Below are 1,086,538 nucleotides of genomic sequence, written 5' to 3'. Positions count from 1 at the left end.
GGATGCCCCAGTGGGGGCCCCTACAAAGACCCGTAAGTGTGACCTTGGGTTTTGATGGGTGGGTGTCGTGGGTATGTTTGAGCGGCTGCCATCTTTAGGGGGTGTGGCGTGTAGGCAGTATATATTCAGATGAGTATTGGGGGATGTACAAGCCGTTCCTCAAGCTCTGGAAAAAAACGAAAACTCAAAGACCTCAATACCCGGAATTATGAAGCGCTACAGCTACTACTCTAAGGACAATACAGAGGCCGAGGATTTGAAAACCCTTCAAGAATACTACAGCCCTGAAAGTCCACCAGCACCGGTGCTATCCGTCGATGGGGACCCTGATGACGCAGCGGCTATGGATAAACTGTGTGAGCGTTTTGATATGTTGAATCTTGGGAGTGGGAAACCGCTGGGGGTCATCGACTCTGGTGTAGATGACTCCTACACCAATGCAAACTACGTAGATATGGATGAGGCGGTTAAGGCTCTTAAGGAGGCCCTGTATAAGGATTTGAATATTTTAGAGCAAATGTTTCCAGAGGCCGCAATGACCCCGACGTTAGACACAGAATCCGATGAAGACAAGTAGTTTATGCATGTCACTAGCACCTCTATCCTGGAAGATGCTGGTTCTGAAACGTGTAGTATGGTAGGTAATGAAGTATGACGACGTGTGTGTATGTGAAAAACCTGTGAAAACTTATGCTTAAGAGCTAAATTTCTTTCTTTTTTGAATTGCAGAAAATGCCAGATAAGCTTAATGGCGCTGTGGGCCTGGACAACTCGTTTAACGCCGTCAATTATTATTGCGTGTGCTGTTCAAAAAGGATCAAAAGTTCAGCATTCCCAGATGATGATACGTGTAAGAAATGCGATACTTTGAAACATTTTGAAAGTTCTGATGAGGAAGAAGAGGAAATACAACCCTTTTGGAGACTGTAATGGTTCAAGCTTTTGCGGCGTCGGTTGTGAAAATGTGTTTGAAGCGTGACAATTACCGTTGGTGTGAAGGGCATAAATACAGATACCCACAACAGGATGCTCATGATTGTTTACTCCCGAACTAGCGATCTGCAGCAATACGGGCGATATGTCAGATGTTGAAGTCATATAATGTTTATCAGCCGCTTAAAAGTGTTTATAAAACCATGGGTATGCATGTACATGCGAGTGTGGGGGGGGGGGGCTGCTAACAAAAACAATCCTGGAAATTCCAACATGTTGAAAACCTGAGAAAAAAATGAAATCTTTGCAACTGGCAGGACCCGTGATTTTTAGAAACCATATAGCCTGTTTAATGCAGAGAGACTTTTCTCACCTGTACAGTCTCAGGAGTAACCCGCAGAGGTGTCCGGTACCACGAAAGCTTGTTTTTTTCGCCTTATATGTGTACCGTTGTTTCTAGGGTAACGTTTCTGGAGGACAAGCCGTGCATGTGGAGCGCTATTTGAAGCCTGGATGGATATATGGGGAAAAACATTTATACACTATGCTGAAGGCGAGAATAGCTGTAAACAGCCCACAACTGTTGTGGCATTTTTATGTACTGAAACTTCAACATGCGCAGATTTGTGAAAGTACAATCTGTATAAGTGACATCTGTAACATCATCAAGATGCCAGTGTGTGATGAATACGGTTCTGTATTCCGATCCAACTTGGGTTCTTCATACCTGGGTCCTAGAACAGTGTTGAAACACTACGTAGCTGAAATGTATGCAAGATTCCTATGCCTTAAAGGCCATATTTTACAAGTCTCTGAACTATCTGAACTATTAAATGCTACGAGTATCTGGTGTCTACAGAGTTACAGGCGGGGTAACCACATTGATGTGTATAGCTTGTTATATGATGCGTCCAATAAAATATCAGGGGTGGCAACGGTTCGACACCCCGTACATGTATACCAACCAGTATAAAGAAAAATAAAATAAAACATCATACACCAACCCTATGTCTAGTTATTTTTTATAGTGCTTCAATGTCTAACAACACACGTTCAAGATTTCATAAAAGCTATTATGATAAATGTGGTGTTGGGAGTTATGGGGTTGTTGATGCGCTTTATCGAAAATGACAGCGTAATAAACACGCAGAGCTGTTAAGACATGGCTATCCGGCTAGGAGACGTATACCCTCCATAAAAATGCTAGAAAACGTTTTAAAAGAAGAATGACCATTGTCGCAGCTGAAGACACGCGGTGGAAAGCTGACCTGGCGGATGTTTCTAACCTTGATAAGCAGAACGATAGTGCACGGTACATTCTGACGGTGATAGATGTTTTATCAAAATACGTGTTTGCAGAGCCCTTGAGGGATAAGACTAGTGCAAGGGTATCTTCAGCAAGGGCTGCCTACCTTTAAAACTACAAACTGATGCCGGTAAGGAATTTCTGAATAGGCCCCTCCAAAATCTTCTAAATCAACACAGAGTGCATCATTTTATAACACACACAGAAATTAAAGTGGCGGTTGTTGAACGTTTTAATAGAACCCTGAAATCTAAACTATGGAGATATTTCACAGCCTATAATACCAACGCTATGTGGATATATTACAGACTTTTATCGATGTGTATAATGACAGTTACCACCGGTCTATTAAAATGCCACCCAGTTCTGTAACATCGGAAAACTCTTTATCAGCGTGGCGAAACCTGTTTGCTGGATGGTTATCGGAGAAGATCAAAAAAACAGCCTTCCGTGTAGGGGACCATGTCCGAGTATCCAAGTTAAAAGGTGTTTTTACAAGCGGCTACCATCAGTCCTTTACCGACGAAATTTTCATAGTGGCAAAAGCAGCTGTGAAAGAGGGGGTATACATATATCAGCTGAATGATTATGCTGGTGAAGTTGTAAGCGGTAATTTCTACAAAGAGGAGTTACAAAATGTGATTGGCGATCCCCAGCGTCTTTATAGGGTTGAGAAAATTATTCAGAGTAAAGGTAAGGGGTCTAAGAAACAGCATCTGGTAAAATGGCAGGGATGGCCCTGAGAAGAAGAAGAAGATGGAAAACACCGGCTTTTATATCACTTTGCCCAGTAACGCCTCTTTAGATATATCCCCCAAAAACAAAATATCTGATTATTCTGTTAACCTGGCTAAACACGTTAATTTACAAGGTCAGTAGGAAGCGGGGTTGATGGAGATTCAGTACCCCCATACGTGGGATACCCTGGACAAAAGATTCCTGGTATACCATCAGACGTGGAGAGCCTGCTGAATTGATAAACGTGGGTTTTCCTCACAGCTTCTACCCCACAATACAGGCGCTGCTAGATACTATCAACAAATCGATCGCGAGTCTCGAGCGCTATGCAGATATACAGCTGTTTCTAAATAACTCACACCAGAAAGTATTTGTAAAATTACCCGATCTTACCATGGAGTTTATATGTAGCAGGAAACTTTTGATGGTGTTGGGGAACGTTCAGCATATAAAAAATAATACAAAAAAATACAGACAAAATACGTGCAGGTATTGATGGTGGATTTTACAGCCTCATGATCTACAGCGATATAGTAGAATACCAAAGGGTTGGTGACTCATATGCACCCCTGATGCGGACCGCACAAGTCAAAGGGGAAAATAACGGCATTGTTAATATACAATACATGAAGCCTGATTATATTCCTGTTTCTAAGTGTCATTTTGACACCATCAACATACAGATAAGGGACGATCAGTGTGATCGGGTCTCATTTAAATACGGGAAGGTCCTGGTGAAACTACACGTGCGCCCTTGACACGAGAGAAACAATTAGAACATGGTGATCATGAAGAATTACGGGTAATGTCACGCTTATAGGGATTATTACCGCAGACAGGCAGGTAATGGAAATCAGCCCTACTTCCAAGGCGCACCTGTGATGTATGGTGAGGGTCTAGGCAGTATTTCAGAAGTCTTTTTCGGAGAGCCATGCCCTTCCTGCACAAAGGGTTTGAATTAGCCAAGCCGCATATGAAAAGAGCTGCTACAAACATTGCTATGTTGTGTCTACTGCAACAACCTCCACCGCAAACCGTTTCAACCAACCAGCACAAGAGGGCTCTGGTCTGGTTTACGTGGGTAAAAGCCCCGCAAAAAGAAAAAGGCGAGCTTCCCACAGGCGGGGCCTCCGAAGCCGCATAAAAAACAAAGAACAACAACTAAAGCCGCTGAGAAGAGAAAACGCACGTCAAAGAAAAGACGGGTCAAGCGAAATAAAAACAAACCCGGCATCAATATTTTCGAAAAGATGGCTTTTATCCACTGTGCCTCAGGGGAATGTGTGAAATCGGAACTAGACCTGTTTGTCATGTCCCCGACACAGACGAGCATTAGTCCGCATCGTGTTTTACATATCGGGCTCAACGGAGACGTAGCTGGATTTGAATGACACCTTACTCTACCTAACCTGCAGAATAACAAAAGAGGATGGGACGGCTATCGGAGCGGCGGCGAAGGTGGCCATGATTGCCTATCGGGTGGCCACCCTTTTCAACCAGGTGGACATCATCTAGGTGATGGCATGATTACACAGAGTGACAATATGTATGCCTATAGAGAGGACATAGAAAGCATTCTGAACTACAGCAATGACACTTTGGACACCCAGCTCACTGTGGGGCTTTTTTATAAGGACACAGCGGGGCATATGGAGGACTATGCTCTAGATGGAAACAACAAGGGCTTTATAAAGAGATCAGCATATACGACAGGTAGCAGAAATTTTGATTTACTAGGGCGTCTACACACGGATCTGTTTTTCCAGGAGAAGCTGATGGTGAATGGTGTTGATCTGAAAATTAAACTCTCTCGAAATAAAGATGCTTTTTGTCTGAACAGTGATGATGCAGAAGCCTACAAACTGGTAATAGTATCAGTGAGTTTATTGATTAGGGGGTCAACGTGTCACCGACGGTCAGACTCGCGCATGCTGATGCTCTACAAGTATCTAACTTGAAATACCCTGTGGAGAGGACCTCCTTGAAAATCTTCAGTATACGAGCAGGCAGCTGTGTCACCAGTCAAGATAACATATTCTTGGGACAGCTACCTAAAATAATTGTTATTGGCTTCATGGATAACACTGCTTTTTTTAAACATTACAACATTAACTACAGCGCTCTTTTTAAGGATGGGGTCGTCATACTCGCCAAAGCCTACAGCACTAGTTTTCAGCAGAAAAATACAATTAGGGAGTATATGGGGCTAGTCTCCATCAGCGGCAAACACATGCGCTATAAAGGATTTGTGATACCACGTGACGACTACGATGGTGGCTACACATTGCTGGCATTTGATTTGAGACCCGATAATGCATCATCGGGACATTGTAATCTGATTAGGAATGGTAATTTACGCCTTGAGGTACGGTTTTATGCAAATTTACCAAGTACTATGAATCTCATTATTATGGCCCTATTTGACTCAGTCATAGAGCTCAACAACCAGCGACAGGTGCTGTATGATATGTAATGGATACCTATCAGACCATGCTTTTCCTGCGTAAAGACAAACTTGCTGTGAAAACATTTTGAGGCATGTATTCGTGTGATAACATATACCAGGTGTGCTGCCCATCATCTTTGTTGCGAACACCGATCCCCAGCATCAAGAAGGCACACATTGGATTGCGACGTTTATAAACACTGGTGCAATAACTGTTTTTGATAGTTTGGGGTGTTTCCCAAGCCACCCTATATATGACGGCGATCTGTTGGACTATGTTAAACATATAACACCCATAGTACCTTACAATAGAGCCCAGGTGCAGCATTCTGAAGCCGTGACATGTGGGCAGCACGCTTGTTACTTTGTATCTAAAATATATGAGAAAGTGTTGCTGCAGTCTTTTATGCAAACCTATTCTCTTGATCTCAGACAAAATGATCGGATGGTGACGGATTTTGTGAACAAACGTAAATATCGCCGGCCACCTGTAAATGTATATAGTTTTTGCCAGAAATGTAAGTGTGTTAATAACTAGACGATATGTGTACAGGGCTAAATAAGAACATCTTGTACTTTTAAACAACTGTCTCCTTCTTACTTGTGTCTTGTTTATTATTTTTTTAAAAATAATAACAATTTGTGGTAGGCATGCTTGAAATAATTAGACTCAAAATGTGTGGTTGGTATAAATAATAATGGTATTTTATTACAAACAGAACCTTTGTTTATACAGGCTGTATGGGGTATAGATATAAAAACATTTACATAAACACATATTTATTACAACAGCGCATTTGTTTAATCAACAGGTGTGCGTATACTTATAAAAACAGATACATAAACCATATACATATAGACACTACAATGGTTAAACACGGTTCTTAAAATTAAGAGAAAACACAGTTACACACTAAACCAGGCCTCACGTTTGGGTTTCTTTTTCTTTTTTCTTCTCTTTAAGGAAATATCTATGGACTCAATATCCTCGGACGGGGTTTTAACACAAGTGTCTTTCAATGTCTCGAGCAGTTCGCAATGCCCCATATTTCCCACTAAAGTGTCAGGAATGTTTAAGTCCGCAGCAGATTGCATGAACAGATCCAAACTCTAGGTTTTTTGTGTCTTCCAAAGGCCTGCAGGTTGGTAATGCTGCGAACTAAATCATGGACGTTTGAATCTTTGACAGTCGTGCCTTTATATACAAACTCCCGCTTTGCGTTCCAGGGTACCAGCCCCTACTCACCGGTCATCTTGTTTAACAATAATTCTGCATTCTTAGGATAACAGGGTTTAATGGTGTTCAGGATTTCAGCTACCAGGGGGATCAGAAACGGGGTGCCCGGGACTTGTGTTGCCGAGACTCGTGGACTCTTCAGGGGGCATGTACAATGTTAGTTTGTTCTTCTCATTGTCGGCTTGTCTAAAATGTGTTAAGTATTTCTGGAGAATAGAGGGTAACTTTGTCGTGGTCTGATAAATCATGCCTGCGTCGGACATCTTACATTTGAGAATCGATCCGGAGGGTTGTTGATTTTCGAATATCAGGCTCTTCCCGGTTATGGGTGTCAACCAGATACATCTTCTGACTGTGTTCCATTAACCACCGCCTAGAAGCCTGGTGATCAGCGGCAAGGCAAGGCCTAGGAGCGCTCCAATGACACCTCCGGATTGTTTTTAAAGTTTTCTTTTAACTTTTATGGATGCCCGCGTGTTACCCAGTTTCTTGAGGATTAGCTTCTTCTTTTTTAAGACACCTAATTGACGACCAGATAGTGGGACGTTCCCCCTGACGGTATTGAAGGCAATCTCGGCTATAGCCGATACTAAATCATCAGAAGCTGAGCACAGAAGGGTCTTGCATTGCTGGGGCGGTGCCGTTACTAGCATTTTAAGGAGATTGTAGTTCCGACGTATACGTGCCGTCATGATGGTCGGTCACGTGTACTAATGAGGTTGGCTTTTCCCCTAACCGGGTTTTTCTAGAGGGCATCTGTATGTAAATGACCAGTAAATCTGGTTACAAAATACCTGTGCACAATCGGTAGTCCTCTAAGGTGTTTGTCTTTAAAACCACCAATAAGTAGCCATAAGGTTTACGGGTAGTGTCTTCAAAGGCCTCCATGAAAAATTGGCTGTTACCCGGATAGATCTGGTGCGCTAGAACCGAGAGTTGTTGTTTATCTCTGGGGTTCTTAAACAGAATGATATAACTGGCGTTTAGCGTTATCGAACGGTTGTCCTTGGCCTTGTAGAATAAATTCTGTTCAATGTAGTAGATACTAAGGTTCCAGTGATGTGAATTCCGCATAGAAGCTTTTTCCAATTCGGAGCTCTTAGCATCATCTACGATAATCATATTAACAAGGTTTGGTGGTAGCAACCGGTCGTCATTCAGAGTATCTGGTAACCCCTCCACAAACTTCAGATGCAGTATTTTAGAGGCCAGTTCATTATACAAGTTCTGCCAGCACGAATAAGACCAAATGACATTATCCGGTAGGGCCGACATTGTGGTATGGGCATTTTCTAGGAGCTGTTTAATAAAATAGCTTTTACCGCAGCTGGAAGGACCCGCTAGCACGCATGAAAAAGGGTGTTGAAGGTGAGTGTGCATCATGCGCGATGCTTCCTTTTCAGTAACCGTAGGGTAATGTTTTGTAGTCATTTGTGAGCACCCTTTTATCAAACACTACCATCAAAGTCTTCCGCAGTGTCTTGGTGCTAATCTCCCAGCGTTTTTTCTCCTGCACTATGGATGGCTGCTGCACCACAATAGCTTTGATGGTGTTTTTTAAAGTGTACTCACACACTAGCTCTTTCAAACAATCAAAATTGATCTTCATGCTGTTGCTGATGTTCAACGTGATGCCATTTACTTTCATACAGTCCGCCCCTGAGGATGTCCGATATGAATATGTTTTGGGCCCTGCAGAAACAAACTCTATAATGTGCTCACCAGGAGCTAATTCACTTGTTAGATTACCCAGATAATCACCCGGGGGTTCTCCTGCTGGGCGCGCTAACAAAAATGACCGAATCAGTGTCGTGGTACAGACACCTCTCCTGGACAGCATCCATGATGGTATAAAGTTCCAGACGGGCATGAGCTGTTGTGAAACACGCAATAAATATGTTTATATTGTTGGAAGATGTAGGGTACTCCTCAGCATATTTCTAACAGAGGCACGCCGTTTCCTCATCTATAAACTGCAGGATTGAAATGTCTTAACCTGCATCAAAAAGATAGGCTGTCAACTTGTCAGGATCGGTTATAATCACTGTGTTTGGTAAATTTGTTCTCTGAGCAAACTTACCCCATAAGGAATTTAAGCAGAGCTTGTCTAGTTGTCATCTGGATGGGTTATTCTCGATGAATTCTGGTCTTAAACGGATACCCTGATGTGTGTAATAGCCATCTATGTATTTCTGGCGGGATGCAGGGTCATCACAACCCTCGGGGTATTCTGAAGATTCTTGTTTGCTCTGCAGGATCATACAAATGTTCTCGAAAAAGAGTTCTACAGTGATGTTCGCAAAGTGCCATATTTCATGACTCTTCCCCAAACGGTATCCTTTCTGCAAGGCCACTTCTAACTCGACGGTACACCAGGTACCCGTGATCGAGCGTTCCTCATCGCTATGTGTGAATTTCTCAGTCTGCTTTGACTCTGCACAAGCCATACACAATGGGAACATGAGCTTACCAGAAATCCTCTGAGGGAGGACCGGAAAATAAAGCTTTTTAGGGGGGTACACTTGGCATTTGATCAGCCCAAAATACTGCTTAATATCCCCAAAATCTTCATAGATGATACGGGGGTGCCCTAAAGGGTAGGGTTTTGAATGGTTGAAAAAGGGGTAGAGGCTGGTAAAGTCTAAGTAGTGTATCTTCTCACCAAGGGCTGTTTCGTGATAGAGCTTGATGGCATTAGTCCTACCTCCAAAAAGAGAGTCACGCAGTTCTAGGGGTTCTGGTAAATTCTTATGCTTGAGAAAAAGCTTTAAATCGGAATCTTTTTTCAACATTTTGGCCCACTCGTGCTCCCAAAGCTTAATAATGCACAGACCCCTGGTCTCAAGAAAATTCTTTTTTAAAAGAATTCTCCTGTAAAGATGATCATACGTACATGCCGTCAGGGTGTTATAGTCATCTTTCTTATAACATTGTGGACACCCGTGATAAAAAACACCTGTTAAACTCATAGGCAAGCTGCACCCCATTTAAAGAAGCATAGTGGTCTAGAAAATATGAGCAAAATCTATCTTCATGTCGGGGTTTCCAGGATCATCCATAGTGTGCACCTGTCGGGTCATGTCTATGATGACGTCTCGAAAACTGTTGCAGGCTGTTCCCAAAATATTGACATCTTCACAACAATAGGTTTTTCGCTCTCTCTTAAAATCGAAAACCTGTGTTCGAGCCTCTGTATACCATTTACGAAATGCCTCCTTGTCATCAGGCATCATGTATTCAGACCCATAACACTCCATAGGGGGGATGGCTCCCACATAATTCTGATTCTGGACTGTATCAAAGAAATGTGGGAAATACCCTTTGGACCCCGGGAAACCAAAAGCAGTAGGCAGTTTGCTTAATTTCATGGGTAGAAAATTCAAACTGTCGATAAAGCGGATTTTAAGGTCTGGCACAGCGAGGAGTTTCAGCTTTCCACCCTGAGTTATAATTTTGATGTTGACTATCTCTTTAATCAGTTGTTGCATTATGAAGAAGCCATTGTAGCCCTGGCTATTGTGAGCCAAAAAGCTATACCCCCGGAATCTTTTAGTCAGAAATGTGGTAATGAAGCGGCTGACACAGTCAATTCCTTCGAATGACCAGCTGGCATCACAAGTGAGATGCTTATCAAGCATAGATATAGTTAGGCATACACTCCATATCAAAGATTATATAATTCTCAGTTTTGGATATTTATTTTGGGTGTGTCATATAACACTGGTGTTTATCGAAGCAAACCACTTCTACATCACAGCGGGGGCATATCCGACCCTTACACTCATGATTGGCCTTTATAAAACGGTCATAGGAACTGCAGTCTGTTTTAAGATGGCATACGACTGTACCTTGAGATTCTTTTTCAATATGTTGCTGAAGACAGTCTTTGGACCGGGCAAATGTTTTACACTTGGGACATTTAAAACCTGATTCACTGGTCACCACGCAACCGTCTCTCTGACAGATGTTGCAGTGTAAGGTGCACCTGTGAGCCGTCTTATTGCTGTATATATGACAGCAATGAGGGCATCCATTTTAGGAAACTCTGAAGGTTTAAGATTCCATAATAGTGCTGATCGTGGTGTAAAACGTATAGTGTTCTTATTCACGTTGTCACCTGCCGAGAAGTATTTCCAAAGCCTGTCCTCATTATACAGGATTTTGATAGGTACACCAAAGAAATCCCCAAATAAACGCAATTCATTAAAGCCAACCATGTCAAGCTTATAAGGGAATAGGGGTCTCAATCCCCTCTTCCGAACCACAGAAGCCAAATAGATTGACCCCTCCACCCGTGGTTGGCACGGGCGCCTGAAGACTGATATCACAGGAAGCCACGTGGCAGCCAATGGGGGGAAGATGGAGTTAGGGAAAAGGGGAAGGAGGGGAACATACACAAGCAAATACATAAAATACAGCGATATTCCTGAACCTCTACCTCTATTTCCTGAACACCTAACCTGACCTCCTATACCTGTAATGGCCTTGTTACATTATTACATATGAATCATAAGAGCTTCTTTAAACTCCACTTTGCACCTCACAGGACATAAGCGGATAACCTAGAACATGGACTTGGAACATAACATAGGGATTGAATATCACGTAGGACTTGGACAGTCATTTCTTGAACACACATAGATTGGCTTACAAGCTAAATGGCACAAACAAATGGGTGTCCCTTTTTATGAAGACACGAGACACATGGCCCGTCGGGCACAATGAAGCCACAAATAATGATTTAGGAAAAAGACACACACAAACATGCCCTTGTACTGTATGGACCCATGCGTGTTCTTTACATAGTCTCTATATCTTTCCCAGTGCCCAGTTTTATCCGTTCAGAGTTTATAGCATGTTTTCTCCACATGGCGTGTCTAATGAATGGCATGTATCTTAGGGCGTGTTACCTCACACACCCACTACAGCGTTGAAGTAGTCAATTATTAAACAAGTAAGCATATAGCAACTCAGAATATGAACACTGGGGTCAAAAACACTTAAATGATGGTCCGGATGCCTCACAAGGACATCCGTATCCTGAAGAGCGAAGCCCGAAGCTCATGGGAGCCCGCTTCACCGCCGCGGTCCGTGGTTATTCAGCTGTTCGTCACCGTTGCGGCCCGGGGAAGCTCCAAGAGTCCTTCGGCGTCTGAGAATTTCTGCATGCTTGCTCCTAAACTGCCACCGCCCGTGCTGAAAATCATTAATTACCTGCACCGAGGCATGGGTGGCGGTGAGTTTTAACAGTTGCTGCTAATGAGCAGCTGTTGTAGCGCGTGATAGGAGAACTGCACACCTCCCAACGCCTCATGGGAAATGTAGTTTATCGCCTCTTGCAAAGCAAGAAGCGCCGACCTGAAGCTTTCCTCAGATTCCTGACAAACCATAACATCAGGGGGTATACCCAATACTCTGTGACCTCCATAGCCCTTGCCTGAATGTATCTGTCCGTAACCGTTCTAGGCTCTAGCAGTCGTATAATGCTTGCAGCCATACATATGTTCAAGTCCCTGTAATTAAAATCCAAGAGCCAGCGTTTCTTCTTTGGCACCACCATGCTGTAAAGGGTTTTCTTCAGGGGTCTGTACACCCCTCCCTCTCTAGCCCAGACAACCACCGATGCAAGTCTCAATGGCTCGGTTACGACCAGTTCCACCTTACTTTGTAGCAGCTTTCCAATGTTTTCTAGAAACTGCAAAACATCGAAGGTCTGCGGAAACTACCACCTGCTGAAAAGAGGCCTGTTTAAAACAGTACTGTCTAGACGTATCTGGACAAAATCGTTAGGCCCAACCGTTTCAAGAATCTGAGAGATGAGCCTTTCAACCACATCTGTGATCATCAATAAACCCTGACCAGTTGATCTTAACCTATCCAGATTTATAAAGCGGAACACCTCATAGTGTTAAATGCTTCGAAACTTTGGTTGATCTCGCTGTTATATGCCCATACTCTGCAAGAACACCATGTCAGTTTCATCCTGAGGTGGTGTGTTTTGGGGTTGCGCTTGTAAATCTTTAAGGGCGCGCTGCATGATTATTATTTTAGGTTTTCTCAGGCGTTTGAGAAACATTTTACGCTGCCTGCGGGTTTGAAGCCATTTTAAACAGCGTGCCGATCAATCTTTTACAGGGATGCATCGTTTTTTAACAGGGTTTGAGGGGGTGTTTGTGTTTTCCAACCCAAGACGCGGTGTCTCCGGCGCTGCATTTAAGCAGGTCTTGGCTGTACCCATCCTGGAGTCCACCCCTAATCTTAAAGGCTCCGGGAGTTCTGCAAAATCAGGGCTGTGCTGTATATGCTTTTGTAGCCCCCTTTTCTTTTCAAGTTTGTTTTTAAGAGTTGGGGACTTATTCTTTTTCATCATTTTTTTAGATGTGGTGTTCACCCTGTTTTTAGACTCCCAAGTGAAAAGGATGTGTTTGGCCTTATACACGCGCTTACGAATGTGTGCTTACACTTTTTTACCAAACCGGTGTCTCAAGTTTCAGGCCTGGCGTCATAATCTAGAGGTGTTATGCCATCCTGGTAAGTGTTTTTCCTTTCTCAGTTCTTTTAAACCTAGGGGCCCAAATAACTGTTTTACAACGCTATCCTTGTTAAGCGACTTCAATTCAGCACTCCAACTAAGTCAGTGCCGAGTCTGGGATGCCCAAGGGAAGCCCTTAATTATATATTTTTATGACAAGTTCATAGATCTGGATGATAAACCCTTGTATAACGCCCTCCTCTTTGAGTCCCCCTGACCTCACTGAGCCAAGAAGTAGATTTATTTTACAAATTATACAATATATGTATATCACACTTTTATAAATAAATTAATATTTGATAGCACACTTATGAATATGACAGTGATCAACAATGGATAGTATCACACTGACACTCCTTTTTTAATTTTACTTAGGAGTTGGTATGGAGAGGATAAAGTAGCTGAGAATGCTTTTATGGGTTCAAGGAAATGCAATGATAGAAAAGAATGCAGCACAGAAATAAACTGATATGGTTTCAACAAGAGATAATATGATCACTTTTTCTTTTGACAATCCACTCCCCCCTATGCAATATAAAGAGATGGAAGGGGAGCACACAATTTTCAGGAATACAATCAAATGCAATACCAATTCAGTTCCCCCCTAGAAATCATAGAGCAACAGGGATGATTTTAAAACACAGGCAAAAATACTTTAAATGTGATTTGCAAAGAAGTGAAAATATGCTAAAAATGATTTTCATTCCCTATAGGAGATTCTGGGTAGGTGATAGCTACTTTGAATTAGTTCAGGTCAACACTAGCAATGATTCATGAGGGATTACCAGGTTGAAAACGAATTTCAGCAATGCAAAGCAAAAGCAGCTATTTCTTTACAAGTGGTGCAATGAGCTAGTTGCAATTCGCGGCACTTTTTCCAAATGCGTCGAGCGTGACTCCTATAAGGAGTATAAAGTCGGTTCTGGGTTCGTTTGAAAGCTCAGGATAGCTTTAAAATGAAAGTTAAATCTTGTTCCTAGCATGTATGGTTCAAAAGATACGGACGATTTTGTGGAGGTAGATTTTCAGAAATGAAATAATGATTCAGAATGGCAAATGACACTTTCACAGCTTGAAAGTCACAGAATGAACACGTGATTTCTAAGGCAGTTCTAGGCAGGTTCAATTGGATGGGATAAGCTTATTTTAAACTAATAGATGACTATGCACAGTTCTGGCTGGGTACTCACACTATAAATTTTAAATAGGCCGTCAAGATCTGGTAGGTTGGCTGCGGTTCTCTCGCCACGGGACAGTCTCTGGCACTGGTTCTGCTCACAGCGATCTGGTCTGGTCTGGTCTGGTCTCGGTTCTGGATCTCTGGTTCCGGTCTCGGCACTGCACAGCGGTCTGGTCTGGGCTCTGGATACAGCTCTGCTTTCTGGGTGTTTCTGGCACAGGGTTCTAGGCCAGAATCAAACAGCTCACCCTGCTGTTGAATAGTTTGGTTAGGTTGCTGCATTCTGAGGCCCCTGAAGGATTCAGCTAGTGGACTAGGCCTCTCTGCTTCAAGTTCTAGCTTGGTTCTGGATCTGGATTCGTCCATCAAAGTGCTTCACAAGAAATCAGTTTGAAGTGGGAAGTGAATGTCCCTTCCTGGGTCTCAGTGGCTCTTTTTATGTCTTTTGAAAATGGGTGTGTGCGTGGGCATAACTAAACCTGCCTCTCACAACTTATCATTGGCCCAGTTCTCCTCTCTCCCCTGATTGGGGGAAGGAAATGGAGTGTCATCAGGCATCAATTTTATGGCATACAGAAAGAACACTCCCCTTGTCACTTTGCACACAAATCTATTTTTGATCCAAATGCATATTTATCTATGTACAATTTTTCTAATATTATATGTCCAGTTAACATATTTTCTGTAGCACCAAACCATCCGATCCCTGTCTTTGTAAGATGTTGTGTCCAATTCTGACAGAATTCTGCCCTTTTCATCAAGAACACAACCTCTAAACCTTTCCCGAATTTACACAAATTTGCGCAAGGAATATGGGCGTCAGATGATGAAGTGTCAGATTTTTAACATACAGACATTTGGAGTAATACCCTATTTTCTGCTACTACCCCCCAGAACATACCACAGAGTCCTAACACCTCTTAAAATGTGCACAGAAAAGTCACAGGCATGATGATATTATTTATATAATTTTGACAGTTATGTACTATGAATTATCCATCTTTTTAAAATTATGCTCTGGCCCAGATGAGTGTGGTTTAGGTTTCAAAGCACATGGGGGAATTTCTGTCTGTCCCCGCCTCCAGCTCAGGTGGCTCCCAGAGGCAGCGCCCCTCCCATTTCCTTCCAAGAGGAAGCCATTTACGACCCCTGATTTAGCATTTGCCTGAGCCAAGGAAAGTTCATTGTTCTGTTTTCCTGCAGTCCCCTCCCCTGATTCAATCAGAGAGGTGTGATCTCCTTTTGGTGGGGGCAGCAGAATGCAGCCAGGCCTGTGAACAGTAGGTGTTAAGAATTCTCATTAACCAGCAAGGCTTTGAAGTTTCCAGCTCCTGTTTCCTTGTCAGCTCCTGAAAGACAGGCCTCCTGTCAGAGTTTAGACCGCTAGCGCCGGTAAGTGTCGAGCGCCGGTACTGCACCAATTTTTGGGAGCTGTCTTGAATTAATACATTTAAAAAAAAAAGGATTTTACTTGATAGCATTTACTAACAGTGTATCGCTATAGATCCTGCAGTAGAGTAATTTTGTGGCCATGATTTTAGCAATTTTCGACATCAATTAAAACAGATTTTTAACAGCACCATATTCCTTTGCACAGATTTTGCTCATGGCGCTTCTGGCCTATCACGCTCGCACTGTGGGTGGCAGGTCAGGCGACCATTTTGGTGTGCGCAAAACTGTGCGGTTTTCCTGGATTCTGGCGCAAATGTGGGCTTTTCATCCATCTTGGATTTTCTAAGCCCACAGCACCAAATGTTGTAGCATAATAGTTAAAACGTGGGTCAAGATACCTGATACCCTTTTAGAAGCATAAATATTTACAAAGCTGTTGGCTGTATTAAGATTCACAGGCAATGGAGTATTTAAGGGTTGTATATTAGACTCTGTACAATAAATGTTTATACGTTCGGGCCCCTGTAGGACAGATCAAGGGGTTTCGGATAATATCCTGATCCACGGATGACAGATGCATATACAAAGTCTTGAGACTCTATTTTTATGGGGGAATCTGAAAATATTATAATAGGATCCTCCTCCTCTAGAACGACTCTGGTACTAGGTTAAACCCCCACATGTTCTATATCTTCAGAAGTACTAATAGATATCTCAGTGTTGGGGACCATAGGTGAGCATGCATGGGGGGATGTTATCGCTCCACAGATGGGGGTCCAAAGTATCTGATTACCAGAGCCTATGCGGGTGGGGATTGTTGGAGAGTGCACATGAGGTGGTGTGGTCTCACCCCAATCGGAGGACCCCTGTAGCGGACTATCAGTGACAATGCGGTTGGGGATCGCTGAGGAGTACAAATGAGGGGGTGTGATCTCACCACAGTTGGGTGTCCACGGACGCAGGCTAACCACACCTCTGTCTAAAAGGTTTTCAGAGCCCACTACCGGGAGCCCCAGGCTTGGTGTAAACACACCCCCGATCTGTGTCTCCTGGGGAGGTCTAGCATTCACAGCTGCTACAGGTATGGGTGATTCAATAGTCTAGGGTATATGGTTGTTGGGAACAATAACACATTGCGGGTTAATGGTAACGTTTGCAAACCCTTGAGACACCCGGCCACTGTTAAGCGATAAGTGCCTCTTTTTATTTCAAAGGAACTTTACAGCCCCATATAACACAGAGTTACGAATATTGGCATTGTACAAGGGCTGTGTAGTTGGCTGTCCTGCAGTTATCGGGGTGCGATCTGTCGGGGTCACAGAGGACGGTTGCGCTATAATGTCTTCCTCAGCAGCAATGCATGCCCCTAAAAATAAAAGAAAAAAACAGTTTTAGTTTTATATTAAAGCCCAAGCAATACTTTACAATACAATGTTTGGGTAAACCTCAAGGTTTACAAGCCTCCATTAAAATATTAAAGACTCTAGTTAGTTCAACATTCTAGAATAACATGATCGGACCGTTATGGGGTTTTACAAAGACACACGATCCCTGTTGTGGAAAAAAAAAGAAAAGAAAGGAGGGGTTCTCAGTGATGATTTGTGCATACTTACATTCTGTACCGCAGGCAGTGTGCTTCCTTTTTAATGAAGGGTTCGCTGCAGGTGTTGGGTATCTGGCATGGGGCCTGGGGGGTGTGTAAGTGATTTCAACCCAGGACTCCACCTAAATCAATGCCTAGTATGGGATGCCCCATGGAAACCCTTTTTTATATATTTTTATGTCAAAAGTTCTTTTATTTCTGGATGATGTACCCTTATATAACGCCCCTCTCTTTGAATCCCCCCTGCCTCACTGAACCAAGAAGAAGGTTTGTTTTGCAAATTAAAATATGTATTTGATGAGTTAAACAATATATATATCACACTTTTATGAATATGCACAATATATAAATATCACACCATCATGAATATGGACAATGATCAGCAATGGGTAGTATCACAATATCAACAATCTCTTTAATCAATTAGGAGTAAGAGTAGGAATAGGAAGAATAAGTAGCAGAGAATAACTTTGTATGCGTTCAAGGAATGCAATGATAGGAAAGAATGCAACACAGAAATAAAACTTGATATGACTTCCATCAAAGACAAGGTGATCACTCTTTCCCCCTGTTGCTACTTACTACCCCCCCCAATATGCAATATGAAGAGATGGAATGAGGGCACACAGGTATCAGGAATAACAATCAACCATTGCAATTTCAATCCCGATTACCCCCAGCAAGCAGAGAGAAACAGGGCTGATTTTAAACAGGTCAAATGCTTTTGAATGTAATTTGAAGTGTTGGAAAAAATGCTAAAAATGGTTTTAATTCGCTAAATAGGATTCAGAACTAGTGAGAGTTGCTTGGGATTGGTTCAGGTAGACACTAGCAATGATTTTCGGATGATTAGCAGATAGAAAACGAAATTCATAAATTGAAAGCAAGAAATAGCTATTTTTATATGGAGTGAAATTGAGCCAAGTGCAAATTGGCGGCAACTTTTCTGTGTGCAAGAAATGCGATTACAGCATTGTCTGAAGGCTTAGAATGTTATCTTCAAAATGACATTTAAATTTCATTCCTAGCACGTACGATTCAGAAGTTACAGAGGTTTTAGGAAAGGTAGATTTTTCTCAAAAAGGGTCAAGATTTCAAAATGAAAGATGCGCTGTTGAAGATTTGGAACAAAGATTTCTTAACACTAGAGAGTCTATGGAGCTGCAAACTACACAGACAGCACAGCCACCTATCCAGAGGCACTCTATCTGCCTGAGTTGATTGCCTTTCTCCAGAAAATATATATTAGCGTCAAGATGCTTATCACTATAATTATCACAGGATTATGTGGACGAGAGAAGAATTTAGGGTAGACAAGAGAGATTCTATAATGCAGTTATGGATATGTTGGAACAAGTTGGATGGGATTACTTAATACTAAGAGGTTACTATGGGTAGTTCTATGCTAAATACTCACTACTATGGCTTTGGAATGGAATGGGCCTGTCAAAGATCTGGTCAAAGGTTTGGCTTGGAATTCACTCGCCACCGGACAGGATTCAGGGCACCTGGACTCTGCTCTCAGCAAGGCACTGTGGTCTGCACGGCCTCTTAGACTGGATCTCACGGGTTCTGGGTTACAGCTCTGCTGGACTGATCTGGATCTTGGGTTCTAGCAAGGGTTCTTGGCCAGAAGCAGCAAAACAGCTCAGCCAGGCTGTTGAATGGTTTAGGCCCCGTGGAAGTTTAGGGGTTAAAATCAGGTTGCTAGATTTTCAAGGCCTGCTGAAAAGGGTTCAGCTTTTTGGGTTAGGCCTCTGCTTCAGGTTTCGGCCTCTGCTTCAGGGTTCTGGAGTCTGGTTCTGGAGTCTAGAGATGGGTTCTGTAGTCTTCCTTCAGAGTGCTTCGACAGTCGATCAGTGATGGGTGAATGTGTCTGTGTTTGGGTCCTCAACAGTACCTATTTATCCATCTTCCAAAGGGGTGGGGAGGCTGATTGTACTAGGCCCAACCCTCTAAGGATCTGATAGGTCAGACAATTCCCCCTCTCCTGATTTGAGAAAGGACCAGTGTGTCATGATGTGTCATCATGTGTCAGAGCGACACTGTGTTTAGGGTCCAGAAAAAATCCCTCCCCTTTGATCTTAACCAGAAAATCAATTTTTCCCAAAAAACTTATTTCCAAGATGCACAACTTGTTAATAATACATAATTACATGACAGAATGACTAAGGTACTTTTCTGTCCCAGCCTCCTCTTCCTACGGGTTTTGGTTCACAAATGACAATTTTTCGTGCTTTTGGGCAGTTACTCAGTGTCAGTTCTGTACCAATTTTTACACATGCATACACATACCATCTGGGCATATTCATGGAAATGTTCATGTTCCTAACATAATCACAATTGCTAGAATATGAACTTTTTCGTGGTTCAGTCTCTGAAAGTCGCAAAATGTTCATCAGAGTATTTTCTACTTGTGAGCAACATTTTCATTTTAATAATCTCTAAGTTCCATATTTTTGTCAGCTCGGTACAATATTTTATAAGTCTTTTCCACAAACATACAGTTACTTCAGTTTCAAATCCACATTTTCAGTCTGGCCCACCTCCAAGGCTTGGCTGAGCCAGAGAGTCACATGGGCTTGTCTTCCTGGGTAGTTGGTGTCAGTCACACCCGAAATTAGCATTTTCTTTCAGTTCATGGAACCCATTGTCTCTTTCCCAGAGCAGCAGAGGAAGTCTCCTCCCCTTCTTATTAGCAACCCCATGAGATAGTCTCTCCTTTTGGTGGGAATTGAACAGGGTGGAAATGTTCTCATTGGGAGAAAACCTCTTTGAAGTTTTAGCTGAATCAGGTTACCTTATAGTTAATTGTGACATTGTTCCTTGTGAAAAATTGCAGTTACAAATTTAAAATAAGCAAACATATCTTCAATTCCAGTCTTTTTCAACATGAAAATCAATGTGTGGCACCCTATATTGCATTTGATGGAAGTTCCTTCTTTGGTATATTTAGCTTTTGAGACACAAGTTTCACCTGACAGATTTAGAGATCGCCAGCGTCTGACAGAGGCGACTAACGGTATTGCACCCATTTTTGACATATTTCTTTCCAGCAAGTATCTTTAAAAGTGGATTTTGTTCTGATAAAATATACTTCTGCTGACATTATATTTATGTGGATTCTTGAAGTAGAATGATGTTCAACACCCAACAAGAAGGTTGGATCTTTTGGGTGGTTTGTGAGCCATGATTTTTGCAAATTTGACAACCAAGAAAAACGGATTTCCACACAGCTATGTGTTTCTTTTGCACTCATTTTGCTCCGTGGGCAGCCAAATGATGGGTTTTGGCTGTGGTCTGCATTGTTACCACTGACATAGGCAAAAGTGAATGGCGGCCTATTTTTCAGATTTTTCCTGCCCACTTATGGGTGATTTTAGCGTGCATAATGCTTTCCAGCGGACATTTTGATGTTCCTGATTCAAGCAGTGCACAGGAATGTTGCAGGGCCTGCACTAGTGGTGTAAAAACATCCCACAAGCCCCCCTCTTGTGATTTGGCATTATTCGTCCATCAATGGGAATTCGCAAGACTGGGATGACAATTTCATCTCTTCTGATTCCACAAATGGCAAAGTTCCTCATCTTTTCCTCCATCAGGGGTGGATCGATCGGTTCTCCTCGCCAGTCCTGATGTGAGTATTGAGCGATACTCCGGGCCCTTCGGATATTTCCTCCCGGTCCCCGAGTAGTCCTCCTTGGTTAGTCTCCATGGTTTCCAATCAATACCATGATGACAAAACAAAAACATATTTGTAGACATTTCCCCACCACTATTGATGTAGTGGTGCAGACACATACATTTTGATAAATCAGGACACATTTTTATATGGTAAATCATGGACTACATCTGGAGTATTTTAGAGGATCTGTAGTGACCCCCTCTGGGGTTCCAGAAGCCCCCTCCAGTTGCTGGAGTGTGTGCCTAGGATGTCAGCACTTTAGTTGGTTAATATGGACCCACTTATCTTCCCCCTCCGCCAAACCGCCTCCCCTTTGGGGATGCAGATTTTGAAGGCGGCTGGTGAGATTTTGTCTACAATTTCAGAAGGACCCCTCCAGGTAGGCACAAACTTGCGCTGTTTGGCCTGGTTCCTTTGAAAATTGTATAGGTAGACCCGGTCTCCTACATTGTATTATTTTCTGGTAGTCTTCAAGTCATAGTGGGTCTTCATGCTGTCGGCTGATCTCTCTAGATCTCGCTGAGCACAGGCAAAAGCATGCTGAAAGTGTTTTCTTAGATTTTCAACATACTCATGAGTTGTGGAGGCATTGATCAATGTCTGCTCTTGTGTTCTGTAGAGCAGATGCTGGCGAAGCTGCGTCCAGTCATCAGCTCAAACGTTGACATTTTAGTTGCAGATGAAGGGGTAGATCTGATGGCCATTAGGACAAGAGGTAATCGAATATCCCAACTTGGCCCAGAATCTGCCACAAACCTTTTTAATATGCTCACAATTGTTTTGTTGTATCTCTCCACTACACCACTAGAGGCTAGCCAGTAAGCAATGTGTAGCTTCCTTTTGACCCCAAGTATCTCCCACATCTTTGCATTACTTTGCTGGTGAAATAGCTACCTCTGTCTGACTCGATCCTTTGGGGTAGTCCAAAACACCAAAAGATGGAGTTGATCATTAGGGCAGCTGCTGTTTCTGCCTTGCAGTTTGGGGCCGGGAGACATTCCACCCATTTAGTAAACAAGCATGTCACAGTCAACATGTACTTGTTTCCCCTAGAGGAGCGAATCACGGGCCCAATGAAATCGACTTGCAAATCTGACCATGGCAGTGTCATCCCCCTCTTTTGGAAAGGCGCACTGTGTGAGGGATGTTGGCTGAAATTATGCACACACAAGACACCCCTTCAAGTATTCGTCGAGGTCCTGCCCCATGTGGGGCTAGTATGCAACCTCTCTTAAGATTTCAAGTGTTGTATGAAACCCCCTATGACCGGCAGTGGCCGCATCATGGGCGTGACTTAACATCAGGCTTCGGAATGATGAAGGGACCAACCACTGATCATGTGCAGCTAGGGATCTCCTTACCAACAAACCGTCTTGGATTCGGAACATTTTTGGACATTTCATCAACACTCTGAGGTCCTCTTTCCCAATGTAATCGGTATCCATCAGGGGAAAGTTCTCTGGGTCCTCAATGTGTTGATAAAACTTACTCATTATTGGATCCCCTTTTTGAGCCGTAATCAAATCAGCATCTTGGGTGTCCTTACTCCATTGTGCAGTTGAAAGATCATTGTGAGCATTTGTCTGGGACCTAGTGATAGCAGTGACCTTTATTTCCCCCAACAGGGACTCGATCTCTATTAGATCCCCTTGGATGGCCCCGGTTTTGGCCAGCTGATCAGCTAAGTCATTTCCAGTTTTGTCTGGTCCCTCTACTTTGGAATGACCCTTGATCTTTTTCCAGTAGATGGTCATCCCATTCGAGATGACCAGATCATCAATATTTTGAATCAATTTCCCATGTTTCAAGGGTTTGTTGTTAGCACATAACATGCCTCTGGCTTTCCAGTTAACCAGGTGCTCCACAAACCCGTTCCGTACATAATCCGAATCTGTGATTATGACCAGTTTGTGGAGTTGATGTTGGACAGCAGTGAGGATGGCTTGATGCACAGCTATCAACTCTGCCACTTGACTACTTCGGGGTCCAATCTTGTACCCAGCAGAGGGTTCTGGGGTCTCACTCACCCATGCATTCCCTACACCGGCCACAAGTTATTTTTCCCCGTTGTTGTCAACATGGTAGGAGCATCCATCCACATAGACAGTTGGCATTCCTTCACACTTTTTGAGGAATTGAGGTATGCCTCCATGTTGTCCTTGATTTTTAGACTCTCATCCTTGAGACAGTTTTCTCTGGCACAATCATGCAAGTCAGCCAGACCTTGCGTGAGGGGACTCTTCTTGTTTTGGGCATATCTGACCTCCACAGGAAAGCCTTGCAATGACAGAATCCAGGAAGTAATTCAGGAATTACTCACATTTCCGGCCCAGATTCTGTCACTTTGGAGATATTGCAGAGGCTGGTGTGGAGTCTCCAGTATCATATGTTCCCCCTGGATAAATGGGCGTTAATTCTTCAATACCCACACCGTTGCCAGGAGTGCCTTCTCAGAATCGTTGAATTTTTCCTCCACAGAGGATAAAGTTTTACTCGCATAGGAGATTACTTTATTGACCTTGTCATGCTTTTGATATAATATTGCAGTCATGCATGTATTAGCGAACCCTGTCTCCAAGAAGAACTCCTTGTTTCTGACAGGGTAAGCTAGGCAAGGTGCTTGTGAGAGGCTTCTTTTGAGTTGTCTTACTGCATCGGCTTCTTCTGGACCCCATTCCCACTTGACCCCCCCTTCAAGAGATGAATCAGGGGTCTTGTGATCTCTGCGTAGACCTCAATGAACTTTCTACTATAATTAGTCAGTCTAACGAGGCTCCTGAGTTCCCGCAGAGTTGTGGGGTCTTTCCATTTCTGGAGTGCTTCCACTTTCCTTTTCTGGGGACAGAGACCCCGAGGAGTAATCTCATGCCCCAAGAAATTGACACGGGTTCTACACCACTGTGCCTTTTGAAAGGAAAGTTTTGCTCCGGCCGCCCTCAACTGTGTCAGAACATAATGGATCTCCACTATGTGTTCCTCCACAGTTGAGCTTTTGATGAGGACATCATCTACATAAACCAGGTTACCCCTCTCACCCAGATCGGGCAGGGCCTTATGTAGGAAAATGTTGAACTCATGGCCGGAGTTGATGTATCCGAAGGGAGTCTGGGTCCATGTGTACTGCTGAACCCCAAAGGTAAAGGCCAACTTGTATTGGTCCTCCCTAGTGACAGGTACAGTCCAGTATCCATTGGTCAGGTCTATTGCAGTGAATACCTGTGACCCCTGGATCTGGGCCAGCCCTTGGTCAATGTAGGGAAGAGGCCATCGGGAAGTATGGACCCGTTTGTTGAGCTCCCTAAGGTCGGTGCAGAGTCTCCACTGGCCGCTGGCTTCAATATCCCCAGCCCCGGATTATTGAAGGCGCTGTGGACTCCATTGATGCGAGAGGCAAGCGTTATTGCTTCACAAACACTGGAGTCATGCCAGGGTCCATGGTTATTGTTGTTGTGTGGATGTCGGTGCGACCACAGTCTTATGAGTCCACCACAAAGAGATCTTAAAAATCCAAGAAAACTTGTTTCAACTTTTGCTTGTGCTCCAGAGTCTCACAGGCATCAGCTAGGTTGACTCTCTCTTCAACCATCCGCCTGAAGCCTGGAAAGACTTCTGGTTTCGCTATCTCAGCGGCCTCCTCCAGCTGGGTGGAGAAGTCCCTGGTCAAAGTGCTGATTTGGACTGGTGGCTTCAGGTGGGGATGGCAGCCCTCATGGACCTGGACAATCACCTCATCCCTCCTGAAGTCACAGGTCACATCTTCCTTACCATAAGGGCAGGAAGTGTACACCAGAAAGTTCCCCCCATGCCGGGTAAAGATCCTGTCTGGTGTTGCGTTGTCATCACTGTCACTGTCAAAACAGTCCTTGGGGATTGGTCCTGACAGTTCATTTCCTAAATCAATGGAAACATGTCAGTCATCAACCGCCATTCCAATAATGGTGCCTGCGGCTAGAGTGATACTCTTTAAGTCACTGTTATCCACCTCTATTGGAATGGTGTCATGTTCTATATTTACTAGTGGTGTTGGGTTTACCCCCAACCCTTCCTTTTGGAGAGAAGCATTTAGATGAATATAGGCATCAGGGTTTTTCAATTTCTGTCCTCTTTTAACTTTCACTTCCAGGGAGAATTGTCGGGTCCTTTCTGGGATGGTGACTTCCTCTCCAATCTGAATTTCAACTGCATAAGGCAGCAGTGAAGCTGACCTAAATGCTTTCTCTGGGTCATCAAAGCCCATGGGATTATCCGCTAATCGGGACCAAGATTTGAAGTTTATTAGGTCCAAACAAATGGCAAAGCGATTGAGAATGTCACTGCCTAAGTAAAAGGCGGCAGTAAAGTCTTGCACGACCCAACAATTATGGACTATGCTCTTGTTGCCTATGGAGATTTTGAGCATACACCTTCTTAGCAGGAGATGTTTGGAATTGGGTGTTTCCAGATCAATTTCCCATTTGCTATGAGTCTAAATGTGGGAATGGCTGGATCTTTTGGGAGTTGGCGGAACATGGCTTCGCTGATGAAGCTCTTACCGTTGTTCACACACACTCGGGCAAGAACAGAGTCCTTCCCTTCATTTAACTGAACAGGGATGAACAACTGCTCTCCAATTTGCTGAATATCAGCCTGGCTCTGAGCTGATTTCTCATCTTTCTGGACTATCGGAGCGGGAATGTCTGATTGTGGATTGGTAAAGAATTTCAGAGTGTTTCCTTCCAGTGTGGAAGACCACCTTAGACTGGAAGGAAGGTTGATTTTCAGAAATAGAGAGGACCCCCCATCACCAGTCTGTTGTCCTACTGCTATTACTGTCACGTCTGGAATTTGGTTGTTCTGGAAGTGAAATTCTACTTGGTCAGATTTTTGTTCAACCATGTGGCATGTGCCGTTTAAACTAACATGGTTGACACTCTGTTTTAACTTTATTGGTTGGCTAGTCTGGGTCCAGAGGACCTTGTTTACACAGTCTATTAGGGGTGATGACCTTCTCAGGAGGTCATTCCCTAGTAAACAAGGGGTGCCCTCTGGAGTTACAACTATGACCGGGTGGTTCACCTTGTGTCGCCCAATTTTAATGTCCAAATCCACAGTGCCTTCGACAGGAATTTCCTTCCCGTCAAAGTTCTGAAGTTGTCCAGGAAGAGAGGTGAGAGGAATTTGGTATTTCTCCCCCCTTCCTGAATTCAGTTCATCAAAGGCCTTTTTGGACAGAAGGGTAGCTTGGGATCCAGTATCCACCAGTGCCAAAATTGTACCCTGCCCCTGTACTTGAACCGAGGCATAGTAGCTTCCCTCCTTCTCTGCAAGGGGGCACAGTTAATGCACATTTATGGACAACTGGTGGGTTAATTTCCTAGTTTTGGACAATGAGACTGAAGAGATTTCGTTAGAATTCTGTGGGGATTCTTGGGAATATGCAAAGAAAAGGTGGCAACTAGAGATCGGAGAAGTTTTGAGTTCCCCTGGTTTCTGGTTCTGGGCCGCCCCGCCTTTTTGGAGGCAGTCACCAGGATGGCTTTGAACCTGGGGATTTTTATGCTGTTGGTTCTGGGATTGGATGATGGGCGGCGCTAACTCAGTCCTCACATCTACCCAGTCTGGATTTGAATCCTTTGGGACCCATTTTTCCTTGGGGGGAGTTCCCCCAACTCTGAAGGAGAAGATCCTTTTCCCAGGATCCTCTGAGGATCCCTCTCCTTCAAATTGGAAGATCTGTACCTCCTCCACAAAATGGGTCTGTTTGGGTCCTTTGTTTCTCCTACCCCCCTCTGCTCCTTGGGTGGCAGACTATCAGGGGCAGGAGATTTTGGCTCTGGTTTCAGGGTTTCCAGGGTCTTTCTACAAGTGGGGAAGGAAGCTTCCTCCAAGGCTTTACACCCCCCTTCCACTTGTGCCTCCTCCCTGGGAACCGGTGAGTTGTCGGGGTGCTGCCCCCGTCATTGTTCTAGAGCACCAGGTTCAGAGTTTGAGGCATTCTGTGCCGGCATGCTCATCTGAGGTTTCTGCTGAGCCCTCAGCATTCGACCCAGATCCTGTGCCATATTTTGGACCTGGCGCTCTAGCTGTGAAACCCGCTCAGGCTGATACGTGGTTCTCATTTCTCCCCTGGGCTGATCCCGGGAAGGGTAGCTATCCCTTCTCTGGTAATACCCCGGGTTGGGAAGATTTGGGTACCCTTGAACCCTTGGCCTCCCTTCTCCCGGATTAGGTTGTCTGGGTTCAGGAAAGTGGGGAAAGAAGGATGAATTTTTCTGGGGTTGGAAGTTTTGTGGGTACCTGGGGAAAAGGTTCTTCCCAGGATTTGGGGAATTTCTGCCCTTCTAGGGGAAGTGAGGTGAGAAGTTCCCTGGGTTAGGTGCTGCTTGGTTGGATCCCCCCCTTGGGCTGGAGGAGTCCACACATAACCCAGGATGGGTCGGTTCTCCTTATAGCAGGGACTTACATAGTCAGGGGTGTGAGGGATCCCATTTGTGGGACTACCTCCTTGGCTCCCTGTCTGTGACTGGCCTGAGGGCCTTCTGGGCTTGGGATTATTCTGCTGTGCAGGCAGGTTTTTAGGCCCCCCATCTCCAATGGGGCAATCTTTACCTCTGCCACCTTAGCAGCAGCAGGGGTGCTGGTTGTTTGGGGGCTTTTAGCATTATTTTTGTTTTCTATGGGCTTTTGTACCTCATAGATCCGGGTGGCCTGTTCAATGACCCAGTCTAGTGATCTTTTCTCATGAAAATCTCTCACTAGCCGGGTCATGATGTACTTTGGTAGAGCGTGGAAAAAAGTATTAACACATTCTTTGCTGTCTGTGTGCACCCTTTTTGTGGTCTGCGCAAAGGCATGCTTTAATTCCTGCACAAATTCTTGTGGGGCCTGATCCTCCCCACATTGCAAGTTGTAGGCTGCTTTGCGAGCCTCTTGGGGATTTCTGTGTTCAGAAAAATGCTTCAAGATGGCTGCCCTATAGGTGGACCATCTAGAATGATTTTGGTCATCCAGCCCCGCAAAGAAACTGGAGTATGGAGTATTCTGGTGAGAAGGTCCATTTCATATACTGAATGCAGCTACTGCTGTCCTTCAAATGGAAAGTTTCCATCATCTGCTCAAAGAGCTCTAAGTGCTCCCAAACAGAATACTTAACGTTCTTATGATAAGGCGTGATGACACTCCTTATTGCCTTGATTTGTTTTAAAGGGTCCTTAAGCAGGGCCCTTTTTGCCTTATTGGCCTTCTTGGCCTTCTTGGTTCGGGTCACCCTGGTCCAATCATCTGGTCTTCTCGGTTCTCCCGGATTCTGCGAGCCTGGGAATGGCTGGCCGAATGTGGGGACTTAGTCTCCTGTGTCCTGGGGCGCTCAGAGGAGTCTTCTGATTCCTCCTTGCTCCCAGGATTTGATGGGTACCCCCCCACTGTCCTAGCTGGGCAGAGGTTTTTAGGATGCCCTTAGTGGGCCTACTCTCATGGGGTTCCCCACTAAACTTCACAGTACTTGGGCAACCATACCCAGATGCCCGCCCATCCATTCCTGGGAGGTGCTGGTCTATGAGCCCCATACTTCTGACTGGATAGTAATCTGCCATCCCCGTGGCCCTGGGCTCATGTGCACCAGTGGACATGGGGGTGGCAGAGTCCAGGGACTGGGAGAGATGAAGGCCTCTGGTACTAGGGTTCCTGAGGTTATGCTCAGGTGTTTCCCTTTCCCAGCGGACCTCATCTCTATCAGCCGCCGCTCCCTGTTGCCATCCAAGAACCTGAGCTTTCTGTTCCTCAATCAAGGCCTTACTAGTCTCTTTCAGTCTCTCTTGCATGGCTACCTGTCTGTTGAGCCTATAATTGTTCTGACAGAGAGACTCATTTTCTCTCTGTGCTTCCTGGTTTATCTTTGAGTATTGGGCCAGTCTTTGATGCAGGAGGGTTGTCGGGTGTCTTGACCCACGTTTGAATTATGCTACAACATTTGGTGCTGTGGGCTTAGAAAATCTAAGATGGCGGAAAAGCCCACATTTGCGCCAGATACCAGGAGAAACACGCAGTTTTGCGCACACCAAAATGGTCGCCTGACCTGCCACCCACCAGTGCAAAGAAAGATGGTTCTGTTCAAAATCTGTTTTTATTAATGTCAAAAATTGCTAAGATCATGGGCACGAAAACACCAAACCAAAATCCAACTCTGATTGAGTGTTCTACTTTACTCTACTGCAGATCCACATCAATGCCATGTCAAGCAAGGATCATATACTATCAAGTAAAATCCTTTCTTTTTTAAAATGTATTAATTCAAGAAAGCTTCCAAAAATAGGTGCAGTACCGGCATTGGACACTAACCGGCGCTAGCGGTCTAAACTCTGAGAGGAGAACTGTATTTCAGGAGTTGCAAGAGGAGCCTGAGTCAGCCTGGACTTCAAAGCCTTGCTGGTTATTGAAAATTCTTAACACCTGCTGTTCCCAGAAGGCAGTCTGATTCAATTAACAGTTCAAGAGGCCTCTGTTCATGGGAAGTCTTCACACTGAGCCTTCCCAGCAACAGCCCAGGAGATCACATGGTCGTGTTAACCAGATGCAGAGTGGCCCCCTGGTCTGCTGACCTCAGTCAACACATAAGACTCTTTCTGCTGAATAGAATATGCTGATTTTGGGTGTTTACAATCAACACTGCTCTGGGGGAAGGAGAGACATTTGATCTCTGAGTCAAGCCAAGCTTCTAGGGGCGGACCCAGACTCATATGTGATTTCATATTGCACCAAATGTATGTTTGATTAAATTGCTTATAAAATCTTGTATTAAGCTCACATAAATGTACAATTTGGGGGTCCTTAAAATGGAAAAAGGCCCTCACGATTTGAGACCAAACTCCGCTTTGTGCGGTGTTCTGGGACCGAACCCTGCTATTTATTAATATTGCAGACACAAGATTTATGCTAGAAACATAGTAAATTACTGTAATATGCCCAGAAGGGGGGTGTACCTCTGTGTAAATTTGGGTAAAAGTCCAATATTGGAAAACCAACCAAAAAGTGCAAAATGTTGTCATTTCTTAACCCAAGCTCTTCGAAACATCAGAGTTGGAACAGAGACCTACCCGAAGTAATATATGTGTATATGTAATTTCAACAAACTGTATCTGCGAAATATGTGTTTTGGGTAAAATTATTTTTTCTAACTGAAAGGGGAGGATCCTCTGGCCCATGAACATACCTCATCACAATGACTCACAACTCAGTTCCCCCAATCAAGGGAGAGAGGAGGACTTGGCCAATGATAACTTGTGAGGGGCAGGCTTAGTTATGCCCACGCACACACCCATTTTCAAAACACATAAAAAGAGACTGCTTTGGACAGGCAAGGCACTCACTTTCCATTTATTTTGCGAAGCATTTTGCCGGACCAGACAATATCCAGAAGGACCATCTCCAGAACTTAGAATCCAAACTCCAGAACTTGTAGCAGAGAAGCCTAGTCCACAAACTGAATCCTTCTCAGCAGGCCTTCAGAACCCAGCTACCTAACCAAACTATTCAACAGCCGGGCAAGCTGTTTGTTTCTGGCTAGAACCTTGGGCCAGAACCATATCCAGACCCAGAAAGCAGAGCTGTATCCGGAACCCGAGAGAGACCCAGACCCGAGGCCACGCTGTGAATGGAACCAGTGCCAGAGAGTGTCCGCAGAGAGAACCGCAGCCCAATCCTGACCCGATCCGTGACGAAGTCGCATTCCTGTCCAAAATTAGGAGTGAGTATCCAGCCAGAACTGTGTATAGTCATCTCTTAGTTTAAAGTAATCTTATCCCATCCATTCAACTTGTCTAGAACTACATTTAGAATGTTGCGTCCATCCTGTGACTCAACTCTGTAAAAACGCCACATGTCATTCTGAAAGCTTAACTTATTTCTGAAATCTACCTCCACAAAATCGTCTGCATCTTTTGAATCGTATGTGCTAGGAACGAGATTTGACTTTCCCGTTAAAGCTAAGAATCTAAGCTTCCCATCAAGCCTTCCTACTCCTTATACTCTTATACTCCTTATACTCTTCCCGCAATCGCGCTTGAGGCATTCGGAAAAAGTGCCGCGATTTGCGATTTGGCCCAATTCTTTCACCTGTCAAAAAAATAGCCGCTTTTGCTTGAACTGCTAAAATTCATTTTCAACCTGCTAATCCCTCATTGAGCATCGTGAGTGTGACTTGAACTAATCTTAAGTAGCTATCACCTACCCTGAATCTCCTATAGGGAATTAAAATGATTTTTAGCATATTTCACTCCCTTGCAAATCACATTAAAGTATTTTTGCCTGTGTTTTAAAATCATCCCTGTTGCTCTAAGCTTGCTAGGGGGTAGCTGAAATTCGTATTGTATTGTGATTGTATTCCTGAAAACTGTGTGCTCTACTTCCATCTCCTTATACTGCATAGGGGGCAGTGAATTGCCACAAGGGGAAAAGTGAACATATTATCTCTTGTGAAACCCTATCAGTTTATTTCTGTACTGCATGTTATTCATCATTGCATTTCCTTGAAACCATGAAGTATTCTCAGCTACCTTATCCTCCCTATACTAACTCCTAAGTAATTAAATCAGTGTGCGAGTTTAACATCATCCATTGTTGATCACTGTCATATGACTAAGTGTGCTATCAAATATTAATTTATTCATAAAAGTGTGATATGTATATTGTTTAATTTTCAATAAATCCTTTAAATTGCAAAACAAACCTACTTCTTGGCTCAGTGAGGTCAGGGGGATTCAAAGAGAGGGGCGTTATACAAGGGTTTATCATCCAGATTATTACTTGTCATAAAAATATATAAATAAGGGTTTCCCTTGGGCATCCCAGACAAAGGCATTGACTTAATGGGAGTGCTGAATTGAAGTCATTAACAGGGTTACCTCCTGAGTCCTGTCCATACTGGCCTGCTCCTTCCTTGCCAGAGCATCTTCCACCCTCCTGGTGTGCTCTAACAATCTATCATACTCTTTTTGGAGGTCACCCAGTCCCTGGAGGACCAGGTGATTTCCTTCCAGTTTCCCTTTTAAGTGACAGACTTCCTGGCCTAAGGTGTCCCTTTCCTGCGCAAGAGCCTGCCTCTGTGCCGCCAGGTCGTCCCTCTGTCTTTGAAGGGCACCAGCTTTCTGGCACTCTTCCTCAAATTCTGACTGGGTATCCAGGTCTTTCAGAATTAATTTGTTGCTCTCTGCCTTCTCTCTATCTAAGTGGCTTTGCAGGATGACTACCTGCTCTGTGCATGGCCTGTTGAAATCCAGTTGTTGCTCCAGCTTTTTCTGGCTCTGCAGTAGGGAGTCCAAACTTTCTTGGTACTCCTTCTGCAAGGCCAGAATTCTGGTATCCTGTTCTGCCTTTTCCTGTTGCAGGATACCCATGTCCTTTTTTATTTTAACTATATACTGCCTGCTTTCATTTTCTGACTCCTGGCTCCTCTGCAGCCTCTGCTCAGAAGAGTCCAGATCAGATTGGGTCTATTCTAATGCCATCAGTTGCCTACTTGCCAGATCTTGACCTTCAGCATATTTATCCTGAATGGCTCCCATAGATAAATATAGATATGCTGCTATCTTGGCAATCTTATTTTGCTCATTCTTGGCCTTAGGAGCCATATATAGTTCACTCATTCTGACTCCTGGCTCCTCTGCAGCCTCTGCTCAGAAGAGTTCAGATCAGATTAGGCCTTTTTTAATGCCATCAGTTGCCTACTTGCCAGATCTTGGCCTTCAGCATATTTATCCTGTATGGCTCCCATAGATAAATATAGATATGCCGCTATCTTGGCAATCCTATTTTGCTCATTCTTGGCCTTAGGGGCCATATATAGTTCACTCAGGGCCACATGTAAGGGACACTGGTCTTTCCAGTTATCTAACCCTGTTGCAGTGATCTGTTGTGCGATTGCCTGCAACCACACATTCTGGTCCTGCTTGGTCCATTCACCTCTCACAAATAACTTATGTAAAAGGTGTGTAAAAGGTGTTCTCTAGCCATCTTGATGTCTACCAATGTCGTCATTTCAGAAATATTAATTTCCTTCCTGACTTACAGAAGTTTTTTATTTTATTTTTGCAAAACAGACCGTTTCCTTAGAGTGTTCCCTTTTGAGGGGTGGTTTTACAGTGTAACACAGGGTGGTAACCTAACAGGATTTATGTATCCTGTCAGTTAGCAAACTGTATTAAGCTGCACAAGCGGTAGACCTAATCCAGAGCCCCCAATCTGTAAGTGGTTTCAACCCAGCACTCCACCTTAGTCAATTCCTAGTATGGGATGCCCATTGGAAACCCTTATTTATATATTTTTATGTCAAAAGTTTGTTTATTTCTGGATGATGTACCCTTATATAACGCCCCTCTCCTTGAACCCCCCGGTCTCACTGAACCAAGAAGAAGGTTTGTTTTGCAAATTAAAAGATGTATGTGATGAGTTGAACAATATATATGTCACACTTTTATGATTATGCACAATATCGAAATATTACACTATCATGAATATGAGCACTGATCAGCAATGGGTTTTATCACAATATCAACAATCTCTTTAATCAATTAGGAGTAGGAATAGGAAGAATAAGTAGCACAGAATAACTTTGTATGAGTTCAAGGAATGCAATGATAGGAAAGAATGCAACACAGAAATAAAACTTGAAATTACTTCAATCAAAGACAAGGTGATCACTCTTTCCCCCTGTTACTACTCACTCCCCCCCAATATGCATTATGAAGAGATGGAATGAGGGCACACAGGTATCAGGAATAACAATCAACAATTGCAATTTCAATCCCGATTCCCCCCAGCAAGCAGAGAGAAACAGGGCTGATTTTAAAAAGGTGAAATGCTTTTTAATGTAATTTGAAGTGATGGAAAAAATGCTAAAATTTGTTTTAATTCGCTAAATATGATTCAGAACTAGTGAGAGTTGCTTGGGATTGGTACAGGTAGACACTAGCAATGATTGTCGGATGATTGGCAGACAGACAACGAAATTCATAAGTTGAAAGCAAGAAATAGCTATTTTTATATGGAGTGAAATTGAGCCAAGTGCAAATTCGCAGCAACTTTTCCGCGCGTGAGAAATGCGATTACAGCAAAACTATAAGGAGTTGGAATGTCGTTTTGGGTTCGTTTGAAAGCTTAGAATGTTAGGTTCTACATCAAAGAGTCGCATGGCAGACATATGCTTCAAATACATAATCATATTTTACACTAAAGACTCAATTTGTGGAAAGCATCAGCAATCCTATACAACATACATGCTTTACAGGGTTCCCCCTTTAATGAGCATATCTAAAGTGCCAGCAACAATTACCTGCTACAATGACAATTGCCTCTCTCCCAACCCCCGAAGTGCCAGCATCAGAAGAGCCTGCCTCATGTTGTTGCTGAGCATCATTGGTCTTGGCATCATTATAGGTGTGGTCATGGATCACTGCTAGAAAATAAAGGAACAGCATATGTTATTGTAAATACCCAATATTAAATAACTATAATCAACGTATGTTAATGCCAGAAAACGACATTATGTATATTAACATCAGTTACTAGTAGCTGCTATTAAGTATTAAAAAGTACACACCCATGGTATCTATAATAGGAATTCCATATTCCAAGAGGTCGATAAGTGCTTCGGAATTTATACACGCATCCTCCAAGGCGGCATCCCATGCAGCATATTCATCTGCTAGAAACAATGAATAAATAAATAAACCTCTGTCCTCACATACTGCCAAATGCCCAAACCTTTGGGCAGCAGATGCACTAACACACAAGAAACACAACACGCCATGTTTGGGGCCCTTATTATCTGGGACCCATTGGGGGTCAACGCGCTGTGGTACTTCACTGTATGCCTAATAGTTTTTGACCAGCCGTGATGCATAAACATTCTTTAAAGGTGGACAGTCCGCATGTATTGGCAGGCTGGCCCATCCTTTCCACTGGTGTGGACCGGCCTGGCACTACATGTGCCATGTCCCCTTTATTATTTTGTTGCCATGCCCCCTTTTTATTTTTTATTTTGGGGTCTGGGTTAGGGTTCCCAGATTAAAAAAAAAAAAAAAAGTTACAAAACTGGGACAGGGCAACAAGCATAAATGGAAACATAGCTCTTGAAAGAGGTTGTCGAGACGCTACACCTAAGGAGCATTTGGAGGAGAATGGTGGTTTGAGCAGTAACACGTAAACCCCTGCTCCTCCAAACGCTCCTTAGGTATAGCGCCTAGACACCCTCTTTCAAGAGCTATGCCTGCTTTTTATGAAAAGCAGCACTAGCTCATGAAAGTGGGTGTCTAGGCGCTAAACCTAAGTCATGTATGGAGGAGAAGGGGTTTAAGTGTTACTGCACAAAGAAATACATATTATAATTAATTCAACACACCCCCCTAGACTATCTTAAATTGTAAAAAGCAGCATTTCACATGTGCGCTATTGTGCATGCCTGCCAAAATGAAGCCCTACTACAAAAACAGGTAACCCTACAGTTTCCTGTGGGGGCATGATCTTGAGAAAGGGGTCAGAGCCCCAAATACAGGTCCAGGCACCCAGAAAACAGGGACATCTGAGCACCCCCCAGCCATAGGGACCCCTGGCTATGAATCCCTAACAGAAAGGGACACATTTATTGTTATTTATTTTTTCAAAAGACATGCCAGACTGGTAATTGTTTTTAAAAAGCTAAGCCTGGGCTTCTGGAAATCTATCTTCAAAGCACCACACACCACCTCTTATTCTAAACATAGAGACCCACCACTTTTACCCCAGAACCTAACAAATAAGCCTTGGGGGCTATGCACATGTATATATTTTAAACACAGTCACGTGTCCATATTTAAATGTAAAAATAGTACCTGGTACACGTATAAAACCTAGCACATCCCCCAGTGAAAGCTCTGGAAACTGCTCCTGTAAGTAATTAATAAACATCAGCTTTTTACATAAAACTAACCTATGCTGCAACATGTCAGAGATTATACACCCCTTACTTGAGAGTATGACTGCTCTTGCTCCGGCATGGTAACTGTAACAAACAGGATGACTTCACACACAGGGTCTGCAGATGGTTAATTCCTTAACAGGCGTCGGTAAAAGGACTGATAGCAACTGAGCTATATTTATAATGGTATCTCAAAAGTGGCGGGCTTTGCAATTATCTGTGGATTCAACAACTTTTGCCGCTCAAGACAAGGCCCTAGGGGTTTTGAGACCGGATCTATGGGTATTGGGGGCTGGGGGATGCACGGTCAGCCGTATGCCATCCTCCTGGAAATTCAAACTAATTCATTACAGCTGTCCCTATGGGGCGCAGACCCCCGCACTTCCTGTAAAGACTGGTAGGGTGTGTCTGTACTTCTGCTCTCTATATGGTAGAGGAGAGGCACAGAAGACCACAGCCAAGATTCTCTATAAGGTAGCAATGGACGAGCAATCAAGGCCTAGCTTCTCAGGAGGTGATGCGGGCTGGTTCTTAAGTACAGTGTAGTCCCCGAACCCCCACAAAGGAATGTCCACACACTGTTTTACTGAAAACACAGTCTTTATATAATTAATATTCAAAGGTATGTACACTATCACAATAACGCACTTTGTACTCGGAAGTCAATAATGATAAATATATACAATTCTAAAGTAGTATCACTAATGTTATCGAATCTCATTAAAGTGCATCAACTGTACGGTTAAAATGTCACACAGATTAATAACGAGAAAACCAGCAATAGAGATAGGCAGGAACGTAAGATGGCTGAAACAATAGGCAGAATGCTGACCCCTACCGCTAGGCACAGTTCTGTGTGGAGATCCCCCCCACCTGGGCACCTGTAAAATAAAGATATATTGCACAAGCCCAGTCCATATGTACAATAGTCTCACTTCTTCCTATAAGGTTTTACCCCCCCCAAGGTACCTGGTGGAGTAGAGTTCTCTGACTATGCGTCGACCGATCCTTCTTGAGTGCCTCCCTTTCAGGCGGAAGCCACGGATCGTCAAGAGGTGTCGGGGAACTTGGCCTTCGGTGTCGGGGAATCGACGGCCCTTCTTGAGTGCCCTCCCTTTAAGACGGGAGTCACGGGTCGTCGAACGTCTGACGGTGAACAGGGTTAACTACGGCAGGGAAGTGACAGCTCGTCGACGACAGAGCGTTGGCATCCTGCAAGGAAGAGGCGTGCGGGGCACCTCGGTGATGATAGTTCTGGACCGTAAAGAGATGATGAAGAACTGTGTCCCAGCAAGGGCGTCGAGTCGCCGGCGTCTCTGTGGTACTTAGGTGGCGGGAAACCCACCGGTGGATGCTCCTCGGCGCGTCGACGGTCAGGCCTTCTCCAGCGGGAGACAAGCGGGTGACTATACAGACAAGAGCGTCCGATGATCAATTGAAGTTCTTAGGCAAACGGGAGCACTGCGGCTCCGGTCGGCGACGGCGGTCATCGACAGTGGCGGACAACAGTTCAAGTGCTTCTCCTTGGAGTTCCGCAGCAGTCCCCGTATCGGGTCGACAGCCTGTCGTAGGTCTATCTACCAGGGAGCTTTGGCAAAGATCAGCTGTGCACGATGGTCCCTCGTAGCTCGGGAAGAGGGTGCCTTACCAGGTCCTCTCTGGGTCAGTCCTTGAGAACACAGCAACTTTCAGATTGTGAAGGAGAGCCACGGCACTTCTTCTCGTCCAGCAGGGTTTCAAGGTTAAGCGTCAGTTACTCCAGTTACTCGTCGTAGTGGACTTCAGCTTCTGAACATGTTTCCTAGCAGTGAGAGGTCCCCAGATATACTGTTGATCTCCCATTCATTCCGCTGGGTCACACTCAAGCATCCAATCACGACTACGGCAATTCATGGAGGCCGGCAGCCAATCAGGCACACGAGGTATTCAGGCCATTCACTTCTCTCCAGACACTCACAACAAGTTATGTGTATTGGGACAAGTACCGAGCCATTCAATGCTCCAAGCTGCATTCATACCGGTTTCGGGCAGGGTTGTCTCAGTCATTGTGTCCGCCACCAGATACTAGACACCCACAACACAGAATGCATATTCGTCACACACTCTATTCACCCAGGTCCCACCCACAGGAGGTACCCACAACATACATCACCGGGAAGGCTCCAGCTAGTCTGGCCGGGCCTTCACAACAACACCATATATGGCATTTCCACCCAACAGCCAGTCAGGGGGAAGGGACAGAGTCAGGGCTTCCCAGGACTTTGGGAAAACAAGGTAATGGGTAAAAGAATGCAAGAGGCCACCGGGGCCATCTTGTTTTCCATCAGGAATCAACGGATCCCAATGGCAGGGCTGGGGTATCCCAAAATGGAGGATACTCTGCGCACCTGTCAATTTCAGCATGGAGCTGCCACCAGCCCATACCCTGCTCTGCGGGCCACCCACAGGTGCCCAAAAACATACACTAGGGGCACAGGGTTGTACCCCCACCCATGGGTGCCATAAGGGTATCCCACGGGTCCGTTCACCAAACCAAAAGAGAGCTGCACCGCCAGGAGTCCCGCATGAACTCCTGCGCGGAAAACATGACAGAACACACGATAAAAAGTAGTAAAGGACAAGGATACGGAGGCCCTGTCCCTCCGATGCATTTCCAGCATCACACTTCCCCCTACACAGCCTGCCGAGTACTGCAAGAATATTGCAGGCGGACCACGAGGCCACTTCCGTCCTCCCTGGAATTTCAGAGACGTCATTCACCAGCTGAGCTCAGAGGTACGCACATCTGCAGGGCCCGTTCCTGTTGAATTTCATTTGTAACACCATGTGGCCTGGGACATCCACTGATTTTCTAGCTCTATATATACAAGGATGTCTGTGGAGGACTGCCCTGATTGCTTTGTCTGGTGGGCCTGCCAAATCTACAGCCTGATTTCTTTGAAGATGGCCAGAGACCCGAACTGCTGCCCCATGCCCCATGCCCCATTGCCTGGCCTTTTCAAAGACCATGGGCCAGGCTATGGGGCCTGGCCTATTACCACATCAGAACTTATGATTATTAATATATATATTTTCCTCAAACATTTTTCAAAATCCATATTCACATTTCCATGTTTTTTTATATTTTTGTATATAGCAATTTTAAAAATATATATATATGTATATATATATTTTAATTATTTTCTTATTTAAATTCTTACCTGTGTAGACACATAGGGGGTCATTACGACCCAGGCGCAAAGGGATACCGGGCACCGGTAATGACACCAATGCCGGTAATCCCTTTGCGCCCCACTGCGAGTTCCCTTTGCGGGTCCTTCCGGACGGGACCCGCAAAGGGACACCGGGGTCAATAACGGTACCGCAATTTGCGGTACCGTTATTGCCGCCTTCCCATTGAGCCCTATGGGGGCTCAAATGGGAATGGGGAATGGGCCTGGTGAATGGGGAATTGCCGGTCCCTCCGACCTCGGAATGGACCGGTAAATTACTCCATTCACCAGGCCGGAGTCGGAACGATTTTGGAGGCAGCCATGCCCCAAATAGCGGCATGGTTACCTCCAAATTGGGAATGAGGGCCATAGTCACCTTATACTAAATATCCTCTTTAGCACAATGACCCATGGCCAATGCCCAAAGTTTCAATCTTATGCATACCTTGACGCATCTGCCGGTCACGCTGATGCTGTTTAATCAAAGTTTCCCCCGTCCTTCAGGATCAGCTTTTACATCCCTAAAACCCTACACGCCACACCCCCTAATGATGGCCGCCGCTTAGACATCACCTCCAAGTGCCTCACCCTTCAAAACCCAGTGCCACACTTCCGGGTCTTTGTAGGGGACATCCAGTGTAAGACCCCATGGGGCCCCTAAGGACTCCAGGCCTTGGGGGACCTTCCTGTTAACCCCCATGATGTCAAATCCGGTGGGACACCCCCGCTAAGGACCAAATTCCTGTCAAACACATATACATCACTTCCGGGTTGGGATTTTGCCCTGGCAGAACTTCCGGGGGAATTCCTAGGGGGCTACGCCTCGGTTATGACATCATGGGGATCGGATATCCCACCCCAAAGAGGAGTGGAAACCTGTCAACCCTAGTTTGATGAGGAAAGGTATCATAATCCACTACTAAGGTGCAAGCATGATGACCTGAGAAATTTCACAGCATCACAAGCAAACAATCAGTCTTCTAGGTCGAGTGCTGAACCTGAGAAGAGGAAGAAGGTCCTGCTGACGTTAGGACCTCCTGACATCCTCCCACTCAAGGTGACTCAGAATCACTCTCTCTTTCACGGTTAACGTTTTGGGCGGAACCAAAACAAGTTAATATTGTTCTTGAATATCACACATAGGGAAAATGCAGAGAAAAGGGGAGTGGGGCGATAGCTTCTCTCAAGAAATCAGTATTGATTTAGCTGACAGTAGTTTGTTGATTGTTCATCCAAGTTGAATATCTAATTTATAGTCTGGTGTGGTTTATTAACAGTAGTGGAAGTTGGGAAAAAATGTCTAATGGTACTCCTTCTGCAGTCAAAAGGAGGGAGTGGGATGTTAAGGAAGGTAGGCATAGGAGTGGGAGAGGCTTGCCACTGCTTGATCTTTGGTTTGTAATCTTGGTTGGCTCTTGTTGCATTGGGGCTTGACTAGACAATGCCTAAACAATTTAAACACATATACTATTCATCCTTGGCAGAAATATCCAAGCAATACAATAATAGACATCTTTACTTCAGTTTTGCAAGCAAATTGAGCACAGTACTATTTAACACACTTATCACTTGGCAAATTGCGCGCAGCTTTGTCCAATGGAATGCTTCTGCAGGGCGTCAACGACCAATGCCCCCCCCACCAATCCGAATGAATGTCTAATTGTTGATTTTTTTTTCTTCCCGCCCCCCGCAGATCCCCTGTCACGAGGGCATCTCCGTTCCGACAAAGGGCTATCAAATCGTCGCTGGCCTCGAAGCGCCTGCACGGCACGGGTGGTGTGCCGCTCCTCCCCAAGTCTCTTATAAACGTTGCATGCCCCGACACGTCAGTTCATCGCACTCCAGGGCGAGCAGCGTTGTGTTTATGTCTTTATTTGACGAAAACAAGCTGTTGCGCAGCCATTGGTACCTGTATTGGGGAAACATAGCCTACAAGCAAGAATCCCTCTGCCTCTGTGGCGAAGACATTTTCATGTCAGAGACCGAGAACTCTTGCAATTGTTTATGTCATCCACTCTTCTCCAGGCAGAAGATACCAAAAAGTTGCAATCAAAGATCTTTTCAACTTACTGAGAAAGCAACTAATAAACCACAATGTCTGTCAACGTCAACAGCAGCGTTTCCGATCAGTTTTATCGCTACAAAATGCCCCGTCTGATTGCTAAGGTTGAGGGCAAAAGAAAATGGAATAAAGACTGTAATAGTCAACATGTTGATGTTGCAAAGGTGCTTAATCGGCCTCCAACGTATCCCACCAAGTATTTTGGTTGTGAGCTGGGAGCTCAGACCCAGTTTGATATTAAGAATGACCCTTTCATTGTCAATGGAGCTCATGAGTCGAATAAGCTACAAGACATGTTGGATGGATTCATTAAAAAATGTGTTCTCTGTCCCAGAATGCGATAATCCTGAAACTGATCTGCATGTGAATACCAAGAAACAGACAATTGGTAACTCCTGCAAAGCCTGTGGCTACCGGGGCATGCTTGACACGAGAAACAAACTCTGCACTTTAATTCTCAAAAACCCACCTGAGAACACTGACGGTGGTACAGTGAAAAAGGAAAAGGACAAGAAAAATCGAAAGGGTAAAGAAAAGGAGAATGGATCATCATTAAGCAATGATACACCCTTGGATGACATCAGTCCTCCCCGTGTGGAAGACGAGGATGATGAAGATTGGGGTGAAGATAGTACAGCAGAAGCACAAAGACGTCGAATGGAGGAAATAAGTGATCATGCAAAGAATCTCACCCTTAGTGAAGAACTGGAAAAACCTATAGAAGATAGAGTTAATATATTATTCAACTTTGTTAAGAAAAGGATTGATGAAGGTGTTATTGATTCATCTGACAAAGGAATTTTGGCAGAAGCTGAGAGGCTTGATGTGAAAGCAATGGGCCCACTGGTCCTAACGGAGGTCCTCTTTGATGAAGGGATCTGGGAACAGATAAAGAAATACAGGCGCCATTTTCTTCGATTTTGTCATAACAACAAAAAAGCACAGAAGTACCTACTGCATGTTTTGAGTGTGTGGTGGATATGCATCTAGCACAGCTTCTGGCTATAATTCCACGCAGTCTTAAAGACATGTATGATGCAGACCTTTTTAACGAGAATGTGATTATCAGCCGAAAAGGCATCAAAAAATATGTCTCCAAGGAGCTTGCCAAAGAGATTCGTGTCAAAACAGAGCCCTTTATTAAGTGGCTGAAAGAAGCCGAAGAAGAGTCCTCTGGTAATGATGACGACGACGATGATGAAAATATTGAGGTTGTGTACTCTAACACTGCCAGTGTTCCGAAAACTGAGACATTGAAAACTGCAACGAAAGAGGATGGTATTGATATTGATGCCATTTAAAAGCAGTGCAAGCCAATTAAAAAATACATGACAGCATTATTCTTTGTTTTATTCCAGAAGTGCAACATGAATGTGAAGAAGCTGCAAAAGCATAACATTGTGAAACACTTTCATCTGCAGATGTCTTTTTTATTAAGATTGGTCTTATTTAAGCTTTACAACATTAATAGTCAATACACCTGTTATTTTTGCCTACACACAACACGTGGATTCTTTTTAAATGTTGGTATTGAACATAAACACATGGTGCATATTTTTACAGTTGTGCAAATAAAAGTTATTTTTCTTTGGGTCACAATTAAAAAAAAACACACATATCACTTTATAACATGTTTCTTAGTGTTATCCTCAGGCATCAGTGACACTAAAACATACAATTACAAACATAGCTTAAACACACTGTGATTGCTATTAAATTAGTACTGCATAGGTATGAGGAATTGCCATCTGGCAAGGGTGTGGAAGCCTTGGCTTTTTTGATTTATATTAAATGACATGATGCAGATAATTCCATCTCAAAAAGGTTCTCCCTTTTAAAACACTCCATGCCAGAAGCAAAGTGTACACCCGTGCCTTACTGAATCAGTAGCCTGCCCTGAAAAAAGGACTCCAAGTGCACACCCATTCACAAAAGGCATAGCCTCACACCAGGGTGCTGCATACCAAAAGGACCTTTGAATCTATTGAGAAGAGAAGGGACAGGGTTAGTGTAGACAGAAAAAGTTCCAAACTGCTGGGGGAAGGTTCCAATATCTTGTTTCTTTCTTCTTTTATCTTTCCTTCCTGTCCCTCTCACTTTTTGTAGCATAAAGCATATTGGGAGTAGAGATTACTGTGAGTGTGGGTTATTTTGACATGATATCTGCTAAAAACAGGAAAGCACTCCAATTTACCATGCTGGTGGATCGATTTGCGAAGCAGAAGGCAGGATACCGTCTAGAAAGAATTACTATCCTATATAAGAAGTGCTTCTGCCCTGCTATTCTGTATGGGTTTGAGGCACTTACCAGGAAGAGTTTTGATTGGTTAAATAGTAAGTCTCTGTGTTCCAGGGATGTGGCCGGCCTCAGAGTATACAATACAAGGTTTGCGAAGGCCAATATCAGGCAGGTACCGTGTGAATGTCTCCCGTCCCACCAGAAGCAGGGAGTCTTGTGTTCTTTTTGCAATGGTGCTGACCAATGGCAGTATTATAAGTTCTGGCAGTCAGCATAAATGTTATTTTACTAATTGCAAACTGTTCCTGGGAGGGGTGAGAATCCATGTGGCGCCATATGGGGAAACGATGAGTTGGGATACTGTTGATCTGTTTGCTCCGATCATGTTTCACAAACACGTTTAGCACTAAGGATATGACGTAGCCTAGCCAATGAAATTCTTGGGAAACATCAAAAATATGAACATACTCGCTGAATTGCAATTGTTTCCAATTGTCTTGACCATTGTACTTGAAAGTATAATACTAATGTTCAATGAATACTCAGATGTCAGCTCTCATCAATCAGTTCTAGTAACTGTTCTGTTTAATTTGTGCTCGCCCAGCTGTAATAAACAGTGTTGCTTCTTGCCCGGTGTGTGCTCCTTTTTGATAACGATTTTAATATGGTGCGATCAGAGGATCCCTGAGTAAATGTTTGGAGGCCCCTGCGAGATCCTCAGTCCTCTCAGTTAGCTAAAGGTATTTAGGCTGCTCTCCTTGGGGGCGCGGTTCCGGCAACCGCATACCTGATAGGCGTGCATCAAATTGATGGCTCTGCAGATGCCAAGTTCATAAAGATCTGCCAGGTTCCGAGCGCTGCCCATGCTCAGTGGGAAGGGTGAGCCTGTGCTGTAGGCTCGGTGCTGTGGGGACTTGAGGGTCTCTAGGGCATGGGTATAACCATGCAAGATCGTGCTGCATAGTGGTAGGGAGGGATACATTTTTATGGTGACTAGGATGCATCCTTAAGGAGGGAGGAAGATCGGCCGTAGTAGTATTCGATATTAGTGCGTACCATCCAATAGTGAGTGAATGCGAGTGTGGGCACACCCACGTTAGAGCGGGAAGGATGCGCAGTAAGTGGCAAAACCCATCAGACCGGAGATGCGCATAGACTTGGCGATTGTATAGTTGCATTATTGGTGTAACAATTGTGTTTTTCTTTGTTTAGAGAGTCCAGAAAGGGACGCCCCTTGTGGTAGCTAGTCTTGTTTTATGGTTTCGACTCATGATGGAAGAGTCAACACCAGTAGGTGCCTTTTGTAAAATAATATGCTTGGCATTTTAGCAGCGGGTGTGTGCAGACAGTGAGGAGGTGGCACGTTGCATACACGTTCTAACATAGGGAACAGTGAGCCTGTGGAGAGGGCCGTTGGATACTAACACAGAGTGAATGGTCGAGTCTCTGGAGAGGTCCAGCGTGACGAGTGGAGTACCTGGTTGGGCCTGTACAGAGGGCCAGAGTGAATTCGGAACTAGGTGAGATTGGGGGTGAGTGTGTGTAATGGGAGAACAGGGGAGAGGAAGTTCAGGGTAATTGGGATAAACTACGACAGGGGAAGGGGTAATAATGGCCTATTTATATAAGCCCCTGGACCACATGTGCCGTAAATTACCCGAGTATTGTGATAAACTATTGGAATACAAGTTTCAATGGGCGCAGGAGACTGCAGGACATTATTTACATGCATGGCCAGGAGAGGGAACTTTTGACAGTAAAAGAATAAAAAATACATTCTCATATTTATTAACAAAATACAAGGGATCCAAATTGAAAAGTAGACAGAACATATTGGGGCTCTAGAAGTTATACCAAGAGACAAAAGGGGAAAAGGTGAAGGAGAAAAGGGAGACCAGGGGAGGGAGTGGATCAAGCGCACCACCCCCACCCTATGGCGTCTACGCTCTAGATGGGGTATACCAATCCCTAGCGAGAGACCTTAGGAGGGGATTGTGCAAAAACAACTGGGGAAAATGACAGAGATACACAAAGGGAGGAGCTGCACACAACAGGTGGATGTGTTTTTCACTGAGGCAGAGAGAGAGAGTGAAAAGGGGGTATGAAGAAAAAGCAAGGGATATAAGGGGGAATGGCTATCCAGAAGAATAGCATTCAAATTAAATAAATAGGAGGAAGAGGGGAAGAGAGAAAGAAGAAAGAAGCTGAAGGAGTGGCGATGACGATGCAGCCTCAGATGAAGGACTGCTAGGGGATGTCTGGAGTGGCAGGCATAGTGACGAATGGACACCTGATAAACCAAGGAGTCAGGGAAGGAAAGAGCAAAAGTCACAGGACACTGGCGGGAGCGACAGGGTCTGTGCCACCTACCTCCGCAACATGGTAGGGAAGGTGAAAATGGGAATAGCACAAGCAGCCACAGTGGTAGGAGGAGTAGGTCCAAAGACACAAGTAATGCCATTAGTAGAGAAAGGAAGAGGGGACGTGCATTATGTGCCACAGCAAACAATGGACAGAGACAATCTAATATGCAGACTGCCCTTCCTCATAGCAGGGGCCACTAAATGGATACAGGCGCTGGCAGGAGTGACATTAGTGATCAGGGACATGAAACGTTTCTTTGCAGCAATCATAGGAGAGCAGGCAGACAAAATATGGAACTAGGCAGGATGAATAGGGGTGAAACTAAGCACAAAGGCACATGACAGAGCTCCATTTAATAACTGTTGAGCACACATTTAGGAGGGTCTGAGAAGTATGTATCCTGACAGTTATGACCTATGACAGGCAACGATAGTGCATTATTGCAAATGAAAACAGGAAAGTGAGAGACATGCATCAGAAAATGCTGTCAAGGCAGAAAACAAACTGGTGCAAAAGAAAGTGTCAAAATACACAATGGAGGAGGCAATGCTTGTGCCAGATGCCTCAGCAGTGGCACCTGCCCCTCAGGGAGGGTTTCCCATGGGGAACATGCCACAGCAAGGGTTTTATATGCAGCCGCAATACACTCCACAATGGGGAATCCATCACAAGGGAAATACATGCATGGGGGATTATTTTCCAATTGGAAGAGGGTACCCACAACGAGGCAGAGGGGGATATGTAAAGGGTCAGGTTACAGGGTCTTTGGACCATGTTATGTATGCCAGAACATGGGACACCTGGCATGCACCTGCACTTTTATTCAGCAAGCTCAGGTGATCTAAGGGGCACAGCAACAGGGGTTTGGCACAGTACAGCCGCAGTGGCATCAGATGCAGCTTCTTCCAGCATAATCACAACCAACACAGAAGCCCTCACTGGAGGATGGGACACAGATACAAGGAGGGACAATGAATGGTGGGATAGCAGCCCCAGCTGTGACACATCCTCCAACAGTGGTGACAGGGACAGAACATAGCGTCCCATACATGCAGTAACATGCAGTAATAGGGGGCCCACAGAAAGCCTGAGCGTGTCTAGTTCTAGCAGTAATTGATGACCCAGAAGAGGAACCCAAGGTAGCAGTGAAAATAGGACCAAGAGAATGTTCCATTCTTATAGACACAGGAGCAACCAAATCCTGCAACAGGGAGGGGGAATTCTCATTATCAAACAAGGTGATGGATACAAAGGGCTTCTCTAGGGTGGTGGTCATGGTTCCAGTTACAAAAGATTTACCACTAACGATAGAGATGCAACACATTGTAGTGCCATTACTATACACCAAAGACACTCCTATCAATATACAAAGGAGAGATTTGCTCAGCAAGCTAAACACAACCATATCATTCACATAGAAATGGATGGTGTGCACCACAGCAGCGATTTATTGCACACGTGTAATTGCACTCTTCTTGGTGGCGCATGTGCAAAGCACCCTTCAAGCACAGTCCTTGTACCCAAGTATGTTCCTGTACGGGGTTGAGATCCTATTAGGATGGGTCTAAGGGGATTCAATGAAAGGTGATCCGACTGGCCTCAGAATTCCTGTTCAGACCACAGGGCCAGAAGGATTAAATGAAGGGGGCAACAATTGTGTTACAGCTAGAGGAGGTAGTGATACACAAAGACATGGTGATCCTGTGTGGGACAGACAACGACAAGATGGAATGGCGCACAGTGCTATGCATTGACCCAACACTGACTATAACAGGAGCATCGGATGGACAAGGAGGGAGAGATGGTGTTTCAGATACAGATCCCTAGTCCAGTTCAAGTAATGGAAAACTGGTGCCAATGCTAATGCAGTTAGTAAAACAAGGGAACAAACACACAGAAGAAGATCTCAAAAAAGTGCCAGAGAAGTTATAGACCAATGGGCCCCATGTTGTAGGGGTAGTAGCAGTAGTAGTAATATCTTTATTTTGGCGTGTTGCCAAAGAAGAATAAATATCAAAAGTCAAATATAACAATAACAATTACACTGAAAAATAAGAACAATAAAAACACTAATAAAAAAGAAATCAGGTCAAACATGACATAATGTATTTCTTTCTCAAGCGCTTAGCATTTTTCAAAAAGTATGATTGAATTTGGAGCTCAGCACTATTTTATGTGCAGAGAAACACTTCCAAAGCCTCTTTGGTGCCTCTTAAATGATACTTTTTATAAGTCAGGGCAAGCCACTTGTGGCGCAATCTCCTATACAGGGGGCATATATGCAAAAGGAGTGTAAGATCTTCAACTCTTTTCCCACAGATTTTACACATGGACAAATTACCTCTGCCCCAGGAGCTTTAAACTGGCGCAAGTGGAAGGATCCCTAACCTCCCCTTTAAAAACAGCGTGCGTACCCCCTTAGCATCAATAGAGGATAGGTATTTTTCTCTGCCAAAGGAGTGTTTAAGCTTGAAGTATTTCACTTTTATACCTAACAAGCTGATCTATACAAATGTAGACTTGTAGCACCAATTCTTATTCCACTGCTTAATGCAATCTTTCTTTACAGTATATTCTTGGGCTTCAAAGGCAAACCGCCCCTTCGTACGCAAGCACATCAAGAATAGCTTCTTTATGAGTTCCCAGGGCGGGTAAGGTACAAAGTGCGTAACAATACAATAAGGGGCGCAACTTAGCATCAAAGATGAGTCCATCCAACCCTAACTCTAATTTTAGAGGTTGAGATGGTACACTTCTTGGGAGAGAGAAGAGTTCTTTCAGCATAGTAATTTCCTTCTGCTCCATCCTGCCAAGATCAGAGTGGCCCCAAATCTCTACACCATACTGAACAGACAAATTAGCACAAGCCCTCAAAACCTCCAGTGCTTGAGGCACTACATTCCCAACATAATGAAGCATAAAACCTCACACTGCCATCCTTTGACTTGTATAATTGAGTAGAGACTTTTCATCCTATTTCCCCCATTGACCTCGTTCATCAGGACGAACCCTCAGATAATCATAAAATTCAACTCTATTGAGATCGCGGGTCACAAGGTGAACTTAGTGGGGATGGCTTCCCATGCCTCTTTGACCAAAGCATAACCGTGGTTTTGATTAAATTAATTTCAAGGCGTAGCCTTAATGATATTAGGTCAAACAATTTTAGAGCCTTCTGAATACCCACTCTCATTTTACTGATCAGAACCGTATCATCAGCATACAAGAGGATTCCAATTGTCCTCCTTCGCATCATTGGGGCGTCCATTTCATATCATTCAATACCTTCAGCGATTTGATTTATGTATAAACTGAAGAGCGTAGGGGCGATGATGCTGCTCAGTTTGACACCCTTACAAACCGCAAAAGGTTTGGACAGACCTTCCCCTACCATAGTACGCACACGTACATAAGTGCCTAGATGCACACTACGTATGGCCACAAAAATGTTAACTGGAACCCCCAATAGAAACAAGTTCAACCATAACCCTGTTCTAGGGATGGAGTCAAAAGTTGCTCACAGATTAATGAATACAAAAAAAGCTTTTGATTTCTAAGTCTCAACCATTTATCACGGAGTAGGTATAGCCTAACAACATGTTCCACTGGACCAATGCCAGGTCTAAAACCTGCCTGCAGATATGAAAGAACATTATTTTGAGACATTCAGACCTCCAATCATTTTGGTAGAGGTTTTCCATAGATTTTAGACACCAAGTCAATTAATGATATGGGTCTGTAATTTTAGGGGTCAAAATCAACCATTTTTTAAAAAACTGACTATAATTGCACCTTGCCAGGAATCAGGGGTAAGGTGGGGACTCATAATATTTAAAAACGCATGCTGTAAAACAGGACCCCATAGTCCTACTTCCATACTAAAAAGCCCTCCGGGTATTGCATCTGGCTTTCGCGTCTTACCCCTCTTCTGTGACAGAATTGCTTCTTCCAGAGAGAAGATGGATGTCCATCACATAATGTGACAAAACCTCCCAACCCTTGGCTTCAATATTAGTTAGTAATTGTACGCCAGGGTCCTGACCGAGTGTACTGAAATGGGAAAAACTAATTTCCTCTGGGATAGTTGGCAAAATGGAACAAGTTATCTGCTTAGTATGCACAGAGACCATCTTCCAGAAAGCAGATGCATTATTCCTTCTAGTTGCTAATTGAAGTTCCTCAGATTTCTTCTTGCGGAACATCTCCCTCTTTTCCACTAGCAGGGTTTTATATTTATTTATTTATTTATTTATTCGCATTTGTTGAGCGCACAGCAGACCGAAGGCATTGTGGCGCTTGTTACAGTGTTGCTTATACTTAGTTACATACAGTTCATGTCCGTTGGTGTTACATTGGACGATATTGTTCATTAGTTACAAACATGCATTTGAGCAGAAGGAGAACCAGGTGAACAATGATAGTTGAAAAGGGCGGTTTTGAGTTTTTTGCGTCAGGAGAAGAGATATATTTCAGCTCTGAGGTCAGTGGGCAGAGAGTTCCAGAGCTTGGGTGCGAGGAAGGGGAAGCCTATGCTTCCTGCCTTAGTTCTGTTGATACGTGGTATGGTTAGTTGATTATTGTATTGAGATCTGGTCGGTCTGGTGGATTGAGTTTTACATAATGTGTCAGATAGGTAGGAGGGTGCTGAGCGGTTGATGCATTGATGCGTGGTTGGAGAATTTTGAAGGAGATACGGTCCTTGACAGGGAGCCAGTGTGCTGTCTTCTTGGCTTGTGTGATGTGATCTCTTTTCGGTATGCTGAGGACTGCTCTAAGAGCGTTGTTTTGAGTTGTTTGGAGCCTCGCTAGTTTATTTTTGGATGTGCCAGCTAGGAGCGCGTTACAGTAATCTAGTTTGGCTCCTATGGTTGCTCTGGCGATGGAGAGGCAGTTGTCCTTCGGAAGGAATGGCTTTATAGCATTGATGAGTTTGGTACTCAGTGCGGAGGCCAAGACTATGGCGCTGACTTCTTTGTCCATAGATAAGGTAGCGTCTATATGAACGCCTAGAGTTTTGACTGAGGATAGAACTTGGATGGTACAGTTGTCTATGTTGAAGTTGAGGTACAGCGGGTTCAGGTTGGAGAGTGTGGATCTCTGGCCTAGAATAAGTATTTCGGTTTTGTCCCCGTTCAAGCAGAGGCCATTAGTAGCCATCCATGCTTGTTTGGTGTAGTAGATTTGCTGTAGGTTAGTGGCGTCTTGATGATAATTTCCCGTCAGGGGAAGGAGAACCTGCGTGTCATCGGCGTAGTTAGTATAAGTGATCCCTAGTGCATCTAGTTTGTCAAAAAGGGGTTTGGTAAAAAGATTATAGAGCGTGGGGGCAGTACAGGAGCCTTGTGGGACACCACAGTGGATTATGGATGGTGCTGCGTGAGCTGTGTTAGAGAACACTTTCATAGCTCTGCCCTCTAGGAACGAGGTTACCCAAGACGGTGCTTCCTTGGAGAAGTGTGCAGCATGCGTCAGATGAGTGGTGAGTGTGATGTGATCTACCAGATGAAACGCGGCTGAAAGGTCAAGGAGAAGGAGGAGAGCGGGCTTGCCTTTGTCCAGGATGTTGGTGATTTCGTTTTTTAGGTCTAGAAGGGCGGTTTCAGTTCCGTGTCCCTTGCGGAACCCGGATTGTCTTTTTCCAAGGATTGCATTTGATTCAAGGTAAAGTTGAATCTGTTTGTGGGCGACCTTGTCAAGTATTTTCAGGAGAAATGGGACTGTTGTTATGGGTCGGTAGTTGTTAGGATTAGCGGGGTCTAGCGTAGGTTTTTTTAAGAGAGGGTGCACCCAGGCCTCTTTAAGGTTGTCTGGGACTATGCCCGTTTTGAAAGACGCATTGATGAATGCTGTGATGAGTGGGGTGAGCAGTTCTGCACAGTCTTTGATGATTTTAGGGGGGCATACATCACCCTTACATTGCGAAGGTTTGAGGTGTCTTAAGATGTCAATGCAAATGAACATGCTTCAGATTTCATTGATGGCGAATTTGGGCATATTGCTGGTTTTTACATTTGGTTTAGTCTGAGCATGTGTGCTTTGCTTGGGTAAGGTATTGAAAGGGTGGGATATCTTCTTTTGGAGGAGGTTTATTTTTGCAAGCATTGCTGATTGTATGCCTGTGCACCATGCTTCATCTTTGACAATCTCGTCGGGGCAGGTGGGTGGTACGGTTAATTCCTTTAAGATACTGAAGAGTTCTTTAGAGTGTGATTTGGCAGCGGAGATACGGTGGTTATAGGCTTCAGATTTGGCATGGAAGATGGCATCTTTGTATTTTTTTGCAATGGATTTGAAGTTACATTTTGTGGTGTCCTCAGGGCTGCACTGCCAGTTTTTTAGTGCCTGCCGTTTGTCCTTGCACAGAGCTTGGAGTTCCTCTGTGAACCAGGAATTGGAGTGGAATTACTTTTTCTCTTTTTGTTTTCCAATGGGGCAGCGGTATTGACAGCCATTGTGATAGTGTTTTTGTATATTTCTGCGAGGATGTTAGGGTCTATGGAGAACAGGGGCGCTAAGCATGCAGATTAAGGAGTGCACTGACGTTGTCTGCGGTGAGTTTTTTGGCATTTCTGGCTAAGGTCGCCAGTGCTGCGGTAGGCACTTTAGTGCTTATTAAGACTGGGATGTCGAATAGGAGAAGGTTGTGGTCTGTCCATGGGAGGCTAATATTGGACGTGATGGCTGTGTTACAATTGTGGTCTAGCATTCAGTCTAGGATGCGTCCTTTTGAGTGAGTGGGTGAGGTGATCTTTTGGGAGAAGCCTAGGTCGTGGAGGTCTTTGGCAAGATTAAGGTCTTCTATAAGTAGAGATTTAGTGGATTTTTTCATATTGTTTCCTAAGAGGTGATTGACTTGATTTATGAAGTTGGTGGTGGGGCCGGGTGGACGGTAAATGGTATGAATATTTATTGTGCTATTTGGTGAGAGTGCTAGCTTGACTGATGGGATGTCGACATTTCCTTCCTCTTGGTGGGGTATGGTTCTGACAGGGAGTGTGTCTTTGTGAAGAAGGGCTACCCCCCCTCCTTGTTTGGCAGTCCTATCTTGTCTAAGAATGGCATACTCTTGTGGTAGAGCTAGTGTGATGGCTGGGCAGGAAGCTTCATTAAGCCAGCTTTCTGTGATAGCGAGAATGTCTAAGTTATGGGTGGTTATTAGGTCATTTATTTCTAGGGCGTGGGCCTTGATGGTCGTACATTGATTAGTGCGCACTTGTAAAGCGTGGGGCACGGGTTCTTCGTGGGTATGGTAGGAGCTTCTAATTTGGGTACAGCGCTACGTAGAGAGTCGGAGTGTCCGCTGGGTGTGATGGGAGTTTGGTTGGTGCTCTGGCGTATGACGGTGTTGTCATGGTGGTGGAGTGTGTTCATTTTGGTGGTGCGTGAGCTAAGTCGGTAGTTTTGTGTTTGTAGGGGTGGCTTGGTAGTAGATAGGAGAGGTGTGGGTTCTGATTCTGTCTAATCTATGGCTGGGGTTAGGTGTCAGTGTGCCTGGTGAGTTTATTGGAGAGTGTGAGTGGTTGGGCAGGAGGTCCATCATGCGAGGGCGACTGGTGGCGATTTGGTGAATGTGGTTCAGCTCTGGGCTATAGGGCTGAGGTGTGGTCATTAGGGTGAGTATTATGCTTACAAGGCAAGCATAGAGAGGCAGAGGGTACATACTGTATGTGGGTTTATTGACCCTATGCAAATTACGCGAAATGCAGGTACACAGTATTAGCTATGAGGCGAAATGCAGATACACAGATACACATATTCTCGTCTGGCTGATCTTAATTCCTCAGCACTCCTCCACTCTTTCAATTTCACAAGTGACAATAATTCAGACTTATTTTAGTTGCACTTCGAAACAAACCACCCAGTAGGAGACAAAGGGCCTCATTCCGAGTATGGCGGTAAGGGATAGCGGCCACCGCTAACGAGAGCGGTGGCGGTAATCCCTTACCGCCATACTCCGAGTTCCCTTAGCGCCATGGTGCTTTTAACACCTGCTTTTAGCAGGCGTTAAATACCATGGCGCTAAGGGACCTTGATGTTAATTACGCCACCGTAATTTACGGTGGCGTAATTGACGCCTTCCCCACTCCCATTATGCCCTATGGGGCAAGAATGGGAATGGGGAAGGGTAAATGGGGATTGGGGAATTACCGCCCCGCCAACCTTGGAATGGGGCGGTAATTCCGCCAACCACCAAGGCGCTGCCGGTCCGGGTACGGCGTCAACCAAGGCGTTAATAGCGCCATTGGTTAGCGCCGTACTCGGAATGAGGCCCAAAGTACTTGCCACACACATACCAGCTGCTGCCAAAAGTCATTAGATGATAATCCAGTCCCTTTTGTAAGAGATTCAAGGAGCGTTACAAACAGTGAGCACAATCAAAATTTGCCAGGGTATCCTCTGCCTGTCCCCATCGTTCAAAGCTTATAGTGGTTTCACAGACAGCCTAAGAGATACAAAAAAGGGGCCATGGTTCCTTTCAATACATTGAATAACTTGGAAGTAAGCTACCAGCCCCCAACTTTCTACATGTGATCAAATATAGTCAATATGGGTTTTGCAATTCCCTGAAATATATGTAAGCCTTGGCTGAATATCACAGGAGTAGGGGTACTGAGAGCAGTGGAGGTGGTGTAGATAGAGCTGAGAGAAGGGGCACTATTGCCCCAAGTGAAACAATACCCATTGTCCAGAGAAGCAGATGAGGCAATATACGGTACTCTGCACACACAATGGCAGCAGGGCATCATACAGACATCCTCATTGCCATGCAACACATCGATATACCCGATAAATAAATCGAAGGGTAGGTCATGTCGCTTCATCCAGGATCTGCACCCTCTAAACAATGTGGTTCAGGCAGAATTTCCCTTGGTCCCGAACCCTGCCACAATATTAGGCAACATCCCTACAAAGGCGAAGTACTTCACAGTCATCAACTTGAAGAAATTTTCTTTTCTATGCAGGGCTTGATGGTCGATTATTCCACATACACAAAAACCCTATTGCAAGGCCTTAAAGAAGCACACAAAGAGAAGAGGGAACTAAAATGGACATGTGAAATGAATGAGAGTTTTACAGTGCTAAAGCATGCACTGTCTCATGCCCCAGTGGTGGTCACCCCAAACTACAGAGAAAAATGGTATCTGTTCTTACATTTAGATGGCTCAGTGATGACAATGGTACTCCAGAATCTGCACCCTCTAAACAATGTGGTTGAGGCAGAATTTCCCTTGGTTCCGAACCCTGCCACAATATTGTGCAACATCCTGACAAAGGTGAAGAACTTCACAGTCATCGACTTGAAGACACCTTCTTTTCTATTCCATTGCACCCAGATTCAAGTTAATTTACAGCATTTATGTATTGCGAAACCATATTCAAGCACACTCGTTTGCCCCAAGGATACTGTGAGTCACCCAACAGTGTTAATTGAGGCCCTAAAAGTACCAGAAGAACTGGCGATAATGAACTGCACCACTCTCACAGGTAAACAAGACAGGATACCATTAGAAAACAAAATGACCAAAAGAGCAGCCAGGAAGCAGCCTACATACCTGAAAGAAGTACAAGAAAGTTCCTAGGGGCAAGAGGAGGAGCCCCACTCATGGCAGCAAGAAGGAAGGTACATGGGGAGGAAGAGTGAGAGGAGAGTTTGAAGACAATACCCATTGACCAAATTATAGAGCTGCAAGGAGAAGCACCTAGAGAGGAAAACGACTTATGGATAAAGCGTGGGTGCTCTCTGTCAACCACAAATGTAATCTGGAGGCAGAATAGCACTGGGAAGCCTGTAATGCCCAGCCAGAAAATTGCTAAGTGTAGCAGTGGGATAGCTGTACTTCACCCACCCATGCATCTAAAGAAAGTATAGCGGTATAATTGAATGAAGGTTTTTATGTGCCCAATTTGCATGAGAGAGGGGCAGAGTTTACGGGAAACTATATAACCTGTCAACAATTCCTGTCTGGTCATACTCTAAAAACAATCAGGGGAACAATACCTTGGCTGGAAAGGTCCTTCCGGCCCTTCCATATAGATTATATTGACATGCAAGATACATGTGCCTCCTATAGGTACATAATTACTGTTGTCTGTCCATTCTCACATTGGCTTGAGGCAGGACCATGTGCAAAGAATGACGCAAGATCTGGAGCCAAATTCTTGGTGAAGGAGGTGATTCCAAGGTGGAGAGTATGTGAAGAGATGCAGTCAGATAATGGTTAGCATTTCGTCATCGACCTTTTGGTGAAATCACATGCATTTTAGGGATAAAACACAAGCTTTGCACAGTGTACCAGCCTCAGGTGAACAAGTTTGTTGAACGGCTCAATGGCTTACTTGGCAAATCTAACCTCTTCTCTGTGACAAATTTGTCTTTCTTGTCTCCCCATTGCTCTCTTCGCCCCCCACAACTCACCCAGTGAGCATCACCACTTGACTCTGCATGAAATTGTAATAGGTAGGAGGATGAATGCTCCTGTCCCTCCTGCACATTCAATTTCGGATGCTAACCCCAGCTCAGAGATCCTCTGAGACTAAATGAAAGCATATCTGACAGAAATGACAAATGTTCTCTGCTACATCTCCCGCCAGGTTCAGCAGCCTACATGTCGGCCGACCAACACTGAAGAGCACACAAATTCCCAACAGGCGGAGGACTTTCCACACACCGAGCTTCTCTATCCTGGAGAAAGGGTTCTCATCTGCAACGTAGTGAAAGGTGGAAGGAATTCAGGTTTTGTTGGTCCATTTGAAGTTGTTTACGCATCCCCAACAGTAGTGAAGATAAAAGAAAGGGGGGCATGGATCCATATGTCCGACAACCGCAAAGACAACAGCAGCACAAAGGAAAGCATCACCTAATTGGAGGTATTACCCAATTGTCATTGACACTATGTACTGCAATAAGATTCTATAGAAGGCCTATACATGAAAGTGAAGAGGATCAAGAGAATAATAGGAGGAATGGGAGAAGGACAAAAGTTGATGCAAATATAATAGGGATTGGATTGTTGTGTTTCTGTCTTTTGTCTTCACCTGCTCTTATGGTTCCTACTCTATAGGGGTAGTATGAGTATGCCTCCTGATGTTGGAAGGGAAACATGCACCAAAAGAAGTATATCTAGTATAGAAGGATCCTACAGCGCTATTGGGGAGGGAGGGAACCTAGCATCTGAAAACGTGTGTACAAGAAGATGAAGAGGGTGGGACGAGGAAGCTCCAATGGCACATGATATGTGTGCTTGCTTATCCCACACCTCGCAGGTACACCAAAGCAATTTGTGTCACAAGAGGTGACAGTAGAGGAAGGAGGATGTCTTGTGCATGTTTCTCTGTGCAAAACCAAGGGAATATTCCAGGGGCACATCATAGAAATGAAATGGATAGATGAGGGGGAGGAGGTATATAAACAACTGTATACAACTAGAAAGCATAGCCCAGGAGAAAACTACCAAGCACGTAATACTAGCGCATAATACAGAAAGGATGCAGTAGGGAAGACAGGTTGCCAATGCCCACAAGAGAATATTCTGTATAAATTTGGCAGGACATGATATACCCTGGTGCCATACCAGACCTTAAATGTGAATAAGGGGTATGGTATGCCACAATGGAAAATAGGAAAGAGGGATGGTACAATGTCACGCTATGGGCTGGTGAGATTCAAGGAAAGGGTGATGAACAAAACAGATGTGGGATGCAGGAGAATATGGGATGATAATGTACATGCCTTAACATGGATAGATTAAAAACATCGCCCAGTGTACATAAAACTACTCACACAGTATTGTTTGTGTTTCAGAGTAAAGAGGACGGCAGCACTGGGGAGGAACACCGGCTGCAAGAGGACGATGAGCATCACGGTATTGCCGAAAGGGACTTCAGCAGTGATGGATGTATTGTGGGCCTGTGGAACAAGAACTTAGGTACAGCTACCACCAGACTGGGGAGGAGTATGTGCACTGGTGACTCTCCACAGCCCTACATTGGCGGAGCCTAGTGCAGATTTGATGCCACTCAATGAATTATCCACCCTGAAATGGAAGAATAAAACAAAATGGCCAGTATAGACATAAGGAGAACAACCAATGATAACAAGGAGGAAGAGATTGAGTAACTACACATCGACAGAATCCATCCAGAGCTTAGACGCTATTCTGCCCAATTTGACATTTTTCAGTAAACTTTCCATGTTTTTCACCTCTTTCCTGCTTACTAGGGTGCAAACAGCAACTAACGCAAAATGTATTCAAATTACACATTGCGAGCTGCTCCAATTGGCTAATGCAACCGTAAAAGGATTGAATGCAGTACGAGAAGAGCTCCGAGCATTCCGTCTGATGGCCCTCTAGAACTGCTACATATTGGACTTTATGACTGCTATGGAAGGTCGGCGTGTGCCACAAGACTGGAAGCAATGTAGCACAGTAATACCCGCTAACGATGCAGCCAATGGAACACACACAGAGGCTGTCAAGGAGATAAAAACAATAACTGAAAGAATGATGAGAGACACAAGATGTAACGTCAAACACCTGACTGGGCACATTATTTGCCTGGGTCCTGGATTGGCTGGCAGCAATGTTCAAAATAACTGTCCCTTTGCCTGTCGTGATGCTCGTCGTCATCTGCATCGGCAGGTGTGTTATCATCTGGTGCAACTGCCATCAGAGTAAAGTCTGATAATGTCAGCAAATAAAATTAAGCTTGGTAAAGTGTTAGGTGAGGAACCTCCCAGTGTGAATGGTGTAGAGATCATTTTAACAGCACCCTCACAAGACTTGGAACATTTTGAGGCCTTTTGGGGCAAATGCACACCTGATGGGACAAACATACTAGTATTTCTAAAATACCTAGAAGGGTACAAAGAGGAGGGGACATGAGCAGGGTCACATGGGTGAGGAAATGAGTGGGAAGGCAATGTCGATCAAAAGATCGACCAATGGGGGGATGTATTAAAGGTGCTAATTCAGGGCCAGATGGGGGGTGCACCTAACACCTTTAAGAGTAAGCAGGGGCACCTTCTAGGGGGGGAAAACACAGGTACCCAAACTGCAGTCACACCATAAAGGAAGGCCTTGCGAGGAAAGGTGAGGGGAGGGATGCATTGTGTGTACCATTGGCACAAGGGACCTTTGTATAATTAGCGCAAGATAGGGAAAAATATCCTAAGTAGGCACATTCAGCAGGTATGCCCCAGGCTGGGCCCTGCCAGAGAGACCCTGATCTGAACACATGAGTGACACTCGGTGGGCCTGGGGGGAGGGAGACAGAGCTCAAGCTGCACGTCACAGGCAGACTGAAGTAGATAAAACAATACTGGTGATGTAATTGCAGGGTGGAAAGCCGATCCAGCAGGCACATATGGGTAGAGGTGAAGTGGATCTGAGCCAGTGAACCATTCACATGGCCACAAGTGCCTATCAGCAGGTGGCCATGGGAAAAGGACACTGACAGTGGCGTACCTGAGCGGATCAATCAAATGGTATGTCTCTGTGTTACAGGCAGGTGGGCAGCCTTTGGAGTATCCACTAAAAGGTTTGTGAAGGCCGATATCCGGCAGGTACCATGTGAATTTCTCCCTTCCCACCTGAAGCAGGGTGTCTGTGTACTTTTCGCAATGGTGCTGACCAATGGCAGTACAATAAAGTTCCAGTGGTCAGAACAAATGTTATTTTACTAATTGCAAACTGTTCCTGGGAAGGGTAAGAATCTATGTAGCGCCACATGGGCAGGCGATGAGTTGGGATACTGTAAATCTGTTTGCTCCAATCATGTTTCACTAACATACTTTTAGCACTAAGGATATGACGTAGCCTATCCAATGAGATTATTGGGAAACATTGAAAATATGAACATAATGAATTGCAATTGTTTCTAAGTATCTTGACCATTGTATTTTAAAGTATAAAACTAATGTTCGCTGAATGCTCAGATGTTAGCTTTCATCAATCAGTTCTATTCCATTGTTCTGTTTGAGTTGTGCTTGCTCAGCTGTAAGAAACAGCGTTGCTTCTTGCCCTGTGTGTGCTCCTTTTTAATAACGATTTCAATATAGTGCATTTGGTCTCGTTGCCAAAATTCAGATAATGCTTCACTTCATATTGCACTCTACAGAGTTTGGTTGAAGGTGGTGACATTGTTGAACTGTTGAAGATTTAATTAATTAACTAAAATGTGTATCTTGGAAATGTTATGGTATATTATTTTATAGGAACGTTTGTATGAAATGTGGTGTTTAATTGTATTTTTTATATTTCTATTAATGTATAGATGAAACGACTATTTTTGTGACATGTTTGTAATGGAAATAAACACAATAAAATAAAATAAAGCACATTGGGTGTTTTGTTATAAGGAAACATCCACCAGTTCCAAGGACAGGGATGGGACCCTTAAAACAGGCTTGCTTTTACCAAATCACCTGTAGACTTTTGCTTTTTGAAAGAAGGTGTTTCCCACTATTTCTTTGAATCACCTCTGGAGTTCAAACCTTCAAGAAGATTTAGTTTGGACCCTGTTGGGAGAGCAATCCTTTCCAAAGTCCTCCAGTTGTGAGGTGAAGACAGGTACTCCAAGGCAGATGCAAGCTATGCCCACTCATGCGCCCCAGGGCACACTGGGGGTGAAGTGCTGCTGGAGTAAGACCTGCACCTCTGCCAGCCACGCTGCTGACCTCACTCTGCTGAAGGACCCCTGAAGGTGTCTGGCAGCCTGCCTCTTGTTTGGGAGCCCTAGGAAAAGGACTTGCCCTGGAGACCCTGGAGTGGGACTCTCAGCTCCTGAGAGCCAAGACTGTAAGTATTCCTCTACTTTCAATGTCAAACCGCTGCAAGCCATGATTCTAGCACAATCAACACTGTTCAAGCCCAGAGCAGAGGGCCCTTCAGAGCTGCCTATTGCACTCACTGACTTTTGAACTGCAGATCTACCCATTCAAACAAGTTCACCACTGCACCCCACCTGCTGAATCGCATTGTTGCCTCAGCTCGAACAAAGAAGCATTGCAGCACCCGCATCGCCCAAACCGCAGCTCAAACCGCCAGCCTCTTCATTGCGAATCCTGTTGATGTTTGAATCGACCCTGGTGTTCACGCTGAACAGCATCCTTCGAGCCCTGCATTGAACTGACTTGCATGCGCAGTCTACTGTCTACCGTCTACCGTCAAACCTCGATCTTCGAACAGAGCATATGAAATTCATGAGCATTATTTTGAACGACAGCCTTCTTCAGTTTGACCCTGCCTCAATATTGGCTTGCGCTCGACTACCACAACTGACACATTTTGAACTGAATTGAATAAAAAAAACTGCACAGAGAAGCCTGGTACACTGTTGTTGAACCACCAAGACACTCAAAGTCAGTGCACTTCAGGAGCATATCCTTTACAAGAACATTTTGGATTTGATTGCCTTGTCTAATTACCCGAGTACTACATCTTGCTATCTTGCATATTCAGTGTTTTTCGACAGGGGTGGATGTTTGTAGTGTTTTCTATTTAGTCATTATTGCATATGGTGTGTTTAATTAAAGTTTATATATTTGTATAGAACCTTTTTTGGAAATTCCTTTATTTTGGATTCTTATATATCAGTATTTATTTTATTTTATTTATTTATTGCATTTGGTTCTACGCCCAAACCCTGAGGTGTCACGGCATAGATTACAAGATTACTTCATACCTTAGTCATTACATGTTAGAGATATACAGGCATACAAAGTTGTTACTTGTGAGCAGGTATAGAGAGTTGCACAAGAGAATGGTTACACGAGAGAATGGTTACAAATGAGGAAAATTTAGCGGTTAGATAGTAATACAACTTTTCAGTCTAATGATCTAATGTTTACATATACAATTATGTTATGTGTGATTGTCTACTGGCTTTAGAATTTATTAAAGAGCCAGGTTTTAATGGTTTTCTTGAATGTTGGGAGGAAGGGTTCATTGCAAATGTTGGCTGGTAGAGAGTTCCAGATTCCAGGTGCTGTTACTGGAAAGCTGTAGTTGCCTGTTCTCACATTCTTAAAGCAGGGGATGCAAATGTGCATAACAGTGTTAGAGCTAAGTGTTCTAGTTTTGGCTTATCGGGTAAGGCATTGGTTGAGGTAAGAGGGTGCAGTGCCTGAAACACATTTGTGTGATATGGTGAGGGTTTTATGTAGTATGCTGCCTTGTATGGAGAGCCAATGGGCTTCGCTTCTATGATGTGAGATAGGGTCTCTCTTTTTTATGCCTAGTGCTGCTCTTAGCGCTTTGTTCTGGAGTAGTTGCATTTTGTTTATGCTTTTTGTTATGTCCCTAGTAGGAGAATATTGCATATATCGATCTTGGCCAGAATAAGTGCTCTGGCAAGCGTGTTGTAGTTTTGGGGTGTTAGATAGGGTCTGCTTAGTGCTATGAATTTAGCTGTGTAAACTGCAGATGAAGAAAGTGCACTGATGTGTTTGCACATGGTAAGGCTAGAGTCTAGGTAGACCCCTAGCGTTTTGACTTGATTAGATATGTTGATAGGGGTACTGTCGATGACTATGGATGAATATTGTGGGTGGAGCTTGTTTAGTCGGTCTGGAGAGCCTACTATCAGGATCTCTGTTTTTCCCCATTAAGGCAGAGGCTCTTGGTCGCCATCCAGTTCTGTATGAAAGAGTACATTTTATTGATAGCGATGGTGTCCTGTTCAAGGTTGCCTGTTTGGGTTGCTACTGTTTCACATTCACACACCTCGTGAGAGTATAGCCTTCCCTCAGCCCACATTACCACAAAAGGTAACAGAAGGGTAACAGAGGTATTTATCCTAATGGTGCATGTTTAACTTTATGATTGGGTTCACTCTTGCCTTGAAGAAGTGTGAGGGCTGAGTAGGGCTTTAGCCTCTACTCATCTTTTTTATTCTGCAGTGCAGCAGTCAAATTAGTCCGAGTAGGGCTGAAAACAAGGGTAGTAGGTAAAACATATGTTTTTATATGTGCATAGTACAGGAATTCAATCCAACTATGACAAGTGAAGCTTTAATGTTCATTTTTTAGTATTACTGTATCATTTTGCAGTCATAAATAGCAGTAATTGAACACAACAGAAATTCAATACTTGGGGCAAACCCATAGCTGTACCTTAAACTCATCACACTTTATAGTTGCAGTAATCATCTGGCTGCAGTCACTTTAACTGAATAAAATGGACAGAAGTAACGCTTAGGGAAAAGCAAAGCCCAGGAGTACAGTAGAGTGTCCACAACCCCTTTTGAGATGCTGCTTTGGGCAGTCTTCCCTCTGGTCCTTGCCTCTCAGGTGAGTACTCACTTGTTGTCTTTGGCTGCTCTGGTCTGTCACCCCTCGGGTCCAGCGACTCTCTGGTCTTTGGCTATTTCATTAGTTACTACCCTCTGGCCCTTGCCTCCTTTTTGAGTTGCCTTCTGGTCCATCGCGCTTCTGTTTCCTGCCTCCCTGGTGAGTAACTTGCAAAAACAAACAGAAGCAAAACACGTGCTATTTCTGAATGCTGTTCATGTGTCCATGCAATGAAATTCAGCACTATTTGGAGAAAGATATTGTAACAATAACTACTTCAAAATCATTCTACATCCCATACATCCCACCCTAACCGACTATACATCTTGACATACCACTTCCCCACCAAAACAACACAGGTTGAAGAAAGTTGTGTAGCCTCCTCAAAATGTCCCTAAATGCTGCTCCAGTCCACCAGAGGAACACCAATATAAGTGTTCACACTCCTGAAAACAACTCTGACAGACACCACTGACAAGCATTGCTGCATACAGCTCATAAAATACCTAAAACGTACACCCACAGAGAGCTCTATGTTTTCAGACGTGCACGCATCAACATTGCAACAAAGCAACCATACACTTCTCCCCTTCCACTACATTAGACCCCTACCTTCCCAAAGCTCCAGGAAACATTGAAAATGACTGATGGCATGCCATACAAGACTCAATAATGTAACATAACAGAGCATAGCAGAGAGTGTCACTGATCCTCCTGTTGAGCAATTCTCTGGACTGGATAATACGAACCTGCTGTTGCCAGTCCCTAAAGCTACTTCAGGCACTGTCAGCAACAAGTGAGAAAATTAATCTTTGTTCTGCCTCTACCAATCCTCTATCCTAGAATTTCTAGTGCTCGGCTGGTGAAACAATATGTCTGACTGTCATACCTAGTTATTTGGGACTGAGGGAGGGCCAGTGCAACAATCACACAATTCGAGGTGAATGTCTCGGGGGCATCAAATAGAGGGACACATAGGGGCATATTTTTTACCCTAAAGTTATTAGACTTTCCTCATTGCAAAGGATTTTTTTTCAACTAGCGTGAACCTAATCACTTACGAGGACTCTATTTTTCAGTTAATTAGTGAGATTACATTATTTGACCCTGTTAACACCCTTTGTTTGAATGGTGAAGCAGGAATTTAAATCCACTCTGCAGTTCGGCACTTTACCACATGCCTTCTAAGCTCTACTTGGTACACATTTTTAAGATCTGGATATCAAGGCCTACAATAATACTATTTTATGGAGTTTATTTGCTAAATACACAATTTGTATATTAAAGCAACCGGACAACATGTGAACCCTTATAGAAACAATTTGACTGCCTCTAAAAAATGACTAGTTCATAACGTTCTCATTTTTATGTTTACTTTTTAAATTCTACTTCTGTGGATAAGCCCATTATGACAACACGTGTTTTGTCAAATCTGGGCATTACTTTTGCAACAAACGTGCAATGATATTTTGAAACAACATCTATTTGTACATTCAAATCATGACAGAGATGAAGGAGTGGTGAAGGGCGGATATTTAAGGGTTTGGTACAAAGTAATAAACACAAGAAACAGAAAGAAAACAAAACAGTTTGTGAGTTCAGCAATCATAAATACAGTTCCATAATGCACAGTAAGATGCCTTCAAACTAACAGTCCCCTTGAGCATTAAGGTGTAAAGACATATATTACAGTTTTATGTTTCTTCTAACTCTATTGGTCTCTCTTATTAACCGTATCCACATGTATACTATGTTACTCGACATCCTATTCATCAGTTCCATATTACAGCTTATATCATGTTGCATCCAATTGAACACTATCCAAAAATACACAAGCATTTTGATCATATTCCAGAAGCAAGGCCCACCATAAGTGGTATTTGCTGGGCTGCAGAAAGGATCTCAGAATACCTGGATAAAATCTTACGACCCACAGTGTCAAAACTGAAGGCATACTTGAAGGATATGACGAATGCAATTCAAATCATAAAAGAAATCAAATGGCAGTCAGACAACCTTTGGGCAACTTTGGATGTTCGTGCCCTGTACACATCAATCAGACATGATTTAGCAATTACAACCTTGGAATACGAGTTTAAAGGGGAATTATCCTCTCATTATCACCATGTAATGTTGAAAGAAATGTTAAAGGCAAGTCTGGACTACAACATATTAATGTTCAACAACAACTTTTACAGACACAAGAAGCGATGGGCACCAAGTATGCGCCGGCACTAGAAAACCTATTTATGGAGATGTTTGAGGATTTAATTGAATACACAGATGAAGCATTTCCTGAGAAAGTGGTATCATGGGTAAGATATATCAATGATGTGTTGCTTGTTTGGAAAGGATCAGTAGGAGAACTTGAGGAGTTTACTCAATGACCAATTTTCAGGGGTTAACAGTGAAACCAGCATCAATTTCCTTGATTTGACTATATACACAGTTGGTGATCACCTTGAAACACAAACATACTGTAAGGAAACTGAGGTGAACTCCACACTATATGCAACCAGCAGCCACCACGAGCCAATAATAAGAAACATACCGACTGGTGAATTCATTAGAGCGCGAAGAAATTGCCAAAGTTCTGAGGCATTCGATGAGGAATGCAAATTGCTCACCTCAAGATTTCAACAAAGGGAATATTCACAGAAGGGCATCAACAAAGCTCAAGACAAGGCGAAATGTTTATCAAGAGAGCAAACACTGATACAGAGAAACAAGACGCAAACCAAATACCAGGATAAAGGGAAGTTTGTTACCAAATATTGTTCAAACCACTATTAGATTTATAGGATATTGCATAAGAACTGGCACCTATTAAAACTGGACACCCATATATCAAAATATGTTGAAGTCAAACCGAGAATCATTTTCAGAAAGGTAAAAACTTTGAGGAATAGCTTGAGTCCCTCGCTACTTCCGGATGAGCAAAGCACACCTGTAAGGACATGGTTGAAATCGATACCAGGGGTTTCAGAAAATGTGGCTCCTGGACTATGTGTAAGTATGCGCATGAAAGCACAAATACCTTCATGGATATGAATGGGACTAGATTTAAAATCATGGAGGACATCAATTGTAGGACCAAGTACGTGGTGTATGGCATAATCTGTGTCTATAAATGCATCTATATAGGGAGCACTACAAGGTAAATGAGGATAAGGATAAGAGAACATCTATTGTCTATTGGGAGCCAGAATCCATCATTTCCACTCGCACATCATTGGCAAAATAAACATCAAATAGATAACAAACAAGATATAAAATGTATTGGATTACAGTAAGACGCACTTGGAATAAGAGGCAGAAACAGAGAATTATTACTTAGACAAGCAGACACAAAAATGATATGATATGATAGTTTATTTATAGAGCGCCTATAAACAATGTGTTTCAAAGCGCTTGAAGGCAAGGGAGGGAGCAAAGGAAAATACAATGACATTCTTGCAGGCCATGAACAGTAAGGATGTGAAATCAACTATCGTACTCGGCCTGACAATATTTCAGATAGTGCAAGAGCTAAGACATAGATAAGGAAGGGAGGGGGAGAGTGGGAAGGAAATGGAAATGGACAGGCGACTACCGTACTAGGCCTGACGACATTTCTGGTAGAGCCGGAGAAAAACAAAAGGGAGAGGGGTGTAGAAAGGGAGGGGAGGACCAAAAACAAGAGGCTATCGTACTAGGCCTCATGAAATTTCAGATAGTGCTGGGGGGGAAAACAAGCAAGGGGAGGCAGATAGGGGAGGAGACAGATGAGGTTGCCATCATACTAGGTCCAGGGTCAATTCTCATAGAGTAAGTGCATAGAAGAAAGTAAGGAGAGAAGGGAAGGCGATAGGAAAAGGGAGAAAGGGAGAGGAGGAGAGAACAGAGAGTAAGCTGTCAAAAAGAGTAGAGAAGCAAGAGGGGAGAGTGAATACAATTGCAGAAGTCAGTAGTAACACATAATGTTGCAAGCCAGGATACAAGATGAAGATAGTAACATCATGATTCAGGGCAACCATGAGTACAAGATGCAAAGCAAGTCCAGCATGAGAGCACCTTAAGTAGGGGAAGAGAGCAGCAACCAGGAAGGCACCAGGTGGGTGGGGCTTGCTAAGTGGGGAAAAAGAGCAGCAACCTGGAGGGCGCCAGGTGGGCAGGGCTTAGGCCAGGTGACCTACATCCACTTGCACCTGCTCCCCATCTGCAAAGGAAAAGAGGCTTGAGGGCTCCTTAAGTAGGGAAAAAGAGTGGCAACCAGGAAGGCACCAGGTGGGTGGGGCTTGCTAAGTGGGGAAAAAGAGCAGCAACCTGGAGGGCGCCAGGTGGGCGGGGCTTAGGCCAGGTGACCTACATCCACTTGCACCTGCTCCCCATCTGCAAAGGAAAAGAGGCTTGAGGGCTCCTTAAGTAGGGAAAAAGAGTGGCAACCAGGAAGGTACCAGGTGGGCGGGGCTTGCTAAGTGGGGAAAAAGAGCGGCAACCTGGAAGGTGCCAGGTGGGCGGGGCTTAGGCCAGGTGACCTAGATCCACTTGCACCTGCTCCCCATCTGCAAAGGAAAAGAGGCTTGAGGGCTCCTTAAGTAGGGAAAAAGAGTGGCAACCAGGAAGGTACCAGGTGGGCGGGGCTTGCTAAGTGGGGAAAAAGAGCGGCAACCTGGAAGGTGCCAGGTGGGCGGGGCTTAGGCCAGGTGACCTAGATCCACTTGCACCTGCTTCCCATCTGCAAACGAAAAGAGGCTGGATGGCTCCTTAAGTAGGGAAAAAGAGCAGCAACCAGGAAGGTACCAGGTGGGCGGGGCTTGCTAAGTGGGGAAAAGAGCGGCAACCAGGAAGGCACCAGGTGGGTGGGGCTTGCTAAGTGGGGAAAAAGAGCGCCAATTTGGAAGGTGCCAAGTGGGTGGGGCTTAGGCCTGATGGCCTAGATCCACTTGCACCTGCTCCCCATCTGCAGATTTAAGACATTAGAACTGGGGTTGAACAAGGATAATAAAATGGCTTCTTTTTTGTAACAGTTTGATTAGAGTGTGATAGATCTAATTGAAGGATTAAACCATACACGTTGGAAACTGTAAGTACAAATAATTGAAAAAGAATTGCTCAGAACAAGATTCAAACACCGTTAGCACCATTTTGTTATGGTCACAAACATTACATAGCAATTAAATAGATTTTGAATGAGGAAGGCTATTTAGCATGAACCAGATGGCATGACTCAAGATCTTGGACACCAATATCAAGTGCACTGGGGAGACCCCCGGCCGGCCCATAGAGTCAGGGTTTGCTCCGAAGTACTTTAAGACGAGATAGCTGCACCTTGAGATGGATGTGGGTGCCGATTTGTTACTCCAACACAAATCAATAAGGACAACTCAATGGTTTGGCAAAAGGGAGTCTGTTTAATGACAAGTACATAAAACAGGGAGTCATGGCAATCAGCAGTGATGTGATAGTCCGTCTCGCCCCAACTCCTCGAACTTCAAACAAAACATAACTTTTATACTCAAAACACGTCATAATCTGACGTGTAACATTCAACAGTTAACATGCCATTCTATTGGTCAGGAAAAGGTAACTTTAATATAGGTGCTATATCTGTATATGGTAACGGAGTGAGGGGATTGGGTAAAATACTATCAGGTGGGCAACTAAGCCCTTCCATAAAATGACTACTGTAGACGTCACTAAAAATACGACGTCCCATTGGTTCTACTAACTATAGGACCCTAGATTACTTGGTCCATTGTGATTGGGTTGGCATCATCCCATGCATAAATTTCCACTTTGCTTAGCAGCATGCAGAACGGTCAGCCAGGTGCAGGGTGCCCTCCAATTTACCCTTCCTTCCTTCAATCAATCATCACTTTATGGGCTATGTGTCAATTAGTTGGCTGTGGTTGGCCTCGAAACTGCATCTTCTCGTCTCGAGAATGTTCCGATATCTCTGTCTCGGCGGATGCCAAGCATAGGTGTGAACCCGTGCCACTTCTCGCTCGGATGGTCACGTGCTACCACACTGTGAATTTGCCTTGTTTCTCTCAATTTGTGTATTTGATTTTTGTTTCAGCTGCCACCTGCCTTCTCTTTCTTATCTCGCTCCTTCAGGGGCAAGATATTATGTTCTTAGCTTCAATTAAAAGTAACTACTGTTCATAGCTTCTATTGATATGACCTTGGCTTCCCTGACACGAGTTGCCTCTGCCGAGTTTCGATTCAGCCTTCTTTCCTCATGTTTGCTAGAATATGAATCTTCTTGCGTTTGGCCTATAATAACCTGGGTTGGTTCTGCTTTCAGTGCAAAGTGGACTAGCACTTATATAACATGCTTTGTTTTGAGGTAGATTGTGTACAATGGTGCTTGTTGCTCTATTCTTCTACTTAGCATAGCAAGCTGCACTGTTTTCTTAGCTTTCTTGCGTTTACAAGCATATGTACAGGCGTTAGCTGGTTGAATATCTTCTTCCTGCTTACTGCTTAAGCTCCCTTGTATTTCAACAACGTTCTCTTCTTTCAGGTTCACGATATCTTTATTCATGGTATTTCATCTCTTTGTGTCATCCTTGGGTCGTCATATCTTCTATGGGTGCATTAGTCCATGCCCTCGTGACATCACCATTCATCTTCCATTAAGGACTTTTTGGTTTCTTCCTGGACAGTACTTAAGCAATCTTCATTTCGTCTTATTTGCTGGTAGGATTTTCTTAGTGGATACCTTAATGTCCATGGTTGTCTGGTTATTGGTACTTCAATAGGTATTGTTCTTCTGATAGGTACTGGGCAGAGTCCTACTACGGCTCTCTGCTGGTTTATTTGCTCATTATAAAACACTTATTTCACTATGAATGTTCCTGGTACTTCAAAATGGGCGACTGGAGTGCAGCCTTTATTTGGGACATCCTCTACACAAGTCATAAGGATTTTGGACTTCACAATAGGGAAGGCTATATAGCTAAAACTAGAAGGCACTACTGAGCATCTGGGACATCATTATCAAGTGAAAGGGTAATTTGAGTTGACAAATAAACAAAAAATCTTACTATGAGTAAGATCTTTGTTTAGCATATGGGAATGTTTCAAGCATAATTAGTATAGACAACTTCTGAGGAGGATGGATATAATATGAACATGTCGTAACATGAATCTGAAAGAATACCCAAATAACAGTAGTCACACATTAACATTCAAGTTGACTAGGATTAAATATTAGTCCCTTAATAGGGATGTTATCAATGAGGAACACGTAAGCTACCGGGAGTGATAATGACCAACTATAATTGAGCAGGGTTCTATCATAAAATAATAAAGAAAAGTAAAACTCCGTACCAGTATAATTACTATGGAACAGCATGGAACAACATATTTGTGGGTCATAATATGACGGCATTGTGCAAGACTGGGCATTTGTATAAAAAGAAAAAACATGATCATCCATGGGGAAGCATTTAATATAAAAAATAATAAGCAGTAGAAGGTATCTCACATACACGTCACGCTTTATATGGTTGACTAGCCGCTAGTAGATACCAGGAATTGGGCCTATTAGCATAGAGATACATTGTATATGTGTGAATGTAACCCAAAATATGCCGGCAACGTTTTAAGCAATGGAAATCGACAACAGTCACAAATGGTTACCTAGGCACCGAGACAACACTTTAAGGTTGCGTGTTGGCTACTTGGATTGGAACGAGAGCCGACACGCAGAGACACATTGAAAGCACTTACGATTTAATCTTAGGTAAGAGATCATTACGAGTGGATATGGGAAACTATGCGTGATATCGAGACAGAATATGAAATAGGTTGTGAGTGAGAAAATGCATATATGTACGGCGCGGTACGAATGCATGGCGTGACAAGTTTAGCAGAATAGAACACCAAACTGCAAAATGGAGGGTGAATTTATTTTAGCAGTGATATGGAAACCATGACAACACTAGGACAGATTTGGATGTTGTATATTATCAGTTATGAAAAACAATATATTTTAAACTTGAAGTTACAGAAAGGCACTGAAGAATTTATGATATAAGGACTATAGAAGCGGTAACACATGTAAAAAACCTGCAGCCATTACTATGAGGCACACTTTCAAAAAATGAATAAAGTACAGGAAGTCAGAGATACGCACAACAGTAATCAAGTAGATTTATGAACAGTTTGTCAACATGAAAGTACATTGAATTTCAGGTGGAATTATGCCCATGACCCAACAGCACAAAAAGAACTGAACATAAAATAGTTAACATCAATGTGGGGTAAGACGTTGAACCTTTTGCATATGTGCATTGAAATTGAATAACGACATTAAGGGGGTAATTCATAGAATTCAGCGCACAAGTGGCGCACGCGGCTGGTGCACAGTGTGCGCGTGCGGCAGTCTGCGCCAGCCGTGTGCGGCAAAACCCATTTCAGCGCACAGCGTATTCATGGATTTCAACATCCATAAGCAGCTGTGGCGCAGAGTGGCGCAGCGACCCTGCAGCAGCACCAGTTACGCCCCCAACCCCGCCCGGTGCGCCATGACCAGCGCTCTAATCCAGTACATGGCGCAAGGGCCAGTGGACCAGCATACAGCCCCCAACCACAAAAACGCATGTAAAACTTCCCACGCACGCCCCAGAATACACGTACCCCTCCCACGGCAGCGAAAACACGTGTAAAACTCCTGCGCACCCCTCTGAATATACGTACCCTGCTCGCGCCAGGTAAATAGTGTAGAAAAAGCACCCCCCCCTGTGGCGTGGGCTGCCTGTGGGGCATGCCCAGGGTGGATGGGGTGCCTGCGTGTATTTGGGGGGTGCGCATGAAGTATCACACGAGATAGGCCTTGTGTGAGCGGGATACGTATATTCTGGGGGCATGTGGGACGTTTTACACGTGATAGGCCTTGGCCGAGCGGGGTACGTGTATTTAGAGGGGTGCACGGGGAGTTTTACACGCGATAGGCCTTAGCTGAGCGGGGTATGTGTATTCAGAGGGGTGCATGGAATGTTTTACATGCGATAGGCCTTGTGCGAGCGGGGTATGTGTATTTCGGGGGTGTGCGTGAAGAATCACACGCGATAGGCGTTGGCTGAGAGGGGTACGTGTATTCAGAGGGGTACGTGGGACGTTTTACACGCGATAGTCCTTGTGCGAGCGGGGTACATGTATTTCGGGGGTGCGCGTGACGTATCACACATGATAGGCCTAGTTCAAGCGGGGTACGTGTATTCTGCGGGGTGCACCGGGAGTTTTACATGCATTTTTGCTGCTGCGGGAGGGGTACGCGTATTCTGAGGGGTGCGCAGGGAGTTTTACACATGTTTTCACTGCCGCAGGAGGGGTACATGTATTCTAGGGGTACGCGGGACGTTTTACATGCGATAGGCCTTGACTGAGCAGGGTACGTGTATTCTGAGGGGTGCGCAGGAGTTTTACACGCGTTTTCACTACCGCGGGAGGGGTACGTGTATTCTCAGGGTGCGCGGGATGGTTTACACGCGATAGGCCTTGTGCGAGCGGGGCACGTGTATTTCGGGGGTGCGTGTGAAGTATCACACGTGATAGGCCTAGTGCGAGTGGGGTACGTGTATTCTGATGGGTGCGTGGGGAGTTTTACACGCGTTTTTGCTGCCACGAGAGGGGTACGTGTATTATGAGGGGTGCGAGGGAGTTTTAAACACGTGTTTTTGCTGCCGCGAGAGTGGTACATGTATGAACCAGATGGCATGACTCAAGATCTTGGACACCAATATCAAGTGCACTGGGGAGACCCCCGGCCGGCCCATAGAGTCAGGGTTTGCTCTGAAGCACTTTAAGATGAGATAGCTGCACCTTGAGATGGATGTGGGTGCTGATTTGTTACTCCAACACAAATCAATAAGGACAACTCAATGGTTTGGCAAAAGGGAGTCTGTTTAATGACAAGTACATAAAACAGGGAGTCATGGCAATCAGCAGTGATGTGATAGTCCGTCTTGCTCCAACTCCTCGAACTTCAAACAAAACATAACTTTTATACTCAAAACGCGTCATAATCTGACGTGTAACATTCAACAGTTAACATGACATTCTATTGGTCAGGAAAAGGTAACTTTAATATAGGTGCTATATCTGTATATGGTAACGGAGTGAGGGGATTGGGTAAAATACTATCAGGTGGGCAACTAAGCCCTTCCTTAAAATGACTACTGTAGATGTCACTAAAAGTACGACGTCCCATTGGTTCTACTAACTATAGGACCCTAGATTACTTGGTCCATTGTGATTGGGTTGGCATCAATCCCATGCATACATTTCCACTTTGCTTAGCAGCATGCAGAACGGTCAGCCAGGTGCAGGGTGCCCTCCAATTTACCCTTCCTTCCTTCAATCAATCATCACTTTATGGGCTATGTGTCAATTAGTTGGCTGTGGATGGCCTCGAAACTGCATCTTCTCGTCTCGAGAAAGTTCCGATATCTCTGTCTCGGCGGATGCCAAGCATAGGTGTGAACCCGTGCCTCTTCTCGCTCGGATGGTCACGTGCTAACACACTGTGAATTTGCCTTGTTTCTCTCAATTTGTGTATTTGATTTTTGTTTCAGCTGCCACCTGCCTTCTCTTTCTTATCTCGCTCCTTCAGGGGCAAGATATTATGTTCTTAGCTTCAATTAAAAGTAACTACTGTTCATAGCTTCTATTGATATGACCTTGGCTTCTCTGACACGAGCTGCCTCTGCCGAGTTTCGATTCAGCCTTCTTTCCTCATGTTTGCTAGAATATGAATCTTCTTGCGTTTGGCCTATAATAACCTGGGTTGTTTCTGCTTTCAGTGCAAAGTGGACTAGCACTTATATAACATGCTTCGTTTTGAGGTCGATTGTGTACAATGGTGCTTGTTGCTCTATTCTTCTACTTAGCATAGCAAGCTGCACTGTTTTCTTAGCTTTCTTGCGTTTACAAGCATATGTACAGGCGTTAGCTGGTTGAATATCTTCATCCTGCTTACTGCTTAAGCTCCCTTGTATTTCAACAACGTTCTCTTCTTTCAGGTACACGATATCTTTATTCATGGTATTTCATCTCTTTGTGTCATCCTTTGGTCGTCATATCTTCTATGGGTGCATTAGTCCAGGCCCTCGTGACATCACCATTCATCTTCCATTAAGGACTACTTTTTGGTTTCTTCCTGGACAGTACTTAAGCAATCTTCATTTCGTCTTATTTGCTGGTAGGATTTTCTCAGTGGATACCTTAATGTCCATGGTTGTCTGGTTATTGGTACTTCAATAGGTATTTTTCTTCTGATAGGTACTGGGCAGAGTCCTACTGCGGCTCTCTGCTGGTTTATTTGCTCATTATAATCACATATTTCACTATGAATGTTCCTGGTACTTCAAAATGGGCGACTGGAGTGCAGGCTTTATTTGGGACATCCTCTACACAAGTCATAAGGATTTTGGACTTCACAATAGGGAAGGCTATATAGCTAAAACTAGAAGGCACTACAGAGCATCTGGGACACCATTATCAAGTGAAAGGGTAATTTGAGTTGACAAATAAACAAAAAATCTTACTATGAGTAAGATCTTTGTTTAACATATGGGAATGTTTCAAGCATAATTAGTATAGACAACTTCTGAGGAGGATGGATATAATATGAACATGTCGTAACATGAATCTGAAAGAATACCCAAATAAAAGCAGTCACACATTAACATTCAAATTGACTAGGATTAAATATTAGTCCTTTAATGGGGATGTTATCAATGAGGAAAACGTTAGCTACCGGGAGTGATAATGACCAACTATAATTGAGCAGTGTTCTATCATAAAATAATAAAGAAAAGTAAAACTCCGTACCAGTATAATTACTATGGAACAGCATGGAACAACATATTTGTGGGTCATAATATGACGGCATTGTGCAAGACTGGGCATTTGTATAAAAAGAAAAAACATGATCATCCATGGGGAAGCATTTAATATAAAAAATAATAAGCAGTAGAAGGTATCTCACATACACGTCACGCTTTATATGGTTAACTAGCCGCTAGTAGATACCAGGAATTGGGCCTATTAGCATAGAGATGCATTGTATATGTGTGAATGTAACCCAAAATATGCCGGCAACGTTTTAAGCAATGGAAATCGACAACAGTCACAAATGGTTACCTAGGCACCGAGACAACACTTTAAGGTTGCGTGTTGGCTACTTGGATTGGAACGAGAGCCGACACGCAGAGACACATTGAAAGCACTTACGATTTAATCTTAGGTAAGAGATCATTACGAGTGGATATGGGAAACTATGTGTGATATCGAGACAGAATATGAAATAGGTTGTGAGTGAGAAAATGCATATATGAACGGCGCGGTACGAATGCATGGTGTGACAAGTTTAGCAGAATAGAACACCAAGCTGCAAAATGGAGGGTGAATTTATTTTAGCAGTGATATGGAAACCATGACAACACTAGGACAGATTTGGATGTTGTATATTATCAGTTATGAAAAACAATATATTTTAAACTTGAAGTTACAGAAAGGGACTGAAGAATTAATGATATAAGGACTATAGAAGCGGTAACACATGTAAAAAACCTGCAGCCATTACTATGAGGTACACTTTCAAAAAAATGAATAAAGTACAGGAAGTCAGAGATATGCACAACAGTAATCAAGTAGATTTATGAACAGTTTGTCAACATGAAAGTACATTGAATTTCAGGTGGAATTATGCCGGTGACCCAACAGCACAAAAAGAACTGAACATAAAATAGTTAACATCAATGTGGGGTAAGACGTTGAACCTTTTGCATATGTGCATCGAAATTGAATAACGACATTGAGGGGGTAATTCATAGAATTCAGCGCACAAGTGGCGCACGCGGCTGGTGCACAGTGTGCGCGTGCGGCAGTCTGCGCCAGCGGCAAAACCCATTTCAGTGCACAGCGTATTCATGGATTTCAACATCCATAAGCAGCTGTGGCGCAGAGTGGCGCAGCGACCTTGCAGCAGCACCCGTTACGCCCCCAACCCCGCCCCGTGCGCCATGACCAGCGCTCTAATCCAGTACATGGCACAAAGGCCAGTGGACCAGCATACAGCCCCGAACCACAAAAACGCATGTAAAACTTCCCACGCACGCCCCAGAATACACGTACCCCTCCCACGGCAGCGAAAACGCGTGTAAAACTCCCCACGCACCCCTCTGAATATACGTACCCTGCTCGCGCCAGGTAAATAGTGTAGAAAAAGCACCCCCACCTGTGGCGAGGGCTGCCTGTGGGGCATGCCCAGGGTGGATGGGGTGCCTGCATGTATTTGGGGGGTGCGCATGAAGTATCACACGAGATAGGCCTTGTGTGAGCGGGGTACGTATATTCTGGAGGCACGTGGGACGTTTTACACGTGATAGGCCTTGGCCGAGCGGGGGACGTGTATTCAGAGGGGTGCACGGGGAGTTTTACACGCGATAGGCCTTAGCTGAGCGGGGTATGTGTATTCAGAGGGGTGCATGGGACGTTTTACATGCGATAGGCCGTGTGCGACCGGGGTATGTGTATTTCGGGGGTGTGCGTGAAGTATCACACACGATAGGCGTTGGCTGAGAGGGGTACGTGTATTCAGAGGGGTACATGGGACGTTTTACACGCGATAGGCCTTGTGCGAGCGGGGTACATGTATTTCGGGGGTGCGCGTGACGTATCACACATGATAGGCCTAGTTCAAGCGGGGTACATGTATTCTGCGGGGTGCGCCGGGAGTTTTACATGCATTTTTGCTGCTGCGGGAGGGGTACATGTATTCTGAGGGGTGCGCGGGGAGTTTTACACATGTTTTCACTGCCGCAGGAGGGGTACATGTATTCTGGGGGTACGCGGGACATTTTACATGCGATAGGCCTTGACTGAGCGGGGTACGTGCATTCTGAGGGGTGCGCAGGAGTTTTACATGCGTTTTCGCTGCCGCGGGAGGGGTACGTGTATTCTCAGGGTGCATGGGATGGTTTACACACGATAGGCCTTGTGCGAGCGGGGCACGCGTATTTCGGGGGTGCGTGTGAAGTATCACATGTGATAGGCCTAGTGCGAGTGGGTACGTGTATTCTGATGGGTGCGTGGGGAGTTTTACACGCGTTTTTGCTGCCACGAGAGGGGTACATGTATTCTGAGGGGTGCGAGGGAGTTTTAAACACGTGTTTTCGCTGCCGCGAGAGAGGTATGTGTATTATGAGGGGTGCGTGGGGAGTTTTACATGTGTTTTCGGTGCGGCAAGAGGGGTACGTGTATTCTGGGGGTGCATGGGACGTTTTACACGCAATAGGTCTTGTGCGAGCGGGGTACATGTATTTCGGGGATGTGTCGGACGTTTGACACATGATAGGCCTTGGCCGAGCGGGGTATGTGTATTCTGAGGGGTGCGCAAGGAGTTTTACACGCGATAGGCCTTGTGCGAGCGGGGTACGTGTATTTCGGGGGTGCGCATGAAGTATCACACGTGATAGGCCTAGTGCGAGCGTGGTACATGTATTTTGAGGGGTGCGTGGGGAGTTTTGCACGTGTTTTCACTGCCGCGGGAGGGGTACGTGTATTCTGAGGGGTGCGCGGGGAGTTTTACATGCGTTTTCGCTGACGCAGGAGGGGTACGTGTATTCTGGGGGTGCGCGGGACGTATTACACGCGATAGGCCTTGTGTGAGCGGGGTACGTGTATTTAGGGGTGCGCGGGACGTTTTACACGCGCTAGGCCTTGGACGAGCTGGGTACGTGTATTCTGAGGGGTGCGCGGGGAGTTTTGCATGTGTTTTTGCTGCCACGAGAGGGGTACGTGTATTCTGGGGGCGCGCGGGACGTTTTACACACGATAGGTCTTGTGCGAGTGGGGTACGTGTATTTCGGGGGTACGTGTGAAGTATCACATGTGATAGGCCTAGTGCGAGCGGGGTACATGTATTCTGAGGGGTGCGCGGGGAGTTTTACATGCGTTTTTGCTGCCGCGGGAGGGGTACGTGTATTCTTAGGGGTGCGCAGGGAGTTTTACAAGTGTTTTCACTGCCGCGGGAGGGGTACATGTATTCTGGGGGTGTGCGGTACGTTTTACACATGATAGGCCTTGTGCGAATGGGGTACGTGTATTTCGGGGGTGCACGGGGAGTTTTACAGGCGTTTTCGCTGCCGTGGGAGGGGTACATGTATTCCTGGGGTGCCCCAACGCAAATTGGCAGTGTGTGTCCTCCCAGGTGTGCCCTCTCCCCTCTCCCCAGGCCCTGCAGGCAGCCCACAACACAGGGGACTACCCTATACCACTGTCCATGCCCTGCAGGCAGCTCATCCACCCTGGCCATGCCCCCCAGCCAGCCCACATGTCACCATGCACAAGTGAGCACCAACACATGTCCTCCTGCACCCCCACCCACCCAGCAGTGCCAGGCACCTGCCAGCAAGCCCCGACCCATGACCCCCCCACCCACTCGCCCACCCAGCAGTGACAGGCACCTGCCAGCAGGCCCCGACTAATGTCCCCCCCAACACGTCATCACGATCCACAATCATGGGCCTCATGGCCACCCAAATCACACCCCAGCCACCCCAGTCCAAACACACAACCAAGTATTTATTTTTTTTATTTTTTTTTATTTTCATTTAGTTTATACAAACTTTTGAGAAATTGTACATTAAAAAGAACAAAAAAAACCTATCATCATCGCGTCTCTATAACTTTGATTTGATCTAATTCCTTACACATTGTCATTGCATTAAGTGCTGTATTGCTTAGTTTCTATATTTGCTATTGCTTGTCATCCTGTTCTGAGCATTTGCTCTCCTAACTTGCAGCAGTGTCTGACTCACTTTTGGCACCGGCTGGTCTCATTTCTAGTTGATTCTTTAATAACTCCAGGAATCTCATCAGCGCAATCAACACTGAGTTACTTTCAGTCAGGTGTAATTGCTTCCACCATTCCTCCCCATTCAGCGTCTGATAGCTTGTCATCACCTTCCCTAGGCAGTTTTCGCGTTGGACATTTAGTTCGGTGCAGTTTAGGACGAGATGTTTTAGATTTTCTTCTTCCTTTGCACAGAATCTACACAGTACATTTCCTGATGGGATCACATGCCTGTTCCTCAGAATTTCTTTTGTTTCTATAATATTCAGGTGGAACTTCAAGTAGTGTCTTCTTAGGCGTTTGCACAGCGATAGAGCCAGATATTTCTGGAGTGTGTTCCGTTTTTTTGCCTCTTTTGGTTGGTTTATCATGGATTTTTTTGCTGCTCTTTTCTCACCAATTTCAATCCAGTCGAGATCTAGCAATTTCTTTTTCACAAACTCTGGATTGTACCATAGTGTTGTCTCATCCGTCCCCAGTTGATTAAGAATCTCTCTGCATTGGTGTTTCCGGTCTCTTAAGGCTGATTTTTTTCCTATCTCATTTCCCAACAAGATTTTAAACGTTGGCAAATTCGCTTCTTCATGGGTTTTTCTGAATAGTAGTAATTTATTCCATGTGATCCTTGCATTCAGGGTGGAGATCCCTACTTCATAAAGGACACAAGCAGTCGGCGTACTTTGGGGGTATCTGAAGGATTTTCTTCCAAAAAAATCCTTCACACCTGGACCATATCTTGTGGTCGCAGCCAAATATGTTCTCCGCTCTGTAGGTTAGAATTGGTCTGATTTTATTTTGATAACATTTTCTCATTAGCTCACACGTGAATTTCCCAAATTTCTTTTGCATTATGATTCCCTGTGAGGTTAGTTGTTTGCAGCTGTTTAAGATTTTTTTCACCATCGGTTCGTTGTTTAAGCTGGAGTTGATCATTGTGCCCAGATATCTTGTTATTGCACTTTTTCCAGTCTCTTCTTCCCCATGAACCAACTTGTTCTGTACTTAGGTGACTTCCTTCCTCTTTTATTCTCCAGGACTAGGATTTCTGATTTAGCAGCATGTATCTCTAGCCCGAGATCTTCTGTATAGATCTTCAATGCTGCCAATTTTCGCTGTAAACCGATTGGTGTATGATCTAAGATCACCATATCATCAGCTTATAGAATGTGGTGCAACTGGAATCCATTAATGCACGGCGGGAATTAAGTCAAATTTGCAAGGGCGTTTCCCACTTCTGAGATGTAAAAGTTAAACAGGGTAGCTCCTAGTGGGCACCCCTGTTTTACACCTCTCTCTGTGGGTATTGGTTTTGACAAATTTCCTTCGCTATCTAACCGTACTTGAATGTAGGTGTCGGAATAGAGTTCTTTGATGGCAGCAATTAGACTTTCGTGGCAGCCCCTCTCCTTTAATTTGCACCACAGAATTTCTCTATTTACTCCATCAAACACGTTTGCCATATCGATGAATGCCAGGTAGATTTTGTGACCTGCTCGGATGGCATCAATTTTCAATAGATTTAGTATTAGGAGGTTCGTGCTACAACCCACTCCTTTAACAAACCCGGACTGGTGCTCATCATAGATCTTTTCTTGGCCAATCCATGTTGTTAGTTGTTTGAGGAGCTGGGTTGCAAACACTTTTCCTACTTCGTCAAGGAGGGCTATGGGCCGACAGTTAGCCGGGTCAGATCGCATTCCTTTCTTGAATATCGGAACAATGATCCCTGATTTCCAAGTTGCAGGGATCGCTCCTTCTTTTATTATTGCCTGGAATAGAATATCACAAAATTCTGACCATTCTTCGATGTTTTCTTTTAAATCGGCATTGGACAGGCTGTCGGGTCCTGCGGCTCTAGATGCACTACTCTTTAGAATTGAAGTTCGAAATCCACTCTATCTATTTCAATTTCCCATGGTACTTTTGGTTGGAACTCAATTGTACATGTGCTTTTCCTTCTTTTAAATAGATTTTTGTAGTGGCATTCCCAGTCATTTTCTGTTACCATGTTGGTTATTATGGCCTTTTCTGAGTTAGTTGTTTCATTTATTATGGCCCAGAAGCCTCTGGAGTTCCTTTGATTCAGCGCCTTCAAAATTGTTTCGGCATATCTTTGCTCCATCTTTGCTCTGTGTTGTTTACACCAATTATTGTGTTGGTTTTTCCCTTTTTTTGACAAGCCTTGAATCATTGCACCTTTAATCGCACAAATTTCTCTTAAGGTTTTCCTTAGTTCTCTCTTCTTTTGCGCAACCTCCGGGTCGTACTTGTGTTTTAGATAATTTTGGTTCCTTGAAGAGATCTTCTTTTTGCTTTTATAAATTTCTAGCAACTGCTGGTATTCCATTGCCTCAGTTAGGCCTTTTTCCTGGGCTCGTTGCAGTTGTTCTGATACCACCTTGATATCAGTTTTCTTTAGCCTTAATCTGTTTTGCCCTGGTTCCACTAAGATATCACAACTCCACTGCTCCCTTTTCACAACTTTGTTCCATTTCCATTCCGTCGATATAATATTGTGGTCACTTTGGTTATCCTTAATGACTCTAAAGGAGACTATTTCTTGCAGTAGATTATCAGAAACAAAAATGTAGTCTAATACAGACCGCTGATTTCCTCTTTCCCATGTCGGCTTAGCCGGAATGTCTCCTCTTATTGCTCCATTAAGCATTGAAAACTTTCTGAGTGACATTTCTTCTAGCCAACATTCGTTTTTGTATCTCTCACTACTGGTCTTCGTTGTATTCTTTTGCTCCAGTTCGATTAATTTCATATTAAAGTCTCCACACAACATAATTGAAGCCTTTGGGTCGTCTATTAGAATGGAGTCTATGGCTTCAATAATGTCATCCTCAAGCTTCTGGTTGGATTTTGGTGTTGTGTTCCAGTATATATTTAGTATGTACAATAGGTGGGGATAATTCTCTGATTGCTCCATTTGTTCTAAACAGACCTCCTGAATAAAGGAAGACACATTTTGGGCTGATTTGATTCTTAGACCGCATGTTCTTTTGATTAGAGTCAGTTGGCCCGACATTGGCCGCCCTTTTTTTTGTTTTATGGCTGGATTCTTTGCTACTTCAAATCCGTCCACACATGACATATTAGTAACCCATGTCTCTTGTAAACATATCAAGTCGGCCTTTTTTAATGCTTCTGGAGGGGCTCTCAGAAGATGTGAGAATCCTCTAGTGTTCCACGGGGCTATCACCAAATTCGCTATCTCGTTATGACATTAGCTCTTCCTTGAAGTGTTTAGTGACTTTGCTAACCAGGTCCATTTTTTCATCTCTTCTTCTCCTGCATTCAATTCTATGTCTTTGGGTCTCGGAGCATTTGCTTTTCCCCGGTTTTCCACTGTTATTTTGATTTTCTTTTTTCTTATCTCATCAGGTGAGCATGGTGTTTCAGCATCACTCTCATCGCCTTTTGACTTGACATTAGTCTTGCGCTCCTGTTTTGAGCTTTTATCGATTATTTTATTTGACAGTGGCTCTTTCTCCTTTGTTTTTGTTTCTTTTGAATCGTTTGTTTTTTCACAGTCCTTATCCCTTAATGTATTGTCTACTTCATACACTTGGTATCCAACTTCCAGAAGCTGCCTCTCGCACATCATGATCAATTCTGCATCTTTCTTGTCATCAATGTGCAGCAGCACAATTTTCTGGTTCATGTCAGCGATGATTTCCACGCGATTAATTCGTGGACTCTTTATCGCTCTTAACACCAGTATTTTTTGGAATATCTGTAGAGTAGTGTATCGATTCAGAGGAGTGTCGCTTTTTTTACTGTCTATTTTTTCGACTAGAATTCTGTACTGATGATTCGTTACTGCTGCTTTACTGACGGCAGGTGTAGTGGTTTTTCATGGCTTGACAGGCTCATCTGCGTGTTCCCTTGTCACTCCTTCTTCTCTTGTTGGTTTCTTCCGATTCTCATTCTGAAGTTCGACTTCCGACTGATTGTTCTCCCGCTCAACTGTTGGAGAGCCTTGTATTTCTTCCCTGTTTTTAAGGTTAGTTTTCAACTTCAGCGTACTCTTTAACCTTTTCTTTTTCAAGGTTACTCTTTTGCTTGGCGTTTCCTCCCCTCTCTCTTTCTCACATTCTTGTGTGGATAGTGTTGGAGTTAGTGCCTCTGGCTCGAGGACACCTTGCCCATTACTATTGACGGCGTCTTTGGTTTTCCCTGCCCTGTTATCTTCCTTATGTTCGTCAGAGTCAGATGTGCTGTAGATTGACATATTCAACAGCTCCTCATCGTCACCTTCTACGTCCTCAGAGTCTAGCTCAACTATGCTCTCCATCTGCAGCTTATTGTCCTCATTTTGAATTTTTGATTGAGCCTTTTCGCCCACATTTGCTGCATCTTCGGTCTTTTTTTTCCCCTTCGATGCCGGTTGCTCAGAGTTATTCACTGTTATATTCAATGCTTTAATATTCCTAAAGAAGTTTGCTGAACTCCGAGGGTTCTTACTCTTTTGGACTTGTTGATTCTTTGTTTTTTTTTTACAATCGTTTTGTTTTGAATTGTCCCTCTTTGTCTTCATCCCTTTGCACATTCCCAATTGAGCTTTCGGGTGCTCAAATATATCGAACCACTCTCCATCATTCTTTTTTGATGTTATATAAGCAGAACTGCTTCTTTTGGCCTTTATATTGGCTTCATTGTTTTTTTGCGCTGCGGGTAGGTCTAGGCGAGGGGGGGCTTGTTCGTTGACAGCTTCTCGTTCATTTTGAGTTCCACCTCTTTTTCTGGCGTTTTCATTGGTACCATCAATGTGGGTGACCTTGTTTTCTTTCCCGTCTCGACGACCTTGGGATCTTTCTCTCCATAGTCACTTTCTTCGGTACTAATTAGTAGAACCTCGTCATAACAGCAGTTCTATTTGGAGATCTTTTTCTCCTCCTCTCTCTTTTTCTCTTGAGGGTGTTTATTTAATCCAGATTTTCTCTGACGTTTCTAGCAGTTCCGAGGTGCTCACTGTAATCGTGCTCGTTTGAACTTTCTTAGAAACTCGATTTTTATTTAGGTCACTCTTTCCTTCTCGTTCATTTTGTAGCAGCGTGAGAGCTTGTCTCATCACTTCTGCTAGAAGTTTCTTGTCTTCAGAGTTATTTCTTAGCGATTCCTTCAACGCTGTTAGCGAAATATCGTTCCCTATTTTAGGCAAGACCTCAGATGTCATTTCCTTTAGGTCTGTCTCTAGTTTTATCATTTTAGAGTTTAATAAGGCAATCAAGGTATTTTGGTCGCTGCAATTATCATTTAGGTTCTCATACAGCTTCATCAGAGGAGCTACAGCTATCGTTGTAGCCAACATCAGAATAGGGTTTAGCTTTGAGATTATGGTCTCGACACCAGGCAGGATGCCTTCTAAGTTGTTTCTTTCCTTCGAAGGTGTTTCATTAGGCTTCTGCGGATTTACATTTCTCCAAATTATTCCGCTGTCCTCTTCCTCGGACTCTGAAGCTACATTTTTGGAGGGACACCTTCTTGTCCTTTTGGGTGATAGCGTCTCACCTGTTTTATTACTGCCAATTTTTCTCCTTGATGTTCTTCCTTTGAGTCGTTTGTTCAAGCTTCCCTCTTCGCTCTCTGAACTTTCTCTTCTTCGACTCCTCTTTTGAGACACTATGATCTCTTCATTTCTAGATTCGAATGCTGGGGAGTGTTACAACTGTCCTGTGGAATCGCACTGCTGCACACTTTCAGGAATCGATACCCGTGACATCCACGGTTAAACCCGGAATCGGAACTCTCAATGTGGAGGATCCAGACACTGTAAGCCGCGCTCTAGTTGTTCCCGCTCCTCGGACCGCGGGATTAGCTCCGCCCCCAACTTCTGGAATGGTATTTCCGGCAACAGGAACCTCAGCACTACGCGTTGCTTCTCTATTCCGAGTCGCGCTGCGCATCGTAAACTCGCTACCTTCTTATCTGAAGTTATTCCTCTGCTGCTTTTCAGTGGATCGTTTCCTTGTAGCTTCAATCCCTTTTCTCCTTTCCGTTTCCTGAAACTTAGAGATCTTGATTTCCTTCCGAGCCCAGCGGATCAACAGGAATTCACCCCCCTGTGTTCCCGACTGTTCTCTCTGGTAGTGTTTTCGTTCTGTCTAGCTATTTGTGTTTCTGTGGCTCTCACAGGGTTTCTCCCTCTAATCTTGCTTATCTATTACGTCAACATTAGATTGCAACTTCAGCCCTATTCAGTCTTCAGTCCCCTCAAGCTCAAGCCCTCCATCCTGCTCTTTACAATTCCTTCCTTGAGCTATCACCTGTTGGTAAGACTCCAATTCCTACAACATTCTTTGCATCTTCGTGTCTTTACTTTTTGACATATCCTAACCTCTTTAACATCATATAGGCACATCGCCAACTTTTCACATCCGATTGAAAAGCTTAGAAGGGAATAGGCTTGTCAGGGTAAGCTTCCCTTCTTATTCCTACCACTCTACTATATTAGATTCGGTATCTTTACTTATCTGAAATTCTATTCTGTTTCTATCAAAATCCTCCCTGACAAGATTCCGGTTCATAGCCCAACCAGTGTGACCCTCCACCAGCCGCTGCAGGAATCTACGCTCCCCAGCAGCACCTCACGGGGTTTTTCCCTTCGGGGTTTCCCCTGGAGACTTCACTTCAATCTAGCCTTGGGCTGGGTTTGAGAGGAGTTTTCAGGTAATTCCCTCCTGCTTCTAGTTCAAAGAGAGCTGACCATCACGGAGGTAGGTGTCATTCTCATTTGCCGAGAGATAATTTGCTTCAAGTACTTTGTTAGTATAAAGTTATAACAGGGAGCTTGATTCAAGATTCATTACTTCATGAATGCTCTTATGCTTAGGATATTGTATCTCCGCTTGTCGTGGACTTCCCCCATTGGAGCTTAGTTGAGAGGCTCTTCGGGGTTGCATTAGGCTGGCATTCATCCTTCCTAAATCTTTTAGCACTTGGTCTGCTATTTCTAATGAGTTTCTTCTACCTCCTGATTTAGTATTGTTTTGCGGTACGATGTTTGGCAATGCAGATCTTTTCATCCATTCATCATGGGGTGACCACGTCTCTGCCGTTTCTTCCATTCTATTAGGGGCACTGAGGCTTTCTTTTGTTCTTGGGTTGACAAAGCATCCCCTCATATCTTGCGTTGTTTCGGTAATTTGATCATCTCGTTTTCTCGACATCATCAGGGTTTCCTTTTTGTTTGCCTCTGGTTTATGCATCTCGGCCACCTTTGCCCATGCCAATAATTTTAAAGAGGAGCTTGGCTTTATTTGCTCCTCCATATTTGGAGTCTTCTGGTTGTTATTTATGCCTCCATTCTTGCTTTGTGTCATTTGCCCCGAGTCTTGTGTCTGGTCTTCATGCATCGGCCTAAGGAGAGGGGATGTCAGGGAGGTCCGAGCACTCTGGACCTGGTGAATCATTACAGCGCATACTTCTGCGCTCTTCTCTCCAGTTCGCTTGTCTTCCAACTCACTGCTCTCTCCATGAGCGCCGCCCGCCTGTCCCCCCGCTCCCTTTTCCGGCGTCAAGATGGGGTTTGTTTTAAGTGTCTTGGGGGTTCCCATTTGTTTGTCCCCGTTGTTCTTCCTCCCCCTCTCAATTGACCCCTCATTTGACCCCTCATTTTCTTTCTCTGGGTCACGCCTCATTTCCCTCTCTTTGTCCTCATCCTGATCCTCATAGCATTCGCTCTAAGTGTCACTCCTTAAGTCTAGAGTTTCTATCGTATCATTAACATCCTTTTCTCTCCACAGCCAAGCCGCAACCCCTGGGAGAGAACTGCCTCGGGCCCCTCGGGCGGCTCGTCGGGGAATTGCGTCTGCAAGGAGGAGGCAGCGGACACTGTCCCAGATCCATCATCCCAGGGAGCCGAGCTCTTACCGTGTTCCTTCTGTTGGTATTGGCTCCATCGCTTTTTCACGCGGATCCCACGGGACCACCAGGGAACACAGGAAACACACTCCCTCACACTTCGCTACGCTCCGCTCCGTAGCAGTGGGAGTTTTTGAATGCTTGCTCTGCCTCCAGTCACAGCAATGGCAATGGCAATGGCAAACAGACTTGCCAGTAAAAGGAAACACACTCCCTCACACTCCGCTACGCTCCACTCCGTAGCAGTGGGAGTTTTTGAATGCTTGCTCCGCCTTCAGTCACAGCAATGGCAATGGCAAACAGACTCGCCAGTAACAGGAAACACACTCCCTCACACTCCGCTACCAAGTATTACATCCACCCCACATGACCCTGGCACAGCAGATGTTGCTGCGGAGGGTCCATTCTAGGGCACCCAGCAGCCACTGACGCAAGTCAGGGCCTCACTCTATGTTCCACCTGCCACTCCCTCGGCTCATTCCACCAGCGCCACTGCCTATACTGATCAGGGTGGCATTTGCCAGCCAGGGTCCGGACCAGCATCCAAGAGGAGGAAGGTTGCACCTGCAGTACAGGCTGGGACCCGCAACGCATCTACGGCCTCCGGCACGTTGAGGAAAAAGCCTTTCTGCAAGCAGGAACTGGACTTCCTCGTGTGCTACGTGCGGGACCACAACCGTGACATGCTAGTGAGGCCGAATTGTCAAACTACGGCTTCCCATCGGGATATCCACTGGAAGCAAGTTGCAGAACATGTGAGTCCATTCGGTACGCGGTACGTTTTACACATGATAGGCCTTGTGCGAATGGGGTACGTGTATTTCGGGGGCGCACAGGGAGTTTTACAGGCATTTTCGCTGCCGTGGGAGGGGTACATGGATTCCTGGGGTGCCCCAACGCAAATTGGCAGTGTGTGTCCTCCCAGGTGTGCCCTCTCCCCTCTCCCCAGGCCCTGCAGGCAGCCCACAACACAGGGGACTACCCTATACCACTGTCCATGCCCTGCAGGCAGCTCATCCACCCTGGCCATGCCCCCCAGCCAGCCCACATGTCACCATGCACAAGTGAGCACCAACACATGTCCTCCTGCACCCCCACCCACCCAGCAGTGCCAGGCACCTGCCAGCAAGCCCCGACTCATGACCCCCCCACCCACTCGCCCACCCAGCAGTGACAGGCACCTGCCAGCAGGCCACGACTCATGTCCCCCCAACACGTCATCACGATCCACAATCATGGGCCTCATGGCCACCCAAATCACACCCCACGCCACCCCAGTCCAAACACACAACCAAGTATTTATTTTTTTTATTTTTTTTTATTTTCATTTAGTTTATACAAACTTTTGAGAAATTGTACATTAAAAAGAACAAAAAAAAACCTATCATCATCGCGTCTCTATAACTTTGATTTGATCTAATTCCTTACACATTGTCATTGCATTAAGTGCTGTATTGCTTAGTTTCTATATTTGCTATTGCTTGTCATCCTGTTCTGAGCATTTGCTCTCCTAACTTGCAGCAGTGTCTGACTCACTTTTGGCACCGGCTGGTCTCATTTCTAGTTGATTCTGTAATAACTCCAGGAATCTCATCAGCGCAATCAACACTGAGTTACTTTCAGTCAGGTGTAATTGCTTCCACCATTCCTCCCCATTCAGCGTCTGATAGCTTGTCATCACCTTCCCTAGGCAGTTTTCGCGTTGGACATTTAGTTCGGTGCAGTTTAGGACGAGATGTTTTAGATTTTCTTCTTCCTTTGCACAGAATCTACACAGTACATTTCCTGATGGGATCACATGCCTGTTCCTCAGAATTTCTTTTGTTTCTATAATATTCAGGTGGAACTTCAAGTAGTGTCTTCTTAGGCGTTTGCACGGCGATAGAGCCAGATATTTCTGGAGTGTGTTCCGTTTTTTTGCCTCTTTTGGTTGGTTTATCATGGATTTTTGTGCTGCTCTTTTCTCACCAATTTCAATCCAGTCGAGATCTAGCAATTTCTTTTTCACGAACTCTGGATTGTACCATAGTGTTGTCTCATCCGTCCCCAGTTGATTAAGAATCTCTCTGCATTGGTGTTTCCGGTCTCTTAAGGCTGATTTTTTTCCTATCTCATTTCCCAACAAGATTTTAAACGCTGGCAAATTCGCTTCTTCATGGGTTTTTCTGAATAGTAGTAATTTATTCCATGTGATCCTTGCATTCAGGGTGGAGATCCCTACTTCATAAAGGACACAAGCAGTCGGCGTACTTTGGGGGTATCTGAAGGATTTTCTTCCAAAAAAATCCTTCACACCTGGACCATATCTTGTGGTCGCAGCCAAATATGTTCTCCGCTCTGTAGGTTAGAATTGGTCTGATTTTATTTTGATAACATTTTCTCACTAGCTCACGTGAATTTCCCAAATTTCTTTTGCATTATGATTCCCTGTGAGGTTAGTTGTTTGCAGCTGTTTAAGATTTTTTTCACCATCGGTTCGTTGTTTAAGCTGAAGTTGATCATTGTGCCCAGATATCTTGTTATTGCACTTTTTCCAGTCTCTTCTTCCCCATGAACCAACTTGTTCTGTACTTAGGTGACTTCCTTCCTCTTTTATTCTCCAGGACTAGGATTTCTGATTTAGCAGCATGTATCTCTAGCCCGAGATCTTTTGTATAGATCTTCAATGCTGCCAATTTTCGCTGTAAACCGATTGGTGTATGATCTAAGATCACCATATCATCAGCTTATAGAATGTGGTGCAACTGGAATCCATTAATGCACGGCGGGAATTAAGTCACATTTGCCAGGGCGTTTCCCACTTCTGAGATGTAAAAGTTAAACAGGGTAGCCCCTAGTGGGCACCCCTGTTTTACACCTCTCTCTGTGGGTATTGGTTTTGACAAATTTCCTTTGCTATCTAACCGTACTTGAATGTAGGTGTCGGAATAGAGTTCTTTGATGGCAGCAATTAGACTTTCGTGGCAGCCCCTCTCCTTTAATTTGCACCACAGAATTTCTCTATTTACTCCATCAAACACGTTTGCCATATCGATGAATGCCAGGTAGATTTTGTGACCTGCTCGGATGGCATCAATTTTCAATAGATTTAGTATTAGGAGGTTCGTGCTACAACCCACTCCTTTAACAAACCCGGACTGGTGCTCATCATAGATCTTTTCTTGGCCAATCCATGTTGTTAGTTGTTGGAGGAGCTGGGTTGCAAACACTTTTCCTACTTCGTCAAGGAGGGCTATGGGCCGACAGTTAGCCGGGTCAGATCGCATTCCTTTCTTGAATATCGGAACAATGATCCCTGATTTCCAAGTTGCAGGGATCGTTCCTTCTTTTATTATTGCCTGGAATAGAATATCACAAAATTCTGACCATTCTTCGATGTTTTCTTTTAAATCGGCATTGGACAGGCTGTCGGGTCCTGCGGCTCTAGATGCACTACTCTTTAGAATTGAAGTTCGAAATCCACTCTATCTATTTCAATTTCCCATGGTACTTTTGGTTGGAACTCAATTGTACATGTGCTTTTCCTTCTTTTAAATAGATTTTTGTAGTTGCATTCCCAGTCATTTTCTGTTACCATGTTGGTTATTATGGCCTTTTCTGAGTTCGTTGTTTCATTTATTATGGCCCAGAAGCCTCTGGAGTTCCTTTGATTCAGCGCCTTCAAAATTGTTTCGGCATATCTTTGCTCCATCTTTGCTCTGTGTTGTTTACACCAATTATTGTGTTGGTTTTTCCCTTTTTTTGACAAGCCTTGAATCATTGCACCTTTAATCGCACAAATTTCTCTTAAGGTTTTCCTTAGTTCTCTCTTCTTTTGCGCAACCTCCGGGTCGTACTTGTGTTTTAGATAATTTTGGTTCCTTGAAGAGATCTTCTTTTTGGTTTTATAAATTTCTAGCAACTGCTGGTATTCCATTGCCTCAGTTAGGCCTTTTTCCTGGGCTCGTTGCAGTTGTTCTGATACCACCTTGATATCAGTTTTCTTTAGCCTTAATCTGTTTTGCCCTGGTTCCACTAAGATATCACAACTCCACTGCTCCCTTTTCACAACTTTGTTCCATTTCCATTCCGTCGATATAATATTGTGGTCACTTTGGTTATCCTTAATGACTCTAAAGGAGACTATTTCTTGCAGTAGATTATCAGAAACAAAAATGTAGTCTAATACAGACCACTGATTTCCTCTTTCCCATGTCGGCTTAGCCGGAATGTCTCCTCTTATTGCTCCATTAAGCATTGAAAACTTTCTGAGTGACATTTCTTCTAGCCAACATTCGTTTTTGTATCTCTCACTACTGGTCTTCGTTGTATTCTTTTGCTCCAGTTCGATTAATTTCATATTAAAGTCTCCACACAACATAATGGAAGCCTTTGGGTCGTCTATTAGAATGGAGTCTATGGCTTCAATAATGTCATCCTCAAGCTTCTGGTTGGATTTTGGTGTTGTGTTCCAGTATATATTTAGTATGTACAATAGGTGGGGATAATTCTCTGATTGCTCCATTTGTTCTAAACAGACCTCCTGAATAAAGGAAGACACATTTTGGGCTGATTTGATTCTTAGACCGCATGTTCTTTTGATTAGAGTCAGTTGGCCCGACATTGGCCGCCCTTTTTTTTGTTTTATGGCTGGATTCATTGCTACTTCAAATCCGTCCACACATGGCATATTAGTAACCTATGTCTCTTGTAAACATATCAAGTCGGCCTTTTTTAATGCTTCTGGAGGGGCTCTCAGAAGATGTGAGAATCCTCTAGTGTTCCACGGGGCTATCACCAAATTTGCTATCTCGTTATGACATTAGCTCTTCCTTGAAGTGTTTAGTGACTTTGCTAACCAGGTCCACTTTTTCATCTCTTCTTCTCCTGCATTCAATTCTATGTCTTTGGGTCTCGGAGCATTTGCTTTTCCCCGGTTTTCCACTGTTATTTTGATTTTCTTTTTTCTTATCTCATCAGGTGAGCATGGTGTTTCAGCATCACTCTCATCGCCTTTTGACTTGACATTAGTCTTGCGCTCCTGTTTTGAGCTTTTATCGATTATTTTATTTGACAGTGGCTTTTTCTCCTTTGTTTTTGTTTCTTTTGAATCGTTTGTTTTTTCACAGTCCTTATCCCTTAATGTATTGTCTACTTCATACACTTGGTATCCAACTTCCAGAAGCTGCCTCTCGCACATCATGATCAATTCTGCATCTTTCTTGTCATCGATGTGCAGCAGCACAATTTTCTGGTTCATGTCAGCGATGATTTCCACGCGATTAATTCGTGGACTCTTTATCGCTCTTAACACCAGTATTTTTTGGAATATCTGTAGAGTAGTGTATCGATTCAGAGGAGTGTCGCTTTTTTTACTGTCTATTTTTTCGACTAGAATTCTGTACTGATGATTCGTTACTGCTGCTTTACTGATGGCAGGTGTAGTGGTTTTTCATGGCTTGACAGGCTCTTCTGCGTGTTCCCTTGTCACTCCTTCTTCTCTTGTTGGTTTCTTCCGATTCTCATTCTGAAGTTCGACTTCCGACTGATTGTTCTCCCGCTCAACTGTTGGAGAGCCTTGTATTTCTTCCCTGTTCTTAAGGTTAGTTTTCAACTTCAGCGTACTCTTTAACCTTTTCTTTTTCAAGGTTACTCTTTTGCTTGGCGTTTCCTCCCCTCTCTCTTTCTCACATTCTTGTGTGGATAGTGTTGGAGTTAGTGCCTCTGGCTCGAGGACACTTTGCCCATTACTATTGACGGCGTCTTTGGTTTTCCCTGCCCTGTTATCTTCCTTATGTTCGTCAGAGTCAGATGTGCTGTAGATTGACATATTCAACAGCTCCTCATCGTCACCTTCTACGTCCTCAGAGTCTAGCTCAACTATGCTCTCCATCTGCAGCTTATTGTACTCATTTTGAATTTTTGATTGAGCCTTTTCGCCCACATTTGCTGCATCTTCGGTCTTTTTTTTCCCCTTCGATGCCGGTTGCTCAGAGTTATTCACTGTTATATTCAATGCTTTAATATTCCTAAAGAAGTTTGCTGAACTCCGAGGGTTCTTACTCTTTTGGACTTGTTGATTCTTTGTTTTTTTTTTACAATCGTTTTGTTTTGAATTGTCCCTCTTTGTCTTCATCCCTTTGCACATTCCCAATTGAGCTTTCGGGTGCTCAAATATATCGAACCACTCTCCATCATTCTTTTTTGATGTTATAGAAGCAGAACTGCTTCTTTTGGCCTTTATATTGGCTTCATTGTTTTTTTGCGCTGCGGGTAGGTCTAGGCGAGGGGGGGCTTGTTCGTTGACAGCTTCTCGTTCATTTTGAGTTCCACCTCTTTTTCTGGCGTTTTCATTGGTACCATCAATGTGGGTGACCTTGTTTTCTTTCCCGTCTCGACGACCTTGGGATCTTTCTCTCCATAGTTACTATCTTCGGTACTAATTAGTAGAACCTCGTCATAACAGCAGTTCTATTTGGAGATCTTTTTCTCCTCCTCTCTCTTTTTCTCTTGAGGGTGTTTATTTAATCCAGATTTTCTCTGACGTTTCTAGCAGTTCCGAGGTGCTCACTGTAATCGTGCTCGTTTGAACTTTCTTAGAAACTCGATTTTTATTTAGGTCACTCTTTCCTTCTCGTTCATTTGTAGCAGCGTGAGAGCTTGTCTCATCACTTCTGCTAGAAGTTTCTTGTCTTCAGAGTTATTTCTTAGCGATTCCTTCAACGCTGTTAGCGAAATATCGTTCCCTATTTTAGGCAAGACCTCAGATGTCATTTCCTTTAGGTCTGTCTCTAGTTTTATCATTTTAGAGTTTAATAAGGCAATCAAGGTAGTTTGGTCGCAGCAATTATCATTTAGGTTCTCATACAGCTTCATCAGAGGAGCTACAGCTATCGTTGTAGCCAACATCAGAATAGGGTTTAGCTTTGAGATTATGGTCTCGACACCAGGCAGGATGCCTTCTAAGTTGTTTCTTTCCTTCGAAGGTGTTTCATTAGGCTTCTGCGGATTTACATTTCTCCAAATTATTCCGCTGTCCTCTTCCTCGGACTCTGAAGCTACATTTTTGGAGGGACACCTTCTTGTCCTTTTGGGTGATAGCGTCTCACCTGTTTTATTACTGCCAATTTTTCTCCTTGATGTTCTTCCTTTGAGTCGTTTGTTCAAGCTTCCCTCTTCGCTCTCTGAACTTTCTCTTCTTCGACTCCTCTTTTGAGACACTATGATCTCTTCATTTCTAGATTCGAATGCTGGGGAGTGTTACAACTGTCCTGTGGAATCGCACTGCTGCACACTTTCAGGAATCGATACCCGTGACATCCACGGTTAAACCCGGAATCGGAACTCTCAATGTGGAGGATCCAGACACTGTAAGCCGCGCTCTAGTTGTTCCCGCTCCTCGGACCGCAGGATTAGCTCCGCCCCCAACTTCTGGAATGGTATTTCCGGCAACAGGAACCTCAGCACTACGCGTTGCTTCTCTATTCCGAGTCGCGCTGCGCATCGTAAATTCGCTACCTTCTTATCTGAAGTTATTCCTCTGCTGCTTTTCAGTGGATCGTTTCCTTGTAGCTTCAATCCCTTTTCTCCTTTCCGTTTCCTGAAACTTAGAGATCTCGATTTCCTTCCGAGCCCAGCGGATCAACAGGAAGTCACCCCCCTGTGTTCCCGACTGTTCTCTCTGGTAGTGTTTTCGTTCTGTCTAGCTATTTGTGTTTCTGTGGCTCTCACAGGGTTTCTCCCTCTAATCTTGCTTATCTATTACGTCAACATTAGATTGCAACTTCAGCCCTATTCAGTCTTCAGTCCCCTCGAGCTCAAGCCCTCCATCCTGCTCTTTACAATTCCTTCCTTGAGCTATCACCTGTTGGTAAGACTCCAATTCCTACAACATTCTTTGCATCTTCGTGTCTTTACTTTTTGACATATCCTAACCTCTTTAACATCATATAGGCACATTGCCAACTTTTCACATCCGATTGAAAAGCTTAGAAGGGAATAGGCTTGTCAGGGTAAGCTTCCTTTCTTATTCCTACCACTCTACTATATTAGATTCGGTATCTTTACTTATCTGAAATTCTATTCTGTTTTCCTATCAAAATCCTCCCTGACAAGATTCCGGTTCACAGCCCAACCAGTGTGAACCTCCACCAGCCGCTGCAGGAATCTACGCTCCCCAGCAGCACCTCACAGGGTTTTTCCCTTCGGGGTTTCCCCTGGAGACTTCACTTCAATCTAGCCTTGGGCTGGGTTTGAGAGGAGTTTTCAGGTAATTCCCTCCTGCTTCTAGTTCAAAGAGAGCTGACCATCACGGAGGTAGGTGTCATTCTCATTTGCCGAGAGATAATTTGCTTCAAGTACTTTGTTAGTATAAAGTTATAACAGGGAGCTTGATTCAAGATTCATTACTTCATGAATGCTCTTATGCTTAGGATATTGTATCTCCGCTTGTCGTGGACTTCCCCCATTGGAGCTTAGTTGAGAGGCTCTTCGGGGTTGCATTAGGCTGGCATTCATCCTTCCTAAATCTTTTAGCACTTGGTCTGCTATTTCTAATGAGTTTCTTCTACCTCCTGATTTAGTATTGTTTTGCGGTACGATGTTTGGCAATGCAGATCTTTTCATCCATTCATCATGGGGTGACCACGTCTCTGCCGTTTCTTCCATTCTATTAGGGGCACTGAGGCTTTCTTTTGTTCTTGGGTTGACAAAGCATCCCCTCATATCTTGCGTTGTTTCGGTAATTTGATCATCTCGTTTTCTCGACATCATCAGGGTTTCCTTTTTGTTTGCCTCTGGTTTATGCATCTCGGCCACCTTTGCCCATGCCAATAATTTTAAAGAGGAGCTTGGCTTTATTTGCTCCTCCATATTTGGAGTCTTCTGGTTGTTATTTATGCCTCCATTCTTGCTTTGTGTCATTTGCCCCGAGTCTTGTGTCTGGTCTTCATGCATCGGCCTAAGGAGAGGGGATGTCAGGGAGGTCCGAGCACTCTGGACCTGGTGAATCATTACAGCGCATACTTCTGCGCTCTTCGCTCCAGTTCGCTTGTCTTCCAACTCACTGCTCTCTCCATGAGCGCCGCCCGCCTGTCCCCCCGCTCCCTTTTCCGGCGTCAAGATGGGGTTTGTTTTAAGTGTCTTAGGGGTTCCCATTTGTTTGTCCCCGTTGTTCTTCCTCCCCCTCTCAATTGACCCCTCATTTGACCCCTCATTTTCTTTCTCTGGGTCACGCCTCATTTCCCTCTCTTCGTCCTCATCCTGATCCTCATAGCATTCGCTCTAAGTGTCACTCCTTAAGTCTAGAGTTTCTATCGTATCATTAACATCCTTTTCTCTCCACAGCCAAGCCGCAACCCCTGGGAGAGAACTGCCTCGGGCCGCTCGGGCGGCTCGTCTGGGAATTGCGTCTGCAAGGAGGAGGCAGCGGACACTGTCCCAGATCCATCATCCCAGGGAGCCGAGCTCTTACCGTGTTCCTTCTGTTGGTATTGGCTCCGTCGCTTTTTCACGCGGATCCCACGGGACCACCAGGGAACACAGGAAACAAACTCCCTCACACTTCGCTACGCTCCGCTCCGTAGCAGTGGGAGTTTTTGAATGCTTGCTCTGCCTCCAGTCACAGCAATGGCAATGGCAATGGCAAACAGACTTGCCAGTAAAAGGAAACACACTCCCTCACACTCCGCTACGCTCCACTGCGTAGCAGTGGGAATTTTTGAATGCTTGCACCACCTCCAGTCACAGCAATGGCAATGGCAAGCAGACTCGCCAGTAACAGGAAACACACTCCCTCATACTCTGCTACGCTCCACTCCGTAGCAGTGGGAGTTTTTGAATGCTTGCTCCGCCTTCAGTCACAGCAATGGCAATGGCAAACAGACTCGCCAGTAACAGGAAACACACTCCCTCACACTCCGCTACCAAGTATTACATCCACCCCACATGACCCTGGCACAGCGGATGTTGCTGCGGAGCGTCCATTCTAGGGCACCCAGCAGCCACTGACGCAAGTCAGGGCCTCACTCCATGTTCCACCTGCCACTCCCTCGGCTCATTCCACCAGCGCCACTGCCTATACTGATCAGGGTGGCATTTGCCAGCCAGGGTCCGGACCAGCATCCAAGAGGAGGAAGGTTGCACCTGCAGTACAGGCTGGGACTCGCAACGCATCTACGGCCTCCGGCACGTTGAGGAAAAAGCCTTTCTGCAAGCAGGAACTGGACTTCCTCGTGTGCTACGTGCGGGACCACAACCGTGACATGCTAGTGAGGCCGAATTGTCAAACTACGGCTTCCCATCGGGATATCCACTGGAAGCAAGTTGCAGAACATGTGAGTCCATTCGGTACGCGGTACGTTTTACACATGATAGGCCTTGTGCGAATGGGGTACGTGTATTTCGGGGGCGCACGGGGAGTTTTACAGGCGTTTTCGCTGCCGTGGGAGGGGTACATGGATTCCTGGGGTGCCCCAACGCAAATTGGCAGTGTGTTTCCTCCCAGGTGTGCCCTCTCCCCTCTCCCCAGGCCCTGCAGGCAGCCCACAACACAGGGGACTACCCTATACCACTGTCCATGCCCTGCAGGCAGCTCATCCACCCTGGCCATGCCCCCCAGCCAGCCCACATGTCACCATGCACAAGTGAGCACCAACACATGTCCTCCTGCACCCCCACCCACCCAGCAGTGCCAGGCACCTGCCAGCAAGCCCCGACTCATGACCCCCCCACCCACTCGCCCACCCAGCAGTGACAGGCACCTGCCAGCAGGCCCCGACTCATGTCCCCCCAACACGTCATCACGATCCACAATCATGGGCCTCATGGCCACCCAAATCACACCCCACGCCACCCCAGTCCAAACACACAACCAAGTATTTATTTTTTTTATTTTTTTTTATTTTCATTTAGTTTATACAAACTTTTGAGAAATTGTACATTAAAAAGAACAAAAAAAAACCTATCATCATCGCGTCTCTATAACTTTGATTTGATCTAATTCCTTACACATTGTCATTGCATTAAGTGCTGTATTGCTTAGTTTCTATATTTGCTATTGCTTGTCATCCTGTTCTGAGCATTTGCTCTCCTAACTTGCAGCAGTGTCTGACTCACTTTTGGCACCGGCTGGTCTCATTTCTAGTTGATTCTGTAATAACTCCAGGAATCTCAGCGCAATCAACACTGAGTTACTTTCAGTCAGGTGTAATTGCTTCCACCATTCCTCCCCATTCAGCGTCTGATAGCTTGTCATCACCTTCCCTAGGCAGTTTTCGCGTTGGACATTTAGTTCGGTGCAGTTTAGGACGAGATGTTTTAGATTTTCTTCTTCCTTTGCACAGAATCTACACAGTACATTTCCTGATGGGATCACATGCCTGTTCCTCAGAATTTCTTTTGTTTCTATAATATTCAGGTGCAACTTCAAGTAGTGTCTTCTTAGGCGTTTGCACGGCGATAGAGCCAGATATTTCTGGAGTGTGTTCCGTTTTTTTGCCTCTTTTGGTTGGTTTATCATGGATTTTTGTGCTGCTCTTTTCTCACCAATTTCAATCCAGTCGAGATCTAGCAATTTCTTTTTCACGAACTCTGGATTGTACCATAGTGTTGTCTCATCCGTCCCCAGTTGATTAAGAATCTCTCTGCATTGGTGTTTCCGGTCTCTTAAGGCTGATTTTTTTCCTATCTCATTTCCCAACAAGATTTTAAACGTTGGCAAATTCGCTTCTTCATGGGTTTTTCTGAATAGTAGTAATTTATTCCATGTGATCCTTGCATTCAGGGTGGAGATCCCTACTTCATAAAGGACACAAGCAGTCGGCGTACTTTGGGGGTATCTGAAGGATTTTCTTCCAAAAAAATCCATCACACCTGGACCATATCTTGTGGTCGCAGCCAAATATGTTCTCCGCTCTGTAGGTTAGAATTGGTCTGATTTTATTTTGATAACATTTTCTCATTAGCTCACACGTGAATTTCCCAAATTTCTTTTGCATTATGATTCCCTGTGAGGTTAGTTGTTTGCAGCTGTTTAAGATTTTTTTCACCATCGGTTCGTTGTTTAAGCTGAAGTTGATCATTGTGCCCAGATATCTTGTTATTGCACTTTTTCCAGTCTCTTCTTCCCCATGAACCAACTTGTTCTGTACTTAGGTGACTTCCTTCCTCTTTTATTCTCCAGGACTAGGATTTCTGATTTAGCAGCATGTATCTCTAGCCCGAGATCTTCTGTATAGATCTTCAATGCTGCCAATTTTGGCTGTAAACCGATTGGTGTATGATCTAAGATCACCATATCATCAGCTTATAGAATGTGGTGCAACTGGAATCCATTAATGCACGGCGGGAATTAAGTCACATTTGCCAGGGCGTTTCCCACTTCTGAGATGTAAAAGTTAAACAGGGTAGCCCCTAGTGGGCACCCCTGTTTTATACCTCTCTCTGTGGGTATTGGTTTTGACAAATTTCCTTCGCTATCTAACCGTACTTGAATGTAGGTGTCGGAATAGAGTTCTTTGATGGCAGCAATTAGACTTTCGTGGCAGCCCCTCTCCTTTAATTTGCACCACAGAATTTCTCTATTTACTCCATCAAACACGTTTGCCATATCGATGAATGCCAGGTAGATTTTCTGACCTGCTCGGATGGCATCAATTTTCAATAGATTTAGTATTAGGAGGTTCGTGCTACAACCCACTCCTTTAACAAACCCGGACTGGTGCTCATCATAGATCTTTTCTTGGCCAATCCATGTTGTTAGTTGTTGGAGGAGCTGGGTTGCAAACACTTTTCCTACTTCGTCAAGGAGGGCTGTGGGCCGACAGTTAGCCGGGTCAGATCGCATTCCTTTCTTTAATATCGGAACAATGATCCCTGATTTCCAAGTTGCAGGGATCGTTCCTTCTTTTATTATTGCCTGGAATAGAATATCACAAAATTCTGACCATTCTTCGATGTTTTCTTTTAAATCGGCATTGGACAGGCTGTCGGGTCCTGCGGCTCTAGATGCACTACTCTTTAGAATTGAAGTTCGAAATCCACTCTATCTATTTCAATTTCCCATGGTACTTTTGGTTGGAACTCAATTGTACATGTGCTTTTCCTTCTTTTAAATAGATTTTTGTAGTGGCATTCCCAGTCATTTTCTGTTACCATGCTGGTTATTATGGCCTTTTCTGAGTTAGTTGTTTCATTTATTATGGCCCAGAAGCCTCTGGAGTTCCTTTGATTCAGCGCCTTCAAAATTGTTTCGGCATATCTTTGCTCCATCTTTGCTCTGTGTTGTTTACACCAATTATTGTGTTGGTTTTTCCCTTTTTTTGACAAGCCTTGAATCATTGCACCTTTAATCGCACAAATTTCTCTTAAGGTTTTCCTTAGTTCTCTCTTCTTTTGCGCAACCTCCGGGTCGTACTTGTGTTTTAGATAATTTTGGTTCCTTGAAGAGATCTTCTTTTTGGTTTTATAAATTTCTAGCAACTGCTGGTATTCCATTGCCTCAGTTAGGCCTTTTTCCTGGGCTCGTTGCAGTTGTTCTGATACCACCTTGATATCAGTTTTCTTTAGCCTTAATCTGTTTTGCCCTGGTTCCACTAAGATATCACAACTCCACTGCTCCCTTTTCACAACTTTGTTCCATTTCCATTCCGTCGATATAATATTGTGGTCACTTTGGTTATCCTTAATGACTCTAAAGGAGACTATTTCTTGCAGTAGATTATCAGAAACAAAAATGTAGTCTAATACAGACCGCTGATTTCCTCTTTCCCATGTCGGCTTAGCCGGAATGTCTCCTCTTATTGCTCCATTAAGCATTGAAAACTTTCTGAGTGACATTTCTTCTAGCCAACATTCGTTTTTGTATCTCTCACTACTGGTCTTCGTTGTATTCTTTTGCTCCAGTTCGATTAATTTCATATTAAAGTCTCCACACAACATAATTGAAGCTTTTGGGTCGTCTATTAGAATGGAGTCTATGGCTTCAATAATGTCATCCTCAAGCTTCTGGTTGGATTTTGGTGTTGTGTTCCAGTATATATTTAGTATGTACAATAGGTGGGGATAATTCTCTGATTGCTCCATTTGTTCTAAACAGACCTCCTGAATAAAGGAAGACACATTTTGGGCTGATTTGATTCTTAGACCGCATGTTCTTTTGATTAGAGTCAGTTGGCCCGACATTGGCCGCCCTTTTTTTTGTTTTATGGCTGGATTCATTGCTACTTCAAATCCGTCCACACATGGCATATTAGTAACCCATGTCTCTTGTAAACATATCAAGTCGGCCTTTTTTAATGCTTCTGGAGGGGCTCTCAGAAGATGTGAGAATCCTCTAGTGTTCCACGGGGCTATCACCAAATTCGCTATCTCGTTATGACATTAGCTCTCCTTGAAGTGTTTAGTGACTTTGCTAACCAGGTCCACTTTTTCATCTCTTCTTCTCCTGCATTCAATTCTATGTCTTTGGGTCTCGGAGCATTTGCTTTTCCCCGGTTTTCCACTGTTATTTTGATTTTCTTTTTTCTTATCTCATCAGGTGAGCATGGTGTTTCAGCATCACTCTCATCGCCTTTTGACTTGACATTAGTCTTGCGCTCCTGTTTTGAGCTTTTATCGATTATTTTATTTGACAGTGGCTCTTTCTCCTTTGTTTTTGTTTCTTTTGAATCATTTGTTTTTTCACAGTCCTTATCCCTTAATGTATTGTCTACTTCATACACTTGGTATCCAACTTCCAGAAGCTGCCTCTCGCACATCATGATCAATTCTGCATCTTTCTTGTCATCGATGTGCAGCAGCACAATTTTCTGGTTCATGTCAGCGATGATTTCCACGCGATTAATTCGTGGACTCTTTATCGCTCTTAACACCAGTATTTTTTTGGAATATCTGTAGAGTAGTGTATCGATTCAGAGGAGTGTCGCTTTTTTTACTGTCTATTTTTTCGACTAGAATTCTGTACTGATGATTCGTTACTGCTGCTTTACTGACGGCAGGTGTAGTGGTTTTTCATGGCTTGACAGGCTCATCTGCGTGTTCCCTTGTCACTCCTTCTTCTCTTGTTGGTTTCTTCCGATTCTCATTCTGAAGTTCGACTTCCGACTGATTGTTCTCCCGCTCAACTGTTGGAGAGCCTTGTATTTCTTCCCTGTTCTTAAGGTTAGTTTTCAACTTCAGCGTACTCTTTAACCTTTTCTTTTTCAAGGTTACTCTTTTGCTTGGCGTTTCCTCCCCTCTCTCTTTCTCACATTCTTGTGTGGATAGTGTTGGAGTTAGTGCCTCTGGCTCGAGGACACCTTGCCCATTACTATTGACGGCGTCTTTGGTTTTCCCTGCCCTGTTATCTTCCTTATGTTCGTCAGAGTCAGATGTGCTGTAGATTGACATATTCAACAGCTCCTCATCGTCACCTTCTACGTCCTCAGAGTCTAGCTCAACTATGCTCTCCATCTGCAGCTTATTGTCCTCATTTTGAATTTTTGATTGAGCCTTTTCGCCCACATTTGCTGCATCTTCGGTCTTTTTTTTCCCCTTCGATGCCGGTTGCTCAGAGTTATTCACTGTTATATTCAATGCTTTAATATTCCTAAAGAAGTTTGCTGAACTCCGAGGGTTCTTACTCTTTTGGACTTGTTGATTGTTTGTTTTTTTTTTACAATCGTTTTGTTTTGAATTGTCCCTCTTTGTCTTCATTCCTTTGCACATTCCCAATTGAGCTTTCGGGTGCTCAAATATATCGAACCACTCTCCATCATTCTTTTTTGATGTTATAGAAGCAGAACTGCTTCTTTTGGCCTTTATATTGGCTTCATTGTTTTTTTGCGCTGCGGGTAGGTCTAGGCGAGGGGGGGCTTGTTCGTTGACAGCTTCTCGTTCATTTTGAGTTCCACCTCTTTTTCTGGCGTTTTCATTGGTACCATCAATGTGGGTGACCTTGTTTTCTTTCCCGTCTCGACGACCTTGGGATCTTTCTCTCCATAGTCACTATCTTCGGTACTAATTAGTAGAACCTCGTCATAACAGCAGTTCTATTTGGAGATCTTTTTCTCCTCCTCTCTCTTTTTCTCTTGAGGGTGTTTATTTAATCCAGATTTTCTCTGACGTTTCTAGCAGTTCCGAGGTGCTCACTGTAATCGTGCTCGTTTGAACTTTCTTAGAAACTCGATTTTTATTTAGGTCACTCTTTCCTTCTCGTTCATTTTGTAGCAGCGTGAGAGCTTGTCTCATCACTTCTGCTAGAAGTTTCTTGTCTTCAGAGTTATTTCTTAGCGATTCCTTCAACGCTGTTAGCGAAATATCGTTCCCTATTTTAGGCAAGACCTCAGATGTCATTTCCTTTAGGTCTGTCTCTAGTTTTATCATTTTAGAGTTTAATAAGGCAATCAAGGTAGTTTGGTCGCTGCAATTATCATTTAGGTTCTCATACAGCTTCATCAGAGGAGCTACAGCTATCGTTGTAGCCAACATCAGAATAGGGTTTAGCTTTGAGATTATGGTCTCGACACCAGGCAGGATGCCTTCTAAGTTGTTTCTTTCCTTCGAAGGTGTTTCATTAGGCTTCTGCGGATTTACATTTCTCCAAATTATTCCGCTGTCCTCTTCCTCGGACTCTGAAGCTACATTTTTGGAGGGACACCTTCTTGTCCTTTTGGGTGATAGCGTCTCACCTGTTTTATTACTGCCAATTTTTCTCCTTGATGTTCTTCCTTTGAGTCGTTTGTTCAAGCTTCCCTCTTCGCTCTCTGAACTTTCTCTTCTTCGACTCCTCTTTTGAGACACTATGATCTCTTCATTTCTAGATTCGAATGCTGGGGAGTGTTACAACTGTCCTGTGGAATCGCACTGCTGCACACTTTCAGGAATCGATACCCGTGACATCCACGGTTAAACCCGGAATCGGAACTCTCAATGTGGAGGATCCAGACACTGTAAGCCGCGCTCTAGTTGTTCCCGCTCCTCGGACCGCGGGATTAGCTCCGCCCCCAACTTCTGGAATGGTATTTCCGGCAACAGGAACCTCAGCACTACGCGTTGCTTCTCTATTCCGAGTCGCGCTGCGCATCGTAAATTCGCTACCTTCTTATCTGAAGTTATTCCTCTGCTGCTTTTCAGTGGATCGTTTCCTTGTAGCTTCAATCCCTTTTCTCCTTTCCGTTTCCTGAAACTTAGAGATCTCGATTTCCTTCCGAGCCCAGCGGATCAACAGGAAGTCACCCCCCTGTGTTCCCAACTGTTCTCTCTGGTAGTGTTTTCGTTCTGTCTAGCTATTTGTGTTTCTGTGGCTCTCACAGGGTTTCTCCCTCTAATCTTGCTTATCTATTACGTCAACATTAGATTGCAACTTCAGCCCTATTCAGTCTTCAGTCCCCTCGAGCTCAAGCCCTCCATCCTGCTCTTTACAATTCCTTCCTTGAGCTATCACCTGTTGGTAAGACTCCAATTCCTACAACATTCTTTGCATCTTCGTGTCTTTACTTTTTGACATATCCTAACCTCTTTAACATCATATAGGCACATTGCCAACTTTTCACATCCGATTGAAAAGCTTAGAAGGGAATAGGCTTGTCAGGGTAAGCTTCCTTTCTTATTCCTACCACTCTACTATATTAGATTCGGTATCTTTACTTATCTGAAATTCTATTCTGTTTCTATCAAAATCCTCCCTGACAAGATTCCGGTTCACAGCCCAACCAGTGTGACCCTCCACCAGCCGCTGCAGGAATCTACGCTCCCTAGCAGCACCTCACGGGGTTTTTCCCTTCGGGGTTTCCCCTGGAGACTTCACTTCAATCTAGCCTTGGGCTGGGTTTGAGAGGAGTTTTCAGGTAATTCCCTCCTGCTTCTAGTTCAAAGAGAGCTGACCATCACGGAGGTAGGTGTCATTCTCATTTGCCGAGAGATAATTTGCTTCAAGTACTTTGTTAGTATAAAGTTATAACAGGGAGCTTGATTCAAGATTCATTACTTCATGAATGCTCTTATGCTTAGGATATTGTATCTCTGCTTGTCGTGGACTTCCCCCATTGGAGCTTAGTTGAGCGGCTCTTCGGGGTTGCATTAGGCTGGCATTCATCCTTCCTAAATCTTTTAGCACTTGGTCTGCTATTTCTAATGAGTTTCTTCTACCTCCTGATTTAGTATTGTTTTGCGGTACGATGTTTGGCAATGCAGATCTTTTCATCCATTCATCATGGGGTGACCACGTCTCTGCCGTTTCTTCCATTCTATTAGGGGCACTGAGGCTTTCTTTTGTTCTTGGGTTGACAAAGCATCCCCTCATATCTTGCGTTGTTTCGGTAATTTGATCATCTCGTTTTCTCGACATCATCAGAGTTTCCTTTTTGTTTGCCTCTGGTTTATGCATCTCGGCCACCTTTGCCCATGCCAATAATTTTAAAGAGGAGCTTGGCTTTATTTGCTCCTCCATATTTGGAGTCTTCTGGTTGTTATTTATGCCTCCATTCTTGCTTTGTGTCATTTGCCCCGAGTCTTGTGTCTGGTCTTCATGCATCGGCCTAAGGAGAGGGGATGTCAGGGAGGTCCGAGCACTCTGGACCTGGTGAATCATTACAGCGCATACTTCTGCGCTCTTCTCTCCAGTTCGCTTGTCTTCCAACTCACTGCTCTCTCCATGAGCGCCGCCCGCCTGTCCCCCCGCTCCCTTTTCCGGCGTCAAGATGGGGTTTGTTTTAAGTGTCTTGGGGGTTCCCATTTGTTTGTCCCCGTTGTTCTTCCTCCCCCTCTCAATTGACCCCTCATTTGACCCCTCATTTTCTTTCTCTGGGTCACGCCTCATTTCCCTCTCTTCGTCCTCATCCTGATCCTCATAGCATTCGCTCTAAGTGTCACTCCTTAAGTCTAGAGTTTCTATCGTATCATTAACATCCTTTTCTCTCCACAGCCAAGCCGCAACCCCTGGGAGGGAACTGCCTCGGGCCGCTCGGGCGGCTCGTCGGGGAATTGCGTCTGCAAGGAGGAGGCAGCGGACACTGTCCCAGATCCATCATCCCAGGGAGCCGAGCTCTTACCGTGTTCCTTCTGTTGGTATTGGCTCCGTCGCTTTTTCACGCGGATCCCACGGGACCACCAGGGAACACAGGAAACACACTCCCTCACACTTCGCTACGCTACGCTCCGCTCCGTAGCAGTGGGAGTTTTTGAATGCTTGCTCTGCCTCCAGTCACAGCAATGGCAATGGCAATGGCAAACAGACTTGCCAGTAAAAGGAAACACACTCCCTCACACTCCGCTACGCTCCACTCCGTAGCAGTCGGAGTTTTTGAATGCTTGCTCCACCTCCAGTCACAGCAATGGCAATGGCAAGCAGACTCGCCAGTAACAGGAAACACACTCCCTCATACTCTGCTACGCTCCGCTCCGTAGCAGTAGGAGTTTTTGAATGCTTGCTCCGCCTTCAGTCACAGCAATGGCAATGGCAAACAGACTCGCCAGTAACAGGAAACACACTCCCTCACACTCCGCTACCAAGTATTACATCCACCCCACATGACCCTGGCACAGCGGATGTTGCTGCGGAGGGTCCATTCTAGGGCACCCAGCAGCCACTGACGCAAGTCAGGGCCTCACTCCATGTTCCACCTGCCACTCCCTCGGCTCATTCCACCAGCGCCACTGCCTATACTGATCAGGGTGGCATTTGCCAGCCAGGGTCCGGACCAGCATCCAAGAGGAGGAAGGTTGCACCTGCAGTACAGGCTGGGACCCGCAACGCATCTACGGCCTCCGGCACGTTGAGGAAAAAGCCTTTCTGCAAGCAGGAACTGGACTTCCTCGTGTGCTACGTGCGGGACCACAACCGTGACATGCTAGTGAGGCCGAATTGTCAAACTACGGCTTCCCATCGGGATATCCACTGGAAGCAAGTTGCAGAACATGTGAGTCCATTCGGCCATGAGGTGCGCACAGCGCAAGAGTGCAAAAAGCATTGGAATGACCTCAAACGCAGCACTAAGGTGAAGCGTGCCTCAAATTACAACAGGAAGATCTCAATCCGCACGAGTCACTCGTTGCGGAATTCATATAACCAGAATTGGTCAAAGGAGTGGGAGAGATGCAGGACTTTGATGCCCAGTCCAGTGAGTGTTGTTGCATGTTTGTTGAGGCCATGTGTGTTTTACTTGTGTGATGTGTTGTGCATGACTGGCACTACATGTCATGTGTACATGGTTCTCATGTGCAAGTCATGCAATGTTTCACTGATGCATGCCTGCTGTGCAGGATGGTGGACATGTAGAGCAGACGGGGACTGTCATCATCACCACACTTGCACGCTACTCACATGCTAGTCACCCAGATGCCCCTCCGGTCCATGTTCCAGCTCACGGGCCCTTCTGCATGTAGCCTGGGGTGTCTTTCCTCTCAGCACTGGGACTATGTCATTGCATGACTGACATGCATGTGTCCTCCGCCTGCATGCGGGTACTCCACATAGGCATGCTCCCTTGCCCCTCCACCCCCCGCATCCCAATTTCACCATTGCACTGGTGTGCATCATTTTGACATGATGTAATGCCCTGTTCAAGCCTCCTGTGTACATGCAAACTTCCACCAGCCAACCGGCCAGACACATGCAGTCGGGTACATCCTCTGTCCTTCATGCAGGCTGCCTCACTTGGACTGTGCAGATGGCAGATGCTCCGCAGGGACATGAGTGCCCATTCATGCTCCATGTGCATTCCATGCATGCCCCTATGTGTCGTTGACTGGATGATCATTGTAGTATGGGTCCAGGGTGACCTACATTTCATGGCATTTCATCACCCTTCACATGTCCACTCTGGCTCAGTCCTGTGTCCCACACATGTTTAGGGTGTGCCAGTCTGTGTGGGGCACAGGCCTCACCCTGTTTCAGGCCCGCTGACTCTATCCAACTGGTGTAGTGTCTTCTGCACACATGGGTGTACTACTGAGGGTTCATCATGTGTCCTGCTTACTGTCCCATCATCATCTGCTGTGTTGTCAGTTGACTCAGATGATGCAATTGATGCTAGTCAACACTGCCTGCCAATACACAGGTCTCTGGTCATCCTTTTGATAACATGCAAGCCATCCCTGCATTTCCACTTAGGGGGAGGGATGGTTTGCTTGTAGCCATGCAACCCATTGCATGCACATTGCACATGATGCCTGAACTTGCCCTTGCACTGCCTTCACATATATTGATGAACATCATGATGCACTTGTTCATGTAGATAGTGGGTAACGTACACATGTACTGCACTGCATCAACCCACTTCTGAGCCGTGTTACACCGTTCTACATGCCTACTGACTGACGCCATGTCAAAGTGACCTTGCATGCATGGCAGGTTCTCGGTTGTGTCTGACATGTCTGCTTGATGTGTTGGCTGTCTGTGTGATGTCTATGTGTGTGTGTGTTATGTGCTTCTGACATGTGTACTGATGATGTTTTTCTCCACTTTTCAGATGATGACACAATGGAGCCAGAGGATGGTGTTGTCATGCCAGGCACAGGGTTGTTATCACAACAGCAACCCGGCACAAGTGGGGGTCGTGGGGTGGTAGACCACGAGAACCCACATGTCTTACAGACCATCTTATCTATGGCTGGCAATGAGTCCAGCCCAAATGACCACTCTGACGTCCATGTCGAGTTGGATGTGCATCAGGTCCATTTGTCAGGGGTGAGTGATTCTGATGTGGACGCTCCTCTGTCCGTGACAACTGCACTGAGGGGCCAGACGGTGGTGGGACCACACTTGGAGGCCCTGAGGACTGAGTATGAGTCCCTCAGATCCACTCTGGGTGTCCTCTTGATGTCCCAGGGGGTGCGGTCAGAGGTGAGGTTTGAGCAGCTTGAGCGTACCATCTCAGCTGAGCTACGTGCTTTCCGGGAGGTACATCAGTTGTCCAGCCAGGCCACGCAGTAAGAACTCTGTGTTACACGTGTTACCTTGCAAGAGGAAGCACGTGCATCACGGGAGGTTCTGCATGCTGACCTACGTGTAATCGCCACACAGAACCAGGCTCACCCATCCGGCAGACTTGCTGGCGACGAGCGGCAAGCTGCGCCTAGGCGTGGCTGGGCTCCTGTGCCACGTCAACCTTTTCAGGAAGAGGCTGACTCGGACGACTAGATATCTCCCACACAGGTCGGGCTGTGCAGGCGTTGAGCCCATGGAGGTTTTTTTTTGTCTCAACATCATCGCATGTGGGTGTTGAGGTGCACCCTGTACCTCCCCCCTCTTGGGTGCCTCCCCCCCGGGTCGTATTTGGCCATTTTTGATTTTTGATTTTAGATTAGTTAGTTAATCTTGACTATTTGACCGTTATTTTAAATTAGGTTATGTAGGTTGTTCATTGTTAGTTTAATTAGTTAATATAGTTTAATATTGTTTGTCTATTGTGCATTCATGTGACAGTGTGGTGCTTTGTGGCTTTTGAAAGCATCCACTGTCTGTTCTAGCTGGGCCCTTCAAGCTTGTCTCGTGTATGTGTTTGCAGCTTGGGGTCCTGACTCACATTGGCCACTCCTGCTTCCCTTATCCATGGGCTTGCTAGGATGGTTTGGTGTAACAAACATTTACACAAGGACTTTGGACTTTTTCATCATAACTGTGGCCTGTCTGCTGCTGTACTACTTGTGTTAACACCCCTAGTGGGCATTTGTAGCATTTTATCCACCCCATGTCTGTAATCAATTTGGGTGAGTACGTGATTGATGTCTCCATTAATTGATGTGGATTGTGATGTATGTTATTTTCTTGCCTGTATATGTGCTTGATGCCCTTCATGCTGTAGACAGTAGCCTGCACCCTTGGCCTGTCAAAGCCACACTGATGGTGGGAGGAGTTTGGATGTAGGTCTGTAACCTGGCCCAGTGACAACCAGCATGAAGACACACACACAGGGAACTTTCAAGCCTTATTAATATCTTTTATGCCCTTTTACTACCTTTTCCAGCAGAGCAGGGATGAGTAATCCTGATGACTGGCCACGTTTGGTGGTGCAGACGTGTGCATGTGTGCGCAAGCAGAAGCACAGGGCTTGTGCTCAGACATCTGACAGAAGCAGACGTGTTTCCAGGAGCTCCAGGCAAGGTGAGCAGCACAAGGGCCCACACCACAGCCAACCTTCCACCAGGCCACTTGCACATGCATGCTAAGTAGCACAGCACTGGGGAGCTTTGCCAGGCATTGTTGGAGAAGTGCACAGTACAGCTGACATGCGTTGAGGGCCAAATGCAAAGTGGCTTTACAAGTTGTCAGGGGCATACACAGGGGCCATCGAACATATCCTCAAGAATCCCCTGCTCCATTGAAGCAGAGTTATTAGGGCAGTAGCGTTCCTAACCAGAAACTGATACAGCGCACAGGGACACCCTGCGAGGCACAGACTCGTGTGCAGTGCATATCATTTGCATGTGGAAATTGCCACCTGCACTACCAATTGAAATCCGCGGCTGCCAGAACACAACCTGCACTGAATTTGCAGCTCGCTATACACGTGTAGCAGCTCACCCAGGGACCATTGTATCATGTGTGATTCCATTTCCCGCGTGCCCTCATGCGCCTGCCTTAATGCATTGACAGTGTATGAACCATGAGGGGGCCAAGCCAACGTATGGGTACAAAGCAGCAGACAGAAGTGTTTGTTTGTGGAGGAGTCACTTACTTTGGGGCTTGGATGGTGTTGTGTGTGTGTGTTGTTAACACACATTCAGATTAGTAATTTGTGCTCTCTTTGCAGCATTGAACTGCTCCTGTTACCAGACCTGAGTGTGCGCAGGCAGGAGGCAGCACTCCCCAGAGATAAGTCTCTCTTTGGCTTCAATTGACTCAATTGGTACAATGTTTTTTTTTTGGTTATTTATATAGCGCTACAAACCCTCCGGTATCTGAGCGCTGCTTATTTCCCACGGTGTGTGGTGCTCATTCATCGACCTCGGAAGGATGAAAGGCTGAGTTTGGCCCTGGCGGGATTCGAACCTGCGACAGCAGGCTTTGCACGGATGTCAAAGCGAGCGCTCTACACGCTGTGTTATCTGACAATGTGCATGATGAACGAACATGTTTTCTCAGATTGAGTATGTGTTATTGTGAATATTATTTTTTTGTATTTTGACTCCCCTCTCCTGCCCCTCTTTCCGGTTATCCTGCATACCAATGCCTGTCCAAACAACATATCCCTGACCCTCCTTCCCCGCCGGGGTCTCAGAGGCCTGTGTAACTTTGACCTTGCAGGCGCCCAGACCACAGAGGGGGTGGTTGATTTGTGCCACTCCTGCGCCTGGACACCGGAGCTGTGACACTACCCATCAGTTGTTGCATCCTCATTGTATGTTATGAACCATAAATGGTACCCATCCTGTAGGACCATTGTTCAACTGTGCTACCTTTGGTTGTTCTATCATTGTGCTTGTACATGTGCTTTGACATTTCCTGCTACTTCAAGTCATCTACTGGAGACTCTTCCTGGGTTGTTTGGTGCCTACAAGCTTTTTCCCTGGTTTGTGGGTTTGGCTCCTTGGAGTTCTCTGCGATTTGGTATTTTTAACAGTCAAGGTGGCCTGTGAGGGGGCTGGACCCTATTTACATGCAAGCTGGAACATGGAGACCAAGGGGTAGGGTGGTCCTGTAGCCAGGTAGACTTGAAGGAAGAAGGCTACATACCCCAGACACAGTTGTTCAGAAGGTCACAGTGATGTGTAAATGAGGGAGGGCCTTTTGTGGTTAGACAGTTGGCTTGGGCTACAGTGTTTTGGGCACTCTGACATTGTAATTGTGGGGTACTATGTGCATGATGTGTTGTGCTGGTCAATGCCTGTTCCTGTGTTGTCTTTTCTTTTCAGGTGTCAGGGGATTGGTGTGATTTGACATGCTGGGGTGTTCACATGGGCAATGTTCACATGTGATGTGTACAGGACACTGAGGGTCACTTTATTTCACATGCATATATTGAGTGCATGCCCCTAATGACACACACAGTTGCACAATGATCCACACACGTACAACCACCCTTCCATTGCCACAGGTGCACACAGATTGCATTCTCAGGGCCACTGTGTCCCTGCAGCACATGATCTATTACCATTTGGGTATCCTGTACATGGTTATTGATTTGATTTGTCATTTTCATGTGATGCTCAAGGTGTATCTGCAACACAATGGCTGCTCAATGTGCTGTGTGCTGAGCAGTGTGTTGCAGGAGACACACACAGCACACGGGTTCGGGAGTAGGAATTTTGCTATGCCCAATGTGCATGTGAACAGGCATTCAGTGTTGTGTTCATGCTACGACTGGTGGAAAGCATTTGTGTCTGACTTTGTATGTGTGGGAGGTTGTTGGTCAGTCATTTCATCTGATTCCATGTCAGGCATCATTGTCTCGTGCCAGTTTTAATTTATGATATGTCACTTCGTATCTTATTGGTCATGTGTTGGCCTTGTGCTATTGCATGCATTGTCATGATGTTGTAGACAAGGGTTATGTGGGTTGGGAGAGTTTGGGTGACATACCAGGGATTTTGATGGCCTGTTGCAGGGGTGTGTGATACACACATTGCATGTGTTCCTTTTGGTCACACAGTATTGGTTATGTTTAAGTAGCTAGGGATGCACACAATGTAGCACTTCCGTGGCAACATTCTAAGGGTGGTAAGGTTGTGACAGTTGACTGTCTCTTTGTCATCATCCATTGTCACCTGGTATGTGCCAGGCCTGTGTGCACTCCGTAGGGTGGGAGTTTAAGTGAAAAATGTGGCCACAAGCTGGGTCTGGGCTGCCTCGCCACGTGCCCTTTCCCCTCCCATGGGCAGCGCCTGTGCCTGTGGTTGGGGATGTGGGGCACCACAGGACGCATGCTGCCACAATGATCCTGCACCATAATGGGGGTGCATATAGTAGCTGGCCGCCAGAGCGGTCAAGGGAGCGGAAGCGTGACTCGAGCACTCCGAATGTGCGCTCCACTAAGCCCCTGGTTGCAATATTGGCAGCGTTGTATCTTACCTGGGGTTCTGTGGAGGGGTTCCGGATTGACGTCATCATGTGGTTGCTCAGAGGGTAGGCACTGTCCCCTGGGGAGGTGATAATGGTTCTGATTATTGGGGTTTGTGTATTTGGCTGTGTGTGACTGTTAGGCGGAAACCTGTGCAGTTCCCTCTGGGACCACTGCAAAAGATTTAGGACTACAGGTGTTTGGCAGTAAACCCACTTGGTAGCAGTCTGTACCACACAGATTCACTTGGTAGCTGTGGCTGAGCAGTCAGACTTCCCTCAAGAAGAGTTAGACAGTATGTGGAGTATACAACATAGGGCAATTTTTCACAGTAAGACAAGCAAACACGCAACAAGGCTTCAGTGTAAAGATATAAAGGTATTTATTTATAACGACACATCTATAGAAAACACTCTGGCACTATTACGGCAAACACTTCAATTACATTTACTCTACGAAGAAAAAGGTCAATCCCCCTAACAATAGTTTGACAAGTCTAGGTTTTACCAGCATCACTTATTTGCAGACAGAGGTGTATGCTTCAACCTAGATGGCACTCTAGTATTCGTTAGGGCGGGAGAAAAATAAGCAGGTTACGAAGTCAACACGGTTCCAATACTTAACGGACAAATGCAAGGCAAGAAGACAAGAACCACGATAGATCATAAAGTTCAGAGGCCAGGCCCACTCGGAGAGAGGCGAGGCGATTTGTCCCAAAAAGTATCTTAATGGAAATGCTTTCGAGTCTTTGTAGCAAATTGTTATCGACAGATTGGAACAGTTCAGAACAACACGCTAGAGAAAGCTTGGAGGCGACCCTATGGAGAGGCGAGGATTAAGACACCTCACTCTATCCGGCAACAAGGGAAGCCAGGCGGACACAGTACCTTGATTGTGGAGAGACAGCTCCGGCGGGGGCAGTTGTTCCTGGTGGTGGGTGCACGTCCGGTCTTTGCCAAGAGAAGAGAGGATCTCGTCGTCGAAGGAAAGTTGAAGATCGTTGCACCACCAGGGAAGAGACCAGCCGCGGAGTGCTCCGTCACAAGGCACAACATTTTGGTTGCGGTGCAGGGGTAGTGGCTATCTGGTTGCCGAGATGCTCTGCACGGGCAATTCGACCACTGCGTCCTGAGGCGAAGAAAAAGCAGTCAGGGGAAGAGACTCTCCGGCAGGGAGATCTCCTCTGTCGTCGGGAAGTGGTGAGTCGGTTCAGCAGGGCTCCACCGGAGGTGTCGTCGTTGCAGGTCGGCTCAGCTTTACCCTCGTCGGACTCTTAGGTCCTGTGGCGACTTCTGAAGATCCAGTCCCAAAAGCCCTGCTTTTATGCAGAAAAACCCCATTCATTCAGCCTAGCTGTCAATCAACACATGCTAAGTGGTGAGCAGGGAGGCTCACCACTTGGGCCAATCACACCAGAGTGCGACCGGAGTTGGCAAGGCAACTCGGTCCAGGGTGCCTAAACCCCCTCCCACACCCCTGTGGTAACCCAGACAGAATGGCACCACTTTGGAGGGTCTCTGTACAGAAGCCCGCCAAAAGTGGAACAAAGGGCTCGACCTTTGGTTTAGGAGTCACAGAGATGAATACAGACGCCATTTTAAAAACCGAGTTCTGTCAGAAAATACCATCCGATAGACTTATTTAGACCGGTGGTATGTTAGAGACTAACGAGAAAAAGTATCAATCTCTAACAATGGGAAGAATCCCATAGGGTTATATTCGTGATCGAACATAACAAGTAGTTTCCACTGCCACCAGCCAAAACTCGCCGAGGGGGGACGAGACAGTGCCCCCTCGAATAACATACCCAGGAGTAATCGAATTACCCCTACTAGTACGTCCACAATAGGATGGTTTGTACTAGTTCTGTTAGTAAATTTAGGTCTAGTAAAGCCAATGGTGACTTTACATGCCCGGGGAGACAGTAGTCAGTCCCCGGGTATGGAGTCTATGATGGAGGTCCACTAGGATGCCCCAGTGTTACGGCATGTAGGGTACGGTGTAACACACATAGCAAAACATATGAGACCCTATGGAGTAAAGGACCCCATAGCCCATAGAACACATTGACATTCAAAGGAATTACACACATTCATGTCCAAGAGTGGGAGAAAAAGAGTCTCTCTCTTGGCAGGATGGAAAAAACAAACTCTAGAAATCCAGCAAAGCTGCTGGGGGACTCACTAGGTTAGGAAATTCAGCCTAAACAGAGAATTCTCCCTAACAGTGACATGCATGCATGTGCACAGGCATTTGTACTCACCTAGGAGCCATGTGTCGCCATGCTGCCCAGCTTCCTGGGCCCGGCTCAGGGCGGACATTCTGTATATGAAAGTGTCATGGGTAGAGCCAGGGTAGTTTGGACGTAGGGCCACATGGGTGCAATCTATGGCACCGAGCACTTTGGGGAAGTGTGCCACCCTGTAAAAGTCCTGGACCACGGCCTGCCTTTCTGCGGGTGTTCTGGCATGTATATGTGCCTGTGGACTGAGGGGCGCGCATTGATGATTGCCAACACCTGGTGTAGGCAGCGTGACTGCGTGGCCTGTGAGACCCCCCCCACTATGGCAGTTGTCCGCTGAAATGACCCAGTGGCCAAAAAATGCAGGACATTGAGCACCTTCTCCAAGGGGCTCAATGCTTGTGAGCACAGGGTGGGTGATGTAAGGTAATCTTCCCACTCCCTGACCAGGTCTAGGATGATACGAGGTGGAAACCTATACCTGCCATAGACCTGGTCATTCAGGCATCCCAAAAAGGCTACTCTGGGGAATAAAATGCGGGCCCTGGCTATTTTTCTCCTCCTGCGGTGTCCCAGGATCAGTGCTGCGACAAATGGGGCATTCATCGTAGCTGGATATACGTGTTTGTTGTTTGCGCGCACTTTTATACTGTGTGCGGGGACGCTTCCGCCTGCCTCTGTGTGGCAGACGTGTTGACACCTATGCGTGTCTTTTGGCGTGCGCGGGTTTCCCGTATACGATTCCATGAATTTGTGTTGTTCGTGTGTGTGTGGCGTTCCGTGTATTTCCCTGCAGTACTTCCCCAGTTACGCCTTCTTTTTCACGCGTTGTTCCCCATTCCGCATGTTACGCTCCATGTCCCGCCCCCTTTTTGGTGTGTGCGCCGACGTTGTGCGCTTTCCCTGTGCGCGTCACACACAGCGTTTGGGATGTTGCAAGGACGTGTGCGCCCGTGTGCACCACGCACGGGTTTGGCGCACATCCTGGGATAAACACGTGCAGGCCCTTCCTTGAATCGCAGGCATGAGCGTGGGCTTGCCTTTTCACCCTTGCGCCAGCTTGCGCTGCGATTTTCTGCGCACATTTGTTCCATGAATCGGCTCCTGAGTATCAAGCATTAAGTATATGGATATGACAGCATTTAAGAATACATTTTAAAGGGAACAGGGGATAGTGTTCAAGTGGATGGAACGTGATACAAGCTGTAATATGAACTGATGAATAGGATGTAGAGTAACATGGTATAGATGTGGATACGGTTAAAAAGAGAGACCAAAAGAGTTGGAGACACATAAAACTGTAATACATGTCTTTATCACTTAATGCTCAAGGGGGCTGTTAGTCAGAAGGCATCTTACTGTGCATTATGGAACTTTATTTATGATTGCTGAACTCTCAAGCTGTTTTGTTTTCTTTCTGTTTGTTGTGTTTATTACTTTGTACCAAACCCTTAAATATCCTTCCTTCACCACTCCTTCATCTCTGTTATGATTTGAATGTACAAATAGATGTTGTTTCAAAATATTATTGCACATTTTTTTCAAAAGTAATGCCCAGATTTGGCAAAGGCACGACATGCCGAAACACGTGTTATCATGATGGGCTTATCCATAGAAGTGGAATTTCAAAAGTAAAAATTAAAAGGAGCAAGTTATAAACTAATTTGTGGGGCAGTCATTTTTGAGAGACAGTCAAATTGTTATTAGCGGAGTTTGGGGTTTTATTCTCCGATTCTCTCAGAAATGCGACACATAATCGATAGAAATCGATAGAAAATAAGTTGCTGGGCATAAGAAGTTGATATATAAGAAACCCCGCTAACTGACTACCCTATAGAAACATGCAAAGTCAAAAGAATGTCATTGCAGCTTTATTTCCCACGTCCTTCGTGAATCGACAGCTGGAAGGCCCCAATGCAAAATAATGCTCACCTGAAAAAACGTGTGTTTTACAACACTCGACATTTTACACTTTAAGGCTTTTGTAGATTACTCAAATGCGTTTCACCATGTTCAACAATATAGACCTTGGACCAAACTAGTGAAATGGGAAATAGGCACCCCTCTTCTGCACCTCATAAAACAATTCGATAATGAAACAGCAGTTATGCTAAGGTTAGATGGAGTGGGGAAACATTTGCACCCCATGTTAACAGCGGATGGGCTAAAACAGGGGAGCGTTCTGTTGTCCATATTATTTAATCTTTATATGGTTAGTTAACAGTAGTAACTACCCTCCAAGACTCATAATAACCCTGATATTGTGGTTGGCCTATGCTGACGACCTTGCAATACTGGATAGAACCCCAATAGGGCTGCATTACTCCTTATGGATATTTCTTAGAGAATAACCAGAACATTAACATCATTAAGACAAAGATTATGCCAATGGGGTGAAAAGTAGTCTGCATAGATTTAAGTGGTATTAAGGTCAGCAACAAAATGAAGAGACAAAATCTTATGTATATTTGGGCGACTATTTGTCTGCAAACCCTACACCCAAACCACTAAAATGGCACACCTCACTAAAATCTCTTGCCACTTTTGGGGCAGTCAAAAGGTTTGCACAGACAAAAGGAGGTTGCTCCGTTAATGGTGTGCTTACCGTGTCTAAAGGAACAACTGTTCCAACAATCTTGTATGCACTTGAGACATATTCTGAGAAGCAGCTAAGTTGCTTGGGCGCGCTGGAAGGGAAGCTGTGGCATGGCAACATATTGCTCCCTCAATCTGAACCTGTAGAAGACCTGCGTTACGAACTGGACATAGCATCTCTTCTGACCCAGGTTAACATCAAAAAGTCCGTGCTCTACCTTAAATTATTGAAAGATGATGGGAGCACTATACTTAGCTGGTACTAGGAGTAAGAGAGTAGTTGTTATAAAACTACAAAGTCTCAGAAAACTTTGACTGACATCTACAAATTAATCCACAATGAGATTAGTTGGACTGGTCCCGACTATCCAATTAATCTGGACATAGTGAGAGGAGCCCTAACAGACAAAGCAAACTGTTGGGATACAGCAAAGCCGTTAATGATCTGCATGGGAAAACTCTGCTAAAAGAATCTACGAAACAGGCATTCCCATATAAGGAGCCGGTGGAGTATTTAAAATATACAATTGATCAGGGTCTCTGTCGTTTCATAAGTTATTTACGTGCTAACCTACATCCGGCTAAAATGGTGATTGGTGCGTGCCAACACATTCCAATAACAGAAAGAACTTGTAGAGTGGGTGGTAGGTCTGATGGAGCTTTGATGCATCTTCTCACGCAGAGCCCTCCATTAAATCATGTGTGTAGGTTTCATTATTCACAATATGTTCACCCATCAGGACATGTAACCACGGATCAATTTTGAGCCATGATTATGATTGCCGCAGTCAAGAGTTATCACTAATGCTGAATATTTAGTGTGGAAACAGGTTATATTAAGCTTTGAGTTCATTGATAATTTGATTATAGATGTCGTACCACCAGGATCATATGAATGATGCAAATAAAATGATGTGGAGGCACTGACAGCAAGTTAAATGTACATGTGCTATCTTTTTTATTATGTTTTCTATTTTGTATTGTATTGTTTTAATACGGTGGATTGTTCTTTTTACATTTGTATAGAAGTGACTGTGTGAAGGTTTATTATGTAACCATATACACTTAATAAAAAACTTTAAGAATCACTCAAAAAAGAAGTTGTGTAATGCGGTCACTTGCGTATAGACAGTCTTTGACATAAACGTCCATAACAGCAAACTTTTTTTCACATTAACCTAGTAGACATTATGGCTGTAAACTGATCTTTGAAAGGGAGATTTATTGTGTTATTACCTTTAACTGTCCTGGAAGCGGGCACAGATTTTTAGGTAAATGGAGCAGCTGTGTGAGATCTTGCAGTTGGAAATGTTCCATCACAGCGCCACCTGACTACACGTCCATGCCTAAGGAAGGTGCTGCTGGTCACAGAAGAAGTGTCTTTCAAACGTAATTGCACGGTTGTTAAGCTGTGGGCCACAAAACCCCAGACACTATGTGCACGTGTGTCAGCCTGACAGTGACGTGGGTAATGAATGGACAATACTCGAAGATGAATAAGGGCAATTACGAGCACACGACTGGGCAAATACGTAAACAGCCAGTAACTGTACACCTCACTGCCTTCTCCTCAACCACACTGAGTAGAAGCCACATTTGAATTAGGAAGGGAGAAAGAAAATACATCCAGGACGCTCTTCAGGATCCTTTAAAGTAAAAGCGTGCACTTTAACTAGTAGTAGGACTTAACAAAATTGCACTTTAACCTCCGGTTAGTGAGGAAAAAAAGACGGTCTGAGCAAACTCCTTGGCTGTCAGTTGTTTACCAATTTAAGTTTGGGAAACAAATGGGGTCCGATTTTTCTACATATTTCTGCCCGACAATCAAGACTAGATGTGCAGGCTTTCGACGGTGCTTTCAAGGTGAATTCATGAATTAAAAAAAAAAAACGCCTGACCTGGGTTGTGCTGGGCTAGGCAACGATACAACATTTCCGGTATGTGTGGAATAAACAAAATAGATATAGAGACGGTGGGACTGATTCAAAAAGCTTTTTTCATGCATGCTGAGGGATGGGCTAGCCCTTCGGGCATGCGAATGGCTGCATCACAGGTGGGCACATTCACAGGCGCTTCCCTTTCCCTGTTCATAAATGCACATATTAAGAGGCTTGAAAAGGTTTCTTCACACATTTAAATAGTACAACCTCATTCACAATCAGAATGAGCAATTCAAACCATGAAAAGCACAGCATTCCCGTGTGTCCTTTTCCAACATGCACAACGCGATACCCAGTGCATGGAAGTGTCTGTTCTGACTCTTGTATGCGGGACAGCAGTATGAACTGAGGCTATTCTACTTGCATTGATATCGTTCCAACATGGATAAAAATGCATTTTTTAAACGTTTCACCATGAATGGCCCTTTAAAGGTTTTTCACAGTGTCATACTGTTCCATTACCATGTGCTTCTCTGTGAATCAAACTCTAAAATCTGTCTATGCTTCATTGGCCCTACCACAGAAGGAGGGTTTATGGAGAAGAAAAAAAAAGGGGTTTCCACAACAAGCAACCCTTTAAAGTAGCACTCTACGTTGTAGACTTGACATGAACCCAGGCAAGATTTTCACAACATCTAAATCAGCATATGTAAAAGATCAGGTGTAGGTCAGGTGTAGCAAAAATGTAATGCAATTTATTTAATACAAAACCAATTTTAAAAAAGAGGTCCTCTTGGTCACATACACCATTCAAAACAGAAAAACATAAAGAAATGTGTCCACCTAAACATAAGAAACAGTGGTGTTAGTAGCCTATAGGTGACTTATTTCAGAACAGTTTTTTTTATATACGTCTTGAACAAGTCCCCAATTTATTATATCGACAGGATATATCTGTTTCCAGCCTTCTTATTGAACACACGTTGGCCTTTGACACTTTTTCAACAACAGTTTGGTCACACGTGTAAGCCTTTCTTCAGGACAAAAACCCCCAATTAGGGTGTAGGACGTTATGTCTAAGACCTTTTTTTTCTATTTTGTCTACGGTATGCCTATACACGTTTCATTTGAAACTTTGTGGTTTACTCTTATTTTTAATGCGCTAGTTCCACATGTTTGTTATTCATTACGACATTTCTTTCTTAAACTGCTGTGTATCAAAAAATATCACCCTAATTTCTATTCATCAACGAGGAGGGGAGAAGGAAAGGAAAGGAAAGAGGGGGGTGAGGACAAAAAAGGGGGGAGGGAAGAAGGAAAGGGGAACCCTACGTTTTTTATTTTTTAGGGCTGTGGCTGCATGTCACTTTATCCCAACTCCATCAAACAGGAAAATACCTGTGGGCTTCGGATGGTGTAACAGGCTTGTCGCGTTGTTTACGAGATGCCAAAGTTTGTTATTTTCAGAGCTGCATAGGTCAAATCTGCAGAGGAAACAGGTTACGTTCTATTTTTGTTTGTTTGTTTAATTTTTAAACCGCCTAACTGCTATCTGAGACGTGCGTTGCACTCTGGGTCCTAAAGGGGGAAAATGTCTGTTCATTGGTACTTATGCACCCATGTCACATCCCGTGCTGTGCACAAAACATGGGGGGCGGGGGGCACTTTTAGAAATTATGGCGCCATGTGGGAAAAACCGCCATCACTAGGCGTCCCCACGAGGACAATTGTACTTACTTGGGCAAGCTGTTTAACAGTCCCGGAACCGCTAGCGTCAGTTTAGTTGCATCCGTATTAAAGATTTCACGCGTTTGTGTCCCAGTCACATGATATAGCCGAACCGACGGCTACATCGTGTATAGTCAGCCAATGAGGCTCCTGCATCACAATGGAGGAAGTTTTCTCCATAGAACGTGGCGCCATCTTGGAAAAGAGGATGTATGCCGGCTTATAGATCTCAAAGCAAAGAGTTTTTAGCAGCCATGTTGTATATGATGAGTATTGGTCAGCTTGGCCCATTAATGAGAAATGTATCTAATGACAATTTCTCTAGAAATACAGCGTTTTTGCCAGATTTTCTCATACAAGCACCGTGTCTGTTGGCATGAGAGTGCATCTTTGTAAGTAGTCCATTAACTCGCCTAACTTGTAGAAAGGAATGTAAACATCTTTAGGTGAACCACAAATGTGATATAACCCAGCCAACCCAAGGGGCTGGAACTACCTCTGGAGCCTCACATATTAACACTCTAGTTGGACCTGAATCATGGAATTTTTTTATTTGAGAAGATGGGAAAACCATTTTATTTGCGCACAAATAGATTCCATTCGATATATAAATTTAATCCACGTTTTACAGAGACCAAATTATAAATCCACCTTTGTTCTAACTTGCGGAGCCTGAGATCTCTATCGCCCCCACGTGGATGTGGATTCAAAGTTTGTAGAATACACCAAAAAATATCATCATGGGTGTGATGAGCTTTTTTGTAGTGTTCTACCAGAGGTTTGTCTGCAGTGGCATTTTTTATACATGATCTATGTTCTCCGATTCTTATTCGGGTTGGTCTTTTAGTTTTGCCTATGTACAAGAGGCCACACGGACACCTGATACAATAAATGGCCCACTTAGTGGCACAATTGGTGAACGATTTTAACTGCCAATTTTTTCCTTTTAAAATAATGGACCTCAGATTTTGGGTGATAGGGCACATCGAGCAGTTGCCACATTTCAAATGCCCTGTGACAGGCGGAAGGTGCCACAGTGTGAGCTGTCTGGGCTCTTCAGGCTTTTGTTATGGGCACATGTGTACCAATTTGTTATTCAGATTATGTAGATGTTTAAATGCAAAATGCGGAGGAAGGATTTTAAAGTCTTCTGTATTGATCAGCTTCCAGTTTTTTAAGATGGTTTTTCTATGATCGTTGCTTATGGGGGTGAAGGACGATAAGCATGTGATCTTATCCAAAGTGGTTCTGGATTGTTTCAAAAGGCATTCTGTCCTGGGGATATTCGCAGCCCTTTTATAGAATCTCCTTATGATATGGGATGGATACCCTCTGATTTTCAAATTCAGTTTTAATGCCTCACTGTATTTCTTAAAGTCTGCTTTGTCTGTACAATTCCACCTAATGCGGAGGAATTGTCCAAAGGGTAAATTCTCTTTTAGAGCTTGAGGATGGAAACGTTTGAACTGTAAAAGAGTGTTTTTTTGAGTGGGCTTTTTAAAGAGGCTACTCCCAATCTTGTTGTTGGACATTCGGTAAATTGTGAGATCCAAAAAGGCAATTTTGTCTTTATTTGCATCAATGGTGAATTTGATAGAAACTTCACATGCATCAAGCCAGGTGCCAAAGGTACTGAGTTCTTCTCTACTTCCACGCCAGATCATATAGGTATCGTCAATATAACAATACCATGCTCAAATGTTTTTTATGAATGGGTTGTTGTTAGCATATACATGATTATTTTCAAAATGGTCCATGTAAAGATTGGCCAAGTCGGGAGCAAAAGTAGCGCCCATACTTGTGCCATGTAGCTGTTGGAAGAACCTGTTATATATAAAAAAAGTTTTTTGTCAGTGCCAGGTGAATGCACTCAGCAATAAAGGCTGATGGTGGACGTTTATCTTCTTGTTTCTTTAGGATTTGGAGCATTACTGTGACACATTCAGTTTGCGGTATGTTGGTATACAATGATATCACATCAAGAGTGACCAAAATATCTTGTGTATCCACAACTAACGTGTCTAGAATTTTAATCATTGTGGTTAAGTCTTTAATGAACAACTTCATTTGGCTCACAAAAGGTCTGAGAAACACGTCTGCGTATACTGGCAATGGCTCTAATAACGACTCGATGGCAGACACAATCGGGCGTCCAGGGGGAGTAGTTTGGTTTTTATGTATCTTTGGCAAGCAGTAAAATGCTGGCGTGACAGGATGTTTATTGATCAAAAACATGTTTTCGTCCTCATTAATCCACCCTTCTTGCATAGCATGTGTTATCAGACTAATAATTTCTTCCATGATTTTTGTGGTCGGGTCAACAGGAATTTGTTTATACACCGAGATGTCAGAGTTGTTTCTCCACCTCTGCTTTATATAGATTGGAATACCACAAGAAAATCCCCCCACCTTTGTCGGCCGGCTTGATGACAAACAGAGGATTTTCTTAAAGTTTTTTTTAGGGCTAGGCGTTCTGGTTTGGATAGATTATCTTTTTGTGTATTTTTCTTAGCACATAAGATCTTAATTTCTCTCAAGACTTTATTTTCGGAGGCCAGAATCTCTGGCGAAACCATCGATTGTATAGGTGTAAAATTGGAAGATGGTTTTTTGCCAGATAGGTTGTCATCAGCTTTTTTGGGGGATCTTTATCATGGAATCAGTATTTGGGGGTCATTACGACCCGGGCGCAAAGGGGAACCGGGCACCGCTAATGACACCGGTGCCGGTAATCCCTTTGTGCCCTATTCCGAGGTTCCTTTGCGGGTCCTTATTAACGGCTGGTTTTAGCAGGCGTTAAGGACAGGACCCGCAAAGGGACTTCAGAGCTAATAACGGGACCGTAATTTACGGTACCGTTATTAGCACCCTCCCCATTCCCATTGAGCCCTACGGGGGCTAAAATGGGAATGGGGATTGACATTTTCAATGGGGACTTACTGGTCCCGCAAAGGTCGGACTAGACCGGCAAGTCCCCATTGAACCAGGGTGGACACGGTACCGGTAATGGTGCTAGTCATGGTGCTATTAGCGCCATGACTAGCACCAACCTCGGAATGAGGCCCTTTGAGTCTGATTATTCTAAAGAAATTCTGCATTTCAATTTCCGTCTGGAACAAATCTGCTCTACAGACCGGAACAAAAGAAAGACCTTTTGTAAGAACTGATTTTTCAGCTGGGGACAGCACATATATGCTCAGATTGAAAATTGAGTTCACCAATTCTGAGGTGGAATCCACTGTCGGGTGCGCATGGCATGATTGCCCCATTGTCGAGTTTTGCCCTGTTTGCCCCGTCTCTGAAAAAACTGTCCCTTTGGGGTGGGCCAGTCCCACTAGTACTAGGGCCATTGGAGGTAGTATCAGAATAACTGCTGTTGGAGGAATTGGAAAAGGTGACAAGATTTTTATTGTTTTGAGGTCTGGTGTACGATTGTGCTTTCCAGTTTGTCTGGTTATTGTTATATTGTTGAAAGAAACAAGGGATTAGATATGGATATGTGGTTTCCTCTTTGTAATTTGCAATATCTTTTTTCAATTTCCAAATTCTTTTGTCCAATGTAAAAGTTTAGAATTTAACCATTTCCTTATTCATTTTCTGCAAAGGAGATTTGATGTCTGGGATTACTGAGTCATCTTCAATTTCTTTCTCCAGTAAGTATAATTCCTCTTGTTGTTTTTTGGCTTCTTCCTCTGTGGTCTCGATTATGAGAATGACCCAGTCGCGGGAACATTTATTTCCCCCTCCGCTGAACCATTTCATAAATTTCGGGTTTTCCAAGAAGACTCTAGGAATATTCTTAATCTGGAGCCCTACGGGTATCACCCCGGCCTTTAGGTACTCCATCATAAATTGCACATGGGATTGGGTGCAAATTAGTTTTTTTAGTTTTTTTGTGTAAGGAGTTCAAGGTCATTATTAGTATCTGGTGCAGGAGGGGTAGGTCCAGCGACTGGGGTACCCAAAATCGAGGGCATATAGAGGCATTTTTTGTAAATATCTTCTGTAAATTACACAATATTTACACTTTCCATATTTCCTAATTGGAAAAAATGCTCAACCAACCATATGGGTTGTCCTATAACATTAAATACTCAGCGAGCATCATTTTTTGGTGTCCTCTTTTTTGTGTAGGGGGCTTGTTGGGAGAGGACCATATAACATGGGCAGACAGAAAAAAGGGGGTTTCCACAACAAGCAACCCTTTAAAGTAGCACTCTACGTTGTAGACTTGACATGAACCCAGGCAAGATTTTCACAACATCTAAATCAGCATATGTAAAAGATGAAACAGTCAGGTGTAGCAAAAATATAATGCAATTTATTTAATACAAAACCAATTTTAAAAAAGAGGACCTCTTGGTCACATAAACCATTCAAAACAGAAAAACATTTTCTAACTTAGAAATAAAACCGCAGCATTTATAACATCGTATTTATGTTTGCGATGGCATCAGCTTTGAGTCTCCCGGGCTCCCCCAAGGAGCCCGGGAGACTCAAAGCTGATGCCACTGCAAACATAAATGCTGCAGTTTTCTTTCTATGTTTCCTGGGCTCCTCTGAGCTGCAGGAGCCCAGGAAACGTAGAAAGAAAACCATGGCATTTACAAATACAACAATGTTGTATTTCTGACAGCGCTGGCTTTTGCTTTGAGTCTCCTGGGCTTCCCTGGTTCAGGGGAACCCAGGAGACTCAAAGCTGAAGCAACCACAAACATAAATACAATGTTGTTGTATTTGTAAATGCTGCGTTTTTCTTTCTATGTTTCTCGGGCTCTTCCAAGACGGAGGTGCCCAGGAAACGTAGAAAGAAAACCACAGCATTTACAAATACAACAACGTTGCATTTCTCACTGCGGTGACCTTTGCTTTGAGTCTCCTGGGGTCCCCCGTGTCGGGGGAGCCCAGGAGACTCAAAGCTGAAGTCACCGCAATCATAAATACAACTTTGTTGTATTTATGATTTCCGTGGTTTTCTAACCATGGCAATCACAAAAACAACGTATTTACGTAGGCAAATCTAGGATATTATGAATATTTCGCCAGCATCCGACGAAGTATTCATAATTGCTCTGCCTTTCATTTTACATTTCTGTGCTTCCCTGGGGTTGAGGAGCACTGAAAACGTAAAATGAAAGTGGAGGCAGACTCCTCCATGTTCAGCTCTGCTCTGGCTGCAAGCAAAAGCTCACAGTAGGGGGCTTTTGCTGCTTGTTTAGTGCTGCCAGTGCAGAGCTTAACATGAACAAAGGTGGTGCCTGAAATGACAAAATGGATGCTCCCATGTAAACGCTTTGAGCCTGGTTTGCGCAAACGTTTACATGGGAACTTTATTTAAAAAGATGTTTAATGTATGTTTTTGATTATTGCCCATCTTTTGGGACCATAGCATTTTAGAGTGAACTATTCCTTTAATTTCAGCACTATTATAATGTGATTGGGTGACCCCCACATATGAGCCTTTACAGGGAGTGAGTGAGAGGGAGAACAGCCGAGGCCACAAGCACATGTCCATACCACCCAGCCGGAATGTATGCATGCACATGAGTGATTCTATGACCCTGGGTACTAAACTTGGCACCTCTGTGGCTAATACACTATTGGTCTGTTACAATCCTGAACAGCTTATCATGACCCCTACTTACCAAGGAAGTAAGGGTCAATACCTTATTCGAGTTTTTAGCTTCATTCCAAGTCTGGCAATCCGGAAATAAGGGTACCAGTAGCAACGTACTGGCACCTTTCGGACTGCCAGACTACGAGAATGCCTGCAGGGGCTGGATCTCTCGGCAGGTCTGACCTGCTGGGAGTACTGGTCCCTGCAGGCATGTTTCTCATGGAAGCACCGGCACTGTTAGCAACGGTGCCGGTGCTTCCGTGTCCCTATTCCCGTGGAGTCCTGTAGGACTCCACGGGAATTGGGACTTACAGTTCCCGCCGCCTAACATCCTGGGCCGCCACGACTTATAATGTCCCAGTGGCACTGAGATATCAGGCACCGGGATATCAGGTGGCGGGAATGGTGTTGCGAGGTCAGCCGCAACCCTCCGGTAGCAAGTTACTACCGACCTCGGAATGAGGCCCTTTGTCCACAGTTTTATTCTGTAAGAATGCTTCCCCTATGCTTTTGTGAATTTCTTGTTCGGTTCTATGTGAAATTACTTTTTTTAAAGGTCTCAAGAGAAAAAGACCGATTTACTTTGACTGATTGGCTTTTGATCGGAAAATCGTCATTGTAAAGGCCTTTTTCTCTTGAGAACTTTAAAATGCGGTTTTCCCTTTTTTTAAATATTGGGAGTTTTGCCCCGCCCCACCCCCTCCCATGGGATTTCCAAAACCAGCCCCCACCCCTAAACCAAAACATATTCATCCAAAACACATGTGCACACACACACACTTACCCGTTCTCCTCACCCTCCACATCCTGGTCCCGCAGAACTTATCAGCCGATGCGCACACCCGTGTGTGGCAGGGGTGTGACAGTTTGCTATAGAAAGACTGCTCCGTATGGTCACAGTTTCATACAAAACTGTGTGTGGGGGCATATGGGGGGGGGGGATTTTGAGGTGTTCCTCATGCAGTTTGTTGTTACTTGCACAATGGCTACTAATGCCTCTTGAAATCCATGAATAAGCATGCCACGCAAATATTTTTCTGCGCTTGGCTCGCGCAGGTTATTTCTCGGCGCGCAGCACTTGTGCCATTTTTGCCCCTGATTCCATGAATCGGGCCCTGTATGTTTATGTATTGCAGATGCACCAAATGCAGCACAAAGAAAATGAGGCTGCAGCAGACAGATCTCAAAACTACGAAAAGCTTGAGAGGAGTAGTCAAAAACAGCATTAGAAAGAGGGCACCTCTAATACAGCATAACAAGAAACCTTTCCTTGCATTACTCGTGAAATTTATTTAGTTGTTAAATACACTCAGTGGCTATCAGAGACAAGGGGTCCCCGAAGAACAGGAAAAGAAAAGCTATATGTCTCCTGGAAGAGGCATAGACTGGTTGAACAGTTAAAGGTAAGGACGGGGCTAGTAATAAGCTTATGAGAAATTAGGATTACAACAAAGACCTGTGGAGTACAGGCATTGATAGTCTTGCCCCTGTATTCTTGCATTCACAGGATAGAGTACATAGTTAAGGTTAGCGGGGATATTGAAACAGAATATGTATTTTCCTCACTACTAAGCTACCCCCACAACAGGGAAGTGGGTGGAAAGTACTTTTTGAAATTATTTTCTTTCACTCACTGTTGTTGTTGCTGCAAAATTCACAGAGTCCAGGTTCCTCTATGAAACAGAGCACCTCAGCCAACCAGGGGTTGCCTATCAAGGACAGCCTGATAAATCGAGCACACAAACTGCAAACTGTGGCTGGACTAAAGCAATGGCAGTGGCAATTTTAGTTTTGGTTTCGGTTTTCAGATGGCCACGTAAGAAGGCGAAAATACAAAATTGCTGATTTGAAACATGAGCTTGTGTTAACACCAGGGGGATGAGTTATAAACAATAAAACACAGTGGTGCAATACAATAACTACAAGTGGGGGGTCTCCCTAATCGCGTAACGAAGTGTAGCTGTCGCTTTCCCGAGCCAACGAACAGCGAACAGAACACTTTGAGTAAACTTCTGGATGCGCGCGTGCTGGATGTGCGTGGTGGCGATTTTTGTAGTGCCTCCTACTGATGGGCATGTCTTGTGATATTCACAAAAAAAAGCACAAAGGAGAGATAATATATGTTACCTAATGCTAACAAATACTGTATAATATCACAGCAAGTCAAATACCATCAGACCTGTGTTAAAGTAAAAGTCCAAGCATGAAGTGGCTGGGTTGAAGGGATTTTGGCACAGTGAACAGCACACTTCAAGCGCACTTCTGGATGCGTGCATGCTGGATGCGTGTGGTGGCGATTTTCGTAGTGACTCCCACTGGTGGGCATGTCTTGTGATATAAACACTAAAAAGGGCACAAAGGAGAGATAATATATATTACCTAATGTTAACAAATACTGTATAATATCACAGCAAGTCAAATACCATCAGACCTGTGTTGAAGTAAAAGTGCAAGCATGAAGTGGCTGGGTTTAAGGGATTCTGGAACAGCGAACAGCACACTTCGAGCACACTTCTCTATGCGCTTGGTGGCGATTTTTGTAGTGCCTTCTACTGGTGGGCTTGTCTTGTGATATAAACGCTGTGTTAAGGTAAAAGTCCAAGCATGAAGTGGCTGGGTTGCAGGGATTCTGGCACAGCAAACAGCACACTTCGAATGCACTTTTGGATGCGCGTGGTGGCAATTTTGTAATGCCTCCCACGGGTGGGCATATCTTGTGATATAAACACTGTGTTTAAGTAAAAGTCCAAGCATGAAGTTGCTGGCTTGCAGGGACTCTGGCACAACAAACAGCACAATTCAAACACACTTCTGGATGCATAGAGTACATAGAGAAAGACCAGCCCACAAAAGGTCTTGGCAGAGAAGAAGCATAAACATCATGTGCCACTAAGTCACAGGTACGCACTTCTGAGAAAATATTAATTCATGATAGAATTGTGTTATTTGAAATAGTCAATTTGAAATAGTAGAGTGCAAACAGAGTTAAAAACTCAGACGCGCTTGTTTGTTTTGATTATAGACACCCTTGAATACACAATTAAAGCTGGAGTGGTAGATCAATTTCCATTGCCGTCCTGAAGAAGGCCGGAGCAGTAGTTAGCTTTAACAGTCAGCTAATGAGAACCGGCTGAAACACATGTCGAGAGACAGTCAAAAGAGATGTATATATATATTGATTAGATTTGTGTGTTTAGTAATGGTAGATTGATGATGTTAGTAGCCCTGGAGGAATGTTTGAGGGTGTGAGAGTGAAGTAAAGGTGAATTGTACAGTAGGGGACATATGTGTATGAATTGGGGAAAACACATGTATTCCGAAAGCTAATATTGGGTGCCTATTGAACTATATGTAATAAATGTAAATCTCTATATGATAACATGGTTTTAAGTAAATACATTGAAATACATTCATTGTGACAACAAATGGGTAAAGAATTATCATTTATTGAGTGTTGATTTCTGTTTAGCACTAGTAGTCTTGATCACAGTTATTTAAATGTACATGTGCTATCTTTTTATTATGTTTTATATTTTGTATTGTATTGTTTTAGTATGGTGGATTGGTATTTTAACATTTGTATAGTAGTGACAGTGTAAAGGTTTATTATGTAACCATACACACTTAATAAAAAAGTAAAAAATACTTCAAGAATCACTAAAAAAAGAAGTGTAATACGGTCACTTTTGTATAGAGAGTCTTTGATATAAATGTCCACAAAAGAAAACCTCTTTTCACATCAACCTAGAGGACATTATGGATATAAATTGATCTTTGAAAGGGTGATTTATTGTGTTATTACCTTTAACTGTCCTGGAAGCAGGCACAGATGTTTAGGTAAATGGAGCAGCTGTGTGAGATCTTTCAGTTGGAAATGTTCCATCATAGTGTCAACTGACTACACATCTATGCAAGGTGGGTAGAGGGGTACAGGTGATGGGTGGAGAAGAAGGCACTTTCCAATATCTGCATCTGAGAATTTTGCTCAAGCATCACTTCAACCTATTGCTCTTTAAGACACAACTGGTAAGGTATTCTGTTTTCCATTATTAAACCAGCTGCAATCTTGGTCACAAATAAATAACACTGTTCCATCACAACGGACAGGTTTAAAAAAAAAATTATACAATAATCTGGTTAACGTTCCATGTACGGGCAGACAAAAATGATCCCGCCTTCGTTGTCTTCCTTGATTTTAATTTTACTTTTGATGCAGTACATCAAGACAGATTAATATTGGCAAGAATTAGCCAACTGCCGAGTGCCACATGACCTGTTGAAAATTTTAATTCTGTTTCATACCAACAAATGCAGATACAATTGAATGCTGGCAGATCACTGTTCCTTTCTTTTCTTACCTCCCTAGGCCTGAAGGAGGGCGCTCTGTTGGCCCCCCCTTTATATTCAATCTTCACCTAGCAGACATTGGTACGTCTCTGGAATTGGTTCTTAACTTTCCAATTAGGTCAGGACAATTTAATCAAGTATGACTGGTTTTGCTGATGACCTGACTGTGTTGGATAGAACTCAGGTGGGTCTTCAGCCCAGTCTTCGGGGAAGCTTTGACATTGTTTGGAAATACTCGCTTGACAAAGGTCTGCAAATGAACATTGCTAACACATATATTATGCAGTGCAACATGAAACGTCTTAATAAGAATTCTTGGAAGTGGTATTTAGATGGTGTGCACTCCTTAGTGAAGTAAAGCAGATGGAAAACTTGAACTTGGAATAGGCATAATTTGGAGATAAAAGAGAGCAGTTCCTCCTTTGGTTGTACTGACAAAAAGAGTTCACTTGAAGCTTAGTGTTTTTTCGTATTCTCCTCTACTCACTCTGTGTATGCACAAAAAAAAACATCTCTAGTATGTGTTATGAGACTATATTTACAAGTACTCACTAGGTAAGCTTGCTGTTTTATGAAGTGATCGAAGTATCTTCATTGCCTTGGGTAGGAAACACACTGAGTGCATTAGGACTCGGCACCATGGACACCCAGGTCCCTCCTAATTCCCCTTGCAATGTTCCACGCATTAGGAGGGTTCAATTTCATTGTTTCAGTATCCCCAATCAATTAACTACTCCTATGGCATGTGGTATTTTGAGGCGACTGCACTCATTATAACTTTCCCTTTGACTTAAGGGACAGCACGTTTTTCAAGCAGTGCAAGTAACGTATTTTAAACTCATGTTTTTTCTGAGGAATTTATAGGTGGTCATTTCTGATTACATTAAACCTTATAATCATAGGACATATTCGGAAAGCACGATTTCTAAAATGCTGCATAGCATGAAGTACATACTGGTGAAAAAGACAGCAACGAGCCTGTAATGTTACCCCAGTGAGATCTCTAACCATTCTAGTGCAGCGGCATAGAGACATCCAACACCAACCCCTAAATACGTCATTGAAGAGTACTGGATGTGTTTCCAGGATTTACAAGCCCCTGAACGGTCCTGAGATAATACACCAAACACAAAGTTCAGGAGGAGTCACTGCAGAGAAATTCTGTATCAGGCATTAGCAAAAAGCAAAATCAGGCGAATAACAGGAGTCTTCAACAGAGAGGAACCAATGCGTCATCACAGGTGGAAAACAGCACAGCTCAGCAGCCTGAAACATCAAATTGCAAAGCAACACTATGGGGGCCTACACTAACTTGATATAGTCACTGACCTTGAAGCACTTCAGCCACTCACAGGGCATGCTCTTAAGAACAGTCTCATTCAAAACAAAAACGAATCATGCCCAGCGATTCACAGAGTTTGCTTTTGTGCAGGTTTTCTAAGACTAAGGGCCTCATTGCACGGATGGCGGTAGGGGTTCACCGGTACCGGTAAGGGCACCGGTACCGGTAAACCCTTACCGCCTTACTACAAGGTCCCTTTGCGGGTAGGTACTTTAATGACTGCTGTTTAGCAGGCGTTAAAAACCAACCTGCAAAGGGACCAGGGTGCTAATTACGGTACCGCAATTTGCGGCACCGTAATTAGCGCCTTCCCCATTCCCATAGAGCCCTATGGGGCAAAAATGGGAATGGGGAAGGGCAGTGGGGTAAGGGGGAATTACCGCCCTGGCAACCTTGGAATAGGGCGGTAATTCCCCTTTCCACCAAGGCGGTGCCGGTATTTTACCGGCATGGACCAAGGTGCTAATAGCACCTTGGTCCTCCGCCTACCGTGTAATGAGGCCCCAAGTCTCACATGAACACTCCAGAACCATAGTTAAACCACTTTCGATCTCGGATCTAAAATAACAGAGGTTTAAACAGTGATACACCTCCGTTCATAGCAAATAGCAAGGAGCACTCTCCCTTAAGGTTCACATCCAGTGGTTGATCGATGATTTCTAAGAGGCGGGAAAATGGGATAAGGGGTCTATTGCCCCCGAGGCTGGCTGGGCTGGTGCTTCATGGGCCAGAGCTGTAAAATATAAAAAAAGAATTGAAGGAGACAAAATTCTTCCGATTCCCGCCGGCATTGAAGGAACAGAGTGCTGCAAAGTCTGCTCGACTTCTGTGTGGATGGGGTGAGACACTCATCTTAATTTCAGCACTGTTATAATGTAATTGGGTGACCCCCACACATGAGCCTTTACAGGGAGTGAGTGAGAGGGAGAACAGCCTAAGCCACAAGCACATGTCCATACCACCCAGCAGCAATGTCTGCATTCTGTAAGAATGCTTCCCCTATGCCTTTGTGAATGTCTTGATCAGTTCTATATGAAATTACTTTTTTTAAAGGTCTCAAGAGAAAAAGACCGATTTACTTTGAACGATTTTATTTGGATCCGAAAACTGTCATTGAAAGGTATTTTTCTCTTGAGACCTTTAACCTTTAAAAAGCGGGTTTCCCTTTTTTGTATATTGTGGGGTTTCACTCCCGACACCCTATTGTTCTTCCCCCCCACCCTCTCCCGTGGGATGTAAGCCCCAGCCCCCTCTCCCACCATCTCCAGCAGGATTTCCTTCCCAGCCCCCCACCCCAAACCAAAACGCATACATTCAAAAAACATGCATGCAAGCACACACACAATTACCTATTCTCCTCGCCCTCCACTTCCTGGTCCCGCAGAGTCTGTCAGCCACTGCGCACAGTCGGATATGGCAGGGGCGTGACAGTTCACTTTAGAAAGACTGCTCCGTATGGTCAAAGTTTCATTCAAAACTCAGTAATAATGAAGCAGAAATTAAAAAATCCTTAAGTTAAAATGCTATTTCATCACAGTTTTTCGATAAGTTTCAGCTTAATTACGAAGGAAACCACTTTAATTAATAGTGCAACAGGCTGACCGAAAAGAAAGCGTCGCCAGAACATGGTTGTGTTTAGAAATCTCACTGCATAGACATACTCAATAAAAATTAGTCTAAAATCCTGAAGATTACAACAGTCTATGAAAATGTGTTTTAAGGACTTGTTTGCCATTTCACAATATCTACATATCGGATTAGTAGCTTGTCATCTAATGTACAGGATCTCACGTGTGGATTAAATTCAATTTTATCCTCATGAAAGATTTCATGGATATTACGTCAGGTGATAATGTTAAGTATTTCGGAAGTACATTTCTCCTTTTCTGATCTAGACTGAGGTCATCAGTAGTCTATATGAGGTTCTCGTTTCGCATATTAGTATCCAGTCAGCTTCAAATCGTTTTTTCTTCACTAATACCGCGTTGAAACTAGTGGAAATCTCTTGCAGAACGATTTCTTTGCGAATTAGTGTGCAGTTTTCCAGAAACAATCTGCCATTCCACAAATCTAACTTTAGGAGCTGCATGTATGTTCGGGAATGCCATGATTTTAAATCGGCAGTTCTTAGCTTTGAATGTATTTTGAGCATATTCCATTTTCTAAGGCAGGAGAGGGAACTAAGACACAACTCATATCTCACATGAGAGATGGGGACACAGTAAGCAAGTTGAGGGCCTTCCACCATATGAAGCCCTCTAGTTTGGCAAAATGATAGTCATCCTCTAGGGTTGTTATTTCACAGCCATACAAGAGTGCCGGCACTAACTTCTGTTTATAGAAATTAACCAAAGGAAGCACAGTAAATCGACAATATCTTTTATAAATGGAGGACATGTAAGCCCTCAGCTGGATTGCTTTTTCCTGTATGGCTTATACCATTCTGATTTAGATGAGACTCGAGCTATTATAAACCCTAGATATTTCATTGCTAGTTGCACAGTTAACGGTTTCCCTTCCAGCCTCCAGCTGAATTTTGTGGGTTTATTCTTACAACCACCAAAGCACATGACAGCGGTTTTTCTTGGATTTACCCTTAGACCGTTCAAAGTCATCTATTCGGTAAATGTCAGTAGAAGGGATTGTAATCTCCATTGCATTCTGTCCAGCAATAACATATCATCAGCATAGCTCAGCCAAAAGCAGGTCTCGTCATCTAATTCCGTAGCAATGAAGGATGCTGATACCAAATAGTCTCCCAAATATGATTTTAGATTACATAGGCACAGGCCAATACGCACCCATGCCATGAACCTCTCACAGTTGGGATTGGTCGAGTCCCGTGACCTTGTGCATCTAACCGGACTTGGATTACTGTACTTTTGTGGATGTGCACTCACATATCTAAAAGGGCTTCCAGGACGTCCCACCTTTTGTGTGTCTGCCATAGGATGCTTCTGTCTACAAGGTAAATGGTCAAACTCATGTCTACCATGGCCACATACAGGGGGTTGGCATCGTTTCACCCAGCTTGTTTATATCAAGGTGTTTATGGCTAGGCCATTGGCATGAGTGCCAATCCCCCTCCTAAAACCAATCTGATATCCACCTCTCAATTTCCTACAGTATGCAGATGGAGAAGATTTTACTCTCCACGTCGAACAGTGCGATTGGGCGATAGCTCATTGCTGTCGTCCTGTACCCTTTTTTTATGAAACGGCATCATATTTAAATTCCATGAGCTCAGGAGTGTCTTGGTTGACAAGATGTTTCGTGAGAGGAAAAACAGCATCGATGCCCAGGCCCATGCATCTGCCTGAAGCACCATGTTGCTTAGCCCATTCAGACCAGGCGCCCGGGAGTTCAATGCCCATTTAAGGACCCTGTGTATTTGTTCTTGTATTTGTTCTATTGATAAGTTAATCACCCAGCGGCCCTCATAATTCTCCTGCCAAGTCGTCATTTGTGTGTCGCAATATAATGTCCAAAAGTGTCCAAAAGTGTCCAGGTCACTACTATTAATATGTCTAATGTCCGTTGTAAGGATTTTCTTCCTGTTTTGTATCCCTTCATTGAAATGTGCTGTCTGCGTAGACCTTCTTTCCTTATTGGAGTGTCTCACATTCACCCTCATTAGTAAATGGTCAACAAAAGGTTTCAAGTGCCCCACTAAGAAAAGAAGTATCTTAGATGCTAGTTGACTTTTACCTCCTACTATTTACAGGTCGAGGTAAAAAAAGACACATTTTCAGCAGAAAGTCCATCGAAAATACTGCCACAGTATTCCCATGCAATACAATGCAATAGAACACTCTTATGTCACCAACAACAACACACACATACAAGTCAATAACATATTCACATATATAGATACATAGTCACATGAACAAAGATACACCCTTCCACATATACATTACACAATCACATTTACACTCAAATGCATCACCACGCTCAAACTGAAACATAAAGAAACACACACCAACACACAGGCACACTAAATATGATAGGCCACTCTCTCACCAGATCCCAGCAGGACTCCGCTTGCAGTTGCCTCTGCTTTCATGAATTGAAATATGCAGCTAACATTGCAAGAAAGTGCATATTGTCAGCAAATTAAAAGCCACGTGCCTTGGCTGTCTTTAGTACTGCATTGTCTAACTGCAGACCTCATAGCCACAATTCCCACCATGAATCAGACCACAGCTTCTTGTTGTGTCTGGAAGAGGCTTGCTGGCAATTCAAGGTGGTCTAACATCCACATCTAAGCCAGAGCAATGGAAAGAAGAGAACATGAATTTGTGAATGAGCAATTGGGCAAGGGAAGGGGTGTGAGGTAAGGGAAGGGGAATGGAATAAGGACAAAGAGATTAAGAAAAAGGGGAACGGAGGTCTGAAAGTTAATTATAAGGAAGAGGGTGGAGCAGCATTCAGGATGAGGTGCAGGGGATGGACACTGGATGGTGATGGGTGTCAGGAACCGTAACTAGGTAGACTATGAAAACCTCCGTCCCCAAGCACCAGTCAGAGAGACTAATATTAAACTTGCGGACCGGTTATTGGGGCCACAGGTAGCCGAAAGCAGGAACACAGGACGCTGGGCCGCTGCAAGGAAAGGACAATAGTGAACAGGTGTCAAGAAACCTATCATGCAACAATGGATCAAGGCAAGAGACAATGGGCACCTACCTAGGTGGGTGTTGTAGGGCGCCTAGAAGGAGGTGAGGGGACTCTAACCCCGGTGTGCAGCTGTGAAACGCCAAGGAATACCAAAGTATCAGATGGCAGGAAGGCAAACCCAGCAGCTGCAGGTTGGTGATGGCATGATGCAGATATTGTGGAGGAATTCTGCTTCGTGTTCCAGCAGGAAGGTACAAAAGTTCTGCCAATACACAGAAGAGAACAGAAGGCAGCAAGAGGTACTTCCGTAATAGACAAAGTTCACTGAGTAGGCAATCAGTTAACTAGTCCGAGGTCGGCAACCAAACATCAAAGATAAGGGTGAAGATAATGGCAATCCGATTAACAGTCTGTGGTCGTCAGGTGTAACGGGCCGATCAATCCGGTCGTGAGGCAAAAGTAATCCAGGGGCATAAGCAAAGTTTCAAAGTTCCAAAAAGGTCTGAGATAACAAGGTCAAGGAAGTGCATAGCACTGCAAAGCACAGCTGATAAGCACTGCACTATGGGGCCGGCTTCCTTATGAGCGTATAGTTGCGATCACGTGAGCGGAGCTTTATGTGATCACGTGATCGGATCTGCGTCGCTCGACTATGTCGATTTGCACTGTTGCTTGCGTGTTGTTTCCATGGAAACCGCAGTCTCGATTGTGGCCACAGACGCCACAGCTGACAGAAACGACGCGTCAGTAAACCATCTGCAACAGGAGAACCAAAGTGCCGTACATCAAGATGCCGCCGCTGGGTGCGCACGGGGGACTTCAAGGTAGGTTCAAGGTAGGTTGGAAGTCAAGGGGGCTGCTTGGGTAGCTGGGTTCGGGGGAGAAGGCATGCCAAGGGAACTCTAGGGGTAGCTGGTGCAATGATGAAGGCGTGACAGAACCCCCCGCAAAGGCACACGACCCTGTGGGCTGGACAGATTGTCCCTCTGAAAGTGGGAGACCAAGAGCGGGGCATGGGCATTAACAGCGGGCTCCCAGGACCTCTCCTCAGGGCCAAACCCCAACCAATCCACAAGGTAAAACAGACGCCCCTTAACGAGACGAGAGCCAAGTGTGGCCCTGACCTCGAACTCTTCCGGGGAACCCAGCAAGATAGGCAATGGTGGCAAAACAGTCTGGGTGGAGGGAAAAAAGGGCTTCAAAAGGGAGGTATGAAACACAGGGTGGACTCCCCAGGTGATGGGTACAACAGGCGGTATGCCACGGGATTGATGACCTTAGAGACTATATAGGGGCCCAAAAAACGAGGTAGCAATTTCCTGCAACCAGGGATGTACAGGTGCCTAGTCCACAACCAGACTTTGTCACCAACACGAGAAGGGGCCAGAGTTCGATGTCTGTCGGTGGCCCGACACATAAAGAATTGAGCTTCACGGAGGTGAGACAATGTTTGTTCATGAATGGTGGACAAATTCCTGAGGCAGGCATCGGCAGCAGGTGTGTTCGAGATAGGGAGGTCAGGGAGTGGCAGGGTACGAGGATGCTGTCCGTACAGAATGTAAAAAGGGGAAAAACCAGTGGTAGAGTAAGGAGCATTATTGTATGCAAATTCAGCAATGTGCAATACCCGATGCCATGAGTGTTGGAACTGCAGGGACAGACAGCGTAAGTACTGCTCGAGGGTTTGATTGACGTGTTCTGTTTGGCCATCGGATTCCGGGTGATAAGAAGACTAGAATCGAGCATCGATGCCAGGAAGTTTAGTGAGGGCCCACCAAAAACGTGAAGTGAACTGGCAACCCCTATAGGAAACCAGGACAGTGGGGAGATCAAACAGACAGAAAACAGAACGAAAGAAAAATTCAGCCAAAATGGGAGCAGAGAGCACACCGGTACAGGGAATGAAATGGGCCATTTTAGTAAAGGAATTCACGACAACACATATGGTATTGTAACCCTGTATCTTGGGCAGATCTGTTACGAAGTCCATGGAGACAGTATGCCATGGACGGAGCGGGAGGGGCAATGGTTGGAGTAGACCCAGGGGTCTTCCTTTCCGATTCTTGCATTGGGCACAAATGGAACAACCATTGACATAACCACAAACGTCCCTGCGCATAGTAGGCCACCAGCACCAACATTGAAGCAATGCCAGGGTACGTTTCTGACCGGGATGTCCATTAATAGGGGCATCATGTGACCATTCTAATGCACAGATGCGAGTGTCTTGGGTGGGTAGATAAAGCCTGCCCTACATAAATGGTAACCCATCGTGAAGTACTAGATTCCAGTCCTGTATCTGGTCAGGGTTATGGGACACCCATTGTTTGATGGTAGTGAGTAAATGGTCTGAAGGGGTACATAAACAAATGACGTGTTGCCTGACCAACAGTGATTCAGGGAAAACAGAAAGGATTCACCACCAGGTAGATGGGATAGGGCCTCCGCTTTGCCATGGATAACGCTAGGGCGGTGATGTACGACGAAGTCGTAGGTGGAAAACACAGGTGCCAGCGTACCTGCCGACTGTTAACACATCAGAAGGTAGCCAGGTCCTGCAGGTTGCGGTGGTCCGTATATACCGTGACCTGGTGTTTGGTGCCCAAAAGGTGATGTTGCATACTTGGAATGCATCTCTGATTGCCAGTAGTCCTTTTCTGTAACGATATAGTGGGATTCCGTAGGGATGAATTTGCGGGAATGAAAAGCCACTGGATGGAGGCGGCCAGTGGTGGGGCAAGGCTGGGATAGAACAGTGCCTAAAGCATAGGAGGAGGTGTCGGCCTCCCAACCAAAGGCTGGTCTTCATTAGGGTGCTGCAGTATGGGTGCCGTGGTGAAGGCAGTCTTTAGTGCGGTAAATGCTTCTTGTTGTGAAGAGGTCCATAATAATGGTGTTTTTGGGCTAGTGAGAGCGGTTAGAGGAGCGACTATGGAAGAGAACCCCAGGATGAAACGCCGATAAAAATTGGCAAACCCGACAAAGGATTGGAGCTGTTTAACATTAGTAGGGACAGGCCAGTCAAGTACTGCTTCAATTTTGGGGGCGTGCATGGATAACCCGCCAGATCTAATGCAGAATCCCAGGAAATCCACTTCTGTGGCATGAAAAAGACACTTTGCAGGCTTGGTATACAGTGTGTGGGCATTGAGTCGGGCAAGGACCTCCCGGACGTGTGATATGTGTTCACGCAGAGAGGATGAGAAGACCAGTATGTCGTCTAAATAGACGATGACATATGCGTTAATGATGTCATGGAGCACATCATCCATGAATCTCTGGAAAGTGGCAGGGGCGTTACATAAGCCAAATGGCATCACTGTATACTCATATATGCCATGTCGGGTGCAGAATGCGGTTTTCCACTCATCGCCCCTTCGGATACAGACCAAATTGTAGGCACCCCAGAGGTCAAGCTTTGTAAAAACCGTGGCATTGGTCAACCGGTCCAGAAGGGGGTTGATGAACGGAATTGGATACCGGTTCTTTATGGTCACCTGGTTAAGCCATCTATAATCCACACAGGGGCAGAGGGCCCCCTCCTTCTTTGGTACAAAAAAGATGGGGCTAGCTGCGGGTGAATGGGACGGCCTAATGTGTCCAATACAGAGGGCATGCTGGATATACTCCCTTAGGGCCTGGTCTTCGGAGGGAGACAACAAATATATCTGACTGGTAGGGATAACCGCACCCTTAACCAGGTCAATAGGGCAGTCGTAGGGATGGTGGGGTGGAAGGTGTTCAGCACACCCCTTGTCAAAAACCTCTGAATACTCATGGTATTCCGTAGGAATACAGGGCACAACGGCTCCTATCATATGGTCAGGAGGATCGGAATCCATGGGTTGGGAGTCACCTTCACCTAAGGTCAAATGAGCCATGGCACCCAGAATCAGAGATGGAGACAACAAGTCATCTGGGGTCACGAGACAATGTTTCTGGCAATAGGAAGGCTCGAAGAACACCTTCCTGCTAGACCAATGAATTGATGGATTGTGGATACATAGCCAAGGGATGCCCAATATCATGCCGAACTGGGTGTAGTGATGAGATCGAAAGACACCGTTTCCCCATGTGTGTCCTGAAAGAGTAGAGTTAACGGGGCTGTCTGTTGCAAAATGGGACCTGACACAAGAGCGGACCCGTCCATCGCCTGCACAAATTCAGGTCCTTTTTGATTCTGCAGGGTCAAATTCAAGGAGGCTGCTATTGTGATGTCCATGTAGTTACCAGTGGCCCCCAAATCGATAACCAACTGTACGTAATGTTTACTGTCATCGGGGGATAAGACAAGGGCAGAAATCATAATGGGTTTCAAGGTACCAGGAGGAAACGCAGGGGCTTGCCATGGGCTCGTCCGTGCCCCCGGATCTAGGGACGAACCTCCTGAAAATCCTGTGGCTTGGGACGTGGACGTCTCAGGCATTCCCTAAAATAGTGTCACTGCAGACCACAGTAAAAGCAAGCGTTGAAACGCGGGCGTCTCTCTCTCTCTCTCTCTCTCTCTGTGACTGTGATTGGACTTTGAATGCCCCCAATTTGCACAAGTTCACCAGGGGTGGTGACTGGTGCTGGAGTAGGAGATACGAACCACCCGGAACCCCGTCCAGCTTCAGATTTACGCTTATGCGCCGGGTGTCTACCTGTAAAACCAATTCTACCAGTTCTGGGTATTGGGCAGGTAAGGAGGGGACCACCACTAGCGCGTCTTTCATATGGTCGTTTAACCCCCAGTAAAAGACTACGGCTTTCTTGCTCTCAGGCCAGGATGTTTCAACAGATAACTAGTTGAATCGTGTGATATAATCAAACAGAGAGGATTTTCCTTGGGTCAGGTCCAGTAATTCTAGGTTGCGGGCTTGCGCCTTGAGACGGGTGTCAAATATACAAGTAATTTCAGTGACCAGCCTGTCAAAATCATAGAGGACCGGACTGTCGCTTCCCAGTAACTGATTGGCCCAAGTGGCCGCAATGCCACTCAGATGGAAAAGGGTAAAAGCAGCCTTTGTGGTGGAATCTGGGAATGCTTGAGGGAGACAAAGGAAGTGTCACTTGCATTGATTGATAAAGGTAAAGAACTTCCTGGGATCACCATGGAACTTCTCAGGAGCTGCCAAGGGAAGGGACATAGGCTGATTGGAACCACTAGGGCACTAGGGGGCGGTTGGGGATCCCCAAATTCTGGGTCTGCGGGCCGAGCACGTCGTTTGGTATCGTTGGTGTATGGCCGCCGTGGCGGCTGGCATATCTGCCCGTAGGACCGTAATGGGCTGAACTAAAGCGGTTACTGGGTCTCCTGCGGCGGCTTCCATAGTCCAGGTGAAAGGCTTATCAGTCTGTCAGGAACCATAACCACGTAGACTATGAAAACCTCTGTCCCCAAGCCCAAGTCAGAGAGACTAATATTAAACTTGTTGACTGGTTATTGGGGCCACAGGTAGCCGAAAGCAGGAACACAGGACACCGGGCCGCTGCAAGGAAAGGACAATAGTGAACAGGTGTCAAGAAACCTATCATGCAACAATGGATCAGGGCAAGAGACAACGGGCACCTACCTAGGTGGGTGTTGTAGGGTGCCTAGAAGGAGGTGAGGGGACTCTAACCCCGGTGTGCAGCTGTGAAAGGCAATGGAATACCAAAGTATCAAAGGGCAGGAAGGCGAACCCAGCAGCTGCAGGTCGATGGTGGCATGCAGATATTGTGGAGGAATTCTGCTTTGTGTTCCAGCAGGAAGGTACAAAAGTTCTGCCAATACACAAAGGAGGACAGAAGGGAGCAAGAGGTATTTCCATAATAGACAAAGTTCACTGAGGAGGCAATCCATTAACCAGTCCAAGGTCAGCAACCAAACATCAAAGATAAGGGTGAAGACAAAGACAATCCGATGAACAGTCCATGGTCATCAGGAGTAACGGGCAAATCAATCTGGTCGTGAGGCAAAAGCAATCCAGGGGCATAAGCAAAGATTCAAAGTTCCAAAAAGGTCTGAGATGACAAGGTCAAGGAAGTGCGTAGCAACTGCAAAGCACAGCTGATAAGCACTGCACTGTGGGACCGGATTCCTTACGGGCGTATAGTTGCGATCACGTGAGCAGAGCTTTACGTGATAGTGATCAGATCTGCATCGCTCGGCTATTGCGATTTGCACTGTTGCTTGCGTGTCCTTTCCATGGAAACCGCAGTCTCCATTGTGGCCACAGACGCCACGGCAGACGGAAACGACGTGTCAGTAAACCATCTGCAACAGGAGAACCGAAGTGCCGTACATCAAGATGCCGCCGCCGGGTGCGCACGGGGGACTGGAAGGTGTATGGAAGTCTGGGGGTGCTGCCTGGGGTAGCCGGGTACAGGGGAGAAAGCTTGCCAAGGGAACTGCTAGGGGTAGCTGGGTGCAATGAGGAAGGCGTGACAATGGGTAAGGGAAGTAGGGTAAATGAGACAGAGGAAGAAATCCGGAATCAAGTGACTTGGTACTTTAAAAGCCAGATTTATTAAGCAGTGTGCTAGTTTAGTCCTTAAATAATAAATTGGTTTCAATATTGAAGATGGAATAGGAGAAGATGAAGTCTCCTCTGCTGTCTAAATTGGAAACTGTGGAATCAGGAAGCCAGGGCTCAAATCCTTGTCTTCCACACTTCACACATTATGGGAGCCTCCGCAAATCCCTTAGAATTATTTTCCATAAATCTCTACAGGGATTACATCACTCATATGGGTGCATAACGTATAGTGTTGCTCCATAATTATAATATTAAGCATTTATATATGGCATACTAGTGGGGATGCAGGATGGCAAGTGGGGGTCTTACATTGTTTGTGGGAAGACAGGGTGCAAAATATGGGGTTTGTTTTGGGGGTCAGGTGGCAGGGAGACAGTTATGGGTATCTTGCTGTGTCAATCCTTGTTTGGCTCTCGGAGCAAAGTTAGCCCCTCTAACTCATCTCTACAAATTCTCTAACTTCCCTACCTCTTTACATTGGTGTACAACTGAGGAAGGGATGGGATGCGATGGAAGGAAGGTCATTAACCTAATTTGACATTTTAGAAGGTCTTAATGATGGTAACCTGATGTTATAAAACGTTCTTATCCAACAAAATGGGGTCAATAAAAAAGCAGGGCTGGAGCAACTAAGATGCCACTGGGTGATAAATATAGGAAAATATAGGAAACAACGAAAGTGCTGTGCCTATAGTCACTTGTGCTTCAAAGGCCATGTATGTTCCATCTGCACGTGTCTGGGGTCTTAGGCATTCTTCCCTGGACACCCCTTCCTAATATAACCGCATATTGGCTAGGAGGCAGACTGTGCAGACATGGGAGTGGAGAATATCTGCACTGGGAAATGTGTGTGTGGTCTAAACTCTTGTGTTTCTGCCCCATTGTTTCTCACCTGCCCTTCCTCTCTCACACAAGAAGTAGGACTTGCAGCAATCCATAGATTATACAGAGTGCAAAAAGAAGAGATTTGTATCGAGTGTGCCCAGTGTACTTGCCCTTCTCGTACCCAGCTTCTAGTATGATTCGGAAGGAGAGGGGCATCTCAAAGGTGAGAGGACTGTATGCTTGAAGCCGTTAGATTGCTTGGACACAGCATCCATGGTGTGACTGTTTTTGGGGAATTAAACTTGCCCTGTCAGTGTAAATTAATAAATTAGCCAGCTATGTCCGTGAGAGGGGCTTTCCCGGGCTCTGCAGACTGTACTTATAGTAATTTCTAAGGATTATTACAAAGGCAAATCACCATGCTGCACCTGTAAATGCAACTGTACATGTTTGTAAGGGGAGCCTTCACTTGCCTTGCCCATTCTCCACATTCAACAGGGCGCTTGGAAAGCGTACACTGGTCCTGTTTGTACTCATTTATGAGAGACATTTGCACCAACCTTTGCAGACAGTTGCCCCACCGATGGTTTACTTGTGCATGCTTGTAAGGAAACTTAACCTGGCCTGGGCGACTTGTGGTGCCCATGCTGTACATGTCCGTGAGGGAGGAGTGAACCTCCCTATCCATGCTGTGCCTATTTATGAAAAACACGTGCTGCATCTGTTTTCTAAGGGACATGTGCACTGGTCCTGCCATACGTTCTTCGTAGATCTGCTTGTGAGGTAAACATCTGCTGGCCCTGTCCATTCTATATCTGCTTGTGCATACATCTCTGACAGAAACATCCTCTTTCCCATGCTTAAGTGCTTGTGAAAGAAGTCTGCTCTGACTCTAACCATGCAGTGCCTGTTTGAGGTGGAAACCTACACTTTCCCTGTCAATGTTGTACATGTACTTGCTTGTTAGGGAATCTTGCAGTAAGACTGCACATGCTGCTTGTGAGGAAGGTTTCTACAGTCCATGCCCATGCTATATGGGATTCTAAAGGAAGTATGACTAGGCCTGTGCATTCTGTACCTGTTTAAGGAACGCTTGTACTCACCCTACGTACACTGGGCCTGCACCTGATATATTTGTGAGGCACACCTCTTCTGGGCCCAACCACGTAGTAACTGTTGTGCTGTATTTGTGAGGACAGCTCATACATTTGGGAACTTTGCAGCACTATTGCCTACGCAGTGACTGTTAAAGTTTGCTGTGAGGAAGTCTGGCACTGATGCTACCCATGACGTTCCTTTTCTGTGTGTGATAGTAGATTACACAGCTCTTGTCAATGATGCACCTCTTTAGTGTGTGCGATTGAAGATTTCAACTGTGCTTCCAAGACAGTAGCTGATCTCTGTGTGGTGGGCCTTGTATCTCAGAGAACTTTGAACTTCTGCTGCATGTGCTATGTTTGCATGTGAATAACGTTTGCACTGTTTTTTCAGCAGTGCTGTTCCTTTTTAATGAGTTACCAAAACATTTGTATTGCTCAAATGCACAAAACACAATTCATAACGTCACAAATCAGACTGAGTAGTGCCATGGGACATTTTTGAGCACGTTGTGTGGGAATTGGCATATTTTAAATACCATTGGGCTAGTAAAATTGTTTAACAATTACAACTGTCTCTATACAGAAACTTAGTGAAATTCTCCACGCCACATCCTGGTGGCCATTCTGGATGGCCGAGCCACCACCTCATTTATAGATCTGGAGCTATGTGTGGCCCCTTGACCATATTCAGCTGCAGAGAAGAACATGCCTGTACTGCTAGATGGTACACTGGGTAGCATAGCACCTGCTCAGGGTTGGCAGGGATACTACAATTCCGATACTCTGTGCAGACATCACAGGTGCCAAAGGAATTCCCTCTGCTCAACTGGGAATTTACAGCCAAACAAAGGGTGTTCTGTGCCATCTCTGATGCCACAAGGAGGGGGTGCGGAGTGATACATCTATCCTAGAACACACAGTGGTACTAGTAATGCGACCCACATTCATCAACCCCCTCTGCATTCCACTGACTTTCCTCTTGGTTTAGTGAAGGTGAAATGGAAGTGGGTGAATGCAGGGAAAATATTCTGCTATTCATGTTGGATGGTGGTGGCAGAGAGCCAGCAGATGAAGTAAAAACGCAGCACCCTCCATCAAAAACCTATAAAGATACCGTCTATATGACATTAAAGAGACCCACATTGGCTTAGGTATCAGGTTCACACAGGCATGTGTTTGCATATGTAACAGTAGCTGGTGAAGATGGTTGGGCAGGACTTACACGTGCTGCACTAAGAAAACATTTGAGAGGACGGTATGCTATAGCCAGAGACATGTGGGGAGCGGCAAACATCCTTGCACCAGCCCTGTCTGAAAGTTGTTTAAATTCATTTTCCCTTGTAATTTTTACATCTTATGTGCCTCTGCTGGGCATAATGGAACACTTCTAATGCTATTACAGGGTCACCCATACAACAGGTAGAGCAGAGAGTGGCTCTGGCAGAAACGAGAATGGCACTAGAGTGGACCAAAGAAGTGTACCAGGGATGGAGCCAGGATTTCCCCAGAAGACCCCATCACAAAAACTATGCAATGACCTTGCAGACCACTTCAAAAACAAAATCACAAACATCCAGCAAGTCATTAAGAACATTAGGAACATGAGGAAAATCACCAACAAGCCCCTTAACCAGCTAACACCAGAACCATCTACTAGACTAAACTTCCTTCCACCAATCTCGATAGAAAGATTCAACAGCTTGGTGAGCAACAGCAACAGACTCAGCTCTCTGGCAAACCCCTGCCCACCAGACGTATACAAGATTATCCTCACCCAGAAAATACCTGCATAATATTTCCTGAACCTCTTCAACCACTTACTAGCAACAAGATCCATGCCACAACCCTTCAAATCGGCATGCATCAAGGAACTCCTTTCAGACCCATCGGGAAACACAACCTAACCAACTACTGAACAACGTCAAACATCCCGTACCCTCAAAGCTACTAGAAAGCTATGTCTGCTAACAAATCCTGGAACATGTAGAAAGCAATTGGATACTAGACCAGGCAAAAGTAGGTTTCAGACCCATGAGACGAACGGAAACTGGATTGCTATCGATATGAGCAATCTAAAAACCAAGGCAGACTCCAACATCAAATCAGCACTAATACTTCTCGACCTATCAGCAGCCTTTGACTCAGTCCACTGTGAAATACTCATCAAAAGACTGGAAAGTATTGGAATCGGCAGTACAACACTCCTCTGGCTAAAATCCTTCATGACGGAAAGAACGGAAACAACTTGGATAGCACCATTCGAGTATGCACCTCGCAAAACAACATGTGGAGTCCCACAGGCTCATCACTCTCAGCACTGCTTTTCAACATCACTCCCCTAATTAACCTCATCAAATACCATGGCCTCACCTGCTACAACTATATACATATATATATGACACTCAAATCATCTACAAAATCAATGCCAGTGAAGAACAAAACCCAACCCTTACCAACTGCCTCACAAAAATAAACCATTGTATGAGCACCAACAGCCTTAAACTCAATCCGGACAAAACAAAAATCATGATTGCACCCAATGACCCGTCGAACCATCACTACATTCCATAGCCTATTGGACTGGGCAACCCACCAGAACCATCCAAAGTGGTAAAAAATCTCAGGATATTAATGGACAACAAACTAACATTAGAATCACAAGTCAATGCAGTAGTTAAGAAATGCTTATTCCACTTACACACAATCAAGAGGATACTCTTCTTTTTCTGCGTCCCACCCAGAACACTTGCCATCATCTCTCTCATCATGTCAATAATAGACTATGCCAACAGCATCTATCTCGGAATGCCAGAATACCTTATGAAAAAAACTGAATACAGAACGCAGCAGCAAGACTGCTCCTCAGACTCACTAAGAGAAAACACATCACCTGTAGGGATACTGTATATGGTGGCAGTAAGTGAGCATTAAATGATAACAAGGGGATGCATATGGAGAATACAGACATCAAGTGGTTAGTGCACATTGCAATTGGACATGCACATTCTTGCAGTAAGCACATGTTTTAAATTCCAAGAGTTGAGGATAAAAAGGTCCTCTGTCCAGTTTGCACTGCATACATACTAATCTAAACTATAACCCTATAATTCACAATATGTTTGTAACAAAGCAGTGCAAAGCAGGAACAGTTGACCGGTTGGAATTAAAGTGCTTTTTCTACAGTTTAAAACATGCAAGCATTCTCTGGCTGTGCGATTTCTTACCGCATGGCACAGATTGCGAAAAAGGAATGCACTTTGCTGAGAGGCAGTATTGTTAAACCAGGGCCAAAAGAAAGGGGACAGAATAATTTTGTGGTCTGACAGTAATACCACGTGGGATTCAGTGGCATGATTTAGAAAGGGGAATGTTTCAGTTTGAATGACAGCAAGAGACTTTAAATGTGGCTGAGAGAAAGGGAGGAGGCAGATGTTGTTCAGAGAAGATCAGCAGACATCCAGGCAGACGAGCAGTGGAGAGGGGCAAAGGATCTTTCCAGGCAGCAGACTGACAGAGGTTTCAACAGCTGAGCCAAAGGCAGGCGATAGACGGGGAAGCGGTTATTCTGGCATAGAGTTTGCATCCTCGCTGGGGGCTGGAGGTCAACTGCATTTGCAGCAAGCTGACACAGAGAATCCTCTGTGTAGGGGGTGAGCATGCCAGTAAAAATGTGAGGGCATGAATGAATTAATGTATTTTTCCTTAGTCAGCCAGAAGTTTCAATGTGCATTTGATTAATGTTACATGCAAATATATTTATAAAAGGCACAAGAGTTTGTTATTAGTGTGGCTTATCCCAAGTCCCACCGTCCAAGATTCGGGAAACTGGTTCCAGTTAATTATCATTGAATAGTGTTTATTTCAGAAAATGTTTTTGTTTTGTAACTGCTCCTTCACATTCGCAGTACCTAATATTATTATGTAATGATTGCTGCATACCAGTGGTAAGTTATCCACCAAGATAAACACACTTTGAAAAAAAAATGTGGTGCCTGAACATTTTTTGTGATATTTGAGTCACTGGGCCTCATTACGAGGTTGGAGGTAGCCATGGCGCTATTAGCGCCATGGCTTCCTCCAAACTCGTTCCGACTCCGCCCTGGTGAATGGAGCAATTACCGGTCCATTCCAAGGTTGGCGGGACCGGTAATTCCCCATTCACCAGGGCCATTCCCCATTCCCATTTGAGCCCCCATAGGGCTCAATGGGAATGGGGAAGGTGCTAATAACGGTACCGCAAATTGCGGTACCGTTATTAGCTCCAGAGTCCCTTTGAGGGTCCCGTCCTTAACGCCTGGAAAAACCAGGCGTTAAGGGAGGACCCGCAAAGGGAAATCGTAGCAGGGCGGTAAGGGAGTACCGGCACCGGTGCCCTTACTGGAGCCAGTAATCCCTTACAGCCCACCTCGTAATGAGGCCCTCTGTGTTTAATCTGCTTATAACGCCAAGAGGGCAAAGGCTCTCATGAAAGTGATGCTTTCTGGGCAGTAGTTAGACAATGTGTGTGAGGCTGCAATATTTCGGCTGTGCATGATAACAGCTGAATGGATATGCTAGCAAAGCTGTAGCCCAGCCTCATAAATAAGTTGCTGGAGTGGCAGATAGCACTGTCAAGATTTCAGATGTACAAAGCCTGATCATCTGTGTTTAAAGTTGACCCTAATTAGAATACAGGTAATAGGTGGAAGTTTTGTCGCACCACATAGGGCATTACCATCATAACGCAATACCACTTTACCACCATAAGAAAATACCACAAGATTAGATATAGCCCTCTGACAAAATCCCTAACACACCCCAGCACTGAGAGCACTACATTGGCTAACTGTCAAAAAGCACATTTTCTTCAAAACACTCTGCATGTCACACAGAGAAATCCATGGCCAAGGACCAGAACTCATACAGGGACAAATCTCCATCTACAAACCAACATGAACACTAAGGACCACCAGCAACATTCGCCTCAAACCGAAACAATACGCAAAGCAATACAAATTCGGGAATCGGCATACTCCTGCATAGCAGCAAGACTTTTGAAGTCACTCCCAAAGGATATACATACAACAGAAGACCCCCTAAAATTTAGCAAACTGTAAATAAAACATGGCTCTTTAACTCACCAAACTAAAGAGGAAACACCAGCAAAGGAAAACCACCAACGGATGACACAATAGAAACCCTGAAACAGGATCAACATTAACCCTATGGACCAACTCAACCTGCACAAAAAGGCTCAGATGAACTCCTACTAACCCTACTAAAAAAACTCTCTAATACCCTGCATACCCATCCTCCAACACTGAAGAAACGAGACACATATCTCTGCTGCAAATTTTTTTTAAAAAAACACTGGAAACTACAGACACTCTACTGGCACTCCACAACACCCAACACAACACTGAACAAAATGCAAATAAACCACCAACATACAACCACACACCAAACTCCCCACAACGTCCACCAACTAAAAACAAACCAGCACACAATGACTGTTGTTTTCCAAACTAAAGTTACCAGCAGCACATCACAGCCCTTCTGTTCTCTTCCCTATCAATCCTACTAACTAACCCATCCCACGCCCCTTTATTTTCAAATCCATCAGGGCACCTGGAGACCATGAAAATAGCAGCAGTGCATGCTAAACATCACAATAACTTGCCATAAAATACAGGTTTTTCCAAACCTCCAATTAATTCTGTGATGTTACAGCTACAGGGGTAGTTTTAACATATATATGATGTATGTTGCCATATACAGTCATAAATGTGGGTAACACGTCCACATATCTATGGGTGTTTTCAGCTGTAAATAAAGGCCAGGTCTGTTTTTTAAAAATGTACAAGAAAATGGTTTACAATAGAGGTTTTGACTGCGGAGTCTGTGCACCCTGTGTTGTTTAGAATGATCTTTAGCAGTTTATTTAGGAACTCCTTACCAGTGCCTGTCTGTGGTTTAGCAGAAAGCCGTCCAGTTCGTGGGTGATTCCCTACAGGACACCCCACCAAGGAGTTAACTTGCACTGAAACTTAGTCACTATTACACAAAGATCTTAAGGGAGCAAGCAGATAGAATCAGGACTAGTCAATAAGGTAATCGCAAGAACAGAACAATACTACATTGGATTTTGGTTGTGCGCCATTCGTAAGCCTTGACAAGGACCAGTGGCCGAAACACGTGTAGGCTGTGACTATTAACTGTGAGTGAAAAAATGTTGTCCAATTAAACTCAGTATTTTCACCAATAATCAGTTTGCAGATGTTTGACAGAGAAGTTTGTTTTTATGTATCATGTGAAAATTCATTATAGAGAACTAAATCGGATAAGAGCAATCAACAGGATACAGATGTAATCATCTTCATTATTTATGAGGCAGGGGAAGAGCCTTTGTTTCTCTAGCAGCTATCCAGAAATAATATATTTCCAAATTACTGACAGAATATAGTTATTTAGTACCAACCACACTTTGACCACTTTAGAGATAGCCCCACCTTTTATGCAGTGGAGTTTAGCAGGTACTTGCCCACAATTAAATATGCATTTAAAAGCCATCACTACACTGGTTCCCATCGTGTCTTTTAAAGTCTCAACATAGCTGTATTCTAATGGGATATATATTGGACGCCGTCATTTCCTCCTGAATCTGGCTCATATCCTTAAGGTCAGACTGCCATTGTTGATCGATATCAGCCATGGTCATTTGTCATTTAAAATGTTTTTGGACTGGGTTGGGTAGCGCGTAGGGCTCATAATCAGAAAGCCACGTCTTGACAGTGCTCCTTGACACATTCTCACCATCAGTTCTCAGTTTATGATACAATCCCTCAACACCTCCATAACTACCAACACCCACTTCATCGTATTGAACAGCTTTACATGGGACATGTTCACCCCATAGCCGTGATTCAGAGAAGAAAGTGAGAGAAAGGGAAAACATAAGAAATGCTGACGAAATGCCACCTGCAGGGCGACCCAGGACGAGAGCAGAATCTCGTGGACAGAATCTGTCACAACCAAAATGGGTACAGTGAACAAGATTACCAATTTATCTAGCAGAGTGTTAGATGAATTAGACATTTGATTTTTCAACAAAGGTTTGTCTTTCGCACCTTCGAAACCATTTAGATTATATACAGACACAAATCGACTTATATAAGTTTGTAAGGAAACTTTAACTGAGAAAACACTTGGGATAGATAAAGGACTAATGGACCATTACAGCATTACATTTACACCAAGCTCATTTATAGTTGAAGATATAAAGGACTTGAGTTTACTCTTATCGTTAGATGATGAAACTAAAATATCAGAGGCCCAGATTGTTCGGCATGTAAAAAGTGCGCCAGATAACATCTTTGACTCAAACCTGAAAAGTCCCGGTTCACGCAGGCTATTTCCAAAGACAGTGTGATTGAGACTTTTCACAAAGCTATATTAACTGACTTACACCGAATAATGGACAAAAAGAAAACTAAAAGTTTGAGCGTGACCAATAAAAACATATCCAAATTGAACATGGAGCACTAAATAGGATCATGAAAAATCAAACGATTGTAATCAAGGAGGCGGACAAGAGGGGCAACATTCTTATTCTCAATAGAGCCAACTATATCAAAATGGGAATGAGACATGCAAGTACACTAGGTTGCTACATTAAATTGAGTAGTAATCTGAATTCTCACATTCTGCTTGAACATAAAAGCCTAATTGCATGATGACATGGCTAAGGCATCCTTCTGGATGAGGATTGAACATTCTTATGGCAGGAGAACTATGTCATGCAACTATGTGCTTTCTACTGAAAACACATATGAAATGTGTTCACAACTTGCTGTATGTGAGACTTATCCTTAGTGGTATTGGTTACATCACTGAGAACATCTCAAAATACATTGATCAGTATTTACAGCCACTAGGGACACAAATGACCACATATATTTGAGATTCAAAACATATAACGCAACTATGGAGCAAGATTAAGTGGGAACCTGGCTTTTACTTAGCAAGCTTTGATGTTAAATCATTGTCCATTGAGCACGAATTAGCAATTAGAGTGTATGAATTCAGTACCAAAACTATGGCCCGATTCATAGAAAAAGCGCATAGACCCCGCAAAGTACTCTGTGCGTAATACAACTTTTCGCATACCTGCACGCAAAAGCAACTTATGCACGATCTGCATATTAATGGAATTTCAACCGCAAAGTAACCCTAGGCGCAAGTAGCAGCCAGAACGGCCATGACAAGCCCCCACGCAAAACAGATCCGACCACTTATACCAACCTTTGCACAGTCCAAATCCCCACCATCATGCAACCCTTCAAAACTGCAGGCCGTCAACCTGCAATCAAGGCAGCACCCCAGTGACACTGAGTACTGTTCCCCATCAGTCCTAACTGCACCCCGAAAAAATGTCTTACATGTCACGTAACTCACATCGGCCCCTCCGTAAAGCTGCATGCGAACCACCGTAAATGATAGCTGCCCCATGCTAACCTGAATACCTGCAGTCCTAACTTCAATCGGCATCTCAACGGTGTGCAGTCACCCCTAAATTGTTATGTAAACCCTATCTTTGCATGATGGATCGTATGCGTACAGTGCTCCACGTCACCTATCATGTGGCGGTGAGTACACAAGGTTTGCATGTAACTTTTCCCAACGTGAGGTGGGTTTGCGGTTGACTAGGTGTGCGATTACACTTAGTGGCCAATCCCTCAACATTCCCACGTTCTTCCTCTTTTTGCAGTGAAAAATGGGGAATAGGCCTGTCCCGCCCCCTACTTATTTCTCTGCGTAGACCTTCCCCACGCAAAGGGTCATTCAAAGCCATGATGGACCTGCGCAGAGTCCTTGCAAGGTCTCGGAAAGGCATGCAAAGTTGGTTACATGAATTGACGAAAGGGGTGTTGCATGCTGAACAGAGCCAACTGCGTATTTAGAGGTAGTTCAAGGTGTGCCCTACAGATAAGGGGCAACCAATGAAGTACTAACCCCTATGCATTCAATAGTTACATGTGTTCCCTTAACCAATCCTTCCCTTCAGTAGGTTTTGTAGTTTGCCACAAAGGATGATGACATAGATGACGCATATTGGGGTATATAACCTCTGTATAATCAAGTTTGTTTATGAATGTGCAAACATCAGTCCATTGTTCGTCAATTCGCCCTGCTTTATGGAATTGAGAATAAAGTAGTACTTTGCAATATTTTTGGAGTCTCTCTGGTTATTTGTTTGTTTGTTTTATTCACTTATAATGCGCACCAGACCCGAGGGTAAGAGGGCGCAGCAGTACAGGATATGCAAAGCTCGGGTTCATAGTTACATATTTGCACATAATGCTAATAATATATACAGGCCGTGGCAGTAATACAGTAAATTATATACAGGATATTATACAGGTTACAGGTAATATATCAGCAGGGTGGTGGGGGAAGGAGGCACTGGCTAGTTGATCGATTGCTTCAGATGGTTGATGTAATTGGATCTGAATTTAAGGTAGGATTTCTCCTCACGTATAGTGTGGGGCAGTGAGTTTCATACTTGGGCCGCCCGGACAGGGAAGCTGGCGCCTCCGTCCTTGGTCAATTTGAATCTTGGAATGATAAGTGTGTTGGCATTGGAGATTCTTTAGGGTTTGGAGGATCTTCTTTCTACAAATCTATCAGCTATATAGGGAGGAGCTGCGTTATTCAATGCTTTATGTGTGAGGGATGTAACTTTCAGTAGTATTTTGTCTTGGGTCGACAGCCAGTTGTTATTACTAGAGATACCAAGAGCTGCTCTCAGGGCATTGTTTTGTAGAATTTGTATTCTATGTAGGATGTATTTGTTGGCCCCAATATATAAGGCATTTCAGTAATCAAGTCTAGATAGAATGAGAGCGCTAGCTAAAATCATGCAATTGTCGTTTGAGATAAAGTGTTTACCTGATCTGAAGAGCTTACATATGTAAGCTGTGGCAGAGTCCAGTGAATTCACCTGTTTCTTGAAGGAGATGGTGGCATTTAGGTGGAAACCTAGAGTCTTCACTTCCTTGGCTACCTTAATAGTAATCCCGTCGATCTCAAAGGCCTAGTTTTTTGAGATTGAAATGTGTGCCCAGAATGATTAACTCTGTTTTGTCATCATTCAGGCATAGACTGTGAGTCGCCATCCATGCCTGGTCTGAGATTTTTATTGGTAATTCCATTTTGCAAAAGAGGTGCTTCAAGGTGCTAGAACACACTTCATACACACTCTGCTGTTCACCACATCAATAAGCATACATACACAGTATAGCGTGGCTGATAAAAAATCATGAAGGTCCCTATCAAACAGCCAATATCCTTCAATTGCAGGGAAATGATGTTCCATCTGGTACGCAACTAGCTTCAATGAAAGTTCCCCAGGCAGCCTTAAATCATCGAAACCCCCTTTGTAGTGGCATCTGTTGGAACATATGTTTGTGATACATAGAACATTGTTACATTCATGTTTCTATGCCCGCGGTGATGTTTGCAGATAACACAACATCCTTGGTGATATACTGCTAGATGCTCTTTAAGTAAAGTCAAAATTAATTGTTGTAAACATCCACTGGTGGGGTTTACATTAAATCGGCAGCTTTCTAACTGGTGCTAATTTTTTATTTCCTGCAATTAAACGTAAATACATTTAAATTATCTACATTCTCAATCTTCATAGGTCAGTTTACAGGGCACCATGTACATTTCTCTGTTGTCATGGCCTAAATATACTTTATCCCCCCAGAGGGGCGTATACGCCACTTGCATAGCCCACAACATTTTAGACACGGGTTGTTCCACCCCTTTCCAAACCTTAAGCTGGGTTGGCAGATGTAGTAAATGCACCATTTTTACAAGACGTTTAGGGCTCAACATGTGGCATATTTTATGTAACAATTTATCTGTATAGGATATTTCAAATAATTTGTGAGCCTCCTGCAGCGGGTCATCAATTTTATGCCAAGTGCACCATTTGTGAAAGTGTTCTTTTAAACATGTTTTCACCACTATGGCTGTGAAGCCCTGAATGGCTAAGATATCAGCCCAGGTCACAACTGTTATGACCGCACAGTCTTTAACACTATCAGTCTCCATTATCTAGATACATTGCTTACAGAGTCTATTATTGAGATTACACTCGTTTTCAATTTGATTTGAGAGCCACACACAGTAAATATTGACAGTGTCAGCTACAGCTTTGCTCTCCTCATTGATGTCCTTTTTATCAGTTAGAGGTTGTAGACAAAAACAGAAATGCATTGTCTTAAATCCGGGTTAGGTGTCACCCCCTAAAAGGTACAAATGTCTGCTTTAAAAATATTACCATCGGCTGGTACGGCATACGATATCGATGCTCCATGTCCCTCTGTATTCTCCAAATGTTCCAGGGATGTCAGGGTCACTGTGCCCCCTCTCCCAACTGCATCATTCTGCATGATCATGGATTCATATCCACTGTCTTCAGACTTAATGTCACCATGTTGCATATCTAAACATGATAGCACGGACTCTACAGCCATGGAATGCTTGAGAACCATGGCATCAGCACCGGTACCCATTTCCAAATTGCCATATCATTGGCTGCAATCACCAGAATGTTTTTAATGACATCTCCAACAGAGCATCCCATGACAGTGGCGAGGAGAGGCAGCTGACTGCCCACAGGATGTGTAGGCATGTTCTAACTGAGCTCCCAATCTTCACGGTCCACCATCAAAGCCTGTGAGTCATCCATTGCATCAAGACTGTTGAATCTTCTCCTAAAGCAATCAGGTAAATAACTATAATCTGGATTGCTGTCGCGGCCGGGGGCTGTGTTCTCGTTGTCATAACTGTAGCTGTTCATAATTACAGTTTCATTGACACAATGCTGGCTACCCCCCAGCCCCTCAGATTTCTGAAGAGCACACATTTATTCAAGGCCGACGGTAACAGCTATATTTCAGTATTGTGAGACCCCACCCCTAATAGTGTCATAGCCTTAGAGCCGCCCATATACATATACCTATTTAGTACAAAGACCCACTCAAACTGGAAGGGTGCACTCAAAGTTGTATTTTTATATTGAATCCATAGGGGTGCTTATCAAATGTATATAAAATGTATAGAAAATGTGTATACAATGGATTTGGAGTTCATCACATTTATTGGTGTTCAGTTACATTTGTAGGGGTTTGGGTAAATCTATATCCAGTTTTCATAGCAAATTCATTGGAATTCTTATAAAATTGATATAAAATTCATATAAAAAAGTATATAAAAAGGTTTGCAGGTCATTGAATTTATTGAGGTTCAATCACATGTATAGGGGTTCAGTGATGTGGTAAAGGGGCAGGCCAGCTGTCACTTGAAACACTAGATGAAAGGTTTCTCACCATACTACTTATGCCATATTCACATTGCCCCATGACTGCACAATGCCATTTTCAAATTCCTTTAAAAAACTTCATTGTATGCAGGTGCCCAACATGCTCACTCTCTCTGTCTCTCACACACACAAACTACAAAGATTACACCCCCACACTCACTCCCTCTGTCACACAAACTAAATCACACAGACACTAGCACACTAAAAGAAAGTGTTATCTGTGTTGTAGCAGTCTGTTCATTGCTGTCCTGACTTCCCTGCCAGTGCACAAGGTGTTCAGGGGCCAGGTACTTTAAGCTAATGTGGTTATGAGTGAATCCCCTCCACCACAGGGCTGAATAACTAGCTCTAAGCGGGGTTTGAAGACTCATCCATCACTGTGTGACTATGATTAACACTCATTGCACCTTATTATGTGTCAGGGTGGTGGTGGGGTCATTGAGCTGATCGCAACCCCAGTCTGTGATAGGCAGGAATATGTCACGGTGAAGGAGCCCTTATCTCTGCCCTGGGCACCGAATTAGGCAATAGGACATGGATCAGGTCTGCCGACATCATCATCTGCAGCTCCACGCACCCTGACACTATGCTTCACATGTGTCAGAGATGGGAAGACACTGAAGTACCCCTCACCCCCTCTGGACCCTTGATATCTGCACAGCACGAAACCTGGTTTCAGAGAGTACAAAGGTGTAATATTGGCAATGAATCTACAATGCAAACACAGCACACTGCCACTGAAGTTGCATTTAGGAGTGAGTGTTAAATAGACAATGGCTCCTAAATGCAACTTACGTTTCAGCGTGCCTGGATTCAGCATACTCCCAAAATGATATTTAAAGTATGAAGGTTGTGCTTATCGGCTACTGATGTGGTGCTCCTGAGGAAATGTCAGGCAGATGTTTGCACATTATTTCAACTTAAGTTACAGTGTTCAGGGAGAGTACAGATATGATTTGGTTGGACAGAGTTATTGTTCCCTGTGTATTGTCCCTGCTCAGTTCTCTGTGGATGCCCAAGCAATGGCCCTGGGTTATTAACCTAAGGATGCTCCTATTGGCAGTCATCAGGATAAGCAGGCACGGATTTGCTAGAAGAGACCTCACACTTCAGCTAAAGCTGATAGCACTCTAACAATGATCCACTAGCCCCTTGATCACTGAAATTGTTAGAAGGAAACCCTCTGATTGGCTTTGAGTGACACCTTGGAATCGATCCTTGGAGGCAAAGGCAGATGGCTAAATCAATTCCCTGCTGCAAAAATCAGGTTATATAATTTATCATAAAGAAACACAAAGCAGAATGTGTCTAATCTTTAAAAACATACATCTCCAGGAGACATAAAAAGACAGACCACAGAGAGTATGGTTCGGGTTTTCTGAAGATTTACATTTTTACAAAGGTTTTAAATCACATGGTTTTATAAATACTTATATATTCATTGTGCTGTCTATATTCTTTTGGCACTTAGGAAATTATCATTTACTCATGGCACTGCACACGTTTGCACTCTTTCTCGATCTATATATGTGTCCCTTTATTTGTTTTTGCAAGGCATGGTTTTAAAAAAATAATAAATATATATAGAAACAAAGTGATAAATAGTATAAGTAGAGGCTAGAAAAACACATGTAACCTGCACTCGTATCCTGTTATTATGAAGATGCTCTAAAATAGTGCAGAACTACTGTACAGCATCCCCAGTTGTATGATTAACAAAAAGAGAGTTGGTCAGGAAACAGTGGGCCATGGTAAAGGCAATACCGTTTCTGCATCCGCTACAAAAAAAGAGCCCATATTCAGCCCGCATATATGGAGGCTCCGACAACACGGCTGAATTATTCCAAATCTGCAAGGAACTCGCCAATCCTACTGCACTTTCCACCCTTCCTCTCCCCACCCCCAGGCCTTGTGTGTTGCCTGGCCTCCCATTTCACAACCAAAACACAGCACATTCTGTCCTCACTCTCCTCTACCCCCCTCCCCCACCTGCTCCCAGGCCTCTTTGGCCCCCCTCTTTCCCTCCCACACCCTTTCCTCCTTCTTGCCCATATCACCGACTGGGGTCTAGAAAGTTGTCCACACTGCCTCCAAACAGGTGCCCCCCTGCTCCTCCAGAACTATAAAGGACAATATTTCCTCTCTCGCTCATTCCTTAGCTAAATTCTGTTACCACTCCTTTACCACTGACTCCTTCCCTCTAACCCTCAAGCATTCTCTTGTGCAGCCTCTCCTAAAAAAAAGCTGTCTGACAGCCCTTCCTGCCTGGCTAACTGTCACCCTATCTCCACTACCGCTTTGCCGGGCAATCATTTGGAGAAGTTGGTTGTCTCCCAATTGATTCACCACACTGTACTCGTTGGCTGTCTTTATGATCACCTGTCTGACCTCACAGCATCCAGAGGCATGGAAACTGCTCTCCTGAACACCCGTCAAGACCTGCTTTCAAATCTTGATTTCAATTCTCCTTCCGTTCTCTATCTCTTCGATCTTTCCTCTGCCTTTGACCCGGTCAATCACTTCATCCTCATAAAATGGCTCTGTGATATCCTTAGCATCATGGACCTGGCAGTGGACTGGCTGACCTGCTTCCTATAAAATCACCCTTCCCAGCTGCAATTAGGCCCTTTCCTCTCCTCCACCTCACTCTCTACCTGCAGAGTTCCTCAGGGCTAAATTCTATCACTGTGGCTCTTTAACATCTATATTGCCACTCTTGCCCACTTGATCTCCTCCTTCTCGCCTCATTTCCAGTGTTATGCTGATGAAATACAGCTCTCCTTCAAGCTTTCCTCCACTACCTCCTCTTCCTCCTCTCTCATTCCTGATTGTCTCACTGCTATTCAGGCATGGTGCACAGCTACCGATCTCTGCCCTAATGCCATTAAGAAAGAGATCCTTCTCATTGGGTCCACTGCTTCCTGTTTCCAACCACCCCCACTCTCTGGCCACCACCCTTGGGCCCTCTCCCTTCACCATATTGTGAACCCAAAAACATTGGTGTCATCTATGCCTCCTCTCTCTCCTTCTCCCCTCAAATCATGGACCATGCCAAGAAGGCCCATTTTCAGCTTCATCTCCTTAGAGACATTCTGCCCTTCCTCACCTTTCCCCAGAAATGTCTCTAGAGCTCTGGTCCTCTCTAGGCTAGACTACTGTAACAGCCTCTTCCTCAATTGCCTCTTTCCTCCCTTCACCCCCTTAAACTAATCCAGAATAAGACTGAGACTTATCCTTGGCCTCAAGCCCAGGGACTGCATCTCTCCAACCCTAAAATCTCTCCAATGGCTGCCGGTTGCCACGAGGATCAAATTCAAGACCCTCTGCATCATCCACATGGCTTTCTGGGGCCTGGGACCCTGCAATATCCAACTCTCTCTCCCGAAATACCTACCTGCTAGAGCTCTTGGTCCTCTAGTTCCAACTCTCTGCTGGCCAGTTGTTTTGCCAAGCAGAGAGTGGGGGGTAGATCTTTCTCTTTGGCAGGTGCCTCCCTCTGGAATGGCCTCCCTGCCCCTCTCAGGCGTCAGCCGGACCTCTTTAAGTTCCGGAAATTTCTCAAACCGTGATTGTCTCTACTTCTTTCCCTCTCTCCCTCCCTTGCTAACGCCTCCATCTGCTGCTGTGACTGGTGGCCTGGTCCCTTATGAGTCAGTTACGAGGCCCCATTGACCAGTCTTTACCAGCACTCCCCCTTATCAGCACTTTCCCTCCTGGCCGCCCTCCCTGATTAGTTTGGCTGTTTGGGCATTCACTTCCTGAGTCTGGTCCACAACCTGTTCTCTCACTTAGTCGGTAGTCCTCACCCCATGCATTTAACCCTCTGGGTTCCCCTCAGCCTAGCCTCTGCCCCCCCTCACACCCTCGACATTGTATTTAATTCTCCCTCCCCCTTCTTTGCACTTTCTGTTACTGCACTTGCACGGTTCGAATGTCACAAGGCCTAGTAGGACCGTTATTGTTTTTTGTCTTGTGGTGCCTGAATACACCATTTGCTGTATAGGCTCCTTATAAATATTCAATAAATAATTTAAACAAATAAATACCAATGTTCTGCATTCAGAGGGGGTCTCACTGATTTCGGTAGGACTGGGACGAACAAGAATGAAAAGGTGGTATTGACGTTTCTTAGAGTGCAGGTTTGTGGCCTGTGCTTCTCATAAATTATCCTCATGCCAATTCAGGGGAAATTGCATTGGTGTCCCACGGTTATGAAAACATTTTCAGTGCAGAGCTACTTGTCCACTAATACAAATCCTATGGCATGGAAAAAAACATCATAAAACAAACTCGTCTTGCTCCACCATCCACCGTTGAGAATTATTTATCTAACCCCCTACAATGAATCTTCAATGCACTTTGAACTATTTGTTTATATAATTCTCGATGCCTTTTTGGATTAAGCACCTCATTTTCACCATATAGTGCATCTTATTTTAAGGTAGAACGTGCTACATTGCTTACAAAGTTAAATCAAATTTAAAAAATAACATCATTGTTGCTTTTTTAATTCGAAACTAATTTGTGGGGCAATTGAAAACAGTGTTATAAAGGGAAATCGCTGGGGTTTATGCATCACTTGCTGGCCTGACTTCCTTCGTCCTCGATGAATGCCCAGGAGTGATGGCTGTCATGGTTACATGTAACAGCACAGCTGCTGGCAGAGTCCCAACATTAGCATCCTCTCGGAGTCAGAGGTAAACAAAGTTCTTGATGACCGGTGCCACCTGCTCATCATTAGTAATCCCGATAATGTTTAAGTACAAATTAACTCTTTCGTGGAATTCAGGCAATATTGAAAACAGTCCATCAAAAGACGTTAACGATGACAGAAATGTTGCTCTATTTACTGAACGTCGTTTCGCACTTGTCGATTTTGTTGATATGCAGATATTTTCAAGTAGCAAATAAAACAGAAATAAAAGTGTTTGCCTTGTGAGTGTATTTTGTTTATTTGTGTATACTGATGGTGCATAGCACAGCAGTGTTTACACTTACAAAGGCATGTAAATAAAAGTGGTGGTAATACCTGATTTATTGGTGCTCAATGTATCGAAATACTTGTTTAAGGATTGAGGGCTGACTCCCTTCCCTATCATGTATTTATGTTATGTTATTTATTTATTTATTGGACATTTCTAATACGCATATACGCAAGTGTTCCCAGGTGGGGGGGTGAAGTGCAAGTGCGGGGGGCCCAGCGGGACATGCAAGTGCTGAGGGGAGCCAGGAAGGCAAGTGCCAGGTGGCTTGGGGAGGGGAAGCAGTGTGATGGACGGGGTGGAGCAAAATCAGGTTAGTCCGGGAAGGGTGCCCAAGGGCAAGTGCTAGTTAGGGATGCTGAGGGAGACTGGTCAAGGAGGGCCTGGCCCCAGTTAGACTCATAAGGGACCAGGCACAAGTCGCAGCGGCAGAAGGTCATTAGCGAGGGAGGGGGAGAGAGAAGGAGGAGGAGAAAAGGAAAGACTTGAGAAGTTTCTGGAACTTACCGGCATTAAGGCAGAGATTGTTGGCAGAGCACCACACCTGGACAACAGCCAGGCAGTCAGGTATGAGAGAGGCAGGAGAGGCAGTAGAGGATGAAAGCTTAACGGAAAGCTGTGTGTTGTCAGCATAGCATTGGAAGTGAGGAGAGAAGGTAGAGATCAAGTGAGCCAGAGGGGCAAGGTAGATGTTGAAGATCCATTGCGATAGGATAGAGCCTTGTTTAACGCCACAGTTGGAGAGTGAGGTGGAGGAGAGGAAAGGGCCCAATTGCACTTGGGAGGGTCAGCTTGAGGGGATGGAGGTCAGCCATACCAGTGTCCTGTTTAGGATGCCGAGGGTATAATGGAGATTTATGAGGATTGCATGATTGACTATGTTAAAGGCAGAAGAAAGATCAAGAAGGATCAGAACAGAGGGAAAGTTAGAGGCCAGGTTTGAGAGTAGGTCTTCATGGGTGTTCAAGAGAGCGGTTCCCATGCCTCTAGATGCTTTGAAACCGGATGGGTGGTCATGGATGCAACCAGCCAATTCTTTGTGGTGGGTCAGCTGGGAGATGACTAACTTCTCCATGAATTTTCCCAAGAAAGGACTGATAGAGATAGGGTGATAGTTATCCGGACATGAAGGGTCTGCAGATGGCTTTTCTAGGAGAGAGTGCACCAGGGAGTGCCTGAGGGGTTGTGCGAAGGAGCAAGTGACAAATAAGTGATTGCAGAGGTTTGCCAAGGAAGGAGCGAGAGTGGAGATGTTGTCCTTGATAGTTCTGGAAGAGCAGGGGAGCACCTGATTGGAGGTGAATTTCATAGAGCGGACTGCTCTAGAGACCTCGACCGGTGCAATGGGAGAGAAGGAGGAGAGAATGGGGGTAACGGAGGCAAGAAAAGAGGAGGGTTGAGGAGGGGAGTAGATGACAATGAGGACAGGATGTTCTGAGTTTTGGTCGAGAAGTGGCAAGTACAGTGCAGAGGGCCTGGGAGGGAAGAGGAGTGGACTGCAGTAGGATTGGCAAATTGCTTGCAGATTTTGAAAAGTTCAGCCGTGTTGTTAGTTGCCCCAGAAATGTGGGCTTGGACATGGGCCCTCTTTGTGGAGAAGATGGTGAGACGATATTGTCGTTGAAGTAGGCAGCAGGCGAGTTTGTCCGAAGATGTACTTGAAGCCTGACACTTCCGCTCGGCAGCGTTTCAAGGCATGGATAGGGGCACAAACTGGATTTGGAAGGAAACAACCGAAAGTTAAATTAGATTACTGCAATTGCTACACAGCCGTTTTAGACGAAACTCCAAAAACTAACACAAACTGGAGAGATGGCACCATGGACTAAATGTGGTGATGGGTAATAGCAAACCAACCCTATGGAAATTCAAAGCCACAATAAAAAATGAGCAAGATATGCAGGAAAACAGCGGCATTCCGAAAATAAGTGGCAAAAAACTGCATAAAAAAACATCGAAACGTGTGCAAAACGTGAGAAAATTAAGAGAAAGAGCAGAACATTTTGGAACAATAACATTAAGTGACTACATAACAGGCATTCAATATAAACTTTAAAGTGCTCTGAAGTGCATAACAAGAAACTTAATGATAAAAAACTAAGGAAGAACCATTAGAATGCTTTAATCCAAAAAAAGGAAACCTTTCAAAAAAATTTGCAGTTAAATATAACTAAGCTACAACATTTGCAGTTAAAAACAAGTTACTGTATGTTAAATACATGTTATATATAACAAAGCCACATCATTTACAGATAAATACCAGTTAATATAAGTTACAAGTTCATTAGAAAATGTAAGGGAAAATATTTACTTACCAAGCATAGGGTACATAAAAAGATCACCTTGATAAGGTGCACAGTGATCTGAGAACCGTTTCGGGTCCCAGCGCCTCAAGTCCGCAAACTTCCAGTATCCCTCTGGCATACCTGGGAGTTTCCACCCCAACAACACTTTTTGTCAGCTTCAAATCAAAGTTTGCTGGTGAGACGGCGAGTTCCTTTATGATGGCGTCTGATGGAGGCCAGGGGTAGCAGTAGGAACAAACAGCTGCTCATAGGAGTGTTAGTGTCGGTCGGATCAGAGGCACTTTTTCTAGAGGGAGTGCGACAGGGCGGGGATATGTAGGCTAATTCATTCCAAAATAAGTGGCACTGAGTAAGGCATTTCCAAATAGTTGGCATATGGCACATTAACATTATCTGGAAATGCTATTAACATAACATTGCATACATAATTGCCAGACACTAGAAGGATGCCCCTTGCAGGAACCTGCCTGCACAATAGTGCTGTAGTTGCAATGTGGATTGTGCTTGGCTATGTCATTTTCTATTGTAAAGCACGTGTATAGCCTCACTGCAACCTGCTAAAGCGCTCAGTACGTGATTTTTATATTTCTGATATCATCTGACACGTAAGTCCCTCTGTCTCGGCAAGAAGCCACCAACTCATTTATTTCATTTCCCCAGCGTCACTGATAGGCCAAAATGCACACCATGTCACATCTTCTAGTGTCTTGAAGAGTAGTCAATCACTGCATCCCAAGATGGTGTAGAGGGAATAGTGGCATGTGCTGTGCTTAAGCGTATATGCACTGTGTGCACTTCATAAGCATGGCATTGTTGGTGTAGAGGTTTGAACAGTAAAAGTGAAAAATCGGACAGCCCTGGGAGATTAGTTCAAACCTCTCCTCCAATGTTTTTTTTTTAATGAAAACTTATGGCTTGAAATAGCCTATGCTGACCTACAATTAAAAACAACATTATAATAGTATGTGTCAGTGTTGCTCTACAGTGGCCTACAAGTAAAACACATTGCTGAATTGTGTGCTACTGTTTGTAGGGAAAATATAGGGGGGAGACGTAACTTCAGAATTGTGATCAATGTAATGTTCACGTCTACCTGAATTTCGTTATGGTCATTTCGGTTGGGTTTAATACTATTATTAAGATCAATGTTTTTGTATTATTTAATGTATTAAATTGATGGAACAGGAACTGACTATAGGTCACATAATGCATTTGGCAGGTTAATGAAATGCCAAACTGATACTTTTTTGGCAAAATTGCTGTTTTTGTCTGATCACTTCCCCCAAAGAAGCATCAGGTGAAAGAGCACTCCTTAAGCAAAGGTGGTCAATCTTAAAATACATATAGTAATTCAAACTTAAGCTACCGCCTTTCTACAGTACGAGACCCATGTTAGTTTTGGTAATACCATAGGGATCAAACTGGGAACCTTTCTAAATGCCAAATAATTATGGCATTTCACATATGTCCAAATATTGCTCTCGGGTATAAGAACTGCAAGAGGCATACCTATGGAAAGAAATTGACTGTCTGTATTTTCAAGATCCTTGATCATCTTTTCTAATCTTCCTTTTTAGTAGGTTGTAGAAGACCCTAGCGGGTGTTTGGCATTGCTAATTGGTCAATATGCGGGCTATACGTACTGGTATAGCCCGCAGATTGATTGCAGCCCGTAGTTCGAGTTGCATTCACTTACCTGAGCACTCAGGGCTGTGCGCAGGTGGGGAAAGCAGCACAAGTGGACGTGTTGGTTGGCGTGTCATTTCGGAACGGAAAGAGTTAACTTTCCATTCCGAAATGCATGTTGCGAAACCAACGTGTCCATGTAGAGACATTAGAAAAGTACAGGGAAGGGAAAGCGAATGAATGAAACGCTTTCATGTTGAATGTAAATAGTGAAGCCGTTAGATTTGTAGAAAAGGGGCACACATCAGCAGCAGTATGCAACGTGGAACGTGTGGAGAATCGTTGCGTTTGGCAGCAAATGGAAAATGAATTTTTCATGCACCTCTGAACGTGCAGTGCAGCAGGGATATGGCAGTGTTTGAAGAAAGGCACAGAAATGTAAGTTATTCACCTGTTTGTGCCATGCATGTGCAAAAGCATTTTGGAGATGTACAGTGGTGGAAATGGAAAGAATGTGGTGGGGGATCCCACAAGGGCTGGGGTGGGGGAGGAGTTTGCGGGGGCCGGTGCTAGAGGGGGCGTGGTCTAGAGGGGGGCAGGGTTGGTAGGGGCCATCCAATCAAAAGAAAGAAAAAAAAGCGCCCGTGACGGCAGCATTGCCTTTTATCGCTGGCTTTCCTGTAATGCACAATGCTCGCTTCATGTACAACTGATTCCTTTCAGTTGTACATGTAGGAGCACTGTGCATTAAACCAGTGCCAAAGCCAGCGATAAATAGCAATGCTGCCGTCGCGGGCGCTTTTTTTTTTTTTTAAGTATGACAGCGCGGTTCATGGGCTTGGCCCGCTGACTCTGGCCGGATCCAGAGATGAGATTGAAGTAGTTAACCATGATCACTCACTTTGCAATGTTGCCACTTGACAGTATTGTTTTCCAATTGTTGTCAAACAACAAGGTGCAATTATGTGCAATTATGTGTACACGTTTCACTTTCATGATCTAAAAATAATACCCTATATTACACACGATAAATCAACATGACAATACATATATATATTACACGGCCCGCTGTAGTGGCCGTGCAGTTATGGTTAAGTTGCTTACACCATAGGAAGAACACTTTTTGGGAGGCTTATAACTTTGTTGTGCCTGGACGAATTCGCTTCAAACTTTGCAAAAAAAGTACATGGCCCACTCTGAATTTATTTGCGAAGTCTGGTGAGGTTTCGTACATGGGGGCCAAAGTTATAGGGGGTCACAACATTTTTTTCCCCCCATAGACTGAATGGACGAAAACTTTTCGCACGCATACAGCCCAAACCGTTGGACGGATTTTCATGAAATTTGCAGCAGGAACAGCGGCTTGGTCCCAAAAGCATGTTTTTGTAAATGTTGTGATAATCAGTCCTGTACTTTTTTTTAAAGCAGGTAAAATGTACGTCTCAAAAAAGGACTGATATCTGGCTCAGCTACGTGGTCCCATTTCCCTGTTCGCTCCGCGGTCAAAAATCTGCTTTGCCTGGAGTGTGGTGTGATGTCGGTGGAGATTGGACGCACCCGGTGGTTGGCTGGAGGGAAGGGTGATGTGTGTCATAAGTTTGGGTAACGCTGCCATGCTGTAGCTGAGAACAGTGAGACGCCGAAAGGGGCTGGAAAACATGCATTCTGGCATATGGTGGTGGGAAGAGGGGATGGAAAGGGTGGAGGAGTGTATCCGTGCGTATTGCGCCAATTTGTGGGTACCTCCTCAGGCAACTAGTTTGTATGGTGACTGCAGGCAGCCTTTATTACGGCACGATAGGTCCTGAGGCGACCTCCTTCTATGGTGAGTGCTGGCAGGCTCAATTGCAGATGGGGAGTTGATTGCATATGACTTCAGCATTTTCGGATAGGGTGTACTAGGCTTAGTTGTGTGTGGTAAGCCCTTAGCACCTTGTATGTATGGCTGGGGGCCTTGCACCAAAAAGTATGTGCACTAGTTATAAGTAGGTTTCAGATTGTTGCCTTGGGTGTGTGGTGTGTCAGCATTGTACATATTGTTGGTTGAATGGGTGTGGTGATTGTTAGAAAATCTTACACTTTTGGGTGCCTGACTGGACATGATGAAGTCAACAGTCATGCAGTGTGTCCACTGGGTGATGTGTTAGAATATTGTTTGTATAGCAGTGCATAGGGTTACAGTGGATGTTTTATGTGGTTGGGCTGTGGCCATTGCGCAGATTACAGAGTACTGCACCGTATTATGATGTATTGGTTCTGTGTACTTAATAGACTGCTGGGAGCAGGGGCAATGTAATGAAGATTTTGTGGTTTGGTTGGCAGTAGTAAAACACTATGTGAGCGGAAGTGGGTGGAGGTGCCGAAGGCTGTGTTATGTTTGTGGATTTTGCTAACTGCCTACATGTTTGCATGCATGGCTGTATTATGGTGCAGGGTTGGGTAGGAGTGCTGGTGGCTGTATTACGTTTGTGGGTTCTGGTACCTGGCCACATGTTCGCATGCATGGCTGCATAAGGTTGCGGTGGGTGTGGCCAAGGCCTAGGCTCTTGGGTGCATGGCCAAAGGTTTTAGGCCGTAGGCATGCTGGTGGCTGTATTACTCTCTTGGTGGCTATTGGGTGCATGGCCAAAAGCCATAGGCCATGCACCCAAGAGCCTAGGTTTTGGCCACACCTGCTGCAACGTTACGCAGCCATGTATTCCAACACTGTGATACTGCTCTATTCATTTTCTTTTTGAATTGCATAGAACCTCTACATTTGGCACAATTCATGCATTCCACTAAAGCCTATTTTACAATGACCTCTTCCCCTGTTGATAGAGAGGTATGGCAGTTTTCCATTTCCTGCCACCATGCAGCTACAAAAACAAAATCAGGCAGCAATGTGTTACCATGTCATCATGCATTTCCAATGTTAAGTACTCCAGTTACGTACAACTGCCTTGTCCACTAGTTACAAGTAGGTTTCACATTGTTCCCTTGTGTGTGTGGTGTGTCAGCATTTCACATATTATTGGTTGAATGGGTGTGGTGATTGCTGTTCCATCCTACAGTTTTGGGTCCATGGCTGGACATGATGGAGTCAACAGTCCTGCAGTGTGTCCACTGGGTGATGTTGTTAATGACTCCAATCAAGCAATCCCACTAAGCCAGTGCCTCATCTGGGACGCCCAAGGGAAGCCCTTATTTATATATTTTTATGACAAGTTATACTCTGGATGATAAACCCTTATATAACGCTCCTCTCTTAGAATCCCCCTGACTCCACTGAGCCAAGAAGTAGGTTTGTTTTGCAAATTAAAAAGGTTTATTTGAAAAATTAAACAATAGATATATATCACACTTTTATAATAAATTAATATTTGATATCACACTTAGACATATAACAGTGAGTGATCAACAATGGATGATGTTATACTAGCACACTGGTTTAATTACTCAGGAGTAGTATAGAGGATAAGGTAGCTGAGAATGCTTTATATGGTACAATGAAATGCAAGGTGGAAAAGAAGCAACACAGGAATAAACTTAACATGATTTCAGCAAAACATAATATAATCACTTTTCCCCTTTTGGTAATTCACCCCCCCTCTATCCAATGTAAGGAGGTGGAAGTAACACACACAGGGCCTCATTACGACCCTGGCGGAAATCGAAAAACGATGGCGGAAATGCAATACCGCCATCGAATAGCGCTCGGTGCGATTATGACCCGTCACCGTAAAGTACGATGCCATTAGCGACACCGTAGTGAACGCCAACGCTAACTGCACCAAGTACGCGCGCGCGCGCCATGCCAAACCGTAATTAGCACCATGGCGCAAGGGTACGCGAATTCCGACCCTAGCGGACATGTACTTAACGCCATCAAGCACGGCGGACAGTACCATTCCGCCATGGTGAGAAGTACGGCATCGCGAATCAACCGTAAACGGCCCCACTGAGTGCCTGTACACTGCTCCCTGGCCACATAGTACAACTCCCCGTAGGTGCAACGAAGTCACAATGCAACCAGTGAAATGTACAAGTCACCCATGCATGCCAACGAACAAAAGAATCACAAGAGGGGCCAATGGGAGCTGCAGGGCACAGATGGCACGAATACAGAAGCCATACCAATGGACATGACCTCAGTCTCCCACCAAGAAACGCACGCAAACACAGGCACCTGTGACCAGCAATATTCCGATAATCACATCATTCCACCAATCCACCTGGCTGACCGGCATCTGTTACACAAAACCTAATCCCCCGCCCCTGAGCATGACATCATTCAAACAGTCATATTGGCAGCCCTCACCCCTGACCTCACTGGGCTTCGTAGGCAAACGCGCCCAGCACAGTACCACGCAACTATACTCCGAAGCTGGAACCCAATGCAGATCTCCTCACAATACATCGCCCCCCAAATAGGAATATGCCACATCACTTGCAAAGAAGAACGCTACACGGCCCATATCAGAATAGAAATTTAATGCACAACAAATTCACCAAGCCCATACAGCCATTAGGCCATGAACTCCAAAACACATTTCACCATTGTGGGCTGCATCCGCAATAAATGACCAGCTACTTCTTGTGTGACGCCCTGTTCCTTCATGGTACACAGGGGCTACATTCCCGTACGAAAAGGCAACATGGAAGCGCCTAGAACCGCAGGGCCGTCCCAATAGGGAGGCACTAGTCCAGCTGAAAGGCCGAAATATTGCTCCGAGCCACTAGTACTGCGTAAGGGCATGTGGCCCATTGGCGATCGTCCCATAAGATCGTAATGCTGCTCCACTGATTAACACGAAGCAGCAGGTGTCGGGAGTAAAACCCATCTGCAGGAGTGGCATACAGATGGCAGTGGCAAAAGGGGAGGAGATACCTGTCAACCAAAAGAAAAGAAAAAGAATAGAATGGCCATCAGAACTACATTCGAACAACTCACTTCAATGATCACACTAAATCCACAGCCATATGCATGCTAGCCCACTCCAAAGGATCATCACCACCCCAAAACCACTTGCGACTCATAATTATCCATATCGAGGTGAAAACACCATCACAAACGAGTGTACCTGTGCATGCGTCTGTGAAAACAGAATCCATCAGATGGGATTGGTAACGTGCATGGACACAAGTGTCTGAAGGCGCGTCGAGACAGGGAGGGCTCAACAAGGCCAGATAGACGATGGTCCCACTATGGCAGCCCTGCATCACATAGCGCAGGGGAGGCGGACAGATTCCAAGAAGCCCTGTACATGGCAAACACCGTAACAAATCATCTGTCCATGCATCCATTCATCATACCCTCATCCCGTAATGATAACGCCTGTTTCCATACTCACATAACATGTGAGAATTCCATTGAGTCTGTGCGTTATGCAGCCTGCAAAATCCACTGTGCCCCAGCCCGTAATTCCAGTGTTGTGAAGTAACATGTATTTGGGAACGTCCGGCCTCATCATCCACTTCGCTATTGCGCATCCCAAACTATTCATATCAATCATTGCATCCTCGCCATGGCCCCTGTCCCAAGGACACTGAACAATAGAACGTTATATTTGCAGTCAGACCTGTGGGCATCTCCTCGCCGCTAGCTGAAGACCGAAAGCGCCGCCCTTCGAATTCCTCATTTGCAACATCACGTCGAAAAGGCATCTGCGGCCGCTTGAAATCACAAATTAATCCATCTAGTGCGGCTGTGTGTGAAAATGGCAACTGCCTTCACTCACAAATGGCACGCCCCGCCCGTCGGTGAACCTCGGTACAGTGATGCATGAGGGTCCACCGTTACTCGAGTACTACGTTCCACTGACCCTTCACAAGTCTGTTCGCAACTGCAAAGAATGCATGTGAAACAATGGGACCATAGCCGAATGAACATATCAACCAATGTTACACTGCCATCGGGTACAAATACATGATTGTAATAGCAAGATGCCATTCCTCGAATTGCAGCGTTGTGTGCGGGACGTGCTCGCCCAAAGGGGAGAGCAGCTTGCACAGGTGGAATGAATCACCACAGGTGGAGGCCATACAGCCTGGAAACACATAAATTGCACACCCAGTCTCCTCCCACAACCACACCCACTCCGAAATGCTACCGGCAGGACTCGCGATGTTGGCCCTGGGGGACCTGATAGCACTGCAAGTACTCCAACTCCAAGAAGAAGACGAACACCAACTACAACCGGCCGCACGGAGGAGACGCAGGAGGAGGAGGAGTGCAAGGCAGGGCCAGCAAGGGCTGCCAGCACAGCCACTACCACCACGCAGGCAGCCCGCAATCCCACGCCTCCGAGCACATCCGTTCAACCTCACTGATGAGCAGATCCACACCCTCTACCGTTTGGACCGGGACACCATAGCCGCCATTGTGGACATGACACAGGCTGACCTTGTCAGCATGATAGATAGCCCAACCGCCATCCCACCCCTACTGGAGGTGGTGTCTGTACTACACTTCCTGGCCACAGGCACCTACCAGCACACAGTCGGACAGTTGCATGGCATTTCTCAGCCACTGTTCTCACGGACACTATTGCAAGTGCTCGATGCCCTCCTGCAGCACGCAGACGACTACATCTCTCTACCACGCTCGGAGCAGGAAATTACCAACACAAAAGTGGGATTCCATGCACTTGGCGGCATACCGGGTTGCATTGGTGCCATCGACTGCACCCATGTGGAATTGGTCGTCCCACATGCCATGGAGGCCCAGTACCGCAACCGAAAACAATTTCATTCTCTGAATGTACAAATGGTGTGTGACTCCAACAGGATCATTACACATTGTTGTGCCCGATTCCCTGGATCAACCCATGATTCTATGGTCTTGAGGAACTCAACAATACCACGCTACATGGAGCGACACGCAGGGAACAGATCCTGGCTACTCGGTGAGTCTCATTTCATGCATGATGATGTGGGGTATGTGATGCGGCAATGACCTGGCAGGAAGGGGAAGGGGGGGGTGCGTACGTAGCAATGGCATTCCACATTATTCGTTTATCGTCCACATACAGGTGATGCCGGATATCCACTGAAGAGATGGCTCCTCACACCAGTCCGGAACCCACGGGACCAGCATGAGGAGGACTACAACCATGCCCACTCACGTACCTGTGTAGTCATTGAACAGGCATTCGGCCTACTGAAGACCCGTTTCCGGTGCCTCAGCAGGTCTGGCGGGGCACTCCTGTACCGCCATGAGAAGGTTGCAAAGATGGTGATGGCATGTGTCATGCTACACAACATGTGCGTACGTAGAAATGTGCCCATGCCCCCTGACGCAGAACTGCAAGAACCTGAAGATGGTCATGATGAGGGTGGGGATGTGGCAGCACCTCAAGGAGTCTGCGAGGCACAGGAGGGCCGTGAAATTCGTCAGCATCTCATAGATGCATGCTTCTAGCACTCACGCCTGGTGGCTGATACATGGACACGGGACTCGTGGCACTGTGTGTGTCTGGTACATGCACAATATGGACTGTACGCCTATGATGGCCTAGTACACAAAGATCATTATCCACACATCTCATTGGTTGATCGTGCATTGTTTATGGCATATGTGATATCATCTTGAACACCCTATCGACCCGCCACCCAAGTGAGCCCAACACACCCCCTCCACCCTCCTACCTCCCCCCCGAACACCAGTGTCCAAAGATGCTCATTGTCAGTGGGCAGTCGCTATTGCAAGCCCCCTCTGCGGGTATCAGGACACCCCTGCCTGTGGAGCGCAGGTTCCTCCCAGATCTACGTTGGGGGCTGCCCTGGACGGAACTTGCAACGGATGATGTCTCTGCTTGCTCACGTCCATGCATGTCCCTAAGGGTTTGTGAGAGCTCAGTGAGCACACGGCGCACTGCGGCAAGTTCGGCACATACGTCTTTGGACGTCGCATGCAGTTCCCCCCTCAGGCTCTCGGTGCTTCTCTCCATTTGGACTCTCAGGCTCTCGGTGCTACTCTCCATTTGGACTCTCAGGCTCTCGGTGCTACTCTCCATTTGTGCCCTAAGTGTCTCAGTTGATGTTTCTATGTCTGCCTTAGTGCCCCCACATCCATCGGCATGGTCCTTGAGGAGCGTGGCCAGTTGCTGCTGTTGCACGATTAACTGGTCGAGGGACTGTTGCCTGTGCTGTGCCATGGCCATTTGCGGTGGTGTCACAGAGGGGCTGTTCGCCTCATGTTGCCCTGCCACAGGGCTTGTGGGGGATGGCCAGTCATCGTCTTGTGGGTGCCCCTGCGTGGTATCCTCATGGTGTACGGGATGGAACAGACAGGGGGATTGGGACAGGTCATGGATGGATCTGACTTCGACATCCCCGTCTTCTGTGTCGGAGCATGCTGCCATTAATGGGGTGTCACCTATGGTGCTGCTGCCACCAGAGGCAGTACCTTCTGTGGCATCCATTGGGGGGACCTGTGGTGGTGCTGTTGTGGGCATGCTGGCTGCTGGGGTGCCTGTTGATGTTCCCTCCTGTGTGCTGCCACTTGATATGTGCTGCTGCCGTGTCTTGATGCGTGCAGCTGAGGTGGAGGGTCTTTGGCCATCGGTCTTGGCCCTCTTTGCAGGTGTGCTGGTAGGGGTGTCCTGGAGCTCGTCGTTTGGATCGGACCCTGTGGTGGAGTAAAGGAGGGCGAGCGTTATTAATGGGTCTGTGGGAATTGGAATGGCAATGTATCACATGCATTGGGGTGGTACCTGTGGGTGATTTGGGTCGGGGCCTTGGAGGTGCTTTCATTTGTGTGTGGAGTGAGGGTGCAGTTGTTTGGCAGCCTGCAGTTAGGGTGTGCCTGCTGCACGTGTAGTGGGTGTTTTTGGGGTTTTTACTTATTTATGTATTTATTGTGGTTTTAAAGTGCGCTATCAGGCCAATGTGTGTGGACGTTCTCCTGGCCATGTGTTGCTGTTGCGCTATGTGGACACATGTGGATCACATGATTGGACATTGTGGATTTGGCATGGTTTTCTTTGGGCCACCTACCTGATTCTCCGGATGTCTGCACTCCTTTCTCCATCCCTCCGACTCCCTCTATGCTCTCCATTCCAATGGTGGAGGCACAGATTTCTTCCCAGGGGGTCAACTTGATGGGTGATTCCGATCCTCCCCCGGTGGCTGTGGCAATGTTGCGGTTGGCAGAAAGTGTGCTACGGACGCGTATCCGCAGGTCGTCCCACCGCTTCCTGCATTGCTGTGGGTTGCGGGGTGCGGTCCCCACCGCACTTACCCGCTGTGCCACCAGGGCCCATATGGCCTTCTTGTTCGCAAGTGCCGTCCTGGTCATTTGCGTGGAGAAGACGGCGGCGGCATTCTCCTGGAGGGTCTCTGTTAGCACGCTTTCTTCGCTACTTTTCCCATTTTTCTTGGTTTCACTAGGGTGGATGACGGGTTGGGATGTGTCTCAGGGTGGTGTTTTTAGTGGTTGTGTGTATTTTGTGGTTTTATAGGTGTACGGCGTGTTGTTTCCCGTTCCGGTCCCATGTTTTTACTTCCGTTTCCGTATATTTACGGTCACCGTACTTTCCGGTTGGCGCTCACTGCGGTGTCCGCTATGATGGGTGGCGGTATTGCACCTAGGGCGCCGTACGGCGGCGGTGTGGGCCGTTTTGGGGTCATTTCCGCCATCGCGGACTTTGCACTTCCGCCATGCCGTGGTGCTCGTGCCCGATGGGTCGGAATGGGCCGCACTTTGCTCCATCGTGCAATGGCGGAAACGCTATTTACGCTGTGGCGGTCCGGTCAGTCACTTTCCGCAAGGGTCGTAATGAGGGCCACAGTCTTCAGGAATACAATCACATTACAATATGAATTCAGTTCCCCCCTAGCAAGCTTAGAGAAACAGGGATGATTTTAAACACAGGCAAAGTATTTTAAAGGTGGTATGCAAAGAAGGGAAAAATATGCTAAAAATGATTTTAATTCCCTCTAGAGGTTCAGGGTGAGTGAGAGATACTTTAAATCAGATCAGGCCAGCCCTATCAATGATTAAGGGATGGTTACCAGGTTGAAAACGGAATTCCATAATGGAAGCAAAAGGCAAATATTTTTACACGTGGCTGAAATTAAACAAAATGTCAAATCGCAGCAATTTAGTCACGTGCGTCGAGCGCAATTACGAAGGAACTATAAGGAGTAGCAAGTCGGTTTAGAACTTGTTGTAAAGCTTAGAATCCCAGCTCTTAAACAAAAGTTATCACTAACGGTTGAAGAGATACGGACGATTTTGTGAAGGTAGATTCTCAAAATAAAAGTAAAGCTCAGAATGACAGATGACAGTTTTGCAGCTTGGAATCAACAGGAGGGACACAATTTCTATGATGCAGTTCTCAATAAGTTAAAATAGTTTGAATTAGATTATTTTAAACTAAGAGATTGGTTTTGCACAGTTCTGTCTGAGTACTCACACTATATTTTGGACAGGAATGCGACTTCGTCACGGATCGGGTCAGGATTGGCTGCGGTTCTCTCGCCAGTGGGTACTGGTTCTGCGCACAGCAATCTGGGTCAGCTCTCAGCACTGCACAGCGATCCGCTCTCTGGAGATTGATGGATTGGAAGTCTGGAGTCTCCCGGCAAGGCGTCCCGCAAGAACGTGGAAAGTGAATGTACCTGCCTGGGTTCCAGTGGCTCTTTTTATGTCTTTTGAAAATGGGTGTGGATGCTAACTTTCTTTGCCCAACCCTCTCACGATTTGATAGGTCAAGGATTTCTCTTCGACCTGATTTGAGAAGGGAACAGTGAGTCAGAGTGATGAGGTAGGTGTATGGTCAGAGGATCCTCCCCTTGTCAAATTACACACAAATCTATTTCTGATCCCAATCCCCATTTATCTATATACCATTTTTCTAATATTATATGTCCAGTTAACATATTTTCTGTAGCACCAAACCATCCGATCCCTGTCTTTGTAAGATGTTGTGTCCACATTTGACAGAATTCTGCCCTTTTCATCCAGAAAACGACCTCTAAACTTTTCCAGATTTTACACAAATGTGCACAAGGTATATGGGTTTCAGATGATAAAGTGTCAGATTTTTAACATGCATACATTTGGAGTAACAACCTTATTTTCCGCTACTACTCCCCAGAACATACCACAGAGTCCTGACACCTCTTAAAATGTGCACAGAAAAATCACAAGAATGATGATATTATTTATACAATTTTTACAAGTCCGCACTATGAATTATCCATCTTTTTAAAATTATGCTCTGGCCCCAAAGGGGTGTGGTTTTCCAAAGCACATGGTGGAATTTCTGGTTTTTCCACTTCCCCCAAGCTCAGCTTGCTCACAGAGGCACTTCTCCTCCCACTTCTCCCAAGAGGAAGCTATTTTATGACCCCCCCCAATATAACATTTGCCTGAGCCCAAGACAGTGCTTTGTTCAGTTTCCTGCAGTCCCCAGGTGCCACTCCCCCAATTCAATCAGAGAGGTGTCATCTCCTTTTGGCAGGGGCAGCAGAATGCAGCCAGGCCTGGGAACACAGCTGCTGATCAAGTTTCAACTCCTGTCGGGAGTAGTTGTCAGGCAGAATTCAATCTCTTTAAGCCAGGCTTCAGCTAAATGTTACTTTGGTTCACAGTTTTCTACATTCAAACCAAACTTGAAATTTTTACACATGCAGCTAGAACACTGATTCTAAGTTCAAAACTATGACATTTAAACAATTGCAAACTATGTGACACTCAACAGTAGGTCACTCTTTTATTTTAAACATTTAGATTTTAGTGTCTTTAAACCCAAATTCACTTAAGCTGCTGACATCCCCAGCTATTTTCAATACATGCATTTAGACAATTACTTCCTTACCGTCATTTCAGAATATAGTTTTACATTGTATCCACCTCTTAGCAAGTCTTTCTTTGGCCTGGTTTGGGTTCATTTGTTCAGTTTTACACAAGTGTCTGGTGGTTTTAAAATGCCGGCTTTCTGGTAGTGGTGAGCACCAGTATTGCATCCATTTTTGACATTAATAACAACAGATTTTGAACAGCACCATATTGCTTAGCACTGATTTCGCTCATGGTGCTTCTGGCCCCTCATGCTCACACTGGTGGGTGGGAGGTCAGGCAACCATTTTGTTGTGCGCAAAGACTGTGCGGTTCTCCAGGATTCTGGCGCAAATGTGGGCTTTTCCGCCCTCTTGGATTTCCTAAGCCCACAGCACCAAGTGTTGCAGCATAATAGTCCAAACCTGGGTCAGGACACCCAACAATGTGTTGTAATACTTTGTGTATAGAAGTGCATAGGGTTCCAGTGGATGTTTTATGTGGTTGGGTTGTGGCCATTGTGTAGATTACAGAGTACTGCACTGTACTATGATGTATTGGGTCTATGTACTTAATAGACTGCTGGGAGAAGGGCCAATGTTCTGAAAATTGTGGCCATTGCACAGCTTACCGAGTACTGTACTGTACTATGATGTATTGGTTCTGTGTACTTAATAGACTACTGGGAGCAGGGGCAATGTTCTGAAGACTTTGTGGTTTGGTTGGCAGTAGAAAAATACTGTGTCAGTGGAAGTGGGTATAGGTGCCGGAGGCTGTGTTATGTTTGTGGATTTTGCTAACTACCTACATGTTTGCATGCATGGCTGTATTATGGTGCAGGGGTTGGGTAGGAGTGCCGGTGGCTGTATTACATTTGTGTGTTCTGGTACCTGGCCACATGTTTGCATAATGTTGTGGTGGGTGTAGCCAAGGCCTAGGCTCTTGGGTGAATGGCCAAAGGCCATAGGCTGTAGGCCATGCACCAAAGACGGTAGGCCTTGGCTACATCCACCACAACGTTATGCAGCCATGCATGCCAACATTGTGATATTGGTATACGGATTTTCTTTTTGAATTGCATAGAACCTCTACATTTGGTGCAATTCATGCTTACCATTGAAGCCTATTTTACAATTACCTTTTCCCTTGTTGATAGAGAGGTATGGCAGGTTTCCATTTCCGGCCACCATGCGGCTACAAAAACTAAATCAGGTGGCAAAGTGTTATCATTTCATTGTGCATTTCTGATGCTAAGTACTCCAGTTACGTAGAAATTCATTTTACGTACATGGAGATATGTTGGTACCTTATACATGGTGCAATGAATGTACAGCTGACACACTATATACATGTACATTTACGGCCCCTAGCTACTATTTATATGAGGAGTTACAAATCAACATTATTATTATTATTATTATTATTATTAATAACAGTGTATGTTGGCAGACTTTGTGCACAATAGCTGTGCATACGTGGGTGTCAGGGCCATCTTACCCACTTTAGTGCCTTTGGGGAAGGATATTTTTGGGCCTGTCCTTCATGAAAGGAAACAAATTCCTTTACAACTTTTTGAAAGATTGTACGTGCTTTCGAATGTACGAAGCATAGTGACCTGACCTGTTTGTGTCGCCTATGTTGTACATTATGGCTATTGGTGTGAACGTTTTGTTGCCAAATGACACCTGTGCGTGTGTGAAGGTAGTAAGTTTGCAGTTACTTTTTTCCCCCATCTTCATTGTACGATGAAAGCATACATATTGTGTATTGCCTTTGGGATTGTATATTTAAGGTGGAACGCTTATCGGAATTGGAAGGCCTACACAATATGCTATGGTTTGCATTTTGTACAACCTGCTGAAATGGAATGGAATGACAGTTAGGTATACATACATACATAGAGAAAGCGTTCATTAGGGACTTCTTCCTGAGATACATGATTGCAGAGAGTGAATGTATGATTCCACATGTAGGAAATCTGAAAAATGTAATTTATCGGTATGTTTTTGCTTTCCAATACATTCAGTAAGTACATTACCGCTTCCTGTGGATTTACTTGTCTATTTAATGCGCATTTACTATTGAAGCACAGTAGTCTAATTCCTGCCTTATTACTGAGCCCCTGTAACTGTTTCCAGGATTGTGTGCAGCATTTCTGTGCAGGCCTATTATTTCTAAGGACAACTGGTGTGAGATTTTTAATAAATGTTTTAAACAATTAGTGCCATTTGCAATACACCATTGCTTGCTACATTTCCATACTAATTTAAAGCACTTGTGTACGAAAATTTGAATGGACCAGGCAGTTTTGTGTCTGAGTACTTTTTGCTTACTACACTTTGTAAATGAGATTTCTTACAGTACAATTGTGTGTTGCTAACATTTGGACATGGTGGAAGATGTTTTTGCAAGCAGGTCCAGAAATGGAGGCTAACAAATGTCCTTGTTCTACTGTGCATTTGCGTACTGAATAGGAGTTCACAGTTTGTAGCATTTTACTTTTTCCGTTGTTGCTGACTTTTACATGGTGCTTGAGGAACTGCTGCATTGACTTCATAGAGTTGTGACGACTGCTACAAATTGATGTGAAGGCGATTTGTAGATGTGCCACATTGGTTCGGTACCATAGACAGTGGCATCTAAGTTTACTGGGAATATTTCTGAAAGCAGTGTGTTTTCTTCCATCATGCTATTGTGTACCTTTTCATACCCTCGTAGAGAGCTATGTATGGCAATTTGGTTTCTTTGCTCTTGTTTGTATGCTTTTGTAAGTGATATTCAATCAAAACTACAGCTAAGTCAATGCCTAGTCTGGGATGCTGAGGAAAACCCTTATTGATGTATTTTTATAATCAGCTCAGTACTCTGGATGACAACCCTTGTATAACACCCCCCTCTTAGAATCCCCCTGACCCCACTGAGCCAAGAAGTAGGTTTGTTTTGCAAATTAAAAGGTTTATTTGAGAATTTAAACAATATATATATATCACACTTTATAATAAATTAATATCTGATAGTACACTTAGACATATGATGTTGATCAACAATTGGTAATCTGGCACTAGCACACTTCTTTACAATCAATGAGGATTTAGTATAGGATGGATAAAGTAGCAAAAATACTTTTATGGTTTCAAATGGATGCAATGTTGAATGAAAATGCAGTACAGAAACTAACTGATATGGTTTCACAAGATATCATATGTTCACTTTTCCCCTGGTGGCAATTCACCCCCCACCCTTATATGCAATGCAAGGAGATGGAAGTAACACCCACAGTTCTCAGGAATGCAATCAAATACAATACGAAATTCAATTCCCACCCCAGCAAGCTTAGAGAAAACAGGTATGATTTTTAAAACACAGGCCCAAGTGCTTTGAATGTGGTGGCAGTGAAGTGAGAAATATGCTGTAAAAGCTTTTAATTCCCTTTGGGAGGTTCAGGGTGAGTGAGAGATACTTGGAATGAGCTCAGGCTCACTTTAGCAATGATTCAGGGATGGTTATTAAGAGGCAAACACATTTTTAGCTGCTATCTTTTTACAGGTAAAGAAATCAGGCCAAATCGCAAATCGCGGCAAAATTTGTGAGTCCGTAAATCGCGATTATGGCAAAAGTATACGGAGTAGCTTTTAGGTTCGTTGGAAAGCTTAGATTTTAAGCTTTCAGATGAAAGTTAAATTTCATTCCTAACCCAAACGGTTCCAGAGATACGGACGATTAAATAAAGGTAGTTTTTCGGATTTAAATTAAACTCAAAATGACAGGTGACAGCTTGCAGCTGCAGAATTGACAGGTGACAGTTGTGCAGCTTTAAAAATGACAGATGACACGATTTCTAGGAGGTAGTTCTACTTAGTTAAAATAATCTAATCCAAACTATTTTAACCTAAGAGATTGGTTCTGCACAGTTCTGCTAGGTACTCACAATATAAATTTGAACTAGGCCTCGTCATGGATCTGGTCAACACATCCAGCTGCGGTTCTGTCTGCTCGGCGGGTCAATCAGGCACCGGTTCTGCTCACAGCGATCTGGGTCAGCTCTGCTCTGCTGGTCTAGCCTCTCTGGATTCAGCGGCCTCTGGTTCTGGATACTGCTCTGCTTTCCAGTCCGGATCAAGTGGATTCTGGATGTAACACTGCTTTCTGGGTACTGGCAAGAGTTTTTGGCAAAAGAATTCAGACAGCTCGCCCGGCTGTGGAATAGTTTGCAAATGATTTTGAGGCCTGCTGACAAATACTTTTGCTTGCAGTGGGCCTTCTTGGTTCAAAGTTCTGTAGTCTCTGTTTAGCTTGGAAGTCTAAGTGTTGGATCTCTGGATGTGAAGTCGTCGGTCAGCATGCTCCGCAGCAAATGGAATTGAATGTCTCTACCTGTCCCAGCAGTCTCTTTTTATGTGTTTTGAAAATGGGTGTGTGCCTAGGCCTAGCTAAGCCTGCCCCTCTCTACTTGTCATTGGCCCAATTCTCCCCTCTCCCATGATTGGGGGAAGGAAATGGATTGTCATCATGATGAGGTCTGTTTATGGGTCAGAGGATCCTCCCCTGGTCAGTTTGCCCACAAATCTATATTTGATTCAAATACATCTTTCCCAGATATACAATTTGTTGAAATTACATGTACACATTATATATTCCTTATGGTCCATGCTTGTCCGCCTCTGATCTTCCTGGGGGCTTGCATTCAAAAATGACAACATTTTGCGCTTTTTAACTGGTTTTGCAATATCGGACATTTACCCAAAATTACACACATGTGCGCAAGGAGTATGGACATTAATTGATGAAGTGTCAGATTTTTAACATGCAGACATTTGGAGTGAGACCCTATTATCCGCTAGCAACCCCCCAGAATACACCACAGGGTCCTAACGCCTTTCAAAATGTTCACAGAATATAATTCTGACAAGTCCGCACTATGAGTTATCTATCTTTTTAAAATTATGCCCTGGTCAAACAGGGGTGTGGCTTCCCACATCACATGGTGGAATAACTGGTTTATCCAATTCCCCCAAGCCAGCTTGTTCACAGAGGCATAGCTGCCCCCCAGTTTCTCCCAAGAGGAAGCTATTTTACGACGCCCCCAATATAACATTTGCCTGAGTCAAGGGAGTTGCATTGTTCTGTTCCTTCCAGTTCCCAGGTGCTCCACCCCTAATCTAATCAGAGAGGTGACAACTCCTTTTGGCAAGGGGCAGCAGGATGCAGCTAGGCCTGGGAAGAGTGTCTGAACAGGTTTCTCCTGTCGGGGGCAGTTGTCAGGCAGAATCCAGTTTCACTAAGCCAGGTTTCAGCTAAATGTCACTTTTTGTTCCCAGTTTTCTACATTCAAATCAAACTGACAATTTGTACCTATACATTAAATAATTACTTCCTTCAAGTCATTTCAGAATATGGTTTTACATTCTTCCACCATTGTATCCACCTCTTAGCAAGTCTTTCCTGGGTCTGGTTTTGTTTCATTTGTGCAGTTTTACACAAATGTCTGGTGGTTTTAAAACGCCGGCTTTCTGATAGTGGTGAGTACTGGTAATGCAACCATTTTTGGGATTAAGAAAATTAATTCCCCACAGTTCTGAGTTGCTTTTTTGGCAATCAGCATTGCCATTCCCAATGGTTTCAGGCTACTGTGTGTGTAGCCCAATGGTGGTTTTAGGCAGTGCCCTCCTGTGCTCACAACATAGGCATAAATGGGTGGCAGGCTATTCTTCATGTTTTCCCTGTGCACCCTCTGGGGAGTTCTGGCCATCATGATGTTTTCCATGCCAGTACTGCACAGTTTTATGGTAGGGCTTGTATGCATGGGTAAAAACATCCCACAATTTCTCATTGAAGTATGCCTCTGTGCTGGCGGTGTGCATCCACTGACCTGTATTGGTATTGTGAAGGTATCTATACTGATATTGTGTTTGCTTCTATGTAGTGGTGGTAGTTTACAGAGTAATTTTGCTAGTGGCTTCATGCTCATTAAATTTAACTGAAAGAATGTTCGTTTTAAGAGCATTGCACTGTCTACAACAGTTTCCAGGATTACTTTTGTGCTGTAAGGTTTAAGGGTTGAGCGTGATTTCTACCCTCTACTTGTAAGGTTCTGACGGACTCTGTGGTGGAACATTTTTTGTAAAAATACTTTTTTGGAATGCTTCCTTGTGGTGTCATTTAGCATTTGCACATACACCATTACCAGTATTCACAGTTGCACTATTTTCAGTAGCTTTCACTACCTTTATTTTAATTTCTATATTTTGATAGAGGCATTACATTCTCCTTACTGGTAGGTGCTTTCGTTTTCCTCTGTGCCTGTATTAGCTGTTCTCTTTCAACTTTCTGTACAAAATCTGTTAGGGGTGGATAGCTATTTCCTATGCTTTTAGGTAGATCTGGGCTATTTCTGTGTTTTCTATGGTTTTCCTTTTTGCTAGGCATTCTGTAGCAGCTGCTGAAGAAAAAAATAAAAGTGTAGGTCTGCACATTTTGTGATGTATATGTGTGCATCTGTGCATGAATGGATGAATATGAGGGTAGGAATACAGATAGAGGTGTGTGATTGTGTAATGGTGTGTTAGTGTACGGTGGGAATGCTATATTGCTATTTGGGAGTTACTATAATGTCAGCGACATGATAACACAAAGTGAGCAACTGCTGAGGTTGGAACTAGTACTTTGAGTAAGTGGTCAAAAATCACTAAACAATTAGATCAATCATAACATTCGTAAGAATAGTCCACACATTCAATCGAGAGTGGTATTCCTTGTATTCTGGTTGTGCAATAGTCCATAAATATAGCCGACACGTGTTTCGACCAGTGCGGTCGATATCAAGGCCTCTGCATGTAATTTTCTGTACACAATTTTCATAGACCCATCGGTCTGGTTTCAAAGCAAAATGAATTATTTTTAATTTCCAGTGAACTTCTTTGTGTTCATTCCCCATCCTCTATTGAAATGGGATTGATCCTCTATTGAAATGGGATCGATCCCTGCATACCACCATCCTCGATATCTGTTCAACCTTGAGGTATACATGGATCGATCCCATTTCAATAGAGCACGGGGAATGAAACAAAGAAGTTCACTGGAAATTAACAAGAATTAATTTTGCTTTGAAACCAAACCAATGGGGCTTTTCTTTGTCCACCATTGGAAATGGTATTTTGTTTTGCAATCTACAGGATGTGTTGAAGACGTTATTGTAAGAATGTGAGGAGGAGAAGAAAATAAAAACCCCTATAAAAACCGAAAAAAGGTGTTTGTTTACAAACACCTAAAAATACATTTTTTAAAAAGGCTCCTTTCAGAGCCACCACTAAAGACAAAATCCCCTACTCTGGTTGAAATGTATTCTCCCACTCCCGCACACAGCATGATAAGTCAGCAGACTCCACGGTAGCTCCAGGATTACACGTGCCACATACTGGGTTTTTGAGGATGGCGGGCATGCAAATGGGACTGTAGAGACCATGTGATTGCTCAATAAGGTTTCTTGGTATGGTGTGTATGCAGAGACTGTGGTAGAAGGTGTATTTGTAGAGAGGAATGCAGAAGCCTATGGTTATGGCTCTGTGTTTCAGGAGGCACAGTGTATGGATTTTGGGGGAGTCCTTAATACAATGGTTGAAATGGAATGCGATTCACTGTGCAATGGCTGCTCATTTTGGCTTCAATCATGTGGATGTGCACTTGTATGGAGTACGTGCAATGAAGTGGCTTATTTTGGTTGCTCTTACACGTGATCATCCAGATGTGCAGTAGGAACCCCAGCCGGCCCGTAGGACTGGTGGCTTCCCAAACAGCACGTTAAGATGAGTAGCAGCACCCTTGAGATGGACGGGGATGAAGATTCATACTCTCACATCAAATCAATAATGACAACTCAATAGTTTGGCAAAGGGAGTCCGTTTAATGACAAGAACAAAAAACGTGGAGTTCATGAATATCAGCAATTGCTCGATCTTCCTTCTCGCTTCAACTCCAATTAATTTCAGAAAAAACATAGTATTTACACCAAAAACTCATCACTGCTGTGTAACTCTCAATTTGATTGGTTCTAGGAAAGTAACTTTAATATAGGCACTATATCTGTATATGGTAACGGGGGGAGAGGATTGGATAAACAATGTCAGGTGGGGCATCTGAGCCCTTCCTTCAAAATGGCTACTGTAAACATCACTAAAAGCACGACGTTTCATTGGTTCACCTAATCCTCAATTAGGTGAAAGAAGATGTTGCTTGCCAATATGCTATCTTCTGACAGGGACATTTGTCTTGTCCTCTCTGTATTCCAGAAGCAAAAGGAACTGCTCAGCAATCACAGTGAGCAGCCTACTTATTGCCTTTTCGTTTTCAGGATCTTGAAGAAATTTGGTGAAGTTAGTGAGCCTTCCCACTAACGAAGGGTACGATCTCAATACTAACTCGAAATAGATTAAGATGTCTTTAGTGATGTCACTACTGTGGGACATCATAAGTGAGTCCAAATAAGACTTCTGTGTTCAAAAAGTCTGGATACTGTATTTTTTTCCAATTTATGTGTCCTCGATAAAAATTTGGCATATCCTTTTCTTATCAAGCCTTCAGTGTGCCTCAGTCCAAAGTTCAAAGTCAACAGATTATGTTGTGGTTTATATGTGTAATTTTCTTCTTCACCCTGCAACTAGGATGCACAGAGTGTCCATGTGTATGTTTTTATCCCCTTTTTTGCTCAGAGGAAATGTCCAATATTAAGCCACAACTTTGCACAAAAGTTCTTTGCCTTTGCTTTGCTGGTCATGTGTCCTTCTTCCTCGTCATGGATCTTTTCTGCACGTGCTGTGGTTCTTCCCCATTGTCTGTAGTCTCTATGTGTTGGGGTGCGGACAGATGGTCTTCTCCAATGTATGGCTTGATGTCACCCAAGAAGATCCAAGCTCTTCTTCCCTGTAACTTGACTGCAGAGGGAGTGACGTCCTCCACTCTGAATGGTCCGTTGAACCTTGGCTCGTCCCACTTTTTTCTTGTGTGGTTTCTCACCAGGACTGTCCCCAGGGAACAGTTGTGGAACACATAAACCCTGAACTTGGTCTGTTGTACTATCTTCTTCTGTGTTCTGTGCTGCCCTGCACACTTTTTATCGTCGCTGCAGTTGTCCTGAAATTACAGTAAGACAAGATGTCATGCAATTCAAGTAATTTTGCATTTCTGATCCTAACACTTCCCCTGTTGGCTGAGCATCACATCTAGCTCTATCTCAGGATGTCAACGGCATGTGCATCCTTCTGCCTGTCACAATTTCATGCAGCGTGAGATGGTGGTCAGAAGCAGGCTGGTTTTTGAGTGCATACAGTGCCAGTGGAAGGCAGTAGTAAGCTTCACCTTGGCTATCCTTTCTTTTAACAAGCCATTGAGCTTCTCGCATATCCCATTTCCTTGGGGATGATACGCACAGGAAAACATGTGCTTTATACCAAGCAACAAGCTGATCTGTTCAAATACTGCATTAACAAAGTGAGGTCCATTGTCTGACCTCATGACCTCACATACTCCCCATCTGGGAAATACCTCTCACCAAAAATGTGGCTGCACAGGTAGAGTCTAGGTGTGTATATGGACCTGCTTCTATCTATCTAGGGAATGGACACATCACAACAATTAGGTACCTGTACCCGTTCTTACTTGAATCATATCGACATAATTGACATGCAAGTGCTGAAAAGGTCCATTCGGCATTGGGATGACTCCTGTAATTACTCGTAGTGTATGCCCAGCCGTGAATTGTTGGCAGATTATACAGTTCACCATGAAAATGCAATATGTTCTGCCAAGTTCGGTATAAACCAGTCTTCGGCAATTGTCGCTGCTAGATTCTCTTTTGTCATGTGCGCTGGATAATGTAACTGTTCCAGTGCTATCTTCAATAAGACTATAGGCATCACTGGTTTACCAGTGCTGTCTTGTCACCACAAGCTCTCGGAGGGGTTTAAAGAACACCCTTGCCGCTTCCAAAGGGTTTTCTCTTCCTGTGGTGCCTCCCCTTGGAGCTCCATTAACTGGGTTTTCCCCATATTACTATAACTTTCAGGTTCACTTCATGCAATGATCATTCTCTCATGCACGTCAGTTATTTCCACATTCATTATTATTTTGTCTTTGGTACCACACGTTTGGCTTCCGTGTCTGTTGCTTGATTTCCTTGTGAGATAAAATATGTCCCTTTTGTGTGGGCAGCACATTTCATGACCACTATGCCCACTGGGAGTTGTAGTGCCTTAATGAGCCTGTCCAATAAGACTGCGTGCTGCACTGGCGTGCCATCCGCTCCGAGGTAGCTCCTCCTTTTCCAGGGTGCTAGGCCTGCATGTACTGTCGATGTCACATAGGCGGAGTCACTGTACACTGTCACTTCCTGGTTTGCGTGATTCTCGATCGCGAGTATCAACGCCAAAAATTCTGCAGCTTGTGCTGAATATTGACATGGTAATCGCGCACTAATGAGTACTCGAAATTCTCCATTTGCTGTATGCTTCATCACAGCACTGCCGGTATATATTTGCCCAGCATTTTGATCGATTCTCGAAGAACCGTCAATGAAGACGATTTCTCCATCTGCCAATGCATTTTCTTTTACTCTGGGAATCTCATCATAAAATTCTTCACACTTCGCACAATCATGGATTGGCTCTCCTTCAGTGACTGGCTCTGCTATAAACATAGCGGGGTTCACTATCTTACATTGAATTATCTTAATCGATGGATTTGATGTGATCACTTCATAAGCAGAAGCTCTCTGCGATGTCAATGTGCCTTTTGGTTTCTCTAGAATGGCAAATAGTGTGTGCTCGAGGAACAACGTCATTGAGCATCCCATCACAATGGTTGTAGCCTTCTCTATGGCGAACGCCGCGGCAGCTAAACCTTGTTTGCATGGGATATGACCCCTCATTACTGGGTCTAGATTCCCACTGTAGTATGCCAGGGGCTTGTACCCCAACGCGGTTCTCTGTGTGAGTACTGCCATCATAACACTGCCATTTGTGTGTGAAAACAGGTAGAATTCCTCTGCATAATTGGGAATTCCTAAAACTGGTGCTGTGCAAATAGCCTTTTGAGTTAAAAAAAACCCTTCTTCCATAGTCTCAGTCCACAACATTTTTTCTTTCGTCACCCGTGCCTTCTTTAGGGTTTGTAACAAGGGTTTGGTATAAGAACTGTAGTCAAAGACCCATGCCCTGACATAATTGCATAATCCTAGAAAATTCTGCATTTGTTTTATCGTGTGTGGCTTGGCTGTGTTCAATATGGCTTCAGCCCTTTCAGGGGTAACCCTTTCTAATGTTTTATAATCTAATGTAAGATTATCTGGCCTGTGTACAGCACTTCTTGTTGACAATATTGTAACTTCGCTTTGTCAACTTTATATCCTTTCTCAGCCAATATAGTCAATAGCTTAATAGAATTGCGTCTGCATGTTTCCTCTGTCGTTCTGCAAATTAAGATGTTGTCCATATATTGCAAGACAACACTCGCTAATGCAATATTGCTCAAGTCCATCTGCAGGACTATGTTGAAAATCAAAGGAGACTCACAGTACCCCTGGGGTAACCTTGTACTTTTCAGACGCATTTGTCTGAACGTGAATGACGTCAAATCTTGTAAGTCTTTGTGCAATTGGATTGAGAAAAATGCATTTTTCAAGTCAATCACCGTGAAATACTTTGCCTCAACAGGTATATTACATAGGATGGTGGACGGGTTAGAGACTAGAGGGAACTCGGCCTCTACAATATCATTTATCGGCCTTAGATCTTGGATTACACACCAAGACCCTCCCTTCGATTTTTGGTAAGGTATACTGCAGTATTGCATAATGACTCTGACATCACTAAAATACCCTGCTCCGTCATAGCCGAAATTGTCTTGAAAATCCCTTCATATGCTTCCCTAGACATGGGATACTGTCGTGCTTTTGGTAAAATTGCTCCTGGTTTCAATTTAATCTTTACTTCTCTGACTCCTTTCAACAAGCCTACGTCATACGGGCCTGTAGTCCACACTGAGACAGGCACCTTTGCCATGTCGTCATAAAAATATTCAGGACATTTTCGTGCCCGCACCATTCTCTGGGGCACTTCTCTTTTGATCATTTTCACCCAATAAGTGAGATTAACCTCAACCGTCATTTCTTCTACACCTGCTTGTTATTCAAACAGATCATCATCAGTGATGTCAGTCAATCTGTATCCTTCCTCAATGGCGATCACTGCAGACCATTATCTGCCTTCATCATCACAACCATCAATCAATGCCGTTTTTCCTCACACTATGGCTGTGTGTATTGCCAAGGGAAACACTCGTCCCTTTTCCTCATGCATAGGTATTCTTGGCTTAAATAGAAACTCATCAGGGGTTCTCATGGTTTTGTCTGCAAGGCCTGGTAGCCCTGCCATTAATATACGCACTCCCAACGTGAATATTTCTGGTTCCAATGGGACAGCTCTCATAGCCGTTTGTCCTACGTGTGCTCTAATCATTTCGCATACGTTAAAAAATTGCATTCCTGGAGTTGAACATACTATGCCCTTCTCCGTGAATGAGAATGTCATGTTTAACTTTGTCATTAGGTCTCGTCCCAATATATTTACTGGAGTTTGCCTTGAATGCAGCAGTGGCACATTCATGTCACATTCTCCTATAGAAACTGGAAGTTGCTTTGTAAAAGGAACACAACTTGTTGCTCGTGTGAAGCGCTGAGTATTTATGGCATTGCCAGACAAGGAAAACTTGCCTTCACGTATACACGAGTGTGTTGCACCTGTGTCAACTAAGAATATTCTTTATCCCCTATAATGACATCTAGCCTTGGTTCCTCGTGAGGGTTTGGTGTCACTAATAGGATAGAACACATCAGGTTTCCAAGTGAGCTGTCCTAATCCATGTATAACTTTGTCCTATGTTGAGTGAATGGACTTGCTCCATCACCAGTGTTATTTCTCATTCCAGAATTCAGTACCTGTCCTGTACTTGATATCTGTAACAGTTGCATCGGCAACTGTTGAGACGGTCCTTGCGGAAAATTTGTCATATTCTGAGGTTGTAAGCTTTGCTGTGCTCCCGGCGCTTGCTGCTGCACCATGTGATTTTGTGCAATTCCATTTCCACCCTGCTGTAAAAACACAGGTGGATTTGCCATCCCTACTCTTGTTACTTGGTCATTTTGCACCATGCCTGGACTTCTGCATGTGCGTGCTAGATGCCCTGTCATCCCACACGTCCAACATATTGGCGGTGCTCTGATTATTTGTCCGTTTGACATATCCCAATTGCCGTTTTGCATGTTTTGAAAACCTCCCTGATTATTTTGAAAACCTCCCTGATTACTCTGCCATCCTCTTCCTCGAAAACGTCTTCCCCTTGGGAAAAACTCGTTATTGCCTTGATCACCCTGCCCTTGATTATTGACCTGCTGCATGTTTGATACATCTGTGTTAGTTATCATTGCCCCTTCAATGGCATATTTTGACAATTTCTTCTGCACTAATTTTGCCTCCTCAGCTTTCCGTGCAGCCTCTTTTTTGCAATTTTTCTCTTGCAGTAGCCTGCAATAGTGAGCTATGGTCAACTGTATTTCAGGGCATGGTTTGGCCTCAATTCCTATAAATTTCTTGAGTTGCTTCTATACCTGATCTGGCAGTCCTTGGCATAATATATGGTAAAACACGTGTATGGATTTCCCCCAAGATTTGGGATTTTCTAGCACCCATGCGTCTTGGAAATTCTGAATGTAAAGCAAAGGATCCTCTGACTCCTTCATTTTGCGTGTCATTATAGCTCCCATGTCAGAAGTATCCAGGTAGAGTAATCGTAATGCATTCCATACCACGGCTCTGCAATTGTTAAATGGAGCTCCATAATGCGCAGTATTAACGGTGGTTACACCAGGGTAACCAGCACGTGACCACACATCGTCAGCTCTATCACCAAGTATGGAGATTAAAAGATCCTTAATATCCCAATAGCTAACGTGTTCCCTCCTGTCATTTTTTCTAGTTCTCGCCCCAATGTATTTACTGGAGTTTGCCTTGAATGCAGCAGTGGCACATTCGTGTCACATTCTCCTATAGAAACTGGAAGTTGCTTTGTAAAAGGAACACAACTTGTTGCTCGTGTGAAGCGCTGAGTATTTATGGCATTGCCAGACAAGGAAAACTTACCTTCACGTATACACGAGTGTGTTGCACCTGTGTCAACTAAGAAGAAATATTCTTTATCCCCTATAATGACATCTACCCTTGGTTCCTCGTGAGGGTTTGGTGTCACTGATAGGATAGAACACATCAGGTTTCCAAGTGAACTGTCCTAATCCATGTATAACTTTGTCCCATGTTGAGTGAATGACTTCCTCCATCACGAGTGTTATTTCTTATTCCAGAATTCAGTACCTGTCCTGTACTTGATATCTGTAACAGTTGCATTGGCAACTGTTGAGACTGTCCTTGCGGAAAATGTGTCATATTCTGAGGTTGTAAGCTTTGCTGTGCTCCCGGCGCTTGCTGCTGCACCGTGTGATTTTGTGCAATTCCATTTCCACCCTGCTGTAAAAACACAGGTGGATTTGCCATCCCTACTCTTGTTACTTGGTCATTTTGCACCATGCCTGGACTTCTGCATGTGCGTGCTAGATGCCCTGTCATCCCACACGTCCAACATATTGGCGGTGCTCTGATTATTTGTCCGTTTGACATATCCTGATGCCGTTTTGCATGTTTTGAAAATCTCCCTGATTATTTTGAAAACCTCCATGATTACTCTGCCATGCTCTTCCTCAAAAACGTCTTCCCCTTGGGAAAAACTCGTTATTGCCTTGATCACCCTGCCCTTGATTATTGACCTGCTGCATGTTTGATACATCTGTGTTAGTTATCATTGCCCCTTCAATGGCATATTTTGACAATTTCTTCTGCACTAATTTTGCCTCCTCAGCTTTCCGTGCAGCCTCTTTTTTGCAATTTTTCTCTTGCAGTAGCCTGCAATAGTGAGCTATGGTCAACTGTATTTCAGGAAAGGGTTTGGCCTCAATTCCTATCAATTTCTTGAGTTGCTTCTATACCTGATCTGGCAGTCCTTGGCATAATATATGGTAAAACACGTGTATGGATTTCCCCCAAGATTTGGGAGTTTCCAGCACCCATGCGTCTTGGAAATTCTGAATGTAAAGCAAAGGATCCTCTGACTCCTTCATTTTGCGTGTCATTATAGCTCCCATGTCAGAAGTATCCAGGTATAGTAATCGTAATGCGTTCCATACCACGGTTCTGAAATTGTTAAATGGAGCTCCATAATGCGCAGTATTAACTGTGGTTACACCAGGGTAACCAGCACGTGACCACACATCGTCAGCTCTATCACCAAGTATGGCGATTAAAAGACCCTTAGTATCCCAATAGCTAACGTGTTCCCTCCCGTCATTTTTTCTAGTTCATGTATCCATTTTCCGGCTCCCGATGTTAACATTGGAAGCTTATTTTTCAGATTTTCTCGATCCATGTGTGGCCAGGGTATATACTGTGGCTTTGTCCCTCCCTTTTCAAGTAACGGGAACTGTAACACATGGCACTCTTTTTCCTCCCTCATCATTTTTCTATCCACTGCAGGGGTAATATTCCGGCATCACCGTCTACCTGACAATGTCCTCAGTCTCCTCAAATAGGTTGGTGGAGACACATAAAATACTTCTTCGTGTCGGTCTGACTGTGTGGCTGACTCTGATGCCTTAGGTGCAGATCCACTAGAATCTGACCATCTTATTCACTTTCCTCTAGAGAAGGTTTTTTTGCATCTTCTCTCATCTTCTCTTTCCTCACATTCCTCTATTTCCGTGTCTGATATTCTCTGTGCCCAACTCGTGCAACTCCTCTCATATTCCTCGTTTCTGTTTAGCGTCAATCTATCTAGGGACAGCTCTCTATTCCTGCTACTTTGGGAGGCATCCTCAGTGTCGTACAACTGAGTGCTTTCCAGACGCTCGTCCTCTCTTTTCCCTTGGGGTACTGTTCTAGCCCCATTTCATCATATATTCTATCGATTTTACTGATTTGTACTCAGGAAAGAATTCTTCTATGTCTTCCCAGTCTACTACTGGATCAGGTTTTTTAACCTCTCTTTCTAGATATTCAAGATCCCGTGCTCTCTGTCTTTGTTTGCGCTCTATGTCGTCATCAAACTCTCTGCGCTTCCTCGCTTCCTCTCTAACCCTATCTTCTTCCTGTTTCCTCGCATCTCTACGTTCATTTACCCTTCATATTTCCTCATCCCTTCGTCTCTTTATTCTCTTTTCCTGTAATTTCTGTTCTTCTTCTTCTATTCTTCGTTGTTCTTGCCTGTACTGATCATTATCTGTTCTTGGCTTATGATCGTGTTTCCTTTCTTGCTCTTCGCGATACAAAAGCTCTCTTCTCTGTATATCTTTTTTTCTGATTCTTTCATCTCTCAATCCTTTTTCCTTTTCTTTCTCTTTCCTCTTTGAATCGTCTGGCTCTCCCTTTTGTCTCACATCCTCAATGCCTTTACCATCGAGTTTCAATAATATCTGACCTCCCATCCATTTGTTCTGTGTGAATGCCATCTCATCAGTTCTGTCCTCATCTCCTTTCCATCTCTTTCTCTCTCTACCTGTATCTAGAGATGTATTTGCTTGCGCTTGGTCTCCTTTTTCCTTTTCGCATCTCTCCTTGTCCCTCGGGACTTTGGAGGTAATATCTCTGTCTCTGTCCTTTTCCGGGTTTTCGTCACTACTTTGCGTAGATGACTCATGGGACGGGTTGCTATATCCCGTGGCTGCTTTAATTTCCCTCAACGGATATAATCCTTTGTCTTTGCTGGCTTTGCTTTTTGTTTCAGACAGGGAGGGTGGCGCAGAAGGCATTTCACCCCCCTCTGTGCATATGTTAAGTATCCAATCTAACAGCGGCTCCTACTTTTCCTCTTGGTACATCTTTCAAAGCTCTAAATTAGCTAGGCGTTTATCTTCATTTTTCCAGTATATGTGGCGTGCAAATATGTCGTCATGTGCAGCAGGACCGTTTTAGATAACGATCCGCGTTGGGGCCATGGCATAAATATTTTGTGGGCGGTTCCTTTAACTCATTCTGCACTGTACTTTTTCAGCTTAGTTTTGGCAACTGTTTGCATAAGTGTACTAACGGTGTAACGTCTTCGATGCTTAACCTTTTATATCCTCTCCTCCTATAACACTTTGTTATGCTTTACGTTTCACAAACAAAATCAACAATATGAGCGAGCACCAATCGTCGCAAGCTCCAATCCTGTTTTTTCACAAAAAAAGTACTTTTACTTTTTCAACCAACAATCATCAATTCATGTCATACAACATTTTTTCTATTTAATCGCACACTTTTCATGCTATTTCCCCCAAAAATGTTCTTACCTCGTGATGTCAGAGAAAAAAAAAAATGTTCTTACCTCGTGATGTCAGAGAAAAAAAAAACAAGACTGACACGACAGACTAGACAGACTCCGGCCGGCTACATAAATCTCATGCCCCTATCATTATTCCGACATGGAATGTAAGCCCATTTCTTTCAAAAATGTCTTTAATCGTTTTGGTCTCCTATAGCGTCCTATTTTTTTCAGGACTTTAAATGCAGGGTTCTTCTAGATATCTGGGCATATTCTCTAGCTCGGGTATCCTTCTGGTATCTTTCTCTAGCTCGGGTATCCTCAAGTCAATATTTTTCTCCTTATATTTACATTATACTCTTACTCTGACGTTCTTTTTGTCCCACCTCCCTCTGTTACCTTCCCTTACTTGTTCTAAGGCATTCAACATTTTGCCAAATCATTTAGTCTTTTTCACTCATAGTTCGTATTTTCTTCCCCTCTGGATGCTCAGAATTACCGCCTCTATGTGCTGTTCGTCCAATTAGCTGCTCGTAGAAGTGGGAAAGGGTTTATGGGAGAAAGCAAGGGTCCCTTCAGACCTTAACCTACAGTAACAAAGCGGCAACAGCGATGCCATTTTCCAGACTGACTAGAGACTATCACACTTGTAGTGAAATCCTTTCACCAACTCTACAAACCGCAGGCGAGAACTTGACACTTTACCTCACGGTGCTCAGTGCAAAGACAGTGGACCTCATTACAATGTTGCGGAAAGGCAACAACGGTGCCAATAGTGCTACTGGCGCCATTGTTACCTCTCCACAACATTACGAGTATGCTCACGGGTGCCACTCTGGAACGCCTGGTCAGACCAGGCGTGCAGAGTGGCACCCGCAACCAGTACCAGATGGCAGCAACGGCCCTGTTATCAACAGGGCCATTGTTACCATCCTCCCCATTCCCATTGAGCCCAATGGGGGCTCAAATGGGAATGGGGACGTACCGGGTCCTGCGAAAGAGATATACTGGGCCCTCCAAGGTTGGGATGGCCCGGTAAGTCCCCTTTTGCACAACCCGGGTTTGGGGGTAGCCATGCCCTTAATAATGGCATGGCTACCTCCAAACTCGTAATGAGGCCCAGTGTGTCTGTTTCACGGGTCATGCAAGGACAAGCAGCTCATCAATCAAATAAATGGGCCATTTAACACACCCACCGTACACTGGAGGATAGGATGCTGTTCCTTGCTCCCACTGGGCCTCGGGCATCCAAGCCTGCTGCAGCCATAAAACGTTAGGTTTGGACAACAAAATACATAGGCGGTAGGACTGCTTGAAATGCAGTAGCCTACCGCATGAATCAGTAAGGTTGGTGACAGGGGCGGCGTTACCAGGACACAGAGGATGACATACACATGTGCATAGCTGTGGAACGAACAGATGTGCGCTCCCACAACTAATTTAAAGTGCATTAGAAGATGCGGACATGCGACCAGTACTGGAGTCCTATGGATACCTGCATTGTGATTGCACATACGCCGGGCAGGTGCAGTCTCCCTAGGAAACCTCAATTTTTCTTACCTGCAGGAATCTCAGACAGTACTGTGCGCCACAGCCTCACCATGCAATAATTTTAACACAAAAGGAAAAGCCACTCACACACTGACCAACGCTTTACATGTACACATTTAATTTCTAAGATACATAGACACTATTAGTGAAGGGGTAGCACAAATGGATACATGCATAAACAGGTGAATTTGGGATTTCCACAAGTTTATCATGAGGGGAGCCAAGGATTGAGGTCTCATCGTAACATCTCTGCTCACAGGGATGTTGTTGGGGATGGTGGCCTGGGAAACGGGGAAGAGGTACACGTGAAGGTGGGGCAGTGGTATTTCATGTTTTAATAATATGTCCTTGTACAACATATTTAAAGGTGGTTAAATTGCTTAGCAAGTGTTCCATTTTGATGTCCAGGCTGTCTAGGTTGCTTTTTAAAGTGTTTCCTTCATTTCCTGTTACCATATGCTGTTGTGCAAGAGGTGCCGCTTGTGATGCATTCCTTTCATTTCCAGTATGTCCTGTTAAAGATAAAAATATCTGTTAGGTGTATATGAAGCAATACATATTAACTGTCTTACTTTTTAGACTGTGCTGCGTACCAATGGCGTTACTATCGTTACTCATTTCTTCAAGAGGGAAATTCTCTTCCAGCCCTTTTAGGGTGCTTTGCGCATTGCTGTGTACACTGCACAAGCTGTGCAATTATAGGAGATACTTCAGTGTATTTACCGCGTTGTAATGACTTTCTGCTCTCAATACTTCGCAGTCCATACTCTGCCATTTCCTTCTTCTTTTCTATGTACAGCAAGAGTGCGGTAATATTGTTGGATGTAGACGTTACTTTACCTTTTGGTGCATTCCAGTATGGTGTATACTCTATGCCTTTGCTCTGTTTGTTTCACAAGTATAGGGTTTGCAGACCTACTCCATTTTTCCTTGCAATGCACATACATGGTGCTCTTTGTATATGTACCTTCTCTTTGCTGAATGGCACCACTATGTAAGAGAACCACTGCCTTGCTCAGCAGTTTGAATGCCAGCCGCTATCAGCGAACAGATGCACAGTCCACGATTAGTGTGGCCATCGGCATGCAGACATCCATTTGATATGCTGAATGGGTAACTAAGGGTATCCTGGTAAAAACTTGTGAAATTCAGTGAAAAGAAATTGGTAAAGGCACGTTGTGGTTCAGTTGCCGTAAGAAAAGCCTCACACATTCAGTGCAAAAACTTTGTTAAAGGGGCATTATACTTACTTTGCACCGACAACAACCTATGGATACACCTAACACTGAAACCCCCCAGAAATCTGGCAGTTATGGTAAGCTAAGGAACCATAACTTGTGCCACCACTGTGCTCTGCTAAGACTAACACACATGACATCAAAGATGACATCACAAATGTCATTTATGACATCACTGATGACATCACATCTCTGGCTCCCTCTTTTTTTGTTCACTGACATATCTAGGCCAGGTAGTTTTCTTCACTGCCAGTTAGGAAGTAAAAATTAAAAAGGTACTGCATTTGTAGACTTTACCCTTCCCGTATGTTCTTACACTACATTCCTTACGGTTTAGTCACATCAGATGATCCATGTACGTAGGGGAAGAAGGAAGAGTGAAACACAGAAATCATTTCTGTGCATGAAGATAAGCAGTTAGGTTATGAACACTTTCTGGTGATACTGCTGCTTTTTTGATTACTTTACTTTTCCTATATATGCTCATATATGAATGTGTATGTGCTGTGGTCTGTTTATATTTTCTGTGTATTAGTACAGTTATGTAGTAAGTGAGGTATTGTTAGCTACTTATTAAATGTTTCACAGTACGCAAAACTCTGAAACGAAAGCATTCATCAGTTTACCATTCAACATGGCAAGATTTTTAATATTGCACCTCTATGGTGCATGCTGCAGAGAATGCCAACGTTTCTACATGAGTAGGGTGATGTACTGGAAAGAACTCTGTAATGCAATGGTGTTTATAGCAATGTATTGCTTAATGATCTATGTATCGAATGATAGTTCTCCCAATGAACTGTGATAGTTTTCTGACAACATAATAATGATAATCCCTTGTGGAGGCATGTCATGAACACTAAATGCACATGTGATGTCATCAGTGATGTCATCAATAACATTTGTGATGTCATCTTTGATGTCATGTGTGTTAGTCTTAGCATAGCACAGTGGTGGTGCGAGTTATGGTTGCTTAGCTTACCATAGCTGGCGAATTTCTGGGGGGGGTTTGGTTTTACGTGTACCCATAATATTGATAGGTTGTTGTTAGTGCAAAGTAAATATAACTTCAATTTAACAATATAATATATATATGTATATATTTAATATATGGAGAAACATGGAATACAAAAGGAGAATGGTTGTAACTTCACTTCTCAAACTAAATGGAAGCACTACTAGTATCAAAATACTCTGTGATGTGAACCTAAACGATCCATATGTGTTGTCTAATGTATTCTAAATATTTAAACGCATCCAATGAAAGAATTGTTGTGATTAGTTTACCAGCTGGTGGTCATAGTTTCACACTGACTTGCAGAATGTTATTCATGATGTGACGAAACGACTCTGAAATTGTTGAAATAAGAACACCATTTTGTGGCTATTGGTCAGACCTTCACATAAGCTTGCTAGAGGCCTGTGACATTTGGTGGACTCTCACCTGCCCTGTCTTTCCACTCAAATGGCTTACACGAAAAGAAAGGCCAGGCAGTGGGTGAAACAATGCCATCACAATGTGAATAGGCAAACCCTTCAACCAAAGACAGCACGATAGTATACACAGAGACAAGATGATCTGTCCATAATCACAATATGTCCCAGTGGCAAAGCTATCAGCCTTGACAATCAGCCTTGACTCTGACTCTGCTGACTCTAATTTGGCAGCCTATTCACTTCTTCTGATTAAGGCATTAGGATCTTCATTGAGGTGGCTACCAAGTGTTTACAATCCACTTTCGGGGGCACCAAGCAGTAGACCTTCACCACACTGATGCTGTGTTAATTTCTATAATTAGCCTTACAGAACACACTGAGCTATCTTTGGATCAAAATACGTTTCAAATATGGCTACAACACATGATGATTATATTTCCTTAAAAAGGTGAAAATATGGCATAGGCTTAGTTATGATGAACACACAAACTGTATGTACTACAGTAAACACAAAATGCATTATAGACTTAATTGATCAATTCAGATCTGCGACAAGGCAGATACCCAGGCCTTCTCAAGAGAAAGTGGGGGAGACCTGCCAAAAAGCACTTTAGACCCAGTCCTGACCTTGAGGGGGATGGCAAAAGTTGAGAGGACCCCAGTTCCTGACCCCTTTCCCTTGCACTAGTATGCTTGTGAGCAGTACATGCTTGTTTCACACCATGCCTTACTGACAAGACTCTCGATAGATCGTATCTGTCTTTCAAAGATCCAACAATCAGGAGGAAAACCAGCCAAGCAAGCATTCCCAGCCAATGCCCCACGAGAGCCACAGAGGAAGAATGGAGACCGAGACATATTTAACAAAGAGCAGCGTTCCAGTGTGCAATGCAGACAGTGAACATGTGTGCCTCAAGAAGATCCCCAGGAGATTGAAAGTGAAAACTAAGATGCAACAGCAGAGCATATACACTGGAAAAGCAGGCTGTGCATGGTTCCAAAGCTGCAATAAACAGCAGCCTTGGGCAGCTAATGGCCCGCTAGATCATCAGGATTTTAAGGAGTGGCACCAACCCCTACAGAGACCACACCTACCTTAGGGGAGCCATGCCCCCTAACTGGAACTTAATCATTGCATATCCTGAGCCACCATTAGGATCCCACAGCTATTCCGCACAGAGAGAGGGATGGGGCTTATCCCACAATTTATGTTTCCATGATCTGTAACCCGTGCCAGTGGAAGAAATGAAACAAGATTGGACAGGCCGAGTTGATCAATGGCAAGAGAAGGGGTATTAGGAAGGACAAAGGAAACAGGAAGGTGTGGGTTGTTCGGGTGAGGCCACAGGATGTGGAGGTGGTTGCCCAAGAGACCAGTAGGAGGAAGAAAGGAGAGGTGGAGTGTGGAGGCATTCACTGGAGAAGGTGAGGTGTTAGCATAGTGGGTGCAAGAGTACTGCAGTGTGAATGTGTGTTTTTGTGTGGAGAGTGTGCAGACAGGATGGTGTAAGGAGTGGCTGCGAAGAGAATGCTAGTAGGTGAAAGGAAGGTGTGTGAGTAGGAGCTGGGTGGAGTTGTAATAGCAGTGTGAAGCAGAGAGTAGTAGTATGGAGGAAGGGGCAGTAGTGTGGAGGAGGGAGTAGCAGTAGGGAGGAGGAGTAACATCAGAAGGATAGAGGTGAGAGCTAGGAGGAGTGCAACATTGTAGAGCCAAACGATTGGTCGGAGAATTCAGGAGGAGGGGTGAAGTAGTGAGAGTAGGAAGAAAGAGGTGAGAGTGGGTGTGTTAGAACTGACCTCAGTCCAACAGGGTAATTGCAAGGCACTAACCCAAAGTCCCATTAGAACAATAACCTTTGGATAGATTAGGGAAAGTTAGAGCATCATCTGTAGAGCAAGCCAGGTGTTAGACAGTAATAGTACCCATTCAGTAGCACTGACATGAGGTTACAGACACATGGGTAAGGGAGGAGGGTCTAATTGAGACAAGAGAGAGGGATGGCCGTAGGCCCGACCAAAAAAGAAATTAAAACCCTTCAACCAACACTGAAAATGTGAGTTATTATTGTGCCATCTGTAATAGACCTTAGTCAGGCAGCCTGCTCAGTGCTTCAGCAGTTCACCACTCAATATCATGTTGTGTTCTTTATTTTCTTTTTAAATGTGCACAGACTTATTTGTAGCAAGTGACCAAGTCGGGTTTTAAGTGTGCTCACTTATAAGCACAGTGATCAGTAATCCAACTCTAGTACAGCAGCAGCGCTCTTTCCCTCCCTTGCATTTAATAGGAAATGATGGACCTAGATGAGCTTAGGGTGGAACTTGCCCCTTATGTCAAGGCCTAGCTGCGCCACTGGTTGCACTGATTCAATTCATTGTGAGTACTGCGCCTTTTTGGTTTTGATGATTTCTGCCCTGTAGAAACATAGTTGTTGATGGTAAACAAGTTTGTCTGATTGTAAGTTGTGTTTTCTCCAGATTATCTCCAATTTTGGATTGTTTGAGTTTCTACTAAAAACTCTTAAAATGTTGTTTTGGTGCGACATCCTCTAAAACAGAGTTAATCCAGTTATGAAGGTTATGGAGTTGCTCTTATGGAGAGTTTCTTGGTGGGTCCAAAGTTGTGTTGTTTGCTTCAAGGCATTCCAATTGGGTGTTGTTTCATACTTCTTTACAAGGTCTAGTCATGTTGTATGTCTATGCATGGTCTCTCAAGTGGCTGTGCCTCCTGAAGATTGTAAATGGAATGGATAGGTGAATAGGGGCTTCCCCATTCCCAAAAGAAGGTGAACTGGAGAGCACACTTTGACTATTTTCTCACTGCAGAAAATGACAACTAGATTGTGGCCAGCAATGTGAGTGACTCCCTTAACCATTTGTTTGAGGTATAGTTCTGTGAGATTGGCTGTGATCACTCTCATGATGAGATTGTCTTCTTTCTCGAGCCAGATGTTGAAAATGAAGAGTATTGTCAGATTTTGGTGACCAATTGAGTGGTTAGCAGCCACATCTACAAATGTGTTGTTGAAGATTATACCATAGAAAGGTGGTATATATTTGTGGAGGATGCTTAGAGATGAGGTGTGAGAGCTGGAACAGACACGGGCAAGCAATTCACTCTGGGATGCTGTTGGCTAAGGGAGTTGAGACTCTGATATAATCTCTCTGGACTAGTGCTATCCCCCCCATCTCTTCTATCAAAATGTTTTACACATTTTATCTTGTACCCTGGTGAGATACTTTCTTGGATGAAAAACAAAAGAAAAAGAGGTCCCTTATTGTTGAACGCAGAGAAAGGCATTATTACTTCTCGATAAAATCAAGACAGGCCTATCAGAACAGACCAGATAAGCACAAGTTATTCAGCAATAAAGCAATTATTCTAAAATCCATCTTTCTCCCAGATTGCAGGCAGCTGTGAATTCAGAATGGCTGCAAATAACAATTGGGAGTTGCTGCAAACAGTGAATGCAACTGTGAAAGGTTATAATGCCATAAGGGAGGGGTTGAGAGCCATCAGGCTTATGACCCTCCAGAACTGGTAGGTCCTTCATTTAATAATGGCCATGCAGGTTGGCATGTGCGCAAAGATAGGATCTTCTTGCTGCATGTACAGACTACCCACAATGGGTAAATTGGGACCCTCACAGAGGCCACAATCACGTTAACTGAATTACACGCACAAATGCAGGAGGAGAAGGAACTACCTAAAAATGATAATTGGCAGGATTATCTGATCTCCTGGATACCTTCCTGGCTGGCCAATGCATTTAAGATACAAATTGCCATAGTAGCACTCATACTACTGGCCTTCTGAATTCTAAGAATAGCAATAAAGGGGTGTAGAAATGGCTGCCAAAGGAGCAGTTGGAATGGACATAATAATACACTTATATGCAGCTGCATATGAATGTATCTAAACAGATAACCTGTTCTGTGCCCAAGTAAGGGAAAGCCCTATTACACCACCAGGATCAAAATGTACTTATCCCCCAGACACACGTAATTAAATTGGACACTGAGTGTTTTGCAAGCCAGACAGGGGGTTCTGCCTGCTGGGGATATGACCTAGAGTGTGGACAAACACATAAGACGTGCAGGCAACCTGAGGGGGTTGACCAAGATATGGACTGCCAAGAAACCTTATCTGGGGGAGGGCACTAAAAGGGGTGTGGTTGAAGACTCGACCAGAGGGGGGAAATGTGGACAGGCAGATGAATACATCATTCATAGCTACTGCCCCTCCCACCCCAATATCACACTGGTGACAAATGCTACTCACTAAGGCGACCATACTGGCCTGATCGCAGACTGCTAAAGGAGGATATTAACCTGATGTAACTAAAGATGGCAAGAATAAACAAACTCACTGTTAACTGCAACGCACATGCAATAGAAACAAAGCAAATATGCACTCACCATGAGGAAACACAGACACTTGGTTAAATATGCATTAATACACAAAAAATCTCGCTTACGACCATAAAGACATGAGAAATATAATAAGCTGAAATACAACACAAACAATATATGTATATAGTTTACAAATGTAGAAACGCAACAGTAATAGGCAGCCATATTTTCCAAAATGGAAGTCGCAGCATACATAAAAATGAATAAAAGGCCTCAAGGCTTTCATGGAAGCTCAAACTGCTGAACTTACTCAGACCCGTTCAGGGCACTAGCAAATAGCTGCATGGACCTGCCAAGGGTACTGAGAAAGTAGAACACTCCTTCATACTCTCTCCTCCTTTGGCTTCAAAGGCTCCGTTCTCAACTAGTTATCCTCTTACCTCTCTTCCTCCTCCTTTACTGTCTCCTGGGGTGACCGGTCCTCTCCTAACTATCCTCTTGAATATGGCGTACCCCAAGGCTCGGTACTTGGCCCTTTCCTCTTCTCTCTTTACACCTCCCTCATTGCTCCTATTATCTCCTCGTTTGGCATCTCCCACCACTTCTATGCCCACGGCACTCAACTCTTTCTCTCTTTCTCCTCCTTCTCATCTGACCTCCACCTACAACTATCTTCCTGCCTTACTGCCATTAAGAACTGGATGTCTTCCCGCTTTCTCTCTCTTAATACCGACAAGACAGAAGTCATATTCTTTCCCTCTAACTCTCTTCCCCCTCCCTCTCGTACCCCTTTCATTCACTTTCCTCCCTCCAACCTTCCTATCTCTCTTCAAGCTCGTAATTTAGGTGTTCTCTTTGACTCCTCTCTCTCCTTCTCCCAACACATCTCCCTCACTTCGCTTTCCACGCTACCAAACTCTTAATCTCCTCCCTCATCTTCTCCCGCCTCTTCTACTGCTCTTCCTTACTCTTTGGACTTCATACCACTCACCTTGCCCCTCGTAAATCCATCTACCACTCTACTGTTCGCACCCTCTGTCTCCTTACCTTCCGTGACTCTATCTCTATCTCTCTCTCCTACCTTGGCTGGCTTCCTTTTCACTCCCAACTTAAATTTCAATTTCTCTGCCTTGTCTTCAAATCTCTTCGTGGTCTTGCCCCCCCTTATCTCTCCTCTCTTCTCTCCTTCTACTCCCCCTCCCGTTCCCTTCAGTCCGCTGACAATTTCCTTCTCACTGAACCCCCACTGCTCTGTGACTCTTCCCGTTTTCGCTCCTTCCAACTCCTAGCACCTCTACACTGGAACTCCCTTCCTCTTGCTATCCGTTCTTCCCCCACCCTCACTTCATTCCGCGCTTCCCTTAAATCTTTCCTTCTCCATTCTCCTCCTTGATACCCCTTCGCCCTTCTGCTTCCCCCTCCTCACTCTTTTCCCCCGACTTCCTCCCCCCTCTCCTGCCTACCCTCTTCCACCAGTCCCCTTTCCTCCTCCTACTCTTCTCCTTCACTCCCCCTATACAGTCCCATTTCCCTTTCCTCCCTATCCCCTTCAGTTAATTGCTCTTCTCACTGTTTTATTGTTTGATTGATTCATATGGTAATTGCTTCAACCGTTATATCGTTTATGTTCTATGTATCATGTTGTTCCATTGTACAGCGCTTTGGCGTAAGGCGCTTTATAAATCAATAAATACAAATAAAAGCAAAACAATTACAGAGGGTTTGAACCACTCAGAAGGAACACAAGATAATAATTCCCATGGCACAAAACTTATTTCTCCAAGATGAATTAAAGAACAACTAGCCTTTGAAAGTCAGGTGCAAGATAATTCTGAGTCGAAAACATTATAAGGAATGGATCAACTAAGTCCCTAGTGGTTGAAAAAGTAATAAGACTTGCAGTTACATTAACAAAATCCCAATAAATGTAGAGTGAAATAATTCAGAGCATGGTCCTCTCACACATGACCCATAATTCAAGAACATAGTCTATGCATTAGCCCTAGACACAAATAGGTATCGCTTCTACTCCTCATATATTCTCAGATCCAAGGCTTCATTTAAGGTCGACTACAAATGGGTCTCTCTGGCTCATGGCCTAGGAATAAGGGACAGTGGGCCTAATTACGGGTCTGGTCGTAATCCTGCCGGTGCCACCAGCGGGATTCCACCAGACCCGTAATAATTTACCAGCGCCTGACTTCCCGGTGCTACCGGGCTATTACAAGTCTGACGGCCGGGAAGTCAGGCACCAGTACATTTGATCATCCCCATTCCCATAGAGTCCTATGCAACTCTATAGGAGTGGGGTCACAGGAGCACCGGCACCATTAGCAATGCTGCCGGTGCTCCAGTGACAAGTCTACCTATCATGGCTGCTGTGCCCGGCGGGGTCAGACCTGTCGGGCACAGCAGCTCCGGCAGGCAGCCATGTAGTTTGTCGGTCTGGAAACAAGGGTGCCGGTGAACTTACCGGCACCCTTGTTCTAGTGTCTTATTTAATTGAAAGGAAAGCATTTCCTGGGCCTCTCTCCCCCTGCTCCCATTTTGCCTCATCTGTGACTTATCTGTCAATTGCACAAGGTTGGTAAATAAGATGCCAACCAAAGAAAACTCTCAATGCTATGCCGCCCAGTACATGTTGCATTAATCGATCAAGTAATGAAGAGATGACATGTATTCATCATTATCAATTTGCGGTGGAGTCAGGTGGAGCCATCAGATATGTTATAACCAATGAGAAGACTAACCCCCATACACTCTATATTTATACAATTCCCTTAACCAGTCCCTCCACCCCATGGGTTTTTGTAACCTATATTATAGTATGACGTCAGTTGTGAGGTGTTTTTGACTTATAATCTATTGTTTTACATGAGAAGCTCTGAGAGTGATGCAATATCCTTAATGATTGTACACGGTTCCTGATTTATAGGTATTGTTAATAAAGCAGGTTTTGCCATTACTTTGACTATTTCCATTACTGGGTGCTGGATTTCCCGGCCCATCATTTCTGCTTAAACTGGGGTGTTCCAAATCACTGTAACCCTCTTCCTTACTTCTTTGCTACTCCTCCTCCACCACCTTCCTTTCCAGTGCTTAGAAGAAGCTTGAAAGCATCTTCGGGTCGGAGCTTACAAGTTGTTGTTAAAACCTAGAAATGTAATTTGAATAGCAAAGCACAAATATGGGCAGAGGGAACGGGAATGTGTGTGTTAAATTAACACGCAATTAGTGTGATAATTAAGCAATATGACCCGAGCGGCGGGGCACTACGGACACAGGTAATGCCCCAGGGCCCATAGTTATAGGCCCCGGGGCATTACCTGAGTCGGTAATTCCCCCGCCGCGAGGGTCATATTGCTATTTGTACCCCGGCCCGCATTATGTGCGTGACCGGGGCACTAAAAGCATTTTTTTCTGTCACAAAACGCTGCAGCATTTCGGGACAGAAAAAAAAATGTAAGAAACGACCAAAAAAATGGCCGCCATGGAAATTGAAAACAGCGGCCTTCGGGAGCGGATGCGCTGGGAACACAACTGTTCCCAGCGCGTCCGCTCCCGAAAAAGGATCAAAAAGAAGGAAAGTGGGCTTTGGAGGATTGGAGTGGGACAGGGGAAAAAAAAAAACGTACCTGCGTCCCCGGCGAGGGACGAGGGAAGCCTCCAGCCGTGTGGAGGCGCAGAGCGGGGATGACCACGCTCCGAGTCTCCACACGGCTGGAGGCTTTCCTCGCCCCCCGCTGGGGACGCAGGAACAAGAAGGTAAGATGGGAGGGCGGGTGGGAGGGAATAAAAAAAAAAAAAAGGACCATGCGGGGGGGCTCGGAACGGGGATGGCCCTGCTTCGAGCCTCCTCATTGGCTGAGCGGCTGCCATGCCCCCTCCAGGGACAAAGGCTGTGGAATCCCGACTGAGGGATTCCCGGCATGGTAATGACTCAGCGAGGGCCAATCAGAATGGCTCTTTAATTCTGATTGCGCCCTCGCCGGGTACTTATACATATTAGAACTTGATCAAAATGAAAAGGTAAAAGGTGCAATGCGAGCAAACAATTGTTTGTACAGTGGACTATTGGACACTCTTTTGAACTGGAACATTCTATGCACCATTTCCAACAGTGATCCTGTCATTGCACTCTAAAGTTTCTTTACCATATTAATGTTTTAGGCTGTTTGCAGGTGTTTTCTATTGCGTGGTATTCTTTAGCTAAATTCAGGAGGGCACAATCACACAGAAGAAGATAAATCAGACAAAAAGGGCAAACAAGTTCATTTTTACACATAGACGGCAAATCATTGATATTAGCTTTTCCAGTAAGTCCACCTGACCTTTGTTTGGTAAGGGCTTTTCCTCTTAACTCCTTTTCCTGCGGGCCCAGCACAGTGGGGATTCCCTTTGAGAAGTTAATTATCCATCTGATGAGAGCTTACACGTCCTGTTTGGACTCAGCTGTCACTCCGAGGGCTTAATTTAGGAATTATACAGAGACAGATGCTGGTGGAACTCCTGAGGGATGCTGTTGCAGGGATGATCGCATAGCTTAAGAATAAATCACGTGAGCTTGTACCATATGTTCAAACTTGGGAATCCCGACACTGAAAAACACTTGCGCCACGGAAATAGGGGAAAATACTGAAACATTCAGTGAAATGTTGCCTTCATTTAATTCAAGTTGAAATCACTGGTGCACATCACCACGTTACTAAGCCTCTCTGCTTCAAGTCTTGAGTATTTTGGGCACATGCCATGTCCTTGAAAAGCAACATGCATACCAATGACAAATCAAACAGAAATGCAAAGGTAAATCAGTGGAACGCTACTTCCATTGGGTAAATGCAGTATTCGCACGATGCAAAATTGCAGCCTCTGGGTTTCAATATAACTCGATGCATTTGAGACAACACTAGCCTATTCAACAAAGGGAACGTTCTCAAAAATATTCAATAATGTGGTGTGATAAGTTACATTGAAAACAACCTTTTCGAAATTAAATCTGCCCAATATTCCACAATTAGAACCTAGTGTATCATGTAAGAAGTCTCCGCCATCTAATATCAGCACTGGCATGGACTACCCTTCAGACTCTTAAGGGCTGGTTGCAAAACCCTCACATAGCTATCCAGATAAAAAAGGGCTCTTAGCCATACTTCCTGGAGCAGGATAATCTGATAGTGTTACATTTAAATGAATCCATGCTGTTCCTCAGCAAGTGGGAGTAACCTCTGGTATTGACAAATCTATAACGGCTTTGTAGCAGTCGGAAACCCTTTAGATTCCGACAAGTGTAACGCTGCAGGCATCTGATTCTCAGAGCCTCATCACAGGTCCGGCGGTAACCAGGCAGAAATGCAGGCTCTGTCTGGGTGGAAGCATTGGTGAAGATGGGCAGTAGATGGCCCTGGGACAAGATGTTGTGCTGCCCCTCCACGGTGGACTGCACAGCCTCCTGTCTCAGGGCCAGGTGTGTATCATGCACCTCCCCCTCCCTCTGTACCCCAACCTGACACCCTGGGCAGGCCTGCAATGTCCTCCTCCCTCCTTCTCTTCTTCCATCAACCCAGACAGCTCCAATGAAGTATTTATGCCTTGGAGCCCCTGTTTGATAACGTCACCAATACGGGTGTACCGAAAAGTGAATTTTCTATTCAGCAGAATAATGAATAGTTGGTCCAACTATTAGGCCGGGGCTGAATAGTTGTTTTTTTAAGTAAACTTTATTGCAAAAGTATTCATGTTTATTAAGTGTACCTATATATCTCAGTAAGCTTATTGAAAAGATAAAAAGAAACGATAAAAAGAAATGAAAAACAGATCTGAAAAAAGCCCAAGTTCACTTTACTCTTATGTCACTAATAGGTGAAGCCTGTAGGGGGAAGGTTGTATTTCAGAAAGACAAGGCATTCAACATGTTCTGCTCATCGGCTCCTTCTGTGTTCTGAATAAATATCTCCAGCTGTACTGAACACTCTACAGCTATCCACACTGGTAGGAGGAGGTATCAAGTACCCTCGAGCAACTCGTCATCTTGCAGGTCAGGGTCTGCACATTGCCCCACAGGATGGTACAAGGTCTCGTCACACAGGGTAAGGCAGTAGTGTGGATTGCACATTTGACACTCTTTGTCACAACATAATTACTGAAATGTTTTAAATTGAACCGAGTATCAATCCCTGTCCCCACCAAGTTGATAGGTAGGTCCTTGATGTCTTTAAACCTTGTCTCTGCAGCCTTCAATAGCTCTGTTTTCACATGCTTCACACCAGTTGCCCTAACCTCACCAGAGCCAAATAGGACCTTAAAGCTTTGACAGCAGGAGCAACCAAGAAGATGCTTAATGCATGGGAGCAAATCTCTTTTGTGAGCTCTGCAAAGGGTGCCAACACAGATAAAAACATGTTCTGCCAAAAGCCACTGACACACAAAGATTAAGCACTTTGTCGTCCTCTGCACAGTACAAACTCACTGTCTGCCTCTCCCCACCAATCGCCCCAGCATTAAAAACGAGGAGTTGTAAAGTGTTGACACATCTTAACTGTAGTTCTGGACACCCAAGATCTTCTTCCATTGTGTGCAAGCGAGACGTGACGGAACTCAAATGATTGAAATGGCCAACCATACATAAATCTTTGCACAAAAAGGCCATCATATATGCAAAGCTTTAGGGTATGTGCAAAACACCCCACACTAACAAAATCTGCATCCTTGAAGTTCTTACACATTTTGGCTGGATTATCACGAAGATTCACATGCACTTTAGAATGGCTGATTTGCCACTTTTGAGGCATTTCTTGGAATGCCAAGCCTATTTTCACACCAATATGGCCGGAATCAAAAGGCTTGATTTGCAACAAAACTCCATGCCTTTTCATGTTGCTGGCTAGCTAATGTCCTGTTAAGTGCATTAAAGATTTTACAGTATTATTAGAGGTCCAAAGTTCTACAGTAAATTTTCTCAGCAATCTAAACCTCAAATACAATATACTGGCTCACTTTTTCATACAGGCCAAGGATGAAGTCAGTCAAAGCATCTTTACGTGATGTTACTTTGTACCGTGGCTTCAGCTCATTTAGTAAACGCACAAAATCTAAATCCTCAACAACAGAAACTGGTTGCAAGTCTAATGCTATAATTTCGCCAATACTGCAATGCACAACATGTGTGGAAGGGTTGTCCTGAGGCCAACACTTTCTTGTTGTCCAGTCAATCTTGAATGGACAGTTGTGACCATGCCTTCTTGCACTATATGGGAGTCACATTGCTGTTGATTTTTCCCTGTCATGTAGCACAAAATCATTGGGATGCTTGGCACACAGATGAATGGTCAGTGCAGATGTGCTGCACTGTTTAGAGTTTGCAGAACCAGGAGACGTAACCGATGAGCACACAGAACACACCGCCTTGGCGTGATCATCTAGTTTAATGGCAAAGTAATCGCAAATGGGGCTTGTTTTCTCCTTGATGCTTCTCATGCTGACAAGGAGGGGCCCTGCTGCTTTGGGCCAGGGAGAGGGTTTCTGCTGGACACGTCTCCTAGCTGTTGCTTGAGAGGCTTTACGCAAATCAGAATCTCATACTGGTGACAGAAAACAATGTAAAGCAAAAGTCACACATAAAAGTATATTTTGGGCTTTACTGAATGTTGGCTTTGAAATGGTTTTCGGTTTAACTTCAAAATGTTGTTAAAAAAACGTCTAAAAAAGTAATGTAAAAATATGTAAAAAAATGAAACATGAGCATTCAATGAAAAAAACAGGATTTGAAATTGCCAGGAGTGGGGAGTTATTTACATCCAAGGGCTGCAGCAAGCATAATATAGCCCTCCTCATTTATCAGGCGTACACATTGAGTGGTGACCTCCCACTTCAAGGTTTCCCTAAATAGTACATTCTTTCCTCACTCCCCAGCAACCCCCATAGTACTCACCAGATTCATAGGCACTAGTTAGTGATTTGCATCATGGTGAAATGGCAATCCGATCTCGGAGATGAGCTTTTTTGGTTGGTGCTGCGTCTTTTCAGGGCAGTTGCAAGACTAAAAGTAAAGGATCATGTGGGAGAGGGTGAGAGCGAGGGTACACCAATGATTGGCACACATAGTCAAATGCACATCTACTTTCTGCCCATTGCCCCCAGCCTCACAGCACTCTGCTTCATGTCCCCAGCACATCAAGCCAATAAATATTTCACAGAGGGTTCCACAGCATGTGCCCAAATACTCCCAAACCAGACCCCAAGTACCCAGCACTTACCATGGGCCACAAGGCATTGTGCACTGTGGCCCCAATATTGTGACCTACATCCAATGGGGGCTTCTGCACCTACTGGCAGTGCCCCACATCTCCTTACACCTTGGGCAACCACACAAGGCTCACCAATAAGCCCCCCACACACATGAACAGCATTTGGAAATCTGCAATATTGGATGAACCCCAGGTTTGGGGAATGCTGTGACAATGAGCTGTCTCTCCTGTCACTATCCCCCACAACCCACCCTGCAAATCACTCCTCTCTGGCATGTAAGCCCTAATTTCCATTGGCTGCCGCAATATTGTGGCAAAGCCGGTGGCCCCAGATCCCGGCTTTGAGTGTGCGATAGGGCAATGCCTGAAACAAAAATGCAAAATGCTAGCATAGGCCAGTTTTTTGGGTCACAGTTGGCCACCGTGGGATAGGTTGATAATTTACTTCACTATGCGGCTAGTCATTTGAGCAAAAGGGACTGTGCTTACAGTTTACATTAAAGGGGACATACAATATGATTTTTAAATTGCTTCCGTGCCATCATGCACGTTTGGCAGAATCATTTAAATGAATTGTGTTGTCCTATGTGTAGCCACAGACTTGTCCATTTGTAAAAACCTTAAAAATAGCCATCATTCCAGATTAATTGCAGCCATATATCTGTGCAGCACACAGGGCCAATCACAATGTATGGTGAGGCTGTGGGGTGCTGAACACCCCATCAGATTCACTGTGTGTTGAAGGAGGCTGGGGGCACTTTTGCACAGTTCGAGGCCACCGGGAAGTGAAGCCCCCCGGCAGACTTGTGTGGCTGGGGGGTGCTCTGGGGTGGTCTGACAAAAAATATATGTCAGACCACCAGCTTTGCACCGGTGGTCTGTTTGAAAATGTGGGAGCTGGCAGGGGCTCAATCAGATTATATGGTGAGGCCGCAGGGGTTCTGAACTCCCCAGAAGCCTCACCGCGTGTTGGAGGTGGGTGGGGGGCACTTTCTCACAGTCCGGTGCTGCCAGGGAGTGAAGCCCCCGGGCAGCCTTGTGTGGCTAGGGGCCACTCCCAAACTCTTTAGCAGCCCCCTTAATCAAAAAATACATGTTGGACCACTGGCTTTGCACCAATGGCCCAACTGAAAATGTGGGAGCGGGCAGAGGCGATATCGGATTATATGGTGAGGCTGCAGAGGTTCTGAACACCCCAGCGGCCTCACCATGTGTTGGAGATGGGTGGAGGGCACTTTTGCACAGTTCAAGGCTGCCAGGGAATGAAGCCCCCGCAGTGGCCTCGTGGAGGAACAGAGCACACAAGATATCAATGTCCACGGCAGACAGTGCTTTAAGTCCATGGGACGAAATGAGCTGCCCATGAACAATATCCTAGTAGCTGAAAGATTCATGTCACAGCCGATCGGCTAGGCATGACACACAGGCACAGATGTGGCTAAAATACAAAATAAATGCAGAGAGGAACATCTTAAACATGGGAAAACTAAAATGACTGAAAGCAATAATTATTCAAAATGTGCAGAGGTGCAAGGCAAGGAGGGCCAGATACATGGCAAACTCACAAGGATAAAAGTCTTAGAACTCGAGAGACGTCAAGGCGGTGATAACATGGGTTCTTTAATTTAATTAAGAACACAGAGTGATACGCTTATTTCTCTACCCCATCTGCAGCCATATTTCTTCATATGCCAGCAGTCCAAGGATAGCCTGAGTACATGCCAACCAATACATGTGTATCCTTATCTCACTGCGCTGTTGTTTAGCACAAGCCAATGACATTTAGGAATAGTGATGTAATACATTTAATGGGATGTCTCCTGAGTGGAACTTTAGACTGAGACCCATCTAATCATAATTTGGAATCGTACACGAAATATATGTAGCTTAGCCAGGGGAGCCAATGAACAGCAGAGATAGGTTTTTATAACTTGGAGGTCATGATAACATCAGAAGTGACTCATTTGTACTATATAAACCATGTTGCCTGAACAAATGTTGGAGAATCTTGAGTGAGAGCTCGTCTGTTAATCTTGTTTTCACTCAGCTTTTACATATTGATAATAAAGCTGGGTTACCTTGCTGTGCTATCTTTTGGGACCCTAATTAACATCTGGTAGTTGAGTGACAATGGTACTTTAGGGGTTGTTTGTCGTATTGCTGGGGCCACAGCCATCCTTCCTGTAGACAGCAGACCGGTCTGGAGAGTGGAATTTTTGCACAACTGAACAGGAGGTAGGCAGGAGCATGCTTTGGAGTGAATTCCTGTCCCAGTCTTGGATCCACAGCTGAACTCCGAGGGGGTGCAGGCAGATGGGTGTTGACCCGTTATGCCAGCAACCCCCAAAGACCTGCAGATATGAGCATGTTATATGCAGGGAAGATTTGGGTGTTTGGAAATTTATTATATAGTATTTTTTATTTTTTATTTTTGTTTTAATCAAGTAAAAAAATACTTGTATTATGTAGTATTTATAAAACAGAGAAGTGAATAAAGGATATCCCTTTACAGGGGTCTTGGAAGGCTGCGCAGCAGGACCCCTAATCCCCTTTTGGGGGGGGGGAAGAGATAGAGTGATAAGGATACCCCAAGGGAAACCGGAAGACAGCTGTATTGTATTCTATTGTGTTTAAATCACTTATATGTTTGATTGGAGGTATTGTTGTTGTGTTGTGAAACAGATTCTGTAGAGGTGTTATTCTTTGTGTATTGTTAGAATAGTAGGTAGTATTGTTTGATAGAGGTTGATGGGGTAAGTATGAACATTTAGATTTTGAGCTGTTATTGTTGGTGTAACGTAGAAGCAGGATTGAAGTATTGGGGCATGGCCTCAGACAATGAAGATTGATTTAATGGAGATGAAACTTTGAAGTGGGGGGGTGCAAGCAAAGGGGAGAGGGTGAGTGTGCTGTGGAAAAAAGTTCACTTTGATTATTGGTAAACTGTTTATTGTTCATACTGGTCATTTAGTCATTTGTTTAGTGCCAATCGGTGTGCTGCTTAAAATTTGTTACCATGTCAGATACCCCAATAATCCACCTATGAAAGGCGTTACCTAGGTTTAGCACTGAAATTACTTAGTATCACAATGAGGCCACGAGAGGGCATTCACTCAAAAGATGTATTTCAACATATGTGCACATACTTACATTCTGTTCACAAGGGCAAGAAGCTTAAAAACAGGTTTGGCATATTAGAGCTCTGGAAGACCTTTGAGTAAGAGACAGAGGGGCCTAACAAAGAATGGATGCGTAATGTGCATGAGAGAGAGCACATGCAGCCCACAGCACCGCCGTCACCTTCCTCTGAGGAGAGTGCTCGCGCACAGCCAACAGCCCCGCCTAAGTCAGCTAAGGCAGGCTTTTACACGCAGATATAACCACTACAAGCTGCAGCTGTGGGCTATAGGAACCCCAGACATGAGTCCCCTGATAAGGAAAACAATGTCAGTAGAAGAAGGGTGAACGTAGCAAAAAGAAAGGCACCATTAGTGCCAGTGGAGAATGAGGCACAGTACAGCTTAGAGAAGGGATGAGGAATAGAATAGAGGGCTATATAGCTTAGAAAAGCAGCTAAGAGATGCTGAGGAGGAGCTCCAGAGAGTGAGAGGCATGCATATAGGTGGTCAAAGAATGAGAAGCGTACCGATAGATAATGAAGTGGGCACGAGGAAAAATGCTGTTCAAAGTGGATGGGAAAGGCACATAAAATAATTATGTGAAGGTAATGGAGGATGAAGAAAAGGAGGAAGTAGCCTGGGATGAATTCAGAAGAGACAAAGGAGGAGATATGGCAAAATGCACAGAGGGAGAGTGATAGGGAATGGAGGGAAACAGCAGAGAAAATGTTTAGAGAAGAACAGGAAAGGCAAAGAAGAAAAATGGAGGTAGAAGAAAGGGATGAGTATGTAAAGAGACTAAATGAAAAGGACAGGAGAATGACAAGAGAAAAGGAAGAAACTGAACAAAGGAGGAATGAGACAAAAAGTGAGCAGAAATATGATGCCAGAAATTTGGGGAGAAGGAAGTGGGACAATAACCCCAGGAACCAGGGGCATTGATGTGTTGCCAGAGATATTTATGTAAGGGAGCCTGTTAACGGCGTGAGTTTTGATCTCATATTTGAGCATGACGGGAGTGGAGAAAGTGACAGAGAGACAGATTGGGTAGACATTGATGATGAAGAAGAGGGAGAAGAGGCAGCACAAACCCCAACAATGGACACCACAGGACCAGCAGGAGAAATAGCAGGTTTGCTGGGTCCAAATTTAAGCATATATCCACCCCTCACATCAGTAGACTGTATAAGTGAAAACCATAGATCACCATATTTATTGCGAGACTTGCCAGCACACCAGCAGGGGTTTGTGGCTGAAGCATTGAAAATGAAGAGGCGTGCAGCTGCGCCCACAGGCAGAAAAGGAATAAGGCAATTCCTGCTGCTCCACAAGGGATTACGGCTGCTCCACTATACTCCATAGCATCAGACAGACACAAATAATTTGATGGATAAGTTGTAATCACTTACAGCTGGGGCAGGTAAGTGGATCTACGGATTGGAGAGAGTGACAGCTGGGATATCGTTAGCTATAGGTGGCATGAAAAGCCTGTTTGCATCGATATTAGGAGACCAGGCAGAGGATGTGTGGAAACAATCAGGCTATTCCATAGTGACAGAACAAAACATAACCAAATATAATGGGTCACCATTCAATAATTGCAGAGCCAATGTATGGAAGGCACAGAGGGTGCTATTTGGAGACCAATCTGACACGAGTGCCATAATGACTAGAAATAATGGGCCTACTGAGGACCCCTCTGCCTATATTCCAGACATTAAGGAACATTGGCGTTTAGAAAATAAAGATAATTGTGATCAAAATATACCAGTGTTTGACAACATTTTGGGGGTAATTTATAGAATTCGGCGAGCAAGTGGCGCACGCGGCTGGCGCACAGAGTGCACGTGCGGCAGTCTGCGCCAGCTGTGTGTGCCAAAACCCATTTAGGCGCACAGTGTATTCATGGATTTATACATCCATATGCAGCCATGGCGCAGAGTGGCGCAGCGACACTGCAGCAGCGCCAGTTATGCCCCCAACCCCGCCCCATGCGCCAAAAACATTGCACCAGTCCAGTACATGGCGCAAAGGCCAGTGGTCCAGCGTACAGCCCCCCCAACCATGAAATTGCGTGTAAAACTCCCCGCACACCCCTCTGAATATACGTACCCCGCTCGGGCCAGCTAAATTGCATGCAAAACTCCCCGCGCACCCCTCGGAATACATGTACCCCGCTCGCCCCAGGCCAATCACGTGTAAAACTTCCCATGCACCCTTCGGAATACACATACCACGCCGCGCCAGGCCAATCGTGTGTAAAACTTCCCGCGCACCCCTCAGAATACACGTACCCCGCTCGCGCCAGGCCTATCATGTGTGAAACTCCACACGCACCCCTCGGAATACACATACCCCGCTCGCGCCAGTGAAAACATGTGGGAAAAGTCCCCCCTGTGGAGTGGGCTACCTGCGGAGCATGTCCAGGGGTGATGGGCTGCCTGTGGGGCATGCCCAGGGGGGATGGGCTGCCTGCGGGGTATGGACTGGGGTGATGGGCTGCCTGCGGGCCATGGACTGGGGTGATGGGCTGCCTGCGGGGCATGCCCAGGGGTGATGGGCTGCCTGCGGGCCATGGACTGGGGTGATGGGCTGCCTGCGGGCCATTGACTGGGGTGATGGGCTGCCTGCGGGGCATGCCCAGGGGTGATGGGCTGCCTGCGGGCCATGGACTGGGGTGATGGGCTGCCTGCGGGGCATGCCCAGGGGTGATGGGCTGCCTGCGGGCCATGGACTGGGGTGATGGGCTGCCTGCGGGGCATTGGGAGGGTGGATGGGCTGCCTGTGCGTATTCCGGGGGGGGCGTGTGGAGTATCACACGTGATCGGCCTGGCACGAGCGGGGTATGTGTATTCCGGGGGTGCGCGTGGAGTTACACATGCGATAGGCCTGGCGAGAGTGGGGTACGTGTATTCCGGTGGTGCGCGTGGAGTTTCACACGCGATAGGCCTGGTGCGACCAGGGTACATGTATTCCGGGGGTGTGCATGGAGTTACACACGCGATAGGCCTGGTGCGACTGGGGTACGTGTATTCTGGGGGTGAGCATGGAGTTTCACACGCGATAAGCCTGGTGCAAGTGTGGTACGTGTATTCTGGGGGTGCGTGCAGAGTTTCACACGCAATAGGCCTGGTGCGAGCAGGGTATGTGTATTCCAAGGGGTGTGTGTGAAGTTTTAAATGCGATAGGCCTGGCACGAGCGGGGTACATGTATTCCGGGGGTGCGCATGGAGTTACACACGCGATAGGCCTGGCAAGAGTGGGGTACATGTATTCCGGGGGTGTGCGTGGAGTTTACCATGCAATGGGCCTGGCGCGAGCGGGGTACGTGTATTCCAGGGGTGCACGGGGAGATTCACACGCGATAGGCCTGGCGCGAGTGGGGTATGTGTATTCCGGGGGTGCGTGTGGAGTTTCACACGTGATAGGCCTGGTGCGAGCAGGGTATGTGTATTCTATGGGCTGCATGTGAAGTTTTAAACATGATAGGGCTGGCGCAAGTGGGGTACGTGTATTCCGAGGGCTGCGTGTGAAGTTTTACAAGCGATTTGGCAGTGTGAGCCCTCCTGGGTGCGCCCCCCCTCCCCATGCCCTGCAGGCCGCCCATCACCCCAGTCCATATCCGCAGGCAGCCGATCACCCCTGGGCATGCTCGCAGGCAGCCCATCTCCCCTGGGCATGCCCCACAGGCAGGCCACATGGCACCATGCTCTTGGGAGCCCCGACTAATGTCCCCCCACACCCGAATTGATGGGCACCTACCAGCAGGCCCCGACTCATGTCCCCCCCACACCCCCATTAACGGGCACCTGCCAGCAGGCCCCGACTCATGTCCCCCCACACCCCCATTGACGGGCACCTGCCAGCAGGACCCGACTCATGTCCTCCATATCCCCACCCACCAGTGATGGGCACCTGCAAGCAGGCCCTGAGTCATGTACCCCCCACCCCCCAGTTACGGGCACCTGCTAGCAGGCCCCGACTCATGTCTTACAACCCCCCTCCCACCGGTGACGGGCCCCTGCCAGCAGGCCCCGACACATGGCCCACCAAACAACATGTCATAACTAAACAGACCCATGGCCCTAATGCCAACCACAATCCCCCCAGCCCCTCAGTACAAGCACGCAACCATCCACTGCGCCCACTCCCAAATTAGCCATGCCATGAGAGTCTCAAAAGAACCAGCATGGCCATGCATGAGTGTACAACAGAGCCACACAGAGGCAACACATGACTGAGGCAATGCTCATAGAGACATGCACACAACCAATGAGAGTACATCACACCAATAATGATTAAATATGAAATGTATTGAAAAACGTAATGAAAAAACTAAATGAAAAATCAAATGTGCAAATTAAGAAGTAATGAAAGGAAAAAAATGAAATGAAAAATTCCAATGTAAAACAGAAATACACAACAGGAAAGTACAAAAGTGGTCCATTGCCATTGTCCATTTAAAGTACATAAAAAAAAAAATGTAAAACCATTGCTCCATGGAATGTCCTAAGAAAGAAAGTATGTCCAAGTCTGCAACTATATACAATGGAAGTCCAAAGGGTCCATGATCCACAAACAAAAGGAAACCTACAAAAAAGTCCCATGAATAAAAAACTATATACATAAAGTGGAGCAATGTCCATGAACTCCAAATAAAAATATTAAACAAAGGAAACCTAACCCTAATGAACTATGTACAAAGGCGGCGGTCAAGTCCTACGGCTCACTCTTTGATGTTCTGGGCCAGGGCATCATCGAACTCCTCTTCAACGTCTCGGAGGCGGGCCTCTTCACTGCCCCGAGGTCTCGCAGGGATGCAGACATGCCCTCCTCCAACTCCCTGCGAGTTGCCTCGAGGCACTCAGCCCACCTCAATGCCCTGCGCATGGAGTTCTCCGCCCTGACCATAGTGAGCCGTGCCTCCTCCGCCTGCCGCCGCTCCGCATCTATCTGCTAGACCAAATGCTGGCACATGGAAGACACTCCCAATCCAGGGTCTTCCTGCCCTCCGTCCGATGCCTGCCCCTGTGATGTTGATGGCCCCGAGCCATGATGCCTCCCACGCTGAGCCTGCCGCTGCCTCCGACGCAACTGCCTCTTCCACCACGACAGCATCCGGAATGATGGAATCCACCGGTGCCATCGCGCACGTGCCCTGCCCGATGATGTCGGCACATCCTCCATCCGCTGGGGTCCAGTTGCTGGGGTGTCCACCCTTGCTGGACCTCCGACTCCCGAATGTGGCAGAGATGGGATCTCCACCAGGCTGGCTGTTTTGGTTGGGGCAGATCCACAGGGGGCCCTGGTGGCGTCTGGGCTGCAAGACAGCACGGAGAACGACTGACATATAGTGTGCACAGAGGAGGAGAGGGCCGCAAGACTGGCTGACACATGGAGGAAACCCCCCAACCATGGACCCTCCCAACTGGGCCACATTGGCACACAGCTCTTCGTGATGACATGCGTGGTCTCCCCAGGAAGCACGAACATCATCACGAATGTCACGTGTGCGCAATGCAACACCAATCAGGACAGACTCCATCCGGTCACAGGTCCCCTCATCCGCAGGTAGAGGAGTGCCAGATGACGTGGACCTCCCCCGTACCTGCAGACGGGGCATCCCTGCTGGTGCATGGTGATGCAGTCACAGTGTCAGGGACAGAGACATGCACAGGCACCTCCACAGTGACCTGTGCTGTCTCCTGCCCCTGCCCCTGGACTGCACCACTTGCACCAGTGGTACCTCCCTCACCAGGCCCCATGTGCGGCTCTGTAGCGCCCTTCTCCTCTATACACACCACCAACCTGGATGGCTCTGCACCATCTTCCGTCGTTGCAAGCTCCTGCGGGGGCTCATCCACCCCTTCAGCTGCAGCTGTAGTGGCTGACGCGGCACCAGTCCCCTCACTCCCGGATGATGGAATTTCCTGGGACGGTGACTGGGCCTTGCGTCGCCGGGCGGTGGAGGCATCCCTGCTGCTTTCCTCCACAGCGCTGTCTCCACCCTCTTCTTCACTCGCCACTGTGTAAAGAGAGACATTGAACACAACATCAGGGTACTGTACAATAGTCCCCTAGACAGAAAGCAATAGCGCATGAGTGGCACTGTCAAACATCACTTCCATCATGTCTCTCAACAGCACATGGGTCAATAGTAACTTTATCTTACAACTATGCCTGTACTCCAAACTATGTGCCTGTATGCCCTTGGGCCAGGAGCGCTTTATAAATAAATAAAATACAAATACAAATAGTGCAGGCAACACACATGCAGGAACCGGCATGGCAAATGCAACAAACATTTGCAGCCATGTCCACGGCACCGTAGAAACATCCAATGGTGGGCTGAAACTCACATGCATCATGGGACATGCTGATCACATGCACACGCATCACCGGAGGGTCATGCATCTGGCCCCGTATACCCACAGACACAGTGGATACAAGGATGAGTAGGCTGTATCAGTGAATCAACACATCGTCAAGGACATGTGTCATGCATCCATGGCACACGCACTACTCAGACACACGGACATGTACATCATGCATGTCCATGACAGCAGCACACATCTCTCAAACCCCAAACATGTCAAAGTACAGACACAGGCATGCATACATGTGTGCATTCTGCATGCTGCTCCGCATGATGCATTGTAACACATACACCATCCATGCGGGTCACGCCTGACTGGACTCACATGCAGCACCATCATGTCCCTGCACTCACACATCCAAACATGACCCATGTCACACATGCAGCCAAGTTGCTAACTACCAGCACACTGCAACATGCACTGTTTTAAATGTGAATGCATGGCACCTTACCGCTAGACTCCAGATGGGCCTGTATCCTGAGGCTCTGGTGGTGAAGCACTGGGCGAATGCACTCCAAGACTGGGCCTTCTTGAGGATCCTGGACTTGTAGTCCTCCCAGTGCTTCTGGATGTGTTTGATCTTGCGGGGTGCCACCCCCTCCGCGTTGATGGCACCCACTATGTCCTTCCAGATTCTCTTTTGTCCTTCCTTGTCAGCGAACGATGGTGTGAAGAGGGCATCATAATGCCCCAGAACTTGCTCCACCAGGATTCCAACTTTCTTTTCACTGACGCTGGTAGCCCTCTGCCTCTCTGCTGGGGGGTTGCCACTGGTGCCGGAAGGTGTTGTGTCGGACATGGCAACCCCCGAGGCAGGTGTGGGTGGGCAACTGGGTCCTGGGGCTGGGCTGTGGAGTGATGGAACACCAGTCGGGAGTGGTCACAGCAACTGTACCCCAGCAGATGGCAGATGTGCAGGCACCAAATAGCAGGGCACTGTGGCAGCAGGCAGGCAGGCAGCAGCAGATGGCTCGTGGGAGGCTGCTCGGGGCTCTGGGGGCAGTAATTTGGCTTTCTGGACAGGAGCGTGGTCTTCGTGTGTTGTCGCGTGGCCAGCTTGATACGGAGTGATTTGGCAGGTGAAAAACAGCATGTTTGCGTGAATTCCGAGGAAAGGTCCTTGGCGCGTAAGCGCGTAGGTGACATAATGTGCGCGCGGGCGTTTCACTGGCACAGGTTGAAAGTCCCACGTGGGTTTCCATCGCTCTGTATGTGCTTTTCGTGGAAAGCGGTGCGGGTGTTTTCCAGATGTTGGGGTTCACACGCGATTACTTCACAGCGGCTACAGTGCGTACTTCTTCTTTTGGCGTGGGTGTTGGCTATGCTTTCTTCTTCTACACACAAGGCAGACGGTGAGTCGCACACGCTATTTTTCCTACTGCGGGTGTCCCTGTTAGTCACGTACCCCTTTTTCCGGGCATACTAGCCTGCGTGTTGATCACGTATGCATTTTTTGTGTTCCTGGCTGCCACAGCGTACTGCATGTGTTTTTGTGTTTGCTTTTTTGGGATGCCTGAGCATTGCATGACACGTCATTCCTCCTAGGGGGCCACAGAATGGGACATTCATCGTAGCTGTATATACGTGTTTGTTGTTTGCGCGCACTTTTGTAATGCGCAGGGACGCTACAGCCTGCCTTCGTGTGGCGGATGTGTTTAGGCCTGTGCGTGTCTTTGGTCGTGCGTGGGGTTCCCCTATTCGATTCTATGAATATGTGTAGTTTGCGTGCATGTGGGCGTTCCGTGTACTTCCCAGCAGTACTTCCCCAATTAAACCCTTATTTTAACACGCTGTTCCCCATTCTGCGCGATCCGCCTCACGTTCTGCCCCCTTTTTGGTGTGTGCGCTAACGTTGTGCACTTTCGCTGTGCGCGTCGCGCCTGGGGTTCTAGATGTTGCAATGACATGTGCGCCCGTGTGCGCCACGCACAGATTTGGTGCACATCCCAGGGAAAACACGCGCAGGGCCTTCCATGAATAGCACGCATGCATTTGCTTTTTCACGCTTGCGCCAGCTTGCGCCACGATTTTGGGCTCACAATTGTTCCATGAATCGGCCCCTTTATGTCAGGGTACTGACACAAAAGATTGTGGGGATCAAAATGAGACCATGGCAGGAAATACAAGTAACTATTGTCCATCACTGTAGGTTAAAGCAGGAGAAGGATCAAAAGAAAATAGAAGAAAGGCAGGCGGAAGAAACAAAATTGGTGCAGAAGAAATTATCCAAAATGGGCATAGAAAGAGCGGTATTGACAAATGCAAGAGATAGAAATAGTGGACAGGGAGCTGTCATGCCAGAGCAGGATATGGGTGGTCATTTTGTGGTAATTTTGCCAAAAGAGTGGAGAGTAGCTTTTATCCCAGAGGAGGCATAGGATTTGGGTTTAGAGCTCCACAAGGAGGGTTTGGTGGGGGATAGCCACGCTTCAGAGGACCTGGGGGCCCCAGAGCGGTATCATGGACATGTGGGGAAGTAGGACATAATTAACAAGTATGCAGAAGTAGAGGAGCAATGCAGCAAGGTGCAATGCAATATGGTAAAGAAAGGTAAAGAAAGGGGGTGGCATATCCAGCACCATGTGGTGCATCACAGTAGGATTATGGTTATTATGACTACACACAATATCTACCAGAACAGACATCAGCAAAGCAGGTGCAACCAGTGCAGCATCCACAAGGGCCATAGTTACAGCCACAGATACTGCCACAACAACCACAACAGACATTGATGCCACAGCAACCACAGAATGCAGTACAATCACAACAAGCAGTGACACAGTGGGATACAAACATTTTGCCACAAACACAGACTCTCCGATTGGAGGAATGGCTGTGTTTTGGGGGAACCCTCTTACAGGAACAGGACTGTACATCTATTGCCAATAGGACAGCCCACAGAATAACTTGATGTGTCCTATGCTATCAGTAACCACAGACCCTGAACAGGAACCGAGGGTGGAGGTATCTATATGCGACCAGACTCTTTCTCTCGCAGTTGACACTGGGGTGACAAATTCCTGCGTCAGAGAGGGGATATTCGATGTCAGGATTATTCATGGACACGCAAAGCTTTTCTGGGGCAACAAATATGGTTCCTTTCACTGAAAGCTTGCCTGTGGCAGTAGGAGACCAAACGGTAGCTATCCAATTCCTGTATTACCAGAAGATACCTATTAACATATTGGGAAGAGATTTTATGGCCAAACTCAACATGTCAATATCATTCACAGAGGATGGTATGATATACTCTACACTAGGCATACATGTACAGACAGTGAACAAATACATGCAAGCCTTTTATGTGCAAAGAGTAAAGCGGGGAGTACCAGTGGATCCTGAAATATTTTTCTATGAAGTGCAAGTTGTGTTAGCATGGCTTCCAAGCATTAAGGGACAGCTATTGAGGCAACCCACAGAATTTGTATTCAGAGCAGAGTTACCAACAGATGTAACTGAAAGGGAACTGATTACAATTGAGCTAGAGATGGCTTTAGAGAGGGAGGACAGAGTGATTTAACATTGAAGTGGTGAGTTGGCGCACAGTAATAGCGCTTGATGCACCATACAGACTGAACGAGCTGACATATGATGAGTTCTTTGACTACAGTGACTCTGATGATGAAGTATTGTTTGCGATAAGTATACCATTTCAATTGAGAGTAGAGTACACAGAGGTGCCACAACAGATAATGCTAGCTTAAAAAGTACCATCATTTATGGAAGATTTGGCAAAGGTACCTAGCACTCTTTAGACAACCAGTCCATATGATGTGGGGTTGCTAAAAGGGATTGGAGCAGTAGAAATAAAACTGAAGAAAGGAGCAATTTTACCTAGAGTAAAACAGTATCCAATGTTCAGTGAGGCAGACAAGGGCATCTACGAAACAATAGAAGCACTAATGAAACAGGGGGTGATGGTACCATCAGAGTCCCCTTGCAATACTGCTGCGCACCCAGTGAGAAATATCTGGGGGGGGGTTTGTGGAGATGTATACAAGTTTGCACTTTGCACCCTTGAATAACATTGTTGAGGCTGAATTTCCAGTGGTGACTAATCCTGCCACGGTATTGTGTAACATATCTCCCACGGCCACACCTTTCACATTTATTGATCTGATATACCCCTTTGTGAATTTGTACAGTTTTTAACCAAGTTTACCTATAAAGGAATAAGACTGGACATTTCCATATCCTAAAGGGGTACTCTGAATCCCCAAGTGCGTTTAACAGGGTGCTGCAGATGGTTTTGGGAAGCATACAAACTCCCAGTGCCATCATACAGAATGTTGATAATTTGCTTGTGTTCAGCGACTCTCAGGAACAGTGCCAAAATGACTCATTGTAGCTACTAGCACTGCTAGCTCAGAAAGGATACAAAGTAGACAAACAGAAAATGCCAAATGTATGCCAAATAATCTCAAGAGAAGGGAGAAGAGTAACACCTGAAAGGGCAGAAGCAATCAATAATACACCTGGTCCAAACACAGTGAAGGAGTTACAACAGTTTTTGGGATTATGCAATGTTACTGAGCAGCCCATCGTCATTGTGGACAATTTCTCAATTGCAACTGCTGCTACAGTCAAAGACTGCTCACACGGATAATGACCTTTGATCACTGGGTCTAACAGAAAAAAAAGCTTTTTTGAAACCCTTGAGAAGCCTAAAAGTACATTACACAGAGGGCCTCAGGTTATGAGGTCATCCTAACAAACCCATCTATTAAGATTATTAGAGGTCATATAGTAATTCCAGGAAAATACATAGCAGACTCTGTGCAGGAAGTTGATTATGTCCATGACTGCACAAGATACACAGACTATCACAATGAAATACCTGGTGCCAATGAGGTGGCCTTAGAAACAGGAGTAAATATCTTTGTTGATGGAAGTTGGACAATAGACCAGAGTTCATGGGCAAGAATGATGGGAGCAGCCGTAGTAAGAACAAAAGACAATGGGGAGTTTGAGACCATTGTAAGCATAAGGCTACCAGTGCATTTTTAAGTACACATGGCAGAATTAGTGGCAATTATTATGGCATGACAGAGGCATGAAGATTAGGAAGTTACAGTGTATTATGACTTCACCTATGTGACATCGACAGTGCCTTCTGGACTGTAACGGTGGACAATGAGGGGCTTTTTTTCTGTACTCACACCCGTGCAGCATACTGCACTGTTAGAAAAATGGAATCATATATAATCCAAACTTCCATCATCCCCACTCATGTCTACTCCTCCTTTGAGTGCCTGGTCTGCAGGCTCTCTCTCTCACCTGTGTCCTCTCTTACTATGGCCCCCTTCTATCAACCGCATGGCCAATCCACCCTCTTCCTCTCAGAATAGGCTGATCTGGCCTCTTCTCTACTCTCCTCCTCTTTCCAACTCCTCCTGCCGGGAGATGTTAACATCCATCTTGACACTCCTGACTCTTCAGGACCTTTCCATAACTTATGTGATTCCCTTTCCCTTTCCCTTTCCATTCTACCTCCTGGTATGACGCACACCACTGACCCTATCTTGGATGCCCTCTTCTCCACAGACATCCTGCTCTCTACACCTCCCACTACCTCACTCTCCTGGACTGATCATTCTCTTCTCTATACTCACTTGAAGCTCTCTTCTCCTTTAGCACTGGCACACCCTGCACCATCTCCTGCACTGAAGCTCATCCGACCCATGAATAGAGTGTCAGTGGCAGCCTTTGCCTCCACCTACTCGCCTCCCTCTACTCCTGTGGCTGACTCCCACTCTGACACAGCCCTCTCTAACTTTCACTGTTCATCTCCAACACTCTTGACCTCCGTGCCCCTGTCATGAGGGTCCAACTGAAGCCTGTCAAAAAGTGCAACTCTTGGTATGACTCCGATCTGGCTGCCCTTAAATGTAAGTCGAGTGCAGCGGAATGGAAATAGGGATCTTCAGGTGCACCCTCTGACAAACTGGCCTGCGGCCTTCTTCAAAGGCCATATAGACTCTGCATCCGCTCCAACAAAAGACTCTATATTCAAGCCTACAACTCTGCGACATCTAACAACATGGCCAAACTTTTTAAAGCCTGCAAGGAACTGGCCAACCCTACTGCAGCCGCCTCCTCTACTGCACCCACCCAGGCTCTTTGTTCGGCCCTGGCTACACACTTCACCACCAAAACACAGGACATTCCTGTCCATTTCTCTTCTGCACCCACTCATGCACCAACATCTCTTGGGCCCCCCTCGACTGCCCCCAACCGTCCCCCTCTTCTTCCCTCCTTTCTCTCCACTGTCACTCCAGATGAGGTTTCTAGACAAGTCCATTCTATGAAAGCCTGTTTCAAATAGGTGGATCCCTGCCCTTCCATAACCATCAAGAACAATATTGACCCTCTCTCTCCAGCCTTGGCCAATCTCTGTAACTGCTCTTACACCACTGGAGTTTTCCCCTCCTCTCTCAAGCACTCTCTTATGCAGCCTCTGCTCAAAAAACCCTTTGCTGATTCATCTATTCCAGCAAACTATCACCCAATCTCCATCACTCCTTTCCTGGGAAAACTCCTGGAGAAGCTGGCTATCACTCAGCTTACCCTACACACTGAATCTGTTGGTTGTCTCTATGAACATCAGTCTGGCTTGAGAGCATCCAGGTGCACTGAAACTGCTCTTCTGAACACCCGTGAAGAGCTGCTCTCAAATCTTGACTAACTTTCCTTCTCTCCTCATTCTCCTCAACCTCTCTTCTGCTTTCTGTATGGTAAACAATAACATCCTTATCTCCCATCTACGGGATACCCTAGGCATCACAGACCAGGCCCTGGCGTGACTCGCCTCCTTTCTCTCAGACTGTCCTTCACAGATGGAACTTGGTCCCTTTCTCTCCCCTATCACTCTCTATACTTGTGGTGTCCCCCAGGTATATAACCTATCCCCCTGGTTCTACAATAATTGCATGGCCCCCTTAGCCCACATGATCTCTTCCTTTACCTCTTTTAGTGTTATGCGGATGGCACGCAGCTCTTTTAGGCTACCCTCAGCCGCCTCCTCCTCGCTCATCCCTGACTGCCTGTCCGCAACTCAGTCTTGGTGTGCTGCTAACGATCTCTGCCTGAATGCCAGTAAGACAGAGCTCATTCTCACTGGGACCCCTGCTCCCACTTCCCCCCTTTCACTCTAGCCGGCCTCCCTTGGCCCAGTGCCCACACCGACTAAGGGGGCAAAAAAGCTAGGAGTCATCTTCGACTCTCACATCTCGGATATCTCCGATAAGTCCCACTACCTGTTGCACCTCCTTGGAGGCACTCTACCTTTTCTCACTTTCCCCGAGAGGCTCACCATCTCAAGAGCCCTGGTTCTATCTAGGCTGTACTATTGCAACAGCCTCTTCCTCAATCTTCCTACTTCTACGCTCCGTCCTCTACAACTCATCCAGAACATAACTACAAGAATTATCCTTGGCCTCAAGCCCAAGGGCTGCATCTCTCTGGTGCTGAGATCCATCCACTGGCTCCCTGCGGCTGCTAGGATCAAGTTCAAGACATCTGCATAATCCACAAGGCTTTCTGGGGCCAGGTACTGCACTATCGACAACGCTCTCTTCCTGAATACTCCCCCTCTAGAGACCTCTGCTCATCCTCCTCGAACTCTCTGTGGGTGAGCCGTTGCTCCAAACAAAGATTTGGGGGTATATCTTTATCCTCTGCAGGTGCCACCCTGTGGAACAGCCTCCCTCCCTCTCTTTGTCTTGAGCCTGAGCACTTTAAGTTCCAGAAACTACTCAAGACCTTCTGCTTCTTTTCCTCCTTCTCTCTCCCTCTCCCCTGCTAACCTATGTTCTCTCTCAGCCTCCTTCCTCCTTCAACTCCCTAACTCATCTCAGTTCTGCTGACTTGTTCACCTCCAGAGCCTTACAGGTCCCACGCTCCCGCACCAGTCTCTTGCACGTGCCTCCGGGCCGTTGCACTATGTTCATCATTCCTGCACTTTCAGCTTACACTCCATGAGTGGGCAACCTTTCTGCACTTAACCCAGGGCCCCACTGGACTGGGCACACTTATCCCCTCCCCTGTCACCTCCTTCCTCCCATCTGTACGCATGCCTGACCTGAAGGTACTAGGACCAATAAGTTTGTTTGTCTTGCTCCCCCTTTTTTGTCTCCCTACCCTAGCATGTTAGCGACTAACACTTGATGCACTTGCACTAGCAGAAATGCTGTCAGGCCTACAATGCTAGCTTTCATGTCTGATCATTTGGAAAGTTCAAGGCCTACAAATGATTTCTGTATTCCCTTGCCACCTCAAAGCGATTTGAAACACTTAATGTGTGTATATGCGCTATATAAATCAACAATTACTACCATCAGAGGTCGCTGTGGTAAAGTGCTTAGCACACACCAGAGGCTCCAATTTAATTTCCCACAGAAACGCAGTAGCAGGCACCAAGGCCAAATGAGCATAGTATTTTCCCGGCGTAGTGGAGGTACCAAAGTCCATGAAACCAGATGCAAAACTGATGGCAGTAACTGAAAGTTACAATGTACTGCCAATAGTACAGTTAATAGAGATACAAGGGCGAGCATTACCAGAAGAGCCGGAATTGTGGGAAAAGAGGCGCTGTTCATTGTGCCTCATGGATCTTCTGTGGCGACAGAGAAACACAGGGAAGCATTTAATGCCACTAGAGTTACTCACAGTAGCGCTGGATCAATTGCATTATTCAGCACATATTTCCAAAGAGTGCATTGCAGTGCAGATTTCCAGTGAGTCATTTATGCCTCACCCGAACCAACACGTGGCAAACTTCATCATTAACAGCAGGCCATACATTTAGGTCCCTGAGTGGAACAATACCCACGCAACTGGCCCATTCAGATACCTGCATGTTTGTTACATTGATGTGGCCCACCCATGCAGGGAATACAAATATGTAATTGTGGTGGTGTGTCCCTTCTCCAGATGGATAGAAGCAGGACAATTCACCAACCCACATGACGTGTCAGCCGTGAAATGCCACACACACAAATTGTTCACCTGATGGGGAGTGTGCGAGGCGCTGAGATCCGATAATGGACCTCATTTCACAAATTAGCTTTTTGCAAAATTAATATCCAACTAGGCATCAGGCATAAGCTCTGTTTAGCCTACCACCTGCAAGCAAATGGCGTTGTGGACGCATCATTGGCCATCTGAAGGACCGCATAGCAAGATTGTGTGACAAGCTACATAAGGACTGGCTGTAATGCCTTCTGCTGGCTCTTTTTGCACAATGCAATCAGCCAGGATCAGACTATCACCTGACTCCTCATGAGATGTTGACAGGTCAAAGAATGCCTACGCCCATTACCCCACCCACGCACACACAGACAGATGCTCAAAGAGCTGGGACTGTGTTAAGTGATGAATTACACGACTATTTGATGTCCATGACTCAATGCCTCTCGTTCATTTCCCAACAGATAAAGGAAAGTCAGAGGGGTATCGCAAAAGATACAGAAGACGACGAGACAGAATTGAATCCTGCCACAGCTATCCCACCTCTTCAATTATTTCAGCATGGGTTCACATCACTGACAAAAAACCACACAAGGGAGAAGAGCATGACCCAGGACCAGAGCCCAAGTGTGTGCTGAGCAATAGTATGACAAGAGTAAGGAACTCGAGAATCAAGGAATCATACTTTAAATTTCACCACTTGAGGAACATTGACACTGAACTATCACTAGAACAGAACAAATGAGTTTGATGCTGAAACCTTTGAATATATTGCCAGGATTATTTTTTATATTTTTATGTATTTATGGGAACTATTTTGACAGTTTTACATTTTTATGTTTTTATTAGCGTACGATTAATTGTGGAAGTAGTTTGAAAAAGAAAACATGTGTCTTTTTTATTATTGTCATTATCATTGGTTGCAAGTGCTTGTCATAATCATTATTATTGTTAAAAAAATATACCGCTTGCATCACTCACCATGGCAAGGTATTAAGTAACCTTGAAAAATGTTTTTGTATCCCCATGTTCCTCATTTGCTCCTGATACTCTGATCAAAACGCTGCAGCGCCCATTTACAAATGGTTTACATTATGGTTATTATGATTCTTCTGTTTTCCTTTTTCTTTTGTTGTTTTTAGTTTCTATTTTATCGCACACTGCATTTGACTGATGATGAAAATATAAATATGTCCCTATGGTATAACGTTAGTAAAGAAGTAAAAAAAAATGCACATTTCCAGTTAGAGAAGGACATGCTATTTTGCCCCAATTGTGGAGAAAGTAAGGGTTAGGAGAAGTATTGACGACACTGAATATTACATGAAAAGGTACTTTGATAACTCCATAAATAGCTGAAGAAACTTTTTGGTATAGGTCAATGGAAAAGGTGGGGAGAGAGAGATCTAGGGAAAATTGCTTTGTTTGCTCTCTTATCCCGTATGCCATGAAAGACTCTTGAATATTTATACCTTGAGAAGTATCTCAATCCAGAGCACACTGCTTGGTACACCTTGCAAGGAGCCAGACCAGAGGACAGTTTCAAGGACAATCAGCCATGATAAAGTATTTCACAGTCTCCGAATTCCCATGCATAGACAACTATATAAAAGAGACACACATGATGGATAGTATGAGAATGAAAAGTAAAGTGCTCAAGTACACGTTATCAGGCCCAAATAGAGGAGATGGCCAATTAGTGGATCACCAAATATTAAACTGTTAAGATGCCCAGGGAAATGAGATACCTTAGTGCTTCAACACACCGCAATTGCAAATAAAAGGGAAAGTATACTCCGCCGGAGGATGGGTTAACTGAATAGCAGAGGCAGTGGTTTCTGCACCAATATAGGTGATCAGAAACGCAAAGTGTGCCATGAAGAATGGAAACAAAATGCCAAATGTTTAACATGGGTGGAAGATGAAGCAGGACCACTACCCATAACCATTAAAACAAACACTTCCTCCTGTGTGCGCTTGTATGGAATAAATGTATCGCTGGTATATTTCAAACTTAGAATCATCTGATGAAACTGCATCAATTGAATATCGAGAACTAAGCATGACCATTAGCATACAGCTGTGGTGAGTTATCATCTCCTTGCTCAACAGGTGTCCAGGCAAAGTTTTGAATCAATAGTTCAGAATACAAAAGTTCCAAAAGAAAAGTACCGAAAAAAAAGTTTTGAATTCATTTTTTTAATATTAAGTTATATATATATAGTTAAATAAGTGTGAAAAAAATGGGGATTTGGGGGGACCCCAAAAAAAAAACGTTTGTGTCAGAACTTTTTTCAGTCGAAACTTTGAAACTTTGACTGTCGAAACAGTCACTTGGAACCTGCTTAACATCACTTTGTTCCGTTGTCAGCTCATTAGTGAATATCAAACTTAGTATGGGAACTGCACAGTACCATTTACCAAAATAAGAGGTTGCTTAGCTTGTTGAACTTAGTCCGAGAGATTTCTTAAGTATACTTTGTGTTAAAGCTCAAACACATACTAATAAACCGTGATTGGGTGAGCCATCCTTCTCAGAGCATATCGAATCCTTTGGTTAAAAAAAGAAATGGTATGCTGTGAACAACTGGCAAATAAAAATATGAAAAAATTCACATTATACTAATTTTTGTATTTTGAATAGATGTGGAAGACTGTAAAATAGTGATGCATTGCTGTCATTATTCACCAATCTTATGCAATATTCTTTCATCAGATTCTTTTCATAATTGTACCTATGATATTTTCATTTTCATTCTTATTTTCATTTTTCACATTTCATCATTCTTCCTCAAATTCTCCTGACTATACATGAATCAACTGATCTGAACAATGGTAATGTTGACCTATTACTTATTGCATATGGGCAATTTATTGAATTTGGTTTATTTATTGTATACTGTTAAAATGGATTTCTGAACTCTGACCTGGAGGGGCAGAGGTTCAGAAGGCAAGCCTAGTTTCTTGGAACAGGGTAACCTCTGGACAAGCCAGACCAATCAGGGTAGCGATGGCGGCGGTCAAGACTTAGAGGGTAATTCATAGAATTCAGCGCACAAGTGGCGCACGCGGCTGGCGCACAGTGTGCGCGTGCGAATCCCTGCGCCAGCCGCGTGCGCTGAAATCCATTTCCGCGCACAGCGTATTCATGGATTCCAGCCACCAAAACCAGCGGTGGCGCACAGTGGCGCATCGACCCTGCAGGAGCGCCAGTTACGCCCCCAAGAACGCCTCCCGCGCAGGGAAAAGCCATCAACATACCCAATCCAGCGCAAAGGGCTGCGCTAACCCTGTACCAGCACAGCAAGCGGGCTACGTGTATCACTGGGGTGCGCGGGAAGTACCTCACGCGATTGGCCCCGTGCGTATTTCAGGGGTGCGCGGGAAGTTCCACACGCGATATCAGCAGGGTACGTGTATTTCAGGGTGCAGGGGAAGTTTTACACGCGATTCCAGCACGGTAAGTGTATTTCAGACTTCCCGCGAATAGCCTGGGCGCGTGTATTTCAGGGGTGCGCGGGAAGTTCCACACGCGAATAGCCTGGGCGCGTGTGTTTCAGGGGTGCGTGGGAAGTTCCACACGCGAATAGCCTGGGCGCGTGTATTTCAGGGGTGCGCAGGAAGTTCCACACGCGAATAGGCTGGGCGCGTGTGTTTCAGGGGTGCGCTGGAAGTTCCACATGCGAATAGCCTGGGCGCGTGTATTTCAGGGGTGCGCGGGAAGTTTTACACGCGATTTCAGCAGGGTACGTGTATTTCAGGGGTGCGCGGGAAGTTTTACACGCGATTTCAGCAGGGTACGTGTATTTCAGGGGTGCGCGGGAAGTTTTACATGCGATTTCAGCAGGGTACGTGTATTTCAGGGGTGCGCGGGAAGTTCCACACGCGAATAGCCTGGGCGCGTGTATTTCAGGGGTGCGCGGGAAGTTCCACATGCGAATAGCCTGGGCGCGTGTATTTCAGGGGTGCGTGGGAAGTTCCACACGCGAATAGCCTGGGCGCGTGTATTTCAGGGGTGCGCGGGAAGTTTTACACGCGATTTCAGCAGGGTACGTGTATTTCAGGGGTGCGCAGGAAGTTTTACACGCGATTTCAGCAGGGTTCGTGTATTTCAGGGGTGCGCGGGAAGTTTTACACGCGATTTCAGCAGGGTACGTGTATTTCAGGGGTGCGCGGGAAGTTTTACACACGATTTCAGCAGGGTACGTGTATTTCAGGGGTGCCGGGGAGTCCTACATATGATTTGACAGTGTGGGTCCTCCCAGGTGTTCCCTGTACACCCTCCACGGCCCCTGCAGGCAGCCCACACCACAGGGGACTACCCTGCATCCCTGGTCATGTCCCGCAGGCAGCCCACCCAACATGGGCATGCCCCCCAGCAAAGGCACATGTCTCCTTGCACCAATGATCACCAACTCATGTCCCCTTGCACCCCCACCCCCAGCATTGCGGGGCACCTGCCAGCAGGCCCCCACCCATGTCACCCAGCACCCCCACCTCCCCAGTCACCAGGGGCAGCCTCCACCAGGCCCCCACCCATGTCTCCCAGCACCCCCACCCCCCCGGTCACCAAGGGCAGCCTCCACCAGGCCCCCACCCATGTCTCCCAGCACCCCCACACCCCCAGTCACCAGGGGCAGCCTCCACCAGGCCCCCACCTATGTCTCCCACCACCCCCACCCCCCAGTCACCAGGGGCAGCCTCCACCAGGCCCTCACCCATGTCTCCCACCACCCCCACCCCCCAGCACTGTGGGGCACCTGCCAGCAGGCCCCCACCCATGTCCCATCCATGCCCCCACCACCCCCACCCCCCAGCACTGTGGGGCACCTGCCAGCAGGCCCCCACCCATGTCCAACTCATGTCTCCCACCACCCCCAACCCCCAGCACTGTGGGGCACCTGCCAGCAGGCCCCCACCCATGTCCAACTCATGTCTCCCACCACCCCCACCCCCCAGCACTGTGGGGCACCTGCCAGCAGGCCCCCACCCATGTCCCATCCATGCCCCCCTGCACCTGGGTCCCAACAATCCCCAATCATGTCCGTAATGGCCATCCTCCCCTGCCAAAAGGCCCAACCAACTATCACATCCACCCACATATCAAAGGCAATTACATGTTACACACCCAATGTAAATAATGCAAATGAACACATGTCTGTCACACACAATGGCTGCAAGTGAATGTTAAAACACCCAACATGACATGCATGAAAGTAATGAGATGATACGACACATTGAAGGATGAAAATAAAAATGTATTGAAAATCAACAAGAATGGAAATGAAATAAGAAAAACCACAAAGCAAAACAACAAAAAGAAGTTGAATGTCCATGAAAAAAATTCAAAAAATCCAAAAATCCATTGAAGAACTATATACAAGACAATCCCGGGTCCATGAGCCCAACCAAATGAAACCTAACTATGTCAACTAACTAAAAACTGAACTATATACAAAAAAGTGGCGCATTGTCCAATCGCAACCAAATAAAAAAAAAAATAATTCAAAGGAAACCTACCACTAACTATATAACTATATACAATGGCAGCGGGCAAGTCCTGCGGCTCACTCTGTGATGTTGCCGGCCAGGGCATCATCGAACTCCATGTCGATGTCCTGGAGGCGGGACTCTGTCCTGGCCCCGAGGTCTCGCAGGGATAACCCCATGTTCACCTCAAATTCCCTGCGAGCTTCCTCGAGGCACTCAGCCCGCCTCAACGCCCGACGCATGGAGAACTCCGCCCTGACCATGGTGAGCCGCTCCTCTTCCGCCCGCTGCCGCTCCGCACCTATCCGCTGGACCAACTGCTCCCACACGGAAGACGCTACCATCCAGGGTTCTCCTGCCCTCCGGCCGATGCCTGCCCCTCTGATCTTGATGGCCCCGAGCCATGATGCCTCCCACGTCGAGCCTGCTGCTGCCTCCGACGCCACTGCCTCTGCCAGCACGACGGCATCCAGGATGAAGGAAACCACCGACGCCGTTGTGCACGTGCCCTGCCCGATGATGCCGTCACATCCTCCATCTGCTGGGGTCCAGTTGCTGTGTTGTCCACCCCTGCTGGACCTCTGACTCCCGACTGTGGCAGGGATGGGATCCCCACCGAGCTGGCTGCATTGGTCAGGGCAGGTCCACAGGGGGCCCTGGTGGCATCTGGGCCGGAAGACGGCAAGGAGAACGACTGGCGTATAGTCTCCACAGAGGAGGAGAGGGCCGCCAGATTGGCCGACACATGCAGGAAACCCCCGAACATGGACGATCCCAATTGGGCCACGTCGGCACGGTGCTCTTCGTGATGACGTGCGTGCTCCTCCTGGAAAGCACGCACAGCATCACGAATCACAGCCGTGCGCATCGCGACCCCAATCAGGACCTTCTCCACACGGCCAGGGGTCCCCTCGTCCGCAGGTGGAGGGGAGTCAGATGACATGGACATCCCCTCTACCTGCGGACGGGCCTGGGACGGGGCATCCCTGCTGGTGCAAGGTGGTGCACCCACAGGTTCAGGGACAGCGACATGCACAGGCCCCTCCACGGTGACCTGTGCTGTCTCCTGCCCCTGCCCCTGGACTGCACCACTTGCACCAGCAGGGATGCCCCCACCAGGCCCCATGTGCGCCTCAGTGGCGGCCTCCTCCTCCTCTGTGGAAACCACCAACCTGGATGGCTCCTCGCCGTCTACCGCCGTAGCAGGCCCCTGTGGGGGCTCACCCACCCCTTCCGCTGCAGCCGTGGGGGCATCCCCGCCGCCTTGCTCCACAGCGCCGTCTCCGCCCTCTCCTTCACTAGCCGCTGCGTAGAGGGAGACATAGAACACAAGCATCAGGGTACTGTACAATGGTCCCCTAGACAGGAAGCAATAGCAGATGAGTGCCACTGTCAAAGTACACTTCCATCATGTCACACCACAACACATGTGTCAGTCCAGGCAAAACACACACAGTGACAGTCATGGTGCGTGCCATGGACATTTCAATGCATGTCCAATGGACTCTCGAATCATACAATGTAATGGGACTCACATGCATCATGGGTCATGCCTATCACATGCACACACTTCACCTCAATCACATCCATCTGGCCCCGTACACCCCAATCACAGTGCATACAAGGATGACTAGGCTGCATCAGTGAATCTGTACATTGTCACAGACATGTGTCATGCATCCATGGCACTCACAAGTCACAGACACGCAGGTCAGGCACACAGACATGGATAGCACATATGTATCTGGCATCAGCACCCATCCCTCGCCCCCACCCATGTCCAGGAACAGAGACTGCCATGCTCTCATGTGTGCAATCTGCACAGGGCTCCCCATGTCGCATTCAAACGCATGCAACAACCGTGCGGTTCACACATTACAGGTCGCACATGCATTCCCATGATGTCCCTGCACACATACATGCGTACATGGCCTATGTCACACATGCAGGCAAGTATCAGACAACCAGCACACTGCAACATGCCCTGTCTCACACAGCAATGCTTGGCCACTTACCGCTCAACTCCAGACGGGTCTCCCTCTCAAGGACCTGGGCGTGGAGCGCTGGGTGTGCACGTTCCAGGACCCTCAACTGGATGGAACTCATGCGGCCCCCGCCCCCCTCCACGAGCGCCGGGCCTTCATGAGGGTCCTGGACCTCAAGTCCTCCCAGCGCTTCTTGACCTTCTGGATGGTGCGGGTTGCCACCCCCTCCGCGTTGATGGCAACCACACAGTCGGCCCAGATCCTATCCCGTCCTTCCCTGTTGGCGCGGGACGATCCGAAGAGGGCATCATACTGCCCCAGGACTTGCTCCACCAGGACACCAACTTCGGTGGCAGTGAAGCTGGTGCCCCTCTGCCCCTCTGGCCGGGGGTTGCCACTGGGGTCAGATGTGGATGTGCCCGACATGGCAACCCCAGGGACAGGAGTGGGTGGGCAACTGGGTCCTGGGGCTGGGCTGTGGAGCGATGTTATTCGAGTCGGGAGTCTTCTGTACCAGCAGGGGTGGACACAGCAACTGGACCCCTGCAGATGGCTGAAGTGCAGGCACCAAATGGCAGGGCACGGTGGCAGCAGGCAGGCAGGCAGCAGCAGATGGCACGTGGGAGGCTGCTCGAGGCACTGGGGGGCAGTGATTCGGCCTTCTTGGCAGGAGCGTGGTCTTCCGTGTGTTTTCGCGTGGCCAGCTTGATACGGAGTGATTTGGCACGTGAAAAATCTGCACGTCAGCGTGTAATTCGAGGAAAGGCCCTTAGCGCGTAAGCGCGTCAGCACGCGTACGCGATTTCATTGGACCAAAGGCCCTTACAGCGTAAGCGCGTCTGTGATGTTTTGCGCACGGGCGTTGCCCTGGCAGGGCTTGGAGATCCCGCGTGCCTTTATGTTCTGTACGTGCTTTTCGTGCGGTGCGTGTGTTTTCCATCCGTTGGGGTTCACATGCTATTACTTCACAGCGGGTGTTGGCTACGCGTTCTACTACACGCAAGGCAGACGGTGAGTGGTACCCCGCTCCCCCAGGCCCGATCGCGTGAGAAACTTTACGCGAACCCCTGAAATACACGTAGCCCGCTCCCCCAGGCCCGATCGCGTGAGAAAGTTCACGCGAACCCCTGAAATGCACGTAGCACGCTCCCCCAGGCCCGATCGCGTGAGAAAGTTCACGCGAACCCCTGGAATACACGTAGCCCGCTCCCCCAGGCCCGATCGCGTGAGAAAGTTCACGTGAACCCCTGAAATGCACGTAGCACGCTCCCCCAGTCCCGATCGCGTGAGAAAGTTCACGCGAACCCCTGAAATGCACGTAGCACGCTCCCCCAGGCCCGATCGCGTGAGAAACTTCACGCGAACCCCTGAAATACACATAGCCCGCTCCCCCAGGCCCGATCGCGTGAGAAAGTTCACGCGAACCCCTGAAATGCACGTAGCACGCTCCCCCAGGCCCGATCACGTGAGAAAGTTCACGCGAACCCCTGAAATGCACGTAGCACGCTCCCCCAGGCCCGATCGCGTGAGAAACTTCACGTGAACCCCTGAAATGCACGTAGCCCGCTCCCCCAGGCCCGATCGCGTGAGAAAGTTCACGCGAACCCCTGGAATGCACGTAGCCCGCTCCCCCAGGCCCGATCGCGTGAGAAAGTTCACGCGAACCCCTGAAATGCACGTAGCACGCTCCCCCAGGCCCGATCGCGTGAGAAACTTCACGCGAACCCCTGAAATGCACGTAGCCCGCTCCCCCAGGCCCGATCGCGTGAGCAAGTTCACGCGAACCCCTGAAATGCACGTAGCACGCTCCCCCAGGCCCGATCGCGTGAGAAACTTCACGCGAACCCCTGAAATGCACGTAGCCCGCTCCCCCAGGCCCGATCGCGTGAGAAAGTTCACGCGAACCCCTGAAATGCACGTAGCACGCTCCCCCAGGCCCGATCGCGTGAGTAAGTTCACGCGAACCCCTGATATACTACCCCGCTCAATCGCGTGTGTAACTTCCCGCGCAACCCCGAAATACACGTGCCCCGCTCGCACAGGCACTATTGATGTATGTTGCCACTTTTGTAATGCGCAGGGACGCTACCGCCTGCCTTCGTGTGGCGGACGTGTTTGGGCTTGTGCGTGTCTTTCACTGTGCGTGGCTTTGCCCTATTCGATTCCATGAATACGTGTGGTTCGGATGCGTGTGGGCGTTCCGTCTGCTTCCCTGCAGTACATCCCCAGTTACGCCCTTGTTTTCGCGAGTTGTTCCCCATTCCGCGCGTTACACCCCGTGTTCCGCCCACTTTCTAGTGTATGCGCAGAGGTTGTGCGCTTTCACTGTGCGCGTCGCGCACGTCTTTCGGGATGTTGCAGTGACGTGTGCGCCATGCACGGGTTTAGCGCACATCCCGAGGAAGACACGCGCAGGGACTTCCATGAATCGCACGCGTGCGCCTCTTTTTTTCAGCTTGCGCCTGCTTGCGCCTGCTTGCGCGTAGATTTTCGGCGCACGTTTGTTCCATGAATCGGCCCCTAAGTCTCTAGAGGGGTGAGAGTGACTGAAAGACCTCAATGAGCACACAAAGCAAGGACACTTACAAATTACTCCAGACAGGTGTTATATTAAAAATATAGACATATTTATTACAAGGCCTTTGTAATATCGACCATAGCAAAGAATCACAATAATACTAAAGTAAACCAACACATCACAATCAATACAACATATATACAAGACCGAGGGGTCTAAGGAGTTAGAAGCACGAAATATGTAGACCACCTAGATGGGGAGGAAAACAGGCAGTGCAAGTAATCGTTAGACCCAGTTCGACATCAGAAATACACCTAACTAGGAGGCAGTCCAAGCCCTACGAAGAGAGGAGCCTTGTGCTCAATAGTAAATGCACGAGCTTGTACCAATGGACAAAATAGGGTCTCTTCAAGGGTCTCTGACAGTTCAGGAAGGTGGATGAAGCAAAGAAGAAGAAGAAGTCCCCACTACTTAAGCAAGACCTCCACTTGCGGGCAGAGGCAGAGTGAGAGTGAAGGATGGATCCGCTATTTCGCAACAGCGGTAGAAAAGAAATGGGTTCCTGCGCTAGGGGCCACCGGTTGGGGTATGGACTACTCACCGGTCCCCGACGCAGGCAGACCCAGACTTCGGCAGTTCAGTTCACGTTGCTGGCAGATTCGGATGCGACAAGCAGGATGTCTCAACACCGTGTAGATTCTGCAGTAGCAGGATTCAGGGTCAAGGGGGTCACAAGTGCAGCGAACATGCACAGGTCGTTACCACAGCAGGGCAACATGGCAACTGTGTTTACTCTGGTCCAGGCGCACTCGTCTCACTTCAGACCTGGGAATGCCAAGTGTACGAAATTCAGTGTGAGGGTGGACACAGAGCTAGCAGTAGGCCAAGTTTCAAGGGCTTCCCAGAAACGGTGGCGGTGACAGAGCAAAAGTCCTGGGTAAGCTGGTCAGCCCACTGGTTGGCCCAGGGACACTTCCAAAGAGGCTTACTTGCAGGGTTTGATGAGGGTGCAGAGAATAGTTGGTCCCACTATTCCAATGGGTCAAAGTGCATTCACAGACCTTCTAGGACGATCAGATGAAGAGGGGTCTCGCAGGACGACAGCGGGCTCAGGGTGCCAAACCTTCCAGCGGGTCACCAGTGGTTCCTCGACTCAGCTTCTTGTCGCAGGATACTTGGCTCCTTATCCCTTGTTCGGTGTGAACTCAGGAGATCGACATGGTAGTGGTGTTTTCGGCCTTCTCTTATCCAAAGTTCCCTTCGCGCCAAAACGGAGAGGACCCAATGGGAGATCTGCTCACAAACACTCACTCCATATGTGGACCAATCACGGACCACGGTGGTCCCAGGCATTCAGGACACTGCAGACTCTCTGGCACCCAGGATGTGTATTGGGAACGGACATCCCAGCCCACATCCTGGAGGCACACACACAAGGCATGCAGAAGCCCGCGAAAGCGTTGGGTTTCGCGGGAAAGTGCATGACCAAATAAGGACTGACCCGGGTCGGCTCGACCTGGGGAAGGTGAAGGGCCAAGATGGCCAAAGGACAGGACAAAGAACCTCGTGGCATGGCCATTTTGGAGCCAGGCCACCTATTTGTGCCAAATGCGGTAAGTGCGGATAACATGGCAAAAAAGGGTTCAAAACATAAGATAAACGATAGCTGCCACCAGTCCTGTCTTGACACACCTGCACAGTTCATGATAAGTCCAGCGAGAGTTTATAGGTCCTTTTGAATGACTAGAGACCCAAGAGTGCGCTAAAGTAAGTTACATTGCACTCTTGTTACATGTTGCACAAAAGCTGCAACATGAGGAAAGGACTAAGGGAAATGAAGTCTCCCAGTACTGACTGTCTTAAGGGCATGTCATTTTCCCCATAAGAATTGAGCGAAAGCCGAGAGGAGTGCGGCGGAGGGCTGCGCTTCTCTGGCAAAGTTTAGATCAGGGTGTAAAACAGCAGCAAAAAGTTTGGGGATTGCCACATGGAGGGAAAATGACATTCAAATATGAAATCTTTCCTAGCATATACCCAACACTCATTTATGATTTGCTCATATAAATCCTGTACAAAGATCTATTGTATGTAGCCACACCTTGAAAACGACCAAGGGTCGAAACACGTGTTAGCAAAGGCGAACAAGATGATTAGACCAGAATAATCAGACATTTATTAACCCTTTAACTGCCATGGGTATTTCCCTCCAGTGCCAAGGCCTTTTTTGGTGATTTTGGTATATGGCCATTCAATACCTTGTGACTTTTTTGTTACATGAGATATCGCAGCCAAATTTGGCTACTTTTTTTCCCACATGTAGGCGGTCGTAACGCCCCCCAGGAATCCTAGGTTTCTGTAGTGGGGTGAGAGAAAATAAGCAAAAACGGCGAATATTTTGGGTTTTTTCAAAAAATGCCAATAAAAAGATTTACAAAGAAGCCTGTGATTTTTTCCTTGTAAGAGCTAGGAACAAATGGTTTGCTGTGCTGAATTCCCCAATTTCCTAGTTTACAAGAACAGGTTGAGTGGAAACAATGCCAATTGGACATGCATCGACGGAATGGAAGAAAAGAGTAGGAAAGCCGAATTGGAGGACAGAAAGGCATATATTTCTGAAAAGTAGACAAAATTACAAGTTTAGGAAGGGGTGATTTGCGTAGGTCAGGCAAAAACTAAGTAGGGGAAAATGCCATAGATTGGGTGAAAAACAGGAAAATGACCGGAAAAAAAGGAATGTGTTGGACATGGTTGGCTTGGTACGGCAATGGCTTCTATGAATTTTGAAAAAAGCAATGCTCTGCTACATTCCCCCGACTCTTGCAGTTAGGAAAGCACCCATTTTTTGTAGTGTTTTACAAAACAAGCAGTACCACAAGCCAAACACTGAGCTATGGTACACAGGAGTTTTAGGCTCACGGCCTAAACAGACGCACTTAGCATGTGTAAATCGGGAAAACCAATGTGGTGAGCAATGGCAAGCATACATTTTTTGAAAGAGCACAGGCAGACCTTTTCAAGGATAGGTGACTTTTGCAGGTTACAAGAGTGTATGGTGCCTAAAGCAGCGAATAAATGTAGGTCACATTTGGAAAATGAAAGGATTGTGTTACAAAGGGCACCAGCAAATGGGTCAAAACGTTATGAAAACCAAACAAACACAACAAATGTTATACCTTCCAGCTTTCCCACAGGTGTCCCGATGAAAACAGTACCTCACATGTGTGGGTGCACCTACCTAGGTGCCAAGGGGAAAGCCTAAAACACAAGTAACCCCAAGTCTGTTTTGACACCTGAATTTCACACTTTCTCCAGACAAGTACAACATACAGATATGGCCCTCGGGTGTACAAACCACCAAGGAAAACAGGGAACCCCATGCATTTCCGAAAAGAGGACACTCGTGGAAATCCGCAGAGGTATGATTTGCGCAAATCGGCCCAGAATGCTTTACCCAGACACCCCTGCAAAGTCTGAAATGTGGGAAAAAATGCATTTTCCGCACATTTCACTCGGCTCACCCATTGAAACATACCACCAAAACACATGGCCTACCGTCCCGCATTCCCACAGGTGTCCCGATGAAAACGGTACCTCACATGTTTGGGTGCACCTACCTGGGCGCCAAGGGGAAAGCCTAAAACACAGGTAACCCCAAGTCTGTTTTGACACCTGAATTTGACACTTTCTCCAGACAAGCACAACATACAGATATGGGCCTCGGGTGTACAAGCCACCAAGGAAAACAGGGAACCCCATGCATTTCTGAAAAGAGGACACCCGTGGGAATCTGCAGAGGTATGATTTGTGCAAATCGGCCCAGAATGTATTACCCAGACACCCCAGCAAAGTCCAAAATGTGGGGGAAAAACGCATTTTCCGCACATTTCACTCGGCTCACCCATCGAAACACGCCGCCAAAAAAACATGGCCTTCTGTCCCGTGTTCCCACAGATGTCTCGATGAAAACGGTACCTCACATGTGTGGGTGCACCTACCTGGGCGCCAAGGGGAAAGCCTAAAACACAAGTAACCCCAAGTCTGTTTTCACACCAGAATTTCACACTCTCACATCGTACAGATATGGGCCTCGGGATGTCCAAGCCACCAAGGAAATCAGGGAACCCCATGCATTTCCGAAAAGAAGACACCCATGGGAATCCGCAGAGGTATGATTTGCGCAAATCGGCCCAGAATTTATTACCCAGACACCCCTGCAAAGTCCGCAGTGTGGGAAAAAAACGCATTTTCCGCACATTTCACTCGGCTCACCCATCGAAACATGCCGTCAACAACACATGGCCTACTGTCCCGCGTTCCCACAGGTGTCCCGATGAAAACAGTACCTCACATGTGTGGGTGCACCTACCTGGGCGCCAAGGGGAAAGCCTAAAATACAGGTAACCCAAAGTCTGTTTTGACACCTGAATTTCACACTTTCTCCAGACAAGCACAACATACAGATATGGGCCTCGGGTGTACAAGCCACCAAGGATAACAGGGAACCCCATGCATTTCTGAAAAGAGGACACCCGTGGGAATCTGCAGAGATATGATTTGTGCAAATCGGGCCAGAATTTATTACCCAGACACCCCTGCAAAGTCCAAAATGTGGGGGAAAAATGCATTTTCTGCACATTTCACTCGGCTCACCCATCGAAACACGCCGCCAACAAAACATGGCCTACCGTCCCGTGTTCCCACAGGTGTCCCGATGAAAACGGTACCTCACATGTGTGGGTGCACCTACCTGGGCGCCAAGGGGAAAGCCTAAAACACAGGTAACCCCAAGTCTGTTTTGACACCTGAATTTCACACTTTCTCCAGACAAGCACAACATACAGATATGGGCCTCGGGTGTACAAGCCACCAATGAAAACAGGAAACCCCATGCATTTCTGAAAGGAGGACACCCGTGGGAATCTGCAGAGGTATGATTTGTGCAAATCGGCCCAGAATGTATTACCCAGACACCCCCGAAAAGTCCAAAATGTGGGGGAAAAACACATTTTCCGCACATTTCACTCGGCTCACCCATCGAAACACGCCGCCAAAAAAACATGGCCTACCGTCCCGTGTTCCCACAGGTGTCCCGATGAAAACGGTACCTCACATGTGTGGGTGCACCTACCTGGGCGCCAAGGGGAAAGCCTAAAACACAAGTAACCCCAAGTCTGTTTTGACACCTGAATTTGACACTTTCTCCAGACAAGCACAACATACAGATATGGACCACGGTTGTACAAGCCACCAAGGGAAACAGGGAACCCCATGCATTTCCGAAAGGAGGACACCCGTGGGAATCCGCAGAGGTATGATTTGCGCAAATCGGCCCAGAATTTATTACCCAGAAGCCCCGGCAAAGTCTGAAATGTGCCAAAAAAAAACACATTTTTCTCTTTGTCGGGGGTTCTGGGTATAACATTCTGGTCCGCTTCATGCAAGTTGCACCTCTGTTGATTCCTACTGGTGCCCTCTTTTCAGAAATGCATGGGGTTCCCAGTTTCCTTAGTGGCTTGGACACCCCATGCCCAAATCTGTAGGTTGTCTCCCCAAACCCTTTTGTGGTTATCAATGGGTTAGCCTTTTCCCTTTGCGGCTAGATTGGTGAACCCACACATGTGAGGTACACTTTTCGTTGGGACACCTGTGGAAACGCGGGAAGGTATGACATCTGTTGTTGGCAGTGTGTTTCAGTGGTTGAACAGAGTGAAATGTCTGGAAATTGTGTTTTTTAGCCCTAAATTTGGAATTTGCCAAAGGTTCTGGGTAGTAGATTCTGGGCCGCTTCGCGGAAGTCAGACCTCTTTGCATTCGCACGGGTGTCCTCTTTTGGGAAATGCATGGGGTTCCCTGTTTTCCTTGCTGGCTTCGACACCCTAGGCCCAAATCTGTAGGTTGCCCACATGAACAAATTGTGCTGTGGCGAAAGGCTTGGGGTCACCAGCGGGTCACCTGTTTCCTTTTGCGCCCCCAGTAGTTACACCCACACATGTGAGGTACCTTTTTCGTCGGGACACCTGTGGGAACGCGAGAAGGTATGACATCTGTTGTTGGCGACGTGTTTCGTTGAGTGGACACAGGGAAATGTCGATGAAATTGGCTGGAAATGAAGACAATTCTCAGACATTTCGCTCTGGCCACCCACCGAAACACACCGCCAACAACACATGGCCTACCTTCTCGCGTCCCCACATGTGTCCCGATGAAAACGGTACCTCACATGTGTGGGTGCACCTATTGGGGGCGCAAAAGGAAAAGGGTAACCCACTGGTAACCCCAAGCCTTTCGCCACTGCCATTTTGTTCATGTGGGCAACCTACAGATTTGGGCCTAGGGTGTCGAACCCAGCAAGGAAAACAGGGAACCCCATGCATTTCCCAAAAGAGGACACATGGCCAAATTGGAGGGGCAGCCTATCTCATGTAGCCCTCCCCAGGGGCAGATAAGGGGGGGCGCTGTCCTGCACTCCTCCCTGGTCTCAGGTGTCAGTTCCTAGGAGCAGATATCTGGTCCCATGGAGGGCTGCATGACATGGCACCCACTCTATTGCGGCTGGGGGGGAGGGGGTCAACGCCCCATCCCATTAGAAAATTGCCAGACCCTTTGGGGTGCCCCTCAGCCCCCCCTAAAAAGCGTTCCACCATTTTCACTTTTTTCCTTTGGCAACCCAACTCCCCTTGGTGCAGAGAGGCACATTGATTTGCCAATCTGGCCCCAGAGTGCCCAAACCTTACTGCTCCCCCCACTGGGGAGCCTGTCCCACCATTTTTGGGGGCCCTCTCCCCCCTCACCTCAAATGGGTGGCAGGGGCACCTCATGCAGGCCTCCCTGGGTCTCCTACAAACAGCTGTGTGAGGTACACCCCCCCTCCATTTGGGGTGGGGGGGGAGACGGCCCCCAAAATGGTGGGACAGGCCCCCCAGTGGGTGGGGCAGTAAGGTGTGGGCACCCTGGTGCCAGATTGGCACACCAATGTGCCCCTCTGCGCCACGGCAGGTGTAGTAAACAAAGAAAATAATTCAAAATGGCAGGCTGCCTTTTAGCGCGGGCGGAGGGGCCCCCTACACCGCTTTGGAATTTTCTAATATGAAGGGGGGTGAACCTCTTCACCCCCACCCCAATTGGAGGGGCAGCACATCTCATGTAGCCCTCCCCACGGGCAGATAAATTGGGGGGCTGTCCTGCACTTCTCCCTGGGCTCAGGCGTCCCTTCCTAGGAGCAGATATCTGGTCCCACGGAGGGTTGCATGACATGGCACCCACTCCATTGCGGGTGGGGGAGATGGGGTCACTACCTCGTCCCATTAGAAAATTCCCTGTCCCTTTGGGGAGCCCCACAGCCCCCCCTAAAATGTGTTCCACCATTTTCAATTTTTTCCTTTGTTTACAAAACTTGCCTTGGTGCAGAGGGGCACATTGGTGTGCCAATCTGGTCCTGGGGTGCCCAAACCTTACTGCCCCACCCACTAGGGGGCCTGTCCCACAATTGGTGGGGGCCCTCTCCCCCCTCACCCCACATGGGTGGCAGGGCACCTCATGAAGGCCTTCCTGGGCTTCCTATAAACGGCTGTGTGAGGCACACCTCCCCATCCTTTGGGGGCCTGCACACTAATTCCTGGTAGCCCTCTCCCCCACCCCCCGATTGGATGGGGGGCCATCTCATGTACTCCTGCCTGGGGGCATAAATCTGCCCCCAGGGAGGACCCCCCTTTCTACTTGGTGTGTGAGGGGGAGGGCCACCACCATTTAATGGGGGCAAAAAAATCCCAGGCCCCCCACCCCACCCCCATCCCTGCTCTATTTATTATTATTTATTTATTTTTTGCCACCTTCCCTGGGGGCAGATGATCAGCCATCTGCCCCCAGGGTTGTGCACATATGTACCCCCATGCTTTGGGGGCCAGAGGGGGAGAGGGCTACTTACTGTAAGCAGCCCCCCTCCCCCCCACATCACAAACGTATCCTTGGTGAAGGCGTAGCATGCACAAGTAATGTGCTTTAAATAGAAAAGATTAGGTGACAGGTAAGCGTGTACACAGTTGAGGGACTCATTACACTCATAGGGCAGTCATACTGCAGGTAGATAAGGATGCTGCATACCCATAGGGAGGGGCATTAATGTATGGCAGGCATGCACAGGGGTCCGGTAGACAGAAAATTAAAAGTGTCAGCAGGGATTAAACGTGACAAGCGATTGCCATTTTTAACTGCAAAAGCACAGCCGAGCATCAGGCTTTGGAAAGTCAGTTAGGCCTCATAGCTCAAAGTAGGTCATTCAAACAAATTCAGTTAATTCTGAGAATCTGTAGTGGCTGTGATTGCTAGTGAAAAGGAATTCCAAGGCCAAGGGAACCAGACAGGAGTTTTACATGAAGGAACAGAGCACACAAGATATTAATGGCCATGGTAGACAATGTTTGAAATCCATGGGACGAAATGAGTTGCCTGTGAAATATCCTAGTAGCTGACAGATTGATGTCCCATCCGATCGGCCAGGTGTGGTGCACAAGCACAGATGGGGTAAAATAGAAAATAAATGCAAGATGTGCCAAGGCGAGATAACACATTTACTGGTGCAAGACAAGGAGGGCCGGAACCATAGCAAACTTGCAAGGACAAAAGTCTTAGAAATTGAGAGACATCATAGCGGTGATAACATGGGCTGTTTTGTTTAATTAAGAACAAAGAGTGATCCACTTATTCCTCTACCCCATCTGCATCCATATTTCTTAATACCCCGGCAGTTCGAGGATAGCCTGATTACATGCCAACCGATAAACGGTACGACCTCCATTCATCGCCTTTTTTTCACTGCATTTTTTGCTGCAGATTTTTGACTGCAAAACAACCCATCGAAAAATATGGGGGTGGGTAGAGGGATATAGGGTTTCTGGGTGTTTCAGGACTAGATTTCAAATCAGTGGTAAAAGGGATTTGGGGGGTAATCCCCACCCAAAAAGGAAAAAAATAATTCAATGAGTTTTTGTGGCAAAAGATTTGTGGCAAAAAATGCTGCAAAAAAAAATGTGCGATGAAATGACATGGAACCTGATAAACTTGTAATCTTATCTCACCACACAGTAGTTTAGTGCCAGACAATTACATTTATGAATTGTAATGTAGTACATTTAATGGGATGTCTCCTGGGTGGAAATTTAGACAGGGACCCATCCAATCATAACTGGGGAACGTATATGAAATATATGTATCTTGGCAAGGGGAGCTAATGAACAGTAGAAATAGGTTTTTGTAACTTGGTCGTCATGATGACATTAGAAGCGACACATTTGTACTATATAAATTGTTGTTGCCGGAACAAATGTTGGAGAATCTTGAGTGAGAGCTTGCCTGTTAATCTTGTTTTCCCCCAGCTTTTACATTTTGTTAATAAAGCTGGGTTACCTTGCATTTTGTATACCACATCCTCTGTGTCACCTCTTTATTGGCAAATATCAGATAGAAGGTAGTGGTGTCTTTTGTGCCCCTGATTAACAAAGATATGGCACAAGGCAGGAGCTACAGCAAGGCACAGTTGTCTACACTTCACACATGAGGCAATAGTGGCAAAATCAAAAGAAGGGCGCTGTGCATGTCATTTCCACGCCACATGCAGGTCGCTTATGCATGTAACGCTGCGTGTGTTCTCCCTTGCGTGGGTGAAGGAGGTGATATTTAGTTGGTACATCCAGATTTTCTGGTGTGCATGGGGCAGGCGATATTTAGGGGGTACAGCATGGATTTCCTGGTGCCAAAATGTATAGGTACCTACCGTAAGTGCCTCTTGCACCATGAGTAGGAGGGCTCTGCGGAGAGGAAAAGGATAAAGAGAGGAAAGAAGGTCCACCTGCCAATCATGATGGTGAGACCACAAGTGCCCCAGTACCACCAAGGCCCACTAGTGCCAAGATGAATGTTAGGCAGAATCCTGTGCAGTTCCCTTAGGGAGCACTACACAAGATTAGGACTACAGGTGAGAGCAATAAATCCCCTTTGGTATCAGTCTGTACCAGAAAGATTTAGTTGGTAGCTGTGGCTGAGCAGTCAGACTTATCTCAAGAGGGAGATGAGCAGAATTCAGGGTTTACACAATAGGCCTACAGTACTATGGCTCAAGGAAACACTGACCAAAGCTTTGTATTAAAAAGTATATATATATATTTATTTTATACACTTCTAGCTAAACACATCTATCACAGTTCTTAAAGCAAGCTAAAAAAGTCAGAGGAAAAATATACAAACTCCCTAGTTAGATTGGACTGGTACCTGGATATCCGGCCTCCGAGTACAGGGTACGGGAGATTCGACGAAGGCAGGTCCGGGAAGGCGATTGGCAAACTGGTTGGCCCCACCAGCTCAAGGGACGAAGGCTCTTGCAGATGAAGATCTTCTCTCGTCGTGTGGAGAAAAGTGGTGAGACGCTGCAGCAGGGCTTCATCGGTGGTTCAGTCGTTGCAGATGTCTTTGGCTTCTCTTCTCTTCGCTTCTTAGTTCCGGTGGCGATGTCTTTCTCTTCCAGTCCTCAGGACCCTGCTTTTATGCGAAAAGATCCCCATTCATACAGCCTAGCTGTCACTCACACAGTGGAGTGGTCCTCTTGGCGGGAGACCCTCCAGCCTATCAGGATAGATGCGACATGGGTTGCTGAGGCAACCCTGTCCAGGGGTCCTACTTCCCCTCCCACACAATGGACCCACCCCAGACTCAGTGGCGCCGAAAGGAGGGCTTCTCGGCAGATGCCCGCCAAACGGACGAACAAAGGATCCCCGACCTGGGTTCAGAGTTTAGAGAAAGAAACAAGAAAGAAGTTATATTAAAGTTCTGGCAAATAAAACCTACCGGAGTAAAGTTAATATTAAAATACCACGGCGGTATGTTAGAGGCTGTCAGAAAAAGTGGTAGCCTTGAACAATGGGAAAATCCCATAGGAAAATATTTGCGGTTGAATATTTTCGGTAGTAACCACTTCCACCAGCCAGAAACTTTTGAGAGAGGGACTGTACGGTACCCTATCGAAAATGAACATAAGGGAAAAACTATTAACCCTTCCCAGTACTTCCATAGTAAGATGGGCTGTACTGGTTTAGTTCACAAAAATTGACTAGTAAAGTCAATGGGGACTTTACATGCCCTGGGAGACAGTAGTCAGTCCCAGGGTATGGAGTCTATGTTTGGGGGTCGCTACGACACCCCTGTGTCACTGAACAGAGGTTGCTGTGTAACACATGTGAATAAAGATGGCTCCGATAGAGGGGAGAGAAACTCCATAGGCATTAAACACAAAAATAGCCTAGAACACACATAGCAAAAATGCTTAAGAATGGGAAAAAGAATCTCACTCTTAGCAGGAGAAAAAACAAACCCTTCAAATCCAGCAAAGCTGCTGGGGGACTCTATAGGTAAGGGAAATTAGCCATAAGATGAGAATTCTCCCTAACAATGAACCAGCCTGCAGAACAGTGACAGGCAGCACCCCACAAAGAGTCACAGGTCAAGGAGAATGGGCCACCAAGGCAGAGGCGCTTTAGAGATCATGAGCTGACAATCCTTACTCGTTATGTCAGCAAACACCAGGTCGACCTGACCCTTAGGCTGGCAGTACCCTTCCTGTGATCCAGCAGTGGAGGATGTGGCAGGAGGTCACAGATCGCATCAATGTCTGTGGGGTAGTAAGGGACACTGCTAAAGAGGTCCACTAGAGGGTAGGGACCTCATTTAATAGTCCAAGGAGACGCTTGGCAGCAATGTCACCTCTGCCCAGGCTGCTGGAGGTGGATCACCACATGTGGACTCCATTTGAAGAGGTCACCAGTGGCCTCATCAGCAGTGAGCAGGTGGTTGGCATGGGAGGCATGGACACTGATGCAACCCCATCAGGTGAGTACCATGTGTACATGTTATATATGCTTTAATCTACACATGATAGGTGAATGTTGTCGTACAGTTGGTCGGGGTCCTTCTCACCCATCCATGAGTACTACAGTAATGCATCCATGGTCACTTCCATTACATGTTGTGCATCCTAGAAGGTGGATGCTTGAACTCTGTTTGAGGTTGACATTGATCTTACAGCACACATTACTGTATACAGAATTCTTTAGTGACGCCAGTACACCTATATGTTGCAATTGCCTGCAAGACACATGTCATTGAACACAATCATGCTTGTATACACTGCATTGTGAACACACATTTTGACTCACATGGAATAACACCAAGCAGTGGACGTTGTCAGAAGTATCCATTTACTGGAGGCCTGTGAACAAGGATGAGTGACAATGTCAGTGAGAAGTCACATGAGGGTGTGTTGCAGACAGAAGTTGCAGTGGTTGGCCAAAGGATGCTTGAGAGAGGGCCATTCCACATTTGGAGTGTCAATTATTCAGTGGTCATGAAAGTGCACACTGGTCATATACATCTTACACCTTTGGCCAATGTGGCAAAGGGCGTGATGGGGATTTATGACACAAATGTCTGCATGCAGGTTTGGTCAACAGGGAAAATGCAATGCTCCCACATGTTACAAGAAGTAGGCATGGTTGAAGTAGAGAAGGGGATCAGTAATGAAGCACGGACCTCCATCTGTCTACTGTTAGAGCTTCCACTCTCATACATGTATGTATGTATGGTCACCTACTCCTCCAATCCATGGCTTGATGCAGGGCCTAATTTGTATGACATGATTGCACAGATGTGCCTTTCACATTTCAGAATGCCCCTTTTCAATGTGTGATGTATTTGTGTCTGGCCCTCTTGTGTCTGCATGCCTTAGTATTCACATATGCATGCTCAGCCAGGTAGGTAGGCCTCTGAATATTGTTTTCTGACTTTGTGCAGGTGAGGACGAGGCAGAGGAAGAGGAGGAGGGATGACCATCCACAAGTGCTGTGTCTGGTGAGAATCCCCTCGTGTTGCAGGCCATCATCAACAGGCCTTCCGACTCTTCTGATGATGCTGCCGAATCTGATGTGGAGGGCATAATGAGGAACATGGTGGAGGGTACACCACTGAGTAGTCCAGATGCCATAGAGCTCCTTGAGTTCCTTGAGGCTGCTGAGTTGGAAATCGGAAGCCCTGCATCAATATTGGCTTCAGTGTTTGCATGATTGCCTTCACCCATCATGGAGGGAGAAGCAGAAACTGGTGTCAGTCGGAGAGTTGTAGGCATCCAGCCAATGACAGTGTATTCAATGTGACTGGCCCAGGCTTCAGTATCCCTGCTCAGTGTGCCCGGGACACATGGTAGACGTGTGCCTGCCGGACACTCAGAGTGGGAGGAGGAGTTGCTGCATGCAAGTGCCCAAAAGGCTGAGGTCCTGCAGGAGATGGCCAGAGACATCCATCATCTGGCATAAAATGTCACCTCCTCAAATACTGCACAGAATGCCAAACTCGCCCTATTGCATATGGAGAGGGGAGAGAACTTGCAACAACATAGACAGGCAATTTTCAATGATGGTTGTCTTTGAGACAATCCATGCATGATGAGTTATTGGCCTTTAGGGACAGCACCGGCAGGAGATGGACACCATGAGGGAAACCTTGCATGTGCACCATCCCAAGATCCACCAAAGGATGGGGGTTCCACGTGAACCACGCAGGTGATGCCATTGGCTATGTCCTCATGCACCCTTATCCTCCTGTCACCACCACCCATTCCTCATCCACCCTAGTGTCCCGGAGCCTGTGGAGGGGGCATGGATGTTTTCCCTTGATTTGTTTGTTACCCCATCCCCCGTCCAGGTAGGATTGTTTTTTTTTCTAATTTCTTTTGTACCCTGTCCAAGGTGGACTGTATTTTTTTTGTCTGTTTCTCATATCAGGTTCATTGTGCTCCCAGGGGCAGTGTGTCAAGTGCTCATGGTACTGGGCACATTTCTGAGCTGGGGGCCTGGACACGCAACCATTCTCAGTGCAGTCAAACGACATGGTCTTTTGGACTGCTACATCCTCCCACATACAGGTGAACATTCCATTCAACATTGATGTGGATATGTGTAACGTTGACCTGTCTGGGTCTTGCAGGGATGACATGGAGATCCTCCAATCCAAGTCCTCACCACTCCCACTCCTATTACGGATGGCACTGTAAGGTGCACTGGCGTGATCAGAGTGTGAATACTGAGCACTCCTTGCCGTCATCATTTATGTGCAGGGTGTCCCTACAATATAAAGGAACCGTAAATAATTGAACAGTGTTCCTTCCATGCAGTGTACCCCGAGGAACCTCAGGGATGTATGGCTTATCGTGGTGCGTGATCAAGGTGACTCAGAAGCTATCCTGCCCAGCTCCATCACTGAACCAAAGACCCAGACCAGATGGAGTCGGCTTCTTGTGTCTTGGCTTTGCAGCTTGTACAGTGTCTCAAGGTCCCAGCCAACAGCTGCTTTCCTTGAGTAGTATGTGTATTCCAATGTTCACTGTTTGGCTGGTCATGGGTGCCTTCTAGTCTGACAGCTTGTTAATGTCCGAAATGTCTGTTTGGATTGCGGTAGATATTACAGCTCTTTATATTTTTGCACTGCGTCCTCTGTTTCGTCTTGCAGGTGCTTCTTGGTCATTGCTACCTGGTTGCAAGAGAGATTTCAATGGCAGCGTGAAGACAGAGAACAAGGTAAGTTACCATTGCGGTCACCTTACTGCTCCATTCTGCTTCAATGTTATAATTCCCAAGTCCTGATAATTCTTATCTCCATTTTAGGTACATCCGTGATGTGTCTGGATCTCATGGAGGTCATGTTGGTATTCCTAGGTAAGTGTCTCTGGTGAGCTTGAGAGTATCTCTGGCACTGACGCAGCATTGATGTCTAGAATGCTGAGCATGTGCCTTAAATGGGCAGGGCTTATATAGCCTGCCCAGTAAATGGTGCATGTGAGTTGGCTAGCCCCGCGCGACTTCATAGTCTTGTGGGATTTCAAGCACGGCAACCCTCCAACAGCACAGTAGCTACTGATATTGAGTCTACCTCTGCATCAAAGTTGCCCATCTGGGTGCTGGTTGTGTACCCCTGAAGGGTGATGTTGTCTGCTATGTGGGGCCTAATTAAGACTGTGAGGGGTGCATGTGGTGCAGGTTGGAGCAGTGTGTGATCCTAAGGCCCCAATCATGACAGCACTCCCCCTTAAATCCCTACATCCCATCCGTGGTTTCTCGGTATGCTCTCTGTGGAAGCAAGTAACTAACTGTGGCACATGTACCTCAGACGCAGTCCCCCATGATCTTTCGGTGACAACATAACCATTCCATCCATCAGGCAATATAAAGAACCCCTACAAAGCTCAGAATTGAGAATCCTATGCACTTCATATTCAAGTCCCCGGATTACGTCTTGTGGGGTCTGCTCAGGGTCTGCCGTGTGTTAGGATGAGCTGGCTTTAACAGGGCTACTGGGAAGACTGGATGCATGCGCATGGAAGATGGCAGTTCTAACCTGACTGCCACTGGCCCTGTAAGTGCTGTGATGGGGTAAATACCTATGTACCTTGATAGAAACATTTGAGGGCCCCTTAGTCAGATATTCTTTGTGGGTAACCCCGCCCTATCCCCAATGTGATACAAGGGTGCTGGTCTATGAATTTGGCCTGCAAACTTTGTGTATGTCTTGTTTGCATGCTTAAGGTTCTCTTGCCATTTCAAGTGTTTGATGAATATTGGCATGCAGTGTGTGAACCACTGGCATGTCTGTGGCTGCCATGGGGTCGTAAGCCGATGTGCATGGATGCCAGCCATGCAGCAAACAGTAGGGAGTGTACCCAGCCGAACTATGTGTGGTGGTGTTGTAGGCATACTCAGCTACCCAGAGGAGATCGACCCACTCAGATCCAATCTGCATTAGCATGCACTATAGATATTGGTCTAGGCTTTGATTTGTTCTCTCTGTTTGCCCGTCTGTTTGGGGTGGTAGCTGGTGGAAAGGCATATGTCTATCTGAACTAACAAACACCAACGGGATCAAAAGTGAGAAAGGAACTTACTACCTCTGTCTGAAATTATCACTGACGGGAACCCGTGAAGACAACTATGTGTTGGAGGAAGGTTTGTGCCACTTGGGGGAATTGGGCATCCCTTGCATGCCATCTTGGACAAGACGCCCACTACCAACAGGATTGTATTGTACCCATGGCTGGGGGTAGTTTGGTGTGCCATGGTGAAGGGGACACTGGTATGGGTTGAAGGAGCCCTTGTGGTTTTTGATTTTGAGGCTTACTTAAGGTGCAGATGTCACAGGCTTGAACGTAGTGTGTCACGTCTTTGCTTAGGGTGGGCTACAAGTAGTGCTGCTGAACCTTCAATATGGTCTTTTTGATAGCGGGATGACCTGTTAGAAGAGTTTCATGATACCTCCCAACTTGCTCTTTCAATGCCGGATGAGGGATAGAGATCCGGTTTTGATGGTAGGGTAAACCGTCTTGAAGTGTCCGATCCAAGGTTTACCCAGGCCTGCAGGTCTTCCAGAGACCAGGACTGGAGGATTTTGTCATGTAAGGCAGGTCATTCTTCCATGTCTAATACATCAATGATTTTCTCAGCTGGGATAATGGGGTTGGTTTTCTGAGATGTGTGGGCCTACTCTTCATGTTCATTGTTCAGACCTATTTGAGAAATTGCATCCGCCTTTCCGTTACGTAATCCTGGTCGATAGGTAATAACAAAATCAAATTCTGCGAAGAACACTGCTCATCGTAGTTGGTGTGCAAATTGTGATGGTCGGTAAATACTGTGATAGAATTGTAGAGGAGGAATCAAGTGCCTCTACCAGTAGTCTCGCCCCCATTCTTCCTATATGCTGGAAATTGCGACATGCACGATACCAATAATGGTACCTATCCCAAGAAGAATCCTTGCAACTAGGTATCCATTAAGAAAGCCCTGTATATGTACCCAAAGAGAAATAACAGTCTTCTAAAGGAGGTTCCTGAAGAAGTGTGAAGTTACAAAGGCAAGAGGCTGGTGACGTTGCATGAATCAGGGATGACGCACCAAGAAGAGATGCCAAGTATATAAACCTTTTAGAATCCGATGACGAAATAAAGAGGCAAGCAGCATTTCATGTGCGGGAATGAAGATTGCATGAGCGAAGAGCACTGAAGAAAATGCAAATCGGTTTATAACTGTACAGATCCTGTAACACAAGTAGACTAAGTAATCATGAAAGCTGGCTATACGTAGTGAATATATATATATATATTACATGGACGCAGTAGCGTCCATGTAGTTATGGTTAAGTTGGTGTTTCCATAGGAAGAGCATTTATTGGATGGCTTATATCTTCACTCCCTCTGGACGAATCCTCACCAAACTTTGCAAAAAAAGTATATGGCCCAGTCTGAATTTGCAAAGTTTGGAGAGGTTTGGTCCAGGGGGGGCAAAGTTATAGGGGGGTCCCAAAACTTTTGTTTTTTCCTATAGACATAATGGGAAAAAACTTTGCGCACAGCTACAGCCTGAACCGCTGGACGGATTTACACCAAATTTATGGCAGGAGCGGCGGCTTGGTCCCGAAAGCGTGCTTTTGCAAATTTGATATAAATCTGTCCAGTAGTTTTTTAAAAAATGACCAAAATGTAAGGCAGAAAAATTAGTGATATCTGTGTTCGCTTCGCGGACGGACTTCCCTGTTCGCTCCGCGGACAGCGCCCTGATTGGCCCATGGGCTTGCGTCATGTCCGCGGACATGCGGTGTGTTCGCTGATTGGACGGCGTGGGGTGTGGATCGCGTCAGATTTTCTGTGGAGCCCGCCATCTTTTATTCGCCATCGACCGCGTACAGCGCGGTGAAACTTGGATTAAAAATTGTATTTAGTGGAGTGTGTTGGTGTGTAAGAGTGTTTGGGGAGGGTGGGGGAGTATGAGATAGGTTCAATGTTTTGTTTTTTTATGTGCTATACGCTTTTGATGTGTTTGATTTGTCCGCGGAGAACACGGCTGTTCTGACATTTTGTAAATAAACTAAATGGTGGGGTGTTCAGAGGACGGAGTATGTGTCCTTTTTGTTCGCAAGGAAGGTAAAATTGAGCTAAAAACACTCGAGGTGTATTTAAATGTTCGTAAATACACAAACTAGGGGTGTCCTGAGGACGCTGTCCGTATTGTAATCTGTCAAGTTGAATGTGTTCTAAGAACACTCACGGTGTCCCGAAATGGTTGCAATTACACAAAATGGGGGTGTTCTGAGAACGTGGTTTGTATTGTTCGTTGTCAGGTTGAAAGTGTTCTACGAACCCTCCTTTTGTCCGCTGATAGTACAATTTCCTATGGGCCTCACCCGACTTTTTGTCCACTAAAGAAACGATAAATCAGGCTGGTGTGCGCCAACATTATGTGATAATCCTATGACTAGCGCTATTGACCTGGCTGACTTGCTTTTGCGACACTAAATCATATCTCCCGCCCCTAAGCCTGACATTATGAAAGCATTCCTATTCCCTGCCTCTCTCCGTGACGTTACAGGATGCGTCATCAAACACGCCCAGTCGTCTCCAGTCCTACGCGACTTTACACAGAACCCGGAGGACAAAACACATTATGTCACAACACAGCGCGCCACAATTCCGAATATGAAACTGTGATTTAAAAGCAAACAGCAAGATTGTACATTTTGTAAAGTACATTTATTTGACATCAAATGTTTAGAGAATATTCAGCGATTTGCATTTGTCTTTGTTGTCGATCCGCAAAAGTTCATGTTGAGCCACGCGATGTTCCTTTGCGGTACAGAGGGTGTTAGATCGGCTTAGAACACAGTGCGCCACAATTCGGAATATGAAACTGTGGTTTAAAAGTAAACACCAGGATTGTACATTTGGTAAAGTACATTTATTTCACATGAAATGTTTAGTGAATATTCAGCGATTTGCAATTGTCTCTGCTGTCGATCAGCAAAAGTTTATTTTGAGCCACGCGCTGTTCCTTTGCGGTAGATAGGCTGTTGGTTTATGATACAAGCAGTAAATGGTCGCACTGATAATCTGAAGGTTGCTCCAACGAGGCATTGGACCACCATAATGGTTGGTATGTTGCTTCTAGCCGCTAGTACTGCGTAAGGGCATATTGGTCCTTGTCGATTGTCCCATAAAATGGTGAGGGTCATGAAGTTGCTTACATGGAGCTGCACCTGGCAGTTGAAAAATCCATCCGCTGGAGTCTGAAAATCGTGACATTGGCAAAATGGGGCAACGTACCTGTTTTAATAAACATAAATTAGTCTCACCAGCCGATCTTTATTAAAAATATTCATTTCATTTATTAGGGCGTGAATCTATTTGCTAGCGAAGATAGTGCAACAGAGTATGTTAATAATAAAATAATAATATTTTCGCATTTATATAGCGCTAAGAACCGTCAGGTATCTCAGCGCTGCTTATTATTACCCACGGTGTGTGGTGCTCATTTATCGACCACGGAAGGATGAAAGGCTGATTTTGGCCGTGCCGGGATTCGAACCTGCGTTAGCAAGCTGTGCACGGATGTCAAAGCGAGCGCTCTACTCGCTGTGCCACTTGACCGGCTACAGTGAAGTGGCACAGCGAGTAGAGCGCTTGACCGGCTACAGACCGATTAAATTATTTCTATTAACCCACCCTTTGTCGTCTGCCTTTTTCAGAGCCCTCTAAACGACAGAGGATCAATTCGGCAGTGATAGTGCGCGGTAGAAAACAATATGCCACATTGATCGAACAAGTACAACTTGACTGTGCTTTAATGCCACGCTATTGTTATTATATTCCGGTATAAAATAATCTAAAGGGTTACTTACATTATAATTGCATTTTCCATTGTCCAAGTGTAGTGCAGTCCCAAAATACGACTCCACGTCCCTTTAACAAAGTTTTTTTACTGAATTTCATAGGTTTTTAGTAGCGCAACTTAACCATAACGTCCCTTTAACAAAGTTTTTTTACTGAATTTCATAGGTTTTTCGTAGCGCAACTGAACTATAACGTCCCTTTAACAAAGTTTTTTTACTGAATTTCATAGTTTCTTAGTAGCACAACTTAACAATAATAACTTTGACTTTATGTACATGTAATATGGAACATAATGAACCCTTTCTACTGAATTTGACTGTCCGCGGACATGTTCGAACAACAGTACCACCACCTAAAAACTCTGGGGGGGTATGTGTAATTGTTATATCATGACATAGGAACATTTAACAAATTCACAAAGCACCACACATACAAAGTATATGTAGTAATACTTAAGAAATGTAACCCATATATGTAACACACTAACAATTCATTTAAATACAATATGTTCTAAAATGGAATATACCAAAAGAAGATAAAGTGGCTTCCAACAGACTACTCATCACATACTTTCCTGAAATAGTAAGTGCACTTCATTTTACTCATATATTTATAAACTTTCTGTATTAGATAAAAAACAATATATTACTTTTTTGTTTTCTCACAGAAATGTGTACTACTCTGGAGTGGCTAGAGGAGCATTTCCCACAAGACGAAATGTCTGAAGATAGTGCACCTAATGGTACACACTTTACTATATAAACCACTTAATAAATATTATTTTTTATACATTTAACATATACATTTATTTTTTTTACAGACCATACAAAAATTGCCACTACCACAGAAAAAGAAGCGGTGGATAACACTCTGGAACACATTAACCAAAAAATGGACCAACTTATGGCAAATTTTAACGATTTAAAGAACTTTGTGGAAGATCACCTAAAACTACCAACAACATACCATTGTCCCACCTGTACTTGTCCCCCCTCACCATACCCCACTCATTTAACCCCAAACCCTCTCCATGGACCAAAACATTTTGATGACATTTCCATCCCTTCTTCACCTGATCCCAATTATGTTGAAATCCCTAATTCTCCTGTTTTTTTCTGTTTCTGCCCCACCTTCTCAGTCATAAATTGTTTATATATGTCAAATAAAGTTACTTTTTTATATTGTTTTGTAATTACTTTCAGTTCTTTGTGTTAAAACCAAGGTGTCCACGGACAGCGCGGTTGTTCGGAAATGTTCATAAATAAACGAAAACGTAAGTGTCCTGAGGACGCTATATCTGTCCGTAATGTTCTCATGCAAGTTGAAACTGTTCTAAGAACACTCGTACTGTCCTGAAATGTCCGTAAATAAACGAAAATGGAGGTGTCCTTAAGAACACTATGCCTGTTCGTAGTGTTCGCTAGCAAGTTGGAACTGTTCTAAGAACATTCCTGGTGTCCTGAATTGTTCGTAAATAAACGAAAATGGAGGTGTGCTGGGGACACTATGTCTGTCCGTATTGTTCGCAAGTAAGTTAAACTGTGCTAAGAACAAACAGCTGTCCGTAACTGTTTGTTTTACGTGTGACGCACTTTTAATTAGTTCAGGACCAGAACACTGTCCGTAGAACATCAACACGCATGCGCAAAACAATGTCCGTACGTTGGGTGTCTGCGGACGGCCGATTCCTTAGCGAACATGCTCACGAAGCAATCATGTGACCGCGCCCACGCTGATCGTGTGTTCTGAATGCGGACACTGTTCGTATACCCGAACAGTTTAAAAGTACATTTCCAAGTAATCCACAATATTTCTCATTAAAAAGTCACCATACCACAAATCCCACATACTAATCCTAAGTTTCCACATAGTTTTTGTGACTTTTTGAACCTTTTTTGGTGTTCGATCTGTCTTGCGGACGGCGCGCATGTCCGCGAACCACGTACAAGCACCCCTATAAAAGACCACGCCCTAGAGCTCATTCTCATTGTGTTTCTGGCTATTCCACAGAGCACACTGCATTTTGCTGCATACTTTGCAGATTTTGAGATTTCCATCTCCAAGACGATGACATCCATGGCTCCACTATTGCCAGCTGATGCTACATCTGCCTCAGCACCACCCACACCCCCTCCACCACCACTATCTCCCCAAGGGCCTGTAGAGGGGAACAGGAGTGAGGATACAGAGGAGGAAAAAGAGGATGACGAGAATGAGGTAGAAGAAATCCCTACTACCCGCCCTGGCGTGATTCTTGGGTGTGGCGGTTGTTTACCATTCATGGGAATGTTCCTAAAGCTTGTGCGAACCGTGTCACCTGCAATGAGTGCAAAATGGTGCTCAGTCGCGGGAGGCATGGTGCGTACAGCTTTGGGACCACGACCATGAAGCGACACCTGAACTCATTCCACACTGGGGCCATTCGCCAGGTTGTACCTTGCGAAGAGCGTAGTAGGTTTATTGCCTCTACTTCATCCTCCGTTTCTGATCCTGTCACCACAAGGAACACCTCTGTGGGACAGCGTCTTCCTCAAGCTGCCTCACAGGCCATACAGAATTCTGATGACCCTTACCTTTCGAGGGTCACAGTTGTATGTATGTACTGTGACACAGTAATCTGCAGGGGGGGAGCAACTTCGGAGTGCTTTTGAGACTATCGTCTCAGAGCACGAGAAGACCTGCTCACTACCCAAATGTCAAGATTAGTCAGGCGAGTACAAAGGCAGCGAATATGGCAAGGGAAATGTGCACCCAGGAACTACGACTCAGGTATGCTAGAACCCAGGAGTGCAAATAGAGTGTGACATCAAAACCAATATATGAAAAGGGATGTGGGGTAAGCACCTGACCGCGAGGAAAGTCGGCAAGCGCCTTACCCCCAATTGCTGTTACAGGTACTGACAGCGCTAAACCCACGTGGAGGGCAAGCAATGACAGGATCTGTGTACTAACACTCTTGATGGTATTACATAAGGGAACTTAAGAACTGTACTCACGAGGACGAGATAAACCTCTTGAATGTCAGCTACCCCACGAATCCTGTTGAAGAAACAGGGACCCCGAAAGGCTAGAACAGCAATGGAAGGAAAACTAAATACCTAAGTGGGAATAGTGTTTACAAAATAGTGAGGAAAACATAAGCATTCACACAGGAGCTAGCTACTACCGCACACCACACCTAATAATCAAAGGGAAAATAAATGCAGAAGTGCAGTGGAAAACATGGAATGGGTCCTCTAGAAAGTAAGGATCAGGAGCAGGGAAAAACGAAATAATCTATGCAAACTTCTCCCTACCCCTCCTAGGAAAAGACAGGAAACTAAACTAAGAGGAAGGCTAAGGCAAATGGGTAACAGCAGCAAAGGACAGAGTCAAAGAAATATAGAACACAGACAAACTGGGCTGCATCTAAAAGGGGAAAGCACTGAGAATTGCTGCCTGCAAACAGAGGAAGACAAAAAGGGAAATCAAGGGAGCAGAAATCAATTAGCGCATGAATCCGAAATTCAGGGCGGAGGAAACAAGAAAACAGGAACAAGGAAGTAGGTACAAAGGCAAGGAACCAGGAACCAGGGACTAGTCAAAAACAGGAACACTGCAAACGATGACCAGCGCTGGACTGAAGTAAGACTGAGGCTTTTAAAGCTGCTTAACGAGCACACGCCTCGGGTGTGCTGATTGCTGCACCTGCCGCCAGAGCTGTTACCTATCCTCCACCCAACCTTGTGTTGCAAGGGTGGAGGTGGAGCAGTGGGCCAGGCATTCTGGGAAGCATAGTCATTTGGTTAAAGAAGCATGCTGGCTGCCAAAAACCTGGAATGGATCCGGAAGGGAAGTAGATGGGAAAATAGGGATTTAGCGCTCCCAAATCATCACAGCACTGTAGCATAAAGTTCGGAGGAAAAGTCCAGTAGGGAATAAACCCCAAATCATGCCCCCAAATGGTGGGAACGGGAGCGAAGGGAGCGAGTCGTGACACCAAATAAAACCCACTCTACATCTTCCTCTCTCAGCTCGCCCTTTCTTATCCCTGTGGTTAGTGTCCCCCCTTCACCCTCCTTTCCCCTCCTCTCCTAGTGTGTTGTGTATAAAAAACCAAAAAAAAATACAAAATAACTAAAATAAAAAAAGAAAATAAGGCTCTTTTCAGAGCCGCCTTTCACAGTTAAAAAATAGAAGTGAAGATAAATAAAGCAGGGCCTTTTGTATATCTTAAAAGTCCACGGACAGTTCGCGAACATTAAAAAAATTGGGGTGCTACCCTATTGTATCCATTGCATTTTTCTCTGGGAGCAAGTGGTGGCTCTGAAAAGAGCCTTTGGGAGGGGTTTGTATGTCAAAAATTATAAATACACCTACTTCAAAATGGATGCTGTATTTCTAAAAAAGGTCGCAATACATTTTGTACATTTCTCAGAAAAATCTGATTGCCAGCATAAGTAAGATGGACTCCATCTCTGCGAAAAATGTATGTACTACGAAACATAATATTTTCATTGTCAAAAGAGGACATGCCAACATCTCTTAGGAAGGCACAAACAGCCTTATTGACATTACGCCTTGCTTTCTCCATTTGTGGACCACATGAGAAAGAACAAAGCCACATTTGTCTCTGCGCAATCCATGAAAAAATTACTTTGGAGTTTGGAAACATGTCCATGAGCTTCTGAAGTCCTTCTTTCATTGCAAATTGCAAAGAAATTCCAGACACATGTCCTAAACCGTTCCCTCCACAATAAATTACAATTATGTCTGGATGTTCCTCTATCTTCAAAGTTGCACAGAGAGGTAGCAAGTCCAACCACTTCATTCCACGCACTCCATGCCAGTGCACTTCCACATGTGGGAATCCAAGATCTATAGATACTCCACAGCTTTCTGCATGCACCTTCAACCAATGTATCCACGAGTCTCCCAAAATCCACAAAATCTGTTTTTTGAAACACTCAGCATAGCTATCTGTTCTTCTCTCAGCAAAAAGAATATCTGAGAAAACCTCTCCTAGCACAACACACTCACTAAACTTTACTGACCAATCCCTTGCTACATTCAATCTCATTTGCATGCCTCCCCACCCCAAATTCCCCGGATGTAATATGCGGTGTCCTAGAACTACCGCCATGTCCGCGAACATATTGTAACATTGACAGCCCCTCTACCATTTCCACTTCACTCTCTGTACCATTCCCTCATTGGATGTAGCTAAGAAATCACATGACCATCCACCAATCAAATCCAAGACCTCTATATGTAACTGCATCATCATAGATCAGCACTGCAAATGTACAGTGAATCTCTCGGAGTACAAGTCTCATACCATTGGCAAGCACGATCTACGAGAAATACTATACAAGTCTCCAAGATTTCTACTTGCAGCTTCGTCCATATCCATATGCATGAACACAAACTACAGGTATGCATATTTTCTGTACAGTACATGAACACATTTTCTAACCGACTTTTACCTTGTATAATCTGTAAAATGAATCTACGATCATTTTTTAATTGTCCTAAAATGCACTGTGACTTACAAACCTTTATACAATTTATTTCTTCATACACACACACACACGCAAATCATGTTAAACCAACATTTTTGAAATAAAATATATAAACTACATATAATCAAACAAAATTACATGCACACTCTATGATCAAATCTCAAACAATAATATTTGTACAAACACATAATTGGTTTTAATTTTTTCAATTTATATGGTTACTTACATTTATATAGGACAAGTAGGCTATGACATTGACTCACTATTACGTGGAAAAGCAGGCTATGACATTGACTCACTATTACGTGGAAAAGCTTAGTTACAGGAATAGTGGTATATAGTGCTACATTATAAATTTCACAAGCCATAGTAAAGATATTTTCTTTCCTACAGTTAGTCATAAGATAGTTTTAATGGTTTTGAGGAAGGCGCTGAGCATTTCAATTTAAAAAATCTATGTCTAAATTAAAAACAGTGCTATATACAAACCAAATTACTAATTTCTTTCTTTTACAATTGCAGTGAAGACCATTCTCCAGAAAAGAAGCAGCCGAATTTGAAGTACAAAGAACTTAGAAGCAAACTGCTCATTTTAGAAAAAAAGTAAGTAAAATGTTACCATAATATTTAAATTATTACTCAAACACACTGTAAGGTTAATTCATGCTATTTCTGTGCCTAAAAACAGAGATTCTGCACCATTCTGACCAAAAATCCCCCCGTCTTAAACAGTGATTTAATGGCAGAATGGCCCTCAACTTCCTATTTTTCGACACACAAATTACCCAACTCAGCCACTAGAATTTAGATGTTGTAGAACAAACAACTGTTTTAATTGTATAGCTTTAGATATACTATTTATACTTCTCCAAACCACTGGCTTACTTTTTGCTGTCATCTAAACTCCAGTTTAGTAACACATTAATTCAAGAATACCCATCCCTAGTAGTTGTACTTCCCAAAGCACAATCACACACCATTACATACATCTTTATCATCTTACTCAAACACTCATGCCCACAACACACATGCATTCCAGAACACCCCAACCCATACCTTCTGTATTTTTTTCAAAAGACCCTAAAGAATGCCTACCAAAAAGCAACTCCGTAGAACGAACGCAGAAGTAGAGCAAATGTAAAGAAAACTCTCCAACATAAACATCCATCTATAGCAGAATTTGTAAAAAAAAGTTGAAACAACAGCTAATACAGTCATGTAGTGAAACAGAAGAAGTTTCTAGTACAAAAACATTGCCTCCTGTATCAAAAAGTAAAACAAACCAAAAAACAATTAACAGAAAATGAACTATCACTACAAATAAAACTTCTTCTATGAATCTTGATGTAGTACAAAGTAAGCATACCAAGAAAAGTATTTTAGCCAAAATGTTCAGTCACAAAGTCCTATGAAAACAGGAGAGAAACCAGGTTCAACACTTCAAACCTATCGTAGAAAAGTAATCTTAGAAGCGTTGATAGACAGTGCAATTCTTCCCAAAAGAAAGTTATTTATTTTAGTGTTAAACAGAATAAAACCACTAACAAAACAAATAACTAAATTACAAAAAAGACTTCTCAATAAACGAAATGTCAACAGAAATAACTTCTTAAATATCTGTGGAGGTGAATGGAGTCACACAACAAGCACAGAACCATACTTTAATGAAGAAGCCTACAAACAAAAGCAAACAAATACAATTGCCATACATAGCAGTGGTCAAGGTTATGAACAAGTTAATAATACCATAATGGAACAAGAAGTACCCCTTACATAAATATGCCCTGAAAACGTAGATTTACCCCTCCATTCAACTGAATCAGAACATCTAGTGTACAAATGGCCATGCACGTCAATGTGTAACATTCCCAAAAAAATGTTCAAGTCTTTACACCAATTCCTCAATCAATATGTGAAAAGCAAAGACAAAATCAAAATTAAACTACTGCAAAATATGGGTACTTGTCCAGTATGCAAGTACACAGGACTACAAGGACATTCATTGGTCTGCATTACAGCACCTACTTGCAAAACAACCTTCCATGATATCAAAAGGATATCAACACATCATGCAAGTATAAGAAATCTAGTTTATAAACTTTACTATGCTAAAAGTCCTGCTTTAGCACTAGCCAATTTAAATAACATTCTTCTACATGGTACAGCAAAAGACCTACTAAAGAAATCGACTCTATCCAGACAAAATATTTTGGAAGTGAAACCCACTTACAAGATGAATTAGCTGTAAACCGACTTCCTAACATTTCTGCACATGGCAACCTTTCACTACACACATACAAAAAATAAATACTAAAATTTGAAAGTACTTCAGCTGAAGTACCAAACCACGTGTGTGTATGTTGCCGCAGAACTTTTTATAAAAGAAACACAAAAACTGTAGACCTATCATACAAAATAGAAGACAATGAAGAATCTAAATGGTTTGAATTAGCTCTCTACCTTGTAGCAGAAAACAAATACAAAATAACTGACCCCATAATACTTTGCAGTTACTGCACTACAAAACTAGACAACAACCAAACTCCTTCACGTGCTATCACAAATAACTTGGAATTATATCCACTACCAAAACCCCTTCAACAACTTAATTTATATGAGAGCATCACAATTCAAACAGTGCACCCATTTCAAGCAATAATACGCCTTCCACCAAAAACTGCAAAATGACCTCCCTCTGAATTAGTGAAAGGTATTCGTGGAAAAGTAGTGTATTTACCATTAGATCTAAAAGAAAATGTGCACACTCTAGGAGTGTAACGTCCAATGCAACAATCTTTAATTATCTTAATTATCTTAAAAAAAAAAAAAAAAATGGAGTACCTACAAAAGACAAAAAAAATTGCCAACAACTGGTAGATTTACATGAAGTTAGAGAAGCCCTGCAATATCTTAAAGAGAATAATGAATATTACAAAGAAATTAATATCGAAGAACACTTGAAAGATACAACTGAAATCATTCAAGAGACACAAGAAGCTGGTCAATTTGAGCTCCTAGATCCTGCTACAATATCAAACACTTTAGACCATTATACAATTCATCCATTGCACTCTAATGACACCATAGAAGATGCATTGGAAACGTACCAAATGCGTCAAACAAAAGGATCACCAATCAGCATATGGGAAAAAAAGTATAGAAGCACATGCTTTTCCTCTACTCTTTCCGACTGCCAAAGGAGGAAGATACGATGATAGACCTATTCAAATATCAGCATCAGAATATCGCTCATTACGAAATCCCAGATTTCGACAAAATGTGGAATACATATTCCACCTACTCTTTGAAAGTGAACTAGCAACTTTATGTGACGGAGTTGCACACATGTTAAAATCAGGATCACACTTTCAAAATATGACAGCTACACAATTATTACAAAAAGTTCAACAAAAAGATGAGGTTTTACAAGCAAATCTTACAAATCTATTAGCAAATATGCGTGGTACTAAAGAGTACTGGTTTCGACGTCATGGAGATGTACGTTGTGTGATCAGAAACCTTGGCCCACCCACTTAGTTTGTTACATTAAGTTGTGCAGAATATGCATGGGAAGATTTACATGCTTTCCTATGCATATCAAACAAAAACAAAACAAACATAGATATACTAACACCTGGAGAACTTTGTTTTCAGGATCCTGTTAATGTTTCAAGATACATTTTATTTGAAATAAAACTGTTCCTCCCCTTGGAGAAGTGCAACACTTCTTTTGGAGAAAAGAATACCAAGCCAGAGGAGCACCACATGTCCACCTGTTTTTATGGATTAAAGATGCTCCTAAATTTGGTCAAGACAGTGATGCCACGGTTTTACAGTTTATTGAAAAATATGTCACTTGTGAAATTCCATCAGAATCCACAAATAGTGATCTTCATGCAAACATTTTACAATTCCAAAGACACAAATGTGGCAGATATTGTCGCCGCAAATACAAAAACAAAGGGAAATACTACACCAAATGCCGATTTGGTTTCCTTAGACCAGTTACAAATACAGGTCAAGTGAACAACCTCATGTCTTCAGTTCAGACATAGTGTTAAAGGTAAGTCAGCTAAAAATACATATTGCATAAAAAGAAAAGAAGAAGAAAACTATATCAATGATTACAATGCAATCATTGCCCACTTATGGAATGCAAACATAGATTTGCAGTACATTGCAGACAATTCTACTGCTGTTGCACGATATGTCACAGCATACTTAACCAAATCAGAAAAGACAGAGCTCCAAGACCTCTGGAATGACCTGTCATCAGTTAAAACAGTGTCTCAGAAATTATACAGCTTGGGCATAAAAATGCTGTCCCATAGAGAATGTGGATCCTATGAAGCAGCTGATCGATTAACTGGTACTGCATTGTATGGTAAATCTGCAAATATAGTATGGCTAAGTCTTGGTCCAGCTAAATCTAGAAAAAGAGTTCTAAAATCGTAGGAAGATATACAAACATGATCCCAACAGCCAAGACATTTTAAAAAACAATTTATTGGACACATACTACCCAAACAGGAGTACCACTTTGGAAACCATGTGTCTATACCACATAGCCCAAAACTACACATACAAACATAATATAAACCTGATGAAACAAAACGTAAATACAAAGTGACAAACTGTGAAGGCAGCTTAGTAAAACTCACCAAACCAAATTTAATTAATCATATCAAATTGTCATTAAAGACTCCTCAACATAAAGAAGTATATTGCATGTCCCTGCTACAACTCTTTAAACCATGGAGAAAAGAAGAAGAAATACTAGACAACTATGACTCATATGAAGACGCTTTCAAAGCAAATGAAAGCAGTATAACTAATGTAAACTTTGCACAGTACAAAACAATCTTGCACAATGAACAGAACACGAAGAAGAACTCGAAGCCCAACTAGATAAGGACACTCCTGACAGTAGTCAACCTTCTGTCACAGGAAGCCAAGAATCACTGGGAGACTCACTAATAACAAATGAGGCAGAATTAGCTATGATAGAAGTAGAAAACACCATGTGTCAGTATGAAGATAAAGAAGACTTAACTATACTACAATCAAAGCTAAACAATGAGCAACGTAGCATTTTTCAAGAAGTAACAAAAGAAATTGCACATGGTGTACAACATGAAAACAAAGAATGCACCTGTCAAAATTACAAACCTATACTATTGTATGTCAGTGGTGAAGCTGGTTCTGGCAAAAAAATCCTAATCAAAATCATCAGTAAGTTCCTTCAGCAATTGACAAACAACAAACTGTCAGCTGTTGTCACTGACCCCACAGGTTTAGCTGCCTATAACATAGGTGGTGTCACTTTACACCGATTACTACTCCTGCCAGTAGAACACCAAAACAAATTAGATTATTACAAGCTTTCTGCAGAAGGTGCAATGGAACTACACAGAGTATTGAAACAAATGAAAATGCTACTAATAGATGAAGTGAGCATGGTGTCCAACCAAATGTTGGCTTTGATTCACCTAAGATTACAAGAAGTACTCAAAACAAACTATGAAGAGCTCTTTGCAGGAAAACACATTATTGTTTTCGGAGATCTTCTTCAATTGACACCAGTAAAAGGTGAGCCTATTTTTAAAACATTAGGACACAAACTCTGCCGTAAAACTGTTGGCAGCATAGGAAATGTCAACTTTTGGCAACATTTCCAATACAGAGAATTAACAGAAAACATGCGCCAATCTGCAGATCTCACTTATGCCAACATCTTGAAAAGTATCAAAGTTGGTATACTTTCTAAAGAAGCAGAAGCAATATTGAAAACCCGGCACATTCATGCACTTTATGGTGATAATGCATGTGCTACAGATGTTATGGAATAATTAGCCCACAAAAATGTCAATTGTATGGCCTTAATGCCAACTCTTGCAAGCTGTTTTAAATTCAATGAAATAATGTTAAGTAAAGAAATGCAACCAATAATGGAAATTAGCGCCACAGACAAACTAGATGCACATGGAATGACACTACCCATGTGTGACCAAGTCACAACAAGACTAAATAGTTTAGAAAAATCAATCTCAAACACAGCAGGCTTGGAAAAGATATTAAAATTATCCTTAAATTGCAGAGTAATGCTGAAACGTAACCTTGATGGACTAGTTAATGGAGCACTGGGTACAGTTGTTGGCTTTCAAACATACCCACGTGACAACAAAATTCAGTTTGTCAATATTCTCTTTGACAAACTTTCAGAAGTAAAAAGAATAGGACGCTCAACAGCTTGATTCCTTCTTTTCAAAGACATGTATGTACGCAGAGAACAATTTTCTCGAACTCTTGCATACGCAGTCACCATTCATAAATCACAAGGTCTTACCCTAGACAAAGCAATGACACAGTCTTTAAAGAAGGCATGAGCTACGTAGCACTATCACGCTTACGTACACTTGACGGTCTATTTTTAATCAACTTTGATGCAAGTTAAATAAACGCTGATATTCCTTGCATTTTAGAATACAATAGACTTCGTTCACTATACACTCCCCATCTAAACACATATTCTGTTCCACAAAAAGTAAAACATTATAAAAGAAAAATAAATCAAACAGAAAAGCAACAGGATGTCACTGCAAATCCTACAAAGAGAGGAATACTTCATCAAGTGCCACAAGCAAAAAAGAATCAATTAGGGAAAGTAAACCAGGTACTTCTTCAAAGAAGGAAGACAAACTCCAAAAAAAGCAGTCAGATACAGAACTACCTGGTCCATTTAAACTCTCAAATATAATTGGTGTAAGTTGCTACGCAAATGTAGCAAAGAATATTCTATTTCAATTACCACCAATTGTAGAGAACATTTACTTACACAGTACAGACCCATTGTGTTTGCAAATGTTAGTACTTCACAGAAATGAAGCAAACAATCCTGACAACACGTATAGTGTTTATGGAATAAGACAACAATTGGACTACTGTGCTGGAATGGTGAAATTCACTATAAACTCACAGGAAGATCCACAAGAATTTCTAATGTACTTACTATTAGTACTGGAAAACAAAAACATACCTATAAATGAAATCTTCCAGATTTCATACATGTGGAAACATACATGCACTCTCTGCAACAATGTGACACAAGAACAAATCCCCAATGAACGCTTTGTGTATATATCAATACCTAATTGTGAATCCGTTCCATTTCAGCAACTTGTACAAAATGCAACCATGGTAGATTATGTTCGACCTGCAATTCAGATAATCGCTCCATGTTAGTAATACAAACACATAGTAAATACTTAATACTAATGCGTCTACGTTACAATGCAGATGGTACCAAAAACAACTGCAAGCTGACTGGATTCACACATGGTCAAATATCACTTGGTAGGAAAACCTTAACAACAATAGGTATAATCTACCACGCAGGAGCCACAACCAATTCAGGGCACTACACTGCATATATAAAAAAGAAATGTGGATGGTTTGAATGTAATGATAGTACCATTACTCTAAAGCAGAGATTACCAGCAAATCTTACAAACGCTTATTTAATGTTCTTAAAACCAAAATTTGATAACTAAACTGTATGTGAGGTGGTCAAAGAGGCAACAGAACCAAGGGAGGACCCTATTCTAGTAATGAGACCCAGCCAACAAAAGGTTAACACAGCAAATCAAAAGAAAACTGCATGTCCCAGAAACCACCACGAGAAACGAAACCAAGGAGGGGGCAGAGACAGAATTAAAAAGGGAAAACGGCATAGGTACAACCCAATCATACAGCATGGAAATAGGTGTACCAGAGACTGGCACTGGTGCAATGCAGTCAGCCCGCATATAGATGGGTGGCCCCAGAGACATACAGGGTGGGGTCAAACAGTGCCTGAAACTGGGTGGAAGGAGGAAAGAAAACGCCCTGCAGGTGTGGGGAATGGGAGGGAAAACTGGCTGGAGACTGAAGGGAGGGGAGGAACAGAGAGGGGGTTAAATGCAGCAACAGAGAGCTCACCAGGTGTTTCTGATTACAGTTGCAAGCCGAGCCGGAGACCAGAGAGGAATGGAAAGGTGATTGCGACTGGGCGTACTAGAAGGCTCACTGAGAGGCAGAGGGGAGATCCCTATCAGAGGCGGTCTCGCTGAGGAGAAGCACCAGCCGTCAACCATTAATCAAGGACTGTGCATTCCGTGTGGATTTTTTTTCTTTTTTTGTTTTCTTAACCCAGTGAACAGAGGGTGAGTCAGACTGAAGGCTAAGGTCCGTGGAGTAAAGAATTAAGTTGACTTTATTTTCCCTTTTAGCGATGCGAGAAGCCAAGTGGAGCTTCTTTTGAACTCTGGACTTCATTAACCCTTTCACGGAAACCAAACCTCATGAAAGCTAATACTGTTTGATGTGCACAAGGAGGGCTGTTGTTTAGGTTAACACCGCAATAAATCTTAAAATTGTTAAACCTACATCCGACTACAGCCTACTATTTTACACTGTACTTAAACCTTGAGTACACTTGTAGTAAAAAAATATAAACTGTCACAATATTCCAAAAGCTATCTAACTGCCCAAAAATGCTACAACTAATCAGATAAATTAATACCACTCAAATAGAGAAAAAAACAGACAGTTAGAATACGCCAATTGGTATCTAACTGTCCCAAAATTTAGAAATATCCAAACAGATAAATCAATACCGCGAAATTATATAAAAAATAAACAGTTATCTAACCGCTCCAAAATTTTACAATATCCAAACAAATACCTAATATCTTACTGCTCCCAAAAACTGGAACAATCCAATGTATAAAGCATTAGCCAGCAACAACAAGTAAGCACTGAAAACAAACAAACAAATAAACTGTAGCATAACACAAAAAGTTTTTTTTTTTAATCCAACATGGATTATTTTTCTCCCACAGACCCAATGATTTTAGCAACAAACACAGAAACTGAGCAAATTGCACAGTACTCTGGTTTGTCATCTACTAAATATGAGGGTAAAAAAAAAGAAGAAAATGTTGATTATACAATGTAATAAGTCTTTATAAAATACTAATACTAACATGCTATTTTCTTTTATCACAGAAATGAACAAGAAAAACATGGACTCACGTTACTAAACCAAATAGTAAGTATAGCATGATAAATACAACCATCGCAGCATATTCACACCCATACTTGCTTATAACAATGTTCCTTATATATTTGTTTTTGACACAAAGTTATAAACCACTATGAGTGTGATATGCTGCGGTGCTTGTGGCCAGAGCATAGACTCTTGGGTGCATGGCATATGAGTGTGATATGCTGCAGTGGTTGTGGCCAGGCCATAGAGTCTTGGGTGCATGGCCAAATGGCCATGCACCCAACATTATATACCCTGGCCACAACCACTGCAGCATATCACACCCATAGATTCAAGCATTGCAACCATTTTAATGTCCGCGGACACAAAGAAGTTCCTAGAACACATTCAACTTGCCAGAGGACGATATGGACAGCGTCCTCAGGACACCCCCATTTTCTTTATGTACGAACATTTCAGTGCACCGCGAGGGTTCTTAGAACACTTTCAGCTTGACAACGAACAATACAGACAACGTCTTCAGGACACCCCCTCCGAACATTCCAGGACCCCACAAGTCTTCTTAGAACACTTTCAACTTGAAATTTACGAACATTTCGGAACAGCCGTGTTGTCTGCAGACAAATCAAACACAACAAAAGCGTCTAGCACATAAAAAAAATACAACATTGCACCCATCTCATACTCCCCCACCCTCCCCAAACACTCTTACACACCAACACACTCCACTAAATACAATATTTAAACCAAGTTTCACCTTGCTGTCCGCGGTCGTCCGTGAATGCAAGATGTCGGGCGCCACCAAAAATCAGACGCGCTCCACACCCCACGCCGTCCAATCAGCAAACACGTCAGATGTTCGCAGACATTGCGCAAGCCGCTCGGCCAATCAGGGCATTGTCCGTGGAGCGAACCGGGAAGTCGTCCGCGAAGCGAATGGAGATATCACTAATTTTTTTGCCTTACATTATGGTCATTTTTTAAAAAACTACGGGACGGATTTACACCAAATTTGCAAAAGCTTTCGGGAACACACCCCCGCTCCTGCCGCAAATTTGGTGTAAATCCGTCCAGCGTTTTGGGCTGTAGGCGTGCACAAAGTTTTTTCCCATTATATCTATGGGAAAAAATAAAAGTTTTGGGACCCCCCTATAACTTTGCCCCCCCTGGACCAAACCTCTCCAAACTTTGTGAAAATTCAGAGTGGGCCATATACATTTTTTGCAAAGTTTGGTGAGGATTCGTCCAGACGGAGCGAAGTTATAAGCCGCCCAAAAAATGGTCTTCCTATGGAAACACCAACTTAACCATAACTATATATATATATATTTTTTTTTTTTTCAAAACGAAAATTCAGCCCTGTACAGGGCAAAACCAGCAGATTGCACTCCCAAGAGCAGCTGAGTCCAGTCAATCCAATCTTCAGCAAATAATGGGCTTGATGGCAAAATCAGGCAGCACCAAATATTCTTTATAAGTGCATTAGAAAGGGGAACCTGAAAAGCACAACTGACGTGTTTCGCGATTGTCCGACCGCTTGTTCACGATAGTTGGAAAAACACAGATAAAGAACTCCTTAAAATGTGATTCAAACTCTGTGATTGCAATGCATAGAGTGTCCCATTCAGCACGTCATTTCCATGTACAGTAAATCAGGCGGCCATATTGTAGTGTGCCAGGGTTATCGTATTCCCATGTTCACAATAAAATCTAATATATTTAGTTGTGAAATAGACATAAAATCACATCTTGAAAATACAAAATATATGGCCTTAGGTGCCACAATATTCATCAAAGAGGGAACTCTAAAAGGGGATGGCATATACCACAAGGAAGGCAGAATAGTAGCTAATGTGAAGAAACAGTCAAACTGGTGAACGTTGTCAAAAAGGAACCAAGTACAAGTAATACAATGTTCCCTCTGCAAATGCAGGAGACAATGGCAGGAGAAGACTGGAACATACCTCTAGAAAATATATCAACAATAATATGTATGTAAAAAAAAGGGGAGTTAAAAAACCTGGTCTACAGATGCAAACCAAACAAAAATATACGAAACCTACGCCAAAAATATAGTGCACTAACCGATATATTGCCATCTCCTCAGTGAGATCCCTCAATGTGAAGTTTGAACGTGCAATGGGTTAAGTTTCATATATGCATACGCCTTAATCATAAGTAATCTTCGTATACCAATACATGCTGTAAGCGTAATAATGTATGTACTGGGGAAGAGACGGGTCTATTAAAGCAGAAATAGCTACATTAGGACAAGTAAAGTGCTTAGTGCGTAAACATCGTACAAAGTGCAAAAGTGCATAGCAGCAATAGTAAGGAAAAAAGGGAGTAAAGGGATAAAAGGAAAAAGAAAGGCAAAGGGAATAAAAGGGTTCACAGTTACATTCTCTACAGCAGGAATAATACGCACAGTGCTCTATGTCCATGGGTGCACTTTTCATACAATCTTAAAGATTTAAGAACAACCATGCTCTCTTCAAAAGTAGAGCATGGCACAAAATCTGTGCAACCATGGACAGCTGGAGAATTGCGAACAAATAGATCCACAATAAAGTGCAAAGTGCATTAACTCTAAAATGCCCCAATTTTGGAAGCAAAACATCCTTCCGCATAAACCTTTGAGAGCAGCCAGGTGGTACATGCATGCTTGATAGGCCCGTAAAATATTTGATTAAAAATCCACATATAAAAAAATAATAATAATATGAATATAAATGTAACATCTCCCAGTCATACATATTTTGGGGTTTTGAAGGCACTTCAAGATGCATAACAGGGTAAAACAGGTTAAGGGGATCCTATGTATACTGTGTAAAAAATATGTTCATCTTAATAATCAATATTAAAAAATATAAATATACATCCTTCTACGGTACATGTTAAAACCAATAATTAGACAAGATAGGCCAACCAATTTCATGAAGTAACAACCATAAAAAGTCATATAAAATCATAGAAAATATATCATAAAAAATAGTATGTTCTGGCAAAAGGGGATATACTTAATAGCTAGAGGCAAGTGAGGACTCTAAGATACCGAGATCAAAGTATCAGAGGGGTCATCCAAGACATCCGAGGTAGCGAAAATCACGCACCAATACATGAAAAATGACATCCAGTGTAAACTATTAGGTCCCCAGGAAAGTATACAATTCTTCATCTAAATTATGACCCCTGGGTTTCTTAGTCTCAAGGTCCAGTATAAATTTGGTCTCCAGTTGCCTCAGCAATAACTCCCGATTGCCACCTCTGGGTGTTTTGGGCACTGTACGGATCCCAAAGAAGGAAAAACCCTCTAATTTGCTGTCATGTTGGGATTGAAAATGTAAAGCCATCAGATAATTAGAATCAATATTTCTAATGGCTTGAATATGCTGAAGTATTCTTAGTTTCAATTTCCCTTTGGTACTGCACACATACCACATGTTGCATGGACAACTCAGAACATAAACCACATGATCAGTATCGCAGGTAATTCTGGAAACGATCTTGATGTTACTGCCCAAAATGGGATGGGTATAATGTGTTTTGTTAACAGCATGAATGCATGCTTTACATTTGGAGCATTTATAAAAACCGCAAGGTTTGATGTTAAACCAAGTGTTAGTCATTGCATTGTCTATAGGTCTCATAAAACTGGGAACTAATGTGTCTTTAAATGAGGTAGACCGCCGAAAAGTGATGTTAATGCGGTCACCCAGAATAGCATTCAGGTGTTCATCAGATTTGAGAACATGCCAGTGACGCTGCATCACTATATATATATAATCTGGATGTTCCGTGTCATATTTTGGCAAACTAGGCAAACTAGGACCCCATGAACAGAAAGGGCTGAAAGTGTGGTGCAGCAAAGAAAGGTGGCAGACGATGAAGACAGATTCGAGAATGTCTGTCTGTCCCAGTGTCAAGCGTTGAGGCAGGCAAGAAACTGGTTATCTATTCAAGAAGATGCAATGAACGTTATACTTTGCAAGGCCGAGTTCAAAGACAATTCAAATGGCCAACAGCAGCATTGATGAAGGATAATTAGGCTAATTAGGTGGCAAGGCATGGTCAAGTCCACCCACAAGCACATGGGGTACCAGCTTGCATGCTGCTGGTGAGTGGAATATTCCAGAAGGGTACAAGCGTGCCAACCAATTATAGAGGGCCACGTAGTAAAGAGCCTTAAAGTTTGAAAACCAATGAAATGTCATGTATTTTATCACAGCGAAGATGACTTGCACTAGGGGTGGGCATAAGTTGTCCACCCGATACTAGTGATCCAACCATGATCCTATCCCACCATAGAAAGGATACCTAGACGTTCCCCTTACGCCTAGCACAACCCCAAGTAGGTTTTCTTATTTTGCCACGTAGTATGATGCCACTGATGAGTTTTTGGTATAAATATGTTTTTTTTTCATGTGAAACATTGAAAGACTTGGGCGAACATCTGTTGATGTCCGTTGTACTCCCTGTTTTAGACAATTGCAAATAAAACAGCTAAATTTTGCCAACTACCTGAGTCTGTCTCATTATTGTCGTAAGAGTAACTCCTGCATCCCCATCCATCCAAAATATTGTTAACTCGCTTAATGGGCCTACGGGTTCAGAATATTTGGCTCCTAGTAAATGATGTCACCATTCTTTCAAAGCTGCCTTGAGGTTAAATAGCTCGTTCTCAGTAATAGCATGATTAAGTTCTGTCAGTGTAAATTTCTTCAAGCAGAAGGCTACCAGATGCAGATTTCCGGTCTTCAGATTACGTGGTGACAAGGCGGCTCGCATTGCTATATTCGATGCATCAGTCTCCACCACAAATGGTAGTTCTGGGTTTGGGAAAAGTAATACCGGGGCTATGGTGAATCGTTGTTTCAAAGCGCAGTAGGCTCCCTCTGCATCATTGTTTTCAGACAAAGGCCTTGTTCTTTCGAAGTAATGAAGTGATGGGATGGACTAGTTGGCGAACCCTTCACAGGTGCGGGATAAGGCCACTGTAGAATGGTCTGTACTTGTCAGAATGCACACAATAATGGAGGAGAGGAATCAACACTCTCCCCCGAACCACAGAAGCCGAATGAATTCGACCCTCCACCCGTGGTTAGCACAGGCGCCTGATAATATACACAGGACACCACGTGGCAGCCAATGGGGGGAAGAGGAGTTAGGAAGAGGTTGTGGATACGGTAGGGATGTAGGAACACCGGATAGAGGGTTAGGGAACTCCTAAGGTGGATAGGAAAGGGGAAGCACAGGGAAAAAAACTCCTTATCTAGTTCTTTTACCCAACCAAACACATAGGGTATGCGCTATTAATCTTGCCTCCAGCCTACCTCTAAATCGTATAAACACACCTTAATACGTGTGAACATGTAACAAGATAAACATATAGCAAGCATAGATGAACACAAACAATGGAATTAGATTCCATACATGAAATAAATGACACATGGCCCGTTGGGCAAGCTGAAGCAACACTGAACACATATAGCCATAATGTACATGCCCAGACAAGGACACCAGATCACTGTTGTGCCCAAACAGCCCCTACCCCTGAATGTCCTGTACTGTATGTTGCTGATTTAGCAACCATAAACATTGTCCGCACTCTGCCGTGTGCCTTTAAACACACAAGTATTAAGCATCGAAGTCCTTAACAAGGATTCACTGAACCACTCAGAGTCTGAAGAGAACGCTGTAGCAACTGCCAGCCAGTCCGCCCGCTTCGTCTTGCTCCAAAGTCTTACGGGCTGCAAGGAAAGCTTTGCTCACGTCTCGCTCCGACCGCACCCATCCAGGAACACAAAATAAGCCACACCTGCGGGCGCGAGCGTGTTGGCTTTATGCTGCCTTTCATTACTTGCAGCTGGCAACGCGCGGCAACTTGCGCTGAACTACAGGTCCTCCCCGGAATGCTGGGAAATGTAGTTCTCTTTACCAATGCTTTAATAAGCAAACTTAGTTACTACCCGGCGGCACCAGCCCTTATTCCTGACAGTACTTTACAATAGTCTATTACAATGCCATGTGGTGTTAGAATGAGTGTGCAAAATATTCCACCCTTGTAACATGAAAGGAGCATTCCTCAAGTTTTGTGACGGTCCAGTATTGCCTGTACATGTCCTATGTGGTTGTGAATGGTCTTGGAGTAAATCAGGATATCATCTATGTACACAACAGCACAGATGTCTAACAGTTCGCAGAGGACATCATTAATAAAATATTGAAAGGCTGCCGGTGCACTGCACAGCCTGAAGGCCATCACTTGATATTCATAGAGCCCATAATTGGTGCAGAATGCTGTTTTCCACTCATCCCCTTCTTTAACACATACCAGATGGTAGGCTCCCTTGAGGTCAAGTTCTGTATAGATGGTCCTTGACATGGTAAAAAAGTACAGGGATTAGTGGAAAGGGGTTCCGATTTTTCACTGTTACACAGTTCAAGGCTCAATGATCAAAACATGTCCTTAAATATCCCTCCTTTTTGGGGGGGAAAAAACAGCACAGAGGCAGTCAATTATTTAGCGTGCTCAATAAAGCAATTGGCCAGATACTGTTCTAAGTAGGCACGGTTAAGGCATAGATGCGACCGCAAGGTATTTGCGTCGCTGGGACCTGGGCTATTTGGCAGTTGTGTGGGTCATGTGGTGGTAAGGTGTTTGCCGGTTCCTTGTGGAATACGTCTTCATAGTCCTAATATTCAAAGGGTAGCTCACCCACTATTGCTAACATTGGTTCATTACTGAAGGTAGATGTGGTAGAGCAGCCCTGTACCATGGTTTTAGGTTTAACCAAATAGCACGTCTCCTTACAGATTGATGGAAAGGTCAAGGTTTTCTTCCTCCAATCATTCTTGGGATTATGTTGTTCCAGGCACGTGACACGTAGGATGATCCTGAATTACAGGGCACTGATTAGATCAAAGGTCATATACGCTTGATGCCCTTCGTGACAAAGCACTCTGTGTTCTTCTGTGCATGTTCTCACTGGTCCTGACGCTAGTTGTTTACCATCCACAGCTCAACATTTTTTGAGTGATTGCCTAGGGACGTGTGGGTACACCTAGCCTAACTGCCAGACCAATAGGCATATAATTACCTATGGCACCATCATTCTATGGTCCTGTTTTAGGGCTATCATGATAGGTATGATAAAATAAGAGACCCGTGTCCTGCTTTCGTTCATTCAGGTGGGCATCTACACATGCCAGACTTTGTGGTTTCCTGACGATTTGGACAACGCTTCTTTTTCTAGGGCCCCCACCACCTTACGTGGTGATTTTGCTGAACAGTCAAGCAGGAAATGTCCTGTCTTTGTGCAATATAGGCAGAGTTGTTGTTGGCGCCACAAATCATGCTCGTCCTTGGCTAGCGATCTGAAAACCCCCCCAGCTGCATGAGTTCAGCTATAGGCACTCTGCTACAATGTGTAGGGTTCTCCTTGGGCAGTACATAGAGGGGGTGGATCTGGTGCCGGTTATGATCTTCTTTCCTTTCAGATAGTCGATCCAATTGTATGACCAGATCAAAGTATGGACATCAATTTTGGAGGGGGTTCAACATTTGGGTTAGTACATCCTTTAATTCACCCCATAACCTCGATGGTGCAATGTGGTGCGCTTCTATACCTGCCAATTTGTCTCTGTTACCAAACTATTGAACATGGCAATTATAAAGACAACTGTAACCCGAAACCAGAACAATAAAAATAATCCAAAAGACCAAATGATCACTGCACCTCTCTGTAAGGGAAAACAAAGTTTATTACTTGCAAAAAGGTCTCGGGAGGTCCCATAGTACCAAACTGACAGGGAGATAATCATTCCCCAAGAGGCTACAGGTTGTACAGCAGAAAACCATGAATCTGCGTACATAGGTTACAATGTCATCCCACCAACCTCATATATAGAACTTGCTCATAACCCCCTATAGCCCCTGGACTGTTTGGCCACACCACATGGCTCACTACATCGTCACTATTAAATCCAGGTACAGGGTTGGTTAATGATGATATTGACACACTAATAAATTGTGACCGTCACGTGATGTGCACTCCGCTGATCCAGACAGAATCAAAGTAAATTGGTGGGGCCAACTCTGTTTAATTAGACAATAGGCCTTCTCATTATACCAGACTTTGTGGCACACACAAGCTGCACCCTGATCTTGTACGAAAGTAATTGGCATCACCTCTGCTCCTCCTATCCCACATCATGGATCGTTCCAGACACGGTTCCCCCCTTATTTCCCTCAAACCCCAGGTGCTTAGTAATGACGTGAAAGGTGCACCACTGTGGAGTCGGATTTTCAGAGATTTATTTGCTTTGATTATGCGTCTACCTGTAATTCACATGAGATCACTGCTCCTTGGGTGGGGGCAGTAGTGCACTAAATCTTTACGTGGTCCCTTGGCATCACAAAACCTCATGCCCTATTCCCATGTATTTGTGCTTCAGAGGGCCCATCCCTACATACTCTCTCCAGAGCTAACATTCCGTTCCCACTACGTTCAGCCCCTGCAGCTGGATACAATTAGTATTTATCTGTGCACTGAGGTGCCTTTGACCTCCGCTTCTCTCCTGGGGGATGGAAAAGGGATTTGTCTTGGGACTGAGCTAAACTGAGACACAGCTCCACATCAAGGTCTGCATTCTATTCCATTCATTGTGTACTAGGCCTCAAAATCTACTATGGTGACACTCCTGCCATGTTAACACACTGACCTCGCTCCGACCACAGTACCTTTCTGACTCCATCTTCTACCTGCTGCAGCTCTTTCCTCGTATACAACTACTGACCACAGGGTGTATGCACTGCCCTATCTATAACCTCTGCAACTGCAACACAACATCAATATATATTTATTGCTCCTTTTGTGTAACTATATGTGGGTATCTAATATATGTCAAAACTAACTACAAGTGATACTTGTGCCTTCTGCCACGCAAACCCCACCCTGCTCACGTGATGGTACATCCCAGTAGATTTTTCTCAGCCTGAACATTTTTGCCTGGCTGGGCTGCTGTAAGTGCATCCCAACATTCCCCCTTTAGTTATACTCTATTAACTGACCCTGCTGCCTCCTTCCTTCCATAGTCATCATCTGTCGGGCACATTCTTCTGGAGCACCCCATCCCAATTTGCATTTTATAAAACAGAATACATATTCTCCTCTTGCATCTTTAATTTTACATCAGCATTCATTTTTTATACAGGCTTGGCAGACTTAAAATTGGACTTTAGGCAAGGGTGCCAACGTCTTGATTTAATTGACCCAGAAGTGACAGTAAAGCATGCATTATATTCTGAGCAGGCAGTCCTGAACTACAAGGACTATGATGCACCAAAATGATGACTGGCTGACCATCTCCAGAATAACATTGCATATGTTGGCTAGCATGTCAAAGGGAAGGGGGAACATCCCAAAACAAGCAATCCTGATGAGTATTGTCCCTAGGTTTCAACATTGCCCCTTTTGAACTGGAACACAAACATCCCCACTAATCTTCCACCCTGTGAGTCCCAAATAACCCAATTGTCTGGAGAAAGCAGAAACTAAAGACTATCTCACTAAAAGTGCTGCATATTAACAATAATGATCAAAGATGTACATATATAAAGCTCTCATGTTGTCCTATGTAAAAGGTAGAGAGCTTCTATAAGAACAGGCCTTTTATATCTGATCATTCTCTATCCCTCTACAATATGTGCAGTTTTATTTTCCCCTGACAAATGTGGAACTACAACCACCAGAATGAAAGGTGATGGGGACTAAAAGCCATGACTGACTAATCATCTCATACTTAGCATGAGCAAACAGGCTGTTTTTCTTGGGTTTAGGTGCACAGCATTGGGGTAATTGAACTCCACAAGCCCTCTCCTCATTCCGGAAATATTGGATTATTTGTTAAGGAATCGGCTGATCTTCTGAGGCGTCATGAGCGCAGGATAAAATGCAACTGATGCGTGCGCAATTACTTTCCTTTTGGGATCAGCAGTGCCTTTCTTATACTGACTCTTCGGGCAACTGGCACTGCAATGGGCCATTTCCAACAGAAAGCTTCAATTGAATAACAATTCTGTGTCTGCTTGCGAGACAGCAAGTAACACAATAAAGTTCCCTTTTAAAGATTAGTTTACGTCTTTATCATCCACTCGCGTGCAATGCAAATATAGGTTTGCTTTCATATGGATATAAATGTTCTTAACATCATGCACAATAATAAACTGTAAGTTTGTGACAAACAATCGCTATACCTAGTGACCTTTTTACACAATTTCTTTTTTAATGGGTATCATGTTTATGATGGTGTAGCATAAAAGCATGTATAAAATGTATGTGTAAAACATGTTCACATGCTTTCTATGCCACGCCATGTTTTCATTCGTTTTTATGGTGGATAGGGCTCGTGGAAAATAACTGATGCTTCTGCCAACCTCATCCTCTTCATTATAAAAAGGCACAAGTATGCATGACACTATGACATTTTCGTGCTTGCGCAGTTTGCTTGCATTAGTATGGTTGGATACTGCCTGCTTTTTACACGGCTATAACCAGGTGGAATCCAAAGGAATACATTGCCGACACTACCTGCCATGCATAAGTGGCATGCAGTATTTACTCAATTTGCCCTAAAGGTAAACAAAACCTAATTGCAAATGTAACAGGTCTCCTCCATACAATCATTGCTTTTAAATAAGTAAAAGGACTCCCTGTATTTGTTTAAATTCTTAAGGGACAGCGCTGTCTAATAAGTAATTTTTCAGACTGTCATTATTGTGCATTTTGGCTTCACATGTTTTGATAACTATTTATATAATATCAGGTTGCTTTACTATGGGATGTGTGCATGTTTTCAAGTTAACACTATAAAACCCTTTTATTCTAGTGTTTGAAAGCCACTACTTAAATATGTGTGTCAGAAGATATGTAGTCAAGTGCCTTAACTGCTGAGTTGGTTAAAATCCAGGATTCCCTGCTTAATCGAAGTGTGTAATCATGGGAACCTTATCTATTCTCGCAGTGATTTTCCTGCAAAATGCAGAGTCCTTAGAAGTGATTAAGTTCACACCATTGATCAAAGACTGACTTACAAAGGGGTGGATTTCATTGACAACATGGTGTCTCCTCATACTCCTTTATTACTGGCGTCTGAGGGTGTCTCCTAGAATTGCATAATACTTGTCATGACCTTCGCTCATCCCCATATCATTGAACTTGACAGGCAGATATATAGTCTCACCAGCCAGTCACTGCACCACATATTATAGCATAGCAAACGGATGTTAATTTCACTCCCTGTTCCTGCCAGTCAGCAACGTTGTCTGGCCCATTGAGAGTACTATCCCAGATGTGAATGAGTGAAGCTCTTTGCTTTTCCCGGTTATTCTATATCATTGAGTCTTGCATAGCACACATCATCCCTTTTTCACTGTTCTTGGAGCTTCAGGATCTCTAAGTGTTGTGTATGGGGCCAAAACAGATGAAGAGAAAGGATGTGTTGTTGCAGTGTTGATGTGTTCACGACTGGAACGATAAGACTGTGGTGTGTGAGTTTTAGCTTGTGACTTGTCTAGAGCAGTGGTTAAGGTGTGCTCCAGGTTGCTAAAGTAAATTGTTTGGGTGTTGTCTTTGGCGACTATCAGAGTGGTGTTTGAGGAGTGTAGGGAATTGTGTAGGTGCATCTGTGTTGGATTTGTGGTGGTTTAGGGAAATTTAGCGTAGACATTTGTCTTCCGTGTTGTGCGTACCATTGTATAACCTAGATTGTTTTGCTGATGGAGTTGTGTCGAGATGTGTTGTTAGGCTAGGCGCTTCGTCAGGCGAAACTTTGCCATGCCCAAGAATTTGGGGTCCACAATAACTAGTCAGTTTCCTGACTGCCCACTGACACCTTACATTAAATACACTGCAACGAATTCCGCCACTCAGGCCTACATGGGATTTTGGTACGTGCAGCTGGATGCACACCATAATGCAAGCCACCCGTGCATCAATACACAACCACAGCATTACCATGCTGGCAGATACCATCAAAAGGTGCATTTCGGTTTCAAAATCTATCAAGATTTTGGCAATGTCACTGGCCCAATATGCATTAAATTGCAGTGCAAGTTAATTTGCCCAACCCACACAGTCGCCGAAGGTAGCCCCTACCATTTATTGTATTAGTAGTTCCCCTTACCCCCACTAAAGTGTTGGTCTAGTTGCGCCACTCTGGGTTATGTAATCAGGTGCCGTGCAGCCAGGCTTCTTTATCACATGACTGCTAATGAACCCAATTGGTGGTTTGCGTTTGAAGTAAATGGCCTCACTTTGCAATCTAATCTATTTATAAACTGTCAGCTTAAGCAGTATGCTACGCCGAGGGAAATGTCGCTTTGCAGTGCACATCGGAGCTACACCTCGATAAAACGAGATGCCTGCTGATGTTGGCGAGAGCAGCCTCTCTCAAGACAATAATGTGGGCAGGAAAAAAAAAGGCAATATTGTGCGAGTTGTCAAACCTTTCTTGAACTCGTTCTCAGGTCATAGATTGTTTTGTGAAGTGTTTGATAACTTCTGACCACAAGGGTGGGAAACAGATTGGAAAATGGGAACATTATTAGGTGGTTGTAACATTTCATTAGAATAGGAGGCTGCCACTGACGACTATTTAGAAGGTTTTATTAGCAGAGGAGGATGCTACTGCTGCTGTGAACCTAGAGCCTTTCATTTCAATGGGACGTCTGATGAGAATTTAGAGGCTTGTATTAGTTTGGGCTATTAGGTGTTGATATAAGCCAAACGATTGCATTAGAGAACAGATAGAAGGGAATGGCATATTAGGAGGGACACACTGCCTGCAGGTGTTGGCCATTCCCACCCAGTTCTTGCCCCTCCCCTACCTTAACATCAAACGTTGCACTGGAAGTGCCTGCCAGTGTTTTTACTAAGCAGTATTCGTAGAGTTAATTACTTAATTGGAGTTGTAAAACCGCTACTGGTGGAATACAAATGCCTTAGGCCCTCAATATGAGTATGGCAGAGTGGTAAAACCTCTGCCATATTCTGAGTTTGGAGTTGAGGATTTGCTTGCAGCATCATGCTGCAGGTAAATCCTCCAACTTTTCGCAGAAAAATTGGCAAAATCCTCAGAATTACCGCCAGCGGTATTTCTGGTGAAATCCCCGTAGTGTCCTATGGACTGACAAAAATGGGGATTAGCTTCACCTACCACAACTTGTAATCTGACAGTAAATCAGCCGGAACAAGTGGCGGTACCGATAATTCCATTTGGCAGTATTCTGGCGAATATACTGTGGAATGCTGCCAAACGTTTATTGATGGCCTTAGTCTTAAACATGTGGGCCTTCAGCCACTCGATTTATAAGCACTCTGCATGCACTAAAGTCCTGTTAAAAATAAGCAATGGCAACAGCAACGGTTTTCACTTGTGAATAAGTATTAGGCATTTTCCAGGCACTGCTATTAGATGCCTGGGTACTTGCACCATTTTGCACCTGCTATCATCAATGGCCAGTTAATACCACCATGACAGTGCCTGGCAAGTGCCTTTCCAATGCCTACACAAAAGCCCAAACTGTTGGCATTGCCAATGCTTGTTTAATAGGATGCAGGCACTTGGAATCAAAGGTGCACGATGGAGCACAGCTGAGTATTCTGCTGCTTCCGTCTATGACAGCTCACATTTCGCTGAAGAGGAGGCGGTGCTTAGGCTCATGGAGGTGGCCCACAGGCTTACGCAGCCAACCAGTGGTCAAAAGGCGAGGCCCGAAGAGAGCCGAATACCAGGGAAGACGGGAAAAGTACACGATGCCAAGTATTGCATAACACTGCAATTATAATCATTCTAAGAGTGACATGGCAACTGTTCCCTCGGGATGATAATTGTACACTAGAAGAGATTTGTATTTGAACCTTAGCATTTGTGTTAGAGAACTTCCCTGCATGCACTAAAACTAAAACGTGTGTATCTATATTAGAGAACTGGAACATATGCATTAAGATGCCCTATTCCTAATATAGAATACATGTTATGTTCTCCATTGGGATTTAATGCAACCATAGTGAACCAAGATGACCTTTTCGTTGAGGAATCATGACTAATCACTTTTTGGAGTAATGGAAACTAGATCCAGGTGCTGTACAGGGAGATTGTTGTCTCTTTGTATGCTACTGTTCATGAATGAATACCTGTTCCCTGCAGAAACGTTCTCTGAGAAAAGAGGTGTACACATTCTGTGTGGACGCAGTTAGCCTTACTTTACATATAAAAGGCATAGTTGGACGGATTGGCTATTTTAAGACTGCTTTGTTAGAGTGTGGAGTACGTAATAATCCTGGCAGCCCCTTGCAGGGAACTTGAACGGTCACATTTTTTCACACAGATATCTTGTGGAACTCAAGTAGAAAGTTCTCACATTTACAAAGGACATCAGGAAAAGGTGCAATGCATGCAAGGCTAAAGTGAAATTGTGTATATATCAAATTACGAAATATTTTAACCCTACACAGGGCCTCATTACGACCCTGGCGGAGTGGGTTTACGCCAGCGGTATTCGCGGCGGACCCGTCCGCCCCACTACGAGTTCCCGTAGCGCCATGGAGCGTTTTCCGCCTGGTTTTTCCGGGCGGAGAAATCCATGGCGCTACGGGACCTTGTTGTTAATTACGCCACCGTATTTTACGGTGGCGTAATTAACGCCTTCCCCACTCCCATTATACCCTATGGGGCAAAAATGGGAATGGGGAAGGGTAAAATGGGGAATGGGGATTTACCGCCCCGCCAAGGTCGGAATGGGGCGGTAAATCCGCCAACCCCCATGGCGCTATCGGCAGCTTTCCGCCGTGCTCCATGGTGCATTTGGCGCCACGATTTCCGCCAGGGTCGTAATGAGGCCCACAGTCTTTTAGATGAATTGGAGATAAAAAGGCCTACAAAATATAAAGTCGCAATAACAAACGTACTTCATGAAGAATTGCTTTGGCGAGCTTTTAAAATGGGAAAAGGTAAGTATTTTACGGACATGAGTGGCATGGTTATGCAAGCAGGGAGAAAGCACTGAAGGAACGGAGCGCGTGGTAGCTTTTGCTAATGTTTGTTTGAGCCCTGGAAACCATGTCGGTGTGCATCGCGAGAAACCCATTATTTCCAGGACTTTGACACAAGTGTTTCACAATTCAAGCTATTGATGTACGCATTTGTGTGCTACTGATTAAAGTGCCTCTGGGCTTTAGTGCGTAGCAAAGATAAGTTGAGAGCGCCCAACATGTAGCTGGAGTTTCAGCTTTCAACAAAGAGTCTTGCTCCTAAATGTTTCACAAGAAGGACAAAAAAACAAAAAATGAATACGATCCTCCAATGGAGTCTGACTGAGTAGGCAGTTCGTATACTCAGGGTAGATCATCCATTTAGAAGATATAGCTCTCAAGGGTAATGGATCAGAGGCCTGATTCACAATGCACTTTCCTATGGGAATGCACCATTAAAAAATGCTTCTGTGAATCAGGCCCTAAATCTGTCCTTGGTAATCAGCACACAGTCAAACTGGAATTTACGTGATAGTAGAAAAGATTGTGTGATGATAATGCAGAAGATTCCTGTTGGCCAGTTTCTGTAGTTCATTATGTTCACGCTCCATGGTAAAATAACTATGCAAGGCAGATTTTACTTGCTTATCACATGACAGATCAATTTCAGGATAGGGTCCAAATGTCTTGCCTAATTTATTCCTACTAATGGCTGTTTCACAAAATTCAACCATGGAATTTGCGTGTGTGCCGAAAAGGACAACGTTTTAATATTAAATGGGTCAATGTAGCCTTTCAGTTACACCAAATTCTTCTCCAAAGCAGGGGTGCTTCTAAGGTGAAATCAGTCTCCAAAAATGAGATCCCCAATTCAGTGTGAACTCAGTATGAAGGGACCAAAAGCGTTTTTTAGTTTTCTTGGACTTGTAAACTCTTAGGGCCTCATTACACGGATGGCGGTGAACCATGGCGCTATTAGCGCCATGGTTCATGCCGGTAAAATACCGGCACCGCCTTGGTGGAAAGGGGAATTACCGCCCTATTCCAAGGTTGGCGGGGTGGTAATTCACCCTTCCACCATTGCCCTTCCCCATTCCCATTTTTGCCCCATAGGGCATAATGGGAATGGGGAAGGCGCTAATTACGGTTCCGCAAATTGCGGTACCGTAATTAGCTCCCTGGTCCCTTTGCAGGTTGGTTTTTAACGCCTGCAAAAAGCAGGCGTTAAATTCCCCAACCCGCAAAGGGACCTCATAGTAAGGCTGTAAGGATTTACCGGTACTGGTAAAATACCGGTACCGGTAAACCCTTATCGCCATCCGTGTAATGAGGCCCTTAGAATGTTAATGTCTCCATAATGCGGTCGCATAGTTGGCCGCAGCTTTTGCTTTGATATCACGGCCCTGAAGGCATATCTCTATTGTTTGGGCTTTAAATTGTCTAAAAAAGTGATAAATACCTGTTCTGGCCTGGGACATTCTTGCCTCTTGTAACAAACTGTGCAAGTTATCACTAAATTTGGAGGAAATAGACATGCCCAGGTACACAAAATCTAAAACAAGTATAATTAGTGGGCAAGCTGTAAATCTTTTGAGCATGTGTTAATTTTTTTGTCTAATTTGCAGCCTAAAATCACTGATTTCAAGGCATTTATTTTTAGATATACCATGTCCATAAATGCAGTGTACGTATCTACCTGAGTTGAAGGGAGCTTGGGGTAATTGATACTAATATAGTATCATCTGCACATACCAGGACCAGGATATGTGTGCCCCCAATCTTGGGTACATCAGGATTAATATTTACCAATTCATCATACAGTCCATTAATATAAAGAGTTACAAGAAAAGGAGCCATGACACATCCTTGCCTAACCCTGGAACTAATCTGAAAATAGACAGTAAAAGTCTCATTAGATTCAGACCTTATACAATCTTTAGTACCTTGATGGAAGGCAATTATAATATTAAAAAGTTCAGCAGGGCAATTCAGAGATCAAAGTCTCTTCCATAACTTTATCAAAGGCGGTTCTAAGAGCCATAAAGGCCAAGTACACAGCCTCTTTTTTTTTAACAAACATGAAATTAGCAATTAACAAATAAAAATGTAGAGCTTACTCGCTAGTTCCTAAAACCTTATGAATTCCCAATTGGATCATAGCAAGAAGATTGTTGTTCTCAACCCATGGTTCCCTTTCTGCAATATGGTCCTTCCAAAAATGTTGAATTGGGAATCCATCAGTGATATCGTCCTACACGATGTAGGGCTATTCTGCATACCTTTTTTGAAGATCGGGCAAATCACTGCTGTTTTCCAAGAAGCAGAGTAATAACCCTGTTCCCTCATTACATTAAAGATGTTCATTAATAGTGGACCGCATACCTCCTGAATGTTCCAAATAAGGACAACTGGGATTATGTCTGGGCCGGAACAGCCATTACCTGCTTATTTTTCTAAGAGCAGTTAATATTTCCTTCAGATTACATTTTAGATTTACAGTATCAATATCTGGTTCACACAATATAGACTTGGCATCTTCCACTCCTCTATAGGCAGTTTATTAAGTTCTAGGGCCACGTACAACCTTGAAAGAAAGTCTAATCCTTGTTTGATTGTCAACATTAGAGGCTAGAATGTTTTTTTAAAAAGATTAAATGTAAAGAACCATGGTTGATCCATTGCCAGAAACGCCTTGGATTTGTTTCCAAAGTGGCTTCAATAAGATCACGTCAAGCCTTTGCATCGCAATCTAATTTGTGCATGGCCATCAATTGTTTGAACCTGGCCTTAGTGGACACAATTGCTGACCTTTTATAAAAGCATTTAACGTGGTCCAGGGTTTGGTCTTCGCAAGTTTAAATTAATCTCTGAACCAATGCAGTTTTACGCAGAATCTGTATGGGAATTTGCCAGTTGTATCCTCCAAATTCACACCCCTCTGTTGGTTTTCTGCTGAAGTAGGGGCAAATCCATAGATCAGTCCTGTCCCTCAAGCCAGATCCTTTGGTATTACACTCTCTGTTGGTACAACAGTTATTCCTACCAAGAATAACTAGAACATATTTGTGGATTCAACAAGTAAATGTGATGGAACACGGAGTTTCATATATGCTCCACTGAACATCTTATAGCCAGGGATCTGCTATGCCTTCCCACAGAATCGTATAACCTGCTCACTGCTAGAGATTCTGCACCATACCAACGTCTCAAAAATCTCTGCCAGCTATATCTCACTGTCTTCTTCAGTGTCTGTGCCCTAAAACAGCAGCGTACAACCATTCTCAACAAGACATTTCTCAGTAACAGCAGCCAATCAGTATTTTCTCATTACCCACATTTGCTGTTTGCATCGGTCTTTGAGCTGTGGTTGGTGTTCCATGCAAGCTAGTGAGATGAGGCACGGCAAGTCACTCAATTTGATCTGGTGTGCCATGCAGTGCTCACAGATGTGTGCGGAGCAGCATCTGATCGCTCAACAGGTGTGTCTCCTCTTCATAATTCAGACTAGAACACACACATCTTAATTTGGGAGAGGGATTCAGTTATTGGACTGATGGTTTCTGCCTTAGGATCCCTGTGACTCCTAGCACACTCCTAGTTTTATGTTGATCTATGCGACAGACCCTTACCTTGAGGTGAGGCCACAGTTATGTCTTTGATGCACTAGGTGTTAGTCTGAGCAGGGCATGACAGGGTGTGAATTATGGTTGCATAGCTTACCATAACTGGTGAATTTCTTTGGTATTTCGATTTTGCACTGCACCACCTTTTATGTCATTCATAATTTTATCTGTGATGTCATTTGTGATGTTAACTGTGACGACAGTGTGCTCATGGACTAGGCAATAGGGAGTAAAGTTAGGGTGATATGATATGGCATTTATAACGCGCCTATACACAAGTGTTTAAAGGCGCGACGAGGCATGGCAGGGGGAACAGAGGGAAGACAGAGACAACGATCTTACTAGGCCAAGTGACAACGAGATTGCGAAAGTGCAGGGGAGAGGGGGAAGGGGAAAAGTACAGTGCAGTACATAGAATAACAGTAAAATAAATAAAGACAATAAATAAAAGTGTGGCCAGCTGATGGCAAGTGCAAGGGTAAGTGCAGACATCAGGTGTCAAGTGCTGGTAGGGGGCTGTAGGGATACAGAAACAGTCCAAGTGCAAGGGTTGCCAGGGGAGCAGTGCAGGTGTGCAACTGGCGGGGAGGGGACCTGGGCCCGAGATCAGAGGGTAGCCAGGTAACCAGTGGCGTCGCTTCCTCCACTTGCTGAATATCCTTTTTTAAATGTTTTTTTAACTGTTTCAAATTAACTGTCTTTTAACTCAAGGATTTCACTGAATGTTAAGGTTTTTGTTATGCTGTATCTTAACCAACTTGTAATTTGTAGTGTTAAAAGAAAAGGAACCACTTGCCATGGCTTGTAGCCATGGTCAGGGACCACTTTGCAACAATTAGGGTAAATGTCTGTGGCATATTGGCCATGTCCTTCTTCCATGGCCAGGGCACCTTTGCAACAATTATGGACTGGGTCAAAACGTACATGATTTTTGCTGTGTTTATGCAGGCATTATTAAAATAATATTTTTGGGACCCCCTCTCTTGTTCTTGAAAGATGTTCTTGTGTAAATTAACCATGTATACCTCTCATCAGATCCGTCTTGCCAGAAAACCTCTCAAGATAAATCACTGCCCTGAATTCTTGCAGGTATGTAATTGACTCTCATGAAATGACAAAAAGGCCATCAAATTAAAAACTATTCCCAAACCTACCTCTTTAAATGTGCAGAACTCCTCTTTTTTGTCCAACTTCCTCCCCCCACAATTACCCTGAAGGAAAAGTGCCCAAACCAGGCTCCTAATATCACTTTAACACATTTTTTTTTAAATTTGGCAAACCTCAAATACCTGTGAGAATGTTGTGATCTCTTGACCGTAAGAACAGTACTTTTCTGTGGGGGGGGGGGGGGGTTACTGTGGTGCGCTAACAAAGATGGCCTCCTGACAGGGAACTCCATGACTGCAAAGAGTACAAGATATGTATATGGTACACATGCGGGCATCATTGGACGAAATTTCATGGAAATCCGCTCGGTAGCAAGCCCATATTGAGTGGTGACGCTGAAGCAGATAGTCGGCTATCCTGTGAGATGCCCGCCAAAACTGCTGTGCCGGAACAGACACAGCGACTCATCTAAAGGAGGTGGTTCGGGGACCCGGAGGTGCCAAACACCCACTGAAGCGGGGCCTGGTGTGGAGCGATCCCGCTGGCTGTGTCTCTGGAGGCAAAGGGGTGTGGCGGTGGAGCGGTGAGTGCGGGCTCCCATCGCCCTTTCAGGCAGCTGCACCCAAGCGGAACACCAGGAAGCTGACCGCCGTACCAATGCCTGACACATCCAAAGCTGGGTGGAGCAGAGGCCGAGTGGCAGCGGGTCAAGGACACCTGTGGCGGCTCCAAGTCATAACGTCCCGCTCCTCGACGCCCGCCCCCATTGCCCCCATCGTCGGCTGCATACCAGGTCGAGGAGTGAGAGGGGGAGGAGCCTGCGGCGCTGAAGGTACATGCCTTGGGTGCAGCCACTGGAACTTCCGCATCTAACCAAGACAAATGGCCTCATTACGAGATTCCCCGCTAAAAACGGAGTCATTACCGGCATGGAGGTAATAGCGCATCCATGCACCCTTGACGCTGCTAATAGCGGCTGGTTACGAATGCGTGAGCATGCGCAAACCCCCATGCTGGTAAAGGCTGCACCGCCATGCCGCTAAAGGCCCTCCAACCCCCCGATAGCACCATCACGGGACCCGCCGATACCGCCTCCGCCAAGGAGCAACCCCTTAATAACGACTCGGTAATAACATCATGCTAATACCGGGCTTGTAATACCGACCCGGAAGTAACGTCATCGCGTCAGAACGAGAAATGCACCGGCGGCCATCTTTAAAAACAAAATCCATTGCAATCCTCTCAATCCAGCAGTGCTACAGAGGAGAGAGCAGGGCCATACCATCCAGCATGTCCGAGGCTACCCGCAAAACTACCCCCCGCCTGCGCAAGAAGCGCTTCTCCGATGAGGAGCTAAACATGCTGGCTGATACTCTTGCAGCCCATGCAGATGAGGGTTTTGCAAACAACCTCATAAGGGAGGTGCAACTAAGAAAAATAAATATTGGAGGAGGTTGCGCGAAATGTGTCAGCGGGTTGGCACCACCACCACATGTTCAAAGACTGTAAAAAATGATGGGACGACCTACATCTCCGGGTCCGTAACATCCTGGCCTCTAAACGCATGGAAGCCATGGCCACATGCTTCAGGAGGGCATCAAGCACTTGGGTCAGCATGCGGGACAAGAGTGGTTGTGATATGCCATGCAGCTGCCCCATTGTGTGCTGATAGGTGCCTGTGGCCAGGAAGTGGAGCACAGACACCACCTTTAGTAGCAGGGGGATGGCAGTGCGGATTTCTATCAGGCTGATGAGGTCATCGTGTATCATGTCCACTATGGTGGTGATGGTGTCCCGGTCCAACCGGTACAGGGTGTGGATCTGCTCAGGGGTTAGATTGAATTGACTGGGTCTGATGCGAGGGATTGGTGGCTGCCTACGTGGTACGACTGGCTGCACTGGTGGAACTTGCTGGGCCTGTCTCACCCTCCTTCTCCTCCTGCGTCTCCTCTGTGCTGCCTGTTATTGAAGCTGCAGTTGTTGTTGTTGTTTTTGCTGTTGTTGTAGCAGTACAGGCATGTCCTCCAGCCCAATGATTGCAACAGCTAGTGGGATCATCTTGGTGTAGGAAGGGGTGTGGTGTGTGGGTGTACTCCTTTTGTACTGTGACAGGCTACATTGACTCAACCTGTGGTGAATGTGTGCACCTGTGGCAGTTGCCTGCACTGCAGGTTGCTATTTGTGGGTGGTCCATGATGCATGTATTGCCACCGTTGTGCAGGCCCTAATTACCACCTTCGGGATGCTGGTAAGTGCATGCCCGCGTAACTTGTGATGTCCTCCTGTTAGTGGCATCCAGGTATTGGCGCTGCGAAGGGGCGCGTGTACGTGCGCATGCCGGTAAAAAGGGGCACGGTATGGGCGGTGGCTGTATTGGCAGGTTGTCGGCTCGTAATGGCCCAGACCCGTTAACGATGCCGGTAATTCCATTCTGCCTTCCTTTTTTCATTACCTCCATACTCGTAATGAGGCCCAAAGACTCCCCTGCGCCCCAGGGGCCCATCACATCCACACTGGGGCTGCCAAGCAGGCAACCTCCCCAGCACCGTTCCACAGGGACTGCATCCACTGCGCATCCCACTCAGGGTGGACCTGGCCCCCAACGCCACCTCCGAGCACCAGAATACCCAAAGGGAATCCGGGTGGCCCTCCACTGGGATACATCTGGGCACCGCAAATTAAAATTGAATCAGCTGCACCATATCAATATTGGGAGGGCACCTAGGGACGGTTGCATACACCCCAGCCCACATCGAGAGGGGGGGCTGCGCCGAGACACACAGCACGCTACAAAACCAACAGCCCCTGGCGCAACTGCCGGGCCCTCAGGCCGCCATTCCAGACAGTTGGCGCAACTACACGGGAGCGGACCCTGCACACAAGCCACTTAGCTGGCTCAAACGGGAAAGGCACATGGGCTTCGGGCTACACTCCAAGCAACCCGGAGTCAGAGTGGTTGGGATTGATTGCACGGAGGGGTGCAGACCACTCAGGCGCATCCATCCCGGCATCATTTAGTCTACTCACCGGGCCACAATTACATAAGGATTTGGTTTTGCATGAAGCCCGGGATGTACTGTCATGGTCATGAAGTCAAGGGCACAGGCATGCAGGGGTCGCATGCACAGGAGACCTGGGTGGACACTGTCCTAGCGCCTTGGGCGCCAGGCTCATGCACCAAAGTAAACAAGAACATCCATTTAACACCAAAAAGCTTTTGTTATGGACATATCACTTCAGATGCATTAACCTTGAACATTCCATCCATTAAGCAGGATGCATTAACCTTGAACATTCCATCCATTAAGCAGCCCCAAGTATAATCTTGGGTGTGGCTGCTAATGGATTGCCTTTGCACGTGCTCACTTTCTAGGAGTGGCAGGGTGTGGCTGGTAAGCCGGCCCTAATGGGCGTACCCACGATCTCAGCTATATAAGCTGCCCTGATCCTCAAGACAAACGCTTTGCGTTATTATGCACTTGCAAGCAGCGTAACGCTCACCATCGCCTGAGGTCAGACTTACCTTTGAAGATCCTGCTTCCTGGACATCCTGCTTCCTGCCAGCATACTTACCAACTGGGGGAAGCTGTTCTTACCTGTATATCTCTTCGGCGAACCAAGTATTCATCTTTACACTTTCCGGAACGCCGAAATCTTCATCTTGACACCACGACACGCTCCATCGTCGACAGCAGCGCCTGCAAGGAAAAACAGAAGACAAGGTTAGACATCGAAAAAACAGTCAGTTTAAGGTTGCGCTTCACCATACTCTGCGCTTTTCCTTAAAGCATCACTTATCTGCTGTCGAACATTGCGGTAGCATCCATCTTCCAACCGGCCGCGTCTCGCGTTTCACAGCTGCATTGAGGCCGCATTTCCATCTAAGGGAAGAAAACAGAAGAGAGACATTATTGCTGGTATAAATAGGAGCAACATATAAAGACATTAAACAGAAGGAACAGCATCACAAGAGCTCATGAAAGACTTACCAATCATAAGGAGAAGCATAATCGCAGCTGGACTGGACTAATCCTTATCAGGGATCATTGAAGGAACTAGATCCCATTCAACGCGCCCCCTGCCAGAAGTAGCAGGACAGAGAGTTTATCTTCCATAATTCACAGGTGAGCTTTATGGGCCGGCGTATGCTCACAGAAACCGTCCTTTGGGGTGAAGGGTTCGAGAGGTACAACAAACACAGATTGGCGCACTCACACACTCAGTATCACTCTTCCTCATCACAGTTCCCAACTACCGCACCTCACTCTTCATCACATTTCCCAACTACGCCAGCTCACACTTCCTTGTCACGGTCAACAACTACAAAACTTCAGTTTTCCTTGTCACAGTCCCCCACTAATCCTAAATCGATCTTCCTCATCACAGTACACCATGATAAATCCCTTCTTATGTAGGGAACACAAAAAAGACTAAATACTTGATAAACCCTTGCGTAGAACAGATATTGCTAATAATGGACATGACATCAGTTATGTTGCCAGAAAAAATACCAAACTACATGTGGTGGGAGGTATAGGAAAACAAAACACTCGAAATGCAATGAAAATACTTTAGTTAAGGGACAGTTAAGTTAAAGAGATTCAGTGCAACACAACCTTTGCAGTGAAAAAACATTAGTTGAAGCACCATAAAGGTGAAACTATTTAATGCAACAAAGCCCATGAAATTTAGTAAAACAAACTTGAGTTGAAGTGATGTTAAGTTGCTGATTTAATGCAACAAAACCCCTGAAATTCAGCAGCTGCAGAACCTTAACTCTGAGGCCTGCATTGCACAGCCCGTAAGCACCCCAATGATATCACAAATGACATCACTGATAATATCACATATAACATCACTTATGGCACCATGAATGACATTTCTGGTGCAGCAGATCACGTATGCAAGAAAGAGAGATGCAACATTTAAAAAGCGTGTTTCTGTTTCAGGTGAAAAACTTGTTTGGAATTTGTTTAAAAAAAATACTGTCACCCTGATATGGTGAAGTAGCTCAGTATTTACCTTTCCCAGAATGTCAGACATCTGCATTGACATTGCATTGTGTCTGTTACCATGTGACTTTTACTGTCTACATTGTCATGCACACTCACTCTGATCTACATGTGCAGTGATTCAAACCAAGCACTGAATGTGGGCCAATTTGTGTCCACACTTAACAATACTTGGAACATATTCAGCCCTTCCACATAACCATACTCGCTAGCCATTTAGAACATGTCAGATGCCATCAGTGATAACATCATGTGAGAAATCAGCCGGGATATCACCCGAGTCCTCCTCAATGACCTTACTGGAAAGTACCAGCCATGAGGAAGTATGTTTGACTGTATTTGAACATATAGCGTAGATGCCATATACCCCGTCCTCTATGACTGTCTGAAAACATATGTCTAGCATTGTAAATAATGGTTGAGTAACTATAGAAAGTTGCTCTTGCACATAGCAACTGACAATGTAGATGCAATATAGAAGAAGTCTGCAAGCTTTGGATCTCCATAGATTTTATATTACTACTTCCACTAGCCCTAGCTAGCATAGGCAATGGTGACTATAAATGGGAGTCAAAGTCCAAAACGTGTAGTGGAATGCTGGCTTCAAACCTGGCACTAAAACCATTACAACTTTTTTTCCATCCAGGAAATTAGCTACTCTACATACGTTGACTTCGGAAACTGTCACTTATTATGTGCGTTGTATTCTTTGGTGGACAGGTGTAAAGTCATAATTGGAGTGCTCAAAGGTCCTCTTTGCATAGGGGACTGCTTTTAGTATCCAAGTTGTTCGGCCATGTCCACTGTACACATTGCAGAAAATAGCCAAACTGAGTGTGGATCTTTGGCCATGGTCTTGCACCAAATCGACTAAAAGATAATGTCCATGGCCAGTGGACCAGACCAGCATCTGTGGCCCATATATCCCTCTCACCATTAAATAATCAAATCCTCCCAGCCATATGGCCCTACTCTAATGTTGTCAGCCACCCGTGTAACTGATGGTCTCTGAAATTAAAAGACAAAGATAGGAGAGTGATGGCGTTTTAATAAAGCTTTAAAGAACTGTTCTGGGAAGACTGGGATGGGTAAAACTAAGGGGGTCCGCACAGCTCTCCTGGCTTCCCCATTGCCTCCCTCCATCCTATTCCAGAGGTCAATAACCCACCCCAGAATCCCCCTGACATACTCTAAAGAAAGGTTACCCCAACTACCTAAGTCTTTCTATCTTGATAGGAAAACCTAAGGCTGTAGACTTTTCTATCTATCTGCCTGTAGGACTTTCTAATGGATAGCTCTCGTCTGTTGCAGCAATGGATGACACCAGGGTTTTCTTTTCCAGTCTTTCCCCTTCTCACTCTCACTCTCACCAACTCTATCCCCCACTTTATCTCCATCTCCACTCTTCATCCTCCATGATCTTCCTTGACTGCATCCTTATCTACCTGTACCCCTCTCCTTCCTCTCCATCCCTTCATCCACCTCACACTGCCTGCACCTCGCTCCCCTCAACTCTCCCTCCATCTCTCTCCACCTACACCCCTCTGCTCTAACCTCTCTCCATCAATAACTCTTCTACTCCTCTGCCTATTGTTCTTACACACACTCTCCACCTGCCACTTAAATTGTAATGGCCCAAAATGTGATTCCTTCTGTAAAGCAGACCCTGGAATATGGAAGAAGGTATATATTTATATTAATAAAAGTGTTCTGAGGTTCCGTCCTTAGACTGATATATTCATTGTTTATTAATATAATGAAGATACACATGATGGAGAGCTAGGAATGCTAGTATGCATTTTTCCTGTCTGTTCTTTGTGTTATGGATCCCCAATATCAACGTGTCAAGTCAAGAAATGTTTCAACCATTGGCATGACAGACTGTCAAGAACCTTAACCCAAAGCAGGTCTTCTCTGCGGCAGCCCCTCCGTCTTGGAATACTCTTTCTGGTCACATAGATTGCCCCCCTCTCCGTTACACTTCCAGCGTGGGCTAAAGACGTTCCCCTTTTCTAAGTAATCGACCTATGAATCATTACTTGCTCTCGACCTTGTACAATTTATTTCATGATTTCTAAGTGTATTGGTGTTTGTCATCTCCCGTTTGTAATATTTGTTTTTTATGATTTCGTATAATGATTGTGTTAAAAGGTATCTACAGGGATATGTTAACTATTCTAAAATGATTGTACAGTGCTCAGTCAGCCCTTTAGGCAAGGTGTCGGCTTCATTCCCTGCCTACATACACAGACATTCAGGTTTTGCCTCTTCCCTGGACCTCATGGAGAAATAACAGCCTTTCTATGAAGCCAGCCTGTCCGCAATGGTTGGTCTACAGGACGAATTAACAAGGAAAACTGTCCAAAGTGGAAAAAAGATCTCGCATCAGAACCCCAATTTCCAGCACCTGCTTTGGAAGTCCACATTAACGAGTGAGGAGTCTCCCGTGAAAGTTGCAGCAATTATTTAAAGTCCAGATGAGATGTAAAGTTTCTTTATGACGGCTTAAATAATAAGCATCATCCAATGATGCAATATGGGCAACGTTTTGTCTTCGTAGTGGGATGAGAGTTAGGAGGGTCGCCACGCAGCCATATGGAAAAGGGAACAAAATGTGTCAGGCATTGCGGAAAGTGGTTTTGCTAATAATTAGCGTGCATTGTATACAATGCACGCTAACAAACCACTAGGCCCTGCTGGCGTGTGCACATGCCACCATATTGTTTCCAATGCATTTGTACAGATAGAAGCAACCAACCGAGTCAAGTACCACATGGATAACAATACCAACAACGTTTAAACTGTGCTGTTACACCACAAAGCACTGGAAAGTGTCGAAAAGCCACTGGAACCTTGCTGCACCTGGCACAGTGGCATGCCCTGTGATTCAATGCATTATTCTGCTCAACTATCTTGGGAGACTGAGATGTCATGTACACCAAGTTGTTTGAGGTCGCTAACTTCTCACCTAATGCAATTGATTGGGTCTCCTCTTTTCTCATTAATCGAGACAGCAGGGTTTTTTGTGGTATGGCAGAGTCTGAGCCTATTACGACTGCTTGTGGTGTCCCACAAGGGGCCTGTAACCCCCCATGTTTCTATAACATCTTTACGGCTCCATGATTTGCTATGTTAGATCATGAGAACATTATATTGATGAATTATGCGGATGACATGCAATGTGTCATCCCATTATCTGGTTCACATGATGTGGATGAATTGGCCATTCAAAAAGTCTTTGCCATCATCGGATCTTGGATGGTCATAAATAAGCCTGCACTAAATAAATCTAAAACGGAACTTCTTGTTATCGGCTCATCATAGATATTAAAAAATCTTGGTCCTGGCTATGATAGTTTTCAGATGGGAGACGAAACCATCATTCCGCTAAAAAAAAGTGAAAACGCTTGGTGTTACGTTTGACCAGAGACTATCGATGAAGCAACATGTGAGCAGCCTAGTCTCTTCATGTGCCTATTATATAAAACTACTAGCACACTTAAGACCTTTGATAGAGCTATAATAGGCTCCAAAATTGACTATTGCTCAAGTCTGCTACTAGGATTGGACAAAACTAGCCTCAATAAACTTCAAATGTGCAGCGCTGTTAGAGTTGTCATGAAACTCAAGCATAGAGACCATATCACATCAGCTAGATGGGCCCTACATTGGTTGCCAGTGGAGTCTAGAATCCGGTTCAGAACCCTGACGATTATATATAAATCGCCACCGAGCAAAATACCAGATTTTTTACAACAATTTTTTACCACCAGAATTAATATAAGAGCTTTGAGATCTAATTCCCAACATCTCTTTTTCGTTCAAAGATGCCGCACTGGCAAGGTGGCTAAATCTGCTCTTTTCGCAATGGGTCCGATCATATGGAATGCCCTTCCCCTCGAGTTGACGTCCATTCAGTCGCTTGAGATCTTTGAAAAGAAGCTGAAGACTCATCTTTTTAACTAATTAGTTGCTATATGTCAGTGAAAATATCCTATTTTTCCTCTTTCTGTTTAACTACGTGCAACCTCTTTGCTGATACTGTGTAATTGTTATTTGTCTTGTAGTGCCCTCACGTCTTCGGGTCTATGGCCGCGCTATACAAATCAATTAAAGTAAAGAGATGTTCACAGCAAAAGGAGCATGTATTGTTTTTTGGTTAAGTTTGACACATATTAGTTACTAACATCTAGCAACACAGAAAGAACAACACATGTATTACTGCTGTGGTTACAGAGGTTAAAGATAGGGCAATATTATAGGCCCTGTATTTAGTTGTTATATTCAAAGGAATGGGTGAAGGAAGATGTGCAGGAAGAGCTGAGACAGGTAAAAGATGGAGTCAGAAGGGTGCTGTGTTAGAAGTGAAGTCAGTGGGCCTCATTCCGCGGTTGGAGGTAGTCATGGCGCTATTAGCAAAGATTTAGAGCACTACTGTCCTCCTCAATGAGCGGTCATCCCATATGAATTATAAGTGGGCACACAACTTTAACAAACAAATCCCTGAAATTCAGATTCATTCAAGAACGGTGCCTCCAGTAACGTCATTACTGGGTACCAGGGGTTTAAAAGAGATAATGGGGAGCAGTGTCTGCAACGTCCTGTGATTTGGGATAGGCAGAGCAGAGGTGAGGCCAGGTAATTAAGTATATGATAAAGGAGGCAGCTTGTTTGCGTCACTGTGTCTGCTATAATGAGAAGGCCTATTGTCTTATCAAAGCAGGGTTGGCCTCGCCGGTTACTCTGGTCACGTCTAGAATGGAGGGGTGCACATCACATGACAGTCTATATTTATGAATGTATCAATCAGGTTCAACAGCCAATCCCGTACTTGGATTAAAAAAGTGATGCTGTAGGGGAACATGTGTTAGGTGAAGAGGTTTAGACAGAGTGTAGCCAATCAGTCCAGGGACTATAGGAGGGCATTAGCATGTTCTACAGGTGGTAGTCAAAGAGTGTGGTGGGAAAACATTGTAACCTATATAATCACATTTTGTAATTTCCCATGGTAAATGATTTAACTTAGTGTAATGCGAAAAGCTCTGTATCAGTTCGGTTCTATGGGACCATCTGAGACCTTTTGCAAGTGAAAGATCTTGTGTTCCCTTGCAAAAAGGTGCAGTGATAAATTGGACTTTTGCCCTATTTTTATTGTTTGGTTTTTGGGCTACTATTTCTTTACACAAACTCCTAACAAATCCTACGTCCAACCGAAATAGAAAAAAAGAGACTCTTAACCACTGAAAAGAATCATGTTCTTAATATGTAGTGCTGAAGCAGGTACATCCCCTCCGCCCTCCCACAGGACATGGTAGTATGATATGATGTTATTTATAATACCCAGAGGTTTCTAAGTGCGGGTCATGCTTCCAAGGCGAGCATGTTGCCCCTGAGCTATTCTCCCGAGACTCTGTTTGAGACTCCCCAGAGTATGTTTTCTCCGTAAAAGATAGAGCTTGTATAGGATGCGCACGGCCACATCCTGATCAGCCAACCATAGTACGGAAAACTTCCACACGATGAACATTTGCAAGCCATTTAAGTCTTTGCACGGTGCTCTGTCTATTTCCATTGTAGCTCCCCGCCTACATAGAGGAGAATGGTTAAGGATCTCTGCAGGTACTTAATTTTCATTAGTAAAGAAGAAAAGATCATTACTTCCTTTTTGATCTCTCTTGTTGGACTGAGGAGCAGTGCATCTTCTGCTCTCACCTTCCTAATTCACGAGCAACCTCCAATACATTGTACACCTTTTCCAATATACTGAATAACGTGATCATTCTGCCCCTAAAGAAAATCAGGGATTCAGCTAACACCCTGCAGTGCAGAAAAAAGCACATCCTCTAAATTCTTTTGAAATACGTAAAATGCAAAAGAGGTGTATTGCCAAACGTTACTATGTGCTAAGCTTCTTAAATTGCTGTAGGCATTGCATCAGCACAGAGAAGTGCACATCAACAAGTGTAAATGGAATGTATGATGACATCCAACAACATCTAACTCGCACGCAAATCCACTGACTAGACACAGCCATTAGTCATCTGCCAGTGGTAAGACATTAGCTTTAGCCAACGTGACAGCTAATCCCCCATCAACAGCACTCATTACTGTTCAGAAAGGTTGTCGCGATGAGATAAAAAAAGCCTTTAAAGCTTAAAGAGGACCTTATAAAAATAAGAATTGTTCTCTTGGATAATATTATGTTAGACACTCACAGGGCGCAGGCGGGCCGTACTCAAATTATGACACGGAGCCACAGTATCAGGCAACCTCTCTTTATTAATACAAACGGCAACTGCCGTGCCCCTGGACCCGCCCCTCCCTAACCCCAACGTAACGTCCGGTGCGCTTCGTGCCCGGGGCCTCAGCTGAGGCCTGCCCACACAATGATGTGGACTTACTGACATCTCCCCCCTTTTTAACATGTCAGTCCGTTTACTCTGTTATTACCACATTTCTTCTATGAAGCGCAGTGGCTTCATGCGACTCCTTTGAGGGCGTCTGGACTGGTGCTGGGTCACCCGCCCTGGTGTCTGTGATATGTTGTTTTGTTCACATTCGGACTCTTCCCCATCTCCTTGGTACAGTTCGTCCCGGGGTCTGTCTTCTTTGCTGTCTCTGTCCCTTTCCTCAACTTCTCCATGGTGAGCCGTCACCCGTTTGAAATACGAACTGTTGCGGGTCACTGACGAGCAATCACTTCTCTGTGTCGTGACCATCGTGCCTTTCTTGTGCGTCACGACGAGTGGAGTGGGTGCGAACGTGGCTTCTTCCTTTCGGTTCTTTGGTTGTCTGAGCCATACTTCATTGCCGGGTTGCATAGGGTTTTCACAAGCTCGTCTCTTTCGATCAGTGATCACTTTTGTTTTTGCTTTGCTCACTTCGTCATTGTCTCTTGTTCCAGTGCCGTCGGCTCTCGCGGCCGTGGATCTTCAGGTAGTCTCGTTGCATCTGGCCTCCGGAATAATAAGTCCGCTGGTCACATCCCTGTCGTGCTGTGGGGCATGTGATTGTATTCTGAGTAGTAGGTTAAGAGCCTGTTCGAAAGGTTTGTTTTGCACGTGGGCTATTTGGAGAGTCCTCTTGATGCTGGCCATAAACCTTTCGACCATGCCGTTTGCCTGTGGCCATCGAGGGGTTATTTTGCGATGTTGGAAACCCATGTATTTGGCAAACTTCTGGAATTCGTGACTTGCAAACGTGGAGCCATTGTCCGATTTTATAATCTTGGGGATCTCATATGCTGACAGCATTCGGTCCAGCGCTGGGATGACACTTGATGTTTGCGCTGCTTTGGACTATCTGGGCATCTGGGAATCATGAGTGTTCATCCATAAGCACGACTACGTGTGTGCCGTCGTTCAGCGGGCCAAACAGGTCTACAGCCAGTTCCTCCCACACCTGCCTTGGTATCAGCGACGTTTGCAGCGGGTTTGGGTGCGGGGGTGGTGCTACTTGCGCGCAGATATGGCAGCGTCCCACGATGTCTTCTACCAGTCGGTCGAGCGGCGGGAACCACACCTTTTGTCTAAGGAGGTGCTTTGTTGCTGCCACTCCTCGGTGTCCCTCATGGGCCAGATGTACTGTCTTTTCTCTGAGTGTTCTTGGGATTACCACTTTGCAGCCCTTTAGTAGTATGTGGTCGTCTACCACTGGTTTTTCGTCTCGAACCTGATCGAACCACTTCCCGTGTTGTTTGCGCCTCCGATTTTGCTTGCTGTCTCATGAGTCCCTTCTTGTTTGTCTGCAGGCAGTGCCTTACTATGCGGAGTGCTGGGTCTCATTCCGACTGAGCTGATATTTCTGCCCACCCTACCGGCAGCGGTTGGAGGTGGTGAACTACGTAGTTTATGTATGCATCCGCGATGGAGGGCTGCGATTCAGTTGATGGTGTCGGATGACGGGATAAGTAATCTGCTGGGTTCTCTTCTTTTCCGGGTCAGTGTTTAAATGTGAATTTGTAGTCATGTAGGCGCATACCCCATCTAGCTATTCTTGGTAGCATCTTGGCTTTGTGGTCACCATAAAGGGTGAGCATTGCTTGGTGGTCCATGACTATCCTGAACTCCTTTCCAAATAAGAATAAGTGAAAGTTTTCGCACACCCATACCACCGTAAGGCTTTCTTTTTCTGCCAGCGAATATGCCCTTTCCATGGTGGTCAAGCTCCTGCAGGCGTAGGCTACCACATATATGTTGTGCGGGTCTGCCAAGTCCTTTTGGGTAAGTATTGTGCCCGGCCCCACAGGGCTGGCGTCGACGATGATTTCAGTGTCCCGGCGGGCGTCGAAGTATGCCATGTCTTCCGCTTGTGAGATGGCGTTCCGGATCGCTTCAAATGCCTTCTGGCATTCAGGTGACCAGACGAATGGGGTGTCTTTGCACTTGAGCAGGCGTAAAGGGTTGCTCACGGTGGCGTAATTCTTCAGGTACCTTGAGCAGTAACTGGCCAGGCCTAAAAATGAGCGCAGATCCGTTGTGTTTTCAGGGGGCGTAGCCGAGTTGAGAGCCTTGACTTTGTCAGGGTCTGGCCTCATGCCCTTTTCCGAGAAGACATGACCAAAGAATCTCAGAGACACTTCAGAGAATTCACACTTTGCATTGTTTAGTGTGAGTCCTGCTTCCTGTAGGGCCTGGCATACTCTGTGTAATGCCGTGTCGTGCTCTTCCTGTGTTTTGCCATACACCAGTACATCATCGGAATAGTTTAAACAGTTCGGTACGTGTCGAATCACTCTATGTATTTCTTCTTGAAAAATCTCAGCCGCAGAAGAGATGCCGAAGCAGAGTCTTTTGAATTGGAAAAGGCCGAGGTGGGTTACGAAGGTGGTGATGTATCGGGATTCGGGGGCAATTTCGATCTTGTGGTAACCTTTCGTTAGATCCAATTTAGAGAAGATCTTTGCTCCGTAGAGGAGATGGATCATGTCTGTGATCCTGGGCGCCTGGTGTCTTTCCCTTTCAATAGCGACGTTGGCTCTTTGCATATCGACACACAGGCGTATGGACCCGTCCAGGGACTTCTTGGGGACGGGGACAATGGGCGATACCCATGGCGTGGGGCCTGACACGGGTTCAATCACCTTCATCTTGATGCGTTTTTCCATCTGCCGTTGGATGTTTATCTGAATGCCTCGGTAGTGTTGGGCCATAGGTTTTACGAGAGGGTTTATGTGAAGGTGTATTTTTCTGTTCTTAAGTTTCCCGAGCCCGAGGCCACTGAACAATTTTGGGAATGTTTGTTCTATGGCATCTGGTTTGGCAAAATATTTATGGGCCATCAGTTGATATAAGATATGCACTAGACCCATGTCCACCGCTGTATGGAAGCTCAGAATGCATCCGCTGTTGGCCTCAGTTTTTAAAATGTGCAGGGGGATCTTCGCTACGTGCTCTTTGTAGGTGCACCAGGCCGTGATCGTGCCTTTGCATGGTAATGGTTTTGTGGCGTCGTAAGGGTATATATCCACCGATGCTTTCTTGATCTTCGACAGCGATGTTAGAGATTCATATGCCTGTTCGCTGATGATGTTGACTGTTGCGCCAGTGTCTATTAAGAATTGTAGCGGGGTGCTGATGCGTAGCGTGAGGATGGGGCTGTGCTGTGTGGCCGTGGTGTTATTGTTTAGAGCCCATACGTATCCCTTTTTCCGTTGATGATCTTCCGATGATGGTGTGTCGCTGCTGGAGGGGGAATGCATCTCGATGTATCTGACGAAACGCCTTCTCTGGGAGCGTCTAGCCTCTTCTGGCTGGCGTCTGTCTTCTCGTGTGTAGATGTTCCTCCTGTCTCTATCTTCCCTCCTGGGATTTGGGCGGTCATTTTCCCCTCTGGGCCTTGGTGAACTTTGGCAGGAGTATCTGTGCCTTTCCTGCGTACGTTGTCTACTTGAAGTGGGTCCCGGCGTGTTTTTGCACATGGCCCTTTAGTGGTCCATTCCGCCACAAGTGGCACATTGCTGTCCTATCGCTGGGCACTCCCCCACATGCGGGTATTCATATCCACATTTGTAACATGTGGCGTCAGGGCGCTTACCTCCTAGAGTGGGGTTCGCAAATCGAATAATTTGTTGACAGTGTTGGTGTTGTCTGTGGGCTGTTGTATAGCGATCTTACCCAGGTTGTCCAGTTTGGAGTCTACTGTAGCTTCCATGCGGGCCAACACCAGGATTTCCTCCAATGATCTCTGTTTCTGCAGCAGTTGTTTGCGGAATGGTTGGGAAAGGCATCCTGCGATCACCTGCGATCTAAGTGCTTCTTCATTTGAGTACTTGTGAAACTGGCAATGTTTGAGTTTGATGAGAAGGTGCATGACGAAACTGTCGATGGATTCACCTTTCTCCTGTCTGGTCGTGTGAAAAATATGGCGCTCATAATCAACGTTGGTGTGTGGCGCAAAGTATTCGGAGAGTTTGACGTGGAGTTCTCCGTATGACACTGTGTCCACGTTGAGTGATTCGCCTGCAATGTCCCTTACTGCCGGGCCTACCGCCATGAAGAGTGTGTTCTTGAGTCTTTCATCATCTGTTAACCCTATGGCACCTGCGTAAAACTTGAAATCTCGGAGCCACACGGCCCATCGAGGTCCTAGGTTTGAGGTGTCCCGTATCTCAAAAGGATTCGGCATGTGCATGACCTGTGATGTGCCGCTGTTGTTCTGTGGTTGCTGTCCACTTTCTTGTGGGTTGTCTGCCCTCCCCGAGGATGACGCAGTTGCTAGGGCTGGGTCTGACATGCTTGCTTGAGGGCGTGTATGTGCCAGGGGATTCTGCAGTTAAATGTGTAATTCCCTTCTAGATGTCTTTTGCCGTACCTTGTTCCGGTGGTGACGGTGGGTGTTTACTCAGATTCTTTGTAACTCTTGATTTCGTGTAAACATACGTCCTGCTTGTTGGGTACGAGCCAAAGTTTCTATTCTTGGGCTGCTCTGTGGGAGTGATGCCCCTGTGGAGTTATGGCAGGTGAGGCTACCTCTTGCCGTGTGCGAGGCGCTCCGTTTTGAATAGGCTGCCCTGCCGGTGCACTCACGTGTTAAGGTGCTGGCGGGGTGTACTCGTGTTTTTTTTTTTTTGCAGCCGGGGTGTTCCTGGCATGCCACAACAGCGTGGTTGTGCCTCCACGTATGTTCGCGGGTATTTTCACCGTTGCTGGGGGCCCCCGTACAGGTCCTGTGTTAGGGAGGGGAGATACCCAATGTCAGCCATTGCCATGAATGCACAAGGTTTCTCTGGGGCTACACATGTGGTTCCATTTGCTGACGATTTGAACACTACTATAAAACAACATGACCATATAATTTACTATGTGCTCCGCTGCAGACTCTCTGGCACCCAGGATATGTATTGGAACTAGACAGTCCAGCCCACATCCTGGAAGCACATACACAAGGTATGCAGAAGCCTGCGAAAGCTTGGCGTTTCATGGGAGAATGCATGCCCAATTAAGGACTGCCCCGGGTCGGCTCCAACTGGGGAAGGTAAAGGGGCAAGCTGGCCAAAGGACAGGACAAAGAACATTGTGGCATGGCCATTTTGGAGCCAGGCCACCTTCCTGTGCCAACTGCGGTTAACGCTGTTTGAATGGCAATAAAGGGTTAATATAAAGCAAAAAGATAAGCTGCCACCAGCCCTGTCCAAGGCACATCTGCACCTCTCCTGAAAAGTCCTTTGAGGGAGTCTAGGGCCTTTGAAAATGAAAGGAAGACCCAAGCACACTGTACTGTAAGGTACGTTGTGCACTTGTTACATGTTGCAGAAAGGTTGCAACCTTGGAAAGGACTAAGGGAAACAAAGTCTCCCAGTACGGTCTGTCTTTAAGGGCATGTCAGTTTCCCCATAAAAAGTGAGTGAAAACCCAGTGAAGTGCAGCTGAAGGCTGTGCTTCACTGGCAAAGTCAAACAATGGTGTTTAAACAGCAGCAAAAAGCTGGGGGTACACAACTGGAGAGAAAACTTCACGTAAATGTGAATCTTTCCTAACACCTGGCATGAAAATAGGCACCGCTGTATTGATGGACCACTATTGGGCTTGTGGGTCCAGAGCATGTATGAAGGAGCCCCTGAATTGGGGAGGGCTCTGATCCATAGTGCTGATAACCATACCCATGCTGGTAGTGCCCGAAAGCAATGTACGCTTTGCAGAGTTCCCCAAAAAGGGATACGCACATGAGAAAGAAAAGGTCCTTATACACAGAATGAGCAAAAAAGAAGCAATTACGCCTCCGAAAAAGTGGAAGAGTCACTTGATGAAATACCATATGAGCATAGATTGTTCAGCAGGAAACAAATGTACTTTGCCTCTTTTTTTCCCTTAGTGCAAACATATATAAATGCCAATTGGTTGCGGACTACCTGCTGGGAGCTGCTACAAACAATTAGCACAACAGTGAAAGGCTTTAATGCTTTAAAGGAAGAGCTGAGAGCTAGAAGGGTCATGACTCTTTAAAACAGGTATGCCCTGGATTTAATAACAGCCATGCAGGGTGCCGTATGTGCAAAAATGTGCCCGCCTTGCTGTACCTACTGTGACGAAGTCATGGTGGCAACAAGTAAGACAGACACAAGTGATTACAGTTCAAGGGTGTTTATTGAACAATGATTTCTGTAGTCAGGTTGGAAAAAATGCAGACGTCGACCATCAAATGAACAATAAGGCAGTCCTAGTGGTGTCATGTCAAATAAAAGGGGCCTATACTAAGAAATCTATTGCCAAACCTTACAACTAATACAAGAAAGGGTGTGGGATAGTTCTCAAGAAAATAAAGAAGTGTTCTCAAATAACATGTCAGGATGCGGTAGCCTGGATCTCCCTTCCCCACATTTTGAGCACGGAGCAAGGTGGTATCTTGGAGCACAGTACAGTGTCGGGCCTCGCCAGCATGAGATGACAATTCTGATGGCAGCATTCAGGACCGTTGATGGACAAGTCTTGTTTTATTTGAAAGTCTTTGCCTTCGAGGACCCGATGTCTTCATCTAACAAAAACAAAAGGTTCCTTCAACAAATGAAAGTTCGCTCCCAATGTTCGCTGGGTGGTGGTTTTACCTCTGGGTCCCCCTCTTCTGGGCGCTGACCCTTCTCAATTGTTTACCACAGTGTCACGTAGGATGATGACTTAACCCCTGGACCCCCCTCTTCTGGGTACGGACCCTTCTCTCCTCTCTTTAGTGGGATTCACTTCCCTTGTTTTCGCAATGTCTTTTCAAACAGTTCCACATGGAAATCCCTCTGTCGGGTTTTATGTCTGTCAATACTCTTTTTCTTGGGACTTTAGACTTTGCCCCTTTTGGGATTCGCTGCCCTAGTTTCCTCTCACTCCGGGATTCACTCCTCTTTCTTTCACTTAGTGTGTAGATCAAAGTATTTTGATTGTACAGGAATTTTGCTTGACCCTCATTATTACCACTCTGACCTATTTCACTGGCTCTCCTATAGCCTGCTGGTATCTGTAGTTTCTCTCAGATGGGGATCGACCAGAGTCTCTTGAATTAGCACCCACATTGTGCCAGTTTCCCTCTGCAGCTGGTGTCCCCTTTACACTTTACAGTTTTTTCACAGTTCCTAGAAGTTTTTTCAAACTTGCAACTTTGCGATTATCAATTAACACAGCCCGGTTCTTATCAGCTCTACCCTCGACTCACATGCTGTGATGAACCACTTTGCTTTCCTCTTCATTGGAGTCAAGATCTGTACCACAGTCATGGGTGGGAGCTTCCTCGTTCCTGCTTATCGGCTTTAGGCTTGCCCTGTGTACCGTTGACATCTGCTGCAAGACACCTGTTCTATAGTTTGCCGTCTTAGGCTTTCTTCCTTGAAGGTTCTGCGGGTCTGCGATGAAAACTGCAAGGTCACTTCTCTCCTAGCCACCCTCTCAATTCCTGCCATCTTTCTCCTTCATTTGAACTGCTGTGCCTCGTTAACCATCTCGCTGTGCTGTCTGCCATGCTCGCCTTGCTCATACTTTGCTCTCTGGCTCTACCTTTTATCCCTATGGGGAAGGGGAAGGGCCTTCAGGCGTGTTTGAGTCTGATAAATTGCCTGACTTTGCCTGACCCGTGTATTGGGACATGTCAGGTAAACGGCTCTAATGTTAGTCTGTTGTCCTTTGTATTGTGCAAAAGTGTTTGTGTTGGAAGGGGGGTGGGGGGCAGAGGTTTGGAGTGTCCTACGTGAGAGGATGGGGAAAAGGTGTCAAAGGAAGGAGGGTACCGCGTCTCACCCGTTGGTGTCCCACTCCCCCCAGGATCCCCCATCCAGATGCTCACCCCTCACTGGTCCACCTCCAGGAACTGGATCCAATAGCGATGGCTGTGTCCTGGCCACCTGGATGACAGATCCCTGGGGGACTAGCTAAGAAGACACCTTCAGGTTTCTCACATACTCTTCCTCCATGCGATGTAGCCACATTCGTTTCACAGGGGAACCGGAAAAGAAAATCCACTTTTCCCTGGTCATTTCCTTTCCGGTGCTTTACCATGAAACAATAGAGTTGTAGGTTTAGAAACCATCTCATGATCTGAGGGTTGGACTCTTTGTGTTGGCTAATCCAGACCAAGGGTGAGTGGCCAGTAACCAGAGTGCACTTGTCTCCTAATAGATAGTGTTTGCTTTAGGATGTTAAAGAATTCCTCATTGTCCTCACTCCACTCGAGTTTCTGTGGTTCAGCACTTTTAAGTTTATCTGTTAACTGTGCTGTTATATCCAAAAATTTGGGGACAAACCTTTGGTAATATCCTATTAACCCAAGGATAGCTTTACGTCTCTTTTGGTCTTGGGAGTTGGAGTATCCAAAACAGCTTTTACTTTTCATATTGGGACTGTACAGTTCCGTTCCCTATGAAGAAGACAAGATATTTCATGGCGTATTGGGCTAATCTGCATTTAGCCGGATTCGCAGTTAGACCAGCATTCCTAAAGACTTTCATGATGGTATAAAGATGGAAGAGATGGTCTTCCCAGGTCATAACATAAATGACAATATCTTCAATGTAAGCTCAACAAAAGTCTGAATAGGGTTGTAGGATGTTATCCACAAGACATTGGAACGTAGCTGGTGCACTGTCTAGCCCGAAAGTGAGAATAACCCTAGGGTGTTAAAAATGCAATTTATTCCTATCTGGCCCATATACGGGTACTTGCCAGTACCCCTTTTTAAATCTGGAGTAGATAGATAGGTGGCTGTTCCTAGTTTATCAATTTGGTGATCGATGCGTGGCATGGCATAGGTATTGAAGTACGATATGGGATTAACTCGATGGAAATTGATGCAGTCAGGTTTAGTGACCAACACGATAGGAGAGGACCATGGACTTGAGGAAGGTTCGATGATATTAGCCTTCAAAATGTTGTTGACTTCCACAATCCCAACCTCTTTACACACCTCTGGTAGACAAAGTTTTAGGTGAACTGCTTTGCCTTTCGGGGTTCAAATATAATGATATGTGCCTTTTTTACTCTTCCAGGTTTTTCTGAGAATACATCAGGGAATTAGATTATTATGTCCTTTAGATCCTCTCGTTGTTGGCTAGATAACTCGGGTGGAATGAATTCAAAGGTATCTATGTCTTCGGGAACCAGGCAGGCTAGAACTTTCGCATGGATGGCCGACAGGTTTTCTTTCCACACTTTTAGGTGGTTAATGTGATGTAAGTGGACTTTCTTTTTTTGGTCTGGCTGGGCTATTTTATACGTGCACATTCCCATTCTTTCTATTCTCTCATAAAGTTTGTGCCACTTGCAGACAAGTTTGTTTTCGGAGGTGGGAAAGAGGACTAGTACTTTCTTTCCGATAGAAAAAGATCTTAAATTTACTTATTGTCGTGACTGGTTTTGGGCCTTTCCCATGCGAGTACAAACTATGTCCCGGACTAATTTCATGTGTTCTTGCATTCTAGTGGTGGCTTGGGATATTGGAATGGGGCCTCCTTGTGTTCTTCCCAGGTTTCCCATGCATGTCCAGGACATCTCACGGTTCTCTTCCATAGAGTAGCTCATGCTCTACTCTTCTATTTCTGATACTCCTGATGCTCTTGCCCCTGTGATGAGAACCCATTTGAAGTCCAAAGCCAAGTGCAATTCCTGCTATGACTATGACCTAGCTACAATTAAATGTAAGTGTAGGGCAGCTGAGAGGAAATGGAAGGCTTCTTGTTCATCCTCTGACACACTGTCCAGTCGCCTGCTCCAAAGGCAATACCGATTCTCTGTCCTCACCAAGAAGAGAGTCCACATTCAAGCCCGTGTCTCTGCAGCATCTAAACACTCGGGTGAACTCTTCAAAATCTGCAAGGAACTGGCCAACCCTTCTGCAGTCTCTACTCCTCCTCTAGCCTCCCAGGCTCTTTGCAATGCCCTTACTTCTCGCTTTATCTCAAAAACTGTTATGCTCACCTGATATCCACGGGGATGCCTGTATGCCCTGGTTGCCGGATTTCCCCCAGATGTACTCAATTCAGGATGATGTCTTCCATGGCAGGTGGGCCTGAAAACACAGGAGGACTGGGCTTAGGTTCAGATTTCGTTTCCTCCCAACAGCCCCTTGGACTCGACCTGAAGGCCCCCCCTCCTCAACTTGTTATGATGTCTGGCATGCTCTCCGTCCTGCTTTGTGCGCAGGGGTGCCTAGTTTCAGCGGGTTGAAGCGACCGAGTTAACTTCACTGATGCCAACCCATTCAAGTGTCTTTAAAGAGGTAAGTTCGATTATAGCAGTCTTTGAGGGCCTTTGCTTTCTTGTGGGCTATTAATATCTTTCCCTGATTGTTTCCCCCTTAGGTATGCAGAGGTTCGCTGGGTGCGCTGCTTGGGTACGGCTCCTGCCGGGATTTATGGAAGCGGAGCGTATGAAGAAAGGTAGGTTCAGCGTGAAGTGCGGCGCGCTAATGTCTTTTTGGGCTAACCTGTATTCTTTATTCCTTTTCAGGTTACGATGGTCTTTCTGGGCGTGCAGTGTTTTCCGGAGCGGAACCGGCCAAGATATGCCCAGCCAGGTAAGGATATTTTGGTTACTGCTGAGCTTGCCGTGAGTAACCTGTTTAACGTTGTCCCTTTTTCTCTTCTCCCCAGGTGCTTCGTTCCGGTGCGAGCGCGATGTCCTGAAGATGCTGCCAATGGGATGGAAGACCATGAGCAGCTGGGATCGAAGGATGGAAGACTGCAGGTAAGCTGGAACTGCTAATAATGTTCTTTTGTCTCTTCTGCAGGTCCGCGATTCCAGGAACGCCGGGTGCTGGTCTCTGAACACGGTGAGTGTTACGCTGCTGGCTGCAGAATAACGCGAAACATGTTCTTTAGCTTGGGTGTGGTTTATATAGCCTTCCCTGTAAAGTAGTCCAGGTAAAGTAGTCTGGGCTACCACACCCTAAAACACTGCACCGCACAGTCTGGTTCTTAGGGACTAGACTGTATGGGTGCCTCCATGTTGGCTGCACCAGGACTGACTCCAGGAGAGTCTCCGGTGACAATGCAAGGCCCTTGGGGCCCCAGATGAACCCAGAGCCCTAACCCTACCTGGCATGTGAGCATGCCAGTGGGGTTCTGGGTCATGGGTCGTGACAGCATTCTTCCCCACCCACCCCCCCCAAGGCCCCTCCTACGGTGGTTCTCCTGCCTGGTCCAGGCTTGTCTGGAAAGTTCTGATGAAACGTTCTAATTAGACGTGGTGCATGAATGTTTTCACTAGGTTCCCATGATCTGTCTTGAGGCCATAACCCTTCCAATCAACTAGATAGTATAGTTTGGATCTGGTATATTTGGAGTCTAGGATTTCTTTCACTTCTTATTCTTGTTCTCCATCGATCATGATGGGTTCAGGTGGTGGTTTGACTCGTGTACCAGGTTGTACTGGTTTTAGGAGTGAGACGTGGAACACTGGATGAATTTGCATGTTAGCTGGCAATGTTAGTTTAACTGCTGCCGGGTTGATGATGGCATGAACAGGAGATGGCCCCAAATAGCGAGGACGAAAAGTTTGGGTTCCCTTTAGTGGTATGTACTTTGTTGCTAGCCAAACTTTGTCTCCTATCTGATACTCAGGAGCCTTTTTTTGATGTTGGTCTGCAAACGTTTTTTGCTTACTTTTGGCTTGGATTAATTGTTCTGTTGCCCTTTTAAAGGCCTGAGTGATGTTTGCATGAACATCTTTACAGCCGTTATTTCGAGGCTGGGACGGCTGTCAAGTTCGGAAGTATGTGGATGTCTGCCGTAGAGGGTGAAAAAGGGTGTTTGCCCAGTACTCGAATGTACAGAATTGTTATAAGAATATTCGGCTATCCATAATAGATCTCTCCAGGTTCCCTCAACTTGATGCAGCATGCATCGCAGGTATTCTTTGAGGGTCTGGTTGGTCCTCTCTGTTTGACCATCCGTTTGGGGGTGATGGCTGGTGGATAGCCGTATGTCGATATGAGCTATAGCGCAGCACTTTTTCCAGCAGTTTGATACAAATTGGCTCCCTCGATCAGAGACCAGGACTGAAGGGAATCAATGAAGTTTGATAATGTTTTATAAAACCACCTTTGCTAGCTGGAAAGCATCTGGAAGACCTTTGAAAGGGATAAAGTGTGCCATTTTAGAAAATAGGTCCACTACAACTAAAATGGTATTGCACCCTTGGCTGGGAGGTAAATCAATAATGAAATCGAGAGAGAGTGTGTGCCATGGTGCCGGAGGTATTTCTAATGGTTGCAGGCGGCCAGCTGGTCTTTGCTTCAATGACTTGTTTTGTGCACACACTCCACATGACTGAACGTATCGGATGACGCCTTGATGCCAAGTGGGCCACCAATAATTGCATTTTACTTTGGCTAAGGTTTTGGTGATTCCGGGATGACCTTCCATCAAAGAGTCATGATAGTCTGAAATGATTTGTTGTTGTAGCTCGGTCTTAGGCACGTACAGGCAATCGCCAAAATATAGCAGTTGATTTTTGACAACGTATTGTTTTCCTTTGGTATGCCATTCCAGTAACTCACTTGGGGTTATTTCCTGTTGTATCGTATTTCTAAGTTCAGTTTGCGTTAAAGCTGTGGTGAGGCCTAGAAGCTTGTCCTCAGTTATAATGGCTAATGGATCTCGAGTTGCATATTCTTTTTCATCGATGCCCATGCGAGATAGTGTGTCAGCTTTCCCATTTCTTACGCCTGGCCGATAAGTGATTATATAGTCATATTCAGTGAAGAAAACGGCCCATCGTAATTGGCGCGAGGATTGCGCCTTTGCTGTTTATAAATATTGTAAGTCCTGATGGTCCGTAATTACAGTGACCGTATGCCTGGCCCCTAAGAGATAATGCTGCCATGCCTTGAAGGCGGATTTTATAGCAAGCAGTTCCTTATCGGTAATGGCATAATTGAGTTCAGGAGGTGTACATTTTCATGACCAGAAGGCCACAGGATGCAATTGGCCAGTTTCAGGGTCTTTTTGGGAAAGAACCGCCCCCAACGCCATACTGGAAGCATCTGTTTCCATGATGTAAGGTAAATCTGGACGAGGATGTCGCAGGATCGGGGCTGAGGTGAATTTTTCCTTTAGTTTTTGGAAGGCCTTTTCAGCATCTTCTGACCATATGAATTTTTTATTGTTTTTTTGTAGAAGTAATGTGATTGGATGCACAATCTGAGAAAAGTCTGGGATGAATCGATGGTAGAAATGTGCAAAACCCAGCATACTCTGGATCCCTTTTACTGAGGTCAGGGAGGGCCCTTTTAGAATGGCATCCACCTTGTGTGCATCCATTCGAATGCCCTTTGGAGTAAGAACGAAACCAAGAAATTCAACTTCGGTTACATGGAAAGAACATTTTCAAGTTTTGTGTATAGTCGATGTTGGTGCAGTTTAGCAAGGACAGCACGGACATGCTTAACATGGTCTTGTTCTGAGGTTGAATACACTAGGATGTCATCTACGTAGACCAGGACACAAACATCGATCAGCTCCCTTAGGACATTGTTCATAAAATATTGGAACGCCGCCGGGGCATTGCACAGCCCAAAACGCATTAGCTGGTACTCAAACAACCCATATTTAGTACGAAAGGCTGTTTTCCATTCATCTCCGTTTTTGAATCTGACCAGGTGGTACGCTACTCTGAGGTCTAACTTTGTATAAATCTGGGCATCTTTGACTTGATCTAGCATCTCGGGAATAAGGGGCAGTGGGTAACGGTTTTTCATGGTGATCTGGTTCAAGGCGCGATAGTCAATACAGGTTTTTAAGACCCCTTCCTTTTTGGGAACGAAGAACAGGGGACTGGCTGCCGGAGATTTGGATGGGCGAATGAACCCATTTGCCAAGTACTGGTCCAGATAGGATTTTAGATGCTGGTTTTCTGATTCAGTGAGCGCGTAGATTCTACCGCAAGGGATCTGTGCACCAGGTATGAGGTCGTAGGACCTGTGCGGTGATAGCGTATTAGCTTGTTCCTTCTGGAACACATCCTGGAAATCTTGATATTCTTCAGGGAGAGTACTGGTTGCGCGAAGTGTAACTATACCAACTCTTGGACTCATAGAAAACTTGAAACCGGACTTGTTTTCTTGGAGATAGCAGGTAGAGGCACAATCATGAGGAAAAGTCAGTTTTCTTGCATGCCAATCTATCCGAGGGTTATGAGCAACTAACCATGGCATCCCTAAAATTAGCTGAAACTGAGGCGCCTTGATCAGATCGAAGGAAATTGATTCCCGGTGTGCATCCTGGCACAGCAGGGTTATTCCTGCCATACATTGGGTAACTGGTCCAGAAGCAATTTCAGTCCCATCTACTGTGGTCACCTTTTCTGTGTTTGGCTTAAAACTTAAGGGAAGCACGTTCTTTAGCTTGGGTGTGGTTTATATATCCTACCCTATGAAGTAGTCCAGGTAAAGTAGTCCGGCTACCACACCCTAAAACACTGCACCACACAGTCTGGTTCTTAGGTACTAGACTGTGTGGGTGCCTCCATGTTGGCTGCAGGCCTCCAAATGAAACGTAGTCCGTTCAAGTCCCATTTCAAATATTAGCCAAAGGCACCAGGACTGACTCCAGGAGAGTCTCCGGTGACAATGCAAGGCCCTTGGGACCCCAGATGAATCCTGAACCCTACCCCTACCTGGCATGTGACCATGCCAGTGGGATTCTGGGTCACGGTTTGTGACAAAAACCAAGGACATCCTGTCAACCCTCTTCTCCCCTCCCCCTTCTCTCACCTCTCCGTCTGTGCTTGCTGGCCCTCCTTCAGCCACCCCCACCCTCTTTCTCATCCTTTCCTCTTTTCTCCCCTGATGAGGTCGCTAGATAAGTCTGATCTATGAAAGCCTCGTCAAAACAGATTCACCCCTGTTTTTCCTAAAAAACTATCAAGGACCATATTGACACCCTGGCTCCAGCCCTTTCCGATTTTTCAAACCTCTCTTTTGCCTCAAGTTCTTTCCCCTCCCCACTGAAGCACTCCCTTGTGCATCCTGTTCTCAAGAAACCCACAGCCAACCCTTCTTGTCCGGCCAACTATCACCCAATTTTCATTACTCCCTTTCTGGGTACACTCCTGGAAAAGCTGGCCATCTCTCAGCTTAACCTTCATTCCGATTCTGTTGGTTCTCTCCATGACCACCTGTCTGGCTTCAGAGCTGCCAGAGGCATGAAAACTGCTCTCCTGAATGTCTGTGAAGATCTGCTCTCCAACCTTGACTAACATTCTCTCTGTCCTCATCCTACTTGATCTGTCTTCTGCCTTCAACATGGTCAACCATATCACCCTGCTCAACCGTCTCCATGATAACCTGGGTATCACCGATTAGGCTCTTGCCTGGCTGACCATGTTTCTCTCTGACCAACCCTCCCAGATGCAACGTGGGCCCTTCCTATCATCTATCTCCCTCTCTACCTGTGGTTTTCTCCCGGGGTCTAACCTCTCACCCTGGCTTTTCAACCAATACCTGGCAAATCTCGCCCACTACATTTCCATCTTCTGCTCAAATTTTCAGTGCTATGTTGATGACAACTCATTTTCAGGCTGCCCTCGGCCACCTCCTCTCCTTCTCTCATCTTGGATTGCCTAACTGCCATCCAAGACTGGTGTGCTGCCAAAGATCTTTGTCTAAACGCCAACAAGACTGAGATCCTCCTCATCGGTACACCTTCACCAACCTTTCCCCACAGTCTCTGGCCGGCCTCCCTGGACCCTCCTGCTTTGACTCCACACTTTCCTTCTCTGCCCACATCTCTGACGTCTCTAAAAAGTCAAACTTCCTACTACACCTCCTCAAATGTATGCGCCTTTCCACAGCCTCTTTCTTAATCTACCTGCCTCTACTCTCCGCCCTTTACAACTAATCCAGAACAGGACTGCAAGACTTTTCCATGGCCTCAAGCAGTGTGATCATATCTCTCCAGCTCTGAAATCCCTTCTTTGGCTCCCAGTGGATGCAAGGATTAAATTGAAAACCCTCTGCATTGTCCACAAGGCTTTCTGGGGACTGGGGGCAAAATACCTTCAACTATCCCTCCGTATATACCTCCCCTCTCGAGCTCTTCGCTCCTTTACCTCTAACTCCCTCAGGGTCAGTTGTTTTTCAAAGAAACGAGTTGGTGGTAGATCTATGTCTTCGGCTGGAGCATCCATTTGGAACAGCCTTCCTGCCACTCTGAATCTTGAGGAGAACCACCTATGGTTCCAGAAGTACCTCAAGACCTTCCTCTTTGCTTTTGCCTTTGCCCCAACCTTCTTACTTGCTGATCTGTTTCTCCCTTGGCACCATGCACCTGGCCACCCTCTGTCCTCCGGGCCCATCTACCTGCTCACCCTGCCACCTTCCTGCACTGCCTGCAGGCCACCCCTTGCACTGGGGACGGTATCTGTACCCATACAGTCCCCCACCCCTTTTTTCTTTCTGCACTTATCAGACATACCCTGTCTGCCACCTTAAACCCATCACTTGCCACTTGCTGGCTACACTACTACAGTTTTTTCTAAATTATTATTTTATGTATTTATTTATTATTTATCTGTCTCTCTTCTGCTCTGCACTTTCCACTCCACCCCTCCATGCACTTTTCCCCCTTTCCCTTTCCCATGCGATTTGTGGGATACATTTACCCACTCAGCAGAATTCCCCTCCATCTCCAAGCTGCACTTCAGCAGTTACCAGCAGAATGGCTGTACTGGCTCCTTTGAGCACGATTGCCTCACATCAACACTGCGTTTGCGGCTACAAAATGATGGTTGCACTGTCTTGCCAAGCACCTAGTGGACAAGATGGAACAAAGGGCACACTGAGAAAGGCTGCCAGTGTGTTTTCTTACATGCACCCAAGAAGAAAAGTGAAAAGCAGCTCTGCTTTGCTGCTAGCTCCACATTTCCCCTGCAAAAAGGAAATATTTGACATTGAACATGATGGTGCCCTGATGCTCTGTTCATCTATTCAAACTTTACACAGTTCTGATCCAGGAAGATCCAGTTGTGCTACAGTAAAAGAAAGCATTATCACTGAATGACAGGCTGTGTCCAGCAAGATCTGGGAAATCACCAGAAACGTTACTCTCAGCCGTATGGAAAAATGCTTGACTTTTTGCTACAAAGTGTCAAAAATAAACCCTTCAAAGAAACCCTAACTCTCCGTGCGCATGTCAATTTCAGTGGAACTTTTCCCTGAGCAGATTGCTGTGTGAAAGAGACTGACTAGGGCTGCAAACAATGTTTGGAATCCAAATGGGAGAGAAAACCGAATTTGAAAGGGACATCCCAGCAGAATACACCACGTGTCAAAATCTGGTTTTGCAAACAAGAAAAATGCCTGTTTTAAAAGTATAATGTTGAACAAGGCCCTGTCCTTGCCTAGAAATGTGAGGGGGTTTGGGTAAAGTCTAATATAATGTTTTATTTCCACAGACTTGCCTCAGCTTCAGATCAAAGTAAAAAATAAAATAGAAATAAATAAATGCGTTGGCTGTACTGGAGAACCAGCCAAACAGGTTTCCTACTCAATTTACATGGACATTTGTGTGCTAGCAACAGGAGTGGCCTTCCCCAAAAGGAGCAACAATGAATTTCTGGGACACCTATATGTTACCTTTTGCCCATGAAAACTTTGAATGGCCAAGAGGAAGAATATCACAACCTATCAAACTTTGTGGCTGGGCTCCAGCTTGACACAATAAAGTTCCAGGACACCTAAGTGTTAGTTCGGAAGTGACACTTACCATTCACTCCAACTGGGAAATTCTATGCCAACCCTGGGCTAAACTGACATTTGGTGGTAGCCTGGAAAGAAATGGTCCCAGTTGGAGGACAAAGGCCAGTCCATTTTGGCTCAAAAGACTATTTAATAAACAAACTTTAAAGACTGTTAATTCTATAACCGGCCAATGCAGCAATGTAAATGTTGTATAGTTTAAAGGTAATTTTCGTGGCTTTCAAACAAGATATTGTGGCTGTCCATAACATGTATGGGACTAAACGCCAGGAGAATGTGAATCATTGAAAAAGTACATATGGTGGAATGTTAAAAATGAATGGAAATATGTCCTATGATAATATGTACACATGCCTAAAATTGGGATTTTGGGTGAAGCAGTTCCCACAAAAAATTGCGAAAAACTATTAGAAGGGCGAAATAATGTCATACAGACCTGGGAATTGGATTATCGTGCTCTGTATGAGACATACAATTTGCCTACATAATTTGCAGAAGTGCCACAATTGTATGAATGTGTGATTTATGTTAAGATTGCTTTTAGGCAAAAAGGACTGTGGGATGGCTTTGCACCTCATAAAAACACAACCCTATAAACTGAGACCCCTCCTTGAGGAGGCAACCAATATAGGCAGACCTATCCGGTTCTCAGGGGTAGGTCTAGCTTAGTTCTACCCAACAATAAAACCTGTGATGTCACCTGCCTTATAAATAAGGTGGGAAGCTCACAGAGGGGGAGCTGTCTTATGAATTTGCCAGCTCCTGCGTATCTGGATATTCTACACTCATCTTGTCAGATCCCAGATTCTACCGCCAGGCCAGAGCATAGCTGACCCTATCCAGGCAAGACCATTGATCCAGAAACCCCACTAAAAACCCCAATAACCAGGGGGGAAAGCTGTGGTACCCTTTTGGTAGTATCCTGTGACCAGACTGGCTTTTTGCCCCACCATCTGCATGTCAGCTGTACCCTTGCTATCCAGTGACTAGACAGGCCCAGCTGTTCTGCTAGGAGAGTCTGCCGCCTTGCTGTGACCAGAGCCTTTTGAGTCCAGAACCCAGTTGGCTATCCCAAATCCCAAACTCAAGAGCAGATTGTGAGTATTTTCCCATCCCATAGCAACACATAGCCTACCCCATCTTGATACTTTGTCTTTGTCCACTCTCTAAGTAATCCTATCCAGACCCTGATAACTTGTTTAAAACTGTTCAAATTATCTGTGCATCCTATCCTTGATTGCATAGTGTTTGCTCAATTCTCTCATTCACTTCTGTCCTGTAAGTCCTTGGTAATATTTTGATTAAATAAATTAATTCTCCCTAAAGTAAAGGGGCACACTGCATGAAGCGTTACAACTGCAGCGTAACTTTTCTATTCACGGGTGGCGTTCCTCATTTCTAGCCATTAAATCTAGTGTAAGTGAAATGTGTCTGTTTCTTTCCAAACCGATTTTCTTTCCTAACAGCTTAATTTTACCAAAACCAAATTTCTTTCACCTTGAAAATCTCATCCAGTTCTTCAGCTATAGCCATTCGTGATATGCATGTATCACGCAGCCTAAAAACTGCATTCCAATTCTGTGTATATCACCTGTTCTTCTGAAAAACAGTTTGGACATTTAAAACTACAAAGAGCGAAAAATGCAACTTTTCAACGTGTGATTTTGGCTGCAGTGTGTTCTTACTTTCAACTTGCTTTTTTTAACTGTATGTCTTTTGCTTGATACCATGCCTTGTAGTTTGTAGTGTTTTACATTCCTGATATTGTGATAAAACCTTTTACCCCATTCATTCAACCGCACATTAATTATTTACTGATTCTAAGAATTATTTACTGCAATTGCAAAGGTTTTAAAACTCGGATTCTAATTCTGTTTGCTGCCCAGTGTTCCTGACTCCCTGCTGCTTCTTTCTATCCACTCAGAAATTGATTAATAGGGGTTTGAGAGATCATCTTAACTTGGGTGCTATCTACTACCTGAACTGTAAAAGTGTTCTTATTCATCTGTGCTTTGGACATGTTCTAGTAGAAGATTAACCAAGTGTATTTCATTAGTTTACATTGTAATTATCACCCCATTGGTGATTGCTGCCCAATAATAAAATTGTGTGATTTCATTTGAATTTTAAAATAAATATTGCATTTCCACCAACCGGCCTGGTTCATTGTCCATTGTTACCTGGGGTATTTGTAAAAGGGGGTGCGAGACGGGTTGGATGCCAGCTCAATCTGAATTAGCAGAAAATAAAGTGAAAGCATTCCAATTGAATCCTACATTCAAGGCTAAGGGTGAGGGTCCTGGTCCGGTGTGTGATTCCCGATTATAATCTTTGACAAAATGTGCATTCTCACTGTCACTGGGCCTAGTAAGATCATTGTTTTGTTCTCCCCTGTTCCCCCTCCCTTGCCTTATTGCATTCGGAAACACTTGTGTACGAGCGCAACATAAATAAAATATCAATATCAATATCAGTCCTTGCCATCCTTATCTACCAATTTTCGTAGAATTAGTATCAAGGTCTTAATGAATCTTTCTAGTAGGCCATCAGCTTGAGGATGGTACACAGAAGCTTGCAAGGTGGTAATATGGAGTAGCTCTTTGACTTCAGCCATAAGCTTACTCATAAAATCTGAACCCTGCTTTGTTATTATTTATTTGGGAAAGCCAACCCTAGAGAAATAAGGTACATGTTTCAGGATCTGCTAAGTGGTATTATATTGCATTGGGAATGCCTTGGGGTATCAGGTTACATAATCCATGATCACCAGGACATACTTGTTGCCCAATTTTGATGTTTCCAGTGGTCCCATTATATCCATGCCAATTAATGAAAAGGGGACTTTTATAATTGGCAACTGGTTCAGAGGGGCAGGTAATGGAATGTGCAGGTTTGTCTTTTGACATATCTCGCATGTTTGTATGAAAGTTTTGTTATTGGCGTGGATACCTGGCCAGTAATATTTTCCACAATATGTGCCTGGGTTTTAGCATGGCCCAAACGTCCTCCCATGAGATGGGAATCTGCGATTCTAACACAACCTTTCAGTGACCTTTAGGCATTACCAATCAAGTTTTTATTAACTATTCAGGGGAGGTTTCCTTTCTGTAAAGTAACCCTAATTTTAAGAAAAGGGACTTCCCTTCTCTAGCCCTTATTCAGAAATTGCTTGTAAAAAAGCTACAGCGAGGGCTGGATCATTTCGCTGGGCAAATGCTAGGTCAGGATTGATGGTGGGTTTTTCTAGTTTCTTTGCTTCGATGATAGGGGATTATTTATCAGCTTCTCCAAAGCCCAAGTTAACTGTCTGTTTTATCTGGTTCACTTTCTTGGAATTGAGACAACAGAGCTTGCTCCAAAATTCCATGTGCAATTTGGTCTCCACAACATACCTCAAAAGGGACCTTGCATGATTATTCATTTTCTTGGTTCCCTGATCCCTCCTGCCTCCCAGCCCGCCCTCCTCCCCCGATTGGTTTCTCTCTGGTAGTGCTCAAACCTACCTGCCTGCCGAGTGCCCCACTCTCCATTTCTGGCATTGAGCAGGTGAAGGAAGCTTGCAACAAAGCCTCCTGGGCCTCATTGTGTTATTTTGTTTTTTACTTTTAAAAATGGTAGCGCTCCCAGTGCCGTTGCTTTCTCCCTCCTTCCTCCTCCCTCCCCAGCATCCATTCCTTGGTTCCCTGATCTCTGCAGCCTCCCAGCCCACCCTCCTCCCCCGATCAGCGGCTTGTTGGTCATCACTGACCTCCAGAGGGCAGCCCTCTGCCCGGAAACCTCTGTGGCTAAGTGCCCCAAGGCAAAGGGTGGCTCCTGCTGGGCCTAGAGACCCAAGCTACTCCTCACTGATGAGGTCCAACAGGGCCGAACCATGTTTGGGGATGCTTGTGGTCTCGTATAGGAGGGATGTGACCTAGCAGTTCGGGCTGGACTGCCCTTTTTGGGGTGGGACCAAGCCTGATTTGCATATGGTCTTTCCCCTTCTGTAATGGCTTGGCAGGCAAAGAGCGATGGTCTGGAGGGTTGCCCCGAGCAATGCCAGTGGTTAAGATTCAGTCTAACCCTTCCAGCCATCACCTCTTTGTTTTTGCTTTGTCACCCAGAGTGGGACGGGTATGCCCAGAAGTGGGTCCCGTGCCTGCTGGGCCTAGAGACCCAAGCCGAACAAGGCCGAAACATGTTTGGGGATGCTTGTGATCTCGTGTAGGAGGGATGTGACCTAGCAGTTCGGGCTGGACTGCCCTTTTTGAGGTGGGACCAAGCCTTATTTGCATATGGTCTTTCCCCTTCTGTAATGGCTTGGCAGGCGAAGAACGATGGTCTAGAGGGTTGCCCCGAGCAATGCCAGTGGTTAAGATTCAGTCTAAACCTTCCAGCCATCATCTCTTTGTTTTTGCTTTGTCACCCCGAGTGGGACGGGTATGCCCAGACGTGGGTCCCGTGCCTGCTGATGAGGCCCAACAAGGCCGAAACATGTTTGGGGATGCTTGTGGCCTTGTGCAGGAGGGATGTGACCTAGCAGCCATCACCTCTTTGTTTTTGCTCCATATGTCTGCAGGTGTCAGCAGGGGAAGCCAGCAGCCAGCCGTCAACCAGCAGCTAAGTAAGGTAGGAGTGGCCCGGGTTAGGAATAGAACCTTCACTCTATCCTGAATGCCTTTCCACTTAGCAGACTCTCAGACTTAGGTGTGTTTCTCTGGTATTTAAAAATTGCATTGTGAAAGTACTTAAAATTTGCATTGTGAAACCTACTGCTTTTTCCCATTATACAGGACTCTCAGGCTTAGGTGTGTTTTTCCCTGGTATTTAAAATTGCATTGTGAAAGTAGTGCCGTTCTATGGTCTTTGCCTTCTTAGCAAAGCATTAATCTAGCGAACTTGTCTACCATTATTTGAGTTCTTGTCGTCTTGACCAATTGTCTACTATTGTCTCCTCCCTCTCTGTCTCGTCTGCTTGTGCCCCTCCCTGTGTCCTTCCCTAGTGTTCTCACCACCCCTTCTTCTCTCCTCTCCCCATCTACTCTATGGTTCTCTCTGTCTCTACTATCTTTTCTAACTGCTTCTCTATCGACTATCCTGCTCTCCTCACTAAATCTGGTAGGAAGAAGTTTAAATAGGATGTCCTGGTCTCCAACCCAGTCCTCCCTATTGCTAACACCTATACCAGCACCTATTCCAGGCAAACCCTCACCAACATCCTTTTTGTTGTTCCCTCGCCAGACTGATGGACTCTTCATATGGTCTCTGTGGTTTCTCCTTTCTCTTCTTCTCCGATTAATGGTGGCACTCCTCTAAGGTCATCATTAATGTTTACCTGAATGGTACCGTCTTTGTCCAAGGCCCTCAGGCCAACCTTCTCCCTTTGGTAGACGCTTCCTTTGCCTCATCAATTTCCTTTCCTCTCCTGCTGTCTCCCCTCTTGCCCCCCATGGCTTCCTTGCCTCCCCCTACTGTCTCTTCCTTGGCTGTCTTGTCCTCTCATCCTTCCCCTTCTGCACTCCCTCGGGCTTCTTCTACACCTCTGCACGATGTACCTCTGATTTGTACCCCTCCCCGGAAGTCTTTCAAGCTTGGCAACCTTCTCCATATTGCCACTCTCAACTCTCGCTCTGCTTTCAAACAATCCTGACATCTGCCGCCCTTGGAAGAACTTGACCTCAATGTTCTCGGTCTCACCGAGACATGGTTCACGGCCAGCTATGTCAAGAGCTTTGACACTCTCCTCCCTGATTACTACAAGATCCTCTCTGCACCCAGATCCAACCATTCCAGAGGGTGTGTAGCCCTGATCTTCCCTGAGTGGATCCCTGCCTCTGTCATTCCTACACAGGCCTACTACTCTGTTGAAAGCCTTGTCTGCAGGCGCTCTCTCTCTCTCTCCTGGACATTCCCTTACTGTGGCTACCATCTATCGGCCACCTGGTCAGATCTCCTCCTTCCTCTCTGAGCAGGCGGACCTCTCCTCTTCCCTCTTGGTCTCAACCACTCAACTTCTCCTATTTGGAGACTTTAGCATCCACCTGGATGCTTCCTGTCCTTCCTCTGGACTCTTTTGTGACCTCTGAAACTCTCTTTCACCCTCTATTCTCCCCTCTGGCCCGACTCACTCTGCAGGGCACACTCTGGATGTTCTGATCTCTTCAGACCTTCCCCTTTCTATCCCCCTCACCACTCCTCTCTCCTGGAGTGATCACTTTCTCCTTTCCTCCCAGCTCACCCGCTCTACCCCTCAGGCCAACCCACCTGCAGCACTTTCACCTACCTTCTTGGTTATCTGACCCATGAAGCGTGCGTTGGTTGAGGCTTTTGCCACTTTCTCACCTCCCTTCTCCTTTGGCTGACTCACACCCTGATACAGCCCGTTCCATGCTCCACTCTACTATATCTGATACTCAATGTTCTTGCCCCAGTCATGAGGATCCGCTTGAAGCCCAAAGCCAATTACAACTCCTGGTACAACTCAGACCTTGCCACCCTGAAAGGCAAAAACAGAGTGGCTGAGAGGAAATGGCCTGCTTCCGGTACATCCTCTCACAAACTGGCCTGCCATCTGCTCCAAAGGCAATACAGACTCTCTGTCCACAACTAGAAGAGAGCTCACATCCAAGCACGTGTCTCTGCGGCATCTAATAACTCGGCTGGACTCTGTAAAATCTGCAAGGAACTGGCCAATCCTGCTGCAGTCTCTAGCTCTCCTGTCCAATCCCAGGCTCTCTGCACGGCTCTGGCTTAATATTTCATCTCTAAAACTCATGACATCCTGGCCTCTCCTCCTCTCCCCCTTCTCCCTCTACTCCCTGCTCTTCCTCTGTCCCTTCTTCTGCCACCTCTCCTCACTCCTTCTCCTTTCCCCTCTTCTCCCCAGACAAGGTTTCTAGACAAGTCTGATCTATGAAAGTCTCATCAAAACAGGCTCACCCCTGTTCCTCCAAAACAGAAAGGACCACATTGACACCCTGGCTCCTGCTCTGCCTGACTTCTGCAACCACCTCCCCCTTTAAGCACTCCCTTGTGCACCCTCTTCTTAAGAAACCCTATGCCGACCCATCCTGCCCAGCTATCGCCCAATCTCCATCACTCCTTTCCTGGGCAAACAATCCTGGAAAAGCTGCCCATCTCCCAGCTTAATCTTCACACTGAATCTGTTGGTTGTCTCCATGACCATCAGTCTGGCTTCAGAGCTGCCAGAAGCACGGAAACTGCTCCCCTGAACATCCGTGAAGACCTGCTCTCTAACCTCGATTCCAACACCCCCTGTGTCCTCATCTTACTTGATCTCTCTTTTGCCTGCGACACGGTCAATCATGCCATCCTGCTCAACCGTCTTCATGATAACCTGGGCATCACTGATCAGGCCCAGGCCCAACGTGAGTCCTTTCTCTCCTCTATCTCTACCACCTGTGGGGTTCCCCATGGGTCTAACCACTCTCCCTGGTTGTTCAGCCGATACGTGGCACTTCTTGCCCACTGCATTGCCGCTCTCTGTCCCAACTTTCAGTGCTATGCGGATGACACTCGGCTCATTTTCAGGCTCCCTTCAGCCACCTCTTCTCCTTCTCTCATCTCTGACTGTCTGTCTGCTATCCAACAGTGGTGTGCCATCAATGACTGCAAGACTGCAAGACTTGTCCTTGGCCTCAAGCCCAGGGATCGTATCTCTCCAGGACTGAAATCCCTGCACTTGCTCCCAGTGGCTGTGAGGATTAAGTTCAAACCCCTCTGCATTATTAACGAGGCCTTTTGGGCCTGGGGCCTCAATACCTTCAATTCTCTCTTCCTAAATATCTTCCTTCTCAAGCTCTTCGCTCATCCACCTCCAACTCTCTCAGGGTCAGCCGCTTCTCCAAGCAACAAGTTAGTGGTAGATCTCTTTCTTCGGGTGGGGCCTCCCTCTGGAACAGCCTCCCTGCCTCTCAAAATTGAGGAGAACCATCTCCTTTTCTGGAAGCACCTCAAGACCTTCCTCTTTGCTTCTGCTCTCTCTCTCCTCCTCTTCCCGGCTGAACTCCTGGCCAAAACTGAAACTGCACTGGTCAACTGGCTTCAACTGGCTACCCTCTGTTCTTGATCCCAGGTCCCTTGCCCGCCATTTGCACACCTGCACTGCCCCCTGGAAAACCTTGCACTCTGGGGCTGTTTCTGTATCCCTACAGCCCCCTACCAGCACTTGACACCTGATGTCTGCATTTACCCTTGCACCTGCCACCAGCTGGCCACACTTCTTATTTATTGTTCTTATTTATTGTTTTTACTTTATTTATTTACTGTTATCCTATGTACTGCACTTCCTCTCCCCCTTTCCCTTCACACCTTTCCCCTTCCCCCTCCCCTGCATTTGCGCAATCTCAATATCACCTGGCCTAGTAAGATTGTTGTCTCTGTCTTCTCTCTGTTCCTCTCACTTGCCTCATCACCCCATGAAACACTTGTGTATAGGCAAGTTATAAATGCCATATCATATCATATAACGTCAGAGAACCTTCACGTCTCCTCAGAAGTCAGGATCGATAACGCCCGGTAAGACATCCATCCTGAACTTCCATGCTGAGCCAGATTTTGGGGCTAATCGTAGGTAACACCCCAGAGGGGGAATCAAAACTAAATCTGTAGGAATCATTCCTCTTTTCCCAGGGGAATAATTTCTTCCCTACTGCTACAAATATCAAACCCTATTGATTATTTGGTGGCAATGGAAGGGTTCGAGGCTCTCTGAGTAAGCTTTTTAAATTGTAGGGTTCCCCAATTTGTTTCAATTGAGTCACATCCCATCCTGACACCATATGTGAGGAACTCATGGTGCCAACAAGTAAGACAAACTCAAGGGTGTTCATTGAACAATGAATTCTGTATGCAGGTTGGAAAAACGCCTATTCTATAACTAAATCTAATATGGGAGCAAGCATCGACAATCAAATGAAAAATAAGGCAGTCCTAGTGGCGTCATGTCAAATAAAAGGGGCCTATACTAAGAAAGCTATTGCCAAACCTTACAACTAATACAAGAAAGGGTGTGGGATAGTTCTCAAGAAAAGAAAAAAAGTTTTCTCAATTAATATGTCAGGATGCGGTAGCCTGGGTCTCCCTTCCCCACATTTTGAGCATGGGGTAAGGTGGTATTTTGGAGCACAGTACAATCTCAGGCTTCTCCAGCACAAGATTACAGTTCTAATGGCAGCTTTCAGGACAGTCGATGGCCAAGTATCGTTTCACTTGAAAGTCTCTTGCCTTCAATGACCTGATCGTTTCAACTAACTAAGATAAAAACATCCTTCAACAAATGAAAGTTTGTTCCCAATGTTCTGTGGGTGATGGGTTCACCCCTGGGTTCCCCTCTTCTGGGAGCTGACCCTTCTCAATTGTTTACCACAGTTTCACGTAGGGTGATGGCTTCACCCCTGGGTCCCCCTCTTCTGGGCACTGACCCTTCTCTCCTCTCTTTAGCGGGATTCACTTCACTTGTTTTCTCAATGTGTTTTTAAACAGTTCCTAGTGGACATCCCTCTGTCGGGTTTTATGTCTGTCAACACTCTGTTTCTGACTTTAGAGTTTACCCCTCTTGGGATTCACTTCCCTGGTTTCCTCTCACTGTGGGATTCACTTCCCTTTCTTTCACTTAGTGTGTTGATCAAAGTCTTTTGGGTGTACAGGAAATGTTGCTAGACCCTCATTATGACAACTTTGACCTATTCCGCTGGCTCTCCTATGGCCTGCTGGTATCTGTAGTTTCTCTTGATGGGGATCGACCAGAGTCTCTTGAGTTAGCACCCATGTAGTGCCGGTTTCCCTCTGCAGCTGGTCTCCCCTTTACACTTCTTTTACAGGTCCTTGAACTTGGTTCAAACTTGCCACGTTGCAATTATCAATGAACACAGCCCGGTTCTTATCAGCTCTCCCCTCCACTCCACTCACCAGCTCGGATGAACCACTTGTCTTTCCTCTTCATTAGAGTCAAGGTCGGTACCACGGTGGCAGAGTTTCCCTCACTCCTGCTTATCTCGTAAGTTTGCCCTGTGTACCGTTCATATCTGCAAGACACTTGTGCTATTGTTCGCGGTCTTAGGCTTTCTTCCTTGAAGGTTCTGCATGTCTAGGATGAAAAGGGCAAGGTCACTTCTCTCCTCGCCACCTTCTCAATTCCTGCCATCTTTCTCCTTCATTTGAACTGCAGCGCCTCATTAGAGTCTCATTGTGCGGTCTGCTGTACTCGCCTTGATCATACTGGCTCCACTTTTTATCCCTGTGGGGAAGGAAAAGGGCCATCAGGTGTGTGTGTGTGTGTCTGATCAATTGCCTGACCCTTGTATTGGTACATGTCAGGCAAATGGCTCTGGCATTAGTCTGTTGTCCTTTGTATTGTGCAAAAGGGTTTGTGTTGAAAAAGGGGGGCAAAGGTTTGGAATGTCCTACTTGAGAGGATGGTAAAAGGTGTCCCATTCCCAGAGGAACCCCCCTCCAGGTGATCCTCCCTCACTGGTCCACCCCCAGGAATTGGTTCCAATAGCAATGGCCATGTCCTGGCCACCTGGATGACAGATCCCCAGGGACCAAATAGAGAGACACCTTCAGGGTTCTCACACTACATACCTGCTCACGATGAGGAAAATGGGACCCTCACAGAGGCCACAACACTGCTAACATCTCCACACCAGAATGGTAGAGGCGGTGGACAATATAGAGCATAATGATGGCTAGCTCTGTTATCTATTCTCCTGGATCCCCTCCTGGCTGGCTAATATATTCAAAGTACTAATAGCCATATTAGTGTTAGTACTGTTAGGATTTCATGTCCTGAGAATAAGCCAATGCAAGAAGACGGCTAAAATGGCAGTAGTGATAAAAATAGTGATAAACGCAAACACGCGGATGCTGTGAGCATACGATCCAATGAGCTACCTCATTTGGACTTAAGATAAAGTTCTTTCGTTCCTCAAGGGTCAACATTTTGTTATCCCAGAGACCCTCATAATTACGTGGGACATTGGGTATTCTGCAAACCAGATGGGGAGTGCTGCTATATGACCTGGAGTGTGGATGAACACATAAAACATTCAGGTGACCCGAGGGGGGTGACAAAGATATTGACCCCACTGGGGAGAGGGACCTCCGAGAGATGTGATTGAGGACTCGACCAGAGGGGGGAATGTCAAGAGGCAGATGAATGTGTCATTCATAGCATTGGCCCCTCCCCTGCCTTGATACCATAGGAATGAATGAAGCACATCATGTATGGCGTCTGTCCCCTCTCGGTCACCACATTGCAAGTACAAGAGATGCTACTCTCTGAGACAATCCTACTGACCTTACCCCGGGAGTGACGTCACTGCCAAAACTGACACGTAGATGCATTAGACAAGAAGCAGATATTCACTCACCATGAAGTTATGCAGACAGTAGGTCAAACTGCATTTAGACATGAAGAATGTTACCTGCATTCAATAGACAATGGAAAACATATAATCAATGTATATGCTAAAATGCAAGATGCATAAGAATACATATAAAGCTTACTTAACACAGATGTGTCAGTAACTAGTGGCCATTTTGGATGTTTTGGACGGCGCAGCCACGTTCAAGTGAAAGGGAAGCATTGAAAAAGCCTTGCATCTGCAGGAAGAGTAGGCTTGTTGAATCAGCAAAAGACACAGATTTGAGCAAACCAGAAAGTATCTGCTAAGATTACAGTAGAAAAGGGAGGTTTGGACTAGCACCAAGAAGAACAGAACATAATTGTCAATCTTAAGACACATTTCTATTAGATTAACTTAAGAAACAAACAGCCCTTGAAGATTAGGTGCTCATTAATTAAGGCTTAATGTTGGAAGAAAAGTAGCTCAAACAAGTACCCAGTGGACAGGAATGGTAAAGGCACCCGCATTAAAATAGGCTCAAATCCTAGTCAAAGTTGAGCAGAATAATTTGAAATGTGGTGGTCTCATACTTGTCTTATAGTCAGAGAACAGGGGCTATTCATTACCTCCAGACATAGGTAGACTGAGGCACTCACTCTCCACAAATTCTCAGAACAGCGATACAAGACAAAGACACGTTCTTAGCTAAATGTCCTGGCTCATTGTTCAGGAAATCAGAGAAGGTGTGTTCTAACTGGGAAAAGCATCACCTTCATGCCCCTCTCCCTACCACAATTGTTGCTCATATGCTGGTGACCTGCCAAATAGTCAAAGTTGGTGAAGCTGATGCCAACCATTCACCATCCTCAAATAATGCTGTTTCGCAACTGTCACATTAACCAATCAAGTACTGTAGAGATGACATGCATTCGCCAATATCAATTTAGAGGTGGTTGCAGGAGGAGTCATCAGATAGAGCATGACCAATGAGAAGACTAATCCTTATACATTATATGCATAGATGATTCCCCTCACCAATCCCACATTCCCATACGTTTTTGTAATTATGATTGTAATATGACGTGAGTTGTGATGTATTTTGTGTTCTTAACCTGTTGGCGAACTCGAAGATGATGAAAGCATGGAGATTTTTCTTGTCGATTGCTGTCCCTGTTTTATGATATGATATGATATGGCATTTGTATCGCGCCTATACACAAGTGTTTCAAGGCGCGATGAGGCGGGGGTGGGGGGAACAGAGGGCGACAGACAATGATCCTACTAGGCCAGGTGTCATTCAGATCGCGCAAGTGCAAGGGTAGGGGGACTGGGAAAAAGTGCAGGGGAGAGGGGAAGTGCAGTACTTGGTTAGTAGAATACAAGATAAATAATAGGGCCAGCTGGTGGCAAGTGCAAAGGTAAGTGCCAGGAGAAGGGGCTGTAGGATACAGACAGTCCCGTAGTGCATGTAGGCAGTGCAAGGAAGAGTGGCTGGGCCAGGACATGAGATCGGTGAGTGGCCCAGTTGCAGATTTAGTGCAGGTTCAGTGATTTTAGCAGGGGAGAGAGGGAGAGAAAGCAGAGACAAAGAGGAAGGTTTTGAGGTGCTTCCGGAACCGGAGATGGTTCTCCTCAAGTTTCAGGGAGGCAGGAAGGCTGTTCCAGAGGGAGGCCCCTGCTGCGGTGAGAGATCTACCACCAGCTCGTTGCTTGGAGAAGCGGCTGACCCTGAGGTAGTTGGAGGTGGATGAGCGAAGGGCTCGAGAAGGAAGATATTTAGGAAGAGAGAGTTGAAGGTATTTCGGGCCAAGGCCCCAGAAGGCCTTATGGACAATTCAGAGGGTTTTGAACTTAATCCTTGCAGCCACTGGGAGCCAGTGTAGTGATTTCAGTCCTGGAGAGATACAGTCCCTAGGCTTGAGGCCAAAGACAAGTCTCGCAGTCCTGTTCTGGATGAGTTGCAAAGGGCGGAGAGTAGAGGCAGGAAGATTTGGATAGAGGCTGTTACAGTAGTCCAGCCTAGAGAGAACCAGAGCTCTGGAGACAGTGAGCTTCTGAGGGAAGGAGAGAAAAGGAAGGATACCCCTGAGGAGGTGTAGCTGGTAGTGGGACTTCTTAGAGACGTCAGAGATGTGAGGAGAGAAGAAGAGTGTGGAGTCGAAGATGACCCTGAGGTTTTTTGCCGTGCAGGTAGGAGCAGGAAGAGGGACAAGGGAGGCCAGCCAGAGAGCTGCAGGGAAGGAGAGAGTGGGTGTGCCGATAAGTAGAATCTCAGTCTTACTGGCATTAAGGCAGAGGTCGTTGGCGACACACCATTCCTGGATAGCAGAAAGACAGTCAGAGATGAGGGAAGTGGAAGAGAAGGCCGAGGGTAGTCTGAAAATGAGCTGGGTATCATCCGCGTAGCACTGAAAGTTGGGACAGAGAGCGGCTATGCGGTGAGCAAGAAGTGCAAGATACTGATTGAACAGCCAGGGGGAGAGGTTAGATCCCTGGGGGACACCACAGGTAGAGAAAAAGATGTCAGAGAGGAAGGAACCCAGTTGGACCTGGGAGGTTCGATTGGAGAGGAAGGAGGACAGCCACGCCAGAGCCTGACCAGTGATACCCAGGTTATCACGGAGACAGTTGAGCAGGATGGTGTGGTTAACAGTGTCAAAGGCAGAGGAGAGGTCGAGCAAGATGAGAACACAAGGGGTATTAGAGTCAAGGTTTGAGAGCAGGTCTTATATGGATTGTTAATAAAAACATGCCTTTGTCTATTACCTTGACACTTCAGTTTTTGTGCACGGGATTTCCCGGCCTGTCTGTTCGGCTAAGGGGTGGGGATTTCCCCCCACCATTACAAATGTATGCGCACAGCAAGAATGAAAATGTTTTTTATACTGGCATATATTGTAGGGAAAGGCATGAAAATGCATTGGCAAATGCACCTGTGCACTTTTGGTGACTTGCATCAATAGCATTTTTTCATCAGTTACTCTACAAAACCGATTGCAAACTGTCTGGCCTTTTACCCAACTTTTCAAAGAAAGTGTGCTGCACCATTTTAACCCATTATTCAAAACATGATCTATAGTGAGGAGGAGGAATCCGCTCCGACCCCCAAAACCAGTGTCTGTTGGTTCAAGCTCCCTCGCTACGCTCGGTCGCAATTACATACTTGCAGAAAATATTTACACCCTCCAGTAAAATAACTCACCAGCCACCACTCGTGGTTAGTAAATTTGGAAACCAGGCACCACCCCCTTCTTTCTATGCTAGGTGAATCAATTTAAGCTTTGATAATAAAAAAATATATATATTTACATCTTTCACCTGGAGTAGTGCCTGTCCCTACAGTGGAATAATCATATATTTCACACACATGGTGATCTAGGCTAGCCCAGGATGTGGCATGCCCTGTGCTTTGTTAAAATGTTTAAGGGGGGGGGGCTAGCATGTCTCGCTTGGGGGGCCCCGGGTTTTGTCCTATGCCACGGGCTGAGGTTGGTGTCTCCTTCCATGTGTGCAGGCTGATGTTGCGGTTGCCAATTAAGATGATTGTATTGACCATCTCTCCCTTATGCTAGAACTTGAGTGTGTATCTCTCCCTCAAGGGAGAGAGAACTATTACAGACCTCATATGTGAGAGCTGGGCTGGTTGTACCTTTTATGCCCGAGGGCTGCAGTGGTTTTGTCTTTTCCTGTGTGAGTGCTTAAGCTATTGTTCCTGCCTTATGCGATGATTGAAAAGGTTGCATTTCCCTAGTCAAGGGTCACAAGTGTTGTCTCACTCGTATGTGAAGTCTGGAGTTGTCTCTACCTTTTTCTATGGCCAGCATGGCTTTCTCCTTCCCTTCCTGAGGTCTGGAATCATTGATGGTCCATCACTTATGAGCTTAACTTTCGTCTCCCTTGTGTGAGGGAATGCCAATTGCTCATGTGGAGTATGTAGAAGTAGAATGCAAATTAGGGTGAACGATTGGATCTATGGTCTCTATTTGTGAGGGATAGAATTCTTTTCTTCACCCATGTCTGAGGGCTGAATGTTTTATCTCCTCTTTCATATGAGAACTTCCGTGTTTTTCTCTTTATATGGAAATTGCAATGGTTATCTTTCCATTAGCCGAAGGCAGGAGTAAATATGTACTTGTATATGAGAGAGATGGTGTGGTGTTGTATAACACGATTATTGGAGCAGTTGTCTCCTCTGACAGGTTAAGGCTGGAGTGAATGTTACCTTCTATATTTGCGGATATATGTGGCTATCATTGCCCATGCATAACGTCTCTGATAGTCCTCTCTATATGATCTATTGAGAGAAATCCATGCCCATTCCTGGAGAGGTCCAAGCATACGTTTTACTAGCACCAGCCTGGGGGGATGAGAGGAGGGCCCTAAAGTCGGTCAAGGAAGGGCATTCAGTTTGTGAAAAAGGTTCATGAAAGGAGATACAAATAATAGAGGTTAATTTGTAAAATAAAAAGAATCTCGTTACAAGTATGGCAGTGAGTGAGGTTAGAAAATGATGGTAGTGGAATAACCTTCCTTTTACCTCATGGCCGTAAACAGAGATTGAATGCAAGTATGAGGAAATACTTGCTCAAAGGGAAGGAGCACGCAAACAATGGTCTAGCTGGGTACAGAAGCACAGAGATGGAAATGGAAACAAGTTCATGGTGGCCACTACAATATGAAAATGCATGCCCTGAAGCTACTTCTACATTGGTTAGTATGAAATGACCTAAGCAACGACACACAATTGCTCTCAACAGCAACAAATGAGGCTTCATTACAAATGTGTTGGTCATGAAAAAATGGGCGAATAAATTATGGCTCTGGCATTTTTTCCAAACTGGCACACTTCAAGTGTGCTGGTGGGGGGCATGGATCTCGGGCAGGCCTGCCCTGCCAGGAGTTAAGGCCACTACCTGCAAATAAATGCCTGATTCACCAGCACCATTACTAACGGTGCCAGTGATTCAGGAAATCCTATCCATCGGGACTCCATGGGAATGGGAATTTACCGGCACTCCGCCGCCCGTAACATGGTTGTCGGAGATGGTAAGTGCGGTTAACGGCAAACTTAGAATGAGGGCCTAGTGGAAAGGACATTAATCATGTATTAGTCTGCTAAAGCCGTACTCTTTCTACACCCCCTATGGAATTAGTTTTAGCTCACACCAGGCACAGTGGTAAATTGATTAATCTGAAATCAACGTTCTTAATCTGCAATAAATATGTACCCTTTCCTAAACATATAAGTAATTAAACGCTAACCACATCGAGCCACATTATGGATCTGGGGTTATGGTAAGAATGGACGGTATCATAGGTGCGAGGTATTTACCCAGGTTTTAAAAATAAATATTGTGGGTGGTGACCATGGCATGATTACTGTAATAGCACATGAAAATCTGAAGTAATAATCCATATTTGCACTTCCACATGAGCAGAAATAAATGTAATTTTGTGACTCCAAAATCTGGTAGTGTCCCTCAAAAAGTAAAACCTTTCACTTTCGTGAAAGATTCTTGTGCCCCAAGACAACTGAATTTGTGTATCATGATGTCCACATTCTGGTACGTTTGTTCCACCCCTGCACACAATTGTGTTAAATAAAGAAGCGGGAAGGGTGGTTCTAGGCATTAAAAAGCACATTCCATATTCACAAATAGTATATGCTTTGTAAATGCGTGGGAGTGAGAGCAAAGTGAGAGCAGTTCCTTGTTCTCTTTGCTGCATTGTGCTGAACAGACCAGTGCAAGTCTGCCTTTGCTGTTGCCTATTGTGGAGAAGGAGGAGCCTACAGGTACTCTGCCTCACCTGCGGAGCAAAGTGGTGTGAGAGTAGAGTAAGAGCAGTTGATGCAGGAGCTGCTGATAGACTGCTGGACTCTACTTGGACTCCCTCTTAACTCAATCCTGCAAGGTTTAAGACAGCTGATGCCGATCGAGCAAGACATCATGGACTGCTCGACAACTAACCATATGCAGCCAAGGTTACCGGACCAGAGAGCTCTGTCTGAGCTCGAAGAGGTGAGTGCTGTGCGTGTGGAAATGGAACTGTTACTTTATAATGACTTGGCTTGCAGTTGCGAGTCTAGTAAAACTCAAGCCGCTCCACATCCCTTGTTGCACAACTTCCTGCCACACTCTCCCTGTGCCCCCAATGGCGCTCATGGCTACTGTTCTAGCCAAGGCCTCCAAAGCTTCCTACCTGGAAGAATATGGCCCCACCATCCTTTCCCCTGCTGATTGCACCCATTAACATGCTTGGACTCCAAACAAAATCCAGAGATACTGGATCAAACCGGGAAACTGGAGAGGGCATTGGGGGAGGAATTGAGGGTGGGGCCAAGGAAATGTCCCGAAAGAGACTGCATGAGTGCCCGGACCAGTCAATAATAGAGAGAAAAATAGCAAAGCCAGTTCGGAAGCCCAGCTTGATTACACGGCGGCCCCTGATGTGAGGAGCACAGAGTCATGCAGACTCAGAACCATGCAAGGGAACAGTACAGTTGAGCGGGCAGAAGGCTTCTTTGTGTATGCCCCACATTGTTACTGGTCCACCGGAATGTTTGAGAGCTCAGGTCTTTCAAGGCACATTTAACATGGGGAGCAAGTTCAATGCAGGTGGCTCTGGGACCACCTCAATCTCTGAACTAACCGGGGGAGGGAATTTGGGTGAATTCTTGCAGCCCCAAAAAGGAACTTCTCAATGGAAACCAACAGCTTTGTGAATAAAAGACTGTTTTAGCTCGCAAAGATTCACTATAGAAATCAGGAACTGAAGGCCCAAAAGTGCTTGTGCAAAGCCTGGTCTGGCCAGGATCAGGGATTGGCATAAGTAGAAGACACCACACTACTTGCAATTCGCAATCAGCTGGAGAGGAGTGTGAAGGAAGACAGTGGTCGACCCCAAGCACATTTCCAAAACAGAGGTGTTTCCCCTGAAACCTTAACTGTGAGCATCCCCCTAGAAGAAAGGGGGCAAATTCACATCGATAGCCTGTACCCTAACAGGACCACTCTGGGAAGTCAGACTGACATAGTGAACACAGTGGCTGAACCATTGTGCCCACACAACACCAGCTACAAAGGTTGGAGCTCCCCTATGGTTTTCAGGAACCAAGAAGGAAACACAAAAGAAGGTGCATCTGGTAGAGCTGGAGAGTGTCCTCCAACACTAATTAAAAGGAGCACAAAAGACAGAAAGAGGCACGGGATCGAGACAGCTTCTGAGAGATCATATGAGGAGCCGTCCTGATTCAATCCCCTAATCTAAAACCGGACCTAAATTTGGCAGCGGTGCAGCAGGAAGAAGCGAAAGAAGTGGAGTCCAAAAGCGTCAAGCCCAATGATGATTTCTCAATCAATGCTAATACTATGGTAGCACTGTCCCTGGTAACGGCCCCCTTCATGAAACTTTATGAGGCAATTGATGATCACTTAAAGGACCAAGCTACCCTAATTGCTATGTTACACTAGAAAATGATATTTGTTGAAGGGTTCATTGCAGTGGTGCAAGCTAAACTGGATAAGAACAAAGAAGATGCAACACATTAATTACATGAACTATTAGATCCAATCTGAGGAAAAAAAACTGACCGCCTGCTCCGCGAAAGAGGAAATCCAAACACAGATGGCCTTATGGAATTAGACTCGCACTCGACCCGGGTCAAATTTGGACAATTCCTCAGACAGGGTGAGGCTGTACCCAACCAATGGAGCTGGTGAGAATGGTCTTAAGTACCCCGAAGCCAGAAATTACACTATCAAATTGGAAAATTGCCTAAGGCAGTGGATAAGGAAGATGTGAGTAGAACCACACTCAGTAAGGACTCAGAGCAGATAGTAGAACAGGTAGAAAATGCTAAGTCACCAGAAAGAGGTACTGTACGATCTCTGGATGGAGGGGCTCCTCTGGCTATCCTGCATCCTAAACTTACCATCGCTTATCCATTGTTAGCAAAGTCGAAGAAACAAAACACAAATTTAAAAACAAAACCCCAAGACTAGATGGAGAAGCAAAGTGAAAATCACAAAGGAGATGCAGTACACATTAATGCCAAGTCGAATAGTTCTCACCAATTCTTCAAGAAATGAACCCTTCCTAAATCACAGAAAGAAAACAAATCTTTGGTGCGAAAACCTAACAAGGTTAAAAGGAAGGAGTCTGAAGCGGCAAAGATTTCCCCCCAGAAACATTAAGGGGAAGACTCCTTGCGAGAGGACCCGATGATGGAAAGGATGCTAGACCACTGCACATTCTCTGATGAGATTGAAAGGGAGGAGGTACTAGATGACGTCCATCTTCAACAAAAGCAAGGGGCCTGGCACAGCCTGGAATGGCATCCCAGAACGATTTTTTGACATTGGAGCACAATCGCCAGGCCCTAGCTTCAAACGCAGCTCTTTTGAGCCCAGGAACATCTGAAAGAAGTGCCAGTGTCAGAGCTAGTTCCCACCCAACAGTTTGTCTACCTCCAACCAAGCTTGATAGATCACACGAGGGTCTAGAGTTGTAAAATAAAGCCCAACAAAGGGAAAAGGTCAAAAGAAAACAGTTAAAGCGAGATCCAAGTTTCATTCTTGAAAGGTCTCGCCGCACAAATGATGGTCTGATTTTGAATAGAGCAAACATTCTGAGAATGCTGCATTGGATGCCAAAATTAAGATGGATCACAACAGACGAAATTGCTAGAGTGGCCTTTCCATGTGAGAAACGACTGGATAAAGTTGTGATATACTTGGAAGATGACTTAATACGAGATGCCATCCTTGAGGAGCTGCTACACATCTCTGCAATGGGCTATGCCGTACTGGAAACCATGGCCCTGCTTATAACAGTAAAAAAAGGAGGCCTGATTAACACTGGTCAAGTAACTAGACTTAGAAGAGGGTGAGTCTAAACAAACCCCATAATCACATATAAAGGGAAAAAGAGTAGATGGGGGTGATGTGAGAGGTCACTCCTATGTACCTCCATGGACAATTTGGCTATAGTTGAAAGAAGAGTAACCATACACCAGGAGTAGAAAACCAGCGGGGACAGGAACAAATCATGGGGTTGGTTGGCAGAAGCCATGGTGGTAAAAAAAAAAAGGCGAGACTTGCCATCCCCTACTCCCCTTTCTAGGTTACTGGCCAATTGGTAGTTGGAACACCAGGGGTTTTGAACACTTATTTGGCAAGGAGGAAATTAGGTGGGGTGACTACAATCTAGTCTGCCTCCAGGAAACTTAGATAAGATCACCCACTGTTCTTGATGGCTTTACCACCCTCCTCAATCCTACTTCGAAAAGGCCAAAAGGGAAGACCAGCCTCGGGTCTTTTAACCCTAATAAAAAATGGAAACCAACACAAAATCTCAGAAACATGTAATTTAAATCATGTAATGCAAGTAACTCTGATCAAAAGCCTAGGGATAAGGACTAACAAGCCTGAATGACTGATTCTATCAGCAGGGATGATTTAGTAGAATAACTACCGGAGCCACTGATCATTATATGTGGGGATTTTAACATGGGTTGACTGAAGGAATCCTCCACCTTAAGCTCTGAGGAACCGGGCCATAGGTCTGTTGCGGGGGTTATGGGCCAGTTATGCATAGGAGAATCCGAGACTTACGCTTGCTAAATTGACAAGTTAAGGGAGATATCCCAGCCTGTCCAGCTTGGGAGCAAGGTGCCACTTCTAAGGTACTAGATTATATTTTTGTGTCAGGAAACTTTTTCCCATGCGCAGTATCTCTTGAAGTAAACCTGTCACTCTTAAGTGAACACAACAAAATCAAGTTATCATGCACCGGTTTGCCTCCTCCTGTCCAGTGTGGTGATGACCCAAGGACGTAATCAACTCCAAATTGACGCTCTAAGAATTAGGGAACTGACCAATCACTTTGAAGAACTCCAGTACAATGAGAATGGTGAGGGAGGACTTTGTTTGAAGTACCCAAAACTCCTAATGGCCATTTGTGGAAAAAAGAAAGGTAAGCCTGAGGAATGACTTTGAGCACAAACACTCCTTCCAATGGGTTCATGTTGTTGAGAGGAGAAAAATGAGACTGACCATAGGAAGGATTAAAGTAGGAAATCCCCCGACAATCACTGAATTGATTAAAGCGATATAAAAAAAATGCTACAAGAGCTGGGTAAAAGCCTACAAATCCAAGATGATTCTGGAAGACGCCAAACTAATCCTGCAAAAAATCTCTAAAAACCAAATGGGAGAAATGTGGAAACTTCTGAACTCAAACACCCTGATAGCTGCATTGCAATATAATGCAGTAGCTGAAGAGGAATGGATAACTCATTTCATGAAAGTGTTCAAAGAGGCAGGGAGGCTGCCCCCACCGGGATCCCTAGTTCCTAGTGACACCTAGAGTGGTCTTTCTCTACTAAGGAAGAAGAGATTTATTTGCTCATTAAAAAAGCCAGTCATTTGAGAGCATCAGGGCCTGATGGATTGATGAACGGTATCCTCACAGGGGAACTGGAACTCTGGCCAAGGTTCCTGGGTACTTTATTGGAACATGTTAAGACACTAAAGAAAGTCACGGCCATCTAGAAAAAATCCATAGTGGTGTCAATATTTAAGAAGGGTGATAGGACAAATCCCACCAACTATCACCCCATTGCACTGCTGGACGTGCTTGAAAAGGTATTCACAAAGTTGGTTCTGGCGAGTCTGAACTCATGGATACTCTCATCAGGGCAGCTGGACATCTGGCAGTCAGGTTTTGTAAGGGGAATGAACACATCATTGTGTGTTTGTAATCAATCTCTTGGAAAAATGGTTTACCACCCTCAATAGGAAGACGTATTTGCCTTTTATCAACCTATCACAGGCATTTGATTCACTACATCGGAACAAAGCAGTGGAACAAACTGACAAAATGGGGATGACTCTGGGAAATACTAGCAGCCATCAAACCTGCACACTGACACAGAGCTGCAGATAAAGATGGACCAAGGGTGCACCCTGTCTTGCCCAATAATAACATGAAGAGGCCTAAAACTGGGTTGCCTTTTGGCTCCATCTTTGTTCAATCTCTTTCTATCGGACCTTCCAGCTTCACTGAAAAATATTAGGAGCTTCCTTCCAAACATTGATGGGGTTTCTATTGACCAACTGCGGCATGGGGACGATCTGGTCTTAATCAACTAAACGCCTGTGAGCTGCAGCACCAACTAAATGCCCTAAACTCATATATACAAGAGAATGGCTTGAACATTAATGTTAACAAATCAAGAGTTTTAACAATTCAATCAGCAAGAGGAAAGAAACTGTGCAAAAAGGTGTGGCACATAGAGAATGGAGAGGTTGACGAAGTGACATTGTTTATATACTTGGGTAGCTACATAAGCAGGGCCTTGAGAGAGGTCGATGAAGAAAACATGCTGAGGTCTAAAATACAGACTCTTGTGAATCAAGGAAGGTTGGTGGAAAAAATAATTGGCAAATGTTCAGTTATTCAAACTCTAACCTTCTACAAAATGAAGGTTGTACCAAAAGTGACTTTCTGGGCCAAAGCATTTGGCGAAATTTGAAAAGTTGTAATACAACTAAAAACAAATGAATAAAAAAAAATTGGCGAAATTCCAGGGAAATATGTTATACCTCGGAAGCATATTTCTGAAAAAAAAAGTGCTCAGGATCCCAAATTGTGTGCCTTCCTCAGTGATAAGACAAAGCGTTGGGTCCGATTTCTATGCATGCGTGGACCACCTGGAAGAACTTGAGCTTGTTTCGTAATTGCATTTTGGACAATCCAGTACATGGCTTTTGTTTACTAAAGGAGGCAATTGCGGGTGCCCGAGACAAAGATTTACAAGATTGGAGAACAGCATGCTGCAAAGTTTTAAGATACCTAGACACGAGAGAGGATCAGTTTCTGACCAACCCCATCTCAATAAAGGTCAAGCTGTGGAGACAGGACTGGATTTTTACCCAAGAAAAAGCAAGCAGGGTGAAATTCTGCCACCAGGAAGTTGTTGTGTGCAGACCTTACAACATTCTGGCAAAATACCTGACAGAGTGTCCAAGTAGCTGGATTAGAACTAAATACATGCGATTTCGCCTAAATCTGTATCCCATCTTGGAAATACTACCACTACGGAACAACAAAGGTGACATAACGAATACTGGTTGGATACTGTGCAAAGCAAAGAACGAAAAAGAAACACTCAAACATCTAGTCTTGTTCTGCAAGGCGCTGAATGCGCTTAGTGCAGTGATGCTGGGAGTGTTTTTTGAGGAGTTCAAAAAACGCTATGGCAATGACTGGTGGCGGATTTGCATGCAGGGGCAACGGACGTCACTAAACCTTGCCCTGGCCACCTATTTACGAAATGTTTTCAGATGCATCAGCGAAAAAAAAGTTGAGGCAGAAGAAAACGAGAAGTGAACTTAATAACCAGATAGTGGGGCTTATTACAAGTTTGCCGGTCTGGGAACTACGGTAACGGTAAGCTTGCCAGTACCGTAGTTCACGGACTCGCAAACTACAAGGTCTGCTTGCGGGTGCCATCACGGCCGCCAGGTCCGCCCTGGCCATAATGGCACCCGCGGGCAAAGCATGTCCGATGCACCGGCACCATTCTGAATGGTGATGGTGCATCCGACCTCCCCATTCCCATTGGTCAAATACTGGGTCCGGCATGGCTGTAATGGTGCGGTAATTACCCATTCATGGGTGGTGGAATTTTTTGGAAGTTTGGCGGCAGCCTGCCGGTCTTCCCGGTAAGGCTACCGCCAAACTTACAATGAGGCCCAATATTTTGAAGATGCCTGTTAGGAAATCTATGTTAATGTCCGTAAAGGTTAAATACTTATGATAAAGTCATAACACTTTCTAAATCAATAAAAAAATGCTTGGAAAAGCACTTCATACCTTACACTTGTTTCGAACAGACACAGGAGAATGCACAATGCACAGACAGGTCAGTAGCAATGTGTCTGCAGCTGTGTTTCCCATGTCATATCCACGGTGGTAACCTATCCTGCCTGCATTCCCTTGCCTTTCCTGGAAACAAACTGGAGACTTTGGTGATCGCTGCTCCCATGCAGAAGCATTTTTACTGCATTTGGTTTTTCTATTTTACAGCATGTTAAGGATGCTTACTGTACTTGCGGCAATAAAGTCATGATTGGGGCAAGAAGCCTAGAAATACTGCACATGTCCACCAAAAAACACCCACGCAGCCCCTTTTTTACGCTGGATACCCCAAAGAAATACATTTGTTTAAGCGGTTCTACAAAAGTGCCCGTTTTCATGGGGTGAAATAAGGCCAAAACCTATGTGAAATGAGGAAGGTTCCTGGCAGGGGGGGGAACTGTGGTGCGAATGTCAAACTGCAGCCTGCATTAAATGCAATGTGCATACATTTCACCTCACTAGAATCTGTAACAAGCACAGTTTGTGTGCTGCACGTCACCAGCGCCAGGCCTCCTGTTGCTCAGTGCAAAGAAGGGTGAAGGAGTTGAGGACAGACTTATGAAAGGGGTCTACCAGTGTGATGCTGGAAATGAATCGGATGGACAGGGCCTTGTCCTTTACTGCTCTTTATCGTTTGTTCTGTCGTGTTTTCCGCGCAGGAGTTCATGTGGGACTCCTGGCGGTGCAGCTCTCTTTCTTTTTGGTTTGGTGAACGAACCTGTGGGATACCCTTATGGCACCCATGGGTGGGGGTACAACCCTGTGTCCCTAGTGTATGTTTTTGGGTGCCTGTGGGTGGCCTGCAGAGCAGGGTATGGGCTGGTGGCAGCTCCATGGTGAATTTGACAGGTGCACAGAGTATCCTCCATTTTGGGATATCCCGGCCCTGCCATGGGGATCAGTTGATCCCTGATGGAAAACAAGATGGCCCCTGTGGCCTCTTGCTTTCTATTACCCATTACCTTGTTTTCCCAAAGTCCTGGGAAGCCCTGACTCTGTCCCTTCCCCCTGACTGGCTGTTGGGTGGAAATGCCATATATGGTGTTGTTGTGAAGGCCCGGCCAGACTAGCTGGAGCCTTCCCGGTGATGTATGTTGTGAGTACCTCCTGCGGGTGGGACCTGGGTGAATAGAGTGTGTGATGAATATGCATTCTGTGTTGTGGGTGTCTAGTATCTGGTGGTTGACACAATGACTGAGACAACCCTGCCCGAAACCGGTATGAATGTGGCTTGGAGTGTTGAATGGCTTGGTACTTGTCCCAATACACATAACTTGTGAGTGTCTGGAGAGAAGTGAATGGCCTGAATACCTCGTGTGCCTGATTGGCTGCCTGCCTGCATGAATGCCCGTAGTCATGATTGGATGCTTGAGTGTGACCCAGCGGAATGAATGGGATATCAACAGTATATCTGGGGACCTCTCACTGCTAGGAATCGTGTTCAGAAGCTGAAGTCCACTACGACGAGTAACTGGAGTAACAGACGCTTGACCTTGAAACCCCCGCTGGACGAGAAGAAGTGCTGTGGCTCTCCCTCGCTATCTGAAGTCCGCTGTGTTTCCAAGGACTGACCCAGAGAGGACCTGGTATGGCGCCCTCTTCCCGAGCTACGAGGGACCATCGTGCACAGCTAATCTTTGCCAACGCTCCCTGGTAGACAGACCCTCGACAGGCTGCCGACCCAATATGAGGACTGCTGCGGAACTCCAAGGAGAAGCACCCGGACTGTTGTCCGCTACTGTCGACGACCGCCGTCGCCGACCGGAGCCGCGTGCTCCCGTTTGCCTATGAACTTCAATTGATCATCGGACGCTCTCGTCTGTATCGCCATCCGCTTGTCTCCCGCTAGAGAGGCCCGATCATTGATGCGCCAATGAGCATCCACCGGTGGGTTTCCCGCCACCTAAAGACCACAGAGACGCCGACGACTCGACGCCCTTGCTGGGCCACAGTTCATCATCTCTTTGCGGTCCAGAACTATCGTCACCGAGGTGCCCCGCACGACTCTTCCTTGCAGGACGCCAACGCTCTTGGCCTCTTTACGACCCAGGCGGTAAGTTACCGCCTGGGTCATACCTTTACCGCCATGGCGTAAACTGCGTTTATGCCATGGTGGTTGGCGGATTTACCGCCCCATTCCAAGGTGAGTGGGGCGGTAAATCCCCATTTCCCATTTTACCCTTCCCCATTCCCATTTTTGCCCCATAGGACATAATGGGAGTGGGGAAGGCGCTAATTATGCCACCGTAAATTACGGTGACGTAATTAGCACCATGGTCCCTTAGCGCCATGGATTTTAACGCCTGCAAAAAGCAGGCGTTAAACTCACCATGGCGCTAAGGGACCTCGGAATCAGGCGTTAAGGGTCGGTGCCGTTAACCCCTTAACGCCTGACTCGTAATGAGGCCCTCTGTCTTCGACGAGCATCACTAGGAACGAAGCTGCCACTTCCCTGCCGTAGATCACCCTGTTCACCGTCGGACATTCGACGACCCGTGACTCCTGCCTTAAAGGGAGGGCACTCAAGAAGGGCCGTCGATTCCCTGACACCAAACGCCAACTTCCCCGACACTTCTCGACGATCCGTGGCTCCTGCCTGAAAGGGAGGCACTCAAGAAGGATCGGTCAGCACATCGTCGGAGAACTCTACTCCACCAGGTACATTGGGGGGGTAAAACCTTAATAGGAAGAAGTAAGACTATCGAACATTATATGGACTGGGCTTGTGCTATATATCTTTATTTACAGGTTGCCCAGGTGGGGGGATCTCCACTCAGAACTGCACCTCGCGGTAGGGGTCAGTATTCTGCCTATTGTTTCAACCATCTTGCGTTCCTTCCTATTTCTATTGCTGGTTTCCTCGTTATTAATCTGTGTGACATTTTAACCGTACAGTTGATGCACTTTAATGAGATTTGATAACCTTAGTGGTACCACTTTAGACTTGAATATATTTATCATTATTGACTTCCGAGTACAAAGTGCGTTATTGTGATCGTGTACATACCTTTGAATATTAATTATATAAAGACTGTGTTTTCAGTAATACAGTGTGTGGACATTCCTTTGTCGGGGTTCAGGGACTACACTGTACTTAAGAACCAGCCCGCATCACCTCCTGAGAAGCTAGGCCTTGATTGCTCGTCCATTGCTACCTTATAGAGAATCTTGGCTGTGGTCTTCTGTGCCTCTCCTCTACCATATAGAGAGCGGAATTACAGACACCCCCTACCAGTCTTTACAACCAGGCCCTTCCTAGAGACTCCACTGCACCAGCAACAACTACTACTGTACACCAAAAACTAGAAATTCTTCCAGAAACCAGTTATGCTCAGTCAGCAAGCAACCAGCCAGGTGAGGTTACTCATGTGGTGCATGACTCTGACCCAGATAAGGATTCTGGGTCTGTGCTCATCATGAATTGCCAGACTCTGGAAATCAAAGTGTGAAGATTATAAAATGGGATAATAAGGTCATTCAGAATCAAGCCTGGCATCAGTAAATTTCAAGCTATTCAGATAGAACGGGTCTCTATTTGTGTTGCCCCCCCCTTCGATGTTGACAAGAAACCTCAATAGTTTTTCTTAAGGAGTCATTTGGGGGTGTTAAAGCATCCCTGCTGACTTCCTTTCTTTGTTTGTTTTGCTAAGCAGAGGCCAGTAAACCTATCCTGTATTAATCTTTAGTTTTAACATCCTCTCTATTGCTACCTCTAGGGTTTGCCAAATAATGAGGTCACACAGTGGTGGAAAGTATGTACATATGCCCTAACGAAAAATGAGTCCTCACAAATTGAAGGCTGGTACACTAATTGTGCACTGTTGCACAAAGACCCAAAGACAGACCTTTCCAAAAACTGTTCAACAATCAAAGATGTTTCACCCTTCGTTTAGCTCTTTGGAGTGGGGCATCTAATATGCTTGGGAATTAATAAAGTTCAACAGTGGAACTCATCAAGCTGTCCAACCTTAAAGCTTGTGGGATGTTTTAACCCACTAGTCCAGGCCCTGCAACATTACTGTGCGCTGTGTGCATCAGGAACATCATAATGACCGCCGAAAAGCATTATGCATGCTAAAAAAATCACCCAGAAGAGCGCAGGAGAACCTGAACAATAGGCCGCCAATCCACTTTTGGCTATGTTAGTGGTAACACAGGAGACCACAGGAATATGCCCAGATGGTATGTGCATGTATGTGAAAAACGTGGTACAGAACTGACACTGAGTAACCGACCAAAAGCGCGAAAAACCGTCATTTGTGAACCAAAGCTCTCCAGAAGATGGGACTTTGACGGATGCGTGCCTTATTTAATTTGGGATGTAAATATGTAATATTAGCAAGTTGGTGTTATTGTGAATATGTTTTTTATGAAAAATATATTTCTGTGAATACCATCGCAGAGCGTCACTACATGCACAATTGTCTCTTGTAAAGTTTCAGGTAGGGCAGGAGACACAAGCTTCATCTAAGACAGTTAACCCTTCATCATGGCATTGGGACTGCATTAGCTTGATGGAGGAAGAGACTGAAGAAGATGAAATCATTGTGAAATGCAACCCATGCAAGACATTCGTCAATCAAGGTGTAATTATTAAGGTTGGGCACTGAGAACCTCACAGCCACCCCAATCAACTGCATGACTTGACTAGTCCTAGAGTGTGAACGACGGCTTCCAATGACCCTTCTTCCACAGAATGCTCCTCCAAGGAGGCAGCAATGAGGTCATATCTGTTTGAAGTGGCTCTTCAATTGTGTGAAGGGTCACAATCTGAATGACTTGTACATAACAATTAAAAACCATGCTGTTTGAATAAATGCTGCTTTCCCAGCATTTTGTTATGTGGGAAAATGTGCAACCACATTGAGCACTGTACGTTTCTCCACTGTCTGTAGAAATGAAAGGAGAAAAGGAATTAATCCTGGTAATGCAGAATTAATATCTCAGAATCCTATGTTTCTCCAATGATAGAACATGGTTGCAAACATATGACTTGCTATATTGTTTTAAAAGCCTCTGAAGGCAGCAATCCAAGTTCTACCTAGTCTTACATATGTTTTGTTTTCATGTGCAACATTTAAGCAGCTGCCTGCTAGGAATGGGCTTTTTTCATTTTTCCATTTTCTGTCATGGATGAAAGAAAGCACAATGTGATTTTTAAATGGTGATGACCTATGGAAAATGCATCAGACCACCACTGAATCCAATGCTGATATTACTTCGGCTGTGTGCAGAAGAAGACACACATGTGACACCGAATTCATATTTACACAACACCAGATGCTCTGATAAAACCGCTTGAACATCCTACTCCTGTCTACAAATGTACCCTCTTTTGGTCCTTGCTGGAGACTTTTTTGGGACAACTGTTTTAATGTTTTCAAATTTGGCAGTGTACAAGAAAGCAGTTAATGCCATAGACAATAAAAATACACCACAGCAAATTATTGGAGTTGGAAGTCACTGAAATACAACACTAGGCAATGCTGCCTGAGAATATCTCAAATACATGCGTGATAAGAAGCTTGAAAGATGCACCACCTAAAGCCATTTTTTTTTCATTGCTGGGCAAACGGAACTTTGGCGGATGCTGTAAAATCAATAATTTCAGCGGTCTTGTTGCAAGGAATTATGTGTCCAAAAATCGGTTCCATTTTAATATGTTGTTTAACATAGTGAATACAAACAATTGCATGGGGTACTGTCTCATCTGTTACAAGGTCGATCTCTGTGCATTACAGTAGCTGTAAAATAGCAGGAGCAGAATTTTGTTACTACTGTTCTATTAGACTTCATCACCATTGCAGTTAAGTCACTAGAGCTATGTATAGCATCACAGTAAAGGCTTCCGGGGTGGCATTATGTTTTGAGGTGGAATGTTTACTGGCTGCAGGTGAAAAGGCTGCAGTAGACTTCCTTGGGCTTCATCTACTTTTCGTGCATGCTATTGCAACATACGGCACTGCAGCAGTGTGGCAACAAATTTGGCCCCAGTCTTTGTCTGGCACGCTTTTCTCTGGAACATGGTGAATGTTGTCTGTCTCTCACCCATATGAAACAATTCCACACTTTGGTTGTATTTGCTAGACATGAACAAGAAGGCTTATTCTAGTATAGTCATCTTGACACGAAGGTGGCGGAGTTGCACAGACAGATTTTCACTTTCAGATCTTCAAGGATATGTCTGAAAGACCCTCTGCAAATGTGGTAGAATATTTTTTGTCTTCCCCTCCATGTTACAATGCCATTGTCGTCCTCCTTCTCCTTGGCCTTCTCGTTTTAATTCTTTTCCATTGCGTTGCAGCCTGGAGATGGATGTTTTGCCTTGAACTTGCTCATCATCATCATTATTATTACTATTATTATTATTATTATACGTCTAATCAGTACACTTTGATTGTTTCTTCATCATTTTCAACCAAAGTAATTCATAGAAGATTTACACAGAGCATAAACAAGGCTAAAAAAAAGGTCTCAAATGGGTGTTTAAGCCAAAATAAAGGAAAAAAGACAGAAAAAAAGAACAACTGGTGCAATTCCCGCAAAGCACATAACTAAGGAAGGGAAAAAAGAAAGTCCATAATTGTTAAATAGTTCTTGTTCTAGTTTATCTTCAAGAATATCCCTAATAAGGGTGAAACATGAATGTAGCTGTCTGCATCCTTGGCAGCTAATTGTCTTGGAGTGAAAATGACATGTACAAAATAGCACTGCCCAGTAAGATAAAGAATTTGAGGTTCTATGTCTAAATTCTGCCCATTAAAGGCCACATACCAAAACGGTAGAGTTTATTAGCCCGAATTAATGCGGCCATCAACAGACAGGACAATGGCCATTTCACAGGGTTTTACTCCCGAGTCTCCTGCCCAGCCCCATTTTCTCCTGCATTGGCAGAAATTACTTTTGATCAGAGGTTTCACGCCCGACCCAATCTTTCGCTCCCCCTTCTCCAGCTACATACATTGTGTGCCCCACCCATATCACCAAACATGCACACAAACCCACAATTACCTTCTCTCTGCGCCAATGTCTTCCCTCTTCTGGGCCAGTGAGTTTGGGCCCATCAGCCCCAACATGCACTTGTGTGCGGTATGGAGCGTGGCGTGGCATTGGTGGTCCTCAAGCTTTCATTTATGATCTTCTGCACCCACGATCAGTCGATTGTGGGCAACAGACCATAAACTGAATTTTGTGACATGGAAGGCATGCATTTGAGATAATGTGGATACCCACAATGCATTGCTAAAGTGGCTCTGAAATAGAGGTGAACATCTAGTGATATCTACTGGGTAGTGCTGGGGCATGTGTTACTTAGCTGTTCTTAGAGAAGTACAGCTCCACCTCACTGAGGAGGCCCGACTCACCCGCAACAGGTGTCTGGATTGCTGTTGGTACTCTTGTTCAAAGGAGAATTGCCTAGCATTTCAGTGCTGGACTGCCCCTGTGAAAGGGAAAGTGAGCCAAATACTTGGTTGAGACTCTCCCAGGGGCCACACACCCAAGAACCGGTCAATGCGCCGTGTTCGTGTCGGTAGAGGGACTCCCAGAACCCCCTTGTTTTGTTTGGTAAACATGTCTCAATGCCCCTATCTCACAGATGTTAGTCAGAAGGACACTGGTGATCCCCCAGTAAGGGTCAAACATGTAGGTGGCAAACTGAGTCCTTGAAAGCTGCCTGTTTTTGGTTGGTAACGCTATGCATAAAATAGAGGTGCCCTATAATACAAAGGCACTTTTTCTCACATGTAGCAAACATGTATGATTTCCAGCTCTACTGCATACCCACAATGCATTGCTCAGTGGATCAGATCTGCGTGTGACTCTCTAAGGATAAGTGGCACTGTGATTTATACCCCGATTGTCTGAAATGTTCTCATCTACACACCGATCCATCACAAAACATGGTGCACTGAGCTGCAGCCATTGATTAGAATGACCTCTTGCCTCTAAAGAATTCTTGCACCTCTTCGGTCCAACTAGTATTTACTCTCGTTAAACACACAATGATGCATTGGAGTTATAGGGACTAGATATTATCTTCTGCTGCTTCCAAGAAAGTAAAGTTCCTTTCAACTTGTAATGCGTCTATTCACAAAAGGATGGTAAACTGAGTTACAGCCACTGAATTCAAACTCCCCCGCCCTCCTTTCTTTGAAACATGTATTTTCCCTCATTCATCACAAAAAGTGGGTACCCTGAGATATAGACACTGAATACATATTGCCCCAAATTCCAGAGAATTCAAATCTTTTTTTTCCGCAACTAATATTTTCTCTCATACTGACAACATTTTGGCACGTTGCATTACAGCCGCTGAATATAGTCTCATCCCACCAAATAATTCTAAGACACATTCGTTCCTAGCACTTTTTTCGTCCACTACCATAAAAATGGAGCATAACCAGTACAAGCACTGTATTTGCTCTCCTGCCTTGAAAGAATTCTAAGATATTTTCCCTGGATCAACTCTTGCTTCATCACAAACATGTGGCACACTCAGTTACAGACCCTGAATACAATAGCTTCCTGAATCTGAAGAATTCCAATACTTTTTCTCTGCAACCTGTATTCACTCTCATTCGTCCAAAATGATTGGACTTACTATGATCTCCTGCTGCCCTCAAAGAATTTTAAAAGCATTTCTCTACAGCTAGCTTGTTCTCTCATGCATCAAAAATGTTGCAGACCCAGGACAACCACTGAATTTAGTCTCCATTCTCTAGAGACTTCTAAGCCTTCATATGCTACTAGGATGTTCGCTTGTCAAAATATATGCCAAATTGAGTTACAGCCACTGAATATTATCTTCTACTGCTCTAAAGAATTCTAACACTTTCACTGTAACCATGCAACGAAGTTACAGCCTAGTCACAGCGTTTAATTTGTTTAATAAAAAAAAAGTTGACATACTGACATCCACGGAATGTAATCTCCTGAGTGCCTTCAAACAATGTTGTGCTTTTCTCCCCACTCCTTATTCACTGACAATAAATGTCATGTATGTGTATGTCATGCAAAATAGTGACTGGGATTCTCTCTGCTCATAGTAGTAGTCACAAAGGATGGCCCACCTATGTCAATATTCTTTGTCTCCCCCAACCACATCCTTTTTTAATTTTCTAACTCTACCTTAACTAAAGACGATTTTCTTTTTCTGCAGTTCCTGCAAACGAAGCCTATTAATATTGTGTACTCTCCCTCACATAAATACTCTTAATTTTCTACCTCCCCTCAACAAAAATATCATTCCTCAACTTCTCATGCAACCGCTGTCTACAAAAGACTAATACAGAAATCTAACTGTGAATGCTGTGTTCATAGCATTTTGGCAGAAACTCGCCAAAACTATTTGCCCAACCTCGGATAAAGTTCAGAAAGCTGGAATCTACCAAAATGCCCAAATAAAATCTGTTGATTCAGAGTTTTGACAGAGTAAGCTTGCCCTGGCTAGCATGAATTACAATCACAGTATTCCCAAAACAGTCCTGCAAAAATTGACAGATAATAGTGGAAGAGAATCAGATGGAATGCAGAGGATATCATCCCCTCAATGTATCTTGCTTTGGTTTATCTACACAATTAAAATAAGCTTGCATATTAAAATCACAAATTAACTCTGATGTGTAATATGAAGGGTACATAGGAGGTGCCTTAACCAAGCCATAGGCCTTGCTCAACTTAAACCTCCTATAGCATAGGTAGCTACCATGATGAATTTTGTCACATTGTAAGATGCTACTGTCCAGCACTTGCATCAGCATGTGACGCTTGACACAACGGATGATCTGAATACTGCTGGACCTCCTAATTTATGGTTTCAAATGCTGTTATGCTGTCCTGGTTTTCTTCCCTCCCTATTCCAATGCACACACCAGATCTGAATACCTGAGGACTGTGAACAATCTCTTGCTGCTCGTCTCTAGGAGTACCACAAAACAATCATTATCACTAGCTTCAGCTATGGACTCTCAGTCCACATTCCAGTCACCAGACACCCCCCCCATAATCTCTGGCACAAAGACTCCCTGCAAGGTTGTCTGAGGTTCATGCCGCCTCAATCTCCTCCTCTTCCTCTTCTCCACCTATGGCAATGATACACCCCCCTTTGTCATCCCTACTTCCTCCTCTCTTCCTGACAATGCACAAAAACACTCCCATCTGTCACCGGTGGCCTGAATAAATCAGAGGCGCGCATTTGTGGAAGGGCTTGTGAAAGGGCTGCGGATCCCTGCAATTATTGGAATCTGCTATGAGGACTTTTGTTTGACTTTTGACATGCTGACACGTGATCTTTTGGCTCCGCCTCTGCCTCCGAACCCGGCTCCCAGCAGTCCCTTCATTAGGAGCAGCACGCGCATTCGTGCAAGGGCTTGTGAAAGGGCTGTTACGGCTGCGGATCCCTTCAATTGTTGGAAGCTGCTACGAGGACTTTTGTTTGACTTTTGACACGCTGACACGGTACTTGCAGCATATATCAGCAAAGATAGCAAAACAACCTTCATAGTGTGGAGTGTGGAGGCTGATGTCTGAAAACAAACATTTTTAATGATTTTGTAGTGATCTTTTCGCTACGCCTCTGCCTCCGAGCCCGGCTCCCAGCAGTCCCTTCATTAGGAGCGGCCCACGCGCATTCATGGAAGGGCTTGTGAAAGGGCTGTTACGGCTGTTAGAGCTGGTGAGCGGAGAGGGGAGAGTCATATATATTTGGGATATTTATTCTTATTCTTTATTTTCTCTTTTCACTGTATAGTTTTTGTCATCCATTGTTATCCATTTGAGTGAAGTGCTTTAGCTAGCCCCTCTAAAAGGTGGCAAAATGTTTACTCTATGTACAGGCATGCCGCCCATGGGCAGCAGAGTTGATGATTATGATTTACACCTAAACGTGGCAACATTATTCCAAGCGTTCCGCGCAGGAATGCGCAACACTCAAGACTGCTATCAAACACAACGGATATTGGAAACTTCTACCCAGAATGTCCGTCCTTGAGTGTTCCAATGAATGTGGTCCCTATTGCTGGGATTGAAGTGCAAGATATAACTGATAAAGTAGCGGGTGAGGTAAATAATGCCATCTATTTATGTTCGCCCCAGACTCCCTGATGATGGCCTTTTCTCAAAAGGATTTATTGGGAGAATTTGTCGTGCCGGCAAAAAAGGTTTCTGTTACACCGCTTTTAATGAATGAAGTGACCACTGTGCAGGTACATGTAGTAGCAACGGACTGCCCACAAGATTGTAACAAAGATACTGTTGTGAATGAGGAACCAAAGAATGAGCAAGGTGAAATGCATGTAGATGAGGCTACTAGGCCATTGGAAATGAATGTGAATAATCGGGGTCTGCAATCATGTGAAACAGATGAAAGAGAGCAGTTGTCTCAGCCACCAGTGAGGTTTACGGACTCACAGCATGAGTCCTCAGTGCTCTCAATTTCTTTTACACAACCTACTCCACGACAATGCAGGGCTAAAGCAATGGATCTAAATGAAAGTGTTGGGCAAGAGGTATTATCAGGAGCTGAAAATACACTGCAGGCTATGAATACTGCCCTATTTGCGTTGGACAAGCTTTATGAGTCCTTAGACTCTCGTCTCACTGATCAACATTTTCTACTAAGAGAATTAGTAGAATCAAGAACGATAAATGAACAACGAGAGGTTCTAAATGTGTCTCCAATACAGGTGGGTAATAAACAAAATGAAGTGTTACAAACCCAAAAAGAATCTGTTGTGCGAGCGGCACTACAACTAGATAAAGAAGAACGAGCTAGCGAAGTAAAGGCAATAGTTGCAAAACCAAAAAGGAATAAATGTAAAGAACAAATAAATGGCTGTGCCGTACAGCAAGAAAAGGGCGAGGAAATATCAGAATTAAGTAAACACAAGGAGCAGAAGAAGATAAATAAAAATGATCTTGAGCAAAAGGCTGTGGTAGTAGACAATCCTGTCTATAACATATTTGCTGCTCAGAGCCTGCAGTTACCAAGCAAAAATGTTGTTAAGAAGTCTAAACCAATAATACAAAAGAAGGAAAAGAATCAGAAAATAACAAAATTGCAAAAAAGTTAAAATTCTAGGCAATTTATAAAGTTATTAACCTTGCCTGACAAACGAGTGCAGGATAAAAGTGCTGCAATTGTGATAAAATATGCCACTCTAGCTAAAATAAAAGGGCAAACATCGCAACCTAAACAAGTAGTGGCGGAAACTCCGGGTACTTCTCAATTTGAGTTAAAATATGCTCCGTTGGACAATTTGTTGCTAGAAATAAGCAAAAAGGACAGTGAAATGAGTGAGGCAAAATGAACTGTGGTTGGGTCATGTGAGTTTGAAGAATCTACAGGAATCGCATGACTTGAAACCCCCAGTCAAGGTAAATATAGGACACTTGAAGAGCACAGAGAAGAGATTGAAAAATCGTTGAGGCAATTTTTTATACAACAGGAACTGACCTCTAAACGGGTGGGTGAGGACAACCTAAAGTGGTTGAAAGAGGGCAGAATGATTGAGTCAGTGAGGGCACCGCCGAGTAATCTAGAATTGAATAGAGGGTTTGTAGGCAGACAAACAGAGCAGAGGCCGCCTCGGGTCCTTCCTGCTCAGAATATTCTTGATACAAAGAGACCATCAATGGGAGACAAACTGAAAAGAATGAGAGAATGAATGGTCATCATGGTAATTGTAATGAGTTGATGCATGTAAGTTTAATAGTTCAATGTGGGGGGGGGACATGGGTTTTATGATCTAAATAGATCATCAGTTTTAAATATTTTGGGAAATATTCCACGGTTGCAAGGAGTGAAGTCATCTGGCTTGGCCCAGATTGAATTCATTCATGAATACGATAGAACGGTGGTCAAGATATGGATGACGTCAAATGTTGTAAAGGATGCAATATGGCAGGAAAGAATGGAAATTTATCAGATTGGTTTCATGGTGCTTAATCTGGCTGAGAATACCCAAATAATTGAATTAAATCATCTGAAAATGTTTGGTATGCCTGAAAACAAACCATGGAAGCAAAATCCAGTGTCAGTCTCATATTCTATCATGCATGCCGAACGACTTCGTTTGGGGACCTTTCCTGCAAATGGTTCAATGTTGAAGAGATGATAGCTAAATAATATTTTGGAAAAACAAGTTGTGGGTGGCCTCTTGGAATACGAGAGGAAATGGACATTTGACCTCCTCTTCAAGGGCACAGTTGGAGCAATATGATTTATTAATGTTGCAAGAAGTGTGGCTGGATTCTGCTCTGGTTTGGGAAAATCACCAAATTGAATTGGTACCAGCAAAGGTTGTGGTAGACCCAAGGGAGGTCTAATGGTTGTACTTAAGACTGGTAATGGATGGAAGATGTTGCCTTGGCACACCCCAAACAAACATATTCAAGTATTTAAAATGATATTTGGCAAGAAAGTTATAGCCTGTGTGAACATCTATTGAAACCATCTGGATATTAAAGATAGTACCTTTTTAAAAGATATGGGGGACTGTCTAGATTTAATAGCAAAAGATGTTACGATAAACTACACTATTGTGACTGGTGATTTGAATACGACATGTTTGAAGAGTGACAGAGGTAAATTAACGGCAACAGCTAGGCAAACCAACTTGTAGATGAGAGAAAGAGGTCTTAACATGGAGAACGGTGTAATCTCTGAAGATATTCCCCCAAAGCATACATGGCGTAGAGATAAGTCAACGTCACTAATTGACTATATTTTTGTGGATAACAAGATGTTCAATCTGTTAACCGTGCTTAGAATATCAGAACTTAAACAGAGTGATCATAGTATACTGGCAATGAATTGGCAGTGGTCTGTCGATACTGTGTGTAAAGATAAGGAAGTGTATCGTAATTCCTTGCTGTTGTCTGCTAAGGGTAATCATTTTAGATGGACTTCACCAATGTTGACAGACTTACTGAAAGTCATATCATATCCAAAAGATATACTGGAATCAAACGTATTATACCAAGACGGGAACTATATCCCCGTACTACATCTATTAAAAATAAAGTGTTTGAGTGGGGCAGAATAATCACAAAATTCATCGAGTGATAACGAGGAGCGCATAAAAAAGATGCAACTTGGGAAGGTTATACGCAGCATCAATGAATGGGATCCAGTAGAATGTAAAAAAGCAACTGCCAAATTGAAGACTTCTTATAAAAATTGTTTGAAACAACACAGAGCTCAGATGATTTTACAAGATGCTAGAATTATGTTGTACTCATTGACAACAAAAAGCTCTGCAATGATTTGGGGGTTAATAAAAAATATACATGTACCTGTTCAATCTATTTGCCAAGTCAATGCGGTGCCTGAGGAAGTTTGGACTGAGTATTACTCATCTTTATATGCGAGTAGTGTTTGGTCCAATCGGCAATCAAGTCGGTTTCCTAAGGAAATATTGCAGTTAAAAATTATGGAGAAGGACATATATCCTCTGAAGAAGTTGGGTTCATCAGGATCAATTGGCCCTGATGGGCTCTCTAATTCCATGCTCAAAGAACATCCAGAAGCATGAGCTTCTATTTTGCAGGTAATATTTGATCAACTAATCTTTACAAATAAACTTCCAGCTTCTTGGCAGAAATCTATTTTAATTCCAATTTACAAAAAGGGGGATAGAACAGACCCCAAGAATTATAGGCCGGTGGCATTATTGGATGCACCTGGTAAGTTATTTGCTCGTTTTGTATTGGATGAATTTAATCAATGGACCAATAAATATGAAATGAATGACCCATTTCAGGCGGAATTTTGACCAGGGCTGAGAACAGCAGTTCATTTACAGGTTATCCATGCTATTAAAAAACACAAATTGCAGATGAATCAAAATTTATATATGCCATTCATAGATTTTGAAACTGCCTTTTATTCTGTGTCTAGGCCACTATTGTTCAAAAAGTTGGAATATAGAAGGTGCCCAGAACATTTGAAATTCTGGATACAGGAGTTTCACACAAACACCTCGATCCAAATTACAACATCACTGGATGGCACCTTGACTCGCTGCATTCATACCTTTAGAGGCTTGAAGCAGGGGTGTCGAATGGCCTCCTCACTATTCAATTTTTATATAGCAGACATGGCGGATGAATTCAGGAGTCTAGTGTCAGATTCTCCACGGTTGGCTATAATTGCGATCTCCTGGCTGTTTTATGCTGATGATCTAGTATTGCTAGCGAAAACAGCCAGGGGGGTTACAGAGGCTCATTGGATGTGGTAGGAAAATATGTCCGGCAAAACGAACTGAGCATACATTTATCAAAATCAAAAACTATGAAGATTGAAAGAATGTACAAGAAAAAGGCAGCCCTGTCCTGGCTTCTGCAGTCTCAGCGTCTTGAAAATGTTAAAGAATATAACTATCTGGGCCTCAATATGAACATCTCTGAGGGTGACATACCTTATTATAACGAAATCAGACTGAAGAAAACAGCTACGGCTCAGGCTTCACTGCTGAATTATAAATATGGAATGTTTTCTTTGAAACCTATAGTTATATTCTACTGCCAGAAAGCTGTACCAACAGTGATTATGGCGTTGATATGAGGTCTTGGAGGGATGAGTTGTTTTGGTCAGTGTTGGAGGATTCCTATTGGAAAACATTGTTGAAACTTCCTAAATCGGTGTCAATCTGTCTGGTTCGATATGAGTTGGGGCTGACTTCACTCTACACAATGTATACGTGGAAATTGTGTTGCATATATTGTAAATGTGTAATAATGTCAGTAGGGAATTCAATCATGCATATTTTGTGTACATATATATTGACAACAGATCATTGCGCAATGGCATTGTGGAGGCGAAGGGTCAGAGAATTCCTGATGAAAGCCAATGTGTCAGATGATATGTTAATAAACAATCCAATGAAGGCAAAGACGAAAATTCTGCTATGGGATTAGTGCAACACTTATGATCAATGTACAAATAGTAAACATGGAAGTGTTTTTATAAGGTAGAGATAAAAAAGCTAAGAACAGCAGAATCATACTTAATGAAATTCCCTGGAGCAAAATATAGAGATATGTTCTTGAGATATATACTTAATATCTGGCATACTAGGGATGTTTTGGCCAAATGGAAGCTAATCCCAGGAAAGATGAGTTTTTGTAGATTCTGTAAAGACACAGAAGTGAGGGAAACATTATATCATCTAATGATTATCTGTCCCTCTTTAACTGAGAAAAGAACTGTGTTCTTTAGACCACAGCTTGAAGGTTATACACTATTAACGCATGAATCATTGTGGTGGTATATAAACAATACCAGGTTGAACAAAGTAAGAATTGCGGTAGTTAACAGATGACAACAACTGTGATGGAGTTTGAGTGATGGTAATGGAGTGTGGATGCTAGGTAATAGTGTGGAAAATCATTACCTTGGCCTTGTTAATTGCATTTACTCTTACTACCGGTTAGGGGTGATGGCAACAAAGTAATGAAGAATGTTTGTTTTATATTTGATTTATTATTTGCTGTTTTAATTGTATATAGATAGAAAAACTTTGTTAGTTAGTGGTAACAAGGATCTTGGTTTTGGTTTTGGTCTTGATTTTAAGTTGTCAAGCTGTTAAGGATGATTTGTAATGTTTTAATTGTTGTTTACTTTTATTCTGTATTTCTATATTGAAAAATTGATTTATCAACTGTAACAATTTAAAAAGAAATCAGAGCTTCAAGGACGTTTCAGTGTATGTATTGATGAATACAGCAAAGGTGGGGATTGATTTGTGAAAGATAGAGATTTATCAGGACAGAGGCAGGCAAGAGTTACATCAAAAGGCACATGCTTGAAAAGGGGTTAGGGAAGTGGCACTAGGGCAGTCCCCCTCATTTCCCATGGGATTCCCCCCACCCCTGAGCCATGCGACTGTAACACCCAATTAGTGCTACCAACCGGTAAACCATCCTATCGATATACTGCCTTCTAATGGTAGGGTCCCTGTATAGAAACTGTCAAATCTCTCTTAGAGACTTCCTACCTGGCCCCACACTACTATTGGTTAGTTCTAAAACTCTCTATATCGCCTTACTATTCTTCTCCTTCCTCTACTCTCCTCTATCTGTCCAACTCCTCCCCACTTCCATCTCCTTTCTCCAATGTTACTACCTTCTCTGTGATCTTACTACTCTCCTCTATGCCCTTCTGTGCACTGTTACTCCCTTCTTCACACTCCTACGCCTTTCTTCACACTACTACTCACTTCTTCAAACTGCTACTCTCTCCACACTACTCTCCCCACTCTACACTACTGCTACTCTACCTTCTCCACACTCCTCTCCCTTGTCTTCCACACTTCCAGTCCTCACATCCACCCTTTGATTTTGCTCCTCTATACTTCATAATACTACCAAACCTTCTGCACTACTGCTTCTCTCATCTCCCCAAACTCAAGGATATGGTATCCTGTTCACCCTTCTTCTGCACTCACTCTCACTACTCTCACCCTCAACCCACTTCTTTCCAACACTGCTCTTCTCGCACCACACTCCTGGACCCTTCTCTTCTAGCCCCACTCTCTCCTAACAATCACTCCCTCTCCCTCTACTACACCACTCCCCTACTTCTATCTCCTATACTATATCTCTCCCTCACACACATGTGATATACACTTCCTCCCCACTTCCTGCACTAGAAACGGCAAGTACCACTCTCTCTCACAAATACCTCACCTTAGCGAAGCTCTGCCACCAACTCTCCAACATTCGGCTTCTATGTCCATCCACCACCTTGTCTCCCCCTCCACTTCCAGCTCCTCCTATGCCTTCACCTGTACAATCCACACTCTGCCACTCCTTTGGTCTGTTTTTATAGTATGGCGCTGGTGGTTCAGTGTCTTTCTCCACTTCCCATTTACGGTAGTGGTCACTTAACACAATGCGCCAATCTGTGCCTGCCTTTTCCCCAGGACCCAGGTCCAGGTCAGAGGTTTAAATACTCCCCTCTGAACTTCTCAACCTTTAACCACACGTCTTTACAAACAGTTCTGATGGTTTTCTGGCTGGTTTTCTGTTCTGCTTGGAGTCTGGTTTTTCTTCTTTTGTGGTAGGTTTTGCACTTCTCTGAGGTGCTGGTTGTTGTTGGGATATGGTGAGGACTTCTGTGTCGTCTTAGTGCTCGTATTGCTGGTTTCCCCTTCAGTGAATTCCAGTGTCTAGTTGTTGTGACTGCTTCCAAGGGAATTCTGGGAGTTGGTTCTGAAAGAGAAATGAGAACCATGGCCAGCAACCATATGAGGAGGGTCTGAGAGATAAAGAGGTGTACCATTAACAATATTTGTGGCACATAGGGGGGATTTTTCAGGGACTGGTGACCCCACCCCATTTACCATATCTGGGACAGGGCTGGTTCTGACTTTGATCTTAATGAACCTCCTGCGCCAGGTAGACAAGCCCCCCCTCCCTTGACATGGCCATGACCCTGGCACACAACTGAAGAAACAACTGCTGTAGCTGGGCTTGATTTATACCTGCCAATCCAAATACAACAGATAAATCATTCGCTCCCAGGGCATGAGAAGTACTATCCTCCTCCAGTAAAAAAAATAAACCTATTCTTCCTCCTTGATCCCTCCCTCTGAAGGCAAGGCACTGGCAAGAGCAAACAAATGGATTCACACGAGACTCACACAGACAATTGGAAAGTGTTCTCAAACACAAGAAGGATTCTCTGGTTCACACACACGGAGGATTATTTTTTAGGTTTCACACAAAAAAATAAGATTAAAAAAAGGGAAGTGGTTTTCTTTGTTCATAATTTTTAGGGGTTAAGTAGCAAGGCAAAGAAATGGAAGAAGTCAGACAAAGCCTTGTAGAACAAACTCACATCCAAATGGGATTAGATATAGAAATGAGAAAATAGGGATTTTCTTTACTTGAAAACAAACGTCAAAGGAAATTGGCGAAGGACAGTGGGCTTGTTTGTTGGTGTGTTTGAAACTTTTCATGAAGAAAAAGACTAAAAATCGAAAGACAAAGGAGGCTTGATAAAAAATATAAGGAAGCAAGTATGAACAGGAAAGCCTCAAAAACGAATACGCTTGTCAAACAAGGACAACCCAACATCACCAAATCTCCCCAACAATAAAGGTTGTGAGCTTTTTCGTTTACAGCATAAGAAACCCAAAAAGAGGATAATGGAGGTGAGCTGGGTCTGTTAATGCTGAAACTCCCTAGTGCCACTGAATTGCCCTAAAAGATTTTGCCATTTTATACAGCATTCTGAAATGCAACCCATAACTCGCCTTTAAATTCAGGAGCTGTTGTGAGGCTTCTTTTGGGTTGCGTTCGAATCCAGCATGATCTCCCAGCCATGTCATTTTTTTAAAATCTGCAAGATTGGCCAGATGTAGGTTCACCCAGACTTACCTCATGCTTTTTTCAGACATACAGCTCACTAATATGGTACAGTTAAGGTATTAACACCAAAAACGACCAGTGTTCAAAATGTGTCTACTGTGTCCTGGCTTGGTAACATGGATAGTGCACAGGCCAATGAAAAGTCCTCTGTTAACCTTTATTGGGAAAAATACCTTTTCCAGTTGTTCCTGGCACTCAATCGATTTGGCAATGCTTTAGACTACAAAACTGTTGAGCTTTAGGCGACTAACGCAAAATCAAAGTCAATAACACAATGAAATAACTAAATGGAGGGGGTTACCCACTCCTCCTTGGCATGCATGTTTAGTACTAGGGTTTCCAAAACCTCTGCTCTACCCTTTGAAAAGACTTTCTGAAAATGCTTTTCAAACCACAAAACATGCCTGGCTGTCACCTTCTACAAACTATCCTAGGGCATCTTCTGCTTCTCCAAAAATGTGACCTAATTCATACCTAAACTTCAATCTCTCCTCTACATGATTCTTATAATGAAGGACTTTACAACAGAATTGGATGGCTCAACAACCAAACAAACCACGCTCTTCCTTACCAGTGTTGTGGCTGAATGAATCTCAAATTGTGTTTATGTACACTTACGCTTGTGCGGAAGCAAACACTAAATGTCATTGTCACTGCTAGCATAACCCTATCAAATATTATGGTTGTCTCTCCACAGTTTTGATCACAATATTCTTTTAGCCAGACTGGCATGCACTCGAAACCTCCACAATCCATTTTCAGTCATTAAATAAGTGGTCAGACTGATGAAAAGAAATACACACTCGAACTTTTCAGAAGCCTTCATTCTTCTAATCACCACTAAATGTTCTGAGTGCCCTACTCTCTACCCCATAGAGTAAACTCTCCAGACCTCTGGCCACCCTCTATCCTGTTATTCAAAAACAATTAAAAACCCCAATTACAACCAATATCAAGTGAAATGACACTTAACTACTCACCCTCCTATTTCACACAAATAAACATTTGCAACACATTTAATCCCGTTTCTAGACAGAGATGTTTAAGAGACCTCAGAGGTAATTTAAAATGGAAGATGAAGAAAATATTTTACACAACAGCATTACTACAGCCAAAAACATCCTTGCTGAATTCTTCCATATTTACAACGATGACAAAATCACAACACAGCGCTGTGCCAAAACCAACTTATTTCAGCAATAACATATTCCCTTTTTCCAGAACAAGGTCAGGGTAATTCAAAACAACATCACTATCTAAACTCGATCCCCCAACGCTTTGAACAGGAAACAAAGCTCTCATTTTACCTCTCACAGAGGTCACCCCTTTGGAGGGTTTAAGGCCAGTATGTACAGCAAAGGCATCTTCCAAGAAAGTCTTCCCTTGCACAGCAACCAGTATCATGGAAAACTTTGTTCAATGGGTTGCATTCTCCAGCAGATTCCTCATGAGATAGACATCCCTTCCAGAGTCAGATGCTCGTAAACGTTTTGACAGGGGGCGTAGAGCGACTCAATGTTGACAGTTGATCAATCACTTGGTCGCGCCAATCCTCAACTCCGGATGTGATGTCGGTAGTACATGTAACACGTCACTATGACCCTGTAACTCAGTTCATTTTTTCTGTGTGTTCAGCATGTTGTTTTCAGACCAGTTCTCTTCAGTGAGAAATTATTTGTCAATTTGTCACTGAAATGTCAGGCCCTAAAGGACCGGCACAGTATCGCCATGTGGTGTCATGGAAATGAACACAACATCGAGCAGTATGGTAACCATCAGCGGATAAACCCAAAGGCGATCAGGGAACAGTTGGCTAAGCTAGCATGGGGTGCCTCCATCGAAGTGTCACCCAAATTCGACCATTAGGTCATTGGGCCCAACAACCAAAGGCCCCATGCCTGAGAAGGAGGACAGACACTGCAAAAAAGAGAAAAAGTACTTGCACTCTCAATGCAGGTTGCGTCATTCATCCTCCTCATCTTCCCATAAGAACAAAAACACATTGTTGTAGCCACGACAGCGACTCCTCGGAAGCACGGGGTAAGTTCTGCCCAGCTTAAGGTGCCCTGAGGGATGAGTCGGAGGCATTAATCTCTTACAGAAGGCCATGTCGGGTACGACTCCGGCCTTTATGACGCAGGCTAGTGAGGCACCAGTTGCGCCCAGAGGTTCCGGCGCCAAAGTGACCATGCCAGGTGTTATGCCCTCAAGCTTCACCTCAACGACATTCGAAGCGGATACCAGCACTGGCGGCCATTAAGGCATTGAGAGGCCTCGCTGGAACGAACCTGTCTACATCAACGCTGGCATTCTTTTGTCCCCAAGTCTCAATCAGCATCCTTCGTTTCCATGAGGTTCATTTACAATAAGGGGAATGGGGGGGGGTCAGGTCCCTTTTAGCTTGGAGCCAATGAACGGGGGATTTGGGGGGAGTCCATTTTCTCACAGACCAGGCATATTTGCTGGCCTGGCTGAAGATCTGCATGAAGCAAGTGGGCTTGACACTTCTCCTGACCTTGATTTGCAATAGGCATCCCCCTATGGTCACCCCAATGTCCAGTACAGGAAAACTGTAGAAAGGGTGATTGTAGCCTTGGGTCTGGACACCCTGGCCAAGCCCCTTGCAGCATATGAACACAGACATTCTGGAAAAAGGAATGCAGACTCAGAGGGCATTACCATTTAATGCAGCCATATCAGCCCCCATTAGTACACTGTGTCAGAGATCATGTTCCATGCTAGCTGTGGATACCGAACTTACTAAAAAGTAAAACCTGGATAGGGGAGACATTCCCTTCCTGTCGTCTCACCCTAAACCAGAAGATCTGGTGGGTCAAGCCACCACAGTGAGCTCTAGGCACTTACATCTACCTCCAACCTCCCCACAGACAGGGAGTACAAGAAAACGGATCCAGTGACCAAGAAAATCTTTGCATCAGGGAGACTGGCCCTGGAGGCAATCAATGCCTCCCACACCTTCACTAAATATTCCCCCAGGCTGTGGACGATTATGGCAGAAGCCACGGATTACCTCACAGCTGGAGAGGCAAGGAATGATTTTTTGATTTGGTTAATGATTGCAAGGAGGTGGCATGTCAATCGCTGCAGTCGTTCCTGGACACGGCAGATTACATAGGCCATGCCAATGGGACATCCACAGTACTGCAAAGGTTGGCTTACCTTGTAAAAACAAAATCAAAATATCGAGGCTGAGTACCCCAAAAGGAAATACACCGAACATGGGTTACAAAGGAACATACAAAGTACTGTATTTTATACTGAATCCAGTTACAAAAACAGAGCAAAATCAGATAGCTATCGGCCCTCAGTACAACACAACGAACTCCAGCGCGGTTCAGTGTGTTCAGTGAGAGACGTTGTACATTAGAATGCATTAGCTTTTTATGCACTTGGTGGGCACGATGTCCAGCCCCACTTTGGGTTAATATTCCATTTAATACATCACCTATCTAGGGTTCGTGCCAAGTCTCGAACAACCGCACATAACCGGTTTGCCTTTAATACATGCATCAACAAGCCTATGCAATAACTGTGTATTCTAAGATTATCCAGCCAGGCCTTCTCAAACATTAATACAATGTAGTTAAACAGATGTTCTACGTTCAGTATTTGAATGCATTGTTTCAACATAACATATGCTCGTGGATTAGTTTCATTGCACGAGTAATCCTTTTACACACATGTCAACGAAGGACAAGGTCTCAGTTCACAACCTCAACAAGTGGCTTGCAGGCGAGTTACATATTAGCTATGTACAGAGGTCAAGACGGCGATGTTGTATTCTGGAATGACATCATCCACCATTTTAACTCACAGGGTGACTTTTACAAAGTGAATCCTAAAATGGCAGATTGAGCTAAAATGGTGGATTGACCTAAAATGGCGGCTTACATTGATTTAAGGTCAGGACCTTGCAACACGGATTCTTTCGCAAGCGACTTTCGAGCAACGTGGCGTAGGCCAATATTCATATATTTATTGCAATAGGAGGCACGATACGATTTCTCTTTTGACAAACCCTCCTTTTGGCCTATGCCAAGTGCTAAAAACTACTTTGGATCTCCTTGCAAATAACTCCATGCATCATCGTCCATGCACCCTGAATCACTATCGGAAATATCTATTGCCATTAGGTCATTTGCTAAAATATCTTTCAACACATATTCTTTGGAAGTTTTACCCGGGGCATACACTTTATGTCCTATCGAACCTATCGCTTGTGCGCAACATCCCCCTAGCATCGAACACATTCTGGTAGACACTGAATACAGCAACAAAGAAACAGGATTCCCAAAATAATTAGCAAGACCGAAAGTACCTTCCAAGCCCAAGATCGCAAGAAGTCCCAGAACCAAGCGCTTAAATCCCAGTTTCCCTCGGGAACATGCACTTCGGAACTAAGGACGTGCAGATTCTGTATTGCCTTGAAGATAGTTGGGGAGGAATCTGGTACGAAAGCACAGCAAGCGGACCCCACTAATTTACACACTCCACCACGCTCAGCCACAATGACATCTAATGCCATTCGGTTTTGAAGTGCTACTAATCTTATCGCCTTTCGTTCTAACGTCATATTATAGAGTATGTCCGTCGTCCGGTTGATGGTTCTCTCCAGTACTCTCGCTAGTTTTCTGATATCTTCTGAATTCGCTATCTCCCCCAAAATGGCACAACTGATTTAGCTTTATCTCCCAAGATTTGTGCTGGGGTGTCACCATTCTCGTTCTGCCGTGGACTAGCCTTCAAAACTTCTCTTGTACTAGCCGAAAACAATTGAAAACTTACATCTTTAAGTAAAACATACAATTACTTCCTGCCCAGTTCTATATCTTTTATATCTGTCTTGTGGTTCATGTATGTTATCCGTCACTTGTCTCTCGTGTTCCTGTCTCTGCGCCCCAAAGCTTGCGAGCTACCGGCACAATACAAATAAATAAAATAAAATAAATAAAAATATAAACACCCCAGGTAACAGGATCCCTAAATAACAGGTTCCCTGCCAATCCCTGGGCAACCATGGGAATGCTACATTACCGAAGACAAAGTAGACAGCTTTGCCTACATACAAAGGTCTGTTTTCCAAAACCAAATTTGCAACGTTGGCACAACCTAAAAAAATTTCCCATTGACTGAGTTCCATTCCTCTGTATGCAAAAAGAAACTAAATCAGGGCTATGGTTAACAGTGTAAGAAGGAGGCATGGCATCCTTATTGCCTTTTGGAGCCATCTTAAAGGAAATCAAAGAATGGAAAGGATGAGACAGTTTATCAGAAGGCCTAATAGAAGCAACATTCGGTTTACTCCTGTTTGCGAAAAGCGAGCATGCCAGGAGAGTCAAAACACGTTTCTCAAAACTATTCAAATTGGTTCCATCAAAGTTCCCCGAGATGCTATCATTCCACCGGCCAGAGAAAAGTGCTCTAAGAGAAGCATAGCAAGCAGTTGTCAAAGGTAAAGGATGAATATACCAACCTAGCTCCTTATCCCCGTGATGCGGTAAATGTGAGCAGACCCAACAGTTAGATTTATTAGAAATAGCATGCGTAGCATTCATGATAAGCAGTAGAGTATTATTGTGGTACCTTTGTCTGTGCTGAGAATCCCTAGGGGATAGAGTATGCAAATGTACAAAGGGAGTAGGAACAATAGGTGCACTTTCAGTAGGCAACAAAAGTTCTAAAGAATGAGTTTCCTCGAGGTACCACAATCCTAAGGCAGCGACTATTAAAAACCCAAATTCATTATAAAAATACAGAAATACATTTTCGGGGCCCAGGCATTTTGTCCATTGTCCCGGTTGGTCACCCCCTTATTTACAAGTCCCATACGAGCAGTAGCGGTAGCAGGCATTGTAGTCTTCAAATGGATACCCCAAAGTTCGTTGCTGGTGACCTCCCGGTCGAGCGACTTCTTAGTCCTTCCACAACCCTAGCCATCAGAATCCCCTTTCTCAAATTTGGCCAAAAAACAAGTCCTCGATGATCCTTTTCTTCTTCAGATGCACAGCCGAACTGTGCCGTAAGTCTATAAGATGCACAGCAAAACCGTGCCGTAAGTATTTTCTTGGACGTAGATTGTACCTTACTTTTCCCGGTACTGATTGATCCGGAAACAATATGTCGTCACTTCCTGCTGGAAGCAACATGTCGGAAGCAAGTGAAGATGCTGAATTCGAAATAGCAGTTTCCGGATGCAAAACTTTTGGAGTGTGTGGAGACAAAATGGCAGCTTCCCCAAGCCTCACGGGCTCATAGAGATTCTCCAACACACTCTCAGTGCTACTTACTGCTTTGGGATTATTGGTTGCAGTATCAGCAAGGGGTTCTGTTTCTTCTGTAACGTGTGGCACAGGGTGAGGAAGTTTCTTGACGTGGGACGCGTGGATCCAGTTTTTTCTCCCAGCGACCCGCACCGCTGTCTAGGTGACCAACAGGACTTGGAATGGCCCACGCCAGCGAGGCGCAAGGCAAGAGGAGCGCTCAAACGATTTGATGAGCACCCAGCTTCCAGGCCATATGCTGTAGCCCGGGCCCTCGTATCACACAGGTAAAGCTTCTCGTACCTGGTGATAAATCAAATACAGGTTTTTAGCCAACTGGCTACAATAATCTGAAAGTAATATATTTTCAACATTTCTTAATGAGTTACATTTAGGAAGGTTCCAAATATTGGCAGGTCTCCCCATTACCACCTCAAATGGAGAGAGCCCAGTCTTAGTTTGAGGGGTTGTACGCATGGATAACAACACGATCGGTAAGGCATCCGGCCATTTTACTTTGGTGCCGGCACACGTCTTAGCAAGCTTGTTCTTAATGATACCGTTGTGTCTTTCTACTAGTCCGGCGCTCTGAGCATGTCTGGCCGAATGGAACCGTTTGTCAATTCGTAATGCCGTACATATCTGCAGAATTACAGCAGCGACAAAATGTGGACCATTGTCCAACCAGATAACTCTTGGTAGCCCGAACCGCGGGAAGTATTTCCTTAAACATGATTTTTGCAGTAGTCATAGCTGTAGCATCTTTAACAGGGAAAGTCTCAACCCATTTACTAAAAGCACAGATAACCACCAGTACATATTTTTTATTATTGCATCGTTCCATTTCAATATAGTCGAAGTGGATCACTTCAAAGGGGACAGAGGGTGGCCCAAAACTACCCCTTGGAGTTACTGTGCCCTTTCCCACGTTGTGTTGTAGGCAAATCATGCATTCCTGGACGTAGCGCTGGGCAATTTTCGAAATGTTGTCATTTACCCAAACTTTCTCTAACATTTTTGTCATCTTCTGGGCACATACATGCGTAGGACCATGGGCCACGATGACCATCATCATAACATACGCGTCAGGGAGTAGCCATTTTCCCTTCTACTATGTCCACCCAACACCCGTCATCGTCAAGTTTCCCGAAGCCTTCAGCCCACCTTTTGGATTCGTCTAACATTGCATCAGCTTGGATATCCCGTACAGACCCAACACCCTCATCCATTGCATAAGTATTTACAGACTCCCTTGAAACATACATCTCCGCAAGGAGATCGGTAGCAGTTTGCCTAGCTATCTGATCAGCGAAAGAAATCCCTTTCCCTATATCATCTGTAATCTTTCGATGTGCTGCACATTTCATAACTGCTAACTGAGTAGGCAGCGCGAGCGCTGAGAGTAGTTGTACTATTAGGGAGCCATGTTGAATTTTGGTGCCATGCGAAGTTAGGAATCCTCTTTCTGACCAAAGTCTCCCAAAGTTGTGAACCACCCCAAAGGCATAATGACCATCAGTATATATATTTACTGCAAGCCCTTCGGAAAGTTCACAAGCTCGGGTCAATGCTATAATCTCTGCGGCCTGCGCAGAATTATGCGTGATTCTCTTAGTTTCCACAACCGTGCTCAATGTAATGATCGCATAAGCAGCTGTGGATGTACCATCAGGAAGTTTGAAGCAGGAGCCATCACAAAACAGCTCTCCTTAGGGATTATCCAAGGGAGTATCTTTCAAATCAATTCTACCCTTTGTCTCTTGTTCGGTCTATACAAACAATCATGTGGCACTTCATCGCCGCAAGTAGTATCTTGCGGGAAAGGTAGTTCAGCCGGATTAAGAACACAACACCTCTTAATTTGAATGTGAGAAGCAAACAAGATCAATTCATATCTTGTCAACCGTGCAGAAGTGAGGTGTTGCGTTTGAGTTCGGTTCAGTAGAACATCTACAGAGTGAGGCACCATCAGGGTTAGATCATGGCCTAGGACCATTCCCTCACTCTGTTTTACAGACGCAGCAGTGACCGCTTGCAAACATCTTGGCAAAGCGCATGCTACAGGATCAAGGGCAGAAGAAAAGTAACCGCACGGCCTATTCTTCCCTCCATGTTCCTGCATTAATACAGCTAAAGCACATCCATCACATTCATGCACAAACACAAAGGCCTTTTCATAGTTTGCTGTGCCCAAAACTGGTGCAGAGCATAATGCAGTTTTAAGCAAGTCAAACGATTGCTGGTGTTCCGCATTACATGGCAATGGTGAAGAAATGCCCTTCTTTGTCAAAGCCAACATCAGTTTGATCACTAGTGAAAAATTTGGGATCCCCAACCTACAGTAAGAAGCCATACCTATCAAGGCTCTAACTTCCTTCTGTGTATTTGGGACAGACATGCCAGAAATGTGTTTTATTCTTTCAGGTGTCAATCTTCTTCCCTCCTTTGACAGGAGATAGCCTAAATAGGCGACCTCCTGACAACAATATTGAAATTTTTTAAGCGAAGCTTTGTGACCATGCTTAGCTAGATGGATAAGCAATAACACAGTTCCTCCTTACAGGCACTCTCAGAGTCAGCAGCTAGAAGCAAATCATCAACATACTGAAGCAAAGTACAGGTAGAGGGCAATTCAAGGGTATCAAGTTGTTCTTTCAAAGCCCTACTATAAATGCTAGGACTCTCTGTGTACCCTTGAGGTGCACGAGTAAATGTGAACAAGCATCCCCCTGAGGTGAACGCGAACAAATATCTACTATCTTTGTGTATAGGAATACTAAAGAAAGCATTCTTCAGGTCCACAACACTAAAGTAAGTAGCTGTAGCTGGAATCATGGTTAGGATTGTCGTTACATCAGGCACAATTGGAAATTGTTGAGCCACGACTTTATTAATGGCACGTAAATCAATTATGAAACGGAATGGAATTGCATTATCGCCTTTCTTGTACACGGGTAAAATCAGACTGTTACACAAACTTCCTGAAATTTCTTCAATCACCCCGCGATGCACAAAATCAGAAACAATGCATTTCAAAGCTCACTCGCCCTCAACTGAAATCTTATACTGGGGAATGCGTGGCAGCTCAATTAAATGTTTCAAAACTATCTTGACAGGTTAAATCTGTAAAACACCGACATCATTGTCATCGACAGCCCACAAGCTCTCTGGTACATTAATGAATTCTGGAGGCAAAGCTCTAGTAAAGAATTGCGAGACAGAAAATTGCTGGGGTGAAATCGTCAAGCGTACTCCATCAGAAGAACAATAAATCACTGCATTTAATTCTTTTAACAGATTCAACCCCAGAAAGTTCTCTACGCAATCCGAAGTCAACAGAAATGGACAATGGTCCTTAAAGGGACCCAAAGAAATAGGTACCGGCAAAGAAACCAGACAAACAACTGGTGTACCAGAAAACCCTACAGAAACAATGGTTTGCCCTGACAGTGGAATGTTTGGAACCCGTGAATGATCAATGGAACACTTCTGTGCTCCAGTGTCTATCAAAAACTGACGTTTCCTATTTCCCACCACCATTTCAACATAGGGACCTTTCTGATTGACGGGAATAGGTGTAGGTTCCAAACCCTGCTTCGGGAAATCCTAACAAAACATAATATCATCAAAAGGAAGCTCTTCAGATAAATATGCAGCGGAAGGATGATCAAATATGTTCCTGGTGTCCACACTCGGAGTCTGATTGTCCTGCGAGAAAGGTTGCTGAGGGTCCTGTGTAAACTGATCTCTACCAAGACCCCCTACACCCGGGCGACCTCTGGATCACCTACCCATATTTCCAAATGTATTATTTGACCTTTGTTGAAGGACGGGGCATTGTGATCGCCAATGACCCTCTCGATGACAATAAGCACACTGGTTAATGTTCACAGGACCCAAGGGCACATTCCCCTGCGGGACATACTGACATCTAACCTGAGAACTACCCCCTCTGGGGACTCTAACAATTTGCTGCAATAGCACTTTAGTTTTCAAATCGCCTTTTCGTTTTTCAACCCTATCTTTTTCATTATTGACACGGTTCTCGTAGTACTGAGCCATGTGCAGTACTTCTGATTGTGATTTCGCCTGCCAAGCGCTCTCAGAAGACATAATTTGTGAATGGATGTCAGGCAGCAATCCACGCACAAATTTGTCCACGAACAACCTTTTCCCAGACTCTGTGCCTAGGTCTTGTCCACTGAAATCGAGAATACCTGTTTGAACCGATTAAAGAACTCGGTAGCACCCTCAGACTTTCCTTGGACACAGGCCGTAAGTTTGTCCCATATAATTCTTTTTTCTGGAATTATAGCTTTTAATTTTACAATAATTCTATCAGGCAAAGTTAGTATCACCTGAGGCGGTCTTTCACCTGCTGGCCTTTCTCCATCAAGTCTAGTTATATTCACCAATTTATCTCCCAACCCTGGTACGTCGTCAATAGTTCTAACTTGTTTCCACAAATCTACGGGCAGGAGTACAGGGAATAACAAATCAATATTGCCTAAGGTGAATACTGAGGATTGCAAGATGGACTCTATTTCTTTATAGAATCCTGTTGGATTTTTCCTAATATCAGGAATGGATTGCTTAATAGTATTCACTTCCTGTCTTGAGAACGGGACGTGACCGAACTGTGATACATAATGTGCAGGAATGTTCACAGCAACTATACCCTGTACAGCATCGGCCGCAACCTCAACCTTTGGGACAAATGTCGGAGGGACCTCTCTCATAGGCAACTGAGAAGTAGGTGACTCCAAACGCTTACTAAGCAACAGAGCTAAATCGAGCGCTAAAGCAGTCGAAGAAGTGTTAAGTGAAAAAGATCTCTTGTAAATACTCAATAACTCTGTGGGACAACTAATCTTTCTTTTTACACAATCATCCTGTAGGTACTCTATCATTACCTGTATCACTTTCCGCTGCATTTCTGGTGTATACTGACTATACGTGTCATATATTTCAACAGGAGTTATCGACATATCCGAAATCCATCTAAGTGCATCTTTTGTACAAATTCGTGCTTCCTCAGATATCGATTTACAACAAGGAAGGAACCGTTTCTGTACATACCTATTTTCCTCCTCGTCATCCTCATTCTGTAACTTTTCGAACTCCTTTCTATACGCAAATAACCTCTTGACATGCTCATTTACCTTCTCCACAGTGTCTCTAGAAAACGCTAGAGTATTTAGATCCCTTAGCCCTTGCAGGAGATCCGCATTATTTAATCTTCCCCACATTATACATAACTGAATCCCTAAACCTTCAATAAAAACATTTTTCTCAGGAAATGTATCCATATTATAAAGTGTGGCAAAAACACTAACTTGATCATCCTTCTCCATACAATGCTTAGCCCATGCAATTAACTCATGTTTCTTCTCCGGTGGTACAGTATTGCGAGTGACAACCTTTGACCCTGCACCTCGATCAATTACAAGCGGCTCAGGACCACTTGGAAGAGAGGGAGCAGGCAAATTCAATGGAGGTATTGTAACTGGTGCGATAAAAAGAGGTGGGGGAACATTAGGAGGAGCAAGAACAACAGGAACAGCAGCAGGTGGAGCAGGAATAACAGGAGGAAGAGGCAAAGCAGCAGGAAGAGGAACATACAGAGGTGGCGCAAAAGCACCAGGCCTTCGTTCATTTAATAATTTATCTATAAATTCATCGGAAGCATGGAGGTCTTTGGACGGATATATTTTTTGAATTCCAAGTGAGAAAGCCCCGTCCATATTTCTAGTCGATTCAGAATGTTTATCTTGGTCATACAATAATGCTTTTTCGGCATTCGTCTTATGACGGCGCGGATGCTTCTCTCTACTTTTAAGTTGTTGCAAGGCTTCTTTTTTCCAATTCTGCAAAACATCAAATGCTGCAGGTCTAGCCTTTTTCTTTAATAGAATTGACTCCAAATACTCAATACGAGGGATTTCAAAACTATCATTGATTGGCCACTGAAGTTCAAAGGCATGTCTGGTTTGTCTGTGGCAAATGTCATTAAATACTATACTTCCAATGCCATACTTACAGTACATAGTACATGCCGGCGACCCCTCCTGTGGTGCGGGACTGCTAAATTCCAAAGATTGTCTATCGCTGCGGAACAATGCCCTGAAGCAGGTACACAATTTCCCAGGCATATCAAATTATTGGTGTTACCTGGTCAATAATTGTGTCTGCAGGTACAATGCGCCAAATTCAAATTTTCAGGGTTGAATTAAGAGTCGGGTCACGACTCACCTGAACAAACCCAAGGAGTTCTGATCGGATTTCAAAGAATCTTACCTAACTAATCTTACCTCGTGTATGGTGATTTCGACAAATCTGCCCGCCTCGATAAGTGGACCCTCGTCAAGATGCCGTCTCAGACCACAAGCTAATCGTCCAGGGATCGGTTTGTGCAGCGCTGCTGAGGTGTCGCGTCTCATTCAGTGGGGCCCCTTTTTTGTCACACCGTCCAATCCCGGTCCGATAGCGTGTGTCAACCTTCAGCAATCCGGCATCAATCTTGGGGGTCCTATTAGGGCGCCAACTCTGAATACAAAATCAAAATATCGAGGCTGAGTACCCCAAAAGGAAATACACCGAACACGGGTTATTTTATACTGAATCCAGTTACAAAAACAGAGCAAAATCAGATAGCTATCTGCCCTCAGTACAACACAACAGACTCCAGCGTGGTTCAGTGTGTTCAGTGAGAGACGTTGTACATTAGAATGCATTCGCTTTTTATACACTTGATGAGCACGATGTCCACCCCCACTTCGGGTTAATATTCCATTTAATACATCACCAATCTATGGTTCGTGCCAAGTCTTGACAACCGCATAGAACTGGTTTGCCTTTAATACATGTATCAACAAGCCTATGCAATAACTGTATTCTAAGATTTTCCATGCAGGCCTTCTCAAACATTAATACAATGTAGTAAAACAGATGTTCTACGTTCAGTATTTGAATACATTGTTTCAACATATGCTCGTGGATTAGTTTCATTGCAGGAGTAATCCTTTTACACACAGGTCAACGAAGGACAAGGCCTCAGTTCACGACCTCAACAAGTGGCCTGCAGGCAAGTTACATATTAGCTATGTACAGAGGTCAAGACGGCCATGTTGTATTCTGGAATGACATCGTCCACCACTTTAACTCGCAGGGTGACTTTTACAAAGCGAATCCAAAAATGGCGGCTTACATTGATTTAAGGTCAGGACTGTGGGATGTGTTTACCCATGCATCCAAGCCCTACAATAAAACTGTGCAGTACTGGCATGGAAAACATCATGATGGCCAGAAATCCCCAGAGAGTGCACAGGGAAAACATGAAGAATAGGCTGCCACCCATTTTTGCCTATGTTGTGAGCACAGGAGGGCACTGCCTAAAACCGCCAGTGGGCTACACACACAGTAGCCTGAAACCATTGGGAATGGCAATGCTGATTGCCAAAAAAAGCAACTCAGAACTGTGGGGAATTCATTTTCTTAATCCCAAAAATGGTTGCATTACCAGTACTCACCACTATCAGAAAGCTGGCGTTTTAAAACCACCAGACTTTTGTGTAAAACTGAACAAATGAAACAAAACCAGACCAAGGAAAGACTTGCTAAGAGGTGGATACAATGTAAAACTATATTCTGTATTGACTTGAAGGAAGTCATTATTTAATGTATATGTAAAAATTGTCAGTTTGATTTGAATGTAGAAAACTGGGAACAAAAAGTGACATTTAGCTGAAACCTGGCTTAATGAAACTGTATTCTGCCTGACAACTACCCCCGACAGGAGTTGGAACCTGCTCAGCCACTCCCCTTGCCAAAAGGAGTTGTCACCTCTCTGATTAGATTAGGGGTGGAGCAGCTGGGGACTACAGGGAGTTGAACAAAGGCCTGTCCTGGACTCAGGCAAATGTTATATTGGGGGGCCGTAAAGTGGCTTCCTCTTAGGGGAAACTGGGAGGGGCAATGCCTCTGCTAGCAGCTGAGCTTGGGGGAAGTGGATAAACCAGTTATTCCACCCTGTGATGTGGGAAGCCACACCCCTTTTTGACCAGGGCATAATTTTAAAAAGATAGATAATTCATAGTGCGGACTTGTCAGAATTATATAAGTAATATCATTATTTTTGTGATTTTTCTGTGAACATTTTGAGAGGCCTTAGGATCCTGTGGTGTATTCTGGGGGGTTGCTAGCGGAAAATAGGGTCTCACTCCAAATGTCTGCATGTTAAAAATCTGACACTTCATCAATTAATGTCCATACTCCTTGCGCACATGTGTGTAATTTTGGGTAAATGTCCGATATTGCAAAACCAGTTAAAAAGCGCAAAATGATGTCATTTTTGAATGCAAGCCCCCAGGAAGATCAGAGGCGGACAAGCATGGACCATAAGGAATATATAATGTGTACATGTAATTTCAACAAATTGTATATCTGGGAAGGATGTATTTGAATCAAATATAGATTTGTGGGCAAACTGACCAGGGGAGGATCCTCTGACCCATAAACAGACTTCATCATGCTGACAATCCATTTCCTTCCCACAATCATGGGAGAGGGGAGAATTGGGCCAATGACAAGTAGAGAGGGGCAGGCTTAGCTTGGCCCAGGCACACACCCATTTTCAAAACACATAAAAAGAGACTGCTGGGACAGGTAGAGAGGTTCAATTCCATTTGCTGCGGAGCATGCTGACCGACGACTTCACATCCAGAGATCCAACACTTAGACTTCCAAGCTAAACAGAGACTACAGAACTTTGAACCAAGAAGGCCCACTGCAAGCAAAAGTATTTGTCAGCAGGCCTCAAAAATCATTTGCGAACTATTCCACAGCCGGGCGAGCTGTTTGAACTCTTTTGCCAAGAACAATTGCCAGAGACCAGACCAGAGATCCAGAGTGACCCAGACCACTGTGAGTAGAACCAGAGAGCTGACCCAGATCACTGTGAAGTGCCGAGACCAGAACCAGAGACCAGTCCAAAACCTGACCAGATCCGTGGCGAGGCACATTCCTGCACAAAATTTATTGTGAGTACCTAGCAGAACTGTGCAGAACCAATCTCTTAGTTAAAATAATCTAATCCAAACTATTTTAACCTAAGTAGAACTGCCTCCTAGAAATCGTGTCATCTGTCATTTTTAAAGCTGTACAACTGTCACCTGTCAATTCTGCAGCTGCAAGCTGTCACCTGTCATTTTGAGTTTACTTTAAATCCGAAAAACTACCTTTATTTAATCGTCCGTATCTCTGGAACCGTTTGGGCTAGGAACGAAATTTAGAATCTAGGCTTTCCAACGAACCTAGAACCGGCTTCCTACTCCTTATACTTTTTCCGCAATCGCGAGACACGCACTCATAAAATTTACCGCGATTTGTGATTTAGGCTCAATTTCTCCACTTGTCAAAATAGCAGCTCCATTCTTTCTTTTATTAAAATCTGTTTGCAACTTGGTAATAACTCATAGAGCATTGCTAAAGTGAGCCTGAACTAATACCAACACGCATCTCCCCCTCACCCTGAATCTCTAGAGGGAATTAAAATCATTGGCACATTTTCCCATCCATTGCCATCACATTTAAAAAGCATTTTGGGCCTGTGTTTCAAACTTCTACCTGTTTCCTCTAAGCTTGCTGGGGGGGGACTGAATTTCGTATTGTATTTGATTGCATTCCTGAGAACTGTGTGCTCCTCTTTCCATCTCCTTCCATTTCTTACATTGCATCAGGGAGGGGGGGTGAATTGCCGGAGAAAAAGTGATTATCTTATCTTTTGCTAAAATCATATCAAGTATTTCTGTACTGCATTTTATTCCTCATTGCTTTTCCCTTGAAATCATAAAAGTATTTTTGCTACTTTATCCATCCTATACTAACTCTGCATTGATTGTAAAGAAGTGTGCTAGTGCCAGATTACCCATTGTTGATCAACATCATATGTCTAAGTGTACTATAAGATATTAATTTATTATAAAGTGTGATATATATATATATTGTTTAAATTCTCAAATAAACCTTTTCATTTGCAAAACAAACCTACTTCTTGGCCCAGTGGGGTCAGGGGGATTCTAAGAGGGGGGTGTTATACAAGGGTTGTCATCCAGAGTACTGAACCGAATATAAAAATACATCAATAAGGGTTTTCCTCAGCATCCCAGACTAGGCATTGACTTAGCTGTAGTGTTGAATAGAATCCTCTTACAAAGTGGGGGCTCGGGCGGGACATTCTGGGTTAGATTTACCACTTGTGCAGATTAATACAGTGTGCCAACTGACCAGCTACACATATCCGGTTAGATCACCACGCTGTTTTACACTGTGAAAGCATCCCTCAAAGGAACGCTCTAAGGAAACGGTCTGTTTTGCAAAATAAAATACAAACTTCTGTAAGTCAGGAAGGAACTCAAATTCCAGAATGACGACCGTGGTAGACATGAAAATAGCGAGGGAGCCCCTCTTACATAAGCTATTTGTGAGAGGTGAGTGGACTCATCAGGACCAAACGGTCTGGTTGCAGGCAGTCGCGCAACAGGTCACTGAAACAGGGTCAGATACATGGAGAGATTAGGGTCCCCTACATGTGGCCCTGAGTGAACTATATATGGCCCCTAAAGCCAAAGATGAACATAATAAGATTGCCAGGATAGCGGCATATTTGTATCTATATATGGGAGCCATACAGGACAAATGTGCTGAAGGCCAAGATCTGGCAAATAGGCAACAGATGGCGTTAGAGAAGGCCCAATCTGATCTGGACTCTTCTGAGCAGAGGCTGCTCAGGAGCCAGGAGTCAGAAAAGGACAGCAGACAGTACATCACTAAAATAAAGGAGGATATGGATGTGCTGCAACAGGAAAAGGCGGACCAGGATACCAGATTTCTGGCCTTGCAGAAGGAGTACCAAGAAGGTTTGGACTCCCTACTGCAGAGCCAGAAAAAGCTGGAGCAACAATTAGATTTCAATAGGGCATGTGCCGAGCAGGTAGTCACCCTGCAAAGCCACCTAGATAGGGAGAAGGCAGAGAGCAATAAACTGATTTTGACAGACCTGGATACCCAGGCAGAGTTTGACCAGGAGCGCCAGAAAGCTGGTGCCTTCCAAAGGCAAAAGGACGACCTGGCGGCACAGATGCAGGCTCTTAGTCAGGAAAGGGATACCTTAGGGCAGGAAGTCTGCCACTTAAAAAGGAAAATGGAAGAAAATCACCTGGCCCTCCAGGGACTGGGTGACCTCCAAAAAGAACACCAGAACTTGTTAGAGCACACCAGGAGGGTGGAGGATGCTCTGGCAAGAAAGGAGCAGGCCAATAGGGACACAGCTCAGGAGGTAACCCTCCTGCAGCAGAGACTGGCCCAGTACTCCGGGACCGATCAGGAGGCACAGAAAGAAAATGAGGCTCTCTGTCAGCACAATGATAGGCTCCAACAACAGGTAGCGATGCAGGAGAGACTGATAGAGTCTAGTAAGGCCTTAACTGAGGAACTGAAAGCGCAGGCTCTTGCATTGCAACAGGGAGGAGGGGCTGATAGAGACAAGGTGCGCTGGAAAAAAGGAAACACCTGAGCATAACCTCAGGAGCCCTGGTACCAGAGGCCTTCAGCTCTCCCAGTCCCTGGATTCTGCCACCCCCATGTCCCCTTACGCACATGAGCCCAGGGCCACGGAGATGGCAGATTACTATCCAGCTAGAAGTATGGGGCTCATAGGCCAGTACCTCCCAGGAATGGATGGGCGGGCATCCGTGTATGGGCACCCAAGCACAGTGCAATTTAGTGGGGAACCCTAGGAGAGTAGGCCCATTAAGGGCATCCTGAAAACCTCTGCCCAGTTAGGTCAGTGGGGGGGGGTACCCATCAAATCCTGGCAGCAAGGAGGGGTCTGAAGACTCCTCTGAGCATTACAGGACACAGGAGACCAGGTCCCCACATTCTGCCAGCCATTCCCAGGCTCGCAGAATCCAGGAAAACCTGGAAGATCAGACGGGCACCTCTGGGAGCAGCGCTTCTGAGTCGGAGGATGAATGGACCAGGGTTACCTGAACCAAAAAGTCCAATAAGGCAAAAAGGGCCTTGCTTAAGGACCCCTTAAAGCAGATCAAGGCAATCAGAAGTGTCATCACTCCTTATCATATGAACGCCAAGTATTCTGTTTGGGAACACTTGGAGCTCTATGAGCAAATGATGGAGACTTTCCATTTGAAGGACAGCAGTAGCTGCATCCACTACGTCAAATGGACATTCTCCCCAGAATACTCCAGTTTCTTTGCGGGGCTGGAGGACCAAAATCATTTAAGATGGTCCACCTATAAGGCGGCCATCTTGAAACATTTTTCTGTTCACAGAAATCCTCAAGAGGCTCGCAAGGCAGCCTACAATTTGCAATGTGGGGAGGATCAGGCCCCACAAGAGTTTGTGCAAGAATTAAAGCGTGCTTTTGCGCAGACCACCAGAAGGGTGCGCACGGATAGCAGAGAATTTATCAATACGTTTTTCCATGCCTTACCCAAATACATAATGACCCAGCACGTGAGAGATTTTCATGAGAAAAGATCTTTAGACTGGGTCATTGAACAGGCTACCCGGATCTATGAGGTGCAGAAGCACATCGAAAATAAACTAATGCGCCGAAAAACCCCAAAACCAACAGCACCCCTGCTGCTGCCAATGTGGCAGAGGTAAAGGTTGCCCCCGTTTTAGATTTGGAGATGGGGGGGGGCCTAAAAACCTGCCTGCACCAAATAATTCACAGCCCAGAAGGCCCTCGGGCCAGTCACAGACAGGGAGTCGAGGAGGTAGTCCCACAAATGGCGTCCCCCGCTCCCCTGACTAGGTAAGTCCCCGCTAAAAGGGAAACCGACCAATCCTGTGTTATGTGTGGACTCCTCCAGCCCAGGGGGGGGGGGTCCAGTCAAGCACCTAATCCAGGGAACTTCCCTCCCAACTTCCCACAGGAGGGCAGAAATTCTCCAAATCCTGGGCAGAACTTTTTCCCCAGGTATCCACCCAATTTCCCGCCCCAAAATCATCCATTCTTCTTTCCCTAATTCCCTGAGCCCAGACAACCTAATCCGGGAGAGGGGAGGCCAAGGGTGGAGGGGTACCAAAATCTTACCAACCAGGGGTACTACCAGAGAAGGGATAGCTACCCTTCCCGGGATCAGCCCAGGGGAGAAAATAGAGCCCCGTATCAGCCTGAGCGGGTTTCACAACTTGAGCGCCAGGTCCAAAATATGGCACGGCATCTGGGTCACATACTGAGGGCTCAACAGAACCCTCAGATGAGCATGCCACCGCAGAATGCCCCAAACACTGGACCTGGTGCTCCAGAACAATGATGGGGGCAGCACCCCGATAACACACCGGTAACCAGGTAGGAGGCACAAGGGGAAGGGGGGTGTAAAGCCTTGGAGGAAGCTTCATTCCCAACTTGTAAACAGCCCCTGGAAAACCAGGAACCGGAAACAAAATCTCCTACCCCTGAAAGTCTGCCACCCAAGGAGCAGAGAGGAGGTAGGAGAAACAAAGGACCCAAACAGACCCACTTTGTGGGGGAGGTACAGGTCTTCCAATTTGAGGGAGAGGGATCCTCAGGAGATCCTGGGAAAAGGATCTTCTCCTTTAGCGATGGGGGAACTCCTCCCAAAGAAAAATGGGTCCCCAGGGATGCCAATTCAGACTGGGGAGATGTGGAGACTGAGCTACCGCCGCCCATCATCTCATCCCAGAACCGACAATACCAAAAGCCCAAGGGTCAAACCCATCCTGAAGACTGCCTCCAAAAAGGGGGGGGGGGCCCAGAACTCGAAACCATGTTAGTTTAAACGGCACCTGCCACATGGTTGAACAAAAATCTGACCAAGTAGAATTTCACTTACAGAACAACCAAACTCCAGACGTGACAGTAATAGCAGTAGGACAACGGACTGGTGATGGGGGGTCCTCTCTATTTCTGAAAATCAACCTTCCTTCCAGTTTAAGGTGGTATTCCACACTGGAAGGAAACACCCTGAAATTCTTTACTAATCCACAATCAGAAACTCCCACTCCTATAGTCCAGAAAGATGTGAAATCAGCTCAGAGCCTGGCTGATATTCAGCAAATTGGAGAGCAGTCGTTCATCCCTGTTCAGTTAAATGATGGGAAGGACTCTGTTCTCACTCGAGTGTGTGTGAACAACGGTAAGAGCTTCATCAGCGAAGCCATGTTCCGCCAACTCCCAAAAGATCCAGCCATTCCCACATTAAAACTGATAGACAAATGGGAAATGGACCTGGAAGCACCTAATTCCAAACATCTCCTGCCAAGCAGGTGTATGCTCAAAATCTCCATTGGCAACAAAAGCATAGTCCATAATTGTTGGGTCATGCGAGACGTCACTGCCGCCTTATACTTAGGCAGTGACATTCTCAATCGCTTTGCCATTAGTTTGGACCTAATAAACTTCAAAGCTTGGTCCCGATTAGCGGATAATCCCATGGGCTTTGATGATCCAGAAAAAGCATTTAGGTCAGCTCAATTGCTACCTTATGCAGTTGAAATTCAGATCAAAGAGGAAGTCACCATCCCAGAAAGGACCCGACAATTCTCCCTGGAAGTGAAAGTTAAAAGAGGACAAAAATTGCAAAACCCTGATGCTTATATACATCTAAATGCTTCTCTCCAACAGCAAGGGTTAGGGGTAAACCCAACACCATTAGTAAACATAGAACATGACACCATTCCAATAGAGGTGGATAACAGCGACTTAAGAGTATTACTCTAACCGCAGGCACCATTATTGGAATGGCGGTTGATGACTGACATTTTTCCATTGATCTAGGAAATGAACTGTTAGGACCAATCCCCAAGGACTGTTTTGACAGTGACAGTGACAGTGATGACAAAACAACACCAGACAGGATCTTCACCCGGCATGGGGGGAACTTCCTGGTGTACACTTCTTGCCCTTACGGTAAGGAAGATGTGACTTGTGACTTCAGGAGGGATGAGGTGATTTTCCAGGTCCATGAGGGCTGCCTTTCCCACCTGAAGCCTCCAGTCCAAATCAGCACTCTGACCAGGGACTTCTCCACCCAGCTGGAGGAGGCCGCTGAGATAGCCAAACCAGAAGTCTTTCCAGGCTTCAGGCAGATGGTGGAAGAGAGAGTCAACCTAGCTGATGCCTGTGTGACTCTGGAACAGAAGCAAAAGTTGAAACAAGTTTTCTTGGATTTCCAAGATCTCTTTGCGGTAGACTCATATGACTGTGGTTGCACCGACATCCACACCACAACAATTCCCACGGACCCTGGAATGACTCCAGTGTTTGTGAAGCAATATCGCTTGCCTCTCGCATCCATGGAGTCCCTTACTGAAATAATTAAGAACCTAGAGTCCCGAGGATTAATCCGTCCAGTCCACAGCACTTTCAATAATCCGGTGCTGGGAATATTGAAGCCAAACGGCCAGTGGAGACTCTGCGCCGACCTTAGGGAGCTCAACAAACTGGTCCATGCTTCCCGATGGCCTCTGCCCTACATTGACCAAGGGCTGGCCCAGATTCAGGGATTCACAGCAATAGACCTGACCAATGGATACTGGACCCTGCCCGTCAGTAGGGAGGACCAATACAAAATGGCTTTTACCTTTGGGGGCCAGCAGTACACATGGACCCGGACTCCCTTGGGATACCTCAACTCCGGCAATGAATTCAACATTTTCCTACATAAGGCCATGCCCGACCTGGGTGCGAGGGGTAACCTGGCTTATGTTGATGATGTCCTCATCAAAAGTTCATCTGTGGAGGAACACATAGCGGAGATACGTTATGTTCTGACATAGTTGAGGGCCGCCGGAGAAAAATATTCCTTTCAGAAAGCACAGTGGTGTAGAACCTGTGTTAATTTCTTGGGGCATGAGATTACTCCTCAGGGTCTCTGACCCCAAGAAAAGAAAGTGGAAGCACTCCAGAAACTGAAAGACCCCACAACTCTGCGGGAACTAAGGAGCCTCCTTGGACTGACTAATTACAGCAGAAAGTTTATTGAAGGCTATGCAGAGATCACTAGACCACTGATTCATCTCTTGAAGGATGGGTCAAGTGGGAATGGGGTCCAGAACAATCCGAGGCGGTAAGACAACTCAGAAGAAGCGTCTCACAAGCGCCTTGCCTAGCTTACCCTGTCAGAAACAAGGAGTTCTTCCTGGAGACGGGGTTCTCTAATACGTGCTTGACGGCAGTATTATACCAAAAGCATGACAAGGTCAATAAAGTAATCTCCTATGCGAGCAAAACTTTATCCTCTGTGGAGGAAAAATTCAATGATTGTGAGAAGGCAATCCTGGCAACGGTGTGGGCATTGAAGAATTACCGCCCGTTTATCCAGGGGGAACACATCATAGTGGAGACTCCACACCAGCCTCTGCAATATCTCCAAAGTGACGGAATCCGGGCCGGAAATGTGAGTAATTCCTGAATTACTTCCTGGATTCTGTCAATGCAAGGCTTTCCTGTGGAGGTCAGATATGGCCAAAACAAGAGTCCCCTCGCGCAAGGTCTGGCTGACTTGCATGATTGTGCCAGAGAAAACTGTCTCGAGGACGAAAGTCTAAAAATCAAGGACAACATGGAGGCATACCTTAATTCCCCACACAAAGACTTTGAAGAAGACAAGTGTGAGGGAATGCCCACTGTCTATGTGGCTGGATGCTCTTAACATGTTGACAACGACGGGGAGAAAGAACTGGTGGCTGGCGTAGGGAATGCATGGGTGAAGGAGTTCCCAGAACCCTCCGCTGGATACAAAATTGGTCCCCGAAGTAGTCAGGTGGCAGAATTGATGGCTGTGCATCAGGCCATCCTCACTGCTGTCCAGCATCAACTCCACGAACTGGTCATAATCACAGATTCGGATTATGTACGGAACGGGTTCGTGGAGCACCTGGTCAACTGGAAAACCAGAGGCATGTTATGCGCTAATAACAAACCCCTGAAACATGGGAAGTTAATCCAAAACATTGATGATCTGGTCACCTCGAATGGGATGACCATCTACTGGAAGAAGATCAATGGTCATTCCAAAGTAGAGGGACCAGACAAAACTGGAAATGACTTAGCTGATCAGCTGGCCAAAACCGGAGCCATCCAAGGGGATCTAATAGAAATAGAGTCCCTGTTGGGGGAAATCCAGGTCACTGCTATCACTAGGTCCCAGACAAATGCTCACAATGATCTTTCAACTGCACAATGTAGTAAGGAGACCCCTGATGCTGATTTAATTACAGCTCAAAAGGGGGATCCAATTATTGGTAAGTTTTACCAACACCTTGAGGACCCTGAGAACTTTCCCCTGACGGATACCGATTACATTGGGAAAGAGGACCTAAGAGTGTTGTTGAAATGTCCAAAAATGTTCCGAATCCAAGACGGTTTGCTGGTAAGAAAATCCAAAGCTGGCCACGATCAGTGGGTGGTTCCTACCTCATTCCGAAGCCTGATAAGTCACGCCCATGATGCGGCCACCGCCGGTCATACGGGGTTTCACACAACACTGGAAATCTTAAGAGAGGTTGCATAATGGCCACACATTGGGCAGGACCTCGACCAATACTTGAAGGGGTGTCTTGTGTGTGCACAATTTCAGCCATCATCCCTCACACACCGTGCGCCTCTCCAAAAGAGGGGGATGACACTGCCATGGTCAGATTTGCAAATCGACTTTGTAGGCCCTGTGATTCGCTCGTCTAGAGGAAACAAGTACATGTTGACCGTTACATGCTTGTTTACCAAGTGGGTGGAATGTCTCCCAGCCCCAAACTGCAAGGCAGAAACAGCAGCTGCCCTGATGATTAACCACATCTTTTCCCGTTTTGGTCTACCTCAAAGGTTTCAGTCAGACAGGGGTAGACACTTCACCAGTGAAGTAATGACAAAGTTGTGGGAGATCTTGGGGGTCAAAAGAGAGCGACATATTGCTTACCAGCCAGCTTCTTCTGGAGCAGTCGAGAGATATAACTGAACCATTGTGAGCATCTTAAAAAACTTTGTGGCAGATTCTGGGCAAAGTTGGGATATCCGATTACCTCTGGTCCTAATGGCCATCAGATCTACCCCTTCATCTGCAACCAAAATGTCACCATTTGAGTTGATGACTGGACGCAAGATGGTGCTTCCCCAGCATTTGCTCTACAGAACCGAAGAGAAAACGTTGATAAATGCCTCCACAACTCAGGAGTATGTGGCGAATTTAAGGAAACACCTTCAGCATGCTTTTGCCTCTGCTCAGCGGAATCTAGAAAGATCAGCCGAGAGCATGAAGACCCACTATGGTTTAAAAACTACCCGAAAGGAATATAAGGTGGGTGATCGGGTCTATCTATACAATTTCCAAAGGAACCAGGCCAACCAGCGAAAATTCTTGCCTACATGGAAGGGACCATTTGAAATTATAGATAAGATCTCCCCTGTTGCCTATAAGATCTGCATCCCCAAAGGCAGTCTGGCGGAAGGGGAAGACAAGTGGGTCCATATTAACCATCTAAAGTGTTGCCATCCCAGGCACACTTGCAGCAACTGGAGGAGTCCTCTGCAATACCAGAGGGGACCGCTCCAGATTAATTCAGTTCCAACCCTAAAATATCCCACATATAGTCTCTAAAATATTATACTCTTGTAAGCCACTGTCTTTGAATGATAACTTGTATCTCAAAAGTAAAATGTTAGGTATGTTAAAGTATAAAATGTATATGTCTGCCACACCATTAGTAGTGATGGAAAAATGTCTACGAATAGGTATTGCCGCTTTTCCTTTGTCGTCCTAGGAGAAAGAAAACCTGGAGACTGGCCAAGGAGGACGATCCGGAGACCGGGAGCAGAGGCCCAAGGGGCCCGGGGTACTGCCCAATCCTCCCATCAGGACCAGCAGGGAGAACTGATTGATCGACTGGAGGGAGGAAAAGATGCTGAACTGTGCCACCTATGGAATTGGAAGAAGAGGAGGCGAACATCCCAGATCTTGCGAGTTCCATCAGTGAAAGGACAGAATGGCCATCGCAAGAGGGGGGGCCTGTGGGATGTTTTACCCATGCATCCAAGCCCTACAAGAACTCCCTAGAGAGTGCACAGGGAAAACATGAAGAATAGGCTGCCACCCATTTTTGCCTATGTTGTGAGCACAGGAGGGCACTGCCTTAAACCGCCAGTGGGCTACACACACAGTAGCCTGAAACCATTGGGAATGGCAATGCTGATTGCCAAAAAAAGCAACTCAGAACTGTGGGGAATTCATTTTCTTAATCCCAAAAATGGTTGCATTACCAGTACTCACCACTATCAGAAAGCCTGCGTTTTAAAACCACCAGATTTTTGTGTAAAACTGAACAAATGAAACAAAACCAGACCAAGGAAAGACTTGCTAAGAGGTGGATACAATGTAAAACTATATTCTGAAATGACTTGAAGGAAGTCATTATTTAATGTATATGTAAAAATTGTCAGTTTGATTTGAATGTAGAAAACTGGGAACAAAAAGTGACATTTAGCTGAAACCTGGCTTAATGAAACTGTATTCTGCCTGACAACTACCCCCGACAGGAGTTGGAACCTGCTCAGCCACTCCCCTTGCCAAAAGGAGTTGTCACGTCTCTGATTAGATTAGGGGTGGAGCAGCTGGGGACTACAGGGAGTTGAACAAAGGCCTGTCCTGGACTCAGGCAAATGTTATATTGGGGGGCCGCAAAGTGGCTTCCTCTTAGGGGAAACTGGGAGGGGCAGTGCCTCTGCTAGCAGCTGAGCTTGGGGGAAGTGGATAAACCAGTTATTCCACCCTGTGATGTGGGAAGCCACACCCCTTTTTGACCAGGGCATAATTTTAAAAAGATAGATAACTCATAGTGCGGAATTGTCAGAATTATATAAGTAATATCATTATTTTTGTGATTTTTCTGTGAACATTTTGAGAGGCGTTAGGACCCTGTGGTGTATTCTGGGGGGTTGCTAGCGGAAAATAGGGTCTCACTCCAAATGTCTGCATGTTAAAAATCTGACACTTCATCAATTAATGTCCATACTCCTTGCGCACATGTGTGTAATTTTGGGTAAATGTCCGATATTGCAAAACCAGTTAAAAAGCGCAAAATGATGTCATTTTTGAATGCAAGCCCCCAGGAAGATCAGAGGCGGACAAGCATGGACCATAAGGAATATATAATGTGTACATGTAATTCCAACAAATTGTATATCTGGGAAGGATGTATTTGAATCAAATATAGATTTGTGGGCAAACTGACCAGGGGAGGATCCTCTGACCCATAAACAGACTTCATCATGCTGACAATCCATTTCCTTCCCCCAATCATGGGAGAGGGGAGAATTGGGCCAATGACATGTAGAGAGGGGCAGACTTAGCTAGGCCCAGGCACACACCCATTTTCAAAACACATAAAAAGAGACTGCTGGGACAGGTAGAGAGATTCAATTCCATTTGCTGCGGAGCATGCTGACCGACAACTTCACATCCAGAGATCCAACACTTAGACTTCTAAGCTAAACAGAGACTACAGAACTTTGAACCAAGAAGGCCCACTGCAAGCAAAAGTATTTGTCAGGAGGCCTCAAAAATCATTTGCGAACTATTCCACAGCCGGGCGAGCTGTTTGAATTCTTTTGCCAAGAACAATTGCCAGAGACCAGACCAGAGATCCAGAGTGACCTAGACCGCTGTGAGTAGAACCAGAGAGCTGACCCAGATCACTGTGAAGTGCCGAGACCAGAACCAGAGTCCAGTCCAAAACCTGACCAGATCCGTGGCGAGGCCCACTCCTGCACAAAATATATTGTGAGTACCTAGCAGAACTGTGCAGAACCAATCTCTTAGTTAAAATAATCTAATCCAAACTATTTTAACCTAAGTAGAACTGCCTCCTAGAAATCGTGTCATCTGTCATTTTTAAAGCTGCACAACGGTCACCTTTCAATTCTGCAGCTGCAAGCTGTCACCTGTCATTTTGAGTTTACTTTAAATCCGAAAAACTACCTTTATTTAATCGTCTGTATCTCTGGATCCGTTTGGGCTAGGAACGAAATGTAACTTTCCTCTGAAAGCTTAGAATCTAGGCTTTGCAACGAACCTAGAACCGACTTATACTTTTTCCGCAATCGCGAGACACGCACTTGCGAAATTTACCGCGATTTGCGATTTTGGCTCAATTTCTCCACTTGTCAAAATAGCAGCTCCATTCTTTCTTTTGTTAAAATCCGTTTGCAACTTGGTAATAACTCAGAGCATTGCTAAAGTGAGCCTGAAATAATACCAACACGCATCTCCCACTCACCCTGAATCTCTAGAGGGAATTAAAATCATTGGCACATTTTCCCAACCATTGCCATCACATTTAAAAAGCATTTTGGGCCTGTGTTTCAAACTTCTACCTGTTTCCTCTAAGCTTGCTGGGGGGGACTGAATTTCGTATTGTATTTGATTGCATTCCTGAGAACTGTGTGCTCCTCTTTCCATCTCCTTCCATTTCTTACATTGCATAGGGGAGGAGGGTGAATTGCCAGAGAAAAAGTGATTATCTTATCTTTTGCTAAAATCATATCAAGTATTTCTGTACTGCATTTTATTCCTCATTGCTTTTCCCTTGAAATCATAAAAGTATTTTTGCTACTTTATCCATCCTATACGAACTCCTCATTGATTGTAAAGAAGTGTGCTAGTGCCAGATTACCCATTGTTGATCAACATCATATGTCTAAGTGTACTATCAGATATTAATTTATTATAAAGTGTGATATATATATATATTGTTTAAATTCTCAAATAAACCTTTTAATTTGCAAAACAAACCTACTTCTTGGCCCAGTGGGGTCAGGGGGATTCTAAGAGGGGGGTGTTATACAAGGGTTGTCATCCAGAGTACTGAACCGACTATAAAAATACATCAGTAAGGGTTTTCCTCAGCATCCCAGACTAGGCATTGACTTAGCTGTAGTGTTGAATAGAATCCTCGTACAGGACCTTGCAACACAGATTCTTTTGCAAGCGACTTTAGAGAAACTTGGCGTAGGCCAATATGCATATATTTATTGCAATAGGAGGCACAATATGATTTCTCTTTTGACAACCTCAACTGTTCAGGGTTTCTCACCCAACGTCCATGCCAAGCTCCAGAACATAACGTTTGATTGTGAGCACCTGTTCAGCTAAAAATTTGACAGGTTTTCGGAGAAATATGCGGAATCCAAGTTAGCTGCTAAGTCACTGGGCTTTAGCTTTTCCTATAAGGGTACAGGTTACATACAATGTGTCCCGTTTGGAAGGGAGGCAGAGCTCCCACAAGACAGGTAAGGGGAGCCTCTAGGGCCCAGCAGACAGTGGCAGCAGAGGCAGCAGGGGCGATGACACCCACTAAGCCACTTAGAGTTCTCCCCACATGTTTCCCCGGAGGGAGGGACAGTATCTGAACACTGGAACAGGTGGAACAAGGTTACTTTTGGTGCTTTGGCATTGTAGCTCATCAAATGGGGTAATGCCTGCCATTTCTAAAAAATACCCCCAGACAGACCACCCTTCCTCCCTCCCCAGGCAACCGGAACAGGAGCTCCAAGAAGAACTGAGAGCCCTGTGGTAAAGGGAACAGTGGAAGAAGTGCCACCAGAGGAGAGATGATTGGTCTGGTATTCTCAATAGTTTATGGTACCCAAGAATGGAGGAGGATTCTTTCCCCTCCTGCACCTCAGGGCATTGAACAAGTTCATGAGGAAGGACAAGTTCAAAATAGAGAAGTTAAATGAAATTCTCTGAACTCTACAGCTTCAGAACTGGTTGGTGTTGTTGGACCTTTAGGACACTTATTTCTAGGAGCCAATCCATCGGAGAGAGTTGCCAGTGTAAGACGGATGGCCGAGCTGTTCTAGAATCTTGACAGCTTAGCAGACGCTTCCTTCCTCCTCCTCTTAGGTATCATGGCCTGCTGCATCTTTCTGGTGACAGAAACCAGACTATGGATGTGATCCCTCCTGTGGCTTTAAAGGGATCAGTGGTCCCACTAATTTAGCAACGTGAAGGGCATCCTTAGGGTGTCGACGTCAGTGGCAAAAAACCTCCCATGGTGGGACAGCAGGGAGAGAATGATGGCAGGGGAACCCTTTTGCCCAATGAGGCCTCAGACCCAGGTGGTCACGGATGCATCGCTGAAGGGCTGAGGCACTCGCTGTGGGGATTTAAAGGTGAATGGCCTTTTGTCCCCAGTGGAACGCCAGTGGCACATCAACTGGCTGGAGTGTAAGTAATCAAGCTGGTCCTGATTTGTTGCACCTCACCTTAGGGGTAAACATGTCCTGATTCTGATGGACAACACAGTGGCTATGCATTACCTCAACAATCAAAGGGGTTTGAGGTCCATGCCCTTTGCAGGGAGACCTTGGAACTGTGTGGTTCTTGTTGTGGAGAACGGGGTCTCAGCTTCTGCAGCCAATCTAGAAGGAGCAGAGAATAGGCTGGTGGATGCTCTGAGTAACCAGACCACAGTCTCACATGAGTGGGAATTGTGCCAGGAAATCCTAGAGGAGATCTTTGCTCTGTAGTCCACCCCAACAGTGGATCTGTTTGCTACGAGTGCCAACGTGAGGTGCAGGTAGTTCTGCTTGAGAGAATTCCCTGTGAGGTGTGCATTAGAGGGCGTGTTTCTGGTGGAAAGGGTCTTCGACAACTACTAAGTGTTTCCATCAACAACTGTCATCCCTTGGGTTCTCAGGAGGTTGTGGACATTTCATGCCACAATGATCTTGATCATCACAGACTGGGTGAAGAGAACATGGTACCCAGAACTCCTGGAAATAGCCATCTCCCCACCTCACCTGCTTCTTCCGAGGCTGGAACCTCTATCCCAGTCGGAAGGTTGAGTGCTTCACCCAAACCTAGAGTCCATCAACTTACATGGGTGGCTCTTGAGAGCATGAGGTATGATGACTGGGACTTCTCAGAAGAATTTTGAGGTGATGCTGGCTGCACACAGAGATTCCACTAGATCATTTTATGCATGCATGACAGATTCCATCTCAGGCCCAACAACCATCGGATGGAATTTCTTCCATCTCTGGTCTAACTGGCAGTGTCTAATTCTCTGCGTTGCAGTATGCTGCCAGAAAGCGGTTAAGGAGTTGTCGACTGGCATCAGGGCGCACTACACCATGAGTGTGGCTATTTCCACGGTGCTGCAAAGTGCTATGCCAGTGAAAGAGATCTGTCAGGCTGCGACTTGGTCATCACGCTACATGTTCACAAAACCTCATTGTCTGGAAGTTGCGCGGAGCACTGATGCCCAATTTGGAAGAGAGGCGTTTCAGAGCTTTCTCGTTTGAGACTTTCATCCCACCTCCATATGTTGTACTGCTTTGGGAGTTTATCAGATAAAGAATCGGTGGGAGAATGTAATCCATTGAAGAATTACTTTCCAGTAATGTTCTTTATATGGATTCTTCATCGCCCTCCCATCCTACTGTGCCACAATAATGGTCTGTTGCCATTTTTGAGTGTCTTTCCACAAGTGGGGCGACAACTTAAGGGTGATGTTCAGTTTATTGGACACATTTCAGTGCTCTGCGGATTGTGTAGTCAGCTTTTGCTCACTTTTACTTACCAAAAAAACAATCAATCATCTTTTTTGTCTTTCCTTAAGCAGAATCCTTTGGATTCTTCCCCACGGCTACTGAGCTCAGGGGAAAAAAGGAGGGGGAACTGAAGTACGGGGGCGTAGTGATGTCCAATATATATTGCCAACGTCACATCCGGAGTTGAGGAGTGGCACGGCCAGGTCGAAATGGATAGACGCCCCCTGTTGAAACATTTTCAAGCAGCTGAAGCTAGAAGGGATATCTATCAGATGAGGAATCTGCGGGAGAAGAACCAATAGAAAGAAAATTACTTGTAGGTGATTTTTCCATTCCCCTCGTTTGCACTCAACAGGTCCTTGGATACGACTCCTTTACTGGTTTCCTAAAAGAAGTCTTGCATATTTCCACTGCTGCCAAAAGCTATGGCTGACCCAGACATTCTGGACAACAACCATTACATTACTCAGAGTTAATGGGAAAACCCTAGAGAAAACGGAAACAAGTACTGGATTCCAGTAAATCTCAGAATCGTCTTCATGACCTTCAGTGCAGGTTCGGACATTTGAGAGGTACAAAATGCATCCTCCTGTACATGAGGGAAGAGCTCCTGAAACCCCTGGATGACATTGCCTCACTCATCTTAATTCCAAGATATCCCAGCTGCATTTCATATGTTGAATAACACATCTGTACATTAATTTATGGAAATCCCTTTTCATATTAAAGCTTATATCCTCAAGTAGATCTCATCTTTCCTCGAAAATGGAACATTTGAAGGGAGGTCCAGGCTCTTCCTCTCAACAATTAGCATCGGAAACTTGATGAATTCCCCATGGGTCAGTGCCGTCTTTCTAGTTATTGAAGTCCTGTATGAAGCCACTTGCCAACCTCAGTGCTCATTTTTCCTTCTTGCCCCAAACTACTACTCCGATGAGCTTCAACTTTTGTACCGCTGCACAGAATCACAACTACATATCGGACTTCCTCATGTGCATCCAGGATAAGATGATATATAACAACCTTTGCCTCAATGACCAACAAAAAAAAGGATAATGTATATGGTTATACCCATCCATCTCCACTTCCATTTTCATTGCCTCCAATATTTGGGCCCCTGCTCAGTCCGGCTCCCACTGCCAAAACCTAAGCTTCACCTTTGATGCAAATCGCTCCTTCACACAGCAAGTGAAGAAACCAACTAAAACTGATTTTTCACCTACATATTCTTACTGCATTTTCCCCTTCCTGGGTATAACACCAAAGTGTAAAGTGGCCAGATCCATGTTCCTTTCCCACTTAGGTAGTTACAAAGAGTCTCTCCTAGTCCTCCCATACATTTCATGCATCTTAATTTCAGCTCATAAGTAGTAAGGCAGCTGGGCTTATTTTGGGCCTGAGACCCAGGGAGCACATAACCCCAGCATTGAATGCTCTTCATTTGCTTCCAATTTAAGCACAAATCGACTTCAAATCAGTGTGCTGCCTCCACTGTGCCTTCTGTGCGTCAGGTCTAAATAACTTCAAGCAAAAAACTTACAAATATTTCCCCTCGAGAAAACACAGAGGCAAGTGCATTGAGACTTACTACAGGTACAACAGAAAATATGCCCCATCCGTTGGAATAACCTAATTGCTTCCCCGAAGGAAAGAAAGATGACTACCATCTCAGGTGTAGGAAGCAAGTACACCTTGTTTTCCTGCCCAAGTCTTTTGAGTAATGATAGTTTTTTCCTCGAACTTGATAAAAATGGATTGCATGTCGTTACATCGAAATATTGTACATTGAATGCACATACTTTTTTGTATTGAAAACTTTCATAGTGAATGCACTTTTGTTTGTTTGAGGGTCCCCACTAAACCCCTGTTTCCAACCCCTAAAAACCCACCCTGACCGTTTCCCTAAAATATGTAACCCTTTACTGCACCCCTAAATGCATTCACTTTAAAGGTTTGCAATATAAAAAATTCGATATATGGGCATTCAATATAAAAAATTCAATATAAACACTATATACCATCTGGAATATACCAAGGTTGTGAATGATCAAACCCTTCCTCACACTCCTTTCTTCCCCCACTCACTTCCCATTGGGTGCCACACTTCTTTCTTCCCCACTCACTTCCCATTGGGTGCCACACGTTTTTCTTCCCCCACTCACTTCCCATTCGGTGCCACACTCCTTTCTTCCCCCACTCAATTCCCATTGGGTGCCACACATCTTTCTTCCCCCACTCACTTCCCATTGGGTGCCACACTTCTTTCTTCCCCACTCACTTCCCATTGGGTGCCACACTTTTTTCTTCCCCCACTCACTTCCCATTCCGTGTCACACTCCTTTCTTCCCCCACTCACTTCCCATTGGGTGCCAAACTTCTTTCTTCCCCCACTCACTTCCCATTGGGTGCCACAAGGTTTTGCAGTGGGCGCTAGAGAAATTTAAATGCACTACATAAAAGTAACCTGTGTGGACCTCACATTCTATGATCTTTGAAGCATAACTCTGCTGAACAATGTTGCCATTGTGAAGTTGTGAACCGGCTCCATCCGGACACACGACACTCCAGAGAAGCAATCTACACTAGGTCGCCATTCTTGTCAATTACAGTCACAAAGTCTACGCTATCGCATCAGTTGGCGCATCACAGGGGAAAGCAACAATCTGCATCAGAATGCCCCCAGGGGCCAGATTATCAAAGCGTTGCACTGGTGCAAAAAAGTGGAGCAAACCGGTCCAGCCCCAATTTGTATTATCTAAACATGTTGTCACAAGGGCAAAAAAGGCAATAGACTGTTTTATTTACTATGTTTGATGAGTAAAATGTAAAGAAATATATCAAACATATTTATTTTTATGTTATGCAGAAAACATAGTACAAAACAGTATGATTTATTTTTGCCCCAGTGCAAATGACAAAACCGGTTTGCTCCATTCTATTTAATCAAATCATTTGCTCAATTTTTAGAACTCATGCAAATGTTAGATTATCTAGCCCTGAGGTCAGGACATAAGGAAATACCTCATATTTCAATAACTAGGGCTCTTCTTCAACACTTTAATTCTCAAAAAAGGCCTATTAATTGTTCTCTTGCATCTTCTGACCAGGCTTGTAGGCAGTTCAGGATTTGGGTGCTTCGAAAAATAAAATGAATAACAAATCAATCATTATCCATTCTTCTCCACTCGCAAGCTTATTTTTTCCAGCGATGGTGCATACTTGCTTCAATTTTCTCCAGAGGTGTTCTTTTCTGGCGTAAACTGCCCGACTTGCGCTTCATTGTGTGGGGAAAACCTTTGAGAAGCTGCAAACGTTTACTGGGGGGTGCCTGGTTACATCACACTGAACGGCTGTGGGTGACTTACTGGAACCAAAAATACCCAACAAAAACCGTTGCTGTCTGATATGAAAGAACGCAAAAAAAAGGGACAGACACATTATATAGGGATTACGTTTTATTCATGTCCTAATCAGAAAAAGTACCTCAGGCCTCCCATAAGAGATCTACAGCATGTGTAATTTCTTCATGCTATGAAATCAATTCAAATGAAGTGTACGTTTTTACTAGGCTTGTTGTGTACACAAGATGCTAGTGTAAGTTTATGAAGAACAATGGGGCTGATTTGTAAAATGTTAAAACATTTTTGTAAATCAAGCCCATTGTGTTTTAATAGTGAGATGCTCATCAAGAAAAGTGCCATCTAAAGAAAAGAACATGTATGTATTGAACGGTAGGTCTACACACAGAGCCATTGAACCGGATTCATACAGCTTTTTGAGTGAGCACATGTACATCTGAGCTTGTAAAGAAAGCCCCTTGGCATAGAGCAAATTGTTACTTATTCAAGGAGTGAAGATACATGTACTGGGTGTGCACGCGCAGGTTGCAGCGTGCGTGTTGAACCCACGCAGAATGAGCTATGCAGCAGGATAGACCGAGAGGGGAGGATCCTCCAATGAAGCACAGTTTGCATATGAAAAATCGGGTTGTCTGGAAGAGTCACCTTGGATAGGCAGTTCAGTTGAGACCCATACCTGCAGGCCCACAAACAATGTGGTGATTTAGAAGTACTATGCAGTTCACTTGTTCTCTTGTCACAACTTTCCCTTGCATCTGCAGAGACCTCTGTTTTCCCAAAACATTGATAAACAAGCATAGTCAATGCCAACTGTTTGGGCTTTGTGTAGGCATGGGAAAGGCACCCGGAAGGCACTGCCGTTCGGGTATTAATTGGCCATTGATAGTTGCAGGTGCAAAATAGTGCGAGTACCTGGTCATCTAATAGCAATGCTTGGCAAATGCCTAGAAAATACACACAAGCCAAAACTGTTGGCTTTGCCAATGCTTGTTTTAAGAAGGACTCCAGTGAAGGACACGCATAGTGCTTATAAATCAAGTGGCTGAAGGCAGACCTAGTTAATGCATGTTTTATTACACCAGTAGGGCTGTCATTAACTCTCAAAAGACTGCTTTGAAAAAGCACTGGCAGACACTTAAGCGAGCAAAGCTTGATAGTAAGACTTGATTAAATCGAGCTCAGAGTTCCCATGCGGATGTGATTTGGGAGGCGAAGGAACTGGGTGGCAACGGCCATAGGGATTAGTATGGCCATGGGCAATTAATGGGTGGGCACATAACCAAACAACACCTACAAACGGAGTGCCCCTGCTCATATACCATTTCTCCCTGTCTGTACTCTAAGGAAAATGTTTCGGCTTGCTGCAAGCACCACCTAATAGCCCACATTAAAACGCTGAGTGTCACTTGCCCTACCACCTGACACCACTTTGATCATTGCATTTGGGACTCCATGTTTTCACATTTCATTCTCCCATGAACAAGTCCCAGCGAAGTACTTGCTCTTCTTTATGAGTCAATGCTAGTTCATGTGCAAAGTACAACACGCAAAATGTGCATCCTCCAATCATGGAATTCTTTGTGAATCACAACATATGCACAATCTTCATCCAGGCCAGTAGGTTTCTATCCTCTGCTTCAAAACACTGCATGCTTTAGACACCAGCCTGTATTTTCATTCTGGTGTTAAGCCATCGGAGTCCCATGGAATCTGTCTGACTTTCACACTTGGAATATAAATCAGTTCCATGGCTAAGGCATGCGTTAATTGGGTGAGGCATGAACACTTTTTCTGAAATGTAGAGACACAAGAATAGTTAAAACCTTTAACCCAGGTGTGTTTGTTTTGTACCCCATTTCAGAAATGATCAATGTTGCTTGGGTACAACGTCCTTTCATCGTGGGATGAAAGGACGCTGGGTTTTTCTTCGTTATTTCGCCGTGAAAACTCATCGAATTTGTAGGGGGGTTAAAAACATATAGATGGGGTGTGGGTATTCGGGAATAGTGAAATATTTCAAGGGGATTGGGGTCGGATGGGCCCAAAAATACAAAAAATAAACAAGTTTTCTCGTTGAAATATCCACAGAGAAAACCCCATCGTTGTTTCATCCCACGATGAAATGACATGGAACAGTTGCATGGAAGGGACCTTTTTGCATGTAAATTCAAATGGATCCCGTCGCTTGCGTGCAATATGCCCTTTTAGTAATATTTCTCCCAATGTCTTTTTGGTGAGTTATTTACCCCCGCCCCTCTTCCCCCAGACAAGGTTCATACTCCGGGCCACCATAGAACAACGCCCAAGATTATAAGAACATTACAAATAAGTCATTTGGAATTAAATGAAACATGTAGCAGCAGGTCCTTCACCGCACATAATTCATCAATATTTGGACACATTAACTTTTGAAAAATTCCACCAACAGAGACCTGTCGCATATGTAACTTGTTTGTTAGTGCAGACATGCAACACCCAACCAGCCTTCTCCCAACTCAGCACCTGCTGAAAAAGCAATCATTCAGAAGTTCTATCAATCTAAGCCCACTGTTACATAGACATTACTGGTGACACCAATTAAAAACAACATTTGATCAAAAACCACATTCTGCTGAAATGGTCTGTGCATGCAAGGATGGATCTGCCATGTTCTGCCCATATTCCCCAAAGAAGAGGGATGTGGCAAGGATGGGTCTGCCATGTTCTGCACATATTCCCCCATGGATCGAAGAGGGATTTGGCAAGGATGGGTCTGCCATGTTCTGCACATATTCCCCCATGGATTCAAGAGGTATTTGGCAAGGATGACTCTGCCATGGTCTGCACATATTCCCCCCGGATTGAAGAGTGGTTTGGTAAGGAAGGGTCTGCAATGTTCTGCACATATTCCCCTAAGAAGAGGAATTTGGCAAGGATGGGTCTGCCATGTTTTGCACATAGTCTCACATGAATTGAAGGGGGATTTGGCGAGGATGAATCTGCCATGTTCTGCCCATATTCCCCAACAAAGAGGGATGTGGCAAGGAAGGGTCTGCCATGTTCTGCACATATTCCCCCAAGAAGAGGAATTTGGCAAGGATGGGTCTGCCATGTTCTGCACATATTCCCCCATGGATTGAAGAGGGATTTGGCAAGGATGGGTCTGCCATGTTCTGCACATATTCCCCCATGGATTGAAGAGGGATTTGGCAAGGATGGGTCTGCCATGTTCTGCACATATTGCCCCATGGATTGAAGAGGGATTTGGCAAGGATGGGTCTGCCATGTTCTGCACATATTCCCCCACGGATTGAAGGGGGATTTAGCAAGGATGGGTCTGCCATGTTCTGCACATAGTCCCCCATGGATTCAAGAGGTATTTGGCAAGGATGACTCTGCCATGGTCTGCACATATTTCCACGGGATTGAAGAGTGATTTGGTAAGGAAGGGTCTGCAATGTTCTGCACATATTCCCCTAAGAAGAGGAATTTGGCAAGGATGGGTCTGCCATGTTTTGCACATAGTCCCACATGGATTGAAGAGGGATTTGGCGAGGATGGATCTGCCATGTTCTGCCCATATTCCCCAACAAAGAGGGATGTGGCAAGGAAGGGTCTGCCATGTTCTGCACATATTCCCCCAAGAAGAGGAATTTGGCAAGGATGGGTCTGCCATGTTCTGCACATATTCCCCCATGGATTGAAGGGGGATATAGCAAGGATGGGTTTGCCATGTTCTGCACATATTCCCCCACGGATTCAAGAGGGATTTGGCAAGGATGGCTGTGCCATGGTCTGCACATATTCCCCCCGGATTGAAGAGTGATTTGGCAAGAAAGTGTCTGCAATGTTCTGCACATATTCCCCTAAGAAGAGGAATTTGGCAAGGATGGGTCTGCCATGTTTTGCACATAGTCCCACATGGATTGAAGAGGGATTTGGCAAGGATGGATCTGCCATGTTCTGCCCATATTCCCCAAAGAAGAGGGATGTGGCAAGGATGGGTCTGCCATGTTCTGCACATATTCCCCCATGGATCGAAGAGGGATTTAGCAAGGCTAGGTCCGCCATGTTCTGAACATATTCCCCCATGGATTGAAGAGGGATTTAGCCAGGCTAGGTCTGCCATGTTCTGAACATATTCCCCCATGGATTGAAGAGGGATTTGGTAAGGCTAGGTCTGCCATGTTCTGAACATATTCCCCCATGGATCGAAGAGGGATTTAGCAAGGCTAGGTCCGCCATGTTCTGAACATATTCCCCCATGGATTGAAGAGGGATTTAGCCAGGCTAGGTCTGCCATGTTCTGAACATATTCCCCCATGGATTGAAGAGGGATTTGGTAAGGCTAGGTCTGCCATGTTCTGAACATATTCCCCCATGGATTGAAGGAGGGATTTGGCAAGGCTAGGTCTGCCATGTTCTGCACACATTCCCCCACGGATTGAAAAGGGATTTGGCAAGGATGGGTCTGCAATGTTCTGCACATATTCCCCCATGGATTGAAGAGGGATTTGGCTAGGATGAGTCTCCCACGTTCTGTACATTTTCCCCCATGGATTGAAGATGGATTTAGCAAGGATGGGACTGCCATGTTCTGCACATATTCCCCCATGGATTGAAGTGGGATTTGGCAAGGCTAGGTCTGCCATGTTCTGAACATATTCCCCCATGGATTGAAGAGGGATTTGGCAAGGCTAGGTATGCCATGTTTTGCTCATAGTCCCACATGGCTTGAAGAGGGATTTGGCAAGGATGGGTCTGCCATGTTCTGCACATATTCCTCCATAGATCGAAGAGGGATTTAGCGAGGCTAGGTCCGCCATGTTCTGAACATATTCCCCCATGGATTGAAGAGGGATTTAGCAAGGCTAGGTCTGCCATGTTCTGAACATATTCCCCCATGGATTGAAGAGGGATTTGGTAAGGCTAGGTCTGCCATGTTCTGAACATATTCCCCCATGGATTGAAGAGGGATTTGGCAAGGCTAGGTCTGCCATGTTCTGCACACATTCCCCCACGGATTGAAAAGGGATTTGGCAAGGATGGGTCTGCAATGTTCTGCACATATTCCCCCATGGATTGAAGAGGGATTTGGCTAGGATGAGTCTGCCACGCTCTGTACATTTTCCCCCATGGATTGAAGATGGATTTAGGAAGGATGGGACTGCCATGTTCTGCACATATTCCCCCATGGATTGAAGTGGGATTTGGCAAGGCTAGGTCTGCCATGTTCTGAACATATTCCCTCATGGATTGAAGAGATTTGGCAAGGCTGGGTCTGCCATGTTCTGCCCATATTGCCCCAAGAAGAGGGATGTGGCAAGGATGGGTCTGCCATGTTCTGAACATATTCCCCCATGGATTGAGAGGGATTTGGAAAAGGTGGTCTTGCATTTGAAGGAGGTTTTGGCAGGGTTTGAGGTATAAAGTTGAAACATTTTCAGGAAGTCTATCATTTTGTTAAAATGCAAATACAGCACAAAAATTAAAATTTTGACAAAAATGGTTCCTTGTTCTATGTTCAGGGGAGTAGTATGTAAAAACATGCATTTTTGTTGGACTCATGTGGAATTCAGAACTGCCTCAAAGATCAAAATCCCCGGAGAAGGACGGTGAGTAGCAACAGGACGCATGAGTAGAGAAGACTGTCTGCAGAAGCCTAGAAAAGGAAGAGAGAGAAAACATTATTCATAATTTTAGTCGCCGGAGCATTAACCTCACTATCGTAAGAAGTGGGGAAATAAGTGCACATGTATCCGGACACCCCTTTTCTCTTTGTCTGGGTGCTTAATATACTAGTCCACATGCAGGGACGTTTTAAGGCTCTCAGCCTTCTGTGCCACCTCTGATGAGTACATCCAATCAGTGTCCAGCAAAGCACTTTCGGACATTTGGAAGAGCGCAAAACATGTAAAAACTTCAAAAATAGGAGCCAGGAAGTCAAAGAAGTCCATAGACTGCACTGTGTTTAAAATAGGACTTGCACTTGTGGAGCCTCGGCCGCATTTCTAAACATTTTGATAGTAGTTCAGTTTCCCTTGAACATCTGCCAGGATCCCTCCCTACAGTCCCTGAGGCCAGATTGTCATTTTGTATAAATACCAATTGCTGCTTTGCCTCCTTCCATTTTGTTCTTACGGTTGGGGGAAAAAAGAAGGCTGGGGAATACTACAAGTCTTCTTACCCAACTATTAACTTACATTTTTCCCCCATCAACGTCATTTACTCACATTTTAATCATGCAACTATTTTAACTTATAAAACTATTTTAATGCCTACTACATGTTAGATTCTGAGATGAACGCTCCACACCCCTGCCCCCCCCATCCCCACCAGAGATCTGGAATTTCGAGAGTAGTGTTTGACCCGGATGCTCTTCAGGTGTTTGAGGAAAGTCAGTGGGGGGGAGGGGGAGAGGGATAGGGATAGGGAGTCTAGAAACGCTGATCAATGGACCTCAAATGCTGCGCGCTGCCTCCTGCAGGAATTTTTGTGAAATGAACATAGATACTGATTTTTGTGCCAAAGCAGTTGATGGTGTTTTACATGCAATTTCTACGGTCTGAGAAAACGAATGCCATTCTTATGTAACTCAGTTTAACTTCAATTAAAATAAAAAATAGTAGTCACCACAAAAAGAAGCATCCACATTTCAATCGCAAAAACTTAACCTTTACACTGTGTGACCAGCCAATAAAAACATGAAACGAGTAATGTCAACACAGGCTGACAATAAATAAACTCGTGAAAGGTACACTCCTATTACTGAGAGGATTTCGATAGAAAAGCAGCGAAGTCATGCATATCAAATGGTAGGAGAAAGCTTAGCAACCGAAAGCTGCTCGGGAATTTCCAGCTGTGCACACATCCTTGTTTTTACAGAAAGAGTCAGGACGGAGAGTCTGCCGTCATTTCACAAACGTGTATATGGGCGAGACTCCTTTCCTCTATCAGCCTTTGCTAGTCGGCTTTCTTTACTCGGTGTCAGAAAAAGAGCCCGAATGTCACTTCACTTGTGCTTTGAAGGGTCACTAAGTCCAAACTCATTATTAGCCAAACCTATTTTGCAGTTAGGAACTAATGCAATATAACAGAGAGCCCCTTCTGGAAAATTGTGGCTATATTTCTGATGTGGTATAAATAGGAATATTCCATATTCGGCGACCTTCATTTGGGCATCAATGCAGCCAACAACCTTCCTTCCATCATTCGTTGTGTGGAAGACATCATTAGTCATAAAATGACCAGAAAAAGAGCATCCTCGCTATGTTAGGCTATTCAAGCCACCAGTGGCTAACTGCTGTGGGTACTGAATAAGGGATGGTAAGACCAACTGGTTGGCTGCATTCTACCAAATTGCCTTCTGTGTGATGGTATGGTGAAGTCATTTGGCAGCATGTATGTGTCATCATCCTTGCAGCAGGAACAACAGTCGTCAAGTGTAGACATGAAGGCAGAACGTATGATATCCTCCTCGGGCACTTTCATTTTCTGCCACGTCATCCATATCCGACGCTGCCACCTGCTCATCCTCCATAGCACGATCTCCTACTGTCCATCGCGCACCTCTCAATTCACGTAATCTATGACCAGGAATATTCATCTGCAGGCGCACAATGTAATACTACCACCAGAAATGCTGTTTGCGACTGGCCAGGTCAGGACGGGACGGGGCCCATCAGTTACCCAAATGGAGGCAAACACAGTGCTGCCTGGGACTAAAGTAATCCAAATGATGCGCTTTTTTTAGTCTAATAAAAAATGGTGAGGTGGGGGGTGGGTTGGAATGGGGGAACCCCCATTAAAAATGATAAATGCATTGAAAACGGCCGCCGTGTGAACACACCGCAGGTAAATGGACACGTTGAAAATACCCACGATCAAAACAGGGAGAAACCAACATTATATATGAGAATCATTCTAAGAAGTATGTTAGTTAAGTCAAAAGACTCCCATCCGGATAAATATACATCCATTAGATGAAATGTTTTTAATGTATAAAATAATTTGGTACATAATTCATAGATTAAATAATTGTATGAGCTAGTGTGCGAATGTGATACAAATGTGTGCGCATCTGTAGAATTGTGGGTTGGTCTTTAATCTTTTACGTGTATATATGAAGGAATTGTATTATTTGTAATATTATATGAACAACTAATTAATAACAGACCATATTTTTGTACAGTACTTTTATACAATAGGTGGCGTTAATGCATTTTTGACAAAGATGGACTTAAGATGAATATGAAAGTTGAGGGCAACCGTTGCTTTAAGTACTATTATATCTACCCTGGCTCTCGCCTGAGGTCTATATACAACAAATTGATGCGAATATGATATTCTAAATGGGCCTAATGGGAACTGGCTATGATGTACTAACAGAGCAAAATTGATTCCTGCGATGAGGTTTTACCTGGCAATAATGTAATCTGTCCTGATGTGCTGAGTGGACTGTGATGAAGTTGCCTCTGGCATCAACAAGAATGAGGAATCAGGAGTCTTCCTTCACTGGCCACGGTCATGTGATATGATCTTGACAAGAAAGATGAGGGACAAAGGGCGAAGTACAAATTGGTGTCAGGGATCACCCCCATTTCCCCCATTGGATCAGCGTTCCTCGCGACATATGCTGGAGGTTGCCATGGCACCTTGGACAACGTGACCTTTGGGGGACTACAACCCCCATCAGGCCACGCATCATAAATGCCTCCATGACGTATGTCAATCTGCCAGCTCCCTGTTCCTCGCAGAGAGGCCAACTGCATGGTGTTCACAAAGAAGCCCAGCGAGACGACTCCAGTGCTCCTTAACTGATTGTTTCTTCCTTGTGGACCTCAGACTGTGTATCATCTTTCCTCTTGGATTTGTTCTGTACCGATCTTGCCTGCTCATGTACCAAACCCTGCTTGTACTCTGGACTGCCTGTTTCTTGGATTTCCTTTCTTTTCCCTGGACACAGTGTTTCTATGCATTACTTTTGTTTTTGGGGTATTTCCTTATTTTTTTTACTTCTTTGGTGGAATTGCATCTAAACACTGTGGGTTTGTGTTATAGTCGGCGGGTCAGCACTTTTGATCGTCCGCTCTGGCTGGCCAGCTTGTTCCTTGTAGTGAACTGTGCCCTCATGCCGTATGGGCTAGAGCCATTCCCATTTTCCTTTTCTTGCATCATTTGCTTCTCTGGACCTGCCACTTCAGATCCTGTTCGTTAGACGCTAGGATCCTGCTCTCGAATCCATCTTGCAAGGTATAACCAGGATGACTTTGGGGAGAGGGTGCACTCTGGTTTTCTTTGTACTCACAATTTCTTCTTTTCTGTTTCAGATACCCAATGACAGCACAGGCTATGCTCGCCTGCCTTTTTGTCAGAATGATTGGCCCCTGCGCTGTTTGCTATCTAGAGGGTCTGAAATGTCAGGGTAAAAGACCTACTTCTTGGAGCCCCCGCTCAAGGGATACTACTATCCTTGGCCATAGACCTTGAAAGTTGGAGCCTAGATGGAGCTTGCCAGTAGAAGAGCCAAGGAACGGTATGGAGTGTCTAGAAAGGCACATTGTGCAGCAGAGAGACAACTCATGAGACAGGGAGCCTGAAAGCAGAAGCAAGGTTTAGACATGCATAAGAGCCACATGGCAGAAGAGAACAATGCCAAAAGTGGATGGAATCAGAGACACAGAAGGATCTCCAGAAACAGCAACCAGAACTTCCAGAGTGATTGCTGACTGGGAAGTCTGGTCAAGTAAACCAACAGGCAGACAGAGATGTTGTCAGAATGAAAGCTGGAGATAGTTTAGTGGTCACTCACCATTGTGTAGAACTACCGAGGAGGGGGCTATAACAGAGGAGAATTTCTAAGGCAAAATCCATTAAAACAATTCTAGAATGTGGCTCAAAGGCAAAACTCTGCACACTGTAAATATCATGCTGACAATTGAAAAATTGATTTAAAGGGTAAGGAGAGGAAACTTTGTTTCCATTTTGACAGTTCTATTTGTATTTTAAGACATTTGTAAAGTGCAGCATTCGCCCAACGACATCTTGGCACTGAAGTAAATGGTAAGAACTCTCAAGACACAGGAATTAGAACAGCTAGGTTTTTAGAGACCGCCTGAAAGGCAAATGGTCCCACGTGGAGCCAAACAGCAAAGGAAGGAAGTTCCAGAGTAGGGCAGCCAGAAAACGCCTGGCCACATACACGCGCAGGCTTAACATGCAGAACTAGGTCTAGACAAGCTCGCACTGAGGGCAGTGCCCAAGCCAGGATGTAGAAGCATAATTTCAGCTGTTAATACTCTGATCCTAAGCCATGAAAAGCGCTATGCACCAAAGGGATTTTAACTAATGCCCTTAGCCACAGGAAGCCAATGTAGGTAGCAGAGTACAAGGGTAATATGGGCAAAGCAAGGAGCTGAAACAGCCACTCTGGTCACAGAGTTTTGCAACACCTGACGACGGTGTATGAGGTAGGCCGGTTGCCCCAAGAAACAAACACTGCAATAATTCAATGCAGATCGTGCAAGAGAGGCAAACACTGGGGCCCTGAAATGATCAAATATAAAAGGAAGGAATTTGTGGAGAATTTTCAGCTGAATGTTACCTTTCTGACACAAAGCACTAATCTGATTTTCAGCTGAAAGAGTGGCAGAGATTTTTACCCACATATCTGTCACTACCGACACAGGAGTAGGACAGTAGCCAAAAGAAGATGGCCAGAAAAAGGGGTCCAGAGAGCTGCAACATAAGCAGGGCCCACCACTAGAACCTCGTTCTTGTCACCATTCAGTATGAGACAATTCTTTCCCATCCACTCTCCAACAGCCACCAAACAGTCCTTTAATCTGGACACAGTCTCATTCAGTGAGAGGTCCAGGTGCACACTGATTTGTATATATGTGAGTTTATTTATTTATTACATTTATATAGCGCACCTACCCCTCCGGCATCCGGGCGCTTGTGCTTACGAAAGGGGTTACATTGCATACTTAGTTACATTTACATTTGCAGTGGATGTGCAGGATATACAAACATGCATTACGACAGTTGGAATGTACATCACATCACAAACACACAGAGTATGAGCATAGTCTTAGGGAGGTATCTTATGCTCAATGATAAGTGTCAGGTTTAATTCTAAATGTCTTGGTTGAAGAGCCTAGTTTTGAGTTTTTTACGGAAGGACCATAGTGAAGGGTCTGTCCTTAGCTCCAGGGGCACATCATTCCAGTAATTAGCTGCAATAACAGGGAAACTGGAACCTCCTGCTTTTTGTCGTTTGAATCTTTGGGTAGTCAGTTGGCCTACCTAAGCAGAGTGGGTTGGTCTGGTGGATTGAGCTCTATAGAATTGATTAAACAGGTAGAGTGGGGCAGTGTTGGATAGACATTTGTGTGTTAATGATAGTATTTTAAATTTGATGCAGTCTTTCACTGGGAGCCAGTGAATATTTCTTCTGGTTGAAGTGATATGGTCTGTTTTGGGGATATTGAGTGCTGCTCTAATTGCTGTATTATGAAATGTCTGGAGTTTGATGTTTTTCGCAGTGGATCCTGTGAAAATGACATTCCAGTCATCAATGCTGGAAAGAATAAGTGCTCTAGCCAATGTGATACAGTTTTCCGTAGTTAAAGTCAGTGATGAGTTTGGCAGTGTAAACTGAGGCTGATATGATGGCATTAAATTATCTGGTTAGAAAGAGTGACGAGTCCAGGTACACCCCTAGTGTTTTGACTTCTTTAGCTACCATGATATTGTTGCTGTCAATGTCAAAGTATTTGTAAGAAGATGAGAGGTTCTTAAAGGAATGGTTCACCTAAAAATTTTATTTCCAAAAAAGATAGGCAATATTAAAAAAAATATACTTTCACTTTTTTTTTTAATTCCCATGTAAAATTTTGAGCTATTCAAACTCAAAATTTGCAAAAGCAAGCCCATGGGCGCATCCATTTTGTGAAATGGATGCCCGCCTGTGCTGGCTTTTGCGGCACTATTGAAGAAAAAGCCAGCCAGCTGTAGTAAACAAAAGCTACCACTGGGTGGCTTTTCCTTCATTGGTGCTGTACGCGGAGGACGGGGACCGGAGACTACAGGCAGTAAAACTGCAGCTGCATCTCGGTAAGTGCTATTTTTCTTTTATAAATATAAACACTAGCTGCGTTTTTTTTCTAAGTTTTCTGGGCTGGAGGAGCCCAAACACTTAGAAATAAAACCGCAGCTTTAAAAACGTGGTATTTATGTTTGCGGTAGCTTTTGAAGCGACCACAAACATAAATACAACGTTATTGTGTTTGAAAACGCTGTGGTTTGTCTTTCCCAGTTTCTGAGGCTCCTCCGGCTCAGAGGAGCCTGAGAAACTCGGAAAGAAAAACCGCAGCGTTTTCAAACACAACCGTGTGTGTTTCTGCCTGCCGTGGCGGTCACTTTGGGTCTTTCCAAACGCAATAACGTTGTATTTATGTTTGCGGTCGCTTCAAAAGCTACCGCAAACATAAATACAACGTTATTGTTTTTGAAAACGCTGCGGTTTGTCTTTCCCAGTTTCTCAGGCTCCTCTGGCTCGGAGGAGCCTGAGAAACTCGGAAAGAAAAACCGCAGCGTTTTCAAACACAACCGTGTGTGTTTCTGCCTGCCGTGGCGGTCACTTTGGGTCTCCGGTGCTCCCCAAGGCCGTTCTTGCCTGTGAGTGCAAAGCAACACAGTATTTGTGGAGCGTAGGGTACGTTTAGGCTCATGTAGGGTAATGCAAGCCTTCAGATAGGCTGGAGCCTTACCAAAGAGGCATTTATGCACATGCACAGCTATCTTCAAAGGGATCCCAGCATGGACAGGGAGCCAGTGTAGTGGTTGCCTGGCAGCTGAGATGTGATCTCATCATGGAATTCCTTTTAAAATGCAGACAGCATCATTCTGAAGGGTCTGAAGTTGTTGCAGGCATTTTTTTTTTTGCCCCGATCAGCAAGGCATTACAATAGTCGAGGTGAGAGGATTACTGCTCGTGCAACAGACGAACATTTTGCCTCGGAAATAAAAGGTTTAATGTTCTTTGGAGGTCTAAGGTGATAATGAAAGTTTCTGGATATGTACCTAGACTGCGTCTCGGCGCTGAGTGACGAATCGAGAAAAACACCAAGAGTCTTGACTTTCCCGGCTACTGGAAAAGTACAATCTTTAATGCTAAAAGAGGAGTACTCCGTCCCTCATTTGTCTGTAGCCAGGGAGCTTCCAAACAACAATAGCTCAGTTTTGGCTCTGTTTAAACAGAACCAGTTTTCCGTCATCCAATGTTCAATGATCCCATACATGGAATTAAGGTTAATTGTGTCTACATCGTAATTCCTGCTGATTTCCAGGATCATCTGTGTAATTTGTAAAAAAAAAAAAAAACCCACCTCCCGAGTTTCTAAGAGATTACAAGTTAAAAAGAGTTGGTGAAACACAAGCCCCCTGAGGGACACCACAGAGAATATGGGTGGATTTAGAAGAAGCACTCTCCCAGCACAAAGGATTTTCTGTATGATAAAAAAAAGATTGAATCCAACTGGTGGGTCGGGAGGCACAATCCCCAGGTGTTTCAAAGAGTAAAGCAGACAATCATGGTCAAGTAGGTCAAAAGCCGCGGACAGATCGAGAAGGACCCCTTGCCCAAGAACCCTAGCATATTAGTCTGCAGATCTAATAGCGTTGTCTCTGTACTATGATCGGCTCTGAACCTTTGTTTGTTGTTAAGTATATAGGAAGCTTCTAAGAATGCCTGCAATTGGTTGTTTGCCATTTTATGCAGGACTTTCAGTAGAAAGTTTGAATTTGTGATAGTCTTACATTTTTTGCGTCTTTAGGATCTAGGCCCACTTTCTTCACCAAAGGAGTGATAGGCTACTGATTAATTCTGGGACAGAGTTAGGGTCAGAAGATGAGTTAACCAGTCTTGTGAGGAACAGACTGAAAATATTTTGTTGTCCCGCACTAGTTTGGCAGGGATGATATTTTCTAGACAGAACATACCTTGAAGCCAGAGTCGTATCAATTTCTCGGTTTGTTACATGTTTAAAGATACATTTAGGTTGTTCCTCATGGCTTTTTAATGGTGGAAGGCTAGTGTCTGGACATCAGAACCATTTTCTGATCAGGTTTGATTTTGCTGTGGGCCATCTTAAGTTTGCTAGAAAAAGCCTGCTAGACCTCATCACTGTCCTGGTTCATAGGATGGATAGGATGTAGCAGGGCTTTGGATTCTCTAGGAGTTTTAGAATCTCGAAGCGTTTCTTAAAGTTATTTTATGACCCAGATATTTCTTCATAGAAGACATTCTTTTTGGCTGTTATAATATTAAATGTGTAGGCTCACGCTAGTGACTTCCAATTAGCCTCGTTAGGGGTGGTTGGGTGTTTCAACCAGATTTGTTCAGCTCACCTTTTCTGTTTCTTCAACGTAGCAAGATCAGAAGTATACCATTTTTTGTGGTTAGTGTTTTCTCTCACCAGTTTCTTTTTAAACATGGCTATTTCATTCAGCATTCATATCAGAACATTATTATAAGTCGCCACTAGGAATTCTGGGGAGTCCGAGTTACAAGTGTTAGAAATAATGTCTTGACAGCAGCTTTGGAGCTGAGGAATTCTGATATTTTTAAAATTATGGCTATAAAAAACATTTTAACTAGATTGGGCGGTTTTTTGGGGATATTCTCTAATTCGATCGTGAAGATGATTATGCATTGGTCAGACAATTTGCACGGAACAGTGTTTTTTATTTCCATGTTCAAATTTCTCGAGATCACCGAATCCAGGCTGTTACCGGGGTTGGCAGTGCGTTCGTTGTTCTCAACCTTAACATTTATCTCATTGAACGCTTCTACCAAAGCAGTTGCTTCCTTGTCACTGGGGTTGTGACGCCATCAGTTCACGTCACCCACTAGTAAGGTGGAACAATTAGGGCCATTAGTTGTTTTTAACACCTGAATTAGGTCCTCATTAAAGTTAGGCATCTCTCCAGGAGGTGGGTGGATTATGATCAGGTTGAGACAGCTACATGGAGTGGGAGTAATTTTCAGGTGGAGGATCTCACAATTCTCACATTCACTAGGACTTTCAAAGAACTGAAATCTGCTACTCCGCCCCCATGAACCTGGGCAAGGATTTTAAAAATTATAAAATATCCCTCAGGAATTGCCATATCAATCATGGATCCACTTGCCTCTGTCAGCCATGTTTCGATGAGGCACATAATATCTAGAATCCGATGAATGAGAAGGTCATAAATGTCCAAAGCATGTTTACTAAGTGACCTAGTATTAAGCAAGACGATTTTGATATCTTAATCATCAAATTGTTATTACAATCAGAGGTTTGCCAGAAATCAGAATGGGGGATTGTTTATTTGTGAGAAATCAGACTGGGTGCTTGCTTTTTTGGTAAATTTGGTATTCATTTGAGGCTGCAAGCCTACATGTGTTGGCAGCTCAGGAGGTACTGAGTCTACATTTCATAAACCATTTGTGTCTGGGCGTCTATATTTTTTTGCAAATATGGACCCTGGATGTTCTTCCTGACTAGAGGTCAGGGTTTAATGCAGTTTTAGCACAAGTATTTGCAGGGGATTCAAGGGAAATATACATTTTCAACTTTAGATATTGGTTAGTAATGGCTAGCTGTGCCGCTTTTTGGGCGGCTATGATCAGACTTATTTCCTTTGGGTAACCCATGATGTAACGTGTGCATCCATCGGAACCTAGTGCAGCAGAAAACGAGTCCCATGAGGTGGTGTGCAAAGGTCAAAATGGTTCTGTGAGGCTAAGAAGCTTAGAGCTCAGGCGGGATGCACGATAAGCAAAAAAAAAGGTAACTATGGTGGTGACAACAATCCTAGTTACTCTAGCTGTATAGAAAGGAAAGACACAACCTGGCATTTACACTTACATAACATCTAACACTGAGTTTACTGCCTAGCAGCCAAAGCCGGCCAAGGACCGGCAAAAAACGGCTTGTTCATGGTATGCCGGCACTATTGCACCTGGTCATAGGACAAATAGGCAGCTGAGGCTGATGTGAACTGAAGTTTTTCTGCCCTGAAGCCGCTTTGCATTGCGGAATCACAGCAGTGTAATAATATCAATGCCGAGCCTCGGAAATCAACGTTGCTCAGGCAGGATCATACACACAACGCACTTTCAAATGAACAATGCAAAATAAGTCTCACACTTTAGTCATATATTCGCTATTCAAGTGAAATAAGAAATCACAATTGTAGCTGACTAAATTAAGTTTCTAATCTAGGTGATCCTGACTATTTCATACACAAAGCACAAAAGTGCTAGCTGTAAACCTAGAGCTTGTTCGGAATGTTTAAAAAGAGTTCCGATTTCAGAATACCTCTTTATAAGGCCGGCGAAGACCGGCTTGTTCCTGGTGCGCCTGGTCACAGGACAAATAGGCAGGTGAGGCTGATGGGAACTGTAGTTTTCCCACCCTGAAGACGCTTTGTATTGCATAAATGCAGCAGATATAATAATATAAATGTTGTGCCTCGGTAATTAAAATGGTTCACACATAGGATAACTGAAAGAAGAACCCTGGAAGGAGGCATTGGCCGATCAGGAGGTTTGGAGCGTGGGCTGGGCCAGCCTGCCGCCTCGTGGCATATCGCCTTACTATGCACAAAGCAAACAGGAGTATGTTCTTTTATACCAATACTGGCAAATATTGCCACAGCCAACATGGACATGCATGTCACAGCCAGCATGAAAATGTTTTTTATATGCCATATATTGTGGGGAAAGTCATCATGAAAATGCGCTTGAAAATGTTCCTATGTGCTGTTGGGGACTTGCATCTACTCATTCTTTTCTGAGGTATCAGTTTTTTACAAAACATTTCGCCGAAAGGCTGCTGTAAAATGTACAATTTTAACCCATTATTTAAACAGGTTTGGTTCGCGCTCCTTCGCACATATTTGTGGGAAAGCTTTACACCAATTTAAAAAAGTAGTCAGCCACTGTGATGAGCAAGGTATTAAGAGAAGAAACTTTGACTTACAGTTCCCATCTTCATTTTATAACCCATCTGGAAGGACACGCATTCAATCATATAATGTGCGGTCAATGCTTATCACTGAAAATGATAGAGACTGAGACATTGAAGCCTGGACACTGACATCAAACTTCCTATGGTTTCTCCGAGAGACAGAACTAAGCATAAGAGCACTGACACCTGGTCTTCAAATCCTGGCAAGCGGAAGAATAAAAGAACTGTGCCTGGACCACCTGACAAAACGTATAAATATAAAAAATGCTGTTCAACTATTTTGGATTAGACCTTTCTAAGAAACAGCCAAACATCCTGTTTGGATCGTGGTACAAAGGCTCCTGAAATACCCAGAAAAAAACAAGCTGAGATTTACCAATTTTATTACAGGGACCTATGTATGGGACCTACATAGCATGCACCTAGCTTAAAAGCAACAGAGTGCTTACGTATGGTCCAGTAACCCAGGAGGGTTTCAGGTTCGGCCTGGCTGCCCAGTTTGCAAGAATGATACCACCCGATTCGTATTCCTGGCATAGCAAGTTGCCAAAGAAACTACTTAAATATAAGGGTTTTCAGTTCTTTCCTAAACCACAGTAGTGTCGGTGCCATTCAAATATAGATTGGAATGGTGTTCCATGGCGCCAGTGTGGAACAGGAGAAGACCTTTATGCAGGAAGTTTCATTTTAGGCCGTTCTTGCTTCCAGTTCCACAATGCTGACACTTCTGGAATTGTTCTGGCCACCAGAGATAACCCATCTTTTTAGCTACAGATTGCGGCAAATGATTTGCCACAACATTGAATGTGATTCAGGTTGTTTTGACGATTTTCTAGCTGGTATTTCAGTCTGTTCCATTCCCGAAGTCCAGAAAGTGGCCCAGCAAAGGATCTGCATGTGTATCCCACAGTAAGATTCTTGCAAACTACTGAGCCATGGCTCCAGCTGATCTGCTGGCTGCTGTTCCCACCTCTACTATGGAAGAGTTTCACCCAGGTTGGGGCTTACTCTTAAGAGCTTAACTGATGTTGGATCAGGAGTCATGAATGACTACATAGTGAATTATGAATTTCAATTTTGAGGAAGTTTCATTTGAGATATGTAAAGGAGACATAGGGGGTAATTCCAAGATTGCTGGTAAGCCACTGCTTACAGGTTCCGCCGCTCGATATCCCGGTATTACTGGCATATTAGAGGTGGCGGAGTAACTGTAAGTTCCCATTCCCATGGAGTCCATAGGATTCCATGGGATGGGAACCAGTGAAGCACCGGCAGTATTATTGATGGTGCCAGTGCATCAGTGAATTATCTGCTGGTAGGGGCCTGAACTACCAGCAGGTCAGGCCTGCCGGTAGTTCACTGCCCCTACTGTCACACTCGCAGTATGCTGCTTCGTGCCTACTTTTTCCAGACCTCCAGCCTCCCAATGAGCCCCATAGTGTCTCCATTGATATGGGAAGAGATCTGTTACCCAAGGTTGGAAGAGGTGAAGAGCTTGAAAAACACTGAAAAGGCAAACAATATATAAGCCCCATCAATATCTCTGAATTGCGTGAGACACCCATTACCCCTTACTTCACACGAGCCAATAAGATGGTCCTCATTCTAAATATACCTTTGAACAAACCATCACCTAAGAGAAGGCAAGGGGAAGAACAGTTTGTTTTTTTACAGAGAGGAGCGGAATGATGTACATAGTGGAATCAGTACTGAAAGTGAATGGACATTCCTGCCTCCTACTACTGCTCCCCCAAAACAATTCCCAAAATCTGTCATGGATCAGGCCCGAACCCATCTCACAGTTGCATATTTGGTGATGAAAGCCCATAATGTAGGCATGCTGTACTGTTTAGAATTAACCAGCAGCATCGAAAGGTAACGTCATACATGCAGGATTGTCAAAAGACCATGTGGGATGTTTTTACCCATGCATCCAAGCCCTACCATAAAACTGTGCAGTACTGGCATGGAAAACATCATGATGGTCAGAACTCCCCAGAGAGTGCACAGGGAAAACATGAAGAATAGGCTGCCACCCATTTTTGCCTATGTTGTGAGCACAGGAGGGCACTCCCTAAAACCACCATTGGGCTACACACACAGTAGCCTGAAACCATTGGGAATGGCAATGCTGATTGCCAAAAGCAACCCAGAACTGTGGGGAATTCATTTTCTTAATGTCAAAAATGGATGCAATACTGGTGCTCACCACTATCAGAAAGCCAGCGTTTTAAAACCACCAGACCTTTGTGTAAAACTGAACAAATGAACCCAAACCAGGCCAAGGAAAGACTTGCTAAGAGGTGGATACAATGTAAAACTATATTCTGAAATGACTTGAAGGAAATAATTATTAAATGTATATATAAAAAATAGCTAAGTGAATTTGGGTTTAAAGCCACTAAAATCAAAATGTTTAGAATAAATGAGTGACCTACTTGTGAGTGTCACATAGGTTGCAATTGTTTAAATGTCATAGTTTTGAACTTAGAATCAGCATTCTAGCTGCATGTGCAAACATTGTAAGTTGGATTTGAATGTGGAAAACTGGGAACTAAAGTGACATTTAGCTGAATTCTGCCTGACAACTACCCCCGACAGGAGTTGAACTGGCTCAACAACTATTCCCAGGCCTGGCTGCATTCTGCTGCCCCTGCCAAAAGGAGATGACACCTCTCTGATTGAATTAGGGGAGTGGCACCTGGGGACTACAGGAAACTAAACAAAGCACTGTCACTGGCTCAGGCAAATGTTATATTGGGGAGGCCGTAAAGTAACTTCCTCTTGAGAGAAACTGGGAGGGGCAGTGCCTGTGAGAAGCAAGCTGAGCTTGGGGGAAGTGGATAAACAAGAAATTCCACCATGTGCTTTGGAAAACCGTACCCCTTTGGGGCCAGAGCATGATTTTAAAAAGATGGATAATTCACAGTGCGGACTTGTCAACATTATATTAATAACATTATCCTTCTTGTGATTTTTCTGTGCACATTTTAAGAGGTGTTAGGACCCTGTGGTATGTTCTTGGGGATAGTAGCGGAAAAAAGGTTGTTACTCCAAATGTATGCATGTTAAAAATCTGACACTATCATCTGAAACCCATATCCCCGGGGCACGTGTGTACAATCTGGAAAGGCTTAGAGGTCGTTATCTCGATGAAAAGGGGATAATTCTGTCATAAGTGGACACGACATTGTACACAGACAGGGATCGGATGGTTTGGTGCTACAGAAAATATGTTAACTGGACCTATATTATTAGAAAAATGGTACATAGATAAATATGTATTTGGATCAGAAATAGATTTGTGTGCAATTTGACAAGGGGAGGATCCTCTGACCATAAACCTACCTCATCACTCTGACTCACAACCCAGTTCCCCCAAACAAGGGAGAGAGGAAAGCTTGGCCAATGATAAGTGAGAGGGGCAGGCTTAGCTAGGCCCAGGCACGCACCCATTTTCAAAACACATAAAAGGACCATTGAAACCCAGGTAGAGACATTCACTTTCCACTTTCTTGCGGGACGCTTTGCCGGGAGACTTCAGACTTCACATCCAGAGATCCAGACTTCAAATCCATCAATCTCCAGAGACCAGAAATTAACTCCAGAATTTGTAGCAGAGAGGCCCAAATCCACAAGCTGAATCCTCTTCAGCAGGCCTCAAAACCAACCAAACTATTCAACAGCCGGGCGAGCTGTTTGAATTCTTTGCCAAGAACTTTTGCCAGAACCAGAGACCCAGAAGGCAGAATTATCCAGAGAGATCAGACCCAGACCAGATCGCTGTGCAGTGCTGAGAGCTGACCCAGGTCGCTGTGCACGGAACCAGTACCAAAGAACCGCAGCCAATCTTGACCCGATCGGTGACGAAGTCGCATTCCTGTCCAAAATCTAGTGTGAGTACCCAGCTAGCACTGTGCCAAAACCAATCTCTTAGTTTAAAATAATGTAATTCAAACTATTTTAGCCTATTAGAACTGCCTCCTAAAATCGTGTCTTTCTGTCATCTTTAAAACTGAAAACTGTCATCTGTCATTCTGAGCTTTAAAATTTCAAATCCGAAAAACTACCTTTACTAAATCGGCCGTATCTCTGGAGCGAGTTTTAACTGTCATCTTAAAGCTAAGATTCTAAGCTTTCCAACGAGCCTAGAACTGACTTCCTACTCCTTATAGTGCCTCCGTAATTGCGCTCGATGCACGCGACTAAATTTGCCGCGATTTGACATTTTGCTTAATTTCAGCCACGTGTAAAAATATTTGTCCTTGCTTTCCTTGCTGAAATTCGTGTGCAACCTGACAATCATTCATAGAGCATTGCTAAAGTGATCCTGAACTGATTCAAAGTATCTATCACCTAACCTGAACTTCCTATAGGGAATTAAAAGCCTTTTTAGCATATTTTTCACTTAATTGCAACCACATCAAAGCATTTTTGGCCTGTGTTTAAAACTCCTACCTGTTTTCCTCAAAGCTTGCTAGGGGGGGAACTGAATTATATTGTTTGCATTCCTGAGAATTGTATGCTCTCCTTTTCATCTCCTTACATTGCATACAGGGGGGGGAGTGAATTGTTCAAGAAAAAGTGATCATATTATCTTTTGGTTGAAATCATATCAAGGTTATTTCTGTGCTGCATTCTGTCTCACCTTGCCTTTCCTTGAACCATATAAAGCATTCTCCGCCACCTTATTCTTCTGTTCCTATTTATAAGTAACCAAGTACTGTGCTGCTGTAACATTATCCATTGTTGATCACTATCATCTTCACAAGTGTGCTATCAAACATTAATTTATTATAAAAGTGTGATATATATATATATATTGTTTAATTTTCAAATAAACCTTTTAATTTGCAAAACAAACCTACTTCTTGGCTCAGTGGGGTCAGGGGGATTCTAAGAGAGGGGTGTTATATAAGCGCTGTCATCCAGAGTAAATGAACTGGACATAAAAATACATCAATAAGGGCTTCCATCAGCATCCCAGACTAGACATTGACTTAGCTGTAGTATTGAATTGAAGTCGCTTACAACCAGTGACAAAAATATTCTGAGTAAACCATTCAACCCTGGTATAACATTTGGAGATGGCAGTGCACATGATAGGAACCTGTGGCAATTCAAGAATGATTCTGATGAATATTAGTCCTCTTGGTTTACACCATTAAATTACTCAGAAGCTTTTACAGTGTAGGCCAGCACCCCCAGCACTTCTTGAAGGTACTACTACCTTATTTCACAAGATTAGAATGTCATTGAGAAATTGTAGGGATTATTTAGGGGAGGAAAGGGAAAATACAATGGAGCTCATGTTCTCCAATTGAGTAATTTGACTGTGGGGAGTTGTTACGCGATAACCCACATGTTGGCAGCTCCCCACCACCAATATTTTGGTAATTTGCACAGCGGGGTGCAAAAGGGCAGAGCAAATTGCGTTCTGCCCCTCCTCTATGCCATACAGATGATAGAATATGTGGCATGTTGGGAATGGAAGACGTTAAAGCGTTACTCAAGGCTTTTATGGCTTTCATTCATGGTATGTCACATACCAGCATGAGCTCCAATGTGTTGTACTTAACTGCTGATACATCTAGAACCAGGAGCAGCTGGTGTGCGTGTGGGTCTGTTTTTTCGGCAGATAGAGATGTGCATGCCAGAGCTTTTTTCCATATGGGAGACCTCCTGTAGAGTCCTACTTATCTTGATGTTTTGGCTGGTAGGTGAGGCTTGCCAGTTGAATTGAGAGATGTTGAGTTGTGAATTTGTAGTGTGGTATTTTCTTCGATTGACTGGTCAAAATTTGGTGAGTGAGACTGTTTGGACATGAGGTGGTCAGTGGATTTTCTTTTTGGTTTGCGAAAGAGGTTTTCAGGGGAGGGCAATTATGGTTTGGGAGGTCGCAAAAATATTGGTTGTCAGACTTGATGGGCAGATAGTCTAAAATGGCTTTTGGGTAGGTGCCTCTTCCTGGTGGAATTTTCGCTTGTTGCGACAGTGCAGGATCATCCAACTATGGTGTTTGATGGGATGAGCCTCTATGGTATGCTACCCTAAGGAATTAGATGATGCTCCGTGTGTTTTTGTAGTTTAGTCCTTGTTGAGTGGATGCTCCTTATGTTCACTCTGGTGGGAACTTTTGTTGGGTGGGAGCCATTTCATCTGACGGGGACGGTTTTACGTCAACATGCTGTGGTTATTTTGCTTTCTCTCAGTTGCAAATTTCCTCTACCCAGTGTATTAAAGAACGATGCCGGGCATTTTTCTTCTGATGTTTTGATTTCTTTAGGGCTGGACCAACAGAATTTTGATATGGGGTGGAGAAAACTGCTTCTGTTTGTTCTTCTCGTAGCATTTGGATTTAATTAGAATGTCATTGCTGGAACGTATGCTTCTTTGAAAATCGTGGGGGGCGATTTTGGAAAAAAGGAATTTCACTCCCTGACCTTGCAGAGATGTGTGTGCAATGCACAGTACTTTAAAATGAATAACGTTCTTCAATGGTAGCCGGTGGAGGTTTCTTATGGCTGAGGTGGTGTTGTAAAATAATTCTTGCTGTGGTGTTTTGGATGTGTTGTGCTTTCTTGGTGAGGTCGCCTTGCAAATGCAAGTAAAGGTTCTTTATGTAGTTGATTGTTGAAGTTATCTGTGAGGTGCTGGGGAGTGTCCTCTGTGGGAAGATATGGAATGATGCATCAGATTACTATGGCATTGACTCATTGTTCTAGTATGAGCCTACTCTCCATGGGAATTCTAATTTTGTTTATCCCCATTTTGGATTTTGGTCTTGTTACCAAATCTACAGTCCAAGGAAGTGGTACATGCAGTCAAATTTTGTGGGGGCTACCATGATGAGACCTGTAGGACAATTGTTGAGATGCCCAGTTGAATTCTGAAGATTTGGTCAGTGGTTTCGGTGGGAAGAATGGAGAACAAAATTGGGCAAGTTAAAAGCAGTTCAACATGACAGAATATTTGAAGAAAGGAAACATATGACTCATAAGGTGTAAATAACCCCGGCATAGGGAAGATATTTGGCTTACAGAGGTAGGATACCAAGAGAATCATCAAATCTAGATGAGAAAAAGACAAAGGCAAGTGCAGGGACACGGAGGCCAGAAAGAGGAGCTACAGAAAGTGAGCGGTCTGCCAAAGTCAGTAACCTTTTTCTTACCCGAGTTGAGCATTACAGCGTTGTGGCTCATCCAAAGAGAAATAGCAGGTGTGCAAGATTAAAACTGGGCAGAACTAACACCCAGCTCTATGCCAAATGGTTAAGAATCTGGATGTGGTCAGCATGCATGGAGAAGAAGTGGGAGTAGATCATTTAACATAAATAAATATCTAAATAAAGAATGAGGGGGTGGGAATTTCTCACAAAAGTAATGTTGGCCACACCTATGATGTCACATTGCCTATATCCCCTAGTTTATTTCAAAAAAATTTATTTTGTATTCATTATGTGTTTCAGTTCAAACAACATTTCACAAACTTTATATATGGCAGGAAATGTAGCTTCCTGCCCCTCTCCTGTCCCTTGTGGTGTCCCACAAGACCCCTGAGCCTCCCTAACCTTATACAATGTCTATACCAAACCTATTTTTGACCACCTTGACTCCCTGTGAATCTCATTCACTAACTTTGCAGACAATGCCCCCTCTCAGGTGACCACAAACGGGACTCTAGTAAGATCAACACCATCTATGACCCCATTCAAGACTGTATGGCCTCTCAACAACTATCTGAATGATGACAAGACAGAAATCTTGATCATCTGCCCTCCTTCACGCTTAGCCAAACTAGACTCAGCCTTCCACTCTTAACATTGAAACCTGCACCATCCCAGTCTCCTCTAGCTTTAAAATGCTTGACGTCGACCTTGGTTCTAGCCTCAACATGACCCTGCATGTTAGTTCCATTTGCATCTTCAGCAACCCACACGTGGCTACTAAAAGCCACCAAACATTGTCTCGCTTCACAAGATCACCTCACCAAAGTAAGAGCCAGCATAGGCTCATGGCTCAACTATTGAAACTCCCTCATTGCCGGCACCTCTGAACGCAACCTTTGCAAACTCCAGATCATCAAGAACAATACCATGCAGCGGCTATTAACCTTTCCAAACGTGATCATGTTGCAGCTCTTAGAAGAGCCGCTCACTAGCTTCTAGTCAAAGAACGCGTACACTTCAAAATCCTCTCGATCATGCACTGATGCCTTTCCAAAAAAGCTCTGCCCTACCTCCCACAAACACTTAATAAGTACACCTCCTCCAGACCTACAAGACCCATTTAGAGCCACAGACTCAAGTCACCACGCTTCAAACGCACAAGACCTGGGGTCTCTAGCTTCCCAGTCATCGCCTCCTGTCTATGGAACAACCCCCCACCCCATATCCATTCTGAACCCTCCAACTGCCCATTCAGGATGCAACTGAAGACCATCCTGTTTCAATTACTGTAATGCTTCTTCACCATGCTATGTAACACTTTCTTCCTCCCTTCTTGACCTCACCTACCCACTCATCCTTAAGCTCCCCACCTGCCTTCTCCCCTCCCCGCCTCATATATCCAGCGCCTCTATGGCTTTGGGTTTTTGTGCGCTTTACAAATGTAAAACTAAATAGTATTCTTTAAAAAAAATGCAAAGAAAATAAACAATATACATTTGCCAATAAAATACATTATAAATAATGGCAAGCATATTCATAAATGATGAGAAACCAATTTGCGCTTTAAGAACTTGTACAATTATTAGAATTCTCAAAAGTTAGAACATTGTTAAAATAATTGATGCAATATCAATGATCAATAACAGCGAGCCTCAGCACTAGTGCCTATGCCCCTAATGCACAAACAGTGGTTGGATAGCTTGTCCACATCTTGTAAAGTGCAATATTGTAATGACCATTTTCGGTAATGAGGCAAATTCTCCAACCGTAAGTCTTGATTTCATGTGCAAATTTGCCTAGAAACGTTATATAATAAGGGGCCAGTTGCTACAGTGGGACAGAACGTGTGTCTCTTGTAACTTAATTTTTGCACAACCTACAAGTCCTTTCCTCTTTGGGTAAGCCCACTTTAGGGCATGTTACTACAAGAGTTGGCAATTGATTGAAGCAAAACAACATTAAAAACGTTCGCCCCCGGGGCTGGGGCCTGCATCATGTACTTGTGTGGGGTAAGGTAATGTGACAATCTAAGTAATCACCATATGTTTTTAGGTTGGCTAAATACTCTTGATTGAGCCTCTATCCCATTGTTTTCTTTTTTTGTAAATTTCTTGCCCGATTCGTACAGTCCCTCATCCCAATTTGGGGTCCATCCAATTTTTACTAATAATTTTTAATGTGACCCTACAAATTCAATTAATGGATTACTCATCCGGGGGTTCATTAAGGGGCCAAGCAAAGAAAACAGAGGGCAATTCGGGTCCTTTCTAGCTTTCAAATACAACAGGGTCCACTGCAAGTATAAAAGTGCACAATTCGAGCCCAATGACCTTCATTGGTACACACTGAGGGAGCCACAACAATCTTCTCCAAATGTTCCCCTCCAATCTTTTCATCCACAAAACCTTCCCCAATGTGGCTTCAAGACCATACAAAATTGATGGTGCAATGCACTGTATACAGACTAGGATAATACCCTCAAGGCTATATCCTGCCGTTTTCTCAGCCAACACCTTAGTGCTCACGGCAAGTGATATATCCTTTCTGGTCTTTGCCTCAATCGTTTCCTCATACGCATTCTTGGAACTGATGTATATTGGAAAGTATCTATTGGCAGTTACTCTCTCTCTATGCTTGCGCCATCAAGATGAGTTATTTTCCTGAGTTATTTTACTGAACTTTGATCTTTTTGGGAACGCCATCAATTTGGTTTTCTCATATTTTATGATGAGCCCATTTTCAACACCATAGCTTCTCAGTGTCTTGATAGCTTTCCTCATCCCCATCAATGTATAGTCCATGAGAACAACATCATCAGCATAAGAGATTCCAGTGACATGGGTTTTGCCAATGTTTGGTAGTGTTCCTGCCAGCCGTGTCGGCAAATTGGTCAGGTGCAAAGTGAATAGCATGGGTGCCAGTACACAACCATGTTTTAGGCCCCTACTGGTGCTCATTTCTTCAGAACAAGCACCCAATATAATCTTTATGCTGGTATACGTGTGGAACTGCCTTAGAATTCTCAAACCCAGCTTCGACCACATGCATTCTATATCTACTGTGTCAAAGGCAGATTTAAAATCCACATAGCTCATATGTATTGGTGGCTTTCCCTTTACACATACCCTTTTTACTAAGGTGCTCATTAATAGGAAACTATGTACAGTAGAGCATCCCGCCCTAAATCCTATCTGGAAGTGGCCCAGTATGTTTCTCATCTTTGCCCACTCTTTCAAACGATTCAGTATAATAGAGGCAAAATATTTTCCAGCCACATCTAGCATCGACAAAAGTCGATAATTTTCTGGGTTATTCCTTTATTTTTTTTGTACATAGGGATTAGTATTGCACTTTGCCATGTCTTGGGTATACTTTGCTCTTTACGCACATGAGAACAGTGTATCATTAGTATTTCTCTCGAGGTTTACGGGTTGCAAAAGAGGACAACATTAGGGAGCGGATCGGGGGCCTGGTGCCTTGGACTTTTTTAGTTTTTTTTATCATAGATATGAAGTCTTCTTTATTGAAGTCAAATTCAAACTGCTGGCCCCCATAGTCTTTCCCTCCCTTAGATAACTGGACCCCTGTCCATTACAAACTTTTGATATATGCCCAGCCCATATTGTTTCTTCTATTGGGTTCGACACTATTGACGCATTGGGCAGATTATTACTGTTGAACGACTTCCAGAGGATCTTTCTGTAACCCTTGCTTAATACCTGCCTCGTATCTTTCCGAGGATATGGGAGTTCCTTAAGGTTAGTCTCCACCATTTTATCCAGTTTCTGTATTAATTTCTTTCCCTTTTAAAATAAACAACCACCTCTGCCATACCAAAAGATAAGCTTTTTATCTTTCTTATTGCTCGTTGAAGATTGATTTTTGCTTCCCGAATTACAGCATCATATACTCAGACATGCCTAACTGTCATGATACACGTATCTGTTGCCCACCGCTGCTACTATACAGAGGAATGGGGAGTTTCTTATACAAGACTTCTTCAAAGTTTTCCAGGATAATAACCATCATCGCTTTTCGACCAACCTACTTGATGCTCCCCATGTTCATCTCATTATCCCCTTTTTCCCTAGGGCTATTTTTTCTCTGTTTATATTCACGTATAGAAAAATCAATGTTTGATCACTATATGAGATGGGCTGAACTTTCATACCAATGGTTTGATCTAGATCTTGCTGGCAGATAAGGAAATAATCTAGCATAGCTTTACTGCCTTTCGCTTGCCATGTATAATTTCCAGTTCTGTCACCCCCAACCTGCCATTTACAATACACAGTTGCCAGGTTTTAATAAAAACACATCCACTGTTTACCCTGAGCATTAGTGTTCTCTTGCTTCATGATACCGTTAAGTCCCACCCAATTATTATGGGCATTTCCCCATGAACCAGGTGCCAATTCGACAAGTGCTTCCCCCTTTGTCTCCAAAATGAAGTCAGTAAGATGTACGCCCGGTGGATCATATACATTGATCATGAGAAAGTTGCTGTAAGTACAGTAATCTGCACAGCAAGTAGATTAGAATTGTGTTTGGTCGTCTCAATTACGGTTGCTGGCCATCCATTTAATACACCAATTAAGAGGCCCCTACCGGTCTCCCAAGTGTGCCCCTTGAACGCATGAAAGGTACTGTAGCGATCAATTACTATGGGGTGGGTTAACCAACTCTCTTGGATGAAAAATACATCATGATCTGGCAATAACCTATAGCCCCCTTGTTCACTCGTAAAATGTCATGGTACTCCTGTGTGTTCCATGATATTTTTTTTATTATTAAAATGATATAGTTCATACATAAACTTTTCATTTCTTAAACATTTCTTTCATTATTACATACATTTTGTTTCTTTATAACAAAACTATTGATTGCTGTTATTATGATAAATATCAGTTCTTTGTCCTGACCCAGCAGTATTTGTGCCCATCGCTCTTCCGGGGTGAGCACTTCTTTGCTGATGTTAAAGTACTTTCTGCATAGTGCTCCGTCTTCCTGTAATTTCGGGCATATCATTATAATATGGTACATGGTTTCAATGGATTCTTTCTGTTCATAGAACCTACATTGTTGGTTTCCTTGATCTTGCTGTTTTAGTACCGCTAGACTCGATCTCGTGGGGAGTAGGTTGACGCGGAATCTCATGTAGAGCGATCTTATTCTTGTATCTGGAAAAATCTTCAGATACGCTTGTGGTTGAGTGAGAGTCCTGGTTTCTAACTTGCATTTCAGATTTTCTTTGTATGTATTTTTTCCTGCTATGGTTTTAAGCCAGTCATTCCACCTCAATTTTTTTGTTTTTTTTTACACTTTGAGGCCGGTATAGCAGCATTTCTGCTGGTATATCTTCTTGGTCCAAATAGTTCTTCTGTGCACGAGTCCATTCTCTTAGAATTGTTGTGCAGGTTGAATTAGGTGTTTCTCTCATTATTTCTATTGCTGGAATTTTTTCCTTTGAAATTATCTTTCGATATAAGCACAGTTTTCCCAGTTTACTATGGAGCTTATGGATTGTAGTGCTAGCTCGAAACGTATTCGTGCGATTGGAAAACTTGATGATAGGTTTAGTATTTTCCTCCAGAATATCGCTTCTAGGTTGTCCCATATAGCTGTATCCAGTTGTATCAGTATTTCAGCCCCATGCACTAAAGCAGGAATAACTTTACTTTTGTAAAAAGTTGTTATTGGTACAAAAGAAAATTTGCCATATTTTTTGTTTAATAGGACTCCTTACCTGGCAAGAACATATGTTTTCTCTTTGAGCATGTAAGCCAATTCGGTTTCATCCTTATTTTGGTTTATCATGTGGCCCAAATACTTGAACGATTGTACTACTTTTATTTGCTGATCCTTTATTCTTAAAGTTGGGGTCCGTGCTTTTGGTTTCGGCTTCATTATGGCCATGATTTTTGTTTTTATCTATGTTTATTTTGAGCTCGTTTAGGTCCATGTATTTAGTCAGTAGGTCCATGCTGAGTTGTAGACCGCATGGCGTTTTGTCTAACAGTATAATGTCGTCAGCATACATCATTATGGGCAGCAGTGTTCAGTTTATTTTTGGTGGATTGGTTTGTGAAGTGCTCAATCTTTGCAGTAAACATGTTGAACAACGTGGCTGCCAGTGGGCAGCCTTGATTAAGGCCATTTGATGTTTCTATTTCAGTTGTGTGGATGCCATCATTTGTCAGTCTCACTCATATTTTGGTGTCAGGGTGTAGAAGTTTAATCGGCTGTAAGATGTTGTCTGGGCAGTTCCATTCTTCTAACTTGTTCCACTGCTGGCATACCTTCGCTAATTGAGTGTTCTTAGGTGTATGGAAAGAAAGGCCAGTTGGAGTGTCTGCTGCTTCAGAGTTTGCTGATGCATCGCGCTTTGTTCGATCTACTCTTTTTGAACCACTTGATTCCTTTGCTCCCATCTCCTTGTCTATCGACCAGAAGATGAGGCATTCCAGGAGCTGCCCTTGGGGCAGAAAGGGCAGGGAGTGATTGAGGATTTCTCTCACTTCATGTATGTCTGGCTGAGTTTGGAGCATTGGTGTGGTTTGCGTCTCCGAAGGTGCGGGAGTCTCAGGCAACCCTTTGTGATTTTTCCCTTTCTCATCTCGGTTATCAGATCTTAAATCTTAGATCTTAGTGTCATCCTGTGAATTTTTTTCACTTTTCTAGTTGGTGATATCAGTTATTTGTTCTTCGGGTGTGTCTTCATTTTGTGACATGTCTTCCACCATATCTTCGCTCATCGTTAACAATATCACTCTGGGTTTTGTTTTCTTACTTAATACATGGTGTATTAGTTTTCGCTGCCCATTCTTGTTGGGTTTTGTATCCGTAGTCTCTTCTGGCTCTGCTTTCCTCCTCTTTCGTGTCCTTATGCCTGTGAAAAGAAATGTCTCAGATCAATACGGTTGAGTGTATCCTGACGTTTCTCGACCTGTAGGACCTGTAGGTGGTCCCGCGTGTTTTCTGCTCACTTTATTTGGGCTGGTGTGTGGCGATCTGAACGTCAGTGATCTGACCTACCTTCTTTCAGATGTAGAAAGAGCATGATCAAAGGGCGCAGCCATGCAGTCCCGTGCTCTTTGTACTAACTGGAGATGGGCAAAAAGAATATACTTGGTGTAGAAAACATGTACTATTTCTTCGGGATTTCAGTTGAGTGCATGCATAAACTCGCTTGGCTGTGATGGTTTCATTTTCCTTACGTTCACGTTCAAAGGGAAATGCCCTGCAGTCACGTGTACATAGAGCTAGGAGTATCAAGTTGACATTCTGGAGTTGCAAAGTGACCTTAGTTTCACCTTACCGTTCAAGTTCTTTGTTGATGGTTGTTTTCTTTAGTTCAGGCTGCGTTTACCAGCTGGAGCCCCAAGCTCTGAGCCCTCGAGCCAGAGACTAGAGAATCTACAGCCTGGCCCACTACGCGGCTGGCTGTGGTTTTTGAAGACGCTGGTGGACGCTGGTGCAAAAACAAAGAAAGAGGAATGGCAATCCTGGAATGGGTTCCTCCCCACCAATTGTGAACTAATTCAACCTCCACATAAATGCATGCGAAGAGAAGTAAGGCATCAGACAAGTCTGTAAAACGTGTCTATGAATAGATCACAAGTAAGGGAAGCTTGTCTGAATGTTTCGGGTTAGAAACCGCAGACTCTAAATCACAGCGGGTGGCCCCCGTCCTGCCCTGAGAAAAGCAAGTCTTATTTGTGCTCAGAGAAGGCTATTCGGAACAGTTCCAATCCGGATAACAGACCACCATGATATTATACTCAGAGGTCAGTTCCTGCACGGAGCGCTAACCGGCAAATGTTTGCCGAGTCACCCGCACTCCCGTCTCATTGCAGCTGTATCAATGTCATGACTCTCACGCCATACCACTCAACCTGATGGGCCAACTGTTAATGGTGGCGGCAGCTGACTGATTTGCACATGGCTGGACCCCTTTTGCAATGGCGCAGATGGGCTTAAAAACAGTGGTGTGGAAGGTTGCCCAGAGCAATTGCCAGTGGTACAGATTCATTCTAAACTTTCCACCCATCACTTTTGTGGTCACAGTGTGTCTCTCTATGTGAGAGAGGGTATGCCCAGATGTGGGTCCCTTGCTCGCTGCGCCATAGGGAATCAGGCTGCACCTCACTGAGGAGGTCCAACAAGGCCGAAACATGTCTGGAGTTGCTTGGTTTTCTGTGCAGAAGTGACCTGGCCTAGCAGTTTGGGCTGGGCTGCTACCATTGGTGGCGGCAGCTGACTGATTTGCACATGGCTGGACCCCTTTTGCAATGGCGCAGACGGGCTAAAAATCGGTGGTGTGGAAGGTTGCCCAGAGCAATTGCCAGTGGTTCAGATTCATTCGAAACCTTCCATCCGTCACTTTTGTGGTCCCAACTGTTATTTTCATACCACCACCTGTTATCGGTTCACCCTTTCTACTCCCTTTTAAAGCCCTAACCTTGTGTTAATGTTCGCTAGCATTTTACAAGAATGATATACTGTGGCCATTGTATCACAACTTATCATTTCATCATCATAGCCTAGTCTTAATATTCTATGGCGGTGTGCCATCAGCAAATGTACTGTAGCAATAAACCATATATGGTAGCTTCTCCTCTCCAATATCTCAACAAAATAAATGTCACTCGATAATAAGACTGTTATAGTATGAAAAAGTTGCATGACAACTTGTCTATCAAGCTTTCATCTCTACTCAAGAAGAGACCACCCATTAGGAAATTCCTACTATTGACATCCTAGCGTTTATTTGTTTCATCTCTGTTCTAAGTGATCAGGGAGCTGGGTTTGTCCATCAATAGCACTGAATCGTAATTTGCTGTTACAAGAATCATCTATCTCATCCACCTCATCCCCGTTGCCTTCTGAACTACTCTGGCTCTGCTGCCACCCATCTTTCTGAGCCTTAAAGTCTGGTACGTTTATTACCCAGCTGGTCAGTTCACCTGCTTTTTTGTTCGCTCTTTTTTTGTTTCCTGTTTTCGGTCCTCTGCTTTTTGGATTTAGTGCATTGTTTTTTATAACTCGCTTAGTCGGTATCTAAGTGCGGATCCAGGATTGGAATCTCTGTTGCTCTGCGTGGTCTTACATCCAAGGCCAGCACGTTGCTCCGGTGCTATCCTCCTTTGCCAACTGATGTGTCTCTTATAAGCCTGGCAACGTTCCCTTTTGTTTGGTTCCGTTCCTGGCTTTTAACGCAGCTAGTCTCTTTAAACGACTCTTTGGTATTCTCAGGATTGTTATGCCCTTCATTACTCTCGAGTGCCAGCTGTATCGCAAGCTCTTCTACTTCATTCAGGATCGCGGATTTGGGAATATTTGCATCTACAGCTGGCACAAGCTCCTCAGTTCCTGGGGTCGCTCCAGCCCCATTCGTGGTCATACCATGACGTTTTTCTAAACTGAATAGGGCTGCAGACTGCTGGCAGGTGGCTGTATGTATTCTATTGTCGCGTTTAAGGAGTATTTTGACTAAATTGTAATGTGTCTGATGAAGCTCTATCATAACTCATATGGCGGCTCTTCGGCGAACCTGGTTCATCGAGTGAAGTTTCCACAAACTGAGCAGGTGATACAGACAGGCGATTATCGTCTGCCTCGATTACATTGGGCGTTATTGTTTGCAAAGTGGCATTTGAGGCGGGATCAGCAATGGTGGGGACCTACCCAGGATTTTTTAGTTCCTTTTTTAGGGAATAGCCCCATTCCAGGAGGGAATTATTATTGTCAATCATGGTCGAGGACGATTGTAATATAACATTTGCCCCGTCACTCTGCAATTATGTTATTTTTTGCGCGTGATGTACTTCTTCAGCACCAAAGTAGTCTGTAATGTTGCTCCAGCCATTTCCCTCTCCCATGTTTCTTGCTCCCTTGTGGGTATTCGGCTGTCTTATCTCTGTGTTATCCACAGCAGGCATATTATGCAGAACAGCAGCCTCCATAGAACTCAGAGCAGGTTGCATCTGCTGGCTTTTGCTTTGCCACACAAAAGGCATATTTAACAGTACTTAATATCAATATGTTGAAAAGTATATGTGCCCGTGGGCAAGCCAATTATAAGTTGCTCAAATGGCTGCTCTCATACACTAATGTCACAGCACTTAATAGTAATTGACCAGCCTCAACGCCCACTTTTGCCAGCAGCTGCTACTGCAACGTGCTAGACTGCAGGACTGCTCCAGACAATTGCTCTGCACTTGAAGCGCTACTCCCCACTGAGACCACAATCCTCTACTTGCCAACAACTACCATTAGCATGAAACGTCAAGCAGCAGGGCAGTAATAACGATAATCAAGCTCAGCCTCCACCTTTAGTATGCTGGATAAGGGCCGTTCATTTTTTATGACCAGGACTCACCAGCACCTTGAAAGAATCTGTGTGGTCAGAGCTCCCCACCCTACCAATATTTTCAATATTCTCCAAAAGGTGCAGAAATAAAGTCCTGCAGCACAACCCAGCTAACAGCAGCCAGCTACAAGCACTCAGAAGCACTCTGCTAGTTTATTTTACTAGCGTACATTACTGGTTTCTACATCCCCTTGGCTTTGCCACAGCTTGTTTTTTCCGTGAACCTATATGAGCATGCACTCACTGATGGACTAAAAAGTGCTGTTTAGCAGAAACGGGTACCATTGAGAAAACTGGTTGAAACAGGAACGGCAAATAAATAGAGCTGCTTCTGACGGAAGTTGTCATGGGGTCGAGTTCCAACTTCCCTCGGAACTGATCGAATGGCTAGAAGATGTCCAATGATGTCATAACCAGAAATGAACCCTAAAAATGGACTATTCATGAATGCATGGTGTCAACGTTTTCATGCAAGGTAGGATAAGTGTGCCGGAAGGCCACATAGTTGTATTCTAAACTTTTCTGAAAGCAGATGACCAGTGTTCAGTAAAGGTAAGGGGTCTGGGGCAAAGTCAGGTCAGTCTTGTGGGGTCCTGTTAGAGGCAGGATGCTGTTTTTACTCGACTTGCAAGCCCATGTAAAGATGTTTCAGTTTGCCAACACCCGAAATTTAAGATCAAGCCTGATTTCCCCGACAAGCGTAAAGCCAAAAGACAACATAAGACGTCATAAGAACATCAAAGAGCTGAAAATAAATATGAAATAGAATGTGAGAAAGAAAATAATCCTGGGGAACAGGTGAGAGAACGAAAAGAAGAGGGAAAAGGAGGAATAGAAACATATCTAGCACAATCTGAAAGGAAAGAGATCCACAAGAGCATGATACCACCAACTCCCTGGGAGCCTAGCCATCCAAGGATATTCAATGTAGTGGGCAGAGCGAGCATCACCAAGCTGGAGACCCTCTGCCACCGGCTGCCATTTGAATGTCCAAACCAAGTTTGAAAAGGGCAAAGGAGGGCATGAGTATCTATGAGAAAAGTTGTAATTGGGTGGTGACTGTGCTCTGGAGAAGCTTAGCAAGGAATGGAAGGAGAGAGAACTAAACTTAAAATGAACTGGGGGGAAAAGGGAAGGCATTTTGAGAAAAGGAGACAATTACAGATTTAAAAGAATAAACAGTACCTTGTGCAAAGGAGCTGTTAAATGCAGGAAGATGATCTGCACATATAGGAGTGGTACAATTTAGGAAACTTGACTGGGCATGGTTCAAAGGGGGATCCAAATTCAAGTTAAAAAAAAGAATTAAAGCGAGAAATCAGCATGAAGAAATCAAGAGAAACAAAGTTAGTAAAACACAGGGAGCATGAAGAGAGAGGGCAAGGTGATCAGGTAGAGTTGGAAAAGATAACCAATAAGGGGTTTCTGTGATATTAGAATGAATCATGATATCTTGTTCTTCAAAAAAAAAAGAACAGTTTTTCACTAAATTCCAGAGAAGGAGTGATAGTGGAGGATGCAGAGAACAACCCTTTGTGGGGGTTAGGGGTGTGGTCAAAGTGTGAGGTGAAGAACGCCCATATTCCCAAATAGTATTTTTGTAACATGCAAGATGAGAGAGAGATCAGACATGTTGTCGTTAGCCACATAGGATCTGCGTCAGATGTGCTCTGCATGTTTAGCAGCAGTTTTGATGACAGCCAGTGCTGGTGTGACCCACTTAGGGAAGCAAGATGGTTTGGTCACAAGAATGGCCATTTTGGATGGGATGAGGGCATCAAGAGTAGAGGTATCCTAGTTGTTAAAAGCAGTAGAACAAGAGTCTGGGTTAGTATTAGTGTGAGGAAAGTCAATTTTGGAAAAGAGATGTGTTAAGATTGTTTGAACCGACATGAACGGCACAGTAATGGAGGTGGGGGTGGAGAAATTAAATTAATTACATAATCGTTTAGTACATGCTTCACATCAGAGACTTCCATGACAAACGAGTTGCCCCTGAGCTATCCTCTCTGAGGAACTCACAGTAAATGCAGTGCAAACATTTTCAGTCCATGGTAAAAGGATAGTAGGTGCGGGAGAAATAAAGACTAGGATACTGCAGATGAGGTCATGTGCATTTCCATTGATGTGAGTAGTTCTGGATACCCAGTAAGGGTGATTGAAGAGTGACAGAACATCTAGTGTGAATGGACATTGAAGGAGAGTCGGGACAAATGTTGACGTCATCCAGGACAACCAATTAGAAGTAGGACTCAAAGCTATATAGCATTCACCAGAGCAGTACCAAAACATGGATCAAGTTTGGTAGGTCGGTAAATGAGCACAAAGCAACGGGACACTGAAGCCAAGATTGAGACCCTAATATCTAGCATTTCTTAATTGGGGATGGAATGGAATGATACAGATGTTAAGAGCTGAGCAAGAGATCACAGCTGCACCAATTACCACAGAAGTAGTACAAGCAGTTTATGTTTATTTTATTTTGATTTTATTGTTTAAACCGTAGGCCTAGCTCAGGATCAGCAGAGCACTTTACAGTTGTTGGATAGTCAACATTTGGGCTGGTGTCATAACAATAGAGCAGTTATGCGAGTCGTTCTGTGCATCAACCTGTGTCTCTATTGAAATGAGCCCTTGGTAGGGGTTGTTGAAAAAGCCATATTTTGAGAGATTCGCGAAATTGGAGAATTGTGGGGGTATTCCAAGCTAATACTGGGATCAAGTTCCAGAGGGTGAAGAGATGGATTGTTTGCAGGCCCTCTCTCTCTGAAGGAGCTGTGATTCTAGCCGGTTGTCTGGTGCCACCAGATATGTGGAAATTCGCTGAAATTACACTGGTGCGCTAATTGTGACTGCTTTGTAGATTATACATATAGTTTTGAAAAGTATCCTGGCCTGTAGAGGAAGTCAATGGTTAGGACAGGGGTGATTCAGTCACATTTCTGTGCACCCTTAATTTGTGCAGCTGTGTGGTGGACAGCTTTTAGGTGTGGGATGTATTTACCCATGCATTCGAGCCCTACCTCAAAACTGTGCAGTATTGAAAACATCATGATGGCCAGAGCTTCGCAGGAAATGCCCAGGGAAGTGCATGAAGAATAGGCTGCCACCCATTTTTGCCGATGTTATGGGCACAGAAGGGCACTGCCTAAAACCACCATTGGACTACCCGCACAGTAGTCTGAAACCATTGGGAATGGCAATGCTGATTGCCAAATGCAACCTAGAATTGTGGGGAATTCATTTCTTAAATCCCAAAAATGGGTGCAGTACCAGTACTCACCACTATCCAAAAGCCGGCGTTTTAAAACCACCCTGTGTTTCTCTGAAGGCAGGCTCAAAATGCCTATTTTCAAACATTGCAACATGTGCAAAATATTCACTGAACACCAGCAGACATTTGGCAGAATGAAGTTTTGTGTGCTTACAAAATCTGGGAAATGAAGAGCCCAAAACAATGCTTATAACAAAACTGCTATGGAGTCAGCAGTTTAAGTTGCACTGGATTAAAGACACTAAAATCGAAAATGTTTAGATTAAATGAGTGACCTATGTTTGGTGTCACATGCCTTTGTAACTGTTGAAATGTCATAGTTTTGCACTTAGAATCAGCATTCTAGCTGCATGTGTAAAATTGCAAGTTAATTTAAAAAGCAACAAAAAACATGACAGTTAGCTGAAAGTCTGGCTTAAGGAATTTGATTTTGCCTGGCAACTACCCCCATCAGGAGTGAAACTTGAGTCACAACTGTGTTCCCAGGCCTATCTGCCTTTTGCTGGCCACACTAAGGATATGCCATCTCTCTGATAATTGAATTAAGGGGAGCCCCACAGAATACAGGAGCTCTGAACAAAGCCTGTCTTGACTCAGGCAAAGGTTTTATTACAGCGGTCGTAAAATGTAGCTTCCTCTTGGCAGAAGCTGGGAGGGGCACTGCCTGTGAGAGCAAGCTGGCTTGGCAGAACTGGATAAACCAGTATTTCCACCATGTGACCTGGGAAACCACACCCCTTTGTAGCCAGAATATTGTTTAGAAAAAGATGAATAACTCATGGTGCGGACATGTGAAAATTTTATAAATGATACCATAATTCTTGTGATTTTTCTGCCCACAGTTTAAGAGGTTTTTAGAACCGGTGGTATGTTCAGGGGGGTGTTAGCGGAAAAGTGGATATTACTCTAAATGTATGCATGTTAAAAATCTGAAACTTCATCAGTTAATGTCCATACTCCCTGCGCACATGTATGTAAAGTCGGGTCAATGTCAGAAATTGAAAAATCAGTTAAAAAGTCAATTATGTGCCATTTCTGAATGCAAGCTCTTAGAAACAGCAGATTTGGACAGAGACATGGCTAAATTCAGCCACACCATGTATATGTAATTTCAAACAACTGTGTAACTGTGAAATATGGATTTTGATCATATATAGATTTGGGTGCACAGATGACAGGGGAGGTTTTTCAAGAGATCATAAATGGCTGACATCACTCTGACACAACTTAGTTCCCCAATCAGGGGAGGAATGAAAGCTGGACCAATGACAAGTGAGAGGGGCAAGTTTAGTTATGACCAACACACACACCCACTTGCAGAACATATAAATGGACCACTGAAACTTAGGTAGAGACCTTCAAATCCATTTGCAGCTGGAAGCTCTGCCGGGAAAATCCATACTTACCTCCATCAAACTTCAAAGAGCCAACACTTAGACTCCAAGATAAACAGAGACTTCAGAACCTTAACCAAAAAGGCCACTGTCAGCAAGAGTATTTGTCAGCAGGCCTAAAAATCTTTTTGCAACTGAACTCTTCAGACAGCCGGCTGACGCCGTCTGAATTTTGGCAAGAACTTTTGCAAGAACCCGGTGACAGAAATATCCAAAGAGAAGGCAGGACCCGACCCAGAGAACCGGCGCCTAGCAGAGTCCAGGCCATTGTATCCAGACTGCTGACCCCGATGCTGTGAGCAGTTCCAGAGACCAGAGGCTGTGCCCAGAGACCGTCCGAAGTCCAGACCTGTTGACCAGACTGAAGTCCGTGACCAAGTCGCTTTCCGGTTCAAAATCTCTTGTGAGTACTCAGCAAAGCTCAGAACACATCTCTTAGTTAAAATCATATAATTCAATCTATTTTAACCTAAGTAGAACTGCCTGATAGCTCCAAATCTGTCACCTGTCATTCTAGCTGCAAAATCTGCCACTTGTCATTTTGAGCTTTTAAAATTTCAAATCTGAAAAACGACCTTCACAAAATCGCTCATATCTCCGCGACCGTTTGTCTTAGAGACTTGCAGTAACTTTCCTCTGGAAGCTGAGATCCTAGGCTTTCCTAGGACCCCAAATAGTGATAGTCCTTGCGGTTCCTCTGTAATATCGCTCGGCGCATCCACGAATTTTGCCGCGATTTGCAAATTTCTTCACGTGTAAAAATTGCTGCTGCTTGCCTTCCATTTGCCAGAAAATCGTTTGCCTCATAAAAACTATCCCTGAATCATTGCTAGTGTGAGCCTGGACTAATATTAACTAGATACCACTCACCCTGAACCTCTAGAGGGAATCAAAAGCATTTTAGCATACTTTTCACTGAATTGCCAGCACATATCAAAGCATTTTGCCTGTGTTTTCAAACTTCTGTAGTCTAAGCTTGCTGGGGTGAACTGGATCACATTTGATTGCATTTCTGAGAACTGTGTGTTCTCCTTCCATTTTCTTGCCTTGCATCAAGGGGGGGGGGGAGGGGATTGCCAGAGAAAAGTGATTACATTGTTTTGTTGAAATCATATTGAGTATTTTCTATACTGCATTTCATTCATTCAACCTTGCATTTCCTTGAACCCTATAAAGCATTCTCTACCACATTATACTTCTGTACCTATTTACCAGTGTGCTACCTTATCCATTTCATGTCAACTCCTTATTGATTATAGAGAAGCGTGTTAGTGCCAGATTCTCCGTTGTTAATCTTTATCATATCAGTGGGATATTCAATTATTAATTTATTATAAAGTGTGATATATGTATCTATTGTTTAAATTATGAAATAAACCTTTTAAACTTGCAAAACAGAACTACTTCTTGGCTCAGTGGGGTCAGGAGGATTCCAAGAGAGGGGTGTTATATAGGGGTAGTCATCCAGAACGCATGAACTGGACATAAAGATATATCAATAAGGGTTTTCATTCAGTATTACAGACTAGGCGGTGACTTAGCTGAAGTGTTGAATTGAATCCTCTTACAAATTGGGGGCTCGAGCCGAGACGTTGGGTTAGATTTACCATTTGTGCAGCTTAATACAGTGTGCTAACTGACGGGATACATACATCCGGTCGGATCACCACGCTGTGTTACGCTGTAAAGCACTCCTCAAAAGGGACACTCCAAGAAAAGTTCTGTTCTGCAAAAATAAAATACAAACTTCTGTAAGTCAGGACAGAGACCAATCTCTAGAATGACGACCTTAGTAGACATGAAAATAGCCAGAGAGCACCTCTTGCATAAGCTATTTGTGAGAGGTGAAGGGACCGAACAGGGCCAGGATGCGTGGTTGCAGGCCATCACACAACAGGTCACTGAAACAGGGTCAGATATATATAGAGATCAGGGTCCCTTACATGTGGCCCTGAGTGAACTATATATGGCTCCTAAAGCCAAAGAGGAACACAATAAGATTGCCAGGATAGCAGCATACCTGTACCTATACATGGGAGACATGCAGGATAGATGTGCTGAAAGCCAAAATCTGGCAAATAGGCAACAGATGGCATTACAGAAGGCCCAATCTGATCTGGACTCTTCTGAGCAGAGGCTGCAGAGGAGCCAGGAGTCAGAAAATGACAGCAGAAAAGGGAGGATATGGATATACTGCAACAGGAAAAGGCTGACCAGGATACTAGATTTCTGGCCCTGCAGAAGGAGCACCAAGACAGTTTGGACTCCTTACTGCAGAGCCAGAAAAAGCTGGAGCAACAATTAGACTTTAACAGGGCATGCACGGAGCAGGTAGCCACCCTGCAAAGTCATCTAGATAGAGTGAAGGTAGAGAGCAACAAGCTGATTTTGAAAGACCTGGATACCCAGGCAGAGTTTGATGAAGAACGCCAGAAAGCTGGTGCCTGTCAAAGGCAGAGGGACGACCTGGCGGCACAAATGCAGGCTCTTAGTCAGGAAAGAGACGCCTTAGGCCAGGAAGTCTGCCATTTAAAAAGGAAAATGGAAGAAAATCACCTGGCCCACCAGGGACTGGGTGACCTCCAAAAAGAACACCAGAACTTGTTAGAGCACACCAGGAGGGTGGAGGATGCTCTAGCAAGAAAGGAGCAGGCCAATAGGGACACAGCTCAGGAGGTAACCCTCCTGCAGCAAAGACTGGCCCAGTGCTCCAGGACCAATCTGGAAACACAGAGAGAGAATGAGGCTCTCTGCCAGCGCAATGATAGACTCCAACAACAGGTAGCGATGCAGGAGAGACTGATAGAGTCTAGTGAGGCCTTGACTGAGGAACTGAAAGCACAAATGCAGGCTCTTGCATTGCAACAGGGAGCAGGGGCGGATAGAGATGAGGTCCGCTGGGAAAGAGAGACTCCTGACCATAACCGCAGGAGCCCTAACACCAGGGGCCTTCATCTTCCCCAGTCCCTGGACTCTACCACCCCCATGTCCCCTGGCGCACATGAGCACAGGGCCACAGGGATGGCAGATTACTATCCAGCTAAGAGTATGGGGCTCATAGGCCAGTACCACTCAGGAATGGAGGGGTGGGCATCCGGGTATGGGCACCCAAGTACAGTACAGTTCAGTGGGGAACCCCAGGAGAGTAGGCCCATTAAGGGCATCCTGAAAACCTCTGCCCAGTTAGGTCAGTGGAGGGGGTACCCATCAAATCCTGGCAGCAAGGAGGAATCTGAAGACTCCTCTGAAATGCGCAGGACACAGGAGACCAGGTCCCCACATTCTGCCAGCCATTCCCAGGCTCGCAGAATCCGGGAAAACCTGGAAGAACAGACGGGAACCTCTGGGAGCAGTGCCTCTGAGTCCGAGGACGAATGGACAAGGGTTACCCGAACTAAAAAGGCCAATAAGGCAAAAGAACTAGTTACTCTTACCTTGTAACGTTCTTTCGATGGGATGTTCCTCCGACGTATTCCTTATCTTAGATAGAAATCCTTCAGCTTTGCTGGCCTCGGAAAATTTTTTTCGCCAGAGGGCGCTGCGCGTCGATGATCGCCGAGTCGATGACCCTCGACGGCCTCCGTGCCGACGTCGACGTCATCCTGCCTATAAAGGCCGCGCGCAGCGTCCGTTGCTCAGTTCCGTTTTGTAGTCCCCAGTAATGTTTTTGGATTAGACTAATCACCTTGAAGGAGCATAGGCTGCAAACCCACAGGAAGTCATACTGCGGGGATGGATGGGAGGGTCGATAAGGAATACGTCGGAGGAACATCCCATCGAAAGAACGTTACAAGGTAAGAGTAACTAGTTCTTCGAAGGGATTGTGTCCTCCGACGTATTCCTTATCTTAGATAGACTCCCATAGCAGTGGTATTGTGACTGGAGGCGGGAGTAATAAAAGTTATGTTACCCTTCCAGAATGGACAGAGTGTAACACAGCCTTGCCGAATCTAGTTTCTTGACTAGAGGAGGAATCCAGGCTATAGAATTTGGTAAATGTATGTGCGGACGACCATGTGGCAGCCGCACATATATCTCGAATTGGCACCCCTCTTTGAAGGGCTGAGGATGTTGCGATACCCCTGGTAGAATGAGCCCTTAGATTTTGAGGAGGCTCCTTTCCTGCCAATTTGTAGCACTCCAGAATGGCTAAAATAATCCATCTGGAGATGGTTTGTTTTGTTATTGGAAGGCCCAACTTATGTCCTGCATAACCTACAAAGAGTTGGTCTGCTTGTCTGATCTTAGCCAATCTGCTGATATAAAAGCTCAAGGCTCGCTTAGGGTCCAGCCTGTGCAGTCTCTCTTCCTCCTTCCCCGGATGAGGAGGAGGGTAGAAAGAAGGTAATATAATCTTCTGAGTGATGTGAAACTCCGAGACTACCTTCGGGAGGAAGTTAGGCTTCACCTGAAGAACAACTTTGTCCTTGTAAAAGATTGTATGTGGAGGTTTACACGATAAGGCTTGCAACTCGCTAACCCTTCTAGCAGATGTCAATGCTATTAGCAAAACAGTTTTGAGGGTGAGAAGCTTCAATGAACAAGAGTGTAGTGGTTCAAAAGGGGCACCCTTTAGGAAGTTTAAAATTAGGTTTAAATCCCATAAGGGAACTTGAAAAGGTTTCGGGGGATAAACATTAGTTAATCCTTTTAGGTATTGTATTACCAATGGAATTTTGAAGTATGAAGGCTCCTCTGCAGTGCGCTTAAAGATTGATAGCGCTGCGAGATAGCCCTTAATTGTGCCAACCTGTAGGCCTGAATTAGCCAGGTAAAGTAAGAATGACAACACCATAGGTGTACCACAAGAAAAGGGTTCAATATTCTTTTCTCTGCACCAGCTGCAAAATTTGTTCCAACGGCAGCGGTATAGAGTTTTAGTTGCCGGCCTTCTGGCCGAAAGCAACACCTCCATAACATCATCCGGAAGGTCCCAATCCTTGTACCTCAACCTTTCAGACACCAAGCGTGAAGGTTGAGGGTCTTGATGGCTGGATGGAGAACCTGACCTTCCTTCTGCGAGAGAAGATCCTCTCTGTATGGCAGTCGAATTGGAGGGCAGATGGACATGTCTAGAAGGTCCGGGTACCACGTTCTCCTGGCCCAATCCGGGGCAATTAGGATCATGGTCTTCCGAAACCTTCTCAACCTCCTGATCATTTGAGGAATGACAGGGACCGGAGGGAACGCGTACAGAAGTGGGAACTCCCAGTCCACTACGAACGCATCTCCTAGAGCTCCTCTCGGGGGAAATTCCCTTGAGCAAAATCTGTCGCACTTCCTGTTGATACTGGTGGCGAACAGATCCACTTGAGGGGTTCCCCAAAGGGCGAAGATCTCTTGAAGGACTTCCTGAGCTATCTCCCACTCGTGAGAGACTGTGCTCTGCCTGCTCAGAGCGTCCGCTGTCAAGTTCTTCTCTCCGGCTAGGTGAATTGCCGATAGAGAGATTCCTTCCTGAATTGCCCAAAACCAGAGCTGCATCGCCTCTCTGCACAGTGGTAGTGAGCCTACGCCTCCTCTTTTGTTGAGGTAGTGCATGGCCACTGTATTGTCCGTCATTATTAGGACGTTTCTTCCCCGTACAGACGGCAGAAAAGCCTTCAGCGCTAGTCTGATGGCTCTCAGCTCCAACAGGTTGATATGTAGTCTGGACTCCGATGGAGACCAACGACCGCTGATGGTCAAGTCGTTGGCGTGAGCTCCCCACCCCGTGAGTGAGGCATCCGTGACTACTGTTATCTCCGGCCATGGTTGCCAAAACATTTCTCCTTTCAGGATGTTCTCCCGACAGGCCCACCACTGAAGGTCTCGGGCTACTTTGACCGGGATCCGAAGGAGATCTGTCATCCTTCCTGAGAACTGTGACCACTGAGTTCTCAGTGCCCACTGGAGGGATCTCATTCTCAGGCGAGCCTCCGGCACGAGGAATATGCAGGATGCCATGAGGCCTAGCAACCTCAGAAAGTCGTAGGCTGGGAGATATTGGGCATTCTGAAATCTGATGACCATCTGCAGAATATCTCGAGCCCTCACCTCTGGTGGCAAGGCTCTTCCCAGGGAAGTGTCCAGGACTGCTCCAATGAATTGGAGTCTCTGTGATGGTATCATCTGTGACTTCTTTAAATTGAGGGAGAAGCCCAGCTTGTGAAGGAAGTGGCAAACATAATCTAGTTGTCTCTGAGCCTGTTCCGAAGATACAGCTCTGATCAACCAATCGTCTAGGTAAGGGTAGACATGAATCCCTTCCCTCATTAGACTTGCAGCCACAACCGACATTAGCTTGGTAAAGACCCTCGGGGCGGAGGTTAGCCCAAATGGCAGAACTCGAAATTGATAATGAGAGCTGCCAATTGCGAACCTCAGGTATCTCCTGTGCCTGGGATGGATCGGCACATGGAAATAAGCGTCCTGGAGGTCTAGAGATACCAACCAGTCCTGAAGCTGGAGGGCCTGAAGGATCTGAGAGAGAGTCACCATCTTGAACTTGTCCTTTCGGAGGAATTTGTTCAATTCCCGTAAGTCTAAGATGGGTCTCAGTCCTCCGTCCTTCTTCGGTATTATGAAGTAGGGGGAGTACCAACCCTTGTTCCTTTCCGCTACAGGTACCAGTTCTATGGCACCTTTCTCTAGCAGGTCTAAAACCTCCTGCAAGAGGAGCGGATCTGGAAGCTTCAAAGGGTTGTTCCCCGGTGGATGACTCTGAGGGATATGTAGGAAGGGCAGGCAGTAACCTTGGGCCACTGTCTCCAGAGCCCAAGCATCTGACGTAATAGCCTGCCATTCCGTCAGATGGTGAGTTAACCTGCCCCCTACTGGTGTTCTGTGAGGGGAGACCTCAGAGTGGTTTTGAAGCGGCTGATGCAGTTGCCGAAGGTAAAGTGGCTCCTGCTCCTGCGGGTGCGGCTTTCTTTCCCCTACCCCGTCCACCACGGGTAAATCTTCCTTGGCCTCTTTGAGCCGGTCGTCCTCTGCCCTTTCCATATGAGGAATAGTAACGAAAGGACCGTCCTCTCCACGATGATCCCGAAGGACGAAAGGTATTCTGACGGATAGCAGCTCCCAATGACTTGGCTGCTGCCTTGGACGTTTGCAGTTTTTCCAAACTGTCATCCGCCTTCTTTCCAAAGAGGGTAGAACCGTCAAAGGGCATATTCAAAAGCCTGGTCTGCACGTCAGAGGCAAAACCAGACTTCCTCAACCACGCATGCCTGCGGATTGTGGTACTTGCCGCCATGGCCCTGCTGATACTGTCAGCAGAATCTAGGCCAGTTTGTAGGGTCTCGCACATCGCATCTTTACCATCCCTGATGATGTTTAAAAATGCGTCCCTTTCCTCTCCTTCTTGGAGGCAGTCAGCCGCTGATGAAGCGCACTCCCAAAGGGTGTGGCTGAACCTAGCGAGCGTACAGGTCGCGTTAATAGACTTTAACGCCATGCTACAGGCAGAAAAAACCTTCTTAGCCATGGCATCATACTTTTTGTCATCCCTATCCTGCGGAGCAGTGGGGTATGCAGATGTGCTGCCTGATGAGGTTGCAGCCTGTACAACTAAGCTCTCAGGAGTAGGGTGTTTTGACAAATATTCAGGGTCAGAACTAGCCACCCTGTATTTTGTTGACAGTTTTTTATTTACTGCCGGGATAATTTCCGGCGTTTCCCAGTTTGTCAAAATCCTTCTCTGTAGAGCAGAGTGAAATGGAACCACAGGATCCTCCTGTGGGCCCTTGTCCAGTATGTCAGTGAGGTCATCCTGCTGAAAGGCAGGAGAAGGTGCAGACCAACCCATAAATTCTATGATTCTAGACATCAGAGCTCTATATGGAGTCTCCGCATGTTCTCCTGGGTCTGGTTTGATAAATTCTGCTTCAGGAGAAGTGTCCAAGCCACTAGCTTCCTGAAGTGCATCCTGAAGATTTTTTAATCTTCTATCCTCAGAGGCGAAAGTCTCTGGCTCTGGTGATGTGGTCCTCTGTAAATCAATATCTTGGTCTGAATCCTCCCTTTCCTCAAAAATCGAGGTTAAAGGGGGATACTTTGGTTTTTGGAATGGTATAAACCCCATTTCCAATGCAGAAGGAGCCATCATCACAGGCCTTGAAAACGTCGATGTCGTCGACACCGACGTGAAAGTACTCGAAGGCGCCGTGAAAAGCGTCGAGAAATGTGTACTAGGCCTCGAGGAACTCGAAAGGATCGGAGTCCTGCTCGAGAACGACGTCGACGTTCTCGGCGTCGAGTCGGAGGTCTTTTGTCTAACCGTTGGCTGTGGAGTAGCCGTGGTTCTTTCCTTCACCGGCGTCGATATCGGCGTCGACGTCGGCGTCGACTCGATCGACTGATGCGCCGATGAATCCTTCGACAACGGCGTCGATGGCGCCGACCTCTGTTTCGAAGGAGTTTTCGACGATGGCGTCGATGATGCTTTATCTCCCGATGGCTCGAGGCGCTTTCGGGTTGACTTTTCCGCCGGGTACTGCGACTCGCGGCGTTTAGATTTTTTGGGTATTTTACCCGGGGTATCACCCTCAGCTGTCTTCGAGGGGGACGAGGCCGCTTTCTCGAAGACGCTTAGCATCTTTTTCCTGAATTCCTCCCACTCAGCTTGCGAGCTGCGTTTTGTGGGGCAATGAACTCTCTCAGGAGAACTCGACGAAGATGACGAAGGGGATCTCCTACGTCTCTTCTTCGAGTGTCTCGATGTCGACGAGTGGTGGGAGCCACTTCGTGATCTAGATCGAGAGTGTTTTTTATGGTGAGGAGACGAACGTCTCGACTCTACCGAAAGAGCTTTCGAGGAAGTTAAAGTTGACCTACCTCTCTCGAGCTTCCCCCTACGCTCCTTCAAGGCTTTCGCCGTCATGGAAAGGCATTCCTCACACTCCGAACTCTGGTGCGTGATTCCCAGACACCACAAACAGACCCTGTGAGGGTCCGTCAACGACATTTTCTTCCCGCAGTCTCGGCACTTTTTGAAACCGGACCGAGGGGTCGTCGGGTCGGAGGAGGATGCCATCGATATCGAGGTTAAATATTATATACGTTATCTGACGAGAACTGAGCAACGGTGTTCCGAGGCACAACGAAGCGCGGAAAAACGGAACTGAGCAACGGACGCTGCGCGCGGCCTTTATAGGCAGGATGACGTCGACGTCGGCACGGAGGCCGTCGAGGGTCATCGACTCGGCGATCATCGACGCGCAGCGCCCTCTGGCGAAAAAAATTTTCCGAGGCCAGCAAAGCTGAAGGATTTCTATCTAAGATAAGGAATACGTCGGAGGACACAATCCCTTCGAAAGGGCCTTGCTAAAGGACCCTTTAAAACAGATTAAGGCAATCAGGAGCGTCATCACGCCTTACCATAAGAACGCTAAGTATTCTGTTTGGGAGCACTTAGAGCTGTTTGAGCAAATGATGGAGACTTTCCATTTGAAGGACAGCCAAAGCTGTATTCAATATGTAAAGTGGACCTTCTCCCCGGAATACTCCAGTTTCTTTGCGGGGCTGGAGGACCAAAATCATTTAAGATGGTCCACCTATAAGGCGGCCATCTTGAAACATTTTTCTGTTCACAGAAATCCTCAAGAGGCTCGCAAGGCAGCCTACAATTTGCAATGTGGGGAGGATCAGGCCCCACAAGAATTTGTGCAGGAATTAAAGCGTGCTTTTGCACAGACCACAAGAAGGGTGCGCACGGATAGCAGAGAATTTATTAATACGTTTTTCCATGCCTTGCCCAAATATATCATGACCCAGCTCGTGAGGGATTTTCACGAGAAAAGATCTTTAGACTGGGTCATTGAACAGGCTACCCGGATCTATGAGGTGCAGAAACCGGTAGATAGCAAAAGTAATGCCCAGAAAAACCCCAAAGCCAACAGCACCCCTGCTGCTGCCAAGGTGGCAGAGGTAAAGGTCACCCCCGTTTTGGATTTGGAGATGGGGGGGCCTAAAAACCTACCTGCACCTAATAATGCTAGGCCCAGAAGGTCCTCGGGCCAGTCACAGACAGGGAGCCAGGGAGGCAGCCCCACAAATGGGGTCCCTCGCTCTCCTGACTATGTAAGTCCCCGTTACAAGGGAAATCGACCCATCCTGGGTTATGTGTGGACTCCTCCAGCCCAAGGGGGGGGATCCAGCCAAGCACCTAACCCAGGGAACTTCCCTCCAAACTTCCCACAGGAGGGCAGAAATTTACCAAACCCTGGGCAGAACTTTTTCCCCAGATATCCACCCGACTTTCAGCCCCAAAACCATCCATCCTTCTTTCCCCAATTCCCTGAGCCCAGACCACTGAATCCGGGAGAGGGGAGGCCAAGGGTGGAGGGGTACCCAAATCTTCCCAACCCGGGGTATTACCAGAGGAGGGACAGCTATCCTTCCCGGGATCAGCCCAGGGGAGAAAACAGGGCCCCGTATCAGCCTGAGCGGGTTTCCCAGTTAGAGCGCCAGGTTCAAAACATGGCGCGGGATCTGGGTCACATACTGAGGGCTCAGCAGAACCCTCAGATGGGCGTGCCGGCGCAGAACGCACCCAACTCTGGACCTGGTGCTCCAGAACAATGACGGGGGCAGCACCCCGATAACTCACCGGTTCCCAGGGAGGAGGCACAAAGGGAAGGGGGGTGTAAAGCCTTGGAGGAAGCTTCCTTCCTCACTTGTAAACAGCCCCTGGAAACCCAGGAACCGGAAACAAAATCTCTTGCCCCTGAAAGTCTGCCTCCTAAGGAGCAGAGGGGGGGTAGGAGAAACAAAAGACCCAAACAGACTCAGTTTGAGGAGGAGGTACAGATCTTCCAATTTGAGGGAGAGGGATCCTCAGAGGATCCTGGGAAAAGGATCTTCTCCTTCAGAGAGGGGGGAACTCCCCCCAAAGAAAAATGGGTCCCTAGGGATGCAAATCCAGACTGGGGAGATGTGGAGACTGAGCTACCGCCGCCCACCATCTCATCCCAGAACCAACAGCAAGAAAATCCCCTGGTTCAAACCCATCCTGGTGACTGCCTCCAAAAAGGGGGGGGGCGGCCCAGAACCGGAACCAGGGGAACCCACAATGGCTCTGATCTCCAGTTGCCAAATTTTTCTTTCAGATTCCCAAGACTCTCCACAGAATTCTGCCCAAAATTCTTCTCTTGCAATGTCCAAAACCAGAAAATTAGCCCACCAGTTGTCCAAAAATGTACATTATCTGTGCCCCCTTGAGGATAAGGAGGGAAGATATTACGCCCCGGTACAAGTACAGGGGCAGGGTACGATTTCGGCACTGGTGGACACTGGATCTCAAGCTACCCTTCTGTCCAGAAGGGCTTTTGACGAACTGAATGCAGGAAGGGGAGAGAATTACCAAATTCCTCTCACCTCTCTTCCTGGACAACTACAGAACTTTGACGGGAAGGAAATTCCCGTTGAGGGGACTGCAGACTTGGACATTAAGATCGGGCGACACAAGTTGAAACACCCGGTCATAGTTGTGACCCCAGAGGGCACCCCTTGTTTACTAGGGAATGACCTCCTGAGAAGGTTGTCACCCCTAATAGATTGCGTAAACAAAGTCCTCTGGACCCAGACTAGCCGACCCATAAAATTAAAACAGAGTGTCAACCATGTTAGTTTAAACGGCACATGCCACATGGTTGAACAAAAATCAGACCAAGTAGAATTTCACTTCCAGAACAACCAAATTCCAGACGTGACGGTAATAGCAGTAGGACAACAGACTGGTGATGGGGGGTCCTCTCTATTTCTGAAAATCAACCTTCCCTCCAGTCTAAAGTGGTATTCCACGCTGGAAGGAAACACTCTGAAATTCTATACTAATCCACAATCTGAAACTCCCACTCCTATAGTCCAGAAAGATGTGAAATCAGCTCAAAGCCTGGCTGATATTCAGCAAATTGGAGAGCAGTTGTTCATCCCTGTTCAGTTAAATGATGAGAAGGACTCTGTTCTCGCTCGAGTGTGTGTGAACAACGGTAAGAGCTTCATCAGCGAAGCCATGTTTCGCCAACTTCCAAAAGATCCAGCCATTCCCACCTTCAAACTGATAGACAAATGGGAAATGGACCTAGAAGCACCTAATTCCAAACATCTCCTGCCAAGCAGGTGTATGCTCAAAATCTCCATTGGCAACAAGAGCATAGTCCATAATTGTTGGGTCGTGCGAGACGTCACTGCCGTCTTTTACTTAGGCAGTGACATTCTCAATCGCTTTGCCATTAGTTTGGACCTAATAAACTTCAAAGCTTGGTCCCGATTAGCGGATAATCCCATGGGCTTTGATGATCCAGAAAAAGCATTTAAGTCAGCTCAATTGCTACCTTATGCAGTTGAAATTCAGGTTAAAGAGGAAGTCACCATCCCAGAAAGGACCCGACAATTCTCCCTGGAAGTGAAAGTTAAAAGGGGACAAGAGTTGAAAAACCCTGATGCTTACATACATCTAAATGCTTCTCTCCAACAGCAAGGGTTGGGGGTAAACCCAACTCCATTAGTCAACATAGAACATGACACCATTCTAATAGAGGTGGATAACAGCGACTTAAAGAGTATTACTCTAGCCGCAGGCACCATTATTGGAATGGCGGTTGATGACCGACATTTTTCCATCGACTTAGTAAATGAACTGTTAGGACCAATCCCCAAGGACTGTTTTGACAGTGACAGTGATGACAACGCAACACCAGACAGGATTTTTACCCGGCATGGGGGGAACTTCCTGGTGTACACTTCCTGCCCGTATGGTAAGGAAGATGTGACGTGTGACTTCAGGAGGGATGAGGTGATTTTCCAGGTCCATGAGGGCTGCCTTTCCCACCTGAAGCCTCCGGTCCAAATCAGCACTCTGACCAGGGACTTCTCCACCCAGCTGGAGGAGGCCGCGGAGATAGCCAAACCAGAAGTCTTTCCAGGCTTCAGGCAGATGGTGGAAGAGAGAGTCAACCTAGCTGATGCCTGTGTGACTCTGGAACAAAAGCAAAAGTTGAAACAAGTTTTCTTGGATTTCCAAGATCTCTTTGCGGTAGACTCATATGACTGTGGTCGCACTGACATCCACACAACAACAATCCCCACGGACCCTGGCATGACTCCTGTGTTTGTGAAGCAATATCGCTTGCCTCTCGCATCAATGGAGTCCCTTACTGAAATAATTAAGAACCTTGAGTCCCGGGGAATAATCCGTCCAGTCCACAGCACCTTCAATAATTCGGTGCTGGGAATATTGAAGCCAAACGGCCAGTGGAGACTCTGCGCCGACCTCAGGGAGCTCAACAAACGGGTCCATACTTCCCGATGGCCTCTGCCCTACATTGACCAAGGGCTGGCCCAGATTCAGGGGTCACAGGTATTCACTGCAATAGACCTGACCAATGGATACTGGACCGTGCCTGTCAGCAGGGAGGACCAATACAAACTGGCTTTTACCTTTGGGGGCCAGCAGTACACATGGACCCGAACTCCCTTCAGATACCTCAACTCCGGCAATGAATTCAACATTTTTCTACACAAGGCCATGCCCGACTTGGGTGCAAGGGGTAACCTGGCTTATGTAGATGATGTCCTCATCAAAAGTTCATCTGTGGAGGAACACATAGCGGAGATCCGTTATGTTCTGACACAGTTGAGGGCCGCCGGAGCAAAACTTTCCTTTCAGAAAGCACAATGGTGTAGAACCTGTGTTAATTTCTTGGGGCATGAGATTACTCCTCAGGGTCTCTGTCCCCAGGAAAAGAAAGTGGAAGCACTTCAGAAACTGAAAGACCCCACAACTCTGCGGGAACTAAGGAGCCTCCTTGGACTGACTAATTACAGCAGAAAGTTCATTGAGGGCTACGCAGAGATCACCAGACCCCTGATTCATCTCCTGAAGGGGGGGGTCAAGTGGGAATGGGGTCCAGAACAAGCCGAGGCGGTAAAACAACTCAAAAGAAGCCTCTCACAAGCGCCTTGCCTAGCTTACCCTGTCAGAAACAAGGAGTTCTTCCTGGAGACGGGGTTCTCTAATACGTGCTTGACGGCAGTATTATACCAAAAGCATGACAAGGTCAATAAAGTAATCTCCTATGCGAGCAAAACTTTATCCTCCGTGGAGGAAAAATTCAACGATTGTGAGAAGGCACTCCTGGCAACGGTGTGGGCATTGAAGAATTACCGCCCGTTTATCCAGGGGGAACACATCATAGTGGAGACTCCACACCAGCCTCTGCAATATCTCCAAAGTGACAGAATCCGGGCCGGAAATGTGAGTAATTCCCGAATTACTTCCTGGATTCTGTCAATGCAAGGCTTTCCTGTGGAGGTCAGATATGGCCAAAACAAGAAGAGTCCCCTCGCGCAAGGTCTGGCTGACTTGCATGATTGTGCCAGAGAAAACTGTCTCGAGGACGAAAGTCTAAAAATAAAGGACAACATGGAGGCATACCTTAATTCCCCCCACAAAGTCTTTGAAGAAGACAAGTGTGAGGGAATGCCCACTGTGTATGTGGATGGATGCTCTTACCATGTTGGCAACAACGGGGAGAAAGAACTGGTGGCTGGCATAGGGAATGCATGGGTGAATGAGTCCCCAGAACCCTCCGCTGGATACAAAATTGGTCCCCGAAGTAGTCAGGTGGCAGAATTGATGGCTGTGCATCAGGCCATCCTCACTGCTGTCCAGCATCAACTCCACGAACTGGTCATAATCACAGATTCGGATTATGTACGGAACGGGTTCGTGGAGCACCTGGTTAATTGGAAAACCAGAGGCATGTTATGTGCTAACAACAAACCCTTGAAACATGGGAAGTTGATCCAAAACATTGATGATCTGGTCACCTCGAATGAGATGACCATCTATTGGAAAAAGATCCAGGGTCATTCCAAAGTAGAGGGACCAGACAAAACTGGAAATGACTTAGCTGATCAGCAGGCCAAAACCGGGGCCATCCAAGGGGATCTAATTGAGATTGAGTCCCTGTTGGGGGAAATCCAGGTCACTGCCATCACTAGGTCCCAGACAAATGCTCACAACGACCTTTCAATTGCACAATGGAGTAAGGAGAACCCTGATGCTGATTTGATTACTGCTCAGAAGGGGGATCCAATAATTGGTAAATTTTACCAGCACCTTGAGGACCCTGAGAACTTTCCCCTGACGGATACCGATTACATTGGGAAAGAGGACCTAAGAGTGTTGATGAAATGTCCAAAAATGTTCCGGATCCAAGACGGTTTGTTGGTAAGGAAATCCAAAGCTGGCCACGATCAGTGGGTGGTTCCTACCTCATTCCGAAGCCTGATGTTAAGTCACGCCCATGATGCGGCCACCGCCGGTCATAGGGGGTTTCACACAACACTGGAAATCTTAAGAGAGGTTGCATACTGGCCACACATGGGGCAGGACCTCGACCAATACTTGAAGGGGTGTCTTGTGTGTGCACAATTTCAGCCATCATCCCTCACGCACCGTGCGCCTCTCCAAAAGAGGGGGATGACACTGCCATGGTCAGATTTACAAATCGACTTTGTAGGCCCTGTGATTCGCTTGGCTAGGGGGAATAAGTACATGTTGACTGTGACATGCTTGTTTACCAAGTGGGTGGAATGTCTCCCAGCCCCAAATTGCAAGGCAGAAACTGCAGCTGCCTTGATGATTAACCACATCTTTTCCCGTTTTGGTCTACCTCAAAGGATTGAGTCAGACAGAGGTAGCCACTTCACCAGTGAAGTAATGACAAAGATGTGGGAGATACTGGGGGTCAAGAGAAAGCTGCATATTGCTTATAGACCAGCTTCTTCTGGGGCAGTAGAGAGATATAACCGGACAATTGTGAGCATATTAAAGAAGTTTGTGGCAGATTCTGGGCCAAGTTGGGATATCCGATTACCTCTGGTCCTAATGGCTATCAGATCTACCCCTGCATCTGCAACCAAAATGTCACCATTTGAGTTGATGACTGGACGCAAGATGGTGCTTCCTCAGCATTTGCTCTACAGGACCCAAGAGCAGACACTGATAAATGCCTCCACTACTCATGAGTATGTGGAGAATTTAAGGAAACACCTCCAACATGCTTTTGCTTACGCTCAGCGGAATTTAGAAAGATCGGCTGATAGCATGAAGACCCACTATGACCTGAAAACTTCCAGGAAGGAATATCAGGTGGGAGACCGGGTCTATCTATACAACTTCCAAAGGAACCAGGCCAAGCAGCGCAAATTTTTGCCTACATGGAAGGGACCCTTTGAGATCATAGACAAAATCTCCCCTGTGGCCTACAAAATCCACCTCCCCAAAGGTCCTTTGGCAGCGGGGGAAGACAAGTGGGTCCACATTAACCAGCTAAAGTGTTGCCATCCCAGGCACACTCTGCAACAAATGGAGGAATCCTCTGGAATCCTAGAGGGTACTGTCTCAGACTAATTCAGTTCCAATCATAAACATACCACATCTAGTCTCTAAAATATTGTGATTTGCATGAAACTGTCTCTTAGTTATACTGTTTTTATCAAAATAAGAATGTAATGTTTCGTTATGATGAAATGCATATGCTGCCCCACTATGTCAACAGTGGTGGAAAAACGTCTATGAGTAGGTATTGCCGCTCTTCCTTTGTCGTCCTAGGAGAAAGAAGACCTTGAGACTGGCCAAGGAGGACGATCCGGAGACCGGGAACGAAGATCCAATGGGCCCAGGGGACCGCCCAATACTCCCATCAGGACCGGCGAGGAGAACCAATCGATCGGACCGGATGGAGGAAAAGATGCTGAACTGTGCCATTTATTGGAAGAAGATGAGGAAGCATCCCAGGTCTTGCGAGTCCCATCAGTGAAACCGAATGGCCATCGCAAGAGGGGGGCTTGTGGGATGTATTTACCCATGCATTCGAGCCCTACCTCAAAACTGTGCAGTATTGAAAACATCATGATGGCCAGAGCTTCCCAGGAAATGCCCAGGGAAGTGCATGAAGAATAGGCTGCCACCCATTTTTGCCGATGTTATGGGCACAGAAGGGCACTGCCTAAAACCACCATTGGACTACCCGCACAGTAGTCTGAAACCATTGGGAATGGCAATGCTGATTGCCAAATGCAACCTAGAATTGTGGGGAATTCATTTCTTAAATCCCAAAAATGGGTGCAGTACCAGTACTCACCACTATCCCAAAGCCGGCGTTTTAAAACCACCCTGTGTTTCTCTGAAGGCAGGCTCAAAATGCCTATTTTCAAACATTGCAACATGTGCAAAATATTCACTGAACACCAGCAGACATTTGGCAGAATGAAGTTTTGTGTGCTTACAAAATCTGGGAAATGAAGAGCCCAAAACAATGCTTATAACAAAACTGCTATGGAGTCAGCAGTTTAAGTTGCACTGGATTAAAGACACTAAAATCGAAAATGTTTAGATTAAATGAGTGACCTATGTTTGGTGTCACATGCCTTTGTAACTGTTGAAATGTCATAGTTTTGCACTTAGAATCAGCATTCTAGCTGCATGTGTAAAATTGCAAGTTAATTTAAAAAGCAACAAAAAACATGACAGTTAGCTGAAAGTCTGGCTTAAGGAACTTGATTTTGCCTGGCAACTACCCCCATCAGGAGTGAAACTTGAGTCACAACTGTGTTCCCAGGCCTATCTGCCTTTTGCTGGCCACACTAAGGATATGCCATCTCTCTGATAATTGAATTAAGGGGAGCCCCACAGAATACAGGAGCTCTGAACAAAGCCTGTCTTGACTCAGGCAAAGGATTTATTACAGCGGTCGTAAAATATAGCTTCCTCTTGGCAGAAGCTGGGAGGGGCACTGCCTGTGAGAGCAAGCTGGCTTGGCAGAACTGGATAAACCAGTATTTCCACCATGTGACCTGGGAAACCACACCCCTTTGTAGCCAGAATATTGTTTAGAAAAAGATGAATAACTCATGGTGCGGACATGTGAAAATTTTATAAATGATACCATAATTCTTGTGATTTTTCTGCCCACAGTTTAAGAGGTTTTTAGAACCGGTGGTATGTTCAGGGGGGTGTTAGCGGAAAAGTGGATATTACTCTAAATGTATGCATGTTAAAAATCTGAAACTTCATCAGTTAATGTCCATACTCCCTGCGCACATGTATGTAAAGTCGGGTCAATGTCAGAAATTGAAAAATCAGTTAAAAAGTCAATTATGTGCCATTTCTGAATGCAAGCTCTTAGAAACAGCAAATTTGGACAGAGACATGGCTAAATTCAGCCACACCATGTATATGTAATTTCAAACAACTGTGTAACTGTGAAATATGGATTTTGATCATATATAGATTTGGGTGCACAGATGACAGGGGAGGTTTTTCAAGAGATCATAAATGGCTGACATCACTCTGACACAACTTAGTTCCCCAATCAGGGGAGGAATGAAAGCTGGACCAATGACAAGTGAGAGGGGCAAGTTTAGTTATGACCAACACACACACCCACTTGCAGAACATATAAATGGACCACTGAAACTTAGGTAGAGACCTTCAAATCCATTTGCAGCTGGAAGCTCTGCCGGGAAAATCCATACTTACCTCCATCAAACTTCAAAGAGCCAACACTTAGACTCCAAGATAAACAGAGACTTCAGAACCTTAACCAAAAAGGCCACTGCCAGCAAGAGTATTTGTCAGCAGGCCTAAAAATCTTTTTGCAACTGAACTCTTCAGACAGCCGGCTGACGCGTCTGAATTTTGCCAAGAACTTTTGCAAGAACCCGGTGACAGAAATATCCAAAGAGAAGGCAGGACCCGACCCAGAGAACCGGCGCCTAGCAGAGACCAGGCCATTGTATCCAGAGTGCTGACCCCGATGCTGTGAGCAGTTCCAGAGACCAGAGGCTGTGCCCAGAGACCGTCCGAAGTCCAGACCTGTTGACCAGACTGAAGTCCGTGACCAAGTCGCTTTCCGGTTCAAAATCTCTTGTGAGTACTCAGCAAAGCTCAGAACACATCTCTTAGTTAAAATCATATAATTCAATCTATTTTAACCTAAGTAGAACTGCCTGATAGCTCCAAATCTGTCACCTGTCATTCTAGCTGCAAAATCTGCCACTTGTCATTTTGAGCTTTTAAAATTTCAAATCTGAAAAACGACCTTCACAAAATCGCTCATATCTCCGCGACCGTTTGTCTTAGAGACTTGCAGTAACATTCCTCTGGAAGCTGAGATCCGAGGCTTTCCTAGGACCCCAAAACGATAGTGATAGTCCTTGCGGTTCCTCTGTAATAGCGCTCGGCGCATCCGCGAATTTTGCCGCGATTTGCAAATTTCTTCACGTGTAAAAATTGCTGCTGCTTGCCTTCCATTTGCCAGAAAATCGTTTGCCTCATAAAAACTATCCCTGAATCATTGCTAGTGTGAGCCTGGACTAATATTAACTAGATACCACTCACCCTGAACCTCTAGAGGGAATCAAAAGCATTTTAGCATACTTTTCACTGAATTGCCAGCACATATCAAAGCATTTTGCCTGTGTTTTCAAACTTCTGTAGTCTAAGCTTGCTGGGGTGAACTGGATCACATTTGATTGCATTTCTGAGAACTGTGCGTTCTCCTTCCATTTTCTTGCCTTGCATCAAGGGGGGGAGGGGATTGCCAGAGAAAAGTGATTACATTGTTTTGTTGAAATCATATTGAGTATTTTCTATACTGCATTTCATTCATTCAACCTTGCATTTCCTTGAACCCTATAAAGCATTCTCTACCACATTATACTTCTGTACCTATTTACCAGTGTGCTACCTTATCCATTTCATGTCAACTCCTTATTGATTATAGAGAAGCGTGTTAGTGCCAGATTCTCCGTTGTTAATCTTTATCATATCAGATTAAGTGGGATATTCAATTATTAATTTATTATAAAGTGTGATATATATATCTATTGTTTAAATTATCAAATAAACCTTTTAAACTTGCAAAACAGAACTACTTCTTGGCTCAGTGGGGTCAGGAGGATTCCAAGAGAGGGGTGTTATATAGGGGTAGTCATCCAGAACGCATGAACTGGACATAAAGATATATCAATAAGGGTTTTCATTCAGTATTACAGACTAGGCGGTGACTTAGCTGAAGTGTTGAATTGAATCCTCTTACATAGGGGAGCCCCACCAGGAAGGTATTTCCCCCATCAATGTGCGCAACCACAAGGCTGTGCACTATGGTCCTGAAGTCTGCAGCGAGATGTAGGGTTTGATTTTGCGAAGGGTGGAGATTTGGAATAAGGCCGTTTGGCATCTTGCTCATGTGTTTCGGGGTGGACAGTCTGCTGTTGATGGTGAAGCGTAAGGATTTAGCTGAATCTGAGAGTTGCAAAGCAAATCCATCAAGGCATATAGGATTGAACCATTGTTGGACAAGTTGTTTTGCCGGGGGACTGATGAGGATGAATTTGGACTTGGAGAGTTTAGGTTTGAGGTAGGCAGTCAAGATCCAGGACTGGATGATGGCTAGTTAATTACAGAGATGACTGATATCCTGTGGGTGTTTTACCCTCATGTACAACTGAGTATCGTCCACATATTAGTGGATGGCTATTTCGGGATCTTTGAGGAATGCACCCAGAAGCTCCATCTAGAGGTTAAAGAGTATCTGTGCGTGGATGGAGCACAAGGATCTGATCTGCAGGAGACTAGGAGTCGGTTAGAATGCAACACGTTCATCTGGCCTATTGTCTGCCTGAGAGGTGGTGGTAGTCAAAATCAGTTAATGACAGTGTAAGAGAATCATATCCTGTCGGTGATCATCATATCCTTTCGGTGATGAGGGAGAGGAGGATTCAGTGATCAATGGTGTCCAATGCGCCCGAGAGGTCAAGGGCGACGAGGAGGCAGGAGTCCCTCTTATGCATGATTTCATCATCCACTACCTCGATGGGAAATATCTCAGTGCTACAGATTGGGCGAAACCCCAACTGAAGTTCGTGCAAGTTTAAATCCTGAGGAGATGGCAGCCAAGATTCCGGGACTGGAGGAGCCAAAGTGTCAAGTCTCAGTGACAAAGATAAAATCGAAATAATCCTCTCCTAGTAGACTGTAAAATACGGAGGCTCTTGCTGAGGTAGTTGGTGTTAAGAAGGGTAGCACTGGAGACACACGATAGGGAGATTTCTTAAGAAAGGAAAGGAAAAACAGATTGTGACCAATTGAATTATGCCCTGCTGGAGTAAAAGGATGAGTAGAGGCTAAAGCTCCTTCTCAGCTGTCACACTTCTACTAACCAAGAGTGCACCCAATCATAAAGGTAAAACGGGCACAGTTAAGAGACAAACCTACTTTGCTTTTTGTGATATTGTGGCCAGAGGGAAGGTTTTACTCTCAAGAGGGGTGTGAATGTGAAACACTAGCAACCCAGACAGCGAAGTATAATAATCCAAAATAAATAACCATCCAATCAAGGTTCTAAATATATATATATTAAACACACCCCAGGCAATAATTAAATAGAAAACACTACAAGCCTGCCCCTGTAGAAAGAACACGGAATATGCAAGAAAGGAAGATGCAGCACTCTGGGTAAAAGGGATTGGGGGAAAAAGGCAATGAAAACACAATGATCATGTAAAGGATATGTTGTTGAAATACAAAAGGAATTAAAGGGACCTAGCTAGACGCTAGGGCCCAAAATGGGCTAGGGTGGTAGTTATCAGGCAATAATACCTTTGCAATGTTTTGGCATCTGGGCACTGCTCATTGGTTCCAAGTGTGGCAAGTGCGGTATCCTAACAGCAAGTAGATATTGAGGCAGAGTTGAACTGAATAGGGATGCGGATCAGGGGTCACTAGGTTCATTTTGACGGTCGAGGTTCAGCGGCGGACAGGCTGATTAGGGGAGGGATGGGCGAGTTTGTTGATTAGGTGCTCTAATGATTTGGTTTGCAGCAAAAACCAGGGTCAATTCGATAAATGGCTGGGTTAGCGATGAGGCTGGTGGTTCGGACAGCAGTTTGTGTGCTGCAATGTTTCTTTGTTTCGAGCTGAGGTAATGACACTTCAGCTGGCGTGGTGCAGTGACAAACTGGTTTGAACGGGAGAAACTGCGGTTCTAAAGTCAGGTTTTCCTAAAGGCAGCTCTGGTGTGTCCTGTTGGTACGAAACAGTGTAATGAGAATGGATCGTGACTTGCAGCAGTTGGATGACGAAAGAGCGGGAATCCCAGATGTCTTGGCTCCCAGGAGCTGTGAGTCCTGCTCCTGGGACTCATGGCAAGAGTAGCCCTCGATATCAAGCTCCCAAACATGTGGAGGATGGAACGCACCTCTAGCCGTCCTTCACCATGGTGAGGTCCTAACTACCAGTGTGGCTGGCAGAGAGGCAGGTGTTTCTCCAGCAGCAGGTTACCACCAATGTTCCCTGGGAATGGTTATGGCACAGAGCTTGCCTCTGCCTTGGACTACCTGTCTTCACCACACAACTGAAGAACCTTGGAAATGATTGCTCTCCCAACAAAGTCCAACAAAATCTTGTAGGGTTGCAATCCAGAGAGGAGTACAAAAAGGAGTGGGTTACCCCTTCTTTAAAAGCAAATTTCTACAGGTGATTGGACAAAGGCAAGCCTGCTTTAAGGGTCAAACGCCAGTCCTTGTGGGGGGTGGGGACGAATACACTTTTCCCTTCCAGAGCTGAGTTGAGCTGGGCTCACAGGGCTAACATGTGTCAGATCAAATCGATGTGGCTTGGATAGTTATGAGAGATTCTAGCCACCATACCTCAAACTCATGTATGGCTTATATTTACAGTGTATCTTGCCACCAGGATAGCACTCTCAAAGTTATGTGGTTTTGGGAACAGAGGTGCATACCTTAAATGCAGCCCCTGTGTTGCAGGGAGTCAGGTGCACTCTTAATAGCTGCAATGACAGCTGTGACCTGAACCTGCTCAGTGCCACTCTAGACCAGGGGTAGCAAATCGGGCTACTGATTAAGCAGGGCACAGGTATACACTGTTTTTGGCATGGAGCTTATGAAAGGGGAACCTGTTAGCAGATCACCCTTTCTGAGATGGAATTACCCGGTAGTTGTTTTAGATAATAAAAAACGGAAAAGCCAGGGGTCCTACACCCATGCCAGGTGGCAATTCCTCACACAGATTAGCTACGAAAGAAGGAGTGGGGCACATGCACAAAGATACAAGACCTAGAGGAAAAGCAGATGTATTAGTGGATGAGCAAGCCCTGTTGACCCTATTGCAAAATCTAAAGGGTTGTAGAGGTTATGTATACATTTCTGCTAAGTGAATCCTATTTCAGACTTTGAGCCTAGCCACGTGCCCCGAGTCAATGTGTTAATGTAGGGTTTGGGACAATACAAATATAACACCAACTTGGACCTCACAAGGGTATGGTCAGGTGTCAATCCATATGAAGGCCACAGAAGATGGTTATTGGCACCCAACAAGGTATTTTCCAGTTTGTTCTATTCAGCCCTCCAACTATTGATGAATCATCTATTGTGACATCACTAAAAATATGGAATCTATAATCCCTGGGGGCATGAATGAAGAATACAATGTATGCCATTTTTTGTTAAAACTATTTTTGTTAGCAGGATAAGTGGACCATTGATATAAAAAAGAAAACAAAGAAATTCCCAGTTCCAGTAGCCGTTGTTTGATCTTTTTGAAAGACAAATAATACCCATTACATGTTCTATCATATATGTGAAGTAAACATGTTTATAGGTTTTAGGACCAGGTTTAGTAGAAATTGACATAATGTGTAGCTTTGATTAAAGTATGCAAGCTTTAAATTAACTTTTAGTGGTTCTGTTATTTAGTTTATCTTCACTAGATTGTTCTTGTAATTTATTTTTTTTTAAACTTTTTTCTATATTCGGTTTCAAAAAGAAACCTTTTGTGAGGTTTATTGTGAAGGTCAGTCCTATTATTTATCTATGCACATGATGGCATCATCGTGCACCATTGTGTGATCATCGCGTCCGGCACACCTGCATTAAGCTTTACATTAGGAGAAGCAAAGTTTACTTACCGCATCAGCCAGAAGATACCGAATTACTGGTCTTCCACATGTATATTTCAAGCCATTTGCTTGGAAGGGGCGTTTTTATCACACATCTGGATTTTTATTCCCGGATTAGAAACTTTATTTTCAGCCTCTATTTACTGAATCTTTTACTTTGCATTGTAGAATCCTTTTGTGGCTCACTCTCGGCTAACAGAAGGCATCGTACTTGACTTTATATTTCCAGTAGAATGGAATCCATTTTGGTAAATTCATGTGTATATAACTTTGGAGAGCGTGGTTAGTTGTTTATAGGTTTGCTTGTTCCTTTTAGAATTATAAATTACTTTATTGGCAATTTAGACATTGTGAAGACAGGTGTGCTACTAATAGGTGTACTCAGGCCTCTGACTACTTGATTCGTTATGTGTTTTTACATATTTATTTATCGTTTGCTTGTTAGGTGCTTATACAGCAATTACATTCTCTTTCAAAGCGCCCATGGGGCAACAGCTATGGGACATGGGAATGAGAGACATTAATAAACAAAGATATTGCATACAGTGGAGGAGGAAAAGAAATTATGAACCTACTATGCCTTGCGAGTATTCAGAACATGCAAGAGCAGAAGGGATGGGGCAGTGGGAGTAGGTGCTGGGGTGCCCGCACTCGTGAAGTGCTGAGGATAGACAGAAGCTTGGGGCAATTGAGTGTGGGAGCTCAGGGCCCGAGGATGCATAAGGGCCCTGGGACCCAATCAAAGCAACTGTGAGATTAGCAGAGGAGAGAAGTGGGGAAGGAGGAGGTAAATAGGAAAATCTTGAGGAGCTTCTGGAATTTAAGGAAGTCCTACTCAAGACCCAGAGGGATGGGGAGGCTGTACCATAGCTGAGGAAAGCAATTGACTTCCTGCCCTCGGTTTAGTGAAACGCTTTACACACAGAGTTGCTGCCAGAGGAGCGCAGAGGTCTAGAAGGGGAATTTTTAGTAAGAGAGTTGCAGATAGTGTGGTCCCAGGCCCCAGAAAACCTTGTGGATGATAGTGGGATTTGAATTTAATCTGTGAAGCAACCGGGAGCCAGTGAAGACTTTTTAGGGCAGTAGAGATGCAGTCCCTGGGCTTAAGGCAGAGGAAATGTCTTGCAGGCCTTATGCTGGTTCAGCTGGCGGGGATGCAGAGTAGAAGAAGGTAGACTCAGGAGGAGCCTATTGAAATAGTTAAGCCTGCAGAAAACCAGGGCTCGGGTAACATTGAGCTTCTGGGCGAAAGTGAGAAAAGGTAGCATTCCTTTTAGAAGGAAGAGCTGAAAGTGAGACTTCATGGCAATGTCCTGTGTGTGAGGGAGGAAGATGAAGGAGGAGTCAAAGATGACTGCAGGGTTTCTGGCTTCAGAAGAAGTAGCAGGAGGAGAGCCCATGGAGGAAGGCCATAGTAAAGGGAAGAAGGCAGGAGCAGGAGTCCCAATGGAAAGTATCTCAGTTTCGCTGGCATTGAGGCAGAGATCGTTGAATGTGCACCGGGACTGGTTGGCAGATAGGCAGTCAGGGGTGGTGGGTGGTGCAGGAGGTTCAGCAGGAAGTTTGAAAAAGAGTTGTGTGTCATCTGCGTAACACTGCAAGTTGGGGGAGAAGGTGGAGATGAGGAGTTCCGCTGCGTGAGGTAGATGTTAAAGAGCAAATGGGAGAGGACAGAACCCTGTGGAACGCCACAGGTGGAGAAGGTAGGAGATGAGAAGGTGCCCAAGATGACTTGGGAAGAGGGGTCAGATAGGAAAGAGGTCAGCCAGTCCAGTGCCCATTACGAGATACCAAGGATATCGAGGGGCCTTTGTATGATGATGGAGTGGTTGGACTGTGTCAAAGGCAGAGGCAAGATCAAGTAGGTTGAGGACAGTAGGGGAGTTGGAATCGAGATATGCAAGCAGTACTTCACAGGTGTTCAGAAGAGCAGTTTCCATGCCTCTGGATGCTTGGAATCCAGATTGATTGTTGTGGAGACATATGATTTTACATGCATTTCCTATACCTTTCTGTATTATTTTCAAGCAGTTCCCAGATGAAGGATCTTTCCAATTCGAAAAGCTATGGACTTCATTGTTTGTCTCAAACATTTCTTGAAATGTATGTTTTTTATTAAATTTGCATATAATTTGAAATAAATGTTGGGGTGGTTTTGAAAAACAATTATAAACATATCAAAAGTCTTTCCGTACTAGCCACTAATGGGATGCACCCAGTTCCAAGAAGGTTTTGTTCTAGTCGGTTCAATTCTTGCTAAATATTAACTGCATAGTGCAAGTGTGGATACTGGTGTGCGGCAACAGATAACCTTTTTAGAGAAAAAGGACATCAAGTTAATGGTATATTGGAGTCCACTGCCCACACCTACTTTGATGATATTATAATCCACTGTCCAAAGTGGGAGTAACATCTAAAGCCCTGGAGACTTGCACACTCAGAGATGTTGGGCTCGCAGCCACCAGTACTCTCACTACATCATCACTAAAATACCCATGTTGGGAATTGATTAATAAAACCTTAGATCAACAAGGTCCAGGCTATACCAAACATCCTACCAGAAAAGAAAAAGAAACAAATAACCATTCATGACTACTCCGAAGACTTATTTGTTAGCGTTAGACATTGACCAATCTCCCAACAGACATACGGTATAGAAATAAATATCCAACCTGATGAGATGGCGTGAACCTGCTGTTATACATTTTTAAAATTTGAAGAGCAATAATAGCACGAACAGCCATTCATCCTGCCAAGCAATGCATGAAGGTAAATGCTGTCCTATTGAAAGCCCGGAATGGAGATTAAACACCAGTCCTTTTTTAATGTTTCCACACTTAAATCAATATTCCACCTTCGAGCAAGAGTGCTTGCCCTAAGTGGGCAGTTGTCATCTGATCTGCTGAATTGGTCGGATTAGCCAGACACATCAATCACTGTTACCAGATAGTGACTCATCTCTGTTCTCAATCTAATTAAGCGTATACTTTGTAGTTGAACAATGTTTTGTCTGCAGTTCCCCTCATTATATGAAGACACTCTTGTCTTTCAATAACCAACAATCACTGACCGTTGTCTCCATTCCAAGCCATGTGCAAATAATTTGTTTAAAAGGGTGCATCGTGTTAGTAGCAGCTCAGCCCTTTGATTCCAAGACCAGAATAAAAACAAAGCCTGGCTCTGCATTTTGAATTTAAGATAAGTATTACTGCACAAGATGCTGCTATTCGTATTGTTGACATCAAAAGCAAATTACTGTTTTTCCAGTTAAACATTCAGATCAACCACATCCAGAATTATTCCGCAATCTGAGAATTGCACAAATCAGTATTCTACAATGTTATCCTATACTATACTATATACCATAACCTCAGCTATTTTTGGGATCAAGTCTATTCTGATCTTCCTATGCTGTCCTGAAAATGTTCTACTTCTTTTTCACCTCCTTTCTTATCGACATTGGTAGGTGCTCCAAGACACCCTGGGTAGGATCAGTGCAGGGCAAACATTCATATAAAATGAAATAATATTCAAACGCACATGTTTCTTTATTTCTCTACCTGTCAAAAAACAAGAGTACCTTGTGCTTGTACCTATGATGGCAATAACAGGCAATTGGTGTGAGTGCCATGGCATATAAGGGTAATAGATGGCAAAGAGTCTGCGTGGGCATGTATAATGGTTATAGCTAGAATGTGCCTTGGAATAAGATGCCAATGCCCGGCAAGTTGTGCATGTCAATGGGAATGTTATGGCAGTACATAGAAAATAGAGTACCTGAAAATAAAATGCCCGCACCTTAAAAACTGTGTGAGCCCATCGGTTTTCCATAGGGTTGCATGTATGTATTCAACTATGGAAGGAATACCAATTCAATAGCGTAAAACTTGTTGATTGCAGGATTCTAGGCATCATGATATCCGAAGAGCAAAGTGAAACCAGCCATATCGAATTTAGGTCTTAATGAATGTAATTACTTTTTTTTTGAGTCCTCTGTCACATTTCCGAAATCGGTGTACCATATAATTCTTTCCAGCTCCAGATGTAAAATGGCTCCTACTGAACATCCCAGTATTCTCTGTTTTGTATATAGACAGACCCAAATGGCTCCTATTGAACATCCCAGCATTCTCTGTTTTGTATATAGACAGACCCTTGTTATTTCGTGAAAGCCAATACTTGGCAGACACCTCGGATGACACCAGAAGTGACATATCAGGAGGTGTCGAATTGGCCTTATGAGAAATAAATGTGTTTTGATTGTCAGGGATGTAGCGCGAAAATTAAAAATGTCACCTCAGATTCATTGTAGGATATTCTGTATTTAAGACTCTTAGTCATCTTGAATCACTGGGGAATACAAAGCCTGTATAGAAGAGAAATGTTGTCTCAGACCTCGCCACATCTGTCGCTGTGTAGCTTATTCTATTTGTCAGCTTTAGTCGGGGCTTTAAGTGGGCCGGGGCTAGCCATGCTAACACCTGAGGCAGCCTATGTAGCCAAAGCGCTTCGGTTACACAGGCTGCCTGCAGGTGTCAGCACTTCGTATTAGAAAAAGGAAAAGGCATTACTGCCTTTTCTTTTTTCTAAACCGAAGTGTTAGAACCTGCAAGCAGCCTGTGTAACCATGCAGCACTTCGGCTACACGGATGCTTGATGTCTCTGTACTCAGAAACAGGAGGAGGGCTACACTGACCAGCTCTCTTTTTGTTTCCAAGTAAATAGTCATCACGCAGCATAAAGCACCTTGGCTTCATCCTGCGTGATGACTTTACTTGAAAACAAAAGGAGAGCTGGGCAGTCCAGCCCTCCTCCTGCTTCCGAGTACAGAGCCATCAACAGCAGGCAGACCCTTCATTAAAGGAGCCTGTGGCTAAAGCGTTGCACCACATGGCTTCTTGAATGAAAGGGTTGCCTGCTGCTTGCAAGCTGGGCCACACTGGTGTCACACCTTTGGTGCGCCCATCCCCTTTTCTTCGAAAGGATGGGCTGAGCGCATCAAATGTAATAATGCCAGTGCGCCCTTAAGGGCTCTCCTTAGGGGGTGTGGCCTAGGTACAGGTGTACTTAGTCCACGCTCCTTAAGGAAACCCCTTGATTTCTAATCCCACTTAAAGCACTGGCTTTATGTCAAAGAAAGTGTGAGAGTCTATGTATGCATGTCTCTATGTATGAATGTGTGGGATTTACAATGCACACATCTGCTTGGGAAGCAACAGCGCGCTGTACGCAGGGCATGCAGCCAGAAGGTTACACGAAAGGTGTGCAATACTAACCTTGATCCTCACTCCGTCTGAAGTGCCAGTGCCATTGTAAATCATCTTTGGCCCAGGAACCTTGGCCCAAAAAACTAATTTGGTTTGTACGATGGTAGCCCTGGAAAGAAAACACATTGGCTTAATTAATAAATGGAGAGATAGTTCCCTGGAATCAAAACTAATCAGCATGCATATTGTTCTGGTGTTCGGCTTCTACACGTTTGGAAATAAAAAGTGCCATTATTTCTGGATTTGGTTGCTGGGGGCACTTTGAAGTCTCAAACTCTTTGGGCCTAATTCACATAAAAAGCACCAACTCTGCACAAAGCCTTTGCGGCAGCGCTAAAATCGTGCTGCGCAAATGCATTGCGTGCGGAGCCGAGTCATAAAAGTAATACAATGCTGAAATCAACAGTGTAAAGAAAGATCTTGACCACCTGGATCGCCCCAAAATGCCCCAAGCGCAGAACAAGATTGCGCTGTGGAAGTGCGTTGTGCCACGATGGTGAGCATTAAATCCGACATTGCGCAGGGCAATAATAAAGAAAGAATGATCAGTTTACAGGTAATCTCCATTACTGCCAGTCCTGCCCTTCCTCGTCACAATCTTTACACCAGCAATGCACTCCCTCAATCATACACCCCCAATCCATATTACCCCTACACTCACTCACTGTACTTACACAATGAAGGAGCCCACATAGTCGTTAGGCACCCCCAAATCCACCCTACATCTTAAAAGCTAGATCGACGAACTTAAAGACAAAGGTAAAGTCACCATCCTACTTCTTTTAGACTTATCAGCAGCCTTTGACCTGGTTGACCATAAAATCTTATGTGACTACCTGTCATCGGCAGCACACTTCTACAACTCTGCTGTCACGTGGATTCAATCCTTCCTTGCCAATACAACTATGCGTGTCTTCTCACCCACAGCCGCAGCCGATCCGATCCCCATCACCTGCAGTGTCGCACAAGGCTCCTGCACATCACCTACTTTGTACAATATCTTTACAAAGCCCCTATTTGACATACTGGACCATCTGGGTGTCACCTACACTAATTATTCAGATGACACCCAGATACTCCTAACATTATCAGGTAACTAGGACTCGGATGTCTGCCGGATTAACAAAGTCTACACCATTATTCAGGCATGGATGGCCACACACGACCTCTGCCTGAATGATGACAAGACTGAGCTACTCTTAGTTGGTTCACCCAACAATCTTCTGAAACTTAGCCCCAACTACAGTAGCATCATCATTGATGGGAACAACATACCCATTGCCAAAAATGTAAAAACCCTTGGATTCTACCTTGAAGCTAATACCAATCTAACAAAACAGGTAAATGTGACTGCCTCAGCCACTGCCTACACTGGCAAGCTAATCGGGGCATGCAGACCCCTACTGTCTTCCAATTGTTGCCTCACATTGGCCAGAGCACTTATACAGTCCAAACTAGATTACTGCAATGGCCTATACCTGGGCGCCATCAAATCCATAATTAACAAACTACAGGTTGTCCAAAATAATGTGCTTAGGGCTGCATTAAACATACCTGGAAGGGATCACATCTCAGCTACCAGAAAGCTTTGCAAATGGCTTTCTATACAAGAAAAAACATTGACTTAAAAACCATCTGCCTCACACACAAAGCTCTGAACAATCAAGCCCCACCATATCTCACAGACAAATTCACTATGAAATCAACAGCCAGAATCACAAGATCTACCAACACATCTTGCCTGGTGGTGCCCAGGTACAATTTAAAAAGAGCTGGTCCGAACCAGTTTCCCGGTCCTAGTCGCCCAATTATGGAACACACTTCCACAAGAGATCAAATCCATTCAAACCTTTGAAAAATTCATAAACCACGTCATCACATGGTTACTTAACAAAAACTAACCTTACTCACCTTCCACTTGACATCTTTCTGCACTCCCATTCCCTTATATATACATCTGCCTCTCTGCTTTGTACCGCATACCGTTTTATGCTCCCCACTCACCCCTGCCGATCCTGTTATTTGAATGAATCTTCTTGTATCGCTGTTATTGGAATGTATCATCTTCAATCTAGCTGTATAAATTGTATATTGTAACCATTATCTTCACCTTAAGCGCCTAGATACCCCTGGGTCAGGCGCGCTATATATATAATATAAACAAACCCACTCTTCCTCTTCATCGTACTTCCACAATAAAGACATTCACTCACAGTCATGCACCCCAAAACCTCTTGTTAGGGAGATGTATCAGTATTATGCTTAATCCCCTCTCCTAGTGAAACCCCCAGCACTTTTTGCTGGACCGCTGGACCTTTTTGTTCGCCCTTCATCTACCATTCCAGGAGAAGGAGGTCTGAATGGGAGTTTTAGGTTTGGCGGGCACCCTTTGTATGTCCGCCTAGGCTCCAGTGTGTCTATGAGGACAGGAAGCTGGGGAGCAGTTTGGTCCTCCCCTTTATTTTGTCGGCTGATGTGCCTGAATGGAAATTCTCACTGGGGAGCTAGCTGTCCTGATTGGACAGACACCCATACCGTTCTGTAAACTGCACAGAGATTTTGCAAAGGAGTAAATGGGAAATCCAAATAAAAAGGTGATCCAAAGCATTCGACGACCAGAGCCGCCGGCAGACCCTTCCAGTAACTGCAAAGAGACCACTGCTGTCCTGGCCCTGTGTTCCTATCGGCAGAAGAGCTCTGAAGAGGACAACTCCCTCCCTATGGATGGTTAGATGAACTAGCCAAGCTGCAGAACGAGCCATCCCCTGATGTGCTGTGATCGTCCAGGGCTGCAAACTGCAAATACCAGTGGACCCCCCACCTAATTGCAATGCATCATCTTCCAGTGCACAAATCCTTCCAGAAATTTGGTGAGCTCCAGTTGGACCTAGAGAGAGACAATCCCATTCCACAAAGTCCCTTCACCAGAGTGCAGGACTTCAGAATCAAACCAGAATGACCGGTTGGTAACTGATCACTTTTGGAGCTTGTAAAAAAGGGAGATCAAAGAACTCCTTGTTGAGGGTCCTTTTTCACACATGTTGCTGCAACATTCCTTCCGGAGTCCCTCCTTTCGACACCAGACTGAGGAAGGAGGTGACCAGGTCCAACGCTGCTGCACCAGAAAGAATCCAGCTGCATTTTATTCAAACATCCTAAGCTACTGTGGGGCTCAAGGTAGTACTTACCTCAAGCCGAATAGTCAATAGAGTGTGACTGGAGTACCATACCAGGTGCTTGGGTGGTCGCCCATACCCATTGCTCAGGCTTTACAGCTTGTGCTCCTATAGAGAGTCCTTTACAGGGTCCCTACTAACTTTTGTATTACACTAAAGCATTCTATTTAAAGTAACTAAAGTACCTTTTCTGCTGCTGCATAAGACTTTTCACTCCTCAACTGACTGATGAACTCTTGTCTAGTTAGGGACTGGACTGCTAAAGAATTAGGATCATTGAAAAGTGTTACCAAGATGTAGATTGCTGTTGCTAGTACTGAATAAAAATGTTTCCTTGCAGCAGACCTTGGGCCAAGTGACTTTACAAATGAATGAAACGGTCATTTAACTTTAACAATTGCTGGTGCAATCCACTACAATTGAAGCAGTCACCTGCAAAAAGTGTTGCTATTGTTTTCTATATCTGTTGGTTAATCTAAAATGGTACTTCCTATATATATATAGAAAATACATCAATTTTTCTACACCGCTATCTGGAAAAATGGTTACTGCATGCTCCCTTGTTATCCATTGCACTCACAAACACAAGTGTCTGGCCAATCATATACAATTGCTGTTTGCTGGTCATTACACAGAATGCAAGAAATGTACCTAATAGGGGCGATTTCACAAAACAATAGTTAAAGACATCTATACCCCCTCACAAACCTTACAAGCTGCAGACCAGAACGGAGATCTGTTAGGGAGTATTCTCAAAATGTGCTAATTTCTCTTAACTTTTGAGACCCCAGCAACTTTGCTGGATTTCTAGGATTTGATTTTTTAACCTGGGAAGAGTGTGAGCCTTTTTTCCCCCACTGCTATGCATTTTGTGTTTGTTTTACTTTTGTGCTCTTTGGTTATGGAGTTTTAAAACAACTCCATAGGCATCATCTATTCCTGTGTGTCACACAGCACCTTCAGTGCAGTGGCAGAGGCGTGTCTTTCAGACTTCCCAAGGTTTAAATGGCTTCTCTGGGACTGACTACTATCTCCCAGAGCAAGTAAAGTTAAATTGGCTTTACTACTCTCTTTAAACTTACTGACCCAGCAAACACCATCTTCCTATAGAGTGCTGGAGGGGTTGCTTAGCTTCCACTGAGTCAAAACACTCATGTAACAGTAAATGGTTACCTTTTCCTACTTTAAATGGCTGGTGGTAGTGGTTTAGATCAACTACCGTGATTTTTCACAACCACTAACAACGGTAGCTAAAAATCAAGTGAGCCATGTTTTTCAATATGACACCGCAGACCTATCTGTAAAAAACAGACTCTGGTCATCTTTCTTTGCCATTTCGTTTAGGAAAAGTCCTTCTTGTGTTTGTCTCTGTGTGCCAAACCAGGTTTGGTCCCTTTGTTCGTTGGCCTTTGGCAGGCTTCAGTGCTGAAGCCCTCCCCTGGCGCCTGAGTGTCTGGGGTGGACAGGATGTGTGGGAGGTGCCCGGAACTCCCTGTGCTTAGTCTCCAAGGAAACCTGAATGTACTCTGGCATGATTGGCTGGCTGACTGTCCGGCAAGGACAGCCACCCGGCTGTGTGAGTGACAGCCAGGCTGGAATGAATGGGGGAAAACTGTTTAAAAGCAGGTCTCTCGGACTTGGAACGTAGAGTCGACCACTGGAACGAAAGAACAGAAGAGGATCTGAAGGAAGAAAACTGCTGCAACTCCTGGACGACCAGTGAAGCCCTGCTGCAGGTCCGAATTGCCTGAAACTCCAATCGACCGAGAAGCCCTTCAAGGTTAACTTCTACCCTTGAGTTTGGTGGGAATAACCAACTCGCAAGCCATCTGGACACCGTCCCCATCTGGTTGAATTGTCATCAGAGTGCTGTTGAATACTGGATAGCCAGAGGGAAGGAAACCAGCTCATGGACTTTAAGACAATCACACCTTAAACCAACGTCTTGCTACAGCTTTTGGCCTCATCCCTGGGCAGTGCAGGAACCTCCCGACATCCTCCTCCTTGTCCCCACGACATCGCGATCTGCTCAAACTACCACGAACCACTGCCTCAGCTACAGCTTTCTTCATTAACAAGGTACTGTGCAAACGCGGTCCAGAACTATTTTCGGCCATCGAGAAAGTGCATGAAACTTTCCTCAACTTCGAAGGCTTGCCCTTCCCTAAACATTTGTCAAACTTTTCGCCTAGCCAAATTCTTCTAAACTCTGTGGCAAAGACTTAACCGTTATCTACCAGAACTGTGCTATCCTATACAAAGACTCTGAACCATTGACTTGGCCCAGGCCTATGAGAAGAATTGCTGGTTGTATTTAACTGAAACCCTTTGCCCTGCCTATGAATGTATTTGGGCTGTCTATTCTTATAACCTTGTCTTTTTACCCCTTTAAGAAGCATCTGAAGTGCCATTTTGCTCCCACTTCACAGGAGATAGAACTTGTTTATTTACTTACCGGTTGTATTTTTGTGGTTTATTAGTGTGTGATATTGAGCTGCTTATGCTAGTGTAATGTTTTCGAACTGACTGAGTTAATAAGTCTATATTCTTTTACCAAGAAACCTTGAGTAAGTGTTTGTTTGAATCACTGTATTAGTTGGTCCTTTGTGTAACTTTTTCTACTGCTCACTTAAACTCTTGAGATAAGCCTGGCTGCTCAGCCATCGCTACCACTTTACTGCGTAGTACAGGCTTGTACCAGAGGTGAAATTGTGCTTACACTTGTAGTCCTAATTGCCTGTAGTGTTCCCAAAGGGTACTGCAGGTGATTCTGCCTAACAAGGTGTCAGCCCTACAATGGAAAGAAGTGCATCTGGGTTGCGTCCTTCATGAACCACACTAGGCACATATCAATCTGTAACATTATCAGGAGGAAGCTGTACTGGTGGTTCAAGGACAAACACTTGGTTCGGGTGTACTCCTTGGATCACCCTTAGCCACTCATCCTCCCAAGAAATGGCAGACTAATGGTTTGGGGTGCTACACTGGGGAGCTTTGGCCATCAGGTGAACTTACCCTCATGCGAAGACGAGAGGCCATTGAATCAGAGGGAATGAACTGCCATTTGGATGAATCCAATTAGGTTTAAGCTTCATCTGCTGTAGAAGCATGAGCTCATCCACATTGACAAGCAAGTGGGTAAAATACACCTAAACTGCACCAATCACATTCTGTATAACATTTCACATTACTGAGAATGAAATGTAACAATGTGATTCTGCGGTCTCTGGAATCATCCTATATCTCAGCGGTGGAGAACATCGGCCAGACACCATAACAAGTGAGTTCCTGTCCTCAACTTGGATATGCCAGAAGGGCCCTTCTATCAATGCATTAGAATGTTCACAGAATCATCACAGATGAACCCACAATGCCACATTGGCCCACTACTGAATGATCCACTAGTGGTCACTTAACAAGTAAACCACTATCTAGGCATCAGAGCGTAGGCTATGGTGCTGTGAGGGAAAGAGCATTGGATGAACATCAGCGAATTGACAACTGCTACAAATGGGAATCCCAGGAGCATGGTAGCAGGGAGGATGCACAGCATGGAGCATGTGGCCATCACTGAACAGAGATGATCACTTGTGCAGTTGATGGGTCATGTGAATGTGCACTGAACAATCCAGAGTATTTTTCCCTTCTCCAAAGAAGTGAAACCCCCCTCTTTAGGACTAGAGAGGTGACACCGGCAAGCTTAACACCCCCCAAAGGGACAGGTCAAGTGGAAAACCACTGGGGGTGACCTCCCCCTTGGGATAGGAAAATACCCAAAAGGCTCCTGATTCCAAAGATTGCAATGTATTTGTTGGCTATATGAGACAGAAATTATGTGAGGACTTATTTTTTCTGACCCTTTTTAGCCCTGTCCTCAACTTGGAACAGAGAATGGGTAATACATCCACCCCCTCCTTCCATAGAGGATAAACACTAAAATAGTGTTGGGTCTATGGAAGAGAGAAGCCCCAAGAACTACAGAGGAGATCCCCTCCTGTAAGGTGTGGTAGTGAGAAGGGATCATATGCCAGGTGTGTCAGATCATCGGGCGGCAAAGTCTATGGAACACTTAGCAAATCTAACGGGGCCAGGACTGGAGTAGCATGGCCCACGCAAGCCTCCCTCAGTAGAGAATGCCAGGGCAGCAAATGAGCAGCACAACATGGAATTAATGCCAAAACCCCAGAGGAAGACTGCTGGAAGGGAGTGCCGGCTCGATCAGATGTAGGCCACTTGGAGGAAGCTGTAAGGTAGAAACTGCGACTGGCCCAGAGGACCACGAACAAAGACAGAAGGTACAGAATCACTCCAGTGAGCTTCAATCATGGTGTAAAAACCAAAGTAGACCCCCAAGGCAGGGTGAGAGAAACCAGACTGTAAAGTGGGGTGAGAGCACTCGGGCCCCAATGCTGGAATTAGGACCACAAACTATGTATTGTGTGAGAATGCTGGGATCATTTATGGAGAGAGAAACCACCAGGAAAATGGTCGGGGAAACACTGGCTATCCATTCCCTCATGACACTCATGACATGGAAGACAAGATAAATTGTTGGGAGTAATGTGAACAATATAGACAAGTGTATTTGGGAGAGTCATTCAGCCTTCATGCTTAGACTGCACAGGAACCCGGGATGCCCCTATTGGGAAAGTCTAATTAGGTTGGGGTCAGAAACTAACCACCACTTAGTTGTCAGGGGCAAGGCCTAACTGTGCCTTTTTTTTTTAAATGTATCTGTTTTGTTTACAGTGGTAGGGACAAGGATCAGGAAGCAACAGGTTCCTGGACAGCAGAATGAATATTCTGTACAGCATCCTGACAAGCACTCTTTTAGTATCATTTCTCGAAGAGTAGGGCCAAGGAATTTAAAGACAGTTTTGGTTTTTGGTATTCAAATACAAATCTACTTCACCCAAAATGCCACCTTGTTGGTCTCCTGATTCTGGCTTACCCAGCAAAGACAACTGCCACAGCATGAAACATGCCATGGCTATACACTATCTACCACTGTGTGCTGCTATGGCCACAATGTGTACACTGTTTCACAAAGCTGGCTTTTCTAAATTATCACCTTCCAGTGGACATCACTTCCGTGTGTGTACCAGATGCATTCCTGAAGTGCACATGTATGGTAATTCCTCCTCCACATTTGCCTCCGTAGCAGATGATTGGGCAATCTTTTTATGATGCTGTGGAAGTGCTTGGCCACAGGTTGCATATAGATACAGGGGCATGTAGGTCTACATTAACAGCAACACTGAGGCATTGAAAGGATGTACAACTTAGTCATGTTATAAGCAGAAACACTGATCTATGAGAGGACGCATTTTAGGAGAACCCTCACATCCAACATTTGGAAGTCACTAAATCAAGTGAATGCTACTTCTTTCACGCATATGTGGATGACCTGCGTGGTGCATGTCATGTTGAGGGAAATACTCGTACTACTGCACTTACAGTGCAATTATAATTCCAAGTCACAGTGCCTCAAGGATGCTCATGAGGATGAATGGGAAACATACTTTGTCAAAGAAACAGTGTAGTGTGAGTGTTCAGAAAATGTAAAATGTCCTAAACACCTTCCGTAAAGCAACGAGTACTGGAAAGACAACATGGAAGAGACTGAGGAAGAAGGTGGTGAAGCTAGTCTGTGTGCTAAGCAACTTACACAATTCCACACCAACACTGATGGACCATCTGCGTCTCTGACAAAATCAAGCATGTGGTGTCAGTACTTGAAATGGGAAGCTGCCCAACACTACCAACTGTGTGGTGTGCATAAACATGGGGGTAGATTTATATTAACTATAGTGAATGAGGGGGGATAGCTGTCCAAATCTCCCATAGACGGACACAACATACTGAAGTGTAAGCAATGTGGACAACTCTGCATGAATGTTTTGTAGGTCACTGCTGGTGGACCAGAAACATGTTCAATTGTGATGCAAGTGGTTTACCCCTAATGACATATCCATGATGGGGTCTGATAGCATAAAGTATCAAAAAGTGTGCAGATGTCCTGTCTGGCCTGCTGCTACAGATAGGGTGATGGTAAACAAAACATGGGACACACATGATGTATGCATTGGCAGCCATATGCATTATGTGACAGATCCGGCCAATCCATCCCATCTTCCCAGGGGGGAGCCACTCCCTTTGAGGCTATGGAGGTGAGCACGCTAAGCTATAGCTTCCCAAGGTTTATGGGAAAGTGGGACCTCACTTGCAAAAAAGGGAACCTGGATGGCTCCTAAAATGAGCTGGAGAAGCCACAAGGGAATCTGGAGTGTCCAATTACTGAACTCTAAAACAAGAAGAATTTGAAAGATAATGTCCAAGTTGGTGGAATAATTAAACTATTTATTTGTATTTATTGGACATGTGTATGGTGCCTATAACCAAGTGTTTCCAGGTGCCACAAGACAGGATGGGGGTTGGGGGGACAAGGGAATCATAATGGAAGTACTGGGGGGTGCCAAGATGGCAAGTGTCAGGGGAAAAAGGGGAGGGAAAGGAGGGTGAGTGCAGTGGGCAAGGTAGACCAAGTTGGGCTAGTGTGGGAATGGGAGCCCAAGGGCAATTGCTGGCAAAGTATGGATTGTTCATGCCTCTGTAAGACTCTGAAGGGACCAGTCCCCAGTCATAGCCGCAGATGGAGAGTTAACATGGGAGGAGGAGAGGGAAGGAAGAGGAGAAAAGGAAAGTCTTGAGAATTGTCCAGAACTTTAGAAGATCCGGCTCAAGTCGAAGGGGGAAGGGAGGCAATTCCAGAGGGAGGAGCCATCCACAGAAAGGGATCCACCTCCCACTATCTACTTGGAGAAACGTGTGACCTGCAGAGAGTTGGAGGCAGCAGACCGAAGGACTCTGGTCAGGAGATATTTAGGGAGGGACAACTGGATGCAAAGAGGTGCCAGGCCCCAGACGGCCTTGTGGATGATGCAGGGTCCTGAATTTGATCCTTGTAGTCACCCGGAGCCAGTGGAGAGATTTTAGGGCAGGAGAGATGTGGTCCCTGGGCTTGAGGCCAAGGATAAGTCTTGCAGTCCTATTCTGGATTACTTGGGCAGGACGAAGTGAGGAAAGAGGTAGATTGAGTAAAAGGCTGTTGTAGTAGTCAAGCCTAGAGAGAACCAGGGCTCTGGAGACATTAAGCTTCTGGTGGAATGTGAGGAAATGTAGAACGCCACTGAGAAGGTGGGGCTTTTTTGGCAAGGTCTGTGATGTATGGAGAGGAGAGAGAGGGGTCAAAGATGATACCATGGTTTTTTGCCTCAGAGGTGGGTGAGGGGATGAGACCCAAGGAATCAGGCTGGGGAGAGGGGTGCGGGGGGAGGAGCAGGCATCCCAATGAATAGGATCTCTGGGTGCGGGGGGAGGAGCAGGCATCCCAATGAATAGGATCTCTGTCTTACTGGCATTAAGGCAGAGATCATTGGTAGAGCACCATGCCTGAATAGCAGTCAGGTATGAGGGAGGAGGAGGTAGGGGGTGGTAGCTTGAAGGAGAGCTGTGTGTTGTCTGCATAACACTGGAAATGAGGTGAGAAAGTGGAGATCAGGTAGGCCAGGTCGGCCAGATAGATGTTGAAGAGCCCTGACAATCAAATGGAACCCTGAGGGACCCCACAGGTAGAGAGTGTGGTGGAGCAGAAGAAAAGAACCTATTTTCACTTGGGAGGGTATGTTTGAAAGGAAGGACATAAGCCATGTCAGTTCCCTGTCTGCTATCCCTAGGGTATCATGGAGACGGCTTATGAGGATGGAGTGGTTGACAGTGTCAAAGGCAGAAGAGAGATCGAGGAGAATTAGAATAGAGGGGTAGTTGGAATCCAAGCTGGAGAGTAGGTTTTCACAGGTGTTCAGGAGAGCAGTTTCCGTGCCTCTGGAACCCCTACAACCGGATTGGTTATCGTGGAGGCAGTAAACAATTTCAGTGTGGAGGGTTGGTTGGGGAATGACCAGTTTCTCCATGAGTTTGCCCAAGAAAGGGGTGATGGAGGGAGGGTGATAGTTAGCCGGGCAGGAAGGATCAGCAGATGCCATTTTTAGGAGAGGGTGCACAAGAGAGAGCTTGAGGGGTAGGCGAAAGGAGCCAGTGGAAAATGAGTGGTTTGAGAGGTTGTCCAAGGCTGGAGGGAGAGAGACAATGTTGTCCTTGATGGTTCTGGAGAAGCAGGGGAGCACCTGTTTAGAGGAGACTTTCATAGAGCGGACAACTCTAGAGATCTCATCTGACGCAATGGGAGAGAAAGAAGAGAGCAAGGATGGGTGGGGCCAAGAGAGGGGACAGTGGGGTAGCAGAAGACAAGGGATAGGATTTCCAAAATTTTGGAGGAGAAGTGGGTGGCCAGTGCAGGGCAGAGTGCCTGGGAGGGGAGGGGAACACTGCTGTGGGATTGGCAAGTTCCTTTGCACATTTTAAAGAGTTCAACTGCCTTATTGGTTGCTCCAGATATATGGGCTTGGAGATGAGCCCCTTCTTGGAGCAGATGGAGAGGCAGTTTTCCTTTGCAGTAGGTGGTGGGCCATTTTGGCAGAAGATGAGCTAGAAGACAGCAACTTCCGCTCTGCAGCTTTTCACTTGCGTTTCAAAGCAGCCAAGTCAGAGTCATACCTAGAGTTGCATTTGGAGGCAGGCTTCATCAAGAGCCTCATGACAGGGGCAAGGATGTCCAGGGTGTTGGAGATAGAGAGATTGAGGTTAGCTAGAACTGAGTCAGACAGAGTCCAATGAAGGGAGTGGAGGAGGGATGAATAAGGAGGAAAATGCTGCAACTGACACGCTTCATCGGTCGAATGACAGAGAAGGAGACTGTTAGTGAGGGCGGAGGGGTCAGAGGGTAGGGAAGGTCAAGGTGAGAAGAGAGGGAAGAGTGGTCAGACCAGGAGAGAGGGGTAGTGAGAGGGTTAGAGAGAGGGATGTCTGTTGAGATGAGAGCCTCAAAGGTGTGTCCGGTCGAGGAGTGGGTTGGGCCAGAAGGAAGGATAGAGATGGAAAAGAGTATCACAAAGAATGCAGAAGAGAACAGTGGCCCCATCGAGAGAGTCAAGATGGATGTTGAAATCCCCAAGAAAGATATGTTGGGGGAGGAGGCAAGAAGAGAGGAGAACAGGTCGGCCCATTCTTAGAAGAGGGAGGATGGTCCGGGGGATCTATAGATGGTAGCGAGAGTAAGAAAAGGTAAGTGAGACAGACAGCCTGCAGACTAGGCTTTCAAAGGATGAGTAGGTTTGGGTGGGGATGATAGAGGCAGGAAGCCGCTTAGGAAGATCAGAGCCACTCAGCCACCAGCCCGTGCAGGCCTGGGATTGGACAGGATCTTGTAGCCTTCAGGGAGAATAGTGTCAAAAGCTGTGACTGAGCTGGCCTTAAGCCACATCTCAGTGAGAGCAAGGACGCCAAGGTCTTCAAAGAGGTGACATATGTCAGAGGAGTGTTTTACAGAGCGAGAATTGAGGGTGGCTAAGTGCAGTTGGTTGCTCCCTTTAAAAGATTTGCAAGGTGGGGCGCAGGTGAGGGGGGTCACCACTGGGTGGAAGGGGAATGTGGGAAAGCTAGGTGCAAGGAGAAGGAGGGAAGTTGAAGAGGGAAGGAAGACGCCTGTGAAAAAGGCAGAGATTGGGCTGAGTGCCCTGGGCCATAATAGCGCCATTATGATAGACATTAATGGTGTATTTGGAAGATGTGAAGTGCACCAAGAGCGCTTCCCATCTGATGCCGCCAGCAATGGGAGAAAAGGAGAAAGGGAGGAGGACAGAGACCCTATGGTGGTTCCACAGGTTAGACGAAGGAATAACAAAGTGAACGTCAGTGATAGTCTGTCTAGAGGAGACATTGATGTAGAGGTCTACAATGGGCAGACCAGGCTTAGAAATCAGGAATACCTTTTTTAGTTTCATCTTACTAGACTTAGTGAGATATATGGAGGATATGAGATGGAGAAACAGTTAGAATAGATAGGGGAGATGGAGATTCATGGGGGGAGAGAAGAGGAGGCGGAGGAGGTGGAGAGAGCCAGAAGATACCAGGGGAGAGGGCCAAGCACTGTGCAACAGTAGAATCACACCAGGCAGTCAGGCATACAGAGATCATTGGGCAGGTTGGCAATGCAGATGTTAACAAATTAGTAGCACAACTAACTTCGATTTTTGCCCAAAGCACTAGACACAGTACAAAAAGGTTGTGGAAGCACAGTTAGGTGCACACCATGAAAAAGAAGAGTTGAAAGTCACAAGTTATTGGTTTCCTAGTTCATAGTACAGCATTAAGCGAGCCGTAGCTGTCAGTCAGACTGGTGATGTACATGAAGATCCATGGTGCTTAGGGGGACAAATGCGAAGCTCTAGCACCGCACCAGCGGGAAGGAGTTTCTTGCTGATGATCTGCTACAGAGATATGGCAGATGTCATGTATCCTCACCCAGTGGAATTATCAAGTTGCAGCGCAGTATGCAGATATTGCAACAGAGATTTGCAGTGTTAAAAACCAAGTATTATGTGCCCCACAACAATGTTTTCTTCACGCACCGACAAGTGGGAAAGGGCACAGTTCAATAATAGGCCATGAGGCCGCAGCGAGAGACGTATCATTATCCAAGGATAGTGACTGTGAGGCTGCACCTTCTACTAAACTGTTCAATCCTCTGTTTAGTTTCCACTTTGGCAGCTGGCGAACAGATCACCCCTCCTGCGTGGCCCCTCCGATTAATTCAAAAGCTTCCCAGTGTCAAAGCCTGCAGTTGATCCACTTGACTGAGTACAGCTCAGCTGCTTTACTGGTTCCTGCTCCACTCCCAACCATCCATATTTGCACTCGCCATGCCCACGCAAGCAGCACCAGTTTAGAACTCAGTGAGTGTTCCCCACTTCTGCAGATCCTGGAACTGTTGCTAGTTGGGCCCACTCCACGAAACTACAAAGAGTGTGCCCTGATCGAGTTTCCTTTCCTCCTTGCTGTTCTCACAGTGCGGCAAAGTCAGGGCATCAGCACGTCTCGACGAGTGCATCCGTGGCAGGGTGAAAGATTTGCACATTCTTCAAAATAAACACAGCCCCATCAGATCCCTGGGATGTTCCCCATTGGATCCTTGCCAATCTGTTGCGATGCCGTGATGAAAAAAGCATAATTCTGTCCACAAAAACCCAAGTTCAACTGATGAACAGTACTGGAGCACCCCAATCAGCTTTGGCCAGGAGAAGCCAGAGTGGAAAGGTTACTGCTCTGGCTAACATTTATGTCGTTTTTTCTCAAAGTGGTAGGGCCAGATAGGAGTTGGTTCTGGACTGAGTACTATTTTCGACAATTGGTAAGCACCCTTACTTTAGGTTTTAAGCAGGGAAAATTTCTCATAGCAATAGAGACAGATAGGCATTTTCTCTTTAGTTTAAATATACAACCTTGAAATGTTAAGCTCTTCTCCAACTTCTTCTGGTACACCACATATGGTATCAGTAGTGTGATTTAGATCAGCTGATACATGTTTAGGACCCATACTACTTTCAAATTGTCCGTAAAGGCCAATCAACCAAACTACCAATTCCACAATCTATCAGGTTTGACCTATATAGTATAGAGGAGATCCCCAAACCACCTAAAGAAATGCACTTAATCCCTATGGGTCTAAGTATTTCCCCTCCACCTGGGACTTATGTACGACTGGCCTCGAAGTCAGGACCGGTGAGGTGGTATGCCCTGGAGTTTGCCGCAGGGATGGTAGATCCCGACTATCGAGTGAAGGACAAGGTAATCCTCCATGACCACAGCCCAGACCACTAACTGGTCAAGGATGGAGAGGACGTAGCACAGGAATACTTGAACAGGCCCGTACTCCAGTTCTGCAAGTGATAGAGGCACTAATACAAACAGACAGTGGTTGTTAGGCTTTGGGTAGGCTGCCCTCCCAAGTACAGACAAACCCCTAGTAGAGGCGAAGGACATCGCCAGTTACCCGACCTTGCCTTTGCCTAATGGAATTATCCGGCCCTTACTGAGGCCTTTGGGAGAATAACATCAGAAGAGAACAAGTCGAAGTGAAGCCGGGCCCTTCATTGTTAAGAATGGGCTACTATATAGCGGAGACAGCAGGAGAGACGGCCTTACCCCGAACTCAATTGGTGATCGTACTGGAGCAGGCGCATTACCATCTAACCACAACCCACCAGGGAATAGAGAAAACCCAAAGCTGGTTTTATTGGCCGGGAGTATTTGCAGACATAAGGAGCTTTATCATGACCTGTGAAATTTGCCAAAAGACTGCAGCCACCCCGGTACCCAAGGCCATTTTCCTGCATCACCACGGACACGGTAGGCCCGTTAGAAACATCTAGATTGGTCATCAATTTTAGACATGTAATTTTATTTATTTATATGGTGCACCAAACCCAGAGGTACCTAGGTGCTTAAGAGATTGGTTACAGTGCTTATGGTTACAGGATAGAAAGCGCAGGAAGTAATTACATCATAGAGAGCGATACAGAGGTAGTTACATCACAGGCAGAAGTGCAAGAGTTCAAGTGGACACAATCATGGAGCCTAACCCCATGTTGCAAGGCGGCTGCGAAACAAAGATGCAGTAAAGTCAATCCAGATGGGCATATTCAAGGAGCCTAACCCCATGTTGACTAGGCTTCTCGGTATCCCAAAGTGTTGCCTTTCAGGAACAGCACAAGTCAACAAACCTTGAAACATCTACTTCCCTCTCTTTCCCGAGTCAGATTTCCAAAACAAATCCTCACGGACCAAGCTACCACCTTTATGGCCAAAATTATGCAGGAGGTCAAGGACATTTTACACATCAAATCCTTGTGTACCTCGGTGTACAACCCTCAGAAAGATGACCTTGTGGAAAGGTTCAAAGGTTCAATCAAACCTTGAAAAGCATACTCCACAAGCTGGTAGAGGCTGATGACCATAATTAGGACGTCATGATTCCCCAAGTCCTCTTTGTTAGGAAAACACCTTGGGCATCTGTGGGATATTCTCCATTTGAGTTGTTTTATGGAAGGGAACCCCGGGCCGTACTTGGCATGCTTTAAGAGACCTGGTAAGAAAGAGAAGAGGCTACCCTACCCATAGCCTAAGCAGCCCAGAAACTTAAAACTCATATGACCGCTGTTAGGGAAATCGCAGTTAGGAAGAGCCCAAGAACATCAGAAGGCTCTACACGACAGGCATGCTGTATCTCAATCCTTCTCTTTAAGTTTTCCTTCCCACATCAGAAAATAAGATGGTTTCAAAATGGTACGGTCCCTATTAAATTCTGAACAAAAACGGTCCATTGAACTATATAGTTGCCCAACCTGTTGGATGTTAAAAAATGCAGATATACCATGTTAATCTGTTAAAGCAGTGGACCATTGCTACTCTCCTTACAGATCAAGGCCTAGAAACCCAGTTAATCCCAAGCAATCTACCACCCTCCCAACAAGAAGACCTCTATGACTTGTTGAAACATTTCCAAGAGATCTTCTCTGAACAGCCGGTTACAGTAAAAAAATGTTTCCGTTATATTTATAAAACGAGCTGGGCAGAAGGTAAACTGGAACCTTATTGGAACCCGAAAGGCAAGAAGGAAAATCATGGGGACGGAGCTCAAAGAAATGCTCAAGGCTGACATCATTGAGCCGTCAGAGAGCCCCTGGTCTTCTCCCATCATTTTAGAGGCAAAACTGGACAAGACTAGAAGGTTCTGCATAGATTTCCAAAAAGTGAACTCCATTTCTTCATTCGACAGCTACGCTATGGCACAAATTGATGAACTCATTGAAAAGTCACGGTCATCCAAGTACATCTCCACCCTCGATTTGACCAAGGGACATTGACAGGTACCACTAAATCCAGCCGATAGGGAAAAGACAGCCTTCTCTACACCTCAGAGACTTTTCCAATTTAAAGCACCTCATTTTGTCTTACACATAGCAACTGCTACTTTCCAGAGGTTAATGAACAGAGTGTCAAGACCTTACATTGACTTTTAGGGGGCATATTTGGAGGATATTTTCATCATTAGTAAAACCTGGTCCAAGCACATGAACCACCTCTAAGTAATCTCACAAGCCTTCAGAAATGCGGGACTAAGGGCAAACCTGAAGAAATGCCACCTGGCCCAGTCAACAGTAAAATATCTGGGGTATTTCGCGGGATTTGGGCTGCTAACACAAAAGTCAAGGCTGTATAACAAACCCTTGCACCTTCGACCAAGAGAGACCTCGGAGCATTCTTGGTATCGACAGGCTATCACTGACGCGTCATTCCCAACTATTCCACCTAGGCCGCCAAATCTCATGGACAAACAAAAGAATGCGCAACCTCAAAGACTTGTCTGGGGAAAAGACGTTCAAAGAAGCTTTGAAGGTCTGAAATAGGTTTTGTGTCAAGAACCCACCTTGAAAATGCCAAACTTTAGCCAATAATTTATCCTCCAGACCGATGCCTCTAAATTCTTCTTGGGGGCACTATTGTCTCAAGAACATGATGGTATGGAACACTTCATATTGTATACCAGCAGGAAGTTGTTCCACCCCAGAACAGGCATATGCTACAGTCAAACTAGAAGCATTAGCTATCAGACCCCTGACCTGGATGAGTTTTAGGAAGGACTAATCCCTGTGTCATTAGGTGGTTTCTAGATCTACAGATCTAGATATACAGCCATTTTGTTTCTTTGTGGAACATCGTAAACGGAAAGAACAAGGACATGGACTTTTGAAGTCACTTCCCTCTTACAGTTACTTAATGGTAGGGGGTTCTGAGAGTCACTCCCAGTGAGGTCCCGCTTTCCCAAAACCCTAGGGAGGGTTATGCTGAATTGTGCTTCCCCTCTAGGAAGAAGGGACGGATTTCCCAGCTCTGTCACATCGAGCAAAGCACAAAGTGGGAAGGGGCAGCGCAAAGTACGATCTGGGAATCTGCTTCTTTATTTCTGCGCAGTGGAAAGTGCATTCTTTCTTCGCAAAATGTCTTTAATCCATTCAAAACATTTTGTTTATTACGCCCTTTGGCTTTTCATGCATTGAATGCGTCTGGGGGCTTAGGATTTCTTTCCCATTGATTTGATGCTGTAGGTCACAAGGTAATGTGTACATTGTGATGATCAACTTTATAAACTGCCTTTTCCTCTTATGTACACTAAGAATGAAACATGTGCCAGATGCAGACTCTCCTTTGTTGCAGGTAGGGATACATGATGATTTCCAAAAACAATGCTGTCCTAATTGTCCCTGAAACAGTTAATAAGTAGACATTTTGTGCCTCGTCATGGCTGTTACTTTGCCAAAGAAATTAGCACAAAATGTCTAAGCATACAAACATTTCAGTGGCCAAAATATGGTATTAAGTCAACACATGGCGTTTCTTCATAATTACCACTTGTAGCTAATATGAAAAAGTTTCAGAGTCGCATACGATTGCCAAGGTGACACTGAGCAGTGCAATCTTATTAAACACAATGAATAAAGTCAGGGAAATCCATTTCAAAAGGCAATGTTATGGCTTCAGAACAAGCATGAGAGAATCCCCCTAAATCGGGCCAGTGAAAATTGCTGATCTCCTAGATTGTACATTTTAAGTACTCATGGTTCAACTGTGGCTACCTGTACATATTAGAGGGACCAGAAACAACGAAGGGGATACACTGGATGATAAGACAACGTGAAACACAAAAGACCCCCTTTACAATCAGATATTTTACCATAAACACAAAAATGCAATATATGCAAGAAATGTCACAGCAAAAATATATAAAGCTCAAAAATGTTTGTTAATTGGAAAAATAAAAAAAGAATTCAAATAATTAAAAACCTTACACCTAACCCAGTGATAAATAGTGAATAAAAAAAGGACCGCCACCACAATGTTTTTTAATAAAAAAAAAATAAATAAACAAGCGACCAACTAAAAACTGCAAATATTAGTTGATTGCAGGTCATATGCCGAGCATGTTTCTGTTCACAAAAAAACTTTGGAACATTCTTCAAGGGCTGATATTTAAATCATTCAGTTCTTAAATCGTGTATAACAATCTATGTCCCATATTGAAGTGGCGATCGGGGAGGAAGGACAGCTCAGGGGCAACGTGTTTGTGTTAGAAGCAAACAATGCAGCGCAACACAGGTTTGAATTCCAATCCCGTGCTTAGAAACCACTTGATGATATTAAGCCAGTTATAAAGGAACAATTGTAATTATAACTTCATATCCGTCTGTAAATAAAAAAAACACAGTTCTACTCATGATTTTGCAGGCTTTAGAAAAGACCTTAAAAAACATGTATTCGTTGAAACGTTGAAAAAACAGTGATTTCATACTGATTGTTACCTGATCATCTACTGCACCCATTTAGGGACGGGTTAGCAAACCAAGTGTATGAGTGTACACAAGTAGGCCTTCTTCCTGCATAAGAACCAGAGTATGAATACCTTAGACAAAGTTGGATTGCCAAATACCACATGAAGAAACCACAAGGCCTCCAAATACTAACCACCTACATGATGAAATCCTCAAAGGGGAAGATTAGGTGATGGACAAATCCCACGTGTTTTATGTGATCGATTTGCATCCTGGGTCCTGGGGCTGGGCAGTGGAGCGATGGAATCCCAGTCGGGAGTCTTCGGTTCCAGCAGGGGTGGTCACAGCAACAGCACCCCTGGCTGATGTGCAGGCAGCAAAAGGCAGGGCACGTGGGCAGCAGGCAGTCAGGCAGCAGCAGATGGCAGGTGGGAGCGTGCTCGGGGCTCTGGGGGCAGTAATTCAGCCTTCTGGGCAGGAGCGTGGTCTTCCGTGTGCTTACGCGTGGCCAGCTTGATACGGAGTGTTTTGGCACGTGAAAATTCTCCACGTCAGCGTGTAATTCGAGAAAAGGCCCTTAGCGCGTAAGCGCGTCTGCACGCATACGCAATTTCATTGGACAGAAGGCCCTTCAAGCGCAAGCGCCCCTGTGACGTGACGTGACGCGCGCAGGCGTGCATGGGCGTTTCAGCGCACGTGAAAAACTGCACGTCTGCGTGTAATCCGAGGAAAGGGCCCATGCGCGTAAGTGACGTGACGCGCGTGGGCGTTTCCCTCAGCACGGGTTAAAGGTGAGCGGGGCCAGCAGTTCGCTGTACGTGCCTTTCGTGGAGACCGACGTGTGTTGCTGCTTCCTGTTTCGCGCGCCATCACAACTTCACAGCTATCAAGGACGGATCTTTTGGCGAGGGTATTGGCTATACGTGTTTTTTCTGCATCGCGCTAGTCAGACGGTGAGTCGCACACGCTCTTTTTCCCACTGCGGGTGCCCCTGTGTATCGCACCCATTTTAGATGTCATAGTAGCCTGCGTGTCCCACGCGTACGCGTTATTCGTGTTACTGGGTGCCACCGCATACTGCGGGAGGTTGAATCCACGCACATAGGCTGCAGGGTTGCGTGCACGGTTTTACTGCAGTTTTGGGGTGCCTGAGCATTGCGTGAGCCGTCACTACATCACCGGGGTCACATACAGCCTTGCAGGTGCAGGGGGGCTGTTAACATCTTGCTTCCCACCCCCTTCACCCCAATTGCCCAGGTCAATTGTGGTGTACACCTCCCATTGGCACTACTCCATCTGTGCCGGCACTACTACATCTGTGCCATGGTTGGGAGGACACCAAAGGTGAGGGGCGCCTCAGCTGGGCATACTCCTCATGGCGGGCGTGGTCAGGGACGTGGCCGTGGTGACCAGGGAGTAGGGGGTCTCCAGGGTGTCCAGGGCGGCCACAGAGGGGGAAGAGGCAGGGGTGCGCCACTTGAGCACAATGTTGTGCCATGTGTCGGTGCAGTCATGCCACCACCCCCTGTGGTTCCGGGGGATGCAGCTTCTGCATCTGGCACTGGCGCCCGTGTGACCCAGCAGTCCGTTCCATCGACTGCCACAGGCCCAAAGGTAGTGGTAGCTGCAGGTGCAGCTGTGGACACCGCCACCCAGGCTCAGGGTCTGCCAGCGCAGGCTGCGTTGGCACTTGAGGAGCCCTTGGTAGATTTCCAACAGGCCAGGAAGGAAACCATAGTGGCAGGCCGGGCTGCTCAGACCAAGACACGTGTCCCTGGGGCAGTTATGTCATCCGCTGCCCCGAACAGCCGGGTGTTGGCAAGGCCAGGGGCAGATGCACCCAACAACACCCCAGTTGTGAGTCTGCCAACCAGGACCGTTGCGGTCAATGTCCCTGCCACAGCTGATGTTGCTGCGCAGGGTCCATTAGAGGGCACCCAGCTGCCACTGACACAAGTCAGGCCTTTGGTCGTCCCTCCACCTGCCACTCCCTTGGCTCAATCCACCAAACCCACTGGCCATACTGGGCAGGGCGGCATTAGCCAGCCAGGGTCTGCGCCACAGTCCAAGAGAACGAAGGTTGCACCTGCAGCACAGGCTGGGACCCCACACACAGCCACGACCTCCTGCACGTCGAGGAAGAGGCCTTTCTGCAAGCAGGAACTGGACTTCCTCGTGGGCTACGTGCAGGGCCACAGCCGTGACAAGCTAGTGGGTGCCAATAGTCAGACTACGGCTGCCCAACGTGACACCCACTGGAAGCATGTTGGGGAACATGTCAGTTCATTTGGCCATGAGGTGCGCACGGCGCAAGAGTGCAAAAAGCTTTGGAATGACATCAAACGCAACACTAAGGCTAAGCGTGCCTCTAATTACAACTTGACTCTGGTGACTGGCGGTGGGCCTGCACCAGAGGAGGAAGAGATCACTCCGCATGAGGCACTCGTTGCGGAGTTCATACCACCTGAATTGGTCGAAGGAGTGGGAGAGATGCTGGACTATGATGCCCAGTCCAGTGAGTGTTGATGCGTGTTTGTTGAGGACGTGTGTGTTTCACTTGTGGGATGTGTTGTGCATGATTGCCACTACATGTGACGTGTACATGGTTCGAATGTGTAAGTAATGCAATGCTTCCGTGATGCATGTCTCCTCTGCCTGCATGCGGGGACTCCATGTAGGCATGCTCCCTTGCCCCTCCTCTGCCACTCTGCACCCCAGTTCCACCTTTGCACTGGTCTGCTTCAATCTTCCCAATGTGTACTTTCTTGTTCATGCGTCCTGTGTAGATGCTAATTTCCAGCGTAGAATCTGCCAGAAATATGCCCCTATGTGTCCTTGACTGGATGATCACTGTAATACAAGTCCTTGGTTACATACATTGCATGGCATCTCATCAGCCTTCCCATGTCAACTGTGGCTCAGTACTGCGTTGCACACATGTTTAGGGTCTGACAATCTGTGTGGCTCACAGGCCTCAGCCTGTTCAATGACCAATGACTCTGTCCAACTGTTGTTGTGTATTCTTCACACGTGGGCGGCCTCCAGAGTTTTCATCATGTGTCCTGCTTACTGTCCCATCATCATTTGCAGTGTTGTCACTTGAATCACATTAAGCTGTTGATGCCAGTCAACACTGCCTGTCAATACACAGGTGTATGGTCAGCCTTTTGATACCATGCTAGGCATCCCTGCTTTGGTACTGGGGTGGAGGGGTGCTTGGCTTCTAGATATGGTACACATTGAATGCACAATGCATGTGATGTGTGAATTTGACATTGCACTGCCTTCACATTTCCTGGCACACACCATGGAGTGCTTGTACATGTAGGTAGTGAGTGGCGTACACATTTTCTGCACTGCATAGACCCACTTCCATGGAAACTGCCACCTTTCAACAGGTCTGATCACAGAAGCAATTCAAAGTTGACCCAGCATGCATGCCAGGTTATATGTTGTGTGTCACATGTCTGCCTGATGCGTTTGTTGTCGGTGTGTGTGTGTGTGTTGTGTGCTTCTGTCATGTGTAGTGACCTTTTTTCTCTCTATTTTTCAGGTGATGACGCAATGGAGGCGGAGGATGGTGTTGTCATGCCAGACACAGGGTTGTTACCACTACATCAACCCGGCACAAGTGGGGGTCGTGGGGTGGTAGGCCACGAAAACCCCCAAGTGCTACAGTCCATCTCGTCTCTGGCTGCCTATGAGTCCAGCCTTGATGACGACTCTGACGTCCATGTTGAGTTGGATGAGCATCAAGTCCATGTGTCAGGGGTGAGTGATTCTGATGTGGACACTCCTCTGTCTGCGACACCTGCACTGAGGGATCAGACAGTCTTGGTTCCTCTGCCCGTGGTGGATCGGGACACAGGGTCACCCTCCACACCAGTCACTGATGTGCCTGGGACATCACAGCGACGGGGGCATGTAGTCGTGCAGCCGCAGGCGGTGCCAACACAGCAAGGACCCCCGGTCCTTGGGTCCCGTAGGGGTCAAGCCCGGCAACCCGGTCGCCGCGCGCAACCGCAGTATACTGAGTGGGAGCAAGACATGACTGCCAATTCAGAACGGCAGGGGGCAGCAATGGAGAACATCGCTGAGAGCATGGAGCGTGTGGCCCGATCTGTGCTCCCCCCTGCTAGGCAGGTGCTTCTCCAGCAGCAGGCGGCACGGTCCACGGCCCGCTCGCTCAGGCTGGTCATGGCGGCCTCAGACAGGGCACGCCAGGCTGAAATGTCGTCTCTGCGTCAAGCAATTGCTGCTCACGCAGAGGTGCACATGGATGCCCTGAGGGAGGAGTATGCTTCCCTCAAATCCACTCTGGGTGTCCTTATGATGTTCCAGAGGCAGCGGGCAGAGGAGAGGTTTGCACAGCTTGAGCGTACCATCTTGGCTGGGCTACAGGCTTGCCGGGAGGTGCAGCGGTTGTCCAGCCAGGCCTTGCAGGAGGAACTCTGTGTTACACGTGCTACCTTGCAAGAGGAAGCACGTGTATCACGTGAGGTTCTGCCTGCAGACCTACGTCACATCGCCACACAGAACCAGGCTCACCCGTCCGGCAGACTTGCTGCCGACGAGGGGCAAGCTGCGTCTAGGTGTGGCCAGGCTACAGTGCCATGTCCTCCTTTCCAGGATGAGCCAGACTCGGACGACCATCTATCTCCCACATAGGTCGAGCTGTGCAGGCGTTGAGCCCATGGAGTTTTTTTTTTTGGCTCATCATCATCGCATGTGGGTGTTGAGCAGCACCCTGTACCTCCCCCCTCCTGGGTGCCTCCCCTCCCCCCCAGGTCGTATGTGGCCATTTTTGATTTTTCTTTTAGTTTAGTTAGTTAAGTCTCTGTTTGATAGTTAGTTTAATTAGGTAATGTAGGTTTTCCATAGTTAGTGTAATTAGTTAATATAGTTTAAAATTGCTTGTCTATTGTGCTTTCATGTGACGGTGCAGTGCTTTGTGGCTTTTGAAGGCATCCACTGTCTGTTCCAGCTGGGCCCTTCAGGCTTGTCTTGTGTATGTGTTTGCTGCTTGGGGTCCTTGACTCACATATGCCACTCCTGCCTCCCTTATCCATGGGCTCGCAAGGATGGTTCGGTGTGACAACCTATTACACAAGGGCTTTGGACTGTCATATCTGTGGCATATCTGGTGCTGTGTGACTTGTGTTGACACCCCTAGTGGGGATGATTGCGGAGTTATTGTCCACTGTTCAGCTTTTGCTAGATGGGGTGTTTCATGATTAATGTGTACATTCATTGCTATGCATTGTGTAGTATGTTTCTTAGCTTTACTGTACACGTGCTTGTTGCAATTCATGCCGTAGATAGTGTGTTCCACACTTTGGATGTGAAAGACGGACTGATGGTGTGATTTCTGATGTAAGTCTCTGACATGGTCAAGTAATGAGATGCCTGAAGAGACACACACAGATGACTTTAAAGCATTAATCAGCATTAATCATGTGTTTCATGCCCTTTCTGCAGGGGGGTGAGCCTCCAGAGCACCTTTGCCAGCAGACATGGCCCATTGGACGTCTGAATTCTGGACACGTTTGTTGGTGCCCACATGCACATGTGTGCACAAGCAGAGGCACAGGGATTGCAGACCTACATCCTAGAACTGCTGACGTGTTCCAAGGAACTCCAGGCAAGGTGAGCAGCACAGGGGGGCCACAACACAACAAACACACCAGGCGAGTTGCACATGCAGGCTTAGTCACAGCACTGAGGGTGAGCTTGGACGAATATTGGTGTTGAAGCACACAATGCAGCTCAGATGTGTTGGTGGACTGATGGCTGTTGATTGCAAGGTTGTCTGGGACACCTGCAGGTGCAGTGGCACATACCCTCCGGTACACCAAGGTCCATTGAGGCACTTGTAGCAACCATGTAGCCTTCAGAGACATGGAAAGGGGCAGCTCACAGGGACATACAGCAAGGGACATACTCGGGTGCAGTGCATTTCATTTCATTTCCATGTACATTTTGATACATGCACTGCCAACTTTGTTTCGGTCATGGTGGAACACAACTTGTTCTGAAGTCATGCCTTGCTATATGGGTATGTCTGCTTACCCAGGGGACATTGCATGTTGTGTGAATTGTGACACATTGGTGTTCCATTTGCCACGCACCCACCGGCAGCTGACTTACTGCATTGACTGTGTATGACCCATCACAGGGGTAATGTTATATATGGGTACGAAGCATCTACACCAGATTGTCTGTTTGTAAAGTAGTTTGTTGCTATGGGGCATGTTTGGTGGTGTGTTTTTGTGTAATGGGCACGTACAGGTTATTGACTGTGGCTCTCTTTGCAGCATTGCAGTGCTCCTGTAACCGGACCTGAGAGTGCGCAGGCAGGAGTCCAGCACTCAAAACGAGAGCTACGTGTCTTGTTGTTTTTCTTTCAAACTGCTCTGCATAGGCTTGCTGGGGGGTGCACTAATGCATGGATGAATGTGTAATTCAATTTGGTATTTTTTTTTTCCCCTAATCACCCGGAGTCCTATCCAATTTTAAACCCTGTACCCTCTACCCGGTGCTCCTGCTTCCCGTACCTATCCAAGCAACGTTCCCTAACCCTCTTTGCCCGCTGGGGTTGCGGATGCCTGTGTAAGCCCCAAACTTGCAGGCGCCAAAAACCTAAAAGGGGTGGTTGGTTCATGCCACTCCTAAGCCTAGACTACAGAAGGCCATGACAATGATGTCCAAGTTTGTTTGGATTGTTTATGTGTTCATGCAGGTAATACATTTTCGTGCATTCCCTACTTTTATGTGTCATTCCTCCTCCCCCTCCTGCCACTCATTCCAGTTATCCAGTGTGCCAACACCTGTCCTGACTGCCTATCCCTGACCCTCCTTCCCCACCAGGGTCTCAGAGTGGGAGATGGTGACGAAGGGGAAAGGTGATCCTGTGGCCAGGTGAAATTGAGGGTTGAAGGCTCCATGACCCAGGTGCAGTTGTTCAGTGGGTCATGGTCATTTGGGAGGGAGGGGGGGGTTGTTGTTGATAGTTGCCTTGCCCTGCAGTGTGATGGGAACCCTGACATTGTAATGGTGGTATCCTATGTACATGTTGTGTTCTGCTGATCAATGCCTGTTCATGTGTTGTGTTTACCTTTCAGGTGTGAGGGGATAGTTGTGGTTTGACATGCTGGGGTGTACACATGGTGAATGTTCACATGTGATGTGTAGAGGACACTGATGGTCACTTGATTGCACATGCATATGTTGAGTGCATGTCCTTACTGACCCACACACTTGCACTCTGGTGCACTACATGTACAACCACCCTTGCATATCCACGTGTACACTGTTTGCCTCCTGGTGCCCACTGTGTCCCTGCAGCACATGTTCTGTGAACAATTATGGATCCTGTACATGCCTAATTTGCTTTTTGATGTGGTCTGTCGCTTAGATGTGATGCTCAGGGTGTGCATCACACACAATGGCTGTTCACTGTGCTGTGCGCTGAGCAGTGTGTTGCAAGAGTTGGACACAGCACACAGAAGCTGCAATGTTGATTTTGCTATGCACAATGTGCATGTAGACAGGCATTCATTGTTATGTTACGTCTACAACTCTTGTAATGCATTTGGAAATGACTTATTGTGGGTGGGAGGTTGTTGGTCAGTCATTTCATCTGATTCCATGTCAGGCATCATTGTCTGATGCCACTGTACATTTTTGACATGGCAATGTGTACCTTATTGTTACTGTGTTGGTGTATGGGTATTGCTTGCCATGTCATGTTGTGGTTTGGGAGGGTTTGAGTGACATAACAGTGATGGCCATGGCCTGTTTTGCAGGTGTGTGTGATTCACACCTTGCATGTCAGGGTCATCCGCTTCTCAAAGCAACTAGCTGGGGGTAGATCTCTCTCCGCGGCAGGGGCCTCCCTCTGGAACAGCCTTTCTGCCTCACTGGAACTTGAGGAGAACCATCTCCGGTTCGGGAAGCACCTCAAGACCTTCCTCTTTGCTTCTGCTTTCTCTCTGCCTCTCCCTTGCAAAATTATTCACTGGAACTGCACTGGATCTGCAACTGGGCCACTCTCACCGACCTCGGTCCCTGGCCCAGCCACTCTCCACTTGCACTGCCTCCCTGGCAACCCCTGCACTGCGGGACTGTCTCTCTATCCCTACAGCCCCCCCTTCCCAGCACTTGTCTGCACTTACCTTTGCAGTTGCCACCAGCTGGCCTATTTATTTGTTTTTTAGTCTACTTACCCTGTACTGCACTCCCCCCTCCCCTTCCCCTTGCACTTTTCCCTTCCCCCTACCCCTGCACTTGGACAATCTAAATGACACCTGGCCTAGTAGTATTGTTGTCCGTCTTCCCTTGTTCCCCCCTCCCTGCCTCATCGCACCTTGAAATACTTGTGTATAGGCCATATCATGTCATGTCATATGTGTGCCTTTTGGTCTCACAGGATAGCTTGTGTTTAAGTAGCTAGGGATGCAGACAATGTGGCACTTTCATGGCAACCATCTCAGGGTGGTACGGTTGTGACAGTTGACTGTCTCTTTGTCATCATCAATTGTCACCTGGTATGTGCTAGGCATGTGTGCACTCCGCAGGGGTGGGAGTTTAGGTGAAAAATGTGGCCACAAGCTGGGTCTGGGCTTCCTCGCCACGTGCCCTGTCAACTCCCATGGGCAGCGCCTGTGCCTGTGGTTGGGGATGTGGGGGCACCACCATGTCCTGCCGTGTTGCAACATTGTGCAGGAAACATGCTGCCACAATGATCCTGCACACTACTGGGGGTGCATAGAGTAGCTGCCCGCCAGAGCGGTCAAGGGAGCGGAAACGTGACTTGAGCACTCCAAATGTGCGCTCCACTATGGCCCTGGTTGCAATATGGGCGGCGTTGTATCTTACCTGGGGTGGTGTGGTGGGGTTCCGGATTGGCGTCATAATGTGGTTGCTCAGAGGGTAGGCACTGTCCCCTGGGGAGGTGTAAATGGTTGTGATTATTGGTATTTGTGTATTTGTGTGTGTGTGTGTGTGTGTGTGACATGCATGCATGTGCAAGGGCATTTGTACTCACCTAGGAGCCAGGTGACGCCATGCTGCCCAGCTTCCAGTGCCCGGCTCAGGGCGGACATTCTGTATATGAAACTGTCATGGGTGGAGCCAGGGTAGTTTGCATAGACAGAGGTGATGATTCCCTTTGCATCGCATACCACCTGTATATTGATGGAATGCCAGTGCTTGCGGTTTCGGTAGATGTGCTCAGTGGCCCTAGGTGGACGTAGGGCCACATGGGTGCAATCTATGGCACCAAGCACTTTGGGGAAGTGTGCCACCCTGAAAAAATCCAGGACAACGGCCTGCCTTTCTGCGGGTGTTCTGGGCATGTATATGTGCCTGCGGACTGAGGGGCGCGCTGTCATGATTGCCAGTACCTGGTGTAGGCAGCGTGACTGCGTGGCCCGTGAGACCCCCCCCCACTATGGCAGTAGTCCGCTGAAATGACCCAGTGGCCAAAAAATGAAGGACATTGAGCCCCTTCTCCAAGGGGCTCAATGCTTGGGAGCAAAGGGTGGGGGATGTAAGGTCATCTTCCCACTCCCTGACCAGGTCTAGGATGATATGGGGTGGAAACCTATACCTGCCGTAGACCTGGTCGTCAGGCATCGCAAAAAGGCTTGTCCGTGGTGCGAAAATGCGTGCCCCGGCTATTCTCCTCCTCCTGCGGTGTCCCACGATCAGTGCTGCGACAAATGGGGCATTCATCGTAGCTGTATATACATGTTTGTTGTTTGCGCGCACTTTTATACTGTGCGCGGGGACGCTTCCGCCTGCCTTCGTGTGGCGGACGCGTTGACGCCTGTGTGCGTCTTTTGCCGTGCGCGGGTTTCCCGTATTCAAATCCATGAATACGGGTTGTTAGCGTGCGTGTGGGCGTTCCGTGTAGTACCCTGCAGTACTTCCCCAGTTACGCCTTCTTTTTCACGCGTTATTCCCCATTCCGCATGTTATGCCCACTGTTCCGCACTTTGGTTGTGTGCGCCGCGCTATGTGCGCTTTTGCTGTGCGCGTAGCACACGCCGTGTGTGCCCGCGTGCGCCATGGCAGGATTGGGCGCATGGACAGCGGGAAACACGCGCAGCATCTTCCTTGAATCGCACGCATGCATGTGCGCTGCGTTTCTCATGCTTGCGCCACCTTGCGCCTGCTTGCGCTGGGATTTTCGGCGCACGTTTGCTCCATGAATCGACCCCTATATATTTCTAATGTTTCGGAGAATACGTTTTTGTTGTTGAAACGTTAAAGGCATGGTCTAGTAAACATTTTTATTGTCCCTACGGGTCAGCCATGTTTTTTTAAGCCTAAGTGGCTTGATTTTAGAAAACTTTCCTATGGACCTTACCCGAGTTTTCGTGCATTAAACGCACGCGAAAACAAGCACCAGGGACCCGCCATTTTCTGATAATCCTATCTTTTCCCCGATCGCCCTGGCTGACCTGCTTTTGCGGCACTAAATTAATTCCCCCGCCCCTGAGCCTGTCATCAGCAGACTCGTACCGCCCATTTCCCAACGCCAAAGCACGTCTCGTGTCAACATTCGCTGCGCTTCAGCTAATGACGTGTCGCCATGGAAATGGCAGGACGCCTCTTTCCTCAATAAGTATAAACAGACTGTTTCACAACACACAGCAGCAGATTTTCGATTCCATTCCTCTCTCTGTGTTACTTTGAGTATTCTGTGTCTCGTTTCAGTGCTCTGGTCAGCTACCTTCGCCGCTTGTAGCCCGTGTGAACAGATACCAGTATCACCGCTATAAATTATTTTAGTTTGTTTAACACACAATGGCTACAATAATGCCCTACATGTACGAGCTTGAGTATACCGAGGAGGAACTACTGGAAAGGGAAGCACGCGAAAACGATGATGATTCGGACGGCAGTTGGCAGGACGAATCAACAGATGAAGAGCCTGGGCCTAGTCGAATGGACGGCGTCTCCACCTGGTGCACATGCAATCAGTGCGAGCTAATGCCAACTGAGGACGAGAACTGCTGCTGCCGAGAAAACTCGGGATGCCTGGCCTACATTTCGGAAGGTGAGCCACGACTGCAATGCATCACCGAGCTGCCAGACTTCAGGGCTGCCTGCCTCACACGGGCCGTGTTGAGAATAATGATGGTGCTTATGCACGAACTTCGCGCAACTGTTCGTCCTCGTAATCCGAGTAACGAGTAAGTATACTCTGCTTGTCATGCCACTCTACTATATCCAAAATTACATCTACATATCATTGTAACGCATGTAAGTCGTTCAATAGTGTGCATTGTCTAGATAGCATTTGTCCGTGCAGAATGGCATTAATTACAAGAATTGTCATTGACAACAAAAGTTTATTAAACTTATTATCTTGGTCATTTAAAAACAGTTTGTTTCATTCCTTTTCACAGGTGGTACAGGCTGGTGGCCTATCGTACCTTTACATGGTGGCTCCACGGGAGGCTCGGACACCGCGTTCGAAGAGTGATACCCGCCTGTGCCGTTCGTGCCATTAGAGAAACGTTCCCGAGTGACAGCGGTCAGTACAGGGGATTTTCTCTTGCTGTGCTGCAACCTGACCTGTATAATCTTTAAAGTCTTGTATTTTTGTGTCATGAAAATAAGATACAAAATAAAACACCACATATATTTTAACAACGTTTGTTTCGATTTTTTAAATGAATCAAGTGTGTCTCCATTCAAGGATGGACGTCAGACATCTGTGCTCCGAATGGGTGAAGGTCTGGTCGCTGTGAAGCAGGGTGGTCACTATCTATCTAAGCTAACCTAACATATTCTCGATAATGCATGCACTTAATAACACTTGTTCAAAGTCTTTCAGTAGTTTATGTCTCTATAAAAGTCACACATATATCTATACTAACAATTACCATTGGATTATACAGGCCTTAGGGTCTTGACCACTATAATACACCGGTTGAAGTGTGGGTCTGTGCTCACAAGAATCTCTGGTATGTGGCATTTGTTATTGATAAGCAACGATATACTATCATTGATATAAAGGCGATATACTATATATTGATATAAAGGCGGTTCGCGCCGGTGGATGCGCGCTGGCATGGGGGGCTGTCAGGGGCGCGAAAGGCCAAGGTGCCAAACTACATGTACACTTCAAAAGGTGTCCCACGCCAAGGGGCCATCGGTCACATGGCCTCCTCAGACCCCGTGTCTCCAGCCAGGCCTCCCCTTGAAGCAGGCCGCCCCCCCTAATACCACGACATACATACGTCATTCATTCACAAACACACCCCAGTTTCTAATACTTTAAAAACCACTCGATATATCTCATGAGAACATCTTTGTGCTTTGCAAGTCAACTCCTGAACGTGCTACCTGGGAACCACTGAGATCTATGCTAATCTGCTCGTCGTCGTGCTATCCGTGAACTTCTGTGACCGCTTCGAGCATACCCATCAGTGCGCTACCTGTGGCCATCCACCTTTTCTCCCGCAACATACTGCTCTGCTTGCTGAATCCAAATGTTTGTTGGTCAAGGTAAGGCCATGTATCTTTGTCATATTTTGCAGATTTTTAAATTTCTATCTATTTGCGAGTAGAGTACCCAATAGTGCTATGTTCATTGGTCTCATTGCTATTGACTTGAATTTCCATTGCTATGCTAACAATAGATCTATTTATTTTCATCTGCGTCAATTGTCATCGAATTGCATCCTTCGGGGGTCCAGTCTATGATGTAAGCATGTTTCCTTCTCGTGCAATACAGAACATCCAAGGGATGAGTCACATGTTCAGTTTTTAGTCACATCTTTAATACATTTCTGCAACTTATGCAAATACTAAGCCGCACATAATGAACTGGTATAGTTCCTGCGACCAAAACAAACCTTGCATTGATCATTGTATGATTCATTTACTTTTGTATCAAATCTTTATTCTTGAAGATTGTATAATAATGTCGATATTTACTTTTCAGATTTATCAACAATGCCTGCCTGTTCAATTAGCGGTTGCCCTTCGAAGACCCATGTGAAATCTGAAGGCACTACAATGCATGTATTCCCGAAAACTGTTGATCGAATAAGAGAATGGGTCAGACATTGCGGATATCCACTGGATGAGCTGGAAAGTAGAGTCCAACAAGTCTTACAGGACAAGAGGGGTGATTGATACTGCATCTGCAGCGGCACTTTTCCTTGGACATGTACACAACATCTTGGGTAACAAAGAAGAATAAACGGCGAACGACACGGAAATTGCTCGAAAACGCTATTCCCACTCTATTCGTCCACATTCCGCCACCGGTGAGTCAAGTGTCCGGATTTAGCTTTAGGCCTTGCGGTAGTGTGTAGGTATCCGAACGGATTAATTGATATTGTAGGTGTTCTATCCCTTATAATAATTTCGATATTCAAATGATTGTATAGTTTTTTGAATAATGACATTTACCAATATATTCTTTTTCGATTTCATAACCCACAAACGCAATGTATATATATGGGAACAGGGAACTGTGCTGTATTGAGCATTTTACAAGTATTCTTTCGCCTTACATGGCTATTTTTAATATTGGCATTTCATTATCAATCATTAATTTACCTTTACAACTTCTCGACTATCCCTTTGTGATGCTGGAAATGCATCAGAGGGACAGGGCCTCTGAATCCTTGTCCTTTACTGTTTTTTATCGTGTTTTCTGTCGTGTTTTCTGCCCAGGAGTCCATGTGGGTGCAGCTCTCTCTTTTGGTTTGGTGAACAGACCCATGGGATACCCTTATGGCACCCAGGGGTAGGGGTACAACCCTGTGCCCCTAGTGTATGTTTTTGGGCACCTGTGGGTGGCCCACAGAGCAGGGTATGGGCTGGTGGCAGCTCCATACTGAATTTGACAGGTGCTCTGGGTGTCCTCCATTTTGGGATACCCAGGCCCTGCCATTGGGATCAGTTGATTCCTGATAGGAAACAAGATGGCCCCTGTGGCCTCTTGCTTTCTATTGCCTGTTACCTTGTTTTCCCAAAGTCCTGGGAAGCCCCGACTCTGTCCCTTCCCCCTGACTGGCTGTTGGGTGGAAGTTCCATATATGGTGTTGTTGTGAAGGCCCAGCTAGACTGACTGGAGCCTTCCCAGTGACTGTATGTTGTGGGTACCTCCTGTGGGTGGGACCTGGGTGAATGGAGTATGTGACCAATATACACTCCTTGTTGTGGTTGTCTGGTTTCTGGCATGAGAGACAAAGACTGAGACAGCCCTGCCCGAAACTGGCCTGAATGCATTGTGTAGTGTTGAATGGCTGGGTACCTGTCCCAATCCACATTCCTTGTTGTGAGTGTCTGAAAGGGAGGAGTGTGGCCTGAATGCACTGTGTGCCTGATTGGCTGACCGACTGCATGAATGCCCTTCTGTATGATTGGCTGCTGAGTGTGTGCCAGCAGTGTGGATGAGAGACAGAATAGTATTTCTGGGGACCCCTCACCACTGGTAATTGTTCAGAAGCGTTCAGAAGCTGAGTCTCCACTCTAAGAGTAACTGGAACTGCTGATCCTCGACGCCCAGCTGGAAGAAGAAGACTTGCTGTTGCACTTGCTTCGACCGATCTGAAAGCTGCCGAATTCGTCGAGGACTGACCCGAGAGGACCTGGTAAGGCGCCCTCTTCCCGTGCTCCGAGGGATCATCGAGCACCGCTACATCTTCTCCGAAGCGCCCTGGAAGTCAGACCCTCGAAAGGCTGCCGACCCGAGACGGGACCGCCGAGGAGATCGAAGTGAAGCACCCGGACATCGCCGCCGTCTAAGTCCATTGCCGTCGACCAGGGTTCGCAGGTCTGTGTAACCGCTGGAGGCCCGTCGAAGTTGTGTTGCCTAGCCGTGGGAACCACTTGACGCTGTGCCGCCCACGACCGGAGCCGTCCGCTCCTTGCCTAAGAACATTTGAATCGAAGGACTCCCTCGTCCGCACCATCACCGCTTTATCCTGCCGGAGAAAGTCGAGGATGACCAACGCGCCGAGGAGAAACCTGCCGGTGGGTTTCCCGCCACCCGAAGACTACAAAGACTCGAAGAATCTTTGCGGTCCAGAACAATTGTCGTCGAGGTGTCCCGCACGCCTCTGCCTTGCAGGACACCAACGCTCCGTCGTCGACGAGCACCGCTTGGATCGAAGCTGCCGCCTCATCGATGCCGTTCTACCCTGTTTGTTGTCAGACGTTCAACACCCTGTGTCTCCAGCTTGAAAAGGAAGGCATTCAAGAAGGGCCGTCGATTCCCCGACGCCGAACGCCGAGTTCCTCGACGGACGTTCGACGCCCCGTGTCTCCCGCTTGAAAGGGAAGGCATTCAAGAAGGGCCGTCGATTCCCCGCCGCCGAACGCCGAGTTCCTCGACGCTTCTCGACGCCTCTCGACGATCCGTGACTCCTGCTTGAAAGGGGGTCGCTCAAGAAGGATCTGTCGACGCCTCTTCGAAGAACTCGACCCCACCAGATACATTGGGGGGGTAAAAACATTATAGGAGGGAATAAGACTTGCAGAACAATATATGGACTGGGCTTGTGCTATATCTTTATTTTACAGGTTGCCCAGGTGGGAGGATCTCCACACAGAACTGGGTCTAGTGGTAGGGGCCAGTATTCTGCTCATTGCTCAACCATCTTATTTTCTCTCCTCTCTCTATTGCTGGTTTCACTCTATTGATCTGTGTGACATTGTTACAGTATTGTTGATGCACTTTAATGAGATTTAATACAAAGGGTGGTACCACTTTAGAATTGTATATATTTGCCATTGTTGATTTTCCTAAGTACAAAGTGAGTTATTATGATAAGTGTATATAACCTGGAATATTGATTATATAAAGACTGTGTTCTAACCAATACAGTGTGTGGACATTCCTTTGTGGGGGCTTGGGGACTACACTGTACTCAAGAACCAGCCTGCATCACCTCCTGAGAAGCTAGGCCTTGATTGCTCGACCATAGCTACCGAATAGAGAATCTAGGCTGTGGTCCTCTGTGCCTCCCCTCTACCATATAGAGAGCAGAAGTACAGACCACCCCCTACCAGTCTTTACACTGGTGGCAGCGGTGGGATGCTTATGGTTTTAAGAATCAGTGTATAACCGTGCCACTTACAAAATATCTGCACTTTATTAAATTAAGGTTTAGTTGTGTACAAGATAACTGCATTACAAACAATGGAGTCTATTGCAAATGGCAAATTGACTCGGATGAGCTTGGAGGCTCTCCAGAGTGCTTGTGAAGCCAGGGAGTTAGACTTTGTGGATAAGTCTAGGGCTGCGCTGATAGCTGCCCTGGTGGACTACCAGACTGATGGTGAAAGTCTTGATGAGGGGGGGAATGCAACCAATGAGGACTCTGCCCCTGGGGTTTCTGCTGAATCTGTTTCTGGGAATGCCGCCATTCCTGCTGCCTCTGTTCCAAACCCCAGCAATTCCTTGGAGCTTGAGTTATTAAGGATGAAATTGGCCTTTGAATACCGCAAGTTGGAAATAGATGCTGAACTTAAGAAAGAGGAGTTGGCTCAACAAGTGGAGCTCAAGAATAGGGATCTTGAACTCAGAAATAAGGACCTTGAACTCAAGAGCCAGGACACAATGTCAGAGAATCCAGCTAGAGAAAGCTAGAGTGGAGACTTCAGCTAAAACCAGTGAGAGTGTCAGGTCCACAGCCACCAAGTTTATGAAAGATTTGGTTGGTGTATTTGTAGAGGGCTCAGATATCCTCCAATGGATTGAAGCGTTTGAAATGGCTTGTGCGATTCATGATGTTGATAAAAGAGATTGGGCTAAGTGTTTGTTAAGCAGAGTGCCTCAAACTGGATATGACTGTCTTTTGAAGCTGAGTGTGGAAGAAAGGGGTCAGTATGAGTGTATGAAGTCTGCTTTGATTGCCAAGTTTGGCAAGACACCTACCCAATACCTTAAAAGGTTCAGGGATTTTAAGAAAAGAGAGAATGTGTCTTGGGTTGACTGGGGGAGTGCTGCGCACATGAACATGATGGGGTGGGTTGATGGATACAAGGTTAAGACTTTTGTTGAATTGTCCCACCTCTTGTTTTTTGAGCATTTTTCTGAAGCCTGTTCACCAGAGCTGCGTCAGTATGTGGCTGACCAGAACATTTTGGACCCCTTTAAGCTGGCTAGGTTGGCTGACAAGTGGGTCTCCCACCGGGTGTCCCCTAAGGACTCCAGTGGGAAGGACAAGGACAAAGAAAAGGGGGACTCTCAGAAAGCTGAGGAGTCCCACAAGCAGTCACAGTCGGGTAAACCTAAACCTTCCTCTCCCAAGACCCAAAAATCTAGTGGGGATAAGTCATCTGTGGGTGGAAATAAGAGTAGTGGTCCACCTGCTGCAAAGCAGGCTCCCAGTGGTTCCAGTACCGTACCCCACACTCCTGGCACTTGTTGGGACTGTGGGGCTCTGGATCACAGAAGGGGTGACTCCAAGTGTAAAGGTAAGGCACTTGGAGTACAGGCTGTCAGCCTGACCTACCCTTACCCCGTGTCTGAGGTGGAGGCCACTGTCCTCCCCTCCTCTACCGGGATCACATTTGGTGCTCCGGTAGAAATTCCTTAGTGTCCCTTGGGGCCTGGGAACAGTATGCAGAAGTACTGGCGACTATCCCACAGAACACCCGTAGGTTTTTGAGAAGTGTCCTCTTGAATGGCCAGCCTTCTACTGGTTTGAGAGACACTGGGGCAAGCATGACAGTGGTGGACAGGACCCTTCTCAAGCCAGAGGACTATGTAGGTGCTCCTCTGAGAACCACCAGGTTAGCTGGTGGGCCTCCCAAATTATCGCCTGTAGCCTTAGTCACACTCATGATTGGAGACAAGACGGCAAAGCTTCCTGTCCTGGTTCAGGACAATGTCCCTGCTAACATTCTGTTAGGAAATGATCTAGTAGAGTTGGGGTTGATCGCGGATGGTCTTCCCATGACTGCTGCTGCAGTCACTAGGTCACAGGTGACACCGGGTCTGGCTGTGAGTCATGTACCTGAGCCAAAGGCGAGGCCTAAGGCAAGAAGAACGAAGACCAAGAAGGCCACCTCTGTGGAGGGAACACCTTCTCTTCCTGCTGTTCCGACAGCACCCATGGGGATCCATGCTCCGGACGGGCTGGGTCCAGTGGAAAACCCAAACTCAACTCGTGTGGGAGAAGAGACAGAAGACTCTCCTGTGGGAGAGGTTCTCAACCCGGAGGATCATCCCGACCTTCAATGCTTGTTAGCTGAAGGGGGACCCTCCCGGGCAGACATCTGTAAGGGACAGAGAGAGTGCCACTCTCTCGAGGGACTGAGGAAACAGGCCCTGTCCCAGGCACAAGGAGAAGTGCCTAGGACATTCCGGATTTATTGGGAGGGTGAGCTCCTTGTTAGTGAGCTCACTAAGCCTGAACCTGGTGCCCTCAAGAGGTTGGTGGTACCCCAGGTTTACAGGCCCTTCCTACTGCAGTTGGCACATGAGGTGCCCTTGGCTGGTCATCTTGGGACCAAGAAGACTAAGCAGAGGCTCTCTGCCCATTTCTACTGGCCACGGATGGGAGTAGAGGTGGAGTCCCACTGCAGGACCTGCCCAACTTGTCAGTTGTCTGGCAAGACTGGAGGCAGTGTCATTGCCCCACTGCAGCCATTGCCAGTGGTTGGCACACCATTTGAGAGGGTGGGCATCGACATCGTCGGTCCCCTTGACCCTCCCACTTCAGGTGGACATCGGTTCATCCTGGTCTTGGTAGATCATGCCACCAGGTACCCTGAGGCAATACCCCTTCGGACTGTTACTGCCAAGGTGGTTGCCAGGGCTCTCCTGGGCATTTTCACCCGTGTTGGATTCCCCAAGGAGGTTGTCTCTGACAGAGGATCCAACTTCATGTGAAAACCACATGAAAACCATGTGGAAAGAGTGCGGGGTAACCTACAAGTTCTCCACCTCTTACCACCCCCAGACCAATGGTCTGGTTGAGACATTTAATAAAACTCTCAAGGGCACGCTAGGGGCTTTGGAAGAACCCCTAAGGAGGAAATGGGATCCCCTCCTGCCATGCCTGCTGTTTGCTTACAGAGAGGTACCTCAATAGGGTGTTGGTTTCAGCCCCTTTGAGTTACTCTTTGGACATCCCGTGAGGGGGCCCCTCGCCTTGATCAGAGAAGGCTTGGAAGCCACCTCTCCAGGTCCCGCCAAGCAAGTGGGGGACTATGTGTTAGGCCTCAGACGGAGGATGACACAGATGATGGGTCAGGCAACCGCAAATCTCAAGGCCAGCCAGGAATTGAATAAGTACTGGCATGACCTTGAAGCCTTGCAAGTGGATTGGACTCCGGGACAGGAAATCCTTGTGATGGAGCCTACCAAGCCTAGAGCTTTGGCAGACAAGTGGACTGGACCCTTCAGGATCATCTCCAAGATGGGCGAAGTCAATTATCTGGTTGACATGGGAGCCTCTGGGGTAGCCCCACAGGTATTCCATGTCAACCGGCTCAAGCCTTTCCACCGGCAAGCAGAAGTCTCATGTCTCTTGCTAGCTTCAGGGCAAGAAGAGGATGAGAGTGAGCCCCTTCCTGATTTGCTGCATAGCAACCCTCAGGATGGCTCAGTGGAGGGAGCACATCTCTCTCCGGATTTGACAACAGAGCAACAGAGGGCCTGCGGGGCTTTGCTCCAACAGTATGCCTCTCTGTTTTCACTCACGCCAGGCCTTAAACCGTGGTGTAGGCATGAAATTGACACTGGTGACAGTGTGCCTGTCAAAAGCAGGTGCTACCGTATGTCAGATACCGTCAAGAACCACATCCAGGCTGAGGTCGCCAAGATGTTGGATCTGGGTGTTATTGAACCCTCAACCAGTTCCTGGTCCAGTCCAGTGGTCCTTGTCCCCAAGGCAAGTTCCCAGGCGGGTACCAAGGATTGGAGGTTCTGTGTGGACTACCGAGGAGTCAATGCCGTCACCAAAACCGACGCGCACCCATTGCCCAGGGCTGATGAGCTCGTGGACACCATAGGTGCTGCCAAATTTGTGAGCACCTTTGACCTTACCTCAGGCTATTGGCAAATAGCTCTGACGGACCATGCCAAGGAAAAGACGGCCTTCTCAACACCTGAGGGACTCTACCAGTTTAGGGTCATGCCTTTTGGGTTGAAGAATGCCCCTGCCACCTTCCAGAGATTGGTCAACCATGCGCTCAGTGGGCTGAAAGCCTTTTGTGTGGCTTATTTAGACGACATTGCCATCTACAGTTCCACCTGGGAAGAGCATTTGACACATCTGGATAAGGTGTTGCAGGCCTTGAAAAGGGCTAACCTCACTATCAAGGCCACCAAGTGCCAGATAGCTCAGGGGAAAGTTACCTATCTTGGTCATGAGGTAGGAGGGGGTCAAATCCAACCTCTCTCCAGTAATGTACAGGATGTACAGAACTGGGAGACTCCCACTACTCAAACCCAGGTGAGAGCCTTTTTGGGCCTCACTGGGTACTATCGCAATTTCATGGCAGACTATGGAACCATAGCTGCACCCCTGACAGCTCTAACTTCACCCAAACAGCCTAGGAAGGTTAATTGGACCGAAGACTGTCAGAGGGCCTATGATGGCTTGAAAGAAAGTCTGTGTAGGGCACCTGTGTTGTGTGCGCCTGACTACAGCCGGCCCTTTATCGTCCAGACGGATGCCTGCGACACCGGAATTGGAGCTGTTAGATGACAAAGGGAGAGAACATCCTATCATATTCATCAGTAGACAACTCAAGGGTAGAGATCTTAGGTGGGCTACTGTTGAAGTGGCTTATGCAAATGAAGGGTGAGAATCCGAAATTGCTCAGGTGGTCCATTAGCCTGCAAGGGCTAGACTTCACCATAGAGCACAGACCAGGGAAGAGTCACGATAATGCAGATGGCCTTTCCAGAAGGTATGTTGACCATCTGGATGAGGGTGTCTATCCCGTGGGAGATTAGACACCCTCCACCTCAGTCTGGGGGGGGGGGGCGACTGTGATGCTGGAAATGCATCAGAGGGACAGGGCCTCTGAATCCTTGTCCTTTACTGTTTTTTATCGTGTTTTCTGTCGTGTTTTCTGCCCAGGAGTCCATGTGGGACTCCTGGCAGTGCAGCTCTCTTTTGGTTTGGTGAACAGACCCATGGGATACCCTTATGGCACCCATGGGTAGGGGTACAACCCTGTGCCCCTAGTGTATGTTTTTGGGCACCTGTGGGTGGCCCACAGAGCAGGGTATGGGCTGGTGGCAGCTCCATGCTGAATTTGACAGGTGCTCTGGGTGTCCTCCATTTTGGGATACCCAGGCCCTGCCATTGGGATCAGTTGATTCCTGATAGGAAACAAGATGGCCCCTGTGGCCTCTTGCTTTCTATTGCCTGTTACCTTGTTTTCCCAAAGTCCTGGGAAGCCCTGACTCTGTCCCTTCCCCCTGACTGGCTATTGGGTGGAAGTTCCATATATGGTGTTGTTGTGAAGGCCCTGTAACGCTCACCTGATTCTCGCAGAGGCGCCGGTCTTGACTGGGCGACTACCGTATCTTCAAAGGTGATGTGTAGCACCCGGTTGGCTCTTTGGGCTGGACCTCTGTGCACTGTATGCCTGACGTGTAGAGTAAGATGTCTGCAGATAGAAAATATGGGGTTAATGAAATGGGGTTATTGGGGTGTCCCTATCTCTTTCCTCTTCTCCTCTCCTGTAGACCCCCAAAGGTTAACGCTCTCACCTTCGGTAAGTGAATCCCGAGCTCTCCATCTGCCTCGGGGCAGGGTGCTGTAACCAGTTTCTTCACTGGATAGGTAGCGCAGGCCTCTTGACTTCAGAGGACTGCTGTCCGTCGTTTACTGCACGAACGGTAAGTTTCGAGTCATTCAAATGTCTTTAAAGTCTTTAGTAATGATGTCTCTTGTTTTGCAGGGTTCCGGCGATGGCGGATGACGGGCTGAAGTGAGTTGAAGATGGAGCCCGTGTGATGAATAGAAGCGCCTGGAAGCACGTAAGTAAGCGCTTGTTGCCTGCTTCACGATGCGCTCTAACTGTCCTTTTATTTTGCAGGTACGAGTTTGGAGCGGCTGCAGGGTGCCGGAATACCCACTGGATTAGATGTGGAAAGGAGTAATGGCACGTGAGTATTAAAGTTCCCCAATGTCTTTAAACGCACCTTGTTTTGTCTTTCAGATGCGGGATGCAGCGCCGAAGGCCTCCGGAGCGTGCGAAGAGATGGTAAGCTTTTGTCTTTCAGATGCCGGAAATGCAGTGTGAAGACCTCCGGAGCGCACGAAGAGTAGGTAAGCCTTTGCCTTTCAGATGCCGGAATGCTAACCTGTTCTTTCTTGTCTTTATAGGTGTTGCTGAAGAATGGATTCAGGATGGTAAGCCTTTTTCCTTAGGCCCAGGACCGGATGCAGAAGACACGATGAGCGTTCTGCTGCAGAGGTTGCAGAATAACGCAAAGCAAGATTCATCCACCGGGTGTGGTTTAAATAGCATCCTGTAGTGCTTAGATGTCTCCTTCCACAGCCACGCCTAAGTAAGAAAAGAGTTCCTGGTAAGAAAAGAGTTCCTGCCTTCCAGAAGAGTTCCAGTGTTCTGAATCTAGGGAGTGGCTCCAGCCCCACCCAACAGGAAAAGTAGTTCCAAACAGAAGAGGATCAGAGACTCAACTGGCAGGCAAGTAAGCAGCATGGTCTGCTGCAGGTAAGTCCACCCAAGCATTATGAGCCCGGCGCTTCCAGCGCTGGGACTGGGCATATTTATGAGCCTGGTGCCACTGGCGCCAGGACTGGGTCCAAAAGGTCCCAATTGGGACTGGTTGGCACTCGGAACCTGGGTTATGGATCTGCTTCCAAGGGAGTTGGGAAAACCCTGACCTTTTGGAAGCAGAGATCATGACAGTACCCCCCCTCAAGGCCCCTCCCAAACCGGGCTTCTCCGGGGGTTTTGGCTTGTCAGGAAATGTTCGGTGAAATCTTTTGATTAGGCGAGGAGCGTGGACATATTCAGCAGGTTCCCAGGATCTCTCTTGGGGGCCGTAGCCTTTTCAGTCAATTAGGTAGAATAGTTTAGATTTGGAGATCTTGGAGTCCAGAATGCTTTTGACTTCAAACTCGAGTTCTCCATCAACTAGGATAGGTTTTGGAGATTTGGTTAGTCGGGTTTGAGGTTGCACGGGTTTTAATAGAGAGACGTGGAAGACCGGATGTATCTTCATGTGCGGGGGCAAGTCCAACTTGACCGCTACTGGGTTTACTATGGTAGTGATGGAATAGGGACCAAGGTATCTTGGGATGAATGTGCGTGGCCCTTTTAGAGATAGATATTTGGTGGATAACCAGACTTGATCCCCTACTTGATAGTGAGGGGCTTCCTTCCGATGTTGATCTGCTCCTTTCTTGTATTGTTCTTTAGCCGTTTGAAGGTGAGAAACAGCTTCCTTAAAGGCTTGGGTGATTGTAGAATGCAGGTAGTCTACTGCTGGTGTTTCAAGATCTTGGAGGGGATCCAACTCCGAGGTTCGAGGGTGACTGCCGTACAAAAGAAAAAACGGGGTTTTCCCAGTTCCCGAATGGACAGAGTTATTGTAGGCATACTCGGCTATCCAAAGGATATCTTTCCAAGTTTTTTCAGTTTGTTGCAGCATGCAGCGTAAATACTGTTCCAGAGTTTAATTGGTCCTCTCGGTTTGTCCGTCGGTCTGAGGGTGGTGACTGGTCGATAGTCTCACATCAATTTGAGCCGACCGACAGCAACTTCGCCAAAAATGAGAAATAAATTGACTACCTCGATCCGAAATTAGAACCGAAGGAAAACCGTGCAGTCGGACGATGTTTTCGAGAAATTCTCGGGGCAGAGTTGCTGCTGTTGGCAAGCCTTTGAGCGGAATGAAATGCGCCATCTTGGAGAATAAGTCCACGATTACTAGAATCGTATTGTATCCGGAGCATGGAGGTAGATCGGTGATGAAGTCCATAGAAAGCGTATGCCAAGGGCGAGGTGGGATGTCAATAGGGCGTAAGAGGCCTGCTGGTCTTTCCTTTTGACTCTTGTTTTGGGCGCATACTCCACAGGACATTATAAAGTCTCTGATATCTTTTTTCCAAGACGGCCACCAGAAGTAGCGCTTGATCTTTTCTGAGGTCTTGGCTATACCGGGATGACCTTCCATTAAAGAGTCGTGATAACAAGAGATTACTTTTTTCTGTAAATCTGTGCTGGGTAGGTATAATCGTTCTTGGAAATACAATAAGTTGTCCTTTACTGCAAAGTCCTTTCCCTGCAGGTGCCAATTCTGTATGTCTGCTGGAGTTACAAGTTGCCTGGCTTTATCCTTAACTTCCTCTATGGATTCTGTGGCGATTACACCCAGAATTCTTTGTTCGGGAATGATTGGTACAGGTTTAGGGTTGATCAAGTGTTCTTCCACTCCCATCCGAGAAAGGGCATCGGCTTTACCGTTCTTTGTACCAGGTCGATAGGTAATTATGAAGTCAAACTCGGCAAAGAATAATGCCCAACGGAGTTGTCTAGAGGATTGGGCTTTTGCGGTTTTCAAATATTGCAGGTTTCGGTGATCCGTAATCACAGTAACGGTATGTCGGGCCCCCAGCAGATAATGCCGCCAAGCCTTAAAGGCAGACTTGATAGCCAGACGTTCCTTGTCAGTAATCGTGTAATTGACTTCAGGAGGCGAGAATTTGCGGGACCAAAATGCCACGGGATGCAACTGATTGGTTACCGGGTCCTTTTGTGATAGAACTGCCCCCATGGCAAGGCTTGAAGCATCAGTTTCCACGATGTAGGGGAGTTCGGGGCGAGGGTGTTTTAAGATTGGTGCAGAGATAAATTTAGTCTTCAAATCCTGGAAAGCTTGTTCCGCCTCGGTAGACCATTCAAAACGTTTGTTTTTCTTTAACAAGGCAGTGATGGGCTGGACTATTCGAGAGAACTCGGGGATAAACCTGCGGTAAAAGTTAGCGAAGCCTAACATGCTTTGCACACCTTTTACGGAGGACGGTGATGGCCATTTGAGAACTGCATCGACCTTCTTTGAATCCATACGCACTCCGCCAGGTGATAATATGAATCCCAAGAATTCAACTTCAGTCACGTTGAAAACACATTTTTCCAACTTAGCGAAAAGTTTGTGTTGACGCAATCTTTCGAGGACCATTTTCACGTGTTTCCGATGTTCAGATTCCGATGAAGAATAAACGAGAATGTCGTCGATGTAAACAACAATACACACATCTATGAGCTCTCTGAGGACATCGTTCATAAAATATTGAAAGGCGGCCGGGGCATTGCAAAGTCCGAAGGGCATGACCCGATATTCAAATAGCCCATACTTGGTGCGGAAGGCCGTCTTCCATTCATCGCCCTCTTTTACTCGTACCAAGTGGTAAGCTCCTCTAAGATCCAGCTTTGTATATATGCATGCTTTTCTGACTTGGTCCAGGAGTTCAGGGATCAAAGGTAACGGATATCTATTCTTAAAGGTGATCTGGTTCAGGGAGCGATAATCGATACAAGGTCTCCTTCCTTTTTTGGAACGAAGAACAAAGCTGAAGAGGCAGGGGACTTGGAAGGACGAATAAACCCATTTGCCAGGTATTGATCCAGGTATTGTCGAAGGTGAAGGTTCTCAGGCTCGGTGAGGGCATAAATTCTACTACAAGGAGGAGTAGATCCAGGTATCAGGTCTATCTGGCAGTCATAAGACCTATGAGGAGGTAGAGAGTTAGCCTGCTCCTTCCGGAAAACATCTTGGTATTCTAGGTATTCGGGAGGTAACTGGGGAGTCTCTGAAGAAATTGCTGCCAGTGCAACACCAGGTGGAGGGTGACAAGTAGAGACACATTCTGGAAACTGGACCGTTCTTGCTCGCCAATCGATCAGAGGATTGTGTTTCTCTAACCAAGGTATTCCTAGAATAATCTGGAACTGAGGGGCCTTGATCACATCGAACACGATCTTCTCATGGTGTCCATCTTGACTTACTAGCGTCACCTCTTGAGTGGTATGCGTTACTGGCCCGGAGGCTATCTCCGTACCATCCACCGTAGTAATGACGTCCTTTACAGCCTTGGGACAAAGAGTTAGATTCATCCTCAAAACCATTTCATGATCCACATAATTGCCGATGGCACCGCTGTCGGCGTAAGCTTCAATTGCATGTAATCGATCCGGACTATCAGGGCTAATGAGGACCATAGGTATCACGAAATGCGAGGTCACGGAACTGGTTTTCACGCTCGGCAAGAGGACCTCTATTCTTGTCGGGCGAGGTCGTTTCCCTGCTCAGAGTTTGTAACTTTGGTAACTGCAGCTCCTACTGCCTTCTTGGCAGGTTTCACCGGACAGTCTCGAAGAAAGTGCCCTGAGTTTCTGCAATATAGGCATAATTGCAACTGTTTCCTCCTTTCCCGCTCCCTTTGTGTTAGAGGACCTTTCAGACCCCCTATTTGCATGGGTTCCCCGGAGTCTACTCCTTTGGAAGGAGTTGGCGGTTTGGAAAGTACTCGAGCATCAAACTTGGAACGATCGGCCTTCCTGTTCTGCAGCCTGTGATCTATTTGAACGACCAAGTCTATATAATCCGAACAGTCTTGTGGGGGATTCACTACTTGGGCTAAAACGTCTTTGAGCTCTCCACGTAGACCTCTATAAAACAGCGTAATCCTTTTGTCCTCAGGCCATTGAGTTTCCACTATTAGTCTATTGAAAGATGCAATATAAGCCAAAAGGTCTTGATTACCCTGTCGCAACGAAAGAAGCTCATTGTCCAAGGCCTGCCCCTGTGAATGTCTTGCGAACAGTTTTTCCATACTAAGCTGAAAGGCTTGAAAATCATGGAGAACCGGATCATCTTGATTAACTAGAGGGATCGACCAGTCTGCCGCATTGCCACTAAGGTACGAAAGTACAAAAGCTACTTTAGCTTGATCAGTTGGAAAGGCTGCTGGCCGGCATAAGAAGTGCAACCGGCACTGATTGATAAATACTGCAAACCTCTTTGGGTCACCAGAAAATCATTCGGGCGGAGCCAGAGGTACATTCCCAGGTAGGTTGATCTGCACTGGATTCATAGAGGCTGTTGAAGGAAGATTTGCCCCTGATGCGGGTAACGGGGTCTGTCAGGCTTGTGACTGTAGCACTTGTCTAGCAAGATTGTCTGTTCTCTCCTTGGAAATAATTAGTTCCCTTCTTAGAGCATTCGTTTCCTGACGAGCTGCATGCACTTCTGCCCTTAGTTCCCCAAGTAACCGGGCTAGGGGGTCAGTATCCGAGGTTTCCATAGCGCCTGGGCGAGAGTTTTGCGGTAGGCTTTGCGTTCTGTAACGCTCACCTGATTCTCGCAGAGGCGCCGGTCTTGACTGGGCGACTACCGTATCTTCAAAGGTGATGTGTAGCACCCGGTTGTCTCTTTGGGCTGGACCTCTGTGCACTGTATGCCTGACGTGTAGAGTAAGATGTCTGCAGATAGAAAATATGGGGTTAATGAACTGGGGTTATTGGGGTGTCCCTATCTCTTTCCTCTTCTCCTCTCCTGTAGACCCCCAAAGGTTAACGCTCTCACCTTCGGTAAGTGAATCCCGAGCTCTCCATCTGCCTCGGGGCAGGGTGCTGTAACCAGTTTCTTCACTGGATAGGTAGCGCAGGCCTCTTGACTTCAGAGGACTGCTGTCCGTCGTTTACTGCACGAACGGTAAGTTTCGAGTCATTCAAATGTCTTTAAAGTCTTTAGTAATGATGTCTCTTGTTTTGCAGGGTTCCGGCGATGGCGGATGACAGGCTGAAGTGAGTTGAAGATGGAGCCCGTGTGATGAATAGAAGCGCCTGGAAGCACGTAAGTAAGCGCTTGTTGCCTGCTTCACGATGCGCTCTAACTGTCCTTTTATTTTGCAGGTACGAGTTCGGAGCGGCTGCAGGGTGCCGGAATACCCACTGGATTAGATGTGGAAAGGAGTAATGGCACGTGAGTATTAAAGTTCCCCAATGTCTTTAAACGCACCTTGTTTTGTCTTTCAGATGCGGGATGCAGCGCCGAAGGCCTCCAGAGCGTGCGAAGAGATGGTAAGCTTTTGTCTTTCAGATGCCGGAATGCAGTGTGAAGACCTCCGGAGCGCACGAAGAGTAGGTGAGCCTTTGCCTTTCAGATGCCGGAATGCTAACCTGTTCTTTCTTGTCTTTATAGGTGTTGCTGAAGACTGGATTCAGGATGGTAAGCCTTTTTCCTTAGGCCCAGGACTGGATGCAGAAGACACGATGAGCGTTCTGCTGCAGAGGTTGCAGAATAACGCAAAGCAAGATTCATCCACCGGGTGTGGTTTAAATAGCCTCCTGTAGTGCTTAGGTGTCTCCTTCCACAGCCACGCCTAAGTAAGAAAAGAGTTCCTGGTAAGAAAAGAGTTCCTGCCTTCCAGAAGAGTTCCAGTGTTCTGAATCTAGGGAGTGGCTCCAGCCCCACCCAACAGGAAAAGTAGTTCCAAACAGAAGAGGATCAGAGGCTCAACTGGCAGGCAAGTAAGCAGCATGGTCTGCTGCAGGTAAGTCCACCCAAGCATTATGAGCCCGGCGCTTCCAGCGCTGGGACTGGGCATATTTATGAGCCTGGTGCCACTGGCGCCAGGACTGGGTCCAAAAGGTCCCAATTGGGACTGGTTGGCACTCGGAACCTGGGTTATGGATCTGCTTCCAAGGGAGTTAGGAAAACCCTGACCTTTTGGAAGCAGAGATCATGACAGGCCCAGCTAGACTGACTGGAGCCTTCCCAGTGACTGTATGTTGTGGGTACCTCCTGTGGGTGGGACCTGGGTGAATGGAGTATGTGACCAATATACACTCCTTGTTGTGGTTGTCTGGTTTCTGGCATGAGAGACAAAGACTGAGACAGCCCTGCCCGAAACTGGCCTGAATGCAGTGTGTAGTGTTGAATGGCTGGGTACTTGTCCCAATCCACATTCCTTGTTGTGAGTGTCTGAATGGGAGGAGTGTGGCCTGAATGCACTGTGTGCCTGATTGGCTGACTGACTGCATAAATGCCCTTCTGTATGATTGGCTGCTGAGTGTGTGCCAGCAGTGTGGATGAGAGACAGAATAGTATATCTGGGGACCTCTCACCACTGGTAATTGTTCAGAAGCGTTCAGAAGCTGAGTCTCCACTCTAAGAGTAACTGGAACTGCTGATCCTCGACGCCCAGCCGGAAGAAGAAGACTTGCTGTTGCACTTGCTTCGACCGATCTGAAAGCTGCCGAATTCGTCGAGGACTGACCCGAGAGAGGACCTGGTAAGGCGCCCTCTTCCCGTGCTCCGAGGGATCATCGAGCACCGCTACATCTTCGCCGAAGTGCCCTGGAAGTCAGACCCTCGAAAGGCTGCCAACCCGAGACGGGACCGCCAAGGAGATCGAAGTGAAGCACCCGGACATCGCCGCCGTCGAAGTCCATTGCCGTCGACCAGGGTTCGCAGGTCTGTGTAACCGCTGGAGGCCCGTCGAAGTTGTGTTGCCCAGCCGTAGGAACCACTTGACGCCGTGCCGCCGACGACCGGAGCCGGCCGCTCCTTGCCTAAGAACATTTGAATCGAAGGACTCCCTCATCCGCACCGTCGACCGCTTTATCCTGCCGGAGAAAGTCGAGGACGACCAACGCGCCGAGGAGAAACCTGCCGGTGGGTTTCCCGCCACCCGAAGACTACAAAGACTCGAACGACTCGACGCCCTTGCTGGGCCCCCGTCTTCACGAATCTTTGCGGTCCAGAACAATTGTCGTCGAGGTGCCCCGCACGCCTCTGCCTTGCAGGACGGCAACGCTCCGTCGTCGACGAGCACCGCTTGGATCGAAGCTGCCGCCTCATCGACGCCGTTCTACCCTGTTTGTTGTCGGACGTTCGACGCCCGTGTCTCCCGCTTGAAAGGGAAGGCATTCAAGAAGGTCCGTCGACTCCCCGATGCCGAACGCCGAGTTCCTCGACGGACGTTCGACGCCCCATGTCTCCCGCTTGAAAGGGAAGGCATTCAAGAAGGGCCGTCGATTCCCCGCCGCTGAACGCCGAGTTCCTCGACGCTTCTCGACGCCTCTCGACGATCCGTGACTCCCGCTTGAAAGGGGGTCGCTCAAGAAGGATCTGTCGACGCCTCTTCGAAGAACTCGACCCCACCAGGTACATTGGGGGGGGGTAAAAACATTATAGGAGGGAATAAGACTTGCAGAACAATATATGGACTGGGCTTGTGCTATATCTTTATTTAACAGGTTGCCCAGGTGGGGGGATCTCCACACAGAACTGTGTCTAGTGGTAGGGGCAAGTATTCTGCCCATTGCTCAACCATCTTATTTTCTCTCCTCTCTCTATTGCTGGTTTCACTCTATTGATCTGTGTGACATTGTTACAGTATTGTTGATGCACTTTAATGAGATCTAATACAAAGGGTGGTACCACTTTAGAATTGTATATATTTGCCATTGTTGATTTTCCTAAGTACAAAGTGAGTTATTATGATAAGTGTATATAACCTGGAATATTGATTATATAAAGACTGTGTTCTAACCAATACAGTGTGTGGACAATCCTTTGTGGGGGCTTGGGGACTACACTGTACCTAAGAACCAGCCTGCATCACCTCCTGAGAAGCTAGGCCTTGATTGCTCGACCATAGCTACCGAATAGAGAATCTAGGCTGGGGTCCTCTGTGCCTCCCCTCTACCATATAGAGAGCAGAAGTACAGACCACCCCCTACCAGTCTTTACACCCTTGAATCTGAAGGAAGAACATTCTACATCGTTGACGTGGTCGCAGTTATCAACCACTTCTAGCGCGTATCAAGTAATCTTACTAGGCTAATCCGCTACAGACCTGTTTTATGCATGTCAAGTAATATTTTTATTTTATCGTGTAATCATTTTACTGAATGTTTGGTTAGTGCTTTCAAATTGATATACACCTTAGTTATCGTCCACTGGTGTTTGTTTTCGGTTATAATTAGTGTTATCCATACTAATGCAAGAACTGTCTTTCAGGGAGATGCTGAAGCGTCCGCCACATCTACAACATTTCTAGATGTTCTTCAACAGCAGGAGATATGGATACTGACAGCTCCATCGAGCGTCATCATCAGAGCTGGAATTCTTGTCGTTTGATTGTTCTACACAATGTTTCATTCGTGGTTAGCCGTTGATATGTACCTGTGCTGTCGACCCCAGGTGTGTGTTATGTTTTCACTATTGTAATCCTCACTAATGCAAGTACTATGTTTCAGGCAGTTGATGGAGCGTCAACCCCTGTACTTGATGCAGAGCCTGACATTCAAGTAATTCCAGGGGAAGTGGAAGCGGGACCATGCGTATACGAATCGGCACAACAGCTTTCGGAAGTGCGCACTACATTTGCAACATCCATAGATATTCTTCAGCAGCACGAGGTATGGATAATGACAGCTCCATCATGCGTGATCATATAACGTGATTCCATTTGCTATACTTTCTTCCCTATTAACGCAAGTGCTGTGTTTCAGGGAGACGACGAAGCTTCCACCACAATCACAAAATCTCATTTAGATGATGCAGATGTAAATAATTTGTTGACAAAAGTCGATGAAATGTGATCATATTTAGATTTTCCTTGATTCTTTTGGACAATGCATCATTTGCGGTTATCTCTTTATATGTACCTGTGCGTTCGACCCCAAGTGTGTGTTATGTTTCCAATATTGAAAACCATACTAATCCAAGTACTGTGTTTCAGGGAGACGACAGAGCTTCCACCACAATCACAACATCTCATTTAGATGATGCAGATGTAAAGGAATCGTTGAAATAAGTCGATGAAATGTGTTCATATTTGGATTTTCCTTGATTCTTTTGGACAATGCATCATTTGTGGTTATCTCTTTATATGTACCTGTGCTGTCGACCCCAAGTGTGTGTTGTGTTTCCAATATTGAAAAGCATACTAATGGAAGTACTGTGTTTCAGGGAGATGTGGATGCCTCCTCTCCAATACAACCATTCATGGCAGTCCATGCAGAGCCAGAGGTATGGATAATGACAGTTCCATCGAAATAGATCATCACAGGTCGAATCCTTGTCGTTTGATTGTTGCACACAATGTTTAGATCGTGTTTGGCTATTGAGATGTACCTGTGTGTTCGTCCTCACGTGTGTTTTATGCTAACAATATTTTGATACATAGTAATGAAAGTACTATGTTTCAGGGAGACGATGGAGCCTCATTCCGTGCTGTCTATGCGGATACAGAAAATATAGTCGTTGCAGCGCAAGAGGAAGGGAGGACATGCGGAAACGAATCGGAGCTACAGCGTGCAGATGTTGAAGGTCTAGTCAAAAAAGTTGCAAAGAAAAAAAAACAAAAAAAGGTTAGTTACAAACAGTTCATAACTTTTAAAAAATGTTTGTGCTGGGGACTATTTTATGTTTTTTTCCAGTCAATTCTACTACACTCCATCTTGTGTTTAAACTGAACATCCCTTTTCCAATCTCTCCTCCAGTTACACGTGGGTGTCAGAACTATACACACACAGACAGTGAAGCGAATGAGAGATGTGGCTTGCCAGACCGTGTACACTATGGAGGAACTATTAATTGAGGCGAGGCGTGTTCAGGCTTGAGATGCTCATGTCCAATGGCCAGAACATGAATTAACTGTGTTTGGAGACTACAGCAAAGTTGCATTGGACCATAGCTACAGTGCGGCCGCACCACCACAATAAGATGTTATTGAATGTATTGAAGATAGCTCTGAAGTAGTTGCAGATCAATTTACACAATCTACACCCGCCAAAAATTTGCCACCAAAAAACCTGTCGACATTGTTGTGTTCTCCCATCAATGTTGAAGTAATAGATGTTGAAATGACAGAGAATGAACCAGCCGCAGCATCCATAGACGCATCAGAACTTGATATCAGCTATATTACTTTCCAATGTGTTGAAATCTCCACAACGTCAAAGGCCGAAACAACGTTGACGCAGGATGATAGTCTAATGAAAGAGAGCAAATACATTGTATTCGACAGTTGTTTGATGGAAATTATAAGTATGCTGAAATGTGTGCATTGCATTAGAGGGAAAGTATGTGGAAGCCATTGATTAATGTGACTCGTCAAATAAAAGGCAGTAACGTCAAAATAAATGCCGCCTGTAGATTAAATCATAGGTTCTCATGGTCTGCACAACCGATGCTGGGGAAACTGCCAGCAGGCAATCCAATGTGTGCAGCTGCATCACTTTTTAGTGGCTCCAGTTTTAGAAAGTTAGAGGCTTTCTTTCAGTTTGTGGGACTCCATTTCATTTCTAAAGCGCTGTACTACATATACCAACGTGATTATCTGTTTCCGGCCATTAGGGATGCTTGGAAAATTGAACAATTGTCTCTAGCAAGTACATTTGAAGGCAAACGATTCAGGCTAGCCGGCGATGGACAGTGCGACAGCCCTGGATTTTCTGCCAAGTACTGCACCTACCACTTTCAGGACATGGATAGTAAAAAAATTGTGAGTTCGGTGGTCGTGCAGGTAACACAATGTACATCCTCAGTGGCCATGGAGAAACTAGGTTTTATAAAATCAGTGGAATATCTACAATCGAGGGGAATGCACATCGACCTCATAGCCACGGATAGACACGTTTGAATTGCCAAGACAGTGAGAGAGCAGTTCCCACATATTAAACATCAATTTGACCTATGGCATCTTGCTAAATCAATCAATAAGAAAATCTCGGCTGCAGGGAAAAAAAAAGGTTTTGAAAGTATTTTGCAGTGGTCACATACTATCACCAACCATCTTTGGTGGAGCTCAAAAACTTGTGAGGGGTCAGTGGAAATACTACTTGAAAAATGGCGGTCACTGATGCACCACTGTACCAACGTTCACCGCTGGACAGCAAATGAACATTTCCATCAATGTGAACATGGCCCTTTGTCCCCAGAGGAGGCACGGAAGAATAAGTGGTTGATTCCATCTTCACCGACACACAAAGCCATTGAGAAGATTGTTTTCGACAAAACTCTATCAAGAGATTTGAGAGGACTGACAGAATTCTGTCACACAGGAGATTTGGTGGTGTTCCACAATATGTGCCTAAAGTACAGGCCAAAGCGCTTGCATTTTATCTTTCGGGGCATGAAACATCTTACTCTACTAGCGGTCTTGGCCCATAACAGCAATGTCGGACGTGAACAATCTAGGACTAGGGGTAGGGGTAAAGTAAGGATGCCTCGCTACACTAAGGTGTTTTCAAAACGAAGTAAGCAATGGGTGATCAAACCAGTCTATGATGAAATGCAGTTCGACTTTGTGAAAGGCCTTATTGTTGCTGTGTTAGAGAAGCACAGATATGGAATTTTGGACGTTTCTGTGCAGAGCAGTGATCCATTGCCACCGAACATTGCGACTGTGCCATGCCCACCCGAAGCACAGCTGATTGTGAAGTACAAATCCCGGTTTAAATAATTGCAATACGATTGTCTTTTTGTAAATAAATGTTATTGTACAGTGTACCTGTAAACCTAACCCCTACCTTCACCATCATGGGTGGCGAACAAGCTGGGTGTCATCTTTGAATTCTCTCTATTCACCTCACATATGTGTATGTATATATTTTTCTTATGTCTCATCTCATGTAAATGTAAATGCTGCGCACTGTTAACGGAGGGGAGGCTTGCGTATTGCAAATAATAAAAACAAACAAACAATAAATCTCACTTTTAACTCAACTCCTGTGGTACTTTATACTTTCCCTGACCTTCCGCCAAAAATTAAATGTCTCAATTTGGGCTGCAAAACTCGCAGACAACCGGGACAAAATCGGGGCACTTAGAACGCGCCAGCCAAGCGGGCCGTGGCATTTGGGAGAGAAGCCAGTTCGCAGTTGCACATTGAGGCGCACTACATAGACGGATTCTAAACTTCAAGTTGTCACAGATGCCTATACTACGTGATATTGCAAATAAAGAATGCGAAGGACAGCGCCCAGATGAGGCCCACAAGTCGCACTGGAAGTATAAGGGTCTATTGTTTTTTGACCTTGAGACAGGGACCATGCCGAAAGAACTACATTTGAAGGGAGTGCGCAATAACGTAAGAGACGATAAGGCAGAAAATTCAGAAACTAGACCGAGTTTCATTTTAGGTCAGTATACGAAAAATCGTTGTCAAGAGCACGGTCCTTTTTACAGACTGCATTACGAAGAGACACAATGGAAATTTCAAATATAATGTAAGTAAATCTTTACATGCTTTTATACCGGAATGAAGATTTAATGAATGAATGCATGAATAAATGAATGAAGAGCTAGGAAAAGCAAGTAAAACTGTTCGTAGTGGGCACATGGGCATGCAGGTCCACTGGTCTCACCGATCTCGGTCCTTGGCCCAGCCACTTTTCCCTGCACTGCCTACCTGCACTACGGGACTGTCTCTGTATCCTTCAGCCCCTTCTCCCGGCATTTACCTTACACTTGCCACCAGCTGGCCCTATTATTTCATTTGTATTCAACTAACCATGTACAGCCCTTCCCCATGCGCGATCAGAAAGACACCTGGCCTAGTAGGATCGTTGTCTGTCTGCCTTTGTTTCCCACCTGCCTCGTCATGCCTAGAAACACTTGAGTATAGGCGCGTTACAAATGCCATATCATATATCATATCATTCCTCACGCATGTAGACTAACTGTCGTTTATGATTGTGTGTTTGCCCCGATTTATCTCGTTACTTTTCGCATTGATTTTAGAGACGAACATACTCCATTGAACTATCCTTGCAAGCAAATAGTTTCTGATCGGCCGTAATAAATAAAATTAGTAATATTAATGAAGTTCAGCTAGCGAGACTAATTATCATTTTTTTGTTTTCATAACAGGTATTTGATCCCATTCTGCCACTGCCATCTGTTTGAGACACCGGCGGATGGATTCTTCAGCAGACACCTGCAGCTTCATGTCAACAACTGGAGCACAATCACCATATTATGGGACGATCGCCAAGGGCCCACATGCCCTTACGCTGTACTAGTGGCTAGAAGCAACATATCAACCTTTAGGCTGAACTAGTGCCTAGTTGATGGAACAGCCTTGCAGTTCACCGTGCTTCCAAAGTGATTCTTTGTACGAAAACGAACGCCCTGTGTACGATAAAGGAACAGCGCGTGACTCAAGATGAAACGGAACAGTTACTGCGGATACAGATAAAAGAAAATAAATGGCTTCCGGAGTTCATATGGCAATTGCTGAATATTCTCTAAACATTTAATGTCAAATAAATGTACTTTACCAAATGTACCGTGTTGCTTTTTCATTTTAAAGTACAGTTTCATATTCCGAATTGTGGTGCGCTGTGTTGTGAGTTGTTCTGTGTTGGTTTCCGGGTTCTGTGTGGAGTCGCGAAGAAGACGACTGGGCGCGTTTACCTACGCAGCAAAGTAACGTCACGGGAAGAGGCGGGGAATATGAATGTTTTGATAATGTCAGGCTCGGGGGCGGGGGAATTGATTTAGTGCCGCAAAAGCAGGTCAGCCAGGGCGATCGGGGAAAAGATAGGATTATCAGAAAATGGCGGCCCCCATGGTGCTTGTTTTCGCATGCGTTTAATGGACGAAAACTCGGGTAAGGTCCATAGGAAGGTTTTCTAAAATCGAGCCACTTAGGCTTAAAAAAACATGGCCGACCCGTAGGGACAATAAAAATATTTACTAGACCATGCCTTTAACTTTTGTAAAAATCATTTCTCAAATAATGTCACCTTTTGTATGGTTACATATTTGTTTACGAAGTGCTTTAAAGCAATTTAGTAAATTATTAGGAGCAATACATTATTGAATTGAAATATATTAATGTTGGATGTAATTGTGTTATATTTATTTAGTTGTGTAATATACAAAACAATATTTCAAAAATGTTAATTTAATTTGTATGATGGCTTCCACCCCCCCCCTTGCAGCCGTCCCTTACTTTCAATGTTAAGCAGAATATTTTAACAAAAAAAAGTTATTATTAAATAAGTTCTAAAATGAATAATTTTATGTACTTGTTCAAACTTTTTCCGAACATTAGGAAAAATTGCCAGAAATTGAGGATGTAAAAGTAAACTTACATGTTATCAATAAAATAATATATATTTGTAACTTTTAATTTATTATATTATTTATATGACTAGGTTTGTTCACATTTTGTAAATGCACCAAAAACCTACACGTATGATAACTGTTGATTATGTTGATTAATAGGTTTTGTGTAAAATGTTTCTTTAAAAAGTATGGAGTTCTTTACTGCATCAAAAGTTTCATAGAAAGGAGGGAAAACATGTAATGTGTCATTTTAAAAAGCATGGTTATATTTGACCAAAAAGGAGGCTTGTAATACAATTTTCCACGATTGTACAAATAGTTTGCAATGGTTTCCAAACATGTTTTGTTTTGTTTGTTTTTAATGAAACCGGAAATATTTTAAGATTCATGCAATTTGAATGGTTTTACAAAGTTCCATGTTAAATAAATACTTTGTACGAGCCAATTTTATTGGTTTGAAGGTGTGGCTTTATTAAAAATAAAATGTGTTTTTATTCAGTGAGTTTTAGTGGCTGCATTTTAAATGCATTTCAACTTTTAAGATGTTGGTTGTGTTACACCGCGTTTGACGGTATGTAACATTTGTGTAATTTTATGTTTATTTATAATACTCAGAAATTTAGAATTGGTTTAAATGTTTTGTATATTAAAAGTGCACATTTTCATTGTAACCACATTTTATACACGTTGCATAACATGTAGTACTTTTAATGAGGTCATTTTTATTGATTATACATTGTACATGTGTTAATATTATATGGAATTGTTAAACTTTTCAACATTTTAATATAATTAGGTGTTTTATATTAATCATTTTTTAAATGTTCAGATGTTTAATATTGCTGGGTTTAAATTATTACAATTAGTAAGAACTTTGCTTGTGTTTGTATGTTTTATCCAGAAAGAACAATACGTTTCAATTATAGTATCTATTGTAGGCATTTGTGATTTTACTGGTTTTACAATTTGTTAATTAGTCAACCTATTTCGTGTTTGTATGTTTTGTACAGCATAAACCAAACATTTAAATTATTCTATGTGTTGTACTTATGTTTAATGTTACAACATTGAATGTTTTAAATTAGTAAAAACCTTGTGTTTGTTTTAAACAGCATCCAACATATGTTTGAAATATAATATGCATTGATTTATTCATGTTTAAACATACATTATGTATGTCATTTTAATTCTATGAACATACTAGTAATTATGTAGTATAAATAATTATATTAGACATGTATATGTTGGATTTACTTAAGCATGATTTATGTCTGGGTGTATTTTTAGCTTTACTAAGATTGAATGTTTTGTATAAAGTAAATGCGAGTACGTAGAAAACATACTTGAGTTTAGTCATTTTGAAACAATATATTTTTTATTTTGTTCATGTACAAATGTTAGAATGTAATACACGATTACTAAAAATGCAAATATTCACATATTACACAAGATAAAAGTCCTTGTACTTTTTGAACTGTAAAATTTCAAAACATTTTCTTTTGGTACTGTTTGTTCCTTGGCTAACTACAGTAGAACTGTTTTTTCAATCTTAGATCGTTCATTTGTTTTATTTCTATAAACAATTTCTAAATATGTGTCTGCTCACGTCTATTTCACATATGTGAAAACATTAACAAAAAGTTGCAGACATGACAAACATATGGAGAACCATCCATTTTCTAATGTATTGGTTGATAAAATCAATTGAGCTGTCGCTAATTGGACCCTTAAATTGTGTCTGCCCAATGCTGGGCTCAAAGCTAGCGGGAGGTAACACAAATGTCCACATGGATGTGTGGCTAATGTGCTGAAAAAAAAACTTCTGATAGTGTGCTATGTCACTTTCAATGTTATTATTAGGACACAAAGTTACTAAAAAGGATAACCTAAACAAGGAAAACCTACTGTTACTAAAGACAATTACTACGTGGACAACTATCACAATTTAGAGAATATTAAGGACATATTTTGAGAACCTCAAGTCTGAATTAATTCGAGGACAAGACGTTTCTAATAAGGATAACCGCAAAAAGGAAAACCTAAAGTTAACAAGGATACATTATTTTGTGGACATTTATCAGAATTGACACTAAGGACAAAATCTGAAGCACCTCAACTCTGAACGAAGTAAATTCAGGCAACATTAAAGACATATTTGGAACCTATATGCTTAACCTACAATTGCATAATAACATTCAAGTGACATAGCACACTGCTATCAGTTTATTTTGTCTCTGGAGGAAAGCTCAGGGGCAAAGCCCTCACATTGGGTCATGTTAGCATTACATATACATGGAGTCAGGTGTGGCACATATATAGAAATGAAGGGTTTTGGTGAGGATGTGATTGTTTTTTTTACCTAGATACAAAAGTTTGGCCTTAACCTTAATTGCAGCCTTTGGAAAGTGCCCCAAGCCAAGATGGAAGTGTCCAGCCTAAGTTCTGATTGGCTGGCGTTTGTTTATTAGCGACAGTGAACATTCTAAACTGCCTTTCATCGTTGTTGCCAGTTGAGAGGACGTATGTAAAAGCTGCTCCTGCTTAACTTGATCAGGGGCTTCAAGTTTCAAGCAGTCGAGCGGCTACATCAGAGAATTAACTGGAATAGATTCTGGAGTTCATTGGGATACAGGATAGGAGAAAGAAAATTCAATTTACAGCAAAGGAGAACTTTTATGAGACTCATTCAGAAGGTAAGTGACTTGTTTATACTCAACTCAACGTTGGTGTAAATATTAATTCTGAACTGTCAAATTTAAGTTATTCTGAAAAGTTAGTGTACAAACTTATTCGTATTGAAATGTTGAAATGTTCAAGAGTGCGAGCGCGTGTTCATCTGGTTACGTGATTCAACTGTGCCAGCGCGGGTGTGTTCATCTTACCTATGTATAAACTGTAACGCGTGCGCATGTTCCTAAGAGCTACGTGAATCTACAGCACAAGCGCATGAATATATTGCTATGTGAAAACCTAAGCGTGTGTGCGCAAACTTCTCATAACGTGAATCTAAAGCGCGAGCGCGTGAGCTACATTGCTACATCAATTCAACAGTGCGTTTGTGTGAACTTTTGCTACGTGGATTTACAGCGTGTGTGCGTGTTTCTGGTTACGTGGATTTACAGCGCGTGTGTGTGTTCTTTTGCTACGCGGATTTAGTGCAAGTTCGCATTCATCTGGCTACAGCGCGTGTTCCAGTTCTTCATGTCTATGAGACTATTCAATGCATGAATACTTCTAATGGATTTCTTTGGAACTTTCCTTGCTCCAAGATTATCTTTTGAAGTCTTGTGTTCTAGTTTTAGTTGGGAACAGAACCTACATTGAGACATCGACATTCACTTAACAGAAGGTTAAGGACTTGCAGGAAAAGATTGCAAATGCATTCTAGGACCTATCAGAGAAGGTTGAATGATCATTAAGATTCCGATCATTTAGTAAGGAAAACTACAAATAAAACTTCTCAGGGCATATTCAAGAGAAGTATCAGGTATGGTCTTTAAAACTATTTAGTTATGGATATAGTTTCCAAGGTCAGTGACCCAGTGAGTAATCAAGGTGTTTGTATTGTCTTAGGTTTCACCTACAGGTTTTGAGCCAGCTAGTCAATAGCTTCCGGCCTGGTGTTTGTTATTTTATCCAATTCCCCCTTTCCCTTGGGAGTGTGGTAAACTGAGCTGTAAAACTATTCATAGCTCCGAGTGTTACCTTTCAGGGGGATTGTCGGGGGTTCGGCAGCTTCCGCAGACGCAAGACCAGAATCTCAGCCTGACACCTTGGAACAGTACTAGGGAATGTATTTGTCTTATATTTTAGGATGTGTTTAGTTTAGACCATTTTAATGGTACTAACTTCAGTATTAGGAGATTTATATATTTTTTTATTTTGTTGTGTAATTGCACTTTCAGTTATTGAAACTGTGCTAAAATTGATACTAGCCAATTAATTAATTTTTCAATTTCAATAGAAGTTTGTGCTGTTGAAAAAAAGTGTAATTTTGAATGACTGATTTATTTCATTTTAATTTGTTAATTTGTGGTGTTTGGCATGGTGAATTGAATTGATTAGGTGTGGTACACATAGCCTCAGTATTAACATGGGAAGTATTAAGAAGTTTATTACTATTTTGCATACTTTTACATTTTTTTTATTGTTCAGAACAAACACGTTTCAAATCTTAAGTACTATCCCATTTTACTATCCATTTAGCATACATTTCCAATGCTGCAGTTCTTTTTCAAGAGGAAACTTCCTGTCAATACGTTGGACATTAATAGGGTCTGTGGTAAGTTTAACGGGTTCAATAAACATTGCTGTTTCCCAGTTGTCCAGTAACATTACTAATAGTTCGAACAGTGGCAATAATATCTGTGTAGTCCCAAGAAAATTTTTCCTCAAGGTGCTCTTTGCTAATCATGTCTTTGCTTTTCCTTTCTTTTTGGAGGAATGTCTGTGGTGTTTTTCCTTATGCTTTTTCTTTAACAGCTTTTATTCTTGCTTGCGTTTTCCAGCTGAAATTACTTTTATTGGCCATTTTTTTTTTAAAGTGCTTATGGTTGCACCTTTCAACCTTTTACGCAATTATCAGCTAAAACATACACATCTAAAGTAGGAGCAATCCATTTTGAAAAAGTTATGCATTTAAAATCTAAGATAGTTATTACATAATGTTTTAAATCCAGAAAGATCCATTCACACCGTAAAAGCCTCCAACCTAATTTTGGCCCTCTGCCATATACGGACAGCTGCTGCTGCAACAACCAGTGACTCTGCTCCAAAAAGCACACTCCAAATCTAGTCAGACATACATGACCTAAACTTGGAGTAGCCTTTCTCATAATTCTTACTCAATGCAATACAGTGAGTATGTGGCGATTAGATTCCACCTGAGACCCACAATGGCAACAAACCCTTGGTTCCCTGGGAATGCCTGCCCATGCTCCAGTATTAGCCAACATTGGCAAAACGTCGAAGCACAAGTGTAGAGGAGTTCCCAAATAAAACCTGCACTCCAAAATATGTGATGTATGATGAGCAAATAAACCAGCAGAGAGCCGCAGTAGGGCTCTGCCCAGTGCCTATCAGAAAAACAGCACCTATTGAAGTACCAATACCAAGAAAACAATGGACAGTAAGGTATCCATTAAGAAAACCCTACCAACAAATGAAACGAAATGAAGATTGCCTAAGTACAGTCCCGGAAGAAACCAAAAAGGTCTTAATGGAAGACGAATGGTGACGTCACAAGGACCCGGACTGACTTGCAGATAGAAGAAATGCCAACCAGAGAATGATGCAAAGAGACGAAACGCCATGAATAAGGATGTCGTGGACCTAAAGTGAAAGGACGATGTCGAAATGCAAAGAAGTTTAAAGCTGTAAGCAAGATGAAGACATTCGACCAGTTTACACCTGTAAATATGCTTGGAATCGCAAGAAAGCTAAGAAAACATTGCGGCTTGCTATGCTTAGTAGAAGAATAGTGCGCTAGTGCCACTATACATAATCTACCTCAAACGAAGCACAGTATTATAAGTATATTTCTACTTTACACAAGAAGCAGAATCAACCCAGGTTACTAAAGGCCAAACGAGAAAAGATTCATATTTAGAAAAACGAGAAGAAACGAAACTCGGCACAGGCAACTCGTGCCAGGAAAGCCAAGGTCATACCAATAGAAGAAGCGAACAGTAGCTACATTTAATTGAAACTAAGAACAGAATATCCTGCCTCTGAAAGGTCGAGATAAGAAGACATAGGCAGGTGACGGGCTAAATGAGAATCAAATACACAAATTGAGAGAAAGGAGACAAATTCACGGTGTAGGAATCACGTGACCAGCCGAGCAAGAAGAAGCGAGGGTTCACACCCACGCTTGGCACCTGACCAGGCAGAGATATCAGAACTTTTCCAGACAGAAGATGCAGTCTCAAGGCCAACCACAGTGAACTAATTGTCACATGGATACTAAAGTGATGAGTGATTGTAACCATAATCGGAGGAAGGCCGGGTAACTAAGGGGCACCCCTCACCTGACCGACCATTCTGTGTGCTGCTAAGCGAAGTGGAAAAGTATGCATGGGGTTGGTGCCAACCCAATCACAATGGACCAAATAATCTAGGGTCCTATGGTTAGTAGAAACAATGGGACGTTGTACTTTTAGTGACGTCTACAGTAGACATTTTTGAAGGAAGGGCTTAGATGCCCACCTGACAGTGTTTACCCAATCCCCTCACTCCGTTACCATATACAGATATAGTACCTATAGTAAAGTTACATTTTCCTAATCAATACAATTGCATGTTAACTTTTGAGTGTTAGACGTCAGTGATGACCAGTTTTGAGTATAAATGTTACAACTTGTATGAATTTTGTTGGAGTTTAAAGCGAGAAGGACGATTGCATCACTGCTGATATCCATGGCTTCCCGTTTTCTGTACTTGTCATTAAACAGACTCCCTTTGCCAAACCATTGAGTTGTCCTTATTGATTGGTGTTGGAGTAATGAATCTGCACCCCCATCCATCTCAAGGGTGCAGCTATCTTGTCTTAAAGTACTTCTGAGCAAACCTCGGCTCTATGGGCCGGCCCGGGGGTCTCGGAGTACACAAGTATAAAATGAAGTGGATCAACAGAGGAACACGCCATTTAATTAAATAGCTCCTTGGAGATTCTTGAAACATACTCTGCTGTACATAAACTGCATACTTGCTTAAATGTGCCAAATGCGCAAGGGACTTTGCTCGATCCTGATTTCTGCTTTTTCTACTCAATTTATTTAAAAACAGAGGCACCTCATGCTCAGACGAGCAATGCAAGTCAATATCTTCACATTGTGTATTAGCCGCTCTCTCCAGTTCCTTAAACCAAATGCTGTGGGACTATTGCCTTGCATGAGTCTGTGTTTGGCTCAACCACATACTCCCTGCAAGGCCTCTGTATTTAATTTTGACCCATAATTTACAAGCCAACACCAGCCAAAGTGACCTCAGAGACTGCAGGCCCAGCTCAAGTCTAACGGCCTCTACCGGTACAGACACTGAAAGTCCCAATAGAGATTGAAAGATTCTGGTTTCAATATTTGGCAGCCAATTAGTGCCCTCTCAGGTAAAGTTTGTAAGGCGTTGCCAAGAATAATTGAGGTTTTATAAACCATGAGTTTGGCCTCTTATAGAGCGGCCACAACTGTTATCTATAACTTTCTTGATTGTCAGCCATTTATTCCAAGCTTTGGGAGGTGTAACATCGGCAAAATAAGTGAAAGAAGAAGTGGTCTTAATAAGAATTCCCAAATATCTGTAACTTACGGTCTGTTCCACTCTAATGTTCCCCCCAAACACCAGCTAAATGTAGGACCACCATAGGACTCATTATTTGTTCACAGTGTCAGTGCATAATCCATTCATTTCCACATATTGACAAAGGGCATTGAGGGAATGCTGTAAACCTACTGCCATCCTATCTAGGATTACTGTATCATCTGCATAGGTTAAATATAAAATGTCCTCGCTACCAAAGTGGGGTGGATGATTATGTGCCTTACTCAAAGTCTGTGCAAAATCCAAAATGTACGAGTTAAAAAACAGTGGTGCAAACACACAGACCCTGCTTTAACCCTACATTAGTTGGGAATGGCTGGGATAATGCACCCTCCTGTGACATTCTGACTTTCACACATTTATATATAAGAGGTTTTTTACGTTATAGCAGGTGTTAGGACTGATTTTCTATGCTCTGGCCTGGTGGACAGATGTATAGAAGGCCAACCTATATTGTGATAGGGACATGTCTGGGGAGCTGTAGCCAAACCAGTTCAGGTAGCAGTGACAGGCAGTCTAGGCTAAGTTCTTCAGAGGTGGTGAGCTTGTAAAGGGCCCATAATGAGTTCACACAATGGGAATCACAGATTACACTTAGACAGGATGTATAAAAAATACAATTATCATTTATTGGCCAAAACAAACTATAGAAAAATGACTACTGGCAAGTAGGGTTATCACACAACACTAGCAAAATAGATTACATATATACATTCACTTATCATAGGGCATAATATACATCACAAACTCCTGCAAAGGAAAGGTAAGGTTATATTATGCAATTAGGGTCTGCAGAGAATGTTCACTAACCTAAGATGTCCAACCCTAAATTGTCTGGGGCCTTTTGCACAATAGTTCAGGTTAAGTTCCACAGATTCTTTAAGGCAGGAAAAAATGCAGGTAGGGTCCCTGGGGTCCAGCAAAGGGTTTTAATTGTCATAGTACAAGTTAAACTAGCTAACAGAAGTAGCCCCAACTTTCAGAAGTCTCGCACAAGCAAGCAATGGCAAAGTCAATATTGTTAGACTAAAGTTTATTATAAGCCCATAGACTTATAATGGGAGTTTAGAGGTAGGTAAGAATCACTGTAACTTACCCCTATACTCCGATTCTTCCCAAGACTTAACAGGACAAAAGACGCAGGTCTGAGGTTGCTTTTCTCACTGGTAGTCACAGTCCTCGATTCGCAGGGGTTGCAAGTTCTAGCTAATCTCTGGTTGGTGTCTTTCACTGGTGCAAGGACTCGAATGAAGAATGCAGCAAAACTCGATACAGGAACTCACTCAGGACTGGACTTGTGTCAGTTAAGTGATTGCGGACGGTGGTCACTGCAGCACAGCAACGCGAAGGGACTCTAACTGTCACAGTCAGACTTTCCCTATCTCGGGGCCCCTTGATGCGAGGATGTGGTGAGTCTTGTAGGGCCAGCTGAGGACCCCCAAAGTTCTCCGAACCAGGTAAGAGCAGCTGCCCTCACTAGTCAATGACAGAAGTAGCCCACACACACACACACACACACACACCCTTCCAGTGGTCCAATCAGGACCACTGGTGGGCACACTCATGCATACACTGAAACCAGTTTATGAATTGTGAATTGGGACCAGAAAGTCTCAGCCCACATCCTGCCAGCAAACACACAGAGCCCTCCAGTAGCCCACCAAAAGCTTCTACTTTCCCGGGCACTGGAAGTCATAAGGATTTTCCTGGCCTCCCAGCCCAGGAAGAAGGCTAAAGAACAATATGGCCAAAGGACAAGCAAAAAACCATGTGGCACAGCCATGTTTGGACACTAGCCACAGTTAGTAGCCAAACGCGGTAAAGCTAAAACAAAAAGTCCCAAAAAGTGGGAAAAGTCACTGCTGCCACCAGCTTGTCCTTTTAGCACACAGAGTAACCAAAAATCCTCTGAGTGTTATTCTAGGGTAAAACAAAAATTGTACACCATTGTACTGCAGTGTAAACTGCTTTGTACAATGATAAAAGTTACCACAAGTGATATGAAAGTAACAAAAAGTAGTAACACAGAAACACAACGAAGGGAAACAATGATTCCCAGTACTGACAACCTGAAGGACATGTCAGTTTCCCCATAACATATGAGCCAAAGTCAGTGCAGTGAAGCTTAAGGCTCCACTGTACTACAAAAAGAGCAGCTCAGCATCAAAAATAAAAGCAGAAAGTTTGGGGGTTCCATAAAGATGGAAGGAAAGGTATAGTAAACAGAAATCTTTTCTAACAGCAGGGACAGGTCAATCCCCCAGATCTCCAGTTTCTTGCACAATTTCATCCTATTGACACTATCGAATGCTGCACAGTAGTCCACAAAACACATTCATGAAGAGGACTCTGTGTAGCGATCAGTGTCAGATATGAAGTAAAAAGGACCCAAATTGGATGCACCATGACCCTTTCGGAAACCCGTTTGGTGACTGTAGCAACTGTTGGGATGTAGACCTCTCCGTTAGCATTTCTAGGAGTAAATTAGCAAAAACGTTTGCGCTACAATCTAGCATTGCCGTAGAACCTTACCCTTTTCACATATGTGAAGGTACAATTCTTTCAGTAAATCTACCCAAAAGATTGGGTCTTTCTTAATAAGAGCAGTGCACAAGCCATCTGGGCTAATCAATTAATGATACCCACTAGGTCAGCCTCCCTAACATAACTCCACACTGCAGAATCTACAAGTGCCTGCCACGCGAGAGGAGGGCAATTTTCCTTTGCGACCCAATAACACTCCTTGAGGAAGCCTTCCCACATTAACTCTACGATACCGCTGCATCTGCCATTTTTTTTTGAATCAGGAGTTCTTATTAAGACATTGATACATTTCCACCTAGATGCAGAGTCATGAGATTGGTGTTCGTGCAGCAAATGCTTATATTGCTTTTTAGCTTTGTCTGTACAATTCTTTTTATCCATGTCACCAAGGACCTGACTTCTAATTCTCCGTAGGATTGCATTTAGTTATTTTTTCTTTTTAGCAATACCCAGGTCAAAAGTGATCACAGGTTTTCCGTGAATACTTGCTAGCGATCAAATTTCTATGCTCATGTGGCCAGTATAAATTCAGCATTCTCTTTAAATCCCATTGACATTCCCAAATTATTTCACCCCCAGTGTGACAACTCTGAATCAAGGCCAAATTAAGGCTATCAATGTTAACCGTTGTCCATATTACCCTTTTTCCTTGAAGGTTAACTGAAGGATTATGAAACAAAGTGTCACATGGCCTCTCCCTTCCCACACTGCACCTCATATGAAGCACCAGTGATCACTCATGTCAATGCTGGCCACCTGAAGCTCAGGTAGCAAGCCCAGAATTATCGAATTGACAAAAATGAAATCAATTCAGCTTTTATATATGGCATTGGACCAGGTCGGCATTGATTCGCTGGATTTGAGAGCAAGAGGGTGAAGATCAAATTCAGCCAGTAACACTGCCCATTCTAAACACTTATTTTCAGCCATTTTATTTTTCTCTCTCATGTTAGTCTCCCTGCATACTGGTGAGCAGTCAACATTGAAATCACATGTGAGAATTAAGCCTTTTTTTGGATTGAGCAAGCCAGGCTCTTAGTGTGTCCACAACCACTTCTTTAAGCTCATGTGTAGAAGAGCACCCAGGGGGGGGATTATATTTGGTGGCCAACAAAATGCCCCCCGAACCTTGTGGAAATCCCGGTATCACAGCTGAAAAGAAATAATTATGTATATTAAAGCCTGCGATGGGACTGACTTCTTGCTCAGATACATAGCCCACCCTTAGGATGCCACGCATTTGGTATAGGAGATACATGGAATAATCACAGAGTATCCATCCATAACAAATGGCGCCGTAAAGCCAAGTCTCCTGAAGTAGGAAGAACTGTGCCTGTCTTCATTTCCCACAACCCCTGGGATTAACAAGAGAAGACTGATGGTCCCTCTGGTTCCATCAAATAGCGTGGATAGATATATCCTTAATCACGCTAATATGTCAATCTGATTGATTACCCACATTTAACCAAATACCCAGCACTGTGGGTTGCTCTAAAGTACAATCCTGCTGCACACCCAGAAAATAGCAGTAATTTGAATTATTTTGCCCACTGCTGGACTGTACTCCCCAGTTACTCTGAAATGTGTACTGAGGTCTAGCCACTCTAGCAGGCAACATTGAGGGCTGAAACACATTCACCTGAAATCACATCTCGGCCAGGGATTTAACATTTTTACAAATTTGTTCAGCCACCATGGGTGACATAAAGGTGACCAGAACCCAGTTGGAACAGCAATGGACCAAAAGGCAATTCCAGTCTTTCAATTTCCTCAGAAGAGATAATGGCCTGGTCTGGGACAAGATGTAAAAGTTCGACCAGCCACGTCTGAATTAAGAAAGGACTGGCAGCCGTAGGATTATACTCTACTATTTTAACATTTTTCAAATGAACCAGCCCATCGGAATCCAAGGATAGTTTGTCTTACTAGTCATTGGTACTTTTACCGATTGAACACGTGAAAGCTAGGTCACCACGTTTGGATTTAATAAATTCTCCGGAGACATGACCCGATTAAGTCTCTATATGTTACTGTGATTATTAGCCACTAAAGGCAGCAGAGCCGAGTCCTTCTATTCAAATGATTTAAAATGTGTAAAGGAGGCACCCATTATATCTTTTCTGGTACCAGTGTGCCCCCGTAAAAAGTAGTTTTAGCACCTCAGAAATATATATTTTGGCTCGGTCTGCGTTAACAGATATGGTTTTTGGTGGAGACCTTTATGAAGTACACATCCATTTGTCAAGGGGACCCTGGAATACCACCTGCCAAGTGGTTCCGTCAATTAGTTTGTTTGTTACCATACAATGGCCAGGTCTTGTAAGTCACGTTGCAATGCCAGCATATTTGTGACTTTTTGAGAAGCGGAGATTTTAAGGTTTCTGCAGATTTACTTTGCTTGTTCAGCTGGTTGACTTGCTGGACATTCCTTCGCTTCTTCTTCTGTACCATGTACCGTACTAGCGAGCAGTGATTGTTCAATACAGAGTGCCTCCAAAGCATGTTGCTCCGAGTTGGCTGTAATTTTAAGGGACTCTTGCTGTGGAATTTTTAAATCAGCTGTCAAACCAGCTGGTGGCTTAATTGTACATGCTCGTAACATAGGTTGTCTTGTATTCACCTTTATTTGAGGCAGTGTTGTCACCCCAAGCAAGTTAGGGCTTGTGGGAGAAAAAATCCAAAGCACCGCCTTTATGTAAACTATGCTTTGTACTGGGCTAAACGCAATAACAATGTCCACACCAAAGCTAGGATTTTTGTCTCAAGTTGATCTTCAGCAAGTTTTGTGCTGAAAAGGAGCAAAGCATCACTTTTTGTAATGATCATATACAAAGAGGAAGCAACAGCCCACGTTTCTACTGACTGGGACAATACAGAACCGTTGAACTGCTCTGAAGTTTCGTCTTCACTTGCAACATTGTTGATAGAGAGCTCTGAGAAGGACACTAATTTCTCTAGGTCAGGACTAGCAGACAGGTTAGAACCACAAATGTTATTGTAGCTGGTATTTGTGGGGCAGAGAGAGTTATGCTATAGTTGTAGGCAGAGAATGAGCAGGGATCCATTGTTATCAATCATGGGCGAGCCATAACTGTTCTCTGGGTTTCTGTTATTTCCCTCAGGTGCCTTGTCATTCGTAATCAAATTGTCATCTATCTTGCCGCCCTCCACCGCAAGTACTGTCCAATTAGCAAAATAACCAATAATTATGGGTTGTGATTCATCCACCAGTCCCTTGTTTCATTTATTTAGCAATTTATATAGCGCTCCAAGCCTGAAGGCATCTTGGCGCTTTTACTTGATAGACAACAAGCTGTGCGAGTAGCTATGGTTACAAAGTTACAAGAGTGTTTTGGTTGTTATTACAGTACAGTACAATTCTGGGTGATCATGGACACAATGCTTGGTGATAGCATTCACTTGTATTCAGTTACAAGTGGCAGGATATTACAATGAAATAGGAGGATTCTAGTCATTGACAGTACAATAAAAAACAATAACAGTATACATGGTGGTACAAGATGCAGTGAGAGTGAGTGGGGAGAACATAGAGGTTATTTTACTAGATCCTGAGTGAAGAGCCATGTTTTGGGGTGCTTACGGAAGGCCCAGTAGGAGCTTTCAGATCTCAGTGTTGCTGGTAGGTTGTTCCACTGTTTAGCAGCCACCACCAGGAAGCTACTGCCACCAGTGTTCGGATGCTTGAATCGAGGTGTGGCGAGGTGATGCACGCAAGCTGAACAAGTTGGTCTAGTGGAGTGAGTAGGTGTGCATTTGTCTGTGAGACATTTGGGTGCCAGCTTGTGAATCCATTTTTGCGTCAAGGCTAGTGTTTTAAATTGTACGTGCCCAAGAATGGGTAGCCAATAAATGTTCCTTCTGGTCGCTGAAATGTGATATTTTTGTTTTATGTATGTTCAAAGCTGTTCTAAGGGCGTTATTTTGAATCACTTGGAGTTTGTTGATATTCTGGACCTTAGTGCCTGCATACAACGCATTGCAATAGTCTAGTCTAGTTAATATAAGGGCTCTAGCTAAGGTAATGCAGTTGTCAGATGATGAGAATGGTCCACAGGCAGTGATGAGCTTGGAGGTGTAGGCTGCAGCAGATGCGGTAGGGTTGACTTTTCGAGTTAAGGTTAAGGATGAATCTAGGTAAAAGCCGAGGTTTTTAACTTCTTCCGATACCTTGATAATGTTGCCATCTATATTGAAGGATTCAAAGTTCGATAGTTTGAGACAGTGTTGGGACCCTATAAGAAGGAGTTCCTTCTTATTGTCCTTTAGGCATAACTCGTGTATGGCCAACCAGGCCTGGATGGTTTGATATATTTTGTTCAGTGATTCGCAGTCAATGTCATGGGAGCCGGTGATGGGTATGAGAATTCGGATGTCATCTATATAATTTGTGTAGGTGACACCCGAGTCATCGAGTCGATCATACAGGGGCTTCGTGAATATGTGGAACAGAGTCGGGAAGATGCAGGTACCTTATGGTACTCTGCAAGTGACTAGAGCTGGTGCCACTGCTGCAAGTGGTGAGAAAATGAATGGATCTATCCGTAAGGAAGGATTTTATCCATTGGATTGCTTTAGGTGAGGAGTGGGCTGCTGAAGTTAGGCGATTGAAAAGTATATTGTGATTGACTAGGTCAAAACGCTGAAGAGAGTTCTAACAGGAGGAGGAGAGCTAGGTTACGATTGTCTTTTAGTTCATCCTTTTGTATTTTCAGGTCAAGTAGAGCCGTCTCTGTCCCATATCTTGGGCGGAAGCCAGATTGTCGGATGCCAAGGAGATAGTTTCAAAATAGTTTTGAATTTGGAGATGAGCAGCTCTATCCAGAATCTTGAAGAGAAATGGTAATGTGGTTATATGAGTGTTGGGGTCTAGGGTAGGTTTATTTTTTTTTTAAGAGTGAGCAGACCCATGCATCTTTGAGATTTAATGGAACAGAGATGCTTTTGAAGGATGCATTGATTAATCTGGTGATGTATGGGGTCAGTTTAGATGCAGTCTTTGATCAATGAGGCTGGACAGATGTCTTACTGGCATCTTGACGGTTTGAGGCTGGAGATGATTTTTTCAGCATCATTGTTCGAGATACGTGAAAATTCAAATAGCGTGTCTGATTTCTAAGTGGTAGGGCTAGGTGTCGGTTGAGCAGGTTGTAGGCTGATTTCTTTTTTCAATTTTAGATTGCAAGATGGAGATTTTGTCCATTAGGGCTTTTCGAATACCAGAGCACCAGCTCTCATCTTTGATGCAACTTTCTTGAGGTGTAACTGGGGACTCATGTTCTCTCAGGATGGCAAAGAGTTTCTTCTATTCTGATTTAGCATTAGAGATTCTCTCGTTATACGTTATGTCTGAAGGATTGTCAGTTTGTAGTTTTTGGGGGCTACTTAAAAGGCTTCTTTGTTCCGTAATGTTGGGAATGTTTTTCCACTTAGATTCTGATGCTCTTTTTGAATTGCGCAGGGCTTTGAGATTGAGAGTGTATCACGTGTTGAGGTTGGCTAGTGGTTTAGCTTTGCGTAAGGCAAGAGGCGCTTCTTTGTCATTAGCAGTTTGGAGAGTTAGATCATAAAGGTCCACTAGGTCTGTAGGGTCTTTGGTTTGCAGGTCAAGGGGTTCTGTGATGGGGTGGAGTAAGGGTAGGATGTTGTCCACTGTGATACTGCGTGAGTTTCTGGACAGAGCAGCGGGTGCCTGCAGTGGGGTGGGGGCAACTCCTGAATTCTTGTCTATGTTGAAGATGATTATGTGGTGGTCCGATTAGGGGCATTGAGAGTTAGAGGTAATGTTAGTGTTGCAGTTAAGGTCCAGGGTGCAGCCCTTGGTGTGGGTAGGGTTGTGTATGTGTTGGGAGTAGCCTAGTGCTGAGGTGGTGTTGGCAAGGGCCAGTGCGTGGTTGTCTTTAGAGTCGATGAAGCCCAGATTGAAGTCACAGAGAAATAAGGTATGGGTGCTGGTCTTAGTATTGGTGGAGAGGAGTTGTGCTATTTCATCCTCGAATGATATGGGGCCGGGAGGCCTATAAACGAGATGAACGTTTAGCGTGGTTGTGGGTTAGATGGTCATTTTGATCGATAGTTCGCCTACCTGAAATGTGAGCGTAGGTTTTTCCCAAATATTAAGGGTGTTCTTGGTGATGATAGCTACTCCACTGCCTTTACTTGTAGTTCTGTCTGTCCTGTAAATGGTGTAGTTTATAGGGACAGCAAGCACAAGAGCACGGTCAATATCATTAGCTGTAAGTCTGCAATATCTAAGGCATGAGCATGAGCTAGAAGTGATGTAGTGTTGATGAGGGCATGCTAGATAGTGGAAGCCTCATGATTGATGTTTGTGGTTGGGGAGTGCGAATTGTCAGTATTATGTGCTTGCGGCAGAGTTAGAGGTTGGCTGGAGTTTGCTTTGACAGGAGGTGTACAGGATGTTGAGAAGGTAGATGAGAATGTATGGCTTTGGTACAGCTCGATTTTAAACTCCTAGCTTTGGATCAGCTGGGGTGCCTGTTAAGTATGGCACGTGAGTGGGAAAGGATTCTCGAGTGCAGGTGCAAGTTCCTCCAAGGAATCGATGGAATGGCAGTTGAGGCCCTGAAGTTCGGGTGCTTGTCAGTCCGGGTGGACCGTCCGTGGTTTCTGTTGGCTGGTCTGCAAGGCAAGGACAATCAATATAGGTAGGAGTTGATTCATCCCAGTAGTCTCCTTAAGGTGCTCATCTGAGTCGGCTTGCTGTGGGTGAGGAATTATGTGATGTGCGTTGATAGGAGTTGAGAAACAAGTCAGTGAAATAGCCGTGGAGGCGGGGAGTTTAAGGGACATGGTCAGTAGAGTGGTATCAGGATGATGCACATGAGTGTGGGTGCAAGGTGGAGGTGCAGCATGGTGCAGCACATGCTGCTTAGCGGTAAGAGCGTGTGAGGGTACATGTGGGTCAGCTGCAAGAGTTTATGTCATGTTAGTGGGTGATGGTGCTCATTCTAGGTGTAGATGTGCAGTGAGGTGAGGCGTGCTAGGTAATCAAGTGTATGGGTGCAATCAGGTAAGGTGGTGACTCGGAAGGGCAAGACAGTATGGTGTGTCAATACAGGATTTGTACAAAGGTCTGTACTATAAGCAAAGTATAGTAACAGTTAAATCTAACTGGGCGGTGTGGGAACTAGAAGGCTGGTGTAGGTAAATTACAAAAATTATAACAGACCCATGGGGAGGATGGAAACAGCCAGTTTAAGATAGCCCGTCAAACAGAGTTAACAATGAGTGACAGGGTTTAAGACAGCTGAGAGTGTACAGTAAGGCAGGCCAGTATGGCTATAGTGCTAGTTCACATAGGGGGCAAAATTAAGGTAGGATGCAAGTGCTCGTAAGCGCTAAGCGGTAAGGCTAAAATGGAACCAAACCTAAAAGTACCCAGCTAAAGAAGTCGACTAAGTCTAACAATGCTAACACAAATTACTGTATATAATAAGGCAGGTGGTGATAGCAAGATATGTCACAATACATTTTGGATGTGAATCAGCGTCATTACAGGTGAGGCAAAATCCAAAGATAGCAGGAGCATATTAATAACGAGGTACAATGGAGTTGGGGATGGGCTGTGGTAGTTCGAGCAGGGCACTGCGAAAGGTTATCTAAGCACTTCAGTGAGTGTCATGTGCTTGCATACGAGGCAGCATAGGTTCGTTCATGGAAACGTTTTGCCACCCAACATAGGTTCAGATGGTATGGTTGGGCTAAGGGCCCTGTGATTACAGACAGCCTGTAGGGCTTAGCAAGGATGGTAATGTGACAGAGTGGCCAGGCTTACCATGGTCGGCGGGGTGGACCTGAAGGGACAGCGCTTAGTTGACCAGGTAGGGCATCGTTAGGCACAGCTGTGGCAAAGTAGGTAACTTGTTGCGGAGAGGGTGATCCCACGATTAGGTGACATCGGCGTATTGCACAGAGTAGCGCCTCATGAGTCTCCGGACAGGCACAGACAGGGGCCTTTGAAAGTGGGGCCTTCAGAGGGAATGGGCCGGCTTATACCTGCCGGTGCTGTCATTGGTCTCAAATGCAGTGGATGGGCCAATCAGCATGTTGCAGTGTGGAAGCAGGTAGGGCAGAGGGTCAGCTCTTCAAAGATGAATGAATCCGCCATTTTGGAATGCTGTAGTAGGTGGTGTGGGTAATTGAAATACTAACTGGCCAGTAGAATGAACCTCAAAGCTTTGCCGTATTCTTACGTCAGTGGCTTGGAATAAGTAGCGGTCTACCAGATTATGCACTAGGGCAACATTGGCAGATAAAAAATGCAATTTCGATAGTTTATTTTATGCAATTCTATTTGCAATTAAGGGCTCAACGGGCTTGTGGGGCTTACCGGCGGGGTGCTGCGATCATGCTGCTCCTTGTATCCTTTTTCATTTTGTGTTGAACCGCAAAGGACCTCGAGAGGGGCTCCGGATATGTTTCCTTGAGCAGGCAGTGGAGCAGCACAGCACTTATCTTGAATTAGTGTTTCTCTTTATCTGAAGAGACTCAGCAAGTAAAAGCAAGCTTTGTGAGGATAATCTCCACAGCGCGCGTGGCAAGCTTACCAAACTTCCTGCCAGGGGGTATAAAATACAAGCCTTAGATAGCGAACTTTGTGTTTATATGGTTCCCCACTTCCTGGCAAGCCAGTACAGTCACTCAAGCTGCAAGCACTTAGTCCACAGGGGCTCTGCCCTGCACCGGGTGTGAGGATCACATTCACTACCACTTTGGTCACGCTGCAGGGTATACTTATGTTACTGAGACATTAACTTTATGCACCTCTCAGCTCTCACCGGCTCTCGACGCTTTGGGTCTTCTTGTGCCCGCCTGCTCCACAAGACTGCAGTAACTCAGCAGTGAACTACAATCGTGTTTTTGGGACAAGGGACAATTTTGTTTAACTTTTGTTTGAATCGCATGTTACAAAATAACAAAGGACAATTTTGTTTTTATGAAAGGACAATACTTTTTTACTTTTATTGTATTATTAAATTAGTTTTACAAAAGGCAATTTTATTTCAATTTTCTTGAAAAAAGACAATTCTGTTTCACTTGTCTTCACTTCGCAAATTTGTGTTGGAAAGGTTTTAATTTGTTATTACTTTAGATTTAGGTTTATATGTTTGCCTTTTCCTCAATGGTTGGCTCAATTGGATTTTCATACTGTATTAATGTTGCTGTTTCACCTATAAAGTACATTTTATAATAGTAAAAAATGTGTATTTTAATGATAGCACTGGTACATTATTGTAAAGAATGCAATATGCTACATTTGACAAAAAGATATATATACATTTTAATTAACTTTTTCTTTATATAAAAGCTTTTATTAAAACTTATATAGTTGTATTTTTGTGGACATTTTGTTAACTATACAGACAGTTCCTTGCAGTGATAGGGAAAAGATATTAAGAAGTATTGTAACTTGGGATGTATATTACTTGTGTAGTATTAATAAAATCTATTAAAGTATAATGTGATCATTTAGATGTTTTATCAAGACTACGTAAAGTATGCAATAAAACATATTTAATGAATTGTGCACACACAATAAAATGTTCCTTATGAAAAATAAAAATGCATTCAATGTAAAGCAGAAACTTTTAAAAAGCATATGCTCACATGTTCTTAATTTATGAAATGCACACATTATAACAAATCTTATAGGTGACAGTAAGTAAAGTATGTGGTACTATGAACATTAAATTAAGCGTATATAAGGAATTATCAGATGTATATTATCATAAAAAGGGGGACACTTTCAAAAAGATGAAGTGACCCATATGGACATATTTCCAATTTTCCCAGTGTTGGCATGGTTACGCTTATAATTTGAAGTGTATAGTTGTGACAGCTTAACATTAAGTTCAGTATTATGCATACATATTTAAATAAATATAGAAGTGTGCATTATGATTCAATAAAATCCTACAAAGACACATTTGTAGTTAGTACGCAAAGTATGAAATGTTTTGTAAATTGTGCACCACTAATGTAAGTTGTGATAACTAAATGTACACAGAAAAGAAGTGTACCTTGAGATCGTACTGACGTACTGTTATTAGTATGCTGGTAAAAACATTTTAGATAATAGTACATTTTATAATGTTATTCATGCAACAAATGCACACTATAATTACCAGTACACCTGTTAAATAGGAAGACTTCCTAATGGATAGTTAATGAGTGTATACACCTGGTAAAGCGACAAGGTGTATGAAGCATACAAACTCATTGAACCCATAAATAGTTTGCTCATGCATACATTCGTATTGCAGTTAACATTTATAATGATATATCATTATAAAATAATTCCCCGAAAGGGTATGTTTTTATTGTTGAACAATGTTAACACATATGTAATTGTTCCATTCAGTTGTAAATGTAGATTGTATGACTAGTTTACTAACCTGGCTCTGTAGAAGCGTCCAAAGAAGAGGTTGACATTGTTAAATATTCTCAAATAAAATAAGCATACAGTTATTTTTTCAGATACAAAAGCTTGGAAATGGTACTTCCGTCACACCCGCACTGGTCACGGTCTTCATACAAAGTGTTTAATATTGTAATATGTGTGTTTGGAATAGTACCACGTTTGGGTGTGGTTTAAAGAATATAATGCATGTGCATTTGTTGTGAAACAAGTTTGGCAGAGTGTTTGTGTGTTCATTGGTGGGTACTAGAGCCACATAGCTGTATCTTATATTACGCATGCACTGTTAGTAATTGTTTCCACATGTGTATGTGCTGTAATAAGTGCTCAAGTTAAAGAAGTTAACATTGAAGCTTATGTAAAATGGACCCACAGGTAGATGTTAAGAGGTTGTATGTATACATGTATGTACTTGTGTGTGAAATACATTAAAAGGTATATATTTTTTTAAATGTAGGGAAAGAATGTGTTGAATATTGGCAATTCCTGGATTTGTTGGCTTCAACATTATGTAACATGAGTCTGACTGTACTACCATTAGAAAATGTAAATGTTCAATGGAATGGATTTTGCGGGCCACATGGGAAGAAATAGTGAAAAAAATACATTATCATGACAGTGGTGAAATATCAGTCATTTTGTTACATGATGACAGAAATGATTTAGGATACAGGAGAGGAACATAATTATGTCAACAAATAAAAAATGACTTACTACATCTATTACTTTTGTTTCTAAGAACTGAAATTGTGTTTTTGTGCTTGGCAGCATGTAAAATTTCGATGCGTGGAGCTGCTAATCATCGTAAAATGAATTGTACTAGAATAAGTGTAAATAGACATAGATCTAAATGTTTGGTTCAACATGGACTAGATTGCATATTTCACCACAGCATAAAAAGTAACAATTGAGCCAATTTCAGAATTGATGGAGTACGTTTAACAAATTAGGGGAATAGTTATTTTTTAAGAAATATTATTAAAGGCCTATGTAACCTGAGGAGAAGAGGGTTTGGAGAATTAGTTCCTGATGAAACAAAGTGGTCTTGGGTGAAATTTGGTTCACATATGGAACCTCTTATTTGTTGGATTTTATTGTCCATGCTCAGTGACAGTGTTCTGTAAATTTAGGTTACTGAAAACACGTCTTTTTGCACTTTATTGTTTTAAAAGGTACAATTATGTAACATTTTCTATAAAAATCTTAGTGTTATTCTTGTGAAATAATCACTCATTGGCATAGTCAGACTATTTTGCTTGGGGTCATCTTTGGCTACTCCTCTCACATTTCCGACTTCTCAAAAAAGTAACTATCAACTACACATCCTCAGAGGCACTCTAGCTTTTCTCAATTTCCCCCAGTGCCTCACTGTCTTCCAGAGTCCTGGTTTTCTCTAGGCTGGACTACTGCAACAGCCTCTTCCTCAACCTCCCTGCTTCTGCCTTATGCCCTCTGCAACTCATCCAGAGCAGAACCGCAAGAGTTATCCTTTGCCTCACCCAGGGACCGCATCTCTCTGGCGCTAAAATCCATTCACTGGCTACCTGTGGCTGCAAGGATCAAATTCAAGACCCTCTGCATTGCCCACAAGGCTCTCTGGGGCCTGGGACCTACTTACCTGCGATGGTGCCTACCTAAATACTGTCCCTCTCAAGCCCTCCACTGGTATTGTACAAAATGTCACCCTCATTTGTGCGCCCCCGCAGTCACTGCAACTTTGAATGTGCACAAATTGAGGGTGACATTTACTGTGCCAAAGCAGAGCAGGGGTTGTGCTGGTGTCCCCCGCTCTACCTGGGCACAGTAACGGGGTCAAGGGGTGCTGGGGTGTCCACCGCTTACCATTTCAGAAAGCGGGGGATCCATGTGATCACTGAGCTGTGCCGTAACTGGTGTCAGCATTTTCGGCCGTCGCAGTTACGGGGGCGCAGTGATCACATAGATTCCCATCCACTCAGTTACGTACAACCTTCTGCAAGTGCCAGTTCTCAAAGCAGAGATTTGGAGGGAGATCCTTATCCTCAGCAGGCACCTCCCTCTGGAATAGCCTCCCAGCCACCCTCCGTCTTGAGCTAGATCTTCTTAAGTTCCAGAAATTCCTCAATTCCTTCCTCTTCTCCTCCTTCTCTGTCCCCCCCCTTCAATGCAAAACCTAGCTCTCTGCTCTTTACAACTTTCCATTTTCTTCCATACAGCTTTACTGACTGACGCCTGTTGTACCTCAGAGTATCACAGGTCCCTGGCACCCCCGCCAGTCCTCTTTGCACTTGCCTCAGGGCCCTGCACCCCATCCCCTCACAGCACTTCTGAATAAATCCAAGAGAGCTTCTCTCTACGCACTCAATCCAGTCTCTACAGACCGGGTGCACTTGGACCCCACTCCCATGACTGTCTTGCACTTGCAGGATCTGAATGCATCTCTGCCTGAAGATCGTCTGTCTGTTCTCTCTTGTTTTCACCCCTTAGTGTGCACAGAATCGCTGTCGGGCCTATTTGCTGTATCTCAACTGTTAAATGTATCATTCTCCCTTACTCTGCCTGTGCAGACCGTAATCATCTCAGAATTTCAAGGGCTCTGAGAGGCTGTTTTTTCCCCCATGTTCCCACCCTCCTTGAGCACTTTGAAACACTGCCTGTGTCTAGGCGCTTTATAAATAAACAATACCATACCAATACCAAACCGAATGAACACTGGAGGTATAATTTCATGGGTGAATTTTCCTTTAACTATTAAGCAGGCCTTTCGTAAGTTTGCAGGTAATCATTGTTTGTGATTGATGCAAGTACATTCAATTCAAACCAGCCACCTATGTGATTTATGTCGGCAGAGTAATGGCTGTTAAAGGTAAGGGGGTTCCTTTACCAGCTACGTCCACAGACAGGCAAAAGAAATGTGAAGAGCCCAGTGCAGAGGCTGCACCTTTACCTGCCGAGGCCACAGCTACTGAAACTGATCAACCTTATCTTGTGAGTATGAAGACAATGAGCCTAGAGTATATTCTAAAGTAACTGGTGTCCAACCAGCTCATATCATTGAAGAGCTCAAGTACATCATTACTTTATCAATGTTGAGCAGATAGCAGAGACAACCAACTGTGAGTCAGAACCTTTTTTAGCTCACTGTCGACAGGGGATCTATTTACTGAATATGAAGTCCTTAGCACTGAATGTGAGCTAAATAAAATTATCTAAAAAAGGTGCATTCTGTAAAGACTCGACCTGGACTCGGACCCTAAATACCATGATGAACACCACTTCCAATATCTTCAGCTCCAGATAGCGGATCACCAAGCAGTGCAACCTGTCCTGGGCTGCAACTGATCCTATCAAGCAAAATCCAGCAAGCCTGAGACTGTGACCTAATGAAGCAATGCCCCAAACTGGAGAGGCTGTGCCACCCAGATTCTTCAAAGGCACCAGACCCTGAAAAGAAATGCACCATAATCCATTGGTTTGAGCATGAAGGGAAAGCAAGCCAAAGACCTATCCCTGCAGCTACAGAAATAAAATGTATTAAGTGGTAGGATTCTCTTAAGTGGGGCCACAAAGCATGAGCCTGTCCAGAAAACAACTTATAAAATGTGGACTCCAGTTAATGTCAACTAGCAGAGTCCCAAGGTGAAACAGATACATCAGAAGGGTGGTGCTAAGCAGAGGAGCATGGGTATGACAACCCTGCATCCTAGGTTAAGCTGCTCGCTTAAGGCTCCTTGGAACGGAAGGATTATCTTCCCACCAAAGTTGATGGGCAGCCAGTAATTGTATCACTGAGTTTCAGGAGTCAACAGTTTGCCATGAGGGCAGATCCAGTCCAACCTTTGAATGATGATCTTTCCACCATCACGGGTGTCCATTGTGATCAAGACATTTAAGCTAAAGCTTGTATCCAGGTCCAAATAGCTTTGGTCGATGTTTCTGTGGTAGCTGCCATCATGCCCTGTTTACTAGAGGAGATAATCTTAGAAACAGAATTTAGCCACTTTCTGAAGGTGCTTAGCACTACCCAAGAGAAACACCAGGCACCTCAGATGACCACCACTTATCTGAGGAAGAGTCATCTTGGTGGCTTTCTGGGAGAAGTAATGGACACCTGTGTTTGGCTTTAATATTTAGCAGAGAAGTCATCAGAAAGATCCCCATTCATGAGATCATGTCACAGGCAGGGCTACTTTGAAAGCAAGGGGGTATGTGATGAAGTTTCATGTTTTAGGAGTGATGGAGCAGAGGCGGCCATGGGCACTGGTGGAAACCAATGATTCACCCAAGCTCCTTAGCCCATCACCAGCCTTAGAGGCGACACTCTACCATCAAGACCTAGGAGGCCCAAGAATGAGACTGAGGGAACACTGTGCGGGATAGAGTCCCTCACTGGGATGGAGAAGAGCAGGCCAGGAATGGTAGGCCTGTTCTGAAATATAACATCTGTTAGTCATAGAAGTGATTTGGACCTTGTCATGGAAAGGGAAGAAGACAAAGGTCCTTAGTAGCTCTCCCCCTGCAATGATTGCCCTAAACCTCCACGGTTCAAGGGATTTCCTAGTTCCTTAGTCAGGTTTTCACCGCATTACCTTAATTCTCCCAGGATGTCACTTTTCCCACACCCTGCCTGTGCCAATCCTGTTGTGCCTGAAAAAAATATATCCCCGCCAGGCTCAAGTGGGACCCTGACAATCACCAGAGGAAACAGACTTGTAATAGTCAAAAAGACCCATGGTATTTCCTGCAAGAATCTACTTGTTATTTTCATTGCATCAGAGGTCCAAGAAAAAGCAGCTGGATCAGCAAGAGTATGGAGGAACAAATAAACCCACAGACCTAGGGTAGCAAGCACAACAATAGTTCACTTCAAGAGAAATCAAAAGACTTAAGTACCTACATAGACAGGCCCACAAGCCTGGGAAGAGAACTACTGTGAGAAATTGAGAACTGGTGCGACCATCCAGAAGCTTCTTGCATAGAGACCGGCTTTAGCCAATGCTGCATTGTTGAAGAAACAAAAAAGTCAGACAACACTATTAAAGGTTCAGTCTGCTGTTCTATGTCAGGAAGAGCATAGCAACCTGGAACGACTATGGAGCACTATTCAATGTAGAAAGCCAATCACTGCGTGGAGTACATGAACTATTATATCTAAGCAGCTATTTGGCATTTGCATGCAAAGAGATAGGTTTTCCCTGTCATAAAAGCCAATCACCTTCAATTGTGAGTGTGGGTGAATGCAGAAAAAAAGGCAGTGCAATTCTAGTGCAGCAAGGAATAGTAAATAATGAGGGGAAGAACGCAAGTGAGAGGAGGAGAGTGAGAGAAAGGCCAGCAGACTGGTCAAGGACTGAAAGAGATTAAGTGTGAAAGAGTAAATGAAGGAAGGTAATGCAGAAGCTTGTGCGGAGGGTAGAAGAAAAGCTAAAGAGGAGGTTGGAACAGGAGGAACCCCTATAGAGGAGAAGAGAGGAAAAATAAAAGGACAGAACAGAGGTAAGGGGAAAAACAAGGAGTTAAGGACTAAAGGAGGGGTGTAGGAGACCAGAATAATGCATCAACTCTTGTACAGAAACAGCTGAAGTGTTAGAGACAGATACAGAAGGAGAAATAATAAGATTTCCAAAAAGTGATGGTTAAAAGGTTTTCAATAAATCGGAACCACTGGTACTGCTCTGGGTAACCTACACCACAGTTTTTAGCCTGTCTGTACCATTGCAAAAGGGGTCGAGCCATATGCAAATCAGTCAGGTACTGCCACCAATGGGAGCAGCCCAGTCTGAACTGCTAAGCCATGTCCCCTCTGCATGTACCAAGCATGATTTGCATATGGTCTTTCCCCTTTCTATAATGGCTTGGCAGGTGAACTATGGTTTGAATGGTTGACCAGAGCAATTGTCAGAGTTTTAAGATTAAATCTAAACCTTCCAGCCATCACCTCTTTGTTTTTGCTTTGTCACCCCGAGTGGGACTCTTTTGCCAGATGTGAGTCCCGTAACTGCTAGGTCGAGAGACCCAAGCTACTCCTCACTGATGATGCTGATTAATGTATGGGGATGCTTGTGGTCTCATAGAGAAGGGATGTGACCTAGCAGTGTTGGTTGGACTGCCCCAAGTCTGATTTCCATATGGTATTTCCCGTTTCTGTAATGGGTAGGCAGGCAAAGAACAATGGTCTGGTGGGTTGCCCAGAGCAATTGCCAGAGGTTTAAGACCAATTCAAATCCTAACAGCCACCACCTCTTTGTTTTTGGAGAAATAAAAAGAAACAGCAAAAGATGGTTGGAAAACAGGAGAGGAGGTTCAGAGGGCCTTTGCATTGAAGGGTGTTGAGGTATCCGAGCAGTGGCGCAGGAACAGAAAGACCAGGATACTCTGGGAAGATCCAGGTCCAGAGGTACATATCTACTAAGTTCAGGGTACACAAAAGGCATTGTGGTTCTGTGCCCAACCTTTATCAACCCGACGAGCACTGGCATTGTCTCACAGAGCAAAGGAGAATTTGAGAAAGAAGCCCTTGTTCAAGCTTGAAAGAAGAACATCATGGTCATCACACTAACAAATTAACCCTCAATCAAGATCTGAAAGAGGTACACAGGCACTTGCAATCCCACTGAAGTCATGCTTTTCATTGAGCACCAGGGGGTGGAGCCAATGATAACTGATTGACATACTGGTGGAGTATGGTCGTAGGGCTTTCTAGAGCAGGTCCCGAGCGAGGCCTGCAATCCAGTCGCCCATTTTGAAGTACCAGGAACGTTCACACCGAGATTTGTGACATATGAACAAATAAACCAGCAGAGAGCCGCAGTAGGGCTCTGCCCAGTGCCTATCAAAAGAAGAATACCTATTGAAGCACCGATAACCAGACAACCCTGGACAGTAAGGTATCCATTGAGAAAACCCTGCCAGCAAATGACACAAAATGAAGATTGCTTAAACACTGTCCCAGAAGAAACTCAAAGGGACTTAATTGAAGACGAATGGTGACGTCACGAAGACCCAGACAGACTTGCAGATAGAAGATAAGACAACCCAAAGATGACATACAGAGACGAAATGCCACGAGTAAGGATATTGGGAACTTAGAAGGAGAGACAATGTTGACATATAAAGAAACTTAAGCCGTAAGCAGGATGAAGATATTCAACCAGCTAACGCCTGCACATATGCTTGAAACTGCAAGAAGCTAAGAAAACAGTGTGGCTTGCTATGCTTAGTAGAAGATGGACTGCGGCAAGCGCCACTTTTACATATCTACCTCAACGAAGCACATTATACAAGTCCGAGTCCACTTTACACAAAAGCAGAATTAACTCAGGAAGGCCGAGATAAGGAGGCCCAGGTAGGTGGCAAGCCGAATAAGAATTAAATGCGCAAATAGAATGAAAACTAGGCAGATTCACGGTGTGCTAGTCCGTGAGCAGCCGAGCGAGAAGAGGCACAGTTTCACACCTACGCCTGGCTGTCGCCCAGACAGAGATAACATAATTTTTCCTGACAAGAAGATACAGCTTCGAGGCTGACCACAGCCAACTAATTGACACAGCCACTAAAGTAATGTTTGATGGAAGGGAGGCCGGGTGAATCTTGGGGCATCCTGCACCTGGTTGACCATTCTGTGTACTGCTAAGTAAAGTGGAGATGTATGCATGGGGTTGATGCCAACCCAATCACAATGGACCAAATAATCTAGGTCCTATAGATAGTAGAACCAATGGGACGTCGTACTTTTAGTGACGTTTACCATAGTCATTTTTGAAGGAAGGGCTTAGACGCCCACCTGAAAGTGTTTATCCAATCCCCACACTCTGTTACCATATATAGATATAGCACCTATATTAAAGTTACCTTTTGCCAACCAAATAGAATTGCATGTTAACTTTTGAGTATTACACTTCAATGATGATGAGTTTTGGGTATAAATGTTATTGTCTGTATGAAGTTTTTGGGAGTTGAAGCGAGATGGGCTATTGCAAGACTGTTGATTTCCATGTTTCCCCTTTTTTTGTATTTGTCATTAAATGGACTCCTCTTTGCCAAACTATTGAGTTGTCCTTATTGATTGGTGTTGGAGTAAGAAAACCTGCACCCCCATCCATCTCAAGGTGCAGCAATCTTGTCTTAAAGTAATGCAGAGCAATCCCCAACTCTACGGGCCGGCCGGGGGTCTCTCCAGTACAGCTTTTCATTTGAAAAAAACATTCTAAGACTTTGATATGCAAGAAGTATGGAAACTGACCACATAAAAATGACACTCATGTGCACCCACTGAATGCGCTTGTTTGCATACAAATAACTCTAAAAGATGTCTAAGACTTTTCTTTCGCATAAAGGAACTATGTTTGGGGATGCAAGTGTTTCTTTGTGGAGGGAATGTAGCCTAGCAGTTCGGGCAGGACTGCTCCCATTGGTAGCAGGGTCATGACTGACTCGCTCCCCTTCCGCAATGCAGAGACAGGATAAGCACAAGGGTGTGAAAGGTTGCCCAGAGTAATTGAGATGTATTCATTACTTTTAACCGCTCCCATTTTTTTATTACACTCCGTTACAGACACTCTAAGGAATCTCCTGAATGATGCTGCCTCAAAACAAACCAGTGTTGATAGTCACATTCTATCTGACAAGCAATGGTATGTTTAGGTCATGTGAGCGGTCACATTGATTCTTTCCTCCCTGCTAGAAGAAATGTTACACCAAGTTACAGCCTCCGACTAAACTCGACTCATGCCTACAAAGAATGGTGTAACTTTTCTATGCCAGAACAGGTATGTGGACCTGCTAAAAAAGAAAAAAAACTCTGTTACACTCGCTGGATGTTCTCTGTTGCAAAAACACGTTTCCAAGACGTGTCCATTCACAAAACAAACTTGAATACCTTTCTATTCAGGTAGCATGTATGTGGATCAGCTACACAAGGATGGTGCACTCGTATCACCACAGAATATAATCTCCCTCTGCCTGCAAATAATATCTAATGCTTTTCTCTGCAGACACGTGTGTTGACTGGCCATGCAAAGGTGAAGCACTCACAGTACTTACATGCACTCTCTTGCATACACACATTTCTAAGAGGTTTGATTTGCAAACGAAATTCTAAGATTTTGCATTATCAATAAGGTTTCTAAGATTTTTAATTTGCAAACATAATTCTAAAGCTTTTCTACACAAGAAAAACATATTTGGTCCGATGATAAAAAATATGGCACAGTTGAAGACAATCTAATCTCCTCAATGCTGTGGTCTCCAAACAAATGATCTTGCTGTTCTCCTTAATCTGACATGCAATGGCCACCTGTGTTTGTGTCACACAAGTAGGCACATGGATTCTCTCTTCTCTACTAGAGAATGTGAGAAACACACACAGTTATAGCCACTGATGATAATCTCTTCCGGTTCCCAAATAGTTCTAAGGCTTTTCTAAGCATGCAACAACTATGTGGACTGGGCAGAGAAGTTGCAGCCACTGAATGTGCCATCTTGCATGAAAACATTTATAAAACCTTATTTTTGCAAACATATTTCCATGATTTAACTTTAATTAAAAGAATTCTAAGACCTCTAGTTCACACATTACAAAGCAACACGTATTTGGCCTGGTCACCGAAAGATGCCACATTGAGTTACAGCCACTAAATGTAATCTCGGTCCCTTTGCGTTCAATTCTGGGATGCTCGTTTTCTCAATCTGGAAGGCACTGCTGCATACATTTTTCCTGCCAGGAAAATATTCACTAAAAATTGCCTCTCCTTTTCAGTTTTCTACTCCTCCTTAAACTAATTCCTATTTAATGCTCTTCCTATCACTAAACTGAGTCCTACTTTCATTTCCTACGTGCCCGGAAATAATTCAAATTTCAATATTGTACCTATCCCCCAACAACAGCCTTTTCCCTCAACTGATGTGCATCCTCCTGTCTCGGCCTACACCAGACTGATTTGTTCAAACAATCTACAACATTTTGAAAAATCTGTTTCACGTGAAACAGCTAAAATTCAAGGTATTTGGTTTATGGCTGAATATGTGCACCCAGCCTTTCAAGTGTGCACGTTCATAATCACGGAGGGTCTACTCAACCCTTCTTCCTATTAAAGACAAGAGATGAAGTCAAATGTAGAAGTGTAAGAACACCTATTAAAATATATTTCAGAAGTGTGAGGTATCTGACATTAAGTGATCTATAGTTACTGTGTAGCACTTCTTAGCAGGAGGAATCGGGTATTAGAGTGTCATAAAAACTTCACATTAATACAGACTATCATACAATATAATAAAAGGCCAGGTGTATGTTTGTCCGAAGCAAGTCATGTGTAGTAGAGACTGTCCACTTCGCCTGTTGTCCCCACTAGCGGGAGCTGTTGCTTTAGGATATATAGTAATCTTGTGTTAATGAAAACATACTGTATCTTCTGTATCCCAAGGATAATGTTCTATGACAATGGAAAGATAGCACTAATAAAAAATATACATTTAAATATTCATTTGATTAAGCAATATTTCTCTAATATAAAAAAATGACTTTTCCCCCCCCATACAGATGTCTTTCTGTAAATACAAATATTTTCAGCATGTCACTCCTCCACGAGGCCTCCTAAGAGAATTCTACCACATGAAGATTCAGAAAAAGTTAAGTGCTGAAGAAATTAGGCTCAACGTATCAGTCGGACAAACAAGGCTCTGCAACAAAGGGAAAGTCAGCGTGAAAAGAATACTGCAAGCGAACGAACAAATAGGGTCAATACGACAGCTCAGGAAACGGCTCTCCAACGGGACATTCAACTGACTGTCACGTTCAGCAGCCCGTAGAATAAATATGACGGACGCAAAAAGAGCCCTTGAAGGGGAAAACAATTGTGAATGCAACAAAAATGTTTGCGCCAGCATCATGGGTCAAGAAAACACTGCTCAACAGAAATTTAACAAAAAACAATGAGAAACCTCCATGCAACACAACTTTGGCCCAAGTAGACAGGCTTTTCCACTAGTTTTATTTATAGATCACCTTTTCAAATCAGTGTTACAATAATGCATGACATGTCATCAAATATATAGGACCACATCACGATGATAGGGGAAAAGGCTGTATGGCATGTTTTAGTTATCTCAGTATGATTGATGGAGATGTTGTAGATCAATAAGTAACAACGGAAAGAAATCCTGCCAAACTAGTTCGGCTCACGTGAAATATTAAACACCTATCCAAAAAATTTACTGAAGAGCTAACTGACATTTTAACTTTAACCAACCAACCCTAAAGGACTGTTAAGTACACGGACCACCCAAACATCTCAGACACTTGAAACATGCACCCCATTCCAAAAAGACAACAAAAAAAGAAAACTCAGAACAACGTGTTCATACAATTAAAACAGAACCATTTTAAGCCCACTGCAAAACATTAAAATCCATGTTAGCAAATAACACAGAGGAGCACTCGCCTCTAAAAACGAAAGCTATTTATTGCACATTGAGGACAATTACCAACCAAAATACAGGTAGTCTTTAACAGACATCAGAAGCTATGTGCAGTTTCCCAGAAACAAGAACTTAACAAACTCGCCACTTTCCGGACATACGTAGAAAACACAGCTGAAAGCACACACCCCTCAACTCCATGAAACCGACCATCCTGAAAGACTCTGTAGTTTTCTGCCCTGGAGCCATTGCAACTGTACCCTATAAAAACCAGTTTCAGCACTCATCAGTAGTGCATTGAGCCCACGTATGGTCCCAAAAGCATTGACACACTATGATCAGTGTCCTCCATAAAGAAGTTCACTTGGAACTTAAGCCTACAATACCTACCGCCCTATTACAAGTATTTCCTGGAACTCAAATATAATGGTGGTCTATGCCTAGCTCCAAAAAGCCCCATGGGTTCCAACACATTTTAAATACTTGCCCGTCCAGGTGTTGACCTTCAAGATAAATCAGAGAACATTGATATTGGTCTGGTATCAGGTGCCAGAAAAGCAGTCATGGGATCCCACAACATTCATATTCTCCTGGAACTATTCCCCCCCCCCTATAATACGTTGGACCACACCACCTTCCTGCAATGGCTCCAAACTGTAGCCAATGTGGCCTCCCCACCATTGCAGAGTTTCTGGTTCTTTCTTGCCATGCGCACACAAAACATCAGACTTCGAGGCATCTCCTCCATGTGCCCGGTAAATTGCAGTGTCGACCAATGTGAGACTCCACTGCAAAACATATATACATAGTTTACAGCCAATGAAATTAAATATTTTATTTATATCGCTTGTACACAAGTGTTTCAGAGCACGACCAGGCAAAAAGGGAGGGTAACAAGGGAGAACAAAAAATGAAAACAGCGATCTTACCATGCCCAGTGACATCTAAGAAGGCGCAAGTGCATGGAAAAGGGAAAAGGGGAAAGTGAATGGAAGGGGGAGGTGTGGACAGTGTGGAACAGAGGAGAGAAAACAGAAATAAACATTAAATTAAATAAATCAATAAATAAGGGCGATAAACCATGGTAGTGCAGCCAGCAAGTGGCAGGTGACTGTCAGATAAGGTATATCTGATAAGTGCAGAAGAAGTGGGAGGGGGGACTGTATGGGTACAGATACAGAACCCTAGTGCAGAGGATGGCCTGGAGGCAGTGCAGGAGGGTGGCAGGGTTAGCAGGTAGCTGGGCCCGAATGACAGAGGGTGGCCAGGTGCACAATGCCAAGAGAAAAAACAGATCAACGGGGATAAGGGGGGCAAAGGCAGAGGCAAAGAGGAAGGACTTGAGATGCTTCCGGAACCGGAGATGGTTTTCCTCAATGAAGGGTCTTGGCCCCAAAACATGTTTGCGGGGAAAAACAAATATTTTGTAGCCAGGTAAAATCAAAATTGGAGTTTATCCAAAAAATGAGCTAAATTACATCATAGATGATCTGCTTTGCTGACAAACATTTTGTTGGATACATTTTGGAATTGATGCACTAGTAATTTTGAAGTTACAGCAGAAAAAGTTCCACATGCTTACATAAGCCAGGACGGAAAGGTGGTTGGACCGGTCATGTGGAGTCACTTGCAGTCAATTTTCACTTGGTTGAGGTCTGGGCATTTGGATGAGTATGCTCCACCTGGTACTGTGCACTTCATTACCTCACTGCCATCTTGCATTGGGCAGAAGTCTTTTCTCATTCAGCTTTCAGGTCTTTAAAATGGACTTCCTCTATGCTCGTTACCAGATGTTTGGGGAAGCTGTAGCACCTAGTTGTCCTGGGGGTGGTTCACTACTCATTTCACTCATTTTTTCCAAAACAAAAGCACAGTCTGAAGGGTTCCAGAGCACCTTATACATTGTTTTGAATAGTTTGAACTATTTGCATAAGTACGGTCATGTGGTCCTATAGTTAATAGATAATGATGGAGAACATGAGTCTTTATGTGTTGAGTGAGCACCATTGAAAATTCGAATTTCATTTTTTACCGGTTCATTTCATCTCGTCATTTGTATAGCTCTTTCACATACTTGCCAACATTCTGTGACCAAAAAGATGTAGGATTTTTCAAGTTTGAAAAATAACAATTCCCATAACAATGAAATCACAGGAACATACAAAACATACAAACAGCACAACATGGAAAGATGTTGAAATGTTAAAAATGTATAATTCTGAATGCTAACACCAAACTGTCAGCAGATGCTGTGTGATGGTGTTACACTCTGCCACTTGCTTTCACTGCTGGTTCACCTAAGGGTTGTACTGGCAAGAGTGCAGGAGAGAGTCACGTAGCTGACAGGTCAGTGGATTGGTCTGTGCCCAATCAAAGTAATCACCTACTAGCCCACTGTACAGTCAGACTAATTCATGCATTGCATGCTTTGTCCTGGACTGGTCTCAAGCAGTCTGCATTAGAATCACATAAATTACTTGCCACTGTAAAAAGCAGTAGGATCTGTCAATGAAATCTGTATGCAGTAGGGCTGCTTCAAAAGCAGTAGCCTACTGCCTAAATCTGTAGGGTTGGCAAGTATGCTTTCACCATGTGTATGGTCCCAGTGCGCTGTAGTTTGAACGCCCTTGGGGGGACCGAGGTCTGAAGTATGGAGAAGTCAGAAGGCGATAGTATGCGTGTGTACATAATGGCCATTAAACGTTATGAGGGTTTGGGTGAGTCCCTGCAAGACACTCTAGTCTAATTGGCATGTGCATGGGTGGAGCGAGGTACACTAGGAAAACAGGCTGGAGGGGGATGTGGGAGAGGATAGTCAAGTATGTGTGTAATTACAGTTCACATTTTTGGCAAGAAAGATTTTCATTCGAGTTGTATGTGAAAGCAGATGCGGGCGGGAGTGAGGCCGCACCTTTGGGTAAAAGTAAAAGACCCAGAATTGGCACATTCGGCAACGTACGGTGGGTGCATTCTGCATGCATCCAGCAATCATTAGGTGGCTACATTGAAGACCTCACTTAACCGTATAGACAGCATTCTGCCAACATCTGCATTACATGTAGTGAACAAAATCAGCAAATGCATAGAAATCATAACTTGTTTGCCCTCATGGACTCGACTAAGTTTAGCACCCTGGTCAACTGCACAAGCCTTCCGAGTGCTATACAAGGTCTGTCTCCAAAGACTTCATCTAGGTGCAATATATTGCCCACCCTCAGTGTTTATCGGATACGCCGCCCACTCTCAACTCTGTCCAACTGCAATACATTAGCCCCATCAGACAGTTCAGATACAGAGAGAAAGCCCACTATTAGAATGCACTGAAAAGTAAAACATTGCCACCCCTAAACGATCCAAATGCAGCTCATATTCCACCCCCAAATCCATCCTGGTGCAACGCATTTCCTGCCCTCTAGAATCTATCTAAGTGCAATAAAGTGCGATATATTCTACTAAATGTGATCCACTGCCCACTTTCAAGTTTGTCCAACTGCAATAAATTGCTCGCATCAAACAGTTCAAGTGCGGAGGCAATGGCCCCCCTCAAAATGCATTAAATGGTAATAAATTGCCCATCCCTTAAAAATCCAAATGCAAGACGTAGTCCATCCTCAAATCCATCCAATGGGTGGGTTGGGAGAGATCAGGTTTGCTGCAGTTTAGGATTTCAGTTTTGACCGGATTTAGGGGGAGGTGGTTGTTCATCATCCAGTAGTGTGAGGCAAGATCTGGGTATGGTGAAGACAGGGAGTTGGGATCTTGAAAATGATCTGTATGTCCTCAACGTAGTTGTAGCAGGTGAGGTTGTGGGAACAGATGAGTCAGGGGACTGAGGATAAGTAAAGGTGGAAAGGGAGAGGTGAGAGGGAAGATCCCTGAGGGACTCCATGAAGGACAGGCCGGGCGGCAGATGAGAAAGGGTAGAGAATGGTGATTTGGGAGTGGTCCATCTAAGGGCACAGTGCCTGATGCCTAGGGAGAAGAGTCTCTTTATGAGAGTGGTGTGTTTGATCATATCAAAAACTGTTGAGAAATTAAGGAGGGGGAGTGCGGTGCAGCCTTCGTACTCTGTTCTTTCAGGTTGTCACAGATTGAGATACGGGAGGATTTGGTTATATGGAGCGATGTGAAACCTGACTGGGCTGGGTCTAGAAGGCCGTGGGATTCTACGAAGAGGCTGAGCTGTGTGATCCTGGAATTTGGCAATCAACCAATTGTTGGTGATTGGGCTGTAATTGGAGGGAGTGACGGGGTCTGGAGAGGTCTTTTTTTTTGTAAAGGTTTAATGTGAGCAGTTTTGTATGTTTCTGGGAAAATGCCTGATGTAGGCTGCCTGTACATGTGGCAGAGGGAATGTTCTCGAGGAGAACCGGGGTTGGGGGGCAAGGTTCTCCAGGGGACCTTGAGGGACAGCTATTTGAGAGAAGCCTTAGGAATTTGGGGTGGGAGATGGCTGAGAACGAGCAGAACAGGGAGCGTGTAGGATGCAGTGGAGTGAAAGTAGAGGGGGAATGGAGCGAGAGTGGGGGGTAGGTTGCTAGCTTATTATAGATGGAGGTTTCTTTCAATGGCTGTGCTGCAGTAGAGGTCTGACAGGACATCACAGAGTGCTTGGGAGACGGCGAGGGGGTGTTGCACAGAGAGGAGTCTTGAACTTTGAGATAATCTTGTGGGGTACCTTACAGGGGTCGTTGGTGTTAGAGATGTGGGTGCTATAGAAATATTTTTGGGCTTTCCTGTTTTCCATCCTGTAAACCCTGTTGTGTCTAGCAAGGGTGGCTTTGTTCTGAGGGTAGGGTGGTGCGCCATTGGCGTTCCAGGTGGTGGGTGATGGTCTTTTGGGATTTGAGGGAGGGGGTGTTGAACTATCTGGCGTAAAGGCCTGCATGGTGAGAGGCACCTCTGGTCAGAGTGAGGGGAGAAAGGGCATTGCAGATCCATTGGCCAGGGGAGGGGGTCCTGCCTTGGAGGGGGAGTGAGGAAAGGTAGGAGAATAAGGAGTTGGACAAATGCAGGGAGAAAATAAGCAGAATCTGGGTGGAGGAGGCAGTGGGAGGTGGGGAGGATTTTAGGAGAGAGAAAAGGATGGCAGAGTGATCAGTCCAGATTAGGGGGTGGAGTGAGGAGATTAGATTGGAGGCGCTGAACACAGCATTCAGAGTGCGACGTGCCATGTGGGTGGACTCCAAGATAAGTTGTGACAAGTTGTGGGCTTCCAAATAATGAGATGACGGGTCATGTGGTTGGAGGGGTTGTCAAACCAGATGTTCAGATCATCTAGTAGGATGAGTGAGGTGTGTGAGATCATGATAGCGGCTATGGAGTCACTAAGAGAATCTGCCAAAAGTGCTGTTATCACCTGGGGGTCTGTAAAGTATGATGAAGGAGTGGATAAAAAAAGGTCAGAGTTGGAATTTGACAAGCAGGGATTCACAATCATCGCTGCAGGGTTGTTTCTTGGAGTGTAGGGGTGTGAGGTGAGGTTTGAGGATGGCTATTGCCCCTGCTCTACTGGATCGGTTGTGCACCATCCGGGAGTAACCAAGGGAGAAGGCCTTGTGCGCAGTAGGAAGGAAGCCGTCCGAGAACCAGGTTTCGGTAATGAAGAGGATGTCTGGGTTTTCGTCTGAGAGAAAGTCATATATCATGTGTTTGTTTCTGGAGACCGATCTGGTTTTGAGTATTCAAGAGTGGGGGTTGGGGGGTGCTGGCCAGAGAAGAGTGTAGTCTGAGAGGGGTATTTGATTCTGAGAGGGGTTCCGGGGGGGGATAGGCGGAGCGAGTGGTGGGTCTGAAAGAAGAGGGATTGAAAGCAGTAAGGAAGGCAGAGGCAAAGGAGGGCGATGAGGGGGGGAGATAGAAGAGTAAGGGGGCTGGCACCTCGGAGGGTGGAGGGGTGAGGGGCTAGTGAAGTTACCAGGAGAGTTAAAGAGAGGATGGTAGGGCTGAGAGGAGGGAGGGAGGGAGGGAGGGAGTGGCTGTGCAAATGAGTGGGACACATACGATTGTGGGAAGTGTGTCTGTGGGTAGAGGGGCTTCTATGTCTAGGGCAAAATGAGGATGCTAGAGGAGTATGAGTTAGGGTGGGAGAGGCTGCTGAGGGGGGCATCTTAGCCAGTGCTGAACAGGCTGTGCTTAGGAATGAGAAGGATGAGAGGTGGAAAGAAAGGAGGCGAAGGGGGGAGTGCCACAGGGTGGGTTGTTGGATGTGGAACTTTTGTTGGAAGGGGGTTGTACATGGTGTGAATGGGTTTGTGGCAAGGTGGGGAGGGTGGGAGGTGTTGACTGTGGTTCATTTTAGGGGACGGGGGCAGTGGAGGGAGAACAGGAGGTGGGACGGTGGGGGATTCCGATACACCAGAGGGTTCCTCAAGCGTTGGAGCCATTGTGCATGGTGGAGGAGTAGTCTAGGAGCAGATGCAGTGGAGGGACTTTGACTACTGAGATTAGGGATGGGCAGGTGGCGGAGCCTGACGTTATTTTCCAGGGCCTAAAAATGCTGCAACAATCAAATGTGAGCAGTATCCGAAAACACAGTTGGATTTAAAAGGTTCACAGGGACTATAGATGACACAACAATCAAATGTGAGCGGTGCCGAGAACACAGTTGGATTCTAGACGTGCACAGGGTCTAATATGCAGCAAAAATCTAATATTGAAAGCCTAGGAACACTGTTAGTTTCAAAGGGAGCACAGGGCCTCAAATGCAGCAACAATCTAACATGGAAAGAGTAGGAACACAGATTCAAAAGGTGCACAGGGCCTAGACATGCAGCCACAATCAAATATGTATTTATTGGGTATTTATAACGAGCCTATACACAATGTGCAGTTCCTAAAACAGCAGTTGGATTTAAGCCATGAAATGGTCCTAAATGCAGCAAAAATCTAATATTGAAAGTCTACCACCACATTTAGATTCAAAAGATGCACAAGGCCTAGATATGCGGCCACAATCAAATACGTGTAGTGCCAGAAAACACAGATTCAAGAGGTGTGCAGGGTCTAAAATGCAGCAACAATACAATATGGAAAGACTAGAAAAAACAGTTCAGTTCAAAAGGTTCACAGGGCCTAAATGCAGTAACATTTATGAGCAAAGACAAACACAAAAAACATCCAAAATAGTTACCTCAATTGGATATTGCTAATATTGTCTTTTGGAGGCATCCAGTTTACTTTAATTGAATTCTTTGCTTGGTTGTTCACGTGACTCACAGCATCCTATTAAAAGGAAGAAGGCTCATCATTAAAAAGTGCAAAACAAACATGGGTGCTGCTGTAATGTCTTCCTTCACCCAATGTATTCACATGTGTTGTCTCGTGTATATTAGAACCGTGTAAAACTGTGTTTACATTCATGAATGTTAAAATGAAACGGGTACTTATAATCCGAAAATTGTGATAACGTTGTTTTAGTGAAATCTGGCATTCAAAAAAACAGATAGCTTACCCAAGGAATCCATGCTCATATGCTAGTCTTATTACTGAAGCTCTGTTTGACATAAAATCAAATGATCGCATGACTACAAGAAGCAAATTTATCATACTCCTTGCAAAGCAATGCTGAGGCCATTAATGCGTGTGAACCAGGTGTTTTTCAATCCGATTAAATTTGGTAACTAAAGTTTGTTTAACATACCTATATTATTTGCAATCAATTTAAAAGCACCTCTCAGAGGCTGCGCCACTGAATCGATGACAATTAAAAGTTTAATAATACACAGTGGCAGCTGGTGGAATTTGTAAACAGTAAAAGTGACTGGTGTGGGATATATTGACCCACTCAGCAGCATTTCCCAACATCACCATGCTGCAATTGCGCGAGAAACAGCAACCTAGCTGCGCTGGCTCCTGTGCACACCAGGACCTCAAAACTGCATTTTCGCAGTGACAAAAAGATGGCTGCATATTAGACTGAGACCAAGGTGTGTCCTGCCTGATTGAAATCCTTAACACTGGTGTGAGTGAGCAAGAGAAGTGAGTCTGTCTAAAACCACTAATGGGACATTTTAAATGTTCTGAAGTGCAGCAAGGTGGAAATGCAAGGCTTTAACTTGTACCTTTCTCTTACACACCAGGGAATTTTCGTGCTCTTCCAAGGCGCAGGTGTGTAACAAACTGGAATTGGCATTGCAGCTTTCCTTTGCTCCTCCGTCTTGGAAAAGGACCATGTTTAACTCTGCATGAGACTTCATGCAGGCGTAAAACCAATGGATTCCTACAAATCAGCTTTGCAAGCGCAACTGTTAATGAGCAGGCGGATTCCATAGGATTCCGTTACAAAACACTGCCTGCGTTGCTTAATTTGTAGGCAGCATTTTTCTTTATAACAAAACAGAGTCAAAGTGAAGAGTGAAGGTGATTTTACAGCACAAACTTCCACAGCAAATGTACTAAAAGCCTAGGATTGAACACCAATTCTAAGGGGGAACAGATGAAACGTTGCAGTCCTACAGAAGCCGGAGTACCATATGTACCCACAGTGCACAAGGGCATTTCAATGCTACAAATAAATATGCCCATCAGAAAATGTAACACCCATATAAACAATCAATGACAATCGATGCACAGTAATCTGTATTTGTGTATATCATCCCTGAAGCAGGGCATTATGCAATTGCCACTACCACAATGAGGAAAAAGTCTGCAGAAATTACACTATCCTTAAATATTGAAGGACTGGAATATCTGGATCTTAAAGTACACCTTTAATTCAATTTTCTGATGTAAGAATACAATTTTTTCTTCATTGGGCCTCATTACGGGTCCGGCCGGTGTCAGAACCGTAAAAACGTACCGGCGCCTGACCTTCCGGTGCTACTGGCTCATTACAAATTTGTTAATCCCCAGCACAGTTGCTAACTGTACTGGTACGTCGTCGGACCATCCCATCGAAAGAACGTTACCAGTTAAGAGAGTAATTTGTTCTTCGAGGGGATTGGGTCCTCTGACGTATTCCATATCTATGACAGACTCCCAAAGCAGTAGCAACGTATGGAGAAGGGAAAAGAATTTAGAATACAGAAATTTAGAATGCCCAATCAAATTGCAGAGTAAAGGACCGCCTTGCCATAGGCCATATCCTGCCCATGGATAATCTAGGGAGTAGAGTCTAACAAAAGTGTGGACCAAAGCCCAAGTGGCTGCTTCGCAGGTGTTACAAATAGGAACACCTCTCTGCAGGGCAGTAGAGGCAGCCATACCCCTAGTAGAATGGGCCCGTAAGCCTACCGGAGGGTCCTTACCCGCCAAGCGGTAACATTCAGAAATTGCCAAGATAATTCATCTAGACAAAGTCTGCTTAGTAACAGCTTGTCGCAAACGCCTTCAAGCTTAACCAATAAAGAGCTGATCATCCACAATTAAAGGAATTTTGAAATAAGAACACTCCTCAGACGAGCACTTAAATATGGACAGCACCGCCAGGTAACCTTTAATGGTACCCATTTGCAGGCCCTTGTGGGCTAAAGAAAGCAAAAAGGACAGAACCACAGGAATGTCACATGAAAAAGGATCCACATTCTTAACCCTGCACCAGTCGCAAAACTTTCTCCAACGGCAACGGTACAGGGACTTTGTTGCAGGCCATATGGCCGTCAGCAACACCTCCATCACGTCTTCAGGGAGGTCCCAATCCTTATACCTCAATTTTTCAGAAGCCAAGCGTGAAGGTTTTGGGATCTGACCTCTGGCTGGAGAACCTGACCCCCTCCCGTGAGAGCAGATCGTCTCGGTAGGGAAGACGACATGGAGGGCAGATGGACAAGTTGAGAAGGTCCGGGTACCACGTTCTCTGGGCCCATGCCAGAGCAATGAGGATCATCCGGGAACCAAACCTCTGTAGCCTCCGCAGCACTTGCGGAATGACGGGGACTGGAGGAAACGCGTACAGCAGTGGGAAGGACCACTCCACCACAAACGCGTCCCCTAAGGCTCCTCTTGGAGGAAATTCCCACAAGCAGAACCTTTCGCACTTCCGGTTGACACTGGAGGAGAAGAGATCCACTTGTGGGGTTCCCCCAAAGGCCGAAGATCTCCATGAGAATCTCCTGAGCCAGCTCCCACTCTTGAGGGATCGCGCTCTGCCTGCTCAAGATTGATATGGAGTCTGGACTCCGACGGAGTCCAACGACCGCTGACTGTCAACTCGTTGGCATGAGCTCCCCATCCCGTGAAGGATGCGTCCGTCACGATCATTACCTCTGGCCAGGGTAGCCAAAATGAAGCCCCCTTCATCAGATTGCCTTCGACGGCCCACCACAGAAGGTCCGGGGCGACTGAGGGCGGCACCTGAACGGGGTCCGACATCCTGCCGGACGACTGCGACCACTGCATTTTGAGTGCCCATTGCAGAGATCTCATCCGCAACTTGGCCTCTGGCACCAGAAGAATGCAGGATGCCATGAGGCCGAGCAACCTCAAGAACTCGAATGCAGGGTGACTCTGGGCATGTTGAAACTTGTGCACCATCTGCTGAATGTGATGAGCCCTCACCTGGGGAAGGAAACACTGCCCCAGGGATGTGTCTAGCACTGCTCCGATGTACTGGTGCAGTTGTGTTGGCGTCAAGTAGAAGCCCAGCCTGTGAAGGGAGTGGCAGGTGACCGACAGATGATCCAGGACTTGCTTGGGAGAGCGCGCCCTGATCAACCAATCCTCAGGTACTTCTTTTGCTTGGGATGAATCGGCACATGAAAGTAAACGTCCTTGAGGTCGAGAGACACCAACCAGTCCTGCAGTTGAAGGGCCTGGAGGACTTGAGAAAGAGTAACCATCTTGAACTTGTTCTTCCTGAGGAGCTTGTTCAAACCGCGCAAGCCCATGATGGGTCTCAATCCCCCGTCCTTCTCGGAAACCAAAAAATAAGGGAAATACCATCCCTTGTTCCTCTCCACTACAGGCACTAGTTCTATGGTGCCTTTCTCCAGCAGGGATTGTATTTCCTGCGCAAGGAGCGGATCCGGACTCTTCAAAGAGAGATTCCCTGGTGGATTGTTGCGAGGCCTCTGCCGGAAAGGAAGACAGTAGCCGTGGGTTATGATCTCCAAAACCCACACATCTGAAGTAATGGCATGCCATTCTACAAGACACTGCGCCAGCCTTCCCCCAACCGGCGAACCATGGGACATGGCATCATGACTGAGTTGAAGCGGCTGCGGCATTGCCTGAGGGTAAAGAGGCAACTGCCCGAGCGGCCTTGGCACCTCAAGTACCTTGTTTTCCACCTCCGGTACTCCTATGGTTGCCCCTTTGACTTGCATCTCCCCTCGATCTACCAAAAGATGAGTAATATCGAAAGGAACCTCCCTTCCATCGTTGTCCCTTAGGACAGAAAGGCAGAGGTTGGCGAACTGCAGCACTCAACGACTTCGCTGCAGCTTTGGAGGTCTGCAACCTCTCAAGGCTCTCGTCAGCCTTGCTGTCAAAAAGATGTTCTCCATCAAAGGGCATGTTGAGGAGCCGGGCTTGTACATCAGGAGCAAAACCCGACTTCCGCAACCATGCAAATCTGCGCATTACGGTGCTTGCCACCATGGACCGGCTGACGCAATCTGCCATGTCCAGACCCGACCGAACGGATTCAAACATGGCATCCTTGCCATCCTGAATAAGAGCAAGAAAGCCATCCCATTCCTCCCCTTCGGGAATGTGTTCAGCCGCCAAATAGACACAATTCCACAGAGTATGAGTGAAACGTGCTAAATCACACACAGAGTTGACAGCCTGCAAAGCCATACCCCCTGAAGAAAACACTTTCTTCGCCCAGCCATCCAAACGTTTGTCTTCCCTATCAGGAGGGATGGTAGGGTACGATGCCCGTTTTGCCGGGGACGTAGCAGCCTGCACCACCAAACTCTCTGGAGTGGGGTGCGTAGTCTGGGTCGCTACTGGCTGGATGATATTTTTTCGGCAAAGACTTGCTCACTGCCAGGAGACTCCCAGGAGCAGTCCAAGCCGCTGCCACCCTTCTCTGCAAGGCCATATGGAATGGCAAAACTGGGTCAGTTGGCAGACCTTGGTCAAGGATATCCGTCAGGTCATCCTGCAGAAAATCTACTGGTGGCGCAGACCACCCCAAGTATTCCGTTACCCTCGACATAAGGCGCCGGTACGAGGACTCAGCGTGGGTACTAGGCTCAGGCCTACAGAATTCCACCTCCGGAGAGGTGTCCAACCCACTGGCGTCGTTCAACGACTGACGCAGGTCTTCAAGCTGGCTATGACCAGACAAAATCTCGTCAGGTACCTCAGCAGTAATCAAACCTTCTTCCTCCACCTCAGAAATATAATCCAGAGACTAGAATGGGGCACAGAAAAAGGCACAAAGACATTTTTGGACTTGGCCAGAGCTTTTCTAGGGGGTTCCACCGTGCCACGGGGTACCTGCGACAAAGCAGCCTCGAAAGGAATCGAGGGTGTCGATGGAATCGGCGTCGACGTAGAGCGTGGCGCGACGGGTTCGACACAGTCCTTGAGGGCGGAGCCCCGAGCGTGTCCTTTGACAGCCTGGGCGCCAATGGCATCGATGGCTTCCTCAGAGGCGGAGCCTCGAGAGAGTCCTTCGACGACCTCGGCAACAAAGGTCGATGTCTTCTTCGAAGACCTGACAGGCTCCAACGGTCTCGAGGGCGTCAAGGACCAGGACCTGGAGCGGGCATTTCTAGAGCGATCCACCTTGTCTGATCGAGACCTCGAAGGTGCTCAATGATCGCTCCGACCACCCGAGCCCGAAGGCGTGCGAGTGGTGGCTCCAGCACGGTCATGGCTGGCGTCTTTCGATGGCGCAGATGGAAAAGAGCCCTGCGACTGAAAAATCGCCATCATCTCCTGCCGAAATGAATCCCATTCCGCAGGAGTGGAATGCTTGTTGGGACAAGCAATCCGCCGACGGGCGGAGTCCTCAGACGAGGACGGAGAAGGCGACCGGTGATGGCTCTTCCGTGAGTGCCTCGAAGAGGCAGAAGAATGGCGGGACCCGCTCCAGGACCGAGACCCCCCCAGACTTATGCCGACGATGCGGAGAGTCGCCCCTCGAATAGTCAGTAAAAAGCCCAGTCGATCTCGACTTCCGGGGCTTGGCCACCTTACCGACAGAAAGCTTCTTCCTACGCTCCCGCAGGGCCCTCAAAGTTAATGACTGGCAAACATCACAATCGCCCGTGGCATGGTCCTCACCGAGGCACCAGAGGCAGGTGTCGTGCGGGTCCGTCAGCGACATCTTGGAACCGCAGTCCCGACACTTCTTGAAACCCAGCCGCGGGGTAGAAGAAAACAAAGACATCATGGAAATCTTCACAAACGAACAGGTCCGAAGAACCGAAGGAATAGAACTCAGAAGAACCGAAGCGCGTCGAGATCTCCGAAGCGAACATGTTTGCGGAAAAAACAGAACTGAGGCTACGGGCATCGTGTGTCCAACTTATAACATCCGGTGACGTCGGTTCGACGGAGGCCCTCGAGGACAGTGTATCGACGTCATCGAAGCAGGACGCAGAACATTTTCCAAAGCAGCACAGCTGTGGTGATTACCTGTCATAGATATGGAATACGTCGGAGGACCCAATCCCCTCTAAGTATCTACATACAACACTTCACCTTACATATTAATTACTGTTCTTTTCCTAACCACTACTATGACACCAAACACTGCTCCAATACAATCTGAAATTGCATTACCAGTAGACCACAGATTCCCTATTCTTTAAAAACATTTCAACTAAAACACAGCACTTATCCAACTAAGTAACCATACCAAGTATTATCCTATGTTTTATCTTCACAAAGAAACAAACATTCTATAAGCACTATCCTCATTTGTACTACAATCATAAATACCATATACACCACAATTATATCATTCCACCATATTACAAATACTGTATGCTCCCCTACAGTACCTATAATTACTATACACATTACATTACTATAGTGTGTGGCCAGTGGCCATGCCCCCAAGAATCTGACCACTACCACCACAATATAATTAAACCATATAACAAGTACATACAATACACCTTCAAATAACAATTCACCAAGAACCCCCTGCCATCCAAATGATGTTTGCAGACATCAAAATTGACCACAAACTTGACGGCATCTGCAAATCCTTTTCTCGCCTAGCAAACGTCTCCATATCAACTTTATTCCACTCCCCCACCATTTACAGGCCCTATTTCGGCAAAATAACCCCAAATGTGTTTTCAAGACTTTTTCACACACTGCGCTAAACACGACACTGGCGGATCCAACATGGCAACCATTTAAAAAAGAAATTACGCCCCTCACATTTTTCACCATCAATCAGCGGATGCGTACGATGTACACGGACAGAACTCCACCCCCTGTGCTCCAGTTGTGTCCGCAGAGCCCCAATTGGGAAGTGAGTCCGTGGACCAGACCCTGGTATAAAAAAAAAATGTTTACCTACTTTTTGACCATTTAAAAAAAAAAAGACTAGACAGATTTACACCAAATTAACAAAAGCACGCTTTCAGGACCAAGCTGCCACTCCTGGCTCAAATTTGCTGACAACCCATCCAGCAGTTTGGGCTGTAGGCATGAGCAAAACATTTTTTCCATTGCGTCTGAGAATTTCCCAACGTTTTGGGACCCCCTCTATAACTTTGCCCCCACTTTATGAAACTGCACCAAACTTTGCAGAATTCATTCCGAGGGGGCCATATACACAGTTTGGTGAGGATTTGTCGGGGGAGGGGGCGTTCCAAGTCAGCCCTGTAATGAGGTTTTCTCACTTTATATGTATATATATATATATATATATATATATATATATATATATATATATATATATATATATATATATATATATTCATTAAAAAAATTGTTAAGGGGACGTTATGGTTAATTTGCCCTACTAAAAACCCCTAAAATTCACAACAAAAAAAAACTTGGTTAAGGGGACGTTATGCTTAAGTTGCGCTACTAAAAACCTGTGACATTCACTAAAAAAAAATAACTTTACAATTGTGAAACCGAAAAACCCCTGACATTTGCAGTTATGGTAGGCTAAGCAACTATACCTGCCCACACCACTGTGCACTGGTAACACTTACACCCAGGACATGAAAGATGTCATTGATGACATCACTGATGATATCACATGTGTAGCCCCTTTGTTTTTGGTCACGGCCATACATATATATATATTTTCAGTAAAACAACTTTGTTAAAGGGACGTTAAGGTTCAAAGTAAAACCGAAAAACCCTTGACATTCGCTACTCATGGTAAGCTAAGCAACCATAACTTGCGTCACCTACGTGCATTGCTAAGACTAACACCCAGGACATCAAAGATGACATCACAAATGTCATTGATGATATCACTGATGACATCACATGTCTGGCTCCCTCTTTTTTCCTTTAGCGTTATATCTTGGCCAGTAATACTTAGGAACATAAAAATAGAAAAGTACTACATTTGTAGACTTACACTTCAAATATGTTCTTACAGTAATTCATTTGGGGTTCACTCACAGCATATGAAACATATACATATGGAGAATACATACTTGAAAGATACCAATACTTTCTGTGTGTGAAGACAATCAGTAAGGTTATCAACAATTTCTTATTGGTCTGCTTTTTTTTATTACTGTACTTTCTGTGGATATGTTCATATTTGTATTCGCATTACTCTCTTTAGGGTGCAGTCACATCATGTGATAGTTATTCATAGGGAAGTAGTAGGTTTGAAGCAGAACAATCATTTCTGTGCATAAAAATAATCAGGTAGGTTATGAACAATTTCTGGTTTTACTGCTGCTTTTTTGCGTACTTCACCTTCACTGTATATACTGTATATATATTTGTATTTGTTGTTATGTCTGTGTTTTGTATGTAATAATGAAATTATATAGGAAATGGGTTTCATTACCTACTTATAACATATTGCACAGTACACAAAACTCTAATAAGAAAGCTTTTACCATTTCACAAGTGTAGATTATGAATATTGCACCTCCATCATGTATGCTGCACACAATGCTTATGTCTATACATGAGTACATTATTACACTGTATAGAACAGGGGTCCCCAACCTTTTGAGCGCAATGAGCAACATTGGCATGTCAAATAAAATGGTGAGCAACATCCATTTTTCAACAGAACATATCGGTGCACAGTTGGCGGACAAATGATTGCAACACAAATTAGAAATGTAACAAAGTTAAAACTGCGTATGGAACATTTAATTTGCAGTACTTAATAGTTATCTAGACTACGTGTTATTCTAGTCAAGGAAATGTGCAAGGCCTTTAACTTCATTTGACGTGGTTGTTTACAAGAAATGTTGAGGAAATTGAGTGGTCAGTAGTAAATTTTTATACATATAGGACCAGTCCAGCAGTTCAAAAATAGAGTAGGAGTAAATAAACATTACATGGGGTTTCAGGTTCCCAAGCAAAATATTAGTGCAAATGTATGGACAGTAAAAATGGCCACAAACGGAGCACTGATTTTTCAGGTCTACTGAGATTCTGCCTAGGATTTTATGGGATCTTTAATGGCAAATGATGCATTCCTGAGCATGCAAAATCGGCAATACTGTTCCACAGTCATTGATGACTGTATTGTGGATGGTTTTTTCTTCAGGAATGTTATGAAATGTTACATTTCTTATTGATCAAAGAGTAAGCACAATCCTCTTGAGTACATTTTCCAATGGCCAGGGTAGGCACCACGAAGAAGATATCTGACAGCAAGAGAGGCTGGTTGGCGATGCCTATGCACGAAAAGGAGGCATTGGAAAGTATTACTAATTCACAAGAAATTAAGATATTCTCTTAAAACTGTTGAACAGTTCAGAGGCCACAAAGGAAAGCGTCAGTTTGTTTGAGTCTTTAGGAGAAACTATCGAGGACAGAGCTATTGGCAAACCGTGCCCCCAAGTTCAGGAGTTCCAGGTTATAGAAAGGGATGTACCATGGTTCGATGCAGAATGTAGAATCTCGAAAAGAAAACTGAACCATGATTTGATGAGGGGTGTGTACACTGCTGGTTAGATTTATAGTTTCAAAATGGCATAAAAAATTGGCTTAAGACAAAAAAAGAATTTGAGAAACAATGGGAGCTTTTTTGAAGGAGACCAAATCGTTTTATGTTGATTGCTGTTGTCAAGACAGGCATTATGCCATCCCCTTAGACAAGTATTTCTTGGACCACCAGCCCCTCACGATTATAGGCCAATTCCCTTACTGGACATTGGGGCTCATTACGAGTTTGGGGCATCTCAACGGTACCGTTACTGCCATTTGGTCCAGTGGTATCACTGCCAGATTCCAAGCGGTGGTTTGGCAGTGCTAGTCCCCAATTATGGAGTCTGTAGCACTCCAGGGTGGATTTAGTCGGTATTTGATTGCTAGAAACCTAATGTGGCGTAATTTACATTTTATTGGCGTCTGTGACAAATCTGTGGATGCTGTCCCTTCTACCCTATTGGGGAGACCATTCCCATGGGGCCAGGGTGGTACGTCCCCGGTACAATAGTTCCCCTGAGGGTGGTGCACAGGGAGAGCATCACATGGGAGAGGAAACCCCTCATGTGACTAGGAACGACCCTACCCTGAGAACGCAATATCCGTACCAATCACCAGACCCTAGTCCCCCCTTCCTATAACCCAAAGAACAACCCCTTCCCTAATAAGCTCATGAGCTATAGTCGCCCTGCCATTTCCCTAGATAAGTACTGGGACTATGAAGAGCACAACCAACCCAAGGGAGATCAAGGGTAGAAATACTGAGACGAAGAATGGGGAAGAGTTGAAAGATATGCTATTGACAACCACTAAGACAAAGAAGATGCATGGAGGAATGTAGAGTGTTCCGCATAACCAACATGAGCATTCTAGACAACTTGGAATAAGTACTGGGATGAAGAGGAGGAGCGGAAGCATGAAGAGTTCTCCTAAGAACCACAATGAGCAGTCTAGTTGTTGCTGGCTGCTCATTGGCCAATGCAGAGTAGAAAAGGAAGAGGTTGTCTAGTCCTCCATGCAGGAGCCAGCACGGTGCAGGAAGGTGCAAGGAAGCACACCAGGATGCCAAGAAGGGAGCTGGAAGGACAAGGGCCAGTCCACAGTGGAAGGACCAGAAGGCGAGCTAGCAGAGACAAGCTCCTGGTGTTCCTGCAGACAGGGAAGCACGTGAAAGGAAGACCACGCTGCCCTGGCAAACATTGACACTGCAGTGTTCCCGGGCAGACCAGATCCCACTAGGGGGGGGAGCACTCAGGCTGACTGGTGGGAAAATAAGACGGTGCAATCAGCATCTTAATAGTCACAGTACCAGGCAGGCATGTGGACCATGCCTGTCCCCCAACAAGAGAAACTTAAGGGTTTGGGACCCACCAAACAAAGGCAACATGAGTCCTCCTCTTTGTGGCGGTACTTGGGAGGAAAGGGCTCCAAGTACCCACACACAAAGAAGAGGTGTCTGGGACCCACTACACAAGAACCACACAAGTCATCTTCCTTGTGGTGGTACATGGGAGAAGAGGGCTCCCAGTTCCCGGACATAAAGAGGGGTCTGGGGCCCAATCCCATGAGAAGAAGGGAAACCACAGAGTAATTTACTAAGGACCATACTTGGCAGGGAAGTGAACCAAATTGGCCCAAGCGGAAAGAGAGAGAAGCAGAGAACTGGGACCTACAAGAGAAGGAACCAGGGCAAATCAGTCATTGCCCCTGGTTGTGGTCCAATAAATAGAGAGTTGCCAAGAGAAGGAAATGGGACAAGGGAGTCGTTGCGAAGTTTGTGCAACAGAGAAATATCTAAGAACTTTGTTTTACATTTAAGAACTGTGGGTTTGGAACCTTTGTTACTTGGAACTCTTTGATTGGATCTACAACCTATTCTTCTGAATTAAGAAGACCTTTTGTTTTTTATAGGTTGGTCAATAGTGTGAGGGATGGAAATAGGCTTTGGACTTTTGACAGTGGACTATTTACTTTAGACAAGACATCCTGACAGATTCCTTAGTTTTGGTTGAGGAAAAGAAACCCCTCTTAGCTTTAGGGAAAGACAAGAGTTTCCCCAGTCCCCCACCCTTTTACTTTCAATAAAAGTATATGTCAAACAACATGAGCCCACTGTGTCTGAGTCCTACTTCTACATTCTTACAGGTCACTAATGTTTTTTTAAGTCTTATCCAACGTGATACGCTGAAATCTCAGCATCTGTCCAATATACAAGATTGTGGAATTATACATTGTTTTCCAACACCAATAAAGGTGACAAGCAGGGATGTCAGTTGGTCCCAATGTATTCCTTTTGGATGTTGATTCTAGTACTTCTCTTAGGAAAGTTAGTCCACCCTCCACCTGAAGGGTTCATTGTATAGCATGCTTCCTTATGCAGAAGACACAGCTTTTTTGGACTTGCCCCAAGCAGGTCTCCAACAAGGCCTGCTAAACACAAGTTCCTATTTTGGGAATTACAGTTTGAAATTAGATATAATAAAAACAAAAATAATGGTGTTCAGGCAACGGGTGAAACCTTGTAGCTAGTTTTTAAATGAATGTAGAGATGAGGGGGCAGTCTCATTTTTATTTGAGCCCACTCTTCTGAAAGAGCAGTGCTTGCGTCAGTCATTTTAAGAAGATAGCTGAAAAGGCATCATTAATGATTAAATGGCTTTTTACATTATTTCAAGTTTGCGGCATTCTGATTGGACGAGTGGAGATATATAACACAAAGGTCTTCATGATTTTAAGGCCGCAAAATCTAGAGTGGTTAGAACTGTCAATTTCTGGAGGGGTTGCAAAATAAATTCCTGTACCAAATAGCAGGTCTCCTTGCAGAAACACCTGCTAGCGCCTTGTGAGCTAAATTGGGGGTGTTCAATTTGAAAGTGTCAGGCCAGTTAAGAATGTTCCTTATTCTTTAAAAGCACATCTGGGATTTGAACCAATTAATTGGCTTGTTAGTTTAAACAACTGAGACAAATATAGAATACAGGGCATATTAATTATGAAAAATGTGACCTGCATTAACCGTATCTGCCCCTTAACCATGTGCCAGATGGGCAGAGTATCAAACGATGACAATTTTTCCACTAGGACACTATGTAGTAATAAATACAGGTGACACCAAAATGAACATTGTCGATAAATATGCATGGTGGCATCAAACACAAACCTCACTTGTACAGAAAGTTTGCATGCACATTATTTAATAAAGGAATGTTGGGTATGCATACCACCTCCTTGTCCAATATGCTCATACTAGCTGTACCAAGGAAAATAATATGCCAATTCTCTCCATGACACAAAGATGGATCAGATATTGTACTCATTACTTCATAAAAGAATGCTATTTATGACAATGCATTGCTTAATGCACAACATAGCTCATGTCATCTATTCCAATGACCCTTGACAGTTTTGTTATCAACATTATAATAAGACTCCCTTGTGCAGACTTTTCATGAAAAGTACATGCACATGTGATGTCATCAGTGGTGTCATCAATGACATTTGTGATATCATCTTTGATGTCCTGGGTGTTAGTCTTATCAATGCACGTAGGTGGCGCGAGTTATGGTTGCTTAGCTTACCATAAGTAGCGAATGTCAAGGTTTTTTCGGTTTTACTTTGAACCATAACGTCCCTTTAACAAAGTTTATTTTACTGAAAATATATATATATATATATATATATGGAAGTGACCAAAAACAAAAGGGGCTACACATGTGATATCATCAGTGATGTCATCAATGACATTTGTGATGCCATCTTTCATGTCCTGGGTGTAAGTGTTACCAGTGCACAGTGGTGCGGGCAGGTATGGTTGCTTAGCCTACCATAACTGGCGAATTTCAGGGGTTTTTCGGTTTTACTTTGAACCATAATGTCACGTTTGTAAAGTTTTTTTAGTAAATTTCACAGGTTTTTAGCAGCGCAACTTAAGCATAACGTCCCCTTAACAAAGTTTTTTTTAGTGAATTTTATGGGTTTTTAGTAGGGCAACTTAAGCATAACGTCCGTTTAACAACATTTTGTTTTACTGAATTTCACAGGTTTTTAAAAGGGGAACTTAATCATAACATCGCGTTAATAAAGTTTTTCTACTGAATATACACTTTCATCATGTGATTTTGGGAGTTGTGTACGATAATTTCCTTACTTTATATACATGTAACATAGAACATACTGAACCCCCTCGCTAATATTTGAAAGGCACGGACTGAGCACCTGTCTGCGGACGGGCGCGAACGAAGTCAACACTACCCAAACAGTCAGGGGGTATCTGAAATTGTATTATTGTGTTACATAAAAAATGAACAACTTTGAAAAAGAACATATAAAGACATTATAAGTAATAATAAATAAGTAAGTGAACCTAAACGTCTGAAACATTAACCATGCATTTAATGGCCATGTAGAACAAAATGGATTGTACCATAAAAAAAAAAGGTATGCCTCAAACACAATTGCTTCACAGAAACTGTACAGCCAGGAGCGGCAGTAGACACACACAGTACAAGGAAGAAAAATTACAGCAAAATAATAAGTGACCTTCAATTTTGTTATGATACGAGTGTGTACTTTTTTTGTATGAGGGGCAGAAGAAATCATGTATTTCTTTTGCTTTGACACAGAAATATGCAGTACTTTGGAGTGGCTGGAGGAGAATTTTCCGCTTGGGGAAATGTCGGAAGATAGCAATAATAATGGTACACAGTACTCTGCATAAGGAAATGAATGGTCAGTATGTTATGGGCATTTAACATATATATATATTTATTTTTAACAGACCAGGTACAAAAAGAAGAAACGCCAACAAAGTACACAGAGGAAGACAGGCTGAAAAGGATAGAATTGAAAATGGACATACTGAATGACAACTTTAACATTTTAAGGCAATTTGTGGAGGAATATGTGAGAGGAAAAATGTGATATCACTGTCCCACCTGTACCTGCCCCCCTTCTCCATTTCCTAGTGAACCATCCCCAAACCTTCAAGAAGAAAATAAATGTTTAGATGAAACATCCATCCCGTCATCCCCTCACAAATCATCCCCTCACAACCAGCCCGTGTTAAACCCTAATTCCCCTATATTCGTTTCAGTATCTGCTTCCCCCTGTATTTCTCTTGATTGATGTGTGTGTGTGTGTTTTGACAATTCTTTTTATGTTAGTTGTAGTGGAAGGGTGTGAGGCAAAAAGGTTTTTTTAAAAAAGAATTAAAATGTCCACGGACAGCGCGCCTGTTCGAGCTGGACGTAAACAATACACTATTGATGTTCTAACGGCAATACACCTACCCGTACCAATCGCAACCAAGATGCAAATGATCTTAGAACGGACCACATGTTCAAGTTGTGCGTAAATTAACACAATGGGGCGTCCTAAGGACATTATACCTCTCCATACCGCTCACAAATAAGATAAAACATGTTCGTAGAACACACCACGTTTCTGGGATGTCTGTAAATTAACAAAATGGAAGTGTCCTAAGGACACTGTACCTGTCCGTACAGTCAGCAGATCATGAACGCACATGCGCACAACACCCATAAGTACTGCGAACATCGCGCCTGTCCGTAACTGTCCGTGTCACTTGTGTCGCACTTTTAATTAGTTTCAGGCGCCGAACATTATCTGTAGAACACCCGCGCGCATGTGCACGTCCGTTACTCTGCATTTGCTGTCCAGCGGGCACCCATTTCCCTCGTGGATGTGTTCACAATGTCATCATGTGACCACACCCACGCTGAGCGTGTGGACTAATTTGCGCAGTTTGTCTGCTTCCGCAACATTTCAAAAGAACTTATACAAACATGGGCAATTATTTTACAGTATAAAATCACCATTTCACATGTCCCATACAATTGGTCCACCTCTGAACGTATTGTTTAGAATTTTTGCAACGCTTTTCAGTGATCAATTTGGTCACGAGCCGCACCCCTCCACTCCTATAAATGGGCACACCCCCGAGCTCATCTTCATTGTCCTTCTGGCTATAGCAGATTGAGTTGTGCTGCCTTTACTGCTGTAGCGAACATTAGCCGACTCCTCCTTATGGCATCCATGGCTACTGTTGCTTCATTAGCCTCAGCACCACCCCCAAACCCTCCACCACCACCACCTCCTCAAGGGCCTGCAGAGGGAAATATGGGTGACGATGCAGAGCTGGAGGAAGAAGAGAATGAAGTGGAGGAACTCCGAACTACAAGCACTCGCCAGGAGTCGTGGGTGTGGCGGTTGTTTACCGTTTTTGGGAATGTACAAAAAGCATGTGCGAACCTGGTCAGGTGTAACCAGTGCCAGTTGCTGCTGAGTCGCGGGAGACCTGGTGCGTGCAGCTTTGGTACGGCAACCATGAAGCGACACCTAACTTCGTTCCACAGTGTGGGCATTCGCAAGGTGGTGCCATGTGAAGAACGTAGTAGATTGAGTTCCTCCACAACATCCTCCGTGTCCGATCCTCTCACCACAAGAGACACTCCTGTGGAGGAGCGCATCCCTCCAGCTGCCTCACAAGCCATTCGCGATGCTGTTGACCCTTACATTTCGAGGGTCACAATATTCTGTATATACTGCGACGCAGTACTCTGCAGGGGGGAGAGTCTTCGAAGTGCTTTTGAAGCTACGGTCACAGAGCACCAGAAGAACTGCTCCCTACCTAAGTAAAGGCCACCCTACATCTTTCTGTCTCCACCTGCCCTTTCGTATCCCCGTGGCTGGTGTCCCTTCCTTACCCTCCTTTGCCCTCCTCTCCTAGTGTTTTCGTGTGCTGAAAAGCAATAAACTTGAAAACAACAAAAATTACAAAAAAGGTTATTTTCAGAGCCGCCTTTCTCAGTTTAGCAATAAAACTATCAAGTGACCATTGTAGGCCCCCGTGCATTTTTCAAAAAGTCAGCGGACAGTCGTAGGATGCACAAAAATGGAGGGTGCAAGCAGGGCAAAACCAATGCACTTTTTGCTGGGAGTAAGTGGTGGCTCTGAAAAGAGCCTTTGGGTGGTGTGTGTGTTTCAAAAAGTAAAGTGTGGATTTGAAAAAACAGATTGCCAAATAGGTGACTATGAATCCAAAAAAGGTTGTAATGCATTTTGTACATTGCGAAGAAAAATCTGATTGCCAGCATATGTGAGATGGACTCCATCTCTTCGAAAAATGAAAGTGCTGCGAAACAAAATGTTTTCATTGTGGAATGAGGACATGCCAACATCTCTTAGAAAGGCACAAACTGCCTTATTGCCATTGCGCCTCGCTTTCTCCATTTGTGGACCAAATGCAGAAGAACGCAGCCATATTTGTCTTTGTGCAATACGGGAAAACACTATTTGGCAATTTGGAAACATGTCCATGACCTTCGCAAGACCTTCCTTCATTGCAAATTGCAAAGAAATTCCAGAGACATGGCCTAAACTGTTTCCTCCGCAAATGAATGATAAGTATATCAGGATGACGCTCTGTCTGTAAAGTAGCACACAGAGGTACCAGGTCCAGCCACCACATTCCCCGCACGCCATGCCAGTGCATGTCCACATGAGGAAATCCAATATCTGCAGGCAGACCACAACTTTCTGCATGCACCTTCAACCAATGTATCCATGAGTCTCCCAAAATCCAGATAATCTGTTTTCGAGCACACAGAGCCATGGCTGTCTGGTCTCCCATCAGGGAAAAGACCTCCTCACTAAATTTCTCCGTTCAGAACACACCCACTGAACTTTACTGACAAATCCCTACCTTCGCACACTCTCATTTGCATGCGTCTCCACCCCAGAATCCCCGTTGGTAATACGCGCTGCCTGCAAACTACCGCCATGTCCGCGGACACGTGGAGGATCAGAGCGTGACGACTGTACATTTAAATATTATTCCCCTTTTCCCCTTCAAGGTGGGCTCTGAAAAGAGCTGTTTTTTTTTGTTTTTTGGGCAGATGCCTTACAGACACCTGTTATTTTATTTTTTTTTAAATATTTTTTCTTCTTACTTCACTCCTACAACCTTTACATAACCTTTTCCAAAGCAAGCCTTACATTCCAAAAGAACATGGCATTTCCCAAAGAAGATCACGCAACACCATCTGCTATAAAATAAGCCGCATTACTGGGAACAATGTTCTCGTGGCTGCAGAAAAACATACCAGCTTGTAACATGAAAGCATGCATGCCACGATTGATGTTACACCTCCCAATGCTTTGATCAGGACAGAAAACAGAACTGTTGTACCATTTTCCTCTAGGGAGTAACCCCTAGAAAATTACTTTCGCAGTTGGAAAGTTGTTAATGACTGCTTGCACCAACTGTTCTAAATCTTCCAGCAAAGTACGTGAAATCACATAGCCCAAATGGCAAGCACCGTAGTGCAAAAGTACCACATGGGAACTGGTCATCCTACGCATGTCTCTGCAAACTTGGAGAATTACTGCAACATTGTGATCAGTCTCAGCACTCCACACCACCTCCACTCCTCTCATATTGAAATTGTGTGCCACATGCCTACTTTCGGAATAGTGCTGTAAACCATGGACAAAAATATCTCCAAGCACCAAAACCCTGACTCTCTCCACCTTTGCCATCTTCAGTATACGCAGCGTCTTTCGACACAAAAGAGCAATGTGAACATCTAATTGGCTGATGCCTACAGTCCCCTTTCCATGCTGGATTTGCTGTAGAACCCTGTATGTGACACGACCTACCTGCGGACAAGCGCTGTCTCTGTGCGGCTCGTAATTCTTAGCCAGTCATTCTATCCTTTCCACATCACTCGCGAATCCATTCCCTCATTGGACACAGCTAAGCAGTCACACAACCATCCACCAATCACATTCAACATCTCTACATCTAACTCCGTCATCAAAATTTCGCACTTCAAATGTACTATTGATCACTCTGAATGCAAGTCACATATCATTGCAAAGCACCTACTTCAAAAACTACTGTGCAAGTGTTGCGGATTTCTACGTACAGCTCCATGCATGCGCACATGCATGAGTATAAAGTACAGGTATGCATATCTTATTCAGAGAACATGTGCAACCTTTATGATTTCATTTAAACAAATTAATGCCACTAAATCTGCATAGCCAATACATACCAACGCACCCCCTTTAAGTGCAAGACGTCCGATTTTTCATTGACAAACTGCACTACTTCTTACTGTCTCCCACATAACTTATACATACAACCCTCCCTATTTAGCACGAAACTCATTTTCCCTTAGAAAATGTCACCATTTTTTTACTGTGTACCGCCTACATTAATACTACTTCCAATGCAATCGTATGAGAAAAATAAATGCTCCCGATTGCTGTGGTGACATCTCCCTCTGAGGGTCTCACGATTTTTCGGATTCGTACTTATAATATGAAAGTAGTGAGATTTTTCCCATCTTCTATAATGACCTATCACTTACAAACTTCTCTGCTATGGATAACACAGCTAAAAAAAAATATATATTTTTTTTTTTCATAAACTATAAATTGTACTCATTTCCGAAACACGTTCAACTAACATACTGCAAATAACATACAAAGGCAGCACATAGTGAAGTGAAATGCACACATGCACTGTGTTGAGATATCAAAGGAGATTACTCTGACGAAAGATGGAAAATTAATGTCTACAGTAACATCATTGCTTTAAACACACAAAATTATTAACTTCTTTGTTTTACAATCGCAGTGAAGGCCACTCTCCTGAAAATCAACAGCATCTACACTGCAAACAACATATCCGAAGAAACCTGGTCATTCCGCAAAAAACAAGTAAGTACAGTACTACCTTTATATTCTTACTGGTCCTCAAAGAGACTGTGTGGGTTATTTATTTAATTTGCACACCAAAACAAACATTGATTTCTGAACCATTCTACCCACAAATCCCCATTTATTAAACAAAGAATAACAGGCAGAATGGCTCACAAATCAAATCCCTGTGTTTTTGGAACTCAAATAACATACAGAAGCCATAGAGCTTCTCCTCACCACTAGCTCACTTTGTACTCTCATCTGAAGCAGAGTGTAGTAGTATACAAACAGAAAAATAGCCTTCCCAACTCATTTTAACAGCCCAATGCACTTTCAGACACCACCACAATGAGCTTCCCCTTCAAACTCATGCACGCATGCACAAAGCACACATACATTGTACAACAGACCAAACCATGCCTTCTTTTATTTCAACAGACCCCAAAGAATGCCTTCCAAAAAGTCCATAGAAAGGAACACAGAAATAGAGCAAATGAAAATAAAAGTGTCCAAAGTAAGCATCCTTCTGTAGCAGAGTTTGTAGAGAACATTGGAACAAAACAGCTAATACAGTCGTTTAGCGAAACAAAGGGCGCTTCAACTACCGAAACTCTATCTCCTCTATCAAAATGTGGCACAAAACGCTTCACAAAAAAAAACAAAAATGGCTACCAGTACTGCTAACAACGCTCCTATTAATCCTGATATAGTAACAAGAACCTATAGTTCAAAAACTATTTTAGCAAAAATGTTTTGCAACAGAGTCCTTCAAAATCTAATAAAAAGAGGACCGAGACCATCCACAACCCTTAAAACCTACCGTAGAAAAGTAATCCTACTAGCTCTCGTAGACAGTGAAATCCTTCTCAAAAGGAAGTTGTTCATATTAGTGTTAAATAGGATGAAACCACTAACAAAACTAAGTACTAAACTACAAAAGAAACTTATCAATAAAGGGTATGTAAACAAAAATAACTTCTTAAATATTTGTAGAGGTGAATGGAGTCACACAACAACCACAGAACCATATTTTAATGAAGAAGCATACAAACAAAATCAAACAAACACAATTGCCATCCATAGCAGTGGACGAGGGTATGAAAAAAATCAATACCACCATCATGGAACAAGAAACACTGCTTAGAAAAGTATCCCCTGAAAACTCAGAATTACCTCTCGATTCGACCGAATCAGATGGTCCAGTATACAAATGGACGTGCACGTCAATGTGTGACATTCCTAACAAATCTTTCAAATCTTTATGTCAGTTTGTCAATCAGTATGTGAAAGGTAAAGACAAAATTAAAATTATAGTACTACAAAATATGGATATCTGTCCAGTGCGCAAATACATAGGACTACAAGGACATTCATTAGCCTGCATTTCAGGTCCTATTTGCAAAAGCACCTTCCATGATATCAAAAGGATATCAATACATCATTCAAATGTAAGAAATCTAGTGTATAAAATATACTATGCTAAAAGTCCAGCTTTAGAATTAGCCAATTTAAATAACAGTCTTCTGCATGGTACACCCAAATACCTACAAGAAGAAATCAACCGTATCCAGAGAAAATATTTTGGAAGTGAAAGCCACTTACAAAATGCAATAATTTTAGAACAGACTAGCAACAATTCTGCACATAGCAACCTTCTATTACACACATACAAAAAAGAAATACAAAAACAGTATACAGTACAAATACAGTACATGCTGTAATGGGCCTCAAGAGCAATATGCACGTTTCCGATGCTAGGCGCAGCCTACATTGGCTGCCAGTGAAACAGCATCTACGTCAAAGGTTTAGCCATTGTGTTTAAATGCCTATATGGTCAAGCTCCATCCTACCTTACCGCTAGGATTAAAAAGAAACTAATTACCCGTCCTCTGCATTCAAGCAGTAATATTGTCTTGGATCAACCTCCATTTACCTTGAAAAGATTTGGAGGCACTAGCTTTGACTCCTGGGCACCGGCTCTATGAAACTCACTTCCCAAATATCTTGCTAATAGTGACTCTTTGCTCATCTTTAAGAAGCAACTAAAGCCCTTCTTGTTTGATAAAGGTTAGGACATATCTGCTCTCTTGGTACAGCACTTTGGTACTGAATCCAGTTTCTCGACATATCTCTCCATCTTGTTGGCCTCTGTGAGGATCGGTTTCTCATGGCTCTCTGTTTTTTTGTTTTCCTGTTTGACATTGTTATCTGTTGTCTGCCTTCTCTTTTTTCTTCTGTGTGCACCCTGAGGCCTTTGGGTTAGTGGTGCAATACAAGAACAAAGATAGATAGATAGATAGATAGATAGATAGATAGATAGATAGATAGATAGATAGATAGATAGATAGATAGATAGATGATTCACTAGAAACTTACCAAATGCGACAAACCAAAGGGTCACCAATGAGCATATGGGAAAAAAGTATAGAAGCACGTGCTTTTCCACTGCTATTTCCTACTGGCAGAGGAGGAATATACGATGATAAACCCACTCAGATTACGGCATCAGAATACCGCTGATTACGAATGTATTCACAAGATCCACATTTTGTCTAAATCTGGGAATACATATTCCACCTACTCTTTGAAAGTGAACTAGCAACCCTATGTTACGGAGTTGCACACATTTTGAAATCTGGAACCCACTTTCAAAATATGTCAGCTACACAATTAATACAAAAGGTACCAGAAAAAGATGAGGTTTTACAATCAAGTATAACAAATCTGTTTGCAAACATGAGTGTACAAAAGAATACCGGTTCCGACGGCACTGAGATGTACGTTGTATGATCAGAAACATTGGACCACCGACTTAGTTTGTTACACTAAGTTGTGCAGAATATGCATGGGAAGATTTACATCACTTCCTACGCATATCAAACAACAACAAACCCAACATAGATATATTAACACCTAGAGAACTGTGCTCTCTAGATCCAGTTAATGTGTCAAGATATTTCCATCATCGTTTCATTGCTATGCTACACTTTATTTGCAATAAAACTGTTCCTCCCCTCGGAGAAGTGCAACACTTCTTTTGGAGAAAAGAATACCAAGCAAGAGGAGCACCACATATTCACATGCTTTTATGGATCAAAGGTGCACCTAAATTTGGTCACAACAGTGATGCCACTGTTTTGCAGTTCATCCAAAAATATGTCTCTTGTGAAATCCCTTCACAACGGACACATAGTGACCTGCATGGACAGATTTTACAATTTCAAAGACACAAATGTGGCAAATATTGTCACAAATACAAAAGCAAAGGGAAATACTACACCAAATGCCGCTTTGGTTTCCCTGGACCAGTTACAGAAACAGGTGAAGTGAACAACTTCATTTCTTCAGTTCGACATAGTGTTAAAGGTAAATCACCTAAGACCACGTATTACATAAAAAGAACAGAAGAATCAAAATATATCAATGATTACAATGCAATCATTGCCCTCTTATGGAATGAAAACAGATGTGTAGTACATTGCAGACAATTCCACTGCAGTTGCACGATATGTTACAGCCTACTTAACAAAATCAGAAAAACAGAGCTTCAAGACCTCTGGAATGACTTATCAGACAAAACACTATCTCAGAAATTGTACAGCCTAGGCATACAAATGCTCTCAGAGAATGTGGCGCCTATGAAGCAGTAGATCGTTTAACCAGTACTGCTTTGTATGGAAAATCAGACAACATAGCATGGCTAAGTCTTGGTCCTGCTAAATCTAGAAAAAGAGTTCGAAGTGGACATAGAAACAATTGCTAGAAATAATCCCAACAGCCAAGACATTTTAAAAAACAATTTACTGGACACATACTATTCGAATAGGAGTAGCACTTTGGAAAGCATGTGTCTATACCACATAGCTCAAAACATTGCATACAAAAATAATATAAAACCCGATGAAAGCACAGGTAGATATAGAGTGACAGATTGTGAAGGCAGCTTAGTGAAACTTACCAAACGAAGCTTAATCATGTCAAATTGTCATTAAAAACTCCTCAACAGAAATAACTACATTACATGTCTCTGCTACAACTTTTTAAACCATGGAGAAAAGAGGAAGAGATACTAGATAACTATGACTGCTATGAAGATGCTTTCAAAGCAAATGAAAGCGCCATCACTGATGTGAACTTTACGCAGTACAAAAAAATGTTGCACAATGAATAGCAACACGAAAAAGAACTTCAGGCCCAACTAGATAAGGACACTTCCGACAGTAGTCAACCTCCTGTAACAGGAAGCCAAGAACCACTAGGACAGCCACTAATAGCAAATGAGGCAGAATTAGCTATGACAGAAGTGGAAAAAACCATGGGGGTAATTCATAGAATTTAGCGCACATGTGGCGCACGCGACTGGCGCACAGTGTGCGCGTGCGAATCCCTGCGCCAGCCGCGTGTGCCAAAACCCATTTCTGCGCACAGCGTATTCATGGATTCCAGCTACCAAAACCAGCCGTGGCGCACAGTGGCGCAGCGACCCTGCAGCAGCGCCAGTTACGCCCCCAAGAACGCCTCTCGCGCAGGGAAAAGCCATCAAAATCCCCAATCCAGCGCAAAGGGCTGCGCTAACCCTGTACCAGCACGGCAAGCGGGCTACGTGTATCACTGGGGTGCGCGGGAAGTACCTCACGTCATTTCAGCTGGGTACGTGTATTTCAGGGGTGCGCTTGAAGTTCCACACGCGAATGTCCTGGCTACGTGTATTTCGGGGTGCGCGGGAAGTTCCACACGTGATATCAGCAGAGTACGTGTATTCCAGGGGTGTGCTGGAAGTTCCACACGCGAATGTCCTGGCTACGTGTATTTCGGGGTGCGTGGGAAGTTTCACACGCGAATGTCCTGGCTACGTGTATTTCGGGGTGCGCGGGAAGTTCCACACGCGATATCAGCAGGGTACGTGTATTCCAGGGGTGTGCTGGAAGTTCCACACGCGAATGTCCTGGCTATGTGTATCTTGGGGTGCGTGGGAAGTTTCACACGCAATATCAGCAGGGTACATGTATATCAGGGGTGCGCGGGAAGTTCCACACGCGAATGTCCTGGCTATGTGTATTTCGGGGTCCGTGGGAAGTTTCACACGCGAATGTCCTGGGTACGTGCATCCTGTGGTGCACGGGAAGTTCCACATGCGATTTCAGCAGGGTATGTGTATTTCAGGGGTGCGCTTGAAGTTCCACACGCGAATGTCCTGGCTACGTGTATTTCGGGGTGCGCGGGAAGTTCCACACACGATATCAGCAGGGTACATGTATATCAGGGGTGCGCGGGAAGTTCCACACGCGAATGTCCTGGCTACGTGTATTTCGGGGTGCGTGGGAAGTTTCACACGCAAATGTCCTGGGTACGTGTATCTTGGGGTGCGCGGGAAGTTTCACACGCGAAATCAGCAGGGTACGTGTATTACAGGGGTGCGCGGGGAGCACCACACGTGAATTGCACGTGTGGGTCCTCCCAGGTGTTCCCTCTTCACCCTCCACGGCCCATGCAGGTGGCCCACACCACAGGGGCCTACCCTGCACATGTCCTGCAGGCACCCCATCCACCATGGCCATGCCCCCCAGCCAACCCACATGTCAACTTGCACTACTGCCCACCAACGCATGTCCCCCTGCACCCCCAGCCACCAGGGGCAGCCTCCACCAGGCCCCCACCCATGTCCAACTCATGTTCCCCTGCACCCCCAACCCCCAGCAGTGCAGGGGCAGCCTCCACCAGGCCCCCACTCCTGGCCCCTATCACCCCCACGCCTGTGGGGCACCTGCCAGCAGGCCCCCACCCATGTCCAACTCATGTTCCCCTGCACCCCCACCCCCCAGCACTGTGGGGCACCTGCCAGCAGGCCCCCACCCATGTCCAACTCATGTTCCCCTGCACCCCCACCCCCCAGCACTGTGGGGCACCTGCCAGCAGGCCCCCACCCATGTCCGACTCATGTTCCCCTATCACCCCCACCCCCCAGCACTGTGGGGCACCTGCCAGCAGGCCCCCACTCCTGTCCCCTATCACCCCCACCCCCAGCACTGTGGGGCACCTGCCAGCAGGCCTCCACTCCTGGCCCCTATCACCCCCACCCCCCAGCACTGTGGGGCACCTGCCAGCAGGCCCCCACCCATGTCCAACTCATGTTCCCCTGCATCCCCACCCCCCAGCACTGTGGGGCACCTGCCAGCAGGCCCCCACCCATGTCCAACTCATGTTCCCCTGCACCCCCACCCCCCAGCACTGTGGGGCACCTGCCAGCAGGCCCCCACCCATGTCCAACTCATGTTCCCCTATCACCCCCACCCCCCAGCAATGTGGGGCACCTGCCAGCAGGCCCCCACTCCTGTCCCCCATCACCCCCACCCCCCAGCACTGTAGGGCACCTGCCAGCAGGCCCCCACTCCTGTCCCCTATCACCCCCCACCCCCCAGCACTGTGGGGCACCTGCCAGCAGGCCCCCACTCCTGTCCCCTATCACCCCCACCCCCCAGCACTGTGGGGCACCTGCCAGCAGGCCCCCACCCATGTCCAACTCATGTTCCCCTATCACCCCCACCCCCCAGCACTATGGGGCACCTGCCAGCAGGCCCCCACCCATGTCCAACTCATGTTCCCCTGCACCCCCACCCCCCGAGCACTGTGGGGCTCCTGCCAGCAGGCCCCCACTCCTGTCCCCTATAACCCCCACCCCCCCAGCACTGTGGGGCACTCCTGTCCCCTATCACCCCCACCCCCCAGCACTGTGGGGCACCTGCCAGCAGGCCCCCACTCCTGTCCCCTATCACCCCCACCCCCCAGCACTGTGGGGCACCTGCCAGCAGGCCCCCACCCATGTCCAACTCATGTTCCCCTATCACCCCCACCCCCCAGCACTGTGGGGCACCTGCCAGCAGGCCCCCACTCCTGTCCCCTATCACCCCCACTCCCCAGCACTGTGGGGCACCTGCCAGCAGGCCCCCACCCATGTCCAACTCATGTTCCCCTGCACCCCCACCCCCCAGCACTGTGGGGCACGTGCCAGCAGGCCCCCACCCATGTCCAACTCATGTTCCCCAGCCAACATGTCATTACAATCTAGATCCCTGGTCCCTATGGTCAGCCTCCAAATGCAAAACACCCAACCGAGTATTGCATCCACCCACTCAGAAATGGCAATAACATGACAGAACACCAATCGCAAGTTTGGAAACAAACACATGTCCCTCACATACACCCAATGGTTGTCAGTGAATCTCAAAACCCATATCATGATATGCATTAAACCAATGAGATGATACTACACATTGAAGTTCGATCAAAAAATATGTATTAAAGGAAACATAAATTGAATCAAAAATAAAGAAACAGAAATGGGAATGTACAAAAATGAAAAGAAGCATGTCCGTGAAAAAAAGCAAAACCAAAAATCATAATCCAAAGGAATGGTGTCCACAGTCACAGTCCACAAAAGAAAATCCAATGGAAAATTATAATTGAAAGCCATTGCTCCATGGGTAAATTGAGAAAGAAAAAGAAAATCCAACAGTGAACTATGTACAGACGAACAAGCCAGGGTCCATTATCCCAACAAAAGAAATGAAACCTATCTGACAACACTAACTAATAAAAAAAAACTATATACAAAAATGTGGCCCATTGTCCAAAAGGTCCAAAATAAATTCAAAAACAAAGGAAACCTAACACTAACTACATAACTATGTACAAGGGCAGCGGGCTAGTCTGACGGCTCACTTTTGGATGTCCCGGGCCAGGGCATCATCAAACTCCTGCTCAATGTCCCGGAGGCGGTCCTCCTCCATGGCCCAGAGGGTCCGCAGGGCCGTCGACGTGTCCACCTCCAACCCCCTGCGGATTGCCTCGAGGCACTCGGCCCGCCTCAGGGCCCTCCGCATGGAGTTCTCCGCCCTGACCATTGTGAGCCGTGCCTCTTCCGCCCGCTGCCGCTCCGCATCTATGGCGTGGCCCAACCACTGCCACACTGAAGACACTCTCTGTCCTGGGTCCTCCTGCCCTCCGGCAGATGCCTGCCCCTCCGATGTTGAAGGCCATGTCATGATGCCTACCTCCAAGGAGCCAGTTCCGACCCAGCAACCCCAGAGGCAGGCATCATTTCCCCCAGGGGAGTGCCAGCGGGCCCAAGCTGGGGCCCTTTGGACGCAGTCCTGGCGCCTTAGGCCCCAGGCTCATGTTGGACCCCTGTCCTGGCGCCTTAGGCGCCAGGCTCATAAAGCTAGACATGTGTTCAAGTGTTTTAATGTGCACTTACCTGATGCAGACCATGCTGCCACATCCAGGCCCCCTTGAGGCCTGAATGGAACTACTTTACCTGTGGGATTACTTTCCACCCGGGTGTGGTCGGGGAAGGATACATACCTGATCGGAGGAAGGATACACACTTGGAACTTCTTCCAAAGCTATTTAAACCACACCCGATCAGCAACTCACGCTTCGCTTTGTTCTGCTCCTCGCAGCTGGACGCTCACCGTGTCAGCTCCTGCATCTGGACCTCAGCCACGCCTGTCAGTATCCTGGGTCACCTGCAAAGGGAGACAAAAGACCTTACCTGCTAAATCAGCACCACAGAGGCATCACACCGACGATCCTGAAAAGGAAGACATCATTTTAAAAGCATTTCGCTACGATCGCTGCAGCACTGCATTTCACTCACCTTTCCTGGACGCCACCATCTTCAGCAGCGATCATCCGGATCCACAGCCACTTCCCAGAACCTAGAGAGAAAGACAAGAACAAGGTGAGAGAAGGAAGGGAATAGGAAAAGCTCAGTTTCCTTCAAGTCTTACCTGTTGGGTCATTCCCATTTCATTTCGGGTCTTGCCGCTTCCAGGCATCCGGACCCCGGCCCCTATGGGGAAAAAAGACAAAGACATTGAATGAGCGAATGCAAAGACATTACCCGAGCGCTCATCCAGAACTTACCTGTCATTTACTGGAACTGCACGTATCACATCGGGTCGGCGCCATATCTCCGGCATTCCGAACCCCGGCCCCTAAGGGGAAAAAGATAATGAACATTATTATTAAGCTTGGACTTTTGAACTTGCAACAGAACTTTTACAGAGCCTTACCTGAATAGTCAAGCTTACCTGAACTCCCATAATCCTCAATCCAGTGAAGTAACTGGGTTTCAACGCGCCCCTGCATAAGAAGCAGGATGGAGAGCTCATCCTTCCTGACCCTAAGGTGAGACTTCACGGGGAATCGTGGAAGGGTATCGTGGAGGGTTGGAAGAGAGTGGGAGGCTTGAGCATAACTCAGTCAGTAGGTAATACTCCCTTTTCACGCACAGGGGAATATTCCTGCGAGCCGGAGAAGCCAGAGTAGAGGGGCCCTTCCTGTCCATCTTCAGAGTCCTGCGCTTCACCATTGAAGAAGCATCAGCACTCGAAGCCAGACCTGCGCCTCCGTGGGAATCAGGTGAGCGTTACAGAACGCGAAGCCTACCCACAATTTCCCACCCGGGCGCTACGGAGACTTCCGAAACTGACCAGCTGGCCCAGCTTTTGGGGGAATTACGGGCGGAGGTGCACTCAGCCCGCCAGGAGACTAACGCTCTCAAAAGAGAACTGATCTTATCCAAGGAAAGAACAGATGACCTAGCCAAAAGGTTATTACAGGCCCAGGCAGGGCACACTCCTTTACCTAATTCCGGAGACATTTCCACATCAATGGGTTTGAGTAACCCGGTACAAATTAATCTACCTGGACACATGCCTTTGGCCCCGCCTGAACGTTTTGCGGGGGATCCCAAGAAATATGCCGTCTTTATGAACCAATGTCGTTTACACTTTCTGTGCAGACCCGGAGCCTTCCCTAACGATCAGACCAAGGTAGCCTTTATACTATCTTACCTCAGTGGCAGTGCTGCCGATTGGTCTATTCCATTGGTAAATCAGGATGATCCCATTCTCCAGGATTTTCAGGGCTTCCAGGCCAGCATGGAAAGATTGTTCGCTCGACACTCCCAAGGACAGGCCCTTGATAACGAACTGCTATCCTTACGACAAGGTAATCAGGATCTTCTGTCCTACATTTCCACCTTTAACAGACTGGTTGTGGAAACTGGATGGCCAGAAAACAAAAGGATCACATTGTTTCATCGAGGCCTGCGCGGAGAGCTAAAGGATGTTCTAGCTCAGATAGTAAACCCACCCCAGGTCTGCGCAGACTACATAGACTTGGTGGTTCAACTTGATCACAGACTTCAAAACAGAAAAGCAGATCGGTTCAAGTATGAAAACCGAGTACCGATCAAAACCCACGCTAACTCCAAGAGTACCGACGTATCTGAACCTATGCAAATCGGTGGCGTTAAAGGACCATTAACGCAGAAAGAACGAGAGAGAAGGCGGCAAATGCAACTTTGTCTGTATTGCGGGACTTCCGGTCACTTTCTTCGAAATTGTCCAGTTAAACCACTTAAGAAGGTGGTTGGAGCTACTGATAACGAATTATTGACACCTGGTTCGGGAAACGACCTAGCCCGACAAGCGTAGGGGTCCGCTTGCCGAGCTTGAAAACTAACTCTTTGACCTCGCATTTTGTCATGCCAATGGTGCTCGTGAACCCAAAACAGCCTCAGCAGTTGCATGCTATAAAAGCATACATCGACAGTGAAGCTATTGGAAATTACATAGACCGTGAATTGGCTTCCAGGATCAAGCTTCCTCTCCGCCCGAAAGTAACCCAAGATGTCATTACTACAGTAGATGGAACCGAAATAGCCTCAGGGCCAGTAACGCATTCCACTGTTGAAGTGACTCTGGTGGGTCAGGATGGACATCGGGAAGCAATCGTGTTTGATGTGATCAAGGCCCCACAATTTCAAGTAATTCTTGGAATTCCTTGGTTAGAAACACATAATCCCAGAATTGACTGGCGAGCAAAGAAGATAAGTTTTCCTGATTGTGAACCAACTTGTTATTCAAGAAATCCAGCTATGGGTCTAGCCTCAGCAACTTCCACCCCTGTACAGCTACCGTCAGAATACCAAGAATTCCAAGACGTTTTTCAGAAAGAACAGGCTAACACGTTACCTCCCCATCGGTCTTATGATTGCCAAATCAATCTTGTACCCAATGCTCAACTACCTTGTAGTAGGATTTATGCTCTTACGGAACCTGAAAACCTGCATTTGCGTCAGTATTTAGATCAGTACCTAGCCAATGGTTTTATTCGCCCGTCCAAGTCTCCTGTCTTTTCAGCTCTGTTCTTCGTGCCGAAAAAAGAAGGCGACCTTAGAACGTGTATAGACTATCGCGCCCTTAATCAAATAACGATTAATAATCCTTATCCTCTGCCCTTGATCCCTGAGCTTATCGACCAGGTGAAAGACGCTTGTGTGTACACCAAGTTAGATCTCCGAGGAGCTTATCACCTGGTGCGCATAAAAGAAGCCGACGAATGGAAGACTGCATTCCGCACCAAATTTGGGCTCTTCGAGTATCAGGTGATGCCCTTCGGGTTGTGCAATGCACCTGCCGCCTTTCAGTATTTTATGAATGATGTTCTTCGGGAACTTATCGATGTCTGTGTCACTGTTTACATTGACGACATCCTGGTGTACTCTTCTTCAGAATCTGATCACAGAAAACATGTTAGGGCAGTTCTTGAGTAATTGCGCCAGCACAGACTATTTGCAAAACTCGAAAAATGCGTTTTTCATACCACAGAAGTTGAGTTTCTCGGATTCATCCGACACCTCAAGGAGTCCGAATGGACTCGCGAAAGGTGGACGCCATGCTCAAATGGCCATCTCCTAGCTCGGTGAAGGGAGTTCAGAGCATGCTCGGCTTTGCCAATTTCTATCGAAGATTCATCCCGGAATTTTCCCGAACAGTCCAACCCATCACCGCTCTCCTAAAGAAAAACAAAATCTTCGAATGGACTCTAGAAGCCGAACAAGCCTTCCAGGACCTGTACTGAAACACCCGCACCCAGATCTCCCGTACATAGTGGAAACCGATGCATCCAGTTCGGCCATGGGAGCTGTCCTGTCGCAAAGAGACCCAAAAACTAACCAACTACACCCAGTGGCCTTTTGGTCCAGAAAATTTTCTCCTCCTGAAATCAACTACGCAATTACCGATAAAGAGTTACTGGCCATCAAATCTGCTTTCAAGGCTTGGCGTCACTATCTTCTCGGGGCAAGACACACCATTACCGTAATTACGGACCACAGAAACTTACAGTATTTAAAGACAGCAAAAGCTCAATCTTCACGACAACTCCGATGGGCTCTATTCTTTGCGGAATTTGATTTTGTAATTACCTATCGCCCTGGCTGCAAGAATGGAAAAGCGGACGCCTTATCCCGGATTGGCATGGAAGAACCTAATTCGAGCTTAGAACCTGTGCCCATCATACCTGAGCAAAGAATCTTAGGCTTAACTTCATTGCACACTATTGAGGACATCCAAACGCAAGTAAAACAACTTCTAGACTCTTCAACCTTACTGGAATGGAGTCAGAAGGGCCCTCATTACACCGTTAAGGATGACTTACCCTACTTCCAGGAGCGGTTGTTTCTGCCAAGTAAAGAATTGCAAGAAATTGCTATTGCCCATCATCATGAATCTTTAATAGAAGGACATCCTGGTATCGCTAAAACGGAGGAAAAAATTAAACGTCACTTCTGGTGGCCTTCTTGGAGAAAAGACATAGTCTTTTGTTCTGTCTTGTGGAATTTGCGCCCAAAACAAGGCTCAAAAGAAAAGGCCAGCCGGCCTACTTCAACCCTTGGATATTCCACCGGCACCATAGCACACCCTGTCAATGGACTTTATAACCGACCTGCCTCCTTGTGCTGGTTACAACACAATCCTTGTAATTGTGGACCTATTCACCAAAATGGCCCACTTTATCCCTTTAAAGGGTTTGCCTTCTGCTTCCACCTTGGCCAAGGAATTCCTGGAGAATGTAGTTCGCATACATGGTTTCCCTTTCATATTAGTCTCGGATCGTGGAAGTCAATTTATCTCCCATTTTTGGAAGAAGTGTTGCCAACTAGCACAAATAGATGTGCCGTTATCCACCAGCCACCACCCCCAGACCGACGGACAAACCGAGAGAACCAATCGGACTCTCGAGCAATATCTTCGGTGCATGTTACACCAATCCGAGTTAAATTGGAAAGACATCCTTTGGATCGCAGAATATGCATACAACAATTCAGTGCATTCTGGAACCGGACAAACCCCCTTTTATACTTTGTATGGTCACCATCCTGGGACCTCTGACCTAGATCCACCTCTGACCCTGGAAATGCCCGCAGTTAATCATCTGCATTCCACAATAACCCGACCCTTCAAAGAAGCTGCAACTCATTTACAGCAAGCCAAGAAAAAGTATAAAGAAAACGCAGATTTGCACCGGAGTAAAACTCCGCCTTACCAAGTAGGAGACCAGGTATGGCTAGCAACTAAACACTTATCCCTCAAGGGCCCGCGAACCTTCAATCCCAGATTCATAGGACCTTATCCCATCAAGGCTATAATCAACCCAGTGGCCTTTAAACTGAATCTACCGTCCAACATGCGTATACATCCAGTTTTTCATGCATCACTTTTGAAGCCCGTACAACCCGGAACCCGATTGTCCAAGCCTCCAGATCCAGTTCAAATTGAAGGGGAATTAGAATTCAAAGTTAAAGACATTTTAGACTCCAAGGTGGTAAAGTTGAAACTCTTCTATCTTGTTGACTGGAAGGGATATGGACCTCAGGAGAGATCGTGGGAGCCTAGTAACCATGTCCACGCACCTCGATTAGTACAAAGGTTTCACCGGAGATTTCCGAACAAGCCAAACCCCCAGAGGGAAGAACCTTGGGAGGGGCTTTGAGGGGGGGGGTACTGTCATGATGCCTACCTCCTAGGAGCCCGGTCCGACCCAGCAACCCTAGAGGCAGGCATCATTTCCCCCAGGGAAGTGCCAGCGGGCCCAAGCTGGGGCCCTTTGGACACAGTCCTGGCGCCTTAGGCGCCAGGCTCATGTTGGACCCCTGTCCTGGCGCCTTAGGCGCCAGGCTCATAAAGTTAGACATGTGTTCAAGTGTTTTAATGTGCACTTACCTGATGCAGACCATGCTGCCACATCCAGGCCCTCTTGAGGCCTGAATGGAACTACTTTACCTGTGGGATTACTTTCCACCCGGGTGTGGTCGGGGAAGGATACATACCTGATCGGAGGAAGGATACACACTTGGAACTTCTTCCAAAGCTATTTAAACCACACCCGATCAGCAACTCACGCTTCGCGTTGTTCTGCTCCTCGCAGCTGGACGCTCACCGTGTCAGCTCCTGCATCTGGACCTCAGCCATGCCTGTCAGTATCCTGGGTCACCTGCAAAGGGAGACAAAAGACCTTACCTGCTAAATCAGCACCACAGAGGCATCACACCGACGATCCTGAAAAGGAAGACATCATTTTAAAAGCATTTCGCTACGATCGCTGCAGCGCTGCATTTCACTCACCTTTCCTGGACGCCACCATCTTCAGCAGCGATCATCCGGATCCACAGCCACTTCCCAGAACCTAGAGAGAAAGACAAGAACAAGGTGAGAGAAGGAAGGGAATAGGAAAAGCTCAGTTTCCTTCAAGTCTTACCTGTTGGGTCATTCCCATTTCATTTCGGGTCTTGCCGCTTCCAGGCATCCGGACCCCGGCCCCTATGGGGAAAAAAGACAAAGACATTGAATGAGCGAATGCAAAGACATTACCCGAGCGCTCATCCAGAACTTACCTGTCATTTACTGGAACTGCACGTATCACATCGGGTCGGCGCCATATCTCCGGCATTCCGAACCCCGGCCCCTAAGGGGAAAAAGATAATGAACATTATTATTAAGCTTGGACTTTTGAACTTGCAACAGAACTTTTACAGAGCCTTACCTGAATAGTCAAGCTTACCTGAACTCCCATAATCCTCAATCCAGTGAAGTAACTGGGTTTCAACGCGCCCCTGCATCAGAAGCAGGATGGAGAGCTCATCCTTCCTGACCCTAAGGTGAGACTTCACGGGGAATCGTGGAAGGGTATTGTGGAGGGTTGGAAGAGAGTGGGAGGCTTGAGCATAACTCAGTCAGTAGGTAATACTCCCTTTTCACGCACAGGGGAATATTCCTGCGAGCCGGAGAAGCCAGAGTAGAGGGGCCCTTCCTGTCCATCTTCAGAGTCCTGCGCTTCACCATTGAAGATGCATCAGCACTCGAAGCCAGACCTGCGCCTCCGTGGGAATCAGGTGAGCGTTACAGGCCCCGAGCCTTCATGGCTCCCACCACGTTGCTGCTGCTGCTGTGCCTCTGCTCGTGCACTGCCTCCTGCTGCCTGCACGTCCTCCGCCGGCTGGGGTGCAGTCGTTGATGTGGCCACCCCTGCTGGACGTCTGACTCCCAACTGTGGCAGGGATGCCTCCTCCACCAGCCCGGCCGCACCATCAGGGCACCCAGGTGACTGATGGGTGGGAAGATGGCACGGAGGACGACTGGCGCATAGGGGGTTCAGTTGAGGAGGGGGTCGTAGCAGGCCCCATCAAACGGAGGAATCCGGCCTGGGTGACCTGTCCCAGTAGGCCGACGCGGTCGCCGAGCCATTCGAGATGACGTGCAGTCTCCTCATGAAAAGACTGAAGGTCACCTCGCATGGCCCGTTGACGCAACGCCACACCAGTCAGGACAGCCTCAACCCGGACCCGGATAGCCACGTCTGCAGGCAGAGGAAGGCCAGTTGTCGTAAGCTCATCCCCTGCCTGAAAACGGGTCTGGACATAGGCATCCCTTCTGGTGCAATATGATGCAGGGACAGGATCAGGGACAGGATTGCACACAGGCACCTCCGCGGCGGCCTGTGCTGCCTTCTGTCCCTGGTCCTGCACTGCACCACTAGCACCAGTGGGATCCCCACCTCCAGACCCCGTCTCTGTTGCTTGCACGGCCTCCTCCTCCACCAAACCCCCCACCAACCTGGATGACTCCGTGCCATCTTCCCCCGTTGGGCCCTGTGGGGTCCCAGCTGCCCCTTCTGCTGCCGAGGAGTCCAACTCCAACCTCCGCCTCTTGGACCTCCCCCCGGCAGCTGCGGCCTGGGACGCCGCACCGGACTCCTCACTCCCCGACGAGATGACAACATGGGAGGGGAGCCGGGCCTTGCGTCTCCGGCTGGCGGTGGGATCCCCGTCGCTGTGCTCCACAGCACCTTCTCCGCCCTCTTCATCAGTTGACGCTGCAGACAGGGAGAAATAAAACACAGGCATCAGGGCACTGTACAATGGACACATACACACATGACAGTTGTACATGAGTGGCATTGGCAAACCTCAGACATGCCATCACAATCCCCAACACACATGTCATTTCAACTCGCGCACATGAGCCATACCACAGCCATATCGCAACTGTCAGCACCATCCATACACATACAACAGCATGAGCAGGCAAAGCTGAGCCAGACATCACATGCAACACAGGAAGTGCACTACACATGTACACACACCACCACACTTGCATGCATGTGTACACCTCTGCCTCTGCAGTGTTGAGATGGGCATCCATGTCACATCTGCCAATCAGGCTTCCACATCCCGCTGTCACATGCATCCATGTTGCATCACTGTTGCACCCTTGTCAAATACACACAAATGCACATGCACACAGTGCTGACACATGCAGCCGAAAACAACATACATGCGTGACATCACGAGCATGTCTACTTACATACACATTCATCCAAACATGTGTGCCCACACAACTGCATTTGGCATGCAAGCCTACACACACAAGCACCATCCATGTCTCACACATTACAGCCCTCGCATGTGTTAGCCTCACGGCCCTGTACACCCCTACCCATACTCGACCCTATACAAACAGATGTGCAACCTGCACACTACTGAAACATCACCACACGCACAGCTCACAATCATGATGCATGTACACTTACCGCTCGACTCCAGACGGGTCTGCCTCTGAAGGACCTGGACGTGGAGCGCTGGGGATATGCGTTCCAGGACCCTCATCTGATCTTCCGACAAGTGGCCCCGGCGCCCTTTAGCATCTGCTGCCTTCAAGAGGCACCGGGCCTTGTTCAGGGTCCTGGACCTGAAGTCCTCCCAGCGCTTCTTGACATGTTGGAAGTCGCGGACTGCCACCCCCTCCGCGTTGATGGCAGTCACGATGTCAGTCCAGATCAGAGTCCGTCCTTCCTTGTCGGCGCGGGAACTTCCAAAGAGGGCATCATACTGCCCCAGGACTTGCTCCACCAGGACACCAACTTCCCTGGCACTGAAGCTGGTGCCCCTCTGCCTCTCTGGCCGGGGGTTGTCAGTGGTGCCAGATGTTGCAGTGCCCGACATGACAACCCCAGAGGCAGGAGTGGGTGGGCAACTGGGTCCTGGGGCTGGGCTGTGGAGCGATGGAATCCCAGTCGGGAGTCTTCGGTTCCAGCAGGGGTGGTCACAGCAACAGCACCCCTGGCTGATGTGCAGGCAGCAAATGGCAGGGCACGTGGGCAGCAGGCAGTCAGGCAGCAGCAGAATGCAGGTGGGAGCGTGCTCGGGGCTCTGGGGGGCAGTAATTCGGCCTTCTGGGCAGGAGCGTGGTCTTCCGTGTGCTTACGCGTGGCCAGCTTGATACGGAGTGATTTGGCACGTGTAAATTCTGCACGTCAGTGTGTAATTCGAGGAAAGGCCCTTAGCGCGTAAGCGTGTCTGCACGCATACGCAATTTCATTGTACAGAAGGCCCCTCAAGCGCAAGCGCCCCTGTGACGTGACGCGCACAGGCGTGCATGGGCATTTCAGCGCGCGTGAAAAACTGCACGTCCGCGTTTAATACGAGGAAAGGGCCCATGCGCGTAAGTGACGTGACGCGCGCGTGCGTTTCCCTCAGCACGGGTTAAAGGTGAGCGGGCCCAGCAGTTCGCTGTACGTGCCTTTCGTGGAGACCGACATGTGTTGCTGCTTCCTGTTGTTTCGCGCGCCATCACAACTTCACAGCTATCAAGGACGTATCTCTTCTTTTGATGGGGGTATTGGCTACGCGTGGTTTTCTGCATCGCGCTAGTCAGACGGTGAGTCGCACACGCTCTTTTTCCCCACTGCGGGTGCCCCTGTGTATCGCACCCATTTTCGATGTCATAGTAGCCTGTGTGTCCCACGCGTACGCGTTATTCGTGTTACTGGGTGCCACCGCGTACTGCGGGAGGTTGAATCCACGCACGTAGGCTGCAGGGTTGCATGCACAGTTTTACTGCAGTTTTGGGGTGCCTGAGCGTTGCGTGACCCGTCACTACATCACCGGGGTCACATACAGCCTTGCAGGTGCAGGGGGGCTGTTAACATCTTGCTTCCCACCCCATTCACCCCAATTGCCCAGGTCAATTGTGGTGTACACCTCCCATTGGCACCACTCCATCTGTGCCAGCACTACTACATCTGTGCCATGGTTGGGAGGCCACCAAAGGTGAGGGGCGCCTCAGCTGGGCGTCCTCCTCGTGGTGGGTGTGGTCGGGGACGTGGCCGTGGTGACCAGGGAGTAGGGGGACTCCAGGGTGTCCAGGGCGGCCACAGAGGGGGAAGAGGCAGGGGTGCACCACTTGAGCACAATGTCATGCCACCGCCCCCTGTGGTTCCGGGGGATGCAGCTTCTGCATCTGGCACTGGCGCCCGTGTGACCAGGCAGTCCGTTCCATCGACTGCCACGGGCCCAAGGGTAGTGGTAGCTGCAGGTGCAGCTGTGGACACCGCCACTCAGGCTCGGGGTCTGCCAGCGCAGGCTGCGTTGGCACTTGAGGAGCCCTTGGTAGATCTCCAACAGGCCAGGAGGGAAACCATAGGGGCAGGCTGGGCTGCTCAGGCCAAGACACGTGTCCCTGGGGCAGTCATGTCATCTGCTGCCCCGAACAGCCGGGTGTTGGCAAGTGCAGGGGCAGATGCACCCAACAGCACCCCGGTTGTGAGTCTGCCAACCGGGACCGTTGCGGTCAATGACCCTGCCACAGCTGATGTTGCTGCGCAGGGTCCATTAGTGGGCACCCAGCTGCCACTGACACAAGTCAGGCCTTTGGTCATCCCTCCACCTGCCACTCCCTTGGCTCAATCCACCGAACCCACTGGCCATACTGGTCAGGGCGGCATTAGCCAGCCAGGGTCTGCGCCACAGTCCAAGAGGAGGAAGGTTGCACCTGCAGCACAGGCTGGGACCCCCCACACAGCCACGACCTCCTGCACGTCGAGGAAGAAGCCTTTCTGTAAGCAGGAACTGGACTTCCTCATGGACTACGTGCGGGGCCACAGCCGTGACATGCTAGTGGGTGCCAATAGTCAGACTACGGCTGCCCAACGTGACACCCACTAGAAGCATGTTGCGGAACATGTCAGTTCATTCGGCCATGAGGTGCGCACGGCGCAAGAGTGCAAAAAGCGTTGGAATGACATCAAACGCAGCACTAAGGCTAAGCGTGCCTCTAATTACAACTTGACTCTGGTGACTGCCGGTGGGCCTGCACCAGAGGAGGAAGAGCTCACTCCGCATGAGGCACTCGTTGCGGAGTTCATACCACCAGAATTGGTCGAAGGAGTGGGAGAGATGCTGGACTTTGATGCCCAGTCCAGTGAGTGTTGATGCGTGTTTGTTGAGGATGTGTGTGTTTCACTTGTGGGATGTGTTGTGCATGATTGCCGCTACATGTGACGTGTACATGGTTCTGATGTGTAAGTAATGCAATGCTTCCGTCATGCATGTCTCCTCTGCCTGCATGCGGGGACTCCATGTAGGCATGCTCCCTTGCCCCTCCTCCGCCACTCTGCACCCCAGTTCCACCTTTGCACTGGTGTTCTTCAATCTTGCCAATGTGTACTTTCTTGTTCATGCGTCCTGTGTAGATGCTAACTTCCAGCGTAGAATCTGCAAAACATATGCCGTGTGCTATAGCCTTAGTACTTGATGCAGGGTATCTCACTTGTACTGTGCATAGGTCAGATGTCCCGCAGGGACATGAGTGCCCATTCATGCACAATGTGCATTGCAAGCATGCCCCTATGTGTCCTTGACTGGATGATCACTGTAATACAGGTCCTTGGTTACATACATTTCCTGCCATCTCATCAGCCTTCCCATGTCAACTGTGGCTCAGTCCTGCGTTGCACACATGTTTAGGGTCTGACAATCTGTGTGGCTCACAGGCCTCAGCCTGTTCAAGGGCCAATGACTCAGTCTGACTGTTGTTGTGTCTTCTTCACACATGGGCGGAATCCAGAGTTTTCATCATGTGTCCTGCTTACTGTCCCAGCATCATTTGAAGTGTTGTCACTTGAATCACATTAAGCTGTTGATGCCAGTCAACACTGCCTGTCAATACACAGGTGTATGGTCAGCCTTTTGATACCATGCTAGGCATCCCTGCTTTGGTACTGGGGTGGAGGGGTGCTTGGCTTCTAGATATGGTACACATTGAATGCACAATGCACGTGATGTCTGAATTTGACATTGCACTGCCTTCACATTTCCTGGCACACACCATGGAGTCCTTGTACATGTAGGTAGTGAGTGGCATACACATTTTCTGCACTGCATAGACCCACTTCCATGTAAACTGCCACCTTTCAACAGGTCTGATCACAGAAGCAATTCAAAGTTGACCAGCATGCATGCCAGGTTATATGTTGTGTGTCACATGTCTGCCTGATGCATTTGCTGTCGGTGTGTGTGTGTGTTGTGTGCTTCTGACATGTGTAGTGACCTTTTTTCTCTCTATTTTTCAGGTGATGACGCAATGGAGGCGGAGGATGGTGTTGTCATGCCAGACACAGGGTTGTTACCACTACATCAACCCGGCACTAGTGGGGGTCGTGGGGTGGTAGGCCACGAAAACCCCCAAGTGCTACAGTCCATCTTGTCTCTGGCTGCCTAGGAGTCCAGCCTTGATGACGACTCTGACGTCCATGTTGAGTTGGATGAGCATCAACATGTGTCAGGGGTGAGTGATTCTGATGTGGACACTCCTCTGTCTGCGACCCCTGCACTGAGGGATCAGACAGTCTTGGTTCCTCCGCCCGTGGTGGATCGGGACGCAGGGTCACCCTCCACACCAGTCACTGATGTGCCTGGGCCATCACGTCGACGGGGGCATGTAGTCGTGCAGCCGCGGGCGGTGCCAACACAGCGAGGACCCCCGGTCCTTGGGTCCCGCAGGGGTCAAGCCCAGCAACGTGGTCGCCGCGCGCAACCACAGTATACTGAGTGGGAGCAAGACATGACTGCCAATTCAGAACGGCAGGGGGCAGCAATGGAGAACATCGCTGAGAGCATGGAGCGTGTGGCCCGATCTGTGCTCCCCCCTGCTAGGCAGGTGCTTCTCTAGCAGCAGGCGCCACGGTCCACGGCCCGCTCGCTCAGGCTGGGCATGGCGGCCTCAGACAGGGAACGCCAGGCTAAAATGTCGTCTCTGCGTCAAGCAATTGCTGCTCACGCAGAGGCGCACATGGATGCCCTGAGGGAGGAGTCTGCTTCTCTCAGATCCACTCTGGGTGTCCTTATGATGTCCCAGAGGCAGCAGGCAGAGGAGAGGTTTGCACAGCTTGAGCGTACCATCTCGGCTGAGCTACAGGCTTGCCGGGAGGTGCAGTGGCTGTCCAGCCAGGCCTTGCAGGAGGAACTCTGTGTTACACGTGAGGTTCTGCATGCAGACCTACGTCACATCGCCACACAGAACCAGGCTCACCCGTCCGGCAGACTTGCTGCCGACGAGGGGCAAGCTGCAGCTAGGCGTGGCCAGGCTACTGTGCCACGTCCTCCTTTACAGGATGAGCCAGACTCGGACGACCATCTATCTCCCACATAGGTGGGGCTGTGCAGGCGTGAGCCCATGGAGGTTTTTTTTTTGGCTCAGCATCATCGCATGTGGATGTTGAGCAGCACCCTGTACCTCCCCCCTCCTGGGTGCCTCCCCTTCCCCCCCAGGTCGTATGTGGCCATTTTTGATTTTTCTTTTAGTTTAGTTAGTTAAGTTTCTGTTTAATAGTTAGTTTAATTAGGTAATGTAGGTTTTCCATAGTTGTAATTAGTTAATATAGTTTAAAATTGCTTGTCTATTGTGCTTTCATGTGACAGTGCGGTGCTTTGTGGCTTTTGAAGGCATCCACTGTCTGTTCCAGCTGGGCCCTTCAGGCTTGTCTTGTGTATGTGTTTGCTGCTTGGGGTCCTTGACTCACATATGCCACTCCTGCCTCCCTTATCCATGGGCTCGCAAGGATGGTTCGGTGTCACAAACTTTTACACAAGGGCTTTGGACTGTCATATCTGTGGCATGTCTGGTGCTGTGTGACTTGTGTTTACACCCCTAGTGGGGATGATTTTGGTGTTATTGTCCACTGTTCAGCTTTTTCTAGATGGGGTGTTTCATGATTAATGTGTACATTAATTGCTATGCATTGTGTAGTATGTTTCTTATCTTTACTGTACACCTGCTTGTTGCAATTCATGCTGTAGATAGTGTTCCACACTTTGGATGTGAAAGACGGACTGATGGTGTGATTTCTGATGTGACTCTCTGACATGGTCAAGTAATGAGATGCCTGAAAAGACACACACAGATGACTTTGAAGCATTAATCATGTGTTTCATGCCCTTTCTGCAGGGGGATGAGCCTCCAGAGCACCTTTGCCAGCAGACATGGGCCATTGTACGACAGAATTCTAGACACGTTTGTTGGTGCCCACATGCACATGTGTGCACAAGCAGAGGCACAGGGATTGCAGACCTACATCCTAGAACTGCTGACGTGTTCCAAGAACTCCAGGCAAGGTGAGCAGCACAGGGGGGCCACAACACAGCAAAGCTTGCACCAGGCGAGTTGCACATGCAGGCTTAGTCACAGCACTGAGGGTGAGCTTGGACGAATATTGGTGTTGAAGCACACAATGCAGCTCAGATGTGTTGGTGGACTGATGGCTGTTGATTGTGAGGTTGTCTGGGACACCTGCAGGGGCAGTGGCACATACCCTCCGGTACACCAAGGTCCATCGAGGCACTTGTATCAACCATGTAGCCTTCAGAGACATGGAAAGGGGCAGCTCACAGGGACATACAGCAAGGGACATACTCGGGTGCAGTGCATTTCATTTCCATGTACTTTATGATGAATGCACTGCCAACTTTGTTTCGGTCATGGTGGTACGCAACTTGCTCTGAAGTCATGGCTTGCTATATGGGTCTGTCTGCTTACCCAGGGAACATTGCATGCTGTGTGAATTTTGACACATTGGTGTTCCATTTGCCACGCACCCACCGGCGGCTGACTTACTGCATTGACTGTGTATGACCCGTCACAGGGGTAATGTTATATATGGGTACGGAGCATCTACACCAGATTGTCTGTTTGTAGAGTAGTGTGTTGCTATGGGGCATGTTTGGTGGTGTGTTTTTGTGTAATTGGCACGTACAGGTTGTTGACTGTGGCTCTCTTTGCAGCATTGCAGTGCTCCTGTAACCGGACCTGAGAGTGCGCAGGCAGGAGGCCAGCACTCAAAACCAGAGCTAAGTGTCTTGTTTTTCTTTCAAACTGCTGTGCATAGGCTTGCTGGGGGATGCACTAATGCATGGATGTATGTGTGATTCAATCTGGTATGTTTTTTTCCGCCTAATCACCCGGAATCCTATGCAATTTTGAACCCTGTACCCTCTACCCCGTGTTCCTGCTTCCCGTACCTATCCAAGCAACGTTCCCTAACCCTCTTTCCCCGCTGGGGTTGCGGATGCCTGAGTAAGCCCCGAACTTGCAGGCGCCAAAACCCTAGAGGGGGTGGTTGGTTCGTACCACTCCTAAGCCTGGACTGCAGAAGGCCATGACAATGATGTCCAAGTTTGTTTGGATTGTGTATGTGTTCATGCAGGTAGTACATTTTCGTGCATTCCCTACTTTCATGTGTCATTCCTCCTCCCCTCTCCTGCCACTCATTCCAGTTATCCAGTGTGCCAACACCTGTCCCGACTGCATATCCCTGAACCTCCTTCCCCACCAGGGTCTCAGGGGCCTGTGTGAGTTTGACCTTGCAGGCACCCGGGACACAGTGGGGGTGGTTGTTTCGTTACACTCCCGCACCTGTACACGGGACCTGTGACAGTACACATCCGTTCATGGTGCATCATCCTATGTTATGCACCACACATGGTTCACATCCTGTTGTGACATTGTTTTACTGTGCTACCTTAGTTGTTGCATCATTGTGGTAGTACTTGGCCTTTGTGAGGTACTGCTACGTCAAGTCTTCTACTGGAGGGTGTTCTGTTTCGTTTTTATGGCTTGGATTTTGTGATTTTGGAAATGAGTGTGGATTCTGAGGGTGCAGGCACCTTTTCACACACAAGGTGGGAGATGGTAACGAAGGGTAAAGGTGATCCTGTGGCCAGGTGGAATTGAGGGTTGAAGGCTCCATGACCCAGGTGCAGTTGTTCGGTGGGTCATGGTCATTTGTGAGGGAGGGGGGGGGTTGTTGTTGATAGTTGCCTTGCCCTGCAGTGTGATGGGAACCCTGACATTGTAATGGTGGTATCCTATGTACATGTTGTGTTCTGCTGATCAATGCCTGTTCATGTGTTGTGTTTACCTTTCAGGTGCGAGGGGATAGTTATGGTTTGACATGCTGGGGTGTACACATGGTGAATGTTCACATGTGATGTGTAGAGAACACTGATGGTCACTTGATTGCACATGCATATGTTGAGTGCATGTCCTTGCTGACCCACACACTTGCACTCTGATGCACTACATGTACTCCCACCCTTGCATATCCACGTGTACACTGTTTGCCTTCTGGTGCCCACTGTGTCCCTGCAGCACATGTTCTGTGACCAATTATGGATCCTGTACATGCCTAATTTGCTTTTTTGATGTGGTCTGTCGCTTAGATGTGATGCTCAGGGTGTGCATCACACACAATGGCTGTTCACTCTGCTGTACGCTGAGCAGTGTGTTGCAGGAGTAGGACACAGCACACAGAAGCTGCAGTGTTGATTTTGCAATGCACAATGTGCATGTAGACAGGCATTCATTGTTATGTTACGTCTACAACTCTTGTAATGCATTTGGAAATGACTTATTTTGGGTGGGAGGTTGTTGGTCAGTCATTTCATCTGATTCCAGGTCAGGCATCATTGTCTGATGCCACTGTACATTTTCGACATGGCAATGTGTACCTTATTGTTACTGTGTTGGTGGTATGGGTATTGCTTGCCATGTCATGTTGTGGTTTGGGAGGGTTTGAGTGACATAACAGTGATGGCCATGGCCTGTTTTGCAGGTGTGTGTGATGCACACCTAGCATGTCAGGGTCATCCGCTTCTCAGAGCAACTAGCTGGGGGTAGATCTCTCTTCGCGGCAGGGCCCTCCCTCTGGAACAGCCTTCCTGCCTCACTGGAACTTGAGGGGAACCATCTCCGGTCTGGGAAGCACCTCAAGACCTTCCTCTTTGCTTCTGCTTTCTCTCTGCCTCTCCCCTGCAAAATTCTTCACTGGAACTGCACTGGATCTGCAACTGGGCCACTCTCACCGACCTCGGTCCCTGGCCCAGCCACTCTCCACTTGCACTGCCTCCCTGGCAACCCCTGCACTGGGGTACTGTCTCTCTATCCCTACAGCCCCCCCTTCCCAGCACTTGTCTGCACTTACCTTTGCAGTTGCCACCAGCTGGCCTATGTATTTGTTTTTTGGTCTACTTCCCCTGTACTGCACTCCCCCCTCCCCTTCCCCTTGCACTTTTCCCTTCCCCCTACCCCTGCACTTGCACAATCTCAATGACACCTGGCCTAGTAGTACGGCTGTCTGTCTTCCCTTGTTCCCCCCCCCTCCCTGCCTCATCGCACCTTGAAATACTTGTGTATAGGCCATATCATGTTATGTCATATGTGTGCCTTTTGGTCACACAGGATAGCTTGTGTTTAAGTAGCTAGGGATGCAGACGATGTGGCACTTCCATGGCAACTATCTCAGGGTGGTAGGGTTGTGACAGTTGACTGTCACTTTGTCATCATCGATTGTCACCTGGTATGTGCCAGGCCTGTGTGCACTCCGCAGGGGTGGGAGTTTAGGTGAAAAATGTGGCCACAAGCTGGGTCCGGGCTTCCTCGCCACGTGCCCTGTCCCCTCCCATGGGCAGCGCCTGTGCCTGTGGTTGGGGATGTGGGGGCACCACCATGTCCACCGGGACGCCCTGCCATGTTGCAACATTGTGCAGGACACATGCTGCTACAATGATCCTGCACACTACTGGTGGTGCATAGAGTAGCTGCCCGCCAGAGCGGTCAAGGGAGCGGAAACGTGACTTGAGCACTCCGAATGTGCGCTCCACTATGGCCCTGGTTGCAATATGGGCGGCGTTGTATCTTACCTGGGGTGGTGTGGTGGGGTTCCGGATTGGCGTCATCATGTGGTTGCTCAGAGGGTAGTCACTGTCCCCTGGGGAGGTGTAAATGGTTGTGATTATTGTGGTTTGTTGATTTGTGTGTGTGTGTGTGTGTGTGTGTGACATGCATGCATGTGCAAGGGCATTTGTACTCACCTAGGAGCCATGTGTCGCCATGCTGCCCAGCTTCCAAGGCCCGGCTCAGGGCGGACATTCTGTATATGAAACTGTCATGGGTGGAGCCAGGGTAGTTTGCATAGACAGAGGTGATGATTCCCTTTGCATCGCATACCACCTGTACATTGATGGAATGCCAGTGCTTGCGGTTTCGGTAGATGTGCTCAGTGGCCCTAGGTGGACGTAGGGCCACATGGGTGCAATCTATGGCACCGAGCACTTTGGGGAAGTGTGCCACCCTGAAAAAGTCCAGGACAACGGCCTGCCTTTCTGCGGGTGTTCTGGGCATGTATATGTGCCTGCGGACTGAGGGGCGCGCTGTCATGATTGCCAGTACCTGGTGTAGGCAGCGTGACTGCGTGGCCTGTGAGACCCCCCCCCACTATGGCAGTAGTCCGCTGAAATGACCCAGTGGCCAAAAAATGCAGGACATTGAGCAGCTTCTCCAAGGGGCTCAATGCTTGGGAGCAAAGGGTGGGGGATGTAAGGTCGTCTTCCCACTCCCTGACCAGGTCTAGGATGATGTGGGGTGGAAACCTATACCTGCCATAGACCTGGTCGTCAGGCATCCCAAAAAGGCTTGTCCGTGGTGCGAAAAGGCGTGCCCTGGCTATTCTCCTCCTCCTGCGGTGACCCACGATCAGTGCTGCGACAAATGGGGCATTCATCGTAGCTATATATACGTGTTTGTTGTTTGTGCGCACTTTTATACTGTGCGCGGGGACGCTTCCGCCTGCCTTCGTGTGGCGGACGCGTTGACGCCTGTGTGCGTCTTTTGCCGTGCGCGGGTTTCCCGTATTCGGATCCATGAATACGGGTTGTTCGCGTGCGTGTGGGCGTTCCGTGTAGTTCCCTGCAGTACTTCCCCAGTTACGCCTTCTTTTTCACGCGTTATTCCCCATTCCGTGTGTTACGCCCACTGTTCCGCCCACTTTGGTTGTGTGCGCCGCGCTATGTGCGCTTTTGCTGTGCGCGTAGCGCACGCCGTGTATGCCTGCGTGCGCCATGGCTGGATTGGGCGCACGGACAGCGGGAACACGCGCAGCGTCTTCCTTGAATCGCACACGTGCGCGTGCACTGCGTTTCTCGCGCTTGCGCTACCTTGCGCCTGCTTGCGCATGGATTTTCGGCGCACGCTTGTTCCATGAATCGGCCCCCATGTGTCACTATCAAGAAGATATAGAAGACTTAACTGTACAGCAAGCAAAACTTAAAGATCAGAACACCATTTTTGAAGTAGTAACAAAACAAATTGCACATGGTGTACAACACGAACATAATTATGTACCTGCCAAAATTACAAACCTATACTGCTGTACGTCAGTGGTGAAGCTGGTTCAGGGAAAACATTCTTAATCAAAATCATCAGAAAGTTCCTTCAACAATTGACAAACAACAAACTGACAGCTGTTGTAACTGCCCCCACAGGTTTAGCTGCCTACAACATAGGCGGTATCACTTTACACCGATTACTACTCCTTCCAGTGGAACACCAAAACAAATGAGACTATTACAAACCTTCTGCAGAAGCTGCAATGGAACTACGCAGAGTATTAAAACAAATTAAACTAATAGATGAAGTGAACATGGTCTCCAACCTAATGTTGGCTTTGATTCACCTCAGGTTGCAAGAAGTACTTAAAACAAACTACGAAGAACTCTTTGCAAGGAAACACATTATCGTTTTCAGAGATCTTCCACAATTGACACCAGTGAAAGGTGAACCTATTTTTAAAACCCAGGACACAAACTCTGCCGTAAAACTGTTGGCAGCATAGGAAATGTCAACCTTTGGCAACATTTCCAATACAGAGAATTAACAGAAAACATGCGACAATCTGCTGATTACGGCAACATTTTAAAAAGTATTAGAGTTGGTGTACTATCTCAAGAAGCACAAGAAATATTGAAAAACCGGCACATTCATGCACTTTATGGCGTTAAAGCATGTGCTACTGATGTTATAGAATAATTAGAGCACAAAAATGTCAATTGTATGGCCTTGATGCCAACTCTAGCAAGCTGTTTCAAATTTAATGAAACCATGTTAAAAAAAGAAATGCAACCAATAATGGAAATTTGCGCCACAGGCAAACTAGGCATACATGGTATGACACTACCCATGTGTGAGCAAGCCACAACAAGACTAAATACCTTAGAAAATTCAATCTACAACACAGCTGGGTTGGAAAAAATATTTAAATTAAATTATCCTTAAAAATTGTAGAATGGCGTGGCCTGGAGCGCCACGGATGAGGCTGCTCCGCTGATGGCCTCCGTAGGGACCCGCGGCCTCAACTAAGATTGAGCCGGCTCCAGCAACACTGCTGCCGTCCCTCTGACAGGAGAAGCTGGCGGAATCTCTCCCGCACCCTCCGCTCCAAGTTTGAAGAGAATCGTACCAGGAGCGCCGAGAACGAGGTCGAGGAACTTGGCGCGGATCTTCACGACAACGGGCTAAGATGGCGGCCGCGACCCAGATCCCGCTTCATCGTCCCCGGCATCCAGCGATGAGACGCCCATAACACCTCCGGCTCTCTCCCGCCGCCCTGATCCTGAGCCCCGCGTCCGGGGACTGCTGAGAAGTCGACGGCTCCATTCTACCCCCCCGGGCTCGACTACGGGCCCCTCCATTGGCCCGCCCCTCCCCCGCCGGAGCTCGCTGGGGCGGAGGCCGGGGTCGCTCCCAGCTTGCTTGTTTCCTCGGAGGGCCGCCGACTCCCCGGAGAGATTACCGAGCCCCCGGAGCCCTCCAACTCCTAGTCCCCCCCCCCCCGCCTCCATCACTGGCAGCGATCAGCTGGGGGGAACCGGCGAGTCTTCTACCGGCCTCCCAACACTCCACCTTGGGCCCCGGGAGTGGAGGTCCCCCGCTCCGGATACAGACCCCCTTCCGACTTCCTGGGGCGCCCCTGCCCACCAAAGACCTAGCCGGCGGAGGAGGGGGGCCACGCAGCTACCTTGGAGCCTAACCATCCCCCCCTTCCAAGGGCTCTCAGCTTGAGCAAAATGTCGAGACTCACCAGACCCGCCAAAACTGCAGACATCTCCACCATGCTCATGACAACAGACAAGACACGGAAACCGGACTCCACGCCCAAACTCACCCCGCAAAAGCCCCCAGAAGAACAGGGTAATCTCGCTACCAGAGATGACTTGATGGCCTTCATGCGGGACATTAAAACTGAGATCCGGTCCTGCATGACAGAGCTCACCACTCGACTAGAGAAGACAGAACAACGACTCACAGAAGCGGAACAGAGAATAGGTGAGGTTGAGGATTTAACCCAGAACCATGATGCAACTATAATAGGAATGCAACGCGAGATCCGAGCTCTTCAATCCAGCAATGAGATCCTCACATATAAGCAAGAGGACTTAGAAAACAGAGCCCGACGGAATAACCTGCGCATCCGTGGAGTCCCGACAACGGTCCAAGATAAAGAGCTCCCGGAATATATAGGCAACTTTTTCCAAGCTCTCCTCCCGCTCATGGACAAACCCCAACTTGTTCTGGACAGAACTCATAGATTACGCCCGAGACGGGGAGCAGACTCAGACGGCCCCCCGGACGTCATTACCAGAGTACACTTCTACGCTACCAAGGAGGCCATCTCGGCGATAAGCCGCACCAAAGATGAACTGTCATTCATGGGCACCCCCCTGCAAATATTCCAAGATCTCTCCCCGATCACCATACAGAAAAGGAGAGCTCTCAAGCCTTTGACCCAGTTCCTCCAGAGTCAGCAGATCCGCTACCGTTGGCTCTTCCCAGCCACACTACAATTCTCGTACCAAGGCACTCTACGTAAAATTAGCCACCTGGAGGACGCGAAGTCAATCGTACCCCCGAGCTCCCCGGGGACCTCACCCACCCCCAGCCCACACCTCCCGCCAGAGGAACCGGATCATTCACCCAAGAGACGGCAGCAACCCTGGTCGACGGCACAGAGACGCCGTAAGGCAAAATGATTCCCATAGCGCAGGGACCGACCCTGGAGCCAAAATGAAGCAAGGCAGTGCCGCGGGCCCCGAACGGCCCAGTCCCCTCTCCAAGGAGTATGTCATCTCCCCACCCTTGGAGCCGAACCGATCTCGATGGTTCGACCCCCGCCCCGTTGGCGAGGAAAACTGTTTGGGCCCTGTTGGCCGTGGTGGAGGCTGCGCTGAAAACTTCGGCCCCCCACACAGTTGGGAGTTCTCCCACCCGTTTAAATTCGCCTGCCCGTTGGTTGGCCCACTCAGAGAAAAAGCTACCCTCCCGTTGGAGGATGCAAAAAATTTGGCTGCAGGAGGACCTGGCTAACCCGGAATCACAAAATGAAGACTGAATACCCCCAGCCCTTCCACGAGGATCAGCACCCCACCCCGGAAGTCACCCAGGTGGCCCCCCTACCGATCCAGAAACTAAAGTTCCTAACGTTGAATGTAAGAGGCCTAAACGCCCCACAGAAACGGAAAGCGATCCTACAACGCCTCCAGAATGACAAGGCCTCCGTTGTCTTCTTACAGGAGACACACCTGATCCCAGCGGACTTCACAAGACTCAGAGATCGGCAATTCCCAACACAGTTCCTAGCATCGAATGGAACGAAGAAGGGTGGCACGGCTATCCTAATCGCCAAAGGTTTGAGGCCGCAAATACTAGACTCTAAGCAGGACCCCGAGGGCCGCTTCGTGGCGGTGAAATGCCGGATGCTCGGCCAACTATATACGCTGATCTCAATATATGCTCCGAATCAAGAACAGGCAGCATTCTACTCAGCTCTGGAAAGCTCCCTCCTACCATTTGCTGAGGGTCAGACCATCATCGGGGGAGACTTCAACGGAGTCCCCAACCCACTAGTAGACAGATCACACCCCCCCGCACGCGGAGACTTCGGCTTGGCGATCGCTCTGCTGAGATTGTTCCGAACCTTTGAAGTGGTGGACACCTGGAGGATCCTCCACCCAGAAGAGCGAGACTACTCATGCTTCTCTTACGTGCATAGAACTTATTCACGCATTGACCTCCTGCTAGCATCCCCACAGATCCTAGCATACACAGACGACGTCCTCATAGGCCCCAGATTTCACTCAGACCATGCACCCGTAACGCTAACGCTAAGAGCCTACAACCCGGACCCACCCCCAAGACGCAGATGGTCCCTTTACGACCCGATCCTAAATGACATGGCCACGAGAGACGTGATAGCCAAAACAATCAAACAGTTCTTCGAGGACAACAAAAACGAAGACACCTCCCCAGCGACCACATGGGACGCAATGAAGGCCGTGGTGCGAGGAGTTCTGATTTCCCGGGGAGCGGCCTACCATAAGCAAAAACAACAGGCCCGACGCACTCTAGAGGACAAGGTCCTGGAGGCAGAGACGGCGTGCAAGGCTAAAAATTGGTCCCCAAGAACTTACCGAGCCTTACAGATGGCCAGGAAGAAGCTAGAGGCCCACTACGCAGAGGACACAGCCCAGCTGCTAACCAAAACGAAGCAGAGCTACTACGCCAGAGGAAACAAAGCAAATAAATTCCTGGTGGAAAAACTGGCAAGAACCAAGAGAAGGAACACTGTATTAAGCCTCCGGGACCCTCACGGTATAGTCCAAGTCGCTGACCAGGAGAAGCTAAGAATCGCAGAAGCCCACATAACAGAAACGATGTCAGCTACCCAAAGACCCCGCGAAGAACAGCAATCCTACCTACGGGAAGCCGCCTTACCGAAGCTCTCGGACTCGAGTAGAGAAGAGTTGGAGGCCTCGATCACCAGTGAAGAGATCGATGAGGCCATTAAAAGCCTACGAACTAGAGCCCCGGGCCCAGATGGTTTCTCATCCCGATTCTACAAACTCTTCCGGCCACAGCTACTAGCTCCGATGATGACACTCTTCAACTCCTTCGCCGCATCTGGATCAACAACTCCATCAATGAAAGAGTCAATAACGGTATTAGCATTGAAACCAGGAAAAGACCCCAGCGACGTTGCAGCTTACCGACCCATCTCCTTGTTAAACCTGGATGCGAATATCTATTCGAAGGTCTTGGCGAACCGATTAGCGAAGTTGCTTCCAGACATCATAGACCCAGACCAGACTGGATTTATCCTAAACAGAGCCACCACAGATAATACACGCAGAGTCCTCAACTTAATCGAGATAGCCAAACAGAGCTCGAAGAAACTCACCCTCCTAGCCTTGGATGCGACCAAGGCTTTCGACAAGGTGGATTGGTCGTTCCTCCGCTTCACCCTGGAAGCGTTTGGTCTTGGGCCCACTTTCTTAAAGCTCACCTTAGCGAATTACCAATCCCCGACCACCCTCCTCCGAATGAACGGCCTCCTGTCTAACCCGATCTCCCTAACCTGCGGCACCAGACAGGGGTGCCCCCTCTCTCCCTTGCTATTCGCTATGGTTATGGAATCATTGGCCCAGCGGATCCGCCTCAACCCCAGGATCAAAGGCCTCCAAGTTGGCACCACCCAGCACAAGATCGCGCTCTACGCTGATGACGTGATGCTATCCATCACGGACACCTCACATTCCTTAAGAGCCGCCCTAGCGGAAATCCACCGATTCGGAAGGGTGGCCGGATTCGCCATTAATCTGATGAAATCGGCAGCAATGGGGATAGGCTTAGACCAAAGGGACAAGGCATCCTTCAGCGCCCAATGCGCAATCCCACTGAATGACACCTCCATCCCCTACCTCGGGGTGCAGATCCCCGCTGACCCGGGAGACATCTACCGGACAAACTTCCCGCCTCTGATGAAAACGTTGGAAAAAGACCTAGACACCTGGCATAAGCAGGAAATATCCCTAATAGGCCGCATCACGGCCTGTAAGATGAATCTGTTGCCACGATTCCTATACGCATGCTCAGCCCTCCCCGTCATTGTCCCCCGCCCACAACTACAGAGACTGCAGAGAAAGATATTGGAATTCATATGGAGGGGGAAAAAGGCCCGCATTCCACGGAGGACCATGCTCTGCGCTCCGGGCCGGGGGGGCCTAGGGGTCCCGGACCTTCAAAAATATCAAATGGCGGCGCAGATAGCCCACACCCGGGCGTGGACTATGACGTCGGGACGCCCCAAATGGATGGACATAGAGCAATCCAGACTACCCCTCCCATTGCGCTTCCTGTTACACCTCCCACCTGCGCTGCGCCGGACATGGCCAGCCATCCTATCTTCAACCAGGCACACGCTGAAGGCATGGGATTGGGCCCGCAAACTCAGAGGTATTCCGAGAGCCCTGGGCCCCTCGGCCCCAGTCTTCCACAACCCAGCGTTCTCGCCGGGAGCTCACCCCTCGAATTTTAAAAATTGGATCGCGGGAGGCCTCAGCTCCCTAAGCCAACTATTTGAGGGAACACAGCCGCTGACATTCGTCCAATGCAAAAGAGCGTTTAATCTAGCGGAGTCGGACAGGTTCTCATACTGCCAAATCAGACACTGGTGCACACAACCCCAAACACGGGAGGCGGCCACTCGGGCCCAGGACGCCTTGGAATTGACGGTGACGGACCCTCCAGCCCGAGGGAGGATCTCGACACTACATCGATTATTCCAGGAGGACCTCCTGACAAATAGAGCGACTTACATGGCCCGATGGGAAAAGGACCTGGGGCATCCAATCCAGGACCAAGACTGGACTGATATCTGGTCCCGCACGCACTCATCCTCCTTCTGCATCACCAACCGAGAATGCGCACATAAACTACTCATGAGATGGTACTACCCGCCCCTGCAACTACACCACTTCAATCAGTCGCTAGACCCACAGTGTTGGCGTCGATGTGGCCTGCCAGGCTCCTATTTACATATGTGGTGGTCATGCCCGGTGGTGAAGGCCTTTTGGACCCAATGTATAGCGGCCATCACAGACATAACCCAGATCCCGCTACCACTGGAACCAGAACCGCTGCTGCTGGGGACCCCGATACCGGACACCTACCCGAGGTCGGGGACATCCGCAGCTCTCATCGCTCAATTACTCCTAGCCGCTAAAATCACAATAGCCCGGGCATGGAAGGCCCCAGAGGGTCCCCTAACAGTGTTGTGGTGGCTAAAAATTTGGGACATCTTCATTGCTGAGAAAGTTATGGCAGCAAACAGAGGCCACCTACATCGTTTCACGAACATTTGGTCGCCGGTGATAGACTATGACCTTCGCTTCCCGGCGCTTACATACAAGCCGCGCCTAGTGCAACAGGCCCAACGAGCTGCGGATAGAGACCAGGCTCAGACGAGCGAGGAGCAGGCCCCGGAGGATAGCCAGTTACAGGACTTGGAGACGTAAGCCTGGAGAAGAGCGGAGATGTCGAACCGAGGTAGGAGGAGACAGGAGCGGATGAGCCCTGAATCGGACCTGAGGGGGGGGGGGGGGGGGAAGAGACAATCCACTGTGAACTCTTGAGTCTAGGAAGTGGACTTGGGTGCCGGGGGATAGACGATGTGATATTTATGCTGTGATAAAATGTTGATTAGACATGTTAAACAGTTCTCCTATATGCCAACCGAAAATAAACAAGTTAAAAAAAAAAAAAAAAATTGTAGAATAATGCTTAAGCGTAAACTTGACGTGGAGCAAGGGCTAGTAAATGGGACACTGGGTACAGTTGTTGGCTTTCAACCATACCCACGTAACAACAACATTCAGTTTGTCAATATTCGCTTTGACAAACTTTCAGAAGTGAAAAAGCTAGGGCGCTCAACTGCTCGATTCCTTCTCTTCAAAGACATGTATGTACATAGAGAACAATTTTCTCTAACTCTTGCATATGCAGTCACCATTCATAAATCCCAAGGTCTTACCCTAGACAAAGCATTGATAGATATAGGAAACAGTCTTTAAAGAAGGCATGAGCTACGTAGCACTATCACGCTTACATACACTTGACGGTCTATTTCTAATCAACATTGATGCAAGTAAACTGAATGCTGATATTCCTTGCATTTTAGAATACAATAGACTGCATTCCCTGTACACCCCCCCCATCTGAAACCATATCGTGTTCCAGAAAAAGTTAAATGTCGTAAACAGAAATGCAACAGAATCTGAAGGCAAATCCTTCAAAGAAAACAAAAGAAGAAGTTAAAACTTCATCAATTACCACAAGCAAAGAATAACCTATTAGGGAAAGTAAATCAGGTACTTCTTCAAAGAAGGAACAGAAACTCAGAAAAAAGGACTCAGAGACAGAACTAGGTGGTCCATTCAAATGTTCAAATGAAACTGGTGTAAGTTGCTATGTAAATGTAGCAATGAATATTCTATTTCAATTGCCACCGATTGTTAACAATATTTACTTACACAGTACAGACCATTTGTGTTTGCAAATGTTAGTCCTTCGTAGAAAGACAACAAACAATCCTGACTACACATACAGTGTTTCTGGAATAAGACAAGGATTGGACTACTGTGCTGGAATGGTGAGATTCACTATAAACTCACAAGAAGATCCACAAGAGTTTCTAATGTACTTACTACAAGTACTGGAAATCAAAAACATACCTATTAATGATATTGACATTTCATATATGTGGAAACATACATGCACTCTCTGCAACAATGTGATACAGGAAGAAATCCCAAATGAGCAATTTCTGTATGTATCCATACCTAATTGTGAATCCATTCCATTTCAGCAACTTGTACAGAATGCAAACCATGGCAGATTATGTACTATGTGAAATTCAGATAATCGCTCCACCTTACTGATACAAACACATAGTACCTACGTAATACTTATGCATCTACGTTATAATGCAGATGGTACCAAAAACAACTGCAAGCTGACTGGATTCACACACGGTCAAGTGTCACTTGGAAAGAAAACCTTTACAACAATAGGTATAATCTACCATGCAGGATCTACAACCAATGCAGGTCACTACACCGCATAGATTAAAAAGAAATGTGGATGGTTCAAATGTAATGATAGCACCATTACTCTAAAGCAGAGATTGCCAGATAATCTTACAAATGCGTATTTAATCTTCTTAAAGCCAACATTTATTAACTAATGTTTACTTTAACATTACCAAAAAGTCAAGTAAAATACTATAAACAGTTAGAATATGCCAACAGGTATCTAACTACCCAAGAGTGTATAACAACCACACAGATAAATGAATACCACAGATCCGTAACAACAAATGCACAGTTAGAATACACCAACAGGTATCGAACTGTTTTTAAAAATCTGCAACAAGGCAACAGACATAACATTAATCATAAAGAACAAGGAAATACTCAAAGAAAACAAAGAAATAGTTTGTAGCATAGCAAAGAAAGGGTTTTATTTTGATCCGACAAGGATTGTTTTTCCCCCAGACCCAAGGATTTGAAAAACAAACACAGAAACTGAGCAAAAAGCACAGTACACTGGTTTGTAAACTAAATATGAGGGTAAAAAAAAGCTAAATGTCTATTGTACAATGTAATAAGTCTTCATAAAATACAAACACTAACATGCTCTTTTCTTTTATCACAGAAATTTAAAAAAGATATTTCCGCCAAGTACTAAAGTCATGTAAGAAATATGTGGATTCTCAACAAAGTAAACAGTAAGTATAATTACACTCATGTGATACACATTTGAATCCACACGTCTAATCTATGGCAGTAATATGGTGCAGTGGCTGTAGGCTGGGCCTAGTGTCTTGGATGTATAACCTACCACCTACACCCTGCAGCTAAGCAACCAAGACTATAGGTCCTACCCACAACCATCGCAGCATATCAAAACCATGGTGCTTGTAATTTCATTACTTATAATTTTACTCTTGGGTGCATCGTCGTGCACACAACCAACGCACCACAGCACACCCATGTTCACTTATAACCTCACTGCTTATTACTTCAGTCTTGGGTGCATGGCCTTTGGCCATGCACCCAAGACTCTCGTTCCTGGTCAGAACCACCACAGCATATCGCACCCATTGTGGCTTCTAACTTCACTACGTATAAAGTTGGGTTTGGGAGCATGGCCTTTGGCCATGCACCGAAAACGCTAGGCCCTCCCCACAACCACCTAAATGATGTTTGATACTACGGGTGTACCTATACCTGCAATATGCTGCAGTAGTTGTGGCCACAGGCTACAGTCTTGGGTGTAAGACCATAGATTTTTCAATGTATGGGCATGCAGTATATGAAACCCATAGTGGCTTATAACTCCAGTGCTTATAACTTTGTTCTTGGGTGCATGGCCTTTGGCCATGCAAGACTCTAGGTCCTGGCCACAACTACCACACCATATCACATCCATTGTGGCTTGTAACTACACTACGTATAAATGTGCTGTTGGGTGATTGGCCTTTGGCCATGAACCCAGGACTGCAGGCCCTCCCCACAACCACCTGAGTGATGTTTGATACTACTGGTGTATCTATAGCTGTGATATGCTGCAGTGGTTGTGGCCAGGGCCTAGAGTCTTAGGTGTATGTCCATACATATTTCAATGTATGGGTGTGCAGTGGCTTACAACTCCAATGCTTATAACTTTGTGCTTGGGTGCATGGCCTTCAGCCATGCACCCAAGACTCTACACACTCCCCACAACCATCTGATTGATAATCAATACTACAGGTGTATCCTTTGCTGTGACATGCTGCAGAGGTTGTGGCCAGGGCCTAGAGTCTTGAAGTATGGCCTACGGCCATGCACCTAACACTCTAGGCCCTGGCCACAACCACCGCAGCAGATTACACCCATGGTCGCTTATAAATCATTAGCAAACCCATAGAAGGAAACATAACTGTAGCATGTACTCAATTTGTACCCAGGACTCTAGGCCCTGCCCACAAACCGCTTGTCGCCCATGCCCTGGACATTGCCGACATAATTACAGAAGGCAACCTTGACTTTCTCGCTATCACAGAGACCTGGCTACACAATGCAGCAGGACCCTCGCTCATGCTAGCTAGAAGCTGCTAGAGGTGGCGGCATCGCTATAATCTCTAAAACGAGCCTTTCACTCAGATTAGTACCCACCCAATCGATTCAATCTTGTGAGACCCTATCTGCCAAACTTCAACTAAATAATAATCAAACACTTATCATTCACCTTGTATATAGACCCCCTGGCCCTCTAGGCACCTTTGAAGATGATCTCCATAACTTACTCACAAATAACCTCAAACCTCGTTCTCAATCAATCCTTCTTGGGGACTTTAATTTAGGTCTCCATGACACCACAGATACCAACGCCACATTGGTAGCCAACACTATTCACGCACTTGGCCTAACTCAAAGAGTTGACAAGCCTGCGCACCTGAAGGGAAGAACACTTGATTGGATAGCTGACTGCAAATGCACAGCCACTATCTCATCTATAATGCCCTTACCTTGGACAGACCATTCCCTGGTGTCCTTTAACCTAGCTACTGCCAGACCTAACCCTACGGCCCTCCCACTAGCGCCACCTTGCTTAACCAGAAATAAAAAATGTATCACTGTAGAGAAAGTGATCCCAGCTATATTACCGACCCTTAACGCTCTATCAGCTAATCAAAACCCTAGCATCCTAGTGCAAGAATGTAATACTATCATGCTCACTACCCTATATAAAGTGGCTCCTTTAAAACTTAGGCCAAGCAAACCGAAAGCTCATCTAAACAAATGGTTTACTCCACAGCTAAGAGATTTACGCATTCTGAAAAGAAAGAGCGAAACCACCTGGAGGCTCTGCCCATCAGTCGATAAAGCTAAACTATCCACTCTCTCCTCACTTTACAAAAAAGAAGTGTGCCAGGCAAAACGTAACTCATATGATGACCGTATAGCTAAATCTAACTCCAGTGTGAAAGAGCTTTTTTCCATTCTAAAGGAACTCGAGTCTCCTATCGCCATTCAGGACACCTGCACCAAGGACAAACCTTGGTGCACGGATATTCAGCAAGCCTTAGCAAATAAAATTATGACACTCCAAAATAAAATCCAGCAAAAAAAAAGAAGTACTCAAAATTCAGGATTTGCCTAAAATGCCTCACACCAATAACCCACAGGCGCACAGCAATACCTTCCACTTCTCCAAAATGACCACCTTGGAAGTAGAAAAAGTTATCCTGTCGCTTAAACCATCAAATTGTAAAGGTGACATTTGCCCGGCACAGTTAAAAGACGCTGCCAGAGAATTATCTCCCTTTATCACTAAATTGATTAACGCCTCCTTCGCCTCGGGCACCATCCCTGCCAACCTTAAACAGTCTTGGGTACTCCTCCTCCTTAAAAAACAGACATTAGATCCCCTCATCCCTACTAATTACCGCCCTATTACTACGGTACCGTTTCTTCTTAAGATTCTGGACAAAGCCGCATACAACCAAATTCAAAAGCAACTAGAATTACATAACCTATTAGGAGAAAGACAATCAGGCTTCCGTCCCCTACACGGAACAGAAACTGCCCTCATTGACTTGAAATCTCAAATTGATGAGCTGAGAGACAAAGGGAGAACAGTACTCCTACTACTCCTGGACCTCTCAGCTGCCTTTGATCTGGTGGATCACAAAGTCCTCTGCAGTCACCTGGATTCCGCCGCCCATTTCTCCTAGGAAGCCATTGGATGGATCAAGTAATTCTTGAGCGAGAGAACGATGAGTCTTCTCCCCCTCAGCAGCGGCAGATCCCAACCCTATCTTATGTGGTGTTCCCCAGGGCTCTTGTGTATCCCCAACTCTATACAATATCTTCACCAAGCCCCGGTTTGATGATAAGGACCATCTTGGTATCACCTACACTAACTATGCAGATGATACACAGATCCTCCTCCCGCTTTCTGTGGATCATGCTAAAGACACGGAATTGGTGAACAAGGTATACCTTATCATCCAGGCATGGATGGCCACTTACGGCCTTTGTCTTAACGATGATAAGACAGAGTTGATTATCATGGGTACCCAAGCCAATATCAAAAAACTAGGACAGGAATTCTCATTCAACATAGATGGGAACATCATCCAAGTATCCAAGGATGTAAAAACCCTGGGATTCTATCTTGATTCTACCCTATCAATTGATAAACAGCTAAAATCCCTTGCCTCCTCCACGGCCTACACGTGCAAACTGATAAGAGCCGGTAAAACGTTCCTTTCCAATAAGAGTTGCCTAATCCTGGCCAGAGCCTTAATTCTCTCCAGAATTGATTATTGTAATGCTCTATACTCTGGAGCTAATAGAAAAATAGCCCAAAGACTACAAACATTACAAAATAATGCCCTGAGAGCAGCACTAGGCATTAATAAAAGATCCCATATCTCTTCCGCCAGACGCCATCACAACTGACTGACCACAGAGAACAAAATAAAACTCAAGATACTATCCCTGACCCACAAAGCCCTTAATAACTCTGCCCCTAGTTACCTGACTGACAAATTCCACAGGAGAACATCTCTTAGACCAACCAGAGTTGTCAATTCTAATTGCTTGACAATACCGAACTTTAGACTCACTACTATTGGAGGAAATAGCTTCCAGGTAAAGGCTGCTAAAACTTGGAACTCACTACCATAAGACCTTAGAGCGGACCTGCCCTACCCTTGTTTCAGGAAAAAAGTCATTCAACTCCTTACCTCGACTGACCTCAGTTGACTGGTGTTACCTACCTCCTACTGGTATTAATCACTAGACCTTCACTCTATACAGCTGTAATTCTGATTGACCTACTTGAACCTGTATATTTTGTAATTATTTGTGTGACCTTATTGTATTTTCTAATGTACATTTTGCTATGATGTAACCTTGTAAGTTTCGCATTTTCTTGCCACTGCGCCCTGCTACCCCTGGGTCTGGCGCGCACAAAAAGTGAATAAAACAAACAAACATACATAATCGAATGTATGTGTGCGATGTATGAATGTGATATGCTGCAGTGGTTGTAGGCAGGATCTACACTCTTGGGTGTATGGCCTACAGCCTGTAGCCATGCAAACAAAGGTCTGCGTCCTGCCCACAACCACTGCACTATATAAAACCCATGTTGGCTTATAACTTCAGAGCTTATAACTTTGTTCTTAGGTGCATGGCCTTTGGCCATGCACCCAAGACTGCAGGCCCTCCCCACAACCCTGTGAGTGATGTGCGATACTACGGGTGTATCTATAGCTGTGATATGCTGCAGTGGTTGTGGCAAGAGGCTAGACTCTTAGCTGTATGTCCATAGATATTGCAATGTATGGGTGTGGTGTGGCGTATAACTCCAGTGCTTATAACTTTGTTCTTGGGTTTACACACTCCCCACAACCATCTGATCGATAAGCAATACTACTGGTGTATCCATTGCTGTGACATGTTGCGGTGGTTGTGGCCAGGGACTAGAGTCTTGGAAGTATGGCCTACGGCCTACGACCATGCATCCAAGACTCTAGGCCCTGGCCACAACCACCGCTGCATGTCACACCCATGTCACACCCATGGTGGCGTATAAATCAATAGCACACCCATAGAAAAAAATAATTTAACTCCGGCATGTACTCAATTTCAATGTTCGCTAACAACACGTGTGTCCTTAGAACAAGTTTCAAGTTGCCTGCGCACAGCACGGATTGAAGTACAACCCTTATGAGACCCCTCATTTTCTGTACTTACAAACATCCTGAACAAGGTGGGCATAGGGAATACATCATTAACAACTACCGCCTGAACAAATACAGTTTTTCACCCATCTCTTACTGTCTGAACCTCCCCAAGCACTCTGACACAGCAAAACAGTTTCTGAAATAGCATTTTCCCACTAGTCGCCGCTGCGCTGTCGGCGGATCAAAGATGTCATCGCATCCAAACAATCTGACACAGAACACGGCTCACTGCAGCTAATCGGCAGAAATGTCGCGTGTCCGTGGTCATGACGCCAGCCCCTTAGCCAATCAGTATCTTGTCCGCAGAGCGAACAGGGAAGTGTGACTGCGGAACGGACATAGATATCACTAATTTATTTAGACCTACTTTTTGGTCGTTTTAAAGGAAACTACTGCACGGATTGTCACCAAATTTACAAAAGCACTCTTTCGGGACCAAGCCCCTGCCCCTGCCACAGATTTGGTAAAAATCCGTCCAGCGGTTTGGCCTGTAGGCGTGCGCAAAGTTTTTCCCCCATTCAGTCTATGGGAAAAAAAAAGATGTTTTGGGACCCCCCCTATAACTTTTCTCCCCCTGCACCAAACATCACCAAACTTTGCAAAGTTTGGTGAGGATTCTTCCAGGGGGAGCAGAGTTATAGGCCACTCAAAAAAGTTCTCTTCCTATGGAAACAGCAACTTAACCATAACTACAAAGCCACTACCGTGGATGTGTGTGTATATATATATAAAATGAAAAAACTTTATTTAAAAGGGACATTATTGTTAGAAGTAAAGGTTGAAGTTCTGAAATTGAACCATGGCGGACTCCATGCCTACAACACTGTGTACTTCAAGCACACTCCTCTGTTAAGGAGCTCCAAGTGAGGCCCGTGATTTCCAGGTAAGAGCTGTGCCCGACACTTAAAGAGGCCTGTGGGGAGCATTTATTTGAAAGAAGGTGTGATAAGGAGGCTGACTCTGAGAGGGTGGAAGTCTGCAGAACAAAGTGTGCAATATATCCTATAGGCCCCCGCTTCCTGGAATCATTCTGGGGACATCTTGGTCCGGGGTACCTTTTGGGGTGAGAGGGACTGAAATTAGAGAGACCTAGATAGGCTGAAAATATTGAAGAACCCAGTGGTTTACAGGGAGGAAACATCGAACGATTAGCCGATCCTACTGTAGTCCTCTCCCCCAAAGCTACTCTGTCCAAGATGTGCACCTAGACAAGGAGACGCTCCTTTCCACGGTTAGTGCAGAAGGGTTATACTAAGCAAGTGAGCTGGTGATACACATTGGTTAATTGATATCCGGTACCATTGCTAGCCCAGAAATGACCATGGAAAATTTTCCATTCATGGCCCCCATTGTCCTAAATTAAGGAAGGAAACTGATGATCTGTGGCCTGGTCACTTAGGGAGCCAATCCCCAGAGGCTGTAGCTGGAGTGTCTACTTCGCCTTGTGACTGTACCCAAGCCCCCCCGGCACATCACATGCCCTGGATGAACTGGCCATGGCAGGGACCTATGACACATGAGGGCCGGAGTTCGCTACCGCAGAGGTGGAGGCGAAAACTCTTGACGGCTGCCGGAATCATTTGAGGGATCCTGAGAGACGCCTGGACACAGAAACCAATGATGGCTTGGTGAAAATAGGAAGGCAGGAAGTGCAAGCTCAAGTGCCTATAGTACTACTGTTGTGTCCACCTGGTGACACTTGCTGACTCTCCCCGCCATCACGGCTTTGTCTTAAAGTTTGAATAGTAGCTGTGGACTCCACCCAGCCCTATATGAGTGTAAAGCAAAAACTGGCCAACTTTGCTTACTCACCAGCACCTTCCTGTTGTGACAACCCCTATATAGGAGCAATGGAAACAGCAGGGACTGAATCAGCCACCACGAAAGGGCACATTGCGGCTCTTAAGTGAGGTCAAAAATATGGGAGCCAGTATAAGCGGAAATATTGACAAAATCATGCAGTGCATAGATAACAGAGGAGAGGTTTGACCGAGTGGAGAACAATCAGGCATCGATAGATACCCTCGAGACACAGTTTGAACACAGGATAACTGAGCTGGAACAGAGGGAGGAAGACAAACTCATAATTGATGATTTGGAAAACCGGGAAAGGAGGAATAACCTGCGCTTTTTTGGTATCCAGGAACAAGAAGGGGAAACAGAGGGTGACCTCAGGAAAACATTTCACAATATCATTAAACTCCTGGTGGCTGATGATCCAAAACCAAACGGATCCATAGAGCGGGAGGACCACCTGGGGGTCTACGATCGGTCCTTGCTTGATTCCACAACTACCAGGACAAGGCCAGGATCCTTGATAAGGCAAGAAGGGTGGGGTTATTACTTTTGGGGGCAAGCAGATAACTATTTTTCAGGACTTATTGTCATTGACGCTGTCCTGAGGCGGATCTGCGGTCCTCTCACAAAATGGCTGAAGGAACAGGACATTCGATACAGGTGGGGTTACCCTTTCTCTCGCTCTTTTGAACATGGTGGAGCAAAGATAAGGTTGAGATCTGAAAAAGAAATTAGAGAATGCACCTCCGAGCTCACTGGATCGCAAGGGGAGAGGGGAGATCCGAGACAAGACGGAATGGAATGGCGCATCCAAGGCCCCAGAAGAAAGTGGCTGAAGGGCTCGAGAAAGTTCTGCAGAGGCAATGTCTCTCCTGAGGGGGACAATCGACCCTGGTAAGATTCCATAGATTAATGCTTCTTCGGTGGCAAAATGTGATGTTTAACCATCCGATTACTTCAGCTGTTATTGTTTCATCATGAAATGGATGGGTGTGTGGGGGAGGGGGGGGGAGTAATAGGGGCTTAATTGACATTGTGGTTTTCCTAAGAATGGGACCGTGAAGTAACGGTTGCCACTGGTGGTCCGATGATGGGCTGGTGTCCACAACTGGGTTCAATCGGACACCATCAATCGGAAAAATGGATGGAGGATGGGGGGGAGGGGAAATAGGGGAAGGGCAAAATGGTGAGAACAATATCCTCAATGGTTCAAATTGTGGGATATAGTGTGCTGCACATTGGGCGAACGATATGTGGGCTATCGTCGGAGAGCCATTTCACTACAACGCTAGAAAATGGCATTGATCACTGATTCTAGGGCAGGATATTCCCTTAAGGTCGGAACACTTCATGTTAAAGGTCTCAACTCGCCAACCAAAAGATCACTGCTATGTAGGGAATTTCGTAGGGTGAAGATAGACATCCTCCCCTTGTAGGAGACCAAATATGTTGAAGGGGAGGAACGTCCAATCCTCGGAAAGCTTATGGGAATGGAATTCTGGGGTTCTGGACTGATGAGGATAGGAGGAGTTGGGATACTCATGAGGAAGGGAATAGAGTTTACGGTTTCCAAGGTATGGTTAGACGTAGATAGTCGGGCCCTGTTGGTGACGGGCTCTATCGAGTGAATGTAACAGTTGCCACAATATACTGCCCCAACTCGGGTCAGGCTCGCTTCCTTGCCAAAACGATCCCTAAAATCATGATTTCAATTCGTGGGCCAACCCTACCATAGACCGAGAGTCTGGGATCCCTGAGATGAGAGGAAGGCCTGAGGGTGGGCGAGCAGGTTTTGTGGATATGATGGATGTGTATGGCATGAGGGATGTGTGGAGGCGGATGCACCCAGATGAACGAGGTTACACTTTTTATTTTCCGCCCCACACAACACCTTTACCCGGATTGACTACCTATATCTTTTCAAGGAAATTTACGATATTACAACAAGATCTGAGATTGGCCCGATAACGTTTTCTGACCATGATATGGTCATTGCTGAAACCCAGTGGGAAAACTTACCTGTGAAAGGAGGTAGGTGGAGGTGTCACAAAGCTCTTTGAAGGGACCCTGTCTTTAAGGCAGAGATGGAGACAGAGATTAGTGAATACTTTAAGGTGATCAACACTGGGGAGACTTCCAAGCAGGTAGTGGGGGAGGCGGGAAAGGCAACATGGAGGGGTGCCCTAATGAGAGAAGGGTCCCGCAAAAGGAGAGAGAGGAGGTTAATTGAAAATAGACTTAGGAAGGAGATTTGCCACTTGGGTGAGTAGGTGAGGAGGCATGATAGCGTAAACCCCAGTAAAATCAATGAGGCAAAAAAGAAACAAGCTAACTTCGCCTATTGGCACATGATCAAACGGTGCTTAGGCTGCGACGCCTGAAGCAGACATTTTATGAAAAAGGAGACAAAGCCGATTCACCTTTAACCATCAGACTTGGGGAACAGAGGGCTGAATGAAAGGTACTAGAAATAGTGGGTGAGGGGCACTCCCCGTTTACGACTGCACCCACCATTTCGGAAGCTTTTGCCACTTTTTATGAGCAGTTGTACAGCTCGGAGAGGGACCCAGACCTACCGGGCACAGAAAGTTATCTGTCCTCTGTTAATATGCCGAAGATATCTAGTGTGGATTCGCAACTTTTAGAGAGTCCCATAACGGAAAAGAAGTCCGGAATGCAATCAAAAGGTTGACTTTTGGGAGGACGGCTATACGGCCGGGTTCTATAAATCCTTCAGTACCCACCTCCTACCTTTCATGGTTGAACTCTTTAATGAAATCTTAGACTCAGGAAAAAACACAGATTCCTTTGTTCAAGCCCTTGTCACAGTGATCCCCAGGGAGGGAAGGGATCCAAAACAGTGTGGTTCATATCGCCCTATTTCCCTACTTAATATAGATACCAAAATCTACACTCGGGTTCTGGCCTCCAGATTAGAAATACTCATGCCCCAACTCATCCACGCTGACCAAGTGGACTTCATCTTAGGCAGACAGGGTGCCGACACAATGAGAAAGACCTTGCATCTTTTTAACGCATCCTGGACCATGACCAACGGCCCTGTCTTGCTCTCAATTGACGCAGAGAAGGCGTACGACAGGGTTGAATGGGGCTTTCTCATAGCCGTGCTACGGAAGGTGGAATAGCCCAAAGTTTAAGAGGGTAATACAGGAGGTATATACATCTCCCAAAGCATCTGTATTTGTAAATGGCGAGTACTCTCGTTGGTTCGTGCTAGGATGGGGTACTAGACAGGGATGCCCTGTCTCTGCTATCCTCTTTGCTCTTTCATTGGAACCCTTGGCGCAAAAAGGAGATCCTAAGGTAGAAGGATTATGGTTAGGGGAGGTGGAGTATAAGGTAGCACTGTATGCCGGTGACATACTCCTTCATGTAGCTAATCCGACAACATCCATCCCCAGGGCCCTTTACCTAATTGAGAACGATGGTGAACACTCAGGCTTTAAGGTAAATAAGGCCAAGTCCATTTTGTTCCCTTTACAAAATACCGCACAGATGAATGAAGTCAAATTTGCCCCACTCTGTATTACCATAGAACATAGTAAATTGAAATATTTGGGCATACAAGTCACAAGGGACTTAAAAGATTTATATGAAGCCAACTTCCCCCCTCTCCACCAGATCTTACCAAGTGGGATAAATTGACGATACCATGGTTAGGGAGACTTAATGCTGTTAAGATGGTTTGTCTTCCCCGATTTCTCTATCCCTTTCAGATGCTCCCCATCAAGATGTCAGGAAGCTTTTTTAATGAAGTCAAGAAGGCTATTGTTAGATTCCTTTGGCAGGGGGAAAAAACCACAGTAGCATACGACATCCTGACGTTACCCAAGGATAAGGGGGGAGTAGGTCTACCAGACTTTAAGAAACATTATGAAGCTGCCCAACTATGAGTTGTAATTCCCCATTTACGTAACCGTAAAGAACCCCAATGGATTGCAATGAACAATCACTTTCTATCCCCGGCAACAGTCTCAGGATGGTTGTGGGTCCCGAGGAATAAACTTCGAAATCGATTGAAGGAACAACCGATATTGGGGACCCTTTGGGAGATTTGGAAGGAGGGAACAGAGATGCAGAGGGTCTCCTCGTGGCCGTCTCCATTGAGCTACCTATGGTCCCCCGGTATCAGAGAATACATCCCCAATGTTGAGAATTTCCAATCTTGGTATGAGGCGGGACTAGAGAGGGTGGGACAATTATGAATAAATTACTCCTTCATCACAATCCAGGAGGTCGAGGAGGCAATGGGCATAGGAACTTTATCTACCTTCTTTCGGTCTCTGCAGATTAAGGGAACTTTGATGAGAGCGGAGAGATAAGATTAATAGAGACCTCACCCCTTTCGAAATGATATTGAACTCCAGACAAAAATTAAATGTCCAATATCCGCCATCTACCGAGAATTGGTAGAAGAAGGGAAAGGGACCACAGTGCCACTAAAAGGTAGATGGGAAAGAGATCTTGGAGAACATATCGAACCTATTGTTGTAAAGGTTTTTCTACCAAGTGATACTTTACCATGTGTAAATCCAGTAAATCCAGTAAGCTTGCAGTTGTTTTTGGTACCATCTTCATTGTAACGTAGAAGCATTAGTATTAAGTATTTACTATGTGTTTGTATTAGTAAGGAGGAGCGATTATCTGAATTGCAGTTAGTACATAATCTGCCATAGTTTGCATGTTGTACAAGTTGCTGAAATGGAATGGATTCACAATTTGGTATGGATACATACACAAACCGCTCGTTAGGGATTTCTTCTTGTGTAACATTGTTGCAGAGAGTGCAGGTATGTTTCCACATGTATGAAATCTGGAAGATTTAATTTATAGGTATGTTTTTGTTTTCTAATACTTGTAGTAAGTACATTAGAAATTATTGTAGATCTTCTTGTGAGTTTATAGTGAATTTTACCATTCCAGCACAGTAGTCCAATATTTGTCTTATTCCGTGAACACTATACGTGTTGTCAGGATTGTTTTTTGCATTTCTATGAAGGACTAACATTTGCAAACACAGTTGGTCTGTACTGTGTAAGTAAATGTCAACAATTGGTGGCAATTGAAATAGAATATTAATTGCTACATTTGTGTAACAACTTACACCAGTTACATTTGAAAATTTGAATGGACCAGGTAGTTCTGCGTCCAAGTCATTTTTTTGGAGTGTATGTTGCCTTTCTGAAGAAGTACCTAAGTTACTTTGACTAATAGGTTCTTCTTTACGTATTGTGAATGATGAAGTATTAGCTCTCTTTGGAGGATTTGCAGTCATATTCTGTTGCATTTCTGTTTGAATTAGTTTTCTTTTACGTTTTATTTTTTGTGGAACAGGACATGCTTTTAGATTGGGGGCATATAGTGAACATAATCTGTTGTATTCTAGAATGCAAGGAATATCAGCGTTGACTTTACTTGTATCAAAGTTGATTAGAAATAGACCTTCAAGTGTACGTAAGCGTGATAGTGCTACGTAGCTCATGTCTTCTTTAAAGACTGTGTTACCAATATCTATCAATGCTTTGTCTAGGGTAAGACCTTGGGATTTATGAATGGTGACTGCATATGCAAGAGTTAGAGAAAATTGTTCTCTACGTACATGCATGTCTTTGAAGAGAAGGAATCGAGCTGTTGAGCGCCCTATCCTTTTTACTTCTGAAAGTTTGTCAAAGAGTATATTGACAAACTGAATGTTTTTGTCACGTGGGTATGTTTGAAAGCCAACAACTGTACCCAGTGCTCCATTGACTAGTCCTTGCTCCATGTCCAGGTTACGTTTAAACATTACTCTACAGTTTATGGATAAATTTTAATATTTTTTCCAAGCCAGCTGTGTTGGAGATTGAATTTTCTAAAGGTATTTAGTCTTGTTGTGGCTTGTTGACACATAGGTAGTGTAATACCATGCACGTCCAGTTTGTCTGTGGAGCAAATTTCAATTATTGGTTGCATTTCTTTTTTTAACATTGTTTCATTTAGTTTGAACAGCTTGCAAGAGTTGGCATTAAGGCCAAACAATTGACATTGTTTTGTGCTAATTGTTCCATAACATCAGTAGCACATGAGCTATTGCCATGAAGTGCAAAGATGTGCCTGGTTTTTAATATTGTTTGTGATTCTTGAGCTAGTACACCAACTCTAATACTTTTTAAAATGTTGGCGTAGGTGAGGTCTGTACATTGGCACATGTTCTCTGTTAATTCTGTGGATTGGAAATGTTGCCAAAGGTTGACATTTCCTATGCTGCCAATAGTTTTAGGGCAGAGTTTGTGTCCTAAGGTTTTAAAAATAGGTTCACCTTTCACTGGTGTCAATTGAAGAAGATCTCCGAAAACAATAATGTGTTTTCCTCAAAAGAGTTCTTCATAGTTTGTTTTAAGTACTTCTTGCAACCTGAGATGAATCAAAACCAACATTAGGTTGGAGACCACGCTCACTTCATCTATTAGTAGCATTTTCATTTGTTTCAAAACTTTGCGTAGTTCCATTGCAGCTTCTGTAGAAAGTTTGTAATAATCTAATTTGTTTTGGTGTTCTATTGGAAGGAGTAGTAATCGGTGTAAAGTGACACCACCTATGTTGCGGGCAGCTAAACCTATGGGGGCAGTTACAACAGCTGACAGTTTGTTGTTTGTCAATTGTTGAAGGAACTTGCTGATGGTTTTGATTAAGAATGTTTTGCCTGAACCAGCTTCACCACTGACGTATAGTAGTATAGGTTTGTAATTTTGGCAGGTACATTCTTTATTTTCATGTTGTACACCATGTGCAATTTCTTTTGTTACTTCTTGAAAAATGGTGCGCTGCTCTTTGTTTAGTTTGGATTGTAGTGCAGTTAAGTCTTCTGCATCTTCTTCAAAGGGAAACATTGTGTTTTCTACTTCTGTCATAGCTAATTCTGCCTCATTTGCTATTAGTGGCTGTCCCAGTGGTTCTTGGCTTCCTGTTATAGAAGGTTGACTACTGTCAGGAGTGTCCTTATCTAGTTGGGCCTGGAATTCTTCTTCATGTTGCTGTTCATTTTGCATCATTGTTTTGTACTGCATAAAGTTCACATTGGTGATGGTGCCTTCATTTGCTTTGAAAGCATCTTCATAGCAGTCATAGTTATATAGTAACTCTTCTTCTTTTCTCCATGGTTTAAAAAGTTGTAGGAGGGACAAGTAATATGGTTATTTCTGTTGAGGAGTTTTTAATGACAATTTGATATGATTAATTAAACTTGGTTTGGTAAGTTTTACTAAGCTTCCTTCACAATCCGTCACCTTTGCTTTCATCGGGTTTTATATTATTTTTGTATGCAAAGTTTTGGGCTATGCAGTATAGACACATGTTTTCCAAAGATGTACTCCAGTTCAGGTAGTATGTGTCTAGTAAATTGTTTTTTTGAAATGTATTGGCTGTTTGCATCATTTATGGCTATTGTTTCTGTTGTCATATGATTTGAGAACTCTTTTTCTAGATTTAGCAGGACCAAGACTTAGCCATGCTATATTTTCAGATTTTCCATACAAAGCAGTACCGGTTAAACGATCTGCAGCTTCGTAGGCACCACATTCTCTACGAGAGAGCATTTTTATGCCTAAACTGTACAATTTCTGAGATAGTGTCTTGTCTGATGATAGGTCATTCCAGATATCTTGAAGCTCTGTTTTTTCTGCTTTTGTTAAGAATGCTGTAACATATCGTGCAACTGCAGTGTAATTGTCTGCTATGTACTTCACATCTATGTTTGCATTCCATAAGTGGGCAATGATTGCATTGTAACCATTGATATATTTTGATTCTTCTGTTCTTTTTATGTAATATGTGTTCTTAGGTGATTTACTGGTCTAGGGAAACATTATGTCTAACTGAAGACATAAAGTTGTTTACATTACCTGTTTCTGTAACTGGTCTAGGGAAACCAAACTGGCATTTGGTGTAGTATTTCCCTTTCTTTTTGTATTTGCGACGACAATATTGGCCACATTTGTGTCTTTGAAATTGTACAATTTGTGCATGAAGGTCACTATTTGTCGTTTGTGAAGGGATTTCACAAGTGACATTTTTGGATGAAATGCAAAACAGTGGCATCACCGCCCTGACCAAATTTAGGGGCATCTTTAATCCATAAAAGCATGTGGATATGTGATGCTCCTCTGGCTTGATATTCTTTTCTCCAAAAGAAGTGTTACATTTCTCCGAGTGGAGGAACAGTTTTATTACAAATAAAGTAAAGCATAGCAATGAAATTATGATGGAAATATCTTGAAACATTAACAGGATCAAGAGAGCAAAATTCTCCAGGTGTTAGTATATCTATGTTTGTTTTGTTTTTGTTTGATATGCGTAGGAAATCATGTAAATCTTCCCATGCATATTCTGCACAACTTAATGTAACAAACCAAGTGGGTGGTCCAAGGTTTCTGATCATACAACGTACATCTCCGTGAAGTTGGAACCAGTATTCTTTCGTACCATGCATGTTTGCAAACAAATTTGTAATATTTGATTGTAAAACCTCATATTTTTCTTGCACTTTTTGTATTAATTGTGCAGCCGACATATTTTGAAACTGTGTTCCCGATTTCAATATGTGTGCAACTCCGTAATAGAGTTGCTAGTTCACTTTCAAAAAGTAGGTGGAATATGTATGCCACATTTTGTCTAAATCTGGGATCTTCAGAATACATTCATAATGAGCGGTATTCTGATGCTGTTATTTGAGTGGGTCTGTCATCGTATCTTCCTCCTTTGCCAGTAGGAAATAGTAGAGGAAAACATGTGCTTCTATACTTTTTTCCCATATGCTCATTTGTCGCATTTGGTACGTTTCTAGTGCATCATCTATGCTGTCTTTAGAGTGCAATAGAAGAATTGTATAATGGACTAAAATATTGGATACTGCATCGGTATCCAGAAGTTCAAATTGACCAGTTTCTCATGACTCTTGAATTATTTCACTTGTTCCAATTAAGTTTTCTTCAATATTTATTTCTTTGTAGTACTTATTATTGTCTTTTATATTGCAAGGCTTGTCCAACTTTATGTAAGTCGACGAGTTGTTGCCAAATTGTTTTGTCTTTTGTTGGTACACCATTTACTAAGATAGTTAAAGATTGTTCTATTGGACGTTGCACTCCTAGAGTGTGTACATTTTCTGTCAGATTTAATGGTAAATAAACAACTTTGCCATGAATACCTTTCACCAATTCTGAAGGAGGTAATTTAGCTGTTTTTGGTTGAAGACGTATTATTGCTTGAAATGGGTGTACTGTTTGAATTATGATGCTCTCAATAAATTGAGTAGTTGCAGGGGTTTTGGTCGTGGAAATAATTCCAAATTATTTGTGATAGCACGTGAAGCAGTTTGGTTGTTGTCAAATTTTGTAGTGCAGTAACTGCAAAGTATTAAAGGGTCAGTTATTTCATATGTGTTTCCTGCTATAAGGTAGAGAGCTAATTCAAACCATTTAGAATCTTCATTATCGTCTATTTTGTATGTTATGTCTATAGTTTTTGTGTTAGGTTTATAAAAAGTTTTGCGGCAACACACACACATGGTTTGGTATTTCAGCGGATGTACATTTAGATTTTAGTACTTCTTTTTTGTATGTGTGTAGTAGAAGGTTGCCTTGTGTACAATTGTTGCTAGTTTGTTTTAAAGGTATTGCGGTTTGTAAGTTGCTTTCACTTCCAAAATATTTTTTCTGGATATGGTCAATTTCTTCAAGTAGTTCTTTGGCTGTACCATGTAGAAGATTGTTATTTAAATTGGCTAGTGCTAATGCAGGACTTTTAGCATAGTACAGTTTATAGACTAGATTTCTTATAGTTGGATGATGTGTTGATATCATTTTGATATGATGGAAGGTGCTTTTGCAAATTGGTCCTGAAATGCAGGCTAATGAATGTCCTTGTAGCCCTGTGTATTTACGCACTGGACATGTATCCATATTTTGCAGCAGTTTCATTTTGATTTTGTCTTTGCCTTTCACGTATTGATTGAGAAATTGGCGTAAAGATTTGAAAGATTTTTTGGGAATGTTACACATTGACGTGCATGACTATTTGTATACTGGATGTTTTCGTCCAGTCGAATGGAGAGGTAATTCTGAGTTTTCAGGGGATATTTTTGTAAGCAGTATTTCTTGTTCCATTATGGTATTATTAATGTTTTCATAACCTCGTCCACTGCTATGTATAGCAATCATATTTATTTGCTTTTGTTTGTATGCTTCTTCATTAAAATATGGTTCTGTGTTTGTGGCGTGACTCCATTCACCTCCACAGATGTTTAAGAAGTTATTTTTGTGATATTCCGTTTATTGAGAAGTCTTTTTTGTAATTTACTAATTAGTTTTGTTAGTGGTTTCCTTCTTTTTAACACTAAAATAAATAATTTTCTTTTGAGTAGGATTGCACTATCAAGGCTCCTAATATTAATTTTCTACGGTAGGTGTTAAGGGTTGTGTATGATTTCTCTCCTGTTTTTATAAGATTTTGAAGGACTCTGGGGCGGAACATTATTGCTAAAATATTTTTTTGGGTATTTTTACTTGCCATTATATCAAGATTTATAGGGAGTATTTTTAGCAGTAGTGGTAGCTGAATTCTTGATAATCGTTTTCTGTTTCGTTTTAGATTTCGATAGAGGAGGCAAAGTTTCTGTACTTGAAACAGGTTTATTTTTGCTAAATGACTATTAGCTGTTTTGTTTGAACTTTTTGTTTAAATTCTGCTAGAGATGGATGCTTATTTTGGATACTTCTTTTTTCATTTGCTCTACTTCTACGTTGTTTTCTACGGACTTGCTTTTTGGTAGGCATTCTTTGGGGTCTGTTGAAAAAAAATAAAGGTATGGGTTGGGTTGTTCTGCAATGCTTGTGTGCTGAGTGTCTGAGTATGATGGTAGAGATGTATCTGATGGTGTGTGGAGGATATTCTATTTGTGTGTTACTATACTGGGGTTCAGGTGACAGAAAGTAAGCTAGTGGTGAGGAGAAGCACAAATACTAAATCTAATGGTACAGGATTAAAACAGTTTTGTTCTGTAATAATAACATTCTAGAGGCTGAGTTATGTCATTTGTGCGCCGAATATAGGGTATTTGTGCAGCATTCTGTCTGCAAATTCCTGTTTACCAAATGGGTATTTGTGGGCAGAATGGTGCACTTCTCTTTTTATTTGGTGCACAAATACCATGAATCAACCATACAGTGTGTTTGAGTAACAGTAACAATTTTATGGTAATATTGTACTTACTTTTTTGCGTTGAAATATTAGGTTTCTCCTGAGTTGCTGTATGTACTTCGGATTCTGCTGCTTTTTAGGAGTGTGCTCTTCACTGTAATTGTAAAAGAATGAAGTTAGTAATTTTGTGTGTATATAGTATGTAGTTTCCTTTGACTATATGCAGCCTTCATATTTTATTTACATTATGTTAGTTGAACATTATATGCAAATAAATAGAATAGAAAGTGTATGAAACATGCTTGGTTTCTTAAGGCTGTGTTATTGGATGTTAGGAGCTAGAAGAAATAATTATATACTTATTTTGCAATTTTTATAAGGTAAATGGCAGATAGTTTATAGAAAAGCATGGAATGTATGCATTTTGTCAAGGTGTGGTAATAAATCAGAAGGATATGATGTACAGGTAGTGGTGTTATTGCAGTTGGGAGTATTTTAATGTTAGTGTTTACATGTTTAAGTGTTTAAGTGTTTGAAGGTGCATGGCCTTATCCTGCTGTGTGTAATTTTTTAGATAGCTGTGTGTGTAAATATGTTTTTAGATAGCAGACAGGTTTGGAAGTGACAGTTGATAATAGTAGATGGGAAAAATGACAGTAAATTTATTTTGTAGGTTATACAGGTTAAGTCACAGTTACTTTGTTTATATGCATTCATAAGATTTGTATTTGTACTGTGTAGAAAAAATGCATACCTGTTTGTATTCATGCATGTGGATATGCATACGGCTGCAAGTAGAAATCTTGAAGACTTGTACAGTAGTTTTTGTAGTAGGTGCTTTCCAATGATATGAGACTTGTACTCAGAGTAATCTACAGTACATTTGAAGTGCTGAACTCTGATGATGCAGTTAGATGTACAGGTCTTTAATGTGATTGGTGGATGGTTGTGACACTGTTTACCAGTATACAATGAGGGAATGGCACAGAGAGTGAGTAGAAATGGTGGAAGGACTGTTTAGGTTACAATATGTCAGCGGACACCGCAAATTACATACAGGGATTTTGGGGTGGAGACGCATGCAAATGAGAATGATCAGTGGAATTGATTGGCAGGAAAGTTTGGTGGGTGTGTTGTGTAAGAAGACAGTTTGTCAGAAGGTCTTTTTCCTGAGAGAAGAACAGTTAGCTATGGCTGTGTGTTTCAGAAAACAGATTGTCTGGATTTTTGGAGACTCATGGATACATTGGTTGGAGGTGCATGCATAACGATGTGGAGTAGCTGTAGATCTTGGATTCCCTCATGTGGAAGTGCACTGGCATGGAGTACGCGGAATGAAGTGGCTAGACTTGCTACCTCTCTGTGCTAGTTTGCAGACAGAGCATCATCCAGACATAATTATAATTCATTGTGGAGGTAAAAGGACTTGGGAAGGTCATGGATATGTTACCAAATTCCCAAGTATTTTTTTCTCGTATTGCGCAAAGACAAATGTGGCTGCGTTCTTCTTCATTTGGTCCACAAATGGAGAAAGCGAGACGTAATGTCAATAAGGCTGTTTGTGCCTTTCTAAGAGATGTTGGCATGTCCTCTTTTCACAATGAAAATATTATGTTTCGTAGCACATACATTTTTCGCAGAGATGGAGTCCATCTTACTTATGTTGGTAATGAAATTTGAGAAATGTACAAAATGGATTGCGTCCTTTTGTGGAATTACAGCCATCCATTTTTCAGTAGGTGTTTACTATTTCAAGTTTTTCAAACACAAAAAAACATCACCAAAAGGCTCTTTTCAGAGCCACCACTTCCTCCAGAGAAAAGTGCAATGATTTTGATAGGTTAGCACCCCAGAATTTTACATGTTTGCGAGCTGTCCGCAGACTTCTAAAAAAAAAGAAATGCACAGGGCCCTGCTCCATTTATTTGTCACTTCCATTTTTAGACTATGAAGGGCGGCTCTGAAAAGAGCCTTTTTTTGGGGATTTTTGTTTTATACTTTTCTTGTTTTTTTAAACACGACACACTAGGAGAGGAGGGGAAAAGGAGGGTAAGGGGTGGGGACACCAACAACAGGGATAAGAAAGGGCGGGTGGGGAAAGGAAGATGTAGGGTGGGCCTTATTTAGGTAGTGGGCAGGTCTTCTCGTGCTCTGAGACCAGAGTCTCAAAAGCACTTCAAAGTCTCTCCCCCCTGCAGAGTACTGCGTCACAGTACATACACAAAACTGTGACCCTCGAAAGGTAAGGGTCATCAGCATTGTGTATGGCCTGTGAGTCAGCTGGAGGGATGCGCTCTCCCACAGGAGTGTCTCTTGTGGTGAGAGGAGCGGAAACAGAGGATGAAGTAGAGGAACTCAACCTACTACTCTCCTCGCAAGGTACAACCTTTGCGAACGGCCCCACCGTGGAACGACCTTATGTGTCGCATCATAGTAGTCGTACCAAAGCTGTACGAACCAAGCTTGTGTGACTCTGCACCATTTTGCACTGGTTGCAGGTAACTTTGTTCACGCATGCCTTGGGTACGTCACTATGAATGGTAAATAACCGCCACACCCAAGACTCTCGGCGAGTGCTGGTAGTAGGGACTTCCACTACCTCATCCTCATCATCCTCTTCATCCTCCTCTACATTCTCACACCTGTTCCCCTCTTCAGGCCCTTGGGGAGGGGGTGGTGGAGGGGGTGGGGTGGTGCTGAGGCAGATGTAGCACCAGGTGGCAGTAGAGGAGCCATGGATGCCATCAGGTTTCAGAAGAAAATCTGGAAAGTTGGCAGCAACATACACCGTGTTCGGTAAGGTAGCCAGAAACACAATGAGGATGAGCTCTGGGGTGTGGCCTTTTATAGGGGTGCTGGTGCGCGTTTCGTGGACAACCGCGCTGTCCGCGGACAGAACAAACACCCCAAAAGGGCTCAAAAAGTTCTAAAAAATATGTAGAAAGTCAGGGTTATTGTCTGGGACATGTGCCATGCTGCATTTCTAGTATATAATACTGTGGATTGCCCGAAAAGGTACTTTTAAAATGTTCAGGGACCCGGACAGTGTCCGCAATTCAGGACACACGCTCAGCGTGGGTGCGGTCACATGATGGCAACGCAAACATGTCCGCAAACGGAAGAGGAGTTCGCAGGACATCAAATGCACGGGAACGGTTGTGTGCATGCGTGCGGGTGTTCTACAGACAGTGTTTGGGTCCTGAAATTAATTAAAAGTGCGACAGAAGCGACGCAAACACTAACGGACAGGCGCAATGTTTGGAGAATTTATGGGTGTGGTGCGCATGTGGTAGATGTTCTTTAGGCTGTACGGACAGGTATAGTGTCCTTAGAACACCTACATTTTAACAGTTCCAACTTGACTGCGAACAGTACGGACAGGTGTAGTGTCCTTAGGACACCTCCATTTTGATTAATTGTGGATATCCCGGACATCTCGTGTGTTCTAAGAACAGTTTCAACTTGCCTGCGAACAGTAGGGACAGGTATAGTGTCCTTAGGACACCGCAATTTTAGTTTGATTGCGGACATCCCGGACACCAAATGTGTTCTTAGAACAGTTTGGACTTGCTCACGAACATTATGGACAGGCATAATGTTCTTAGAACATTCATTTTGGTTAATTGCGGACATTCCGGACACCTCGTTTTTTCTTAGAACTGTTTCAACTTGCCTGCGAACAGTACGGACAGGTATAGTGTCCTTAGGACACCCCCATTTTCAGTTGTTTACAGACATTCCGGACACCCGCGCTGTCCGCGGACACATCAACTGCTTTTAAAAAATAAAAAAAAACAAGAAATAAATTAGGACACAGTATAATAATTTTACTTTATTATATATGGATGTAAAATTTATGACAGATAAGGTGAAGCAGAAACTGAGACAAACAGGAGAATGGGGGTTTCAAGAGGATTCGTATGAGGTGAAGAAGGGATGGAAGTCTCATCAAAACGTTTTTGTTCATGGAGAGGGCTTGGGGATAATTGACTGGGATATGGTGAGGGGGGACAGGTACATGTAGGACAATGGTATCTAGTTTTTTCTTTCAAGGGATCCTCCACACAGTTTTTCAAATTGTTGAAATTTGCCATGAGTATGTCCATTTTTCTTCCATGTGCTGAAGAGTCTTATCTAAAATTTCTTTTCATGTACTATTTTCAATGTTTGTATGGTCTGTAAAAAAAAAAAAATGTATATGTTAAATGTATATAAAATAATACTTATTAATTGGTTTATATAGAAAAGTGTCTACCATTAGGTTCACCATCTTCAGTCATTTCCTCACGTGGGAAATTCTCCTCTAGCCACTCCAGAGTACTATACATTTCTGTGAGAAAAAAAAATGATATTACTTTTTTTGCATCTAATACAGACATTTTAGAAATATATGAGTAAAATGAAGTACACTTACTAGCTTCTGGTAAGGTGTATTCTTACTGGTTTGTAGCTCTGCTGCTGCTCCTAGTTGTGGAGTTTCTGTGAGGTAATTATGTTGGAAGCCTATCTTTCTTCTTTTGGTATATTCCATTTTAGAACATATTGTATTTAAATGAATAGTTGATGTGTTACATATATGGGTTACACTTCTTATTTATTACTACATATAATGTGTATGTGTGCTGGTTTGTGAACTTGTGCAGTGTTCATATATTAGGATATAACAATTTAAGATACCCCCCCAGACTTTTCGGGTAGTGCTGCTGTTGTCCGCGGACATACGAAGAGTTCGCGGACATCAAATTCAGTAGCGGGGGTTCAGTATGTTCTATGTTACATGTTCATAAAGTCAGGGATATTATTGTTAAGCTGTGCTACTAAAAACCTATGAAATTCAGTAAAAAAAACTTTGTTAAAGGGATGTTAGGGTTCCAAGTAAAACGAAAAACCCCTGAAATTCACCACTTATGGTAACTTAAACAACCATAACTCACGCCACCACTGTGCACTGCTAAGACTAACGCCCAGGACAAAGATGACATCACAAATGGCATTGATGACATCACTGATGACATCACATGTCTGGCTCCCCCTTTATTCCTTTACTGACATATCTAGGGCACATGGTTTTCTTCAGTAGCAGGCAGGAAATAACAATTGAAAAGGTACTATATTTGTAGAGTTATCCCTCAAGTATGTTCTTACAGTTATTCTCTTAGGGTCCAGTCATATCATATGAAACATATACATAAGGGAAGACACAGATTTGAAAGACAGCAATGGTTTCTGTGCATGAAAATAATCAGTAGGTTTATTCACACTTTCTGATAGTTTTTTTTTATTACTATACTTTCCCTGTATATATTCATATTTGTGTACATTGTACTCACACTACTTTCTTTAGGGTGCAGTCACATCAGGTGATACATATACATAGGATAAGTTGCACCTTTGAAACAGTAATAATTTCTCTGCAAAAAGATAATTAGTTAGGTTATGAACACTTTCTGCTACTACTATTGTTTTTTTGCTTATTTCACTTTCCATGTATACACTCATATTTGTATGTGTTATTTGTGTTTTGTTTGTAGTAAGTAGGTTTTATTAGCTACATATTACATGTGTAACAGTATGCAAAACTGTAATAAGAAAGTAGTTATTTCAGTATTGAATATGGCAAAATTATGTATATTACACTTCCATCATGTATGCTGCACACAATGCGTATGTTTCTACATGAGTATGTTAGTATAATAGAATGTATTTATATCAATGTATTGATTAATGCACTAAGTAGCTCATGATATTTTTTCAAATGATCCTTGACACCTTTTTGTGAACGTTATAATAAGAATCCATTGCACAGACTTTTTATGAAAAGTAAATGCACGTGATGTCATTTGTGATGTCATCTTTGATGTCCTGGGTGTTAGTCTTAGCAGTGCACAGTGGTGGCGAGAGTTATGGTTGCTTAGCTTACCATAACTGGCGAATTTCAGGGATTTTTCGGCTTTACTTGGAACCCTAACATCCCATTAGCAATTTTTTTTTATTGAATTTCATAGGTTTTTAGTAGCGCAACTTAACCATAACGTCCCTTTAACAAAGTTTTTTTTACTGATATATATATATATCAGTGTATTCTCCTAATGTCATTTGCCCTAAATAATACTGTTGTGCCTTTTGCAACTATCTCTGTAAGAAACGCGCCCAGATGTCCCAGGGCTGGGAGCGCTATACAAATAAACTAAAATTAAATTAAAATAAACATCAGTGAACAAAAACGTTTTTTTGGCTTTGGCTTTTTATGGCCATATCCCATCCCATCTTCATCACCCCTCACCTCCCTAGAGATGGTTTCATTAAATTGACAAGTACAATGTTGTGGTTTTTAATATGTTTTTACCGCAATGTTTCCAGGCAAGGAGCGCTGCCTGCAAATCCAACATGGCGGGCGTTTTGAAAAATCTGACACACCTCATGCTTTTCAACATCCAATCAACGGGTGCGCCAGATGTCTGCGGACCTCACAACACCTGAGCCAATCGGAGGCCCATCCATGGACCAAACAGGGAAGTGAGTCCGCGGACTGAACCCAGATATCAAAAATCTATTTTTACCTACTTTTTGGTAGTTTAAAAAAAATAAAACTACTGGACGGATTTACACCAAATTTACAAAAGCACGCTTTCAGAACCAAGTCACTGCTCCTGCCGCAAATTTGATGAAAATCCCTCCAACGGTTTGGGCTGTAGGGATGAGAATTATTTATTTTCATTGCATCTATGGGAAAACCACACATTTTGGGACCCCCCTAGAACTTTGGCCCTTAATGAAACCTCACCAAACTTTGCAGAATCAATCTGATGGGGCCCATTTACATTTTCTTACAATATATCGGCGATATAGTCACCCTATAGTTAAGGTCAGTCGGACTCCTAAAGGAACCCTTCAAAATTCTTTGCCCGAAATTTCAAAAGTGATTAAGGACTTGCGGACCCCCCCCCCCAGCCTGCAAAGTTTTGTGAAGATTTGTTAAAAAATAAAAAAGTTATTAAGAAGACAAAAAAAATGTTTTGCCAGTGTGCGCTACTTCCCATTCATTTTCCCACAAACAAGGTACATTTTTGACAAAGCGCACAGCCCAAACTGCTGGACGGATTTGGACCAGGTCTTAAACAACTTGGGCACAAAGCGCTGACTCGCAATCGAGGAGTTGTTTGAGATTTTTCCATGCAGTAGATTTTAAATAAATATTTGATGGAGAAGGGTGTTCACCATTTTCAAAAATAGACCGCTATATCTCATGTAAATACCCAAACCAGGTTTTTTTTTTTTAAAGAAACGACTGCCATCTTTTTTCTTTCTCAATGCGAGAGAGCGCCGCGGCTATTGCTGTGGATACTGGAAAATGAAACGTAGGAAAAAAGCTATTTGCAGGTTAAAAAAAACATGCACATGCCATTAGGATCGAGGTGGGGGTGGCTACAGGGCACCAAGAGAAATTTGGGAGTTGTAGGGGGTCTAGGGACTGAGTTTGCAGCACAAAGCTTTCGGTAGCCTCAAATAGTCAACATCTCAAAGCACACTACATCACAGAAACAGCGTGTGTTGTGGGGGTAAGGGAGAGGGCAGCCGAGGCGAGGAGGCCATATGGTGAGTGGGGGAGCTGGCAGAGATGAGGTGGGGCACTTGGTGAGGGCCTGGGGGCAGGAAAACGTTTTGCCATTTTGCCGTTATTCACAGCTACAAAGGACTACGGATAGCCGAGGGTATGTGTAGTTCATTACCCATGGTTAGAGATTTCTTTTTTTTTTAAAGATATTTTTACAGCTATAGTGACGTCACGGCCAGATTTAGCATCCAGGTCTCCCACCCATGCAGTAACCAGGACAGACACTGCCTAGCTTCAGTGCGATGAAGGGGCCAGCCTCCTCAGGCCATGTTGCCCGATAAATGAGCCAAAGTTACAAGGCCACTTAGAGAAACGGCGGCCCTTTCCTTGCTTTGAAGCTAAGCAGGGTCAGTCCCGGTTTGAAGCTAAGCAGGGTCAGTCCCAGTTACTGCATGGGTGGATGACTGAATGGGCATCAGAATTATTATTATTATTATTTTAAACCATGCTACTGTCAGTCCTTGAAAGTTTTGCACTTGGAGACCATTTTTGTTGTCTTTTGCTGAATTGCATTCTGGTAGTTGTAGTCTCACAGTCAAGTAGGGAGGAATAATGCCACAATTGTACACTTTTTGCCTAACATAGATCTATAAGGATTTATATATCTGAGTCACACTTTGGTATGTGTGCTTTTCAGGTTAGCTTTATAAAGCAGATTATTGTTGAAAGCCAGACGTGGCAGTGAGGAGGGGAAATGATGACAGGGCAAGTAATTGCATTTTGTAATATGGATTAAACATGAAACATATTTACTGCACAATTATAAAACAGAATGGAACATTTATTACACCATCTCTGGGCAACATTATAAAAATGAACACATAAAATAAAAACACTTTTGTGCTGTACGCTGCCTTCGAGAACCCTGGCATGGAGGAGTTTGAAAATCAGCACTTAACCTTTATGCACAATGATATTGTTTGGATTCTCAAACGTTTCATACTTGGCCTACAATTTAATAGGTCAAATTGTAAAAGGCCAAGTATGAAATGTATGCACGATGAAGCACTAAGCCATTGTGGAGTAGTGGTTGAATGCTGGTCCTTGAACTCTGGCAGACCTGGATTCAAGACTTTTAAAAATATATTTAGGTAAACACTCTATATTCTGGAATATGTAGTCTTAAAAAAGGCATGCCTTTGATTCATGTGGCCTCCTTCACGGAAATGTTCACCCAATCAGTGCATGATTTTAAGAATGTCTTTTGAGCTGCACTACCAATGGCCTAATAGTTGTGCATCTTCCACTGCACGTGAGCCAGCACAAGCAAGGCTTTCCTTGCAGCTCAAGAGAGGGGATTGCCACACAGTCACATTTTTCCCTTAATATACTGCGCTACTTTTAGACTTTGAAAACAGCGGTTGCAAGTAGACTCTCTCCAGCCCACTATTCTCACTTTCCCCAGCTGAAAAAAACATATTTTACTCCCCCCCCTCTGATTCTACACTACGTACCTCTTCCTTCAACAATTTACAGATCCCCTACTGCCATTCAACACAAACAAAGAGCAAAGTATTTCCACCAGGTTCAGGTTTGCGTTAAGGGGTTTTCCCACAAGATTATATTCAAATCAGATGCAGCAACAGCTGTCCATGAGAAGGCGAGGCCCATTCCATTCCCAATTGGTGAACAATGTTGAAGAAGAATTGGACAGGCTAGAAAGAGAAGTAGTGATCGAGATAATTGAATCATCCCAATGGGTGCACCTCATCATGGTGTTAATAACAAAGAATGCCAAATTAAGAATTTGCGTAGACTTGAGATTTTCAAACAAGAGGATAGAAGTAGACCTGTGTCCTTTGCCAATTTTGAGTTTTAGTGCACTATAAGAAAGTTGTTAAAAAAAAGAGAGCAAGTTCAGTTGGAGTGAAGAATGTGTGAGAGCAATGAAACTTATCAAGGAAGGCATTTGTAGTGCAATCGAGCTAGGAGGATCCGAGGTGGGAAAAGAAACTAAGATTACGGTGGATGCTAGTGGCGTTGGTTTAGGAGCAGCTATATTCCATGTTGATGGACAAGAGATGGTAATATGTCATGCCTCAAGCGCAGTCACAGATTTTGAAGCAAGGTACTCTGATTGTGAGAGAATTAATAGCATGTGTGTGGGGTAATTGATTGGTGGTTTGCACAGATCACAAACCACTAGTAAAGCGGTTGACAGTAAGATGGATGTGTAATAGTGACCCCGAGGTTAGAAAGGTTAAGCATCAAGTTGAAGGACTACAAGTTTGAAGATAGATATGTTCTAGGTTTGAATAGGGTTGCAGATTTCCTATCAAGATTGCCAATGAATAAAGGAGGAATAGCAGAGGAAGTTGAAGAAGAGATAGTGGCCGTTTTGGATGCCATAACATGAGAAAGGTGGGAGGAAAAATTAAAGTGTGATGAGGTTTTGCAGAGCATCATAGAATACACGGTTGGTGGGTGGCCAACGAAGTGTTAATTGAGAGAGTAGATTCTACCTTTTTGGGAAGTCAGGGGAGAATGCTCAGTGGGGGGCAATCATCAGAGGATGGAAGTTAATGCCTCCTGAGAAATTGAGGGAGGAGTTAATTGAGATGGCACACCAAGGCCATCCTGGATCTATGGGTACCAAGCAAAAGTTGGGGGGGAAATATTGGTAGCCAGGGATGGACATAAGAGTAGAGAGGTTTGAGAGAAATTTTTGGCCACATCAGAATTCAGACAAGAGATGCAAGGTAAGAAAATCAGAAGTGGTAGAAATGCGTAGACCTGATGCGGCGTGGGAGCAGTTAGGGATTGACATTGTATTGCAAGAGCCGCCACATTAAGAAGAGGAGAAATGAATCATCAGCCAACACAAACCCTGTTGACTTTAACGCTAAGAAGAACAGAGAGTAATAAGGATAATGGGAGATCTGGGGAAGTGAATGACAATCTGTATACTTGGGACAATCATACTGCTGACAGTCATGAGAGGGAATATAACCAGAGAATTATGGGAACATTCTGAATCATCAAAGTCACGAGAGGGTGTAACAAGAGTAAATGGGGATCATTCTGGGAATGTTGATACTCGTCACAGTTATGAGAAAGATAAGATAACAAAAGTAACTAAGGATCATTATTGGAATGGTACCCCCTTATTACAGTCAAACGCGAGGGAGCCTAACAGAAGTGAATGAGAATAATTATATGAATGTTCCTCCTTATCGCAGTATAAAATAAAGTGCTTTACAATCTATACCAAGAGTAGTGAAAGAAATATATTGGTAGTAAGGTCATACCAGGAAAGCTCAATAATGTGGAAGAACTGGTTATTAAGTGAAAACCTGAGAACTGGCTGGAACTTGTACAAAGACATCCAGATAAAGAGCCAACAAAAGAACACCAAATATTTAAGAAAACAGGGAATAGCACAGATGGAAAAGATAATCCTGGGATAAGTTTTCCAAGGGAGGAGAAAAGGATCAATACCTATAGGAATAGGAAAAGACCACAAAAGAAACAAAAGTTTGAGTCACCAATCAATGAACTGTATGAACGGATAAAAATATTCCCCCGAGACTGAAGATTATATATTAAGAAGTGGCTGAACAGGATGTTCACAAACCTCAGGAGAAGGGAAACATTCTTCTAAGTTTCAGTTGTTATAAATAGTGGTATGGTCAAATGGGTTACAGCCAGGCCATGGACAATGTCATTTATGAACATTCACTGACGAGCACCTTAGCTAGTTTGGTTAGGTAGGGACGCCTTGTAGAATACCAGTGAAGAACCTGTGTCCTCCTTCTGACCTACCACAGGTCACAGAGCATGAAGAGGTAAGAAGTGGGAAGTTACATTTCCTGGTAGGAAATTGGGTGAGGATCAAGAAAGGAGTGGCACTGTGTAAAGGAGTTTCCAGATTTTCAGATCTTGTGAGCTAATGCTGTAAGAGTTGAAGATGGGTCAATTTGGAACATGGGCAGGTTGAGTAAATGGAATTGGGGTGGTACAGAGAAAGGAGAGTGGTTATATGTGTTGGTTTGATGATGTGGGTGTGGCAGACTATGGGTCAGATGTTACAAGAAGTGGTGGTCGGAGCAGTCATGTGAGAGTTGGTGTGGATGTTGATGGTGAATGGAGAGCTATGGTTGGAATGGGGGGGGGAGTTGAGGATGCCTCCTGTGTGGTCAAAGTATTATGTGATGAGTTGAGTTAGGGTGGATTGTAATATATTAATCTGTGATATTTTGTGGTTTTAGATTTTTGAAATTTCATAGGTTCGTTAGAAATGTTCTATTAGTGTTCAAAGAAAAACATATATTATCTTGTTTTTTTGTTACCATAAGCTTTGGTGGGAGGTTTGAATGTATATTTTGTTTCTATGGAAAATGTGGGAGTCGGAATTTGAAGGTGGAATGAAGAGCGTAGAAGACGATTGGCCACAGAGCTGTGGGGGAGCGAGAGCGAGAAGGAGCACAGAGTTGAGACCACTGGTTCTGTTAAAATAATAAATCCAGTGCTCACCTACACATTGGTATCATTCTCTTTGGAGTGGGGGACACCACAGTAACAAGAGCCTAATGCAGAGACTGTGACAGCCATTACGGGTTTGGGCATGACAACACTGCAGAGCCTTATGGAGACTATACAGGACTCAAGGACCTCACTCAAAAGTAAGGTACAATCAGTGGGTGTTGAAGTTTCAATGGTGAGGGGCAATTTCAAAAAGGTGAATGTGAGAGTTGCTGAGGACGAACGGATGATGAGCGACACAGAGGACCTGGTAGCCATGTTCCGAGCCACATGGCTCAATGTGAGGATCTTATCGGTGACTGAGGGCAAAGAAGAGCACACTGTGGAACTGGATCTTGAAAGGCTTTGGTCCAATATTTTGAGCATAAAAGGGCTGTCAAAATGGTTTACTATATCCCACAGGGTACCTGGGGAGAAACCATGGATGTGGATTCCCCCACGTATCTTGATTGGAAAGTTTTAGAACTTCTGCGACAGGGATGCCAAGCTGCAAGATGCTAGACAGAGTTCTTCCTACCAGGTTGGTGGTTGGAGAATTCTTATTTTTCCAAACCTCACCCATGAAGTACAGAACCAAAGGAAGTCATACAAGGCTCTGAAAAAGAAATGAAGGGATCACAATTCTTTTTTTTTTTTTAAACTTGTTTTTATTGTTTGACTTGACAACACACTTGAGAAGACAGGGCAAGGGACGGCCACATGGCAGCTAAGACACCAAAAGTAAGTATACATAAATATACAACAACAACACCACACGGCTGTTCAACTGTGGGGCAGTGGAGCAGGGACTCATAGATACAACTAGATATCAGCATATGAGACAATCAGACGTACAGATGACCATGTTATACACTTCATTATACATTTTTAGGAGAGACACCAGCTGTGCATGAAGGAGAAGGCAAGGAGGCCATGTAATCACGGAAGCTTTGCCAGACATCTATTGGGCGACAGTGCGGATGTTGCATTGCGCTCTGTGGGATGTTTTTATCCACGCATCCAAGCCCTACCTCAAAACTGTGCAGTACTGACATGGAAAACATCATGATGGCCAGAGCTTCCCAGAAAATGCACAGGGAAATGCATGAAGAATAGGCTGCCACTCATTTTTGCCGATGTTATGGGCACAGAAGGACACTGCCTAAAACCACCATTGGACTACCCACACAGTAGTCTGAAACCATTGGGAATGGCAATGCTGATTGCCAAAAGCAAATCCATAACTGTTGGGAATTCATTTTCTTAAATCCCAAAAAGGGGTGCAGTACCAGTACTCACCACTATCAGAAAGCCGGCGTTTTAAAACCACCAGATTTTGTTTAAAACTGAATAAATTAACCCAAAGCAAGCCAAAGAAAGACTTACTGAGAGGTGGATCCAATGTAAAGTTATATTCTGAAGTGACTTGAAGGTTTATAACAAGACTGGCTGAGCTGTGGATTTCAGCAGTTTAAGTAAATTTGGACTGAAAGACACTAAAAATCTAAATGTTTAAATTGACTGAGTGACCTACTTTTGAGTGTCACATAGGTTTTAATTGTTTAAATGTCATAGTTTTAAACTTAGAATCAGCATTCTAGCTGCATATGTAAAAATGTTTAGTTTTATTTGAATGCAGAAAACTGGGGAACAGAAATGACATGTAGCTAAAAACTGGCTTAGATTCCAATTTTGCCTGGCAACTACCCCCCATCAGGAGTGAAACTTGAGTCACAGCTGTGTTCCCAGGCCTATCTGCCTTTTGCTGGCCACACTAAGGATATGCCATCTCTCTGATAATTGAATTAAGGGGAGCCCCCACAGAATACAGGAGCTCCGAACAAAGCCCTGTCCTGACTCAGGCAAATGTTTTATTGGCGGGAGTCGTAAATAGAGCTTCCTCCTGGAAGGACAGGGGAGGGGCACTGCCTGTGAGAGCAAGCTGGCTTGGCAGAACTGGAAAAACCAGAAATTCAACCTTGTGCTGGGGGGAAACCACACCCCTTTGGGGCCAGAACATAACACTAAAAAGATGAATAACTCATAGTACGGACTTGTGAAAATTATTTAAATGACACCATAATTCTTGTGATTTTTCTGCCCACATTTTAAGACGTGTTAGGACCCGGTGGTATGTTCAGGGGGGTTTTAGCGGAAAAGAGGATATTACTCAAAATGTATGCATGTGAAAAATCTGACACTTCATCAATTAATGTCCATACTCCTTGCGCACGTGTGTAAATTTGGGTTAATGTCCGACATTGCAAAATCAGTTAAAAAGTGAAATATGTGCCATTTCTGAATGCAAGCTCCCAGGAAGAGCAGATTTGGACAGGGTATACCTCCTGTAATGCATGATGGGTGCATGTAATTTCAAACCACTGTGTAGCTATGAAATATGTTTTTTTTTATCAAATATAGATTGTGTGCAATTTGACAGGGGTGGGTTCTCTGTATCATAAACAGACCTCATCATGATGACACTTCATTTCATTCCCCCAATCAAGTGGAAGCGGATGAAGTGGCCAATGGCAAGTGTAGAGGGGTAGAGCCTAGTGATGCTGCACACACACCCATTTTCAAAACACATAAAAGCAGACAGGGAGGACAGATAGGGACCTTCAATTCCATTTGCTGCAACGCACTCTGCCGGACCATACCACATCCAGAGATCCAGACTTCAAATCCATCAATCTCCAGAATCCAGAGAGGCTAGAGAGAGAGCAGAGCTGACCCAGACCACTGTTAGCAGAACCAGAGAGCTGACCCAGATCACTGTGAAGTGTCGAGACAGACCGAAGTCCAGACCAAAACCTGACCAGATCCGTGGCGAGGCCTGATTCAAAAATATAGAGTGAGTACCTAGCAGAACTGTGCAGAACCAATCTCTTAGTTAAAATAATATAATTCAATCCAAGTAGAACTGTCTCCTAACTGTCACCTGCCATTTGCAAAGCTGTCACCTGTCATTTTCTAGTTGCAAGCTGCACTTGTCTTTTTGAACTTTAAAATTTAAAATCTGAAAAATGACCTTTATTTAATTGCTCATATCTCCGAGACTTGCAGTAACTTTCATCTGGAAGCTGAGATCCTAGGCTTTCCTAGGACCCCAAAACGATATTGCTAGCCCTTGTAGTTCCTCTGTAATCGCGCCCGGCGCATTCGCAAATCTTGCCGCGATTTGCAAGTTTCTCCACGTGTAAAAATCTGCTGCTGCTTGCCTTCCGTTAAAGAAAAGTTCGTTTAACTTGCTAATCATCCCTGAATCATTGCTAGTGTGAGCCTGGACTAATATTAACTAGATACCACTCACCCTGAATCTCTAGAGGGAATCAAAAGCATTTTAGCATATTTTTCACTTCATTGCCAGCACATATAAAAGCATTTTGGGCCTGTGTTTCTAACTTCTGTAGTCTAAGCTTGCTGGGGTGAATTGAATTACATTTGATTGCATTTCTGAGAACTGTGTGCTTTCCTTCCATTTCCTTGCATTGCATAAAAGGGGGGAGGGAATTGCCAGAGAAAAGTGATTACATTGTTTTGTTGAAATCATATTGAGTATTTTCTGTACTGCATTTTCATTCCACCTTGCATCCATTTGAAACCATAAAGTATTGTTGCTATCTTATCCATCCTATAACCACTCATCATTGATTATAAAGAAGTGTGCTATTGCCAGACTATCCATTATTGATTACTGATCAGATTAAGTGTGATATTCAATTATTAATTTATGATAAAGCGTGATATATATATATACATTGTTTAAATTCTCAAATAAACCTTTAACTTGCAAAACAGAACTACTTCTTGGCTCAGTGGGGTCAGGAGGATTCCAAGAGAGGGGTGTTATATAGGGGTAGTCATCCAGAACGCATGAACTGGACATAAAGATATATCAATAAGGGTTTCCATTCAGTATCCCAGACTAGGCATTGACTTAGCTGTAGTGTTGAATTGAATCCTCTTACAAATTGGGGGCTCGTGTCGGACGTTTGGATTAGATCTATCACTTGTGCAGATTAATACAGTGTGCCAGCTGACCAGATACACATATCCGGTCGGATCACCACGCTGTGTTACGCTGTAAAGCACTCCTCAAAGGAACGCTCTAAGAAAAAGGTCTGTTTTGCAAAAATAAAATACAAACTTCTGTAAGTCAGGAAGGAACTCAAATTCCAGAATGACGACCTTAGTAGACATGAAAATAGCCAGAGAGCACTTCTTACATAAGTTATTTGTGAGAGGTGAGTGGATTCACCAGGACCAGACGGTCTGGTTGCAGGCCATCACGCAACAGGTCACGGAAACAGGGTCAGATATATGGAGAGATCAGGGTCCCTTACATGTTGCCCTGAGTGAACTATACATGGCTCCTAAAGCCAAGGATGAACAAGACAAGATGGTTAGGATAGCGGCATACCTGTACCTATATATGGGAGACATGCAGGATAAATGTACTGAAAGCCAAGATCTGGCGAATAAGCGACAGATGGCGTTAGAGAAGGTCCAATCTGACCTGGTCTCTTCTGAGCAGAGGCTGCAGGGGAGCCAGGAGTCAGAAAATGAGAGTAGACAGCACATCATTAAAATAAAGAGGGATATGGACATCCTGCAACAGGAAAAGGCTGACCAGGATACCAGATTTCTGGCTTTGCAGAAGGAACGCCAAGACAGTTTGGACTCCCTACTGCAGAGCCAGAAAAAGCTGGAGCAACAGATCAATTTCAACAGGGCATGCACAGAGCAGGTAGCCACCTTGCAAATCCAACTAGACAGAGAGAAAGAGGAGAGCAATAAACTGATCCTGAAAGACCTGGATACCCAGGCAGAGTTTGATCAGGAGCACCAGAAAGCTGGTGCCTTCCAAAGGCAAAGGGACGACCTGGCGTCACAAATTCAAGCTCTTGGTCAGGAAAGGGACACCTTAGGCCAGGAAGTCTGCCACTTAAGAAAAATGGAAGAAAATCACCTGGCCCACCAGGGACTGGGTGACCTCCAAAAAGAACACCAGGACTTGCTAGAGCACACCAGGAGGGTGGAGGATGCTCTGGCAAGAAAGGAGCAGGCCAATAGGGACACAGCTCAGGAGGTAACCCTCCTGCAGCAAAGACTGGCCCAGTGCTCCAGGACCAATCAGGAAACGCAGAGAGAGAATGAGGCTCTCTGCCAGCACAATGATAGGCTCCAACAACAGGTAGCGATGCAGGAGAGACTGATAGAGTCTAGTAAGGCCTTAACTGAGGAACTGAAGGCGCAGGCTCTTGCACTGCAACAGGGAGCAGGGACGGATAGAGATGAGGTTCGCTGGGAAAGAGAAACTCCTGAGCATAACCCCAGGAGCCCTAGTACCAGAGGCCTTTATTTCTCTCAGTCCCTGGACTCTGCCACCCCCATGTCCCCTGGCGCACATGAGCACAGGGCCACAGGGATGGCAGATTACTATCCAGCCAGAAGCATGGGGCTCATAGGCCAGTACCACCCAGGAATGGAGGGGCGGGCATCCGGGTATGGGCACCCAAGCACAGTGCAATTTGATGGGGAACCCCAGGAGAGTAGGCCCATTAAGAGCATCCTGAAAACTTCTGCCCAGTCAGGTCAGTGGGGGGGGTACCCATCAAATCCTGGCAGCAAAGAGGAATCTGAAGACTCCTCTGAACGCCGCAGGACACAGGAGACCAGGTCCCCACATTCTGCCAGCCATTCCCAGGCTCGTAGAATCCGGGAAAACCTGGAAGATCAGACAGGAACCTCTGGGAGCAGTGCCTCTGAGTCAGAGGATGAATGGACCAGGGTTACCCGAACCAAAAAGGCCAATAAGGCAAAAAGGGACTTTCTTAAGGACCCATTGAAGCAAATAAAGGCAATAAGGAGTGTTATCACGCCCTATCATAAGAACGCCAAGTATTCCGTATGGGAACACTTGGAGCTCTATGAGCAAATGATGGAGACTTTCCATTTGAAGGACAGCCAAAGCTGTATTCAATATGTAAAGTGGACCTTCTCCCCGGAATACTCCAGTTTCTTTGCGGGGCTGGAGGACCAAAATCATTTAAGATGGTCCACCTATAAGGCGGCCATCTTGAAACATTTTTCTGTTCACAGAAATCCTCAAGAGGCTCGCAAGGCAGCCTACAATTTGCAATGTGGGGAGGATCAGGCCCCACAAGAATTTGTGCAAGAACTGAAACGTGCTTTTGCACAGACCACCAGAAGGGTGCGCACAGACAGTAGAGAATTCATTAATACATTTTTTCATGCCTTGCCCAAATACATAATGACCCAGCTCGTGAGGGATTTTCACGAGAAAAGATCTTTAGACTGGGTCATTGAACAGGCTACCCAGATCTATGAGGTGCAGAAACCGGTAAATAGCAAAAGTAATGCCCAGAAAAACCCCAAAGCCAGCAGCACCCCTTCTGCTGCCAAGGTGGCAGAGGTAAAGGTCACCCCCGTTTTAGATTTGGAGCTGGGGGGCCTAAAAACCTACCTGCACCTAATAATGCTAGGCCCAGAAGGTCCTCGGGCCAGTCACAGACATGGAGCCAGCCCCACAAATGGGGTCCCTCGCTCTCCTGATTATGTAAATCCCCGTTACAAGGGAAATCGACCCATCCTGGGTTATGTGTGGACTCCTCCAGCCCAAGGGGGGGGATCCAGCCAAGCACCTAACCCAGGGAACTTCCCTCCTAACTTCCCACAGGAGGGCAGAAATTCTCCAAATCCTGGGCAGAACTTTTTCCCCAGGTATCCACCCAACTTTCAGCCCCAAAACCATCCATCCTTCTTTCCCCAATTCCCTGAGCCCAGACCACTGAATCCGGGAGAGGGGAGGCCAAGGGTGGAGGGGTACCCAAATCTTCCCAACCCGGGGTACTACCAGAGAAGGGATAGCTACCCTTCCTGGGATCCGCACAGGGGAGAAAACAGGGCCCCATATCAGCCTGAACGGGTTTCCCAGTTAGAGCGCCAGGTTCAAAACATGGCGCGGGATCTGGGTCACATACTGAGGGCTCAGCAGAACCCTCAGATGGGCATGCCGGTGCAGAACGCACCCAACTCTGGACCTGGTGCTCCAGAACAATGACGGGGGCAGCACCCCGATAACTCACCGGTTCCCAGGGAGGAGGCACAAAGGGAAGGGGGGTGTAAAGCCTTGGAGGAAGCTTCCTTCCTCACTTGTAAACAGCCCCTGGAAACCCAGGAACCGGAAACAAAATCTCCTGCCCCTGAAAGTCTGCCTCCTAAGGAGCAGAGGGGTGGTAGGAGAAACAAAAGACCCAAACAGACAGTTTGAGGAGGAGGTACAGATCTTCCAATTTGAGGGAGAGGGATCCTCAGAGGATCCTGGGAAAAGGATCTTCTCCTTCAGAGAGGGGGGAACTCCTCCCAAAGAAAAATGGGTCCCTAGGGATGCAAATCCAGACTGGGGAGATGTGGAGACTGAGCTACCGCCGCCCACCATCTCATCCCAGAACCAACAGCAAGAAAATCCCCTGGTTCAAACCCATCCTGGTGACTGCCTCCAAAAAGGGGGGGGCGGCCCAGAACCGGAGCCAGGGGAACCCACAATGGCTCTGATCTCCAGTTGCCAAATTTTTCTTTCAGATTCCCAAGGCCCTCCACAGAATTCTGCCCAAATTTCTTCTCTTGCAATGTCCAAAACCAGAAAATTAGCCCACCAGTTGTCCAAAAATGTACATTATCTGTGCCCCCTTGAGGAGAAGGAGGGAAGATATTATGCCCCGGTACAAGTACAGGGGCAGGGTACAATTTTGGCACTGGTGGACACTGGATCTCAAGCTACCCTTCTGTCCAGAAGGACCTTTGACGAACTGAATGTAGGAAGGGGAGAGAATTACCAAATTCCTCTCACCTCACTTCCTGGACAACTGCAGAACTTTGACGGGAAGGAAATTCCCGTCGAGGGGACGGCAGACTTGGACATTAAAATTGGGCGACACAAGTTGAAACACCCGGTCATAGTTGTGACTCCAGAGGGCACCCCTTGTTTACTAGGGAATGACCTCCTGAGAAGGTTGTCACCCCTAATGGATTGCGTAAACAAGGTCCTCTGGACCCAGACTAGCCGACCAATAAAATTAAAACAGAGTGTCAACCATGTTAGTTTAAACGGCACCTGCCACATGGTTGAACAAAAATCTGACCAAGTAGAATTTCACTTCCAGAATAGCAAAATTCCAGACGTGACAGTAATAGCAGTAGGACAACAGACTGGTGATGGAGGGTCCTCTCTATTTCTGAAAATCAACCTTCCTTCCAGTCTAAAGTGGTACTCCATGCTGGAAGGAAACACTCTGAGATTCTATACTAATCCACAATCAGAAACTCCCACTCCAATAGTCCAGAAAGATGTGAAATCAGCTCAGAGCCTGGCTGATATTCAGCAAATTGGAGAGCAGTTGTTCATCCCTGTCCAATTAAATGATGGGAAGGACTCTGTTCTCGCTCGAGTGTGTGTGAACAACGGTAAGAGCTTCATCAGCGAAGCCATGTTCCGCCAACTCCCAAAAGATCCAGCCATTCCCACATTCAAACTGATAGACAAATGGGAAATGGACCTGGAAGCACCCAATTCTAAACATCTCCTGCCAAGCAGGTGTATGCTCAAAATCTCCATTGGCAACAAGAGCATAGTCCATAATTGTTGGGTCGTGCGAGACGTCCCTGCCGCCTTTTACTTAGGCAGTGACATTCTCAATCGCTTTGCCATTAGTTTGGACCTAATAAACTTCAAAGCTTGGTCCCGATTAGCGGATAATCCCATGGGCTTTGATAATGCAGAAAAAGCATTTAGGTCAGCTCAATTGCTACCTTATGCAGTTGAAATTCAGATCAAAGAGGAAGTCACCATCCCAGAAAGGACCCGACAATTCTCCCTGGAAGTGAAAGTTAAAAGAGGACAATATTTGCAAAACCCTGATGCTTACATACATCTAAATGCTTCTCTCCAACAGCAAGGGTTAGGGGTAAACCCAACACCATTAGTCAACATAGAACATGACACCATTCTAATAGAGGTGGATAACAGCGACTTAAAGAGTATTACTCTAGCCGCAGGCACCATTATTGGAATGGCGGTTGATGACCGACATTTTTCCATAGATTTAGGTAATGAACTGTTAGGGCCAATCCCCAAGGACTGCTTTGACAGCGACAGTGATGACAATACGACACCAGACAGGATTTTTACCCGGCATGGGGGGAATTTCCTGGTGTACACTTCTTGCCCTTATGGTAAGGAAGATGTGACTTGTGACTTCAGGAGGGATGAGGTGATTTTCCAGGTCCATGAGGGCTGCCTTTCCCACCTGAAGCCTCCAGTCCAAATCAGCACTCTGACCAGGGACTTCTCCACCCAGCTGGAGGAGGCCGCTGAGATAGCCAAACCAGAAGTCTTTCCAGGCTTCAGGCAGATGGTGGAAGAGAGAGTCAACCTAGCTGATGCCTGTGTGACTCTGGAACAAAAGCAAAAGTTGAAACAAGTTTTCTTGGATTTCCAAGATCTCTTTGCGGTAGACTCATATGACTGTGGCCGCACTGACATCCACACAACAACAATCCCCACGGACCCTGGCATAACTCCTGTGTTTGTGAAGCAATATCGCTTGCCTCTCGCATCAATGGAGTCCCTTACTGAAATAATTAAGAACCTTGAGTCCCGGGGAATAATTCGTCCGGTCCACAGCACCTTCAATAATCCGGTGCTGGGAATATTGAAGCCAAACGGCCAGTGGAGACTCTGCGCCGACCTCAGGAAGCTCAACAAACGGGTCCATACTTCCCGATGGCCTCTGCCCTACATTGACCAAGGGCTGGCCCAGATCCAGGGGTCACAGGTATTCACTGCAATAGACCTGACCAATGGATACTGGACCGTGCCGGTCAGTAGGGAGGACCAATACAAGCTGGCTTTTACCTTTGGGGGCCAGCAGTACACATGGACCCGGACTCCCTTCGGATACCTTAACTCCGGCAATGAATTCAACATCTTCCTACATAAGGCCATGCCCGACCTGGGTGCGAGGGGTAACCTGGCTTATGTAGATGATGTCCTCATCAAAAGTTCATCTGTGGAGGAACACATAGCGGAGATCCGTTATGTTCTGACCCAGTTGAGGGCCGCCGGAGCAAAACTTTCCTTTCAGAAAGCACAGTGGTGTAGAACCCGTGTTAATTTCTTGGGGCATGAGATTACTCCTCAGGGTCTCTGTCCCCAGGAAAAGAAAGTGGAAGCACTTCAGAAACTGAAAGACCCCACAACTCTGCGGGAACTAAGGAGCCTCCTTGGACTGACTAATTACAGCAGAAAGTTCATTGAGGGCTACGCAGAGATCACCAGACCCCTGATTCATCTCCTGAAGGGGGGGGTCAAGTGGGAATGGGGTCCAGAACAAGCCGAGGCAGTAAGACAACTCAAAAGAAGCCTCTCACAAGCGCCTTGCCTAGCTTACCCTGTCAGAAACAAGGAGTTCTTCCTGGAGACGGGGTTCTCTAATACGTGCTTGACAGCAGTATTATACCAAAAGCATGACAAGGTCAATAAAGTAATCTCCTATGCGAGCAAAACTTTATCCTCTGTGGAGGGAAAATTCAACGATTGTGAGAAGGCACTCCTGGCAACGGTGTGGGCATTGAAGAATTACCGCCCGTTTATCCAGGGGGAACACATCATAGTGGAGACTCCACACCAGCCTCTGCAATATCTCCAAAGTGATAGAATCCGGGCCGGAAATGTGAGTAATTCCCGAATTACTTCCTGGATTCTGTCAATGCAAGGCTTTCCTGTGGAGGTCAGATATGGCCAAAACAAGAAGAGTCCCCTCGCGCAAGGTCTGGCTGACTTGCATGATTGTGCCAGAGAAAACTGTCTCGAGGACGAAAGTCTAAAAATAAAGGACAACATGGAGGCATACCTTAATTCCCCCCACAAAGTCTTTGAAGAGGACAAGTGTGAGGGAATGCCCACCGTCTATGTGGATGGATGCTCGTACCATGTTGACAACAATGGGGAGAAAGAACTGGTGGCCGGCGTAGGGAATGCATGGGTGAATGAGTCCCCAGAACCCTCCGCTGGATACAAAATTGGTCCCCGAAGTAGTCAGGTGGCAGAATTGATGGCTGTGCATCAGGCCATCCTCGCTGCTGTCCAGCATCAACTCCACGAACTGGTCATAATCACAGATTCGGATTATGTACGGAACGGGTTCGTGGAGCACCTGGTTAATTGGAAAACCGGAGGCATGTTGTGTGCTAACAACAAACCCTTGAAACATGGGAAGTTGATCCAAAACATTGATGATCTGGTCACCTCGAATGAGATGACCATCTTTTGGAAAAAGATCAAGGGTCATTCCAAAGTAGAGGGACCAGACAAAACTGGAAATGACTTAGCTGATCAGCTGGCCAAAACCGGGGCCATCCAAGGGGATCTAATTGAGATTGAGTCCCTATTGGGGGAAATCCAGGTCACTGCTATCACTAGGTCCCAGACAAATGCTCACAACGACCTTTCAATTGCACAATGGAGTAAGGAGACCCCTGATGCTGATTTGATTACAGCTCAGAAGGGGCATCCAATTATTGGTAAGTTTTACCAACACCTTGAGGACCCTGAGAACTTTCCCCTGACGGATACCGATTACATTGGGAAAGAGGACCTAAGGGTGTTGATGAAATGTCCAAAAATGTTCCGGATCCAAGACGGTTTGCTGGTAAGGAAATCCAAAGCTGGCCACGATCAGTGGGTGGTTCCTACCTCATTCCGAAGCCTGATTTTAAGTCACGCCCATGATGCGGCCACCGCCGGTCATAGGGGGTTTCACACAACATTGGAAATCTTAAGAGAGGTTGCATACTGGCCACACATGGGGCAGGACCTCGACCAATACTTGAAGGGGTGTCTTGTGTGTGCACAATTTCAGCCATCATCCCTCACGCACCGTGCGCCTCTCCAAAAGAGGGGGATGACCCTGCCATGGTCAGATTTACAAATCGACTTCGTAGGCCCCGTGATTCGCTCGGCTAGGGGGAATAAGTACATGTTGACTGTGACATGCTTGTTTACCAAGTGGGTGGAATGTCTCCCAGCCCCAAACTGCAAGGCAGAAACTGCAGCTGCCCTGATGATTAACCACATCTTTTCCCGTTTTGGTCTACCTCAAAGGATTGAGTCAGACAGAGGTAGCCACTTCACCAGTGAAGTAATGACAAAGATGTGGGAGATACTGGGGGTCAAAAGGAAGTTACATATTGCTTACAGGCCAGCTTCTTCTGGAGCAGTAGAGAGATATAACCGAACCATTGTGAGCATACTAAAAAAGTTTGTGGCAGATTCTGGCCCAAGTTGGGATATCCGATTACCTCTGGTCCTAATGGCCATCAGATCTACCCCTTCATCTGCAACCAAAATGTCACCATTTGAGTTGATGACTGGACGCAAGATGGTGCTTCCGCAGCATTTGCTCTACAGGACCCAAGAGCAGACACTGATAAATGCCTCCACAACTCATGAGTATGTGGAGAATTTAAGGAAACACCTTCAACATGCTTTTGCTTATGCTCAGCGGAATCTAGAAAGATCGGCTGATGGCATGAAGACCCATTATGACCTGAAGACTTCCGGGAAGGAATATCAGGTGGGGGACCGGGTCCATCTATACAATTTCCAAAGAAACCAGGCAAAACAGCGAAAATTTTTGCCTACGTGGAAGGGACCCTTTGAGATAATAGACAAAATCTCCCCTGTGGCCTACAAAATCCACATCCCCAAAGGTCCTTTGGCAGCGGGGGAAGACAAGTGGGTCCACATAAACCAGTTGAAATGTTGCCATCCCAGGCACACTCTGCAACAACTGGAGGAATCCTCTGGAATCCTAGCGGGTACTGTCTCAGACTAATTCAGTTCCAACCATAAAACATACCACATCTAGTCTCTAAAATATTGTGATTTGCATGAAACTGTCTCTTAGTTATACTGTTTTTTTTTTCAAAATAAGAATGTAATGTTTCGTTATGATGAAATGCATATGCTGCCCCACTATCTCAACAGTGGTGGAAAAACGTCTATGAGTAGGTATTGCCGCTTTTGCTTTATCATCCTAGGAGAGATGAAACCATGGAGAATGACCAAGGAGGACGATCCGGAGACCGGGAGCAGAGACGCAAGGGGCCCGGTGTACCGCCCAATATTCCCATCAGGACCGGCGAGGAGAACCAATCGATCAGTACCGGATGGAGGAAAAGATGCTGAACTGTGCCATCTATTGGAAGAAGATGAGGAAACATCCCAGGTCTTGCGAGTCCCATTAGTGAAATAGAATGGCCATCGCAAGAGGGGGGCTTGTGGGATGTTTTTATCCACGCATCCAAGCCCTACCTCAAAACTGTGCAGTACTGACATGGAAAACATCATGATGGCCAGAGCTTCCCAGAAAATGCACAGGGAAATGCATGAAGAATAGGCTGCCACTCATTTTTGCCGATGTTATAGGCACAGAAGGACACTGCCTAAAACCACCATTGGACTACCCACACAGTAGTCTGAAACCATTGGGAATGGCAATGCTGATTGCCAAAAGCAAACCCATAACTGTTGGGAATTCATTTTCTTAAATCCCAAAAAGGGGTGCAGTACCAGTACTCACCACTATCAGAAAGTCGGTGTTTTAAAACCACCAGATTTTGTTTAAAACTGAATAAATTAACCCAAAGCAAGCCAAAGAAAGACTTACTGAGAGGTGGATCCAATGTAAAGTTATATTCTGAAGTGACTTGAAGGTTTATAACAAGACTGGCTGAGCTGTGGATTTCAGCAGTTTAAGTAAATTTGGACTGAAAGACACTAAAAATCTAAATGTTTAAATTGACTGAGTGACCTACTTTTGAGTGTCACATAGGTTTCAATTGTTTAAATGTCATAGTTTTAAACTTAGAATCAGCATTCTAGCTGCATATGTAAAAATGTTTAGTTTTATTTGAATGCAGAAAACTGGGGAACAGAAATGACATGTAGCTAAAAACTGGCTTAAAGAGATTCCAATTTTGCCTGGCAACTACCCCCATCAGGAGTGAAACTTGAGTCACAGCTGTGTTCCCAGGCCTATCTGCCTTTTGCTGGCCACACTAAGGATATGCCATCTCTCTGATAATTGAATTAAGGGGAGCCCCAACAGAATACAGGAGCTCTGAACAAAGCCCTGTCCTGACTCAGGCAAATGTTTTATTGGCGGGAGTCGTAAATGGAGCTTCCTCCTGGAAGGACAGGGGAGGGGCACCGCCTGTGAGAGCAAGCTGGCTTGGCAGAACTGGAAAAACCAGAAATTCAACCTTGTGCTGGGGGGAAACCACACCCCTTTGGGGCCAGAACATAACTCTAAAAAGATGAATAACTCATAGTACGGACTTGTGAAAATTATTTAAATGACACCATAATTCTTGTGATTTTTCTGCCCACATTTTAAGACGTGTTAGGACCCGGTGGTATGTTCAGGGGGGTTTTAGCGGAAAAGAGGATATTACTCAAAATGTATGCATGTGAAAAATCTGACACTTCATCAATTAATGTCCATACTCCTTGCGCACACGTGTGTAAATTTGGGTTAATGTCCGACATTGCAAAATCAGTTAAAAAGTGAAATATGTGCCATTTCTGAATGCAAGCTCCCAGGAAGAGCAGATTTGGATGGGTATACCTCCTGTAATGCATGATGGGTGCATGTAATTTCAAACCACTGTGTAGCTATGAAATATGTTTTTTTTTCAATTTGACAGGGGTGGGTTCTCTGTATCATAAACAGGCCTCATCATGATGACACTTCATTTCATTCCCCCAATCAAGTGGAAGCGGATGAAGTGGCCAATGGCAAGTGTAGAGGGGTAGAGCCTAGTGATGCTGCACACACACCCATTTTCAAAACACATAAAAGCAGACAGGCAGGACAGATAAGGACCTTCAATTCCATTTGCTGCAACGCACTCTGCCGGACCATACCACATCCAGAGATCCAGACTTCAAATCCATCAATCTCCAGAATCCAGAGAGGCTAGAGAGAGAGCAGAGCTGACCCAGACCACTGTTAGCAGAACCAGAGAGCTGACCCAGATCACTGTGAAGTGTCGAGACAGACCGGAGTCCAGTCCAAAACCTGACCAGATCCGTGGCGAGGCCTGATTCAAAAATATAGTGTGAGTACCTAGCAGAACTGTGCAGAACCAATCTCTTAGTTAAAATAATATAATTCAATCCTATTTTAATCTAAGTAGAACTGTCTCCTAACTGTCACCTGTCATTTGCAAAGCTGTCACCTGTCATTTTCTAGTTGCAAGCTGCACTTGTCTTTTTGAACTTTAAAATTTCAAATCTGAAAAACGACCTTTATTTAATCGCTCATATCTCCGTGACCGTTTGTGCTAGAGACTTGCAGTAACTTTCATCTGGAAGCTGAGATCCTAGGCTAGCCCTTGTAGTTCCTCTGTAATCGCGCCCGGCGCATTCGCAAATCTTGCCGCGATTTGCAAGTTTCTCCACGTGTAAAAATCTGCTGCTGCTTGCCTTCCGTTAAAGAAAAGTTTGTTTAACCTGCTAATCATCCCTGAATCATTGCTAGTGTGAGCCTGGACTAATATTAACTAGATACCACTCACCCTGAATCTCTAGAGGGAATCAAAAGCATTTTAGCATATTTTTCACTTCATTGCCAGCACATATAAAAGCATTTTGGGCCTGTGTTTCTAACTTCTGTAGTCTAAGCTTGCTGGGGTGAATTGAATTACATTTGATTGCATTTCAGACAACTGTGTGCTTTCCTTCCATTTCCTTGCATTGCATAAAAGGGGGAGGGAATTGCCAGAGAAAAGTGATTACATTGTTTTGTTGAAATCATATTGAGTATTTTCTGTACTGCATTTTCATTCCACCTTGCATCCATTTGAAACCATAACGTATTGTTGCTATCTTATCCATCCTATAACCACTCATCATTGATTATAAAGAAGTGTGCTAGTGCCAGACTATCCATTATTGATTACTGATCAGATTAAGTGTGATATTCAATTATTAATTTATTATAAAGCGTGATATATATATACATTGTTTAAATTCTCAAATAAACCTTTAACTTGCAAAACAGAACTACTTCTTGGCTCAGTGGGGTCAGGAGGATTCCAAGAGAGGGGTGTTATATAGGGGTAGTCATCCAGAACGCATGAACTGGACATAAAGGTATATCAATAAGGGTTTCCATTCAGTATCCCAGACTAGGCATTGACTTAGCTGTAGTGTTGAATTGAATCCTCTTACAGCTCCAGGTTTCCTCAGTGTCATGAGCCCATGTAACTGATCTAAGCCATTGTGAATATATAGGTGGTCTGGCACGGAGCCAGCATAACAGAATGCAGCAGACCGCCAGCAGCATACAGAGACCCGCAAGCCTCCTGGCCCTCCTGCTCAGCTGGGGGAATTCATGAAAGAGACAATGTAGTGGGGTAGGGGCAATGGGGTGTTCCAGCATGTCTGATAGCGTGGAGCAAACCTCGATCCAGAATTGCGATAGGAGAGGACAGTGCCAGAGCATATGGATGTAGGTTGCTTGTTCCAAGCCGCATCTGGGGCAACTGGAGGGGGAATCTGGGAACATGCGGTGCAGTCTCTTAGGTGTGTGATGGTATCTGTGGAGAATCTTAAACTGTATAAGCTTAAATTTTGAGTTATAGGAGACATCTTGAGTGCGAGCACACATTCGAGACCACCTCTCATCACTGATCTCGAGGTCGACCTCCCAGCTGTGCTTCAGCTTAGTGAAGGCCGGGACTGCTCTAGATTGCACCAGTGCATATAGTCTCGACACTTTGCCCCTAAAGGATAGGTATGAGCAGAGTTCTGCAACTATGGAGTCATCAGGCGGTATTGTGGAAAAATCAGGGTATCTGAATTTGAGATTCCTGCGAAGGGAGGAAAATTGTAGCCAGGCAGTGGGCCGGCGCTTGAGGGATGGGGGAAGGTCCGCCCACTCGACGAAGTTGCCTTGTTCGTATATATTGCGGAGCGACAGGAAGCCGGCTTCAGCCCAACGGGTCACGGTGGATGGCGGGATAGGTGAGACATCCGGGAGAAAGTTCCAGAGCGGTAGGTCTCCATGGAATGGCCGTGGTGTGATAACCAGGGCCCAGAGTTTAGTGAGCGCAAGGGAGGTGCATGTCACTGGATCTGTCGAGTCGGAGCCAGCTGGTATAGGTTTAAGAATGAGGGAAACCAGCACTCGGTCAGCAGCAGATAACCTCTCGAGTCGGACATGCGGGGGGGGGGATCGGTGGTATTAAACCAATGGGAGGCGAATTGTGATTGAGCCACCACCCAATACCTCAAGAAATCCGGTGCGCCAAACCCCCCAAATTCTTTCGGGGTGGTAAGCGTAGAAAGTTTAAGCCTAACCGCACCTGAGTGCCAAAGGAAGGAATTTGTAATGTGACGTAGTGACTTAAAGAATATATCGCCTGGCCATACAGGTAGATTGGTGAATCGGTATAAGAGTTGGGGTAATACTACCATTTTGAGGATGCCGATCCTACCCGCTAATGAAATGGGGAGCTTGTTCCAACTAGACGTCTTACCGGACAGGGCCGTTAGATAGTTCGAGTAGTTGTCCATGCGCAGACTTATTATGGATCGGGACACCTCAACCCCCAAGTATGTGAAACTAGATTGAGACCAGGAGAAACCCAACAGATCCGGGGGAGGATACGTACAATCAGTAAGCGGGAACAGTGTAGATTTGGAACAGTTCACTTTTAATCCCGATATGTCACCAAATCTGGCGACGTCAGCCAGGATAGGAGCAAGGTTGATGTCTGGTGAACGAATATACAGCAGAGCATCATCTGCGTACAGAGAAACTATGTCAGCCTGACCGGCTGTGCGTAATCCCCTGTGGGCATGTGCCTGGCGAATCATGTCAGCAAATGGTTTGATGGCGACGGCAAAAATTAGTGGAGAGAAAGGACATCCCTGGCGCGTGCCTCTAGCTATCTGGAAAGGGGCGGAGCATCTGTCCTCAGTACGGACTCTAGCTGAAGGGGAGGTGTAAAGTAGCTTAACCCAAGTTTGGAAATTGTGACCAAACTTACATTTCACAAGGACCCGCCACAAGTATTTCCAAGAGACCGAGTCAAAGGCCTTCTGCATATCCAGCGTGGCTGCCACCGCCTGCGTGGTGGGGCTGACCCTGCTCATCACATTGAAGAGTCTTCTTAAATTTAAGGATGTGGACCTTCCTGGGACAAACCCTGCCTGGTCAGAATGAATAATGTGGGGCAGAATAGGGGCTAGACGGTTGGCTAACAGTTTGGCGTAAATTTTAACGTCGCTGTTAATCAACGAGAGGGGGCGGTATGAGCTGCACTGGGTGGGGGGCTTGCCCGGTTTGGGGAGAACCGTTATCACCGCCTCCCGGAGAGAGGGGGGGGAGTATACCCTTTTCGCAGGATTCCTCCCAGAGGCCCAACATGTGCGGGACCAGCAATGACTTGTATTGCTTATAAAATTCAATGGGCAATCCATCCGGGCCAGGGGCCTTGCCAGACGCCAGTGATTCAATAGCCTCTGTGATCTCCTCAGATGTGATAGGTCTCTCCAAGGAGGCACCAGCCTCAGAAGACAAAACGGAGAGAGGGAGAGAGTCTAGGAAGGAGTCTATTTCCGAAATGGGGGGGTCATTGGTCTCGGAGTATAGAGATGTGTAGAATGCAAGAAATTCGGAGTTGATGTCTTGTGGGGACAGAGCCATGGAGCCGTCCGATCTTGCTATGGGCGGAATATTGGGGGCACCGAGTTCGCGACGGAGCAGCCTGGCTAGCATACGGCCGGGGCGTTCACCTTCGCCATATTTCCTCGCCAAACATGGGGACTCTAGGAATTTGACCTCTCGCTCCGCAAGGGCACGAAAGTTATCTAGTTCCGATCCCAGGGCCGAAAGAGTGCTTGAAGAGTGGTTAAGAGCGTATTGAGTCTCAAGACCGGCAAGGGTTGATTCACTAACGGAGATGTCCGCGCGGATCCTTTTAAGGATGCCGCTTCCCTTGGAGATAGCCACACCCCTCGTGTATGCCTTGAATGATTCCCAGAGCATGGAGTAAGTTGTCACCGATCCAGTGTTGAGTTCAAAGAACTCTTCAATGGACGATTAGAGTTCAGCCACAAAGGTCTGGTCTAGGAGTGTGCGTGAGCCTAACCTCCACTGCCTGGGTCTATTGGCGTCAGGACCCCATTCCAGCGAGATGACGACAGGCGAGTGATCAGATAGAGTTCTGGGGAGGATACCCTGGTGAGACAGAGACCTGACTAACCTGTCAGTGATGAGCCATCTATCTATTCTGGAGTGGGAGTCGTGGACTGTGGAATAGTATAGTATTCACGGGCATCAGGGTTTATTAACCGCCAGGAATCAACCAGTGTCAGATGTGGGAGAATAGTGAGTATAGTGTAGGCCGCTCTGGAGAGTTGGCGAGGCCGCGTGCCCGATCTGTCTAGGGTGACATCCAATATAGTATTAAAGTCTCCTCCCCATATAATCGGGATCAGGGGAAATCCCTCCAGGAGCGAGGCTAGGTGCGAATAGAAGTCTGGATCGTCAACGTTGGGACCGTAGATGTTTAGGATGGCCACCTCTTGGCACTGTAGTGTGCCAACGAGCAGGACATATCTGCCAAGGGGGTCTATACGTGAGTGATTGCACACAAATTTCAAACTTCTGTGTATTAGAGTGAGTGTGCCACGGCTCTGGGTAGAATAGTTAGTATAATATCTTTGGGAACCCCACTGTTTTGCGAATCGGTCACATTGTTCAGAGCGGGCATGGGTTTCTTGTAAGCAGAGAATTTTGACCCCGTGGCGTTCTGCGTATAATTGTATCTGGCGCATTTTTTTATGATTACCTAAGCCACGAACGTTCCAGCTCATGAACGTCAAGGCTTCACTTGCCATTTAATTGGGAATATTGATACAGTACCAGTAGTGCGTCATCAGGAAGGAGAAACTCTACAGATCCAGACGTGGAGGGATCTCCAGTCGTGAGTGTGTGATGTAGTGACGTACCGCATGTGGTGCCCCTAGTGGTTGCCAAGTCATTTTCAACAGTAACTACCCCTCCCCCCATTCCCCCCACGCACATCCCTCCCAAAACTCGAGGAAAGAAACCCAAACCCATTGACAACAACACCAACAAAATACTAGGCATCTGCGCCTGGGGGGCTGCAAGTCAGCCTAGCGATGTCAAGCTGAAACCGGGGAGACCATAAGGATAATATACAGTGCAATAGTAGTATGTAACAAAACATAGTGGTAGTATAAGGGAGCCGTATGGCTACAAAATATCAGGATCGGAACGGCTTAAGGTCTAAAGTGCCGTATAAGCGAACAGATCAAACAACAAATCAGGGTGAATGCAACAGTCAAGGATCCTCGGAAACCAGATCGAGGCGAGCCGAAAATCCCTCGTGATCAAAGTGGGACCAGGGCCCAGGCAGACGGGTCCAGCTGCCCTCGGTCAACAGCGCCGCAGTCTACGTGCCGGGGGGCCCCGCAGGGGCCAAAACGCCAGAGCACAACAGAGTCTTTTATAAGCAAATGATGGACCCTCAGGGGGGGCACTGGAGACAGCGAGAGCAGGACCGGTGATCAAGAGTTAGCTGAGATCATGAATATCATAGGGGACCTGGAGGTGGTGAACCCCTCCCTGCCAACGTCATGTGCTGGGGGGCCACCACGGGGTGCCCCTTACTATAGGAGCGGAGACAGTTATCAACCGGGAAAGTGTTCATCAATGAATTTCGATGCCTCCTCAGGGATGGTGAAGAAGAAGGTCTGATTCATGTGTTCAATCCTTAATTTCGCCAGGAAGAGCATGGAGTATTTGACCCCCAGGTCGCGAAGCCTCTTTTTTACAGCAAGAAAGGTTCTACGCTCCTGTTGAACAGTGACCGAGAAGTCGGGGTACAGATGGATTCTTGCCGGGCCAAAGCGCAGCTCACCCTTGGCTCTGGCTGCACGAAGCAATGCGTCTCGGTCCCGAAAGTTTAGGATCCTGGCGATGATGGGTCAGGGAGGCGCGCCCGGTTTAGGCTTAGGAGAGAGAGAGCGATGCGCCCTTTCGACCGCAAAGTGTGAGGAGAGCTGCGGGGCGTCAAGTACGGGTAAAAGGATACGCTCAACATAGTCCTCCATGGGCTCTTTGACATTATCCTCCGGAACGCCAATGATACGCAGGTTGTTACGCCTAGAGCGAGATTCTAGGTCATCATTCTTCCTCTCCACCGCTGAGACACGATTAGTAAGTGTAGATACCGCAGCTCGCAGTGACAACAGGTCATCCTCCGCGACACCCACCCTGGTCTTGACCTCGGCGACCCGGCCGTCCGTTCTTTCCATATGGGCTTTAATAGACGAGATGGTACCACTCATGTCGTCCAACTTGGTGTGCAGTGCGGTAAATCCCTCCTTCATGTACTCAAGCATCCTCTGTGAGTCATCCGAGGTTGAGGGCGTCGGGACCATGGGTGTCTCCTCAGGTGGATCGGGGGGTACCTTGGACGGAGTTTTTGCAAACATGTTGAGCGAGCTTTGTTTCTTACCAGCTCCGGCCCCCTTGGTCATGGTGATGACGGAACCACGAGAAGCGCCACCGGGGGAGCGCGCGTCCGCACCCGCAAAGATATGGGGGGGCCCCTGCGTGGGAGGGAGTAACAACGGGAGCTGTAGAACTGGAGCTGGGACCACCCCAGCAGGGCTGGCAACCGTGGGTCGGGGCCGCGTCCCTATCCAGAAGGGAGGCACAGCCCGATAGCAGTACGGTATTTTACGTGGGCGAGCCCACCGGGTGAGTGTTACTGTAGGGAGGATCAGGGGGTCCCAAGCCCCCGGCTGTTGTATTAAGACCTTAGTCACAGGCAGAGAACATCAGCTAGTATGATAAGGCTGAAACCCGTAGACACCCGCCCACACACTGACACCGCAGGCACCCGAACCGGGGTCCGGGCCTCCAGGATTAGCGCCAATCCCAGGGACAGATGAGTTGACGCAAATATGGGGGAGCTCAGGGGCAAGGGACCACCATCCCCCGGGCGGGCGCCGCGGGGCCAAGCGGGGGGGGGGAATGCCAAGTACGAACTCACCAAGCCCAGAGGAGAAGGAGGCGCAGCATGTGAGGAGATTCCCAAGTACCAGGGTATAATGCAAGTCTGGGCCGATGCAATCCGGCCACCAAAGGCCCAGCCCCAATGTCTCTGGGTAAAGCAGATGTTTAACTCATACCGCGGGGAGATGAGTACGTTGACAAATTGATCACTGCAAGTTCATGGGTTTTCTTGGCGCCCTGGCTGGACAATGGTAAGTTGCTCCCATTGGTGAGGTACTAGAGAGTTCAAGGCCACCTGGGCCGCTGTCACGAGAAGCCGGGAGGGCAGCGCCGAGCCATGCCCCACAGCCACGCCGCCGGTCCACCCAGAGTCAGGAGAGCAAATCAGGGGGAGGTGGGCGAGCCAGCCGGGTGGGCCCGCGGGGGCAGAAACGGGACAAAGGAGGTTTTCAGGGATCGGCCGTGGCGGCCGCCGCAACACCAGGGCATGGAACAGCAGGCCCCCCAGGGCAAGGCGACGGGTGGACCAGCAGGGCCGGCCGCCGCAGCACCGCGCCTCCAACCAGAGAGGAGAGCCGGCCTGGAGAACCAGGCGCCCGCCAGCCGGTCACAGCGTAGAGCCTCCCCCGCACCCCCCTACCTGGTCCTCGAAGCGGCCACCACGGCGTCAGGAGGGGGGCAGCAGAGGAAGGGTATTAATGCGGCGGCGGCACCGGGAACGCAGTGAAGGCTGGAATTCCACTGGAGCTGGAATCGGAGGTCCCGTCGCCGCTCGGTTTCACGAAGTTCCGGAGGTGGAAGGCGCGGCGGCAGCAGCCGGACGGAGCGCCGGAGGGGTCCAGAGAGACCGTCTGTGGCCGCGCAGGGCCCGATTCCGGAGGAGGACAGATGGAGGCACAGCGCCCCTCCCCCCGCAGAGGCCCGCCGTGCCGCGCTCAAAAGTTACGTGAGCGAGTTGAAGGCGCCGGAGCCGCGGGCCGAGGAGGCCAAGCGCCGGCGTCCGCTCTCGATGCCGGGCGCCGCACCAGGGACAACCAGCAACGCTGGGGCACCAGATCAAGCCAGGGGATAGTGGAAGGTTCCACACGTCCGCTCCTCGAGCGTGGGACTGCACAATTGCACTGAAAGGGTGCCGGACGAGATCTTCAACTCTCCCGGCTCAGAGTACTGACATCAGGCGGCCATCTTCGTTCGGCGCAACAGCGCCCCCCAAGGGATCACAATTCTAAGTACATGATGTTTTACTCAGCGAGACTGAAGGTCCTAGCCCAGAATAGGTCTGTCTTCTTTCATACCCCGCCGAGTACAGTAAAGGAAGACTGGTGTTGAGCCTTCGGGCACTAATCGTGAATGTGCATTTCACACTGGTGTGCCAGTGTCTTGGGAGAGTGTGGTGGTGCCTGCTGGACAAGTGGTGAAAACTGATGGAACTCTGGCAATAGGTGCAGCTGTTGATGACCCTATGGCGGTTGCCTCGCAGGACGAGGAGCTGTATGGTTCACCTACTTGATCATCAGCTGCTCCTGTGATCTATGCTTGCAGTCTTATGGTGTTGTGGGGCTAGGTGGTTTGAGGAGGCTGTGTTGCAAATATCCATGCAGGGATCCAACAGTTGCTGGAGATTTATATTTTAAGTATTTGTTGTTTTGAGGTGGGGGAGATTAGGCATGGTTCATACAAGGGAATGGCAGGCCGGGCTCGAATGTTCTTTTATTGGGAACCTATTTGATATAGGCCTGCTCCTGAGCTTTCTCTGAGTCCTGAACACTGGCCCTTGGGTTGGACACGTTGAGTAAATGTAAAACCACTGAGCGGGGCAGCCAGGACACTTTCACGGATTGTATCCGACTTACTACTCAGTGACATATGGTGACTAAAACAAGCGCCGTTACTCATATTATTTGTGGGGTGCATGGGCCTTTCTCACACAATCACACCTTCCTTGGGGTTGTGGTAGCTAGGATGGAAATGAGGGTGGAGTTCCTGCATAGAAACTATCTGATCATGCCACTCTATGGTTGGCATTGGTGACATAACATGCTGTTGAATGTGGCATTTGGATAATTTCTCAGGGAACAGATTGACCAATTTCTGGTCGGTAACTGAGGAGCTACTGCTCGTAGGTCTGCAGAATGGGAATCATTAAAGGTGTTCATCAGGGGTCTTTGCATCTCGGCTAAGGTGGGGGTATGAAGAGCGCTTAATGGCACATTCCTTCGGTTGGCAGGGAAGCTGGTTAGTTTGGAGCAAATGGAGGGCCGGGGGGGAGTGGGGGAAGAGTCACAGACCTTAAAAACAGAGGTGGGGATTTTCAATCATATTACTGGGCAGTAACACTCCAGCACACTGACGTGGTTACTAGCATGATCACTTTTGACTACTGGCCACTGCATTTCTTTGATGTGAGTTGAGCTAGGGATAGCGAGGTTGGACTGCCTCCCTCTCCAGTTGCCACTTTGATACAAATATGGGGACAGGCAACAAGACTTTCGAAACAAACTGCCTTTCTTGCCTGAAATTAGGTTGTCCTGTACTATGTTGGGATACATTATCGTTAAGGGGAGGAGCGCTGAGGTTGCCCGGATAGGATGGGGAGGACAGGGTGAAGACTTATATTTGGGTGATAGGGTTCTCACGTATCAGTAGCTCTGAGAATTGCATCCTGGAATGTGGCTTAACTTTTTGGAATATGTCGGATTAATGGTGGTGATGGTCAGAGGCCTATAGGAGTGTTTTCTGGTGTGTCCTGCGATACATACAAATAATGTTGTGCTGAGGAGGCTGGTGGAGGGGGGTAAATGCATAACTGAAATATATGCCACAGATGCTAGGATGACGATGTGGTTAGACCACTGAACAAATGGGAGGATGAGCTGAGAGAACCGCTCACCGGTGGTGAATGGGCCTTGGTGTTACTACACACAAAATGTGTATCTAGGAATTCAAGAATTCAGTGAATACAGTACAAATGTGTCTTGCGTGCATATGTCACGCCTGTTGTGGTTGCCAAACTGCCTCAAGGCCTTGACCCGAGCTACTGGAGGTGTGAATGAGAATCTGGGACCTATCTGCATATGTGGTGTGTTTGTGACATGGTCAAGATGTTTTGGGATTGAGGTACTGATAAATTATCTGAAATCACGGGTGTGCAGGTTTGAGCTACAGTCCAACAATGCATATTGGGCTTACTTCCTTGCAAACGAAGGAGGAGGAACTGAATGGTTACCAATGTGCTCAGAAGACCTCTGGGGTTCCTCTTTTTAGTGCCTGGATAAGGGTGGTCGGAAAATGGATAAACGTGGAATTTGCAGATCGGTCAAGGAGACCTGAGGGGGAAGCAGGTCTTTATTGTATCTAGCATGAAGAGAGGACCAACTGCAATCTTCGTCAGATCATAGGCTTCCTTAAGGAGTGTTAGAATACATGGGTGAAACAGAAAGGAATGCTCCCACTCCCGCACAGGTGAATCCTGCGAGCGCACAGATTTGAGGGGACGTGATCTGGGATTACTAGTTTAAAAATGGAATGGAAAGGGGTCAGGTACATGACGGTCATTTGGGATGTTATGTTCTGGGAATGTTTACTCATGCCACATGTAAGATCCAAAGACAGTTGTGTTCCAAAGACAGTTGTGCAAGTATGCGGTATGAAGCATGACTCGTATTGGATTTGTCAGATGAATATTGGTTATATGCACTGTGAAATGAATTGCAATAAATAAAACATTTATCACATAAAAGTTCAAAAAAATACTTCTAAAACAAATCTTGCAGTTCAGAGAGTAGCGAACTATAAAAAACTATAAAAAACACGATTTTTGTACACTTTTAAAAATTCCTTGCATAACTGAACTACTTTTGCTAATGATCGATTATCCATTTTTATTTCACAGGAAATGTTCATTCTAAAACTAGAGTTCAGCACAGTTCGAGTCTTTAAGGACCCCCCACGCCATATGTTATATACAATAGCGTACATAATATGCAAGGGATAGATGATATGGTAGATCAATGAGAACACCTTCATTTGGGGTTGCTGGCAGTAGGCCCCGTTTGTCTAATTGCCGGGGATCCCCTGGCAAATGTTGTTTGTCCTTTCACTGTTGGCCAGTGAGGGGCCTGGCACTCAAATGGTTAAGAACGTGTTAGCATAATTTCAGGAATGAGCAGGGGGAGTGGAAGAGTTTGCAAGGAGGATGGCATGCCCGGAACAAAGCAGCTACTGGGTCGAAATAAAGAGTAATGTGGTATTAATTGTGTGAGATGCATTAACTGATGTATGTAGAATCCTACAAAGAATGTTATTCTAAGAACTTACCGAAGAAGCCGAACATTTGAGTGTCTGTGCAGGTGTTCCACTGATCACAAAAGAACCCAGTGGGGCATCTTTGGAAGAATCTGAACGCGCTTGAATAAGAAATCCTTCAAAGGTTGTTGTTGGTGTGTTTCCGCTGATGGTCACTGAAAGAAAGCAAACATAAGTCAGATACAACAATATTCCCAATGCGTTTAAAACTACTGTGATAATAGTGTACATTCAGTAGAATTGTTAAATTATTGTTAATTGCTTCATTGAATGAGAACTAATCCAGCAATCATTACCCGTTCCAGGGGCGCACCAGCCAGTAACATCCCAAGGGACCCCCAGCCCACTGCCCATTGAAGTACTTGAGACAGGTGATTAATCCCATTAGCATCCCGGGTTGACAGACTGGAGTACTGGGAGCAATGTTGTCAGAACAAAGGGCCACAGTGGGTGCGCGACTCAATGTTTTAGGCAAAAAAAGTACACTTGAGATAGCTGCAATGGAGAACCACTCTTCTGTTTCGATAGTGGGGTCTGCTGGTGGCTGCAGCCACAAACTGAGGTGATGAGAGAGCGCAGTGACTGATACTATAGGTGAATGAGGTGGTGGAGCCTTGAAGTCAGAGCGGGAGCAACCATCTAGGAGGAGGCAGGGGAATGGTGTGGACAGGGGGAATGGTGTGGACAGTACATGGCATGCACGGAACACAGGCATGGGGCGTTCGATTCGGCCCAGGTTTGGACAACCCGATTGTCTAGCATGCCCACCCTCCATACTAATTTATTAGAAAAAATGCACTAAGCCAACGTTGTCTGTTTTTGGTTATATAAACAAATGGCTTGGTTTAATTTGTTGAAAATTGGATTATTTATTTTTCGACGCTTCTTGGAGGAAGGATATCCAAGGCCATAGTGCATATAGTTTGCATCCCCCCTACACTTTGGAGGACCCTATCCACTACACATACGTACTGATAGTATTAAGCACTATTAACTATGATTGTGATTCAGAGCACCCTTCTGTCTGTCCCTTGGAAGGAAGCCTGAAGCTGCCCTCAAGAGTGGCATCAGAATAATTGTGCCACAGCACAATAAGAACAAGCAGACAATCGCCCATTCTATTTGGGGAAGAGGTAGCAGTGTGGTGTTCCTAAATCGGGGCCCATTACTTTACATGTTGTACTACAGAGGTAGGTGTGTCTGTTTCACTTGTGGGACATTTCCTAGCCAGTAGTCAGAAGTAACAGGTAATCATTTCTTAATGTACCTCGTACTATGGTTGTAGAACATTTTAGAAATTATTGCTTTGAAATAGAATGTAATTCTGCATTATTCTTGTAGTTCGGGGCGCTGCTGCTCTGGAGAGATGTATGAAATGTGCTCTTTCGGTACTGTGTCGTTCTTCCACATTTAGGGCTGGATTCATCGTTTACTTTTTCAACATATGTTTTACCGTCTGTATAGATTAGAACATTTAACATTTCCATTTAGTTTTCAGAAAAGAATAATTTGTGTAGCCGTTGGATTGGGAAATGCAAAGTCCAGGTTCACTTCGATTCCAATGACGCCTGATGTATACAGTGATGGAGTATATTGCATAAGGCTTCCACATTGAGCAAAGTTCCTCCTTAGTTTTAATATGAATCATTGCTTTGGGAATTGAAATGGCTGTGCTTTGAAATATGCTACAAGAAAGGTGTGTTAGCACCTTTAATATTGAGACGAAAATCGCATAACTAAGAATCAACTAGTCCTTACCATGCGATTTTAATTCCTGCTGCTATTCCATTCAATCAATCAATGTCTTTTGAAAATGCGTACCAACTGAACGGAATAGGTCTAACTTCATATTTTAAAACAGTGAAAGCTAAATTTTACTTTTTGGCTGGTGCTAAACACCCACCTCACTCACTGTGTCAAAACGAATGGCATGCAGTGTTGGGAGAAGAAAAGGCCACTGGCAGCCAGACTCGGAGATACACATGGTACGTTGGCTATATACCATTCTCTACACTACCAGAAACACTTACCTACCACTTCCTGACTATACGGTTCATATTTGCTGGCCCTGGTGTCAAACTACTTGTGAAGTGTGGTAGCCATTTTGTTTTCTCCTATTCATTATTGGAAATGGCATACTTTTTGAAAAGCTACTTTCCTATCAATGACCTGGATATGATCTAGTCAGTGTTGTTGGCATGTACATGAGCAGAACACATGGGTCATGTATCCTTACTTCTGAACATATGTAGTCATTTAAGATTGCCTATGTATTCAGAATGCTAAAGTCAATCTAAAACTGGAGACTAACTCAGGCCAAGGAAACAGCAGACCAGATCCAGGGTACAACCATTTCTGTGCCCGGAGTCCACTTTGCAAAATTGTGACTATATTCTCTTTCTGGAGCATGTCATGGGCAGTTACCTAGTGTGTGCCTTCATCCACTCCATGCAAACAATGCAACAGGATCACTGCCATACAGGGCTGCAATTAGAATGGATACTGATGGACTCCACCTGACCTTTACAAATGCAAAAGCGTGTCAGAATAAGTAGGGATCCCTTCCTTTATGCCAGCAACAAAAACATGATGCAGTTGGGGCTTCATATGCATTCCCCGAGCAAAGAAAAGCACAGTGCGGATTTCACGCACTACAACCTCATCCCGCCAGAGATTCCAATCCAAATGGCATGTATGTGCTAAAACACACAGAGGGGCTGTCTGTCGGGGTGTTACTGCCTACAAACCATTTTGTGGGCCAGCGAACAGGAGACCCCAAGTAGAGCAACTTATTATTGTTCTAATACTCATCAGAGTTATTACAATGTGAAATGTTACTGGCCATCGTTATGGAGAATTTTCATTTTAGTGCTCAATTCCTCCCACTTTAGAGACCCCTAGCTCTTTTGCTGGAATTTAGGACTTTTTAATTTTAGCCCTGGAGTAAGTGAGACCTTTTTCTTACTCTCTCTTGTGTTTTGACCTTATTTGGATTATGTGTTTTTACAGTTTTTGGAGTCTGACAAACTCTATAGGCATCTATTTTTTGTATGGTTACACACAGCACCATCAGTGCAGTGTCAAAGAGAAATCCTTTAGATTTCTCATAAGGTTTAAATAACTTTTCTTGTTTGAACTACAGTTCCCAAGAAGAGTAAAGTGAAACTGACTTTACATACCTTCTCTTTTGTAGGTCCAGCACACCCGATCTTATGTGGAGTGCTGGGGGGTTAACTAGTAGCCCCTTTTTCCTACATTCTCATGTAACAATTTTATGTTACCCTCACTACTTTAAATGGCTGGTGGCAGTGGTTTAATTGTCCTACCATTGTGCTTTTCTACCGCAGGATGAATTCTCAGCTGCAGTATAGCACCCATGGGTGACCACTTTTGTCATATTGGCCCTGGTCGTCTTTTTTCGCCATTCTCTGTTTGTGAGGTCTTTCTTGGGTGTCACTCTGTGTGTCGAGGCAGATTTGAGCACTTTGTTTGTTTTGCCTTTGGCGGGCTTCAGCCTTAACTCGGGCCTGTAACTATGGGCCCTGGGGCATTAGCTGACTCAATAATGCCCCCACGGCGAGGGGCTTATTGCTTAAGTGCACTCTTTATCCACAGGGACGCCAGTATAACATACTATTCCAAGGAGATCTGAGAATCGTCCTTTATAGTCCAGTGGAACTTCAAAATCACACCATTACAGTCGGGTCATCTGTATTATCACAGATCCTCACTGTGGAAACATTGGTATTACATAACATCTTTAGTTGGGATTCAGAAACAATGAGCCTTATTAAATACATTTTCAGTGGTAAAGCTGGTGCTAATTATGTTGTATGGAATTACCAGGGTAAGACTAACAAGGGCCTACAGATCGGAAATCGTAAGAACCAAAAAAGCATTCTATGTGAACAGAATCTTGAACCCTCACACCCCACGCAAGGAACTACATAGAATCATCTCTGAATTCAAATAGCCAGATTACTCTACCCCTCCTCTACATAACTCCAAATCCCTTTGCGATGCCTTATCAGAACCCTTAAATAACATCGCTATTGACAGACATTCTACCGTCATCTCTAAAATACAATGTTGACCGCCCATCTCCAATCCACTGTTCCAATCTCCCGCCATTGCAAACCTTCACCTCTTTCTCTTCGATCTCACACCAGGTGTTCCTCTCGCTCCTCGCACAAAGCCGCCCGTCAGGATCCTCCCACCCCCCCGAGGACCCTTGCTGGCATACCCTCCTCAAAAACATCCTAGCCTAAACCTGTGCAGGCAGTATTGCATGCTCAATCCTTAACCAATCCCTTACATCAGGAATCTTCCTGAATGCCTTAAAAACCTTCTACATCAAACCCCTCCTCAAAAAAACCTATGTTCGACCCACTTCTTCCACAGAACTACTGACCCATCTCCAACACCCGCTTCATGGCCAAATTCATGGACCGCACAGCATACAAGCAACTCGTAATTTCACTGAAGCTAACAACCTCCTTGACAGTGCCCTATCCAACGAGTCCACACTAGTATCCTTTTGGGATGATCTAAAAAGAACTGCGGACGCAGAAGGATGCGCGGTCTCATTCTCTACTGCCTTTGATACCATTGACACCATTCTCCCAGACAGGCTACAATCACTAGGAATCAAAGATCCTGCCCTAACTTGAAACTTCTCCTTCATCTCTAATCGCTCACAAATCATGCTGCTCCAACCTTTCACCTCAGCATCCCGGCCAGTGCCGAAAGGGGTCGCACAGGGAGCATCCCCATCTCCTGTCCTCTTCAATATCTATCTGAGCCCACTTCCCACACTCATCTGCTCCTACAACCTCACCTGCTACAAATACGCAGACATTACCCAGATCATCCTTAAAATCTCCTAATCAACAGGCTCGACATGTCCAGATCTGTCATCATACCTCTTGGATATTAACCACTAGATGACGACCAACCATCTCATTGTCAACTCTGGCAAAACAGAAATCACTGGCCATAGAAAAACGTTGCTCCTTCCCCCAACCTATCTCTTGGCCTTACTCTTTAGGCCTCCCCTCACTCCCCTACCCCCGGCAACCTACACCTCAGTGACAAACCTTGGCTGCATGCTGGAGACAGACCGATCTCTCGCTCAACACATCAGCTCTGTATCCAGACCCAGTTTCTTCCACCTACGCTTCCTCAAGCGTATCATCCCCTGCCTCACCTATCCTCACCGAACCTCTGCCATCCTCACTGTTATTCTCTCTTGCTTAGATTACGCAGTCTGCCTTTATCTAGGCGCACCAGGGTTTCAACTTAGAAAATTACAAAGGACTTAAAACACAGCAGCCCTCCTGCTCATAGGCCTCCCTCCCAGAGAACACATTAGCCCCACACTGAGAGTCCTCCACAATGGACGACGAACTACCTTTAAAGCCACATGCATATTTCACTGTGCCATTCAAAACGCAGGCCTGGAATTCCTCCAAGACAAACTAACACTCTACCGACCCTCCAGAACACTCAGATCCAGCACAGCCTTTCTTCTAGTTATCCCCCAATAAATCTACACCAGACTGGGAGGATCCTTCTACGTCCAAGCTCCCACCATCTGGAACTCTATGCCCCTTCACATCTGCAGCATTAACAATGACCTCGCTTTCATAAAGGCCCTCAAAACGTAGCTTTTCCTTCCTCCTCTTGAAAGTCTCCCACTCTATACTGTGATTGCCGAGCACACAAGTACTGACCCAGATCCAACAAAACACCTACTTTCCAAACCACTGTGGTTGCCTGCAGTGTGTGCAGTGGCACACTGTGATATACTTGCACACAAGAACTGGCCCAGACCCAACTGAACACCTACTCTCCAGACCATAGTTGCTGGCAGCGTTCATATATATATATATATACTGGCCCAGACCCAAGGAAAACGCTACTCTTCCAAATCATTGCAGAGACCGGCAGCTTTTGTAGCGGTAAACTGCGAGATACTTGCAATATTATTCCTCCCATCCCTGTGAGCCCATTGACGGAACCACCAACTCTATAACGGGGCAATCTTGTCAGTAAACAACACCATTAAACCTGATGCACCTTGCATGTGACAACTTAAAGATTTAGAGATGAGAATGCTTGCTCATACAGACCACTTGAGATAGAAATGGTAGCGGGAGCAGTGGGAAGGGACAGCTATGATTCGCACACTCAGATGGAGGTCACTACCTAAGTATCAAAGGGCTTACTTGAGCACATAGAACAATAGGTCATTCTATGGGTAGTCAGGAAATGCGCCAGTTCATCTGGGGCTGTTGGGCACAGAACGTACTTCAATAGCTGTGGGGGTAGGAACAGAGTCACCCTAAGAAGCACTTACACAAGAACACTACTATTGGTCTCAGCCATAGGTGGTAAGATTAAATTATTTCCTATTGCAGTCAAAGAAAGGCACCAGCCAGGTCCCTCCACAAAGATAGTATGCCAACAGCAGAAAGGATGCACTCTAACGACCATCCTGAGAGATCTAAGAAAATGACACCAAATAAAATGCCCCTAACTATGTGTAATCGCACCACATCTGTGGACACATGCCGCAGGCACGGCTCCCCATCCATGACTCGAGTGCAGCTATGGCTATGCAAATCCAGTCTAGCAGTATGCATAGCCATCCAGCTGAAACCCCTGACATAGCTCAACACCTCTGCTATTAATACATAGCAACAACCTACGTAAAACATTTGGTCTAGCTGGGCACACATCGAATCTCCTGCACTAGCACTATCCTAAACCACTAACAGCACCCACCCACGTACCTTACCTTGGAGCTGCTTACTGGGGCCCAGCCAACCCCGTAAGTCCTAACACATGCATCTGAAACTTAATTCTTAGAATCTCCCATACATTGACTTCGGTCTCAGAGAGTGTTCCAATCACAAAGCACACTGAGGCCATACAAATGGGGAAAGGGTGCTATAAAAATAAAGATGATAATTAATGTGACTGTTTCTGGTGGAATTCGCTCCAAATTTTGAGTACATGTGTACAAGCCCCAACCCTCAGCAGTGTTGGTTATTCCATTCAGCGGAATTGGCACAATAAAACATCTTTCAGTAAACCCTTCAATGCCCATCAGAATTAGAGCTATTGTCATGGAATTGGAGTAGTTACCAAATGGTATCTCTGCCAATGGAATTAGTGCCAAGTGGAAACATCATCATCCCACACACGGGAACCTCAGCAGTGACCCTCTTTAAAAACTCAATCCTTTCTGAATTACCCATTTCCTGGGGCTGTCCAACCTTAGAAACCATGCCAAACATGCCAGTTGATAAAGGCAAAGTGAAGTTGCCTGAAATGTAGGTTTGCAGAGCTCCAAGTCCTTGTGAACCAGGTAGTCAGCCATGCTGACGTACGGTTTCGCACAACACAAATCCTCTGTTCATAGGAAGTGTGGGCTATATTGACCCACTGAACAGAATTTCTCCATAACCAAGCTGCACTTCAGCAGAAACAGCAAAATGGCTGTGCTGGCTCCAGTGAGCACCATTGCACCAAAAGAACAAGTTACTTCTTACCTTGTGACGTTCTTTCGACGGGATGTTCCTCCGACGTATTCCTTATCTTTGATAATACGTTTCCAGCTTGCTGGCATCAGCAATTTTTTCTGTAGAGGGCGCTGCGTGTCAACGTCCGCCGAGTCGATGTCCCTCGACGGCCACCGTATCGGCGCTGACGTCACCATGCCCATAAATAGCCACGCGCTGTGTTTGTTGCTCAGTTCCGTTTTGTAGCATAAGAAAAGTCATGCCTGAATTGGTTATTGACCTTGAAGGAGCGTAAGCTGCAACCGCAAGGGAAGTATCACTGCGGGGATGGATGGGAGGGGCGATAAGGAATACGTCGGAGGAACATCCTGTCGAAAGAACGTTACAAGGTAAGAAGTAACTTGTTCTTCGAAGGGATTGTGTCCTCCGACATATTCCTTATCTTTGATAGACTGCCGTAGCAGTGGCATGTAATTGGAGGTGGGAGTGAGAATGTTATGTATCCCTTTAGGGATGGACCAAATGTAATACGGCCTTGCCAAATCTGGTCTCTTGACTAGTGGAGGAATCCAGATTGTAAAATTTTGTGAATGTATGTGCGGACGACCATGTGGCAGCCGCACATATGTCTCGGACCGGTACCCCTCTTTGGAGAGCCAAAGAGGCTGCGATACCCATGGTTGAATGAGCCCTGAGATTTTGGGGTGGCTCTTTCCCTGCCAGTTTGTAACATTCCAGAATGGCCAAAATAATCCACCTGGAGATAGTTTGTTTTGTTATGGGTAGTCCCAACTTGTGACCTGAGTATCCTACAAACAGTTGGTCTGCTTGCCTGATCCTAGCCATTCTGCTGATGTAAAAGCTAAGAGCTCGCCTTGGGTCCAGCCTATGTAGCCTTTCTTCCTCTTTCCCCGGATGGGAAGGAGGGTAGAACGAAGGGAAGGTAATTTTCTGAGTAATATGAAATTCAGAAACCACCTTTGGGAGGAAATTAGGCTTCACCTGTAGGACAACTTCGTCCTTCTGGAAAATTGTATGTGGGGGTTTACAGGAGAGAGCTTGTAGCTCGCTCACCCTTCTAGCAGATGTTAGTGCTACCAATAGGACAGTTTTAAGCGTGAGAAATCTCAGCGAACAAGAGTGAAGTGGTTTGAATGGAGTGCCCATTAGGAAGTTTAAGACTAAATTTAAGTCCCATAAGGGAACCTGGAATGGCTTTGGAGGATAAACATTAGTTAATCCCTTGAGAAATTGTATCACTAGAGGAAGTTTGAAATACAATGGTTACTTCGCAGTGCGCTTGAAGATAGAAAGTGCTGCGAGATAGCCTTTTACAGTGCCAACTTGAAGGCCTGAGTTTGCCAAGTAGAGTAGAAACAATAACAACGTTGGTGTACCACATGGAAAAGGGTCGATATTTTCTTCCCTACACCAGCTGCAAAATGTGTTCCAACCGCAGCGGTATAAAGACTTTGTTGCTGGCCTTCTGGCCAAAAGCAACACCTCCATGATGTCATCAGGGAGATCCCAATCCTTGTACCTCACCCTTTCAGAAGCCAAGCGTGAAGGTTGAGGGTTCTGGTGTCTGGATGGAGAACCTGACCTCCCTTCTGCGAGAGAAGATTCTCTTTGAGTGGAAGACAGATTGGAGGACAGATGGACATATCTAGAAGGTCCGGGTACCACGTTCTCCTAGCCCAATCCGGGACAATTAGGATCATGGTTTTCTGGAATCTTCTCAACCTCCTGATCATTTGAGGAATAACAGGGACTGGTGGGAACGCGTAAAGGAGTGGAAACTCCCAGTCCACTACGAACGCGTCTCCTAGAGCTCCTCTCGGGGGAAATTCCCTTGAACAGAACAGATTGCACTTCTTTTTGGTGCTTGTGACGAACAGATCCACTTGAGGGGTTCCCCAAAGGGCAAAGATCTCTTGAGGGACTTCCTGAGCTAGCTCCCACTCTTGGGAGACTGTGCTCTGCCTGCTCAGAGCGTCCGCTGTCAAGTTCTTCTCTCCGGCTAGGTAGACTGCCGATCGAGAGATTCCTTCTTGGATTGCCCAAAACCAGAGCTGCATCACCTCTCTGCACAGTGGCAGTGATCCTACGACTCCTCTTTTGTTGTGATAGTGCATGACCACCGTGTTGTCCGTCATTATCAGGACATTTCTCCCCTGTACTGATGGCAGGAAAGCTTTCAGCGCTAGTCTGATCGCTCTCAGCTACAATAGGTTGATGTGTAGTCTGGACTCCGATGGAGACCAACGACCGCTGATGGTCAAGTCGTTGGCATGGGCTCCCCACCCCGTGAGTGAGGCGTCTGTGACTACGGTTATCTCCGGCCATGGTTGCCAAAACAGTTCTCCTTTCAAGATGTTCTGGATAGGCCCACCATTGAAGGTCGTGGGCTACCTTGTCCGGAATCCGGAGGAGATCTGTCATTCTCCCAGAGAATTGCGACCACTGACTTCTCAGTGCCCACTGAAGAGATCTTATTCTCAGGCGAGCCGCTGGCACAAGGAAGATGCAGGATGCTATGAGGCCTAGCAACCTCAAAAAGTCAAAGGCTGGGAGACGTTGGGCATTTTGAAACTTGGTGACCATCTGTAGAATATCTTGAGCCCTCACCTCTGGTGGCGAGGCTTTTCCCAGGGAAGTGTCCAGTACCGCTCCAATGAACTGGAGTCTCTGTGATGGTATCATCTGTGACTTCTTTAAATTGAGGGAGAAGCCCAGTTTGTGAAGGAAGTGGCAGACATAATCTAGCTGGGCCTGGGCCTGTTTCGAAGATACAGCCCTGATTAGCCAATCGTCCAGGTAGGGGTAGATGTGGATCCCTTCCCTCCTTAGACTCGCCGCCACTACTGACATAAGCTTGGTGAAGATCCTCGGGCCGGAGGTCAGCCCAAATGGCAGAACTCGAAATTGATAATGAGAGTAGCCAATTGCGAACCTCAGGTATTTCCTGTGTTTGAGATGGATTGGCACCTGGAAATAAGCATCCTAAAGGTCCAGAGATACCAGCCAGTCCTGGAGCTGGAGGGCCTGAAGGATCTGAGAGAGAGTTACCATCTTGAACTTGTCCTTCCTGAGGAACTTGTTCAATTCTCTTAAGTCCAGGATGGGTCTCAGTCCTCCGTCCTTCTTTGGTATGAGAAACTACAGGTACCGGTTCTATGGCACCTTTCTCTAGCAGGTCTATAATTTCCTGCAAGAGGAGCGGATCTGGAACTTTTAGAGAGCTGTTCCCCGGTGGATGACTGAGGGATGTGTAGAAAGGGTAGGCAGTAACCCTGGGCAACTGTCTCCAATGCCCAAGCATCTGATGTTATAGCCTGCCATTCCGTCAGATGGTGAGTTAACCTGCCCCCTACAGGTGTATTGTGTGGAAAGGCCTCAGAGTGGTTTGGGGGTGGCTGATGCAGATGCCGAGGGTAAAGAGGCACCTGCTGCTGCTGAAGCGGCCTTAGTACCTTTGACCCGTCCACCTCGGGTGGATCTCCTTTGGCCTCTTTGTGCCGGCTGTCCTCTGCCTTTCCCGAATGCGGAATAATAGCGAAAGGACTTTCCTCTCCCAGAGGTTCCTGAGGGACGAAAATGAGTTTGGCGGATCGCAGCTCCTAAAGATTTTGCTTCTGCTTTAGAAGTCTGCAACTTTTCCAGACTGTCATCAGCCTTTTTTCCGAATAGTGAAGAGCCGTCAAAGGGCATATTCAAAAGTCTGGCCTGTACATCTGGAGCAAAGCCAGACTTTCGTAACCACGCATGCCTGCGGATTGTTGTACTTGCCGCCATGGCCCTGCTGATACTGTCAGCGGAATCGATGCCAGTTTGAAGTGATCGCACATGGCATCTTTGCCATCTTTAATAATGTTAAGGAAGGCTTCCTTTTCCTCTCCTTCGGGTATGCAGTCAGCCGCTGATGAAGCACACTTCCACAGTGTGTGACTGAACCTGGCGAGCGTACAGGTGGCATTGATGGACTTCAACGCCATACTACAAGCAGAGAAGACTTTCTTCGCCATAGAATCGTACCTCTTGTCATCTCTATCCTGTGGGACAGTAGGGTAAGCGGTCCTACTGCTAGATGAAGTTGCCGCTTGAACCACCAGGCTCTCTGGAGTTGGGTGTTTTGATAAGTATTCAGGGTCAGCAGCCGCTACCCTATACTTGGCTGACAATCTTTTATTGACCGCAGGGATAACTTCAGGAGTTTCCCAATTAGATGTAATTTTTCTTTGTAAGGCTGCATGGAAGGGGACCAAAGGGTCCTCCTGTGGACCTTTGTCTAATATGTCTGTTAGGTCATCCTGTTGAAAACCAGCGGAAGGCGCAGACCAACCCATAAATTCAATAATTCTTGCCATAAGGGTTCTATAGGGTGTTTCGGCATGTTCCCCTGGGTCTGGCTTAACAAATTCCACTTCTGGGGAAGTGTGCAGCCCACTTGCCTCATTTAGTGACTCCTGTAGGTCCTTCAGCCTTCTTCGTCTAAAATAGGCAGTGTGGTCCTCTGTAACCCAAATGTTTCCTGGTCAGAATCTTCCCTCTCTTCATAAATTGAAGATAGTCCAGGGTACTCTGACCTCTGAAATGGTGTAAACCCCATCTCTAAGGCAGAAGGAGCCAAACTCATCATTATTGGGTGAGAAAATATCAATGTCGTCGACGCCGATGTGACAGGCTTCGAAGGCGCCGAGAACGGCGTCGAAAAAACTGGAAGGGGTCTCGAAGAACTCGAGAGGATTGGGATCCTACTCGAGGACATCGACGACGGTCTCGTGTCGTGCCGGAGGCCCTTGGAATCACTGTTGACTGTGGAGTAGCCTTGGTCTTCTCTTTCATCGGCGTCAATGTCGGCGCCGACGATGGCGTCGAGTCGATCGACCGATGCGTCGAGGAACCCTTCGACAACGGCATCGATGGCGCCGATCCATGCGTCGAAGTAATCTTCGACGACGGCGAAGATGGTGCCTTCTTACCCGATGGCCCATGGCGCTCTCGGGTGGAATGTTTCGCCGGGTGCTGCGACTCGCGGCGTTTTGATTTTTTGGATTTTTCACCCGGGGTATCACCCTCAGCTGTCTTCGAGGGGGTCGAGGCCGCGTTCTCGAAGACGCTTAACATTTTCTTTCTGAATTCGTCCCACTCAGCCTGAGAGCTGTGTTTTGTGGGACAGGAGACCCTTTCTGGGGAAACAGAAGACGACGAGGAAGGGGATCTTCGATGTCTCTTTTTTGAGTGTCTTGATCTCGACGAATGGTGAGAGCTACTTCGAGATCTAGAATGGGAATGTTTTTGACGGCGAGGAGACGAATGCCTCGACTCGGCCGAAGAAACCTTCGAGGAGGTTTTGACTGATTTACCTCTCTCGAGCTTCCCCTTGCGCTCCTTCAAGGCTTTCGCCGTCATGGACATTCAGTCCTCACACTCCGAACAATGGTGCTCGGCTCCCAAGCACCACAAGCAGAACCTGTGTGGATCCGTTATCGACATTTATTTTACCGCAGTCTCGACATTTCTTGAAGCCGGATCGCGGCGTCATCGGTTCCGATGAAGATGCCATCGAGAACGAGTAGGTATTATTCGAGTAGATATAGAGTTATCCTGACTGAACTGAGCAACGACGTTCCAAGGCTCCAGGAAGGGCAGAAAAACGGAACAGAGCAACGGACACAGCCCATGGCTATTTATGGACATGGTGACGTCGGCGCCGATACGGTGGCCGTCGAGGGACATCGACTCGGCGGACGTCGACGCGCAGCGCCCTCTTCAGAAAAGATTTCCGAGGCCAGCAAGCTGTAAACATATTATCAAAGATAAGGAATACGTCGGAGGACACAATCCCTTCGAAACTGTGTTTTACAGCAACAAAAAGGCGGCTGCACTGTTTTGCCAAGCGTCATTGGGCAAGATGGAACAGGAAGCACCCGAGAAAGGCTACTAGGGTGTGTTCTTGTTTGTCTTAAAGAAGTGGAGGGAAAAAGCAGCACTGCTTTGCTGCAAGCCCACAATTCCCATTGAAAAAGGGAATATGTCACCTCTAAAATGATGCTGCTCTGATGCTATTTTTCCCTGTTTTCACCAAACTGCTTTTATCAAAAAGACCCTGTCACGCCCCCAGCCATATTCACATTGTGCTCCATCAGAAAAGAGCCTTATTCCTGAATGACAGGCTGCGCCAGCCAAACCTGAGAAAATCAACAAAAGCTTCCTTCAGCTACACAGGAAACACTTAAATGGTGCTACAAAATGTCAAAAATCACTGCTTGAAAAGAAAATCAGAGCTTTCTGTGCATATGTCAAATTTCATGGAGACCTTTGCTTGGTACAGACTGTTGTGTAAAACAAGCTGGCTACAGCTACAGAACCATATTGGAAAGGCAGATGCAAAAACCAAATTTGAAAGCAAAATGCCCGCTTTCACCACATGTGTCAAAATGGGCCTTTGCAAACTAAAGAAGAAAATGCCTGTTGGAAGGTACTATGTTGAACAAAAACTGCTCCCTGCCTAGCAATGTGAAAGGGGATTCTGCTGTGAAAATACATGTATGAGATTTTCTTCCAATTCAGAGCAAAAATAAATAAAATTAAATCAAACTGAAGTGGCTGCATTGGGGGATGTCAGCCCAAAAACAGGTTTCTGCTGACAGGATACCAGAAACAAAAAGGCCCCTCACAGTAGATACTGGCACACAAGTGATAATTACTAGGTTGGACAGGCTGTTGTCTGTCCCAGCCTTGTACAAAAGAATTCTAGGACACCAAAGTGTGAAGTGAAATATCACACCTATTTGTGACTTCCACCAGAAGCTTCAAAGGAAATCTGTGCGACAACCCTGGGGTGAGAGGGTAGCCTTGGAAAGGCATGCCCATATATGGAGAACAATACTGACATTTGCCTCCAAAGACTATGTTATTAATAAAAATGTTAAGACTTATCTTTTGCCAGAGGACTTTGCAAAAATGGGAACATTTAGCAGTTTAAATGTGATTTTGTGGACTTTAATTTAAGACATTGTAGCTTCCCCTGACACCTTGGGAATAGAAATGGCAGAGAATGGGGTATAAGGAAAGTATCCAGGATGCCATTGCGAGTTTTAATACTTACATGCCTAATGATAATCCACACCCATGGATACAGTTATAGAATTGTAAGTATTATAATTCTCGCTGAAAAGCGTGAAAAACTGGTGGAACTGGTGAAACAATGTTGCACATATGACGGAGTTGGACTGGAATGGTCTGCATACAATATGTAACCTGTTTATGTAATTTTCTCAGAGACTTCAACTGTATAAATGTACCATTTGTGGCAAAATCGGATTTTAGCTAAAGTAACTGTGGGAGGTTTTGAACATTATAAAACTCACATCATAAATCTGGCATCCTGCCCTTGAAATCCAACTAGCTGAGAGCGAGGCTGGGACTAGCACCCCTGACCAATCCAGTGGTTTAGAGGCGTGTTTAGCTAACCCTGCCCAGCCATATACTTCTATGATGTCACTATGTATTCTAAATAAGAGTCCATGACAGAGCTCCAGGCAGACATCGCCTGAAATTCGTCTCCGGTGTTCCTGATCTCCATTCATCTTGCCGATTCCATATTTTCTCTGCAAAACCCAACCGTAGCTTATTCCTACTCCAGCAAGGCCATTGAGCCAGAAAAAAAAACACTAATATCCCATTAACAAAAAGTGGAAAGCGGTGGTACCTTTTGCATCCTGAAATCAGACCGGCTTGCGGCCCACTAACTGCATGCCCGCTGCAATCCTGCCATCCAGTTGTCCATAGCGTTCAGTGACAAGACCATGCCCAGCTGTCTTGCCAGGAGAGTCTGCTACCTGGTGACCCGAGCCCTGGCGACCAGAACCCGTTGACTGTCCAAAAATCCCCAAAACTCAAAAGTGGACTGAGTATAATCCCCACCCCACAGAAACACATAGCTTACCTTGCCTTGCCTTTGTCCTTATCCCACTCTCCAAGCAATCATATTTATACCCTGGTAACTTGTTGAAACTGTTAGAATTATCCGGGTACCTGTCCTTGACTTTCTAAAGTGCTAGCTCCATCTCTTTATTAATTTGGTCTTGTGTAAATACTAAACCCTTAGTCATATTTTGAGTGATCAGACTGGTTTCTGCTTAGGGTTGCACGCTGGTCTGATAAGGTTGAAGTCGCGAATCAACCTTGGATCTAACTGTGTCCCTCTTTGGCTGTGGAGTCTGAATAGTCTAGCTTAAAGTAAACCTGTTCTTGTCTTAATTTATTTTCTTTCCTATTTCATGGCTTCATTTTACTCAAATCGACCCTTTTTCTATCTTGCATATATCATCCAGTTTTTTAGCTAGAGACGTCCTTTCACTTTTGTCTTGTCCATGTGATATAAATCTTCCCCCCAGCCCAGAAACCGCACTCCAAATCAGAGTATTTCACCTGTTTCCCACGTGTCATTTGGCTGCAGCATGCTTTAAACTTTCCACTCATTTTCAAATTGTATGCTTTTTGCTGATCCATTGCCTTGTGATTGCCAGTGATATAACATACATGCTATTGTGATAAAACATATGTATATTATAATTTAACCACACATTAATTATTTGTAAAAATTAGAGTGTTATTTTAGGCCTTTGCTAAGTGTTCAAAGCCTGTTTTTGCCTCTTATTCTGTGAGGGAAGGTCGGATTTTGATTCTGTTTTCTGCCTCTCATCTCTGACTACCTGCCGCTTCCTATCCACTCAGAATTTAATTTAATGATTTGTGGGTTGAGGAAAAATTGCAGGGGGAAACCTTAACTTGGGTGCTATCTATCCTAATCCAAAAAGTGCTCCTATTCACATGTGCTTTGTATATGTTCTAGGAGAAGGTTAACAAGTGCATTGCTTCCATTTTCTTTGTAAATATCACCCCATTGGAGATTGCTGCCCCATATTAAAAATTGTATGATTTCTTGTGAATTTTTAAAATAAATAAATATTGTATTACCACCAACCGGCCTGGTTCATGGTGCATTGTGACCCTAAGTATTTGAAAAAGGGGGTGTGATACGAGTTGTGTACCATCTCAAATTGAATTTGCATAAAATAAAGAGAAAGGCATATCAATTGAGTGCTACATCCTAGGCTGAGATCAAGGTGTGTTGCCTGATTGAAATCCTTAACAAATTGACACCATCTAGAGATATGTGCGAAGGAGGCAGTGATTAGCATTGTATCATTGGACAATGAGGACTGTCACAAAAAAGTGGAATAGCTGAAGGCACGGGTATGGACCCTAATTTCTATCCACCAACAGGAGACAGCTGCCACATGAGATGGCACAGTCGAGCCACAACCATCAGGCCCTTGGAGGAAAATGCTGCCAGTGTCCCTCACATGGCTGACATTGAGGGAATTTGAGGAGCAGAGTTTGGAACAGCCACTCAACCAGAGCATGGTGAATAGGAATTCCACATCTGTAATGTGAATGCATGAAGTGACTCTCTGGCATAACTGTGTGCCAGGCTGTGGAGTCATATTGCCCCATTACCAGGAACAAGGCCATGCTTGAAAGTCTATGAGACCAATGCTAGAGCTAAAACATAAATGTGCCATCCATTGAGGGACACCATGTCCACCTGACTTTTAAAACAGAATATCACCATTGCATCTATGGACAAGTGACCTCTTGCTATCTCGAGATGCACCAATTAGGACAGCTCATGGGCATGCAGTCAAGTAAAACGCCTTCTGCCCACTTGCACCCCACAAACACCAAAAATCCATTCAATCCACATTGAAAACACCAGGGTCAATAACTGGCCTTACCCATGTAACTGTCATATGTGCAATGCATCTGGCTATGAGGGCCCTCATGAAGGGCAAGCCAAGTCCCACATGTCTCCTTACCCTAGTCCAATCTCACCAGCTCTGTGTGCAGGCCCTGACAAAATACTGTATCCATGATCGTACAATACCATGCTGACACAACATTTAACGCTCACATCCTGCAAAATTTGTACACCTCCGAGTTCATATGTGCCAACGTTTAATTAGTCATCCTCCGGCTTGTGAACCCACATTACCCCCAATATCCTTTGGTCAGCATCCTTCTAAATGCATAAGTGACATGCTTTGCCATGCACCAGCCCACATGATCAGTGACTGCATATTGTGGGATACATTAACCCACTCATTAGAATTCCCATCCATAACCAAACTGCACTTCAGAAGTTAACAGCAAAATGACTACGCTTCCTCACCCAACCGGTTCAAAGGCCACTGAGGAGAGGAAGCTGAGCCCAGAATATCGGTGTGAATGAGAAATGTTACAGAGCACCAAGGTGTTAACACCAACCGCCAGCACCCCAGTCACCAACCCTGCAGTCACACCTGCCGGACTACTCCTGGCAAAACAATTTGCCACCAGCATGCCAGCTGCACCCACTTGTCAGACTTTCCCACCACAGCAGTTGCGGCTCCTGAGTCCACCACTATAGGCACTGTCACTAATGCTGCACAACCATCTGCCCCAATCCCAAAGAACACTGCTGCTGATCCTGCAGAGCCTCCTGCTTTCTACATCACCAGCCTGCATCCCCTGTGGAGACCAGTAAACTCTCAGATACCATACCAGACACCCATGGGTTAACACTGTCAACCACTAGGTTGGCCCCACCTCCCCCTACTGACATGTTCCATCAAATAAATGCCACCAGCATCAGGACACAAACAGGAGATGGGATTAGCGGGAATGACTTGCAAAGGCAATGGGGATAGGAGTTGAATGCAGAACAATCAGCAAGAGTAACAAGTAGTCATGGCATGATGGTCAATATGTCAGGTAATGTACGAATGGCACAATTGATTGTTGCACCATTTCTCTCTCTCGCTAAAAAAAATCAAGTTTAATGGAACAAGTGGGGAATTGCTTAATGTCATTAAGGGAATACCCCATTTGCAACATCACTGACCCACCACAGGTAACAGACATACACTGTAACTGGATTGCCAATGGACATGCTATCTTTGAATGTTTATTTCTGTGCACTAATGGATGTGCACCAATATGCTTTCTGATAATCGTATGCACTTTGTGAGAGTGAGTCTGCTCTTGGGAAATCATATTCATACAGGGCAGCCTTTTGCCATTGCAGGCTGTCATGTTGCACTGTCATCTTAAACTACAGAACGGTGTGTTTCCTATGTATTATTGCATCTGTAGTTCAGTCTTTGTACATTTGGGATTTTGTATTTGTTTTGTGCCCCGATGGTGTCCTTCAGGGCTTTGTCCAGTAGGATACTGCTTATGTATTGGGTGTGAGAAACCTAGGGTATTCTCCCATGTAGACCCCAATAATTCTATTCAGGTGGCCAGGGGAGGGCCATCACTTTTGGATTCCAACCTTGTGGGTGGACGAGCAAGGATCATCTGTGTAGGGTAGTCTGGGGTCACGCTCATGGGAATACCCCAGTTCAGACACTGTATTCTAACAAGATGGAAGGTAAGGAGGAAGAAGTCCCGGAAGCCTACATGGTATATGTAGGTCGCATTGTCTCTGATCCAAGGAGGCGAAAATATCATGCCAGAACAAAACCAGGCAAGGGGGAGGGTCAGATGAGACAAAAAACTGGCTCTAACCTTAACATATTTTGTCTTCCCTTGGTTCAGACCATAGGGAGTCTTATCAAGACACGTACTTTCATGGTAGGATGTCTGGGTAACAAAAGGGGACTCAACCCCGTTGTATAACAGGGTCAGGGTTTCCCCTCTCTCCTCTGCCAATCAACTTAGCATAATTCAACCTGCAAATGTCAGTTCCCATCTTGTCCTGTCTCCCCCTCCCCATTTCCAACATGTACTGGGACGAGGGAGAGGTGACCGGGAGCAGTGGATATTACCCATAGACATAACAGTGAGAAGCGAGAGAGGCCAACCACATTACACCACTAGGCTGTCCCACTAATAGAGTCAGGCAAGGTTGGGCTGTTTACCTTAACCATTCACACCTGACTGCACTGGACACTCAGGGTATAAAAGGTCAGGTTCTGCCAGAGAAGATGACCAAGCTAGGGTTTCTGGTTGGAACATGGAAGCTGAAGCATGAGAACTCGGGAAGGTCCATAGGAGAGCGGGACGCCAGAACGCTGACCCTGTGTGGCTGGAGGGTTTCAGCGTGGCAAGCAAACCGTGTCTCCATGGAGCCGGAGTGAGCTGAGTTGCTAATAATTGCCTGTGTGCAGGCCAGTGCTCATTCCTCTTGGATGTGTGCCAGAGGGCGCGAGCGACACAAAAGTAAGAAAAGAAGGTGCAAGGGTTCACAGCAAAGTGAAAAGAAGGTGCCAGGGGCACAAGAACGCAAGTGGGGACTGCAAGAGGCACATCAAAGAGAAAGAAGGTGCAGGAGCCCACTGCAAAGAGGAAAGAAAAGGGGAAAGTGAAGAAAAGATCCAACGCATGAGAAGAGGTGTCACAAGCCAGAGTGGTTGCGCTGGGGGTTGAGCAAAAGCCTGGCGGTTTTGAAAGTCTGACACTGCCCCATGGAAGGAACTGTGTGAAATTTTTTCGGGAAACCAGAGGGACTTAAGCTTGGGGGAAGAGACCCCTGAGAGGCCTGCAGATACATTATGAACATTTGCAGGAGAGGCCTAGACTTGGGGAAGGGAACCTTGAGAGGCCGGACCAGAACTATGTCTTGTTGTGTTTGACACTGGAAGGATTAAAGCTTGAAGAAGGGACTTCAGGTGACCCAGAGACACTGAATTTAAACTCCTGCAAGAGCCCTACATGGAAGATGCCAAGGGCAACCGTGTTTGTGCTGGGCAACCGTGTTTGTGCTGAACAATCTTTTTTTCTGGAACTGGCAGAACTACACCTGATAGTAAGGCCACCTGAAACCAGTTGTGGTTTACATTTCTTTTTGAGCCACCATGTTTTCTTTAAGAAGATCCTAGAACACATTTTGTCTAAGAGTGAGGCCAAGCATACGTTTTCACATAGATGGACCTTTGGGACTTATAGACACACACGACCCCTACAAACATCAGTTGAGGACACAACACCTTTAGAATTTGGGCCAGTTAGGCATTACACCAACCCAACAAAGTCTGAAATAAAGGTTTTCAAACTGTTGACTTGGAGTCTGTGTCTCTTTAGGTACCATGTCTGTCTCACATGGTCAGAGGCCAGGTCCTTCCAGCACACGGGTATGATAGGGCATACATCCCATTTCAATCACATATGGAAAACCAATCCCTATCATCAGTTCTACCTTTTGCACCCTAGTATGTGCGTTTGATGTTGATTGCATTTACCCAGGATCCAGGTCTGTTGAGTCTCCATTTATGCTGGTAGTGAACTGTTGCACAAGACTATGGCATCGTGGGTGGAACCAGGGAATTTGGCACAGAAATGGGTCACTTCTGTGGGATGTGAGATTAATTACCTATATCAGATGCATCAGGATTGCCTCGTGGTGGGTGCCAACTAAGTTCAGAGGATGCTAAAATGTCTCTTACAAACGTGATCCTGGTAAGTATGACGGATCCAAGGAGATGGTCACTTTTCCCCAATGGGGAATCAACCACTTTGGGATTGGGGAGGTAATCCTGCTATGCTTAAAAATCCCTCACGGACAGAGTAATCAGGATCCCTTTGGAGGGGACAAGAAATAGGGTATGCGGTGATTAGGTTGTATGATAAGTCTATAAACTCTTCAATAATGTTTTGACCCAAGTTATAGTCAAACTCAATGGAAGACAGTGGAGTGGAAAATACAGCAGCCCTCAGGAAGAGTGTCATTGGAAGAACCAATCAGGAGAGAGTCTTCATGAACCCTGCAGAGTTGAACTGCACTAAAGCACCCAGAGAAGTTGTGGCCGGTAAGGGAGAGAGAATGCCAGCCAGGACGTCCCTGTACTTGGGAAGCGCAGCAAAGCCCAGCGGACAAGCAGCTGTAACAGTCCTGGGCTGCTATGAGAATGAGAACCAACTACCTTGGAGGGACAAGGCAAGGCCCCTAGTAGAATCCACTGGAATAACCCCACACTGAGTGAGAGCAAAGAACCACCGCCTGTCCACTTGATGAGTCACATAAAGACCGAGCAGACATCAGACCCCTGCAGAGGAATGCCACTCAACATGAGAAGGTACATGGTGGCTCCATGGGTGCAGCAGGTGGTCAGCAAAGTGAGAAGGATAGTGGAGAGCCCCAGAGTGGAGATTGAATAGAGAAGCCCCAGAGTGGGGAAAGAGAAAGATTCAAGACCCCAGAGTCATGAGAAAATGGAGAAGCCCTGGGGGGGAGGAAGAGAGAAAGAGAGAGAAGCCCTGGAGAGAAAGGGAGAGAAAGAGAGAAAAGCCCTGGAGAGAAAGAGAGAGAAAGATAGAAAAGCCCTGGAGAGAGAGAAAGGCCCTGGAGAGAGAGAGGGAGAGAGAGAGAGAGAGAGAGAGAGAGAGAGAGAAAAGCCCTGGAGAGAGAGAGAGAGAGAGAGAGAGAGAGAGAGAAGAGAGAGAGAGAGAGAGAGAGAGAGAGAAAAGCCCTAGAGAGAGAGAAAGAGAGAAAAGCCCTAGAGAGAGAGAAAGAGAAAGAGAGAGAAAGCCCTAGAAGAAAGAGAGAGAAAGCCCTCGAGAGAGAGAAAGAGAAAAGCCCTAGAGAGAGAGAGAGAGAGAGAAAGAGAGAAAAGCCCTAGAGAGAGAGAGAGAAAGAGAGAGAGAGAGAGAGAGAGAGAGAGAGAGAGAGAGAAAAGCCCTGGAGAGAGAGAGAGAGAGAGAGAGAGAGAGAGAGAGAGAGAGAGAGAGAAAAGCCCTAGAGAGAGAGAAAGAGAGTAAAGCCCTAGAGAGAGAGAAAGAGAGAAAAGCCCTAGCGAGAGAGAGAGAAAGAGAAAGAGAGAAAAGCCCTAGAAGAAAGAGAGAGAAAGAGAGAAAGCCCTAGAGAGAGAGAAAGAGAAAAGCCTAGAGAGAGAGAAAGAGAGAAAAGCCCTAGAGAGAGAGAGAGAGAGAAAGAGAAAAGCCCGAGAGAGAGAGAAAAGCCCTAGAGAGAGAGAGAGAGAGAGAGAGAGAGAGAGAAAAGCCCTACAGAGAGAGAGAGAGAAAGAAAAGCCCTAGAGAGAGAGAGAAAAGCCCTAGAGAGAGAGAGAGAAAGAGAAAAGCCCTAGAGAGAGAGAGAGAGAGAGAGAGAGAGAGAGAGAGAGAGAGAGAGAGAGAGAAAGAGAGAGAACAAATGGAGAAAGGGGAAGGAACCCCAGAGTGGGGAGTGAGAAAGAGTACCACCCGAATGGGTAGAGACAGAGGCCCCCCAATTTGGGGAGCAAGAAAAGGTGGAAGGGCGAAAGGACCAAGGGAAACCTTGATTTAGAAGAGAAGTAAAGGGGCCAGACATAGTCCAAAGGCTTCCTCCTCAATACTGTATTCTACAACTCGACCGGCCTGCACCCAAAATTGGATGAGGAGTGGCCATTACGTTTAAGAATTCTTTAAGCTGCTCTACCATTACCCTAGCCCATAAATTGCCATGTGAGCTATTCTTATTTAAAAATCATGCTTTGCCTGAAAGCACGACCCATTTCTTAATTGTCTACCGCTCTCCTGGGTATGCTACTAATATATTTTTGGATAACTTTAAGCAGCTTGTCGCAGACCTCTCTGACTTGATCCAAATGAGTCATTCATGGTGACTTCAATCTTCACCCCAACAATCCTAATGATCAGCAAGCCAACAGGCTGGTTTCCTCACTGGCCAATTGCTCCTTTACCACGAGAAATCATGGCCCTACCTACACAGGAGGGAATCACTTGGATCTAATTTTCTCCGACCTCAATGAACATTCCTTTTGTCATTTCCTGTTTAGAGGTAGGGAAAGACGCAAGGTTACAGTAGGATTATAAAAAGATAAAGAAAGCAGAGTAAACTTGTCAAAACAATGCATGAGCAGGGAGATGCACAGAATTTACAATGACCCATCAGATACATAATCAGTATTATCCGAGATATTTTAGGCACAAGTATAATTTTGCAGGTATAAGAACAGCTTTGTCGCTAAGAAAACATAATATGTGAGGAGATTCTGGACCACTCAGGTGCCTGAACAGAATTCTTGTCTTTATTGATAACAAAAATGGGCACACAAAAATAAACCTAGCCCCAAACTACTTTAAAGTCTCTTCTGGTGGTTCCCAGAGTAAGGATGAACTCTCTGGCTCTTGGACCTCCTAATCCTTGTACGTTCAGCAGAGTTCAGGTGCTCTCTCCTCCAATTCCGGCCGATTCTGAAATGGTACGGAAAGTAACACATTAGTCCATCGTTGTTGTCTGCCTTAAAAAGGGGCTTGTGGTCGATTAGCCAATCAGGATCAAGAATACATTGTAGGTTACAAACCCCCCCCAAACCCTACCCCTTTCCTCTTGCAACACTGTCCTCCGTACTGCCTCGCCCTATGGCTTCAGCGTTAGGAACCTTGCGTCCCTTCCCTCAGTTTGACCTCCGCAAGGTAGGCTGCTTTGACACACTCTGGGGTTTTGTGTTTTCTGTGGACTCAAGGTGTTAGGCTCGTATTTGCCAATGGTGTTGCCTATTCCCACCGGTGAAGTCTTCCATGCCTCCCATGCTTCATCTTTGATAAAGTTTCCTGTCAGGTTGATTTCTTCCCGGCCCGCTTCCCCAGGTGTCAGTGCAGCGGCCGTGTTTGACTGCGGTGCTCCCGCTTTGCTCTGTATCGGTGCTGCTTCATGGACAGCGCCTCCGACGGTTTCTTCTTGCTATAGTGCTCCTTCTGGTGTTGCACCCATGTTGAGGCTGTCCAATCTGTTATAGCGGCCCCAGCATTCACCTTGAGGCTGTCCAATCTGTTATAGCGGCCCCAGCATTCACCCTCGTTGGTATCAAGCTCTCCTTTTACAGCCTGTTCCACAAGCTTGTAGCCCTTACAATGTAATATTGGAGTATGCAGAAATATTTTTGTAATCCTTTTTCAAAAAGGTAGTAATTGTTATGTATACGTATGTATTTTTTGATGAGAGCTTGTTTCAACAGCTTGTGGACATTGGGATACGACCAAGAGTAAAATTCCTCCTATTTTGTGATCACAGAAAAAGATGCCAGGCCCTAAACCAGTTTTCAGCCTAACACTACGCATCACTACAAACATTATGAAATTATTGATGAAATTGAAATTGGAAAGAAAACACCCCCCTCTTGTCATTTAGAAAACGATACGTGTACACATTTGCCTTACAATAAAACAATTGAGTATTTAGATATGCTTATTTTAAAATGTAGTAAATCATTAGGGTTCAACATGTGTCTCCATTTATTTCTAAGAATTTGTTTAGTAACTTTGTACATATTATATTATAGTAAACATCTATTACATATATTTGGCACAAACAGGAACATTCTAAGCAGGCTAATTGTTTTACTTTATTGTGATTAAAAGAAAGTAAAGATTTGTAAAAGATGACATTTATAATTCAGATATCTTTTACCAAAGCACTACAATGGAAAGCTTCACAAGTAGTGATATGATGCATGTGGATATGTTTATTTAAGCAATAAGCCCCAAGAGGGGGCACATTACCGCTTCAGGTAATGCCCCTGGGCCCATAGTTACAGGCCAAAGAAAATTGAGGGGCTTATGCCCCCCACTGTGAGAGGCTTATTAATATTAGTACTCCTGCTTGTAAGACTGGAGTACTAATAGTCTTTTTCTCAGTTGTGAGACGCAAAAATAAAATGAGAAAAAATGGCCGCCACGGCACGAGGAGAAGATGCACCTAATCCCTTTTCCCTTCCATAGTTGTCACTTGTGGAAGGAACCCTGGGGCCACGGCAGTGAGTGGAGTCTTGTCGGGCATGTAAGGACCCGGTGAGGGCCAATCAGATCATTTTAAACAGTCTGATTGTTTAAAACATTAGTGCCAGGCAAGGGACAATGTATTCATTGTAATGAACTATGATAAAATGCTAATATCACATATGTAGAAACGTAAGGATGGTCTAAATAAGTGCAAATACCTAAAGTGATCTTTTGTCCGATGCCATTAGTTAAATAATATTAACAATGTCATCAGGGATGTAGATGATGTCACCAGTGATGTCATGAGTGATCTCATCATTGTGGTCATAAACTATGCAACAGGGGGCATGAAGTTAAGATGGCTTTATCTGAATTTCAGGGGTTTTGTTGCATTAACATCCCTGCAACTAAAGTTTTAGCCCTGAATATATATGCATGAGGAGAACCACGGTTCACAAAGTTTTTAATTAGAGTTTGTTATGATGCATCGGAGGCAAGTAGATTTGGAGGCATAAAGGCATTATATAGAGCATTTACAAGCCAATACCGTAGATTTAACCTAATGCAATTTTACCGAAGGACAAGTGAGCAAATGTATTTGAAGGAGAATATTAGGTAATGTGGTATATGTGCAGTGCATAATAGGTGGGGAGTGGGGTAAGGGTAAAAGTTAAGGTAGGGAGGGGTAAGGGGGTTTATAAGTTTAAAAAGTAAAACGTTCATTTCGATTTTCGGTAAAATAGATGTGGTCACTTCTCCATTATGTAAACAAATACACCCCATCCTGTACAACCTATGATTCAGGCATTCAAAGAAAAGAAATAACAGAATGGCTATGAGGTCAGGACTAAGACCTTGCATAAGTCAACCAGGAAGTGATTTACTAGGCAACGCACTGCAGTTTCCAATATAGATTCATAATCGCAAGCAGACTTTAAAGATATGAGCGAATACGTGAAGGAGAACTACGGTACACAATTCACATGCACGATGGAAGGCGTAATGTCAAAGTATGCTTTCGTTGTCAGTTTAAAAGATAAACCAGGGTTTTTGACTAAGGCTTTCAATGACGTTTTTAGCAAAGGGCATATTCTGGTAAAATGCAGACTGACAAAGGAAAAGAGTTCATGAACAACGCTCTGAATGACTTGTTAAAAGTGCATGGCATAAAGTATTTTTCCACAAACAAGTAGGTAATGTCTGTGGTTGTTGAAAGATTCAATAAGACTAATATGGAGGTATTTTACCATGCATTTCGATACATAGATCACTTAAAAGATGTAATTCATACCTACAATCATAGCTACCATAGGACCATTAATATAACGCCAGTAGATGTGATGCCTGAACACTTTGAAAATATGGAGAACAGTATATAGACACCTATTCAAAGGTTGCCTCTGGAATTTGGTATTAAACAAGGGTATCACGTTAGGATAGCTGGAAGACGGTTTTACAAGGGGAGTATGAACAACCATTTAACCACCAAACATTGCGGGTAAGCATGATACACTCAGGGTTAAAGAACGATGGTGGGGATGAGATGGGATCCCTTTATAAGGAAGAGCATAAAATAAAAGCATGAAAAAAAATCATGGAAATTCCGGAAGGTTACCGCCAGACTCTTATTACCATTCCGCCTCCGTGATTGCCGGAATCACCAGGGCATTACAACCCCGGTGACCCAGTAATTCCGGAGGCGGAATTCTGTTAATCCCCATTCCCATGGAGTCCTATAGGACTCCATGGGAATGGGGAAGTGGAAACACCGGCACCATGCTGTAATGGTGCCGGTTATTCCACGTCCGCCTGCAGGCGGGTGGTGTTAAACCCGCCATGTCAGAGCTGGAGGGAGTGACACCTCCCGCCTGCAGAACTCGAGATCAGCCGGTCCGGAAACAACGGTGGCGGCAGGTTTACCGCCATCGTTATTTCCGGACCGGCTGACTCGTAATGAGGCCCCATGGGTTTCATGTGCAGAGAGTGCACGAGCAAAGGCGGGGCCGTGGTGGGCAAAGGAATTACCTGGGTAAATGGAAGGGATGGCCTGAGAAATGTAACCGTTGGGTAGCTGCTAATTAAACAATGTAAACAAAAAAAAGCGACAAACAATCTTCATAAATCATCCATTGACATTTTCCGTAATAACCAAATTTCCAATTGTACAGCAATCTTAGCCAGACCCATACAACGAAAGGGGGACTAGGAGGTTGCTCCAACTTAAACAAAAAGCCTGCATAAGTGGGACCCTTTTGAAAAAGAAGACATCAAATTTACAAAGGTTTGCAAAGATATCAATTGGACATTGCCCTGGGGCATTATAACATCAGTAATGCTGTAAAAGCACTTAATACAGCATCAGCAATATTACAGAATAGAACTATGCTAGATGGCCGTATAAAGCGTGACGGGGAAAAGTAGGGTTTAGGAATATACAGGCCTGGGTAAATAGTTAGGTAGAGTTCTAGCACTTGAACCTCAGGTCCATCACACTTTATCATTGAACAAAGCACATATAGATGTACACGCAGCGCTGGACTTCACGCACTTTGTGCATATTGCAATGTCATTGAGCCACAGAGGGTCAGGATATTTATGTACTGTTTCTCAGATATGGGGGAAGTAAAGGCAGCATTAAAGGCATGATAGACATGATTTACACAAAGCCAGACTATACAAAAGTCGGCTAAAGACAATTTGAAACCATAACAAACGAGGTGAAGGGCGGTCAGAATCAATCAACATGTTAGGTTTAGGGCGGGGAAGCCGATTGTCAACCATGTACTCACATAATGGCGTTTCACAGAAACTGATGCATCAGTCTACAGAGATGACTACAGGCCACGAGCCGGATTAGGACTAGGATTTCAAGGGGTTCCCATTATGTATGGGGTGGGATCAGGGGTATATTTAGAAGACTCTTCAGAAAAGCAGCTCCACCATCATGAAGGGGATTTCAAATTGTAAAACCACACATGAAAATGGTGGATAAAAATATTGCCAAAGAGCTTGTAGGGCACGATTCAGGGACCACATTGAAAAATGCGGACTAAGAAGCCTGTTGGGTAAAGGCACCTTAAAAAGGTAGTGGGGGTTACAAACAAAGGGATAGTGCCTATGGGTCAATGGGTCCTCCCACGCTGCAGAAAATAAGAAAGGCATTAGCAACCAGCACAGAGGGAGCTCATAAGATGCTGAAAAGACATGAAATAACGCCCCTCCAAAAGAAATACATTCTGAAAATAATCATGGCCTTCATTCATTGCCGGCAAAGAAGCAGCCTTCAGCAAAGACTGTGCGCATTTTGTGAACATATGCAACAAGGACCCATTAATGTGAGAGCGAGACCCCTTTGAGAGGGACATAGTGAACAAGACTATCACCCTGTGGAGTCATTAATCGCACCTAACGAACAAGTGTGGCTAGGAGGTACTCAGTTGAAAGGAACAGGCCACAACCACAAGACTTAAAGTGCCCAGGATGGAAGTCTCGGCGAGCATTGATAGCCAGCATAGGTCGATTATATGAAATATACCCGATTGAAAACCTCTTGGATCCAAGCACAGCCAAGCTTTCCTCAGCCACTCCTCTTTAGCCTCCACAGAAACACAGTTTGCTCTACAGAAGTATGAAACTCATTTGAAATTGGCAAGAAATTATATTCTGAAAACCTAGATGACACCTATTACATATCGAGCTGAATTATGTCAATGTGAACGGGCTGTTTTGTATCTATTAATGTTGTGTCCTTATGAGGTGCACCAGATAGAAATATTATATGTCTATTGTGGTGCCCGAAACGCGAGTAGACAACACCATAGAGCGCACTTTGTTGAGTTGGGCCTCTTTGAGTTTCTATAAAATATACAGGCAATTGACATATGTTCATAAATAAGTTCTTTCGAACATATGCCTGGTACAACTTTGTGAAAAGAAATATTCAGTGTTAAATAGGTTTTTTTTTTAATTATACAACAACATTGGAACTCTATTAGATGGGTGTTCTATTTTTAGAACAAGGTGATTAAAATAGTGTTTTTTTGCACAGTACGAATGACGGATGGTATGAATGTGGATGAAAGTAGATGTGAGTAAGGATGGGTGAGATGTTATCACTAGTTCTGATATGATATGTGTTTCTCTAGATGTGATATGTTTTTTTTCAAAAATTGGTTTTTAATATATGAAATGATAATGTGTTATGTGTGGCTATTTTCTATAAATGTGTCTTTTCAATGTTTTTTTAAGCAATAAATATAATGATTGAATCTCAAACATACGTAGTGTGATTTGTCTATAGGACAGGCCCTGGAGGCAGGGCTATCCCTTTGGAAAGGATGATTGCCAGCATATTTTACGCATGAATTATTTCATAAATGAATGGAGGGGATGCACTTATCCATGGTAATTGCAACTTTGTAAGGTCTTCATTCATTGCGAGTCCCAAGAATGTGCCAAATCTGAGCTCTACAGGTTTCAAGCACCCGCTGCACAAACCAGAATCAAAAGCTTGCTTTATGTTCAAGTGCTGCCTCTCTCTCTGCACTACTAGCAGCGCCCAACTGCAACATAACAAGAACAGCAGCTATAAAAAGGTACATTCTCCCCCATTTAGTCTCCAGGTTCAGCAAGTTGGATATCTGCCTGGCAGATCGGTAATAACACCTTCTACAGGGATTAAGGGGGCAGCGTCGAGGATGCTGCGCTAACTGGTGCAAATGAGGGGTTTGATAGCAGAGCACGTGTCACAGCCCAAAGCAATTGGCCACTTGCACAGAGATTAGTTTTTCCGAGAGAAGTTGCTGCTTAATGGTCTAGATCTAAAGGTTAAATTGAGAAATAAAGACGATTTTTGCCTGAGACGAAATGTTGATCTTTACAAAGTGACAATCCTCACAACATCTCTCTTTGTGAAGAATGACAAAGTCAGCTGCGGGAGCCGCTTAGCAGAGGTAGAGACACTCATTCCTTGTACTGTCAAATAACCAATGAATAGTGCATATAATAAAGTCTTCAGCATTTCAGCCAGCAGTTAGGTGGCTAACCGGGAAAATATATTTGAGACAAAAACTACCTTTTCAGGATCACACAAAATGAATCCTTTTAAAGAGCCCCAGTATCCATATCCACTTTGTCTGTGATCATGCTGCAGGCGTATTGGCTAGAGAGAATACAGGGCTCATCCAGGAAACTGGGAAGTATGGTATCTACAGACACCTTATCATAAATACGGAGGAGTTCATAGCCGAATTTTCGATTATAGCATTTAACTGGTATGGGATGTTTTTATCCATGCATCCAAGCCCTACCACCAAAGCTGTGCATTACTGGCATTGAAAACATCATAATGGCCAGAGCTCCCCAGAAAATGCACAGGAAAATCCCATTTCGCCTATATTGTGAGCTCAGAGAGGCAATGCTGATTGCCAAAAGCAAACCCATAACTGTTGGGAATTCATTTTTCTTGAATGTCAAATATGGCAAAATCATGGGCACAGAATTACTTTACTGCAGAAACACACCAATGCCATGTCCTGAACATGGACAATATACTCCATGTAATATCACTTGCTGAAATGAATCAATCTAAAAAAAATCCCAAGGATGGATGCAGTAACCACAAAATCCTGAGGGTGGCGCTAGCGGTCTAAACTCTGACAGGAGAGCTGTCTTGCAAAACTGTCTAGTGCAAAGAAAGGGGTCTTATTTCATTAAAAGTTCAAAGGGGTTGCCTGTCCTGAGAACTCTTGACACTTCAGAACTCAACACAAGAAGCCAGGAAATCACAGGGTTCTGTTAATTAAATGCAAAGTGGCTCCCTGGCCTCCTGATCTCAGCTTCCCAGAGACCACACAATGGCCCCTCTCCTCTGAAAGGAATATGTTGATTTTTACTGTTTCCTGTCAATAAAGGCCTGCCTGCCCAGAGGACACATGTGACTGACCCACCCAAGTCTTGGAGGCGGACTCCAACACTCTGAGAACTGACTTGAAAGCAAAATATATATTTTACAAAAACACTGATAACTCTTTGTAATCAAATGACAGAAATGTATAACCTTGAGAGCCTTAATTTAGAAAATGTACCTTCAATTCAAGCCCAAACTCCAATTTGTGTGATGTTCTGGGGCAAAACCCCGCTAATTGTTAATATTACAGACACTGTGTTTAAGTTAGACAAATGAAAATTTACTGGAGTATGTATGGACAGGCCGTGTACATGTGTACAAATCTGGAGAAAAATCTGATGTTGCAAAACCACTAAAAAAGTGAAATATGTGCCATTTCTGAATGCAAGCCCCCAGGAAGAGCAGAGTTTGAACAGGGGATACCTCCTGTGATATGTGAGGGGTGCATGTAATTTTAAACAAATGTGTACCTGTGCAAATATGTTTTTTTTTATCAAATGTAGATTGTGTGCACTTTGACAGGGGAGTGTCCTCTCTGCAAGCCATAAAATGACATCGCTCTGACTCACAGTTCCTTCCCCAATCAAGTGAGAAATGGAAGTTTGACCAATTAGAAGCTGAGAGAGAGGTAGGGTCAGTGATGCTAGAACACACCCACATTCTAAACAGATAAAAGCAGATAGTGCAAGCCAAATAGAGATTCATTTTCCACTTGCAGCTGGAAGCTCTGCCAAAATTCCATACTTTACCTCCATCAACACCCAGAGATCCAGACTTCAAACCCCTCAATCTCCAGAATCCAGAAGCAGTGCTGTACCCAGAGAGAGAGAGCAGAGCTGACCCAGGCCAATGTTAGCAGAACCAAAGAGCTGAACCGGAGTCCAGTCCAAAACCTGACCAGATCTGTGGCGAGGCATATTTCTAAATATAGTGTGAGTACATAGTAGAACTGTGCAGAACCAATCTCCTAGTTAAAATAATATAATTCAATCTATTTAATCTAAGTAGAACTGCCTCCTAATTGTCACCTGTCATTTGTAAAGCTGTCACCTGTCATTTTCTAGTTGCAAGCTGCACTTGTCTTTTTGAACTTTAAAATTTCAAATCTGAAAAACGACCTTTATTTAATCGCTGATATCTCCGTGACCGTTTTTGCTAGAGACTTGCAGTAACTTTCATCTGGAAGCTGAGATCCTAGGCTTTCATAGGACCCCAAAACGATATTGATATCCCTTGTAGTTCTTCTGTAATAGCGCCCGGCGCATTCGCAAATTTTACCGCGATTTGAAAATTTCTCCACTTGCAAAAGATAGCTGCTTTTGCTTTCCTTTGAAAAATCGTTTGCCTCATAAAAACTATCCCTGCATCACTGCTAGAGTGAGCCTGGACTACTATTAACTAGATACCACTCACCCTGAACCTCTAGAGGGAATTAAAAGCATTTTAACATATTTTCACTCCATTGCCAGCACATATCAAAGCATTTTGCCTGTGTTGTAAACTTCTGTAGTCTAAGTTGCTGGGGTGAACTGAATCACATTTGATTGCATTTCTGAGAACTGTGTGCCTTCCTTCCATTTCCTTGCATTGCATAAAAGGGGGGGGTAAATTGTACAAGAAAGTGATTACATTGTCTTTTGCTGAAATCCTATCAAGTTATTTTCTGTACTGCATTTCATTCCACATTGCATCCATTTGAAACCATAAAAGTATTGTTGCTATCTTATCCGTCCTATAACCACTCATCATTGATTATAAAGAAGTGTGCTAGTGCCAGATTCTCCGTTGTTAATCTTTATCATATCAGATTAAGTGTGCTATTCAATTATTAATTTATTCTAAAGTGTGATATATATATATATCTATTGTTTAAACTATCAATTAAACCTTTTAACTTGCAAAACAGAACTACTTCTTGGCTCAGTGGGGTCAGGGGGATTCCAAGGGAGGGGTGTTATATAGGGGTAGTCATCCAGAACGCATGAACTGGACATAATGATATATCAATAGGGGTTTCCATTCAGTATCCCAGACTAGGCATTGACTTAGCTGTAGTGTTGAACTGAATCCTCTTACACTGGTCAGCTGATAAGATTGCGAAGAATATTATTCTATCAATAAGAGTGGCAACCTTTGCCCGCAACAAAGGTTCAGTATCACATTACCCGCTATGGTAAAAGTGTTGAACTACGCAGTACTCCAAAACGTCGCCAAGTGAACAAGAGGAGGTGAAGTGCTGCTCGACTACATGTGAAGAATGAATATCGCGCAGCTGGAGCCATCATGTAACCCTCTGGAAGGGTAAATAAAGAACATGAAAGAAACAAAAATGAAGGAGCACCTCTGTGTGATGCCATGCGGGGGATTCTTACAAGAGACAAAAAAAGCTGCTGATCGCACGGGCGGAGCCCCATTAATTGGAAATACTGACCCTCATGAAGGAGGGTGGGAGAAGTGCTCCGCTCAGCACAATGAGCAATGCCTCATTACATCACTGCAGTCCCAGGCTGAAAGGGTAGTGCTCCTCTGTCAGGGAGGGGAGTGCCCAAACTCACCACCGCCTCCCCGACATGTGTCATCACTACCGCAGCCTGGCTCACAAGCGCCCCCTAAGCAGGGAGTGACTTTCTTCACTGCCACCTGCTGGGCTGCTTGCTGGCATATGCGACACTCCATGTGAGAAGGAGGGAAGTGTTGTGTCATCTGTGAAAGGTCCGCCCTATGCCAGGTGTCCCACCAGAGGCGTAGACAGGCTAAGGCCTGTGCAGGGGCTGGGGGGGCACCCAAAATCTAGAAATGCCTACTGAGTAGGGTTGTGTGGGCATTTACAGATGTTAATATGTCACTGTGGTGGGCGGGCCCAACTACATTAGCGTCAGGCCCCACTTGTTAGACAAACCTGGCCACGCCTCTGTGTCCACACCGACACCCCGGGCTGCTGATGGTAGACACTGTCCAGGCTGAGTAAGCATTTGCGGCCCTCCCCCCCACTCTGCTGATGAGTGCTGGGCTGCACCTGGCAAAAAGCAGCTTAGCCAACAAGAACTTTGGCACCCCCCCCACACACTGTTGTCCTGCCTGCCAATGAAACATGCTAAAGCAAAGGAAGAGAATGAAATGCAGGACAAAAGGACCTCGAGACATCCCTGACGAGGCTGTCTCAAGTGAAGACTTTTTATACATTTTTTTTTTTGTAGGGACTCCGCTTATATATTTTTTAAGATGTTTTTATATTTGTTAAAGGACTTTTTTAGTGTATTGAAGTTTTCATTTTTCTTATTCACGCTGCTGCTTTAGGTAGAAGGATAAAGTAAAATTTCTTGGGATTCCGCCTTTTTATATAGAAACCTTAAAAACGGATGGTGTACTAGGAGTTAGCTAAAGATCAACCTGTACACCAGCATTTTGTTGTCTGACCCTTATTTTGTGTGTTAAACCTTCTTTATAATCTAGCCTTTCATGCTTAGGGGTTTTGGGGAATCTAGTCCTTACTTTGGATTTTGATCCCACAACCACTTCCCACAGAGATGCACCAAGGTGATCCAGAACTCAGGTAAGCAGGGGTTGCCGACGACAGTTTAGGGGCGGGTTAAGTAGTTAAAATGAGTATAAGATGTGATCAAAATTATATTGCGGTGCCAGTCTACACCTGTCTCCCAATAGGTCACTAAGAAATATTGGAGTTGTTCTTGTGTAAAAAGTTTCATAGGACTCCGATCCATGAGCTCCGACCTCGACATTAGATAGTCAACACAGTGCCAGAGGGAAACAAACAAGTACCAAATTCTCTGTTTTCTAAATTCATGTCACATATTGGCGGCCAGAGGGTAGGAGGGGAAACAGGCGCAGGTGTCCCAATAAGAAGGATCTCTGTCTTGCTGGCATTAAGACAGAGGTTGCTGGCCACACACCATGCCTGGGTGTGTGGCCAGCATGGTGTGGCCACACACCATCTCATTGGGGATGAGAGAGGAGGAGATGGAGGAGGAGGCAAGTAGATGGAAATTTGAGAGAAAGCGGTGTGCGTTACCATAACACTGGAAATTAGGAGATGAGGTGAGAAAGAGGGGCAGGATAGATATTGTAGAGCCATGGCGAAAGGATAGGGGGTTGGGGGACACTACAGGTGGAGAGTGAAGTGGTGGAGGAGAAAGAGACCAGCTGCAACTTGGAGGGGCGGTTAGTGAGTAAGGAGGTCAGCCAATCTAGTGCTCAATCTGCAATGCTAAGGTCTTGTTTCTGCCATCCCCCTCATTAGTCCCCCGAATAGCAGTGGTGTACAGCGGGACCCATTTCTCCCAGACGGTTGGCCTACACTCAAGTTAACACACGAGCGGTTGCCGACACCTTGAGTGTGAGACACTGTTCACATCCAGCGTTTTTCTTTGGGCAAGAATACAGGGATCACCTGTCGTTGGCTCCATGTCCCCGAACTAATTGGCCTGCAATTTTTCCAGCGGGGAGGAAACAATATTTCTGCGGTTAAAGGCATAACAACACTGCAGCTAAGAAGGAAATTTAGCCTTCGCTGGGTCCTGCTAACAATACATGAGGAGACTAGATCTGAGGCCCTTATATTTTGGAAGCGGCTTTCCGAAAAAACATTTTTGGTTCACTACTATTGAACACCTTGAGAAGCGAAAGAAACTAGCTTTTTGAAATTGAACGAAAGTCAATTCACATCAATTTGAACTTTCTTTTTAAAAACTGTGTTTTTGTTTGTAATGTATATGTCCTGATGAGGTGCACCAGACGGAAGTTGTATAGACCGCTCTGGCAGCCGGAAACTCGAGTCGACAACACCATAGAGCCTACTCCTCCCAGAGTTGGCTTTAACTTGGGTCTACACAGATAAAATATGGGGATCAATATGTGTCCATAAACAATCACTTTGGAACATCCACCCAGTATTTTATTCTCTAAAAAATATTGTTAATTAGGCATTTCTGGAACAACTAAAATACTAAACCCATATGGATGGGATATTCTGAGTCACAGAACAAAATGATCAGGATTGCGTTTTTTGGCACAAGTATGAATGGTATTTTTTGTATGCATGGGGATGAAAGAGTATGTAAGGAATGATATGTGAGATGTGAGCTTTTTTTGTTGATGTGATAGAAAATGTGTGTTCTTGACAACTGTTTTTTTATAGATGTGTTATTAATATAGTTGATATCCTCTTTTGTAAAAAAAAATCTACAATTAAAATAGGATCAGATAAACCTTAAACAAATGAATTCTGACATGCTTTAAATAGGGTTGCTGTCTTGAAGGGGATTATGCAGCGTCTTTTACGTATGAATTTACATGAATCAAGAATAGGAGGGTGTGCACTTATCTACGGATAACTGCAGTTTTTGTTTAATCCCCCTCATCAGTGGCAGACTGCTTTAGTAACTTTCCTGCAGTTACCGACAACCTCAGCTGCCCCCAATTCAGAACCATATTATGCCTTTTTGCCTTTAATGTCAGAAAAGCCAAATAATTAAAATGTGTGGTTGCTTGAACCTCCAAAAAGGACGAAGGAAATACAATGTAGACTGGATTAGAACTTGATTACAATCTCTATTATAATTTGAATCTGTTAGTTAACATCCTTTCTGAACTTCTTCCAACAGGTCTGCATCGTCATAAGTAGATAGATTTATTAGCTCCTCTTGAGTCAGCCAATCTGGTTGTAGAGTAGATGAAACATTTGAAGTAGGGTTCTGACTATTGCATTTCTGGCAAGGCACAACAGGTTACCATGGCGCTTTCTTAGATTTTATTTGTAGATCCTATTTGCTTATCAGGTACAGCCAAATTTCCCAAAACTTTTCTCAATTCAGATTACTTGGGTTGCCAACAGCTCTGCATCAGTCTTTTTTTTATCTGAGCGCTTTACGTTGGAAGAGTCATGTCAGTAGTATTAGGAACAGTCATGCTTTCACTGGAGAAGAATGAGGTAATCTTTTCTAAACGTTTTATCTCCGCCAAGCTTTAACTTAGATGACTCACGTTAGTAACTTGAGTTAAATGTGGCTCTGTTACTACCAAAGATGCAGCCTTCAACCCTCCTCCTTCCTCCAGCATAGATCATTAGGGTTTCCGATAGGACAGTCAGGGGCGATGGCTAAAGCTAGTACTTGTAGAAGGCAATGCCGGGGGTAGATGCATTCGATTTTGGTCACACCCATCCACAATATCCGGTCCAGTACTTAACTGACCATTAGCGTGTACCGCCACCACAGTGCGTATCCGGAATCAATGCTCCCCACTTATCCATCTTTGACAATTGGCAGCCGCTCTTTGGTCTCTTGTCACTGGTCACAGGCAGCAGACAGCCGACAGCACTTGGGTGCACTTGATGCATGCGCTGACATGCAAAGTCAACTTTTTAAAGTTCAGGCAGACTAGCCACTTGCCACACACTAGACCACCAGGGAAGCTTTCCTGCTGACAAATAACACTTCCTTCACTCCACACAGCCGACAGCACTTGAGTGCAGTTGACACACTTATTTTCTGTTAACTTGTCTCAATTCTAATGCTTGTGAGAGCTGAAGTTAGATCAGTTTTCTCTTGGATCCATTTGATTAACTTATTTTCTTCATTTATAAAAATAAATGTAAAAAAGAAAAATATTTATTGAATTAAAGATTTTTGTTTTAATTAAATTATTAATGAGAACCAGTTTTTGGGATTCTTACCTTTTCCGATTAACTGTTTTCAAAAAACAAATTATTTTAGTTGGAGAGTGTCTCTTTCTTTGCCATGCTGCATTCTGAATATAGTTTCTATTTTGGGGTGCCCTGGTCCTCCATTTTGGGACACCCAGTTTTTAAAAAATATATTGTGACCTCATTCTGGGATGCATATTACATTGTGGCATCATGTGTGCAATGCATCACACATCGATACATATTTGCAAGAAACCACCATTTTGTTGTGCTGCTATATTTTCGTCAAGTTTAGTCCTAGAGCAATCTATGGTAATGATTTTACTTGTTACCATTTCCTACTTTAGTTTATTTTAGTTTATTTTGGCATAGAAATTAGTTTGATATTTCAAATTTGTGATATTTATTTTTATCACTGGTACACAATTTCATTCTCATAGTTTATCTACATTCTTATAGACCATTATTGCATATATTGCTCGGCAGAAATGAGAAACTGCCTGCCACTGAGCACGTCTACTTCACAAGCCGATTACGGCCAGATATCCGGAATCAGCACACCCAATACGAACCTGTTTACTGCATTATTGCCACCCCAATGGCATTTCTGCCGAGCAATATATCACGACCTGTTTAGAAGTTAAGTACACTGAACTGACCAGTAACATGCTTTTGGAACCGTCCGTTGCTCCATTGTTTCTACAGCTTGACAGAGAATAATTACAATAAGGTTTCTAAATTGAACACAGTTCAGGATTTAGCATCAGCACTATAGCCCAATGCACTATATGTATCTATATGCCCTGATGACGACCTCATAGGTTGAAACACGTGTTGGCATTTTTTCGCATTTCCTGATGGCATTTTCTGCATTTCTTGACATCTGAGGCATTTTCTGCATTTTTTTTGGCATTTTTTTTGGCATTTGTTTGGCATTTTTTGTACTTCTGGCATTATATGAATGTACTTTGTTTTGGACACTAACCGGCAGGACACTGCCTGGCACTTATCTGTTTGTAGTATTAAGCTTCTTACATGAAATGTGTACCCATGTGTACCAAGAATGTATCATTTGTTTTTGGGGCACTTTAAATTAAAATGTCCCAAGTATTGACTTGAGGAATTAAAGCTGGGCTCTTTGATTCACTAATCAATTACAACATAAATCAGTTGTGTCTTTTTGTGAACACTCCTCATCCACTCTGTTCAAACTTATCACACCCAGTGAGCATACAATAGGTAACAAGCGCAGCCTGTGTAGATGGTTACCCCTTACAATTCGTTCTAGTCCAGGTGATAGTGGGAGATCACCTTACCATCCACACGACAGCAGCTTTACCAATATTTGATCAGATCATCCATTTAGACTTCCAGGTGTGCGCACTCCTGAATAGGGCCCTACTCCCACAATCCCTTTGTTTTATAATGAAATATATTTGCTTTATTTTTGCTCTGTAAACTCTATAGACCTTTCAGAACTATAAAAGCAAATCACACAAGCACTTTTTGGCCATGTTGCAATAAACATATAGGCTGTCCAGGAACCGCGTCAATATAAGCACGTTTCCTTATGCCTGCTCATGCTGCAGAACTAATTACATTGACTTTCATACCATTATGTTATTGTAATTTTAGATATTTCAACAGAACCACAGAAGACAAGATCATTAGATCTAGGTGAAAAGAAGAATAAACAAGTGGGAATAATTTACAAAACAAGGCCCTTCAGTGGTGGACGTTTCTCCTTGCTTCCAAATGGATTACCGTATATATTGATCATACAGGTTATATAAAGAAAATACATTTAATAACCCATACAGAATAATACACGGTTTGCAGCGTCGTCAGATGACAATTACCAAATACTGATCCAATCATACCAATGCTTTTTTGGCCAAGGCCTAATGAATGTATAGGGCTCTTGGGCACTCTGTCAATATAAGCATGATGCGTTATTGCCTGGACATTATACAATTACATTTTATATACAATAATTTTCAACAACAGAACAATAAGGCATGGATTGCAAGACTATCCTAGGACAATTACCATACACACCAACAAACCCTTAAAAGTACCAACTACATTCAAATATGGACCACACCACATAACCAACAACTACACCATGCAGACCACCTGCGAAAACCAATTGTTGCATGGTAACAAGTAGTGTCCAACCTATACTACTACTAGCCCATTTGGACAAATACCCTATGACTTAATGAATTTCAATTACTTCATTATGTAATGATGCCTTCAGTAATTGCATGTTTGTATTTTTACCTCCAATGGTGTCTCCAGTCTTGTAGACGGTCCTATCCACAGAGACGCTGAAGGGTGCTGATGAGACCTGAGCAGGACTGCCGTGATTTGGCACCATTGTGACGCAGGCCTCTTCAACCCGTCCGTTGCCGTAAGACCAAACATGACCGGGGAGCGCAATGGAAACTAGGAGGACCGCCATGCAGATTGGAGAAAACATCTGTTCACAGAAAACGTGATAATGTTAGGGAAAATGTTCCAATTGGTCAAACGTGGTTTCTAGAAGGAAATGGGGAAACTGTAGCGGGATTAAAAGAAAAAAGGCAGTATTTGACAGCAAAGTGATACCACAACAACAGGAATATCTGAGACCCCCATAAAGAGCTACCACTGATGCCAAGACAGCAGGACAATGTTCCCTGTTAAAATGCCAACATTTATTTTATTTGGGTTTGTATAGTGCAAACATACTGGGTAGAAAGAAAAGAACCACTAAGAGGTTTGAGATTAATAGAGGTTGGTTGAAGGGGCGTTATGGTAGCATGGGCATACCATACTACAGAGGAGGTGTATACCTAGGAGAAGCAGGTTCTAACGTCCCCTAAGTAAACATTCCACACGCTAAAAGATACTCCACTTCAACCAGGAGTTCTGTGAACAAATGGAGGAATGAGGCAGAAAGCAGAGTGGTCATCTTCAGAGGTTAACTCGGAGGATATCTATTCATGAGCAATTTCAGAAATTAATTCCCCCTTGGGCACACACATGTACACCCATTGTGCCCTTGTGTGGGGCCAGTGTCCCTACTTGGTCATTACCAGTATGAAACCAGTCTAACAAGGACAGCACAGTACACTTCCTTGGTTACAGGTTTTTCAGTGGCCCTACATGGTCATTCCTCATCTCCACATAATCACACAAGTGTAGCAAAGTACAGTATCCAAACAAATGGAAACTCCATTTTAGGAGACTAAAGGAAGAATAGGTCTATGTCAGTCAAAATGGCTACAAACTTGTACAGCTGCTGTGTTTTTTAAAGCAACTAGACAAGAACAACTGTCTTGGCACGACTCCAACACAGAGACAGCAAAGCCTCAGCTTGGTAAAGCATTACTCTTGACAGAGCAGGATAGCATAGTAAGAAGTCAACACATGCAAGGTCAAATATCATACAAAAGCCAGGTATAAAAGAAGGATATGATACCGAGATGTAAAGTGTACAGAGCATGGAAGGGTAGATAGCTACAACTTTGGTTCTGGCCCCCGAAGGGTGGATAGTCACCTGGATTGCCTCCAGGCTAAGAGAGGTAAGGGCAAGCTTGTGCCCGAGTCAGAGAACTGCAGGGAGCAAGAGGTGAAGTCAGCACTTAAGGGTCAAAGAAGTCCTTGACTAGGAACGTCTTAAATCTTTTCATGAAGTGACAAGGACTCTTGCCATTCCTGTGGTAAGCAGAAGGTGTGAGCGGTTTGGGGGCAGGGGTGTTCCACAAGTAAGTCACAGCAACAACAAGAGCCCAGTCACCAAACATATTCCTCTTAGAATGGTGGACCGCAAGGGAACTAGAAGAGAATCTCAGTGTCCTGGGAGGCTAATAAACAGTTACTTAACATTGGAGGTATTCAAAGCCCACACACTCAGAGCCCAGAGGATAAACCAGTGGACTTTAATGGAGCCAACATTGGCAGCCAATGAAGGGATTTCAAAGAGGGTGGTGGGGTGGTCACAGGGTTTAAGACCCAGTATGAGCCTGGCCACTATATTTTGGATCACCTGCAGATGGTTGAGAGTAGAATTCGGGGTCCCAATATAAAGAATACTACAATAGTTAGGTATTGAGGGATAACAATGGATTAGACAAGGACGTGGCTTTACCCGAGATACAGTATGCCCAGAATAGATATGAGGCAATTAATCATGGCCTGTGGGTAAATCTCTAATATTTTAGCATACTGAGAATATAAAGTGGGACACCGGGTGGCGTTTCAATAACTGAGGGGACCCACAGCATCTTTTAGATTGTTTATGCCTAGAAATATCTTGTCTAGCCCATATTACCATTAATGGTGGGAGCTGATGTAGACATAGTAGCATAAGAAAATCGACGTAAGTTGCCACTACAGCATAAAGTTAAATATCTCTGGGGTTGGAGGAACAAAAATAAAAGCTTCAGTTGCATATTCAGTTACAGTTCACTTTCTAGAAGTGTGATTTCAATTATTTTGCACCAATCCCAGCATTGTGCCTTGCATTGGAGTTTCTCTTTTAAAATCGATAACCTGAAAACAGAAGCTAAGTTGTATGTGTCCCATTTTGAATCAATATACGAAATACACACATAATGGTGTTCTCATATGTAGTAATCAACTTGACATAAAAAATGCTACACCTCAGTTCCAGTGTGGTCAATGAGACAAGACCCATTTCCAGGCGAATGCTATGTATAGCAATACAGGAACATAGTCCAAGCATGGAACGCCAAAACATACCCCCTAATTTATTGAGCCATTCCAATTTAAGCTGCATGTATGTCTCAAGGTCAAAGACTTAACTTGTAGACCATCTAAAGGCCTTCTAGTGAGAAACCCCGTGTGTAGCTGGCAACACATTTGACATAAGAGAATTTGACAATTGCTGTTGTCGCAACATATTCCAGCCAACGTAACTGGGCTTTTGAGTTACTGATCAAAACCCCCAAATATTCAGAGCTCGTTGAATGCTAATGCCTTGCATTTTCCAAGCTTTAAAATGTGTAATGTCTTTATTGATAAAGACCATCATGTTGATCTTTTCAAAATTGATGCTCACGTAATTATAAGTGGAGTATTGTATCAAAGCCATAAGAGAGCACACAAGACCAATGCCTGTGTGTGGTCCAGGACCAAAATGTCGTCCGCATAATCCATCCAAAACACTTCAACTGTGCCCATCTTGGAAGGGAAGTTTGAGGACAGTAGCAATGGCTTCCGGCACATCTGCCATGTATAATTTAAAAAAATAGCCCTGCGAGTATGCACCCCTGCTTTAAACCAGTGTTCGTGTGTATGGATTAAAATATGTGCCACTGCTACGGAATCTGTTTGCTACATGTTACTATACAACTTTTTGTTGTATAAAATTGAATATCACTCCAGAGAACTGCTTACTGAACAAAATGTGTTTATTTGCTAAAAACAGCCCTGTGGTGTACTACCTTGATATTTGTTTTTGTCAGATCTACTGCGGGTATCCTAGAAACCTAAATATTAGATGCCTTACTGACAAACATAAAGCAGCTGATCCCTGAAGCTTTAGTATGTGCAGAACTAAAGTCATGGTCAATCTCGTTTTTATCATTATAAATGTGCCTGTCCGATTGCAGCAGAGCTTGCATTGGAGAGAGTCATCCTGCAGCCCATTCCCACAGAAGTGGCTTGGGGCCAAGTCCAAGATATCCATTGTTCTCATGCACATGTGAAGGAGGGACTTTCAAAGACTAGACTGAATCCAAAACAGACGCCCATATAGGCTGTGAATAGCCAGGTGTGATGAAGCAACGGGTCAGTGATTGCAGTCAGAGTTCTTTGTTGTCATGGAGGCAGGATATGGGTAGAGCTGAGAAAGCATGGCCCCTCCTGAGCTAGAACTCTTTCACCATGGTGTAAACTTGGAGCATGCTTAGTTTCTGCCCTACAGTGACTCCACTGGGAGCCAGACCTTCTGGGAATTGTTACAAAAGGAGGGAGGATGATCCACTAAGATGTCCCTATTGGAACATAGGTGGAGGAGGAAGGCATCAAACACCTACTAAGGTTAACCTATAAATGGAGTGGGATTCCTCCTCTGTTAGAGCGGTTGACAGCTCAAGGTCCACTTCGATGAGGGCAAAATAATTTTATCGGAGGCGAGAGAGGAAATAACTCTAATTTAACACTGCATGGGAAAATAAGAGACATCAGATGGAAGAAATTGAGCCTTGTCTGCAGGCGAGGACCAAGAGACCAGAGTGTGCATGGCTGGGTCCGAGTGACAGTCAGTCTGAGGAGAAGAATGCAGAATCAGACCCCAGTTCTTTGTGGTTCTCTGTAGGCAATGCCTAGCCCCTACAAAGAATATTGCATTTGCCACCTCCGTTTGCTTAGCAGGAAGGGGAGGACATTGAGCCATTTTAAAGATGTTGAGCTTGAGTATTCGAACAGTGATCAAGATGCAGTCATGATGATGCGAGACGACGTGAGACTCATTGATGCAGTAGGCCCCCACCTGAGCCACAGGCAGCCACTACTCAGGCTGAGCCTCTTGAGAGAGCAAGATGTGGCAACTTGGTTAGAAGCCATCCATGCTGTGATTGAAAACCTTTGAGCAACTTGATGAGACACCTGGACAAATCCTTCGACTTCACGACAATCAAGCCTACCATCAAGACTGTCCCATCACCCTGACCAGAAGTAACCACTACAGATTTAAAAGCCATCAAGTGATTGAACTGCCTTTTGTTGACACATGCCATGGTGATCGAACACTACTGAGCCAGCATGATAACTTTGAAACAAAGCACCACTCTGTCGAAAATGTTCAGAAGGCCAGCTTGATGTGGTTAAGCCTCCTACACAAGACTAACAGAGAACCTGTAGGCTAGGTGTCCTTCCCAGGCATGATAGGCTCTCTGACCCCGGTGCCTTTCCTTGGGCCCTAAAGACTGGTTAGGTACCGATTGTCTACTTTTGTAAATTAAATTTAAATGACTCTTCTTGGGGTTTCCAATTTGGTTTATTCAGTTGCCTATTTTGGTTACCCATCCCGCAGCACAATTGATGGTTTATCAGATTTCCTACAAGTGGATATTCACCCTGTACTACTGTGTTTTCTCTTGCAGGTGTGTCGTTTAATGAAGACGTACTTTAACAGACCCATACTTGGCCATTCATTAACTTTAGCACTTACATTATTGGTGGTTTTGGAAGATTCTGCTGCTGGCCCACATCTCTAGAGAGTATGGCCTCTCTTTGGCCCATGCTACTAAAAGCAAATGAGGTGCACATTACACTTTTGAAGTGCTTCTAAACCATATCATTTGGGTACAGCGCATGATGAGCATTGCTCCCCGATGAATGTGTTATGGCCAGCATAGGAAGAGGGTTTAACCGATTTGGCTTGTAGAGCGTTGGGTTTCGAGTGCAAGAACGGTAAAATGGGGTCATGGACATCATGGGGGATTAGCCCGAGGTAGCAGCTGTGACCCCTGGCGTTCCCCTTGGACCCTCTGGAAATGTCCTTGCAATACCTGGCCTATTGCCCTTCATACATATATGCCTATAAAGTGTAAAGGCACTACTTGCTTGAAAATCCCTAACTTTGTTATTGAAAGCTTTAATGTGTACAATCCCATTCGGCTTTTCAAAATTAGAACTGCTCGTTGAGTGAAATCTAGCAGAACACAAGATTCCTCCAGGTGTAGGAGTTGTACTCCTTGGTGTAAAGAAACTAAACATTTTCCACAATAGCACTGCCAGTGGCATCAGAGAATTGCCATTTATGGAGCTTTGTCTGGGTAATTTCAACGTGGGTGTTTAATCTGTGCAATTTGCGTGCATGTAACCTTTATAGGTTTTATGTGTGTCCGTTCTATTTTTACGTACTCAAACGGACCCTCTATTTGCACAATATGTAGAAGGGGAGAGTGGTAGCTCAGTTATATACATGTGTGTTGCTTGTAAATAAGTTCATTTTTGCAACCTATCATAAATGTCAGTTCCAAGAGCCAACTTGGACGTACATCCTTACAATGTTGATACATTGTAATGTATATTATTATTTGGATAGATTTAATATCCATCCACTGCAGTGCTAAACAAAGAATAACAATTAGCAAGCACAGTAGAGAAAGATAATACATTAGACTTATAGCAGAAGATTCTGGGATATGTACGGGAAAGAAGGGACAAGTTGAAGCTGATCAACTAAATGTCATCAGTGAACTAGAATGGATTACTTTTCTAAAGGAGACATGTTATAAAAGACAAATAATATACCTGCACCAGACCTTGAACATATACAATTATATTCATTAGCTACAGATGGGAAGGCACAAATAACTCGAATACAAAAATAGAGGTCCTCGCATGCTTCTTGCCCGGATGGGCCATAAAACAAATGTGGATGCATATTCTACAAAGACTTGGTGCAACCTGAATACCGCATTGCAGAGCCATGGCAGAAATCCATCCTCATGCTCATGTATAAAAAAGGTAATAGACTTGAGCCAGCCAAATAAAGATTATTAGCAATGTTAGCTGCTCCTGGTAAAATTCGAGCATCGATAGTACATAAAGAACTATACAAATGGGCGTATAAACAAAATCTATTGCTACTTCTGCAAACAGGATTTTGAAAATATTGCTCTACAACTCAAAACACTGTTATATTGAAAAAGCTGGCTGTAAGCGTCAAAAAGTCATTACTCCACCATTATATATAACATTTTTAGATTTTAGTATGACAATCGACACAGTGGATGGAAATAGACTTTGGAGTAAACTTGTCAAGTGGGGCATCCCCATCAGTTTATTAAAACGGATCTACCTATTCTATACAATACCTCGGTACAATTGTGACTAGATAATTCAGGCAATCTGACAAAGTCGCTAACAACCAACTTAAGTGTAAAACAGGGGTGCAGTTTAGCATCTCTACTTTTGAACCGATATATATCGAACATTGAAGATGACCTATCTCGCACACGCCCCTTTCCTCCTAAAATTGCCAGCCACCATATTAAATGGATCGGGTTTGCGGCTGATGCTGCTCTTTGGGATGAGGCGGGTGCTTGGTCCCCCTCATAGAATACTCAAAAGCAAATGTGCTTCAATTCAATACAAACTGAAAAATACGTTTTTTAGCAAAACGAAAAAACCCACAAACCAGTTAAATGGTCAATTGTGAACATGATTTTTGGGAATAGACACTCCTATCCTTACACGGGGGTACTCGCATCACAGACATCTTATGAAATTAAAGATTTCGAACTCGGACGCACTCGATATTACAAAAAGCTGGTAAAATCGGTGACTTTAACAAATATGTTGTCTGCAAGCATGAAGGCCTGATAAAAATCTATAAACAAAATCTGATACCAGCATTAATATATGCAGTAGAAAGCTATCCTATATCCAAACTGGATGGCTTTCCTAAGTTAGAGGTACTTTTTTGGCGAAAGTTACTCCGATTACCAAATAGTACAAACACCTACACAATATGCATAGAATTTGGCATTACATCGATTACACAATCAAAATCAAATGCATCTTATTCCATCTAAAAACGATACTATATATATATATATATATTATTGATGGACATCATGAATGGTTACGAATGCCAAAAGATGAAATCACAATTGTTAGGTGTAAAACCGGAACTATTAAGCAATAAACCCCGAGCAGGGCCCATAGTTACAGGTCCGAGCAAAGGCCTTAACGAAGGCCCGAGGGTATTACCTCAAGTGGTAATGCTGCCCCTGCTCGGGGCTTATGGCTTAATTATTCCAGTGTAGTCCCTTCTTGCTTTCCATGCCGGCATGTCACAGATCAGGAGCGGACGTGATGGGGACAGAAGTGTTCCAAAACGGACAGAAAAGAAGTTAAGTGGGGGTGGGAGGGCGGTGAGGGAATTCTGTGTATTGGGGGGGTGGAGGAAAAGACTTACCTGATTCCCTGGCGAGGGGAGATGGCGGCCGCGAGCCCAGAGGAAGCTCAGGGCGGCGGGATTACCATCTGGTAACGCCCGCGTTCTGAGCCTCCCCATTGGCTGGGAGGCTGCCAGACCCCTCGCCGGGTACTAACAATTTAAAATCCGAAATGAAAGTGACTTAACAAATTCAGTCTGTTATGACTATTAAAGTAGACGCTCATGGAAAAGCTACACAAATGAGAACGACGACGTTAATATATCAGAGGTAGGAAAACAGAAATATATACAAAACATATTGTTATAACCAGCCGCAATCATATTTGATTAAGTTTCCCTCGCAGGAACCCATTAGGACTTACATGTTATTAAGATTGAATTTACTTCCATGCCTCGCAATTCTTGGTCCCCGCCTAGGGATACCCAGAGGCTCTCGTCCCCAGATGCTCTCGTACCTTCTGACTTAAAAGTGAATGCACACTTTGGAAACTTCTAGGCACTTATTGACTTCATGTTGTAAACTGGTGGATCTATACAGTAGACATTTACGCCCTTATATTTTCTCAATAGAAACCATGAAATCGATTCACTTCTGGTTACGATGCTTAGCGAGTAATCAAATCTCATTCCTGATTGCACTCATAAAATTGTGGCAAGAAATAGGATCAAATTACATCATACAGAAACATTTTAAAAAATGAATGTATGTTATTAATGTGCTATTAATGGACTTTAATATTTTTTGTATTGGGAATATATTTTAACAAATATATATAATTGTAATATTTATAATATGTATTTATATTCTAATAAATGGTGACAAAAGCATATTTAGCTAGAACACACTAAGTAAATAAAAAATAAAAAAAAACTGTGATTATACCTGGCATATCAGGCAAAATGACACTGTGTGTATATGAGCAGTTAACTATCATATTGTAGCAGTGCCTGGGTAGTGAGGCTGCATTTACCATATTGTGACTATGTCTGGCCTGTGAGGTTTCAATGGATCTTCGATGGAAGTGACTGGCAATATAAGGCTGTAGTGGCATGTAAGAAATAACTGCTACTAGCCTAGGACAGTTCTGCTCAGAGTGCTCCTTGCATATTATCTAGCAGCCATTTCATATTGTGGAAGAACCTTAGTTGATATAGAATAGTTCTACTTGTCATAAAAATAGAATATTGCACTAATTGTAGATATTATTACAATGTGTGATGTCACTGGAGCCTAAGATCAGATTATAAAACTTTTTCACCAGGGTCAAAGGTCATGTGATGGCACCTCCTGTGGTATTAATAGGCATGTGAAGTCACTTCGGCTACTCCTGGCATTTTGGTGAATTGCCGTCCCTTCTTGTGGGGGGGGGGGGCATGTGGGGAGATGAGCAGCAGCTTGTGTGGTTGCTGCTGTTGAAACAGAGGGATAAGTGAACAGGATCTTCAAACAAAAAGCAATTCTTTTAATGTTTATCAAGACAGTTTAAAGGATTTTAATTTAAAATAAAAAAGGTTAAGCTCGGTGAAGCCATTGCTTCCCGTTATAAGTATGTTTGTATACCAACAGACAACTGTTAATGAGTTCTTCCCGTACTTTACGTAAACTGGGTACTCCTAGTAAAACCTTTTTTCTGTCTGTTACCAATTGTATAACTGTAAGCAGTAGTCAATGTTCTTTGAGGAGTTATTTTTAGCAGCTGAAATACAGAGAAAGAACAAAGTGATGAAACCAACACCTTTCAAAGAACCGACAGGCAAGCCCCTTTGGGATCAAGAGGAGAATAAAAACAATGGGCCTCATTACACGCTATGCGGTAACCATGGCGCTATTAGCACCATGGTTGCTGCCGGTATTTTACCGTGTCCGCCTTGGTGGATGGCGCAATTACCACCCTACTCCAAGGTGAGCGGGGGCGGTAATTCCCCATTCACCAAGGCACTTCCCCATTCCCATTTTTGCCCCCATAGGGCTCAATGGGAATGGGGAAGGAGCTAATTACGTTACCGCAAATTGCGGTACCGTAATTAGCATCAAGGTCCCTTTGCGGGCCCGTTCCTTAACGGCTGCAAAAACCAGCCGTTGATGTCGGGTCCGGCAAAGGGACCTCGTAGTAAGGCGGTAAGGGTTTACCGGTACCCTTACCGGTACCGGTAAACCCTTACTGCATTCCGTGTAATGAGGCCCAATGACACAATTACAACAATTATCTTAATCCCTATTAGGGAATGCGGATTGTGTTATTGTTGGAAATCTAAAACCAAAATGAGTATTTGTGTCATGTTATTCATGTATCATGCCATGTTTTGTATTCATGTTTTTCGTTGAGCATCCTTTGTTTATCTAAATGTGTTTATCTAAATGTGTATATAACACTTGCTGCTGACCTATTAAATCAGAATCGAATTAGCAGTCATCTTAACACCTTTTGGTTTCCTGACTATCAGGATCTAATGTGGTCTTCTCCTTTGGGCTCTCATGTGACCTTACTCAATTGTGCTTGTTAAAAAATGACAAGACAGCGGATGAGGCGAGGGAAAGGCGAGGTAGGAGAATAAGAGAGCCAAGGTGCCGGCCTGTACAAATGTATTGGGAGGGGCAGGGCCATGGGAACTTTCCCCACACCAAAAGACTTGTTAAGCTCAGTAGAGCAGCAAACCAAACACCAATCATCTTTAACCATTCTATTCGGCATTTCCAGTAGTCCTCACTAGGGACTGTGGAGATACATTGGTGAGACAGCTCATAAAATATTTTTTGTTATGGTTTCTTCAATTTGCCTACCACAAATGGTTCAATGTGTGTTTTCAGCTGATGAGTAAAGATCAGAACAATGGCGGATAGTGACAAAGGAGAATTTCCCTGCAGCAAAGGCGGTACATGCCAATTAGAACATCGCGCACCCAATAGAAACATTGCAGCAAAGCAAGCAGATATAGATTATTCGCACATCATGTAAATGGTGCATGATACAGTGTGACAATTGGTAATTAAGTCAGCCTGCCTAGTTTTGTGGGGGCTAAAATGAAATTAAACATCCCTAGAGACATTTTCAGAGGTCCAAGGGCAGCCTTGCATGCTGTAACAAAGTGACTACTGGTCCACAAAAGTATAGGGATTATAATGGCTAAACCGCCTACTCAGCCCCACAGTTGTACAAAACCAGCAGTGATCCCAATCATAAAAGTGAAACAGGCACAACCAATAGATATACCTCCTTTGCTTTTTGTGTTAAAGTGGGCTGAGGGCAGGCTATGCTCTTCGGAGGGGTGTGAATGTGATTAACAGTAGCATCCCAAACAGCAGTAGTTCAAAGCCTCCAAAGCAAAAGAATGTCCAGTCGAGGTTATATGAATATTCATAACACAGCCTACAGTAGCGGTCATGTAGTTATGGTTTAGTTGCTCAACTCATAGAATTAGCACTTTTTGGGAAGCTTATAACTTTGGCACCACAACGAATCCTCACATAACATTGCAAAAAAAAAGTATCCCTCAAAATGATTTTGCAAGTTTGGTGGGGTTTCCTCCAAGGGGGGGGCAAAGTTATAGGGAAGTCCCAAAACTTTTTAAATCCTCAGAAAAAATGGAAAAAATATTTTGTTCATGCCTACAGGTGAAAAACACTGGACATATTTCCCCCAAATTGGCGCAGGCAGCAGCGGCTTGGCCCCAAAGTGTGCTTTTACAAATTTTGGTGTAAATCCGTCCAATAGTTTTTTAAAAATGGCCACAAAGTAGGTAAAAAAATAATTTGTGATATCTGCGTCCAGTCCGTGGACCCATTTCCTGATTCGGAGTCCGCGGACACCTACGGACCAATCAATCGGTGGCTTGGTGTCTGCAGACATCAAACACGCATGCAGATTATATGTTTAAAAATGTGAGGTGCCTCATAATTTTTTAAATGGTTGCCTTATTGGATCCGTGAACCATGGCTTTTGTCCACTAACAGCGGAGTGAAAAAAAAAGTCTGGAAAATACATCTGGGGTAATTTTGTAGCCAAAGAGTGCCTGGAAAGAGTGTGGGGGGGGGGAGGAGGAGAACGAGTGTAAAAAAGTTCCTATGCAGCTGTTTTTATCAGTGATAGAAAGCTGTGAAGGTGCAGCCGAGTCTGCAGTCTATTTTCTTGCTCGCAGACATGAACATAGGTCAGCGTAACGTGGGGGAAGGGTTCTGAGTGAGTCTTGTTATTTAAAGGTGTATTGTACTTAATTATATGGGTTAATTATATTGTGATTGTGGCCAGTGGCCAGATTCTTGGGGGCATGGCTGCAGGCAATGCCCCCAAGAATCTGGCTATGGCCATAGTAATATGTGTACAGTAATAAAGGTACTGTAGAAGGCGTATACAGTATTTGTAATATGGTGAAATAATATAAAATGAAGTTCATATGGTATTTATGATCATAGTACAATTGAGGATAGTGCTTATGGAATCTATTTGTTACTTTGTGAAGAAAAAAGAATAATACTGGGTATGGATACTTCGTTGCAGATGGTAATAATTTATTTTCAGTGGAAGAAAAATCAGTATAATTTGTTAAACAGGATGGTTCAAAACTTTTAACTGCATGCAATTGTACATATAGATTTACTGTTTTGTCCCTCTAAATAGTACATTGTATGTACTATGTTTGGTAAACATTATTGAGTGGTACACTGTTGTATCAACATGAAATAATCATTGGTAAAAAGAATCGATAGTGAATCAAAAAAGCCTACTGTATTTACATACATATTGTGGCATTTGTATGGTTTTAAAGAATATACATGTTACAGAATACATGTATGTGGTAGCATGTACATATTATTTAAGTGTAAGTGTGATAAGATGTTTGTTTGAAGTGTGTTGTAATTCAGGGTACATTTGAGATGAAGGAATATTAAGTAAATATTGATTAGATTTGCTGGTAACCGATGCTTCGGAGTAACAGAAGTGTTCTTTCATTCAAACCAACATCCTTTTTTGACATGTGCAGTATAGTGGCCTGAATTGGTTGTGGCACCAGTGTGGTAGATTATGCCTACTGTTGTGATGGTTTTCTTGCCAAGAGATACTTGGCCGGGTGTAAAGCTAGTGAGCTTAGTTATTTTTGGTACCATCTGCATTGTACCTTAAAAGCATTAGTATGACATATTGGCCATGTGAGTTTATTTGTATGCTGGAACGATTGTCTGAATTGCAAAAAGGGCATAATATGCTATGATATGCATTCTGCAGAAGCTAGTGAAATGGATTCATAATTTGGTATGGATACATAGACAAATCATTCATTAGGGATGTGTTCTTCTGAAAGATGGTTGCAGAGAATGCATGTATGTTTCCACGTGTATGAAATCTTGAAGATTTCATGTATAGAGATGTTTTTGGTTTCTAGTACTTATAGTAAGTACATTAGGAATTCCTGTGGATCTTCTTGTGTGTTTATGGTGAATTGTGCAGTCCAATTCTTGCCTTATGCACGAGACACAAAGTGCTGTCAGGATTATTTGTGGCATTTCGAAGAAGGACAAGTATTTTCAAACACAACTGGTTTGAGCCATTTCAGTAAATGTTGTGGCAATTGGAAGAGAACGTTGATTGCTACATTTGCATAGCAATTTACTCCAGTTGTGTTCACTTGCATAACTGGGCCCGCCAGCACATGTCCTGGGAGGGGCCCCACTTGGAGAAAAGAAATGCAACATTTAAAAAAATAAAATTAAAATAAAAAGTTTCTTTCTGAATTCACTCTGCATTCATAAAGAAATTATTTCTGTAACAGAAATCATTTCTTTATGAAGGCAGAGTGACTACAAAAAAATGTATTTTTGAAGTCTGAGGGCTCTCCCCACCCCATGATATGGAAGACCCTAGGCTGGAGGCCTCCATGTCATAGGGTCGGGGGGAGGGGGAGCCCCATGACTTCAAAAAGAAATCGTTTATTTTTCAAGTTACTCTGCCTTCATAAAGAAATAATTTCCATTATGTTTCGGTCCTTAACGGAAATAATTTGTTAATTTGTAAAGTAATAGGGCTCCCCTCAACCCCTTGACATGTGCGAGTGTATGGTGAAAGGGTGCATACAAATGTATGGTTGGCTGGGTGTGCACATGTGCAGGGTTACAGTCCATAAGTGCATGGTAGGCTGGGAGGCAGTGCAAGGGTGAACGATCAAGAAAGAGCCTGGAAAGAGCCTGGATTCAAAGAGACTCTGAGGGTAGCCAAGCAACCAGTTGGTACAGCAGATGGGTAGGTTAGCAGGGGAGTGAGAGAGAGAAAACAGAGGAGAAGAGGGATGTTTTGAGCTGCTTCCGAAACTTCAGGTGGTCCAGCTCAAGTTTGAGAGGGGCAGGGAGGCACCTGCAGAGGAGAGAGAGCTCTACCCCCCACTCTCTGCCTGGAGAAGCGTCTAACCCTTAGAGAGTTGGAGGTAGCTGAGCAAAGGGCTTGAGAAGGAAGGTATTTTGGAAGAGAGCGCTGGATGTAGTGTGGGCCTCGACCCAGAAAGCCTTGTGGACAATGCAAAGGTTCTTGCACTTGATCGTTGCAGCCACTGGGGGCCAGTGGAGAGATTTTAGGGCTGGAGAGTTACCATCCCTGGGCTTGAGGCCAAGGATAAGTCTTGTTCTGGATTATTTGCAGATGATGTAGAGTAGAGGAAGGCAGATTGAAAAAGAGGCTGTTGCAGTAGTCCAGCCTAGAGAGAACCAGGGTGCTGGAGACAGTGAGCTTTTGGTGGAAAGTGAGAAAGGGAAGAGTCCCTTTGAGGAGGAGCAGCTGGTAGTGGGACTTCTTGGCAAAATTTGAGATGGGAGGAGAGAAAGAGAGTAGAGTTGAAGATGACACCAAGGTTTTTTGCATCACAGGAAGGCAAAGGTAGAGGACCCAAGGCGGGCGGTCGGAGAGAGAGAGAGGGAAAGCAGGGGCAGAGGGTCCCAATGAGAAGGATCTCCATCTTACTGGCATTAAGGCAGAGATCATTGGAGGCGCACAAATCCTGAATCGCGGATAGACAGTCAGGAATGAGCAACAGAGAGGAGGCTGAGGGGAGCCTGAATGAAAGCAGATTCATCTGCATAACTGTCACGACCATAGCCCCTGGCCTGGGAACTCGGGGTCTCTGGCCCTCGCCACAGTGTTCCTGCAAGGCCCCAAGGGCCCAATCATGCCCCCCCTCGGCTGTCCTGGAGCCAGTCCTGGCACCTTTGGCACCAGGCTCATATGGCAAGTGGAGTTTCCATTGGGGAATGGACCAACATGGCTGCCCCCACAAGGTTCGGCATGGAACTGCATCATGCAGTCTAGCATCTAGGGCGTGGTCTGCCCTGGAGGCACCTGGGATACCTGCTGGCTATTTAAGCCACGCCCGAGCTGAGGCACGCGCTTCGCATTGTTCTGCACTCGCAGCGTGACGTTCTCCAAGACCTGCTCGCAGCATCCTTGGCCTGCATCTACAGGGAGAAAAAGAACACCATTATTCCTCCTTACCCGTTCAGCATCCAGTTCGTCAATTGCTCCGGAGTTTTCCCTGGAGCTTGTCTTCATCTGCAAGCAACATCCTAGTGAAGTGGGAGAATGGAAGAACAGGCTCCCGCCCTTCCCCTCTCGCGCTTGGCATAGAGGATCACGGCCTAGACACCCGCAACGAGAGGAGTTTGCCTATCTACCAGACGACCAAATACCCTGGTACAGGAACATACGGATGTGCCCACCTACCTGCCCAGCAGCCCGCCCTGCCCATGCCGACACCTGCGGCATGGACCAACTCGACTAAACCTACACGTCGTTAGAGATGCCATGACGACCTAGCCAACGGTCAGCACACCTGTGCAAACATGCACACCGGACACTCCCACACCAATCCACACGAAGAACATACTCAGTGCTATGACGTAGGCGACAGACATACCCACGGACGTGCATCTTTATTATTTTCCACATAGGCTCTCAAAATGCAGAAAAGCAAGACGCATAATGAACTTATCTAAAAAGGCTTGCTCACGCTTCTTCTAAGAACCATGTACCATAATGAAGAATATAACGGAGACACGATACTGAGGATAGAGCAATATGATACCGTAACCTAAAGCGCTCTGCATCAAACGGTTCCACCTATGCATCAGGCCCAAGTAGGCCGCAAGCAAAAGCTTCCATGAACATTGAATGAGCAAGAGCTCGGTTGCTGACCCTGCAGAATGAGCCCGGCGAAAGCACACCGCCAAGGGCACAATGTTGCAATCTCGCACGCCGCAAGCCGACGCCAAGGTCGCACCTGCAAGATAAACCAGGCACACAGTGGGAAAAACAATATTAATTGTGCTGAATTTTGCCTCAAACACGGTCCCACCTCACGTGACAAAGCCAAACCTGACAGGATGCCAAGCCCAGGAGGAAGGAGACGCCTGAATCCCACGTTTCAAGACACAGGCAGATACAATTAAAAGACTCATTGGACATCTGCAGCAGTGGGAGTAGTCGACCTCCCAACATATGAATAAATCCTCACATTGTTTGCACCTACCCATAGTAAAACATTGCTGCAAATGACAGGTGCACCGCGAGCTGGGAACAGCGATAGTCCCAGACTGGGAGGTTCGCGAGCGGACCAATCAGAACATGGGGCTCTTATCACTGACGCCATTAACATTGACCAATCCTCAGAGGTCTTCATGTAACAATTTTCATGTATCAAATTGAAGGGACAGCCCAAGTATATCACCTGACTAACCCTCAACCACTAATACCGTTCTCTATATGTATGCTATACTAACCCTACCACTCGAGTAACCAATCCAGAGTGGAAATAGTTTTTTTGCTAAACTTTCTACGGTGACGCAAGTAGCGCGTCATACTAAGGTAAAAAGGGCCTGCGAGCCCCACGATTGTGTGTGTGTCAGGACGGACGCGTACGATCCTTGACCCATCCCTGCCGTTTTGTCTAATAAACAGCAGAATCACCTTGCTTCTTGCATGTGTCTCATACTCTATCTCTTTTGGGATATACGGGAGGAGTTGGGGCCTCCCTGCCCGGAGGTCTACGGACGGCCCGGCCGACCCCGGCAGAATTTCCCCCCGACAAGTTGGAGGCACTGCTGAGATCTGTTTAAGATCTGCTTTTTTATTTTTATTTTTCCAGGTACTCCCGTTGCGAGGAGGCCCGGCGGAGCGGCCCCCTCTGCCGTTGCCCCCTTCTGAGGACTACAGGACCATCGCGGAACTGCGAGAAGACCGGACAGCGCAATCCGGATATTGGCCTTCGGGAGCCGGTTGAGAAGTATCCCGCCCGCGGTTGGCAAGTGTCCAGACGTGGTCCAGACGAGGGGAGGTGGCGAGCCGCTTGGAGGGGTGCACGCAGTCGAGCGGCCCCGCATCAAGAGAACTTGGTGAGCATGCCACGCACAACAAGCAATGTGAAATTGTGAGGGAGGGGGGAGGAATTAAATACGGGAGGTGGGAGGTGTTGCACAGGTGCGCGGCGAAGGTTTGTCAATTTAGTGTTGACAATGAAATGAATGGTAGCCGAACGAGTGCGAGAGCAGTCGGCTACGTTACGCAAGAGAGGGGGGTGGAGCACGAAAACATCACGTGCGGCCGCTCGTAGACACTGATTGGCCTAGGTCGCGACTACGTGTAAGGGTGTGTGTGTGTGGTTTCCTACGATTTGGCATTTATTGATCAATGAGTAGATGAGGATCCCTATTGTTCGAGCAAGAAACTCGATAGGTAGATGACGTTTCCCTGTAGGCGGTAGCTAGTTAGTTGCCCAATACGGAAGATAATTGGCTGGTTAAGCCCTCCTGTCGAGGGGCGTATCACACGCGAGGCGACGCAGCGTGCGCTGTCCGATTATATTATTGATTACCTTGTTCCAGGAGTGACAGGAAGACAGCTGTGAGGTTAACGGGGGGGTAGATTGCAAGTGTATTTTGGACTTAAAGGATATATGAAGAACTTACCAGTAGTTCGAAGAGATCGGTGACGTCACCAGTAGGGCTTTCATAGGATATCCCGAGCACAAGGCATCTTTCTTTCTGAGAGTGGTGGGGAAGAGAACTGTGGTAAGGGAGTGGAAACGGAGATAAACGGTAATGAGTTGATCGGGGAAAGGCGAAACGGGGGACGTGGCTGCGCACGGAGATTGCCAGACACGGCAAGTGTAGAAGAAGGAGGAGGAGCAAATGAAAATAGGACTGTATAAGAACGTCACAAGGGGTACGCAGCCGCAGGGGGCTATGTGCGCCTCGGCCGCAGGGGGCCGTAAGGGTGTTGTGTGAAGGAAGAAAGAAAGAAGAAAATATACAAATGTAAATACTATATTTTAATAATTTTCCTTAGCGGACTATCGCAAGTCCCCAAATTTACGGGGCCAGGTAAAGGTATAAGGCTGTGTACTGTAAGTGTTAGTAAGATAATAGCTACCAAATAGGGGAAGGATAACAAGTGAAGCGCTACTATGTCATACGGGACAGGATCGGGAGGGTGGGGGAACACCCTCACTACCCCACTACAACACATATGTACAACACTGTCACCCCATAGGGAGAAACTGATCAAGTATAGCATAGAATGGACACAGGGGACGGACAACAAAATGATAACACCATGGCCGCCTAATGGTAGCTTCGATCCATATACCCAACATTCACTATTAAACCATCTGCATAATACATACAAAGGGAAGAAGTTGACACACCACGTGGAGGTGTTTAACTTATGGAGGATGTTCCAAGGGTCCCGACCAGGACCAAATGGAATGTTCACTGTGGGGGAAATACCGGAAGAAAAAGAGATTAAGGAGGAAGGAGAGAATGGGAAAAAGGGGAGCGAAGACCCAAAGAACACGGGGAACGGACAAGAGGGAGGAGAAAAGAATAATAACGCAAAAGAAAATGAAATAAAAAAGGAACAGAGCAACGATATACCCCTAGCAAAGGTAGTGAAAACAGAGGGAGGGGGGTTGTACCCTTTAAGAGAATTAGGAGAAATAGAAAGAGGACAGTTAAGGGCGGCTGAGGGGTACTCGAACCCGGCATACAGCCCGCCACCATATGTGGCTCATAGGAAGATGCCAGCAGGGGAGGGGAGGACTGGAGAAGAACAAACTGTGGAAATAGGACATGATGAGTGGGTAGCTGCGCAGATACTATTAAAATTACGAGGTTCATTAACAGGAGAAGAGAAGGAGGTAGTAAGGAAAATAGACGAGGATAATACCAGGGAGAGTGGAATGAGAGGGGAAGAGCTGTTACGACAAAAGGAAGAGATTTTGGAGGATCGACTAGCAGAGTTAAGGGATGAGCAGAATGAACTGATCAAACAGCTCGAGAGGGAGGAAAGAGAGAGAGCGAGGGAAAGGAAAGAAGGTAAGAAGGAATTGGAAAAAATAAGGGAACAAACTGAGGAGCAAAGGAGAGAAGCTGAAAGGGTAAAAGCAGCAGCAGAAAGGGAAGCAAGAGCAGTGCTACGAGAGAGGAAAAGGGAAGAAGAGAAAGATAAAGAAATGGCAATGTGTAAGAAGAGATTACTATCAGAAACGACTAAGAAATACGAAGAAGGGAGGGTGATAGAGAGTATATTAGAAAGGGAGAGGGTGAGATGGGAAAGGAAGAAAGAGGATGAAAGGATATTGGAAAAGATGAGTAGTGAAGTAATGGAGGAATTAAAAAGGAAAAGGGAGGAAATTGGTAGAGAGATGGAGGAGAGAAATGAAGGGGAAAGAGAAGATAGGAGAAGGGAGAGTGAAGTAAGGGGGTATGTATATAGAGACACGGAAGTAGCAACAACATCAGCGCAAAGGGGAGCGGTTGGTAAAGGAGAAAAGGGAGAACAGGACCTAATAGACTTAAAAACAGTAACAATCAAGGGGAAAAAGACAGAGTGGGGGCTGCCGTTTACGAATGACTTTTGTAGTGAGGAAGAAGAAGGAATGGAGAAGGAAGGAAGAAACAGTGAAAGGGAAAGCCTAGATAAACTATACACCACCCGGACCAATACAGACTCACCATGGATCTGTAGGAGAAAGGATGAACTGGAGAGAAGTGAGGAGGAAGAGCAAGGAATAGCGGAAAGACAGACACATGAAGCCACACCGTCACCATCACACCCTCTCCCATCCCACCCTACATGCTCAACCACCTCACGCTCATTACGTACAATCAAACTCGCGCCCTTCACAAACGAACTGACACCCTATGCAGGTAGGCTTAGAGACCTCCCTAGACGCAGGCAGGAAGGACGAATACACACGCCCACATTAAATACAGGAAATGATGGAAGAAGGGGAAAAGATGGAGAAGAAAGAGTTACGAGCAGGGGAAATACGGACGAAATTGACGATGTAGGAGAGAGGGAAGAAGAGGAGGGGTGTGAGGACTCGATTTTATGGAACCCAAGGGGTAAAACGAGACACAACTTAATGCCACTTCTGGAGAGGGGAGGGGTTAGACCACAGTACGTCCCTTGAAAGCATACAGACAAAGAAAATATAAAGTGCAGGCTCCCATCATTAAGTGGAGGTGTGGGTAAATGGATATATGAAATGGAAAAACACACCGCAGGACAGAAACTGGCAGTGGGAGATGTAAAGGGCCTTCTAATATCGATATTAGGGGATGCAGCGGATGACATTTGGAAGAGAGCGGGATTCACTGGGGTAACAATAGCAAACACATCGCACGATGGGGCACCATTCGCAAACTGCAGACATGCACTATGGCAGGCACTGAGGGTACAGTACCCAGACACATCAGACATAGGAGCAATTACCTCACGCAAGATGCGTGAGAACGAAGATCCTGTTGATTATATCCAGGAAATCCAAGAGAAGTGGCGCATGGAAACTAGAGAACAATGGGACAAAACACCAGCAATATTTTATCATATACTACTACAAGGGCTCCCAGAAGGAGTTCAGAAACAACTGAAGAAAGTAGTGGGAATGGAAGCAAAAGCATGGCCAGAAATACAACTGACAATAGTGCATCATTGCAGGACATGGCAAGGAAAAATGAAACAAAAGGAAGAAGACAGGAAAACGGAAGAGGCTAAACTAGTACAGAAAAAACTTACTAAATACACAATGGAAGGGGCACTAATAACTACAGCTACAACAATGACCCAAAGCCCCACACAAGTAGTGGCTGCACAAGATCCCTCCCAAATACCACCCTCACAGACTATAACACAACAGGTGCCGCCACTCCAACCATACACGACCAACATGGGAGGAGGATACTCAATGCCAGGAGCTGGGTATTATAATTACAACAGGGGAAGAGGAGGAATTATGAGAGGGAGAGGATACAGATATAACGCACAACAGCAGGTGGGAGGACTTAGAAATTCCTACCCCACCGGGCAACCAGTATACCAGGACAACACAGGAAGCTTTCCATGGCAGAGTAGGGAACCACCGGTGTGTTGGAGTTGTGGATTAGTAGGGCACATGTCACGCACGTGTAGAGTAAGACCAGGAACACCATCATGGAGCGAACAGGGACAACCAAGGCCCACACAGGAACAGCAGGGCATACAGCAACAGCAGACGTTGCAACAGGGAAATGAACAGCAACAACTAATAACACAACAACAGCCACAGACATATTCACTGCCACAACAACAGGTAGCGATAACACAACAACCCCAAGCACAACAAACACAACTGGGTAGGGTGACGGTCATGGGACACAACCCTTACACAGGAAATGGTCAATCATTGTACCCTCAATAGGACAGCCCACAGACGGCCTTGGTGTGTCCCATCCTGTCGGTAACACCTAATAGTGCGGAGGAACCACGCATAGAGGTAACGATAGGTGACAAAAAATTATCATTCCTTGTTGACACCGGGGCGACCCGGTCTTGCAGAAGGGAAGGTAAATTTAAGATGTCGGGCGAAGCCATTAACACCCAAGGATTCTCTGGGGCTAGAGGGTTGGTTCCCTTTACTGATAACATTCCCTTATCTATAGGAGATTATGACATGTCAGTCCCACTTTTATATTATAGTGCCTCACCAGTAAATATACTGGGGAGAGACATCATGAACAGGCTGAATTTGACAATCTCCTTTACGGAGGACGGTATAATTTGCTCTACTCCAGGAATTAACATGCTCACAGCACGACAGATTATGCAAGCATACTGCGGACAGACAGCGATTAGGGCTGAGCCAGTAGATGGCGAACTATTCCAGTACGGGACAGACATGGCATTTGCATGGATGCCAGGGATAGAGGGAAAGATCTGGAGGAAACCAGCAGCCTATTTGTTCAGACCAGAAACACCAGCCAATGAACCAGAAGGAAAGGTGGTTCCAGTGGACATTGAGAGCATTATAGCAACAGCTGATTACATTGCGGTACATGCCCAAGACAGAGAAGGAAGAGCATGGAGGGCAGTGATAGCACTAGCAGAAGGATGTAGACTCACCCAGGTGTCAGATGAGGAGCTGTTCTCAGAAGAAAAGGAGGAAGGTGAAATGGTGTTTATGATGAGTGTGGAAATATGGCTAAGAGTGGCGTACAAACAAGTGGCACAGAAAATTGCAATGGCACTTGAGGCACCCACATCCACCCCAGTTCCCTTTTTTGAGGAGGATATGACAAAAGTACCCACATCATTATGGACTATAGCCCCTATGACGTGGGGTGCATAAAAAGTATAGGGGGAGTAAGGATAAAATTGAAAAAAGGTGCAATACTCCCCAGAGTGAAACAGTACCCACTATCAAAAGAGGCAGATGAGGGCATATATGAAACCATAACGGCCCTTATAGATAACGGCATATTGGTCCCCTCAGAATCACCATGTAACACGGCTGTATACCCAGTGCGCAAGGCTAGAGGGGGGTCTTGGCGCTTCATACAGGATCTCAGGCCCTTGAACAACATAGTAGAAGCAGAATACCCCATAGCCGCAAACCCGGCCACAATATTGTGTGGCATTCCAGCAGAAGCATCACGATTTACAGTGATCGACCTTAAAAATGCTTTTTTCTCAATACCATTGCACCCAGACTCACAAGATCTGACAAGCTTCACTTACAGAAACACAAAGTGGAAACACACCAGATTGCCACAAGGGTACTGCGAATCACCCTCAATCTTCAACAGAGTAACACAGATGGATTTGGGTAACATTGAAGTGGAAAGCACAGTGTTGCAGTATGTCGACGACATAATAATTTGCAGTACAAACAAAAAAACATGCAGAGAGGACTCATTAAAGATGCTGACAATATTGGCTGAAAAAGGTTACAAGGTAGACATGGAAAAGTTACAGTACTGTCAAGAACAGGTACTTTACATTGGTCAGCTCATATCCCAACATGGAAGAAAGATTGCACCACAAAGAGCACAGGCCATTTCAAAAACGCCAGTGCCACAAACAGTGAGGGAACTGCAGCAGTTCCTGGGTCTGTGCAACTACTGTAGAGCATAGGTATTTGATTACAGCTCATACATAGGACCCCTGCTTGAGGCGTTAAAGGAAGCTAATTAAGGGGAGAAAAAGTTGGGGTGGACAATGGAAATGAAAGAGGCTTTTGATGAACTGAAAGATGCGATATCAACTGCTCCGGTACTGGCAACCCCAGACTATGAGCGACAATTCTTTATATTTTCACATTGCGACTCAGCAGTAATGAAAGCAGTGTTGGCTCAAAAAACAAGCATGGGCTACAAACCAGTAGCATTTTACAGCGGCCACTTAGATCCTGTGATGTTAGGTCATTTCCCTTGCGAACAAGGTCTCGCCGCAGCTGCTTTTGCGGTAGAGAAAGCCTCAGCAATCACCATGGGGTGCCCAACTACACTGTTTGTGGAACATGCACTATTTGCAATATTGAATAAACCTAAGTCCACCCTAACCACGCAAAGGGCATCAGGTTATGAGATCATCTTATCCAGAGCTGAACTATCAATTGTTAGATGTAGCACGGTCAACCCTGCAAGGTTCCTAGCAGAAGTAATTGAGGAAGGAGATTATGCACACGATTGTACGCAAATAACTGAAATGTACTCATGTACTAGAAAGATTGAAGAGAACGCACTAGAGGGAGGTGAGCTCCTGTTCATTGATGGATCATCAACTATCGACCAAAGGGATGGTATAAGGAGGACTGGGGCAGCAGTGGTAAAAATGATGGAGGTACCGGTGTGTGTGTGGCAATGAAATGTGTACAACTACCACAGCATTATTCCGCTCAAGCAGCAGAATTAATTGCACTAATCTTGGCGTTGAAGGAAAGCTTTGACAAACGAGTGACCATATATTCCGACAGCGCATATGTTACGTCCACTGTCCACTAAGGGCTGTCGAAATGGAGAAGAAGAGGGTTTAGGAGAGCTGATGGCACTCCAGTGCAACATGCCCTCCTATTGGCTGAACTAATTGAAGCAATAAATGACCCCCAAGAATTAGCTTTGGTCAAATGCACCGCACACACCAATGGTGAAGACCACATTTCAAAAGGGAATGCAGCAGCAGACGCACATGCGAAGTATGCTGCATATTTTGGTGAGATATAGAACCCCCCAGAGTCAAAGAGAGGGAGAGGGAGGGGAATGGCTAAGGAGATGTTGATAAGAGAAGGGTACACCCATCTCCCAGCCACACAGATAATGGAGCTTCAAGCGGCTGCACCAATGGCAGAAAAAGAAATATGGGTAAAAAGAGGATGCACAATGTCACCAACTGACGCACTATGGCGCCAGGGTGACACTGGAAAGATTGTAATACCACTGGCACTATTGAACACCGCCCTGAGCCAACTACACCACCCAGCCCACACAGGCAAGGAAGTGATTGCAGCACGAATTAGGGAAGACTGGTTCTGCCCCGAGTTAAATTCTCATGTGTCAAATTTTATCAGCAATTGTCTCACATGTCAACAGTTTACGGCCGGTCACACTCTGAAGGTGATAAGAGGTACTATACCCCGGCCAGAGGGACCCTTCCGACATCTCCATATTGACTATGTTGATATGATCAACGTATGTCAAGGAAATAGGTATATGATTGTAGTAGTATGCCCATTCCCGAGGTGGATTGAAGCAGGGCCCTGTTCACACCCAGATGCATTCAGAGCAGCTAAATTCCTAGTGAGGGAGGTCTTCCCCAGGTGGGGAGTGTGCGAGGTACTGCGGTCAGATAATGGCCCACATTTCGCAAACGAAATGTTCCAGCAGATCACATCCTTACTGAACATCAAGCATAAATTTGCATGTGCATACCACCCACAGGCCAACGGTGTATGTGAACGCCTGAATGGCCTATTAAAGGAGGCAATTGCAAAAATACAGCAAACAACAAAGAAGAGTTGGTTGTATTGCCTTCCACTAGCCCTATTTGAGCTAAGGAATAGACCAGGTTCCAACCACCACCTCACCCCTCACGAGGTGGTTACCGGACGTCAAATGCGCCTTCCCCTAACACCAACATCAAGAGCATTTACCGACCACGAGAGTACTGCAAATGTCCTTGGTGATGAAATGTACCAATATGTGTCTTCTTTGATTACTAGTGTAGTGTTTGTGTCTCAACAGCTCGAGCGCACGCGGGGCGGGTCTAACATCGATCAACAAGAAGACGCGGATAAAGAATTGGAAAAGGAAAGACTGTGCAAAGTTGCTAAAGGTGACCACGTACTACTTCGCAATTTCAACAGAAAGTGGAACAGCCCACGCTTCACTGGCCCCTCATCTGGTAGAGGAGGTATCAACAAGAGCAGTAAAGCTACAGGACAAACGTGCCTGAAACCACCTACATGACGTAAAGATCTACAAACTCCAGACCCGCCCCAGCACCGACAGGGCCACTGGAAGAACAACAATAGCGTCACCAACGGAGGAAGAGACTTCTACCACAACTAACGGCCTAAGTGTCCCCATACCCTGCCACCCCTCAGATTCCCCAGAGACAACTACTAGAAAAGAAAGGGGTGATCCCCATACCGCCCACCCCATGGTTACATGATTAAAGAGTAAAGAGACTTCCGCCAGTTGAGCCCCAAACCCTCTGCCCATTGACCCCCTACCCACTGTAGTAATAACTCAACTGAAGGACATTGCCTTGCACATATACACATGTAAACACCTGAATGTTCTCTTTCTTTTCTCTCGCACATGCAGGTACAGCGTATTATTGTACTACTAAGAAAGTAGATAACTTAACAAATTCACTGCCCAGGAGTAGATGGTACCCTCAGACGATAATTACCCGGAAGAATTGTCACACCAATTTGTATATGAAATAAAAAGGCCAACGTACCTGAAAAGAAGGAGGGTACGTGTCTACTACACAGCATTCCTCTTGGCCATAGAACATTCAATGCCCCACCTCCAACCATACTTACAGCTTCGCCTGGGCACTGAATGACTACTTGATAGGGAGAGCTTAAAAACGACAACTAACACTAATAACAAGCATATTAAGAATTTTCAGGCGGGCAACTGTAACGTCGCAAGAATAAGCTGCCGGACTGCAGCAAGGTAAGAGCAAAATGCCGGTGAAATTAGCATCTGTAATAAAATTGATAGGGATTTTAATGACCACCGGGTTCTTGGCTGCCTCTGTATGGCAGTACAGCTATGCTATCAATATTATTGCTGTACCCAAACCTAATACACCCCCACCCCCAGCTGCAACAGGTGTTACGTCAGGTGGTACTAGTAAAATCCCACACAAGGAAAATAGAGTTAAACGCAGCACATACTCAGATAATAAAAAGGTATTGACAACTACATACAAGATTCAGCACACATCTCAAACAACATATGGTACCAACACATGACCCACATAGGTAAGCAGACAACAGAAGACAGCTGCTACGTTTGCTCATTAATCCCATACGCCATGAGCGCTTCTCGAACATTTGTTGCCACGGGGATAGATGAAAAAATAGCACGATGTATAATATACCTGGCACTGTTCCAGACGAAAGGAAGATTTCAAGGGACAGTGGTGCAACTGGTGTGGAAAACACGAGATACATATCCACATGAAAACAACTTCCTCAAGACTTATTTGAGTTACCACAAGAGCAGTTTACATGCTGAAGGATTCAGATACATAACAAGTGGTCCTGAAAAAGGAGAAACAAATAAAGTAACACTACAGTACCTACCATGTGATTGGTACGCCACTGAAGTCCCTGGTAAAAACGGATGTTGGGAAAGACCACTGGTGATAATCACAGGGAAGGTGTACATGAACAACAAATGGGACATAGGAGTGGTTGGCAGCAACATGGTAACAAGAGAAAATATTTCAACTATTGATGGACACAACCATAGATGTTGGATGACTTGGGTCAAGTACGTACCCATGCTCACGTGGATGGAAAAGGATGAAGACCCAATAACAATACTGCCGCTAACTGCGCCTAAGGTATGCTACCAACATAAAGGGGAGGTGGACGTAGGATACAACACCAACTGTGAAAGCGTGATGGAGTTACCTGAGGGGGGAGCAGGAACAGCAGTAGTAATGGACCATTACTGGGCCTGTGGAAAAAAGGCATACCACACACTGCCCCCTCTGTGGAATGGTATATGCACAATGGTGCACGTTAATGTACCATCACTAGTGGTACCCCAGAAACATGTCAATGTGGCGAACTTCCCCAAAATGGATGAAGGGAGCAAGAGGAAGAAGAGATCTGTACAACCTCAGAAGGGGCCAGAGAGCAAAACCGACGGCAATAATACTGTCCTGAATAGAAAGAAAAGACAAGGAGAACCTCTGACAGGAAATTACCTATGGGGAAGGTCGGAAACAGCACTCACTTCAATTCCACCAGACCACAGACTATTCAGTAGAGCAGCAATGTTCTTCTCCTCAATAATACATCCAGGACTACAGGCTTACGCAAACGCAAAATGGCTCCAGATAACTCGATGGGAACTAATGATGACTATTAATTCTACGGTAAATGGATTCAACGCAATAAAAGAGGAACTGCGAGCTGTGAGGATGGTAGCACTTCAGAACAGATATGTACTGGACCTCCTCACAGCAATGGAAGGAGGAGTTTGCGCTAAGATAGGACAATCATGCTGCACATTCATCCTTGCCAACGATGCTGACAATGGTACACTGACAGAAGCAGTTTTACAATTGGCCCAGATGCACTCAAAAATGATGGATGAAAGTAAAAGGTGTGAAAAAGGATAAGAGCTGGTTTTCAATATTATGGTCATGGATGCCATCTTGGCTGTCAGATGGACTGAAGATTATAGTTGGATGTACTATTTTGGCTGGAGCTACACTGATCATAATAAGATTTTGGAAGGCCCGGAAGGCACGCACCACAGACGAGATGATCGAAATGGTTGGTATGCACCTCTTGATGCCAACAGATGATGGCCAACACACAGGCACAATCATAAAAGAGAGAGAGAAGTTGTGCAACCAGATCATCACCAACCACCTGGACCCACCATCTGTGAAGCTCGAAAACCCAAGAAACCCAAGGAGCTACATAGGGAAATGGGTATACTGCACTCCTGGAGGAACCTGTGCATATATGTATTGGTCATTTGAAGACCATGTTAACCACTATGGACATTTGGGAGGAATAACTAAAATATGGAGAGTAAGAGGAGATAAAGAAAAGGATATGTTTGTGGTCGACAAGTCGACCAGAGGGGGGACTGAAGTGGGAGAATGGAAGAACAGGCTCCAGCCCTTCCCCTCTCGCGCTTGGCCTAGAGGATCACGGCCTAGACACCCGCCACGAGAGGAGTTTGCCTATCTACCAGACGACCAAATACCCTCGTACAGGAACATACGGATGTGCCCACCTACCTGCCCAGCAGCCCGCCCTGCCCATGCCGACACCTGCGGCATGGACCAACTCGACTAAACCTACACGTCGTTAGAGATGCCATGACGACCTAGCCAACGGTCAGCACACCTGTGCAAACATGCACACCGGACACTCCCACACCAATCCACACGAAGAACATACTCAGTGCTATGACGTAGGCGACAGACATACCCAGGGACGTGCATCTTTATTATTTTCCACATAGGCTCTCAAAATGCAGAAACGCAAGACTTATCTAAAAAGGCTTGCTCACGCTTCTTCTAAGAACCATGTACCATAATGAAGAATATAACGGAGACACGATACTGAGGATAGAGCAATATGATACCGTAACCTAAAGCGCTCTGCATCAAACGGTTCCACCTATGCATCAGGCCCAAGTAGGCCGCAAGCAAAAGCTTCCATGAACATTGAATGAGCAAGAGCTCGGTTGCTGACCCTGCAGAATGAGCCCGGCGAAAGCACACCGCCAAGGGCACGATGTGGCAATCTCGCACGCCGCAAGCCGACGCCAAGGTCGCACCTGCAAGATAAACCAGGCACACAGTGGGAAAAACAATATTAATTGTGCTGAATTTTGCCTCAAACACGGTCCCACCTCACGTGACAAAGCCAAACCTGACAGGATGCCAAGCCCAGGAGGAAGGAGACGCCTGAATCCCACGTTTCAAGACACAGGCAGATACAATTAAAAGACTCATTGGACATCTGCAGCAGTGGAAGTAGTCGACCTCCCAACATATGAATAAATCCTCACATTGTTTACACCTACCCATAGTAAAACATTGTTGCAAATGACAGGTGCACCGCGAGCTGGGAACAGCGATAGTCCCAGACTGGGAGGCTCGCGAGCGGACCAATCAGAACATGGGGCTCTTATCACTGACGCCATTAACATTGACCAATCCTCAGAGGTCTTCATGTAACAATTTTCATGTATCAAATTGAAGGGACAGCCCAAGTATATCACCTGACTAACCCTCAACCACTAACACCGTTCTCTATATGTATGCTATACTAACCCTACCACTCGAGTAACCAATCCAGAGTGGAAATAGGTTTTTTGCTAAACTTTCTAAGGTGACGCAAGTAGCGCGTCATACTAATGTAAAAAGGGCCTGCGAGCCCCACGATTGTGTGTGTGTCAGGACGGACGCGTACGATCCTTGACCCATCCCTGCCGTTTTGTCTAATAAACAGCAGAATCACCTTGCTTCTTGCGTGTGTCTCATACTCTATCTCTTTTGGGATATACGGGAGGAGTTGGGGCCTCCCTGCCCGGAGGTCTACGGACGGCCCGGCCGACCCCGGCAGAATTTCCCCCCCGACACTAGAGAGGAGAGACAAGAAGAAGACAATTAGTAAGCGTTCGTCTTCCGATTCCATCGGCTTCAGACTCCGCTTACCTACCAAAGCTCTCCTGGAATTCAACAACGGTCCGGACATCTTCCACACTACGCTCTACTTCCATCTGGCCGCATTTGTTCCAGGAACTTCTCGGTGACCTGCAAGGAAGAATAGCATAGGTTAGCCTTATTCAAAGGACGCACATAGCGCCGCGCTTCGCGCATTCCCTTACCTTCTCGAGCACCGCCCTCTCCATCAGCTCGATGCCTTCACCATCCCTTCCATCTACGAGAGAAGGAGAAGGTTAACTGGGCAACAACTATTGCGGACACACCTTCTATTAGAATTAAAGACTTACCTCAAGAGTGGAGTCGCAGCCGGCCTGGACTCCCGAGCCCACGCCAGTGAATTAACTCGGCTGAAAGGTGCCCAGCCATGACGCGCCCCTGCACAGAACAGCAGGACGGAGAGCGCACCTTATCGAAATACAAGGTGACAAAGGCTTTAAGGGGGTGGCAAGGGGAACACTTGGGAGGCGGGCCCCCGAGAGAAGGTGTTTGTGGCTAAAACTGAACTCCTGCCTTCCAGAATAGACCCATGGCAGCGCGAGTCCCTGAGGGAGGTGAATCAAACCCAGAAGCGCTCCAGTCCAGTCGGGTTGTGTCCCTGTGGATACAAGGTGAGGGTTATAGAACGCGAAGCCCAAACATTATAATCCACCTGGGCGCCTAGTATGGAAACCTCGGAACCGACCAGTTGGCTCAGTTGTTGGGGCAGTTACGCGCAGAGGTACATTCAGCCCGACAAGAAACCAACGCCTTGCGGAGAGACGAATTGTGGCAAAAGAACGAACTGATGATCTTGGCAGACAACTCCTTCAATCGCAGGCAGGAAAAGCACCGTGCCCGGAATTAGCCCATCAATGCCAACCCCCACGAGTAATCCGGTGCAGATCAACCTACCTTGGGCAGTTCCACTAGCTGCACCGAAGCAATTCTCGTGGAATCCCCGAAGACACGCGGCCTTCATGAATCAGTGTCGCCTCCACTTTTTGTGCAGACCTGGGGCGTTTCCCAATCACCAGTCGCTAGTGGCCTTTGTTTTGTCCTGCTTGAGTGGTAGTGCAGCAGACTGGTCGGTGCCATTCATTAGCCGGGATGTTCCGCTGTTACACAATTTCGAGGGCTTTCAACAGGAGCTGGAATTTCGCCTGTCGTTCCCATGGACAGGCCTTGGACAACAAAGTTTTGTCCCTTCGTCAAGGAACCCCAAGATCTGTTGACATACATAGCCACCTCTAATAGGCTGGTGGTCGAAGCAGAATGGCCAGAGGACAAAAGAACCACCTTGTTCCACCGGGGCTTGCAAGGGGAGTTAAAGGATGTACTGGCCCAAGTAGTGGAACCACCCAAGGACTGTGCCGAGTTCATTAATCTGGTGGTACAACTCGACCGTCGGTTGCAAGATCGGAGAACAGATCAAAGTAAACCGGATGCACGCCCCATGTTTGTGCGCCCCAAAGATCATGCACAGCGGGGATCAGAAAGTTCCGTAGAACCAATGCAACTAGGAGGAGTGATATCCCCTTTAACCAAAGCCGAACGGGACAAGAGGAGAGAACAGCAGTTATGACTGTACTGCGGAAAGGCAGGCCATTTCCTCAAGGAGTGTCCAGTTAAACCACCAAGAAGAACCGTAGGAGCCACAGACAAGGAGAAACCAGGTGAGGAGTCGGAAAACTACCAAGCCCGGTAATTGTAGGGGTCCAATTGTCAAAGAAATCCAATTACAGACCTCCCATTTTGCTTTGCCCGTGATCCTAATTACCCATCAACAGCCATCAAAGATGCATTAGAAGCTTACATTGACAGCGGAGACGTGGGGAATTACATGGACCAGGATCTTGCAGCAAAGATGGGATCCCGCTCTGCTCTAAGCCCACCACAGAGACTGTAACCACTGTAGACGGCACCGAAATCGCCTCCGGCCCCGTGTCCGAATGTACCACTGAACTCAGCCTCCTATGTCAAGATGGCCATTGCGAATCCATCACTTTTGATCTCATCAAAGCACTGCAGTTCCCATTAATCGTAGGGATGCCGTGGCTGGTCGCACATAACTCACAGATCAACTGGCGTGCCCGAGAGTTGTTGTTCTCCCATGACTGCACGCATACCTGCTATCCCACAGGAAGGAAGGGTAAGCATGCCGGTTCATCCGTTCGGGAAGGCGCAATAAGTGTCTTAGGTGTGTTCACTACCTTACCTACTCAATAACAGGACTTTCAAGATGTGCTCCAAAAAGGAACAAGCGAATACTCTGCCGCCCCACAGACCCTACGATTGCCAGATCGATCTGATTCCTGGGAGCCCGAATTCCTTGCGGCTGCATCTATGCACTCACCGAACCTGAGAACCAACATCTGAAGACATATCTGAAACAATATCTGGCCAACGGTTTCATCCGTCCTTCAAAGTCATCAGCAATGTCTCCCTTATTCTTCGTACCGAAGGAAGGAAGGTGAATTGAGGACCTGCATCGACTACCGTGCATTGAACCAACTCACCGTTAAGAACCGCTACCCCATACCCCTGATCCCGGAATTGCTAGACCAAGTCAAAGAAGCCCAAATCTACATGAAATTGCACCTTAGAGGGGCCTACCATCTAGTGCGCATTAAAGAAGGGGACGAGTGGAAAACAGCGTTCCGTACCAAATATGGCTTATATGAATATCAAGTGATGCCGTTCGGCCTGTGCAATGCCCTGTCCGCATTCCAATACTTCATGAACGATGTTCTAAGAGCTGATTGACGTCTGCGCCTTATTCTACATAGACGAGATCCTGGTGTATTCGACTTCACAACAAGATCATGTCAGGCATGTACAGGCTGTCCTTAACAAGCTCCATCAACATCTCTACGCCAAGCTTGAGAAATGCTCATTCCACGTTACAGAATTAGAGTTCGTGGGTTTTATCCTCACTCCAAAAGGAATACGAATGGATATGCACAAGGTCGATGCCGTCCTCAATTGGCCAGCCCCAAGCTCATTCAAGAGAGTCTAGAGCATGCTAGGTTTTGCTAACTTTTACCGCCGTTTCATCCCAGGATTCTCGCAAATAGTTCACCCGATCACTTTGCTGTTAAGGAAGTGCAACAAAACATTCCAATGGACATAATAGGCTGAATAAGCCTTTCAAGAACTCAAGGTGAAATTCACTACCGATCCAATCTTATGACATCCACGCCCAGACCTTCCATATGTGGTGGAGACAGACGCTTCTAGCATGGCGATGGGTGCTGTACTATCACAAAGAGACCCACACACCCGCCAGCTACATCATGTGGCCTTCTGGTCACGTAAATTCTCACCACCTGAGCTCAACTATGCCATCACGGATAAGGAGCTGCTGGCCATAAAAGCAGCCTTCAAGGCTTGGCGACATTATCTGTTGGGAGCCAGACACATTATCACCGTGATAACGGACCACCAAAATCTACAATACCTGAAGAGTGCGAAGGCTCAATTCTCTCGACAACTGCGCTGGGCCCTTTTCTTCGCGGAGTACGACTATGCGATCAGGTACCGTCCAGGAGTCAAAAATGGCAAAGCTGATGCCCTTTCACGCATGGGCACCGATGAGCTGGTGTATACACCTCCTGACCCCGTAACCATCATTCCGGGAGACAGACTCTTAGGCATTACAACCACCATGACTCAAGACGAGTTGCTGTATGAAGTCCAACAAGTATTAACTCAGGAGCAACTACGAAAATGGGATTCAAGAGGAGAACACTATAGTGTTAAAGACCAATTGCCTTACTACAGGAACCGGCTATTCATGCCTGTAAAAGAACTTCAGATCATCTTGGAGTACCATGACTCCCTCATGGAAGGCCACCGGGAATTACCAAAACTCTGGCCAAGGTGAAATGAAGTTACTGGTGGCAAACGTGGCGCAACGATGTTATTCAATTCATCACATCCTGTGGTATCTGTGCTCAAAATAAATCATCAAAGCAAAGACCTCCTGCAACCATTGGACATTCCGCCGGCTCCGTGGCACACGTGATCTCTTGACTTCATCACCGACCTACCCTCCTGTCAAGGTTATAACACCATCCTAGTGAAAGTAGACCTGTTCTCCAAGATGGCCCATTTTTTCCTGTTTAAAGGTCTACCAAACGCATCCGGTCTCGCTAAAACCTTCCTCGAACACGTGGTACGACTGCACGGGTTCCCATCAGTCTTGATTTCGGATCGGGGTACCCAATTTGTGTCTAACTTCTGGAGGAAGTGTTGCTCGATGGCCCAAATAGACATCGATTATCCACTAGCCATCACCCCCTAACGGATGGTCAAACTGAGAGGACGAACCAGACGCACAAACAATACTTCCACTTGTTGAAGCATGAAGCGCAAGGGAATTGGATGGATTTACTGTGGATCGCTGAGTATGCCTATAACAACTCACTACACAGCAGTACCGGGCAGACTTCATTCTTTACGGTGTATGGCAGACACCCACGCATGTCAGAACTGGCCATCCATCAAGAACCTACACGCGACCATCTCGCAGGCCTTCACGAGAGCTATAGAACATTTGCACCAAGCCTAGGTTCGCCAGAAGAAATATGCAGACCAGCATCATGAAAAAGCCCCCGATACCAAATAGGGGACATGGTGTGGCTAGCATCTAAGTATGTGCTTCTAAAGGGAACCCGGAAATTCCGCCCACAGTTTTTAGGGCCGTTCCCTATTGAATCCATCATAAACCCAGCCACTGTAAAGCTGACTTTGCCAACCCACATGCGGATACATCCGGTGTTTCATGTATACCTTCTGAAACCAGTTCAGTCTGGAACCCGGGTAGCTACCACACCAGGGCTTGTGATAATTCATGGAGAGCCGGAATTTGAAGTAAAAGACATCCTAGACTCAAAGTACGTTAGAACGAAACTCTACTATCTAGTGGACTGGAAAGGATATGGTCCGCAGGACACAACATGGGAGCCCAGTGACTACATTCATGCCCCAAATCTGATACGGCGCTTCCACCAGGAGCACCCCACCAAGCCGGGACCAGACAGAAGAACCACCTTGAGAGGGGATTTAGGGGGGAGTGCTGTCACGACCATAGCACCTTGCCTGGGAACTCTGGGTCTCTGGCCCTCGCCACAGTGTTCCTGCAAGGCCCCAAGGGCCCAATCATGCCCCCCTCGGCTTTCCTGGAGCCAGTCCTGGCGCCTTTGGCACCAGGCTCATATGGCAAGTGGAGTTTCCATTGGGGAATGGACCAACATGGCTGCCCCCACAAGGTTCGTCATGGAACTGCATCATGCAGTCTAGCATCTAGGGCGTGGTCTGCCCTGGAGGAACCTGGGATACCCTCTGGCTATTTAAGCCACGCCCGAGCTGAGGCACGCACTTCACGTTGTTCTGCACTCGCAGCGTGACGTTCACCAAGACCTGCTCGCAGCATCCTTGGCCTGCATCTACAGGGAGAAGAAGAACACCATTATTCCTCCTTACCTGTTCAGCATCCAGTTCCTCAATTGCTCCGGAGTCTTCCCTGGAGCTCGTCTTCATCCGCAAGCAACATCCTAGTGAGGAGAGACAAGAAGAAGACAATTAGTAAGCGTTTGTCTTCCGATTCCATCGCCTTCAGACTCCGCTTACCTACCGAAGCTCTCCAGGAATTTAACAACGGTCCGGACATCTTCCACACTACGCTCTGCTTCCATCTGGCTGCATTTCTTCCAGGAACTTCTTGGTGACCTGCAAGGAAGAATAGCATAAGTTAGCCTTATTCAAAGGACTCACATAGCGCCGCGCTTCACGCATTCCCTTACCTTTTCGAGCACCGCCCTCTCCATCAGCTCGATGTCTTCACCATCCCTTCAATCTACGAGAGAAGGAGAAGGTTAACTGGGCAACAACTATTGCGGACACACATTCTATTAGAATTAAAGACTTACCTCAAGAGTGGAGTCGCAGCCAGCCTGGACTCCCGGGCCTACGCCAGTGAAGTAACTCGGCTGAAAGGTGCCCAGCCATGACGCGCCCCTGCACAGAACAGCAGGACAGAGCGCACCTTTTCGAAATACAAGGTGAGGAAGGCTCTAAAGGGGGTCACAAGGGGAACACTTGGGTGGCGGGCCCCAGAGAGAAGGTGTTTGTGGCTAAAACGGAACTCCTGTCTTCCAGAATAGACCCGCGGCAGCATGACTCCCCGAGGGAGGTGAATCCAACCCAGAAGCGATCCAGTCCAGTCGGTTGGCATCCGTGTGGATACAAGGTGAGCGTTACAATAACACTGAAAGTTAGAGACGGCAGGGATCAGGTGGGCCAAAGGGGCCAAGTAGAGGTTGAAAAACCAGGGTGAGAGAATAGAGCCCTGAGGAGCACTGGCGTAGAGAGAAGTGGCAGAGAGAAAGGGAACAAGTTGGACCTGGGAGGGCAGGGACGGTCCAAGAGGAAGGAGGTCAATCAATCCAGGGCCCGATCCGTGATGCCCAAGTTCTCACTGAATTGATTGATCAGGATGGCGTGGTTGACAGAGGAAAGAGGGAGGATGAGGACAGAAGGAATGCTGGTATCAAGGTTAGAGAGCAAATATTTCACTGGTGTTCAGGAGGGCAGTTTTTTATTGCCTCTGGCAGCTCTGAAGCCAGACTGATGGTCCTTGAGACAGCCAATAGATTCAGTGTGGAGAGTACGCTGGGAGATGGCCAGCTTCTCCAAGAGTTTGCCCAGGAATGGGGTGATGGAGATTGGGTGATAGTTTGCCAGGCAGGTAGGATCAGCAGGTGGCTTCCTGAGGAGTGGGTGCACAAGGGAGTACTTAAGGGGAGAGGGGAATGTTCCAGTGGAATAGTGACTACAGAAATCAGCCAAGGCTGGAGCGAGGGTGTCAATATGGTCCTTGAGGGTACTGGAGGAGCAGGGGATCACCTGTTTGGATGACACTTTCATAGATCGGACTTGTCTAGAAACCTCGTCAGGTGTTGTCAGAGAGAAAGAGGAAAAAGGACGAGGAGAGATAGAGATGGCCAAAGGGGGCCAAGGAAGAGGAGATTTAGCTGAGAAGTGAGAGGCCAGAGCCATACAGAGGGGAGGGAACAGGAGAGGTAGAGACCGCAACAGGATTGACCAGCTCTTTGCAGATTTTAAAGAGTTCAGCCGTGTTGTTATAGGCCGTCGAAACACAGGCTTTAATGTGTGCTCTCTTCTTGATGAGTGTTATTGCTTCAACTGGCATTTTGGTGCAACTAGTTTAGGTATGTCTAAATGTGTGTTTTGGCATGCTTACTGTAATGTTAATACGTGTCTACACAGGTCTACATTGTGCAGCAAGGTTTTCATTGTGGCATGGCATTTTTAATAGCAAATAATTAATGCTCCTGTGCACTGTTGGTGACTTGCATGTATTAGAGTTGCCCTACAAAACAATTGCAAACACTGTGGCTTTATAGCCAATTTTTTTCATAACATGTGCTGTATATTGCATTAAAACACATATTAATATCTTTCTCCTAGTGCAGTGTGCGGCATACCCCTTTAACAGCATGTTTTTGCATATTGCGCAAGTGTAATAATCTAGGCCGGCCCAGAGTGTGATTTTTTGCTGAGTTGGCGGGGCCCTCAGCATGGCTCGCAGGGGGTCCCCACATTTTGTGTTACGCCACTGGTTGTGTAGTTGAATTTAAATGGACCAGAGAGTTGCGCCTCTGTATCCTTTGATGGGCTGGCAGTTGTTTTTTGAGAAGAGACAATTGACTTGTAGTCTTCTAATGGGCATGCATTTGTTTTTAGACTAGAGGGTTTTGTAGTTGTATTATTTGATGGAGCAGCAGTTCTTTTTTTAGTGGTATTGCAGGGAGATCTGGTATAGTTTCTGTTTGCATTAGTTTTCTTTTTAAAAGGTTATCTTTTTTGCGGTACAGGGTACATATCTAGATGGGGTTGTAGAGTGCACGTTGCCTGTTGTATTCCAGGATGCAAGGAATGTCTGCATTGACTGTTTGCATCAAAGTTAACTAGCAGTAGATCATTGAGTGTACAGAAACATGAAGGTGCTATGTAATTCATACCTTCTTTGAAGACTGTGCTGCCAATGTCAATCAATGCATGATCTAGAATTGGACCTTGCAATTTGTGAATAGTGACAGCATATGTGCGAGAGAGAATTGTTCTCTGCGTACATACATGTCTTTGAAAAGAAGGAAATGTGCTATTGTGCAGCCTATTCTTTTAACTTCTGCAAAGTGGATATTGACAAATTGAACGCCGTCATCATGTGGATATGTTTGGAAGTCAACAACTGTACCAAATGCTACATTCACTAAACCCTGTTCTACATCAAAGTTACGTTTTAGAATTACTGTGTAGTTTAGACACAGAGTGAATAGTGTTTCCAATTCAGCTGTTGGAGATATATTTTTAAAAGCCATTTAGTCGTACTGTTGCTTGTTGACACGTAGGGAGTGTCATGCCATACACTTTTAGTTTGTATGTAGATCTGATATGCACTATGGGCTCCATTTCTTTTTTCAACATTTTATCAAATGGACTACAGCTTGCAAGGGTTGGCATTAAGAAAAGGCATTTTATATGTTGTTGAGTTAAAGTTCTATGACATCAGGGGCAGATGTCTTTGTGTTTACTTACCCCGCCGACTCTGATTTTCCCAGGTGACTTGATGGGTTGACTGGGGCTGTGGGATTGCAGGAGGTTGGATTTCCCGATGTCGGTTCAGTTGAGAAGTGTCCGGGAGCTACCGGTGCAAGGATTATTCCGGTCAAGTCCAGATGCAAGATGCAACCCCTTTCAATGAAGGAATGCAAGATTTACTGATGCAGAGCTCTTCAGGACACTTCACAGGATGGACAAATGCAAGTTCCAGCGATGGCCACCACACACAGATGACAGCAGGCATCCTTTCAGTCGCGGTTGATGGAGCTTCTCTAGCACAGGATCCCCTGCTGTTGGGATGCTAATGTTTGCATGGAAGGTGTCTTGTGCCACAAGCTGACAACCACCAAAGGTCTGGGTGCAGCCACACAACGGCTTCGCTTCTGGCGAGGTAGACCACAAGAGGCTGGTTAGTCCACTGAGTGGTCCAGGGACACTTCTGAAGGCTCTGGATGGGAGGATCCTCATGAAGGCTTTCAGAGTAGTTGGTCCCACTAGTCCAGGGGTTTAAGCACTGCTCAGGGACTTCAGAGATCAGGTAGACCAACACGGCTTCCCCGGGCCAGATGAAGGGAAGGGATGTCAGGCCTCTTCATGGTCATCTTTGGATCTTCAGTTGACTGTTCGTCTACGCAGGATTCTTGGCTCCAACGCTAATCCGAAGAAATGGCGGCTGGACTCCTTTTATCCAAAATCCAGTCTGAAAAATGTCCGAGCCCACCAATGGTAAGATCTGCTCCATTAAAAAAAAACATTAGTTGTCCAATCACGGACAACTATTGGTTTCACTCATGCCCCACACCTAGACTCTCTGGCTCCACAGATGTGGAATGGGACTATACATTACCACCCACTTTCTGGGCCACATGCACACAAAGGCAGCACTAGAGCACAAAAGTTGCTTTCCCCGTCAAATGATTAACCTTATATGGCATGTCCTGACCTGGCAAGGCAGGAAGAAGGCCCAACTACAATATGGCCAAAGTACAAGCAAACATCTTGTGGCACGGCCATTTGAGGGCACTAGCCATGCTTAGTAGCCATATGCCGTAAATACCAATGTGCACACTAGAAATAATTCACACATGGTACAAATGTATCCCCTGCTACCAGCTTGTCTTTAGGCACATATAACAGTAACCAAAAATCCAAAGTATGAAAAGCTAGGGTGATATAAATGTATCCCCATGCACTGAATTGTAAAACGCTGTGTGAAATGCTAAAAAGTTACAAAAATTTAAAAGATAAAAGTGAAAAATAGTTTCACAGTACTGATAGTCTGAAGGGCTGATCGGTTTCCCCATCACAAATTAGCAAAAGGCAAGGGAAGTGAAGCTGAAGCCTTTACTTCCCGGCTTTACTTCACTGTTGAAAGTCAGAGCAGGTTAAAAAACAAAGCAAAAAGATTGAGGGTCCATAGAAACTGTGGAGGGAAAGTGGCCAAAAGTAAAATCTTTCCCAACAAGTATCACCACCGAACAGGGCAGGCCTACGGGAACAAACTGACAGGACACCATAAAACATGACTACACAACCTAGTCCAGCAGATCTGACCAATTAATCCTAATGACTGACAACTTCATTCTTTGAACACATCACTCCACACACGCTCACCAACTCGCCAAGACAAAACACAGCTAAAACAAATACCTCAGCCCAAAACAAACTAGCAAAATTCTACACCTTTCAAACCCACTGCCAAATTCCACCCACAACACAAATACGGACCTATTGGGAAAACACCCCAAACCACTGAGAGAACGAACCCGCACAGACAGCAGTTGCTCCTGGCTCCAACAGTTAAGCACAACGCCTTGTCATTTCCTGCTATCCCCCCCAACCCTCTCTAAACCCCCCCATACCCTTGCAAATCCTCGAGAGTGCCTGGAGACCATGAAAATAACAGCAGTGAGCGGTACCCATTTCAATAAAACATCATAATATACGAGGTGATTTTGTACCTTTTATGTCCTCTATACAAAAAAGTATTATTTTAGCTCTTGAAGGCCAGACGTTAAGAAATAATTTGTATGAACTAGAACAAAATAGGTATATGGTCAAGTGCCCAAATTACACACTGGGCCCAAATCCCAACTTCTCTCTGCAAATGAAAGGTGTGGTCCCAATTCACTGTACATAATCTGCAAAAGTTGGAGGTCCCTAGAGGTGATTCCGAGTTGGTGGATGGTATTTCTCATTATTTTTAAAGTCACATTGAGATTATACACATGTCATCCCTGTGAGCTCATATCAGCCTTGGACAGGCTGTGTGCATTCTCCCTCGATTGGCTGTCTCTGCTGCACACAGGAAGACAGGAGCCAGTAGAGGTTGCCTCTCTTTTGGCCCTGTGTGTGGTCGGGTAACACCAGTCTCAAACAAGACATCCGCTCAGCATGAGCTGTGCTGGGAAACAGGAATGAAAGGGCTCACCCTACGCAAAAGGACTAGCCTCTGACTAGGATGCTGCATACCAAAGGGACATTGATGCAATTGGTCTAATGAGAGGGCATGATTAGTGTTGACAGAGGGAGCTCAGCTTAGTGTGGGAAGGTTCCACCCTCTTGCTTCACTCTGCATCTCTCCTACCATCCAGTCTCCTCCACTTCATTCAGCACAAAGCACTTTGGGTATGATGCAAGCAGGCAAAGCGTATATCGGAGGAACAGGGACTAAACCCCTTAAAGCAGGCTTGTTTGTGTCCAATCACCTGGGGACCTTTGCCTGTGAAATAGATTTTCTCCCACTCCTTCTTTGATATACTTTAGGAACATCCATGACTTAATGACGAATTTGTTTAGTCATCTTTTGGGTAATTTGATCTTTCCAAATCCCTCAGCCATTGAGGCGAAGAAGTGTTCCAAGGCAGAGGCAAGCTCTGCTCCCAAACTAGTCTCAGGGCAGATTGGGGGAGACTCTTGCTGAGGACCAGGACCTGCCACTCTGCATCAAACCTCCCTATGCTGGGAGTCCAGAACATGAAAGGACTCATCATGTCCTAGAGCCCCTGAGGTGGGTCTCATAGCATCCGGAGGAAAAGATCAGCTAGTATACCTGTTCTACCACAACAACCCAAAGCAGTCAAAACTACATACAAACTGTCTTCACAGTACTCGAAGCAGAAGGGCCCACCAGTGCTGCTTTTTTCACTTCATCCATTTGAATGACTGCTACTTTGTGCTCATCGAACCAGCTCACTGCTGCATTATGCCAAGCGGAGCACATCACCTCTTCGGCTAGAACAACCTGCTCATAGCTGCAGGCAAATTTGAACCGCCACCTCTTCGAGCCCTGCATCGTATCACCAAGGTAACCGCAAAGACCCAACTCATGTCATTCCGAACTGCTGGAGCCTCACGTCACTCACTGATCTGAACCAGCGGTTACCAACATCTCAAACCAGCACAATGCTCGAACTGATGTTAGTGAGCCAACCCTCTGAATGACCCAAATGCTGGACTGGACCACACTATTTTTTGTTTCGAACTGACTGGATGCCAGCTTGTGGCTTAACCCAGCACAACTTGCTGCAACCATACCCGGTTCAACCCACACTGCAGTAAAACTGAAAGCCTGGTTCAATTCTGTTGAACCGGCAAACATTGGATTAATGTACTTTTAAACAGACCCTGTCCCTGGTCCATCTCCTTTTGGGGCTCTAGCAACTGGACAAGACCCGTTTGCACCATGTGCCACTAAAGACATATCTTTGTTGCATTCCCTTTTGCATTTCTTGCATGTTTTCCTCCCTGGTGAAAAAATAAAGTGCTGCACCATAACATTCTGCAGTTCCCTGTCTTTGCTTTACTGGGGTTGAATGTCCTAGGTACTTGTACATTGGTGCATTTAATTAAAGTGTATATTGTGTTTTGATGGCACGATTCTTTTTTTACATATATAGTTTTTTTTAACTGTTTTTGAATGTAATTATATGTAATTTGGGTAATTTTGATAACTGCATGTGGCATTACTTCTTGTTTAGATGTGTATAGGTGTGCATTTATCCAAATGCACTAATAAAAAAGAAGGGAAAAATGAACTTTAAATTGGACATTCCTTTTATTTTGGACCTGTCAGGTGTCTTGACCCACGTTTGAATTATTATGCTACAACATTTGGTGCTGTGGGCTTAGAAAATCCAAGATGGCCGAAAAGCCCACATATGCGCCAGAATCCAGGAAAACCGCGCAGTTTTGCGCACACCAAAATGGACCTGCCACCCACCAGTGCGTGCGTGATGGGCCAGAAGCGCCATGAGAGAAACGTGGTGCCAAAGGAAAAACAGCAGTGCCTGTTAGCTCAAAAAGCGCTTTGAAATCACAATTGTTTCTCTGAAATGCAAGCTCAAAATGCCTAGTTCAAACATTGCAAGATATTCAAAAATCTCACTGAAGACCAGCAGACATTTGGCAGAATGTAGTCTGGTGTGAATATAAAAATCTGGAAAGATGAAGAGCCTAAAACAATGCTTATAACAAAACTGGCTGAGCTGTGGATGTCAGCAGCTTAAGTGAAATTGGATTTAAAACCACTAAAATTGAAATGTTTAAAATAAATGAGTGTCACATAGGTTGCAACTGTTTAAATGTCATAGTTTTGAACTTAGAATCAGCGTTCTAGCTGCATGTGTAAAAATTGTAAGTTTGATTTGAATGAAGAAAACTGGAACAAAAGTGACATTTAGCTGAAGCCTGGCTTGAAGAGATTGAATTCTGCCCGGCAACTACCCCCGACAGGAGTTGGAACTTGCCCAGCAACTGTATTCCCAGACCTGGCCTGTCTTCTCCTGCCCCCACCAAAAGGAGATTACACCTCTCTGATTGAATTAGGGAAGGGGTTCCTGGGGCTGCAGGAAAACAGAACAATGAACTTTCCTTGGCTCAGGCAAATGCTAAATCAGGGGTCATAAATGGCTTCCTCTTGGAAGGAAATGGGAGGGGCGCTGCCTCTGGGAGCCACCTGAGCTGGAGGCGGGGACAGACAGAAATTCCCCCAAGTGCTTTGGAACCTAAACCACACCCATCTGGGGCAGAGCATAATTTTAAAAAGATGGATAATTCATAGTACGGAAGTGTCAATATTGGGTAAATAATATCAATATTTCTGTGATTTTTCTGTGCACATTTTAAGAGGTGTTAGGACTCTGTGGTATGTTCTGGGGAGTAGTAGCGGAAAATAGGGTGTTACTCCAAGTGTCTGTATGTTAAAAATCTGACACTTCATCATCTGATGCCCATATTCCTTGCGCACATTTGTGTAAATTCTGGAAAAGTTTAGAGGTTGTGTTCTGGATGAAAAGGGCAGAATTCTGTCAGAAGGGGACAACATCTTACAAAGACAGGGATCAGATGGTTTGGTGCTACAGAAAATATGTTAACTGGACATATAATATTAGAAAAATTGTACATAGATAAATACGCATCTGGATCAAAAATAGATTTGTGTGCAAAGTGACAAGGGGAGTGTTCTTTCTGTATGCCATAAAAATGACAGCGGATGACTCACAACTCTGTTCTCCAGTGAGAGCACAGAAAATCTGCTAACCTATCAGGATCTTCAGAGGGTTGAGCATAGAAAGTCAGCCTTCCCACCACTTTCAAAAGACATATAAAGGACCACTGAAACCCAGGTAGGGACATTCACTTCTCACTTCAAAATGATTTCTTGCAAAGCGCTTTGCCGGGAGACTCCAGACTTCAATATCCAGAAGGCTCCAGAACCAGAACTTAGAATCCAGACTTCAGAACTTGCAGCAGAGAGGCCTAGTCCAAAAGCTGAATCCTTCTCAGCAGGCCTCAGAATCCAGCCACCTAACCAAACTATTCAACAGCCGGGCGAGCGTTTGATTCTGGCTAGAACCCTGTGCCAGAACCCAGAAAGCAATGCTGTATCCAGAAGACCCAGACCAGACCGCCGTGCAGTGCCGAGTGCCAGACCCAGACCAGATAGCTGCGACTTCAGAACCACCCGCCAGGAGTCCAGTCCAAACATGACCAGATCTTGACGGCCTAGTTCAAATTTATAGTGTGAGTACCCACAGAACTGTGCATAGTCATCTCTTAGTTTAAAATAATCTAATTCAAACCATTTCGACCTATTTAGAACTGCATCATAGAAATTGTGTGTCCATTCTGTGATTCAAACCTGTGAAAGTGTCATTTTCCATTTGAATCTTACTTTTATTTCTGAAAATCTACCTCCACAACATCGTCCGTATCTTTTGAACCGCGTGTGCTAGGAACGAGATTTAACTTTCGTTTTAATGCCAATAATCTAAGCTTTCCAACAAGCTCAAACGACTTTCTACTCCTTCTGGTTCTTCTGTAATCACGCTTGACGCACTCGGAAAAAGTGCCACGAATTGCAATTTGAATCAAATTTCTCCACCTGTCAAAATCGCTGTCCTTTGCTTGCAACTGCTGAAATCCGTTTTCAACCTGATAATCCCTCATGAATCACTAATAGTGTTGACCTGAACCAATCTTAAGTAGCTATCACCTACCCTGAATCTCCTATAGGGAATTAAAATCATTTTTAGCATATTTTCACTTCTTTGCAAATCACATTTAAAGTATTTTTGCCTGCGTTTTAAAATCATCCCTGTTGCTCTAAGCTTGCTAGGGGGGAACTGAATTGGTATTGCATTTGATTGTATTCCTGAAAATTGTGTGCTCTCCTTCCAACTCCTTATATTGCATAGGGGGGGGGGTGAATTGTCAAAAGAAAAAAAGTGATCATATTACCTCTGGTGGAAACCATCTCAGTTATTTCTGTGCTGCATTCTTTTCCATCATTGCATTTCCTTGAACCCATAAAAGCATTCTCAGCTACTTTATCCTCTCTATACCAACTCCTAAGTAATTAAAAAAGTGTGCTAGTGTAATATTATCCATTGTTGATCACTGTCATATTCATAAGTTTGCTATCAAATATTAATTTATTTATAAAAGTGTGATATATATTGTTTAATTTGTAAAATAAATCTTTTAATTTGCAAAACAAACCTATTTCTTGGCTCAGTGAGGTCAGGGGGATTCAAAGAGAGGGGCGTTATACAAGGGTTTATCATCCAGATCTATGAACTTGTCTTAAAAATATATAAATTAAGGGCTTCCCTTGGGCATCCCAGACTCGGCATTGACTTAGTTGGAGTGCTGAATTGAAGTCGCTTGACAGAATGGGGGCTCATCCGGGATGTCTGGATTGGATCTACCATTTGTGCATCTTAATACAGTGTGCTAACTGACAGGATACATAAATCCTGTTGGATTGCCATGCCGTGTTACATTGTAAAAGCACCCCTCAAAAGAACGACGCTCTAAGGAGACGGTCTGTTTTGCAAAATAAAATACTAACTTCTGTAAGTCAGGAAGGAAATTAATTTCCAGAATGACGACCTTGGTAGATATCAAAATAGCCAGAGAGCTCCTCTTACATAAGCTATTTGTGAGAGGCGAATGGACGGAACAGGACCAGAATGTGTAGTTGCAGGAAATCGTGCAACAGGTCACTGTAACTGGGTCAGATATATGGAGAGATCAGGGTCCCTTATATGTGGCCCTGAGTGAACTATATATGGCCCCTAAGGCTAAGGATGAGCACAACAAGATTGCCAGAGTAGCGGCATATTTATATTTATATATGGAAGCCATACAGGACAAATGTGCTGACGACCAAGATCTGGCAAATAGGCAACTGATGGCATTAGAGAAGGCCCAATCTGACCTGGTCTCTTCCGAGCAGAGGCTGCAGAGGAGCCAGGAGTCAGAAATGATAGTAGGCAGTATATCATTAAAATAAAAGAGGATATGGGTATCCTTCAACAGGAAAAGTCTGACCAGGATACCAGGAAAAGTCTGACCTGGATACCAGATTTCTGGCCTTGCAGAAGGAGTACCAAGAAGGTTTGGACGCCCTACTGCAGAGCCAGAAAAAGCTGGAGCAACAAATGGACTTTAATAGGGTATGCGCAGAGCAGGTAGTCACCCTACAAAGCCACCTAGATAGGGAGAAGGCAGAGAGCAACAAACTGATTCTGAAAGACCTGGATACCCAGACAGAATTTGAGGAAGAGCGCCAGAAAGCTGGTGCCTTTAAAAGGCAGAGGGACGACCTGGCAGCACGGATACAGGCTCTTAGTCAGGAAAGGGACACCTTAGGCCAGGAATTCTGCCAATTAAAAGGAAAAATTGAAGAAAATCACTTTGCCCTCCAGGGACTGGGTAACCTCCAAAAAGAGCATCAGAACTTGTTAGAGCACACCAGGAGGGTGGAAGATGCTCTGGCAAGAAAGGAAAAGTCCAGTAGGGGTGGGACTCAGGAGGTAACCCTCCTACAGCAAAGACTGGCCCAGTATTCCAGGACCAACCAGGAGGCACAGAGAGAAAATGAGGTTCTCTGTCAGCACAATGATAGGCTCCAGCAACAGGTAGCCATGCAGGAGAGACCGATAGTAAGGCCTTGACTGAGGAACTGAAAGCACAGGCTCTGGCATGGCAACAGGGAGCAGGGGCTGATAGAGATGAGGTTCGCTGGGAAAGGGAAACACCTGAGCATAACCTCAGGAGCCCTAGTACCAGAGGCCTTCATCTCTCCCAGTCCCTGGACTCTGCCACCCCCATGGCCCCTGGCGCACATGAACACAGGGCCACAGGGATGGCAGATTACTATCCAACCAAAGGTAGGGAGGCTCATAGGCCAGTACCACCCAGGAATGGATGGGCGGGCATCCGGATATGGGCACCTAAGTACAGTGCAATTTGGTGGGGAACCCCAGGAGAGTAGGCCCAATAAGGGCATCCTAAAAACCTCTGCCCAGTTAGGTCAGTGGGGGGGTACTCATCAAATCCTGGCAGCAAGGAGGGATCTAAAGACTCCTCTGAGCGTCACAGGACACAGGAGACCAGGTCCCGACATTCTGCCAGCTGTTCCCAGGCTCGCAGAATCCGGGAAAACCTGGAAGATCAGATGGGCACCTCTGGGAGCAGTGCTTCTGAGTGAGAGGATGAATGGACCAGGGTTACCCGAACCAAAAAGGTCAATAAACCAAAAAGGCCAATAAGCCAAAAAGGCCAATAAGCCAAAAAGGCCAATAAGCCAAAAAGGGCCTTGCATAAGGACCCCTCAAAACAGATTAAGGCAATAAGGAGTGTCATCACCCCTTATCACAAGAACGCCAAGTATTCTGTTTGAGAACACTTGGAGCTTTACGAGCAAATGATGGAGACTTTCCATTTGAAGGACAGCAGTAGCTGCATTCAGTATGTAAAATGGACATTCTCCCCAGAATACTCCAGTTTCTTTGCGGGGCTGGAGGACCAAAACCATTCAAGATGGTCCACATATAGGGCGGCCATCTTGAAACATTTTTCTGTTCACCGGAATCCCCAAGAGGCTCGCAAGGCAGTCTACAATTTGCAATGTGGGGAGGATCAGGCCCCACAAGAATTTGTGCAGGAATTGAAGCATGCCTTTGCGCAGACTACCAGAAGGGTGCGCACGGACAGTAAAGAGTTTGTAAATACGTTTTTCCATGCTTTGCCCAAATACATCATGACCCAGCTAGTGAGAAATTTTCACGAGAAAATATCACTAGACTAGGTCATTGAACAGGCTACCCGAATCTATGAGGTGCAGAAGCCCATAGAAAATAAAAATAACGCCCAGAAAAGTCCCAAACCGACCAGCACCCCTGCTTCTAAGGTGGCAGAGGTAAAGGTTGCCCCCTTTTAGATTTGGAGATGGGGGGCCTAATAACCTGCCTGCACCGAATAATTCTCAGCCCAGAAGGCCCTCAGGCCAGTGACAGACAAGGAGTCAAGGAGGTAGTCCCACAAATGGGGTCCCTCGCTCCCCTGACTATGTAAGTCCCCGCTACAAGGGAAACCAACCCATCCTGGGTTATGTGTGGACTCTTCAAGCCCAAGGGGGGGGATCCAGCCAGGCACCCAGCCCAGGGAACTTCCCTCCTAACTTCCCACAGGAGGGCAGAAATTCACCAAACCCTGGGCAGAACTTTTTTTCCCAGGTATCCACCCAATTTCCAGCCCCAAAATCATCCATCCTTCTTTCCCCAATTCCCTGAGTCCAGACCACCTTATCCGGGAGGGGGGAGGCTAAGGGTGGAGGGGTACCCAAATCTTCCCAACCCGGGGTACTACCAGAGAAGGGATAGCTACCCTTCCCGGGATCAGCCCAGGGGAGAAAATAGAACCCTGTATCAGCCTGAGCGGGTTTCACAGTTAGAGCACCAGGTCCAAAATATGGCACGGGATCTGGGTCACATGTTGAGGGCTCAACAGAACCCCCAGATGAGCATGCCGGCACAGAATGCCCCAAACTCTGGGCTTGGTGCTCCAGAACAATGACAGGGCAGCACCCTGATAACCCACCGGTTCCCAGGCAGGAGGCACAAGGGGAAGGGAGGTGTAAAGCCTTGGAGGAAGTTTCCTTCCCCACTTGTAAACAGCCCCTGGAAACCCAGGAACCAGAAACAAAATCTCCTACCCCTGAAAGTCTGCCACCCAAGGAGCAGAGAGGAGGTAGGAGAAACAAAGGACCCAAACAGACCCAGTTTGTGGAGGAGGTACAGATCTTCCAATTTGAGGAAGAGGGATCCTCAGAGGATCCTGGGAAAAGGATCTTCTCCTTCAGAGATGGGGGAACTCCTCCCAAAGAAAGATGGGTCCCAAGGGATTCACATCCCAACTGGGTAGATGTGGGGACTGAGCTAGCGCCGCCCATCATCTCATCCCAGAACCAACAGCATCAAAATCCCCTCGTTCAAACCCATCCTGGTGGTTGCCGATTTCCAGTTGCCAACTTTTTCTTGCAGATTCCCATGACTCTCCACAGAATTCTGCCCAGATCTCTTCTCTCGCAATGTCCAAAACCAGAAAATTAGCCCACCAGTTGTCCAAAAATGTGCATTATCTGTGCCCCCTTGAGGAGAAGGAGGGAAGATACTATGCCCTGGTACAAGTGCAGGGGAAGGGTACAATTTTGGCACTGGTGGACACTGGATCCCAAGCTACTCTTCTGTCCAGAAGGGCCTTTGATGAACTAAATGCAGGAAGGGGGAAGAATTACCGTATTCCTCTCACCTCTCTTGCTGGACAACTTCAGAACTTTGACAGGAAGGAAATTCCCATTGAGGGGACTGCAGATTTGGACATTAAAATCGGGCGACACAAGGTGAAACACCCGGTCATAGTAGTGACTCCAGAGGGCACCCCTTGTTTACTAGGGAATGACCTCCTGAGAAGGTTGTCACCCCTAATAGATTGCGTAAACAAGGTCCTCTGGACCCAGACTAGCCGACCAATAAAATTAAAACAGAGTGTCAACCATGTTAGTTTAAACGGCACATGCCACATGGTTGAACAAAAATCTGACCAAGTAGAATTTCACTTCCAGGACAACCAAATTCCAGACGCGACAGTAATAGCAGTAGGACAACAGAATGGTGATGGGGGGTCCTCTCTATTTCTGAGAATCAACCTTCCTTCCAGTTTAAGGTGGTATTCCACAGTGGAAGGAAATACTCAAATTCTTTACTAATCCACGATCAGACATTCCCACTCCAATAGTCCAGAAAGATGTGAAATCAGCTCGGAGCCTGGCTGATATTCAGCAAATTGGAGAGCAGTTGTTCATCCCTGTTCAGTTAAATGATGGGAAGGACTCGGTTCTCGCCCGAGTGTGTGTGAACAACGGTAAGAGCTTCATCAGCAAAGCCATGTTCCGCCAACTCCCAAAAGATCCAGCCATTCCCACATTCAAACTGATAGACAAATGGGAAATGGATCTGGAAACACCCAATTCGAAACATCTCCTGCCAAGCAGGTGTATGCTCAAAATCTCCATTGGCAACAAGAGCATAGTCCATAATTGTTGGGTCGTGCGAGACATCACTGCTGCCTTTTTCTTAGGCAGTTATATTCTCAATCGCTTTGCCATTAGTGTGGACCTAATAAACTTCAAAGCGTGGTCCCGATTAGCGGATAATCCCATGGGTTTTGATGATCCAGAAAAAGCATTTAGGTCAGCTCAATTGCTACCTTATGCAGTTGAAATTCAGATTAAAGAGGAAGTCACCATCCCAGAAAGGACCCGACAATTCTCCCTGGAAGTGAAAGTTAAAAGAGGACAAAAATTGAAAACCCTGATGCTTATATTCATCTAAATGCTTCTCTCCAACAGCAAGGTTTGGGGGTAAACCCAACACCATTAGTCAACATAGATCATGACACCATTCCAATAGAGGTGGATAACAGCGACTTAAAGAGTATTACTCTAGCCGCAGGCACCATTATTGGAATGGCGGTTGATGACCGACATTTCTCCACTGATTTAGGAAATTAACTGCTAGGACCAATCCCCAAAGACTGTTTTGACAGTGACAGTGATGACAATACAACACCAGATAGGATCTTTACCCGGCATGGGGGGAACTTCCTGGTGTACACTTCCTGCCCTTATGGTAAGGAAGATGTGACTTCAGAAGGGATGAGGTGATTTTCCAGGTCCATGAGGGCTGCCTTTCCCACCTGAAACCTCCAGTCCAAATCAGCACTCTGACCAGGGACTTCTCCACCCAGCTGGAGGAGGCCGCTGAGATAGCAAAACCACAAGTCTTTCCATGCTTCAGTCAGATGGTGGAAGAGAGAGTCAACCTAGCTGACGCCTGTGTGACTCTGGAGCAGAAGCAAAAGTTGAAACAAGTTTTCTTGGATTTCCAAGATCTCTTTGCAGTGGACTCATATGACTGTGGTCGCACCGACATCCACACAACAACAATTCCCACGGACCCTGGCATGACTCCAGTGTTTGTGAAGCAATATCGCTTGCCTCTCGCATCCATGGAGTCCCTTACTGAAATAATTAAGAACCTTGAGTCCCGGGGAATAATCCGTCCAGTTCACAGCACCTTCAATAATCTGGTGTTGGGAATATTGAAGCCAAACGGCCAGTGGAGACTCTGTGCCGACCTTAGGGAGCTCAACAACACGGGTCCATACTTCCCAATGGCCTCTTCCCTACATTGACCAAGGGCTGGCCCAGATGCAGGGGTCACAGGTATTCACTGCAATGGACCTGACCAATGGATACTGGACCGTGCCTGTCAGTAGGGAGGACCAATACAAACTGGCTTTTACCTTTGGGGGCCAGCAGTACACATGGACCTGGACTCCCTTCGGATACCTCAACTCCGGCAATGAATTCAACATTTTCCTACATAAGGCCATGCCAGACCTGGGTGCGAGGGGTAGCCTGGCTTATGTAGATGATGTCCTCATCCAAAGTTCATCTGTGGAGGAACACATAGCGGAGATCCGTTATGTTCTGACACAGTTGAGGGCCACCGGAGCAAAACTTTCCTTTCAGAAAGCACAGTGGTGTAGAACCCGTGTTAATTTCTTGGGGCATGAGATTACTCCTCAGGGTCTCTGTCCCCAGGTAAAGAAAGTGGAAGCACTCCAGAAACTGAAAGACCCCACAACTCTGCGGGAACTAAAGAGCCTTCTTGGACTGACTAATTACAGCAGAAAGTTCATTGAGGGCTACGCAGAGATCACAAGACCCCTGATTCATCTCTTGAAGGGGGGGTCAAGTAGGAATGGGGTCCAGAACAATCCGAGGCAGTAAGACAGCTCAAAAGAAGCCTCTCACAAGGGCCCTGACTAGCTTACCCTGTCAGAAACAAGGAGTTTTTCTTGGAGACAGGGTTCTCTAATACATGCTTGACTGCAGTATTATATCAAAAGCAGGACAAGGTCAATAAAGTAATCTCCTATGCAAGCAAAACTTTATCCTCTCTGGAGGAAAAATTCAACGATTGTGAGAAGGCACTCCAGGCAACGGTGTGGGCATTGAAGAATTACCGCCCGTTTATCTAGGGGGAACACATCATAGTGGAGACTCCACACCAGCCTCTGCAATATCTCCAAAGTGACAGAATCCGGGCCGGAAATGTGAGTAATTCCCGAATTACTTCCTGGATTCTGTCAATGCAAGGCTTTCCTGTGGAGGTCAGATATGGCCAAAACAAGAAGAGTCCCCTCGCGCAAGGTCTGGCTGACTTGCATGATTGTGCCAGGGAAAACTATCTCGAGGACGAAAGTCTAAAAATCAAGGATAACATGGAGGCATACCTTAATTCCCCCCATAAAGTCTTTGAAGAAGACAAGTGTGAGGGAATGCCCACTGTATATGTGGATGGATGTTCTTACCATGTTGACAACGGGGAAAAATAACTGGTGGCCGGCGTAGGGAATGCATGGGTGAATGAGTCCCCAGAACCCTCCGCTGGGTACAAAATTGGTCCCTGAAGTAGTCAGGTGGCAGAGTTGATGGCTGTGCATCAGGCCATGCTCACTGCTGTCCAACATCAACTCCACCTGGAAAACCAGAGGCATGTTATGTGCTAATAACAAACCCTTGAAACATGGGAAGTTAATTCAAAATATTGATGATCTGGTCACCTCGAATGGGATGACCATCTACTGGAAGAAGATCAAGGGTCATTCCAAAGTAGAGGGACCAGACGAAACTGGAAATGACTTAGCTGATCAGCTGGCCAAAACCGGGGCCATCCAAGGGGATCTAATTGAGATTGAGTCCCTGTTGGGGGAAATCCAGGTCACTACTATCACTAGTTCCCAGACAAATGCCCACAATGATCTTGCAACTGCACAATGGAGTAAGGAGACCCCAGATGCTGATTTGATTACGGCTCAGAAGGGGGATCCAATCATTGGTAAGTTTTACCAACACATTGAGGACCCCGAGAACTTTCCCCTGACGGATACCGATTACATGAAAGAGGACCTTAGAGTGTTGATGAAATGTCCAAAAATGTTCTGAATCCAAGACGGTTTTTTGGTAAGGAAATCCCAAGCTGGTCATGATCAGTGGGTGGTTAATACTTCATTCCGAAGCCTGATGTTAAGTCACGCCCATGATGCGGCCACAGCCGGTCATAGGGGGTTTCACACAACACTTGAGATCTTAAGAGAGGTTGCATACTGGCCACACATGGGGCAGGACCATGACCAATACTTGAATGGATGTCTTGTGTGTGCACAATTTCAGCCAACATCCCTCACACACTGTGCGACTCTCCAAAAGAGGGGGATGACACTGCCATGGTCAGATTTGCAAGTCGACTTCATAGGCCCCGTGATTCACTCCTCTAGGGGAAATAAGTACATGTTGATGGTGACATGCTTATTTACTAAATAGGTGGAATGTCTCCCGGCCCCAAACTGCAAGGCAGAAACAGCAGCTGCCCTGATGATCAACCACATCTTTTCCCGTTTTGGTCTACCCCAAACGATTGAGTCAGAAAGAGGTAGCCATTTTACCAGCGAAGTAATGACTAATATGTGGGAGATACTGGGGGTTAAAAGGAAGCTACACATTGCTTACCGGCCAGCTTCTTCTGGGGCAGTAGAACGTTACAACCGAACCATTGTGAGCATATTAAAAAAGTTTGTGGCAGATTCTGGGCCAAGTTGGGATATCCGATTACCTCTGGTCCTAATGGCCATCAGATCTACCCCTTCATCTGCAACCAAAATGTCACCCTTTGAGCTGATGACTGGATGCAGGATGGTGCTTACCCAGCATTTGCTCTACAGGACACAAGAGCAAACATTGATAAATGCCTCCACAACGCATGAGTATGTTGAAAGTTTAAGGAAACACCTCCAACATGCTTTTGCCTATGCTCAGCGAAACCTAGAAAGATCAGCCGATAGCATGAAGACTCATTATGATTTAAAGACTACTAGGAAAGAATACAATGTGGGAGACCGGGTCTATCTATATAATTTCCAAAGGAACCAGGCCAAACAGCGGAAATTCCTGCCTACCTGGAAGGGACCTTTTGAAATTGTAGACAAGATCTCCCCAGTCGCCTACAAGATCTGCATCCCCAAAGGCAGTTTAGCGGAAGGGGAAGACAAGTGGGTCCATATTAATCAGCTAAAGTGTTGCCATCCCAGGCACACTCTGCAGCAACTGGAGGAGTACTCTGCAATCCCAGAGGGGGCCGCTCCAGAGTAATACAATTCCAACCCTAAAATATTCCACATACAGCCTATAAAATCCTATGATTCTTGAATGCAAATGTCTCCTGATGTATAAAATGTATATGTTCGCCCCACCATTAAAAATGGTGGGGAAATGTCTACGAATATGCTTCTGCCGCTTTTGCCTTGTCATCCTAGGAGAGATAAACCATGGAGACTGACCAAGGAGGATGACCTGGGCCTGGGAGCAAAGATCCGAAAGGCCCGAGGTACTGCCCGAAACTCCCATCAGGACCGGTGAGGAGAACCGATCGATCCACCCTGATGGAGGAAAAGATGCTGAACTGTGCCATCTACGGAATCGGAAGAAGATGATGCGGACATCCCAGCGCGTGGATCAAAACATCCTTTACACCCGACTCCCCCTCGACTCGAAATCAAAGTGCAGTAGGGCGGGGGGGGCTCATCAGGCGTCTTGACCCATGTTTGAATTATTATGCTACAACATTTGGTGCTGTGGGCTTAGAAAATCCAAGATGGCCGAAAAGCCCACATTTGCGCCAGAATCCAGGAAAACCGCACAGTTTTGCGCACACCAAAATGGTCGCCTGACCTGCCACCCATCAGTGCGAGCGTGAGGGGCCAGAAGCGCCATGAGTGAAACGTGGTGCCAAAGGAAAAACAGCAGTGCCTGTTAGCTCAAAAGCGCTTTGAAATCACATTTGTTTCTCCGAAATGCAAGCTCAAAATGCCTAGTTCAAACATTGCAAGATATTCAAAAATCTCACTGAACACCAGCAGACATTTGGCAGAATGTAGTCTTGTGTGCATACAAAATCTGGAAAGATGAAGAGCCTAAAACAATGTTTATAACAAAACTGGCTGAGCTGGGTATGTCAGAAGCTTAAGTGAAATTGGATTTAAAACCACTAAAATCGAAATGTTTAAAATAAATGAGTGACCTACTTTTGAGTGTCACATAGGTTGCAACTGTTTAAATGTCATAGTTTTGAACTTAGAATCAGCGTTCTAGCTGCATCTGTAAAAATTGTAAGTTTGATTTGAATGAAGAAAACTGGAACAAAAGTGACATTCAGCTGAGGCCTGGCTTGAAGAGATTGAATTCTGCCCGGCAACTACCCCCAACAGGAGTTGAAACTTGCCCAGCAACTCCATTCCCAGGCCTGGCCTGTCTTCTCCTGCCCCCACCAAAAGAAGATTACACCTCTCTGATGAATTAGGGGAGGGGTACCTGGGGCTGCAGGAAAACAGAACAATGAACTTTCCTTGGCTCAGGCAAATGCTAAATCTGGGATCGTAAATGGCTTCCTCTTGGAAGGAAAAGGGAGGGGCGCTGCCTCTGGGAGCCACCTGAGCTGGAGGCGGGGACAGACAGAAATTCCCCCATGTGCTTTGGAACCTAAACCACACCCATCTGGGCCAGAGCATAATTTTATGCTTAAAAGAGCATAAAAGATGGATAATTCATAGTACGGAAGTGTCAAAATTAGGTAAATAATATCATTCTTTCTCTGATTTTTCTGTGCACATTTTAAGAGGTGTTAGGACTCTGTGGTATGTTCTGGGGAGTAGTAGCGGAAAATAGGGTGTTACTCCAAGTGTCTGTATGTTAAAAATCTGACACTTCATCATCTGATGCCCATATTCCTTGCACACATTTGTATAAATTCTGGAAAAGTTTAGAGGTTGTGTTCTGGATGAAAAGGACAGAATTCTGTCAGAAGGGGACACAACATCTTACAAAGACAGGGATCAGATGGTTTCGTGCTACAGAAAATATGTTAACTGGACATATAATATTAGAAAAATTGTACATAGATAAATACGCATTTGGATCAAAAATAGATTTGTGTGCAAAGTGACAAGGGGAGTGTTCTTTCTGTATGCCATAAAAATGACACCGGATGACTCACAACTCTGTTCACCAGTGAGAGCACAGAAAATCTGCTAACCTATCAGGATCTTCAGAGGGTTGGGCATAGAAAGTCAGCCTTCCCACCCACTTTCAAAAGACATAAAAAGGACCACTGAAACCCAGGTAGGGACATTCACTTCTCATTTCAAACTGATTTCTTGCGAAGTGCTTAGCCGGGAGACTCCAGACTTCAATATCCAGAAGACTCCAGAACCAGAACTTAGAATCCAGACTTCAGAATTTGCAGCAGATAGGCCTAGTCCAAAAGCTGAATCCTTCTCAGCAGGCCTCAGAATCCAGCCACCTAACCAAACTATTCAACAGCCGGGCGAACTGTTTGATTCTGGATAGAACCCTGTGCCAGAACCCAGAAAGCAGTGCTGTATCCAGAAGACCCAGACCAGACCGCCATGCAATGCCGAGTGCCAGACCCAGACCAGATAGCTGTGACTTCAAAACCAACCGCCAGGAGTCCAGTCCAAACATGACCAGATCTTGACGGCATAGTTCAAATTTATAGTGCGAGTACCCACAGAACTGTGCATAGTCATCTCTTAGTTTAAAATAATCTAATTCAAACCATTTCCACCTATTTAGAACTGCATCATAGAAATCGTGTGTCCATTCTGTGATTCAAACCTGTGAAAGTGTCATTTGCCATTTGAATCTTACTTTATTTCTGAAAATCTACCTCCATAAAATCGTCCGTATCTTTTGAACCGTGTGTGCTAGGAACGAGATTTCATTTTAAACCCAAGAATCTAAGCTTTCCAACAAGCTCATAAATCCTTATAGTTTCTCTGTAATCGCGCTCGACGCACTCGGAAAAAGTGCCGCGAATTGCAATTTGAATCAAATTTCTCCACCTGTCAAAATCGCTGTCCTTTGCTTGCAACTGCTGAAATCCGTTTTCAACCTGATAATCCCTCATGAATCACTGATAGCGTTGACCTGAACCAATCTTAAGTAGCCATCACCTACCCTGAATCTCCTATAGGGAATTAAAATCATTTTTAGCATATTTTCACTTCTTTGCAAATCACATTTAAAGTATTTTTGCCTGTGTTTTAAAATCATCCCTGTTGCTCTAAGCTTGCTGGGGGGAACTGAATTGGTATTGCATTTGATTGTATTCCTGAAAATTGTGTGCTCTCCTTCCATCTCCTTATATTGCATAGGGGGGGGGGTGAATTGTCAAAAGAAAAAGTGATCATATTATCTCTGGTGGAAACCATCTCAGTTATTTCTGTGCTGTATTCTTTTCCATCATTGCATTTCCTTGAACCCATAAAAGCATTCTCAGCTACTTTATCCTCTCTATACCAACTCCTAAGTAATTAAAAAAGTGTGCTAGTGTAATATTATCCATTGTTGATCACTGTCATATTCATAAGTGTGCTATCAAATATTAATTTATTTATAAAAGTGTGATATATATTGTTTAATTTGTAAAATAAATCTTTTAATTTGCAAAACAAACCTACTTCTTGGCTCAGTGAGGTCAGGGGGATTCAAAGAGAGGGGTGTTATACAAGGGTTTATCATCCAGATCTATGAACTTGTCTTAAAAATATATAAATTAAGGGCTTCCCTTGGGCATCCCAGACTCGGCATTGACTTAGTTGGAGTGCTGAATTGAAGTCGCTTAACAGACCGTTGTAGTTTGATGTCTGGGTTGCTACTCTATCAAAAAGAAAAACAGAGTGGGATCCACCCTGTAAAGCCTGGTGCTCCTCGTTGCTCCATAAAAAGGAGCTCAGTTAATTTGTTCTCAAGTAAAAAAGCTGTTGTTAGTAATTATGTTTGCTTCAATTCTTCAATTAAATTCTTCCTAGTTTGCTTGCTTCAATGATCAGATGTTCAAAATATACTCATTCGAAAGTATGCTGTAAAAGATGTGTGTTTTAATCTCACAATTATCCCAAGAGAATCAACAAATCCTTAGTTAACAGTACAAGCTCTTTGGCCAATGCATTTCGGTGCAAAGCACCTTCATCAGGGCTGTGTTATTTATAAAAAAAACGTAGTTCAAACAAACGTTTCAATCATGTAATAAATTGTAAGTATTTACATACCCCCATTTGAGCATGTCACAAATGATGCATAGTTGAATGTCGATGAACAGGTCAGGAAAAAACATAAAAAGACAGAGTACCCTAATTAGAATACTCAAACCCATATTTGCATTGTGTATCAAACCTTTTACAAACTTCAGTAACTCGCGTCATGTTTCGTAATTACCTAAGCTATGACTGGCGAGAGTCTGTGTCTCGTGTTTCTTCAATTTCAAGTATACGGGGTAGATATCTCTGCGGGAGAAACAGTATGCAATCAGTGTGTTGAGCTTCATGGTGTGGCTGTGTGTGTTTCAATACCCGTGCAGGTAAAGCCCTTACCTCTAGGCCGTATTCATTGAACCGTTCTGCTTGCGCGGCAGGCTGAAAATGCAACCGCACACCCGAGCTTCGTGTTTAAACGTTGCCATGACGACCGAGGCGGCGCCACACGTCCAGGATTGGATAGTGCAGGCGCGCCTCCGGTCCCACCCTCCCAAGGGATTGGAGGGGCGGGACGTGGTCAACGTCATGACAGCGCTCTGTCTGGAAGTAGACACTACGTACCGGGTCAGTGCGCCATGTAGTTATGTGTAACTGTAAATATGGCAGTTTGGATATCTTTTAATAAAAGTGTGAGTCAGAAACCCGACTCCCGCCATGGTTCAAAATCACATGCAATAGGGTCTGGTGTGTGTTAAAAAGGGATCGGAAGTCGACCTGAACGTTAAAGAAATGTAGATTGGGCCGCCCATCCTTAACGGGCCCCTACATCATGTCAACATGGTTCTCTAAATAGGTGCTGGTGCCTCGTCTGTGTAGCGTCAACACCCCTATCTCGAGACAGAAAGGGCATGACCAAAAGGTTACAAAAAGTTAAACCATGTTCGCAGTCAGAGTGCACACTCAATCTCCCCTCATGTTGATTGTATATTTCTGCATCCATAGACCAGAGACGACATTTCTTAATCTTCTACCCTTCCCTAAATTCTCTTTCTTTGTAACACATATCTGCAAAAACCATCAACTTTGTCAGCAGATTCCAACAGTGGACTTTGAAGCATTAACATTAACTTTTAGATGAAGACATTTAGAGAAAAACACAAACAAACTGCACATTATTCTTAAAGAAAACATGCAAAATGTAACTCTTCATTTAATCCCCTTGGTGTCAGAGTTCCCAATTTGTCAATCCAGAAAGACTTGCGCTGGTCCAGTCTCGGTTGTATATTCATGTGTGGATCCACTTTCTTTACCACTTCCAGTATCTGAAATCTGATCTGGGATAAATTATGTTTCTTCAAATCCCAGTGTCTTGCCACTGCCGAATTTTTGTTATGGTTGCGAATGCAGGAGCGATGCTCGTTCCATCTTACTTTTGCGGTACGTGTGGATTTTCCCACGTAGTATAGTCCGCAAGGACATCTTATGGAGTAAATCACATTGCTGGAATTGCATGTTCCAAAACATATGAGCTTTATTTTTTCTCCTGTGTGCGGATGGTGTACTATATTGCCTTTAAGTATATATCCACAGTTCGTGCAACTCAAACATGGGAATGTTCCGGTTTTGGCGGTGTCCTTTGGGGAGATACTCCCCCTTGTTCGTACCAATTTGTCTTTAAGATTTTGGCTCCTTTTGTATGCAAAGGTTGGCAGTTCCTTGAAAAGTGATTCTACCCTCTCGTCCAGGGCCAAGATGTTCCAATTCTTCTTAATTATGTCTTTGATGCGTTTACTCTGTTTAGAGTATTTCGAAACAAACAGCAATGGCGGTGTCTCCTTTGTTATGGATTTCGTTTTCAACAGATCTTCTCTTGTCTTGTTTGTCAATCTTCCTTCTGCCTGCTCTATTTCAGAACTTGTGTAACCACCAGTGAGAAATGTATCTCCCATCTTGCTGATAGCCTCTTCATAATATGCAGGATCACTTATGATCCTTTTTACTCTCAGCATCTGACTATATGGTAGACTCTTTATCAAGCTTGGTTGGTGAAAGCTTAATCTGTGAAGAATGTTATTCCTATCCATGGGTTTTTGATAGATGTTTGTCCTGAAACCCGTGCTTTCTTTGGTGATCTTTACATCCAGAAAATGAATTGTCTCTATGGAGTGTTCCGATGTAAATTGTATGCGTTGATCAATGCTGTTCAAATATTCAAGGAAAGTTCTTCAATTCTTCTTCAGTGTCGTGCCAAATTCCAAAAATATCATCAATGTACCGAATTCATAGCCTCATCTTGTTGTTCCGTCTCTCGTTTTTCAAGACGTGGTCTGTTTCGAACTTGTGCATAAAGGCATTAGCGTAAGTTGGTGCCATAGTGGCTCCCATTGCTGTGCCCGATGTTTGAAGAAAAAACTTTTTGTTATATTCAAAATAAGAGTTTTCACTAATGAATTCAAGCAATGCCATGATGAATTCTTTTTGAGCTTGGATGTTGTCTTCATTTAATTAGTAGCCATTCTACTGCTGCTCTTCCCTGGTCGTGTGGTATGGATGTATAGAGACTTTTTACATCTATTGTGAACATAATGTCTGTTGTGATATATTTGCATTCTTTAAGATGTTGCAGAAAGTGAGTAATGTCTTTCACATATGTTGTGGTCTTCTGTATCAAAGGCTGTAAAATGTTGTCTATATAGACTCCCAAGGGTTGTAATATGTTGTTAGTACCAGCCACTATGGGTCTCCTTGGTGGGTCAATAAGACTTTTGTGCACCTTAGGCAATATATAGAAGTGAGAAATTTTCGGGAACCTGTTTGTGAGAAACCTCTTAGTATGATCGTTGATCCAGCTTAGTTCTTCAGCTTTGACCAGTAGCTCTTCCAAATTACATTGGATCTTGATTGTAGGGTCTTGATCTAGTGTAGCATACGTATTGCGATCCTTCAATTGTCTCTGGCATTCTGCATCATATTTAGTAGTGTCTAGGAGCACTAGTGCTCCACCTTTGGCCGCACTCCTTATGGTTAATTTGTCGTCACTGTATAATCTTTTGATTAGTTCCCATTTGTGGGGGGGGATTCATGTTCCCACGTGTTCTAGATATAAATTTCATTTTCTCAAGATCTTTCAGGGTTTGCTTTTGAAAAATTTCTATGGATAGTTCCCTATTTGACACTCGGATAGAACTCTTCAAATTGATAAGAAAAATGAAGTTAAAAGTCTTCACACCCCTTACGAGAATACATTCTTCTATTGGCCCACATTACCACAAAAAGCAAAAGGAGGTATATCTTTTAGCTGTGCCGGTTTTACCGTCATGACTGGGAACACTGGTGCTTTGTAGAAGGGGTTGAGCAGGCAATTTTGCCACTACTCACCCTTGTACTCCTGTTCTCCGCATTTCGTCACAACCACCTCCGGTGAGGTCACTACATGAGCAAATTGGGGGACCCAAACGTTTTTTTCTGCACAGCGTCTTGCAAATCCTGTACTGAGCTCCGAGTGATGGCAGGCACTGGCACACTCTCAAAAACACCACCATGGGAGCAAAACACAGTCACCTACTTTCAGATTTAAAAGTGCGGGCCAATCTTTTGTGTTGGACTCCAGGATATTGAGCAACATCTGTTGAAAAAGTGTATAAATGGTGTAGAAATTATTGCTACACACTTGCATCGTGAGGGGCGGGTGGGTCAACTGCCATTTTGAGTCTTGTACATGGAGGGTACCCTCTGCAGAGAAGAAAAATAGGACAGGGTAGAGATCCGTTGGGAAACTGGCGGCTTAAAAAAACACATTGACAGAACCACAAACAAAAAATAAAGGCACATGGACTAAAACAGAAAATCATGTTTTCTAAGCCATTTGGAGTTACCTCTGTATGGATGGATGGTTGCAGTCCAGCAATAGAGTATTACTGTACTCAATTACCCAAGCACTCCCCTTAACTACAACCGTGGCCCGTTCACTATTAAAATAAACACGTTATGCACTATAGCATATGCTACATAGCACACTCCCACACTATGTGGGCAACAATTGTGATGTCAGTTGACTGTTTGCCAGAGCCATTGCTGGCAGCAGCGCTACAAGAGAAAAAAATACAAATATCTTGAAAGGGGGTGCTGTGTTTTTCTGCATAAGAAGCCTATGCAAAAAGGGAGTTTTAATTAATTGAACCAACATGTAAAACTGGCATTTAAAAAAAAAAAAAAAACTTTACAGCATTCATTTCTAATGATCCATTTCAGTATATAGTGTTGACATAATAAGAACACTATGCGTGTTTCCCTTTGCAAAGTACTTCATCAAAACCTAGAATAACCATATACATTATTTTGTGATAGAATGTTATAATACGAAGCTAGATAATCTGGTACACTCCTACTGTACATCTTCGAACTACCCCTATGAGGAAGGGTAAGGGGACATATAGCACCAGTGAAGGTTCCGGTCTGCTTTGCATAAAATCAAAGAGCATTGCGAGAACAACATAATTACCAAAGATGCTTACATTTGATAAATATTTCTGTAATACAAGCGTTATATGCTTGACTCGCCAAGTATATAATGCACACTGGGATTTGTGTTCATTTCTTTTTTCAAAACAGTCACCCTAATATTAACATTTTTGCAATTATGTACCATATATACTTAGTTAGACAGCATATGAGCATACATCAGCTGGGACATCTGTCACGCCATTTGGATCTGTGGGTCACCCCGTTCCTATTATCTGGATATAATGACTCATCTTGCCACAATGAAAAACAAATGTCTCATGCAGTCCTGTAACGGTACTCCCGGGACAAAAAAAAATAAGCGATTGATGGTGGATTTTCCCCAAAAGTAGAGGAAAATGTACCCTTTAGTTCCCGCCTATTTCCACCTCTGAATAATATAAATATACATTTTAATCCTCAGGTGCCTTGTGTGTTAGCAGAGATGGTACTGTTGGGGCATATACGAATTGGGGCCATTCCATACGTTTGATACTGTTCATCGCATAACTGACGGTAAAAAGAGGTTGTTTTTGCAACTTAATGATAATTGTCATGAGTAATCATTCCACGGTATACAGAAAGGGAGGACAATTAAATTAACGTAACGTGCTCACCATTTGTCTTCGATCTAATGTGTTTTTTAGGCGTTTCACATAGTGCAGGCTTTCCTGCAGAGAGCTGGGAGACGATAGCCAAATAATAAGGTGTGTGGAGTTCAGAGAACAGCGGATGAGGCGCAATAACCGGCACGGCCATTCTAGGGAGCGGGCGTGGAACATGCAGTCGCCTCAAAACTGGGCAGCACACAACAGTTTGTGCTGACACGTTTATATTGAAGTGATGTCCAATGTAATCGCCAAACAGGTTGCGGATACGTCTATTCAGCTTAGCATTATGCGAGTGAGGTGCATGTTTGAAATGTTGGAGTTTTAAGTCATGTATTAGTTTAGTGAGTAACTCGTTTGGCTGCAGAGGTAGAACGGTGTCCACTGGACGCAGTATAAGTGACGACACTGATAAAGGCAAACAAGGGGGGTTGCATGGATTGCAACTGACCAAAGTGAAAAGGTACCAAACAACACTAGCATTTTTGAGAAAAACATTTGAACGTAAACCCACCTTGTACAATAACGTTTGACTTGTTCGTCTTACCTCGCAGCGCTACCCAGTGCTCCGTTGCCGACTGCTTGCGAAAGTGATGAAGCACAGGTGGGATTTGTTTTCTTCACTGTGTGAGGCTCCTGCGAGTCACGTGGCATCCCCTCTTCAGTGTGCCGTGTCAGCGTGATTGTTTGTGCCGGCACACCCAGGGGAAAACGGTACTTTTGTTTCCCCTTTCTGGCTGTGAAAGCTCAGAGAGCTCCAGGAAATGTAATTTGATATCGAGCGCGCAGAATCTCGTGAGACAAGAGCCCTTTTGCCCCTTTCAGAGAAAGCAGCGAGACAGTGCGTGGAGCATCACCTCAGTGGATGCTAAGCCACCTGTATTGCGATGGGTACTTGCTATGTTCGAATATGTACCACAGTTAATAGCTGTATTTTGGTAAAACATGTTATGCGTGCAGTCATTTTTAAACAAGTTACATAGAAAACTGCACCTCCTGTTGGTATGCAAATACTCCCTCGCCCCACCGCAGGATCTCTCGGGGAATTCTAAGGCCGGAAGCTTTGTATTATGCAATGTTTTTCTTTATCCGCAGCAGAAAACAAAAAAACATTTGTGAAGTTCTACGTAACAATGAACACTTTTTAAAATTGTAGTAAATGAAAGCCTGTGACTCAGGTAGGTGCAAGCAGGTTCCTTTATTTAGGTCTTGGTCACTTACATTATACGAAAAGGGGAAGCGGAAGACCCACCGGTCCTCACCACCCAGGGAGCTATCAGAACTGTAACTCCAGGAACCTCTTGAAAGGAACCTTCCATACTCAGGGGCGTCATTAGGAGGGGTGGGGAGCAGGGGTGTTGGGAGGGTGGCCATAGCCCTGAGTCGTTTGGTTGAGGCTGGACGGAAAGAAACTGCACAGGTTTTGTGTTTTTTATTGTTTTTAAAATGCTTGGTTTGCCTCCTTGAACACTGCAAAGGGCCTGTGAGCGTGTCATCACAGGGTGGCCTTTGGACGCTACATAACAGAATATAAGGTCACAAAAAAGCAGCAGAGCAGCAAGTGATGACCTGCCATACGAAGTAACAGAGTAAGTCAGCAGGCACAGAACGCTTCCAAGGCCTCACTCTAACAAACTCGTTTCCAATGTGTTTATTACAGTACACCTCATCATTCATTCTCTCAATTAATTGATATCTTGTTTTGTGGTTGGGCAGGTACTCCATAACATATATTACCTTCCGCTCACTATAGAAACCAGGGTCGCATGGCAAGTTTGCAACAACAAAAAACCCAACCTGTCTGTTCTTTTATCTGCATGGGTTTATCACAATCAAAGTGATTTAACAGCAGACCACTTATTTAAAGTCTCTCATTAATCACTGTCAAATTTCCTCCAAAGGACAAATAGAAACTAACATCAACTGGTACACAAGCTACTTAATATTGATCATTTAGGAAGGAAAGGAGGAGCGAGAGCGAGACGAAAAAAGAAAGACAGAAAAAAGAAAAGAGGAAAGGAGACAAGAAAATAAAATAAGAAATAACAAACATGACAAAAGAAAGAACAAAGACATCAAGAAGATAAGAAAGCACAAAAGCATGAAAGAAAGACGAAAAGAGCAATAAAAAGAAATAAAAGTAGAATAAAAGATCAAACAAGGCAAGAAATAAGGACTGTATAAAAGAAGGGAAGTAAGATAGAAAAAGGACAGAGAAGAAACATGGAATGAACAGTACAGAAATAACGAAAGAACAAGAAGAAAGAAGGAAAATTGAAAAAGAAAGAATGATAACGATTTATTTACATTGTGTTTTCACCAAAACCGAGGCGCATAGAACATATTTACATACAATTATCACCCAACCAAAGTTGTTACTCACTTATCGTCCTTGGAAGGATGAAAGAATGAGTTGGCCTTGCCAGGATTCGAATCTGCGACCTGCACATCACACCGAGATCACAGATAGATTGCAGCAGCGAGCACTCCACCTGCTGAACTATTTTGTCAGCTGAAGGAGAAGAAAACAGGACATAAGAAAGAAAGAACCAAAGAAAGGAGGAAGGTGAAAGAATGAACAAAGAAAGCAGGAAAGAAAGCAGGAAACTTAAAAGAAAGAAGAGGGAAATAAAGAAAAAAGAAGGAAGTTAGAAGAAAAAGAATGAAAGAAAGATTAAGTGAAAGAAAGACAGACAGTAAAAAGAAAGAAAGGAGAAAGGAAGAATAAAAAAGAATGATAGAAAAGGTGAAAGAAAGAAGAAAGAAAGCTAGAAACAAAAGTAAGAAAGAAGAAAACAGAAGAAATATAAAACAAAGAATAGAAAGATGAAAAGAATGCCAAAAAGTGGGAAGAAAGAAAGAAAGAATGAAAGAAAGAAAAATGTCCATTCCTTACTTGCCCATATCCTTCCAACTGATTAAGGGCCTGTAGTCCCAGGGCAGGACTCAATGTTGGCAATGTATTAATGGCATGATGAAGTTCTCAGTCAGCACTAGGTTTTACAAATAGATTTTTTTTTCTCATTTATGGGAATGCATCCTGCATGCCCACAGCACTTTGATCCCTCCAAATCCAAGAGTGCAATTGCTTATAAGGATTACTTGATGCTGATGGGATAGCTAAATATTGGTATGTGATGTATGAACCTTGTATAAATACTGGAGGGGGGGGGTCTGTGCTCCTGCTCTCTATATGGCAGAGGAGAGGCACAGAGGACCCCAGCAAAGATTCTCTATAGGGTAGCGCTGGTAGAGCAATCAAGGCCTAGCTTCTCAGGAGGTGATGCAGGCTAGTTCTTAAGTACAGTGTAGTCCCCAAGCCCCCACAAAGGAATGTCCACACACTGTATAAGTTAAAACACAGTCTTTATATAATTTAATATTCAAGGTTATGTACATTATCACAATAACTCACTTTGTGCTCAGAAAATCCACAATGGCAAATATATACATTTCTAAAGTGGTACCACAATTATAATCAGATCTCATTAAAGTGCATCAACTATACTCTGGTCAAATGTCACACAGATCAAGGAATAAAAGTAACCAACAATAGCTATAGGAGGAAAGCAGTTGGTTAGAACAATGGGCAGAATATTGACCCCCCACCAACTAGGCACAATTCTGTGTGGAGATCCCCCCACCTGGGCAACCTGTAAATTAAAGATACATCACAAGCCCAGTCCATATATTGTTCTATAAATATTATTTCCTCTTATAAGGTTTCTACCCCCCCAATGTACCTGGTAGAGCAGAGTTCTTCGATGAGGCGTCAATGGATCCTTCTTGAGTGACTCCCTTTAAAGCAGGAGCCACGGATTGTCAAGAGGCGTCGAAGAAGGTGAACTTGGCATTGATGAAAAGTTCGATGGTGCAGAGACCACGGTGTCGATCCAGGCGGTGCTCGTCAGCAACGTCCTGCGAGGATGAGGTGTGCGGGGCACTTAGTTGTTTGATAGTTCAGGACCGCAAAGAGTTTCTGAAGAACAGTGGCCCGACAAGGGCGTCGAGTCGTCAAAGTCTTTGTGGTCTTCGGGTTGTGGGAAACCCACCGGCGGATGCTCCTCCACATGTCAACAGCCTGGCCTTCTCCGGCGGGATAAGGAGGGCAGCGGTGCAGATGAGCGCGTCCGTGAATCAAAAGTCTTAGGCAAAGGAGCGTGTGGCTCTGGTTGTCGGCAGCACGGTGTCAAGCGGTCCCCTCTTCTGGGCAACCCGGCTTCGACAGGCCTCCATCGGTTACGGCGATACTCCAAACCCTGGTCGACGGCAATGGACTTCGACGATGTCTGGGTGCTTTACTTCGTTCTTCTCGGCGGTCCCCGTCTCCGGTCGGCAGCCTTTCGAGGGTCTGACTTCCAGGGAGCTTTGGTGAAGGATATCGGTGCTCAATGGTCCCTCGGAGCATGGGAAGAGGGCGCCTAACCAGGTCCTCTCTCTGATCAGTCCATGATGAACTCGACAGATTTCAGATCGGGTCGACAAATGCAGCAGCAGTTCTTCTTCTTCCAGCTGGGCGTCAAGGATTAGCAGTTCCAGTTTACTCTTCAAGTGCCAATTCCGCTTCTGAACAATTTCCAGTGGTGAGAGGTCCCCAGATATACTATTCTGTCTCTCGTCCACACTGCTGGGTCACACTCAGCAGTCAATCATACAGAAGGGCATTCATGCAGTCAGCCAGCAATCAGGCATACAGTGCATTCAGGCCATACTCCTCCCTCTCAGACACTCACAACAAGGAATGTGTATTGGCACAAGTACCCAGCCAGCCAACACTACAAACTGTATTCATACCAGTTTCGGGCAGGGCTGTCTCAGTCATTGTGTCATACACCAGAAACCAGACATCCACAACAAGATGTGTATTCACCCAGGTCCCACCCACAGTGTGTACCCACAACATACAATCACCGGGAAGGCTCCAGCCAGTCTGGCCTGGACTTCACAACAACACCATAAATGGAACTTCCACCCAACAGCCAGTCAGGGGGAAGGGACAGAGTCAGGGCTTCCCAGGACTTTGGGAAAACAAGGTAACAGGTAATAGAAAGCAAGAGGCGACAGGGGCCATCTTGTTTCCTATCAGGAATCAACTGATTCTGATGGCAGGGCCTGGGTATCCCAAAATGGGGGATACTCAGAGCACCTGTCAAATTCAGCATGGAGCTGCCACCAGCCCATGCCCTGCTCTGTGGGCCACACAAAGGTGCCCAAAAAACATACACTAGGGGCACAGGGTTGTACCCCCATCCATGGGTGCCATAAGGGTATCCCATGGGTGGCATAAGGGTATCCCATGGGTCTGTACACCAAACCAAAAGAGAGAGCTGCACCGCCAGGACTCCCACATGAACTCCTGCACGGAAAACACGACAGAACACACAATAAAAGGCAGTAAAGGACAAGGATACAGAGGCCCTGTCCCTCTGATGCATTTCCAGCATCACAGTCGCCCCCCCTCCCTCAGACTCAGGTTAGGGTGCCTAATCTCCCACAAGATAGACACCCTCATCCAGACGGTCAACATACCTTCTGGAAAGGCCATCTGCATTATCGTGACTCTTCCCTGGTCTATGCTCTATGTTGAAGTCTAGCCCTTGCAGGCTAATGGACCACCTGAGCAGTTTCGGGTTCTCACCCTTCATCTGTATAAGCCACTTCAGGGGCTTATGATCTGTTTGGACCTTGAAGGTAGACCCTGTAACGAAGGGCCTAAAACGCCTAATGCTCCAAACTATGCTAAAGCATTCCTTTTCAACAGTAGCCCACCTACGTTCTCTACCCTTGAGTTGTCTACTGATGAATATGATAGGATGTCCCCTCCCTTTGTCATCTAACTGGGACTAGATAGCTCCAATTCTGGTGTCGCAGGCGTCAGTTTGAACGATAAAGGGCTTGCTTGAATCAGGTGCACACAACACGGGTGCCCTACACAGACTTTCTTTCGAGCCATCAAAGGCCCTCTGACAGTCTTCAGTCGAATTAACCTTCCTCGGCTGTTTGGGTGAAGTCAGTGCTGTCAGGGGTGCAGCTATGGTTCCATAGTCTGCCATGAAATTGCGATAATACCCAGTGAGACCCAAAAAGGCTCTCACCTGGGTTTGACTAGTGGGAGCCTCCCAGTGATGTACATCCTGTACTTTACTGGGGAGAGGTTGGATTTGACCCCCTCCCACCTCATGACCAAGATAGTTGACTTTCCCATGAGCTATCTGGCACTTGGTGGCCTTGATAGTGAGGTTATCCCTTTTCAAGGCCTGCAACACCTTATGCAGATGTGTCAAATGCTCTGCCCAGGTGGAACTGTAGACGGCAATGTCATCTAAGTAGGCCACACAAAAGGCCTCCAGCCCACTGAGCGCATGATTAACCAATCTCTGCAAGGTGGCAGGGCATTCTTCAACCCAAAAGGCATGTCCCTGAACTGGTAGAGTCCCTCAGGTGTTGAGAAGGCCATCTTTTCCTTGGCATGGTCCGTCAGAGCTATTTGCCAATAGCCTGAGGTAAGGACAAATTTGGCAGCACCTATGGTGTCCACAAGCTCATCAGCCCTGGGAAATGGGTGCGCGTCAGTTTTGGTGACGGCATTGACTCCTCGGTAGTCCACACAGAACAAATCCTTGGTACCTGCCTTGGAACTTGCCTTGGGGACAAGGACCACGGGACTGGACCAGGGACTGGTTGAGGGTTCAATAACACCCAGATCCAACATCTTGGCGACTTTAGCCTGGATGTGGTTCTTAATGGTATCTGACATACGGTAGCACCTCTTTTTGACAGGCACACTGTCACCAGTGTCAATTTCGTGCCTACACCACCGTGTAAGGCCTGGTGTCAGTGAAAACAGAGAGGCATACTGCCAGAGCAAAGCCCTGTAGGCCTTCTGCTGCTCGGTCGTCAGATCTGGAGAGAGATGTTCTGCCTCCACTGAGCCATCCTGGGGGTTGCTATGCAGCAAGTCAGGAAGGGACTCATACTCATCCTCTTCTTGCTCTGAATCTAGCAAGAGACATGAGACTTTTGCTCGCCTGTGGAAAGGCTTAAACCTGTTAACATGGAATACCTGAGGGGCTATCCCAGGGACTCCCATGTCAACCAGATAATTGACTTTGCCCATCTTGGAGATGATCCTGAAGGGTCCAGTCCACTTGTCTGCCAAAGCTCTAGGCTTGGTAGGCTCCATCACAAGGATTTCCTGTCCCGGAGTCCAATCCACTTGTGAGGCTTTAAGGTCATGCCAGTACTTATTTAATTCCTGGCTGGCCTTGAGATTCACTGTCGCCTGACCCATCATCTTTGTCATCCTCTGTCTGAGGCTTAACACATAGTCCCCCACTTGCTTGGCGGGACCTGGAGGGGTGGCCTCCCAACCTTCTCTGATCAAGACAAGGGGCCCCCTCACGGGATGTCCAAAGAGTAACTCAAAGGGGCTGAAACCAACACCCTCTTGAGGTACCTCTCTGTAAGCGAACAGCAGGCATGGCAGGAGGAGATCCCATTTCCTCCTTATGGGCTCTTCCAAAGCGCCTAGCATGCCCTTGAGAGTTTTATTAAATCTCTCAACCAGACCATTGGTCTGTCTGGGGATGGTAAGAGGTGGAGAACTTGTAGGTTACCCCGCACTCTTTCCATATGGTTTTCATGTAACTAGACATGAAGTTGGATCCTCTGTCAGAGACAACCTCCTTAGGGAATCCAACACAGGTTAAAATGCCCAGGAGAGCCCTGGCAACCACCGTGGCAGTAACAGTCCGAAGGGGTATAGCCTCAGGGTATCTGGTGGCATGATCAACCAAGACCAGGATGAACCGATGTCCACCTGAAGTGGGAGGGTCAAGGGGACCGACAATGTCGATGCCCACCCTCTCAAACGGTGTGCCAACCACTGGCAATGGCTGCAGTGGGGCAATGCCACTGCCTCCAGTCTTGCCAGACAACTGACAAGTAGGGCAGGTCCTGCAGTGGGACTCCACTTCCACTCCCATCCGGGACTAGTAGAAATGGGCAGATATCCTCTGCTTAGTCTTCTTGGTACCAAGATGACCAGCTAAGGCCACCTCATGCGCCAACTGCAGCAGGAAAGCCCTGTAAACCTGGGGTACCACCACCCTCTTCAGGACACCAGGTTCAGGCTTAGTGGGCGCATTAACAAGGAGCTCACCCTCCCAATAGATCCGGAATGTCCTAGGCACTTCTCCTTGTGCCTGGAAAGGGCCTGTTTCCTCAGGCCCTCGAGAGAGTGGCACTTTCTCTGTCCATTATAGAAGTCCACCCGGCAGGGTCTCCCTTCAGCCAGCAGGCATTGAAGATCAGGGTGGTCCTCCGGGTTGAGAACCTCTCCCACAGGAGAGTCTTCTGTCTCTTCTCCCGCAAGAGTTGAGTTTGGGTTTTCCATTGGACCCAACCCGTCCGGAGCATGGATCCCAATGGGTGCTGTAGAAACAGCAGGAAGAGTAGGAGCCCCTGTCACAGCGGTAGCCTTCTTGTTCTTCTGTCTTCTTGCCTTAGGCCTCGCCTTTGGCTCAGGTACCTGACTCACAGCCATACCCTGTGTCACCTGTGACCTAGTGACTGCAGCAGCAGTCAGGGGGAGACCATCCGAGATCAACCCCAACTCCACTAGATCATTACCTAACCGAATGTTAGCAGGGACATTGTCCTGAACCAGGACAGGAAGCTTTGCTGTCTTGTCTCCAATCATGAGTGTGACTAAGGCTACAGACGATAATTTGGGAGGCCCACCAGCTAACTTGCTGGTTCTCAGAGGAGTACCTATATAGTCCTCTGGCTTGAGCAGGGTCCTGTCCACCACTGCCATGCTTGCCCCAGTGTCTCTCAAACCAGTAGAAGGCTGGACATTCAAGAGGACACTTCTCTAAAACCTACGGGTGTTCTGTGGGATAGTCACCAGTACTTCCATGTACTGGTCCTAGGCCCCAAGGGACACTAAGGAAATCTCTACAGGAGCACCAAATGTGATCCCTGTATAGGATGGGAGGACAGTGGCCTCCACCTCAGACATGGGCTAAGGGTAGGTCAGGCTAACAGCCTGGACTCCAAGTGCCTTACCTTTACACTTGGGGTTACCCCTCTTGTGATCCAGAGCCCTACAGTCCCAACAAGTGCCAGGAATGTGGGGTATGGTACTGGAACACTGGGAGCCTGCTTTGCAGCAGGTGGACCACTACTCTTGCTGGGTAAGTCTCTCGTAACCAGGACTAATGTCTGGCAGAGGGACTCCCAGGACCCCCCTTGTTAATTTCCACTACTCTTGCTCCCACCCAGAGATGACTTATCCCCACTATATTTTTGGGTTTTAGGAGAGGAAGGTTTTGGTTTACTCGTCTGTGATTGCTTCTGGGACTCCTCAGTTTTCTGAGAGGTGCCCTTTTCTTTGTCCTTGTCCTTCCCACTGGAGTCCTTAGGGGCACCCTGTGGGAGACCCACTTGTCAGCCAACCTAGCCAGCTTAAAGGGATCCAAAATGTTCTGGTCAGCAACATACTGACGCAGCTCTGGTGAACAGGCTTCCGAAAAATGCTCAAAAAACAAAAGGTGGGACAATTCAACAAACATTTTCACCTTGTAACCATCAATCCACCCAATCATGTCCATGTGCGCAGCACTCACCCAGTCAACCCAAGACACATTCTCTCGTTTCTTAAAATCCCTGAACCTTTTAAGGTATTGGGTAGGTGTCTTGCCAAACTTGCCAATCAAAGCAGACTTCATGCACTCATACGGACCCCTTATTTCCACACTATGTTTCAGAATGCAGTCATATCCAGTCTGAGGCACTCTGCTTAACAAACACTTAGCCCAATCTCGCTTATCAACATCATGAATTGCACAAGCCATCTCAAATGCTTCAATCCACTGGAGGAATCAGAACCCTACACAAACACACCAACCAAATCTTTCATAAACTTGGTGGCTAGGTACCTGCCACTCTTAACTGGTTTAGCTGAAGTCTCCACTCTAGCTTTCTCTAGCTGGATTCTTTGGTGCTCTGTGTCTTTGAGTATCACTCGCTGTGCCAACTCCTCTTTCTTCAACTCAGCTTCTGCTGCCAACTTTTTGTATTGAAAGGCTAACTGTTCCCGTTGTAGCTCCAATTTTAAAATTTCAATCTTCAGGGCTTCCCCCTGAAGAGCAGTGCTGGGGTTTGGAGCAGAGGCAGCAGGAATGGTGGCATTCCCAGAATCAGATTCAGCAACCCCCATGGGCAGAGTCCTCATTGGTTGCATACCCCCCTTCAAGAGTTTCACCATCAGTCTGGTAGTCCACCAGGGCAGCTATAAGCTCAGCCCTAGACCTATCCACAAAGTCTAACTGCCTGGCTTCACAAGCACTCTGGAGAGCCTCTAAGCTCATCCTAGTCAATTTACCATTTTCAATAGACTCCATTGCTTGGAGTTATCTTATACACAACTAAACCTCAATTTTTGTAAAAACATTTTTTATTCTTTTTATTTGTTTTGGATAATAAAATCATCCTTTCAAATTTTTACAAAATATTTCATTTCATCTCATCAATTAATTAAATCAAACATAACAATACACAACCGAACAAATTAATAAATGAATGTCTAAAATAAAATAACTTTTAACTTTCATACTTATCAGGAAAAATGGCAGACAGGAATTGTACAATCGCTATACGAACTGCTAGTTTAGGATTATTAAATAGATGTTGCCATAACACACTTGTTTCCATGTTGCCATACAACAATGCCATTCTTTCTTGAAATGAATTTTCCTGAGGTTAAATACCCTAGGACAAACCATCAAGCAGTGCTCTAGCGTTTCTTTTTTGGCCTTATTTTCACAAAATCGACAATAAATTAATTCTTTTGATAATCATTTTCTTCTCACCAAGATCTCCCTAGTCGGCCATAAATTCAGCCTGAACCTGAGATACTGGTGACGCAAGCGAGGCACAGGACATTTAGTGAGATAATCTGCCATTGTTCGAAAGTGCTTATGTATGAATGGGTTGGACTTGAAATTTTTTTATTTTAGGCATGATTTACGGTTCTCTATCCAATCATTCTGGTACAATTTGACTTTAGCACGTAAGGGATTAGTCAGCAGCAAAACCAAAGAAATTGATGCATCAGCTAAAGCATGCAGTGTGTAATCACACCACAATTTAGTTAAAGTCTGATCCCGTGCCAAAAGATGTTTTGCCATAATTCCCAGTATATTACATGAGGATAAACCTAGAATGCATTTCCTTAGTAAAGCAGCCATTCTCCATTTGATTTGTACTTCAAGTGATAACAAACCTAATCCATGCCTGATTAATGGTAATGGCACAGATGCTGGTGTGTTAAGTAGTTGTTTCTAAAAGCGTGATTCGAGTTTTGGCCAGTTAATATTTTGGGGCAGGAAAGAATCGACTCCATACAATAAACTAGGAATCACCTTTTGTTGATAAAATAACATAATATGAGTTAGGTTAAACTTCCCAAATTTATCTTTTACTACTTTTGCTTGAAATATTAGGGTTTGGAGTTTGTTACACATATCAAGTTCGATAACTTTATTGGACAAAGAGTCCACAATGCTTACTCCCAAATATTTGTAGTGATGTACTTTAACTAAAAGTTATTTTTAAAGATACCAGTTGTATGCTCTGGTTTTGGTCAACCAACCATAATCTGCATACCGGTCCAGTTTATTAAGTAGGAGTTGCAGACCCGTTGGAGTTTGTGATATAAGAATAAGATCGTCAGCATATAGTAGATGACAAATTGTGTGATTCCCCAACTTTGGGGTGTCACAATGCCCAGACCGCAATTCTACACCCAGATCAAACAAAAACAAATTGAAAACTGAAAATTCATGATGCAAGTATGCATCCTTGCTTTACACCTCGATACGTATGAAGAATCACTGACAACTTTCCTGCTAATATTAACCTCACTTGTACTGATGTATTGGAGTGAAGTCTTATAATCAGGGATAATATGGAGGCAGTACAGTTAAACTGAATGAGTTTATGATACATGATTTGATGATCAATTGAATCAATTGAATCAAAAGTAGAACGAAAATCGAAAAACTCTAGGTGAAGAATTTGGTTTTTGGCCGCATATTTGGATTTTAGCATGTTCAATACCATCAAATCTGGTACAGCTACAAATCCCGTTTTAAACGGGTCACGAAGCTGGGTTGCAATGGTCCATTCATTGAAATCCCTCAAAATCAATCTGGTAAAGATTTTGCCCGGGGCATCTAATAAGGCTATGGGTCATTAGCTAGATGGTTGAGTTCGGTCTCCCTTTTTATAAATTGGGACAATTATTGAATGTTTCCAAGATGCCGGGAGGATTTGTGTTGCACTGATTAACGAAAATATATTGAATAATATATTAGTCCATAATTCTGGGTGCTTTTTGAATGTCCGATTGGAGAGACCGTCGGGACTACTTACTGATTTTATTTATATAAAATCGGATGTCGTCTAAGTCAAATTTTTGATGAAAATGCCAGTTACCTTGAATTGGGTCAACAACTTTATTTAGCGGTGCTGCATAGAGCTCTGAAAAGTGAGTGCTCCATTCCTGTTCAGTGTCATTGTTGGCCTGTACGATGGCTTGTGAATTATGCATTGTCTGGTTTAAAAGAGACCAAGTCCCAGCCATGCTTTTAGATCGAATTGACGATAGCATGTTTTCCCCGTCGAGCTGATATCTTTTGGCTCTAGTAGCTTTTAACCAGTTCTTATATTTGGTCTTTATGTGGGCCAAAAACAGAGCTCTCTCAGTCGGTAACATTTTAAGGGCTTCTCTTTTTTGCTGGCGAAATTCTGCTTTCCCAGCTTGAGTGGATCAATCATACACATGTAGTTTCGGTCACAGCATTGATTGACTATATGCACTCTTGCAATTACTTGAGCTTTTAAAGTATTGTAACATATCCGAATAGACAGGCTGTGTTTCAGATGAAGCCACTTAATGATTACAACATTGCAAAGCTAGATGATCATTCAGACAAGTTAAGGATTTAACAGACCTTCATAAGTGATTGCCATTGTTATTCACCATTAGGTTGTCGTGCAGAAGGTTCATATGCGTAGCTGTAATGGAATTTGAACTTGGTCACTGAGGAGTTACAAGTTGATTATGATCACTATGCGTATTTTCAAGAATACAAAAATTGGATATGCTATGGAACATTTGCGTATTCAAATAGATAAAGTCAATTGTTGAGTAGCTACTACAACGCTGCCAGGAGGGTCATGGGGGAATATCGGTCGCAAATGCTCCATTTAGTCTAAATAAATTATGATTAGTCGCAAAAGCTACCATTTTGCCAATCTGGGGTTATTTTTGGGAGCATTTTCAATTGTGCAATCGAGATTAAAATCTCCCGCAATTATAATTCGAGAGATTGTTGTGTCCATTGCAATTAAATGTAGTAGTTTGCCCATTGTTTTTATGAAGCTACCATCGTATATTCCCACAGGATTCCAATACAAGTTGATTAGACCGTACGTAACATTGTGAATTTTTACTTTGACTAGTTGCATAAACTTATTCGGTGTGGCCCCTTCTTGTGCACAGATACCTTGTTCTATTTTGATGGCTATGAGGATGATGGCCTGCCTTGCGACGCTTTGACTGCTGGATTCAAAAATAAGTCGTAGTTATCCCACACCGGGAATGACACTAACCAAGTCTCTTTGAGCATGAGTATGTTATATTGGATCAAATGACTATCATTGTTGTTTATCAAATGAGTAAAACCTCTGGTGTTCCAGTTTAGCAGCATGATGTTTTGAACTTTTAAGGACTCTGCTAGTTAGGTCGAATGAATAGATTGACTGCATGTGCCATCTTCCGCTTTCCAAGATGAAATACTTGATTTGGATACCGCAATATTAGAGCTGGGATTTTTGGGTTGATATTGTAATTTTTTTCTAAGCTCACCACTCACTGTTGAGTCAGTACTAAGTACAAATCCCAACATTAGCAGTTACTTCTTGGCCAACCATATGGTATTTTGAACCAGCCTGGAATTCATCCAGATCCGTACACACTGCAAGTTGGTTTTCACTGGGAAATCTACCAGCACAAGGTCGGCAGAATTAATGTCTTCCAACAGCGGTATGTCGGAAAAGATAGCCAGAATGGACCGCCTGTTCAGTTCATATTGGACAGAGGGGCTCTGTTTGCAAGCTAGCTCCAATGAAAAATTGTCCGGATACTTCTTATTGCGAATCTCCAAAGGACCAATGAGTGCAGATTTGACAGGTAACTCTAGAGTGGTGCGGGCCCTTACCAGATTAGAATTGGAGCCCATAGCTGCTTGTATTATTTGGATAATTTCAGGTGCTAACAAAGCCATTTTTGTTATTTAGTAGGGTTAAGGTGTCATCCTCTGGGTGCCAAATTGAGTCATGCTTCTGTTGGTTTGGTACCAAGTCATGTTGCACCTTTCCTATTGTTTTTTTCAGATTTTGGTCTATTTTAGTCACCAGTGTCGTCTTGCTAGCCAGCAGCCTCGGCGACAGGGACTCATTTCCCCTTTTGTCTTTGAAACAGACACTTTTTGCATTGACATTGACTTGAGCTCTTAGTGGTTTAGCAAAGTCGTTTGAAGGAATCACGCAGGTTGACTGTTCATGTAGGCATCAACTGCTTTCCTTGTCTCTTGGTGATGAGAATCCCTGATATTAGATACTAAGTTCAGGTCTTCCTTCATAGGAAGATTATCAGGCGCAGCAGAATTTGACTAATGCATCCAATGGAGCATACGACACTGGCAGACTCAGAGGTTTTCCTTCTGCTCTGCTCACTTTGTTGGAGGTCATAAGCTGGTATTTTTTAGAAATCGCTTGAGTGGTCGATATTGAATTTTTGGCCAGTATATTCAGCCTTTTAATAAAGACCTGCGTCTTTGCATTATTGTTGTCTTTGGTTTTAGGCTCATATTTTGACAGTTTAGTATGAGAAACAGAAGATAGTTTGGTGCTGCGTTTAGAATTTTTTGAAAAAATAGTATACGCAGCTTGCAAAGGTTTTGCCATCTCCGGTTGAGTAACACTTTAATCATTTAACTGACTACGCAAAGGGATATTTGGACCTGTGTGCAGATGTAACATTTCAACGTTAGTGTCTAGACCACCAATGATTTTTCCAACTTGTGGAATAGTGTTGAAGGCTGGTTTACTCCCTGAGGGCAGGGAGCCCGCAGACTGAGGGGGCTGAGGGTCGTCAATCACTGCACCCAATACCGCCTTGCTCATAGAAGGAACAGGGACCAGAGCCGGCCGAGTTAAACATTTGCCCAGTAATTTGTGGGTGATTTTTTGTTGCCATAAAACCACTTCTGCAGAATTCACTGGGACATCATCAATTTTAGTATCTGGTGGAGCAAAGGCTTGCCACAGCGTGGGTGCACAAAATGATACGTTAACACTAGAATTGCATGAACTGATGCTTGAAAACATTGCTGGTGATCTGGACAAGTTATCAGAAAGAAGCTTATTATTGCAACATCAGTAACCCCCAGCCCCCAGCACTGTCTTTGTTTGCTTCAGTTAGAGCTGTGGGGTGTACAGAGTTCAAAAGACTATTATCAGTTATTGATATATTCGTTCTCAGATGGTCCACACGTGACTCTTGACCAGGATATGCGGCCACTTGGGCTTGTTGTTCAGGGGTTTTTCACTGTTTACGTTGGACATATTCCTTTTGGGGCAGTGCTGGAGCTCCAACTTTCGCAAGAGGAACGATTAAAGGAGGCCTGGGATTACTCACAGCGTTGCTTATGGATACAGCATCTGTCACGACTGATGGATCTTTACAGAAAGATATAAGGGTCAAGTAAGGTGTCTAATGTTCTAGACGGGCTCCTTATAAGAGTTCAGAGAGCAAATCAATACCGTAGATCTGTCAATGAAGGTCTCACACAAAGCAGGCAGGAAAGTTCAGAGAGTTCCGAGGCAAGGAGGGACTTGTCAGGACTTGCTCAGTGCGCACGCGCTGGTGCGTGCGGGCTGCTGCCTTTGTAGTCCTGCAGAATGTGGGCGTGTCTTACACGTTTTGCTCATATTTTGTTTTCATAGATCTGTCGATGAAGGTCTCACACAAAGCAGGCAGGAAAGTTCTGAGAGTTCTGAGGCAAGGAGGGACTTGTCAGGACTTGCTTGGTGTGCACCTCAATTTAACAAAGTGCAGATATTTTGTAAGTGGCACGGTTATACACTAATTCTTAAAACCATAAGCATCCCACTGCTGCCACCAGAGTAAAGACTGGAGGGGGGTGTCTGTACTCCTACTCTCTATATGGCAGAGGAGAGGCACAGAGAACCGCAGCCAAGATTCTCTATAGGGTAGCGCTGGTCGAGCAATCAAGGCCTAGCTTCTCAGGAGGTGATGCAGGCTGGTTCTTAAGTACAGTGTAGTCCCCAAACCCCCACAAAGGAATGTCCACACACTGTATTAGTCAAAACAAAGTGTTTATATAATTTAATATTCAAGGTTATGTACACTATCACAATAACTCACTTTGTGCTCAGAAAATCCACAATGGCAAATATATACAGTTCTAAAATGGTACCACAATTATAATCAGATCTCATTAAAGTGCATCAACTATACTCTGGTCAAATGTCACACAGACCAAGGAATAAAAGTAACCAACAATAGATATAGGAGGAAAGCAGTTGGTTAGAACAATGTGCAGAATATTGACCCCTACCAACTAGGCACAATTCTGTTTGGAGATACCCCCACCTGGGCAACATGTAAATTAAAGATATATCACAAGCCCAGTCCATATATTGTTCTATATGTCTTATTTCCTCCTATAAGGTTTCTACCCCCCAATGTACCTGGTAGAGCAGAGTTCTTCGATGGATCCTTCTTGAGTGACTCCCTTTAGAGCAGGAGCCACGGATCGTCAAGAGGCGTCAACGAAGGTGAACTTGGCGTCGATGGCATCAATGAAAAGTTTAATGGTGCAGAGACCACGGCATCGATCCAGGCGGTGCTCGTCGGCGACGTCCTGCGAGGATGAGGTGTGCGGGACACCTCGTGTTTGATAGTTCAGGACCGCAAAGAGTTTCTGAAGAACTGTGGCCCGACAAGGGCGTCGAGTCGTCAAAGTCTTTGTGGTCTTCGGGTGGTGGGAAACCAACCGGCGGATGCTCCTCGGCGCGTCAATGGCCTGGCCTTCTCCGGTGGGATAAGGTGGGCGGCGGTGCGGACGAGCGCTTCCACGAATCAAAAGTCTTAGGCAAAGGAGCATGCGGCTCTGGTCGTCGGCGGCACAGTGTCAAGCGGTCCCCTCTTCTGGGCAACCCGGCTTTGACGGGCCTCCAGCGGTTACGGCGATACTCCGAACCCTGGTCGATGGCAATGGACTTCGACGGCATCGATGTCCGGGTGCTTTACTTCATTCTCCTTGGCGGTCCACGTCTCCGGTCGGCAGCCTTTTGAGGGCCTGACTTCCAGGGAGCTTCGGCGAAGGTTAGCGGTGCTCCATGGTCCCTCGGAGCACGGGAAGAGGGTGCCTAACCAGGTCCTCTCTTGGATCAGTCCTTGATGAACTTGACAGCTTTCGGATCAGGTCGGGTCGAAACAAATGCAGTAGCAGTTCTTCTTCTTCCAACTGGGCGTCAAGGATAAGCACTTCCAGTTACTCTTGAAGTGTCAAATCAGCTTCTGAACAATTTCCAGTGGCGAGAGGTCCCCAGATAAACTATTCTGTCTCTCATCCACACTGCTGGGTCACACTCAGCAGCCAATCATACAGAAGGGCATTCATGCAGTCAGTCAGCCAATCAGGCAGACAGTGCATTCAGGCCATACTCCTCCCTCTCAGACATTCACAACAAGGAATGTGTATTGGCACAAGTACCCAGCCAGCCAACACTACACATTGCATTCATACCAGTTTTGGGCAGAGCTGTCTCAGTCATTGTGTCATACACCAGAAACCAGACATCCACAACAAGAATTGCATATTGGTCACACACTCCATTCACCCAGGTCCCACCCACAGGGTGTACCCACAACATACAGTCACTGGGAAGGCTCCAGCCAGTCTGGCCTGGACTTCACAACAACACCATATATGGAACTTCCACTCAACAGCCAGTCAGGGGGAAGGGACAGAGTCAGGGCTTCCCAGGACTTTGAGAACATAAGGTAACAGGCAATAGAAAGCAAGGGGCCACAGGGGCCTTCTTGTTTCCTATCAGGAATCAACTGATTCCAATGGCAGAGCCTGGGTATCCCAAAATAGAGGATACTCAGAGCACCTGTCAAATTCAGCATGGAGCTGCCACCAGCCCATACCCTGATCCGTGGCCACAGGGTTGTAACCCCACCCATGGGTGCTATAAAGGTATCCCATGGGTCTGTACACCAAACAAGAAGAGCGAGCTGCACCGCCAAGAGTCCCACATGAACTCCTGCACCGAAAACCCGACAGAACATACAATAAAAGGCAGTAAAGGACAAAGATACGGAGGCCCTGTCCCTCCGATGCATTTCCAGCATCACACCTTGCATGTGCAATTACAGGATGGGCAGAAATCTGTATCTCTAGTGACATAACTAGAAAACGTGTCTTAAGGAGTTGTTGATGTCCCTAATAGACGCTATTTTCAAAGCTTCATAAAGGAGGGTTTTCAAACGTTTTTTATTTGAAATGCATGGACGTGAATCAATGTTTTGAAAAGGCAAAGTATAAGACTCAAATTAAACTTTAAGCTAAAACAACCGTCATACACCAAAGAAGTAGCTTTTCACATGTATGCATGAGTCTGTAAGACGTGAATATGGCACTTCTGAATGTTTCTTAAGTTTCACTGTAATTTGCAAATTACTCTGTGCCACCTAGGCCATACATATCCAGCACTGGGTCTTCATGTACAGTAATGCATTCTGGGACTTGTAGTCTTGGATCTCTTCAAAAAAGCAAATAGGCTAAAGTACAGGATTGCAATGACTTCAAAAGGGAAATCAGATACCCCCATCACCTGATAGCATAGTTATGCAATAGAGCAATAGTTGGGATGCTAAATAAGGAGCTAAATCAAAAGAAAGTGGACACTATCACTTCAGATAAGATATCCATCCTTTGCCTGTAGCCTCACAGCAGAGCTGTCCTTTATTCACGCAATACAAAACAATGGAAAATGTATATATATTATTCAGTATTTCTCTTATCACCATGAATCAAAAGTGGTTCAAAACATTCTGGGATTAAAACAGGGTGAGCTTGTCCAGCTTTCAGACACACGCTGCTTCACTGCTGTCCATCAGTGCCTTTCAGAAACCTAATCCAGGACAGCAACTGGTATAATGTTGAAGTTAAAAATAATTGTCAATAGTATATTTTTCCTGTGCTTGGATCGGATGATCTCAGAACTAGAACGTCGTTTCTCCATTGTCAAACAAGAGATGATGAGAGGGATTTACACTTGCAGTCCACTTTCTGCAAACTTCCTATCTGAGGATTTAAGGGAAATTGCAACCATTACAAAATAGAATTTAAATCTGAGGAAGCAAGTGTATACGCTTTTAGATCCTCTAATGTTTCCAACTGTAGAAACAATTATTCAAATTTCTTTAACTGTGCCAGTGAGCAGGCGTAGCTTTGTGAAATCTTTCAGTGCTTTACAGAGACTTCAAAGTTGGCTCAGATGTGCAATCGGGCAATATAGATTACAGGATCTTGCTGTACTTTCAGTAGGGAGAAGAGCGCTACAATCAGTTTCTAATGATTCTATTGTTGATCATTTCGTTGGCATACACGCACAAAGGCAAGCACTTACTTTTACTAGTTAAAATAATAAATTAAGTTATTTGAGATTGTGCTTTTATACAGTTTCAGTTAGTTAAATTATATTTGACATGGTTTGTTTTAATTGGTTTCTATTGGAAACAATCTGATATCTGTGTACAGTTCACAGTTGTTGCAAAGAGTCATATTTGTTTTGTATTATGTAGATGTGAATTTAAATGTATTAACAACAATTGGCTAATCTATGTTGGAGTTGGAAATGCCTCTTTCATTTATACCTCAGTGTGTTCTGTCCATACTGCATTTATACTAAATGCATCTCACAGGGTAATGGAATAAATCCCCAAATTTCATTGTTTAAAAAGCTATGTTGCGATTGGAAATGCTTTTAATTTGTTAGTTATGCTATGGTATGTTATATTGGGTATGTACTTTTCTGGTTATTTGGGAAAAATAGTGCTGAAATATGTGCGATTTTGACAAGGTTTTTTCAAAATAATTCTCACGGGGGAGAGGCACCCCCCGGTCATCTTCAGGCTTGCTCGATGCGCTCACTCGCTGGATTTTGTAGTTAAATAAATTATGTCCTACCACTTTTAAGCCCACAGCTACCCCCTGTCTGCTTGTCAACTAAACAACCAGCAGCAAGCGACTGTATGGCTAATGTGGCAAACAGGTAGCTCTGGAGCTGCTGCTTAAATACAATTTCGCAGTCCACAGCAAGTCTTTTCATTGTCCTGTCCAAAAGCTTTTCTTTGTCTTATATAACCTCATATACTGTTTCCTAGCACTATTGGATGAACGTTCACGGTTTGGAGTGGTAGAATAGCTACATGTTAGCTCAGTACCTCCAAAGTAGTATGAGCAGTATAGTATGCAATATTAACGTTCCAAAGCACGATGCAGCGTGTGCTTTCATATGATATAGTTATGTGACATCTAAACTTGCCATGGACTCTAGCCCATAATCTTTTGCAAACCTAGCAATGCCCCTGAATACTATATATGCATTGCAAGTCTCACTCTGACATCACAGCTATATGTTAATACACAAACAGGGAAGGGAAGGAATTCAAGACACTACACACCTCCATTTCTACCAAAATAGTCACAACGTAGACTCACTCAGGGATAAGGGGCAGGATACCACACATCTCCCTATCTACCAAACACAAAAGTAGGGGTTATATTTACCAACGTTGGTGAGAGGGGCGGAAAACAAGATCAGAACAAGAGCACAGCAGACGCACTGCTACCTTGTAAGAGGTGAGGGACAAATAGAACTAGAAGAACAAACATCCCAACCAGATGCAGAGAACAGTGGCCACATAGACAATTGACCCACACAGACTCAAGACACACCCTGCTCCCTATTCACAGAGATTGATCCTAGAGCAAACCAGGAGAGGCCCCTGAGAATTGTTGTATTCTGCCCGATACCTTATACACGATTTACAAAGCTAGAAACTGGGGCAAATTTGGCGATGCATGGAGCAATTTGCATTCATTTTCTCAAGGGCATCTCAGAGTTGCTGGAAGCATCTTCAGAAACTTGTTGGGTGTTTGAATCAGGTGCAAGGTAGCAGGTTCAAATCAGAGATGCCAGATCTCCAGTTTTGCTCCAGTGCAAACCTAGGGAATCTGGGCCAATTTCTTTGGGCCAAATTGTGCCATCTTTCTGTACAATTTTCAAGTACATATTAGGTCATGTGACCTACCAAACTATCTGCTACTAGGTCATCAATTATTTCACCAAGTTGCCCAATGTATTTCGTCTGAGACAAACTTGGAGCCTGCAATGCAACCAAGGCATGCTTTGTGCTGAATATCCTAATGAATACCATTAAGGAAAACATTATGGAAAAAAACCAACAATCTAAAATGTAACATTTCAAGCTCTTAGACTGGTCCTTCCAAAGATCTCTGCTTATTCCTATTTTTAACTTATCTCCTGTTACAGAAAAAGAATGAGAAATTATCATTAATCAACTTAAGCCCACCAAATGCAAGAATGACATCCACACCACCATGTTGATCAAAACATGCTCTCCTACCCTAATCACTTCTATTTGTAAATTCATCAATTCCTCTATAACTTCTGGCATTGTCCCCCAAGATCTTTAAAAGGCCTGGGTAATTCCTATCTTTAAAAAACCTGGCCTCTCAGTCAACATGCCAAATAACTATCAGCCTATCACTAACACTGCGTTCCTTTACAAGATTCTTGATCGTGTGGCCTATATACAAATTGCAGACAACCTAACGAAATATCCCATCCTGAATGATCACCAGACTGGGTTCCGGGTTGGCTTTGGAACAGAAACCGCTGTTTTGGAACTTAAGTCTAAGTTAATGTCCTGCATGGATCGCAATGAGGCTTCACTACTCATGCTACTTGATCTTTCTGCGGCGTTTGACCTGGTGGATCACAATATTATGACCACCAGTTTGCACAAAGTCACAAACTTCTCCCCCCTTGCATCTAAGTGGGTTTCATCATTTCTTAACAATCGTTATAGCAAGGTTTTTTGCGGCACGGCTGAGTCTAAATCCACTACAATTACCTGCAGAGTGCCTCAGGGAGCCTGCACCTCCGCCTGCTTCTACAACATTTTCACAGACCCCTTCTTTGCTATGCTAGACTATGAGAACGTAATATTTACTAACTACGCGGATGACACGCAATGTGTCCTCCCGTTGTCTGGCTCACATAGATTAGATGAACTTGCCATCAAAAAAGTGTTCACTTTAATTGGAAAATGGATGGTCCATTACAAGCTGGGCTTGAACAAATCTAAGACTAAGCTCCTTATTATAGGTTCCTCCCACATACTAAACAAACTTGGGCCATGATATGATAGCTTTAAGTTAGGAGAAGAAACTATCACTCCACTAAAAAGGTGAAAACATTGGGTGTGACTTTCAGCTGTAAGTGATTTCAATCTGGAACACACCCAAGTCACGCCTAGCATGTAGTGCACAAATGAAACCCTTATTTATTTTTATCTATAAGTTCAATATTCTGAACGATATACCACTCATATCACACCCTTCTCCCAAGACCCCCCAGTCACACTGAAACAGGAATCAGGCTAGTTTGCAACAGTAAATATTTATTTATGAATTTAGAATTTAAATCACAATATATTTTAATAGGTAACACCACTCACCAATGGGGTAACAGAACACTGAATAATATCTTTAATGCACTAAGAATCAAGTAATGAGCACAAGAACGCATGCAGCACAGAAAAGAATACTTTTGGGTTGGTTTGGAACAGATAGCACTATGGTTAGGGGTTCCCCCTAGAACACCCCTCAAACCACCAATAGGCAATTTAATAGATGTGAGGAGAGAGCAGGTACTCAGGAATAACACAAATCAAACAAAATATCACCCCCACCTTCCCCCTTCAAACACAAGAGAAAAACAGAATTGACTTTTCAATTGTCAGAATGGCTTTGAAATTGTCTTTGGAATTGGCTGAGCAAAAATACCAAATGTGGTCCAAAATCCTTAAATTATTATAAATTCCTATGGGAGCCGCTTTGAACAGATGCAAACAATCAAAAGCAATGTTTTAGTCAGAAGAAAACATTTGAAATCTCAAAGTCCAAGTGGGAAATAATTTAAAGCTACTTCACAAGTGTAAAATTTCTCAGAATGTCAAATCGCGGCAAACTTTTCCTTATGCAATATTCGCTAAAACGGAAAATGAAAACAGCAATGAGCTTTTGAAACTGACAGATGGGTTTGATTACACTATATTATGACTATGAAAAAGAGAATGCCATATATGGATCTTACAGTCACGTGATCAGCGTAACCCGCCTGTTATGGATACTCTACTTCTTCCTGGGATTTACTTTAGTTATTCAAAATCACTAGGAAGTTAACACAGGGGAGACAATCAGCGCAAGAAAGATTCTAACAATACTGGAGTTCTGAATTAAAGATGGGATGGGTTTTAGATTAGGATTATACAATGCAGATATTATGGGACACTGTTCTTCCCATTAATACTTACAACATAAGTTATTAAATTGGACCGTCAGTTCTGGTCATGGATTGGAACTGTCAAGGAAGGACAGCACATCAGGCACGGGACTGCATCAGCCAGGCCGCTCTCCAGATTTGCACAGGATCTGCCCTTCCTGTTTCTGGGTGTTTCACATCACTGGGTTGTGAGAATAAGTTTGAGGATTAGGCCTTGATGAAAGTCAATAGTTCTCTCCTGCTTGGCAAGAGTCTTGGCATCTGGATCTGGAAGGATGTTAAAGGCTGGATGTTGAATGCTGAATCAGAGTGCTTCGCCAGAATCAGAAAAATGAGTGAATCAGTGAGTCCCTTTGTGTTGTCAACTGTCTCTATTTATCCTTTCAAATGACATCACAAAATGGGTATATGGGCCGGCTTAGCTAAGCTTGCCCCTGTGAACTGGGATTGGATCAAGGCCTCATCTCCGCCTTGCATCTGAGTGATTGGATCAAGGCCGGATGATGTCACATTTATGGTTTAGCTTTACAGTCCTTAGAAACCTCCCCTCAGCCACTAGTGTCAAAATCAGATTTTATCCTAAATACATATTTCTACATTGGTTACCTCTACACAAATCACACACAGGGATTCCATATTTTATGTAGCATCTGTTCATCAAATTCCTGCAGCTGTGGGATCTTGTTTCATCTTTCTACAGAATTTTGTCCTTTTCTCCATGAACATATTTTCCAAATGTTCTGCAAATTACCACAAATGTGTGCGTTTAACATAGGGATGTGTGTGTACATTTTCACAATTCTAGCAATACAGTTCACATACAACCACATATATTGACATTCCTGTCCAGAATATGTTACAGAGTTCTTCCGCCTCTTAAAACGTGCACCCAAAAATTAGATTAACAACTCTGTCCTTTTCATATTTTTCACCACTTTGAATCACAAGTTATGAGTCTCTAAAAATTGTTCATTGTTCATTCTTAACAGCAAATGGTCCCTTTTGTCTGTCTCTGGAGGCAAGGAGCAGCCCCCATCTTTGGGATTTCCTTCTGCAAGCCTACTTTACAACCCTTTCACACCTCCGTTTCCTGGGCTGAAGGATCTGCCATTGTTCATTCTCTTTCTGCAGACAAGAGTCTGGCCTAACCCACAATTATAATCTATCAATGAGTTTCTGCTGAGCGGATTTCCCTCCCCCTTGGGAGAAACCTGTTTTTCCACTTCTTGCAGCTCAGCCAGGCTAATTTATTCTTAACTTAAACCCAGCAGAAACCAAACTTGTTGCATCAAATATAAACACATTACTCTCTTAGCTTTAAATATGTGGGATCAAAAACACAACTGAGATCTATATTCCTTTTAGCAACACTGCTTTTATGTTTGCTAATCCGGCAGACTTTTAGTTTAGATACTTTGAAGTTTCATCAGGAGCTCATCTGACAGCTGTCATCCACAGGTAGCCCAGTGTACTGCACACCGATTTTCACAGGAGCTGTCAGTTTACAGACAATCCAGTTTATCTGAGGAAATGTTTTGCTCTTTACACTTTAGGACTTTGTATATATGCCATGCTTCATTAGATTACATGAATTTTAGCACCAAGCAAGATTTTGAATGTTGAGAAGTGTTGTGTATGGGCATTTTGGAGTTTTTAGCAACACAGCAAATGTCATTTATAGGCACAATTTGGATTTTCACTTGCAAAGTGCTGCTTCTCCCTCTGCACTCTGTCTGCTGGTCATGGAGCCCATTGGCACATTTTCTGCAGTGTGAGCTCTATCCCACCACACATGCACCATGGGTGGCAGGTTGTGCATCCATCTTTTTGTGCATTTAAACACGCAGTTTTGGAGTTTTCTTGGTGCACACAAGAGTTTTGCCACCATTGTTGCTGTTTCTTGCACCATAACTATCACAGTGATGCCGCATAAGATAGAAGAGCGGGTCAATACATGCCACAGATCCCCCCTTCCGACTTGGTTTTGACCTCCCATCAAGGGGAATTCGGGAGATTGGGATTTTCGTTTCTGTCTCTGTGGAGAAATTCAGCTGCTTCTCCCATCAGTGATTGAGGCGTCCCGCTCTCCTTCCTGGTTCTGGTCCGGAGTATGGAGCGACACTCCGGGCTCCTTGGGTTTTTCCTCACGGTCCCCGAGTGGTCCTCCTTGATGATTCTTAGTTCAATGCTAGAAAATAGAACAGAGCATGGTTATGGAAATGTTCCCACTACTGTGTCCACACATTTTCGGGGATGTCAGCAGTGGGAAAGACACTTGCATTCATTAACAGTTGGCAATATTCACCATCTATCTTCCAGTGATCCTTCATTCATTTTCTTAGGTGCAAGCAATGAAGATTTAATAACTTTTCTAGGTGTCCGGAATTTCCCCTTGTGGGTTTCCGGTAAGCCCTTCTATCTGCCGCAAAGTATGCTTGGGGTGGCAACTTTTTAATTGGTTTATGTGGACCCATTTGCCTTCCCCTTCTGTCAAACTGCCCTTGGGGAAGCGGATTCTGTAGGCGATTGGTGAGATTCTGTCCACAATTTCAAAAGGACCCCGCCAAGTTGGGAGGAATTTGCGCTCTTTGGCTTGGTTCCTTTGGAAATTGTACAAGTAGACCCGGTCTCCTACTTGATATTCCTTTTAAGTGGTCTTAAGGTCATAGTGGGTCTTCATACTGTCTGCAGATCTTTCTAGATTCTGCTGAGCATAGGCAAAAGCATGTTGGAGGTGTTTTCCTCAGATTCTCAACATACTCTTGAGTTGTGGAGGCATTTAACAAGGTCTGCTCTTGGGTGCTGTAGAGCAGATGCTGGGGTAGCACCATCCTTCATCCAGTCATCAGCTCAAATGGAGACATTTTTGTTTCAGAAGAAGGGGTTGATCTGATAGCCATCAGGACAAGGGGTAATCAAATGTCCCAACTTGACCCAGAATCTGCCACAAACTTTTTTAATATGCTCACAATAGTTTTATTGTACCTCTCAACTCCACCACTAGAGGACCGCCGTTAGGCAATGTGTAGTTTCCTTTTGACCCCAAGTATCTCCCACATCTTTGTCTTCACTTCGCTAGTGAAGTGACTACCTTGATCTGACTCAATCCTTTGGGGTAGTCCCAAACGTGAGAAGATGTGATTGATCATCAGGGCAGCTGCTGTTTCTGCCTTGAAATTTGGGGCCGGGAGACATTCCACCCATTTAGTAAACAAGCATGTTACAGTCAACATGTACTTGTTCCCCCCAGAGGAACGAATCACGGCCCCGATAAAATCAACTTGTAAATGTGACCAAGGCAGTGTCATCCCCCTCTTTTGGAGGGGAGCATGGTGTGTGAGTGATGTTGGCTGAAATTGTGCACACACAAGACACGCCTTCAAGTATTGGTCGAGGTCCTGCCCCATGTGTGGCAAAGGATGCAACATCTCGCAAGATTTCTAATGTCGTGTGAAATCCCCGATGACCGGCTGTGGCCGCATCATGGGCGTAACTTAGCATCAGGCTTCGGAATGAAGTGGGGACCACCCACTGGTCATGGCCAGATATGGATCCAATCACCAAGAAAACGTCTTGGATTTGGAACATTTTTGGACATTTCATCAACACTCTGAGGTCCTCTTTCCCAATGTAATTGGTATCCGTCAGGGCAAAGTTCTCAGGGTCCTCAGTGTGTTGATAAAACTTACAAATTATTGGATCCCCTTTTTGAGCCGTAATCAAATCAGCATCTGGGGTCTCCTTATTCCATTGTGCAGTTGAGAGTTCATTGTGAGCATTTGTCTGGGACCTAGTGATAGCAGTGACCTGGATTTTGCCCAACATGGACTCGATCTCAAGTAGCTCCCCTTGGATGGCTCCGGTTTTGGCCAGCTGATCAGCTAGGTCATTTCCAGTTTTGTCTGGTCCCTCTACGTTAGAATGACCCTTGATATTTTTCCAGTAGATGGTCATCCCATTCGAGGTGACCAGATCAGCAATATTTTGTATTCATTTTCCGTGTTTTTGTGGTTTATTATTAGCACATAGCATGCATCTGGTTTTCCAGTTAACCAGGTGTTCCACAAACCCGTTCCGTACATAATCAGAATCAGTGATTATGACCAGTTCGTGGAGTTGGTGTTGGACAGCAGTGAGGATGGCTTGATGCACAGCCATCAGCTCTTCCACTTAACTACTTTGGGGACCGATTTTGTATGCAGCAGAGGGTTCAGGGGCATCATTCACCCATGCATTCCCTACGCCGGCCACAAGTTCCCTTTCCCAGTTGATGTCAACATGGTAGCATTACCCATCCACATAGACAGTGGGCATTCCCTCACACATGTCTTCTTCATAGACCTTATGCAGGGAATTAAGGTATGCCTCCATGTTGTCCTTGATTTTAAGACTTCCGTCCTCGAGACAGTTTTCTCTGGCACAATCATGCAAGTCAGCCAGACCTTGTGTGAGGGGACTCTTCTTGTTTTGGCCACATCTGACCGCCACAGGAAAGCCTTGCATTGACAGAATGCAGGAAGTAATTTGGGGAATTACTCACATTTCTGCCACGGATTCTGTAACTTTGAAGATATTGTGGAGGCTGGTGTGGAGTCTCCACTATGATGTGTTCCCCCTGAATAAACGGGTGGTAATTCTTCAATGCCCACACCGTTGCCAGGAGTGCCTTCTCACAATCGTTGAATTTTTTCTCCACAGAGGAGATTACTTTATTGACCTTGTCATGCTTTTGATATAATACTGCAGTCAAGCATGTATTTGAGAACCCTGTCTCCAAGAAGAACTCCTTGTTTTTGACAGGGTAAGCTAGGCAAGGCGCTTGTGAGAGGCTTCTTTTGAGTTGTCTTACTGCCTCTGCTTGTTCTGGACCCCAGTCCCACTTGACTCCCCCTTCAACAGATGGATCAGGGGTTGTGTGATCTCTGCGTAGTCCTCAATGAACTTTCTGCTGTAATTAGTCAGTGCAAGGAGGCTCCTTAGTTCTCGCAGAGTTGTGGGGTCTTTTAGTTTCTGGAGTGCTTCGACTTTCTTTTCCTCGGGACAGAGACCCTCAGGAGTTATCTCATGCCCCAAAAAATTGACACGGGTCCTGCACCACTGTGCCTTTTGGAAAGAGTTTTGCTCCGGCAGCCCTCAACTGTGTCAGAACATAACGGATCTCCGCTATGTGTTCCTCCAGAGTTGAGCTTTTGATTAGAACATCATCTACATAGGCCAGGTTACCCATTTCACCCAAGTCGGGCATGGCCTTATGCAGAAAGATGTTAAATTCATTGCCGGAGTTGATGTATCTGAAGGGAGTCCGGGTCCAAGTGTACTGCTGCCTGCCCTAAGGTAAAGTCCAGCTTGTATTGGTCCTCCCTACTGACAGGTAAAGTCCAGTACCCATTGGTCAGGTCAATGGCAGTGTATACCTTTTGACCCCTGGATCTGGGCCAGCCCTTGGTCAATGTAGGGAAGAGGCCATCGGGAAGTATGGACCCATTTGTTGAGCTCCCTTAGCTCAGCACAGAGTCCCCACTGGCCATTTGGTTTCAAAATCCCCAGCACCAGATTATTGAAGGTGCTGTGCACTGGACGAATTATCCCACGGGACTCCAGGTTCTTAATTATTTCAGTAAGGGACTCCATTGATGGGAGAGGCAAGCGATATTGCTTCACAAACACTGGAGTCATGCCAGGGTCCATATGAATTGTTGTTGTGTGGATGTCGGTGCGAACACAGTCATATGAGTCCACCGCAAAGAGATCTGAAAACTTGTTTCAATTTTTGCCTTTGCTCCAGAGTCTCACAGGCATCAGCTAGGTTGACTCTTCAACCATCTGCCGGAAGCCCGGCAAGACTCTGGTTTGGCTATCTCAGCAGCCTCCTCTAGCTGGGTGGAGAAGTCCCTGGTCAAAGTACTGACTTGGACTGCTCGTCTCAGGTGGGGAAGGCAGTCCTGGTGGACTTGAAAGATCACCTCATCCCTCCTGAAGTCACAGATCACCTCTTCCTTACCGTAAGGGCAGGAAGAGTACACCAGGAAATTCCTCCCATGCCAGGTGAAGATCCTGTCTGCTGTTGTGTCATTGTTGCTGTCACTGTCAAAACAGTCATTGGGGATTGGTCCTACCAGTTCATTACCTAAATCTATGGAAAAATGTTGGTCATCAACTGCCATTCCAATAATGGTGCCTGCCCCCAGAGTGATACTCCTTAGGTCGCTCTTATCCACCTCTATTGAAATGGTGTTGTGTTCTGTGTTAACTAATGGTGTTGGGTTTAACCCTTGCTGTTGGAAATGGCCATTGAGGTGAACATAGGCATCAGGATTTTTCAGTTTCTGTCCTCTTTTAATTTTTACTTCAAGTGAGAATTGTCGGATCCGTTCTGGGATGGTGACTTCCTCTCCAATCTGAATTTCAACTGCATATGGCAGCAGTTGAGCTGACCTAAATGCTTTCTCTGGGTCGTCAAAATCCATGGGATTACCCTCTAATCGGGACCAGGCTTTGAAGTTTATTAGGTCCAAACTAATGGCAAAGCGATTAAGAATGTCACTGCCTAAATAAAAGGCAGCATGGACATCTCGCACGACTCAACAATTATGTACTATGCTCTTGTTGCCTACAGAAATTATGAGCATGCACCTGCTAGGCAGGAGATGTTTGGAATTCGGTGTTTCCAGGTCCATATCCCATGTGTCTCTCAGTTTAAATGTGGGAATGGCTGGATCATTTGGGAGTTTTCGGAACATGGCCTCGCTGATGAAGCTCTTACCGTTGTTCACGCACACTCGAGCGAGAACAGAGTCCTTCCCCTCATTTAACTGATAGGGATGAACAACTACTCTCCAATCTTCTGAATGTCAGCCAAGCTTTGAGCTGGTTTCTCATCATTTTGGACTATAGAAGTGGGATTTTCTGATTGTGAATTTGTATAGAATTTCAGAGTGTTCCCTTCCTGTGTGGAATGCCACTTAAGACTGGAAGGAAGGTTGATTTTCAGAAATAAAGAGGACTTCCCATCACCAGTTTGTTGTCCTACTGCAATTACTGTCACATCAGGGATTTGGTTATTTTGGAAATGAAATTCAATTTGGTCAGGTTTTTGTTCAACCATGTGGCAGGTGCCATTTAAACTAACATGGTTGACACTATGTTTTAATTTTATAGGTCGATTAGTCTGGGTCCAGAGGACCTTGTTTACACAATCTATGAGGGGAGACAATCTACGTAGGATGTCATTCCCTAGTAAACATGGTGTGCCCTTTGGAGTCACAACTATGACCGGGTGCATCACCTTGTGTCACCCAATTTTAATGTCTAAATCTGCTGTCCCCTCAACAGGAATCTCATTCCCATCGAAGTTCTGAAGTTATCCAGGAAGAGGGGTGAGAGAGATTTGGTATTTCTCCCCCCTTCCTGAATTTAGCTGATCAAAGGCCCTTTTTGACAGAAGGGTGGCTTGGGATCCAGTGTCCACCAGTGCAAAAAATGTACATTGCCCCTGTATTTGGACTGAGGCATAAAATCTTCCCTCATTTTCCTTAAGGGGGCAAAGATAATGCGTATTTTTGGTCAATTGGTGGGCTAATTTCTTTGCTCTGGATTCTAACAGAGGGGTGCTTTGGGCAGGATTTTGTTTGGGATCTTGGGAACCTGTAAGAAAAAGGTGACAGTTGGATATGGGGGGAAGTTTTGGGCTCCCCTGGTTCTGATTCTGTGCTGCCCTCCCCTTTTTCGAGGCAGTCACTAGAATTGATTTGTACAAGATGATTTTCTTGCTGGTCATTCTGGGATTCAATGATGGGCGGTTTTAACTCGGTCCCCACATCTACCCAGTCTTGATCAGGATCTCTTGGGGCCTATTTTTCTTTCGGAGGGGTACCCCATCCCTGAAGGAGAAGATCCTTTTCCCAGAATCCTCTGAGGAACCCTCTTCTTCAAATTGGAAGATTCGAAGGTGCTCCACAAAATGGGTCTTTTTAGGCTCCTTATTTCTCCAACCCGCCCTCTGTTCCTTAGGTTGCAGACTTTCGGGGCCATGAGTTTCTGGTTCTTGTTCCTGGGTTTCCAGGGGCTTTTCACAAGTGGGGAAGGAAGCTTCCTTTAAGGGTTTACACCCCCCTTCCTCCTGTGCCTCCTCCCTGGGAACCGGTGGGTTGTCAGGGTTCTCTCCCCGTCATTGCTCTGGAGTACCAGACCTTGATTTGAGGGGTTCTGAGTCGCCATGTTCATCTGAGGGTTCTGGTGAGCCCTCAACATGCGACCCAGATCCTGTGCCATGTTCTGGACCTGGTGCTCCAGTTGGGACACCCGCTCTGGCTGGAACGGGGTCCTCTGGTCTACCCTAGGTTGATCACAGGAAGGCTAACTGTCCCTTCTCCCATAATACCCTTGGTTGGGATAGTTTTGGTACCCCTCCACCCTTGGCCTCCCCTCTGCCGGATTGGGCTGTCTGGGCTCAGGAAAGTGGTGAAAGAAAGAAGGTTATTTTGGGGAGGGTTTATGTTTGACAGGTACCGGGGAAGGAAACTCAACCCAGCATTTGGGGGATGACTGCCCTCCTCGGGGAAGTTAGGAGGGAAGTTTCCTGGGTTGGCTGCCATCTGGTTGGATCCCCCGTTGGGCTGGGGGAGTCCGCACATAGCCCAGGATGGGTCTGCTGCCCTTGTAACGGGGGCTGATGTAGTCAGGGGAGTGTTACGCTCACCTGGCTCCCACAGGGGCGTCAAACTGAACTGGACAGCTGCGGCCTCCACCAATGTGACGCGTAGTGCCGAGATGACGGACTGGACTGGCCCACCTAGCTTCATTTGCTTTGCCCGTAGGAATATTCTTCTGCAAATGGAGAAAAGGAATTAACCACCTGTGGAGTTGAGCGTTAACCCTCCCCCACTCCCGCTCTTCTCCCCACTGATCACCTTTGATGTCCCCTCTTATAGTCTCACCTGATGGTTTGGAAAGATGAGCTCTCCATCCTGCATTGAGTGCAGGGGCGCGTTGATAACCAGTTGCTTCACTGGCTCGAAGGAATTGGTGAGTTCCAGAACAATATTGACTCTGAGATTCCCGGCAAGACGCCGTAAGTATGTAGTTCGTAAGAGTTCAAATGTCTGACTTTCACTCTTGTCCGATTCCTTGCAGGTTGCAGCTTGACCCTAGCGAAGAGTTCCTCGTGGCAACCGGTAATATTCAGGTAAGGATTTGTATTATCCAACACAGTTCGATAAAATAATGTCAATATGTAACCTGTTGCTTTCTCCCTTATTCAGGCGCTGAGAGAAAATATGAAGTCTCGGGGAATAATGCCTCCGGCAGTAAAATCAGGTAAGTCTATTGTGGTGAATGACCCTGATGAGAATATCTAAGTTCGGAAATGCGGGACGACAAGCGTGCCCAAAATGCGACAAGGAAAATGCTGATATGACACACATGTTTTGGTCTTGTCCATTGATTGAGAGTTTCTTGGGAGAAGTGGCGCAAAAACTAGCAGACAAAGGGGTCACGCTCATTATAGATACGGCCTGGGCCTGCCAATTGGGAGGGTTTCCCAGACCACGGAAACTTAAACATGTGGGGAAATTGAAGGACTTGGCACATCTGCTCGCAAAATGAAGGATTGCCATGGGATGGAAGCAGTGTCATAAGCCACGGGTGGAGGTATGGTGGCGGGAATTGCAGAAATGGGCGGAGGCTGAAACGGTGGTATGGCAGGAGGCATGTAGCATGAGTGGGGAAGAAGAAGTGGGTACCCTGATGGCATGGAGAGTATTAATAGCAGGACTGTTTGGAACAATAACGGATTCTGCAGACTCAGAAGGAGGTGATATCCTGCTACACGTAGCAGATACGGAAAGTGAAGGACAAACAACCTCTCGAGGGGGGAGGGATTGGGGAGCAGTGGTTTTGACTAATTGATATTCATATGATTGTTGCAAAAAGTGCTGCCAGTTTGGTTTGTATTGTTTGTTTGTTTTAAAAATTAATAAAAACCGTTTAAAAAAAAGTCTATTGTGGTGAGGAGGTTTCCCCTTGTTTGTCCCTTTGTTTCACCTTGCTGTCCTTTTGTTTCCCCTTAGGGGCTGGGGTTCGGCGAGGATTCAGTGGAAGCTGCGCCGACCCGTGAAGAGGAATAGTACCCCCGGTGGTAGCATCAGGTAAGTCTATGGGGGTGTAACTAATATTGCCTCTGTGTATTCCCTTGGCTCACCTTGCTGTTCTTGTCTTCCCCTTATGTGCCGGAGTGCGGCGGGAGCATGCAGAAGGATGCGATGGAATGTGAAGATGCTGCGAAGGCCGGTGTGTTCAGCGTGGTGCTGCTGCAGGCGAGGCGACGCGCATAAAATAGCTTCTTTCTTCCAGCTCGAAGGTGCGATGGATCGGGAATTCAGGTAAGGATCAAAGGTATTGCTCTTGTTCTAACCTTTTCTCCTTCTCTCCCCGTTTTCTAGGAGCTCCGGACTCGAGGCGGGCGTAGCAGAAGACTGGATGCAGACGCGAAGCGTGTGCTGCTCTTCGGGCGTGGTTTAAATAGCCTCCAAAGTAGTCCCAGGTAAGTATTCCTCCCCAGCCCCACCCGAGTAAAAAAATAGTCCCTTAGGTAAAGTAGTCCCTTCCAAGCCTCCTTTGGCTTGGAGCTCTTGCAGCATGGTCTGCATCAGGTGAGTTTGCAGCATGGTCTACATCAGGTAAGTTTTAATCTATGAGCCTGGCGCCTATGGCACCAGGACTGACTCTCCATATGAGCCTGGCGCCATAGGCGCCAGGACTGCACCCAAATAGCCCCTAGCAGGGGTTGTTGGGTTTGCTTAGTATAACTTGATGCCTGCTTCCGGGGTTGCTGGACTTGGTCTGGGTCCCCGGGGGTAGGCATCATGACAGGGAGTTAGGGGTCCCATTTGTGGTGTTACCTCCCTGCCTTCCTGTTTGGGATTGGCCTGAGGGCCTTCTGGGTCTTTGGTTAGTAGGATGTTGTGCAGGAATGTTTTTAGGCCCCCCCATCTCCAGATCTAAAATGGTGTCAACCTTCACCTCCGCCACCTTAGCAGCAGCAGGGGTGTTGGTTGGTTTTGGGCTTTTATTGGCACTTTTATTTTCTACTGGTTTCTGTACTTCGTAAATGCAAATTGCTTGTTCAATGACCCAGTCTAGTGATCTTTTCTCAAGAATGTCCCTCACCAGCTGGGTCATTATGTATTTAGGGAGTGAATAAAAAAAAGTATTGATGAACTCCCTACTGTCTGTGCGCACCATCCTGTTGGTCGGCGCAAAGGCACGTTTCAGCTCTTGGACAAATTCTTGTGGGGCCTGGTCTTCCTCACATTGCAGATAGTAGGCCGCCTTGCGGGCCTCTTGAGGGTTTCTGTGTATTGAAAAATGCTTTAAGATGGCAGCCCTATAAGTGGACTATCTTGAGTGGTTCTGATCCTACAGCCCCGCAAAGAAGCTGGAGTATTCAGCAGAAAATGTCCACTTGACATACTGACTACAACTTTGGCTGTCCTTCAGGTGGAAAGTCTCCGTCATTTGCTCATACAATTCGAAGTGCTCCCAAACTGAATATTTGGCATTTTTATGGTAGGGCGTTATGACGCTCTTAATAGCCTTGATTTGCTTCAGGGGATTTTCAGTAGAGCCCTATTCATTTTGTTGCCCTTTTTAGTTTTGGTCACCTTTGTCCACTCATCCTCTGACTCAGAGGCATTGCTACATGAGGTGGCTGTCTGATCATCTAGGCTTTCCCTGATTCTGCAGGCTGGAGAATGGCTGGCAGAATGTGAGGAACTAGTCTCTTGAGACCTGTTGCGCTCAGAAGAGTCTTCTGACTCTCCCTTGCTCCCCGGATTGGCTGAGTACCCCCCTACTGCCCCAGCTGGGAAGAGGTTTTTAAGAGGCTCTTTGTGGGCCTAGTTTCATGGAATTCCCCACCAAATTTGACTGACTGATCCCTTGGTAGGTGATATTTCTGAGCATCTAGTTCTCTGATTCTCCCCTCACTGGAGTCTCCCTGATCGGAGACGCTGGTCCTAATATTTGGGAACCTGTACATAGATGCCCGCCCATACATTTCTGGGAGGAGTTGATCTGTCAGTCCCATATCTCCCATTGTGTTGAAGTCTACCATCACCGTGGCCCTTGGTTCATATGAGCCAGTGGACATGAGGGTGGAAGAGTCCAAGGAACTGAAGGGATTAAAGTCCCTGATGCCAGGGGTCCTGAGGTTATGCTCAGGAGTTTCTCATTCCCATCTTACCTCATCTCTTTCAGCCCCTATTCCCTGATGACATGCCAAAATCTGACCCATTTGCTCCTCTATTAAAGCCTTACTGGTCTCTATGATTTGTTCTTGCATGGCTATCTGTTTGCGGAGCCTATCATTCTTTTCACAGAGAGCCTCATTGTCTCTCTGTGCTTCCTGCCTGTATTGGGAATATTGGACCAATTTTTGCTGCAGGAGACTTACCTCCTGAGTTTCGTCCTTATTGGTCTGATTGTTCTTTGCCAAAGCATCCTCCACCTGCCTGGTGTGCTCTAACAGCCTTTCATATCAGTTTTGATTTCACCAAACTCCTGAAGGGCCAGCTTTTTTTCCTCCAACTTTGTTTTTAAATGGCTGCCTTCCTGGCCTAAGGCGTCCCTCTCCTGACTTAGAGTGCCCCTCTGTGCAGCCAGGTCCTCCCTCTGCTTTTTAAGTGCACCAGCTTTCTGGCACTCCTCATCAAACTCTGCTTGGGATTCTAGGTCTTTAATAATTCTTTCAAGGATTCTAGTTGGTTCTCTAAAATGATTATCTGTTCTGCGCATGCTCTGTTAAAAGTTAATTGCTGCGCCAGTTTTTGTTGACTCTGTTGTAAAGAGTCAAACCTTTCCTGACACTCTTTTTGCAGTGTCTGTACCTGGGCATCTTGCTCTGCATTCTTTTGCAGTAAGAGAGCCAGATCATCTTGGAGTTTGGTGACATACTGCCTAGCCGCTGTTTCAGATTCTTTGCTATCCTGGAGCCTTTGCTCTGCAGAGTCCAGATTGCTCTGGATTTTCTGCAGTGCTTCCCCTTGCCTCTTGGTCAAATCTATATTGTCTGCATACTTTTCCTGTATAACTCCTATGTGAAGGTACAGGTAGGCTGCTATTTTGGCAATTTTACACTGCTCCTCTTTTATGTTAGGGGCCATATACAATTTGCTAAGTGCTTGATGAAATGGACCCTTGTCCTGCCAGGTACCAAGGTTGATTTCAGTGATTTGCTGTTTTATTTTATGCAGCCATACCTGTTTGTCCTGTTCTGGACATTCACCCCTGACAAAGAATTTGTGCAGGTAGTGTTCCCTAGCAATATTAATTTCCACTGGGGTTGCCATTCTGGAAATATTAATTTCCTTCTGACTTCTTATCTCAGGGTTAATTTACTTTTGCAAACAGGCCCAATTCTTTTGAGTATTTCTTTTGAGGGGTGCTTATACAGTGTAACACAGTATGGCAACCCAACAAGGTGTATGTTCCCCATCGGCTAGCACGCTGTGTTAGACTGTCACGAGCGGTATGTCAAATTCAGGACCCCGAACGAGCCCCCAAGCTGTAAGTGATTTCAATCTGGCGCACACCCAAGTCACGTCCAGCATGTAGTGCACAAATGAAACCCTTATTTATTTTTATCAATAAGTTCAATATTCTGAATGATATATCACTCATATCAGACCCTTCTCCTGAAACCACCCCCCCCTGTCACACTGAACCAGGATTCAGGCTAGTTTGCAATTGTAAATATTTATTTATGTATTTAGAATATAAATCACAATATATTTTAATAGGCAACAACACTCACCAATGGGGTGACAGAACACTGAATAATATCTTTAATGCACTATGAATCAAGTAATGAGCACAACAATGAATATAGCACAGAAAAGAATACTTTTGGGTTGGTTTGCAACAGATAGCACTATGGTTAGGGGCTCCCCATGCAACACCTGTCAACCCAGCAATAGGCAATTTAATAGATGTGAGGAGAGAGCAGGTACTCAGGAATAACACAAACCAAATGGAACATCACCCCCAACTTCCCCCTTCAAACACAAGAGAAAAACGGAATCGAATTTTCAACTGTTAGAATGGCGTTGACTCTTTCTTTAGAATTGGCTGAGCAAAAATACCAAATGTGGTCCAAAATCCTTAAATTATTATAAATTTCTATGGGAGCCGCTTTGAACAGATGCAAACAATCACAAGCAATGGTTTGGTCAGAAGATCTAGAGATAGCTAAGGATGTTAAGTACAAGTAGGAGTTGAAATTTCGCTTCTATCATAATAACTGAAGGAGTTATAGAGGTTTTAGTAAGAGGAGTTTTTTTGCAAAGTATGCAAAAAAATGAGAACAGCAATGCGCTTTTGAAAATGACAGATGGGTTTGATTACACTATATTATGACTATGAAAAAGAGAATGCCACATATGGATCTTACAGTCACGTGGTGAGCGTAACCTGCCTGTTGTGGATACTCTACTTCTTCCTGGGATTTACTTTAGTTATTCAAAATCACTAGGAAGTTAACACAGGGGAGACAATCAGTGCAAGAAAGATTCTAACAATACTGGAGTTCTGAATTAAAGATGGGATGGGTTTGAGATTAGGATCATACAATGCAGATAGTATGGGTCACTGTTCTTCCTATCAATACTTACAGCATAAGTTATTAAATTGGACCGTCAGTTCTGGTCATGGATTGGATCTGTCAAGAAAGGACAGCACATCAGGCACGGGACTGGATCAGCTAGGCGGGTCACCGGATTTGCACAGGATCTGCCCTTCTTGTTTCTGGGTGTTTCACATCAGCGGGATAGCGAGTTCCTCAGGAAAGTCTTGTGGTAGCAAGCCAGAGAGTTTCAGGATACTAGTTCAAAAGGCCTTCCCCCACCACAGTGTTCCACTGGGTTGTGAGAATAAGTTTGAGGATTAGGCCTTGATGAAAGTCAATAGTTCTCTCCTGCTTCGCAAAAGTCTTGGCATCTGGATCTGGAGGGATGTTAAAAGCTGGACGTTGAATGCTGGATCAGAGTGCTTTGCCGGAATCAGGAAAGTGAGTGAATCAGTGTGTCCCTTTGTGTTGTCAGCTGTCTCTATTCATCCTTACAATGACATCACAAAATGGGTGTATAGGCCGTCTTAGCTAAGCTTGCCCCTGTGAACTGGGATTGGATTGCATCTGAGTGATTGGATCAATGCCGGATGATGTCACATTTATGGTTTAGCTTAACAGTCCTTAGAAACCTCCTCTCAGCCACTAGTGTCAAAATCGGATTTCATCCTAAATACATATTTCTCCATTGGTCACCCCTACACAAATCACACACAATGATTCCATATTTTATGTAGCATCTATTCATCAAAATCCCGCAGCTGTGGGATCTTGTTTCACCTTTCCACAGAATGTTGTCCTTTTCGCCATGAACACGTTTTCCAAATTTTCTGCAAAGTACCGCAAATGTGTGCGTTTAACATAGGGATGTGTGTGTCAATTTTCACAATTCTAGTATTAATACAGTTCACATAAAACCACATATATTGCCATTCCTGTCCAGAATACGTTACACAGCTCTACCACGTCTTAAAACGTGCAGCCAAAAATTAGATCAACAACTCTGTCCTTTTTATATTTTTCACCACTTTGAATCACAAGTTGAGTCTCTAAAAAATTTTCATTGTTCATTCTTAACAGCAAATGGTCCCTTTTTGTCTGTCTCTGGAGGCAAGGAGCAGCCCCCACCTTTGGGATTTCCTTCTGCAAGCCTAGTTTACGACCCTTTCATACCTCTGTTTCCTGGGCTGAAGGATCTGCCATTGTTCCATTCTCTTTCTGCAGACAAGAGTCTGGCCTAACCCACATTTATCATCTTATCAGTGAGTTTCTGCTGAGAGGATGTCCCTCCCCTTGGGAGAAACCTTTTTTCCACTTCTTGCAGCTCAGCCAGGCTAATTTATTCTTAACTTAAGCCCAGCAGAAACCAAACTTGTTGCATCAAACATAATCACATTACTTTCTTAGCTTTAAATCTGTGGGATCAAAAACACAACTGAGATCTGTATTCCTTTTAGGAACACTCCCTTCATCAGGAGCTCATCTGACAGCTGTCCTCCATAGGTAGCACAGTGTACTGCACACCGATTTTGACAGGAGCTGTCAGTTTACAGACAGTCCAGTTTGTCTGAGGAAAAGTTTTGCTCTTTACACTTTAGGACTTTGTATATTCGCCATGCTTCATTAGATTACATGAATTTTAGTGCCAAGCAAGATTTTGAATGTTGAGAAGTGTTGTGTATAGGCATTTTGGAGTTTTTAGCAACGCAGCAAATGTCATTTATAGGCACATTTTGGATTTTCACTTGCAAAGTGCTGCTTCTCCCTCTGCACTCTGTTTGCTGGTCATGGAGCCCACCGGCACATTTTCAGCAGTGTGTGCTCTATCCCACCACACATGCACCATGGGTGGCAGGTTGTGCATCCATCTTTTTGTGTGTTTAAACACACGGTTTTGGAGGTTTTTTGGCACACACAAGAGTTTTGCCGCCATTGTTGCTGTTTCTTGCAGCATAACTATCAAAGTGATGCCGCATAAGATAGGGCAGTGGGTCAATACATCCCACATGACCAACGACTGACCAACGACTGACTATGAAGCAACAAGTTAGCAGTCCGGTATCTTCATGCGCCTATTATATGAAACTTCTAGCTCATCTAAGGCCCCTCATATCTCAAGATAATGCAGAGACCATCGCTAGAGCGGTAATAGGATCCAAAATTGATTACTGCTCAAGTCTCCAAATGTGACTAAATAAGATTGATTGTAACAAACTGCAAGTGTGCCAAAACGGGGCGGTCAGAACCGTCATGAAACTCAAACGTAGAGATCATGTCACGACCGCAAGACGTGCTCTCCATTTGCTGGACGTAGAGTCCAGAATTTTGTTTACACCTTTAAGCTTAATACAAAAATGCAGACTAGGCAAAATGCCTGACTACCTACAACAGCTTCTCACTATGAGAACTAATACTACAACCCTAAAATCAAATAACAAGCATTTGTTTTTCGTGCCGAAATGCCGAACAGTTAAGGTGGCCAACTCAGCCTTCTTCTCCATTGGGCCTAAGATTTGGAATGCTCTCCCACTGGATATGAGATGCATTGAGTCACCTGAGATTTTTAAGAAAAGGTTGAAGAGACCCCTTTTTAATTAATTTACTCATAGTTTTTTACCTGATGATTTGAATCTTCTCTTCTGGTGCCCAATTGGGAATTTTTTGATGATCTCTGTTATGTGTTGTCTATGTCTTGTAGCACCTTCACGCCATAGGGTCCATGGCTGTGCTATACAAATGTTATAAAGTAGAGTCAAAGTAAATGAAATGAAATGATATTTTTTACTGATAATCATGTATTTATATAGCGTTTTTGCCAAAGCACTGTACATAGAACATATTTACATACAATTATCAGCCAACTGAATTTGGTACTCATTTATCGACCTAGGAAGGATGAAAGGCTGAGATAGCCTTGGTGAGATTTGAACCTGCGACCTGCAGATTACACACAGATCACAGCAGCAAGCGCTCATCCCACTGAGCTATTTTACCGGGAATCACGGTCTTTACATGTGGTGACCTAGATAAAATGTGCGCCTGCCAGGCATGTCTTTCAGATAACTAATAATGAGTTCTATATATTAGTTTTAGAAAGCTAACCAATATCTGTTACCAAACATAGTGATGTCAGTTGCAATGTCGAGGCTACCCTATAGAGTCCATAGACAGACAGAAGACTGCAGCCCTCCTGGGCAGCTAGACATGAGACTTAAACGGTGACGAAGCTCTTTTCTTTTCAAACTCATTTACAATACTTTACGTTTCTGTTTAGTCTCTCCCACTGCCCAAAAAAGCTTGTCAGTCAAGCAAGTCCACCCACATATGTCTTTCCCAGTGTCAGCATATCAAACATGTGCAGTAATTGTCTCCCATTTTACAAAGATTTATTTTCCTGCTGTCGATCGACGTACACCTTGTTAACATATATGATGAGGGGCAGGTCAGCAAACTGCCAGGTCTTAGCAAGTGCTTGTCTAAAATCATACCTTTCTTGGAAGCACCTTGGTAACCAGTTTTGCATCTGTCTAATGACAAATTAAATTCAATGTTTACAAAGGGAAGGGCAATTTATGGTAATGAAGTACCTGAAACTCATCATTAGTCCAAAAACGACAATTTTTACTACTGCCATATGCCACCCTTGAGTCCAATGCATTTCAGTGTCAAGCTGAAGTAGGAACATTATTTTCATATGAAAGGACTGAAAAATAAACGTTCAAAAGTTAAAACCCATGCATTTTTGGAGGACGAGTTATTTGTGTAGTGCAATGGCAGTATTGTTTTTGATGTGGTATGCATGGACATTATGAATAATTCTATGACAAGACTGGAGGCGAGCATTATGCTTCATCTTCATTTATTCTACAACAAAACATACAAAACATACATAAAAAAGCATGAAAAGTGTATAACAAAACTTTTCTCCTTTCCAAACTACAAAATCCATGAGTCTCTGTAGTCCATGCTCTTTCCACTTGTCACAATCAACTTCCTGTGCTTGGACTCCTCCTCTTCTTTTACTGCTCTTCAAAAAGATAAGTGACATTTCTTCCCTCTCCGTATGTTAGTGAGAAAGTTGACTGAGTGTGAGCGGAAGATTAGTAGAAAGAGTATATATTTGACTTACATAGACCATGCACAGGGCGTGTGTGAGAGAGAGATTGATCTAAAGCGTTTTTATTACGATAAAATATAATTTCGTTTAGCCTTGATTCAGACGCACATCCGCGTGCAGCTTTAGGCGTTTGGTGGTTCATAGACACCGCAAGGTATAAGCTCTCAAGGTTTTCCTTTTCAGTCAGGAGCTTGTTCGCAAGGCTGACGACCATGTGTCGTAAAACCGGCACTCCAGGGGCGCTGTCAGCACGGCTCGCGACTGCACTCGCGAAGGCGACCCCCTCCTTTGTGTGGGAGGAGTTAGCACCCGCGAGAGAAGCAGCGCACCGGAGTAAGCCCCCCACGCGAGGGGCTTTGCCTATGTGACCCAAGACAGGGCTCTATACTCCAAGGCAGTAGCCCCCACCCGCGGGTGGGTGGAATTTTGCACAACTTTCTCGCGCATCAGAATTTGTCGCATTGGCGTGACGACAGTTAAATAATAACACTCATTTCGGAACGCTCGTACGAGCTGAGGACACTCCAACTCCTTATTTCTGGAAAGCATTTTCTGAGAATACAGCGATCATAACGATCGCAACGCAGTGAGTTGCAGGAGCTCACACAAAGAGACAACAGCACTCGTGCTCGTACACAGCAGATCTCAGGACTTCGGGTCCCCTATACTGCTGGGCAGCAGAAGATTGATGCTGCAGAAAAGTACACATCCCTGAACAAAAGACAGTGGCCCTCATTACGACCCTGGCGGAAAGTGACTGACCTGACCGCCATAGCGTAAATAGCGTTTCCGCCATCGCACGACAGAGCAAAGTGCGGCTAATTCCGACCCATCGGGCACGAGCACTACGCCATGGCGGAAGTGCAAAGTCCGCGATGGCGGAAATGACCCCAAAACGCCCCTCACCGCCGTCGTACGGCGCCCTAGGTGCAATTCCGCCACCCATCTTAGCGGTCACCGTAATGAGCGGCAATCGGAAAGTACGGTGACCGTAAATATACAGAAACGGAAGTAAAAACATGGGCCCGGAACGGGAAACAGCACACCGTACACCTATAAAATCAGAATCCCCACACAACCATAAAAAATACTACCCTGAGACACATCCCAACCCGTCATCCACCCTAGTGAAAGCAATAAAAATGGGAAAAGTAGCGAAAAAAGCGTGCGACCGCAAGCGGCAGGTCCACTTCTCCCGTGAGGAACTCACCGTGCTCACAGAGACCATCCAGGAGAATGCTGCCGTCGTCTTCTCGACGCAAATGACCAGGACGGCACTTGCGAATAAGAAGGCCATATGGGCCCTGGTGGCACAGCGGGTAAGTGCGGTGGGGACCGCACCCCGCAACCCACAGCAATGCAGAAAGCGATGGGACGACCTGCGGATACGCGTACGGAGCATACTATCCGCCAACCGTAACATTGCCACAGCTACCGGGGGAGGATCGGAATCACCCATCAAGTTGACCCCCTGGGAAGAAATCTGTGCCTCCACCATTGGAATGGAGAGTATAGAGGGAGTCGGAGGGATGGAGAAAGGAGTGCAGACATCCGAAGAATCAGGTAGGTGGCCCAAATAAAACAATGCTAAATCCACAATGTCCAATCATGTGAAGAACCATGTGTCCACATAGTGCAACAGTAACACATGTCCAGGAGAACGTCCACATACATTGGCCTGATAGCGCACTTTAAAACTCACATTAAATACATAAATAATTAAAAATCCTAAAAAAAACCTCTACACGTGCAGCAGGCACACCCTAACTGCAGGCTGCAAAACAACTGCATCCTCAATCCACACAAAAATGAAACCACCTCCAGGCCCCGACCCAAATCACCCTCAGGTACCCCCCCAATGCATGTGATACATTGCCATTCCAATTTCCACAGACCCATTAATAACGCTCGCCCTCCTTTACTCCACCACAGGGTCCGATTCAAACGACGAGCTCCAGGACACCCCTACCAGCACACCTGCAAAGAGGGCCAAGACCAACGGCCAAAGACCCTCCACCTCAGCTGCACGCATCAAGACACGGCAGCTGCACAAATTAAGTGGCAGCACACAGGAGGGAACTTCAACAGGCACCCCAGCAGCCAGCATGCCCACAACAGCACCACCACAGGTCCCCCCAATGGATGCCACAGAAGGCACTGCTTCTGGTGACAGCAGCACCATAGGTGACACTGCATTAATGGCAGCATGCTCCGACACAGAAAACGGGGATGTCGAAGTAAGTTCCATCCATGATTTGTCCCAATCCCCCTGTTTGTTTCATCCCGTACACCATGAGGATACCACGCAGGGGCACCCACAAGACGACGACTGGCCATCCCCCACAAGCCCTGTGGCAAGGCAACATGAGGTGACCAGCCCCTCTGTGACACCACTGCAAATGGCCATGGCACAGCAGAGGCAACAGTCTCTCGACCAGGTGATCATGCAACAGCAGCAACTGGCCACGCTCCTCAAGGACCATGCTGATGAATGTGGGGGTACTAAGGCAGCCATAGAAACATCAACTGAGACACTTAGGGCAGAAATGGAGAGAATCACCGAGAGCCTGAGAGTACAAATGGAGAGAAGCACCGAGAGCCTGAGGGGGGAACTGCATGCGACGTTCAAAGACGTATGTGCTGAACTTGCCGCTGTGCGCCGTGTGCTCACTGAGCTCTCACAAACCCTTAGGGACATGCATGGACGTGAGCAGGCAGAGACATCATCCGTTGCAAGTTCCATCCAGGGCAGCCCCCAACGTAGATCTCGGAGGAACCTGCGCTCCACAGGCAGGGGTGCCCCTGATACCCGCAGAGGGGGCTTGCAATAGCGTCTGCCCACTGACAATGAGCATCTTTGGACACTGGTGTTCGGGGGGGAGGTAGGAGGGTGGAGGGGGTGTGTTGGGCTCACTTGGGTGGCGGGTCGATGGGGTGTGTAACATAATTTCACATATGCTATAAACATTGCACAATCATCCAATGAGATGTGTGGACATTGATCTTTGTGTACGAGGCCTTTATAGGCGTACAGTCCATATTGTGCATGTTCCAGACACACACAGTGCCACAAGTCCCGTGTCCATGTATCAGCCACCAGGCGTGAGTGCTAGAAGCATGAATCTATGAGAATCTGCCGAATTTCACGGCCCTCCTGTGCCTCGCAGACTCCTTGAGGTGCTGCCACATCCCCACCCTCATCATGACCATCTTCAGGTGCTAGCAGTTCTGCGTCAGGGGGCATGGGCACATTTCTACGTACGCACATGTTGTGTAGCATGACACATGCCATGACCATCTTTGCAACCTTCTCATGGCGGTACAGGAGTGCCCCGCCAGACCTGTTGAGGCAGCGGAAACGAGTCTTCAGTAGGCCGAATGCCTGTTCTATGACTACACGGGTACATGAGTGGGCATGGTTGTAGTCCTCCTCATGCTGGTTCTGTGGGTTCCGGAGTGGTGTAAGGAGCCATCTCTTCAGTGGATACCCGGCATCACCTGTATGTGGACAATAAAGGATGTTTGTGGAATGACATTGCTACGTACGCATCCCCCCCCCCTTCCTGCCAGGTCATTGCCGCATCACATACCCCACATTATCATGCATGAAATGAGACTCACCGAGTAGCCAGGATCTGTTCCCTGCTCCTCCTCCTGCGTCTCCTCTGTGCGGCCGGTTGTTGTAGTAGTTGGTGTTCGTCTTCTTCTTGAAGTTGGAGTACTTGCAGTGCTATCAGGTCCCCCAGGGCCAACATCGCTAGTCCTGCCGGTAGCATTTTGGAGTGGGTGTGGTTGTGGGAGGGGGTTGGGTGTGCAATTTATGTGTTTTCAGGCTGTATAGCCTCCACCTGTGGTGATTCATTCCACCTGTGCAAGCTGCAATCCCCTTTGGGCGAGCACGTCCCGCACACAACGCTGCAATTTGACGCATGCCATCTTGCTATTACAATCATGTGTTTGATCCCGATGGCAGTGAAATATTGGTTCATATGTTCATTCTGCTATGGTCCCATTGTTTCACATACTATCTTTGCAGTCGCGAACAAACTTGTGAAGGGTCAGTGGAATGTAGTACTCGATTAACGGTGGACCCTCATGCAGCACTGTACCTCGGTTCACCGACGGGCGGGGCGTCCCATTTGTGAGTGAAGCCAGTTTGCATTTTCACACATTGCCGCACTACATGGATGAATTTGTTATTTCAAGCGGTCACAGATGCCTTTTCGACGTGATGTTGCAAATGAGGAATTCGAAGGACGGCGCTTTCGGTCTTCAGCTAGCGGCGAGGAGACGCCCACAGGTCTGTCTGCAAATATAACGTTCTATTGTTTAATGTCCTTGGGACAGGGGCCATGGCGAGAATGCAATGATTGATATGAATAGTATGGGATGCGCAATAGCGTAGTGGACGATAAGGCAGGACGTTCCCAAATACATGTTACTTCACAACACTGGAATTCCGGGCTGGAGCACAGTGGATTCTGCAGACTGCATTACGCACAGACTCAATGGAAATTTCACATGTTATGTGAGTGAATAATCAGGCGTTTTCATACCGGGATGAGGGAATGATGTATGGATGCATGGACAGATGATTTAATAGAGAGTTTGCCATGTACAGGGCTTTTTGGGATCTATCCACCTCCCCTGCGCTATGTGATGCAGAGCTGCCATAGTGGGACCATCGTCTATCTGCCCTTGTTGAACCCTCCCTGTCTCGACGCGCCTTCAAACACTTGTGTCTATGCACGTTACTAATCCCATCGAATGGATTCTGTTTTGACAGACGCATGCACACAAACACTCGTTTGTAATAGTGTTTTCACCTCGATTTTTATAGTTATGATTCGCAAGTGATTTTTGGGTGGGAATAATCCTTTGGAGTGGGCTAGCATGCATATGGCTGTAGATTTAGTGTGATCATTGAAGTGAGTAATACAAATCAAGTTCTGATGGCCATACTATTATTTTTCATTTCATTTGGGTGACAGGTATCTCCTCCCCTTTTGCCGCTGCCATCTGTATGCCACTCCTGCAGATGGCTTTTACTCCCGACACCTGCTGCTTCGAGTTAATCAGTGGAGCACCATTACGATCTTATGGGACGATCGCCAATGGGCCACATGCCCTTACGCAGTACTAGTGGCTAGGAGCAACATTTCGACCTTTCAGCTGGACTAGTGCCTACCTAATGGGACGTCCCTGCGGTTCTAGGCGCTTCCATGTTGGCTTTTCGAACGTGAATGTAGCCCCTGTGTACCATGAAGGAACAGGGCGTCACACAAGTAGAAGCTGGTCATTTATTGCGGATGCAGCCCACATTAATGAAATATATTTTGGAGTTCATGACCTAATGGCTGTATGGGCTTGGTGATTTTGTGGTGCATTAAATTTCTATTCTGATATTAACCGTGTAGCGTTCTTCTTTGCAAGTAATGTAGCATATCCCTATTTGTGGAGCGATGTATTGTGAGAAGATCTGCATTGGGTTCCGGCTTCTGAGTATAGTTGCGTGGTACTGTACTGGGCGCGTTTGCCTACGAAGCCCAGTGTGGTCAGGGATAGGGGCTGCCATTATGACTGTTTTAATGATGTCATGCTCAGGGGCGGGGGATTAGCTTTTGTGTAACAGATGCCGGTCAGCCAGGTGGATTGGTGGAATGATGTGATTATCAGAATATGGCTGGTCACAGGTGCCTGTGTTTGCGTGCGTTTCTTGGAGGGAGACTGAGGTCATGTCCATTGGAATAGCTTCTGTATTCGTGCCATCTGTGCCCTGCAGCTCCCATTGGCCCCTCTTGAGATGAGCCTGGCTGCTCAGTCACTCTGCCAACTTGTGTGGTACATGCTTATGCTGATGGTTGGTTTGTTTACTGGCAGGAGTACAGGGCTGGTGCAGTCTCCCTCAGGATACTGCTTTGAATGTTGCCTTACACTGGTGTCAGTCGATGGGGGGGCCTGTTTTTGTTTGTCTCATATTTCAGTTCATGTTGCTGGACTTGAACCTTCACATGCCTGTGCTGCATCAGTGCGGCAATGGTGCCATGGCAAATATGGATGGCCACTCACAAGCCACTTGGAGCCCCTACATTCATTTGTTCGTTGGCATGCATGGGTGACTTGTACATTTCACTGGTTGCATTGTGTGACTTCATTGCACCTACGAGGAGTTGTGCAATGTGGCCAGGGAGTGGTGTACAGGCACTCAGTAGGGCCGTTTACGGTTGATTCGCGATGCCGTACTTCTCACCATGGTGGAATGGTACTTTCCGCCATGCTTGATGGCGTTAGGTACATGTCCGCTAGGGTCAGAATTCGCGTACCGTTGCGCCATGGTGGTAATTACGGTTTGGCATGGCGCGCGTGCGCGTACTTGGTGCAGTTAGCGTTGGCGTTCACTACGGTGTCGCTAATGGCATCATACTTTACGGTGACGGGTCATAATCGCACCGAGCGCTATTCGATGGCGGTATTGCATTTCCGCCATCGTTTTTTTCGATTTCCGCCAGGGTCGTAATGAGGGCCAGTGTACATATAAAGAGGCAGCCACAAAAAAAAAATTAAAAAAAAAAACAGAACCAGCAAGAAGGAGCAGTGGGCGTGCTAAGACACCTGACCCAAGTATTTTAGGCACAAAGCACAGTACAAACATGTCAGAATTTCAGTGGAGCGAGGAGAAACAGTCTCAGGACCTCGCTGCCAGCTTTTAGCAAGTGCTGGGAAGCTCTCTTGTTGACCCAGTGGCGGAGGGCGTCATACCCCTTCAGGAGAGGCTGGAGACATTGGAAGCTATGCTTTCGCAGCCTAGTAATAGCACCAAAGACTGGAAGCACACACCCACAGATACCTTGAAGGAGGGACACAAGGGGAGTAAATTAGCCCTCAAGAGGAAATCCTCTGACGGCCCCCGGGGCTCTTTGGAAGAGGTAGTAGAGAAGACCTCGGAGGTGCCTGACGCTTTCTCTAAGCTGAAAGAAGCTTATCTACGAAGGCAGGTAGTGCCGAAACTCACAACCCCCACTCCTGGGGATGACAACATTGGAAAAGACCCAGGCTCGGAAGAGGAGCTGATGGAAGACCAGGCCTCACAGGAAGAGGAGGAGGCCAAGGAGGAGGATTGGGCGCGTCCCACCGGGGGGAAGAGACCGCGGAAGGAGAAACACCTCCTGGAAGCACAGGACGACATGTTCGACCCAGACAGCATCCGCAATCCGAGGTCCACCGAGTGGCAACCATCCCCCCGAGTAGCCCAATATATGACAGCAAGGCTGCGCAAACCTCTAGACAAGGAGGTGAGGCAACGTCTCTGGGCGGAGTGCCCATGCCCAGACCTGCCAGGGAAGGTGGCAGAAGCCCCCGAGCTCGACCCGAAAATGTTGACCTTTGTGTCAAAGACGAACAAGGACCCCCGTAAGGGTATTGATAGATCCTGGAAAAGCTTGCCATGAAAAGGTGTTCGACTTGGCAGGCCCCCTAGCCAAGATTATGGACCTCGCAGAAAGGGCAAAAGACACAGGAGAAGAGGTTGACCCTGAAGCCCTCGCTGGTTGGGCTCAGAGAGCAGTTTGTCTGCTCGGGAACGCGAATTGTGCCATCGCATCAGAAAGAAGGAAGGGTCTATTACTTAAGATAGATTCAAAGTTTAGCGATTTGTCATCGTATGAGAAGGAGCCCAAGGCCTCCTGTTCGGAGAGACCTTTGGGAAAGAGATGGGGCGGTTTGTCGGAACGTACGCCTCATTAGAAAAAGCACAGGGATCGATCCACAAAATATTCCCCAGTAGAGTTTTTGGAGGGACCGGCCGCTTCAGGGGTCATGCAGCCGGTCGCAACCAAGGAGGCAGAAGACCCCAGAACCCCAGAGTGCAGTACTGGGAGAACAAGAGTCAGTACACCTTCTTCCCGTCCAGAGGAAGATTCCCGAGAGGCCATGGCCCAGAGGATCAGGACGAGGTCAAGGATTTACACCAGGTGAGAGCGGTTCAGTATCGTCCAGTAGGGGGGGAGGACGTGCATGTTTTTAGAGAATTGGCACAAGCTTTCAAGCGATGCATGGATATTGCAGACCATCAGAGGTCTTCAGCTAGATTTCATAGAGCCACCGGTTCAGCGGATCAAGCCGCAGGGGCAGAAATTAGTGCAAGCGGAACAGACATTTCTAGACAGCGAGATAGCGCAGCTAGTCAGCAAGCAAGCAATGGAGAAATGCGGGACATCCCTGAGGTTTGTGAGCAATATGTTCCTGGTACACAGAAAGGAGAAAGTACGCCCGGTTATCAACCTCAAAGAGTTGAACAGCTGGATTATTTACCGGAATTTCAAGATGGAGGGCGTCCATCAGTTCAGAGACTCCCTAAGAGAAGGAGACTGGCTGACGTGTCTAGATCTGAAAGACGCTTATCTTACGATAGCGGTGCTCGAGGAATACAGACCATTCCTAGCTTTTCGCCGGAAAAAGCTATTCTGGCAATTCAAGACAATGCCATTCGGACTTGCTTCTGCTCCCTGGGCATTCACGAAGCGGATGAAGCCAGTAGCGGCAGCGATCAGAGAGAAGGGCGTCAGGCTGATCATTTACCTAGACAATCTCTTACTCATGGCAGAAGATCACAAGGTTCTAGTGTACCAGACGAGATGGGTGCAGGATTCCTAGTGAACACAGAAAAGTCAGATACGACGCCATCGCAAAGGTTAGACTTCCTAAGGTTTGTCCTGGACACCAGGAAGGCGACATTGGAATTTCCAGCTCGGAAGATGAGAGACATCAAGAGAGAAATTAGAGTATGCTTGGAGAAGCAACAAGTATCTCTCAAAACATTGGCGAGAATCGTGGGGATATTAGCAGCTTCTATCCAGGCATTATTTCCACACTATGGTTTAGCTGGAACTGGCAGGGGAGGGAGGATGCTTTTTATATGACTTGTTCACCTGAAGAATACGCTGGTAGGGTGGAGAGTTTGCAATCAGTTTGTACGGCTTGGGTGCCAGTAACGAGAACTCAACTATATGTGGATGCAGAAACTGGGGTGCGGGAGCTCAGAAGCATTCAGGAATTCGTTACTGTAGAAGTAACGAAAGGGGGGAATGTTGGGAAGGGGGAAGCCCAGTCCACCCACTAGGCGATTTAAAGTAAGGTGAGATGCATTTTAGGCACTGTGATGAGCCAAGGGGTGTGGGGGAACAGTGAGAGGGACGCCTTGCCGTCCAGCAGCACCCTATATTAATATAACCAACTATAGTTTAACTACATGGTGTGGCCCAAGGCGCGGGCAGCATCACTATTTTGCATACATTTTAGTCATCCTAGGTAGAAGGGAAGGCCTGCATTGGTAAATGCAGCATTGCATGCACTATGCTCAAATCCATGAGGCCCCAGAAATCTCCACTCATGCCCGAGCTCCCATAAGGACAGTTTACACCCCACCCGCCACACCGTCTAATCATTGTTCCAAAAGTGTTGCAAAGATGTGTTTTTGCCCAAGAGGAATTTGCCCTTCAAGGCTGCGATCAAAGATCGGTGCCTGGTGTGCATGTTATCTCACACTGGCCAAAGCATGACGTGGCCCATTCTCAGGTGACAACAAGTTATAGCCCATATAACTGACTAAACCCTAAGATCCCCATATTCCATGGCACCAGGTGCCCTTTGACAACCAATCCTAAAGTAACAAGTCCTGAAATTTTCAAAAAGGATGCACAGGCATATTGTTGAAGCAACAATCATGTGATTTGGATTGCAAGGTGCTAGGAGGGATAAATAATAGTTCAAAACGAGAGTGGAGACCTTGAAGCCGGATGGCACGGAGGGAGTTAGTGAAATGTGTGTGTGAAGGTTAGTGCCCCAGAACTTCCTGTGTTTGTCCGTCTTGAGGCCTGCCAAGTGCACAGTATGAGTGATAAAACAAGCTGTATAGTAGGAGTGTAATTAATTTGTTTTCTGACCTTTAATGCAGGATTTCACTAGGACAAGAAATAGGCCCAGGCACCTAAAAAAGAAGTGGCCCATTCCTCGCCTCAAAAAGAGGTGCCCTCAAACCATCATCTGTGAATGTCGCCAATTCACGACTTTGCATGCACCAGTAAGTTAACCAAAAGGGCGACTACCTGCTGCATACATCTGTGGAGGCATGGTATGGTATCGATGTGACCTGCCGTACAGAGGCATCTCACATCCTGTAAGATGGACTTAGTACCTGGCACATTGCCAACATCTACCCGATGTCATTGGTGCCACCTGGTACCGCTGGTGATCCCACAACTCTCTGAACTTGTAGGGCATAGCTCCTGCAAGAACAGGTTATGCTTGATAGCATGCACTGGTATGATAATCCGGTGGGTTAACACACCTGCTGCAGAAATCTGACAAATTAGGTTGTGTGTGCACAGGCATCACCCGACGTTGCAGAAGAATCGCAGGTGCATCCCTTGTTCTGGATGTGAGTACCTGGGCTGGCCCAAGCTGCCTGAATCTACCCCTCTCCATTGGTGCCACTGGGTACCCCAAGGCAATCCGGCAACTCATCCCTGCAAGAACAGGCTATGCATGAAAAGGGGTGGAGTAATGCATGTGCTGTACAATTCTGGGGACTAGGATGTGTGCAGTGGTGGAAGTGGAAAAAAGAAACTAGTGGCACTCTGGCTGCATCCAAAAGGGAGGGAGTCAGATGGCCGAACAGCTGGTGAAGGGGGTGGGCGGACTGGACTAGGAGGATCACAAACTTTAGCTGAACAGCAAAGAACCACTCTTCAAATGTTATCACATAACTTCCAAGCTTGAAGCTTGACTGGGGTACAAATAGTTTGGATTTCAAGGCCATCAGTAATAATGCCTTATAGAGTTTACTTACAAAACACAAAATGCATAATAAAGCGACATGGCAACATGTAAATCCTTTTGCGCATGTTAAGCCAAAAGAATATCATTGTGGCTTTCATTTTCACATCCTGAATAGTAAACTATAAGTCCCAGAATGCAAGATAATGCCAACCTGAAGAGTCTTTGTAAACGCACTGTACTTTCAGTGATTTAAAACAGGCAATAAAATAAGTTGTGTAATAAACTCTGATATGGAGATTCTTTCTGACAAACCTCCAGCTCGCCCAACTCCAGTCTGCCCATCCATCCATGGATCCATTAATATATATCTACCAACCTATGCCGTCCATCCGTTCATCCACCCATCGGTCAGGTCTCTCCGTAGCGCATAAAGGAATTCACTTGGGAATGCAGGAACCTTGAAGAGCATTTTTTTTAAACAGGTGCTTTTGGTCGATGAAGCCCTGTTGCTGGCCCACACATTGCTGCATCATAAGAGCAGCAGATTAAATATGTACTCTTGGTGTCTGAATGATGCTTCTGAGCTTTGCTCTGTTAAGGGAGTCCACTTAAACAATTCACATAATTAGTATAATAAATAAAAGCACTTTCTTTCTCCATATTCACAGTCTCGTTCACAGGATTGAGCAAAATCTACAGTGAACTGCATGGATCTGATGTTTATGGGGCATTTTGGTGTAAAGCTCACACAGATGCTGAGCAGTGATAGACGGGGACTCTATGCCAGCAAAGTTCACATTGCCTACAACTCTCGGATCCAACTGCACACAGCTGGCACTTGCAGCAGTAGTGGTGGAAGAAGGGTGCATCACACTGGCTGTGCTAGGCCAAAACTGTGTGGAGTGCGCTGAGCGCTGACTGAAGGGGCCATGTTTCAAGAGAGTTAAAACAGCACGGAACTAATCTTTGGTCTTGCATTTCCATGCACTAATTCAACTTATCTTTTCATCAGAAGGATACACATTGAATCACCATTCTCAAATCTGCCAACCTACCCCTGGCGAACCACAAGGTACTCTCCCCAGAGAACTGGACCTGGTGCATCCGCAGAGTATTCATTGCTGGAATGCCTCATCTACTCGTTGTCCATGAAGGTGATGTTGAAAACATTTGATTAGTGACATAAAGCAACTATTTGTTGTGCACATGTCAAGATATTAGTCATCATGTGGAGCGTGCTGTGTTGCTGACCTGCACTGACCTCGATCTCAGCACAGGGCAGGTGAGTCCCTCCAAAACATCTATGCGGCCGGAGACCTGGTCTCGGCTGATATAAATGAACATAAAATGCCACACAATGGAACTTAATTGTTTTGAAAAAGAAACTGGACTCGGAGCATGATTATTTGAACTATTCAGAATGGAACAAACAGTGTACTAGATGAATTAGAATAAACGAATAATTGAACGCTGCCATGCATACACTTTAGCGTATTCACTGTAAGAAATGTTGTAAAAGATAAGGAAATTAGGTTTTAGGGTGCATATTTTTTAAAGATATATAGATTGCTACTGGGACATTCCATTCAGTTAAAAAGGCTGTTTTCATAATGTCATGTTCTATTGAAGTATGTGCACATTGGCAATTGGCAATTTGCCCGCTCGGTATGTCATTTCAGTCATACACACTCTGCTATCAGGTGCTGGGATTTATTTTCTTGTGCATTCACTTAACCTAATAAAGGCGCATATTGAACAAATAAATGTATTTTTAGATTTACTGGTAGCACTAGGAATACTAGCAACAAGAGAACAAACGTACATTGCAAAACTGCAAAATAAACGAGGCCCTCTGAGCGGCATCCCTACAGTGACTTCTAAAAGCAGCAATGATACAACGGGTCTAGGGCTTGGTTGGGTGCTCTGCATTCTTTCTCCCTTTGAACCTCAGCACATCTATCAGTTTCAAGGAGTAGCCAGGTCATTTCCATTCCTTCTAAAGAGGTTTCAGACAGCAGTGGCTTCAGGGCAATCACTAGTTAATTTAAGTTTCTTTACAGCAGGGGTCCCTGCATGGAGTGGATGTGCCTCGAGGACTGGGCTTGCAGATGGTCTACAACCCCAGTCCAGTCCTCCAGAGATAAAAATGCTATAAAGGATAGATGACCTGGCGGGAACCGGCCCCTTCATTTTATGTTTTTATCTTTACTTATTTTGTGTGATCACGCCAGCCCATGTGGATGCACAAATAATGTCTTCTGCTGTCCACCTCGACTGGGCTGCAGGGCTGGTGGCGAAGACTGCTGTCGGCCTGCTGCAGCTACGAATAGAGGCCTTGTCATCGTTACACTTGCAAGTTGCACATGCTTTGCCACAGCCAGAGAGCCAGAGGCCTGCAGGCTGCTGCTCCATGTCAACAGTTCCTTCCTTACTTCCCAAATATGCGGGGGGGTGGGTGTCATGGTGAGTGACCGACCGCACCCAGACCCAACAGCACAACACAGCATGCGCATCTGGCCCACTCGCGTGATTGTCTGCCAACCCAGCCCAAGCTACATAGCCACAGCACGCCCCTGTCCTGAGGTTCAGAGCGAGGAGGACTCTACTCTAGGCAGGCCACCCCGCCTGCTTCACTCCCCCAAAACAAACATGCACACAACCGAGGACTGGAACCACCCACGGCAAAATGCGAGCTCTCAGTTCACTCCCTCCCAAACCCCCAGGACAATTTGTTACAATTTGTTGTTTAATCAAAGTGCGGCTGCCTCCTGGTGCCATGCCAGCAGATGGCTAGGTGCACACACTACCCAGCACGGTCTCAGCTATTGTTACATTAATCAAAGCAAAGTTAACACTTAGTAAGTGTTAACTCTCTTTGATGAATGCCTGCTGCATCCCATCCGCTTAATCACAAAAATGTTAGATTGCAAACCGGCCCCCGGGTGGCTTGCAAAACTAGCCCCAGGCCATCCCAAGTCCAAATTGCATTCTGCCAGTGGCAAAATGCCCAATAGGGCAGTCCGCCCCTGCTTCGACGTGAGAAGAAGATGAGCCATGCAGCACCCACGTGATGGAAGACGGACGGACTGGGCTGGAACCAATGAACTGCCATGCATTATGGATAAAGGTGGTACCTGTATAGGGTCCCACCAATCAGCCACGCAGGTTTTTACTGTATGCATTGCGTCATCCATGACAATGTTTTCCTTTATAAGATTCTGCTAGTACTACTTTTCGGCAGAATATTCTTAACAGCAGAGTTCTTTGCTGTTGCTCTCATCTGCGTGTGAGATTAAACTTTTTATCCTTACAAGATTGATTTGGGCCTCTCTTCCCTAGCGGGTTGCATTTTCTCTGGTGTGAGTGTTCAGGGGCATGCCTTCAGTACACCTACTTGGGATTCCCGATAAGTGATTATTCCCCCCAAGATTAAAATGGAAATCATGTTTGACTCAAAATACTGAAGAAAAGGTTTTTATTAAAGTGCTTCATACATAAAATGGGTGGGAACAGTATTGAGGGTCTTATTTCCATTTATTGGAAAAGTATACTGCCGGGAATATTGTATGGCGTATTTTGGATGGTTGCGATCGACAAATTGGAAGGTAGGATATTGCGATCCATCTTGGGAGTTCCCCAATCTGTGCTTATAGAGGCCCTTTGATGCGAGCTAGGTGTCCCTTCCATACGCACACTTTGGCTCGTGCAACATTGTAACATCTACCTGACTTGTATTCTCTCCCCCAAATCATCAAACATCTTGCTTGGCTAGATGGCAGAGCAGCAACATTATGCCCACGATAGTAAAAATGTGTTCTTAGCACAATTACGGAAAACTGCATTGATACATATGGCACATCTTCGTTGAGGATTTGATATTAACACCAAATAGGAGAACCATTAAAAAAAATAAAACCAGTGATTTTGGGCATCAGTAACAATACTGACAGCCTGACTAAATTGAAAATATATGCTGATTACAGTAAACAGGGATTCCGGCATAATTTACCATACTCTTATCTGACAAAATTAAAATTTAACACAAATACGCAGATTTATTATCTACCAGAGATTTAACATCTTGCCCACCCTCGAACATACTGGTCAGTGGGAAAATCTGCCTCGCAATGAGAGGATCAGTCGACTTTGTAAGTCGGGTGTTGAGTCTGCTCGTCACCTTGTCACTCGATGCATGAAACTAAAACCCTGTTATCTTAAAAGCTATCACACTTTTGTTACCAGTTGTGATTCAATAGGAGGGGATCAGTTCTGGAGTACCTTGTTTAGATCTCTTTTAACTTCTGATATTAATCTGATAAATTTTTTGTGATATTATTGGATATTTGCGCGGCTTACTACGCCAACGTCTAGCCAACGTATATTATCGAATGAATTGTATGGCCAAATAATCTTTTTTTATCTTTATAATGTTAATTATATGTTTGCTCTTTTAACTAAATGTATTTATATCGGTTTTCTACTAACCAGTCACACTTTTAAGCATGTCCTTTTAAAACTCTATAATTATGTATATGTATTGCTAAACAAATTAAAATGTGCATAAGGTTTGTTAACCAATAAGCACGAAAAGAATACGTTCTACAATACATTATCCGCTGGGGCCATGAGTCTGTTCCATGCACTGACCCATCCTGCAGGGTGTTATCTATGGCTTTGATCTTTGGTGGGACTACATACTTATACCTCTCCATCCCCTCATGCATAGGCGGGTGCTATGCTATGCAGTGATCTGATGAAAATGCGAGTACTAACCAAAGGCAGGGCCATGTTCTGTCTCGTGTGGAAGGCTATTCAGCTTTTCAGTGAGCACCAGAACCCAGAAATGCTTATATAATGTGCTAGGGTGTCACCGAGGTGGCCAACAGCTTTGCTCTGGCAGTTTCTGCCAGCAGCATGCTGACAAAATGTTATGCAGTTTTTGCTCAGTGATTAACTTTAATAGACTGTCCCTTAAGCCATAATTAAAATGCCTGCGCCTGCCAGCTGGCAGGCAATGCATCCCTTTCTAAGACAAAAAGACAGCCCCAGGGAAAGCTAAGAAACTGTTTTCTAGCACGTCTCCCAAGTTGTATGGGTTCCGCGAAAGTCCGTAATAAGCAGGAGCTCTGAAAGCGGCCTGTTAATTGCCGAATTCTTTAGAGACGTGCGCGCGCGTGTGTGTGTGTGAGAGAGAGAGACAGAGAGAGAGAGAGACTGCAGGCAAACAAGGAGTCACAATATAAGCTTAAAAGCATGCATGCGTGTACACGTTGTAGTATGTCAACTTTTACACTGCTCCCAATACCATCATAGTTGTCCAAGGCTGACGTGGATTGTCCGGCGGACAGGTTCATGTATTGCAATTATATGCCAGAGATTGCCATCATAAACCATCACATATTTTATGGAATACATTCGTATGGGATTTATAAAACAGAAACCTAGCTGAAAAGCAACGGTTTTCTGTACATAGGCTAGTTGTTGCCATGAAGTGCATAGATAGTGACAAAATGTGATCGGCATTGCCATAATATAGAAAAGTAATCAAATAGCGTGGCCTTTATTGCTTTAACATGCCCGGACAACTGACTGGTTTATGGCCGATATGTGGTTGCTGCATAGCAGAACATGTCACTTGTTAATGTTATCTTGCCAGAGCACTCAGAAACTGGGACAGCATACCTGACACCATCAAAGCATAGCCCAACAGTAGGGAATTGCTCAATCGTTTACACTCCAGGTGATTTGGACTACAGTTCCCATCAGCAATAGCCAGCATGGTCAATGATGATGGATCATGGGGGTTGTAGGCCATAGGTTGCAGACAGCGCTAGTTCTTAAAACTATAGTGTGTGCTTATATGCATCGGATACAGGTCTCAGTCCCAGGGCATACATTGTGGCGTTCATTCCTTCATTTTGTCATTTGTTATAGCGCCTTTCACCATAATTATAGTCCAAATGCACTTTTGGTTGAATGCCCTTGGTGGGACCGGAATCGAAAAATGTGGGAAAGTTTGGGAGGTGCTATTATCCATGTGTGCATTTCAGTCATTAAAGTTAAGCGAGGGTGGCCAAGATCCTGGTAGTCACCCGTGTCTAAATGGAGTGTGTATGGGCACAGTGGCGGAATACTGTGGACTAAAGGGGGGTATTGTGTTTAAGGAGATAGAGAGTTATGTAGGAAGCTACAGTTCGAATTGTTGTCGTTAAAAGTAGCTTAATTCTTATGACAGAGGTGATGTGCAATAGTGTTTGTTATATTTGTGTGGAGGGTGTGTGGAGTGAAACCGTGACTTGCACTAAGTTGCGACGGTGCGGTGTGCAAGGGGAGAAATGGGTTAGCTGTAGAAACAACAATATCTATTTCCTGGGTTCCATCTGTGTACAAGAAGCAGTGCTGCGTTCCGCTGGCGATCTAAGTGCTCGATGAATGCATAATACTCACCCTCTGAGAACTTCTTGGAGTGAGAGACTGCCATCCCTAGTTGCTTCTAATGCAAACACTAGGACCCCATTTGATGATTACATGTGGCGGCCTGGCACCACCATACTGTGCTTCAGGGTTACCTGCCTTGCCAAACATGAGCAAGGGGCCTGGTTGTCCTTCGAGATGATCAGCAGGATTTTCCCGAGTTGCATTTTAAGTGCCCCCCTCCAAGCTCATATGGGTGCAATACCAGGCCCACTGACAGGATTTGTTCTAAGTGCGAGTTGCCGGAGCGACTACCTGGATCCTCCATGTGTGCTTGGCGTCCCACAAGAACAGTTGGATGGCAGGGAAAAGCAGTTGAAAGGAAAGAAAAGGCTAGTTGTTGACAGATGGACAGGTGGGGTGAGTGTGCAGGGTAGGGGACAATGGCGGAGGGGACTGCTGGAGGAATGTGCGTGCGATATGCGGGGAGTGGCAGCAGGGAGATCATGAAGTCGGGGGAGCAGACAGGTTTTGAGAGCTTTCCTGAAGGCCAGATGATCCTCTATGAGGCGTAGCGCGAGGGAGCGGGAGTTCCAGCAGGTGGGTGTGCGGACAGAGAAACAGGCGCCTCCTAATATGGAGAACTTGAAAGGAGGGACTACCAGGAGGTGTGCAGTGCCTGACCTGAGGATTTTGGTGGGGTGGTAGCGAGTGAGATTGTTTTGGATGAATACCGGCCCTTTCTTTTGGATTGCGCAGTGGGTAATGCACGTAGCTTTGAAGCTGTGCACTGTATAGTTCCTGCAAAATGCAAAGTTCTGTATCCAGCACTTCTACACTGATCATGGGAAAGGATTGAAACCGCACATCCTGTCTCACGAAAGTCTAAACATACTGCAGCAAAGCTAAAGTCCTATGAAATAACTGCATGCGGGAACAGTGAAGGAAGGGTCACAAAAGACCGTGATGGCCTTTTCACTCTGCAAGTCAAATGCAATGTAAAATATTAAAACAACATTCTTGTGTCTATAATAAAGATTTGGTAGATTCCCCCTGCACCAAACCAGTGAGTCTGTAGCATCCGAGATACAGAAGGCGTACCAAATGGCATGCCTGTCCTACACCTCTTCTCACAACAGACAGCCACTGCCCGCTCCTTCTAGGGACCAATGAATTTAGGCCCCCTCCACGCAAGATAAAATGAAGGGATCCCAGAATCTTTAACCACCCCATGACCTGATCATAGTCACGACCATTGCAGTCAGACACAGAACAGAACCTATACTAAGCATCACTGGGAATGTACATGCAATAGAATAGGGAATAGGGTGTGAGTTACTATATAAGGAAATTACACATCCACCCACTGTATTTTAGAGTGCATTCAGTATCCATATTAGCAGAATAGAAACACTGCACAGGTCTTCCTCACTTCTGACCAACCCTCCCTCACCATCGGCATGCACATGATGTTAGCTGTGCCCACCTGTGTTGCATGCCAGTTAATTTTGATGGATCAGACCACAAGGTGGGCCTTCCTTTTTCTCTGAGGACCACCGTCCTCGCTATTGAGCGTGCAAGGATTAACAGTGACCACACCCAGCTTTGTTAGACTAAAGTAAAGAAATTCTTGCAGCAAAAAACGTGGACCTAGGAACACCCCCTCTGCAAGTGGTACTGTACTATTGCATGTCCTTAAGTTTCTGCTCCTTGAATGCTATTATTTCAACAATTATAATTTGTGCTCATATAATGTATATGATGTATTTATTAGGGGGCTGTCACAGTGTGAAAGCTGAGTAACATAACCTAATATAATGGTAAGAGCATTTGGGGTACAGTCCATTCTCAAATTGGCCATGGCCCCATCTCACTCAATAACCATGGGAGAGCCTTCTAAATGTTCTGTCATCATTGTTCAGATATCTGGGGTTAGGACCTGCCACCAAAACTTTGAGATTCTGCCTTGATGCTGGGTTTGTGCGCATGCTTGAGGTACCCCTTAAATTGTGCCCAGGTCAACTCCATAGGATTTAGGTTAGGATTTTCTGGCGGACTTTGGAGCTAAGTTAGCCCCTGTTGCCCAATAAAGTCTATCACAGAGGAATACTTGTCATTGTTTGGTGTGATCTTGCTAATAGCACCATGGTCCATGCCGGTAACTTACCGACTCCGCCATGGCGGAATGGGGAATTACCGCCCCATTCCGAGGTTGGCGGGGCGGTAATTCCTCATGCCGCCATGGCCCTTCCCCATTCCCATTTTTGCCCCATAGGGCTCAATGGAAATGGGGAAGGCGCTAAGTACGGTGCCGCAAATTGCGGCACCGTACTTAGCACCAAGGTCCCTTTGCGGGTTGGTTTTTAACGCCTGCAAAAAGCAGGCGTTAAAGTCTCCAACCCGCAAAGGGACCTCGTAATCAGGCGCTAAGGGATTACCGGTACGGGTACCCTTACCGGTACCGGTAATCCCTTAGCGCCAGGGTCGTAACGAGGCCCATAGTATCTTGTACAGTATCATTAGTTTTTATGTCATGACCTTCAAATATAATAATTGCAGCCCTAACTCTAATCTGATTAAAACCAGTGGTAAACTTGATGGAAGATTCATCAATTTTTTTCGAAATATAACCCTCTAAGATATTTAAATTCTTTTCATGTAGCGGGTTGACCACTTCCAGTCCATATATAATAGGAGGTACCACTTTTACATTGTAAAATTTCAGTAATGGAATCAAGGAAAACTAACAGTAATTCATTTGAACTTTCTACATCTGAGCAGTCAGTGAGGTTAGCTTTATTCTCAATCCCTCAAAATTGTATTTACTGGCCATGTTATCATAAATAGTATATCCTAATTCCCAAGTACATTAAATGATCGGCTACAAGTAGTCCTCTTTTGGTAATATACCGGTTATACTTAAATACATTTATGTTATTTTTAAAGATCGTAATAGTGTTTTTGTGGTTAGCCTGAGCATACCCTTTAATTTGGTTTAATGCATGTTGCAAGCCATTTTGCATGGAGTCATCAGTAAATATCAAAACATGAATATGCAATAAACCCATTTTTGGGGGAAAACTCTTACCTTGCCTATTTCCGCAATAAGGTCCGATATGTATATATTAAAAAGGCAGGGAGCAAGATCACATCGTTGCCTCAAACCTACCCTGGTGCTAATTTTCCTGGCGTGTGCGCCATCAGAATTAATTCTGACAAAATGTCTGTATTTGTGTCAGCTAGATAATTATTGGTAATAGTCCTTGGGGGATACCCAAGTTCCATAGTTTATTCCACAGCCTTTGTCTGCAAATGCAATCAAAAGCTCAGGTCCACCTAGGCAGCATATAAAGGGGCTCCAACCTTTCTCCTTGGCTGGTGCAAAAACATTCACAGGGTAATTCATAGAATTTCGCAGAAAAGTGTCGCAAGCGGCTGGCGCAGAGTGTCCGCGTGCGATTGTCTGCGCCAGGCACGTGCGCTAAAACCGATTTCCGCGCACAGCGTATTCATGGATTTTAGGCTCCCAAACCAGCCGTGGCGCAGAGTATCGCAGCGACCCTGCAGCAGCGCCAGTAACGCCCCCAAGAACGCCCTCGCGCAAGGAAAAGCCATCAAAATCGCTAAATCATCGCAAAGGGCAGCGCTAACCCTGGACCAGTCCACAGGGCTGCCAAACAAGGAACGCAAAGCGGGTAACGTGCATATCAGGGGTACGCGTGAAGTTATACACGCGAATAGCCAGGGTACGTGTATTACAGGGGTATGTGGGAATTATCACATGCAATTTGGCTGGGTACGTGTATTACAGGGGTACACGGGAAGTTCTACACGCGATTCGGCTGGGTACGTGTATTACAGGGGTGCGCGGGAATTCTCACATGCGATTTGGCCAGGTACGTGTATTACAGGGGTGCGCGGGAATTATCAGACGCGATTTGGCTTGGTACGTGTATTACAGGGGTGCGTGGGAAGTTCTACACGCGATTGGCCAGGGTACGTGTATTACAGGGGTACGTGGGAATTATCACACGCGATTTGGCTGGGTACGTGTATTACAGGGGTACACGGGAAGTTCTACACGCGATTCGGCTGGGTACGTGTATTACAGGGGTGCGCGGGAATTCTCACATGTGATTTGGCCAGGTACGTGTATTACAGGGGTGCGCGGGAATTATCAGACGCGATTTGGCTTGGTACGTGTATTACAGGGGTGCGTGGGAATTATCATACGCGATTTGGCTTGGTATGTGTATTACAGGGGTGCGTGGGAAGTTCTACACGCGATTGGCCAGGGTACGTGTATTACAGGGGTACGTGGGAATTATCACACGCGATTTGGCTGGGTACGTGTATTATAGGGGTACACGGGAAGTTCTACACGCGATTCGGCTGGGTACGTGTATTACAGGGGTGCGCGGGAATTCTCACATGCGATTTGGGCAGGTACGTGTATTACAGGGGTGTGCGGGAATTATCACACGCAATTAGGCTGGGTGGGTCCTCACAGGTGTTCCCTGTACACCCTCCACGGCCCCTGCAGGCAGCCCACAAAACAGGGGACTACCCTGCACACCTGCTCATGTCCCCCTGCACCCCCAACCCCCGGCAGTGCAGGGGCAGCCTCCACCAGGCCCCCACTCATTTCCCCCTGTACCCCCACCCCCCGGCAGTGCAGGGGCAGCCTCCACCAGGCCCCCACTCATGTCTCCCACCACCCCCACCCCCCTGCCACCATGGGCAGCCCCCACCAGGCCCCCACTCATGTCTCCCACCACCCCCACCCCCCGCAGTGCAGGGTCAACCTCCACCAGGCCCCCACTCATGTCCCCCTGCACCCCCACCCCCCAGCAGTGCAGGGGCACCCTCCACCAGGCCCCCACCCATGTCTCCCACCACCCCCACCCCCCAGCAGTGCAGGGTCACCCTCCACCAGGCACCCACCCATGTCTCCCACCACCCCCACCCCCCAGCAGTGCAGGGGCACCCTCCACCAGGCCCCCACCCATGTCTCCCACCACCCCCACCCCCCAGCAGTGCAGGGGCACCCTCCACCAGGCCCCCACCCATGTCTCCCACCACCCCCACCCCCCACCAGTGCAGGGGCAGCCTCCACCAGGCCCCCACTCATGTCCCCCTGCACCCCCACCCCCCAGCAGTGCAGGGGCACCCTCCACCAGGCCCCCACCCATGTCTCCCACCACCCCCACCCCCCAGCAGTGCAGGGGCACCCTCCACCAGGCACCCACCCATGTCTCCCACCACCCCCACCCCCCGGCAGTGCAGGGGCACCCTCCACCAGGTCCCCACTCATGTCTCCCACCACCCCCACCCCCCTGCCACCATGGGCAGCCCCCACCAGGCCCCCACTCATGTCTCCCACCACCCCCAACCCCCAGCAGTGCAGGGTCACCCTCCACCAGGCACCCACCCATGTCTCCCACCACCCCCACCCCCCAGCAGTGCAGGGGCACCCTCCACCAGGCCCCCACCCATGTCTCCCACCACCCCCACCCCCCAGCAGTGCAGGGGCACCCTCCACCAGGCCCCCACCCATGTCTCCCACCACCCCCACCCCCCAGCAGTGCAGGGGCAGCCTCCACCAGGCCCCACTCATGTCCCCCTGCACCCCCACCCCCCAGCAGTGCAGGAGCACCCTCCACCAGGCCCCCACCCATGTCTCCCACCACCCCCACCCCCCAGCAGTGCAGGGGCACCCTCCACCAGGCCCCCACCCATGTCTCCCACCACCCCCACCCCCCAGCAGTGCAGGGGCACCCTCCACCAGGCCCCCACCCATGTCTCCCACCACCCCCACCCCCCAGCAGTTCAGGGGCACCCTCCACCAGGCCCCCACTCATGTCTCCCACCACCCCCACACCCCTGCCACCATGGGCAGCCCCCACCAGGCCCCCACTCATGTCTCCCACCACCCCCACCCCCCAGCAGTGCAGGGTCAACCTCCACCAGGCCCCCACTCATGTCCCCCTGCACCCCCACACCCCAGCATCCAGGGTCACCCTCCACCAGGCCCCCACTCATGTCTCCCACCACCCCCACCCCCCTGCCACCATGGGCAGCCCCCACCAGGCCCCCACTCATGTCTCCCACCACCCCCACCCCCCAGCAGTGCAGGGTCAACCTCCACCAGGCCCCCACTCATGTCCCCCTGCACCCCCACCCCCCAGCAGTGCAGGGGCACCCTCCACCAGGCCCCCACCCATGTCTCCCACCACCCCCACCCCCCAGCAGTGCAGGGGCACCCTCCACCAGGCCCCCACCCATGTCTCCCACCACCCCCACCCCCCGGCAGTGCAGGGGCAGCCTCCACCAGGCCCCCACTCATGTCTCCCACCACCCCCACCCCCCTGCCACCATGGGCAGCCCCCACCAGGCCCCCACTCATGTCTCCCACCACCCCCACCCCCCAGCAGTGCAGGGTCAACCTCCACCAGGCCCCCACTCATGTCCCCCTGCACCCCCACCCCCCAGCAGTGCAGGGGCACCCTCCACCAGGCCCCCACCCATTTCTCTCACCACCCCCACCCCCAGCAGTGCAGGGTCACCCTCCACCAGGCACCCACCCATGTCTCCCACCACCCCCACCCCCCAGCAGTGCAGGGGCACCCTCCACCAGGCACCCACCCATGTCTCCCACCACCCCCACCCCCCAGCAGTGCAGGGGCAGCCTCCACCAGGCCCCCACTCATGTCCCCCTGCACCCCCACCCCCCAGCAGTGCAGGGGCACCCTCCACCAGGCCCCCACCCATGTCTCCCACCACCCCCACCCCCCAGCAGTGCAGGGGCACCCTCCACCAGGCCCCCACCCATGTCTCCCACCACCCCCACCCCCCGGCAGTGCAGGGGCACCCTCCACCAGGTCCCCACTCATGTCTCCCACCACCCCCACCCCCCTGCCACCATGGGCAACCCCCACCAGGCCCCCACTCATGTCTCCCACCACCCCCACCCCCCAGCAGTGCAGGGGCACCCTCCACCAGGCCCCCACTCATGTCTCCCACCACCCCCACACCCCTGCCACCATGGGCAGCCCCCACCAGGCCCCCACTCATGTCACCCACCACCCCCACCCCCCAGCCACCAGGGTCACCCTCCACCAGGCCCCCACTCATGTCACCCACCACCCCCACCCCCCAGCCACCAGGGTCACCCTCCACCAGGCCCCCACTCATGTCTCCCACCACCCCCACACCCCAGCAGTACAGGGGCACCCTCCACCAGGCCCCCACTCATGTCTCCCACCACCCCCACCCCCCTGCCACCATGTGCAGCCCCCACCAGGTCCTCACAATCCCCAATCATGTGCGTAATGGTCAGCCTCCACAGCCAAAAAGCCCTACCAAGTAACCCATTCACCGACATGGAAATGAAAACACATGTTACACCCCCAATGTTCATGAAGCAAATGAACCCATGTCCGTCACACACATATTTTCCAATTGAATGGGAAAACACACAACATGACATGCATGAAACCAATGAGATGAAACCACACAGTGAACAATGGAAAAAAAAATGTATTGGACAAAAATACGAATGGTAAAGAAAGAAAAATAATTACAATGTAAATGTGAAAAAATAAGCAGCATGTCCGCATAAAAACACAAAAGTAGAAAATCAAATCCAAAAAATATTGTCCAAAGTGAAATGTAAAAACTCTCCATGCAACAAAGAACTATGTACAAAAATAACAAGGGTCCATCATCACAACTGAACTAAGGAAACCTCCTAAAAAACCTACCTAAATATCAACTATATACAAAAAGTGGAGCAGTGTCCGTCGACTCCAAATCATAAGAAAAAACAAAGGAAACCTAAAACTAAAGAACTATATACAAAGGCGGCGGGCAAGTCCAGCGGCTCACTCCGTGGTGTTCCGGGCCAGGGCATCATCGAACTCCTGTTCGATGTCCCGGAGGCGGTCCAGTTCCATGGCCCCGAGGGTCCGCAGGGACGACGCCGTGTCCTCCTCCAACCCCCTGCGGATTGCCTCGAGGCACTCGGCCCACCTCAGGGCCCTCCGCATGGAGTTCTCCGCCCTGACCATTGTGAGCCGCGCCTCTTCCGCCCGCCGCCGCTCCGCACCTATGGCGTGGCCCAACCGCTGCCACACGGAAGACACTCTCTGTCCTGGGTCCTCCTGCCCTCCGGCCGATGCCTGCCCCTCCGATGTCGAAGGCCCCGAGCCTTCATGGCTCCCACCATGTTGCTGCTGCTGCTCTGCCTCTGCCCGTGCACTGCCTCCTGCTGCCTGCACATCCTCCGCCGGCTGGGGTGCAGTTGTTGATGTGGCCACCCCTGCTGGACGTCCGACTCCCGACTGTGGCAGGGATGCCTCCTCCACCAGCCTGGCCGCACTGTCAGAGGCAGCTCCACAGGGCACCCAGGTGACTGATGGGTGGGAAGATGGCACAGAGGACGACTGGCGCGTAGGGGGTCCAGTTGAGGAGGGGGTCGGAACAAGCCCCATCAGACGGAGGAATCCGGTCTGGGTGACCTGTCCCAGCAGGCTGACGTGGTCAACGAGCCATTCGAAATGACGTGCAGTCTCTCCATGAAAAGACTGCAGGTCACCTCGCATGGCCCGTTGACGCAACGCCACACCAGCCAGGACAGGCTGAACCCGGACCTGGATAGCCACGTCCGCAGGCAGAGGAAGGCCAGTTGACGTCAGCTCATCCCCTGCCTGGAAACGGGTCTGGACGTAGGCATCCCTGCTGGTGCAAGATGATGCAGGGACAGGATCGGGGACAGGATTGCACACAGGCACCTCCGCGGCGGCCTGTGCTGCCTCCTGTCCCTGGTCCTGGACTGCACCACTAGCACCAGTGGGATCCCCACCTCCAGACCCCGTCTCTGGTGCTTGCACGGCCTCCTCCTCCACCAGACCCCCCACCAACCTGGATGACTCCGTGCCATCTTCCCCTGTTGGGCCCTGTGGGGTCCCAGCTGCCCCTTCTGCTGCCGAGGAGTCCAACTCCAACCTCCGCCTCTTGGACCTCCCCCCGGCAGCTGCGGCCTGGGACGCGGCACTGGACTCCTCACTCCCCGACGAGATGACAACACGGGAGGGGAGCCGGGCCTTGCGTCTCCGGCTGGCGGTCGGATCCCCGCCGCTGTGCTCCACAGCACCTTCTCCGCCCTCTTCATCAGTTGACGCTGCAGACAGGGAGAAACAAAACACAGGCATCAGGGCACTGTACAATGGACACATACACACATGACAGTTGCACATGAGTGGCATTGGCAAACCTCAGACATGTCATCACAATCCCCAACACACATGTCATTGCAACTCGCACACATGAGCCATACCACAGCCATATCGCAACTGCCACCACCATCCATACACATACAACAGCATGAGCAGCCAAAGGTGACCCAGACATCACATGCAACACAGGAAGTGCACCACACATGTACACACACCACCACACTTGCATGCATGTGTACACCTCTGCCAAGTGTCGCACTGTTCAGACGGGCATCCATGTCACATCTGCCAATCAGGCTTACACATACCGCAGTCACATGCATCCATGTTGCATCACTGTTGCACCCTTGTCAAATACACACACATGCACATGTACACAGTGCTCATACATGCAGCCCAAAACAACATACATGCGTGACATCACGGACATGTCTACTTACATACACATACATACAAACATGTGTGCACGCACAACTGCATTTGCCATGCAAGCCTACACACACAAGCACCATCCATGTCTCACACATTACAGCCCTCGCATGTGTCAGCCCCACGGCCATGTACACCCCCACCCCTACTCGACCCCATACAAACAGATGTGCAACCTGCACAATACCGAATAATCACCACACGCACTGCTCACAATCAGGATGCATGTACACTCACCGCTCGACTCCAGACGGGTCTGCTTCTCCAGGACCTGGACGTGGAGCGCTGGGGATATGCGTTCCAGGACCCCCATCTGTTCTTCCGACAAGTGGCCCCGGCGCCCCTTGGCATCCGCTGCCTTCAAGAGGCGCCGGGCCTTGTTCAGGGTCCTGGACCTGAAGTCTTCCCAGCGCTTCCTGACATGTTGTAAGTCCCGGACTGCAACCCCCTCCCCGTTGATGGCAGTCACGATGTCAGTCCAGATCCGAGTCCGTCCTTCCTTGTCGGCGCGGGAACTTCCGAAGAGGGCATCATACTGCCCCAGGACTTGCTCCACCAGGACACCAACTTCGGTGGCACTGAAGCTGGTGCCCCTCTGCCTCTCTGGCCGGGGGTTGTCAGTGGTCCCAGATGGTGTTTGCCCCGACATGACAACCCCAGAGGCAGGAGTGGGTGGGCAACTGGGTCCTGGGGCTGGGCTGTGGAGCGATGGAATTCCAGTCGGGAGTCTTCGGTTCCAGCAGGGGTGGTCACAGCAACAGCACCCCTGGCTGATGTGCAGGCAGCAAATGGCAGTGCACGTGGGCAGCAGGCAGTCAGGCAGCAGCAGATGGTAGGTGGGAGCGTGCTCGGGGCTCTGGGGGGCAGTAGTTCGGCCTTCTGGGCAGGAGCGTGCTCTTCCGTGTGCTTACGCGTGGCCAGCTTGGTACGGAGTGATTTGGCACGTGAAAATCCTGCACGTCAGCGTGAAAATCGAGGAAAGGCCCTTACCGCGTAAGCGCGTCAGCACGCATACGCGATTCTATTGGACCAAAGGCCCTCAGCACGTAAGCGCGTCTGTGACGTGACCCGCACGGGTGTTTCCCACACAGCACGTGATGACAGAGCACACGTGGAAAGACTGCACGTCAGAGTCTCATCGCGTGTGATTGGTGGAAATGGCCCTACACGCAGAAGTGACAAAGCGTGTAATTGGTGGAAATGGCCCTACACGCACAAGTGACAAAGCGTGTAATTGGAGGAAATGGCCCTACACGCACAAGTGACAAAGCGTGTAATTGGAGGAAATGTCCCTACACGCAGAAGTGACAAAGCGTGTAATTGGTGGAAATGGCCCTAGCGCGTACACGCCGCGTAAATGACGCTGGACGTGTGGCCCTGTATAAAAGGTACGTGTAGAACACGTTTTCCTTGTACGTGCTTTTCGTGGAGAGCGAGTGGGTGAATTCTGTACTTCTTGTCGTTTCACACGCGATTTACTTCACGGCGTTTCAAGTTCGTATTCCCTGTTACCTCTAACAGCTTTTTCTCTTTTTTCGCTTTTACTGGTTTACCTGGGCCTGTTCCCTCAAACAGTGTTCCCTTCTACTGTTGTCCTGTCTCCTCAGACAGCATACAAATCTTCTTTTGGCGGGGGTGTTGCCAACCAAACATGCTCCTTTTACACGCTCGTTTACCAGGCAGACGGTGAGTCACGCACGTATCTAACATCTGTGCCTGCCCCGTGTGTAGCCTACCCCTTCAGAGGTCATTCTAGGCTGCGTGTGACACGCATACGTTCATTCTTGTGTTACTGGGTGCCACAGCGTAGTGCAGGTTTTTCTTTCTGCACACGTGGTCTAGGAGGGGTTGCGTGCACGTCATCTCCCTTTTTTGGGGCTCCTGTGCGTAGCGTGACCCGTCATCTTTCCCCAGGGGTTACAATCAGCCTTGCAAGAGCACTAGGGTACAATTACCATCTGGTACCCAACCCCTTTGACCCCCTATTGCCCAGGACAATAGTTTCCAGCCACTCCCATACGCACATTTACATCAGTGCCATGGCTGGGAGGCGAGGATTCCGTAAGGGTGGCAAAGGTGGAAGAGCCACAAGTGGTGGCCGTGGTGGATCCGGTAGGGGACGTGGTCGTTACTTGCAGGGTGAGCCTGTCCCCCATGTGTGGAGGACCAGTCAAGGGCACCCATAATCCCCCCCCCTCCCGTTGAGGCTGATGTGGCTGACACCATCCATGCTCAGCCCTTGTTGGACCAGCCCATTGTGGCACCAGATCTGGCTGACTCCATGGCTGACTTCCAGGTCAGCAGGCCTATGACACGTGCGCTGGTGCACGTTGATGTCACCATGCCACGTGCATCTGGGCCAGCAAGGTCATCTGCTGCACCAAGGAGGCAGGGCGGAGAGGCTGCAGGGGCAGCTGCGGCTCCATCCACCCCAGCCCTCACACACCCAGCCAGGACAGTGTCGGTCCTAGTCCATGCTGCTGACATTCCCCCTGACACCATCACACTAGAGCCAATGCCTGCACCAACTCCCATGCTGAGTGTGCAATCCCACACTCCTGATACAGAGTCCACCAGGGCTCCTGCCCCTAGTGTCCAGAGCGGCGCAGGACACTCAGGATCACCACCACCTTCCAAGCGGAAGAGGAAGAGTGCTCGTCCGGCACTGGCTGATGCCCCAGACACGGCTACACAGTCCGGCCCATCCAGGAAGCCCAGCTTCACGGATGACGAACTGAATGCACTTGTCGAGTATGTGTCCGGACATGACAACGAGATGGTCATTGTTGCAGGATCCAAGACCACACCTGCACAACGCCAGGCACACTGGCAGACCGTTGCGGACATCGTAAGTGCCCTTGGAATCGTGAGGCGCACAGCCAATGATTGCTATAAGCGCTGGAATGACCTAAAGCGCAGGGCAAAGAGTAAGCTGGCCTCAAGTCATGCCGCAACTCTAGTGACTGGAGGTGGGTCTCCAGTAGTAGACATGGAACTCACTCCACATGAGTCAGTCGCTGGGACCTACGTCACGGAGGAACAGATCCAAGGCGTGGGAGATCTGGCTGATTACGAGGCATTGTCCGGTGAGTGCACATGCATGTGTGTGTCATCCATGTGCATGGTGTGTGTGTGAGGGCTTCTTTTTGTGTGCCAGGTGAGAGTGTGTGCGCCTGAGTCGTATGGGTCAGCCATGTGCTTCATGCAATCCTTCCTGCGCAGCTGCATTTGGCCATAGCAGTATCCCTTCTGCCAACAGTAGACATCTAGCCCAACTGCACGCCAGTTGCCCTTGAAGTGTCACCTTGCCACAACATAGTTGCTTATTTTTCACTGTTCATTCAGTCAGTTTGTTTGCATTCCACCACTTTCACTAGGCATGTCGCTGTCCACTAGTCACATGTCTGACATGGGTATGGTAAAGTGGAGTGACTTTGTTACCTGGATATCATTTGTACACACATGTCCCTGTGCAATTGGACCATTTCAGACTGGCAGCTCCAGGTGAAAAATCTGACCTGTTAGAATTAGAAAAGCGATTACATGCGGGAACTGGACTGAATGAATAGGTGCTGCCCTCCTCTCCATCTTCACTCAATAGCAATGGTACATGCCATCTGTGTGATGGCATGTGTGTTTCACCTGGCAATCACAGGCCAATGTGTGATGCCACTGCCAGGCAGCATGCAGAAAATGTGTTCATCTTCCATCTTGGTGTCATCAGTGTGTGCCATTTGCCTGCCCTTCATACGCTGTGAGGGTGCATGCATGGGAGGGTTTTAGTCATGTGGGACATGTGTCAATCAAGTACTGGTTCTCTTGCTTCTCAGCCCTCATTGTGTGCCATGGTGCTAAAGCCTGTTTCCATTTCTTTGTTTTCATGTCTTTGCAGGGGAAGACGCACCTGATACTGCTGGGGTTGTGGAGATGGTGCAGACCCAGGAGGGGTCCGAGGGCCGACCAACCACCAGTGAGGGACGTGGTGTGGTGGTGGGGGAGAACCCACAAGTGCTGCAGGTCGTGCTCTCAAGGGGTGTCTCTGGCTGCACCTCCCCCGAGCTGTACTCAGGTGTTGATTCGGATGAGACCTACGTGCCGTCGCAGGTGAGTGTTCCAGGGAGGGATTCTGTTCTGTCTCACCCACCTGCACCAGGGTCAGAACCCTCCATGGGGATGTCAGTGTTGGCAGCTATGCCTTCGGTGGTTACGGATGCAGGGTCACACTCCGCGACATCTGATCCTGTTCCTGGGCCAGCATATCAGCGGGGGAATGCAGTCCTGCAGCCTCAGGCAGTGCCGGCACAGCAAGGCGCAGTTCGCCTTGCCCCAGACAGGTGTGGTGCCCGCCAACGTGGTGGCCGTACGCCACCCGGCAATACCGCATGGGAGCAATCCATTTACGGTATGGCAACCCAACAGGCTGCATCATCCGAGATGATGGCTCAGGCCATGGATAGGGTGGCCACTTCCATTGTCCCCCCAGAAAGGCTGATGGAGCGACTAGAGCAGGCAACCGACTCCATCTGCCAGTCACACAGGGAGGACATGTTGGGGTCCAACAGGGACAGGCGGGCGGCACTGGCGACTCTGCAGGAGGCCATCTCCATTGAGTCCCAGGGCCACAGGGAAGCCCTGAGGCAGGAGCTCCTTCACCTCAGGACGACTCTTGTTGAGCTTGAGGCTTCAACACACCAAAGGACAGAACAGCAGCTGGAGCGTCTCACCCGTACGCTCTCAGCTGAGATGCAGGCAACGAGGGCGGAGGTCCGGGCATCCCGTGAGTTGTTGCATGGGGACCTCCGCACACTCATCCTCCAGAACCAGACCTACCACACCCGCATGCTTACAGCCATGGAGGAGCAGACTAGGGCCTTGCGTGGGCTGCCTCCCATAGTGCAACCACCTCCGGATGCAGCTGCACAGGGTGATAATAGCGACAGCAGTGATACTCCCACAATAGGGTAGCCGTGTGGGCCATGAGCCCATGGAGGTGTTTTATCTTCCCAGGATCCACGCAGGTGGGTTCTGGTGTGCATCCTGTCCTCGGACCTCCTGGGTGGCCTCCCCAACCCCCCCCGGGCCCATCAATGGCCATTTTTGATTGTTTCTTATTTTTATTTTTATTTTGATTTCTTTTATTCCCAATTTTTTTGGGACGATTTGTTGGCTTCCGTGGTTCCTGTGGGCATACGCTGCATTGTGGCTGGGCACATGCAGGCTTGTAATGTATTTGGTTCAGATGCTTGGGTTTGAGTCACACACACCCCTCCTGCTTCCCGTTTCCATGGGCTTGCAAAGGGTGTGCCCAAGTGACAGTGAATTACACAGTGACGTTGGACTCCCATGAGCTGTGTGGGCAGTCTGTAGTCAATACTGTGTATACATTCCTAGTGCATATTGCTGTTGTGTTGTACACTGCAGGTTGCATTGATGTGTAACTCTTCTTCTTTGTCTACCTCCCAATTTGCAGGTCCCTTCCTCATGTCTACACAAGGACCTCTAGTCTGGAGATGGGGTCCATGTTGGCAGCAGTGCACCTACAACTCTACATGGCGCCAACACTGCACAGTTGGTAGTGGTGGGAGTGCAGGCATTTCCAGGTGGTGAGACTACTAATATGTAACATTTGTGATGTCATGTTAATGGTAGTACGTGCTCAAGTATGTTGTTGGTCCGGCATTGCTGTGAGCATTTCAGGTGTTGCAGGTTTCTAATAGGGACACTGTACATAGTGAGACTGATGTCATGTTGTGGGGATTACTTTGTTTACCTGCAATTAGCATGACATGGCACGGTGTGTCGTGTGGCGGTGCTGGGGTTGGGTTGGCTGACATGGCACTGTCCTCTTGTTGCATTTTGCAAGTGGGTATTCATTTTAGCTGCTTCAATGTGTAACTTCACAAAACTGCATTGGTGGTGTCTGTGTGGGTAGGGATGCACACATTGTGACAATTCCAGGTGAACAATCTCAGGCTGATATGGTATTCACGGTTCATTCTCCAGACATTCAGGATCAGTGTCAGGTTGAGTCATCATTGATTGTCAGATGGAATGTGCCAGGGCAGTGTGCACTCCACAGGGGTGTGATTTCTATGTGAAGTAATTAGCCACTAGCTGTGTACGGGCTGCCTCCCCCGTGCCCTTTCCCCTCCCATGCGCAGCGGCTGTGCATGTGGTTGGGGATGTGGGGCCACCACCATGTCCACGGCCAGGCCCCGGCGTGTTGCAACGTTGTGCAGGACACATGCTGCCACTATGATCCTGCACACTACTGGGGGAGCGTATAACAGCTGCCCGCCAGAACGGTCAAGGGAGCGAAAGCGTGACTTTAGCACTCCGAATGTGCGCTCCACTATGCCCCTGGTTGTAATGTGGGCTGTGTTATATCTTACCTCGGGTGGCGTGGTGGGGTTCCGAATTGGCGTCATCATGTGGGGGCTGAGAGGGTAGGCACTGTCCCCTGTGGAGGTGGTGATTGGTATCATTGGTGGGGTTGTGACCTTGCTCAGTATCCAACATGCATGCATGTGCAGTGGCATACATACTCACCAAGCAGCCATGTATCGCCATGCCGCCCAGCTTCTAGGTCCCGGCTTAGGGTGGACATTCGGTAAATGAAGCTGTCGTGGGTGGAGCCGGGATAGTTGGCATATACTGAGGTGATGATTCCCTTGGCATTACATGCTACCTGCACGTTGATGGAATGCCAGTGCTTGCGGTTCCTATAGATGTGCTCAGATGCCCTGGGGGGACGTAGAGCCACATGGGTGCAGTCGATGGCACCTAGCACTTTGGGGAATCGTGCCACAGCGTAAAAATCCAGGGCGGCAGCATGCCTTTCTGCAGGTGTTCTGGGCAGGTATATGTGCCTGCGGACTGATGGGCGTGCAGTGATGATGTTCAAGACCTGGTGTAGGCAGCGTGACTGGGTGGCCTGTGACACCCCACCCACTATGGCACTTGTCCGCTGAAATGATCCAGTGGCTAAGAAGTGCAGTACATTGAGGACCTTCTCCAGGGGGCTGAGTGCTTGGGAGCACAGGGTGGGTGATGTGAGGTCATCCTCCCACTCACTCACCAGGTCCAGTATAATGTGTGGTGGAAACCTGTACCTCCCATACACCTGGTCATCAGGCATCCCGAAAAGGCTGGTTCTGGGTGTGAATATTCTGGCCCTGACTATCCTCCTCCTCCTCCTTTGGTAGCCCACTGCCACTGCTGCTAGGAACGGTATGTTCATCCTGGCGTCTGAGCTTGTTATTGTTAAAGTCCGCAAATTTATGCTTTGCGCGTGTTCTAGGCGAGCGTGTGACCCGCGCACCCCTGGAATCCAGTTCACAGTCCAATAGCGTGTGGAAATTCACACGCACCACGGGATACAGGTTCGCTGACGTACTTGCGTGTGTTAGTGGCCGCGCACCCATGAAATACACGTACATAGGCCAATCGCGTGTACGCGCACTTTTGTCCAATTACACGCGATGACACTCTGACGTGCAGTATTTCCACGTGTGCTCCGTCATCACGTGCTGAGTGGGGAACACCCGTGCGGGTCACGTCACAGACGCGCTTACGCGCTGAGGGACTCTGGTCCAATAGAATCGCGTATGCGTGCTGACGCGCTTACGCGCTAAGGGCCTTTCCTCGGATTTCACGCTGACGTGCAGGATTTTCACGTGCCAAATCACTCCGTATCAAGCTGGCCACGCGAAAACACACGGAAGACCACGCTCCTGCCCAGAAGGCCAAGTTACTGCCCCCCAGTGCCCCGAGCAGCCTCCCACGTGCCATCTGCTGCTGCCTGCCTGCCTGCCTGCCTGCTGCCACCGTGCCCTGCCATTTGGTGCCTGCACATCAGCCATCTGCAGGGGTCCAGTTGCTGTGTCCACCCCTGCTGGAATTGAAGACTCCCGACTGGGATTACATCGCTCCACAGCCCAGCCCCAGGACCCAGTTGCCCACCCACACCTGCCTCTGGGGTTGCCATGTCGGGTACTTCCACATCTGGCACCAGTGGCAACCCCAGGCCAGAGGGGCAGAGGGGCACCAGCTTCACTGACAACGAAGTTGGTGTCCTGGTGGAGCATGTCCTGGGGCAGTATGATGCCCTCTTTGGATCGTCCCGCGCCAGCAAGGAAAGACGGGAGAGGATCTGGGCCGACTGTGTGGTTGCCATCAACGCGGAGGGGGTGGCAACCCGCAACGTCCTGAAGATCAAGAAGCGCTGGGAGGACTTGAGGTCCAGGACCCTTGTGAAGGCCCGGCGCCTCGTGGAGGGGGGCCGGGGCCGCATGAGTTCCATCCAGATGAGGGTCCTGGAACGCGTACGCCCAGCGCTCCACGCCCAGATCCTTGAGAGGGAGGCCCGTCTGGAGTTGAGCGGTAAGTGTCCAAGCATTACTGTGTGAGACAGGGCATGTTGCGGTGTGCTGGTTCTATGATACTTGCCTGTATGTGTGACATAGGCCATGTATGCATGTATGTGTGCAGGGACATCATGGTAATGCATGTGCGACCAGTGATGTGTGACCCACATGGTTGTTGCATGTGTTCAAATGCCGCATGGGGAGCCCTATGCAGATTTTGAACATGAGAGCATGCCAGTCTCTGTACCTGGACATGGGTGGGGTGAGGGATGGGTGCTGATGCCAGGTACATATATGGTAGCCATGTCTGTGTGCCTGACCTGCGTGTCTGTGACTTGTGCATGCCATGGATGCATGACACATGTGTGTGACAATGCACAGATTCAGTGAAGCAGCCAAATTACCCTTGTATCCGCTGTGTTTGGTGTGTTTGGGGCCAGATGGATGTGACTGAGGTGAAGTGTGTGCATGTGATAGGCATGAGCCATGATGCATGTGAGTTACATATCATTGAATGTTTCAAGAGTCCATTGGACATGCATGGAAATGTCCATGGCATGCACCATGCCTGTTACTGTGTGTGTTTTGCCTGGACTGACCCATGTGTTGTGGAGGGACATGATGGAAGTGTACTTTGACAGTGGTGCTCATCTGCTATTGCTTCCTGTCTAGGGGACCATTGTACAGTGCCCTGATGCTTGTGTTCTTTGTCTCCCTCTACACAGCGGCTAGTGAAGAAAAGGGCGGAGACGGTGCTGTGGAGCAAGGCGGCGGGGATGCCCCCACGGCTGCAGCTGAAGGGGTGGGTGAGCCCCCACAGGGGCCTGCTACGGTGGGAGACGGTGAGGAGCCATCCAGGTTGGTGGTTTGCACAGAGGAGGAGGAGGCCGCCACTGGGGCACACATGGGGCCTGGTGGGGGCATCCCTGCTGGTGAAGTGGTGCAGTCCAGGGCCAGGGGCAGGAGGCAGCACAGGTCACCGTGGAGGGGCCTGTGCATGTCGCTGTCCCTGACCCTGTGAGTGCACCACCATGCACCAGCAGGGATGCCCCGTCCCAGGCCCGTCCGCAGGTAGAGGGGATGTCCATGTCACCTGACTCCACTCCACCTGCGGACGTGGGAACCCCTGGCCGTGTGGAGAAGGTCCTGATTGGGGTCGCGATGCGCATGGCTGTGATTCGTGATGCCGTGCGTGCTTCCCGGGAGGAGGACGCACGTCATCACGAAGTGCACCGTGCCGACGTGGCCCAATTGGGATCGGCCATGTTCGGGGGTTTCCTGCATGTGTTGTCCAATCTGGCGGCCCTCTCCTCCTCTGTGCAGGCTATACACCAGTCGTTCTCCTTGCCGTCTTCCGGCCCAGATGCCACCAGGGCCCCCTGTAGACCTGCCCCGACCAATGCAGCCAGCTCGGTGGGGATCCCATCCCTGCCACAGTTGGGAGCCGGAGGTCCAGCAGGGGTGGACAACACAGCAACTGGACCCCAGCAGATGGAAGATGTGACAGCATGATCGGGCAGGGCACGTGCACGACGGCGTCGGTGGTTTCCATCAGCCTGGATGCCGTCGTGCTGGCAGAGGCAGTGGCGTCGGAGGCAGCAGCAGGCTCGACGTGGGAGGCATCATGGCTCGGGGCCTTCAAGATCAGAGGGGCAGGCATCGGCCGGAGGGCAGGGCAACCCTGGGATGGTGGTGTCTTCCGTGTGGGAGCAGTTGGTCCAGCGGATAGGTGCGGAGCGGCAGCGGGCGGAAGAGGAGCGGCTCACCATGTTCAGGGCAGAGTTCTCCATGCGTCGGGCGTTGAGGCGGGCTGAGTGCCTCGAGGAAGCACGCAGGGAGTTTGAGCTGGACATGGGGTTATCCCTGCGAGACCTCGGGGCCAGGACAGAGTCCCGCCTCCAGGACATCGACATGGAGTTCGATGATGCCCTGGCCAGCAACATCACCGAGTGAGCCGCAGGACTTGCCCGCTGCCTTTGTATATAGTTATTTAGTTAGTTAGTGTTAGGTTTCCTTTATTAATTTTTGTATTTTTGGACCGCTCGGACAATGCCCACTTTTTTGTATATATTATTTTCATTAGGTAGTAGTAGGTTTCATTTATGGTGTTGGGCTCATGGACCCTGGAATTTTCGTGTATATAGTTAGCTTTTTGAAGAAACTTTTTTTTATTAATTATTGTGTTCAGCATGAGGAAATGGTTTTTCTTTATTTTACTTCCACATGATTTTGCTTTGGACAACATTTGTTTTTGGATTACTTTGTATTTTTTATTTTTACATTTGTTCTCGGACATGGACCATTTATTTTGTTATCCCCATTGTTGTATGTTTGATTTTTTTACTTATTTTTCATCTTTAATACATGTTTTTTTCACTTTCACTTGTGGTATTTTCTCATTGGTTTCATACATGTCATGATATGGGTTTTGACATTCACTTGCACCCATTGTGTATGTGTGTGTGACGGACATGTGTTCATTTACAGACTTGCCATTGGGGTTGTATCATGTAATTGCATTCACTATGTGGGTGGATGCAATCCTTGCCTGGGTGTTTGTGCTGGGTATGCTGGCCATTACTGCCATGATTGAGTATCGTCAGGACCTGGGGGCAGGGGGACATGTGTGGGTGCCTGGTGGAGGGTGCCCCTGCACTGCTGGGGTGTGGGGGGTGGTGGGAGACATGAGTGGGGGCCTGGTGGAGGGTGACCCTGGTGGCTGGGGGGTGGGGGTGGTGGGTGACATGTGTGGGTGCCTGGTGGAGGGTGCCCCTGCACTGCTGGGGGGTGGTGGGGACATGAGTTGGACATGGGTGGGGGCCTGCTGGCAGGTGCCCCACAGTGCTGGGGGGTGGGGGTGGTGGGGGACATGAGTGGGGGCCTGGTGGAGGGTGCCCCTGGTGGCTGGGGGGTGGGGGTGGTGGGTGACATGAGTGGGGGCCTGGTGGAGGGTGACCCTGGTGGCTGGGGGGTGGGGGTGGTGGGTGACATGAGTGGGGGCCTGGTGGAGGGTGACCCTGGTGGCTGGGGGTGGGGGTGGTGGGTGACATGTGTGGGTGCCTGGTGGAGGGTGCCCCTGCACTGCTGGGGGGTGGGGGGGTTGGGCACATGAGTTGGACATGGGTGGGGGCCTGCTGGCAGGTGCCCCACAGTGCTGGGGTGTGGGGGGTGGTGGGAGACATGAGTGGGGGCCTGGTGGAGGGTGACCCTGGTGGCTGGGGGGTGGGGGTGGTGGGTGACATGAGTGGGGGCCTGGTGGAGGGTGCCCCTGCACTGCTGGGGGGTGGGGGGTGGTGGGAGACATGGGTGGGTGCCTGGTGGAGGGTGCCCCTGCACTGCTGGGGGGTGGGGGTGGTGGGCACATGAGTTGGACATGGGTGGGGGCCTGCTGGCAGGTGCCCCACAGTGCTGGGGGGTGGGGGTGGTGGGAGACATGGGTGGTGGCCTGGTGGAGGGTGCCCCTGCACTGCTGGGGGGTGGGGGTGGTGGGCACATGAGTTGGACATGGGTGGGGGCCTGCTGGCAGGTGCCCCACAGTGCTGGGGGGTGGGGGTGGTGGGAGACATGGGTAGGTGCCTGGTGGAGGCTGTCCCTGCACTGCTGGGGGGTGGGGGTGGTGGGGACATGAGTTGGACATGGGTGGGGGCCTGCTGGCAGGTGCCCCACAGTGCTGGGGGGTGGGGGTGGTGGGGGACATGAGTGGGGGCCTGGTGGAGGGTGCCCCTGGTGGCTGGGGGGTGGGGGTGGTGGGTGACATGAGTGGGGGCCTGGTGGAGGGTGACCCTGGTGGCTGGGGGGTGGGGGTGGTGGGTGACATGAGTGGGGGCCTGGTGGAGGGTGACCCTGGTGGCTGGGGGGTGGGGGTGGTGGGTGACATGAGTGGGGGCCTGGTGGAGGCTGCCCCTGCACTGCTGGGGGGTGGGGGTGGTGGGAGACATGAGTTGGACATGGGTGGGGGCCTGCTGGCAGGTGCCCCACAGTGCTGGGGGGTGGGGGTGGTGGGGGACATGAGTGGGGGCCTTGTGGAGGGTGCCCCTGCACTGCTGGGGGGTGGGGGGTGGTGGGAGACATGGGTGGGGGCCTGGTGGAGGGTGACCCTGGTGGCTGGGGGGTGGGGGTGGTGGGTGACATGAGTGGGGGCCTGGTGGGGGGTGCCCCTGCACTGCTGGGGGGTGGGGGGTGGTGGGAGACATGAGTGGGGGCCTGGTGGAGGGTGCCCCTGCACTGCTGGGGTGTGGGGGTGGTGGGAGACATGAGTGGGGGCCTGGTGGAGGGTGACCCTGGTGGCTGGGGGGTGGGGGTGGTGGGTGACATGAGTGGGGGCCTGGTGGAGGGTGACCCTGGTGGCTGGGTGGTGGGGGTGGTGGGTGACATGAGTGGGGGCCTGGTGGAGGGTGTCCCTGCACTGCTGGGGGGTGGGGGGTGGTGGGAGACATGGGTGGGTGCCTGGTGGAGGGTGCCCTGCACTGCTGGGGGGTGGGGGTGGTGGGCACATGAGTTGGACATGGGTGGGGGCCTGCTGGCAGGTGCCCCACAGTGCTGGGGGGTGGGGGTGGTGGGAGACATGGGTGGTGGCCTGGTGGAGGGTGCCCCTGCACTGCTGGGGGGTGGGGGGGGGTGGGGACATGAGTTGGACATGGGTGGGGGCCTGCTGGCAGGTGCCCCACAGTGCTGGGGGGTGGGGGGGGTGGGGGACATGAGTGGGGGCCTGGTGGAGGGTGCCCCTGGTGGCTGGGGGGTGGGGGTGGTGGGTGACATGAGTGGGGGCCTGGTGGAGGGTGACCCTGGTGGCTGGGGGGTGGGGGTGGTGGGTGACATGAGTGGGGGCCTGGTGGAGGGTGACCCTGGTGGCTGGGGGGTGGGGGTGGTGGGTGACATGAGTGGGGGCCTGGTGGAGGCTGCCCCTGCACTGCTGGTGGGTGGGGGTGGTGGGAGACATGAGTTGGACATGGGTGGGGGCCTGCTGGCAGGTGCCCCACAGTGCTGGGGGGTGGGGGTGGTGGGGGACATGAGTTGGACATGGGTGGGGGCCTGCTGGCAGGTGCCCCACAGTGCTGGGGGGTGGGGGTGCAAGGGGACATGAGTTGGTGTTCATTAGTTCAAGGAGACATGTGCCTTTGCTGGGGGGCATGCCCATGTTGGGTGGGCTGCCTGCGGGACATGACCAGGGATGCAGGGTAGTCCCCTGTGGTGTGGGCTGCCTGCAGGGGCCGTGGAGGGTGTACAGGGTACACCTGGGAGGACCCACACTGTCAAATCACATGTGGGACTCCCCGGCACCCCTGAAATACACTTACCGTGCAGAAATCGCGTGTAAAACTTCCCGCGCACCCCTGAAATACACACGCACAGGCTATTCGCGTGTGGAACTTCCCGCGCACCCCTGAAATACACGCGCCCAGGCTATTCGCGTGTAAAACTTCCCGCGCACCCCTGAAATACACGCGCACAGGCTATTCGCGTGTGGAACTTCCCGCGCACCCCTGAAATACACGTAGCCCGCTCCCCCAGGCCCGATCGCGTGTGAAAGTTCACGCGAACCCCTCAAATACACGTAGCACGCTCACCCAGGCCCGATCGCGTGAGAAACTTCACGCGAACCCCTGAAATACACGTAGCCCGCTCCCCCAGGCCCGATCGCGTGAATGACTTCACGCGCACCCCTGAAATACACGCGCCCAGGCTATTCGCGTGTGGAACTTCCCGCGCACCCCTGAAATACACGCGCCCAGGCTATTTGCGTGTGGAACTTCCCGCGCACCCCTCAAATACAGGCACCCAGGCTATTCGCGTGTGGAACTTCCCGCGCACCCCTGAAATACACGCGCCCAGGCTATTCGCGTGTGGAACTTCCCGCGCACCCCTGAAATACACGCGCCCAGGCTATTTGCGTGTGGAACTTCCCGTGCACCCCTCAAATACACGCACACAGGCTATTCGCGTGTGGAACTTCCCGCGCACCCCTGAAATGCACGTAGCCCGCTCCCCCAGGCCCGATCGCATGTGAAAGTTCACGCGAACCCCTGAAATACACGTAGCACGCTCACCCAGGCCCGATCGCGTGAGAAACTTCACGCGAACCCCTGAAATACACGTAGCCCGCTCCCCCAGGCCCGATCGCGTGAATGACTTCACGCGAACCCCTGTGATGCACGTACCCTGCTGAAATCGCGTGTGAGACTTCCCGCGCACCCCGGTATACACGCACATGTATTTTTTGTCAGCGGGTGTCCGTGTTTGTGGGTACCCCTTTGCACGTCATTTTTCCTGGAGGGCCACAGTATGGGACATTCATCATGGCAGTATATAGGTGCTATTTGTTGGCGCACCTTTTGGCGCACATTTCTTACAGCCGCAGAGACGCTACCGCCTGGTTTCTTGTGGCGCTCGTGTTTGTGCCTGTGCGCTGGTTTGAGCGTGCGCTTTTTTCCCCTATTCTATTCCATGAATACGTGTTGTAGGCGAGCGTGTGGGCGTTCTGCGCACTTGTGCCCTGTACTTCCCCCGTGACGCCCACGTTTTGGCAAGTTGTTCCCCATTCCGAGTGTTACGCCCGTGTTCCGCCTACTTTTGTTGCGTGCGCCGCGCTATGTGCGAATTTCGCTGTGGCCTGTGCGATTTTCGCTGTGACCTGGCGCACGCTGTTCGATGGCCTGTGCGCCAACGTGCGCCGCGCACTTTTTTATCGCACATCCGCTGGTTTTCTCGCGCACGGCCTTCCATGAATCGACGTGCGCTGCTTTTCGTGCGATTTTCGCACTTGCACTGCGATTTTCGCTATTCCACTGCGAATCGCACGTTTTTGCCCACTTGCGCCGCGCTAATTATTCCATGAATCGGCCTGCCAATGTTGCTCCAGAACCCTTCCTTGATACTGTTCGGAAGATAGAGAGGCTATTGGTTTTAATTATCAACTCTTCCAGCTCATCGAACACAAGGGAGGCAAATAATGTACTTACAGCATCAAGTAGGGCTATGGATCTATACTTCTGGGTTTTAAGGTGATCACCTTTTTTAAAGCTCAAGACCAAATAGCTTGTGTGCCAGGAATCAGGATGTCCATTTTCGCTACATATTTGCAAGAACAAGGGGAGGAATCCTTCGACCCATTTATTTATTGTATTGGCCCATAACAAGGGGTCACCCATTATTTAAAATTTGACATCTGATCAGCGTCAATTGCTAGTGAGTTGTTATGTTTTGGAGTGGCCAAGATCACGCCCCTTCCAAAGGGGCTCCCTCTGCATCAGCCTCAGTTTGCAGCAAATAAGGAGATCAGACGCAGACTGGTGGTAAACCAAACTTCTTGTGTTAGATAGCTAATACACAGCATACAGAGGGATCAGCTGATCAGCAGGACACATTTCCATGTAGTAGGCACACAGAGCTCTCATGGGACCACCCCTAGAGTGCAGGTTGTATAGAATATCATAAGCAATCACTAATATATTATAGCACTTTCACAATGGGGGTGATAATTGGCACGACATTGGAGACATTTGGCAAGAACTGTTGACATCTCACTTGTGACCTTGTGACACAACCTTGCAAGGACAATGTGTTGTATTATGGATAAGCGACAATCACAGAAACTCTACTGTTATCTCCCATATATGGTGCTAAAAATATACTTGTAGAGAATAAGCGGAAGAGAATGTCTGATGTGTCATCTGCCCGGGGAGGGGTTTGGGCAAGTCTGGGGTGCTGCGTGCAGATGGAGGCAGAGGGAAGATCTGATGCCTAAATGTATGAGAGAGAGCCTAATGTAGTAGACCACGGCATAGCATAGTTGTAGCATAACAATCCTGCATAACATTGCACAGCATAACAATCCTGGCATAACATAGCATCACATAACAATCCTGCCACATCAGTTTTCATATTGTATTATCTATGTCCTCCTTAACAAATCAGATCCAAACTTTGTTTTATAATATTCTACCAAAGTCAGCTTGTTAATAGAGTTTGTTTGCAACCCATTCTCCATCCTATTAACTATCTCCCAGAACCTTCTGATGTTGTTACTCCCAAAGACTTGCAACATATACGCTCCACCCCTTAAATGCACAGTCACTTTAAATTGTTTAGACCAGTTCATATATTGTTGCTTTACGGGCCTTATTTCATTCCGGCTCAGCTCTTCTTTATTAGTTAAATACGTACTTATCTGACAGACCTCCTTTCTAAGTAATTTCTGTCAACCAATTTGCTGTCATAATGGGGAATCCAAAGGAAGGCTTTTTGTTTCGCTTTGAGATACTGGCCCTCATTACAAGTCAGGCGGTGGACCATGGTGCTATTAGCACCATGGTCCATGCCGGATTCCACCATGGTGGATGGCGGAATTACCGCCCCATTCCAAGGTGAGTGGGGGCGGTAAGTCCCCATTCACCATTTGCCCTTCCCCATTCCCATTTTTGCCCCATAGGGCATAATGGGGATGGGGAAGGCGCTAATTACGGCACCGTAAATTACGGTGCCGTAATTAGCACCAAGGTCGCTTAGCGCCTTGGACTTTAACGCCTGCAAAAAGCAGGCGTTAAAGTGTAAATCAGGCGTTAAGGGTTAATGGCGCCGACAAACCCTTAACGCCTGACTTGTAATGAGGGCCACTGTCTCCAATGCCGATTGCAAGGACTCTACTAGACTGTTATACTTAGATATTACTTTGCTACCTTCCATCCCCTTCCATAAGCCTTGACCCAAAGCATAAAGCAAATGATCGATAATTATTCCTCGCAGATTGGATTCATGTTGTAATCTAGTCCACTGACTATTAGGTATCAAATTACTAAGGTTACCAGTTATGCTCATGCCTGTACTACCAATTCTTCATGAAAAATAATACATGCCTGATCACTTTTATCCATTTCTACTACCTGTAGAGAAATGGCAGGTTGAAAAAATAGTTTGGGTAACATAAAAGTAATCAATCATAGAGTTGCAACTACCCCTTCACCATGTAGGATAACTAGGTAAATCACCTACTAAATTTCCATTCACCTTTACAAAATCCCAATCATTCATTGTTCTATCCACTGGCGTAACGGGAGCTCCATTTGGAGTAAAAATAAATGCAAAACAAAATGTTTTTCAATATATATATATATATATTTTTTTTCTTTTTTAATTCACTCTGCATTCATAGATAAATACTTTCTTTAACAGAAATGATTTCTTTATGAAGGCAGAGTGACTGCAAAAAGAAACTTTCTTTTTGAAGTCTGAGTGCTCCCCTCACCCCATGGACATGGAAGAACCTAGATTGGAGGCCTCCAAGTCATGTGGTGGGGGGTGCCCTATGACTTCAAAAATAAATAGTTTATTTTTGAAGTCACTCTGCCTTCACAAAGAAATTATTTGTGTTATGGTTCGGTCCTTTACGGATATAATTTCTTTATGAAGTCAGAGTGACTTCAAAAAGAAACAATGGGCCTCATTGCAAGTGTTGCGATGAGGCAACAACGGCGCCGGTAGTGCTACCGGCGCCGTTGTTACCTTGCCGCAACATTACGAGTTTGCTTGCGGGTGCCTCTCTGGGTGCCTGATCAAACCAGACGTCCAGAGCGGCACCCGTGAACAGACCAGGATGCTAACAACGGTCCCGTCATTAACGGGACCGTTGTTAGCATCCTCCCCATTCTCATTGAGCCCTTCTGGGGGCTCAAATGGGAATAGGGACGTACCGGGTCCGGGGTCCCGAAAATGAGAATTACTGGGCCTGCAAATGTCGGAATGGCCCGGTAACGCTCATTTTTCGGGACTCGGACCCGAGTTTGGGGGTAGCCATGCCGATAAAAACGGCATGGCTACCTCCAAACTCGTAATGAGGCCCAATCTCTTTTTGAAGTAATAGGGCTCCCCTCAAACCCATGATGTGTGTGTGACTGTTTGAAAGGGTGCACACTTAAATGTATAGGTGGGTCACTGTGCAAGTTTATGGTGAAAAGTGTCCACACTTAAATGTATGGATGGCTGGGTGTTCGTGTGTGTACATGTGAATGGTGTGTGTGCTTGTGTTCAGTGCGCAACAAAACCTACATTTTGGAGGGCTAACCCGTCAAATGTTGGGAGAGGTGCTAACGTCACGGGCGGTGGGGGAGGGGAAACTTATTTGTGTCGGGGCATCTAGCTTCAATGTTACAAGCAGTTAACTCCCTCTTTTAAGTCTGAAAGCACCCACTTATGGACTGCTGTGAGAATGAGCGGTCTCCTGTTCCCTCTCTACCTTTCCAATCACTCCCTGGCATGCAAGTACTAAACGCACATCGCAATTTCAATTGCCTAAACAATTTGGCATTTCAATGCAGCTACTAACAGTGAAATGCTTTACATTATTAATTGCCGGACCCTTGTTAACAGTGAAACCCAGATGCCGTTTAACATCTGTGTCCTGTTCTGTCCGACAACTGCTCTGCAGGACAGCCAGGTCAAGTCAACAAAACCCGAAATTTCAGGGGGTGGGGGGTGCTGAAGCCCAGTCAGCTCAATGGTGTTGCGTCTTTACTTGTGTTTAATGTCTTGATTACTTATTGGTAATCTTTATTACTCCTAGCCCTATTCTTCCTCGTTCCAGTACTTGTATATGAGGCAGTACTTGTGTATGAGGTACTCTGTCTCATACACAGTACTGGGATGAGGTAGAGGTACATGTAGGTAATGCCTGACTTACCTACCTGTAAGCTTCATTACTCCTAGTCCCACTCTTCCTCATCCCAGTACTTACCTATGAGGCAAGGAGCCTCAAACGTAAGTATTGAGACAAAGAACAGGGATGTGGAGGTAATTCTAGGTCAAGAAGCTGATTTGTGGATGTTGGGGTAGGGGGTGGGAGGGAGAGGAGATGTGTGGGGGGGGGCCGGATTGTGCGATAAATCTTAATGGTCGTCCATGTCCAGGCTAAGCAGTCATGATGGGTGGTATTAGTGGCTAGAGAGGCATTTTGGTGCAGCCAGTGTAGTCATTCCTCAGTTTGGTATGACTTTTTTAACTGGGCATTTCTCATAAAGCAGTCCTGCTTAGTGTAAATACCTGGCTTGACTGGCATTTGGGTGCTGCCAGTCCAACAGTTTCTTACTGCAGCATTTTATATTTTTCTCGCCATCTGTGATAAAATGATATGATATGATAATTCATTTATAACGTGCCTGTACACAAGTGTGTCTAGGCACGACAATACAAGGGAGGGAAGGCAGAGGGAGGACAAGACAAACAAACTTACTAGGCTTTGTGTCATTCATATCATGCAAGTGCGAGAATGACAAGTGCAAGCGGAAAGGGAGGGGGTGCAAGGGAGAGAGGAAGGGAAAACAGGACAGCAATGCTCTGAGTAAGTGCAGCCAGTGTAGCACGCTCTGGGTGGTGCAAAGAGAGCAAGGTACTGTAGAGTTACAGTTACAGCCCCTAAGTGCGTGGTAGGCCTGGAGGCAGTCCAAGTGTGACTGATCAAGAAAGAGCATGGACTCAGTTAGACTCTGAGGGTAGCCAAGCAACCAGTCAGTTCAGCAGCAGGTAGGTCAGGTAGGCAAGCAGGGGAGGGAGAGAGAAAAAGCAGAGGAGAAGAGGAACATTTTGAGCTGCTTCTGAAACTTCAGGTGGTCCGGCTCAAGTTTGAGAAGGACAGGGAGACCATTCCAGAGGCAGGCACCTGCAGAGGAGCGGGATCTACCTCCCACTCTCTGCCTGGAGAAGCGTCTAACCCTTAGAGAGTTGGAGGTAGCCGAGCAAAGGGCTCGAGAAGGAAGGTATTTTGGAAGAGAGCATTGGATGTAGTGCAAAGGTTCTTGAACTTGATCCTTGCAGCCACTGGGAGCCAGTGGAGAGATTTCAGGGCTGGAGAGGTACGGTCTCTGGGCTTGAGGCCAAGGATAATCTCACAGTCCTGTTCTGGATTAGTTGCAGAGGGCTGAGAGTAAAGGAAGGCAGATTGAGAAAGAGAGGCTTTTCATTAAGTCCAGCCTAGAGAGAACCAGGGCTCTGGAGACAGTGAGATTCTGGGGGGAAATGAGAAAGGGAAGAGTCCCTTTGAAGAGGTGCAGCAGGTAGTGGGACTTCTTGACGACATCCGAGATGTGAGGAGAGAAAGAGAGAATGGAGTCAAAGATGACACCAAAGTTTTTTGCTTCGCAGGAAGGCGAAGGAAGAGGGCCCAAAGTGGGCATCCAGAGTGAGAGAGGGAAAGCAGGGGGCAGGGTTTCCAATGAGAAGGATCTCCGTCTTACTGGCATTAAGGCAGAGATTGTTGGAGGCGCACCAGTCCTGATTCGACAGTCAGGAATGAGCGAGAGTGGGGAGGAGGCTGAGGGGAGCCTGAAGGAAAGCTGAGCGTCATTCGCATAACGCTGAAAGTTAGAGGATAAAGTAGAGATCAGGGAGGCCAAAGGGGCCAAGTAGAGATTGAAAAAACAGGGTGAGAGCATAGAGCCCTGGGGAATGCCGCAGGTAGAGAGAGAGAGGAGGCTGAGAGAAAGGGACAAAGTTGGACTGGGAGGGGCTGTCCAAGAGGAAGGAGCTCAGTCACTCCAGGGCCTTATCTGTGATGCCTGTGATGCCCAGATTCTCACAGAGTTGATTGATCAGGATGGCATTGTTTACTTTGTCAAAAGCAGAGGAAAGATCAAAGAGGATGAGGACAGAAGGAATGCTGGAATCAAGGTCAGAGAGCAAATCTTCACAGGTGTTCAGGAGAGCAGTTTCCGTGATTCTGGCAGCTCTGAAGCCAGACTGATGGTCATGGATGTGATGCTGGAAATGCATCGGAGAGACAGGGCCTCTGTATCCTTGTCCTTTACTGCTTTTTATCGTGTGTTCTGTCGTGTTTTCCGCGCAGGAGTTCATGTGAGACTCCTGGCGGTGCAGCTCTCTCTCCTTTGGTTTGGTGAACGGACCCGTGGGATACCCTTATGGCACCCATGGGTAGGAGTACAACCCTGTGCCCCTAGTGTATGTTTTTGGGCACCTTTGTGTGACCCACAGAGCAGGGTATGGGCTGGTGGCAGCTCCATGCTGAAATGACTGTTGCCCTGAGCGTCCTCCATTTCGGGATGCCCAGGCCCTGTCATTGGAATCGGTAGATTCCTGATGGAGACAAAATGGCCCCCATGGCCTCTTGCCTTCCATCACCCGTTACCTTGATCTTCCTGAAGTCCCGGGAAGCCCTGCCTCTGTCCCTTCCCCCTGACTCGCTGTTGGGTGGAAGTTCCGTATATGGTAGTGTGGGGAAGTGCCGACCAGACTGGCTGGAGCCTTCTCAACGACTGTATCTTGTGGGTACGCCTGTGGGTGGGACCTGGGTGAATGGAGTGTGTGACAAATATACATTCTATGTTGTGACTCTCTAGTATCTTGTATCTTTCTTCTACAGGTTGCCCAGGTGGGGGGATCTCCACACAGAGCTGTGTTTAACGGTAGTTACCAGTATTCTGCCTACTGCTCAACCATCTTGCTTTCCTTCCTCTCTCTACTGCTGGTTTCCTCTTTATTTTGATCTGTGTGTCATTCTGACCGTATGCACTTGAATAAGATCTAATAACGTTGGTGGTACCACTTTAGAATTGTACATATTTACCATTGTTGATTTTCGGAGTACAGAGTGAGTTATCGTGATTGTGTATATGACCTTAAATATCAATTATATAAAGACTGTGTTTTAACCGATACAGTGTGTGGACATTCCTTCGTGGGTGCTCGGGGACTACGCTGTACTTAAGAACCAACTCGCATCACCTCCTGAGAAGCTAGGCCTTGATTGCTCGACTACGTTACCATAATAGAGAATCTTGGCAGGGGTCTCTGTGCCTCCCCTCTACCATATAGAGAGCGTAGGTGCAGACCCCCCCTCTGATCTTTACAGCTGGTGGCAGCGGTGGGATGCTTATGGTTTTAAGACTCAGTGTATAACCGTGCCACTTACGAAGGATATCTGCACTTTGTTAAATTAAGGTTTAGTCGTGTACAAGATAACTGCATTACAAGCAATGGAATCTATTGCGAATGGTAAATTGACTCGGATGAGCTTAGAGGCTCTCCAGAGTGCTTGTGAAGCCAGGCAATTAGACTTTGTGGATAAGTCTAGGGTTGAGCTGAAAGATGCCCTGGTGGACTACCAGATTGTGAAACTCTTGAAGGGGGGGATGCAACCAATGAGGACTCTACCCCGGGGGTTGTCGCCGAAACTGATTCTGCGAATACCACCATTCCTGCGGCTTCTGTTCCAAACCCCATCAATTCTTTAGAGCTTGAGTTATTGAGGATGAAGTTAGGTTTTGAATATCGCAAGTTGGAACTAGATGCTGAGCTTAAGAAAGAGTAGTTGGCACAGCAAGTGGAACTCAAAAATAGGGATCCTGAACTCAAAGACAAGGGCACTGAATGTCAGCGAATCCAACTATAGAAAGCTCGAGTGGAGACTTCAGCAAAACCAGTTGAGACTGTCAGGTCCCCCGCAACCTACACCAAGGTACTTTGGGGTTGCGGAACTATTGGGAAGTCTAAGGGTGAACAATATATGGACTGGGCTTGTATCTTTCTTCTACAGGTTGCCCAGGTGGGCGGATCTCCACACAGAGCTGTGTTTAACGATAGTTACCAGTATTCTGCTTATTGCTCAACCATCTTGCTTTCCTTCCTCTCTCTACTGCTGGTTTCCTCTTTATTTTGATCTGTGTGTCATTCTGATCGTATGTACTTGAATAAGATCTAATAACGTTAGTGGTACCACTTTAGAATTGTACATATTTACCATTGTTGATTTTCGGAGTACAAAGTGAGTTATCGTGATTGTGTATATGACCGATACAGTGTTTGGACATTCCTTTGTGGGTGCTCGGGGACTACACTGTATTTAAGAACCAGCTCGCATCACCTCCTGAGAAGCTAGGCCTTGATTGCTCGACTACGTTACCATAATAGAGAATCTTGGCAAGTGTCTCTGTGCCTCCCCTCTACCATATAGAGAGCGGAGGTGCAGACACCCCCTCCTGTCTTTACAATGGAGACAACCAACAGATTCAGTTTGGAGAGTAAGCTGGGAGATGGCCAGCATTTCAAAGAGTTTGCCCAGGAAAGGGGTGATGGCGATTGGGTGATAGTTTGCCGGGCAGGTAGGATCGGCAGGCGGCTTCTTGAGGAGTGGGTGCACAAGGGGAGATTAAGGGGAGAGCGGAAAGTTCCAGTGGCGAAAGAGTGATTACAGAAATCGGCCAAGGCTGGAGCTAGGGTGGCAATATTGTCCATGATGGTTCTGGAGGAGCAGGGGAGCACCTATTTGGACGACTTCTTCATAGATCTTCATAGATCGGACTTGTCTAGAAACCTTGTCAGGTGTTGTCAGAGAGAAAGAGGAGAAAGGAGGAGGAGAGGGAGAGATGGCCAAAGGGGGGCCGAGAGAGGAAGAGGAGATAAAGGACAGAATGTCCTGAGTTTTAGCATATAAATGAGAGGCCAGAGCCGTACAGAGAGCCTGGGAGGGAACAGGAGAGGTAGAGACTGCAGCAGGAGTGGCCAGTTCCTTGCAGATTTTAAAGAGTTTGGCATTGTTAGAGGCCGCAGAGATGCGGGCTTCAATGTGTGCTCTCTTCTTGATGGGTGTTATTGCTACGACTGGCATTTTAGTGCAACCAGTCTAGTTATGTCTAAATGTGGCCTGGCATGCTTTACTGTAATGTTATTACGTGTCTATCCTTGTCTACATTGTGCAGCCAGTTGAACATGTTTTCATTGTGGCATGGCATTTTTAATAGCAAAGCATTAATGTTCCTGTGGACCTTTGGTGACTTGCATGTATTGGATTGGTGTTACCCTACAAAACAATTAAAAACACTGTGGCTTTTAAGCCAATTTTTCTCAGAAAGTGTGCTGTATATTGCATTAAAACACATATTTATATGTTTCTTCTAGTGCAGTGTGCGGCATACCCCTTCAGCAGCACGTTGGTGCGTATTGCACAAGCGTGGTAATCTAGGCCGGCCCAGAGTGTGGCGTGACCCGTGATTTGCTACACCACTGAATCTATCCCAGGAAATACTTCTCAAACTAAAGGGCAAGATGAGAAATCTATCCCTTCAAAAGAGGAGAAATCTGGACATGTACATTTGAGATCTGCTAAAATTATCATATTTGAGCCGGTAATGTTACACCACTATGAAAATAGGTTACTCATAATACTAACAGATCCTCAATCCTGACAAAGACTGGATTCCAATAAACATTTACCAGAAGACTCCAAGAGTTCTCCCAGCCAATACTTCTCTACATTCACAGCCTAACGTATAGTCAATACCAATTAATAAGCCCCCAAGAGGACTCCCTTCATTCATTCCCCTTTTAGCCTTTAAAAAAATATAAAGTAACCATCTAATATAGGTAAGCCAGACTTCCTGGAGGAGGAGTATAGGATATTTTTAAATATCAGAGTCAGTGTTGAGGAAACTCTTAAGTCCCCTCGAGTTTCACAAAATTAAACTCATTCCATTCCATTGTTCTTAAAGGTCAATTACCACCAACAGCTTATTCTTTATGGCTAAAGTCACTGACAGGCAGGACCAAGCCACTCTCTTCTCTAATGCCTTCTCTTCATTAACCACCAATTGGACAAGCGTACCGCCTTCTGGCCCCAGGATACAAGAGATCAACTCATTCAAACCAATTTCATTATATGAGAGCTTGGTTTCAAATCTATTCCCTTTCTGTGGCAACAGTCCAATCACTTTTTAATACTTCATGCATGTTTTTTGCAAGGGAACACATCCATTCCAAATGGCACAAATACATCAATTAAATTCATGATATAATGATATAATTTTACAGCCCAAATGTGTCACTACAAAATCTTGCTTACAATCATCTCTAATAAATTATTATCCCCTCGAATCCAGCAAGCGTAGTGGTGGGATCATATTAAAAAGATAAAATAATGTTTATCTGTAAAGCAACAGTACCCCTCCGTCCCAAAATATTTGTTCAAAACCTATCAGAAAGGCCTCCCGGGCAGGCCAAGATTCTTTTTTGGTGCAACTGAAGTCTGTCAAAGTTGATTCCAATTTTCTGCTTACACGTTGCTGGTTCAGAAGTTACTACAATTGGGTGTTATACTCGATTTTATCTTCCTTTGCAGGAGACCTCAAATTGTCCTCAGATAATTCACAAACATTATTGACTATTTCCACACTCTCTTCTCCATTACTGCAATACTTCCCCCTTGGGTAGTTAACCACAACACTCAGATGCAAAGGAGAATCGCCTTCTCCCATCCTACTTTGTTCTTATGTCAAATAAGGAAAAATCGTATTGACCTTCTTTTCAATAACCATCTTTTGTATCTTTTTAGGCTTGTTTTTTTTATTGGGTTTCTTTTATTCTGCTCATTTGGTGAATGCTATATGTAAGATGGTTCTAAGCTGGACCCCCCTGGTACTACCATGATGGAGTCTGACTCAATATTCAAGCCTAACAAGAATGTTCACAACCCTTTAGATGGCGTCTTTTGTTTAGAGCTTCTAGCTTTTATATTTTTTTTATTTCTTCCACATGCCATTGTTCTTGATTAGGTTATCGTCCCCTTCTTCTGCAGTCTGTTGGCATATTCACCATTGATTATATTTCCAAGATGTGTGTGGTATCTATGTCGCAAGGTGGCACTATAGGCTCCTGAGTAAACAAATCCTCATTGACCCAGCAAACATTTGTTCCTCTGTAAGAACCTCTCATAACTGCTGCCCTTTAAAGGATTTGTTAATTTCTAAATGATCCACAATATCACTTAGGAGGGCAGTATGGTGTTTGGCTTTGTCTCTGAGATTGTCATATAGTCTGACTAATGACTCCAAAACAAAATTAGGTGCTGCTATGGAGTTTTCATCCACAGAGGAGGTATTGTTTATCAACCCTCTCAAACCTGGGCTATTGGTAAAAGTTGCCTCAATCCCCCCTGTTGCCTTGTAGTTACAGGTGTGCCTGGGCCCGAGTTACCAAACAATGCAGGTGTATTTGAAAGGGAGCTAGGTCTGTAGTCTTTGGTCCCAGCTTCCAAGCTGTTACATAAGTTCTAAAATGAGTTCTCTGTGTTTTTTAACGCCCTCTCACTATTTGGGGGCACCAAATCGATTGTATCAAGGGGACAGCTCCCAGGAGCATGAACACTAACAGCAACAAGAAAATATTTAGAAATGTGCTTGTCTGCAATAGGCACTTTTATTTTAGTACCAATGTTATTGTTAGATTTGTTTGAATCAAGGGTTACCACCGGGTTGTCTGGCTCATGCACAAATGGCTTAGTAGCTATACCCACAGGAGACTCTTTCCGAGTTTGTTGCATGAATACTATTTCTTAAGTTATAGCGAGAGGCAATCAGTAGAAGACATGATGGATATGTTTGAGTATATGTAAAATAAAACTGTTGCGCTTACCTCTATAAACTGGCACAGGTTTACTATACAAAACCACAAACCTCAGACCTGCATGAACTGCACTTAAAGCCACACATATTGTCTGTCCTCGTGCTGAACGCAGCATCTGCTGGTCTTGAAGTAAGTCTGTCCAGCAGCAAAAAGGGTTCTTGAGGTGCACTTGCAGACATTGGGCCTCATTACAAGCATTGCAGACCAGCACCCTTTCCAGACCACCAGACTACAACTATGCTGCAGGGGCCATTGCTCCCGGCAGGTCATTAGCAATGGGGCTGGTGCTTCTGTGTCCCCATTTCTGTGGCAACTTACACTTTCTGCCTCCTGACATCAAGGGCTGCCGGGGTATAAGGCGGCGGACCGGTATTAAGAGTTTGGCAGCAACCCGCTGCAAAATTGACAGTTATCTGTGCTGGTTAGTAGACAAGTCCCTTGGCAGAACTCGTAACAGTAAAACATTTCTGTGTTGCTTGCCTTCTTGAATGGGCCTAAGGGCGACACTGAGAGGGCTCGCTTTCACCCAAAGAAATCTGATGTGCAGGCTCCAAATCGTTTGCTTTTTGCTGAACACGATGACACAATAGTGTATTCAGGGCTAAAGCAAATTAATGTTGCAATTATTACTTCATAGTTTGGACTGAATTCTATTTCAAAATGTAGCATTTGTTAAGTAAATGTGCAAGAGATAGGGACACATACAATGCATTTGTTAAGTAAATGTGCAAGAGATAGGGACACATACAATGCAAAAACATATATGTGCCCAAAATATCCGTCTTCATCTGCAAAGCAGGACTCCATATTATATAATAAATATTATATAATAATGTGCTCTTTAAAGGCTGTGAAGTTTATGTCCTCAAAATAAATCAAGGGCCTTTGACCCTTCTCGCAGATGCTGCCCCAGAGATACACTTTCAAAGGATGCTTCAGTGAGAGCTTGTTCAGAAAAATGTCCCTCCCTCCTGAAAGCCATCCCGTTGAATAGTTCTGGGCCAATGGTAGTCGTCTCCTGGCTATCATTCAAACATAAAGCATAGAAAGAGATGAAAGCACAGGCAATCAGATTAACATATGGTTATAACACATGCAATTAAAACTGTCCTGGTTATTGCCCAAACATAAAGCTTTGGAGAGGATTCAGAATAAATCATGATTATATCAAAGACTATCCTGTTTTTTTCCAAAATATATCAAACCTTGTAATCCTCCAGCTCAGAGCTCAGTGACTACGGTAGATTACACATATGGTGATCTTCATCCCATGATCCCACAATAGGATCACCTTTCACTGCTACACAGTCTTCTTTTCATCTTGTTGCAGCAGTGTATCTGTTATATTGCACAGATGTCTAAAGTGAAGCACAAGTAAAAGGGAATGATTGTAGCAATGTCTTTAAAACTATATGAAAAACAGCAACAGTTTGGCATAGGAAATCTGGATTTACCCTCCCAAATAGGTATGATTGGCATGCATGGGCACCCTCACTTCCTACAATGTGAAGTATAAGTTGGGGAAAAGTGTCAACATTTCCAAAAAGTACAACATCCCGCCCTCATGTGACAGAGTACTGTACCACAATTCCCCATCCCGATATTTAATTAGCTCTTCTGTGGGTGCACTTTCCCACTAGTGTGGTAGTACATTTCAGTTCACATGAGGGTAATACCAAGAGTGACAAGCCATTGCAGTGTTGCTGTAAAGAAATATCCAGCGCCAAAAAGATCCCTCAGCTTGGTGATCATCTGTGTGCTGATGTTTTTAGTCATTGTAAGTACAGCAGGTTACAACTAAGATGGTCTTCAGAACAAGGTCTTATAAATAGGGTAGAAATATAGGAGAATGAATATGCAAGGTGTGTAAAGGTCTGTGGATTATTTGTTTCATCTAGTGCCTTGCCATCTTTAGAACAGTCATCAAGGCCAGGTGTCTTAATCAGGGCCTATTGACATTTCTCATTCCAGGCAGACAGAATGTATGCAAACAACTTGCAAGAGACCCACATTTCCATATCAGTGGGACACACTCGTGCAATACAGCAACCCAAACCCAATGTTGAAATGGAGAGAGGAAAGAGAGAAATGTTTCGAGTGAAAGCAAGCAGAATACTGTAGACCTTCAAGGAGATTCCCACAATCCGAGGTGGCACAAGCTGCATTAAGTGGCTATCACAGGTAGGTTTCAAACAGTTAAAGTAGGTGTTTCTAATCTAGTCTTACTCTGATTACTTGTGGAGTGCTGCAGTGATCTCCATTGTCCCCGTTCTATTTGATATTTATTTGCAACCTCTTATAGCTATTTTCTGCAAATACAATTTGTAACTCCATTCTTTGCAGATGACACACAGATTTATGTTAAAACAAACAACACAACTTGTAAGTTTGCTCAATTATAAGATTGGTTATCTGACAGGGGATGCCAGAGAAAGAACTTCAATTAAATCTCTCCAAGACAGACGTGATGTTGATGAAGCTTAAACATTGTCTGAAGGGCCCTAACTGTTTTTCTTCGACTCTGATTCTGTTTGTCCTCTTCCTTTTCTAGCAAGATCAGAAATGTGGGGGTGATTTTGGAACCCGGTCTCTCCCTTACTAGTTAGGTCAATGAAGTAGTCAGGTCAGCATTTTTTCACCTTTGACTACTTAGTCGGACTTTCCGTTATCTGCCTAGAGTGGATCAGGCTATAGTTGTGGGCTCTCTTATCAATTCACATCCGTATTATGTCAATGCTCTATATGTTGACATTTCAGATGCTCTCCTGGTTCATCTCCAGGTCATCCACAATTCAGAAGTGCACCTTATTTTCAAACTACCCAAAAGAGCCACCACATCCTCATATCGGATTTCCTTAACACTGGACCTCATCACACGTTGAGCGAAGCAGTAAAAATGCGGCAGTAAGGCTATTTCTGCTGCATTACCGCTCCGCCAATTTATGAGTTGGGCGGAAAGTTGGAGATTCACCTCCAGCTCTGAGCTGGGGCTAAATCTGCCGACTTTCTGCCCATTTTCAGAATAATTGCACAAGAAATGCCCCAATTGACCTAGTATGAATGGGGACTTACCGGCCCACCGCAACTTGGGATCCGGCACTAATAGCGCCGAAACAAGTTGCAGTAATGCTAATAGCATTGGGCGGTATCTCAGCGGATTCACCGCCAGGCTACTGCACACTTCTGATGTGGCCCACTGTCTTACAGTCTGTCAATGTATTACCTTCAAGATTTTGTGTGCGGTATTTAAGTGTATTCATGGCCTTGCCCCACGAATATCTTAGTTCCAAAATCTTTCTTTATAGTCCAGAGAGAACTCTACATTCAGTCCAAAGAAATGTGTAGGCCGAATCCCACCAAAGAGGCAAAACAAGAGGAAATAGATGCGTCTCTTCTGACTATGAAATCAAATTCCTTAAACGTGTTTTGAAAAAAAAAAAGAAACATGTTCTGTATCAACAAGTTCCCTCTCTCCATAGTACTCCATCGGTGCCTTGATGCAAGTTTCCCTGCCCAGTGTATTCGGGATCTGCACATGAATAATATCAAAATATTTAATCACATTACACGGTGCAAGGCAAAACCCTTTGCTGCTCCAGTCATGTCTGTTTCTGTTTCTCTTTGCAGATTAAGCTTTGAGCCCATATTGCCTTTTGGTACAAAAGCAACAAAATATAACTAAATAAAATACAATTGAAAAAATCCTAATAACTAAATCGATCTTGGCTGACAAGGGAGTTGGAACATGGAGGAAACTGTTGGCAATGTGCACAGGCCCCCCAAAGTACACAGACCAATCGCCTTGGCCATCCAAGCACTGAAGTTAATTGCAGCTATCTGCAACAGTGACACCTTTACTATATTAAAAAGTGTCATGAACATTTTAATACATTTGTCTATTCTGTAATAAACTAAATAAATAGACAAGGACAATGCAAAAACGCCCCCGCAGAGGTGGTACTTAACCTCGGCCTTCTTGACTGCACCTCATTCTGAGGTCCCTTTCTTGTTCACTTGCCAATCTGGCACCGTAATTCTGTAGCATTAACACATACCCATATGTCACAATGTTTTCGGCTCGGGCAAACTTAAGCATGGGCAGTGCAATTATTGTCTAGCAGAAGACAGTGGGGACAGTGGCGATACGCGGTTAGTTTCTCTTCAGCATATTGACGATAGGGGAGAAAAATAAATAAAGCAGCCAGTGGTCACTTGCAAAGGAAACAGGTCTTGTTCACTGAAAAGTCAGCATTGCACATTGGTCGATGTTAGAAATGTCGATGACAAGTAATGTAGGAGCTCGAACTGAAATCCAAAATCGAATACCATCACCTGACATAGAACCACCTGAGATGTCTGAGAGACACTGGCCCCCACGAGTGCTGGCCTTCACCTCTCTGACACAATGGGAGCTGGAGAGAACTGTCGTTTGTCAGTAGGGGTGGGAGGGAGAGAGAAAGATAAACTGGTGACTACAAGTTAATCCAGTTTAAGATACTTCATAGATATCACTATACCCCGAGAAGAATTCATCACATACTTAAGGACCACTCCCCAAGATGTCCCAGATGTGCCCATGATACCGCTGACTATATTCACATGATCTGATCCTGTCCCCGCCTCGCCCACTTCTGGAATTTGGTATGCTCTACCATATCATCTATCCTGGAACACCCTGTCACTCCATGCCCTATGAGTTGTCTGTTTCACGACTTCCCCGAACTCCGCCGAGATTCCAAAAAACTGGCCGGCCTCTGCATGTTACTCGCAGTACGGTCTATCCTACTCTGCTGGCTACGGCCTACACCACCCACTCATGCACAGTGGCTCAGGGCTGTCACTTGGGCCTCTGATACCGAAGAATCCTGGACCCTACTACAGCCAACTCACTCAAGGCTGTAAGAAGATTCAATCCAGCACTACAGCCAAGTCAATGTCTAGCCTGAGATACTGAATGAAAAACCCTTATTGATATATCTTTATGTCCAGGTTCATATTCTGGATGACAACCCCTGTATAACACCCCTCTCTTAGAATCCCCCTGACCCCACTGAGCCAAGAAGTAGATCTGTTTTGCAAGTTTAAAAGGTTTATTTGAAAAAAAATTAAACAGTATATATATATATATATATCACACTTTTATAATGAATTAATAATTGAATATCACACTTAATCTGAGCAGTAATCAATAATGGATAGTCTGGCACTAGCACACTTCTTTATAATCAATGATGAGTGGGTATAGGATGGATAAGATAGCAACAATACTTTTATGGTTTCAAATAGATGCAATGTGGAATGAAAATGCAGTACAGAAAATAACTTGATAGGATTTCAGCAAAAGACAATGTAATCACTTTCTTGGACAATTCACCCCCCCCTTTATGTAATGTAAGGAGATGAAGATGAGAGCACACAGTTCTTAGGAATGCAATCAAATAGAATTCAGTTCAATTCCCCCCCAGCAGCTTATACAACAGATAGGAGTTTTGAAACACAGGCAAAATGCTTTGAATATGGTGACAATGCAGTGAGAAATATGCTGAAAATGCTTTTAATTCCCTTCAGGAGGTTCAGGGTGAGTGGTATCTAGTTAATATTAGTTCAGGCTCACTCTAGCAATGATTCAGGGATGGTTCTCAGGAGGCAAACGAAATTTTAGCAGTTCAGGCAAAAGCTGCTGATTTTTACAGGTGGCTGAAATCAGGCCAAATCGCAAATCGCGGTAAAATTCGCGAGTGCGTGAATCGTGATTACGGAGGCACTATAAGGAGTAGCAAGTCCAGGTTCTTTGGAAAGCCTAGATTCTAAGCTTTCAGAGGAAAGTTAAATCAAGTTCCTAGCACAAACGGTTACGGAGGTATGAACGATTTTGTGAAGGTTGTTTTTCGGATTTGAAATTTTAAAAGTTCAAAGCGACAGGTTACAGCTTGCAGCTAGAAAATGACAGGTGACAGTTCTACTTAGGTTAAATAGATTGAATTATATTATATTAAACTAAGGAATATGTTCTGAGTTTTGTTGAGTACTCACAAGAGATTTTGGACAGGAAGGCGACTTTGTCATGGATCCGGTCACTGCGCACAGCACTTCACAGCGGTCTGGTCTCCGGTTCCGAGTACAGCTCTGCTTTCTGGGTCACCGGCACTGCTCCTGGATCTTGGGTTCTGCTGGTCTGGTCTAGCACCGGTCTGCACGGCTCCTGGTCCCGCTTTCTCCGGACACAGCGCTGATCTGCACGGCTCCTGGACACTGCTACCGGTCCCGGCAATGTTCTAGGCAGGGAATTCAAACAGCTCGCCTGGCTGTTGATAGTTGGTTAGGTTTGCTGGATGCTGAGGCCTGCTGAGAAGAGTTCTCAGTCTGTGGGTTTAGGCCCTTACTTTGAGTTCTGGATCAAGTTCTTTGGAGTTTTAAAGTCTAAGTGTTGGATCTGGTGCCTTCTGGATGTTGTGTGGTCCGGCAGAGCGCGCTGCAGCAAATGGATTTCAATCTCTCCACCTGGGTGTCAATGTTCCTTTTATATGTTTTGAAAGTGGGTGTGTGCGCAGCATCACTAAGCCAGCCCCTCTCTCAATTTATCATTGGTCAAGCTTTCCTTTCTCTCTTGATTGGGGGAAAGAAGTGGAATGTCAGAGCAATGTCATTATATGGCCTGCAGAAAGGACACTCCCCTGTCAAATTGCACACAAATCTATATTTGATCAAAATACACATTTCTCAAATACATAGTGGTTTGTCATTGCATGTACATATTAGCTATCACATCAGGTAGTCTCTGTCCCAAATCTGCTCTTCCTGAGGGCTTGCATTCAAAAATGGCAACTTATTCTCGATTTTAGTGGGTTATGCAACCTTTTTCTTCATTAAAAGCTATACACAAATACACAGGCTGTCCATACCTACTCCAGTAAATTCCCATATCTCTAGCTTAAACACAGAGTATGTGGTGTCAATAAATAGCGGGGTTTTGCCCCAGAACATCACACAAATTGGAGTTTGGGCTTGAATCGAAGGTACATTTTTTAAATTAAGGCTCTCAAAGTTATACATTCCTGTCATTTGATTACAAAGAGTTATCAGTATTTTTATAAACTGTATTTTTACTCCAATTCAGCTCTCAGAGCGTTAGTCTCCTCCTCCTAGAAACTTGAGTGGGTCAGAAACCATGCCTCTGCTGGCAGGCAGGCCTTTGTTGACAGGAAACAGTCAAAATCAACATATTCTATTCAAGTGCAAGAGCCTATTGTGTGGTCTCTGGGAGGCTGAGGTCAGCAGACCAGGGGGTCACTTTGCATTTGGTTATTATGACCATGTGATATCCTGGGCTGTGGTGTGAATCTCTTGAGGTGAGAGGGTTTCCCAGGCTTCTGGCCTCTGGGAACAGCAGGTGGCTAATTTTTGATTAAAATGCAGTCTTTGAAGTCAGCTGAGTCAAATTCCTTTGTCAGCAACTGCACTCAGTTCTCCTGTCAGAGTTTAGACCGCTAGCGCCGCCTTGGGGATTTTGTTGGTACTGCATCCATTTTTGGGATCTTTCTTGGATTAATGCATTCCAAACAGGAATGGTTCTTACATGGTAGTAAATAATCCTTGCTTAACATTGTTTTGATGGGGCTCCTTACAGTAAAATGGTTATTTGGAACCCCACAAAAGGGTTGAATCTTTAAAGTGGTCTGATGAGCCACGATTTCAGCTACGTTTTGACATCAGTAACAGTGGATTTTTTTAACAAAGATCTTTCTTTACACTGGTGGGTGGCAAGTTAGATAACCATTTTGGTGTGCGCACAAACTGCGTGGTTCTCCTGGATTCTGGCACACATGTGGGCTTTTTGGCCATCTTGGATTTTCTAAGCCCACAGCACCAAATGTTGCAGCATGATAGCTCAAACGTGGGTCAGGACACCCAACAAGGCCCAGAGATATTTGGCTCAAGTTTTGATCCTATATGTCCTTTATGGACACTGCATCAGACACTATATCCCCAGCTCCCTCCCCCACTCTGCCCCATTCCCCCTCCTGAACTACTGTCTCTCCAGTCCCCTACCCACTCTGCATATACCCCCCAAGTGCATAACCAAGTTGTAAACTGACTATGTATACCTGTATTATCTATACTGTTACTGTATTGTACCTGCCTTGTATGTTGCTCACCTGTTCCTGTGCTGCCAAACTAAATAAATAAAAGTTTAAAAAAAAATAAGTTTGTCAATCTTAAATGACAGGATTTATCATCCTGATTATTCTGAAATGTGAACTGACAGCAAAATGGACAGATTGCAATTTCTGTTAACAAATGCACATCTTTGTGGGCCTCATTTCTTTGCTGTTATCCTGGAAAATGGAATTACCATTACAGGCACTCAGTCCGGCGTTATTAGCGTCATTATTATGAGTTCTGGGGGTTGATGTTAATCCCCATTCATGGAGTCCTATAGGACTCCATGGGAGATTTTCCGGTATTACAGGTGCCATCAATATCAGTGATTTTTGCACGTGGGTGGCGTACTTACCTCCAGCTTTTGGCTGGAGGTAATTCCTCCACCCAATTGGCAAACTCATAGTTAGCCGGTGTGGTAACATGCAGGTAAATGTTAAGACAGGCACGTTATGCCTCTTGGTACAGGCAAAAATTGGACACATAAATATGGCACACACTGGGAAGAGAGCGAGGATAACATGAGGCCAACAGAGATATTGGATAGCAAGTGAATAGGCAATCAAAGTGAGAAGGTGAGCAGGTAGTATAGAAGAGGAAGGTTTTGATTGTAGCCCTGAAAAACATGAAACCACTATCACAACCTCATACTGCTGTGGATGTGTGATAGAATACTTTTTTCACATGCATCCTCTGACAAAATACCATCTGCATGGGTATGCAATCCCAATCTTTTTTGATTTTTGGGAATCAACATGATGCTGGTAGTTCTATCTTAGATGTTGAGCTTTGCTAATCAGACCACAGTTCTTTAAAATGAACCATTCTAAATAGTATAGAGTACATGTGTTCTCTTTCATTGCACTGACTGCTAACTGTAAGAAACCTCGCAGTACCTCACCCGCTAGTCCCCAGAGATCTGTGATGCAGGTGACCAGGACACGGTCATTGCTATTGGATACAGTTCCTGGGGGTGGACCAGTGGGGGAGGATCACCTGGATGAGGGGTCTTCGAGGAATGGAAGTGGGACACTGAAGGGTGAGATGCTGCACCTCCTTCCTTGTAACCCCTTTTCCCCATCCAACCCTGTAGGATACTTAGAAGCTCTACCCCCCCTTTTCGGACACAAGCACTTTCCTACACTGTGAAAGACAATGGACTAACACCAGAGCCATTTACCTGACATATCCCAACAAAAGGGTCAGGCAGAGTTAGGCAATTGACAATAACTACGCACACCTGATGGCCCTTTCCCTTCCCCACAGGGATAAAAAGCAGAGTACGAGAGCACACTTTGAGCAAAGCCGAACGCACAAGGAAATAGCTACACCAGACCGGCATTTCAAACGGGGGGAAAGGTGGCGAGACCTGGAGGGACGACGAGGGGGAAACTGCTGTTGCCCTTTTCAACTCAGACTGGCAAAGCCTCCGAAAGGGAAACCAAAAAACCGGGAAGTCCAGCTGGTGTGTGGTGTGACAGGTGTCAGCGGCATACGGGGCCCTCCCACGTTGATAGCCACAGCAGGGAGAAGCGCTTGCTGCTGTGATGCTGTCCTTGACTATCGAAACAAGAAACTCCAACAGTTCAGCACAGCCAGTGAGTCGGAGAAGACAGATAGAAAAAACGAACTGTGCTGCTCCCAAGGTTTTGATGGCAATCTTGTTGAACAAAGAACCTGTGTAATTGATCTTTAAAGATACCCCAGTGAAAGGTTCAGAATCAGAGTGGTCAGGCATCGTGGGGGCGCTGACTCGAAGGACTCTGACTGCAGTCCCTTTGGGTTGTGTTGTTTTGTTGAAGCTACAAAAAGCAAGAGGTCTTAGGCGAGGCTAGTGTGATGTGTTAAAATGGTCCTACAAGGGTCAAGCAAAACCCCTTGTACACTCAAAACCCTTTGACACATTGGAGAAAACTGATTGAACTGTGAAACTGCCAAATGTGAACCTGACAGAGGGATGCCTGCGAGTTGAAGGTAAACAGTGGTATACCCGTGAACATTGTGACGACAAGTGTGAACCAGGCTGAGGGATGTCCACAATGTATAGTTGGTGAAAAGGACATTGAGACTGTTGAATGATATGTTTCTTGAGTGAAAGACCGTAGTGAACCCGATTGAGGGAGGCTACAGTTGCAAGAAGGATCAGAGCACGGCTGAGGGGGATCCAATGGGCGAATAGCAATCACCCAACGTGAAAGGATTACGAAAGGAACTTTTGTTTATTGTTTATGGTACAGTGGCCTTCTAAGGCAAGAGAATTTTGCAGGAAAGAGACTTGGCCCCGGAAGGTCCTGGCATCGTTGAAAGGAACTGTAACCTCGTGCTGGCAAGGCCCAGGAATGTGCTGTGCTCAAAGGTCCTGCCTTGTCCCGTGCTAAAAACATGGGGACGGGAGACCACAGCCATACCATTGTGGCTTATCATTTGGTGAACACTGCTTTCTTTTCTTGAGAACATTATCCCATACTATTTTGTAACTTAGTTGTAAGGATTGGTAATAGATCTTTTAATATAGGCCCTTTTTATTTGACAAGAGGCCACTAGATCTGCCTTATTATTATTTGATGGTCCTAGCATGTGCCCATCTTACATTAAGGTTTAGATTAGGTGTTTTTCTCACCCTTTTTACAATTTAATAAACACCCTTGAACTGTGATCACTTGTGTCTGTCTTTACTGTTGCCACCATGAGTTCCTTACATAACATACCAGCCAACTGCCACATAGTTTTGCAATATGGCCGCCACATGATCACAAGTACATTCCTGACAAACAACTGTTGGCCTCTACATTATTTCCATCTATGAGCTTCCTTTAAAAGTACGTACCCATCATCCAAATTATATATAACTGTACCTCTTCAAGGCCTGGTGGCAGATTGATAAATAGTGGCCTTTAGGAAGCTACACTTATAAATGGCCAAAATGTAGTTGATATCTTTTTATTCAACTGGATTGTGTGTATCACTGCCTAGAGCTGACTTCCTCTCACAACAGTATATTAAGCCAGCTCTAGAAGCTCTTAGCTATAAACGCTTCCGCCCTTCAAAAGATAACAGACTCTGCTTCTAGGGGGGTTGGTAGTAGCCACTGCTTTGCCCCCTAAAATTTAGGGGCAAATGATTGGCGTCTCTTTGATGTAGGACAGCGAGGAGAGAGGAAAGCCTAGATAGCTGAGGGGAGAGTCTTGTCCCCAGGAAAGGGGTCCCCCATTTTGGATTTTCCGTGGCCACCCACACTTTCTGTGCTCCCCCCCAATTTCCTTCAGGCAAATCATTCTGGGACATACACCACTAGGCAAAGGCTCTTGGCATAGCAGTTCAGATTGGAGCCTTATAAAAGGCTTGAAATTGACCAATTCTTTGTAGCAAAATTACTATATTAAGGGGTGAGACCCCTATTAATTGAATCCATTTTGGATTACAAGAAGGTTTCACCTGGAACTTTATTGGGTTATATAGCCTGGCCAAAGTCTTGCCATAGTGATGAAGCTGAGGACTTCCAAAGTGGGAGTAAGATCCTTCCCTCACCTATTTCAGAGGAACATTTGAAGGGACCTGGTGCTTGGACAAGACCTATCTACAACTGCGACCACCAGTAACCTGGACTCTGTCCACTGGAGGTCACAGCCCAGGAAAGTGCTCTCTGTCAACCTTCCTGGCTGGGAATGGCAAAACAAGGACTACCATTATCCCTGGAGACCATGGACACGTTCCCCAGAAACCAAGAAGAAAAGGAAGATCTCAGGGCCTTGTATCCCCCTCAAACAACATTTGAGCAGACTCAACCTCCTGCGAGTTGCTTTTGAGACACCATGAGACCCAATGAGCTGCACCTGACATTATCTGCTTTTTCGAGTCATCAAGCTTCTGACCCCAATATCACCTGTCATGCTCCAGCAACCAACCAGCCAATTGCCAGTGCAGAACTGCATTACATCCCTGGACCTCGTTGGACTGACTCAATCATTTAGAGCCACCGACAATATCATTTGCCTGCCTGTTCTTCAGCCGATTTGAGCCAATCACATCACCTGAAGCTCATTATCATTACATGGCTGGACTTCGTGGAACCAACTCAACCATCTTGATGCTGATTTGATCCACTGGGAGCACCCACTCGATAGAACCATTGCTGTCTCAACCAATTGGAAAGCGCTAAGAAGCCCAAGCCTCCCATGAAGAAGATAACGCTACTCACAGTGGTTCTGTCTCTCTGGCCTGGCTTCAAGGGCCCAAGTGGTAATGCATACCTTTTCCAAGCACATTATTGAACTTGAACAATGCTGCAAAATGTACTGCTTGTCTAACACTGTCTTCAGACCCGAGGTGCCCCTTTCATCCAAAAGCCTGCATAGTCTGTGTCTTCCTTTACAGGGGTGGGTTTCCTTTTTTTTATTAGTGTTTTTATTTTTAGTTTAAAGATTCCTATTTTTTATACAACATTGATGGGAAATTCTTTTGGTATCAGAGTATTATTGTTATGTGGGTGCCTCTTTTCTAGCTGAAACCCCTCCTGAAGTGTAAAGCCTACTATCGGTTCACGTTACCACAAGAGGGGAAGGAGTTATCGTAATTGATCTTTTTTAGGTTCTTTTAGGTTGTGCCTGTTACCCCTTTATGATTGGCATCACTGCTGGGCATTGCTGGTTTAGTAGGGTTGGGAAGAGTAGGCGTTTAGAAACATTACCTATCGTTGTACTCCTACAGGACAGTAGTAATTCTGTCACACATGCTATTAAGTCTTCGACAAACTGATTCATATGAACCTTACACTATCAAAAACCTTATTCAAATTTGTTTTGCTTTGAATAGTTTGCAGTTTTTTCGTAATTTGTGAATAGCTGATGGTAGACTGGCAGACTGTAAAGGGGGCAAGCGGATTCCTCTCTATGCCTGTTTGGTGACACCTCAGTCAGTATAAATTGTGTGACAGGTGTTGGCTGGGAAGGCCGAAGGGGGTTTGTTTATAGGTGGAATGGGTGTAATTAGTATTATCTCCATATGTATTTCGTGCAGATCAAGACAAAATGGACTATACAGACCAAGATAATAACTTAAGGGCTTATTTTGGACGGGCCATCACGTAAGCAAAATGTGTAAGAGCCTTGCGTAAAGGCTTTTACACATTTTGCTTTCGTTATGCCCCATTTTCAGGACTTTGAATGCGTAGAGGACTGTATTGCTCGCCCAGAGTGCACGGACAGTCATTAATCACCAGTGCAATTACGGAGCCAATACTTTAAATGCAGGTAGACGCAATGACTTGCAACCACACACACTCTTAGAAAATAATGAGCACTTATACGGCTATTTATTCAAAGCTTGGAAGCAACAAGTGATAACACAGTAATAAATCCCAGAAGAAACAGAGAATTCAAAAGAAAATACATCACCGTGGGCATAACTGGATCCCTCATCTCGCCAGAAGCGGCTGGAAGACCCCGATGACAGCCAGGCCAAGAGCACAACAGCCCACAGGTATGCCGGATGGAAGTGTCCCCCCTCTGACTGAGGTCTCGTCTGACCGTTAAGGGGTTCTGCATATATGCACTCCTCAAGAAGGGGTGGTAATTTCTCGAACCTTCTGGCAACGCACTTGCGCATTGATAGGCAGACGTTGGTTGCCAGCTGGGTCAACCGACAGTAACCTCAAGGAGCAAAGTGCTTCCCTCCTCTAAAAACAAGCGCCACGGAAAACAGTCCCATAACTCATAACAAGACATAACAAAGCTAGCTTTCCCAGCAGAATGTCCTTTACTGCATACCAGGTTTGGAAAGCATGTTTTCTTCATCATAGTAAATCTAGCTCTCAGCAAAATGAGTACAGCTTTTCACTGCGGCATGAAGTAAATATCCATTATGGCTCTGAGTGCTCCCAGAATACACTGCGCACCAGCGCCATGTTTTAGCTCAAGCATAACAAGGACGAGAAGAACGCAGCTTGCTTTTCCAGCACTCTCTTCCTCTCTGCCATACAAATACTCTCAGCATTTCTGCCGGCATTAATTTTCATTTTGGCGCAAATGCTGTGGATGCCTTTGAGGTCAGCAGGATTTATGCATCAGCAAAAAGCAGGCAGCCCCAAAGGGACCCATTGTAAAATGTTGCGTGCTGTGTGTACATGGAAGGCAGTGTTTACTCAATTTGTACGAAAGAGTGCAAAAGTTCAGGGCAAAAGGCAGCATACATGCTTGTATGCTGTTTTTTGACCTGCACTTTTGCACTCCGTCATGCAAATGACCAAAATTCGGCGGTGGGGACCCACCTACTTGTATGTCTACATGTAACGGTCCCGCTGCTGAATTACGCAGCACACGAAAATGAGCCCATTAGGCTTTTCTAAGCCTAAGAATTTGTAGCATTTAGCTAAAGCTCGAAATTTGGAAAAGAAAGGTGGCGGCCAGCCGGACTGAGTCGCTGCAGGTATGGTTTCAACACAATGGTACTTCTTTGTAAGTTGTGACTGTGCTGCCGCGTGAGTGTTTTGCACAAATGATGCTGACGCTCAACAAAGCATAATACTCTACCTTGGAAATTGTTTGCTTTACTGAGCTACAATTTCGTGCTGGATAATGGCTACTTCTGAAATGCCGCAGAGACCCTATAATTACTACAAAAATCCATTTTAATACCCTGGATCGGGACGTAGAAAATTCTTGTCACAAAACCATTTATTATTCTTTCACGCTTGTAATGAGTCATGTTAGAGGGTATGATGCCATTTCTTTACTGATGTGCAACAGTTTCAAATGCAGCCTTCAACAGCTTATTATTTTAGAAAGTCACTTTAGCGCTTCTTGTGAGCCGGGGGCTTTTGCGACTATGCATATTTTCTGTTTGCACCAATTTTGTTAAAATGTTTCTTGGGGGCAGAACCAACTCTTTTACCTCGGTGGGCTCTCCTACTGTGGTTGTTTACAGACTACAGGACGAGTTATACGCACCAGTGTTTTGCCCCACTTTACGCAAACCTCACCAGCTAACTCGGAAAACTGTTCTCAAAAGTATCTGAGAGAGATTAGTATGGAGTGATCTATCAAATGAGACATAGGCCCTCATTACGTTTCTGCCGGTTACCGGCAGACTCGCTTTACCGTTTCCACTGCCTGATATCCCGGGCGGTGGAGGAATGGTAAGATCCCATTCCCGTGGAGTCCCACAGAACCCTGAAGCACCGGCACCGCTAGTAACGGTGTCAGTGCTTCAGTGAAGAATCTGCCAGTAGGATCCTGAACTACCAGTAGGTCAAGCCTGCCTGTAGTACACAGCCCCTTCTGGGGGACTTGTAGTTTGGCGGTCCGGAAAAGGTGCTGTTAACCGTTGTTTCCACTTTTCTACAATGAGGTCTTATTTATTGTTGTTTTAGGAGCAGCATAGCGTTCAATAAGAGTACATTATAAAATAATATAGCAACAATCACATGTTCCACTGGCTGGGTCTGAGTTAAAGGCCTCAGTGTAAAAACGACCACAAATAATCAGACCAATGACATGACCACAGATTCAGGACCAGATCACCTAACGTTTACATTGGTTTCAAAATGGCGCAGTCCATAGTGCAACGTTTTTGATGATTGTGTAAATAGGCAAAGGAGTAAACTGGTTTGGCTCGCATGCATAATCAGTAAATATGAAACAAAACAATTGTACAAATGCGGAAATGCACCCACCAGACTAAACCCGCATTTCAGAATGGCTGCAGATCTAAACATTTGTAAATGCAGGGCATCAGGTCCCAGTTGCTTTGCCCTGAAGCTTCCTCACAGTGACATGAATCACCCTGGAAAACACCAGAAATACATAAAGCAAACTATTGTGTATTTGCCATTTTATCTGCTATCACGCATGATTTGCTACTGGCTGAAGATGAATGCACAACTAGTTTTCCAATCAGTTGTAGGACATGTAGCATCACGTGCTCTCATTAAAAGGCGACAACGTGAAACCTGGATCCATTGACTTCTGCAAGATTCTATGGCTAATAACTTATGACTTGTTTGATAAAACAGTTTATTGGGCTAGTAAAATAATATTGGAAAGTTTGATGCAAATGGGTCTGTTCTTGACGTTTGGGGATGGTTTTCCCATAGAGAAAAATGCAGAGTTTTCACTCACATCCATAGCCGAGACCACTGAAGGGATTTTCAACCAATATTTTTTGAAGGGAGAAGTGCGCTTTTATTGGTTTGCCAGAAATGAATCCAGCCGTTTCTTTTTTTGTTTTAATTAAGGGGAAGGGAGGGTGCCGAGAAACTTTTATTTATAGCCCATGATGCTTCACAGGCGCTGAGACTTTTCGAAAGTGAAAAGGCACCATTTTCAGTTTAAAATAATTTGTTTTGCTAAACAAAGAACAGTCTTTCATCTGTGAGGGAGTGTTTGTGCATAAGCATGTGCATGTGTGTGTGTCTGCGTATTAATGTGTGTGTGTGTGTGTTTAAGTGTGTGTGTATGTACTATGGGAGGCGGTGGGCTCTGGAGCACCACGTGTTGAAAAAGAAATACAACGTTCTGTGAAAGAATACATGTTTAACTTCAGCATGTATCTCTAATAACTGTAGAAATGTATTACGGCAGGTTAAAGCAAACCAGCATATTGGTCCTATGAACGAGATCGGACCTAGCCAATGTAACTGTCCCCTGGCCTGTGTATAAATGTGACTCGTGTATTCTGCTACATGCTTGCTCGCCTCATACGTATTTCCGTTTGCAATGAAGATCCTCTTATCCCATGATTCATGCTTTGCTCAGCAAGCCAATGTGTTTGAACTCGCAACATTATAACTGGTTACAACCAAACTGCGTGGCTGGAGTAGTCAATATTAGATAAGGCTGTCCTGCCCCAATTACGGCATTATGCAGTTGTGTATCTTGACGAGTCCTCCTCACCCAGAAGCTGGAGAGCTGAGAGAATTATGATGATTACTTTGAAGGTTGTGAAGACGGGCAGGAAACTGTGAGATACTCCTTAGAATGATCTATTAAGCACTAACCTCGCACAGGAACTAAGGTTGAGAAAAGGTATACGAACTGCTGTGTTTCAGGGTAGAGGCAGTTCATTTTGGGTGTGTTTGTGGCGTCATGTCCTGTTGATGTTGGCTTCGCTGCTTACCATTAAACACTTTTACCAACCATCCTGTTTGGATCATGTGTGGATGAAACATTTCCCTGTCAAAGTTCAGGGAAGTAGACAAAGCAGCTGAAGAAAATAACCGACAAGGTTGGAGTTGTTAACTAATTTTATTGGACTGCTATGTTTTGTGGTGTTTTAGTGTCTGTTTCTGCTAATGGTCTGGCAATAATGAACGAGGAGGGAAGGTACCCAATCTGCTTAAACCTCTGTCTGAGTACAAGTTAACAAAGAATGGCTGGTCCCCTTATCTACTGTAACGGAATGAAATGAAATGTAACTGAACCACCCAAGCACTTGCAACCACCCACGACACTCAGACAAACAATGAGTACTTGAGTAGAGAGGTAAGAGAGAAATTCTTGAATGTATGAGTTCAGAATGAAAGAGATAAATAAATATTGTATGCAAGATGTGTTGCCTTGTTATGTATTGACCCTTCCCTACCCTACCCTGCCCTTAAATGTGCGACCATAGACACGTCCCATGTCATAGAGGCGTTCATAGCAGAAACTCTTTTCGAAATGAAACTGATCAGGATTTTTTGTCCTCCTCACGTGTCTGTTTCCAGTGTTCCTTTCCATACCATGTCTCTGGACTGATGTCTGAATTGGGCTGATTAATGGCAGAAAATAAACTGTGATGGAATGCTTAAAGCACGGTTAGTGGGATAGGGAAACAATAACAAAACTAACCTGACTGCAACCAGGGAGGAACCGCACCTGCACATTACTGTATCGAGTGCTGGATTTGATAAAAGCCATCAACAGGGGGGCGTGGCTTGGCGCCGAGGCAAGATGGCCGCCTAGAGGATCGGCTCCGCCTCTGATAAATATATAAATTGCATTAGGTTTCTTATTTTGCTTTTACTTACCTTAAATCCGCTGTTACACGTGTTGCAGCCATCCCGGGAAGGGTCGGTACAGGTCCTGAACGGCTCCGACTTGCAGAACGGTGTCTTTGGCTGCAGACTGCTCTCACAGGAGCTGCTTCGGGTGGCTCTGGCCTACATCACAGGCACATCCATATAAGAGCGCCACCTGCTGGGGAAGAAGAGGAAAAGAAAAAAAATAATAATAAAGTAAGAAGCTAATACAGATCTATCTGTTGAACATTATACATGGAAATGCATTGAAGAAAGGGAAAAAAAAGAAAGGAAGTCTTACTAATAATATATATAAGCTGAGAGAGGGGAGGAAAGGAACTGCTGCTAAAGGATTGGGAAATAGCTTGTCAATTATAAGAGCAGAGAGGACGATTATAAAAAGGGAAGTGAAGAAAACTAATACAGACATACCGATAAAATAAAGCATTAAACTCTTTATGTCGATTGCCTCCAGCATCAACACCCCTCTCCTTTAAATATCATATCAACTGCCACATCCTAACATACAGATTGGTCAATAATCACCCAACCTGTACACCTCCACAGCTATACAGGCTTGCTCCTCCCTTCATTGTAAACAGCTCTGGAAAACAGCGGTTGGTCCACTCCTGGATTGCATAATTTCCCACAGGAATTCCTAAATTCTCTGTAGTATATGCCTTATTATTCTTGGTTTTTACATTTTTTGGTCTCTTTACTTAAGAGTAAAACATTAAGAATAATATGGATGTAATAATTATATACTATGAGAAATCATAAATAATATCTACAAAGAATTACATGCCTCAACTGCAAACATCTGTAAGCAATTGTGCAGATATGGCAACCAGCAAAGCTAACCAAAAGAATGGTTCCTTGTCTAAGGATACTACCGCCTCTTCAACAAATCTGAAAAGACCCAAAAGTGATTCACCACCTCCATTAGGTATATCAGATCCAGCTATAGAAGCCATTCTTGCGGAAATTAGAGCACTCAAACCCTTTATAGAAACCACTAACACTAAACTACAGCAATTAGATGAAAGGTGGTTGGGAGTCACCAACAGAGTGGATGAGGTGGAAAGAAGAGTTGGTGATCTTGAAGACATATCCCCTAGGGTTGCACAATTAGAAAAAGCTATTAAAGAACTCCAAAAGCATAATGAAGATTTGGAAAATCGCAGCAGGCACAATAACCTACGCATCTCAGGCCTACCAGAAGGGGCTGAGGGTACTGACCCCATAGTTTTCCTACAAAAATTCTTACTTGCCATACTACATTTGCCCTTGGAAACTACATTTAACATACAACGGGCCCATAGAATTGGTCAACCCTCAGCCTCTTCCACATCTCCTCCGATGCCAAGGACACTTATATTTTACCTTCTGGAATACTCTCAACTACAACTTATTATTTCCACCGCAAAAGAACGCAAATCACTCATTTGGCATGGTAGCAAGCTTTATATTTCACAGGATGTGGCTAGAAGCACGGCACAAAGAAGGGCTTTCCGGCCTGCTCTTAAACAACTTAATATTCGCTATGGCTTATTCCACCCTTGTTCCTTTAAAGTAACACATGAGGGTCACACTGCAGTATTCGATGATCCAGCTGACCTGAGACTCTTCATACAATCCATTAAAAATGACGGCATGGACACCTCCTCTCCTGCAATGGCCTCAACATCACCTACTACTTGAAATCTAGCATTTATAACCTTGTTTTCGTGTTATTATTTACCTGATGCAATGTTTATCCAAGTATATTAATTAAGTGAGGCGGGTGCTCCTTTGGGGTCCCTCATCCACTGATGGTCGCTCTTTTTCTTTTGGCGACCCAGTTGGCGTTACCTATCCCCAATATATCTCTCCTCCCTAATCCTGCTCCCATGTCATGTTTGATCTCTAAAATTACCCATATGACATTGTCTGTGTCCTCTCAATGTTTGATCAGACCCCTTCCCCCCACCCCTAATCCCCAATGTTCTATCCTCCTGTATAACTATTTGGGTATATATGATCTGAATCGCATGAAAAAGAGTATGTTACCTTTGTCATTCTACAGTTATAAGTTGCATGTATATCATTAAATTTCTGTCTAAATGATTTTAAAATGCATAACATGGAACATCAAGGGATGTAAGAATCCTATCAAAAGATGCAAAGTCTTATCTCACTTGAACAAATTTAAACCAACGGTTGCTTGCTTACAAGAAACCCACTTATCCCACAAAGAAACAATGAAATTAAAATCTCTCTGGGTTAAGGAGGTTATCTCCAGTCCGGTTATATCCAAGAAAAATGGTGTTGCCATATTAATCAGTAAAAAACAGACCTTCAAAATTCTTGCCCAAGATGCTGACACCAATGGTAGATGGGTTTGGGTAAAACTCCTAATTGACTCCACACAAGTATCAATTCTAAACATCTACGAACCCACATTACCAGACCCCCCTTTTGGAATACAATTAAGCAAATGATACTTAAAAATAATTTTACCATTTTGATAATGTGTGGTGATGTCAATCAGGTCCTTGACCCTTTTCCAGACCGAAAATCCAGCTGCATGTTTAAACCTAATAAAACTCACAAATCCTTTATTAAATGCCTAGCGGAAACAGGACTAATCAACTCATGGAGGCTATCTCATCCCACTCAACTGGACTATACCTTTCATTCCCCCCCTCACAACACATTATCACGTCTTGATTATATATTTACTACTAAGACACTATCTGGATCCATTATAGATTCTAAAATATCCAATATTATTATTTCAGACCACGCACCGGTTATTACATCCTTTTGCCTTACAGAAACCAATAAAGGTGCCTCCAGGTGGAAACTAAATAATTTCCTTTTAAATGATTCACAGTCTATTCAATCTATAAAAGCTTTCATTCAACAATATTTCAGTAACAACCAAGACTGCGATACGTCTATTGTTAATAATTGGGATGCTTTCAAAGTGGCCATAAGATGCCACATAATGGCCCTCTCTGGTATTAACAAAAAACTTGGATGACCTTTATTCTAAACTCACCCTTGCAGAGCTGCATTCTAATGCTGACACTAACTCAACAAACCTATGACAAGTTATTAAAATACACTTTGAAGTCAATAAAGAAATTACAGAGCTTGCTGCTCGTACCATACTTAAATATAAAACTAAGATACATCAAACGTCAAATAAAGCAGGCAAAATGTTGGCTTCCTATTTAAAAACCTAAAAAGAAAAAGCTCAAATCTCCCACATTAAAGACTCTCAAGGTATAACTCATCACCAGTCTGATAAAATACTTGAATGCTTTAGGAAATTTTTATACTGCTCTTTGTACTCCAGAAAGCGCTATTCCCAAAGATGATATTAATTCCTTTCTGAAAAATATTAGTCGCACCACATATCCCAGAGTAGACCTATCTCACCTTGAAAATGAGATTACCCCCCCTGAGATTACTGAAGCTATTCACAGCCTCGGTAAAGGCAAAGCACCCGGCCCCGATGGATTATCCACCGAATTCTATAGTAAACTATCCCAAGTATTAACCCCAAAACTGAAAACACTTTTTTCATATTTCATATCACAAAAAAGTTCCTCAGGTTCCGTCTCAGAAACTTTACTTATAATTTTCCCTAAACCTGATAAAGACCCTACCCTCCCCAGTAATTATCAACCCATTTCCCTTATTAATATAGAAAGCAACATTTTTCCCAAAATACTAGCCAACAGAATTGAATCCTCACACCCAAAGCTGGTCAAAGCAGATCAAACAGGGTATGTAAAAGGACGTAACATATCCTCTAATGCCAGACTCCTACTTAATGCCATTAATCTAACAGCTAAAGATAAAAAAGATACTCAAGGCTACGCTGCCATCGCATTGGATGCAGAGAAAGCTTTTGATCGTGTAGATTGGAATTTTATGTTTCAAACCTTACTGGCATGGTTGTGGTGAAAAATGTATTTCACTTGTTAAACTCCTTTATTCTGCCCCCAAATCTGCTATCTACATAAATGGTCAAACATCCTCTTTTTTTCCCTTAGTTAGAGGAACGAGGCAGGGATGCCCTTTCTCACCATTACTATATATCCTCTCTCTTGAACCACTACTAGAATTAATAAGATCAAATAAGAACATCTTGGGAATTCAAGTAGGTTCCTCAATCACTAAAATAGCCGCATATGCGGATGGCATTCTTATCTTAATCAAAAACCCCAAACTTCATATTCCTAACCTCTTGGACGCACTTTTGCAGTTCAGTCATGTTTCAGGATACAAATTAAATAGACAAAAATCAGAAATTATGCTCTTAAATCCCTACTGTCTTAAAGACGACATTGATATTTTCGACCTCAAATGGTGCAGTGGCTCCATTAAATAATAAGGACTTCGCTTTGCCCCTACTATTCAAGAAACTATCAAGCTCAATACTATATCGTTACTGGATACTCTCAAGGATCTTACATCCAAATGGTCCCCACTTTATCTTTCCTGGTGGGGGCGTCTAGATACAATTAAAATTATGATAACTCCTATAGTTTTATATTATCTGCAGCTTCTCTTCATTACATTATCCCTTTCCTTTTTCAAATCCATTTATTCTATATTACTAAATTTTCTTTGGGTAATAGGAAAAAGTAAAAGAATTGCTCTAACTAAACTTAAAGCACCCTATGAAATGGGAGGCGTCAGATTCCCTGACTTTAAGTTATACCACTCTGTGTTTCTTATAAAACAGTCCCGCCAATGGTTCATGGACCCCGAATTTGCCGACACCCCGACTTGGTGTACATTAGAAAAATACACAGTTCAACCACATAACATTACTGATTATATATACATATTCAAACATACCTCAAAAAACATTTTGGAACCTATCAAAGCATCCGCTCTAGCCCTACAAACCTTTCTCTTTCCACATGCTAAAACCCCCAATAAGCATCTTTCCCCGTTACTATGGCACAATAAGAATATAGTAATAAATAATAAGATCCTCAATCTCAAAGTATGGATTAAAAAAGGAATCAGGTTCATCCAAAACATTATAGATGGTCCTTCTATTCTTTCCTTCCAGCAAGTCTCTACCATATTTAACATACCCAAGACAGATTTTCAATTTTACAATAAATTAATCAACTCTTGTCTTGATGCGCTTGGCCATTTTTCTCATGAGATTCTTACTCCAGACTGTGATGCTGGAAATGCATCGGAGGGACAGGGCCTCTGTATCCTTGTCCTTTACTGCCTTTTTATCGTGTGTTCTGTCATATTTTCCGCGCAGGAGTTCAGGTGGGACTCCTGGCGGTGCAGCTCTCTCTCTTTTGTTTTGGTGAACAGACCCATGGGATACCCTTACGGCACCCATGGATGGGGTACAACCCTGTGCCCCTAGTGTATGTTTTTGGGCACCTGTGGGTGGCCCGCAGAGCAGGGTATGGGCTGGTGGCAGCTCCATGCTGAATTTGACAGGTGCTCTGGGTGTCCTCTATTTTGGGATACCCAAGCCCTGCCATTGGAATCAGTTGATTCCTGATAGGAAACAAGATGGCCCCTGTGGCTTCTTGCTTTCTATTGCCTGTTACCTTGTTTTCCCAAAGTTCTGGGAAGCCCTGACTCTGTCCCTTCCCCCTGACTGGCTGTTGGGTGGAAGTTCCATATATGGTGTTGTTGTGAAGTCCAGTCCAGACTGACTGGAGCCTTCCCAGTGACTGTATGTTGTGGGTACCTCCTGTGGGAGGGACCTGGGTGAATTGAGTGTGTGACCAATATGCACTTCTTGTTGTGGCTGTCTGGTCTCTGGTATGAGAGACAAAGACTGAGACAGCCCTGCCCGAAACTGGCCTGAATGCAGTGTGTAGTGTTGAATGGATGGGTACTCGTCCCAATCCACATTCCTTGTTGTAAGTGTCTGAGAGGGAGGAGGATGGCCTGAATGCACTGTGTGCCTGATTGGCTGACTGACTGCATGAATGCCCTTCTGTATGATTGGCTGCTGAGAGTGACCCAGCAGTGTGGATGAGAGACAAGATAGTATATCTGGGGACCTCTCACCACTGGAAATTGTTCAGAAGCGTTCAGAAGCTGTGTCTAAACTTTAAGAGTAACTGTAACTGCTGATCCTCGACGCCCATCTGGAAGACGAAGACTTGCTGTTGCATTTGCTTCGACCTGATCTGAAAGCTGCCGAACTTGTCAAGGACTGATCCGAGAGAGAACTTGGTATGGTAAGGCGCCCTCTTCCCGTGCTCCGAGGGACCATCGAGCACCGCTAACATTCGCCGACCAGAGCCGCCCGCTCCCTTTGCCTAAGAACATTTGAATCCAAGGACTCTCTTGTCCGCAACGTCGACTGCTTTGTTCCGCCGGTAGAATTTTGTGGACGACCTTCATGCACAAATAACTCTAATATGATAAGAATGATGGGCCACATTTCGAGTCACCAGGTAAGGAAATAATGGTGGCGTAAACCCGCCGCCACAGTTGTTTCCATACCGGGTGATCTCGAGTCCTACAGGCAGAGGTGTTATTCCCGCCAGGTCTGACCTGGCGGGTTTAAAACCGCCCGCCTGCAGGCAGACGTGGAAATACCAGCACCATCACGAGATGGTGCCGGTGTTTCCATGGTCCCCATTCCCATTGAGCCCTATGGGACTCAATGGGAATGGGGATTTACCGAATTCCGCCTCTGGAATTCCCGGGTCACTGCAGTTGTAATGCCCCGGTAATTACGGGAATCACGGAGGCGGAATGGTAATACGAGTCCGGCGGTAACCGAGCCGGAAAAATCGGCAGGTTACCGCCGGACTCGTAATGAGGCCCAATGTCTTTAGGCTTGAAAGTGCACACATGTTCAAGATCAAATAGAAAATGTAACTCCAACACAAAAGTTCATAGTTCCAGGGGATGGCTCCCTTCCCCAGCTTTCTCTTCACCAACACAATGAATTAATTACACAACTGAAAGGTCTTTAAAGCTCAAGAGGATAACTCCCGCCTCTTGGGATCCCTGGTAACTCCCGGGAGCTGTCTCCCTTCCCCAGGTCTCTTTAGGACACTTAATACCTAAGGGTATGAGTCTTCCTTGGGTGGGGGGAGGGGTTCCCTGGTCAACAATACAACTTAGACTTTGCGTTGCCTGGTGTACTCCCATGCCAGGACTTTCTCATGTGGCTTCTTTACACACTTGCAAACCTGGCTTTGCCTGGGATACTCTCCTGCGAGGGTTTACCTCATGTGATTTACTTTACACACTTGCAAACCTGACTCTTCCTTGCATTCACCTTGTTGTATATTTATTGCATTCACGTTTTTATTATTCCAAAGACATTAGGTCTCAAATTCCCTTTCATTCACTTTGCTTGCTTTCATCTGTCTTTGATAATGTTTCTGGAGCGCACCAGTGTCTCATTTCCCTTCTCGGGACTCACCGGCTTTCCTTGGTATTCTCAAACTCTTCTGAGGTAAACGGGTTACAGCGTTCCAGAGTCCTGCTTTCTTTTCACAGGATTTTCTTTGCTATACTGAGCACTTCTTCTAGTGATGGCTCATCCTTCAGCCATAACACTTCCCTAATTTTGTTGCTGCTACAGTGGATCATAAATTGTGTCCCAAATATGCTCATCGAATGTATCCCTGAACTTACATGACAGTGCCAAATGCCTCAGAGCAATGACATATTCTTCCACACGCTGTCCTTGTTGTTGGGTGCGTATACCAAAGTTATATCTTTTTAAAATAGTACTGGTCTTCGGGTTGAAGTGTAGATCTCATTTTCTCAGTGTGTTGTCCAACTCGTTTACGCTATCGCCAGCTCCTTGTTCTGGCGCTGGTGGTAGGGTGTCATAAACTCATTGTCCTCCGTAGCTGAGAAAGTGCATTAATAATGATACCTTTCTATCTACAGAGTATGAATTACCACATGCGACTTTTATATAATGTTCGAAGCCCTTCTTCCATTGGGCCCACTCACTTTAGGTGGTCCAAGAAATGCCATAAACACTGGCGGTCCAGGTAAACCCGTCATTGCCATTTTCACTGCTGCCCTTGTTTGTTAAGTGCATGTATTTTTTCTTCAGCCTTATGGCCACTGTGGCTGTTATGCCCTTGCCCTTTCTTGTAATACGTATTTGGTGCTTGCTCACTCTCTTCCTTGGATTTATTTTATCCTGTCCTTTTGTTAACACCTCAGGTTATGTTATTATAGTTGTGGTGTGTCCTGTTTCTTTTTATGGAGCTGTTCCACGTAATGTGCATTTTGAAGGCTAGCACTGCATTTAAAAAACGTGTTGTGCTGCCAACTGTAACCTTATTTATTGGTGCAATCCTTCACTCCTGCAAGCGTCTCTGCCTGGCTCCTTTAGTCAACACAAAGCGCTATTGCGCATGCGTGGGTTTGATGATCCTTCACGCATGCGTGTGTCTCTACCTGGCCTGTTCCGTTAAACCAATTTGCTACTGCAAATGCATTGGTTTGGGCAGACCTCTTTCCGCGTATTGGGCGTATTCCACGTACCGCTTATTATTCTTGTGCAGGCAGGCTTTTGAAATTTCTTCTCCGAATCGTTTGCTTAAACCCACGGCGGTACAGAGCTTCAGAGAGCGGATGCGCTATCGGGCCACATGCACGTTCACTCCTCCGACTACTGGTCCTCAGTGCACCTCGGTGGAGTGCCTTCCTTCCTTCTTCCACTCCTCGTTGGCCGTGGTACCACTTCGCAGGAGAAGTGGCAATCTCAATGGCTGCTACAACTCCTAGGGGCGAAGCGGCTTGCAGCTGCCGGGGGTCTGTATTCTCGTTCAAATAGTTGTCGCAATTTGTGAGGAAGGATCGTCACGTGCTAACATCTTTTCACAGGTATTTATTTAAGATATGTGTGTATAAGGACCCCCCAGCAGTCCATCTCCATCACATGATAACCAACGACTGATCTTGAAGTTGATTCATAATTCAACATTCCACAAGGATTGTTCCCCACATCATCCCATGACATCATTGTGCATTCCAGTCCATGTCTATGTAAAGAGACAACAATATAACAGTTAGTGAACCACAGTTCTTGGTTAACAAGTATTATTTCTGTAATTACAAGATTAGGAGTCACAGTACGTATCTTTGTCAAGATAGCTTTGTAACCCTTCTACTTCAGCAACCTTGATCTTCAAGCCACTTCTACAAGAGTTCACCATGAGAGTCTCTTCATTTGCCTCACAATAGTTCAACTTTATTTGTGCTACAGAAGCCTCAATTCTAATGATACTCAAAGACACCACCACAGTTTCAATACTTTGTGACTCTTAGTGTTTTTTTTTTATAGATTGGACAAGATTCACCTTCTGGTACTTCCACCTTTATGTAGGTCCAGCACTTTTCCTCTAAATATTCCTCTAGAATTGCCTTTAAGCCCCATTTCTCACTTCTTCTTATTGGTTTTGGCAATATAGTTTGCATCAACTTCAATGAACAATCATAAGCAACAGGTTTCCCTTCCCCAACGTAGCCTTCATCCTTTTGTCTGTTGTTGGCCAAAACAATTACCCAGATGCTTAGTTGATGCTCTTTTGGCTTCAGATAATGCTTGCACATGCTAGTCTCGGGCAATGCAGGTGTTCTAGCTGGCTCACAGTACAATACAAACTGTTCGCTGCCACTGGGAAAAGCTGGTTTCAGACTTACTTGGGGAAATAGCTTGTTTGCTTTTGGCTCGGGCAATGCTTGTGCTCTCCAACTTGAAATAACAATGCTTGAACACTCGGCTTTTCTTATTACAGTTGTTGAATACTTTAACATAAGATCACAAGAATCTTAATAAGCCACACGCAACCACTCCTTTGTATGCTTTCACAAGTTTAAGTTCAACAATTTTTATTTCACTGTGTTTTCTCTTTATGTGAAAAGAAGGAATATCCGATCACACTGTAAGGGAGCCATGGTATCACAAGTATGACACTGACACAAGAGCGTCACGTTTCAAAATCTTTATTAATTTCTTGGGGTTTGGAAAAATTCCTACTTTGCCCTACAGCTATGATGGGAGTAGTCTCTACCATCAAATAACAAAGAAAACAAAGTCCTAGGGGGTCATTATGACCGTGGCAGTAGGGGGTTAACAGGGCCGGTAGAGCTGCCAGCCCCGTTAACCTCTTACCGCCTCATTACGAGGTCTCCTTGCGGGACCCGCTAAGTACGCCTGGTCCCGCGAGCAGACCAGGATGCAAACAACGGGCCGTGTCATTATCGGGCCTGTTGTTTGCATCCTCCCCATTCCCATTGGGGGCTCACATGGAAATGGCAATGTAGAGGGTCTGGGCTCCTGGAATGGGGAAATACCGGGCCCTCCAAGGTCGGAATGGCCCGGTATTTCCTATTCCAGGAACCCTGACCCGGTACCTGGAATGGGGTAGCCATGCCGCAAATAGCGGCATGGCTACCTCCAGGATCCTAATGACCCCCCTAGTCAGTCTATGTCAAATCAAAATGGCGTATAAAAAAAAGAATGCCTGTGCTATCTTTTATACAAAAAATTATTAAAGGGGAATGTGTCTAGAAACAATTGTGTACAGACGCGTTAAAAATGCCATATCATATCATATGTCATGTGAATGCAAAGGAAAGTCAGTGTTATAACAAAGCATTAAGATGGCTGAGTCAGCTCACCTCCCTACGTTGGACAGCATGGAGTAAGGCGGCCCACGTAGACAGGGTGACACACTCTGGTACAGGTTATCAAAATAAGGCAGTTCAAAACGTGGGTCAAGCCCCGCTTGGCCTTCCACTTTAAAGTCACTTAAGTTCACAAAAAGTTCTTTCACGGTTCAACAAAAATTCCAGTCGGGCTCAGACCTCTCAACAAATGCACCTGATTCAACGTAGATCTCCCTTAGCTGGGCTCGGAGCTTGAAATCACAGCACTTGCAGGGGCTTCCTTCCCCGAGCTTTATTCACTTTTGTTAGGGGTTCCCTTCCCCTAACTTATTTCAAGTTCCAGGTCTCCCTCAGTCGGGCTCGGATCTTTCATTGATGTCGAAGACTTTCGAATGTGCTAGGCTTTTTCCATAGACCTCCACAGGACCACTTCGACTTTCACTTCAGCTCTCCCTTATGGTATTTTCCCCAATTTCTCTTGGCCTTGGTAGTTCCATAACACAATCAGAAAAAGTTAAAAGAAATCTTTCTCTTAAAGCAATCACCTTTTAACTTCCCCTTTCGACTGGGTTAATCTTGACCATTGTGCATTTCAGAGTTCATTCACTTTGTCGCCTGGCCTTTCATGTCTTGCCCTAACTCGCTGGTTGGGTGCATTCTTTTCTGTTCTCTGCGTCTTTGATACAGGGTCAAGGTTTATACCACAGGTTTGGCCTTGCCTCCTCAACTCTGCTATTCACACAGGAGAGTCTCTGGCGTCCTTGAAACAAAATGCAGGCTTCTTCTTCGTCTGGGATTTGGTATTCTTCACGGCTTCCCAGAGGCAACAACCTCCTGCCGGGATCTTCAGAGTTTCCCTACCCCTCGCTCTGGTCCTCGATCGGTCGTCCTACTCCAGTGGGTTCACCTTTGCCCCGGAAGATCTGCTCCTTTTCGTGTTGCCCCTTGCTCAGAGTATGTCTCCATGTTCCGGCTTTTCTCTGTGTGGGGGAGGCTAATGGATATCAGATGTATCTGATTAAGGTCAAGTGACTGACTTTGCCGATTTTATTAACGGGACATGTCCAATGGGATATGCAAGTGTTAGCCTCTATACTCTCAGACCTTCTCGTCCTCAGCCCAGTGTTTGTGTAGAAAGGGGGGGAGTTGGAACGTTGGAGAATCCTATAAAATAGGATGGGGTATGGGCACGGGAAAGGGGGGGTACCGTGTCTCACCATCTGTTGTCTCACCTCAACTCCCCAAAGATCCCTCTCCTAGGTGATCCTCCCGCACTGGCCCATCCCCAGGGTCTGGATCCAAAGGCGATGGCCATGCCCTGACCACCTGAAAGAGAGATCCCTGGGGACTAACAAGTGAGACACCCTTTGGTTTCTCACAACATGCGAGTGATGCTTTTCAAGTGTTCCATTGTTAAAGACTCAATACTCTGCTTTACCTCGCTTCTACTCTTAAGAGAGTGAACATTTGACTGGATACTGTTGTCAGCAGTGCCCGTGCAAGTATTAGAGCGCCTGGTTGAACTTACCGGTTTATATGTTCCTTTCTCCATATGCTGCACAAATACTACGGCTTCTGGCTTTCTCTGGACCCACACCCTTCATTGTTGAAGGCGTCTCTGGTGCGGCCACTCAATTAAGGTGCCCCTCTCGCTCTTAAGACTCTCGGCTTCTCTGTAAATTCTCACCACGGTTTTTGACACGCTTCACAATCTCTGCAAATGGACTCACATGTGGAAAAACAGTCTTCCTGCACACCTCCCTTTCCGAAGCCTCTGCACTTCAGAGTTTGGGGGAACAGGACCTTCACAGGACAAGCAGGTGAAATCTGCTGCATCAGAGTCCCGGCATCCCTTCTGTTCTCCCACTTCTGCCTGGATTGGCAACACTGTGTCTTCCTCCTGCTGCTTCTCCTACTACTGCATGCACGCCAGCCACAGTTCCAGCTCATCTCTATTGCCTGCACCTGGGGGGACCTTTTAAACCTCCCAGCTTCCATCAGGTGTAGGCTATTGGGTTTAATTGCCTGACCACTACTACAGCATACCTCTTCAGTCCTCTTCCTCGTCCCATTACTCATGGTGTTATGGGTCTCATAGTCCTCAACAATAACATTTGCTTTCTTAAGCAGCTTCTTGTTTTTAAGGGTAGATTTATTCCCCTTACAGGTAGTTAGGGATGACCCATCAGATTTCATTACTAAGGAGGAAGATAATGTATTCTAGGCAGCATTTTTAAATTCCCTTCCATCATACCTTTGGGATTAAAGAGGATTTGTATCCTTATGTGTCTTAAATGCTCTTTCTGGTTTTAGGGGTTCTTCAGGTTCTATGTTACTTGTGCTCATACACACAGATTTTATGTGTGGTTTAGATGCATCATGATGACAATAGGCAATTACCTGTCTTGGCAACTAAAAAAGGTTCTCCCATTTAGAGGACAAATACTGTGTCTCATCCAATGGGATCTCCTCACTACCCTGGGCTTTGTCTCCTCCCAAGTGATCCTCTCACAGTACACCACCCCTAAGGACAGGATCTGGAAGCATCTGCCTTTCCTTGGCCACCTGGCAGGAGACCTTAGGCAGGGGTTTAGTGAGGATCCATAGGATTCATCACAATAGGTGAATAGGGTTATCTTTGTTTACTGACTAAAGGTCTACTGATGGTGGATCTCCATCACTATTAAAAGTGTTATCATTCTGTGGTCAGAAACAAGAGTCTCCTGATTTGTTGGACTCAGGAATTTGCCAATGAAGCTTTAGGGATGCTTAAGATGACTCTTAAGTAAGTATATAGGGCTCAGGAGGAACCCTGCTCCACTTTAGATCAAGCGCCATACAATAAAGAAAGTACAAGAGATTGTCAGATTTTCATGAAGTATATTTTAGCAGACAGTTGCCCTATAGATTCATGAAGTATATTTTAGCAGACAGTTGCCCTATAGAGACACGTGTTTCGGCGAATCACTCGCCTTTTTCAATCAGGGCTGATTAGTGAGACAGAGATCAAAAGGAGGGGAAACGGGGAGGATTGTTAGGAGTAATAAAGAAAACATCAAAAAAAAAGAGAGAAAAAGCAAAAGGAACAAATCATTAGATTTTATGTGTATACAAATTATATTTGTATCGGTATCTTTAAAATACGGAGAAATTGCTTACCTAATTGGTGAGAGATAAAGTTCACTTATTCAAATAGGTTGGTAAATTTGGTAAATTTCATGGGATCAATCCCGCCTGTTAAAGAATTATACCCAATCGTGAGCATACTCATTTGGCATATTAGCTAAACGTTGGTCTGTTGTTAGCGAGCACTGTGCACCAAACGAATAGTTTCAAAAATGCGTTGTACATTATTTTACCATGTTATTTGGTTCAATAGCTAAATGTACTCAGTAGTCAAACTTGGCTAATCAGTAGTAAGGGAATGTTATTTTCCTGACAACGCGTAGTTCTCGCGCATTTCGTGTCATACTGTTTTTGGTGCACTGAAGCGCAGGCACGAATACATTTGGAAAGCAAATTAATGCCAAAGTGGAGGGCTTAGGGCTTACCTCACGAGGTGGTCTCCTTCACAAGCGTCGGCGTCTGGAAGCGAGCACAGACGCCGCGCTTTGCATCGGTAATAAAACTAACGTCGCCATAGTGACGGCAGTCCTTCTACCCTTTCGGTTATTAGTCGAAAAGCAGAGCGCCATCTTATAGATGTGTCAAAGTTACGAGTTTTGCTTTTTGTGCGAATAGAGTCGGAAATTATACAATATGCAAATAGGTAATTATGTTTGCGAGAACTTTCTCCATGTTAATGGAGAGGTTTTATGTGTTGAATATCATTCAGAAAATGAATTTGCAATAGTATTTGCATTCATTTTAAATTATAGACATAAAGCTCGAGCATCAATAAAGTTACCATAGATGAAAACCTGTTACTAATAGGTTTTATGTTATATGTGAGGTGTTAAATTTTCACTTGCATATTAGTGTATATATATCGAAGCAGCAAGCAAAAAGAGACTATTTGTGGTGTTAATTAGTGGGGACAAGTTGCAATCAAATAGATATTCAGTATTAAGATCATCAATAATATCTAAACTTCAATTCAAAAATTACATTCAAAGAAGCATAAGTTTCATTAGTTCAAAGAAAAACTCCCATCTCATTGTCCGAGTTCAGGCCCACTTTAGTTGCTCTAAAATGGCATATGGTACGGGCTTCCTGTTGTCTCAAAGATAGTTCTCGATTCCCCCCTCTTCTTCCTATGCCGATTTTTTTGAGGCCAATGAATTGAATACCATTTTTGTCATCCATTTGATGGTTCAGTTGCCAATGAACTGCAAGTGGATGTAGGGAGTCTTGACTCCCTATTGATGAGAGGTGTTCTCTTATTCGTATCCTTAGTTCACGGATGGTGCTACCCACATATATCTTATTACAAATACAAATAATTGCGTATACTACAAACTTGGATTTGCAATTGATGTTCTCTTTAATCATGGCGGATATACCGAAACTGTCTGTAAATTTCATGGCGAAAGCATGTGCATGTTTGCACATTGTACAGCATCCACATTTTCTAAACCCAAGACTGGATGTTTGTAGCCAAGTGTGTATTGGAGGTTGATCTTCTTCTGGTAGCATAGAAGGACTGATAGTTGATTTGATTGTTCTGGCTCTTCTATAGATCATTGTTGGGTAATTGTCAATGTATTTACAGATGTGCTCATCTAGTTTCAGGAGATGCCAATTTTTTCGTAGTATTGATCGTAAGGTCCCATTATTTGCACAAAAAGTGGTGATGAATTTTACAGTGTCTGGTCTTTTAAATGATCCTGGACGTGTTAGTTCAAGAGTTGAATCTCTAGTAATCTTATGGGCTTTGTCGGAGGCTGCTTTTATGAATCTTGTTTTATATCCTCGTGCTTTAAATCTGTTGTGTAGCGTTTCGCATTCTTGTTCAAATATTTGTGAGTCGGTACAATTGCGTAGGGCTCGAATGAACTCGCCTTTAGGAATGTTATTCTTCACAGGATCAAAATGGCAGCTTGTAGCAAAAAGGGTTGAATTAACCTCTGTCTGTTTGCGATATGTTTTTGTTAGTAACTTGTTTTCTTGAACATAAATGGTGAGGTCTAAAAAGTTAATTTCTTTTTTACTGGACGTACCAGTAAAGACTATTCCAAAGGAATTACAGTTTGATCTCCTCATAAATTCATTCAATTCTTCCGGTGTTCCTTTCCATATTAATAGGACGTCATCTATAAAGCGTGACCACATCACCACATTTTCATTGAACATTGTATCCGTGTAGATATGTATATCTTCAAACATTCCCATGAATAGGTTAGCGATAGCTGGGGCAAATTTTACTCCCATCGCTACTCCTCTTTTTTGTCGATAGTACTGGTCATTAAAAAGGAAAATGTTGTTGGTTAAGGTTAAGGATAGCATTTCTTTTAACATTTCTACAAAATGATAATGAGAGGCGGAGTCGTCTCTAAACGTGTATTGTAGCGTTATCATTGCTGCCTCATGTTCAATCGAAGTGTACAGCGCCTTGACATCCCAAGTTGCTAGTAGATAATCAGGTTTCCATTCGATTTTACTAATTTTCTTGATTGTGTCTGTAGAGTCTTTTAGGTAGGCCTGAATTTTCGATACCCTGGGTCTGAGTATATAGTCTAAATATTCTGCAATTCTTTCAGTGACCCAACCAATCCCATTGACAATAGGTCTACCTTCCGGTATTGTTTGGTAAGGTTTATGAATCTTGGGTAAAAAGTAGATTATAGGTGTAATCGGTTGTTTGATCCAAATCCATGCCTTTTCTTGATCAGTTAATAAACCTTTCCTGTACCATGATTGAATTTGTTCTTCTACTTCAGTTTGTATATTTGGTCGGGGATTAGTTGCTAGTAGTTCATAGCAACCTGGTGTACTGAGATGGTTAATGGCCATGGAGCAGGGTTCCTCCTGAGCCCTATATACTTACTTATACTTACCGGAGTAGGGGGTCTATCACTTCGTCACTCCACTGTTCAGCTGCCACCTCTGCTTATCTAGCGCAGGACATTGATGGTTGATATTTCAAAATACCCCCCACTGCTGTACTATTTTGAGAATATATATCAACAGTCCTGGTACGCTTGTTAATTGATACAGAAATTGTGCCTAGTACACAATGGCACAATATTTAAAAAACCGTGAAGAAGATGCAAACAAATTATTGTCATATTGTCAATGGGATTGGTTGGGTCACTGAAAGAATTGCAGAATATTTAGACTATATACTCAGACCCAGGGTATCGAAAATTCAGGCCTACCTAAAAGACTCTACAGACACAATCAAGAAAATTAGTAAAATTGAATGGAAACCTGATTATCTACTAGCAACTTGGGATGTCAAGGCGCTGTACACTTCGATTGAACATGAGGCAGCAATGATAACGCTACAATACACGTTTAGAGACGACTCCGCCTCTCATTATCATTTTGTAGAAATGTTAAAAGAAATGCTATCCTTAACCTTAACCAACAACATTTTCCTTTTTAATGACCAGTACTATCGACAAAAAAGAGGAGTAGCGATGGGAGTAAAATTTGCCCCACCTATCGCTAACCTATTCATGGGAATGTTTGAAGATATACATATCTACACGGATACAATGTTCAATGAAAATGTGGTGATGTGGTCACGCTTTATAGATGACGTCCTATTAATATGGAAAGGAACACCGGAAGAATTGAATGAATTTATGAGGAGATCAAACTGTAATTCCTTTGGAATAGTCTTTACTGGTACGTCCAGTAAAAAAGAAATTAACTTTTTAGACCTCACCATTTATGTTCAAGAAAACAAGTTACTAACAAAAACATATCGCAAACAGACAGAGGTTAATTCAACCCTTTTTGCTACAAGCTGCCATTTTGATCCTGTGAAGAATAACATTCCTAAAGGCGAGTTCATTCGAGCCCTACGCAATTGTACCGACTCACAAATATTTGAACAAGAATGCGAAACGCTACACAACAGATTTAAAGCACGAGGATATAAAACAAGATTCATAAAAGCAGCCTCCGACAAAGCCCATAAGATTACTAGAGATTCAACTCTTGAACTAACACGTCCAGGATCATTTAAAAGACCAGACACTGTAAAATTCATCACCACTTTTTGTGCAAATAATGGGACCTTACGATCAATACTACGAAAAAATTGGCATCTCCTGAAACTAGATGAGCACATCTGTAAATACATTGACAATTACCCAACAATGATCTATAGAAGAGCCAGAACAATCAAATCAACTATCAGTCCTTCTATGCTACCAGAAGAAGATCAACCTCCAATACACACTTGGCTACAAACATCCAGTCTTGGGTTTAGAAAATGTGGATGCTGTACAATGTGCAAACATGCACATGCTTTCGCCATGAAATTTACAGACAGTTTCGGTATATCCGCCATGATTAAAGAGAACATCAATTGCAAATCCAAGTTTGTAGTATACGCAATTATTTGTATTTGTAATAAGATATATGTGGGTAGCACCATCCGTGAACTAAGGATACGAATAAGAGAACACCTCTCATCAATAGGGAGTCAAGACTCCCTACTTCCACTTGCAGTTCATTGGCAACTGAACCATCAAATGGATGACAAAAATGGTATTCAATTCATTGGCCTCAAAAAAATCGGCATAGGAAGAAGAGGGGGGAATCGAGAACTATCTTTGAGACAACAGGAAGCCCGTACCATATGCCATTTTAGAGCAACTAAAGTGGGCCTGAACTCGGACAATGAGATGGGAGTTTTTCTTTGAACTAATGAAACTTATGCTTCTTTGAATGTAATTTTTGAATTGAAGTTTAGATATTATTGATGATCTTAATACTGAATATCTATTTGATTGCAACTTGTCCCCACTAATTAACACCACAAATAGTCTCTTTTTGCTTGCTGCTTCGATATATATACACTAATATGCAAGTGAAAATTTAACACCTCACATATAACATAAAACCTATTAGTAACAGGTTTTCATCTATGGTAACTTTATTGATGCTCGAGCTTTATGTCTATAATTTAAAATGAATGCAAATACTATTGCAAATTCATTTTCTGAATGATATTCAACACATAAAACCTCTCCATTAACATGGAGAAAGTTCTCGCAAACATAATTACCTATTTGCATATTGTATAATTTCCGACTCTATTCGCACAAAAAGCAAAACTCGTAACTTTGACACATCTATAAGATGGCGCTCTGCTTTTCGACTAATAACCGAAAGGGTAGAAGGACTGCCGTCACTATGGCGACGTTAGTTTTATTACCGATGCAAAGCGCGGCGTCTGTGCTCGCTTCCAGACGCCGACGCTTGTGAAGGAGACCACCTCTTGTGAGGTAAGCCCTAAGCCCTCCACTTTGGCATTAATTTGCTTTCCAAATGTATTCGTGCCTGCGCTTCAGTGCACCAAAAACAGTATGACACGAAATGCGCGAGAACTACACGTTGTCAGGAAAATAACATTCCCTTACTACTGATTAGCCAAGTTTGACTACTGAGTACATTTAGCTATTGAACCAAATAACATGGTAAAATAATGTACAACGCATTTTTGAAACTATTCGTTTGGTGCACAGTGCTCGCTAACAACAGACCAACGTTTAGCTAATATGCCAAATGAGTATGCTCACGATTGGGTATAATTCTTTAACAGGCGGGATTGATCCCATGAAATTTACCAAATTTACCAACCTATTTGAATAAGTGAACTTTATCTCTCACCAATTAGGTAAGCAATTTCTCCGTATTTTAAAGATACCGATACAAATATAATTTGTATACACATAAAATCTAATGATTTGTTCCTTTTGCTTTTTCTCTCTTTTTTTTTGATGTTTTCTTTATTACTCCTAACAATCCTCCCCGTTTCCCCTCCTTTTGATCTCTGTCTCACTAATCAGCCCTGATTGAAAAAGGCGAGTGATTCGCCGAAACACGTGTCTCTATAGGGCAACTGTCTGCTAAAATATACTTCATGAATCTATAGGGCAACTGTCTGCTAAAATATACTTCATGAAAATCTGACAATCTCTTGTACTTTCTTTATTGTATGGCGCTTGATCTAAAGTGGAGCAGGGTTCCAGGGTTCCTCCTGAGCCCTATATACTTACTTATACTTACCGGAGTAGGGGGTCTATCACTTCGTCACTCCACTGTTCAGCTGCCACCTCTGCTTATCTAGCGCAGGACATTGATGGTTGATATTTCAAAATACCCCCCACTGCTGTACTATTTTAAGATGACTCTTACCTTTGTCCCTATTTGAAGCTCTCCTTATACAACCAGACCCTTCCCTTTATTGTAGAGAGTGATGATTTAAATAGAGGATTAGATTTTGTTTCGTATTGTTTAAAACAGGAGAAGAAACACCTGACAAACCTTTACACACATCTTCTAACCGTGGTAATGTCACCTTTGCTGTGCATACAACTGATTTTGCTATGTTGGGCACCCTCAGACTTTGTGACCAGTTCAATTGCAGAGGGCTCTAGTAGGGGTTCCATTAAATGGCCATTGTGATGAATCACTGGATGTCATCACTTCTCCCTGAGGGGATCCCTTTCCCATGAGGCCAGGGAGGTGAGGCCGCTACCCGATAGTCCCCCTGGTGGAGGATCTCATGAGGAGGGACTGCCCCCCTAGAGTGAAGGATGACAATCTAAGGTACAACCGTTGCGAGAACATCATACCCACACATACTCTAACCTCTCCTATCTCTAGTAACCTCTTTGTAGACAGTAGACCTATGTACTGTTAAAAGGCAGAATAACTTAAGGTTCTGGAAAGTACTGAGACAAAGAGGAACATCAAGAACCTAGATAATACAAGTACTGGGATGAGTTGGCTCCTAGAACGATAAAGATAAAAGCAGTGAAAGAGAAGAAGGACTTATAGAAGGGCCTGTCATGATCTCTGCTTCCAAAAGGTCAGGGTTTTCCCAACTCCCTTGGAAGCAGATCCATAACCCAGGTTCCGAGTGCCAACCAGTCCCAATTGGGACCTTTTGGACCCAGTCCTGGCGCCAGTGGCACCAGGCTCATAAATATGCCCAGTCCCAGCGCTGGAAGCGCCGGGCTCATAATGCTTGGGTGGACTTACCTTCAGCAGACCATGCTGCTTACTTGCCTGCCAGTTGAGCCTCTGATCCTCTTCTGTTTGGAACTACTTTTCCTCTTGGGTGGGGCTGGAGCCACTCCCTAGATTCAGAACACTGGAACTCTTCTGGAAGGCAGGAACTCTTTTCTTACCAGGAACTCTTTTCTTACTTAGGCGTGGCTGTGGAAGGAGACACCTAAGCACTACAGGAGGCTATTTAAACCACACCCGGTGGATGAATCTTGCTTTGCGTTATTCTGCAACCTCTGCAGCAGAACGCTCATCGTGTCTTCTGCATCCGGTCCTGGGCCTAAGGAAAAAGGCTTACCATCCTGAATCCAGTCTTCAGCAACACCTATAAAGAAAGAACAGGTTAGCATTCCGGCATCTGAAAGGCAAAGGCTTACCATCCTGAATCCAGTCTTCAGCAACACCTATAAAGACAAGAAAGAACAGGTTAGCATTCCGGCATCTGAAAGGCAAGTTTACCAACTCTTTGCACGCTCCGGAGGCCTTCGGCGCTGCATCCCGCATCTGAAAGACAAAACAAGGTGCGTTTAAAGACATTGGGGAACTTTAATACTCACGTGCCATTACTCCTTTCCACATCTAATCCAGTGGGTATTCCGGCACCCTGCAGCCGCTCCGAACTCGTACCTGCAAAATAAAAAGACAGTTAGAGCGCATAGTGAAGCAGGCAACAAGCGCTTACTTACGTGCTTCCAGGCGCTTCTATTCATCATACGGGCTCCATCTTCAACTCACTTCAGCCCGTCATCCGCCATCGCCGGAACCCTGCAAAACAAGAGACATCATTACTAAAGACTTTAAAGACATTTGAATGACTCGAAACTTACCGTTCGTGCAGTAAACGACGGACAGCAGTCCTCTGAAGTCAAGAGGCCTGCGCTACCTATCCAGTGAAGAAACTGGTTACAGCACCCTGCCCCGAGGCAGATGGAGAGCTCGGCATTCACTTACCTAAGGTGAGAGCGTTAACCTTTGGGGGTCTACAGGAGAGGAGAAGAGGAAAGAGATAGGGACACCCCAATAACCCCAGTTCATTAACCCCATATTTTCTATCTGCAGACATCTTACTCTACACGTCAGGCATACAGTGCACAGAGGTCCAGCCCAAAGAGCCAACCGGGTGCTACACATCACCTTTGAAGATACGGTAGTCGCCCAGTCAAGACCGGCGCCTCTGCGAGAATCAGGTGAGCGTTACAGAACGCAAAGCCTACCGCAAAACTCTCGCCCAGGCGCTATGGAAACCTCGGATACTGACCCCCTAGCCCGGTTACTTGGGGAACTAAGGGCAGAAGTGCATGCAGCTCGTCAGGAAACGAATGCTCTAAGAAGGGAACTAATTATTTCCAAGGAGAGAACAGACAATCTTGCTAGACAAGTGCTACAGTCACAAGCCGGACAGACCCCGTTACCCGCATCAGGGGCAAATCTTCCTTCAACATCCTCTATGAATCCAGTGCAGATCAACCTACCTGGGAATGTACCTCTGGCTCCGCCCGAACGATTTTCTGGTGACCCAAAGAGGTTTGCAGTATTTATCAATCAGTGCCGGTTGCACTTCTTATGCCGGCCAGCAGCCTTTCCAACTGATCAAGCAAAAGTAGCTTTTGTACTTTCGTACCTTAGTGGCAATGCGGCAGACTGGTCGATCCCTCTAGTTAATCAAGATGATCTGGTTCTCCATGATTTTCAAGCCTTTCAGCTTAGTATGGAAAAACTGTTCGCAAGACATTCACAGGGGCAGGCCTTGGACAATGAGCTTCTTTCGTTGCAACAGGGTAATCAAGACCTTTTGGCTTATATTGCATCTTTCAATAGACTAATAGTGGAAACTCAATGGCCTGAGGACAAAAGGATTACGCTGTTTTATAGAGGTCTACGTGGAGAGCTCAAAGACGTTTTAGCCCAAGTAGTGAATCCCCCACAAGACTGTTCGGATTATATAGACTTGGTCGTTCAAATAGATCACAGGCTGCAGAACAGGAAGGCCGATCGTTCCAAGTTTGATGCTCGAGTATTTTCCAAACCGCCAACTCCTTCCAAAGGAGTAGACTCCGGGGAACCCATGCAAATAGGGGGTCTGAAAGGTCCTCTAACACAAAGGGAGCGGGAAAGGAGGAAACAGTTGCAATTATGCCTATATTGCGGAAACTCAGGGCACTTTCTTCGAGACTGTCCGGTGAAACCTGCCAAGAAGGCAGTAGGAGCTGCAGTTACCAAAGTTACAAACTCTGAGCAGGGAAACGACCTCGCTCGACAAGAATAGAGGTCCTCTTGCCGAGCGTGAAAACCAGTTCCGTGACCTCGCATTTCGTGATACCTATGGTCCTCATTAGCCCTGATAATCCGGATCGATTACATGCAATTGAAGCTTACGTCGACAGCGGTGCCATCGGCAATTATGTGGATCATGAAATGGTTTTGAGGATGAATCTAACTCTTTGTCCCAAGGCTGTAAAGGACGTCATTACTACGGTGGATGGTACGGAGATAGCCTCCGGGCCAGTAACGCATACCACTCAAGAGGTGACGCTAGTAAGTCAAGATGGACACCATGAGAAGATCGTGTTCGATGTGATCAAGGCCCCTCAGTTTCAGATTATTCTAGGAATACCTTGGTTAGAGAAACACAATCCTCTGATCGATTGGCGAGCAAGAACGGTCCAGTTTCCAGAATGTGTCTCTACTTGTCACCCTCCACCTGGTGTTGCACTGGCCGCAATTTCTTCAGAGACTCCCCAGTTACCTCCCGAATACCTAGAATACCAAGATGTTTTCCGGAAGGATCAGGCTAACTCTCTACCTCCTCATAGGTCTTATGACTGCCAGATAGACCTGATACCTGGATCTACTCCTCCTTGTAGTAGAATTTATGCCCTCACCGAGCCTGAGAACCTTCACCTTCGACAATACCTGGATCAATACCTGGCAAATGGGTTTATTCGTCCTTCCAAGTCCCCTGCTTCTTCAGCTTTGTTCTTCGTTCCAAAAAAGGAAGGAGACCTTAGAACTTGTATCGATTATCGCTCCCTGAACCAGATCACCGTTAAGAATAGATATCCGTTACCTTTGATCCCTGAACTCCTGGACCAAGTCAGAAAAGCATGCATATATACAAAGCTGGATCTTAGAGGAGCTTACCACTTGGTACGAGTAAAAGAGGGCGATGAATGGAAGACGGCCTTCCGCACCAAGTATGGGCTATTTGAATATCAGGTCATGCCCTTCGGACTTTGCAATGCCACGGCCGCCTTTCAATATTTTATGAACGATGTCCTCAGAGAGCTCATAGATGTATGTGTTGTTGTTTACATTGACGACATCCTCGTTTATTCTTCATCGGAATCTGAACATCGGAAACACGTGAAAATGGTCCTCAAAAGATTGCGTCAACACAAACTTTTCGCTAAGTTGGAAAAATGTGTTTTCAACGTGACTGAAGTTGAATTCTTGGGATTCATATTATCACCTGGCGGAGTGCGTATGGATTCAAAGAAGGTCGATGCAGTTCTCAAATGGCCATCACCATCCTCCGTAAAAGGTGTGCAAAGCATGTTAGGCTTCGCTAACTTTTACCGCAGGTTTATCCCCGAATTCTCTCGAATAGTCCAGCCCATCACTGCCTTGTTAAAGAAAAACAAACGTTTTGAATGGTCTACCGAGGCGGAACAAGCTTTCCAGGATTTGAAGACTAAATTTATCTCTGCACCAATCTTAAAACACCCTCGCCCCGAACTCCCCTACATCGTGGAAACTGATGCTTCAAGCCTTGCCATGGGGGCAGTTCTATCACAAAAGGACCCGGTAACCAATCAGTTGCATCCCGTGGCATTTTGGTCCCGCAAATTCTCGCCTCCTGAAATCAATTACACGATTACTGACAAGGAACTTCTGGCTATCAAGTCTGCCTTTAAGGCTTGGCGGCATTATCTGCTGGGGGCCCGACACACCGTTACTGTGATTACGGATCACCGAAACCTGCAATATTTGAAGACCGCAAAAGCCCAATCCTCTAGACAACTCCGTTGGGCATTATTCTTTGCCGAGTTTGACTTCATAATTACCTATCGACCTGGTACAAAGAACGGTAAAGCCAATGCCCTTTCTCGGATGGGAGTGGAAGAACACTTGGTCAACCCTAAACCTGTACCAATCATTCCCGAACAAAGAATTCTGGGTGTAATCGCCACAGAATCCATAGAGGAAGTTAAGGATAAAGCCAGGCAACTTGTAACTCCAGCAGACATACAGAATTGGCATCTGCAGGGAAAGGACTTTGCAGTAAAGGACAACTTATTGTATTTCCAAGAACGATTATACCTACCCAGCACAGATTTACAGAAAAAAGTAATATCTTGTTATCACGACTCTTTAATGGAAGGTCATCCCGGTATAGCCAAGACCTCAGAAAAGATCAAGCGCTACTTCTGGTGGCCGTCTTGGAAAAAATATATCAGAGACTTTATAATGTCCTGTGGAGTATGCGCCCAAAACAAGAGTCAAAAGGAAAGACCAGCAGGCCTCTTACGCCCTATTGACATCCCACCTCGCCCTTGGCATACGCTTTCTATGGACTTCATCACCGATCTACCTCCATGCTCCGGATACAATACGATTCTAGTAATCGTGGACTTATTCTCCAAGATGGCGCATTTCATTCCGCTCAAAGGCTTGCCAACAGCAGCAACTCTGGCCCGAGAATTTCTCGAAAACATCGTCCGACTGCACGGTTTTCCTTCGGTTCTAATTTCGGATCGAGGTAGTCAATTTATTTCTCATTTTTGGCGAAGTTGCTGTCGGTCGGCTCAAATTGATGTGAGACTATCGACCAGTCACCACCCTCAGACCGACGGACAAACCGAGAGGACCAATCAATCTCTGGAACAGTATTTACGCTGCATGCTGCAACAAACTGAAAAAACTTGGAAAGATATCCTTTGGATAGCCGAGTATGCCTACAATAACTCTGTCCATTCGGGAACTGGGAAAACCCCGTTTTTTCTTTTGTACGGCAGTCACCCTCGAACCTCGGAGTTGGATCCCCTCCAAGATCTTGAAACACCAGCAGTAGACTACCTGCATTCTACAATCACCCAAGCCTTTAAGGAAGCTGTTTCTCACCTTCAAAGGGCTAAAGAACAATACAAGAAAGGAGCAGATCAACATCGGAAGGAAGCCCCTCAATATCAAGTAGGGGATCAAGTCTGGTTATCCACCAAATATCTACCTCTAAAAGGGCCACGCACATTCAACCCAAGATACCTTGGTCCCTATTCCATCACTACCATAGTAAACCCAGTAGCGGTCAAGTTGGACTTGCCCCCGCATATGAAGATACATCCGGTCTTCCACGTCTCTCTATTAAAACCCGTGCAACCTCAAACCCGACTAACCAAATCTCCAAAACCTATCCTAGTGGATGGAGAACTCGAGTTTGAAGTCAAAAGCATTCTGGACTCCAAGATCTCCAAATCTAAACTATTCTACCTAATTGACTGGAAAGGCTACGGCCCCCAAGAGAGATCCTGGGAACCTGCTGAATATGTCCACGCTCCTCACCTAATCAAAAGATTTCACCGAACATTTCCTGACAAGCCAAAACCCCCGGAGAAGCCCGGTTTGGGAGGGGCCTTGAGGGGGGGTACTGTCATGATCTCTGCTTCCAAAAGGTCAGGGTTTTCCCAACTCCCTTGGAAGCAGATCCATAACCCAGGTTCCGAGTGCCAACCAGTCCCAATTGGGACCTTTTGGACCCAGTCCTGGCGCCAGTGGCACCAGGCTCATAAATATGCCCAGTCCCAGCGCTGGAAGCGCCAGGCTCATAATGCTTGGGTGGACTTACCTTCAGCAGACCATGCTGCTTACTTGCCTGCCAGTTGAGCCTCTGATCCTCTTCTGTTTGGAACTACTTTTCCTGTTGGGTGGGGCTGGAGCCACTCCCTAGATTCAGAACACTGGAACTCTTCTGGAAGGCAGGAACTCTTTTCTTACCAGGAACTCTTTTCTTACTTAGGCGTGGCTGTGGAAGGAGACACCTAAGCACTACAGGAGGCTATTTAAACCACACCCGGTGGATGAATCTTGCTTTGCGTTATTCTGCAACCTCTGCAGCAGAACGCTCATCGTGTCTTCTGCATCCGGTCCTGGGCCTAAGGAAAAAGGCTTACCATCCTGAATCCAGTCTTCAGCAACACCTATAAAGACAAGAAAGAACAGGTTAGCATTCCGGCATCTGAAAGGCAAAGGCTTACCTACTCTTCGTACGCTCCGGAGGCCTTCGGCGCTGCATCCTGCATCTGAAAGACAAAACAAGGTGCGTTTAAAGACATTGGGGAACTTTAATACTCACGTGCCATTACTCCTTTCCACATCTAATCCAGTGGGTATTCCGGCACCCTGCAGCCGCTCCGAACTCGTACCTGCAAAATAAAAAGACAGTTAGAGCGCATAGTGAAGCAGGCAACAAGCACTTACTTACGTGCTTCCAGGCGCTTCTATTCATCACACGGGCTCCATCTTCAACTCACTTCAGCCCGTCATCCGCCATCGCCGGAACCCTGCAAAACAAGAGACATCATTACTAAAGACTTTAAAGACATTTGAATGACTCGAAACTTACCGTTCGTGCAGTAAACAACGGACAGCAGTCCTCTGAAGTCAAGAGGCCTGCGCTACCTATCCAGTGAAGAAACTGGTTACAGCACCCTGCCCCGAGGCAGATGGAGAGCTCGGCATTCACTTACCTAAGGTGAGAGCGTTAACCTTTGGGGGTCTACAGGAGAGGAGAAGAGGAAAGAGATAGGGACACCCCAATAACCCCAGTTCATTAACCCCATATTTTCTATCTGCAGACATCTTACTCTACACGTCAGGCATACAGTGCACAGAGGTCCAGCCCAAAGAGCCAACCGGGTGCTACACATCACCTTTGAAGATACGGTAGTCGCCCAGTCAAGACCGGCGCCTCTGCGAGAATCAGGTGAGCGTTACAGAAAGCAAAGCCTACCGCAAAACTCTCGCCCAGGCGCTATGGAAACCTCGGATACTGACCCCCTAGCCCGGTTACTTGGGGAACTAAGGGCAGAAGTGCATGCAGCTCGTCAGGAAACGAATGCTCTAAGAAGGGAACTAATTATTTCCAAGGAGAGAACAGACAATCTTGCTAGACAAGTGCTACAGTCACAAGCCGGACAGACCCCGTTACCCGCATCAGGGGCAAATCTTCCTTCAACATCCTCTATGAATCCAGTGCAGATCAACCTACCTGGGAATGTACCTCTGGCTCCGCCCGAACGATTTTCTGGTGACCCAAAGAGGTTTGCAGTATTTATCAATCAGTGCCGGTTGCACTTCTTATGCCGGCCAGCAGCCTTTCCAACTGATCAAGCAAAAGTAGCTTTTGTACTTTCATACCTTAGTGGCAATGCGGCAGACTGGTCGATCCCTCTAGTTAATCAAGATGATCCGGTTCTCCATGATTTTCAAGCCTTTCAGCTTAGTATGGAAAAACTGTTCGCAAGACATTCACAGGGGCAGGCCTTGGACAATGAGCTTCTTTCGTTGCGACAGGGTAATCAAGACCTTTTGGCTTATATTGCATCTTTCAATAGACTAATAGTGGAAACTCAATGGCCTGAGGACAAAAGGATTACGCTGTTTTATAGAGGTCTACGTGGAGAGCTCAAAGACGTTTTAGCCCAAGTAGTGAATCCCCCACAAGACTGTTCGGATTATATAGACTTGGTCGTTCAAATAGATCACAGGCTGCAGAACAGGAAGGCCGATCGTTCCAAGTTTGATGCTCGAGTATTTTCCAAACCGCCAACTCCTTCCAAAGGAGTAGACTTCGGGGAACCCATGCAAATAGGGGGTCTGAAAGGTCCTCTAACACAAAGGGAGCGGGAAAGGAGGAAACAGTTGCAATTATGCCTATATTGTGGAAACTCAGGGCACTTTCTTCGAGACTGTCCGGTGAAACCTGCCAAGAAGGCAGTAGGAGCTGCAGTTACCAAAGTTACAAACTCTGAGCAGGGAAACGACCTCGCCCGACAAGAATAGAGGTCCTCTTGCCGAGCGTGAAAACCAGTTCCGTGACCTCGCATTTCGTGATACCTATGGTCTCATTAGTCCTGATAATCCGGATCGATTACATGCAATTGAAGCTTACGTCGACAGCGGTGCCATCGGCAATTATGTGGATCATGAAATGGTTTTGAGGATGAATCTAACTCTTTGTCCCAAGGCTGTAAAGGACGTCATTACTACGGTGGATGGTACGGAGATAGCCTCCGGGCCAGTAACGCATACCACTCAAGAGGTGACTCTAGTAAGTCAAGATGGACACCAGGAGAAGATCGTGTTCGATGTGATTGTCATGATCTCTGCTTCCAAAAGGTCAGGGTTTTCCCAACTCCCTTGGAAGCAGATCCATAACCCAGGTTCCGAGTGCCAACCAGTCCCAATTGGGACCTTTTGGACCCAGTCCTGGCGCCAGTGGCACCAGGCTCATAAATATGCCCAGTCCCAGCGCTGGAAGCGCCAGGCTCATAATGCTTGGGTGGACTTACCTTCAGCAGACCATGCTGCTTACTTGCCTGCCAGTTGAGCCTCTGATCCTCTTCTGTTTGGAACTACTTTTCCTGTTGGGTGGGGCTGGAGCCACTCCCTAGATTCAGAACACTGGAACTCTTCTGGAAGGCAGGAACTCTTTTCTTACCAGGAACTCTTTTCTTACTTAGGCGTGGCTGTGGAAGGAGACACCTAAGCACTACAGGAGGCTATTTAAACCACACCCGGTGGATGAATCTTGCTTTGCGTTATTCTGAAACCTCTGCAGCAGAACGCTCATCGTGTCTTCTGCATCCGGTCCTGGGCCTAAGGAAAAAGGCTTACCATCCTGAATCCAGTCTTCAGCAACACCTATAAAGACAAGAAAGAACAGGTTAGCATTCCGGCATCTGAAAGGCAAAGGCTTACCATCCTGAATCCAGTCTTCAGCAACACCTATAAAGACAAGAAAGAACAGGTTAGCATTCCGGCATCTGAAAGGCAAAGGCTTACCTACTCTTCGTGCGCTCCGGAGGTCTTCACACTGCATTCCGGCATCTGAAAGACAAAAGTTTACCAACTCTTCGCACGCTCCGGAGGCCTTTGGCGCTGCATCCCGCATCTGAAAGACAAAACAAGGTGTGTTTAAAGACATTGGGGAACTTTAATACTCACGTGCCATTACTCCTTTCCACATCTAATCCAGTGGGTATTCCGGCACCCTGCAGCCGCTCCGAACTCGTACCTGCAAAATAAAAAGACAGTTAGAGCGCATAGTGAAGCAGGCAACAAGCGCTTACTTACGTGCTTCCAGGCGCTTCTATTCATCACACGGGCTCCATCTTCAACTCACTTCAGCCCGTCATCCGCCATCGCCGGAACCCTGCAAAACAAGAGACATCATTACTAAAGACTTTAAAGACATTTGAATGACTCGAAACTTACCGTTCGTGCAGTAAACGACGGACAGCAGTCCTCTGAAGTCAAGAGGCCTGCGCTACCTATCCAGTGAAGAAACTGGTTACAGCACCCTGCCCCGAGGCAGATGGAGAGCTCGGCATTCACTTACCTAAGGTGAGAGCGTTAACCTTTGGGGGTCTACAGGAGAGGAGAAGAGGAAAGAGATAGGGACACCCCAATAACCCCAGTTCATTAACCCCATATTTTCTATCTGCAGACATCTTACTCTACACGTCAGGCATACAGTGCACAGAGGTCCAGCCCAAAGAGCCAACCGGGTGCTACACATCACCTTTGAAGATACGGTAGTCGCCCAGTCAAGACCGGCGCCTCTGCGAGAATCAGGTGAGCGTTACAGAACGCAAAGCTTACCGCAAAACTCTCGCCCAGGCGCTATGGAAACCTCGGATACTGACCCCCTAGCCCGGTTACTTGGGGAACTAAGGGCAGAAGTGCATGCAGCTCGTCAGGAAACGAATGCTCTAAGAAGGGAACTAATTATTTCCAAGGAGAGAACAGACAATCTTGCTAGACAAGTGCTACAGTCACAAGCCGGACAGACCCCGTTACCCGCATCAGGGGCAAATCTTCCTTCAACATCCTCTATGAATCCAGTGCAGATCAACCTACCTGGGAATGTACCTCTGGCTCCGCCCGAACGATTTTCTGGTGACCCAAAGAGGTTTGCAGTATTTATCAATCAGTGCCGGTTGCACTTCTTATGCCGGCCAGCAGCCTTTCCAACTGATCAAGCAAAAGTAGCTTTTGTACTTTCGTACCTTAGTGGCAATGCGGCAGACTGGTCGATCCCTCTAGTTAATCAAGATGATCCGGTTCTCCATGATTTTCAAGCCTTTCAGCTTAGTATGGAAAAACTGTTCGCAAGACATTCACAGGGGCAGGCCTTGGACAATGAGCTTCTTTCGTTGCGACAGGGTAATCAAGACCTTTTGGCTTATATTGCATCTTTCAATAGACTAATAGTGGAAACTCAATGGCCTGAGGACAAAAGGATTACGCTGTTTTATAGAGGTCTACGTGGAGAGCTCAAAGACGTTTTAGCCCAAGTAGTGAATCCCCCACAAGACTGTTCGGATTATATAGACTTGGTCGTTCAAATAGATCACAGGCTGCAGAACAGGAAGGCCGATCGTTCCAAGTTTGATGCTCAAGTATTTTCCAAACCGCCAACTCCTTCCAAAGGAGTAGACTCCGGGGAACCCATGCAAATAGGGGGTCTGAAAGGTCCTCTAACACAAAGGGAGCGGGAAAGGAGGAAACAGTTGCAATTATGCCTATATTGCGGAAACTCAGGGCACTTTCTTCGAGACTGTCCGGTGAAACCTGCCAAGAAGGCAGTAGGAGCTGCAGTTACCAAAGTTACAAACTCTGAGCAGGGAAACGACCTCGCCCGACAAGAATAGAGGTCCTCTTGCCGAGCGTGAAAACCAGTTCCGTGACCTCGCATTTCGTGATACCTATGGTCCTCATTAGCCCTGATAATCCGGATCGATTACATGCAATTGAAGCTTACGTCGACAGCGGTGCCATCGGCAATTATGTGGATCATGAAATGGTTTTGAGGATGAATCTAACTCTTTGTCCCAAGGCTGTAAAGGACGTCATTACTACGGTGGATGGTACGGAGATAGCCTCCGGGCCAGTAACGCATACCACTCAAGAGGTGACGTTAGTAAGTCAAGATGGACACCATGAGAAGATCGTGTTCGATGTGATCAAGGCCCCTCAGTTTCAGATTATTCTAGGAATACCTTGGTTAGAGAAACACAATCCTCTGATTGATTGGCGAGCAAGAACGGTCCAGTTTCCAGAATGTGTCTCTACTTGTCACCCTCCACCTGGTGTTGCACTGGCCGCAATTTCTTCAGAGACTCCCCAGTTACCTCCCGAATACCTAGAATACCAAGATGTTTTCCGGAAGGATCAGGCTAACTCTCTACCTCCTCATAGGTCTTATGACTGCCAGATAGACCTGATACCTGGATCTACTCCTCCTTGTAGTAGAATTTATGCCCTCACCGAGCCTGAGAACCTTCACCTTCGACAATACCTGGATCAATACCTGGCAAATGGGTTTATTCGTCCTTCCAAGTCCCCTGCTTCTTCAGCTTTGTTCTTCGTTCCAAAAAAGGAAGGAGACCTTAGAACTTGTATCGATTATCGCTCCCTGAACCAGATCACCGTTAAGAATAGATATCCGTTACCTTTGATCCCTGAACTCCTGGACCAAGTCAGAAAAGCATGCATATATACAAAGCTGGATCTTAGAGGCGCTTACCACTTGGTACGAGTAAAAGAGGGCGATGAATGGAAGACGGCCTTCTGCACCAAGTATGGGCTATTTGAATATCAGGTCATGCCCTTCGGACTTTGCAATGCCCCGGCCGCCTTTCAATATTTTATGAACGATGTCCTCAGAGAGCTCATAGATGTATGTGTTGTTGTTTACATTGACGACATCCTCGTTTATTCTTCATCGGAATCTGAACATCGGAAACACGTGAAAATGGTCCTCAAAAGATTGCGTCAACACAAACTTTTCGCTAAGTTGGAAAAATGTGTTTTCAACGTGACTGAAGTTGAATTCTTGGGATTCATATTATCACCTGGCGGAGTGCGTATGGATTCAAAGAAGGTCGATGCAGTTCTCAAATGGCCATCACCATCCTCCGTAAAAGGTGTGCAAAGCATGTTAGGCTTCGCTAACTTTTACCGCAGGTTTATCCCCGAATTCTCTCGAATAGTCCAGCCCATCACTGCCTTGTTAAAGAAAAACAAACGTTTTGAATGGTCTACCGAGGCGGAACAAGCTTTCCAGGATTTGAAGACTAAATTTATCTCTGCACCAATCTTAAAACACCCTCGCCCCGAACTCCCCTACATCGTGGAAACTGATGCTTCAAGCCTTGCCATGGGGGCAGTTCTATCACAAAAGGACCCGGTAACCAATCAGTTGCATCCCGTGGCATTTTGGTCCCGCAAATTCTCGCCTCCTGAAATCAATTACACGATTACTGACAAGGAACTTCTGGCTATCAAGTCTGCCTTTAAGGCTTGGCGGCATTATCTGCTGGGGGCCCGACACACCGTTACTGTGATTACGGATCACCGAAACCTGCAATATTTGAAGACCGCAAAAGCCCAATCCTCTAGACAACTCCGTTGGGCATTATTCTTTGCCGAGTTTGACTTCATAATTACCTATCGACCTGGTACAAAGAACGGTAAAGCCGATGCCCTTTCTCGGATGGGAGTGGAAGAACACTTGGTCAACCCTAAACCTGTACCAATCATTCCCAAACAAAGAATTCTGGGTGTAATCGCCACAGAATCCATAGAGGAAGTTAAGGATAAAGCCAGGCAACTTGTAACTCCAGCAGACATACAGAATTGGCATCTGCAGGGAAAGGACTTTGCAGTAAAGGACAACTTATTGTATTTCCAAGAACGATTATACCTACCCAGCACAGATTTACAGAAAAAAGTAATCTCTTGTTATCACGACTCTTTAATGGAAGGTCATCCCGGTATAGCCAAGACCTCAGAAAAGATCAAGCGCTACTTCTGGTGGCCGTCTTGGAAAAAAGATATCAGAGACTTTATAATGTCCTGTGGAGTATGCGCCCAAAACAAGAGTCAAAAGGAAAGACCAGCAGGCCTCTTACGCCCTATTGACATCCCACCTCGCCCTTGGCATACGCTTTCTATGGACTTCATCACCGATCTACCTCCATGCTCCGGATACAATACGATTCTAGTAATCGTGGACTTATTCTCCAAGATGGCGCATTTCATTCCGCTCAAAGGCTTGCCAACAGCAGCAACTCTGGCCCGAGAATTTCTCGAAAACATCGTCCGACTGCACGGTTTTCCTTCGGTTCTAATTTCGGATCGAGGTAGTCAATTTATTTCTCATTTTTGGCGAAGTTGCTGTCGGTCGGCTCAAATTGATGTGAGACTATCGACCAGTCACCACCCTCAGACCGACGGACAAACCGAGAGGACCAATCAATCTCTGGAACAGTATTTACGCTGCATGCTGCAAAAAACTGAAAAAACTTGGAAAGATATCCTTTGGATAGCCGAGTATGCCTACAATAACTCTGTCCATTCGGGAACTGGGAAAACCCCGTTTTTTCTTTTGTACGGCAGTCACCCTCGAACCTCGGAGTTGGATCCCCTCCAAGATCTTGAAACACCAGCAGTAGACTACCTGCATTCTACAATCACCCAAGCCTTTAAGGAAGCTGTTTCTCACCTTCAAAGGGCTAAAGAACAATACAAGAAAGGAGCAGATCAACATCGGAAGGAAGCCCCTCAATATCAAGTAGGGGATCAAGTCTGGTTATCCACCAAATATCTACCTCTAAAAGGGCCACGCACATTCAACCCAAGATACCTTGGTCCCTATTCCATCACTACCATAGTAAACCCAGTAGGGGTCAAGTTGGACTTGCCCCCGCACATGAAGATACATCCGGTCTTCCACGTCTCTCTATTAAAACCCGTGCAACCTCAAACCCGACTAACCAAATCTCCAAAACCTATCCTAGTGGATGGAGAACTCGAGTTTGAAGTCAAAAGCATTCTGGACTCCAAGATCTCCAAATCTAAACTATTCTACCTAATTGACTGGAAAGGCTACGGCCCCCAAGAGAGATCCTGGGAACCTGCTGAATATGTCCACGCTCCTCACCTAATCAAAAGATTTCACCGAACATTTCCTGACAAGCCAAAACCCCCGGAGAAGCCCGGTTTGGGAGGGGCCTTGAGGGGGGGTACTGTCATGATCTCTGCTTCCAAAAGGTCAGGGTTTTCCCAACTCCCTTGGAAGCAGATCCATAACCCAGGTTCCGAGTGCCAACCAGTCCCAATTGGGACCTTTTGGACCCAGTCCTGGCGCCAGTGGCACCAGGCTCATAAATATGCCCAGTCCCAGCGCTGGAAGCGCCAGGCTCATAATGCTTGGGTGGACTTACCTTCAGCAGACCATGCTGCTTACTTGCCTGCCAGTTGAGCCTCTGATCCTCTTCTGTTTGGAACTACTTTTCCTGTTGGGTGGGGCTGGAGCCACTCCCTAGATTCAGAACACTGGAACTCTTCTGGAAGGCAGGAACTCTTTTCTTACCAGGAACTCTTTTCTTACTTAGGCGTGGCTGTGGAAGGAGACACCTAAGCACTACAGGAGGCTATTTAAACCACACCCGGTGGATGAATCTTGCTTTGCGTTATTCTGCAACCTCTGCAGCAGAACGCTCATCGTGTCTTCTGCATCCGGTCCTGGGCCTAAGGAAAAAGGCTTACCATCCTGAATCCAGTCTTCAGCAACACCTATAAAGACAAGAAAGAACAGGTTAGCATTCCGGCATCTGAAAGGCAAAGGCTTACCATCCTGAATCCAGTCTTCAGCAACACCTATAAAGACAAGAAAGAACAGGTTAGCATTCCGGCATCTGAAAGGCAAAGGCTTACCTACTCTTCGTGCGCTCCGGAGGTCTTCACACTGCATTCCGGCATCTGAAAGACAAAAGTTTACCAACTCTTCGCACGCTCCGGAGGCCTTTGGCGCTGCATCCCGCATCTGAAAGACAAAACAAGGTGCGTTTAAAGACATTGGGGAACTTTAATACTCACGTGCCATTACTCCTTTCCACATCTAATCCAGTGGGTATTCCGGCACCCTGCAGCCGCTCCGAACTCGTACCTGCAAAATAAAAAGACAGTTAGAGCGCATAGTGAAGCAGGCAACAAGCGCTTACTTACGTGCTTCCAGGCGCTTCTATTCATCACACGGGCTCCATCTTCAACTCACTTCAGCCCGTCATCCGCCATCGCCGGAACCCTGCAAAACAAGAGACATCATTACTAAAGACTTGAAAGACATTTGAATGACTCGAAACTTACCGTTCGTGCAGTAAACGACGGACAGCAGTCCTCTGAAGTCAAGAGGCCTGCGCTACCTATCCAGTGAAGAAACTGGTTACAGCACCCTGCCCCGAGGCAGATGGAGAGCTCGGCATTCACTTACCTAAGGTGAGAGCGTTAACCTTTGGGGGTCTACAGGAGAGGAGAAGAGGAAAGAGATAGGGACACCCCAATAACCCCAGTTCATTAACCCCATATTTTCTATCTGCAGACATCTTACTCTACACGTCAGGCATACAGTGCACAGAGGTCCAGCCCAAAGAGCCAACCGGGTGCTACACATCACCTTTGAAGATACGGTAGTCGCCCAGTCAAGACCGGCGCCTCTGCGAGAATCAGGTGAGCGTTACAGTGATCAAGGCCCCTCAGTTTCAGATTATTCTAGGAATACCTTGGTTAGAGAAACACAATCCTCTGATCGATTGGCGAGCAAGAACGGTCCAGTTTCCAGAATGTGTCTCTACTTGTCATCCTCCACCTGGTGTTGCACTGGCTGCAATTTCTTCAGAGACTCCCCAGTTACCTCCCGAATACCTAGAATACCAAGATGTTTTCCGGAAGGATCAGGCTAACTCTCTACCTCCTCATAGGTCTTATGACTGCCAGATAGACCTGATACCTGGATCTACTCCTCCTTGTAGTAGAATTTATGCCCTCACCGAGCCTGAGAACCTTCACCTTCGACAATACCTGGATCAATACCTGGCAAATGGGTTTATTCGTCCTTCCAAGTCCCCTGCTTCTTCAGCTTTGTTCTTCGTTCCAAAAAAGGAAGGAGACCTTAGAACTTGTATCGATTATCGCTCCCTGAACCAGATCACCGTTAAGAATAGATATCCGTTACCTTTGATCCCTGAACTCCTGGACCAAGTCAGAAAAGCATGCATATATACAAAGCTGGATCTTAGAGGAGCTTACCACTTGGTACAAGTAAAAGAGGGCGATGAATGGAAGACAGCCTTCCGCACCAAGTATGGGCTATTTGAATATCAGGTCATGCCCATCGGACTTTGCAATGCCCCGGCCGCCTTTCAATATTTTATGAACGATGTCCTCAGAGAGCTCATAGATGTATGTGTTGTTGTTTACATTGACGACATCCTCGTTTATTCTTCATCGGAATCTGAACATCGGAAACACGTGAAAATGGTCCTCGAAAGATTGCGTCAACACAAACTTTTCGCTAAGTTGGAAAAATGTGTTTTCAACGTGACTGAAGTTGAATTCTTGGGATTCATATTATCACCTGGCGGAGTGCGTATGGATTCAAAGAAGGTCGATGCAGTTCTCAAATGGCCATCACCATCCTCCGTAAAAGGTGTGCAAAGCATGTTAGGCTTCGCTAACTTTTACCGCAGGTTTATCCCCGAATTCTCTCGAATAGTCCAGCCCATCACTGCCTTGTTAAAGAAAAACAAACGTTTTGAATGGTCGACCGAGGCGGAACAAGCTTTCCAGGATTTGAAGACTAAATTTATCTCTGCACCAATCTTAAAACACCCTCGCCCCGAACTCCCCTACATCGTGGAAACTGATGCTTCAAGCCTTGCCATGGGGGCAGTTCTATCACAAAAGGACCCGGTAACCAATCAGTTGCATCCCGTGGCATTTTGGTCCCGCAAATTCTCGCCTCCTGAAATCAATTACACGATTACTGACAAGGAACTTCTGGCTATCAAGTCTGCCTTTAAGGCTTGGCGGCATTATCTGCTGGGGGCCCGACACACCGTTACTGTGATTACGGATCACCGAAACCTGCAATATTTGATGACCGCAAAAGCCCAATCCTCTAGACAACTCCGTTGGGCATTATTCTTTGCCGAGTTTGACTTCATAATTACCTATCGACCTGGTACAAAGAACGGTAAAGCCGATGCCCTTTCTCGGATGGGAGTGGAAGAACACTTGGTCAACCCTAAACCTGTGCCAATCATTCCCGAACAAAGAATTCTGGGTGTAATCGCCACAGAATCCATAGAGGAAGTTAAGGATAAAGCCAGGCAACTTGTAACTCCAGCAGACATACAGAATTGGCATCTGCAGGGAAAGGACTTTGCAGTAAAGGACAACTTATTGTATTTCCAAGAACGATTATACCTACCCAGCACAGATTTACAGAAAAAAGTAATCTCTTGTTATCACGACTCTTTAATGGAAGGTCATCCCGGTATAGCCAAGACCTCAGAAAAGATCAAGCGCTACTTCTGGTGGCCGTCTTGGAAAAAAGATATCAGAGACTTTATAATGTCCTGTGGAGTATGCGCCCAAAACAAGAGTCAAAAGGAAAGACCAGCAGGCCTCTTACGCCCTATTGACATCCCACCTCGCCCTTGGCATACGCTTTCTATGGACTTCATCACCGATCTACCTCCATGCTCCGGATACAATACGATTCTAGTAATCGTGGACTTATTCTCCAAGATGGCGCATTTCATTCCACTCAAAGGCTTGCCAACAGCAGCAACTCTGGCCCGAGAATTTCTCGAAAACATCGTCCGACTGCACGGTTTTCCTTCGGTTCTAATTTCGGATCGAGGTAGTCAATTTATTTCTCATTTTTGGCGAAGTTGCTGTCGGTCGGCTCAAATTGATGTGAGACTATCGACCAGTCACCACCCTCAGACCGACGGACAAACCGAGAGGACCAATCAAACTCTGGAACAGTATTTACGCTGCATGCTGCAACAAACTGAAAAAACTTGGAAAGATATCCTTTGGATAGCCGAGTATGCCTACAATAACTCTGTCCATTCGGGAACTGGGAAAACCCCGTTTTTTCTTTTGTACGGCAGTCACCCTCGAACCTCGGAGTTGGATCCCCTCCAAGATCTTGAAACACTAGCAGTAGACTACCTGCATTCTACAATCACCCAAGCCTTTAAGGAAGCTGTTTCTCACCTTCTAAGGGCTAAAGAACAATACAAGAAAGGAGCAGATCAACATCGGAAGGAAGCCCCTCACTATCAAGTAGGGGATCAAGACTGGTTATCCACCAAATATCTATCTCTAAAAGGGCCACGCACATTCAACCCAAGATACCTTGGTCCCTATTCCATCACTACCATAGTAAACCCAGTAGCGGTCAAGTTGGACTTGCCCCCGCACATGAAGATACATCCGGTCTTCCACGTCTCTCTATTAAAACCTGTGCAACCTCAAACCCGACTAACCAAATCTCCAAAACCTATCCTAGTGGATGGAGAACTCGAGTTTGAAGTCAAAAGCATTCTGGACTCCAAGATCTCCAAATCTAAACTATTCTACCTAATTGACTGGAAAGGCTACGGCCCCCAAGAGAGATCCTGGGAACCTGCTGAATATGTCCACGCTCCTCGCCTAATCAAAAGATTTCACCGAACATTTCCTGACAAGCCAAAACCCCCGGAGAAGCCCGGTTTGGGAGGGGCCTTGAGGGGGGGTACTGTCATGATCTCTGCTTCCAAAAGGTCAGGGTTTTCCCAACTCCCTTGGAAGCAGATCCATAACCCAGGTTCCGAGTGCCAACCAGTCCCAATTGGGACCTTTTGGACCCAGTCCTGGCGCCAGTGGCACCAGGCTCATAAATATGCCCAGTCCCAGCGCTGGAAGCGCCGGGCTCATAATGCTTGGGTGGACTTACCTTCAGCAGACCATGCTGCTTACTTGCCTGCCAGTTGAGCCTCTGATCCTCTTCTGTTTGGAACTACTTTTCCTGTTGGGTGGGGCTGGAGCCACTCCCTAGATTCAGAACACTGGAACTCTTCTGGAAGGCAAGAACTCTTTTCTTACCAGGAACTCTTTTCTTACTTAGGCGTGGCTGTGGAAGGAGACACCTAAGCACTACAGGAGGCTATTTAAACCACACCCGGTGGATGAATCTTGCTTTGCGTTATTCTGCAACCTCTGCAGCAGAACGCTCATCGTGTCTTCTGCATCCGGTCCTGGGCCTAAGGAAAAAGGCTTACCATCCTGAAACCAGTCTTCAGCAACACCTATAAAGACAAGAAAGAACAGGTTAGCATTCCGGCATCTGAAAGGCAAAGGCTTACCATCCTGAATCCAGTCTTCAGCAACACCTATAAAGACAAGAAAGAACAGGTTAGCATTCCGGCATCTGAAAGGCAAAGGCTTACCTACTCTTCGTACGCTCCGGAGGCCTTCGGCGCTGCATCCCGCATCTGAAAGACAAAACAAGGTGCGTTTAAAGACATTGGGGAACTTTAATACTCACGTGCCATTACTCCTTTCCACATCTAATCCAGTGGGTATTCCGGCACCCTGCAGCCGCTCCGAACTCGTACCTGCAAAATAAAAAGACAGTTAGAGCGCATAGTGAAGCAGGCAACAAGCGCTTACTTACGTGCTTCCAGGCGCTTCTATTCATCACACGGGCTCCATCTTCAACTCACTTCAGCCCGTCATCCGCCATCGCCGGAACCCTGCAAAACAAGAGACATCATTACTAAAGACTTTAAAGACATTTGAATGACTCGAAACTTACCGTTCGTGCAGTAAACAACGGACAGCAGTCCTCTGAAGTCAAGAGGCCTGCGCTACCTATCCAGTGAAGAAACTGGTTACAGCACCCTGCCCCGAGGCAGATGGAGAGCTCGGCATTCACTTACCTAAGGTGAGAGCGTTAACCTTTGGGGGTCTACAGGAGAGGAGAAGAGGAAAGAGATAGGGACACCCCAATAACCCCAGTTCATTAACCCCATATTTTCTATCTGCAGACATCTTACTCTACACGTCAGGCATACAGTGCACAGAGGTCCAGCCCAAAGAGCCAACCGGGTGCTACACATCACCTTTGAAGATACGGTAGTCGCCCAGTCAAGACCGGCGCCTCTGCGAGAATCAGGTGAGCGTTACAGAAAGGCAAAGGCTTACCATCCTGAATCCAGTCTTCAGCAACACCTATAAAGACAAGAAAGAACAGGTTAGCATTCCGGCATCTGAAAGGCAAGTTTACCAACTCTTCGCACGCTCCGGAGGCCTTCGGCGCTGCATCCCGCATCTGAAAGACAAAACAAGGTGCGTTTAAAGACATTGGGGAACTTTAATACTCACGTGCCATTACTCCTTTCCACATCTAATCCAGTGGGTATTCCGGCACCCTGCAGCCGCTCCGAACTCGTACCTGCAAAATAAAAAGACAGTTAGAGCGCATAGTGAAGCAGGCAACAAGCGCTTACTTACGTGCTTCCAGGCGCTTCTATTCATCACACGGGCTCCATCTTCAACTCACTTCAGCCCGTCATCCGCCATCGCCGGAACCCTGCAAAACAAGAGACATCATTACTAAAGTCTTTAAAGACATTTGAATGACTCGAAACTTACCGTTCGTGCAGTAAACGACGGACAGCAGTCCTCTGAAGTCAAGAGGCCTGCGCTACCTATCCAGTGAAGAAACTGGTTACAGCACCCTGCCCCGAGGCAGATGGAGAGCTCGGCATTCACTTACCTAAGGTGAGAGCGTTAACCTTTGGGGGTCTACAGGAGAGGAGAAGAGGGAAGAGATAGGGACACCCCAATAACCCCAGTTCATTAACCCCATATTTTCTATCTGCAGACATCTTACTCTACACGTCAGGCATACAGTGCACAGAGGTCCAGCCCAAAGAGCCAACCGGGTGCTACACATCACCTTTGAAGATACGGTAGTCGCCCAGTCAAGACTGGCGCCTCTGCGAGAATCAGGTGAGCGTTACAGGGGCCCAGACACTGCTGGCAACAATGTATACAAATTGACAATGGACTAAACTGCTGGTCTCATGCAGCCGCGGAGTACGACAGGTGTACTGCGCACCGTACGCAGGAGATACAAACCTGTGTCACTGATCCAGAGGTAGAGAACTCCAAGTATGCCGGCAGTCCACCACATCTGATGATCCAGAGGTCTGTAGGTGCAGACCAGTACCCGGCAGTGTTGAGAGGAGGAAGGAAAGCAGAAGGCAGGAGGAAAAGCAAGACGCCGGAGTAGCTCAACAGAACACCCGCCATCCTAGGAAGCCACAGAGACATATCGAAGCCCTCAACAAGGTAAAGGGTGGTACGGGAGACTCAGAGGGGACACATGGCGGCTTTCCAAGAGGGCACATGCAGTTGTCCCTAGGCCTCTTTGCAACCATAACGCTTGGGTGGCACGGCAGGGGCAGGAAGCCTACAAACCTACTCCTCCTCATTTCAGGGGTGAAACGAAGCCTGTTGATCACCAGGGAAGGGTCCTGGTCCCCAAGTACCATAAAGAGAACTTGAGAGGGAGAGTCACTCACAACAGTGGCAGGGATAATCCGAGTGAGAGAAAAAACAGGGTCTGGGGCCCAACCCATGAGAGTGATATGAGTCATCTTCCTCATGGCAGTTCTTGGCAGGGAACTCAACCAAGTGGGCCAAATCAAAGAAGAGAAACTAGGGTCTGGGACCCAAACGAATAGAGTGATGCAAGTCATCTTCCTTCTGGCAGTACTTGGCAGGGAAGTGAAGAAAGTGGGCCACAGCAAAGAAGAAGAGAAGCCAGGATCGCAGACCCTGCTAACACTTAGAGTTGGGTGCTGTAGGTGTGAAGCCTAATGAAGAGAAGACCAGGATGTAGGAGTCATTCTCCTGTTAACTTGGACCGATAGTAAGGTCCAACAGGCCTGGGGAGGGAGTCCTGGCGCCTTTGGCCTTTGGTGCCAGGTTCATGTAGAGATGTGAGCAGGAACACTTTATTTCAGTGCAGGAGTGCTTTTATTTTACAAGAACTTTCCAGGAGCTGAAAGCCTTTATTCCAGAGAACATCATGTGCTGACTCATCGGGTGTGGCTCCCTAGGCCTGGTGTTCATGTGCTGACTCATCGGGTGTATCGGTGCGTGGCAGGCAGGCTGAATCTGGTGGTCGTGGCTTCAGAAGCTCAGCTCTATAAGCTGCTCCATCCTTAAGGCCGGTGCTTCGCGTTGCTGTGCACTCTCGTGCGAAGCGACGCTTACCGTCGCTTGGACCAGTTTACTTACCTTCTGGCAGTACTTGGCAGGGAAGTGAAGAAAGTGGGCCACAGCAAAGAAGAAGAGAAGCCAGGATCGCAGACCCTGCTAACACTTAGAGTTGGGTGCTGTAGGTGTGAAGCCTAATGAAGAGAAGACCAGGATGTAGGAGTCATTCTCCTGTTAACTTGGACCGATAGTAAGGTCCAACAGGCCTGGGGAGGGAGTCATTCCCTGCGCTATCTGTGACTGAGTTGCAGGAGAAGAGAGACATTCTCCTAGCCTATCGGGAAGGTATGATTTGGAACTTTGTAGCCTGGGGATGGGAGTAATTCTTCTGGGAAATCTGATACTGGAAGCCAGGAGAAGTGAGACATTCTCCTGGCCCACCAAGAAGACATTGTTTGGAACTTTGCAACCTGGGAAAGGGAGCCATTCCCCCAGGCTATCTGAGACTGGACATCAGGAGAAGGGAGGTCTTTTCCTGGCCCACCTGGGAAGCATTGTGTGGAGGAACCTTACTCATATCCCAGCAGAAGGGAGCCATTCTCCTGAGACCAGATGTCATGGCCACAGGCCCCAGAACACAAAAAACACACCATCTAGTAATGGGGGAAATGGGTCACTTGACTCACTACTGTCCCTTTGGGACCCATAAATACAGGGCCCCTGGCTGGACTCAGTCCTGGCGCCTTTGGCCTTTGGTGCCAGGTTCATGTAGAGATGTGAGCAGGAACACTTTATTTCAGTGCAGGAGTGCTTTTATTTTACAAGAACTTTCCAGGAGCTGAAAGCCTTTATTCCAGAGAACATGATGTGCTGACTCATCGGGTGGGGCTCCCTAGGCCTGGTGTTCATGTGCTGACTCATCGGGTGTGGCAGTGTGTGGCAGGCAGGCTGAACCTGGTGGTCGTGGCTTCAGAAGCTCAGCTCTATAAGCTGCTTCATCCTTAAGGCCGGTGCTTCGCGTTACTGTGCACTCTCGTGCAAAGTGACGCTCACCGTCGTTTGGACCAGTTTACTTACCTTTGAAACCAGGCGTTCTCCTGCATACTCAGCTCCAGGAAACTGGTGCTTCATCACTTCATCTGCAGACTCATCTGCTGACATCCAGTGATCTTGATCCCAACGCTGCAGCAACACGCTCCGCATCCACGAACTCGGACTCTGTGAAGAAGAAGAAAGACAAGGTTAGAACATCCGTCCTAGGGCCGAGCCGCATTCTAACCTTGCACGCCCCAATTTACCAGCTACTGTACCGCTGCAGCTTCGTTCCTCGTTCCCTTCGGCTGCCACCTTGAGCTACCCAGCTTCTGTCAGGCCAGCAAAGAGCAAACATCAAAAGCGGAACGGACAGCAATACAAGGCAACAAACTTTACAATACAACAAAAACAGACGAGGAAAGACAAAGGCAAACAGGAACACTTACCTTAAGTATAGTGGCTTAGTCGCAGCAGGACTGGACTACCACGTGCAAGGGACCAGTGAAGGAACTCGGTCCAGATCACACAAGCACCCCTTCCAGAAGCAGCAGGACGGAGTGCTCACCAAAACTAATCAACAGGTGAGCTTTCCAGGGACATCGCATCCCGCGGGTACCACAGTTTGGGAGACGGGGTCTGGAAGGGGATAAGGTGCACAAGCTGGCATACTCACGCCCCTTATTCTCCAAGCAGGAGCAGTTCCGAGCAGCATCACCTATTACCACCAGTCACCACATAAGTGCAGACGGCGAAGTCGGACCCGAGCAACCTCACCCCTGCGAGGGCTGCAACCGTGCCCCAACGCCTCCGCAGAGACCATGTGAGTGTAACACCAGAGCAGTACTGCATTATTCTTTAGTTTTTAGTCTAGGGGACATAAGTAAGGTTTTCTTGACACAGGACGGTGGACATTTTTTGTTTGGACAGACATCCTGACAATCACCTTTGTTTTCTAGTTGAGGCAGGGAAACCCCTCTTAGGAATAGCGACAGATAGGTTTTCTCTTGCTTTCTGATTTAAATTAAAGTCTTTAGCCCCAATAATGCCACCTCTGTGTCAGCCTCCTTGTTCTGCACCCTTACATATGGTGTCAGCTTTGGGGGTCATGGCCAGAATCCATGCAGTGAGGACGTGCCTGGCATGTGCTCTCCCCTTGATCCTACTAAGGATCCTGCCTGCGGTGCACCACCACTACGAGCGACTTAAATCCTTGACTCCTTGCTGTTTGTACCTTGCAGCCACAGTGACAAAGCTTTTTTGAAGCTGTTTGCTAATCTGAGGCCAGAGAACGGGTTGCAAAGGGCTTAAAATGGCGGCTGTGTCAGTGGATGTAGCGAGCGTCTAGCGGACCTGGTTAAGTGGCGGGAGAGATGCTTTTATTCCGAACTTAGTCTGCGCTACAGCAAATGAGGGACGGAAAGGCCCAGGGGTCTCCTGATAGCTGCTGGCGGATGACAAGGTGAAGTGAAGAGAACAACGTTGTGCCGAGCTGTGCGCTCACTGGCAGAGTGCTGCAGGCTCCGACAGAGGTACCCAAGCACCCCGGGGCCTGGTGTGGCTGACCCAGGTGCGGCGCTGTTGCATGTGTAACTTTGGTGCACTTGGTGACCCCACTCTGTGAGGACACACCTGGCTGCTCGGCACTCCCGCTGGGTGCTGGGCCTCCTCTTTACACTGGGCAGCCTTTAACCCAAGGCTCCGACTGGATGCAGAATACCGGCAGCACGATAAAGGTCAGTGCTTTATGGATCTCTAGTGATAAGCACTGGCAGTAAGAGTTGTGCTTTCCAGGGGCCATACTAAATATATAATGTCTTGGCTTATTGGAGGAGATGGGGCACCCTAACTGCCATTCAAGCGGGTGGCTGCTGAGACGTTCCCCCCTACTGCATGCACTCTGCAACACACAATCCACCTGAATCTCTCTCCTGACGCTAATATTAGGCTTCCAAAATGATCACACTGCCTACGTGCGTAGACTGCTGCGGCTTGCCCCAGCCCCTCTAAAGCTCGCTCCATGATCAGGCTTCACTTGACTCCCCGTTTATGATTTCCAGGGGCCATACTAAACATATTGGGCCCGATTCATCGAATAAAATACGCTGAAACGCAGGCAAGCATCCGTTTGTTGTTTCATGGAACACATAGCGCGTGGCTTACCAGAGACTTGCGCTGAATCCGTGCAGGTCCAACACGTCACTGCGATACCACGAATGCCTTGCACGAGACGCCAAGCGAAAGCGCATACCGTCTAGCGCAGTCACCTAAAAAGGGGGCGGAACACGTGGAATGGAGAACAACAAGCGTAAATGTGGGCGTTACGTGGCAAGTACCACAGTAAAATATTTGCAACGCCCACCCTTGCGCTAACAACACATATTCATGGAATTGAAAAGGGCTCTCCTGCGCACGGAAAAAGATGTGCTAAGCCAGAAACACGTCCGCCAAGCGAAAGCAGGCGTAAGCGTCACTGGGCATCAAAAACAATGCCTAAAAAGGGCGTGTGAAAGACCAACACGCTATACTGCTACGATGAAGGTCCAATTTTTTGCAGCAGTGATCGGTGGAGACCGCAGGAGGAGGAGGATAGCCAGGGCACGCATTTATTTACGCAGGACCAGCCATTTTGGGATGCCTGATGACCAGGTCTATGGCACGTATAGGTTTCCACCCCACACCACATTAGACCTGGTCATGGAGTGGGAAGATTACCTCACATTACCCACTGTGTGCTCCCAAGCACTGAGCCCCTTGGAAAAGGTGCTCAATGCACTGCATTATTTGGCCACTGGGTCATTTCAGCGGACAACTGCCATAGTCGGGGGCATTTCACGGGCCACGCAGTCACGCTGCCTACAGCAGGTGTTAGAAATCATGACTGCATGCCCCTCAGTCCGCAGACACATATACATGCCCAGAACACTCGCAGAAAGGCAGGCCATGGTCCAGGACATTTACGGGGTGGCGCACTTCCTTAAAGTGCTTGGTCTCATTGATTTCACCCATATGGCCCCACTTCCACCTAGGGCCACAGAGCACATCTATCGCAATTGCAAGCACTGGCATTCCATCACCGTGCAGGTTGTATGGGATGCCAAGGGAATCCTCACCTCTGTATATGCCAACTATCCGGGTTCCACCCATGATCGTTTCATATTCAGAATGTCACCCCTACAGTGAGCCCTTGAAGCTGGGATGCATGGCAACACATGGCTCATTGGTGAGTACAAATGGCCCTGCAAATGCATGCATGTCTCACACAGACAAAACCACACCACTGACAAACCATCTCATCTCTACAGGGGACAGTGTCTACCCTCTGAGCACCTACATGATGACGCCAATACGGAACCCCACCACACCACCCCAGGTGAGATACAATGCAGCCCATACTAGGGCATAGTGCAGCGCACATTCAGAGTGCTAAAGTCACGCTTCCTCTCCCTTGACCACTCTGGTGGTGACCTACTATATGGGCCACCAGTAGTGTGCAGGATCATTGTGGCAGCAAGTGTCCTGCAACACGGCGTGGCGTACCGGTGGACATGGTGGTGCCTCTGCATCACCAATCACATGCACGGAAGCTGTGCATGGCAGGGGAAAGGGCACATGGCGAGGCTACCTGTACCCTTGTGGCACAAGTTTTCACCTAAAATCCAACCCCTGTGGAGTGCACACAGGCCTGGCACATTCCAGGTGACAATCGATGATGACAAAGGGACAATCATCTGTGCCAACCTTAACACCCTGAGAATGTGCCCTCGGAAATGCTACATTGTGTGCATCCCTTAGTACTAAAAGTATCTCAATCTGGTGTGCACAAAAGGAACACATGGAAGATGGAGAATGCCAGAAACGACATGACACATCTAAATGCTGGTATGTCACCTAAACCCTCCAACACTTCATGTCACCTGCTTGACACACCATGCCATGGCATGCAATGTCTAAACAGAGAAATAAATGGCCAACACATAACACTATTGTCACAAAGCGTGCAACGATCAACCTAAAAAGTCCAGAAATAACTCACTCATCAATTGGCCAGTACAACAAACCAAAAACACAGGACCCAAGAGTTAATCTGTCTGACCATGGCCATACCCAAATGCATATGTGCCTCAATGTGTCGTGACTTGCACATGCCATCCTTCTAAATTGCACCCTTCCAAATTCGTGTGGCACTGCTTTCCAAATGGGGCCAGGGAAGCGCATACAGCATGAAGGCTAACAACAATGGAGACAGTCAAGGCAATACATGAAGATGGACCATGAACAAAGGATGCATCTCAATGTACATACATAAAATGATGGCAACCATGCAGTGGACAAACAATCATGAATCCCACTAGGGTTGTATACACAGGTCGGACATGAGACTGCCGACAGATAGAATGGAAGCCCAATGCCACTGTGTAAGTTACTTTTACACGCTGGACTCCTAACAAGCCCATGGAAAAGGGAAGCAGGAGTGGCATATGTGTCTAGACCCAAGGCACAAACACCAACACCAGACAAGTCTCTATGGGACCAGCTGGAACCTACAGTGGATGCCCTCGGCTGCCACACAAAGCAACACACTATCACATAAATGCACAATAGACAAAATACTAATAAAGAAAAATAAAAAATGCCCATAGGAGACTGGGGGGGAGGGGTAGGCCCACCCAGGAAGGAAGAGGTGCAGGGTGCCCGTCAACACCCACATCTGTGGATGTTAAAGAACCCTCCATGGGTTAATGGCCACACAGCTATGATGGAGTGGGAGACCCGTTGCTGCTGTCATCACCCTCTGGTGCTGCATCAGAATGAGGTAGTGGAAAGGGAGGATAACCACGTAGAGCCCTGGACTGGTCCTCCATGGCAGTGGCCATATGGGAGTAGATGCTTGCATCTGCAACATGATGGCCCGGAGGTCTCCATGCAACACCTCACAGGATGCACGCAGTACCTCTGTGATGGTGCGAGTCATCAGTTGCATCTTCTGTTCAGACCGCCTACTACTGGCTGCCGTGAGTGCAGCCAGTGTAGTCCTGAGGGACCTATACTCTGACCTCAGGACTTCCCTGTTGGCCCGACCCTCTGCAGCCAAGGATGCATGCAGATCCCTCAGTTCTGCCCGTCGGCTCCTGTTGCTGGCCACCATGTTCAGCCTGTGTGAGCGGCATGTGGATCGCAATGCCTGCTGCTAGTGCTCCACCTGTCCTGCTGGGGGTATCATAGAATTGGCCATCCTGTCCATGCCCTGAGCCAACATCTCATGGGAAGCAGCCTGTTGTTGTGCAACAGCATACATGGGCTGCTCCCACACAGTATCGCCAGCTAACACACGGCCACCGCGTTGGCAGACCCCACGCCTTCCTAGGCCAAGGGTACCTTGCCCTTGATGTGATGATGCTGTCTGTGGCTGCAGGACTGCACCCCTCCCTTGATATGCTGCCCTAGGACCAGGAGTCAATACTGTGGAGCGTGACCCTGCAACCATAACCACGACAGACGGGCGTCCTGACACTGACTGGCCCTGTGAGGGGTCGTCCCTCCTCCAGACATTTTGGATGCAACAGCACCCACAGTCGATGCACTCACCTGCGACACTACGGAGGTATCCATTGATGATTCACCACCAGAGCCTAAGGCTTCCTCAGAGGCGGACTCAGACTGAGTCCTGTAGCACTAGTGGCACTTCATGGGCTACCACACCACATCCTCCACTGGTAGTTGGTCGTGGCTCACTATCCTGTTCCTCCTCCACCGCCTCCTCTGCATCTAGTGCCTCATCACCTGCACATGGACAGCAAAAAAATGAAGAGCTATGTACATACCATAGACCACACACATAGGCATCACAATGTCGTTATGCAACACATCAACCTGCCATGTCACAAACTCCTGCACCTACGCAGTGTCAATGCAAGTGAAGGCTAGAAGGCTAGCATGAAAGCAGCCATGGCCTGTGTGGAAGGGCTAAATACAACCTGTAGTGCATGATGCATAGCACCTGCTACACACATGAGCACCTGACTGGCATAGTTCATCTACCAATATCACAGATGCAAAAACACATATGCCACGTACCATAGCCATGCCTGATCTGTAATACTGCATGAGATGTGACTTTCTGACTACTGTCTCAGAGCCATATACAATGGATGTGACATGACATGACATGTAAATCACAAACTCAATACACACAGGTGTCACACGGTGCAACGATGCAAGGGTGGTGGAATAGAGTGAAGCCAGACACATACATCCCATGAGGCCAGCTCGCATTGAAATCAAGCAAGTGAATAGGCATAGTGAAGGTGAGAGCTGGGTTTGGAAGTGGGAGTGGGCAGTGCGGTACATGGGAATGGCATACCAAATAAATACAACTTCATTATCATCAATGAAAATGCGCTGTGCTTGAGGAAGTCTATGTGCAGACATCAGCTGTAAATAGCTGCTAGAGAGTGGTAGGGATACAGTTAAGAGCCACCGAGTGTGGAGAATGGCAGGGAGGCAGTGCATGGGAACAACTGGTGGCTCAGAGGCCCGTGTTGGAGATAATAGTGTGGGCAGGTGACTAGTGCATTCTCTCAGCCATCCATGACTCCAGCAGGGGAGAGGAGTTAGAGAAAACAGAACACATGAAGAAGGATCATAAGAGCCCCCATACCCAGAGAAGGTTCACCTCAAGTGACATTGAGGCAGGGAGGCTGTAGCAGAGGGAGGCCCCAGCCGAAGATAGACAGTAACCACCAACTAATTTCTCTGAGAAGTAACTGACCCTGAGGGAGTAGGAAAGGGATGATCAAATACCATGAGAAGGAAGCAAATTGGGAAGATGGCATTGATGGAACTGCGGCACCAGGAGCCATAAGGCCCTGTGGACAATACAGAGCGATTGACAATGAACAGTCTTAGCCACTGGGAGCCACTGCCATCATCACAGTCCTAGGGAGACACAATACCTGGCGCCAAGACAAAAGGATTCTCACCACTGTCCAGGTCAGGATGAGTTGCAGAGGGAAGAGAGTAGAGGCACAGAAACTGGGCATAGGCTGTTTCAGTATCCCACCATAAGTATGACCAGTCCTTTGGAGACATTGAGCTACTGGGGGAATTGGAGGAAAGGAGGAATCCCCCCTGAGGAGGTGCAACTGGCAGGGTGACCCATCAGAGAATTTCAGAGAGAAGGCCAGTGTGGAGTGCAAGATTGTCGCAGGCTATCCACCATCACTGGTCCGAGCAGGAAGAGGGCCAAGAGAGCCTGGACATAATGACATGGAAGGAGTGAGCAGGTGTGGTGATGGGGATCGTCATGGTGTGCAGCACATTGTGCGTATGCAGTCTGCAGGCCAACTAGCACGTGTCAGTTCACCATGACATGGTTCACCCATTGCAGTCATGCAAATGCAGCCAGAACTGCCAGACAACCAACACACTTCATACAAGCAAGATACATATGACCTGGACACATACGCATCACCACTTACCAGACATTTCCTCATAGATTGGCAGGGCTCCCACGCCATGGATCTGCTCCACATCAATCATAGCACCTATGATCTCCTCCTGTGGAGTGAGTTCTTTGTCCTCTTCTGGTAACCCACCTCCAGTCACCAGAGTAGAGACGTAGTTGGCACTCATCTTACCTTTGGCTTGGTGCCAGAGGTCATACCAACGCTTCATTGCATCAGTAGCTGAGCGCCTCTCATGGCCCAAGGCGTTAATAAGGTCAGGGACACATGCCAGCGGGCCATACGCTGGGCAGTGTGTGCTCACTGCCTGCACAAGCATGTTGTGTTGGTGTACTTGCACATAGTCCACGAGGACCTGGAGCTCCTCGTCACTAAAGCTCCTCTTCCTCAATGTGCAGGTCTCCTGTGCCGTACATTGGGACTGAGCCTGTTTGCCTACTGCAGGCTTTGCCTTCTTACAAGGCTGTGCACACCCCGAGTGGCTGGGACCACTTGTGTCAGTAGGGGCTGGAGCACTGGTGGGCTGGGCTGTGGCATCACACACTGATGGTGTGACTGTAGGTCCCCTTGCAGGTGGCTGTACCTGGGTGCCGGTGCCATGATGCTGCACAGCATTTCCCTTACCCTTCAATGCATGGATAGCATCTGCCCCAGCGTCTCTGTGGACTGGGGCGGGGAGCACCACAGGCATGGCTGAGTGACCCAGAGGCACGGTGGTGGTTGCTACAGCTGCCCCTGCAGCTTCCTGATCCTGTTGGGTGGGGGGCATGGCTCTCCCTGCATGGGGCCGGACACCTCCGCCACCTCGGGTGCCTCTGCCACCTCGCACACCTCCACCACCTTGGGCGCCTCTGCCACCCCGGCCACCTTTGCCTCCCTCCCACTAGTTGCCCTCCCAGTCATAGCACAGATGGATTGGTGCAATGGGAGCTGCAGCTATTGATTGTCCTGGTCAATTTGAGTGAGGAGGCAGTGTGCGTGATGTAAAACATACCAGTGTGCCTCAGCAAGGCTCAATTTAACCCCTGGGGAAAAAATAAATGGGCCGCGTAACGCACAGGCACCCCAAATATGAAAAAAACGTGTAAGCGAACCGTCGACAGCCCACATGTAAAGAAAAAACCTAACGCAGTACGCTGTGGCACCCAGCAACACAAAAAATACAGCCGCAAAGGACACTTCAGCTACAGTGATGATAAATAAGGGGTTACATGACACACATTGGCATCCACAGATTGCAAAATGCATACGCAACTCACCGTCAGCCTCAAAAGTACACGTGCGTGTGCGCAGAGGCAATCCCCCACCAAAAGAAGAGGGTTGCACGCAGTGAGGAGAACATGTAGAAACAAAGTCCACACGTCTGTCCACTATAACTCGGCAAGCATATGATGCTCTCCCACGCACCACCTTATCCCGATCCTGAACTCCATGCCCAACGTTCAGCGCGTGTCACGTAAGTTACGAGCTTAGCGCCTTTCCTCTGAATCCATGCTAACGCGCTGGTTATGCACATGCGTAGTCACCCTGTTTCCAGCTGGCCACGCGAGTAACACAGAAGACCCACGCTCCTGCCTACCAGCCAATTTACCTGCCTCCAAGTGCCCCGAGCTGCCTCCTACGAGCCATCTGTTGCTGCCTGCCCACTCTGTGTGCCTGCTGCCCACATGCCCTGCAATTTGGTGCCTGCTGTACAGCCATTGTCAGTGCTCCTGTCACTGTGACCATATCTGTTGATCCCGAAGACTCCCGACGACCTGCCATACCACCGCTCCACAGCCTAGCCCCAGGACCACCTTTCGCACCCACACCTGCCTTGGGGGTGTCCATGTCTGACCCAACATCACCTGAGGCAAGTGGCAACCCCCCGGCAGCGAGGCAGAGGGCTGTCAGCTTCTCAGCCAGGGAAGTTGACATCCTGGTGGAGCAAGTCCTGGGGCATTATGATGCCCTCTTCCATGGACCATTGCAAGTCGGCAAGGAAGGATGGAGGAGGATCTGGCCGGACATTGTGGGTGCCATCAATGTGGAGGGGGTGGTACCCTGTGACTACACACATGTCCAGAAGCGCTGGGAGGACTTCAAGGTCAGGACCCACAACAAGGCCCGGCGCTTCCTCAAGGCTGGTGAGGACCAAGTGAGGCGCCGGGGCTGGTTGATCAACGACAACTATCGGGTCCTGGAGAGGTTCTATCCAGCGCTGTACACTCAGGTCTGGGATTTGGAGCTCCATCTGGAGTCGATTGGTAAGTGTCCATGGGCCTCATTACGAGGTACGAGGCAAGGGATTACCGGCACCGGTAAGGGTTCCGGTAATCCCTTGCCTCCATATTCCGAGGTCCCTTAGCGGGTCCCTTCCTTAACGCCTGGTCTGACCAGGTGTTAAGGACGGGACCCGCTAAGGGACTTCAGAGCTAATAACGGTACCGCAAATTGTGGTACCGTTATGAGCTACTTCCCCATTCACATTGAGCCCTATGGGGGCTCAAATGGGAATGGGGAATGGTTCTCAGAATGGGGATTTACTGGGTCCTCCAAGGTTGGAATGACCCGGTAAGTACCCATTCCGAGAACCCGGACCTGGTATGCGGTAAGGGGGTAGCCATGGTGCTTATAGCACCATGGCTACCTCCTTCCTCGTAATGAGGCCCCATGTGTTCTCGTACACCATGGTGCATGTGCATGTTGATGTGTGGTTGCAGTGTGCACCTTGGCCTCATGTCTGGCATGTCTCTTGTACAGATGTCTGTGTACATGTCCCAGACAGTGCTGCATGTGAGTCAGTTAAAACATGTGTGACAGCAATGGTGTTTGGGTTTCAATGCGTGATGTGTGCAAGCATATAGCGACATGCACATTTTTACATGCATGTGTCTGTACTGGGGCATGTGAGTGGTATTACACATGTGTGCTTTCATCAACATCACAGGCATGCAGGGTGTACATGTGCATATGTCAGGGAAGTGAGTGTGTGACAGTCCAACACTCATGGATGTATGACACATGGGCATTTGATGTGTGATTGGCTCATGCAGCCAAATTGTCCTCATGTGCACTCTGACGTGATGGCTGCATGGGCTGTTGCATGACTCTCGGTTGATGTGTGTGAATGAGATGTGTAAGTCCCATGATGCATGAGAGGTGGACACATGGTTTTGAAGTGCTCACAGTGCCTTGTACATGGATGTGAATGTCTGTTGCGCATGACATACATGATTGTGCATGTGTGTGAATGCCACTTCCCAGAGTGTAGTGGACGGTGATGATGGTTGTGACCTTTGACAGTGCCACTGATGTACATTTCCATTGTGCCAAACACACATATGTTCAGTCCCCTGGTGTTTCTGTTCTCTGTTTTCACATCCGAAGCGACGATGGGAAAAGAGGGCAAGGAAGGCGCTGTGGAGCAAGGAAGCAGGGATGCCTCCACCAGACACAGATGCAAGGCCTAGTCGTCCTCCCAGGTACGGTCATCTTCCGGGAGCGAGGAGGCTGGTGCCACGTCAGAGTCACCGGCCGCAGCTGCTAAGGGTAGGTACAAGAGGGCAAAGGTGGCGGAGGACTCCTCAGCAGTGGGAGTGACAGATGAGCCCACACAGGGGCTAGACACTGTGGAAGACAGTGGGGAGTCATCCAGTTTGGCAGGGGATGTGGAGGAGGAGGAGGCGGCCACATCAGTCCAGTCCATGGGGCCCGGCGGGGGTGTTAGGGAGAATTCTCTGTTTAGGCTGAATTTCCTAACCTAGTGAGTCCCCCAGCAGCTTTGCTGGATTTCTGGAGTTTGTTTTTTCCATCCTGCCAAGAGTGTGACTCTTTTTCTCCCACTCTTGGACATAAATGTGGTGAATTCCTTTGAATGCCAATGTGTTCTATGGGCTATGGGGTCTTTTACTCCAAAGGGTCTCATATGTTTTTCTATGTGTGTTACACCGCACCCTCCGTGCCGTAACACTGGGGCATCCTAGAGGATCCCCACCATAGACTCCATACCCTGGGACTGACTACTGTCTCCCAGGGCATGTAAAGTCACCATTGGCTTTACTAGACCTAAATTTACTAACAGAACTAGTACAAACCATCCTATTGTGGACGTACTAGTAGGGGTAATTCGATTACCCCTGGGTCTGTTATTCGAGGGGGCACTGTCCCGTCCTCCCTCGTCGAGTTTTGGCTGGTGGCAGTGGAAACTACTTGTTATATTCGACCCCGAATATAACTCTATGGGATTCTTCCCATTGTTGAAGGTTAATACTTTTTCTCGTTAATCTCTAACATACCACCGGTTTATTTATCTTAAATAAATCTATCGGTTGGTATTTTCTGCCAGAACTCGGTTTTTAAAATGGCATCTGTGTTCGTCTCTGTGACTACTAAACCAAAGGTTGAGCCTTTGTTCCACTTTTGGTGTGCTTCTGCACAGAGGCCCTCCAAAGTGGTGCCATTCTGTCTGGGTACCACAGGGGGTGTGGGAGGGGGTGTAGGCACCCTGGACTGAGTTGCCTTGCCAACTCAAGTCGCACTCTGGTATGATTGGCCCAAGTGGTGAGCCACCCCGCTCACCACTTAGCGTGTTTTGATTGACAGCTAGGCTGAATGAATGGGGGTTTTCTGCATAAAAGCAGGGCTTTTGGCACTGGATCTTCAGAAGTCGCCACAGGACCTAAGAATCCGACGAGGGTAAAGCTGAGCCGACCTGCAACGACGACACCTCCGGTGGAGCCCTGCTGAACCGACTCACCACTTCCCAACGACAGAGGAGATCTCCCGGCTGGAGAGTCTTCTTCCCCTGACTGGTGGGAACAACCAGTCCCCTTTGCTTTTTCTTCGCTTCCAGGGCATAGTGGTCGAATTGCCCGTGCTGAGCACCCCGGCAACCGGATAGCCACTAGCCCGTACCGTGACCAAAAGGTGGTGCCTTGTGACGGAGCACTCCGTGGCTGGTCTCTTCCCTGGTGGTGCAACGATCTTCAACCTTCCTTCGAAGAAGAGAGCATCTCTTCTCTTAGCAAAGCCCCGACTTGCATCCACCACCAGGAACAACTGCCCCCTCCGGAGCTGTCTCTCCACATACAAGGTACCGTGTCCGCCTGGCTTCCCTTGTGACAGTTAGCGTGAGGTGTCTTAATCCTCGCCTCTCCATTGGGCCGCCTCCAAGCCTTCTTAAACTTTCTGTTCTGAACTGGTCCAATCTTTCTGTGACAATTTGCGACAAAGACTCGAAGTGCATTTCCGCTGTGACACTTTTTGGGACATATCGCCTTGCCTCTCTCCGAGTGGGCCTGGCCTCTGAACTTTGCGATCTACAGTAGACCCTGCCTTACTTGCCTTGCATTTGTTCGTAAAAGTGGTGGTACCGAGTTGATTTCATACCCTGCCTTTTCTCTCCCGTCCTAACGAATACTAGAGTGCCATCTAGGTTAAAGCATTCACCTCTGTCTGCAAATAAGTGGTGCCGTTGAACCTAGACTTGTCGAACTATTGTTAAGGGGATTGATTTACTTATAGTAATTGTAATTGAAGTTGTTGGCCGTATTAGTGCCAGTGTGTTTTTCATAGATGTGTTTTTATAAATAAATAACTATATATCTTTACACCTAAGCTCTGTTCCGTGTTTGCTTGTTCTACTGTGTAAATTGCCCTATTTTGTATACTCCACATACTGCCTAACTCTTCTTGAGGGAAGTCTGACTGCTCAGCCACAGCTACCAAGTGAATCTGTGTTGTACAGACTGCTACCAAGTGGGTTTACTGCCAAACACCTGTAGTCCTAAATCTTTTGCAGTGGTCCCAGAGGGAACTGCACATGTTTCCGCCTAACAGGGGGTGATGACATATGTGTGACTGCTGCAGTCCAGACACAGGGGCCTGAAGCAGCGCAGGTCGCCGTGGAGGTGCCTATGCCAATTCCTGCCCCTGCGACTGTGACTGCATCTGTATGCACCTGCAGGCATGCCTCAGGCCGGACCAATCCGCAGGTGGTGGATGTATCCACGCAAACATGTACACCAATACCTGCGAATGAAGCCATACGGGACCGGGTGGAACAGTTGCTAGCCAGTCTCACAAGGCGTACAGGCAACATCCGTGATGACATGCAGGCTTTCAATCGGGGGCTTGCACACCACCACAATCGTCTCATCAACTAGCTAGCACAGTTCATGGTCTCGCAATGGGTCCGTGGGCTGGCCACTTATGTGAGCCCCGTCCTCGTCTGCCTCCTCTGTGTGCAAGTCGTATTCTCTGCCGTCTTCTGGCCCTGATAAAACCAGGACCCCCTGTGTAACTGTCCCAACCCTGGCGGCCAGTCTGGTGGAGATCACATCCCTGCCAGAGTCGGGAGTCGTGGTGGAATCAGCAGATGTGGTCACCACAGCAACAGGAGCAATGGCAATGGAGGAAGAGCAGGCACCAAGCAGAAGGGCACGTGCACGACAGCCCCGGGATTTGTCATCATCCCGGAAGCTGCCCTTGATGCGCAGGCACTGGGCATGTTGGCAACAGCAGGCTCAGAGTAGGAGACGACAGGGCTCGAGGCTTTCAACAGCAGAGGGACATATACCGGCCATCAGGCAGGAGGCAAACGTGGACCTTACGACAAGGATGTCTTCTGTGTTGGACCGTTTGGGCCAGCAGATCGAGGCAGAGCGGCAGCTGGCACAGGAGCCACGACTCGACAGGGCAGAGAATTCACTGCATCGGGCAGAGAGGCGGGCGGAGGTCCTTGAAGAGACTTGCAGGGAGTTCGAGAGGAGCATGGTGGAGTCCCTGCAAGCCCTCGAGGTGGAAGCAAAGGCCCGCCTAGTGGAAGTGGACACAATGTTCGATGATGCCCTGGCGGAGCCTGAGAGGGAGCATGGCGAGGAGGAGGACTAGCCCTCTGCCGTTGTATATAGTTCTTTAGGCGTAGGTTTAATTTATTTTTCACTTCTTTTGGAGTTCTTGGACTTTGCTCCACATTCTGTACATAGTCCTTTTTAAAGTACATTTTTTGGATTTTAAGACATGTTTTGGGACAATGGACCCTGGTTGTTTGTAAATAATAATGAACTTTACTGTTTCCCATGAACAGAGGACCTGGTTTGGTGCAGCACATAAGCCCAATTGCTGAGGAGATGAGATGGGTGCTACTGGCTAGTTGCATACTTTATTTGGGGTGGAAAATTTCTGAGGACTGATAAAGTCCAAGTGGGAGTGAGCATGCATACAGGTTCATGGGTCTTGGGACTGGGTAACCAACTTGATATCCAAACATACATCCCCCCACTGAAAGGGGATAAGTGCGACAGGGAACCTGGAGGATAAGTCATGTGGCAAATGGGCACAGATCCCAGCAGTCTGAGATTGAAAATGCAAGCATACTTCCAGGAGAGATGCAAGAAAGTGTTCTCACTGTGAACCCAGAGATGTGCAAAGGGACTGTCATTTTTATGACAGGTGGTGCGAAAGGCAAATTTTGCAGTAAAGCAATAATATATCATTTTTAATTACTATAACAGAAATATACCCAGGCATGATGTAGACTATGTGCAATGCTCGTATGTCCGAGTTCAGGAATCTGGTCATATCGCCAGTACAAAATTTGTGGCTTGAAGGCAAAGTTTGATTTAGTTCATCAAAGCAGGTGGTAAGGTGCAGAACACAGACAAAATAAGTTTGCCAGGCCAAAATATCCAGTTCAAAATGTATAGGCTCAGTGAAAATGCAGCAAAGTACATATGATTGTTCCAAAGTTCCACCAGGAATCAGGTACTGGGCAAAGAAATCCGTGGTCCAAGCTTATGATCGAAAGTTCCATCTAAAAGTCCAAACTACAAATATCCCAGGTACCAGAGCCACACGCATAAAAGAGTCACTGTAACAAAACAAATGACCAACAGATAATGACAGAAGGAGCCATAACTTCCAGGCACAACAGTAGTGGGTTCTACTCTTTGCCACTCCACTGCCACCTCAAGGGGATTCATTATTGTTATGTTATGTTAGGTTACAGTTATTTATAGACCGCAATATTGTCCGAGGGCATCTTGGCACTAGACCAGAGCAAGGGCTAAGAAAAGAGCAATCTAGAACAGGGTAGTTTTCAGTAGACAATGGAACTGATAATGATCTTCAATGCTCCTGAGCGAGAGCAGCAGATTGTTCCATAATTTAGCAGCCGCAACCGAGAAGGCATGTCCAGCGATCTCTTGAAAGACACACCTGGGGACCTCGACAAGACAGGCATCCATGGAACAAAGGACACATCGAGGAACATAGAGAGTAAACTTCTCTTGAACATATACCAGACTTTTTCCATAGAAAGCCCGATGTACAATATAAGAAGACTTGAACATAATCCTCTTACCAACAGAAAGCCAGTATAGGGCCCGTAGTACCACAAGGGCTGCCAGATTTTGGAGCAGTTGCAGCCAATGTATAAAAAAAAGAGGTTGGGGGAGGAAGAGAGCATTACAGTGGTCAATCCAACTCAACACTGCAGCAGCCACAACCCGGGGCCATTGTGGAGTCGGAAGATAGCCAAGGATTTTTGGGAGGATTCTTAGATGGTAGTGTCCAGTCTGACATATGTGTCTAATCAGCGCCTCCATAGAGAGAGAGGCAGAGATTTTAACTCGGATATCCAGGGTCCAGTGACTTGGCCAGTTGCCACTTCGTTCAGCTGTTCCATAGGATCTACGTACCTTTTTCAGGTTGCGTTGAGAGGTCCAGATAGGTCAGACACTGAAGATGGTATGCCAGCAGTGAGGTCTGAATCAAGGTTGTTTCTTCTGGAACTTTGACCGCCTGATGAAGGAGACTTAGAAATAGCTCCCACAGAGATCTCACTGTGTGGAAGAGATTCAGAAACTGCGGATCCTGGTTTAGTTTGTGAGCATATTGGCAGATAGAGGGTCGCGCCCTCGCCTTCTGATACTGGCCGCTCCTTTCCAGCAACACTGGATTGGCAGCGTCACTAGTGGTGGCTTCAGTGGCCGCGGTGGAACTGGAGCCACAACGGGGAAAATCGGTCATCGCAGAGGGGATGTCGTTGGCTGGGGTGGAGAGTTTACGGCAATGAGCCACATGGATCTAGTCCAGGATACCCAAACACTTTACTGCCAAATTCATAGTTAGAAGAACATGGAATAGGCCACACCGCTTCAGCTGGAGCGCAGATTTCCACCGATGGACCTTCACCAGCATCCAAGTGTCCTGGCTGCAGAGGGTGGAAGGTTCAGTAGCCATTTTAGGCAGGTCTTCACAGACCTGAGCATGGAGAGATCGGACAGTTTTAATCAACAAGAAACAATATTGGAGCAACGTATCATCCTGTAGTGCAGTGGTCTTCAAACAGGGGGCCCTAAGGGATCAATATCAATGTTTTGAATATAAAAAAAGAGTTAAGGTGACTGCTTTGATAGGAAATATAAGCAGTAGAAACTCTGCTTACATGTTAAAGAGGCTGGGGCCCACCTGGACATCCTTTGGGCCCACTAGGCTGACCAACCCCTAGGTGGGGCGGGCCCAGAATCAATATTTTTACTCAACGGGGGGCTCAGCATGAAAAAGCTTGAATACCACTGCTCTAGTGGCAGGCTTTGAATGTGGGGAACTGCTGGGGGTGCACTTCCCATTCTCATGGGGCGACCAGTAATAATTTCATGGGCAAACAATTTGTGTTTACGCTGCAGGCTGTTTCTCTGGGCAAGCAGAACCAGGGGCAGAGCTTGGGATCATTTCATCCCTGTCTCTTTACACACTTTAGACAGCCTCAACCTAAGGTCACCATTCGCCATTCTACATGGCGATGGAGCGCAGGTGATGAGCAGGAAATAACTGTTGAGTTATTCCTAATGCTTTTCGCATCTCTCTAATAACTTGACCAGTAAAATGGGTACCTCAGTTGCTGTCTATACTGAGGGGCAATCCAAACCGAGGTATGAACTCTGCTAACAACGTTTTAACCACTGTGACAGAGTCAGCTTTTCTACATGGATATGCCTCCACCCACCCAGAAAATACGTTGACAAGGACCAAACAATAAACATTGATCATGCAGGCCGGGAGCTCTATGAAGTCTGTCTGCATGTGCAAGAATGGACCTTCTGGTACAGGGCATGCAAACATCCTCGTGGTCACCACTCTCCCAACATTGTATGTTAGATATATGTGATGAAACCTACGGATTCCTCACTGTACCCTTGCCTAAAGTCTCCTCCAAAGGGGCCAAGAAAAGGCAGACGCTTCCTGATCCTGGCCTTGGAGGTGGTGTACTGCAGGAGGATCACCTGGGAGCAGACAGGGCCCAGGGAGGTAAAGGGATCCTGTGGGATGAGACACAGTGTTCTCCTTTGAAAGGGTGTTACCGTACTTATATATCAAATCACATTATGGTTCATTACCATTACGATATGTCTGACCCCCATATTAAGTTTAGAAATATGGACTGCGAACACCATCTTTAAATCCCCCATTGAAGGAGGAACCAGTCAAAGCCGATGGGATTAAACATCCCCCTTACCACCTAAGGTATGGAGAAAGGAGATTTGTAAATGGTGGTATGAGTGAACTGCATTTCCCTTTTGTAATCAAACATGATGAAATATTTGTGAAAGAGTCTTAACAAAATAGTTCTAACATCAAGAATAAGAAATCATTATTTACTCCAAGTCCCGTAATCCCAAAATGGCTGGGACCAAGAAGAGGGCTCAAGAGTAGTACAGGCCTGAAGATCAGACAATTAGGCTTAACAGCCCACACCCGAGGAAGGCTGAGAGGCATAAGAAGCTCCCTCAGGTGCAGGCCAGTAGTTGCAGTAGTGGTTGGAGAAGTAGTAGCAGTTGTAGCAGCAGAAGTATTTGCTGGGGCCGGAGGAGGTGACAGAAGAGAGCATGTTGCCGGCAGAAGCTAGAGAAAAGAAAGGACGCCGGGATTTTCCATCCTTTCATTCCAATTTCCAGTCCTGAGTTGGTCCTTTTCCCCCAAAGTCTCGATTGCAGAGGTTGTGCAGCAGGAAGTGTGAAGTTCGACAGCTTTCCCCCACGTGAACCTGACTGCAGAGTTTTCACAGAGAGAAGCGTGCAGCAGACCGTGCCTGGAGGCTGGCATGCTCCAGTGTGTTGTGGTGAGCCAAACTCTGTGCTTGTGTGGTGGGAGGAAATGCAGCATGTAAAGAGAAGTGCGCCCGTTCGAGGAAACACCCATAGTAGAATCCTGAAGCCTGTGATAGAGGCCGAGAAGCCGGTGAGTGTTTTTGCATTTTTCCAGGCCCTCAGGCAGTCCAGGTAGGCAACTGTAGCCAGTTGCATTTCACTGAAGGAGTGAAGTTGATTAAAGCTGACCGGAGCATGTCAGACAATGGAGCGCAACAAATGTAGCATTTGCGTATAAGCGAATACGCTGTGGAAGGAAGTTCTAAGCTTGTACATAATAAAAGCAGCTATAACAACATTAATAATGGTTGCGTGTGCTTAAAAGTGAATTAAGCCAAAGACCAAGCCTCTGTAAAGTCTTAACAACATATCGTGTGAAACCAAGTGTTAAACCTCCTCAATGTGTACGGAAGAGAACAAGCAAGCATTATCTTGAGCCAAGAGTTGAACAAGCATTGCCCTCAGCCAAAAGAGTCTAACATAAATGTTCCTACGGAAATAACTGTTGCTACCAGAGGAAAAGGGGAAGAGAACAAGCAAGCATTATCTTAAGCCAAGAGTTGAACAAGCATTGCCCTCAGCCAAAAGAGACTAACATAAATGTTGCTATGGAAATAACTGTTGCTACCAGAGGAAAAGGGGATGATATAACATCTTTAAAGGTAGAGCTTGTAAAAGAATGACTGTGGTGTAAAAGAAACAGCTATTGTTCATGAACTCACATTAACAAAATAAATAGAGGTTGAATGGAACACACTTGGGTGGTGACTTAACAAAAGACAAGAGTAGTTCAAAAGGGGCCCAAACAGGAAGAAGGTGTTAAGAAGAGACAAAGACATTGCTGCTCTAGAAGAGCAAAAAGGGACATTGGTGAAAATCTTGTCTTTTTTCGAACGATGTGAAGAAATGTTTAAAGCTGTTTGACATGGAAGAAGTAGTCGTATTTGGAAGTGTCAGTGGAACTGAAACTTCAAATGCCAAGAAGGAAAAATGGGTTGAAGCAAATCTGAAGAAGTTAGGTCTGGCAGGAGAGCGGACCAGACAGAATTGGAGGTAGCAGACCGAGAGTGGCCCACAACAGTACAAGTTGAAGTTGTTGGGGTTTCATGGTGCCCACAAAAAAGCACTGTAAGAACCCTGTGTTTCATGGTGCCAGGAGGAAGCACTGTGGAGAAAGCCTTGCAGTTGCACCTGTTATGTTTCATGGTGCCAGGAGGCAAGCAATGTGAGCATTTTCTGAATTAAGAAGTTAATGTGTTCTGTGGTGTTGCAAGAAAAACAAGACACACTGTTTAAAGAATTTTTCTTTGTTTGAACTATAATTCCTGGAGGAGAAGGATCTTTTCTGGGTTGAACTGTGAAGTGGTGGAGAAAGTTGACTTTATGAAGAACTGCATAAGGACTTTGGTTCAACCTTGGATTTCCTTGTTATTTTATGTTAAATCAGACTTTGACTTAAAAACCTGGAGTTGGGGAATTCGCCCAGATGATAAATGAAGATTTTGAAAGTGTTCATTTTAAAGAATTGTCATATGCTTTCTTATTTATGTTTGTGTATAAGGTGTGAGGGCCAGCAATGATATGTTAGAGTGTTTTTCCTTAGTTTATTTAGGCAGGGAAGTCCTGTTAGAGTAGGGCAAGTGAGAAGTTGGATTTACCTTTTGTTTTATAATCAAATTTGAGAAACCCTCCAAACTGTGTCTGCCTCACATTTCTGACCCCTCACATATATGACACAATGTTCACATAGAGGCTAAATCAGGAGCCATCCAATCTCCTCACAATAAAGTGATCATCGTATTTTTACCTAAATGGGCTAAGCCATGAGATTCATGGACCAGGTAGCGTAGAAGTACCTTGGGTGCCATCAGGCGGCCATCTGGGAAACGCCACAGGGTGTCATCTCCTAAATTACAAAGACGTTCAGTCCAGGTCACCTTTTCAGCTTCAGGGGCTTGACCATGGAGCAATAGGTGACTGTGGAACTGCAACACAAACAAGAAATTCATCAGTAACCAGGAGCCCTTTTAAGGCTGCTAAGCAAGTTGCACAATCTTCTAATGTATTTCCTAGGGCTGTGATTGACTGTGAGGGATGATGTCCTTTGCATGGTACGATAGCTACAGCTGCTGGAAGTAACAGGGCCTTCAATAAGGCTGATGCATATTTTCCATTTAATATTGTGGTGCCTCCGGATTTTAAATATCCACACTGCTTTCAAAGGAAACTGAAGTCGCGGACCACCCTGTGGGGGAACCTGGAGTTGGTAAATCGTAGCTGATCTATGCCGGGCCACAGCACATGCACAGGTGAGAGTCACGAGTTTGGTAAACTGTGCTTATTTTGCCATAGGTAATCGATATGTTTCTAGGACAACATGGTGGGTACTTACAGAATACTCAGAGACCAATTCCCCAGTTTCTTGGACACGGACAAGATCTGTCAACAGAAAGAATCAGGTGAGGAATCAACAAGGGTACATCAGATAGATCAACAGAGGGTGAAAAGAGTGTCTCCACAACAACCTGACAGTCATGCGGCTCCCCATCCTCCGGGCTCGGTAGCATGGAAGCCTGAGTCAGAACGAAACATTGATTCAAAGTTACATGGGTGGCAGAAATAAGCAGCTTCTCATGTCAGGTGGGATGCAAATTTGACACAAGCTGTGCCTTCCCTTTAAGCAACAACGACAATACAGCATGGAGAACCCCAATCGTGACAGGGTCCCCCTATACAAGGGAGTCTGATTTTCTATCAACAGGACAGCAGCAGCAACGGCCTGCAGACAAGCTGGGAGTCCCACCGCTACTGTATCCAAAGCTATTCTCTGGTAGAAGGCAGGCCCGTGCCTATCACCATGTAACTGAGTAAACACACCTTGAGAAAACTCGTTGCACTCATTGCAAAACAGCACAAATGGCTTTGTATAATCCAGCAAACCTAAAGCCAGAGCTTTTGTGAGTGCTTGCTTAATGGTGACAAAGGCATCTTCTGCTTCCTACGACCATGACAGGGGCTCGGGTGTTGAATCATGCGTGAGGTTCTGAAGGGGATAAACTATGGATAAATATCCCAGGACCCGCTACCTACAGAAACTTACCATCCTGAGGAACCCCCTCATCTGCTTCTTGGGCAGGGGCTTACAGATTTTCTGGATCACCTGGATAAATGTCTTTGCCCAGCAGAAATCAGATGGCCCAGGTATCACACGTGGGGCAGAAACAACTGTCATTTGTCTTTAGATGACTTGTGACCCTTTTCAGCGAGCGCTTTCAAAAGAACAAGCTTCCAAGGAGGGGGAGGCTAGGAGCAGATCATCTGCATACCGCACCAGCATCAACCCTCCTGGAAACTGAGCCGAATCAAGATCTTTCTTTAAAATGTGGGAAAACAGAGTAGGGCTTTCTACGTATCCCATTGGAAGCCTAGTGAACGTATACTGAGTGGATTTATGAGTAAATGCAAACAGGTACTAGCTGTCAGGACGTACGGGTATGGAGAAAAATGCTGAACACAAATCTCCTACAGTGAATTACTTGGTTGAGAAGAAAATACATGACAAAATGGTAGCCGGATTGAGTACAACAGGAAAAGCCGGTAATACGGCGGCATTAACTGCATGCAAATCCTGAATAAAATGATAAACCTCTTTACTTGGCTGCTTAGTGGGCAAAAAAGCAGTATTACAAAGTCTGCGGGTTGGTATAATATTGCATTGTTGGAGAAGGTTTCTATTGCAGGGCAAATAACTTTGTCGGCCTATCAGAGAAATAGGATAGGTATATGTTATGCTACGTTATTTGGCATTTATATAGCACTCTATATGTCATTGGTATGACCTCAAAGCGCTGGTAGGTTGAACGCCCTCGTGGACTGTAGTCCAGGTCATTTGAGAGAGTGGGGTGTTGTAGGGTGCTTGGGTGCACCAGTTATGTGTGCAGCTGATGTAATTGCCTGATGGTAGCTGCATACTAGCATTAGATGTGGTGGTATTGATTTCAGTTGAATGTGTGCAGTTTGGCGGGTGGACACCAAGACTGGGTTCTGGCGGCGTTAGGCCTATAGGACGCTCATGTGTGCAGCTAGGCCGGTTTGTCATGGGATATAGCTGTGTTTTAATTAGAATGAGGCAGTGTTCATGGGGTAATGTTCTTATGTGAGCAGTTAGGCCGAAATTGATCGAGGGGTGTAGCTGCACTCTAATTGTGTGATGGTGTAGAGAAGAGAGTAAGCATAGTGATATGGGAGGTGAGTTTTTGGGTTGAGTTATGATCTAAAACATAGGTAAGTAAATTACAGTACTATCTCAGGCGGCACTTTCTAGTTATGAGTGGAGCGAGTGAGAGTAATTCTAAATGTGCAGCGCAAGCGAGTCACAGTGCCATCTCAGGGAGTACTTTCACAATGTGAGTTAAAGTAGCTTTCTAGATGTCAATCAATTTAACAAGAACAATTCCTAAGAGTGTAAATAAATCACAGTACCATCACAGCGTGCACCCTCTAGATTTGAAATGAATGTAACAAGACCAGGAGAGCGGCACAGGCAGGCAAACTACAATGCTATTACAGTGGGCAGTCTCCAGATGTGAATCAATCTAACAAGAGCAATTTCCAGGTAAGCGGTGCAGGTAAGCAAGTAGCAGTTCTATCTCGGTGGGCACCTACCAGGGGTGAATCAGACCAGCAAGAGCAATTTTAGGTGTGATGTGCTGGCGAGTAAGTCACAGCGCTATCACAGTATTATCACAGTGGGCACTTTCTATGTTGAGTCAATGCAATGCTAACAGGTTTCTAAGTGTGCGATGCAGACTAGTAAATTCACAGTACTATCACATCAGGCACTTTCTAGGTTTGAAACAATGCAATGCTGACAATTTTTGCAATTTGCTAAGTGTGCGACGCAGATTCGTAAATTCACTGTAGTATCACAGCGGGCACTTTCTAGGTTAGAGTCATGTGGGTTTATGTGAGCCAATATTCACAGTTCTATCTAAATATGGCAATGGCTAACATTCACAATCTTGTCTAGCTGTGATGCAGGCTAATATTCACAGAACTGTCTAATGTATTAGTGGATAGTGTACATAATTATATCTAAATGAGACATTGTCTAATAATTACAATCCTGTCTCTTAGTGACGCAAGCTAACATTCACTGTTAGTACTGCATGTGGCACAGGCTAACGTACACTATCCTGTCACGTTGCCAAGCTGGTCAGTATTAACATCCTAGCCTGATAGGTTTTGAGGATCAGTAGAGTGGCAGGGCTTCCAGAGTACAGCGATTGCTGTACTCCCCACCCGGGCCACACATACCTTAATAGTCGCTGCTGGTTGACGGCTGGCCGCTGGCTTCCCCTGCTGACACCTGCAGACACTATCTGAAGCCGCCTCAGTTGAAGCCACCCTTTGCCATTGGGGTTCTTAGCCGCAGGAGCTGCCCTGGTTCCTCAGTCTGTTATGGGAGGGGTGACCAATCAGGTCGCTTGGGAGGCAGCCAGGACTTACCACGAACTAGGAAGCGGAAGAGGGAGAGGGACAAATGCGCCATGCACGTGCTATGTGGATTACCCCTACATACAAAACAGGATTTTTAGGTGTCTGGGGGTCTAAGCCTTGGCTCAGTGATCAAAGTACCCGGAGGTGGAGTTTGTTGATTGTGTAGTGCGATGGTGTGGTGGTGGCGCTGGAGAAGGTCTTCGCAACCCATGGTCCTCCACAGACTCTGTGCTCAGATAATAGGCTGTCTTTCCAAGGGGAGAGCTTTGGCCAGTTTCTGAAGGAGTATGGCATGCACCATAGGAAAATCACTCCGGTGTGGCCACGTGCCAACGGCGAAGCAGAGCGATTCATGACGACCCTCAACAAGGTGTTTAAAATCACCCATGGACAGGGTCAGTGCCTTTGCAGGGCCCTCTGCCAGTTCCTCTGGGAATATCGAGCAGCCCCCCATTGCTCGACTGGAGTAGCCCCAGCGCAAGCAATGTTTAGGAAATGCCTCAGAGGCCTTTTGCTGGACGAGGGTGACTGGGGGCCGGCTGTGATTGATGACGCCCAGGTGGAAGAGCAGAGGAGATGCCGGAATGAGGGCGAAAACATGAGAAGGGGGATTCAACAGCACCAGTTAGCTCTAGGAGATGAGATGATCGCAAGAAAAAGGCACCCTCCAAGGAAAGCTGTCACTGACATATGAACCGAGTCCCATGGATGTGGTTAAAGTGAAAGGGTCGATGGTGACAGCCTCAGATGGAACCGGCACTGTTACCAGGAATGCCAGTTTCTTCAAGAGGCTGGGAGATGACACAGCTGGGGGTGTCTCCGGGCAGAGATTGTGCCGAAGAGCCGGGTGACGATGGTGGGGCTGGCGGCTCTCATATTCCCATGGACCGAGGGGATGCAGGTGAGGAGAGGCCGAGCTGAGAATGGGACAGACAGTATCCCCAGCAAACTGGGAGGGTGAGACTTTGCCGCCTGAATGACTATGTACTGGACCCTTGATTAAAGGAGCCGGAAGGTGCTGGACACTGTCACTTGTTAGTCGTTAAAGTGTGTTTGATTTGATTTGCCACATATTTTGTGTAGGTGGTGGTTGTTGTTACATTGCTGCTGTTATGAAAAAGGAGTGTGGAGTCCATTTAACTAGCACACGCAGCAGAGCGACGTAACTCTGTCGCGTGTGGATTCCAATAAAAGGGCCATGTCATGTGCGCTCTCCAGAGCACACGTGGAGCATGGACAAGAAGCAGAGGCTCACAAGTCTTCTGTTGACCAGGTGGGCTCACAGTGCACAGGGCGGCCTCCTACGAGGGGGCTGCCTTCCACAATTGAGAGTTTGGAAACCGAACAACCAAGAGGGGGAAAACATAGGAAACCAACCTTTTCCTGCTAAGCACATTTTCTGGGACAAGTTATCAATGTAGATAAGGCTGGCCCCTACATCCTACCATTCAGGAAGAACATAAAGACCCATTTTCAAAGAACATCTCACCAATCGCCCAACTCAACCGTGCTTCTACTCGTCCAGTGCACCCCCTCCTCCCTTAACACCTTGTCTAGTGCCCTCCCTACCTTAACACCCATTCTAGTTAGTGCTGTACCTGACCAGTAAGATCCTGGGTGTGCTACCATGCACTGGTCCATTGCATCCCAGTTAAGTTTATACAGTAGAATGCTCATACGCACATACATGAATCAGATGTTGGGTAGGGAAGACATGAATGCACCCTCTCTAGGGACAGAAGGTGATATATAAACAATACAGTTGTTTTAATATGAAAGGTTTCGGAGGTCACTTGGCATTGCAGTTAGGGATAGAGGAGGGGCTTTGGGCATGTGCAAGAACTATGCACAGAGGACCCTTGGCCACGCTGGAGTAAACTGTGGAATATGTTGGTCTCCTTATCCACCAATCAAAACAAATATTACTTTAAAGTCTGAATTAGGAAAACAGGAAAACATAGTAACTTAGATACATTTTTCGAGATATTTCTTTGAATGTTATCTGCAATGCCACCTTGGGCTATTTTTTGGTGTATTATAATGAACGAAAGTCCAATTTGTAAAGATTTACCATTTTGTAGGCTTTTGCTTTAACACAAAGTCACCCATCTGCAATTGGCATTTTAGGGCACACATGGAAGCACAGTCATGAGGGATGTTTTGGGTGGAGACAAATCCTAGTTTTGAAGAGATGCGTGTAAAACCAGCCCAGCTTCCTTGTTAAGTGGGGGTTGCAGGCATCTTAAAGCACAAACATGTCAACCACTAACGAGTAGGCGGCGCAGAAGCTTGGCTGCCTGAACCGATGTCTCCTTGAATTCAGGCTGAATCAAACCGTTAAAGTAGGCATTTATTACAATTTATTTATGTCACACTCTAAGCTCCTGTGCTCTTACCTTCTGGGTGGAGCGAGCCTCGCTGGAATTTGGACCCTCCATACTATCCGCTGTCGGGCCTTCCTGCTGGGCGGCTGCACTGGGCCTCTGCCGGCTGCTCCGGGGCTCCTCCGCTGGTCTGCTGTCTGCCGCCTCCCCCCAGGGATCTGCCTTGCTCCTGCTGTGGCCACTTCTCTTGGTGCTGTTGCTGCCTCCTCCCTGCCTCCTCATCCAGCCTCTACTTTGTGTGCTCCGGGGGGCCTCTCCACCGTGCCCGCCCTCTCAGCTGTGGGCCTGTTGGTATGGGTTTGGTCTTCCAGCCCTGATCCTGGGTGGATCTGCGCCTCCCTCGCCTGCCACCTCTGTCTGCCTTCTGCCACTCCTCCATCAACTGGCCGGCGAGGCTCTTCGGGCTCTGCTCGTGTCTGCTTACTGCCTCCCTCCCATCGGCTGGCCACCCCTCCTCCAGCGGAGTTTCTTCAGGGTTCCGGCCCTTCTGTCTTCCTCTGCCTGCTAACAGATCCCGCCTGGACTCCAGCTCTTCAGTGGGGACTCCAGCACAGCACCTCATCCAAGTCATTGAGGGTGCCTCAGCTGCTCTGGCCTCGGATCCTGCTGCCGGAGCTTAATTGGCCGCAACCTGTGAGTGTGGTCTTCTCTGCCCCGATCGACTTGTCCCCGCTGGGGGTGCTGCTGGTCGGTGTGCTGGTCGGCATGCTACTAATTGGTGGGTTCAGCTACTCACCCCACTCCTCTCCCTCTGGTAGGCCACCCACCTCCACAGGATTGCAGTGATTTTCTCGTCCTTTCTCCGCTCCAGTGTTCTCTGCACCTTCGTCACCTCTATCATCTTGATGGAATGCCAGTTTGTAATGTGACATTATCTTCCTGATCCTCTTTCCTGCCTAGTCATAGTGCCAGCATTGCCCCAGTTCCTAACATCTAAGCCTCTGGAGAGTGAACTACCTCATGGACGCACTGCAGCTAATTCCATCCACCTTTCCCTAATCTAACTGCCACTGTCTACGACCCATTTTATCCATCGTAGCCCTCCTCTTTGCAGCCATCTTCTACCTCCTTGGCCTCTATCCTGCATTTTTCCCTACTTTAACGAGCACCATGGCCACCGCCTGTTATACTCTACTACTGGTCCCCTACCACCAGTTGTCCTTTAATAATCAACCCTTCACCAATCCACCTACTACCTTCCCCATTACCACCTCCCTCCCCCTGTCCGCTTGCTCCCCCTTCCATCCCCTTCTCTTCAATCCTACTGGTTACCTGCCACCACCGGATCTCTTTAAGCTATAGTCTGCTAATCTCCTCCTCAACCTTCCTACTGCCCCCTCCCAAGCCCTCCTGATCTACCTGCCACCTACTGCCTTCTGAGTCCCTCCTGTACTGGCCTCCCGCCTCCTTATCAGCTCTTTCTCCCTTCCCCCATCTGTCACCACTTTACCCTATGGACCTACCATTAGTTTCCCTTAGCAAGCACTCTCTACCCCTTCCCTTGACTCCTTCCTTCTGAGCCTCTTATCTGAGATTGTTTGCCTCCGCCCCCTCTCCCCCCTTTCCCCACCTGCACTCCCCTTCACTTCACATCCTCCTTTCCCTCTCTTTCTCTCTTTATCACACCTTGCTGCTGCACTCTCCTCTTCCCTCTCCATCTCTTACCTTCTGCAATCTCTCCCCCTCCCTGTCATACGTATCGCTAGATTTCTCCTTTCTCTTCCACCTTTCTCCTCGCCTCCTCCATCCCGCTCCCCCTGCCCCCTTCCTCTCTTACTCGTCCTTCCCCTATTCCTCTGTGGTGTGGGCTGCCTGCAGGGAGTGCACACGGCTCCTCATCATGCGGGTGTGCGATTCAGGGGGTACGCAAGCGCGCTTTTCACGTGATTTGGCAGCCGCGAGCGGCATACGTATATTCCGGGGAACGCAAGTACGTTTTTCACGCGATTTGGCTGTGGGGTGGCCCCTCTCCCCCTCCCCTTGCCCCGCAGGTTGCCCACACCACATGAGATAATCCAACACCCCAGGCCATGCCCCGCAGGCAGCCCACACCACATGGGACCACCCAACGCCCCTGGCCATGCCTCTGCAGGCAGCCCACACCACAGGGGACCACCCAACACCCCTGACCATGACCCGCAGGCAGCCCATCACCACAGGGGACCACCCAACAACCCTGGCTATGCCCCGCAGGCAGGCCACACCACAGGGGACCACTTAGATACATTTTTCGAGATATTTCTTTGAATTTTATCTGCAATGCCACCTTGGGCTATGTTTTGGTGTACTATAATGACCGAAAGTCCAATTTGTAAAGATTTAACATTTTGTAGGCTTTTGCTTTAACACAAAGTCACCCATCTGCAATTGGCATTTTAGGGCGCACATGGAAGCACAGTCATGAGGGATGTGTTGGGTGGAGACAAATCCTAGTTTTGAAGAGATGCGTGTAAAACCAGCCCAGCTTCCTTGTTAAGTGGGGGTTGCAGGCATCTTAAAGGACAAACATGTCAACCACTAACGAGTAGGCGGCGCAGAAGCTCGGCTGCCTGAACCGACGTCTCCTTGAATTCAGGCTGAATCAAACCGTTAAAGTTGGCATTTATTACAATTTATTAATGTCACACTCTATGCTCCTGTGCTCTTACCTTCTGGGTGGAGCGAGCCTCGCTGGAATTTGGACCCTCCATACTATCCGCTGTTGGGCCTTCCTGCTGGGCGGGTGCACTGGGCCTCTGCCGGCTGCTCCGGGGCTCCTCCGCTGGTCTGCTGTCTGCCGCCTCCCCCCAGGGATCTGCCTTGTTCCTGCTGTGGCCACTTCTCCTGGGCGCTGTTGCTGCCTCCTCCCTGCCTCCTCATCCAGCCCCTACTTTGTGTGCTCCGGGGGCCTCTCCACCGTTCCCGCCCTTCTCAGCCGTGGGCCTGTCGGTATGGGTTTGGCCTTCCAGCCCTGATCCTGGGTGGATCTGCGGCTCCCTCGCCTGCCACCGCTGTCGGCCTTCTGCCACTCCTCCATCAACTGGCCAGCGAGGCTCTTCGGGCTCTGCTCGTGTCTGCTTACTGCCTCCCTCCCATCGGCTGGCCGCCCCTCCTCCAGCAGAGTTTCTTCAGGGCTCCGGCCCTTCTGTCTTCCTCTGCCTGCTAACAGCTCCCGCCTGGACTCCAGATCCCGGCTCTTTGGTGGGGACTCCAGCGCCTCCTCCAAGTCATTGAGGGTCCCTCAGCTGCTCAGGCCTCGGATCCTGCTGCAGGAGCTTAATTGGCCCCAAGCTGTGAGTGTGGTCTTCTCTGCCCCGATCGACTTGTCCCCGCTGGGGGTGCTGCTGGTCGGTGTGCTACTAATTGGTGGGTTCAGCTACTCACCCCACCTCTGGTAGGCCGCCCACCTCCACAAGACTGCAGTGATTTTCTCGCCCTTTCTCCGCTGTCTTTGGTTCTGAGCCTGCTGCTGACCTGGCTCCTACAGCTACGGAGGTGATATCTGGATCTCACTGCACCTTTGCTGCCTCTCCCCCCTATCAGTCTGCCTCACCTCCATTGGTCTCTCCGGACTCACTGTCCATTGCTGCATCTGTCTGCTGTAACTGACTGCTTCGGCTACTGGTGACATAGAAGAGTGACTCCAGTGTTCTCTGCACCTTCGTCACCTCTATCTTCTTGATGGAATGCCAGTTTGTAATGTGACATTATCTTCCTGATCCTCTTTCCTGCCTAGTCATAGTGCCAGCATTGCCCCAGTTCCTAACATCTAAGCCTCTGGAGAGTGAACTACCTCATGGACGCACTGCATCTAATTCCATCCACCTTTCCCTAATCTAACTGCCACTGTCTACAACCCATTTTACCCATCGTAGCCCTCCTCTTTGCAGCCATCTTCTACCTCCTTGGCCTCTGTCCTGCATTTTTCCCTACTTTAACGAGCACCATAGCCACAGCCTGATATACTCTACCACTGGTCCCCTACCACCACTTGTCCTTTAATAATCAACCCTTCAGCAATCCACCTGCTACCTTCCCCATTACCACCTCCCTCCCCCTGTCTGCTTGCTCCCCCTTCCATCCCTTCTCTTCAATCCTACTGGTTACCTGCCACCACCGGATCTCTTTAAGCTATAGTCTGCTAATCTCCTCCTCAACCTTCCTACTGCCCCCTCCCAAGCCCTCCTGATCTACCTGCCACCTACTGCCTTCTGAGTCCCTCCTGTACTGGCCTCCCGCCTCCTTATTGGCTCTTTCTCCCTTCCCCCATCTGTCACCACTTTACCCTGCGGACCTACCATTAGTTTCCCTTAGCGAGCACTCTCTACCCCTTCCCTTGACTCCTTCCTTCTGAGCCTCTGATCTGAAATTGTTTGCCTCCGCCCCCTCTCCCCCCTTTCCCCACCTGCACTCCCCTTCACTTCACATCCTCCTTTCCCTCTCTTTCTCTCTTTATCACACCTTACTGCTGCACTCTCCTCTTCCCTCTCCACTCTCTTACCTTCTGCAATCTCTCCCCCTCCCTGTCATGCGGATCACTAGATTTCTCCTTTCTCTTCCACCTTTCTCCTCGCCTCCTCCGTCCCGCTCCACCCTCCCACTTCCTCCCTTCCTCGTCCTTCCCCTATTCCTCTGTGGTGTGGGCTGCCTGCAGGGAGTGCACGCAGCGCCTCACCATGCGGGTATGCGATTCAGCGGGTATGCAAGCGTGCTTTTCACGCGATTTGGCAGGCGCGAGCGGCATACATATCTTCCGGGGAACGCAAGTGCGTTTTTCACGCGATTTGGCTGTGGGGTGGCCCCTCTCCCTCTCCCCATGCCCCGCAGGCAGCCCACACCACAGGGGATCACCCAACACCCCTGGCCATGCCCCGCAGGTAGCCCACACCACAGGGGACCACCCAACACCCCTGGCCATGCCCCCGCAGGCAGCCCACACCACAGGCACATGCATTTTAGTTCATATTGTGATTCTTGAATATCATGATCCATATCACTAGATGAACCCTTGGCTATAACTAGCCACCCGCAATCTATATTGCGACACCCTAGCCAGACATCCTAGCGAAGTAAGGGAAGTAACTTGAACCATTTAACTACTTTAACTACCATGTGTAGAAACCTGACCTCCCTGACCCTCCTAACTACAATCATGGCCTTTGCTACCTACAGCACTAGCCCACCCACAGACAGAAACCTGAGACTTAGGCCAAGACTACCTTGCATTTATGAACCCAAAAGAAATAGCGCAAACAATACTGTTAGATTCCCAACTATACAGATGCACTTGGATAAGCAAACTCAAGCCACAAAACCCTCAACTCCGACCCCGAATCCCACTCACTTTCATAAAAAGAAACAACCGAGTCGAAACAAGCACACAGATAAATCTGCATGCTATCCTATTCCTAAGAATACTTTATCACTTACTGGATCCCTTATCAACGCCAGATTCATGGTAGCCCATGCAACTGAAATTGCTGACATACTAAACGACAGCAGCATCGACCTCCTTGCCGTAACAGAAACTTGGCTCCACGAGGCAGCAGAACCCTCCCTGATGCTAGCCGTACCTGACAATTACCAGATCCACAGAGTAGATAGACCCAATGCTAAAGGCGGTGGCCTAGCCATCATCGCTAAAACTACTTTGCCTATCAGACTCACCACCTCACCTCCCTGTGCTTCCTGCGAAGTACTCCCAGCAAAATTGCAACTCTCTAATAAACGCACGCTAACTATTCACTTGATCTATAGGCCCCCAGGTCCCTTGGGAACCTTCGAAGATGACCTTCCCACCCTCATAGATAACAATACCCAAAATCACTCGCAAACGCTGTTGCTGGGCGACTTTAACATTGGCTTCAATGAGCCAAATAATAAAAATGCCCTCTCTATAACAGCTATCCTAAACGACCATGGCCTTACCCAAAAAGTCCTCACCCCCACACATGTTAAAGGTAGAACCCTTGACTGGGTATCTGAACTTAACTGCAATATAGTCATTACTGACATCATCCCTCAACCATGGACCGACCACTATCTAATAAATTTCACTGCCACACTTGACCTCCTCAGCCCTAAAATTATCAAAATGATACCACCACTCCCCACCAGAAGAAAAAAAGACATTATTACAGAAAAACTCATCCCCCTCCTACTGCCTACTATCAATGGCCTGGAGAACAATACTGAACCAGACACCCTAGTAGACACCTTTAATAAAGCTATGTCTCATGCACTAGATACTATTGCACCACCCAAACTACGCAAAGCTAAACAAGAAGCCCACCTTAATGCTTGGTTCACACCCCAACTTAAGGACCTTCGAAAGCAGAAACGAAAACTCCAAACTATCTGGTGCAATTCGCCTACTGACGACAACAAAGTTAACTTATCCCAATTCACCAAATATTACAAGACAGAAATTATCAATACAAAAAAAAATGTATTCAATGACAGAATTACTAATGCCAAATCTAATACCAAGGAACTTTTTGCCATCCTCCGGGAAATGGAATCCCCCATCCAACCAACTGACACGGTCCCAAGGACAGGATATGGTGCACTAACATACAGAACGCCCTATTGAATAAAATGTCCACCCTCCAGCTTAAAATAACTAATAAAAAGGACGCCCTCTCTCCTTCTGTTCAACAAGCACCTCTAGTGACTGACCTAATACTAGCCCCCCTTTTAGCTTCAAACCTATCTCCATCATCGACACTGAAAAGGTTATCCTCTCACTGAAGCCTTCCAACTGTAAGGGCGACAGTTGCCCAGCTCAAATAATAAAGGACGCAGCCAGAGATTTAGCCCCGTTTATCTGAAAGCTCATTAACTCCTCTTTCAAATCCACCACAGTGCCAGCTAACCTAAAAGAATCCTGGGTCTTCCCCCTTCTTAAGAAACAAACCCTTGATCCATCCATCCCAACTAATTATAGGCCTATCACCACTGTACCTTTCCTACTAAAAATCATCGATAGAGTAGCCTATCTCCAAATTCAATATTACTTGGAAGCTAGCCATCTACTAGGCTCGCGCCAATCGGGCTTCCGCCCTCTCCATGGCACTGAATCAGCCTTGATAGATCTTAAAACTAAAATTGAGGAATTCAAGGATAGTGGGAAAACAGCGCTGCTACTCCTACTGGACTTGTCAGCAGCTTTTGATTTGGTGGATTATGCAGTTTTATGCAACCACCTCAAGCTCGCTGCCAATTTCACAGGGGAAACTATAGCATGGGTCCAATCCTTTCTAGCCAACCGGACCATGAGAGACTTTTCCACCTCTACCTGTGCCAATCCCATCCAAATTACAGAGCTCCTGTGTCTCACCCACTATGTACAACATTTTCACCAAGCCATTGTTCGACAAGTTGGACAGACTGGGTGTCACCTACACAAATTATGCAGATGACACCCAGATCCTCATACCCCTTTCGGGCAACTATGAAGTGGACCTGGCTTTGGTGAATACAATATACATCCTCATTCAGGCATGGATGGCCACCCATGGCCTCTGCCTGAACGACAATAAAACTGAAATCCTGCTCCTCGGATCAGACCATAACCTAACCAAACTCACCCCGGACTATGCCTCATTTAACATCGACAATAATACTATTAAGGTTATGCGAGAGGTTAAAACTCTAGGTTTTTATCTCGACTCAGCTCTCACCCTTAAAAGGCAAGTGAACTCCCTCGCCTCTACAACCACTTACACGTGTAAACTCATCCGTGCTGCCAGACCATTCCTGTCCAGTGCCAGCTGCCTCACCTTGGCCAATGCCCTTGTCATGTCCAGACTGGACTATTGCAACGCCCTATACTCAGGTGAAAATAAGTCGGTCATTGACAAACTCCAGAGATTACAAAATAATGCCCTAAGAGCAGCTTTGAATATCCCACGTAGAGAACATATCTCCAAACACTGGACTGAGGCCCACTGGCTAAAGATAAAGGACAGAATCCTCCTTAAAACTATTTCTGTCACATCCAAATGCCTCAACAATCAAGCACCCCCCTACTTAGCTGAAAGAATCAACTGGAGACCCTCAAACCGACTGACGAGATCTGCCAACAACTTCTTACTTGAAGTCCCGAGATTCAAACTTACCACAGCGGGTGGATCTAGCTTCCCTGTTAGAGCTGCACAATCATGGAACATACTCCCACCTGACCTCAGACGCCCATTACCCTATACTAGATTTAGATGTAACGCTCTCAAATGGCTGCACAACAATATTATGTAACGATATTCACCCTTATCTAGCTGATCATGTTATACATATGTTAAGACGGTATTCTTCTACGCTTACCCATCTTGATCCTATATGTACTGTATCACTTGTATCATTTGTTGTAACTTACCTCTGTTTTGTAATAGCCTGTGTCAGGCACTGTAACTAAGTTTCAAGTCTACTTGTATTGTTGCGCCCGACTGCCCAAGGGCTTGGAGTGCATTATCAAATAAACAAACAAACAAACAAACAAACAGGGGACCACCCAACACCCCTGACCATGACCCGCAGGCAGCCCATCACCACAGGGGACCACCCAACAACCCTGGCCATGCCCCGCAGGCAGGCCACACCACAGGGGACCACCCAACACTGCCTGGCCATGCCCTGCAGGCAGCCCATACCACAGGGGACCACCCAACAACTCTGACCATGAAACACAGGCAGCCCATCACCACAGGGGACCACCCAACACCCCTGACCATGACCACCAGTCAGCCCATCACCACAGGGGACCACCCAACACCCCTGACCATGACCACCAGTCAGCCAGCCCATCACCACAGGGGACCACCCAACACCCCTGACCATGACCCGCAGGCAGCCCACACCACAGGGGACCACGCAACGCCCTTGGCCATGCCCCGCAGGCAGCCCACACCACAGGGGACCCCCCAACACCCGTGGCCATGCCCCGCAGGCAGCCCACACCACAGGGGACCACCCAACACCCCTAACCATGACCCGCAGGCAGCCCATCACCACAGGGGACCACCCAACACCGCTGGCCATGCCCCGCAGGCAGCCCACACCACAGGGGACCACCCAGCACCCCTGACCATGACCCACAGGCAGTCCATCACCACAGGGGACCACCCAACACCCCTGGCCATGCCCCGCAGGCAGCCCACACCATAGGGGACCACCCAACACCCCTGACCCTGTCCCGCAGGCAGCCCACACCACAGGGGACCAGCCAACACCCCTGGCCATGACTGGCAGGCTGCCCATCACCCCTGACCATGCCCCGCAGGCAGCCCATCACCACAGGGGACCACCCAACACCTCTGGCCATGCACCGCAGGCAGCCCACACCACAGGGGACCACCCAACACCCCTTACCATGACCCGCAAGCAGCCCATCACCACAGGGGACCACCCAACACCCCTGCCATGCACGGCAGGCAGCCCATCACCCCTGACCATGACCCGCAGGCAGCCCACACCACAGGGGATCACCCAACACCCCTGACCATGACCCGCAGGCAGCCCATCACCACAGGGGACCACCCAACATGACCCGCAGGCAGCCCATCACCACAGGGGACCACCCAACACCCCTGACCATGACCCGAGGGCAACCCACACCACAGGGGACCACCCAACACCCCTGGCCATGCCCGGCAGGCAGCCCATCATCCCTGACCATGGTCCGCAGGCAGCCCACACCACAGGGGACCACCCAACATCGCTGGCCATGCCCCGCAGGCAGCCCATCACCCCTGGCCATGCCCCGCAGGCAGCCCATCACCCCTGACCATGACCCGTGGGCAGCCCATCACCCTTGACCATGACCTGCAGGCAGCCCACACCACAGAGGACCACCCAACACCCCTGGCCATGCCCCACAGGCAGCCCATCACCCCTGATCAAGACCCACAGGCAGCCCAAACCCCCCTGACCATGACCCACAGGCAGCCCACATGGCACCATGCACATGCAAGCCCCGACTCATTTCCCCCACCAGTGATGGGCACCTGCCAGCAGGCCCCGACTCATGTCGCCCCACCAGTGATGGGCACCTGCCAGCAGTCCCCGACCCATGTCCCCCCAGCCCCATTGACAGCAACCTTCCAGCAGGCCCCGACCCATGTCCCCCACCCCACCTCCATTGACAGCAACCTGCCAGCAGGCCCCGACACGTCCCCCCACCCCACCCCTATTGACGGCAACCTTCCAGCAGGCCCCGACACATGTCCCCCCACCCAACGTGCTGTATGGCCCAAGAGGCCCATGTCAGAAATGTCAACCCCAATACCACCCCACACCGCAGCACCCCAGTCCAAACACACAACCATATATTGTACCCACTCCCCACTAAAATCACCATGCCTTGACATTCAAAAAAGCACATGCATGCACCCAAAGACATGCCCAACAGGGCCGCACAGTGGTGACACATGACAGAGGCAATGGACAGTGACACATGCACAAAATGAATGAGAGTAGACCACACCAAAAATGAATATTTGTGAAATGTATTAAAAAGGAAACAAAATGACAAATTCAAAACCACACATGTTATGTTAATGTTAATGTTAAAGGACATTTGTACCGCGCACTATCACCACTGGAGTGGTCCCTTGGTGCTCTGGTGGCTCTGAAAGAGGAGGGGAGGTTGAGTTAGTGGGAGGAAGCAGGACAAGTGCAAGAGAGCAGTGATGTGCTGTTGGCGGCCTCAGCCCGGTGGGTCCGTTGGCTGGGCCTGGGGTGCAAATGAACAATGAACAAATTGCACATTCAAATGAACAAATTATCAAAGCAATACCAAAAAGAAAGGTTAATCCAAGGTAAAATAAAAATCAAAGACATGAAAAATGAAAAGTGGTCCATTGCCAAACTCCACAGAAATAAAAACAAAAGTTGAAAAACTAAAAAAAACATTACTACATGGGATGAAAAAAATAAAGAATGTATACACATGTCCGATCCACAATATAAGTCACAACGGTCCATGATCACAAAAACAAAGGAAACCTATCAAAAATCTAATCAAAAACAGAACTATATACAAAAAGGAGGAGCAAAGTCCGTGGACTCCAAATCATAAATTAAACGAAAGGAAACCTATGCCTAAATAACTATGTACAAAGTCGGTGGGCTAGTCCGACGGCTCACTTCTTGATGTACCGGGCCAGGGCATCATTGAACTCCACGTCGATGTCCCGGAGGCGGGCCTCTTCCCTGGCCTCGAGGGCTCGCAGGGATGTTGCCATAGACTCCTCCAAGTCCCTGCAAGTTCCCACGAGGCTCTCAGCAAACCTCAACACCCGGTGCATGGAGTTCTCCACCCTGACCATCGTGAGCCATGCCCTCTCTGCCCGCCGCCGCTCTGCATTGATTTGCTGGCACAACGCTGCCACACAGAAGACGATTGCAGTCCTGGGTCCTCCTGCCGTCGGCCGATGGCTGCCCCCCGGGATGTTGTTGGCCCTGAGTGATGATGCCTCCCACGCTGATCCTGCTGCTGACTCAAAGCCAAATTCCTCTGCCACCACGACAGCCTCCGGGCTGATGGAATCCCCCGGCGCCGCCGTGCACGTGCCCTACTTGATGATGCCAGCGCATCCTCCATTCGCTGGGGTCCATTTGGTGGTGTGACCACCCCTGCTGGACCCCAGACTCCTGACTGTGGCAGGGATGTGCTCTCCGCCAGCCTGGCCGCAGGTTTTGGGCAGCTCCACAGGGGGCCCAGGTGATACATGGGCGGGAACATGGCACGGAGGAAGACTGGCACATAGAGGGTGCAGTTTAGGAGGGGGTTGCAAGAAAATCCATCACACGGATGAACCCTGCGCCAGTTACCTGTCCTAGCAAGTGGAGGCGGCCAAGCAGGTATTCGAAATGACGCGCACTGCCCTGCCTAGAACCATGCACATCATCCCGAATACCATGCAGGTAGAGGACAGGCAGTTGTTGTACGGGCCTGACAGAGGCATCCCTGCTGATGCGGGATGATGCAGTCACAGGATCAGGGACAGGATCACACACAGGCACCTCCAAAGCAACCTGTCCCTGCCCCTGGACTGCACCACTCGCACCAGTGGAACCACCCCCTCCAGGCCCCATGCACTGATACGACCTCAACCACATCCCCCACCAACCAGGATGACTTGGTGCCGTCTTACCCAGTACGCCCCTGTGGGGTCTCAGCTGCACCACACTCCTCACTCCCGTAAGATATAATAACCTGGGAGGGGAGCTGGGCCTTGCCTCTGCGGCTGGCGGTGGCATCCCTGCCGCTGGGCTCCACAGCACTGTCTCCGCCCTCTTCATCAGTCAACGCTGCAGACAGGGAGAGACAGAACACAGGCATCAGGGCACCATACAATGGTCTGCTACACACATGACAGTTGCACATGAGTGTCAGTGACAGACATCACAGATGGCATCACATTCCCCAACACTCATGTCATTTGAACCCACACACATGCATAAATGAACTGGGATTGTGCAGCAGGCATCAGCATCCATACACACGTAACTGCATGAACATCCAAAGGTTGGCATGACGTCACAAGCAGCATGCGGAGTGCCGATCACATGCACACACGCCACCAGACAGACATGCATCTGTACATCTCCACCACCTGTCACAGTGCAATCATCGGCCAATCAGGTACCCAGATGTCCAGGTCACATGCATCCATTGCGTCTCACTGTCATGCACATGCCAAACAGACACATGCACATGAATGTGGGACCAGAATCCATGTGTCACACCCCAACCATGGCATAGTACATACACAGAAATGCAAACATGTGTGCATCTGCACATGCAGTTGGGCATCATGCATTGGAAAACATACACCATTGATGTGCATCACACATGACTGGACTCACATGCAGCATGGGCATGTCCCTGCACACACACATCCATACATGGGCCATCTCAGACATATGTCCAAGCTGCACACTCCTGCCACACCTCAACATGCATTGTGTGGAATGGGATAGGCCAGACAATCACCGCTTGACTCCAGACGGGTCTACCTCTCTAGGACCTGGTGGTGAAGCACTGGGTTGATGCGTTCCAGGACCCTCCTCTGGTTGATGGTAAGTTGGACCTGGCGCCCCCTTGCATTCGCTGCACGCAAGAGGCGCCAGGCCTTCATGAGGGTCCTGGACCTGTAGTCCTCCCAGTGCTTCTGGATGTATTTCAGGTTGCGGGTTGCCAACCCCTCAGCGTTGATGGCAACCACGATGTCCGACCAGGTCCTCTTCCATCCTTCCTTGTCGGCGCACGGTCGTCTGAAGAGGGCATCATAATGCCCCAGGACTTGCTCCACCAGGATGCCAACTTCTCCGGCTTAAAAGCTGACAGCCCTCTGCCTCTCTGGCTGGGGGTTGCCAGTGGTCTCAGATGGTGTTTGCCCCGACATGGCAACCCCCAAGGCAGGTGTGGGTGGGCAACTGAGTCCTGGGGGTGGACTGTGGAACGATGGAACAGCAGTCGGGAGTCTTCTGTTCCAGCAGGGGTGGTTGCAGCAACTGGACCCCTGCAGATGGCTGATGTGCAGGCGCCAAATAACAGGGCACGATGGCGGCAGACAGGCAGCTGCAGATGGCTCTTGGGAGGCTGCTCAGGGCTCTTGGGGGCAGAAAATGGCCTTCTGGGCAGGAGCGTGGTCTTCCGTGTGCTGTCACATGGCCAGCTCAATGCAGAGTGATTTAGCACGTGGAAAAAACAGCACATCAGCATGTAATTCGAGGAAAGAGCCTTAGCGCGTAAGCGCGTAAGTGACGTGACGTGACGCACGCAGGCATTTCCCTCAGCACGGGATAAAGGTGAGCGTGGGCCACCAGTTCACTGTACGTGCTTTTTGTGGAGACAGACGCGTGTGTTTCTACTTCTTGTTGTCATGACCCTGGAGAACCCCAAGGCTCAAGGAAGAACCTGAGCCGAGAAACTGGCTGCCTGGCGCCGGCACAGGCTGTTACCTGTGTCTTAGCCCCATCCAAGATAGCCCCGGGCAAGGCCAGTCAGTGTTATTCAACATGGCCTCTAGAGGGCCATTGTACAAGTTCTCCATGGTGGTCTAGTGGTGCTGGGTGGGCCCAGGGCTATATAAACCCCGCCCTGGGCCACACCCAGTGCTTAGCATTTTCTCCAGCTGCCAGTGTGACGCTTGCCTGTCACGGACCTGCTTGTTAGGGAGAATTCTCATTTTATGGCTCATTTCCCTTACCTATAGAGTCCCCCAGCAGCTTTGCTGGATTTGAAGGGTTTGTTTTTTCTCTTGCTAAGAGTGAGACTCTTTTTCCCGCTCTTAGACATTTTTGCTGTGTGTGTTCTAGGCTATTTTTGTGTTTAATGTCTATGGGGTTTCTCTCACCTCTATAGGAACCATCTTTATTCACATGTGTTACACAGCACCCTCAGTGCGTGATGCAGGGGTGTCGTAGCGACCCCCAAACATAGACTCCATACCCTGGGACTCACTACTGTCTCCCAGGGCATGTAAAGTCCCCATTGACTTTAATAGTCAATTTTTGTGAACTAAACCAGTACAACCCATCTTACTATGGAAGTACTGGGAAGGGTTAATAGTTTTTCCCTTATGTTTATTTTTGAGAGGGTACCGTACAGTCCCTCTCTCAAAAGTTTCTGGCTGGTGGCAGTGGTTACTACCGAAAATATTCTAGCAGATAACCTTCCTCTGGGATTTTCCCATTGTTCGAGGCTACCACTTTTTCTGACAGCCTCTAACATACCGCCAGTGTATTTTTATATTAACTTTACTACGGTAGGTTTTATTTGCCAGAACTTTAATATAACTTCTTTCTCGTGTCTTTCTCTAAACTCCTAACCCAGGTTGGGGACCCTTTGTTCATCCTTTTGGCGGGCTTCTGCCAAGAAGCCCTCCTTTCGGCGCCACTGAGTCTGGGGTGGGTCCATTGTGTGGGAGGGGGAGTAGGAGCCCTAGACAGGGTTGTCTCAGCAACCCATGTCACACTCTATCCTGATAGGCTGGAGGATCTCCCGCCAAGATGACCACTCCACTGTGTGAGTGGCAGCTAAGCTGTATGAATGGGGATCTTTGTGCATAAAAGCAGGGTCCTGAGGACTGGAAGACGTCGCCACTGGAACTAAGATGCCAAAGAGGAGAGAAGCCAAAGACATCAGGAACGACTGAACGACTGGTGAAGCCCTGCTACAGCGTCTCACCACTTTTCTCCACACGACGAGAGAAGATCTTCATCTGCAAGAGCCTTCTTCCCTTGAGCTGGTGGGGCCAACCAGTTTGCCAATCGCCTTCCCGGACCTGCTTTGGTCGAATCCCCAGTACCCTGTACTTGGAGACCGGATAGCCAGGCATCCGTCCACCCGGACCGCGATTTAAAGGAGCGTACCTTTTATTCATCGGGCAGCACCGCGGCTGGTTTCATCCCTTGATAGTGCAGTAACTCGAATCTTCCTCCACGACGAGAGCCTCTCTTCCTCTGCTGGATCCCCCGAACTGCAGGAACTACCAGAAAGAACCGCCACCACAGGAGCCACTTCTTCATTTTAAAGGTACATTGTTCCGCCAGGCCGCCCTTTCTTCACGGTAGCTCTAAAGGTGTTTTAAATCCTTTACCTACCTGTTGGATTGGCCGCCACTCTCTCTTAACATTGTCTTTCACCTTCTGCATCCACCTTTTTGAAATCGTTAAGCAAAGACCTGACTGCAGCGACAAGAACATTTTGCTCCTGGGCCCATGCCCTGTACCACTGACTCTGGCACAGGCCTATTGACTCTGGCTACATTTGTTAGAACTGCATTCTTTAGATTGCTTCTCAATTAGAACTGTGTTGGTGCACCTACTTCTTATAACTACCCTTTTCTTCCCTTTTTTAAAAACATGTGAAATGCCATTTTGCTCAGTTTTCATTTAAGTATTTCCTATACTGATGCACTGTCTTGCTTAAACTGGTTCACAAACCTATGGGAAGTGTTGCTAGGGTGTGTAAGAAGATATTTCTAAATAACTTGTGCTTTCCCTCCCTTGTGAGAAATTGATAGAGTCTCCCTTTTGTGTGGTTTTCACTGTGCCGTTTTGCTCAGTTTTCACTCTGGTTCACTTGGTCTACAATTTAACTAGGGAGTGTGTATATTTTTTGTTGACTTATTTTAACTTGCTTGATGTCCGTGATAAATGTGTTTTACTAGAAGTGTAGAAAATAAATATACATCTACTTTTCATACAAAGCTTTGGTCAGTGTTTCCTTGTGCCATAGTACTGTAGGCCTATTGTGTAAACCCTGAATACTGCTCATCTCCCTCTTGAGATAAGTCTGACTGCTCAGCCACAGCTACCAACTAAATCTTTGTGGTAGAGACTGATACCAAAGGGGATTTATTGCTCTCACCTGTATGTAGTCCTAATCTTCTGTAGTGCTCCGTAAGGGAACTGCACAGGATTCTGCCTAACACTGCTTTGTTCTACACTACGGATCAAGATTAGAACTTCTGATCAGCGCGACGTGTCAAGGCTTCGTGGCTCCAGATCTGCACTATGTGGGAAGCCAGGGACTTCACGACATGAGTCAAGATTAGTTACTTACCTGTGTGCGGACCGCGGAACTCTTCTGATTTCATCTGCAACGCCCACTGGATACTACTCGCACGACGGCGTTCCACATACCACCGCATCTGAAAAAGACACAGGGTAAGCGGTGGCCTAGTCATACTGTAATAACCCCGCCCGCCACCCTCGCATTCTTTTACCTGGGCAGTTGATCTCAGCAGCAGTGTCCGTGCTCACCCACGCCGACCTCCTTCATTAGCATACCAAACCTGGGTAGAAATCAGAACAGAGTGCATTAGTAGGCACAAAAACATATTACCCACTATCATGTGGAGGGATGCCTATAACCAAATACAACGCCAAAACCCAAGGTGGATTGGGGTGTCGCAGCAGGCCTGGGCAAGCATTGACTAGTGGAGTAACTGGCAAACCACCTTACCTCAGTGAAGGAACTGGGGGTGAGGGTACTGGGGGTACAAGCCCAGTGAGGAAACTGGGCAGAAGCATCAACAAACCAGTAAAGAGACTAGGAGTGACATTGGTGCAATACGGCCTTGGAGGCGCTACATAAGAGTGTTCCAGATCCTGTTCTTCCAGGCCACACCTACCCCTCTGAACACTGGCTGAATACACCTGCAGTGAGCAGAGTGGAGGGAGATTTTTGGGCAACATCAGAAGGCGTTCAAAGACCGGACCTGAACTCGCCGACAGACCGGACCAGGCACTCCTGCAGGGCCCCAGAGGTAAGCGTTACACTTGTTGTTTCACGCGCAATCACTTCACAGCGGATCGAGGACGTACCTCTTGTTTTGGTGGGGGTATTGCCTACATGTGTTTTTTTTCCCCACGCTAGTCAAACGGTGAGTCGCGCATGCTATTTTTCCCACTGCGGGTCCCCCTGTGCATATTGTACCCATTTTCAAGGTCATATTAGCTTGTGTGTTGTTTGTTCTTTGTGTGTCCCTGGGTGCCACCGCGTACTGCGGGAGGTTAACTCCACACATGTGGGCTACCGGGGGTTGCGTGCATGGTTTTATTGCAGATTTGGGGTGCCCGAGCATTGCGTGACCTGTCATTTTCTCACAGGGGTCACATACAGCCTTGCAGAAGCACAGGGGTGCTGTTTACATCAAGTACCCCGACCCCTTGCTCCCAATTGCCCAGGACAATTGTCATGTTCACCTCCCATTGGCACTAGTACATCCGTGCCGTGGTTGGGAGGCCATGAAAGGTGAGGGGCGACACAGTTGGGCAAGCTCCACATGGTGGGCATTGTCAGGGACGTGGCCGGGGTGAACTGGGAGTAGGGGGAGTCCAGGGTGGCCGGGGTGGCCAGGGTGGCTGAAGAGGGGGAAGAGGCAGGGGTGCGCCACTTCGGCAGGAGGTTCTGCCACGTGTTGGTTCAGTCATGCCACCACCAGCTGCGGCTCCGGGAGATACAGCTCTTGCATCTGACACTGGCGCCCATGTGACCCGGCAGTCAGTTTCATCTACTGTCACGGGCCCAACGGTAGGGTTAGCTGCAGGTGCAGCTGTGGCGACCACCACCCAGGGCTCAGGGACGGCCAGCGCATGATACGTTGACATCTGAGGACTCCCAGGCTGAATTCCAAGTGGTCAGGAGGCACAAGCAATGTGCTCACAGGGATGCTCTGACCGAGGCACATGTCCCTGGGGAAGTGTTGTCATCTGCTGCCCCAAGCAGCCGGGTGTTGGCAACTGCATGGGCAGATGCAGCCAACAGCACCCTGGCTGTGAGTCTGTGTCATGACCCCTGCCGCTGGCCTTGGCAGTCAGGCCACCTGGGCTGCACCACAGTCTTCCATCATGACCCCAAGGACCCTATCATGTCCCCCAAGACTCTCTTGGAGTCAGTCCTGGCACATTTGGCGCCAGGCTCATATGGGAAATAGGAGAACTGGAACTCACAATGGCATTTTCACAACATGGATGCCCCCACATGGCTCAGTTACAGAACTGAGCCATGCGGTTTAGTATTTAGGGAGTGGTCTGGCCTGGAGCCACATGAGATACCTGCAGGCTATATAAGCCACCCCCAAGCTGAATAACACGTTTCGCGTTGCTCTGCTGGTCGCAGCGTGATGCTCACTGCAGTCTGTCGGATCTTCTTCTGCATTTTGGGCCCGATACCTGCAAGAACAAGAACAAGAACACCGTTAGTATTCACTTACCTATTAGCGAGCCCTGCTTCTGCCATCCGCTCCAGAATCCCGAACAATCCTCGCTCTCTCTTGGAAGCCGCAACCTGGGAAGAACAGAGAAGCAGAATTAGTAAGCGTTTATTCTTCAACATTGAAAAACAACCAAAAGGCGCACGGTTACCTGAATTTGACTTGCTGTTGGTCCATGTCCATTCCGGGCCTTTCAATGACCTGCAAGAAGAAAGACAAGACCGATTAATACGCATCAGTGCTAGAAGGCAGTTCGAACAACACTTTATTCACCGCTCTCCATCTTCTCGGCAACATACAGTCCGGAACATCACGGCAGCCTGCAAGAAAGGAACAACAAACAGGTTAGCATAAGAAAAGCATATAACATTGCTGTCCGCGCTTTCACTTACCATCTCGTGCACAGCCCCAGGCAGCACGGCAGAGCTCCTTCCGCACCTAAGAAAGAAGGAAAGACATTAGTAGGTGCAATTACAAATAAAGGACAAGCTACCAAAACAGCAGACTTACCTGATGAACTGAGTCGCAGCAGGTCTGGACTCGAAGGGCCCCACACCAGTGAAGCAACTAGGTTGCGACATGCCCATCCACAACGCACCCCTGCACAGAACAGCAGGACGGAGAGCGCACCATACCAGAAAACAAGGTGAGGAGAGCACTAAGGGGTTGTTGGGTCCACAAGGGAGGTGGGCTCTGGGCTAAAAGAGACAATAAGCTAAAACCTAAACTCCTGTGTTTTCAGATCTGGTCCTCAGTCGAACAAGAGCCCAAGGGAGTGAGTCCAAGGTCGGAAGCAGTCCAGCCAGATTGGGTGGCGTCCCCATGGATACCAGGTGAGCGTTACAGAACACGAAACCTCACAAACCACAATCCACCCCGGCGTCATGGAAACCTCGGAAACTGACCAGTTAGCTCAGATGCTGGGGCAGTTACGCGCTGAGGTGCATTCAGCCAGGCAGGAGACCAACGCATTGCGGAGAGAATTGATAGTGGCTAAGGAATGCACTGATGATTTAAGTAGACAACTCCTTCAATCGCAGGCCGGACAAGCCCCATTGCCTGGGAACTTTCCATCGATGTCAGCACTGCCGATCAATCCGGTGCAGATCACCCTCCCGGGAGCAGTTCCTTTAGCCCCACCGGAGCATTTCACAGGGGACCCTAGGAAGTATACAACCTTCATGAACCAGTGTCGCCTTCATTTTCTTTGCAGACATGGGGCCTTTCCTAATGATCAATCGCGGGTGGCCTTCGTGTTGTCTTATTTGAGTGGCAGTGCTGCAGACTGGTCTGTACCTTTCGTTAGTCAGGATAACCCACTGCTACGTAACTTCGGCGGCTTCCAGCAGGCGATGGAAAAGCTGTTCACCCATCGTACTCATGGACAGGCACTAGATAAAGATCTCTTGTCCCTCTGTCAAGGAAACCAAGACCTATTAACATATATAGCGACCTTCAACAGACTCGTGGTTGAAGCAGGATGGCCCGAGGAAAAGAGAACCACGATTTTTCATCGGGGCCTACAGGGGGAGCTAAAGGATGTTCTTGCCCATGTGGTGGATCCACCAAAAGATTATGCAGAGTTTATCAACCTTGTGGTTCAACTTGATCAAGGGATGCAAGACCGAAGGGTAGATCGGAACAGACCAGACACTCACCATATGTTCGTGCGGTCTAAGGACCATGTTCCAGGAGTGGTAGACAATTCGGTGGAGCCAATGCAACTGGGAGGAGTAAGACCTCCTTTAACCAAAGCAGAAAGAGACAAGAGAAGCGAACAGCAGCTATGCTTGTACTGCAGAAAAGCAGGTCATTTCCTCAAAGAGTGTCCAGTAAAACCACCAAGGAGGACAGTAGGAGCCACGGACAAGGAAAACATGAATGAAGAGTCGGAAAACTACCAAGCCCGGCAAATGTAGGGGTCCATTTGTCGAGCAAAGAAAGTCAATTACAGACCTCCCATTTTGGGTTGCTGTGATCCTAATCAACCACCAGCCGCCATCTAGGATGCATACTGTAGAAGCATACATCGACAGCGGAGCTGTTGGGAATTATATGGACCAGGATCTTGCAGCAAAGATGGGGCTCTCTCTCTGGCCTAAGTCGACCACGGAGACAGTGACCACCGTTGATGGTACAGAAATTGCTTCCGGTCCAGTATCCAAATGCACAACAGTTCTAACCCTTCTATGTCAGGATGGCCACTGGGAATCTATCGCTTTCGATCTCATCAAGGCGCAGCAGTTCCGGTTGATCCTAGGGACGCCGTGGTTGGTCGCACACAATCCGCATATCGATTGGCGTGCAAGGGAATTGGTCTTTTCCGAAGGCTGTACTCGCACTTGCTATTACAAAGGAAGGAAGTCAACGAATACAAACCCATCTGTCCAGGGAACAGCGGCAATTACCCTGGGTGCGATCGGTACCCTGCCAAGTGAATACCAGGACTTTCAAGATGTGTTTCAAAAGGAACATGCTAACACCTTGCCACCACACAGACCCTACGATTGCCAGATCGATCTGGTACCTGGTGCACAAATCCCTTGTGGTAGAATCTATGCACTTACAGAACCAGAGAATCAACATTTAAAGTCCTACTTAGATCAATACCTGGCTAATGGTTTTATCCGCCCCTTGAAGTCACCAGCAGCATCTCCCCTATTCTTCGTGCCAAAGAAGGAAGGAGATTTGAGGACTTCATTGACTATCGCGCACTGAACCAAATCACTGTTACAAATCGTTACCCCCTGCCGCTTATTCCAGAATTGTTAGACCAAGTCAAAGATGCCCAAATCTACATGAAATTGGACCTTAGAGGAGCATACCATCTTGTTCGAGTTAAAAAAAGGGGACGAATGGAAGACCGCGTTTCGTACCAAATATGGCCTATATGAATACCAGGTAATGCCATTTGACCTTTGTAACGCCCCTGCCGCATTTCAATATTTCATGAACGATGTCTTGAGAAAGTTAATTGACGTCTGTGCCTTGGTCTATATAGACGATATAATAGTATACTCAGCCTCGAAACAGGACCACGTCAAGCACTTTCGCTCCGTCCTTACGAATCTCCGCCAACATCATCTCCATGCCAAACTCGAAAAATGTTCATTTCACGTCACCAAGGTAGAGTTCCTCGGCTTCATGCTGACTCCAAAGGGAATCCGAATGGATATGCACAAGGTTGACGCTATTCTAAACTGGCCAGCCCCAAGTTCATTCAAAGGGATCCAGAGCATGTTGGGCTTTGCAAACTTTTACCACCAATTTATCCCAGGATTTTCTCGAATAGTACATCCAATTACATCATTACTGAGGAAGTGCAACAAGAAGCTCCAGTGGATGGAAGAGGCAGAAACGGCCTTTCAAGAACTCGAGGTGAGATTCACTTCCGTCCAATCTTACGACATCCTCGCCCAGATCTTCCATATGTGGTGGAAACAGACACCTCCAGCATGGCGATTGGTGCTGTTCTCTAGCAAAGGAATTGTCATGACCACTGTGAGAGGGCACAAGTTGTGCCACAATCAGGCTCCCACCAGAACCCTGAGGGCCTTAAAACCACTGCAAAAGGGCTCCTGGAGCCAGTCCCGGCACCTTTGGCACCAGGCTCATATGTAGAAAGGAAGGACTGTTCAAACTAGGTCCCATTTATGTACATGGGCCTTTAAATCCAACATGGAAGCACCCACACAGTCTAGTTCTAAGAACCAAGCCATGCGGTCTAGTGTTTTGGGTGTTGCAGGCCTGGAACTACTTTACCTGGGCTATATAAACCACACCCTGAGTGCAGAACATGCTTTGTATTATTCTGCATCCAGCAGCGTGACGCTCACCGTGTCCAGCTCCTGGTCTTCAGCATCTTCCTGTATTCCTGTAAGAACAAGAACAAGGTTATTCTGTTTTACCTGAGAAAGCACCATCCAGCACTCAGCATCTCAACTGGGCTGCAATCTGTGGAAACCTAGAGAAGAAGAAACATCACTCACCTGTGAGTACTAGCTCAAGGACTTCCGGCGAACCGCTACCACAGCTGCTGTTCGAACATTGCGACCTGCAATTACGAGAAAGGGAAAAACAATATTAGTTAAGCCTGAGAAGCGTCAAGGGCGAGAACTTTCTGTGCTGCCTGTTTGGCTGTTTGCTGTGCCGCTGTCCCGCCTCGCAATAGAACATCATTCATTTATGAACGGTGGCTACAGGATTAAGGTATTTCAATCTATACTCATTCTCCTGCTGCGAATATTTGACCTCTTGTGACCTGCCGTAATTGGAGTTCATTAATAAGGGGGGAAAAAACCCCACAAGTCTGTTCATCATCACACACTGAGGACTGCGGGCTGTTGCCTTTGACTCAGTGTGTGTCAAAATACAGTCTACAAACAACTGCTGTACAACGACTTGTGATCAGTACATCGGATTTTACAAACAAGTGGGTTGCACAGCTGATTAAAACCCCCTCAAGAAATTTAGTACTTGGACTTTTACAAAGCCCATTATATCAGTACAGTGCCACATCCTAGAGTTGTGGTGCGCCTATTCAGCGCCTTGTCGCTTTCAGCATGGAAGACTTTAACACAGTCAGTATACTTAATGACTCTAACAACAGTCCGCACACCAGGCAACGTGCTAAAATGGAACAAGGAAAGCTTTCACAAATAACAAAGGCTAATCAGAAGATTATTGACATTCCTCACTCCCCCTTGGCTATCCTGACCTTGCAAGCACAAGAGAATTTACCACCGGTGTTGCCACACTTGATCCTTAGTAGCTCAGAGGATTTGCTAACTCTTCCCATTGCAACGCCTATAACTACTCTGGCAACTAAAGGTCAATCACTGCAAGGTCACATCCAACTCACTAGCTCACCTTCACCTACAAGAACCATCCTGGTACAAACAAAAGGTAGCATGGAAATGCAGCACCTAAATAAAACTTCCTCTTATGAACAGAACATCACAATCCATGAGAGTGAGTTGCCTGCTTTTATTTTTCCACCAATTGCTGAGCAATCAAAACATGCTAACTCTGACACTTTACAAGCTCTTCATTCCACTATCCTACCCTGGAATACGGATGCTGACTCACAATTCACGCCGGTGATAACACAGCGGGATAAAGCAGCCTTAGCTAAAAGACGATGGCAATCGCTTTACGAAAGTAAACGTCTTTCACGCGATTTAGCAAATTCTCCCATAGCTCAACGAAATCCAAAGATAGCCCGTCTCTCTTTGGACATCATCGAGATTGAAGCACTCTTGGCAAACTAGGAAAAGCGTAAAGCAGTTTTTGGCCACTCAAATTATACCTCATCACCGCTGCCAACAACATGTAACCTGGATAGCATGGGGAAATTTGTTCCTACTAACACGGAGCCTCCAAAGCAGAACAGTACGTCTCAAATTTTACCACTGACCCAATCCAATCTCTCTACTGAAACCAAAGAGATTAAACCTCAGCCTTGTCAGTACAATGCATCCATGCAAGAAACAGACAATATGCCATCTATTCCAACCACTATGCAAGATCTTCAAAATATGTTAATAGCAGTGACATCTCAGACAATGATACCATTCTTAAAAATGCAAGAATCATGCGTAGATGCGAGTAAAGATCAGGCAACTTAACTAGCCCTTATCCACACAAAACAAATCTTTATAGTAGCCTTTGTTCAAAAGATCCAGGATCGCTTGGACCATGAAGCCGAAATGACTCAAATATGGCAATCCCGGTTGTCAGATATTGCCAGAAAAGATCGTGTAGACATCACACAGCTCACTTCGGCTTTAATCACCATGATGTCATCCATGAATCACCCAAGCAATCCTCCGTCAAATGACTTGGCTCAACGGCCCCTACAAACCACGAATGACAAGGCGATAAAAGGCCAAACTGCCGGAATTGGGGTGGATCGACCTCAAATCCTAGCAGATCATAATACACTAATCGCAAGTGTATCAGCAAATATTCAACTTCAAATTATGGAACCTAATCCCATTTTAGGAGCTACTACCTACCCTATTTTTTTGCCAAATGCCCGACATACCAAACCACAAAATAAACCTAAAAAAAAAAAAAGACAGACTGGATCGAGAGCCTTCCTCCGCAATCTGACAACACCTAAACCAGTGCCGCCAAAATCAATAACAAAAAACATAATTGGGCCAGCCGTCGTCCCTATACCAACTGATATTTTGGTAGAAACCAGAACTTTACCATCTCAGGGAGAAAACACACTGGAAGAAATCTCAGATGATGCCCAAATGTACGCTCTATTAAACCTATCACAACATCTAGACGCTCGCTGACCTAGACATTTCAGAAGAAGCCCAGATACAACCAAGCGAAGCATCACTCATCATTATGGATGAATATGAACAAACTAAATCCCACCAAGACTCTCAAATGAGTCTAACATTTGAAGATATCTCAAACACATCATTATGGATCGACGAAGTAACCAACCCACGCACTGACTCGGTTCTACCACAGACGCAAAGTAGTCCTCAAAATAAAAATCCATTAACCATCAGACTAACTCAGACAATTTTTGCTAACCCAAGGAGACCTAAACTCTCACGAGCAGTATTACTGAGACGTGTCGAAGCAGATACCCAAGAGCTGATAATGAACAGATCAAATGTTCTACGTTTATTCAGCGCCATACCGCAACTACAGAAGATAAGAACGCAAGAGATCCTCACAGTGGAATTTGTAGATGAACAGCATCTGGATCAAACCTACCTACTCCTCAACTCCGCTAGCGAAAAAGATCAGATCATGAAAGAAAAAAATAATCTAAACACACTGGGATTTGACATACATTCTGTTGACTCCAAAAAAGAAGCCCAGATGGAACTAACTTTACGGAGGAAAGGTTCTTCAAAGAAACAAGAACATCAGATAGACTACAAACAAAGGCCCTTAGAAGATGTAAAATATAATACTCAGGAATGACAGAAACGAGAACAGCACATAGATAGCAAACGCAGGAGCACAGAAGATGTCAACTACAATACACAGGAATGGCAGATGCAAAATGCCCAACAAATTGATCCTAAGATCGGCAATAAATACCCGGATCACACCATGCATCACATACGGAGAGTAATGGAATGGTCACAATTAACAACTTCAGAAAGTGCTGACTCTTCTTTTTAACCATCATTGCAACCTACTAGATCTGAAATTTCATTATGTTCCTGGAACACTCGAGGACATAGTCATCTCTTTCGCGAACAGTCATACGACCTGTCACAGTATGACATCATCTGCATACAGGAATCATGGATCACAACACAGCCAATCTGTGACGGATATAAAACTCTGATGGTCCCTGCAATAAAAAACAAAACAGGACGTCCATCTACAGGTCTCTTGACCCTTATTAAAATGTCAAACAATATTATAGTCATTGACTCATTCAAAATAAATGACTGGATTCAAATCACGATACTCCAGTCAGTCCAAACCAAAATACCACTAACTTATGACATTTTTGGCATTATCAATACCTATTGGAATCCAATGGCCATTACTGATGAGTTATATATTGACACATTTTTTACATGTATCGACGACATTACTTTACAATACCCTGTTATTCAAACAATAGTATGTGGAGACCTTAACATACATCTTTATGATAGCGGAGGGACTGTACTAAACCAGAACAACATGTCCCCAAGAGCTTGACGATGGCAGAAAGAAACATCTACTAGGGGACTCTTTAGAGTGCCCTTCCGTGATACCCAAACCAATAAGCCACTCAATACATGGACCCGTGGCACATCAAATGCCATAATAGATTACATCTATACATCAAATCAAGTTGTATTGAAGATAAGACAGAAAAAAAACATACAAACAAATCATAGTGATCATGCATTAATGATAATTACGTGGGAAATGTACAACCCCCAGAAACCAAAAATAAATTTACCAGAACTAGTAGTTAATTCGAACCAGACTAGACTGAGGATCTCTCAAAATGCTCTGGTGATATTAGCAAACCAAATTACCTCGTCAACAATGACAGACGACAAACGCCTAAACTATCCACAACTCTTGCTGCCATTTAAGTTATCCAGAACAACAAATACTCTGAACAAACACTGTCATATACATGCCTATTCAACAATAATAGCAGAAAGGAAAAAAAAACTGAGGAAAGATATTAAGAAAATACAGCAAACTACACCCAAGGATTATGACCAAATTCGAGTATTAAAACAACAGTACAAAAACTGGATGAGATCCAACAGAGCACTTCAAGGGCAAAACGATGCAGAACAAATGCTGCATGCTTTAAAAAATCACAACACCAGAGATCTGTGGAAACTATTGGCCCCACCAACAGATAATCTACCAAAAATGACAACTGATGTTGACGAGCAAGGATGGATTTCACATTTTCAGAAGCTTTACAACATAAACTCTGAATTACTCACTAAAGACTCTACAAAACATCACACCTGGACCCTCACATGGCAACTAGAGGATCTAGAATGAGCCATTACCAACTTGAATCCCTCACGCGCCCCGGGACCGGACGGCCTCTCAAATCAATTTATCAAAGCCAATAAAACCTTATGGGCACACTTTTCCTCCAACATCTATGAAACCATTAACAAAACCAAGACCATTCCACCTTCTTGGAAGACGGCAATTTTGATACCCATTTATAAAAAGGGAGATACAAAAGATCCAGCCAATTATAGGCCTATTGCCCTGTTGGAACCCCTAGGAAAAATGTTTGCTACTTCTCTTCTGGACAAATTGAACACCTGGGCCAAAGCAAACAACATACACGCACCAAGACAAACAGGTTTTGTTAAATATGTGGGAACCAACATCAACCTACTCCTACTTAACATGCTGAAGCAAGAGGCCATCCGCAATCAAAGACAAATATATGCAGCATTCATAGATTTGAAGCTCGCTTTTGACCTAGTCAATAGATCACTACTATGGTCGAAATTGCGAAAATGGGGCTGCCCTGATGATATCTTGGAACCAATAAAGTTACTTTATGGGGAAACCTCGATTAGAGTCCGACTGTCACAAGACGGTACAGTAACTGATTCCATCCCAACTAACAATGGACTCAAACAAGGTTGTCCCCTAGCGGCAACGCTTTTCAATTTATTTACATCAGACTACGAAACCGAGACAAACTCGCCACTATCAAATCCACCGAAATTAAATGCCACAACCATTGCGTACCTGATGTATGCAGACGATATTGTGTTGTGTTCACAAACACCAAGAGGCCTTCAAACAGCCATATTAAACCTAGAAAACTATATGAAGATAAATCAAATTAAAATAAATACACAAAAATCCAAAATAATGCTCCTGGCGCCATCCCACAGAACACAACAACAGCCGAAACCATTTCTTCTTAATAATCAACCCCTTGAACAAGTAACAACAGTTAAATACTTGGGGATTTGGATGAATCAATCACCCACTGAATCGAATAGGTCCAGCTATCTACTGGCAAAAGCTTTATCTCTAGCCCGTCAGGGTCAAGTTCTACACTTGAAGTATGGAAGATTCACATTTAAACCAATTATATCATTTTACAGACAAAAAGTCACGGCGATTTTACTTTATGGAAGCAAATCCATGATTAACATCGACAGATCTATATGGCTGCGTCTGGAAGGCATGTTCTGGCGGAAAGTGCTCTCTTTACCTCAATCGTTTCCGATGGCCCGAATCCGATACGAACTGGCACTTCAGTCTCTCACCTCACTTCAAACATGGTGAAAACTAGATCTTTACAGGAAAATAGTCTCTGACTTGCATATTCCAGCGCTACATATTTTCCATCAAAAAGAACTCACAACACACGCAATTGCCTTACAAACCTGGAAGAATCATATGGAAAATACTAGAATAACGGCAGACATATCCATGGAGCAGATAACTCAACGTCCAGTAAAAGCAAAACAAAAACTTGCGCGCGACGATTGGATAGCAACTATGGAAGCCAAAAGACAATTAAAACTTAACCAGGAATGGAAGTTGGACATGCACCCATTAAACGGTCTCCCGTTATATTTACAATGTTTTCCATCTGCCTCTGTCAGAGACACTTTCCTACGGTTCCGTTTTAATTTACTACCAACACGAGAACTGCTACAATCCAGACAACTTCTAACCAAGGAAAATTCCTTCTGTTGGTTCTGTAAACAACAAACTGACCTAGAAACTCTACAGCACATAGTTACCTTATGTCCAGCACTTGATGAAACCAAATCCCGAATTAGAGACATGTATCTCCCATCTACAATCAAACTCTTACCAGAAGATCGATGGGCGAAATTTCTATACGGTGGCTCAAAGAAAGACATTTTCACAATTGTCAGTTTTCTTAATGTATTATTTGAATCTAATAGAGGAAAGGAGATGGTTTCAGAAAGAGACCTTCTTTCTGTTTTGGAATGTATAAAAGATGAAAGGTTTAAAATTTGAACCATATCATTTTAATTAAAAAAAAAATAAAAAAAATAATATATTAGAACACGCGCTTCCAAAACATCGAATTCCATCAGTCTTACCTGAATTCCATTGCGCTATGCCACACTTCCATCTGGAGAACCACAGCAACATCTGCAAAGGAAAAGAGACATATTCAGGTTCACTTTCAATATTAAACAACAGCACAGCGCTGTACTTACCTTAATGGATATCGGGGGCCTGTTTTTCATTGCGCTATCAACCACACACAGCACCACAGCGGCCTGTGAGGAAAAGAAGAAGAAAACACAGGTTATCTTTAAAAGACAATAAAGGCGCTGCGCTTCGCGCTTTCTCTTACCTAGAAAACGTGCCTCTCCATCCGGCAAGCCAGCATCAAGACCTTCGCACCTGAAAAGAAGGAGATAAAGACATCAATAAATTCCCACCATAAACAGAACAAAGACTTACAATTAACGAACCTACCTGCCTACCAGCAGATTCGGGGTCACAGCAGGACTGGGCCCAAGGGAGGCGAACTGCACCAGTGAAGCAACTCAGGCGGTTCGCCAACAAACGTCAAGCGCCCCTGCACAAGTAACACAGGATAGATAGCTCACCCTACAAATAACTAAGGTGAGAAAAGAACCCAGTGGGAAGGGAATCGGTCGCAGGGCGGTGCGAGATTCACTCATTAGAGACAGTTATCACAAATCCTCCCTTCTGTAATTGCAGATTCATTATTCAGCACTGGGCAACTACGCATCCAGGGTTCCAGATCTCAGAGCCTTCCAGACGCCCACGGGGATATCAGGTGAGTGTCACAGGGATCCACAAACCGGCCAGCTACATCTTGTAGCCTTCTGGTCGTGTACGTTTTCACCACCTGAACTCAATTATGCTATCACGGACAAGGAGCTCCTAGACATCAAATCAACCTTCAAGGCCTGGTGACATTATCTTCTAGGTGCTAGGCATACTATCGCCATGATAACTGACCATCGAAATCTACAATATCTAAAAACTGCAAAGGCTCAATCCTCATGACAGCTACGATGAGCCCTTTTATTTGCATGGTGTGATCATTTGATCACTTTTCGACCCGGGGTAAAAAACGGAAAAGCCGATTCCCTTTCCCACATGGGTACTGATGAACTGGTATACACGACCCCCGATCCCGTGGCCATCATCCCGAGTGACAAACTCCTGGGCATTACAACCACGATGACTCAGGATGAATTACTGCAAGGATCCGACACGTGATGACTCCCGAGTTGTTACAAGAATGGGATTCGTGGGGAGAACACTATGCAGTCAAGGACCAACTACCATATTTCAGGAACCGTCTATTCTTGCCTAAGAAAGAGCTTCAGGAACAGGTAATCTCAGGGTATCATGACTCCCTAATTGAGGGCCACCCTGGAATTGCTAAGACTCTAGCCAAGATAAAGCAAAGCTACTGGTGGCCCACATGGCGTAAGGACGTCATTCAATTCATCATCTCTTGCGGCATATGTGCACAAAATAAGTCATTTAAGCAGAAACCAGCTGGACTCCTCAGACCACTGGAAATTCTGCTGGCAACCTGGCATACATTATCTCTTCATTTTATCACCGACCTACCATCCAGTCAAGGATACAATACCATTCTAGTAGTCATAGACGTGTTTTAAAAAATGGCCCACTTCTTGCCATTTAAAGGTCTCCCAAATTCATCTAGCCTGGTGAAGATATGCCTTGAACACATCGTAAGACTTCATGGGTTCCCGTCAGTGCTGATCTCTGATCGAGGTACCCAATTCGTATCCAACTTCTGGAGAAAATGCTGTTGAATGGCTCAAATCGACATCAGACAATCCACTAGCCACCACCCCCCAAACAGATGGCCAAACATAGAGAACAAACCAAACGCTCGAACAGTACCTGCGCTGTATGTTACATCAAGTGGAAGGGAATTGGAAAGACTTACTGTGGATTGCGGAGTGTGCTTATAATAATTCCCTGGACAGCAGTATGGGACAGACCCCATTTTGCACAATATAAGGCAGACATCCTTGCACGTCTGAACTGGATGTCCCCACGACTCTGGAAATGCCGGCCATCAAAACCTTGCACACCATCATTTCTCATGCCTTCACAAGAGCCGTCGAACATTTACTTCAAGCCAAAAACCGCCAAAAGAAATACGCAGACCAGCGTTGTGAAAGGGCTCCCAACTACCAGGTGGGAGACGAAGTTTGGTTAACATCAAAACATGTGCCTATAAAAGGAACCCGGACAATTCACCCACAGTATTTAGGACCTTTCACCATCAAATCTATTATAAACCCAGCTGCAGTTAAACTGGCCTTGCCTACCAACATGCATATTCATCCTGTGTTCCATGTGTCTCTCTTGAAACCAGTTCTACCTGGAACACGGTTAACCACACCACCCGAACCAGTAATGTTCAATGGAAAACCAGAGTTTGAAGTCAAGAACATCCTGGACTCAAAGTATGTCAGAACGAAATTATACTATCTAGTGGACTGGAAGGGGTATGGTCCGCAGGACAGGACATGGGAACCCTGTGACTACATCCATGTACCACGTCTGATACAATGTTTCCATCGTGATTATCCCACCAAGCCAGGACCAGTCAGGAGAAGCACCCTGAGAGGGGCCTTGGGGGGGAGTGCTGTCATGACGCCTGCCCCTGGCCTTGGCAGTCAGGCCACCTGGGCTGCATCACGGTCTTCCATCATGGCGCCAATGACCCTATCATGTCCCCCAAGACTCTCTTGGACTCAGTCCTGACGCCTTTGGCGCCAGGCTCATATGGGTAATAGGAGAACTGGAACTCACAATGGCATTTTCACAACATGGATGCCCCCGCATGGCTCAGTTTCAGAACTGAGCCATGCGGTCTAGCATTTACGGTGTGGTCTGGCCTGGGGGCACCTGGGATCCCTGAAGGCTATATAAGCCATGCCCAAGCTGAAGAACACCCTTTGCGTTGCTCTGCTGGTCGCAGCGTGTCACTCATCGTGGTCTGTCGGATCTTCTTCTGCATTCCGGGCCCGATAGCTGCAAGAACATGAACACCGTTAGTATTCACTTACTCATTAGCGAGCCCTGCTTCTGTCATCCGCTTCAGAATCCCGAACATCCAGCATCTCGACAACGCTCTCTCTTGGAAGCCGCAACCTGGGAAGAACAGAGAAGCAGAATTAGTACGCGTTTATTCTTCAACATTGAAAAAACAACCAAAAGGCGCACGCTTACCTGAATTTGACTTGCTGTTGGTCCACGTCCATTCTGGGCCTTTCAACGACCTGCAAGAAGAAAGACAAGGCCGATTAATACGCATAAGTGCTAGAAGGCGGTTCAGACAACACTTTACTCACCGCTCCCCATCTTCTCGGCAACATACAGTCCGGAACATCACGGCGGCCTGCAAGAAAGGAACAACAAACAGGGTAGCATAAGAAAAGCATATAGCGCTTTCACTTACCATCTCGTGCACAGCCCCATGCAGCACGGCATCCGCAGAGCTCCTTCCGCACCTAAGAAAGAAGGAAAGACATTAATAGGTGCAATTACAAATAAAGGACAAGCTACCAAAACAGCAGACTTACCTGACGAACTGAGTCGCAGCAGGTCTGGACTCGAAGGGGCCCGCACCAGTGAAGCAACTAGGTTGCGATGCGCCCATCCACAATGCACCCCTGCACAGAACAGCAGGACGGAGCGTGCACCATACCAAAAAACAAGGTGAGGAGAGCACTAAGGGGTGTTGGGTCCACAAGGGAGGTGGGCTCTGGGCTAAAAGAGACAATAAGCTAAAACCTAAACTCCTGTGTTTTCAGACCTGGTCCTTAGTCGAACAAGAGTCCAAGGGAGTGGGTCCAAGGTCGGAAGCAGTCCAGCCATATTGGGTGGCGTCCCCGTGGATACTAGGTGAGCGTTACAGTCTGCCAGCCAGGACTGCGTCAGTCACAGACCTTGGCACAGCGGCTGTTGCTGCGCTGGGTCCTGTCAAGAGCACCCAGCAGCCACTGTCACAAGCCAGGGCTTCCTTCCCAGTTCCACCCGCTACTCCCTTGGTCCAGTCCACTAGCACCACTGCCCCTACTGATCAGGGCGGCATTTGCCAGTCAGGGTCTGTACCACTGCCAAGAGGAGGAAGGTGGCTCCTGCGCAAGAGGCTGGGACCCCAGACACGGCTACGGCCTCCGGCACGTTGAGGAAGAAGCCTTTCAACAAGCAGGAACTGGACTGCCTTTTGGGCTACATGTCAAAACACGAACGCAATATGCTAGTGGGCCCAAATTGCCATACTACGCCTGCCCAGCGTTGGGCACACTGGAAGCATGTTGCAGATGGTGTTAGTGCATTCGGATATGAGGTGCGCACAGCTCAGGACTATAAAAAGCGTTGGGATGATCTCTGACGCTGTGCTAAGCAAAAGCGCACCTCCAATTATGCCATGACTCAGGTGACCGGCAGTGGGCCACCACCTGAGGAGGAAGAACTCACTCTGCACGAGGAGATTGCTGCGGAGTTCATCCCGGCACAATTGATCGAAGGAGTGGGAGAGATGCAGGATTATGATGCCCTGTCCGGTGAGTGTTGTTGCGTGTTTGTCCAGCCCATGTGTTGTTTGCTTGTGTGATGTGTTGTGCTTGACTGCCACTACATGCTATGAGTACATGGTTCTCATGTGCGTGTCATGCAATGCTTCACTAATGCATGCCTGTTGTGATGCATGCTAGACATGTGAAGCCGACGTGGACTGTCCTCATCACCACACATGCACCCTACTCACATGCTAGTCACCCGGCTGCCCCCCGGTCCATGTTCAAGCTCACTGACCTGTCTGCATGTAGCCTGTGGTGTCTTTCCACTCAGCACTCGGACTATGGGGGTCATTACGAGTATGGAGGTAGCCATGGCGCTATTTGCGCCATGGCTACCCCCATACCGCATACCGGGTCCGGGTTCCCTGAATGGAGAAATACCGGGCCATTCCATCCTTGGAGGACCCGGTATTTCCCCATTCAGGGAACACATCCACATTCCCATTCGAGCCCCCATAGGGCTCAATGGGAATGGGGAGGGAGCTAACAACGGGTCCGGTAATAACGGGCCCGTTGTTAGCTCCCTGGTCTGCTATTGGGACCCGCTAAGGGCACCTGGTTTTACCAGGCGCCCTTTGCGGATCCCATGAGTAGACTTGTAATATGGCAGTAAGGGGTTAATGGCGCCGGCACCCTTACCGGCACCGTTGACCCCTTACCACCCACCTCGGAATGAGGCCCTATGTCATCGCATGACTGATGTGCATGTGTGTTCAGCCTGCATGAGGGTACTCCATGCGGGCATGCTTCCTTGCCCCTCCACCCTGTTGCACCGCAATTTCACCATGGCACTGGTGGGTAACATGTTGGACTACTGCAATGGCCTGTTCCACGCTCCTGTGTACATGCACACTTCCCCCTGTGAACCTGCCGGACACATACTTGGGGTACATCCTTTGTCCTTGATGCAGGGTGTCTCACTCAGACTGTGTAGATGGTAGATGCTCCCCAGGGACATGAGGGCCCCTTCATGCACCATGTGCATTCCATGCACGCCCCTATCTGTCCTTAGCAGGATGGTTATTATAGTACGTGTCCGGGATTACATACGTATCATGGGATTTAGTCATCCAATCCATGCTCACTCTGGCTCAGTCCTGCATCACGCACATGTTTAGGGTGTCATTGTCTGTGTGGGGTACAGGCCTCCCCCTGTTGCAGGCCCCCTGACTCCATTCAACTGGTGTAGTGCCTTCTGCATGAATGGTTGTACTACTGACGGTTCATCGTGTGTCCTGCTTACTGTCCCATTCTCATTGCTGTGGTGTCAGTTGACTGAGATGATGCATTTGACAGTAGCCAACACTGTCTGCCAATACGCAGTTCTCTGGTCAACCTTTCATTGCCATGCAATGCCGTCCTGCATTTTCACTAAGGGGCTTAGGGGGGTTAACTTTAGCCATGCAACCCAGTGCATGCACATTGCACATGATGGCTGAACTTGCCCTTACACTCCCATCATGTTAAGTGATTGGCATCAAAAGGTACTTGTTGATGTAGATTGTTGGTAACATACACATGTACTGCACTGCACCCACCCACTTCTGAGCCATGTTACACCGTTCTACATGACTACTCACTGCTGCAATGTCAAAGTGACCTGGCATGTATGTTCAGATTTTCATCCCTTCACTGTTATGAAATGCACTAGCAGAGGTGCATCCTGTGACACATGTACTCTGTATTGGAACACCCTAGCGGGTGTTTAGCAAAGTTGATTGGTCAATCTGTGGGCTATACTAACTGGTATAGCCCGCAGATTGAATATAGCCTGCAAATCGGGTTGCAGTTACTGTGGAGCTACCTGCACGTGTGTTTGTGTACACTTTAACATACATCAAAGAAAGCAGCGCTGAAGCAGCTAGCTTTGCTGTATGGAATGCTGTTCATATACACCATACAGGTTTATATGAACACTGGTGTATGTGAACACTTTCACATATACATATGCAAGCAGCTTCAACGTTATGTAGTGCAACATTGCAGCTACTTACTTAGGTGTGTGTGAAAGTGTTTATTTACACGTGTTCCAGCAGCATTTTTGTTCAATAACTAATATGTCGTTATTTTACGGAACAGCTACTGAGATTTCAGCATTGTGCCCATTATGTTTAACCACCACAATTCTGAAGGTGCACTGTTGTGCAGTACAAGTACGCCCAGGCCCATTTAGCAATACTGGTGGAGCCTGGGTGTGGTGATTTGACACACTGAATCATATTTTTTGGCACAAAGTGCTCAATCAGACCCTGATGGGTGTTCTAGAGGCTTCATGGACCGGCAGCTCGGACCGTACTGGGTGTTATGGTCCCTCATTCCTCGTTGAAGGCCCTCGCTTTGCTCGGGACATTCACTATGTCTTCAGGGCCCATGACGCCCGGTACGGGCTGAGCTGCAGATCGATGAAGCTATATTGGTGATGATGATTTAGTGATGCATGTCTACATGGATATTACGTGTGTCATGGTGTGTTTTGATTCACTTGCAGCTGTGGCCATTTGGCTGTTCAAACATGCTTATGCTATGTGCCATCTGTTTGTTGCCATCTGTCATTTCAGCCTGTGATATGTGCCTGCCAGAGGTGGTATGTGATGGAGGTGATATGCTACATTCAATACATGTGTAGGCTTCGCATCCATTTCTGCTTTCGGGATGACTTTGCATATCAATGCCACTGGATGCATGCCGTAATTTGAGTTGTGTGTGACATGTCTGCTTCATGTGTTGGCTGTCAATGTAGTGATGTCTATGTGTGTGTGGGTTATGTGCTGCTGAAACGTGTACTCATGTTTGTTTTGTTCATGTTACAGGTGATGATGCAATGGAGCCAGAGGATGGTGATGGCATTCCAGACATGGGGTTGCTTTTACATCAGCAATCTGGCACAAGTGGGGGTCGTGGGGTGGTAGACCACGAGAACCCGTTTGTGCTCCAGACTGTTGTGTCTAGGGCTGGCAATCAGTCAAGCTCTGATGAACACTCTGAGCACAATGTTGAGTTGGATGCACATCATGACGATTCGTCGCCAGTGAGTGATCCTGATGTGGATGATCTTCTGTCTGCAGTGAGGGGCCAGGCAGTGTTAGAACGTCCACCTGTGGTGGTTCTGGACACACCGTCACACTCCACACTAGTTGCTGATGTGCTTGGGGCATCATGTCATCATGTCACCTGAGGGATGCAGTCCTGCAGCCGTGGGCGGTGCCAATCCAGCAATGTCCACGACTCCTTGGGTTGCGCAGGTGTAATGTCCGGCGACGCGGTGGCCGTACACCACCGGGGAATACTGAGTGGGAGCAATGCATGTATGCCAGTTCACAGCAACAAGGGGCAGCTATTGAGAAGATTGCTCAAGGCATGGAAAGTGTGGCCCAATCCATGCTTTCCCTTGATAGGCAGGTGGAGCACCAGTAGCAGGCAGTACAGTCCACATGCCGCTCACTCAGGCTGGGCATGACAGCCTCAAACAGGGCATGCCGGGCTGAAATGGTGTCTCTGCGTGAAGCACTTGCTGCTCATGCAGAGGCACACAAGGAGGCCCTGAGGGATGAACACCAATCCCTCAGATCTACTCTGGGTGTGCTCAACATGTCCCAGAGGCAGCGGTCAGAAGTGAAGTTGGAGCAGCTTGAGAACACCATCTCAGCTGAGCTATGTGCATGCCGGGAGGTGCTCCAGATGTCATGTGAGTCCATACAGGCAGAACTCTGTGTTACACATGCTACCTTGCAAGAGGAAGCACGCGTATCACATGAGGTGCTGCATGCTGACCTACGTGCCATTGCCAAACAGGACCAGGCTTACCAGACCCGCATGCTTGCTGTTGTGGAGGGGCAAGCTGCGGATAGGCATGGTCAGGCAACTGTGCCACATCCACCTTCTGATTTCCATCCAGAGGGTGAGTAGGACGACGACTTATTTTCCGCACAGTTCGGGCCATGGAGTTTTTGTTTGTCTCAACATCATTGCATGTGGGTGTTGAGGTGCACCCTGTACCTCCCCCCACCTGGGTAATCCCCCCCCCCCGGGTCGTATGTGGCAATTTTTTTTTAAATAATATTGTTTGTCTATTGTGCATTCATGTGACAGTGTGGTGCTTTGTGGCTTTTGAAAGCATCCACTGTGTGTTCCAGCTGGGCCCATACAAGCATGTCTGTGTTTGTGGCTTGGGTTCCTGACACATATGCCACTCCTGCTTCCCCTTTCCATGGCCTTGCAAGGAAGGTTCAATGTGACAGAAAATTACACAGGGGCATTGGATTTTCGTCATATCTGTGGCCAGTCTGCAGTCCTACTTGTGTATAGACCCTAGTGGGGATTATGGATGTTTTCTCCAAAGAATGTCAGCAATCAATTTTGGTGAGTACATTTTTTAACTGTGCTTTTATTGAAGGTGATTGTGAGGTTTTTGTTAATTTCTTGCCGCCTGTATAAGTGCTTGATGCAATTCATGCTGTAGACGGTAGCCTGCACCCTTTAGCTGTCAAAGCCACACTGATGGTGGGAGGGGGCCGGGTGGTGACAATGTCAAGTTGGTATGTGTTAGGTCAATCCCCTGGAAATTGTGGCAAAGGTGGAAGCATTAGGAATGTGACCCAAGAACCACAACTCATGGTCAAGTCCTCACCTGAGATGGCCACCTAGACTATTTCTATGCTCCGCTCCGTTTGGACAACACGTTGTATCTGTCTTCCCTTTTGGACTTCGCTGCTGCGTTACGGCACAGTTTTCCTACTGAACTCCAGCTCTTTTACTCGTTTTTCCACATTCTGGTGCCTTTGGTCTGTGTTTTTCTTCCTGCTACTGTCCTTTTTGCAGATCTGTCCGCCCGTCTCTCGGGCAGTTCTTTCCGCGTACTCGTGCACTTCGTCGGTTAGCCTCGGAACACTTCTATAAAACAGCATCTCTCTATCTCAGTCCTCCTATCCTTCATCTATTACATCCATACCTTTATGTTGACTTCAGCCTTTTACAGAAGCTATTCAGCTGTTCTGGCTCCTAACTTGCTGTCACCTGTTTCCGGCGAACTCGCCTTCACTCTGCCTTTCCGAACTTGTGCTGTCTCTGCCTTTCTCCATTCATGCTATCAAGGATTGATTGGGTTTCAGCTCAACCATCCAGTTGTGCCATCCTCCTTGGTAATTTTCTACTCAATTTTCAGCTCTATCCATCAGTTGTGGCATCCTTATTGATTATTGCCTACTCAAGTTCCAACTCATCCTGTTGAACCATTTTACAACTGTGCAACATTGGAAGTTATTCTATCATTCAGCTTGGACATTTACTTGACCATATTCTACAACTTCAAGTCATCTACTGGAGACTCTTCCAGGGTCTTTTGCCGACTTGAGGATTTTTCCCTGGTTTGGGGGTTTGGCTCCTTGGAGTTGTCTGCGATTTGTTATTTTTACCGGTCAAGGTGGCCTCTGAGGGAGCTAGACCCTATTTACACTAAAGGAAGAACAAGAAAACCAAGGAGAAGGGGATCCTGAAGCCAGGTACACTAGAAGGAAGAAGCAGATGGACCCCAGAGACAGTTCTTCTGAAGGTCAAGGTGAGGTAGAAATGAGGGAGGGGCTTTCGTTGTCTGACAGTACACTTGGGCTACAGTGATTGGTCACTGTCTGACATTGTTAATGTGGGGTACTATATACATGATGTGTTCTGCTGGTCAATGGATGTTCCTGTGTTGGGTTTACTTTTCAGGTGCCCAGGGGATTGGTGTTGTTTGTCACACTGGGATGTCCACATGGGCAATGTTCACATGTGATGTGTACGGGACACTGAGGTTCACTTTATTTCACATGCATGTATTGAGTGCATGTCCCAACTGACACACATACTTACACAACGCACTACCACACATACAACCACCCATCCGTGCCCACTCGTGCACACAGATTGCCTTCTCTGCCATGCTGTGTCCCTGCAGCGCATGATCACTTACAATTTTCAGATCGTGTACATGCATCACTGGGTAATTTTTGTTGCTTGTCCTTTTTTATATGATGCTCAAGGTGTATCCCCAACACAATGGCCGCTCACTGTGCTGTGTGCTGAGCGGTGTGTTGCAGGGGACACACACAGCACACGGTTTTGGGATTTGCGGATTTGGATTGCCCAATGTGCATGATAACAGGCATTCTGTCTTATGTTGATGGTACTGCTGGTGGCATGCATTTGTGTATGACTTTGTATGTGTGGGAGGTTGTTGGTCAGTCATTTCAATTGATTCCATGTCAGGTGTGATATTCTCGGGCCTGTTTCCATTTATCACGTGGCACTTCATGACTAATTTATCATGTGTTGTGCATTTGATTTGCTCTTTTGCTGTTGCATGCCATGTCATGGTGTGGCTGACGAGGGTAATGGGGGTTGGGAGGGTTTGGGTGACATACCAGTGATTTTCATGGCCTGTTTTGCAGGGGGTGGTGGGATATGCACCTTGCATGTGTTCATTTTGGTCACACCCGATTGGTTATGTTTAAGTAGCTAGGGATGCACACAATGTAGCACTTCTGTGGAAACATTCTCAGGGTGGTAAGGTTGTGAGAGTTAACTGTCTCTTTGTCATCATCGATTGTCACCTAGTATGTGCCAGGCCTGTGTGCAATCCACAGGGGTGGGAGTTTAGGTGAGAAATGTGGCCACAAGCTGGGTCCGGGCTGCCTCGCCATGTGCCCTCTCCCCTCCCATGCACAGCACCTGTGCATGTGGTTGGGGATGTGGGGGCACCATCATGTCCACCGGTACGCCCTGCCGTGTTGCAACATTGTGCAGGACACATGCTGGCACAATGATCCTGCACACTACTGGGGGTGCATAGAGTAGCTGCCACCAGAGCAGTAAAGGGAGCTGAAGCGTGACTTGAGCACTCCGAATGTGTGCTCCACTATGGCCCTGGTTGCAATATGGGCTGCGTTGTATTTTACCTGGGGTTGTGTGATGTGGTTCCATATTGGCGTCACCATGTGGGTGCTCAGAGGGCAGGCACTGTCCCCTGGGGAGGCGATGATGGTTGCCATTATTTGGGTTTGTGTATTTGTCTGTGTGTGACATGCATGCATGTGCACAGACATTTCTACTCACCAATGAGCCATGTGTTGCCATGCTTCCTAGCTTCCAGGGCCTGGCTCAGGGCGGACATTCTGTATATGAAACTTTCATGGGCAGACCCGGGATAGTTTGTATAGACAGAGGTGATGATTCCATGGGCATTGCATGCAACCTGTACGTTGATGGAATGCCAGTGCTTGCAGTTGCGGTAGATGTTCTCAGTGGCTCTAGATGGACGTAGGGCCACATGGGTGCAATCTATGGCACCAAGCACTTTGGGGAATTGTACCACCCTGTAAAAGTCCTGGAACATAGCCTGTCTTTCTGCGGGGGTTCTGGGCATGTATATGTGCCTGCAGACTAAGGGGTGCGCTGTCATGATTGCCAACACCTGGTGTAGGCAGCGTGACTGTGTGGGCTGTCAGATGCCCCAACTATGGCAGTTGTCCGCTGAAATGCCCCAGTGGACAAAAAATGCAGGACATTCAGCACCTTTTCCAAGGGGCTCAGTGCTTGGGAGCACAAAGTGGGTGATGTGAGGTTATCCTTCCACTCAGTGACCAGGTCTAGGATGATATGAGGTGGAAACCTATACCTGCCATAGACCTCGTCATCAGGCATCCCAAAAAGGCTGGTCCTGGGCAAAAAAATGTGGGGCCTGGCTATTCTCCTCCTCCTGCGGTGTCCCACGATCACTGCTGCAAGAAATGGGACATTCATGGTAGCTGTATATGCGTGTTTGTTGTTTGTGCGCACTTTTATGCTGCGCGGAGGTGCTTTCGCCTGCCTTTGTGTGGCAGACGTGTTTATGCCTGTGCGTGTCTTTTGGTGTATGCGGGTTTTCCCTATTCGATTCCATGAATACCTGTTGTTCACGTGCGTGTGGGCGTGCCATGTATTTCCCAGCAGTACTTCGCAGTTACACCCTCATTTTCACGGGTTGTTCCCCATTCCGCGTGTTCCACCCCCTTTTTGGTGTGTGCGCTACACATTGGGCGCTTTGCTGTGCGCATCGCGCACAGCGTTCGGGTTGTCGCAGTGACGTGTAAGGTAGGCACGGATTTGGTGCAGCTCCCAGGGAAAACACGCACACAGACTTCCATGAATCGCTTGCGTGCGAATCGCACACGTGCGCTGGATTTTTCTCACTTGTGCCACTGATTTTCGGCACACAATTATCCCATGAATCGGCCCCAGAGTGTCGGCCCGGTCTCCAGGGTTCGAACAGGTAATTTCCTGTAATACTACCAGCACCTTGTGTGCTCTTTGAGCAGGGATATAAAGGAATACACCATTAGGGGAACAGTAAATATAGCAATTTAGCTTGCACAATACATCTCGAAACAAGCTTGCAGGAGAACAGAAACTCAGCAGGAATCCATGTTGGTCAGAAATTGGACCTATCGTAACAATAAGAGGAGTGAAAACAGGATGAGGTATTGGAGTACCCCCTATGCCCCCAGCATTAACTACATCATTAGGATAAATTGTATGTGAGAACTTGGAGGATTTTAGTGCGGAGCGCGATGCTTCAGTTTCAACCAAACACAAAATCTTTCATTAAAAGGGGGCAGCAGAGAGACCCATTAGGTGTAGTAGTTTTTTGACTGTAGAGCCACTTTGGGAATTTTTGAGCTGTCTATGGGATAGTAAAGGCATATAGTACCCGCAATAGACAGCTCAGATCTGTTACTTAGGATACGAATGTTTAGTCCAAGGTGCAAACTTCACTTTTATGTTAACACTCTCCCTATGGTGACCAAGGACACACAAGAGTTTAACAACCTTAATGTTGTTTCTATTATTCAAAAATGGATTCTCTTTGACCTCTTTTACTGTCTCCCCCTTTTTGTAAGCGGTACATCAGCGCTCTCTAGGGAAAGGCTTTTTGAAACCCCTAGGGTGAGGATAGGGATAGACAGTATTTTCCTTTCTGTCCTACTGTCTTTCTAAGATAACCTTGTATCGCCTTTGGCCACTTTTTCTGCACAGTGTTTTTGTACTACACCTAAGGGGTCTCTCTGCTGCCCCTTTTTAATGATACACAGTTGTGTGTTGCCCTCCTTTGTTGTGTTACAATACTAGTCTGTTAGGGCTTCACCCTGCTTACTGCACTTGTAGTGCCCTGTATGGTTGATAACCACGAAATCTTTCAACCAGCAACAACACAATCAACATACGGGGCAGTAGGATCAATTGATATAAGTGGTGCAACAAGTTCAGAGTCCCCTTAGCAATCCTAACCATCAGTCTGAAGAGTTGGCGGTGAAGGCAGGGACCTTGTCATTCCACTTGGTACAGTTGGCTGTCCGCCTCAACCCTCATACTGAGGTCGATGTGGACACTCGGTTTTCAAGTACCAAACTCTTTACAGAAGTTACACTGAACACTGTACGTGTTCATGTGATACCTCTGAGACGTTTGCCCTGGTTTATGTGACTTCAGTGCTCCTCTCCCTCTTCTCCTTCCCCGCCCTCGCCCGCCTGGCATGGGGCGAACCCCTCCCCTTCCTTAGGGAGGTTGGAAACTCTGTAACTTCAACGCCATAAGCCTGGCTTCAGTAGTTTTTTGTGTCTTTCAACGTTTTCATGGAAGTGCTGTGCAGCTAATAAAACTTCTACCAATCCTTTTCCTTTTCATTCTATTAGTACTGTTTTAATTCCTAAAGATACTTCAGGTTGCAAACCCAGAACAAACTTAGCCAACACGGCTCGAGGTGCTATAAGCGCTGCATCAACCAATCCCAGAATATTGTTCAAAGCATTGTTAAAAACATTTGAGATATTACACAAGATTTTCTCCTTTGGCCTGCTTACATGCATTAATGTTAGACCAATCGGACTTTCAAGGACAAATTTCCCGAATGGACCGCAGATCAGGATGATTTTAGGACAAATATAGAATCGAAGCACAGCATTGCAGGATATCAACAATGATAGCACAGAAGAATACAAGAACATTCAAATCTTGAAATATACAAGGCTGTGACATTTTAACTAGACTTTAAACAACAAAGATGGAAATGTAAAGAACACACCAGATCAAACCAATGAAGGACTAGAAGATGTATTATATAGAAATCACCTCGAAAAAGCCCAAAGGGAGAAACATTTTGGCCATAAGAGTTGGCACACACTAAACAAACATGTTAGGATGTTAAAGTCACAAAGTTATTAGCCTACTGCAATTTGTGATGTAATGAAACAGAATGTGCACATACATTTGAACAATATTTAAACGGATTAACGTGGATTATTTATGAGCTACGCTGATAGCGGGGGCATCGTCTTACACATTTCAGTGATAGTTTTCAGCAGTCTGTAACTAAACATTTTCAATTCCCTAGTAGTGTCAGGTTCTTCAACTAGCCAATTGGCGTGCACTTTAAGCAAGGTAAATGTATCTGTGGGCAGCACTGCTAGAAACAGTTGATTAAAATCAACACAATTAAGGTGATAGCAATCTATTATGACCTGAAGCTCCTCCTGGAGCTTAACAGGATCTTCTTGTATTTTTGAAAATCGCTGAACAATATTAAACAAATTAGTAGCATTCCAGTTGGCACGGGCAGTAACTAAAGTATTGCCTTCTCCCAGGAGTTGTCTAAATGGGAATGCACCAGTACTGGTATTGGCTGTCAAATTCAGAAGCCCTTCAAACATGGCTGATTAAGGCAACATAAATTTAGAGATCTGGGCTCGTATTTCAGTAGTGAACGGCCCTATCATAGGGTTTATTTGGGAGGAATGATAAGTTGGTGGGTGGGTAAAGTTTGGGCTATCCGGTTGTTGGTTAGGTGTAACATTTAGAACGGCAGGGTTATAAGTTGTCAGGTGCATTGACCCACGTTCGAGTTATTATGCTGCAACATTTGGTGCTGTGGGCTTAGAAAATCCAAGATAGCCAATAAGCCCACATTTGCGCCAGAATCCAGAAAAACCGCGCAGTTTTTGCGCACACCAAAATGTCCCCTGTCCTGCCACCCACCAGTGCCAGCGTGATGGGCCAGAAGCGCCATGAGTGAAACGTGACGCCAAAGGAGAAACAGCAGTGCCTGTTAGCGCAAAAAGCGCTTTGAAATCACCTTTGTTTCTCTGAATGCAAGCTCAAAATGCCTATTTCAAACATTGCAAGATAGTTAATACAGGAGTCCATTGCCAGACCCTATCCTTTGGCTGCACACAGAGCAAAACCGGTGCAAAGGAATATGGTGCTGTTCAAAATCTGTTTTAATTGATGTAAAAAATTGAAACCACCAAACAAAAAAATCCAACTTCTGATTGGGTGTTCTACATTACTCTACTGCAGAATCTCCATCAATACAATGTTAGCAAGGATCATATGCTATCAAGTAAAATCCCCTTTTTGAAATGTATTAATTCAAGACAGCTCCCAAAAATGGGTGCAGTACCGGTGCTTGACACTGACCAGCGTTAGCGATCTAAACTCTGACAGGAGACCTGTATTTCAGGAGCTGAAAAGGAACCTGGGTTAGCTGGGACTTCAAAGCCTTCCTGGTCAATGAGAATTCTTCACACCTACTGTTCCCAGGCCCTATAACAGAAGGCAGTCTGATTTAATTAAAAGTTCAAGAGGCCTCTGTCCATGGGAAACCTTCTGCTGCCCCCACCAAAAGGAGATCACACCTCTCTGATTGAATCAGGGGAGGGGTACATGGGACTGCAGGGAAACAGAACAATGAACTTCCCTTGGCTCAAAGCAATTGCTAAATCAGGGGGTCGTAAATGGCTTCCTCTTGGAAGGAACTGGGAGGGGCACTGCCTCTGTGAGCCAGCTGAGCTTAGAGGCGGGGACGAACAAGGAATTCACCCATGTGCTTTGGGACCTAAACACGCCCACCTGGGCCAGAGCATAATTTTGAAAAGATGGATAATTCATAGTATAAAATTGTCAAAAGTATATAAGTAATATCATTATTCTGTGCACATTTTAAGAGGTGTTAGGACTCTGTACGATGTTCTTAGACTGAACCCCGCGATTTATTAATACTACAGACACTGTGCTTACACTAGAGAATTGAAAACTTATTGTAATGAGCTCAGGGTGGGGTTGCAGGTATGTGTACAATTTGATGCAGAACCAACCATGGCAAAACCCACTAAAAGCGCAAAATGTTGTCGTTTCTGAACCCAAGCTCGCAGGAACATGGGGCTTGAACAGAGAACTGTCTTAAATTCATCTGTGATGTGTACATGTATTATGAACCACTTGTGTATCTGGGAAACATGTTTGATTATGAAAAACTGGGTTCTAAGTAAAAGCAAAGGGGCGTTTCTTCAATAGATTGTAAAAGGGTAGCATCACTCTGACTCACAACTCAGTTATCCAGTCAGAGGACAGAAAATCCTCTAACCTATCAGGATCCTTAGAGGGTTGGGCATAGAAAGTTAGCCTTCCCACCCATTTTCAAAAGACATAAAAAGAGCCACTGAGACCCAGGTAGGGACTGCTCTTTCCACTTTCTTGCGAAGCACTTTGCCGGACCAGACAATATCCAGAAGGACCATATCCAGAACTTAGACTCCAGATTCCAGAAGTTTGAAGCAGAAGGCCTACTGCAAGCTAAAAGTATTCTCAGCTGGCCTTACAATCTTGCAAACTGATTTTACCCCAAACTTCCAAGGGGCACATCAGAATAAAACAGCCGGGCTGTGCTGTTTCTGCTTCTTTGCCAAGAAATGTTGCCAGAACCAGACCCAGAAAGCAGAGCTGTATCCAGAACCGCAGACCAGACCAGACCGCTGTGCAGTGCCAAGAACTTTTGCCAGAACCAGAGATCCAGACCAATAGAGCAGAGCTGACCCAGATAGCTGTGACTTCAGAACCAACCGCCAGAAGTTCAGTCTAAACCTGTTGACCAGATCTTAACGGCCTATTTCAAATTTATACTGTGAGTATCCAGTGTAACGCTCACCTGGTTCCCACGGAGGCGCGGGCGTGGTCTGGACGGCAGTGGCCTCTTCGAAGGAGATGTTCAGCACCCTGAAGATGGAGTGGGCTGGGTTCCCAAATCTGGCTTGTCTGGCTTGGATGAATACCCTTTTGTGAGCGAAAAGGAAGGGTTAATACTCTGCGGGTTTTGTGTAGATCTCCCGTTTTCCTTCTCACCCTCCTTGCAACCCTTCTGTAATTCCCTGTGGAGACTCACCTTAGGGATTGAAAAGGCGAGCTCTCCATCCTGCTTCTGATGCAGGGGCGTGTTGGGGTCCAGTTACGTCACTGGATAGTAAGTTCGAGTTTGCTTGTCTGTTCGGGTAAGTACCGTAAATGTTTATGGCAAGCTTGAGTCTAAACTGTTCCTCTTCTCTTTTGCAGGTAATGGAAGACTCCGGGCTGAGGGCGGTTTCCGTCAAAAACCTGATTTCAGGTGAGTTTTGGTGTAGGCCCACTACTGTCTTTTCCTGTCTCTTTTTCCTTAGGGGCCGGAGTTCGAGAATGCCGAAGAAATGGAGCCGGCACGAAGCAGAAGCTGAGTCCGACCTGTAAGCAGGTAAGTTTTAAATAGTTCGTTTGCTACGGTTCTTGCATTCACTTATGTGATGTTTGCTTTTTCCCCATAGGGGCCGGGGTGCTGAAATGCCCAAGGAATGGCATCGACCCGAAGGTAAGAAGAATAAGCTTGGCAGGTAAGAGCTTCTTGGTTATTTTCCCTTCTCACCTTGCTTTCTTCTCTTCGTCTTCCCGTAGGTGCTGGAATGCTGCAGGGGATCCGGATGGGCGTCGCAGAGCCGAAGGCGCCACGTGCAGGTAAGAGAAGTGCGCCGAGATGTATGCGACGCGGTGAGTATTTAAAATGATGTCTTGTTGCAGGAACTTTGGCGCGCTGAATCCGGAATGCAGCTTTAACAGGTAAGGTTTGTTTTCACCTGTTTCTTCTTCCCTTTTCTATCCTTAGGTGTTTCCAGGATGCTGGCAGGCGTGGTCGAGGGCTGGAGCAGGAGCAGGCACGGTGAGCGTCCAGCTGCTATGAACAGAACAACGCGAAGCGTGGTTTTCTGTCTGGGCGTGGCTTAAATAGCCTTTCAAGTAGTCCCGGGTATGTATCCTTCCACTGAAGGTATGTATCCTGCCACCAGCCACACCCGTGTGGTTAAGTAGTTCCTTTTTCATCTGGAAGTTGTAGAATGATCTGCCAGGTAAGGAAATTGCAGCATGGTCTGCCAGGTAAGTTTGCACCAAACACTATTCCTTCCATATCTTGTATGAGCCTGGCGCCAATGGTGCCAGGACTGTTATCCCTTATGAGCCTGACACCAACGGCGCCAGGACTGAGTCCAAAGAGCCCCTATCTGGGGTGGCTGGGACTTCCCTAGTATGCATGTTGCCTGCCTCTGAGGGTGCCGGGCCCTGTCTGGCTCCTTGGAGGTAGGCATCATGACATCCAGCCAGAACTGTGCAGAACCAGTCTCTTAGTCTAAAATAATCTCATCCCATTCATTTCAGCCTATTTAGAACTGCATAGAAATCGAGGGTCCATTCTGTGATTTCAAACCTGTGAATGTGTCATTTGTCATTTGAATCTTACTTTATTTCTGAGAATCTACCTCCACTAAATTGTCTGTATCTTTTGAACCGCATGTCCTCGAAGCAAGAAACCGACTTTCTATTCCTTATAGTTTTTCCGTAATCGCGATCGGCGCAATCGGAAAAAGTGCCGCGAATTGCAATTTGACTCAATTTCTCCACCTGCAGCCTACCCTCCTGGTCACCCAGCGTTCTTCACAACACCTTAATGCAGGGTCACGGCGCAAAGGTAAGGAGTGCACGTACCTCTGCTTCCTCCTTGTTCCATGTCTACATTCTTACTTATCCCCCACTGGTCTTCTCCCCCACCTCCATCTACCACTTGATTCTACAGTAATACCCAGCACCCAAGTGAACTTGACTATGCAGCATCACTTGCTGCACCATCATTGACTCTTTTTTCACCGCCCTCCACCTCCAGTTGACTCTTGCTTTCAGCCTCTCTACCTGCCATTGGACCCTACCCTCAGTGCCACAACAAACATTCTCGACTTTGGCACATGTTCTTGCACGCCTTTCATCTTTCTGTGAACCGATCATCTACAGTCTCTAATTCCACCTCAGTGGAACCTTGTAACTCATCATTGTCAAATACTGTTTGAAATTGTCTATGCACTTTATCTTTCTATACCGCACTCCTGCCCTCCATGACATTGGGGGATTTACCTGTACCTCATGCATGTTTCACCCTTCCTCTAATCGAACGCACTACAAATGTTTGGTCCATTATCTATGCATGTTTCCACTGTTTGCATTCACTGTTTTTAACTTACCTTGAATTGCTACCTCTATATAACTCGTGCCTGTACACCTGTTCTGATCCATCTACATCTCCCCCCCCTTTTGCCTTTTTGCCTCTTTCCCTCTCCCCTCTGGTCGTCTGCCACCCTTCTTCTCATCTCAATCCTTAAGTTTGTAAGCGTGCCCGCCTCTGCCGAGACTTGGTCCCGCTACTGCCTGGCAATACAATTACATTTCCACGTCTGCCCCGCCACCTCACCTTACGTGACCCTCCGCCCCCTGCTCCGCGCTGACCCTACTCACGCTTCTTGTGGTGCTTACCCTGAGGTGCTTCCCCTGTTCTATGTGCTGGGTACCTCAAACCCACGCTCTTCTACTTCTCACTCTACTTCCTACTCTCTCTTGCCTGCATCTCCCCCCTCCTCTGGGGACCTAGACACTCCCTCGAGATCTTTCCCCTCCTAGCACTTACTCCAATCATCTGTTCCTTGACCATTGATAGAAGCTTGTCTGTCCTACCCTTTTGTTCTCCATTCCCCCACCCCTGCTTTAAATTTATCTCTGATAAAATTTGCTCAGCAGCGTGTCCTGTTCCTCCTCTCCCCTCTATCCCTCCTGCCCCCCTCCCAACCCTCCTCTTGTATTCCTCCTGCACTGCGTAAATTGTCGTCAGACATAATAATGTTACTGCTTGCTTTGTTCTCCTTCCTATCCATTACCTCTTGCCTTACTTGTTTTTGCACTTGCACTATCAGAAATGTCGACAGGCCTATTACGATGGTTTTTTCACATTCTGTATTGCTTCAAGGACTTTAACTGAATGTACTGTATTTTTCCTTTGTTCCCTCCCTCCTTGAAGCGCTTTGAAACACTTTTGTGTATAGGCGCTATATAAATAAACTATCATATCATATCATATCACCTGTCAAAAATAGCTGTCTTTTGCTCGCAACTGCTGAAATTCGTTTTTAATCTGATAATCATTCCTGAATAATTACTAGTGTTGACCTACCCTGAATCTCCTATAGGGAATTAAAAATATATTTTTTAGCATATTTTTCACTTCATTGCAAATCACATTTAAAAGTATTTCTGCCTGTTTTAAAGCATACCGGTTGCTCTAAGCTTGCTAGAGGGGAACTGGAAATTGTATTGCATTTGATTGTATTCCAGAAAACTGTGTGCTCCCCTTCCATCTCCTTATATTGCATAGGGGGGGGAGTGAATTGCCACAAGGGAAAAAAGTGATCATATTATCTCTTGTTGAAACCATATCAGTTTATTTCTGTGCTGCATTCTTTCCATCATTGCTTTTCCTTGAAACCAGACAAGTATTCTCAGGTACCTTATCCTTTCTATACCAACTCCTAAGTAATTAAAGAAGTGTGCTAGTGTAATATTATCCATTGTTGATTAACATTATATTCATAAGTGTGCTATCAAATATTAATTTATTCATAAAAGTGTGATATATATCTTGTTTAATTTTTCAATAAACCTTTTAATTTGCAAAACAAACCTACTTCTTGGCTCAGTGTGGTCACGGGACTTCAAAGAGAGGGGCGTTATAAGGGTTTATCATCCAGATTTATGAACTTGTCATAAAATATATAAATAAGGGCTTCCATTGGGCATCCCAGACTAGGCACTGACTTAGTTGGAGTACTGAATTGGAGTCACTAACAAAGTGTCCAAAATATCTTTGGGACTGTCCTTTAATGGGGGATCCCCTTGAATTACAGGATATAATCGTTTGTACTCAAACTAGTGAGACGTCTATACAAGATAAGATCACTGGAGCAAACCATAGTTGGAAAATCAGACATCCAGATTCCAAGGCAAGTCCAGAAAAACAGAGAAAAGGTACAAACACAACAGGCGACAGTAGTACAAGACGTGATCCAAAAGCAAGGTCAAATGGGAATTCAGGGGTCATACAGAGAAGAAGTTCCTGGTGGAAAACATGAGCCAAAACAAGTCCACACAGGGACTCAGGGGTGCAGGGGGGACCTAGCAATGGAAAGGTATAGGGACAAAAATGAGGGTAAAAGCAAGAGGAACTTGAGGTGGGCAGAGAGAGGGGAGGTACCAAAGGTATGGTTACTATCTCAGAATTCAAAATGCAACACAACAAGGGAGGGGGGGCACAGTACTTACACATTGAGGAGCATCGCGGTCTACATATCATATCTTCTTATGCTGCCGGAAAGCCCCATTGAATGGGGCACATTGCCATGTGTCCGACGTACCCTGTGTCAGCCAGCGGCATGACGTTGGCGTGCTGCTGCATTAGCGGACCATTGGCATGGTGGTACATGTTGGAGCTTGCACAATATACGAGGGGACAGGTAGTCCAGCCATGCGCAGGGTCTCCACGGTGGGCTACCGTAACACATGGTATGGGAACTGTGATGAATCCTGCAGAAACATCACTAAACCCTAGCCTAAAGTATCCTTCCATGTGGCAAGGGGAAGGCAGCCGCAACCTGATCCTAACCCTGGGGGTGGTAGTAGGAGGAAGGATCACATGGGAGGAGATGGCTGTCAGGGGGAAGTGGTGATTCCTCTGGGTGAGATACAGTGTTCATCTTCTTCTGAGGATGAGAGGCCTGTATTTCCCAAGTACATGGTGGCATGATGTCATTGTGCAAGTCCCTCCCATACAACTACTCAAAGCATTTGCTATGAAAGATCTGCTAAACATAATGAGTTTTGTACATTGGGAGCTCAGGAAATAAATGTGACATCATCCAATTGTTATGATTCTGTTTGAAATAGAGTTCCTAACCCCAAATGTAAAACACCACCCTGTTATATAGTCCCTAACCCTGATAACTCTCAGTTTATAAAAATAACAAGACTAACCCAGTGCCAGAGGGCTGTGACGGCATCGTGAATGAGACAAAGACAACAGGTTCAAGATTGAATCTTAAGTTTCTTCAGCTTTTTATTAACGTAGGCAGGGTGGAGTAAGGCCTAACTTGCCGTAGCTAATGTGGTATTTCCCTTCCTAAAGAAAACTAAGGATAATCTGTGTCAGGACATCTGAATCAAAAGTCTGTCTATGTCCAAAACATATACTTGCCTTCACAACTAACTGTATACAATGTGTAGGGATGTGAGAATCTAAATGAATAGTGTTCCATATAAAGTTCCAGCCTTCTTCCAGCTTTTGGCTTACACTCAGCTTCCTCTTCCCGAAGTTCAAAACAGTTCACAAAGTCTCGGGTTTCCCAAGAGTTCAAATCTTATAGCTTTTCAAAACAACTAAAGTTCCCTGGGACACTTCCCAGTTCCAGTGCTTTTCCACTGGTTCACATAGGCTGTCTTATTTCTTGACTTAAACATCACATAAGTGACTGTTGCAAAACACAAGTTTCTTTTACTTTCATTGGGCCTCATTAGGACCCAGGCGGTAAGGGGTTTACGGCGGCGTAAACAGCGCCGACCCTTACCGCCTGATTCCGAGGTCCCTTAGTGCCATGGAGGTTTTAACACCTGCTTTTAGCAGGTGTTAAAATCCATGGCGCTAAGGGACCTTGTTGTTAATTACGCCACCGTAATTTACGGTGGCGTAATTAACGCCTTCCCCACTCCCATTATGCCCTATGGGGCAAAAATGGGAATGGGGAAGGGTAAATGGGTTAATGGGGACTTACCGCCCCGCCAACCTCGGAATGGGGCAGTAAGTCCGCCAACCACCATGGCGTAAACGTAGTTTACGCCATGGTGGTAAAGGTACGACCCAGGCTGTAACTTACCGCCTGGGTCGTAATGAGGCCCATTGGTTCTCTCCTTAAAAGGGGCACTGGGTCTTGGCACAGTTGTCAGACCACACAGTCGACCCATTACAGGTCATGTACCCAATACCCCCTCTTGTCTGCTTTACATCAACAATTAACTCAGTGGTATCTGCTACTTGCACCACCTTGCTTTCATTCCATTCACAAGTCTTCATAACTTGCTTTTTCTCTGTGAGGCATTCAAAAGTGCTGACAATGTCCTTCAGTTTGTTCAGTATTCAAAATTACTTGTTCTGCATTCAATAGTGCCTGCTTTAAGTCCCTGGAGTGCCCCGGTCTGAGTGTTTCCATGTTTCCACTCACCGGTTGCATACAGCAGCTCCCTTCAGATTCTTTCCACTCCGTGTGAAGCTTTCCAGCTCCCGGGGGGTCACCTCTTCCCTCACGGCAGCCACAGAGAGCACTTCTCGCTCTCCTAGAGTCCTACAGCAAGCAGCTCTGCTCTTCCCTCGCTCCAGCCACAGAGAGCACTTTTCGCTCTCCTGGAGTCCTGTGGTGCCTGGAACGCCTTGGTGACCCACAGCTCCTGCTGTGTACACCTGACAAGAACCTCTCAAGGCCCATCCCCCATCTTTGTCTCTCTCTCTCTCTCTTCCCTGCTCAACACAGCTCCTCTCCAGCCCGCTACAATTCTCCAGTCCGCCTCTGTCTCTCCAATTAAGTTTAATCGCCTGACCATGAACAAATCTAATAACTGGACATGTCTGGCTGTTGCATCTGAAATCCTCCATAGCCCTCTTCTTCGTCTCAGTATCAGAGTGCTGTTTGGGTAGGTTCGAAAAAAAGAAAGTGTCTATACCTATGTGTTGTCTCCTCCTTGTCTTGGTACTGGACTGATGTGTGTCTGCATTAACAATATAGGACAAATATACATTTATCTCAACCAAATGAGGATGTGTCCTCCTAGTTGGTTTCTTCCTCGTCCCAGTGTTGAGGTGATGTTTCTGTTGGACATTTTGGGGGGAGGAAACAGGAAAGGGCTGCCAGAAGCCTACAAAGGATGGAGGGTTAGAAGGTTCATTTGAAAAAGGGAAAGGGGGATACCATGTCTCACCTAACGATGTCATTGCCCCACTCCCCAAGTTCCCTCCACCCAGGTGATCATCCCTCCCATATCCACCCCCAGGGTCAAGATACAAAAGCGATGGCATTTGCCTGGCCATCTGAGAGGAGGATCTATGGGGAAAAGAAGTGGGGACACCTTCAGGTTCCCCGCAGTGTAAAAGCAAGGAAATATCAAGGCTGAGTAGCACAAAAGGAAATACACCAAACACGGGCTATAAAGATTCACAGATCTTTAATACTGCGCAGTTCAGTTACAAAGAAAAACAGATCTGATACAGATAGCTATCTGGCTCTCGACACCCCGCAGTGAGTATCAGCCCGTCAGAGTGAGGAGGGAGAGTGCTGGACATCTAAACATTTACATTTTTATACATTTCCTACAATATTGTCCAGCCCCTCTACAGGTTAATAATCTGCGGTCTAGAGTTTGTGCCGAGTTCACATATAGCTAATACAATAATATGCACATGGATTACATAGGTTTGTGTTTCCAACAAGTTACAATGGTGAAGTATATTCCTGGATTTAGCAGTGTGCCTTAGTACATATCCCTTCACAATGTAGTTCTGCCAGTATCCACGCTCGGCATTTATAGTGTTGTCCTCGATGTGTATTTGTGGACTAAGTTTGTTAATGCAGATGATCCTAGGACAATAAGTCAAACTTGGTGCAAGGTTGCATCACCTAGCCTAAACAGTCGACCCTCGGACAGTCTAAGCATTAACAAGGCTCAAAGGTCGGGAAGGCTCAGTGGCAAGTTGGAAAACACAGTCCACCATTTTAGAACAGAGAATTCACATACAAACAGAAATCAAAATGGTGGATGATTCTAAAATGGCAGCAAAGTCGATCCAAAATCGGAACCTTGCAACGCGGTTTTCTTCGCAGAGCGACTAGGCTTAGGCCAATATAAATCAGAAGGAGGCACAATATGATTTCCCGTTTAACAGCAGGACTGAAACCATTCTGGACTCAAAGGTCCATAATGCCTGTGGTACTTGGACGAGGAAGAGGGACTCAGAGTCAATGAGGATCAAAGGTGCCATTGAACGTAATGAGCAGTCAAGTTGTTGTAGTGCAAGGCATTTGAGTGGGACATTTAAATCCAAGAAGAAGCAACAGCTGAGAGAAGACGCTGAAGGAGTAGGAGAGGGAGCAGCAGTTCAAATACAGGGTTTGTCGTGAAAGAGAAGGAACGCCATGTGAAGCTGATGCAGGAAGAGAAGGCGTGCAGCATTTCAGAGAGCGCGCAGCAGGAAGCAGCGTTGTGGATGGCTAAGGGAAGGGAAGCCCAGCCATATGGGAGACAAGCTCCCAAAAAGACGTGAACTGCTCCTCTGAAGAAGTGGAAGCAGAGAACCCATGGAGCTGTCAGAGATCCAGCAAACAGCTGTGCAGGCCCAGGGAGTTTACGTGGGAGCTGGCAGCAGAGGCTGCAGAACACAGACGGTACACCACAGAAGTAGCAGAGGAACCACATAAACCAGTGAGTTTGCCTGATAATAAAGGTGACCCCGGGGCACACCGAGAAGGACATTAGGCCGTTTCCAATACATTTGAATATCAAACTGACAAAGTGCAGAGGCAGCAAGGGCGCAACTCCCTTCTTATGGGACACCAATTGGGGGAGACCTGTAATGCTCATTGCCAACAGCCAAGAGGCTATGAAGAAGAAGTAGAGAAGCGAGAAGGGGGCAACTCACCTTTTAAGAGACACCAACTGGGGGAGACCTGTAACCCGCATTGCCAATAGCCAAGGGGCTGTGAAGCAGAAGTAAAGAGGCAACTGAGGCACAATTTCTTATCTATGAAGTACCACCCTGGGGAAACATGTCTCCCACATTGCCAACAGCCAACGAGCTATCAAAAATCAGCAAGGAGGAAACCTGGGCACAATCCTCCTTCTTTGGGACACCAACTTGGGGAACCTGTAAACCACATTGCCATGAACCCAGAGACTATAAAAAGAGGCAGCCATTATTCAGCCCTCCTCACAAGGGATACTGGTGGAGAGAACTCTGGAAAAAAATATTGTCAATGAAATCATTTGTAGTTGTAGGAGTTTAACTTTCTGGCAGGAGAGTGAACCATGCAAGGGATCATTAGTAGTTAGTCCTCGCAGGCGAGTATACCAGGAAAGAAGAAGATATTTTGAAGAAGTATTGTTTTGGCAGAAAAGTGTGGTGGAAAGAACTTGTTTGTTTGTTTGTTTATTGTTTTTGTATGGCGCACCAAACCCGAAGGTAACTGGGTGCAAGCAGCACAAGGAGGCTTTAGGCTTGACGATACGTAGAATTACAGTCATAGTATTACCGGTACATAGATGGCGATACTTACAGTTCTCAAATTATGGTTCACAAGTTGCAGATGAACAATTAAAGACATATACAGTTACATTACAATATATACAATTACATTACAGAGAGCAATATAAGATGTAGTTTCAGTTGCAAACCTATATGATGGCAGATGTTGGCTTAGTATGTTGTTTAACACTAGGTTGTGGGGTGAGCGTCATTGGTTCTGATCCATTTCTGTATGTTGCGTCTGAAGTTTGATCAGCCCGGAGTGAATAGGGAAGTGAGTTCCATGTTTGGGCTGCCATGGCTGGCTAGGTTGAAACGCGGTACGCTGAGGCAGCATGAGTTGGAAGACCTAGTCAGGTGATTGGTAGTTTTCTTGGCTATCCGGTCAGAAAGGTACCATGGTGCAGCATTATTGAGGGATTTGTGGGTCAAGGAGGTCGTTTTTAGCAGGATTCTGTCTTTAATTGACAGCCAGTAGTTTTGTCTTCTAATCACAGATAGGTGATCTTTATTTGGGATATTTAGTGCCGTTCTTCAGGAGTTATTTTGTAACATTTGGATTTTGTTTAAGATGTACTTGTTAGCACCAAGTAGAGAGCATTACAATAGTCCAATCTTGAAAGTATGAGGGCTAGGGTAATGCAGCTAGTTGGGGATAGATAAGGTCTGCAGGCCCTGATTAATTTGCATGTATATGCTGATGTGAACACTAAGCAGTTAACTTGTTTGCTCATGGTTAGGGTGGAGTCAAGGTAGAATCCAAGCATTTTTACTTCCTTTACAACCTTGATAGAGTTGCCATCGATGTTGAGGAGGAGTATTCATTATTATGTTTTTTAAGGTTGGCCGAGGTACCTAGTATTAGAAGTTTAGTCTTGTCATTCAAGCAGAGGCCATGTTCACAAGAGCCGTGTTGGTGATGTAATTGCCTGAAAGGGATATGAGGATCTGGGTGTCATCTGCATAGTTAGTGTAGGTGACAACCAGATTGTTCAATTTGTCAAACAATGGCTTCGTAAAGATATTGTACATGGTGGGTGAAACACATGAATCTTGTGGAACGCCGCAAAATATGGGGATAGGATCTGCTGAATCAGAGGGGGAAAAGACTTTCATAGTTCTATTGTTAAGGAATGATTGTACCCATGCTACTGTGTCCTTAGAGAAGTGAGCCACTGAGGCAAGGTATTTGCAAAGGACTTCGTGATCCACCAAGTCAAAAGCGGCTGACAAGTCAAGGAGGAGCAGCATGGCAGTTTTCCCTTTGTCTGTGAGTGCCTCAATTTGTGTTTTTAAGTCAATGGGCCTCATTACGACTCAGGCGGTAAGGGGTTTACGGCGGCGTAAACAGCGCCGACCCTTACCGCCTGATTCCGAGGTCCCTTAGCGCCATGGAGGTTTTAACACCTGCTTTTAGCAGGTGTTAAAATCCATGGCGCTAAGGGACCTTGATGTTAATTACGCCACCGTAATTTACGGTGGCGTAATTAACGCCTTCCCCACTCCCATTATGCCCTAAGGGGCAAAAATGGGAATGGGGAAGGGTAAATGGGGATTGGGGACTTACCGCCCCGCCAACCTCGGAATGGGGCGGTAAGTCCGCCAACCACCATGGCGTAAACATAGTTTACGCCATGGTGGTAAAGGTACGACCCAGGCGGTAACTTACCACCTGGGTCGTAATGAGGCCCAATCAGTGCAGTTTCGGTGCCGTGTTGTGGCCTGAAACCTGATTGGCGGGTGCCGAGGAGGTGATTTGTTTCCCGATATTGTTGTATCTGAAGGTATGCTACTCTGTCAAGCATCTTCAGAAAGAAAGGCACTGTCGTGATGGGCTTGTAGTTGGTTGGAATGGCTGGATCTAAAGTTTGTTTTTTCAGCAAAGGCAAGACCCAGGATTCTTTCAGATTGCTTGGGACAATATTAGTTGAAAAAGATGCATTGATGAGTTTGGTGATAAATGGTGATAAGTCTCTCGCTGCATCTTTAATTAATTGTGCTGGGCAGTTGTCACCCTGGCATCTAATTGGCTTCTGGGAGGAGATAGTTTTCTCCACTTCAAGGATGGAGACTTTTGAGAATTTATATTGGTCTGGTTTGTTGGTTAGTGTTTTAGGGGTCTGAGAGTGAGCATCATGTTTGGTAAGAGAGGATTTCTTATTCAAAATCTTTCCTTGAAGCAGTACAATTTTATTGGCTGAAGCATTCTGAATGTTGGTGCACCAGACTTTGTCTTTAGTTATATTGTCAGCTGGAGGAATGGGGGCCTCCATTTCTCATAGTATGGTGAAGAGTTCCTTTGTGTTAGAGTTGGCTTTAGCAATCCTTTCGTTGTAAAGGTCTTTCTTAGTGTTAATTATTTATTTTTTGTAGTGGTCAGAAAATTTAGACAGGTTCATTTTATTTTCTGCTGATTGGGTGTGACCCCATAGGGCTTCCAATGTTCTTTTTGTTGCCTAAGTTCTTTTAAATGTGGGGTGAACCAAGCATTGAGATGTGCTTGTGGTTTGCTTTTACGCAATTTAAGAGGTGCGATAGAGTCCAATGCTTTAGACATAGTTGTATTGTAAGTGTCAACTAATATATTGGGGTCGGTAGATGATGATAGAAGGCTCAATGAAGGCAGGATAAGTGGTAGGAGCCTGTCCATTGTGATATTTGTTTTGTTCCTAGTAGGTTGAGGAGGGGCTATAGTCGTGTTTGTTTGCGTCTGTTTGTCTATTGCCATAGTGAAGGTAATCAGGTGGTGGTCTGTCCACGGTGGTGGAGAAGTGGAATTAATGGAGAGGTTACAATTTAGGTCAGCCACCCAGTCGAGGGTTCTGCCTTTTGAATGTGTTGGTTGCTTTACTTTTTGGGTAACTCCTTGTTCTAGGAGCATATTAGTGATAGTTTTGGCGTCATTGTCTGTTTGGTCATTAAAACCAAGGTTGAAGTCCCCTAGGATAAGTACCTGAGAGGTTTCCTTTGTATTGTTGGGGAGGATACTTGAAATGTCATCCTCGAAGGATCCAATTGGTTCTGGAGGCCTATACACTAGGTAAATTGTTAGAGTTAGATATTGGTATTTTTTCTGTGAGCATTTAGCAGGAAGTATTTGGAGGTAATGGTATACATCTAATTGCTAGTTGTGTTTTAGCTATAATGGTGATACCTCCTTCTCTAGCATTAGTTCGGTCTGCTCTGAGGATTTGGTAGTATTCAGGGACCGCAAAGGCAAGGGCTGGGCCTGCTGCGTCATATAACCATGACACCGTGACTGCTAAGAGGTCGAAATTATTTAAGGTGATCAAGTCGGCTATGTCTGTAGCGTGTGCTACCAGAGATCTAGCATTTATTAAGGCCATGTTAAGGTTGGCAGAGATGATAATGGTGAGAGTTTTAGTGGATTTGCGAAGTCTAGGTTTCGTTTTATCTAGTTTCTGCAATGTAGTTGATGTTAGTTTATCAGGATAGTGGGGTAGTTTAGATTTGGAGCAGTTATTGTTTGGATAGTAGTCCTGTTTGGATAGGACACTCCCTCGTGGTTCGTGGAGGTGAGGTAGCCTGGCTCGAAGTTTGTTGTTCCTTTCTATGACTGGACATGGTAGGGATCTGGTGCTAGTCATGGTCATTTGAGGGTGGCTTACTGCAAGGCAGTTAGTAAAGGTAGTCTGGTGGATAAATATTATAATGGTAAAAGCTAAAGAGGTTTGAGCAGAGTTTCTCATAATCATATTTACAATAAGGTGCAAATGGCTATAGTACGGTTTAGTCGGCAGGAATGTACTACACCAGGAGGCACAGTAGGTTAGATTTGAGTTTTAACTGATGTACTGTGAGTATTTTATAAAGTAGTGCAGTTGAAACAATATTTCTAGGGATAATGCACAGTGAGTGGTATTGAACAGTACAGTTGAGGTACAGTAAGCTGAAAATTGTGTTTCAGTTCAGGGAACAATGAGTCGGAGGTATAAAACATCTAGGCATTGTGGGTTGGTTTCAGTTTCTGATGGTCAAGCACAAAGGAGGTAGTGCACAGTGGTCTAGATATCATTTTTAAGAATAATGCAGTACAAGATACTATAAACAACAATGTCTAGTGTCATTGTTGATGCTAATTATAATTTTGACAAACTGTGGTATCATCAAAGGTAGTTTCTGTGCTATCCTGACAAAAGTATTCTAATTGAAGAATGACTAATGTGTCAATACTTGTTTTGAATCCAGAAGAAAACAATTGTTTTGGTTTATCAACTTGTGTTTTGAAAGAGAGGCATTTGCCTTATCGAGAAGGATACTGTGGAGGATAACAACTGTTTGGATTTTTGTGAAAGAGACATTGGGGTCATTACAAGTTTGCCAGCATGTTAGGCACCAGTAACGTTATCGTTTATATGCAGACGACATCATACTTGTAATGACCCCCATTTACTTTGCCAAGTGAAAGAACACAGAGGAGGGAAAAGATATTGTTTGTTGAACTGAATAGAAATGTGTTGACTCAGAACTTTATCACAAATACTCCTGAATTGATCCAGGGGAAGGGAGTCCAGCCCTGGTTGCAATTAGTACCTGCTAATTATAATAGTGTGAATTGTTATCCTGTTTGTGGAATTTAAATCAGCCAAATATTCCTTGTATCATTTTGTTGCATGTATTAGTGTGAGGGTCAAAGACGTTTTGGACACTAGGGGCCTCATTACGACCCAGGCGGAGGACCATGGTGCTATTAGCACCATGGTCCATGCCGGTGTCCGCCATGACGGAATGGGGAATTACCACCCCATTCCGAGGTTGGCGGGCGGTAATTCCCCATGCCGCCATGGCCTTCCCCACTCCCATTTTTGCCCCATAGGGCTCAATGGGAATGAGGAAGGCACTAATTACGCCACTGTAAATTACGGTGCCGTAATTAGCTCCTAGGTCCCTTCGCGGGTTGGTTTTTTAACGCCTGCTAAAAGCAGGCGTTAAAGTGCAACCCGCAAAGGGACCTCGTAATCAGGCGTTAAGGGTTTAACAACGCCGACACCTTTTACGGTGCTGTTAACCCCTTAACGCCTGGGTCGTAATGAGGCCCTAGGTCTTCTTTCTTTAGTGTTAGTTTGCTAGGTAGGGACATCCTTGTTAGGATAGGAAAAATCTATCTCGCATTTCTGACCCCTCACAGAAGCGGACACAAGCCTTCTACCCCATTGGATTTGATTGCCCTCCACTTTATGACAGACCTAAATGGAATTAAAGGATTTGACACTTTTGGTAATTATCAATCATTTTAGTAAAATGGGACCCTTCATTCCATCCAAAGATTTGCACTTTTCCAAAAGACTAGTGAAGTCTTCCGAAAGGAAGTAGACAGGCTTCACAGTCTTTCCTCCACTGTCCTACCTGAACATGGACACCAATTTTCCTCATAATTGTGGTTGGCATTTTGTACATCCATGGATATTGATGGTATCTGTCTTCTGGTCACCACCCACAAACAGAAGGCTAGATAGAGTGATGTAACCAGCCTGTAAAGCAAGTTCTTCATAGCACTTTACTGCCAGGGGATGCAGACTGGATAAACACTCTGTAGATGGTGGAATATAGTTATAATAAGCTGAAGCATGCTTCCCCTTTATTTTATCTCATGAGATGTCGTCCTCAGATGCTCCCCTTGCATGTGGTTCTTAAGTTTGGTCCCCTGAAAGAACCACCACCCCCCACCCCCACAGAAAATTGATACGAACCATGAGGAAATATTGAGGCAGCTGGAAAATGTCAAGTCTTGGTATAGAAGATCAGGTGATTGCAGGAGGCATCCAACACATATTTACATAGTGGGGGACTGGGTCTGGTTTATTTCAGTTTGCAACCTTGATATGTGGGTAACATTATATCTGGTATACTGTTACCAGGGTCCTGTGTTGGTTCATTTGTCCCTCATTTCAGCTATATGAGTGCATCTATTTTTAAACATCTCACGTAACAGAATCCAGTCACTTCCATGTTGCATTTACCTCCATTTTCCCATTGAGGCATTATTTGAGGTGTGTGAAGTTTCAGAATCCAAGCTGGTGCAGGGACAATTGTTCTACTTGATTGATTTGGTCGATGGGGCTTCTGGGTAATTCCTGGATGCACACCTGTGTTGTTCATGGCCCCTTTTATGGTTTGCCATTTCCATATGATCCATAAAGCAGCACATTTGCCAGGATCATATTACTGTAGCTTATACTGCAGATACACCACACAAAATCAGATCGCTGTACTTAACCTGCTGTAAAGATAATCAGAGAGAAGCGGGGAGAAACCGGTAAAAAATAAATACAATCTTCAGTAACACTCAGACAGGTGACAGCTTCAATCTCTGGCCATTTTGTTAAGCAAAATATTTAAACCTTGCCTTATCTCGCAATGGGGCTGACCAACCAGGAATCCAGAGAATACAAGATTGCTGGACTTCTTTTTTTTTTTTTTTTTTCCTTTATTGTATATGGTTTACAAGAAAACTTTACAAAAAAAATGACTTTAAAAAGTAGAAAAACATTCATTACATTTAAATTTCAATTATACAAACAAGCATTAAAACATAGATCCAATTTCCAGTTAAAATTTCCAGAGAATAAGGGACAAATTTAAGTTTAGATTTGAAAAGTTCAGTGCAGAGTACAGTGCAGCATTAAAGAATATACCGACAATAAAATTTAAAATTTACAAAATTCTAAAATAGAAAATAAACCTGCAGAGAATAAAGAGAAATTTCATAGAGACAAGCATAGTCACAACAAGCATAATCATAACAGCGGGGCGTATAGATCTAAAGCTTTGATAAATCCAGCCACAGCAAGTCCATCCTTAATGTTTGAAATAGTGAGACACTGTGACCAGATCAAATGGGCCTCCCCCATTTGCCCCATTACATTAAAACGACCTAGATATTTGTCCCTTAAAGCTGTCAAAGCAGTGCAGTCTAAAAAGAGATGCCGAGCGGTTTCAATCACCCCCAGAGTTTTACAAAAACGGCAACTAGGATCTAAATCAGAGAACTCCTTCCTTTTATGTAAAACTTCCCGAGTGGGGAGGAGATTCCATCTGAGTTTAATGAGAAGGGAACGATAATATCTGTTGGGAAATTGGTTCAAAATAAAAGACAACAGGCCTCTTTTCTTATGATCAAATTGTAAGTCTCTCAGAGAGGGGTACGAATGTAATTTTTCAATAGTGTTACTCCAGTCGTGACTGAAGAGACACTCCTTGACCTTATTCGGATTCGTTAGTAGGGTGTCCCTATCGGAGGAAATATCCAACAGGGTCTTGTCACAGAGATCACTAAAAGCGTTGAGATATAGATTCTGGACTAAAGGTCCCTGAGAAGAAATCATGTGGCCCACATCAGCGTAAAGAGTGTCAGGTTTAGGAGAAAGCAAAGCTGAAAAAAGTGAGAGAACCCTCCAGAGAATCCTGGCTCGGAATGAGACTAACCCTAATTCATACCTAATAGCCACTATTGGAATGGAATTTGGCAGTTTTAGAATTTTCCTCCAATAGATACCCTCAAGAGAGTCCCAGAAAATCAAAAGTGCCGAGTAGTGGAGTTCCATTCCATACAAAAGCTTTGGAGTAACCTTACCCTTAAAAAAATCTACTACAGGCTTAAGGGAGAACATACCATATTTATTGTCTAGTCTGAGGGATTGGGAGATGAGAGGGAGCAATTTGTGTCTGAAAAATCGTCTAAGTTCGATCGCCGAGGGTCTAGCCAAAATCAAATAACCAAGATAGACGATTTTATTTGCTCTAATTATATTTTCGCCACCTATTTTCCATACTTTGTTATTCCCCATTCTCCCCTTTGAGAAGACCATAGTACGGGTTTTGCTCGGGTTAATCTTAAGCCCATTAAGAATACCGTATTCTTCAAATTTGCATATGAGCCTCTGCAGGCCCACTTTAGTTTTATCAAAAAGAAGAAAGTCGTCGGCATAAGCCAACCATGAGAGGCTCAGATCCCCTAGTTTAGCACTCACCATGCCTGCATTTCTCAGGAAGTCATCAACATCAGCCATATAAAGGATAAAGAGACAGGGAGCTAGCGAGCAACCTTGTCTCACCCCAATACATGTCCTTATCCTTCTGGAAAGGGTTCCTGCCAAGTCAAGCCTGATATGGACCCCTGAATTTTCATACATAGCCATGATAAGGGTTAAAAGCCCTGCCGGAATGCCCCATTTGGTTAGTTTTTCCCATAGTCTTGACCTGATAACCAGGTCAAATGCATTTGACAGGTCGATAGATGCAACATAGAGAGAACCATCATATTTGCCCCAGGAAAAAGTCTGTAGGGCGCTGAGAATAAGACCATTGAGATTAGTTGAGTGGCCTGCCCTAAAGCCTGTTTGTTGTTTGGGGAGAATATGATTTTCCCTGATCCAAACATTAAGGTGCGAGAGCAACAGAGAGGCAAAAAGCTTACAATCCGCATCAATAAGCGAGATAGGTCTATAATTTTTGACCTCGTTAAGCAGGCCTCTTTTGAAAATTGGAACAATATGAGCAGTTTGCCAACTAATGGGTACCTTCCTGGAGTTAACGACATCTTCAAAGAGCAAAGAGAGGAGGTTAGCCCAGAGATCTGGCTCAGCTTTAAATGTGTTGTTAGTGAGGCCGTTAGGCCCAGGAGCCCTGGATTTCTTGGCTTTGGAGATGAGTCCTAGTACTGTCTCGGAGTCAGTCGGAGGCTTCCATGAGTCCTTAGAGGGGTTGTTCCCCAGAAGACAGGAAACTGATCTCTCACCCCCAATGTCTAAGAGTTTAGTGTAGTGCTCAATCCATTGAACCTCAGGGATGGCATTCAGCTGGTCGGCGACCGCCGCATTGTCTAAGCTAGATACTGTAACCCAAAATGCCCTCAGATCTCGTTTTATAAGCACTGCAAGCATATGGTCTGCATCATTTTGTAGCATAGAAGCTTTTCTAGACTTACAATAGTTTTTATATTTTTGGCGGATAGTTTTAATTTTTATATTTTTGTCGGCCCATTCCATATCTAGGGCTTGTACATCTCTAATGAGTTTCTTAGTGAGACCCTTTACATTAGCCAATTCTTGGTCAAATCTATGAAGGTGAGATATTTTAGAAACACCTTTCCTAAGCTGGCCATGTATACTACGCTGTAGAGCATTGAGAAAGCTATCGAAGTGAACTGTATCGAAAACTGCCAATTTCCAACAAAAAGAGGTATGGTTAAAAGAAGAAATCAGTTTACGATTCAGTAGGCTGATATTGAGAGGAGTCCAACGTACCCCTGTCCCTTGTCCCACAGTTTGGAGATGGGTAGGTCCCCCCGCGGGCATAGACTTAGTAGGGAAGAGACAGAGAAATGAGACCCGGAGGATACCATGGTCACTCCATGAATTGAAAGAAACCTCGACATTAGACGAGAAAGGAGTGAGAGAGTGATCTACAAACACGTAGTCTAAGGTAGAAATTAATGAGGATCTACGCCATGTGGGACGAGATAAATTGGTAGCGTCGTAATAACCATTGAGACAAGTAAGACCCACTGAATCCATGGCGAAATTCCAACAACGACCACGTGCGAATTTCAAGCCAAGGCGGGAGTCATCCTCCATCGCCAGTCCCAAGTCGTCATATTTGGATTCGGAAGAAATAGAACAATCCGAATTAAGATCACCTGCCAGGATCAGTTTACCCCTGGGATGCACAGATCTCCAAGAAAGAAGCATATCCGTTAACTTTTGCAAAAACGGCTCAAGAGGAGAGATTCCCTTGTGCCAGTATACATTAACCAGAAGTAGAATAACCGTTAGATCAAGAGAGAACACCTCCAGGGCCAGGATACCAAAAGGCGTATCCAAAAGCACCTTAGTCCTATAACCTAAAGAAGTTCTTAATCCCATGAGAAGACCACCCGATGGCCTCCCTCCCAGGCTGGGTTTAGCATTTTGAGAAAAGATATCAAACCCATCTAAAACGGGAGTTGAGAGCATCCAGGTTTCTTGGAGAAAGAAACAATGCGAAGCCCTAATCAAAGTAACAGTGTCTAAGTTCGTAAAGAGGTGAGAGTTACCTCTAGAATTCCAGGAGAGAAACCCAAAGCTATTCACGGGAAGAGCATCTGGAGAGAGTTCTGGATTAATCAGGAGGTACTCATTTCCACAGACCTGCGGTGACCTGTGCCCAATTGCGAAAGTTTCCATTTGATTTGGGCATAAATTGCCTCCCTTGGGGCTGTGGGGTTCTTTCCGGATGATATACCATAGTGAGATTATCCCTATATTTTGCATCCCCTCCATTGTTACTGGAGAGCTGAGTGGATTTCAGTAAATTTGCTTCAAAGCCAAGTTGCTTTAACCCTTCCCTATGTCCCATGATCAAATCCAAAACCACTCTTGATTTAAGAATGATATTACTTACATCTACCCGATCATGAATGGGGAAAATAATGCTATCCATGTCATAGCTAGAGATGAGCGAGAGAAGTTGATGGAAGATCTTTAAAATATTACCACGGTTTAAGCAGATTGGCGTATCTTGGCCCCAAAGGCTGGTAAGTTGTATAATATCCCGAGGAACTTTTGATTCTGACATATTAGGTAGGGAGTCAGAGATCTTTTTAGTAAACTGAGTTAAAAAATCAACCGCCAAGTCGGGACCCCTAGCACCTCTTAGTATAGTCCTATTTTGAATAACATTTGGACCCACAGGAAATCTTTCACATAAATTGAAAGAAGTATTGTAGCGAACAGAATCGGGCCCAGAGGGGGCACCTTCACGGCCCATAGTCGGGCCGGCAGTAGGCAGACTTGGAAAGGCTGGGTTAAAGGGGAGAGGGGCAGACGAACCCCTCTCTAGTAGAGCTCCCATATCACCGTCCCTCGTTGTAAGCTCAATACTCACAGGAAGACCCTCAGTGACAGCAGTGAGCGTTGGCTCCAGAGGTAGGGGCGGGGTAGAAGAAGCCCCATCTAGGGACAGGCATAAATTAGACTTAGGCACTGCCCCACATACAGTTTTAGGAGCCAGTATCTCCCGGAAAAGGTGTTTGACCATATCAATGTTAACCAAGTTTGCTGTAATCATTGGCCGAGTAATCTCTGAGTGACTCTGAACTGACCCTGATATACAGTTAGATGAGATAATGGGGGATACTGCATCAGAGGAGGAATCCTTTGCTTTAACAATAACATTAGTAGTTAGCACAGTCGAGGCATTAACGGAGGTCGGCTTTAGTAAAGTTGGAGTTTTTGTCAGGGTACTAGAAGCCACAGAATCCACAACCCCCTCGATATTAGGTCCCACTACTAGGGAAGAAATGTTGTTAGTCGAGGGACCATCAACCACACCATCCGGTAAGGGAGATAGAACTGCTGTAGTGGGAAGTAGGTCAGCTGTGGCTGCAGTAGCCACCGTAATAGGAATAGGGGTCCGAGAAACCACTGATTCAGCATGATTCCCAGTCCCCTTCGGAACGGGAGTAGTAGATGAGGAAGCTACAGTATTCGCCAAGAAGAGATTTTTAAAAAATTGGTTCGTATAAGAATTTAAATTTTTCACGTTCTTCTGATTTTTAGTTTTCTTCATTTGCTGAGTAATTTTCCTTTTCCTTCCTATACAGGGCACAACTTTTTGATGTAGGATTTCTTTGATGGGTTCAATGGGAATAGATGGATTCTCTAAAGTCGAAATAGATATGAACTCCAGAGAAGAGGCGATAGGGGGACCCTTGGAGAGATCTGCCAATTCTAAAGACCTTCCCACAAGGGGAAGACCTTGAACAATAGGATTAGGAAGCGGACCAGCCGCTTCCTCTTGGACTTTCTCCTCCATTAATACCATCATAAGTTTGGTGTGAGGGGTAGTTTGTACTGGCTTCGATCCAGTGAACTTTCGCAGACCCTCGGAGGTAGTTGTCGACATCATAGCGGGTTGGCTACAAGAATTCAAAACTGGGCCTTGAGGGACCGTAGGACCCTGGCCCTTAACTAAAACTACCTCTTGCATACTTGGCGCGATCACGGTAAGTCCTTTATGTACGGTATGGGCTTCAGAGGGTAGTTGGTTAAAAGGAATAGGGTCAGGACCGTGTGTAGACAAAAGTGGATGTTCTTCCTTTATAATTTTAACTAACTCTTCAAATCTGTCAAGGCCCTCTAACCTAGAATAAATTTCAGATAAGAGGAGAGAGTGAGATCTGACCTCAGACCATATATTGTCATACAGACTCACAAAGGAACTCAGAACCATATTCAGAGCCGAAATAGTGGGTTGAGAAAGTTTAATTCTTTCATCTGCCTCCTTAAGAGTGTGATGTAAAATAGATTCGCTACCCTGATCCTTTTTTGAGTCTGGGAGTAAACCCCTTTCTTTCAACCAATTTTGTTTCTCTGTGTACTCATCAATGAAGTTGATGAGATCAGAAGGAGAGCCTGCAAAGGAATCATCACAAATTTGCTGGGTGACATTATTAGTATTATTGCAATTGGGGCCCAGGTGACTATCAGCAATTGCCTTGTCTGCACATTCTATAATGCTGATGTCGTCAATATCCTGAGCTGAAGGATCTTCAATCTCCAATTTCTTAACTACATCAACTAGGTTAGTATGATCTAATGAAGACACTGTTGGAAGTGAGTGTAGAGATTTAACAAGGGTACTAGATGTGGACCTCTTTCCAAAGAAGTGTGAAATGTTTTTCCCTTGAATTGGTTTCCCTTGGGTACCCAGATTGGATTTTGTTTTGAGGGTGGGATTATGGGATTTATTAAATGGAGTTTTGAACAAGGTAGGTATAGATTTCCCTATAGGCGTGTATGAAGTTCCAGCCACATTAGTAGACAGATTAACATGGATAGTCGAAGTATGATTAATGGCCCTAATTGCAGAGTTAACCTCGGGCGAAGATTCAGTGGAAGGAAAAGCAGTGTTCCCATTGACCGTTATCATTGGTAATGCAGAGGCAGTAGCTACAGAGTCAGCCGCCCTAACAGATAAGATAGGCATCCTGGGGTGAGAGTTAGCAGATGTTGAGAGAACAGAATTAACCATATTGTTGTTGGAGTAATCCAAATGGCCCTTATCCTTTTGAAGGGTAGCACCTTTCGCAAGATTGGAGGCTAAGGTAGCTGCTAGGCGTTCTTCCTGTGTGTCTATCGAGATATCATGAGTTCCATTAAAGATACAGCTATTGTAGACTGCATTGCGGGGTATAATACCCATAGCATTGAGTACCTCAGACCTATCGCTGACATGAATTTGAGCCTGGGCTAGGGTTTTAAGGAGTAAAGGGTTATAAGGGGCATCTGCTGGAGCATGCTGTAAATTCCCCAGTATAGCCGGGGAGGGAACATCTAACAGAGTAGTAACTGATGAAACAGAGGGTAAATTACCAGTAGCAGACGGAGTCGAGGCCAGTGAGGCCTCCATAGCTGTCTGACTTCGCAGTCCTTTGCTTGTCATTCAGAGAGAACCAGGACCCAGTAGGGAAAAACAGGGGACTTAAGAATATAACAGTAGAGGGTTAAGCTAAAAGTGAACCGGAATTGCAATGATACATTTTTTTATACACCACAGTCGATAAAAATATGAACACAGCAATCTAATAAATATTGCACTGAAGAACCAAGGCAACCTCAGCCAAAAAATAATAACAATTGTCCCAAAACACTCTTAGATTAAAAATACAGAAAGAAATGGATCTATGCAGCCCCCCACCCCAAAACAAAATAGTAAAAACAGATGTATTGTGAACTGAAGATGATAATGATCTTAGTCCATACATAATCAGAAAATATTAATTTTAGAAATAGCCACAATTGTCAGAGGAACCAAGAGGAGCGCTCAATCTCAGGGTAGGGAACGCCCGACAGCTTGTGGAGCTGCCAGAGTCCGACTCGCCACCCCAGACCCTTAGAGTTAATAAAGTGCTTGGAATGTATTATGCAACGAGATCCAAGTTCAGATTACTCACAGGTCACAGCCATAGAGCACAACAGCGGCTCCAGCCCTTACTGCCTCCAGGGCTTAACGCCGCAAGGGTTGTTGTGCCGGGATTAAGAGGACCTTCAAAGTCACGTGGTCTGTCACGTGACCGCAGTCAGGTCCGCCTCCTCCAGGAAGCAAACGGTGCCCCAGCAAGAGCTACGCTCGCAGTGCTGAGGGTAAGCAAGGCACAGGAAATGCTGCAGTAGAAAGCACACGGTCAAGCAGCAAAGGGTTCCTTTGAATAAGTGCAGAACTCCCCGCTCGGGCGGTTGTGCCGGGATTAAGAGGACCTTCAAAGTCACGTGGTCTGTCACGTGACCGCAGTCAGGTCCGCCTCCTCCAGGAAGCAAACGGTGCCCCAGCAAGAGCTACGCTCGCAGTGCTGAGGGTAAGCAAGGCACAGGAAATGCTGCAGTAGAAAGCACACGGTCAAGCAGCAAAGGGTTCCTTTGAATAAGTGCAGAACTCCTGGACTTCTATGGCTCTTCCTAAAGTTTTTGCAGCTTCTACGATAAGTCTGTGTGCAAAATTAAGAAAGGTTTGTACTTCTAATATAGTTTTATATGCAAGGCAAAAGCAATCGTTAAGTACTGGCATAAAATAACTTTGAGCACTGTAAGGGTGCAGGCAGAAGCAGGACTAGGACACAGTGGTGGCATTTTGGTGATTATAGACTTTTATCAAATAAGAAAATGAAGTGGAAACCCAATCTCTCCCTAACTCTAAGAGGGGCTTCCCTGCCTCAACCAAAATTAAGGAGTCAGTCAGGTTTTCCGTCTAAAGCAAAATAGTCCACAGTCGTGTCTAAAACCTATTTCTGTCCCTTACACTCTCAACTATACTAAAAAAGGATGCAGGCATACTTTATATAGAAGGATGGATTATAGTTTCAATTGCAGATGGGAACTTTGCCTGAGAGAATGACTCCCTTTGCCCAGGTTCCAGTTCTGTTTCCAAAGCAAGGTTCCCGATTGGGGGAAAACAATGTTCCAGAGTTCTTTTGGCTCAAAAGAAGGCAAAGTTCCAACTACCAAGATAATGAATTCCTAGTCCTTTGATAAAAACAGTTTTCTCTGGAAAAGATTAGAGAGTGTGGCAAAAACATCAGATTGTTCACCCTTCTCCATGCACTGTCTAGCCCATACAGTCAAATCACGCTTTCTCTCTTTAGACACAGTACTGCGGAAGAGAACCACTTGGAAGAGAAAGCGTAGAAGAATCTTGTACAATCGGTAACAAAGGTACTATCACTGGTGCAGAAGAGAAATCTACCAGACCCGTAACAATAGGAAAAGTCGGAGGTACAGGTGGAGGAGCAGTGATAGGAGGAAGAACAATAACTGGAGGAAGAGGAGCAATAGGAGGAATGATAGGAGGAGCAGGAATTACTATGGGAGGAGGAACAACAGCAGGAAGAGGTAAAGTAACAGGAATAGGAACATACGGAGGTGGCACAGTGGCACCAGGCCTTCATTTGTGTAGAAGCTTGTCAGTTAATTTATCAGACACATGAAAATCTTTAGACGGATATATTTTCTGAATGCCAAGTTGAAAAGCCCTATCCATATTTCTAACTGACTCTGATTGTTTGTTTTGATCATACAATAACGCTTTCTCTGCGTTGGACATATGTCGGCGCGCATGTTTCTCTCTACCTTTAAGTTGCTGTATAGCTTCTTTCTTCCAATTTTGTAATACATCAAATGCTGCAGATCTAGCTTTTTTCTTCAACAATATAGATTCTAAATATTCTATATGAGGAATCTCAAAGCTACCATTGATTGGCCACTGAAGTTCGGAAGCATGTCTAGTTTGTCTGTGCCAAATATCATTAAACACTATACTACCAATGGCGTGCTTACAGTACATAGTACACGCCGGCGACCCCTCCTGTGGCGTCGGACGGCCAAATTCCAAAGAGTGTCTGTCTCTGCGGAATAATGCCCTGAAACAGGCAGACAATTTCTCAGGCATATCAGATTCCTGGTGTTACCTGCTCAATAATTGTGCTCGCGAGTACAATATGCCAAATCAAATTTATCAGGATACTTAAGAATCGGGTCACAACTCACCTGATCAAAGAACTAAAGGAGGTCCGATCGGATTACAAAGGACAACAAAGGACCCTCGTGGTTGGTGATTTCGGCAAAACTGCCCCCCTCGATATATGGACCCTCGTCAAGATGCCGTCTCGGACCGCGGGCTCACCATCCAGAGATCAGATCGTGCAGTAGTGTTGAGGTATCGCGTCTCATCCAAGAAGCGACCCCCTTTCTCACCGTCCGATCCCGGTCCGATAGCCGCATCAACACTTCAACGAGATGGCATCAATCTTGTGGGTCCCTATTCGGGCGCCATCTGTAAAAGCAAGGAAATATTGAGGCTGAGTACCACAAAAGGAAATAAACCAAACACGGGGTATAAAGATTCACAGATCTTTAATGCTGCGCAGTTACAAAGAAACACAGATCTAATACAGATAGCTATCTGGCTCTCGACACCCCGCAATGAGTATCAGCCCGTCAGAGTGAGGAGGGAGAGTGCTGGACATCTAAACATTTACATTTTTATACATTTCCTACAATATTGTCCAGACCCTCTACAGGTTAATAATCTGCGGTCTAGAGTTTGTGCCGAGTTCACATATAGCTCATACAATAATATGCACATGGATTACATAGGTTTGTGTTTCCAACAAGTTACAATGGCGAAGTATATTCCTGGATTTAGCAGTGTGCCTTAGTACATATCCCTTCACAATGTAGTTCTGCCAGTATCCACGCTCGGCATTTATAGTATTGTCCTCGATGTGTATTTGTGGACTACATTTGTTAATACAGACGATCCTAGGAGAAGAAGTCAAACTTGGTGCAAGGTCGCATTACCTAGCCTAAACAGTCGACCCTCGGATAGTCTAACCATTAACAAGGCTAAAGGTCGGGAAGGCTTGGTTGCAAGTTGGAAAACACAGTCCACCATTTTAGAACAGAGAATTCACATACAAACAGAAATCAAAATGGCGGATGATTCTAAAATGGCGGCAAAGTCGATCCAAAATCGGAACCTTGCAACGCGGTTTTCTTCGCAGAGCGAGTAGGCTTAGGCCAATATAAATCAGAAGGAGGCACAATATGATTTCCCGTTGAACAGCAGGACTGAAACCACTCCGGACTCAAAGGTCCATAATGCCTGTGGTACTGGGACGAGGAAGAGGGACTCAGAGTCAATGAGGATCAAAGGTGCCATTGAACGTAATGAGCAGTCAAGTTGTTGTAGTGCAAGGCATTTGAGTGGGACATTTAAATCCAAGAAGAAGCAACAGCTGAGAGAAGACGCTGAAGGAGTAGGAGAGGGAGCAGCAGTTCAAATACAGGGTTTGTCGTGAAAGAAAAGGAACGCCATGTGAAGCCGATGTGGGAAGAGAAGGCGTGCAGCATTGCAGAGAGTGTACAGCAGGAAGCAGCGTTTTGGATGGCTAAGGGAAGGGAAGCCCAGCCATATGGGAGACAAGCTCCCAAAACGACATGAACTGCTCCTCTGAAGAAGTGGAAGCAGAGAACCCATGGAGCTGTCAGAGATTACGTGGGAGCTGGCAGCAGAGGCTGCAGAACACAGACGGTACACCACATAAGACCAGTGAGTTGACCTGATACTAAAGGTGACCCCGGGGCACTCCGAGAAGGACATTAGGCCGTGTCCAATACATTTGAATATCAAACTGACAAAGTGCAGAGGCAGCAAGGGCGCAACTCCCTTCTTATGGGGCACCAATTGGGGGAGACTTGTAATGCTCATTGCCAACAGCCAAGAGGCTATGAAGAAGTAGTAGAGAAGCGAGAAGGAGGCAACTCCCCTTTTATGAGACACCAATTGGGGGAGACCTGTAACCCGCATTGCCATTAGCCAAGAGGCTGTGAAGCAGAAATAAAGAAGCAACTGAGGCACAATTTCCTATCTATGAAGTACCACCCTGGGGAAACATGTCTCCCACATTGCCAACAGCGAAGGAGCTATCAAAAATCAGCAAGGAGGAAACCTGGGCACAATCCTCCTTCTTTGGGACGCCAACTTGGGGAACCTGTAAACCACATTGCCATGAACCCAGAGACTATAAAAAGAGGCAGCCATTATTCAGCCCTCCTCACAAGGGATACTGGTGGAGAGAACTCTGGAAAAAATATTGTCAATGAAATAATTTGTAGTTGTAGGAGTTTAACTTTCTGGCAGGAGAGTGAACCATGCAAGGGATCATTAGTAGTTAGTCCTGGCAGGCGAGTAAACCAGGAAAGAAGAAGATATTTTGAAGAAGTATTGTTTTGGCAGAAAAGTGTGGTGGAAAGAACTTGTTTGTTTGTTTGTTTGTTTATTGTTTTTGTATGGCGCACCAAACCCGAAGGTAACTGGATATAAGCAGCACAAGGAGGCTTTAGGCTTGACGATACGTAGAATTACAGTCATAGTATTACCGGTACATAGATGGCGATACTTACAGTTCTCAAATTATGGTTCACAAGTTGCAGATGAACAATTAAAGACATATACAGTTACATTACAATATATACAATTACATTACAGAGAGCAATATAAGATGTAGTTTCAGTTGCAAACTTATATGATGGCAGATGCTGGCTTAGTATGTTGTTTAACACTAGTTTGTGGGGTGAGCGTCATTGGTTCTGATCCATTTCTGTATGTTGCATCTGAAACTGGGGTAAATTTGATCAGCCTGGAGTGAATAGGGGAGTGAGTTCCATGTTTGGGCTGCCATGACTGGCTAGGTTGAAACGCGGTACGCTGAGGCAGCATGAGTTGGAAGACCTAGTCAGGTGATTGGTAGTTTTCTTGGCTATCCGGTCAGAAAGGTACCATGGTGCAGCATTATTGAGGGATTTGTGGGTCAAGGAGGTCGTTTTTAGCAGGATTCTGTCTTTAATTGACACCCAGTAGTTTTGTCTTCTAATCACAGATAGGTGATCTTTATTTGGGATATTTAGTGCCGTTCATCAGGCGTTATTTTGTAAGATTTGGATTTTGTTTAAGATGTACTTGTTAGCACCAAAGTAGAGAGCATTACAATAGTCCAATCTTGAAAGTATGAGGGCATTTGCTAGGGTAATGCAGCTAGTTGGGGATAGATAAGGTCTGCAGGCCCTGATTAATTTGCATGTATGTGCTGATGTGAACGCTAAGGAGTTAACTTGTTTGCTCATGGTTAGGGTGGAGTCAAGGTAGAATCCAAGCATTTTTACTTCCTTTACAACCTTGATAGAGTTGCCATCGATGTTGAGGAGGAGTATTCATTATTACGTTTTTTAAGGTTGGCCGAGGTACCTAGTATTAGAAGTTCAGTCTTTTCGTCATTCAAGCAGAGGCCATGTTCACAAGAGCCGTGTTGGTGATGTAATTGCCTGAAAGGGATAGGAGGATCTGGGTGTCATCTGCATAGTTAGTGTAGGTGACAACCAGATTGTTCAATTTGTCAAACAATGGCTTCGTAAAGATATTGTACATGGTGGGTGAAACACATGAACCTTGTGGTACGCCGCAATTTATGGGGATAGGATCTGCTGAATCAGAGGGGGAAAAGACTTGCATAGTTCTATTGTTAAGGAATGATTGTACCCATGCTACTGTGTCCTTAGAGAAGTGAGCCACTGAGGCAAGGTATTTGCAAAGGACTTCATGATCCACCAAGTCAAAAGCGGCTGACAAGTCAAGGAGGAGCAGCATGGCAGTTTTCCCTTTGTCTGTGAGTGCCTCAATTTGTGTTTTTAAGTCAATCAGTGCAGTTTCGGTGCCGTGTTGTGGCCTGAAACCTGATTGGCGGGTGCCGAGGAGGTGATTTGTTTCCCGATATTGTTGTATCTGAAGGTATGCTACTCTGTCAAGCATCTTCAGCAAGAAAGGCACTGTCGTGATGGGCCTGTAGTTGGGTGGAATGGCTGGATCTAAAGTTTGTTTTTTCAGCAAAGGCAAGACCCAGGATTCTTTCAGATTGCTTGGGACAATATTAGTTGAAAAAGATGCATTGATGAGTTTGTTGATAAATGGTGATAAGTCTCTCGCTGCATCTTTAATTAATTGTGCTGGGCAGTTGTCACCCTGGCATCTAAATGGCTTCTGGGAGGAGATAGTTTTCTCCACTTCAAGGATGGAGACTTTTGAGAATTTATATTGGTCTGGTTTGTTGGTTAGTGTTTTAGGGGTCTGAGAGTGAGCATCATGTTTGGTAAGAGAGGATTTCTTATTTGCAATCTTTCCTTGAAGCAGTACAATTTTATTGGCTAAAGCATTCTGAATGTTGGTGCACCAGACTTTGTCTTTAGTTATATTGTCAGCTGAAGGAATGGGGGCCTCCATTTCTCATAGTATGGTGAAGAGCTCCTTTGTGTTAGAGCTGGCTTTAGCAATCCTGTCGTTGTAAAGGTCTTTCTTAGTGTTAATTATTTCTTTTTTGTAGTGGTCAGAAAATTTAGACAGGTTCATTTTATTTTCTGCTGATTGGGTGTGACCCCATAGGGCTTCCAATGTTCTTTTTTTTTGCCTAAGTTCTTTTAAATGTGGGGTGAACCAAGCATTGAGATGTGCTTGTGGTTTGCTTTTACGCAATTTAAGAGGTGCGATAGAGTCCAATGCTTTAGACATAGTTGTATTGTAAGTGTCAACTAATATATTGGGGTCGGTAGATGATGATAGAAGGCTCAATGAAGGCAGGATAAGTGGTAGGAGCCTGTCCATTGTGATATTTGTTTTGTTCCTAGTAGGTTGAGGAGGGGCTATAGTCGTGTTTGTTTGCGTCTGTTTGTCTATTGCCATAGTGAAGGTAATCAGGTGGTGGTCTGTCCACGGTGGTGGAGAAGTGGAATTAATGGAGAGGTTACAATTTAGGTCAGCCACCCAGTCGAGGGTTCTGCCTTTTGAATGTGTTGGTTGCTTTACTTTTTGGGTAACTCCTTGTTCTAGGAGCATATTAGTGATAGTTTTGGCGTCATTGTCTGTTTGGTCATTAAAACCAAGGTTGAAGTCCCCTAGGATAAGTACCTGAGAGGTTTCCTTTGTATTGTTGGAGAGGATACTTGAAATGTCATCCTCGAAGGATCCAATTGGTTCTGGAGGCCTATACACTAGGTAGATTGTTAGAGTTAGATATTGGTATTTTTGCTGTGAGCATTTAGGAGGAAATATTTGGAGGTAATGGTATACATCTAATTGCTAGTTGTGTTTTAGCTATAATGGTGATACCTCCTCCTCTAGCGTTAGTTCGGTCTGCTCTGAGGATTTGGTAGTTTTCAGGGACCGCTAAGGCAAGGGCTGGGCCTGCTGCGTCATATAACCATGACACCGTGACTGCTAAGAGGTCGAAATTATTTAAGGTGATCAAGTCGGCTATGTCTGTAGCGTGTGCTACCAGAGATCTAGCGTTTATTAATGCCCTGTTAAGGTTGGCAGAGTTGATAATGATGAGAGTTTTAGTGGATTTGCGAAGTCTAGGTTTCGTTTTATCTAGTTTCTGCAATGTAGTTGATGTTAGTTTATCAGGATAGTGGGGTAGTTTAGATTTGGAGCAGTTATTGTTTGGATAGTAGTCCTGTTTGGATAGGACACTCCTTCGTGGTTCGTGGAGGTGAGGTGTCCGTCATGACGGAATGGGGAATTACCACCCCATTCCGAGGTTGGTGGGGTGGTAATTCCCCATGCCGCCATGGCCCTTCCCCATTCCCATTTTTGCCCCATAGGGCTCAATGGGAATGAGGAAGGCACTAATTACGCCACCGTAAATTACGGTGCCGTAATTAGCTCCTAGGTCCCTTTGCGGGTTGGTTTTTTAACGCCTGCTAAAAGCAGGCGTTAAAGTGCAACCCGCAAAGGGACCTCGTAATCAGGCGTTAAGAGTTTAACGGCGCCGACACCTTGTACGGCGTGTTAACCCCTTAACGCCTGGGTCTTAATGAGGCCCTAGGTCTTCTTTCTTTAGTGTTAGTTTGCTAGGTAGGGACATCCTTGTTAGGATAGGGAAAATCTATCTCGCATTTCTGACCCCTCACAGAACCGGACACAGGCCTTCTACCCCATTGGATTTGATTGCCCTCCACTTTATGACAGACCTAAATGGAATTAAAGGATTTGACACTTTTGGTAATCATCAATCATTTTAGTAAAATGGGACCTTTCATTCCACCCAAAGATTTGCACTTTTCCAAAAGACTAGTGAAGACTTCTGAAAGGAAGTAGACAGGCTTCACAGTCTTTCCTCCACTGTCCTATCTGAACATGGACACCAATTTTCCTCATAATTGTGGTTGGCATTTTGTACATCCATGATATTGATGGTATCTGTCTTCTGGTCACCACCCACAAACAGAAGGCTAGATAGAGTGATGTAACCAGCCTGTAAAGCAAGTTCTTCATAGCACTTTACTGCCAGGGGATGCAGACTGGATAAACACTCTGTAGATGGTGGAATATAGTTATAATAAGCTGAAGCATGCTTCCCCTTTATTTTATCTCATGGGATGTCGTCCTCAGATGCTCCCCTTGCATGTGGATCTTAAGTTTGGTCCCCTGAAAGAACCACCACCCCCATCCCCCACAGAAAATTGATACGAACCATGAAGAAATATTGAGGCAGCTGGAAAATGTCAAGTCTTGGTATAGAAGATCAGGTGATTGCAGGAGGCATCCAACACATATTTACATAGTGGGGGACTGGGTCTGGTTTATCTCAGTTTGCATCCTTGATATGTGGGTAACATTATATCTGGTATACTGTTACCAGGGTCCTGTGTTGGATCATTTGTCCCTCATTTCAGCTATATGAGTGCATCTATTTTTAAACATCTCACGTAACATAATCCAGTCACTTCCATGTTGCATTTACCTCCATTTTCCCATTGAGGCAGTATTTGAGGTGTGTGAAGTTTCAGAATCCAAGCTGGTGCAGGGCCAATTGTTCTACTTGATTGATTTGGTCGATGGGGCTTCTGGGTAGTTCCTGGATGCACACCTGTGTTGTTCATGGCCCCTTTTATGGTTTGCCATTTCCATATGATCCGTAAAGCAGCCCATTTGCCAGGATCATATTACTGTAGCTTATACTGCAGATACACCACACAAAATCAGATCGCTGTACTTAACCTGCTGTGAAGATAATCAGAGAGAAGCGGAGAGTAACTGGTAAAAAATAAATACAATCTTCAGTAACACTCAGACAGGTGACAGCTTCAATCTCTGGCCATTTTGTTAAGCAAAATATTTAAACCCTGCCTTATCTCGCAATGGGGCTTACCAACCAGGAATCCAGAGAATACAAGATTGCTGGACTTCTATGGTTCTTCCTAGAGTTTTTGCATCTTCTACGATAAGTCTGTGTGCAAAATTAAGAAAGGTTTATACTTCTAATATAGTTTTATATGCAAGGCAAAAGCAATCGTTAAGTACTGGCATAAAATAACTTTGAGCACTGTAAGGGTGCAGGCAGAAGCAGGACTAGGACACAGTGGTGGCATTTTGGTGATTATAGACTTTTATCAAATAAGAAAAGGAAGCGGAATCCCAATCTCTCCCTAATTCTAAGAGGGGCTTCCCTGCCTCAACCAAAATTAAGGAGTCAGTCAGTTTTTCCGTCTAAAGCAAAATAGACCACAGTCATGTCTAAAACCTATTTCTGTCCCTTACACTCTCAACTAAACTAAAAAAGGATGCAGGCATACTTTATATAGAAGGATGGATTATAGTTTCAATTGGAGGTGGGAACTTTGCCTGAGAGAATGACTCCCTTCGCCCAGGTTTCAGTTCCGTTTCCAAAGCAAGGTTCCCGATTGGGGGAAAACAATGTTCCAGAGTTCTTTTGGCTCAAAAGAAGGCAAAGTTCCAACTCCAAGTGTTGATACCAAGATAATGGCTCCCTACTCTTGGTCTCACACAGGCTTCTCGCTGCAGTCAAAAATACCAGGGGGAATGACTCCATTCCCCTGGCCTTTCTCAGGTTCTCAAAAAGGTGAACTACAAAGTTCCCAATACAGGTGGCAGGTGTATCCCTTCCTCTGGCCGTTCTCAGGTTTTCACAAAGTTCACAAAGCCACAAGGACACCTTTCTCTCTTGGCCTTTCCACACTTCCCAACAACACCAGGGATTATGATTCCATTCCCCTGGTTAAAATGTCCACAAAGCCAATAGTTGACCTTGCCTCTCCTGGCTTTTTAATGACCTCTCAAATAATGTAAGGGGGAATGACTCCCTTCCCCTGGTTACAATGTTCACACTGTCCATAGTCTCTCTTCTCTTGGCTTCCATCAGACTCATACAGTCTCAGTCTCTTTGACTTGGTTTACCAGATTACCAAGTACTGGGACTATGAAGATCCTTGTGAATGCAGTGATCAAACAAAGATTACAACACTTTAACCTCAAGGAGTATGTCTGGTTCACTAACCTGCCAGGCCTCTCAAAGTTCCTTTCTCTCGGGTCCCAGACCCTGATCCCGTATTGGTTTTCTCTTTTATGTCCGCAGACTTTGCTGCCACCCGTGACAGTGACTGCCTGTTGTAAAATGTTTGCTCTTCTTTTCATATGGGTGCCTGACCCATCTTCCACTGTGCAGGGCCTCCTGCGCCTTCCCCCAACAGTGCCTTGTGCCCCAAACCTCTCCCATGGGCTCACCGGTTCTTGTTTTTTACTTCTGGTCTCCCTGACTCCGTTTGGGTGTTTCCTTGGTTCTCGCGGCTCAGCAACGGCTGGCTGAGCAGACTTTCCCAGCAGGCCCACAGTGTTCCCTCAACATCCTAGCTCCCTGGACTGTCGGGAAGTTTACTCTGCTTTTTCCTGTCTCAGCACAGCCTCTCCAGAGCTCTCCTGGGCACTACCTATCCCCAGGATTCCGTCTCCTTCGCTCCTGCTCTTGTCCTGATGGTGTGCATTCCAGCTACCACACTCCCAGTCAGCACAGAGAACAAGTCTCTCAATCTGTTTTCCCACATTCATTTTGAACAGTGTCTGACCAATCGGGTGAACAAAAAGACGAGACCAAGCACATTGGTTCTTGTCCATGCTCTTCATTACTCAGGTCCTCTTCCTCGTCATATTACCGCTATTCACCCAGGATGGAACAGGTCTCTTCCTCGTCTCAGTAGTTAAAAGAAGGTCCTCCTTCTCTATTTTATAACAGAAAAATAGAGGATTGGAGAACAGTACTCTGGGGTTAGGGTCATAACAGTAGGGAAGATATTGCTTTCTCTCCTGACAGTCAACCCTAATCCCATAGGGGGTATCCCTCCCCATGTGATCCTCCCCCATTTCACCACCCCCAGGGGTACTCTTGGACTCACAGCCCTGGTCGCTAGAGAAGGGGCTCCCCCTAGGGCTACAAGGAAATCAGCAGATTCGTCACAGCATCCGATCACGGTGTGTACTCTTCAACAAAGAGCTCATCATCCGAGCAGGATTTCATTCACGTCAAATGCAGCTTGACTCGAGATAACTAGGTGGGCATTGTCTTCCACAACAGTAAACTGAAAGGCACACTTAAGTCAATGAGTAGCATATAGAGATACAAACTTGTGGTGTAGAATATTTAGGGCTAGGTTCCTGTCTGAGCTAAATCAATGTATCAACAATTATAAGTGTTAAGTAATGTCTACTTTTTTGCTGCCACTAGGTCACTCAAGTGTACTTCTACTAGTACACAACTCCCCAAAATAACTGCTTAACATGCAGAAGAGACCTTTCAAAAGTTGTGCAAACACATTTGATTTGAACCGTCCTATTTAATATTTCATAGGACCCAAAAATGTAGTCAATAATATCACTGTACAACAAGAGTTCATTAAACAATATCCAATTCATTATAAAGATACAGGATCACAAGCTAACAGCAGGCATCCGTGCCACGCTTCAACTCTTTATAAAGATTGATACACTTATTTAAAAAACAAATTGTGTGCAGGAGAAAGCCATTCATATAAACCATGTTGCCTGAACGGGGCGAGGAACACACCAGGATTAAAAGGGAAGATCAACTAGTATTGACTTAACAGAGAGAACATTGTGAGATCTTAAGAATTCATTACCAATCATAAAGAATACATGTTAATTTGATTACATTACTTATTTTTGAACTAATTGTCCATGAGAGGCTCACTCAGGATCTCTAATTGCATGAGAATTTGAGAGTGAAACATGCATTGGCACAGAAATAGTGAAATATGTAACACACAAATTCAATCGTAAAACCTGTTGTTCATACTCATTTTACTTTGGCTTTGTATGTAAAAATGCTCAGGAAAGGTGTAACCAAGAAAATGTAACTTTTTTGTTTGGAAGAATGGTGTCTAGAATTGGCTTCCTTTGGTTAGAACAATTACAGTTTTAATGATTTGGGCTTAATATTATTTAATGAGATCTTGCTGTGCAGTGACATTGACTAATTTGCTGTATTGTTTCACAAAACATACACATGTTGGGTCCTATAAATTATTAAATGGGATGGTTCAAATCAAATGTTTAAGGTCTTTTCGGTATGCTAACATATTTAGAGATGTCCCGGCATAAGTTAGTACACTTGATGGATCAGAGCCTAAATTAATAAACTTGATAAAACATACTATGATTGAGCGAGTACATGCAGTGTAGGTGTAACCAGGATACCAAGGTCCACTTAGAGTCCCTTCAGAAATGCTTATAATAAAATAAACCTTCCTTCCCTGCCCCCGCCCGAAGTACTACACTGTTATTCTATTGTTTCAAACAGAAGTGAGAACCTCAGAGGGACCTGCAACATCTGCATCTCCATTGAAGAGGTTCAGGTAGGCTTTACGACACTTGAACCATGGGGCTACTGACAAAACCCCAGCTTCCCCTAGCCCCTATCGCAGGGGTCTGCAACTTGAGGCTCTCCAGGCTGTCTGGACTGCAACTTCCTTTGGTTCTGAACATTGGCTAAGCTAGCTACAGTTGATGGGGTTGTAGTGCAAAACTTCTGGAGAGCCAAAGGTTGCAGACCCCTGCCTTAAAAAGAGTAAAGTCAATTAGATTAGTTAGCATTACATATATTTTGTGTTAGACATGAGGGATGTGAGGGACTCTGAACCATTCAAAATCACCAATATAATTCCTAAAAACAAGAAATACCCCAAAAGCACACAGCAAAGTGCTGAAGATGTGTGCCCTCAGGAAATTATTGACAATGCCACCTGTTAAAGTGATGCTAATGACACAGCAGCCAAGTCAAATGATGCAAGAAAAATACGGATGCTCAAAGACATTTGCAAAATATCATATTGTGTGCATTGCATGAAAATATAGTGTTGCCATAGCCCAGAGAGAAACCATTTTAGAAAACCGTGGAAAGACCAAAGGAAGAAAATTACACAAAAAGACACAATATAGCCCAAATAATATGACAGGCACGTTGGGGTACTCCTAATATGACGCCCATGTACTTGGTTTTATCATCCACTCTAGTCGAGCAGGGACAGAAAAAAGTGACACCCTAAAGAGGTGGTTAATTAATTTATTTATTAAATATACTCACAGCCAATCAGCTTTGTATATACATTAGACAAACACAATCTTACATGGCAGAACACAAAGCATATCATTATATATTGCGCCTCCTTTTAAAACATCCTTTTTACAATTTCATTAAAATACAGGGTATCCAGATATTTAAAACAGTGCATAAGCTTTAAACAAAAACAAAAAACGAGTAGCATATCGGTCTAAAAATCCTATTCTAAAATATCTCTACACTTAAGATAACATTTTACCATAAAAATATATAAAATGTATGTCACCACCTTCCATGAATGTTGCCCATATAAAAGACATATCTACACAATCTATTGCATTATTATATGATTTAACCTATTTCTGATCAGATGTAAACTCATACAATGGACTAATATGTGTTCCAATGTTTCCAATACATTTTCTTCACAAAGGTGACACATCGATCAGATCTTGTTAATCCAACTTGTGCAACCTTGACCTCTAAAATTTCGCTAACATTGAATTTTAGTAGTAATAACACTGACATTGGGATCAGCTGAAATATATTTGGGCTTGAGTACACGTGCTATTCTGTAGTGGATAAAGGGTAGGCTATTAGTATTGGTAGACAATTGCACACGATTGTTCTCATAGCTATAGGCATACAATTTCTGCCTTAACCATTGTTTGCATTGTCTCGCTTGAATGACATCTTCTCTAAGCTCAAGGCCTTCGAATCAAAGAGGTGATTAACAAAAACAAAATGTCACCTTATCAATTTACACCAATGAAAATAGGAGAAGCAAGTTACAACAGGTAAGACAAATATTGACTGGTACAGAAAATGTCACAAACCCTGACACCATAATCACAAGTTATGAGCAATACATGAGTGGATGGACAGTTAAGTGGAAATATACAAATTTGGAGGAAAAAATTGAATGTTGAACCTTTTTCACTAGGAAGAAAGTGTCTGTTGCCGTTATTACGTCACAGGTTGACAACAAATGCCATCACTTCTTTTTCGGGCAGGGTTACATGGATGTGTTACATGGATGTATAAGAAATTACGTGCCACTGCATAATGTTAAATATGACTTACTATGCAAGCAGACTAGACTTTACCAGTATATGATATGAAGGGGGATAAGTGGAGTAGACAAAGCCTCAGAATGTGATAATACCATACATTAAAGATACACATAGGGCAAAAACCAATTGTCGAGTTATGACAGGAGCAATATCAGACAAAGGACTCCCTGTTAGCTATGTTGACAGGTATTTTTAGGAGAAGCACAAAACAGTGTGAAAGAAGAAGGGAGGGATGGATATATTTTGGGAAAATGTCAGAGGGTGGTGGGAAGATTTTGCAGAATATCTCAGGAGTTCCCTATCTTATTGGCGTGAGCAAGTAGATGGTAGAGGTTATGTTCCAGACAATGGGTAGATATAGTTTTACCTACTGTAGAAACCCACCAGTAAATCCAATAAGGGAACCTAGGCTGTAGTAGAAGAGTCGTGTTTCTCTCCATGAAGCTGTGCAGAAATAGACAGGGAAACGTGCAGAGTATCCCCATTCTAAAAAGAGGCCCCAATCACATTTTTCTCAAGGATTATATAGGGTTTTACACAATTAAAGTAATGAATGGAGAAGAGAATTTGTATATGGGGCATTCTTAATTGGTGTACCTGCTGCAGTCAAGAACCATCTTTCATTCCAAAGCAATCCATGATCTTGTAAACCAAATGCATATCGCAAATCAGTAACCCTTTATTGTTTATCTAAGAAACATCCTCATGTTAATACAATTAGTTCAGTGACCTGGGTAAAAAATACATAAAGGAGTTGAGCACATTCCATTACCTCGTGTGCAGTACTGCATTTTCTGTCTTTCATTATACCTTTTATTTCTCAGACACAACCTATTAATATAGCATTCCTCCTCTGGGTTCGTAACAAGGTTTTCTTTTTTTAACCTTTGTACTTTGGTAAGGGCTGCTGTTATTGAAATACAATCATGGGACTCATCATCTGCCAGGCTCAGCAACGGGGAAGCAAGATTCAAGACAGAACATCATGTCAAAGTATTATTTGCTGAATTAAGCAGGACAAGCTCATATTTTATAAGACTTGATGCAGATAAACATTAGAATTTAGCTTTCGACATTAATGGAGTAACTGCATGGGGAACTGCTACAATCGTGGGTGAACTTCGCACTAAATTCTCTGTGGATTGTATGGCTTATGCAGCTACCATGACCGACTGCAAACAAAGCAGCATTCTGGATGCAACTTAGTTTAATGTAGAACTATAATATGCACTCAGTCGATGCGTAGCACCATGTTTTTGTGTCAACACTGCTTGTGCATACCTCTTTTCACGGCAGTAGAAGACAAAAGCTTTTTTGTAATCAAGTAACCCAAGAGTTGGTGGGCTAACATGCATTGGTGTAAGAATGCTTCCTCTGCCACTGGAGTCCAAACTAAAAGCTCTGTTGTATGATAGTATATCATCTCTTGTAAACAGCTTACCATGTTAGCATAAACCATTATCCACTGCTGAAAGTACCCAGTTGTCCCAAGGAAGCACCTCATTTGACTGAATGTTGTTGCTTTGGGCAGTTTCAGTAGGGATTCAACACGGGTATCACTTAGACTTTTGGTGCCAGTCGAGATATCGAATAACAGGCCATCTTTTCTTCATAAAGTTGGAATTTTTGCTTAGCTGCTGTATGCCCTTTCCTTCTAGTGTTGTTAAAAGTACCAATATGTCTTACATAAACCCTTCATGTAACTGCGATGCAACCAGTAGGTCGCCCACATACTGGACCATCACTAACCTCCTAAGGAATTGTATGCCATCCAGGATTTTTGTTAGGGTTTGGGAAAAGACAGTTGTACTTTCTGTGTATCTCTGTGAAAGCCTAGTCCATGTGTACTGTAAGCCAGAATGGGTAAAAGTGAAAACAATTGACTCTCAGGATGCATTGCACATAGAAGAAAGAAGAGAACAAATGCATAGCAATTGGTGGAATAAAAGAAAGTATTGTTGCTGGGTTTGGGATAACCAGGAAGGAAGGTAAAACCAATGATTTTGCAGCATGTAAATCGTGTGCACCCCCTGTCTGGTTTCTACATTGGAAATACTGGGGTATTGCATGGACAAGTTGGAGAAAAAATTATTCCCTATTGTAATAGCAACTCTATTACTATGGAAATGCCTTATTCTGCCTATGGTTTCAAAGGATATTGTAGTTTGCATGGTAAAGGTCTCATTTGGTTGACATGAATTCGTACTGGTATTAACCCTTGTACAAAAGCTGCCTCTACAGCTTTGTGAGCTATTTTGGCTGGTTTATTTTGTTCCAGAATGTTGGATGAACACAATATCCAAATGACCAAGGTAATCTGCAGGAGACTCATCTTATCTTTCTTTTGCTTACAAATATTTATTTTAGCCCAATCTGTTTTTCCGGGGCACATTCCTGCAATTTTCGCACCAAACTATCTCTTGCCTGCACCAGTTTTACCCCCATTATTGCTGGGCCAACCACTCTCAAGTTAGACATTGGTGTACCTCAATGGCCATTAAAAAAAGCAGATTCATATCAGCCAAGGCATGGCCAAGGAGAGATTGCAACACTGGATAATGATGATGGGTTTAAGCTCATCAATTCAATTCCCAGGTTCTTCCCTGTTATTTGAAACGTTTTTGGGCAAGTTTCTGAAATCCTGGAAGTCCAAGGGGCATGTGTCCTTACCAAATTATCAACACCATCTATGCCAACCACTAGCAATTGACACAGAGGCGCCGGCACTTGTGACCTGTCACAGTGCCCCATGAGTGTTTGAATTGATGCTTGCATGTACCACCGGGGAGTCCACTGCTTGGGATTGTCCTTGCACCAGCGCAACCAGTGCGGTCGGGTCTTGGAATTATATGTGCTGCACAGCTGCGGGTTGGGGTGAGTTGTTGCTCTGGAGGGCGTGTAGCATTGCAGATTGCGTTTGAAGTGCTCAGCACTTCGATAATATCCTCCTTTTCTTCCTCATCCTCCTCCCCTGCTTTACCCTCTGTTATTTGCTGAGGATATAGTAAAGTAACAGGACATGATCTTAACTCCTCCCCTGCTTTACCCTCTGTTATTTGCTGAGGATATAGTAAAGTAACAGGAGATGATCTTAACTGCGCTCCCTTACTATGCTCTAACTCCATTCCCTTTTCTTATTTATGTTTTCATTTTCTGCAATTCATTACTCAATTTATCATTTACAGCTTTAAAACCATCTTTAAAACCACTCATTTATAAACGAATATAAGAATATTTCCCATCACTCCAAAGCCACGATTGTTTTTCTGTTCGTATAGCCAAATCAAATGTGTCTTCCACAGGTCATTTCTTACATGTATCTTTCTGTGTTATGGAGCTCCATTTTTCAAGATATTTGCATGGTAGTGCGTGTACATAGTGTGCACTGGAGTGCCCCTTTCCAGAAAACCACATTATTTTGATCGTTCCTTCCCCATTTATATTCCTCATGCTAATGTGACTGTCTACTGAACACTTACAAACATACTCCTAACAGCACATAAAAGACAACCCCTTTCCGGTTAGTCATTTCTTTTTACAGTAGGTTGAATAACTTCGGATTTCCGTTTCCGTATCCGCTCTCTTCCTCCCTCCTTTTGCCTCTGCCCTCAGTACTACTTTTTCCTTCCGTTATCATTGCTCCTATTGCTTCCCCTTTTTATTTAACTCTTGCATTGTGTAAGTTCGTCCCCATCCTAATTCGTTTCCCAATTCTCCCCATTTAATGCCTAATTCACAAAAGCGTTTTTAATGGCGTGATCCCATAGGAAAATGCTCTATGAATCAGGCCCCTATTCTGCCCAGATGTCATTTAGATGAAATAAAAGGGCTTTCGTGCAGCCTTTCAAGAGCAACCCTCCCTCGAAACCACTTTCACAGTTTCAATTAGGGCTTCTCATCCATCTTTTTTGCGGGAAAAGGGATTCAAGAGGGTGGCAGTGCACTACTCTCCTTGTAGGTTCAGCTGAGGTGTGACACCATCAACTGTAGAAACCCACCAAAAACTCCATTAAGGGAAACCAGGCCGTGGTAGCAGAGTCCGGTTTATTTCAATACAACTGTGCAGAAATGGACAGAGAAACTGTCGAGTATCTGAGTTGTATAAAGAGGCCTCCCCAAGCAAAACTGTCTCAGGGTGTTCATAAGGCATTACACAATGAGGTTCCGAAAATTGTCAAGATATATTTAATTGGTTAATTAACAATGTCCCTCTTAATAGAACATCCTTAAACCTTGTGGCCATGACTTAGCAGCACCATGTTAAGCCTGAATATTTCTGGTTGGCCTAACCACCTGACACAATACCCTCCTGCAGCAGATCTCTCCATTATATATATGTTTTTATTGTGATTTGGTTTACAGAAAACAATACACAAGTACTAAAGAAGATATATTAAATACTTCTTCATACACATTTTAATAAATCAATATTTTTACACATGCATTCAGTCTAAACAACCCAAAACATAATTTAGAAAAATGACAAAGAAATAATCAGACACATTTCCCCCCACATGAGTCTAGCCCAAAGTAATTCCCTAGAAACACCTGTATTGAAACTTTCAGAATATTTGTACTACCTAGTTCTATTCTGACAAAGACCAGTTAATTCCAAAAGTTATAAATTACTCGTAGTGACTAATGTAGTCCTAGTCCATAATCCCCTTTCCTCCATACTGTATGGGTGTCCCTCGCTAGGGACGGGAGAAGGAAACTTTTCACCAGAAAAAAAAACATCTTCCCCTTTAAATTTAGATGTGCATGGGGGCGTGGCCCTGGGAGCATGCGCTCCCCTGACTCCGGCCACCGGCCACCACTCCTCAGTCCCCTTTGACACGTGGACAATATTACCATTGCCTAATGACACTAGCTATATTAGGGGGAAGGATGGTGGGTCATATGGAAGAAAGGGAACTATGGACGAGGAGTACGTTAGTCACTGCAGTGAGTAATTTATAATTACTCCTACATCCCGTCCCCTTTTCTCCATACTGTATGGGCGATTACAACTGAATGTAGCCCTAGGGTGGAGAGGTGATCCTCGTAGGAAAATAAGTTCCTCAAAACTGCTTGCCCAAATGCTGCATCCAACCTGGCGCTGGCATCCAAGCAGTAGTGCTTGCAGAAGGCCGGAGGTGTAGCCCATATAGTGGCCTTGCTGATGACCTGCCAAGGGAGATGCCTCTGAAGGGCAACCACCGTGGCCTTGGCTCTGATAGCGTGGGCATGCAGATTACCTGGAAGAGGTTTGTGCTGTCTCTCGTATGCCTCTCTGATGGCCGTAACCATCCATATTGCTATGTAGGCCTTGGAAGCTGGATAGCCGGATTTTAACCCACCGAAGGTGACAAACAGAGCATCTGATTTGCAGAAGCCTTAGTACTGTTGAGGTAGAATTTTAGGGCTCGTCTAACATCTAGACAGTGCAGTACCCACTGAGTCTCGTCCTTAGTGTCAGCGAAGAAAGATGGTAGGACTATCTCCTCATTCAGATGAAAAGGGGAGACCACTTTAGGTAAAAATGCTGAGTGCGTTCTAAGCACCACCTTGTCCTTATGGAAAGTAGTATAGGGATCTGAAGTCACCAGCGCCTGGATTTCACTGACCCTGCGTGCAGAGGTAAGACCCACCAGGAGGGCTGTCTTAATGGTGATCAGTCTGATGTCCGCGGACGCCATTGGCTCGAATGGTTTATGCGCCAAGGCGCCCAGGACCACATTGAGGTCCCACACCGTGTGTGGCTTCTTCATAGGTGGGTAGAACCTGGTCAGGCCTGCCAGGTGTCTTTTAACCACCTGGTTGGAGGAGGAAAACACCTCCTCCTCCAAGTTCCGGTAGGCACTGATGGCCGCCAGTAAGGGAGGCATGTGTCTACCTGCACCCCCGAGTGAGCGAGGTGTGCAGAGAAGTATAGCAGGTCATCCAACGTGCAGGTCAGTGATTCGACCTCCTTCGAAGCCGCCCAGTGACAAAACCTTCCCCACTTGCTTTTGTAATGGCTCTGGTAGCTTCACTCTTTGCGCCCTGTTTGATGTCCAGGTTCGACTGTGACAGATGAAGATGCCTTAGTGTGACCTGTTCAGGAATCACACTGCAAGGGCTAACCGCTGGGGGGTGGGGGGTTTGGGGTTGATTGACCGTTCTTCCCTGCTGTGATAGTAGATGAGCTGGGCACAGAGGAAGATGCATCGGGGGTTGCTCCGACAGGCTGAGGAGCTCCGAGAACCAGGGCCACCACAGAACTATGAAGATGATCCGTAGGTGTTTGGACTCGCGTATCTTGCATACTACCCTGTGGACGAGGGGAGTGGGTGGGAAGGCATACGTGTTTATATTGTTGCACTGAATCTGCATTGTGTCACCCAGTGAGCCCCAGCCCTGCCCCTGCCATGATGCAAACTAGGGGCACCTCCTGTTGTGCCAGGTGGCGAAAAGATCCACCAGAGGATGACCCCACCTGTTGAAGATCCCCTGAAGCATCTGGGAGGTCCAGTTGCCACTCGTAGTTGTCTGCACCAAACCTGCTAAGCCTGTCCGCCTCCAGGTGGGATGCCCCTGGGAGGTAAATTGCTGTCAAATGCATGCTGTTTGCCAGGGCCCACTCCCAGATGCTGACTGCTAGCGTGCATAGCGGAGGGGACCTGGTGCCCCATGCTGGTGGTGCGGTTTGAATGAGGATCAACTTGCCACTGATCATCAGGAGGAAGGCTCTGAGAGCAAGCCAGATGGGCATCAACTCCAGCCAGTTGATGTGGGCCTCCTGCTCCTGCCTGGACCATACACCATGGACGCTGTGGCTGTCCAGTGTAGCTGCCCAAACCTCCAGGGATGAATCTGTGGTGATGGTGACCTGTGCAGCTGGCGGACGAAATGGTCTGCCTCTCCGCAAGTTGCTGTCCCTGCTCCACCAAACCAGATTATGGTGGAGATGTGGTGGGATGTTGACTAGTTCTACCTGGGAACCCTTCTCCTGATTCCAGGAGGCTGCAAGGTGCAACTGCAATCTCCTCATTTTGAGCCCTGTGTGCGGCACTCCTAGGAGACATGCTGCCATAATGCCGAAGAGGTGTTGATACCACCATGCCAAGATAACCACTCTGCTGAGAAAGTGCCCTGTGGCCCTCTTGATGACTGTGATCTTGTCCTCGAAGGGGAAGATCCTCTCCAAGCCAGTATCCCAGATGAGGACCAGGAACATCAGAGAGTGCGTGGGTTCCAGCTGTGACCTCTTGAGATTGATGGAAAATCCCAACTCGTGTAGTGTAAGCATGAGGGTGGAGGCTGTGTAGTGGACTGCCTCCGGAGACCTTGCCCTGACGAACCAGTCGTCTAGGTATGGATAGACGTGGTGACCCTGGGCCTTGAGAAGGGCAGCCACTGTCATCAGTCTTGTAAAGACCCTGGGAGCTGAATTGAGGCCGAAGGATAGAACCTTGTATTGGAAGTGGAAGCCCATGATTAACCCAACATCAAAAAGGACCAATGGGGCTGCCAGATTGGGATGTGCAAGTAAGCATCTTTCAGATCCAGGGAGAACATCCATTCTCCCCTGCACAAAGTATTTTCTGTAAGCGCTGGGGTAACCATCTTCAACTTTTGAAGAGGAAGGGAAAGGTTCAAGGTGGAAAGGTCCAACACAACTCTCAGGCCAGCCTGGTTCTTTTTGTGTATGTCAAAAATCCATCAATAGAAGCCCAGGCCCTGCTGGGATACTGGGACTTCTTCCACTGCCTGACTCTCTACGAGTGAGCAAATTTCCGCCAACAGATATGTTGTCCCCCACTGCAGACAGGTGGACCCAGATGGGCATGTCATGCCTTCTTTCCGTCTGCGGCTATGGTAGAGGAGGGGGACTGAAAGAATCCCTTGTGCGTGGTCTTATGTTGCTTGTGCCGGTGCCGGCTGGTGGACCTGTCCGGCTGCCTGGACCGCCGTTCTTGGAAACTCCGGAACCCACTGAAGGACCGACCTTTATCTGAAGGCTGGTGTGTCTGACTATACGCCTTAGGAATGCAGTCTGGGAACTGTTTTTCAAAAGCCGTTGATTGACAGCTGCAAGCATAGCCTCCGCATTAGATTGACGCAAATGGAGGGCAGTGTTGGAGTAAATTTTCTTCCTGCATGCTTCCAGGATTGTCTCCTCCTTTCCCAGGAGCAGCGAGGCGGATGTCGCCGAAGACAACTGCAGCTTGGAATCGAATCTGCTGTGATCACTGAGGAGTGTGGCTGTGGGTGTACCGAAAGCAAGAGGGGGTCGCCCTCCATCTGCCTAATCTTCACTCTGAGGCGCCTTTTGGTAGCCTGCGCCGAATGGGGTTTAAGCCATCCCTTTTCGGCCAGCACGACCACGTCCTTTTGCATCGGAATCCCCGTTCTAGCTATGGGGCGTAGAGTGAGGACCTCTGCCAAGACGCCCACCTCTGGTTGTTCCACCTCGGGCTGAGGATCCCCCAAATATTCAGTGAGGCCGGCAAGATTCTTGTGGAAGGCATTGGCCGAAGACGGCGTGTCCGGGTCCTCCTCTTCATCCGTGTCAACCAAGGTGTCCTGTTGATACAGAGACGCACGAGGAGTGCTGGGTGCCTGGGACAGTGGCATAATGACTGGAGCCTGCATTTTTTTGCGGCAGCTGTGGTGGTGCTGGCGTAGCAGGAACTGGCATGGGCAGCTGGGGCTGCATAGGAGCCAGAAATGCTGGAACTAAAGGCGGCATGGCCATGGGTGCTAGCGAGAAAAGCTGAGGGAGCATGTGCTTGATCACATCCCTAAGGATGGCACCCATCTGCGAAGACCAGATGAGGGTCAAACTTTTCAAAAAACCTGTCTTCGCAGCCTGGTGGAGCGGCAGGAGGCACAGGCATGGGCACAGGGCCCTGAGGATGCTGAGGTCTGGACACACTCTGTTTTACTGTCTGCAGGGTGTACCTGAAGAAGGGTATGCCATGGGCCACGTGCCCGGTGAAGACCAGTCCCATCTGGAAACTCGTTCCCCTACATGCTCCCCAAAGGGGGATGGTGTCGGACAAGCCACCATCTTATCTGGCCTGGTGGCTATCTTGTTGGGCTGCATGCCACATCCCTGCGCTGTGGCACTTGCTGCGCTGGGCCTGGCCTCTTCCAAGACTCTTGCCGGTGGAGGTTGAGGCCTACCCTGTACCTCAGGACGAGGCCTGAAACGTGGATTGCCCCTGGCTGTGTCACCGGTAGTGCTGCGTACAGACACTCCCTCAGACATTGGTCCGGTACTAGGGCATAGCCCCTTGGGCGTAAACCCGGTAACAGAACCTTGCAGTCACTCAGTGCCTTCACCGGTAGGGTCTGGCATCCGGTAGCTGTAGCAGCCTCGGTACCTGCACTGGTACAAGAACCTGAAAGGTCCCTCCTGCTTGTGCGCTTCCTGGGAAAAGAGTCGGCTTTGCGGGGTGCGGGTGAAAACAGTGCCCCTAACTTGGGCCTGGATTTGTGCTTGACGAATTCCTTCAAGTCCTCTGGAGGCGACCTTCTGAAGATCTCCCTCCACCGAGCTAACCTGTTCTTCAGAGCGTGGGGTGTGAGCGCGTTGCACGAGGTACAGCCCTCCCAGCCGTGGTCGGGGCTGAGGCAGAGAGCGTGGGTGTTGGACGTAGGAACGAGCCCCTCGCAGGCTGTACATCCGCTGAAGCCTACTGACGTATGCAGAGATCGAATTTTAGCACAAGGAAAGCGAGTCAAATACATGGAATGATGGTGTTTTTTCCTCAAATATTTGGCCTACTCAGTTTAGGAAGAGTATACTTTAATAGCGTCCAATCTCAGCAGCCAATCCTGCCTAAAAAGCTTTGATTTAACTCCTCCAGGTCCCTTAAGAAGTTCCTCTTCAGATGAGCGAATGGAGGAGATCAACTCATGCATCCTACATGTATACATATTTACAGAGTATATAGTTGAATCTTCCGCCATTTTGCTTAAATCATAATAAAGCGAATTTACCCCTGGCCTAAGAAACTTCGAATAATTGAACAATTGTCTTCACGAATATCATGATTGTAAAGATGCAAGAGCCAACTCAAGGCGAATAACTGCTTTAGAAATGGACAATGCAAGGGTCAGAACCTCTTTATGCACCTGCAGAATGTTCAAATAGGTACCTAAATCCAGAAGGGACAACTGAAGCCCATAAAGTAAAACCGGCTCAATTTTCATAACATAGCAGCATAAAGCAGGAAGAATGAAAAATGTACATACTTTAGGCAATAACCGTTTCATGTGTGAGACGAGAGTAGTGACCTTGGCCCTCAAAGAATTTTGCTGCATTGCAATAGAAGAAGAATGTGACAGATTGTATCCCAAATATCTCACAGAGGGAACCTGCTCTATCTCTCAAAATCCACCTCATCACATTAGGTTTAGTACTCCTGGAAAAGATAACAATATTTGATTTTGACCCATTTGTCTGTAGGTTATTCTTTGCCGCATATTGAAGAAAGATGTCTAATTTGCACTGGAGGCCAGTGGGTGTGCGATTGAAAAAAAAATCAAATTGTCCGCGAATGCGAGCCAGTGCAGCCTTAACTGGCCCATCCTAGCAGGTGTATATGTTATCCCTCTGCCACAACTGTTCAATGTCACTCAAGTATATATTGAAGAGAGCGGGGGTTAGAATGCAGCCCTGCTTAAGGCCTACTTGTGTAGGAATTGACCTAGAAAGTGCACCTTTCTGAGTTAGCCAGATCCTAATCAAGGCTTTTCTATGAAGAAGGCAGTGAGCTGCACCAATTCCAAAGGAACTCCAAAACGGACCAAGTTAGACCAAAGATTGGCTCATATCACACAATCAAAGGCAAAGGACATGTCCAATGATGCCCTATAGACTGACCCAATGCCACAGTGTCTCTCACGCTATAGAGTTAATGAGTCAAAACAGTTGCATTCAGGACTGTACCCATATTTTGCCTGAATGCCACTTGAAATCTGGACAAAACAGAAATGTGATAAAATAACCAAATTTAGGTCTCTGAACAAAAGATTTGAGAAAACCTTACTTATAGAAACGGTTAAAGTAATTGGTCTGTAATGTATTGGTAGGCTTGGATCTCCCTTTTTGTAAACTAAAATGACAACCGATTGTGACCACGAAGAAGGAATCCTATGGGTCTCAAAAATATAGTCAAAATGGGCCTTCAATAGGGGATCCAGAGAAGTGGACTGTTCTTAAAGATAAAAGGTGGAATGCCATTGGGGCTATGGGCTCTAGACCGTTTATTTTTTAATTTTATTTTAATAGGTTATTCATAACGAACTTAATACCCAGAGGTTTCTAACCGCGGACCCAGGGATGAACCTGTGTTGCTCTGTGTCAACTTGCTTCCAAGGCGAGCACGTTGCCAAAGAGCTATCCTCCCGAGACAGGGAGGATAGCTCAGGGGCTCTCCTTAGTAAATAAATCAAATTTAAGTGATTTAACAAGATTTATGTGGCGTTGGCAAATAGCTTTTTTTATTTAAGATGTGCAATTGGGTGTAACCCCTCTGCACACAACAGTTTTAAGCTTTTACATTTCAGCCTTTATAATTGGCTAAATTGACATCAAACTGGTGTGGAAATTTGTTTTTTACAGAAGCTGTTTGAGCCAGGGTAATGCGCTTTGAGCAAATAGCAACAATTTCATTGAATTTAACAACCAGTAATTGGATCATTTACTTTTTATTTTTTTATTTATTCAGGTGAATAAATCAACTTTTCAATACAATATAACATAAAAGTGAAAACAATGACATACAAATATGTTAATCAAACTAAAAACATATACTCGATTAAAACTTTACAACCCTAATATCTCCTGTTACAACAAACAGTGTAGAATTATAATTCTCCTTTGTTAGGCAACAAAATGGAATTCAGGTTATAAATATACATTAACACACTGAAAGTGTTTATCAGTGACAATCACATGTAAGCTAATCTAGTCATCAAGGTCATAACAAATAAGGGAAATACCAATACAGACCACATTATCAAATGATCAAAATGATTACACTTCATGCTAGAAGTTGTGTCCAATCAATTGAAGTACAATCCGGTGCATGACAATTCAGGTACCTGGACTCTATCCAAGTCTAACGCTGTCAAAAAATGCACAGTGGCAATTCGCATGCTGATTGAAGGGGTGGACAAAATCGCTAACCACCTAATTTTAGGGTTCAAGTCTCCAATGAGTCTGAAGTGTTTAGCAAAGAACTTGCATCTTTATGTGGAGAGGGCAGGACAATGGATAATCAGGTGCTCAAGCGTTTCTTTACATGTCTGCTCCCCACAATAGCGACAAACGTTTTTATCCGACATTATAATTTTGTGATCAGCTAGCAGATCTCGAGTCGGCCAAAGATTAAAGCGTAAACGTAAGATAGATGATCTAATGAGCGGAGATGAAGACTTTCATAAGTAAGGTTCCGGTACTTGATATTTTTTTATTGCCCAAAGGGTTGTTTGCAAAATGCTTATAGTTCAAGCACAATCTCCTTGTCTCAATCCAATCTGCTTGATATATTTTTCCTTTAGCTCTGTCTAGATCTGTGATGAGAACTTCAACAGAGACATCTGCCAGGGCTAGTAAATGATGAATTCCTCTTGTCCAGATCAGGAAACATTTATGATCAGAGGTAAACATGTAGTTAGACAATACTTTGAGGACAATATCCAGTTTGGTGGAAATTAAACATTTTCTAAATAATGTGCACAGACGCCAGTGACATAATGCATTGGGAGAAATAAGGCCAAGTTCATATCGCAGCCAAGGAGTAGCAATGCACTGTGGAAGATGTAAGACTTGTTTCCGGAATTTGGCCTAAAGTTTGTTAAAGAAACTGATCAGCAATATTGCTCTGTTTTCTATCCCTTATAAGAGACATGGAGTAACCTTTTGGTTCCAATATGACAATGCTGGAGATATAGAGAACTTGCCATATTTATGCATTATTATCTTTGTCTGAGATATGGCTGAGACCACTTTTCGCTCCAAGGCTAACGTCTGACTGCCAGTATGCGACATTCCATCAGTCAACGTCCCCAGGTACATATAGTGTGGGACTATCTCTAGCTGGACATTTTTGATGGTCCATTTCATTTTACCTCGGCTTGATTGATTGGGTAGGTGTGTATAGAAGAATTCTTGTTTTTAGTATATTTGTTTGCTCGTTCTCATCTATGTATTGCGTTAGACAAGTCAGAAGTTTTAAGTCCCATCAGCATTTTAGAAATGAGAATGAGATCGTCAGCATATAATAAGGCCCATATTGGAATACCATTCAATCTAGGAGAATCAGAACAAATGTTGTCAAAGGCATGTTTAACGTCATGGATGAAGAAGTTACAGAGGGCTGAAGCGAGGATGCACCCCTGCTTAAGCCCTCGGAACATACAAATGGAGGTTGACAATAATCTCTCCATTGTCAATCGAATCTGAATTGACGTGTTTGAGTGTATATGATGTCACTCAAGTAAGTGGACAACCAGCATTCAACAATTTAGACATAAGAATAACTTGTGAAACAGAGTCAAATGCCGAATGAAAGTGAACGAAGGAGAAATAGATTGGCTACTTAGTAGAGTGACCTTGTGCTTTTACGGCATTAAGACAAAGTAAACTGATCACCGTCACCATGCCAACAACAAAACCTGTTTGATTACGGTTGCATTGTCGATGAGCCTGGGTCCATACATTAAAATCTTGCAGGACTAGCCGAGCAAAGATCTTCACAGGCGCATCGAGCAAAGCAATGGGTCTGTAGTTGTTTGGGGACAAGCGATCTCCCTTTTTTAAAATTGGGACAATTTGTGATTTACACCAAGATGTGGGGATGGAACGTTTAGTTATTATGTCTTATTCAGTATAATGGCCCATTGTTTCAGATATGACTTAAACATAAAGTTAGTCACACCGTCAGGGCCTGCCGCTCTGGATGCACTAGATTATTTTATCATTTCCTCAATGATTTCCTCAGAAAACACAAGATCCCATGGTTTTAAGGATTGCTTGACATTTGTGAATCCCTTAAAGACAGGGTCAGAATATAAGCTTGAAAAAGGTTTCAGCCACTGATGTTCCATCACGCCGTTAACCTGATTATTGTGCTGGCTATTGTGTTCACTGTGAAGTGGGAAAATGGGAAAACACCCTCCCCCCATTCTCATCCAAACCATGGCCCAAGACATCAAGACCCAAGCACCTCCTGCGAGAGGAGTTCGACCCCTTCACTTCATCACCAGATGGACAGGTCCCCTGTGTCCGCCGCCCACACACCCAGCAGAGTCTACCCACTACCACGTCCGGGAACCGCCGACGTCAGTCCCATGGACCAACTCCATTAGACAACAGCCACAAACGCCATCATGGTTAGAGATGCCATGACGACATAGTCAACAGACAAGAACACACGTGCCACCATGCACACTGGTCACTCACATACCAACCCACACGAAGAACATACTCAGTACTATGACACAGAGGACCGATACACCCACAAAAACGCATCGTTGTTATTTTTCACATAGGCCTCCTACAGCACCGCAGAAACGCAACACACCTGAAGAGCTTGTGTGTATATATGCTTGCAGATGCTTTCTTGCTACCTATCCCTGTAAAGACGTCACCCTATATATCTACTGCTGCTTGTGACGCTCTGTCGCCCCTCACAACCCACATATTATGGATTATGTACCGCCACCCAGAAACTAGGCCAAGGTAGGTCGCAAAGCAAGGGTCTCCAGGCAGTAGCCGCTCAGACGAAAATCCTCTCAGACGAAAACGCAAAGCGAGCCCCAACGAGAGCTCACAGCCAAGGCCGCAATGTTGCCATTCACATGCCGCGCTCCCCGCGCCAAGGTCAAACCTGCCAATGCTGAATGCTCCTCAGAGCTGAAATACAAATCAAATGCTCATAATTCTGCTCCAGCCACGGTCTCTCCACACGTGACCAAGCCGAGCTGACAAGATGCCAAGCTCGCGAGACAGAAAGTCGCCGGGGTCCCATGTCTGAGAAACAATTTGCAACAACGAAGTGACAAGTGGGACACCTACAGTGATAGGAAAGACATGCACATCAGCCACTAGCCAGACCTGTCCATTGTCCACCACTAAGACACAGTTGCAAATTGTTGCCAGCACCAGGTACACCGCGAGTTGGGAATAGCGATGGTCCCAGGCTTGGGGGCTCGCCGGTAAACCAATCAGAATATGAGGGGCTCATCACTGACGCCATTTTAGCTAGCCAATCACCAAGTGTCCCCTTGTAACCAATTTGGTGTAGCAACTGTTAGGGACAACCCAAGTGTACCACGTGACCTGTCCTTATCCAATAATCCTTTCTTCTAAAAGTAACTATACTGACCCTACCACTCGGGGAGCCAACCCAAAGTGGCGTTAGGTTTTGGGACAGTTTTTCCAGGTGACGCAAGTAGCGCGTCATACTACAGTAAAAAGGGCCTGCAAGCCCCACGAATGCTGAGAGTCTCTCCGGATGCATACGGACTGAGAATAATCGCTGCTGTTACTATAATAAAGAGCAGTAACTACCTTGCTCTTGTGTGTGTCTCATACTCCTTTTGGGACGCGGGAGGAGTTGGGGCCTCCCCAGCCCCAGAGGTCCATGGACGGCTCTGCCGGCCCCCGGGAAATCACCCCGACAAGTTGGAGGCACTGCTGAGATCTGTTTAAGGTCTACGAAACCTAAGGGCAGCCACTACAAGGCCTCTTGCGACGAGGTAACCCGGCAGCGTGGCCCCCTCCGCCGTTGCCTCCTTTTGAGGACTACAGGACCATCGCGGAACTGCGAGATGACCGGACAGCGCAATCCGGACATTGGCTGTCGGGAGCCGACTTCAGAAGTATCCCGCCCGCGGTTGGCAAATGTCCAGACGTAGTCCAGACGAGGGGAGGTGGCAAGCCGCTTTTGGAGGGGTGCCACTGGTCGAGCGGCACCAGATCATGAGGACCTGATGTGAATATGGCACGCCCAACCAGCAATGTAATGTTGTGTGGGAGAGGGGAGGAATTGTAACGAGGGTGGCGGGTGGTTGTTACAGTGTGTGGAAACTAATTTGGGTTAATAACCGGCAGATGTGTAAGGTGTTGCGGGACAGGCACAAGGGCCGTCCGCTAGAGGGTCACGAAGTCGGTTGTGTGGGGCTTCGAGCGCCCATGTGTGACGGGCAAATCTTGCAGATTGGTCTAGATCGCAGACACCTGTATGAGGGGAGTGTGGCTTTCCTATGAATTGACGTTGTAGATCTATGAGTAGATGAGGATCCCTACTAGTTGAGCATTTTAGCTCGGTGGGTAATTGATGTTTTCCCGCAGGAGGTTACTAGATTGTTCCCGAGTGCGGAAGATAATTGGCTGGTTAAGCTCCCCTGGAGAGGAGGCGTATCACACGCGAGACGACGCAGTGTGCGCAGTCCGATTATAATAAGTAATTGATTGTTGATTACTCCAGCCCAGACGTAGTGGGACGACAGCTGTGGGGTTAACGGGGAATGAAAGTGTCAAGGATAGCGCACGTTCATTGGTTCTGAAATTGTACGTACTTGTAATATCTTGTAGAGGTTGCTGACGTCACCCATAGGACACAACGACCATCTCGTGTTCATCCAAGGGTGGTCGAGAGCAGGAAGTATGAAAGGGTAGAGGTGAAGAGGGAGAGGTGGCTGTGCACAGAGAATGCCGGCCGTGCTTGACAGGGAAGAGGGGAGGCAGAGAGGTGGCCGCGCACAGAGAATGTCTGCCGCGCTCAACAAGGGGGTTGCCAAGAAGAGGGAGGGGACTGAGCAGGTAGTGAGGACGGGGAGGAGGAGGAGCTAAGTTGAAGGTTTACCAAGTACAGGCGGCACAGGAAGTGGGGCAGCTCAGAGGCATGCCACACAGGGAACACAGCCGCAGGGGGCTTTGTGCACCACCGCCTAAGGGGGCCATAGTTGTAAGATCAGGAAGGAAGGAGAGCAAGAGCAAGAACTTTAACATTGAAATTGCCTTTCTTTTCAGCAGACTGTCGGAAGTCCCCAGCGTACGGGGCCAGGTAAAAGGTTGACATTGAGAAAGGTGAAATTGTAACATGGCAACGTACTACGGGTCATGGGCAGGAGCAGGGTTGGGGCTCAGAGCAAGCGCTTTAACTACACCACTCCAACACATCTGCACGACATTGTGACCGCATAAAGAGAAAATTAGAAAGTACAGCATTGAATGGACGCAAGGAACAGACAACAAAATAAGGGTACCATGGCCGCCCAACGGCAGCTTCGACACGTTTACCCAACACTACCTACTGACATACCTACATAATACCTACAAAGGGAAAAAGTTAGCAAACCATTTAGAGGTTTTTGATCTTTGGAAGATGTTCCAGGGAGGAACAGCGGGAGCACCAGGAATTTTTGCAATACAGGGGGTAAAAGAGGAGACGGGGACAAGGGAAGAGAAGGAGTCAAAAGAGGAGAAAGTGAGAGGAGGGGGCAGGGGTACGACACACAAAATCCCACCCAGTACTGAAGAAAGTGAGGAGGAGGCAGAAGGATCATTTGCGGTAGCAGAGGCAAGGTGAAAAAGAAATGGGCAGGGACCGTGCAAATGGCTAAGATAGTAAAGAAGGAGGAGGGGGGATTGTATCCAATAACAGAACTAAGAGAAGCTGCCCAACAACAACTAACTCCCGCTGAGGGGTACTCAAACCCTGCATACAGCCTTCCACTATACGCACCAACAGATAGCTGCCAAAAGGGGGTGGTAACAACGGGCCTGGCAGATATAAGCAAAATGCAGGCAGGCACGGGGGCGGGAAGAGGGTCCCGAGAGAATTTGCAAACATAGGGCCAGATGAATGGATAGCAGCACAGGTGCTTCTGAAACTCCAGGAGACACTAACAGGGGAAGAGGAGGACGCAGTGAGGAAGGTAAGAAGGGAAGAGGTGGACCACATACAGACAGGGCACGAGGTAAGTAAAGAGAGAGAAGGGATACTTTCAAAAGGAGAGGAAGAGATGCTGGAGGAAAAGTTGGCAGAATTGAGAGAAGTACGAAGCGCACTGATTAGTCAGTTCGAGCAGGAAACACGGGACAGAAAGGAAGAGAGGAAAGCAAATAAGGAAGAGATGGTGAGGATGAAGGAACAGGCAGAAGAAAGGAAGAAAGAAGAAGCGCCCATACGGGCCATAGCTGAAAGAATGGCACGCATGGAGCAACGGGAGATGAAAAGGAAGGAGGAGGAGCGGGAAGAAAATGACAGGGAAATCGGACTATGGAAAAAGAAGATTGTATCAGAAAGTGCACGGAAATATGAAGAGGGAAAGGTAATAGAGAGCATATTAAAAAGGGAAGGGGGATATGGGGGAGAAAGGAAGAGGTGCAGAGGATACTGGCAAGGGTGAGCGAAGAAGTAATGGAAGAACTTTGCAGGAAACGGGAGGAAATAGGTGGCGAGGTAGTACAGAAGAAAAATGAGGAACGGGGAGAGAGGAGAGTGGAGCATGGAGCGAAAAAGTACACCCGCCAGGATAAGGAGGTTGCGACAACATCAACACATGGGGCTGCGGCCAAAGGAGGTGACTACACAGACATAGACCTAATAGATTTAAGGACAGTGACAGTGGGGGGGGACGCACAGAGTAGGGATCGACATTTCAAGATGGATTTTGCAGCGAGGAAGAAGAAGGGTCGTGCGAAGATAGAAGAGATAGAAATAGGGAAAGTTTAGATAAACTATACATAACGCGCACTAACTGCGAGTCACAATGGGCATGCGAGACACGGGAGCACAACACACAGAGGAAATGAGACGGAGACAAGTGAACAGAAAAACACCACGACCATTAACACCAACACCTGTACACACCCCATATGTCAACACATTTAGGGACCTACCAGGACGTAGGCAGGAAGAGCGACCAGACACACCCATGATGGGACAGGAGGGTAACGGGAGATGAAGGAAGAGCATGGGAAGTGATAGCGCGAAATACTGTAATATTGACAGCATAGAGGAGTTAACTAGCATAGAAGATGATGAATACACCATTGTAAAGGAGGCCCCAGACATGACCTGCACCCCTGCCCCTCATTTCAAGCTACCAAGAGGATACTCACCAAGGTATGTGATGTATGAGGACCAAACGAACCGACAGAGAGCCGCACTGGGACTCTGCCCTGTGTACATAAGAAGATCCGTACCGGTTGAAGCAACCATAAGTCGACAACCCTGGGCAGCACGGTACCCAATCAGACAGCCATACCAGCCGCTGATACGAAATGAGGAATACCTACACACGGTCCACGAAGAGACCCCAAAAGCCATAATGGAAGGCCAGTGGAAATGACACAAGGGCCTGAACAGACTCATGAATGAGCAAAAGTGGCTTTTGAAGACAAGCACGCCAGTGCAAGTAGCTACGAAACTCAATGTAATGTACGCAGAGAAGAGACAATGTTAAAACGTAAGGAAATGGTGCTACGAGATAAGATGGAAGCAACCGTCCTGTTAAACGTGTGTGAATAGGCTTGAAATGCAAGATGCTAAGAAATCGATATTGCTTGAAATGCTTAGTAGAAGATAGAGCGGCAAGCGCCAACCGTATATATACCTCAATAAGGCATATTATACAAGTGCAACTCCATTTTGTAAAAGCAGAAAGGTACCCAGGCAGCCAGAGGCCTGCCAGGCCAAGTTTCGAAACCCAGCCAAAGGCAAGAGAAGGAGCTGAATCGAAACTCAACAAAGAGCGGCTCAAGCCTAGGAAATCGAGGTCAACCGGAGAAGGGGAGGAGAGCGTCAGCTCACAAGACTCCAAATTCAGAGCATACCAGCCTGCCTCATGAAGGTGAAGATAAGGAGGGCCCATGCAGGTGGCTAGGCCGACACAGAATTAAATGCACAAAAGGCTAGAAACTGAAGCAGATTCACAGTGAACCAACACGTGACCAGCCAGGCGCAAAGAGGTACCACCGCCTGATGTCATCCAGAACCCGAGGATGCCATAACTTTTCCCGATAAGAGGCTACAGTTCCAAGGCCATATCCAGCCAACTAATTGACACATAGCCCTAAAACACTGAAAGATGGAAAGGAGGAAGGGTGAATCTTGGGGCACTGGGCACCTGGGTGTCTATTCTGCATGCTGCTAATTAAAGTGGAGATTTATGTTTAGGGGTGTAACTTACCCAATCACAATGGACCAAGTTATCTTAAATCCTATAGATATTTTAACCAATTGGACGTCGTAGTTGTAGTGACGTCTATCACACGTGATGTAGAGGGATGGGCATAGACGCCCACCCGATAAGAGTTATCCAATCCGTATGCCTTATTATCATATACAGATATAACACCTATACTTAAGTTACCTTTCCTAAACAATTATATTGCATGATGATTTTTTTAATAGAAATTAGACGTCAGTGATGACGATATTTGCTTATAAGAATTGCTGTTCTACCAAAGTTCGTGGAAGTCAGAGCGAGACCGGTGATCGCACTACAGCTGATTCCCATTTGTTTCCCTGTTTGATGTATGTATTATTAAATGGACTTCTCTTTGCCAAACTAATGAGTCCTTGTTATTGAGTCGTGTCGGAGTAAGTGAATCCTGCACCCCCTGTCCTCACATGGTGCAGCTATCGTGTCTTACAAGTTCTAGAGGGTGAGTGCTGACCTATGGGCCCGTCAGTGATTTCCTCCCTTCGTGCACACCATCATGTCCCCACACAGGTGAACGCCAGGGGATAAGGGAGTACAATTTAATGCCACTACTGGAGAGGGGGGGATCAAGGCCACAAATGTCCCATGGAAACACGCAGATAAAGAAATTATTAAATGCAGACTTCCATCTCTGAGTGGAGGAGCTGGGAAATGGATATATGAAATGGAAAAACACACTGCGGCTCAAAAGTTAGTGGTGGCTGATGTAAAGGGGTTACTAATTTCAGTACTGGGGGATGCTGCAGACGACATCTGGAGGAGGGCGGGATTGCCAGGGGTAACAATAAACGACACGTCACATGATGAAGCGCCATTTGCTAACTGCAGGCACGCTCTATGGCAGGCCTTGAGGGTCCAGTACCCAGACACCTCAGACATAGGAGCAATAACATCTCGCAAGATGCGCGAGAATGAGGACCCTGTTGATTACATCCAGGAGATCCAGGAGAAGTGGCGCCTAGAAACGCGGGACCGTCGGACAAGACACTAGCAATATTTTACCACATACTAATACAAGGGCTCCCGGAAGAAGTACAAAGGCAGTTGAAGTAGTAAGTGGGAATGGAAGCAAAGGCATGGCCAGAAATACAACTGACAATAGTGCACTACTGCAGGAGATGGCAAGAAAAGATGAAGCAAAAGGAGGAAGATAGAAAGACAGAGGAAGCAAAATTGGTCCAAAAGAAATCTAAATATGCCATGGAAGGGGCACTGATAACAGCACCCACACCCACACAAGCCACTGTAACACAAGACGCAACACAACAACAGATAGGACCGTTACAGCAAGCACAATTTATGACACAACAGATGCCTCCACCCCCACCATACACAGCACACGCGGGAGGGGGTTATATTCAAATGGGGAATGGATACTCAAACAACTACAGAGGGAGGGGCGGGCATATGAGAGGGAGAGGATTTGGCACAAATGCATAACAACAAGGGGGAGGGTTCTGGGGTTACAACCAATCTGGACAGCAGGGCTACTCAGATAACACAGGAGGATACCCATGGCAAGCCAGGGAACCACCAATATTCTGGATATGTGGAGTGGTGGGACACATGTCATGCACATGCAGAATGAGGCCGGGACAAGCAGGTTGGGGAGAGCAAGGACAGAAAGGGCCTATTGGGGAACAGCAATTTTACCAACAGCAAGAACCACAGCAACCACTGCCACAACCACAAGCACCACTGCAACAGCCCGAGCCACAACTTCAGGGGTACATACAACAACCACAGATACAACAACAAGCACAACAACAGGCAGAGCAAACACAACAGCAACCACAGATACAAATACAAACATACACACCACCAGAGCAACAGACACAACACCAACCACAACAGCAGGCGATTGCAACACAACAATAACAGGTCCAAACAGCGCAGCAGCTCACACAAATACAGGACAATGCGATATCATTGATTGACACACCTGTAAAACACACACAGCTGGGGAGGGTGACAATATTGGGTCACAACCTTTACACAGGGAGTGGAAGTCACTCTACCCACAATAGGACAGCCCACAGGTGTCCTTGATGTGTCCCACCCTATCAGTAACACCTAACCCTGTGGAGGAACCATGCATACAGGTGGCGATAGACAAAAAATGTTCCTTCCTAGTTGACACAGGGGTAACTAGGTCTTGCATAAGGGAGGGAAAGTTTAACTTGGCAGGCGAGGCTATGAACACTCAAAGATTCTCTGGGTCTAGAGGATTGGTTCCCTTCACTGATAACATCTCCTTATCTATAGGAGATCACGATATGTCTCTCCCGCTGCTGTATTCAAAGCAATCACCAGTAAACATACAAGGGAGAGACACAGACTGAATATGACCATCTCCTTTACTGAGAAGGGGATAATTTGCTCCACACCTGGCATTAACATGCTCACAGCACGACACATACTGCAGGCTTATTGTGGCAAAACAGTGGCCAGGGCAGAACCAGTAGATGGAGTCATCTTCCAATATGGAACAGACATGGAAATAGCATGGCTACCAGGAATTGAAGGAAAAATTTGGAGGAGACAAACAGCTTACCTTTTTAGACCCGAAACACCAGCCAGTGAAAAGGAAGGGTCCATGATGCCAGTGAGCATTGAGAGTATTGTGGCAACAGCAGACTAAATTGCAGTGCATGCCCAGGACAGGGAAGGGAAAGCATGGAGAGCAGTAATAGCACTAGCTGAGGGATACCGACTAACACAGGTATCAGATGAGGAGCTGTTCTCTGACGATAATGGAGAGCAGGAGATGGTGTTTGAGATGAGCGTGAACATTTAGTTGAGAGTGACATACAAAGAAGTAGCACAAAAGATGGCAATGGCACTAGAGGCAACTGCCACTAGAACAGTGCCATTTTACGAGGATGACCTAGCAGCAGTACCAGCATCTCTATGGACCACCAGTCCATATGACGTAGGATGCCTAAAAAGCATTGGAGGAGTAAAAATAAAATTGAAAAAAGGAGCAATGCTGCCAAAAGTAAAGCAGTACCCACTATCAAAGGAATCAGATGAGGGGATATATGAAACAATAACAGGACTAATAGATAGAGGTATACTAGTACCATCAGAGTCCCCATGCAACACTGCTGTGTACCGTGTGCGCAAAGCAAAGGGTGGGTCCTGGTGTTTCATCCAAGATCTAAGAACCCTCAACCACATTGTAGAAGCAGAACACCCTATAGCAGCTAACCCAGCCACTATACTATGTGGGATACCCGCAGAGGTAAGACTTGACCAGCTTCACATACCGCAACACAAAATGGAAACACACAAGGCTACCACAGGGGTACTGCGAATCACCATCCATCTTTAACAGAGTGATGCAAATGGATTTGAGTAACATTGAAATGGAAAGCACGGTGCTGCAATATGTAGATGATATCATCATCTGCAGCACCACAGAGGAAAAGTGAAGAAAAGACTCTGTAAAGATGCTCACAGTACTAGCCGAGAAAGGGTACAAAGTAGACAAGGAGAAATTGCAATACTGCCAAAAACAGGTACTGTACATAGGCCAACTAATTTCACAAAAAGGGAGGAACATTGCACCACAAAGAGCGCAGGCCATAACAAACACACCGCAGCCACAGACAGTGAGAGTATTGCAGCAGTTTTTGGGTCTATGCAACTACTGCAGGGCATGGGTTTTCGACTACAGCACATACAAAGGACCACTGCTTGAGGCCCTCAGAGAAGCACAGAGGGGGGAAAAGAAGTTGAGATGGACAACGGAAATAACAGAGGCTTTCAGTAAACTAAAACATGCCATCTCCACTGCACCAGTACTAGCAACCCCAAACTATGAAGAGCCATTCTACATATTTTCACATTGTGACTCAGCAGTAATGAAAGCGGTACTGACATAAAAATCTAGCATGGGACACAAACCAGTAGCATTTTACAGTGGCCATTTAGATCCTGTAATGATGGGTCACTTTCCATGCGAACAGAGCCTAGCAGCAGCAGCATTTGCGGTAGAAAAAACATCAATAACAATGGGGTGCCCCACCACACTGTACGTGGAACACGCTCTCTTTGCAATATTAAATAAACCCAAATCAACATTGACCACTCGGAGGGCAACAGGCTATGAAATTATGTTATCCAGACCAGAAGTGAAAATTGTGAGGTGCAGTAATGTAAATCCAGCAAGATTTATAGCAGAGGTAGTAGAAGATGGCACCTACGCCCATGATTGCACACAGGCCATTTAAATGTACTCAAGCACAAGGAAAGTTGAGGAAAATGCCCTAGAGAGGGAAGAAGTAATGTACATTGATGGGTCCTCAACAATTGATCAGAGTGATGGGGTAAGAAGAACAGGTGCAGCATTGGTACGACTGAGGGATGATTGGACGTACGTCCCAGTAAAGCGCGTACAGTTACCACAACACTATTCAGCACATGCAGCAGAGCTAGTGGCCCTGATTTTGACACTAAAGGAAAGCTGTGACAAAAGGGTAACAATATATTCTGACAGTGCATACGTCACATCAACAGTGCACTCAGGGTTAATTAAGTGGCAACGAAGAGGGTTCAAAAGAGTAGACGGCACCCCGGTGCAGCGTGCTCTACTACTTGCTGAAGTAATCAAAGTAATTGAAGACCCTAGAGAAATAGCCCTGGTAAAGTGTGAGGCCCATACAAACAGGGATGATCCAATTTTGAAGGGCAATGAAACGGCAGACGCACATGCTAAATATGCTGCATATTTTGGGGAGATTTGGACCCTCCCAGAAAAACAAAAAGATGAGGGGGAGCGGGGGCAAGACAAATGTTGATGAAGGATGAGTACACACACATCCCTGAAACTCAAATAATGGAATTAAAGGCAGAAAAAGAACTATGGGTCAAAAGAGGATGCACCATGTCTCCCACAGACGCATTATGGCGACAGAATAATACAGGCAAAATAGTGATGCCCCTAGCCTTATTGAAAACAGCTTTGGCACAACTATACCACCCCGCAAACACAGGAAAAGAGGTGATTGCAGCACAAATAAAAGAGGCGTGGTTCTGTCCCGAGCTAAATTCACACGTTGCAAACTTTATTTGCAATTGTCTCATTTGTCAACAATTTACGACCCGTCACACGCTGCAAGTGATCAAAGGTACTATACCCCGGCCAGAAGGGCCCATTCTGCACCTACATATTGACTATGTTGACATGATCAATGTATGTCAAGGATACAGATACATGATTGTAGTAGTATGCCCATTTTCAAGGTGGATCGAGGCCAGTCCATGCTCCCATGCAGATGCCTTCAGAGCAGCGAAGTTCCTGGTAAGGGAGGTGTTCCCGAGCTGGGGGGTATGCAAAGTGTTGCGGTCTGACAACAGCCCACACTTGGCCAATGAAATGTTCTAACATGTAAATGCCCTCCTTGGTATAAAGCATAAGTTTGCATGCGCGTACCACCCACAAGCAAACGGCATCTGTGAACGCCTCAACGGCCTCCTAAAAGAAGCGATAGCAAAGATTCAGCAAACAACCAAAAAGAGTTGGCTTTACTTCCTCCCCTTGGCTCTGTTTGAATTAAGGAATAGGCCAGGGTCGGACCACCACCTCACACCCAACGAGGTGGTGACCGGACGCCAAATGCACCTTCCACTCACACCACCATCAAGAGCTATAACAGATTGCCATGCCTCGCAACATGTTTTTGGTGAAGAAATGTACGAATATGTCTCTTCCTTGGTTACTAGTGTCGCCTTTATCTCTCAACAGATTCAACGAACGCGGGGAAGGTCGAAGAACACCCAACAAGAAGAAAAAGCAAACGAAGAACAGGAACAAGCCGTACAGTGGACAGTAAAAGAGGGGGACAATGTTCTTTTGAGGAACTTTAACCGCCGGTGGAACAGCCCCAGGTTCACTGGGCCCCACCAAGTTGAAAAAAACAGATCCTAGAGCTGTAAAGCTGAGGGACAAGAATGTCTGGTCCCACCTGCATGACATCAAGCCCTACAAAGCACAGACCCCCCTTGCGTCGACATAAGGGCCAACGCACCAACAATGACAACCAACGACAACAGCGACACAGCCCAGACACCAAACCCCCCTAAAGACATAAGTGAACAATCACCCCAGCCAATCCCTAATAAAGAAATTGTACAATAATACACAAATGTACACCACACTGTGTAGGCACGTGCATGTTCTTTTCTCCTTTTTGTCTCGCACATGCAGGTACTGCACAGTACTGTTATATATAGAAAGAAGTGAATTTGAGTTACTAATGCATACTTCAGTGCCCAGAGGTAAATGCTGCCCACGGATGACAACACCCCAGAAGCATTGTCACACCAATTTCTGTACGTTATAAAAAGACCAAAATACTAAAAGAAAAGAAGAATACGTGTGTATTACAACACGTTCATTTTGATAATAGAGCAATCCTTCCCACATCTCCACAAGCACTTACCAGCTTTAAGGGATAGGACGCTAAGGAAAGCGTGGGAACAGCTTTTCGCCTGGGCTTTGAACGATTATATGATAGAGAGAGCTTGAAAAAATACTAACAAAATAACGCATATTTTGAGAAATTTTCAGGCAGGCATCTATATCATCAAAAGTAAAGGAGCTGCAGGACCGCAGCAAAGGTAAGAGAACTATGCCAGTGATATTAGCAATTGTAATAAAGATGACAGCAATATTTCTTATCACTGGTATACTTGCTGCCACTGTCTGGCAGGCACACTATGCTTCCTTTGTTATGGCATCACCTTCTACTAACAGACCCCCCACCACGGCTACAACAGGTACGGTGTCAGGTGGTACAAATACCCCAAGAGGGAACAGGAAGAGGGCTAAACGTAGTGATTCTATTGATAACAACGGGGTGGACACATATGTTACAGAGTCTGCACACGTCTCAAATAACATGTGGTACCAGCACATGTCCAAAATTGGTAAGGGGACAACTAAGGACAACTGTGTCATGATGCCTGCCTCCAAGGAGCCAAACCAGGCCCGGCACCCTCAGAGACAGACACCATGCATTCAAGGGAAGTCCCAGCAGCCCCAGATGGGGGCCCTTTGGACTCAGTCCTGGCGCCGTTGGCGTCAGGCTCATAGGGGACATCAGTCCTGGCGCCATCAGCGCCAGGCTCATACAGAAGTAGGTTGGGAGTAGTGCTTGGTGTAAACTTACCTGTGCAGACCATGCTGCAACTTCCAAGACTGGAAGGAACTATTTTTCTAGGGACTACTTGATCTCTAGGGTGTGACCGGTGGAGGAATACATATTTCTGGGGGAAGAATACATACCTGGAACTACTTGAAAGGCTATTTAAGCCACACCCAAGCAGCAGACCACGCTTCGCGTTGTTCTGCACTTAGCAGCTGGACGCTCACCGTGCCTGCTCCTGCCTTAGTCCTCCATCACGCCTGCCAGCATCCTGGAATCACCTAAAGAAAGAAAAGGGAAGAGAACAGGTGAAAACAAGAACTTTACCTGATACATCTGCACTCCGGATTCTGCACGCCGACGATCCTACAAAGAAGGCAAACATTTTAAAAGCGCATCGTGTCGCACGCAGCACGCTACATTTCACTCACCTGAACATGGCGTTTTCGAGTCCTACGACGTCCATCCGGAGCTTCCACCGCCATCCAGCACCTATTGGAAGGAAGGAGAAAGAGAGGTGAGAAGGGAAACACAAATCTAAGTAGAACTTACCTGTGGTTCAATTCCCTCTCCGCTTTCGGGTTTGTGCCATACCTTCGGCATCTCAGCACCCCGGTCCCTAAGGGGAAAAGAAACAGACATTGTATTAGTGAGCGCATGTGAGAACATTAGCAATACGCTCACTCAAGACTTACCCATTTGCAAGAGAGACACAGCAGCTCTTTTCGGGTCGGCGCCTTACCTCCGGCATTGCCGTACCCCGCCCCCTATGGGGAAAAAGACATTGGACATTAAAGGAGATACTTAAAACTGCAAAGGAATCTCTCATCGGAATTCTTACCAGAATTTGGCTTCATCCAAATCGCCTGCAGCCCGGAATCTTCTCCAGCACCTGCGAAAGAAAAGAACAGATGAGTGAAAATAAACCCAAACTTGCCATAAACATTTGCGGTACGACGGGAATGGACAAACTAGTTTAAACTCATCAATCCAGTGAAGTAACTGGAATCACAATGCGCCCCTGCATCAGAAGCAGGATGGAGAGCTCGTCATTTTGGTCCCTAAGGTGAGTCTTCGCAGGGAATCCCAAAAGGGTTTCACAGAGGGAGAGAAGGGAAGTGGGAGGTCGGAACATCACCCGCAGACTATTAACCCTTCCTTTTCACACACAGTGGGATATTCCGCCGAGCCAGAAAAGCCAGGTTGGGGAATCCAGTCCAGTCCATCTTCCGGGTCTTACGCATCTCTGCAGAAGAGGTCACAGCAGTCCCAGCCATGCCCGCGCCTCCGTGGGAGCCAGGTGAGCGTTACAGAACGCGAAGCCTACCCATAATTTCCCACCCAGGCGCCATGGAGACTTCTGAGACAGACCAACTGGCCCAATTATTGGGGGAATTACGGGCAGAAGTGCATGCCGCCCGCCAGGAAACTAAGGCCCTTAGAAGGGAACTAATCTTATCCAAAGAACGAACTGATGATTTGGCTAAACAGCTTTTGCGGAGTCAGGCAGGACAAACGCCTTTACCCGGCTCGGGGATGAATTCCACTCCGATGGTTTCAACCAACCCGGTGCAAATTAACCTGCCAGGAAATATGCCTCTGGCCCCCCTGAGCGTTTTACTGGGGATCCCAAGAAATACGCCGTTTTCATGAATCAAAGTCATTTACATTTCATATGCAGACCTGTGGCCTTCCCTAATGACCAAACCAAGGTGGCTTTTGTGCTATCTTATCTCAGCGGCAGTGCTGCCGATTGGTCGATTCCGTTGGTAAATCAAGACGACCCAATCCTCCAGGACTTTCAAGGCTTCCAGGCAAGCATGGAAAGATTATTCGCTCGACCCGCTCAGGGTGAGGCCTTGAATAACGAACTTCTGTCCTTGCGGCAAGGAAACCAAGATCTCCTATCTTATATAGCCGCATTTAACAGATTGGTCGTAGAGACTGGGTGGCCTGAGAATAAAAGAATTACATTATTCCACCGAGGTCTGGTGGAGAACTAAAAGACATTCTTGCTCAAATAGTGAACCCGCCTCAACTCTGCGCAGAATACATTGACTTAGTGGTCCAACTTGATCATAGACTCCAGAACAGAAAAGCAGATTGGTCCAGATTTGAAACCCGTGTTCTGCACACAAGCCCCAAGGGTACCGACGCTTCAGAGCTAATGCAAATTGGGGGAGTTAAAGGACCACTAACTCAGAAAGAATGAGAAAGAAGAAGACAAAAACAATTATGTCTTTACTGTGGAGCTTCTGGACACTTCCTGCGGGATTGCCCGGTAAAACCACCTAAGAAGGTGGTTGGAGCCACAGACAGTAATCTTCCAGAACCTGATTCGGGAAATGACCAATCCCGACAAGCATAGAGGTCCGCTTGCCGAGCGTGAAGACAGACTCTTTGACCTCACATTTCATCATGCCTATAGTCCTCATAGATCCAAAACAGCCTCAACGGTTGCACGGAATAAAAGCCTACCTCGACAGTGGGGCTATTGGAAATTATGTTGACCTTGAATTGGCTTCCAGGATTGGTCTCCCTCTCCGTCCAAAAACCACCAATGATGTCATTACCACGGTTGATGGAACCGAAATTGCCTCCGGGCCGGTAACACACTCTACCACGGAAATGACACTGGTTGGCCAAGATGGCCATCGGGAAACCATAGTGTTTGACGTAATTGTTACACCGCACCCCGCACGAGCTGCGACTCTTCCTACAAAGACACGCCCCCCCACGTCTCTAGCCTCTTCCCATCCGGCACCCAAACACACACGTCCCGACAGGGGTACCTCATTACCTTATCTGGTGTCACGCTATGGGGCACGACGTGGCATGCTTGGCAGGACTGGGGTTTATCGCCCTTCATGTGTGTGGCAAACGAACTGGAGACTCCATCACAGATACGCACGAAGAACTGCGCGACCCAGCGCAGCCCGGAACACGTGACTCGTTGCCTAGCAACTCTCAACGCTTGGGTATAAGTGTCACGTGATAATGGTCATGTGTTTCCTTTCCATGGTTAAAAGGAGCCCGGTTACGGAACACGTTGCTTCACAGCTGTTTCTCTCTGGATCACGTGTTGCTGCGCTTCGTTTTCAAGTCTCCTTACTTCGCCAGGCCCCTGCTCTGTCTACCGGACTGCTCAGTGCCTAACCCTTGTCTGCTTTGTCTACCTTGGAACTGTGGATTATTGGTTGATGAACTATTTTGCCCAACGGATTGCTCGTGTCTCACCCCTTTCTGCCTTGGAATTTGGATCCATCAACGCCGACCTACGCTTTGCCTACGGACTGCCTTGTGTCTATCCCCTTGGACACTTCTGCTACTCGCTACCTTTCTTGTTACGAAGACCCCGTCCTGGGTGGTCACCTGCCTGTCTCTGCCGCCACGTCTGTCCCCCCCTGGTAACGCTGGCCTCCGACTCTCTGGGACTACGTTCCAGCATACACAACGCTCCAGCATACACAACGCTCCAGCATACACAGGTATATCGTGTCTTGGTTGTATTCACGAGAATTTGCATATTGAACAGTTACATAACCTTATACCTTCCTTTACAGCGCTCCGGGGTTTTTCCGGTTGTTCCTGAGTCCTGGCTCCACGGACTACCTTCTTTGGTCCTAAGCATCACTCTGGCGGTATTCTTGTGGTTGTCAGTCTGATACTTGGGAACAGAGGGATAGCCCATACTCTGCACGACCAACAGCTGCGTAACAGACTGTGAAGCCTTTTGGTCATCCAGAGTATGAATCCCTCCACCGGGGACCCAGTGACCGCTTTGATGCAAGCAGTAGCGGCCCTCAGGACCGACATGGCAGCCGCTACAACAGCCATACATGACCGTCTTGATGCCTTACAGAGCACGCGTTACCCATTACCCCCAGACATCGAATTCGGGGACTCCGGCCCCTCGGAACAGCCAGCACCTATCCCGGCCTCTGCACCCACTCCTTTGTTGTTTCCGACACCCGTTCCTCTTGCTGCCCCAGAACGCTACCAGGGAGACCCTCGGAAATACCGGACCTTCATTAATCAATGTAAACTCCACTTCTTGTGCAGACCCTTGGCTTTCCCTGATTCAGTCACAAAGGCCGCATTCCTTCTTTCACATCTATCTGGGGTGGCGGCCACCTGGGCAAATCCAATGCTGGAAAACGACCATCCCGCTCTGTATGATTTCGACCTCCTCACAACGGAAATGGCCAAGGTCTTTAATACACATCATAAAGCCCAATCACGGGACCTTGAACTCCTAGACCTAACACAGGGTAAGCTATCATTAATAGAATACATAGCTCGGTATAACCAGCTCGCCGCCGAGACTTCCTGGCCGGAGGAGAAAAAGGCGATTGTGTTCTACCGTGGCTTATGTAACACCATGAAAGATGCGCTTTCAGTGGTTCCTGCCCTTCCCTCGGTATTTCCAGATCTGGTGGATCTCGCTTTACAGATAGATGCAAGGAGGTCCGAGAGAAGGACAGAAACAACATTCGCTAGCCAGTCCGGTCAGGTCTCTTCTACCACCCCTTCCGAACCCATGCAAATAGGAGGCATCCGAAGCCCGATAACACCATTAGAACGCGAACGCCGGAGGGCGGATAACGCCTGCTTTTATTGCGGGTTAAACGGGCACTATGTAAGGGAATGCCCCCGACGCCCTAAGAACAAAAACCCGGGTTTTCAGAAGGCTCGCCCATGATACAGGGGGCACCGGCGAGCCTGTCTTCAAGCACCTCTGAACCCGCCTTCGGCCCTGTCAGACCAGTGATAGTCCAGGCCCTCATGAAGCCCACTAGGGATGTCACACATATGGTCCATATAGTGATTGACTCTGGGGCCACTGGTTGTTTTATCGATATCGCCTTGGCCCATCGTCTCAACCTACCCCTGGTCAGAAAAGAACACCCAGAACCCATACATGCTGTTGACGGCAAGTCCTTGTCGTCCGGCCCCATTCAGTTTCAGACCGCACCCTTGGAAGTATTGATCCAGAGCACCCACAGGGAAACCTTGTCATTTGATCTTATTACCACGCCACAGTTCGGTGTCATTTTGGGAATCCCCTGGTTGCGACAACACAACCCGTTGATTAACTGGGGGACAGGACAGGTCACGTTCGAGTCAGAGTTGTGTCAGCAGTTTTGTCTTGTGGATGGCGATACGCCCTCCTCTCCTGCCAATATCCTGGGCGTCATGACCGCTACTCGCATTACTGACGCAACCTCCGAGACTGGGCCTTCACATACTGTGGGGGCCGTCCTGGCTGACATCCCCATCGAATACCACGAATACCACATGGTATTTGATAAAGCCACGGCGGAGGGTCTCCCTCCACAATGACCATACGACTGCCCGATTGATTTGGTTCCGGATGCGCCTATACCCAGGGGGAGGATCTACTCATTGTCCCAATCAGAGGAGCAGGCCCTCAACGAATACATCCAGCAGGCATTGCAATTGGGTCACATTCGTCCATCAAGTTCCCCTGCTGCCAGCCCGATATTTTTTGTGCCAAAAAAGGAAGGCGATTTGCGTCCATGTGTGGACTACAGGAAGCTGAATGCCGTTACCATAAAAAACAGGTACCCTCTCCCCCTCATCTCCACACTGCTGGACAGGTTAACCAGGGCTACCATTTTTACCAAATTGGACCTAAGAGGGGCCTACAACCTGATCCGTATGCGACGTGGGGATGAGTGGAAGACGGCCTTCTGCTCTCGGCAAGGGTTATTTGAGTACACCGTAATGCCCTTTGGGCTTTGCAACGCTCCCGCAACTTTCCAGCGGTTTATCAATGACGTGTTCTCCGACGTCTTGGATACCTACGTAGTGGTATACCTGGACGATATATTGGTTTTTTCTCCCTCCTTAGAGGAACACATCGTTCATGTCAGAGAGGTCCTCTCTCGCCTTAAGGTGAACGCTCTGTTCGCCAAACCAGAGAAATGCATTTTTCATTCAAAGGAAGTGGAGTTCCTAGGCTTCCACATCTCCCCCGGAGGCTTGTCCATGAACCAGTCCAAGGTTCGTGCTGTCATGGAATGGCCGACTCCGACTAATGTTAAACAAC

The 1,086,538-nt window shown here is 45.7% G+C and overlaps 1 protein-coding gene and 1 pseudogene across 6 annotated transcripts; one reads left to right on the top strand and one right to left on the bottom strand.

Moving 5' to 3' along the window:
* Window positions 1–40,869: 40,869 nt before the first annotated feature.
* On the top strand, window positions 40,870–42,862 carry LOC138538764 (eukaryotic translation initiation factor 5 pseudogene; annotated as a pseudogene).
* Window positions 42,863–402,539: 359,677 nt separating this feature from the next.
* LOC138538698 (putative ferric-chelate reductase 1) lies at window positions 402,540–897,714 on the bottom strand. 6 transcript variants are annotated; one of them, XM_069641548.1, is made up of 7 exons: window positions 897,558–897,713; window positions 785,661–785,789; window positions 719,703–719,901; window positions 679,565–679,707; window positions 566,286–566,377; window positions 470,918–471,017; window positions 402,540–408,102 (listed from the first exon to the last, which is right to left on the bottom strand). In XM_069641548.1, the coding sequence occupies exons 3-7, from the start codon at window positions 719,899–719,901 to the stop codon at window positions 408,034–408,036; spliced, it is 603 nt and encodes a 200-aa protein (XP_069497649.1). In that variant the 5' UTR covers window positions 785,661–785,789; window positions 897,558–897,713; the 3' UTR covers window positions 402,540–408,033. The 6 variants fall into 6 exon arrangements, with proteins under 6 accessions (XP_069497649.1, XP_069497650.1, XP_069497653.1 ...); XM_069641549.1 differs by lacking the exon at window positions 897,558–897,713 and adding an exon at window positions 897,379–897,434; XM_069641552.1 differs by lacking the exon at window positions 719,703–719,901 and having other exon boundaries at window positions 897,558–897,714.
* Between the last annotated feature and the right edge of the window lie 188,824 nt (window positions 897,715–1,086,538).

This window comes from Ambystoma mexicanum, chromosome 1q (assembly GCF_040938575.1).
Source record: "Ambystoma mexicanum isolate Mex_15411 chromosome 1q, UKY_AmexF1_1, whole genome shotgun sequence".
Lineage (NCBI taxonomy): Eukaryota > Metazoa > Chordata > Amphibia > Caudata > Ambystomatidae > Ambystoma > Ambystoma mexicanum.
Note: the sequence above shows the minus strand (reverse complement) of the source record. Positions and strands in the feature narration are given on the sequence as shown.

Excerpts from the sequence above, each read along its gene's own strand:
- LOC138538698 (XM_069641548.1), bottom strand. The coding sequence starts at position 719,901 with ATGTTTTCTCCAATCTGCATGGCGGTCCTCCTAGTTTCCATTGCGCTC. Across the intron at positions 679,708-719,702 it reads GACTGGAGACACCATTGGAG|TGACCATCAGCGGAAACACA; the intron begins GTAAAAATACAA and ends GCTTTCTTTCAG. Across the intron at positions 471,018-566,285 it reads ATTAGCAATATCCAATTGAG|GGCTACCATCGTACAAACCA; the intron begins GTAACTATTTTG and ends TTTTCTTTCCAG.